Source organism: Schistocerca nitens, chromosome 4 (assembly GCF_023898315.1).
Source record: "Schistocerca nitens isolate TAMUIC-IGC-003100 chromosome 4, iqSchNite1.1, whole genome shotgun sequence".
Lineage (NCBI taxonomy): Eukaryota > Metazoa > Arthropoda > Insecta > Orthoptera > Acrididae > Schistocerca > Schistocerca nitens.
Window position 1 is genome coordinate 594,241,131 of NC_064617.1, and position 1,153,433 is coordinate 595,394,563.

The 1,153,433-nt window shown below is 40.4% G+C and overlaps 1 protein-coding gene and 1 pseudogene across 1 annotated transcript; both read right to left on the bottom strand.

Moving 5' to 3' along the window:
* Positions 1–259,951: 259,951 nt before the first annotated feature.
* LOC126251375 (MAP kinase-activating death domain protein) lies at positions 259,952–855,695 on the bottom strand. The gene is made up of 36 exons (XM_049951759.1): positions 855,519–855,695; positions 850,928–851,589; positions 848,443–848,605; positions 805,067–805,265; positions 766,417–766,574; positions 748,823–748,964; positions 742,429–742,587; positions 738,440–738,571; positions 738,284–738,354; positions 698,163–698,289; positions 677,795–678,196; positions 663,013–663,171; positions 662,298–662,505; positions 646,052–646,153; positions 626,372–626,694; positions 622,515–622,748; positions 613,231–613,464; positions 607,674–607,748; positions 598,829–599,029; positions 583,656–583,860; positions 582,629–582,733; positions 560,954–561,087; positions 523,623–523,781; positions 519,478–519,687; positions 499,529–499,658; positions 478,472–478,620; positions 475,045–475,209; positions 420,998–421,142; positions 420,722–420,851; positions 406,421–406,637; positions 380,657–380,929; positions 371,778–371,957; positions 277,908–277,980; positions 277,536–277,582; positions 277,290–277,401; positions 259,952–260,089 (listed from the first exon to the last, which is right to left on the bottom strand). The coding sequence occupies exons 2-35, from the start codon at positions 851,223–851,225 to the stop codon at positions 277,315–277,317; spliced, it is 5,796 nt and encodes a 1,931-aa protein (XP_049807716.1). The 5' UTR covers positions 851,226–851,589; positions 855,519–855,695; the 3' UTR covers positions 259,952–260,089; positions 277,290–277,314.
* LOC126254112 (5S ribosomal RNA) lies at positions 722,183–722,300 on the bottom strand (annotated as a pseudogene).
* Positions 855,696–1,153,433: the final 297,738 nt, after the last annotated feature.

The window sequence follows — 1,153,433 nt, forward strand, 5'->3', positions numbered from 1 at the left end:
ATCTTGTCTGTTATTAAAGTTTTGATGGTTGTCGGTCCTAAACCGCCTGTTACCTCTCCTATTGAAATTACGTGTCTGATCATGATTACTGTAAGCCTGCTGACCCTGGTTGTTATACGAAAAATTTTTGTTTACAAAGGAATAGTCAGATTGCTGCACTTCTAAAAGCTGCAGCAGATCTCTGAATGCCGAAATGTTTTCTTTTTGTTGACCTGTTAGAAGTGACACTCTTAATGATCGTGGTAATTTAGAGATACATAATTGAATGAGTGCAGATTCACTATACGGTTCACTTAAATACTGATTTTGTTGGACCATATGCTCAAAAAATTGCGTCACACTGGGAAAATTTGTGTTTTCATAATTTGGTAAGCTAATTAACTGATCTTTAATTCCGCGCTGTGTCGTTTTCGACCAGTACGCTGACAGAAAAGTATTCTGAAATTCCTCTACTGAATAACATTGTCTCGCGATCGGCCTCATACGAGTTGCCGGTTCGCCTTCCAAAAAGCTGCAAATAAATTCCAGTTTGTGTGTAACAGGCCAAGACGGTGGAAAAGCAAAGCTAAACTGTTGAATCCAATCTAGCGGGTGAATCTGTGTTCTGTCGTTTTTAAACACTTTAAACTTTCTTACTGACAGAAAATGTTTGTAATCGAAATTATCATCTCTGTGTGATGGAACAGGTTCGGGATTGTATGAGAATCTATTGAACTGTGGTTGTTCGGAATCTAAGTCCCGTACTCTCTGTAGATTACCCAAATTATACGCGTTGCGCGAGTCTGACAAATGTTCGCAAAGTGGCGTCTGCTGTGATGTGTTATTAACTGAAATACTTTTCATCTCTGTTACTTCTTGTTGTAAACTTGACAGTTTTCTACGCAACGTGTTATTAGACGAATCGATTTCATTAATTGTTTGCTGTAAATTTTGAAATTCAGGTGTTTGATTAAATGAAACCGGTGAAGTATCGTCTGATTTGTTGTCATTAGTACTTTCGATGACGTCAATACGACTGGCCAATTCATCACATTTTTCAGTCAGTATTTTAACCTGATCATCGGTTTTAGAATCAGAGGCGTTAATCTGTTTTTGCAACTTACGTGTAGTTTCGTTCAGTTTTCTAACGTCAGCTTTGACGACATCGGAATCCTGTGTTAGTTCTAATTGTTCGAGTCTGTCGGTCACTGTTTGAAAATCTGTTATGTATGTGTCTGTTTTTGACTTAAGATCAGAAATTTCGTCACGTAATTCTGTGTTTGACTGTTCGATGGTATTAATTTTGTCGGACACTGTAGCAATATTGTTGTCTACGTATGTTTTTGCTTTCGCAAACATTTTACGTTTGTCTTCCTGTCTCTGAGCAGTGATTGTTTCCATTACTTGACGTTTTACTTGATTTTGATCATCAATAAATTTGCGGAAACGCGTATCACTGTTTTGTATGTGAAGACTAAGACGTTCGTTAATCTGTGTGTTCTGTTGCTCGAATTTCGCGTCTATCTTTGCGTCCATTGTGTGCGAAAGTTCTACAGTCATTGCTTTAAACTCGTCGCGTAATTGTGTAGCCTTTTCAGAGCATTGTTTAGCGACTCCGCTAATTTCATCTCTGAGTGTTTCTGTTGCAGCTGTTTGCAATTCCCTTAATTCCTGAGCAACAGCCTCAATTTCTTCGCGTAACTGTTCCTTAGTGTCATGACACTGCGCGGCAACGGCTTTAATTTGTTCACTAAGCTGTCTCGAATTGTTGTCTAATTTTTCATTTAACTGTTTGTTCTGTTCATTAAGTTGTCTGAAATCTTCTCTCTGTTGTCTGACCTGTTCACTAAGTTTGTCTTGTTTTTCATTAAACTGTTTGTTATCTTCACTCTGTTGTTTGGAAGTGTTGTCAAGCTTTTCACTAAGTTGTTTATTCATTTGCAGCAAAAATGCCATAATTGGATTCGACATAAAATCATCATTTCTGTTCCCTGTGCTAATTAATGTTGGATCTGCAATTGTCTCATTTTCCGTAACCATTTGGTTATTCTGAGATTCACAAAAAGGTTTGTCAGTCGCATGTACACTGTCAGACATTATTTCGGAATTAAATAAATCCGTCGTACTTTGTGTATCCTGTTCATTTTCATTAGACAAATTTGTCTGCACGTTACTTGAATTTTCCAAACCGGTTGTGTTATGCTGGGCAGCGCTCATTACAATAGAGCCCCCCGCGTCATCAGTTGTCGTCAAATTAACAGTGGAGACAATTGAGTTCGTTTGTTCATCATTAAGACAAAAGTCATCATTATTGGTTGGAACGCATTGATTACTAGTGAACGCAGCATTGTCATCATTACACTGCGTGTCACAAGTCCTATCGGTAAAATCGTTTGAGTCGGTAACTTCACTCACTACACCTCGCGACGTACTATTAATAGTCTTTCGCGGCATTTTTACAATAGTCACAATTAATCACAAAACAAATAAGCACAATGCAAAAGCAACACACAAATACAACAGAGCAACGAATTGCCGTTGACCTGTAGAAAGAAAGTCACAAAATTAGTAAAAGCGTTGCGCCAAATTCTAATTACATCTAAGCAAATAAGAGCAGATATCTGACTGTTTTTCAAAAGATTCTCAACGAAATACGATCCTGGACTGGGTGTCGCCAAGTGTAACCTCCCCACAAAAAATTTTCAAAAGACTATATTTATTAGTAATGAACCCGCAAAAACATTAATGACAAAGACAATTAAACAAAAATTAGCAATCTGACCCAAGTATAAGCTCCCATTAAATAATGAAAGATAATCCCATGACAATGAAACTACAGTGATAATCAAAACTCAACTTAACCGAAATGTCGGTCTTTGGCCCTGTGCAAAAATCACAATTAATTTCTTACCTTAGTATAACTGCATGTGAAATATCTGCTCTTATTCTGCGCCAGGAGGAGATGCATCGCAATAATTAAATTTTTTTTTGAAGTTAACTGAAAATTTTCTTTAAAGGAAATGGAAGGAATTCGAATCATTGTTTAGTTAAAAATTGCTTTGAAATCAGATTATTATTGGGGCGATTTGAAAATTAATTACAACGAATATAGATTAGATTATGTGATGAGCGCAAAGCTGCATGAATACTTATTTAATAAAATTATACCTCATCCTGAATCTCGACCATTGCTGTGCCGACGCCCGCCGACTGCTCTGGGCTACCACTACTCACAGACTCCTAGCACTACTGAGGACTGACTACTGCACACAGACTGACTGCTCGCTACTGCGAGTCGAGCGCAACTGCTCTGGTCAGAGATTCTACAATGTCTCAGCACCGCTGCCGCACAACATACGTGTTTCAAAACATTAAGCTGATTCTTATTGTATTGTTGATTGCGTTTACTTAAACTTATGGATTGACTTTTTTCGGATTCATGAACATTTATTTTTATCTGTTATTACTTTTATTTTGTAATTTCATGTACTGATACGTTCCATGACCTTGGAGATTTGCTCCTCATTTTGTTCCTACGGAACTTGACGTGTAAATAAAATAAAATAAAACAATAGTGCAGAAATGTAAAATACAGGAAACATCACTAGCTTGAGGCCCTATGTTTACCAATTACGTTCCCGCAAAAGAGCTGTGAGTCCTCTGAGGATTTTTAATGTCAACTAGTGTAATAATTTTGTTAGCCAAATTCAACATCGCTTTGATTTGATCCATCACCTGAATTAGTTTCTATCACGTCAGCTCCGATGAGATACAAGCTGTATTCAAAGTGTTTTTCTAATATGACTTTGTCCTGATCTTGTTCCTTACACTAATACCCCTTTCTTCCTTCCCTAACCCTTCACTTGCATCATGGATTATGTTGCAAAATGCGTCCATACTCTCGCCTACAGTTGTTTTGCTATCATAAATGTTAATGATTAACAACGACGATGTAATGAGGTTTCTCAGACAGTTCAGTCAAAAACAGATAGTCATGCAAAAGTAAATGTAAATCCTGTTAAACAAGCAATCAAGAATTCTATTAAGGAGAATAAACGAGCACTAACAGAAGAAATTAAATTAAAAATTTTATCTATTTATTCCACTAGCAGAGTACTGTAGCTCCCTACTTCTTCTCAAGACCACAACGTTTTTGTTGTCGCCCTCGTTTGATTTGTTGTAAGCACGCTTCAACAGTACTGCTGCAGTGCGCTTTGCTGTCCTCTGTGCTACTGCTGCTGTTGTGGGTCTGCGACTCGCTATTCAGCTGTGCCTTCAGAGTAAGATCTGACAACTTTACCGTGTTTTACATCACAAGGCCATCTCTGACGGCCACGGGCTGCGCCATATACAGGTAGCTGCTTTCAGAGTCCGACTCCAATGGTGAGCAGGCGCGTCCGCCCTGGTGCCGTGGGTGGAGCCCCGCGTCCCTGTCGCTCCCGCCCGCGCAGATGAAGCTGCTTCTGCTGGTGTCTGGTGCTGCGTGCATGTCCGCCTGGTGCCGGCATCGTCCGTCTTAAAAAGTTCAAAATACCAGTTGGAGTTATTATTTTACTATTTGTCAACTGACTCATGTGTACATATATGAAATGCCACGCTACTCCCCTCAAGGTGAATGTCTAATGAAGCCATGCAACGATCTGAAAAACCGCAACTAAAGGAATGTATTTCACGCTCTATCATTTACTTTCAGGTCTGCCATCTAGGACAAATCACTCCTTCTCCTATCTATTTGTAGTAACGCATCTGACTTACAAGAATTTAAATTTAGTACTTTTTTCTGTGTTCATAAGATACGAAAGTTTCAAGGATGAATGGTGCTATTACGCGAAGCAAAAAATCAATGAATACCATTTATTGTCACCACATAAAAACGGCCGTAAGCATGATTTCAACAAATGCTGATCACATTAAACATGAACCAAAAGCTCTATTACACTACTGGCCATTAAAATTGCTACACCAAGAAGAAAAGCAAGTGATAAACGGGTATTCATTGGACAAGTATATTATACTATAACTGACATGTGATTACATTTTCACGTAATTTGGGTGCGTAGATCATGAGAAATCAGTACCCAGAACAACCACCTCTGGCCGTAATAACGGCAGTGATAAGCCTGGGCGTTGAGTCAAACAGAGCTTGGATGGCGTGTACAGATACAGCTGCCCATGCAGCTTCAAGAGGATACCACAGTTCATCAAGAGTAGTGACTGGCTTATTGTGACGAGCCAGTTGTTCGGCCACCATTGACCAGACGTTTTCAATTGGTGAGAGATCTGCAGAATGTGCTGTCCAGGGCGGCAGTCGAACATTTTCTGTATCCAGAAAGGCCCGTACAGGACCTGCAACATGCGGTCGTGCTTTATCCGGCTGAAATATAGGGTTTCGCAGGGATCGAAAGAAGGGTAGAGCCACGGGTCGTAGCACATCTGAAATGTAACATCCACTGTTTAAAGTGCCGTTACCGAGACGTGTAACCAATGGCACCCCATACAATCACGCCGGGTGATACGCCAGAATGGGGATGACGAATACACGCTTCCAATGTGCGTTCATCGCAGTGTCGCCAAACATGGATGCGACCATCATGATGCTGTAAACAGAACCTGGATTCATCCGAAAAAATGACGTTTTGCCGTTCGTGTACCCAGGTTTGTCGTCGAGTTCACCATCGTAGGCGCTCCTGTCTATGGTGCAGCGTCAAGGTAACCAAAATCATGGTATCCGAGCTGATAGTCCATGCTGCTACAAACGTCGTCGAACTGTTCGTGCAGATAGTTGTTGTCTTGCAAACGTCCCCATCTGTTGACTCAGGGATCGAGACGTGGCTGCACGATCCGTTACAGCCATGCGGATAAGATGACTGTCATCTCGACTGCTAGTGATACGAGGCCGTTGGGATCCAGCACGGCGTTCCATATTACCCTCCTGAACCCACCGATCCATATTCCGCTAACAGTCATTGGGTCTTGACCAACGCAAGCAGCATTGTCGCGATACGATAAACCTCAATCGCGATAGGCTACAATCCGACCTTTATCAAAGTCGGGAATGTGATGGTACGCATTTCTCCTCCTAACACGAGGCGTCACAGCAACATTTCACCATGCAAAGCCGGTCAACTGCCGTTTGTGGATGAGAAACCGGTTGGAAACTTTCCTCATGTCAGCACGTTGTAGGTGTCGCCACCGGCGCCAATCTTGTGTGAATGCTCTGAGTAGCTAATCAGTTGCATCTCACAGCATCTTCTTCCTGTCTGTTAAATTTCGCGTCTGTAGCACGTCATCTTCATGGTGTAGCAATTTTAATGGCCAGTAGTCTAGATAAGCAGGAATTAATTTAATTTAATTAGTTGATCTGTGTTTGGATGCAGAAGGAGGGGGAATAAAAGCCAACAGATTTCCTACTTCTTGTTCACGAGACAAATTGTCCTTCCCGAATAACAATGAATGTTCATTATAGATGTTAACGAAAGTTGTGCGCACATTAAAGAGAAGAAAAACTATCAGACAGAAAGAAATTAGGCTGAGTCTTGCCATCTGACTTCCTTACGATGCAAGAGCTGAATCTAACTTTACCATAGGGAGTGACTGTACTGCAGAGTCATGGCTTCGACGACTGGCGCTGGTCGGCGTGCGTTCTGCATACTGGGTCTGTGCTTGCAGGAAAATCTGGAGGTGGTTGAACCACGACTACACCTGTCCTACGCTGAAAAAGTTTCGGAGAAATCCTATCCATATTTAAGTCTAAGAGGACGATGGTATGCATCAAAATAAAGAGCAAAACCTATCTTTAAACATGTGCAAAATTCAAAACAAAGTAAAGGAAATAATTCTAACGGCGGGCTAAAACACATAATCCTCACTGAAGCTCCTGAATAAACCCGAACTTAGATCCAAAGCTCCCCTAACAAGGATCAGCAAACAAAAATTTTTCCATGTTCTTTCCACTTCCCATGATCGTATGCAGAAGTTTGTAATATCTTGCAGTTATTGAGCCGTGGAGGCTTATTGGGTGATGTCGACTTTGGTAGTCGTCTCTCATCTTCGACCCCAGGGCTTTGATACGAGTGTGGCTCCCTCTGGATGTCTGGCTGTCTTTGGTTGCGGAGTATGGATTGTAGAGAGGAATCAAAAACAAGTTTTCTTGCGGCTTCCGGTCTGTCAGTGCAATAGGGGAAAAAGGATCTCAACATTGAGGCCTAAAGGAACATTGTATTCATCGTTTGACATCTTCGAGGAGCTTGGAGTTGGTTACGAGGGAAGTACCGGGCTGTAAGAGGCGAGTTACAATGACGGAAGGGTGTTTCTCAGTTGTGTTCGATTCGTGACTATTCTCATCTCCATGGTGGTAGACGGTAGTGGCTTTCCTGTGGTTAAGAGAGAGAATTCACATTACGGTCGTTAAATTTTGTTTCTTTGGGACTTCCAAGTTGTGTACGGGAATTTTTGCCCTGATATTCCGTGTGTATGAATTTTTATTACCTTATTGGATTATTTTTCTGGCCTGTAATTGATTTCAAGCGTTCTTGAAAGGAGGAGGCCACTATGCTAAGCAGCTCTGGCTGTTATTGTGTTCTTACACGGGCCATCCTTTTCTCTCATAGCATTTTGGTAACTGAGCTTGGTGTTAAAAGGAAGTTCAAATTGTAATTTTCGTCCATGTCTGAGGCACGAATCACGAATTAATGTCAAAAATTCTAGCCTGTGCCCAATTATTTTAGTGGAATGAATTTTCATATTTGGGTTCGCTTTGGTTTTCCATGGCGGTACTAAATTACGTAACGCGACTAATGTGGTCTTAGTTGTTAATGCATCTTTAATGGGTGATTAATGACAGTATACTATTTCTCTTAAGTGTCAGCCTTAAATTGAAATTATTCTAGGTTGTGTTTTTGCTGCAGTCGCTGTATATGTACTTATTGTAATACAGTGGCTCACGTAGTAATCAGTCTGTTTCAGCACTAGCTGTATTCAGGTGTCTCATGATTTCTCCGCAGCGTCACTACACCTCCATCAAATACCTGGTGAGATAAAAATGCATTATTTCAGTCGTAATTTTGTTTTAAGGCTTGAAGTTTAAATAAAAATTTTAAAAGATTCCGTGGTGTTTGTGGTCCCTGCTCAGACTGTTAGCTTATTTTGTATGTAAAGGAGACCATTCTCGACCTGTTGGACTACCTGCCGTTAGAATATATATTTGGGAGAGGGTCACTCGTAGTGTCTTTATAGCAGTATAATTCTTAAGGTAAACATTCTGTGCTGCGGTAACGTGTCACTGAGATTTCTCTGAGGTGATCATTGGTGACGGGGTTCGTATGGAAGTGACCCACTCAACCTGAGGCTGTCGGCCAAGCTGGTCCTGGTAGCGTGCTATCCTGGTGCTTAATCACGACAGCGGTGTCTGTTCTCTTACCACCACACGTCAGCGGCACGGTGCGTCGGTCGAGACAGGTGGCCGGCCACAGTTCCGCTCACCTATACTATAGACAAGTCAAGTTACCGTGATTTGGACATATTGGTTTTCTAGGCACTCCATGAGTGTCAGCTTTCAGAGCTTCCTGAGGTCTGACGATTAACCTGTTTTAGTAAGTCCTCAGTCATTCTTATTGCCGTTCTACAATTGCTAAGTTCATTTATATTAAATTAATATTTATTTGAAAGCATATCTGGGTATTTTCTGTAACGTATGGTAATTTAACTTAATTCATTTTTGATTAAAATCTTCAGTGTAAGTTATCATTTACTTAAATCCAACCAAAAGATTCTATTTTAAAGGCTTTGTTGAAGGACGGCTCATATCCGTTGTTATTTGAAAGTATGTTTTGAAACTTGTACTGTTGATTGTAAGGTACTGTGTGTTGATGTTATCCAGGGGCATTTGCATATTGTTAATCCAACAGTTCTAAGTTATTGCACCTTTTAAAATTGTTAATAATTTGTATTTTAACTGCTTATAAACTTTTTGAAAAGTGACTTGTTACTTGGGATGATTACTCTGTTTCTTACAGCGTATTTTTTACCTCATATCAATTTTGTGACGAAGTTTATGTAATTCGTAACGCAGATTGGTTCGTAAATTATGTGTATGTATTAAACCAATGAATGCAACATTTGAATTCCCTTAAGCCCAATCCTTCGCATAGTCTTGTGGCCACTTAAGAGGCCGTAATTAGCCATTACCGTTATGAAGAGAGTTTAGTCTGTCACAACTAAAGGTTAAAGAGGAAACAGTTAACTATACTGTGTCCTAAGGCAGATGGCTGGTCTGCACTTGCTAATCACCAAACAGAAGTACGTCTTGTTTGTTGCCAGGGTAGCCGTACGTAGAGGTGCCTGTTAAACTCGCAAACCAGTCCGCGTGAGCTCAGAAAATCAAAAAAATACAATGATGCCAGACTCTTGCATTTGAAATAATGAAGCGTTACATTCCTCCCTTACTATCATTATTTGTATGCCTCTACCAATCGCAGAACAGAGCATAGTGCAGAGAGTCAGTATTACAACACGAGAAAATTTTCTTTTCGCTCTCGTATGTCATTATCTTTTTATGGTTGCCAGAGAAGCGTTTCCTACGGCCCCTTGACATCATGGAATTTAAGCCAATCAGCACTTTTCTTTCCACACGTTGATAAATTCACAGCGTCCTCGTGCTCAGTTTGGAGTTTCTCTAAAAAGAGCAAAACTAATCAGCAGTGGTTGGGGAAGAAATTCCACAGTCCCTCAGATGAAATTCTAAGATATGTACTAAAACAGAACACTTGCAGCCTTCCTTTCAGTGTTATGTATTTTAGCAGATCCCCGTTATTCCGAACCCCGCTATTCCAAAAACCGACTTATTCCGAACAGAGTTCAGAAAAAATTTACAATTTTTTAAACTTGAAAACAAGAGAAATCAAAAAGACGTTCATGAAAAAACGTGCGTCTATTATTATACAAAGAAGATAAATAAAGACATACATAGAGCCTAATATAATTGAGTAGGCTTCTGAGGCCAGAGTCAGTCGACATAAAGGTTTTCTGGGTATGGCACCGTGTCATATTGGATTAAACTACTACTGGAGAAAACCAACGTTTCGGCCCCGGTTGCAGCGGCCATCTTCTGGGTCTACTGGTGCGTTCTAGCAATGCAGTGTCCCTTATATTTTGTTATTACTGTTAACTGCGCATGCAATTACGTCATTGGTCATTTAAGGAAGAAGGAGAGGGAACTTTATTTTAATAGTTTGCTGCTATGGAGGGAGAGCGTAACCTCTGTTGTGTGTTGGCTCTAGTATTATATGACATGATTGGTGGTCACCGGCGATTGAGAAGCTGTCTTCTGTTTACCAACTGCTGGACGAAGGCCGCGCGGCGGCGGTTACTCGCCGGTAGTGCTCGTGCCTCGTGTTGACAGTGCGGTCTGTTGGGCTCTGATTGCTGGCAGCCAAGATAGGGCCTGCCTAAGTCCATCCCCTAGATTCATGTTCTTACAAGGGAACCTCCCCATCGCACCCCCTCAGATTTAGTTATAAGTTGACACAGTGGATAGGCCTTGAAAAACTGAACACAGATCAATCGATAAAACAGGAAGAAGTGTGGAACTACGAAAAAATAAGCAAAATATACAAACTGAGTAGTCCATGCGCAAGATAGGCAATATCATGGCTGAGGTGAGCTCCGGAGCGCCGTGGTCCCGTGGTTAGCGTGATCAGGTGGGGAACGAGAGGCCCTTGGTTCAAGTCTTTCCTCCAGCGAAAAGTTTAATTTTTTATTTTCAGTTTATGTGACAAACTCTTATGTTTTCATCACTTTTTTGGGAGCGATTATCACATCCACAAGAAAATCGAAATCGGGTAAGGTAGAAGAATCTTTTTACCCATTCGCCAAGTGTACAAGTTAGGTGGGTCGACAATATATTCCTGTCATGTGACGCACATGCCGTCACCAGTGTCGTATAGAATATATCAGACGCGTTTTCCTGTGGAAGAATCTGTTGACCTATGACCTTGCGATCAAATGTTTTCGGTTCCCATTGGAGAGGCACGTCCTTTCGTCTACTAATCGCACGGTTTACCGGTGCGGTCGCAAAACACAGACACTAAACTTATTACAGTGAACAGAGACGTCAATGAACGAACTGACAGATCATAACTTTGCGAAAGTAAAGAAATTAAACTTTTCATTGGAGGGAAGACTTGAACCAAGGACCTCTCGTTCCGCACCTGCTCACGCTAACCACGGGACCACGGCGCTCCTGAGCTGATGTTATCCTTGATGTTTCCTATCTTAGGCATGGATTACTCAGTTTGTATATTTTGCTTATTTTTTCATAGTTCCATACAACTTCTTCCTGTTTTCTCGATTGATCTGTGTTCAGTTTTTCAAGGCCTATCCAGTGTGCCAACTTATATCTAAATCTGAGGGGGGTGCGATGGGGAGGTTCCCTTGTTAGGGTTAAACATTGGTTTTTCCCCAGCAGTAGTTTTATACAATATGACTCTGTGACATACCCAGAAAACTATTACATAGACCCTAAGTTATGACGAAAACGCCTGAAACCATATAGGAATAAAAGTTGTTTATTCACAGTACAGAGTATACAGTTCATGTTGGTTCCGTTTATACAGTTTTGAGGAATAATTTTTAATCAATGCTAAGCACAAAACAAAAAAACAATTTACACGCATTTAAGAAGTAAAGTTAATCTTTCTTTTCTGACGAAGAGCACTAAATCGATGTTCCACCATCGCCGCATGAACATAACATCATTTGATGTTGATGAAGCGTGCTGTTCGACGTAGCGTAAGGTGAGGTCAAGAGCGTTTGGCGCTTCTGTGTGTAATATGAGTTCAGTTTGAGCACTCACCTCATCCTCGGCTTTCCTTCGAGTCGATCTCAGCACTACACCACTGCTACGATGTCCTCGTCTCCGTACTCCTGGTGGTCATTGTCGTCAACAGCAGTCCACTCCTCAACACAGCTTTCTTCCATGTCTTCACAGCCAGAGATTTTCTTAACAAGTGGAAGAGGGTTGCAATCTTTCACCGGTGTATAAGCTATTTCACAAATTCCAATGCAGGACAGAAATTTTTCCATGGTTTTTGTAATGCGCCTTTAGTGGTGTTATCCCATGCTCCTGGCAACCAGTGAATCACATCTTTTATTGTAACTTTCTTAAGTTTTTGCTGGACTGTGGTTTCATTTACATCCTCTTCAAGTAAGCATTTTTCTGTACTTTTGCTTAATGGCCTGCAACACGCCCTGGTCCGCAGGCTGGAGAATTGGAGTTGCATTCGGTGGCAGAAAAACTGCTTTGATGTGTCCACAAACAAGTTTCGTTTCTTCTGCATGGGACGAAGCTTTGTTTATAAACAGCAGAGCACGATTAGGCAATCCTTTAAGGACAAATTGGTGCTCGACCATTCCTTGAATAAGTCGCGCTGCATCCGAGCGAATTTGGTTCTTACCGTACACAGGAAGTGAATTGATGTTAAAGTTTTTGAATGCTCGTTGTTTCGCCGATTTGCCTATTACCATCAGCGGAAGTTTGTTTGTTGACGACGCGTTGCTGCAAGATAAGTCTGTAAAACATTGATTGTCCTTTTCAAACCCTGGGGTAGATTTCTCTTCTTGCGAAGCAAGACTTTCAGTAGGCAAAGCCGCAAAATACTATCCGGTTTTATACGCGTTGAAACCTTGCTGCGGTGAATAGTTCTGAGAAGAAATATGTTCTCCAAATTCTTTTAGGTAATTGGCAGCTGCTTCGTTGTCAGCTGGCAGCTTCTCTCCAGCAATCGTGAGCTATTTAATTCCGTGTCTTTTCTTTCAACGACGCAAAAAACCATGAACAGCTGAAAATGATGGATCAACATTCACAAGCTTGTTAAGTTGAAGCGCTTTTGCTTTTACCAGAGGACCAGATATGGGAATTCCTTACTGTTTTTCTTGAGTGAACCACAGGAATAAGGCCTCAAATTTTTTATCTGAAGACACAGTCGTTTTTTGGCATTTTTTAAGAGTTATTTCACTTGAAGCAGAACAAAAATGCTCAATTTTAACGTGATTTTTTTCAGTCACTAATCGTTGCTTTTCCGACACTATTTTCAAGTGATTATTTAGTAGCACTTTCTCTCTTGTCCAGTCTCTTTAACACTTCAAGATCTTGTTTTCAAGTGGACTTATTTTACTTGCCGTCTTTAATGTTTAACAGTTGACGTCAAAGACTATGAACATAAATAAAAAAGGCACAATGGCTCGATAAAGTAGCTCAACACTCACAGAACAAAGCTTAACAACAAATTGTTAATAATGAATTTGGAACGCGGGAGGGAGAGGGACAGGTGGGGTATCTGCGCTATAAGTCTTCTAAGGTCACTGTCCGATGATCCGTAGTTAATTTACACCTTAACAAGTCAATACGCTGATATTGTACGTTGGTACTGGGAGATGAAGAAGCTAGCACAGGATAGAGTAGCATGGAGAGCTGCATCAAACCAGTCTCAGGACTGAAGACCACATCAACAACAACAACGTTGATATTATTTCATGAAATTTGCCTATTCCGAATTTCCGTTAAAACCGAATAGCGGGACTGTATACAGGGTGTTCGGGGAGTAAAGGTCAATATTTTACACAGTGATAGTACAATATAAGAAATTCTGAACAAAAATTGTTATATGAATAGGTCCGCAAATCCTTCTTTAGAGAGGTACAGGTATTGAAAGGAACTTTAATTCTAGAAAAGTGATGTGCACAACATGAACGTATACGCCATACAACTGGAACGTAACGTGATTTTCTTGAAAACAATGTTACAGAGAAGTACAGTTATGTTACACATTTTTACATAATGTTTATTTACTTTGCATTTAGTACATAATGCATTACAACAAGCATTTTACATGTATTCAGTTGAAAAAGACGTACCACATCTTTTACAAACGGCTTTAACACTTATCGTGCAGATGTTGTGCAGTTCACAGAACAGGTTCGAATATCGTATCATGAACGTCAATGTACTTTTGCGCTCTAGCGATAACATGATGTGTTGCTTGTTCAATTGCCTGTGGTTGGTTCCTAATCAATTCAGCAGCGTCCATGATACGACGAAGCAGTTCATCTCGTGTCTTTACCTTCACTTCGTGCACCTCTGATTTCATCCAAGCCTATAAACAGATATGTAAAGGTGTAAGGTCGGGTAATCTTGGAGGCCAGTTAATAGCACCGCCATGGCCAATCCAGCGATTAGGGTAGGTATGGTTGAGATGGTCCCTCACACGTAAGGTAATGTGTGGAGGGGCACCGTCATGTTGAAAGTACATTCCAGTTCGCTTGGCTAAAGGAACGTCTTCCAATAGTTTCACAAATGAATTTTCCAAAAAATGCAGGTACCTCTCTCCCTTCAATCGCTGATTGACAATAAATGGACATAAGGCAAAACGAACTTGTAATTTGCTATCCACTGAAGCGTGTGTATTTTCCCGTGACCATCGATGATCATTGCGTGTGTTGTTTATTCGATGTCGTGAAAATGGGCTTCGTCATTGAATAGTATGTATGGCAGTAAATGACTATTCTCAATTACCCAGTGACAGAATTGAAGTCGTTGGGCAGTGTCGCCAACGTGGAGATTTTGGACACTCTGTATGTGAAATGGATACAGGTTTTCCGCATGTCATGTTTCCCATACACGTGTCTGTGGGACATTCGTATGCAGAGACATTCTTCGTATGCTCCTACTGGGACTCCGCTCAACACTTGCGATAATTTCTTCCTGTTCTTGCAAAGTTCGTTGACGTGCACGCTTGGACGAAAAATGTCTACTTGGAAGAGAGCCTGTTGCACTCAAAGTGATAAACACTTTGGTAAATACCCTGCGATCAGGTAATCGTCGAGTCCGAAAGCGCCTGTGGTATTCTTCTCTTAGAGCGGTAGCACTACCGTCGCAGAAGCTGTAAACATACACCATATTTGCGTATTCCTCATTACTGTAGACGTGTGGCATTGTTAGCAGCGCTTGTACGAACACAGTTAACACCATACGCTACACAGCTAACCGATCCGTCGCCGGAACACTACACAATGCTGCTTACACGGCGCAACTGCGCAAACAACGGGTGATTGTACTACGTACTACGTACGACTCATGACCATAACACGTGGTAGGTTACATAGTGTAAACATGGCATGTTCCCATGCATTGTTAGCAAAAAAATCACGTTACGGTCCAGTTGTACTTCGTATACGTTCAAGTTGTGCACATCAATTTTGCAGAATTAAAGTTCTTTTCAATACCCAAACCTCCCTAACGAAGCATTTGCGGACCTATGTTCATATAACACTTTTTGTTCAGAATTACTTATACTATCACTATTTAAAATATTGACCTTTCCTCCCCACACACCCTGTATAGCTACCAGTTTCGGTGATTCAGTACTCCATCTTCAAGCCTTACCTGGTATTGAGGGTGTGAACTCCAATCGTCCACACGATTCCATCAATGGCCAATATCTGTTAACCAGTTTCCGTAGACTGAAGGAACGGTGATGTGTCTGCAACCATCAACTACCAACTTGGTACTCAGCATCAGTTAAGGTCTGAAGAAGGTGCATTGAACCACTGAAACTGGTAGCCACATAATAAATAACATCGAAAGGAAGAGTGTAGGTGTTCCATTTTAGGACATACCCCTTCCGTCGTAGGTTCGTGTCCTCCCTCGGGCATGGATGTGTGTGTTGTTCTTAGCATAAGTTAGTTTAAGTAGTGTGTAAGTCTAGTGACCGTTGACCTCAGCAGCTTGGTCCCTTAGGACTTCACACACATATAAATATATATTTATGAGATAAATGAACGGTCAAACACCCTAACACCCTCAGAGCATCAGTCATAAGGATGGACATACAGAAATTCTAAGATTTTGACTTCCAAGCGAGCTAACTACACAGCGTGTGGTGAGGAATGCTCCTTCCGCATTGCATTACGGTAAAATGGCGGTGAGAAAACTTGTTCTGAGATTTCGCCGGGCCTGAAGCCCACTGCATACTTCAGAGGCAAAAACGACTTTCTACGTCTAGCTGCACACAGACCATGGCCCTCTGCGAAAGCGTGGTGTCTGTCCTGGCACGTGGTGCCGCCTGGGCAGCGCCCTCGTCTCGCTGGCAATTATAAAGCCGAGGGCTTGCTGCTGATGGTCAACCTGTGTGGGACCTGTCTTCTCGCTCGGTCCTCACCAAGTTTGCTCTGCTAAGAGATAAACTCATTGCAACTAAAAGCTGAACTACAACTGTCATAAGAAGTGGAAAGAAGGTTACTGTATTAAAGAAAAAAGGGAATAAGAATGAGAAAATGGATGCACACCCCGTTGACTTCTCATACTTGTTATATAGCAAATTTGAATAACCTTTCGATTTAACACTCTGTAAGGCACTTGAAAGGGTAGTTTCAAATGAATAAAAATCTGTAATTGGAAATTCGTGGTAAGGTATTATGGGACCAAACTGCTGAGGTTATCGGTCCCTAAGCTTACACACTATTTAATATAACTTAAGCTAACTTATGCTAAGGACAACACACACACCCATGCACGAGGAAGGACTAGAACTTCCGACGGAGGGAGCAGCACGGACTGTGACAAGACGCCCTAGACCGCGCGGCTACCCCGCGCTGCTAAAAATCTGAAAAACGACACGTACATCCATTCTGTTATTCAAGGGACATCAGATGAAAGTCTTGCAGTCTCCTGGTCTTGTTGTCAGTCTCTTAGCTGACATCCCAGTTCACAGTCCTCTGCACTATACCCTCTTTATCTACCATTACGAAACATTAATAGTCACTCATTGTTGCAGAATGCTGCATAAATTTTTCCAACAGTCACTATCACAGTTTTTTCTCTCTCATTCACTGTTATTATACTACACTGTGCTCTTTACGACTGCCACTATTTGTCACTGTACATCAGATCCTTGACATTGTTCTTATGCACTGTTACTGTCATATATGCACTATTCTATTCAGTTATTTTCTGTTACAGCCTAAATCAACCCATATTCATTGGATGCATTGGTTAAGGTGTTCCTGGCCTCTGTTGTAATAGAGTAGCCATGCTTATGAGGTTGCCACTGAAGACGTGCAAATCTGTCACATGTCACTGTTTTTTTCTGAAATCTACTAATCTTAGATCTTGATAGATGGTCCTTTCCCTCGGTGGAAGTGCTCAGTTGTGGGCTCTTACAGAAGTGGCTGACGCAGTGCTGTAAATGGTGATATTTAGATGCAATCCTAAACCACTTGATTTGCGGTGAAGAATGCATAGTTTAATTCTTTTAAGAGACGCATTTTCGTGATTTCTGTGGTTTTAATCACATCACAGTTCAATGTACACTTAACACGTTTACACAAAATGATATTTTCCATCAATTTTCTGCAGTTGTAGGCAGACGACATTTTAATTACTTACAGTGCATATATGCAACTGTACTACAGACCGGCCCACGTTTGTGCAATAACTGTCGTAACTGGTGAAAGCCATCACTGATAAAACTCTTCACTGTGCCCCCGCCATCAAACTGACGCTAGTAGCCCTGACCTTCGCCGGCATCTGTGGCCGAGCGGTTCTAGGCGCTTCAGTCCGGAACCGCGCTGCCGCTACGGTCGCAGGTTCGAATCCTGCCTCGGGCATGGATGTGTGTGATGTCGTTAGGTTGCTTAGGTTAAGTAGTTCTAAGCCTAGGGGACTGATGACCTTAGATGTGAAGTCCGATAGTGCTTAGAGCCATTTGAACCATTTGAACCCTGACCTTCAATTTCATTCCATCACAAGAGAGCTTCTGCATAGCTCGTTTCAGTCAATCCTAACTACGGAAATTTGTGTTACCATTTGTACTGGAGCTTTATACCGATAGTACCAAGCTTTTGAGATGGGCGATGTCGTGGGACCCCAGGACATGTCTCCAAGGTGCCACGCTGTAACTTTCACGTCATTCCGACTCCATATTGTCTTTCTATACAGGCAGTCGTCTCGGTACAATACTGCACAATACTATGAAGTTTACATACGTGTTCAATAACATAAATGTTATACCATTATCTGTTTTGATCCTAATTCAAAAATGGCTCTGAGTACTATGGGACTCAACTGCTGAGGTCATTAGTCCCCTAGAACTTAGAACTAGTTAAACCTAACTAACCTAAGGACATCACACACATCCATGCCCGAGGCAGGATTCGAACCTGCGACCGTAGCGGTCTCGCGGTTCCAGACTGCAGCGCCAGAACCGCGCGGCCACTTCGGCCGGCTAGATCCTAATTCCTGTACATTTTCAGTGTACAAGAGGTCATGGAACAAGACGCTGACGGGTGCTATGTGAGAATCCCTAACATCGTGCACCGCGGGTCGTTGTGGTGCACACTGAATTCACACCTAATAAGAAAGAAGTTCTCCAAATCAAATAGAATAATTTTTTATTCCTAAAAGCAATAGGTAATGAAGAGAACAAAAATGCTTTGGAGGAAAAAGACCTGACCATTAAACTGGTTCGTAGCAGCAACATTTTAATTAAGCGAGGTTTAAAACTAACGTTTTTCGAGGATGTACTTTTATGTACATTTATCAGAACGTCACGGGTTGCAAGAAAGCGGTTTTAGAGTTTTTATCAGTATAGCTTGAAAGAAAACAGTGGATTTCGGTTTATTTCTACAATATGGTGTATGTTGAGTTAATTGTGTGCCACGTGCAGTATGTAAGCAGATTAAAAGTTCATAATGTACACAGTGTGAAAGAAGAACTTCGTGAAAATATATTTCCAGAACATAGATGACAAAGAAATGAAATTATTTTTTTCATATAAAAGATAGTTACTTAGAAACGATAACTTGAACACCACGTAGAACAGTGAATCGGTGACAAAGCAAGCATGAAAAGACGCTATTTTTGAAGTAACACACAATGGAGTTTCCTCGGACAAAAATTCGTAAACGTTTTGCAGCGTGCAAAGGTTACGCAACGCAATAGGAACTTTGGAGGGTGCATTACAAGCTACGAGTGGTGGATCTTTGTAAACCATTACAGCGCCAAGACAGCTATGTTAAAAGACCCTAATACAGCAATAGCCGTACACATGAACTGTATTCTCAGTTCAGAGCAGCAATAAATATTCTAAAGCTATTAGGTGTGCTCCTTCCTTCCCTGCTTACTGTTGGCTTTGAGAAGATTTTAACTCTAGACTAAAAAGTAACTTATATAAAATGGTTCAACTGGCTCTGAGCACTATGGGACTTAATAGCTGAGATCATCAGTCCCCTAGAACTTAGAACTACTTAAAGCTAACTAACCTAAGGACATCACACACAACCATGCCCGAGGCAGAATTAGAACCAGCGACCGCAGCAGCAGTGCGGTTCCGGACTGAAGCGCCTAGAACTGCTCGGCCACAGCGGCCGGCTGTTCCCAACAGACAAGTATGATTCTCAGTCACATATGTTATAGTTCGCTGGTACAGCGCTTTTTTCCAGACAGACTGAAACATGCTATTGTTAAACCACTGCATAAAATAGGGGATAGTTCCGATGCTAAAAACAACTGCCCAATCTCACTTCTCACAGCTTTATCCAAAATTCTTGAAAAATTAATGTATTCAACAGTAGTTTGACATATTTCTAAAAATGAATTACTAACAAAAAAAGTTTGGTTTCCAGAAAGGCTTTTCAACAAAAAATGCTATATATGCTTCCACTGATCAAATATTAAACGCTCTGGTTAACTGAACATCACCATTGGGATTTTTTGTGATATCTCAAAGGCTTTTGCTTCTTCTAAATAAGCTATTGTGGTATGAATGGGACTCTGCACAAATCGTTTAAGTCATATTCAACTGGAAGAATGCAGAAGGTTGAAATTAGCATTACAGATAGTCTGCAAAAATCAGGAGAGATCTCTAACTGCGGAGGTATCAAGAATGGTGCCCCCAGCTTTCAGTCTTGAGTCCCTTATTGTTCTTAATATATGTTACTGACTTTCCACTCTGTATTCATGAAAATCCGAAGTTAGTTCATTTTTGCAGATTATACAATTATATTAATCTCACCCAACAAACAATAATTAGCTCAGAAAATTATAAATAATGTCTTTCAGAAAATTATTAAGTGGTTTCCTGCAAATGGATTCTCACTAAATTTTGAGAAAACACAGTACATATACAGTTTTGTACAGTAAATGGCATAACACTACTGACGAATACAGACTTTGAACAGAAGTCTGTCACTAAGGCAGAACGTTAAAACTTTGTGATTGTGTGCACTGATGAGAAATTGATTTGGGAGAAACACATTAGTAATCTGCTGAAACGTTTAGGTTCAGCTACTTATACAGTTAGGGCTATTGCAAATTTTGGTGATAAATATATCAGTAAATTAGCCTGCTATGCCTATTTTCATTCACTGCTTTCGTATGGCATCATATTTTTGGGTAATTCATCGTTAACAGAAAAAGTATTCATTGCATGTAAGTGTGTAATCAAACTAATAGCTGGAGCCCACCCAAGATCACTTCCAGACGTTTATTTAAGGACCTCAGGATATTCAAAGTTCCTTCACAATACATATACTAAGTCATGAAATTTGTTATTAATAACCCAACCAAATTCAATAATGCCGTACCGCACAATAACACTGAAAGAGTGGTTCGGTGTGGGGTGGCGGAGGGGTGAAGTGGACTGAGGTAGTCATCGTGGGGTTGTGCACCCCTGCGGCTGCGGCGGGGACCGGGTCTCTCCGTCGTTTCTAGGCCCCCGGTTAATATACAGTACAACACAATACGATACAAATTCAATATTAATAGCAAAGTGCGTAGCTACAACACTAGAAGAAAGGATAACCTTCACTATTCTGTGACTTTGGCAGAGAAAGAGGTGAATTACGCTGCCTCAAAAATCTTTTGTCATTTACCAAATAACATTAAAAGTCTGACAGATAGCCGACCAACATTTAAAAACAAATTAAAAGAACTTCTGAATGACAACCTTCTACTCAATAGATGAATTTTTAGATACGAAGCACTAATTGTAAGGGGGAAAAATCATACTGTGTAAAGAAAACTTACGTTAAACCGGTGCATTCTACATCTTTACAAAATGTCGTATTCATGATCTGTGGAGCGAGTATTAATGTAATGTATTTTCACTATGGATTGTCAGCTCTTACAACATGGGCGGTACTAAAGCACTAAGTATATATAGCAAGTATTTTCGCCTCCTAGACTTATTCTGAAATAAGTTTTTCATTAAATATGAGAGAAAAACCTTTAATCTATACAGTACAAATATGTCAGTATATTGGTTCAGAACACGACAGTTCTTCTTTGATGCAGAAAACAGTCGCAGATGCGAAATTCGGATCTTTTTTCTTTAATTGATGACCGGTTTCGGGTATCAGAATCCATTGTCAAATCATGACCTGAGAACTGGTTCTGATACCCGAAACCGGTCATCCATTAAATTAAAAAACTGAATTTCACAACTTGGATAATTTTGTACATCTAACTAACACAACCTGTTAGCCAGTTATTAACTCAGCACGCTGGAAAACCAAAAATAAAAATTCTTGTTCCACTTTAAATACAGAAGTGGCTTTGTTTAGTTTTGGTTCCTTCGACCGTAGATGGCCGCGGTTTGGTTCGTTTGTACTCTTTGTTTTCTTTGATCTAAGATGCACGCAGGTGAGTCGTTCCTACATCGTAATGAATGAAGACGGCGAATGACACTACAGTCTCTGAAACCATATCCAGTATGGCGATTCCTCTTTCTCGAATATTACTGAATTCCTCGTTAAAACGATTGATGAAGCTAAATGACTAATAGATCGCCGCACTATATCAGTTTCTTGAAACCAAATTCATGTACAGGGTGGTCCATTGATGGTGACTGTGCCACATATCTCACGGAATAAGCGTCAAATGAAAAAACTACAAAGAACGAAACTCGTCTAGCTTGAAGGGGGAAACCAGATGGCGCTATGGTTGGCCCGCTAGATGGCGCTGCCATTGGTCAAACGGATATCAACTTCGTTTTTTAAAATAGGAACCCCCATTTTTTTATTACATATCCGTGTAGTACGTAAAGAAATATGAATGTTTTAGTTGGACCACTTTTTTCGCTTTGTGACAGATGGCGCTGTAATAGTCACAAACATATGGCTCACAATTTTAGACGAACAGTTGATAACAGGTAGGTTTTTTAAATTAAAATACAGAACGTAGGTACGTTTGAACATTTTATTTCGGTTGTTCCAATGTGATACATGTACCTTTGTGAACTTATCATTTCTAAGAACGCATGCTGTTACAGCGTGATTACCTGTAAATAACACATTAATGCAATAAATGCTCAAAATGATGTCCGTCAACCTCAATGCATTTGGCAATACATGTAACGACATTCCTCTCAACAGCGAGTAGTTCGTCTTCTGTAATGTTCGGACACGCATTGACAATGCGCTAATGCATGTTGTCAGGCGTTGTCGGTGGATCACTATAGAAAATATCCGTCAACTTTGCCCACAGAAAGAAATCCCGGGACGTCAGATCCGGTGAACCTGCGGGCCATGGTATGGTGCTTCGACGACCAATCCACTAGTCATGAAATATGCTATTCAATACCGCTTCAACCGCACGCGATCTATGTGCCGGACATCCATCATGTTGGAAGTACATCGCCATTCTGTCATGCAGTGAAACATCTTGTAGTAACATCGGTAGAACATTACGTAGGAAATCAGCATATATTGCACCATTTAGATTTCCATTGATAAAATGGAGGCCAATTATCCTTCCTCCCATAATGCCGCACTATACATTGACCGACAAGGTCGTTGATGTTCCACTTGTCGCAGCCATCGTGGATTTTCCGTTGCCCAATAGTGCATATTATGCCGGTTTACGTTCCCGCTGTTGGTGAATGACGCTTCGTCGCTAAATAGAGCGCGTGCAAAAAATCTGTCATCGTCCCGTAATTTCTCTTGTGCCCAGTGGCAGAACTGTACATGACGTTCAAAGTCGTCGCCATGCAATTTCTGGTGTATAGAAATATGGTACGGATGCAATCGATGTTGATGTAGCATTCTCAACACTGACGTTTTTGAGATTCCCGATTCTCACGCACTTTGTCTGCTAGTGATGTGCGGATTAGCCACGAGAGAAGCTAAAACACCTACTTGGGCATCATCATTTGTTGCAGGTCGTGGTTGACGTTTCACATGTGGCTGAACACTTCCTGTTTCCTTAAATAACGTAACTATCCGGCGAACGGTCCGGGCACTTGGATGATTTCGTCCAAGATACCGAGCAGCATACATAGCAAACGCCCGTTGGGCATTTTGATCACTATAGCCATACATCAACACGATATCGACCTTTTCCGCAATTGGTAAACGGTCCATTTTAACACGGGTAATGTATCACGAAGCAAATACCGTCCGCACTGGCGGTATGTTACGTGATATCACGTACTTATACGTTTGTGACTATTACAGCGCCATCTATCTATCACAAAGCGAAAAAAGTGGTCCAACTAAAACATTCATATTTCTTTACGTACTACACGAATATGTAATAAAAAATGGGGGTTCCTATGTTTTTAAAAAAACGCTGTTGATATCCGTTTGACCTATGGCAGCGGCATCTAGCGGGCCAACCATAGCGCCATCTGGCTGGACGAGTTTCGTTCTTTGTATTTTTTTCGTTCGATGCTTATTTCGTGAGATATTTGGCCCGGTCACTATCAATGGAGCACCCTGTATACGATATTGCAATGCGTGTGTTATTCAGAAGTAGAACGCAATGTATCTTCGGACATGCATGCATTCCGAAGGAGCAGGCTCTGCGGCGACTGCAGCCGTTATGAAATACGTGAAATGTATTATCAGTTTCGAATATCGACAACTATCGGCTCTATAATGGAATGACAACAATGAAAATGTGTGTCGGACATAGATTCCAACCCAGATTTCCCGCTTATCGGCAGCTGTCGCCTTACCATTCGGCTATCCGAGCAAGACACAGCCAGAGCCAAACTTCGATATATCGTCAACCATCTGTCTGCAACCTGCACTTGTACATTAATTATGTACATTCCCATGCAGGGGAGACATTTTAATTGACAGTCGCTTGGTCGGTGTCGTTGGATAAGTACGATATTGAAGTGGTTGGGTTGTTCAGAACTTGTTTGTATTTATAGCCTAACTGTAAGGCGACCGCTTGCCATAAGCGGGATATCCGAGTTCGGGTCCCAGTCCGTCGCAAATTTTCATTTTTGTCTTTTCAATTTACAGCGGATAGTTTTCCATACTCGCAACTGTGAATACATTTCATGTAGATTAAAATTCTTCTGGGTGATGTTTTGCATGGTTGTATAAAATACTTTAATTATAAACTTAAAACCAACGTTTCGACCGTATTACAACAGCCTTCCTCAGGGCAATACCCTGGTTTTCAGTTTGTAAGCCCTGAGGAAGGCCGCTTTAATATAGTTGAAACGCTGGTTTTAAGTTTATAATCAAAGTATTTTATACATTGACGCTGCAAACACTCAGAGGAATTTTAATCTGCATGACACCAGTCACGTAAGTCTTCGTTGTTACGACGTTTCATGTATTTCATAGCAGCTATAGTCGAGGTAATGTCTGTTCCTTCGAACATGCATTCATGTCCGAAGTAACATTTCATCGTACTTTTGAACAATACAGACACTGCGATATCGTATTTATCCGCCGACGAGGGGCAAGCGACTTTCAATTAAAATGTCCCACCCTGTACAGGAATAAACATAATGATGTGTAAGTGCAGGGTATAGACACATGCTTGAGGAAATATGAAAGTTTGGGTCTGGCTGTGACTCGTGCTCGGATAGTCTAATGGTAGTCTGCGTTCGGCAGGGCAGCAGTGCGCACCGCGCTCGGCCGTCCACGCCGCTACGCGCGCGGAGTGTTTTGTTTACTTCCTCGTCACAGCGCTTCTCAGTCGAACACGCTCTAATGGCCAACTCTTACAGGAAGAACACTCTTAAGTTCACCTTCTCAAACGAATACGCACGACCCAAAGCACTGGTCGTCGAACGCTTCCTACGCGAAGACGTGAAGATCCCCCGTGACGAACTCATCGGCATACACCTATCGATCATTAGCAGCGTCGTTTATGTTAAGATGACTTCCGACGCTGCCTGCAACGAGATTATTCAAAGGCACTCCGACGGAAACGTCTGGCCTGTGAATGTCGACCATGCAGGACTTGGCCTTCGGACGATCCGTGTATTCGAACTGCCTTTCGAGGTGAATGAAGATGAAGTCATCGCGGCGCTAAGCCCGTTCGGAAAAGTCCAGAGCCACGTAGCCGAGACGTGGGCACAGTTTACGACGTATCCGGTGCTTAATGGTGTGAGACAAGTCCGGATCGATCTCAAACGGCACGTCCCATCGTACATTTCTATCGGCGGCTGCCGTGCGGTGGTCCTTTACGACGGACAACCTCGAACATGTTCCGGTTGTGACAAAGAAGACCACGTCCGTAATGAATGCCTGCAACGTCGCTTCACATAACTAAGGCACGACGATACGAACACCGACAGAACCACAACCACCCTTCCAGTAACCTATGCGGTGACACTGCACGTCCAGCCCTCACAAGACGCCGTTCATGAGCGTCTCTCTGGACCGATACACCCGGAGGCGTCCCAGCACCTTGACACCGGCGATGCCGCCCGTACGCTAGAAGATCACGAGGATACCAACGAGAGTCTTCCGGAGAATGAAGACCGCATCATAGCACTCGCGGCTTTTTTACCGGAACGACGTGAATCTCTTCCTTTCTCAGACACCGAAACTGATTGCCGGAAGCAGAAGTCTCCCAAACGACGAAAAAAACGCCGCAAGACATCATAATCGACCAATGAGCCCCCTCCTCAGGACGAAGAGATGGCACATCACTCTGACGGAGTACACGATAACTCTTTCTCCTCTGCCACGGAGACGCGTCATCCACAAGACGGTGAGCCATCCAGCAGAGATCGTGAGCAAGCCCCGCGCCCAGAAGCCATGGAACACAGTACGCCTGTCGTCACCGACGCAATTGAGCCGACTCGGCCAGCGCTGCCACCTCTCGCCGATGTCAAAACTGTCGGACATTTTTCATGGGCGGATGGCACTGATTTCCCACGTCCACCTGATGCGGAAATGAGATCTGTTCCTCCGTTAGACCAACACTAAAATGAGGGATGTTTCTACGACGAATCCTGCGACTTCTATGGACTTCCAGAATCCACGACGACCGTCATCACCAGTTACGAATCTATCGACAGCACGGATCTCCCATCAGGTGTACCGAATAGCTACTATCAGTACTAATAATATCGGCTCCCACGTTAAACTTCAACTGCTCCGTGACACGCTAAGAGCAGCGGACATCGACATCGCCCTGTTACAAGAACTGAGGACAGCAACTTGGACCGGGTGTTATGGATATGAGACGTACGCCGCCCAGCTATAGAACACACAGGTGCAGCCATCCTCCTCCGAGAAGGGATTGCAGTTTCCGTTGTCGCATATCTCCCAACGGCGCGAGGGGTGGCCATAACAGTTGAAGGAATCAAAATCATAAATCTCTACGCCCCATCGGGCACTGATAAACGGAGGGATCGCTCCCGGTTCTATGCAGAAGATATCACGCCATTATTCCTCGGCCGATACGATCATCTCATCTTAGGTGGAGATTTCAACTGTGTTCTCGAGCGCACAGACCAATACCCACATTTCACCACATGTCCGGAACTTCGCTTCCTCGTCCGCCGCCTTCGTCTCCTCGACACTTGGCGACTGGTACACGGCGACCACCCGGGGCATACACACATCACGAGCCACTCCGTCAGCCGACTTGATAGAATATACATCTCTAACGCTCTAAAATCAGTTCTCATCGACGCGGAACGTTGGCCGTCTGCCTTTTCGGATCATGACATCTACATCTGTACCATGAACCTACGTCGACAATCTATATGGCGCAGTGCAGGACCTTGGAAACTCAATGTCGCGCTACTGCGGGACCCTGAATGTCGACAACAGGTCACCGACACGTGGCACACCTGTGTTCAACGCATTATGCGTTACGACACCACACTGCAGTGGTGGTTACTGTGCGCAAAACCGGCCATCCGACTCACCTTGACACACTATGGTAGAGCCAAAGCCAGGTGGAATCACCACACAACTGATTTCTACTATAGCGCTCTACATGAACTCATGGATCATCCTCCATCCCCGGATCGTCTAAAAGAAGCTAATTGCATCAAGGCAAAGATTTTAACCTTGACCAGATGCCGTCTAGAGGGAGCCATTGAACGAGCACGCAGCCAAGATAGGATTGACGGTGAAGAACCTTCTATGCACATATTGTTCAAAATATTCGTCGACGCCGACAGACTTTAATGACAACTTTAGACCTACCTGATGGACGACGACTGACTTCGCAAGTTACCATTTCGGATGCCTTCATAACGCACTATAGACTTTTCTATCAAGAAATACCTGCCAGTGCAGAGGCCACTGCTGAGGTTGCCCAGGAGACACTTGCTACTCTAAACGCAGCAGCTGCAACCCTCCTGACTTCTGAAGAGACCACCGACGACGTCCAAGGCGCTGTGGCCAAAGGGTCTCTGAGTCGATCTCCCGGCCCGGATGGTTTACCTCTCGAATTTTACAGAACCTTCCAAGATTTGATGTTGCCGCGATGGAGGGACATGTACTGGAAACTTTTGTCCGGCGCAGCGAGCCTGCCACCAATGTTCATGGAAGGCTTAGTCGTACCAGTCCCGAAACCCGCAGGAGGAACACGACTCGACAGTTATCGGCCGATCACGTTACTCAATTCCGACTTCAAGATTTTCACACGCCTTCTAGCAGTGCGACTCAAACATGTCTTACGAGACACTATTTCCCACGGACAAACATCCTTAGGCGGCGATCGTAATATACAGACAGTCCTCAGTGAATATCGAGATGTGATCGCTGTGGCAACACACTCGCGACTGCCAGGCGCTTTAATCTCCATCGATTTCATGCATTCCTCAACGCAGTGATGGACCGAATGGCAATTCCCCCGACGTTCACGCAAGTGATTATGGGGCTCCTTCGTGGGGCAACGTCCAGACTTCTCGTCAACGGCAGACTTACAGAACCTATGCGGATTGAACGCTCAGTACGGCAGGGTTGCCCTTTGTCGACGGTGCTTTATGCCATTGCGATGGAACCACTTATTTGCGGATTACGGCGACGTTTGACAGGTATTCCACTCCGAGATCATATGTTCCGCTGCCGAGCCTACATGGACGACTTGGCCCTCGTCGTACGTTCAGCGGCCGACGTACAAGCTGCGATGCAGTGGATTACCCGTTACAGTGCAGGGGCAGGGAGCGCTATGCACCTTGAAGATCGGCCGCGGCCTTCCTGCAGACAGCGTAGTCCCCTTTCAACAGGTGGACACCCTTCGTTGTCTCGGATTGGTGTACGCACGAGACATTCTCCGCACCTCGGCGATCAATTTTCGGGCGCTACTGCAACGCATCCGGGCCAACATACAAAATCACATACTACGCCCGCTTAGTATGTGCCAGAGAGTCACCTTCGTCAATACCCAACTGGCAGCCCGGATAGCCGATATAGCGCAGATTCTGACCATCACTGCAACAATGGCGGCCAGATTACAAGGCGGCTTTCGGCTATTTTATTTGTTCTGGACACATCTTCAAAGTCCAGTATGAAGCTCTCACCTTACCGAAGCGGGACGGTGGCCTCGATCTGGTTAATGTGAGAGCCAGGACTACGGCACTTTACACCAATACTGTGCTCCAGTTATGGAAAAGCCAAAATGCTAGTTTTACTGGAATGTTGACCACCGATCTCGCACCTGTTTCGAGACGCCCACCGGCGTCTCTGGCACACATCCCACCTCCGATGTCACATATCGGCTGTTTCTTTTTGGAATTCAGTTACATATGCACCCAACTCTCCAGGACCTGGAAGACGACCACCCGTGACATCTATCGCCTTCTCAGAAAGTCTCCACCCCGAAACCCCGTCGAAACACGTCACCCCCAGGTTTCATGGCCTACAGTTTGGAAAACGATCCACCAACCATATCACACCACTGCCACCACCGCGATGTGGTACCTTCTCGTCAACGGCAAGTATACTACAAGACAGAAACTGCATCGTATCGTGCTGGTGGACTCACCTCTGTGCCTCAAGTGCAATGTGCACGGGAAAGCGGTCTTCGTGGCGCCACCTGGGGAAGGTGTGTTGCCTTCCGAAACAGGGTTAAAACCGCCAGGAGACCCTCTGATTCCCGGAAATCTTCAGACTGTCTGAAGTGCTCTGTGGCTCAGAGGAACCTGAGTGGGGCGGGGACCGTAATGTCCTATCCCGTGGCCTTGACGTGGCCCCGGCGCTCAGTAACCCCCTTAGATGGGGTGAAGCTAACACGGGAAGGGCCGTCCATGCATGACGTTAAACGGCTAGCCCTTAACTGGGTGCAATCGTCACTGAACCGCACTGGCCCACCATGAATTATCAAAAGCGGTGGGTGAGACATGGTCGGCCATGATCCCCCAGTACGTGTGGAGGCCCTCCGGGGAACGTAACTCGGGTTTGAGTGCCGCACCGTCTCGATGATGTCAAACTCCACAACATAAGACCCGGGCCATACCATCATTTTATCACATCATCACTCTCATAACACCTCCGGGCTGTGGAACGGTGAGGGTTGTCGTTGTGTCAAGGAAGGACGTTAAACTCCCGTCATGGTAGGACGTTAAACGCCCCCAACCCAAGGCGAAAGCGAAGGGTGCGTGGCACAGGGGGAGCTGGTCTGAGGGACTAACCATCTGTCCCTCAACTCGCAGGGCACAAGACCAGCTGGTGCTCTGCATGCCAGCGACCTCGTTTGTCGGCGTGGGACCTCAGCGCGAGTCGGCAAGTGCACTTCGCCGCGCCCGTGGTTAACCGGGGCGTGTTCTGCCAAACCCAGGGGGTGGTGACATCGCCTGGGCTAGGTTAGCTGGGTCCAGACCGTCGAACGACTGGGTGACCGGCCCGCCACCTGAGTAGGAGCGGGTCCTTGGCCTGCAGGTGGGAGCTCGGGCTAGGAGGCGGCGAAGGGCGAGAAGTGCATCCGCTTCTCCGGAGTGCGGGGTGCACTTGCCGAGGAACACTGGGAGAAATCGTCGGTTACGGGGCCACTGAAGGGGACCAGGACACTGGCAACGGTGTACTGAACTCGGCGGCTCAGAGATGTCCTTGACCTAGGGACAAGGTTGGTGGGCGAGCTGCATCTTAGTCCCCCCCCCCCATGCCAGAGGAGCCGGTCTGGGGTTAGAGACGGGCTCCCAACCCCCCTTTTTTTTCGCTTGTCAATCATGGCTGAACCTGAGACAAGCGAATCGTGTGCTTCCGCGAGAGCTTCGATGCTTTCTGCTCCCGACCCATCGGGGCAAATGGAGGATATTGACGAGAGTGTGACCGAGAGACACAACAGAATTACACAGCTGTTGGAGTCCAACGTCAAAAATGGAAAGATCAGTCAAACCGCTATCTTGGCCATAAAGAACGAACTTGCCTCCTGGGCGATTGCTCATGCAAGGCTTGAGGGGCGAGTGGTGGAACTGCAACGGGAAAATTTTACCCTTACAAGACAACCAGCTAGGACATGGGCAGGTGTAGTGGCTCAGGCTGCCCCCAAGTCCCAAACAACTAGAGAGACGATAGCAAAAGTGGCACAAAAGCCGGACACGGCGGTCTTTTTAAGACCCCTGCCCGGCCAAGATACCAAAAAGGTTCAAGAAATTTTCACGACTATAGTTAACCCAGTTAAGGATAAAATAAAAGTAAACAAAGTAAAGGCAACAAAAAATGTAGTGATTGTGGACGTAGCGACCGAAGAAGATAGAAACAAGATCCTAAGTAATCAAAATTTGTGCAAGGCGGTCAGGTGTTGTAGGGAAGCAGCCTACTCACGCTGCAGCAAATTCACATCAGTTTCCATTGTGTGTTAGTCAGTCTGCTAGCTCTGACGTCATAGATGTTGCGCAATACCTTAAAAATCAAGCAAATGACATAAAACTTTCCTAGTATGTCTGGAATAATGATAAACTAATGTGTGTTAAATATCAGCTTGATAACTTCAGCCGTTTCCTTTATTTGGACGTTTTTCTATAAAAATAATTGGCGGCACAGAAAAGAGCTAGAGATGTCAAAATTTGTATTTAGATTCAGCTTTCATAATGATTTAATAAAAATAGTACTTTGGATTTCACAAATTAAGATGTTAGTGTAAATTCATGATTTTGTGGTTTTCATCTCAAAACTAGAGGAAGCAAGATAGATTAAGTGAGCTTATAAATCATACTAGGATGTTTAGATTTTAATAGGTTGGAGGTCCGCTATGATGATGAAGCTGTAAAAAGTTTCTTTCAAATATCTATTAAATTATAGCAATAGCGGATCTCAGAAGGGACAGTTCAGAGCCCATCTGCTGCGTGCAGTGCAATTAAATTAATTCTCTCGCCTATGTTATTAAAGTTAGCCACGTCAAAAATTTATTATCAATACTTCCCTGCGTGCTGAATGCACAGTTAAATTAGGAGCTTCATCGGCCTTCAGCAAGAGAAGCTAAAATTTATTATGTAACTTGAAGTGGTGCGTTACTAGCCTAGCGGCTAGTCGAGCCAGCCGATTTGATCGAGCATTTCCTCAGCGGTCCGCACCGCGGATATATATATAAGAGCGCTGTGCGAGGAGCGAAGGCCCCAGTTCTCTCCAGACGCTGAATGACACGCCATCTGTGTCGGGAATCGCGCCGCGCCTGTATCAGTGCTACTAACAGCCTCGGGTGCCGTATTCTGTTACTCGAGATGCGCGTAACCAGTAAAGCGTTTCAAGTAAAGTGTTAATTCGGGAATGATTTTCATTATCTAGCCTCAGTGTGCGTATTGTCGTATTTTCACGTGCCGTCGCGGGACAGACATTCTACTACTAATATAGCGTGGCGTTTGATGAGATATTTCATCAAATTATGGCGAGCATTCATTTCAACAATTATTTCGGACATTTATAGTTGCATTGGCGCAATAGACTCTGAACTGTTCTGTTAGTTAGGTTGGAGGGATATTTGTGTGTATATTTGTGATTTTGAAACAGTCATCAGAGATAGTAGAATTTAAACAAAAGAAGTTAGACATGTCTGATCAATCAGAAGTTTCATTTAGTTTTGATGATTCTGGTATTGGAGCTAGTTTTTCGTCACCTGAGTGTGATAAAAAGCCAGCTAGTGAGCAACCTAAAGATACTGGGGTTGTTGATTTGAATGTTATATTACAAGCAATAGCTGCCAGTAACGCAAAAATAGCTGCCAGTAATGCTGAATTAAAGTCTGAAATAAGTGAACAGGTCAAAAGCAGTAATGCTGAATTAAAGTCTGAAATGGTGGCCAGTCAAACAAATTTTAATAAAAGGTTTGAGGCAATGGATAATAAATTAGAATCCAATAAAGTTGAATTAGAAAATTCTTTCAAGGCTAGTTGCAATAAGTTGAAAGACGATCTGGACAGTTTGAATAATAAAATAGATTGCAACCATGAGGATATTAAGAAAAAGGTTGCTCAACAGTTTTCTGAGATGTATAAAACAGTTAAATCCGAAGTTGCTGAGGTTCGCAAAGATTTCCAAATGGAAGATGCGAAGCTGGAGCACAAGTTAACAGAAAAGATCGAAGCGGAATCTGAACTGTGCTCAGATAGATTTAAAGATGTTAATATAAAAATAAACATATGTCAAGCAGACGTAGATGCAATCAAAACTGACACTACTCATATTGTGCAAAGAGTAGATAATGTTGAGAGGAAAGTAGAAAATATAAGTACTAACATTGCTAACATTGAAAGTAAAGTAGCTTCGGTAACTTCTGGTAATGGTAGTGTACAACAAGTTGTAGCTGCAAACGCCGCTTTTATCGGGTGTCGGCAGTTTTTGCGGTTCGATCCAGATAAAAATATCCACCCGCTAGATTTCTGGAACGATTTTGAAGATGTGATTCCACCGAATTGGTCTGAACGAGAGAAAATCTCATTTATTAGAAGCCATTTAGCAGGTGACGCCATGCGTTGGTCAGCTGATGTTATGTTAAAGTGTAAAACATTAGCGGAGTTTAAAACAGCTTTCATTAATGAGTATTGGTCTAGCAATAAGCAAAATGAAGTGTTAAGAGAATTTTGGAGTGGAAAACGCTTCAATGCAGGCAAGGAATCCATTAAAGAGTTTGCTAGGTCATGGATCTCACGTTTGTCGCATTTGGACGAAAAGCTAAAACCTGAGATGATTGTACTAGGTCTTGAAGCCAAACTGCCATGGTATTGGCAAACTAGAATTATATCTGCCCCTAGAGACAATCTTGATCGTTTTATTGAATATTTGGAACGTGTAGAACGGGTTGCTGCCAATGTGGAGCAAGCACGTAATAACAGAAATGGCAATAACAATAATAGTAATTTTAGGAACGAGCAAAATGGCAATGTAAACATCAGAACAGTAGGTGTTCGCCATCCTAAGAGAGGTAGGAATTGGGGAAATAATTATCAGAACCACCAATGGCGTCCAAGGGATAATAATTTTGTTCCAAACAGAAATATGCATGTAAGCAACAGTACGGAAAGTAATGCTGTGCCAGTTAACTATAATGAAAATAAAGGAAACAGTAGCAGGCCGAGGCAGGAAAACTAGTTCCCGTCTATGAGGACACTGGCGCTCACCAGGCGGTTACTTTTCCTAGGCCAGTAGTTAAGGGAATTGGTAAGACAGACCAGAATACTCAAACTGAACATGGGGATGAAGAGTCGGTAGCACCTAAGGATACAACAGAAATATTAGATCACTCACAGTATTTAATAGATACCGTGTTAGAGACGCTTTCTAAGTGGGAAGAAAAAGAGAAGGCGCAACAGTGTAATGATAGGGAAGAGCTACAAAATATTGAATTGTCAGGTGAAGAAGCAGAAGAAATTCACGCTTATATATACGATGAGGATGATGTGCTCTTATCTAAAGTGCCTGTGCAGGATGTTGATAATGTATTAATAGATTTAGGACAGGAGATAAGTGAGAATGTAGAGGGTAGGCTGTTGAGGGTCGATGAACCCAGTAGCTGTGACCAGTTGTCACTTGAGAGGGAAACCGACGAAGATAGTAAAAGTGGTTTAGCTGTAACTAGTGTTATGCCCGGTCTGGAGGCGCAGAATCGCTCAGACTATAGTAATTTGGGTCACGTTCAGCAAACTAAATGTAATGAAGTCGTGCGGTGTTTCGATTTAAAATTAATAGACAGACTGGAAAAGGCAGCGGAAAATGTAATTCAGGAAACTCCTACTCACTGTGACCTAAATGTAATGAAGACAGATGTCGATCACTTTAGTTGGAGACGAATTCAAAAGGAACTATTAGATGAAATTGAGGAACCACCTGTACAACCTAGAATAAGCCACCCTATAATAATAGTGAATATGTTAGGTATCAATGTACGTTGTCTCTTAGACAGTGGAAGTGAGGTGAGTGCAATATCACAGTCCTTCTTTGATGCATTACCTGGTAAAGACAAGCTTACAGTAATGAGGGTATCAGGACTAAGAATAATTGGTGCTACTGGCAAGGTGTCAAAAACAGTAAAGCAAGAAGCTTTGCTGCCCTTTAACATTAATGGTAATTTAATTGATCATCCATGTTTAATTGTAAACAATCTCAGTATTGAGGTTTTAATTGGCATAGATTTCTTATCAAAATATCAGAGTGTTGTTGACTTCGAAAAAAGCCAGTTAAAAATGTTCTTGCCAATAACAGGAGTAATTACAGTCCCTTTTAGTGATAAACATGTAGTAACTGATGATGAAACTTGGGAATTGCCTATACGAGTTCTGAAAAATAGGAGGTATTGGGACGAGGATGTTAACCTTAGTACAAATAAGCTAAATACAGAAGAAGAAGAAGCAATTATTTTAGACAAGATAGAAGCTAAATTGCAGGAAATCGATGCGATTTCAGCTAATCAGAAGGAAGAACTGAGACAGGTTCTAAAAAGGCATCATAAGGTATTTTCAGATCGACCTGGCATAGTCAAGGGTTATGAATGTCAGTTAAAGGTGAAACCCGGCCAAGTGTTTTTCAGGAAGCCATACCAAATACATGTAGCCAGGAAGGAGGTGGTTCGAAAGGAGATACAGAGAATGCTGGAGTGGGGTGTGATTGAGAAAGCGGTCAGTGAGTACAATAATCCTCTTGTTGTTGTACCAAAAAGAGACGGGAGTGTCAGATTGGTATTGGACGCTCGTTGGTTGAATGAAATAGTGGTGAGGGAAAGTGATAGACCGCAAAACATGGACGAGTTATTGCAAAAGTTCCGGGGAGTAAAATTCTTAACTTCTATGGATATCACGTGTGGATATTGGAATTTGCCACTGGCGGAAAGTTCAAGGAAGTACACAGCTTTCTTGTACGAAGGTTCAAAAAATGGCTCTGAGCACTATGGGACTTAACATCCATGGTCATCAGTCCCCTAGAACTTAGAACTACTTAAACCTAACTAACCTAAGGACATCACACAACACCCAGCCATCACGAGGCAGAGAAAATCCCTGACCCCGCCGGGAATCGAACCCGGGAACCCGGGCGTGGGAAGCGAGAACGCTACCGCACGACCACGGGATGCGGGCTGTACGAAGGAGTTTGTTACCAATACCGTGTGGTACCTTTCGGACTAAATATCTCTGTTTGTGCCTTTGTACGTGTGATGTGCCATGTTTGAGGACCAGCTTTAAGTAATAAAATAACAGTCTACGTAGATGATCTGTTAATAGCCACTCCTACCTGGGAAGAACACATAGCTTTATTAGAGGAAGTGTTACAGGCTATTGAGAGAGGTGGCATGAAATTAAAAATTGAAAAGACAGAGTGTGTTAAAGAGGAAATAGGTTTCTTGGGGTATAGGATAAGTGGAAAAGGTATTCTGCCTGACCCAGGGAAGCTAGCAGTCATTGAAAAATTTGAGGCTCCCAGAAACAAGAAGCAGTTGAGATCAATGTTCGGTCTTTTCGGCTTCTATAGGCGTTTTGTTAGTGATCAGGCTTTTAATGCTCCCTGTCTTCACCTCCTGCTGAAAAAGAATACCCCTTGGGTTTGGACAGCAGAATGTCAACAGGCGTTTGAGGTGCTTAAACAATCTTTAATTAATAGTCCAATTTTGCATCATCCTGATTTTGAAAAACCATTCTGTATGTCTGTTGATGCTAGTGGCTATGGTATAGCTGTGGAGATATTCCAAGTAGAAATAGAAAACGAGCAGGAAGTGCACAAGACTATAGCTTTCGCGAGTCGATCTTTACAGGCAGCAGAAAGAAATTATGGCATCTCAGAACTGGAAGCATTAGCAATTGTATTTGGGGTACAGAAGTTTGAGCAGTATCTATTAGGGTACAAGATAATTGTTTACAGTGACCATAAGGCGTTGACCTTTTTAAAGACCTGTAAGTTGAGGAATGCTCGTTTGGTAAGATGGTCATTGTATCTCCAGCAGTTTGACCTTGAAGTTAGATATATTCAGGGGAAAGACAATCTGGTAGCTGATGGTTGGTTGGTTGGTTGTTTGGGGGAAGAGACCAAACAGCGAGGTTATCGGTCTCATAGGATTAGGGAAGGATGGGGAAGGAAGTCGGCCGTGCCCTTTCAAACGAACCATCCCGGCATTTGCCTGGAGCGATTTAGGGAAATCACGGAAAACCTAAATCAGGATGGCCGGAGACGGGATTGAACCGTCGTCCTTCCGAATGCGAGTCCAGTGTCTAACCACTGCGCCACCTCGCTCGGTGGTAGCTGATGGGTTATCTAGAAGTGCGGAGCTCTATGATGACGCGGGTATTACAGCAACAGACCTTAATGAAGTTCGAATGTTTGCATTGCACGAAGTAAAGGAAGAAAGTGCATTAAAGAGAGTGATTAAGAACTTGAGACGTGAGCAGAATGCAGATGACCAACTGAAATTAGTGAAGAGCTATTTAGGAAATGCAAACTATCCTAAGGTTTCGCAATACTATTGTCTGCATAAAGGTATTTTGTTTAGAAGGAGAAAGGTAGGTGTTTCTGAGTGGAAGCTGTGCTTTCCCTCACAACATGTAGACTTACTAATCGACTACGTACACCTGAGGTATGGTCACTACGGTGCAAAGAAGTGCATTGCTAAATTACAAGAGAGGGTTGTGTTTGACAACATGTACCGCCGGGTGGCCAAGCGCCTAGCATCTTGTGTAGTGTGCCAGAAAGTCCGTGCTGCTAACATCAGAATACAAGGAGATATGCATTCAGTAGAGCCAACTGAAACCCTAGAATTACTAGCCTGTGATTTGTTTGGCCCTCTTCCGGTTTCGAGAGGTGGTTGCACCCATGTTTTTGTTGTTGTGGATGGATTCAGTAAATATGTTAAGCTATACCCAATTAAAAGAGCAAATGCAAAAACATTAGTTGAAAAGTTGGAAAAAGATTTCTTCGTGAACGTTGGCGTTCCGAAGAATTTGCTGTCAGACAATGGGCCTCAATTTACTTCTGATAGATTTAAAGAATGTCTAGCTAAAGCCGGAGTGAAACATCTGAAAATATCTGCGTATTTCCCCCAAGGAAATATGAGTGAACGTATTATGAGGGAATTGAATAGGCTTTGCAGAACTTATTGTGCTCGGAAACACTCAAGTTGGGCAGAGCACATTAAGTATTTTGAGAATGTAATTAACAACTTAAGACATGATGCCACTGGTTTTGCACCTTGCGAATTGATGTTTGGCCAAGAACCGCACAATGTAATTGCAGATATGGTAGAATTCCCTGTTCTAACACAAATATCCACCGACGAGAAGAAACTAAAGGCTAGGGCAAATATCAGAAAAAGAGCGTTGGAGAGGAAGAAGCGTCATGACGCAAAAGCTGTACCTACTAGTTTTGAAATAGGTCAGTTAGTCCTTGTCAAAACCAAGGAAAAATCGAAGAAAGTAAATGCTGAAACAAAGAAGTTCATGTTCGTGTACCAAGGACCTTTCAGGATCATAGGGAAACCACACGCCAATGCCTATAGGCTAGAGTACCCTAAAAGTAAGAAGCTATTAGGTCTTAGAAACGTGATTGACCTAAAGAAATTCATAGGAAGTGAATGAAGGCTGTAGGGAGGAGGTTGTTCTGTAACCTCTACACAGTGTGGCAGCTGTGCAGTCCCAGCTGTGTGAGATCTTCTTTCCCTTTCAGGTCTCACTCATTCTTCATCTTTCCTATCCACAAAAAAAAAAAAAAAAAAAAAAAAATTCTACTTCTTCTTTCCAACAAATTAAATTTTCCGGTATAAATATTAAGCCAGCATTCAACTAATGAAGGCTGTAGGGAGGAGGTTGTTCTTTAACCTCTACACAGTGTGACAGCTGTGCAGTCCCAGCTGTGTGAGATCGTCTTTCCCGTTTCAGGTCTCACTCATTCTTTATCTTTCCTATCTACAAAATTTTCGACCTCTTCTTTCCAACATTAAATTTTCCGGTATGACTATCAAACCATGAGTTATGTAACTATTCTATCCACCGATTAGTGAAGAAAAATACCTGATATGACAAACCTAATAGTGACAAACAATAGAGAAGTATGACGTAATTAAGATATAAAATGTATTGGAGTAACAAGTATGTATAGTACCCTGGTAATATAGTAAGTACAAAGTGTTGTTGTATTGGAAATGGTCCCACAATAATATATTAAAAGATGAACAAATTCTTGTTCAAGCAGGATCTGAAGTGGTAGTGAAACCTAGTGTATGCATTAGAGCTAACTAAGAAATAGTAAAAGAGATTGCTTAGTGTTAGGAAAAATATGCAGACAAGTTGTAAGATTAAACTCACCTAGTGTAGCAAGGAAAGGCAGTGTAATAGAATTGAGCAGTGTTTGTGGTTGAGACGTGAAGGACACGTCTTTGAAGTATTTATAAGGTTGGAGCTGGCCATTATTTTGGGTGTAGTGTGTGAAAGGATACACCTACACGTATTGAGGTTATGAGTTGGAGGCGTGAATGCGACCATAGGTACCCTTATGTTAAATGAGACAGAGTAGCTCATGGTGTCCTATAGGTTTAAGGAAATTAGCATTACGCTCGTCCATAATTATTTGATGCATTTTAGTGGTAGGTCTGAGAGAGACTACCTGTGGTTTCAGCGTCCAATTGAGTGGAAATGGATTGCCACGTGAGCAAACTGATCAGCTGCAGTACACTAAAAATATGAAATGAATGTGCTATCCTATGCTTTAAATGTTAATGAGTGAGTGTCAAATAAGTACATACACTAGCAATATAATTGAAAAACATAATGACAGACGTAAAACATTATTTTAGCTCAGCATAAATACACTTCACAGTAAGTAAGTACCTAATTTCAGATGTGGAATTGACAACAGCAGAGGACCAATAAGTGAATTTAGTAATCAACTAAACGTAGTGTGTTTTGAACACTCGCAACTGTACTATTACCAAAAGTTACTCACATGTATAAAGAAGCTGAGGAACAACTACTAATCAAATATACTCATACTATCTCTAAGAATGAAGTAATAAAAAAATGAGTCAGTTAAGTGAATAAAAGACAAATGTATCAGAAATGTACTGAGCATTGGTTCAGTGTTCCGGCCCTGAAATAATAAATTCAGACTAAATATGATTTATGATTGTATGTCTTGAGCATAAATTTTATCTAGTACATGACTAAAGGCGTTTTGAGCCATTTGTTTACCAATTTATGACAATTAAGTAACCTCGAGAGTATTATTGAAAAAGATTCTGTTAACTTTGTTCCAGCAACATATTGAAGGCTAAGATGTATATATCCCCATTTCATTGTGACCCACCCTTAGATGTTAAGTGAACAGAGTCTGAGGCACTCTTTTTGTTTGTTCTACAGGACAAACCAGATAATGGCAGCCTGGTAGCTGCGTGAAAGCGTGGAGTGACTTGGACACAACTCACAGTGACCCCTCCCCTTTCCCCTTGTAATTTAGAGAGATCGAGAAGGACGCACACCATAGCAACTTCCCCTCCTCTACCCTTGTGAATGGAAGTGTAGGACGCCAGCCAAAGCGGCTACAACCACGTGTGTAAAAATTTAGTTGTGAACTTTTCTTTCAGGTTTATAAAAGACTGATAAGGAATAATCATCTGTTTATGTATCATGTTATCTTCCTTGAATTTGTGTGTGTAAAAATGTATTTGATGTATTTAATGTAACTAAGATTTTCACAGTTTTTCAATTTCTATGTGTTTGTTAGTCTAAGGCAATATGTATGCCAAAAATATTTCATTGACTTTGCTTAAAATTTGAGTAATGACATTTCTAAAGAGGCAGTGAAAATGCCCGCAATTTAAATGATTAATGTAGGAAATCAGTTTCTTTTTAATATTTATATATGTTTATAATTCAATTTTGATTTTTCATAGGGAGTTTAAATTGTACTCTTGCTTCCCATTTTGTAATTAAATTTTTTTTTCATTCATTAACATTCATAAACAAAAAATTTAAGTAGAGGGTGATGTAGGGAAGCAGCCTACTCACGCTGCAGCAAATTCACATCAGTTTCCATTGTGTGTTAGTCAGTCTGCTAGCTCTGACGTCATAGATGTTGCGCAATACCTTAAAAATCAAGCAAATGACATAAAACTTTCCTAGTATGTCTGGAATAATGATAAACTAATGTGTGTTAAATATCAGCTTGATAACTTCAGCCGTTTCCTTTATTTGGACGTTTTTCTATAAAAATAATTGGCGGCACAGAAAAGAGCTAGAGATGTCAAAATTTGTATTTAGATTCAGCTTTCATAATGATTTAATAAAAATAGTACTTTGGATTTCACAAATTAAGATGTTAGTGTAAATTCATGATTTTGTGGTTTTCATCTCAAAACTAGAGGAAGCAAGATAGATTAAGTGAGCTTATAAATCATACTAGGATGTTTAGATTTTAATAGGTTGGAGGTCCGCTATGATGATGAAGCTGTAAAAAGTTTCTTTCAAATATCTATTAAATTATAGCAATAGCGGATCTCAGAAGGGACAGTTCAGAGCCCATCTGCTGCGTGCAGTGCAATTAAATTAATTCTCTCGCCTATGTTATTAAAGTTAGCCACGTCAAAAATTTATTATCAATACTTCCCTGCGTGCTGAATGCACAGTTAAATTAGGAGCTTCATCGGCCTTCAGCAAGAGAAGCTAAAATTTATTATGTAACTTGAAGTGGTGCGTTACTAGCCTAGCGGCTAGTCGAGCCAGCCGATTTGATCGAGCATTTCCTCAGCGGTCCGCACCGCGGATATATATATAAGAGCGCTGTGCGAGGAGCGAAGGCCCCAGTTCTCTCCAGACGCTGAATGACACGCCATCTGTGTCGGGAATCGCGCCGCGCCAGTATCAGTGCTACTAACAGCCTCGGGTGCCGTATTCTGTTACTCGAGATGCGCGTAACCAGTAAAGCGTTTCAAGTAAAGTGTTAATTCGGGAATGATTTTCATTATCTAGCCTCAGTGTGCGTATTGTCGTATTTTCACGTGCCGTCGCGGGACAGACATTCTACTACTAATATAGCGTAGCGTTTGATGAGATATTTCATCAAATTATGGCGAGCATTCATTTCAACAATTATTTCGGACATTTATAGTTGCATTGGCGCAATAGACTCTGAACTGTTCTGTTAGTTAGGTTGGAGGGATATTTGTGTGTATATTTGTGATTTTGAGAATATACTCAACTATTTTGGAAAGTCGTCTTTGATTAGAAATCCCGAACAACTTCCTGACTCTACAGAGCTACAAGCTGCAGCTATAATAATATTTCTCAAAGTGGGCACTAGGAACTCTATTTACAGGCTTCAGGTTTTGTCAAATCGCTTTCTGGGAGTCAAGAACGTTAAATAGAGAGCCAGTGTTGAGAACGGCGAAAGACAGCATTAACAGCATTTTAAAAGCTAGAAACTGACAGCAAGCAAACATTAATGCAGCAGTAATATATTTAACAACCAACATCAAAATATTTCTACTCCTCCGCCGCCCCACAGTGTGAACCCCCAAAGAAAAGGAATCCACTCGTAATCATGTACGATGTACCGGTTACGATGGACAATAATGAATTGTGCAACACGATTAGGAATCAAAATTTCGATGACATGACTGATGAACAATTTAAAAATGACTTTAAATTAAAATTTAAGACAGGACCAAGAGACAGGCAGACAGTACATCACGTAGCAGAAGTAACAGGATCTATGTGGAAAAAGCTTACATCTATGGGAAGGATATACGTTGGGTTTCATGCTATCAACGTTAGGGACTACTTGGTGGTGCCTCGCTGCCACAATTGTGGAGATCTAGATCACATCCACAAGTACTGTGACAGGAAGCCTGCTTGCTCCAGATGTGGAGCGGAAGATCATATAAGAAAAAATTGCACAAAATCTGGAATCTGCATTCCATGTACAAAGATGGGCAAGAAGACCTGCAATGCCTCAGGTAGGAATTGCCCAACTTATAGGATGTTGGAGCAAAGATTAATTTCAAGAATTGATTATGGCTGAAACTGCAACTGTGAGCAGGATGCCAAAAAGGAAGTCTCCGGGGAAGAGGCGTAGGGACGCGGCTAGGGCTGCTAAATTCAGGCAATTCTTAACCTTCGTTGAAGGAAGTAAAACAGAAAGAACAAGTATGGTAGATGTGTCCGTCCAGACGGATCTGTGTGAACTGGAGGCTGCCGCTCTCCCCTCCCCCCGGAACTCGAGACCGCCAGAAGATCGGGCACCCATAGTCAGGCGTCCTGCAATAGCGGGCCAAATTAAAAGTAGCTCCACATCCGAAGGACCAGTTCAAGTCAACACGATTAGTAGTACAATAGTCACCCCTACCTGTGACCAATCGCTAGTTAAACGTCTAGAGGTGGATCCCATCAGGATCTACCCCAATCTAGAACACGCTTTGCAACTTTCGCGTCTGGAGGAGCCGGCTGTCCTGACCACAGCTTTAAGGCATATAGTGCGGGTGGGACACCAGTACGGACGTAAAGTCACCTTCTCGGCCATGGAGGCTGTCGATAGAATACAGTTAAAGACCATGAATCTCCCCACTGACTTCGGCGCCCTGCGTGACCTGGTTCAAAAGGTTTTCCAAAGAAGGAACGAGAAATTCGATCTAGACGAAATTTACAAGCAGGCTGTCCTAGCCAATGGAAGGATAGCTTTTGACTGGAGGAAGACCTTTCCAGAACAATACGTACACACGTATTTCCCATGACAATTAAAATACAAATAGGACAACTTAACGCACATAATAGTCGATTAGTCATGCAGGAGCTACGAAGGGTGGTGGAGGAGATGAGTCTCGACGTACTCTGTCTACAGGAGCCATACTCTCTTGCGGGGAACATAGCTTTCGCCAGTGTTAACTGGCAAATAGTATCCTTTGGAGACGACCCTAAAGCCACCACTATAGTCTTAAATAAAGCCATACGAGTCACAGTGCTCGCTCATTTCTCAAATGAACACTGTATCGTAACCGAACTCCAGACTCTAGTCGGGGTCATTCACTTAGTTAATATGTACTACCAATATGGCGAGGACATCGAGGCATATCTAGACCAACTATCAAGAGTCACAACAGCACTAAGAGGTAGAAAGATAGTGGTGGTGGCAGATGTCAATGCGAAGTCCCCCCTGTGGTACAGTGGCACCCGGGACGGCAGAGGGGAGAAGATGGAGGAAACATTAATGTCATTACAGTACTTGGTCGCAAACAGAGCCGGGAATCCCCCCACCTACACAGGCGGAGGAGGAGAAGGAACTAACATAGATATAACATTACTATCACCAAATTTTGCTGGTCATTTGAATAGCTGGAGAGTAAGAGACCAAGTAACGACAAGTGACCATAACCTAATAACATTTGAGCTTAGAGATAGGGAATGCCACTGGGACATAGGGTGGGAATTTCAATTAAACCATAACAAAACTGATTGGGAGCGCCTTGCAAGAGAGTTTGTTCTCCCGACATGGCCGGAGGGTGATGAAGACGTCGACAGGCATGCTGTAGAACTGGTTAGTGCCATCACAAGAGCGGTAAAGGCTGCAGTACCAACTAGGAGGAGGGCTGTCGCGGCCTCCCTGGCACCATGGTCAGCTGAACTAGGGCAGATGCGTCGGTCGGTCAGGAGGGCGAGGAGGTACTACCAGCGAAGTGTCGTCTGGGAAGAAAAACAGAGATGGCTGGAAATCTATAGGAATGCCAAGGAGGAGTTCCAGAGGGAGCTCAAAAGGGTTAGGCTAGTAAGCTGGGAGAAGTATGTCCAAAGCCAATTGGCTACAGATCCCTGGGGTATTCCATATAAAATAGTCAGGGAAAAAATCAGGTCACCTATGGTACTATCAACCATCCGGGATGGGAATCGGATGACAGGGACATGGCAGGAAACTGCTGAAGTCCTTCTCCGGTCCCTACTTCCGGATGACATGGAAAATGAGGACACGGAAGAACAAGGCCTAATTAGGCAAGCTCAGCTAGAAGAGTACCAAAACAACACCTTGGTGTACCCTTTTTCGGAGAACGAGGTGGCGGAGCACATTAAGGCACTTAAGAGAGGAAAGGCCCCAGGACCAGACGGCATCATAGCGGAGGTGGTGCAATACCTCGCTCCTCAACTAGTAGCACCTCTAGCCAGAATCTACAACGAGGCCCTAAGCCTCAAAAAGTTTCCTACCATCTGGAAACAAGCAAACGTCGTAATAATAAAAAAGGGACTGGATAAGGATCCAAAAGAGGTCAAGTCCTACAGACCCATTTGTCTGTTGGATCTGCTGGGAAAATTGCTGGAGAGGCTGCTGGCTGACAGGCTGATGGCATACCGAGTGCTTTGTGGAATGAGCAGCAGGCAGTTCGGCTTTAGGCCGGGGCGTTCTGCGTCTGACGCAATCGCCATGGTGGCTGAGGTCTGCGGGTCGTCCACACATAAGTACATAGTTGGCATCATGGTGGACATCAGTGGCGCCTTTGATAACCTGTGGTGGCCTTCGCTTTTCTCTCGCTTGCGAGAGAGGGAGTGTCCAGGGCCGCTATATGGCTGTCTCAGGAGCTATTGCGTGGACAGGGAGGTTTGGCTATCATCCCCTAGCGGAAGAGTGGGCAAGAAGATAACAAAGGGGTGTCCACAGGGCTCTGTCCTGGGGCCACTCTTTTGGGATATCAATATGGAGCCTCTCCTTGAGACCTTGGAGAGCTGTGCAGATGTGCTAGAGGTGATAGCTTACGCTGATGACCTCCTCCTGTTGGTTGGCGGTCGGAGCCGAGAGGAACTGGAACCGAAGATAGAGAGAACCATGACATTACTCTCACAATGGTGCCACAGAACTAAGCAAAAAATAGCACCTAACAAATCCACTTATCTACTCTTAAAGGGCCAATTGGTCAGAAACCCCACAGTTAGGATGGATGGCACGCCAGTTATACGTCGTCGAGAAGCTAGATACTTAGGGGTAATATTAGATGAAAAATGGAGCTTTGCCAGGCATATCGAGGCAACTACACATAGGGCATTAGAAGTGTTAGATAATCTTATCAACATCGGCCACAGACGATTTCATCTTCCACCAAATCTCATCAAGTTGTATCATAATACCATTCTAGTTTCCATCGGGGGCTACGGGTCCGGGGTCTGGGCCCACAGGCTCACGAGGGTCGTTCCTGCCGTGGCCGTGCGGAGGGTGCAGCGGAACATGATACTTCGATCAGTGGGGGCATATAGAACGTCACCAGGGGGAGCATTACTAATACTCATGGGTCTATGCCCCCTTGATGTAAAAATCAGGGAGCAGGCTGCATGGTATTGGGTTAAAAAGGGGAAAATTGAAAAAACTAGGGATATAATGGGGGTCAGAGTGGGGGACAAAATTACAATTAAAAGAAGGGGAATGGAACTTTGGCAGGAAATTGGGACGGGGAAGAGACAGGAAGAAGAACGCACCAACTACTACCAAGCGTTCAGGAAAGACTAGAGATGAAACACTTCCAGCCAAGTAAGGGACTGCTGCACTTCCTCACTGGGCATGGCCCGTACCCGGCATATCTTTGCCGGTTCGGGAAAAGAGCGACACCGTCGTGTGACTGTGGTGCCGAACTGGGCACACCGGATCATGTGGTCTACGAGTGTCCGCTTTTCGACGACGTTGCAATGGACTTACGAAACTCATTGCCTAATACAGACACTTTTCATCTCATTAGGGACGCTACCACCTTCACCATCATTGATAAACTGGCTAGCGAGGTATCCGCCAAGATCCTAAGGGAATATAGAAGGGAGATTGAGTAGATAGGATCCAAAATTTTCTTGACATAACGCATCATCCCATTCCGCCAGGGTGCGTACTGGCCGACCGTCAACGACGATCGGGATGCGACGCATCCAGGATTAGGGGGAGGGTGCCACCATACCGGCTAAGACTACAGCACACCAATTATGACTCATAATAATTGTTACTATTGTTGTAGATTTAGATTGTAGGAAATTTTTTTTCTTAGATCTGCAGCGATTGTTGAAACGCCAGCCCAGTGCCAGGGGCACGCCCACTGGGGTTAGCTCGGTGGGCATGGCCACAAAATAGTAGGTTTATATTACATACTGGCACACCTGTAACGCTGCAGGATGTAGAGATTAGCAGTAAAGTAGATTAGAGTTGATAGTATGATTGCCTAACAGTAATCCACATAGATACCTGTAGATAATGTAGATACCCGTAGATTGAACTAACTTCCTGTAGCTAATACTAACAGTAGAATATAATAGATAAAGTAAATGCTGCTGAAATGTAATTTGTAGCTAAGTTCGACCCACTAATGATTTCAGGTGGTGGGTTAATTATGTATGATATTGGTTTTTAATAAATAAAGATTTAAAAAAAAAAAGTGCAATGTCGAAGATACAGATTTACGTCGTTTTGAGTGTGGGCCAGCAGCAGCTGTCTGGACCCTTGTACAAAAGATTGTGGCTTTCTACCTCCGTGTACCACCACATCACGTTTCTCCTAACATGATGATATATCCCTACACGACCTGCTTTCCATCGGCCAAGTGGCATGCCATCACATGGATCAGTGGCATGGCTGTCAACTACCTCTTCCGGGACGACATCGTCAATCCGGCGGACTTTTGGACACGCCTCCAAGTACATCACCACACCCTTCGGCCGACACCAACACTATCGGGCCACTTTCGCGAACTATGTACAGAGTATTTTCACCAACCCGCCTCAGAGCTGGAATCTCAACAAACCATTTCAGCCAAGACTGGACGATCTCACGTTCCCCTTTAATGGTCAATGATAGAATGCATTTTGTTCTGATGGCGCGCCAAAGTGGAGCATGGCGTGGAAAGTATTCCTAAATTATTTCACTTCTCTTTTCTCCTCCTCTTCTAAGTTTTTTTTCCTTACACATGTTTATCCTTTTCACGCATAGCTCTCTATCTGCTGCAGCCTATTTGTTTTCTTTCTCCTGTGCTCCCCCGAAAAAAATAACATAAAAAAGTTGGGTTGCTGATGGTGAGACTGTATACTCATTAACGTTAGCAAAAAGAAAAAGGCTTTTGAGGAAATATAGCTACCTTTTATGTTTTACGTTTTCAAAGGATATGGTGTTATTTTATGAAGAACGTCATCTTTTATTTTCATATACAAGAGGTTTTTATTTGTTTTCTCCTTACCTGAAACTTCTGCTCATGTTATAGGTGTTTGTTCTCTTTTTAAAAAAAAATCAAAAAAAGATAATAAAAATATATAAAAATGAGAAACAAAAAGAAAAGAAAAAATAAACACTAAAAAAGTCCGGAACCACGCGAGCGCTACGGTCGCAGTTTATTTTTAAAAAAGAAAAAAAAAGAAAAAAGCGGCAAAAAAATGGCAAGACGACCGCTCGAGATAAGAGAGAAATCCTGGTTCGGGTCCCGGTACGGCGCAAATTTTCATTGTCGTCATTCCATTATACAGCTGATGGTTGCTCATATTCGCAACTGCGAACGCATTTAACCTAAAATTTTATGTTGGTCTACTGTCGGATGTTCAGGCGGGTTGGAAATTAAGTGCTTACAGGCAGCGGTTTCAACCACATACGCTCGGGCACTCAGCTTATACCTAAAGAAATGGGCAATCATTTATTCATTATTAACCAGATGATGTGATGGAGATGGAGAGGGTTGTATGGGCGCACGACGGCAAGATCTTCAACGCCCGCTTAGTAAGAGATTGAGACGGGTGTCAAGAAAATACTCAGAACAATAAGATAAAACAGAACGTAAAACACAAGTAACAAGGTTGGAAAAATACGTGCCTACCCATACCGAAACGTGGGACGAAGCATGCCATCAGCAGTAAAACTGGACAAGAAGAAAGTGGTCGAGGGAGCTAAAACAATGTAGCAGATGGAAGTGGCTAGCTGACCGCAAGGAAAAAAGGGAGGAGCCAGCCACTTTGCAATACACTAAAACCTCCAGCCTAAAAGTTTAGGCCAGAGTCCAGACACGACACAAAACTTTAAAACCCTAGACAGACACGTCCCATCATTAGCTAAAACACAGAGCAGATCCCCAGCTACTTGTGCTTCTGCCCTTGCATCACGGTATAAAATGCAGTCTGTTAAAATGTGCCGGACAGAGATGTGCACACCACAAGCATCACAAAACTGGGGATCCTCCCACCGTAATAGAAAGCTATGTGTAAGAGGACAGTGCCCAATCCGAAGACGCGTGAGGGTCACTTCCTCCCGCCTGAGCAACCGGCAGGAGGAACGCCATGGACGAGTTGCTGACTTTACCAACCGCAATTTATTGGCCGTCAGCGCCAGCCATTCTTCCTCCCACAACTCCATGCAATTCTTGTGGAGTGCAGAAATGACACACTGCAAGGAAATAGGACACTGGACCACATCCTGCTCCCTGCAGGCCTCCTTGGCAGCCCGATCGGCCTGTTCATTGCCCCGTATACCTACATGACCCGGCACCCAGCAGAAGGTCACCTCCTTACCCCGCCGTTGGAGCAAGTACAGTTGGTCATGTATCAGCTGGACCATCTCCTCAGTTGGGTACAGATTCTGCAATGATTGTAAGGCACGAAGAGAATCGGAGCAGAGGAGAAATCGATTGCCCCGAACACGATTCATCTGTTCCAATGCCTTCAGGATCGCGTGGAGCTCCGCTGCGAAAACGGTATATTCATCAGGGAGGCGAATCCGGGTAACGTGATCAGGGAACACTACAGAACAGCCAAGGAAATTCTCTTGTTTGGAGCCATCAGTGTAAACGACGGTCAAACCGTGATGCACATCTAAAATATTAAAAAACAGAGATTGGAATGTAAAATCTGCTGTACTATCTTTCTTAAAAATAGTCAAATCTAAAATAAGCCTGAGTCTCCAGAGGAGCCAAGGTGGAAATCTGCTCCAACCGCGACGGAAAACATGAAGACCAGCCAGAGTGACGAAAAAAAGCGCTGTTAATAACACAGCAGACGAATTTTACTGTCACTTTTTCCATTCCAGGACGTCTTCCCTGAAACCATCTTTCTTGCTCTGCTTTGTTACTACCTCGAATGTAGGACATATGCGTCACTGCGACTGCTGCATAAAGATGAAGAAGTGCAACAGATTTTATCTAGAGACGTAGACACTGTTAGCACAACTGAGTGCTTTTTGCTATTAGTGCCGAGTTTCAGCGCAGCCAAGCTCGGATGACGAGGGGAGGGCAGAAAAGCAGCTACACCGGCAACACGCCCCCTTATGAGATACAGCGACTGGCGAAAGGTCAAGGCTGTAGCCGCCGGGTGGACCAGCCTGCAAGCTGCCACGGCACTTCTCCGTCCCTAACGCGACGAATATCGCCAGACCCCACTCATCGTGCTTCTCATATAATTATGCGGTAATTAAGTATGGGTCAGCGAGAAAATAAATTCACGTCAGCTATATCGAGCTAATATGCACTGCGCGCCATAAAATCGGGAACAAAAAGCTACTTGAAGACCGACAGAGTCACTTGACTGGTTGTGCCAAATCAGATCAGAACAGGTGAATGTACACTCTAAGACAAAAAAAAAGAAAAGAAAAAACTACTCGGCATGAAGGAATTATCTGAATGGGATGGAAATCTATAGATGTTAAGTTCATATTCAGACGAAAAGAATGATTACAATTTCAGATATATTGGATTATTTATTCAAGAGAAACAGCTTCACAAATTGATCCGGCTCTGGGCCTTAAGGAAGCAGTTATTCAGCTTCACATTGATTGGTAGACTTGTTGAATGTCCTCCTGAGGTATATCGTACCAGATTCTGTCCAGTTGGCGAATCAGACAATCAAAATCCCAAGATTGTAGGAGGGCCCTGCGAATAAGACCCTAAACTTTCCCAGTTGGGAAGATACCTGACGACCTTGGTGGCGAAGGTAGGGTTTGGCAACCACGAAAACGAGCAGTAGAAACTCTGGCCTTGTGCAGCTGGGCGTTATATTGCTGAAATGAGAGCCTAGGATGGGTTGACATGGAGGGCAACAAAACGAGGCGTAGAATGTCGTCGACATATCGCTGTGCTGCAAGTGTGACAACCGAAGTGGGGCCTGCCAGGACAAGAAATGTCACCCCAGAACATCATTCTGGTTGTCAGACCGTATGGCGGGTGAAACTGAGATTGAAGTCCCACCGCTCTTCTGGCCTCTCGAGACTCGTCTTCACCCTGGAATCTCGTTGACTGGAGTACAAATGTCTGCAGTGATGAGTCCCGCTTCGAACTGAGCTCCGACGACCGCGACGACATGTCTGGAAACGACCTGGACAGCGATAGGATACCAACCTGACTGTCGCCCGCAATATGGCCCGACAACCAGGAGTAGTGATATGGGGTGCCATTTCCTTTCGTGCTTTAGTTGACATCCGTGGCCCCCTTACAGCGCAGCGGTACGTCGACGATATTCTATGCCCCGTTTTGCTGCCTTTCTGGTATGCCATCCTGGACTTACATCTCAGCGAGGTAACCCCCGCTCGCACATGGCGGGAGTTTCTATTGCCTGTCATCGTGCTTGCCAAACCCTAACTTACCCACCAAGGTCGCCAGATCTTTCCCCATCTGAAGTTTGGAGCATCATGGGCGGGGCCCTCCAGTCATCTCGGATCTTCAAAATGTGTTGAGCCAATTTGACATAATTTGAAACGATACCACTCAGGAGGACATCTAGAAATTCTACGAATCGGTGTCAAGCTGAATAAGTGGTTGCATAAAGACCAGAGGTGGACCAACGCGATATTGACATGCTCAATATGTGATGCTCTTGCTCCTGAATAAAGCATCCAGTTTTTCTGAAATTGTAGTCATTTGTTTGTCTATACATTTATTTCACATCTACCGATTTCCGTCCCATTCAGATAATGCCTTCGTGGGGATCCCCTTTTTTACAAAAGAAAAGAAACAGAACAGTGTATATTCACCTTCAGTCACAAAAAAAGCTTAATTTTAAGTTAAATTATGCATGATGGTGTTTCTGACCCTGACAATCCGCCTTCAGTCGCTCTAATTCATTTATTGAATGTGTCAGTCGATACAGTTTATTACATAAACACCTAGATTGTCCAGAGTGTTCGTTATGCCATTTTCTGTACTGGCTGCCTGAAAAATATTCATCGAATTTCACAAGACTATATGAATGAAGATCGAAACTTGGAGCGAATTTCAACTTGCGCATCGAGACTAAAAGTTGTCCATTGCACCACATTTAAGTTTCAGGTTCACGAATTTGTCGGTAGGGGTCTCTCTGGTGCAGATAACTTGTTCATTGCCCACATAAAGTACAGTTGAGATGGCAATGACGCAGCAATAAAACGCATTTTGCGTTCTCCGTTTCAATAGGAGCGATTCAGTTACTAGTGCCGTGGCCTGATTCTAGTCTAGTGTACAGCACTTTCTCACATATAGCCCGAAGTATTTAAGAATGGTACCAGCAGTTTCAAAACCTGGTTGTTTATGTAAGGCGGAAAACCAGAGGTTGCCCAAGTGCCCTCGTTCAAACAGTAGAGCGCATTCCACAGACCTTTGCACATAGTCCTCTATAAGTCCACTCGTCATGCCAGCAGAGACTTAGTCATTTTGGCGTGTTGTGATGGCGAGGTTTGTGCTTCTAACCACAGGACTTAATTGCCACATGTCCTTCGTGATGGTGAAAAGCAACATCTAGGATTTCCTGTATTCGCTCTTGCCTTGGAGACGAGTTATAGCAATTTACTTTCACATTTAATGTGAAATATTGCGTTTACTGTATTGTAACAAGCTTTGTAATGCTTGATTTGAAAGTTCAAACGAATTTTTCAGGGCTTTTATCGGCTTCAATATGAAACTGTGCAGCTCTGAAGTGTAAAATGCCGTTGGTGTCTCAAAATATTTTAAATTCCTGAGAAGAAAATTGTATGGCGCTGTAATCAACAATACATTTCCGCAATCCTTCAATAGAGGAGACGTTTCACAACGGCTTTAGAGTGAAGATCCCGATGGCTGTTGGCACCACTCTGTAGGGTGACGCTGATTTCAGGTGACACTCCATAGTGTGAGCGGTGGAGTGATGGGCCGGTGGGGCCCAGTGACAGAATAGTGGTCCAGAGAAATACATCTGCCTTTCCCCTGAACAACTACATGGCGCATGCGTTTTCTCCCGTCTGGATCTCGCGAGTAGTACGTTTAGTGACCAGCTTGATTTGGAATTTTAGTAGTTCTGTCACAGGCATTATAAACCTGATGTAAACAAACACAAACGCGATGATTGGTCAGAAGCCGTAGCACACGTACACTGGTGTTGTTAAGCTCTTGGAAATAAATCCTACTTATGTATTAGATATCTTATTACTAAGTTACGTTAAATGAAACTTTAAGATATTCAAGAGAATTAACAGCCATCAACGTTCTTCTTAATCACGCTTTAGCTAGGTAGTTTTTATTTCAAAACCCATGTACAGTCACAGCCTCTGTAGCATTTTGCTGATTGCTGCGTTGTTAATACGCAGTATAAAAATGGCTGAGTGTGCTTGTACAGTAATGAAACACGCGCGTGGAACACGGTTAAAAAGTGCCGAGAAATAGGCTGTTCTGAATGTTTTTCATAAATTCACAGCGATTACCGGCTTTGAAGTTTTACCCGTATTGTATATCATGGAGTTCATAATCAGCCTCTCAGTGGACGTGTAGCGCAGTTGATAGTTGCCGGCACGGTTGCTCAGCGTGTTCGGTCAGAGGGTTTAGCTACCCTCTGTAATAAAAAACTGAGTTAACGGATCAACGAACAACCTGAACGAGTGTCACCGGACGTCCTCCACGAACAAAGCCAACGAACAATATAGAACAACAGGTTGTTGTTGTGGTGCTCTTCAGTCCTGAGACTGGTTTGATGCAGCTCTCCATGCTACTCTATCCTGTGCAAGCTTCTTCATCTCCCAGTACCTACTGCAACCTACATCCTTCTGAATCTGTTATGTGTATTCATATCTTGGTCTCCCTCTACGATTTTTACCCTCCACGCTGCCTTCCAATACTAAATTGGTGATCCCTCGATGTCTCAGTACATGTCCTACCAACCAATCCCTTCTTCTAGTCAAGGTGTGCCACAAGCTCCTCTTCTCCCCAATTCTATTCAATACCTCCTCATTAGTTATGTGATCAACCCATCTAATCTTCAGCATTCTTCTGTAGCACCACATTTCAAAAGTTTCTATTCTCGTCTTGTCTAAGCTATTTATCGTCCACGTTTCACTTCCATACCTGGCTACACTCCATACAAATACTTTCAGAAACGACTTCCTGACACTTAAATCAATACTCGATGTTAACAAATTTCTCTTCTTCAGAAACGCTTTCCTTGCCATTGCCAGTCTACATTTTATATCCTCTCTACTTCGACCATCATCAGTTATTTTGCTCCCCAAATAGCACAACTCTTTTACTACTTTAAGTGTGTCATTTCCTAATCTAATTCCCTCAGCATCACCCGACTTAATTCGACTACATTCCATTATCCTCGTCTTGCTTTTGGTGATGTTCATCCATTTCATACCCCTCGACTCTTATAACTGCCATCTACTTTCTGTACAAATTGTAAATAGCCTTTCGCTCTCTGTATTTTACCCCTGCCACCTTCATAAATTGAAAGGGAGTATTCCAGTCAACATTGTCAAAAGCTTTCTCTAAGTCTACAAATGCTAGAAACGTAGGTTTGCCTTTCCTTAATCTTTCTTCTAAGGTAAGTCGTAGGGTCAGTATTGCCTCACGTGTTCCAACATTTCTACGGAATCCAAACTGATCTTCCCCGAGGTCGGCTTCTATCAGTTTTTCCATTCGTCTGTAAAGAATTCGCGTTGGTATTGTGCAGCTGTGACTCATTAAACTGATAGTTCGGTAATTTTCGCATCTGTCAACACCTGCTTTCTTTGGGATTGGAATTATTATATTCTTCTTGAAGTCTGAGGGTATTTCGCCTGTCTCATACATCTTGGTCACCAGATGGTAGGGTTCTGTCAGGTCTGGCTCTCCCAAGGTTGTCAGTAGTTCTAATGGAATGTTGTCTACTCCCGGGGCCTTGTTTCGACTCAGGTCTTTCAGTGCTCTGTCAAACTCTTCACGCAATATCATATCTCCCATTTCATCTTCATCTACATCCTCTTCCATTTCCATAATATTGTCCTCAAGTACATCGCCCTTGTATAGGCCCTCTATATACTCCTTCCACCTTTCTGCTTTCCCTTCTTTGCTTAGAATTGGGTTTCCATCAAAGCTCTTGATATTCATGCAAGTGGTTCTCCTTTCTCCAAAGGTCTCTTTAATTTTCCTGTAGGCAGTATCTATCTTACCCCTAGTGAGATAAGCCTCTACATCGTTACATTTGTCCTCTAGCCATCCCTGCTTAGCCATTTTGCACTTCCTGTCGATATCATTTTTGAGACGTTTGTATTCCTTTTTGCCTGCTTCATTTACTGCATTTTTATATTTTCTCCTTTCATCAATTAAATTCAATATTTCTTCTGTTACCCAAGGATTTCTACTAGCCCTCATCTTTTTACCTACTTGATCCTCTGCTGCCGTCACTACTTCGTCCCTCAAAGCTACCCATTCTTCTTCTACTGTATTTCTTTCCCCCATTCTTGTCAATTGTTCCCTTATGCTCTCCCTGAAACTCTGTACAATCTCTGGTTCTTTCAGTTTATCCAGGTCCCATCTCCTTAAATTCCCACCTTTTTGCAGTTTATTCAGTTTTAATCTACAGTTGCATAACCAATAGATTGTGGTCAGAGTCCACATCTGCCCCTGGAAATGTCTTACAACTTAAAACCTGGTTCCTAAATCTCTGTCTTACCATTATATAATCTATCTGAAACCTGTCAGTATCTCCAGGCTTCTTCCATGTATACAACCTCCTTTTATGATTCTTAAACCAAGTATTAGCTATGATTAAGTTATGCTCTGCGCAAAATTCCACCAGGCGGCTTCCTCTTTCATTTCTTAACCCCACTCCATATTCACCTACTACGTTTCCTTCTGTTCCTTTTCCTACTATCGAATTCCAGTCACCCATGACTATTACATTATCGTCTCCCTTCACTACCTGAATAATTTCTTTTATCGCATCATACATTTCATCAATTTCTTCGTCATCTGCAGAGCCAGTTGACATATAAACTTGTACTAGTGTAGCAGGTGTGGGCTTCGTGTCTATCTTGGCCACAATAATGCGTTCACTATGCTGTTTGTAGTAGCTTACCCGTACACCTATTTTTTTATTCATTATTAAACCTACTCCTGCATTACCCCTATTTGACTTTGTATTTATAACCCTGTATTCACCTGACCAGAAGTCTTGTTCCTCATGCCACCGACGTTCAATAATTCCCACTATATCTAACTTTAACCTATCCATTTCCCTTTTTAAATTTTCTAACCTACCTGCCCGATTAAGGGATCTGACATTCCACGCTCCGATCCGTAGAACGCCAGTTTCCTTTCTCCTGATAACAACGTCCTCTTGAGTAGTCCCCGCCCGGAGATCCGAATGGGGGACTATTTTACCTCCGGAATATTTTAGCCAAGAGGACGCCATCATCATTTAATCATACAGTAAAGCTGCATGCATTCGGGAAAAATTACGGCTGTAGTTTCCCCTTGCATACAGCCGTTCGCAGTACCAGCACAGCAAGGCCGTTTTGGTTAATGTTACAAGGCCAGATCAGTCAATCATCCAGACTGTTGCCCCTGCAACTACTGAAAAGGCTGCTGCCCCTCTTCAGGAACCACACGTTTGTCTGGCCTCTCAACAGATACCCCTCCGTTGTGGTTGCACCTACGGTACGGCTATCTGTATCGTTGAGGCACGCAAGCCTCCCCACCAACGGCAAGGTCCATGGTTCATGGGGGGATAGAACAACATGAGATTAAAAAAAAAGCAATCGACTGTGAGGCAAATGCAGTTATTTTTGCGTTAGTTCAGATCTCCACAGAATCTTTTTTTTTTTTCTCGTTCAATATGAAATGGCTGCATCTCGTACTTATAAAACTCAGCATAATTTTTTATGAATAATGCACGTCTTTTTGTTTCTAATTACATATTGGACTCGAAATTCCTGTTTCCATTTCATATACAAATTCTTAATTATCGATGTTTTATGAAAGACTGTTCATAAAAGGTGTTTCAATGAAGAAAACATAACAATTTAATTTTTAAGGCAAAAATGAAGAACCAGATCCTCTTTAGTTGGACTATGTTTATCGTTTTTATACCACAGAGATAGATAAGTATCGTAGAAACATGAAAAACAATCGTTTTCACAGCATCGAGCACATCATACAAATGCCCCATTTTTACACTTGCTACTGCACCATTATAATATGAACTAACTGCACGGTGAAATCCTTCAATAATCTCTTACGGTACACGTGGTTTATGCAGAAAAATTACCCTGTGGTTAAGTCATGAATTTTCATCATTCTATTTTTTAATTATAATAGTACATTAGCTAAAAACGATAATATGTTGCGGTTTTCGTCTAGTAGTCTAAGGGGCGTATTGTGAGAGATTTGCAGTGTATTATTTCATTCTGCTTAAAAATTAAATGGCATTTGAAGCTGTATTACTTGCTCTGCTCGTCTCTTTTTACCTGTGAACTGCAGCTGGCCACGACATTGCAGGCTAGCTGTACCACCTGACCGGCCAGTTCTGTCCAAATTAAACGCGCCGGTGAAGCTGTTGTCCGTATTATCGCTAAGTCGATGTGTGCTTAACGCACAGCACAAAACGTACCCTTATTATCGTACTTGACAGTACGCGAAACAGCTTGGCTGCAGTCCCACGTGAAACGGAAATCCAATGATGTTCCAGCAAACGCGGAAGAATCCATAGTGCAATGATTACATCAGGTTTATTCTTATGATGAACAGATTATACCAGATGACAATCTCTGTCTTCCACTCTCACTAACATCCCATCTTCTCGTATCTCTTCAACCTTCCTCATTGTTTATAACCTCACTAGAGAGGTGTGCACCTTGTAATTCCTACAAAATGCATGCTTCTTCACTGCCGGTACTTTCACTGATGTGTATAGCCAATCAACCATATTTACTTCCACAGTTGTATTTACTTCATGGTAGTAGAAAGGCAGGTTTTGACGGCTAGGCTCTGATACAATCTGTATACCTTCCACAGTCCCGTCACATGTTGCTTTAGTGGCTATAGGATCAGATTCAGTTGCCCATATAGTGCCTGATGAATGGTTGCCTGCAAGCTGGGTAACTCCTCTCTTGTGCCCCGGATACTGCCTGCTAGTGACTGCAACAGTCTTGTTAGCGTTGATGTCGCATCCAACACTTTCTTCCGTGCTTGAACTACCTCTAAATCCCGGTTTAGAGTAATACTTGATGCTGTGGTGGAATCCATTACCTCCTTAGTTGGTTGTCGATGCAAGCATTTGTTGTTCAGCACGCTGCTCTCCAAACAATATGTGTAGTCGCAGCAGTATCGATCCTTCCTTGAACTGTTCCTGGACCCCAGGGGCTACTTGTCTCTTCATTATGCCAACAGCTAACTACTGATTGATAAACTTTTTTTTAAGATCGGCTGTAGTGCCGTGGTATTCTGTATTGCGTCGAAGGTATCCTGTGCTGTGTCATAGGCGTCGCCGGCAACGGAACCCCTCCCCTCCCCCATGGAAAGAACAAATCTTGAAACTTTACTTAAAATTTTCCTGAGGTGCTTAACCTTGTCATGCAATGCAGTCTCAGTGGCTCCCTGTGCATTTTCATAGCTTACACGTTCCCTGCAACAATCTTCCTCTTCTGGGATTTCTAACGTTGCCGCTAACGTTCCATTTACCAACTTAATCCTTCGGCGCCAATTTATCCTCATTCATGGGTATTACCTTGCCTCTGTCCTTTTCCTGCACACATACAATACTTCATCTTACTAAGCAACATGCTGCATCTAATACATTACTGTCCTCTAACAATTCCAATATCAACTGTTAAGTCAAGCTCCACACTTACCAATAGCGATTTTCCAGTGCCACTGGACACACAATCATGCTAATTAAGCCTTAATGTCACTGTACATGGTTTAACAGGATTTCCTTGTGCAACAGACGCTCCTCACAGCGGATTAACATTGACAACAGCCTCACCTGACCGGAATGTCTTCCCACTAAGCTCCACTACGTCTAGTCGAAGGTCAATTACTGCATGAGGCTCGTGCAGGAAGTCTAACTCTAGGATCATGCTACAGGTCTTGCATACATAAGGCATCGCTTCGACACACTGCGTGAATTTGATTGCCTCCAGTTGAAAATTCACACTATCCATCCCAGTGACTTTATATCGCTATCCCCAATCGCATACAAATTATGAAATGGTGGGTCCCATTCCTCCTACACACAAAATCTCTCGAGGCAGCTGACACATGCGCCCTTGAGTCCAACAAAAACTTTTTAACATCTGTTATACCCACTATGGCACAAATCGACTCTGCGTTCGTACTTGCCTTTAGTGGGAACGCATTCGGCAGTTCTGGGGTTCCCTTTTGAGTTTAATGGGTGCTGAGTACCACCAAAATGACCTCTACTATTATTCCCATAATACTGCTGCTGGTTGATACCACCACCACTGATATTCCGACAAAACAGCTGATAGTTCATACCACCCTTATTATTCTTTGATTGGCGGCACTGCCTCTGCTCATGCCCATATGCCCCCAATGAAACCACCTTATACTCGCTACAAACACATTTCTTCGATCTCTTACCCTATCGTAACATCAAGCTCTTCAAATGCTATTGCTAGCGCAGTTGCTGTATGGAGATCCATAGGCACACCAGTGTGCGTCCTTCTAGATATTTCTGGTGCTAAACCCCTCAGGAAAGCATCGAGTGACCGTTGCTCAGCTTCCTGTAAAAAATACCTTGTTTGTATGCAAACTGAATGTGGAGGTGGGAAGTGAAAGGAAAGGGAAAGGATTACTGATGTCAGCGGCATCGGAACATTACGCGGAATCAGCGGCGACGAGTGAAAGTGTGTACCAGACCAGGAATCGAACTTCGGATCTCCTGCTTACTAGGCAGGTGTGTTAACCACTGCACCATCTGGGGTACAGTGTTATCGCAACTGCGCGGACTATCTAGGCACACCTCACAGCCGATCCACATTCCCACCGAGCGCCACTGGTCCACAGTCCCTGTCGATTTCCTCCATGCTCACTACTCTGAAATTCCCGTAAGAGATCGGACATACTTTTGGATCCGTACTGAAGAAAGTGGATCCATTGGCATCTAGGCAAACCAATTATATGAATGCATCGTGTCTGTTTTTCAGACATGTCTGAAAGAACAGATACCACGCATTCACTCAATACCTCGTCTGCTTCATCACTCTGCGTCAGTTCATACTTATGCAAATTAATGTTTCTAATCTTGTCCAAAAAATCCCCTATGGCTTCATTAGGCCTCTAATAAATTACACTTAATTACTCATGGGAACAGAGTGCACTATTCTGCTTCTTGTTTCGTTGCATCAATCCTTGCCTCAGCTGCTCATAAATTTCTTCCTAATCCACTGCTTCTCTGCATTGTACAAGGCAATCCGCTTCTCCCAAAAGACATAATCTTGCTATTTCCAACTCCCTATGTCAATCGATGTTAAAAGATCCTCCAAAAACCGTAACACATCCTTGGATGAACAACCGGAAAAGTGAGTAACAAGGTTTACAACATCTGGATCTGCCCCGAGACTCTCTGGTTTCAACAACTGCAGCTCCTCATAGATTTAATCTGTTCTGTGATAAATTAATATCATTATTTGAAAAAAGCTTTACACAAAAACTATTCAGAAACAGCCCAGTAAAAAATCATGGACCGCTAGAAATATCGTCTCAAAGGCAAATGTATCTGTTGGCAAGAACAAATAGAAATTCTGGAGTAATTGTACACTACAAAAACTACTCAAAATCATTATGAAAAGTTTTTAAAAATCAAGGGACTTGCACATAACGTAAGAAATCAGTAATTACATACGTAAGGCTATGTGGAATGTAGTGGAACGAGGGACAGGACAACTAACCACAAACAGAATAACGTTAGTATACAGCTGAAAGGAATGACTATAAATGATGAGTCACAGGTACCAAGTATATTTTAGTCATTTCTTAAGGTTACAGGGTACTTATAAATGGTGGAAAAATCCAAATATTTTATGACTGTATTAAATTCTATTGTCTTTCCTGATTACAATATAGGGTTTCAAATAAAAAATGACCTACCTATACCAAATTTTTAAGTTATGGGTACCAAGTATATTTTAGTCATTTCTTAAGGTTACAGGGTACTTATAAATGGTGGAAAAATCCAAATATTTTATGACTGTATTAAATTCTATTGTCTTTCCTGATTACAATATTGGGTTTCAAATAAAAAATGACCTACCTATACCAAATTTTTAAGTTATGGTCATGTATGCCGCCACGCCCCCTTTATTTCTGTTACAGAAACCAGTATTATTTCGAAAAGAACTGTGAAATTTCTGTTTCCAGTGATTATACGTATGATACATTGTATATGTAGGTACAGTGCAGGTTTCTAGTGTTTGTAAATGATTATTTTTGCTAGTATTTACTTTTGTTTCGCTGAAGCAGTTTCTTCACGTATTACTGAATGTTTGTTGCCCAAATGCTACATACATTTGTGGAAGTACATATCCTTTAGTGTGCAGTAAATACGAACTATGCCATGCATCAAGAAATTCAGTGAAAGAAAATTCCGTGGTAGCCAGTTCACAAACAATGCAAGTCACATTGTTGAAAGTAACCTATGTATCAGTTCTTCAGAGAAAAAACTTCCACATGGCACGCCTCCTGGTGATTCAAAGTTTTGTGTTAACAATGACTCTGTTTGTAGTGGATTTGTTGTTGCTAATGTGGACATCTCATCTTCTTTGATAAAGGAAGTGGCGAAATGTAAACGATGTGATGGTGTAGGCTGTTTGGAAATAACTGAACAACAAAGTAGCAGGAAGGGTTTAGCGTCAAAATTAGTTATTCTGTGTAGACCCTGCAAAAAATCTACCTCGAAAATGACTTCGAACATTGTGCATAATTCAGACGATGTGAATTTGAAGTTAGTGTATGCTTTGCGTGCAATAGGAAAGGAAAAAAGGCTGCTCAAACGTTTTGTGGTTTGATGGACCTTCCTCCTCCTCCCAGTAGGCTCAGCAAGTACATTAAAATACTTTTAGGTGCCTTGACGGTTTTGTCTAAAGCATCTATGAAACGTGCAGTAGAAGAAACCATAAATACACTCCTGGAAATTGAAATAAGAACACCGTGAATTCATTGTCCCAGGAAGGGGAAACTTTATTGACACATTCCTGGGGTCAGATACATCACATGATCACACTGACAGAACCACAGGCACATAGACACAGGCAACAGAGCATGCACAATGTCGGCACTAGTACAGTGTATATCCACCTTTCGCAGCAATGCAGGCTGCTCTTCTCCCATGGAGACGATCGTAGAGATGCTGGATGTAGTCCTGTGGAACGGCTTGCCATGCCATTTCCACCTGGCGCCTCAGTTGGACCAGAGTTCGTGCTGGACGTGCAGACCGCGTGAGACGACGCTTCATCCAGTCCCAAACATGCTCAATGGGGGACAGATCCGGAGATCTTGCTGGCCAGGGTAGTTGACTTACACCTTCTAGAGCACGTTGGGTGGCACGGGATACATGCGGACGTGCATTGTCCTGTTGGAACAGCAAGTTCCCTTGCCGGTCTAGGAATGGTAGAACGATGGGTTCGATGACGGTTTGGATGTACCGTGCACTATTCAGTGTCCCCTCGACGATCACCAGTGGTGTACGGCCAGTGTAGGAGATCGCTCCCCACACCATGATGCCGGGTGTTGGCCCTGTGTGTCTCGGTCGTATGCAGTCCTGATTGTGGCGCTCACCTGCACGGCGCCAAACACGCATACGACCATCATTGGCACCAAGGCAGAAGCGACTCTCATCGCTGAAGACGACACGTCTCCATTCGTCCCTCCATTCACGCCTGTCGCGACACCACTGGAGGCGGGCTGCACGATGTTGGGGCGTGAGCGGAAGACGGCCTAACGGTGTGCGGGACCGTAGCCCAGCTTCATGGAGACGGTTGCGAATGGTCCTCGCCGATACCCCAGGAGCAACAGTGTCCCTAATTTGCTGGGAAGTGGCGGTGCGGTCCCCTACGGCACTGCGTAGGATCCTACGGTCTTGGCGTGCATCCGTGCGTCGCTGCGGTCCGGTCCCAGGTCGACGGGCACGTGCACCTTCCGCCGACCACTGGCGACAACATCGATGTACTGTAGAGACCTCACGCCCCACGTGTTGAGCAATTCGGCGGTACGTCCACCCGGCCTCCCGCATGCCCACTATACGCCCTCGCTCAAAGTCCGTCAACTGCACATACGGTTCACGTCCACGCTGTCGCGGCATGCTACCAGTGTTAAAGACTGCGATGGAGCTCCGTATGCCACGGCAAACTGGCTGACACTGACGGCGGCGGTGCACAAATGCTGCGCAGCTAGCGCCATTCGACGGCCAACACCGCGGTTCCTGGTGTGTCCGCTGTGCCGTGCGTGTGATCATTGCTTGTACAGCCCTCTCGCAGTGTCCGGAGCAAGTATGGTGGGTCTGACACACCGGTGTCAATGTGTTCTTTTTTCCATTTCCAGGAGTGTATTAGTGGAACCAGGGACATTGCTGTTGCACTTGATGGGAAATGGCAACTTCGAGGACATCCTTCCTTGAATGGTGTTGTAAGTGCTACTTCTCTGGGAAATGGAAAAGTGTTGATGCTGAGTCCTTATCTCAGTACTGCCACACCTGCCATGATAACGCTGAAGGACATATTGACCATCAGTGTTCTAAGAATTATGCTGGTTGCAGTGGAGGTATAGAGTGTGATGGAGCTCTACAATATTTCAGGGGTCGGTGACCGTTTATAACATTAGATATATGAAGTACCTAGGCCATGGGGACTCTAAAACTTTCAATAAAATTAATGAGTTCAATGTTTATTGTGATACCTTGGTACAAAACTGGAGTGTTGTGGGCATGTGCAAAAGAGGATGGGTGCTAGATTGAGGAAGCTACGAAGAGAAATGAAAGGAAAGTTGTTATCTAATGGAAAATTTCTGTCTGGCCGAGGCAGATTGACAGAAACTGAAATAGATCTTCTTCAGAGTTGTTATGGACTGGCCATTAGACGAACAGCACCTCTGAACGATGTTACAGCAATGAGAAAAGCTGTATGAGCCACCTACGTTCGTAAGTTGTCCACAGATGACCACCCTGTTCACAGATTTTGCCCTAATGGAGCAAAGGGGGGCATTCAGAATACAAAGGTAAGTTTCAACTATTGCATATGGGAAAGATTATCCAAGAATGTTTTTGTAGGACTAAATACATTAAAAGTTGGTGTACTAGATGCAGTGATATGTTGCAGTGATGGAGTGATAGGAAGGTTGGAAGTCCTGAGAAATTTAGGCATAAAATGTCACTCTAAGATGGATGATCAATTGCTTGCGTGTGACAGACAACTGGTCCATGAAGCAGAAAGATTCGCTCTTGAAGTTACCAAAGAAGCAAGAAGTGCTAAAAGGAATGCCAAGAGGAAGCTTGAAGATAAAAAAATGCTGCAAGAAGAAGACTATGCTTCAGGCATGTTCTGAGGCACAGTTTAATTGGACTCATATCTTCATTCGCAATTTCCCGCAAGTTGTGACAGATTTCCTTCCACATACTTCCCTCATCCGATGGCACCGATGACCTCGCTGTTTGCTCCCCTTCCCCAAATTAACTAGCCAACCTTACACTTACAGGTACGTATTTTATGACAGACTTACATGCAAAGCTTATGCAACTGTACATTTAATAAGGCATGCATGGTACCTTATTGTAACTGATTCTTCACATATTTTTAGCAATGAAGATAACTACACAGTGACCGAAATCTAGATATTCACTAAACATCATTTGCGACCGATGCAGTATCCTTCAGTACTTGAAACAAACAACTGCCACAGATTAGGCACAATGGGCAGAATTCCCAAGTAAATTACACTGTGCACTTAGCACTGGCTCTAACGAGTGACACAATTACTCTTAAACTGGGAGACATCCACCGGTTCCTCCGACGTTACAAAAGTTACGACTCATTGACTGTCGCAAAAACACAAACAATACTCTCACCACAGTATAGACACCACAGCAGAAACTAGTTCAGACGTAAAGCTGCAGCGCATGGTTCAACCTTCGCTGCCCATTGGCAGCGACGTCAGCCAGCTCTCCTGACGCCACTCTGAAGGGGGGGGGGGGGGGGGGGATTGATGATGGCTGCTGTCACCACTCTGTGGAAGTGGCGCCAGTTTCAGTCACCACTCCCTAGGGCGAGCAGTGGAATGATGGGCAGGTGGGACCCATTGGCAGGCTGGTGGTCGAGAGGAATATCTTATTAGAGTTGAGTTACACATCTCGTCACTGAAAACGCGAAGGAGACGCAAACCACTGCGGCATGGCAGGTTGGCAATGGCCAGCAGGTGGCTGCTCCTACCCAACGAAAAGATACATGAGTCAGCACCCTGTGACACTGACATCAGGCTAGCAGAAACCAACAGGCTGATAGTTAGCTGATGTCAGCAGCACTCGCTTCTTTGTATTGAGACTGCATTCCGCTGGGGTATACCCGTGCCCAGGCAACTCGGGCCCAGCTCATATGCACCTTGGAGACGAGGGAGACTGTCCTTCGTGGGACATGACCCACTGTCCCCTGGCGGGAGTCTAGGGACACTAAGTGCGACGGCCAGTAGACTGCACTGCACACCAAATACCACAGTGTGGACTCAGTGTGGAAGGCAACTGGCCTGACCTGATCTGGAACCTATGGCTGCAGAGGGCGGTGACCAGTCATCATGTCTCTAATGTAACCTTGGCATCGTGGATTCCAAATAAACTTGCTTCGAAATTCGCAGATATTTATACGGCTCTACGGCGCATTTGTTACAGTATTACCCAGCTCCCGGTCACGTAGCTCATAACTTGTTTCTTGCCCTGATTTGGTGACAACATCCTTCCCACTGTGGCTATTATCACTGCAAAGTGAAGGTTTCGCCACTCACGGCTGGTCGGTCTTGTAATCCTTTTGCGTACATATTGCTATAACCTATATGCCGCGACACTGTATTTACTTGCCAGCAGCTACTGTAGCTAACGCAGTTCTCCAATGTAGGTTTCTTACAAATTCCTACAAGCTTTTCTTCAGGCTAGGCAGCGAAGTGCAATAGCCTTTTACGGTATATTGATAATTTTTACTTATTGACCGTCTGACAGCAACTGAATAAAACACAATTTTAGTGCCATACGCGTTTCGCCTTTATTTTCTGCAAGGCATCATCAGTGGCAGGTTGAAGCAGCATACAAAGTGATTCTAAACATTCAAATATCCTTGTGCAGTGCACAAGCAGAAGACATGCTACTGACCAAAACTTCAAAGTAACTGAAATGTTAGCTATCTCAAGATGGTCATAGTAGTCCAAAACAGGTTATAGCATTGAAATAAGGCAATTTAAATGCATGTATTGCAGGTTGCTTTAGTCACCAATAAATTAGACGATCTATTTAATTTACAGTCGACTTCAGTGGTATAACCACAATCAACTTTGCCAGTGATATAGATTTTAAACTTTATTTCTTCTCAACATTGTAAATACTCATTTGTATAGTACCCATACAGAGAAAGAGAAAGTGAAGTCAGATAACGAAATATTCTGATGAAATATTCGGAGAAAAATGTTATATAACTGTGTGATCTTACGCTATTGTGCACTTCAGGGTGGCTACAGTTTAATGGTTTCTTAGTACTACCTCTTAATATGGTTTCAGTGCACGAAAAATGAGGTTTCTGTTATTTGAATTCCACAGGGAAAGGGAAAGCCGTGCTCCTAGAGCTCTATAATTGAAAAAAAAAAAAAAAACTGCGAAATTACAAGAAACCTCTTATCTCAAAAAATATTACATGACGTAGCTGAGTACTTTCAACATAAATAATAAATCTGTTTTATTAACTTTAATAATTCAAACTACAAAACTACTGTGTACAATGTTTGTGAGGCAATTACGACAAAAAATGCAGGTTTCTTTTCACATGCTTATTCTTTGATAGCTGCCTTTCTATGCCCTACAAAATTGTGTCAATACTCTGATACTGCCCGAGAAACATACTGCTACTGTTGCTCGTTTTTTTAAAATAATTTATTATATTTATCCGTGGTCTTGAAGCCTCTTTCTGCTGGATCACATACAACTTTCAGTTTATTGACTAGCTCTAGAGTGTTGATGAAATATTCATTTTCATATAACTGTGAAAGATCCATCTTATGGAACACAATACTAAAGCCAGATGTGAAAAAATTGTACTGTTCTGCTAGAAACGAACTGTTCGATACCATTACTGATGATGCCAGAGTTAAATCGAACCCTACTTCAACCTGTTTAGTACTTTTTTCTGATAGTTTCGCCTCATGATTCAATGCGTTGCCAAGTTCATTTTTTAATCAGAAAACAAATTAGGATCAAGTAATGTTATGATGGCAGTATCAGGAGACAGGCACGATAAATAATTTCTCATTTTGCGTAAAGCCACACGATAGATACCATAATCGACAACCTGATAATTGTGTAGCTGCGGAAGAGGTTGAGAACTACGCTTCGTCGTATACACTTACTAAAACAGTACCATTATGACACATTGCATTCTCTTGTTGGCTTGATACTTTAAATTCATTCCTGAACCTTTTCAAGCAACAAATGTTTTTTGCCATCCACTTCACATGAAGAGTAAGCTCTGAAGCATGGAAAGATACCCCACGAGATAGTACTTCTCCAGGAAACACCACTGAGAGAACAGTAACATTGAGAGGATTATAGGGAATTTTTTACAAAATATCTCGAACGAAGTATGGAATTCGTGACACATCGACTTGATTGAAGTGTTTCTGAACTTTTCCGTATCGAATTACAGTTTGGAATTTATTAACATCGATTCCATACCAAACGTTTTGAAATATTTTGATGATTATTGTAGATGGGCCCACTTCTCCTCAAAAACATTTTTGAGATTGAGTTCATACGTGTGGCGCAAGTTTTCGATTTCTTGATCTAGCGCATCGATTGCACCTATCATAAAGCATACTGCTTCCCTGACACTGATTCTACATTTATCAAAGGCAGCTACAAGAGTGGCAGTCATTTCTGCTTGACGTCCTCTTCTCTACTGTACCTCTCGTGATGGAATTGTCGAGGCAGTGTCATCAGTCGATGTTCCTGGAACTACCTCAATAGCAAGTATCTCTGACACACTAATTGTGGGTGGAGTCGCCAATTTAACCTATTGGTCTGAGAAAAAATGATAAGAGATCTGACTGACTGCAAGTCGAACAACAGCAATAAGAGAAAAATTATCACTGTTAAACGAGCATTGGATTTTTCATTTTGTAAGCGTATGGTCATATCGCTGGCTTGGTTGCGGAGTATTTTTGCGAGCGGCCGCGTTTTTGCTGAGTCGAGCACGGGATACGGGACTGTTATCTTGTGTTGTGGGTAGCTCTGCATGTGAGAGGCATTGTTATTATGGAAGTTCAAGTGTTACTAAAAGTGCTATTACATTAAGTTGATGAATTATGGAAGTGATTCAGAGGAAGGTGAGTAATGATGTAATTAAACGTATTTGTGTATCCTCTCGTTGCGTGTCGCACAGCATCAATCATCCGCGCTGTGTTCGGTCTCTCAGAGTGAACTAATGTGAATCAGTAAAAATTAGTTACCATAAAAGACTGGGATCAAATGCTAGTGTCTTGTAGCGAGCGTGAGAACGTGCGTTCAGTCATCGTGTTCCGCATCATCAACAATCAGCCGCGCCGCAACGGTTACGCGCACCCTTGTACAATTGTGAACCGTGAACTGTAATTTAACTTTATGAGCAGTGTTATATTGTTACTAGTGTCAAGGAGGACTGGTACCAAAAGAAATCTGTGTATGCCTAGCGAACGTAAGAACTTTCGTTCTATCATTCAGCTTCTGCATCATTAACAATCATCTGCGCCGTGTTCGATTACGCGTATGCTCGTCCAAGTGATATTGTGGACAGATAATTATCTAGAAGTCGGCGTAAACACTTGTGACTTAGAGTGTAAACAGTGCAACCTGTGATTTTCATATTGTCTCAGAATATAGATGTTCATACCAGACGTAGGAAAGTGTTGTGTTTGACGTTGGGTGGCTCCCCTAACCTGCTTGCATATTTAGATACATAATTTCAGGCCGGTCGGTCAGCAGTGTGGAGCAGAACAATACGACCGCCGTGGGTGGTGTGGACAGGGCGCACGGTCAAGGAGCAGCAAGCACTTATACCAATTAAGGGACCCCCGCCATTTGTACCCCAAGACGTGTTACAATTTCATTTATTTTCAAAATATTTATGTGTAAAGTTTATTATAAATTCGCAAATAGATAAGTTACTGAACTTACTGGATGTCGTATTCGTTTCACAGTTGCCTCTTCCCAGCTGCCTCCGCTCACTTAGGCACTCGTCTCTGCTTCTCTAGTAGCTGGAAATAAATTCCATGCATGAGCCCTGGTTGTCCTTTCAACTGCTGATTAGTCAAAAACTGTTTATCTTCTTCAAATTAATAATTTTCAAAACACTGGAGTGTGCTGTATAAAAAATTTCATCACGTTTTTGGAGGACAACATTTGTTTTTCTTCTCTTATGAATTACTGACGATCTTACATCATGTTTTTATAGTTGGCTCCACTGCTGATACAAAGCTTTTTATTTTAGCACGCAGTTTCTCATTTCTTGGGTCGGAACTCGTTTACTTTCCAATAAATCATCACTTCCTCACAGGTAGTGCAACAGCTTGATGCACAGTTAATGTACACATTTGCGAATTGTAAAGGGAAACCATTAACATTTGTTTGACAAATGGCAGTTTTCTTCCAATTATTTGTTGGCAGTAATATATCAGAAAATAAACTTCCCCCAGAAATGAACTGAAGATGAAAATATAGTCTCTGCTACCTACCCTTGAAGATGAAGGACCAGTGGAGTGAGGGACCGATGACCCAGCAATTTGGTCCCTTTCCCCCCCCCCCCCCCCCCCCTTTTAAAGCAACCAACCAACCAGTGGAATGGTTCAGGTTTGGTGTCGTTAACTCATTACATCACGCAACCAAAGCGATCTGTGCATTCAGTTGAAATCGTCAGCTAACAAGTGGAACCTATCATAGGTCGCTGTCTTACGCAGACAGAACTTCGCAGAGTGAAAGAAGGGTGAAAATAATGAAACATCTATTTCAGTTTAAGTACCGAAAGCCTGTACCTTCCAAGAGAAGGTTAACGTTTCGATGCAACCTTATCAGTTCGCTCGTGCAGAGAAAAGCCGAGTGAATCGATAGCGTATTGGTTAACAGCATAGATTCGTCTTTGTTCGCCCTGTGTTCAAATGCAATCATATGTTTTTTTCTTTATCTTTTGTTGTCGCCGAAGTATGTCGCATGAACACTTTTTGTGATGTATGATGAATTGTTTGTCGATGAAATGAAATACTGACGTGTTCATTAAAAGCAATTTCGCTAAAGTACAGTACAAGCTGTACAAGCTGTTCTGTCAACCATGTGACGCATACTTTTGCTGAGAGATGAAAAATTACATTCGCTGATTAAGAAGTTCCCTACATTGTACAGCGAAGGGAAATCACAAGCATGAGAGATGCAGTTCAGTTACACGCGTTGATCCATAATCAGTTGCAGGCTCCAGCTTTCGAGAAAAAGCTTCGATATGCATGGTGGTTTACCGTGAAAATATCGCGAGGCATTTAGGAACACTGACGAGGTTGCAAGAATGCAGAGTCTCGCAGCGGTAACGTCTATAAGACATCTTGCTAGCTAGAGTGGCCAATCTTTCGTCGGATAACAATGCGCATTGTGGGAGCAAGAAAGAGCATGAGTGGTTTTATAGCTTACGCTAACCCATTTAAATCTGGCTTAGGTGAGCATGCTTTAGAAAACGGACACCGGATAAAATCTAACGAACACCTGTCGCGGCTCGCACTAAAGGCTTTGGGACTGTGTAGTTAAAGAAGCTATTGAACAAAAAATCATCGATAACGTCCTAAACTGTGGGCTGCAGCTGAGCACGGCGTGGGATCCAGCGATCGCGCGACTGAAGCGGACGTATCGAACGTCAAGTCAACTTATCCCCATATATGGAGATGCCGCAAGCACCATTGACGTCACAGCCGGCAGCTAGTTTATATAAGGGGCACACCACCAGCCCACTGGCAGCCATACTACTTGACTATGGCCGAGGAGTGCTTGGCCGAAAGCTCCCCATATATGGAGATGCCGCAAGCACCATTGACGTCACAGCCGGCAGCTAGTTTATATAAGGGGCACACCAACTGCCCACTGGCAGCCATACTACTTGACTATGGCCGAGGAGTGCTTGGCCGAAAGCTAGTGTAATTTTAATCACTTGACTGGAAATCGGAACCATTGTCTGTCGAATAGCTTATGGGAAAAAATGAACGATGCGCTAAATCTTTAAATACGAGTATCTCGCTGTTCTTCTTTGTCTGTAGAATAAGGAGAATTAACCTAAATCTTAAGCAATACAGATCTCGAATAATTAAATCTTCTTTTCGCACCTTCCAACGTTTTTATCTTATTTGTCTAGTCTCTGTTCGAGATATATGATGGCTGGTGTGGAATTATCATGCGCCCTACCTCAAACTAATGTTCCCTAAAATTACCCAGCAGAGTTTCCCGAAGAAAAATGTTACTGCCTTTCCATGGAAGCCTGTTTTACTGCGGATATGAGAAAACAGGGATTGCATGTGCATATGTCCGAATTACTATCAGACTGAACTGTGAGACAGACAACCAATTTTGGAGATCAGGATGTCATCATGACCCAACTAATGTGGGGTGCGAGAGCTGCCAGCTTACGCCCAGGAAGAAGTGAAATTTTTTAACAGTAGTGTTATGGTGAAGTAAGAGGTAAAATTAAAATCCCTGAATGCTCTCAGCTACAAGAAGCATTTTAGGAAGGAATGGAAATAATTGTCAAAGCAATAAAACTACAAGAGGTACTTTTACAGGATAGGAAATAGATACATGTTGGAATTAGAGAACTTATCTTCTCTGTACTTGTCAAATTACTGGCTCGAGAAAGAATTAAATGATTCTAATGTTGCTTTAAATATTAAGTCAAAAATTAAGGTAGATGTTATTAAAATAATAAATAATAATAATGATATTAAACTGATAAAGAATTTGCGTGAGAATATTTGTTATTCTTATTCGCTAGCCTACCAAAAATCCTAAGAAGTTTCCTTTCACAATGATCTACGTGCATTTCTTTTGGAGGGGAGGAAGTGGCTAGTAGGGTAACGAAAAAATTCCAATATATCAGTGTATATGTGTGTCAAAGCGCTTCCAGGATTCCACCTCCATTCTCACCGAGAATTCTCTATAACTAAAAGGGTTTCACAAGGGACCGTCCGCTCTGCGTGCGTAGAAAATGAGAAATGGCTAAACAGTGACACACACATACACTAAATAAAATACCTCTCCATAATGCACAATGCCTCTCTCACTGTTATCATCGTTGACCGTCCCATAAAATTCTCGTGATCCTATAACAAAAAAGCAGAGCTAATTTTTTAATTGAACCTGGTATGGGGCTCAGATCAACGAGAAAATACTCGTAGATAGTGGCAGATACAACTGCTCGCTGGGCTACATCTCGCACCATTTCATTGTTGAGGTAAAATGATTCCTCTGTATATTTGGCGATGTGTATCGAGTGTTTGCCCACCGCTATTTACATTCTTGGTTATCAGAGAGACACATAAAGAGAGCAGAGCAGTTAATACAGACCGATTTCTCCTCTGCTCAGTGATTCAACTGATCGCATCGTGCGTCTTATAAAGCCCCTGCTTCGGCAATTGGTTCTGCCGGTACGTGGGCGTTCTTGGTTTTCCCTCGTCGATCTCTCGTTTTTAACTGTCATGGACCTACTATGTCTCTCTCGCGATACAGTTCTTCTAGCTGTAACTAGGCGGTTACCGGTGGACAGCGTGGCGGCATTGTTCTCCAGCCAGATGCCAGGTACGTTGAGCGTGGATGGTGACACGCGGCACTCCAACCACAATCTTTAGGTTTACGATAAACTGTTTGTGTAGCCCATTCTCAATCCTACTCTTGTGGTGGTTACTGCTTACAGCATGTATTTGGCGACTTCTTGTGAGTATACACGCGTGGATTTTTTTCCAACGTAATTTACGAGTATACTATAATACTATAGTTTGAGACGCCTCCAAGGCATCCTTGTAGTGACGTCACACACTAATAATGCAGGGACATGACTTGATATATATATTGGTCAGATTGTGGTAATTGTTTGCTCCCGTATTTACCTGTGCGTCTTCTTGAAAGTGGGAGAAAATTGGCAGCATTGCAACAAACTGTAAAGAGCAAGCATACTCTCGGTGTGCTTTTCGTAGGTACATAACGCGAGTGTATTTGTTGTTGAATAATGCAGTGCAGAAATTGCTTAGCATTTAAAAATTATCTATTTTCATTTATCTTAGAATGGAAATGTAGTATCTTTAGAGAAAATCGACCACAGTTGTAAATAGCAGATGAATATGGTGTGCTTATGCCATTGATTCAACAGACTATGTCATCACACATTAATAACACAGCAACGGGTTTCTCGTAGCAAAAGTTTATTTGTAGCATTGTGGTATTTGCATAATGTCGTGCTCAGAGTGGGTATTCGTGCAAAAATTGGTTAATATTTTAAATAGCAGTGGGAGGTGAAATGTTTACAGAAAATGCCCAGTGCTTTGCTAATTTGCGTTAACTTACACACGGAACTTGAAGGTGACCATTTTTTACCATTAATTATGGTAATATTGGCTATCGTTTTAAGTAGGATAATACTCTGTCATATAATTGGCCTAGACGATTGGATGGTCTATCATTTTCCACCATTTTGCAGAATACACCAACAAGTCATAGAATTATAGTAACCTAATCACACACTACAACTGCAAAGTGTCTTACTTCATAAATGATAGTAATATTTGCCGCCATTTCTTAAGTGGGATAACTCTGGTTCTGGCGCTCCAAGATCCTTCCACACTCTACAACGTGCGGAACAAGAATGACGAGGCCCACCACATTCGCTGTAATAATAAAAGGGGGAGGAATAGCTTGATTCTTATTGGCCTAGAGAGTAGAGGGGTGAAGGTGTAAGGGGACCTTGAATTATCACAAAGAATTGCTGCAGGTGCATGGGTAGCCACATGACCAGTATCGGGCTACATCCTGACCTTGACGTAACACACGAGATGTGACGGGTTTCCTGAGGCTAGCGGGAATGGGGGGGAGGGGGAGGCGTCCTTAAAGATAAATAGCACAAAGACTCATGTGTAATATGATACCTTGGATGTCTTATCTTGTCAGCGACACCGAAGACTGTGCTCATTCTCTAACAGCGATGCTACTCTACATATGCAACATTAGTACCACTGTGACATACCAAACGCATTGCGTGAGAGCATTACTACTGGAAGAACATTGACGAAGGCATTGAAATGGTTCTGGCAAAATGTGATTTATGTCAAGAATACCAATCAGCTCCACCTCAACAATTTTTTAAGTAGCGACAGGCAGCAAACTCCTGATCGTGTCTGCATAATGATTTTGCAGGACTGTTTCTCAGAAGCTACTGGCTAATCCTCATAGATACTTTCTCCAAATTGCCATTTTTCATACATATATCATCAATATCTTCAACAAAGGCTACTGTCACTTCAACTTTTTTAGTCCTGTCTTCCTCAGTTGCGTGTAATATTACGGTATATTGATAATTTTTACTTATGGGCCGTCTGACAGCAACTGAATAAAACAAAATTTTAGTGCCATACGCGTTTCGCCTTTATTTTCTGCAAGGCATCATCAGTGGCAGGTTGCGTGGATGCTTACGATTAAATATAATATGGCGCCAGTTTGCTGACACTTAACGTTTATTAGCTCTACACTCGTACAATTCCAGTACAAGAGAGAATAGAAAAATATGGCGGATAATACTTTTTATTTTTCGCTAAAGCCGCAAGAAAGAAGAAGGTGCACAGCATTTTTATAATTCGCCCGCATAACTAAAGGAAAGGAAGGAAGATTAGCTTTAACGTCCCGTCGACACCGAGGACATTGGAGACGGAGCACAAGCTCGGATTGTGTCAAGGGTAGGGGAGGATATCGGCAGTGCCCTTTCAAAGGAACCACTCCGGCATTTGTCTGGATCGATTTAGGGAAATGACGGAGAACCTAAGTGTAGATGTCCAAATGGGTTCTGAACCGTTGTCCCCCAGACTGCTTGTCCAGTGTGCTCACCACTGCGCCTCCTTGCTCGATACTAGCATAATCCCCTGGTACTTTTAGATGTCTGGGATTCTTGCGGCACAACTTCCTGTTTTAACATTTACGTGGTGCTACAAGTGTACAAAATATACCTTTGTAAAAACGGACGGTGCCTTTGGAAATAAAAACTTTTCAGACCTATACATAAGTTAAACTTCAGCCCAACATTATCTTTCGTTCATGGAATAGATACATTCTCGGAAAAACGTCTTGAATCTTTTTGAAGTATCCAGTATTTTAAAACAACGTTTATTTTAGACTTGAAGCGGAATTTATACAGAGTCTCTCCCGAGAGTCGTCACGCGCATTTTCTCCGTAGTTACGTTGGACGTTTGCAATGACCTTTTTTGCAACGCGTAGCTAGAGTCAGCGCAAACAAATACCGATGATCATGTTTTTCACCCGATACCAAGCGTCGATGGAGTGCGTCGGTTTGTTTTCCTTTACAAACAGAATGCTTTTTAAAGTGGAGTTTTACTTGCACAGTTGTTTGTAATAGGAAACAAACCGCCGCTTTGTGTCGACGATGGGCGTCGCATGAAATGCGTGATGAACAGAAATTTGTTTGCGCTGACTCCAGCCACACGTTGCAAAAATGGAATTGCAAATATCTGCCAAAACGTCAGAGGCCCATAGAAGAGACATCCGGTATATAAATTCGTCTAAATTATCTCTATCACTGTTAATTTAGACAAAATGGATAATGTTAAAGTATTACCTTTAAGCGCTATGGATGCCATTGCAGAACTTGTATCGCCGATTCACTCGTCACGACTTCATAATAGGAAGAAAATTATACATTGGTCTCATAGACGAGGCAGGGTTTAATTTGCGCTAGTGCACTAGTTAATTAGATTAATGATGTGCTGCAGCCAAATACTTCTTAAAATTGTCCGTTTATTCCCTCGAGAGTGACTTGCTCGTATAACTTATCGCACAGTACGTTGGCTTACGAGAACGGAGGTGAGACAATCATGGATCAAATACGCGCGGCGGATTAACGACCGTTGATCTAGTACACTGAACCTCGTGAGTGGTTATTAGGCCGCCCCCCCCCCCCTCCACCTCTTATGGGTGCAGTGGTATAGAGGTAGCAGATTTGATTAAAAATTAAAACGTCCTCGGTCCCGGGTTCGAAAACCGGCAGTGCTTAAATTTTGATTAATAATCAGCAACGGCGGCCGAATGCTTGCGGCATAAGAAGTCACCCTCATTCTGTCAATGGTCTTGTCAAAGAGCGAGGAGGAGCGGACAAAGGTTCAGGACACTGCCCCTAAAGACGGAAAAATCAGGATGCAGAAGGTAATGAAAACCACTGTATCCACAGGGCATGTGGCCTGTAACTGAAAAAGTGTCATGATGATCTCTCTATTGGCAAAAGATTCCGGGACAGTCAACCATTCGGATCTCTGGGAGGGGACTGCCACGGGGGAGGTGACCGTGAGAAAAAGACTGAATAACCAACGAAAGGATGACGATCTACGGGTCGGGTTGTGGAATGTCAGAAACTTGAAGTGGTACGGAAGTTAGAAATTCTGAAAAGGGACATGCAAAGCCTCAATCTAGATGTAGTAGGGTCAGTGAAATGAAATGGAGAGAAGACAAGGCCTTCTGGTCACATGAGCATAGGGTAATATCAACAGCAGCAAAAACTGGTATAACGGGAGTGGGATTCGTCATGAATAGGAAGGTATGGCATAGAGTGTGTTACTATGAACTGTTCAGTGACAGGGTTGCTCTTACCAGAATGGACAGAAACCAACACCGACAACGATAGTGCAGGTATACATGCCGAGGTCGCAAGCTGAAGATGAGGAGATAGAGAAAGTATATGAAGATATTGAAAGGATAATACAGTACGCAAATGGAGATAAAACCTGGGAGACTGGAATGCAGTTAGGGGAAGGAGCAGAAGAAGTGGTTACCGGAGCTTGGGACAAGGACTGAGAGAGGAGAGAGATTAATTGAGTTCTGTAATAAATTTCAGCTAGTAATAGCGAATACTCTGTTCAAGAATCTCAAGAGGAGGAGGTATACTTGAAAACGGCGGGTGATACTGGAATATTTCAGTTAGATTACATCATGGTCAGACAAAGATTCCGAAATCAGATACTGGATTGTAAGGCGTATCCAGGAGCAGATATAGAATCAGATCACAATGGAGTAGTCATGAAGAGTAGGCTAAAGTTTAAGAGATTAGTCAGGAAGAATCAATAAGCAAAGTAGTAGGACGCGGGAGTAGAAAGGAATGGCGAGACACCCTTGAAGTTCTCTACGGCTATAAATACAGCAATAAGGAGTAGCTCAGTAGGCAGTACAGTTGAAGAGGAATGGACGTCCCTAAAAAGGGCAACCACACAAATTGGAAAGAAAAAAAAATTGTTCAAATGGTTCTGAGCACTATGGGACTTAACATGTGAGGTCATCAGTCTCCTAGACTTAGACCTACTTAAACCTAACTAACCTAAGGACATCACACACATCCATGCCCGAGGCAGGATTCGAACCTGCGACCGTAACAGTCGCGCGTCTCCGGACTGAAGCACCTAGAACCGCTCGGCCACAGCCGCCGGCTGGAAAGAAACTCACAGGTACAAAAAGCTTAGTAAGCATGGGCTCTAAAATGCATACCTTAAGAGCTATGAGAGCTGCTTCATCTTCACTACTGTGATACTGCGAAGAAACCATGGGTTATAGAAGAAATATTTCAGCTGATCGATGGAAGAAGGAAGTACAAAAATGTTCAGGGAAATTCAGGAATATAGAAATACAAGTCGTTCAGGAATGAAATAAATAGGACGTCCAGGGAAGCTAAGACGAAATGGCTGCACGAAAAGCGTAAACAAATCGGAAAACAAATGATTGTCCAAAGGACTGACTCAGCATGTATAAAAGTCAAAACTACCTACGGTGAAATTAAAGGTAAGGGTAGTAACATTAAGATTGCAACGGGAATTCGACTGTTAAAGACAGAGGAGAGAACGGATTGTTGGAAAGAGTACACTGAAAGCTTCTATGAGGGGGAATATTTGTCTGATGTGATAGAAGAACAAACAGGAATCGATTTAGAAGAGGTAGGGAATCCAGTATTAGAATCAGAATTTAAAAGAGCTGTGGAGGACTTAAGATCAAATACGACAGAAGGGGTAGATAACATTCCATCAGAATTTCTAAAATCATTGGGGTGAAGTGGCAACAAAACGACTGTTGACGTTGTAGAACATATGGGTCTGGTGACATACCATCTGACTTTCGGAAAAATATCGTCTACATAATTCCGAAGATTGTAAGAGCATCCAAGTGCGAGAACTATCTCACAGTCAGCTTAACAGCTCATGCATCCAAGTTGCTGATAAGAATAATACACAGAATACACAGAAGAACGGAAAAGAAAATTGAGGATGCGTTAGATGAAGATCAGTTTGACTTTACCAAAGGTAAAGGCACTAGACAGGCAAATCTGACGTTGCAGTTGATAATGGAAGCAAGACTAAAGATAAATCAAGACACGTCCATTGCATTTGTCGACTTGGAAAAAGCGTTCGACAATGTGAAGCGGTGCAAGTTGTTCGAAATCCTGAGGAAAACAGGGGTAAGCTATAAGGAGAGACAGTTAATATACAGTATGTAAAAGAGCCAAGAGGGAATAATAAAATTAGATGATCAAGAACGAAGTTCTCAGATTAAAAACGGTGTAAGACAGGGATATAGTCTTTCGCCCCTAGTGTTTAGTCTGTACATCGAAGAAGCAATGATGGAAATAAAACAATGATTTAGGAGTGGAATTAAAATTCGAGGTGCAAGAATGTTAATGACACGATAAGCTGATGACATTGCTATCCTGAGAGAAAGTGAAGAAGAATTACATGATGTGCTGAATGGAATGAACAGTCTGATGAGTTCAGAATATTGATGGAGATTAAATCGAAGGAACACGAAAGTAATGAGAAGTGGCAGTAATAAGAACATCGTTAAACTTTACATCAGGATTGATGGTCACAAAGTAGATGAAGTTAAGGAATTCTGCTACCTAGGCAGCAAAATAACCAATGACGGATGGAACAATGAGGGCATAAAAAGCAGACTAGCACTGGCAAAAAGGGCATTCCTGTCCAAGAGAAGTCTAGTAGTATCAAACATTGGTCTTAATTCGAGGTAGAAATTTCCGGCTGTACGTTTACAGCACTTGGACTGTTGGGAAATCAGAACACAAGAGAATCGAAGCATTTGAGATGTGGTGCTAGAGGCGAATGTTTAAAATTATGAGGAGGTTCCGCGCAGAATCGGAGAGGGAAGTAATATGTGGAAAACACTGACAAGAAGAAGGGACAGGATGATAGGACATCTGTTCAGACATAAGGGAATGACTTCCAAGGTACTAGAGGGAGCTGTATAGGGCAAAAACTGTAGACAGAAATTGGAATTCATACAGTAAATAATTGAGGACATAGGTTGCAAGTGCTACTCTGAGATGAAGAGGTCGGAGCAGGAGAGAAATTCGTGGCGGGCCGCATCAAACCAGTCCAGTGGACTGATACCTAAGAAAAAAACAAAGAAATAAAGGGTAAAGTTTACTAGTATCAAACATATGCCTTAATTTGAGTATGAAATTTCTGAGAACATTTGTTTGGAGCACAGCACTGAATGACAATGAAACATGGACTGTGGGAAAACCGGAAAAGAAGAGAATCGAAGCGTCTGAGATATTGTGCTACTGATGAATGTTGAAAATTAGGTGGACTTATAAGGTAATGAGTGAGGAGGTTCTCCGGAGAATCGGCGAGGAAAGGAATATGTGGAGAACACTGGCAAGAAGAAGTGACAGGATGGCAGGTCATCTGTTAAGACATCAGGGAATAACTTTCGTGGGATTAGAGGGAGCTGTAGAGGAAAATAGAGACTGGAATACATCCAGCAAATAACTGAGGACATGGATTGCAAGTGCTACTCAGAGATTAAGATTTTGACACAGGAGAGGTATTCGTGGCGGGTTACATCAAACCAGTCAGAAGAGTGATGACTCAGAAAATATGGTCGGATGTTGGGCTGATTTCCAGTTTCTGCCTCAGAAAATGAGATGAGCAAACAGTTAAAATATGTTAAACCAGAAAAGTTAATACTATTCATCGACAGACGGCGAACACGACTTCCCTCCATTAGAATAACTGACACGAGAAACATCCGACCACAAGGTTAACCAAAATAAATCTGTCATATCACGATAAAATCTGAGCTCGCACGACAGGTAAAGGCTAGGAAAGAGAGAATGATAATCGTCGTGCGTTTTTGTTCACCGAACCAGAAACTGAGTAGTATCTGTTAATTGTAGGTGTAAACATCGTTCTGAAGCTGTAAGGTTTATTTGTTTCTGGGATAATTTATTTGGAGAGGGCAAAAAGTTCTGTGTCGTCTCACGCTAGCCTGGTTCTGGCCCGTGATTTCGGTCTATCATCTTAGAAAATATGAAAAATTCCGAATAGGGAACATTTTTCTAGATGGTTATTGCTGTTAAGCAAAGCATGTCTAACTATCAAGCAAATGGAACAGTAAACTGTACAGTGGGTGGAGACCCCAACTAAGAACCAAATCCTTATTTCTGTGCTGCACATGTGGAATGCTGGTTCACGATGTTCTTTTCAGAACTCTGCTATACGACTGATGGCGATTAGCAACGCAACTAAGAATCATATTGTTTCACAGTCTTTACATTGTCGTCGTGATTCCTATACAGAGTATCCCTGGAAGAATGACCAATATTCAGGGATATGACAAGAACAATCATTCTAAGCAAACAGTTTAGTAAGCATGGGCTCTGAAATGTATACCTTAAGAGCTATGAGCGCTTCTTCATCTTCGATACTGTGAAGCAAATCTCTTCTACGGCAAGCTCTTCGCTTTCTGTATCTTCCGAGGAGATGATATGGATCAAAATAAGAAAAGAAATTCTAGTCAACATGGGCTCTAGAATGCATACCTCAAGTCATCATCGCTCTTAAGGTATACACTTTAGAATCCATATTTACCAGGGCACTTTTTCTTGTTTTGGTTCTTACTACCACCTCTCAAAATAAGGAAAGCAAGGAACATACAGCAGAAGATGAGGGAGTGCTCATAGCTCTTAATGTATGCATTCTAGAGCCCGTGTTTACTACATTTTTTTGCATCGAAAGCTCGTTCCTGTCATATCCTGGGATATTGACTGTTTCCCTCGTGCACCCTCTATAGCTGGCTGGTACCATCATATGACATATTCGAACTTTATTGTTGCGACAACATACCTCCCTGATGACGACATACGTGAACCACCAAGGTTTTTTAAGCATTAGTTTCCTCAGCGGTTTATTTAACCCTGGTGGGAATTAAGTAATAAGTAAATTGTTTTGTACATAGTTCCGCGTAGTCAGCGCGTACACAACTTTCCCACTAGAGCGCGCCCCGCTAAGCACAACAGCACAGGCGCAGCGCTCGTCCGTCTCCGCACTACGAGGTGGCGCTGCCATAATGACGGACCAAATTCTGCTTCCGCCGATCCGCGTATTAATATGTAACGCAGCCAATGAGACTGCTGCTAACGTAGAACCTTTTCTCCTTGCGGATCACACTCTCGCAGTGATACTTGAACGCGCGAGGTATTATAATGAGTGTACAGATCTCCGATTAGTAAGTCTGCAGTAGTCTGTACGAGTCTACAGTCAAGTTTCAGTCTGCGCCTAATAAGATTATCATATTCCTGTACATATCCATGAAGAGAAGTGTATAGACACTTTGTCAAGTATCAGAGATATGTGAGAATAAGATTAACGTACCAAGACCATAGGAACTTCAGATTGTCAATTGTAAACAGCATCCAGAATCAAGTTACGTAATGTCTATAATTTTTATTATTTTAATAAATTTGTGTGAAAATTAATGAAGTTCTGTTTAAAGTTAGTCACCGTAAATCTGCTACTCTAAGCGTGCAAGTGGCACTTCTATCGTCTGACCTAACGGCAGAAGATAAACACGCCACAGTAAGACCACGAGACATATTGCTGACACTGGCCTACTTCGTTAGAGCGACAAGTCATATAATCTGATGGTGTGTGTACCGAAGGTCTTACAGTAAGCACACCACATAAATGAAGTGAATCAATATTGTCTAGTGGTGTTATTCGAAACTCAGATTTCAGATTCTTTACACATGTATAATAATAAAAAAATCAGTACTTCGTTCCCTTAACTTAGGAATAAGTCGTCACTCGTTCTGAACTCATTTACAGTGACGGTGATACTTATCAGTCTGTATGTAATTAGGGCCATGTGTGACGTTTAGGAACCTAATGTTGACTAGAAGTAATGTGCCCATTCTTATACATGCTGGCCGCAAAATTAGAAAAATGCAAAGGGCACATCTGGTGGCACTTTAATTGTTAGTAAAGTACTACAGCCGGCCTCCGCCTACTTAACTTTCATGTTGATTGTATCAAGGTAGTAATAAGTAATATGAAAAACACTTGATAAGAGAGTATTTCTCGGTAGGAGAGATACTTAATTTTAAGATGGAATTCATAGTTGTCGTACGTGAAGAAATGTGCGGGTGTAACAACATGCCAACGGCCATCTGTCCGACAGAGCATAGAATGTGATTCATCTGAAAGGGCCGCCAGTCGCCATTCAGTGGACGTCCAATTGCGGCATTAGCGTGCAAACTCCAGCCTTCGTTGCCGATGAACAGCAAGGGTACGTGAACCAGGCGCCTGCTGCCGAGGCCCACGAGCAGCAACATTCGCTGAACGATCGTTGATAAGACATTTTTGGTACCCTCTTGGCTCATCTGTGTGGTGAGTTGCTCAACAGTCGCTCGTCTATCCGCCTGTACACATCTGTGCAACCGCCGTTCACCCTGTCATCTACAGCCCGTGGTGCACTACAGCTGCCTCGGCGCCGGTTTTGTATAGCGCCATTTTGCCATGCCCAAAACGCTTTGACAGGGCGGCACAGGAAACGTTAGCGACAGCCCCAGACATTTGCACAAGCCCCGCCCATTTACCCCCCTCCACACCTATCCCCCGCCACACCAACCAAGAGCGCATCAATATGATCTTTGGTAGTCCTAGTCGCTATCGTGTTTTTGTTCATCGTTTTTTGTTTTACCGTGGTTGTTCACAGGTGTTAGTACTTCTTAGCAGTTTGTGTAATACTGTCAAAATGAAACATATATATGCACTCTCAATAAAGTTATCATACACAACGTACCTAATCTTGACTGTTGTGGCCAACTGCTGCCAAAACTGATATATAACAGACATTAAAGTACGATAATATGCGTTGGAATGACACTGACGAAATTATGTACATATGTTTAACAATAGGCAGCTCTAAAGCTCTCAAACACTGAAGAAGAACTCAAAGTAATCTCCTGTCTGCTATAAGCAAGCAGGCATAAGAGTTCACAAGTAAGAATTCACCCATTACACAGGCAAATATTAATGAAGAATGTCACTGTATAAATATCTGACTGCTTGCATTACGCTTTTCTATATTATCCCACTCTTATATTCTTTAGTCTTAATGAGGTAACCAGAAACAAACCAAGACATCGACTTTGCCTTGTTTATGCACAACATTGACTTAGACAATCGAGATAATGGACAGCATCCTTGGCGATACTACCAATTAATATTTCCCAACAGAATTTCTTACACTACGCGAAGTGACGGAAATTTGCGCTCACTGCAGTTAACAAATATCAGATTTTTTGATATAGTGCAGATGAAAGCTCATGAAATAAAAAAGACAGTGTGGTTACCATTTTTATTTTTCTTTCTTATTGACGATTTTTCAACTGCATATTCAATGATCATATTTCTAATTCTTTTCACAATGGTACCGGAAAAACTGTATTTCTTACTAGCTACTGATTTTCTCCCTTGTTATGACTGGCATATCTGTGCTACGGACAACTTTGATGTTGGAACATGCGGCAGACCATGGACGGAGCTTAGGATATGGATTGGTGTGGAGGGGGATGATTGGGAGGGACTTGTGCACCGTCCGGGGCTGTCGCTAATGTTACGTGAGCGGCACGACCATAGAGTAAATATCTCTGGAGTGAGCATTCACATGCGCAGAACAGATTTTGTGTTGTCAACATACATTGCCAGTCTGGTCACGTGTTCTCGGGACATCATGTGTTTGTCCGTATAAGCGCCCTGTATATTTAGAATGTCACTACATCCCTAGTACAGACGGATTCTTTTCGTACGTGTCGTGGATTATTTATACATGTTGCGCAGACATTTTAACAGTAACCTTTTGATACCGGGAATAAACCAGCTACGTAACTTTTATGGGCAACTGATATTGCATTCTGCTTCTTTGCGATAGGTGTCACAGTTCAGATGCACTCGATTTTGGTAGTTTTCTGTAAGATACGGTACTTTATAGTATTTCAGAGCCTGACGTACATTTTTGCAGTGATAGTCTTGCAAAACGACTTGACAGTACGCTAGTACTTTTGTAAGTGTCCGAAAAACACGGAATTTGCCACACATTAGCGACTATATCCCTGCTAATTCGTCCTTTTTTTCTGCTATTTCTATGTATTTATTTTCTCGTTTTTGCAACGTAAAGCACAATTTTTCTTACTGGTGACACTTTGAAGTGTTTATTCAACGCATTTTACGTACTTGCTCCCAGTTTATTAAATAAATAGTAGACTTAGTAAGAAGGGGGGGGAAAAGGTGATCGGAGAATAACTGTACTGTAAAGCAAATACAGTTAGTCATGTAACAGTCGATCCATATAAAACCATTAAGGGAAGTGGAAAGTGACACAAATGAAAGAGTCTGGGGACATGTTTACTAATATTTTACGCTTCTTAGTCAAATGGAGAAGAAAATAAATGGAACGCAAAATACACCAAATAAGATGAATGTGTACTTTGATTAGCTACACTATTGTGTTTTTTATTTGATTTGTGCAGAAAATGTGTTTAAGCTGAATGCATAAATTGGTAGTAGGTGCTGTGGAAAATTAAAAATAGTTTCCATATCATCTACCTTCAGGCACACACGTCCAAATTTTTCTGTGTCTAAACATTCCTCTTCAAAGTGTTTTGAACATACTTTGGAATGTTTTGTGGGGACAAAATTACTCCTCCTTATTTTCTGGAGCCACATCTTTACTCGTTGTTCATCCTTCGGGAAACTAAAATATAAATCACACATAATCATCCTCTGTGTCCTAGACACACTTAACGTGGTCTCCTACTGTACCTTTATAGTAAACAGAAAGGTTTGGACACACATATTATGCGAAGACAATTACAGACTCCCACTCTATTGAATTTATCTGTCTCCCGTCTTTCAAATCTATATACATAATCGACAAGTCACTGATAAATGCAGGAAGGATAGTATTTACTGAAACAACTAACCATTCCCTTTCCTGTTCCACTAGCAAATTTACGAGAGGAAGCGATTGTTTGTAAGCTTTTGTACGAGCCGTAATATCTGTTATATAGTCATAAAAACGTAGAAAAATAGGTCTACATAATCAAGCCTTAATTATAATGCGTCTCGAAATTTTTAAACATAAGACCCATGAAAAGTTACTATCTCTCCTTTCACATATTTTTCTTTGCATCCGTAGGAACAACAGTAATTCACCATCGCTATTACACTATCAACAAACGGTGAAAACACAACAAAAACTCTTGATATTATAAACTTTAAACTCTGCGGAAAGCACACACGCACAGCGAAGTCCCAAAAACACGTGACAATCCTGGTTTAATGTTGACAACATGCGCAGAACGCAATGCTCACTCCAGGGATATTTACTCTATGGGCACGACGACGGATTACAAACTTAGCCGTTGTGAAAGGCTTCCAACTTTGGTCCGAAAGACATGCGCTTTTGCACGTCAGAGAAATCCCTCGGGTTCCAAATTGCGACAATGAGTGCACTGTTTTCTGCGTCCCTCTCCCCTCCCGATAAGCTTTATACATTTTCCACTGCTAGTGCTGCCATTTGCCGTCTGTGAGAGGTTATTGCACGTTGACGTCGATCATAGACGGTGCTCACGTTACAAAGTATCTGTAGGGCGTGACTTCAGGGTCTAAAGCCGTCGGCACACGGTCCGTGCTGTTGAACGTCAACATTGAGCGTGGCGAGTTCAACATGCTGCTGAACGCTCAGGAACGATGCGACTTGTGCACACGGTACGTGGGTCCCGACGTGGTATCGCAACGCACTCCAGCGGAACTTGTGGGCTGTTCCTAGTTCATAAATCACACTGTTTACTAAACGGGCGCGCGTAAAATTCCCACGTCAGCTCTATTAAAACGCGCATTTCCTCCATTGTCCATATCCTTGTCACGTTGTTCTTTATGTAATATACACAAATAAAAACTTCAATATCGATGTACATGTTTAAGACAAAAAGGAAAGTACCATTTCCAATTAATAAGGACACAGGCCTATAAAAGTTCCATTACAAACAGTGCGACACAAATTTGAATAATTCTCTAGATAAGATAAACATTATTTTATCTTTCCCACATTTTAGTAAAACGCTAACGTCATTCTTACTGGATCACTGTTCCTCCCCATTAGTAGAATCTTTACAATATGTGAATTACGAAACTGAAAAGAAAAAGTAACAAAACGTCTTTATACAAGTAGCGCAAGATGTCCTATAGATTAAGAGAATCAAACAACTCACTCCTCAAAAAAAGGTGAACTTATATTTACATAACATCAAATATTTTAGAATATGCTTACATTAAACTAATAATAAAGCATCAGAACCTATTAAATATGCGATGTTAATATTTATATTTTGCAAAACGCGAGCAGTCATCATATCACGCATGCAATCGTGAATCATTAACGCTGCTCACTACGCTAAAGTAACAACAATTCAAGCATGGACAATTCTAACATGTCACCACTTGCTAACTGCTTTAATCGTAGCTCTGTTACTAACAGAAATTTAATTATGACAAATTGTACCAAGAACAACGTGTTTTTAGGGAATCTTCAGTGTGTCGCTACCTTCAAATGACATACTCTCATAATACGCAAGATATAAACATTCTTTTGCCACGAATATGATGTTTCTCTTTATTGCAACGAATCACATAGTTAACAATGGGTTTGAAAGTGATTCTCAGTTTGCTGGTGCTCTGAAACGGCATATATACGTATAGGTTTGAACTGAATGCCAATATGGCGCCTCCCAGCTCTGTGCTGAAGGGAGGTGGCGTACATGTGACGTATGTGGCGTTGTGCCATCTGATTGGTCAAAGCTCAGACGCACGCTCAGAATATCCGACATGCTAGATATTGCTCTGCACGTTCGGAAAGACTCCCGAACGTGCTATTCCACGCCATGACGTCAAAAACTCGCCACGCCCAACGTTCGGATGCACGGTCCGTTTGCTGACGGCTTAAGCCTCTTGCGGGAATACACGACTCGCTGCAAGGAAGTGAATGGATAGTGGGCGCTACTAGCGTGTGATGAGCTGAAAATTTTGGTCCAATAGGAAGCGTGTCCGGATGGTCAAGGCAATTAAGGCAACAGCTCGCGCTAAGTGAGAGATCCGGATGCGGGTCCTGGTCTGGCATAAATTATCAACTATCACCATGGAATTATTTTGATGCCCGATTACGGTTGGCGTCATTCCTTCAACATCTCATATTTACAGCCGCTGTATCAACAATAGTTTGGTGTCTGTTCTGTCGGACATGTCCAACAGAACAGACACCACAGACCATATATAAAATTATGGTTTATCTGACCAACATTACACGGACTGGAAGAGCACACATTATACAGATTAGTCCATTGATCGTGACCGGACCAAATATCTCACAAAATAAGCATCAAACGAAAAAACTACAAAGAACGAAACTTGTCTAGCTTGAAGGGGGAAACCAGATGGCACTATGGTTGGCCCGCTGGATGGCGCTGCCATAGGTCAAACCGATATCAACAGCGTTTTTCAAAATAGGAAACCCCATTGTTTATTACATTTCGTGTACTACCTAAAGAAATATTAATGTTTTAGTTGGACCACTTTTTTCGCTTTGTGATAGATGGCGCTGTAATAGTCACAAACATATGGCTCATAATTTTAGACGAACAGTTGGTAACAGGTAGCTTTTCAAATTAAAATACAGAACGTAGGTACGTTTGAATATTTTATTTCGGTTGTTCCAATGTGATACATGTACCTTTGTGAACTTATCATTTCTGTGAATGCATGCTGTTACAGCGTGATTACCTGTAAATACCACATTAATGCAATAAATGCTCAAAATGATGTCCGTCAACCTCAATGCATTTGGCAATACGTGTAACGACATTCCTCTCAACAGCGAGTAGTTCGCCTTCCGTAATGTTCGCACATCCATTGACAATTCGCTGACGCATGTTGTCTGGCGTTGTCAGTGGATCACGACAGCAAATATCCTTCAACTTTCCCCACACAATCCGGGGACGTCAGATTCGGTGAACGTGCTTCGACGACCAATCCACCTGTCATGAAATATGCTATTCAATACCGCTTCAACCGCACGCGAGCTATGTGCCGGACATCCATCATGTTGGAAGTACATCGCCATTCTGTCATGCAGTGAAACATCTTGCAGTAACATCGGTAGAATATTACGTAGTAAATCAGCATACACTGCACCATTTAGATTGCCATCGATAAAATGGGGGCCAATTGTCCTTCCTTCCATAATGCCGCACCATACATTAACCCGCCAAGGTCGCTGATGTTCCACTTGTCGCAGCCATCGTGGATATTCCGTTGCCCAATAGTGCATATTATCCCGGTTTACGTTACCGCCGTTGGTGAATGACGCTTCGTCGCTAAATAGAATGCGTGCAAAAAATCTGTCAGCTAAAACACCTACTTGGGCATCATGATTTGTTGCAAGTCGTGGTTGACGTTTCACACGTGGCTGAACACTTCCTGTTTCCTTAAACAACGTAACTATCCGGCGAACGGTCCGGACACTTGGATTATGTCGACCAGGATACCGAGCAGCATACATAGCACACGCCCGTTGGGCATTTTGATCACAATAGCCATACATCAACACGACATCGACCTATTCCGCAATTGGTAAACGGTCCATTTTAACACGGGTAATGTATCACGAAGCAAATACCGTCCGCACTGGCGGAATGTTACGTGATACCACATACTTATACGTTTGTGACTATTACAGCGCCATCTATCACAAAGCGAAAAAAGTGGGGCAACTAAAACATTCATATTTCTTTACGTACTACACGAATATGTAATAAAAAATGGAGGTTCTTCGTTAAAAAACGCAGTTGATATCCGTTTGACCTATGGCAGCGCCATCTAGCGGGCCAACCGTAGCGCCATCTGGTTTCCCCATTCAGACTAGACGAGTTTCGTTCTTTGTAGTTTTTTGTAGATATCTGGCCCGGTCACTATCAATGGACCACCCTGTATATAAAATTATAACTTATTTGACAATCATTACACAGAGTGGAAGATCCAATTGAGACTTTCTCCACCACTTAGGGATTTTCAGAAGAATGATTAATATTTTAGGAGGTGATACTATGGACTAATTTGAGTAAAGCATTCCACATAACATGTGTCCCGTTTTAATGGTTATAGGGATACAGCTTGAAAACTACCTGTTCATTTGGCATTCATTTATTCTCACGATATTGCAGTGACTCTGTTATTCCTAATTACGAGGGCTGTTTTTATGGTTATAATTTCTCGGGCTAAAATTTATGATATTCTGTTAGATTAATGTGCAACAAACACGCCGTAGTGGTCATTGTTGGGACTGCTGGTTCCCGCCTGTGAGAGACAGGCAAGGTTAGACATGTTCAATATCGCCTACCGCTGCAACGGAGGTGACACGCGAGGAACAATATGTGGCTCTGAGATTCTGCTTTCATCTCAACAAATCTTTGGCTGAGGCCTATACAATGTTACAGGAGGCCTGTGAGAGTCTGTTCTTCCCTACAGCACAGCTCGAAGGTCGTTTAAAATGTTTAAAGAGGGGAGACAATCAATTTCAAAGGGAGGTTTACCCTATGCTCCAGCGTGCTTGCCCAAGCGTGCACAAATTCCTCGTGCCACCACACGACTCAAGCACGCACGTACAAGCATGAGTTTGTGTACATCGGAAAATGTCGAGCACAGACGAAGATGCGCTTGCTGTTGCAGCGTTTTTGCTTGTTTTACGGAAAAAAACAAAAGAGGAAACGCGATATGTGGAGTAAAGAGTGGCTTAAAAAACGAAAATCGTTTTCGCATACAAATTTACTGAGTGAGTTGAAGATATAACCTCGTGATTGGCATAAGTACCTCAGGTTGAATGAGGAAACGTATTTGAATCTTTTGTCCCTCGTGACGCCTTTGATTAAGAAGCAAGATATAGTCATGAGGAAGGCTGTGAAATGAAATGAGCGTATGGCATTGTTGGCCGAGAGGCCCCTGTAACACGAAAGGCTAACAGCAACAATACGATTTCTCATGACAGAAAGGAGTTATGAAGAACTCGAATACACGTCTGTAATTTCACCACACGCACTAAGTGTCATAGTTCCTGAAACCTGCCATGCTATCTATAAGGTGCACAAAAGTAATTTCTTAAAGCTAAGTGAAACACTCTTTTCTCATTATGAAGTTTTTCTCTGGCCACTGAATGTATTTTTGGTTTATGTACTTTAACTTCTTGAAGGCAGTATCTTATTGAGCCCATAGAATTTACAGTCCCTACTCTATAAATATTGTAATCCTTATTCACGCCAAATTACTGCGCATTTTTTGGACTTGAAAACATTTCATATGCTAGCAAACTGTTTTTCATCAGTACATTCATGGCAACATTTTTTCAGTCACCTATCTGTGTACGTCTTGCTTTTGTTTCAAATGGTTGTTGCCGTACCACACAGCATAATTTTATTTATGGGCATTTGATGACAGATGTCTCTGTACCTTTTGCTTTAGTTTGAAATTGTTATTGTAGTACCCAACTGCATTGCGTTTATTTGGGAGGCCTTCGATGAAAGTGAATTCAACTGGAAAGTGGCAGGTCATTCATAGCAAATATCTTGACATTTCAAAGCGAATCTTGAATACTGAAACATACTGTATGCCTTTACTTATTATTAACACTCGTTTTTCTTTTGGCACCGCCTGCAGTTACCCAAATCATTACATACAGGAAAAATAATGTTTGAAGACTGGTTACACTGTTCGACATGGGTTCTATTTCTGATATTAAAGTATGTGCTTCTAGACCATTTTACCGTGGGAAATTCAAATATGTAAACAAAATATCGTTGTCAGGGATACTTTTTATGTAATACGTATATATATGTGTATTCACAATTCATGGCAAACACAGAGACGTTATAGAGAAATACGGTTATGTTGCCGCATCCAGTAGTGATAGAACGTGATAATTTCTTGTGCAACAGCAGGTGGGAAGAATCAGACATCATTAGGTTACCGCTGCCACACCTATGTCATTAAGACCACCTGAAACATCTCATTAACTCGAATGGCGACAGCCGGTCGCTGCCTCGGCGGTAAAGCTTCACGCCTCCTAGGGGCAGTTGCATCGAGTTTACAACAGTGGTGTTAGCCGCAATTTGTGTCAGTCTTAACAAGTGGGTGTTTTGGCTGACAAGTGACTGTCTGTCATATTTCTGAGCACGGTTGAATTTTTTAGTTCCTGTGTGTAAACTGATTGAGCCTGGAGCTGAAGGTAAAACGACTGCTTGTTTTTACACATCAGCGTTCCTCTAGTTCCCTACTATTAATTTAATACAGGTGTATTACCAAAGTGGTATTTTTAAATTTGCAGAAATGCCACGTCATTGTGGATGTCGATATAAGCCGGAAAACTTCTGCTACATCTGTGGGAAGTTCACTTTTGCCAGAAATAGGAAGAAAATTTCTTCATTCATAAAGAAAGCATACAAACATTACTTTGGAGTAGAGGTAGGAGACCAAGATAAAGAATGGGCACCACATTTCTGTTGTGCTACATGTTACTGCAAACTAATTCAGTGGTGGAAAGGTAAAGAGAATGTGGCGTTGTTTGCTGTTCCCATGGTGTGGAGGGAACCTAACGACCATGTTACTGATTGTTATTTCTGTCTAACAAAAATTAAGGGTTTTACAAGCTAAAAGTCGAAGAGGCACATTGTTTACCCAGATCTGCATTCAGCGAGAATGCCAGTTCAACATTCCGACAACCTTCCAGTACCTTCAAGAGCTCGAGGTCAAATTCTGAGTGACAGTGAAATACGTAGTACTGAAGAAATCACAGATGATGATTCTTTATATCACTTCACAAGTGAGTCATCGCCACATTTGTTAACACAGGCAGATTTAAATGATTTAGTACGTGATCTAGGACTAAGTAAACAAAAGGCGCAGCTGCTTGGTTCAAGATTACAAGAGAATAATCTACTGCACCAAAGTACTGAAATCAGTGTGGTCAGGCACAGAGAACATGCCTTTATTTCTTATTTTTCAACTGACGAAGCACTGACATTTTGCAATGACGTTGCTGGCCTGATGAAAGTGCTGAACTTCACTTATATTTCGCTGGAGTGGAGACTTTTCATAGATGCATCGAAAACAAGTCTGAAGGGTGTTTTGCTCCATAACGGAAATAAAATACCCTCTGTTCCACTATCTTACGCTAGTTTGACAAAAGAGAATTACGAATTCGTACAAAGGATGCTAAATTCATTAAAATACAATGAACATAAATGGAAAATATGTGCAGATTTCAAGGTAATTGCTATGGAACTGGGAATGCAACAAGGCTACACAAAGTATGCCTGTTTTCTTTGCGAGTGGGATAGTCGAGACCAAAATTCTCACTACGTGAGAAAGAAATGGCCTAGGCGAAGAGGGAAAGTTGGCGAAAAGAATGTACAACGTGAAAGTCTGGTAGCTCCTGAATATATACTACTTCCACCGCTTCACATCAAACTTTCCTGATGAAACAATTCGTGAAGGCCATGGATCCAACAGGCTGTGGGTTTGCATATCTAGCTACCAAATTACCCCGTCTTTCAGCTGCAAAAATAAAGGAAGGTGTATTTGTGGACCCACAAATCAGAGAGCTGCAGAAAGATGCCAATTTTGAAGCATGTTTAACTGATAAAGAAAAAACCACATGGGACTGTTTCAAGATGATGTCGGAAAACTTCCTCGGAAGAAGAAGAGCTACTAACTACAAAGCAATGGTGAAAGATATGATCAAAGCATATCAGGATTTGGGGTGCAATATGTCTTTGAAAGGTACATATGATGGACTCTCATCTGGACTGCTTCACAGAGAGTTGTAGTGACGTATCGGATGAACATGCGGAAAGATTCCATAAAGACATTTCTACCATAGAAAGGCACTATGAAGTGGGTACCTTCTATGTTAGCAGATTATTGCTGGAATATCATTCGAGAGAAGAAAGATTCACAATACAAGAGAAAAAAGTTATGTGCATTACAAGGCAGTGGCTCATTGTTTGTCAATTTTCTGTAATTTCTCATGTCAAATAAATGATTCAAAGGGTATACACAAAGGTTACTGTGTTATATGTTAGATCCAACCCTCCATTAATGTGATGAACTTATAACATCATAAAGATGTGCATTTGTTTGTCGAATTTCACCTCACGTTTGCTGCACTATATCAGAAACTGAAAAGAGAAATAAAATTGCGATTACTCATAAACTATCCCTGACAGAAAAAAACCAAAAACAGTTTTCAATTCAGCACTCAAATTATAACTAGGATCACAATACTTTTTATCAGAAATAGAAAAAAAGGTTTTTTTTGTAGAACAGTGTTATAAGCTAATCAGAAGGACAATGTAACTTTCTAAAATTGTTAAAATTTAAATTTTACTCTTAAAGCACAAATGAACTTGTGTTCAATGAAAAATGGTATTTTATTTTAGTTTCTTATTACAAAATGAATAACTTTACGTATTAATTACATATTAATTGTCACTGACAAATGATACAAGTGACTCTGAACTGCTTCTGCCCATTGTTGCACAGTAACTTCTGTACAGCAGAGTGAAGTCTGCACTCACATCACAAATAGTGGGGGTGGGCTTCAACTGACCCATTTCAGCCATGAATAGCGTATCATTCATAATTTTTTCTGCCACCAGTCTTTGTTTGTGCTCCAATATGTCTCTCATTTTAGCAGCAGCCGATTTCCAAAAAACTTCATGGCGGTCCTCATCTTTCTTTTGTTTTTGTCTTTAGAAATGTTCGCTAATAACTCCCAGAACAGAGTCCATTTCAGTACCCCTTATTTTACTATTTGGTTTACTCTGTTTACTTTTTGAAAGAAAAACTTCTGGTGACCCTCCATCACTAGTAGATGGGACAGTGGAAATTTCTACTTCCACCTCCAACTCTCCTCCATATACTGTGATATGGGGAGTTGTACTGTTGTAATTTCATTCTGCAAATAATATTGAACACTCATGAATACTGGACATTGAAAATGCAAAGAAGTAGCTGTATTACAGAAAATAATCTTTTTTATAAAACAGTAAAGAACAATGCATGCAGTGTTGGAAATCAAACGAGATTACAATTATAATGTAAATATAGTAATAGGGGCAAATATTACCTTCATGTTGATAAACATGTTTCATGCAGGGGAGGGTGAGGGTGGGGGGACAGGTCACATAGATCTGTTTATGGTCCCAAAAAAATTTTATAGGTGTAAGAATGCTATATACTACTTTTCATAATAATGTTATTTTAAGCTGACATGTTTAAAATTGGGTTTTTCATTTTTCAGGTTCCTGAAACAGTGGATGAACGGGCCAGCATTGCAAAGGATTTTGAAAGGAGGTGTAATTTTCCACACTGTCTTGGAGGTATAGATGGAAAGCATGTTGCGATTGTACCTCCAGCTGGAAGTGGATCATTTTATTTCAGTTACAAACCTACACACAGAATGATCCTACTTCCAATAGCTGATCCAAATTACAGATTTATTCTGTTCCATTTTGGCACAAATGGCAGAATATCTGATGTCGATGTTCTTCGAAATACTGAATTTTTAGGAGACTTTAAAGTAACACCCTCAACATTCCAAAAGAGAAAAAAGTAGCAAACAGTTTACGAAAACTACTATATGTATTTATAGGGGATGATGCATTTCCTTTGAGGACTGATATGCTGAAACCATTCCGGCAGAGTGGCTTGAACTGCATGGAAAAGAAAGTTTACAACTACAGATTATGCAGAGCTCGGCTCATTGTTGAGAAAGTATTTGGGATCGTGGCAGCACGCTTTAGGATTTTCCACGCAGCTATTAATTTGGAAGTCGGCCGTATCGATAAGGTGGTAAAAGCAACAGTTGCTTCACTTAATTATTTAATGAGTACTGTGAATCAAACTTAAGCCCCACGTGATTCTCTTGATTTGGAGGACATAGAACATGGCTTGTTCCATAATGGCTTAACAACAGAGGATTCTAATATGCTACAATTGCAAAGGTCTACTGCAGGAAACATTCCACTTGATGCCAAACATGTGAGAGAGGCATTTATGAACTACTTTGCAAATGAAGGACAAGTTCCTTGGCAACATAATTTTGTGTATTAGCAGTAAAGAAAAATGCAAAAGAAAACAATGTGTATTGCAGTATAGTATAAACAAATAAAAGCATAGGCATATATCTTAATTGTAACAGTGCTACTGTAACTAAATACCACTACCAACCTATCTCACTTACCTCTACTTCTTGTAAATTACTCGACGAGCATCTTGGTGTCTCCCGTTCATTTAAGAAACTGAAAAGATCAAAGTACCACAGAACAGGTCTGTAAGCTTCGTCTGCTGCAGCTCCTGATTTGTAAGTGCTGTCACGTTTCCTTTTTTCTCGTCTGTAATTCGTTCGTAATGTATTAATTTTCTTAATAACAGTATCTTTAGTTGCCGATGGCTCTATTTCTTTGTACTTTGTGAGAAGCACCTCATATGCCGCCTCCCTTTTCATTTTATAGTGATATTCTTTACTTTTAATATTCCATAAACATCTTATATCCTCCTTTCAAGACACTGTCCATTCCGTTCAACCGCTCTTCCAAGTCCTTTGCTGTCTCTGACAGAATTACAATGTCATCGGCGAACCTCAAAGTTTTTACTTCTTCTCCATGAATTTTAATACCTACTCCGAATTTTTCTTTTGTTTCCTTTACTGCTTGCTCAATATACAGATTGAATAACATCGGGGACAGGCTACAACCCTGTCTCACTCCTTTCCCAACCACTGCTTCCCTTTCATGCCCCTCAACTCTTATAACTGCCACCTGGTTTCTGTACAAATTGCAAATAGACTTTCGCTCCCTGCATTTTACCCCTGCCACCTTTAGAATTTGAAAGAGAGTATTCCAGTTAACATTGTCAAAAGCTTTCTCTAAGTCTACAAATGCTAGAAACGTAGGTTTGCCTTTTCTTAATCTTTCTTCTAAGATAAGTCGTAAGGTTAGTATTGCCTCACGTGTTCCAACATTTCTACGGAATCCAAACTGATCTTCCCCGAGGTCCGCTTCTACCAGTTTTTCCATTCGTCTGTAAAGAATTCGCGTTAGTATTTTGCAGCCATGACTTATTAAACTGATAGTTCGGTAATTTTCACATCTGTCAACACCTGCTTTCTTTGGGATTGGAATTATTATATTCTTCTCGAAGTCTGAGGGTATTTCGCCTGTCTCATACATCTTGCTCACCAGATGGTAGAGTTTTGTTAGGCCTGGCTCTCCCAAGGCTGTCAGTAGTTCAAATGGAATGTTGTCTACTCCGGGGGCCTTGTTTCGACTCAGGTCGTTCAGTGCTCTGTCAAACTCTTTACGCAGTGTCATATCTCCCATTTCATCTTCATCTACATCCTCTTCCATTTCCATAATATTGTCCTCAAGTACATCGCCCTTGTATAGACCCTCTATATACTCCTTCCACCTTTCTGCTTTCCCTTCTTTGCTTAGAACTGGGTTTCCATCAAAGCTCTTGGTATTCATGCAAGTGGTTCTCCTTTCTCCAAAGATCTCTTTAATTTTCCTGTAGGCAGTATCTATTTTACCCCTAGTGAGATAAGCCTCTACATCCTTACATTTGTCCTCTAGCCATCCCTGCTTAGCCATTTTGCACTTCTTGTCGATCTCATTTTTGAGACGTTTGTATTCCTTTTTGCCTGCTTCATTTACTGCATTTTTATATTTTTTCCTTTCATCAATTAAATTCAATATCTCTTCTGTTACCCAAGGATTTCTACTAGCCCTCATCTTTTTATCTACTTGATTCTCTGCTGCCTTCACTACTTCATCCTTGAAAGCTACCCATTCTTCTTCTACTGTATTTCTTTCCCCCATTCCTGTCAATTGTTCCCTTAAGCTCTCCCTGAAACTCTGTACAACCTCTGGTTCTTTCAGTTTATCCAGGTTCCATCTCCTTAAATTCCCACCTTTTTGCAGTTTCTTCAGTTTTAATCTAGAGTTCATAACCAATAGATGGTGGTCAGAGTCCACATCTGCCCCTGGAAATGTCTTACAATTTAAAACCTGGTTCCTAAATCTCTGTCTTACCATTGTATAATCTATCTAATACCGTTTAGTATCTCCAGGGTTCTTCCGTGTATACAACCTTCCATGTATACAACCTATCGTAATAAAATAAGGGAAATCCGAGCCTGCACGGAAAGATATATGTGTTCGTTTTCTCTGTGCGCTGTACGAGACTGAATAATCGAAAATTGTTATGAATGTGGTGCAATGAATCCCCTGCCAGGCACTTAATTGTGATTTGCAGAGTATCCATGTAGATGTAGATGTATATGAATGCAATATTTCTTCAACTTTCGAACATGCATACGGGGCAGCATCTTTTCGGGTATTAACCGCATTGTTAACCGCACATCCATCTTCGTGGTGAATCGACAACTGAATTACATCCACTTGACACCATAATGTACTGTGGATTAAAATGCGCAGTCGATAGTAAACTCGGCAAAACAGTGCCAGCTATAGATAAAAATAATGCGTGTAAGAATAAAATACAGCAAATACATAATGATCTCCAGTTACGTGGCTAATTATTAAAATGGATGGCAAACGTTGGTGTGCCAGGCAGCGAAGCCCCACAATAATAATTCCTGAGAGACCGCAGACAAGAAAGGAAAGGTTTCCAAGAATTGTCGTTCTAGGAAACCTCGTCTAAGTTAAGCGAGTAGATGCCAATCTTATTTCTACAGCTTGCTTGACCAATGAATCCCAACAAGATGAGACTGTAGCCAGTAAGTACACTTTCCCATAATTAGTAGAATGCTCAGTAGAAATACATTTTTCAGCCATTACGTACTTGTAGGACTGTAGAAGACTGAATATGGTGTGGATCAGTGAAGCGAAATGGAAAAAAGATAAGGGGTTCTGGAGTCAGAAAATTTTGTAATAGCAGTAAGTGTCGTCATGAAAAGAAAGCTATGGTATGCAGTGATTAACTGTGAACAGTTCAGTAATGGGATTATTCTTATCAGATTCGATAGGAAACCACTACCAACAACAATAATTCAGCTATACATTACGACGTCACAAGCAGCAGATAAGGAGGCATTGAAGGTAAATGGGGGTATTCCACACGTAATTCAGTACGTAAAGCAAGGTGAAAGTCTTTTAACCATGGGTGAATGGAATGCTTGGTAGGAGAAAGAATCACCGTCAGATTTATGGGAAAGTGGACTTGGTAGTATGCATGAAGGAGGAGAAAGAGTTCTGCAATAAATTCCATCTAGTAGCAGTGAACACACTGTTGAAAAATGGCGATAGGACGAGTTATACATCGAAATCACTTGGAAACAGGTGAAAATTCCAGGTGCATTACATCACGGTCAGACAGAATTCCTAAACAAGATATTGGACTGTACTGCATACCCAGAAGCAGATGCGAACTCGGGTAACAATTTAATAATGATTGTGGCAAAGTGGCAGTATCTTTCCTTTGTTACCGAAGTTGGCACTACTCCAGTTCGATAAGTTGCTAGGCAGCGATGGTATGCCCTCTCTGGCAGAAGGAGTGATAATCAAGCGGCGCCAAGTGGGGAAAGGAGAAAGTGCACAGGGAGCCGGGTTGCGAGCTTTTCGACTGTGGACGACGGCCGACTGTAGTGAAGTTTCTTGCGAGCTCGGAGTTGGTTTGTCGATGATGGAGGATGCCGACCGCAGCGTAGCTAGCTTGTTGCCTAGCGACCAGATCCCTTGAAGGGAGTGACGGAGTGTACCGCTTGCCCATGTCGGGTTGGAGTTGACCCAGCGTTTCCTACCATGTGTTGGACACAGAACGGTATAGCATGACCAGTGTGTGAATATGACTAGTTGTGCTAAACCAAACAGTTCTCCAGCAGGTACTGTAAGCTGATGTTTTACTAAAGGGCAAAGAAACATTGTCATTAGGTACAGACTTCCATACCTGATAGTTTAGTAAACTCTTAAATGCAGATTGTTATATCTGAATGTGTTAATGCGATCAGCCACAGTGCATGGCTGGCAACACTCATTTTATTAATTTTGATAAAGCATTTCTGTGTTTTGTGCCTAATACTTAACTGTTTCATGTAAATCATAGCGTTGTTAACTGTGATGTATACAGTATGTGGGCACACTGTCTTGTGCCAAGCTGGATATTAATGGCAGCCAACGGAAACGGCAAGCTTCTGCTCTTAATTCTACATTTGTGTTTGTTAAAAACATGGTCTTCAAAATTCAATAATATTTTTCTGAAGTTTGGTTTTTTACATTACAATATCATTATTTAGCTTATTTAACTGTTCTCTACTATGGTGTCAACCTGTTTTGTAATTTCTTTGGTATTGTTAAAGATTTGTGGTCTGAAAGCCTTTAATCTATAAAACTTGGTATGAGCTAATTCTGCTCATTTGAAACCTGTGTCCGAAACTGTTTATGTTGCTGTCTTACGTTCTTTATGGTAAAAAACCAGATGTATAATCCTTATTTTGGTAACACAATAGACAGTTCAGTTGAAGAGAAACAGACTTCTCTGTAAAGAGAAATCACAGAAGTTGGACAGACAATTACTTGTTATGAGGAAGGTAATTGTGAAAGAAAGTTGTGTAATGAAGGATATACTTCAACTGATTGACGAACGAAGGACGTTCAAAAACGTTCAGGAAACTGCAGTATAACAGGAACTTAAATAAGTTACGAATTTAGAAAAAAAAGGAAGTGCTGGGAAACTAAAACGATATGGCTGCAGAAAAAAATCTGAAGAAATCGAAAAAGAAATGGTCGTCTGAGGAAGTGATTCACGTGTCTAAAAGTCAAAACGACGTTTGGTGAAATTAAAGGAAAAGCAAGAGCATTAATATTAGGAGTGCAAGAGGAAATAAACTGTTATATGAAGACGAGAGAGCACCCACCCAGATAGCTATGTATGTGAAAGCGCCGCTTCCGGACAGGGAGGTACTCTACCCCCGGATCGAATCCGCCGGGCGGTGTAACCAGGGGGGTCTGTGTGTCAGCCAGTCTGGATTTGGTTTTTAGGCGGTTTCGCACATCCCCCTAGGTGAATGCTGGGCTGCTTCACCCAAGTCCTGCCTCAGTTACACGATTCACAAGAATTTAGAAAACTTCCGCTCACTGTTACATGATTAACACCACACGCAGACAGATGGGGTACAAATACGTATTCTGGCTCTGAGGGCTAAAAGAGGTCGCAACAGGGAGGTCATCCGCACCCCCCCCCCCCCCAAATAAATTAACCATGCCAAATCTGTTCATAGACACGTCGATCCTGCACTGGTGCTGGACAAAGGAACAAGAAAAAGAAAGTAGAAGCAGACGTGAAGGCGAGAGAGAAGATACGTGTATGAGGAAACATAGTGCGATTATAATTAAGCTTTCGCTACTCGAGCCAGTGTGCATGGAGAATTATTTACCGAATAGGGTACCCAACTTTATAGGAGTGATGTTCAAACTATGTGATGCAGTATTTGCGTTGTTGTTAAAAGTGTTAATCAGTGTGCATTACAATTGCAGACTGTCAACACCGGTATGGACAAGGTGATTAGGGATTTACACCTAAAGCTGTTCTAATCAAAAGCAATAGCTTTCGATAGCGTTGAGCCACAGTCATGCAACACTTTTTTTAAAAGTAAACCGCCATTTGACTGTGTATTATTGTATTTATCTTTTGTACTATCCACATTTCGGCTTTTAGCATGGTACTTAATAATAGCATAAAAGCCGAAATGTGGATAGTGCAAAGGATAAATACAATAATACACAGTCAAAGAGAGGTTTACTGTTTTAAAAAATTAAAAACCAATAGCTCTGCTGCTCTTAGCGAGTAACGACGCTTTAAAGAATTACAAAGAGATCCTCTTCCTGCAGTGAGGCTGAATAATATGATTAAAAAATTCGTATTAACTGGCGTTTTGGGAACTGTTCCTGCGAGAGGCCGACGGGAAATTGCACCACAACCTGTTGACGAAGAAACTGTTTCCATGGCTGAGAATATTGGACGTAGTGTGCGATGTTCAAGTAATGTATGAACTGTGTCACCACAACTGATCATTCCATGGTCGACCGTTCGAGAAGAGGTGTGAACAATTTTGAAATGGCATCTCTACTGCAGTTGGAGGCTGCAGTATATGGAAATGGTTGTCACATTGAGCAACATTTCTAGTCTGCAACGAAAACGTGGTACGCAGTTACCACATATTTCCCTTTCATATGGAAATTAAAATTTGTTTTTTTGAGTGGGTTATTCGTTGTTTCTCTTCCTCATATACATACATGTATTTCCACAAAATTTGATTGTCCCACGATCACTCGTTTATCATGGGGGCTCCCTCTAGTAGCGAAAGTTTGTTCCATAAAATTTCAGGCGAAAGGCCGGATGTCTGCCACTTGCTGCCACGATATTTCGGCTCAGAGTCTTCTTGCCATCTTCAGGTGAATATTGAAAGGAAAGCCACTGAGCTCAGGTATTTAAGACCCCGCCGGCACATGCGTGGTGTGTCTAGTTGGCAGCGCCCATGCGCTGTTCGTCTGCAAGCCTGTGCACTGCGTGGGGCGCCCTCCATGGCGAAATCTGGCCTCAGCGATATCAGATCGATTGTCTTCGCATGGCAAACGACGAGGATTACGCAGAGCAGTAAGTTTTTCTATGAAGAGATTCCACAGAATCTCTGCAATTCTTTTATAATCTTGGCACTATTGGGATCTGTTAAAGACGACCCATAGAGTTGCTAAAGGCAGGTGTTTACAGAACTCCGTGCGAATGCGGCAAATCTCACATAGGACAAATGATGCGCACAGTGGAGGAACGCATCGTAGAACATCAGCAGCATTCTCGGCTGCTCCAAGCCAATAAGTACGCTATCGCCGAACATTGTATTTCCACTGGTCACTTGATGAAATACGTCCTAACGAAAATTGCGGGCCTTATGCCAAACTTCTGGAGTTCAATCATCAGTGAATCAGTGAACATACGACTGTTTGAGTCCCTTATTAAAATGGCTCTGAGCACTATGGAACTCAACTGCTGTGGTCATAAGTCCCCTAGAACTTAGAACTACTTAAACCTAACTAACCTAAGGACAGCACACAACACCCAGCCATCACGAGGCAGAGAAAATCCCTGACCCCGCCGGGAATCGAACCCGGGAACCCGGGCGTGGGAAGCGAGAACGCTACCGCACGACCACGAGATGCGGGCTGAGTCCCTTATTAATCGAGATGGCGGTTTCCAGTTAAATTCTGCTTGGAATCCCCCCCCCCCCCCCCCATAGAAAAACTTCGTGCACTGCGTATCCGGCGCCGTTTGCCATGCGAAGACAATAGATCTGATATCGACGAAACCAGCTTTTACCCAGGAGGGCGCGCGACCCGGCGCACAGACTTCCAAACAAACAACGAATGCGCAGTGCCAACTGCACACACCACGCATGTGCCAACAGGGTCTTAAATACGTTAGCTCAGTGACTTTCCTGTAAGTGTTCATCTGAAGTTGTCCAGAACACTCTGCGCCGAAATATCGTGGCTGCAAGTTACAGACATCCGGCAGTTTGCCCGAAAATTCGTGGAACAATCTGTACACCAGGAATGTTTTAAACCTCCCGTATCTGATGAAGCTATTTAGTAAAGCGGAATTTTACGTGCCCATTCGATACAGCGGTCCCAGATTAGTCTAGTGCGATACTCTTTTCATCGAAATGAGTAAACAGAGACAACAAAGTTCAACGAATAATCATTACTCCAACAGCGACAACTAGCCCGTACTAACTGCTACCGTCAGGCTTGCAGCGCTGCGTCGCTGCTGCAGTAGTAGTTATTCTTCGTGTTTTACTGTCTTGTTAATACATAAAGAGAAAAACTAATATCGCACTAGACTAATCTGGCAGTGGCCTACCGAATGAGCACCTAAAATTCCGATTTAAAAAAAAATTTGTTTGTAATGGGAAGCGAGCAGGCTCTTTATGTTGACACTGGCCGTCGCTTGAAAGACGTAAGAAACAACATTTGTAAGGACTGACTCCAGCCACACGCTGCCAGAACGATGTTGCAAATACCTGCCGAAACAAAAGAAAAACGCGCCTAACGGCTCTTAGGAGACACACACAGTACATGAAAGTATTAGAGTTAGAGCTGAAGACAGCTGTGAAAGACTTGCCATCCAATAAAACAGAACGCATAGATAACATACCTTCAGACTTCCTAAAATCATTGCGGCAAGTGGCAATCAAAAGGATGTTTATAGATAATAATCCTGGAGACACATCAGTAACCGTCTGACGCCAATTGAAATGGTCCGGTGCGAGCTTGTTGCGCGTTATGCTGACACTTGAGTTGCAGGAGATCCACTTCTGTCCTAGAATGGCGCGTGCGATGTCTGTGGGATGGGATGGTACGGGATCTTCCATAACCGCTGCAAGTGCGGAGTCAAAAACGCTAATCCAACAAAAATATTCTTGTAAGTGTAGGCTGAAAGCCCGCCCGGTTGGCCGTGCCGTCTAACGCACGGCTTTCTGGGCGGGAAGGAGCGCCTGGTCCCCGGCACGAATCCGCCCGGCGGATTTGTGTCAACGTCCGGTGGAGCCGGCCAGTCTGTGGATGGTTTTTAAGGCGGTTTTCCATCTGCCTCGGTGAATGTGCGCTAGTTCCCCTTATTCCGCCCCAGTTACACTACGCAAACACTTTCTCCACGTACGCGTACACCGCCAACATTGGGGTTACACTCGTCTGGTGTGAGACGTTCCCTGGGGAGCGGGAGGAGCGGGGGGGTGTCCACCGGGGGCCGAACCGCACAATAACCCTGGGTTCGGTGTGGGGCGGCGGAGGGGTGAAGTGGACTGCGGTAGTCGTCATGGGGTTGCGGAACACCGCGGCTGCGGCGGGGACGGAGCCTCTCCGTCGTTTCTAGGTCCCCCGTTAACATAAGATAACGTAAGTGTAGGGTGCGGCTGCCATTGTCAGCCAATAAAATCCTTCTGGGTCTCTGACAGCACTGTCAGTGTGTAAAACACACGATGTTTTCGCCTCTATTGCAGGTGGCGTTCCTCAGGGTACCTATTTTTGAAAAAAAAAAAAGGAAAAAAAGGTCACCCTGAGGAAAGCCACTTGCAATAGTGACCTAAACGTCGGAAGTTTTACACACTGACAATGCGGTCACAGACACAGAAGAATTATAATGTTTCAAAAATATTCTTAATTAATCGTTGCTTCGATACAGGCAAGTCAACGACTGCACCCACCAGCCAGCCATGGCTTAGGGTGCGATAAGTGTGTACTCTAAGGAAGCAGTGTGATATCATAGCAAAACGGCAGCTGCCGCGATGTGTGGCTTGGTTGATGTAACACTGGAGTCAGCTCGGCAACCATCTAGCTGATGGCTGGACTGGTGTACAGTGCAGGCAGTCCCTGGCGGCTTCTACTTGACCCAGAGTGCCATGGCGCCAGTGGAAGTCGGAGATCCAAGTGCTGTTAATGACTGAGTGGGAGAATTTATGTAGGGTGTCTGGTCTACAGGTATACACGAAGAAATGGTTGTAACGGCATCAATCGACATATTACGTTGTTGGGTAAATACGCAGTCAGTAGAGACACTCACCAAGATGTGATCCTCTCCATTTCATGAACGGCGGTGAGTCGTATGCCGCATGCGCACGGATGTTGACTACGCAGCAGGCAGAAGTAGTCCTGACAGTCAACATGTGAACGTCACAAAAAAGTTGCAGAGTGTGGTATAGTTAGCCATGGTAACACGTATCCAGCCGGCGTGCAAGAAGAGAATGGAACGTAGATACTCCCACACATAATACCATTTACCAGTGGGACAGAACTCGTCAGGAAACGGGAACTTTACTTTAAAATACTGTAAAACCTCCTAAAATGTATGTGAAAGAAGATACCGTGGAATGTATGCGCGAATAATTCGCTAAAAACTCATGTAAATTCATCAGACAAGCTACTATGGATCTGGCCGTACCCGTTCGGCGATGTGCGACATAGTGCACAAACGTCTCCAGCTGCGTGAGTAAAAACTCCGACTTTTGCACCACAGTAGGCCTGAGAGCCACCACAGACGATGTGGTTTTCCTCTTGAAGTTTTGTGTTCGAAAACAATGACACACAGCAATACCATCTACGGCTGATGATAGAAGGCTATACCAGTATTATTTTAGTGCCCAGCTGCAGAATTAGTCCGCATACCACTACATCTACATCTACATGGATACTCTGCAAATCACATTTAAGTGCCTGGCAGAGGGTTCATCGAACCACCTTCACACATCTCTATTATTCCAATCTCGTATAGCGCGCGGAAAGAATGAACACTTACATCTTTCCGTACGAGATCTGATTTCCCTTATTTTATGTTGGTGATCGTTCCTCCCTATGTAGGTCGGTGTCAACAAAATATTTTCGCATTCGGAGGAGAAAGTTGGTGATTGGAATTTCCTGAGAAGATTCCGTCGCAACGAAAAACGCCTTTCTTTTAATGATGTCCAGCCCAAATCCTGTATCATTTCTGTGACGCTCTCTCCCATATTTCGTGATAATACAAAACGTGCTGCCTTTCTGTGAACATTTTCGATGTACCCCGTCAGTCCTATCTGCTAAGGATCCCACACCGCGCAGCAGTATTCTAAAAGAGGACGGACAAGCGTAGTGTAGGCAGTCTCCTTAGTAGACCTGTTACGTTTTCTAAGTGCCCTGCTAATAAAACGCAGTCTTTGGTTAGCCTTCGCCACAACATTTTCTATGTGTTCCTTCCAATTTAAGTTGTTCGTAATTGTAATACCTAGGTATTCAGTTGAATTTACGGCCTTTAGATTAGACTGATTTATCGTGTAACTGAAGTTTAACTTTAAGCAGTCACGTGGATGACCTCACACTTTTCGTTATGTAGGGTCAACTGCCACTTTTCGCACCATTCAGATATCTTTTCTAAGTCGTTTTGCGGTTTGTTTTGGTCTTCTGGCGACTTTATTAGTCGATAAACGCTAGCGTCATCTGCAAACAACCGAAGACGGCTGCTCAGATTGTCTCCAAAATCGTTAATATAGTTAAGGAACAGCAAAGGGCCTATAACACTACCCTGGGGAACGCCAGAAATCACTTCTGTTTTACTCGATAAATTTCCGTCAATTGCTACGAACTGTGACCTCTCTGACAGGAAATCACAAATCCAGTCACATAACTGAGACGATATTCCATAAGCACGCAATTTTACTACGAGCCACTTCTGTGGTACAGTGTCAAAAGCCATCCGGAAATCCAGATATACGGAATCGTTCTGCAATCCCTTGTCAATAGCATCAACACTTCATGTGAATAAAGAGACAGTTGTGTTTCACAGGAACGATGTTTTCTAAACCCATGTTGTCTGTGTGTCAATAGACCGTTTTCTTCGAGGTAATTCATAATGTTCGAACACAATATATGTTCTAAAATCCTGCTGCATATCGACGTTAACGATATGGGCCTGTAATTTAGTGGATTGCTCCTGCTGCATTTCTTGAACATTGGTGTGACCTGTGCAACTTTCCAGTCTTTGGGTACGGATCTTTCGTCGAGCGAACGGTTGTATATGATGGTTACGTATGGAGCTAATGCATGAGCATACTCCGAAATGAACCTAATTGGTATATAGTCTGGACCAAAAGACATGCTTTTATTAAGTGATTTAAGTTGCTTCACCATTCCGAGGATATTTACTTCTACGTTACTCATGTTGGCAGCTGTTCTTGATTCGAATTCTGGAATATTTACTTCGTCTTCTTTTATAAACTTCGGAAGGCTGTGTTCAGTAACTCTGCTTTGGCAGCACTGTCTTCGATAGTATCTCCATTGCTATCGTGCAGAGAAGGCATTGATTGTGTCTTGTCGCTAACATACTTCACATACGACCAGAATGTCTTTGGATTTTCTGCCAGGTTTCGAGACAAAGTTTCGTTATGGAAACTGTTATAAGTATCTCGCATTAAAGTCCGCGCTAAGTTGGTTGGGACAATCTGCCTGAGGCCGATGCCACAACACATTTGACTTTCTGATGAATATCACGACCACAGTCCTGAAAATAGTAAAACCAGATAAGTGAGACATCACATTGTTAGTTTAACATGTTTTACATCTAAGCAGTTGACAAGAATAACTTACTGAAGAACACAAAAGAAAATTGAGAATCTATTAGACGACGCTCACTTTGGATTTAGAAAAGACAAGGGCATGAGAGTTCTGACGTTGCACTTGATACATGATTCTGGGCCCAACAAAAGAGACGACAGTTCGTAGGATTTGTTGACCAAGAAAAAGCTCCCGACGATGTAAAATGTTGCATAATGTTCGAAATTCTCAGAATAATTGGTGTAAGCTAAAGGGATGGGTGACTTACAGTAAACCTGACAGAAATATATGAAAGGAAGACCCAGAACAAAGTAATCGGATTAGAAAAAGTATAAGGTAGGTATGTAAGCTTTCACCGATAGGGGTTAATCTGTTCATTAAAGAAGGAATGATAGAATTAAAAGAAGCGTTCAGGAGTGGAAATAAAATTCACGGTGTAAGGGTGTCAGTGATGAAATTCGCTGATGACGTTGCTATCCTCAGTCAAAGGGATGAAGAGTTGCAAAATTGGTGAATGGAATAAAGGTGTAACGAGTACAGAATACAGATTTAGAGTAAACCTAAGAAAACCGAAATTAATGAGGAGTAGCAGAAATGAGGTTGTCAATAAACTTAACATCGTGACTGGGGATCACGAAGTAGACTACGAGGAGGAATTCTCCTGTAGACACGTGAAGGACGAAGCAATATGGATATAAAACGCAGACAACCATGGACAAAGAGGGCATTCCTTTCGGAGAGACAGTTATTAGAATCAAGCAATGGACTTCATTTGCGGTTGAAATTTCTGGAAATGTGCGTTTGGAGCACAGTATTTGCGTGGAAGTGAATCTGGAACTGTGGGAAAACAGGAAATGAAGAGAAAGAGTTTGATATGTGGTGCTACAGAAGAACGTTGAAAATTGAGGAGGTTTGTAAAGATTCTCTCTTAATATTGTATGTAGAAAATTTTGCTTTCGCTGACATTGCGTGTGAGTGAGCATCACTGTAATGACAATGTATTTGCATTGTAAGACAGACATTATCACATTTGATAAAAAGCAGTTCACTGAAGTTGCAAATGACATCAGCTTCTAGGGGCCTGTGTCGTTTTAATTCCACCGACTAGGTCCTACTCTGTTCGTTACGATATGCTTGAAGAACTACTACTTGTTTTCAAAATACGTGGTTTTATTCTCAGACAGTGTATAATCACAAATACAGTTCAGTATCACCTAGGACCTTGCCGTTGTTGGGAAGGCTTGCGTGTCTCAGCGATGCAGATAGTCATACTGTAGGTGCAACCACAACGGAGGGGTATCTGTTGAGAGGCCAGACAAACGTGTGGTTCCTGAAGAGGGGCAGCAGCCTTTTCAGTAGTTGCAGGGGCAACAGTCTGGATGATTGACTGATCTGGCCTTGTAACACTAACCAAAATGGCCTTGCTGTTCTGGTACTGCGAATGGCTGAAAGCAAGGGGAAACTACAGACGTAATTTTTCCCGAGGGCATGCTGCTTTACTGTACGGTTAAGTGATGATGGCTTCCTCTTGGGTAAAATAGTCCTCCATTCGGATCTCCGGGCGGGGACTACTCTGGGGGACGTCGTTATCAGGAGAAACCAAACTGGCGTTCTACGGATCGTAGTGTGGAATGTCAGATCCCTTAATCGGGTAGGTAGGTTAGAAAATTTAAAAAGGAAAATGGATAGGTTAAAGTTAGATATAGAAGGAATTAGTGAAGTTCGGTGGCAGGTGGAAAAAATGGTTCAAATGGCTCTAAGCACTAAGGGGCTTAACATCCGAGGTCATCAGTCCCCTACACGTAGAACTACTTAAACCTAACTAACCTAAGGACATCACACGCATTCATGCGCGAGGCAGAATTCGAAAATGCGACCGTAGCAGCAGCGCGGTTTCGACCTGAAGCGCCTAGAACCGCTCGGCCACAGCGGCCGGCTGGTGGCAGTTGGCACAAGACTTCTGGTCAGGTGAACACAGGGATATAAATATGAAACCAAATAGGGGTAATGCGGGAGTAGGTATAATAATGAATAAAGAAATAGGAGCACGGATAAGCTACTACCAACAGCATAGTCAACGCATTATTGTAGCCAAGATAGACACGAAGCCCACGCCTACCACAGTGGTACAAGTTTATATGCCAACTAGCTCCGCAGATGACGAAGAAATTGAAGAAATGTATGATGAGATAAAAGAAATTATTCAGATAGTGAAGGGAGACGAAAATTTAATAGTCATGGGGGACTGGAATTCGGTAGTAGGAAAAGGGAGAGAAGGAAAAGCAGTAGTTGAATATGGAATTGAGGTAAGGAATGAAACACGAAGCCGCCTGGTACAATTTTACACAGAATACAACTTAATCACAGCTAACACTTGGATCAAGAATCATGAAAGAAGGCTGTACACGGGTAAGAGGCCTGGAGACGTATGAAGGTTTCAGGTAGACTATATAATGGTAAGACAGAGATTTAGGAACCAGGTTTTAAATTGAAAGGCATTTCCAGGGACAGATGTGGACTCTGTAGATTAAAACTGAAGAAACTGCAAAAAGTTGGAAATTTAAGGAGATGGGACATGGATAAACTGAAAGAACCAGAGGTTGCAGAGAGTTTCCGAGAGAGCATTAGGGAACAACTGACAGGAAAGGGACATAGAAACACAACAGAAGAAGAATGGGTAACTTTGAGAGATGAAACAGCAAAGGATCAAGTTGGTAAAATTGGTAAAAAGACGTGGACTTGTAGAAAACCTTGGGTAACTGAGGAGATATTGAATTTAATTGATGAAAGGAGAAAATACAAAAATGTAGTAAATGAAGCAGTCAAAAAGGAATACAAACGTCTCAAAAATGAGATCGACAGGAAGTGCAAAATGGGTAAGCAGAGATGGCTAGAGGGCAAGTGTAATGATGTAAAGGCATATATCAGAAGGGGTAAGATAGATACTGCCTAAAGAAAAATTAAAGAGATCCTTGGAGAAAAGAGAACCACTTGTACGAATATCAAGAGCTCAGATGGAAAGCAAAGAAGGGAAAGCAGAAAGGTGGAAGGCGTATACAAACAGCCAATACAAGGGAGATGTACTTGAGGGTAATGTTATGGAAATGGAAGAGGACGTAAATGAAGATGAAATGGGAGATACGATACTGCGTGAAGAGTCTGACAGACCACTGAAAGACCTAAGTCGAAACAAGGCCCCGGGAGTAGACAGCATTCCATTAGGAATATTTATAGCCTTGGGAATGCCAACCCTGACAATATCCTACCATCTGGTGAGCAAGATGTATGAGACAGGCGAAATACCCTCAAACTTCAAGAAGAATATAATGATTCCAATCCCAAAGAAAGCAGCTGTTGACAGGTGTGAAATCTACTGAACTATCAGTTTAATAAGTCACGGCTGCAAAATACTAACACGAATTCCTTACAGACGAATGGAAAAACAGGTAGAAGTCAACCTCAGGGAAGATCAGTTTGAATTCAATAGAAATGTTGGAAAACGTGAGGCAATACTGACCCTACGACTTATCTTAGAAGCTAGATTAAGGAAAGGCAAACCTACATTTCTAGCATTTGTAGACTTAGAGAAAGCTTTTGACAATGTTGACTGGAATACTCTCTTTCAAATTCTGAAGGTGGCAGGGGTAAAATACAGGGAGCGAAAGGCTACTTACAATTTGTAGAGAAACCAGATGGCAGTTATAATAGTCCAGGGACATGAAAGGGGAGAAGTGGTTGGGAAGGGAGTGGGACATGGTTGTAACCTATCCGCCATGTTATTCAGTATGTATATTGAGCAAGCAGTAAGGAAAACAAAAGAAAATTTCGGAGTAGGAATTAAAATCCACGGAGAAAAAATGAAAATTGTAGGTTTGCTGATAACATTGTAATTCTGTCAGAGACAGCAAAGGACCTGGAAGGGCAGTTGAATGGAATGGACAGTGTCTTGAAAGGAGGATATAAGACGAACATCAACAAAAGCGAAACGGGTATAATGGAATGCAGCCAAATTATGTCAGGTGATGCTGAGGGACTTATATAAGGAAACAAGATACTTAAAAGTAGAAGATGAGTTCTGTCGCTTGGATGCAAAATAACTGATGAGGACCGAAATGAAGAGAATACAGAAAGTAGACCAGCAATGGCAAGAAAAGCGTTTGTGAAAAAGAGAAACTTGTTAGCATCGAGTATAGATTTAAGTGTCAGGAAGACCTTTTTAAAAGTATTTGTATGGAGTGTAACCATGTATGGACGTGAAACATGGATGATATATAGTTTAGACAAGAAGAGAATAGATGCTTTCGAAATCTGGTGCTACAAAAGAATGTTGAAGATTAGATTGGTAGAGCACCTAACTAATGAGGAGGTACTCAACAGAATTGAAGAGAAGAGCAATTTGTGGCACATGTTGACTAGAAGAAGGGATCGGTATGTAGAACATATAATGAGGCACCAAGGAATCACCAATTTAGTATTGGAGGGCAGCGTTGGGGGTAACTATCGTAGAGGGAGATCAAGAGATGGATACACTAAGCAGATTCAGAATGTTGTAGGTTGCAGTTGGTACTTGGAGATGAAGAAGCTTGCACAGGATAGAGTAGCATGTACAGCTGCATGAAACCAGTCTCTGGACTGAAGACCACGACAACAACACATCACTAGAAATAATCTATATTCAGAACGAACATAAATTCTTGAGAACAGTTTCATAGTCTTTCTAAAACCCACACCTCCAACGAGTTTCACACATTATGTTAATATTTCATCAGCATAACGAGTCTGACGTGATTGGCGCCCTTCAATTATAACATAAATCATGCTAATTGTTCTGAAAGCTTCCAGCATGTTCTATGACCCAGATCATTGTTTATGTAACTTCCATTATGAGATATTAATTCAAATTTAATTTATTATCTTTCATAAGTATTAATTCGTTTAAGGGTAATAAACGATATAGTTTTGTTTTATTAGCATTTCTGTCATTTATATGCAAACTAATCTTCATAGTGTTCCACAACATTCTATCAGAATATTGACACAGAAACGAAGAATTATATTTGAGACAAATTTGCTCCCGAGGACTAGAAAACATCCACTATCATGGATTGCATAATTTAAAAATAAAAATAAGTTCAAATCTGGCCGGGATTTGGCTGGTATCGCCAGTTTTCTGTAACCGAGAAATGTCCCGTCATGTCTTGATTTATTACAAGATCTCGAAAATATCTACGAAGAGAGGAACATACGGAAAACATCTGCAAGATGAATGAACAGTATGAGATGACATGTGGTAAGACAGCAATGAATAATTCCCAACGTACTGATGGAACTGCAGAGGATAAATGCTAGGCAGGTGCCTGGGGTTCGGTGCAACAGCGGCTTCTGCAACCGAACCAATTTCAAATGGTTCAAATGGCTCTGAGCACTGTGGGACTTAACTTCTGAGGTCATCAGTCCCGTAGAACTTAGAACTACTTAAACCTAACTAACCTAAGGACATCACACACATCCATGCCCGAGGCAGGATTCGAACCTGTGACGGTAGCGGTCGTGCGGTTCCAGACTGCACCTCCTAGAACCGCTCGTCCACCCCGGCCGGCCGAACAAATTTCCACTGGCCATTTCGTGGATTCAACATACTGCCACAGCCTCATCCTGTTTAGATTCAGTGGTCGTGGAAGCTGTGGAAATACTACTGGTAGACAACTTGTTCAACCGAGGGAGCTTATGGCTTGAAAATTTGTGGCAAGCATTAATTTCTCGTTTGTACTATCAGCGAAAGTGTTGTTCTGGTTCCTCGATGCCTGGTATTTCAACTCCTTCCATTCATTTTAATAATTAACCACAAAATTTGTAGCACTGTGGATTTGCTAATTTGACACTCTCTGTATTTTATTCAAAAACGCGTAAGCTTCAGCTATGGCGGCCACTCCTGCACCGACTGCCTTAACTGTGACGCATGAGCATTCTAGGCTACTCGACAGTAGATCATTGAATTAAACGGTTTTAATTCATGGTAAACTAGACTTGAATGAAACCGCAAACAACTGTTAAGTGATGATTTAATCACGACCGGTTTCGCTGAGTTGAAGTAGCACCTTCAGATGGTTAGTAGTGTTACATAAGTAACACACGGTCATGCCCCCGGCGTTCGGAGTACTAGAATCCAACACCATGAAGAGGACAAGTTATCAATAAATAATAACCTGCTGGCCGCTTCCTGTGCTTTACCATCGCGACAACCAACTACAGGTGCCTCACCCCGTGCACTAATCGTCCCAGTCCTCAGCCGGTTGTTATTTGTTGACAGCTTCCCCTCTTCATGGGATAGCAGCGTGTGATTACGAACGATGGGACCGGCTCCGTGTGCTGGTCTAGGAGTATGTAACACTGCCATCCACATGAAGAAGCTGCATAAACGCAACGAAACCGGTCGTGATTAAAAAATCACTTAACTTCTGTTTGCGGTTTTACTCAAGTAAAATTTACCATGAATTTCGATGGTCGTGGCTGTGTGTATTAAAGTTGTAAGGTTTTATTCCAGTCACCGACTCGCCCTGGAGATGGCTATACGCATAACAGCCGAAATATCGGAAGATGACGTATTGCTGTCCCGGATGCACGCCCGAGATATGGTGGAATATTACAAAGTTTTTAAGCTGATACGTGATTAAATAGAAAGTTTCGCTGGAGCTGAACTTGTCGAACAAAAGTGTTTGGAACTTGAATGTACCACGTGGTCATAATTAAAGTGCAGCTACTCCTGGAGGTCCAGTGTGAGCTGTAATTATCGGATGGCCGCGAAACTTGATAGATATTCTAATGCGTTAATGTGAAACCGTTTACGTTGGAAAAACTTAGTTCCAATTTTGGCCACCAGATTCAAATCTGGCATTGTGAATGCAAGTAAGAGGTATATAAATGTTTCCATAGGTAAAAAATTAAATACGGGACGAGGCCAGAAACTGTCAATCAAGTGAGAAAGGCATAACGTCGATTTTATTATTGGCCACCGCTTACACAAAGACGCGATCAACAGTTGCTAGCAGCAGTTCCGGTGGAATCTCAGCAACGTGTTCCTGTATATTGACCGAACGTGTCCCTGGTAAACGCGTTCTTTTTGATATCCCCAGAGTCAAAAGTCAGATGGATTTAGATCAAGCGATCTTGCTGGCCATGCATCTGAAAAACCTCATGAGATATCACGTTAGTGGAAGGTTACATTAAGCAGGATTTTCACTGGGCGAGGGACGTGAGGTGTTGCCCCTTCTTGCATGAAAACAGTGGTTCAAATGGTTCAAATGGCTCTGAGCACTATGGGACTCAACTGCTGAGGTCATTAGTCCCCTAGAACTTAGAACTAGTTAAACCTAACTAACCTAAGGACAACACAAACATCCACGCCCGAGGCAGGATTCGAACCTGCGACCGTAGCGGTCTTGCGGTTCCAGACTGCAGCGCCTTTAACCGCACGGTGAAAACAGTGGTTTCCACACTGTTGCGCTCTTCCGAAGCAAGCACCACATGCTGTGCCAGGAGCCCTCAATAACGTACATACGTCACGGCACACCTGATTGGCCCTCTGGGTGTATTCGCTTCAAAGAAGACCGTACCTAGAATAAAAGTGCTTGTGAATCCACAACATGCAGTCAAATACGGCGAGTGCAACGGCTATTCGTGCAAACCCGCTGCTTAACAGTACCTTTAATTTGGCACTTCGGTGTATTCACCGCAACCTGTGGTATAAAATGTGCCTCGTCACTCAACAGAGTACAGCCTGGCCACAAGTCATCAACTTCAACCAGTGCCAGAAACCAAAGACCAAATACAGACTGTTGCTGTCTATAATGAGGTTTCAGTTGCTGCACCGTCTGGATCTTGTACGGGTACCAGTGTAAAACAGACTGCAAAACATTCTCTAAGGTTTGCCATGGGATATACCATTCTTGTGACACTGCTCGAGCTCTAGCATTATCCGGGGTATGCCTTGCATTGTCACTGACAGCAACAGTAACAATAACAGCAACAGTAACCTCGTCAAAACTTCCACCGGGATAGGACGCCTTCCTCTTCCATCTACCACACCAAGCTCACCAGTGTTTTCGAATTTTATAATTATTTTCTTTAAACCATTTAATAACACTGAGCCTCTCCACAGACCTCTCAGTCGGCGATACTCTCTCAGTTAAACCATGAGATGTGATCGGATAGCCTAATAGTTAGGTGAAAGTTCGTGATATGCGGTAAATCTGGGTTCGAGTCCCTATCCAGCAGAAATGTTCATTGTCGCAATTCCGTTATACAGCTGATAGTAGTCCTTATTTGCACCTACGCCTGCAAATACATTTCAATTATTTCACAACGACTCTATTCGCCACAGTGGGTGTTCCTTTGAGCGTGCGTGCATAGGAAAATTCCATCGTACATGGGAACAAACGCAGGCTTTGCAATATTCTACCTATCAACCGACATTAGGCAAGCGACTTCAATTAAAATGTCTCCCAGCATAGGAATATAGATAATGGATGTACGTGTATAGGCTGTAGACATGTAGTGACTGCATATGGAAGTTAGTGGCTGGGCATCAATCATGCTCCGATAGCTTAACAGTAAGGCGACCACTTGCATAAGCGGGAAATCTGGATTCAAGTCCCAGACCAGCACAAATTTTCACGGTCGCCATTCCATTACACAGCTGACGCTTGTCCACATTCGCAACTGCAAATACATTTCATACATTTCACTCATTGTATTCAAGCATCCAATCTAGCTTTGCATCTCACGTACTTGTATGCTGTTCCTCCCACTGCTGCTGTGACTGACAATAGTGCATCATGAAACACTTGCATGACCCTGCCCAGCTGTTCTGTTGGAATTGGCTCAAAGGCTTCTTGGGCTGCAGAGGTTTGCTGCTGCAATGGTTCAGCCAGTACTCAGCTGCGGAACACATCCATGTACGGATCCAACAGTTCCATCAGCGTTGGATCAGAGTCCCGTTTGGCTGTGGACACTTGGTGCTGAGCTTGCATGCCTTCGGTGCCCTGGGGCGCGCCATTTGTAACGCGTAACGCCATAGCAACGGGAGGAGGGGTGGAAGGGGAGAGAATTCTGGGAAGGCTGATGTTGATATCATCAATTCCGAGAATGCTATTGCTGATATCATTAATTCCAGGAATGCTGATTCCAGCAACTCTTGGTCTTGTATCCGCAGTGGTCCTCTACTATTCACGACAGACCAACAGTGTGCCAGCAACTTATTTTCTTATGAAATGTTATATTGAAGAGCAAATATAAAGTGCAGGATTTGCTGAAGTGTTTAACTTATTCTCAGACGGTAGACGACCACAGGTAGGACATAGTTTTTGCTGGCTCTCCGTGGTTACCACGAAAGACAACTGCCGCTTACGAATACTATAGAGAAATACAGCACAATTCAGTTACTTAACTACTCAGTAGTAGACGGCCTCGCTTGCTTCTCCGAGCGTGACATTATTTACAAATAACCGTGCAAGTTCAATGGCATATGGTAACGTGACATTTTCAGTAAGCAGATAAAGCAGCACTAATATTAAAAATTGTGCAGTGTATCATAAAATAAGTTGAAGGGAAGAAGGATATAAGGAATAGATTGGCACGGGATAGGTGAGGAGGTATGGGCAGAGATTTTCTAACATCCTACAAACCTCATCCTCCACAGTGGATTCTGTGGATATCTTCAAATCGGGTAGAGTCAGTGGTGGTTTATAAAACCAGCATCTGTTTTTCGCTTCTACCACTGTGTAGCTGGAAATCTTGGCGCTATATCGAGCAGGATGCAGACCCTTGCTGGCAAGACGATCAAGCTGACATCCTTTTTGTTTGACGTAGAAGTCGACCTCGTCCTTCTCGAAAGGACTGCGTATCAGAACGATTTACTGTTCAATTCTCCATCACAGAAAGTTAAGCGAAAAGCCAGTGGCAAAGTAAGCATGAAAGAAAACTTCAAATCGATTTATGTTTCTCAAACTCTCCTAAAAACTAGCATTAAAAACCAATGACGTTTTACAGTCGTCAACAAGACTACCCTGACATTAAAATCTCACTTTACAAGCGAAAATCTAGGACGACCTGCTCTATGTAACCTCTCGGAGAGATCCGGCGACGTTCTCACGATCTATAGACCCCCGCCCCGATAGACGGCTTCTGCTTGTTTCTGGATGATTGCTGCATTTAAATTATTTCTCAACTTTCTTAACTATTAGTGACGTTAAAATCTCTCCAGTTGCATAAACCGTCAGTAGTCAGTAGTAGAATGCCATTTGAAAGAGGAGAGGAGGTTCGAAGTTACACGTCTAGTTTCATCTCAAACAGCTGCTGATTTCCGATCTTCTGCTTCCTATAGCTTGTTAAGTAACCGAGCGGGGGCACAAACATCTCTCGCCCAGAGGGTCGCTGTCCTTTTCCTCTCCCCTGGCAGCTCCTCATTTTTCTGCCTCCTGTGCGCTGTCGAGCAGAATTGTTCGTTCCTTCTTTCGGTAGCCGAAGCTATTCCTTGCACTTTCTACGTACAAACTCTCAATCGAACGTCATACGGTCTCCAGGGCTAGAATGCACTTGCTAAAATATTCACAATAATTTTGTTATCACTGTGACATGCGAAAGTCATGAATGAGGCCTGTAAATAATACTTAAATTGTGCAGTACATTAAATTCGTGGAAAATGATCTGATTCTGTAGCTGTAAAACACCTGGGGATCTTTCACACGTAAAACGTAAGTGAAATGTTTTGTGACAGACTCGAAAATGTTATGTATCTTCATTTGGCCACATTTCCCTTTCCCATTAACAAAATTCCTACTATGACTTCAGCGACTATTCGTATATACCAAGGTTACACGACTATAGTTTCTCATCTAGCACAGCTACTCATTACAGGATTACTTAGAGAAATTTAGGAAAGACGTTGTCCAATAGCGCACTCTGTCGTTCGAGTGATGGTGATAGTAAACAGACGCAGCCATCACGAAATGAGGTCAGGTAAGTTTCTCCTTAGTTCGTATCTCAAACATCAACCGCACTGATTCAACAAATGTGCACTACATCGAACATGATAGGTACCTTTATGGTAAACCTAACATCTTGTAAGCTGCCCTCCTCCCCCACATTTTTATATTAGCTGCTGGAAATGTTTCAGTCTGGCTGTTTGATATTTTTAAAGACACCGGACATCTAGATTAGCCAATTTCGTGAGGAACAAACTGACTTCCAAGGTACATGCTTCGGTAATTAGAGTCTCAATTGTGTAACATACGACACATGATCGATCTACTCAGATCACACCAACACAAAACGGTCCCATCCAAAAGCTATGAAAGTGACTTCGGTCATAAATTAATTAACACACTTGTACGGAGTACTCGGTTTACTCATTTCTTTATTGCAAATCACTTTAACACGGTTTCTAACCGCACTCGAACTATACTTGCGTAAACTCATCATTCACGATATAAGACGAGTCATTGCTGTTCTTTTCTGTACGGTCGCCTTTTCAATATTAAATGTTTCCTAAACAACAAATTAATATTTTTAAGTCTGTTCCCGCGATCGTGCTCTCATACATATTCGCGTCCTGCTCACGTGATGGCTCCGGGTATGGCTCAAGGGCGACTGACTCACTATCTCCCGCAAACTGATCTCTAGGCGCTGCTTCGCACCTTCCAGAACTATGGCAAGTTCCCCCTCAGCGTTGCCGCTGCGCCTTATCGAAGAGGCGCGGTGTGCAGCAGCGAAGAAGCACAAGGGGCAGATTCGATGCATCGAATGCCGGATCGACATCTGTACCCTTACATCCCCTATCATCATTTTTTTTATCTGCATGCAACAAGGATTTTTAAAAGAAAAAGTCACCTTCGATACCGAAAAGGAAACTCCCCAATAACATCAATAAACACTTCCGGGCTAAGTTGCCGTGGTCGATCTGTAAAACTTCTTCTCCCTAACGTTTCGTTCTCAACTACGGAGAACATCTTCGGAGGTGAGTCAACGACTGGCTGCTGGGAGCTGGGGCCGCCGCTTATATAGATATCGTAGAGGGCGCCACCGCACGTCACGTGGCGTCGATGTGCAGCTATCTCTGGCTATCGTCTGTTCTCTCGATTGCAGGCAATCGATTGTCACGTGATTGATGCAACGTCGACCGCCATATCTTATCCAATTATAATCCTTCTTCTTTATGATTAAAATTGTATTGATGTTTGTGGATTTCAATTGCCTCTCTACACATACGTGTATAATAATGCGACGTCCTCGCTAGCACGCTGGTTTCACCAAATTTTATTTCGTGATCTCCATCCTTAAAAACATGTTCCGCTACTGCCGATTTGTCGATATGTCCCAAGCGACAGTTTCTTTTGTGCTCCGTCAACCGTGTATTGATGCTTCTTTTTGTAGTTCCTATGTAAACCCTGCCACAACTGCACGGAATTTTATATACCCCTGGGGTGGCTAGGGGGTGACGAGCATCTTTTGTTGATCTTAGGCATTCACTAATTTTCTTAGTAGGTCTGAAAATGGTCTCTACGTGAAACTTGGCTAGTACTTTCCCAATGCGATCCGTGATATTATGGATGAACGGAAGAAATACTTTTCCAGCTGATGGTTGTTGCTCTCTCCTATTTTTAGGCATTTTTCTATTTGGGTGAAGTGCTCGGTTAATCTCGTTTTTCGTATAACCATTTTTTGCAAAGGCTATTCGTAAATGATTTAGTTCTTCTTGTAAGTAGCCTGGTTCACAAATATTATTGGCCCTATCCACTAATGTTTTTATGACCCCCATCTTTTGCCTAGGGTGGTGGTTTGAGTTCTTATGGAGGTAGCGATCAGTATGTGTACCTTTCCTGTGGACCTTATGGCCTAAGGTCCCATCCGCCCGTTTGATAACTGATACATCCAAGAAGTTAAGTTGTCCGTTCTTCTCCTTCTCCATAGTAAATTTAATCTTTGGGTTGATGCTATTTAAGTGTACCAGGAAATCATTCAAGTCTTCTTCCTCATGATTCCATATTACAAAGGTATCATCCACATACCGATACCACTTCGAGGGGCGTTTTTTGGCCGACTGCAGTGCTTGATGTTCAAAATATTCCATGAATAAATTCGCAATTGTGGGACTTAGGGGGCTTCCCATGGCTACCCCATCGATCTGTTCATAAAATTCGCCATTGTACTGAAAATAGGTCGAGGATAGACAGTGTTGGAACAAGGCTACTATATCAGTAGGGAACATATCGGCTATATGGGAGAGAGCTTCATCAACTGGAACCATCGTGAACAAAGACACTATATCAAAACTGACAAGGATGTCATTAGGACCGACAGTAATTTCCCTCAATTTCTCAATGAAATGTAGAGAGTTTTTAATATGACTTTCAGTTTTGCCTATGTAAGGTTGTAACAAAGAGGCAAGGTGTCTGGCTAGTTCTTGGGTAGGAGCTCCAATTGCGCTGACTATTGGTCTCAAAGGAACATCAGGCTTATGTATCTTTGGTAATCCATATAATCTCGGAGGATAAGCCTCCGTTTTACAAAGATACTTTTTAACTTCTGGAGGAATGGAAGACTGTTTTATCAGACGATTGGTGGCATTCAGCACATTCGTTGTGGGGTCCTTTTTCAACTTTTTGTATGTGCTGGGTTCCAGGAGATCACTGATCTTCTTGTGATAATCCTCAGTATTCATTAAAACAGTAACATTTCCCTTGTCAGCAGCAACTATAATAACATTCTTGTCTGCATTGATCTCTCGCAATGCCTTCCTTTCCCCTTGAGACAGATTGCTACTGGGTGGCTTAGCTTTGCGTAATATCCTGGAGGTTTCCATTCTAATTTCGTCAGCAGAATATGATGGTAACTGACGAATTCCTGCCTCTATATTAGCAATAATGTCCTCCTCCAGCACATACAAAAAGTTGAAAAAGGACCCCACAACGAATGTGCTGAATGCCACCAATCGTCTGATAAAACAGTCTTCCATTCCTACAGAAGTTAAAAAGTATCTTTGTAAAACGGAGGCTTATCCTCCGAGATTATATGGATTACCAAAGATACATAAGCCTGATGTTCCTTTGAGACCAATAGTCAGCGCAATTGGAGCTCCTACCCAAGAACTAGCCAGACACCTTGCCTCTTTGTTACAACCTTACATAGGCAAAACTGAAAGTCATATTAAAAACTCTCTACATTTCATTGAGAAATTGAGGGAAATTACTGTCGGTCCTAATGACATCCTTGTCAGTTTTGATATAGTGTCTTTGTTCACGATGGTTCCAGTTGATGTAGCTGTCTCCCATATAGCCGATATGTTCCCTACTGATATAGTAGCCTTGTTCCAACACTGTCTATCCTCGACCTATTTTCAGTACAATGGCGAATTTTATGAACAGATCGATGGGGTAGCCATGGGAAGCCCCCTAAGTCCCACAATTGCGAATTTATTCATGGAATATTTTGAACATCAAGCACTGCAGTCGGCCAAAAAACGCCCCTCGAAGTGGTATCGGTATGTGGATGATACCTTTGTAATATGGAATCATGAGGAAGAAGACTTGAATGATTTCCTGGTACACTTAAATAGCATCAACCCAAAGATTAAATTTACTATGGAGAAGGAGAAGAACGGACAACTTAACTTCTTGGATGTATCAGTTATCAAACGGGCGGATGGGACCTTAGGCCATAAGGTCCACAGGAAAGGTACACATACTGATCGCTACCTCCATAAGAACTCAAACCACCACCCTAGGCAAAAGATGGGGGTCATAAAAACATTAGTGGATAGGGCCAATAATATTTGTGAACCAGGCTACTTACAAGAAGAACTAAATCATTTACGAATAGCCTTTGCAAAAAATGGTTATACGAAAAACGAGATTAACCGAGCACTTCACCCAAATAGAAAAATGCCTAAAAATAGGAGAGAGCAACAACCATCAGCTGGAAAAGTATTTCTTCCGTTCATCCATAATATCACGGATCGCATTGGGAAAGTACTAGCCAAGTTTCACGTAGAGACCATTTTCAGACCTACTAAGAAAATTAGTGAATGCCTAAGATCAACAAAAGATGCTCGTCACCCCCTAGCCACCCCAGGGGTATATAAAATTCCGTGCAGTTGTGGCAGGGTTTACATAGGAACTACAAAAAGAAGCATCAATACACGGTTGACGGAGCACAAAAGAAACTGTCGCTTGGGACATATCAACAAATCGGCAGTAGCGGAACATGTTTTTAAGGATGGAGATCACGAAATAAAATTTGGTGAAACCAGCGTGCTAGCGAGGACGTCGCATTATTATACACGTATGTGTAGAGAGGCAATTGAAATCCACAAACATCAATACAATTATAATCGTAAAGAAGAAGGATTAAAATTGGATAAGATATGGCGGTCGACGCTGCATCAATCACGTGACAATCGATTGCCTGCAATCGAGAGAACAGACGATAGCCAGAGATAGCTGCACATCGACGCCACGTGACGTGCGGTGGCGCCCTCTACGATATCCATATATGCGGCGGCCCCAGCTCCCAGCAGCCAGTCGTTGACTCACCTCCGAAGATGTTCTCCGTAGTTGAGAACGAAACGTTAGGGAGAAGAAGTTTAACAGATCGACCACGGCAACTTAGCCCGGAAGTGTTTATTGATGAAGACGCCGGCCGTGAAAGCCTACATGGAATGATCCCCAATAACAATTCAATCGAAAATGGCAATGGTGCCCCTGCCATTACACAAAATCTCTCTTCAGTAACAGTAGGTTTGTCTCATATACTCTCCATATGCATCCCTCCCGACTAATTTAGAAAATCTTTTTCTGAATCAGCAGTCTTTTCACTGATCAGATGCGGCCCGCCACGAATTCCTCTCCTGTGTCAACATTTTCAGCTCAGAATAGCACTTGTAACCTGCGTCCGCAATTATTTGCTGGATGTACTCCAATTTCTGTCTTCCTCTATAGTTTCTCCCCTCTACAGCTCCCTCTGGTACCACTGAAGTTATTTCCTGATGTCTTGACAAATGTCCTATCATCTTGCTCCTTGTCAGTGTTTTCCACATTTCGTTTCCGATCCCATTCTGCGCAGGATCTCTTCATTCCTTACTTAATCAGTCCACCTAATTTTCAACATTCGTCAAGCACCACATCTCTTCTGATCTGGTTTTCCAACAGTCCATGTTTAACTACCATGCTGTGCTCCAAACGGACATTCTTAGAAATTTTTTCCTCAAATTAAGGCCTATATTTGATACCAACACACTTCTCTTGAGCAGAAATATTCTCTTTGCCACTGCTATTCGTCTTTTGATGTCCTTGCTCCGTCTGTCGTGGGTTATTTTGCTACGTAGATAGAAGACTTCCTTAATTTCATATGCATCGTAACCGACAATCCTAATGTTAAGTTTCTCACTGTTCTCATTCCTGCTAGGTCTCATTATTTTCGTCTTTCTTCGATTTACTCTCAGTCTATATTCTGTACTGATTAGATTCTTCATTCCATTCCGTAAGTCAAGTAATTCTTCTTCGTTTTCACAGAGGAGAGCAATCTCATCAGCGAATCTTATCATTGACATCCTTTCACCATGAGTTTTAAATCCATTCTTGAATCTTTGTATGTTTCCACTATTGTTTCTTCGATCTATAGACTGAACAATAGGGGCGAAAGACAACAGCCCTGTCTTAAGCCCTTTTTAATCGGAGCACTTCGTGGTCTTCCACTCTTATTAATCCCTATTGGCTCTTGTACATGTTGTATATTATCTGTATCTGCCTATAGCTTACCTCTATTTCGTCACCATTTCCAACATCTTGCACCATTTTGCATTGTCGAACGCCTTTTCCAGTTCCGGAAATCCAATAAAAGAGTCTTTATTTTTCTTAGTCTTGCTTCCATTATCAACTGCAATGGCAGAACTACCTCTCTAGTGCCTTTACGTTTCCTAAAGCCAAACTGATCGTCATCTAACACGTCTTCAATCTTCTTTTCCATTCTTCTGTATATTATTCTTGTCAGTTACTTGGATGCATGAGCTGTTAAGCTGATTGTGCGATAATTCTCGCACTTGTCAGCTCTTGCAGTCTTCAGATTTGTGAGGATGATATTTTTCCAAAAGTCAGATGATACGTCTCCAGACTCATACATTCTCCACACCAACGAGAATAGTTGCTTTGTTGCCACTTTCCCCAATGATTTTAGAAATTCTGATGGATTGTTATCCCTACCTTCTGCCTTATTTGATCTTAAGTCCTCCAAAGCTCTCTTAAATTCTGATTGTAATACGGGACCACTATTTCTCCTGTTTCTTCTTCTATCACATCAGGCAAATCTTTAGCCTTCATAGATGCCTTCAATGTACTCTTTTCACCCATCTACTATCTCCTCTACATTTAACGTCGAATTCCCGTTGCACCCTTAATGTTATCACCCTTGTTTTTATTTTCACCGAAGGTTGTTTTGACATTCGTGTATGCGAGTCAGTTCCTCCGACTTCTCCTTCTTTCGATTTCTTCACTTTTATGATGGAGCCATTTCGCCGTAGCTTCTTTGTGGAACACTTTGAAGCTGAAAAAGAATGGCACAAAACAAATCTTGAAATTCAGGATCAAGTCACAAATGAGATCAACGAACTCATAAACTGTTCGTATATATACCAAAGTACTTCATTGTAGGCTAAGGCATTAATTGCACCATAGCAATCAGTCATATGAACGTAACAAATTCTCAAAAAACCAATAAACATGCTAGTTACAATTTGGCAGTTTGAAAACCTTTCTGAAATTTTCAGTGTTGCTAGAAGCAAAAACATGATCCACAACACAAGAATAATCCTGAGCCTTTAAAATCGTGTTTTTTTCCATTGGGGTCTAATTAACATAAATGAAAATACAGAAAAGCCTAAACAGAAACATTTCCAGTTTGCTATAAGGAAAGCAGGACTTATACACAAAACAGAACAACTTTACACATGTGTAAGAATATCTTCGCAACGCATAGTAAACATAGAGGAAGGTAACAATTGTTTCCCGCGCCACGCTAGCACTAAGAGAGGGGTGAGGCGAGGAGTGAGAATGCAGTCCTGCAGTAAGCTCACTTCGGCACATCGAGTATGGGCAGTGGAAGTACTGCCCATCCGAAAAATCCGGCCTCACATTATACTGACTGGCGAGCCATTAGCCACTGCGATTTTCATATCATAAGAAGGGACAGAAAATTCATCGTGAGGGTAGTGGATATGGAAGTAAGGAATATTACAAAATCATACGAAGAAAGAAACACGGCAGGAAAGTAAATCAAGGTTACCTACTTGATGCCTATTATGCTACCGTATCTCAACGATCTGTTACAAAACGTCGAAAAGGGGTAATTTCCACAGGTATGACCCCTTTGTGCTCCTGGTAAAAATCGTCCACGATCTGAAGTACGGAAGTTACATTCCGATTACTTGGACATGGATATAATAAGAGACATTATAATATGTACAAGTGAACATCACATTTCCACTGCAGGCTGGAAACAGTCGACAAAATCCTCACGAACGAAAATGTTTTAATTGGCTCGTGACAAAGAAAAGCATTTCAGTGGTTGCATACACACTACCAGAATTAACAAACTAATTATATAACATGCTACAAAAACGAAGAAGTCCTCGGTATTATTACGAAAGTCTGAGTATTCTGAAAGTGTATGGTGATTTGATGTATTTAATTTGTTGAAATGTATTGCTGACAAACGTAGACCTGCATCCAGGACTATGTTTTGCGAACGACGTGAACTCTTCCCCTCACAAGGGACACCTGGCTATCTTCTGCGTTCCTCTCGAGCGCATTATTCTCAGCTGCTGACAATACGCTGACCATTTTGTTGTGTGACGGGTCAATTGTTTACTGTTCTCAATAACGTCTGTTTCACTCGCGAATCACACATTGTCGGTTTGGCAAACTTTAGGTGATAACCAGCATCTGACACGTGCGCGTCATTCCGCCTGAAGAGTACGCTCGCCATTATTTTAATACTGCTCAGATGGAATAAAATCCTTTGTTAAGTTTCATTTTCAATGGTTCAGTGTAAGAAATACGAATACAGGGACTCAGCCAAAATTGCAATAGAATTGGTGATTTATTTTTGTGTGAACTGTTAAAGTTTCGTCATTCAAAGAAGCGTCGCCACTTTTGAGTAACAGCCATATTTCTCTTGCTGACAAATTTATTTGTGCTTCTTTAGCCAACAACACGGTATAATTTGCACAAACTCATTTCGCTGCAACTATTGCGACATAATTCTGAAATAGAGTGTTTCAGTAAACAAGCAATTGGCCAACAGAGATGGCATACCTCACGTGAAACCTCACTGTGTTGGTTTGCAGTAACGTGTGTACTTTCATACTAGGAAATTTTCATTTCACTAGGTGTCGATGGCTCTTAAAAAAACTGCAGTCACTGGAGTGCGAAAAAATAGAAAGTATAACTTCCGATATATTGTTACAGATAAGAGAGTTCCGTGTGTTTACGAAGTGGCGAAATACTGTCCTCCTTGCGTGCTAGCATTCGCCAAAATCTCCTATCGATGTCTCGAGGGGGAGCGGTTTAGAGGAGAGATGAGGGATGTTGTGAATAATTTCATTCTCGCACGCATGCGATCGGGAGTGAAAGTGTCACCTACGACCCAGTTTCTCGAGACTGGAGACAGATAGAGACCTCCTCCCAAGTCTAAACAAAATTCAATATGATAGCTAAATTTCATATGCCGCAACGTATGGTGTAATACACCCAGGCGCAAAATCATAGCGACCCCTATTTTTCATTGTAAACTTTCCGAAGTTTGCTCAGTGTCTTACTTGTATATATCACAATCAGTATGATTATCAGTGAGATGAGGGGCACTTTACTACGAAGTTGACATATAATGCTGCAAGTAATGCAAAATCAAATATTTTTACAGAATAGTTTCTGTAAAATCTTTTAAGAATGTTTACAGGTCGAGCGCTTCGATACTGTCAGCGCAGCTCTTCGCCAACCGGTGCGGGTGAAGTATGTGTACGCATATCAATGTGAGCAGGAATTGCGAGGTGCGTGCGGAACGTACGCGTCGCGCTTTACCCTAGGCGCAAATTGAGACGCGTATAGCGCGTATGGCGCGGCGCAGGACGGCACGCATTTTTGTAACTTCACAGGTTCAAATAGGAGCGCGCAAATTGGGACGCGACGCAATGAGGACGCTACACGCTTGTGCGTCAGTTCGCACCACGTTGGGCCAAGCGCAAATACAGACACGTATAGCACGTGTGAAGTGGCCCGACAATAATGCTCGCACCTGCTGCACACCCTGGCAAGTGTCGCGAGTGCAACGACCGCCTATCGCTTAACACTATCAACATTGTGCTTTGAATCGCAACAGTCTAAATACTTGGCTGCATAAGTTTATGTTCACAACACACTTTTATACCAATATACATTTAACGCTTCTTCTATTGTTTTAATCACAATTAATATTTCCATAGAGCCTTGTCTACCTGAAAGAACATTTTCATTACAACTACTTTCACTGCCAATTATAGTTAACAGACAGCTATCACACTTTAAAAATGTTATTTGTAACGCTAATCATTTTCTCTCCTCTTCTCCTCTTTCTCTTCAGAAAGACACAGTTTCCTGGTAAAGTATTTCTCTACATTTTGAAAGTGTCATTACTATGATCCCTACCATTCTGCACTCCTCAAGTTCCAAAGTATTGGGATGCTTCCCTTATATACGGGATGTAACTTTTTACTCCCTTTATCGTCCTTTTCCGACTGAACATGGGTAAGTATTAAACCAAGGTCCCCAACCCTCTACGCTACAGGGTGCACAATCTTGTCAAATTGTCCTTTTCATGTTTCAGCCCTCGTAATAAGCATTTCTTTGGCCTTTTCGATGTTTTTCTTCCCACTTAAAGTACTTGCGGGGTATGTTTTCCATCTCGTCTCTAATTATATTGCTAGGAATTTGATTCAACAGTTTTTCTACTGGAGCATATCTCGTGGAATCATGAGGAACTTGGTTGATTACACACTCAAACGTATTAACGCACTTGGCCTACTTACTATGCCTGTTATGACAAAATACTCTGGAAAAAAATTTGGAAATTTCTGGTAAGTTTCTATGGGACCAAACTGCTGAGGTCATCGGTCCCTAGGCTTACACACCAGTTTATCTATTTTAAACTAACTTACGCTAAGGACAACACACACAACCATGCCCGAGGGAGGACTCGAACCTCCGACGGGCAGAGCCACGCGAACCGTGTCAAGACGCCTGAGACCAAGCGCTTACTCCACGTGGCAATATACCTGTACTTTGCATAATCTGTTAAATCTCTTCCATCATACGGTCTGTCCGGTTAGAAGCAGACCTATACCTGGAATACTGTATATGTTGGCTCTACACTATACTGCTTCGACAGAACGGTTCGTGCCTTACTTGTAAACTGTCCCTCATTGTCACCGATTATGCGCTTTGGCAGGCATGCATTACAAAAATAGTCTTTAGCCAACGTTTCTGTCATCTTGCTTCCTGTTGCTTTCCTCAAAGGGTACAACCACACTTATCCAGAGAATACATCAAATGCCATTAACACGTGTGTCATTCCACCACCAGATTTTGGGGGTGCGTCCAGGAGATCCTTCGCAATTGGTTCCTTGAGTTCCTTCAGCAGTACTGCAGGCATAAACCCTTTGTGCTAGCGGTAGCAGTCTTTGTTTTCTGACATGTCTCCCAATTCAACAGTTCCATTATCCGTCTTGTCATGTTGAAAGACCAGCGACCTCACCGTAACTTTTCCATACAGTTCCTCGGCATAATATTTCCACAACTGAGATTGGTGTACCATATGACATCATTTATACTTTGTTCCGGAATGCACACCCTCCATTCCTCTTCGTTTAAATTGTTCCTATGGTATAATAATCCATCGTGCAAGAGCTAATACGCCTTGATCTTGTCTTCCCCAGCTCCATTGTATTTCTTCTTAATTAGCACTACCTTTTCATCCTCCTTTTGCTCTCTTCCGATGTTCTCTATTACTCTGCGTACTGTCCCTTCATGTGCAACCCCTTTTATCAGACAAATACTGCGTTCTGTTCGCAAAGGAGAGTACAGTGTCCTTATAATCCCGAAGGCAACCGAGATAGTATCTCTGGCACTGTCTGCTAAGTTCCTGGCCCGTAGTGAATATCGCAATCAAATTCTTGCATCCTCCTTATTAATCTGTTACGCCGCGGTTTGCAAGTTAACATGAATGACAAAGCCTTATGATCTGTTACTACAATAAATTTTCGTTCGGCCAAATAATATCTAAATTTGGCGAAACCATATGCTACTCCTAACGCTTCTTTCACTGTTATCGAGTACATTCAACACCCGACAACCAAAAGCAACTTCTTTTCCTTGTTCCTTGTCCTTTTGATGTAATTGGGCCCTTAGTCCATAATCCGATAAGTGACACCCTAATAAAAACGTCTTTGATACGTTCACGACCGTGTGCTGCTTTTCGTCAGCTACCTATGCAGTACTTCACTGTTTAATGTTATCTCATCGACGAATCGACGGTGAAATCCACAGAGAGCTATGAAACGATTCAGCTGCTTCCTATTTCCTGGTATCGGAGAATTTCTTATTGCTGTCAACTTCTTTGGATCTGGTTTTATTCCTTCTGGCCGGATAACGCGCCCATGGAAAAGTTTTTCCGGTCTTTCGAATTCTGTCTTCTGAAAATTCAGCCAAGCACCTGCACGTTCACATATTTCTAAAAACTCCTTTAGAGTCATTAAGTCTTCCTTCCACGTTTCACCAGATATTAACGTGTCGTTTACGTAGATCGTAATTTTCGTCAGCAAGTCTTCTCGTAGCACACGATCTAGCTTTCTCACAAAAGCAGACATGGATACACTACGCGATCGACGGTATCCGGACACCTGGCTGAAAATGACTTACAAGTTCCTGGCGCCCTCCATCGGTAATGCTGAAATTCAATATGGTGTTGACCCACCCTTAGCCTTCATGACAGCTTCCACTATCGCATTCATTCGTTCCAGCACGTGCTGGAAGGTTTCTTGGGGAATGGTAGCCCATTCTTCACGGAGTACTGCACTGAGGAGAGGTATCGATGTCGGTCGGTGAGGACTGGCACGAAGTCAGCGTTCCAAAACATCTCAAAAGTGTTCTATAGGATTCAGATCAGGACTCCTCGCAGGCCAGTCCATTACAGGGATGTTGTTATCGTGTAACCACTCCGCCAAATGCCGTGTATTATGAACAGGTGCTCGATCGTGTTGAAAGATGCAATCGCCAACCCCAAATTGCTGTTCATCAGTGGGAAACAAGAAGGCGCTTAAAACATAAATGAAGACCTGTGCTGTGATAGTGCCACGCATAACAACAAGGGGTGCAAGCCCCCTCCGTGAAAACACGACCACACCATAAGACCACCGCCTCGAATTTTACTGTTGGCACTGCACACGACGTTCACAGGGCATTCGCCATACCCACTCCCTGCCATGGGATCGGCACATTGTGTACCGTGATTCGCCAATCCACACAACGTTTTCCCACTGATCAATCGTCCAATTTTTGCGCTCGTTACACCAAGTGAGGCGTCGTTTGGTATTTACCGGCGTTATGTGTGGCTTATGAGCATCCGCTCGACCATGAAATCCAAGTTTTTTCACCTCCCGCCTAACTGTCATAGTACTTGCAGTGGATCTTAATGCAATGGGAATTCCTGTGTGACGGTCTGGGTAGGTCTGCCTATTACACATTCCGACCCTCTTCAACTGTCGCCCGCATCTCGTGGTCGTGCGGTAGCGTTCTCGCTTCCCACGCCCGGGTTCCCGGGTTCGATTCCCGGCGGGGTCAGGGATTTTCTCTGCCTCGTGATGGCTGGGTGTTGTGTGCTGTCCTTAGGTTAGTTAGGTTTAAGTAGTTCTAAGTTCTAGGGGACTGATGACCATAGATGTTAAGTCCCATAGTGCTCAGAGCCATTTGAACCATTTTCAACTGTCGGCGGTCTCTGTCAGTCAACAGACGAGGTCGTTCTGTACGCTTTTGTGCTGTACGTGTCCCTTCACGTTTTCACTTCACTATCACATCGGAAACAGAGGACCTAGGGATATTTAGGAGTGTGGAAATCGCGCGTACAGACGTATGACCCAAGTGACTCCCAGTCACCTGACCACGTTCGAAGTCCGTGAGTTCCGCGGAGGGCCCCATTCTGCTCTCTCGACTTCTAATGAGTACTGATATGGAATACCTGGCGACAGGTGGCAGCATAAGGCACCTAATATGAAAAACGTTTGTTTTGGGTGTGTGCGGGTACTTTTGATCACATAGTGTATGTCTATGCCGAAGGGAGCGCTTATTGATAACATCTTCCCTCGAGTGAAAATGCTGTAAATACCCTTGACTCCAGGTCCCGCAGTATTTGATGGTTTCCGGACGGCAAATTCAGACTTGTAAATATCTTTGCTCCTTTAAATTTGTGTAAGAGTTCATCAGCGTTCGCTGGTCAGCCCCTTTCCTGTTCAAATACCTTGTTGGCTTGTCTTGCGTCCAACACAAGCCTTTCATTCCCATTCTTCTTAATCACAGTAACTAGTGGGCTGTTGCATTGATTTTGAACTCTCTCTGTTACTTCAGTTGTTGGTATCTTCTGCAATTCCCTCTCTACGGCTTCTTTTGTTACAAATGGTATTGGATAAGGTGTTTCAAAATATTGCTTGTCAGGCTTTATTTTTATACAATTTGGTGGGCGTTTTATTATTTCTGGTGTCATAATGACAACAGCCAAAGTTGTAAAAGAGCTATTTTTATTACTTGATGACGACTAGTTTCCAGTTTTTATTCATAACCCATTCTCAGATCCAAATTATGCCACACAGCAAAATTCATGGCAATCGTTATCCAAAGGAGCACAATGGAAGTGGCCATCAAACCGGTCTGTTTCCAAAAACTTTTCTGTGACTTTCGATCCATGTGGATAACCTTTCAGCTGCTCTTCTATCAGTATTCCTAATCCCATGTATTTTTCTGCTTACTTCTTCTCATATGAGCTGACTTGCTTCTTCCGTACTGACGGAAATTAAACTCTTCCAGTTATGGTTTACTAAATTTTCCTCTCCCGTTGCACTTTCACATTTACTCGGTATATGTGGGAAAAACCTCTATCTACTGTCGTTTTGTCGTTGAAACTTATCTTCTCTTTTTCTCCATTACAAAATCTCATCTCATTTTCTCCATAATCCATTTCTACGTAGTGCTACGTCAACCAATATGACCCTCTAATGACTTCCTACTGCAAATTAGGCACGATTACTGCGTCCGTATTATTTACATCTCCTTCAGTCTCATCCTCCAACGTTACTTCACAGTCACTATTCACCAACAGCTCCTACTGTTTTGAATCCACTAGCCGGTAAACTCTGTGTGTCGCTTGCTAATAGCAGAAGGTCATTATAAACGTCGTTAGGTATGGCACGCAGCTGGATTCCCGAATCGACTTAAGATCTAGTTGCACTACCTCCTATTTTAATTTCAGTTATCGAAATAACTATCACGTTATGTTTCACTACAACATGTTCTGTTTGTAGATCTTTTTGTTTGTCACTTAGGCTGCGGTCACAGTGGCTTCGATATCGGTGGATCCCGCCGACGATCGACATAGACCGGAGACGGCCGCTCTTTTCAAATCAATTCGCCACAAATGCGCGGTCACACTAAAGCCGATCTTATCTCCCGAATGTACAGACGTCGGACGACAATCGGTGAAATTCAAATCAGTTTGTTTTCTTCGGTCAATCCAACCGACGTCCTCGCACATGAAATATGGAGTGTATGCAACTGACTAGTTTAGTCCAAGAAAGAGTGAGTTTGTGGCATCCTGAGGATGAGAATATCATATTCGGGACATAGTTCGGAATCTATGGACTGAAATCTCAGGTTTATTCGAAACCTCAAATGGGCAAAATCTTTATTGAACATTTTTGGCGTAGATTATAATATCAAAAATTAATTTGTTCAAGTGAAAATGGTGGCGCATCTCATATGCTTGTAGGTAGTTTACTGTTCTTTTTTATGGGATTGTCATTGGTTGTTTACAGATTATTAATTCTGCTTACTGGCTTTTTATGCCATGAACCATGGACCTTGCCGTTGGTGGGGAGGCTTGCGTGCCTCAGCGATACAGATGGCCGTACCGTAGGTGCAACCACAACGGAGGGGTATCTGTTGAGAGGCCAGACAAACATGTGGTTCCTGAAGAGGGGCAGCAGCCTTTTCAGTAGTTGCAGGGGCAACAGTCTGGATGATTGACTGATCTGGCCTTGTAACATTAACCAAAACGGCCTTGCTGTGCTGGTACTGCGAACGGCTGAAAGCAAGGGGAAACTACAGCCGTAATTTTTCCCGAGGACATGCAGCTCTACTGTATGATTAAATGATGATGGCGTCCTCTTGGGTAAAATATTCCGGAGGTAAAATAGTCCCCCATTCGGATCTCCGGGCGGGGACTACTCAAGAGGACGTCGTTATCAGGAGAAAGAAAACTGGCGTTCTACGGATCGGAGCGTGGAATGTCAGATCACTTAATCGGGCAGGTAGGTTAGAAAATTTGAAAAGGGAAATGGATAGGTTAAAGTTAGATATAGTGGGAATTAGTGAAGTTCGGTGGCAGGAGGAACAAGACTTTTGGTCAGGTGATTACAGGGTTATAAATACAAAATCAAATAGGGGTAATGCAGGAGTAGGTTTAATAATGAATAAAAAAATAGGAGTGCGGGTTAGCTACTACAAACAGCATAGTGAACGCATTATTGTGGCCAAGATAGACACAAAGCCCATGCCTACTACAGTAGTACAAGTTTATATGCCAACTAGCTCTGCAGATGATGAAGAAATAGATGAAATGTATGACGAGATAAAAGAAATTATTCAGGTAGTGAAGGGAGACGAAAATTTAATAGTCATGGGTGACTGGAATTCGTCAGTAGGAAAAGGGAGAGAAGGAAACATAGTAGGTGAATATGGATTGGGGGGAAGGAATGAAAGAGGAAGCCGCCTTGTAGAATTTTGCACAGAGCATAACTTAATCATAGCTAACACTTGGTTCAAGAATCATGAAAGGAGGCTGTATACATGGAAGAAGCCAGGAGATACTGACAGGTTTCAGATAGATTATATAATGGTAAGACAGAGATTTAGGAACCAGGTTTTAAATTGTAAGACATTTCCTGGGGCAGATGTGGATTCTGACCACAATCTATTGGTTATGAACTGCAGATTGAAACTGAAGAAACTGCAAAAAGGTGGGAATTTAAGGAGATGGGACCTGGATAAACTGAAAGAACCAGAGGTTGTAGAGAGTTTCAGGGAGAGCATAAACGAACAATTGACAGGAATGGGGGAAAGAAATACAGTAGAAGAAGAATGGGTAGCTCTGAGGGATGAAGTGGTGAAGGCAGCAGACGATCAAGTAGGTAAAAAGACGAGGGCTAATAGAAATCCTTGGGTAACAGAAGAAATATTGAATTTAATTGATGAAAGGAGAAAATATAAAAATGCAGTAAATGAAGCAGGCAAAAAGGAATACAAACGTCTCAAAAATGAAATCGACAGGAAGTGCAAAATGGCTAAGCAGGGATGGCTAGAGGACAAATGTAAGGATGTAGAGGCTTGTCTCACTAGGGGTAAGATAGATACTGCCTACAGGAAAATTAAAGAGACCTTTGGAGAGAAGAGAATCACTTGTATGAATATCAAGAGCTCAGATGGAAACCCAGTTCTAAGCAAAGAAGGGAAGGCAGAAAGGTGGAAGGAGTATATAGAGGGTTTATACAAGGGAGATGTACTCGAGGACAATATTATGGAAATGGAAGAGGATGTAGATGAAGACGAAATGGGAGATAAGATACTGCGTGAAGAGTTTGACAGAGCACTGAAAGACCTGAGTCGAAACAAGGCCCCGGGAGTAGACAACATTCCACTAGAACTACTGATGGCCTCGGGAGAGCCAGTCATGACAAAACTCTACCATCTGGTGAGCACGATGTATGAGACAGGTGAAATACCCTCAGACTTCAAGAAGAATATAATAATTCCAATCCCAAAGAAAGCAGGTGTTGACAGATGTGAAAATTACCGAACTATCAGTTTAATAAGTCACAGCTGCAAAATACTTACGCGAATTCTTTACAGACGAATGGAAAAACTGGTAGAAGCCGACCTCGGGGAAGATCAGTTTGGATTCCGTAGAAATGTTGGAACACGTGAGGCAATACTGACCTTACGACTTATCTTGGAAGAAAGATTAAGAAAAGGCAAACCTACGTTTCTAGCATTTGTAGACTTAGAGAAAGCTTTTGACAATGTTGACTGGAATACTCTCTTTCAAATTCTGAAGGTGGCAGGGGTAAAATACAGGGAGCGAAAGGCTATTTACAATTTGTACAGAAACCAGATGGCAGTTATAAGAGTCGAGGGGCATGAAAGGGAAGCAGTGGTTGGGAAAGGAGTGAGACAGGGTTGTAGCCTCTCCCCGATGTTATTCAATCTGTATATTGAGCAAGCAGTAAAGGAAACAAAAGAAAAGTTCGGAGTAGGTATTAAAATTCATGGAGAAGAAGTAAAAACTTTGAGGTTCGCCGATGACATTGTAATTCTGTCAGAGACAGCAAAGGACTTGGAAGAGCAGTTGAACGGAATGGACAATGTCTTGAAAGGAGGATATAAGATGAACATCAACAAAAGCAAAACGAGGATAATGGAATGTGGTCAAATTAGGTCGGGTGATGCTGAGGGAATTAGATTAGGAAATGAGACACTTAAAGTAGTAAAGGAGTTTTGCTATTTAGGGAGTAAAATAACCGATGATGGTCGAAGTAGAGAGGATATAAAATGTAGACTGGCAATGGCAAGGAAAGCGTTTCTCAAGAAGAGAAATTTGTTAACATCGAGTATAGATTTAGGTGTCAGGAAGTCGTTTCTGAAAGTATTTGTATGGAGTGTAGCCATGTATGGAAGTGAGACATGGACGATAACTAGTTTGGACAAGAAGAGAATAGAAGCTTTCGAAATGTGGTGCTACAGAAGAATGCTGAAGATAAGGTGGGTAGACCACGTAACTAATGAGGAGGTATTGAATAGGATTGGGGAGAAGAGAAGTTTGTGGCACAACTTGACTAGAAGAAGGGATCGGTTGGTAGGACATGTTTTGAGGCATCAAGGGATCACAAATTTAGCATTGGAGGGCAGCGTGGAGGGTAAAAATCGTAGAGGGAGACCAAGAGATGAATACACTAAGCAGATTCAGAAGGATGTAGGTTGCAGTAGGTACTGGGAGATGAAGAAGCTTGCACAGGATAGAGTAGCATGGAGAGCTGCATCAAACCAGTCTCAGGACTGAAGACCACAACAACAACAGGGTAGTGATTCTGTTAATATGGAGTGATTTGTAAATGTGGTGTCCGGTATGTATGCTACAGTTTATGCTGAGTGAAAGATCACTCGTGTGCTAAATGACACTCATTGAAGGTTAACTGACCTAAGTATGCACAACTTTAAATACATACAGAGAAACAGTGTGTTCATAACTTGCTTTTGTGGGTCACCACAAATTATCTGGAGAATGAAACAGAACGTTTCTCCCGTCATCTCATATATTCGTAAGGCTTGTCATTTATTTTGATAACTGAGGGCCAATACAGTGCTCGGCACGTTCTTTACGAGACAGGAAAGCTCATTCACATGCCTTCGGCGTCTCTTTAACAGAAGAATCCGCTTTGCAGCACTCGTATCCAATCACAGAAGCATCGTGGTATCGACCCCACCCTAGGAAGTTAAAATCTAACCTACTTCATACATAGAAGAGATTATAAACTAACCTAACCTCCTTGGTGGTTCAAATGGCTCTGAGTACTATGGAACTTGTCATCTAAGGTCATCAGTCCCCTAGAACTTAGAACTACTTAAATCTAACTAGCCTAAGGACATCACACACATCCATGCCGGAGGCAGGATTCGAACCTGCGACCGTAGCAGTCGCGCGGTTCCGGACTGAAGCGCCTAGAACCGCTCGGTCACAGCGGCCGGCTAACCTCCTTGACCCTGCCAGAAACGGGCGAAGGAGATCGGACGCACTAAGACCACACTGTCGGCCGATGTTATCGGGCGACCTCTGGCGACAGTGTCTGACGACCGTTGTCGGTGCCACTGCGAGCGCAGCCTTAATTATTCAGCCTTTATTGCATAAATATTTCCTTCTTCTGACTCTGTGTTCACAGGTCCCGACATGTATGTTTCAGGTCTTGGAACGTATACACGTTTTCCGTTCGTCCATTCTCGTCATGTTCTCTTCCGCCTCTCTGCCTCCACCCGTGCGACTCGCGCCTCACGTCCCCTATTCTTCCCCTCTTCTGGCTGTCCTTTGCTCATAGCCTTTACTGTCTCTCTGTTCGTTTCGTCACTCCTACTCGTAGCGTGTCCCGCGCTGCGGTGCTGCGCCATGAAAATTGTCGCTGTTCGCTTCTGGAGGCCTATCCTCCCACTCCAATTGTGCAAATATAACCGTGGCCTGGTCCTCGGAGTCATTAATGATTCCAGTTAAATCTTTCAGGCACGGTGATATGAGACAACTTTCGACTCTTATTGCAGAAGATTTATTTCTTGAACAATTTTATTAAAAAATACTGGTGACACGTTTTGCGCTTACATTACAATAAGAACGTTTACAAACTTTGCTATGTGTTTCAAAACAATTTTCCGAAAACAGTGGTGGTACGTTATGTGTACCATCGTTCTTCCAGTTACGCGGCAGTTTGGATTCAATATTTATTCTTGAAGAAATAGAGAAACCTGCCATGTGAAACACTTCATTCTGCAAGGTTGGCTTGGAAGCAGGACTAGCTTTTTCCCAACAAGAGACGTAAAATAATCACTTGGATGATAAGGACTTCTGAAACTGTCACCCACCATAGACAAAAATGGTCGTAACGTGTACAGCTTATCATAACTCTTCTCTCCCTGCTTTGATATGCAGCCGGCTTGTAATCTGGTTCGTCATTCCTACAACTTGTATCTTCATCTGGTGAACACTGACCTGGCGGTATTTCAGAATGGAGTATGGTCTCATTTTTCAATACTTAACTACAGCGATTCATTAAAAACTAAAACTGAAAATAATGTCTCGAATTACATATGTGCATTTCATTTATCCCCTCATGCAATTTCACAGCGCAAACAATGCACCAAACGTGTAACACTATTCGATGTTCCACCCAGTATCTAACGTAGAGGAGGAACGTTGGTGCATGGTGGTTCATATTTTTAATTCTGAGTTATTCGTGAAATAATCGTCTTCTGCACAATGTATCTAAGAACCGTAAACAATACGTTAATTCTGAATGAATGTAAGTCATTATCATACCCCTAATAAAAAGCTGAATCAATAACATATGACATAAAGACGGAAACAATTACGCCATCGGTTCCAGTGGGCGAAAACCAGCAACGCTGTGCACATCGTGAGAAATAACAGTCGCCGTAGACGGAATATACAGGGTGTTACAAAAAGGTACGGCCAAACTTTCAGGAAACATTCCTCACACACAAATAAAGAAAAGATGTTATGTGGACATGTGTCCGGAAACGCTTAATTTCCATGTTAGAGCTCATTTTAGTTTCGTCAGTATGTACTGTACTTCCTCGATTCACCGCCAGTTGGCCCAATTGAAGGAAGGTAATGTTGACTTCGGTGCTTGTGTTGACATGCGACTCATTGCTCTACACTACTAGCATCAAGCACATCAGTACATAGCATCAACGTGGTTTTACAGTCAGTGCAATGTTTACAAATGCGGAGTTGGCAGATGCCCATTTGATGTATGGATTAGCACGGGGAAATAGACGGGGCGCGGTACGTTTGTATCGAGACACATTTCCAGAACGAAGGTGTCCCGACAGAAAGACGTTCGAAGCAATTGATCGGCGTCTTAGGGAGCACGGAACATTCCAGCCTATGACTCGCGACTGGGGAAGACCTAGAACGACACCTGCAATGGACGAGGCAATTCTTCGTGCAGTTGACGATAACCCTAATGTCAGCGTCAGAGAAGTTGCTGCTGTACAAGGTAATGTTGACCACGACACGTACGCTTCTCAACAACAGATTCGGTGACCGACGGATTGGTAGAGGCGGACCAATTCCATGGCCTCCACGCTCTCCTGACCTCAACCCTCTTGACTTTCATTTATGTGGGCATTTGAAAGCTCTTGTCTACGCAACCCCGGTACCAAATGTAGAGTCTCTTCGTGCTGTGATAAAATACGCCATTCTCCTGGACTGCATCAGCACATCAGGGATTCCATGCGACGGAGGGTGGATGCATGTATCCTCGCTAACAGAGGACATTTTGAACATTTCCTGTAACAAAGTGTTTGAAGTCACGCTGGTACGTTCTGTTGCTGTGTGTTTCCATTCCATGATTAATGTCATTTGAAGAGAAGTAATAAAATGAGCTCTAACATGGAACGTAAGCGTTTCCGGACACATGTCCACATAACATATTTTCTTTCTTTGTGTGTGAGGAATGTTTCCTGAAAGTTTGTCCGTACCTTTTTGTAACACCCTGTATGCAGCAACGCTTCTTCTGACTTCTCTCGGTAATAGTGGGAACTACCGCATCATCTACACTCCTGGAAATTGAAATAAGAACACCGTGAATTCATTGTCCGAGGAAGGGGAAACTTTATTGACACATTCCTGGGGTCAGATACATCACATGATCACACTGACAAAACCACAGGCACATAGACACAGGCAACAGAGCATGCACAATGTCGGCACTAGTACAGTGTATATCCACCTTTCGCAGCAATGCACGCTGCTATTCTCCCATGGAGACGATCGTAGAGATGCTGGATGTAGTCCTGTGGAACGGCTTGCCATGCCATTTCCACCTGGCGCCTCAGTTGGACCAGCGTTCGTGCTGGACGTGCAGACCGCGTGAGACGACGCTTCATCCAGTCCCAAACATGCTCAATGGGGGACAGATCCGGAGATCTTGCTGGCCAGGGTAGTTGACTTACACCTTCTAGAGCACGTTGGGTGGCACGGGATACATGCGGACGTGCATTGTCCTGTTGGAACAGCAAGTTCCCTTGCCGGTCTAGGAATGGTAGAACGATGGGTTCGATGACCGTTTGGATGTACCGTGCACTATTCAGTGTCCCCTCGACGATCACCAGTGGTGTACGGCCAGTGTAGGAGATCGCTCCCCACACCATGATGCCGGGTGTTGGCCCTGTGTGCCTCGGTCGTATGCAGTCCTGATTGTGGCGCTCACCTGCACGGCGCCAAACACGCATACGACCATCATTGGCACCAAGGCAGAAGCGACTCTCATCGCTGAAGACGACACGTCTCCATTCGTCCCTCCATTCACACCTGTCGCGACGCCACTGGAGGCGGGCTGCACGATGTTGGGGCGTGAGCGGAAGACGGCCTAACGGTGTGCGGGACCGTAGCCCAGCTTCATGGAGACGGTTGCGAATGGTCCTCGCCGATACCCCAGGAGCAACAGTGTCCCTAATTTGCTGGGACGTGGCGGTGCGGTCCCCTACGGCACTGCGTAGGATCCTACGGTCTTGGCGTGCATCCGTGCGTCGCTGCGGTCCGGTCCCAGGTCGACGGGCACGTGCATCCCGCCGACCACTGGCGACAACATCGATGTACTGTGAAGACCTCACGCCCCACGTGTTGAGCAATTCGGCGGTACGTCCACCCGGCCTCCCGCATGCCCACTATACGCCCTCGCTCAAAGTCCGTCAACTGCACATACGGTTCACGTCCACGCTGTCGCGGCATGCTACCAGTGTTAAAGACTGCGATGGAGCTCCGTATGCCACGGCAAACTGGCTGACACTGACGGCGGCGGTGCACAAATGCTGCGCAGCTAGCGCCATTCGACGGCCAACACCGCGGTTCCTGGTGTGTCCGCTGTGCCGTGCGTGTGATCATTGCTTGTACAGCCCTCTCGCAGTGTCCGGAGCAAGTATGGTGGGTCTGACACACCGGTGTCAATGTGTTCTTTTTTCCATTTCCAGGAGTGTATAATTGGTGGTTCGACAAACATACTTCACGCTGGATGAGTAAGGAATTTCCTTTTTAAGTGATACGTTTTTTGTATTACCATGCATTTAAGCAAGGAGGAATGGTGGTACATTCGATGTACTACCTACTGTAAAAGAGTTAAGTGAGAACGTACTTGACGTGGCAGCCTTTGTATCAATCATCGCAAAACTTTTCTCTCGCATACAGTACATCAAGATACTCGTTCCTCTCTAATATTTTCTAAGAACTCGCTGTAAATTCCGTCCATTCTGCTATTATATGGACGGCTACATATAGAGATAAATACATATGTCATCCTGTTTGCTTTTGGACCAGTTCATATTTAGGAACATCTTCTTAAATCATGCTTAGGTTAAATGCTCCTTATCTGATGCGTACCGCAATTATATGCTTCGTCCTCCATTTGATTTACGACGTAAAGCAATTTTTGTCCTTTGATGATTTTGGCAACTAGTGCAGTCTGGCCACTTGATTTTATTTCGTTACTTAATCTCTCAGTTACTACCCGCTCGATCTATTGCTCGATATTTTGTTGTACTTTCTGTATTTTTGCTACCATACCCCCGGTGACTTATCTGCTTCTCGATATCTTCTACCTGTGTATTAGTTTCTACTCGTCCTTGTATATTTATATTTGCCAAAACCGCCATTGCGTTTACCTCTGGCGTTACAATCTCCTACATATGTTTTTGTTAATCTTTTATTTCCGTAACTACTGTTTCCTGTCTCCTTTCCTGTGTCCCCAATTGCGATTTCTTTTCCTAGTTTACTTTCTTCTGTTCTTTCTTCCCTTTCTTCAATTCATTATCCATCTTTTCCTCTCACGCTTTCAACCTTGCCTCAGAACTTGCAAATGGTTTTCCCTGATCTTTTTTAAGTGCAGTAACGTCTAATTTAAGTTCGGTTAGTATTGATGACTTCATTCCTTTTGTTCGCCGAGCTGCTTCTTCATCTAACTACTTGAGTGACTTCATTAGTAATTTGAAATGAAAATCAGTTCCTCCCCTTGGATTTACTGCTTCTTCGAGAACGTCATACGCACTATCTTTGCTTGCCCCCACGGCTTCCCGACTTTCCCTTTCTGCCTTGGGTCTCGGCTGACTTCCCGCGCTTCCCCGATCCATTTTATCTTCAAAGAATAATTTTGTTGAGTTAGCTGTCGGGTTTTCCTCCCCATCGGATTCATTTTCTTGTTTCATTTCAATCCCTGACAACCAGCCAACCAGTTTCCCGGTTCCTCTACATTTGACTGATAATCATCATCTGAAATACTTATTTTTTAATTTTCTACATGCAACATTGCCTCCATTCTACATTATTTCAAATTTACTATTATTTTTCTGAATATTATCCGAAATTTTGTTAATATTCGCATTTCTAAAATTTCACTATTCGTCAAACGCAGTTTTACGTATACAGTACTTGATAGCCTATACAGCACCTCACACTGAATACTTCCCGCCTCATTGCTACTCAGTTTCTACTGCGCCGTTTTCTTTTTAATGGCCTACGGCAACTTGCAGCACTTACGTTTTGTACTTCTGCTACTGGTGGCTGCTGATCGTTGGGATGTGGCATCTGCTTGACCCGTTATTCGTCAGTCTGGCTTCTTCTTCTTTCTTGCAACAGCTGTTTCGTCGTCGCCCGCATCTCGTGGTCGTGCGGTAGCGTTCTCGCTTCCCACGCCCGGGTTCCCGGGTTCGATTCCCGGCCGGGTCAGGGATTTTCTCTGCCTTGTGATGGCTGGGTGTTGTGTGCTGTCCTTAGGTTAGTTAGGTTTAAGTAGTTCTAAGTTCTAGGGGACTGATGACCATAGATGTTAAGTCCCATAGTGCTCAGAGCCATTTGAACCAATTTTTTGAGCTGTTTCGTCGTATCTGAAATGTTTCGAAAGCTGTTGCTTCCTTTGTTCTTCTTAGGGGCCTTGCAGTCTTTGTTTTCACGTGTCGCCACAGGTAAACTGCCCCCTTTTATATCAGTTGCTGGAAATTTTTGATATTTTTAAAGACGTCGGACATCTAGATTAGCCAGTTTTTTGAGTGGCAAACTTACTCCCAAGATACACGTGTCGGGAGAGTCTCAACTATAAAGTCTACCACACATGCCCTATCTGCTCTGTTCACACTAACACAAAACAATTCCACTGATTTAGGTTATTAGCTAGATAACTACTTGTACGGAACACACGTCTCTTGATTGCAAATGTCTTCAACACGGTTTCGAGCCGCACTTGCATATATTCATCATTCACGGTAGAAAATGAGCTAGCCATTGCCTTTCTTTTCCGTGCGGTTGCCTTTTCAGTATTAAATATTTCATAATCAACAAATTAATATTTTTAAGGCTGTTCCCGCGATCGTGCTTTCATACAAATTCGCGTCCTGCTCACGTGATGACCCCGGGTATGACTCGAGGGCGACTGACTCACTGTCTCCCGCAAACTGATCTCTAGGCGCTGATTCGCACCTTCCAGAACTACGGGGCATTCCCGTCAGCGATGCCGCTGAGCCATATTAAAGAGGCGTGCTGTGCTGCAGGAAAGGAGCGTAAGGGGCAGACTCAATCCGTCGAATACCGGATATACCCCTACAATCTGCAGTACTGGCCATTAAAATTCCTACACCAAGAAGAAATGCAGATGATAAACGGGTATTCATTGGACAAATATATTATACTCGAACTGACATGTGATTACATTTTCACGCAATTTGGGTGCACAGATCCTGAGAAATCAGTACCCAGAACATCCACCTCTGGCCGTAATAACGGCCTTGATACGCCTGGGCATTGAGACAAACAGAGCTTTGATGGCGTGTACAGGCACAGCTGCCCATGCAGCTTCAACACGATACCACAGTTCATCAAGAGTAGTGACTGGCGTATTGTGACGAGCCAGTTGCTCGGCCACCATTGACCAGACGTTTTCAATTGGTGAGACATCTGGAGAATGTGCTGGCCAGGGCAGCTGTCGAACATTTTCTGTATCCAGAAAGACCCATACAGGACCTGCTACATGTGGTCGTGCATTATCCTGCTGAAATGTAGGGTTTCGCAGGGATCGAGTGAAGGGTAGAGCCACAGGTCGTAACACATCTGAAATGTAACTTCCACTGTTCAAATTGCCGTCAAAGCGAACAAGACGTGACCGAGACGTGTAACCAATGGCACCCCATACCATCACGCCGGGTGATAGGCCAGTATGGCGATGACGATTACACGCTTCCAATGTGCGTTCACCACGATGTCGCCAAACACGGATGCTACCATCATGATGCTGTAAACAGAACCTGGATTCATCCGAAAAAATGACGTTTTGCCATTCGTGCACCCAGGTTCGTCGTTGAGTACACCATCGCAGGCGCTCCTGTCTGTGATGCAGCGTCAAGGGTAACCGCAGCCATGTTCTCCGAGATGGTAGTCCATGCCGCTGCAAACGTCGTCGAACTGTTCGTGCAGATGGATGCTGTCTTGCAAACGACCCCATCTGTTGACCCAGGTATCGAGACGTGGCTGTACGATCCGTTACAGCCATGCGGATAAGATGCCAGTCATCTCGACTGCTAGTGATACGGGGCCGTTGGGATCTAGCACGGCGTTCCGTATTACCCTCCTGAACCCACCGATTCCATATTCTGCTAACAGTCATTGGATCTCGACCAACGCGAGCAGCAATGTCGCGATACGATACACCGCAATCGCGATAGGCTACAATCCGTCCTTTATCAAAGCCGGAAACGTAATAGTACGCATTTCTCTTCCTTACACAAGGCATCACAACAATGTTTCACCAGGCAACGTCAGTCAACTGCTGTTTCTCTATCAGAAATCGGCTGGAAACTTTCCTCATGTCAGCAAGTTGTAAGGTGTCGCCACCGGCGCCAACATTGTATGAATGCTCTGAAAAGCAAATCATTTGCGTATCACAGCATCTTCTTCGCGTCTGCAGCACATCTTCGTGGTGTAGCAATTTCTAGACTTACACACTGCTGAAACTAACTGTGTAAGTTTGTTACTTTAATTTGCTATGTAAGCGTTACTGCTTGCCAATAAAAGCGGGTTAAAAGCTGTGAGCTGTCTGGGGAAGTTAATCTTGCATTACTAAGCAACTGTTTCATCAAGTATCTAGTCTAGGTTTACCAAATTCCCAAACAGACTAACATTAATTATAATCTTTTAATAGTCATACAACAACCGGTAATATATATATATATATATATATATATATATATATATATATATATATATATATATATATAAAAGAGAATTTAAATAAAAAGAAAGAAATCAGTTTATATTTGGAAATTTATTTTAAGATTGAGCATTGAAATTTCAGCATATTACACTTGATTCCTAACTAAACTGGTGCCTTATTTAGGATTGTGAAAATGTGAGATTGCAATCTTACGGAACACATCAAATATGGAGCCAAGATTGGGAGACTGCATACAACACTGCATTCATAAAACAACACACAAAGAACGTTGAAACGCATGCAAGAGAAAGTTAACCACTACCAACAGATTCAAATTTTCACCCAAAGAAATTACGTTCGTAGCACAATCCTGTCCGTCATGTAATTACCACACACTGGTATACTAAATTCATACTAACTCTCTGTGAAATCTTCCCAAAAAGAATAGCTGAGGGCTAATTTGATGATTACACCACTTGCTTCACGTGGTCAACTTGGTTTTCACAAAGCGTATAACTCCACAATAATTTTGATAATTAAAATAAATTAGATCAAAAGCAATTTCCAAAAGAAAAACCTCGAACTGGTTATTAATGTCTTACTGTTAGCCTGACGGGTCAAACAGTTATATAAGCACGTGGTACTGGTCTCGCAAAGTACACCCCACGTGGGTTGAACATAAAGAAAAGTTGCTATATTGAAAATATTGTCAAGACGAGACGTTATAATCACACAAGCATTCGCATTTAAGATGGATCTTAGTTAGAGTTACTGATCAACACGTGGATCCACCTTACTCATAAAGTAGTCACAAAGCAACTACCGGAAAATAATCTGAACTTCACACGAGAATTACACTGCGCTGCAATTTAAGATAACCTTAGATATTTTAGAGCTAAACCCGAAATAAAGGTGTTTAAATTTTCAGTTAGGCTGAACTTAACAAATCCATTGTCCTATGGACTTAGCAGACACGCGCTTAGCCGGAGATCTTACCACTTCAGACGCTCGCCACGGACCAACTGACCTGCGCTACTACCGAGCGTGCTTCCTGAGGGTGGCTCACAAATACAAACGGAAGGTGCCAGAGGGGCAGCTTCCTATACCAACATGACAACAGACGGACAGGACCATACTAAGGATAGAAACCTCTTTGCTTTTAGAAAGTGTAGCTACCTGTTCCGACATTGGCCCTACTGTTCTCTAGCAGACAGCCTTGTCTGCTACCCTCAAGCATGCAACTAGAAATACGTTTGCTCATTCATCCTCTCACACAGAAGGAAAGGGGGATGACAGTATCTTATCATATACAGTATATAAAAGAAAGCAGATGTAGGTTCCGTATGAGACTGTGTGACATGAATTACATATAAACTGTGTTTTAAAGTGTAGTAGTGTGACAGATCGTTCTTGTTTATGTGTAAAAGTAACACGTTCCACTACTCAGTCTCCTCCCAGATAGTCAGAAACGCCACAGTAAATTTAGAAGAGGAATTTATGCCGTAAATGACAACAGATTTAAGAACTTAAACATGAAAGGAATCCAACAGAGACCTTTCATAACCCCAACGCTCCGGGAAAAGACCGTGCAGGGAATTTTCTGGCCATGCTAGGACATTCCCAAGCAGGCTTCTCACACCCTACTTAAACCAATAGTGCAAAGAAAAGGCAAAAGGTCACCAGCTACTTGCTAAAACACAATAATTTCAACAAATCTTTAAAATCTACTAATTTCAAACAGAAAAAAAAGAACACGATCTGTGACACCTATTTAAAAGATAGTGTAGACCTAATTCGATCAGCAAGTAAAAACAATGGTTCCTGTGTCATTAATATGAAAACAATTTCTGGTTGTTACCCTTATGGAGTTCACCAGTATTTGCTCATTGCAAGAGCCAACTGATCACAGGAAAATTTATGACTGTTTATTAACAAGCAAAATTTATGAAAATAGCAAAGGTGCCACAGCAATTAAAAAAGAACCTGAAATAACATCAGTATTATAAAGCAGAACATTACAATGCACAATCCGCAAAAAAATGATAAGAGAAAAAACATGTTTTACAAAGTGGTTATCGCAAAAAATTTCTATATCTTATAAAACTAATAATTTGTAGAATTAAAATAACTATGTGGCACTAATTTAATCACTCTACTATATTTCAATTAGTTAGCAAACAATGAGCACTGTGTCATTATACTGAAACTACAATAATTATGTCATTGTTACCCTTAAGGGGTTCCTCACAATAAATATGCCCCATGCAAAGGCTAATCGATCACAGTCCAATGAGAATGAATAGCTATCTGACTGATAAACAAAGCAATGCCACAGGAGTGGATTTACGAAACAAAATATCACAAATCTAATACAACACACACAAACAAACATTGAGAAATAAAACAGCTCTGAAAGTACAATAGTCAACATCTAAAAAAAAACACCAATAAATAAAACACCTGCAAATACAAGAGTCAAAGTCTAAAAAAAAAAAACAATAAATAGAACACCTGCAAAATACAAGAGTCAGTCTAATAAACACCAATAAATCGAATCCCTGCAAAACACACGAGTCAAAGTTTCTGTGACAGAAACACACATATATGCATTGAACTAAGAACCGTATAATCACTGTTCCCTGATACACTCACTAGTTCCACTGTTCCGAGGCACAATATAAGGGGTGGGGGAGGGGGGTTCGTCGCCGCAGCTGTCAGTAGGGATTTTTGTCCATCTGTTGCGTGCGATCCCGCCGTCTCTGCCCTCTCATGAAGTTTCTCTTGGTGGCCCGTGTCACATACATCTCGATTTGGTTCCATGTTTGTGTTGTCAAATTCGTGCGGTATCCTCGATTGACACACCAGGTTGATATTCCTGGGCAAGGATGACACTTAATGGCTCTTCTTTTGTGCCACCCTTAGCGACCAGAGAACATCGAACCATGATTTACTGTCGCTTGACAGTAGGCATCCGTCAGGAAATGTCGATAGGCGTCGTTGACGTCTGCAAGTTTCTCTGGACAGTACCTGTCAAAAGGCTCCACGCCCTTTCATCCCCTGTCTTTTGTCGTTTCACCGCGGCCGTCTCGTCACAGTCGCGTGCGTGTGGTGCGTTGCCAGCAGATGGATTTCCGCGCGGTGGACCGCTCGCCCATCTCAGGTCATCGCCTCGAGGAAGGGTCGCACGGGGCGGCCGCCCATTAGCTCCAGGTGCAAGGGAAAGTGTTTGCCGCGTGACCTTCTTTTGTTGTCGACCGCGCTCCCGAAGTGGCCTGGCTGACAGCGTGTCCTGCTGGGAAACCCGCCAGTTTAGAACTAGTCCGGCTGCTCCCGCTGTCTCGTAAGAGTTTAGCCGGTTCGCTTTCACGTTCTCAACTGCATTCACAGAATTTTTTTTTTATAGTTATGTGATTACACAATGTCATACATAATACCACTTAGTATTTTCTTTCACAATTTTTAAGAACAAAAGTGAGACTTAATTTTTTTAAATAAAAAAAAATTAGATGAATCGACAATATAAAATAAAATTTAAATGGCTTGACAATGTAAAAAAATAAAAGTGAAATGACTTGACAATGTAAAAAAAATAAAAATTAAATGAACTGACAATGTAATATTTAAATCCACATCACTAATGTGGTTCACTTACGTTTTAATAAAACAAATGCTACTTATTAATTCACTAAAATGAATAGGATTATGCCTTGTGCAAGTATAGGTCAGGACAGCATAGGGTTCACATGTTATTTACACACACACACATGCACACCTGTTGTCTATTCTACAAACTAACTATCTATAAACATGCATTACTCAAAATTTTACTTCAATCCACTACTAGTTAAGCCAACAAGCTACTTCAATGCTATTTCAACACCGTGTATATACCACTACAACATTGTTCTAATTCGTCCTCTTCTTGACGCTCGCGGCATATGTCTTGTCACATGATAAATATGGAGAAACTTTCCTTAAACATACACAGTAAAAAGAACAATGGTTATTTACACGCCAAAACATTTATACCAGTTGACACACCTGATAAGAGACTCGCAATTATACATTTATCATACTCATATATTCACACATAAAACAGTAAGACAATTTCATCTAAAATTACGTTATCACAAGAGTTAATCACGCAGATGACTCTGAGAAGGTTAAATTATTATTATTATTATTTTATACAGGTTATACTACATTTTCTTACCCATTTCGTTCCTTCTGTAAGTTACCTTTCGCTTCCAAATCAGTTATTTCGCCTGTGGTGGTTATTCTGGATTTATTTCTCATGAATGGCAAAATTGTGGTCACCTCTATTCTGTAAAACAGTTTCATCTTAACATATTGAACTTACAACAGACACAAATGTTTTGCTTCATCCTTATTACCTTAAACCAAGCTTTCCTTCGGTCCCATAATCAAAATTATTTAATCTTCCTCTACCTTCAAGAGGGAAATTTCCTTAGTACAAATCATATAGGCTGCAGTGCATCCCGCACCAGCGAAAACAGTAAGCTGTAATGCTCACAGCATCAGCAAAACACATAAACGTCGCTTTTCTGGGACAAGTATTAACGCAGAATAATTTTTTAGGCTTTGGCTCAACATCAATCAAGACTACAAAACGGATCCACATTTCCGTTCCATTCTCCATTTGCTGGAAAACTGCTCGTATTTGACTGCCACAATAATATTTCAGGGCGACGTAAATTACACAAACCACAATTCTTCTTTCACCTTGAAGGGAATCAATATACTTACGAAATCCACAGACAGCACTTTACGTACTCAGCTATAAAGAACAAAAAAGACATATATCATCAATATTAACATATCATCGCATATTGGGAAGCCAATGGTTAAACAATCGTATTATCGCATCCTGTTTTCAAGAATCTAAACTTACTCATTCCTTTCTCAGAGTTCTCCTATCTTAAAAATATTCATACAGCACGCATACTATAGTAAGAGATCCTCATTTATACTGACAGATATAGAATAGTAATAGATAGATAGTAGCACTGAAAGCAGAAAATCGGAAACAAGGCTACTAACAGCTGGGGACCTGGGTTTGCCAGACCCATAATACCCACAGATCGGATATTCCCCTGAGTTTTGCATTAATTCAACACATATCTTGCTTCCCTCAGGAGCGACTCTTTTCAGTTGACACAAAAAAAACATAAACAGCATTTGACTCGTTCACAAAGAAACCTTTTATCTTCACGTTTGAATCAAACTAAATCCTAATTGCACAAGGAGAAAAAAAATTAAAACATCACTTCAATCAATCACATAGAAACATCTTTATCATTATTTTTACCAACATATTATTCAAAATGCATTTATCACAAATGTAAACTAATCAATTGTTTCTCTTCACCGTCCTCTCTACTCCTCACTGCCCTTTCTACTCAATGTATGGTTTTACGTTTGACACATGGTGTAGCCCTTTTGATTTCTTCGATCGAAGAGTTTCCACTTCTATGGCGTTTTCATGGGGAATCTTCCTTATCCGATATGGGCCGTTAAAGAGATTAAAAAATTTCTTGCAGACACCTGACCGTTTGTTAGACAGCTTGTGTGATCTGATAAGAACTTTTTGTCCTACATGAAACACTGTTTTTCTCACGTGTTTCTTATACGCCTTGACTCTGGTTTCTGCTGCATGCTTGATGTTGCGTAAAGCTAAGTCAACAATTGCTTTCCGGCGTAGTCTCGGCTCTAGTGGCCAAGGCACCACCTCTTTGATTTTGCTTGGGGGCTCCTTGTTTTTTAGCACAGTGATTGGCGGAAGCTTTGTTGACGTATTAGGCAACTCATTAATTATGTTCTGAAATCCTTTTAGGTGTATGTCCCACGATCGGTGATCACGACTGCAGTATAACCTACATAATTTTCCTAATTCACGCATAATACGCTCACTGGGGTTCGAGCTGGGGTGAAATATATATATATATATATTAAACCTATATATATATATATATATATATATATATATATATATAGGTTTAATTCTTCTTCTTCGAAGCATCCGCTGCCAGTATTGCGATCTAAATTGTGGTCCATTATCCGAGATAACCCTTTTCACGCTCCCAACTTCATGCAGAAACTGCTTTGCAAATGCAGTTGCCACTGCCACTCCTGTGGCTCGCTTCAACGGAGTCAGACACACAAACTTGGAGGTTAGCTCCACCGCTACGAAAACATATGCAAAACGTGCTTTGGATCGTATTAGTGGCCCAAATAGATCCACGGCCGCGAGGTCACAAAGTTTGCTTGGTATTATCGGGTGCAATGATGCAGCATAGGTCACTGTGGCCGCCTTTGCTCGCTGACAAGGTCCGCACACTCTAAGTACACCACGAATACGCCGTAGCATGTTATTAAAATAGCATGTCTCTTTCAGTTTTTCACAACATTTCTGTGCTCCGAAGTGACCATAACTCAAATGTATGTACCATATAATTTTGTTTACGAGTTCCTCCGGAATCACCAACACCCATCTGGAGTCGTCCGGGGCTCGTTTCTTGAATAATATTCTATTGCGCACTAAGTAGTACTGGCGTATTCCTACATTCTCCTTGTCCTCCCACTTCTTCTTTATATCTTTCAATACTGCGTCCTCATCCTGTTCGTCCGCTATACTCCCTAAAGAGGTGGTAACAAAATTCTCGAACGCTACATTCTGTAAGTATAGGATGCTAAAATTATTTTCACCGAGTTCCCTTTCTTCTGTGTGAACCAAACCTATAGGAATGCGCGATAAAGCGTCAGCAATTACATTTTTCTGTCCAGAAATGTATTCTACAGTGAAGTTATATTCCTGTAGGTATAGTGCCCAGCGTCCTAGTCTCCCATGCGTGATTTTTGTGCTCATAAGAAATTGGAGTGCACGATGGTCAGTGTACACCTTGGTGGTCCTCCCAAATAAAAAATACCTAAATTTTGAGAATGCCCAAACTATCGCGAGTGCTTCGAGTTCCGTCACGGAATAATTTTTTTCACATCGAGAGAGCACCCTGCTCCCAAACGAGATTGTTTTCCAAGTTGTAATATCATCATTTTCTTCCGTTTGAAACAGTACCGCACCTAATCCTGACAAGGAACTGTCCGTCATTAAACAGAATTCTTGTGTCAGGTCGGGATGCAGGAGGATGGGAGCCTCTACCAATGCCTTTTTCAATTTATAAAATTCATCCTTGTGCCTCTTGATCCCAGACCCACAAAGCGTTTTTCCCTGTTAGTCCACATAGACGGGGTGTACCAAGTACACTAAAATTTATAAATCGCTTATAAAAATTACACAGGCCTAAGAATGCTCGCAATTGTTTTTTATTTGTCGGCATTGCACACTCCGCTATCGCCGCAATTTTCTCCGGGTCAGGTTGTATTCCATTTGCTGAGACAATATGGCCTAAGAATTTTATGTTCTCTCGTCCGAACTGTGACTTATCTAAGTTGACTGTTACACCTGCCTTCTCAAAAACATCCAGTAGTCTGTTCAGAACGTCATTATGGTCCTCCCACGACTTTTCCGCAATTAATATGTCATCCACGTAAATTGTCACTCGCTGTTTCAAATCATCAGGTAAAATGCTATTTAATCCCCTTATAAAAGCAGCTGATGAGACTTTTAGTCCGAACGGGAGACGCCGGAATTGGAAACAATTTCCGTAACACAGGAACGCTGTATATAATCTGCAAGATGGGTGTAGCACCATTTGCCAAAAACTCGAACGGAGGTCGACAGATGATAGTACCTTTACCCCGTGGAAACGTTGTAAGAGTTCCTCAAGGCTCTCAGGCCTGTCCGTTTCCGACATAATAATTGTGTTTATCTGTCTCGAGTCTAGCACCAAACGAACGGAGTTGTCGCGTTTTGGCACGACAAGCAAGGGTGAGTTGTACGAGCTTACTGCCCGCTCAATTATTCCTTGTTCTAACATCTTGTTTATTTCCTTCTCCACCTGGGCTTTATACGCCACGGGAATAGGGTATGGTCTAACAGAAAACTTCTGATGGTCACGTACTCTGAATTGGTAAGTAAAACCCTTAATCGCCCCCGGAGTCTCAGAAAATACCCGTTCATGATTCCTGAGTAGGCAATACAATTTCTCCTTTTCCCTGTCCGTGGTTCTGACACCCGCGATGCTCTTTCTCAGTGCATCAGCAAAAGCAACATCTTTCCCCTGCTCACCAGACGTAGAGCACGACTCACTTACATAGTTCACGAGTAGCTCCAGTCTGGGTTGCGACTCGGTTTGAGCTTGAAATTTTAGGCAACTAATTTCTGACTCGGCACGTAATATGCATTCATCAAATACTAAATTAATTGGCTGATCCCCAACTTGGACTGTCATTACTCCTCCACCCATGTCAATTACTGCATGGTGGGTATTCATGAAGTCATTTCCTAAAATCATTGCCACATTCAGCATTGGGAGCACAAAGAAATTGTACTCAAACTCTCTTCCCTGGCAGGTAAAATTAAGCCGAGTCTGCCTTCGGATTTCTATGCTCTTACCGTAGATTACGCCCTTCACCTTTATTCCTCGCACTTGAAAACCGGGCCAAGTACCAGTCCCTTCGCATTTTTGAAATGCTGCCTCGCTCACTATCGAGTAAGGGCTTCCAGTGTCAATGACACACTTAAAACATATTTCGTTTACTGCAACTGTCACGACTGGATTTATTCCCGAAATTTTAGCACTCGTAGTTTCTTGCAACAAATCCTCTCTAATATCTTCCCTCTCTATATACGGTATGCACTCCTTTGCCATGTCGTTCATTTGTTCCGATTGGGCGCCTTCTGCGCTGATCGTTTGTCATTGCCGATTTTGTTCATTTCCGTTTGCTGGATTATGTCTAGGGTTAGCTGGCCGAATTTCCACATCACGTGGTGCTCCGCCTACAGTCCTATTCCCACCGTGTTCACCGTAGTATCGATTCTGGTTGCCGTAACTGTTCCATTCACGATTCTGTCCACGTCCTCGATCATTTCCGTTGTTCCACCTGTGTTCGCGACTGTTACCCCAGTTTCTATACGGCCGGTCCCGATTATTGTTCCGTTCGCGTCGCGAGGACCAGTCACGCCGTTGATTAGTACTACGGCCACGACTGCGATCGCGCTGCTGTGCCCCGTAATAACTTTGTGCCTGATTAGGCGGGCATTCTGCTGTATTATATTCCAACTCTTGGAGAAGTGTTTTAAACGTTTCCACGTCCTCTTTGCATCGTCCCGCAAGAATGACGTGGCGCAAGTGCATCGGCAATTTGGTGATGCATATCCTAATTAGTTCCGCAGGCCCGTATGGGTCGTATAGAAATTGATTTGCCTGCAGCATGTGGTCGAATAGGCGTGCTGGACTGCCGAAACCAGACTGGCTCAAATTTGGCAGCATAATTATGCCATGCTTGACCCTATCTTGTGCCGCTTCCGACCAATAGGCGGAGAGAAAGGCTTGTCGAAACTCACGAGTGGAGTTGCAGTGACGCGCTGCCGACCTCATGCGAATCGCCGGTTCGCCTTCCAAATAGCCACACATATATTCTATCTTATGTGAGCTTGCCCAGTTGGGGGGAATACAAAACTCAAATTGCTCGAGCCATGCTCGTGGATGTATTCCTTTTTGCGAATTTCGAAATATCTCAAACTTTCTCACCGTACGGAAATGTTTGAAATCAAATCCCCGCATTTCCTCCTGGCGAGTCCCTTGAATGTTTCTATTTTTCTCATGTCTGCCCCTCAAATTACATTCTTCCCTGTCGTCAAAATCTCCCTCGTGGCCGGGGTCCCTCTCTGCACTGTTCCTACGGCTATTTTTAGTGCTATTGGGGAGTTCGGAATCACATGCCATGCGGTTTTCCAGATGCGCCACGCGTTCTTGTAATTCACCTGTTACAGCTTTGTGCTGCCTGTTCACTTCGAACTGTCCCTTCTGAAATCTCAGAAGCGAACGCACTTCTTCGGTCTCTGCGGCCGCTACCGGTGTAGTATTGTTCTTGCTTTCCGTCAGCTTCATCGTGCCTACAATGTCCGCTAATGCCGCAATCTTATCATGTATTTGTCTCTTGTCCTCCGCCCCAGTCTGCTTCAATTGTTCTACTTGCTGTTCCTACGCGTGAATCGCTAAACTGTTGTCCGCTATTGTGTTGCTAACGGACGTGGGACAATGCGTTTCCGCCTCTTGGACCCTCAAGAGTACCTGCTGGTGTTCTCTTTCGCATTCTTCTCTCAGCGCTTGGAAATTCCTAAGTAGCTGTTCTTCGCTCTCTTTCGATTCCGCATCGCGACTCCGCTTGCTCTGTTCTAAGGCTTGCAGACGATCATCGATTTGTTCAAATGTACGGCCTAATTCTTTCATAATATCACTTTTTATTTCACTTGCTAGATTGTTTATTCTTTGTGAGATATCATCGGACACTCTCTACATCGACTTGTCGACTTTATTTGTCTGCTGGATTAGTTTTTCGTCTATTTGTTCGCCTAGCTCTCGGATCGATTTTTCTGATTTCTGCGTCATTTGTTCGCCTAGCTCTCGGATCGATTTTTCTGATTTCTGCGTCATTTGTTCGCCTAGCTCGCGGATCGATTTTTCGGATGATTCTTTTTGTTCTCGGAACGATTTTTCTGATTTCTGCGTCATTTGTTCGCCTAGCACACGGATCGATTTTTCTGATTTCTCTGCGTTTTCTTTATTTTGTTGCAATAAGGCTTTCATAAGTTCTGCCAAATCAATTTGGTTAGTTGGAGGCAAATTAATTTCTGGCTCTGATGTGAGCCTGTTCGTGCTGTTTTGCATTTCCTCTGAAGCATTCCCCAATGCATTTTCGGAACCGTCCGGCGTGTTAATATTCGAAATCAAATTATCCCCATGGTCCATGTTGCTTAAGTTGTCGGAACGCTTACTTTTAGCTTGGTTACGTGTCTGCATTAGTGCACTTTATACCCAGTACGCAACACACTAATCACAATAAATGTATCCCACAAAAATTACGACAGTCACACGAAAGATACCCAACCTAGCACGCACTTTTTCACACGCAAAACAAATTTTTATCTTTGATCGAAACCGTGGAATTTTCAAGCGAGAGAAAAAAAACACACACACATATAAAACACACAATTATAGAAAACAAAACAAGACAAACAACACAACGCCGATCCTCAACGCCGTGAATCTTTTGAAAGTCTGCTCGGAAACAACGCAGAAGTTGTTTGAGCGCTGTAGGGAAAAAAAATTAAGATTATAACACGCTCGCAATCTAACGTTTCAGAGATTCCAGAGTCTAGCGGAATCACAGAACAGGGTCCCCATGTGTAAGTTTGTAGCTTTATTTTGCTATGTAAGCGTTACTGCTTGCCAATAAAAGCGGGTTAAAAGCTGCGAGCTGTCTGGGGAAGTTAATCTTGCATTACTAAGCAACTGTTTCATCAAGTATCTAGTCTAGGTTTACCAAATTCCCAAACAGACTAACATTAATTATAATCTTCTAATAGTCATACAACAACTGGTAATATATATATATATATATATATATATATATATATATATATATATATATATATAAGAGAATTTAAATAAAAAGAAAGAAATCAGTTTATATTTGGAAATTTATTTTAAGATTGATCATTGAAATTTCAGCATATTACACTTGATTCCTAACTAAACTGGTGCCTTATTTAGGATTGTGAAAATGTGAGATTGCAATCTTACGGAACACATCAAATATGGAGCCAAGATTGGGAGACTGCATACAACACTGCATTCATAAAACAACACACAAAGAACGATGAAACGCATGCAAGAGAAAGTTAACCACTACCAACAGATTCAAATTTTCACCCAAAGAAATTACGTTCGTAGCACAATCCTGTCCGTCATGTAATTACCACACACTGGTATTCTAAATTCATACTAACTCTCTATGAAATCTTCCCAAAAAGAATAGCTGAGGGCTACTTTGATGGTTACACCACTTGCTTCACGTGGTCAACTTGGTTTACACAAAGCGTATAACTCCACAATAATTTTGATAATTAAAATAAATTAGATCAAAAGCAATTTCCAAAAGAAAAACCTCGAACTGGTTATTAACGTCTTACTGTTAGCCTGACGGGTCAAACAGTTATATAAGCACGTGGTACTGGTCTCGCAAAGTACACCCCACGTGGGTTGAACATAAAGAAAAGTTGCTATATTGAAAATATTGTCAAGACGAGGCGTTATAATCACACAAGCATTCGCATTTAAGATTGATCTTAGTTAGAGTTACTGATCAACACGTGGTTCCACCTTACTCATAAAGTAGTGACAAAGGAACTACCGGAAAATAATCTGAACTTCACACGAGAATTACACTGCGCTGCAATTTAAGATAACCTTAGATATTTTAGAGCTAAACCCGAAATAAAGGTGTTTAAATTTTCAGTTAGGCTGAACTTAACAAATCCATTGTCCTACGGACTTAGCAGACACGCGCTTAGCTGGAGATCTTACCACTTCAGACGCTCGCCACGGACCAACTGACCTGCGCTACTACCGAGCGTGCTTCCTGAGGGTGGCTCACAAATACAAACGGAAGTGGCCAGAGGGGCAGCTTCCTATACCAACATGACAACGGACGGACAGGACCATACTAAGGATAGAAACCTCTTTGCTTTTAGAAAGCGTAGCTACCTGTTCCGACGTTGGTCCTACTGTTCTCTAGCAGACAGCCTTGTCTGCTACCCTCAAGCATGCAACTAGAAATACGTTTGCTCATTCATCCTCTCACACAGAAGGGAAGGGGGATGACAGTATCCTATCATATACAGTATATAAAAGAAAGCGGATGTAGGTTCCGTATGAGACTGTGTGACATGAATTACATATAAACTGTGTTTTAAAGTGTAGTAGTGTGACAGATCGTTCTTGTTTATGTGTAAAAGTAACACGTTCCACTACTCAGTCTCCTCCCAGATAGTCAGAAACGCCACAGTAAATTTAGAAGAGGAATTTATGCCGTAAATGACAACAGATTTAAGAACTTAAACATGAAAGGAATCCAACAGAGACCTTTCAACTGAAACTAACTTATGCTAAGAACAACACACACACACACCTATTCCTGAGGGAGGACTCGCAGCTCCGGCGGGAGGGGCCGCACAATCCGTGACATGGGGCCTCTAACCACGCGACCACTCCACGCGCCCCATCTAGATCACTTGAAATGTTTGTTGCTCAAATTTTTCGCTGATATCCATATTATTTTCACATTTATTTGGTGACAAAGAAATACGAAACGTAATGTCTCGTCGACGTCAAGATGTTGCGAGATGAAGGCCCAACTTTACTGGAGAACGATTGAATAGTGAAGTGTCCGTCACCTGCTAATGGAACTATTTCTCAGGCTGAGCTCCTAACACCACTCAATTCCGTTTCCTGGAGTGCAGGACCCGGATGGTACATCCTGTGTTTCCACTTATACTCTCACAGTTCTGTGACGCATCTGTAAGTGATGCAGAGAATGGCGGCATCGTTTCACGGCGAGCTGTGTGAAAGAAAATATTGACGTACGCTTTTATGTCCTTGCACGATATTGTGAGTCTAAAAATATCGTGGGATATTTAACTGGAAAAATACCCTTATCACCGCCTCCATGAACTGTTGAGTTGCTGTTGGTTGGGAGACTTTCGTGCCTCAGTGATACAGACAGCCGTAACGTAGACGCAACCACAATGGAAGGGTATCTAGTGAGAGGACAGAAAAACATGTGGCTCCTGACGAGTGGCAGCAGCCTTTTCAGTCGCTGAAGGGGTTACGGTCTTTACATTTGACTGATCTGGCCTTGTAACGTCAACCGTAACGGCCTTGATGTACTGGTACTGCGAAAGAATGAAAGCAACGGGAAGCTACAGCCGTAATTTTTGTCGAGGACATCAGTTGTACTAAATGAAGATGGCATCACCTTGGGTAAAATATTTAAGAGGTGGAGTAGCACTCCAGTCAGATCTCCAGGTGGAGCTACTCAGGAAGATGTCACCATGAGACGCAGAACTGTCTTTCTACGAATCATAGCGTGAAACGTTAGATCGCTTAATTGTGCAGGTAGGTTACAAAATTTGAAAAGGGAAATGGATAGTGAGCCGTGGCTGGCTCATGCTATTCGCTGGATTAAACCTTCATTGCGATTCTGTGTTTAGTCTCCGGCGGTTATCGCGATTAGGCTCTTATCGTCTCCTTCCACGGGTGGCAGCAGCGGTGTGTATCGATATTCACACCTTGGACTATCTTTGACCTGGCGCTTATAGTTTCCGGCATGGCGGTGTGCGACTATTCGGTCGGCTGACGTTGAGCAGCGAGAAATTCTCCGTGGGACGTGGTTTGGCCACGGCCGCTGGCGGTCTCTACACAGTGTTGGAGTGTGTGGGGCTGTTCTGATTGTTACGAGGTCCGTGGCTCACCGACCCTGGACACGAAAGTTGAGTTTTGATTTAACCTATCAGCAAGTCAAGACCGTTCACATTGTGTCGTGTGGAGTTTGTTTTTCAGCTGTTGGGATATTCCTGCGAGCAACAATGTGGTTTTCAAGTTGGAAAACTCTAGGCACCCTCCGGTGGAGTTTCACTGTATTTGGTTATTTGAATTGAAGTGCACCAGCGGAATCTTCTGCCTTGTGGCCGTTAACGTTCCGGCTACCTACCCTGGCCGTTGACGCAAATTTCAGGCAGCATAGTTTCCTCATCGTGTTGCTGCTGTCCAGCATGGTGTGTAGTTTGACAGCTCCATGTATGATTGGTTGTGGGCGCCAATATCTTCTACATTGTTCTGTTGAACTTCCAGTTCTGCCCTGATCGGATGAAGTGGAAGTTATCTTGTCGATGGGTCCATTGACTGTCAGTCGGTTGAGTTGTCGTTGGATGCTGAATGGTTGGCCCGACTGCCTGTCTTACCTAAGCGAGCGTTAGTGTTTGAATTACAGGCTGATCCTCGAACATCTGAGCGTCCTTGTGTGTACTGCCTTTTTTTGTTCTTATTTTTTGTACTTGTATGGCTTCTAGCCGATTTTTCCTAAATTAAGGTTGTTTTGCCATTAAGGCGTAAGATTCTTAAGGCCTTCAGCTTAAGTTAAAGAACTGTCTCACGTAAGGCCTTTGGTATCTAAAAAAATTAATGTCATGGAGTTTTAAGTGTCAGGACTTCAGCCAATTTGAATTTAACTTGTTTGCTCTTGAAGTGTCTGATTCTTTGGTCCTTCAGCCTAACTGAAGAACTGTTTTAAGAGAAGGCTTTGCCTTTTAAATTTCTGTTTTGATTGAGTTTTGCCTAATTAAGAATTGCTTTACGAGAGGCCATTGTTTTTTTTTTAAAAAATTAATGTTGTTTAGCCTTAAGTGTTGGGCTTTCAGCCGATTTAGAATTCGCATTGTTTGCTCTTAAATTCTCAGATTCTTTGGGCCTTCAGCCTAAACAAAAAACTGTTGTAAGATAAGGCTTGCCTTTTAAATTTCTGCTTATGCTTGCGTTTTAAGTTATTGGCCTTCAGCCGTTTTTAAATTAAAGTGGCTTTCAGCCGGTAATTAAGTCCCAAAGATTAAAGCTGTGTGTTTAAAAAAAATTTTTTTTGGTCTCTTGTAATGTTTGATCAAATAATAAAGTTATATGTTTGAGTGTAACTGACAGCCCCTTATTTGGCCCCTTTCCACAATTTAAACTACCTGTCCTGACCTGCGGGTTAAGCGGGCATCTCAGAGAGATTAAAGTTATTTAAATACAATGGGAATAAGTGAAGTTTGGTGGCCGGAGGAACAGGACTACTGGTCAGGTGACTATAGGGTTATAAATACAAAAGCAGATAGGGGTAATATAGGAGTAGGTTTAATAATGAAGAGGAAATTAGAGATGAGCATAAGCTATTACGATCAGCATAGTTAATTCATTGTCGCAGCCAAGATAGACACAGACCCACACTCACCATAGCAGTACAACTTTATATGTGAACTAGCTCCGCAGTTGATGAAGGGATCGAAGAAATGTATGATGAAATAAAAGAAATTATGCAGACAGTTATGGGAGACGAAAATTTATTTGTAACTGGAGATTGCAATTCGATAGTAGGAAAAGGAAGAAAAGGAAAAATAGTAGATGAATACGGAATGGGTAAAGAAATAAAAGAGGAAGCCTCCTGGCGGAATTTTGCACAGAGCATAATTTAATCATTGCTAGCACGCAGTTTAAGAATCATGAAGGAAGACTGCATAGGGGGAAGAGATCTGCATACAATGGAAGGTTTCAGACTGATTGTAAAAGGCTAAGATGACATTTCGGAACAAGATTTTAAACTGTAAGACATTTCCAGGGACAGATGTGAACGCTGACCACAATTAACTGGCTATGAACAATAGATTAAAAGTAATAAATTGTAAACATATGGGAAATTCAGGAGATGGAACGTGGGTAAGTTGAAAAACTCACGGTTATTCGGGTTTTCAGAGGGAGCAGTAGGCAACGATTGGCTGAAACAGAGGTAACGAATACAGTAGAATGCGAATGGGTAGCTTTGAGAGATGAAATAGTGGAGGCAGCACATCATGAAATATGTAAAAAGACAAGGCCTTTTAGAAATCCTTGGATGACACAGAATATTTTAAATTTAATTGCTGAAACGGAAAAATATAAAAATGCAGTATATGAAGCAGGCGAAAGGGAATACAAACGCCTAAAAATGAATTTGACATGAAGTGCAAAATGCTGAGCAGAAATAGCTAAAGGACAAATTTAAGGATTTAGAAGCATATACCACTGGGGGAAAATAGATATCGCTCACAGAAAAGGAGAAGAACTCCTCAGCAAATAAGGAAAGGCTGAAAGGTGGAAGGACTATATAGAGAGTCTATACAAGGGAGAGGCACTTGAAGGCCATATTATAGAAATGGGAGAGGATTTAGATAAAGATGAGATAGGAGATATACTGCGAGAAGAATTTAACAGAGCACTGAAGGAGCTATGTCGAAATAAGACCTCAGGTGCAGACGAGAATCCGTCAGAACTACTGATAACCTCAGAAAAGCCAGCCACGACAGAACTCTTTCATTTGGTGAGCAAGTTGTATGAGACAGATGATAAACGCTCAGATATCTAAAATCATACAATAATTCCAATTCCAAAGAAAACAGGTGTTGACAAGTTTGAATATTGCCGAACTATCAGTTAAATAAGTCATGGTTGCAAAATACTAACACGAATTATTTATAGAAGAATGGAAAACTGGTAGAAGCCGAACTCGAGCAAGATCGGTTTGGATTCCGGAGAAATGTAGGAACACGCAAAGCGATAATGACCCTGCGAGTTCTCTTCTTTTATAAGTTAAGTAAACGTAAACCTATGTTTACTGCATTTTTAGACTTAGAGAAAGCTTTGAAAATGATGACTGGAATACTTTTTTTGAAATTCTGAAGGTAGCAGGGGTTAAATATAGGGAGAGAAACGCTGTTTACAACTTGTACAGAAACTGATGACGGTTATAAGAGTCGAGGGACCTAAAGGGAAGCAGTGGTTGAGAAGGAAGTGAGACAGGGCGGTAACCTATCCCCGACGTTATTCAATACGTACATCGAACAAACAGTAAAGGAAACCAAAGAAAAATTTGGAGTGGGAATTATATTGAGGTAGAAGAAACGAAAAATGTGAGGTTTGCGATGACAAAGTTATTTGGTCAGAGGCAGGAAAGGATCTGGAAGAGTTGAACGGAATGGACACTGTTTTCAAAGGAAGATATAAGATGAACACCAAAGGCAAAATAAGTATAATCGAATGTAGTTGAATTAAATCAGGTGGCGCTGAGGGAATTAGGTTAGGAAACAAGACACTTAGATTAGCAGAAGAGTTTTTCTTTTTGGGCAAATAGCTGATGATGGTCGAAGCAGAGAAGATATTATGAAATACTGACTATCAATGGAAAGATAGGCGTTTCTGAAGAAGAGAAATTTGTTAACATCGAGTATAGATTTAAGTGTCGGGAAGTCTTTTCTTACAATATTTGTGTGGAGTGTAGCCATGTGTGGAAGTGAAACATGGACGATAAACAGATTAGACAAGAAGAGATAGAAGGTTTTGAAATGTGGTGCTACAGAAGAATACTGAAGAAGAGGTGGGTAGGCCACGTAACAAATGAGGGGGTACTGAATCGAACTTTGGAGAAAAGAAATCTGTTTCACTATTTGACTAAAAAGTAGGGATCGGTTGACAGGATGCATTCTGAGACATCAAGGGATCACCAGTTTATTACTGAGGGGAAGTGAAGGAATTAAAACTCTTAGAGGGAGACAAAGAGAAGAATACAGTAAGCAGATGCAAAAGGATGTAGGTTGCAATAGCCATTCGGAGACGAAAACGGTTACACAGGATAGAATAGCATAGAGAGCAGTATCAAACCATTCTTCGAATTGAAGACTGCTAGAACAATGCCTTAATTACAAAGAAGGCAGTCTGAACCTTTGTCACTCTTTGTCATGATATTTCTCGTCACTTAACACAGTGAATAAATTTTGTTTCTTGCTGGTACCACGACCTTCATATCTGAAATTTAGTTAATACTGGCAGCTGAAATTAACCGACGTAAAAATTATTTTTTCTTTATTGTTATTTCATACCCCTGCCCAATATGAAGTTTATACATGAGAGGGGGAAGCAATTGATGTTAAAATATACAAAAAATTAGTAGTCTGACAGAAACAAATTTTACGTCCGTTAATTTTAACTGGCAGTCTTAACTAAATTTCAGATATGAAGGCACGTTTACATAAAATCCACATATATAATGAAAATGACACCCCACAACGACGTAGCACATGAACACTGGAGGCACGAATAGGACAATTAAAAACAGCGTTCGCAGTATGGGACGACGCACTGAATGCACATTGTACTTATTTAACATACATGGCGAGCACCAAGACACTACACAGAGTAACTGTGTTAAAATTGGTAGGACCTGCCAAGGGACGGAAGGTCAGGGGAGGGAGAGTGGAAAGAGAGAATGGGGTCGGCAGAGGAGAGGGGCAGGAAGGGGAGAAGCCAGTAGCACACCAAGGGCCAGGACATGGGGAGGGTGCAACCCAGTAACAAGCACAAGTACTTTGCAAGAGAAGTGAGAGGGACAGGGGTAGGATGAAGGAAACAGCAGAGGAAGAGGGGAAAGAGAGGATGCCCAAGGCAGGAGAGGAGAGGAAGAGGAGGGTCAGAGTTGGAAGGAAGGATAAATATCGGGATGAAGCACATCATCCAGGATGGGGAGACACAGGAATTTCTTTGGGAGAGCAAATGGAGGGCATGGAAATGGACAGAGGGTGGAACACATTGGTAGAGGCCTGACAGCAGGCAGAGAGGGGTGGGAAAGGTGACACCAGGGGGTTAGGGGGATCAAGCGGCAGTTGTTGTAGAGAATATGGATGCATTCAAGGTAAAGGAGGAGATATGGAAAAGGCATAAGGTCATGAAGGATTCTCATGGAGGACAGAAGATGGATATGGAAAGTGAAGTGGAGTGCATGGTATTCAAGAGTGTGGAGGGCTTTATAGAAAGAAGGCGTGGAGATCCAGGTGACACTGGTGTAAAAAAGGTTGGGGTGGATTAAGTATTTGTAAGTACAAAGGAAGGTTGAAGAATAGAATGCAATACCCATGTCGACTCAGACAGGAGTTTCAGGATATTGGGCTTTGAACTGGATGTTAAGGATATGGGGGGGGGGGGGTCCAGGTGAGATGACGGTCAAGGTGAGAGTAAGTTGAACTGGACTGTCATAGATGGAGAGGTGGAAATTATGGAGCTGGAAGGAGGGGGCAGTACATCCTATTGCTGGGTTTGGGAAAGATTGATTCAAAGGAGCCACTGGTTGCATCAGCCGATAAGCTGGTCTAGGTGATTCCGGAGGGAGTGCTGGGACCATCGTAGGGGAGAATAGAGGGCAAGGAAGGCGGTGTCATCAGCATATTGGAGCAGACAGACTGGTGGGAGTGGTTTGGGCATATCGACGGTATACAGGAGATAAAGCAGAGGAGAAAGAATGAACCCCTGGGGCATACCTGCCATAGGGTAGAAGGTACGGGATTTGGTATTATGGATGGTGACATAGGAAGGTGGAAGAGGAAGGAGGCAATGAGACAGATCAAGCTGACTGGAGTAGCATAAATCTGGAGCTTGAAAACGATCCCAGAATGCCTTACGTGGTCATAGGCGTTCTGGAGGTCGAGGGAAACAAAAATAGCAGAGCGACAGGAGTTAAGGTGGAGGGAGAGGAGATGGGTAAGGTTAAGGAGCTGGTTGGCAGCAGAGAAGGAGGGCCAGAAACCACAGAGGGTAAGCAGGAGAAAGTGGTGTTGAGTTAGGAGGTGATGGATATGGCAGGAGAGGTTAGACTACAAGATATTACCAAACATGGATGTGAGGCATATGGGGTGATAGGTGTTGGAAGGGGGTTTGCTGGGTTTAAGGAACAACAGGATATGGTATGTCTTCCAAAGGTCAGGGTAAAGGCCAGTGGAGAGGATGGTGTTGTACAGGGTGGCAAGTGCAGCAAGGAAGGAGAGAGGGCATTCATTCAGATGGTGGTAGGCGATGCATTTGTGGCCAGGGTTGGTGTTGTGTTTGGAGCAGAGGATGAGTTTAAAGTCACGTACTGTAACAGGAGTGTTGAATTCTGATGGCAGTAATCAGTCCAAGTATTGGAAGCTGAGAGCAAGTGGCAGGACAGTCGTATCAATGCGGTCAAGGACATCGGAGAAGAGGGAGCAATCAAAGTGAGGACCATCAGGTATGGAGAAGACTTCGGAGAGGTGGGAAGCAAAATGGTTAGATTTACTGTGGTTATCAGGAAATGAGTGGTTGTCATGGAGGATTGGGTAATGGAGGCTGGAATGGCTACCAGTAAAGCAGTGGAAGGTGGATCAGTACTTGTCAGTACTTGGAGGAACTGAAAGGGAGGGTGGCGTTGACTTATGTGCATGTATGGCGCCAGTCCTGACGTTTCTTTCCTGTCAGAAGGTTTCGAAGGTGTCTTTGCAATTGCTGGTGGTGGAGGAGTGTGTACCGGTCACGAGTGCAGAGGAAGGAACAGTAGAGCCAGTGGAATTCATGAAGGAGGAGGATGGCCTATGGAGGAAGAGTAGGATGGTGGGGATGGACTGGTTTGACGGAACATGGGCCACCACAACATCAAAGATGGTCTTCTGGAGGAAGAATGAGGCGTGGGCGATGTCATCAGGATGGTGGAAGGGAGAGCGGTGGCTTCTTTCCTGGGCATGGATTGATTCTCTTTAGGTGTTCCAGTCGGCATGGTGATAGTCATGAACGACCTTGGGAGGGGCAACAGGGAAGGATAGGGTGAAGGGCGAAGGAGATGGTCAGAAGGACTGGAGTTGGTCACTGCCAATGGGATCTAGAACTTCTGCAGTGATATGCCCAAGGAGATTGGAGGAAGAAAGGACAACATTTGGGATGGTGTTGACAGATGTAGATGGTAGCACAGGTGACAGTGATGGCCAGACAGGGATATGCTTATGGTGGCCAATGGCGATCCCATCTCATGTTGAGGGGTGAGGATTATCGGTACAGTGAAGGACATAGGGAGAGTTGAGCACAATGTGGTGAGGTTGGAGATAGGTTTCAATGAGGATGAAGGTGTGAACCTGGTGCTGGGACACAGTTTGCATCGATAGAGGCTTGTTGGCAGAGAAGGAGCGGATGATTTGATAAAGGAGGTAATAATGTCGTTATGCCAGAATGGTGAGTGAGGAAGAGAAAGGAGGAGGGCCGAGAGAGGCTTACGTGGGGTGTTGAGGTGGCTACAGGTGAAGTTGGCTTGGTTGTGGGAGTAGGTATAGTAGGTGTTCCGACGATAACCACAACAGGTGGTGACGAAGATCTCCTTGAGGGTGTGTGGGCATTGGAGGGATGGATGTATTAAAGGACAATTATTCTAAGGAACCATATGATGTCTTTGGCTGTGGGGATGGGTGGGCTGAGTTGCTGGGGTGGAGCGGTTGATAAATGGGATGTACAGAGATTGTGAGCTCTGGTTTTGTGGGAGAGGGTCTTGCTGTACAGTTAAAGGAATAGGTGCACTGGGCTTCATTACATGTATTGCAGAAAGAAGGGGAGGCAAGATTGGGATGCTGATGGGGAAAAGAGAGGCTTTGTAGTAAGGGCAGGTTGGAGGATTTTTACAATCAGAGGTTCAAAAATGGCTCTGAGCACTATGGGACTTAACATCTGTGGTCATTAGTCCCCTAGAACTTAGAACTACTTAAACCTAACTAACCTAAGGACATCACACACATCCATGCCCGAGGCAGGATTCGAACCTGCGACCATAGCAGTCGCGCGGTTCTGGACTGCGTGCCTAGAACCGCTAGACCACCGCGGTCGGCACAAGCAGAGGTAAGGTGATAATTATAGACCAGTCATTTTCGGCACTGGTAGGACTGGGAAGATAGGGGAGGATAAGGAAGGGACAATAGGGTGGCAGCAACTATAAATAAGGGATCCCTGAGGTGAGCAAGTGGTCGATGGGGGAGGGGGATGCTGTGAAGACACACATAAGAAAGGTGGGTCCGGAGTCAATGTAGATGTAGCTGACAGAACGGTTTTCGAGGGCAGGGTGGGTGTTCAGTTCCACCAGCACGTCCACCTCTGTGACCATGGGGCTGAGCTTCGTGATCATGGCAGGGAGTGTTGGAGGATGGCTAGGGGGTTGGGGTTGATCAGGAGAGGAAGGGAAAAGGAAGAGTGTAAGGGTGCCATGGGGCCAAGGGTGACATGGGAGATCTTTTTGAGGAGGTCGGTGTGGATAGAGGTTTCAAATGGCTCTGAGCACTATGGGACTTAACTTCTGAGGTCATCAGTCCCCTAGAACTTAGAACTACTTAAACCTCACCAACCTAAGGACATCACACACATCCATGCCCGAGGCAGGATTCGAACCTGCGACCGTAGCGGTCACGCGGTTCCAGACTGTAGCGCCTAGAACCGCACGGCCACCCTGGCTGGCGTGGATAGAGGGATTGAGGATTTATTAGGACAGAATCCTTGTGGGGAATTAGTTGAGAAATGGATGCACTGGGGAAGTATATGCAGATTTCTAATGTGAGGGCACGGGCCTCAAGGAACTTGGTGTCTGGCCAGGAGAGGACAAAGTTCTGCATAACAGGGATTGGGATGTGGGAATAGGAGTGGTTGGAGTGGTATCCATTGGGGGGCGGGGGAGGTCAGAATGGGTGGGGGTGGGTGTTGGTTTTTTGCTGGAGGAGGCAGGAGTAGGATCGACACTAGGTCGTTTAGGGGTTTCTTTTAGTGAGGGCGGCCTGGGAAGAAAGGTGAGGGATGGGTGGGAGCGGGAGGTGATGGCAGGCAGGCCCAGCTTGGGGTACAGAGGTGATAATGTGAGGTGGGGTCCAACTGGAGATTTGGTACTGAGAGAAGCCCAGTCGACAAAACCTTCCGCGTGGAAGGAGGGATGGAAAAATTATTGTAACTGAATGTATAGTTAGTCTCATATTGTGAAACATGGTCCGAGAACCAGAACTTCTGCATCAGACTGTCGCCTCAATTTCTCTGCACGCTCTATGATGCAGTCAAATGGAAAAAAGCGAAAAATAGTCTGTCTGCCTCAGAGATAGTCTTCATCCGGGGAAATTTCTATTTCTTATTTTGATACATTTTGTGCAGTGGTTGACATACTATTTGGTGATGTTTTTATGGTGGTCTTCGACGACCGTTTCATTTATGTTCATGTCGTTGGCTGATTAGACACATTGTAGCGAAATTTAAGTCTGTGATTTGGTCATCCATTTTATTCTGAACCATATCAAGTGAATAACTCATGCTAATTGCCAGTCAATTAGCCTATTACTCAACTGTTGTCGCATTTACTTTTGGCAAAATTGTTTTATATAAGGGAAGATACATGTCTGACGTGAATTGGTTACTACCCAAGTTTCAATGATTTTTGATACTTGTTACATTAAAAATGCTGTAACGCCGAAATCTAGATTGAGGAATAAAACCTGTTGTACAGTTAAATGGTGGTTATGTACATCTTTCAAATAAAATAACAACTCAGAATAATAATTTGTTCTTCAAATCTCGATTACGGAGACCCCTTATGGCCGATTTTTGTTTGTCTAACTTGAATAATATTATCTACACAAAGAATAGAGAAAGTGGTATCGTATTTGGGTGCTACAGTATAATTCCTCTGGAGTTGACAGAGAAAAAAATGAAAGTTATCTGTTGTCCTATACTGTTTCTAATTTCCTAATTACGGTAAGGTATATATAAAACAGCAAATCACAGTTGTATTTTAGAATAATCCAGTAAAGATAACTTCGAGACTAATTAGACTGGCGATCGATTTCAATATTCTTGACCACGTGAAAGTTCTGATTAGCTGTAATACTGCTACATACTGGAACATCTTCAGGACTCGAAATAGTAGTCTGATACTTGCATCCATAAGACACACACTATACAGACAACAAACTTTTAAATTTCTTGTAAATGAGATAACGTTAACTTAGGGAATGTAAGATTTAGAATCTTCTTTGGAAGTATCTTTTATGGGAATTCCTACAGGAGGTACCGATTCGAACATTCCGACAGAAGGCTATGTTTAGAAGGGAACATGGTTTTTTCCAGCGACAGTACTAATAAAACAGTAAAAGGGTTGAATGTTACAGAGTGTGGTGCTTCATATCCAACGATTAAGAAATGAGCGACAGAATTTAAGAGTGGCTGCATCGGTCTGAGGATGCTACACGTGTAGAGCGAAACAAATCTATAACAAAAGACGAAAAGGGCAATAATAGTAAAGTGAAATATCTGTCACCATAGGAATAACTGACAACGGCACAGTCCATTGTACATGTAAAGTTAACTCTGTGAAAGCTTTGTACAGGGTAGGCGTAACGTTTATTGAGTATTGACCGAAAGCAAATGTGGAAAAAGATTTAGATTGCTTTGAAAAGAAACCGAACGATCTTTTGCACTGAGCTGCTGCTTTTGACAAGATACGCACTGGCCTCCTTACACTAGAAACAAAATGGTGATCAAAGCATTGACTGGAAGCCGGGGGCGCTACACCGAAACTCGATGTCGCTTCAATGCGTCGATATTTTCTAAAATGGTATTCATGCTATTGGGAACTTTGCACATGTCAAAGCAAGCGGAAGCCTGTGCGCCAAACAGATGAACAAAAATACATACCCCTAACTGCAGAAAAAGTAAAAAAAGAAAACTGTTCTTCATCGTTACGCTTTAAACGCCTAGAGAGGTGCTTTGACAGTGCGATGACAAAGAGATTTGAAATAAGAGTTATTGGTAAGTTCACGCAATTCGCCAGTGTCGAAACCTACTCAGTGTCGAAACCTGTTATAACATGGAAAGAAATTTATAGCCGAAAAAGTTTTGAATTCATTGAAGGGTTAATTGCAGTTGTAATAGAGATGCTCGTTGAATTTATCTTCGGAAGAAGAACAATGTAGTTTTCACGAAAAGCGTGTTAGAGAACTTGTATCCGAAGAAGACTTTGTAGCCATAATGCTGGCCGCCGTACACCTCGCATAGGAATCATGAGAAAAAGATGAGATTAGGATACAGCCAGGTATTTTTCCCTCGTTCAGTACGCGATAAGAATGGAATAGAAATTTGTTAGAAATGGTGTACACTACACACCGGTCGATTGAGTATGCTCTGAGATGACAAAAGTCATGAGATTCCTCCTATTATCCTATGCGACATCCTTTCGCCCAATATAGTGGCATGTACTCAACAAGTCGTTGGAAGTCCCCATCATAAATGCTGAGCAAATCCATTATAGAGCCACAACCAGTTTACTCAGTGCTTTGTTCATAGCTTGGATCCATGGCTTTGTGGGAGTCTAGCCACACTCGAACCCTACCATCAGCTCTTACAAACCGTAATCCGGACTCATGTGACCAGGCCACGGTTTTCCAGACGTCTAGAGTCCAACCGACATGAGTAAGAGCCTAGGAAAAGTGCTGCAGGCGATGTCGTGCCGTTAGGAAATGCAATCGTGATGGTCGTCTTCTGCCATAGCTCGGCAACGCCAAATTTCGCCACACTGTCCTAATGGATGCGTTCGTAATACGTCCCACATTGATTTCTTCAGTTATTTCATGCATTGTTGCTTATCTTTTATCAATGACACCTCCACGCAAATGCCGCTGCTCTTGGTCGTTAACTGAAGGCCGTCAGCCACTGCGTTGTCCGTGGTGAAGGGCAATGCCCGAAATTTGGTATTTTTGTCACACTCTTGACACGATGGATCTCGAAATACTGAATCTCTCATTATCCAGTGATACACACACCTACCGTCCAGTCAAGTGTATCCATTTGTTTGTTTGCGGAATCTCTCAAGAGTTATGTAGCTGAAACGAGATAAGAAATGACTGCTTAACTCTCGAATCAGAAAGGTTTGAAGAGCGCTCACATGTATGAAGGTCACTGTTTGGGCGTCGAGGACACTTGACCTCATTCCTAGCGAACACATGTGGTACGTCCAGCAGACCATGTGAAGACACTGACTGAAATTGTGAGTAGTCGGAGACAGAATTGGATGAGGAGGCGTCAACCGTCAGCGGTAGTGTAGCGACCGAGCAGGGTTGACCCCAAGTAAACACACTCACCGATGGACAATTGGTGAAGAGAAAATGGTGACTACAGTGAACGAAATAGAAGATGAATGTTGAATTTTCAGGGAAATTACGGTAAAAACCTGACAAAGATGACACAAAACACCAAACGCAGTAAAAAAATTGGATGGTGATGAGATGATCACATTGCAAATGTAAGCTTATTCTATGATTAGTGTTAAAAAAGTTAAAACTGTTTTTAATTATGAATGTTATGCTGTACTATATGAATTAATAACTGTTTTTAATTATAATTATTATGCTGTACTATAAGAATTGATAAGAACTGAACCACTGGAGTTGAGGCGGAACAAGCGCTGTATCATTGTAAGAGGTAGAGAGGCGAACGACTGTGCTGGGGCTTATCCAAGCTAACAGCGCCACGTCAACATATCGCGCCTGTGCTTAGCATCCAAAGGATTGCACAGTAAACTAAGAGTGAAATTAAAAATTGAAATACCTTTCCCAAACTTTGCCCATATGTGCTCCAGTATATTAATGTTAACACTGTGAAGCCTTAGAATGATCAAATGATTATGTCTCACTAAATTTATTTTTTTATTAAAAAAATAAGTGGCACTAAATAATGATGCTAGAAAGCTAAAAAAACTGTTCAGAATGTGCAAATGTATGTCACAATGAAAAGTTACAAATCTCAACTTCATCAGAGCAATATTTTGGCCAAAATCGGAGGCGCTAAATATTAGATTCACAAAGATGAAAATTCTTATGTAAGCTCAGTTTGATCAGGAAACCTTATGTCTGTCACACAAATAAGCTACCTATATTATTTTCAAGTTATTTACTAAAAACCAAATTTGTAACTAAAACGTTCTTATTCATAATAGATTAAGCATCATTTGTATTTATTATAGAAAGTTCTAATTACTGCATTCCATTACGCTGATGAAATAATACAGCTTTACCAAGTTCAAGACTTCATTCTAAATACCAATCATTACAAGGAATCTTAAAAGGGCAGTTCAGAGGTCATGTCCTACCGTCAGTTCTATTCTAAAAGTTCTAGCGGGTAAAGTTTAAGTACAGTCGAGCTGGAACTTTTTCAGTAACTACAGCCAACTTAATTCTAATTATACAATAACTAAGAATGCTGTAAATTACTAAACGACAGAGATATTAATTACTGAGTTTCCGAGAAAGGGGTCATTTAGATGATGCTACCTGTGCCTAGGACGGTTGACAGATGTTTCGTTAGGCGGTCCACTGCACCCATACATAAATATAGCCACATAGGCAGTAGCAAGAGACATTTCCCACCAAGACATCAATCTGTCCCAGTCAGTAAAATGCCTGTGTGGGCTGTGCCTCCGATGACGTCACAGCCAGGTAGCTGCCAAAAGCTATTTAGGTAAAATAGGAAGTGAACTCGCGAAGACTGTACACCGGCCTGCCACGCTTAGCTTTCACAGAAGTAACTGTTTGTGTGTCGCCCGTATTGTTAACAAAACCGAGTGGCAAGTGTCAAGATTATTTTCAACTTTTAAGGCGAGTATTTTGGTTCAAATGGCTCTGAGCACTATGGGACTCTAACATCTGTGGTCATAAGTCCCCTAGAACTTAGAACTACTTAAACCTAACTAACCTAAGGACATCACACACATCCATGCCGAAGGCAGGATTCGAACCTGCGACCGTAGCAGTCACGCGGTTCCTGACTGAGCGCCTAGAACCGCTTGACCACCGCGGCCGGCAGTATTTTGGTGATTAGAATTCCGGGGGATAGACGATTTTACCTGAAACGGCCCACAGAGGTCACCTCTGAACTGTTAATAGTGCTGTTTCCGACAGGGACACTATTATTATTATTATTATTATCAGGAATATTTTACATTTCGTGCATGTGAACGTTTAAAAAGTACACCAGACAGTTAGATCTCCAAACCTTTATTTATAGTCATTGTTTCGGATCCTGCAGAGTAAATAGCAAGTAAGAAAATTTTCTTTCACTGCCACAAAGAGTAATGTGGACTTGCAGACTGGAAATTGTGGTCGGTATGTTCTCCATCGCTTCCTGGATGACTGCAAAAATAGTTTCCACACTCCTGTAATCAGCAAACGTAGGTTTAAACCACACACTGTGTACGTGTCTTTTTTACATTAATGATATAACGAAAAGTAAAGACCAGTAAAAAATATTTACCCACTGCCCCTCATACGTTGCATCGGCTGGAAATTGAACTGTGAAAGTGATAGGTACAAAACAGGGAAATCGTAGGCAATAAAAGGAAACTGAAGTAAAATATCCTGAAACCAGTGCGAGAACAGTGTTAAGATTTGCTCGCGAGTGTGGAAGTTAAATTTTAACTGTTAGCCAAAGTAACCTTGAACGTGACGGAAGGAGGGAAGAAGGAGATACTACCCGTAGATCGCGGCTATCACTGGCGCAGCGCTGAAGTTAGAAAAAGACAGTGTATCATCGCGGTGCTGCAGGGTTCCACAAGTTACCTGCAAGCTACTGCGCTTGCTCACCGGTGCACAGCTCCATAACAACACCCTTCCTCCTTCCTCCCCCTCCCCCCCCCCCCCCCCCCGTGGAGTTCAGTAGGTGATACCCGCCACTATTCTCTCCACCACACCTGCTGCTAATGCTACCTGCATTACGTCGCAATGCTTGGCATCACGTTAGCTCGTACACATCGCCGGAGTCGCTCGACGAGTTCAAGCAATCATGTCTAGAATACTGAAGTATTTGTTAATTGCTTTTAACAGGCTATTGAGAATGGATTCTAATGATAAGGATGATATGAAAGTTATGATGGAAACAGTCTCTCATGATGAATATTAAGAATTCAGAATTGAGATTGACAAGGATGATTCCATCAAAGTGATAAGCCCAAAATCTGAAGGTGACTTGTCAAAAGTACAATCAGAGTAAAAATTCAATGTTACTGCAAAGTTAGAACCTTGTTCTGATGCTGATGTGATTGAAGCTGTATTCATAAAAGAAAAGGAAAATTAATACAGTGATCAGTTAATAAAACTGAATTCAGTATTTCTGAAATTCAGCCACCTCAGGGAATGCTAGAAACTCCTTTAAAACCGGCTGAAATGCCAAGGGGTAAGGTGAAGGCACGAAACTGTCTGCAGTTACTGTTTTCTAAACTTGGATTGCATCATAAAGAACTGAACAATAAGCTCGAATCTAGTACTAAAGAACTAAAGGATAGTAACAAAGAACTAAACAGTACAATTGAATATAGTAGTAAAAACCTAAAGGGTGAAATGACCTCAAAACTGAATAACTTAAATTATAAAACTGATTCTAACCACCATGATCTGTAAGTCAAAGTAGGGCAACAGGTAATTAAATTGCATAGTATTTTCAAAACCGAAATTTGTGAAGTTCGCAAAGATTTCAAAGATGCAAATGGTATTATGGAAAGGAGGTTGTTAGAAGGGGTAGGCAACGAATCCTAACATTGCTCCATTGCTTTAATGAAGTAACTAATGAAGCAAATATACGTCAGAAGGATATTAAGAATGTAAAATCTGCCTGTCTGAAATTATCCGAGTATGTTGATAATAAATTTTCTGACAGAGTAAAGGCAGTATAGCTACAAGCAGAGGCACTAAATACTAATAAACATATAAAATAGAGTAACCTCCAGTAGCTATTCCAGTACTATATTACAGAATATCAATTGAGCTGACAATTATCGGATGTCGTCAATTTTCACGTTTTGATCCAGAGAAACAAATTCACCCATTAGGGTTCTGGAATGATTTTGAGGATGTTTTGCCAGATGTATGGTCAGAAATTGAAAATTTTCTTTAATAAGAAATCGTTGGTCTGGAGATGCTTTGCAACGGTCAGCTGATGTATTGATTAAATACAAAACCCTTTCTGAATTTAAAACTGCATTTCTTAATGAGTCCTGTTCTCACAATCAAGAGTACGACGTTTTGGGAGAATTCTGGATTGGTAAAAAGTTTACTCCATGTTGTGAATCAGAAGAGATTTCGAGAAAGTGGGTTCCACGGCTGTCACATCTGACAGAAAAGATGAAACCGGAAAAGATGATCATGGGACTACAAGGAAGCTGCCTTGGCAGAAAAGACTCATTTTTGCACCTAGAGGCAGGTGGATAGGTTCATTGAGTATCTGGAGCTTGTGAAAAGAATCGCTGCTGTTGAGGAGCAGGTGCAGAATAATAACAAATCTCCTAAAATTCATATAAACAACCGAGAAAATGACAGTGGGAACGTGAATGTTAGAAGTATGGACCTAATTATCGTGATCTAGGCCGTGGTGGAGGAAGAAGAGGTAGACAGCCTCTGCACTTTCGCAATAATTATTACGACGAATTCAGAACTCTAGATAAAGTTCCTTTGACACAATATGGAGAGCTGAATGCTGCCTGATCTGATTCTGAATCGAATGAACATAACAGCTCGTGTGTGGGAAACTAGATCCCGTCTATGAGGAAACTGGCGCTCACCAGACAGAAACACTAAGACAGCCGGTAACAAAAACACATACCACAGTAAGTCATCACACGCAGACTAACAGAGGTGATGAAATAGCAACAGACACTTCCAGTGATGTGCTAAGCCATTCTCACTATGTAGCTGACAACAGTGTGAACACATTACAAAAATGGACCAAGGAGGAATAAGAAAACACTACAGATAAGACGGAGAAACAAATTGACTAGTTTGAATCAGATGAGGACGAAGATGAAGTAAAGGTTTGTATCTTCGACAATAATGACAATCTAAGGGCTGAAGTTTCGCTAGAGGAAGTAGAGCCAATTCTGCAGGGTTTTGAAGAGGAGGAGTTGTTAGATGAAGGGGAAGTAATAATAATGATGTCAGGGAACCTATTAGCTGTACTGAGTTGCCACAAACTGTAAAATCCTGGCGAAAGTACTATAGATAGCAATGTTGCACAGAGACGCAGTTGCTCAGTAGTAGAGAGTAGTTTAGCTAATGTGCAGCAAACGAAACTAGAGGAGATCGTCAAGTGCTTTGATTTATACTTGGTGGACAGGTTGGAAAATGCAGCTGCGAATTTAGAGGTTGATAACGCCGTGAATCTAAGTGTAAATGTACCTGCAACTGAACAAAATTACTTTAGCTGGAAACAGATTGAGAAGGGCTTATTAGAAGACTTTTATGAGGAACGGGTTCAAACTAGAATAACTCACCCTATTATCAAAACTAGCATCTCAAGAGTTACAGTTCATTGTCTTCTTGATAGTGGCAGTGAAGCAATTACTTTGTCCCAAGCATTCTTTGAGTCTGTTCCTAATAAGAACGAGTTAACAGTCATGAAAATAGGTAGTTGAGGAATAGTTGGTGCCAATGAAAAAATTTCTAAACCAGTACAGCGTGAGGTTTTGATGCCAATTGGTACAGGTGACATAATAATAAATCATCCTCTGTAATCATGCTCAGTTTAAGTGGTGCGATATTAATTGGCACGGATTTTTTAAATTGGTTGACTTTGATCAGATCGATTTAGTATTAACCTTACCAGATTCCTCGAGTGATTATGGGGTCTTTTGTTGGAACTTATGTGGGCAGTAATAATGAAGCGTACAAACTGCCTATTAGAGTAATAAGGAATAAGGGATACTTGCAGGAATATACTGAATTTGGGAATAATATGCAAGATGCTAATGCGGAAAAGAACTGTATCCAGGAAGAGGTAGAGGCTAAGGTACAGTCAATACAGCAAATTTCTGATAAAAGAGCTTTGGAAAAAAAGGACAGCATGACGCAAAATCTGCCCCCACTAGTTTTAACACTGGTGAGCTACTGTTAGTCAAAACTAAACAAATATCTAAAAAAATTCAGCGGAAACAAGGAAGTTTATGTATATTCACCAAGGACCATTCAGGATGCTAGGCAAGCCTCATGTAAATTCATACTGCATGCAATACTCAAAAAGTAAGAGAGAACTAGGTCTATGAAATATTGTAGATCTGAAGCCTTTCAAAACTGACAGTAGAGAGTCTGCCACTCTTTGGTGGATACACAGTTTGGCATACTATGCAGTCCCAGCTTGATGAAGCTTTATTTCCCTTTCAAGTTTCATTCTCTTCTTCTGTTCTACCTATAGTAACTAAGGAATATATTCATTCATGTTATACATATATATTAGTTTGTTATATCTTTCTAGGAAGTAAGGATGGTTCTCGAAACGACTGGTTCTCGAAACGACTATATTCAAATTATGACTTATAAGAGAATGTGAGAGGTAATTTGCACAAGTAAATTCTAATGTTGAAATAACAATGGATAACTATGAGCACCAATGATACAAAATTGAGGCTAAAGTTAACAAGCAATAAATGAGATCCACAAAAATGATTAGTACGATCAAAATACAGATAATTTGCATCAGGAAAAGTAATTGGACCTGAAAACTCCTAAAATCTGGAACAATAAACTCTGTATAAATTAATAATTTTCTTGTTGGAAGTAAGGTTGTCTGTAGGGAAGAGAGGATAATAATATGGTGCCAATGGATGCAAGACAAAGCGTTTTGATATTAATCAAAGGAAATGTGTGAAAGTGGTGTGAGGATCACACCAAAAATATGTGTAAATAATGAGGTCAGTGTGCTGGCGAAGATAAAAAGGGCAAATAAGTGTCGAAATATCTTGGAAAATGAAATACGTGGATAAACAAAAGTAAGGAGAAATGAAGTCAGTAAGCTGATATATATTGTAAAATGGTGGAAAATCGGTGTGTAATTCCCTCACATCTCATAAAATTGGTTGAGAAAAGTGTAATCTTGCTTAAGACAGATGACCAATTAACAAATAAATAATGACACATATAGTCAACAGTCCAGTTAAACAAGTGTGTTAATAAATGCAGTTTATAAAATATTGGTATGTTGTAAGAAAATCAGCTTCTTAATGGTGTGTATAACAAAGCAAACTAACTGCTGTTGAACAACTGACTTCTTTAACATACTAATCCGTATGATAATTGAGCCACACAAAGATAGAAATTACAAAGGTTACTAGATTTTCTAAGTAAAACGACATCTAAGGTAATTAAATAAAGTGCAAACTAGCCCAAAATATGACTATTTAAAAACTTATGTTGACTTTCAGAGCATAATAGCTATGATTTATAAAAAAATTGCCAAGTTCGTGATTCAAGCTTAATAATGATGTAACTAGTAAAAGTGATATCAGTTCAAAATTAACAATTACATTTCTGCATCAAAACCAAGACAAAATTTAAATCTAAGTTTGGCATTGTAAATTTAATGGACCTTGTTAACAAAATTAAAGACCTCCCTATTCCACATAGTGCATAACTAATACCTTTTTATGTTACCAGCTTATTTACAAAAATACCAGTGAAAGAGTTCCTCAGTATATTGGCAGAACCGTTATACCAGCCAGGTGTAAACTTCATACAAGTAGAAGACATAAAACTGGCCAACCAGACATGTGTACAAAAAATTATTTTCAGGTTGAAGTTACTCTATACAAACAGACAGATTGCTTGTCAATGGGTCTCCACTCAGTCCTCTTTTAGCAGAAATTTTCATGAACTATTTTGAAAAACAGTTCATACATAATGAGCCTCTCAGTGAGAATATCAAATAGTGGTACAGATGTGTAGATGATGTACTTTGTCTGTTTACTGGAACCAAAAGACAGCTGAACACATTTCTTAAATATCTAAACTCACAACACAAAAACATACAGTTCACCATGGATATTGGTGAAAATCCTGTAACTTCTTAGACCTCAATGTAGATATCGCTACAAATATATGTAGATTCAAATTTTACAGAAAACCCACCACAACAGACACTGTTATACCCTCATGTTCACAACATTCAGTATCACACAAACATGCTGCCTTCCATTGAACTGTATATCGTCTTACATCCATATCAATGTCAAAACAGAATTTTCAAACAGAATTAGATACCATTAAATGTATTGCATCAAACAGTGGCTATACCCATGAATTAATTGACATTTTATACAAAAAGCAAAGAAAAAATGTTCCCTATGTGTACACCCCCTCTGCAGCAACAGTCATCTCTAAAGCCAATTGTTTACTATCTCACATTTAGGAAAGCTATCTGACAAATTAGTCAAAGCTATCAAATACTGCAATTACAAAACTTCATTTTATGTAAGAAGCACTACAGCCCATATCCTGTTCAATAGCAAGGACAAAAAAGATTTATTAAGTAACAGTGATGTTCACAAAATCACCTGGAATCACTGCAACAAACAGTATATTGGTCAGACAGGCAAGGCCATAACAACTAGGCTGATTGAACACAAACAAAGTTGGAGACTGATTTCAGTCAGACTCCACCTTTGCTGAACAGTTACTGAAGGAAGGATGCAATACCAGATCCACAGAGAAGTGCTAGGTGTAGCTAACAAAAGAAGAAAACTAAGCCTATTAGAAGCACTTGAGATAAAAAGACATTTAGCTCAAAATCCCCAGCTGGTTCTAAATGATCTACTACAGCTGAGCACTCCCCACTTTTAAGTTTCACATGATCCTATCAACCAGTCACATATCCACAAACTGCCACAATGATACATACTGCTACACAACATTAAAACATAACAGACTTTCCTATTCCTTACCCCACAAGCTACAACAATATAACTTGTAATATTTTAATACTGTATATTTTAAATTTGTATTATACTGACCACTGCATAAAAATGTTATTTACAATTTGAAACAAATTTTTCTCTCAATACAAGTTGCTAGTGATCAGTTACAGCATGATAAACAAATACTTTGTAATAATGTAAGATTATGTTTTGTAATTATTGTGCATAAACTTGTCCATTACCTAGAATTTAGTTCACAATGTAAAAAAAAGTGTTTGTAGCACAACATAGATGAAAGTACTCAGTTTAATATTATCTCAGAAAAAAATCCAATTAACCTGTAATATTGTGTAGTTTAAATACGTATTGTACTTAACATTGTCCATTGTCTAAAGAGTAATTTGAATGTTAAGAAGCATGTCTAATGCACAACACTCTATGCAAGTCATTGGTTAACTAAGAACCAGTATCCCCTCCAGATCGTAGTCAGTTGTTTCCTGAAGATGCCCTAATAAGCCGAAAACTAGTTCGAAATAAACAAAAATCAGTAGAACGAAAACAGTGTACTTGTTATTTAACCTTATGTACGGAATTGTTCTACCAAGAAGTAAAGGAAAAATCCTTAAAGAAGATAAAGTAGTAAAAGTGAGCTACAGGAACGCCACGACTTCTTGAAAGGACTTATTGCCACTAATCATTTTGAAAAAGTTAATAATTGCTTTCAAATAATAAATTTTAAAGAAACACATTCTGATAACATCTCAATTGCTTACTTAAAGTAGAGAAGGAAAATGGTTTATAGAATGTGTTTTGTCCTCCAATAGACGTAAGTTGAGAACAGAACTAAAAGTTACAAGTCTCAGCTTGATCAGAACAACACTTTGGTCAAAATCGGCATTTTTACGAAAAATTGAAGGCACTAAATTTTAGACTCAGAGGGATGAAAATTCGTATGTAACCTCAGTTTGATTCAAAATCTTATATCTGTGACACCAATAAGCTACCTCTATTAGTTTTCAAATTATTTTCTAAAAACCAAATTTGTAACTAAAATGTCATTTATAGTAGAGTGAGGAGCGGGAGGAGGAGGAGATTAGCGTTTAACATCCCGTCAACAAAGACATTCGTAATAGATTAAGTATCATTTGTATTTATTATAGAAAGTTCTAATTACAGCACTCGATTACGTTGATGAAATAATACAGCTGCACCAAGTTTCAATACTTTATTGTAAATAACAATCATTACAAGACATCTTCAAGTGGCATTTCAGAGGTCATGCTCTACGGTCAGTTCTATTCTAAAAATTCTAGCGGGTAAACTTGAACTACAGTCGAGCTGAAACTTTTTCAGTAACTAAGGCCAACTTAACTCTAATTATACAAAAATTATAAATGCTGTAAACTGTTAAGCGACAGAGATATTAATCACTAAGTGTCCGAGAAAGGGGCCATTTATATGACAGCAGATGTTTCGTTCGGCGGTCCACTGCACCCATACATAAATATAGCCACATAGGCAGTCGCAAGGGAGACGTCCCACCAACATATCAATCTGTCCACATCAATCAAACCCCTGCGTGCGCTGTGCTTCGGGTAACGTCACAGGCAGGTAGCTGCCAAAAACGGTTCCGGTAAAGTAGGAAGTGAACTCGCGAGGAGTCTACACCCACCTGACACGCTTATCTTTCACAGAAGTAATTGTTTGCGTGCCGCCCACATTGTTGACAAAACCGTGTGACAAGTGGCGAGACTATTTTCAACTTTTAGGGCGGGCAATTGACTTTTGGTGATTAGAAGTCAAGGGATATATCATTTTACCTGGAACTTCCCATAGAGGTCATCTCTGAACTGTTAATAGTGCTGTTTCGTTAGAACTCTAAACTATTAATTATAGTCATTGTTCCTCATCCCCCTGAGAAAATAGCACAAAGGAAAGTTTTCTTTGAGTTAGCACAATGAGCAACGTGGACTTGCAGACTGGAAATTATGGTCAGTATGTTCTCCATCGCTTTCTGGCTGACTGCATAGATAGTTTTCATGGTCTTGTAAATGGCTACGGTGTAAGTAAAGAACGCACAGACAACGTATCGGTCTTTTCACGTTAACAACATTACAAAAAGTAAAGATCAGTAAAGATTATTTACCTGCTACCCCACTGAGTGATCACATTTGATGAAGTATCAAGTGAAAGCTGATGAAATCAACAAACACCATATAGTGCTACATTTCAAATTCTATATGCAAATCAAAAGTTACAGGCTATTTTACGAAAGTGAGACACGCAAATGCACCTAAGTTACAAATACTCCACAAGCTACGTCGAGTATATGGTAGCACGAGTTATACAGTTCTTCACCTAATCATCCCTGGTAACGACTAACTACAGTGTCCTATTAGGCATACTTTAAATGATTGTGTATGTAAACTGCTTCTAACGAAGGTTTACTCAAATAGATTTAAAAGTGTGAATAATAAAAAGGAAAACACTTGTATGTAAGATTATGTATCCGGAAGGTGGAAGGATGTATTTTCTACAAAACAGTCCAACATGTTTTGTAATTTTAATTTAACTATTTCAAATTGTAAAACCAGATGAAAGTAATATGTGCTGAAGAATTTGGTAATGACTTATGTAATGAGAAGTCGCAAAATGATTGTTATAGCTGTGGAATTATTCTAACAGTAAGTGCATGTGTGCAAGTAGCCTTAGTTTTGAACGGTGATCGTCGTTTCTGTTTTCAACATTCACTAATGTGTGGTTCAAAAAATGGCTCTGAGCACAATGCGACTTAACTTCTGAGGTCATCAGTCGCCTAGAACTTAGAACTAATTAAACTTAACTAACCTAAGGACATCACACACATCCATGCCCGAGGCAGGATTCGAACCTACGACCGTAGCGGTCGCTCGGTTCCAGACTGTCGCGCCTAGAACCGCACGGCCACACCGGCCGGCCTAATGTGTGGTGTCATGAAATGGTTTTAAGGGCGAACAACAGAGCGTATGCCATATTTTCATCTTTCATCTTTAGTGTAAAGTCTTTTGTCCTTGGAAGCTGTATTGATTCTGCAGTCGAGACAGTCTGGGCAGCAGAGCAGCTCAACTAGTTTAAGTGTAACATTGTTCGGGAGCCCATCATTGGACAATGTAATTTTGGTGGCTGCACACTGATACTTTAAATTTCCTTTAGACTTAGAATATCTGATGCTGGTTTTTGGCGACTAAATCTGAGCATGCATTTAAAGTTTAACTTTGTTTTTGTGTTTGAGGCAGTTGATAACTTTGTTCATTTTGCTACAGTTAATGTTGAGCCTTGAATGTGATGAATTTGTTTTCTGGCTTTGTGCAGTGATTATCTGGGACAATGACTTTTGATTTTTCATAGGAGAAACTGTGCTATCGGACTTTGAATTCTTGAGTACGAATTGTGTGCTTAATGCGCTGCTAAATGAACTTTGCACGTATGTGTTCCGTTTCTGTTCCTCTGCTGTACTACATCCATAGCTGTTTATGCTTGTTTCCACTTGAATTCATAACTCGTATAGCCACTGTTCAGAATGTGTGAATTATTTGCAGTAAATATTTATTGCATGTAAATGGTAATTACTCTGTTCCTAAAACATTATTTATATTACAGAATTCGTCCAGGCACTTTCTTAACTTCGAGGATTGGAACTTTAACAGTGTCAACTATTTATTTACAGCTCGTACAAAATACATACGTGTTTCAAAGTTTTACTGACCTTCAGAGAAGTCACCAGCATTGTGTATAACCCGTTGCTAGAGATGCGGAAGTCATAGGATACTCTTAGCTGTGCCAACTGTGTAGACAGTTCGAGCGGCGCGGTCTATTGCCCAACGAATTTGTAGCAGTTCTGAAGCGAATGCCGTGAAGTGTTTCCTTCAGTTTAGAAATCGAGTTGAATTCACGAGGGCTTAAGTCAGGGGAGTGGAGTAAGTGGTATAGCACTTAGCAGCCCATCAGTCAAACAAATCAGTAACAGCTTGCACTGAACGTGCTTTAGCATTGACATGCAAAATGATGGTCAGGTCCTGCAGAAAGTGTCATCACTTCTGTCTCCATGCTGTTCATTTTTGGAACACAGCCTACGACCAGCTTAGAGAACTCTGTTTCTAAACTGAAGGAAACACTTCAAGGCAGTCAGCTAAGAACGGCTACAAATTCGTCGGGCAATAGACCGCGCCGCTCGAACTGTCTACACAACTGGCACTGCTAAGAGTACCCTACGACGCAACGGGATATACACAATGCTGGTGAGTACTTTGAAGGTCAGTAATAGTTTGAAACACGTATCTATTTATAAGAGCTGTAAATAAATATTTGCCACTAATAAATTTCCAACGTTTGCATAAGTTTTTCGCTTATCTTCATTCTGCATTACAACGACCTAAGAGCCGTTATTTAAAAAATGCAAGCCAACGCCATATGACACTGAAGATAGCAATGCGACTAGTCCAGATCGTACGTTGCCCACACGAAGAGTGCATTTAAAATCGCTGGTGCATGCGTAATTGTAGACTCGTATGGGACTGAAACAACAAATAAGATTTTTTGTAATTTATAATTGAAATTCCATGCTTAGGACTTGTGATTTATTATTGAGAAACTATTTTTTCGATTGGATTTCACAACAAAGAACGATCGTAACCTGTAGTAGATTGGCATTTAGCGTGTGGGCTCGAGGGCGTTAGTTCAGAAATGGTTCAAATGGCTCTGAGCACTATGGGACTTAACTTCTGAGGTCATCAGTCCCCTAGAACTTAGAACTACTTAAACGTAACTAACTTAAGGACATCACACACATCAATGCCCGAGGCAGGATTCGAACCTGCGACCGCAGCGGTCGCGCGGTTCCAGACTGTAGCGCCTAGAACCTCTCGGCCAAAAAGGCCGGCCGAGGGCGTTAGTAATGCAGCAGCAGCAACAGTGCGCAGACAGTGCAGTTGAGGAAACTGCAAACTAGTGCACGCACGCAGCAACAGACGATATGAGAGGCGAGCAGCGGCGTATTCGGTCAGCCATGCGGCTCCGCGCGGCGCACACTTCGCTTTGCTTACACCGAGACGGCAGTCCACAACAGACGCGCGGCGTTACACATTAGATCCGCAGCGTGAACAGCAGCTGGAGCTGACAGCGGCATGTCCAAATCTACTAGCGGGGTACTGCGCGCACAAATCGCATCGCTTCACATCGAGAGGGCAGTCTACGAGTGTCAGTTCGCTTCACGTCGCCGCATAAACGACGGCCCCGCGCTGCAGAAGTGGTAAGGGGCGATGGCTCCACATCACAGGGGCAGCAGCAGGCAACGGCTGTACATCACACAGGCTGTAGCGGCTTCGCACTGCAGCCGCCCTGAACGGCAGCAATACATCGCAGCGGGTTCGGAAGCCAGATACAGTTTGAGTGTGAGAAACAGGCGCAGTTGTACTACGTACAGTGGTCTGATTCTTCAGGGACGGGCGAAATGTTTAAGACGTCTAACAGTGAAGTTCCTTTGTATTGTGTATTAATCCGGGGACCTAGAAACCACGGAGAGGCTTCGTCCCGCCCACAGTGGTTCACAACCCTACGACACGCCACAGCAGTCCACCCACCCCACCGCCACCTCACACCCAGCCCAGGGTTATTGTGCGGTTCGACCTCCAGTGGACCCCCCCCCCTCCCCCCTTAGGAATATCTCATACCAGGCGAGTGTAACCCCAGATGTTTGTGTGGTAGAGTAATTATTGTGTACACGTGACAGTGTTTGAGGAGCGATCGCCGACATGGTGTAACTGAGACGGAATAAGGGGAACCAGCTCGCATTCGCTGAGGTAGACGGAAAATCGCCTTAATAACCATCCACAGGCTGGCCAGCACACCGGACCTCGACACTAATCCGCCAGGCGTATTCGTGCCTGGGACCGGCACGACTTCCCGGTCGGGAAGCAGCGCGTTAGACCGCGCGGCTAGCCAGGTGGGTTGCAGTTCCTTTCCTTCATGTCTATGGTCACAAATTTTTTTGTCATCAGACTACCGGTTTCGGACTATGATGAAAATCTTCAGATCTGCAGCAAAATATGAGAAAAACACAAGCAGACTGGCAGACTGTATACAGCTTAAAACAATAAAATAGACCATAATTAAAAGTATTACTGACACACATGTGCATTCGTGCGCTTTAAATATGAAGAGGCATACCTGTTTTATAAAAACATGTCCTAAGATACTAGAGCCAAAATCAACACCAGCATCGTCAAATGTATGTAAATAACAGCATATGCTAGAGTCACCTTGTCAGCAGCACTACTGTTCAAAACAAACTGCCATACAGTAGCCACAAAATGTTTGTGTTGCAAGTTCAACAGATGCCGCTACTGTAGGCATACACATATTCTTCAACGATTAATTGTACAACGTAAAGTAAAGGGGGATACAATCAGTAAAGTCTGTAATGCGGTTATAACATGTAAGAGGCATTATAGTAATTAAAAGCGATGAAATAAAACACTCTGAAAGTTAGATTGTTAAAAAGGAAAAAGTTAAGAGACAGCAACTGGCATACGCTCATGTGGCAATATTAAAGACAATGACATAAATGATAAACAGCCTTCAGAGTGCACAGAATAATATAAAAATTATAATACAAATAGCTAAAGAAGCCACAATAAAAGAAAACAGACTGCCGCACGTAATCAACGTCCTCTGTTAGCGCTAACGCCAGAATGCCGCAGAGGCGAGAAGTAGTAAGAGGAACTTCATCGCCACAGAGCCCCTCGTACCCTGCGGCACGCCGTTGCAAGAAAAGAATGATGAAATCCCTTACCTGAGCATGAGCAAGATTATCTAGTTAAATGAAGTGTATTATATAAGCAGAGAAGGAACAAGAAAACACTAGACGTATGTGTACAACATAAGAAAAGGAAGTAAATTTGTCAGCCACTCCATACTAGGTGAAATATTAGCAAAATACAGGCTGTCCCAAAATGATGTATACACTCTTTGAAACCAAACATCTCTTTAATGAAATAGGTTTTACTGATGTTAGGTTCCTCATGGTCCGACTTAAGGTGGTAAATGTTCAAACTGGTGTCCGTCCATCGCAATACACCGTCGACAGCGACTTACGACTGTGCGACATGCCAACTTTACTGTTTCCAACGGAATAGCATCACAGGTTTGCTCAATTTTGCTCTCTAAGGTCATGGAGTGTGTGGTCTTGCAGCGTAAACTGTGTTCTTGAGAGTACCCCACAGAAAGAAGTCTAGAGGAGTTAAATCTGGAGATCGAACGGGATACACAACACTCCCTCGTCGTCCTATCGATCTGGCACTTGAGAAATGCCCTCAGATACAGGTGAAAGTGAGGTGGCGCCCCATCCTGTCGAAAGTAATAATCTGCATTTCCAAACACAACAATTCCAAGTACGAGTCGCCCGTGACAGAATTGTCAAAACCCTCTAGAAGACAGACCACACCAGGCTGTTACTCCTGGTAGATTAACATGCCTTTGCTCGGTTATGTATGGATTCTCCCTGGCCCAGTACACGCAATTCTGGCGTTTAATAGTTCCATCGAGTTTACACGTCGCTTTATCTGACCAAAGAATTCGATCTTGGAAACGTTGCTATTCTTCACATCTGTTAATCAGCCACTCACAAAATTCCCTTCGCCCTTCATGATCTTCCTCCTTAAGAGCATGGTGAAGTCTTGGAATGTAAGGCCTTGAAGTCCTGAGACCGCAAAATTCTATGAACACTGCTTCTGCAGATCCCAGTCTGACGAGAGCATTGCCTCACAGATTTCTTCGGGGCCGTGCGTATGCCTGGATTACTGCATCAACACTCTCATTGTCTGTTGAACTTCTCTTTCGTGCGCTATGTCCCTTCTTCATATCGTGCACCATTACTTCGACTTCAAACTTATCTCTGATTCTTGTAATTGTTACTCTTGTCGGTGGTGGTGTTCCAAATTCAACTCTCCAACTTCAGCGTATTGCACTCACATTCTCTGTTTTCCAGTAACACTTTAGCACTCATTTCCGTTGACCAAACGATAACGCCCCTGGTTGCTCCTCTCTTCTCCAACCCCTGCCCGCTGCCGCACATTCACCATGGTGTCCCACCCACCCTTCACCTCTACACCCTTCATCTCCTTTCCTAAGGTGGCTTCTGTCAACTCCCCATCCCAGATGATGCCCTCTCTCCTTCCATTTATCCCGCCTGTCAACTCTGATCCTCACCTCCCCCTCCCTAACTCTGTCCTTTTCCTAGGCTTCTCCCCTTCCATCATGTTTTTTCCTGCCTACCCTCCCTTTCCGGAATGAGATTTTCACTGCAGCAGAGTGTGCATTGACATGAAACTTCCTGACAAGTTAAAACTGTGTGCTGGACCAAGACTTGAACTTTGGACCTTTGTCCACAGAAGGCAAAAGTCCCAAGTTCGAGTCTCGGTCAAGCACACAGTTTTAATCTATCAGGAAGTTTCTTACCCTGTCTTTGCCTCCATTCCCCCCCCCCCCCCCGAGTCCTTTTTCTTTCCCCTCCACTGCCTTCCCCACTCCTTCTCATAATTGCCCTGCCCCCCTTTTTATGTGTCCTCTCCCTCCATCACCTGCCCCCTTTTTGCTTTCTCCTCTCCTACCCCCTTTTTTCCCCTCATTTGTCTGGGTCCTCCCTCCCCCTTCATCTGCCTTAGGCTATGGTGTGACATCTTTGTGTCTACTCTATAGTAAAGTGTTTACGCGAGTGTTCAGTGTTGTGCATCCCCCTTTTTAAGTGTTGTGAACACAGACCAGATTGTCGCCGAGTTTTTTGAATTGTGCCTGACTACTTACTGTGTGTGCTTTAATTAGCATTATCAGCCCTGTGTTTTTATATTTTAACTTTCACAACTTTCCCACCATTTTACAGTTGTTAAAATTCGTCGTTTTATCGCTTGTTTTTATTGTCTGTTATCTTGTCATTATGTTTTTAACTCTTCTGTAGGCTAAAGAGCGGCATATTAAGCAGCTACCAGCTCCCCCCCCCCCCCCCATGCTCTAGGGTGAATCGAAATTCAATAAAGGAAAAAAAATGATGAAAGTAGGACATTGTCAAACAAAGCAAAGTAGGTATTGGGTACGTAATCGCTCTGCCAATTTGACCAAGATAATATTTGTCACAGTTACTGCAATCAATCCTTTATTTTCCAGATCCATTAAATCTGTCATACATTCTTTTCAGTTTATGTTTTACTCGCAGTTTTAGGCTGTTGTTGACCTGAAAGCGACATCTGTCACCAGATTTCCTAAAACATTTTTCTATTTGCAGCGACATTTTGCCGTTAAATTTTGTAGGAATAGTTTTCGTTCTTTCTTTGTGAGTTTTTATGCGCCTCCTGTTTGTTATACCTTTCTTTAGCCTAATGTAAGATCTAACATTCTGCATGGTGTCTATTTGTTCTAAGTCGTATCTCCCTACCACTTTCGTGCAACGACGCTCTGAGCATGTTTTTTAGGGAATTGACTAGTTTGCACCTGGGACCTGTTACTGGTAAGGAGACGCCAGACCACACATGACATGTAGAATTCAGAAGAGTTCAGTGAGACTAGCGATGATATAATCAAAAACTTAATGATTTCAGCATCAGCTCCATTGCACTCCCTGTAAAAGAATCTTAATACTAACTAAATTTAGTGGAAGGGGTTCAAGGCTTTCCTACTTTTAGTTAGCTGGTAAAATAATGTCGAAAAATCAGTTAAGTTTACCATTGGAATTTTTATTCTACTCACAAAACATTGTAAACATTGTTTATAAATTGCACTATTAATAAAAGGAAATATTTTAATACAGGATGATAAAAACCAACTGCGCTCAACAAAAAATGTGAACGAATATTCCCTGAATGGGTTTCCAAATTCTATAATGGATCGAAGGATGGCCTATGCCAAATCACATCTATAATCTAGGTTTAAATTAAGTTTCATAAAAGAGAAAACTATCAAAAATGGTCTACAGTGACCCTTAATTATCTTTAATTACTTATTTAACTTGTCATAAATTACAGTGGTTGATGTGGCTTCTCAATAATTATATAACAGAAAAATCATTGCGTTTCAGATTTTAACTTCAAGTAGCAAATGTGAATACCACGAAGGTTAATTGACGATCGACGCTAGTATTACGTAAAAAGGGGATGTAACAGATGAGACTTCTGCAGTTCTGAGTGAAGCTTTATGCGCTCTTATGCGGCTTCGCGTGCGTTCATTACCTTGTCAGTGGTTAGGCAGCGTCAGGGGTGGCGGGCGCCGCAGCTCCACACACCTCGCCGTCTCCGTAGCAACTCTCTCGAACTTCCTACTGTTTACCGAAGTTGGTTTAAGAAAAAGGTATCTGGCTGTGTTTTCAACTGACCAATCAGCATCTCAGTGTTAACCTTAAGCTCTGCCTACAAAAATTCTGTCTATCCAATGAGAAACGTTATACTTTTTGTGGTGGGGCAATGTTTTTAATGTTTTCTACGTAACAGAGATGAGTATAGTCTCACGCTAAAACTTGCAGCTGGTGTGGATCTATACTGTTTTTCTAGAGGGCTCTATCTTTTAACATGGGCTGGGGGATGGACCTCTCGGCGGTCGGCCGGGGATGTGGATGTCCCATTGTCCCACTCTTATCGTAGGGCCTTCTAGCCTACACGGCTCTGCTCTCGGCTTCTATTCTCGTTTCTCCCCTCGGAACTGCGTCTGTTTCACGGTGGAAAGGTATGACATGCATTTAGACGTTCTTGTGTTAGTCTGTGGTATTCTATTTGCTCACTCATTGATCGTACTACTTTGGTTAATTTAATGTCAGGATTTATTCAGAGCTATGTGACATTGACAGATTTGCCTGACACCTTACAAAGGACACATAATGTCATTTACAGAAAAGCTGTTGCCTACTGCAATCTGCTTTAAAATGCTGAGTTCTTTACGTATTTTGCTTTTGGCGAAAGGTAGACGAAGGAGACGGTGAATCATGGAGATGAAGGCCTTTTCATATGGGGGAGGATGGCATGAACTGGCATTGGTGTCTAACAGTGATTGCGGTTTGCACTGGCTCGAAAGAGATCCACCATGTCCAAGGTCAAGCGGGGACATGGAACCTGAGGGTCCTTGTACCGTCACATGGGGTATCTAGTAATTAGGTGGGTACCCAGCGTTGCTCGTATATGTATTTATTCCAGTCTTCTGTTAGTCCTCCTCCTCCTCCCTCTGTCTCTCTCTCTCCCACCCCCTGCCCCTCTCTGTGTACCTCCTCTCACCACCCCATTTCTCTGACCACTTCCCCCCCCCCTCCCCCCCCCCTCAACTCTCTGTTCGTCTTCTCCACCCGCTTTTCTCCCCACATTGTCCCTCCTACCCCAATAGGAGGAGGATGGTTCTTACCACAACAGTATTTATTTCCAGATTGTAACTACTGTGTCTAGCAATTTGCTTGAAATTGTTCCAAGGGGTTAGGTTGAGCTTTTTACTCGTCGCCTGTCTGTGTTCACCCTTCTTAAATATATGACACATGTATTTAAAATATTTCACACGTACCTGTACAGATACTTCATCTGCATCTCTAGCGAATTTCGTCCTGCACTTTTAATTTGGGCAGCTCGATGTTTATGACGTCGCACCTCCTTAACTGTCTGTCGTACACCTGGTGGTATATGTGTCTATTGGCTGCCAAATATATTGTGAACAGTCTTAATAGCACAGAAGTAATAAAAGAAAGCGTCATGGATAATGCGGTAGTTGTTTTACGCATCTCGGTATTGGAAGTCATATATCCCGAACTACGTGTCGTCGTACAATGATATAATTTTGTTGTTACATTCATTGGTGTATGCGAACACAGTTAGTAATAAAGAAGTAACAAATCAAAACGTCATGCTTTGTACGTCCGTTTTACTTCACAATCAGTGAAAATGCAGTAACCGAGAACCTTTTTTTTTTTTTTTTTTCCTTTCATCAGTTGTGGGGGTTGTCAGCGATCGAAAATTTTGTAAAGGTTTCGAATTATGCGTAAAGTTTATTGAACGTAAGTAAGTTCTCTAATTCTAATACTGGATGAATACAGTATGAGTATTCTCTCATTGTGGGCTACGCTCCTTTGATAGGCAGGTTGTTATTACCCCTACAGCGATTCTTTCTAGACAGTAAGGGATGTGTACATCAGATTTGGTTGAAATCGTACCAGTGCTTTAGGAGGAGACGTGGAACATCCATACATTCTTATAACATGTACGATGTTAGAGACAAATTTGGGAAACGTTACAGGTAGTGTCCGGAACAGAGACGAGAAATTTGAGAACATAAAAATTAACTGCGTGATCTTTGCAATGAAAATACAGATTTACTAACGGGCATTCATGACAGTATTACTAATTTTAAGGGAAAATGGAAACAAAGAAAGTTTAGGATGGCAGAGTGGGTTGCATGAAATCACGTGTAAACAGTGGGATAAAATCATATATCCAGGAATCGGAGCTATTAACGATAGAGTAAGTACTTCTGAAGAAAACATTCAACAGAGAACAGTTAACTTGCAAAAGCAGATTGAAACTGTAGATAAGTAGTGCGATTTCGGAAATAAGATGTATCGTACGTAATGGTGTAATAATTGCCCAGGGTAATTTAGTGCAAGGATGTTTTACTGGCCAAGCACCAAGGACAAAACTCTTCTCATGCGAAGGCAGCTACCATGTTGTAGATTACACTGCTGCATGTAAAGATAGTTTCGGTATTAATATGAATGATGTTGCTAAAATTAAATCAGCCAAGAATAATTTAGGCCGAACGGCGTACACGTGTGTGAACTAGACGGCGCATTTGTTTACGATTTTCTCCAAATTCGGCGCCACGTTGTTACCGAAATAATGGTGCCAGTTCAAACAACAGTAATGAGAAAAAGTAACTTCAGAATCGACCATACCTCAGTAGGGGTATAGGCAACATGTGGGAGTTCTGCTAATCTGAGCTCAATAATAAAAGTTTTTAAAGTCAAACAGTCTACGGTCATATGCAAGTCGTTAAAATTTAAACTTTATTAATTAGGTGACCGGTTTCGATCGTGGCGCCATTAAAACACTGTGAAAAGAGTGATACAAATTTTCAGAGGACAAGACTTAGTTACGGATGTAAATAAGATAACTAATTTAAGGTACGATTCCATATCTACGCATGAGACGGCTGTAGAAAGTGGCGAGTGGCAACCGGCTGTGTAGCAACGATAAACGCTACTGAGCTCCGTACGGCCGCACTGCGGTTAAGTAGCAGAGGCTTCGCCCATTGTCTCCGGTATGACGTCATTTGCAGCCAATGTTTAAGGAGTATGACATAATTTCATAATAGGATTGTAGTAAGGTGTAATGATTATAGATGTAATAACAAAAAATATAAATATGAGGCTATATATGAATTATACAATGAAAATAAATCTTATTACGATAGAGAATCGAAAGGAAGCAATATCCCGTAACATATGGTATTTCAACGTGGCCTGCCCGCTGTCGGAGGCTGCAGTAGCTACGCGTAGTCCAACGATGGCTAATAGGACGCCAAGTGGGGAGATGAAACCTGAATCGATACGTACTGTTGTCGATCAGTGATGTTATAGAATCTATGATGGCCTGTCACAAGCTAAAATAAACGGGCAAATGCATCGCCATCATTTACGACAGCATGCTATTATTAACAACAAACATTAAGCTTAAATTGTAGGTCAAAATATTCCATATGTCGTAAAATGAAAGTGAAGTTGCGTAATCTAAATGGTAAGTTGCAACGTTATAAGTAAAATTGCAGGTTACATATTCTTCTGTCAATTTAATCAAATACGTACAATCAAGTATGCATGGGTATTTGACACATTACAATTTCCGCACATAAAAGAGACAGTAACAGAAATGAGCAGAACGTCAACTGTTATTTACGAAACAAGGACTGAATCGATCAATTGCCTCTTGTCGACTGACAGAGCATTGGCAGTGAAATACCCGCAAATATTTGTACGAATGTATAAAGCATAGCATCATATGAACGCTAGTTGGTTATACAGGCAACAAGGTGTAATCGAACTGTTTCATTTTCAATCGACAGAATCATAGGAGTTAGCATTGGCCAGACATGGGCCAACCTTACAGGTAACAGGACAATAAAAAGCGTCACTAACATTCATCGTTGACGCTTTGGTGATTTCTGTTATTGTCACTTTTACACAACTGCAAAACGTCAAACACTCATTTTACACTGCATAATACATACATATTTTATTAATTTGACAGAGGAATATGTAACATGCACTTTTGCTTATGAAGTTAAATATTACATTCAGCTTATATGAGAAATTGACGTGAAAATACAATGATTTGCTGTATGTGTCGGGCGTCTTCATTTGGATATCAAATGGAAACGCTTTATGTTATGTACGCAAAGTAAAACACATAGTGAAGCAGAAAGCTTTCGATATATACGTTCTGCGTCGTGATTGCTAGCAGGTATCGTTTACTGAGTGAGTAATTTCAGTCTGGGACCGCGCGACCGCTACGGTCGCTGTTTCGAATCCTGCCTCGGACATGGATGTGTGTGATATCCTTGGGTTAGTTAGGTTTAATTAGTTCTAAGTTTTAGGGGACTGATGACCTCCGATGTTAAGTTCCATAGTGCTCTGAGCCATTTTGAGTGAGTAATTGCATATGATTCTTTCATGTACTTGTTCAACATCAGTGGATTAGATTTGACTCAGAACTGATGCTGAAATTGTGCAGTTATTAATTAATTAGAAAGGAAACTGCTTCTTTGTCTACCCTGTTTCCATTACAGACAGATTGCATTTCACAGGCGCCACACCCGTTCTTAACCCTGTCAATTACCACACCACTGACGTGGACTTCAGGGATCTCGTTGTGACAAACTTTTATGAAGTGTCCTAGAAATCATTTGTCCGTCCGTCGTGAGATTTTGTAGTGTAGCAATCCATGCACTAGCTGATTATTTTTCAGTGGTATATACAGCTCGCGAATAGGTGGCAAGAATATAGTGAAGACCTCTAAGAGGGGGAAGACTTGTCTGATGGCGTGAGAGAAGAAGAAACAGGAGTCGATATAGAAAAGATGGGGGCTCCAGTATTAGAATCAGAATGTAAAAGAACTGTGGCAGAATTAAGATCGAATAAGGCAGAAGGGATAGATAACATTCCATCAGAATTTCTAAAATCAGCGGGGAAAGTGGCGACAAGACGACTAGTCACGTTGGTTAGTAGAATGAATAGGTCTGGCGATATAATCTGACTTTCGGAAAACATCATCCACACAATTTTGAAGATTCCAAGAGCCGATAAGTGCGAGTATTACCGCACAGCCAGCTTAACAGCTCATGCATCAGAGTTGCTGACAAGAATGATGTACAGAAGAATGGGAAAAAAATTGTTGATCTATCAGATGACGATTAGTTCGGCTTTAGGACCAGAGAAGCAGTTCTGAGATTGCCGTTGATAATGGAAGGAAGACTAAAGAAAAATCAAGACACGTTCATAGGATTTGTCGACCTGGAAAAAGCGTTCGATAATGTCAAATGGCGAAAGATCTTCCAAATTTCGAGAAAAATAGGGGTAAGCTATAGTGAAAGACGGGTAATATACAATATGTAGAAGAGCCAAGAGGGAACAACAGGAGTGGAACACCAATAATGAAGTGCGTGGATTAAAAAGGGTGTAAGACAAGGCTGTAATCTTTCGCCCCCTACTGTTCACTCTGTAAGAAGAAGCAATGACGGAAATAAAAGAAATGGTCAAGACTGAAATTAAAATCCAAGGTGAAACAATATCAATGATAAGATCGCTGATGACGTTGCTATCCTCAGAGTAAATCGAGGAAAGCCGAAAGTCATGAGAAGTAGCAGAAATGAGTACGGCGAGAAATTTAACGTCTGGATTGGTGATCACGAATCGAAGTAAGTTAAGGAATTCTGCTACGTAGGCAGCAAAAAAAAAAAAAAAAAAAAAAAAACCATAACAGACGGAGCAAGCAGAATAACAAGCACTGACAAAAACGACAATCCTGGCCAAGAGAAGTCGTCTAGTATCAAGTATGGGGTTTAATTTGAGGAAGAAATTTCCAAGAATGTATGTTATCAGCACAGCATTCTATAAGTGAAGCATGGACTGCGGGAAAACTGGAAAAGAAAAGACTCGAAGCATTTAAGATGTGGTGCTACAGAAGAATGTTGAAAATTAGGTGGACTGATGAAAACAAAGACAAGAAGAAGGGAAAGGATGATAGGACATCTGTTAAAACATCGGGGAATAGAGAGAGCCGGCCGGTGTGGCCTTGCGGTTCTAGGCGCTTCAGTCTGGAACCGCGTTTAGAATCCTGCCTCGGGCATGGATGTGTGTGATGTCCTTAGGTTAGTTAGGTTTAAGTAGTTCTAAGTTCTAGGGGACTGATGACCACAGATGTTAAGTCCCATAGTGCTCAGAGCCATTTGAACCATTTGATTTTGAATAGAGAGAACTCTAAAAGATAAAACCTGATGACTCAAAAAAAAGTCTAAGCAAACATTCACATGCGAGTATCTAGAAAGGCTGACGTCATATATAGATTATAAGAGAAGTTCAGTTGCACAACTGTGACACGACGCAACCACCAGCCCTGTATTCAGATCTATAGGTTCTGGCTGAACTACTCGGTGAGGACATTTTTGCTATTATGTCATAGCAATGTACAACAGCGATTAACGTAAGAGACAGTCACCCTGAACTATAACGACATCTAGGCTGACATAGATTTATGCCGCTAAGCTACCCCCTACAGTGTGGTTAGAGTCTAGCAGTGTGACGCCACACTTTTCATTATCTGACTGTGTAATAAATTTTTAAAAAATCATGGCAAAACTATATCATCAGATGTTTCCACACTAAATAAACCATTCCTATCGACATTAACAAGACATATATATTTCACTTCTACATATTTTTTAATGTAGGTCTGGTTTAAGTTGCAAGGTGGAGCTGTCGCTGTTTGCTGACAGAGCCTATGATAGGGTCGCCACATGATAAGCTATTGCTATTATTGCATGTATTTTTAACGTATGTCGGTTTGTATCAATAATATTCGATGACGTCGTAGTTCCAAGCGAGTGAGACTATTTCTGTCTCTCCACCCATGGAGGAATAAAACAGATGTGCTAGGTTTCTTTCACATTATCTGCGATGTGTTAATGGACAGCTAGCAATTGTAAAAATATCCGTGGTGCATAGATGCAGCGTTAGCGACAGCTGTATAAATTCCTTGTTATGTATGTTCATATCGTCTGCAAATCACATGACAGAAAGGTGGCCACAGCATGGTGTTCCGTTATATGAGTGGTGACAGCAGCAGTGTGTTGTGACTCACGCTTACCTTTGCCTCACACGTATCTCTAGAGGATTTCGGGTTGCTGTTTCGTTTTCACGTAGCTCAACATTTATGATGTGAAATACAATCAAGTATAATTACATATTTCTTCAGGTACATTCAGCAGTATAAGAGACTCTTGTGCACTACATGTGCTGAGAATAGAGTTACTAGTAAAGAAGAAGTAAAGTAAAAGGTCACGCCTGATGCGGCAGTTTTACTGCAGGAAAATCGAAAATGTAGCAAGCGATAAACTTTTTGCTTTCATCATTTTGTGGGAAGTGTCAGGCAATAAAAGGTCTCGTAAAGGTGTAACATGTGTAACATTTGTTGCAAGTCACAAAATGCTTTCATACTCAAATACTGGAGGAATATAGTCTGGCTATTTGCAACTTGTGGACGACGGTTCTTTTTTATAGTCACCCCCAACCCTTTGAGGGTATGTGGTTCATAACCCCCATGGTGGTTCTTTAGAGGTAGTAAATGATACGTGTACCAAATTTGGTTGAAAACGATCCAGTGGTTTAGGAAGGAGCAGATGTGGAAAAGACTTACATACGTACATCCATAGATGCACATACATACATACATAGACACACACACACATACATACATACATACATACATTGGTGCCGTGTACAAACTTTTACAACGTGCTACAATGTGCTGGCTTACAGCCTTTTGACTTACAAGGGTATTAATCGGACTAAATCAAATGAATTTCTTTTACCTGTATAAATTGAACTGTTATGATACGTTTAAATTTTATAATTAATCATTTAACATAGTGAGGAATAAAATAAAATGAAAACAGATGGTACTAGTGGGAACCGAACTGTACCACTGAAATGACAGTTGGTGCACTTGACCAGTTGGCTACTGGATCGTTATGGCATATGCTTCTCAAATCGTATCATACTCTGTGCTTGCACAGTATATTACATTCAGTTTCAAAGAAAAATACTGATCTGCTGCTGTGAACAACGTAGGACTCATAGTGCCACAAGGGATGACGATAACATCGCAGCATGCGCAGTTGAAAGCAGGCAGCTGCGTCCTTTCTCAGAGATGATCACAGCGCGGGTGACCACTATTTCAGCACTAGACACTGTTGTCTAGTTGTAGTGGAGGGGGTACTACAGAACAGTTTTTCGTCCATTTTACTTGCATACACTGGAAGAGAAATGGCGTAAATTTAGTACCATTTCCGACTGACATTTGAATTGAAATGGCGTAATTTTAGGTTGATTTCCAGCTCGCAATCGAAGAGAAATGGAGTAATAGCGATATTTACAGTGTATTTTAGCACATTAGCACATGATAATTTGCCACCGCTGCACACGCACATAAATACACACGTATATACATATACTTTTATAATATTTATGGATCTGTAGGATATGTTGATTAAAATATTATCTTTCTGCAGTTGTATTTTCAGCACAGAAACAAGACATTGTTACATATTAAGAATGGTATGAGTACCTAACATTACCACAAGTTTTCAGGTGCAGTTTGCTCGTTGGCTTACAGTGATATTTCTGACTTTGAGAAAGATTGAATCTTTGCCATGGGGGCCATGGGAGCATCACACCGATATTCAGCTCAAACAGTTGGCTGCGTTCTATTGACTACAGAAAGAATGGGGACTCGATGGACTTAGAGCCACAGTGCGGCAAGCAGAGTGTGTGTGAGGCCTTCCAGAAGGATTGTACCACAGGAAGATTGCAGAATTGCTTGACAGTCGCTGGCGAATAGACGGATGACAGTCTTTGAAATCTAGTTGGAGGTTACAGTCAGAGAACAGGAACAGATTGGTGGATTCTGGGTCGAGATCTTGAACTGCCATGCGTCGTTTACCGATGCAAGCATACCACAGACGACAGAGACTTGCATGACGTGCAACCGAAGTCAACTGGGAGACTGAATGGAGGTCCATGGTGTTCAGCGAAGAGTCTTGCTTTCCTCTGTCAGATCGACGCCATGTCCAAAGACGGAGTGCTGAGAAGTCTCTGAAGCAGCTGTTCTCGAGACTCATACCTCTCAAAATCTTGGAATTACTGTGCAGGCAGCTATTGGATATGACAACGGGACTGATTTCGTAATTGTTGAGGCTATTCTAAATGCCCATGGCAAGAATGATTTGTTGATACACGCTTCGTGATCAGGGTACTAAATGGTATATTGCTCCAGGATAATGCAAGAACCCACACCGCAGTTCACATCATAAAGACCGTGTGGAATGTGCAGATCCTTGACTGTCCTGCCAGATCCACTAACTGGCCATCCATAGGGCATCTGTGGGATGTGATGAGAAGACTTTCTAGCATATCAGTCTCCACCCAGGAATATTCTGAGCTGACTCAGCATGTTTTCCAGGCATGGAAAGAAATTGCTCGAGATGAACATTCGGAAAGCTGACGATGGACCTCAGTTTCTCGTGTACATGTGTACTCTACAAGCCACCGTACGGTGTATCCCAGAGGGTGATTGCGTTACCACTACTTTTCCCCCCTTCCATCTTTTAATTGTGAATGGCGCGTAGGAATATATGTTGTCGGTGAATCTCCTTAGGAGCTCTAATTTCTCTGATTTTCTTGATGTGGTCGTTCTGCAAGACTTATGTGGGAGGATGTGATACGTTGCTCGCCTCTTCCAGGACAAGGGTTCCTATTCAAAATATTATGTACTCACTCCACTCTACCAGTCCTATGGTGTTGTAACGGGAATTTGCGAACACCCTGTGTAAATGTCAGCTTCCAAAGTCGATCCTCAGTAGATAGCACCCTTATTCATATGCGTACCACTCATCTATAACCTTACAATAATACTTTACTATACTTCACGTAAGTATCTCGACACACAATACTAGATATTTATACAGGGAGTGTACTTCAATCAAAAAGAATATTTTTTATGGCTTTACAACAAGATTTGCTCCTTACTGCAATTCCTTTAGCTGACAACGTTGGTGAATTTTAATTTTACTTCTTATTTCCTGCATAAGATTACTCGTAAATCATTTCACATCCTCCTAGATGTGCACTAGCAGCTCTTCCGCCCCAGATTAGCTGTTTCATGGTGACAGCCTGACCACCGTGGTGGAATCATTAAATATGTATTTAGTCTACGTATACCGCTGTAAACTATGGTTGTTGTACCATATATCATCCTGCAAGGCATGGCCACATGTTGGTCCCTACAATGTACTATTAATCCTGTCAATTACAAATAAAACTAAAGGTCGAAATAAGTAATAACAAAATGTTAAGGTCATTTCATGATGATCAAAATTATTTTACCTAGTGATTCGGTAGAGTGATTCCAAAAATAATGCGTTCTAGTTCCATTTAACTGGTATGTATATTAACAGCTACAATAAAAATATACGAACAGTCGCCTGTACCCATAGCATAGCAAAGTGCTAATTATATACTCAGAAATAAAAAAAAAGCAATATGTAGATGGAGTAACCAGAACATGCGGTAGGGTGGGGCTGTAGCTATTTAGTGTAACAACTAGATACAGGAAAGAGAGTGACACCACCTACGCATATATATGCTTTAATAGTGGAAAAAGGGGTAGTCTGGAGGTAGGGTGTTAAGACGAAATGGTCCTATTCTCAAAATTTGTGTGTGCGTAAGGAAGTCGTAATGTTACTCCCAATTCGCACTATAGCAATAAAATAGTGTAAGATCGTTAACACTTGTGACATAAGTATCATACAAGGTGTACTATGAATACCTAGCAGTATTTACGATATGTTTTCAGCTATAATATTCTATTTCGGCGTAAAGTGATAGGCATCCATCCGGTTATTAAACTGGTAGTTCTGTACATAAGAAAATAGGGTGAAAAGAGGTAGCTGACATGCACTAAGTCATTATATCTCGAGTCGTTTTATTACTGTGGAGTATTATTTGAAAGATAACCTCTTATTTGAATTGTGAATGCTGTAGCATTATCTCCCAATAAACGTGAGCTGCAAGTCATATGAATTTGAAATTGTAAAACATTCGGGTGCACTATAAAGTGAAATGATTCCACAAATGAAAAAGTGATCCACATGGATCACCTACTGACGCTAACAGAGATGAAACCGCGAATACTTTGCTAATAGAGGATAAAAGTGTTCTCTACACAATATGTTTAGCGTACATTCTATCTACATGGCTTAGCTTAACAACTAATACTATTGCTTGGCGCCTGCCTAATTTTTTAAGCCATTTATAATAATTTTGACCACTTTTTCGGCTGTCCTATCCAGCAGTATCAGTGGTGGGTTACTTACTGCTTCTTATATGTATACAGTTCATTGTTTTGGAGGAGAGTTAACCTGTATTGGGGAGAGACGATTGTAGATGTTGTCAGCACAAGCTATGTGGTAGGTTACGCTTGTTGCAGCTGATTCTTCAGGCCTATCCAGTATTATGTGTCAGTCAGCGAGTGCTTGTCACTGTCCTATGGTTTTAATGTTTAACATTTTACTACCATGCCTTATAATTTCTTTTAAATAACGAAATACACTCTTGCTATAAAGTAGAACTGGTCGACGTTAAAAAGACGAGTGTTCCAATGGAATATTGTAACAGCTTCATGTAGACAATACACATATTATTCACAAGTGCCGTATTATTATTATTATTACTTTCCTTTCTCAGACGTTATGTCTGGTTAAAAATGGAAAGTGACGCGGACCTTGATCAAGCGTGACTTCCTTCTAACTGTACGGTATATGTTACATAGCATTTAGGAACTTTCGGGTAATTGAACATGTATCAGTAATTACATATTTCTGTAGTTGTATATATACGTTTGGATGTAGCTGTATTGCGTTGATGTACTGGTGGATATTGTGAGGTATGACTCCTGTAGTTTATAGTATGATTGGTATAATGTCAACTTTATCTTGATGCCACATGTCTTTGACTTCCTCAGCCAGTTGAACGTATTTTTCAATTTTTTCTCCCGTTGTCTTCTGTATATTTGTTGTATTGGGTATGGATATTTCGATTAGTTGTGTTAATTTCTTCTTTTTATTGGTGAGTATGATGTCAGGATTGTTATGTGGTGTTGTTTTATCTGTTATAATAGTTCTGTTCCAGTATAATTTGTATTCCTCATTCTCCAGTACATTTTGTGGTGCATACTTGTATGTCGGAACGTGTTGTTTTATTAGTTTATGTTGTATGGCAAGTTGTTGATGTATTTTTTTGCTACATTGTCATGTCTTCTGGGGTATTCTGTATTTGCTAGTATGGTACATCCGCTTGTGATGTGATCTACTGTTTCTATTTGTTGTTTGCAAAGTCCGCATTTATCTGTTGTGGTACTGGGATCTTTAATAATATGCTTGCTGTAATATCTGGTGTTTATTGTTTCATTCTGTATTGCAATCATGAATCCTTCCATCTCACTGTATATATTGCCTTTTCTTAGCCATGTGTTGGATGCGTCTTGATCGATGTGTGGCTGTGTTAGATGATATGGGTGCTTGCCATGTAGGGTTTTCTTTTTCCAATTTACTTTCTTCGTATCTGTTGATGTTATGTGATCTAAAGGGTTGTAGAAGTGGTTATGAAATTGCAATGGTGTAGCCGATGTATTTATATGAGTGATTGCTTTGTGTATTTTCCTAGTTTCTGCTCGTTCTATAAAGAATTTTCTTAAATTGTCTACCTGTCCACAATGTAGGTTTTTTATGTTGATAAATCCCCTTCCTCCTTCCTTTCTGCTTAATGTGAATCTTTCTGTTGCTGAATGTCTGTGATGCATTCTATATTTGTGGCACTGTGATCGTGTAAGTGTATTGAGTGCTTCTAGGTCTGTGTTACTCCATTTCACTACTCAAATGAGTAGGTCAATATTGGTATAGCATAAGTATTTATAGCTTTTGTCTTGTTTCTTGCTGTAAATTCTGTTTTCAGTATTTTGTTAGTCTTTGTCTATTTTTTTTAGTTCTTCTTTAATATTTGTATTATCTATTCCTATTTTTTGTCTGTATCCTAGATATTTATAGGCATCTGATTTTTTCATCGCTTCTATGCAGTCGCTGTGGTTTTCCAGTATGTAATCTTCTTGTTTAGTGTGTTTTCCCTTGACTATGCTATTTTTCTTACATTTGTCTTTTCCAAAAGCCATATTTATATTATTGCTGAATACTTCTGTTATCTTTAGTAATTGCTTGAGTTGTTGAGTTGTTGCTGCCAGTAGTTTTATATCATCCGTGTATAGCAAATGTGTGATTTTGTGTTGGTATGTTCCAATAATATTGTATCAATTTGTATTATTTAGCATGTCGGATAGTGGGTTCAGAGCAAGGCAGAACCAAAAAGGACTTAATGAGTCTCCTTGGTATATTCCACGCTTAATCTGTATTGGCTGTGATGTGATATTTGAATTTGTTTGGATATTAAGTACAGTTTTCCAATTTTTCATTACTATGTTTAGCAACTGTATCAATTTATGATCTACTTTGTATATTTCCAATATTTGTAGTAACCATGAGTGGCGTACACTATCAAAAGCTTTTCGGTAATCAATGTATGCATAGTGTAGCGACCTTTGTTTAGTTTTAGCTTGATATGTCACCTCTGCATCTATTATCAGTTGCTCTTTACATCCTCATGCTCCTTTGCAACAGCCATTTTGTTCTTCTTTTATACTTTTGTTCTGTGTTGTATGCGTCATTAATTTCTGTGTTTTATTATTATTATTATTATTATTATTATTATTATTATTATTATTATTAGAAAGCTCTGTTACATCACGGTTCATAAGGCAGTTATTGCATATGACTAAGCTGTGTCTGACATGTGGAGATCTAATGTATATTATTAACTGTCTATAGTTTTAATTCCTTAACGTGGAAACATGAACCGTTGTGCCACTCTTATAAAAGGGTATTCTGCAGAGGACTTTGAGCCAAAGTATAGCTGGTCCATATTATTTTCGTCAAAATACTCGTTTTAGTTCTATTTGAAAAGATAAATAAAGTCATCCATCCATTCCGACGACCCTCCATGCTAGGATAACTTCCAACTTCAACATTAGCTCATTCCTCCATACAGCTGTCGGGGTTGGGTCGTGCTGGTCCCTTGGGAGTGGCATCTCCCACTTTACAGATATTGTGACTGATAATGCAATATATATACGCCAACAAATTTCCTCCATTAGTATGCATTTTGGTGTATAGATGATGGTCGAAGTAGAGAGGATATAAAATGTAGACTGGCAATGGCAAGGAAAGCGTTTCTGAAGAAGACAAATTTGTTAACGTCGATTATAGATTTAAGTGTCAGGAAGTCGTTTCTGAAAGTATTTGTATGGAGTGTAGCCATGTATGGAAGTGAAACATGGACCATAAATAGTTTGGACAAGAAGAGAATAGAAGCTTTCGAAATGTGGTGCTACAGAAGAATGCTGAAGATTAGATGGGTTGATCACATAACTAATGAGGAGGTATTGAATAGAATTGGGGAGAAGAGGAGTTTGTGGCACTACTTGACAAGAAGAAGGGACCAGTTGGTAGGACATGTTCTGAGGCATCAAGGGATCACAAATTTAGCATTGGAGGGCAGCGTGGAGGGTAAAAATCGTAGAGGGAGACCAAGAGATGAATACACTAAGCAGATTCAGAAGGATGTAGGTTGCAGTAGGTACTGGGAGATAAAGAAGCTTGCACAGGATAGACTAGGTTGGAGAGCTGCACCAAACCAGTCTCAGGACTGAAGACCACAACAACAACAACAGAGTGACACAATGCAAACTAAAACAAAAGCACATGCACATCGCTTTTTGTTTCTGGTGGTACCATTCCCATACACTAACCCTGGCACTGGGGTATTCATGAATCTGCTAAATAGTGTTACTGGGCTAGGAGATTACAGTTGGGCTGCAAGTCCAGATTTAGAAGGTATGACCAGAAAAGCTGAAAAGCTATCATTTTTTGTAGGAAATTCTCTATCTCCATTTTTTTAAATTTATACTCATAACCTATCAAGAACCTTTAGAGGATCTACACAGGGAAGATTTATTATGTAGTATTATGAAAATGGAAGAGGACATAGTTGGAGAGGAGATGGGAGATATGATGCTGCATGAAGAATTTGACAGAGCACTGAAAGACCTAAGTCAAAACAAGTCCGCCGGCGTAGACAACATTCCATTAGAGCAACTGATAGCCTTAGGACAATTAGCCATGACAAAATTCTTCCATCTGGTGAGAAGATATATGAGACAGGTGAAATACCCTCAGACTTCAAGAAGAACATAATAATTCCAATTACAAAGCAAACAGGTGCTGATAGGTGTGAAAATTACCGAACTGTCAGTTTAATAAGTCACGGTTACAAAATACTAACACAAATTCTTAACAGAAGAATGGAAAAATTGGCAGAAGCTGACCTCAGGGAAGATCAGTTTGGATTCCGGAGAAACGTAGGAACCACTGACGCAATACTGATCTATGACGTCTCATGGAAGGTAAATTAGTGAAAGGCAAACTTACTTTTATAGCCTTTGTAGACTTAGAGAAAACTTTTGACAGTGTTGACTGGAATACTCTCTTGTACAGGAACCAGACGGCAGTTAAACGAGTCGATGAGTACCTATCCCCACTGTTATTCACCCTGAACATTGAACAAGCAGTAAAGGAAACCAAACAAAAATTTGGAGTAGGAATTAAAGTCCAGCGAGAAGAAATAAAAACTTTGAGGTTTACCGATGACATTGTTATTCTGTCAGAGACAGCAGAGGACTTGGTAGAACAGTTTAATGGAATGGACAGTGTGTTGAACTGAGGATATAAGATGAAAATCAACAAAAGCAAAATGAGGATAATGGCAAGTAGACGAATTAAATGAGGTGATGTTGAGGGAATTAGATTAGGAGTGACACACTTCAAGTACTAGATGAGTTATGCTATTTGGGCAGCAAAATAACTGATGATGACAGAAGCAGAGAAGATATAAAATATAGACTGGCAATGGAGAGAACAGCGTTTCTGATGAACGGGAATTTGTTAACATCGAATATAGATTTAAGCGTCACGAAGTCTTATTTGAAAGTATTTGTTTGGAGTGTAGCCACGTATGGAAGTGAAACATGGGCGATACACAGTGTAGAGAAAAAAATAATGAAGATTTTGAAATGTGGTGCTGTGGAATTATGCTAATGATTAAATGGGCAGATGATGTAACTGATGACGAGGCACTGAATAGAAATGGGGAGAAAAGAAATTTGTGGCATAACCTGATTGGAAGGAGGGATCGGATGGTAGGACACTTCCTGATATATCAAGGGATCACCCGTTTAGTACTGGTGGGAAGTGTCGGGGGGGGGGGGGGGGGGGGTAAAACTCGTAGAGGGAGACCCAAAGATAAATACGGTAAGCAGATTCAGAGGGATGTAGGTTGCAGAAGTTACTCGGAGATGAAGATGTTTGCATGGGATACAGTAGTGGAGAGCTGCACCAAACCAGACTTCGGACTGAAGACCACAACAACAGCAACAACAACCTAGCAGGAAGAAGAATTTTTTAACGAAGACGATATAGCTATCTTATAGTACTGTCAAAGATACATCCAAGGTTCATTCGTCATGGAGGACAATCCTAGGCAACGTCCCTTAGGCTCGTTTCGTATGATAAAGTAAGGCAATGCGCCTGGAAATTTCTTTAGGTCTGCATGGGGATTCTACTACCTGCTGACGTGTTGCGTGTATTAGAAGTTCAGAAGGAAAAATTTGTATTGGATGCATCATTATGTTTTATGCATAGATGTATTGCTTAGATACACTATATATACAGTTAAATATTGGTTATCATCAGCAGCATTAGTGGCAGAACAACTGAGAGAAAATTTTGAATACATTTCACATAAATTTTCTCAGCATGTTATAGTCTTAGGTGGAGATTTCAGTTTACCAGATATAGACTGGGACACTCAGATGTTTAGGACGGGTGGTAGGGACAGAGCATCGAGTGACATTATACTGAGTGCACTATCCGAAAATTACCTCGAGCAATTAAACAGAGAACTGACTCGTGGAGATAACATCTTGGACCTACTGATTACAAACAGACCCGAACTTTTCGACTCTGTATGTGCAGAACAGGGAATCAGTGATCATAAGGCCGTTACAGCATCCCTGAATATGGAAGTTAATAGGAATATAAAAAAAGGGAGGAAGGTTTATCTGTTTAGCAAGAGTAATAGAAGGCAGATTTCAGACTACCTAACAGATCAAAACGAAAATTTCTGTTCCGACACTGACAATGTTGAGTGTTTATGGAAAAAGTTCAAGGCAATCGTAAAATGCGTTTTAGACAGGTACGTGCTGAGTAAAACTGTGAGGGACGGGAAAAACCCACCGTGGTACAACAACAAAGTTAGGAAACTACTGCGAAAGCAAAGAGAGCTTCACTCCAAGTTTAAACGCAGCCAAAACCTCTCAGACAAACAGAAACTAAACGATGTCAAAGTTAGCGTAAGGAGGGCTATGCGTGAAGCGTTCAGTGAATTCGAAAGTAAAATTCTATGTACCGACTTGACAGAAAATCCTAGGAAGTTCTGGTCTTACGTTAAATCAGTAAGTGGCTCGAAACAGCATATCCAGACACTCCGGGATGATGATGGCATTGAAACAGAGGATGACACGCGTAAAGCTGAAATACTAAACACCTTTTTCCAAAGCTGTTTCACAGAGGAAGACCTCACTGCAGTTCCTTCTCTAAATCCTCGCACAAACGAAAAAATGGCTGACATCGAAATAAGTGTCCAAGGAATACAAAAGCAACTGGAATCACTCAACAGAGGAAAGTTCACTGGACCTGACGGAATACCAATTCGATTCTACACAGAGTACGCGAAAGAACTTGCCCCCCTTCTAACAGCCGTGTACCGCAAGTCTCTAGAGGAATGGAGGGTTCCAAATGATTGGAAATGTGCACAGGTAGTCCCAGTCTTCAAGAATGGTCGTCGAGCAGATGCGCAAAACTATAGACCTATATCTCTGACGTCGATCTGTTGTAGAATTTTAGAACATGTTTTTTGCTCGAGTATCATGTCGTTTTTGGAAACCCAGAATCTACTATGTAGGAATCAACATGGATTCCATAAACAGCGATCGTGTGAGACCCAACTCGCTTTATTTGTTCATGAGACCCAGAAAATATTAGATACAGGCTCCCAGGTAGATGCTATTTTTCTTGACTTCCGGAAGGCGTTCGATACAGTCCCGCACTGTCGCCTGATAAACAAAGTAAGAGCCTACGGAATATCAGATCAGCTGTGTGGCTGGATTGAAGAGTTTTTAGCAAACAGAACACAGCATGTTGTTATCAATGGAGAGACGTCTACAGACGTTAAAGTAACCTCTGGAGTGCCACAGGGGAGTGTTATGGGACCATTGCTTTTCACAATATATATAAATGACCTAGTAGATAGTGTCGGAACTTCCATGCGGCTTTTCGCGGATGATGCTGTAGTATACAAATAAGTTGCAGCATTAGAAAATTGTAGCGAAATGCAGGAAGATCTGCAGCGGATAGGCACTTGGTGCAGGGAGTGGCAACTGTCCCCTAACATAGACAAATGTAATGTATTGCGAATACATAGAAAGAAGGATCCTTTATTGTATGATTATATGATAGCGGACAAACACTTGTAGCAGTTACTTCTGTAAAATATCTGGGAGTATGCGCGCGGAACGATTTGAATTGGAATGATCATATAAAATTAATTGTTGGTAAGGCGGGTACCAGGTTGAGATTCATTGGGAGAGTGCTGAGAAAATGTAGTCCATCAACAAAGGAGGTGGCTTACAAAACACTCGTTCGACCTATACTTGAGTATTGCTCATCAGTGTGGGATCCGTACCAGATCAAGTTGACGGAGGAGATAGAGAAGATCCAAAGAAGAGCGGTGTGTTTCGTCACAGGGTTATTTGGTAACCGTGATAGCGTTACGGAGATGTTTAATAAACTCAAGTGGCAGACTCTGCAAGAGAGGCGCTCTGCATCGCGGTGTAGCTTGCTCGCCAGGTTTCGAGAGGGTGCGTTTCTGGATGAGGTATCGAATATATTGCTTCCCCCTACTTATACCTCCCGAGGAGATCACGAATGTAAAATTAGAGATATTCGAGCGCGCACGGAGGCTTTCAGACAGTCATTCTTCCCGCCAACCATACGCGAGTGGAACAGGAAAGGGAGGTAATGACAGTGGCACGTAAAGTGCCCTCCGCCACACAGCGTTGGGTGGCTTGCGGAGTATAAATGTAGATGTAGAACTTTTATTGATCAATTCCGAGTAGGATTACCAGAACACTGGACGCTAGCACACAAATTAGACTTCATATGTGCATACATGTCAGGAACAGTCGCAGAAACCATGCAGAATGTTGCAGCGACATACCGATCGTACGAAGATTTCAGAGAGAAGTTTCTCTCACGATATTGGTCCAGCGAAGCACAGAACAGAGTGAAGTACGAATTATTGCTTCCGAGACGGCGAGGTGAGCGGAGCTGTGCTGCCCGCCGCCCCCTGACGAACACCAACAAGGTAATGAACGCACGCGATGCCGCATAACAGCACATAAAGCTTCACTCAGAATTGCAGAAGTCTCATCTGTTACATCCCCTTTTTGCGTAATACTAGTGTCGATCGTCAATTAAAGCTCATGGTGTTCACATTTGCCACTTGAAGTAAAAATCTGAAACGCGGTGCTTTTTTTCTGTTATATAGTTATTGAGAAGCCACATCAGCCACTGTAATTTACGACAAGTTAGATAAGTATTTAAAGATAACTGAGGGTCACTGTAGACCATTTTGATAGTTTTCTCTCTTGTGAAACTTAATTTAAACCTAGATTATAGATGTGATATGGCATAGGTCATCCTTCGATCCATTGTAGAACTTGGAAACCCATTCAGGGAATATTCGTTCACATTTTTGTTGAACGCAGTTGGTTTTTACCATCCTGTATGAAAACATTTCCTTTTATCAATAGTGCAATTTATAAACAATGTTTTGTGAGTAGAATAAAATTTCCAATGGTAAACTTAACTGCTTTTTCGACGTTATTTTACCAGCTAACTAAAAATAGGAAAGCCTTGAACCCCTTCCACTAAATTTAGTTAGTATTAAGTTTCTTTTACAGGGAGTGCAGTAGAGCTGACGCTGAAATCATTAAGTATTTGGTTATATCATCGCTATTCTCACTGAACTCTTCTGAACTCTACATGTCATGTGTGGTCTGACGTCTCCTTACCAGCAACAGGTCCCAGGTTCAAACTAGTCAATTCCCTAAAAAACACGCTCAGAGCGTCGTTGCGCGAAAGTGATAGGGAGACACGATATAGAACAACAGACACCACGCAGAATGTTAGATAGTGTGCTGTGTCTTCTTCGTTTAAAGATTTTGCAAGAGCGTATTTGTTGTCAAATTATGCACTTCCATACTTGGTTTCTGGTAGAGATGTCTATATCTTAAAAATTTTTGTAAAACTATCAACATTTGACCCAAAATACCAATTAATTGTGACATTACTTACATACCTTCTTATTCTGCCCTAGTGCGATGGCTGCTCTCTCTGGACTCCTCAAATGACAAAACTCATATAATTGGATTAATAGTAGAATTTAAATTTGCATTATTATTGCTTATAACAAGTAACCACAATCTGGTCTCACACAATCCTGATCCTCTTCCTATAGTGCATGTAACTCAAATGATGCATCCTTCTCCATTACTCTAGTTACAATGGAAGTGCAGAGGGAGAGTTGGTTTTGAATCTTATTGGTCTATGGGAGAGGGGTGGGGAGAATGTACAGGGTAGGGAGTGGGTTGGGGTGATGTTGAATATAACTCATCAAGCTGCCTAAGGTGTGTGGTCTGGGTTGTTGTTCCCTGTCAGTGGGGGGGGGGGGGGGAGGGAGGGGGGAGGATGTGGGGGGCTGACCTTGTCCAACAGCCTCATTATGTGAACTGATAGCCTGGAAATTCCTGCCTTATCAGTTACCAGATGTCCTTATCAGTGCAATCTGTTAATCTCCTTATTGTGTAAGACCATTTTGTGAGTACTGTTGGAGTGTGTGGGTATCCAGAACCTGAACTACAATACCACTACCGCACTGTAGGTGCATTCACAATGGAGAGGCATATTTTGAGAGGCCAGAAAATTGTATGATTCCTGAAGAGGAGCTGCAGCCTTTTCAGTAGCTGCAAGGACAATGATTGACTGATCAGGCCTTGTACCAGGAGCCAACATGTCCTTGCTGCACTGGTACTGATAACGGCTGAAAGCCATAATTTCTCCCGAGTACATGCTGCTCCGCTGTATGTTTAAATGATGACACCATCTTGGGTAAAATATTCTGGAGATAAAACAGTCACCCACTCTGATTCCCGAGCAGGGCCTACTCAGGATGTCGTCATTAGGAGCAACCAGACTGGCATTCTGCAGGTCGGAGCATGGAATCTAAGATGGCATTATCGATGAAGTGGGTTAGAAAAAATGGCAATCACAGAAGTTGGAAAGAAAAACATAGGTACAAGGAAGGTAACTACGAAGAAACCATGGATAACAGAAGACATACTTCAGCTGATCGACGAAAGAAGAAAGTTCAAAAATCTTCAGGAAAATTCAGGAATAATGAAACAGAAGTCACTTAAGAATTATGTAAATAGGAGGGTTTGGAAAGATAAGGCGAAATGGCTACATGACAAATTTGAATAACTCGAAAAATAAATATTTGACTGAAGGAATGACGCAGCTTACAGAAAAGTCAAAAAAGCCTTCGGAAAAAATTAAAAGCATTGGCGGTAACATTACGAACACAACGGGAATTCCACTGTTAAATGCAGAGGACAGAGTGGATAGGCCGAAAGGGTAAATTGAAGGCCTCTATGAGGGGATGGACTTGTGTGGTGACATGATAGAAGGATAAGCAGACGTCAACAGGGTAGAGACAGGGGATCCAGCATTAGAGTCAGAACTTAAAAGCGCTTTGAGAGACTTAAAATCAACTAAAGCACAAGCGATCGACAACATCCTACCAGAATTTCTAAAATCGTTGGAGGAAGTGGCAATAAAACGAATATTCACGTTGGTATATCGAATCCATGACTTTCGGAGAAACGTGAACCATACTATTCCGATGATAGCAAAAGCCGACAAGTGCGAGATTTATCACAGTCAGATTAAGAGTTCGTGCATCCAAGTTGCAGACCAGAATAATATAAGGAAGAGCCTCACGCCTCAGTAGTATGTTTACATTTTGCGGCTTGCAGTTGCAGCTTAGCGGTTATAAAGCTAAGTACCGACAAAACTATTTGTGCACTGTTATACAGTTATTAAATTTAATAGTTTTCAGCGGTGTTTCGTTCTCTTTGTGGCGAAATAACGATTTAATAAAGTTTTGGAAATGTTCGCTCGTTGCGTTTCGTACAGTTTCCTGTGCGTTGATGTCGTTTGGTAAATTTCGTGCTTTAGTTTTCAGCTGATGTTTCTTATTTTTTCAGTAAAATTTTCATTCAGTGTTATAACTTCGTTGAGTGTTCCGGTGGCCGCTTTATTTTTTGGTTTTAGCTAGTACTTTTGTGAAGTTCTGTATGTTTTGGTATTAGTTGTGGTTTTATAGTACTGGTAGTTGCTTTCTTAGTAGAGAGAGAATTTCGAGACCGCTTTTGTTACTTCTATAAACAGTTCTACTGGTGTAACTGAACTTACGTAACGTAGACATATAGTTTTTTTTTTCAGTAACTGCAAAATTTTACTAAGAGTGAGAAGTCTGGGCTCTGTCGTAGGTTTGTTAGTAGTGGGTTACGGTGTGGGATTTGTTCAAAGTATTTTCTTTGGGGTGAATGCAGTGGGGAAGCCAGTGGGCATTCTAGCGAGATCCTCTCCTGGGAATTCAGAATCTGTAGTAGAAATAAGTTGATGGAGGAGAAGGAGTTTAAGATCTGTGTCCTTCAGGTGCAGTTACAACACGTAAGGGAGGAACTGGATAGGTTGAGAAGGGTGAAGGGTGCTGGGGAAGGGGAACTGGCAGTTGGCAAAAAGGCAGCTAGCAGGCGGAGGTATTCAGACTGTTATACACTAGTTGATATAGCACTCAGCAGCCCCATCAGTCAAACACTTCTGCCTCTAAGCTGGTCGTAGGTTGTGTTCCAAAAATGAACAGCATAGAGACAGAAGTGATGACACTTTCTGCAAGACCTGACCATCATTTTGCAGAACAATGCTCAAGCACGTACAATGCTGTTACTGATTTGTTTGACTGATGGGGCTATTAAGTGCTATACCAACTACTGCACTCCCCTGACTTATGCCCTCGTGTGTTCAACTCAATTTATAAACTAAGGAAACACTTCACGGCATTCGCTTCAGAACTGCTATAAATTCGTCGGGCAATAGACCGCGCCGCTGGCACTGCTAAGAGTATCCTACGACTTCCACATCGCTGGCAACTGGTTATACACGATGCTGGTGACTACTTTGAAAGTCAGTAAATCTTTGAAACACGTATCTATTTCGAACAAACTGTAAATAGTTGCCACTATTAAAGTTCAAAAATGGTTCAAATGGCTTTGAGCACTATGCGACTTAACTTCTGAGGTCATCAGTCGCCTAGAACTTAGAACTAATTAAACCTAACTAACCTAAAGACATCACACACATCCATGCCCGAGGCAGGATTCGAACCTACGACCGCAGCGGGCGCTCAGTTACAGACTGCAGCGCCTAGAACCGCACGGCCACTCCGGCCGGCTATTAAAGTTCCAACCCTCGTATATGCCTCCGTATGAGCCCAGATTTCTCGTAACTTATCTTCTTGATTCTTACGCACAATGTATGTTGACGGCCGTAGAATCGTTCGACAGTCAGTTTTAAATACCGGTTCTCTCAATTTTCTCAACAGCGTTTATCGGAAAGAATGTCGCCCTGCCTCCAGGCATTCCTATTTGAGTTTCCGAAGCATCTCCGTAACACATATTGTTCAAACTACTGGTAACAGTTCTAGCAACCGGCCTCTGAACCACTTCGATATCTATCTTCAGTACGACCTTGTACGGATCCCAAACAGTCGAGCAGTACTCAAGAATAGGTCGCACCATCATCCTATATCCAGTCTCCTTTACAGGTGAATCACTCTTTCCTAAAATTCTCCAAATAATCTGAAGTCTACCATTCGCCTTTCCTACCACAGTTCTCACATGCTCGTTCCACCTCATATCGCTTTGCACCTTTACGCCCAGATATTTAAGCTACTTGACTGTGTCAAGCAGGATACTAGTAATACTATATCCGAAAATTACAGGTTTAATCTTCCTACTCATCCATATTAACTTACATTTCTCCACATTTAGTGATAGCTGTCATTCCTCACACCAACTGGAACTTTTGTCTAAGTCGTCTTTTATCTTTCTACAGTCACTCAACTTCGACACCTTACCGTACACCACGGTGTCATCAGCAAACAACCGTAGAGTGCTGCCCACCCTGTCCACCAAATCATTTACGTATATGGAGAACAACAGCGCTCCTAACACACATCCCTGGGGCACTCCTGAGGATATCCTTGTCTCTGAGGAACACTCGCCGTCGAGGACAAAACACTGGGTTCCATTATTTAAGACGTATTCGAGCCACTCACATATCTGTGATCTTATTTCATATGCTCGTACGTTCGTTAACAACATCCAATGGGGCACCGTGTCAAATGCTTTCCGTAAATTTAGAAATATGGAATCTGCCTGTTGCCCTTCATCCATTGTTTGCAGTGTATCATGTGAGAAAAGGGCAAGCTGAGTTTCTCAGGAGCAATGCTTTCTAAAACCTTGCTGATTGATTCGTAGACATAACCTTCTGAGTCTCGAGAATGTTTATTGCATTCGAACTGACAATATGTTCAAGGATTCTGCAGCAAAGAGAAGTTAGGGATATTGTTCTGTAATTTTGTGAGTCCGTGCTTTTACCCTTCTTACATACAGGAGTCATCTGCGCTTGGGACTTAGTGATGGGTGAGAGATTCACGACAAATGCAAGCTAGGTAAAGGGCCAATGCCATAGAGTACTATGTATAAAATCGAACTGGGATTCCGTCCGGACCTGGTAATGTATTTGCTTTCAAACTTTCAGTTGTTTCTCTAATCCAGGTATACTTGTTACTATATCGTTTATACGGGAGTCTGTCCAATGGTCAAACGACGGTATGTTTGTACGATTCTCCCGCGTGAACGATTTCTTGAACGTAAAATTTAAAACTTCGGCTTTCCTTTTGCTATCTTCAACTGCCACACCAGACTGGTCGACAAGGGGCTGAATGGAAGCCTTAGACCCGCTTAGTGATTTTACTTAAGACCAGAATTTTCTCGGGTTCTCTGCCATATCTTTTGCTAAGGTGTGGCGGTAGTAGTTGAATGCTGTCATTCATGAGTTTCCTTTTGAACGGAGAGTGCAACAGCCTCTGCTTCCTCAGCATCCGCCAGATTTCATTATTAAACAATGGTGAGTCTTTTTCATTATTTATCCACTTGCTAGGCACATAACTCTCCATACCACGATTTACAATCTGCCTGAACTTTGCCCATAATTCCTCTACATCTGTCTTACTGGAACTAAGTGATGCTCTAAGTGAGATGTTAATAACTGCTTATCTGATGTATCTAGTAGAAACATTCTCCTAGATTTCTTACGATTTATTAACTTTCGTAATCATAGTTGCTATTAAGCTCACCAAACCCCGTTTCTATACTTACTTTGTCGATAAGGTCCATCCTGTTTGTAGTTACAAGTTCTAAGATATTTTTACTGCGTGTGGGCTGCCGAGTTCAAGACAATTTTCAGAAAACCTATTCAAAAGAATTTCGCGTGACTCTGTGTCTGTGCCCCCGCAATGAATCCATAGACATGCCAGTCTGTACCCGGTAGTTTAGTCTCCTACAACTAGTATTGCATGACCTGGGTATTTACTCGCTAATGGCCGTAGACTTTCTTTGAATGACTCGAGAACTGTCACAGCAGAATCGCCAAGTCGGTAACAACATCCAACAATTAACTTGGTTTCACCTACACCTGTTATCCACGACCAAATAACCTCACTGTCACACTCGTCTTCGACCTTAATAGACACAATATTTTTGCCAACTGCAATAACACTTCCCCTCTTGTGGTCTCTAATCTGTCTTTCCGATATATGTTCCACGACTCACTAAACATCTCAAAGCTTTCCACTTCGCGTTTCAGCGAGCTCTCGGTCCCAAGAATAATTTGAGTGGGAGAACTTTCCTGGACGGCAGTAAATTCGGAAAACTTATTACGAATACTTCTACAGTTCACTGATAAAATTGTGACAGTCGAAGTGTCTTTATTCTGAATACGAGAACTTTCAGCATTGCAGTGCGTCAGCAATCGTAAGCATCGAAATAATTATGAAAAATCCGCCTCGATTGCACAAACTACCTGGTGTTTACCTAGGTTTCAGCGTGGGTAACCACGCCTTCTTCAGAACAAAATATAAAACAGATTGCTTAAATAGGCAGCATAGTAAAAGGCTAAAATCAACACCTACAGCGGCAAGACCCCATAATTTTTTTAATTTTTTTTTATTTTTATTTGACCATCGTACGGTGGCTGGGGTGAGACAGGACACACAGTGAGATAAGCAATATTATTAACTTGGTACATATGTACCGTGTATTTGTAAAAAATTTTTGTGGGGTCTTGCCACTGTAGGTGTTGATTTTAGCCTTTGGCTATGCCTATTTAGGCAAGCTGTTTTATATTTTGTTCTGAAGAAGGCGTGGTTACCCACGCTGAAACCTAGGTAAACACCAGGTAGTTTGTGCAATCGAGGCGGATTTTTCATAATTATTCTGAACATCGTTTGACTTCCCTTGCTGCATATCGACTGACGAGCGTTCATCAGAGCATCTCAAACTACTGCCTAGCCTAAAAGACCCTCAAACGCACTTCATAGGCACCCAGCTACCGAGTAGTTGCTGCTTTTATGTAGTGCACCCCTGATCTATCAAGGGGAGACCTACAAATCCCCACACGATACGCAGGACTAGAAATCCGCAGTCAAGACCGTCACAGAATCTAGGAAGCCTTTGGATGAGACACTCCACTCTACTCCAAACTAAAGGACCCCGATCAACTCTGCTTGTAACCCGAGCACGAGGCCAGCAGTCTTCACCATCTCTGCCAGCCTCCTGTACGAACTGAAGATTACCTCAGCACCCATCCGACAGGTGCCGATGGTGCCGACGTGAGCCACAACATGCAGACGACTGCACCCTGCACGCTCGATAGCCACAGGCAAGGCCGCCTCCACATCTCGGATGAGACCTTCCAGCAGACGTACCAATTGCACATTGGTTTTCTTTCCAGCCCTGAACGCTATCAGCCTAAGGGGCTTCACAACAAGCCTAACATAGGAACTAGTAGACCCGTTCTCCCCGTGTGCCGTCTCAGACCATGCTGAAGGAGCGACCACCTGTCCACTCACAGGGAGAATGGGCGAGGCCGGTGGCCAGTCTCCACATTGGCCCTGCGCCTTGAGTCTTACACGTGTTACCACCCGCCACTCACCCTGCTGTGAGGTCAGATCCACCACATCGGGTGCACTATGGAGTGCCTCGGAAGCAGACCCCATGGGCAAACTAATCGACACCTGAGGTGTCCCATGCGACGCACCAAATTCTCCGCTGCCGCTACACCCTGTGGTAGCAGCCTGCGGGTGACTGAATGTAGCCAAAAGCACATTCAGCTGTTCGCAAACTGCTGCCAGCTCCTCTTGTGTCTGCACAAAGTATGCAAACATCCTAGCCATCTTAGTAAGACTAAGTGAAGAACTGAACTATAAAAGTAGACAGTTCTAGATATGCAACTTGCTACCCTCCTGACGTGTCACCAGTGGACGCTGGTGCATTAATGAGCTACGTAGGTGGCTGCTCAGTGAGCAGCTATTGCGCTACACACTGAGTGATTTTACACTTACGAGGTGCATTCAAGTTCTAAGGCCTCCGATTTTTTTTCTCCGGACTGGAAAGAGATAGAAACATGCGAATTGTTTTAAAATGAGGACGTGTTCATTGTCAATGCGTCCCAGAGATGGCAGCACCGTACGGCAGATGGAATTTTACCGCCAGCGGCGAGAATGAGAACTGTTTCAAATACTTAAAATGGCGACGTTTTCCTTACTTGAACAGCGTGCAATCATTCGTTTTCTGAATTTGCGTGGTGTGAAACCAATTGAAATTTATCGACAGTTGAAGGAGACACCCCCTCGCCGTCGGAGGTTCGAGTCCTCCCTCGAGCATGGGTGTGTGTGTTGTCTTTAGCGTAAGTTAGTGTAAGTTAGATTGAGTACTGTAAGCTTACGGACCGATGACCTCAGCAGTTTGGTCCCGTCAGACCTTACCACAAATTTCCAAATTTTCATACATCAGTCGGGACCTGGAGCCTGAGCTTTAGGAAAGGTAAAGGAACCAGAAACGCAGTTCTGATGTTGCGCTTCATAGTGGAATCAAGACTGAAGGAAAATCAAGAACGGCTCATAGGGCTTGTTGACCAAGAAAAAGCATTTGACATTGTAAAATTGGGTTAACCTTTACGCAATTATCAATAATATACAGTATGTACAAGAACTAAGAGGTAACAACCAGATTAGAAGACCAAAAATCAAATGCTTGTATTAAAAAGTGTCCAAGACTGTAAGGTGCCGCCGGCCAGGGTGGCCGAGCGGTTCTAGGCGCTACAGTCTGGAACCGCGCGACCGCTACGGTCGCAGGTTCGAATCCTACCTCGGGCATGGATGTGTGTGATGTCCTTAGGTTAGTTAGGTTTAAGTAGTTCTAGGGGACTGATGACCTCAGAAGTTAAGTCCCATAGTGCTCAGAGCCATTTGAACCATTTGAACTGTAAGGCTAACTTTTTTATATCGAGAAATCGATTTTGCTCATCGATCCAATGAATCTGATACCCCACAAGCCATATTTCGCGTAGAATCACGTTATTTTCAGAGTACAAAGAGTAATTAATTCATGTGTGGCTCGCCTCAACTCGATACTAACAAAATCTACCTAATTTGCATATTGATAGACAAGTAGCATTTCTATAACAGTGGACAGAAGTTAAGCGAGGCTTCACAGCCAGCCCGAGCACAGCGATACAGAACTCAACTTTTGAAAGACGTAAACCAGCGAACCCTCGCCACGGGAGATCAATTAGAGATGCAACGCGTGGACCGCACTTGGCATTTTTCGCAGAGATAATTCACAGTTGGGCGAGTCTTCTGACTCTCACCTGCGCTGAAGTAAATGTCTTAAAGCAGTTGGTGATACACTTTTGGTTTCTCTCAAAGGAGAACACAGAAATGTAAGAATGCAGCAAGTGCGTCATCAGCTTGGAAAAAATAAAATTCACGTGACACTCACATGTAGAAGGCATGAGTACTGCACCTGCTCTGCCAATGCCTTTTAACTTAAGAAAGCACTCAGGGATTTTTGTGAACATAACATTTTTGTAAACATAACATGTCACAGGACAGGGGCGTAAACAATGCATGAAGTCCACGTGGACAGCTCCTGTTTGGCGAACGCTCATTGGACTGTGTGGAACTAGTGAATGCCCCAGTTTGTTTCTGAACCCCATCGGGCAATGAAACGACGAAAGTTGCAGCAAAAGCTCTAATAGGGGACACTAATTGTGGCAAGAGGCAAACTCACAATACGGTGTGGCAAGGCTGATATAATATAGGCAATTACGAGCGAGGTCACTCTCTTCCTAGAAGGGACATGTGCTGGATGGAGCGCATCCAGCATTGTGGTGGCTCTGGAAGAGACATTTTATTGTGAACACCTGTGTATGGCCGTATTGTATTTGGGTTAACAATCGCGTAATATCTCTGGACTGGAGAGTACGAGCTACAAGCTGTGTTAGTTAAGTTCAGCGGAACATTTGAGGGCAACAGTGTACACGTAGCTCAGCCTTAGAGAGTGGACACAGCCTGTTGATAAACTTAGGACAGTTTACGACTGTATATCCAGTCGAGGCCAGAGCAGAACTATCTGACATACAAGTTCGCAAGGCGCCGACGCGTCTACCGCTGATAAACGTCACAACCGACCATGGCCGCTCTTATCGCCGTTGTCTGCACAAGCTAAACACCACGTTGCTCAGGCCTAAGTGTGGGAGTCACTAGAATGCGTTCACTTCAGATCTTCTTTAGATGGGAGTTGACTTGGGTAGTTTTTCTCATCTCCTTGTGTCCACGTCAGCTATGTATTGGGCGTGTGTTCTAGGGGCTTAATTTCGAAGAAGGCATTCGGAAGACAGGCGGTATTGTCCAGCTGCAATAGAGTAATCCGACTACAGTCAGTTGTGTGGTTTTATAAAACTGTCAGTGTAATATTTTTGGGGTAAATTGCCTTAAGTTCAGTGTGCTAGAAGTTGCATATTGGTATTTGTTTCCTGTTGTTGAGATTACGCTAGTGTAAGATTTGTCTTGATAAATTTTCATCTGTTTATCTTACTTGGAGTTAAGTTCATTAAGATTTTCTTGTATTAGTTTTAAGAGATCTTCCTCAGTACATAGGATTTTCCTTCATTGCAAAAGATACAACCTGAACCCACTGTGTATGGTGATTATTGTAATAAAAATATTTAGTTATGGTCATAGTTAGTTTCTTTGATATAAAGTAGAGAATACTGCTTCCTCATAGACGTACCTTTCGACCTCTCTTAATGTCACTGTGTCTGGTATCTCCTACCCTGGCAGGGCCTGGGTTCACAGGAATGTTAAATATGTCAGAGCTGTCTGTGCACTGTAAGTGGTAAGGACAGGTCACACCAAACTGGGCGAGTGTGTTAGATAAATCCTGGCAGGGTCGCCATTATCTAATGTGCTCGCCTGGTTTGGTATGACCTGTCCTTACCACTTACCATGCGTGAATAGCTCTGACAAGTTTAACGTGCCTGTGAACCCAACCCTGCCATCCAGCTCCGCATAGGATGAATATTGCGGAAGTGCTTGATAAGACAATAGAAATTAATCAGACAGTTAAGGAAGATGAAAATTTAATTGTCATAGGGCGCTGGAACTCGAAAGTGGGAAAAGGAAGAGAAGAAAAAATAATAAGTGAATATGGACTGGGGGAAGTAATGAAAGAGGAAGCCGCTTGGTAGAATTTTGCACAGAGTATATATAATTTAATGGTCACTATCATTTGGTTTAAGAATCATGAAAGAAGGTTCTATACGTGGGGGAGACCTGCAAACACCAGAAGACGTTAGTTTCATTATAAAATGCTAAGACGGAGATTTTGGAACCAGACTTTAAGCTGTAAGACATTTTCAAGGACAGATGTGGATTCCTATCCAGTTTTATTGGCTATGACCTGTAGATTAAAACAAAGAAATTTCAGAAACGTGGAAAATTAAGGAGATGCAACCTTAATATGTTGAAAGAATCAAGGTTGTTGAGAGTTTCAGAAAGAGAATTAGGCAACGATTGACTAAAACAGAGGACTGGAATAGAGTAGATTACCAAGGATTCCTTTGAGATGCGCAATAGTGAAGGCAACAGTGGGTCAAATTGGTAAAAAGACAAGGTCTTGTAGAAACCCACATATATAACAGAATATATGGAATTTAAACGATGAAAGGAGAAAATACAAAAATGAAGCAGGCGAAAGAGAAGACAAACGTCTGAAAATGAGACTGACGGGAAGTGCGAAATGGCTAAGCACTAGTCGCTAGACGACAAATGTCATCGATAGAAACACGTGTGACTATGAGAAAGATGGTGCCTACAGTAAAATTAGAAGGGTCTCTAGAGAAAAGAGATGTAGCCGTATGAATATCAAGAACTCACATAGGAAACCAATACTAATGAAAGAAGAGCAAGCTGAAATGTGGAAGGAGCATACAGAGGGCTTACAAGGGAAATGAACTTGATAGCAATATTACAGAAGGGGAAGAGGATGTACAGACGAAGATGAGATGGGAGAAATGACCTTCCGAAAAGAATTTTATCTATGTCGAAACAAGGGTCTCGGAGCGAACGTTCCGTCAGAACTATTGATATCCAGCTATGGCAAAACTGTTCCACCTGGTGTGTACGATGTATGAGAAAGGCTACGTATCCTCAGATTTCAAGGAGAAAGTAATAACTCCAGTCCCAAAGAAAGCAGAGGCTGGTAGGCGTGAATATTACCGAAGAATAAGTCCAATAAGTGATGGTTGCTAAATACTTTCCAAGACTTATTCACAGACGAATGGAAAAAATGGTAAAAGCTGCCCTCGGAGAAGGTCATTTTGGATTCTAGAGAAATATAGGAACACACGAAGCAATATTGACTTCTCTTAGAATGTGGGTTAAGGGAAAAAATCTACGTTTATACCATCTGCAGACAAAGAGAAGGCCTTTGACAATGCTGACTGGAATACACTCTTTGAAATACTGAAAGTAGCAAACATAAAATAAGACACGAGAAAGGCTTAAAACTTGTACAGATACCAATCGGCAGTTATAAGAGTCGAGCTGCAAGAAAGGGAAGTGGTCCTTGAGAAAGAAGTGAGACGAGGTTGTAGCCTATCGTCAATGTTTTATTCAATCTCTACACTGAGCAAGCAGTAACGAAAAAAGAATAAAAATTTGTACTAGCAAATAAAGTTCCAGGAAAAGAGAAACTTTGAAGGTTTCCGATGACATTGTTGTTGTGTCAGAGACAGCAAAGGACTTGGAAAAGCCATTGAACGGAATAGACAATGTCTTGAAAGGAGGATATAAGATGAACATCAACAAAAGCAAGACAAGGATAACGGAATGTAGTCGAGTTAGATCAGTTGATGCTGAGGGAATTAGGCTAGGAAATGAGATATTCAAAGTAGTAGATGAGTTTTACTATTTGGGCAGCAGAGAAACTGACAATGCCGAAGTATAGAGGATATTAAATGGAGACTGGTAATGTCAAAAAAAGGTTCCTGAAGAAGAGAAATTTGTTAACACAGAATATAATACGGAATTAAATATTAGAAAGTCTTTTCTGAAGGTATTTGTCTGGAAGTGAAATGTGGGTGATAGTTCCGACAAGAAGAGAACAAAAGCTTTTGAAGCGTGGTACTATAGACGAATGCTGACGATGAGATGGACACATCATGTAGCTAATGAAGAGCTACTGAATAGAACTGGGGAGAAAAGAAATTTGTGATACAACTTGACTAGAAGTAGGGATCGGTTGATAGGAAATGTTCTGAGACACCAAGGGGTCACCAGTTTAGTACTGGAGGGAAGTGTGGGGAGGGGGCGGGGGAGGGGGGTTGGGGTGGGTTTTAGGGTTTTAGAGGGAAACTAAGGAATGAATATACTAAGCAGGTTCAAAAGGATGTACGTTGCAGTAGTTATTCGGAGCTGAAGAGCCCTGCACAGGATAGAATAGCATGGAGTGCTGCACCAAATCAGTCTTCAGATTGAAGGGCACAACAATATGTGTGTGTGTACAGTATTTAAGAATGTTCCATATCTCCTTCTAGGGACTGATTATACTACACTTAATCGGTCTCATCTGGAGTATTGCTGGGCGGTGTGGGATCCGCATCAGACAAGATTGACTGTGGACATCGTAAAAGTCCGAAGGACAGCTCGTTTTGTATTATCGCGATATAGGAGAGAGAGTGCAACGGATATGACACACGGATGGGGGTGACAATCTTCAAAGCAAGGCGCTTTTAGTTGCGGTAGGATCTTCTCATGAAATTTCAATCAGCAACCTTCTCCTGAGAGTGTGAAAATATTTTGATGGTTCTCACCCGCATATGGTGAAATGATCATCACAACAAAATAAGAGAAATCACAGTTCGCACGGAAAGATTTAAGTGTTCGTTTTCCCACCCGCTGTTCGAAAGTGGAACGGTAGAAAAATGACTTGAAGGTGTCTCTGCCAGGCACTTAATTGCTAATTGCACAGTAATCATGTTGATGTAGATGTGGATGTAGATCTCTCGTTCGTCCTCGCAATACACGTAAAAGGACTAATTAGATTATAGTCAGAATTAATCAATATTGTTGTTCGCTTCAAAGGCCTGGTAACCTCTAATTTAGTTAGTTCTGATGTGGCGATAATAGTCTGACATCCTGCATGATGTGACATCACATCGTGGCCGCCATTGGCACTGTTCTAAGTTTTAGCCTCATTGACTCAAAATAGGCAGCCATATGTAACAAATAAAATTAGCAAACATCAATATTAAATTTATCAATAGTAAAGACCCACTTCAAATTACACTCCTACTCTCCCTATCGTTTTATCCTCGGAGATGTAGCTAATTTTGTCGGCAAATTCCACCTGATTTTGTAGCTGGAAAGTGCCTTTCTTTTCAACTACCACTCACAACATACCGAGGACGGCAAACGACGGGACGACGACGCCGTTAGCGTGTCCACAAAATAAATTCTGCAGAGCATAGACCTGCCCCGAAATTGACCTCACTGTTAAATAGGCTTATAACTCAATTTCATGTGCAGTCGGCCGTATTACTGCTGATAACAACTGTGATTGTCATTATCTCTTTGTGTCTCTGTCACTGTCTCCTGTCCTCCCGTTTCACAGCCTACTTATTTCTCTCCTACTACTACTGTCTCCTCTCACTGTCACTGTTTTCCTCTTGCTCTCTGTTACTGCTACTGTCTCATTTATTCCTTCCCACTGCTGCCATTCTTCTCTCTGTCACTATCTCTCCTTTCCTTGGCACTGTCATAGACTCTGTCCTCACTGTCACTGACTCATCCATTTCCACTTTCTCCTTCTCTTTATTCCACTCCCACTGGCACCGTCTCCTTCGCTCTTTTCCTAGCACTGTTTTGTCAGTATCAACTACGTTCTGCAGCTACCGTATCCCTCTGCCATTGTCTTCTTCACTCTTTCCGAACCACAACCACCGTCTGCTATCTTTCAGTATTTTTCACTTTTCTGTCTCCTTCCCACTGCCACTTTTTCCTTTTCTCTCAGCATAAAAAAGCGCGAATATGTTCGCAAGCCAAAATTGTTGGGAAAATTTTTAAAGGTGCTGAGGAAGGCTTAACGAGGCAGTTGGTACCCCACTTCTGAGTTGGAGTCTTTTGAAACAGGAGCATAATTCGGCTCTTTTGTGCTCCAGTAGCAACATTTTTCCTCTAGTTCCCTTCTTTTTCACTCATATGAAAACAACTTTATCGGTCAGTAAAATTATTGATATTTTACTTGCGTGAAATTGAAATAACGCGCCTGCCGGTGTGGCCGAGCGGTTCTAGGCGCTTCAGTCTGGAACCGCGCTACCGCTAAGGTCGCAGGTTCGAATCCTGCCTCGGGCATGGATGTGTGTGATGTCCTTAGGTTAGTTAGGTTTAAGTAGTTCTAAGTTCTAGGAGACTGATGACCTCAGATGTTAAGTTCCATGTTGAACCATTTTGAAATAACGCAAACCCAATTTTACAATTCAGTACGTATTTCACGTGCACAAAAATCTTGCATGTGCTTCAGTATTAAAACATGTGATTCCCATAATCTTTCTGGTGATAACGGAGATACTTTACAGCATATTTCTCCGTGCTACGGCACTTAATAAACTACGTACGTTTTCGCGTCACACCGGATTTTACATGGGCATTTTACGTGCACGAGTAGGGTACTTTGAACCTCTGTATCTTGGAAACAGAGAAAGAAATCAAGAAAATTTTCAAGAATACCCGAGATCGTGGTCTTAGGAATATATCATAAGAATTACAGCCTTCTGCTGTACATAGCCGTCTTGAAATCTACGACTCGGTTTTGGTACCCAAAAACCATGCTTTTCGGATTTTATCAGGAACCGTCCTCGAACTAAATGGATGCCTCCAGAAGCCCCTTAACGCGCACCAAAGGCCACATATAACGTAGAAAGGACCAGCGGATTCGCTCCATTTGCTTAAGCTCCAGGAAAAGTGTAATATTCTAATTTTGACCCTGTACCGTAGGATAGTTACAGTAAGACTATGCTTCTATTCGGTATAAAAATGGCCCCCAGCCTAATGACTAACCAAACCATTTGTCCCTACCTTTCCATCGCCAATAGAACGCGAGGTACGAGTCCCGGAAAAATCAAGTTTTTATTACCTGCGTTTAGGAGCATCTTAGGCAGCGCATGCGTACCGATTCTCCTCCTTTAAGTAACTGAACACGATGAAACATGACAGAATTTTCCACCAAATTACGTAACAATCAAATTGGGACTTGGCACTCTTTTGTACAGACGACGTGGCACCACTCGTGTAATAGTGTTGTCGTTGGGCGCACCTAGTTCTGCTTCTGCTTCAAGACAAGTCTGGACAACGGTCACCTTGCTGACAGTCCGTGGCGCTCCAGAACCCATCACATTGTCCGTGTAGATGTTTGTCTCGATGCAAACAAGCCAGTTTCGTGACTTAGAGTAGAGTACGGTACGTGGCTATACGATCCTACAGAGCCAAACAAACAATACAGCATGTCTGTCCTCTTGGATACTAATCACTAGAGGTTCACTGAGATCGTACATGGCGATAAGCGTGGTCCTCGTGAACCCATCGATTTCATATTCACATGGCAGTTGTGTGATCACGACCAACCCGAACAGCAATATCGCGGAAATACAGGCTTTCCCAAGAGGAATGGTAAATATTCAGGCATATTACAGGAACAATCATTCGAACCAAAAAAGGTTAGTTAACATGGGCTCTAAAATGCATATCTTAAGAGCTAAAAGCACTTCTTCATTTTCAGTACTGTGAAACAAATCTCTTCTACTTCAAGGTCTTTGCTTTCCTTATTTCGGGAGGATGTTGTGGTATCGACCAAAGACCGCGGTGCCACACCGAAGTCGGCAACGCGCATCGATACCAAAGGCATCAGCAGTGTCTCGCTGCACTTCGCAACGACGAATAGCAGAGGCTGAAGAAGACACGCCCTCTCTCAGCACAGCAGCGCCCTTTCACCCAAGTCAATATAGGGCTTAGCACGTAAGTGCTCTGCCCCAGTTCATGACCATCTGAAGCAGTCCGCATAACCGAGTACGACTAAAGAGTTATTCAAGTCTCAGATGGAAATGTACTTTTGTAAATGTTAAACATTTTACTTCAAGGAAAAAGTTTGTAGATGCATGCATGAAGTGATGCTTTAATAGTCAATGGCAGATGTAATTTATCAAGCGTACCTATCGCAGCGGATTGTAGCAAGTTAAATCTTTTTATCATTTATGTAATAAAATTACTTAATATGTTGTAGTTAACATGAGCTATCTCCCAGAGAAATAAAAGAACCCATAGTTACGGCCTAACGATTGTAGTTTCTTCTGGTCATAACAGTGGTAGTGTGGACCAAAAGAACAAAAAATTTTCTAGTAAACATGGGTTGTATATTGCATAACGCAAGATATGTGAACGCTTGTTCAGTGGAAGAGGTGAGTTTCACGGCAGCGAAAATGAACACGGCTCATAGCTCTTAAAGTATGACTTTTGGAGCCCATGTTTACTAGAATTTTGCTAAGATTGATCGTTCCTGCCATATCCCTGAATACTGACCATTCCTCCGAGGTACCCTGTATAATCTGCAGTCTCGATAGACCACGCTCCTGCTGCTGCTGAGTTCTAACACGAGGTGGCAGACATGTCTCCTTTTTACAGAAGGCACGTCACTATCTTCTCACCAACAAACAACATTCACTTGCGATTTTTGAGTGAAACCCGCAGTCAGATTGTTCCTTATAAACAGAATATGGATACTGTTACTCCTACCTACTTGTGCGGATGTGCTGCAATCTTAATTATTTACGTGTCTAAAATATGCAACTGGATTCACGACTTCCTTGGGAATAAAACTCAACATTTCGCTCTCAACGGAATAAAATCGACAGATGTAAATGTAATTTCCGTAGTAGCCCAAGGAAGTGTGATAGGACCGTTCCTGTTTACAATGTATATAAATGTTCTAATAGGAAGCGACGGAAGCTCTTTAAGACTGTTCGTAAATGATGCGGTTGTCTATAAGAAAGTAGCAACGCCAGAAGAAAGTATCGATTTGCAGAAAGACCTTCCGAGGATTGGTGAATGGTGCAGGCTATGGCAGTTGGTCTTGTACGGAAAGAAATGCAACATATTGCGTATTCATAGGAAACGAAATCCATTACTGCACAACTGCACTACCGATGACAAACTGCTGGAAACCGTACCTACTGTAAAATACCCAGGAGTACTATCCAGAGCAGCTATACGTGGAATGGCCATATAAAGCAAATAGCAAGGAAATCAGTTGCCAGATTGAGATTCTTAGGAAGAATCTTAAGGGAATGTAACTTATCCACGAAAGAAGTGGCCTACGAGGCGCTAGTTCGACCGATCCTTGAGTACTGTTCATCTAGGTAGGACTGATAGAGAGAGAGGATCCAACGAAGGTCGCCGCGTTCCGTCACGGGATCATTCAGTTGGCGCGAGAGCGTTACAGAGATGCTCAACGAAACTCCAGTGGCAGAGGCTACAAGAGAGGCGTTCTACATCAAGGAGAGATTTACTATTGAAATTTGAAGAGACCACTTTCCAGGAAGAGTCGGACAGCAGGTTACTTCCTCCCACATACATCTCGCGAAATAACCTGCGACGAGAAAATCCGAGAAATTAAGAGCTAATGCAGAGGCTTACCGACAATCGCTGTTCCCTCGCGCTTTTCACCAATGAACAGGAAACGGGGATCAGTTCGTGGTACCAGAAGTACGCTCCACCAGTCACCGTTATGTGACTTTCGGAGTATGACGTAGACGTAGTACACTTCATGCCAATTTGATATTTGTTGCAGGCCGTCCTCATGGTGTTTTAATTTTTTAGTCAGCAGCATACATTTTATCGTGTCATGCTCTCCTCGGCATAACCACTTAACAGACTTGAGAATGATTCGTGACTGAATTGAAACTGGTTGTGAGAATAAGTTACAATTTAATTGAATACTGGAGCGATTTACTTTGAAGAAAATTTTGTTGCTTCAGTACCCTTTTTATTTCTACCTCTATCTACATCCATACTCCGCAAGCCACCTGACGGTGTGTGGTGGAGGGTCCTTGAGTACCTCTATCGATTCTTCCTTGTGTTCCAGTCTCGTATTGTTCGTGGAAAGAAGGATTGTCGGTATGCCTCTGTGTGGGCTCTAATCTCTCTGATTTTATCCTCGTGGTCTCTTCGCGAGATATACGTAGGAGGGAGCAATTTACTGCTTGACTCCTCAGTGAAGGTATGTTCTCGAAACTTCAACAAAAGCCCGTACTGAGCTACTGAGCGTCTCGCCTGCAGAGTCTTCCACTGGAGTTTATCTGTCATCTCCGTAACGCTTTCGCGATTACTAAATGATCCTGTAACGAAGCGCGCTGCTCTCCGTTGGAACTTCCCTATCTCTTCTATCAACCCTATCTGGTACGGATCCCACACTGGTGAGCAGTATTCAAGCAGTGGGCGAACAAGTGTACTGTAATCTACTACCTTTGTTTTCGGATTGCATTTCCTTAGGGTTCTTCCAATGAATCTCAGTCTGGCATCTGCTTTACCGACGATCAGCTTTATATGATCATTCCATTTTAAATCACACCTAATGCCTATTCCCAGATAATTTATGGAATTAACTGCTTCCAGTTGCTGACCTCCTATATTGTAGCTAAATGATAAGGGATATTTCTTTCTACGTATTCGCAGCACATTACACTTTGAAACGTCCCCTTTGAACAATTATACATGACTGTGCTTACACTGACACACAATATTTTTAGCGCAACGCAATCTGGCTTTCAATAATCCCTACAAAAGAATGGCCCTGACTAACATTAACCTATACCTTTCACAAATCACTTACCTCACAAAAATCTTCGTTACTCGAAATACTGCAATACAGCGAGCGCCACTACTGCCAGCTAAATAAAAGATTCAAACTACTGAAGGCACTAACTACTGAAAGGCATAGTTAGCAAATGAAAGATTTTGATAGAGAACAATGTATTTACCTTAATAGTGTTCAAAGGTCATAATATATGTAGCAGTTCATGACATCCAGTCTTACAAATGTACTGTCTCTGATGGACACTCGTCCAGATCATCCGCTCTCAAAATTCCGCCATCTCTCTCCCCACATCCACCACTGCTGGCGGCTCACCTCCAACCGCGCAACGCTACGCACTGTTAACAGCCAACTGCCCAACACTACAATAGCCAACAACAATGCAAACCAGCCACAGACTGCACGCAGCACAGCCAGTGATTTTCATACAGAGCGCTACGTGGCGGTGGCGTTACCAATGTAAGAACCTAAACAGCCTACTTACAACTTGTCTACATTGAGATTCAATTGCCATTCCCTGCACCATGCGTCAATTCGCTGCAGATCCTCCTGCATTGCACTACAATTTTCCATTGTTACAACCTCTCGATATACCACAGCATCATCCGCAAAAAGGCTCAGTGAACTTCCGATGTTATCCAAAAGGTCATTTATGTATATTGTGAATAGCAACGGTCCTATGACACTCCCCTGCGGCACACCTGAAATCACTCTTACTTCGGAAGATTTCTCTCCATTGAGAATGACATGCTGCGTTCTGTTATCTAGGAACTCTTCAATCCAGTCACACAGTTGTTCTGATAGTCCATATGCTCTTATTTTGTTCATTAAACGACTGTGGGGAATTGCCTTGTACGTAAAGAAATGCAACATATTGCGCATTCATAGGAAAAGAAATCCATTACTGCACGATTACACTACCGATGACAAACCGTACCTACAATTCACCACGCTACTAGCTAAGTAAGGCCTTCTTATTGAGGCGTAACACCTGCGATGTAAAAAATATAATAGTCATTCTGACACCTTATGCCCCACATGTTTATTCTGCGAGATTCCTATTGTGCCGGTAGATTAGCAGATGTTGCGAAAATGCATTGGAAACGAAGCAAGAGTTGTCAGTAAACAGGATGCCTTTAAACCACTTTCAAAATTTGCTGAGATAATGAAAAGCGGTCCAATCAATGTCAGAGAATCGGCAACCCACAGGTTAATCACGCACGGACAACAGAGCTACATAGGCCACAGAAAGACTCAGATAGCAACTAACGTTAATTGGATCGTTTGTAAACAGGGCATCACGCATAAAAGGCACTCTCTTTTTCTTTTTTTGCAGTCACAAACGCTAACCATAGCAATTTCCTCGTTTTCGGAAAAAGAAAAGAACTGATTTAAAATGCGACGAAAGCTGCTTCGCAAGGCCATCTCTTGCTACTTTCCACGTTGTGATTATTAGTTTTTATAACCAATCGAGGCTGCTGTGACAAAGGCGATGCCTAATAAACTAATGAAACTAATTCAAACTAATCGCAGGGAATGTAGATGCAAAACAAATTCATCAGAAGAATCCTCAGCAAGTGCAGTCCGGACATGAGGACGTACACTTGAATTTAGCTTGTAGAAACAATTAATTGAAGAAATGGAGAAAGTCGGAAGAAGAGCAGTGCTTTTCATAGCAGTTCCGTTAAGTAAGCGTGACAGCGTTATGGAGCTTCTTATAAAACTCCAATGGCAATCTCTACAAGAGAGGTGTTGTGCATCGTGGAATAGTTTACCCTTAAAACTTCAAGACCCTACGTTCCTAGAAGAGTCAAACAGTATATTGTTTCCTCCAATGTATTTCTTGTAAAAAGGCCATGATGGTAAAAATGAGACAGAAACGAGTTCAAACAGAATCTTACTAACAACGTTTCATAAGCGTCACTGTATTCCGCCAAAGCTGCTTTCTAGCGTATTTTAATTTTTTGATTACTGTTAACTTAGACATAATGTGATTAAATTAACCTTACATTTATTTACAGCAGCTGCTCAAATCGACGTCCCTACGAGTTAGGAGCAACCTCTCATCTTCAGAACACATTTTCAAATACTCGTCGAATTTCGCTGCCAAAATGATTAAACTAGCAGACTAAATATTTTCCTCTAACTCTTCGAGAGTGTTGGGGTTATTTGGGCACCAGACCACAAATAAAGTAAGAGCTAATGGATTTAGATTTGTGGAAGGAGGAGGCCAATCAACTATCACATCCTCAAAAAACCACGTAGTACTGTCTTACAAGCATTGGCGTTGTGTGGACTTGCATTGTCCTAAAATCCAAATGGCTGAGCACTATGGGACTTAAATTCTTAGGTCATCAGTCCCCTAGAACTTAGAAATATTTAAACCTAACTAACCTAATGACATCACACACATCCATGCCCGAGGCAGGATTCGAACCTGCGACCGTAGCGATCGTGCGGTTCCAGACTGTAGCGCCTGGAACCGCTCGGACACCCGGCCGATGCTTGCATTGTCCTCCGTGAAATAACCGTAAGTCTTTTCGTTAATTGGTAGTTTTCCGAAAAAAAGTTTTAGCACATTGTTCATGTACTTATCTAATCTATCACTTGTGCCTGTATTCCGCAGTTTCGCAGGGTCGGCTTGGTTAATGACGGATTTGGCAAGGTTAACGTTAAGGGGTGGCGGGGTGCCCTTCCTGCCGCCACCCCATACCCCCCAGGACAGAATTAGTCTACCCCAACTGCCTGTGTGTCCGAACGCGTTCAGATGTCTGCGAGTCGTGTAACTGAGGCGGAACGTGGGGACCAGCCCAGTAGTCACCTAGTGGGATGTTGAAAGCCGCGTAAAAATCACATCCAGGCTGGCCAGCACACCGCCCTCGTCGTTAATCCGCCGGGCGAATTAGATCCGGGGCCGGCACGCCTACCACGAAGCAGCGCATTAGCGCTCTCGGCTGCCCTGGCGGGTCTGTTCACGTACTTATTCGGAGTTATAATTTGGTGAAAAAAAATTATGCTTTTTGCAGACGACCTTCCCGTCATACACGGTAGGGAGATTTTGCCACAAAGATCAATCTATAAACTGAACCACATTTCCAAAAAATATGATTGGAAAATATCCATTCCAAAAGTAAAACTCATTGCTTTCAAAAGGACAAAACCGCTGAAGATTAAGATTATAATAGGAGAGAAAACCCTTGAACAAGTTAGTTACTTTAATTACGAAGAAAATTCACTACTAGCCACTAAAATTTCTACACCACGAAGATGACGTGCTACAGACGCGAAATTTAACAAACAGGAAAAAAGCTGCTGTGATATGCAAATGATTAGCTTTTCAGAGCATTCACACAAGGTTGGCGCCGGTGGCGACACCTACAACGTGCGGCCGGCCTGTGTAGCCGAGCGGTTCTAGGCGCTACAGTCTGGAACCGCGCGACCGCTACGGATGCAGGTTCGAATCCTGCCTCGGGCATGGATGTGTGTGTTGTCCTTAGGTTAGTTAGGTTTAAGTAGTTCTAAGTTCTAGGGGACTGATGACCTCAGAATTTAAGTCCCATTAAGAGCCATTTGAACCATTTGAACCTACAACGTACTGACGTCAGGAAAGTTTCCAACCGATTTCTCGTACACAAACAGCCGTTGACCGGCGTTGCCTGGTGAAACGTTGTTGTAATTCCTCGTGTAAGGAGAAATGCGTACCATCACGTTTCCGACTTTGATGAAGGTCGGATTGTAGCAGATCGCGATTGCCGTTATCGTATCGCGACATTGTTGCTCGCGTTGCTCGAGATCCAATGACTGTTACCAGAACATGGAATCGGTGGTTCAGGAGGGTGATATGGAAAGCAGTGCTGGATCTCAACGGCCTCGTATCAGTAGCAGTCGAGATGACAGGCATCTTATCCGCATGGCTGTAACGGATCGTGCAGCCACGTGTCGATCCCTGAGTCAACAGATGGGGACGTTTGCAAGACAACAACCTTCTGCACGAACAGTTCGCTGACGTTTGGAGCAGCATGGACTATCAGCTCTGAGACCATGGCTGCGGTTACCCTTGACGCTGCATCACAGACAAGAGCGCCTGGGATGGTGTACTCAACGACGAACCTGGGTGCACGAAAGGCAAAACGTCATTTTTTCGGATGAATCCAGGTTCTGTTTACAGCATCATGATGGTCGCATCCGTGTTTGGTGACATGGCGGTGAACGCACATTGGAAGCGTGTATTTGTCATCGCCATACTGGCGTATCACCCGGCGTGATGGTATGAGGTTCCATTGGTTACACGTCTCGGTCACCTATTGTTCGCACTGACGGCACTTTGAACAGTCGACGTTACATTTCAGATGTGTTACGACCCGTGGCTCTAACCTTCATTCGATCCCTGCGAAACCCTACATTTCAGTAGGATAATGCACGACCGCATGTTGCAGGTCTTGTACAGGCATTTCTGGATACAGAATTTGTGACTTCTGCCCTGGCCAGCACATTCTCCAGATCTCTCACCAACTGAAAGCGTCTGATCAATGGTAGCCGAGCAACTGTCTCGTCACAATACGCCAGTCACTACTCTTGATGAACTGTGGTATCGTGTTGAAACTGCATGGCCAGCTGTACCTGTACACGCCATCCAAACTCTGTGTGACTCAATGACGAGGCGTATCAAGGCCGTTATTACTGCCAGAGGTGGTTGTTCTGGGTACTGATTTCTCAGGATCTATGCGCCCATATTGCGTGAAAATGTAATCACATGTCAGTTCTAGTATAATATATTTGTCCAATGAATACCCGTTTATCATCTGCATTTCTTCTTGGTACAGCAGTTTTAATGGCCAGTAGTGTATTATAAGCTACCATCATGAACTCCACACTGACAACAAATTGCAGAAATGTCGAATGATATGCGGATCTGTCAATAGAACGTTGAGAGGCAAAGTGAGAAAAACACAAAAATCAAGTTTGTGAGGTAATTCCCACTCGCACGTTGCTGTTTGGAAGTGAAATTTGTACAGTTACTAAAAAGCAAGAAAGTAGAAACCAAGCGGCAGAAATGAAATTTCTAAGAGGGGTTAAGAGACGTACGAGATTAGGTAGACTGGGAAACGAAGAAATACGAGGCTGGCATACATGCTATAAATAGCATATATCTTGTGTAATCGACAAAGCCGGCTAAAATATCTGTAAAGAATGCCAGATTCAATACTACCCAAAACAAGTCTTAAATTTCATACCTTTAGGTAAAATATCCGTAGGATGACCAAGAAAAACATGTCTCGATACTTAGAAAATGGAACAGGAATATAGCCTAGACCATGATGAAGGAAGAAGAAGAAGAAGAAGAAGAAATGTCTTCTTTCGAAAGGCTAAGCCGTATCTTTGCAGCCACAGCTTCCTCTTTCCAGCAGTCCGCTTCGTGACCACGCATGAAGAACATCCCATCCCATCTGTTTTTTAAACAGGATGTTCTCAGTTGTCCCCATATTTTCTTTCTTACAGTGTCGCCTTGGAAAATGTTTTGTAAAAGATTATCGTGTCTAGTTAAGAGTCTACTGAGTTTAATTTTGCGTAAGCTTGTTAACTTTCGGTAGTTCTCTCTTCTTTCTTGTTTCTTGTAGATCAATCTCATTCGTACTTGTAATTCTCCTTCAGAACCATATTTCGGCGGCTTCGAGGCGATCGTTCTCCTGTATTGCTAACATCTTCGTTTCACAGTATGTGAAACCAAGTTGCCTATAGTTCCCCTCATTCCCTTTCTTAATCTAAAGACAAATTGATCATTGGCTAGTTTAGTATCACCGCTAGCGGACGTCACGATGGAGGCAAATGAGCTCGCATGGACAGAACAGTAGAGTAGTTCGGAAACCTCCCATGGAGGACCCGCGCTTCGTGTCACATGGGCAGACCTGCTGACGGAAATGTCTACTTGCGAGTGCTGGGAAAGGAACAGGTTAGTGCTCCTGCAGTGTTAAACCGCAGCGGACCTAGCTTGGCAGTTCATGCCGAGAGTCTGCTGAAGATGAAGAGATTGAGAAAGTGTATGAGGATACTAAAGGGTAATACAGTACACATATGGAGATGAAAATCGAGTAGTCATGGGAGACTGGCACGCAGCTCTAGGGGAAGGAGTAGAAGAAAAAGTTACAGGAGAGTGTGGGCTTGGGACAAAAATTGGAGAGGAGAGAGACTGAGTTCTGCAATAAATTTCAGCTAAGAATAACGAATACTCTGTTCTAAAATCGCAAGAGGACGACGAATCCTTGGAAAAGGTCAAGTGATACTGGAAGAAATGGTTCAAATGGCTCTGAGCACTATAGGACTTCACTTCTGAGGTTATCAGTCCCCTAGAACGTAGAACTACTTAAACCTAACTAACCTAAAGAAATCATACACATCCATGCCCGAGGCAGGATTCGAACCTGCGACCGTAGCGGTCAAGCGGTTCCAGACTGTAGCGCCTAGAACCGCTCGGCCACCCTGGCCGGCGATACTGGAAGATTTCGTTTACATTACATCATGATCAAACAGAGATTCCGAAACCAGATACTAGATTGTAAGGCGTACCCAAGAGTAGATATAGAATCAGATGACAAGGTAGAGTGATAAAGAGTAGAGTGAAGTTTAAGAAAAGACTCAGAGAAGTGGGGCATGGAGGTACTAACGAACGACGGGATATGCTTGAAGTTCTCTAAGGCTATAGACAGAGAAATAAGGAATAGCTCAATAGGCAGTACAGTCGAAGAGGAATGGACACCGCGAAAAACTGCAATCACATAAGTTGGAAAGAAAAAACACAGGTACCAAGAAGGTAATTGCAAAGAAACCGAGGGTAACAGCATAAATACTTCAGCTGACCGATGAAATAAGGGAATACCAAAATGTTGAGGGAAAGTCAGGAATATGGAGATACACGTCGCTGAGGAATGAAGTAAATAGGAAGTGCAGGGAAGCTAAGACGTAATGGCTGTATGAAAAACGAATAAATCGAAAAGGAAATGATTGTCGGAAGGACTGACTCGCATACACGAACGTCAAAACAACCTTCGGTGAAAATAAAAGCAAAGTTGGTAACATTAAGGTTGCAACAGGACTTCCACTGTTAAATGTAGAAGAGGGAGTGGATAAGTGAAAAGAGTACATTGAAGGCCTCTATGAAGGGGAAAGATTTGTCTGATGTGATAGAAGAAGAAACAGGAGTCGATTTGGGAGAGATAGGGTTCCCATATTAGAATCAGAATTTAAGAGAGCTTTGGAGGACTTAAGGTCAAATAAAGCGAAAGGTAGGGATAACATTCCATCATAATTTCTTAAATCAATGAGGAAAGTGGCAACAAAACGACTATTTTCGTTGGTGTAGAGAATGTATTAGTCTGGCGACATACCACCTGACTTTCGGAAAAAAAAACCATCCACACAATTCCCAAGACTGCAGGAGCTGACAAGTGCGAGAATTATCGCACAGTCAGCTTAACAGCTCATGCATCCAAGTAGCTGACAGGAATAATGTACAGAAGAATGGAAAAGAAGATTGAAGACGTGTTAGATGACTATCAGTTTGGCTTTAGGAAATGTGGAGGCACCAGAGAGGCAATTCGAACGTTGCGGTTGATTATGGAAGCAAGATTGAAGAAAAATCAAGACACGTTCATAGGATATGTCGACCTGTAAAAAGCGTTCGACAATGTAAAATGTTGCAAGATGTACCAAATTCTGATAAAAATAGAGGTAAGCTATCGGGGGAGACGGGCAATATACAATATGTACAAGAGGCTAGATGATACCCGTGGTCTAGGGGTAGCGTCTTTGATTATTAATCATAACGTCCTCGGTCCCGGGTACGAATCCTGCTACTGCTTAAATTCTACTGATTAGTAATAAGCATTGGCGGCCGAAGATTTCCGGCATAAGAAGTCACCCTTCTTCTGCCAATGGCCTTGTCAAATGGGCAGAAGAGCGGACAGAGGTTCAGGGCGCTCTCTCGTCCCAAGGGTGGGAAATTGCCCCTAAAGGCGGAAGAATCAGCAGCGATCAACGGCATGAGGATGCAGAAGGCAATGGAAACCACTGAATTAAAGACACGTAGCTTGTATCCATAGTACATGTGGCCTGTAATTGAAAAGAGTCATAATGATCTCTCCAATGGCAAAAGATTCCCGAATAGTCCCCCATTCGGATCTTCGGGAGGGGTCTGCCAATCGGGAGGTGACCATGAGAAAAAGATTGAGTAATCAACGAAAGGATAACGTTCTACGAATCGGGGTGTGGAATGTTAGAAGTTTGAACGTATTAGGGAAACTAGAAAATCTGAAAAGGCAAATTTGAAGGCTCAGTCTAGATATACTCGTAGTAGGGGTCAGTGAAGTGAAGTGGAAAGAAGACAGGATTTCTGGTCAGATGAGTATAGAGTAAGATGAACAGCAGCAGAAAATGGTATAACGGGAGTAGGATTCGTTATGAATAGGAAGGTAGGGCAGAGAATGTGTCACGGTGAACAGTTAAGTGAAAGGGCTGTTCTTATCCGAATCGACAGCAAACCAACACAGACAACCAAAGTTCAGGTATATATGCCGACGTCGCAAGCTGAAGGTGAAGAAATACAGAAAGCATATGAGGATATTGAAAGGGTAATACAGTGCGTAAAGGGAGACGAAAATCTAATAGTCATGGGAGACTGGAAGCAGTTGTAGGGGAAGGAGTAGAAGAAAAGGTTATAGGAGAATATGGGCTTCGGACAAGGAATGAGAGAGGAGAAAGACTAATTCAGTTCTGTAACAGGTTTCAGCTAGTAGCAGCGAATACTCTGTTCAAGAATCACAAGAGGAGTAGGTATACTTGGAAAAGGCCGGGTGATACGGGAAGATTTCAGTTAGATGACATCATGGTCAGGAAGAGATTCCGGAATCAGATACTGGATTGTAAGGCGTACCCAGGACCAGATATAGACTCAGATCATAATGATGAAGAGTAGGCTGAACTTTAAGACATTACTCAGGCAGAATCAATACGCAAAGAAGTGAGATACGGAGGTACTATGGAATGAGGAGATAGGCTTGAAGTTCTCTAAGACTATAGATACAGCAATAAGGAATAGCTCAGTAGGAAGTACAGTCGAATAGGAATGGACATCTCTAAAAAGGGCCATCACAGAAGATGGAAAGAAAAACATAGGTACAAAGAAGGTAACTGCAAAGAAACCATGGGTAACAGAATGAAATACACCATTTTATCGATGAAACGAGGAAGTACAAAAACGTTCCGGGAAACTCAGGAATACAGAAATACAAGTCACTGAGGAATGAAATAAATAGGAAATGTAGAGAAGCTGAGATGAAATGGCTGCACGAAAAATGTGAAGAAATCGAAAAAGAAATGGTTGTGGGAAGGACAGACTCAGCATACAGGACAGTCAAAACAGCCTTCGGTGTCATTAAAAGCAAGTGAGGTAACATTAAGAGTGCAATGAGAATTCCACTGCTAAATGCAGAGGAGAGAGCGGATAGGTGGAAAGAATGCATTGAAAGCTCTGGGGGGGGGGGGGGGGGGGAGGATTTGCATGATGTGATAGAAGAGGAAACAGGAGTCAATTTAGAAGAGATAGGGAACCCTATATTAGAATTTAAAAGAGCTTTGGAGGACTTAAGACCAAATAAGGCAGAAAGGATAGATAACATTCCATCAGCATTCTTTCGAAATTCATTGGGCGAAGTGACAACAAAACGATTGTTCACGTTTGTGTATAGAATGTATGAGTCTGGCGACATGACATCTGACTTTCGAAAAAATATCATCCACACAATTCCGAAGACGGCAAGAGCTGACAAGTGCGAGAATTATCGCACAATCAACTTAACAGCTCATGCATCCAAGTTGCTGACAAGATTAGTATACAGAAGAATGGAAAAGAAAATTGAGGATGTGCTCGATGACGATCAGTTTGGGTTTAGAAAAGGTAAAGGCACCAGAGAGGCAATTTTGACGTTGCGGTTGATAATGGAAGCAAGACTAAAGAAAAATCAAGACACGTTCATAAGATTTGTCGACCTGGAAAAAGCCTTCGACAATGTAAAATGGTGCAAGACGTTCGAAATTCTGAGAGAAATAGGGGTAAGCTATAGGGAGAGAAGGGCAATATACAATATGAGCAAGAGGCTAGATGGTACCCGTCGTCCAGGGGTAGCGTCTTTGATTAATAATCAAAACGTCCACGGTCCCGGGTACGAATCCCGCCGTATACAATATGTACAACAGCCAAGAGGGAATAATTAGAGTGGACAACCAAGACCGAAGCGCTCGTATTAAAAGGAGTGTAAGACCCCTACTGCTCAATCTGTACTTCGAGGAGGCAATGATGAAAATAAAAGAAAGGTTCAGGAGTGGAATTAAAATTCAAGGTGAAAGGATACTAATGATACGATTCGCCGAAGACATTGCTATCCTGAGTGAAAGTGAAGAAGAATTACATGATCTGCTGAATGGAATGGACAATCTAATGAGTACCGGTTACGGACTGAGTGGAAATCGAAGAAAGACAAACGTAATGAGATGCAGCAGAAACAAGAACAGCGAGAAACTTAACATCATGATTGATGGTCACGAAGTAGATGAAGTTAAGGAATTCTGCTACCCAGGCAGTAAAATAACAAATGACGGACGGAGCAAGGAGGACATCATAAGCAGACTAGCAATGGTAAAAAGGGCATTCCTGGCCAAGTGAAGTCTACTAGTATCAAACATAGGCCTTAATTTTAGGAAGAAATTTCTAAGAACGTACGTCTGGAGTACAGCATTAGATGGTAGTTAAACATGGACTGTGGGAAAACCGGAACAGAAGAGAATCGAAGCATTCGAAAAAATGGTTCAAATGGCTCTGAGCACTATGGGACTTAACATCTGTGGTCATCAGTCCCCTAGAACTTAGAATTACTTAAACCTAACTAACCTAAGGACATCACACACATCCATGCCCGAGGCAGGATTCGAACCTGCGACCGTAGCAGTCGCGCGGTTCCGGACTGCGCGCCTAGAACCGCTAGACCACCGCGGCCGGCGAAGCATTCGAGATGTGGTGCTACAGACGAACGTTGAAAATGAGGTGGACTGATAAGGTAAGGAATGAGGAGGCTGCGCAGAAACGGACAGGAAAGGAGTATGTGGAAAACACCGATAAGGAGAAGGGACAGGATGATAGGACATCTGTTAAGACATGAGCGAATGACTTCCATGGTACTAGAGGGAACTGTAGAGGGCAAAAACTGTAGAGGAAGACAGATATTGGAATGCATCTAACAAATAATTGAGTACGTAGGTTGCAAGTGCTACTCTGAGATGAAGATGTTAGCATGGGAGAGGAATTCATGGCGGGCCACATCAAACCGGTCAGAAGACTGATGACCCAAAAAAAAAAGGCTAGAATGCTTAAGAATAAATTTTCTGTGTGTTAATAAATCTGTAAAGGAAGGAGAAAAGGTCACGATTTAATGTAAGGAATATATTTTTTTTGCTGTTCCGATAAAGAATATTCCACAGAAATGTTTATATATTTTAACTTTACGCTCTGTAAAGCTAACTGAAGGCAATCGCCGTAATTTGGTTTTGGATTATACAAAAGTAGGAGCTGTGAGCTGTCTCTCTCTCTCTCTCTCTCTCTCTCTCTCTCTCTCTCGTTTGTTTTCGATGGCTGTTTCACAAAATATAAGTATAGCTCTCGTATCTGTAGCTTTTGGTTAAATAATTACGCTAATTTAATTACAATAGCCGTGTTTGAACTAGGAACCTACTTTACTCTCCCATTAATGACAGTCGAACGCTACTAGTGTTCAATAGCCATTTATTTTATTAAACTTTTATTTCGGCGTCCCTGAGATCTCTCTTACTGATCTTTTCGACCAGTATCCGAGCCATGTAATTACCCAAACTGCATAATTTTGAGATCGGTCACTGGCCTATAAACAATGCCGACGGGCAACGTTCTCGTCGGTCTGATGGGAATCTGATGCTGGTTGGCGGAATATAATTTCATTATCAACAAGAAACTTAATATCAGAACTGATGATCACAAAGTAGATGAGGTTAAGAAATTCAGCTGCCTAGGCAGAAAAATAACCAGTGGTGGACGGAGGAGGAGGACATCAAAAGTAGACTAGCACTGGCAAAAAGGGCATTCCTGGCTAAGAGAAGTCTACTAATATCAAATATAGGCCTTAATTTGAGGAAGAAATTTGTGATATTGTACGTTTGGAGCACACCATTGTATGGTAGTGAAACATGGACTGTGGGAAAACGAACAGAATATACTCGAAGCATTTCAGATGCAGTGCTACAGACGGATGTTGAAAATTAGGTGGACTGATAAGGTAAGTAACGAGAAGGTTCTGCGCCGAATCTGAGAGGAAAGGAAAGGAATATGTCAGAAACAGTGACAAGGAGAAGTTACAGGAAGATAGGACATCTGTTAAAACGTGAGGGAATGACTTCCATGATACTAAAAGGAACTGTACGGGGCCAAAACTGTAGCGGAAGACAGAGATTGGAATACATTCAGCAAATAATTGAGGACGTAGGTTACAGCTACTACTCTGAAATGAAGAGGTTGGAACAGGAGAGGAATTCGTGGCGGGCCGCATTAAACCAGTTACAAGACTTAAGACTCAATAATAATAATAATAATAAGTATTCAGCAATTCAGCAGAAGTATTCAGCAATGATATAAATATGACTTTTGGAACAGACAAATGTAAGAAAAATAGCATAGTCAAGGGAAAACACACTAAACAAGAAGATTGCATAATGGATAACCACAGCGACTGCATAGAAGCAATGGAAAAAACAGATGCCTATAAATATCTAGGATACAGACAAAAAATAGGAATAGATAATACAAATATTAAAGAAGAACTAAAAGAAAAATATAGACAAAGACACAAAAATACTGAAAACAGAATTGACAGCAAGAAACAAGACAAAAGCTATAAATACTTATGCTATACCAACATTGACCTACTCATTTGGAGTAGTGAAATGGAGTAACACAGACCTAGAAGCACTCAATACACTTACACGATCACAATGCCACAAATATAGAACACATCACATACATTCAGCAACAGAAAGATGCACATTAAGCAGAAAGGAAGGAGGAAGGGGATTTATCGACATAAAAAACCTACATTATGGACAGGTAGACAATTTAAGAAAATTCTTTCTAGAACGCGCAGAAACTAGCAAAATACGCAAAGCAATCACTCATATAAATACATCGGCTACACCACTGCAATTTCATAACCACTTCTACAACTCTTTAGATCACATAACGTCAACAGATACGAAGAAAGTAAATTGGAAAAAGAAAACACTACATGGTAAGCACCCGTATCATCTAACACAGCCACACATCGATCAAGACTAACAAAAGAAAAGGCAATATATAAAGTGAGACGGAAGGATTCATGATTGCAATACAGGATCAAACAATAAACACCAGATATTACAGCAAGCATATTATTAAAGATCCCAATACCACAACAGATAAATGCAGACTTTGCAAACAACAAATAGAAACAGTAGATCACATAACAAGCGGATGTACAATACTAGCAAATACAGAATACCCCAGAAGACATGACAATGTAGCAAAAATAATACATCAACAGCTTGCCTTACAACATAAACTTATAAAACAACACGTTCCCACATACAAGTATGCACCACAAAATGTACTGGAGAATGATGAATACAAATTATACTGGAACAGAACCATTATAACAGATAAAACAACACCACATAACCAACCTGACATCACACTCACCAATAAAAAGAAGAAATTAACACAACTAATCGAAATATCCATACCCAATACAACAAATATACAAAAGAAAACAGGAGAAAAAATTGAAAAATACATCCAACTGGCTGAGGAAGTCAAGGACATGTGGCATCAGGATAAAGTTGACATTATACCAATTATACTATCAACTACAGGAGTCATACCACACAATATCCACCAGTACATCAATGCAATACAGCTACATCCAAACTTACTGTATATATACAACTACAGAAAAATGTGATTCACCCGAAGAGCCGGCCCGTTTCTATTGCTCGACGTCCGAATCCCAATGGTCTTGTGCCCACTGCAATCGTAACTGACCATGTCGTTGTATCAGTATGTCAGTAGGTACGGGTGGTCTGCTGCGGAGTTCCAAGTTTAACAATGTATGATGAACTGTGTGCTCCGAAACACTGTGCGTGCACCAGCATTCGGCTGAGATGCCACAGATCACCATCTATGATACTTTATAGAGCAGACACCCACATTCTATGAACAGTCGTGGACGTCCAACCATTTAACGCCTAATGGTAGTGTGACTGTCCTTCCACCTCTTTCCGTAGAGGGTCACGACAGTAGCATGTGACCATTCCACCAGATTCACCGTTTTCGAGATACTCTGGGTAATAATAATCACCCCTTTGTCTGAGTCGCTTATCTCAATGTATTTCCCTATTTGCAGCGCACATCTTCGTCCTTGTCTGCTCCGCTCACATACTTTTGTTACCGCGTCACTTGCCCGCAATGCCACCAGGCGGCATCGAACGTCACGGTGGGAAGTGGTCGTACTGTTTTGGCTTGTCAGTGTAGTTTGTGCTATGCACTGTCGTCCAGGAGAACGTGCGTAAACAGTATGCAATGAGTACCACATGATCTACGGGCACAGGGAAAGCGTAACCGTGAGCGTCCGTCGTGTGGAGAAGTTGATAATGCATTAGTCTTACGAAGGGCCTCGGGTTCGAGCCCGCGTCATGAACCATACTATGTGTGAAACAGGTATATGAGACAGCATGTTCCTGATATGTGAAAGGACTGTTCAGAGTTTATATATGTGTGGCATTGCTGTCATGTAACAGACTATTATTCTTATTATTCCTATTATTATTATTATTATTAATATTGAGCACATATGGTGCAGTTCCTTCTTTATTCTTCTATTCCGACTGTTTGTGTTTATTCTGTGAAACTACACACGTACTCTATAGGTCTGCTTTCTCTAAATAAACGAAGCCGAAGCGGACTGCGAATATAACATTGCTGTAAACTCCGAACAGTCCTTTTATATGTCAGGATCGTGATGTCGCACGTAACAGTTCCACACGTACTATAGTAGAAAAACTGGCAACTGCATGGCTCGAACCCTGGACAATGTATACGACGAACTAACGCTGCACCAGCTTCCCCGCGGAAGCTCTACACGACAGACGCTCACAGTTGTGCTTTTTGTGTGCTCCTTAGATCTTGTGTTGTTTAGAATCGTTTGTGCAAGTCCTCCTGGACTGTTTTTCACATATTCCTTTCCTCTCAGATTCGGCGGAGAACCTCCTCGTTCCTTACGTTATCAGTCCACCTAATTTTGAACATTCGTCTGTAGCACTGCATCTGAAATGATTCGAGTATCTTCTGTTCCAGTTTTCCCAGAGTCCATGTTTCACTAGCATATAATGCTGTGCTCCAAACATAAATTATCACAAATTTCTTCCTCAAATTATGACCTATATTTGATACTACTAGACATCTCTTGACCAGGAATGCCGTTTCTGCCAGTGCTAGTCTACTTTTGATGTCCTCCTTGTCCGTCCAATAGTGGTTATTTTGCTGCCTGGGCAGCAGAGTTCCTTAACTTGTAGCAGAAACTGTATCGTAGTTTTGGTTGATACTCTGCCGATATACAACGTTTGGTACGGATCTGACTGACATCTGCAGGTTTGGCTGCAAGTTGTTAGCTGCCCGCGCCAGCAGCGTGCTTAGTACGAGTATACAGCCGTGCGCCCATCTATGTGGATCGAACGCTCCGCTTGCCGTAGTTTGTAAGGTATCCCTTCTGTTCGAGCCACATTTTGTTTCCTTATTTTCCAGTTTTACAAATTTGTATCGCGTCTGCAGAGGTAGGAGACGAGATACTGGCAGAAGTAAAGCTGTGAGTACCGGGCGTGAGTCGTGCTTCGGTAGCTCAGATGGTAGAGCACTTGCCCGCGAAAGGCAAAGGTCCCGAGTTTGAGTCTCGGTCGGGCACACAGTTTTAATCTGCCAGGAAGTTTCATACCATAAAAGTTAGTTAGACAATTTGTTGACAAGAAGGAAACACATAAAGGAAATAAAGAATACCAGGGTTATATACAGGGAAAGTGTGGCTGCACAACACAAACTCATAGTGGCCGATTATGAAATGGGGGTGGGGAAAAGACGTAAATGAATCAAGCGAGGAGGACAAAGAATAAAGTGGTGGAAACTGAAAGAAGAGGTGTTGTGAGAAAAATTCAAGGAAACAGTATTAAGAGAAGTGAAATTACCAGAGGATGTACAGGAGCGGTGGAGTTATAATAGCAATGTAATTGCAAAATCTGGAAAGGACAATCTGTGAGTAACAACAGGAAAGGGACCACCAGAAGGTAAGGAGGCATGGTGGTGGAATGAGGAGGTTCAGAAAGTGATAAAAGTGAAGAAAGATGCAAAAAAAACAATGGGACTTAAGACGAATACAGGAAGATAGGGAAGCCTACAAGACTGCAAAAAAGATGGCCAAAAGAGCAGTGGCAAAAGCAAAGGTTGAGACAATGGAAGAAGCATATGAAGAGCTGGAAAGAAGACAGGACACCAGGCAACTCCTACGGATTGCTAAAACAAGAGATAAGGTGACCACATAACATCAATGATGCAGATAAAAGATGAATCAGGTGTAGTATTACACGACCTTGAGAAAATCCTGAATAGGTGGTAGGAGTACTTTGAAAGGCTATTGAATGAGGAAAATGTATGAGACAAGTATGAGGATGGAGATACTAATGAATGAATGCCTCAAAGTATAAGTAGGGAAGAAGTCAAACACACAATGACAAAAATGAAAGATGTGAAGGCCCTAGCGCCAGACCAAATCCCAATAGAAGCATGGAAAAGTCTGGGAGAATAGGGAACTGATATTCTCTGGGATCTAATGCAGAAGATCTGGAAAGGAGAAAGAATGCCGCATGCATGGAGAAACAGTATACTTGTTCCCATATACAGGGTGGTCCATTGATAGTGACTGGGCCAAATATCTCACAAAATAAGCATCAAACGAAAAAACTACAAAGAACAAAACTCGTCTAGCTTGAAGGGGAAAATCTGATGGCGCTATGGTTGGCCTGCTAGATGGCACTGCCATAGGTGAAACGGATATCAACTGCAGTTTTTAAAATAGGAACCCTCATTTTTTATTACATATTCGTGTAGTATGTAAAGAAATATGAATGTTTTAGTTGGACCACTTTTTTAACTTTGTGATAGATGGCACTGTAATAGTCACAAACATATAAGTACGTGGTATCACGTAACATTCCGCCAGTGCAGACGGTATTTGCTTCATAATACGAGGGGCGTTCAGAAAGTAAGCTCCGATCGGTCGCGAAATGGAAACGACTATGAAAATCCGATAAAGCTTTGCACAGATGTGTTGGGTAGTGTCTCTAGTATAACCCCAGTTAGCATCGCGTCGCTCTTCTCATTTCTGAGCTCGCAGTGAGTGCGTAAAGATGTCTAGAAAATAGTGTCTGCCGCCAAGTACGAGGGCCTGGTGAGAAATTTCGCCTGAAGCTATGCAGCTAACATTACATAACTGTCGTGCTGTTTCTTCAAAATGGTTCAAATGGCTCTGAGCACTATGGGACTCAACTTCTGAGGTCATTAGTCCCCTAGAACTTCGAACTAGTTAAACCTAACTAACCTAAGGACATCACAAACATCCATGCCCGAGGCAGGATTCGAACCTGCGACCGTAGCGGTCTTGCGGTTCCAGACTTCAGCGCCTTTAACCGCACGGCCACTTCGGCCGGCTGCTGTTTCTTCTTCAAGACAATTCTCAGCCGCATTCTGCAGGGGCAATGAAGATGCTCCTGCATCGTTTTCAAATGGAAATGTGAGATTACCCACAATACAGTCCGCAATTGTCTCCCCCTGAGTTTCATCTCTGGTCACATGAACCGCTGTCTTTGAAGACAACATTTTGACACAGACAACGAGGTGTAGGCCAGCGTGGAGAATTGGCGGAAAGCACTGGCGGCTGCCTTCTATGATGAGGCTATTGAAAAGTTGGTACAACGCTATAACAAAAGTCTAAGACAGAACGGCGACTACGAAGAGAAGTAGCTGAAAGGTGTAGCTAATTGTTACAAGTAAAACATTTCTGATGTTCACTGTGGTTTCAATTTGGCAATCAATCGGAGCTTACTTTCTGAACAGGCCTCGTACATTACCTGTGTTAAAACAGACCGTTTACCAATTGCAAAAAAGATCGATATCATGTTGATGTATGGCTATTGTGATCAAAATGCCCAACGGGCGTGTTCTATGTACGCTGCTCGGTATCCTAGATGACATCATCCAAGTGTCTGGTCCATTCGCCAGAGAGTTACATTATTTAAGGAAACAGGAAGTGTTCAGCCACATGTGAAACATCAACCATGACCTGCAACAAATGATGATGCCCAAGTAGGTGTTTTAGCTGCTGTCACAGCTAATCCACACATCAGTAGCAGACAAATTGCGTGAGAATCAGGAATCTCAAAAACGTCAGTGTTGAGAATGCTACATCAACATCGATTGCACCTGTACCATATTTCTATGCACCAGGAATTGCATGGCAAGGACTTTGAATGTCATGTACAGTTCTGCCACTGAGCACAAGAGAAATTAAGGGATGATGACAGATTTTTTGCACACGTTCTATTTAGCGACGAAGCATCATTCACCAACAGCGGTAACATAAAACAGCATAATATGCACTATTGGGCAATGGAAAATCCACGATGGCTGTGACAAGTGGAACATCAGCGACTTTGGTGGGTTAATGTATGGTGCGGCATTATGGGAGGAAGGATAATTGGCCCCCATTTTATCGATGGCAATCTAAATGTTGCAATGTATGCTGATTTCCTACGTAATGTTCTACCAATGTTACTACAAGATGTTTCACTGCATGACAGAATGGCGATGTACTTCCAACATGATGGATGTCTGGGACATAGCTCGTGTGCAGTTGAAGTGGTATTGAATAGCATATTTCATGACAGGTGGATTGGTCATCTAAGCATCATACCATTGCCCGCACGTTCATCAGATCTGACATCACCGGATTTCTTTCTGTGGGGAAAGTTGAAGGATATTTGCTATTGTGATCCACCGACAACGCCTGACAACATGCGTCAGCACATTGCCAATGCATGTGCGAACATTACGGGAGGCGAACTACTCACTGTTGAGAGGAATGTCCTTACACTTATTGCCAAATGCATTGAGGTTGATAATGATAAGTTCACAAAAGTACATGTATCACATTGCAACAACCGAAATAAAATGTTCAAATGTACCTACATTCTGTATTTTAATTTAAAAAACCTACCTGTTACCAACTGTTCATCTAAAATTGTGAGCCATATGTTTGTGACTATTACAGCGCCATCTATCACAGAGCAAAAAAAAGTGATCCAACTAAGGCATTCATATTTCTTTATGTACTACATGAATACGTAATAAAAAAATGGGGGTTCCTATTTTTAAAAAAACGCAGTTGATATCTGTTTAAACTATGGCAGTGCCATCTAGCTTGGCAACCATAGCGCCATCTGGTTTCCCCCTTCAAGCTCGACAAGTTTTGTTCTTTGTAGTTTTTTCATTTGACGCTTATTTCATGAGATATTTGTCCCGGTCATTATCAATGGACCACCCTGTATAAGGGGAAAGGGGATAACCAAAACTGTGGCAATTACGGAGGGATAAAACTGATGTCCCACACAATGAAGATCTGGGAAAGGATAACTGAGAAGAGATTGTGTCTAGAAACTGAAGTATGTGAAGAATAGTTTGGGTTTATGAGGGGAAGAGGAAAAACCAACACAATATTTGCAGTAAGGCAACTGATGGAGAGGCACAGAGAAGTATAAGCTGAACTGCATATGGCCTTTATCAATCTTGAAAAGGCATATGACTGAGTGCCAAGGCAAGAGATATAGAGATGTCTGAGAAGTAAATGCCTGCCAGAAAAATATATCAGGGTGGTAGGGGACATGTATGAAGGTGCAATGACACAAGTCAGGAGCAGTGCAAGTGCAACAAAGGCATTTCCAGTGAGAGTAGGACTACATCAGGGATTTGCTCTCAGCCCATATGTCTTTGACCTTGTCATGGATGTACTAGTCAAAGAGGTGAAAAAGAGGACCTTGGAGAATGATGTTTGCTGATGATGTTGTAATCTATGAACCCACCCAGGGGGCACTTCAATACAAACTTGAACAGTGGATAAAAGCTCTAGAAGAAAGGGGAATGTGAATTAGCAGGGTGAAAAACAGGGCATATATGTTCAAAAAATGCAAAAGATCTATATATTAACAAACAAGGAGAACAACTGAGGCTGGTCAAGAAATTTAAATATCTAGGCTCTTACATGAAAAGTGATGGAGGCATGGCGGCCGAAATACAGCACAGGATAAATAGTGGATGGATGAACTGGAGTAAACTGAGCGGAGTACTGTGTGATAAGAAGGTTAGCTGCAGAATGAAAGAAAAGCTTTACAAGTCTGTGGTGAGGCCTGTGGTACTGTATAGTGCAGAAACTTGGCCAGTTAAAAAATCCCAAGAGAAAAAGATGGAAGTGGCAGAAATGAGAATGTAAAGATGGATGTGTGGGTGACATGAGAGGATAGACTAAGGAATGAGTACATCAGGGGAACAGTAAAAGTGGGGCCCATAGGGAAGTAGATCCAAGAAAGCAGGCTAAGATGGTGTGGACATGGGCAGTGAAGAGGGGAGCACTATGTGGGGAGAAGAGTTGAAGACCTAGAAATCGAATGATCAAGGACAAGAAGAAGACTGAAACTGAGATGGAAAGACAAGGTAGCAGGGGACCTATGGGAGAAAGGATGGCTCAGAGAAGAAGCACTGGATAGGCATTTATGGAAGAGAAGGATCCAGCAAATCAACACTGACCACACATGATGTGGGGAAAGCCTGAGATGATGATGATGATGATGATATTTAACATTGAGCTTGGTTCACTGAAGATATTGCTAGCTTCACAGATCGAACAAGGGAATTATAAACATCCTGAAAAAAAAAAAAAAGCTAAAACTTTGATAAGACACTGTTGGATGTCAATGTAACATTGTTCACATACACACCATCAGAGGGCATGTAATAGATTAGAACTGCAATTCCCTGGGACAGGTAGAATGGCCACAAAACAGTGTTAGTTTTGTTTATATGTAATGTTGTTAGTACGCTTGGTAGCATCCACTGATCAGACAGAACATTGTGAGCACCCACCTGATAGCTGGTATGTCCACCTTTGGCACGTATAACTGTGGTGATTAGTCATGGCATCAAAACAATGCCTTGATAGATCACTGGCACCACATCTGCACACTCAGTCACGTGAGTCCCACAAATTCTGGGGATGGACGCAATGAGCTCTGATGCCTCATTCAATCACATCCCAGATATGTTCAATCGGGTTCAGATCTGGCAAGTCGGGTGGCCAGCATATCAATTGGAACTTGCCAGCATATCAATTCGAACTTGCCATTGTGTTACTCAACCACTCCAGCAATTCCTGACTTTCTAACATGGAGCATTATCTTGTTGAAAAATGCCACTGCCGTCGGGAAACATGATTATCAAGAAGGGGTGCATGTGGACTGCAACCAGTGTACAATACTCTTTAGCTGTCATGGTGCCTTCCAAGAGCTCCACTGCACACTATGGATGCCCACATGGAAGTTCCTCAGAGTGTAATGGAGCCAACACCAGCTTGTCTCCATCCTGCAGTAAGGTGTCAAGGAGTTGTTCCCTTCAAAAATGACAGATTTACGCCCACCCATCAACATGATGAAGAAGGTATTGGATTTCATCAGAACATGCAACAGGGCTGAAAGTGACCAAGGAAATTTTTATGGCACAATGGCATGTCACAAACATCCTGTGTCATGGGACAGTATTGAGGTATCATTTTTCAATAAGACAATGCTTGTCCACACACAGCACGTCTTTATGAACTGTCAGCTAGATCCCACAGTATGCCCTTATCGAACATCTGTGGAAACAGGTTCGACATCATCTCCATCCCAGTGCAAGTACTCATTACGTAAAGAACTATTTACAACACCTGTGGGTCAGCCTGCCCCAGGGAAGGATACAACAGCTTTACAGCACACTTCCTGACTGAATCAATGCATGCATCTGAGCTACAGGTGATCTTCCCAGAAATCCATGCACATTAACATGCCACTTCTGGGATTTGGGATGGCACGCCACCTCTGGATCAAATACACCTGTTGGATTAACAATGAGAGCTGGTATGCTGCCCAGCATGGATGTAGTTTATAGGCAGTTTCCCTGATCTGACAAGATGAATACTGGGCTGGTACCTATATCCTGCCTCAGTTAAACGACCTGCAAATATTTAGAAAATGTTGGCTTACTTTCACATAAGCCAGCAGTAGATGAAACAAGATACAGTACACAAATTCAGTCCTTGTGGGCAAAGTGGTGGTGACAGAAGAACATCCTGCCACCCTTTACCACTAATGTTCCCCAATGGCAGAAGACTACACAGTGGCTTCTTGGCACTGTTTGGTCTTCTGGGTCTGATCACACAGTTTATTTTTTTTTATATTACAAAATTATGTCTAATATTCCAACAAGGTGGTGCTCTGTAAATAAAAGTATTAAAGAGCATTTCCCATTACATTTTTTCCATGGGGCCATGTAGTTTGCAATGGGGGTGATGTTTGCTCTTCACACCGCCCTAGGCTATCCTGTTCGGGACTGCTTTTTGTAGCAGTGTTTGAAGTAGGAAGTCTATGCCACTGAACTCACACCTTGCAAGAGTTGTGAGGAGTTTGAGCTGCAGTGAAGTACAATCCAATAGAGATACATGGCATGACCGTGGATACCGGTCTGCAACTTGCAAAGTTGTATTTGCAGATACAATGATTTTCAAATCAATCACACTATTTTCCAAATCCAGCTGATATGATTAATGCTTTTTATGTGTTGTACACTATTTATGTGTTTTATTAAATGAAAGTAGTTCAAGTATATGGCTACAGAATTTGCCTTTTTAAATTGTCTAACCATTTCTTAAGGACTCAATATACACTGTTACTTATGAGTGAATAAAAATTTTAAGTCAGATCCATTTTCCGTGAGAGAATACTTATAATTTAATGCATTACATGCAAGAGCATCTTTGAATCTAATGTACAACTATTAATTCAGTTTAGTGAAGTCAATGCACACACATGGTTTAATCACAACACTGAACAATAACTGTTGGAAAACATGCCTTTTATTTTCGAAAAATAGCATAATTCTAAAATGGGGAGTCAAACAATTAATACATGGTAATTTGATTCTAAATAAGGTAAGATGTGTTTCTTCAGGATTTACCACAAGATTAAATGTAATACTGGAATACATAATATATTTTATGGCTCTCCTTGGAAATGAGTACAATCCATAAAATTGGACATTTTAGCCAAATTCTTATTCTGGTTGCTGCACAAATATGTAACTAAAATGTACACAACATGATTTTAAATGGCTCACAAATGCATGCCATGGTTTCAAAGATTTCTTACAAACCTTGTATAAATTGTTATCTCATAAGGAAAACTAAATACATTTTCTGGAGGAATTTCCTGTATTATGACATTAAGCATCACAGGCCATGTTCTTGTATACTGTCTTACAATAGTGTTATTGGATCTGTCAATACAGTTACTTAACACGTCCTCTGTTACATTTTACATACATAAGGTGTAACATTTTTTAAGTCCTCATTATAACAGTCAAAGTTTACCATGAAGCTTAAAATTTGAGATGGGAAACAAGTTGTAAGATAATTAATGTAACATGGTGGATAAGTTCACACTAATTGAATACAGCTGAAATTTAAAGTAATTTTTTTTTTATCAAACAACCAGCATTATATTTCTGAAAACAAAATATTCTTCTCATGACCCTCTCTTTCCTTTGTTTTAGATACTTTCATTGATCCATAGTTCTGTGTACAATATATTTACATGTAACATTTCCTTACCATGTCAATCTCTTGTTTTCTCTTTGATTCTTATTATCTCCTACACAAGGAACTTTTTCTTCAAAAACTAAATATTCAGTATTCAGTTTTCAGTATTCATCAGCAGTCAATGGGTGTAGAACTTCATTTACCACAACACACAAAATTTGGTGAAGATCAGAAATTCAGATAAAGTAATGGCACTGAAATATTTTATGTAAAGCAATGCTTCTACTAATGCTACAGAAGTCTAATCACAATACTAACAAAAAAGAAAATGTGACTGAACTTTGTCAGCATAGAAACATACAAACAATTAGTCCAGTACCAATATATTAAAATTCTAATTTCTGACAAAAACAAGTAACAGAAAGTAGTTCATTATTCATGTCATTCAAACATGCAATGCTATTTTACACTCACACTACTTTTGCACTTTAAACAGGAGGCACAACATTGAAGATATTACTTAACTGCAAAGCAGTACATCACCATGTACATCAGATGTATGTAACATTTCATACTGATTTTTATTTACAACAAAAAAAGAGGAAGCACCTCATACAGTACATTCAGAATGTTATCTGGAATGATATGAAACTCCTTACTGAAGTACAAATGGATTTAACAAATAATAAAGCATCAGTGCTAGAAACGTAGAAAATTACAATCTGTCTTAAAGCTACAAAAAATATTTCCTAATATGTTATATACATATTTACAAATCAAACTACTCACATTCTCAAGTACACACTACAGTACCACAGATGGTTCTTACATGTTTCCCAACACACACATTTCTACAAAAACTCTAAATTTAATATAAATATAACATTGTCTTGAGTTTCTTTATGGACATACACATTTTCTGTAACAATTGCAGGCACATATTACAATATCAATAGTGTTTGAAAAAATTGTGTTTGTGTGAGGATGAACAGCTTCACAAAATAATACTTGCAGTAAATGAAGGTTTCTTTAGAAACCTGTGGATTAAGATGTGGTTCAAACCAAATATGTGCTAAATATTTTAATCTGCGTATGAAGCAGATGGAACACCCATGGTAATGTGAGACGTACGTTGATTGTTCAATTGGCATTCTGTCATATAATTAGAATATTGTTTCAATCAACTGACAGATACAGGAGAAATATAACACATATGTAATACATCACCACATTCACAATTTGAGAAAGAGACATCCAGTAAACAGCATTAAGAAGAACCTATAACATTTATATCTGCTGTCAATGCAGTTGTTTAATGTGAAGAAAATGTTTCCAGCAGAGAATTATTACTTGTAATTACTACAACTGACCACTGAAATTTGAAGCAAATCATGATACAAAAACACAATATTTTTTAAGGCAATACTGCAGCATTATCAGCACTCCAGTAGAGATACAAACTATTTTCTTTGAGAAATCAGGTGACATAACCCCATATTGCTTTTTATAGTGAGTTAAGGACATTTCAGAAAAGAAAAAAATATAATTATAAGATTTCAGAAAAGGCATAATTTATTGGTATGGTATTATGTATAAAAAGTGTGCAATAAAAAAATATAAAGTTGCCTACTACTTGCAAATGACAATAAAAATCAATAATTACTATTTCCACAAATAGTGGATCCCAGAAATATTTTTACTTTGTGAGAGATAGTGCATTTTGTTTTTCTCAGGTTCCAACCAATTATTATAGTTTGAGACTCACTGTTAATTATAGTTGCAGTTAAATCTGCCTATATGATTAGAGCCCTATGACTAAAGCCCAATAATTCTGTTTAATGTTATTTAAGTACCTCACAACATTGCTTCTACAGCATCTGGCTGCATTGGCATGATTTTTGTTGCAATATATAATGCACATTAAACTTCACCATACACTTTTAAGGAAAGCATTTACAAAATGACACTTTTTCAGACAAAAAATAAAAACCTTCATAGTACCACATGGCAACAAATGATGTGAGGAAGCACAAAAAGTAACATGAACTAAGTTTGTAAAATGGGGTATGCATCATGCACTGATTTTGTCATCATCCTGTTTTCTGTATCTCTCTTGACCCAGAATGCTTGTTTTGACTTCACTTCCTAAGTCCTGAATATCCTCACATTCTACAGCTACATTACCTCTTTTGCCAATGCTCATTAGTAGTGTTAATATGAATTTTAAGCATTTTATGTTTGCTATAACTCAGTAAGCTGAAGTTCATTTCTGTCTTCATTGAATTACTGCACCTTATATTTTCTTCAATAACCATAATCCATTTATAGTGGAAAGGGTTGTGCAACAAACAAAATTATGAAACAGAGACATTTTCCCATTTGCCTCTCAAGACAAAGGAATTTTATGAGCAGTATTAAAGACTGTCTATGGCATTTTGAGTTACACAACATCCATTTAAAGAAAAGAATGTAGTGCAAATTATAATTGTAGCACTAGTGGTCACTACCATGGTGTTCAAAATTGCTTACAAAGAACAGGCAAATGTGTAAACAATTTCTCAGTTCCACACATTTATATTTTATTTAACATTAAACAGCTTCAAAATTTAAAACACATCTATGATCACCATTTGATTATTTTATCTCAACAATGAACTGCAGTTATTGCTTTTTATAATAATTATTGTAAAAATTCTGGAAAAACTATCTTTATATGACACAACAATTACTGGTGATACATACTGTAATTCTGGGAAAGAAAATTGTGGCTATAATATCCAACACACAGATCTATATATTGCAATACAGTTCAGTGACAACAAGATATACAAACCTTAAAATTTAGTTAATGGCAACATTGTATTTACAAAAATTAATATCACTCTGAGTCACAGTGAATTACAAAACAATGCAAACTGTCGTGTATAAAATTTCATAGCCTGTGTTTATTCATATACAACAGTATCTAATATTTCACCTGCATTTATGCAATACCACAACTATATTATTGCCTTGTCATATCTTCATAATAATGCCATAGTAATTGTTTCATATATGGATTGCTTCAAGCACAGCTATCCCCACACCATTTTAGCAGACACTGTCTCACACATATTACTGACATAAAAGAAGTTTTTCTGTCTTTAAATAATCACAAATCCCAAAACTTTGTTCACAAACAAGCAACTCAAATGTGCAACCTACACAATGTCTCGTATTTGTATTTACTTATGAATCAGTTTTACATTTCAGTAATTTCAGTGTTACATAACTGTATTCTTACATCATGACGTCTCTTGCAAGTAGCAAAATACTACAAATGATTCTTAAATTGTTATGTGCAAGGTAAAAGAATCTGATCCATGAGGTCATGAGGTATAACACAATTTTTCTAAAATAATAATAATAATAATAAGAAGAAGAAATAGAGAGAGAGAGAGATATACCGAATTTGTGTTCAATAGAAAGAAATAATATATTGGGACTACATAACATATCATTAATATTCTATTTGGTGTTGTATTAGTTGCACTTGGTATTTATTTTAAATACCCTATTTGTCCCATAACATGCAGTAGACCCATAAATTTTCCAAGTACATTTGTAAGAGGCTGCTGGGTAAACTATATGGACCAAAACTAAAAACCAAATGAAGTCAAATGAGAATTAGCATTTCACATTTGTTCTGGATAATGAAGCCCCCGTGCCATCAAAAGCTGTATGGGCACTAACTGATAAACATTGTTTTTTGCAAGAGAGTTCATATTCATGTAACATTGCATAGCTGTAAGTTACATGGTAAGGAGAACACAAAATTTTAACATTGTTTTTTGCAAGAGAGTTCATATTCATATAACATTGCATAGCTGTAGGTTATATGCTAATGAGAACACAAAACTTATGCAATTTAAGAATTTAAATAAATAGCTACAACTACTTTTTCAAACTGAACATTCATTTCATTTTGCATAACCTGAACATTTCATACAAAACTTGTACATAACTTGAACTTCTTATTTGTGTTATTAAGCTTCCAATATTAAACTGTAATAGTTTTGGGATCAATAACAAATCAAGGTAGCATAGAAATCAGAACTTCAATGAAGGTGCTGTGGAGAGTGTGACGAGTGTTGTTGTGATGGAAGAGACACCCCATCTCCTTGACTTTGCTGCAAATGCCTGTGTTCTTGTCCTGCTGCGACATACGAGAAAACACACAGCACCGAGTAGCAAATCTGATCTGACTGAAATAAGAGAAAAATCAGACAGTTAGTTTTATTTTGTTATGCATAATAAAGAAGCACAGATAATAAAGTTATTAAAGCAAAGATTTGCCATTTATAAAGTCTGGAACACTCTTAACAAATAATAAAAGTATGAAATCTTTACAAGCCCATTACACGCAAGTACAAAAACAAATCATTACTGGATATGAACTATGTTATTACACCTTCAATTCAGCAAAATCATTACTGTGTTACTGGATTAATATGCATTCAATATGCAGGAAAAAATCCCTATGTAGACTACTCAGTATTCAAACAGGGCCTGACTTGACATAAATATGAGCATACATATATCTGTCCACACATATGTTGTCAGCATATAGGCAGATGGTGTCTACTTTCTTCTCAATAATTTCTTGCAAGCTACTGTTAGAACATGTAATGTGTGTCAGTTCTGGTTACTGAGTCTGCAGAAGAGGCCCCCAGTCAAGGTTCTAAAGGAATCTATTCATGAGCACTGTTGAAATGTTTGGAATTTCCAGAACTGATTGAAGAAAGTTAGAGACACATCTAAGGTTATAATCAGTGAGTTCAATCAATGTGAAAGTGATAAGAGATGCTTCGAGAGTCCACACAGAAATTATTGAAATAAAGACAACATTGTTATTTCACAAGGCTGTTTGGTTATCTCTGGCTTAGCAAAATGTTACAAATGATTTTTAAGCTGTTATGTCCAAAGAAAGAGGATCTGATTCAAATTGCATAACACAGTTTAACTGACCGCTGCTCAAAAAACATTGAGAGATTTAATTATTCCCTATTCCATTCACAGACAGTATAGATGAGGCGTGATTTATGATAATATGAAACTACTAAAGACTGTTCAGTGAGTTATTGAGCATGTGTAAACAGACTGACATAAACATACATCTGTATCTGAGTTTATATATCAGAGCATTCACTCATCACCCCCCCCCCACCCTATGTTTCTCTCTCTCTCTCTCTCTCTCTCTCGATCTCTATCTGTCCATTTTTCTCTCCCATATATATTTTACAATCCCAGTTTTTCAACTTAATGCACAATTGTTCTATCTTTTTTTCTTCGTTCTGCTGTGCCTTCTGACTAAACTTATCACACTCTGTTCAGTCCACTGGTCTTTGAACATGTTTTTATGTCCTTATATCTTTTACAGAAATTTTATAAAGGCATTAAAAGCATTCACTTCGGTCTTCATGAATAACCAACCTATCTACAAAGCATTAAGTACATTTAAAAGTGCCTTATGTGGTGACATACAGTTATCTAGTGCAAAAGAGGAATATGACCACACAAATATCCAATAGTGATGTCAAAAACTTCTTGTCATCTTTTTATCAACATAATGTTCACATTCATTTATTACTTTTGGGTCATTTACAAAAAGTACTGGATTTCTTTTTTAACCGTTTATTTGGCAGTGTTGCTCTCAAGCAACATCAAATTTACGTTGGCCTTATGGGACAACAAACACTTCCCAGTGCCTTTTACTGGCATTGTTGCCTCCTCGCAATGTTCCTTTACACACTGCGAATGCCAGTTGTTGTAATAGTTCTAGGTTTTCCACACGAGATGGCAGTTTGTGCAGTGGTGTTACAGAGATCTCCTCGTGTGATCAACAGCGGTGTCTTATTTTGGTTCTGAAAGAGTGTATTTCAATAAATTGACAGTAATCTTAGCAGATTTTCTTCAATAAATACCCAGACGTGAGTTTACAGCAGAAATATTTCAATCTAATATTGTTTTGAATTACGTAAATAGTTTAAAACTTTTATGTTGCCTGTGAGCAACATTGCACATAGTTGGGACATGTGCCATTAGTATATTACATATGCTTACGGTGTGACAGAGTAGACATTTTTATTTTCAGGGGCTTTTTAGCTATGGATTCCAGAATATTTTATGGAATTAAAAAAGCAAGAGGAATAGTAGTTCCAAAAGAAAACCAGGCTTTGTCTGATCTAAGCGAATCTGAATACTCTGAACTCGAAGTTTTGGCAGACTGCAGTGATGATGATCCAGACTATATTCCAGAGTGTCAATCTGAGTTCCATAACCTAGTTATACCAGAAACTGATTCTGATTCAAGGAGTGAAATCTCAGAAGCTGAACATGTGCAAGGACCTTCTGCAGTGAATCCTTCTAGTGCAAGTGCCAGTCAAGTGAAAAAGAAAATTACAAAAGGAGTCACTTACACATGGGTAAAGGAAGATACAACTGCTAGGGCAGAAAGTCTCTCTCCTGTGTTTTCTGATGGAGGCAATACACCACTGGGTTATTTCAGAAGATTTCATTGATTCAGAACTAATTGACAAAATTGTGCAGGAAACGAACTTATACTCTGTGCAATGAACTACCATTTCAATAAACACCAATATAAATGAAATGGAACAATTTTTCGGTGTTATGATATACATGGGTCTTGTTTCTATGCCTTCGTACACTGACTATTGGTTTCAGTCAATGAACTGCGAAAAAATCACCGGCATTTTCAGTTTGAAGCGCTTTCAAAAACTCCACCGATACCTGCATTTTACGAACAATAAGAATGCTGTGAACTCTTTTGACTGACTTTTCAAAATAAGACCTGTTCTTGAGTCAATTGTAAAGAACTGCCGTGAGCAGAAACAAGAGTCAGAATTTTCTATAGATGAGATGATGTTTCCATATAAAGGTACAAGAGCAGGTAATTTGCGCCAATATATTCAAAACAAGCCACACAAGTGGGGTTTTAAGATTTTTGTTCGTGCTGGTGTGTCTGGAGTTGTCTATGATTTTCTTCCCTACAGTGGCAAGGGAATGATAACTGATCTTGCTGATGACGAGAAAGTATTTGGAATTGGAGGACAAGTTGTGGTTACACTTTGCAAAAGTATTCCAAGAGATATTTCTCCCACAGTTTATTTTGACAATTTCTTTTGCAGCCTTGAACTTATAACATACTTTTAAAAAATCAAAACATTGAGTCCATGGGCACCATAAGTAAGAACTGAATAAAGAACTGTCTTCTACAACATGAGAAGCAGTTACTGAAACAAGGACGAGGAAGCTATGACTACAGGAAGGACAGTCACTCAGACCTCATTTTAGTAAGGTGGGCAGACAATAAAATTGTGACACTTGCAAGTTCATTTTGTGGTGTCCAACCACTCTCAACAGTAAAACGATGGGACAGCTATGAAAAATGAAGAATTGATGTGCCCTTCCCTGTATTGTATGTCAGTACAACAAGCATATGGGAGGAGTTGATCCTGCTTGTATGCCGATAGAGCTCTACAGAGTACCAATGAAAACTAGGCGTTGGTACATGAGATTGTTTGGATTTATGCTAGATCTGAGGGTTGTAAATGCCTGGCTGGTATTTCGAAGAGAATCTCTGGACAAGAAGACCTCATTGAAGTCATTCAGAGCAGATATTGCCAATGGTTTGATGTTTTCATGGAAAAGGAAAGTAGGAAAGCCCTCAATAGACTTAATACCAACACAAAAGAAGAGGAGGAAGCCAACAGCTCCGACTGTTACACAAGATGTCCAATTTGATAATATGGAGCATTGGCCTGTATACAGTCCCAAAGGTTGTTGTCGTTATTGTCCATCAGGATATTCTATAGTCATGTGTTCAAAATGCAATCTTTTATTGTGATTCGTTCCAAAGAGGAACTGTTTCCAAACATTCCATTGCAAGAAGAACTAGAAGGGAAAATGAAACAGTTCTATTACACAGCAGGAATGCATAAATGTGTTTATAAATTAAATTATTCATGTACTGGCAACCTTTTGCTTGAGGTTATTGGCAAACACTTTTTTTCTATAATATGTGTAAATGTGGTCTACTGCTGACAATGTTGCTTGTAAGAAACATTTCATAATTTTCATAATTTTTGTCAAACATTTCTAAAACTGACTGAATTGTATTTCTTTAAGCATAATAAATAAATATAAGCACTGAAAATTTCTTTTGTTTTTATTTTCACCATTTGCCAAATAAAGGGTTAATGATCTTTTCACCACCAAAAGTTAATCTGCTTAGAAATATCTCCAAGAATAGTAAAAATGTGTTAATCAAAAGGGGTTAAGTTTGATGAATGCATAGACTGACAATGAGACAAAGTATTCCAGAAAAAAGTCAAATGTAACTCATAGTTCCATGTACATTTTAATCAAGAAAGCTCTTCCTTTGTTGTAGCACAAGGGGACTCTTTTTTTAGACTTTGGACTGCTTTCATTAATCGTCTGATCTTATGTCATAATTTATAAGCTATATGCGTGTGACTTGACCATCCTTCAAAATCATATTTCCTCTTGCACATTATCATTTGCAGTACCTACTTGCCCATGGAACGTTACACACAAACATGCAAATATTTCAGGAAATCCATTATTGATCCCAAGTAAGTATCCATCTAGTAAATAAATTGTTTTATTTCAGCATCTTTCAGTTCACATGGGAATGCAGAAGGTAAAAGTGAGCTTGGTGACTCTACAGGTATAGAAAATGCTGGGTTGACAAAACTGTCTCAGCAAGTGCACATAGTTTTCGATGTTTATATGGGATACATAAAATGTGTTTTAGCAGGTTCTTGCAACGATTTTTTTAGTACTTCCATTGAAAATATTCTTGTAAGCAGATAAATGGGCCTCAGCTGGGGACCATAACTGAATTCACAAATATTTCTAAAGTTTTTAGAATAAAAGATAAATCATGAATATGCATTTTAATTTCTTTACTATGGTTTATATTACTTAGCAGAAGTTGCATTTTCTCTAACAACTGCAGAAGCTTTCTCTGTTCAGTTATCTTAATGAGCAGAAATAAACTGAAGATTAATGTTAAAATTTAACTGTTCCAGTTCTGTACTGCTACTACTATTACTACTACAACTACTAAAACTACTCCTATTCCTCCTACTACTACTACTAATTATAATAACAAAAATTAGACAGTTATAAAAATTGAAGTACAACTGTGGTAGCCAGAACTACTTTTTTATTTGAGATAACATTCACATAGCAAAAGCAGGAAAATAATTACTACTAGGGTAAGATTAAATAAGGGTATAAACAATGCTAAACAGAAATGGAAAAAGTGAAATGGCAAAGAAACAACAGGAAGGAGAACAAAGTCTGTGGGAAAAAAAGTATCCAAAAGATGGAAACAAGAGGAAGGGGCAGAAAATATATGTTACATCATCGAATTGGAAGATGTTAGCACAGACTATATCAAGAGAGGTGGTGTACTATGCCAGTGATAAATAGAATATATAGTACCAGGGAAAAAAGAATGAAGACATCTGTCAAAATAAGTATAAAACATTCAGTAATATTCAGTTACATCTCACTCATTTCAGATAACTTTGATGGAGATTCTCATGGTTTCTTTCCTTACTGTGTTAAAAAACACACAAACACACACAATAAAACAGCCAATTTCAAGGATACACCCTAGCAAACATATTACTGTAGCATAAGAAATGCCCATTAGTGAGACAACTTGTTTAATTTATGTGTAGAGGGCTGAAAAATCAACAGGAAAATTTATACAAATCTACAATACATGAAAAAAAATATTGTCCATGTTTTATAATTTCTCCCTGTTTCTTTCATGCTTGTAACATGGAAAGAGTGATGACTTATGTGTCTCTGTAGATGCAGTTATTAGACTAATTTTGCCTTCACAGTTCTATGGGACTGACAGATACAGGGATGAACATCTGTACAAGGTGGATCTGAAATTTTTGGTGAATGGTCTCATGAAATAAAGAAAACAAGAGTTACAAGCAAAATATCTTTACCAGCCTTCAAAGTAATCACCATTAGCTACAACATATTTCTGGCATCAGTTGTAAAGCTATTGGAAACTGTCAGTAACACTTCTTGTGGTACTGTTCAAAGCAATGATGTCACATGTAGTTCAATATCTGCAGCACCTGCAAAAGTGGAAGACTTTCAGAGCTAATTTATGGTGGGGTAACAAAAAGGAGCCTGCTGTTACCAAATCTGGAGAATAAGGAGGGTGTTGCATTAAACACGAAAGTTGAGCATGCAGATAGTTGTTGTTGCGGAGAAATTTCCACTTTCCACTCCAGAAGAGTACCCATTAGATGCTTTGCAGCAGCCATTTCAAAACTCCCTTACAACCTTCCATGTTGACTGTTTGACCGTCAGGTAGAAATTTATGATGGACCAAGCCCACGCCGGTCGAAGTGGCCGTGCGGTTAAAGGCGCTGCAGTCTGGAGCCGCAAGACCGCTACGGTCGCAGGTTCGAATCCTGCCTCGGGCATGGATGTTTGTGATGTCCTTAGGTTAGTTAGGTTTAACTAGTTCTAAGTTCTAGGGGACTAATAACCTCAGCAGTTGAGTCCCATAGTGCTCAGAGCCATTTGAACCATTTTTTTGAACCAAGCCCACATTCTCAAAAAAGGCGATCAATATCATCTTAAACTTTGATTTTGTCAGCCAACTAGTTTTGGGAGGTGGGTAAGATGATGAACACATGCCACTGAGTGGTCTTTGGTTGCCAGATCATATTGGTAATTACAGATCTCATCTCCTGTAATGAAGGTTTCCAAAAACTGCAGATTCTGGTCAGATACGTCGACAAAATCTCCAGAAGTTTCCATCCAAGTCTCCTTCTGTTCATCCATCAGCATGTGCTGATACAAACACAGCACAAATCTTATGCTTTTCAAATGTCCATAAACAATAGTGCTTACGTTGACATTGCTTATCTTCACCTCTTCTGATATCATTCTCAACGTTCTCAAAGATCAGTCATCTACAAACATCTGTTGTACAGATTTGGTCTTGTCTGGGATTATGTTTGCACATGATCAACTCAAATGTGGCTAACACTTAATATCTTCCTCTCCATCTCTAAAGCATTTAAACCACTTTACCCATCCAGTATACCACTGGCGAGAATGTGAAGTCAAAATTGGACAGCCTGTTGTCTCTTGAAATCACTGACCATCCATCTTCTAGCACCTGATCTCCTCCATTCAGTGTTACTAGGAAGCTTGTGGTACACTGCATTTATGCGGTCATACTAAGTCCGCAATTAATGTGCACTGTTTGTCAGGATAAAGTACAGTATTTCTAAGTAAAAAAGAAATATACTTATAAAGATATTAGTGAGTGTGAACTATTTATTAAATTTTCAGCAAACAACCTAAATGCTATGGTGAATACATTGTATGAATACAGATTTAATATACTACAACAATATCCTCATGAGTAAACAAATCAAGCTGGAATCTTACACATACACACAATACAGAATAATTTCAATTGCTGTTACAAGGCTACGATTTTTTGAAAACATGCAAAAATTAGCAGGCCAGCTACCCCTATTTTGGACACTTGAGGGCATTCTCAGGTGTATTAATCACAGCTGACATGTTCCTGTTGAACTATTCTGCCCTTTGGCAATTATCACAGGCATCCTACTTCTCAGCAAAGAACATTCAAAGCATTGTGAAATTATGTGTCCATGCATGATCACACAGGTATTGGCACTGCTTAAACCCACCATTGGGAATTACGCTAATGTATGCTCTGACCTGGCACCATGAATGTTAGACAAGATTAAATGCCTCAACAGCCCTTCTCAATGCGGTCCACCCACAACAAACTATTGTAAAATCATGACACATGGTCTCCCACAAATCGTTACTGCTAATGAATGGCAACAGTTCCTATCATGTCTGCTGTCAGAGTATGAGCTCACAATAGCACAGACCGTGTGTTGACACTACAGTTCTGCCTATAGTCTTATGGCTAGATGGAGAGAACACTATAGACATTCAGGACATTTACTTTCTTTAAGCCCTTTGCCTAGTTTTATTCATTCCATTATATACCATCTCCATTTCCAGGTAAAGATTCCTTTGTTTCTTGTCTGTAAAGCAGTTAATAATATAGCACAGGAAGACAGGGAGATTAAAGGCCAGATACGTGATTTTAAAAAAAAAAAAATCTCTTTCTGTTTCTTGTAAAAATAATTTACTTGCTTTAGTGAGGTGAGGACAATATCCTGAAACAGTAACAACTGAGTTAAATGTTATCAGTACCCATCATCACTCTTCATTGGTCATTATAACTGGTACAATTTCCTTTCAAACTGATTTTCAATACTTCATGTTTACAGTGTAAGATGAAACAAAATTTTTATACACATTCACTGGTCATACTTAGTTGGCTTGATTAATTTATTTTGACTTTTTCCATTAGTGCATCCATATAATCCCTCATAAAAAATACACTGCCTGACACAAAAATTAAGCATCCAGAAGGGGAGAAGGAAATGAAACTTCATGGGTTGAGAGGGTATGTGATGTTATTTCAGTCATACAAAATTGAGACAATTTTTTACAAAGAACTTGGCAGTATGAATCCAGTTATCAGTACCCCCTGTGGATGTACCCCCTCTGGTCTGGATGCATGCACTGATTCAATTGGGAAGAGTGTCATAAGTTTGTTATATTCTTTCCTGAGGCAAGCTGACCCACAAACTTTTAACTGGTTGTTGACATCTTGGATACTGGCACTGGGATGGAGTTAACATCTGAGCTGGTTCCACACATGTTCTATGGCAGAGATCTGTGAATCTTGCTGGGCATGTAAACATCTCAACATCACACAGACATTTCATAGAGAATACTCCACATGTGGATGAGTAACTGTGTGCTGAAAAATGATACTGCAATACTGTTGCATGAGAGGTAATACCTGAGTTTGCAAGATGTCCATGACATACCCTTGAGCCATGACAGTTCTCTCAATCACTACCATCCATTATCTGAAATCACACCCAATGTTTCCTCAAATCACGATTCCAAGAGTAACACTGCAATGCCTTTCCAAAACATTGCAAGAATGAACCTCTCAAGATGACCACCATGGCGCCAATGAAAGTCATCCAGTGTCTTGCAGAACCATGACTCATTACTGCACACAGTGCAATGCTAGTCATCAGCAGCCCACACTTCTCAGTCATGGCACCACTCCAAATGCAGCCATTTGTGTTGTGGTGTTAATGGCCGCCTATGCACAGGATGGTAATTAACTTTCCCAAGAAATCCAACATTGGGCTGCTGTCACATCAAAAGGCTCCAAAAATCTGGATATCACACAATTAGACCAACCTCCATATAAGGCCTGCAACAAGGCCCTTTTACAGACTCTGTCAGGTGCTGATAATGCTGTCTCACATGAAATACCGCATCACCGTGTCCTTCACAATGATCAATCAACACCTGCCACTGTTCATGACCCTTATATACACTACCAGGCCTGGTAACAGCACTAAACATGGACAACACTAATGCTCTCTGGTGGTCACTACCCCTCATAGAGAATTGCAACTTTAGTCATTCACATACTCTCTGATAGTGTATGCGTGTGCAAAGTTACATCGACATGTGACAAGGTCTTTTGGGTGCTTCACTTTCTTTTGTCAGGTGTCTACAGAGATCATAGTAACTAAACTAAACATAAGTTACATTCTGCACTAAAATACAACAGTTAATTTCAGTGAAATGGGTTTCAGGAGTGTAATGAAAAAGGTTGTGTTGGAATTTACAAAATTCTTAGAGAAGACTAATCTCATATGGCACAAAGACTTATATATTCCAGACAAGAACAGTACTGGTGATGAGAGAAAGATTTCTCCGATATTTATGCAGAAACATAAAAAAGGGTGACAGTATGAGCATTTGGATAAATAATAAATGTCATCAAAGGACAGCTGCAAACAATGAATGTGATGACAAAGTAGTCTTTGCATTAACTAAGATGTGTAACAGAACAGTATATATTGAAATTTAATTGGGTAGATAAAAAGTCTACTCACCAAGTGATAGCAGAACACACACATAAAAGTAGGTTATAATTAGGCAAGCTTTCGGAGTCAGTGGCTCCATTCTTCAGGCAGAAGGGTTGAAGGGGAAGGAAGAGGGGTGAAGGAAAATGACTGGAGCGGTCTAGGAAAAGGGGTAGATTTCAGGAACGTTACCCAGAACTGCGGGTCAGGGGAGACTTACTGGATGGGATGAGAAGGAAAGACTGATTGTTAGGGACCGCATCAATGTATCAATCACTCTCTTCGACAAGACCATGACAGCATAGAGTTTTCTTCTTTGGGAAAGCAAATAAAAGTGTCATTAATAAAGATATTCAGCATCTTTGGTTGGAATTTAAAGGTATTGTCCAAGATGTGCTAGAGAAGTATGTGCCTAGAAAAAAATATAGGGGAGGGAAAGGATCCACCTTGGTTCATCAAATATATTAGGAAGTTGCTGAGAAAGCAGAGAATTTTGCACAGTTGTTTTAAACATAGTCACTGCCCTGTTGACAAACAGAAATTATGCGAAATGAAAGCAGCTGTCAGAAGGACAATGAGAGATTCTTTTTACGAATTTGAAAGCAATATTTTATCTGCAGATTCTAAAAATAACCCCAAAAAATTTTGGTCATACGTAAAATCTATGAATGCTACAAATAATTCAGTACCTTCTCTTGCTGACAGTACATGTAATGTAACTGATGATGATAAACAGAAGACCAAATTTCTAAACCTAGCTTTCAAAAACTTGTTTACGGTAGAGGACTGCAGTGCGATTCCCCCTTTCAATTATTGAACAAATGAAAGGATTGCTGACATACTGTTTAGTGTATCTGGGATTGTAAAACAGTTAAGATCCTTATACGCCAGGAAGGCATCTGGCACAGACAGTATCCCCGTAAGATTATATGTTGAATATCCTACAAATATAGCACCATACTTATCCATCATCTACCAAGAACAATGGAACAGCAGAAAGTTCCATGGAGCTGGAAGAAGGCCCAGGCCATAGCAATCTATTAAAAGGGTAGAAATTTGGATGCACATAATTACCAGACAATTTCACTGACATCAATTTGTTGTAGAATCATGAAACATATTTTGTGTTCAGACATAATGACCTTCCTAGACTTTGAGAAGCTCTTCTGCAGAAACCAGCATGGTTTTAGGAAACAGTGGTCATGCGAGATACAGCTGGCCCCCGTTGTTCATGATATACAACAGGCTCTAGATACTGGCTCCCAGGTTGATGCCACATTTCTTGACTTTCGAAAGGCATTCGACTCAGTTCCACACTGTCGCTTGCTACAAAAAGTGGGTGCTTATGGTCTATCTGATGACGTATACAGTTGGATAGAAAGTTTTCTAACAGACAGGGAGCAGTATGTTGTCCTGAACGGGGTGACTTCAACAGAAACAAGCGTAGCTTCAGGTGTGCCCCGGGGCAGCGTAATAGGTCCGCTGCTTTTTACGATTTACATAAACGATCTGGTTGATGGTATAGACCGCAGTATTAGAATGTTTGCTGATGATGCTGTAGTCTACAGGAAAGTAGTATCACACAAAAGTTGTGAACAAATCAATGAAGATTTGCAGAAAATAAATGTGTGGTGTAATGACTGGCAGTTATCTCCCAATATTAGTAAGTTTAACCTACTGCGTATAACAAGGCGAAAATCCCCATTAATGTACGAGTACAAAATAAATGCCCAGTCTTTGGAAGTGGTAACATCCATCAAGTATCTGGGTGTGACTATTTGAAATGATCTCAAATGGAATGATCAGATTACACAAGTAACGGGTAAGGCAAACTCTAGATTGTGGATTATTGGTAGAATCCTGAAGCGATGCAGTCCTTCAACAAAGGAAATAGCTTACAATACATTAGTTCGTACAGTCTTGGAGTACTGTTTGTCTGTATGGGACTCTTACCAGTTGGGTCTGATTCAAAAGATTGAGAAGGTCCAAAGAAGAGCGGCAAGATTCGTGACTGGTACATTTAGCCATCGTGAGAGTGTTACAAATCTCATAGAAAGTTTGAAGTGGGACACACTTGCAGATAGACGGAGTGCTAAACCGAAGGGGCTGCTCACTAAATTCTGAAATCCAATCTTCACTGATGATGTAGAGCACATATTATTACCACCAACTTTCAAATCACGCAATGATCACCATTCAAAGATAAGGGAAATTAGAGCTCGTACTGAGACATTCAGACAGTTGTTTTTCCCTCGCGCTATCGGCAAATGGAACAGAGGGGGGGAAATATGACTTTGGCGCTAATTGTGCTCTCCGCCACACACCACTTGGTGTCTAGTGGAGTATATATGTATATGTAGACGTAGACTGCCTAAAATCATGCCCTGATATGAGATCCATTGTGTCTGAAATTTGGCCCACCACATCTAGAACAGCTCTTCATCACCCTCCCAATCTCTGCATTATTCTTGTCAGACACTATGCTCCTTCTGCACCCATCTGCCTACCCTATGGCTCCTACCCCTGTGAACTTCCTCCTGCAAGACTTGCCCTATGCACCCTCCTGCCACCACCTATAACAGCCCTGTAACTGGCTAAACATATACTGTCAAAGAGAGATCCACCTGTGAAACAACATGTATCATATATCAGCTATTATTTAAACACCGCTCGGCCTTTCACATCAGCACAACTACCAACAACTTATCAATTAGAATGAATGGGCATAGGCAGAGGGTGTATACTGGCAACAAGCAATATCCTGTTACAGAGCATGTTCTACAACATGACAAAGTGACCTCATTGCCGGTTTCACCAAATGCACTATATGGATTCTTCCCCAAGATACCAGTTTCTCACAACTCTGCAGTTGGAAACTAGCACTACAACTGTCCTTGGTTCTCACCATCCACCTGGTCTTAATTGACATTAATTTCTTCTGTCTCAGCATTTCTTCACAGTCACTACTCTTTCCTTCACTTGGTTTCAGTTTTCTCCATCTTTCATCCACTTATCTATATATATTATCTAAAAACAAAGATGATGTGACTTACCAAATGAAAGTGCTGGCAGGTCGACAGACACACAAACGAACACAAACATACACACAAAATTCAAGCTTTCGCAACAAACTGTTGCCTCATCAGGAAAGAGGGAAGGAGAGGGAAAGACGAAAGGATGTGGGTTTTAAGGGAGAGGGTAAGGAGTCATTCCAATCCCGGGAGCGGAAAGACTTACCTTAGGGGGAAAAAAGGACGGGTATACACTCGAACACACACACATATCCATCCACACATATACAGACACAAGCAGACATATTTAAAGACCAGCAACTGGAGATCTGGTATGAGAAAAGGCGAAAAAGTGTTGGTTAAGTTGATCCTGTGGTGAACTTGGGTTGGTAGACAGCGATGTGCATAAAGGTTAGGTGGTTGTGTTGCCGCTAAAACACGTTAAAGGACGGAGAAATTCGGGAAAATTTCGAAAAAACGTATTAAAAGGAGTGGTGTTGTGGTGAAAGATTACGAAAATGGGGCTAAAAATTGTCTGACGAAGAAATAATGACGTTAAAACCTGTGGGGAGCGGCTAAAATGATCAGTGATGTGCGAAAAACGGAAGTGGAAATAAAGTGAAAGTTATTAGAACTGGCCGAAATGGTTGTTTAATAAGTGAAAGCAGCTGTTATTGAACTAGAAACGGTGGATTTTATAGCAGCGGTAGTGTTGAAAGCGGAAAATAAAATTTTTTTGGTTATGGTTTGGAAGTGGGTTACGTATTATTGAGTATATATAGGCGGGATAAAATTGTATAGTAGATTACGGTGAAAAGCGGAAGGTGAATACAAAGTGAGACTACTGGAAAAAACAGAAAGAGAAAATAAGACGACAGGAAAGATTTCGAAATGCAACAGCGACAATAACAAACGTAATTGTTGGGTTCAAATTAATGATATGGTTATAATAGAGGGAAACATTCCACGTAGGAAAAATATCTAAAAACAAAGATGATGTGACTTACCAAATGAAAGTGCTGGCAGGTCGACAGACACACAAACGAACACAAACATACACACAAAATTCAAGCTTTCGCAACAAACAGTTGCCTCATCAGGAAAGAGGGAAGGAGAGGGAAAGACGAAAGGATGTGGGTTTTAAGGGAGAGGGTAAGGAGTCATTCCAATCCCGAGAGCGGAAAGACTTACCTTAGGGGGAAAAAAGGACGGGTATACACTCGCACACACACACATATCCATCCACACATATACAGACACAAGCAGACATATTTAAATATGTCTGCTTGTTTCCCTCTATTATAACCATATCTATATATATTTTTCACCACCGCCTCCTCCCACCTCCATTACATACAATGCACTTAGCTTCTCACTTTTATTAACTCATGCATGATGTTTACACAGTAAATTCTGTCTTGCATATTACCCATTCTTCCAGTTTTCATATCTCGTCCAATGCAGTCCCCAACAATCAGTCTTTCCTTCTCATCCCTTCTATTAAGTCTCCTGTGACCCGCACTTCTAGGTGATTTTCCCAAAATCTACCCCTTTTCCTAGACCTCTTCAGGCCTTTTCCTTCACTGCACTTCCTTCCCCTTCAACCCTTCTGCCTGAAGAAGGAGCCACTGACTTTGAAAGCTTGCCTAATTATAACTTTCTTTTATGTGTGTGTTCTGCTGCCGCTAGCTGGGTAGATTTTTTTTCCATCCAATTAAATTAATTTGTCAAAACTTGACAGTTTTTGTTAGCATACATTGAAAGAAATGTTTGAATAATATAAATGGGAATATCTAATGAAAGATCAGTTACATCCATCAGTGACCAACATTCCGATTTTTAACAAATGTAACGTGAAGTTGTGGTGACCAGATTTCCAAAATCAACATATGGAATCCAGCTAAAAGCTAAAATGAATATATGTTTTGTGGAAACTTTCATTAATGCTGTGTCTAGACAGTAGATTTGTGTTGATTTATGGTGCACCTACATGTATCACTGTACCTTTTTCTTTAAACTCACACTAACAAAAAACAAATTACTTGCATTATTAATCGAGTTAATATTTTATTGTTTTGTTCATGTCACATGAAAACACAATCTATCACTTTAATATAATGAGATCTTTAACTAGGAATGGAAATGATTATTATTTACCTAGGTTATTTATTTCTCACTGTCAACTGGCCTGGAAGTTTTGCTGTGGGTAGTTCCTGAAAATCTTTTTATTATATTTTCTAGAAGAACATGTCATTCAGGAGTTTGATAGTTTCAACACACTTTTATAAAAACCAACAACTGAAGTATTCTGAAATTGTTTCCTTGAGTTTCCATATTAAAACTATTCTTTTCATCAGTCCATAAAGCATTTGTAACAGGAACATTCTTTCTGCAGCAGCATTAGTGCCAGGTAGGGCTAGCACAAACACAGTAATGGGTTACAGTTTCTTGCATCAGATGTCTTGAGATACAAGAAAGTTGAAAGTTGTAGGTATAATCCAGTTTGGCTTAATGAAAGAGTGCATTTTCTTTTGCATATGACCACATCTGGTTATCCTACATGTTCCTTGGAGCAGGGCAATATACATTCCATATGTATTTTGTCAGGACAATGGGACACTTAAGCTAAGTAAGGAACAATCCTGAAAATATAGGATGTCTGGTCACCTTATGTGAAGCAATGTAAGTTCTTTATTGAAATGGACATCACCATATGTGATGCTAGATTAAGAGTAGTATCATAATATGAGTAGAATCTGCTAAATCTTGTCTTGCTCAGGAGAGAATGGTTGATCTGGCACTCCTTAGAGGACTGGATTTCTTGCTTACATGTTCATTACTGTCAAGTAGTCCAGTTGCCAATCATTTTGTGGCTTTATTCATAAAATGGGTATTACTCATTTCTGAGTCATCATAAAGGGTGTTAAGTGCATAGGCCAAGGCGAGCATGATCACATAATACGATGAATAGATTCAAATACTATTTGACAATCTCAGCTGGTGTACGTATGGTAACTCAGACAAACTTCAGTATTATGTCAGAAACATGGAAAAACTTATTGCACTCAGGTTTATTGAAGTGCTGGAATCAATGTAAGAAGAAGAAAAAATCTTAACTTTACTTGCGTTAAGATGCACAGTATAGTGGATGGGCTTTGGTGGGATGAGGAAACACTGGTTAATTTTTTGGATAGTTCTTCCTTTGCTAGTGTCCTGCAGAAGCAGTGTAAATGACTGACTGAGAACACAAGTACAGATAACAGACAGGCACTGTTTAGAGGCATCATAGAATGCTGGCAATGGGGGTGGGAGAATGCAACTAGACACAAAGTGAAGAACTACACAAAAAAAATCATACAATGCTCTCAGCCTGTGAAAAACCTTACACGTTGTCTCTATGCACCATGTTTCTTCAATAATTTGTCTTAAAATAGGCATATTTGGCAAAATCTGTAGAAATTTGGATAATAAAGATTATGTTTTCTTTCAGTGCCCCAAATGACATGAATTTATGGGAGTCATACACAAACTTGTGAAGCATGGCCATCAATTTTCAATATATATTACAGGATCTGTTAGTAATGCAGAATCAGAGACTGTACAATGCACTCCTCAAGCATATTGCCACTGCAGACATTGATACCTAACACCACCATAATGAATGAAGAAAGTACCTTCATAAATTTTAATTTACATTAAGGAGAGTCTTGACTGTACTGTTTGGTTAATTCATTAACATGTCTTTAATTTGTGTGTGTGTGTGTGTGTGTGTGTGTGTGTGTGTGTGTGTGTGTGTGTGTGTGTGTGTGTGTGCGTTTTATCTGTCTCTGTGTGCATGCACACACACACTCCCACATTGTTCATCAAATCTGTGTATTGCCTGTATGAATAAGCTAAAGGCAATAACTAAACTAATACACGAAAAATTCATGCTCAAAGTAATTAAAGCATTTATGATGTCTCCTTTCTTTCACTCCCTTCTTTCATTTCAGATTTTTCTCAAGTCATATGTGACATTCTAATTTGCCTTAACATTTGGTATTTTTGCACATAAGCATTTATTAAATATTGTATTATTCAATAAATGTATTTCTGATCATGTTTAATTGACACTCGAGCAAACCAATTGGAAATCCAGTAATTAATGGAATACCAGTGCCTTATATTGTGGTTTTTTCTTCTTCCCCCCCCCCCCCCCTCCCGCCACCGAACTGATTAATATATACGAAAATAAAAATTCTTTGAAGTTAATGCAAGGAGAAACAGAAACTATGCAAAATAATACAAAATATAATACATTCAAACAGAAAGTGCTAGTGCATATAAACAACAAAAACAGAAAAGCTTACGACAATGAGAGAGCAGTTTCATATATCATGCGAGGGGTCGTTCGGAGAGCAGCATGCTTTGTGCAACCTTTACAGATATCACACGATGGACAGCCAGGTTCAATTCACTATCCTAGAATCAGAATGAAAAGTCTAAAATGTAAACTAAACACAAATAAGGAAATCAAGGTCAGTAAGTCAGATTAATAAAAAGAGACTAAATCAAAGTATACATGTTGTTGTTGCAAGAATATTTTTGTCACTTACCATTGAAGACTTGTACCTCCTCTGTATCACCTGTCTTGTCTTGGGGTCTGTGAATCGAAGAGAGCAAACAAATGACTTATTATGTACGCTATTACAATATATTACAGAACATAAATGATATTTTTACCAACAAAATCAGCACATGTTGTCAAAATAGAGCGAAAACAGGTATGATGATTATCCATAACACACATGAAATAACAGAGTCCTTGAAAAAATTAATCAATATTCCAAATACACAGTTGTTTTTGATACACAAGCAGGAAGAATAGCAGTATTTAACATGATGAAGAAACATAGTAATCGGCACATGTTTTTGAAATGGCAAGCAAAGCCAGTCTTTTGGATGTTTCTACAACTTAATGCACTTACTATATTCTTCCAAGACGAAGATTCCACCTTTCTGAGTGAAGCATTTGCGAATGTGATCCAACCGTACAAAGAACTGGATAGGAGAAAAAGAGAGGAAGATCAGTTTATTGCAAGAAACAGTCTTATTCAATAGCAACTTTAGATGGTGCAGGCTAAAGACAAATTATTAGTCCACAGTATGATAAAATGAAGTACTTATTGAACCACATAATGAGCTACATGTGTATAGATTCACTGCAACAAACTCTAGAGCATTTATCCATGTGACCTATCACATTTTCTGTTATGATACGAACTACTGATATTGACTATCTCTAGTCAGATATAACAGATACTTTGTAGAGTGTAATAAATGCAGAGTACTGTACTTAGGGATTTATCCAAGAATGTGTGTTTATGTAATTTAGTAAACAACAATTACAAATACAGGTGGTATCTTTCAGAATTTCCAATAAAGTTCACAATGTCATTTTTAAGGACAATATTTCATTGACTGACCTAGTTGAAACATTGTACATGAAAATGGAATCATCAACTTAGATAGAATCTCAAAAGATATCACACTCAGTTATGCCAAAAAATCAGAAATCACTGTTACAAGTAAGTTTACATATTTACGTTTTTCCTATGTGCTCAAGAATGTATAGGTTAAGATTTAGCCTCCACTATTAATTCACCACAACAAAATACCGCAGGACTTCAGACCAACTACCCAACATAGAAGATATTACACCCTTCAGTTGTATTTGTCACTCACAGAATGGTGGTTAGGACAATCATTTTGCATTTGTATAAAAATTGCTATATGTTTCAGTCATGAAAAGTCTGGAAGAAGCAGATTCACAATAAACATTTTTGTTGATACATGGTACTATATATTCTTTTCACGGCACAGAAAATTCCTGTTAATTAAAGAAATAATGTTCTAAGTGATGTAAAGAGAAAGGTGGGAACTAATATAGAGAACAAATAGAGGCATTATTATGCTATTTCTTTTGACTTTCAAATGTGGCTATCCTTCTGGCTGTTTTTTAAACAGTTATATTTGAATTTAATATATATTTACATGCCATCAACTCTTATAAATCACATCTCTTTCCTTATTTCTTTTGTCATTTTATCTCATCCTTTGCTTGCTTCCTCTTTGTATATTTCACATTTTGCCCCTTCTTCTTTTTTCACCTTTTTCGCTCATTCTCCACATTACCTCATCTTTCGCTTTCATGCTCTCATTTTATCTATTCATTGTGTTCCTTCTCATCCCTCCTACCTCTTCTACCAAAGCTAACACATTAATTTCTGCTAATTTCTCAATCTGTGAATGTAAATGAGGAACTGAATCAGTTCCTTATGTCACTTCAGAATAGGTATAATGAAATTGTCAACATGACTCTCTTTTTAGACCGTTCCAATATTTTTACAAGGTCTATTCATGTATAACATTCCCAAACAATATTATAATAAGATTCAAAACTCAAAATAGCTGCATATTTTATGAGTACTGATATTACATTGACTTCCTGCTACCCAAATTACTAGAGAAAAGATTTGATTAATAGTTAGAGTATAAACTAATAAAAAGCTCTCAATCTTTTCTGTTATGTTTTTTTCTTTCACTCACATGGAAAAGCAGAAAATGTATTCAGTTTAATTTTATACCATTCTCATTCCATTCTCTTTTATTGTCATAAAGTATATTAAATCAATTATACTATCTATCGGTAATTATACTAACTATTAACTATCTGTCTGTATCTTTACTAAGCATTGTTTCTTACACCATGAACTCACTTAATGCAAACTCATCCCAACTCTGTGCATGCATATAATTGTATACTTTCAGGAAACTTTCCTCACACAAGAGTAATAAAATATGTTATATGGGCATGGGTCCAGAACACACTTTATTTCCATGTTAAGCTCATTTTCTACATCTTTTCAACACATTAATTACGGGAAACACAGGAAAAGTATGTATCAGCAAAGTATGAAGCACTTTGCTTAATGAAATGTTAAACATGATCTCTGTTAGCAAGAATATGTGTGTCAACACTCCATCGCACTGAATCCCTGATGTGATAATGTATTCCTGGAGAATTATGTATTGTTTCACAGCCTCCCACAATACAGGGACAAAGACTCTGTACATCTTGTCCTGGTGTTCTGAACACAAAAGCTTTCAAATGCCTTCATAAATAAAAAGTCCTGTGGATTTAGGTCTGCAGAACATGGAGGCCAAGAAACTGATGTCACTCTACCGACCCATCCATCATGGAGTCCGTTATTTAGAAGCATACAAACATTAATGCTAAAATGAGGAAGAGCTCCATCATGTATGAAGTACACATTGTCGTATTCTTCATGGAATATGCCCTAGCAGAAGAGGTAGGGTGTTCTCTAAGAAAGCATGGTAAGTTTCTTCACTGATCCTGGGTGGAAGAACGCAAGGCCCTAACAGGCAATCACCAACAATTCCCGCACAAATAATGACAGAAACACTTTGTTGATGGTGTGATTGCGTGATTTCATGAAGATTCTCATAATCCCATAATAATTAATAGGAGTGGCCCCAAACTTAAACCTTGTTGACTCTCTTCATGGTTTGTCCCTTGTCACAAAAATTTTTCTCTTTCCAACATTATTTAAATTATTCAGAACACATGTTTTAAATTCTGTTTGTTAAGTATGATTCAAACCAGTTGTGATTATGAAGGGAAGTACACAGAAATAAAGTGTTTATGAACCCATTTCCATATAACATATTTCCTTCCTCTATGCCTTAGGAGTGTTTCCTGAAAGTTCAGACTTATATATGATGAGACTTACCAAACAAAAGCGCTGGCAGGTCGATAGACACACAAACAAACACAAATATACACACAAAATTCAAGCTTTCGCAACAAACTGTTGCCTCATCAGGAAAGAGGGAAGGAGAGGGAAAGACGAAAGGATGTGGGTTTTAAGGGAGAGGGTAAGGAGTCATTCCAATCCCGGGAGCGGAAAGACTTACCTTAGGGGGAAAAAAGGACAGGTATACACTCGCACACACACACATATCCATCCACACATACAGACACAAGCAGACATATTTAAAGACAAAGAGTTTGGGCAGAGATCTTTCCACGTGGAATGTTTCCCTCTGTTATATATATATATATATATATATATATATATATATATATATATATATATATATATATATATATATATATATGTGTGTGTGTGTGTGTGTGTGTGTGTGTGTGTGTGTGTGTGTGTGTGTTTTTGGATGGGAGCTTTTTAATCAATAACAACATTAATGTATTTGAGATATCATAACAATCTTTAAAGCATTTAAGTTTGTGGTATTATAACGTAATAAAGATATTGCTTAGAAGATGGAAATGGTTGCCTCATAGATCAATGTCATGTATATTAAAAACAAATCTATCATATATTTCGAGTCATGTGTTTCTAAAACAAGATACGAAGTAAAGGATAAAAAAGACAATGGGAAGGTTGACAAACCTTTCAAATTAGTAGACATAAGACTTTGCCACAACTGGAACTGTATGGTGGTCTACATATATGAGAATGAGATGTATGTAAGAAAGCCTCTGAACTCATTGAGATATTCATTAAAATTACAGAACTTCTCTTTTCTGACTGGATAAAGTAGCATTTATTAATCACCATGAGATTTTTTTTCTGTGGTACTGATTGTTGTACTACAGCCAGAAAACATATTAGATGACAATCCATGTAACAAACACGAACAAACAATACCAGCTTTGGGGTATTTTCACTAAAGATATTTAGAAAACTACTTGTGTTGAATGCAAAATGTTTCTTTTGTTGCACAAAGTTAAAATCCAAGTCAAGGAAATGACAATGATGGCACATTCATAGCCAGGAATCTCACTCAACAAAGATGAAGCTCACTGATTTGCTCAAAGTATTAAGAAACAATTTCCTTGCTGAAACTATCAGAACTTGATCATTCTACTCTTGAAAATAACCCCGAGGAAAATAAAGAACCACTGACACACATCAAACAATGAGATGATATGGGTTCTTGATATTGTAAAACAAATGTTGAATGTAGATGACACTCAGGACAGAGGAAGATGGAGTAAAACACAGTGCTTCACAAAAACTTCTGAAAAAGTAGCTACTTACTTCAGACAGTAAAATTAAATAATATGAAAAATATGGAAAGATATAATGGAACTGTCTTGGGAGGACAAAGGAAAACAAAATTCTGCTGAAGACAATGACTAACCAGCAGCATAATATATTTTAAGGATACAAGAAAGCAATCATACAGATGGATTAGTATACAGAAGAGGGATTACTATACAGAAGAGTATGAAACAGAGGTAAACAACAGTTAAGATACAGATAGAGAAACAGAATGAGGGAACTCATATCAGTAGATGAAATAAGTGTACAAACAATTTGATCAAATTTATAAGTACGTGATATTATTAAAGACAATGTTCTCCATTTTTGAACCGTTATACAGAACTGTCAAAAATTTGTGTACTGTATTCCACAAGTTAAACCATACGAATTGGGATCATGCTATTATGTTGTAAATAGTGTTCGGAATAGTACATACTGTGTTAACTTGTTGCTAGACATTCTTACCAAGAATCTGGTAACAGTTTAACAAATATAGTACACTGAAATGATTTCTCCTCAAATAATTCATGCAGGCTACTTGAGGAGTAATATTTTTCTCTATATTTATTTCATGTTGTATAGCATAAAATTTACTAAGCTTATACTGAACTCACTGCAAAATATTCTCATTAGTTCATCTGTAACACACCAGTTTCCCAACAGTCTACATTTTTTAAAGTTTTATTTTTATTCACCTTCCTTGTTGAATAGTAATATAGTAATAATACAATGACTTTTGGAAGTGCCATACTGTTTACAAAGGTATAGTATGTATCATATTTTTGTGCAAACATTTAATACATAACAAATCATGTCCAAACATGAATACAGACATTCATTCATAAGAAAATATTTTAATTTTGTTTTAAACAATGAGAAGTCCACTATGGAATACTAACAATATTATCAAAAGATAGATAGCTACTCGCAATACGAAAGAGAAGTTGATTCGCAGACAGGCACAATGAAAAGACTACTACTACATTTCAGTTTTCACCCAAAGGCCTTCATCTACAACAGAAGACACGTACACACTCTAATACACACACACACACACACACACACACACACACACACACACATACGCACACACATGACCATTCTCTGGCTGAAAGTTTAAATGTATCACAGTCTTTTAATTGCCCGTTTCCGTGACTCAGCAGCTCCTGTATAATATATATATATATATATATATATATATATATATATATATATATATATATATATATACACACAGTGAGAGAGAGAGAGAGAGAGAGACCATGTATATCAGCCTAATAGCTCTCTTTTGTGGCACGAATATTCTGTTCAAGTGTGTATCAGTGGCAAAGCTCCACAGTTTTATCCCATACCTTACAAATAGGAAAACTGTCCCACAGTATACTGTTTTCAGCATTTTATTACACACAATGCTGGTGAGTTGACTAAGAAAGTACAATACACTTATTATTTTCCTGCATACACTATTAACATTGTTTTCCAATCAAGGATTGACATGTAAGTACAGACCAAGATACGTACAGTCTTCATTGTCTGCACATGAAATTCCACAAATATTGCTACACATCTATGGCAAGGGTTGCCTGCTTTGAATTACAGTAGCTATTATTTTGTGGTATTGATTTTTAGGCCCTGGTTACTACAATATTTACCGTATTTACTCGAATCTAAGCCGCACTCGAATATAAGCTGCACCTGAAAAATGAGACTCGAAATCAAGGAAAAAAATTTTTCCGAATCTAAGCCGCACCTGAAATTTGAGACTCAAAATTCAAGGGGAGAGAAAAGATTTTGGTTGCACCTCCAAATCGAAACAAAGTTCGTCTAGTTGTAATATGAGACACAATTTAGGTCGAATGAATGACGATACTGCTGCAGTAGTTTGGTTCGAGTCGTAAGCTTAGCAGTTACGGTTTACCAGGTAGCCATTGCTACGCGTCACGCGCTCCGTCCGTATTTATACCGATATCCTTCCTTTTTCACGTGCTACGTCTGGTTTGAATTGATTGCTTATTTTTCTTTGATTTGATAAGTGCCGTTCTCTTTGTTATTGGTGTTTACGTCACTCTAAGCTGAAAATGCATTACTGCACTGTGTCATGCATGGTTTGTCGCATTCTGATAGTGTGTGTTTACGGCCTGTCGCCGCTCGCGGCGTGGCTTGCTTTTGTGCGCGCTACCGCCGCTTACAAATAAAAAATAGAGAGGAGTCGTCTCATTAGCGAAACATTTGTTGTTACTTACACTACTGCTTTCTTTGATAATGATCAACAAGAACCAAATAATAGACTGCGTATGATAGATGATGTTCTGAACGAAATTTTAGCGAAACTTTTTCTCCGTTCCAAAATCTTTGCAGGCGCCTCTTTAGTTCATTACATTCTGCACAGAAATTAGTCATCTTAGATTTAAAAATCTAGTCAGTTGCTGTGCTTCATTTCTGACTGTATCACTATCAGGCATAAGAATAATACGAATATAAACATGACATGATGTGTATATTCTTCCGCGTTTGCTGTTGTCTCACTCTAGTTTCGTAGTTTATTAGGCAGACAGGATTTAAATGAGATAGTAGCAAACACGAAACAATACATGGCAAAATGTTTGGCGAAGAGAATACTACATGTGATTCACAATTCATAAAAGCTCCTATTAGCAACCATCTCTTCTCACAGGTAGGAAAAAATTCATAACGTAGAGTTGGCCATATTGACAAACATCCCAAACAGTCTTGCCAGTCGGATTTTCGTAGTACATTGAAATGCTGCTACATGCGAAGATCAACAATACAGAATTTGTAGTTACTTCGTTGGATAATGTACCAAAATGCAGTGGTCGAAACTCCGGGCGGAGGAAAAAGGCTCGTCTTCACTTTTTTTTTTTTAATTTATTTACTGACGCAAAGATTTTGGTGCCAGTATTTATCTTTGTGCCTACAAAGCATGCCTGTGTGGCGCTACATACACTCCTGGAAATGGAAAAAAGAACACATTGACACCGGTGTGTCAGACCCACCATACTTGCTCCGGACACTGCGAGAGGGCTGTACAAGCAATGATCACACGCACGGCACAGCGGACACACCAGGAACCGCGGTGTTGGCCGTCGAATGGCGCTAGCTGCGCAGCATTTGTGCACCGCCGCCGTCAGTGTCAGCCAGTTTGCCGTGGCATACGGAGCTCCATCGCAGTCTTTAACACTGATAGCATGCCGCGACAGCGTGGACGTGAACCGTATGTGCAGTTGACGGACTTTGAGCGAGGGCGTATAGTGGGCATGCGGGAGGCCGGGTGGATGTACCGCCGAATTGCTCAACACGTGGGGCGTGAGGTCTCCACAGTACATCAATGTTGTCGCCAGTGGTCGGCGGAAGGTGCACGTGCCCGTCGACCTGGGACCGGACCGCAGCGACGCACGGATGCACGCCAAGACCGTAGGATCCTACGCAGTGCCGTAGGGGACCGCACCGCCACTTCCCAGCAAATTAGGGACACTGTTGCTCCTGGGGTATCAGCGAGGACCATTCGCAACCGTCTCCATGAAGCTGGGCTACGGTCCCGCACACCGTTAGGCCGTCTTCTGCTCACGCCCCAACATCGTGCAGCCCGCCTCCAGTGGTGTCGTGACAGGCGTGAATGGAGGGACGAATGGAGACGTGTCGTCTTCAGCGATGAGAGTCGCTTCTGCCTTGGTGCCAATGATGGTCGTATGCGTGTTTGGCGCCGTGCAGGTGAGCGCCACAATCAGGACTGCATAAGACCGAGGCACACAGGGCCAACACCCGACATCATGGTGTGGGGAGCGGTCTCCTACACTGGCCGTACACCACTGGTGATCGTCGAGGGGACACTGAATAGTGCACGGTACATCCAAACCATCATCGAACCCATCGTTCTACCATTCCTAGACCGGCAAGGGAACTTGCTGTTCCAACAGGACAATGCACGTCTGCATGTATCCCGTGCCACCCAACGTGCTCTAGAAGGTGTAAGTCAACTACCCTGGCCAGCAAGATCTCCGGATCTGTCCCACATTGAGCATGTTTGGGACTGGATGAAGCGGCATCTCACGCGGTCTGCACGTCCAGCACGAACGCTGGTCCAACTGAGGCGCCAGGTGGAAATGGCATGGCAAGCCGTTCCACAGGGCTACATCCAGCATCTCTACGATCGTCTCCATGGGAGAATAGCAGCCTGCATTGCTGCGAAAGGTGGATATACACTGTACTAGTGCCGACATTGTGCATGCTCTGTTGCCTGTGTCTATGTGCCTGTGGTTCTGTCAGTGTGATCATGTGATATATCTGACCCCAGGAATGTGTCAATAAAGTTTCCCCTTCCTGGGACAATGAATTCACGGTGTTCTTATTTCAATTTCCAGGAGTGTATATTCGATGGCAGAAGTTAGTTGTGGCGGCACCTACCAACATCCGCTTGCTTTGCACTGGATTCTAAGCCGCAGGTGGTTTTCTGGATTACAAAAACCGGAAAAAAAGCGCGGCTTAGATTCGAGTAAATACGGTAGTAACTTCTGACAGCCCATGTGTTGACAAAAATGTTATGTCCACCTCATTGTCAACATGAAACAGCATGGAGCTGTCATCAGCATAAGTAATTAATTTGGAATAAGAAGGTTGTACAATATCACATACATACACAAGAAAAATAAATGATCCCAGTATTGACCAATGTGGCATACCCTGCATCACTATTTCAGTCTGATACGCTGAATGTTCGTCTTCCTCGCTCCATTTTGATAATTTATATTTGTGCATTGTTTACAGCTTTTTAGGTACACAGAAAGGAGTTTAAGAGATGTGTTCATGATATGCATGTTCTCAGTTCCGCCAAGAGAGGTGCATGGCTGACCAAATCAGAAGCTTCTGTGGGAGTTATTTAGATAGCTTCACATTCCATGGGTCATTATCCATATCAAGAGTTTTAGTTGCAGCATTGTGCACCTGACAACCTTAATGTGGAGTAATGAATGTTATTTTTCCTTGTGCTATTATAATTATGTACATCATTATTACTTTTGAACTCCAGTGGATTATTTACAACAAACTTCATGAGAGAATACACATATTTTGAAGCAGTGGCAGAATGCCCAACTCCATAGACAGATGTCTACATATTATTCTTACAGCATATTTTTGAGCAATGAATATTTTCTTTTTTAAAGATGAGTTACCACAGAATATTATTCCATATGGCATTATTGAATGAATATATGCAAAATATCTCAAATTACTGATTTGTCTCTCCCCAAAATTTGCAATGATTCTAAGCGGAAAAGTGGATGAACTAAGTTGTTTTAGTTCTAAAATGTCCTTTTCAAGAGTAAATTCTCATCAATATGGACACCTAAAATTATTGAAGTTTCCATCATATTTATTATTTCCTCACCATGTGTTACCCTTTTAATTGGTGTAGTACCTCTAGATGTCCAGAACTGTATATATTACGTCTTCTTAAAACTGAGAGCAAGACCATTCAAATAAAACCATTTAAGGACATGGCTAAGGCATGGTCATTAATGAGTGCTTATGAGCAGCAGCTTAGGATATTTGAACACAGGATTCGGCACAAGATCTATGCACAAGATCTATGGGGAATTCAGGATAACAATGGTGTCTACAGCTCTAGAATGAACACTGAGCTAGATCATCTCATACAAGGAGCTGACATTGTAAGAACAATAAAAATAGCATAATAGCCTGGTTTAAACATGCCCTTAAGGTGGGTGCTGGATGAACAACTAAAATGGTTTTTAAATGGAGGCCAACTGGAAGAAGGCAGAGAGAAAGGCCACGAAAGCAGTGGATAGATGATGTGGAAGAAGACATAAAACACTCAGAGTTAAGAGGATGGCAGATGACTGTGTTGAAGAGAACAGGATGGAGGAAACCTGTTGAAGAGGTTAAGATCCATGGAGGGCTGTACCGTCATAAAAAGAAAAAGTAGAAGACATGATTAAGGCCATTGATTACCATTTATTCTGTTGCTACGCATGTGCTTTGATTGATTACAGTACTAGTGTCGTCTGCAGTGTGCTCCCTGCCGCCGTTGGATAAGCAGCTGCCAGCAGAAAGTCGTATACTCCTACCTCACTCATTTGTTACATAGTTTAATTCTTAATTTCTTTGCGTGTTTTTGGTACTTGCATTGTTTAAATTCATAAATTTCGGGCGTATTATAATATTTGAGAGTTGTAGCATCGCGTTTTAGTACCTGAATAGTGTAAATTCGCGTAGTCTCCTTCTGCCGCCAAGCAGTGTGTCAGCAGTGCGCAAGTAGCAGCATTACTGCATTTACTAGGCAATCTTGTATTTTAATAACCGTTTAAATTTTGTGTCGATTTGTTTGTGCTCTCTGTAGATTAGTTCAGACTTTTTTGCACAACAGTTTTAGCATGGATAGGGACTGCAACTGCTGTGTTCGGATGCAGGCTGAGTTGGTATCCCTTCGCTCCCAGCTTCAGGCAGTGTTGGCTTCGGTCACACAGCTTGAGGCTGTTGCCAATGGGCATCACTGTGGGGGTCCGGATGGGGGTTTGTCGGGGACGGCCAGCTCGTCCCACACATCCCCCGATCGGACTACGACTGTGGCTGCCCGGGATACTGCCCACATTGAGGCTGATCCCTCACCTCTGGTAGAGTTGGAGGTCATCTCGAGGTGTGGCAGGGGGCGAAAGACATTCCAGAGGGCTGAACGGAAGGCCTCTCCAGTTTGTCTGACGAACCGGTTTCAGGGTCTGTCTTCGGCTGATACTGATGTTCGGCCGGAGATGGATGCTTGTCCTGTTCCAGAGGTTGCCCCTCAGTCTGCAAGATCCGGGCAGTCGCAGAGGGTGGGCTTACTGGTAGTTGAGAGCTCCAACGTCAGGCGCGTAATGGGGCCCCTTAGGGATACGGCAGCAAGAGAGGGGAAGAATGTGCACTCCGTGTGCATACCGGGGGGAGTCATTCCAGATGTGGAAAGGGTCCTTCCGGATGCCATGAAGGGTACAGGGTGCACCCATCTGCAGGTGGTTGCTCATGTCGCCACCAATGATGTGTGTCTATATGGATCGGAGGAAATCCTCTCTGGCTTCTGGCGGCTATCTGATTTGGTGAAGACTGCCAGTCTCGCTAGCGGGATGAAAGCAGAGCTCACCATCTGCAGCGTCATCGACAGGACTGACTGCGGACCTCTGGTACAGAGCTGAGTGGAGGGTCTGAATCAGAGGCTGAGACGGTTCTGTGACCATGTGGGCTGCAGATACCTCGACTTGCGCCATAGGGTGGTGGGGTTTCAGGTTCCGCTGGATAGGTCAGGAGTCCACTACACGCAGCAAGCGGCTACACGGGTAGCAGGGGTTGTGTGGCGTGGACTGGGCAGTTTTTTAGGTTAGTTGGCCTCAGGCAAGTACAGAAAGGGCAACAGCCTCAAAGGGTGTGGGGCAAAGTCAGGACATGCGGGGACCAAGCAGCAATTGGTATTGTAATTGTAAACTGTCGAAGCTGCATTGGTAAAGTACCGGAACTTCAAGTGCTGATAGAAATCACCGAAGCTGAAATCGTTATAGGTACAGAAAGCTGGCTGAAACCAGAGGTAAATTCAGCCGAAATTTTTACAAAGGCACAGACGGTGTGTAGAAAGGATAGATTGCATGCAACCGGTGGTGGCGTGTTTGTCGCTGTTAGTAGTAGTTTATCCTGTAGTGTAGTAGAAGTGGATAGTTCCTGTGAAATATTATGGGTGGAGGTTACACTCAACAACTGAGCTAGGTTAATAATTGGCTCCTTTTACTGACCTCCCGACTCAGCAGCATTAGTGGCAGAACAACTAATAGAAAATTTGGAATACATTGCACATAAATTTTCTCAGCATATTATAGTCTTAGGTGGAGATTTCAATTTACCAGATATAGACTGGGATACTCAGATGTTTAGGACGGGTGGTAGGGACAGAGCATCGAGTGACATTATACTGAGTGCACTATCCGAAAATTACCTCGAGCAATTAAACAGAGAACCGACTCGTGGAGATAACATCTTGGACCTACTAATAACAAACAGACCCAAACTTTTCGACTCTGTAAGTGCAGAACAGGGAATCAGTGATCATAAGGCCATTGCAGCATCCCTGAATATGGAAGTTAATAGGAATATAAAAAAAGGGAGGAAGGTTTATCTGTTTAGCAAGAGTAATAGAAGGCAGATTTCAGACTATCTAACAGATCAAAACGAAAATTTCTGTTCCGACACTGACAATGTTGAGTGTTTATGGAAAAAGTTTAAGGCAATTGCAAAATGCGTTTTAGACAGGTATGTGCCGAGTAAAACTGTGAGGGACGGGAAAAACCCACCGTGGTTCAACAACAAAGTTAGGAAACTACTGCAAAAGCAAAGAGAGCTTCACTCCAAGTTTAAACGTAGCCAAAACCTCTCAGACAAACAGAACCTAAACGATGTCAAAGTTAGCGTAAGGAGGGCTACGCGTGAAGCGTTCAGTGAATTTGAAAGTAAAATTCTATGTACTGACTTAACAGAAAATCCTAGGAAGTTTTGGTCTTATGTTAAATCAGTAAGTGGCTCGAAACAGCATATCCAGAACCTCCGGGATAATGATGGCATTGAAACAGAGGATGACACGCGTAAAGCTGAAATATCAAACACCTTTTTCCAAAGCTGTTTCACAGAGGAAGACCTCACTGCAGTTCCTTCTCTAAATCCTCGCACAAACGAAAAAATGGCTGACATCGAAATAAGTGTCCAAGGAATACAAAAGCAACTGGAATCACTCAACAGTGGAAAGTCCACTGGACCTGACGGGATACCAATTCGTTTCTACACAGAGTACGCAAAAGAACTTGCCCCCCTTCTGACAGCCGTGTACCGCAAGTCTCTAGAGGAACGGAAGGTTCCAAATGATTGGAAAAGAGCACAGATAGTCCCAGTCTTCAAGAAGGGTCGTCGAGCAGATGCGCAAAACTATAGACCTATATCTCTGACGTCGATCTGTTGTAGAATTTTAGAACATGTTTTTTGCTCGAGTATCATGTCGTTTTTGGAAACCCAGAGTCTACTCTGTAGGAATCAACATGGATTCCGGAAACAGCGATCGTGTGAGACCTAACTCACTTTATTTGTTCATGAGACCCAGAAAATATTAGATACAGGCTCCCAGGTAGATGCTATTTTCCTTGACTTCCGGAAGGCGTTCGATACAGTTCCGCACTGTCGCCTGATAAACAAAGTAAGAGCCTACGCAATATCAGACCAGCTGTGTGGCTGGATTGAAGAGTTTTTAGCAAACAGAACACAGCATGTTGTTATCAATGGAGAGACGTCTACAGACGTTAAAGTAACCTCTGGCGTGCCACAGGGGAGTGTTATGGGACCATTGCTTTCCACAATATATATAAATGACCTAGTAGATAGTGTCGGAAGTTCCATGCGACTTTTCGCGGATGATGCTGTAGTATACAGAGAAGTTACAGCATTAGAAAATTGTAGCGAAATGCGGGAAGATCTGCAGCGGATAGACACTTGGTGGCGGGAGTGGCAACTGACCCTTAACATAGAGAAATGTAATGTGTTGCGAATACATAGAAAGAAGGATCCTTTATTGTATGATTATATGATAGCGGAACAAACACTGGTAGCAGTTACTTCTGTAAAATATCTGGGAGTATGCGTGCGGAACGATTTGAAGTGGAATGATCATATAAAATTAATTGTTGGTAAGGCGGGTACCAGGTTGAGATTCATTGGGAGAGTGCTTAGAAAATGTAGTCCATCAACAAAGGAGGTGGCTTACAAAACACTCGTTTGACCTATACTTGAGTATTGCTCAACAGTGTGGGATCCGTACCAGATCGGGTTGATGGAGGAGATAGAGAAGATCCAAAGAAGAGCGGCGCGTTTCGTCACAGGGCTATTTGGTAACCGTGATAGCGTTACGGAGATGTTTAGCAAACTCAAGTGGCAGACTCTGCAAGAGAGGCGCTCTGCATCGTGGTGTAGCTTGCTCGCCAGGTTTCGAGAGGGTGCGTTTCTGGATGAGGTATCGAATATATTGCTTCCCCCTACTTATACCTCCCGAGGAGCTCACGAATGTAAAATTAGAGAGATTCGAGTGCGCACAGAGGCTTTCAGACAGTTGTTCTTCCCGCGAACCATACACGACTGGAACAGAAAAGTGAATGGCAGTGGCACGTAAAGTGACCTCCGCCAAACACCGTTATGTAGATGTAGACCTAATTCTGCTGGTTGTATATTAAATGGAAGATCATTTATACATATGAGGAACAATAGTGGACCTAAGACTGATCCTTGGGGGGGGGGGGGGGGGGGAGATGCCATATGTGATTTCTCTTCACTAAGAGGAATCTCCGCCTGATTACATTAGTTGAATTATTAAGTACAACTTTCTGCATTCTTTTGGTTAGGTATGACATTATCTGCTGTTTGGCTCTACCACCAGTTCCATAAAATCTCAGTTTATTCAGGAGGATATTGTGGTTCACATAGATAAATGCTTTAGATATGTCACAGAAAATAACAACTGGTGTTAGTGTGTTTTTTAATACTTGTAAAATTTTCTGAGTGAAAGTGTAAATGGCATTCTCAGTTGAGCAACTCTTCTGAAATGCAAACTGTGCTTTACTGAGGATTTATTGTTGCTCAGATGCGATACTGTTCCAAGATACAACACCTTCTCAAAAATTTTGGAAATGATGTCAGTTGTGAAACAGGTCAGTAGTTACTGGTATATCTCCTATCATACTTCTTATAGAGGCGTTTAACAATTGCATATTTCAAGCTCTCTGGAAAAACATCTTGAGTAACTGCTGTGTTCCTTATTTCAGACAAGACAGAGCTTATTACAGGGGATCAAGTCTTTAGTACTATGCTGGAAACACTGTGAAATCCATATGAGCTTTTATCTGTTAAGGAATATAAAATTTTCTAAATTTCAAAGTAGAAGTTGGTGATACATTCATATGACTGAATTTTATGAGAATTGCTTATTCAACACACCGCTATTCTTTTTCTCTTAAACTGCTTGTCCCTATACTTCCAATTATATTTAAGAAATGATTAAAAACACATTTACTACCTGTGACTCATCATTTATAGTCCTTCCTTTTAAGTCAAAATTATATTATCCTGTCCTTTGTCCACTTGTCCTGCCTCTTATTTCACTATATTCCATAGATCCTTCAGTCTGTTGTCAAAATTACTAATTTATGGCATAATGTGCATGTTTGTTGATTTGTAACAACTTTTATTAGTAATTTTGTGTAGTTTTTGTAGTTTGCAACTAGTGCATGATATTTACAAGTTCTTGTCAACAGATACAATTCCCTTTTTCTTTCACATGATACTTTAATCCCTCTAGTGATCCATTATTTCTTTACCTGTCCATTTAATGTCCTTTCTGATTAGCTTAAGCAGAAAGATATTTTCAAATAATGATGTGAATCTAACATGTAATAGATCAGTTTTTATGTTATTGTTTAGTTCATTATAAATTTCATCCCAGGTGATCTCTAGTAAACTATTCTCAAAAACATTTGTTCTGGAGTAATTAATTATTTTAACTGATTTCCACTGAGGAATAACTATATTGTAAGGCACTACCTCATTTACACCCATTGTCTTTATCTGAAAACCAGGACCTCAATGACAAAGAATCATTGTTTCATTTTTTAAGTCACTTACTGTTTCCCCTGCTGCCTAACTTATAATCAACCCATTTGCTGTCTGAATTATTAACAGGAATCATTTGGATTGCTATGATCTATCTTCCAAAATGCTGTTTTTTCATAAACTGGTTTCCTATACTTACTGCAGACATCTAGATTTCCCTACAACATCATACTGATGTTTTCCAGTTGCTGATTTATTTATTTAAAATATAATGTAATTGGATATATAAAAAATCAACTCTCACAGAGCAATGGGAGAAAAAACATATAAAGATAATGAAATTTGCAAGGTTTTGAAGCCAGCGGCTCATTCTTCTGGCAGAATGTTTGAAGGAGAAGGGAGAGGAGCGAAGGAAAAGGACTAGTGAGTGAAGAAAGGAATGAGACCAAAGGAATTAACATAAATTAAGGCCATGTGGGTGGCAAGAAACATGGACATGTTGCAACAACTGTTCCCACCTGCATAATTCTGAGAAACTGGTGTCTGGGAGAAGAAACTGGTGTCTGGGGTGAAACAGGCACTGGTGTCACGAATATATGTTGTAGATCAAGCTCTAAAACAGGATATTGTGTGCAGCCAGTACACACCCTCTGTCCCTCTGCCTAAGCCAATTCATCCTAATTGATAACTTAGTGGTAGTCATGCTAATGCAAAAGGCTGAACAGCGTTTACGTAACAGCAGGTGCACAACATGTGTCATTTCACAGTTGGCTCTCCCTTTGATAATATTTGTTTTGCCACTTACTGGACTGGTATAGTCAGTGGTAGGAAGGTGCATAAGGCAAGTATTACAGCAGGGGCAGTCACAGGAGTGGCAGCCATAGAGCAGGGAAATGGATGCAGAAGGAGCATAGGGTCTGACAAGGATGTTGCAGAGATTGGGAGGACAATGAAAATCTGTTCTAGGTGTGGTGTTCTAGGTGTGGTGGGTTCTCATTTCAGGGCACAATTTAAGAAAGTTATGGCCTTGTTAAAGCAGTTGATTAACAGATTCAAGACCAGGATAATATTGATTGACAAGAGCTAATTTGCTTTTGGGAGGGTTCAGTAGTGCCCGGACCATCACATCAAATCCTGGTACTGCTTTTCCCTCCAAAAAACAACTTAGGAGTTCACCTCTTTTCACTCATTACTATCCTGGTCTTGAATGTATTAATCAGCTACTGTGACAAGGCTATGATATCCTAAGTCATAGCTGCTAACCTTGAGAAGAGGCTAACAGTAATTGCATAGTAAATTAGAAGCCTGATTTAGGCCTTTAAACACTACATTTCATACAATTTCTGAACGTAAATGAAGATCTTCCAGGAATAAAAAGAAAAAAAAACTAAATGAAAACATAAGGGGAAAGGCTAAAAATTATTTCAATATACATCAATGCCACATATGTGTATTGGTCATCTTGTCATGTCACTTGCTTAGAGAAACTACTACAGCTTACAGCGTAGCGCCTGTTTCGCCACACATGCCAACTGGACTCTTCCCTAAGGCACCAGTTTCTCAGAACTCTGCAGGTGGTAACAGGCATTGCAACATGTCACTGGTTCTTGCCACCCACCTGGTCTTACCTTAGGTTAATTTCTTTGATCTCTCAGTAACTACTCCTTCCTCGACTTCCTTTTAGCTTTCTATATCTTTCATTTTCTGACCAGTCTATTTTTCACCACTTCCCACCTCCACCACATACAATGCACTTAGCTTTTCACTCTTATTAACTCATGCACAATGTTTTGCCAGTAATCCCTGTCTTGCATATTACCCTGTATTCCACGTTGAAGCTCTCAGTTTTTAAATCTCATTTGATTCAGTCCCTAACAATCAGTCTTTCACTCTCATCCCATCTGGTGTTCTGGGTGACTTTTCTAAACCCTCCCCATTTTTCATAAACCTCATCAGTCCTTTTCCTTGACCCCCCCCCCCCACCCCCCCCCTCCACCCCCATCCTTGCCCTTCATTCTTTCTGTGAGAAGAAGGAACCACTGGCTCCAAGAGCAATACATTTATATGCGTTTTCTCCTGCCGATACTTGGTCAGTAGATTTTTTTTATATATCCAATTACATAAAATTTTGAAAAACTGATTATCTCTGTCAATTTATTTATTGATATTATTTAACTCCATACATATTTTCTTCCTCATCTTGTCCCTTTCAAAATCATTCTTAGTACTACTGTTACAGTACAGTTCTTTTCCAACATTTTTTATGTTTCTCACTTGTCTTAACAAGAGCCAGTTTACCAAATTACAAAGACATGAATAAGTAGTGTTTAGCAAGAAGTTAAAAGTTCTTGGGCTTTTGTACCATATCCTTCTTTTCATAACATTCAGACTGAACAATTCAGCCTCCTTCTGTGAACTGTCTGCACGCTGTTGTGCCCTGTTAAACTTCTACAAATTTGAGAAGAGTATTATCACCATAAATGTTCAATGTGTTCATAAATGCTCCGTGACTGGAAGAAAGATTACCTAGTGTATTACAAGCTGGGTGGTGGGGTCTGATCAGCACCTTGTTTGCATTTGCATTTATTTTTGTATAGGTCTTGTCCTTGTGGCACTGAAGGCTGTCAACCAAGCCATTGGTAACATGAAGCTGTTGCCACCTCCGCATGGAGTCCACAGGCATATGCAGCCATAAACAGAAACACAAACCAAGCACTGCTCATTCCCCGTAGTTCACTCAGTAGTAACCAGTGAACACTTTCTCCAACTGCTGATAACGAATATTTACAGCAATAAACATGATAAATACTCTCCTTAAATTTGTAAATGTTGAACAGTGTACAATAATGTGCAGTCAGTTCCCAGAAGACAGCCTCAACAAGAGGGCAGACATGTGAGATCCAAAAATTATGGAAAGAATGATACAGTATCAGAACTCAGGACAAGGGCGACAAAAGCCTACATTGGTTTGTGAAGCAGTTCACTGATTCTTCCAATTGCTGGAGGAATATGTTCATTTAATGTTCTCATGTTTAAAGGTACAGTATTTACTTAGTGGTGTGCAAAACCACAAAACTTTGTTAAAGATATGAAAATAAAATTATGTGTGTATACAAGATATCCCTGTGAATAATCTTATATGGGGATTTGCTGAAGCCATTTCTCAGATCTTGATATTTACAACCAATCTCATAAAACAGATCTTTAATGATAAATTTAATTCATTTCATTAATTCCCATCCATTATTGTGAGACAAGATGAGGATGCAAGCATATTTACTATCTATCTGCAAAAAAAGTTTCATGTTTCAGGGTACTACACAAAAAATATTTTTTTCCCTATCTTCAGATGGACCACGTTTATGTAAAATATGAATTTCCTCTTGTGTGGTGTGTTTTGCAGTAAATGTCTTTTGACATTCGTTGCAAATATTTTCTACTGGTATGAATTGGAAAACAGCCTGAATGTGAATTTGTATCATGCTTTCATTTTGTTGAGTTAGGTAAACAGAAATGGCTATTGGCTCTAGGAGAAAAATGAAAGCAACTTAAAAAAAGAAAAGTAAATTGAAATTAACATATACTGATGAAAATAAGTCAGTCATACTAATAATAAAAATATCTCTGCAGTAAAAAGAGTGTTTTTCTTATGTAGCATGCAAAAAATTTAAAAACTTCTGTACATTTCCAAAATTATCAAAACATACTCACTTTTTACATAGCACATGCATAAAAAATTATTGAATAATTGGAAGCATGCTGGCATTCAGCATTTACAGATCATTTAATCATTAAGTAAATCAACAGACCCTATCCTAAACACTGCAAAAACTGCTCTCAGACAAGAATGGGTAGTTGATGTTGATAACAATCAAAGTACACAAATCTAATCATGACAGTTGTGTTCATTTTGGCATTATTTCAATGATGAACTGTCTAACATACAGATCACTTGTTGTTGTTATCTTGGAGAGTGTTAAACCTTTTTGTCATGGATTATTTGAGCAATATGTAATTCTTTTACCTATCTACACTATCACATGTTTATAGGCGCAAATTTAAATTTTTGTGTTGTGTACATACTAGAACACTGCAAATATTTCTGGTGTCATTGCAACATAAAAATCAACATGATGAATTTCATTGTTTTTGATCCATCTTGTGCTTCAAAAAGCCTCTCTGATCAAAAAATGGTCCATGGTACCTAATGTAAAAATAATGGTGGGAATGAGCTGGATGTATAAAAAAGATTTCCAACACTGAAGCTGCTATTAGTGAAAAGATTTTGTCCAACTTTTCTTGAAGTAATAAGTGTTTGCTATAATAAGAGTTTTGACCTGAATTGTTGTCTGCTTCATCGTCCCAAGTCCAATGAAGAAGAGCTGTTTGAGAAACTAAGCAGGAAAATTCAGTTGTCAATTTCATTAAATGTTATTTGTAGTTGAATTTGAAAATGAAATTAATGAGTCATAACAGGAAACAGTAATGTCTTTAAAAACTTATTTTGGAGTAAGAATATCAAGTGGCACTGTGATACACATTCACTTATGTGTAAGTCTGATGGCAGTCTTGATTAATCAGTGGATAAACTACAATTTTTCTAGTAGAGAGACTGTGTACAAAGCTCATGTACAACTTATTCCATAACATTGCTTTAATATGTGTGATACGTATCTGGCTTTTACTCAGGAGAATACTGAAAGGAGGCATATATGAGGGAAAGTTGATAAGTCTGTGACGTTTTATACAGATTAACGTTATTTTCCAAAAATAGCAATTTTATTTCTCAACATGGTCTCCTTTCAGCTCACCACACATTCCTCAAAATTTCTCAAAAATTTTTAACCCTCTATTTTTAAAGGTCTGTAAAATTTCTTTTTGTCATGATGCTTTCACTGGAGTTACATACACTCACTTTGAGCCAGTTCTTCAGTTTTGGTGAAAAGGGAGAAAGAGATAGCAGTTGTTAGTGGAGTTCCAAGGCACATTGTCCTGGTCTAAGAGAAGATTTCTCTTTATCAAATGAAGATGTTTCCTTAACAATTTCTTGTGAAACTGATCCAGTAACACAGCATATTATGAACCTATAATCATTATATCCTTTGCCAGGTAGTCTATCTTGCCTTAGGAATTCCAAAAGTCAGTTGTCATGATGAAATAGTTTTTGTTTCCTTTGGAGGATGTACACTAGGTAAAGGCCACTGCTTGGATTGTTATTTTACCTCAGACTGAAAGTAATGTATTCATGTTTCACCAACTGTCAAAAACTCATCTGAATTTCACTGAAAGATATTCAAATAATTCTGTGAAATGGTCACATTTCCACTTGCCAACTGTGAGCATTCAAGGCAGTCATCTTGCTGACACCTTTCTCATACCTTAATGTATCTCAGATGTTTATGGTCTTGGCTGTCTTACAAATTTTCACTTGGTGGCATCCCATAACAATATCATGAGACTTAGTTAAAATTTCTTCTGTTGCAACCTTAATTTGGCACTGTGTACATGTGGCATCCCTCAACACCCACATCAGAGTTCTATGAACTACTTGTGGATCATGCCATGAGTTGCAGCAGAACCCCCATAATTTTTTCAGCTGTTTTTCCATTTCCTTCATTATCTTACCACACAAAAAGTAATGCTTCATTAGAACATGAAATACGTTTCTCTTCCATTTTCACCAACCAACACACAATGACTGTTCTATATGTTCTCAGCAAGCTTCTACAAAACAGATAATAACAATTTTTGCAGTCATATACAGAACATATTTAGAACTTCAGCAGCAAAAGAAACCTATGATTCAAATGCAATCTCTTGTCAAAGGCTAGAAATAATTGAACCACCTCCATTTTATGAGTCAGCAGTAGAATGTTCAAGATACAACACTATGCTTTCATTACACCTCCTATAAATTAATATAAGCATTGGTTACAACCAGACATCATGAATGGAACTATAAAACCTAATTTCAGAGAGAATGAATAGTGCCTGTCACAAAGCATTTCATATCAATTCCTCTACAGGTGTAGGTAGGTACAAGGTAATCAATACTGAAACTCTGACAATCTGCCAAATTATGACAGTATTTATACAGTAAGTTTTAGTAATAATTGTTTGCATTTTTTCCAAATGAATACCACATGACCAAAGATAAGATACATCTGTAAAGTGTTTCAAAATTATAGACAATTCCAAAGAAGTTTTTCACTTTTGATCCAAACAAATTTGTTTTAATATTTGGACAAAAGGGGTCTCACGTGGGGAGTCAGTTGGGTGATATTAAACAGGTGATAAATGCATACAGCGAGTTACTGGCAAGAAGCAATAAACAATTTGCATGACTAAGTAAGCTATTTTGAAACCTTTGTCTATAATATGAGTTCCAATGATTACAAACTGTGAAGAATATTTGTGGTTACACCAGTCTTCAAAACAGCATCAAAATCAAAGTCATTAAAGATGCAGCAATAGCTCAAATGTATGCAAACAGAAAAAGGAATTGGCCATTGGCTTTACAAGGGAATCAACAGGGCATTAGCCTAAAGCAGTTTAAGGCAACCACAAAACACACCTAGATGGCCACTCCTCCAAAATACTAGTCACTATTCTAACACTGTCACCAAAATTGGCAGAATATATTTTCAGTAGTCTTGCTTGCTTACTCAAACTTATCAGACACAATCACCTGGACATTATGTCAAAAAATTTACTAATAAGCCACTTTAGAGTGTATGAAGATCACTTCAAAAGTAATGCTTTGACATTTTTTGTGTTCACCCATAACAATTAAATTTAATGTTTGCTGATTTATAGGAGAGGTTAACCCTTCTTTTCTCTGCACTGTTAGTTTCATTATCATGTGGCAGAGAGTAACAGTAAGCTACTGTAGCAAAATTATACCCAACATAGGAAAGTGTATTACTGAATTCTTCATTGCAAGGACACATTGCAGTCTCTGGTATCCACAAATATTTGCTGTGGATATAAAGTTTACATAATGGATTTGAGTTGGACAGTGTATAGTGAATTTCCTAAAAGGTGCAAATAATGTTAATGACGAGCCAGATTTGGGGTGCCCTGCTCACCCTTTTTAACTCCAGACAGTGAAGAATTTTTCAATCAAGTAATATGTGCAGATTGACAAGGAGCTTTGTACTCACCTTAGTGTAGCCTATAACACTTCGCGAGGTTGTTGAAAACTTTGAATTAATTTTATTTTTGTAAAGGTGATAATACAGATGTTTAAACACAAGTAGAAAAATTCTGAATGAAGGTCCTTCTTCACCTGTTACCAAAAGGGGACAAAAGTTTTGGCTAGAATAGTCTTTGTGGATGAAATGTCATCATCAAGAGCCGAACTTCATGTACATTTTCACAAAACTGAAGTTCTGAGGTACAGGCATCTGTATGAAAAATAATGTCTAGAGTACAGGTAGACAATATGTAGTTTTCTGAGCTGTATTTGAGCACAGAGATAGTGGAAATTCAATTCTGATTGAACTACATTTCAAGAGCACTTTTTCCTTGCAGCGTGATAAAATAAGTTTTGCCTTTATAGAACATCTAGCAAATTAGGCTGAACTGTTCTACAATATCCAGCATAAAAACAGTATTTAGTATGTTAACACTTTCACTGCTTCATGTCTCTGATATATTGACCATTTGAGCAACACATTCAATGAAATACCATCTATGAAACTTTAAGGAAGTAGTTGATGTCAGCTGCATTACAGTTTAGCAAGTGCAGCACATAGTGTCTCATTCACTGCTGGAACAAGTGTGTACAAATAGTGGTGATTACATGGAAAAACAGCTACAAGTGGCTAAAAATCTGCTATTTTTGTTTTTAAGTGTGTTATGCTAGTTTGAGAAACCTTTAAGCCTTTCGTGAAAAATTAGAATGCATCACTTTCAATATGACTCTCATGTATTTCTTTCAACAGCTTAGTATGGTGTAAAAATAGTTCTGAAACTCTTTCACACATTTGTTTCCAAACTCGAAGCAAACCAGCGTGGTAAGGACGGTACGGCTACAGTACTTAGAATCAGACTGGAATCATTTTACAGTGATTAAGCAAGTGCTCTTACTGCAATGCTTCATCTGACATAAAATTATCTAATTTCCTTGTGCATATTTTTAAAGTGTATTCAGTACATATAATTCACATCATCATATTTTTCCTCAAATAGCAAGTATGAGGCACATCCAGAAAGTAAGTTTCCCCATCTTTTCTTAAACAAAGACAATAAAGTTATATGGAAAATTCTATTGGCAACAGGTACAGTGATATTTTAGCTATTTTTGGAAACAGCCACCAAAAGAACTGAGACACTTGTCATATCGTGGGATCAACTTTATATTCCTGTGTCATAGAAATCTGCCACCTGTGAATGGAAACAGTTTGTGATACGTGTCTTCAGCTCTTCATCATTGTCAAAATGCTGGCTGGAGGACAGGAATTTCTTGAGATGCAAGAAACGGTGTAAATCACTGGGAGCAAGACCAGGACTGTATGCTGGATGAACAAAAAGCTCCCAGCTGAACTTCTGCAAAACAGTTGCTGTGCATTGAGCCGTATGGAGATGAGTATTGTCATGGTGCAGCACAACACCTGCAGTAAGCATTCCACACCTCTTGTTCTGAATGGCATTGTGCAGTTCCCACATTGTTTCACAGTAACAATCAGCAGTCAGTGTTTCACCTCTGAGCAGGAAGTCAATGAGAAAAATGGCGTTCCTGTCCCAAAACACTATGTATATCATTTTCTGCACCAACACAATCTGTTTGAATTTTGTCTTGATCGGAAATCCACTGTGATGCCAATGCATTGACTGCTGCTTGCTTTCTGGGGTCAAGTGAGAAATTCATGTGTCATTGCCCATGATGAGCCTGTCAACAAACTTGTCCCTTTCATCATGAAACCGCTGCAGAAATGTCAGTGCTGCTCCAAAGCATTTCGTTTTGTGCTCGGGTGTCAGGTTTTTTCGCAACCTCTTGGCACACAATTTCTTGAACAGCAGGTGCTTAGTGACAATTTCATTGCTACAAGGATAGCGATATCTGCAGAAAACAGCTGCTGAGCTCTGTAATCATGAAGCAACGGTTCTCCAGGATGTGCTGCCACACCAGCTCAACCAGGTGATCATTGATGAGGGACTGTCACCCATTGCGCTCTTCATCATGGACACTTTGATGACCTTTGGAAAAAAGCCTACAGCAGCAATGCATCAGCTGTTTGCTCATGATATTCTGCCTGTAGACTGACAGAGCAGGTGATGAATTTTGATGGGTGTTATGTTTTGTGCATTAAGAAACCTTATCACCGACTGAACCTTGCAGGCAGTGGGAGAATGAATAAGAGATGCCATTTTTAGTCACTGCTGCCACAATACTGGCACCAGGTGGAGCAGTCTGGCCAGCATTTGATTGTCACATCATACATCAGTTGTGCATGTGCAATTTTTCCAGCTAAATGCATCTACTTTAAAGGAAACAACATCAGGAAATTTACTTCCTGGATGTGCCTCGTACTCACAACAATACTTACAATAATTCATTTATAGTAGTGTAAAGTACCCTCCTATAGCACACACCAAATAGAGCGAGATGCATAGGATACATCACTACATGAAATAATTTTCATTTTTTCTCCCTTTGAATTCTACTGAAATCTTGCTCCAATGTCAAACTGTAGTTTTCACTTTTGTAGTTTTTTTTCTTTCTTTCTTTAGCTGATTTCCTAATGATACAAAAGATTCTGATTATAGCATGTGAAATAACAATGAAGGTGTGAATGCATATTTTTGTGTTTCACTCTTGCTAAATCACATCAATTCTTTAATCGAGAAACAAATGTAAATACGGAAGTACACCGTAGAAGAAGATAAAAAGATTCATGTAATGTGTATGAAGAATCTTAGATTTTTGGATGATACTATCATCGTCTGGTAATTACCATCATAAATTAAGCAATAAAATCATATAAAAGCTACTCAGAATGAATGAGGCAACATTCTTGCTGCAATTTACTTTCACTATTACTGCCCAAAGATTTTTTTATCTTACTTTACTTCCTGCCAAATCACTTGTAAGAAGAATATGGATCAAGCTTAAAATATATAAGCAGATGACAGCACTGAATATAGCAGGGCATAAGGACATAGACATCAACAAAAATTGAAAGAAAGCTTATTTTTTAAAAAAGTTGAAAAATTACATCAGTTGCATATAATGAACTTGAGTTTTGCTACACAAGAATGTACAGCAAAAGAAGAAATGAAAACAAATGGAATCATAAAACTCAAACAGCCAAAGTAAAATTAAGTGACTCAGACACACAGAGAAATTTAGACTGGCCACAAAGGCAGCACACAAGAGTTCACTGAACATCTGTCAAATTCATATGGTTGGTCAATAACAAGAACTTCTGAGCACTACATCAGAGACATTGTGACATTATTGGCAGAGCTGCGGAGAATTCGTGTTTTTGTTATGTTGTCCCCATACTATTGTGCAGTGAGGAGTTAACAAATGAAATGTTCATTAAAAAATTAAAATTAGACGAAAGAGTGATGAAAGCCATCTCTGGGTTCTAACATGCAAGTAATGACATGAGGAAAAGAATTATACTAAATGAACCACATACTTGGATTATAGATATGTAACAGAAAGGAGGGCAACATATACCCACAATAAATTCAGAGGATGGTTTTTGTCTTCTATCCTTGTCAGGATATTTCACTTGATGTTCAGATATGTTAGCTATCATCCCAGTCTGGCATCTGTCTCTTCCTAATTTCATTATAGTAGTAAATTAATCACAATCATTAATAACTTTCTGTTTTTCAGCAAAGATGTCACTATCCAGCACATTAGTAACAAATATCCAGTCTCGTTTAAAGCATAAAAATGTTCACTAGTATAAAACACATGGAACACTCTTTTACCGCATTATTCATTTTTATACTTACCTAAATATCTGTGACAATTCCAAACGTTTCAGAGGCATGGAGATCTGGTTTTTGGTTCAGTTAGAGGCTAGTCCTATGGGGATTTTAAGTTAATTACAATGGCTTTTTAATAAATCTGCCTTCAAACTGTATCTAGGGATTTTGTATAATGACTTCCAAGAACAAATCCATGTAGTCATTCAACAACTATATTTCATCTTTTTTATTGTCATTATTTGGATGAAAAGTGGAGCCATTATGGTTTTTGGGCATTAAATGTAATAACAAGCAATCACAATCCACCTGAAAATTTCCTGTCATTCCATGTTGATGTCCCTGCCATATAAATATTTTTGGATTCAGGCTTTCACAGTCATAAAGCACTCAACAATACCAGTGAATTCCCACAAAAAAGTTGACCCATCTGCAATACAATGCATTGCCCACAATAAGCAAAGTATTTGTCTCTTTGGTTTATTCTTTCAATCAGTGCATTGTTACTGGTATGTTTTTATAAGTTACTGATGCTCTATGAGCTTACAATTTTCTTTATAAGTTGTTATCACCATTTTCATCGTAACTTGCCTCCTGGAAATTCCTGCCCATAAATCCTTCAGTAGCTGAACTGGTCTTTGTTTACTTTACAGTTTCACTCTCTGCTTGCAACCTTTTTGTGATATACCATATCACTTGCTGCTTAAACTGCTCCCTATATGCTGACAATATAAGACATTACATGTCAATAATGTTTCAGCAAACAACTGTTTTTCTGTCAATGTTCATCACTTGATGGTCAAATGGATGTTCACCAAAGTACGATGAGCATTCAATGTTTAGAGGTGATAGCATACCTGAGAAACCATCATCATTCAATTAATCACCTCTATTAACTCTAATGAGGACTACTTCAAAAAAATTCTCAGCAAAAATTCTTCTTTGAGAGAAAACGTGTATTTCTATTTCTGCTACTTTGAATGTATTATTAAGTATAGTACTGTTTTTGTGGAAACTCGGTTAACATAATGCAGATAATACAGACACAAAAACATTGCTTAGAACATGTATACTGTATGCCACAAAGAACCATATTGCCCATTACTTTGAAAACTTCAAATATTAACTCGCCATCCCTATGTATTTTTGAGTTTATTATTTTTTTGTATACTAAACATGAATTGTTTGAGGGAAACCATTTTGTTTACACATGTGATACAAGAAACAAAGGAAAGTTCATGCTTCCCACCTACAGCGTCAAACTGTATGCCTACACCCCTCAATACATGGCTATGACAATTGATAGTAAATTTAAAGGGAACAAGTTAATGCAGATAAATTTAGATCTACTCAAAAGAAAGCTGTATGAGGCACTGATACTGAAATGCTACTACTCAGTGGATGAATTCATCCAGGATGAACTGGTATTTCGAGCTGGGTACAGCAATATACACTGATGTGACAAAAGTCATGAGATACGTCCTAATTTAATGTTGGATCTCCTTTTGCCAAGTAACTTGATGTGGCATATACTCAACAAGCTGTTGGAGTCCTCTGCAAAAATGCTGAGTCATACTGCCTCTATAGTTGTCCACAATTGCAAAAGTGTTGCCAGCACAGGATTTTGTGCATGAACTGACCTCTTGATTATATCCCATAAATGTTTGATGGGCTTCATGTTGGGTGGTCTGGGTGGCCACATCATTCACTCATACTGTCCAGAATGTTCTTTAAAATGGTCATGAACAATTTTAGCCCAATGAAAGTTTGCAGCATTGTCATTCATAAAAATTTCATGACTGTTTGGGAATATGGAGTCCACGAATGGCTTCAAATGATCTCCAAGAAGCTGAAGATAACCATTTCCAATCAATGTTCAGTTCTGTTGGTCCAGAGGACCCAGTCCGTTCCATGAAAACACAGTCCAAACCATTATAGAGCCACCACTGCCTTGCACACTGCCTTGTTGACAGCGTAGGTGCAAGGCTTCTTAGGGTGCACATCACACTCAAAACCTACCATCAACAGCTGAAACTGGGATTCATGTGACCAGGTCATGGTCTTCCAGTCATCTAGGGTCCAACTGATAGGGTCATGAGACCAGGAGAGGCCTGCAGGTCATGTCTTGCTGTTAACAAAGGCACTTGCATTGGTCATCTGCTGCCATAGCCCATTAACAGTCAAATTTAATCACACTGTCCTTAAACATATGTTTGTCGAATGTACCACATCGATTTCCTCCATCAAGGCCATCAGCCTTTGCATTCTATGTGGTGTTAGGTACTACCAATACATCCAGAGACCCAGCAACAGTCAATGGCATGGTGTTCATGTCATCCCTACTGCCCTCAGGTGGAAATCTATGATTGATCAAGCCCTTGCTGCCAAAAAAGGAAATCAACATTGTCTTCATCTTGGAGTTTGCCAGAAGAATTTTTTGGGAGGTGATGAAGATGGGGAACACCTGTCACTAAGTCTCTGGATTTTATTGGTAGAATCAGATCTCATCTCCTGTAATGAAGTGGATATCCAACAATGTGTGACCATAGTGCTTCGAGCAATTCCATAAGAAGCATTTATTGACACAGTCCAAAGCATTACTGCCAGTGTCAGAAGTGTGCTGTAGCTATTGAAGACCATTCATTGAATTTCTCAGTCCCACCTACATAGGTGCATCTGAAAAATTTAATGAATGGTCTCAGAAAATAAAGGAAACTCTAAACAGAATACCTTTAATGGCCTTTACAGTGATTACCATTAGTTACAACACACTTCTGGCATTGGTTGTAAAGCTGTTGGAATCTGTCAACAAATATTTCTTGTGGAATTGCTCAAAACAGCATGGTCACACATTGTAGACATATGCAAAGTGAAGATTAATAAAACCAACAAACTGCAGAGACGGATTCTTGAGTGGAAATGGTGAAGAAAACTTCTTATGAACATGTGTCCAGAAATGCAGCACTGCCATTGTAGATGGTGCTGACAAATGACAGTTCCTCTGACTACATGCCATGTGTTCCTTGTGTGCTGCAGGCTGTGTGATGGACACATCATACTGACAGCAGCAGAATGGTCCCGTCAGGAATGAGCTGAGATCGTGTTTGTGCACGGCCAAGCAGAACGATATGATCGAGAGGCAGGACGTTGCGCCAAAACCCGAACCCTCACAGACACCAACTACATCACAAGACATTTCAAGCCCTTTTTGGGCATTTGTGTGATCATGGGTCCTTTCAGACAGACAAATGTGCAGAGAGGTGGGGGATTGGGCATACACCACATTTGGAGGACTGGGTTCTGCCTCTCGACTTTCTTCAACTGCTTGATCGTACACAAATTTCATCTTGGCTTGTTTCCGACATGAATACCAAACCATTCCACTACTTACAGTATGCTGCATCAATCACACAGCCTCCAGCACACAAGGAAAACACAGCATGTGGTCAGAGAAACTTTCATTTGTCAGTGTCATCTACCACGGCAATGAAGCCTTTCTGGGCACATGTGCATAGGACCTTTCTTCCACCATTTCCAGTCAGGAATCCATCCCTGCAGTTTGTCAGTTTTATTGATTTTCACCCTGTATGTACATAAAATCAAACAATGGAAACTCCAGACAGGAATATCAACACTATAGGAAAAGATAGATTGCTACTTGCCATAAAGAAGACATGTTAAATTGCAGACAGACACAATTTGCCCAACGTCCAGAGTTGGCAGTCATGTGTGCATGAGGTGTGCTTGCATGAATGTATGAATGGTGTGTATTTCTCTTTTTGTGATCGAGGCTGTGGCTGAAAGCTTTGTGTAAGGTCTTTTAATTGTGCCTGTCTACAACATAACAGTCGTCATTGTGGTAAGTAGCAATCTATCATCCATCTTTCCCTACATTGTTTATTATTTATTATTATTATTTATTAGTATCACTGTAACTGTAATTTAAATTTTTGACATGTGTTCTGTACACAAACCACACAGATTGCAAATATACATCACGGGATGAATGACCACAATTCACTGTCAATTATTCTGATCCCCAGTTTTCCAAAGCAAACATCCTAGCACCAGAAACCTCATAGTATATCCGCTACTGTAGTGGTATACTCTAAATACAGTCATTCAGAAAGTTTAAACAGTAGAAACATATAGAATGACAATCTTGATCATTTACTAGGCAGTTGTCTGTAAAAAAGGCATTTCAATTACCTCATACATCAGAATCATTTTTACATTTATGAAATTATCTCTGGATTTTCTAATTTCTCTTTAGTATTTAAAAACTTTTTGTCTGCTAGGCATAGGGTGTTAGGCAGCTTCCCTATGGCCTTAAAAATCCAGACAAACATAATAAATACAAGTTATTAGCCACATACAGTGTTATGAAATATTAAATTACAATCTACATTTCATTTCTGAGATTCAACTAAATTATTAGTTGATTTGTGACGCATCATCCTTCCAGTCTGGACACATTTCCTGTCACTTATTTGATTGCATTTATTGAATCAAGGCATGCACTAGTTTCAACCATAGTATCTTTCTTTGCCTCGGCATGAAGCCAATGAAAAACATCATGTGTAAATGCTGGACATTAGGGCCATTAAATAATTTGTGTAAGTTTCTTCCATTCATTTCGTGTGCTGCACGGAATTTTGATTTGACAATAATATGTAAACACAATTATTTATGGAACTTAAGGTAAAGAAATATCAAAATATGTGTATTGTCTCTTCTAAATGGCTGAAAGTGCTATCAAGCTGACCCTGTACAAACCTATTATCTTTTAGAGAGCTCCTTAATTTTTGGTTGAAATGTACTTTCTGCAGGAGGCCAAGCAATTAGTGAAGAATAAAGAAGAGGAAACAGCCACATTTCCTAATTTTGTATGTGGAGTTTTCTACTTCTGAATATTCTGTTATGGTAAATACAAGGAATGTCTCAACAATGTGTTTTACAGATTGGTTAATAAGTTGCTGTTGTCTCTTTTTGCAACGAAAATGTAACTCTACTTCCATGTATTTCAGTCTGTCACCTTATTAAGTAATTTCGCAAGTATTGTGGCTGAACAACATTCTACACATCATTTCTGTAAACATCAATAAAATAACAAATATTCTATGACAATCAAAACTAAATCTTTATTTGTAGGACAAAAATAATTGTGTTCAACATACAACTGAAAAACATAATATGAGGAAGCAGTTACTTTCTTTATGATTCCACTATTGCTTTGGAGATTGCATCCAAAGCTTCAATGAAAACTAATATGGCACAGAGACTGGTTTTATATCTTCAATCTCCTGGCCTGTTTGTCGCACTCTATGGATGCAGAAGTGAAAACTACATTGCTTACTACACAGATCTAAAAATTTATAGTTATGTCACATAGATAAACAGCAATATACGCACATCAAAAAAAGTTTTGCATCACTCCAGTTCCCAGAACTCCTGAAGATAGACATTGACTGTGGATATTGTATCACAGACACAGTCCCTTTTGACTGTCCAGAGATGTCATTAAACCTGCCCAAAGATGTAAACAACAGCGCCTATTAGATGGAGGGGGTCCAACAGCCAATCAGTTCCAGTCTTTCCCCCCAGAAAGGAGGTACACGGCTCGTGTTGCCTGTGGTTCAACCATGTCTGGACGGTCAGTACCATGGTTCGATCATGTCTGCATTCTTACTTTGTGCCAGGAAGGGCTCTCAACAAGGGAAGTGTCCAGGTGTCTCAGAGTGAAGCAAAGTGATGTTGTTTGGACATGGAGGAGATACAGAGAGACAGGAAATGTCAATGAGATGCCTTGCTCGGGCTGCCCAAGGGCTACCACTGCAGCGGATGACTGCTACCTACGGATTATGCCTCAGAGGAACCGTGACAGCAATGCCACCATGTTGAATAATGCTTTTTGTGCAGCCACAGGACGTCGTGTTATGACTCAAACTGTGTGCAATAGGCTGCATGATGCGAAGCTTCACTCCCAACATCCATGGTGAGGTCCATGCAGTGCGGTACAGATGGGCCCAACAATATGCCAAATGGACCACTCAGGATTGGCAACACGTTCTCTTCACTGAAGAGTGTCGCATATACCTTCAACCAGACAATTGGCAGAGTCCTGTTTGGAAGCAACCTGGTCAGGCTGAACACCTCAGACACACTGTCCAGCGAGTGCAGCAAGGTGGAGGTTCCCTGCTGTTTTGGGGTGGAATTATGTGGGGCCAACGTACGCCGCTCGTCGTCATTAAAGTCGCCGTAACAACTGTACAATACATGAATTCCCTCCTCCGACCGATAGTGCAACCATATCGAGAGCATATTGGCAAGGTTTTCATCTTAAGGGATGACTATTCCTGCCCTCATCATGCACATCTTGTGAATGACTTCCTTCAGGATAACGACACCGCTCAACTAGAGTGGCCAGCATGTTCTCCAGACAAGAACCCTATCAAACATGCCTGGTATAGATTGAAAAGGGCTGTTTATGCACGACGTGACTCACCAACCACTCTGAGGGATCAATGCCAAATCACCGTTGAGGAGTGGGACAATCTGGACCAACAGTGCCTTGATGACCTTGTGGATAGTATGCCACAACGAATACAGGTATGCATCAATGCAAGAGGACATGCTACTGGGTATTAGAGGTACCAGTGTGTACAGCAATCTGGACCACCACCTCTGAAGGTCTTGCTGTATTGTGGTACATAATGCAATGTGCAGTTTTCATGAGCAATAAAAAGAGCAGAAATGATGTTTATGTTGATCTGTATTCCCATTTTCTGTATGGGTTCTGGAACTCTCCGAACCGAGGTGATGCAAAACTTTTTTTTATGTGTGTAAATACACTACAATGGTTACAGGCTCTTTATCCAGTTGCGTCCACATTACAAGATTCATTTTCCATGAACTGACATACAGAGATTGTTTACTAAAAGTTGCAAGAGTAGTGTCAATAAGTTACACATAACAAACATTTTTTTTACTTTAGCATATTATGTGGGAGAGTGGGTGGGAGGCGCGAGGCTCTGGGATTGAATGACAGAGTAAGGTGGAGTATCAAGAGGTGGACACAGAGGGAAAGAACAATGAAGAAAAGAGGGATGGATGGAAGACAGTGAGAGGGGTGGTTGAGAGAGAGAGAGAGAGAGAGAGAGAGAGAGAATGAAGAGTGGAAGAGAGGGGTGAGGTGCTTTCAGATGGGGTCCATAGCCATATGATACTTAATGGTTTGTGGTACACAAGATATACATCAACTCCATACTGCACTTTCTACACATGAATAATAATGAGCCAGTCAAGATTACATGAGTTCTGATTCAGAACTATGTATAGTATCCAGAATGATATTTTCAGTCTGCAGTGGAGGGGTCTCCTGTAGGAGGTGAATTTCACCCACAAATTAAAGAGCTCTCTAAAAGATATTAGATTTGTACAGGGTCAGCTTGATAACACTTCTGAGCCATTTAGAAGAGTCATGAAAAAATTGATGACTTGAATGGTACCCTACAGCAGTGATCCATATTTCTTGAATGTTATGGTGGAGTTAGAAAGTCAGTAGATTTGAAATGGTACTGTCCTGGTACTTGATCAAAGGCTAGTGAGTATCAGCACGGTGGTGTGTGTGTGTGTGTGTGTGTGTGTGTGTGTGTGTGTGTGTGTGTGTGTGTGCGGGGGGGGGGGGGGGCGTGCTTGCATGTGGAAAAGGGGGGTTGCACATACCTGCATGATACAGGCAGCTCTCGAGGAAATTTTTGTGTCTCATCTTCCATGTCTGTCTGAAATTCACTTTCAGTCTACATATATACAATTATAAATAATTTTTAGAGGTTGTTGTTCAGGACTTAAGAAGTCCTGTCTTCTACGTAGTTGGTATATGGTTCACATGGCAAGCTGGACAAGTTGGTCCCCATTGTTGCCTCATTTTATTTTATTTTTATTTTTTAGAATCTACTGTTGAATTTAAAATACTGCTCTGAAAGTGTAAATCCCATAAAGCACATCACTTCTGTAAACTATGTTGGTGGAAACCTGTTTGTATTTGTTAGGTTGGCGTTCTTAATTTGTAAGAGAGCATAATTGGCATGAAGGGGCACATCCATTAATGGAAATAAATCTAGTTATTGGAAATCCACAAAAAACACCATCCGAACAGGCCTTGAAGGCCCAACGTTACCAACTGGCTGGCATGTCATCCTTAGCCTTTAGGCATCAACAGATGTGGATATGGAGGGGGAATGTGACCAGAACACTGCTCTCCTAGCCACTGTCAGTTTTCGTGACCAGTGCACTGCTTCTCCGTGAAGTAGCTCCTCAACTGGCCTCACAAGGACTGCACCTCGCTTGCCAACAAAACTTGGCAGACCTGAACAGTGACCCAACCAAGTGCTAGCTAAGCCCAACAGTTCTTAACTTCAGTGATCTGATGGGAACTGGTGTTACCACTGTGGTAAGGCCATTGGCATTGGAAATCCACAAATGATTCAAAATGTACCTTGCAAGCCAACAAGTCACACTGTCAATTTCAGGGAGTATTAAGTGAACTAATAACAAGTCCTGAACATTCAACTGCAAGCAGTGATTACCTACATACCAACACTAATGCCACTTTTCATTTGTCTTGCTGGATGAAAGTTATTATCCACATTTTTTAAAATAACTTACGGAAACTCATCATTATCCACATTTTTTTTAAAATAACTTACAGAAACTCATCAAGTCTATATTCATATCTCTGTATGCATAATTTTATACTTCATGTTTGTTACAGATGTAGGACTTTTACTGGTATATGATTATTTAACTTATGAAACTGTCCCTCCATTATAGACCTCACATTAAGTTTTGACTATGTGTTAAGCTTTTTGTCTCATATATAAAACACCCAAGTAAAGTAATTCTGTTTTGCCTTTCAATACATACATAAGGCAATACAAAGACCCATAAGATCACTCCATTACCAGAAAATGTGTTTTACTTTGAATATTTCACTAATTTGTTACACTGCCAAACCCAACACATCTTTCAGCAATGGTCATCTATATCTCAGGAATATTGTTGGTATGTATTATGTGAAACAGTACTCTGCTTTTATATCACTTTAACTGATAAAGATTGAAATGATAATGATAAGCTGTGTCAGAAATGTATTGTTTTCAAATATGGTAACACTTTAATTCAACACAGTTTAATGACAGAATGTAATGTCTACGAGTCACTATAATTTCCAAGTATGCCAAACAAAGCAACAAATTGAACATGACAGTTCATGCAACACTTTCATGCAAGCAGTACTTGTACAAGGGCATGCAACTAGAAGAAAAACAACTGTGAACATAAATCAAACAACTGGTGATCCAAGACCAAATACAGAATATGAAAATAATTTTAGAACACCCAATTTAAGAGCACACTGCTACAGAACTCTAAACATATCTGCATAGGTAACTTAAGAGATGGTCGGTCTACAAAGTATCATTATATTTTAGAAATATTCACTATCAGATTAGTACATATATGGTGTACAGCTAACAGTGCATACCTATGTAGTTTTATTATTTTGCTAGAAATATAATATATAAGTGTGCCATGCTGTGAAACTGAATGTGTTCAGTTACTTAATAATCACATGTGTTCATAAATTAAAAAAATGTAAATCATATTGTAGGATATGCTTTCTATAAATTGACATAAAAAGAATATATGAACACAGGAACACCAATTCTACTAATAATGTTTGCTGTTACTGATTTATAAACAATGATAATATACTAAACAGATCTATAGCAAACTAGAGAGTAGGTGAAGCAGTGAGAATGAACACAACTGTGTGATTTTATATTTTCTTTTTTCAAAATACCTCGAAATCCTGGCATCATGTATGGATGCGTGTAAAGATGAGATAAGAAAAAATATATAATTAAAAGGAAACAAAAATACATATTATATAAATGTATTTTGTACCCACCAAAGTAGATTTTCAATTAGTAGGCAGAAGAAAATATATAGTATGTTTTCTTCTTCTCTTTTTATGATTAACAACAACATGGGCAAACGGTTACTACTACTGCTTTCTTGTATTCAAGGACCATCTCAAAAGTTCCTAAGCTGTCTTTTTATGATAGTAATATATATAATAAATATATATATATATAAAATACGTTTCCCACTCAATAAAGAGAAACAGACAGAGAGAGACAGGCAGAGAGAGAGAGAGATAGATGACAGATAGATAGAGACAGGAAATACGGCATTCAAAAGAGAGGATTAAAGAAAATTTATGTGTTAACTCAAAAGTAAGTGGATGATCTTATTAAATAAAAATGTCATACTAAAGAGAAAGAATGAAAAGGTGGAAATGAGATAATAGCTTAATTTACAGACTTTTTTCATGACATGGAGCTTAGAAAAAGTTCATTAGTGAAAATATCATGCAGATACAAAACCATCAAGTAAAATAATCAAAAGTGAACTGAAATGAATGATATGAAATAAATTTTTCTATAAAAATAAAGAGTGTATATAATTATATGAATTAATGAAAAATTACTACCTTCCCTTAAAATGGGCTGAGAATTTTTCATTGTTCCCAGTAAACTGTAAAATTTCTGTCTGTTTTAAGACGATGTATGTTATGTGATGAAATCAAATAAATCAACAAATTCATGAGAAAGTTGGAATAGAGGTCTGGATTATGGATCCTGGATGAGGTATTAGCATAATTTAATGTTATACGTAACATTCAGTCAATGCTAGTAGCAGTAGTAGTAGTAAACACAGTAATGTTAATATAGCGAGTAGCAGGAATGTTTTGAGAGGTCCTTGCAATTATCTGTGACATCCAGTAGAGAAACATCCAACAGTCCAGGCCAGCACATGTATGAGGCAATTAAAAAATTTATAATAAAAAGAGATAGACAGAAAGACAGAGACAGAATAAGCTTCAACTGAGCCTTTTGACAAAATGTATTTTGCTCATATCAAACAGGCTGCACAAATACCCCAAGCCAAAAAGTCTTCAGTGAGTATGAGACACACAGTTTGAAAAGGTATTGTAATTTCTTTCATCACAAAATGAATGTTCAGTGCAGGCCTTGTTGTGAAACTTAATGTATCCATGCTGTAATACAACAACATTCACAGTACCACAAATTTGTTTTATTTCCTTATAGCATACCATAGTTGTTTTTCTTTTTTTTATTATTATTAAATATATTTGAATCCTGCAAGACTGGATGTTTATCTGAACTTTTCTAAGTTTTCCGGTAATTCTGGAAACCAGTGCAACAAAAATCAGAATATTGACTGAAGACATATTTATTATTACTATTAGTCACAAACTTTCCAGGATAAAATACTGTAGCCATTATGTACCACTACTTTATTGTAATACATGAATCAGAGAGAATTTTTTTCAGGATTTAAGGTGCATATTTTAAAATAGTTTCCCTCCCCAAAGCCCAATTTCTTTGCCTCTAATTCTGATAGGGAAGTGATTGTGTAATTCAATCCCATAAGCTGTTTATCCACATAGCACACTTTTTTAATGTGTGAACTTTAAATTTATTAACAAGCTCAATAAATGTACCAGTGTAACATTTTATTCACATTTAGAATGTTCTTAGTTTGTATATATATATATATTGAAAAACCAATTCATATAATATAGCCAGTATGTTCTTACTTTGTATATATATTGAAAAACCAATTCATGTCATATAGCCAGTATGTTAACCTACTTTTTTTATTATCATTACAAGTATCACAACTCCAAAATTAATTTCAATCTAAGTTACGCAATTATTTTTTTTCCCAGTACACATATTCATTACCAACAGCAACAAAACTCCAAAAATCCCAAAAGAATAAAGAATTCCAGTTTCACACAGAGCAATTATGACAATTGTTCCTCAAAATGTAATATGAAAGTTTTAGTGCAATTCATATGAATGTATATTTGAAGAGTTGAAGGTATATCTATAAAATAAAATCAGTGTCAACTCTTATTATTAGTATCAAACAGCATGTTAGTCATTTTGAAAAATTCAAGTTTTATCCAAGAAAATCAACAAGACACGTACATCATACTATCGGATAGCACTTGACTTCAACTCATTAATAGCAACAAATTAAAATACATGTTTCGCAGACATGAACACAGGTACGCTGCAATTATAAATTCCAAATACATAAATAAAAAGTGGAGGAAAATGTAAGAAAAATGTCTACTTACCTGTAACCTAAATTAAGGAAATAATGACAAAATCAACAAAAACATACAATTTCAAATGATGATAAATCACAAGCTTCTAAAGCCAATTATTTTTAAATTCTGAATGTGTCATGTACAAATTGGGATGATATCGCTGAAGCCTAAGAGCACGAAAGTATCATTTCCTGAAACTTAAGTTCCAGTCTTGCACTGCCATCGGCACCTGACAAGAAGAATAGCAAGTCCAAAGCCTAACATTCATTATCTTCATTATTTCATGTTTGTTCTTCTATCAGACGTAGTCATAAATGGTATCAAGGTAAATTTGTCTGTATTGCAATAGGTGTTTTAAATACTGATTTCTTTTATTTGATACAATCTGTCAAGATTTTATCTTTATTTCCTTAATAAGTGGCATCTTAATTCATCTCTTAATCTAATGAATGTCCAGCCACAAATGATCACAACAGTGACTGATAATCTTGGCAACAGTAACGTTTATTACTGTGACTGCAACTACAGTCATTATTTCACTTTCAGGAGAGATACCACTTCATAAAATACAATCTATGATTTCCAAATACAGTAAAAGTCAATGATATCTGTGTGACTAGAATTTCTCAGATTTTCTAATAGATCTTTCACCAAGATAAGACTGCAAAAATTACTCTATGCTTCATGTATGGGCCTTGTTATAGACGCATTAGTTGCTGTTAACTTTCCTCTGTCAGTCTCCCTGCACTCTCTTTTGCAATACAATTATAGTAATCTCTCTTTTCACAATATTCTCTTAATGGTACCATAAAACTAAGGTAGGCCTTTGCCACTTTTTATTACTTCACTTGGAACATTATTATCCACACTGCACTTTATAATGTCCTTCAGCTTTATGCACCATAATTCTGTGTTTTTTCAGATCTGAACTAAATGTTCTGGGCTCACCTTTTCAGTAAGTTGATAATGACTCTCTTTCAGTTTGACCAAACACAAATACTCATCTAGGTTTCTCGATGGCCTGTTTTCCTTTGGTGACCATTGTTCTTGTAATATCATTGTGGTTGTTAATCCCCCTCTGATTGGCGACACACTTGAAAAGTAGCTAGGGTCCACAATATTTCTTTCATGCATGCATTGTCGGACTAACTGTTTGAGACAGTTAGCAGTCACATTCTGCAGTATTACTTAACAGGACTGTTTCTCCTTACCACAGATAATAAGTGAATAGTTTTCCTAGCCAGTACTGGGCAGGTTAAAGTCACTACCTACTATTACAGTATGTTTTGGGTATTTCCACCCTATTGAGTTTATCTTTAAGGGAGGCTATGACTGATGTGTCTGAATCTGGTGGTTATTAGAAAAACTTGATTATTAATCTAAGACCACAAACCCCAAGAGAAAAAAATTAATAGTTATATTATTGTCAATGTGTCTTACAATTAACATCAATTTCCACCTTGATAATAAAAATTTGAAAAGGTCAAGAATAGAATGATACTAATGGCATTATAAGCTGTTCTGTTACAGTTATCACCCTGTGATTTAATCAAACTGAACATAGCAAACCGCAACAACTGTGTTCTGATCACAAACTACTGAAAGCAAAATTTTACAACAGTGCATGAGTCACTTCCTTGCCTACCATCATTCAGTGAACTAGTGTAAGTGACAGTCCTATTTTAGCAGTTAGCATTTGTGATTTTAAGAAGTTTAGTTGTGTAATCCATGTCCAAAAGACACCAGGGCTTGTTTTTCATTTATTGTTTGCATTCTTTGTTGCTCTTAGTTTTGTAGTGTAACTTAGGACTGTCTGTGGCATCAAAGTCACATAGTTTTGAAAAGAGTAACATAACCACTCACACTCACATTTTCTTGTTGGCAAATGTACACTGAACTAGTCTCAGAGACAGGCTCAGTGTTTTCTAGCAGCATACATTTGCAATTTAAGAAGTTTGGTAGTCATAAACTTTTGTCTAAAAGACAACAGGGCTCATTTTTAGTTATTAATTTCATTTAGGTTATAGTACTACGATGGTTTCCAAGCATCGGGCCTCATTAGGGAGAAGGCACTCATAAGCTGGAACCAGGGTAGATGGAGTTCCTACATCCGTGCTGCTGCAGCCAAGCGTGCTGCTGGGCATTGCTGCCACAATCACAGATGCAGTCGCATCTTCAGCTGCCCTTGTATGCAGACTGCATAAAAAGAAGACAGCAGGGGAGAAGATATTAATAAGCCATGTGCCTTGGGAGGAAAGTTTGTCAGTGAATCTGGTGATGGCAGGTCTAATCAGTAAAATCTTGTGCCCACTGAACACTATGAACCAGCAGAACACCTTTGCACTGTATGATATATAAATATACAGGGTGAAACAGATGAATCTAATCATCAGATGCTTTCACCAGACAACTGATTTCATTGTAACTGTTGAGTCAACAGCACAGAAGTACTCCAATGATAGTATTTCAATTTGATCCCCTTACAGATATGGCTGCCAAGGAGGGGAAGAAATCCAGTGCACACACTGTGTCCTTACCAGGAGGAGTCATTCCAGATGTGGAATGAGTGCTTCTAGATACCATGAAGAGCACAGGATGCAGCCACCTGCCAGTGGTGGCACATGTCAGTACTAAAGATGTGTGTCTCTTTGGACTGGAAGAGGTTCTCTCTTTCTCCTTGGTTTCAGGCAGCTAGCTGAAATGGTAAAAACTGCCTTGTGAGATGAAGGCAGAGCTCACAATCCGTAACATTGCAGACAGGACCAAATGCACACTTTTGTTGCAGAGTTGAGTGTAGGGTCAGAATCGGAGGCTCAGACCATTCTGCGACCACGCAGGCTGCAGATTGCTCAACTTACGCCACAGAGTGGTGGGGTTTATGGCTCTGCTTAACAGGTCATCCACTTTACACAGGAGGCATCTACACAAGCAGTAGGGGCTGTGTGGAATGGACTGGGTGGTTTTTTAGGTTAGAGGGTCTTGGGAAGTACAGGAAGGGCTTTACTCCCAAAGAGTAAGGATGAACACAGGAAGAGAGCAGACATAGCAGCAATCAGGATTATAGTGGTAAATCATCATAGCTGCATTGAAAAAGAGCCAGACCTCCAAGTGCTAGTGGAAAGCATTGCAGTATATAATCTTGAATAATACCCCACTCATTCAATTATAGTTGGTGGTGTCTTCAATCTACCCTCCATATGTTGGCAAAAATGAACGTTCATAGTCTATCGAAGGAATAAAACATTATCAAAATTTGTATTAAATGTTTTCTCCAAAAATTATTTTGAGCAATTAGTTCAGGAGCCCAATTTTGTAAACGTAACTGACCTCTTAGTAAGAAATAATCCTGAAAAAATAGTGAGCATCATGATGGATACAGGGATCAGTGACCACAAGGTCACTGCAGTGAGACTGACCACTGCAAGACCCAAATCCAACAAAGTAAACTCAAAATATAACTACTGAAACAAAAGTAGATAAAAATTCACTTGATGCCTTGCTAAAACACAGTTGCCACACCTTCCCAACTAACTATGTAAGTGTAGAGCAGACATGGCTTAAATTCAAGGAAATAGTACCCATGGTGATTGAAATATTTATACTTAATAAGTTGATAAAGGATGGTATCTGTCCCAGAAGCAACGCAAAAAGTAAGCCAAATTTAAAAGAACATGAAGTATCCAAGATTAGCTATGTTTCACTGAAAATCAAAACTTAGCATGAAATCCACAGCGAGAAGCTTTTAATAGCATCCACAATAAAACTCTGTTTTGAAATCTGACAGAAAATACAAAGAGATTACAGTTGCATTAAGGTACACCAGTAGCAAGAAACAATAAATATCCTGACTGTGCGATACCCACTGACGACACCACCACTAAAGTGGAATTATTAAACACGGTTTTCAGACGTTACTTCATCAAAGAAGAAGGAGTATATATTACACAATTTTAATCATGAACAGCAGCCAACATGAGTAACTTAGAAACAGCTATCCTTTGATCACTAAAATCACTTTATAAATGCAAGTCTTCTGGTCCAGATAGGGGACTGAAAGACCTGAAAACAAATGAATCATAACATCCAGATGAAATCCCAATTCAGTTTTACAGAGAGTACTCTTTAGCATTGGCCCCTTTCTTAGCTTGCGTTTCTCATAAATCACTTGCCAAGCAAAAAGTACCAAGTGAATCGAAAAAGGTAGAGGTGACTCCTATGTATATGATGCGTAAAAGAATGGACATACAGAATTACTTAATGTTAGTTTGATGCAGTATTCCTGAGTGTATTCTAAGTCCAAACATAATAGATGTCCATGAGAGAGAAAATCATCTGTCAACAAATCAGCATGGATTTAGAAAGCACTGCTCATGCAAAACTCAGTTCACTCTTTTCTCACATAATACCATATAAACAGTGGATGAAGAGCAACAGCCAGATTCCATATTACTAGATTTCCAGAAAGAATTTAACACAGTGCAACACTATATACTGTTAATTAAGGTCCAAGCACACAGAATGAGTTTCCAAATCTATGACTGGTTCAAAGGAGTAGGACCCAGAACTTTGCCCTGGACAGTGAGAGTTCATCACAGACAATGGTATCATTAGGAGTGCCTCAGGGAAATGAGATAGAGCCACTCTTGATCTCTATATACATAAACAATTTGATGTATAGACGAGCACACTGTTTGCTAATGACGCTGTAGTGTATGGGAAAGTGTTGTTGTTGAGTGACTCTAGGAGGATACAGGACAGAATTTCTATTTGGTATGTTGAATGACAACTTGCTCTAAATATGGAAAAATTTACATTAATGTAAATAAGTAGGAAAAACAAATCTGTAATGTTCAAACGCAGTATTATTAGCATGGTGTTTGATACAATAATGCCAATTAAATATATAGGCATAATGTTGCAAAGGGACATGATTTGGGACGAACACATAAGGTTGTTTTTAGGGAAAACAAATGGCTGACTTAAGTTAATTGAGATTATTCTAGGAAGGTATAGCTCACTTATAAAGGAAACCCCATACAGAACACTTGTATGATTCATTCTTGAGTACTGCTCAAATGTTCGAGATCCCCACGATGTCAGATTAAAGAGAGACGTCTAAGCAATTCAGATGTGTGCTGCTATATTTCTTACCAGTATGTTCAGTCAATACAATGTGAATATTATGGAAATTTTCTGAAAATGCAAATGGGAATCCCTGGTGGTAAGATGTTCCTTTTGTCAAACACTACTGAGTAAATTCTGAGAATTGGTATTTGTAATAGACTATTGAATGATTCTATTGTCACCAGTGTATGTCTGTGAAAGGATTGAAAAGACAAGAAAAATTAGAACTCATATGGAAGCATATTGACAGTCATTTTTCCTTTGCTCTATTTGCATGAAGAACAGGAAAAGGAGTGACTAACAGTGGTACGAGGTACCCTCCACCATTCAAAAGAGGTGTGCAGAGCATGTATGTAGATGTAAATGTAGAACAACATTTATGTTTTTTGTTTAAAAAATGAAGAATGGCTTCTAATTAGCTTAAAAGTCCATCAAACTGCACGATTTTGACTGGTGATTTTTACATCTACATCTGTATTCTGTAAACCAATGTGAAGTTTATGGCTGAGAGTACTTCTCGTTGTGTTACACATTAGGGTGTCTTTCAATTTAATTTGCATTTGGATAGAGGGAAGAATGATTGCTTGAATGCCTCAACTACACTGTAATTAGCCTAACCTTGTCTCTGAGGTAAGTATGAGAGCAATAAATGGGAGTAATAGCATATGCCAAGAATTCTTCCAGGTTGTATGACTGTGGTCCACGGAACTCTTCTATCCCTGACGTTTTGTCCAAAGCTACATTGGATATCTTCGGAGGTGCTCCTGGTTGTGCTGAGTCTTGCCAACTCCGAAAGATCAGCACAACCAGGAGCACCTCCGAAGATGTCCAATGTAGCTTTGGATGAAACGTCAGGGACAGAAGAGTTTCATGGACCACGGCCATACAACCTGGAAGAATTCTCAGCAGCTGAAATATCCGGTCATGAAAGCTTTCATTGTATGAGGTCTAGCATATACCTAGTTTCCTTATTTAACAGCGGTTATTCAAACTTTATATGTAAGCTTTTGATGGATAATTAGTGTCTATCTTCATATGTCTGCCAAGTCAGGTTTTTCAGAATTTCAGGACACACTGACTTGTATAAAACACGTCTGTAACAATTTGTGCTGACCTTCTTACTACACATTCAACGTCCCCTGGAATTCTTATTTAATACACATCCTACACAGATACCTACTGCTTAAAAGCTATGTGAGACATGACACTCACAGACTGCACTTACAATAAAACTCTTGTCTTTAATCCTTACACACCTAAAATTAAGCTATTTTCAAAGGAACTAAATGAAAAGAAAAAGCACACATTGAGAAACAAATTTGCAACGCCAACTGAATACCAGAAGAACTTGCACCTATAAAAATGCTATTGGTACAAAGTAATCACATGAAGCATAAGTGCAAACTGGCTTATGTGTGACCATGAAATGATAAGGAAAACAGCTCTGCCAGATGGCACTAACAAACAAAGATAACATTGTCTTAGAAAAAATATATTTTTTTTAATTAACGAAGTAATAAGCATACATTTTATAATCATATAAACACAGTAGTATACATGTATATGTTCATGTTGTATAGATTTTTTTAAGGAGTAAGATATACAGCATGAAGTAGACATTTTTTGTGTAATTACTCTGTGTATAAATTACATACAAGTATAAGAAATATAAAAATATGAAAACAGCTATAAACAAAGCTGAAACTAATCTGTATAAAATATTAATTGGGAGCCACTACTGGTTTTTTAGTATATTGTGTTACACATTAGAACATAGTGCCTTGCATCACAAGAGGTCACATAGATCCTAACGATGGCATGAATCACCTGAAGCAATGCCTGAAAAGTAAGATGAATGGTAAAAACAGAATCAAATACTAGCTGTTGCTATTTAAGGTCACATTGTCACAGGATTAAATTATTACTCATTATTTGGCCACTGGCACACTGGTGAGGCAAACCATCCAGTGTCCATAGCTTAGTGAGCCATCTTTACAAAAATAACAAGTGTACATTTTACAATCATCTACACATAGTACCATGTATACATTCTCTTAAAACCTTATAAAAATTTTCTTTTAAAGAACAACAGGCACTGTATGAAGTAGACATTTGTGTACAAATAACACAAAAACAAATATAAGAACGGCTAGCTACAAACAAAACAGAAGCAAATCTACACAATGTGATAACTGTAAGGCACTAGGGGCATTTTTGGTACAGTGTATTGACTTCGATATGTAGTGCCTTGAACTACCAGAGCAGACAAAAACAGCATGAGGCCTAAAGCAATGCCTAAAGATTCAGATGAATGATAAAACAGAATCAACAGCTAGCTGTCATTATGTAAGGTTGTGGAGCCATATGATTACATTCTGAGTCATCATTTGGCCACTACCTCACTGATGAGGCAAACCATATGGTGTCATCAGTTAGCAAGCTGCCTTTAGATACTGAGGATCAATGCAGCACACCAGAAATACCCATAGTGCCTCCCTTTATTCTTTAAAAAGAAATATAAACACACATACAACATTGAGTGAATGCATATATGCTCCTGTGTTTAGATGACCATAGAATGCACACTTATTGTTTTTGTAAATTCAGCTTGCTAAGCTACGGACACTAGGTTGTTTGCCTCATCAGTGGATACAGTGACTGAATAATGATTGAAAATGTAATCCTCTGATGGTGTGACCTTAAACAGTGACAGCTAGCCTCTGATTCTGTTTTTACCATTCATCTTAACTCATCTTAATTTTTAGGCATTACTTCACACCGTTCATGCTGTTAGGAGCTACATGAGCTCTGGTTGTGCAAGGTGCTACATACTGATGTATAATGTGACATACTAAAAATACCTAAAGTGGCTCCCAATTAACATTTTATAAGGATTGGCTTTAGTTCTTTTAAAGCTGTTTCTTACATTTTAAATATTCTTTATATTTTTATGTAATTTTTATGCAAACTTATTGCATAACAAAATGTGTACTTCATGTAATGTCTTTTGTTCTTAAACATTCTATATGACATTAAGTATATACACATATGCTAGTGTGTGTATATGATTGTAAAATGTATGCTCTTATTTCTCTAAATTAAAAAAAAATATATTCATTGTAAGAGAATGTCATCTTTGTGTGGTACTGCCCTTTGTTAGAGCTGTTTTCTTTATCATTCCATTGTCATACATAAGCCAGTTTGCTCTTATGCATCATGTGATTAACTTTGGCACAATACTTTCAATCAATAATATATTGGCATGTGCAAATTTTGCTGGTACATATTGTGTTCAACTGGTGTTCCCCCACAAGCTACTCAATGTGTGCTTTTTATTTTGATTTAATTATACCAAAAATTGTTTAATGCTGAAAAATGTATGGACTAAAGAATATAATAAGACCTTGTGGTCAAGACAAAAGTTTTATTTCGTGTACTATACATTTTAATAATATTCTAGGATGGATCACATGAAGTTTTTTGTATGTAACTCTCTTAGCAGATTGCAGTTTCCTACTAATGAACCAAACTCTGCCTCCTGTTTTACCTACAACTGAACATATGTGATCATCCCATTTCATATCACTATAAATTGTTACTCATAAGTATTTGTAGGAATTAACAGAATGTAACTGTGACCCACAGACAACTGTACTCATATAATACTATGTTTTTGTGTTTTGTGGAATGGATAGTTTCAAATTTCGGAACTTTTCAAGCAAGTTTTTAATCCTTACATCACTTTGAAATCTTATCAAGACTGTGTCCAGTTTTTTTTTTTTTTTTTTTTTTTTTTTCTTCCCCCCCCCCCCCAAGAGAGTATGTCTCCTATATTATAGATAACTGCATCATCTGCAAAAGATCTGGCATTACTACCCTGATGTGACAAAAGTCATGGGCTATCTCTCCTGAAGAAATACGGGGCCGTGCTGCCTCTACAGCCATCCACAGTTGCGAAAGTTGCTAGTGCAGAAGTTTGCATACAAATTGACCTCTAAATTTTGTCATATAAAAGTTCTATGGGACTTACATTGCACAACATGGGCAGCTAAATCATTCATTTGAACTGTTGAGAATGTTCTTCAAACTGATCATGGGCAATTGTGGCCTGGTGACATAGTGGATTGTTATCTATAGAAATATCACTGCTGTCCATGAATGGCTGCAAATGGTCTCCAAGAAGCTGAATGTAACCATTTCAATTCAATGACTGGTTCATTTGGAGCAGATGACCCAGTCCATTCCATGTAAAGACAGCCCACGTCATTATGGAGCCACTACCAGATTGCACAGTGCCTTATTGACAACTTGGGTACAGGAGTTTCTGAGGTCTATGCCACACTCAAATCGTAATGTCAGGTCTTACCAACTAAAATCAGGACTCATCTGATCAGGCCATAGTTTTCCAGTCATCCAGGGTCAAACCAATATGGTCATGAGCCCAGGAGAGGTGCTGCAGGCAATGTCATGCTGTTAGCAAAGGTACTTGGGTCAGTAATTTCCTGCACAGCGTTGTCCTAATGGTAATGTTCGTCATATGTCCCACACTGGTTTCTGCAGTTATTTCATACAGTGATGCTTGTCTGTGAGCACTGAAAACTCTATGCAAATGCTGCTAAACTCAGTCTTTAACAGAAGGCTATCAGCCATTGCAATGTCTGTGGCGACAGGTAATGCCTGAAATTTAGTATTCTCAGCACACTCTTGACACTGTGGATCTCCACATATTGAATTCCCTTACAATTTCCAGAATGGAACATAACATGTGTCCAGCTCCAGCTACCATTCCACATTCACAGTCTGTTAAATCAGTCATGCAGCCATAAACACATCAAAACCTTTTCACATGAATCATTTGATTTTAGAAGACTGATTTGCCAATGCACTGCCCTTTTATACCCAGAGTGCATGATACTATTGCCATCTGTATATGTGCATATTGCCACTATCCCATAACATCTGTCACTTCAGTTTATAAATATTGTTTTCCAGGTCATTAATATGCAACATGAATAGCAAGGGTACCAACCTACTTCCTTTCTTTATATATCAATAACTCTCCATCCAAGACAACATGCTGCATCTCCCTAATTAAAAATTACTCAACCCAGTCACAAATTTTGTTTGATACTCCACATGATGGTACTTTTTTTAATAAGCATTAGTGTGGTACTGATTAAAATCCTTTGCAGAAATCAATAAAATACTGCATCTACCACATTACCTTGAATCATGGCTTTCAGAATGTAATGTGAAAAATGTGCAATTCGGGTTCTGCACAACCATTGTTTTCACAATCTGTGATGGCAAGCATTGGGGTTGTCATTCCATAATCTATTTCATTATGTTTGATCTTGGAATATGTGCTTGGTTTTTACAAGAGATTGATGTTAAAGATACTGGATGGTAGTTTTTTGGGTAACTTCTGCCACCCATATTGTAGATGGGCATGACCTGTGCTTTCTTCCAACTAGTTGGATTAGTTTTTTGTTCAGGTGATCTACAGAGTATAATGGTTAAAATACTGACTAATTTAGATGCAAATTCAGTTTAGAACTGGATACTAATTCCATCAAGCCAAGAAATCTTATTTCATTTCAGTGACTAGCAGTTTTTCTATGCAGCTGCCACTAATATCTTTGCAGTGGTGTGAGAATTTACATGGGACAGTACACCTAGATTTACCTTTGAAAAAGAACATTTGAAAATAGAGTTCATTATTTCTGCTTTGCAAAATTCCTCTACTGCTGTACTAAATATCATTTTTTGTCTTATACCTATCTGCCTGGACACTAATTTCACTGCCTCTAACAGACTTTCATGTTAGCAGAATATCTTTGAGTGTTTAAAAAGCGAAGTACAAAATTGGATCAAATGTTTAAGCTATTCATCTCATACGACAGCCACTAATTATACATAACATCAGCAAACTTGAACATACTCGTTTGTAAGAAAGAACAACTGATCAGATGTTTAGTGACAAATAGATTTGGGCCACTAATTATACATAAGACCACCAAATATGAACATACTTGTATGTGTGAAAGACTAATTGATCAGATATTTAGTGGCAAACAGATTTGAGACAGTGCTTCTGTACAGCATATGGCAGTTAAGTGTGTGCTATACATGTACTAAATATCAGTGAAGAACAAATGAGGTATAGCCCATTCATTTAGTTTTCACACAAGGGAATACTGGGTTTGTTACTATGTGACACAGATCAAAACCTGAGAAATGATGCCACACAATGATGTTGTTGTTGTGTTCAGTCCAAGGAACACTTGGGTGCAGTTCTCCACACTATCCTATTTAAGCATCTTCATCTGGGCATAGCTACTACAACCCACATTCATTTTGACCTGTTTAGTTCAGTCAAGCCTTTGTCTCCCTCTATAATTTTTACCCCTTACACTTCCCTCACCAAACTGACCATACCTTGATGTGTTCTGTATATCAGTTCTTTCTTTCTATGAAGTTTTTCCATAAGTTTTCATCCCTTTACCCTCTCAATCTTCTGTATTCTTCTGCAGTGCCATATCCAATAAATTTCTATTACCTTCTTGTCTGTACTGTTTCCCAACCACATTTTACTCCTGTTTAAGGCAACACCCCAACATATACTTTCAGGAAAGACTTCCATCCACTTAAATTTATATTTCTTTTTTTCCAGAAACACTTTTCTTGCAATTGTCTCTACTTCAGTGATCATCACCATAATCATCACAATCAATTATTTTGCTGCTGAAATGGCAAAATTCTCCTATTATTTTTGATGCCTCACATCCCAATCTAATTACCACAGCACTGCCTTAATTTTACTACACTCTTCTATCTTATTTTTACTTTTGTTGATATGTATCATAAAACCTCTTTTCAAGACACTATTCAAATGATCTTCCAAGTCCATTGCCAACCCTGACATAATGCGAGGCATCTCCAGCAAGTAAGTAACGTTTTGGAAAAAACTTATAAAAATAATTTTTTTCAAACCAAAATCTATTTTTACAAGAAAGAGCATTTCTTAAGCTAGTTTCCCACATAGCTGCCACAACTGTTCAGACATTTCTCATGATGAGAAACCAACTTTTCTATGCCCTCTTCATAGCAAGATGCCACCAGTAAAGATAGTTACTGCATAACACTGTTTTTTGCGTCATGATTACTATTAAAGTGCCTACCTCCAAAAGCATGTCTCAGGATCAAGAACAAATGGTAGCCAGATGGTGAAAAATTGGGGTTGTATGGTGGGCCATTGAATTGCTCCCAACCAAACTGCTGGGCAAGGTTCTGATTGACTCTAGCAGAATGGGACTTTGTCATGAAGCAACACAATGTTTTGAGTTAGCATTCCATGTGTTTTTTTAGCCAATCAGGGCATCCTGAGCTCACATTCAAGTGACCTGCCAGAGGTAATGTTGCCCAACAAGTGTTTTGTTTGGCTAGCTGCATGTGCAAAGACTTGGTTGGCTAACTCATATTCTAAATAACACCGAAATGGTGCAATGTATCAAATTTTTTTCTTAACATTTATGTCTCAGTACAACCTGCCCTGCAACATCCATTCAAGGGTTTCAGACATTTTCTGACCACCCTGTAGAATACTTTTATAAGAAACTGCAACTAGGCATTTTGTAATGTTTGTATTGATTTATTTTATCATAATAAAATACCCAAAATACTTACACGAATTCTTTACAGATGAATGGAAAAACTGGTAGAAGCCTACCTCAGGGAAGATCAGTTCAGATTCCATAGAAACATTGGAACACGTGAGGCAATACTGAAGCTACAACTTATCCTAGAAGACAGATTAAGGAAATGCAAACCTATGTTTCTAGCATTTGTAGCTTTTGACAATGTTGACAGGAATACTCTCTTTCAAATTGTGAAGGTGCAAGTGGTCAAATATAGGGAGCAAAAGGCTATTTAGAATTTGTACAGAAACCAGATGGCAGTTATAAGAGTCAAGGGGCATGAAAGGGAAGCAGTGATTGAGAAGAGAGTGAGACAGGGTTGTAGCCTATGTCTGATGCTATTCCATCTGTACATTGAGCAAGCAGTAAAGGAAAGAAAAGAAACATTTGGAGAAGAAATAAAAACTTTGAGGTTTTCCGATGACATTGTAATTCTGTCAGAGACAGCAAAGGACCTAGAAGAGCAGTTGAACGGAATGTACAGTGTCTTGATAGGAGGATATAAGATGAACATCAACAACAGCAAAACAAGAATAATGGAATGTAGTCAAATTAAATCAGTTGATGCTGAGGGAATTAGATTAGGAAACGAGACACTTAAAGTAGTAGATGAGTTTTGCTATTTGGGGAGCAAAATAATTGATGATGGTTGAAGTAGAGAGAATATAAAATGTAGGCTGGCAATGGAAAGGAAAGCATTTTTGAAGAAGAGAAATTTGTTAACATCGAGTATAGATTTATGTGTCAGAAAGTCTTTTCTGAAAGTGTTTGTATGGCGTGCAGCCGTCCAAAAATGGAAGTGAAACATGGACAATAAAAAGTTTAGATAAGAAGAGAATAAAAGCTTTCGAAATGTGGTCCTACAGAGGAATGCTAAAGATTAGATGGATAGATAACTTAATGAGGAGATACTGAACAGAATTGGGGAGAAGAGGAATTTGTGACATATCTTGGATAGAAGAAGGGATCGGTTGGTAGGACATGTTCTGACGCATCCAGGGATCATCAATTTAGTATTGGAGGGAAGTGTGGAGGGTAAAAATTATACAGAGAGACCAAGGCATGAATACACTAAACAGATTCAGAGGGATGTAGGTTTCAGTAGTTACTCAGAGAATAAGAAGCTTGCACAGGATAGAGTAGCATGGAGAGCTGCATCAAACCAGTCTCTGGACTGAAGACTACAACAACACAACAACAATAAAATACCTTTAGGTCTAAGAATCAAAATGTTTTCGAGAAAAGCTGATCAACTGAAAAAACCATCAGGAACTTCCTGACACATGTCCTTGATGCTGAATTTCATCATAAGTACACTGTAGGTATGTTCTTTCTGAATTTATCAAAAGCCTTTGATCTTCTCAGTCATGATATGCTGCTTATGAAATTAAATAATACAGTGCTTATGACACAACAGCAAACAAGAAATGAAAAAGAAGAAAGGCAACTAGTCATCTGCTTATAAATGATTGGTGGCACATTGACACATGTAATAGATCAGAAAATAATACTAAGGGTATTTTAAAACATTAAGTACATCCTAGAACCAGCCACTTGAATCCACCTCCTTTCTCATACTAACTACAGACTGTACGTTAAAATTTTTCCTGCTACCAAAGCTCAACAAATCAGCTCTTTATGTCTCCTTCCTGGTCTTCTCAACATGGTTGGCTATAGCACAGTCAGAGAAAGATCCTTTGGTTTGACCAGCATCTGCAACTGACAGTTTACACTCTCATTTCTTACATCCAAGACACTAATCTCTTCTCCACTGCCATCCCATCATTTCTGCACCATTGCCACTAAACTCCTCACAAACACAGAATCCCTATACACTAACATCCTGTTATGCAGTACAATCTGTTCCAATCTCTTTGTTACTAATAATTGTTTCACTTTCAAAGTTGAAATCAAGAAAAAAGTTCTGAATTACCGTGGATATTTGTATGGAACCCTCTTAGGATGATTAATCAATGGGTCTCCGAGAGGAACTCTTCCTATTCAGGAAACATCTCAAACCACTTGTCTGGTTCAGACACATTAGTAGGAGCTACATGATATGGGCCTATGATAAGTGCACCCCTGAATGAGCTACCTTTCTGGGATCTCTGCTTCAGGGTGGACTCATAAAAACATTTACCCACCTCAAATACGGCATCAACCCACAGCACCTCCATATTGTCACTGTCTCCCTTTCCATATCAACAAAGTCATTCCCTACAGGTTTGACATCTGAGGGCACTGTATGTTCTGTGAGAACATTAAGTTACCTAATAATCATGACAAACTTGCAGAGTTTAGTAAAGGCAGACTGTATGTTGTTCAGCTAATCCAGAAACTTGAAGAAATGGTGGCGCCCAGACAGGCTGTAAAAATGTACTGTACAAGATGTAACTGTGTGAGCTAGCAGTGTTGGTACGGACAGTTTAGGCATGTTGATAAATTATTTGCATGAGAAATGTTAGAGCCAGGACTTGAACTTTCACAGGGACTTCGTGTTTTGTGTATAATGAGCTACTTATAGTACTTTAACTTTCGAATGGACATGGTGCTGTACATGGGCTCTATACACTAAAAGTTGTTAGGACTTAGAATCATTAGTTGGTGTTTCAGTGTCTACAATGGGACTCGGTAGAATTTACGATTAGTGAGTCAGTCAAGTCCAACTGGTCTTACGATCCATCAGACTCTGCACAAACGTCAGAGGACGGTAAACAATTGACTGAACTTTAATTCTCATGTCTGTTGACAATGGTAATTTTAAATTAACTCTATCTCAATTATTTAGAAACATTTAAATTTTTTGACTAACAACATTTTCAGCAACAAAATGCAGTGGCACTTGGAAACCACTTTGACTTAGATAAGCCATAAACATTGACTTGTTATACATGCACTGTATTCTATTGTTGTGGTAATGTAATAAAATAAACTTTATTTCATTTTAGAACTTTAGGTACAGACTGAAGCATCACAGTTGCCTACTACTTTCAGTGTTTCAATTCCTAATCTAATTCCCTCAGGCTCACCTGATTTTCTGTGTCAAAACTTTTGATGATTTTCATCACAGAAACTCTTTTTCACAACATTATCCATTCTGCTCAATTAAACTTCCAGGTCTAATTCTGTCACTGGCAAAATTATAATGTATTTGGTTACTCTTGTGTTTATTCCTATCTACAAACTTTAATTCCATTTTCATATTGCTCCTTAGTTTCCTTTACTGTTTGTTCAATGAAAAGACCAAAGAACCTGGAAGATATTCTAAAACCCATCTCACTTCTTTCTCAATTACAGCATACCTTGCATGTCCTTCAATTCTTACAACTGCAGCATAGCTTCTGTAAAAGTTGTTGATCTTTTTTCATTCCATGCTTTCCAATCTCCTGTAAATAGTGATTTATTAAACTGATATTCAGGTAATATTTACACTTCTCAGCATCTTCCTTCTTTGATATTGTAATTATTACATTCTTCTTGAAGTCTGAGGGTATTTAGTATGTCTCACACAGAAGGTGAAACATTTCATCATGGTTTGTTCTCATAATGAACATAATCATTCCAAAGGAATATCAGTTACTCCAGGTGCCATGTTTTGACTTTAATCCTTCAGTGCTCTGTCATATTGATCTTACAGTTATCACATCTTCTGTATCACCTTCACCTATTTCCTCTTCCATTTCCATAATATTGTCTTCAAATTTGTTTTCTTTATACATGCCTTCCACATATTCCTTTCAGCTTTCTGCTTTCACTTCTTTGCTTAGTACTGACATTGATTTTCATATCTTATTTTTATTTCGAGCTGTTTCCTCAATTTTCCTGTCTGTGGCATCCCTGCTTCGCCATTTTACTCATTTCTGTCACTCTCTCTTTTTAGACATAGTTTTACTTTTTCCTGATTCATTTTTATAGTTTTTTTTTCTTTTTGTCAGTTAAATTCAATATGTTATGTTACTTCAGAATTTCTATTGTGCTTTGCCTTTCTGCCTAATTGTTCCTAAGCTACTTTAACTATTTCATCTCTCAAAGCTATTCATTTATTTTATATTGTATTCCTTTCCCCTTGTTATTATTATTGTTATTATTGTTGTTATTGTTGTGGTTTTCAGTTTGAAGACTCGTTTCTTGCAGCTCTCCTGACTTGTCTAACCTGGTCAAGCCTCTTCATCTACACTTAACTACAACAGCCTACATCCATTCAAACTTGCTTGCTGTAGTTAACCATTGGTCTTGCTCTAAAATTATTACCCTTCACTCTTCTATTATCAAATATAATTCCTTGATGACTTATGCTGTGTCCTATAAACCAATCTCTTCTTTCAGTGAAACTGTGTCATAAATTTATTTTCTCACAAATTTGATTCACTATCTCCTCACTAGTTATGCAATCTACCCATCTAATCTCCAGCATTCTTGTGCGGCACCATGTTTCAAAAACATCCATTCTCTTCTTGTCTGAACTATTTATCATCAGGATTTCACTTCTGAACAAGGCTACAATTTGGAAATGTAACTTCAAAATTGACTCCCTAGCATTTAAATTTACATTATGTCTTAATTTATTTATCTTTTTCAGGACTAGTTTCCTTCCTGTTACAAGTCTGGGTTTTATAACCTCAGTTATTGTCAGTTATTTTACTGCTCAAACGACTAAACTCATCCAGTACTTTTTGTATATCATTTATTAATCTAATACAGTCAGCACTGCCTAATTTAAATCAACTGTACTTCCTTGTTTAATTGTATTGATATTTATCTTCAGGCCTTCCTTGAAAACACTATCTGTTATGTTCAATTGCTCTTCCAAGTCTTTTGCTATCTCTGACAGAATTACTATGTCATCACATTTTAAATTCTTCTATGTGAACTCTAATTCCCTTTCTAAATTTCCCGTTTTCTTTTCATGGTACTCAAGGTACATACTGAATAACATTGGGGATAAGCTAAAACTCTCTTCTCAATTATCACCTTCAATCCTTGCAACTGCAGTCTTGTATCTGTACAAGCTCTAGACATCTTTCCTTCTCTGCATTTTAGCCATGATACACTCAGAATTTCAGCTGAATATTCTCCAACTACTCTCCTATGATAAAAAAATCATATGCTCATTTCCTTTCAACAGTAGTGTCCCCAGATTTGTTTCCCTTGTACAACAGCCCTTCCAGATATTTGTTGCACCTTTCAGCCTTCACTATTTCAATTAGTAAAGACCTGCCAATGAAGTCTTAGTATTCATACAAGTACTTCTCTTTCCCCAACAGTCTCCTCAATTTTTCTAAAGATGGCATTTACCTTTCCTGTGTCACTTGTGCTTCTACTTTCTTGCAATTCTACTCTAGACATTCCTGCTTAATCATCTTGCACTTTCTGTCCATCTCAGTTTTTGGACACCAGTATTTTCTTATGTCTATTTCGCTTGTTTGCTGCAATTACATTTTCTTCTTTCATCAATAAATTCAATACATCTTGTGCTACCCAAAGATTTCAACAGGGCCTCCCCACCTCCTCCCCCACCACCACCCCTTTCAATGGGGCATCCCCACCTCCTCTCCCACTGCCACCCCATCTTCACATCACATTTGATCCTCTGTTGGTTTCAGTATTTCATTTCTCAAAATTACGATTTGTCTTCTTTGTATTCCTTTCCCCTATTTCAATCAATTGCTGGCCAATGCTTAATGTGAAACTTTTCGGTGCCCTCTGGTTTTTTCAATTCATTCAGATCCCATCTCCTTAACTTCCTACCATTCCACAGTAAATTATGGTCAGAGTCCAGACCTACCCCTGGAAATCTTCCGAAGTTTTAAATCTGGTTTCAAAATATTTGTCTTACGATAATGTAATGTGTCTGAAATCTTACAGTGCCTCCATGTCTCTTCAAAGCATGCAAATCCTTTCATGATTCTCAATCCTTGTGTTAGCCATGATTAAACTGTGATCTGTGCAGAATTCCACCATGTGATTTCCCCTTTCATTTCTCTCCCCAAAGTTCATATTCTCCTTCTGTTTTCCCTTCTCTTCCTTTTCCTGCTACTGAATTTCAGTTCCCCATCTCAATTCATCTCCGTTAACTATATATAAAAACAAAGATGATGTAACTTACCAAACAAAAGCATTGGTATGTTGATAGAGACACTAACAAACACAAACACACACACAAAATTCAAGCTTTTGCAACCCACGGTTGCTTCATCAGGAAAGAGGGAAGGAGAGGGAAAGATGAAAGGATGTGGGTTTTAAGGGAGAGGGTAAGGAGTCATTCCAATCCCGGGAGCGGAAAGACTTACCTTAGGGGGAAAAAAGGACAGGTATACACTTGCACACACACACATATCCATCTGCACATATCTACCAATACCAGAATATTTTTGCCATTTAGAATGTATCCTCATATGGAGATGAAATGTGGAAGTAAACAGTACATACAGAAAACAAAAAATAGAGGCTTTTAAAATGTGAAGCTACAGAATGATTGTTGATTTAATGGGTGTGTCAGTTAATGATGAGGTACAATATAACATCTACATCAATATCTAAATCCATACTCCATACACTATAAAGCACTTTGACACACACGACAAAGGGTACTTTACATTTATCACACATTACAGAGGGCTACAGACAGAGAGGTGCTGAATGAAACATGTTTGGCTGCCAAGAAGTAATGCATGAAGCCTTTAATGATTACCATAGAAGACTACTGTCAAATGAACTTTCACAAAACCCAAAGAAATTCTCATCTCATGTAAAGGCTGTTAATGGCATCCAGTCGCTAGTGAATGAGACAGGAACTGAAATTGAGGGTAACAAAGGAAAAACTTAAATGCTTAACTCCATTTTCAAACATTCCTTTTCAAAGGAAAACCCAGGAGAATTGCCCTAATTTAATCCTCATACCAATAAAAAGATGAGAGAAACAAGTATCAGTGTCAGTGTTGTAAAGAAACAACTGAACTCATCAAAACTGAACAAAGCTCCAGGGCCCTTTGGAATCCCTATCAGATTCTATACAAAATTTATGGCTGAGTTTGCACTTCTTCTTACTATACTCTATTGTAGATCCTTCCAACAAAAAACTGAGCCCAGTTCTTGGAAAAAAGCACAGGTCACTCCCATCTACAAGAAGGGTAGTAGAAGAGACCCACAAAACTACCATCCAATATCCCTGATAACGATGTGTTGTTTCATCTGCCTACACAGAAAGAAAAGTGGCAGCATTATTGAATTAAATCAGTTCCTCAATGTAAACTTCATATATACAGTCTCCAAGTTCATTTTGTATAATATGCAATGTAAATTTACAGGCAGAAGTACTAGAGCTGTCTAGGTCATCACCTAACACACTGTCAAGATTTCCTTGAAGGGATAATAAATCTAAAAAATTGCAAGAGTTAGCTGAAACCTTAGTGCTAACTCATTAGTTCCACAAAAAAGTAAGCACTCTGCTACTATACTTACTACATGCTGTTCTTTGCAACTAATTCATTGTTGTTGTTGTTGTTTTTGTTGTGGTCTTCAGTCCAGAGACTAGTTTGGTGCAGCTCACCATGCTACCCTATCCTGTGCAAGCTTCTTCATCTCCAAGTAACTAATGCACACTACATGCTTCTGAATCTGCTTAGTGTATTCATCTCTTGGTCTCCCTCTATGATTTTTACCCTCCACACTGCCCTCCAATACTAAATTGGTGATCCCTTGATGCCTCAGAACATGTCCTACCAACCAATCCTTTCTTTTAGTCTAGTTGTGCTACAAATTCCTCTTCTCCCCAATTATATTCAGTACCTCTTCATTAGTTATGTGATCTACCCATCTAATCTTCAGCATTCTTCTGTAGCATAATATTTCAAAAGCTTCTATTCTCTTACTGTCCAAACTATTTATCGTCCATGTTTCACTTCAATACATGGCTACACTCCATACAAATACTTTCAGAAATGACTTCCTGACACTTAAATCTATACACGATGTTAACAAATTTCTCTTCTTCAGAAACACTTTTCTTGCCATTGCCAGTCTACATTTTATATCCTCTCTACTATGACCATCATGAGTTATTTTGCAATAGCAAAACTCATTTACTACTTTAAGTGTCTCATTCCCTAATACAATTCCCTCAGCATCACCTGATTTAATTAGACTACATTCCATTATCCTCATTTCGCTTTTGTTGGCATTCATCTTATATCCTCCTTTCAAGACACTGTCCATTCTGTTCAACTGCTCTTCCAGGTCCTTTGCTATCTCTGACAGAATTACAATGTCGTCGGCAAACCTCAAAGTTTTTATTTCTTCTCCATGGATTTTAATTCCTACTCTGAATTTTTCTTTTCTTTCCTTTACTGCTTCTTCAATATACAGATTGAATAACATCAGGGATATGTTAAAACCCTGTCTCACTCCCTTTCCAAACACTGATTCCCTTTCATACCCCTCAATTCTTATAACTGCCATCTGGTTTCTGTACAAATTGTAATCAACATTGTCAAAGGCTTTCTCTAAGTCTACAAATGCTAGAAATGCAGGTTTGCCTTTCCTTAATCTATCTCCTAAGATAAGTCATAGGGTCAGTATTGCCTCCTGCATTCCAACATTTCTATGGAATCCGAACTGATCTTCCACAAGGTCAACTTCTACCAGTTTTTCCATTCATCTGTATAGAATTTGTGTCAGTATTTCATAACTGTGTCCTATTAAACTGATAGTTCGGTAATTTTCACACATGTCAGCACCTGCTTTCTTTGGGATTGGAATTATTATATTCTTCTTTAAGTCTGAGGGTATTTCACCTGACTCATACATCTTGCTCACCAGATGGTAGAGTTTCGAAAGGGCTGGCTCTACTAAGGCTATCAGTAGTTCTAATGGAATGTTGTCTACTCCCGGGGCCTTGTTTTGCCTTAGGTCTTTCAGTGCCCTGTCAAACTCTTCACTCAGTATCATATCTCCCTTTTCTCTTCATCTACGTCCTCTTCCATCACCATAATACTGCCTTGAAGTACATCGCCCTTGTATAGACCCTCTATACACTCTTTCCACTTTTCTGCTTTCCCTTCTTTGCTCTTGATATTCATACAAGTGGTTCTCTTTTCTCCAAACGTCTCTTAAATATTTCTGTGGGCAGTATCTATCTTACCCCTAGTGATATATGCCTCTACATGCTTACATTTGGTCTCTAACCATCCCTGCTTAGCCACTTTGTACTTCCTGTTGATCTCATTTTCGAGGCTTTGTATTCCTTTTTGCCTGCTTCATTTCCTGCATTTTTATATTTTCTCTTTTCATCAATTAAATTCAGTATCTCTTCTGTTACCCAAGGATTTCTAATAGCCCTCAACTTTTTACCTATTTGATCCTCTGCTGCCTTCACTATTTCATTATTTATCTATTGTATTTTCTCCCCTGTTCCTGTCAATCGTTCCCTAATGCTCTCTCTGAAACTCTCTGCAACCTCTAGTTCTTTCAGTTTTATTCAGATCCCATCTCCTTAAATTCCCACCTTTTTGCACTTTCTTTAGTTTTAATCTACATGCCATAACCAATAGATTGTGGTCAGAGTCCACATCTGCCTCTGGAAATGCCATACAATTTAAAACCTGGTTTGTAAATCCCTGTCTTACCATTGTATAATCTATTTGAAACCTTGCAGTGTATCAAGGCCTCTTCCACATATACAACCTTCTTTCATGATTCTTAAATGAAGTGTCAGCTATGATTAAGTTATGCTCTGTGCAAAATTCTGCCAGTCCGTTTCCTCTTTCATTCCTTACCCCCATTCCATATTCACCGACTAGTTTTCCTTGTCTTTCTTTTTCTACTATCGAATTCCAGTCGCCCATGACTATTAAATCTTCATCTCCCTTCACTGTCTGAATGATTTCTTTTACATCATCATATATTTCTTCAATCTCCTCGTCATCTGCAGAGCTAGTTGGTTTATAAACTTGTACTACTCTGGTAGGCATGGGCTTTGTGTCTATCTTGGCCACAATAATCCATTCACTATGCTGTTTGTAGTAGCTGACCTGTGTTCCTTTTTCTTCCTATTATTAAACCTACTCCTGTGTTACACTTATTTGATTTTGTGTTAATAACCCTGTATTCACTTGACCAGAAGTCTTGTTCCTCCTGCCACCAAACTTCATTAATTCCCACTATATCTAACCTTAACCTATCAATTTCCCTTTTTAAATTTTCTAACCTACCTGCCTGATTAAGCGAGCTGACATTCCACGCTCCGATCCGTAGAACACCAGTTTTGCTTCTCCTGATAATGGCATCTTTCTGAGTAGTCCCTGTCCAGAGATCCAAATGAGGCACTATTTTACCTCCAGAATATTTTACCCAAGAGGACGCCATCATCATTTAACCATACATTAAAGCTGCATGCTCTCGGTAAAAATTACAGCTGTAGTTTCCCCTCACTTTCAGCCATTCACAGTACCAGCACAGCAAGGCCATTTTGGTTAATGTTAAAAGGCCAGATCAGTCAACCATCCAGCCTGTTGTCCCTGTAATTAGTGAAAAGGCTGCTGCCCCTCTTTGGGAACCACACATTTGTCTGGCCTGTCAACAGAAACCCCTCCGTTGTGGTTGCACCTACAGTGCGGCTATCTGTATTGCTGAGGCATGCAAGCCTCCCCACCAACAGCAAGGTCCATGGTTCATGGTTCATTATGTTTCTGAATTGACATTTTATATGCTAAATCAACCTGAGCAGCAATGTTAATGGTGCCAACATTTTGTATTTACAAGCATTTTCTAAATGTAGTCTGTATTCTTCACGTGCGTTAATCCATTTGCTTGAATGCTTTAGATCATTACAGCTGATTGTTGTCCGCAATCTTCCACCCCAAAATAAAACACAATAGAAATGAAAGTTTGTTTCTCTTCACTCGCTGTTACACGCAAAGTTTTGTAGAACTGTGTTTTGCAGAAACTCGTGTCTCGTGTTCTTCTTTCCATCAGGTTGAGACATTAAGAAACCTTTTGGTTGATGTGAACATGACTGCTTGCTTTCTAGCTTCTCTTCATTGTTAATAAATTAAAGGTTTTTTTAGCAAACAATCCACTCCATCAATTTTAAAATCACTGTAAGAATACTTCATTTTTAACCACAAAGCTCCAGAATACAGAACACTACTGAGAGATGGTCACATTTGCTGTCAGTGACATTTCACATTGGCCTACAGGGAGGTGCATTAAGTGATACAGGTGAGAATTCTAGTTACAGGCTCGTGTCAGTTGGCCCCAGGCACTGTGTAAAAGTGCGGACAGGTGGGAGAGTGGTAACGTGACAGACAGCAGGGCTCACTGAGGTGCAGGGGAGGAGGGTATGCATGAGCCGGTCCATCTTCTGGGCCCATCTGAGGTGACCCAAAGCCATTCTACTTTCAGGGGCAAGGTGGAGGAAGGGAAATGGATTGTTCATGTTGCTACAACTGCAGTTTTCTGAGCCGGGAATGTGGGGGGAGGGGATAGGGGCCATGAGCACTGGCCCTTGGCTGAGTGGAAAGGAAAACAGTTCTGTCACTGTGGAATGATGGGCTGGGGGAGTGGTGAGGAAAAGCAGCAGCAAGACTTGGCCCTGCTACTGACACCACAGAGTAACATTGTGTGTTTCTGCAACAGAGCTACGGAAACTGCATCTGATTACCTCTAGTCTCTGCCACCCGCACTAGACCAAAATCATTTCATACTGCTACACCAAAATCATGTCATACTCAAACTGTTCCATGTAATATTCGAGAGGAAAAAATGCAGAATAAAATTATATCACAAAATTCTGGTGGGGCTGGGCCCCTCTGGTCCTTATCAATGAGCTGCCCTGATTGTTTGAAACCCAACTTGCACTTTTCTATGACATACCAAAAGCTTTGGCTCAAGACAATCAGGCAGATCCAGTGTTTTTTTTTTTTTATTTCCAAATAGCATTTGACTCGGTACCACACCCATGCTTATTGTCAAAAGTATGATTATACGAGGTATCAAGTGAATTTTGTGATTGGATTGAGGACTTTTTGGTAGGGAGCAACTTGTTATCTTGGATGGAGAGTCATCATCAGATGTAGAAGTAGCTTTGGATGTGCCCCAGGGAAGTGTGCCGGGACCTTTTCTGTTCATGTTTTATATTAATTGTTGTATCATGCGTTCATACAGTGCGGACTCAGCATGTACGACATTCCTTCTCGAGCACTGTGCACCAACGCTCCAGTGGCAGTAGTGTGGCATGCATCAAAGTGCTCACAGTGTGGACACTACAAGGGATGCAGCAATCATACCGCTGGAGTCGAGGGAGCCAATCAGGATGCAGCCCCATGTGGTTAATTCGCATTGTCATGGCCAGGAAGGGGGTCATCTGGTGGGCCTCCTGAAGTTTGGAGCAGGTCTCCTCTCAGTCACAATGCTGTTACTCAATAGTGTTTACGGGAGATAAACTTTGGGCTACAGACCTGGACACAAGTGATTATGCTGAGTTATGTTTCACCTTGTTTTCATAATAAACTTCTAACTTGTAATTGATTCTGACTTCCATTTGTAGTTTGTTCCTGGGACCCTGGGACACAATAAATTTCCCACACTTCTAGTCAGTCCTCTGGTGACGAGTTAAGGGATTTGGATTTTTTTTCCCAATGATTTGGTGGTTTTTGTCTCTTCTTGTGTGGCATTTAGATATTCCGTTTTCAATACGGCATATTGCACTTAGGCCATATTCCATGGTTCTCTGCTGTTGCTTGTGTATTTTGTCCTCCTGTTCTTAGTTTTCATGCTAGTATACTTAGTGACAATCATCACATGAGATTTGTTAAAATGTGAAAACAGAAAGAACCTGTTCCTGTCATTCCCGTTACTGAAATTTGTAAAATTCAGGCTCACCAAATCAACAAGTTGATTATGGCATTAAAACTGTCTGTCTACCTAAATACTCAGCTGCAACAAAAGCAAACACAGCCTTCATTATAAGTTCCAGTCATACCTCCATTCTGTGAGTTTGACCTACGGCAAGAGGAATGGGATGTATATAAACAACAGCTGGAGGCACAGCTCGGCATCTATAATTCATCACAAGTGGTACCTTTGTCTAAAACTCAGTCCTGACTACCATACTGAAGAGTTGTCAATGGACCGTATCCTCTTATTGCTACAAAGTTGTTTTGAACAACAAGTGTTAGTAGCAGCTGCACGGTTCAATTTTTTTCATCTACGTAAACGTTCCAATCATTCGACTTGTCAGTGGGTTATGGAACTAAACGGGTTGTTACAACAGTGTCAATGTAATTGTGACTGCGGTAAAAATTTCTGTGATCAATTTATGCGTGACAGAATACTGCAGAACTTGTCAGACTTTAGAACATGTGCAGCTATCCTAAGGCATCAAAATTCTTCCCTCCAGGACACAATAAATATTGCTGACAGTCATGAAGTTAGTTTCAATGTGGAACAGGACCTGTCTTCAGAATTTGTTTGTCGTGTGTCATGTAATAGTACAAGGTGTGGTTCTCACGCATGTAAAGCAAGTGTCAGTGCAGTAAACACTGCACCAGTTTGTGATACTTGTGCGCTGCAGTTCATGTAAACAAGTTCAAACTGTGTCTGGGTTCTCCTCTAATTCCTGTACTGACAATAAGAAATCTTGTATATGGTGTGGCATCCAACATAACAGAAAGGACTGTCAATTCTGTAATGCTACACACGTGTTTTACATGCAGAAAACAGGGCCATGTTTCAATTGTTTGTCAGTCCAGTAAGCCTAATCACACACAGCAGCATATGGACATCGATACTGTCTCTTGGAGTAGTACTCAGGTGAATTCAGTGGTTCCCAGCCCTAACTATGTCTATGTGTTGTCAGTAACTGGGCTGGAACTTCCGCACTTGGATTCGGTTCCCCGGTATATCCCCAACGTGTCACAAGCCACCACACACCAATCAGTAGTTACACCAAGAGTAGTATCAGAACTCATGTCTTCCATGACAGGAGACATGGTAGATCCTGGGTTCCAGTCCGCTGCGTCCAACCCACTTGGTTGTGGTTGTGTAGACTCCCATGATGATTCTCCAGACAATGCTTTCAATTGTGAATTTATGTCAATGCCAGGTAGCAATGGTTCAGATCAGGCCATCAGTTTTGCAGTTAATGTGGTAAGCTCCAAGTGTGGACAGCATCATCACACCCTTTTACAAGTCAAGTCGGGTACACAATGTCGACAGTTACATCACAGTCATTTCGAAATGAAGTTCCATCACAGCTGACATCAGTTTTTCTACAGTCTAGTACGACTGCAAACAAATTGTTTATTGATGTGTTCATTGAAGGGTTATTGGTGCAGTGGCAATTGGATACAGGAGCTACTACCACCCTGTTGAACCAGCACACATATCACCTCCTCGGTTCTCCACAGTTGTCTCCCTGTATCAAAGTTCTGTCTGCATACAATGGTGGATCAATCCCAGTCTTAGGTACTTGTAGTTTGTCTGTGCACTGCAAAAGTCAGATGTACATGGTTTGTTTTACAGTGTTGGAATCTTTTGAGTCACCTACATTATTGGTATGGATGCATTTGAAATGTTTGGTTTTCTCTTGTGGACAATGTGCTTCAGGTAGCTTCTCACATACCCCCACAGCAATTTCAGGACCAAATTTCAAGACTTTGTGACAAATATTCCTACTTTTTTCCAGAGGGACTGGGTAAAGCTAAGGGACTTGAAGTTCCTATCACTCTTAAACAGGGCAGCCTAAGTTTCACAGAGCCTACTGGTACCGCATGTGTTCAGGGATGCCGTTGCAGTTAAATTGTGTAGGCTACAGGACATTGACACCATTCGGCCTATTTCAGCATCTTAGTGGGCATCACCAGTGGTGGTGATAAAGAAACAGACTGGAAAGTTATGTCTTTGTGCTGACTTCATGGCAACAGTTAATCCACATAGAGTTGTTGATTCATTCCCATTCCGTCGACCTGAAGATTTGATGGAGCACCTGAATGGAGGAAAGCATTTTTCCAAAGCTGATCTCACTGAAAAATACCTTCAGCTGCCTCTGGATGATGCTTCCAAACAGTTCATGGTTATCAATACGCATGTGAGACTCTTTAAGTTTCAACGTCTTCAGTATTGGTCAGTCTATTCCAATGGTTTCTTGAGCAGCACGTCACAAAGGTTCCATCCTGCTCAAACTATCTGGATGACATCATTGCATCTGGTAGAACTCCTGAGGAACATTTATCAAACTTAGAACAGTTATTTCAGGTCTTGTCTGACACGGGTTTGCATTGCAACAGAAGCGAGTGTACATCTTTTGCCACTGAAGCTGAGTATCTCGGACATGTAATAACTGGACAGGGTATCCATCCAAATCATCATCATTTGGAAACCATCCACCATCTTCCTGCACCTACAAATGCTTCTGAACTCCAGGCATTTATGGACAAACTGTCTTACTACATCAAGTTTATACTGGACGCTGCCCAAATCGCTGCTCCATTCCACAGGCTTTGCCATGAAGGAGTACTGTTCCGGTGGACTACCAAGTGTGACCAGGCATTTTAGCAGCTTAAACGAACTCCTCTCTCTTATCTGTGCCTTGTGCATTATGATCTCGACAAGCTGCTTTTTTTGACAACTGATGGAAGTTCTTATGGCATAGGTGTGATCTCGTCTCACTGAGTTGATAGTGTAGAATGCCCCATCAAGTTCACATCTAAGGTCTTCACACTCACTCTACAGAACTATTCTCAGACACAGGAGAGACCTCAGTGATCATATACGGACTAAATTCCGTTAATACTTGTAGTGTCGAAAGTTCTACTTACTCACTGACCACAAACTGTTGACACTCTTGTTCAATGCAACAAAAGAGGTAACTTATTGTCCAACGAACAGTAAGACATTATGTTTTGGGCTATCACGAAACATGCCATTGTGGATACCCTCTCCAGGCTCCTTGTAGGATGCAGCCTTAAATTCCTTGGATGCCTTATGTTTCCAAGTTGACGACGCAAAACAGTCAGCCCTCAAGCATTTCCACTGGTCACCAAACTTATTACTGAAGAGTCAGCTAAGGATTCCGACCTCATCTTGGCTTCCCATTACATTTGGGATGGATGGCCATCTTCAAGATCTTCAATTTTTCAGGTCCAGCATTTGCCACTTCTTCAGCATCCTTCACTTCTTGTCAAGTTGATTGGGGGTCCTCCTCCTGCACACGGAGAATTGTCAGATGCGTGTCATCATCCCTCAGTCTTTGCACTGAAGAGTTTCCCAGTTGCTTCATCAAGAACATTGGGTTGATGTGAGAACCAAGCAACTCACCTGTCAGCATTGCTCTTGGACCAGCATAAACTACAACATCAAATGCATGATTGGACAGTGTCACACCTGTTCCATGAACCACACAGTGCCCCAGCAGCAATTCTTCAGCTGGCCGAAACCTTCAGTGCCATGACAACATGTTCACATCGATTTTCTGGGTCGCGTCTGGAACACTCGGTGGCTTCTGCTCATCAATGCCTTCAGTCGATTTTCCTTTGACCTTCTGACGTCATCAACAATGAGCTCAGCAACCATTTGGGCCCTACAGAGTGTCTTCTGCATTGAAGGACTTTCATAAACTTTGGTCAGTGACAACAGTCTGCAGAAACGCAAATTGTGCACCTCACAAAACAAAAAAAGAAACACAGTATCCTATGACTATAATATCAATGAGTCACTGCTGGAATTGGGCAGTTCATATAAATACCTGGGTTTAACACTTTGTAGGGATATGAAATGGAATCATCACAAAGGCTGAGTTGTGGATAAAGCAGGTGGTAGACACAGAAAGAAATACCATATGAACAGGCCTTGAAAGCCAAATGGTACCGACCAGATGCCGTGTCATCCTCAGCTCTTAGGCATCACCAGATGCAGATATGGAGGGGCATGTTGTCAGCACACCACTCTCATGACCATTGTCAGTTTTTGTGACCGGTGCCACCACTTCTCAATCAAGTAGCTCCTCAATTGTCTTCACAAGGGCTGAGTGCTTCCTGCTTGCCAACAGCACTCAATAGACCTGGATGGTGACGTGTCCAAGTGCTAGCCAAGCCCAACAGTGCTTAACTTCAGTGACCTAACAGGAACCAGTGTTACCACTGTGGCAGAGCTGTTGGCTAAAGCAGGTGCTACTCTTTGGTAGAATACTGGGGAAGTGCAGTCAATCTAGAAAGTAGATAGCTTACAAATCACTCATATGACCAGTTCTAGGATACTGCTGAAGTGTGTGGGACCCACACCAAATAGGACTAACAGGAGATATTGAATGTACACAGAGAAGGGCAGCACAAATGGTCACAGGTTTGTTTGATCCATGGTAAAGTGTCAAGGGATAGTGAAGAAACAGAAGTGGCAGTGTCTTGAAGATATATGTAAATTTCCCAAGAAAGTCTACTAACCAAGTTTCAAGAACTGGCCTTAAATGATGACTCTAGGAATATACTACAACCCCCAATGTATCACTCACATAGGGATTCTAAGGAAAAGATCTGAATAATTATAGCACACACCGTTCAAAACAATAATTCTTCCTGCACTCCATACGTGAATGGAACTGAAAGAAACCCTAATAACACATACAGTGGGATGTACCCTCTGCCAGTGCACTTCACATTGGTTTGCTCAGTATGGATGTAGATGTAGACTGGTGTTCTTCCCCATTCCATTCATAACGCTTTAGTGGCTTTGTGCATGTTGTGATTACTTTACTCCTATCTTTAGTACCTACAAGAGCAATAAGTAGGAGATGTAAACATATTCATAGGTATAATACATAATACTGCTTCCTGACACTTTTTAAATAGTTTTTATAGACTAATTGACATTTATCTAACCTGATTTCAGGTTACTCAGCATTTCCATAAAACTTGTCTGTTACTCAAACAAACTTGTGGCTATTACTACCACCCTTCTTTGCATATATTCAATTTTCCCTGTCAATCCTATAATGTATGAATATTCTAGATGGGTCATATTAGTGTTAACAGACTGCTTTTTCCCAGGATCTCACCGATAATTTGAAGTCTGTCACTTTCTTTACCTATTACTGAGATAATGTGATCATTTTATTTTATACAACCAGAAACTGTCACATCCAGGTATTTGTATGAGTTGACTGACTGCAGTTGTCAATCACTGATAATGTAATCATGTAGGAAATTACATTTCTGCATTTCTGAAGCGCACAATTTAACATTTCTGAAAATTTAAAGCAAACTGCTAATCTTTGCACCTATATTAAATCTTTTTCAGATAGGGTTGCATACTTATGCAGCTTCATTATAGATAGCTGCATCATCTGAAAAATGCCTAATGTTACTATTAATATCATTTGCCAGATCATTAATGTACAACACAGGTTGCAACACACTTCCTGGGATACAACTGAAGTTATTTCTATGCCTGTTGATGATCCTCTATCCGACACAAGAGGCTGCATTCTTCTTAGCAAGAAATTCCCAATCCAGTCACGAGTTGCATTTGATACCCAATAGAAACTGTTGTTTTCTGCTTTAATATTCAGTAAAATGATTAAGTAAATTGATCATTGTTTGAAGTAGCACAAAAATATATTTAATTGCATTAATGCACACATAATATTTACAATGCGCACATGAATGAGAAACAACATACATGGAAATTAACATCAAAGACCTATATAACAGCAAAGTCATAGATTCTCATTTCTCGCACTCACACTAGAATAAATACCTAATAAAATAAAACTTCAGTCCACCTTCATTACTCATTTGATGATGTCTTGTTTTTGCAAATGAATCAGTTAACATATCAGCAAGCATCTGCTCCATTGGGATTTGTTCCCCTTTAACTTAAGCTGAGTCTATATTTTCTATAATAAAATGATGTCTGATAATTTTCATTCTTCCACTGCAGCCACTTGTTGCATAAATCAACAGCATCTTTGTTATCACAATAAAGTTTAATGGGGTCACTTTTGGGGAATGGAGAGATCTCCTTTTTTATCTTCTGTGGCCAGGGTGCTTCCTGACAAGTTGACGTCATCAGCAAATATTCAGCCTCAGTAGTTGATGAACATAATGTGGATTGTTTCTTGCTGCTTCAGAAAATAATAGCTCCTTTTGATTTAAACAAAAAACCAGTGATTGACTTCCTGTTCTCTTTGCCTCCTGCCTAGTCTACATCATTATATCCAGTGACATTTTTATTCTCTTCCCTAGAAAATTGCAGCTTGTCCTTACCCACTTTCAAGTACCTTGGTATTATTTGGACTGCCTGCCAGTGAGGCATGCCTGGATCATTGTTGAAGTGATTTACAACTGCAATAGCATATACAAGGTCATGTCTGGTTCCCAACTGCATGTGCATTGAACTGCTTATATTTTCTCTGTAGGGAATATTTCTCATTTTCCCCCCATCATCTTTCTTGGGGCTTATATTACATGTAAGCATTTTATTGTTGTTGACACTGGATAACAATCCTTCATGCGTATTTATTTCATATTTGGTCTACGTAGCGAGACGGATCCATCCATAATAAGCCCCTTTTTTAATCTCACACTTCTTCTAGCTGTATCAATCTAAATTGCCCTTTAATTTTATTTTTGAAGGTTTCCTTTTCTTGCATGTTATCACTGCAAATTAATATACCATCAACATAATTTGCAACAATCAATATGTTACTTCCATTACCCTTCTGATAAACACATTGATTTGTGGTACTTCTTGTAGAGTTCAAGGGTGCTTCATTTAGCTTTATATTCCAATTGCAACTAGCTTATTTTAGTGCACAAACTTCTTTATTAAAGTGTTACTGGCACATATGTAATTGATGTATCTCCAAGAGTAATACATACTAAATAAAATACCAAGCTTCAAGATTTATTTTTCATGTTCGCTTCAGTTCTTTAATATGAGCCATATTCAGACAGTAAGTGCACCACATTTTTATAAATATTTTTTTTTTGAAAATGTGTACTTGAAGAAAATTACAGGATACTATTGATACACTTTTTGACTATATAATCACTATCCCATTCAATGCATATACCACATGTGGCACAAGCTTCTTTATGTTCTCCTCAAAGAACTCTCCTGCCAGCTCCTTTCTCCACTTCAGAACCTATTTCTGCAGCTGCTCATTAGCTGAAAATTTAATTCCAATCACTTGTGCCTTCAGAAAGGTGAAAATATGATAATCTGAAGGTGCCAAGTCAGTGCCATACAGGCATGGTTCAAAACATCCCACCCTATGAGGCAGAAAGTGCCTTGGTGGCTAAGGCTGTGTGACTTCCCCTCCATTTGTTTTTAATGCTGATTTTTTTTTTTTGGGGGGGGGGTCTCAAGATATTGTTGTTCTTTTTTGTTCTTTTATGGTCTCCCACTGAGACAGAAATTCGACCAACATTATGCCTTTTCAATCCCAAGACAATGAGGCAGTGATTTTTTTGGCCCAAACTACTGGTTTTTAAATTTTTTGGCAGATGGTTTGATGTCACTGTGATAACTGTTTTTTGTCTCAGGCTTGTAATGAGTGATCCACGTTTCATCTGCATTCAAAGTAGAGCTCAGAAAATCCTGACATTCGTTTTTTGTCTCAGGCTTGTAATGAGTGATCCATGTTTCATCTACATTCAAAGTAGAGCTCAGAAAATCCTGACATTCAAATTCAAGTCGCTCAAGAAACTCGCAGGCACTACTGACCCGATTTTTCTCGTGCTGCTCTGTCAGCTGTTTTGGGACCCATCTTGTGCACAGTTTCTGGCATCCCGGTGTTTCTGTAAGTGTTTTGTGTAAGAGAATTCTGGTAAGTTTTGGAGGAACTGCACAAATTTCATCCACTATCAAATGACAGTCTTTATGAACAGTTTCCTCAATTTTATGCACCAATTCTTCAGTCAAATTGCAAGGTTTTCCAGTCATCTGTTCATCATGAACATTTATTTCACCTTCCTTAAACTCCCTACACCACTTACACACACTTGTTCTCTTCATAACACCTTCACTGTAAACCACTTTGAGCTGCAAAAAAATTTCCATAGGTGTTATTCCTTCTATGAGTAGTAAGTGGATCACGGCATGTGGCTGCACTCTTACTGACATCTTCCATGCAACTGAACACTAAAATGTACTATTGTGTTCCTGCAATGCTCACTATGGCCAGGGGATTCCCCACTACTGTGCGAAGTTGCCAATCCTCAAAAAATCACAGCCCACTTACTTTCTGGATGCCTCATAGATTACAAATTTTAAAATCGTGATGACAGGAAGTAAAATCATCCCCCCGCTTGAGAGAGAGAGAGAGAGAGAGAGAGAGAGAGAGAGAGAGAGAGGGAGGGAGAGGGAGGAGGAGGAGGAGAAGAAAGTGCGAGATGAGTTACTGAGCAATTTCTTCCTCTTGAGCTTCAAAAATTCTTGCTCACTCAACAAACAAATGTATTTGTAGCAGAATTACGCAAACTATTAAACATATTGAGTACACCAATGAAATTACATCAACATGATCATATTGTCTCAGCCATTAGTGACAGCAGCCATTGCGTTCAGTAATGTTTCTTCCAAAATAATTCTAGAAACTGACAACAGAAGGCAGCACCAGTCAAGACGTAGAAGGCTATGAGATGTCCATACATCATTCTCATACGCAATGGTCCATTTTCGAGTGATACATGACTCGTGCGTCAAGACCTAGAAGTTAGCGAGATGTCTATACATAGTTCTTATATGCAAGTAGTCCACTTTTGAGCAACAGATGGCTTGCACGTCAAGAAATTCATGGCTCAAGCTATACACGGGTTTGGTCTTTATACCACAAGGTTGTGGCCTGAGTACGCTCCTGCTTGGTCTACAAAGTGTTAAGCCTCATGATAGTTTTGTCCTTAAAAGTTCTAGTGTTAAAATCGGTGTCCAGTATTTTAACAAAAATTTCCTCTCTCAAATCACTTTACAGGAGTGCTGTTACAATTTCTAATTGATCTACATGTAGGTCATGTTTAAAAGTTAAACCAAACAGATACGTTAATGAATTGTAGTGAATCATTGAGGCATAATTCACTTCATACTTTACACACTTCATTTGTGCACAGTCTTTAATACTAGATGTGTGTTTTACTTAAAAATGTATCCTTGGGGATTCGTTTTAGTCTTAGAAATATATTTGGTGTCTATCGATTTTCTATCTGAATGTAAAATTGCTTCTTTCCATTTTTGATTTTCAGCATTTGACTGCAATTCTTCTTTAATTGCCTCAAGCCAATTATGCAGTTCTTTACTTTGTAAAGCCTCTTCTAATCATCATGATCTCAAATCTCTGTCTCTGAAGAATAACAGGATATACTACCATTCATCGTTATAAGCTTTGGAATTCTTGATGATCTTCTAAGCATTTGACTTTGTTTGTAAGGATGCAGAATTTTTATTTGCACCTGATGAATCTAAATCTTCTGAGTTGCTTTTATCAGAGCTGCTTTTATCAGATAAAATAAATCTTGCATAATTTTGGAAATGATTACTGGTTCCTGAGACTTTTTAGACACTATTCTATTAACATTTTTCTGAGCAGTATTTTCTTTAATTATCGCATCTCTTGCTTTCATTAATTTTCACTGATTGGGTTGGACTAGCTGATATGCCTTACTCTGCTCACAGTAACCTGTCAGTATGCATTCAATGTTTTTCTTATTCCATTTATGCCTATTCTTCAATGCCGTAGATTTGGTTTTCTTATGCTTCTTCTTGTGTCATGCTTTTTAAATATTTTTGTAGGTAAACTACTAATTAGGCAAGCAGCTATAGAGGCTGCTTTGCTGCCCCCCCCCCCCCCCCCCCCCCCCGTTGACCCATATGCTTTTGGTAAGCCTGCATCAAAGAGGACTGCTGTTTTCTGCTTAGTCATTTTAGTAAATTGCATTTACTGACAACATAACTTGTTTTTTGCTTTCATATTCAGTAAAGTGGTTAAGTAAAGCAATTGTAGTTTGAAGCAGCACACAGAAACATTTTATTGTACTAATGTACACACATAATATTCAGAACATGCTTAAATATGTAATGGCAAAGAACCTATAAAACAGCAAAGGCATAGCTTTTTATATCTAACATAATCACACTTTTGTTGGCAAGTGTGGGTGTATTACACAGTCAAACACTTGTACTGAAGTAATTCCACATTTACATGACTGCCTTGATGCCTCATTTTCAATCTGTCATGTGATAAAAGTGCAAGTTGGATTTTACATAACCAATGTTTTTGGAATCAATGTTGGTTAGTACACAAAAGTTCATACTGTTTGGGATACCTTATTAGAGATGAGCTCAGAATATATACTAAGATTCTGCAAAAGAAGTATATCAAAGATACTGAATGGCAGCTTTATGGATGATTTCTGTCACCATTCCTGTAGACATGTGTGACCTGTGCTTTTTTCCAACTAATGGGCACAGATTTTTGTTCAAGTGATCTACAATATAATGTGGTTAAAACCACAACTAATTCATATGCAAATTCTGGTTAGAATCTATATCTACATCTACACCATACTCTGCAAGCCACCTAATGGTGTGTGTTGATGGGTACTTTTGTACCACTAACTGAGCCCTCCACCTGGTCCCATTTGGTGAATATCATGTGGGAAGAATGATTGTCAGTACGCCTTTGTATTGGCTATAATTTTACAAATTTTCTACTCATGATCATTGCACGAGGTGTACATTGGGGAAAGTAATATGCTGTCTGATTCCTTCCAGAAAGTGCTCTCTTGAAATTTTAGTAGTAAATCTCTCTGTGATGCACAACATCTCTCTTGTAATGTCTGCAATGGAGTTTGTTGAGCACCCTCGTAATGCACTAATGCTGGCTACACAATCCCATGACGGAATACACCACTCTTCGTCGGACTTTCTCTACCTCTTCTGTCAGTCTTACCTGATAGATGAACTATTCTCAGGAACTGGTCGAATACACACTTTATACACCACTTTCTTCACGGATGGGTTACATTTCCTTAAGATTCTTCCGAATGAATCTGAGTCTGGCATCTGGTTTTCCCACTGTTTGTTTTATGTCATCATTCCACTTAAGGTTGTTCTTGATAGTTACTCCTACATATTTTACAGTAGATACTGTTTCCAGTGGTTGATCAACAATAGTGTAGCAGTACAGTAGTGGATTTCTTTTCCTGCATATGTGCAATGTATTACATGGTCAAATGGCAATGTATAACTGGATCAAATGGCAATGACTGCACCATCCATAAATTCTTTGGAGGTCATTCTGCAAGTCTTTACTATCTTCTGGCAGCACTACTTGAATATAGACAACCACAACATGTGCAACAGCCTTAAAGAGCATCTGACATTTCTACTAGATCATTTATATGTATTGTAAATGGTAACAGTTCTACCACATTTCCTTGGAGTACTCTGGAAATTACCTTACATCTGTTGATTTTGTTTTGTTAAGAGCAATGTGTTGAGTTCTATCTGCAAAGAAATCTTGAATCCAGTTACAAATCTGTTCCAGTAGTTGATAAGCTCATATGCTTTTCATTAAACAACAGTGTGGGATGATGTCAAATGCCATCCTGAAGTCAAGAGACATAGCATCAACCTGAGTCCCATTGTTTACGGTGCTGTAGATCTCATGGAGGAACAGAGTGAGACGAGTTCCACAGGCTCTCTGTTTGTGGGATCCATGTTAATTTTGTAGAGGAGATTTTCATTCTCCAAAAACGTCATAATTCTTGAGTATAAAACATGTTCAGAGTTATAAATACAAAATCAAATAGGGGTAATACAAGAGTAGGTTTAATAATGTTTAAAAAAAATAGGAGTGCGGGTAAGCTACGACAAACAGCATAGTGAATGCATTATTGTCACCAAGATAGACACGAAGCCCACGCCTACTACAGCAGTACAAGTATATATGCGACTAGCTCTGCAGATAACAAAGCGACTGATGAAATGTATGATGAGATAAAAGAAATTATTCAGATAGTGAAGGGAGACGAAAATTTAATAGTCATGGGTGACTGGAATTCGGTAGTAGGAAAAGGAAGAGAAGAAAACGTAGTACGTGAATATGGATTGAGGGTAAGAAAATAAAGAGGAAGCCGTCTCGTAGAATTTTGCACAGAGCACAACTTAATCATAGCTAACACTTGGTTCAACAATAATAAAAGAAGGTTGTATACATAGAATAACCCTGGAGATAGTAGAAGGTATCAGACAGATTATGTAATCGTAAGACAGAGATTTAGGAACCAGGTTTTAAATTGTAAGACATTTCCAGGGGCAGATGTTGACTCTGACCACAATCTACTGGTTATGAACTGTAGATTAAAACTGAAGAAACTGCAAAAAGGTGGGAATTTAAGGAGATGGGACCTGGATAAACTGACTAAACCAGAGGTTGTACAGAGTTTCAGGGAGAGCATAAGGGAACAATTGACAGGAATGGGGGAAAGAAATACAGTAGAAGAAGAATGGGTAGCTTTCAAGGATGAAGTAGTGAAGGCAGCAGAGAATCAAGTAGATAAAAAGATGAGAGCTAGTAGAAATCCTTGGGTAACAGAAGAGATACTGAATTTAATTGATGAAAGGAGACAATATAAAAATGCAGTAAATGAAGCAGGCAAAAAGGAATACAAACATCTCAAAAATGAGATCGACAGGAAGTGCAAAATGGCTAAGCAGGGATGGCTAGAGGATAAATGTAAGGATGTAGAGGCTTATCTCACTAGGGGTAAGATAGATACTGCCTACAGGAAAATTAAAGAGACCTTTGGAGAAAAGAGAACGACTTGTGTGAATATCAAGAGCTCAGACTGAAAATCAGTATAAAGCAAAGAAGGGAAAGCAGAAAGGTGGAAGGAGTATATAGAGGGTCTATACAAGGGTGATGTACTTGAGGGCAGTATCATGGTGATGGAAGAGGACATAGATGAAGATGAAATGGGAGATATGATACTGCATGAAGAATTTGACAGAGCACTGAAAGACCTAAGGCAAAACATGGACCCAGGAGTAGACAACATTCCATTAGAACTCCTGATAGCCTAAGAAGAGCCAGCCCTTTCATAACTCTACCATCTGGTGAGCAAGATGTATTAGACAGGCAAAATAATAATTCCTGTCCCAAAGAAAGCAGATGTTGACAGATGTGAAAATTATTGAACTATCAGTTTAATAAGTCACAGCTGCAAGATACTGACACGAATTCTTTACAGACGAATGGAAAAACTATAATAGAAGCCAACCTCGGGGAATATCAGTTTGGATTCTGTAGAAATATTGGAACACGTGAGGCAATACTGACCCTACGACTTATCTTAGAAGATAGATTAAGGAAAGGCAAACCTGCATTTCTAGTATTTGTAGACTTAGAGAAAGATTTTGACAATGTAGACTGGAATACTCTCTTTCAAATTCTGAAGGTGGCAGAGGTAAAATAGAGGGAGCGAAAGGCTATTTACGATTTGTACAGAAACCAGATGGCAGTTATAAGAGTCGAGGGACATGAAAGGGAAGCAGTGGTTGGGAAGGGAGTGAGACAGGGTTGTAGCCTCTCCCCGATGTTATTCAATCTGTATATTGAGCAAGCAGTGAAAGAAACAATAGAAAAATTCAGAGTAGGTATTAAAATCCATGGAGAAGAAAAAAAAAACTTTGAGGTTCGCCGATGACATTGTAATTCTGTCAGAGACAGCAAAGGACTTGGAAGAGCAGTTAAACAGATTGGATAGTGTCTTGAAAGGAGAATATAAGATGAACATCAACAAAAGCAAAACGAGGATAATGGAATGTAGTCGAATTAAGTCGGGTGATACTGAGGGAATTAGATTAGGAAATGAGACACTTAAAGTAGTAAAAGTGTTTTGCCATTTGGGGAGCAAAATAACTGATGATGGTCGAAGTAGAGAGGATATAAAATGTAGACTGGCATGGCAAGGAAAGCATTTCTGAAGAAGAGAAATTTGTTAACATCGAGTATAGATTTAAGTGTCAGGAAGTTATTTCTGAAAGTATTTGTATGGAGTGTAGCCATGTATTGAAGTGAAACATGGAAGATAAATAGTTTGGACAAGAAGAGAATAGAAGCTTTTGAAATATTATGCTACAGAAGAATGCCGAAGATTAGATGGGTAGATCACATAACTAATGAGGAGGTATTGAATAGAATTGGGGAGAAGAGGAGTTTGTGGTGCAATTTGACTAGAAGAAGGGATAGGTTGGTAGGACATGTTCTGAGGCATCAAGGGATCACCAATTTAGTATTGGAGGGCAGCTTGGAAGGTAAAAATTGTAGAGGGAGACCAAGAGATGAATACACTAAGCAGATTCAGAAGGATGTAAGCTGCAGTTGGTACAGGGAGATGAAGAAGCTTGCACAGGATAGAGTAGCATGGAGAGCTGCATCAAACCAGTCTCAGGACTGAAGACTACAACAACAACAACAACAACAACAACAACAAGACATGTTCCATAATTCTATGACAGACTGTTGTCAATGACATAGGTCTATAATAGTGCGTGTCTGCCATTGTTAAAAAATGGAATGTCCTGTGCTTTTTTCCAGTCAATAGGACCCTTCATTGCTCAAGTGACTGACAATAAATTGATGCTAGAAAGGGATCAAGTTCCTTCGCATAATATTTGTTGAATATTATCGGTGTCTCATCCGGTCCTGACGCCCTTCTGCTACTAAGTGATTTTAGTTGTTTTTGTATTCCACGGCTGGTTGTCTCAGTATCTGACATTTTGCTGTCTGTACAATGATTGAAATGAGGGACCGTGTTATGATCTTCTACAGTGAAAAAATTTCGGAAGACCAAATTTAGTATTTTGGTCTTTTCTCTGTTATCTTTCATTTTGGTGTAGTATGGTCACTGAGTGGATAAATAGATGATTTTGATCCACTTACTGATTTTGTATACTCAAAAACCTCATAAGGTTTTTACTCACATCAGTTGACCAAGTTTTACTTTCAAAGTCATTGAAAGCTTCTCTCATTGTTCTCCTTACCTTCATTTCACTTCGTTCAGCTTTTCTTTGTCAACTACATTTTTACTTCTCTTGAATTTGAGATGAAGTTCTCTTTGTTTAGGTAGCAGTTTCCTAACATGGTAGGTCTTTCTCATCCCTTAAGACCTTACTTGGAACGTACTTGTCTATAGCATACTGCACAATGCCTTTGAATTTTTCCCATTTGTCCTCCACATCTTCATCCTCATCACCAAATATTTGATGCTCACTGCTCAGATATTCTGAAATTTGTATCCTGTCACTCTTGCTAAGCAAATATATCTTCCTACCTTTCTTAACATTCTTTGTAAGACCCGTTGCCATAGATTCTATCACAGTCTTATGATCACTGAGACATTCCTCTGCGTTAACTGATTCGATAAATTCAGGTCTGTTTGTTAGAAGGAGTCTAAGATGTTACCCTCACGAGTTGGTTCTCTAACTATCTGCTCAAACTTATTTTTGGACAAGATATCCAGAACAATCCTTGCCTCTGGCACCAGTTTTGATAGCATGATACTCCCAATCTATAAGTTGAAGTCAGCCCGTATTACAATGGCATGATCAGTAAAGTTATTAACAATATTCCGCAATTTCTGTCTGAAGCACTCTATGAGTAGAGCTCCTGACCCAGGTGGTCTATAAAAGCATCCAATTGCCATTTTTGACAAATCTTTGATACTTAACTTCGCGCAGATTAATTCACAATCAGAATCCGTGATAACCTTGCTATATTTTATTGAATTCTTTACTGTGATAAACACGCCACCACCACTGGCAACTAACCAATACTTATGATAATATTTCAGCCTTAACTTAGGATTTTGTTGTCATCAACATCCAGTTTCAACCAACTTTCTGTCCCAAATACTACCTGTGCATTATAACTTTCAGTATGTGATACTAATTCTGGGACCCTTCATTGGATGTTCCTCAGTTTACTAAAATGCTATTAATCTTTTCTGTCTCTGATCTGTGTGGACAAACATACTCTGATGACATTATCACTAATTTATCAGGCAAATCATCTTTGATCCAAGGGAGGGTTCCTCTAACATAAAAAAGCCCCGTGTGCCTACCACACAGACTCGACTACCCTAGCAGCTGCTTTCTGTGTGTAGTGCACACCTGATCTATTGAGGGGAACCCTACAGTTCTGCACCCCATAGCGGAGGTTGAGAGATTCACATCTGATACCGTCGCACAGTCATCTGACCTGCTAGTTTTGACCTTCCACTCTGCTCCAAACCAGAGGACTGTGATCAACCCTGGGTACAATGTTACAAATAGACAGCTTAGCCTGCACCCTGTGTGTGATGCTAGTTGTCTTCACAAAATCAACTACACATGGAAAGGAGCCAATGATGCCCTCAGAACCCAAGTAGCAGGTGTCATTTGTACCGATATGTGCCACTATATGCAGCTGGTTGCACCCAGTGTTCTCGACAGGGCAGGGCCTCCTCCACATCACAGATGAGACCCACCCTGGCAAACATACCAATTGTACACTGGCACTCTTTCCCTTCTTGCCTGCTATTTCTATGGGGGTTCCATAACCCACCTAACATAGGATCTCCCAATGACAAGCACATCCAACCTCTGCAATGGGCAGGAAAATCAGCTGCTGGCCCAACAGGAGAAGCATCCTGTGCTGGCTCAGAGTTGTCATGAACACGGGGTAGCACCTCATACCTGTTGCTAAGTCATAGGGAGCGAGCCGCAGGACCCACTCCCTCTCTCACCTTCCGTCCTGTGGCATGTGAACCCACCACTGCCTGCCATTCACTCTCAAGTGAGGACAGACCAGTCAGACGATGTGTATCAGCTGATGCAGTGACACCTGGGTCACCAGGGGATTTCAATGGCACCAAAGGTGTCACACTTCTCTTCACCCATGTCCCAATGTCACCGCAACTTTGAGCATTAGCCTGGAGCATGCTGACGGTAGCGAATACAGCTTCCAGCTGTTTAAGGACAGCAGCTAATTCTCTTTGTGTCCCCTGACACAAGCAAAGTCCCTAGACATATCATAGTGGGTAAAAAATAGATATAAGATCTCGAATGGCTACTAGTTTGAAATGTATGCAGAACAGAACGACGAGAATGAAAAAGCACTAAAAACTGCTCTGCAGATTTCTCGCTATACCCTGAGATGGCAAGCTCTTAAACAGAATAAATTTCTCTACTGAATTAGATGTATGTACAGTTACCTGTTACTAAAAATTCTGCTTACCAAAAAGCTACTGTATGAGATAAGTATGTAAACTAGAATGCACTGATCTAAACAATACACTGTGTACCAGTATGAGATTTAAACCTAGTGGTGTGACATGGAGCTTCTGGCAGTGGAACAATTACAATAGAAAGCTGCCTTACACAAGGATATGCACCAAGACTTATGCAAAAACAAAAAGTTAATAGTAATTTGCTAACCGCTAGTCTACACAGTAAAATACACAGGTATAGTTCACTTGTTTGGAGAAGCACACAAAAGAAACAGAAACAAAGCTAAATTACTGTGTATAGACAAATGCTGCTGCTACCACTGCTCTCATGTCCATTTGGCTCAGCTTGTGCCAGTACAGAGGTTCCATAGAGCCCTGGAGCCTTGCTTATTGTAAGTGGTTGTATTCCACTCATAAGTATTCCATGCAGCATTCCAGCAGTGCAAGAATTAAATTGGGGCAATACTCTCAGATCTTTCTCTGTAAAGGAACATTTGAAGGTGGAGTTCAGTATTTTTACCTCCCAATTTTAATTCCTGTGTCATCCATGTGTGTATGAACATTAACTTTGGTGTCACTCACATCATTTACATATGAGCTGAATTGGTTTGGGTTTTGTCAGAAGATTCTGGCAAGGAAGTCAATGGAAGTTCACAAATTGCCCCTCTGAAAGCCAAATACATTTCATTCAGCATTTCACTATCAATATTCCTATATTTTGTTTTACTTTTATTGTGCACTGGTCACTATTTCTTAAGATGTTTGCCAACAGAAACTGTATATCATATAGGGTCGCTCATAAACTGCCCCGCTAGGTAAATGTTTCAAGTTTCTCCTTGAGACATGACACTATTCCATATTTATTTAGTTTATTGAACACGTAAAATTTTATAATTGTTTTAGCTGCCATTTCCACTTTGTTAATCATTGTCGCTACAAATGTCTCATGGGCACTGATACTAGTTTCATCGTGAATACTGTCAAAGAGATTAGGTCTGTTTGTTACCATTAAATATACAATATTTCCACCATGTGTAAGCTTCTGAACTATATGTTCATATTCCACTCCATGGACTGGGTGCTGAGTACATCCACAAGCTTGCCACCACTCGGTCACTTTTTCTCCCTGGGGGAATAATTAATATTTATTTACACTATTTACTGCAGCCCATAACAATAATGTAGTCTCATAGCAGAGTGCTAAAATGCTGATGAAGGTATGCAAGAATGGAGTCAGAGCTGAGGCAACAAATGAGGAAGTAGCTACAGTAAAATCCCTTTCTTATGTTCCCGCATTTTACATTTTCCCACTTTTACATTCATTTTTGTCAGTCACAATGCAAGTCTTATCCTCTCAATAAAATTCTTTCATGTCATTACTAATACCATCTTACACCATTTCCTGAATTTTAAGTTTTCTTTGGCATTTTCAAGACCTTTAACACTGATTTTCAACCAGATTTCTGCAGAAGTGCATCATATTCCTGCTCAAAATCATCCTTGGAAAAAAGCAGAATATGCAGTCTGTATGCAAAGTTATTGATCGTGTAACATAGTGTTAGTGCAGTTTCATTGTCTGCGTGTTGGGTCATCGCCACCTGCATTATAGGTTTGCAGTGTTTGCAAGAGTGGAAAAGCATTCTGAGTCACTGCTTTAATGACAATCACAATCTGATGATAGTGACTCTAGTAGCAACCTTCCTTTTGCTAATTTCATTGTATCACAACAGCTTTAATTTAATTTCACAGTTTTTTATACAAATTAACACTGTTTTTAAAGACAGCTATATCTATAATGAACTTTCACGAAAAATTGTTACCTCTGCATGAAATATGCTAATCCATAATAGGTGTGCAGTCTTAGGCTGGTACAACCTGATGTCAGACGTAAACATTCCTCCTCAAGATGTTCCGTAACATGATGACAATTTCTGGCCCCTTTCTCACCAGGATGTCTGTGAATCAAGTGATCTCCTTGTTGGCAACAAGCTGTAGCTTTCCTGACTATTGTTCTCTGTTAAGGAAACCTGCCAACTTGAGGGTTTCAACCCATATTATATTACAAATCAGTCTCACACTAGAACTTGAATATTATTTGTCTTTGAAAGATGTTTTAGAACATGTAGCATCAAACCAGTCTCTGGACTGAAGACCACAACAACAACGACATTGTCAACGTGGACTTTCTGATGAAGAACTGTTATGTCTCTTAGAGAATTTTGATACTGAATTGGAAATCGACTTCAGTGATGATGAAAATGATTTTGTGCTACAGACAAGTGAAGATGAAGATGAAGACATTGTGAATGAAGAGGGATTAGTGGAGGACACTGATCTATGCCAATCCTCATCTCATCCACCACAGTAGGCCCAAGTGAGTGCCTCTAGAAAAATGGTCACTAATGGTAGAACTGAATGGGAGATCAACAATTTTTCATATTCTGGATGAACGTCAGCTGCAAACTTTCTAAAGGACAGAGGTGATACCACTCCTTACACTTTTCAATGTGTAGACGACTCTTTAATCAGTTCTTTCTGTCTTATTTTTGATGAAGCAATGTTGGGTCTCATAAAGAAAACAAAGAATCGAATGTTTGAAACTTACTAAAAAACAATGATTGGACCATGTCACTTGAGAAACTAGAAAAATTGATAGCCATCATGCATGCTCAGGGTGTCATACGTACAAGAGGTATGTCTGTGGGTAATCTCTGGTCTCATCCTTGGGGGCTTACTTTCATCAAGGACATTATTTCAAAAACAGATTTCAGGAACATCTGGGATTTCTCTGTTTTGATGAAAAATCAAACCGAGCTGTCTGCCTCCACCCAACAAATTCAACTCTTGCATCTGAAATGTGGGGAAGGTTTACTGAAAACAGTATTCATTCTTACCATCCTGGAGAAAATATAACTGTGGATGAGCAACTATTACCAAGCAAAAAAAGATGCAGGTTCACTCAAATCTTCACCAATAAACCAGAAAAATATGGTCTCAAATTCTGGACTGCTGCCAATGTGACAACAAAGTATGTACATAATGCTTTCCCATAACTCAGAAAAGAGGAATGCACAGAGAGAAGAAACCAATAGGAGATTATGTCATGTCTCATGGGGATATTTCTGAATCAAGGAAGAAATGTGACAACAGACAACTTCTTCCTATCTCTTCACCTGGCTAAGAAGCTTGAAGAAAAGAAAACTCCATAAGTTGGTACAGTGAGCAAAATACAGTACGTCACAAAATTCCTGATGAGGTAAGGACGTCAAATATATAATATCCTCCACCACCATCCTGTGCATGACTGGCAACACAGACTGCACTATGATACTACGATGAAGGAAAGAAGAATAAAAATGTCATTCTTCTTAGTATGCTGCATGCTAAAGTATCAATAAGTAAACATAACATTGTACAATGCAGCAAAGCAGGTTGATTTAATTACCTGAAAATGTATTACAAAGACTGCATGTAAGGAGATTGCATGTCTTTACATCATCTTGGACATGGTGACAATAAATGCGTGGGTCATCTACAAAATAGTAGCAAACAAGAAAATAGTAAAGAAGAAGTTCGTACTAGAGCCGGCAAATGAACTAAAGGGAATAAAAGAGGAAGAAGAAGAAGAGACAAAGGAAAAGGAGACATGTCAAAAATTATCTAGAAAGCAGAAGAAGTTCCAGACCAGCCTCTGCAAGGGCAACAATACCAGTGACAACTGTGTAAAGTGCCTCAAGGTCAAGTGCAGAAAATATGCGCAAAAAACCTGGGTTAAGTGCTTTTAGCAGTTTCCCATGACTTGAGTAGAAAGTAGAATAAAGCCATGTATGGAACACATGTGAGTATAATATGGACCATATATATCAAACGTGTTAGGACATTCTATGAATAGTTAATAAAGGAAAGTTTACAGTCTAGGAAAATTGTTAGCATTAACAACAACAAACATGTAAGATATTTTGTTGTTGAAATAAGTCATTAATATAGTAATCATCATGTTGCAAAATTATTTTTATAATACAAAAATGTAGGGATTAGCATACATTAAAATAAAGGACTACTTTAAGTTACATATGAAATTATTGTATGTGAGGTAAAACGATTCCTTTCTGCCATTTCAGGAAGGTCAGAAACTTCACCAGTCTAGTGTTAATATATAAATATAAACAAAAATATGATACAGGTTACAAAACGAATGCAACATGAGAAATGAAAAAAGCCACAGAAATCAAAAAAATTTCAAGAAAACATGGAGAAAAATGCACGATGAAGAAAAGGGTAAAAAGGAAAAGAAAGAGCTACAAATGAGAAAAATGATACTATATGGTTCTAGAGACCTTTCAAAGTCTTAAACATTTATGATGTATATATAAATATTGAAGCAGTGAATGAAAATTTATACCAACACCCAGACTAGTAACTGGGTCTGCCAGCTGCTGTGCCCGAGCAGTTCTAGGAGCTTCAGTCTGGAACCGTACTGCTGCTATGGTCACAGGTTCGAATCCTGCCTCAGGCATGGATGTGTGTGATGTCCTTAGGTTAGTTAGGTTTAAGTAATTCTAAGTCTAATGGACTGATGACCTAAGATGTTAAGTCCCATAGTGCTTAGAGCCTTTTTTTTTTTTTTTTTTTTTTTTTTTTTTTTTTTTTTTTTTTTTTTTTTTTTTTTTTTTAACTGGGTCTCCTGCAGATGCGCTAACCACTATGGCATCCTGGCAAGTGCCTTTGCAAAACTGCATGGACTATCCCAGCATGCCTCCTTCCTCAATCCAAATTCCCATTCATGCCTCAGCTCACTTGGTATTCTTCATAAACTTGTAAACAGCATTGCAGAGGTTCTCCAACTGTATTGGAATAGTATCTTGGCATTGAACGAAATGTGGGATCCTGCCTGAAACCCAGGCATAGGTGCTTTGATCAAATTAAACTATATAATTACAGAGATTGTTTCAAGTCTCAGACATCTACTTACAGACAAATTAAAGCTGTATGGTACACCATGAGTTGACTCTGCATCTTTTTCTTCCAGGGCTCATTCCTTTCCCGACAGCATAAGATAAGAATAACTCACAGTCTAACATAAAATTTTAATAAGTCAGTGCATTTCCCTTAATTTCCAAATTCTTTACATGCTCTTCTTCATACAAAGCTGGAATATGACGGGGGATAAAATTTGTAAGAAAAATATACCGTATTTACTCGAATCTAAGCCGCACTTTTTTTCAGGTTTTTGTAATCCAAAAAACTGCCTGCGGCTTAGAATCAAGTGCAAAGCTAGCGGAAGTTCTTAAAAATGTCGGTGGGTGCTGCCACAACTTAGTTCTGCCGTCGAATATATGTAGTGCTACACAGGCATGCTTTGTAGGCACAAAGATAAATACTGGCGCCAAAACCTCTGCGTGCGTAAATAAATTAAAAAAAAAGGTGTAACTCCGCGCCGAGTTTCGACCACTGCATTTTCATACATTATCCAACAAAGTAAACACAAATTCCGTATTGTTCATCTTCGAATGTAGCAGCATTTCAATGTACTATGAAAACCCGACTGGCAAGAATGTTTAGGATGTTTGTCAATATGGCCAACTCTACGTTCTAAATTTTTTCCTATCTGTGAGAAGAGATGGTTGCTAATAGGAACTTTTATAAATTGTGAATCACATGCAGTATTCTCGTCACCATAAGAATAATACGAATATAAACATTTTGCCATGTATTGTTTCGTGTTTGCTGTTATCTGCCAGCCGCGGTGGTCTAGCGGTTCTAGTCGCGCAGTCCGGAACCGCGCGACTGCTATGGTCGCAGGTTCGAATCCTGCCTCGGGCATGGATGTGTGTGATGTCCTTAGGTTAGTTAGGTTTAAGTAATTCTAAGTTCTAGGGGACTGATGACCGCAGATGTTGAGTCCCATAGTGCTCAGAGCCATTTGAACCATTTTTGACGCTATCTCATTTAAATCCTGTCTGCGTAATAAACCACAAAACTAGAGTGAGACAACAGCAAACGCGGAAGAATATACATATCATGTCATGTTTATATTCATATTATTCTTATGCTAAATAGTGATACAGTCAGAAATGAAGCGAGGCAATTGACTAGATTTTTAAATCTAAGATGACTCTAATTTCTGTGCAGAATGTAATGTACTAAAGAGGCGCCTGCAAAGATTTTCAAACGGAGAAAAATTTTCGCTAAACTCTCGTTCAGAACATCTTCTATCATACGCAGTCTATTATTTGGTTCTTGTTGATCATTATCAAAGAAAGCAGCAGTGTAAGTAAGAACAAGTAGCTGTCTCTTGCCATTGTTTCGCTAATGAGACGATTCCTCTCTCTCTTTTTTTTTTTTCTTTTTTTTTATTATTGTAAGCAGCGGTGGCGTGCACAAAAGCAAGCCATGCCGCGAGCGGCGACAGGCCATAAACACGCAGTATCAGAGTACGACAAACAATGCATGACACAGTACAGTAATGCATTTTCAGCGTAAAGTGACGTAAACACCTATAACAAAGAAAACTGCACTTATCAGATCAAAGAAAAATAAGCAATCAATTCAATGCAGACGAAGCACGTGAAAAAGGAAGGGTACCCGTATAAATACAGACGGAGCGCCTGACGCATAGCAATGGCTACCTGGTAAAGCTTAACTGCTAAGCTTACAACTCGAACCAAACTACTGTAGCTGTATCGTCATTCATTCGACCTAAATTGTCTCATATTACAGTGAACCAACTTTGTTTCGATTTGGAGACGCGGCCTAAAACTTTTCTCTCCCCTTGAATTTCGAGTCTCAAATTTCAGGTGCGGCTTAGATTCGGGAAATTTTTTTTCCTTGATTTCGAGTCTCATTTTTCAGGTGTGGCTTAGATTCGAGTGCGGCTTAGACTCAAGTAAATACGGTAGTTGCAAGACGTCATGGATGGGTGCTTGGACCACATTGTCCGTAACTTCCTTAGCAATAATGCACTTCTAAGACTTGTTTGATGCAACTCTCCATGCTACTCTATCCTGTGCAAGCTTCTTCATCCCTGAACAGTTACTCCAGCATACATCCTTCTGATTCTGCTTACTGTATTCATCTCTTGGTCTCCCTCTATGGTCTCAACTACTTTTTATTTATTTATTTATTTTTTTATTTATTTATCTCTTGTTCCAGTGATCCATGTTGTGACAGTATCACAGGATACGGAACGTGTCAATTTTACAGGCTTTTGGCCAGAATTTATGGTAATACATAAAATAAAACAAAAACAGTAAACAGTAACTTAGGTCCCACTACAAAAAAAATACATTTTAGAAATAGATAAAGATTACAAAACAAAAAACAGTAAACAGTAACTTAGGTTCCACTACAAAAATACATTTTAGGGAGAGATAAAGATTACAAAATAATAAGTGTTACAGAGAAATAAATATTGCAAAATATATGTTTACAATAAAAATATTCGGTATTACAAATACAAATTTGGGCATATGTTTGCAATTTACAATACAAGAGATGTTAAACACTGTAGTTCAGGAACTCTTCTAATGTATAAAATGATCCTTGCAATAGGAACTGCCTTAAGGTTTTTTTAAACAGGAGATCATCATCTACCAAGCACTTAATTCTTGAAGGGAGGGCATTAAAAATCTTACAGCCACTGAAATGGACTCCTTTCTGCACCATACTTAGATTTGGCTGTTCATAGTGGATATCATGTTTCCTTCTAGTATTGTGACTGTGATATGCACTATTCAGTTTAAAGATGGATTTTTCTTTTCTTATGAAGCACATCAATGAGAATATATATTGCGCAGTGGATGTAAGTATTTCAAGCTTCTTTCTTGCCTCAACTGCCCCTGAACTATTATAACTGCTGTCTGGTTTCTGTAAAAATTGTAAATAGCCTTTTGCTTCCTGTATTTTACCCCTGCTACACTCAGAATTTCAAAGAGAGTATTCCAGTCTACATTGTCAAAAGATTTCTCTAGGTCTACAAATACTATAAATGTATGTTTTAACCTTCCTTAACCTATCTTCTATGGGAAATCATAGGACAGTATTGCCTCACCTGTTCCTACTTTTCTCCAGAATCTTAACTAATCTTCCCAAGGTCGGCTTCTACCAGTTGTTCCATTCTTCTGTAAGGAATTCATGTTAGTATTTTTCAATCATGACTCATTAAACTAACAGTTTAGTAATATTCACAAGTGTCAGCACCTGCTTTCTCTGGAACTGGAATTATGTTGTTCTTAAAGTCGGAAGGTATATTGCACACCAGATGGAAGAGTTTTGTCATGGCTGGCTCTCCCAAGACTATCAGTATTTCTGGCAGGGTGTTGTCTACTCCGAGGGCCTTATTTCAATTTAGATCTTTCACTGCTCTATCAAATTCTCCCTGCAGTATCATATTTCTGATCTCATGTTCATCTACATCCTCTTCCAGTTCTACAATATTGTCTTCTCCCTTGTATAGGCCCTCTACATACTCCTTCTACCATTCAACTTTCCCTTTTTTGCTTAAGACTGGTTTTCATCTGAGCTCTTGATACTCATATAGCTACTTCTCTTTTCTTCAGAGGCCTCTTTAATATTCCTGTAGGCAGTATCTATATTTCCCCTAGTGATATGAGCTTCTAAATCTTTACATTTGTACTCTAACCATTCCTGCTTAGTCTTTTTGTACTTCCTATCAATCTCAGTTTTTTAGATATTTGTAGTTCTCTTCATCTGCTTCATTTGCTGAGATCTTTTCTTCAAAGGCCTCTTTAATATTCCTGTAGGCAAGATCTGTAATTTCCCTAGTGATATGTGCTTCTAATTCCTTATATTTGTACTCTAGCCATTTCTGCTTAGCCTTTTTGCACTTCCTATCAGTCTCAGTTTTTAGACATTAGTATTCCGCTTCATTTGGTTCATTTACTGCAGTTTTGTATTTTCTCATTTCATCAGTTAAATTCAATATCTCTTGAGTTATCCAAGGAATTCTATTAGGCCCTGTCTTTTCACCTATCTGATCCTCCGCTGTCTTCACTATTTCATCTCTCAAAGCTACCCATTCATCATCTTTTGTATTCCTTTCCCAAGTTCTTTTCAATCTTTGCCTAATGCGCCCTCTGAAACTCAACAACCTGTGATTCTTTCAACTTATCCAAGTCCCATCTCCTTAATTTCCTACCTTTTTGCAGTTTCTTCAGTTTCAAACCACTGTTCATAATCAATAGATTGTCCACATTCAGCCCTTGAAATGTCTTACAATTTAAAATATGGCTCTGAAATCTCTGTCTTACCATTATATAATCAACCAGAAACCCCTCAGTGTCTCCAGGTCTCTTCCACATACACAGCCTTCTTTTATGATTCTTAAACCAAGAATTAGTGATCGTTAAATTATGCTCTGTGCAAAATTCTACAAGTCCTCTTCCTTTAACTACTGTCGCATTCCACTCCCCACCACAATTAAATTTTCATCGCCTTTAACTCTCTGTATAATTTCTTTTAACTCATCATACATTTCTTCAACCTCTTTATCATCTGCAGAGCTACTTGGCATATAAACTTGCAATACTGTGGTGGGTATGGGCTTCATGATGAATTATGAGACAGAAATTCTGGCCATTACCTTCAGGAGGTGACAATTTGGCATTGTTAGCAGACGCAAATCAAAGTAAAAATGATAATATTATCCTAGGTTTTGGAACTATCAGTTCCTTCCTCAAGCAGGGAAGGTTAAAAGAGAAAGGCAGGTCACTCAGGCCCCAGTGTGAGAGGAATCCACCTATAGTGAGTTTGAGGAAATAACTAATAGTTCCAAAAGCTAGAATATGGGCATCATTTTTACTTTTATTTGTTTATCAGTAGTACTATGTATATAGTCCAATAAGAAGTTCAAATGCATGTCTTAAACACTGACATTTGAAACAATCATTTTTAAATCAATCTGCTGGTACCTAGCAGTTTAGCAACCTTTTTCTGCTCTAACCATTTCTTGCCTCTTTCTTTCCACCTATCTTTCCATCTTCCTTCTTTTCTACACTTCCTTTCCTTCACAATAAGTATGAAGTCTGGGGTCTAATAAAAATACTGAATTATATTGTGTGTCTGGTTATCATAAACATCATCACTTTTAAGATTATTGTAGAGAAAGGACCATTCCTACAAGTGAAAACTTGTTTCTCAGGATGTTACTGTCATTGAATAACAGACTATTACTTGCTACAAACACATCATGAACTGTCTATGAGTTTGGTGATGTTCATGGTACAGTGTCATCAAAAATTATTTACAAAATTTTGTGAGATAAATGGTATCTAGACACCAGATGTAGATTCACAGATGTATGTTCAGTCTGTAATTAAATTAAAGTCAGTTTGTTTTCTGCCATACGTATTTTGTTTTTTTTTTTTTAATTTATGAAGCATCTTCAGTGGCTTTTGTCCATTTTCTGATGACAATAATACAGTCATGTCAGGCATTTCCTGTAAAGGGCCAGCAACTTATAAAAGAGGGTTGAGTGGCATCACACGGTGATCCAAAGAATTTCTGGCATGTTTTGTGCCAACCGAATTGTAATGATTGTATCATGGAGGGACATTATGTTACACAATAACAGATAAACACATTTTTGGGTCATACACTGACTGCAAACTTTACTAAGGTTACAGAATACTGATGAACTACTGGCAATACAGAAATATTCATTGCGAGCAAAAATATAATATAGACATGAAAATGGAAGCTCATTAAGCTTTTCTCCACTCCTTCATATATCAAGAAATGAGTTTTCAAATATGTGGTAAAAGACTGTAACTGTAATGGTATTACAGATGTAGCTAATAGCACTAATTTTACTAAAGTATGGAAACTTTTACAAGGATATTGGACATTTGATCTCACAATTTAATAAGATATATACAGGTAGTTGGATGTGGCCTTATAGTTGGAACAATTCTGGTATTTACCTGCAATAATTTTATGAAATCACAGAAAGTCTAAAACAGGGTGGCCAGACAGAGAATGCTGCCTCCAGTCTGTTTAAAACAGTGCAACCACATTTTGTTCATCCCTAGTGTACAATACTGCTTTTATTAAACAGCACTGCAGAGAAGTTATTCAATAATGTAAAAAGCTAGTGCTACATTATGCACTGATTTCTTAATACTGAGCAATGCACACACTACACACACATTATTTGATGATGTAACAGTACACCCACTATCAGCTGACATCACGATCATGACAAGTTATATACCATTGGAAAGCTGAGAAATCAATCTATTTAGTGGTTTATAACAAATTTGATATCTTTTGATATATTGTGAGTGATAAGCAATCAATCCATCAAGAAAACACCCTCCAGAAATTGTGTAATGTGTCAAGGAAGGAAGACAAAAAGTAATACATAGTATGAGTGTGAGAAATTCCCGTCGCATTGCACATGCCTGTATTTTTCCAAGAACACCACACCAATAAAAACTTATAAAACAGTATTACATTCAATCCATATCACTTCATAAATAGTAAGGACAGATTTATAAAGAATGTCTATAAAAAATGATATAATTTTGGGACAGATGTGTAAGACAAAACAAAAAATTTAAAAATTTAAACAGTAAATATAGGGTTGACTATGGGGAAAAATTGCAGAAAGTCAATGGATTAAAAGTTTTACATTTTTGTCTACAACATCTGCAGAACTCAGTTTTTCTTGGGAAAGCAACTATCAGTCACCATTGTAAATGGAATTCACAATAACAAATCTTTTGTCTGTGTTTTCCCCTTCAACTCTTCAATACATTCATTTGTACACATAGTTTAAATGACAAAATACTGATGTTCTGTTTTATGCACATACCTTGCTGTTGGCAAAAAGCAGACCAACTCCCTCAAGACACACTTGCAGTAAGCCACCTTCACCAGTTCGCATATCTTGTACTGGGAACTCCCCTCCAAGTTCTACTCCGGCCAGAGCACCACTACCTCTTGCTGCTGCCCGCTCCATTGCTTCTTTTATGCAATAGTAGAGATCTTTACACTACAACAAAAAACATATATTTCATGATAAGATACAACTGTTACTAAAACACATTAGAATAGTAAACCAAGAAAAGCAGAGCAAAACAATGTGACTGTAAACATATACTCTGACAACAAAACTTGACTCGAAGAGGTAATTTCAGAATATAAACTGACATGACTGTCCCAATTGATAAACAATTTTTGAAGAGGAGACTATGTAAAATCAAGTTAATAAATGATTACCATAATAGAAATAATAGCTATAAAATACAACAAAAATTTTTCCATTCGCCATTAAGTAATTTTTTTTTATAGTTCACATAAAATGTAAGTGATCTCATGAACATTTTTGTTTCATTTATTCATATGCAGTAGTCCTTTGGAAATGAAAGAGGAAATGGAGACATGGAAATATCAAAAAATATTTTCTTTCCTCTTTTTAATAGTCAAAGAGGCAATTTTTTTTTTTTTTTTACGAAATTCATATTAAATCTCAATAATTTCTTGCTTTGGCCTGCTAGCTCATCTATGAACATAACACTGGGATTGGTATTCTGTGGTGCACTTTTCAAAAACATTGAAATTTCAAAATGTTCTTAAAGTGGTCTTATTTCATTTTATTATTTCTATGACTACATTTTCTTAGTATGTGTTAAACATTTTTGATTTAGATTGCAAATTAAGATTTAATTCATCACACGACTCTATGACAAATGACAGTGGAAATGGAAAATTAAAAGAATCAAAAACACTGTGACAATTGCCTCTACAATCCTGGAAGAAGGTAACAAAGTAAGATACATTGGAACTTCACTGAACAGGAGAAATTAAAGCAATTTGGAGTGGATATTGAATAACAAATGTAAACAGTGGTACACTCATACTTTGTCTGTGTTAGTACAAATTCATTACATATCTTGTGTGTGTGTGTGTGTGTGTGTGTGTGTGTGTGTTATGTTTTGCCACAGATTAAAGAGATTATATCATTTGGGGTTATTTGACGCTACAACTGCTGTTTGCATAGCATAAGGAATGGTTTATTTATGTTGGGGATAATTTGTCTAGGTATGAGTCATAAAGGTCCAATACACTGGTTTTACAGAGCCTTCTGGATGATTCTAAAAAAGAAATAAATCAACAGATTGCTACAATAGACAGAGGGAAAGATTAATGTTTTGCAAAAATAACAGATATTGTCATATGAAGCAAAAAAAGTTTGCAAGGACATGTGCTCTACTCTGAATATTTCTGAAACAAACCATATCTTAAATATACTTTTTTCTACTTCATTTGTCAGTTCTAATTGGAGGGGAGGGGATGGTGTGCTGCGCAAGAGTTTACATACCATGGACATTCTCATTAATGGCAAACAAGCTACAATTTCAATGAATAGAGTTAAGCTGGCCTACATGTTCAAAGAGGCATTCACTATACTGCCAAAGATTTCGAGACAGGAGAAGGAAGGTATTACAATCCAGCCTCCCATTCCACCACCACCTCAACCACATGGTGTGCTGTGCAGGAGTTTACATACCATGGATATTCTCATTAGTGGCAAACAAGCTACAATTTCAATGAATAGAGTTAAGCTGGCCTACATGTTCAAAGAGGCATTGACTACACTGCCAAAAATTTTGAGACAGGAGAAGGAAGGTATTACAATCCAGTCTCCCATTCCACCACCACCTCAACCACATCAAGACGAAGCAAAACGCATGACTTGCTCAGGAAGATACGTTCATTTTCCTGCCAGTTACAAAGAAGACTTACCACACTCTGCTCTCGCCATGGGGACTCCTGTAGTGACTACTACACACTGACACCACAATCGGAACATGCAACAGTCACTTGCATCGAAGTTCGCGCATCAGTGCAAAATGAAGGAAGAAGAATACCATCCTTATGCCGAGCATTTTTGCCACTAGGGGCACGGTGATTTGCCTGCAGTGGCATGCATCATTTGCTCTTAGAATAGCAGAGCAACTACCTATTTTTACTCTTTTTTGGAGAGATTCTGTGACTCTTGTTGTTATAGTAATGCTTGTACACAACTGCAAATGTGGAGAGTTAATAAATCTGTTTGAAGTTCCATCTCGTCTTTCGTTGTACAGAAGTTCAAGTGCAGGATTTTCTCACATACTTATATCTCCCACCAGTAACAATGATGCTTTGCAGAACATCTCTCTGAGTATACAGCAATTTGTTGTTCTTGAAATGATTTCATTGGGAAAAAAGATACATATTACCATGTAACAGCTGACATTCAAATTATGTGAAGTAATGAGTGGTAATGTTGTAATGGACAATGTTTCGTATATGCTTGATGCAAGTGTTTATTTGTTCTCAGATGGAGCAGCAGCATATACCACTATAAAATGACATTTGGCTGTAAAAGTACTAAAATTTGAGGAAATGTCAGAGGTGACATCATGTTTTGTGAATTCCCAAAGGAATGCAAGTCCCTCTCTCTCAGTTATGGTGTACTGCTGCTCTCACTTAAAGAGTCCTGCTTGCAAATGCAATGGTTTTCATATTATCATGATCAGCCTCATCCACTTGGTACAGGTGTACACCCAATCCAAAATCTGCATTTTTGCATGCCAAGTTCAACTCTTTATTCAAGTCTTGATGTGAAAGTAATTGTGAGCTACACAGTTGTTGCTTAATCTCTTCAAACTACTGTTGGCATTCGTCAATCCACTGCAGAAGCTACCAGAGACAGTGAGAAAGAGCCCTTAAAACAGTATTGGTCCATACAAAAGCCAAAAGGTGCGTGAAACAATCTACACCAAAGCAGAAGATTTTATATAGGACACAACTGGAATCTAATGAAGTTTTCCCAAGATTGTTAGGAAGGAACCTGTATTTAGATCAACCAATCAAAACAGAGGCAATAGCATCTTTGAATATATGTAAATTCTTGATAGCAGTTCAGGAAAGTTGCTGGCAGTTCCAAAGAATGATTGAGAAGTTATAAAGTCAGCTTGGGGCAACTAGATAAGTTGTATGAACGCCGAGGAAGCAAAAAATCCAAATATGATAGAGGGCTATATGGAAACAGTAAGAGGAATGCTGGCACACAATTAATGGCCATCGATCAAATCGAGAGAACAACAGAAAATTTTAACATGTTTTCAAGGTCACAGAGGCTACTGCGAACAGCATGCTGGCTATGGCCACCAGAAAACGGCTCGAACAACTACACAGTAAGTTTAGTCGGCCAGCAGGAAACAGAATGTAAACAACACTGGCATGCTGTGGCATGATGGGAACAAGTAAAATTAAATCTCAGGGTCCTGAGGCAATCCAATGAGGAACAGACATTGTAGGACCAGTGGAAATGTCAACATGCAAGACTGAACATGCAGCTGCTCCAACTGATGAACTGACGCAGGAAAATAATGAAGTACCTGATGAGACCATACAGCCTATAACAGAAGCAGATATTTTTGGAACCAGAGAAGATGTTTAATTTGACTCTAGAAGAAAAGTCAATGCTGTGCCACAGAAGCTGTATATGAAATGGTTAGAGCACAAAAAAAGGATACCAAACTTTCCAGGGAATGTAATATGTATTACACTTTCTACAGGTGCAAAAATCAAGGTAATTAAAGAGCAAATCTTAGTTACAAGAGGCTATATGATGAAGATTATGATGTATAGGCACTTGTGGTTCCTGTGTTAGCATTAGCCTGGGTATTAGGTGTTGACTGTTTGATGGACCACAAAGCTCATTTGACATTTTTGTAGAGGTGTAAACAAAAGGAAAGGAAGCTGTTGTTCATTTCAAAGGGAGACCTGATATTAGGGAAATGGTAAGAGCCACTATGTCATACTGTTTGTATGATTTGCAGTTAGCAACACAGAAACCCATAGAGGCAGAGCATTATGCAAGAAGCAATGAAGATAGAAAGGCAAGGCAGGCACAGAAGATCTTGAACTTGTAGTTGATAGAAAATACAAATCACGTAACATCAAAACTGGGAAGAATTGAAACAGCTGATAGAGATTTCAAGAAGGCGTAAGCAGATTTTTGTCAAGTGAGCCAGAAGTAATAAAGAAGGCAGAATATAAGCTTCAGTGAGAGAGTGTGAAGCCTATTTTGTACCACCATATGCAATCCCATAGTCAAAATGTGAAACAATAGACGAGGAGATTCAGAAGAAGTTACAGATGGGAATTACTGAACAGTTGACAAGACAGTATAATAGCTGATTACCGGTATTTCTGGTAGAACTGCGACATCAGATGTGTACTGGATGCATGTACAGTGAACAAGGTAACATTTGCACAGTGTGAAAGACCCAAACCTTTAGAAGAATTACTCCAGAAATTTCATGGGGTGAAGGTTTTTAGTAGTATCAATGACATGTGGTCTGGATACTGAATGACCCTCTTGCACAGGGATTAGATGGATAGATCACGTAACTAATGAGGAGGAACTGAACAGAACTGGTGAGCACAGGAATTTGTGACACAACTTGACTAGGAGAAGGAATAGGTTGGTAGGACATGTTCTGAGGCATCAAGGCATCACCAATTTAGTATTGGAGGGCAGTGTGGAGGGTACAAATCATAGAGGGAGACCAAGAGATGAATACACTAAGCAGGTTCAGAAGGATGTAGGTTGGAGTAGGTACTTCAAGATGAAGAAGCTTGCAAAGGATAGGGTAACATGGAGAGCTGCATCAAATCAGTCTCTGGACCGAAGACCACAACAACAACAACAATAAGGTGTAGTACATTGTACAGGGTAAGAGACATTGAGGAAGTACTATTTGATTCATCATATAGTCTTTATCAGTGTGTAAATTGGTCATCACAGGATTGGAGGCTGTGTATTCCATCACACACAACTGAAAGCTGGCATTGTAGACGATTTTCAGTATTGCCCATTTTGGTGCAGACAAATTTTGTATATTTTTTTGAATGAAAAGAAAGATTTGTAAGAATCTCTGCATGCGTGGTGAATGAAGAAATACAGAAGGTTCATCATGAGCATAAGAGACTAGTATTGTATTATAGGCATTGAGTGTCAGAATACTGTTGAGTTGGAAGCCATGAAATCTGGTAAACATGACAGAATACATCATGTGGAGACCATCAAGCCATATCATTGGTAAGATGGAGTGACTAGTATGATCAGTTTCTAACCACTATGTAGTGTAAAAAAAATTTTGTGATGTATGTGACTCTGTGGATAGCTATCTTTGTGCAGTCACAGTTATTTATTAGTATGTAAGAGCATTTTGTGTGTTTAGACCTATGAAATGAGTACACTCAAAAATAGTGAAAATTTTTGTAGTACTGATAAGTGTTATTATTCTACATAATCCAACAATCTGCCTATACTCTGTATACATACGGTAATAAAATTTGTTTCATGTACTTATTTTTGCTCTGAAGTAGCAAGGTGGCTCAAGTTTCCATTTTGTAACTAAAGTCTCACAATATGTTGGCATCTTGGAGGGTTTTTCCCTGACATATATATTAATCACTTTTATACTGCATTTTAGATATATGATAAGCACAATATCTGTGATGTTCATAGGCTCACTGACAATTTCTCTTAGCTACTTAATTTCATTTGCCCTGTTTAATATTAGCTGAGTACAGTGTAAGGACTACTACTGCTAGACATAAGCTAAATGTATGATTTACAGGCCAGGAGTAGGTCAGCACTGATGGGGCACAGCTGCATTGTTTCAGGTGTACTAGAGATGGATTACCATAAGGTGGAGAGGACAGTCTGATGAATGTGCATTGTGGCTGTCATATGCTGTAACAGCAGCTGCTTAACCTGCAACTGCAAGTGGGCAGTACCATAACACAGCAGCCCCTCCCCAATTATCCATCTAATGAGCATCACAAAGGTGCAGTACTGTGAATTACAAAAAAATTTCTTGTGAGAACTGTCAAGCTGAAGTGAGCGTGCATGTGTTTTTTTTTTTTTTATTTATTTATTTTTTTTACATGACTGCATCCTTTGTAGTGCTTATGTAACCATTTTATTTTTCAGGGACTTAAATAATACTGTGCTTTCTTATAAACACTATCTTTTGTCTCTGTGATGTAAAAACTGATCAATATTATGACTATTATGTTTTGTTCTAACCTTCATGATATTACTATGTGGTCATTATGTATCTGCATCTGTATCTGTGAGATGGACTAAACCCACCCACCCACCCCCCCACCCACCCCCCCACCCCCCACCCCTCTGAAATAACCTCTACCAGAGGGACCTTATTTCTTGCTTTTACCAGTTCTCTTCTAGACTTCGAAAACATTTCTGTGTGAGAATGTAAGCACACTGTAGTATCACTCCCTTACCTGCTTGCCTACTATTTATTTATTTTCTTTAGTGCATGGCATTTAAGTACATAATAATACTATCAGAGAGAGCTGGTTTCTTGCTTTCCCTGGTTCTCTTCTAGAATTTGAAAACATTTCTATGCAGGAATCTAAGCATACTGTAGTATCTCTACCTTACCCACATGCCTATATTGATAAACACCTCTCTGTGAAGTGCAGAGCACAATTGTTGAGAGGCATTTTTGGTTTCCATAATGTGTATATGCTTTAGTGCTGACATCTTGCAGGCAGAAAACAAATTACAATATTTTGTTGGAGCAATTAAAGTTTTTACCATGGAAGCTGTGTATTTTACATCAGTGCTGATGGCTCACTTTTGGTGATTTATTTGAGAATTTACAATTCTGAAATTAAGTGATGAATTCCAAGAAAACAATAAACTGCATCATGATGGTTACAGTACACGCCATGTGGACTTGATTAGATCTGATTGAACACTCTAACACATCAGGCAAAACCTCACGAGCATAGATACCTTTTGTTCAGACTTCATGCCGCTAAATCCTGAAACTGCCTTGTCACAAACAGTCATGTGTACACTTGTGAAAATAATAAGTAATGCCACTAGAATAGATGGCGCTAATTGAAAGATTTGTGCTACAAATCTAATTCGAACAGTATTTTCTGTGTTTGTGCTCCAAGTATTTGAACTGAGTGATTAATGTTTCAACAACAGACTTCAATATACTTTAACTACATTGCTGAAGTGCCAATAAATGATCTCACAGATAATATGTTAAATCAATGTAAATGGTGCAGCTTATTTAATGGTTCATTGCACAATATATTTGAATATCTGCCAGTTGCTTGTGGCTGTCATTGTGTGGGTAGTTTCCCAGCCTGCCATAACTGATAACATTACAGGATTCTATCTTTAGCTGGCAGTGGGAGAAGCAAAAGGACAATTGCCACAGGGAAACTAGGTACTTTGGATTTACACATGTGATCATAAAACATTCAATCCTTATGCCTATGCTTATGAAACTTTGTGCAGCATTTGTGAATGAGAGACCAAAAATTCTAATTATTTTGATGCCTGGGCATGTTACAATGTGAAGGACACATCAAAGAAATTTTGACATAAACATATGAAGTTATAAGGTTGAATTTTGTGATAGTGGTGCATTAGGAAAGATGCTTAGAATATCGCTCAAACAGCTAGTAAACTGCTCTACAGTTATTGACAAATTATTCAGGCAGATTTGAATAGATTGTGGCAGCACAATTAGTCTAAGACTATCAGAAAAAGTGACGTGTAGAATATTTTTGTTTTCTGAACTCATGTTTTCTTTTTATACATGGTTTCCCACAAGCGCATTCCATGTCCTACTTAGTGAGTATCTTCTTTCTAGTGTTGCATGTATTCAATTCACAGTTTAATAGAGTGTGGGGTTTTAATATTCTTCACATTTCATCGCAGACTGGCGTTCCCAAAAGTGGTGTCCCCGAAGAAGGCGATGTGCAATCAACAACACATCATACATGAGGATACTCAGCTGGCCACTATGGATGCCACTCCTTTCAAACAATTCAGATGAAGCAATTTCTTTTCCTCCAGTGCCAACAAATGTTGGACAAGAGCTGGGTACATTGCATGATTTGCAGCCCATGAACAGTTCATTGACTAGCTGCACTGCATCCTCTGAATGAGTAAAGTTTAAAGTTTCAGTAAACTGTTACAATTTCTAAGTAATTCCAGAAATATATCCTGGGTTGGACACAAAAAAAATGTGGCAAGCCTATCCATGTATCTCTTGATTTCACATTTACAATTTTATCATAGTATCATGGTTAATTTAACTAAAAATAGACTAATAGTTCCATAAATGCTGCCAATTGCTGATGTGATGTGTTAAAATTAATTTACAGCCATTTTCCTCTTAATTCATAATTTTTACAGAGGAAAGTATATCACTTTCCTCCAGAATGCACATGCTTATAATGTGATAAAACTTTTTAACAACAAAAGACAAAGACATCTGATACAGTAAAAAAGAACACCATCTAATAGAATAAAATTACTGTAGTAACTGAGATAATACTTTAACTTATACTGTATGTGTTATTTTGCAAACAAAAATACCTCCCCTTATCCGTATTTTGTTCTTTGTGAGACACTGTAACAATGGGAAAAGGTAGTTTACAATAATCAGATGGAATACAGTATACATTGGAAAGCCTTTGAGAAGTGACTGCAGTAAGTCAGTAGCGCATTGCTCCCATATCCAAACTGTGGGATCCTACAATTCAGTTTGTTAAGGTTTCACCATTAATATTTATTTAAAATGCAGGAACTTACATTTTAATATTAAATACAGTATTGTTTGAGTTTCTACTAACCTTTTTCGTATAATATTTATGCAACTGTGTCTGACCACCATTTCGTCTCCAAAGGCACAGCACCTTATTTTTTGGGCTGTACGTCATGTTAACAAGCCGTTCAAACCACCACCGCTCAACAATTGTACCATTCACAGAACGCAAGACAAGTCCATCTTCACGAACTTCAAGGAACAGTAAATCACCAGAAGGATCTACACCTGCATGAACTGTAAAGCTTTGTCGGTGCATCTGCCTTGAGCCTAGTGGCTTCAGATCAATGTCATTGCCATGCTGTAAAAGCAATATTGAGAAAAGTGCTTCAACTCTGTATGTTCAATTAGTTCATATCACACATTTCTTGTATGTTTGTAAAGTTAAGTTCTATCTATTTACAAGTTTATACTAAGACTTAATTATTTTATTTAAACAATAACTAAACTTAATTTTCTTCTAAAAAGTAAAAGAATTTGTCAATCAGATAGCATTTTAATTTGGTTGTAGTAAATTTTATTATCTATTCAACTCTACAGAGCACAATATAAAGGTTCAGAGATCTTTATCTTTGCACAATCACCCCATTCTGTAATGGATGAGTAATGTATAGTATGAGTCATTTTCCTTTTCACTGTTATGCCTATATGAAGGTTTCTTTATTTCTTTAGCTGTGACAGATAATTGATTCAAAATGCCATAAGGAGGATATTGTATAGTGATGCTGTCAGAATACTTATTTAATTTCAAGAAATTTAAGTGGGGACACTACATGTTCTGATTTAATATTTTTGTACAATAAATGCTTTCTTTTTCAATGTAGAGTTGGCCCAAGTGTACTGTGATATTATAGGCAAAACATTTTTTTTTTCATTTAAATGTCCAAAATCTGTTCTTACTCATGACACAAAAATGATAGAACCTGGGTATTTCAGACACTGCATAGCTAATTTTCAGTTCAATTTTCATCAATGGCCACACTTGAAAATTTTGTAGCCTCCTCCTCATTCAGTGAGTTTTCTTTTAGGGTAATTGTTAATGGAGAAAGTGAGGCAGCAAATCTTGTGGACAATGCAATAGAATGCACTGTTTTTCATCAAAGATGAGTGATACTCAGTTTCAAAGAATCAGTTCACTGTTTTCAAAGAAATTAAAAAAGAATTTTTATGTCCATAACATCCTCCTCCAAAACAATAAAAGTGTCCTGGAGCCAACTTGTCTCCCAAAACCTGTGACAGTATCTTGAGTGTTCACAACATATACAAGTGTCAGTATATGATTCACATGGCCTCTGGGATTCCCTACAGACAGGAAAGTGATATTAGCAGAAAATTGTTGTAAAATACATGAAGACTTACAAATGATTATTTCTGTGTGCGGGAAATGGCATCTGACTCTCAAGTTAATGCACTGTAAAGCCCATAACCAGATAAAAAGTATGATATTCTCTGAATATGCCAACAGAAGTAAGCCATTAGAATCAATGAAATCAGTCAAATATGCAAGGGGCATGGCAGCATGTTTATTGTACAGGAGTCACCAGCAGGTATCCTTAGTGTGTGCAGTGATGAAGAGAAAAACAATGTTTTGTACTATATGTTATCTTACTCAAACTGTATGTAAATCAACTGAATAACACAGTTCAGCTGCTAAGACACTGGCCTCATATTCTCAGCAGGATGGAGTTTGCTTTGTCCAGCCATCCTGGATAAGGTTTTCTTCAGTTTTCCTAAATAATTTCAGCTAAACGGTTCCTCTATCGAGGCCCTAGCTGACCACCTGTTTTATCCCCATAAAAAAAGCATACTTATGTACTCACTCTCACTCACTCTCTCTCTCTCTCTCTCTCTCTCTCTCTCTGTCTGTGTGTGTGTGTGTGTGTGTGTGTGTGTGTGTGTATTCTGAGTTTTTGATTTTGATTGCATTACCATGACAGTTCCTATATCATGGTGGGATGTTGCTTGGATGAATATGCAAACAAATAAATTTATCAGTTTCATTTATTAATACACCTAGGAATTTGGCACAATTTGCTGAGTCCAATTTTTTGTCCCTATAGTTTATTTCATCTCTACATTGTGTTGATTGTTTTGTGGTGAAATTAACAACTTCTGTTTTTGCAAAGTTTGATTTCAGATTTTTGTAGGAAAGTCCCTGCAGAAAGTAGATACTGTAGGATTAAAGAAGACCACTCACCAAAAAGCAGAGGCACTGAGTTGTCGATAGGTACACAAAAGAAATAAAATCTGTTAGTTTTCAGAGTTATCCTTTGACAAGATAAATATGCAAACACACACACACACATCTATGCCCCAATGTGGTGCTGGCTATGCTATTTTGTGGCAGGTGGACTGGTTCTGGTGAGGGGAGGAGGGGATAGTGTTGGTGGGGTGCGTAGAGGGAGGCAGAAGGCAGGGAGAAGAACTGGGGGTGGGTGGCTAGCTGCTCGCAGGGAGGTGGCCAGTTTATCGGCTAGGAATGTAGGAGGGAGGGGTGGCAGGTATATGGGCTGCTACAGTCATAGCAACCCATATACCTGCCGCCCCTCCCTCCCACATTCCTAGCTGGAAAATTGACTGCCTCCCTCCAAGCTGCTAGCCGCTCACATACAGTCCCTCTCCCTGCCTTCCAATCCCTCTACCCAGCACAAACAGTTCGCATGCTGCAAAACAGCACTGGCACTGTTAGTTTAGTCAGCACCACATAGGGGCATAAGCATGTGAATGCATGAGTGTGTGTGTGTGTGTGTGTGTGTGTGTGTGTTTGCCTGTGTGTGTATTTTACTCTAGCTCATCAAAGGATAGCTCTAAAAGTTGGCACATTTTATTTCTTTTATGTACGCCTATCGACAACTCAATCCTTTTGATTTTTGGTGAGAGGGCTCCTTTTAAACTTAAGTATTTAATTTCAAATTATTGTTTTTGACCCACATCCCTACTTCCCCAAGTGTCTTCTCAATATTGCAGATTAAGTCTTCATTGGTTTTCCAGTAGACTATCGCTGTTGAGTCATCTGCAGAAAGGTTGATATCAGACTAAACCTGGGCCTAATATTGAAACTTGTGGAATGCCTTATGTGTGTGCTTCTGTGTGTGTGTGTGTGTGTGTGTGTGTGTGTGTGTGTGTGTGTGTGTGTGTGTGTTTCTAGCCAGACAAAAATTTCTTGCTACTGTCATTAACAAGTATTCTTTCTTTTCCATTTGCCAAGTATGATAACACCCAGCTAAGAGATTTTCCTTAAAAACAATATTCTGTCAGTTTTTGGAGCAGCAGGTCAGGATTTACAGTGTTGATGGCTTTACTAAGACCACAAAAGATGTCCAATGCGCACATTCTATAACATAGATCTCAGCCTACTTTCACGACCATAGCCTTTCCTAACCATACTGACTGTGTACAAGAATGTTTTTGGATGAATTATAATTTCACATATTTTTGGAAAAAAAACCACAGGTAATAATGAGATAGGCCTATAGCTTCACATTTCATCTTCTTTCCCCTTTATAGGAATTGGCCAACCTTCAGCATATTTTAATCAATCTAGGAAACATCCCTCTGCAAAAGACTAGTTGATTAAGAGGGAAAGTGGATCTGCAATATGAGGTGTACAACTCTGCTTCCGCCGTTTGCCAATAGGTGGCAACAACAGTAAGTAGTGGTCAAAAGAAACAGATCGTAGATGTTAGGCAGTTAGCTTGGATCTCGGTCAACATAACCTCATTCAAACATTAGCCGATTTGTGCCTGCATCATAAAGTTGTTCTTGATTGAAAATGTCAGTTTACAAGCCTATTTCTTGTCATTTGTGGGAGGTGTTACTGTTTTGTTTCAGTATGAAGAAAACAGTGTCTGAGTCTCATCAAATGCTCTCCAGTACGTATGGTAAGGGCACTATTAGTGAAAGAACATGTTGTGAGTGGTTTCAATGCTTCAAGAACGATAATTTTAACATCGCAGACCGGCATAGTGCACGGTAGAGAGAATGTTTTCGAAGATGCAGAATTGGAGACATTGCTGAGTGGAGACTCATGTCAAACTCAAGATGAATTGGCATGATTAGTGGGAGTGACACAGCAAGCCATTTCAAAACATCTCAAGGCTATGGGCATGATTCAGAAAGAAGGAACTTGTGTCCCGTGTGAGCTGAAACCAAGAGACATTGAAGGGCATTTGTGTGTTTGTGAATAGTTGCTTCAGAGGCAAAAACGGAAGGGATTTCTGCATCACATTGTGACCGGTGACGAAAAATGGGTTCATTACAATAACCCTAAATGCAAAAAATCATGGGGATATCCCGGCCACGCTTCCACATTGATAGCCAAACTGAATATTCACGGCTCCAAGATCATGCTCTGCATTTGGTGGGACCAGCTCAGCATCATGTATTATGAGGTGTTAAAACCAAGTGAAACAATCACAGGTGCTCATTATCATTTTAGCAGAGCATTAAAAGACAAATGGCCGAAATACAGCAAGAGGCACAATAAGGTGATTTTGCAGCATGACAATGCTCGACCCCACGTTGCAAAAGAGGTCAAAATGTACTTGGAAACATTAAAATGGGAAGTCCTACCACACCCGCCATATTCTCCAGACGTTGCTCCCTCTGACTATCACCTGTTTAGATCTATGGCACATGGCCTGGCTGATCAGCATTTCTGATCTCATGAAGAAGTCACAAACTGGATCAATTTGTGGATCACTTCAAAAGATGAACAATTTTTTTTTTTTTTTTTTTTGGCACAGGATTCGTAGACTGCCCAAAAGATGGGAGAAAGTAGTGGCCAGTGATGGAAAATACTTTGAATGATACATGTGTAACCAATTTGTTTCATTAAAGCCTCAAATGTTGGGGAAAAATGGCAGAAGCAAAGTTGTACACCTTGTATTATAACAGACTATTGTTATCGTTCCAGTGGGAATCTCATCCCAACCCAATGGGTTTAAATTTGTTTGGTACATTCTGAATTTGATATCATCAGAACTGGATACATGGGAAAAACTTAAAACCAGGGGAATTTCTCTCTGCCTTACTAGGATTTGTACTTGGTGGCAAGCAGTCACAAATTTTATTACAACTAATGAAGAAGCCATTGAAGGATTCACAAACAGTGCTGGGACTGTAACAGCTCTACCATTTATCATTAATTTAGAGGGGCATTTTCTCTCCATTTCACTGCCGACTTCACTTCTTATAATAGGCTATTTGCAGTGGTGTCAGAATTAAACTGGAATGATACCCTGGATTTTTATTTGTAAATGAAAATGTAGAAACTAAGTTTGGCACTTCTGCTTTTGCTTTGATAATCCCAGTTTCAATCACTGTCTTGTCCATGAGTGTCTGGACACTAGCTTTGGTACCTCTTACAGTCTTTCAAGATGAGCACAACTTCTTATCATTTTGAGAGAGATCCTGCAATATTCTGCCACAGCAGTCACTGAAAGCTTCTTGCATTGCTCCTTCACAGCCAAATCTGTTTCATTCAGCATCTCCCTGTCTATAACCATATGCTTTGTTTTACACCTATTATACACTAGTCTCTGTTTCTTTAGTAGTCTCCTTATAGTAAATATTTACCATGGAGGGTCCCTCCTATCATGAACTGTTCTACTACGTAGTTACCTAGTTAGTGAATGGTGTAATGTAGCATCCTCAAATCTCTTCTTGGAATGTGTGATACACAGCTTTTAATGTATTATTTGATACTATTTCACAATTATTATCCAATATTTAATGCTGTGTGGAGGAACTGCAGATTATATACCTACTGACACCGAACACAGCACATCTTCAACAGAACTATAAATTATAATAATTTTTAATAATGTGCTTATGAGTTTAGAGTAAGCTAAAATAAAATTGTTAATTCAAAAACTTTTGTAGTGCAGTTATCTTTATATAAAATTAGCATTTTTAGATCTCCACAATATGGGCATACAAATATCAAGATCATTTAATAACATATAACATGAAGTACAAAGCAACTTGCTGAAAAACAAATGTTATTCTTAAGTGAGATGTGTAAATGTTAATAATCAAAGAGATTGCATTATTTAGTAGAAATTTGGTTTTTCATAACTAAGTGAAATTTACTGCATATATTTTATGGAGTTTAAATTTGGAAAACACAAAATAAGAGCCCACTGATGATGCTGATGCAGAAACTTCAGCAAAACATGTCTGGGAAATAGAAGAAAACATAAAATTGTGTTTTGCTCAAGGTGCACCCCCTCCAAAAAAATCTGCTTCTGTATAAGTTTTTCTCCACCGTAAATGACATAAAATTCTGTTTATAATAATACCTAAAACTGACTACATTGGTAAGGCTTTATCGAAGTGTCCATGGCTGTAACAGCAGAAAGAGTGGCAGCCAGTTGGCAGTCGTTAAGGATGCTCATAGAAAGCAGTACGATAGAATAGCAGTTGTAAAAGTTTGTTAATGGCAGTAAGCTTGACTTATCAGTTAAATTAAGTCAGTTTTTTTCTTTCAAAAAGTTACCCTCTGTGAATCACAAAAAGGATCCAACATGTTTCAAAAGCAAAGACTACAGTTCTCATACAGTGAAAAAAATTGACAATAGTATATACATGAACCCCAATTATACAAGCTAAGAACTGACATTAAATTAGCATTTCCTGGTACAAGTCACCTCAATAGCTGAGTGGTTAGCATGGCTGATTGCCATCCAAAGTATTAGGGTTCAATTCCTGTTACTGCCATGGATCTTTCATTGGTGACAGGACTGTAACAGGTTTCACTCATCCTCATGATGACAACTGAGGATCTTCTTGAATGAGAAGTATTGGCTCCAAGGTCAGCAAAGCTGACAATGGCCGGGAGAGTGGTGTGCTGACCCTGCATAGCCGGCCGGTGTGGCCGTGCGCTTCTAGGCGCTTCAGTCTGGAACCGCGTGACCGCTACGGTCGCAGGTTCGAATCCTGCCTCGGGCATGGATGTGTGTGATGTCCTTAGGTTAGTTAGGTTTAAGTAGTTCTAAGTTCTAGGGGACTGATGACCACAGATGTTAAGTCCCATAGTGCTCAGAGCCATTTGAACCATTTTGACCCTGCATACAGCATCCAGATGATGTCATTGGCTAAGGATGACACAGAGTTTGGTCAGCCCCAATTGGTCCATCTGTGGCCACAGCAGTATAGCTTTGGTTTAACTTTGATCCCCCTCTCCTCCCCCAAGAATCGTATGATTTGCTATATGTCTCAGTTAGTAGCTGAGGCATATGCAATCTTGGACTTAATTTTTTTATGTGTTCCACAAGAACAGGAACATTACAATGGTCAACAATTCTTTTAAACCTGAACAACAGTTCTTCGAGTCAGCTTTCTGTTCTAGTATTATATGAGCTCCAGGATTTTAGTACTATCAGCTGTATGGAGGATTTCTTTGGACCTTACACTGACACTTCCAGGTCCCTTACAGCTATTGTTAACTGGGATGGATGGTGAGTCATCTACGTTATAAAATCCTTGTGTGCACCCTACACACAGTCAGCTAAATGGGTAGCAGAATCTGATGACTCATGCACACCAGACCATTTGGAGGCTCTACTGTTCTCATTCCTAAGGCTCAAGACCAGGAAGTTGCATCCTAGCTTGATACAGAACCTTTGAAGTGTCTACCGAGCGAGGTAGCGCAGTGGTTAGCACACTGGACTCGCATTCGGGAGGACAACGGTTCAATCCCGTCTCCAGCCATCCTGATTTAGGTTTTCCGTGATTTCCCTAAATCATTTCAGGCAAATGCCGGGATGGTTCCTTTGAAAGGGCACGGCCGATTTCCTTTCCCATCCTTCCCTAATCCGAGCTTGCGCTCCATCTCTAATGACCTCATTGTCGACGGGACGTTAAACAAACCTAACCTAACCTTTGAAGTGTCTGGCTCAATTCTTCAACTCAACTCAGAATCAGGGGGCCATGGTCAGTCCTGGAAACAATACTGCAAATTGTGAGCATCTCTGGAAATCTATGAGCAACGCCGGTCTTCTCAACTTTCTCTGGCAGTCGCTGGAATGATCCAAGTATGATCTTGGAGCCCAGATGACAGGCATTGTTTGTTCCAATATCCAGCACTATCTGCACCCTGTTCCTTCAAGGGCAGCTAGAACAGTCTCTTAAATATTTTGAATGAAGCCCTCAGGCACACACAACGAGTGCACCTGCTGTTCCTTCCCATTCCTTGTTGCCTTTTTCCCAATGGGTACCATCATTTACCATACATCTGAGGCACCAAAAATTAAAAGATGCCTGAACTTTTTTTGCATTTGCCTCCTCTTGACACAGGACACAGCAGGTTTCACAATAAGTAAAGTGAGCCTCAGTGGTTCAGTTTCAGTTTCAGTAAAAGACAGCATCTTGAACTTATTGGTTAGGGGGACAGGTATAACAGCCTCTGTTCTTCCTGGTTTCTATCTTCTCTGTATAACCCTTACAAAGACACATCACTCACAGAGTAGTGGACAAGCAGTGATAGACCTATACTTCCCGTAGAGGTGACAGGATCCACAGGAGAGGATAGTACTTGAGATATTTGGTACCACAGGTACACAATTCTTTGGAGCTCTTACAATCCACCTATTCATCACAGCTTCCAAACATTTGACAACAGTCGAGGTGATTTCCACTGTTTATGAATGTCAACTAACACATCCTGTGTTTGAGAACAGCATCCAAAATGGGGCTGCATTGTGGCTGGTGCAAAGTTTTACAGAACATTAAACAAATAGTTTTAAAAATAAGCCTGCTGCTTCTTTATCAGTTCCTGGATATGTTAAGCTAAAACCATTACTACTTCCCTTCAAAAACTGAAGCAGATAATACACAAAACAAGACAGTCCAACAGCCATTGACAATTTGATATTAGATCCAACAAGTATTAGTAACTTAACTGTGAAACCAACAGTCAATTTTTTTATGACCATGCTCAGATGTTAACAATAACAGACAGAGACTGGTCAGGCACATATCGCAGAAGGAAAGCATTGGCTCCCAGAATCATAAACAATGGCTCAGTCAGAGTGTTTAGAGAGAAACTATGGGAGGAGTGCTGAGGAGAAATTTATAACGTAGACAGAGCAGATGGAAAACTGAACTGTTCCTCAAACATACAACAACACTTTGGGACATCTTTACCTCTAATACAAACAAGAGCGAAATTGAACGAAGGAGAGGGTTATGATTAAAATATCCTGCACTGGGATGGGAGAGCTTTACCATATTCAGAGAACAAGCTGTAGACATGAACCAAAACTCCATTGCCGCCAGTGTTGTAGAACCCTTTAGTCTGTTACTGAGACAGTGATACACATGTACCACGCTCAAAAAAATAAAACACACCAAAAATGGGATAAAAACTACTTGGAATATTGTTAAACAAGAAGAGGGTTAAACAAGGAGAGGGTTATGATTAAAATATCCTGCACTGGGATGGGAGAGCTCTACCATATTCAGAGAACAAGCTGTAGACATGAACCAAAACTCCATTGCCGCCAGTGTTGTAGAACCCTTTAGTCTGTTACTGAGACAGTGATACACATGTACCATGCTCAAAAAAATAAAACACACCAAAAATGGGATAAAAACTACTTGGAATATTGTTAAACAAGAAACCAACAAAAATATCAGTCGAACTGAAATTTAACCTCCAGAAAATACAGTAGTTCTGACATGGATTGTGGCACTTTCAAATCATTTGCCACCAATCATTACTGTCCCGCAATAGCAGCAAACATTGCACCCACTAATAAAAAATCAAATAGACGTACACTGTCTTGTGCAGACATTGCATGCATCACAAATGACCATTAGTTTACAAAATACAATACTCCTAATGAGATTACAAAATTCATCAGTTTGCTAAAAAACAGTAATTTTGCTCACTATAATTGGGAGATAAGATACTGCGTGAAGAGTTTGACAGAGCACTGAAAGACCTGAGTCGAAACAAGGCCCCGGGAGTAGACAACATTCCATTAGAACTACTGATGGCCTTGGGAGAGCCAGTCATGACAAAACTCTACCATCTGGTGAGCAAGATGTATGAGACAGGCAAAATACCCTCAGACTTCAAGAAGAATATAATAATTCCAATCCCAAAGAAAGCAGGTGTTGACAGATGTGAAAATTACCGAACTATCAGTTTAATAAGTCACAGCTGCAAAATACTAACGCGAATTCTTTACGGACGAATGGAAAAACTGGTAGAAGCGGACCTCGGGGAAGATCAGTTTGGATTCCGTAGAAATGTTGGAACACGTGAGGCAATACTAACCTTACGACTTATCTTAGAAGAAAGATTAAGAAAAGGCAAACCTACATTTCTAGCATTTGTAGACTTAGAGAAAGCTTTTGACAATGTTAACTGGAATACTCTCTTTCAAATTCTAAAGGTGGCAGGAGTAAAATACAGGGAGCGAAAGGCTATTTACAATTTCTACAGAAACCAAATGGCAGTTATAAGAGTCGAGGGGCATGAAAGGGAAGCAGTGGTTGGGAAAGGAGTGAGACAGGGTTGTAGCCTCTCCCCAATGTTATTCAATCTGTATATTGAGCAAGCAGTAAATGAAACAAAAGAAAAATTCGGAGTAGGTATTAAAATTCTTGGAGAAGAAGTAAAAACTTTGAGGTTCGCTGATGACATTGTAATTCTGTCAGAGACAGCAAAGGACTTGGAAGTGCAGTTGAACAGAATGGACAGTGTCTTGAAAGGAGGATATAAGATGAACATCAACAAAAGCAAAATGAGGATAATGGAATGTAGTCAAATTAAACTGGGTGATGCTCAGGGAATTAGATTAGGAAATGAGACACTTAAAGTAGTAAAGGAGTTTTGCTATTTAGGGAGTAAAATAACTGACGATGGTCGAAGTAGAGAGGATATAAAAAGTAGACTGGCAATGGCAAGGAAATCGTTTCTGAAGAAGAGAAATTTGTTAACGTCGAGTATAGATTTAAGTGTCAGGAAGGCGATTCTGAAAGTATTTGTATGGAGTGTAGCCATGTATGGAAGTGAAACATGGACGATAACTAGTTTGGACAAGAAGAGAATAGAAGCTTTCGAAATGTGGTGCTACAGAAGAATGCTGAAGATAAGGTGGGTAGATCATGTTAACTAATGAGGAGGTATTGAATAGGATTGGGGAGAAGAGAAGTTTGTGGCACAACTTGACTAGAAGAAGGGATCGGTTGGTAGGACATGTTTTGAGGCATCAAGGGATCACAAATTTAGAATTGGAGGGCAGCGTGGAGGGTAAAAATCGTAGAGGGAGACCAAGAGATGAATACACGAAGCAGATTCAGAAGGATGTAGGTTGCAGTAGGTACTGAAAGATGAAGAAGCTTGCACAGGATAGAGCAGCATGGAGAGCTGCATCAAACCAGTCTCAGGACTGAAGACCACAACAACAACAACAATTGTTTTTGCAACAGAATATTAAAATCTTGAGCAAATTTGACAGTCTTAGCCTTAAGTTATGGACCAATAACCAAGCAGTTTGCCCCCCCCCCCTTTAAATCAACAAATGAACCTTAATTATCTTTGTAATCAATCACTGGGTCAGGGTATATTTCCCTACAGGTTCAGATATTCTGTAGTAACACCCAAGCTACAAAAATAAAGATAAGCAAACACGTTCTAATTACAGACCTATGTCATTCATACCAGCATTTTCAAAAGAGTTAGAGAAACAGATCTATTCTAGAATACTGACTCATTTAACTTAGTAGCATTTGTTAAATGCATTACAGTCTAGCATTCATCAAGCAGTGCAAGACCTCTCTTGAAGTCCTAACAAAGCCAAACCAGAAAAAGTATCCTGTTGGTGTATTCTGTGACCTTTCCAAAGTTGCTGAATGTGCAGCCCAAAAAATTCTAGTTGTCAAAATTAAGTATTAAGGCATGATGGCATCCCTATACAAAAGGTGATTTCTTATCTTCATAACAGAAAGCATAGTGTCTCCTTGACAGGCATTATCCCAAAAATGAAATTAATCTCATAAAGGGGAATCATACAAAGTGTGATTTTACAAATATCAGTATTGGACAGCTATTGTTCTTGACCTACATAAATGATCTTCTGATGACATTAAATGGCAATTCAGAACCTGTAATGTCTGCGTATGACACAAGCATCAAACAACAATCAAAAGAGTCCAAACTCAAGCTTAGGAAAACAACTCACATGACAACTAAACAAGCCTACAAGTGGTTCAGATCTAACAGTTTAAGTGGTAATCTCACAAAAACTCATGTTATAAAGTTTCAAAAATGCAGTCAAATGACCTGCTAGCACTGAAAGTCATACAGTAAATAGAACACGGCATGTAAAATTCGTTGATGTCCATTTGGATAAGTAGTTAAATGGAGTCAACAAATAGGTAAACTAATCAATGAGTTTAGTTCGTCATATTTTACCCATACAAGCATTTCTTATTGTGCTGTTTGATGCTTTCCCAGCATAATAAGTGCTTGAAGTGTTCTTGGGCACAGTGTCAGATTGTGTTGTGGGAACAGCATAAAATTTCAATAAGGTAGGTGCTCATCATCTTTAGTCATTTATGAAGATTTGATCTAAGCAAAGAGGTTTCATGGGCATAATTTCAGTTTTCTCAAAGGATATTTGTAATCCTATTTTGGAAGCAATTTTCTGGAGACTTGTGATGTGCAGCTGCTTCATTCCAATATAGTGCAGTTTCTGCAATGCTGTCACAATGCATACTGGTATTAACAACAGTGGGCACTAACACTTGTCAGGTGTTTCCCGATATCATATAAATAATCTTTCATTATGTTGACTTAAATACAAGAGTCACTATTTTACACATTTTCACTCTTTATTGTGTTATGGAATTACTTCCCATGACAGTGCACCTAAAGTAAACCAAGAGTTTATTCACAGAAGTGAGTGGCATGAATATCATATTATTATTATTATTAACTTATTGGCCACATTGGACCACTTGAGTCATTTCCTGTTCACCTTCTCTTTGGAGATTGGACTGCTTGCTTCTTGTGCTCAGCCCAGTACTTTTTCATTCATTCTGAATGCAATTTTCTTAACTCATATGAAATCTCTACCGGTCTTCTGTGCGTCATTTCTGTTGAAAATTTATGATTCATAAGGAGAGTGTTAATTTTGTTTTTGTTCTCTGCATCAGCAATTCCGAGTATGACTGCTTCAAGATCTTGCTGAATTTCTTTGATCCACTGTCCTCCTGGCTTCTTCCCGAGACTTCCCATCACTAGTTGTTATAAAATCCTGTAGTCAGGCAGTCATAAAGACATGAAAGAAATATGAGATTCTTTTCTTTTTCATTGTGCTGGTGATTAGGTCAACCTCACAATAGACAGTTTCATTAGGGAGGATTCTCCAGACTCCATCAACCTGGTGTTTTTTGTTGATGCATGTTCTGAGAATTCTTCGTTCAGTCTTGAGGAGTTGATCAGTTCTTCTTTCATTTTTAATTTGGAACAGGGTTTCACAAGCATAAGTTCCTACCAGCAGAGTTACAGTTTTGTAATGTTGGATCTTAGTGTCTATTGATAGGCATTTCTTATTATATGTTGACCAGATTATAAATTGTGCTTTTTTTAATTTTGTTGGTTCTATTTATCCATGTTGCTTTCTCACCTAAGTTGTGCAAAATAATTTCTCCAGGATATTTAAATTGTAGAACTATGTTAACTGCTTGATCATTTATGACATTTGATCTATGCAAAGAGGTTTCATGGGCATGATTTCAGTTTTCTCAAAGGATATTTGTAATCCTATTTTGGAAGCAATTTTCTGGAGACTTGTGATCTGAGCATGAACTTCTTCCATGTCAATGGCTGAGAGAGCTAAATCATCAGCAATCCCAAGGCCGTTTGTCCTTATTGCTGCTCCAATTTTGATTTTACATGGATTTTCTTTTTGCCAGATTGTCATGATGTAATCGAGGGCCACACTGAAAAGCAAAGGGGACAATCCATCACTTTGTCTGAGTCCTGTTGTTATTGTGAAAACTTTTGTCATTTCTCCTCTAAACTTGACCTTTGAATTTGTGTTAGTTAAAGTTAGCTGAATGAGTCTCACCAGTTTGGGATGCCTCAAGCAGAAACCTTTTCAATGCTCTTGGAATTCATACATTTGCTTCCCACAATATTTACTCTTTAGTGGTTTTTGTAGCTGATAAAAAAGTTTCAGCTGAACTATTGTCTACAAAGTCACACAACAAGACAAAAAAATCATTTTCATGCAGACTTTGGCTTCTTGCCTAGTGTTCAGAGTGGAGTAATACTCTAGTGCAAACGTATTCAACACTCTGCCATCTAGCATAGAGCAGCAAACTGAGAATACCAACCAGTTCAAAAAAGAATGAAAAATGTACCTTATGTGCCAAAATTTCTACAAATTACCTGAACATATAGGTTCAAGAATTGAAAATTCTGTTAACTTGAAGGAAAGTTGTAGTGTTCATGGTAATAATGCATGACAAATAGTACTGTACTGTTAACAGTATTTTTAGTCATATCTTCTTTGCAAAATATAAATTTAATCAAGTAAATATTAAGCTACCAATTGACAAGGTAGCAGCCTTTTCTCAAAGAAGTAGCTTCCTTTCTAATTTATTAGATTATATTTAGCCAGTATAATCATGAATAGCATTAAGTAGTACAACGACAGTTTTTTTTTTAAATACAGTCTACAGATTAAGTTTCTATAATTATGCATGTCTTTTTTATAATTGACTCACTCTACTTCCATTAGATTCTCCTTCTCCATGGGGCTATGGAACACTGTAGCAACAAATCCTGGAAAACTGGGTGCAATTACAAAGACATAGCCAGAAACTAGTCATCTGGCTGCAAATAAATATCAAATTACGCCCATGGAGAATTAGTTTAGATATACTTTTTGTTCCATAGATCTACTGTGAGGAAATTTCCAAGGATGTACAGCACGTCATAAAATAAGGATACATAATGCTTTCACCCTATGACTCACGGAGCTTGGTGAAGTGGGGTGGCTTGCATGCTTTAGTGATACAGATAAGACACACTGCAGTGACAACCATGCTGGAGGGGTGTCTGTGGTTCAGTAGTTCTGGGGAAATAATCTGGATGATTGACAGACCACAATAACCTGTACGACTGACAGACCTGGTCTTGTAACATTAGCCAGTATGACAATGCTATGCTGTTACAGCCAACAACTGAAAGCAGGGGCAAACTAAGTAGGTTGTATTTCTGTGAGGGCATGCAGCTCTACTGTAAAGCTTAATGATAATGGCATCCTCTTATGTAAAATGTTCCAGAGGTAAAATAGTCCCCTAGCCATATCTCTGGGCAAAGACTATACAACAATATGTTGCCATCAGAAAAAACAAACTGACATTCTACAGGTTGGAGTGTGGTAAGTTAGACCCCTTACTTGGGCAACTACATTACAGAATGTAAAAAGGGAAATGGATACGGAGAACTTAGATGTTGTAGGAATTAGTAATATGTGGTGAAAGGAAGAAGAGGACTTCTGGTCAGGCGTGTACATGGTAATAAAGACAACATCAAATAAAGTATTGCAGGAGTGTGTCTAATAATGAATCAGAAGATAGGAATGGTGGTGAGCTACTATGAACGTTATAACATTTGCTTTACTGTAACCAAGATATTCACAAATAACCACCAGAGAAATACAGGTTTATATGTCCACTATCTCTTTAGATGATGAAGACACTGATGAATGTATGAGATGATAAAAGAAATTAAGCAGATGGTTAAGAGATATGAATGTTTGATTGGACTTGGGCACCAGAATTTGATGATAAGAAAAGGAAGAAAGGAAAAAAATAGTAGAGCATAGACTGGGGACATGGAATGAAAGGGGAAACCCTATGGTAAATGAAGATGATGGTGGTGGTGGTAGTGGTAATAATAATAATAATAATAATAATGTTGTTTGGCACCCTGGCCTGATGCAAGTCTTTCAGTCAGACACCACTTCATTTACTTGGCATACCCTTCAGGCAGCAGCACCTGGTTTTCTCTGGACAGTCATACATCCAAGTACTAACTGGGCCCTTCATTGCTTATTTTTCGTGATATGACAGTAACTGGTGTTACCAACGTGGCAAGGCCATTGCCTGTATGGTAGAATTTTGTACAGGAATAGTTGTGGACTCTGACCATAGTTTATTGGTAATGAACTGTAGATTGAAACTGAAGAAATTGTAGAAAAACAGGAAAATAAGGACATGAGATGTAAACTGAGGAAAAAAAAAACTTGAGATTGTTGAGAGCTTCATAGGTACCATTATGCTGCATGTGACTAAGACAACAGAAAGGAATACAATAGAAGATGAATGGGTAGCTCTGGGTGATGGAATAGTGAAGGCAGCAGTGGGTCAAATGGGCAAAAAGACAAGGCCCAGTAGAAATCTTTGGATGATGAATGATATACTGCATTTGATCGATTAAAATAGAAAATATAAAACTAGAGCAAATGAAACAGGCAAATGGGAGTACAAATGTCTAAAAATGAAACTGACAGAAAGTTCTAAATGACAAAGCAAGAATGGCTGGAGGCAAATGCTGAACTGTAGAAGCATGCTTGACTACTCGAAAGATAGATGCTGCTTATAGAAATATTAAGGAGACATCTGGAGAAAAGAGAAGTAGCTCAGATAGTTAGCCAGTACTAAGCAATGAAATGAAAGCTGAAAGATGATATGAATACACACAAGGGCTGTGCAAGGGAAATGAACTTGAAAACAATTTTATAGAAAGGGAAGAGGAAGTAGATGAAGATGAGATGGGAAATATAATACTACAAGAAGAATCTAAAGATTACTTAAGGAGCTAAGTCGAAACAATGTCCCTGCCCTCAGAAGTATTGGGATTCTCTGGAGAGCCATCCGAGAAAAAACTGTATCATGAGAAAAGTGTTTCAACTTATTAACAAGATATATGAGACAGCTGAGAAACCGCCAACCTTCAAGAAGAATGTAATAATTTGTATTCCAAAGCAGGAATGTGCTGGCTGGTGTGAATATTACCACACCAGAACACCAGTAGTTTCATAAGTCATAGTTGCAAAATACTGTTACAAATTATTTACTAATAATAAAAAACTGGTAGAATTCAAACACAAGCAACATCAGTATAGTTTCTGGAGAGATGTAGGAGCACACAAGGCAATACTGATCCTACTACTTACCTTAAAAGATATGTTCAATAAGGTAAAAGCAGTATTTGTAGGATTTGTAGATTTAGAGAAAGCTTTGAAAAAGGTTCACTGGAATACACTCTTTCAAATTCCAACTATAACAGGGATAAAATATAGAGGCTAAAGGTTAATTGCAACTTGCACACAAATGAGACAGTAGTTATGGGTAAAAATGGGGTAAGACAAGTTTGTAATCTTTGAAGCTATTGAATTTGTAGATCAAGCAGGCATAAATTTCGAAAGGAAATTACAGTTTATGGAGAAGAAATAAAATCTGCTGCTGACACTGCAACTCTTTCAGAGACAACAAAGGATATGGAAGAACAGGAGATGGGAAAGGATAGCAACTTTGAAAGAGGTTATATGAAGAACATTGACAAAAGTGAAACAAGGGTAATGGAAGATAGTCAAATTAAATCAGACAAAGCTAAGGAAACTACAGATGATTTATTTAGAGTACAACTTTATATGGAAGTGAAACATGGACGAGCAGTTTAGACAAAAAGAAAATAGAAGTTTTTGAAATGTGGTATTACAGAAGAATGCTGAAGTTTAGATGGTAGATCAGTAACTACTGAGGAGGTACTAAATGGCACTGGAGGAAAGAAATTTATAGCACAAGTTGACTAAAAGAAGGGATGATTTGATGGACACATCCTAAGGCATCAGGGAACCATCAGTTTGGTAATGGAGGTAAATGCAAGGGGTAAAAATTGTAGTGTAAGTCTAAGGCTTGTACACAGCAAGAAGCTTCAAATAGGTGTAGGTTGCAGTAGTTATGCAGCAATGAAGAGGTTTGCACAAGAGCGATTAGTGTGGAGAACTGTGTAAAACCATTATTTGGACTGAATACCATGATAACTTAATACATGCTTGTAGAAGAGAGAGAGAGATAGATAAAGATGCTAATTCATCTATTACAGATCCTGAGAGAAATGATTATCATGGGCATATAATACTGTAAGTCAAAAAGACCGAAAAATATTTACACTTCACTACTACAGCCAGACTTCACCAAACACAAAGCAGTTCACAACATTTATTTACAGTGATGACATTACTGCACTGAAGATGTGCAGAAGTCAATTTTACATAGCACTTACATTATCTGATGTTGTTAATGACACTGCCATGAGCTATACTTCATACAATGTTGAGTAGCAGTTAGCATGCTCACTGGCATGCTGCAAGTTGCCAGTTCAAATTCAATCAGCAAAAAGTATTTGTTATTTAGTATTTAACTTTTCTAAAAGGTTCTCAAAATTTCTTATGCCTGTAATGTTTGCATATTCTGGAAAGTTTGGTGGCTGCATAAATAGCAATATTCTCTTCCCAGGATGCAGTTATGTTCTGTCTGTATATTGGCCTACATAATACACTGTTTTCCAGACCTAAGTGTTGTTCTTCACTGATGACTCTGCTCTCAGATTTGGACTTGATTATGGTTATGTGACATTGTTTGGTGGAGATACCAGGCACTTCAAGATATCTACATCACTGTGGTCTGTATAAAGCAACACAAAAGCTGTCACTAGCAGGAAAAGGAATACAATCTATAAATCGCTCACAAGGTCTGTATACTCAAGAGATCAATGGATCCAAATCAGCAGTAAGTCAGCTATACACCAGACATCCACCACTAATTTCCAGAAATGTTGCTCAGGTTGCCATGAAATGGATGAAATGATTCAACCGAATCACCAAACACAACAGGTGGAATGACTTGATGTGCTTGGCAGAAGTGTACACCTACTTGGATGGTAATGCCAAGCATTGAGCAATGAAGATCAGCTTGATAGCTGGGGAAAATTGCTGGCTGAATTGAAGAAGACATCTGGGGACAATAAGCAACAAGTCCACTTTGCAAAAATACAACTGAAGCATGGTAAAGTGACAAAAGACTTATATACAAAATGTTTTGGATCTATGTCACATTGTAAATCTGAATATGACAGAAAAAAAATCTCATATTTCATGAGAGGAGTCACAGAAGACATGTACCAAGCTCTTCTGATAAAGTACATCATAACAACAGAGGAATGCTTCAAGTGGTGCCAGCACATCAAGCAAATGCAACAGAAAAAGAGTAGGGTGAAGGAAGTATGACTGACTCTCGAATGTGGTCCCTATGGCAGTTGTGGAAGACCACCATCAACTCGTATCTCTCATACACCAGACAGCAAGAGAAGAGACAGCAGTTTATAGCAGCAAGAAATGTCAGACCAGATACACAAGATATACCAGCCATGAACGTCATTCCTAGACAAAAGGAGGTAATAGAGAATATTGAGGAAGTGATGTATCAATCTTTAGCACCAACCTCTGCCACCAGTTGGACATGCCATGAAGAACGGACTTGGCCAATACATACTTATGTCACAGTCATGAAACAACAACACAGCCTCCAACCAACACCTCCGTCATATATATGATTTACAACAAACTTCTTGATGGAATGAATATACCATGAAGTATAGTCAGAATGCCCAACTTCTTAAACAGATGTCTACAAGATGATCGTCAGTGAACACCACATATTATGACATAAAGGACTTTTGAAACATTTGAGAGAAAGATTAATTGCTTTTCCATCCAATGTATTTTTCCAGTGAAAATGATCTGACTGACCAAACTCAGTAGACAATAAAGGTTTATATATACAGCTGATGGTTAAAGATGCAGTTCTTTAAAATATAATTACTTCATGACTAATGCTTACTGCGCAAGTTAAGATTATGTAGAGGATTCAGAGTACTGGTTAGTAATGAAAGGGGACTACTATGGCATTCTGTCACATAAAAATACATAATCTCAATATGATGCTTTTACAAGGAAATGTTCAAAGATATATAGTGCATGAAAGTAATCTGTTGTCATTCGCCTGAGCTCAACATTTCACTCACCAGGGAATGCGAACTTTGTTTTCCAGGCAGAATGAAGGGAGGACATAGAAACAAGCATGTTCATGGCCCAGGAGTCACCAGCAGGCAACCATAGTGTGTAGTGTTGAAGCCCGAAACTATTTTTATATTATAACATATTTGGTTCAAATTGTGTATGATAAAATGAACATTGTGTAATAGGCATCAACCAAATGAGACAACAGTGGAGTTGTTAAGACACTGACTTTGTATTCGTGAAGGTGGAGTTCGTTCTGTTTGACCATCCTGATTTAGGTGTTCTTTGGTTTTCTCAAATCACTTCAGGCAAATGCTAGAATGGCTCCTTCAGCAAGACCATGGCTGACCATCTGTCCTATCTTCAAAAACTTAATTATATATTCTGTCTGTACACATACTGGAGCAACTGTTTTCATTATATTATGATGACAAATCCTATATCATAGAGAGATGATTTCTGGATGAATAAATAAATAAGCCCAGTGCCTCATCATGCAAGTGGTGAGGAAAGAGGAGAGTGGAGTAGTAACAATCTCAATAAAAAAAATCAGGTTTCACCTGGCCTTGGTGACAAAATCCTGTGAGGGCCCTTGCTGGTGTGACAATGAAGACCTCAATGATAGTGAATGTGGAGAGAATGGATCCAGATATAGCAAAACTACCAGACAAGGCATCTCACTGAACAGAACCCACTTTTGCATCTGACCTGGATAAAGTGAACTTTTAGTGTCCATTCACCAGATATATGACCAGAAGTTAAACTACTGGAACTAAGCCTTCCACACCCATGGAGTTTTCTTATGATCTTGTACACGTGATTCCAAGCTCAACATTTGAGCATTTTCTTAATTCATCAGGGGGCAACAAGTCCTCCACAATCAGTGGCACAACTGTTGGATTCTGGGGAGACTAGGCTGAGACATTATATCCCAAGTCAGAGGAAATCAGAGTGCTCTGGCTAACTCAAGCTCAAAATCAAAACCTTCTTTAGAACAATAAAAAATAACTCACTCTCAAACACAGGAAATCTCTAAAAATTAAGACAAACACTTAAAGAAACAAAAAATTAAAATTTTATCCATGTAAGCCACTATTGCCAGATGTGAATACCATGGATTTTGGGAATTACAGACTGTTCAAAAGTAATACAAACAAAAGTATCCTTAAAAACACACCCCATCTTGGTGTTGAATTGAAAGTTTCAGAAGACCTTCTCAGCTCAGTAATCAATGTAAAACCTGTGAACAACAGACTAATGACAATTTCCTTAAAATGTGCAAATAAAATGTATGAAGTACAATTTGTAAATGTGCTGATCAACCATGACAATAAAACAAACCTATAAAAAGTAAATAAGTCATGGGAGGTGGTGAAAAATCTACAAAATACACAGCTAGGGAAAGAGAGAAGATAAGGGAAATGGTAGGTGATTTTCCTGGGGACAAATGAACCAATCAAAACAGAAAGAGACTAGTAGAACTGTGTAGAAATGTCAATTTAAAATGATGTCAACCCATTTTAAGAAAAATCTTCATAAAAAAATCATGGAATCACCCAACAAGAATGTAGGTGAATTCCAAATTGATCAAACTGCAATCTCTTACCCATATCACAAGGAGACATTAAATGCTTGTTATGACTTCCTAGTGCACTGTGTGGTTCTTTAGTGGATACAGGAGTTAGGTACAGATGCCATTCATGAACAGAGAATTCAGATATTAATTTATTCTACATCTAATATCAAATATTCAAAATAATACATAACTCTGTTGCTGTAGTTACGGTGTCAGTCGCTAACAGTAGCTCTGAATGCAGAAACATACACATACACAAAAGAGTCATGCATCTCTCACTCTTCAATACAGTGTCTATTCAGAAGATGTTGAGTCCTGGCTACTATGAAAATTTGTAAATGTTGTTCAGCTGGCAAATACACAAAATGAGCTTAGTGCATGGATATTCGAACTTAAGTGTAAGGGGCATTCAAAATGAAATGACCTGGAGGCATAATTACAGAAACCAGTACCTGTATGTTAGAAGTATTGACCATGGCTGTTGAGACACTTGTCCCACTGTGACACAAGGTGGTGGATGGCTGTATCATAAAATTCCCGGGGCTGCGATATTAACCAGTTCCGCACGTACAGCTGGACATCATTGTCCAAGGTGAATCGTTTGCATCTCAGAGCCATTTTAAGGGGACCAAAAACGATGTAATCACGGGGAGAGAGGTCCTGATTGTATGGATGGTGGCCAAGAACCTCCCCTTTGAATTTCTGCAGGAGTGCTGCAACTGTGTTGGCCATGTGAGGCTTTGCATTGTTGTGGAGCAGAATGATCCCGTGGGTGAGATTGCCTGGTCGTTTTGATTTGATCGCTTGGTGAAGGGTGATCAAGGTTTGCAAGTAACGTTGGGCATACACTGTTGTCCTGTGCTGCAGGAAGTGAATCAGAGGGGGGCTGTTTTTGGTCCCCTTACAAAGGCTGCAAGAAATGTGGCAGTGTAACTGGCAGCGTAAGTGTTTGAAAGTGTGGCCAACTGGATAACAGGCAATCCACAATGCTCAAGCACACAAAGGAGCAAATCTTGACACAGGCCACTACCTAACCCAAGAGGAGCTAAATTTAAAGCCCAAAAATTCAAGCAAAAGGATGTCATTAATTTTTTAATTTGAAACCAGAAATTCCATCACTATTATTATAAAATGAATTTGACAAAACGCAAGCACAAAATTGTGAACAGCTCAAACACAAGCTTATCAAAATGGTCTGAAACCAAATTCCCTTACAAAGACATAAAAAACATCCATGGTTAAATGAAGAATGAGAACAGGCAGTAAAATCTCAACACGAGGCATTCAAAACATGTACTAGTAACAAATAAGAAAATGTGCATAACATTTTCTTAGCAAATGGAAAATAAGTTTCAAACCTGATTAAACAAGCAAAAAGACATCATGGGTATAATCAGCTCTGTGACACCGAAGAAGTTTAAAAGAGAGAAAGAGAGAGAAAGAGACCACTGCTGCCAACAACAACCTCAGGACTTTTCATAAAACATTTAAAACAAATTTAAATGGATAACAGTCCCAAAATCTTTGCTTCAAAAAGGGAAATGGACAATTAGAACTTAACAACCAAGAAAACTGCAAATAATTTTGCAAATATTTTTAAAAACTTTTAAACTGCCTGAGCCCTTGGAAAGATTTCCGCCAGCAATTTCCCTAAGAAAAATTGGAAATTTGTGGTAAGGTCTTATGGGACCAAAGTGCTGAGGTCATTGGTCCCTAAGCTTATAAACTATTTAATCTAACTTAAACTACCTTATGCTAAGGATGACACACACCCACGCCCGAGGGAGGACTCGAACATCCGACAGGGGGAGCCACGCGGACTGTGACAAGATGCCTCAGATCGCGCAGCTACACCGTGTGGCCCTAAGAACCACAACAAATGCAGAAGAACCAAATGAAGATGAAAATGCTAGACAAATTAAAAGAGGTTCAAATAAAGCATCTAGTGAAGATGGAATTGTTACAGAACTGCTGAAATCAGCTGACCCCAAACTTTTAAAAAAATTATATCAATCATTGACTATGGTAAACTGAAACATTTCAGGTTGGAAACCTGCCTTAATACATTAGGTGCATAAAAAGGGAGACAGAATGGATGTTAATAATTACAGAGCGATTTCACTTCTTGTCTCATACAAAATTCTATCTCTTTGTCTCTGAGACCAAACTCAATAAAAACATAAAGGCAAAACTGCTGAGTATCAAGCAGGCTTCAGACCAAACATATCTTATCAAGAACAAATTTTAGTTCCGAAACTAATTCTCAACCATCAAAAAATTTACAACAAGATAGCAGTTTGTACTTTCATACATTTTAAAAATGTATAGACACCTACCAAATAATGAAGAAGCAATGTTAGGAGAGACTATTTAGCTTTTGCAGAGTGTCCGGCATTTCTATGTTGGGACATTCAAAACGTACAAAAAAAAAGAAGAGCAGGAATTCAAACATCATTTGAAAAAACAAAAGTCATGTCTAACAACAACCTGATACCCAAGATTCTAAAAACTAAATATAGGAAAATCGAGAGTTTCTCAGTTCAAATATTTAGGTGAAACATTCAGGAAACTGACCTGGAAAAGACAGGTTACGAAATTTGTTATCAGGCTTACATGAGACATCTACAGCAAAAATGTATCTCAAAATATATGAAACTGAGACATTACTATACAGTCATCAAACCAGAACATCTTCATGGGGCTGAGGCATCCATTTTAAACAGAAAGAGACACTGAAGAATTCCAAAAGAGAAAACAAAAAGCAATCAGGAAAACTTTAGTTCCAAATTATACTGAAGAAGGAACATACAGACTAAGAATAAATACAGATACTGAAAATTATATCAATGTGTATTTGCATATGAAAAAAGGAGGATAAAATTGTATGGACAGGCCATGGAATTCTATGAAACTTGCGGTAAGTCAAAAATCAAAACAATAAGGAATAACATAATGTAAGATACATGACAGGTAAATATTCTGACAGAAAACTCCCAAATGGACAGTTGGCCTGGCAGAAAAAAAAACAAGAAGACCAGAACAATTTGGTCTGGTGAACTGGAAATGGGCCATTCTGAGAGAATGAAAGTAATATGGGCTCAAAGAAATGCTAAAACAAGATGCTGGAAATGCCTCATGTGGTCCAGCAGGACCCAAATGTGAATAACAATAATAATGCAATAAAAAAATAAAACTGCCTGCTGTGAACCAGGTGTTGGACTGTTTAATTAACAACTGAGTCATCTCTGCTGAGGCTGAGTTTTGTTCACTAATTAGTCTGCTTGTGGCATCAGTAATAAGAACAAGATACCAGAAGTATCCTTGTGAAACTCCATTTGTTACAAACTCTTGTTCTTAAGTTAGTTTCACTCCTGTGCAATGATGTGTTATTGTGACTCCTGTTTTCTGTTACAAAGGTACCACTTTATCCATGCAATTTGGATATTACTAATGCCATTACATTTTGTGGTCCACACATTTCAAGTATTTGGCAAGGTCATGGTTGCAGAATGTGAAAACAGGATAACTTTCTTGTTTAGCTCATCAAGAAATGTATTCGTAAAGTCCAGTATGCATTCGCAGTAGAGAATCCTTTGTGAAAGCCAAAATAAGAGGCAGTTAATACATCCTACACACAAAAATGTGACAGCATTCTATCATGGGCCATTTCCTCCAAAAACCTTTGTATGAAACTGGAAACAGTGAAATGGTTATCTGCAGTTTATAGAGGGTGTTAATATAGCATAATAAATTTTGGAAACTATGCTTCAAAAATTACTTTAGCATGTATGAAAGGTAGTGTTAACTTTTCCCCTGAAGGAACATGTGTTAACCTGCCTTTACCCTGTTAAAATGATGTGTCTATAAGAGCATTAACTCAAACATAATCTGATACCATTTTGTCGGAAGAGCAAACATTAAAAATGGCAATCTGAAATTATAGGGATAGAATCTTATTTACTGGATTGGACAGTACTTCCAGGAAGGATTAAAATGTGTACACTCAAGGTTTCTATTGGGAGAATGCCTGAGTATTCAAAAATTATTTAATGATATGATCTACTACATTTTATTGAGGCATATATTTGTATACTGTACTTACCAGGTTGTTTATTTGGTCCAGTAACTGGTTAACTTCTTGACTGTAGACTAACCCAATATGGCTCTTTCCAAGCAGTCTGCGCACTTTACGCTTTATATCTAATTTATTGACATTCATCATGACCATGATTGCTACCAGGTTATACAACATTGTGGAAAGAAGTCGATCTTCATCATGTTCCAACCTTTTCCTTTCTGTGTCACTGAGAGAATTATACCTGAAATATAATATGGAAAAGACATATTACTGACAAAGACACCGCATGACATTTTATCCTTTGGTAGCAGTAAAGTCATCAAAGTGTGCCAGAATGTCTTCCCTCTGTGCTGAAGACATGTTTACTCATGATGCTGAGTAGATTCCTCAGTGCTGTAGACATATTTAGATGGACTGTTTTTCAGTTAGCTGGAGGCATATCATTTCTGATGCTTTTTCCCAATAACTGGTTAACGTCACTCATCAGGACAGAGTTCAGAGAGTTGTTTCAGACCCACCACCCACACTGACACTTTTAACAGTGATGAATTTTCTACATAAATTTGGAGCAAGCACTGTCAGCTGTGTACATAACAGGTATAAGTAATGTTTGTACAGGAGATGTAGTTGATGTACATCACAACTCCACGACTCTAAATGTAATAGCAAAACGTTGGAGTTACGATACATCTGTGCAATAATTTTCCATGGGGAGTGGGGGGAAGGGCAGGTGAGAGGAGGGCATATGAGGTACATAAAGCATAAAAGATGAAGCCAATCACCTTTATTTATACATGACTGCAGCAAATATTTTAAAATCAGAGCATTCTCAACAGTTGAGATGGAAAGATACAGGCTTCGAAGGATTTCATTGCTGAAAATTAGAAATTGTTGGCCACGAGATGTATGCTCAGACACACAAGTTTTGAATGAAATTATGTTCCAGAATTGCATGTGCTATTATTGAGAATGTTTCACATCTGTGACAACTTTCACAGCACTAGAGGAGAAGGCATATTCATTGATAAAGTGCTTTTCATCCGTATCAAAATCTCTGTATTGATGAAAATCTATAAGGCTTGCTATATTTCAGGCAACTTGTATGCTGTCCAGATGAAGAAGTTTGGAAAAAGGAAGATTAGGCTTTAACATCCCATCAACAATGGGGTCATGAGAGAGGCAGAGTACACTCTTATATTGGGGAACCATCCTAGTATTTGCCTCATACAATTTAAGGAAATCATTGAAAACCTCAATTGGAATGATTGGATGGGAATTTGAACCATTATCCTCCCAAATGTGAAGCCAATGTATTAACACTGTGCCATCATGCTCAATAAGGAGGTTTGAAGTAACATTATTTACACTGATGCAAGCAACTGATAACTCTTTCATGCAACTGACTTCAGTTGAATACAGTAAAACCTTCTTTTTACACATTTCAGCGGACTGACCCAAAAAACTGTAAACTGCAGGAAAGTGTAAAATTACAGGAAAGCATAGCAAACACAACAAGCTGTAAATTTTCTGCCTATTGTTCTCTGTTTATGAACACCACCAACTTTAATGTTTTGACCAGTTTTACAAGTTTTATTTACCATAATTTTAGAATGATTATCAATATCTTTTAAATTTGGTTTCAGACAGACTTTTGTTTCTGTGTTATATTTACACCATTGGACATGATTGGAACAAAGAAAGAAACATGCATTTGTGTATGTTAGCACTCAGCCACTGCCTTTACGATTATGTGTCCAGCCACTGCCTTTGCAGTTATGTGTAAAGACAGTGGCTGAGTGCTGACACATTCAAACACATGCACAGGTTTCCCTCTTCGCTCTGCTCATGTCCAATGGTGTAAATAAACCATGGAAGCAAAAGCCTTTTTTGAAACCACATGAAAAAGACATTTGTATTCTAATGTGATACTTATTGTTGATAATAATTATAAAATTATGGTAAATAAAACTTGTAACATAATATTGATTAAAACACTTAAGTTGGCAGTCTTTATAAACGGGGACAATAGATGTGAAATCTATGGCTTGTTGCTGACAAGGTCACTCAGTTCAGGAAGGTAATGGATGAGAAAAATGGTGGAAATTGCCAGCATGTTACAGAGCATCTTGAGGAGGAATGTTTGCATCTGACATCAGATTGTACCAACCTAAGACTGCAAACCTAGTTCAGATTTAGGGCATTTCACACAGAAGTAACAGAGGTTCATGAAAGTCCATTATAGAGACAGCCATCTTCATAAGCATAGTTTATTTGTATAAATGACTGTGAAATTAAATTAAAGCTGTTGTAATACAGTGCAATGAGCAGAAAGGAGGTTGCTGCTACAGTCACTGTCATCATATCAGGATTATCATTATGAAAGTGATTCAACATACTTTCCCACCCTTCCAATCACTGCAAACTTATATTACAGGCAGCTGTGATCCAACATGCCAATAATGAAAAATATATGATCAATAACTTTGCTTATAGTCTGCAGATTTTGCTTTGTTCCGAAGCTGACTTTGAGAAGGAATATGATGCACTTTTTGCAGAAATATGTATGAAAATCAATGTTAATGGTCATGATAACATCAAAGAAAATTTTAAATGTGGGAAATGTTGTAAGGCGGAATTTTTAATGATGGGAAAGCATTGTATTGAGAGAATAGGACTTCTGCTGGGGCCAACCAAAATGAACATAAAAAGTGGGAAAATGTAACATGGGTGAATGTAAAAATGGGGTTTTACTTTATGTACATAGCATTGTAAAATAATGAAAAATGATTATATTTTTCTTTATTTTAGAACTATGTATTTTAAATGCTCGGTGTCTTCACTGGACCACAGCTACAAGGGGCAGTGAAATGAAAACTGAACACTTCCGTGATTCCACTCAAAAGTAATCAGCAAACACATTAAGACATTTATCCCACTGACAGATCAGATGATTAATTCCTGTTTTACAGAAAGCGGTCAGTCACTGACAGATCCACAACTGCACTTGCTCTTACACTTCCCCATCCAACTGAAACCGATGTCCAAGGATGTTTTTCTTCAGTTCACCAAAGATGTGAATATCACACAGTGAAAGATCCGGGCTGTATGGAAAATGCTGCAGTGTCTCCCAACCAAATCTCTGAAACGTAGCCTTCAGCTGATTGCTAGTGTGGGGTCAGGCATTATCATGCAACACAATGATTCTGTCTAACAGCATTCCTAGTCATTTTGACTTCATAGCATGTTGTGGTTTCTGCAAATTATCTTCATAGCCCTGTGCACTCATTTTCTTCAGAAAATCAACAAGCATAGGGCCAGAGCATTTGAAGAAGAAAGTCATCATTATCTTAACAGAACTTGTGTAAACAGCTTTAGATTCCTTTGGCGGCAGAGATGTGGGATGTTTCCACTGTTGGCTTACCAATTGCCCACGAGCTTTCAGAATGCTGTCAGTTGCAAGATAATGCCCGCCTCACACTTTCAATCACATGAAGGCAACGCTTCTGCAATTTGGCTGGGAAACACTGCAACATCCTCTGCACAGTCCAGATATTTCACCATGTGATTTTCACATCACTGGCAATGAGAAGAGAGACAAGCATGGACATCAGTTTCAATCAGTTGAGGAAGGGCAAGATTGGGTGTGGTTGTGGATCCATCAGAGGCCGGCCACATTCTATGAACCAGGAACTGATCATCTCAACTGCCAGTGGGATAAATGTCTTAATGTGTATGATGATTACTTTTGAATGGAATCATTCCATGGTACCACTGTGGTGGGTATGTGGTTTTCATCTCACTGTCCCATGTAGATACAAAATATCATAACAGTGATTCATCTGTCTCTGAGAAAATAACTTCAGTTTTATGAAATGGATGATGAAACGTACCCTGATGACAACAATACTCTGCTATTCAGTAGGAGGTATTTTCCAAATTTACTTTTAGAAAATTATTCAAGGTGCATATCCTGCAGAGATGGACAGTTTGCTTGAAACTCAGTGTGTGCTGGTGAGAAACCTGACTGGAATAATAGTAATAACAATTCTTTCTTTATCCATACATTTAGAATAGAAAATCATAATAATTTCCACTGCAATCATAACAATTAAAAACAAAAGTGACACTGTAGAAGAAAGATGGAGAATTAATAGGAAGCGTCCAAGAAGGATAATGATATCTTAATATCAGTCAAATTTGAATGAATATTTCACTTAATTGTGGAGTGTACACCATTATGAAACTTCCTGTCAGATTAAAACTGTGTCCTAGACTGAGACTCTAACCTAGAACCATACCTTTCATGGATAATGTTCCTACCAACTGCACAATAGCAAAACACATGACTTGCCATCACAGCCAGTCTCCTACTTTCAAAACTTCACAGAAATTGTCTTGCCTACCTTGTGGGGGTAGAAAGAAATGAAATTGCAGGTAGTCTAGCAGCTTATGGGAATGGAAGTATTAATTTTTTCATTACTTAAGAATACTACATGCTTTGAAATATTATTGAGAAAGAGAAATTTTGAATTTGTTGTACACACATCAAAAAATGTTTTGCATCACCTCAGTTCCCAGAACTCCTGGAGATAGAGGTTGACTGTGAATATTGTTCAGAGATGTCACTAAGCCCACCCAAAGATGTAAACAACCATCCATGAGCAGCACCTGTTAGACAGAGAGAGTCTGACAGCCGATTAGCTCCAGTCATTCCACCAGGAAGAAGTTACACAGCTTGTGTTGCCTGTAGTTCAACCATGCCTAGATGGTCAGTACCGTGGTTCAACTGCATCCACATTGTTACTTTGTGCCAGGAAGTGTCCAGGTGTCTCGGAGTGAACCAAAGCGATGTTATTTGGACATGGAGGGGATACAGAGAAACAGGAACTGTCAATTACATGCCTCACTCAGCCCGCCCAAGGGCTACTACTTCAGTGGATGACAACTAACTACAGATTATGGCTTGGAGGAACCCTGACAGCAACACCACCATGTTGAATAATGCTTTTTGTGCTGCCACAGGACACAGTGTTATGGCTCAAACTGTGCGCAATAGGTTGCATGAGGCACAATTTCACTCCCAATGTTCATGGCGAGGTCCATCTTTGCAACCACAACACTGTGCAGTGTGGTACAGATGGGCCCAACAACATGCCAAATGGACCACTCAGGATTGGCATCACTTTCTCTTCACCTATGAGTGCCACATATGCCTTCAACCAGTCAATCGTCAGAGACGTGTTTGGAGGCAACCTGGTCAGACTGAATGCCTTAGACACACTGTCCAGCGAGTGCAGCAAGATGGAGGTTCCCCGATGTTTTGTGGTGGCATTATGTCGGGCCGACGTATGCCACTGGTGGTCATGGAAGACGCTGTAACGGCTGTACGATACGTGAATGCCATCCTCCAACCAATAGTGCAACCATATCAGCAGCATATTGGTGAGGCATTCATCTTCATGGATGACAATTTGTGCCCTGATCGTTCAAATCTTGTGAATGACGTCCTTTAGGATAATGACATCACTCAACTAGAGTGGCCAGTATGTTCTTCAGAAACAAGCCTTATCGAACATACCTGGGATAGATTGAAAAGGGCTGTTTATGGACAACATGACTGAACAACCACTCTGAGGATTCTACGTCGAATCGCCGTTGAGGAGGGGGTCAATCTGGACCAACAGTGCCTTGATGAACTTATGGATAGTATGCCACGACGAATACAGGCATGCATCAATGCAAGGGATGTATTACTGGTATTAAAGGCACCAATATGCACAGCAATCTGGACCACCATCTCTGAAGGTCTCACTGTATGGTGGTACAACATGCAATGTGTGGTTTTCATGAGCAATAAAAAGAGTGGAAATGATGTATATGTTATCTCTATTCCAATTTTCTGTACAGGTTCCGGAACTCTTGGAACCGAGGTGATGCAAAACTTTTTTTGATGTGTGTAGGTTACCACCTGTGTATATATATATATTTTAATAATGGTCAATACAATTGACAACAAAAACTGGAGATGGAAAATCAACTGTAACGGCCTTTGAAACGATGTAAATCATGAAAGTATACAGAAGTCCCAATTAATAAGGAGTGTCCTGATTTTTCACTCTTGAGTTATACTAATTTGTCTACTGTTGCAGTGCCTCTATGTGTAATTATAATGTGTGGATTGTTATTGTTTCATGGTGCCAAAAGCAAAATTTAAGTGCTCTTTAGTGATGGATACACAGAAATATGGTCTTTCATAAAACGAGGCAACACAGATGGGTAAGCATTCTGAAAAACCCTGTTCCTGTTATTTTTCAATTAAACATAGTGCAAAATCTGACATAAATCATGACATTAAGACCCAAAAATATCAAAGAAGCAGGCCTACTCAATGACAGGCATCCAGTTCAAAACTCTCAACTTGTTTTGTACAACCACACACAAGAGAGGAAATGCTCACTACTACTGCTGAACTGACAACAGCATTCAGAACAGTAAACATCACCAATTCATTTAAGTCACTTAATTGGAAAACGAAACTGTGTTCAGTTATGTAAGCCAATTCTGTGATTGCTAAAAAGCAAAATGTTGGGAGAACAAAAGCCACAGCACTAATCAAACATATTCTTGTTCTTCATTCTGTAACCACTTGCATCTTGGACTTGATAAAGCTGCACTGTACAGACTTGCAACTGATAGTGGCAATCACAAAGCAATGAAATTATTTCCTATGGTAGTTCAGTATTTTGATGTAGGTGAAGGGATGAAAACTAAACTAATTAAGCTGGATACTGTATAAAACGAAACATCAGAGAGTATATCCAGCTTATGCACTTCAGCACTCCCAACTGCAACATCAGTCTCAGAGGGTTTAACTGTACAGGTGAAAACAACATATTCAGTTGCTTAAAAACAAAACTTGGAAAGAGTGGCTGTCCAGCACACATTTTATGTAACACTTTTTCAGCTGCTGCAGAAGTTTCTGTGACTACCTGGGAAGCTGGCATTGCCCAGATATGTATTATTCTAGTCATCTATCAGTCCATCTCCTCCTCCCCCCCTCCCTCTGTCCACCTCCTCCTTCCCCCCTCACTGTCCATCTCCTCCATCCCCTCTTCTGTCACCTTGTCCCCCCCCCCCCCCCCACACACACACACTCTGTTCATATCCTCCTGCTCCTCTCTCGGTGTTTCTCCGACTACCCCGCCCTCTGTCACTTGCTCTTCCCTCCCCCATCTGTACATCCACTCCCGCTGTCCCTGTCCATCTCCTCCTCTCCCATCTCTCTGCCTGTCTTCTCCTTTCTCTGTTCATTTCCTCCTCCCATTCTCCCTGTCCACCTTCTCCTCCTTCCTCTGTCTGCCTATCTCTTTCATCCCCCTGTCTCTGAGCATCTCCTCCCCATTCCATCTGTGTTCATATCCTTTTCCCCTCACTGTCCTTATCCTCCCCTCCTCCTCTCCTATCTGTGTCCATCTCCTTGTTCTCCCTCTTTGTCCATCCATCTCATTCTCCCCCCTTCTTTCTCCACATTATCACCACCACCACAACAGGATCCTCATGGTTCTTATCAAGATAGTATTTCTTTACAGATCATATTAAATATGTGAACCAAATTTTGTTGAAATCATTCCAAGAATTAGGATGAGCTTTTCACCCATGGTTTTGAACATGCATGTATATGTCAAATATGTTTCACATGTATTTGTAGACATCTATATCAAATTTTGCCCCGCAGTTTCATTTTCATGGAGTTCGATGTTTATGACATCTTATCTCTTGAACAATGAGATGTACAATGACATGATTTTGCAGTTACATCCATTGGTATATGTCGCTACTGTCTGCAGAATGTGTTGTGAATATAGGTAGTAGCAAAGTAGTAATAAATTCAAATACCATGTACAATGCAACAGTTTTTCAAGTATCTCAGAGTTTATGATGTCATATCTCCTGAACTGTGTGTCATACAATGAAATAATTTTGCCAGTACATTCAGCTGTATAAGTAAACACTGTCAGCAAAATGTGTAATGAATATATTAAGTAGTAAAGAAGTAATAAATTAAAACATAATGCTTCATTTGGTAGTTTTGCTGCATGTATGGTACAGCGAAAACGTATTAATTGATAAACTTCTTTCCATTCATCACTTTGTGATGGTAGTCAGCAAGAAAAAGTTTGATAAAGGTTTGAAATCGTGCGTAAAGCTTATTGCAAGCCACTAAGTGCTTTTATTCTCAAATACTGGATAAATAAAGTACGGCTGTTCATGCATTGTGGACTACACTGGTTTTTCATCCCCGTCCTCTTGATAGGCAGGTGGTTCTTACACACACAGCTATTATTTTCAGACAGTAAGTGATATGTTAAACTAGATGGTTGAAATTAGTCTAGCAGTTTAGGAGGAGATGTGGCACACACATATATGCATACATCGACTTTTATAATATGTATAGGTATCTAGCTAATTGTGGTGAAACTTTCTAACTATTTTTCCGTCTACACAATCAGAACATCAGAATGTGTTGACTTTTGTGTATTTGTGCATACTTGCTACAGATAACATTTGTCACACTCTAAAAATAGATGGTTGGCTTTCATTCCTGCAGTCAAGAGAAACTTACAACTGTCTTCTTCTTAGAAGAAAAAACGTCAAAGATCTCGGCAGAATTTTTCTTTGCCCCTTCAAGTGACACTTACTTTTGGTTTACTCATCATCAGTTGAGTTTTTTAGTAAACAAATAAAGGAAATTGAGAGTAGTAACTTATCTGTGACTGAAGTGAAGGTCATTTTACTGAGAATACAATAATTTCATTACAAGAGAAATAAAACTGTTGGTATTAGGTATGAAAGCTAAAGAAATGTTAACAATACAGATCATTGTTCTGAAATAACCATCAAAAAATTTCACAGTGACCTGAAAGAGTTTTTATGAGACTGCCATTACTTATTTTGCAAAATGGTCTCTTCAACTGTCAGGTTTTGACATTTTTGATTGGATGTCTTTGACTATATTAGTGGAATGGGAAGACATAGAAAGGACATTGGTTTATTTAAAAGGAAAGGAAGTAGATATTTATGAGTCATGAATGTTTTGATCAGTAAGTGCATTGGAGAATTTTCTGGCTTCAAAACTTTCAGAGGATAACTGGAAGTCAGTAGTATTACCTGCCCAGAGCAAATGGTTGGAATTTTTCAGAAATACAGAGTTCAACATTCAGAAGCCTGAATTGCAAAAGACATACCAATATATGTTTTCAGTTGTAGCACATATTCTAATGCTGAGAATTTTTCACTAATGGGAGCTCAGTGCACTACGGAATGAAATTGTTTGGATGTATCAACAACTGAGGGTGTCTTAAAGTGTACTTTCAAGTGAGATGTGCAGAAATTTATAATCATGAAGTAAAGAAACTGATCTTCTAAGAGCTGTCAAATCATCTGAGTAGTATGACTGGCCCATCAAATAATCTGTGTAAACATTGTGTACACAAGTAACTTTTGTTATACTTTGTTATTTTCAAATATATTTATACCAAAGTATAACTCTCCCTAGTAACATATAGGTTCATTTTTCCAGGCATTTGAAGTTCCTCCTCATACACATCTTGTGACTGGATTTCTGTGGATTTTGTCCCAGTTTTACTACAAACATTTATGGCAACTCTAGTCTGACCTGAAAGAATGATAAACGTAAAACAAGAAATGAAGGTAAACTTATTTAAGAATACAAAATAAAATTTCCAAAGTAATAGGAGAAAATCATAAAACAACGCAATTAGTAGTTTACACCAGAATATTCAAGCAGAAAATGGAACAAGGAAAAAAAGGTTAAAGTTGACATGAATAAACCAGCATGGGCATTTTTAAAGAGATTACTATTTATGGTAGTTTCCTTGATTGCTAACAGAAGTAGGTGTATAGAGCATAAGATGCAACCACCTCCTAGCACACGAACTGCCAGGTGGAGAGGAGCAATGTGCGGGTGAACGAGCTCTGCATTCCTCATACAGTGCTAGTATTACTTGTGTACTTTGAGCTTCTTAATGAATATCTACAAATGCAGAAGTAACAGGAACTTTACTATGCACTGTAACTCTTTTTCTCTGAGGAGTCATAGTACCCATCCAATGAGGAATCAGAAATTGCTTCTTTACTCTAGCTGAAGCTTACAAACTGATAGCACAACACAACATTCACTACCTAATGGTTACTACAATGCATAAACACTATTAATTGTGCAAAAGTAATAATGCTGGCAATTTCCAAACACCTAAAGTCTGTTGAGTTCTACCAATTCAGAATTAGAATGATCAAGAATCAAGACAAGTATGAAATATGGTACAAATGAACATAGAAATTAAATACAGATGGTAAACAAGGTTTCTGCAGAAAATTGGAGATTGCACCAACAAGAACTGAAGAAATCTAGGGGAAGAGAGAAGATTTTAAAAAGATCAAAAAGTATGAAGAATAACTTGGTGATGAGAAGTTGAAAGAAGAAAAACGTTCATAGCAAGCCAATAGAACTTCCAAGTGAAGCACAGATAAAACCTGTCTACAAGGAGGGTAGGGGTAGTGATCCACAAAACTACCATCCAATATCTTTGACATTGATTTGCTGCAGAAACATAATTATGTATCTTGAACAGGATAACCTCCTCCATGCAGCCAGCATGGATTCCAAAAACACTGACCATGTGAAACCCTACTCACTCTGTTCTCATATGATATACTGAAAGTTTTGGATCAAGGCAGTCAATCAGGAAGATGCAGTATTTCTTGATTTCTGAAAAGCATTTGACTCAATACCACACCTATGGTTATTGTCAAAACTTTCATCATATGGGGTATTAAGTGAAATTTGTGATTGAATTGGCGACTTTTTTTGTAGGGAGGACACAGCATGTTATCTTGGATGGAGAGTCATGGTCAGATGTAGAAGTAACTACAGGTGAGCCCGTGGGAAGTATGTTGGGAACCTTGTTGTTAATGTTGTAAATCAATGACCTTGCAGACAATATTAATAGTAACCACAGGCCTTTTTCAGAAGATGCAGTTATCTGTAATGGAGTCCTATCTGAAAGAAGCTGCATAAATATTCAGTCAGACCTTGACAAGATTTCAAAGTGGTGCAGACATTAGCAACTTACTTTAAATGTTCCCAAATCCAAAATTGTGCATTTCATAAAACAAAAAAATGTATTATCCTCTGAGTATAATATCAGTCATTCGCTGCTGGAATCAGCCAACTCATACAAATAGCTGGATGTAACACTGTGTAGGGATGGAAATAGAAATGGAAATCTTGTGTGGCTAGGACCTCGTGTCGGGTAGACTGTTTGCTTGGTGCAAGTCTTTTGAGTGGATGCCAAGTCAGTGACTTGCGTGTCGATGGGGATGAAATGATGATGATAAGGACAACACACCACTCAGTCCCTGAGTGGAGAAAACTCCGACCCAGCTGGGAATCAAACCCAGGCCATTAGGCATGACATTCCGTCGCGCTGGCCACTCAGCTACCAGGGGCGGACACAGTGTAGGGATAATGAAATGGAATGATCACATACGCTCAGTCGTGGGTAAAGCTGGTGGAAGACTTTAGTATTCTGGTAGAATACTGTGGAAGGGCAATCAGTCGACAAAGGAGATTGCTTACAAATCACTCATGCAACCAGTTCTAGAATATTTCTCAAGTGTGTGAGACCTGTACCAAATAGGACCAACAGAGCAAATTGGACATATACAGAGAAGGGCACCAATAATGGTCACAGGTTTGTTTGATCCATGGGAGAGTGTCACAGAGATACTGAAGGTACTGAACTGGAAGACACTTGAAGATTAATGTAAACTATCTGGAGAAAGTCTATTGACAAAGCTTCACAAACCAGCTTTAACCGATGACTCTAGGAATATATTACAATACCCTATGGATCACTCACATAGGGACTGTGAGAACAAGATTAGAACAATTACAGCATGCCCAGAGGCATCCAAACAATCAATCTTCCCACATTTCATAAGTGACTTGAATGGGAAGAATTGCTAATAACTAGTACATACTCTCTGCCTTGCATTTCATGGTAGTTTGCAGAGTATGTATGCAGGTGTAGATGTACATGTAAAGCAGGCTACAATAAATTATGAACACCACCAGATAATGTTTCATAAAACTAAAATGAAAATGCACTAACTATAAAGGAGGAGGGGAAACAGAAGAATGCAAAGAACTTGAGACAGAGGATGAAACAAAGGGGAAAAAGAAGCAGAAGACAGGATAAGACGAGGAATGTAAGATAAAATAGAGTGCTAAAAGAGAAGAATAGCACAAAACAAAAATCAAGACATACAAAAAGAAGAAAATGAAAGCCAAAGAGGAAAAACAAGGGGACATACAGGATGAAGGTTGAGGAAATCAAGGAGAGGTCAGGAGCTGAAGTTATAACAAGCATCAATCAACCACATTGGCAAAATAAGTACAAACAAAGGTAGCACAAATAACTGCTTATTTTTGCTCCATAAAGTAGTGCATGAATAAAATTTTAGACGAGGGAAACTGACATACAGACGTTTAGACAGAATTTCACAGTGGCCCTTCTCTGCATGATCAGCTGTCAAACAAAACTGGTCTCAGACATCAATTATGAGATGCAAAAACTAAACATGGCAAAGAAAGTGCAAACCCAGCTCATTGTTAGCCATTATCTTTACTTAAGGTCTGTCTAATAAGTCATACATCAGACAGAGTTGTTCATCTTTGCTGCTTATTGATTCATACAATGGAGAAAAAACTACGTATTAATCTCTCATCAATGCAGAGCCCATCACATCAATTACCCTAATTATTGTGACACATTGCCTTGCCAAGAGAGTGTAACTTTCACAATCAAATGTAGTTGAAACGCTATGTGTTTTGGCGAGGTATTTGCATCAAAGGCATGAAGTAATAATGTTTTTAGAAATCTGATACCATGTACCAGAAGGTACGAGGGTGGTTGAAAAGTTCTCAGAATCACCATTAGAGGTGATATTCATTAGATTGTTACCTGTAAACACATGCCATGTGAGTGCTCTTGGAAGAGAGCTGAGGCAGTGACATGGCTCTGTTGTTGTTCCTGCATAGTGATTTCCAAAGATGGAAAAAAATCGAGATTCGAACAGTGGTTAAGTACTTCGTAAAGAAAGGTATGAAAACAAAGCAATATTCATGTCAATTTCTAGAATACACTGGGGAACTCTGCTCCTTCATATTCAACTGCTGCCAAGTGGACAAATGAACTTAAATTTGGCCGGGAGTGCTTAGGTGATGATCCATGCAGTGATTGGCCAAGATGTATCACTACTCCAGAAATCATTGCAAAAGTGCACAAAATGGTCATGGAGCATCGCCAATTGAAAGTGTGTGAAATTGCTCATGCTTGCCAGATCCCGAATGAAAGGGTATATCACATTTTAACAGAAGAATTAAAAATGAAAAAATTATTTGCAAGATGGATGTCGTGATACTAATGATGAATTGTTGCCACATCCACCTTATTCACCTAATATGGCTCCATCAGACTTCCATCTCATCCCAAAATTGAAAACTTTTCTTGGTGGATGAAGATTCACTTCAAACGAAGAATTGATAGCCTGAGTTGACAATTATTTTGCAGGCCTGGAGGAAACTAATTTTCGAGATGGGATCAGGGCACTGGTACATCATTGGGCCAAGTGAATTAATGTACAAGGAGACTAAATTGAAAAATAAAAAAGTTTCAGTGATGTAAGTACTTTTTTTCTATTCCATTCTGAGAACTTTTCAAACCACCCTTATATACAAAATAGTCTGGGTAATGGTAAATCTATTGTATAAATATCTTGTCCCCTTAAAAATAAACAATAAATCAGTTACAATATCCTGGGTGAAAACAAACTATGGTATGAGCAAAGATAATCACTCACAGTGCATAAGAATTGAGAGAGGCACACACTCATGTGCACCACCCACCCACCCACGCACGCACACACGCGCGCGCGCGCACACACACACACACACACACACACACACACACACACACACACACACACACACAAATTCAGATGATCTCAATTACAACATTAAACATTCCAACTTGTAATTGACAAATGTTGGGGAGATGCTACTCTGAATTATTTTCTATCATTAGACTTTACATCAGCATCATGGGTTAAATTACACATATGCTAAGAATGTCTGGTATTTTGAGGATAAATGATCCTGTTGGTCTTGATCCATCAGTCAAATGAGTCATTAAGCTCAGTGGCTCCCTTGCAGTTAACATCATCATGAGAATACTGAATTACCTTTCCATCATCTCTCCTGGTCCTTGATCCATTCCAACCATATCTCTTTCTTGTGAAACTGCATCAAGGAAGGCATCCTCCCAAAACTGCATCTGGTCCCACAGGCTGGAGCGTTCCTTGCCAATAAGTCCTGTGATACAAAAATAAGAATAGCTTTTAACCACAGCTATTACTATGGTGTGAACCGTTGCAAGTAGATAAAATAACTATGTCATAAACTGATGGCTGGTATATATTAATTTATAATTAATTAATAATAGAATATAATTTATGTACCTTCAAAGAGATATGTTCTTCCTGTATCAGGACTTGGTGTTGTTGAAGTGTTGATCATATTTCCACCATGATATCGAAATCCGGTGCTAAGAGATGATTTGCTCGACCAGACACTAGGTGTTCGTTGCTTTGCTTGGCGTGGAAACTAAATGCAAACAAACATTCAACTTTAGACAGTTTAAACTAAACAATAAACACATAAAAATTCTGTGTGTGTGTGTGTGTGTGTGTGTGTGTGTGTGTGTGGTGTGTGACATTTGTTGTTCCTGTGGAATAGCTCAGAAACCAAATAATATCAATACTTACTGTGTTTTAAGGGGACCTGGCAATCAGGGCCTGTAGTTTTTACTAGTATTTTGAAATTTAATAACTCAAAACCTTTAATAGATGTTGGATCGAAACATTAACAAAATAATTAGTGTATTGTCAGCTCAATATGAAAAACAATTTAAAAACTGTTGAATACATAGTGGAATTAATATTGATTTTTATCTTACATACTGAATTAAATACAATTTTTATTTTAGGTACACTACTTCCTCACTATTCAAAATAAAAGTTCGAAACAAATTTTAGTCGTTTACTCACTAAACTTGTTGAAAAAGTAAACCACAGATATTTACTAATTTGTTGTTTTGTGTATTTTAAAATAAAGGTTTTTTAGAAGTCATTTTTTTCCTAATAGTTTAAGAACATTTGATATGCTCCATCTTCAAATATTTAATGCATTGTTGAATAATGTGGTTCACTGCGTAGGCAAGCACTATATTATTATTCATGCAAAATTTTGATTTGCAGCTTTAATAGTGGATGAGCTCATGCAAAAACATTGGTTACACAAAACTGAAAAAAGATTTGCAAGTCATTTCACTCTGAATTATAAACATGCCAAAACATTCCAGGTCCATAATTTTGTTTATTCTGAGTGTCCTTATCATCTTCTTCGGTTTTCTTTCTTTTCTTTGGTATTTTGACCTCTTTTGTCAAGCTTTCAGTAGACTTTTCAGCTTCAGCGACACGTTTCCTGTCCACTAATAGCAGCCCACTTTACATGCTGTCCCATTTCAATGCCTAATCTGCTCATGGTTTTTAATCTGCTTGTTACTCCATCATTAAAACATTATGGTGTCCATCACACCAATCTGAAAATCTGACATGACAACAAAAGATTTTGGCAAGCATTCCAAAATTATACCACTGAAGCTTTCAGTCATATTCTGTAATTTACCATGTAAACATTTTTCCACAAGTTTAGGAGCTGAAAAATCTCTATAGATTTACTTTAGTTCCACCATAACGGTTTCCTGCATGGGGTATGCACATGTAAGTTTTTGTTCATTTACTTCACACCTATTACACTTGCACCATATAGTAATTCCTTTCGGGCAGAGGCTATGGTCTGGATGCTTGTTAGTGGATATTCTGTGAAACAGCGTCGTTCAAATTACTTTTCTTGTCTCACTGACATTTTTGCTGTTTCTCGTGATGGCTAGATCATAATACTCTGTGAGGTTTTCTATTTCTGATTTGGTGAGTCTGCTTTGTCCGCCAATTGCTGTACCATCAGAGATATTTTTAGCTGTCATATCCTTGCAGAGTTTCCTAAGTCTTGCTCCCACTATCTTCATCACATGTCCTATATGTTGTAGCCCTCTACAGTGAGTGTGCCTCCACAGTCAAGTTGATATGGAAATAGTGGCACCAAAATTAATTAATGAGACATTGTCTGCAAGGTTTGGTGTTTGAAAGTAGTGCGACAGCAAAGCATTCACACAACACATCTGCTTTAGAAAGTCATTTAAACATAAAAATAATGGGGTACTATACCTAAAATATATATTTTCAGAATCAGGAGAATCACAGGATTTTTTTTTTTTGGGGGGGGGGGGGGGGGCGTCATATTAACCAGAGATATTAGTTTTCTGCATTGCCTATTTTTATATCTATTTCCATTTTATTTTTATCTTCTACACTACAATGCTTTGGCTGAGTAGCCATTTTGAAACAGTTGCATACATATCAGCAAAAGTAATTAGAATGCAAAGTACAAAGCAACCATTGGTTACAGTAACCAGAATAAAGAAAAGAATGACATGAAATGAAAAGTGCACATACAGTATTTAACCAATTAAGTGCATGTTTTGGGTTACAGTCATATAATTTTATGGACTATGTGTGGTTAAAGTAGAACTGAACACTATTTAAGTACAGGTAAAACTGGTAAGTAGGCAATAGTTAAAAATTTCATGTAATAAAATGGTTTACCATATTACTGGGCTTATGAACTCTAGCCATGATATCCAATTCTGTACAAACAGCAGCACACAGCCAAAAAATTTACCAGTGCAAGGAAGCACTGAACTGTGTGTAGCAACATCTTGTACAAACAAGTAAACAAGTCAAACACAAACCTGTGTGGTTCCATCTCCACTGTCCTGTTGTCTCCTCCCCATTCTTGTCTCCCACCCTATTTATTTGCAGCCCTCTGCTAATTCATCAACCTGTCTTTCCCCACTCATCTCCTTTCTTGCTCCTTTTTCCCCACTTCCCTACCACATAACCTCCCAATGCAGTGCCTGTTGGCAATCTAATCCCTTCACACTCCACTACACAGCATTTGTCTCTCTCCCCACTCATACGCTACTATTCCTTCCCCTTCTCTGCCCCCTCCAGAATTTATCTTCGTAGTTCAATACTTTTATCAAGAGATCATTTCTTGAATGCTGCATTAAAGAATTGTTCATGAGAGTGAGCATGGACTTGGTCTGTACTTATTATTATATATGATGTCATACTAAAATGTCTTGAAAATACTCATGCACATTATCATATTTCAAAAGTAACAGTTATGAACATCATACATGGAGCAAATAGAAAATCATGCTTTCTTTCCTTACTAACATATGTATTAATGTCTTAGATAATGTAGATCATACATAGATTTTACCTGTCAACAAGTTTATCTCTGACTTGTTTGGGATGAGGTGATGTTGCACAGTTCAGGGCACTCTCACACTAGTAAATGGCTTGGCTGTGTGCTGCTATCAGTACAGAACTGAAAATCATGGCTACAGCTCTCAAGCATAATAATTTGGTAACCCATTGTATTATATGAAGTTTTAAACTGTTGCCTCCTTACCATTTTGACCTACACTTGTATAATGTTTAGGTTTATTTTACTTTGTTATATGTCAGGCCAACCATACTTGCCCATGAAATTATATGACTGTAAACCAAAACATATATATTTAAGAGGGTTAAACATTATACATTCCCTTTTTGTTCTTTTTTATTCTGGTGACTATAACCAATGGTTGCTCTGCAGCTTGTATTATAATTACATTTCTCTGAAATGAGTGAAGATGTTTGAAAATGGCTACATAACCCAAACACTGTAATACATAAAGCAAAAATAAAATGAATTAAAAAACAGACAGTGAAGGAAACTAATTTCTTCCTAGAAATTACTGTCTATAATATGGCATGTGATGATTGTGAACCTGTGGTATAATTCTGCTGAGTTCTCCAATCTTTTTGTCAATCTAAGACTATCTGAAAGCACTCAGTCTACATCAAATCAACTGCTCCAGATGGAAGGCTCTTTTTTTTTCACATCACAAATGTTGATTCTGATGTAACACACAGACTATGGTTTCCAACAATTGCTTTACGAATTATTTAAGAATGAAGGAGATGACTCACCAAAATACAGAAGCACTGTGACATCAATAGGCACACAAACAAACAAAAGGTATGGAACTTGGCTAGCTTTCAGAATGGACTTTCCTACCTGTAGGAAAAACATGCACATAAACACATACACACACACACACACACACACACACACACACACACACACACACACACACACTCATTCACATGCACATGCCTTTCTCCCTACATTATGCCCAGTTAACTGTCAGCTCTTCATCAGTAAACACATTGTAAGGAGAAGGCATGTGCTTCTGAGAAAGAGAGTGTGCGTTTGTGTGAATGTTTTTCTGTTTTTCTTACAGCCAGAAAAAGAAAGTGCATTCAGGAAGCCAGCCAAGCTCTGTACCTATTGTTTGTTTGTGTGTAGATCGATGTTCAGCACTTCTGCCTTTTGCTGAGTCATCTCCTTTATTCATAAATAATTCATAATTTTCAACCATAATTTTCCATGCATTACTAAAAATTACTTTGTGTTATCAATCTCTTTTCATATTAAGCTCTTCTTTTTATTTGTATTTACTTTGGCAGCTCTCATTGTGTGATTTTGCTTTTGATTGCATTTTTAGAAATTATGCCTAACATTACTAACATTTATTTAAAGTCAGACCCACATCTTATCTGTAGTGACACAACACATTTCAGGGGGTTTGTCTCTGTGAACTAATTCTGTTCCAGTGTAACGACAAGCACCAGCAACAAGAGCAAGAATGTAACCGCAGGGAAGGCTGTGAGGTGATGTCAGCCAATAGTACACTGAGTAGGACTGCACCACAACAGGAGCGGCCTCTATCTGAAGAGAATTTAAGCACCGCTCCTGCCAGCCTCAGCCAGACATTTGAAGACGGACAGTAGTAAACCCAGACTAGAAGAGAGCACTAGGAGAATGATGACTTGAGATCCATATCCATTACTTGTATGGATATTGTATATAGCGAAAGACATTGATCATTTGCATGTCGCCAGTAGCTTGTGACACAACAATGTAAATCAAAGTAAAGTATTGTCAATTCAATTATTGTAATAAACACCATTAATATGATTTGCTTGTATGTTGTCTAGTTAACCAAGAAAACAGTTTCCTAGGCACCCTATAAGGGACAAGTGGGAATGACACCATAAATTCCACCAGATCTGATATGAGGGCATTGTTGAATTTACTTTTCAGATACTTTTTTAAAAAAGCCTTTTGTGGCAACTGAGGTATTTAAGTCAAAACACAATGTCAAAATTTTTTGATCCAGACGGCTAGTTCCTCCTAACAGATGATGTTTTAATTGATATTTAGTAATAAAAATATTGATAAAAATACTTTAATAACTTTAAAAGTCATAAAACCTGGTAAAAGATTTGTACTCCCCGGATCAAATGTTATCATTTCATATTCATAACAATATTCTATTCAGTTTTTATTTCGGCAGTTTTTGCAACAAATTTTGTTTTTCTGTGTTTTTATCCCTTCTACACTAATGTCAGTCAACATATTGTGAAGCAAGATTTGCATGCAAACAGAACTGGCAATCTCTGAAGGACACCAATTTTTATTTTGATAAACTGAACCTTCAATAAAACATCAGTACAATTTGAAACTACGAAAAAGAAAATTTGAATTTAAAGACATTTTCTAATTATGATATATAGCTTGGCTGCCACTATTTCAATGTTGTCACAAACCACCAGTACAAAAGAAACTGCCTCAGCCGAAGGCAAAATTGCCTCAGCTGAAGGCTGAAGGTATAGGAGTATCAGTAGTTTATTATTTATTTTATTTTACACATCTAGTTCCATAGGTCCAAATTGAGGAGCAAATCACCATGGTCATGGAAAGTGTCAGTACATGACATTACAACAAAAAAATAATAACAGATGAAAATAAAATGTTTATGAATCCTAAAAAGAAGTCAAACTATAAGTTTATGTAAATGCAGTCAATAATATAACACAAGAATCAGCTTAATTTTTCAAGGAACTGCTCGACAGAATAGAAGGAATGACTCATGAGGAGACTCTTTGGTTTGGATTTGAAAGCATGTGGATTAGTGGTGTGATTTTTGAATTCTTGTGGTAGCTTACTGAAAATGGATGCAGGAGAATATTACATGCTTTTCAGTCACAGACAGTAGTTGATCTGACAACAAAATGGGCCACTTTAGATGGCACTGTATTTTTGTTTTCAATAATGGATGGTGACAATACTGATGGCAGCCATATTGATGTAATTCAAATATACATTTTTATCTGCAGGAAGTTAAGAACAAACAAACATTCCATGAAATTTTACTTTGTTATTCAAACCACTAAGCAACTCACACATCAAATGGAGCTGTGGACCTGTAACTCTGGACAAAGTTGCATCAAAATGAGAGTTCTGCATTTGGGAATCTACTAATGGTAGCTCAGTGACATGTGAGCAATTAAAAATAACATAAAGTCAAGAAAACTTTACAATTATGAGACCGAATTGCTGGATAGTATTTACCTTCTACAGGGAAAACTACTGATAGACACATATAGAAATACACAACACTGTCCTAGCTTATGGATCTACTGGTTCTTTCTTCATCTGTTGTGCAATGACAACATGGACAAAGATGAAAAGATAGGGGAGGAGGGGCAGTAGCTACATCCTGGGATCTGAGTGATCTGACCTTCATCTTTAACCTTCACCAACCTATTCCTTGCTCCTCCCCAAGGAAGCACCTAATTTTTCTGAATGCTAGGACAGTGTTGTGTATTTTTATATGTGTCTATCAGTAATATGAAATATTTCACCTCCAAGGGTAACTACTGGCCAGCAATTCTGAGCCCTGTATTTCAGTCATTGCTGATCCCTGAGGTGGGATATTTTATGTGCAAATATGGATTTGTTTAACCCCCATACTCTGTTCAAACATCAGAATTGTGGACAGAAGAACATCTGTTAAAGTTTATGTGCAGTTCAGATTCTTTGATCATTCTTGTTGTCTCTCATCTCTGAACAAATGATTGATATACAGATGTTCTTTACAGTTTACATTTACACATTGTAACTAACCATTTATGTTGTTTTGAATGAATTGTATTTTCTCATGACATCTGACAGCCCTGAGTTCCTCAATCATGCACTGGAATGATCACATCACACACCAGAAAAACTGAGTAACATGCTGGAACAACATACTGACATCTGCCCCTGGTAGCTGAGTGGTCAGCGCGATGGAATGTCACACCTAACGGCCCAGGTTCAATTCCTGGTTGGGTCAGAGATTTTCTTCGCACAGGGACTGGGCATTGTGTTGTCCTTATCATCATCATTTCATCCCCATCAACACACAAGTCACCAAGGTGCATCAACTTGAAAGACTTGCACCAGGCGAACGGTCTACCCGACGGAAGGCCTTAGCCACATGGCATTTACACTTTTAACATACTGACCATGCTGTGCAGAACTACTTGTGAAACACACATCTCATAATCAATGCCTACCATGACAAACATACAAAGTCCTCTAAGCACTCACTTATCAATGCAAACATGATTCTAACTCCAACTGCAGTGAAACTCCACCCTGCTGGTCAGAAGATCCAGTATTGTGGTTCGCCCAACTTGAGATCCATTTTGTCTTGACCCATATCACCTTGGATGAAACTAAATGTAGTTCGTAGTGGCTGCCCCTAACAAGTAAATGACTACAAAGTACAAGACATCCTAGCTTCACTGTCAAGCACTGAGAAACACATATCTTTTACACATGTGCTTTCAATCAGCTATTCTCAGTCAGAAGCCAACCCGAAAAATTGCTCTGCATTGAAGGACTTGGGAGGCTGCACACCATCCCAAATACATTGTCTTCTTTGCAGGCACTTTACTGATCACACACTTCATCCTGCTCATGAATGTATATGCTCATTGCCAATCCTAGTTACATAACAGTATTGTGCACTGAAGCTATAAGCAACTGTTGTGAATATGGTGTTGGCCTGTGTCCTGTGTTGTGCATGGTGATTGTTAATGGTGTTTACATAAATGTGGAAAGAGACTGTAACTGGTCCTTCTAGCAACTTGCCATCAATTTTTGCGTCACTTCTGTGAAATATAAATCCACTACATGTTCGTTTCTTTTATAAGCTATAATCCAGCTCCTTTGGGAGAAGGAGGCACGACTTGTCCCAGCAACCAATGTGCTACAAGACAATTGCAAGCTTCCATTCCAAGTATCCTCTGCTCAGGGGGGTGAGTAAATGTATGTGATCATCAATGATAATATTCTGTAGAATATACAGTTGTCACACTTGCCTGTGGTACACAGAAAATACTTACAGTTTGTGCTGGTTATCTCAATGCTCTCATTCAAACTGTTGACCAACTACTAAGATGTATCTATCCATGGGTCTAACTGAACTATCTAAGCAAGTTGTTGCCCTAAGAATACAATGCTCCATAAGTATATCACAACAATGATGATCTTCCAACATGTTCTCTCATGAGGGAGAATATCTGCTGTTATCACAAAATGTGGAGATTGGCAGTGTTGACCATCCTGTGACAAGGAAAATGCCACTGGAAATTAGTAGTAACAGCAGCTGATTTCAAACAAGACAGCTATAGAATATTCATAACAGAAAACTTCACCAAGCTACATTCCTCAATGATAGAGATGCTGATCTCTCGGTTTACTCCTCTCTCTTCCACAGCAAAATACCAATGGCAGTCACCTGTACGCTATGAATGGGTCTTTCATCAGGACTTATAGCCACATCAACTTACATCCAAACTTCAATCTTCCATGCAAAATCATATGGAGCTTCAATGTCACTCATGCATTATATCTGATTGTTGGAGCAGACTTCTTATAATTTTACTTCTAATAATTTTATTTATAATTTTCTTATAAATTTACATTGAAGAATTAGGAACAAAGTTTAAACTGATTGCACATCTCGCTCTGGAAAATTATGTGCTGAGTAAAAGGACTACAGATGGAAAAGATCCACTGTTGTTTAACAATAAAATTTAGAAAATGCTGATAAAGTAGAGATTGTTGCTCCCTCAGATTGAAAGAGGGCATGGAAATGTTAACTGGTTGAAGTTAGTAGAAATATGTGCATTTATAAAAAGAGTGATGTGCGAAGCATACAATAACTTCCATCATGATAACACAGCAAAAGATCTTGGTGTGAACCCCATAAAATTCTGATGCTAAGTGAAATCACTAAGCTGGTGTCAGGGTCCTGTCCAGGCACTTGTCGACCAGTCTGGTGTGTATTGATAGAAGACAGTACAACGAAAAGCTTAAAAAGTCATTCACACAGGCAATTGTATACACATATCATCATTTGACCATTGCACATAATCCCATATAGAAATATGTGTCCCTGTCACTGAGAAGCAAGTGAGAGAGTTGGAAACAAATAAGTCACCATGAGTGAATGGAATCCAAATTCCTTTTCATACAGTCCCCTAAAGCATGGGTCCCTTACTTAGCTTGCATTCATCACAAATCTCTTGCCCAGCACAAAGTCCCAAGCAGCTGAAAGCAAACACAGGTAACTCCTGTACATGTAAGTTAAAATATAATTAATTTTCTTGAGACTGGAAAGCTTCTGTCAACAAATCAGCACAGATTTAGAAAGCATTAGTCGTGCAAATCTCAGCTTGCCTTTTCCTCACTTGATATTCTGCAAACCATGGATGAAGGGCACCGGCAGATTTCATATTCCTACCTCTCTGGAAAATGCCTAACACAGTGCCCCATGGCAGACTGTTAACGATAGTCTGAGGATACAGAGTAGGTTCCCAAATATGTGAGTGGCTTTCAAAGTCTTTTTAATTACTAGATGCAAGTATGTTTTCCTTGATGGCAAGTGTTCATCAGAGACATGGGAATTGTCAGGAGTGCCCCACAGAAGTGTGACAGGACCACTCTTGTTTTCTATATACATAAATTGTCTGACAGATAGAATGAGCAGCAGTCCACAATTGTTTGCTAATGATGCTGTAGTATATGACAAAGTATTATAGTAGCGTGACTGTAGAAGGGTACAGGATGGCTCTGACAGAATTTCAGTTAGGTGTGATGAATGGAAGCTTCCTCTAAATGTAGGAAAATGTAAGTTAATGCTGATGAGCAGGAAAAACAATCACGTAATGTTTAAATATGGTGCTAGTGGTCCACTGCTTGACAAAGCCATGTTGATTAAATACATAAGTGCAATGTTGCAAAATGAAATAAAATGGAAAGGCCGAATAAGTTTGGTGAGAGGGAAGAATATTCGTCTTCAATTTATTGGGAGAGTTTTAGGAAAGTGTACTTCATCCACAAAGGAAACTGCATATACAACACCTGTGTTATCCAATCTTGTGTGCTGCTTGAGTGTTTGGGATATCCACCAAGTCACATTAAAGGAAGAGATCGAAGCAATTCAGAGGTGTGCTGTTAGATTAGTTAGCAGTAGATCTGACCATCACGCAAATGTTACGGAGATGCTTCATGAACTCCAATGGAAATAATTGAAGGGAAGATGACATTCTTTTCACGAAATGGTACTGATGAAATTTAGAGAACAGGCATCTGCAGTTTACTGCAGAACAATTCTACTGCCACCAATGTCCATTTTCCAAGATAAAAGAAATCAGGGCTCACATGGAAACAAATAAGCTGTCACTTTTCCCTTGCTACATTTTTTACTATAAATGGAAAGGAAATGACTAGTAGTGGTACATGCCATACACCATACAGTGGTTTACAGTGTATGCATGTACATACAGGCCATACGCCACTCATGTTCACCATCCACCAGAAGCCAGGCAAGGCTTCATTGTGCAATTTATATGGATCTTCAGCATGTTGATGGTAAACACAGTGGATTGGTAGCTTCCCGACCCCATTTTTGTAAACAAATGTGGCTCTGACAGCAGCCAGTTGTGCACAAACACTTTGACAGGGCCACTGTCATAAAATTTGTGTTCTCCGACTACCTCTTATAGTAGTGCAAACGAATCAAAATTACAGGGCAACAAGTCTGGACTGCAGGGAAGTATACATTTTTCATATTAGGTGCATTGCAGTGCCACCTACTGCAAGGTATATCAGCAACCTCAGTAGTCATTAGACATCGTGAGAGAGCAGAATGGGGTGCTCTGTGGAACTCACGGTTCACAAACGTGGTCAGGTGATTGGGTGCCATTTGTGTCAGACATCTGTACGTGAGATTTCCACACTCCTAAACATCCCTAGGTCCACTGTTTCCAATGTGATAGTGAAGTGGAAATGTGAAGGGATGCATACAGCACAAAAGCTTACAGGCCGACCATGTCTGCTGACTGACAGAGACTGTTGGCAGTTGAAGAGGGTCGTAATGTGCAAAAGGCAGACCTCTATCCAGACCATCACACAGAAATTCCAAACTGCATCAGGTTCCACTGCATATACTGTGGCAGTTAGGCAGGAGGTGAGAAAACTTGGATTTCATAGTCGAGCAGCTGCTCATAATCAACACATCACGCAGGTAAATGCCAAATGACGCCTCGCTTGGTGTAAGGAGCATAAACATTGGATTATTGAACACTGGAAAAACTTTGTGTGGAGTGACGAATCACAGTACACAATGTGGCAATCCGATGGCAGGGTGTGGGTATGGCAAAAGCCCGGTGAACGTCATCTGCCAGCATGTATAGTGCCAACAGCAAAATTTGGAAGTGGTGCCAATATGGTGTGGTCATGTTTTTCATGGAGGGGGCTTGCACACCTTGTAGTTTTGCATGGCACTATCACAGCACAGGCCTACGTTGATGTTTTAAGCACATTCTTGCTTTCCACTGTTAAAAGTAATTTGGGGATGGTGATTGCATTTTTCAACGTGATCGAGCACCTGTTCATAATGCACAGCCTGTGGCCGAGTAGTGACATGACAATAACATCCCTGTAGTAGACTGGCCTGCACAGAATCCTGACCTGAATCATATAGAACACCTTTGGGATGTTTTGGAACACTGATTTCATGCCAGGCCTCACCGACTGACATTGATACCTCTCCTCAGCGCAGCACTCTGTGAAGAATGGTCTGCCATTCCCCAACAAACCTTCCAGCACCTGATTGAACGTATGCCCGCAAGACTGGAAGTTGTCATCAAGGCTAAGAGTGGGCCAACAGCATATTTTGATCGCATAGTGTATGTGTTTCTTGCTGCAATGTTGTCAACACTCATCATGATGTATGATGGGAATTAATGGGGGGGTGTCAGCTGATTCTACACAGCCAAGCCAACAAAACAGTGGTGGGCAGGCAATATGTTCGGAAGTAAGACACATTGTTGTAACATTCTTATGTCAGTACAGAAGCAAAATTTGACACATATTCAGAACATAACAGCTGTGTTCTCAGATCTCAACATAAAGACAACCTCAGAAATAGCAACAAATTCTGAAGAAATTACCAAATATTTGTGACAATGAAGATATAAATTTCATAGATGTGTTATTAGGAAGAGTATGATGATGTTTAAAAGTAGTGAGTCCAAGGACTACAAGGTTAGTAAGCAAAAAAGGTAGGAAAGAAAACAGTGCAAAAATTACAGTACACAATTTATTTTTGTTTATTTTATTTCTCCTAGTGTTTTCAAAATGTAGACAATCAGTAACAAGCAATAGTTTACAATAAGTATAAAGTAAACTTTTTGGCAGATATATCAATAAAACAGTTTGTAGTTTTGATTACATCAAAAATAATTTTTTTTTCTGAAGGAGCCTCTTAAAAAAAGGGGGGAGGAGGGGCATTGTCTTATATTCAGAGTCATCTTATACTTGGGCGAATATGGCAATACACCCAGTAAACACTAGCTCACACTACATGAGATGAATAAAACATGCTTAGACCAAGAAATGAAACAGAAGATAAGGGTAGAAAGGGGAAAAGTTATCTAAAAATGCTTTTACGGTAGAAATCAGGCTATAAGCAATCATCTGTCATCAAAATATCTAACACAAAACACAACAACACAAAATATGTAACATATCTAAATATCTAACACAACCAACAGTTACAAGCTGTGGTACACTTGTCAGCCAATTGTTTCAAGATTGATGTTATTTCTACTGGATCAAAAATGAAAACCTGTCATATGTCAGCTTCTCAAATTGTACAGTTGGTAGCAGCATCTACCGAGGATATCAGCTGAGTGGCAGAATCCTCTTGTAGCAATGTTCCAATAAGTATCACACTTGTCACCTTCATACTAAGTGAATCTGCCTAAAGATGATGAGTAGGAATCTTGTTGAAATGTTGCTACTGATGAAACTGTAGTTTGACTTTCATATGCATGTACTCTACTGACTGAGCTATCCCAGTATGACTCATAACCCATGTTCACACCCTTACTTCTGCCAGTACCTCATCTTCTGCCTTCCAGGACTAGCACTCCTAGAAGAAAGACATGGTGTAGCCACAGCCTGATTTTTTTTTTTTTTTTTTTGACTGGAACTCTAACCTTATAACCTTTTTTCCCAGGACTGTTGTTCCACAAAGTACTTTGGTGAAGTTTGGAAGGTAAGAGATGAGGTACTGGTGGAAATAAGGCTGTAAGAGTCCTATTTTTGAGTCTCACTCTAGCACACGGTTTATATTTGCAACAAAGTTCCAAATTATTCCACTGCAGATTCAAAATTCATAATTCATTCTGGGAACAACAGTATGTATTTACTATTAACCTGATTGCAACATGACCCAGTTTCAGAGAAGACTTGAAAATGCCTTGTATTTCTATAAATGCAAAGGTAAGGAAGTCATATCAAAGGGTAATTTTAATATAAATTTTACAAACATTTTTTGCACAGTGAGTTATGTCAAAAATCTCTTAGTAATGCTGAATACCCAATTAAGATAATATCTCTTTCAAGTAACTGTAAAGATTCTGTATACTTGAATCTGGAGTCTGCCCAACTTACAAATGTTCTGGATTGGTCAAATGGACTCTCTGGTCAAAAAGGTATATCGTTTGGTTTAGTTTAGTACAAACAAAGGACAAGTCACCATTTGCTTTTGTGTACAAAAGGAGAAACAAAGAAATTACATTTTAATGCTTGCAACATTTAAGGAAGTTCTTCAAATTACTGGGAATATGAAAAATTTCCTTTCATCTGGCCAAATGTTATTTTAGGTACATAATGAAACAGGTTGATAATAGTAATACTACTATACAACATAACAAACTGCTCCATGGGCACTGGCAATTTTTCTCAATCATTCAAGACCTCCAAAATTATTCCATTGCACAAGAATGTAGGCAAAAAGGAGGTAAAGAACCGCTGACTAATACACCTCGGCAAAAAGGAGGTAAAGAACCACTGACTAATACACCTCCTCCCAATTGTATTCAAAATAATAGAAAAAGTAATGTATTACATGAATGTGTGGTGCCCATATGTCTGAAAGAACAGAATCCACAGCTGTAATCTGTTATATGTAAATTGAAAGAAGCTCCTTAATACCAGCATGACACTCAGGTCTACAGAGAAATAAAACTATCAGTGAAGTTCTCTTCATTAATTAACAGCACAAATTTTGTGTTTCTTTCATTGGTCTCACAGAGGCATTTAATCTAGTCAGCTACCCTTTGCTCTTACACAAACTAAATGCTTTTATATAGGAGGACTGTGCAATGAGAGGTTCCAGTCACTCCTGTAAAACAGAGGGCAGCTGGTAGCTGTAACAACACCGGATAGAAGATCAACTCATTCAGATATAACAGCAGTCACTTCAGGAGCCCAGCAAGGCTCAACCCCATGCTCAATCTTCTTCATTCTTCTAATGATCCCACAGAAAAACTTGTATTACTCACTGATTTCACAAACCATCTCTCACAACATTTCTCCACAGCAGATGAGAACTGTTTATTTGAACAGCAGTGAAAGACTCTTGTTCTGGCTCTTTGATAACAGTTTCTTGTTTAGTAAGGATAAACAGCTCATATGAAATTCTGGCCATTCAAGAACCATACAGCATTTGTAGAACCAACAGTGATTGAAAATAAAGCTATCGAAGAGCTCAGTGAGGCAAAATTCCCTGGGCTGTGGATAGATGACACACTACAGTGGAAAAAACATACAAAAACTGCTAAGAAAAATAAGCAGCTCTTGCTATGATTTTGGAGTTAAAGACTGATTTGCCTACCATAATTTGTTAACACTGAGCATAGATTTCAGTGTTAGGAAGTCTTTTCTGAAAGTATTTTTGTGGAGTATAGCCACATACGGCAGTGAAATATGGACAATAAACAGTTTAGAGGAGATGAGAATAGAAGATTTTGAAATGTGATGCTACAGAAGAATGCTGAAGATTAGATGGACAGATCAGTTAACTAATAAGGAGATTCTGACTAGCACTGTGGAGAAAAAAAAATTGTGGTATGAAGAAGGAACTGGTTGGTACAACACATTCTGAGACGTTTAGGGATCATCAGTTTAGTTCTGGAGGGAAGCGTGGGGGTAAAAATTGTAGACGGAGACCAGAAGACAAATACAGTAAGCAGATTCAGAAGGATGTAGGTTGCAGTAGTAACTTGGCGATGAAGAGGCTTGCACAGGATAGATTAGTGTAAAGAGCTGCATCAAACCAGTCTTCAGACTGAAGACAACAGCACCATCAATTCCCTTCTGGGGGTATGTATACACATAAAAAATTTTCATGCAGAAACAGGTTATGAAGATCATAACACCATTGTCACCATATGCAACTACTAACATAATTTTCAAAAAACTCAAAACACTGGATATCCTAAGAACAAATATCCCAAAGACTGTGTCATTTGTAAATAACACTCTCCATCTACTTAAAAAAATTATATGCTCAATCATTAAACATATACTAGTGGTAACATTCATCTGACAAATAAAGACATTAAATGTCATACCAGTGTAAGGCACACAGGAACCATTCTTTATAACAGATTGCCTTGCTCCATCAAAATAATAAGAACTTGTTCAAGAAGAATGCCATAAATACTGAAATTGCTGTTGTGGTGGTCTTCAGTCCAAAGGTTGGTTTGGTGCAGCCCTCCACACTAGTCTAACCCGTGCAAGCCTCTTCATCTTTCAATAACTGAAACTGCTTACTGTATTCGTGCCTAGGTCTCTCCCTACAATTTTTACCGCCAACACTTCCCTCTAATACCAAACTGATAATTCTTTGATGCCTCAGAATGTATCCTATCAACTAATCCCCTTTGTGCTACAAATTTCTGTCTCCCCAATTTGATATGTAACCTCCTCATTAGTTAGGTGATCAATCTAATCTAAAGCATTTTTCTATAGGACCACATTTCAATGGCTTCTGTTCTTGTCTTGTCTGAATTTCTTATTGATAATGTTTCACTTCTGTGGAAGGCCACAGTCCAGGCAAATACTTCCAGAAAAGAATTCCTAACTCTTAAATTTATATTCAATATTAAAAAATTCCTCTTTTTCAGAAATGCTTTCCATTCTATAGACAATCTGCATTTTATATCCTCCCTATTTACACCACCATCAATTGCTCTGCTGCTCAGAGAGCTAAACTCATCTATTACTTTTAGTGTCTCTTTTTTCTAATTTAATTCTATCACTATCATCTGATTTTATCTGACTACACTCAGTCACTCTAGTTTTGCTTTTGCTGATGATCATCTAGGAATCTTTTTTCAAGTACTATCCACTCCGTCCAACTGCTCTTCCAGGTTTGTGGCTGTCTGAGACAGAACTATAAAGTTATTGGCAGACCACAAGGTTTATATTTCTTCCTCCTGATCTTCAGTATCTCCTTCAGATTTTTCTTTGGCTTCCTTTGCTGGTTGCTCAATGTGCAGATTGAATAATATAGGGTATATATTATAACTTTGACTTGTTTTCTTCTTCTTTTTCATGTCCTACAATTGTTATAACTGCAGTCTGGTTTCTGTACAAGCTATGTATAACCTTTCACTCTACATCTACATCTATATTCTGCAAAGCACCATGCGGTGCATGGCAGAGGGTATGTCCCACTGTACCAGTCATTAAGGTTTCTTTCCATGCCACTCACTTATGGAGTGTGGGAAGAATGATTGATTGAATGTCTCTGTGTGTGCAGTAATTAGAATAATCTTATCCTCATGATCCTTATGTGAGCAATATGTAGGGGATTGTAGTATATTCCTAGAGGCATCGTTTAAAGCCGGTTCTTGAAGCTTTGTCAATAGACTTTCTGCAGATAGAGTACATCTATCTTCAAGAGTCTTCCAGTTCAGTTCCTTTGATATCTCTGTGACACACTACCATGAATCAAACAAACCTGTGACCATTTGTGCTGCCCTTCTCTGTATAAATTCAATATCCCCTATTAGTCCTATCTGGTGCAGGTCTTACACACTTGAGCAACATTCTAGAACTGGTTGCATGAGTGATTTGTAAGCAACCTCCTTTGTCGACTGATTGACCTTCCACAGTATTCTACCAACAAACTAAAGTCTACCACCAGCTTTACCCACAACTGGACCTATGTGATCATTCCATTTCATCCCTACATAATGTTACACCCAGCTATTTGTATGAGTTGGCCAATTCCAACAGTGACTCATTGATATTATAGTCAGAGAATAGTACATTTTTTCGTTTTGTGAAGTGCACAATTGTACATTTCTTAACATTTAAAGCAAGCTGCCAATGTCTGCTCTTCTTTGAAATCTTATTAAGGTCTGACAATATTTATGCAGCTTCTTTCAGATAGGACTCCATTACAGATAACTGCATTTTCTACAAAAAGCCTAAGGTTATTGTTAATATAACCTGCAAAGTCATTAACATACAACATAAACAGTAAGGGTCCCAACACACATCCCTAGGGCACACACGAAGTTACGTCCGAATGTGATGATTTGACATCCAAGGTAACATACAGCATCCTCCCTAATAAAAAATCTTCAATCCAGTCACAAATTTCATTTGATACCCCATACAAATGTAATTTTGACAATAATCATAAGTGTGGTACTGAGTCAAATGCTTTTCAGAACTCAAGAAATACTGCATCTAACTGATTGCCTTGATCCAAAGCTTTCAGTCTGTCATGTGAGAAAATTGCAATTTGGGCTCCACATGATCAATGCTTTTGAAGTCCATGCTGGTTGGCACTGAGAAGGCCATTTGGTTCACGATACCTTATTATGTTAGAGTTCTGAATATGTTCTAAGATTCTACAACAAATCGATCTCAAGGATATTGGAGGGTAGTTTTGTGGACCAATTCTACTATCATTCTTGTACATGGATGTGACCTGTGTTTCTTTCCAAGAACTTGGTGTGGCTTCTTGTTCGAGTGATCTACTCTAGATTATAGTTAGGAGAGGGGCTAGCTCAGCTGCAAATTCAGTACGGAATTTGACAGGGATTATATATGGCCCTTGAGCTTGGTTAAATTTTAATGACTTCAGCTGTTTCTCAGCACCACTGACATTAATACTTATTTCACTCATCTTTTCAGTGGTATGAGGATTAAATTGGGGCATTTCTCCTGGGTTTTCCTTGGTAAACAAACATTTGAAAATAGAGTTAAGCATTTTAACATTTACTTCGCTACCCTCAATTTCAGTTCCAGTCTCATTCACAAGTGGCTGGATACAAATTTTGGCACCACTAACAGCCTTTACAGATGACCAGAATTTCTTTGGGTTTTGGAGGAAAGATCACTTGACATTATTCTGCTATGGTAGTCATTAAAGGCATCGCACATTGCTCTCTTGCCAGCCAAACACTTTTCATTCAGCATCGCTCTATCTACAGACATACACTATGTTTTACACTTATCACACAGTAATCTGTTTGTTTGGAAGTTTCTTTACAGTGACCATCTACCATGGAGGTTTCTTCCCATTATGAACTGTTCTACTGGGTACATATCTATCCAGTCCATGGTCAACTATTCTTTTATACTTGAGCCATATTTTCTCTACATGCTCGTGGGCTGTGCTGAAAGTTACAAGTTCCTCACTGAGATATGACACTACTGATTTTTTTATCTAGTTTTGTTATTATTATTATTTGCATTTTATGGCCTTCATTGGATCACACTAGCCAACTTCATACAAATAATTTTTCAGTTTCCTTTCAGGCCAGTATTTCTTCATTCTCTTAGATCTCATCCTTCTTTCTTCATTGAAAATCACCCTTCCTATTGTCTGTTTACTGCTTCTCATTTGCAGTCTGGTTTGTTTGTCTGTGAGTTTCCTGATTTTGTCAGTTTTGTTTCTTAGGTCTTCCAATGTAATCTGTAGGTCATCCATATCTTCCTTGATTTCTGTAACCCACCGAATGTTACACTTACTATTCCACAATTTTTCTATTGTTCTCCTGATGAACCTTTCTCTGGTGTTCTGATTAGATGTCCAAAAAATAAAATGTGTTTCTTCCTGATTGTTGCTCATTACTGGTTCTATTTCGTTGTAGACTGTTTCATTTGTAGCTACTCTCCAGCGTCCATCTTTCTGGTATGATTTGTTGATGCATGTTCTGATGATTCTTCTTTCTATTTTGAGTATTTTGTCTATTTGTGCAGTGTTAGTTGTTTTGAAGATGGTTTCACTTGCGTACATTATTTCTGGTTGATTGACTGTTTTGTAGTGTTTTAATTTTGTTGCTATTGACAGGATCTTTTTGTTGTAGGTGTTCTTGGTGATATATTGTGCTCTACTCAATTTGTTTATTCTGTTATGCCATGTTGGCTTTTCATTGAGGTTATATATTATGATTTCTCCCAGATATTAAATTTATCTACAATTTTTATTTCTTGGTCTCCCATGGCAATTTTGTTTATGAGTGGTGTGTCAGTTAACATGATGACTGTTTTTTCAAAGGATATTCCAAAACCAATTTTCTGTGCTATTTCCTGTAGTGAGATAACTTGTTGTTTGGTTTCCTGAATACTGTTGGACAAGAGAGCAAGGTCATCAGAAAATCCTAGACAATTTAAACTTATGTTGACTTTGAGTCTTCCAATTTGGATGTTCTTTGGGTTAGTCTTGCACCATTCCCTCATTATCTTTTCTAAAGCACAGCTGAACAGCAGGGGTGCCAAGCAATCTCCTTGCCTTAAACCTGTTTTTATGATGAATGGTTCAGAGAGTTCTCCCCTGAACTTGACTTTTGATACAGTGTTGGTTAAGGTGAGTTCTATCAATTTGATTAATTTTGTAAGGAGCCCAAAATTTCTTAAGATTTTTAACACTGAAGGTCTATGGAAGCAGTCATATGCTTTTTTAAAGTCAACGAATGTTATTACAAGAGGTTTATTTTGTTTCTTGTAATATTCTAAGACTAATTTTAAAGTGATGATCTGTTCTGCACAGCTTCTCCAAGGTCTGAAGCCTCCTTGGTATTCACCTAATTCTTCCTCTAGTTGCTCTTTGATCCTCTTGTATAGGATTCTGGAGAAAATCTTCTGCGTGCAGTGTAAGAGAGAGATACCTCTGTTATTATCTGCGTTGCTTTTATCTCCTGTTTTGTGGAATGGGTGGATTATGGCTGTGGTCCGATGTTTGGGAAACTTTTCTGTTATCCAGATTTGTGTTAGGGCTATGTGTGAGGATGTTTGAACTGTATCACTGGCATATTTCCACATTTATCTAGTTTACTGAATATATGTATCTTTCTGCTTGTTTTAGTTGTCCTCTGTACTTTGGTATTCATTGCTGCCACAATTATATCATGGTCACTCATGTCAGTTTCGATGTAGACATCCTTAAAGAGGTCATGTCTATTTGTTGCCACTAGATCCAATATATTTCCATCATGAGTGGGGTTCTTGACAATCTGTTTTAGGAAATGTTCAGAGAAGGCAATTAGTAATGTTTCACAGGATGTCTTATCACAGCCACCACTATTAAAACTGTAAGTTTCCCAATTAATTGTTAGATGGTTAAGGTCTTTAGGGGTTTGTTTCAGCTTATAACTTTAAGTGCCCTGTCACATTCTATCTGCAGTATTATATGTCCTACCTCAGCTTCACCTACTTTCTCTCCCTTCCTATAATACTGCCTTCAAGTTCCTTTCCCTTGTAGTGCCCCTTTATTTATTCCTTCTTCCTTTTAGCTTTTCCTTCATTGTCATCTGAGCTCCTGCTATTCATACAGTTGATTCCTTTTTCTCCAAAGGGCTCTTTAATTTTCCTGCAGTCAGTATCTATCTTTACTCTAGTTACACATGCTTCTATAGCCTTGCATTTGACATCTAGCAAACTGTTTAGACATTTTGCACTTTCTGACAATCTCATATTTTATATGGCTGTATACTCTTTCACTTCCTTCATTGCTGAATTTTTATATTTTCTCCAATTGTCAGTTACACTGAACATCTCCCTGGCTATACAAAGATTTATAACAGTCCTAATATTTTTACTTATTTCACCACCTGCTGTCTTCACTGTTTCACCTCCCAAAGCTACTCATTTCTCTTCTACTGAAGTCCCTCCCTCTGTTCCAATGAAATGTTGCCAACTGCTCCCTCTGAACGTCTCAATAACCTAAATCATTCCACTCTATGGCCATGGTGCAGCAACATAATATATTTTCAGGATGAAGACAGTCTCAGTTGCAATGATACCAGATTTATTGATGCATTTTGTCTTTATGAGGCATCTTCAGAGTTTCTATATGGAAAAAATACATAAAAACAAACTAGGGGTATGGTTCTATCTAGCATAAGAAGGTGGTAAAAACTTTTTTAAAATACTACAAAACACCAGAGATGACACCAGTTTAGGAACTATGGATAATGCATTAGTCATAAGTAGCCAAACTTTTGGAGTGCACATAGTATGTAAAAGTAAAAGGATTTAAAAAAAAAATTGCCCCAGACTAAAACCAAAGGGTCAAATTGGTAATCGAACCATGGAAGAAACAACAGTTCTTAGCTTCAGTGAAGGCATACAGCTATGCTAAGATAGTGCCACACTTATAATCTTGACACATATATTGGAATATAAATTGTACTCACTGTGAATATATGACTGCATGTGTATGCACAATGTGAGAGTGGCATGCACGGCACTGCCGATGCAGTGGATTGAAGGCCTGCTAGGTGGTGTCTACATGTTTGATTTTACAAAGATTACTCTATGGCATTGGCCCCTTACCTAGCTTGCAAAGCCCCAAGCGACTGGAGGAGTGTGCAGGTGACTCTAGTATATATGAAGTGTAAAAGTAAAGACTAGCAAAATTACAGATCAACATCCCTAACTTCTGTTTGCTGCAGAATCCTTGAACATATTCTCAATTTGAATATGATAAACTGTCTTGAGACTGAGAAACTTATGAGCACGAATCAGCATGGTTTTAGAAAGTATCACTCATGCAAAACTCAGCTTGCCCTTTTCTCACATGATGTACAGAGAACTATGGATGAAGGTCAACAGGCGGATTCCATATTTCTAGATTTCCAGAAACTATTCGACGCAGTGTCCCACTGCAGGCTGTTAATGAAGGTACAAGTATGTGGAATAAGTTCACAGATTTGTGAGTGGGTTGATGACTTCTTAAATAAAAGAACTCAGTATGTTGACCTTGATGGCAAGAGAATCATCAGGAGTGTCCCAGAGAAGTGTGATAGGACCACCGTTGTTCTCCATATGTATAAATCGATTTGGTGGACATGGTGGGCAGCAATTTGCAATTGTTTGCTGATGATGCCATGGTGTACCATAAGGTGTTGAAGTTGAGTGACAGTAGAAGATACAAGACAGACAAAATTTCCAGTTGGTGTGATGAATGGCAGCAAGCCCTAAATGTGGAAAAATGTAAGTTAATATGGACGAGAAAGAAGATCAAGCATGTGAAGTTCAGATACAGTATTTCTAGTGTCCTGCTTGACACAGTCAAGTCAATTAAATATCTGGGCGTAACATTGCAAAGCAATATGAGTTGGAACAAGCATGCGAAAACTGTGCTAGGGAAGGCAAATGGTCGACTTAGATTTGTTAGGAGAATTTTAGGAAAGAGTAGTTCACCTGTAAAGGAGACCGCATATAGGATGCTGGTGCAACCTATTCCTGAGTAGTGCTTGAGTGTTTGGGATCCATACCAGGCCGGATTGAAGGAAGACATCGAAGCAATACAGAGGTAGGCTGCTAGGTTTTTTACCAGTAGATTCAAACAACACGTAAATGTTACAGAGATGCTTCAAGAACCCAAATGAGATTCCCTGTGGGGAAGGCGACATTATTTTCAAGAAACAGTATTGAGAAAATTTAGAGAATCAGCATTTGAAACTGACTGTCAGACAATTCTACTGTCACCAACATACATTGCACATGAGGACCATGAAGATGTCCGCCCCATTAGCTGAATGGTCAGCACGTTGGAATCCCATGCACGAGGGCCTGGGTTTGATTCCCAGCTGGGGGTGGGAGATTTTCTCCCCTCAGGGACTGGGTGTTGTGCTGTCCTCATCATCATTTCATCCCCATTGTCTACATGCAACTCAATAAGACCTGCACTTGGCAGCCAAACTTTCCGCCTGGGAACTCCCATCCACTGGCACCGTACGCTCATTTCCATTTTACCATGAAGATAAGATACGAGAAATTAGGCCTCAAAATGGTTCAAATGGCTCTAAGCACTATGGAACTTAACATCTGTGGAACTAGGCCTCATACGAAGCCATATAGGTTCTCGTTTTTCCCTTGCCCTATCTGTGAGTGGAACATGAAAGGAAATGACTAGTAGTGGTACAGGGTACCCTCTGCCACGCATTGAATGGTGACTTGAGGAGATGTAGATGTACAGTAAATAAGAAAAATGACAATTTTCTGAAAAGGATAGACTGCTACTCATTATATTGTAGAGATGTTGAGTCACAGACAGGCACAACAAAAAGACTGCAAAACAAGTAAGCTTTCAGCCAAAGGGCCTTCTTCTGAATTAGACAACATGCACACACACATTCATGCAGACACAACTGACACACACATGACCAGCATCTCTGGCTACTGAGGCCAGACTCTGAAGCATATGGTCACTAAAATAGATACAATTAAAATAGCTCTTCCTTCACTCAGAATTTAAAAGTTAGCAGCCATGCAGGACATGTACTCAATCACTCCAAATTTTGCATTGTGCAACCAAGAGCAAAAAATTGACATTGCTGGAGAAATCAGAGATTGTGAAACACTCTCATGTAGATAAAGTTGTAAGTCTTAATGGCCAACTGATTACAAAGAATCAAATGTTTTATGATTCCATTACAATAATTTTTCAAAGAGTGCAGCTGAGTACTGGCATAATTCTCTTCATGAAGACGTTAATTTACTTCGATACCGTATATGTTACATTTGGGTTACGGAATTTGTTTACATATTTTATGTTTGTTTTGTAAAGAAGCTATTATGTCCATATATTTCTTATGGACTTCTTGTCTTTACTTTTGATGTCAACAGATGGAGCCATGTATTAGATATCTTATTCCTTCTTTAATTTTTTTACATCTGTTTTACTTCCATCACCTATTTTAAACCCATTTTTCATTTGCAGCAACTTCAACTATGACAATATATTTCAGTTTACTCTATATTTTCAGTGCTTTCACACATGTAAATACTGTCTAGCAGATCTTACATTCATTGCATTGGCAACATCTTGCTCGACAGTCTCACATTGTTGTTGTTGTTGTTGTTGTTGTTGTGGTCTTCAGTCCTGAGACTGGTTTGATGCAGCTCTCCATGCTACCCTATCCTATGCAAGCTTCTTCATCTCCAAGTACTTACTGCAACCTACATCCTTCTGAATCTGCTTAGTTTATTCATCTCTTGGTCTCCCTCCACACTACCGTCCAATGCTAAATTTGTGATCCCTTGATGCCTCAGAACATGTCCTACTAACCGGTCCCTTCTTCTAGTCAAGTTGTGCCACAAACTCCTCTTCTCCCCAATTCTATTCAATACTTCATCATTAGTTATGTGATCTACTCATCTAATCTTCAGCATTCTTCTGTAGCACCACACCTCGAAAGCTTCTATTCTCTTCTTGTCCAAACTATTTATTGTCCATGTTTCACTTCCATACATGGCTACACTCCATACAAATACTTTCAGAAACAACTTCCTGACACTTAAATCTATACTTGATGTTAACAAATTTCTCTTCTTCAGAAACGCTTTCCTTGCCATTGCCAGTCTACATTTTATATCTTCTCTACTTCGACCATCATGTTATTTTGCTCCCCAAATAGCAAAACTCCTTTACTGCTTTAAGTGTCTCATTACCTAATCTAGTTCCCTCAGCATCACCCGACTTAATTCGACTACATTCCATGATCCTCGTTTTGCTTTTGTTGATGTTCATCTTATATCCTCCTTTCAAGACACTGTCCATTCCGTTCAACTGCTCTTCCAAGTCCTTTGCTGTCTCTGATAGAATTGCAATGCCATCGGTGAACCTCAAAGTTTTTATTTCTTCTCCATGGATTTTAATACCTACTCTGAATTTTTCTTTTGTTTTCTTTACTGCTTGCTCAATATACAGTTTGAATAACATTGGAGAGAGGCTACAACCCTGTTTCACTCCCTTCCCAACCACTGCTTCCCTTTCATGCCCCTCGACTCTTATAATTGCAATCTGGTTTCTGTATAAATTGTAAATAGCCTTTTGCTCCCTGTATTTCACCCCTGCCACCTTTAGAATTTGAAAGAGAGTATTCCAGTCAACATTTTCAAAAGCTTTCTCTAAGTCTACAAATGCTAGAAACATAGGTTTGCCTTTCCTTAATCTTTCTTCTAAGGTAAGTTGTAAGGTCAGTATTGCATCATGTGTTCCAATATTTCTACGGAATCCAAACTGATCTTCCCCGAGGTCAGTTTCTACTAGTTTTTCCATTCGTGTGTAAAGAATTCGCGTTAGTATTTTGGAGCTGTGGCTTATTAAACTGATAGTTCGGTAATTTTCACATCTGTCAACACCTGCTTTCTTTGGGATTGGAATTATTATATTCTTCTTGAAGTCTGAGGGTATTTTGCCTGTCTCATACATCTTGCTCACCAGATGGTAGTTTTGTCAGGACTGCCTGTCCCAAGGCCGTCAGTAGTTCTAATGGAATGCTGTCTACTCCCGGGGCCTTGTTTCGACTCAGGTCTTTCAGTGCTCTGTCAAACTCTTCACGCAGTATCATATCTCCCATTTCATCTTCGTCTACATCATCTTCCATTTCCATAATATTGTCCTCAAGTACATCACCCTTGTATAGACCCTCTATATACTCCTTCCACCTTTCTGCTTTCCCTTCTTTGCTTAGCACTGGGTTTCCATCTGAGCTCTTGATATACATACAAGTCGTTCTCTTTTCTCCAAAGGTCTCTTTAATTTTCCTGTAGGCAGTATCTACCTTACCCCTCGTGAGATAAGCCTCTACATCCTTACATTTGTCCTCTAGCCATCCCTGCTTAGCCATTCTGCACTTCCTGTCGATCTCATTTTTGAGACGTTTGTATTCCTTTTTGCCTGCTTCATTTACTGCATTTTTATATTTTCTCCTTTCATCAATTAAATTCAATATTTCTTCTGTTACTGAAGGATTTCTACTAGCCCTCATCTTTTTACCTACTTGATCCTCTGCTGCCATCACTACTTCATCCCTCAGAGCTACCCATTCTTCTCCTACAGTACTTCTGTCTCCCATTCCTGTCAATTGTTCCCTTATGCTCTCCCTGAAACTCTGTACAACCTCTGGTTTAGTCAGTTTATCCAGGTCCCATCACCTTAAATTCCCACCTTTTTGCAGTTTCTTCAGTTTCAATCTACTGTTCATAACCAATAGATTGTGGTCAGAGTCAACATCTGCCCCTGGAAATGTCTTACAATTTAAAACCTGGTTCCAAAATCTCTGTCTTACCATTATATAATCTATCTGATACCTTCTAGTATCTTCAGGAATCTTCCATGTATGCAACTTTCTTTCATGATTCTTGAACCAAGTGTTAGCTATGATTAAGTTATGCTCTGTGCAAAACTCTACCAGGCGGCTTCCTCTTTCATTTCTTAGCCCCAATCCATATTCACCTACTATGTTTCCTTCTCTCCCTTTTCCTACTCTCTAATTCCAGTCAACCATGACTATTAAATTTTCGTCTCCCTTCACTACCTGAATAATTTCTTTTATCTCATCATACATTTCATCAATTTCTTCATCATCTGCAGAGCTAGTTAGCATATAAACTTGTACTACTGTAGTAGGTGTAGGCTTCGTGTCTATCTTGGCCACAATAATGCATTCACTATGCTGTTTGTCGTAGCTTACCTGCACTCCAATTTTTTATTCATTATTAAACCTACTCCTGCATTACCCCTATCTGATTTTGTATTTATAACCCTGTATTCACCTGACCTAAAGTCTTGTTCCTCCTGCCACTGAACTTCACTAATTCCCACTATGTCTAACTTTAACCTATCCATTTCCCTTTTTAAATTTTCTAACCTACCTGCCCGATTAAGAGATCTGACATTCCACGCTCCGATCCGTAGAACACCAGTTTTCTTTTTCCTGATAATGACGTCCTCTTGAGTAGTCCCCACCCGGAGATCCGAATGGGGGACTATTTAACCTCAGAATATTTTACCCAAGAGGACGCCATCATCATTTAACCATACAGTAAAGCTGCATGCCCTCGGGAAAAATTACGGCTGTAGTTTCCCCTTGCTTTCAGCCGTTCGCAGTACAAGCACAGCAAGGCCGTTTTGGTTAGTGTTACAAGAGCAGATGCATCAATCATCCACACTGTTGCCCCTGCAACTACTGAAAAGGCTGCTGACCCTCTTCAGGAACCACACGTTTGTCTGGCCTCTCAACAGATACCCCTCCGTTGTGGTTGCACCACGGTACGGCCATCTGTATCGCTGAGGCACGCAAGCCTTCCCACCAATGGCAAGGTCCATGGTTCATCTCACATAGTGCAAACAAATGTGGTCATGTATTCATGGATTCTACAATTTGTATTTCAGTATTTGGGTCAAGATTAGAACTGTGGGCCTATCTTAGCATAGCTGCAAGCCTTCAGCAAAGGTAAGAATCATTATCTCTTTCACAGTTCCACTACTTCAAAATCAAAATTCTTGCATTACTCCCATTTGATTTTGTATTTATAAGTTTGCACTCATCCGTCTACAAATCCTGGTCTCCGTGCCACTGCATTTCACTAATTGCCACTAGATCTAACTTCAACCTACCAGTTTTCCTTTGTGAAGTTTCTGTCATCTGATGAAGGGATCTATCATTCCATTATCTGACATGTAGAATAACTGTTTTGTTTTTCTAGATGAGAATTTCCTCCCGAGTATTCCCCATCCAGAGATCTGATTGGGGAACTTTTTTATCTCTGGAACATTTTAACCAAACAGATCCCATCTTCATTTAACCATAAAGAAGACTTGCATGCCTTTGGGAAAAATAAAAGCTGTAATTTTCCCTTGCTTTCAGCCATTCACACTATTAACACAGCAAAGCCATTTTGGCTGATGTTACAAAGCCAGACAGTCAATTATCCAGTGTGTTGGCCCTCCAGCTATTGAACAGACTGCTGCACCACTTTGGGATTCATGTTTGTCTGGCCTCTCCACAGATACATATCTGACATAATTGCACCTCCAGTACAGCTATATGTACAATTGAGATGCTCCAGTCACCCACCTCAACAATGTCTGTGGCTCATGGTGGTTGCTGAATTTATGGAGACCAATTTATGTGTAAATAATTTTAATTTTGTTTAAAATGTTATACTCCAGGAAGTAATGGGACTTAATTTACAATTAGTTCTTGTCATGTATATGCTGTCCTTCACAGTACAAGTAAACATAAAAATTATTGCAAGCCGAAGACACTTTTTCACATTTTACAATAACATGTATCCCATATCATGAATATGATTTCAAGGATAGATAAACAAACAGATCGAGAAAACTAGAAGTTATTCCAAATTTACCTCAGTAATGTATAAGCAACTAGAATACTATACACGTAGGGTTTCGTAAGGTATATACAGGGTGAGCCACATAAGATGTAACACCACCTTTACTTCGTGAACAGTTACACGTATCAAAACACGGTTTTCGGAAACTGTTAAGAGCATTGAGGAGGATGTATTTTTTTATATGGTTAATGTTTCTAGTGCTGGTATCAATGGAGATATTGAAGCAAGTATGTTTTTTAACCTTTTTTGAATGGAACCCTGTACTTTTTATAACTGCATTTGATAGCGCTTGAGAAGACAGTTACAGTGGTATAGCATTTGTTAATACTGATGCTGAAACCTATCATACAAAAATTCAAGAAATGTCCTAGAATTTGATAGCACAGTGGTCCTAATTGGCATTAGCAGTGCAAACACTGCCAAGCAGAGTTCTTATGCTATCCTGTGTCAGAATGTCAACACATTTACCTGTTTACTTGTCTGCACTGCCACTGCAGGCTGCTCATTTCTGCTTCAACATTCATTGCATGCATACATGTACATCAATGAGGAGAAACTGGATATGTAAAATAAATGCTGTAAAAATAATATAGCAATATAGGGCTATCTATCTGGATCACCAGCATCTGACATGTCAGGCAAGTTCATGAATTATTAAGACACTAATGCGGACAAGCTGCTTCAATGTCAAAAAGAGGACGATAAAGAAAAGTGCAATTGACAGAGAACATGAAGAAGCTGCTCTGGCTCCAATGCTAATGAATCCACACAGCGGTATGAGACATACTGCCAAGGAATGTGCAATCAGCCAGACAAGTGTCATTTGCATCCTGCATCAACAGAATTTTCATCCCTACCTTCTGTCACTACATCAGGCACCTGACAATCGTGATTTTGAATGACATACAGAATTTTGTCAGTTTGCCCTTCAGCAACTGAGGGATGACCCTGCATTTTTCCAATATAGTGGTCTTTACCCATGAATCAATATTTATTAATCACACTAAAGTAAATTTGCATAATATGTACTCCTAGGCAGCTGAAAATCCACACTGACTTTGCCACGTGCAACATCAATGACTGTGGAGTGTAAACGTATGGTGCGGCATGATAGTAAATTACATTGTGGGATCTTACTTCATCTATGCATTATAATGAACATTTATACGCACACTTTCTGACAAACATTCTGTCAGTTCTTCTAGAGGAGGCGCTTCGGTTGTCCAGCTCATTCATTCCCTGTTGCAATGCAAATATTGAATGAGGTCTTTGCTGAACATTGGATCGAACAAAATTCTGTTATCAGCTGACCTGCAAGGTCCCCCAGTTTGACTCCTCTTGATTTCTTTCTTTGGGGAGCACAAAAAAGATGCAGTCTATGATGAAGCCCCAATTACGCCAGACTATATGTGTCATCAAATCACCAGTGGATGCTCTAATATATCAACCAATGTAATTACATGTGTTCATCATTCTTTCAAACAGCAACTGCCAATGTGCCTTTAAGTCTACACACTCTTAAATTAAAGGATAAATTAATTTTTTTAGGAGACAATGTTTATCTTATGTGATTCGTGTGATTACCAAATCATTGTTAGTAAATTGTGCATTTCATTTACATGTGTACAAAACTGAACTCCAGTGTCAAATAAGTCAATAGTGTGTATTGCACATCACTGGTGACACTGTAATTATGCGCTTATGTTCAGCATGAAACGATGTTTCATTAAGAAGAATATTTATTTTGTGATGTACAGGTGGTCAAAAAAGGATTTTTAATAAAATGTTTAGTTCAATGAATGTATCCCATATGATATAATTTAGAGCAGTGAAGGTAGAGATAGCTGTCTGACAGCATGTATTTTACCTCTAAGAAGCACACAGCCATGTACAGGAAAAGCTAACAATTATATATTTAATGAAGTAGTTGCTTTTTGCAGAGTATAAGACCTCTTTATTTTTGAGGAATTAACAGTTGATTTATCCATTTTACCTCACGTAAATCCTGGAGGCTACACAAATGTGAAATAGTTTTTTTAAGCCCTTCGTGATATGCTAGATTCTAGCCTATGTTGTATTTCCATATACAACATTTGTAGGTGAACCTGCATCTGGGTCTTAAGTTGATTCAAGGGGAAATAAGGCGTTATTCTCATAGTGCAGGCATACCTTATGGTATACAACTATGCATCCTGGTCTGAGATGCCTGCTTGGCAGTGTTTGTACTGTAAATGCCATTTCCAGCCATCGTGGTCTCACATTTTCAGACATTTCTTAATTTTTTTATGACATGTTTCAACATAAACATTAACAAATGCTATATCACTGTGATTGTCTTCTCAAGAGCTATCAAGCGCAGTTATAAAAAGTATACAGTTCCATTTAAAAAAACTTACTCACTTCAATACCTCAGTTGATATCATCACTAAAGACCTTAAGCAAACAAAAACATACATGCCCCTCAATGCTCTAACATTTGCCAAAAACCACGTTTCAATATGTGTAACCACTCATGAAATAAAAGGGGTGCTCCATCTTATTTGACTCACCCTGTGTGTGGGGTGGGGGGATTATGAATATAAGCAGCCATTAGATGATATTGAAACAGCAGAACTTGAAGAGAATTACCCAAAATTTACTCATGAAGAGGTAAGGAAAATGGTATAAAGAAATTGATGTTCAGTAGATTGAGAGTAGATCAAGCTATGAAAACAAAATTTCATTGACATTTTCTTGATCCTATTAGTAGCAAATTACTGAAATTCTCTAAAGTTTATGGAGACAAGATAAAACACAACTAATAGTACAGTAGTTATTGCAGGTCAAGCTATGTCTAATACCTAGTTCTCAATTCCACTTAATATAACAGCAGAAAGAGCGGGAGCTTCATTGCATTAGGTTACTACAATGGAGGAAGTTGGATCTGTCATTGTCTACTGTTTCTTGCATTATGTGCCAGGATTGGTGGTCACTGGTGAATGAGTCACAGGCTGTATGGAGGCAGTTACTCACAAAAAAAGTAGCACTCATTTCTAGCATTGTTAGTGTGGCCTGTTGGACTCTAAGGACTGGCAGACATGGCAGGGTAAGCCTGAATTCATCCTCTCTGTTCTTGTTGTTAGGGTGTTTTAGTATTCAATGGGTTCTCTGAAACTGAGTTTTATAAAACCTAGCTGCTTGGCAAGCATGCAGGACTTTTAAAATTTTATTTCCTTGCCACAGTCTTGCTGGTGCTTGAGCACTGCAGATTTGCTGTTTTGCCCTAGACAAATGTGGGACTCATATACCTGCGCGCACATCGCCTTTGGCCTGCTGGTCTCACCGATGTATACTTCTCCACGCTGACATTCCATGTTATACACACCGGTAGGGACACCAACCCAGCAAAGGTATTTGTCAGTCCGGTCAGTGACATTCTTCACATAGTGTAAGCATGCTGAAGCTGCAGTTTGTCTGTTTCTTGTGTGTCTTGTTTTCTTTTGTGCACTGCTATGGCTGTCTGGATTGATTTATGGCTGCAACTTTGGGCCAGAATGTTAATCAGCCTTTTGAACTCTTGTATTTCACTTAGGCAGTGCATATGGGCAGTAAAAGAAGCATCACTCTGTGGTTGTAGGCTTCTGATATACTCTGTGTCCTAGAATGTATTCAGTTGTTCTGTACACTTCCACGTCAAGGAATGGAACAGCGCCATTCTTCTCTATCTTGACTGTGAACTATATCATCCCTCGTATTTTATTCAATGATTCCTGAAACTGTGAACCTCTGTTGCACCATGAGGCAATATGATGAACATATCATCTACGTATCTGAGCCAGCACTGTAGGTGTAAAAGGAAAAGGACAAAGTGCTACTGCTTCAAAGGCCACCATGAATATGTTGGATGCTAATGGTGTAGGGAGATCCCATGCTATGCTGTCTGTCTGCTCGTAGTATTTTCCTTCCCATTTTATGTACACTGAAGACAAACATAACTCAGTGAGGTTGCATATGTCTAGTATCTTTAAGTTGAACTGAACATGATGTCCTTTGCTAAAAACTGCTTCTCCCTTTATTCACTCTGAGTGGATTCCATCTGGACTGTAAAATCTGCCGTCAACCTTCCACTACCTATTAGATGGTGTATTAGGATGATTCAAACCAAAGCAGTGCATTGTCTGTTTAGATGACATGTAATGCCTTTACACGAAGTGTTTATCCATTTAAGTGCAGTACAATTCTCAGCCTGGAAAAATGCCATTTCATATGACAAGAACTGCATTACTCGTGCCATATTATCAGCCAGGATTGTGTATGTGCTGATCTTTGACTCACTGATGGCATAAGAAATTTTCTGACACCCACTACTGAAAACTAATTGCAGTCATATTTAGAGTTAACTAATATCTATAGAATATTTATTCCAAAACTTACTGAAATTGCATGATCCCACAGACATTTATTAAAGAAAGGAGTAAAATTTCAATGCTCTCTGGATTTCGGACCAGCATTTGTAAATCTGAGAGAGTTATTAACTACCTATCCATTCACCTATTTTCTAGCTACCAAATGAAAATTATACTTTCATCTGACACCAGTGTTTTTTGCACCAGGTTTCATTTTAAGCCAGGAAGTAAATGGATATGGACATCTAAAAGCATATGCATCAAGACAGCTTAGTAAGGCAGAGAAAAATTATTTGACTACTGAGAAAGAAATAATAATGCTAATACGCTGCCAGAAAAAACTAGTACATGCTTTTAGAGGTTCCCAATTCACTTAATATTTATTATTCCAACAATGCAAATGGATCATGTGAAATGATCACATTTACAGATCAATAGCACTAGTGGCTGTTAGATACCAGGAATCAAGCTGTGCTGAAACACCCATATTAGTACATGGTGTAGCCTCCATGGATGGATATGCAGGCACTGACTCTGGCATTCAGCCAACTGTGTAGAGGGTGAATACTCTCCTACGTTATTCCATGCTGTTCAACCAGTTCATGTACTTCTGTAAGAGCTGGTTGAAAAGTCGCATAAGTGATTTCTTGTCCCATCATATTCCACACATGCTCAATTGGGATCAAGTCTGGAGATTGTGCTGGCCAGGGAAGTTGCAGCATGTCTTGCAGAGCACGTTGAGTTTCATGGGCAGTGTGTGGGTGAGCATTATCTTGTTGGAACCATACATCTCCTTCTTGTCTGAAGAACAGCAGAACGACAGGTATAACAACATTCTGCATGTACGAAGTGCTGGTTAGTATCCCCTCCAGAAACACCAAAGGTGAAAGAGTTGTAGACCTTGAGGCCTCGGATGCAGCCAGTATGTTTTGGATCAATGCACTCTATGAGACAGCATTCAACAGGTCTACATCATATACACAAACATCCATACTTGCATGCTTGCAGAATCTGCTTTCATTGCTGAAGACCATGGCATGCCATTCCATCTTCCAAGTGATCCTGTGGTGGTACAGGTCACGCCATGCATGTTGATGCTGTGTTGTGAGTGAAAGATGGGCTAGGGATGTGCATGCCCGTACTCCCACTGCTAATATCCAGTTCACAACAATTCTTGTTGACTCGTCTGAGCTCACAAACCCTCTTATCTATGCTGTGGTAGCTGTACAATCTGCCACTGGTGCCCTTGCATTATGACAATCCTGGTCGGCATCTGTGCTGCTTGTATGTCCAGAACCTCGGGGAGCTATTGGTGTGAAAATGTTCATGTGATCGCTGATACCAGCATCTCTGCATAACTGATGCAGCATGTCGAACTTGCATATCAATTCTCCCAAAGGATCATCCCACTACTCAGAAAGCCACAATTTTACCCCTTTCAAACTCACTCAGTTGGCCGTAGGAAGCATGAGCGCATTTCCATAGCATGGTTGCTTGCTTGCTTCACACATCTGCACCACACTGAGTCTTCTGGCTGTCAGAATTCCCTATTTAAGGGTAGACACAGATGGTGCTCTAGTAGCTATGCCACTACGCTACCTATTGGCAGACAATGTTGAAACCATTATCAGTATATCTACTATCCCTCAGATGGCATAATCCATCATCCGATAAAATTAACATGGTCTTTCCAGGCGTACTAATTTTTTTTTATAGTTTTTCATTTTTCTTTTTTTACTGGAAGTGTAAATGGAAAAACTTACTTCTGCTGTTATTTTTATGGTCAATGCTTCAAAGTTATAATTGGATATTAGTACACGATCCAACAAGTCGTTTACTTAGACAGGTGTTACTACTAAGTGAATTTGATTTTTTAGTAACACACTGACTGGGTAAACCATATAGAAAAGCAGATGGTCTTAGTTGCAAATAATGCTATCAAGATAAAAAGATGAGCACTAAAGCCATGTAAGGACAGGAAAGTACTCACAAAAAAGCTACTTCACCAAAATAGCATGTCAGATGATGGGTGATGCTTAGCAACCATTACGTACCAAAAGGAAAGACTAAAAAATCTGTTACATGTTACAAAGGAGCCTATCAAGTAATAGAAATGACACTCCCTGTTAATGTTAAATTGCAACTACCAACCTGCAGATTAATAGTACTTGCAAATAGTGTTCTCCCTTTTAAGTGAACCCCAGAGGCGCTGCCTCCACTTCCAGCATTACCTTCATAATATATCTTTTGAAAAGAACAATGGGTGAACTCTTTCAACTAATTAAATAACCCTGAATAATGATTTTCCTACTTGCGGACTACCAAGTAACAGTTACTACTGGCTGTTTAAATCAAGCTGGAAGCAACTTGCTTCTGATGCAACAATCAGGTGCCTTAAGCATTAGTTATCTTGTTATTAAAAAGTTGAACCCACATCTCAGTTTGAAGTCTGATTAAGTTTTCATGAAATACCTTCCTTTGTATGAACATTAACTACACCAATGATGACCTTTTGGTACAAATTCATTTGAAGTAAAAATAATCAGACAAGGCTAAACAATACACATAGAGAACATCAGTTTCTACAGGCAGCTACACAAGTCCTTCGAGTCTGATCACAAAGAGGTTGGCTGGACGAAGATGATCAAATCTTGAAAAGTATTTTTGGCTCAAAGGAGGCAAATAACCTAGAAAAGATGAATAAAGCATTACAGCAAGCACAAGTGGATGTAGAAGTCAACCAAGGAACAGTGGACCCACACACCACACACACACACCACACAGCTCACCAGTCTTGAAATCACAACTTCAGCATACTTAGGGACTGTTTGGGTAATGCAGACACCCAGTTAATGATTGCAAAGCTATTTCATGTGCCCACTGAAAATATTACCAATGTACTTATAGAAGTAATCATTTAACCCAGATACTCCTATGCGCAGAACAGTTTCTAAAAAGTTACATTACATTCAAGCAGAATTACCCACACCACTAAAATTATTAACAGCAGTGATGGAAGAATATTTACCTCTGTGCTATCATATGGCCACCTTCACTATTACACAATAGGGGATTCAGCTGAAAATCCAAATAAAAATATCATTGACTCCCAGAGACTGTAGATTTGAGTTTAACACTTTCCATATTTACCCAGGAGCCTGGGAAGCCCCTCAAAAGTTTGTGCATCTGAAAGTACATGAAATACTAGTAATGATCACAAATAGACACTCCCATGCCCTACTCTCCACATAGGAATACTGTGCTGCCAAGCCAGGCCAATCACTACCTGCCCTACAGAAAGGGTACATACTATTCCTGGGTGACAAAAGTTATCATATTCTGCACCCACAACAGAATGTCCTAAAGAGATAACCACTGTTAAAACAGAATTCTTCCAAAGAATAGTATCTTAATAGCACCCAATTTGATATTTCTGGACCAAGCTTTTGACTACCGACCACCATCACTGGAACCATCACCCTAAATATCAGTCACACATTAATTTACCTACTCAACCTATCCTTTGAAATCCTACCTGCTGAAAGCCTGACTTAGTTGAATACCATTTTAGAGCCAATTCTGCTCATCTCTCTAGATCAGATGTTATCTGTGCAAAATGGCTGCATCTCAATGGAGGACATTTTAGACCAGGTGGAAAGGTAGTGTATTAAACATAATTGCCATCTCAACACTATAGGAACCACAAACTGAGCCGCTTAGGTGTAATAGATATTGCTTAGTATGATGTCCAGTCTGTGCTGATTAACGCCATCACAATGATCAGTGCCATCATGATGACATTGATGGCATTACCATCACTGTGCCTCATACCCCTGTCTGCTGCCTGACCAGCTGGGCAATTGGGCAGCTCAGCACTCTGCTGCCTTCATGGCTCTGTGTCCAGCCATGCTTGCCTCTGTGAGGTTTCCAGGAGGTACACCTTCACCCCATGTTAAAGTGGTGACACGTAACAGGCCATGTTCCTGGTGACTGCAGAAATGATGGGCTAATCCCCTATGGGTTGCATAAAGCAAAACGCCATCACGGAGTCACAATGGTAGCGGTAGTGCACTGTCAGTACTACACCTATCAGGACAGGCTGGAGATTGGCATACCCAGAGACACCATGTCATTGTACTTTCTGTGCTCACCATCAACACCAGCAGCATCAAAATCTAATGAATTTAAATAAAGATTTCATACAGTTTTTTTACACAGTTCGATGTGAACAGGGACTATGCTTTTTGTGTGCAGACACAACGAGAACTGGCCACTGTCCATAAACAGTTGGAAGCTGCATTGACCATGGTCAATAGGCTTCTGGCTACTGCCCAAAGTTGTGGCAAATTTGGGCATCAGAGACAAGACCTGCAAAAAAATTTAGTGCCATTGGAATCCACTTGTGATCCAGTTGTCACTGTAACTTATGACAAGCTATATCTGACTGGTCTGTCTTCTCTCAAGAGTAACAGTAGTGGGTTCACAACATGTCTCTGGGTGGAAGATGAAAGTGGGAACAGGCCATACAGCCGACTCCTTATGTCTCAGCAACAGGTATGAGGGGCTAGCCAGTGTTGATGACACTTCTGAGCCAGCACAGGACATCTCTGCTGTTGGGCTAGTCACTAATTTTCCTACCCAGTATTGAAAAGTATGGAGGGCAGGTACGCTAGTCATTGGGAGCTCCAACATTAGGCAGGTAATGGAGCCTCTCACAGAAACAGCAGGCAGGTCAAGAAAGACTGTCAGTGTGTACTCAGTATGTCTGCTGGGGGCTCTCATCCAAGATCCTTGAGAAGTATGTGCCGAAAAAGTGGGTTACGGACAGAAAAGACCCACCGTGGTTTAACAGCGCAATTCGGAGAATGCTCAGGAAGCAAAGACAGTTGCACTCACGGTACAAGAAAGATCGGGAGAATGAGGACAGGCAAAAGTTAGTAGAGATTCATGCTGCTGTAAAAAGAGCGATGCATGAAGCATACAACCACTACCATTGTCATACCTTAGCAAAAGATCTTGCTAAAAACCCAAGGAAATTCTGGTCTTATGTAAAATCGGTAAGTGTGTCGAAGGCTTCCATCCAGTCACTCACTGATCAGTCTGGCCTGGCAATGGAGGACAGCAAAATAAAAGCTGAAATTTTAAATTTAGCATTTGAGAAATCTTTCATGCAGGAGGATCATACAAACATACCGCCGTTTGAGTCTTGTACAGCTTCCTGTATGGAGGACATAGTGATAGACATCCCTGGGGTTGTGAAGCAGCTGAATGGGTAGAAAATAAATAACTCACCAGGTCCTGATGGGATTCCAATTCGGTTTTACAGAGAGTGCTCTACTGCATTGGCTCCTTACTTAGCTTGCATTTATCGCGAATCTCTTGTCCAACGTAAAGTCCCGAGCAACTGGAAAAAAGTGCGGGTGTCGCCTGTATATAAGAAGGGTAGAAGGACGGATCCTCAAAATTACAGACCAATATCCTTAACATCGGTTTGTTGCAGGATTCTCGAACATATTCTCAGTTCGAATATAATGAATTTCCTTGAGACAGAGTAGTTGCTGTCCATGCATCAGCACGGCTTTAGAAAGCATCGCTCCTGCAAAACACAACTCACCCCTTTTTTCACATGAAATCTTGTGAACCATGGATGAAGGGTATCAGACAGATGCCACATTCCTTGACTTCCGGAAAGTGTTTGACTCAGTGCCCCACTGCAGATTCCTAACTAAGGTATGAGCATATGGGATTGGTTCCCAAATATGTGATTGGCTCGAAGAGTTCTTAAGTAATAGAACCCAGTACGTTGTCATCGGAGGTGAGGGTATCATCTGGAGTGCCCCAGGGAAGTGTGGTAGGTCCACTGTTGTTTTCTATCTACATAAATTATCTTTTGGATAGGGTGGATAGCAATGTGCGGCTGTTTGCTGCTGATGCTGTGGTGTACGGGAAAGTGTCGTCGTTGAGTGACTGTAGGAGGATACAAGATGACTTGGACAGGATTTGTGATTGGTGTAAAGAATGGAAGCTAACTCTAAATATAGATAAATGTAAATTAATGCAGATGAATAGGAAAAAGAATCCCATAATGTTTGAATACTCCATTAGTAGTGTTGCGCTTGACATAGTATGTTGATTAAATATTTGGGCGTAATATTGCAGAGCACTATGAAGTGGGACAAGCATGTAATGGCAGTTGTGGGGAAGGCGGATAGTTGTCTTTGGTTCATTGGTAGAATTTTGGGAAGATGTGGTTTATCTGTAAAGGAGACCACTTATAAAACACTAATACGACCTATTCTTGAGCACTGCTCGAGCGTATAGGATCCCTATCAGGTCGGATTGAGGGAGGACATAGAAGCAATTCAGAGGCGGGCTATTAGATTTGTTACTGGTAGGTTTGATCATCACGTGAGTGTTTGGAAATGCTTCAGGAACTCGGGTGGGAGACTCTGGAGGAAAGGAGGCGTTCTTTTCGTGAATCACTACTGAGGAAATTTAGAGAACCAGCCTTTGAGGCTGACTGCAGTACAATTTTACTGCCGCCAACTTATATTTCGCGGAAAGATCACAAAGATAAGAGAGATTAGGGCTCATACAGAGGCATATAGGCAGTCATTTTTCCCTCGTTCTGTTTGGGAGTGGAACAGGGTGAGAAGATGCTTGTTGTAGTATGAGGTACCCTCCGCCATGCATCATATGGTGGATTGCAGAGTATGTATGTAGATGTAGATGTAGATGTGGATGTGGATGTGGAGGAGGCTCTGCTGGTGGCTATCAAGTGCACTGAGTGCAACTAGCTGCAAATCGAGGGTCATGTTGCCACGAATGACACCTGCCACTTGGTTTCTGTGGTCATTTGCAGTTCCTACATGTGACTGGGTGATTTGGTGAAGACATCTAGCCACACACATGGTGCACTGTAAGCTCATGATTTGTAGCATCGTACCTGGGGTCGATCAGGGTCTTCTAGTTTGTAACAGAGTGGAAGGTCTAAACCAGAGGCTCAGCAATTCTGTGATGGTATCAGATGACAATTTCTCGATATCCGCTATTGGGTTAACAGTTGTAGTGTTTCCCTTATTAGGTCAGGCATGCACTACATGCAGGAAGCAGCTATTAGGGTAGCCAAGTACATGTGGCAAGCACATTGAGGTTTTTTAGTTTAGAAGAACCCACTTTGGCATCAGGGAAGAATTGCCTGCTGGAATCGAAGCTACATCAGCATCTTTATTCTCAGAGAATGCTCATCCCTGCAGATTGGAAATGGAAAAAGTTAGTATGATATTAATAAATTGCAGGAATGTACAAGGTAAGGTCCAAGAATTAGTATTGCTTATTGAAGGTTATAATGCCCGGATAGTATTAGCAACAGAAAGCTGGTTGAAAGCAGAGATTGGATTACTTACTGTAGGAATAGGTCAGTCATCAATGTTAGCAGTGTGTTTATCACCATAATGAATTTGATATATGTAATGAAGTTAGCACACATTCCAAATGTGAGTTAATCTGGGTAAAATTAATTATAAAATGTGAATCAAAAATGGTAATCAGATGCTTTTATAGACCACCTGTGTCGGAAGGTGTAGTGGAAAGCACTTCAGAGAGAACTTGCTGAATATTTGGGAGAGGTGTCCTGATTATGTTATTGTAATAGGGGGTGGCTTCAACCTGCCAGGTATAGATTGGAGAGTCCACCATTAAAACTAGTGTCAGAGACAGGCATTCATGTGATACCATTCTGCATGTCTCACCTGAAAATTACTTCAAGATGATAGTTTGAGAACCAACACATTAGGGTAATGTCTTAAACCTCTCAACAACAAATGGGCCTGAATTTCTTGAATCAGTCAACATAGAGGAAGATATCAGTGATTATAAGGCTGTTTGTTGGTTTGTTTGCGAGAGGGGACCAAACAGTGAGGTCATCAGTCCCATCAGATTAGGGAAGGAATTAGGCTGTGCCCTTTCAAAGGAACCATCCTAGCATTTGTCTGACGTGGTTTAGGGAAATCACAGAAAACCTAAATCAGGATGGCCAAATGTGGATTTGAACCAGCCTGCTGAATGAGAGTCCAGTGTGCTAACCACCGTGCCACCTCACTTGGTCATAAGGCTGTGATATCAACTATGACTACGGATATTAAAAAGGAATATTAAGAAATGTAGAAAAATATTTTTGCTTATCAAGAGTGACAGGTTACAAATTGCAAAGTATCTTAGTAGTCAAAATCAAATAATCAGTGCTGCGGGTGAAGATGTGGGGCACAAATGGAAAAAAATGCAAAAGCATTGTTCATTATGCATTAGACAACTATGTTCAAAGCAAGGTCTTAAGGGATGGGAAAGGCCAATCATGGAGTAATAGTCATGTTAGAACACTCCTACATAAACAAAAAGAGCTTCACTACAGATTCAAGAGAAGGCAAAACCTAGATGCCAAGTAAAAGCTGGACAAAATGATAAGGGGAATAAGGAGAGCAATGAGCGAAGTTTTCAGTGAATCTGAAAGTAAAATTTTGTCAACTGATTGGACTACCATCATATGCCAGAGGGACAGCTGAAATACTGAATTTGGTCTGGTGAACTTATTTCACTGTGGAAGATTGTAGTACCGTCCCTCACTTCAATTACTGTATGGACTTCAAAATGGCAGGTCTTGAGATAACTGTTCACAGAATAGAAAAACAATTACAATCACTTTGAAGTGGAAAGGCTTCAGGAACTGATGAGGTACCTGTAATATTCTACAGAGAATAGGCAAAATAACTTGCTCCCCTTCTAGCAGCAGTTTATTGCAGTTTGCTGGAGTGATGAAAGGTACTAGTGACTGAAAAAAGTGTAGGTTATTCCCATATTCAACAAGGGTCAGAGGGTGGATGCACATAATTATACACCTATATCATTGATGCCTATCTGTTGTAAGATTATCAACCATGTTTAATGCTCATATGACATTTTTGGAGAACCAAAATCTCTTCTATAGAAACTAAAATGGATCCCACAAATAGAGATCTTGTGAAGCTCAGCTCACTCTGTTCTTTCATGGACCCACAGCACTGAAAATATTGATGCTAAGGTTGCTGTCATGTTACTCAACTCCAGGAAGGCATCTGACCCTCTCTCAAATTGCTGTTTAGCGAAAACAATTTGTGCTTCCAGAGTATCAGACCATATTTGTGACTGGATTCAAATGAAAATGTCCACAAAAACTTGACTTAGTTTCAAACTGAAAAAAATTAAACAGTTCAAAGGATAAAAAAAAGAAATGAACAGTAGACAATCAGACTTAGACAGTCCAATAAAAAATAAAATAAAATAAAACAGAAGCCATTGATAATACCGTAAGTCACTAGGTTCTCCTGTACAATAAAGGAAACAATAAAATGAAAGATTTCTGTGGTCATCTGATCCTTGCACAGACTAAGTTTTCATGCGAAATTGTAAGAATTGGGGGATGCTACATCAGGGGTAACAGTACAAGTAGAGAACTTGGGGAACAAAGTACAGTGCATCGGGGTAGTAATTACGTCACAAATACTGTAATAGTTGTAAGGGAGAACCATTTTTCTTACTCAAGTGCATTTATAACTTACTTATCTTACATTATGCAATCAGGACCAGAGGACTGTGTGCAGCTACACGGCCCTGCTTCCAATGGATTTTATTTCCTGTTTTCTGCTGCTAATCACACTCTATGCTGACCTGCACAAGTCCTCGTGGATTCCAGCTCTCCAGCTTTTCTTTGGTCAGCCTAGTGTCTTCTTTCAGAGGAAGGGAGTAAATCAATGAATTTCAAAGGCGATTTGTGTTTATCCATCTAACAAACCTGGCCCATACATGCTGTTTGGATCTCATCAGGCCTACAGGATTTGGTCTGTTGTAGATATTGCCCAGCAATTATGTTGTATCCTCAAATCCCTAGTGATCTCATCTTGTACCAGACCATAGATATTCTGAGAAGATTATTTCAGTCTTTTTCCAGACACTCCAAGTTCTGCAACCTTGTAGCCCCATGGGTTGGATCATTGTTTTGTACAGTTGGAGTTTGAAATTTCTCCTCAGACTCAGCAATTTAAAAAACTGGCTCAGACTAAAGTACAATTGGTTTGATACCTGGATCCTCATTTTGATTTCTGCCTCAAAAGATGTGTCCTCTGTAAAGATTATCTCCAAACATTTAAAATTATGAACCCTTTTGGAGTATCAGGTGCCAACTACTAGTGGCTGGGGTGCATTTCTTAAGCAAGCATGTGTTCTGTTTATCACTCAAGTGCTTGGTCTTCAATCCATTCACAAGGGTACCAAGCTTGGTTACTGTCTTTCACACTGTCATTCATCTACATCAGTTCTTCCTTAGAGTTGAACAACAGGGCCACATTGTCAGCAAGTGCAAGATGTGTGACTTTCTTACCTTCTATCTAAATCCCTTCAAAAATTTTATGGAAAACTTCCCTTGCTACCTTTTCAAGCATAAGGTTGAACAATATTGGTGACACATCATTTCCTTGTCTCAACCCTATGTTAAAGTAAAAAGATCTCTGTGACTAGGCTCCCAAGCTTCATTTTGCCTTTTGAATCAGTGAGTCAAACTCATAACAGGCTGGCAAGTTTCTTGGGTATTCCAAACCTGGTTAGGCAGTTCATTACGCTCTCCCGGTGAATGCTGTCATACACCTTAAAATCTATGAAGAGCACATGAAGACCATGAAGACCTTCATCATATTCCTACATCTTCCTGGTGAATTTCCACAGTGCATAAATGTCGACCACAGTCATATGGCCCTTTCTGAAACCATCCTGATATTCATCAATCACTTCTTCTGTAAATGCCTGGATTCTATCCAATACACAGTTGGACAAAATCTTACAGTGGACATTCAGACAACAATGGCTCGCTAGTTGGTTCATTACATTTTGTCAATTTTCTTCTGTATAGGGCTGATGAACACAATCTTCCAATCTTCTGGGTTCTCCTTTGCAATCCATATTCTCTTGATTAGTTGGCAATTACCCTTGTGGAGTCTCTCCCTTCCCCAGTTTGAATGACTTCTGCCTGGAACTTTTGTTCTCTTTCAGCTTCATTGTCAGTTTCTTTATTTTCTCCAGTGTAGGTGGTGGATATTCTAGATCTACATCAGGAGGTTGGAATTCATCACAGTTGAGGAGCTCCCTGGAATACAGTTTTCATCCCTCAGGAATGTTGAATTTATTTGTAAGTATGGTCCCATTATCTTGACAACCTTTTGGGTGCTTCTGGAATCCCTTCTTAAAGAAGTTAACTTCACGGTCCATCTTTTGAACGTCTTTTCCAAGAAACCTTGTTGAGCCTCATCTATCATTTCTTTGACATACATCTGTTTACCCTCCTCAGGGTTGCAATGATAGTTCTCCATGCTTCTCCAAACTGTGCTTCGCCTTGTGTAAAATCTGTGCCTCATAGCCAGCTCTCCTTGGCTTCTGTTCTCTTGGCTAATGCCTGAATGCATTTATCCTGAAACAAAATCTTCTTGCTGCTGATCTGCTTCTTGATGACAGCATCAGACACATCCTTTACTAAATCTTTGACTTTTTTCAATACTTTTTCTGAGATCTTTTGTGGACACTCTTCCTGCAGGATTTCAAAGTGATTGCAGAGGTGGGTCTGAAATTCAGCTTTCTGTGCAATGTCTTTGAGTATATCCACAGTAGTGTACTGATTTCTTAAGACTGCTTCTGATTCTTGGCTTTCAGTTGTATTTGCAGTCAGCTTTTTGCTAGGGAATTTCTCCTTCCACACTACGCACCCCATGCTGTCTTTACATCCATCACATAGTTCTTTGCTTTGATGTCAATTGTAAAGTAATACATCTAATAAACTGTTTTACCTTCTGGTAACGCCCAAGTTCCTTTGTGTATAACCTTTCATTGGAAATTTGTGCTGTTGATGCACATATCTTTCAGTGTTGCAAAGGCGATGAACCTGATGCCATTGTCATTGCTGAGTTCATATTTATTTGGCATTTATTAATAGAAAACTAGTCAAAAAGGGTAAACTTGGACAAACAGGAAATTTACTGAATGGAGACAGTATTGGTTGAGATTCAAACCAACCAGAGGGCTATGAAAGTTCTCATGAATTTACTAAGGGGTTTTTATTGTAATATTGGTGTAAAGAGAACCAAACAGTTTTTACAAGTGTACTTAATTTCAATATGCAGATAGAGAGATCTATGAAGGAATATAACAAAAATTTAACTCAATACTTATATGTATATGGTGTCTGTTCTTTCGGACATGTCCGAAAGAACAGACACCATTGATGACCTGCAGCCGTCTAGAATGAAATTAGAATTATATTAACACCTTCAGCTGCTGATGGGCATTGACATATACCAACAGGGACAGGTGAAAGTGTGTGCCCCGACCGGGACTCGGACCCGGGATCTCCTGCTTACATGGCAGACGCTCTATCCATCTGAGCCACCAAGGGCACAGAGGATAGTGCGACTGCAGGGACTATCTCGCACACACCTCCCACGAGACCCACATTCTCACCTTGTATATCCACACAATACATTCATAATGTCCCATCCCAACACACTCATTACTCGTGGAAGACATTCTTACCAAGTCCCATAAGAGTTCGGGAAATATGTGTGCATCCGCACAGAAGAAGAAGGTCATGGCCAGTATTGCCAGAACTATATACTTATATGGATATGGTGTCTGTTCTTTCGGACATGTCCGAAAGGACAGACACCATTGATGACCTGCAGCTGTCTAGAATAAAATTAGAATTAGAATTAGAATTCACCTGTCCCCATTGATATATATCAACACCCGTCAGCAGCTGAAGGTATTAATATAATTCTACTTTCATTCTAGATGGCTGCAGGTCATCAATGGTGTCTGTCCTTTCGGACATGTCCAAAAGAACAGACACCATATCCATGTAAGTATATAGTTCTGGGAATACCAGCCATGACCTTCTTCTTCTGTGCAGATGAACACATATTCCCCAAACTCTTACGGGACTTGGTAAGAATGTCTTCCATGAGTAATGAGTGTGTTGGGGTGGGACACTACGAATGTACACTCCTGGAAATGGAAAAAAGAACACATTGACACCGGTGTGTCCGACCCACCATACTTGCTCCGGACACTGCGAGAGGGCTGTACAAGCAATGATCACACGCACGGCACAGCGGACACACCAGGAACCGCGGTGTTGGCCGTCGAATGGCGCTAGCTGCGCAGCATTTGTGCACCGCCGCCGTCAGTGTCAGCCAGTTTGCCGTGGCATACGGAGCTCCATCGCAGTCTTTAACACTGGTAGCATGCCGCGACAGCGTGGACGTGAACCGTATGTGCAGTTGACGGACTTTGAGCGAGGGCGTATAGTGGGCATGCGGGAGGCCGGGTGGACGTACCGCCGAATTGCTCAACACGTGGGGCGTGAGGTCTCCACAGTACATCGATGTTGTCGCCAGTGGTCGGCGGAAGGTGCACGTGCCCGTCGACCTGGGACCGGACCGCAGCGACGCACGGATGCACGCCAAGACCGTAGGATCCTACGCAGTGCCGTAGGGGACCGCACCGCCACTTCCCAGCAAATTAGGGACACTGTTGCTCCTGGGGTATTGGCGAGGACCATTCGCAACCGTCTCCATGAAGCTGGGCTACGGTCCCGCACACCGTTAGGCCGTCTTCCGCTCACGCCCCAACATCGTGCAGCCCGCCTCCAGTGGTGTCGCGACAGGCGTGAATGGAGGGACGAATGGAGACGTGTCGTCTTCAGCGATGAGAGTCGCTTCTGCCTTGGTGCCAATGATGGTCGTATGCGTGTTTGGCGCCGTGCAGGTGAGCGCCACAATCAGGACTGCATACGACCGAGGCACACAGGGCCAACACCCGGCATCATGGTGTGGGGAGCGATCTCCTACACTGGTCGTACACCACTGGTGATCGTCGAGGGGACACTGAATAGTGCACGGTACATCCAAACCGTCATCGAACCCATCGTTCTACCATTCCTAGACCGGCAAGGGAACTTGCTGTTCCAACAGGACAATGCACGTCCGCATGTATCCCGTGCCACCCAACGTGCTCTAGAAGGTGTAAGTCAACTACCCTGGCCAGCAAGATCTCCGGATCTGTCCCCCATTGAGCATGTTTGGGACTGGATGAAGCGTCGTCTCACGCGGTCTGCACGTCCAGCACGAACGCTGGTCCAACTGAGGCGCCAGGTGGAAATGGCATGGCAAGCCGTTCCACAGGACTACATCCAGCATCTCTACGATCGTCTCCATGGGAGAATAGCAGCCTGCATTGCTGCGAAAGGTGGATATACGCTGTAGTAGTGCCGACATTGTGCATGCTCTGTTGCCTGTGTCTATGTGCCTGTGGTTCTGTCAGTGTGATCATGTGATGTATCTGGCCCCAGGAATGTGTCAATAAAGTTTCCCCTTCCTGGGACAATGAATTCACGGTGTTCTTATTTCAATTTCCAGGTGTGTAGTTTGTGGACATACAAGGTGAGAATTTTCACCTATCCCCATTGATATATATCAACGGCCGTCAGCAGCTAAAGGTATTAACATAATTCTAATTTCATTCTAGACAGCTGCATGTCATCAATGGTGCCTGTTCTTTCAGACATGACCAAAAGAACAGACACCATATCCATACAAGTATATAGTTCTGGCAATACCGGCAATGACATTCTTCTTCTGTGCGGATGCACACATATTCCCCGAACTGTTACCAGACTTGGTGAGAATGTCTTCCACGAGTAATGAGTGTGTTGGGGTGGGACACTACGAATGTAGTGTGTGGACATATAAGGTGAGACTGTGGGTTTCGAGGTAGGCGTGCATGAGATAGTCCCTGCAGTCGCACTATCTTCTGTGCCCTCGGTAGCTCAGCTGGTTAGAGCATCTGCCATGTAAGCAGGAGATCCCTGGTTTGAGTCCCGGTCGGGGCACACATTTTCACCTGTCCCTGTTGATATATATCAACACCCATCATCAGCTGAAGGTATTAATATAATTCTAATTTCAAAATTTAACTCCGTGATTGGAAGTATTTGGATCAACCAATTGACGATAGAGCTATGGTTGACACATTCATGGAGAAACTGCCAGTTCATAAAACATCTTATACATTGGGCAGTAAGAGTATATTGATGCTTTTTGAGGACAGTACGTGAATTTGACAGATGGTACGTAGATAGTTGTTGACATGATTTCAGGTAAAATCAGGGGGTTCATAACAACAGGAAACAGATGAACACAGTCGGGCTAAATGACTTAGGAGGCAGAGGCTGCAGAAGTAGTGGTTCTTTTCGTATAGTCAACCATCATGAAAGGAGGCACTGAAAAAGAGAGAAACAAGTCACCACTTCAGTAAATGTCCATGGTGTAGCAGGTCAATGTGGAGCAGGTCAATGTGGAGAACCCAAATGCAGTGTGAATCAGTTCTTTAATAATTATAAAATGAGGCATTTAGTCCAAGTTGAAAAGAGTAGAGTAAGCTTGGTATTCTGAGTGTTAGATTAAGTTTCCAGGTGCTATTCTGCTACAAAGAGAACAACATTATAAAGTACTGAGCCTGGTAGGCACAGCAGCACTGGGCTGAACTTGCATTCAGGATGTCAGGGGTTATACTCCTGCTGACCATGCTGCATAGGTTTTCTGCGGTTTGCATAACTGCTTAAAATAAATGCTGGCACAGTTCCCTTGAAGAGGGCATAGCTAACTTCCCAATATCCCTGGCCCAATTTGTTTTCGGACGGGATCTTCTCTGGGTAAAACATAATTTTTCCTTCCTTTAGCCAGACTTGTTTCAGTAAATTTACAGTATCATCAGTGACTTTTATTTTCTTTCTATTAAACAACAGGAAAAATGCTCTTTACTACCTTCACATATAAAAATCTGATATTTAAAGAATGTATTTACAAATTTGAAAACAGACAAGATTTTTTATACTGGATGAACTTAATAAAATTGCAAGGACAGACTTCTTATTGGAAATGGAGGAAAAAATGTCCTATGAATGTCTGTTCAGAAACACATTGATGCTATGATATAAGGCACTGACAAATGAAAGTTCCTCTGGTCATACGCTCTGTTTTCCTTGTGTGTTGCAGGCTGTGTGATTGATGCAGCAGGGGTATTCATGTCAGGAACAAGCCAGGATGGTGTTTGTATATGGCCAAGCAGATGGAAACAGTTGAGAAGCAGCACCCAATCCTCCAAATCTGATGTACGCGCACATTCAACTGCCTCCCTGCACATTCATCTGTCTGAAAGGATCCAGGATCACAAAAACAGCCAAAAAGGGCTTAAAGTATTCTGTGATGTGGTTGGTCTCAGTGAGGGTACTTGTTCTGGTACAGATGTTATAATGATGCAAGTATCCTTACAACCCAATAGATAGTTCCAGACCATGCAAATAAATCTTCATTATAACTTTATTAATCAAGATCATTCACCAAGCAGCAGAGGACGCTGAAATGTAGCAGGCAGCAAGGCGACAGTGAGCACCTAGCGTTGTCATCTGCCATCTCACGGCCGAAGTATAGAACTAAACAAAATGAATAGAAGTGGCTGAAGGGTGCTGCCACCTAAAGAAAAGAGTGTGATCTAAACACTGACAACTATGTAGAAACATTATTGTTTAAGTAATCAGGTGTCTAAAGCATAATATGTTTTGTAAAAGAGTTTTTCCATATTTAAATATACTGTGACTATGTTAACAATTATGTAAGTGTTCATGGTGTTAATATTAAGTTATGAAGGTGAGGGGAACCACCACCTATGAATTGGCTGCAAGAAAGTTTACTGCTGCTTTTGCCTATGAGGACAGTCTTCGTACAGTTTGAGTATTGCTTTATAAGAGCGAATGTGTAAAACTGTGTTTAGTGGTAAAATGGGCTTTTATGAATAACATCTTGGATGAATGAGTTAAAAGTAGCTACTGACACCACTACGGTGAATTTTGAGTAGCAGAATTCCAAGTAAGAAGAAGTGGCTAACGTAATCCGCCAATTTGGAAAAAGTGTATACTGGCTTGCTGCACATACTGTGCAACTTCAACAAATGTTGTACTAGCTTAGGATAGTAACAATAAATACTACAATGTTGGAGTCACTATTATTTGCTGCAATTTATTCTTCATGTAGCATTTCTCATTCGGGGTGATAAACTGTGCTCACCACCAAATAAAAGACTCAAGTATAATTTCATTTGTGAACTTTAGTGTATCATTTACTGTGGGATAGGAATCCATGCTGTGAAAACCATGATCTCTGACAAAATATAAAAGTTAAGTAATATATTTTTCTGTCTTTTATAGAAAGCAAATGGCTTTAACAGTTTCCTTATTTCATTAGAAGTTCTTAGGCTATCAATAATTGTTCCCTAAACTGTATACTTATAGCAGAATATTTTTCAGATACATTAGCCGCTTGAATGTGAGTGGTGAGTACATGGAACAAAAATGTAAGATAAGTGAATGATGTTTACCAGCTAAAATCAGCAGAACATGCTGCATGAATAGGATGCTTTGTAGCAGATGAAGACAACAAAACGTACAGTGAATATTTTTGTATTAAGAAAAATAATTACTGTGGTGGATACTGAATCTACATACATAATTTTACGAAAGGTTTTCAAACTAACATAAGCAAATTATGTCAAAGAGATTCATAAGTTTATATCAAACAGTTGTACACTTTTCAAAATTTACAGCCACAGTGGCTAAACATCCCCAATGCTTATTAGGTTTTTACACTATGTGATCAAAAGTATCTGGACACCTGGCTCAAAATGACTTACAAGTTCATGGTGCCCTCCATCGGTAATTCTGGAATTCAATAGGGTGTTGGCCCACCCTTAGCCATGATGACAGCTTCCACTCCCACAGGCATATATTCAGTCAGGTACTGGAAGGTTTCTTGGGGAATGGCAGACCATTCTTCATGGAGTGCTGCACTGAGGAGAGGTATTGGTGTTGGTCGGTGAGGCCTGGCATGAAGTCAGCATTCCAAAACATTCTAAAGGTGTTCTATAGAATTCAGGTCTGGATTCTGTGCAGGCCAGTCCATTACAGGGATGTTATTGTCATGTAACCACTTCACCACAGGCCATGAATTATGAACAGTTGCTCGATTGTGTGAAAGATGCAATTTGCAATTGCCATCCACGAATTGCTCTTCAACAGTGGGAAGCAAGAAGGTGCTTAAAACATCAATGTAATCCTGTGCTGTGATAATGCCACACAAAACAACAAGAGGTGCAAGCCCCCCTCCTTGAAAAACACGACACACCATAACACCATTGCCTCTGAATTTTACTGTTGGCAGTACACACATTGGCATATGATGTTCACCGGGCATTCGCCATACCCACACACTACCACTGGAGTGCTACATTGTGTACTGTGATTCATCACTCCACAACATTTTTCCACTGTTCAATCATCCAGTGTGTATGCTTCTTACACCAAGTGAGGTGCTGTTTGGCATTTACCGGCGTGATGTGTGGCTTATGAGCAGCTGCTCGACCATGAAATCCAAGTTTTCTCATCTCCCACCTAACTGTCATAGTACTTACAGTGGATCCTGATGCAGTTTGGAATTCCTGTGTGACGATCTGGATAGATGTTTGCCTATTACACATTCCAACCCTCTTCAACTTGGCGGTCTCTGTCAGCCAACAGATGAAGTCGGCCTGTACGCTATTGTGTTGTACATGTCCCTTCACGTTTCCCAATCACCTGACCATGTTCGAAGTCTGTGAGTTCCACAGAGTCCCCATTCTGCTCTCTCATGAGGTCTAATGACTACTGAGGTCACTGATATGGAATAGCTGGCAATAGGTGGCAGCACAATGCACCTAATATGAAAAATTTATGTTTTGGGGGGTGTCCGGATACATTGGATCACATTGTGGATATTACATTAATTCTGCAGTGTACGTTTGCATGATTAATGTATTTTAGCATCAAACATCTGTTTTGATACTTATGCCAGTGCTGAAATCTTCATTGGATGGTTTTATGTCCGTTACCCATCCATATTAGTCACCAAACAGGTAAATGTCATCATCTTAAAGTTGGTTACAAGTAGTTGTGCATACATCTTTATGGTATTGACTTTACAACAGTAATTCCTTTTGCAACAATTATTTTAAACTGGTAGAGTGCTTGCCTTGATATTGGTAGAGTGATGAACTCCAGTTGTATACTGAGTACTGTACTACACCTGGTTGTCCCCCACATTTATGAATGAATCCGAATGCCACTCACAGACAATTTTAATAGCAAAAAATTATCCACACTAGGATAAAACTGGATGGGGCATCGCATCATACTCCTTTTGACCATTTCCTTCTGCTGTATACAAACACCATTACGGCTTGTTCCCAACATGAATATCGGACGTTCTGCTGCCTACAGTTCACTGTGTCAATTTCACAGACCCCAAAACACAAGGAACACACAGCACATGGTCACAGTAACTTTCATTCGTCAGTACCACCTACCGTGGCAATGATGCATTTCCAGACACATGGTCATGGGACCTCATTATCACATCTTGTGGTTTTTCATACTTTGCATTACATTTGTTTTCCTTTTACAGTTTGTCATCTGCAGCCATCTAGAACTTGTTGTAGAATACTTATTTACATTGAAAATTTAAGACTGGGGATTTTATCGTTCGACATAACTTGCTGTCAGAAGCGATAGTCCTGAACAGTACTGGTAGAATTGTTGGGGGAGTGGCCAAACATTGTGTTCTGGAGACACCAGTCTGTCCAGTCCATTTTCAGCACATCATCCCAAGCATCACAGAGATGCAATCACTGTCTCTGTTCACTATATTTTCATGCACCCTTATTTCTATCATGTGGGGCCACTGAGGTCCTGCTCAGCACTAATTATGGCCTTCCTGAACCAATCAATGACATATTCTAATGAGATCTTGGCCAATATGAATAGCAATATCACAGAATAATAAATTACAGCCTCAATAGTCAAATTCTGTCACTAGATAGTACGTGTTTCTCCTTCTATGATGCAGCCTAACATAATCTTCTCACAAACGAACAACACTGAGATGTAATTTTTGAATTAGAAACCCATAGCATAGTCTTATATATAACACAGATGGTGCCACTCCTACCTACTTTGAACAGCTGCACTGCAATGGTAATTATTTGCATGTCTAAGCATTTTGTACACTTCATGCCAGTTTGACTTCTGTTGCATGCTGCCTTCATGGCAAAACTATTTTAATGGCCAGCAGTGTACACAACATTGAGTAAATAATTTCCTTAATAAACGAAAATCACATAAATTAATGAGTTTAGTATGTGGAGTACACAAATTTGCAATCAGTAAGTTCTCTTCATAGTAACTATCAAGGCTAGATTTTTTTTATTATTTATTTATTTATTTATTTATTTTTTAGTCAAGTTTAAAATACTCCGAATCACATATTTCAGTTGCACAATGTATAAAAACTCAAATCTAAATCAGCAGTTCCCAAACTGCAACCTTCAGAACCTTAAGTCTCTTATAAAGAAAGGAAAAGTAACTTATCTACGTAGCTGGTAGTGGAAAGCCAATTTTCTGAATTAGCCTACAGAACCTTAGGCTTTCTATAAAAAACGAAGAAGCAACTTATCCACTCATCTGGTACTGGAAAGTAATATTCAACACATTTATGACTTCCCCAGACTAATATTCAAGAATACTGTTGATTCTTAACAATCATTAAAAGTAAAGAGTGGTTATGGTGCAAGTGATCAATCAGAGGTTTTATTGCTGTAGATTGGGAACCAGTAATTTAGATTATTGCTCAAGAGCTATACAGGGCATCAATGACTTGGCTATCACAGAATAGACCCTTTACAAAAAGAAAAATCATGCAACATGCAGCAGAACCAAAGGCTAAACTGCAAAAATAGGTGCCACTCAGCAGGCAAACAACGGAAAAAAAGCGTGGCAAATGTGGCTATACAAAAATGCAAAAACTCACATTGCCCTGTTCTATCTCACTATCAGAAACAGTACTACGGAACGAAGCTTGGTGACCGGCCCTTTGTCTTGTGAATGCCGGGTTTGTGATGATACTGCCAGCATCGGATGCATTGCAAGAAGCCACACCCTCAGTTGAGCCATGTAAAGTGTTCTCAGTCCCACCCTAAAAAACAAAAGAACAAAAGAAAACGGAAGTTCTGAAGAAAGTAACAAAAGAAATAGCACAAAAAGCAATAAAATGTCACAAGTTCATCTGGAGGCCCTACTTTCCACATCCCATCAAATATTATAGAAAACTTGAATATTATTCTTGATATAAAGTGTAGCTCACTGCCTAGGATTTCTTCACTAAAATATATACAAGGTAGGAAATATTCCACAAGGTTTGAAAATTTGCACACTATTTATACAGCCAGTTCATTGTTGTTTGAACAGTACCTCATTTGTAACTTAACTTCACTGCAGTCTGGGTATTTGAAACTCTTTTCTCATTAGCTAATTTTTTATTTCCAGCATTTAGATCACACAAATTGACAGAATTCTTTCTTGACATTACTTTGTTGAATAAATTTATTTTGGATTTCCCACACCCAACATTTCAAAATATTTCTCATATAGTCATATCTGTTATAAAAGGAATGGCTTCAAAACGGCGAAGTAGATTAATATTGTCATTATACCATTCCATTTAGGAATATGTTCCTCAAAGATTTCATTATGGCGGCTTAAAACATGCTATATTAGTCATTTTTATGCAGAAAAATTGTAAAATTTTAGTGGGCTGTTTGAATTTGGTCTTCAGCTACAAATTGCTTTCCATAGGTTTGAGCTATTGTGACTTTTTGTGATTTCTGTGTTCTGAACAGCTCAAAGTGTGAAATTCAGTAGGCAAGATAGTATTTTAATGGCAAATATTTCTGATATAACAAAGCTTAATATGATGTTCTCATCTATGTTGATGAGAATCTTCAGCATCACACTAATCTATTTCTCATAGTCCTTAGACAGTTATTAAGTTGCTTATGGACATTGTTATATCATTTCACTCCAGATCAATCATATGAAACCGTGCAGATCATATGCAATCACATTAATAATTTCCAGCTGTATCTGTGTAACATAAACCTATATAAATAATTTTCAGCTGATGGTATGCTTTATTAATTATCATGGTACCTTGTTATTTAATTTTTGTTTGCCACTGCGAGTCACAACGGAGATGTAATGTGAATTAGCTGGTAGAGGTAAGAACTCGACAACTGTGCTTTGGTCACCAAATAGTGCACTTTCTCTTTGAATTGCAGTGCATTTACACCAGATAACAATACACAAATGTCAGGGATGACAACCATTTATTTCTTTTTTTATTATAGTGTTGTCACATAACAGGGATTTCCAAGCATTATGAAGCAAATTTTCAGTAATTGTGTGTTCTAATAATAAAAATAAATGTATGTTATTTTTCTGCAAATTTCTGTTTACTCATCCATTGATGTATTTCCTGACATAATAAACTTGCGTGTTGATGTCTAATAGCTCTTGTGTATTGCACATTTACTGATAAATTTGTTACCAAAATAGATTTACCATGTAAAACTGTTCATAATATGCAGTGTTCTGTGGGATTCAAAGGTCTTAAAATCATCTAAAAAAAAGTACCCACTGCAATTTTCAGATAAGTTTTTTTTCCTTTAAAATTCATTAATACTGAAAGTAAATTGACAAAAGAACTAAAATTAGAAAAATTGTTTCACAAACTGTAAAACTGTGTTAAGCTTACAGAGACTCATAGTGAAATATAAGGAACAGTACCCCAATAATAAAGCACAAAATAAGTATAATGTATTAATACAGAAATGGACAGCACAAAATAATCACACAGCATACATGCAGAAACTTGGCTTCATACTCATTGTTTATCTGGAATTAAGACTGAGACAACAATCAAATAAATAAAATTGTTCTTTCAACATAGGCCAGCCAGTTGTTGTCATTCCAAAACTCTATATACCTGTTTCGTTTCGAAACAATTAAAAACCACACAAAACATGAATCATGCTTTACACTGAGTTTACAAAATTAATAATGTCTATATAAGATTATTTAATGCCTGAATAAGAAACTTCACAAGAAATCAAATATTACAAACTAAAAAAGCAACTGAAGACATAAGAACACAATAATTTGTGAATCTCTGATATTGACATTAGGAAAACTTGAATGATTAACAGATATTCCACATAACTGTTCCAAGTTTTACTTTCAGACACCCCATGTACTCAATACTAATCCATTCAAGTTCCTGACAATTTACCTGAATTACTGGGATATGTGCCACATGACACAAATAAAAGAACTGAATGGATAGGCATAATAATCTATTCTTAAAGATAAAAAGGATATTATAAGATGAATATTTACAATACTGTAGCTTTATAACTTCTACTACAGCTTGAAAAGATAAGGGGTGGGTGAATCTACATAATGGGAAGGAAAGTATGAATACACTAGATTACAATTATATATATTTTGAAATATAAGCACAGAAATTTTTGAAGGGTGGAAAGTAAGAAATATTTGTAAGGATAGTCCAAAAAAATGTAAATTCATTTATTTTTGCCTACCAATGGACAGATGTAATATGCTACAAATTTATTGCTAATATTAACACATGAAAGTTAAGACCAGTGTCTAAAAATCTCTACTTTTTAATTTCATGCATCTGCTTTTGGAACATTCTTCAATGCCACACAATATTTGTCAAACACTGAACTTTTGTTGAGTTCAAACATTTGGCAGGAACTTTGTAGGTTTCTATTGGAATTTCTTGACTACATTTTAGTCAATCAAGAACATTCCTATCCTACATAGATTCTTTGGCTTTAGCAACTGCTAAAGGGATTTTTTCTTGCTTCGCAATAAGGGAGGTAAATTTTCATGTAATAACTTTTTCCTTTATTAAATCAAGAGCACATATCAATAAACAGAGCAGCAGAGTTTTATCAATACCAGAAACATGTGCAAAGTTTTTATGGGTAGTATACACCAAATAAGTGATTGTAACAGCTTTACATCAAATACAGAAAGAAAAAGGAAAGGAACAAATGAATCATGCCTTTCATAAAAGGTAAGGGCAGCTATGATCTTTGTATATGTTTACTGTATTATGTGGTATATAGTGTTCATCAAAGAAAACAAATGAATTATGTGGGAATCAAGCAATAATCCAAATCATAAACTCAGTTTAATTTTGCAGCTAAGTAATACGGGTTTTGGGATGGTCTAGAGATGTAGTGGGAGAGTCACTTGCAGGAAAAGAGGAGATCAACATGCTCCTATAGTTCTGTGGATTTTTAAAACTATAAGTATGACAAAATTCAGAACAAGTTTCCTGCTCTCACTACACCATTGTACTTGTAACTTACCTCAGAGTCCATGGAGGTTAGTTTAGATAAAAGCAAATGCCGTTTCTGATTGAGCAAATCACGGAGCATATCAGTGGTAGACTGCCCATCACCACTTTCTTCTGTTCCTTGTTGAGGATCCTGAATCAACCGCACTGATGGAGGTGAATCTGTTTAAAGATCCAGTTCAATATTATTTTATGTGCATGACTTGTTGATGTGTCAGTCATGAACACATAAAGCAATATGACACATTTCAGGGTGTGGCATAAATATTACTGCAGTCGTTGTATCTTCAGAACATATTGACAATTCACGTTTTAAATACTGTCAAAGCTGCCACATGTATTAAAAAAAGTTTATTCTCTGAACAACAGTAACTGCATTTTCATCTGGCATGTATGTAAACAAAAAGTAATGACTCGGACAAAGTGAAATTTTGTTTTGATGTATCAAACATGTTGTTGTTATTATATTTCCATGTGTTTTAGCAGCATGAAAATAACCCCAGAGACACCAGGAGACAAATGCTAGTTGCATAAACTAAATACTGAAACAGAACACCAGAAAATGGCAGCTGAATCTTCTACAGCATCTCAATCCCAGAAAACTCACACAGGGTATTCAGTTTCTGTGTGCAACAAAATGATAGCTGGTACAGAACAACTCACTGGGAACAAAATGCCCAGTATAAAAGTTAATTAACATTCAAATAGTTCTTTTATGGACATTCTTTTTCACCTTGCTCTGCAACATTATTCCATCCAGTACTTTAATCAGCAGCCTTTTAAACACACCTACTTTGAAACTTCCTGGTAGATTAAAACTGTGTACTGGACCAAGACTCGAACTCGGGACCTTTGCCTTTTGCAGGCAAGTGCTCTATCAACTGAGCTACCCAACCACGACTCACGCCCCATACTCACAGCTTTAATTCCACCAGTACCTTGTCTCCTACCTTCCAAACTTCACAGAAGCTCTCCTCCTTTCCTCCAGGAGTGCTATTTCTGCAAGGTTCACAGGAGAGCTTCTGTGAAGTTTGGAAGGTAGGAGACGAGGTACTGGCGGAATTAAAGCTGTGAGTATGGGGTGTGAGTCGTGCTTTGGTAGCTCAGTTGGGAGAGCATTTACCCACAAAAGGCAAAGGTCCCGAGTTCAAGTCTGGATCCAGCACACAGTTTTCATCTGCCAGGAAGTTTCATATCAGTGCGCACTCCGCTGTAGAGTGAAAATTTCATTCTAGAAACACCTACTTTTGCTTTTTTCTCTGAATGTCCTTCCCTGTAAACTATTTCCCACACAGAGCTGCCTAGTAAATAATCAGCATTTCATGGCCAGAGATCAATTTATGGAGTTTTATAATAGTATGAGATGTAAGAAAGCCTCAACATGCATGGCTGTGCCAGCTTCAGCTCTGGTAAGTGTATGTTGTTACCACCCCTTGCTGCCCTGTAAGATAAGAATGACTTACCCAATACTGTACCCCTCCCCCCTTTCCATTCCCACCCTGCTTTCTCAATTTTCTCTCACATGTAATATAAAATTATGATGAAAACTTTTCTTGTTTGTTTGCGGTGCACACTGAAGTCTGATTTAAAACTGGATTACTGTAGTAGGCATGGTCCTATGCCCTGATACCACACTACTTTACTAGGTTTTGTCCTATACAATTTCCTTCCTCCAACCTTTCAGTTGATTTACACAACTAATTAAATGGGTAATCTACATTTTAACATGTATTCTGAACCACAGTCGCTACACCACTTCACTAATCTTTTATTTGAAATCAATCGACAAAGATCACTATACCCATGTGGTTTTCCAGGACAATATTCTCTACAAATGCACTATTACATTTCTCATTTTTTTCTTATTTGTGGTCCCAGATACTATTTATTGTGTGCAATGTAGTTGTTTTTTAGAAGTTCAAAATTAATAAGAACTGCCACAGAAACACAAAAAATGAATATTTCAGGGAATTATATATGCTTCAAACTCTATGAAATATATACCAATAATGAACAGAGTAGGACAGAGCAACATGCTTATTAAAAAATTCAATTTAAATAAAAGCAAGGCAGGTTTATATTTAATTCTTTGAACAGCACCAAGTACAACATTTCAGTACTATCTTTCTGCACAATTTTAAAGATGATATCAAGCAGATGACGTCCATTATTCTCAATACATTGCGTTAATTGAACTCAGAAGTTTTCTTCAACTCTTTCCAGCATATCAAGGAGTATGTTGGTGACATCTTGATGAATGTTGTTCTTCATATGAGGAAGGGAACTAGGAATATTCTATGAAAAAGTCATTGTCACATGGGGCAAGGAGCATGACTGTCACATGGAGCTAACCAGGTCACCACCTTGGCCAGTGCAGATCACCTCTCAAGAAGATGAGGTATCCTGGGAAGTGGTGTAGCAAAACAGTTGTCGAAACACACTCTGTGTGTGCTGAAGCACCATCCTGTTGAGCCATATGCTGCCCACATCCAACTCATTGAGTGTTGGCAGCAAAAACTCCTGAATTATGTGGACTTAATGGTCAGAAGTCACCAAAACTGCCCATCAATATTCTTCAAAAAAATCATGGACCAATTATTCCAAGTTGTAGTACTGTATGTATAGTTAGACATTGTGAATTCCAGTAGCATATGTTATGCCTATTTACAGATCCCAGAAGATGGAAGTGAGACTCATCACTGAAGAGAAAAAGTTCATTGTTAGGCATGCAAAAAAGCACATGACATGCAGTTTCTCAAGCAACAAAATCTCATAGATTTAGTTCCTGCACCATAGCTAACTTGTAGGCATGAAATTTTAGTTCTTCATAAAGGATTCACCCCACAGAATGAGAAGACAACCCAACAGAAGCCTCATGTTTGTTGGTAGAGTGCTGGAGGGTCATAAAACAGAAACCCTTACCTACCCAATGTTCTGGGGTGACCTGTGACCTTGCTGTTCATGGAAGACACCCCCCCCCCCCCCCCTTTCGCATCACCAGTTTCCCTGAAGTTGTTTACTCATGAAACAAACAACTGCCAGCCAGGAACAAGACTCGAGGCATACTATTGAAATGAGTATGGAATGCTCATTGTATGGCAATGATAGAGTGACCATTACAAAAGTACACATCATCAGTGAACGTACATTACAGTTTTGTCTACTCCATGATACTAAGTGAAACACTGAAGCTACAACTTTACACTCTGCCCTCTTGAATGTGCCTACCCCCCACCTTCTCAGAATGACCTTTGCTTCAGGGTGCCAAATTTAAATAGGCAAGTTGCTGTCCCCCATACTGCATGTATAAGTTTACAAACAAGTGCTTTCTTTTTTAAAATAGTGGGGCTCGGAATTATTGAGGAAACAGAATTCCATTCAAGAATGTGACAGTTACTGGTACACATGACACAAAGCTGCTAAGCACACAGTATTGTATAAACAAAATGAAACTATTTACATAATGGTGTGGCCAGAGTGCTGTGATGTGTTGAAGTGAATCTGGTGCCACCGAGAAAGAATCTTGTCAGAAAAATAACTGAAATTCGAAAACCAGGGGCATCAAAATCCAAAAATTTAAATACATAACATCTAAAGCATCTGTGATCAGGCCTAGGGTTACACCATGAACACAATATTTCTAGACCTAGTTTTAGAATTATTCAGTCCTTGTGATCGGGACAAGGAATGTTCCAGATATTTAAACAGCTGTGAGTACATTTCTTACTCTATTAGCACCACTGAACGTTACTTCCATTTCTTTTATGAAATATGTTTATGAAAAAGGTTGCTTAAATTCTTCTACATTTGCAATAACTTGCATAATCTTGTATGCAACAAACCAATGTGAATCACACACAAAGTAAACCCGATTACCAAAAGAACTTACTATAATTACATGTGTGCATCAAACAGACATATACTGGTACAACAATCATCCTAGGCAAAATACATTATCTTACTCCTCCTCCCCACCTTTCTAACCCTTCGATTTTCCTTCATTTTATTTCCCACTATCTTAATTCTTAATTGCACCACCAATTTCATTTCTCTTTGTCTTAATCAATTTTTACTTCTCATTCTATCTGTCTGTCACCTCTGAAGAGAAGCCACCACAATGCCAATGTAATATCTTTGGTCTTCTCCTCTCTCTGTTGTCATCCTTCTCATCTTTGTTTCCCTTTGTTCCCAGAACAGTAGTTGTGACCTGCCCCTCCAATCTACACTTCTCCTCTCCATCTCTCTTTCCTTCCCAAGGAAGCAAACAATTGTTCTGAAAGCTATGATAGTTCTATGTAATTTTATGCGAGTTTGTCAGAAGTACTCAAAATTTCACTTTCTGAAGATAAGGTAGGTCACCAAATCTGTCTTCCTGGGATTTTATGGTTTTCCCAAGTGAATTTTCCATTTACTAAAAGTCTAAATAAGTTTGTTATTATGATAATGGAAATTCCAGGAAGAAAATGATAATCAATAATCAAGAATGAGCCAAGGCCACAACTCACCTATAGTTAATAAACACAGATATTAAAACACTCCTACCTATGGATGCAGTGACATAGTCAATCTTTTCCACAGACTATAAATTCTATTTTTAAATCATTTCCACGCAGCATACATTCTATTTTGAAATCAACTACAGTTGAATGTTGACCGTTCTTTATTTTTGTTCATTATGCACTTCTAAACAAATACTTGATGAAATCTTCACTGAATGTAATGAAGAATGAGTAGCTGGATTCATGTTGAGTTGAATGAAATAGTGACTGCACCTATTTCAACAAGCAAGAATTTATTGACTCAGAAACCATTAAAAGTCAATAGGTGCTAAGAAAACATTACATGCCCGCCACTTTGTAGCAATTCTGGATATGTGGGGTGCCACATTGTCCTGCTGGAATTGCCCAAGTCCATCGGAATACACAATGAACATTAACAGACGCAGGTGATCAGACAGGATACTTATGTAGTTGTCACCTGTCAGAGTCTTATCCAGATATATCAGGGGTCCCACATCACTCCAACTACACATGCCCCACACCATTACAGAGCCTCCACCAACTTGAACAGTCCCTTGCTGACATGCAGGATCTCTGGATTCCATACCCATACACTTCCATCTGCTTGATACAATTTGAAACGAGACTTGTTCGGCCAGGCAACATGTTTCCAGCCATCAACAGTCCAATGTCAGCGTTGATGGGCAAGGTGTAAATCTTTGTGTCATCAAGGGTACACTAGTGGGCCTTTGGCTCCAAAAGCCAATATAGTTGATGTTTCATTGAATGGCTCACATGCTGACACTTGTTGATGGCTCAGCATTGAAATCTACAGCAATTTGTGGAAGGGTTGCACTTCTGTCATGTTCTTTTCAGTCATCATTGGTCCTGTTCTTGCAGGGTCCTTTACTGGAAGCATCAATGTTGGAAACTTGATATTTTAACAGATTCATGATATTCATGGTACATTTGTGAAATGGTGATACAGGAAAATCCACACTTCATTGCTACCTCGGAGATGCTGTAGCCCATCACTTGTACGCTGTACATTCAAACTCACTTAAGTCTTGATAACCTGCCTTTGTAGCAGCAGTAACAGATCTGACAACTGCGCCAGACACTTGTTGTCTTATATAAACACTGCCAACCAAAGCACTGTATTCTGCTTGTTTACATATCTCTGTATTTGATTATGCATGCCTATACCAGTTTCTTTGCCACTTCAGAGTATACGTGCCTACATGTGCCTTTCAACAGTTCTGCACTTCTACATTTCAGTGAGTTGCTTCCTATACTACATAAATTATTCACATTCTACCTGGATTGTCCATACAGTATATGATTCGTACATAACAATTAATATTGATAACAGCCATGGTAAAGCCCAACCTCAGATGTTCACTTTTAAAGCCAGAAATAAAAATGAATGATATTTAGGAGGTTATAATCTGCATATAGGTTGTCTGTTAAATGAACTGACTTGGCCATCAGTTAGTGTACAAAGAGAACCATTTTATCATGTGGCACATCATAATGATAATGTGCATTTACTTCACACTGTCTCTACTGAAGCAAATGTTATTATGCCTAGGAATGAAACTGATATTTCGATAACATTACTCATCGAAAGTAGCCAAAAGTTTCATCAATTATTTTCCAGATTTACACAAAAGATAACCAATTTTCAACTGCTACATACTTACTACCTTTATTTTACTTAGTAGCTGTTTACCATTAGTACTTTCTAACATTCACTGTTTCTGAGTAATTTTAATCTAAATTAACATTAAAAACAGTCTTAGATTTCAGAAAGCTCTTTGTTGGCTCAAAAATTACGCATTTCATACAGGTAGGGCATCATCAGTTATTTCATGCAATCTGAGTTGTCATTCATAGCAGCACAGTGTAAGGCCACGCACAAAAACTGTCAATATGGCCCCATAGCAAACTGCTGGTGTCCTATCCACACTCACACAGTGTATACACAGTGGATCACAAGAAATTTTATGATTGGAATCTGCTGTATGTTGGAGGTGTGTTGAGTAATTCAATTACACTAATTCAGTCAAGGGAATCTGATACAATTTTATTATTTTTTCATAGTCGGTACCATAGCAATGAACTTATTAAAAGAACGTGGCATTTTCCACTTTTTCTGTATTAATTAATTAAATGCCAACATCTTTATTACATTTGTCAGATGCTTTTATTTGGTTAGGATAAATAGTTGTGGCATCGATAGGTCACATCGACCACACAAATTACAATCTTTGTAACATGAACTGCTCTGACAAGCCACCATGTTTCATTCAGTCTGCCTTTGTACTTCATGCAGGGTTCATGTGTATCAGTCTTTATGGTAAAATACATGTGTATATAGAAAACTTGGGAACTGTTTATTGTGTATATTACAATCCATATCCAGAATCCCATATTGGTGACCCCGGACAAAAAGTTCTACGTCTTCCGCGACTGGTCGTATAGAATCAACAGGTTTCACGTACAATGCCATGGTTACACCACCGAACATTCTTTACGAAGATTTGGAGGCCCAGCTCTTACAACCAGACAACACAATCCTCCGCTGTCAGTTATTTCACAGCTAACAGACAATGATCTAGGATCTTCGAGGAGGATAACCTCTACTTTAGCAACTCCACAACAACCGAGTGTTACGCAGATATCTCAGACAATGGACTCAGGTTTTGTTACACCAGATTACGCACAAGAATAAATGAAAAGTGAAGTGGACGATCTATTAAATAGTGTGACGATCAATTGCTTGTACAAAGTTCAAAGGGACCAAAATTCGCACACGTGCTTCTATCCTCTACACACCACGACGTCAGTTACAGTAGTGCCGTGTGCAACGCCGCCATTTGTGCAAAACACACATGCATTCAACTATTACCAAGCTCCACCAGCCTCGCCTTCTTTTCAAATCAGTAACAGATATTTTTATGCCTCCAGTTCACCAGAACAAACCACCGGATCGGCAGCCCAGTTTCGCGACCACGTGGGTACGAGTGCACTCAACATAGCCTCTTCACCCAGCAATGTAGTACTATGACAGTGCGACAGCCAACAGATTTCACCAGTGTTTTATGATCCTACCACAAAGGGTGCATAACCAGAGTGTGCGGAAAACTCTCATTGTTGCCACTTTAAGATCGAGGCCACCCCCCACCCCCACAGGGGGCCTTGATTCTGACCACACAACCGCTCACTCCTTCTGCAGCACCATCTGTGTCTGCCACACCAGCCTTCCGTGTCATTTCCGAGTTCGACAATGTCAGTGCTATTCCTGCAATTTCCGGTCCAAATTACAGCCCCTCATTACACCCTGCTCGCCTGTTCACTTCCACAGTACCAACTATGCCTGCCGTGTCATGTTTTCAGGCATCTTCAGAGACTATACAACCAGCCACTGTTCTGAACGTGTGTGCTAGTAACATTTCCGCTCCAGTGATGCCGGACCCTAGCATGAACTCTTGTGCAGCGGGACTGCAGGCCTTCCAAGACACGCTGAAGCCACCTACATCTCCACCTCCAGTGCGCCTACCCTAGCTACCTCCCCTTCACAAGGACAATCCAGTTTCATGGTTTGCACTGCTGGAGCACCTCTTTGAGCTGCATCAAGTGACTGATGACAACTCCAAGTTCCTATGTTTGGTCACACACCTTCACGACCACTTGGATTTAATTTGTGATCTCCTACTTTTGCCTCCACCACCACCGAAGTACGAGTTCGCCAAGAAAATAATATTGGACCTTCTTCCTGCCTGCCACAGGAATTGATAATCAAGATTCTGTATGAAGAGCACCTGGGGGACCACACTCCGTCACAACTTTGGTGCTGCCTCATGTTACTCATGAGTGAACACATGATGCCAGACGTCACCCTGTGGGCGGTATGTTCTGCCAAGTTACCTACTGACCTACAGATACACCTACTGCCGCACTCTTTTGAGTCTATCGGTTCTCGCCTACACATCGCAGATCAGCTGTATGCGCTCCTGCACCAGAAACACCCAGCTCATCCACCATCGCTGTGTGACACTACACCTCCTGTTTACTGGCTGTCTGCAGGCAGGGGCAGAGCCCATTCTGCTTCCACACCTTCTATGCCGCCAGGCAGTACTCATTTGCCCTCTCCTCTTTCTGAGCACTCAAGAATCATCCATGCTCCATACATCCTGGTTTATGTCCCAGAACAGATCAACGAGGACAAGCCTGCCCCGCTATCACAGTCACTGCCACCAACCACATCCGGCTCATCCATACTGTTGGTACCACAAGATTTTTGGGGCTGAGGCAAAGAAGTTCACGTTACCTTGTTAACACCCAATGCTGACCACAGGAACTAAGTGACGCCGAGTCCTGCGGGGAACTTCACAGACATCCCCTAACATTGCACACTGTCCACTCGTCCCCTCAGCTGTGCGGTCATTTATACGTGACAGACATTTCATCGCAGTTTGTCTACCTAATTGACACTGGCGTTGACATGTCTATCATAACTCGATCATTGGCTGCTGCCGACTTTTCACTGATGTAGTCTCTCCTACGAGCTGTCAACGCATCAATGTTACAAACTGTCGATTCTGTGAAAGTAATGGTGCACTTATCCCCTTCTCAGCATTTTCCGTGGACATGCTACATCGCCTACATCGACGAACCAATTCTCGGTATGGATTTTTTTGTCCCATTACAAGCTCTCCCCAAATGTAGTCCAGTGTTCAGTGTTACACCACCTGTCTAACACTCAGATACCGTACTCCGGCACCCACTCTCCTCATTCTGTTTCCGCCTTAACATGGGATTTAGTCCATGAGTGTTCCACCCTCGCGGGCAAGATTGTGACCTGCATCATTAACCTACTTTCAGAATACAACTCAGCGGTGCACCTCTGCCGGGAGAACAACGACCTGAAACAATGCATTGCTCACACTTACAATGAGCTCACTGCGGCCCGCACCTTGCTTATGAAACTGCAATCTGCAGTTCCTTTACTGGATCGAACTTCATTGCCAAGCATCAGTTTGAACACTCATCAGGTTAGTTCAAAAACATTCATTGCGTGTGACGATTTGTGTTCAGTGACCTCCACACCGCCCAAGCACCCACACAGCTCACGTAATAGGCATGTGACTTTCATGCTGCCTTTTCTCACTCGCGCTAATGGCTACACCTCATCACGGCCCACTCGTCGCAAAACTCAATGTCAGAATGGTACCCAGCCTTGTGTGCAGTTCTCAGTCTCTTCCATCACTGAATCACTGACGGAATGACACACAAGATAATTACTACTGTCGGCCCTCTTATTAGCCACAAGGTTAGACACCTCAACCCCATTAAGTTGTGCGTGGCCCAGCAGCAAATTAACTAACTTCTGGAGGCAGGCATTCGACAGCCATCGGACAGCAATTGGTCTTCACCAATTCACCTCGTCACCAAACACAATGGTTCGTTTTGAATGTGTGGTGATTACAGACGTTTAAATGCTCCCACTGTCATAGACAATTACCCTGTGCCAAACATAAATGACTTCACTCATATGTTATCGGGTGCCACAATCTTCAGTGTGATTGACGGCAAACATGCTTATCAACAGATTCCCATAGTGCCGGAAGACATTCCAAAGACTGTGATCATCTTGCCACTCAGTTTGTTCAAGTACAACTTCATGCCATTCGGTTTAAAGAATGTGACACAAACATGACAATGTTTCACTGACTCAATCTTATGAAAATTCGAGTTCTGCTTCGCATACCTGGATGACACACTCATTTTCAGCAAATCGACTGAAGACCATGAAGATCATTTATCCCAAGTCCTCCAGACTTTGGCATCCAACTATGTCAAGGTCAACAAAGAAAAATTCCAATTGCGTCAGTCTTCTGTGACATTTCTGGATTACACACTGTCTCCACAGACAGAATACAGCCTCCCAAATCCTACGTGCAGGTTATCATGTCATTGCCACCCCCAGCTACATACAAAGAACTCAGACGTTTCTTAGGTACTATAAATTATTACTGCTGTTATCTACCTCCTGCTGGCATCATGCAGGCCCCGCTAATGGACTCATTCTCCACCAAACAATCTTTGGGCGTTAAACCAGTCCGTTGGACTGAACCCATGCTAGAGGCCTTCAGGGCTCTTAAAACAGCTTTAGCTCACGCAGTCATACTCACCCACCTGATCCATCTGCCGACTTGTTCACCACTACAGACACCAGTGACATCGTGGTCGGGGCAGTATTACAACAGAGCAAAGACGACACAGTTTCACCACCTCATTTATTCTCTAAAATACTGTCTACAGCACAGAAGAAATATTCCGCTTTTGATAGAGAGCTTCTGGTGGTGTATGAGGCTGTCAAACATTTCCGCACTGACATCGAGGGCCATCCTTACTTCATTCTTACTGATCACAAACCACTGGCGGACGCCTTCTGCAATCCGCCAGAGGATCTTCCTCCCCGACGCTTCTGTGACTTCGACCTGGTCTCTCAATTTACTACAGACGTACGCTACATCAAAGGCGCGGAGAACATCCCCACTGATTTCATCTCGCGGATCAATGCTGTTTCAAGTATCATCAATTTATCCGACCTCGCCGCTCTACAGGCTTCGGATGAGGACACTCGGGGCCTGCTCATCGACCCACAGTCTTTGCTCATGTTTACCAAGGCTAAGTTACCTGGCATTTCAGACGAACTGTGATGCGACTCTTCTACGGGCATTCTGTGGCCTTTGCTCCCGCCCACAATGCGCCGACAGGTTTTCGACGCCTTGCATAATCTCGCCCACCTCAGCATCTGAGCCACCATTCGTCAACGAGCGTTTAGTGTGGAAAGATGTGAAACAGGACTGTCAAACATAGGCACACAGCTGCATTTCCTGTCAACGAACCAAAATAGGGCGTCACACCTCTCCACCACTCGGCAAGTTTGACATCCCTAAGTGACATTTCCGTCATGTACAAAAGGATCTTATCGGTCCCCTGCCTCCATTGGAGGGCCACAGGTATATCCTGTCCACAACAGACTGAATGTCTCATTGGGTGGAAGCTATCCCCTTACCCACCATCACAGCAGAAACTGTGACCAAGGGTTTCGTTTCTTCTTGGATCACTAGGTTCGGCTGCCCGTACACCATCACAACCGACCACGGTCGACAGTTCGAATCTACACTTTTTACGATTCTCTGTAATCTTTGCTGTATTAAAAAGATCCATACAACAGCCTACCACCCGCAAAGCAACGGGTTGGTGAAACGATGGCACTGCACCCTTAAAACTGAACTCAAGTGTCACAACTGTCTCTGGTTGCAGCACTTCCTTGGGTGTTGCTGAGCCTACGTTCTACATTTAAACCAGATTTTCATGGGACAATTTCCGAATTTGTTTTCGGTGAAAACCCGGTTTTACCAGGGGAACTAATTCTCCCCCAAGATCCTGGAGATTCCCCCACCTTCCCAGACTTTATCGGAAGGATGCATTCACACTTTAGAAACACCCGGACAGCCATTCCCCACCTGACACTTACGTGCCGACTGCACACAGCACTTACTTACACATCATGCTCAGGAACGACTCTGTCAGACAACCCTTACAACCTCCTTACCTCGGCCGCTTCAAATTACTCCGGAGGGGTGAGATGACGTTCGACATTATGATAAAAGATCCCTACACACGCTCAAGCCTGCCTTCGTAGACCCCGACACCCCTCTGCCATCCCAGTTGGACTGCCCGAGCACATGTTCTTTTGACAAACCCGCTAACAAGTCCAAGCAACCTACAGTTGGGTTTTCTCCATCCAATGAGTCACCACCACAGCTCGCGGGTTGCTCAGGCATGTCATCATCATCCCTCTCACAGGTTTTGAAGACATTTCAGGTACTAGAGACGCGGACACCCCGTACTTCATATTGCGTCGCAATGTACCACCTGACCGCGTCAATGACATGTCGTTTAAGGTGTTATATAATCATGTTCTTCTACTGCTCACCGACAGCACAGACCCAACCCTCACTGACGAACTCAGTGTCAAGATAGAGCACAGCTTGTCTCTCCCACAGGAGTGCGACCCATCATGTATTCGAGCTTTCATTTCTTCGGACGGCTCAGTATGCATTCGGGGAAGGCACACTCACACGCTGCCTCCTCTCCCATACCGCTACTCCCGAGTTGGCTGATGCATTAGTCCTCCCCGCTGCTTTTTGGATTACGAGTTGGACCGGCAGCCGCTCGTCACTCCTTCATACACCGACTCGACGGAGATGGAGCTTCCGGTCGTGTGCCTGCCAACTTGCACCACTCACGCCGAAGCTGACACCCACACGACCCCCCCTCAGTGGTCATAGGCTGTACTCTGTACTGCAGTGTACGGAGGGGGCGGGGGGGGGGGGGGGGGGGGAGGCTGTGTGGCATCAATAGGTCACATGAACCACACAAATTACAATCTTTGGAACATGAACTGCTCTGACGAGCCGCCACGATTAATTCAGTCTGCCTTTGTACTTCATGCAGTGTTCATATGTATCAGTCTTTATGGTAAAATATATGTGTATATAGAAAACTTGGGAACTGTTTATTATGTATATTATGATCTGTATCCAGATTTCCATATAGTGTTCAGCCACAGAGATTTACATAATTTAGACAACAGATAAATCACTCAGAGGGTTATATGTTATAATACATTCAGAAATAGAGGATGAAGGAGCTAAGACATGCCACCCCAAATATATAAAGAATGAATAAGTATACCATGGTGCGATTTTTGCCAAGTTATAGTGGAAAATATGATGAATTACCTGATATTCGTAAATAACTTTTATCATTTATATATGCCAAAATATGATACCAACTTCGTTGTTTTCTACTGAAACTACATACTTTTTTCTGTGGTACTTGAAAGAATCTTCTAATAGAACTTCAATGAGTTAACATGTATGGGACATAGCCACATAGAATCACGATAACAGCACCACCAACCACTGTCCTGACATCAGGAGGAGAGGTTCCACAAACACCTGTACTACTATACCACATGTCAGAAAACACGTAACTCAAGCAAGGTTTAAGTGTTTATTATTATGGCTATCATGCCAGTGCCCAAAATGTTCGCCTAGAGCATTGCTGCACACTATAAAGTGATTCTGTAGAAACAATACTGTGTGTAGAATTTCATTTGGAGTTAACCAGAACAAAGGCCCATGTTATAAGGCAATTCATGGCTCCAGGAGTTGCCAGTGTTTCCTAATAGAGGTCTTCTTTTACCTTTCCTAATAGAGCTCTTGTTTTAATTTTTTCACCACAGATAAAAGTATGAAATGTTACATTTGGTGAGTGTCCATATCATTTTGTGTTTCCTGAACAAACATTCCAGTGCTCTCCAAATGTTCTCTAAAGTGGGGGTCTGTCATTACATATGTGGAATAGGAGGGACATATGTCATGTTGGTATAACACTGATTGCTTTATATCAAGTGGGATATCTTCCAGTACGTGCAACAGCAGCATGTCTTAAAAGTTCGAGATACCTAAGTGTATTTAGATTCTATCAATAAAACGGGGACCAATTATGTGTGTGTCCAGAAACATAAGCACTGAATGTTGAGAGAGAGAAAAAAATGTTTTATCTATTTCTTGGAGTCAGTATGCATTTTCAACTGACAATTGGTGCATACTGCAAAGATTGACTTGCCCATCATTTGTAAACAATACTTGTCCGTTAAACAAAATTCTGAAGAGACATGCTGCATCATTTTCACTTTTCATAGATAACATTCAGAAAACTGTAACAAATTTTGAAGGTCACTGTTATGAAACTGTAGATGTACCAGAATGTGAAGGGTATGAAATATGGTGAAATGAAGTGCTCACAAAACACTTCTTTGGTTGATCCCTCTCGAACTACTGAGATGCCTCCTTTTGATATTTGCATTATGTGCTACTGCTGGCATAATGTCATCATTAGAGACCAGTTTATATTATATTATATTTTCTTCTTATAAAACTGTTTTGAGTACTGAACACACAATCTTACTACTGAACATTTGGAACAGTACTTGATCATTTATGTTTACAATAATAGAAAAATATAAAATAAATTGTAAATGATGCTTTGGTCCAATAGTATTAATTAAAAGTTAATGCTGTTCAAAAAAATTCATGATTATATGTTGTTTATTAAATAAAATGTTATGGAGTTTTTGAGCATGCCCCTCTGCATGTGATATATCTCAAAGTTTGTCCTGTACATATTGATTGTTTCACTGCTACTCACTCACATCGCATCCGCTTGTTACCGACAACAATAGCAAAGAAGGAACAATTCTTGAAACATGGTATGCAAATTTTCAGAAAATAATCCCAGAAAGGCCCCTTTCCTAAACTCTCTCAGAAAGTATTCTGAAAATGATATCAGCATGCTAAATGTACCGATTTTTCGCATGGCTGGCACTCTTCTTCACAAGTGATATGCACAGGTTCGACTTTGAGATATAATGCACGCAGTAACTACCATGTTTCTTTATTATTTGATCTTGCATATTTTGACACTTTTCATGCATTTTTAAACATTTTCATGCATCATCATCATCATCATCACCATCATCATCATCATCATCATTTAAGACTGATTATGCCTTTCGGCGTTCAGTCTGGAGCATAGCCCCCCTTATAAAATTCCTCCATGATCCCCAATTCAGTGCTAACATTGGTGCCTCTTCTGATGTTAAACCTATTACTTCAAAATCATTCTTAACCGAATCCAGGTACCTTGTCCTTGGTCTGCCCTGACTCCTCCAACCCTCTACTGCTGAACTTGGGTAACCTTGCTTCTCCCATGCGTGTAACATGACCCCACCATCTAGGCCTGTTCGCCCTGACTGCTACATCTATAGAGTTCATTCCCAGTTTTTCTTTGATTTCCTCACTGTGGACACCCTCCTGCCATTGTTCCCATCTACTAGTACCTGCAATCATCCTAGCTACTTTCATATCCGTAACCTCAACCTTCTTGATGAGGTAACCTGAATCCACCCAGCTTTCGCTCCCATACAACAAAGTTGGTCGAAAGATTGAACGGTGCACAGATAACTTGGTACTGACTTCCTTCTTGCAGAAGAGAGTAGATCGTAGCTGAGCGCTCACTGCATTAGCTTTGCTACATCTCGCTTCCAGTTCTTTCACTATGTTGCCATCCTGTGAGAATACGCATCCTAAGTACTTGAAACCATCCACCTGTTCTAACTTTGTTCCTCCTATTTGGCACTCAATCCGTTTACATTTCTTTCCCACTGACATTACTTTCGTTTTGGAGATGCTAATCTTCATACCACAGTCTTGCATTTCTGATCTAGCTCTGAAATATTACTCTGCAAACTTTCAATCGAATCTGCCATCACAACTAAGTCATCCGCATATGCAAGACTGCTTATTTTGTGTTCACATATCTTAATCTCACATAGACAGTCTATTGTTTTCAACATATGATCCATAAATAATATGAACAACAGTGGAGACAGGTTGCAGCCTTGTCTTACCCCTGAAACTACTCTGAACCATGAACTCAATTTACTGTCATCTCTAACTGCTGCCTGACTATCCATGTAGAGACCTTTAATTGCTTGCAAAAGTTTGCCTCCTATTCCATAATCTCGTAGAACAGACAATAACTTCCTCCTAGGAACCCGATCATATGCCTTTTCTAGATCTATAAAGCATAGATAGAATTCCCTGTTCCGCTCATAACACTTCTCCATTATTTGCTGTAAGCTAAAGATCTGGTCCTGACAACCTCTAAGAGGCCTAAACCCACACTGATTTTCATCCAATTGGTCCTCAACTAATACTCGCACTTTCCTTTCAACAATATCTGAGAAGATTTTACCCACAAGGCTGATTAAAGAGATACCTCTGTAGTTGTTACAATCTTTTCTGTTTCCATGTTTAAAGATTGGTGTGATTACTACTTTTGTCCAGTCTGATGGAACCTGTCCCGACTCCCAGGCCAATTCAATTATCCTGCGTAGCCATTTAAGACCTGACATTCCACTGTATTTCATGAGTTCCAACTTAATTTCATCCACCCCAGCTGCTTTATTGCACTGCAATCTATTGACCATTTTCTCCACTTCCTCAAATGTGATCCTATTTCCATCATCATTCCTATCCCATTCTACCTCAAAATCTGAAACATTACTGATCATATTTTCACTTTCACTGAGCAACTCTTCAAACTAATAATGTAATTAGCAGTCTTCGAAAGGGAGGCAAGAAGTAAATTTTCATGCATATTTTAAGGTTTTTATGGTGCGTATAATACGGTCTCTAGTTATCATTTATTACATCAGTTGCTCTTCTTTTTCCTTGGTGTATTTTATTCTCCACACATCCAGTTTCTAGAACCTTTTTTTATAATGTTTCCAAAGACAGACTGTTCGTGCCTGGCATGATCTGGATACACTTCAATATACAACCGCACCGCTGCTCTAACAGATTGACGAGATTCACTATAAATGATATTCACTTTTTCGACTGTCATGTATGTCATATACATTTTCAAAGACTCAACATGTTTACGAGCAAGTTATCTAATTGCTGCAACAGCAGAACACAGACTGATAGGCTCCAAGCACACAGGTAAACACAAGAACAATACTTAAGTTACATGTTTACTTACATTTGGTATAAATAGGGAAGATGCTTGCAGAATCTCTTCTTGTGAAGGCAGGTCAGTTGTTTGTGGTGCTATTATCTTGATTCTATTTAATCAAATCCTATACATGTTAAGTCATTGAAGTTCTCTTAGAAGCTTCTTTCAAATGTCACAGAAAAATTATAGTTCCATTACAATAAAAACAAAGTAAATGTTGTAATTTGAGATCTCAAATGATAAAAATTACTTGCAAAGATCAGGAAATTTCTCATATTGTCCTCAATAACTTGGCAAATATTGCACCTTGATATATTTATTCATTACGAATATATTTGGGGGTGGCCAGACTTAGCTGCCTCGCCTGTAATTGCAGATAACACTGTTCCAAGTTCTGCTTTCATCAGTTATTTTGCAGAACTGTAGCTTTATGATATGTGGTACAGTGCAATTTACAATTAGAAGAGCACAATTTATACATGGATAAATTGCACATTGCATACCAATTTTGAAATTTAGTTACTTCTCTGCTACTAACCAAAAATGTAATGCAAGATCACTCATAATAATGAGATATTTCTAATTTCTTAGGGAAGCCCTCTCACAACTGATCAATCAGATACAATGTTCAAAATGAGGGGGTTAAAATACTGAAAAGTGTAAATAGTGGAAACCATGCTGAACTCCATATGATAGGCAAAACAGAAAACAAACGAATTGTACTTGTTGCCAGCAACAAGACATAACATTACAGACACAGGTTTTGCAAAACATATTACTGTCACTAAAAATGGAAAGATGTGTGTGGTAAATAGCTAATAAAGTGAGAAAGATAGATGCAGCACACCTCACTCCCAATCCGAAACCTCTGCCCTATCCAAAGGCCTCACCTTCAGCCCCACTCCCAGATTCAACCAAACAGCCCTCGTCAAAGATTTACTGTCCTACACTCGTACTCTCTGCTGGAAATATCACATTGCCACGAAGAAAAATCATCCTAATCCTACTCCTAATGATCCAACTCCCCAAGACACCGTCCAAATTGAACCCTGCCAGGAACAGTTCCGTCCTCCGTCGCAGCGGGACCCACCTCCTCTTCCTCAAAATCACCCTCTCCAAACCTTCCAGGAATTTCTGACTTCCAGCCTTGCATCTCAATCCTTCTTAAAAAACCTTAATCCTACTCCCAACATCACCACTGCTGAAGCCCAGGCTATCCGTGATCTGAAGGCTGACCGATCCATCGTCAATCTTCCGGCGGACTAGGGTTCCACGACCGTGGTACTTGATCGTCGGGAGTATGTGGCTGAGGGACTGCGTCAGCTTTCAGACAACACCACATACAAAGTTTGTCAAAGTAACCCCATTCCCGATGTCCAGGCGGAGCTTCAAGGAATCCTCAGAACCTTAGGCCCCCTGCAAAACCTTTCACGTGACTCCATCAAACTCCTGACCCCACCGACACCCTGCACCCCTACCTTCTACCTTCTTCCTAAAATCCACAAACCCAATCATCCCGGCCACCCCATTGTAGCTGGTTACCAAGCCCCCACAGAATGTATCTCTGCCTACGTAGATCAACACCTTCAACCCATTACATGCAGTCTCCCATCCTTCTTCAAAGACACCAACCACTTTCTCGAACGCCTGGAATCCTTACCCAATCTGTTACCCCCGGAAACCATCCTTGTAACCATTGATGCCACTTCCTTATACACAAATATTCTGCACATCCAGGGCCTTGCTGCGATGGAGCACTTCCTTTCACGCCGATCACCTGCCACCCTACCTACAACCTCTTTCCTCATCACCTTAGCCAGCTTCATCCTGACCCACAACTTCTTCACTTTTGAAGACCAGACATACCAACAATTGAAGGGAACAGCCATGGGTACCAGGATGGCCCCTTCATATGCCAACCTATTCATGGGTCGCTTAGAGGAAGCCTTCTTGGTTACCCAGGCCTGCCAACCCAAAGTTTGGTACAGATTTATTGATGACATCTTCATGATCTGGACTCACAGTGAAGAAGAACTCCAGAATTTCCTCTCCAACCTCAACTCCTTTGGTTCCATCAGATTCACCTGGTCCTACTCCAAATCCCATGCCACTTTCCTTGATGTTGACCTCCACCTGTCCAATGGCCAGCTTCACACGTCCGTCCACATCAAACCCACCAACAAGCAACAGTACCTCCATTACGACAGCTGCCACCCATTCCACATCAAACGGTCCCTTCCCTACAGCCTAGGTCTTCGTGGCAAACGAATCTGCTCCAGTCCGGAATCCCTGAAGCATTACACCAACAACCTGACAACAGCTTTCGCATCCCGCAACTACCCTCCCGACCTGGTACAGAAGCAAATAACCAGAGCCACTTCCTCATCCTCTCAAACCCAGAACCTCCCACAGAAGAACCACAAAAGTGCCCCACTTGTGACAGGATACTTTCCGGGACTTGATCAGATTCTAAATGTGGCTCTCCAGCAGGGATACGACTTCCTCAAATCCTGCCCTGAAATGAGATCCATCCTTCATGAAATCCTCCCCACTCCACCAAGAGTGTCTTTCCGCCGTCCACCTAACCTTCGTAACCTCTTAGTTCATCCCTATGAAATCCCCAAACCACCTTCCCTACCCTCTGGCTCCTACCCTTGTAACTGCCCCCGGTGTAAAACCTGTCCCATGCACCCTCCCACCACCACCTACTCCAGTCCTGTAACCCGGAAGGTGTACACGATCAAAGGCAGAGCCACGTGTGAAAGCACCCACGTGATCTACCAACTGACCTGCCTACACTGTGACGCATTCTATGTGGGAATGACCAGCAACAAACTGTCCATTCGCATGAATGGACACAGGCAGACAGTGTTTGTTGGTAATGAGGATCACCCTGTGGCTAAACATGCCTTGGTGCACGGCCAGCACATCTTGGCACAGTGTTACACCGTCCGGGTTATCTGGATACTTCCCACTAACACCAACCTATCCGAACTCCGGAGATGGGAACTTGCTCTTCAATATATCCTCTCTTCCCGTTATCCACCAGGCCTCAATCTCCGATAATTTCAAGTTGCCGCCACTCATACCTCACCTGTTATTCAACAACATCTTTGCCTCTGCACTTCTGCCTCGACTGACATCTCTGCCCAAACTCTTTGTCTTTAAATATGTCTGCTTGTGTCTGTATATGTGTGGATGGATATGTGTGTGTGTGCGAGTGTATACCCATCCTTTTTTCCCCATAAGGTAAGTCTTTCCGCTCCCGGGATTGGAATGACTCCTTACCCTCTCCCTTAAAACCCACATCCTTTCGTCTTTCCCTCTCCTTCCCTCTTTCCTGATGTTGCGAAAGCTTGAATTTTGTGTGTATAATATATACCAAATGAAAGTGCTGGCAGGTCGACAGACACACAAACGAACACAAACATACACACAAAATTCAAGCTTTCGCAACAAACTTATGCCTCATCAGGAAAGAGGGAAGGAGAGGGAAAGACGAAAGGATGTGGGTTTTAAGGGAGAGGGTAAGGAGTCATTCCAATCCCGGGAGCGGAAAGACTTACCTTAGGGGGAAAAAGGACAGGTATACACTCGCACACACACACATATCCATCCACACATATACAGACACAAGCATATGTCTGCTTGTCTGTATATGTGTGGATGGATATGTGTGTGTGTGCGAGTGTATACCTGTCCTTTTTCCCTCTATTAAAATTTGAGGAAATGAAAGAGAGAAGTGATAAGTACTACATGAATATTGCCAAAAAATTAACATTTTTGAAAAATATTTTCTCATAATAACCTTGCAGAGGAGAGATGGCATTTTTGACAAAAATAATTCATAATCGATAAACTGAAAAGAAGGACAAATAAGCTGTGCATTCAATGCCACTCACCATAAATACCAGCCTGAGATGATTTCCGAGAACTGTCTGGAGGATAAAAATCGGAGTGAGGGGGAAGCTGGAAACCATGCGGGCTCTGCGGGGACTTCAGATTTTCATGACTTCCAAATGGACTTGATGCCTGGAACAGAATGGAAGTTTGTTAGTCATAACAAAGCATTACTGCCTCATCAAATGCTAGTTCTGAGTACAGTTTGAGTTTGTCAGTTTATTCATCAAGGTGTACATAAATACATCAGAAGTTCATAAATGTATAAACCAGTCAAAGCATTTTAAGAGCAGACATTACCTTAAAGAACCTGAAGATTATACAAAAGCCAATGAAAGAAGTTTTCAAGCATCTGTTACAGAGCACTGTTTCCTTTATGTCTATTGTTTCTTATTTACTTTCTAGACTTTAGCATAACATTTTATCGGAAAACATAAATTATTTGAGACTATATAATTGTCATGTAAAGAAAATTATCAGGGTGTACACACAGCCAAACTAAAGAAAATCCTGGCTTTCTCCCAGATTTCCCAGGAAAAAAAAAAATAAATAAATAAACTTTTTCCGGGATGAAAATACACTTTTTACACTTTTTCCTGGTTGGAAGTACACTGTACCCCTGGTGAAAGTATGTTGTTTCCATGTTAACTGGCAATATACTTTCCATTGGAGCTGTAAAACTTATCAATTCTTCGAATGACAAATGTTTTATACACAGGCATAAAACTTCCCAGCACTTTAGGAAATGAAACAGAGTAAAAAAAAAACAATGCATTCTGGAAACATCTTTGATAAGTGGCAACATTTTCACTGCATATTTTCATATTACAGAAGTATAAACAAAACTTCCACCAAATACAGCACTGTAGCTTCCGAAGTGATGAAACTGAGACTGTTATGTGCTTTTGTCAGCCAAACATAGCTCATGTCACGTGATCTTGCCAGACAATGACAGCAGGTATTCAGAGAGTAGAATATGTTATGTAGTCAGCCAACAGCAACCTCACTGTGAAGTAACACGGACACACAAACAGACGAAGCTAATGGTTTAAGTTAATATCCATATAGTATAGCTACAACAAAAGCTAAGCTATCACGTATAATATTGGTTGTCAAAATGATTTAGCCATTTTTTCCATGGGTGTGGTTAGGCAAGATCCTAAGATCACTACTGAATATTTCCGAGAAGCAGGATTATAAATTTCACAGCTATGCCCTGAACATTTAGAGGGATACCTGGTGGAATACATGTTCCATCAAGCACTTCGAGTTTCCCACAGAAAAGCCAGTTACAAGTGAAACCACTTAATAACTCACTTTGTACATTTTTTAAAGGTTTATTTTATTTTTGTCATCATTATTGCATAATTTGTAATCCATGAAAGAATAAAAATAAATATGAAAAACTAACCTTGGATCTTAGTCTTTTTTTAGCATGCCAGAAAAATTTTAAATAGTGGCATAAATGGCTGGTCTTCTGGGACAAACATTGTTGTAAGTGGCTGGTCCACAGTTATTAGTTTTGAATGGTAGTCTAACACTCTGTGATGTAAGAAATTCATTGCACTTTCTCACACATAACATAATTCATCTTGCATAAAATGAACTTTATCTTGAAAGTAATGCTTCTCAAGCCACCATTTGCAATATTTTACTGCAACCTGTTAGAAATGTAAACAGTTGTGACGTCATGCTAATCGAAAGCAGTTTGTTGTTATAAAGTATTGCATGGTCTTCATCCTAAAGCCTCTGACACATCTTGCTGTGAACAGAGTCTTGAGTGTGCATTGTGTTCTGTTGTTATAAATGGTGCATGTTCTTTGCAATGGAAGTTTTATTTTGGCATTATTCTCTCGTTTATGTTTTATTGCTGTAGTATAAGTCTACAGTAGCAGGCTAGAGTAAAATTCTTTATTAAAGTATCAGTTTTTAACAGTCAAAACCACAAAAATTTAACAAAACCACATATATTTAACTGAAAACTAAAACAATGAATAATTCATGGGATTCTAAAAAATTCCTGGGTTTTTCCCAGATTTTTCCTGCGTGGAAAAATTCCCAGATTTCCCAATTGTCCCAGAGCATATAGACCCTCATAGTTCACCCTCTCCCCCTTACTATTTTACCCCTTGCTTTTACTTTCATAAATGCTGTTACCCACTGGGCACTATGAGCAGCAGTAAATATTATCCACCTCCAGTTTGTTGCACTTAATAAAAGACAAACATTTTACCTACTTGAGTACTATGATCTTGTTCTATGTATACAGGTAGGTTTTAAATAGTTGTGTAGCATGTGTTTGGAACATAGTTAAGACACTAGAAATGTGTTCACCCAAACAGGCACATAAAGCCATGTGTGAACAGTAGTACTCTGAAAACTAGTGTCTCAACATTGAAATCAAATACTCATGGCTTGCTATTGTACTCTAAGCTGGAACTGCCTAACACAAGCAGTGATTTAATCAAATTTTAATACTTTGGATTATCTCTTAGTTCTCATTTACCCACTCTTGTTTCTGGTATTTCCTTGTATTAATTTTCACCTGATCCCCGAATTTCCAACATACATTTTTTATGTCACTCTTATTCTGAATGTATTGTAGGCTTAAAATTTTCCTCTTGTTCCCCCAATACTTAACAAACATACATATTTAAAAAATGGCCTTGATATTACGAAAAATATAAGAGTCTGTGTACCAATTAGTGGAACATGGACACCAGAATTGGACAACCAAAACATCTAAGTTTTACAGTTGAAATACTTTTTTTCAGCCAAAATACAGCAACTTACTGACCATTTATATGATTATCTTGAGTTAAATACTGTTTAGCTGTGATTTACACATAACTATGTTCAATGGCTCCCCCTCCCTCTGTTCAACACCCACATGCGTCCGCGCGCACACACACACACACACACACACACACACACACACACACACTTTTATTACACATTCTGTTGTAGAATTGAAGGAACTATTGATCATATGTGTGTTTGAAGTTAACTTTTTTTATTTATTAGATCCTTTATACTGTTGGGTGGGTGGTCAGAGATTTTTGTCACTTAATATCTCATTCATTTCTGTGTCTCACGCTTTGTGTGGTGGATAGTGTCAGTTCTCCTTCTAATATTATATTTATGAACGTTATTATTGTTTTCAAATTGTGTTTGATTCTTGATAACAAACTTCCTAAAGATCTACAAGATTAATGGAAAATCTCATATAAAGATGTGAAACAAATACTAACAAAGAGATAGAGGGGCTGGCCAGTACTTACCTCAGCTCAGTACAGCCGATAGATACACAAAACAGAACAGAAAATTTATGTTCCTGGGTTGTGAGTAACTGAATCCACTTTCCCTTCTTCCCTTTCTTTCCCCTCTCTCCTCCCAGATGAAGGAACAAAGTTCCGAAAGCTAGGAACGTAAATTTTCTGTTCTGTTTTGTGTATCTATCGGCTGTACTGAGCTGAGGTAAGTACTGGCCAGCCCCTCTCTCCCTTTGTTAAAACTTCATAAAGAAGCAAATGGACTCTGAGGCTGTTATCATTAAACACAACTGTTTAAATGGCTGTGTCAAAGAGGCTCTAGAGTTGACACCACATATTTTTATTACTATATGCTTCGGTGTACCAAAAAGGTTCTTTGTCAATAACAAGTAACCCCAGAAAAATGCTATAAGTCATTAGTGAATGAAAACAGGAGAGTTAAGTTGTTGATCTCTTTCTTCCCCCCACCCCATCCCCCTCCAAGGATCTGGTATTATCCATAGTGCAAAGGTTGCAGAACTTCGATGTTTTAGAAGAGTTTTAAGATGTGACTTTAAGTACAGCTTACTATGAATATTAACACCCAAGGGTTTACAATTTCCTGTTTCATTTGTACATTATAGAATTGTATGTAATTCATTTCATCTAAGTTCAATTAGCGTCAATTTGCAAAGAACCAGTTATTAATAGTGAAGAAAATTTTATTTTCATTTTCCAGTCCTGGAGTTTCTTCCATTACCTTCAAGAACAAGGTAAGAACTGATACTGTTCACAAATTATTCATACCTGTTTTATTACCTTCCTTGAAACAGAGTCTGAAAACAGAATATTTCAATCTATCTGGTAATATCCCCTGTGACAATAATGTATCACATATATGACAAATACGTTTTATATCTGTGAAGAACAGGGTTTTAGAACTTCACTTGACATATTACCAACTCCATGTGAGTCTCACCTTCAAGGGGGTTAATTACATTCTTAATGTCTTTGATAGGTCATGCATTAATTGTTATTTGCCTGTATGTACATATCACTCCTTCTTGCATGTATTCTATTGTACTATCCTTGAAATATCAAAGCCAGTCTTTTGAGCAACTTTAAGGAAGTGATTAATAAATTTGTTGGCTCTCTAACTCTTATCATTTATTATTTGGCTTTTTCTTTAATAAGAAAGTTCTCACATACATTAACTGATTTCCTCATTTATTTTTTTAACTACTGTACACACATATTTAATTTTATTATTGGAATTACTAATTTGAGACATTATACAGATCCTTCTTGATTTTTTAATCCTCTTCCTTAGACAGCACAGTATCTTTTGCAATACAAAATCAATCCTACTTGTTATTAATTCCATATGTTGTTGATAGAAACCCATTTATAAATACATTAATTTGGAACTGACATCTGTCTCATTGTACACATAATCTGATAAGCCAAAATGTTATGACCACTGCCCACCATGATGTTGGATGCTGCAAGGTGGTGTTGTGGGCACGTGATGTAGTAACAAAAGTATGTAAGCAGATCTGACACAGACAGAGGATCACCCTAGCAAAGATATGGACTGCAAATGCGGAAATTCTTTAAGGTAAGAGACTTTGTCAAAAGGCAGTTTGTCATTATGCAGAGCCTGTGAACAGGTATCTCAAAAACGGTGAAGCTGGTCGAATGTTCACATGCTAAGGTCAAAACCACCTATGAAAAGATGTGTAAGGACTTTGAAACTACCACTAGGCATTAAATGTTTTGACATCAACAACTCTTCACAGAATGTGGGTTTTGGAGGCTTGTCTGCTCTGTAAAGTACAATAGATGGTGATCTGTGGAATCTCTGATAAAAGAGCCCAGTGTTGGTGCATGCACACATTTCTGAGCACAGTTTTCATTGTAAATTGTTGAACATGGAGCTCTGGCGCAGACCACCAGTAGGTGTTCACATATTGACTCAATGACATTGTCAATTACAAGGTTTGTTCCATAAGTAATGTGACCAAATTCATAAAAAATCATTCATTGAATATATTCATACAAATAATCAAAAACTTTCAAAATAGGATCCTCTTGCATTGATACACTTCTGGAGGCAGTGTTTCCATGCCTGGAAGGCATCCTGGAATGCCTTTTCTGGAATGTAACATGCGCCTGGATGCTTTCAATCGTGTCCCAATGTTTTCCTTTCATGACTCCTTTTAACAGAGAAAACAAAACAAAAAGTCAGTGGGAGCCAGGTCAGGACTTTAGGGAGGTTGGGGAACCAATGGAGTCTTGGTCCTGGCCAGGAAGTCATTGACAATGAAGGCACTGTGGCTCGGCGCATTGTCGTGGTGAAGTTTCTCCGTGTCCTTCACATCGCTTCGGCAGCATGAGACCCTCCTTTTCAGTCTTTTGAGCACTTACAAGTAGAAAGCTGAGTTCACTGTAGTCCCAGTAGGTATGAATTCATGGTGGATAATGCCTCTGATGTCAAAGAAGACAATGAGCATGATTTTGATCCTGGGCTTGCTCATGCGTGCCTTCTTGGGACGGGGCGATGATGGGGTTTGCCACTATGAACACTGCCTTTTTGTCTCAGGGTCGTACTCAAATATCCATGACTCATCACCAGTGATAACTGAGTTTAAAAAATGAGGATCATTTTCACACATTTCCAACATTTCTCGGCACCGAAGCACTCGCATGTGCTTGTGTTCGTCGGTCACCGCTTTTGGGACGAGTTTGGCACACACCTTTCTCATGTTCAAATCTTCAGTCACAATGCAGAAAACGGTTGTTTTGACATGTTTAGAGTTTGTGCTCTCAACTGAAGGCTCAGCTGTCTGTCAGAGTTCAAACAATCAGGCACATGCGTCACATTTTTGTCGACTCGTGCAGTTAATGGCCGTCTAATAGTCGTCGGAGATCTCCTATTGGCCCTCCTTGAACGACTTGTGCCATTGGAAAACTTGCGATTTGGACAAGCAATCATTCCCAAAGGCATGCTGAAGTAATGGAAACGTTTTGGTGGTGAACTTCTCAAGTTTAATGCAAAATTTGATAGTGTACCGTTGCTCTACAGAATGATCCATTGTGCCGTGTTACATAAACTCAAAACAGGGTTGACAGAAACGCATGTCCTGACTCTCCTGCAGCTCGCAGCTGAATGAGACAAAGAGTGTTTTGAAGCTAACACCCCCCTCCACTTAGCCTAGCCAGTTACAACACGCTGTGGTGTACCGTTGCGTCAGAAAAAAATTGGTCGCATTACTTATGGAACACACTCTGTATGACTGCAGGGGGCACAGGACCATCTGGATTTGACTGTTGGTCAACGGAAATGTGTCGGCTCTTCAGGTGAATCACATTTTTGCTACACTAGGTAGATGGTCATCTCAGCAAATGCAGAGCCAGAACCATGCTACAGCAGCTTGAGTAGCATTATAGTGAACTCACATTGATGTCTCAGCAACCAAATTCACCTGATGTAAATCCTATGAAACCCATCTGCTATTAAGCAGGTGGTCATAATGTTTTGGCTCATCAGTGTACTTCCAGACAGCTTCCTGTAAGGCTGCTTTGAAACTTTCTGTTGTGTGTTTATTAATTACTCTAAATGTTTTCCATGATGCCAATTCATTGTCATCAGACAGTTCTTTTACTATGGCTAGTTGTGCATTAAAGTCAGAGGGGCTATTCACTACAGGATAATCATTTATATCATTGATTAAATGTTCATCTACTAGACTATTCATTCCCTCCAACAGCTGCTGTAATTCATCCTCACTTTCATTGAATATAGTAATATCACCAACAAAACTTATAGTCAGTGTCTTTCACCCTGAATTTTAATTATCATTCTTGAACCTTTGTTTTATATCTGTCATTGCCCTTTGATGTACATAGTTGGGAGTAATACTGGATCCTTAGCCTATGCCCTTCGTAACTGAAGAACTTCTCTCTTGGTCCTCCGTATTCCCCCCCCCCCCCCCCTAATTTATTTTGTTGGATTTGGCTTGACAAATCTTATGTACGTGCCTTGATTTTTCTTACGTATAACATCTGTTATCAGGTGCTACATCAGAACCATGTCTCTGGTGCAGAGATGCAGTTCCTAAACTCAAATTTATGTTCATTTTATAGATCTTCAATTTTCTGTGTATTGTTATTGGCAGCAGCTTGGATGCACAGTCATTAATCTGAATATGCAGTAGTTCTCCTTGCTACCTTTGGGATTGTGTAGATAAAGGATTCTACACACTAACTTGAATAATCTCTTCATTCCCTCAGTCAACATGTAAGGGCCTTCATTCCCTATTTTTTTTCTCCACAAATAGGCGTACTTTTCTGCTTATAGACTGATGGTCCATGAGTGTGGACCTTCTAGTCATTAGTTTTAAAACCACAGTGCAACACCTCGCAAGCAACAATTTCTGTGTTAGTTTACAGCTGGTAATACACAGATCTGTTACTTTTACATGTTTAAATTATATGTGAACAATTATTATGCCTAAATATTGTACTGAGAATCTATGTTTTTCACATAAATTTGCAAACTATTCTTGATATTGAGAATTAGTTCAAGTTTGCATAAATTTTGTTCATTACTATGAAATAACATTTTCTGATGGTCCTCAAATATGGGCCGCAGGTCACAATGCATGTTTGCTAGTTTCTATTTGGTCTTAGATAATGAAATACTGAAATAACTGTTATTTCTACACTCTACAGCAATGCATGAAATATCAACTGATGAGCAATTAGAAGTTCTTCTTAATGACAGCAATGCGCAATTATCTGACTGGAAAGATGATGAATTTTTGGTTTTGACAGAAGGTTCTGCCGAGCTTGATGAGCACTGATGGTAAACAATAATAATATTAAAATGATGTGTCAATAGGTAGACAAAGAGTACAGCATTGTACAGTGAACTCTTCTGATGGCAAAGATGTAGGTGATGTAGAAAAGGTTAATAAAAAGCCAAGAATAGCTGTGTTGCAACCAATTTCAGACGTTAGGTTTTACAACATTCATCAACTACCAAAATCTGTTGAGGCAAGGAATGCCTCAAAATACAGGAAACCTCGCTGCAATTCTAAAACAAAAATAAGGGGCTTACGTGTCAAATGTGGAATGTATTTATGTATTGTCAAAAATAATTGTTTTTAAGCTGTTTATAGAACATAAAGATTTATGTACTGGCAGTAGCAAATTATTACCTCCAAGAAATTATTGTATGAGTATTATTTCAATGCTTTTAAGGGGATGTGTTACAGTATCATATGTTTCAAAAATATGAAGGTTAAGAATCCTATTTTCTGTGTGCATTTGCACATACAGTTAAAAGTTTCAAATAAACTGCATATATTGTTGAAAAAATATTTTTACTAAAAAAAGAGGAAACAAAATACAAAGCAAAGACTAGCACATTTTCAGAACAATTGAGGACTTGAGGTAAACATATGTGGACCTCAATTTATGCCTTAATGAACCACCGAAATAATATTTCATTTCAATTTTTGTCATGCTTGTTTGTTAGTTTGCTAAAAAATATGAAAAAAAATTTTTTATGCTTTTTTATGTCAGGAGTGAAGAGGATAATCTTTGATTGGCACTTCCAGAAATATATAATGAAATAACAAGCATCCCAGTTGCATAAAAGAAATTTAATTTCTTTACTGGTTTTGGGCACTTACCATCCTTCTTCAGAAGGTTATGCCTCGTGCTAGCAGATAGCTGTTCACTTGGAACATTTACCCTGCACCAGCTCCCGTCACTAGTTGGTTGAACTACTTGCAGTGGTGAGAAGTGAAAATGACATTCTCCACATTGTCTGACATCAATGACAGTGATTTGCCACAACAAAAATGTGTTTATTAGCAAATAAGAAGAAGCGGATCTGTGGCCAGCAAGTTCTGAATGCAAAAGTCGACATTACATATACTTCATGGAATTATATCAACAGATAAACAATTACTTGAGGCATTTTTTCAGACAGTGACATATGTGCAACACACTTTCCAGTGCATTCTAAATATTATTGAAGCAGAAATAGTTTGTCTCAACATTCATAACACAATTGCAAGAGTGATTGCCAATCAATCTGGGGTAATAATTTATCAGGTTTTATTAACATGTACCTGATGTGTTGTACCTGCCACATGCAGATTTTTGTTCCAGTATTTTATTGAATAAAAATGATAAATTAAATGAAACAGGGGAACTAACTTAGAAAAAATATTACACTAACATTATCCATGATGTGTCCCACATAACTTTGGGCTCAAAATGTCTTAATAAATGTCCTATTTACAGCTGTCACTCATTTATTACTCTTGAAACTATTTCATATGCTCATAATAACACCAGTGTTTGCATATAGTGGCACACATCAGACAAAAAGGGAGAGTAGAGTTTAATCTCCTGTCAAGAGTGTGGTCATTAGACAGGAGGCATACTTTATATGATTGCTACGATACTGGTAAAATTCAGCCTATGAACCAGATTGCTTACAAAACACTAATGGTATCCATCCTAGAATATTTTTCTACTGTGTTATATTCTTTCCACATTGAACATATACAAAGAAATGCAGCATAAATGGTCACAGATTTGTTTTCACCCCAGAGGAGCAGCTTGGATATGCTGATAAACATGAACTGATAAACACCAACTATCCCACAAGATTGAAGAACCAATAATAAGTGAGTAATCTAGGAATATTGCTCTTGTAGGGATCGCAGAGACAAGATTCCTAACTCTGTAATTTAAGTAACACCATGACAAAAGAAAGAGAAAAAAATTATGTAACTTAAACAATGGTTAAAAGCGGAATATCTTGAAGAAAGGTTCCTTTCACAAAGCTCCAGGCTCTTACAGAACCCTATATATTTTCAGACAAGAACCACTATTAGACCTATATTAAGATAACATGCTACATCACATTTGAAAATTTCATTCTTAAGGACACAGATAAAGTTACAAGATACCTAGCTCACTTCTAATCTACTCCTATGATTATGTACTACGGACATTTAAGGAGCATTCTACTGACGAACTGAGCTTCAATTCAGAAATAAACCCTGTCTCAATGTAGATCATTATCCATCCTATCCTTTTGACCTGGAAGTGAGAGCCATGCAGCATCACAGCAGAGCTAGGAACTGCAGAGGAAAGTTGTGACTATGTGCTGGCCTGTGTGACAAGATCAGTTGGTAGACTGCTGCCCATGAAAGGCAAAGATTTTACTTTGACTCTTGGTACTATACACAGTTTGTCTGATGTGTTAGTGATATAATTAATTGTCTGAAATATATTTTGGTGAGACACAACATGCAGGAATAACTCTGTGACCGTAAGCAATGATGGTATATATATATACATGATTTATATAGTAACACTGTAAGAATTATATGTTGAATAAGTTTTCCATGCTTGCATTTATTTTTTGTGCAATTACGAATAAAGTTCTTAGTTTTCATATATGAATGTGTTTACCCTTTGTTCACTAAGTGTGTTGTTACTCTCAACCCTCCAGCCACAAGCAACACAAACTTGTGTGTACAGCTCCTTCCAAACAATTTCACAGGCACTGCTATTATCGCACCATATGTAATTTCTGCACTGTTTGCTCATTAGATGTCATGATATTCACTCTGAATACTTTCTGTTACTCTGGAACACTATAGAATGGTATTTTCCTATCAAATCTTTTTCTGTTGCTCTCAAACATCGGAGGTCACCAAAACATCAGGAGTCATATTTTAAATGTTCTCCAGTCTCAGTCACATACTTACACATGCATCTTTCATGCCAGCACTTTTCAAAACCATATTCCCAAGCTTGTGTATGAAACCTTGCTTTAAGAGATAGAACATTCAGAAAAATTATCAATAAGTTTCTTCTGATTTTATAACATTGAATGAGATTTTGCATTTCCTGTATTATTTATATAAAATGGCGATAAAATATCAACTATAAATTAATTTTTTTGTTTTCTTGTTACATTTCTTTAATTCTATCTTTACAACTATTCTAATTATGCCCAACAATTTTGTATGGGAAAATTGCATGCAGTTAGAGGGTTACATCCATCATTGTAAAAGATGCTAGTTCAGTCAAATAAATCAGTAATTTAGTTGATACAAAAATGTTATTTCTCTTTGGAAATCTTCAAATACGTAATCAGGTTATGAGGCCAGGCATCTTGCTGCTTGCCTGAGAGAACTGGACAAGTTATATCATGAGTAGTTACTCAGAAAACATTGTAAGACACCATTACTAGGCAAAATCTCATTATGCTGATCATGAGATGCTCAGACAAAAAGTAGTCTACAATGGCTGAAGAGATGTCTTTGAGGCAAGTTGCAAAATTAGCCAGGAAGGATTATCAGGCATAGAAACTCCAGATGAATGCAATTCTGTTGTAATTGGAACACATGTTCAACTGACTAAAACAAATGATGCAGCTATGAAAACATGGATAAAAGAAATTGCCAAGTCTATGTACTTGATTTCCACATCAGCAAACACAAATCAAATGCAAAATCTGTTAGTTTGTGAGACAGCACATGCAATGTGGAACAAACTGTTTCTCTTACACAAGCAACAATCAGAAGCAGGTAAGTTAACATTAATGCAGTCTTTTCATTATCAGCAGATGAATATGAATGATTCAGTTATTGTGCAGCTAAAGCTGACAACCTGGCACTTCAGCTCCGAAATGTTGGAGAAAGTGTGTCAGATGAAGCCATAATGACAAAAACCATCACATCATTTTTGTAAAAGTACAATGCGTTGTGAAATGACTAGACAATGATCAGTCGGATGTGTGGATGATGGACAGTGGACTGCCCATCACAGGATTTTTTGACAGGAGTGTGATCCACAATGGCAGAACACATATCACTTGGCGATAATAATGTATGTGAAGCCATTGGAATTGTCAATGTAGAAGCTGGGGCACATGAAGTGAAGCATGTCTCAAACATGTTTTGTATTTATTGGTTATTAAAAACAATTTGTTTAGTGTTGGGACATGTATTTCAAAGAAAATCACTACATTTTTCACAGAAGATGAAGTTATACAGAGTGTATACATGGATAAGAAAATCAAAATTCCTAAATTTTTCCCAACTTTCCCAGTTAAAAATTCTCTTTTTCCTGGGTGAAAATTCACTTTTTCCCAGGTGAAAGTACATTTTTTTCATTTAAGTGACAATATACTTTCCCTTTCAATAGTGAAGGTTTTATATACCAGCATAGAAATTCCTGGCACTTTAGGAAATGGAACCCAGCAAGAACCAACACGTTTTGTAAAAATCCTTGATGTGCGGCAACATTTATAGAGCATATTTTCATATTATTAAAGTATAAACACAAATTCCACCAAATACAGCACAACAGCTTCCGAAACTCTGAAATCTAGACTGTGACGTGCTTGTCAGTCAATTATAGCTCATGTCACACAATGTCGCCAGCTAATGGCAAAAGGTATTCCGCATGATAGGATATGAGATATAGTCAGCCAATAACAATGCCATTGGTAAGTAGTGTGAGAAAAGTTAATGGTTTACATTAATATGCATACATATAGCTACAAGAAAAACTAAGTTTTCACATATAATTTTTATCAGTATGAGAGAATTAAAAGAAATATGAAAAACTAACCTTCAAACTTGTTCTTTTTTAGCATGTTACCCTTTAGGATATGAAACACAAATGTGTCAGCAAAATTTTAATTAATGGCATAAATGGCTGGTCTTTTGGGCCCAAAATTTTTCTAAGTCATTGTTAAATTTTGAATGACAATGTAATGCTCCATGATTAAAGAAACTGATCACACATTTTCGCACATATAATAATTAATCTTGCTTAGAAGGAAATTTACTTTGAAAGTAGTGCATCTCAAACCACCATTCGCATTATTTTCCCACCTCCTGTTTGAAATGTAAACAGTTGTGATGAGACATTCATCAAAATGAGGCCCACGAGAAAGATGCTTTGAAAGCAGTTTAATGTCATGAAGTACTGCATAGTCTGTGAAACATTTTGCTGTTGGCAGACACTTGTGTGTGCACTGTGTTTTGGTGTTGTAAATGGTGTATTTTCTTTGCAACCGAAGTTTTATTTTGGTGTTATTCCATCATTTACGTTTTATTGCTGCAATATTATTCTGCAGTAAAAGGCTAAAGTAAAACTCTTTGCTATTATAGTTCAATTCTTTTATCTTGGCGGCTCGCGCATGTCCGCCCAGATGCGGGAGATTGCTGCATTGCCAGTTGCACACGACGCACGCGCCAATAGAAGCAGTGCCATAGTATAGCATAGTTCGCAAGCTTACGTGTAGGGGGGAGCGCACAGTTCATGAAGTAAAGCCACCACGGCCGCATTAACCCTTTCGCTGCTACAAAGACGTGCTTCCTGCATTCCGCGCTGTGCACGATTTTGTCACTGCACTACTCGCCTGTGCAGACACATCGTGTTCCGACTGCTTTGACACTCTTATCAATCGATTCCACAAAAACTATTTGGCCCAAAAATTAGATTTTTCACATCTTCTTGACTGATACCTTCCCCCCATAATTTACTTAATTTTGTTTCGATGTTCAACGCAGTTATTATGCAGCATTAAATATAGTAAACCATTGCACGAAATTTTGAAGAGTTTGCAGAGGTAAAAGTCCATAGAGTATACTTTCCGATGGTCGATTTTAGTTGCCACAATGTTGAGAATGAAATGTGGACAAGATACCTAACTTTCATATAAAATTTACTGTATAACAATAGCTCATTTAAGTACCACATAGGTGTCGTATGTAATATTGAGAAATATTCCGTCTTTCGCGACTGTAACAAAAGTTTTATTTACACTGAGCACGTTTGGCTTTATTTTAAAGCACTTCAATCAATCAAAAGGAAGTAGACAAAATACATTAAACAAAACTGTGGACTTACAAAAACATCAGGACTTGAATATACCGTCTATCAGTGAAGTGCTCTGAGCTATGTTAAATATAATTTTTGTGTGTGGCACACACAAACATCATTTATTTGCTAAAACACTGATCTGCCAACACAAACATTGAATATTGTGTTACCGCAGCACAAAACTACGAAAGGTGACTTGGCAATGGAGGAGACAAAATACTGTCCACTGAAGATGCTTCAAAAGAGAGAAACACGTCTGGTCTAAATAAGTCCCTTATTACAGTTGCATTGGTAAAACTGCGACTGTGGAACAAAAACGAGAAAGAGAACATGAGTACCATTGTGTATGTGCCATACCTTTCCTTGATTGAAGTGCTTTAAAATAAAGCCAAACGCGTCTGGTGTAAATAATACTTTTATTACAGTCGCGAAAGACGGAATATTTCTTAATATTACATACGACACCTATGTCGTACTTAAATTAAATGAGATAATGTTATACAGTAAATTTTATATGAAATTTAGGTATCTTGTCCACATTTCATTCTCAACATTGTGGCAACTAAAATCGACCATACGGAAAGTATACGCTATGGACTACTACCTCTGCAAACTCTTCAAAATTTCATGCAATGGTTTACTACATTTAATGCTGCATAATAACTGCGCTGAACATTGAAACAAAATTAAGTCATTTATGGGGGGAAGGTATCAGTCAAGAAGACGTGTACAAATCAAATTTTTGGGGCAAATAGTTTTTGTGAAATCGAATGATAAGAGTGTCAAAGCAGTGGGAACACCATGTGTCTGCACAGGCGAGCAGTGCAGTGATGACAAAATCGCGCACAGCGCGGAATGCGGGGAGCACGTGTCTGCAGCAGCGAAAGGGTTAATGAAGAGACAAAGCACTAGAAATTTCAAAAAATTGCATTCAAACGAATATAATTCGTGAAGTAAGGCACTTCGATATTGTTTTTAAATAATGAAAATATTAAGCACCGCATAAGGTTTGAACTCGTAACCTTTCGCGTAGCAGCCCAACACCCTTTTTTTTTTTTTTTTTTTGTTCGCTTTCGTTCGTTGCATCTGCTCGGGGCGGACGTCGTAAGACATCCATTTAAGTTCATTGTTGATCGATTAACTCAGTTTTTTTTATTACAGAGGGCTGCTAACCCTCTGACCGAGCACACCGAGCTACCGTGCTGGCGACACCTTGATCGTTACGCTAACGCACCTCGTCTGATTACGTAACGCCATGAGGACTATAACATGTCGTGCAAAATACTGACAAACACTGTTGGTATGACTATGAATTACTCACGCTTCGTTGAAGTACAATAGGAAATAAACAATTACCGCTGTTCTTTATTGCGAAAAAGCGGCTCGTGAGTGTGATACAAACACCTTTCCTTGCTATCGCCTGAATTAGGAGTCTTATTGCTTGTTTGGTTTAATTAATTAATAGCATATGAAGCAATTGGTATAAAGAATGCTTTTTCCAAACTTTCTATAAAAGAATGTCTGCTATCAAGACTTTGCTTTTGTTCTATTACTTTATTTATGACTGAACGTTTCTAAAACCGAAGACACTCGTCCATGCTCTGCACTGCAGTTGAGCTCTGGCAACGTCGTTCTCTGTTCATTGGCTGACTGTGTTTTGTGACGTCAGATGCGCAGAACTAATCCTAAACTCAGCCGCCAACATAAATGACGCGCACTTTAACAGTCAAAATTTAAAAAAATTAACTGAGAACTGAAACAATGAAAATTTCCCAGAATTCTAAAAAATTCCTGCATTTTTTCCAGATGTCTCGCAAATGAAAAAATTCCCAGGTTTTTCTCAGATTTTCTGGTTATCTCAGGGTGTATACACCCTATTATACTACTGCATGCAAAGAAATTGCAGTCCAATAGTTTTAAAGTAGTTAAAAATAAAAGTTGATGCCCCCCCCCTTCCCTCCCCTCCTGAACCCTGTCAGTTAAGCAATCAAATTGGCTTAAGTTCAACAATAAAGATACAATTTGTTCTTCAAACCCAGGTGAATTTATCCATTTGGATGTCTGCAGTCCAATTTCTAATGAAAAAGTCATGGTGCAAAGTTTTTTTGTCATATTTAAAGATGACTCAAATCGACATGGGGCCACTTATTTTCTCAGACACAAATTTAATTTCATTGATTGATTTCATGAAATGTTCAGTCAAAGAATGAAAGTACTGCATGCAGACAGTAGTACTGGGTACATTAATTGTGACATGAAACAGCTTCTCAGAAACTTTGGAATCTAGCTGGAAGTGAGTGCTCCATACACAGTAGACCAGAATGCCAAATCTGAGAGAAACAACTGAATAACTGCTGAAAGCAAGTGCAAGACGTTGAAAGCCAAAACTCTTCTAACATTTCTATGAGCATAAACAGTTAACACTACTGTCCACATACTTAACAGGATTCCAAGAAAACACAATTTGTAGCAAACTTTACTTAAACTGTAGAAGAGACAAAAACCCTATGTTGTACATTTTGGCATCTTTTGACCTGATACTTTTGCTCAAGAGCCAAAATTATTTTGAAGAAAGTTCAATGCCAAAGCCCAAAAAGTTAAGCTTATGGGTACCAAGGAGAGCTGACAAATTATCCATTTTTTGACCAACAATGCTGAAAGCTTTAGCATCCTCAGGTGTCACACTCAATGGGGTGAGCAGCAGCACAACACCAGAAACTCAAGAAGATAAAGATCATAGATGATCATGGGTGCTGAAGAAAAAGAATTAATGTCTCATGGCAAGTAAGCTCATTACATGTAAGCAAAAAGAAAGAGCCTCCTCAAAATTATATATCAGTAACACAACAGCTAATGGAAGAGTCACCTAGCCAAGTCTGGTTGGCGTAACTACAAGCCACAAGTCAGCAAGACACGAAGCTGATTTCATCCAACATTATGCTCCTAATAGTTTCAAGGAAACAGTTTCTGGAACTGACTTGAAACACTGAAAAAAGGTTATTGCTGAGAAATTGAAAGTTTACAAGGAGAACAAAACTAGGAAGATCATTACAAAAACCAGCAGCCAGCAACTTATTGACTCAAAGTGGGTGCTTGATACAAATGGCAAGATTACTTGGTAGAAAACAAGGCTTTGTGGCACGGCTTCAAACAGGATGAGACCTCAACAGTTATGGTGTATGACATGTATGGAGTTTTCCTGGCAACTGTCACATACAAAGATTTAGAAATCAAACCGTTCAATATACTCACTTTATTTCTATATACAGCCTTGAAGAAGAAAGAAATATTGAATACTCATGTGGCTGGTATTGACACAAATAATCCTGCAGTCTGTAAGATTGAGAAATCACCAGATGGGCTCAAGCAGGCTGAAACAAAGTTCCTAAACATTCTTCTGCAGTTTAATTTTCAAGCAAATACAGGATGTTTCAAAAAGGACTTTACAACTTTAAAAATTCTTATAAATTTATTGAAAGAAGATATAGAGCTGGATTTAGTGTTATTTTGTAGGGAAACACATCAAGTTTTTTTTTTACCTTAAACTAAAGACATTGTATGTGGTTTCCATTGGTTATTCTGCTCACATCCCATCAGAAGGCAATCTCTTCCCAAACTTGCTATAACACTGCAGGTGTAGCTTGGTCAGTGGCAGTGGTGGCACAAATTCTTGCTCCAAGTTGAGGTAGAGAAGCCGACATAGGAGGTACAAACACAACATCCAATTGGCAATTCATGGCCAATCCGTTGACCTGGAAAGCGATCACTGAGAAAATCCCAGTCATCAGCCAGGTAGTGGGGTGGTGCACCATCTTGCATGAAGTAAACATTTCATTCTTGGTCATCCTCATCAATCTGGGGTATCAAAAATTGTTGTGACATATCCAGGTACACTATCCCATTGATGGGTCTCTCATGGAAAAACAAGGGGCTATACATTTTGTTCTTGCTCAATGTACAAAAAAACGTTCATTTTAGGGCTATCATGAACATCTTGCATTGTTTGACGTGGATTTTCTCTGCTCCAAATCCTACAGTTCCGTGTGTTAAAATTGCCACTTAAGTGAGAAGTCAACTCCTTAGAAAAGATGATTTTTTCCAAGAAGTATTCATCCTCATGTATCGATTTAACATATCCGCACAGAAGTTCATGTGAGCAATTTTATCAGTGTCTTTTATTGTTTGTACTACATCAAGATTGCGAGATTAACGCTGGCTTGATTTCGTAGGGCTGTAGACAAAATGTTGTCTCACTTCCTCAACAACATCATCAGATGTGCATTTCCCATGTCTTACGGAGCACCCTGTTTCTACAAAACATATGTGCCACTCATTAGTTGTAGGCCTACTAGGAGGATCTTTAGCATAGTTGGTATGGAAATAATGCTGAACTGTTGTTACCGACTTTGTTTCTTCAAACCAAAACCACAGCTAGCATGCTCAGGTCCAGTGAAGGTAGCAATCTTTAATGCAACTGCCGCTAGTGTTCATTATGGTCCAATTTGGCACTAGCAAACTATGCGAGACAAAACTTGATGTATTTCTCTACAAATTGACACAACACACTCACCTCTGTAGGTACTGTGAATTAATTTATATGAATTTTGAAAATTGTAAAGTCCTTTTTGAAACACCCTGTAATGCTGACCCATGTTTAGCACATTGAACAATCAGTGGTGAAGCTGATATGTTAGCATTCGTCATTTGGATCTGCAGCTCCTTGTGTTTACTTTGTTTGCAGTTAAAATGGTAGCATTATTTGTAGATGATGAGTTTATCATATCAAAACCAAGCAAATTGATTCATGAAGTTGTCACATCCCTAGAAGAAGCTTCTTTGTATTGCAATCAGAGATTTTCATTATTTTGTGGGAGAGGAAGCCAAGTGAGATTATGTAGTACAGAAAATGTTGACACATTAACACACATACATGAGATGAAGAATTGAAAATTTTGGAATGGATTTATTACCTGCTGAAAAACAACCGAAGATTGAGAATATACCTTACCTTAAGTTTCTGTCTGTTATCTCATGACTAGATATTTTGTTTGCAGTGAACAGTGTAAGCAGGTTTTTGAGCAATCATAAAAATGCAGGCTGGCAAGCAGTAAAGAGGATTTTCTGGTATTTGATCGAAACAGAAGATTATGGGACAGAGTCATCAGCAGCAGTAGTGAAGTACAATTAGCAGGTTTTTCTGATGATGTTTATGTAAATGGTCTTATTTTACAAAAATCAGCAACAAGATTTGTATTTCTTTTGGCAGGCAAACTACTAAGCTCGATTGCCCAGAGGCAAAAAATTGTCGCTTTGTGTAGAACCAAATCTGAATGATCAGCCACTGCTATTACTGCAAAACAAGAAATCTGGCTGAGAAAATTACCCAATGGTCTAGGGATCGAGACTGAAAAACATTAAAAGTTGACAGCCAGAGCACAACTTGACCATCAAGAAATTCTGAATATCAAAAGTGCACCAAACATATTGATGTTCAGTATGATTTTCTGCACAAGAAGTTTGAAATAGAGAGATAAAAGCAGAATAGGTACTTACCAAAGAATAACTCACTGATATGTTTGCCAAAGCATTAACCAAAGAGAGATTTATTTATCTGCATGTAAAACTTGTAAACAGATTAACAAAATCAATAAAACAGTGGGAGCATACAGTTTTCAGGGATATACACTCATTTACTTTGTTCATTATATGTGTTCTTAGTCTTAAGTCAGTCATTGTTAAGGATTTAAAGAATGGAAAATTCCACTTGCCTGTGACATCGCAGCGGTGCTGCTAGCAGCAAGATCCATGCCTGGAGCTTCTGATAAATCTTTTGTCCAGTAGTGTGTATGTGCAATCTCCAGCACTTGAAATGCTGACGCCATGCCACCCAAACCATAGTTTGAATATGTTTGCTCTAAGCCGTATATCACAGCTTGTAGTGTTTTCAACATGCCTTTCCAGACAGCTCGACTGACGCACTGTACGAGAGTTACATACAAAAGCAGTTGGTCTAAGATTTTTCTTTTACCACTAAAAACATAATAATTTCTATAACATTTAACACTAAAAAGTTAGACGTTATACAGAATACTAAATACTCTGATTCCCTGACCAAAAAGCATTATAAAAATCATAATGGAGGGCTGTTCATTTCACTGTTATGTTACAGCTCTGAAAAGCAATGTCATCTTATAGACCACTTTCTAAGTGGCACTTTGATATGGCTGTCTCTCCATTTCCATCCCAGTTGCACTACTTTCTTCATACTAAGTTACATGCTGTTTACTATCAATATGGGTGCTATAAATATTGAGTGTTCAGTTGGATATTTATCAAGCTATGAACTATTTGTTATTTGATCATAGCTGAAATGAGGTAGTTTTTCTGTGGCATTCTGTGGCCTTGCCTGTCCACTCCCACTTGACATTCTCACCTACTCCATGCAACAGAACACCTTACCTCAGTAGAACTGCAGCACTGTGATAATGAATCTGTGCATGTTTAGGTGTGTTTGTTGGTTTTTGTTTGTTGCCACATATGAATTTACAGAATATTCCATCAGTATTTGGACATATAAAGACATATTAAAAACTGAAATGCACAGTACTGATGTTCCACAACATACACACATCAAAAAACGTTTTTCATCACCTCGGTTCCAAGAGTACAGAAAACTGGAATAGAGATCAACATAAACATCATTTCTGTCCTTTTTATTGCTCATGAAAACCACACATTGCATGTTGTACTCCCATAGAGTGAGACCTGGTGGTCCAGATTGCTGTACACACTGGTACCTCTAATACCCAGTAGCATGTCGTCTCGCATTGATGCATGCCTGTATTTGTCGTGGCATACTATCCACGAGTTCACCAAGGCACTGTTCGTCCATATTGTCCCCTCCCTCAACAGCAATTCAGCGTAGATCCCTCAGAATGGTTGGTGGGTCACGTTGTCCATAAACAGCCCTTTTCAATCTATCCCAGGCATGTTGAATAGTGTTCATGTCTGGAGAACATGCTGGTCACTCTAGTTGAGTGATGTCATTATCCTGAAGGAAGTCATTCACAAGATGTGCATGATGGGGGCATGAATTGTGATCCATGAAGACGAATGTCTCAGCAATATGCTGCTGATATGGTTGGACTACTGGTCAGAGGATGGCATGCATGTATTGTGCAGCCATTACAATGCCTTCCATGACCACCAGCAGCATTGTCAGCCCCACATAACGCCACCCCAAAACATCAGGGAACCTCCACCTTGCTGCACTCACTGGTCAGTGTGTCCAAAGTGTTCATCCTGGCCAAGTTGCCTCCAAACATGTCTCCGACGATTGTCTGGTTGAAGGCATATGTGATACTCATCTGTTAAGAGAATGTGATGCCAGTCCATGTTGTTGGACCAATCTGTACCATGCTGCATCGTTTCATGGTTGCAAAGATGGACCTCGCCATGGACACCGGGAGTGAACTTGCACATCTCATAGCCTATTGTGCACAATTTGATTTGTAACATGATGTCCCGTGGCTGCACGAAAAGTGTTATTCAACATGGTGGCATTGCTGTCAGAGTTCCTCTGAGCCAGAATCCATAGGTAGCAGTCTCCACTGCAGTAGTAGCCCTTGGTTGGCCTGAGCACGGCATTTAATTGACAGTTCCTGTCTCTCTGTATCTCCTCCATGTCCAAACAATGTCGCTTTGGTTCACTCTGAGATGCATGGACACGTCCCTTGTTCAGAGCCCTTCCTGGCACAAAGTAACAATACGGACATGACCAAACCATGGCATTGACCATCTAGGAATGGTTGAACTACAGGCAACAAGAGCCCTCTGTCCAATAGGCACTGCTCATGCATGGTTGTTTACATCTTTGGGTGGGTTTAGTGACATGTTTGAACAGTCAGAGGGACCGTGTCTATGATACAATATCTACAGTCAACATCTATCTTCAGGAGTTCTGGGAACCAAAGTGATGCAAAACTTTTTTTGATGTGTGTATTTTGTAATTTGCTATGAACTGGTTTTCGTCTTTTAAGCAATGAGTTCAGTCTGGTTTAAGTACTTGCTCAAGTACTACATTTTTCAATGGTAATTATAAAGCACTAGTTGCTGAAGTCCCATCAAATAGAAAGTCTTGCACCATATCGGCGAACAACCCCAGATGGGGTATCCTGGCCAATAACACCAAATGATCATTTCATTTCGTATAAAGTACTTGCTTCTGTATCACTATCTGTATAGAATTAACTTATTTTTGTATTGCTTTGCCATATGCCATAGTGCATACATACCACATAAAGTAAATAACATCACATACTGTAGATGGAATTCATACAGCCATTTCCTAGTACCTTTACTTTTTATTGGTTTTTTTAAGTTAATAATAAAAATAATTTTCAGTTATATCACAATACTTGACAGGTAAATAATTTCCATGTAGACTTTGCCTCCTTGTCTGGGTTCAGAGTGAAATTCTGCTTTCTGGTGTGGCAGTCACCACCTGCATCCATCTCAATTGAAGATTCCTGTTACCTCCATATTGAGTATGAGTTCCCATTGTAAAGACACTTTTATTCTTAAGCCATGTATGTAACTATCAGTCTGTAATGAATATCAATGTGGTCATGCGCATATTAGTCTGGAAGCAGATACAATGCAGCTTCTTAATACGAACTGAGACAGCTACGTGAGTTTTTCATTTTTATATAAATGAAGCACTTAAATTGTTCCTAACTAATGCAGATCCCAACAGGTGCTTCACTTTGTTAATTTATACATTCCCTGAAAGTTCTCCTTCACAATGAATGATTGAACTATATGTCTGACATTTCAAGAAGTAAAACTGTTTCCAAAATCTATTCCATCATCTGCTGGAGTACAAAGTAAATCTGAAGGGAAGCCCCATTAAGCATGAAAAATTATTTCAGAATAACTGAGCTGATTACAAATCTCATAGGGTGAAGTTGATGCTGTGATTCATTTTTGGCACATGAAACAGAAAACAGCTCATAAAATTCAGAACCTATTTTTGCCATCTGTGGAAAGTAAGTTACATATCGACAACATGTGCCAAAACTGTACCATGAATTCTGAGAAGAAAGAAGTGATATTCAACACAGAGTGGACATGTGCCAGTGGTCATGTGTGTGAGAGATATGCTGGCTACTGAGGCAGTCCAACCTCACAAGTGTCAGTGGTCACATGTGTGTGTTTCTTACTTTAAAAGAAGGCCTTTTGTCCAAAAGCTCATATGTATAGCAGTCTTTTTGTTATGCCTGCCTGTTACTCAATGCCTCCTCTATATGGTGAATATGTGGATGGACATGGGTGGGATAGTAATTAGTGATATTTCACGAACTACACCAAATTCATGCAAAAATATTTCATTCAGAAATTTTAGTAAGCTTTGTATCTTTATTTTTCTGGTAGTTCTTGGATTTTAAAGAGTCAGTAATCAAGATTCACTATTTAACAACAGCTTGAAAATGTGTATGGAGTCATCTGTGTTTCTTAGAGGAACTTCCAGGTAAGTAGTGTGTTGAAATGATAGATCACTGTGAAACAAAAACCTGTATATTACCTGTGATTCCATCAAAAACTATTCAGTATTTTGTACATAATACAAACACTCACAGGAAAGTAAAAATTAATTGAGTTAACATGTACTGTTGTTTCTCCAAACTTTTATATGATCCAACTTTCACCAATGTATCATGCATGTGTGCATGCGCCTCTCTCTCTCTCTCTCTCTCTCTCTCTCTCTCTCTCTCTCTCTCACACACACACACACACACACACGCATGCACACACATGATCAAACACACACACACACACACAAGCAGCGTAATTTCACTGTATTAGTAAAAAAAGTGTAATTGTTTATGACAGTAAGAAGTGAAAATATGCTTACAACATCATCAATGTGATCATCAGGACTGATTTTTCTCTCCAGAGTACGATTCAACTTGCTCACTACAAAGTTTCTGTAGCTCTCATCCTCCATAAGCTTTTTCAGGCGATTTAATTTTAACCATCCAACACCTTCCCCATCTAAAACTTGATTCACAACCTGAAACACAATTCTTAACTGAAGTAAGATACAAACTATAAATATTATCCAATGCTTACAAAGAAACACAGGAAGACTAGTCAAATTTTCCCAATCAAAGAACATTTTCTGCACAATTATGTATACAAGACACAATGATAAAAATAGCTGATTAATCAAGTAAACAAATTTGTACAATTATAATCTGTATTTTTCTTATAAGTGAAGCATGGTACCACAATATAGTTACTATAGTATTAACGCGAAATAAAAGTATGTTGAATAACAGCGATAACATTCTGAAAATATAGCTGTCATTGACAGGCTTAAAATATTCCTTCATTAATTTATTGTTTATTTAGCCCGACCAAATTAGGGATGTCAGACCCTCTCCTACATCAGACCAGGAAACTTATTTCAGAAAGACATTTTAGTCCATCCAGTGGCAATGAGTGTGGCATAATTTTTTTTTTCATTCAGAGAATTTGTGATGCTTGCAGACTCTGTTACAACTAAAATAAAGTGAAGTGAACCATTTCACTACGAATTTCTTGTATTCATTTATCAGGCTGACCTCCGAGTCTCAAATTTTAGAATAACTAATTTTTCTCATATTTTCATATCCTTTCTGTTCAATATTACTTCAGTTAATTAGCTTCTGGGGGTGGTAGTTACCATTGTGATGCTTAATGCCCAGAATTTACATGATTCGAAAATTGGGAGCTTTTTTGCTGGTTTAATCTAACTATATTATGTGTGCAGATGGGCATTAATGCCTGGTGATGACAGAGGCCATGTATGTGAGAGTTGTGCACGTATGAATGTGTGTGTTTCTATATCTGAAGAAGGGCTCTGCCTAGTAGCTAATAACATCTAATGTATCTTTCTGCCACTCCACACTTCCTTCTATGTGGTGAGTAGCAATCAATCCCATTTCATATTGTTGATACTATGTGCGATCTCTTCTCCTGTTTTCAAGACTACACAATCAAATTTTAATATTTAGAATTATAATTTCACTAGGTGGATTCGTTTACTTCCATATTACCACTACTGGAATGAACTTGTACAATGTTCAGGTAGAGTGTCCCTGAAGAAAATGAGATGCAAAGGACTGAAGTTCATTAATAAGTTACAACATAATAAATATGCTTGTGCCTTCCACTCTAAAAAGGGAGGGTGCTCAAGTGTGTGTGAGCTATGCTTGGATGGATGTATGTGTCTTTCTTACATTTAAAGAAGGTCTTATGGCCAAAAGCTCACATTTATAGCAGTCTTTTTGTTGTGCCTGTCTGCAACTCAAAATCTCCTCTACATGGTGAGTAGCGATCTACCATTTTTGTAACATTATTATTTTACTATTAGTTAGGTAACATTCAGATACATATTCCCAAGATACTGATGGTGGAACAATGACCAATACAATACTGGAAAATTATATGTTTCTGTCTACAGCTGCAGTTTATTTATTTTTGCCTAATGGCTACTGATTTTGGCACACAGTACCATCTTTGGGTCACCCTATAATAAAAAAAGTCTATTATATATAGTTGCAATAACAATGTGTAATAAATTGACAACAAATTATCCTGTATGACAGCAAAGAAACTGTATATGGCATGATGTTAAAATTCACAGGCTGCCCCTTACCCATGGCATGCAGTCATCATGCTCATTTCCCAAGTAATGTTTCAAATATTAAAATAAAAGGTCACTCTTCAGCTTTAAATAGATGTTAATTGTGACCAGCAATGATAAGAGTGCCCCCTATGTATAGTGCTTTATTACTTTTTTTACCCTTTAAAAAAGTGACTGTGTAAAAAGATATCTAAAAATAGCATAACATTTGAAATTAAGAAATGCCTGACAAAATAGTCCCCACTACAATAAGACATTAAAAGCAAAATAGTACATGTGTTTAGCCAAGTTTACATTTGCCATTATATACAGTTTATGGTACTATAAAACATCAATGTGTGCATTAACCTTTAATTTAAGCAAGTTCATCATAGTAACACCTTTTTAAACCAAAAATACAAAACTATTTTTATTAAAAAGAAATCAAGAATCCAGAGGGAATAGTGGCAAAATGTGGCTACATATTATTACTTTGCAACCATCAGTTGATGGTCTTTGTCTGCATCTACAGTTTCATGATACCTAGTCTAATATATCCCACTGTTTACTTTATTTAAATTACTGACGTAAAGATGATAGGGGCTCTAGCACTATGGTACTTTAAAGCATTTGACTTACTATTTGAAGCTGTACACCAATAAAAAATAATAAGTTTTGAAAATATAATGTAACTGGATAGATAAAAAATCTACTCACCAAGCTGTAGCAGAACTTATATATAAAGGTATTTATATTTGGAAGCTTTTGGAGTCAGTGGCTCCTTCTTCTAACAGAAGGGTTGAAGAGAAAGAAGAGAGCTGAAGGGAAAGAACTTATGAAGTTTAGGAAATGGGGAGAGTTCAGAAAAAGTCCCCCAGAACCATAGGTCATGGGACACTTACCAGATGGGGTGAGAAGGAAAGACTGATTGTTGGGGACTGCACAGGACGACATTTGAAAATCTGACAGCATGCTATACAACATGACAGTTGTAGCCCCAGTGCCTGTTTCACGACATGTGCCACCTGCATACTTCTGTCAGGCACCAGTTTCTCAGAACTTCACAGATGGGAACTGGCATTACATGTCCTTGGTTTTTGCCAGCCACCTGGCCTTAATTTACATTAATTTCTTTGGTCTCAGCATTTTTTCACAGTAATTATTCCTTTCTTCACTCCCTTTCAGATTTCTATACCTTTCATCATCTGACCAGTCTCCTCTCTCCTCTCTACCACCTCTACCTATACAATGAACTTAGATTTCCTTTCTTATTAACTCATACACAATGATTTGGCAATAATCTTTGTATTGTGTATTACCATATCTTTCACCTTTAAGCCCTCAGGTTTTCAAATCTTATCCAGTGCAATCCCCAGCAATAATGCTGCCTAGTAAGTCTGCTTTGACACACTGTTCTGTGTGACTTTTCTGAACTCTCCCTGTTTCCTACACCTCAACTGTCCTTTTCCTCCATCTCTCTTCCTTCATCTCCAAGCCTTCTGCCAAAAGAAGGAGCTATGGGCTCTCAAAGATTGCAAATATAGATATCTTTGTATGTGTGTTCTCCTGCCACAGCTTGATGAGTAGATTTTTTACCTATCCAACAAGTCATAGGTGCACAAGGTAACTACGGACTCAAAATCGTCTCATCACTTATACATCACTGCCAGGTTGAGAGCATAATAACTGGACTACAGTGCCACAAAAGGATAATTTTCAGAGTGTGGCATGTACTTTTTGTGATCCTTCCTGATCACCTAATATCAAAACTGATTAATGCATCCTTTCACAGCTGCATATTACCTATGAGGAGGGTTACCACTGCCATGGCTGGTCGGTGAGCTATGACACAGTGTGGAGAAGGCATGATGCAGCACCCCTGAGAGCACCAGCATACATGAGGACACTGCTTGGACAAACATGAAACTGGACATGCAGCCATTGATCATCAACTCATGGTTGCTGAGTAATACATAGCCATACTGCGGCACTATACCCTCTTGATGCTTCGTTTCTTTTCAATAAAAATAATTTTGTATTTTTAATAGATAATGCTATTATTATGACCACACTTGATTAATTTATAGTGGCGTAAACTATGCACAGCAAGGTCAGCAAAAGTCTGAAAAGCTTGCAAGGTGTCAAGGGTAGATTGTGCTGAGAAATAATTGTTAAGAAAAAAAATTCGATACACTGCATCATTTCTGAGTTAATTGGCATTGAAGTTAGCCTATCAGGCCATTGTATATGCAGATTCAAGCAGCCTTCCATATATAATTAGTGTCAGTTGTTCTCATAGCATAGACCATAACATAGGACGCTGCTCAGCCTTTGGCTCAGGTCCGATCCTCACTAGAGTCCCATGTCCAATTTTTGTGTCACTCTCTTGTTTAATTTTAGAAAACCAAATGAAGAACGCATTTTGTGACACCGTTTCTGGCGGGCCATTTGAATTTGTGAGGGCAGCAGCCTGATTGGCTAATTTCCATACAAATTAACTTAGAATGACACAACATATTAAGGTTACACTATACACCATACGTTTGCCATCATGAGAATAATATTTTGGAAATTTCTCACACATTATTGTTGTAATTATGTAATGGAATTTTTTGATCATAGTATGGCCTGATGACAGTACTGTGTACCAAAACCCGTCCCAGTAAGCAAAACTAAGTGACTATAGAGCAAAAACATGCATGTTTTCAACATTCAGATTGTAGCAATCCAAGGGAATTGTTTTCTTTTTCAGACTGGCAGTCTTACTGCTAATGAATCTCTCAGTACAAGTTTTTGTTGATACTCGCGTAATTCACAGCTCTTTTTGGGCTTCTTTTATCCTACTGGATAATTATGAGTACATTCAGTAAGCTGTTTATATGAAAATATGTGCATTCTGAAAAAAACTAGATGTTTTTAATTTCAATTTAAAACAAAACCACATAAAAATAATTATTAATGTCAATATAAATTATATTTTACATCTCCGCCATTGCCGGTCCCAAGCCCGGATCCTCATCTTACAAGTGATGAGGGAGGAGGAGGGGGAGGAGTAACAACCTCGTAAAAAAAACCTGGGTCCATCTGGCTCCGGATGGTAGCACCCTGTGAGGGCCCCTGCCTAGGGTTACGGGTGAAAACCAGTCAACGGTCTCATAGGCGGATGAGGAATTGTTAACTCCCAACGGCTGAGAGAGCGGAGGAACCAAAAATCTATAACTGCAAGCGTCTGTACCCAGATTGGGCGGCTTGTGGGCAGCGTCTGTTCCTCATGTTAGAGGCGGCTGTTTCAAGAAAACCTTCTAACGCTAACAACGTTAGTCATATTCCTGGTAGGTTACGCAAGTAATCTCCCCAACTTTGAAGAATTTCAACAGTTACAATCTTAACGCATGATGGAAATGTCTTTCAATAACGAAACTACCCCAGGTGGCCAATCCACCGTCGGCAACGACGCAAGCAGACCGATGGATTCTGGGGAGTCTGCAACACCATGCAAATCCAACAAGATTAAACCCAGAAAAATCTTCAACATAGCAACTCTCAACATAAACTCCCTTCTCAAAGTGGGAAAACTTAAGCACCTTACAGACCAGTTACACACGGAAGACATACAAATTGTGGCGCTACAAGAAACTCGCTTCACTGATGAAAACACATTTGAATCAAACAAATTCAGAATATTTAAAGGAAAACCTGGAAAAATTGTAATGAAGAAATGCCCTCAGCTTGGCACAACTTTTGCTGTAAACACAAAAATTCTGAACTCTGTCGAACATTTTTGGTCAACATCATCGAGAACATCTTTCCTCACTTTTCGATGTGCAAATAAAAAATACACATTAATCAATGTTCACGCTCCCACAAATGACAAAAATAATGCTAAAAATAGGGAAGAAACAGATGAATTCTGGGAAAACCTTAAGGATCATATATCAGAAATCCCAGAAAACAATGCAAAAATACTTCTAGGAGATTTTAACGCTCAGATTGGAAAAGAAAAGAAATTCCGCGATACTGTCGGCAACTTTCCCGCACACAAACGAACCAACAAAAATGGAGAAAGGTTAATTATGCTCTGTAAGCAGTTTAAACTCAAGCTAATGTCAACACGTTTTAAACATCTTCCCATAAAACAAAAAACCTGGGTATATCCGATAAAGAGTATCGGAGAATTTCAAATATATCACGTTGCCATCTCCTCCAAATGTGAAAAAGAAATATTGAACACACCTGTCAGAAAATCTCTAAACCTCGACTCCGATCACTATCTCACGAAAATAAAAGCTAAACTGATCCCACAAAACAAACAGAAAAGCAGAAACGGTGAATATAAAAACAGAAATAAAATAAATTTTGATCTTACAACCCTGAGAAATTACAACCTTAAGTCCAACTCTAACCTCAAGGATTTTCAGAAAAAACTAAAGACATTCTCCCCCTCACAAAACCTCCAAGAATTTCAGAACAACTTGATTGAGGCAACAGAAACAACCTTTCCAAAAAAGAGCAAACCGAGACACCCGTGGTGGGACAGCAACTGTAATGAAGTTCTGCATGAAAGACTTAAAGCCTGGAAAAAGTGGAACTCACATAAAACTGAAAACAACTTTGATGAATTTAAGCAAGCCAGAAAGAATGCCTCGAAAACTATTCGCAACACCAAGAGACAATATGACAAACAACAACTGGACTCAATCGAAGAGAATTTCAAGAAAAGCAACACGGCAGCTTGGTACAAAACATTCAACCAGAAACTCCGAGGATACCAGTCCCCTTGCCTAAACCTTATGAGAAATAATAAGACTCTCACCACCAACAATACTGAAAACTGTGAAATCCTGGCTGAATATTCTGAGACACTCCTAAACTGCCAAACACCCATCCAGACTCTCAGTTTTACGCAACCAGAAACATTACCAACACATTCAACACCTGCGACACGAGAGGAAATCACAAACATAATCAAAAATCTCAAAAACAGGAAAGCATGTGGAGAAGACACAATTACAGCAGAAATGCTCAAGCTTGGGGGATAAACATCAGTAGAAGCACTACACAAAGAACTTGAACAAGTATGGGAAACCAAGAAAATTCCAAGTCACTGGAAAACTGCCCTAATTCACCCTTTGTTTAAAAAAGGTGACAAAAGGGACGTTAACAACTATCGTGGAATATCGCTTCTCCCAGTCCCATACAAAATTCTATCAAAGGCCCTGCTCAATCGTGTATCACCAATTATAGAGGGAAAACTTGGAGAATATCAAGCTGGCTTCAGACCAGGAAGATCCTGCACCGAACAAATTTTTAACCTCAAAACAACAATGAACTATTTATCTACAAGGAGCAAGAAATATTTCATAACATTCATTGATTTCAAAAAAGCTTATGACTCAATCGATAGGGACACACTCATCAAAACACTTCGAGAATATGAAATAGATAAAACAACAATAACCATAATCAAAGAAACATTAACAAATACAACATCAAAAGTAAAATTCCAAGGAGAAATTTCATGGCATTTCAAGGTCAAAACCGGCGTCAGACAAGGAGATGCGCTGTCCCCGGTACTCTTCAACTGTGTTCTGGATAAAGTCATAGCAGAATGGAGAAAACTCACGCAAAAACATGGAGTTGAGAAAGTCCAAAATTGGAGGGAAGTGCTACAAAGCCATTGAAACCAACAGTTTTGCCTTCGCTGACGATCTTGTCTGTTTAGCTTACACACAAAAAGACACAATAAAACAAATAGAATTACTTAAAGAAACTGCTAAAAAAGCAGGCTTGCAAATTTCATTTGAAAAGACAGAAATCATTACAAATATCAAAAATCCACCAAAGAAAATAACTACGAAATACGGGAAAATACAGGTATCTAAACATTTTAAATATCTTGGTGAACTAATTCAGCCTGTGGCAAAAGGTCATCCAGCCTGCAGGGCTAGAATACAAAAACTAGAGACAGCAACTCACTACTGCAGACAAATGTATTCAAAAAAATGTATATCCAAAAACATTAGACTCAGACACTACCAGACTGTCATTAGACCGCAGATACTATATGCATCAACAACACTGGCAAATTTTACATACGCAGAACAGATAGAAAATCGTGAAAGAAGAATTGTGAGGACAATTCTTGGACACAGGAAAATAATAGATGATCAAGGCAAGTCTGTATACAGACTAAAAAGCAACGAAGAAGTGTATACGAGGTGCAGCAAAATTACAGACGAAATTAGAAAAAGAAGATGCTCCTTTTATGCTCACATCATGAGGATGAACCCGAATAGGCTTACAAAACAAATATTTTTGTACATCGCAAGTCTAAAGAATAAAAATTTATGGTTTATCAACACAGAAAGAGATCTAAAAGAAATGGACATAGATCAGGAAACAATATTTAACAGAAACCTTTTTAGAAAAAAACTGAATTCATTCACGGGTTTCGGTGTGAAAATTAAGAAGACTTGTGGAACTAAATGGTCTGAAGAGAGAAAAGCCGCCTTCAGTGCAAGAATGAAGGAAGTGTGGACTGAGAGAAAGAAGACTTCCCAGAAGCGCAAGAAATAACTGTTTTCACGGCCTTTAACGGCCAAATTTGTATAATAATAATAATTATTATTATATTTTACAATAATACATGAAACTATTTTCTTAATATACAAAATTAATGTTACAGTTTATATTTTCATGCTAATGTCCTTATTGATAACCTATCTTTGGTAGATGTGTATCTTTCATTTTGGAAGCACGGAAGATCTTTGTTCGGTAGTGATGTATTGGACAATATGAGGTTAGCGTCCTTGTCACATGGGACTTGTTGATTTTCAGGGGTGGACAGTTGCTGGAGTCTACAGAAGAAAGTTTAATTATGATGAGAATGGAATGTATCATCTGTGTAAAAAGTACATGAAGAGATTTTTGTTGGTTTGAATATAGCCAAAAACAAAGCCTGTGTTTCATTCAAGCAACTGATAAAAAAAGCTGGACCATTATTAACACCTAGTTAACACAAGAAACGAACCTTGAGACAATGATGGTAAAGTTAAGTATCTGCAATCATTTATTGAATGTATCCCATGCCAAAAATGTAGTCCTCTTAGTAGCTTTTCACATTGGCTAACAGAATGAGAACAAACATTGCAAACAGATGGTAAAATACCTTTGGAAGCTTTTAGAACCCAGAATCATTTGGCATTTTCAGTTACAAGTAGACCAACGCCAAATATCAGTAAAATAGTTACAAGATTTCAATACATCTAGCTAGGTACAGCTGATATTAGCCAATATCCATTACACGTTCTGACTTTCTTCAAACTGATCCTGAACTAATGCACCTGTTTGTGTTGTGAGGCAAGATGTGAGCACTTTTTGGAAAGACTGTAATTCTTTTAAATAAATAAAAAAAAAACTATTGGTTTGGAAGAGGGGGAGGGATGGCAGTTGAAATTCCCTGCCCTTTACTTATTTTATCCTTAATTGCATTTACTGTTACAAAGTTGTGTCCATCACTCTTCAAAACCTGTGACAACAGTGATATAACTCCATTGAAAACACGAACTGCAGAAACATCAGTGCTACATGATGCTTCATCCAAAGAGTCTCAACATTTTCAGCTAATGACACTTGTAACTCTGACATTTAGCATTTAATGAATTTTTACAACCTGGCTGCTATGGTTAACTTCTCCATGAGAGTTACAGATAACTGCAGAAGGCTTATAAATAATATTTTTACTGACAAGAATAGAACAAACAGTAAGCCATAAATGGTCTGCCTTATCATGATGGCCAACAGCTTAAGGTCAACAACATCAATGTGTTTAACAAAGTTTCCCGCACCTGTCAGTCCTTTAGATGTATAAACACTGAAACTCTTTCAGTCATTTGTCACAGATTGATTAGGATTCAGTGTATAGGATAACTAATGTAAATGACAAATATAATTTTTTTTCTTAAATGAAATCAGGTCTATATCTGAAATGACTTTTCCAAAAAGAACTGTGGAGAAGAACATCAAGATTTCTTCCAGGAAACCATGGATTACTGAATGAACTAAAATTTCTTGCAACACTAAGAGAGAAATACATGCCTCATTAAGAGCATCAAACAACCACCTTCAAAGATCCTATAATAAATTATACTGTCAAGTTTTAAAAAGAGTGATAAATAAAGCCGGAAGCTAACATATTAAACCTGAAATTGACAACTCTAGGAACAATTCACAAAGACAGAGTGGAGAAGAACAATTAGAATGAAAATACCATATAGGTAAACTATAACGACAAGGTGATACATAAACCTGGTATCAATTTCTAACATATTTAACAACCACTTCTTATTTGCAGTGTAATATGTGGGCTATAAGGGCTCATTAAATATGACCATTAATTGTTTAGAACAAGGTGACCAAAACTTACATGATCCAATTTGTATAGCTCCAGTCACTATTAGTTAAGTCAAAAATATAATAATGGCCTTAATATCACAGATATTGTTCCAGTACGCCGGGAAAGCTTTAAACATCACATCACAGATATTGTCAACATTTCATCCAAAATTATAAAGCACTGTAGCAGTTATGTATGTCAAGTCCTGTGTCACTTTTTCGATGAATCTTTGCAGCTAGGTGTTGTCCCACAGAGAGTAAAGTTTGCTATAGTAACACGGTTTTTAAGAAGAGTGACAAAACTAATGCAACCAACTGCCATCCAATATCTCTGCTAAGATGCTTCTCGAAAATAGTAGAGAAACTAATGTATAAAAGAATTGTATACAACGTCCTCAACAAAAACCAATTTGGCTTCCAAAAAAACAAATCAACACAGCAGGCTATTTTCTATGTAACAAATGAAATTTTTAAGTCAATAAATAACAAAAAGGTCACCTACTGGAATTTTCTGTGACTTGTCACAGGCCTTTGACTGTGTAGACCACAACATACTCTTAGGGAAGGCTGATTTCTATCATTTGAATGGTAGCACCAGGAGGTGGATTGAATCACACCTATACAATAGGAAGCAGAAGGTGATACTAACTGATGTGATGGCTGTCCTGTTTCACCTGCCTGGGGCACACTGAAATGTGAAGTACCACAATGGTTCTTTTTGGGATCTTTACTGTTTCTTATCTTCATCAACCATCTCTCACATTGAACAAACACTGAGAACAAATTTACTCTTTTTGCTGATGACACCACTATTCCTCTTGAAAGCCAAACAACCAGTTAACTAGACAATAGATGCAATGCTGTACTTGTAGACATCTTACATGGGTTTAAGTTGAACAGATTAACTCTAAATATTGAAAAAACTCAATATATGCAATCTCATGCATCTTGACAAGAAAATGAAGCAATCCACTTGCACTGTGATAACCACAATATATTACTTTGTGAATCTGCAATGTTTCTGGGTATTCTAATTGATGACAAGTTAAATTGGTCCAGGTATATTTACACCTACAAAGGAGACTCAGTGCAGCAACTTATGACCTACATGTAATTATCCCAGTTGGTTATAAGAATGCTATCAAAGCAGCTTATTTCATCTATTTTCATTCTATCATGTCATATGGTATAATTTTTTGATGTAGTCAACCTTTAGCCAAAAAAAATCTTTATTCCTCAAAAGACAGCAGTTAGAATCATGAGTGGCATTCATCCAAGATATTCTTCCGTAAGCTCCAAATATTAATGACTACTTCTCAATACTTATTTTCTCAGATGGTTTTTGCCTGTAACCACTCTCTTTACATTTAATAGTGCATACCATGACTACAATACTAGGTCTAAAAATGATTTACATAGGGCTCTTAAACATCTAAGTCTTGCACAAAAAGGTATTCATTATTCTGACACAGAAGTTTTCAATTCTCTTCCATCAGATATTGAAGTCCACATTAATGACCCACCAGCGTTTAAAGCTAAATTACAAAAATATTTTATGGACAAGTCATTTCATACTTTTGATTAGTATGTGAGGATTAACCAGTGATTGTTTTTGTAAACTAGTGTTGTCATTTGTATTTATGTTTTGAGACTTTCAATTTACAATGTATAAATATACTTTCCTTTTTGTGCCTTACAATATTCTCAGTAACTTACATTATTTTATTGTACACTGTTTACTGTATCGATATAATAATAATAATAATAATAATAATAATAATAATGTAAACATGACTCATTCCACATCCTTGTATTTCACCACAATATGGATCTATGGGACTTGAAATAAATAAATAAAATCATGGAAAGGCACTAACAATAAATACGCCATGAACTTGTGGCGTAGAGAGCCATAAATATCGATATTTGTTCTGTGCGTAAGTGTGCTATCTTTGAGGAGAGGGCTTTGGGCAGGATGTTGGACGCTAACGGCAGTTACTCCAGTTAGCCTCCGGACTTGTATCTGTGTAGAAGCTAAGTGTGAATAAATCTGTATCTGAGAGAATTCTAGTTGTTTACCTACAACTATTCCATATTCCCTCACTGGTGACCCCATTTTTGTGTAATATGCGTCCAAGTTACCGCCCGAAGGTTATTTACGCGCCTACCGCGTCGGGTTTCTCCGCAATCGCAAGGGCCTTTGTTCAGCTCCAGGCAATGGCCTTTCAGCATTCACCGCCGCCCGGATTCCAGCAACATCTCTCCAGCATTCCTGCCGTCGTAGTGGACATGCTGCAAGAATCTTCGGAATCGTTCAGCCAGGACATGCAGTGGAATTCATCGAGTGCCGCCAGTTTCTTCCAACCGCCAACGGTCGTGGACTCTGGCTTTGTTAGCCTGGACCTTCCCACGTGTTCTCCACAGAGTGTTGGTCGGAACATTCCTACTCCTGTGTCGAACACACAATTCAATACAGTTCGTGGCGTCGAGCGAGGTTTTGCTACTTTGGAAAATCCAGTAGTAAATTCAAACTCGAATCAGTTCCCGCCACGTGTGTATCCTTCCGCGCCGGCTAGTCAACAGGTGTTCAAAGCTCGCCAAACAGCAAATATCACACCTAGTGTGCATCCTAGTGGACGTGTGTGGGATCCTTGTGTTGCTTCTAATCAAGTCAACAATTCTGTGCTGGACAGTAATTACTCCGACATCTACAACCAGCCCCACCACTCACGGTCGAGTGAATACTGTGTGCATAACAGACATTCACCGGTGTACTTAAGCACTTGTGGCTTCTCTCCGAGCTACCACGTCAATGAGAATGCACATTTTGACTACGATCCTCACACCGTTCAAGCGTCCGTCGCTTCTCAGCCGCCCCCCCCCCCCCCCCCCCCCCCCCCCCCGGCGTCAAGAGAATTTCGCGATTCCCGCATAACGGGACGCCAATAATTCGGACTCGCAATCTTCTGCATGCTCTACTTCCGTCCGAAGTAATAGGCGCACCCCCGCAGTGACTGCAGTGCCGAATCTGCCGAAATTACCAGACTTCAAACCCACTCACCCGGGATTCTGGTTTAACCTGGTTGAGCAAACATTCAATGTCTGTGCTTTGGACGAGGACGCACGCTTCGCCTGCCTCATAAACCATCTTCACGACCGCGTAGATTTAATTTACAATCTGGTCAAAGCACCCCCCCTAGTAGGGAAGTATGCTGTGGCGAAACAGACGATACTGGAGCGCGTCTCTAAAACCAGGAGAGAAAATGTGCGACAGCTCATCTACGAAGAGCGTCTCGGCGACAGGTCTCTGTCCCAGCTGTGGCGGTGCATCCGTCTTCTCGACGATGAGCAAGTTATGCCTGATGACACGCTTGCAGAAATCTGGACTGAAAAGCTGCCTTTGCCTGTCCAGATTGCAATCTCTGCATATGAAGATAGGCCAGTAAATGAACGTTTATGCGCCACCGACAGAGCATACTCCGCCAGGCAACATGAGCTCCGTGCACTGCATTCTGGACGTGATCGCACTAAGACGCTTTCTGACGCCACGCCCTTGTCTGGTGCTGCTAATAACAAGTTTGTTAAACTAGCCGCCCTGCCTGCACCTTCAACTCCCCGCAACGACAGTGCATCAGCCTCTGTGGAAGACTCTGGGGCACATACTCTGTCACCTAGCAACTAGCCACAGGAGCACAGGCCCGCCCAACCTTACCGTTTCTTCCACGCGAGATTTGGGGAGCAAGCTCACAAATGCCAGTCACCGTGTTCTTACCCAAACTCCAACCGCAGGTAGGCTATGGTGCCACCTCCTGCAATGTAAACAACGGGCACCATCCCACGTTGCACTCCGTTTCGGACAATAACAGTAAGTGTGGTCGAGTCTATGTTCGCGATTTACGATCAGGTGTATGTTTTCTGGTAGACACTGGCGCAGACGTCTCTTTGCTGCCGGTTCGCCTAGCAACCAATAAAGTGCAACCACACAAAACAGTACTTCGTGCAGTGAACTTGTCTACCCTACAGTGTTCGGTTTCCACTTTGTATACAGTGAAACTTTAGCCCGAGTGCAAGCTGGAGTGGACGTTTCTAGTGTCAACAATTGAAGAACCTATTCTCGGAATTGATTTCCTCAAGCACTATCAGTTGTCACTAGATTTTGTGCAAAATACTGTGTTTTACCCCCCTCCCACCCCTTAACAAACATATTCCTTTCGCTTCACCGAGTGACAGTTCGGCTAACAACAAACATGTGTGCTGTGCTAAGAAGTGTGTAAACCTATCCTTGGAGCTGAAATCTTAGACAAACAAGTGGCTAGTGGAGTGCGCCAAGTTTTCGAAGTTGCGGATGGAACGTACGGAAATACTGCTGCATCTCCGCGACATACACCACGAGTTGGCCTCCACACAACAATGCCTCGCGGCACTACAAGCAGACAATTCGTCGGCTACAGACAAGGTCAGTCCATGCCAATCTGGTGTTCCCGTTCCCGCACACGTTAACGACAATGTTGTGAACTCTGTAAACTGTGTCAGCACCCCCTTTGTAATGATAGGGTATGCCCGAGTGCTCATGCTCCTTGCGTTCCGAATGGACAATTAACTTGCCAAGCTCGTGGCAATGAACTATGGCCATCTGCTGTTCGGCCAAGCCCACTCGTGCCTACAGCGCTCGTAGCGGCACGGCCCGCTACCAAGAACCAGTGTACCAACCTCGCTCATGTTAACATGTGTGCGGCCTTTACACAGCCTATTAAGTGGGTGGCACACCTGTACTTCCGTGCCCTCAGCACCACAGCTTGGCCCGTCCGCCACTGCCTGCTCTGCTTCACTGACATCTGACTGTCGTGCCACGCCACGTATTGCAGTAGTCACTAATGGCACAGTTCATCGGTTACGTCTAACCGATGGGCTGCCCATATCGCAACGCCCACGCCGCCTCAAGCCGGAATTTATGAAAATCGCAAAAGAACAATTGGACGATCTGTTACAAAAGGGAATAATTGAACCTTCTTCCGGTTGCTGGGCTAGTCCTATCCTGTTTGATTAAAAGAAAGACGGTACTTGGCGTATGGTCGGAGACTATAGGCGTTTAAATGCCCGCACCATCATTGATAAATATCCGGTCCCACACATTGCAGACTTCAATCATGCTCATGCAGGTGCAAAGTACTTCTCTGTTTTGGACTGTAAGCACGCATTTCATCAGATTCCTATGGCTCTGGAGGATATTGAAAAGACTGCCATAACCACTCCCTTCGGGCTGTTCCAATACAAATTTATGCCATTTGGGTTGAAAAATGCCCCCCAAACGTGGCAGCGTTTCATCAATCAAACTTTATCCCATCTAGACTTCTGTTTCATATACATGGACGACATATTGGTTTTTGCTTCTACTTTGGAACAGAGTGAGGAGCGTGTTCAAGTTGTGACAGATATTTTAGCAGCCGCTGGTATTGAACTGAACAATAAAAAGACTCAATTGCACCAGTCATCCGTCACATTCCTAAGTTATGTTGTGTCATTGGACGGTCTGACACCACCACAGGACAAGATCAAGCCTGTTCTCGAGATGCTACGCCCTCAGACCTATAGGGAATTACGCAGGTTCATCGGAACAGTTAATTATTACCGGAAACATTTGCCAGCCGCTTCTGTGGTGCAGGATCCTCTCACAGATGCTCTCACTGGCCCACAAACTTCTGGCACCTGCCAGGTACCATGGTCACCAGACATGGACAAGGCATTTAATGAACTCAAACAGATGTTGGCCTCCGCTGTCACTATTGCTCACCCACGGGCGGATGCCACAATGTTTATCACTACTGACGCTAGTGACAATGCTATCGGCGCAGTACTGAGTCAGACATACAACAATGTTACGACCCTCCTGCAGTTTTTCTCAAAAAAGCTAATCAACGCGCAGAAGAAATACTCAGCATTAGACAGAGAATTACTTGCAGTTTACGAGGCCATAAGACACTTCAGAACTGATGTTGAGAGACGAGATTTCTATGTGCTCACTCGTCACAAGCCGTTGGTGCCTGCCATAACAAATCCTGTGGTTGATCCGCCCCCACGATGCTTTCGTCACATTGATTACATCTTGCAATTTACAAATGACATTCGCTACATCCGAGGAGCGGACAATGTGGTTGCTGATTTTCTCTCACGTGTTGGTGCTGTCACAACCTTAATTGACTTAACGGACCTACCTCGGTTGCAATCGGCAGATCCCGATACCATGCAGTTAATTTCAGACCACAGCTCCTCTCTCCAACCGGTACACTCTACTTTCCCTGGCATATCTGACTTAGTGTGGTGTGATGAATCGACTGGTATGTTGCGGCCATTCATTCCTAAGCCCCTTCAATGCCAGGTCTTTGACAAACTACACACATTAGCACACCCCGGTGTCAAAGCTTCCACCCATCTGGTAGCTGTACGATTTGTCTGGAGAGACATGCGCCGTGACTGTCAGTCTTGGGCAAGGGCATGCATGGTGTGTCAACAGAACGAAGTTTCCAGGCACACTTCTCCACCCCTTGGCTGTTTTGCCCAACCACCAGTCCGGTTTCACCAGGTTCATGTCGACCTCGTAGGCCCTTTGCCCCCCTCCAAGGGTTTCCATTACTTGTTTACAGCTATTGACAGGATGACTCGGTGGGCTGAGGCTGTGCCTATTCCGAACATTACCTCTGAGACAGTAAGTCGAGCATTCGTGGATCTCTAGATTTGGCTCACCTGTTTACCTCACCACTGACCAGGGGCAACAGTTCGAGTCTTCAGTTTCCTCTGACTTATGTAAAATGTGTGGTATTGTCAAAATTCATACTTCTGCATACCACCCCCAAAGCAATGGGCTTGTCGAGCGATGGCATCGCACCTTAAAGTCTGCCCTGTGTTACCATGACTCACTATGGACAGAGGCACTGCCCTTCATGCTTCTTGGCCTTCGTGCGACTTTCAAGGAAGACCTCAAGGGTTCCGTAGCCGAGTTTGTGTAGGGCCAACCTCTGGTTTTGCCTGGAGAATTAGTCACTCCGCCCCACTTCCACGGCCCTCTGAACTCCCTTCACTTCTCGAGCGGGTGTGCTTGCACTGCAGCAAAATTCACCCGCCACCTACGGCTGCTCATACACCTCCGCGCATGTATGTACCGCGCACGCTAGACTCTTGTGAGTACGTGTTTCTCAGAGACGACTCAGTCAAAGCCCCACTTCAGTCGCCCTACACAGATCCTTACAAGGTCGTCAAACGCTCTGAGAATAACATGGATCTCCTCATAAAAGACTCTGTAACCACGGTCTCACTCAACCGAGTGAAACCAGCTTTCATTGAGCCTCAGGTGAACCTCCCTGATTCTGCCCCTATTTCTCCCACTCCTGCTTCGAGCGCCATCCATCTTCCCACACCATGCATTCGGGTATTGATTCTCCACAGCATGCTTCTCTGCCGAGCACTGCTCCTTCTCCGCGTTCATCTAATTCAAGTGGCCAATCTTTTCGGGGCTTCACTCCTCACAGCCCTCGTAGTCGAACTGCCAACCACTCGGATTCTAACATTGTGTTACCATCTTTGTGCGACAGATCTTTGTCACACCGTTCAATCCACGCTGGCTCCTCGTTGCCTTTGGTCACGCTCCCTCGTCTGTCAGCTGATCGCCCGAGGTTGTCTCCTGCGCAGTCCAGTGCACCTGCCACCCCCCTCTTAGCAGATGCTTCCCCCTGCCATGGCTTTCCCACACCTCCCTGCCTCCCTACCATTGCTCGTACAGGTGCCATCCAAGAATTCACAACACATGTGCACCCTGATGACATACATAAATTATCTGTTGTCGTAGATGGCAATGCGGAGTGTGTGGTACTCGCATGTGACAATATTGAGGGAGGAAGTGCAGAATCTCGTGTGGTGTGCCGCTTTAAAGTGAGCAGAAGTACTGCGTGTGGCAATTTGCGTGCCTTTGTTAGGCCTTCTGGCAAGGTGATTCTCCGCGTGCCAGCTGACGAAGTGCTACACCTCCACTCCAGGTCGGGACGTCGTCTTCAGCCGCCGGCGCCGCTTGCTGACTTCACCGCCGGCGTACCAGGTTTCACCCCCCGGTCTCCTACCAGTCGACCGCTTCTGCCTGACGCAGAAGAACTGTGCGTTACCTTCCTAACTTCTCCCCCCCCCCACGCGCATTCACAGGGACGTACTCCATACTGTGCGCGGGGGGTGGGGGAGGGGGGCGGGGGGCTATCTGGCATAGAGCACCATAAATATCGATATTTGTTCTGTGCGTAAGTGTGATATCTTTGAGGAGAGGGCTTTGGGCAGGATGTTGGACGCTAACGGCAGTTAGCCTCCGGACTTGTATCTGTGTAGAAGCTAAGTGTGAATAAATCTGTATCTGAGAGAATTCTAGTTGTTTACCTACAACTATTCCATATTCCCTCAAACTGAATGTCTGAAGTCCATCTCAAATTTATCACCAGTAACTACTCTCCCCCCTACCCAGTACTTCATGTTGACTACCTCAATGAAATATTGTCACTCTTTACTTATAACAGATGTTTTGGTAAGTTAAAGATTGATGCACACACTTCTTCATATGTCACTGGGTGGCTGTTATTCTAAGTCGCAAGGCACCACACTGGGGTATTTCTGACTGATTTGGTAAATTTTCCTCAGTTAGACATCCCTACTCCACTCTTACTTTTTATCAAGAGAGGCGATCTGCATTGCGGTGTAGCTTGCTGTCCAGGTTTCGAGAGGGTGCGTTTCTGGATGAGGTATTGAATATATTGCTTCCCCCTACTTATACCTCCTGAGGAGATCATGAATGTAAAATTAGAGAGATTCGGGCGCGCATGGAGGCTTTCTGGCAGTCATTCTTCCCGCGAACCATACGTGACTGGAACAGGAAAGGGAGGTAATGACAGTGGCACTCAAAGTGCCCCTGCCGCACACCGTTGGGTGGCTTGCAGAGTATAAATGTAGATGTACATGTAGATATGGAGCTACAGTCCTTTTTAGGTTTTTGCTGAAACTTTGTGCCAAAATATGTGGAAATAGTGAAATCTCTGACATATCTTCTGAAAAATGGGGTACAGTTTCACTGGACACCAGGTTGCTAAGAAGCCTCTGTGCAGCTGAAAGATTTATTTACCACTAGCCCTATCCATGCTTTTTCTGGATAACCAGAGGCAGTGTATACTCTCATACAATGATATCAACCACACCTTAAGGTAAGTATTAGGGAAAGAGGTAGACAGAACAGAATGCCTGACAGCCTATACCTCTGGGCAACTGAACAAGGCTGAGACAAAATATTCCACCCCAGAAAAATGGATGCTGAGTTTGATTTGCAGTATCACATATTTCCATTACTATTTATATGGCAGACACTTCAAAGTAGTAGCTGCTCATGCAGTACTGAAATGGCTTATGAGTGGAAGGAACTGATTAGCCATCTGATTCAAACGGCGTTACGTCTTACTGATTTTGCCTTTTAAGTTATATACCACCTCAAGAAAACTTATAGTAACACCAATGGCCTGAGCTCAAAAGTGTGCCAAAAAGAGTGTATTGCTATTTCTGCTGAAGAATGGTGAACGTCACGGATCCTGATCCAGACAGTCCATGATTCACAACATAAAACACAATTCTGTGACAATGACACGGTACTGTATAACAAACCAAGCACGGACAATGTATAGTCGTACCAGCAAGTTTATGCAATGAAGTGCCGAGGCAGGTCTATGATTCTATCTTGGCAAGGCACAGACTACAATGAATAATGGAATGACAGGTCACAAAACTATTTTTGTTGGACCAATACCACCAATATTACAAGGCCTTACAGTTCTCTGCAACTTTAGGCACACACATAATCCCATCTGCCTGTAGCAGCACCACCTGATTGTCTGTAGCAATGCCTTTAAATGACCAATGAATAGCAGCATTGCTAGTGAAGTGAATTCATTTGTGAAATTGTTTGCTTTTTTCCTTTTTAATGGGCTGCTGAGGTGTCTACTGTCTGTATAAATTTGGCAGTAACCTTTAACATGGTGGTGAATAAGTGTTGTGTTCATGGTTGTGTCAGTGATTACGACAAGAAGAAGAAAGTTCATATTTATAAATTTCTAGCCAATGAAGAGACATAGGAAATGGTTATCGGCAATCAACAGGAATACTGTTCATTTCTAGCAAGATTTCTGTGGTAAGTAGCTTTGATTTTAAGCATTGCACACTGATAGCAATAGATTGATGAAAGTATCTAGCTGTTTAACATTGGTTTGCAGCACAAGTTTCAGCAATATGCTTACAGTACAATTTTTTTCACTTCATAGGTTTGTCACCTGTATTTCTCCAAAGGTGATATATTGTGGGAAACACCAGCCACAGACTGAAACTGAGGTTATGTTAACCATACTACTAATCAAGCCACAGCTCAAGAAAATGCTATTCTTTGCCAGTTTCCTAATGACCCTTCATATATTTCTAAAATGATACCAGGAACCAGAGAAACTCCTTCTGAGAAACAGGACAAGAGGAAAGCAGGTGCACTGGAATCTTACACAGAATCCAGTATTAAATCATTGGAGGAGTGTAATATGAAGCTCTCATTCAGTTCATTTCATGAACTAATAAAGACACTTGTTTGTGTTTCATGCAGAGAAAAGTGGCCCACAGCTGTAAAAGATTCATATATATATGAATATTTTACTGCTGTAAGTATTTTTGTTAAGGGTTGTCATACTACTACATGAATCTTTGACAGCTGTAAATATTTTTGTCAAGAGTTGTCATACTGTGTATCTAGCACACAAATGGTAGGACTTTAGTCATCAGTGGGTGCCCTTGCAAAGTTCACCAGAAGCTAGTCAAGCTTTTGAAACTATTGGTATGGAAATTATTGACCCTTTTAGGCAAACACAAGAGAGTCTTGACAGTCTCTGTTTAGAGCCCATGCAGGATAGGGTGGCTGATGCACAGGGACAAATGTCATCCAAAGGACTGGGTGAGTTAATTCATTTGCTTGGTAGGGAAATCTGACACTGTCTGTCACCTTTTGGCTGGTCAGCAGTGACAGAATCGAGGCACATGCCCTGAAACTTTCTCAAACGACTTTACAGAAACTATTTGGCAAAAAAAATTAATTTTTGCTTCACTTGTAGCTTTATAATGTCAGCTTTATGATAATTTCCCATCATTTCATTAATGGTCAAAGTTATTGTGGTATTTACATGGAAGTAAGACACTGTGCCAAATTCAAAAGAGCTTGCAATGAAAAATAAGGGTCACTATGTTTTGCGTTTGGTGCATATTACACAGTATGTTACTGCACATTAAATTTAGCTATAATATTGAAGTTTTCTTTAAACTTGAGTGGAGGTCTCTCTGTCTGTCACCAATCTAAAGAAAACTGATTGATGTAGCACACTTAATTGTGATCATACCACACCAGTGATAAAGTCAGAGTGAAATATTTATTATGCAAAACTTTATTATCTACCATTTTATTCCACAAACTACAGAATTTTTCGATGAGAGAACGTAATTTTAAGGGTGAAACAACAAATGATAGGGGCTTTGGAACAACATAAGTTAAGATATTACACATTTATTTGGCACTGAGGATGTGCTTTTTCACAAAAGGCCGAACACAGGAAGAATGTAGGTACAGGAACCATAGGTATAATAGTTGTAAATTGTTGTAGCTGTGTTGGGAAAGTACCATAGCTCCAAGCACTAATAGAAAGCACTGATGCCCAAATCATTATAGCCACTGAAAGCCAGCTGAAGTTGGAGATAAGCTCACACGAAACTTTTGCGAAGAACCTAATGGTGCTCCGAAAGGATAGGCTAAATGCAGTTGGCGATGGTGTGTTTGTTGCTGTTAGAAGTAGTTTATCTTACCACGAAACTCAAGTCGATAGTTCTTGTGAGTTAGTATGGCAGACTTCATTGTTGGCAATCAGAATTAAATAATAATTGGATCCTTTTACCGACCTCCCAGTTCAGATGATACAGTTGCTGAAATGTTCAAAGAAAACTTGAATTTGATTTCAAACATGTACTCAACTCATACAATTATAGTTAGTGGTGACTTTAATTTACCATCAATATGTTGGTGAAAATACATGTTTAATACCAGAGGTACGTATAAAACATCATCCAAAATTGTGCTAAATGCATTCTCTGAAATTTGTTTTGAGCAGTTAGCTCATGAGTGCATGCAAAAGGTAAACAGATGTGAAAACACAATTGACCTCTCAGCAACAAATAATCCTGAGTTAATAATGAGCATCAAAACAAATACAGGGATTAGTGAACACTGGATCGTTGTAGCAAGACAATACTGTAACCCCCAAATCCTCCAAAAATAAATGAAAAATACACCTATTCAAAAAAGCACATAAAAATTCATTTGATGCCTTCCTGAGAGGCAATCTTCACTCCCTCCAAAGCAACAATATAAGTGTAAGCCAGATGTGGCTTGAAATCAAAGAGATAGTATTGGCAGCAAATGAGAGATTTATACCAAATAAATTAACAAACAATGAAGCTGATCCTCCATGGTACACAAAACGGGTCAGAACACTGTTGCAGAAACAGCGACACAAGCATGCCAAATTTAAAACAGATGCAAAATCTTCAAGATTGGCGACCTTTTACAAAAGCTCGAATTTAGTGTGGACTTCAATGCGAGATGCATATAATAGTTTCCACAATAAAACTTTGTCTCAAAACCTGGCACAAAATCTAAAGATATTCTGGTCGTACATGAAGTGTGCTAGTGACAAGACACAATCAATGCATTCTTGGCATGATAGCAACGGAGATATTATTGAAGACAGTGCTACCAAAGCAAAGTTACTAAACACAGCATTCTTAAATGCCTTCACAGAAGAAGATGAAGTAAATATTCCAGAATTTGAATGAAGAACAGTTGCCAACATGAGTAACGTAGAAGTAGATAACCTCACAGTAGTGAAGCAACTTAAATCACATAATAAAAGCAAGTCTTCTGCTCGAGACTGTACACCAATTAGGTTCCTTTCAGAGTATGCTGATGCAATGGTTCCATACCTAACAATCATATACAACCGATCGCTTGACGAAAGATCCATAACCAAAAACTGGAAAGTTGCACAGGTCACACCAATATTCAATAAAGGTAGTAGGAGTAAATTACAGGACAATATCATTAACATCGATATGCAGCAGGATTTTGGAACATACATTGTGTTCAAACATTATGAATTACCTCGAAGAAAACTGTCTATTGACACACAGTCGATACGGATTTAGACAACATTGTTCTTGTGAAACACAACTAGCTCTTTACTCGCATGAAGTATTGAGTGCTACTGACAAGGGATTTCAAATTGATTCCATCTTTCTGGATTTCCAGAAGGCTTTTGACACTGTACCACACAAGCGGCTTGTAGTGAAATTGCTTGCTTATGGAATATCATCTCAGTTATGTGACTGGATTCATGATTTCCTGCCAGAGGGAAAGTCACTGAGTAAAACAGAAGTAATTGCTGGCATTCCCCAAGGTAGTGTTATAGGCCCTTTGCTGTTCCTTATCTATATAAATGATTTAGGAGACAATCTGAGCAGCCGTCTTAGGTTGTTTGCAGATGATGCTGTTGTTTATCAACTAGTAAAGTCATCAGAAGATCAAAACAAATTGCAAAACGATTTAGAAAAGATATCTGTATAGTGCAAAAATTTGCAATTGACCCTAAATAATGATAAGTGTGTGATCATCCACTTGAGTGCTAAAAGGAATCCGTTAAACTTTGGTTACATGATAAATCAGTCAAATCTAAAGGCCATAAATTCAACTAAATGTCAAGGAATTACAATTATGAACAACTTAAATTGGAAGGAACACATAGAAAATGTTATGGAGAAGGTTAACCAAAGACTGTGTTTTATTGGCAGGCAACTTAGAAAATGTAACAGATCTACTATGGAAACTGCCTACACTGCACTTGTCCGTCCTCTTTTAGAATACTGCTGTGCAGTACGGGATCTTTACCAGATAGGACGACAGAGTACATTGTAAACGTTCAAAGAAGGGCAGCATGTTTTGTGTTATTGCGAAATAGGGAAGAGAGTGTCACTGAAATGATACAGGATTTGGGAGGGACATCACTGAAACAAAAGCATATTTTGCTGCGGAGGAATCTTCTCACAAAATTCTAATCACCAACTTTCTCCTCCAAATGCGAAAATATTTTGTTGACATTGACCTACATAGGGAGAAATGATCATCATGATAAAATAAGGGAAATCAGAGCTTGTACAGAAAGACATAGGTGTTCGTTGTTTTTGCACACTATACAAGATTGGAATAAAAGAGAATTGTGAAGGTGGTTCGATGAACCCTCTGCCAGGCACTTACATGTGATTTGCAAAATGGTTCAAATGACTCTGGTCACTATGGGACTTAACTGCTGAGGTCATTAGTCTCCTAGAACTTAGAACTACTTAAACCTAACTAACCTAAGGACATCACACACATCCATGCCCGAGGCAGGATTTGGACATGCGACCGTAACGGTCGCGCGGCTCCAGACTGTAGCACCTAGAACCGCTTGGCCACTCCGGCTGGCTGTGATTTGCAGATTATCCATGTAGATGTAGCTGTAGACATAAGATACTAACATTTTTTTCCTCAGTTGCTCACTTAATAAACTTGGTAAACCACTGTTTCAATGGTAGCGAGTGGCAGCAACAGTGGTTATTGACATCTAGTACGGTGGTACTATCTTTGGAGGGACATCAAGTGTTTCTCCGGGTCGGAGTGTGTCACATAGTTCGGTTGGGACGGGGCATCAGTGAGGTCCAGCAGCGTGAGGACATGTCAGGACTGCTGGCGGCATGCAGGCATTGCCGGATAGAGTGGCTGTAGTTGTGAGGGCCTTGTTCACTGGAGCCAGGACGTTTGAGTTAAGTGAACATTAACCAGTAGTGAAATCTCCACTATTTTGAGATCCCGCCGATTGTTCGCGTGTTGCTACTCACAGGGTTGCCGAGACAAAGACCAACAAGTGGGGTGTTTGGAGTTGGCAAAATTAATTAGCCATCCTCCACTTCTTATTGTGAATCATTGAATTCCTTGTGTTATTATTGGTGAAGTTCAACCAGCAGTATTTTTCTGCCTAGTGGACACTAATGCCCCATTTACCTGCCCTGGCGGTTAGTGTATTTTCATGGCAGTGTACCTTCCCTCACCTTGCCGCTGCTGTCTGGTAAGGCATGTAGTTCAACAGCCTCCTTGATTGTGGTTTGGATATTATGTTTCTTTTGAACTACTTTGGTCATAGTGGTTCCTTCTGCTTCTGAATGTTCTAAACAACAGATTCTGAAGACACAGTGCTGTCCGCTGGTTCAGCCTTGCCTGGGTTATTCCATCGTTGTATTGGTTATCAGACGTTAGGTAGATTTTGCAAGGTGTTGGTCTGTGTTTAAACTGTCACTAGTTTGAGTTGCCATCCGGTTAAGTGAATACAACTCTTGTCTGCCTTTCTCATCTTTTACAAAGTTGAGCAACTTTGCCAGACTTTGCCAGGTCAATCCTTGTAGCACTGTCTGAGGCCCGCTTCTCTCTTGATGTGGTCAGTTTGTGATGATTGTTAAAAAAAATTAATTTTGAATTATTACTGTTTGGCCCTTCAGCCAACAAAGAGTTTGAATTTCTTGTTAATAAGGCCTTCAGCCATGAGTGTACCTTGTCTTAAGAAATTTTAATTAGACAGAATATCTTAACACTGAAATGTTGATGATTGTTTTTTAAATATCTCATGAAGAAGTTTAATAGTTTCTCAAAAATTTGATATCCAGGCCTTCAGCTGTCCAACTGGTTTTTGAGTTATTACTATTGGGGCCTTCAGATGAAAAATAATTTGAATTTCTTGTCAATTAGGCCTTCAGCCCTGAACGCAATTGGTCTTAACAATTTTTAATTAGATATTGTCTCTTAACAGAGACATTTTGATGACTGTCTTTTTTTTAATATTTTAGTATCTCTTGGAGAAGTTTAATTGTTTCTTAAGAATTTGTTATCCAGGCCTTCAGCCGTCAAATTGTTTTTTGAGTTATTACTATTGGGGCCTTCAGCCGACAAATAATTTGAATTTCTGGTCAATAAGGCATTCAGTCGTGAGTGCAACTTGCTTAAGTTTTTTTTTTTTTTAAAAAAAAACTAGACATTGTGTCTTAACAGTCAAATTTGATAATTGTTCCTTATTGTCAACCTTATTTGCAATTGTTTCCAAATAAAGTGTACGTGATTTAAAAAGAAGCTGAGCAACCAATGGTAACCGATTACGGTCCTGTCCACACCGAATCCTGCCTTTCCCTAAGTACCAGGTCTCAGTGGTAGCAAAGCGTGGTTATGATTATAATATTGCCATTACAGTTACCGTTGGTTGAAACTGTAACTCTGTCAGTGCTATACGATATTTGTCTTTGCTATTTTGTTGTTTCAGGTGACCAATTCGAATATCAGTCAGGCAGTGCCCTGGGATCTGCCTGTTGAGGAAGGACCACCTCATTTATGAGCTGGCAATAAGGCACCAGCCTACTGAGGGTAGCGTCGCGAACTTAGCCGCCCATTTGTGTGCTACTGTTCTTCAGCCAGTTGATGTCACGCCTGATGTTGTGGGTGAGACAGAAGCAGCCATTGAGTTTTTGTTTAAGGCTGTTAGGGGTCTTGAGGACACCATCAACTTTTTGGAGGGCACTCAACCTAGTGACAGTTACACAGGCTTTAACCAACCGGATAGCGGATTTAAGGACATTAAAGTTAGAGGATCATTGTAATGAATCAACCGCTGAATTGTGGTCCTTGATTAATGAATTGCAGTTTAAGATTACATGTTTAGAGCTGATGGGAAGAGGACTGGGGAGCAGGACTTGCTGTTTTCAGGGTGGTGCGCAAGCCAACCCGGGAATAATGCACTTAACGTCTCCTGAGAGGTTAGACACGCCGTTTGCTAAATTGCCTAATCCTCTGGTGCATCTCTTTCAGGACATCACAGAATTTGTTGTAGACCGACTCCAGCAAATTGAAAGGTTATTATGGTTGTTGGTTCGCCTTGAGCAACACGCTGATGCCTTTGGCATATAGCATCAAGTAGTTTTGTCACTATTGTATCTGTTAGCTAGAGGCGAATTGAGGACCCTCATATCCAGAGCCATGGCAGAGGGGTTTTCCTTGAAGTGGTTTAGGGAGCTTGTAATTAATGAAAGATTGACCATGGGAGCTCACAAACAGCTTGATTGTCACTATATTTGGCAGATGCAGCAAGATAAAGAGGAGTTACATCAATGTGTGGAGAGAGTCAAGACGGCCGGTTTGGCCTTGTTAGTCAACTTGCCAGAACGGGACTTAGTTTCTATTGTCCTGAGGGGAATGCGAGTGGCAAATAAGTTGCACTTTGTTTTTGTGGTCATCCCTCCACCTGCGAAGAACTTTGTGCCACGGTTGTAGTGATATCTGCGTTACTGCTCGTGGACTATCCATGCCATGAAGTTAAGGTTCAGCCCACGGGCATTATCAAGGAGAACTCCAGATTATTTACATCAGCTGAGTCTGCTAAAAGGGAACCACGGTGTTGCTTCAGGTGCAGTCAGACATGTCATTTAGTTCGTTCTTGCGTTCAACCACGTGCACCCAGTGCCAACAAATGACACCGGGCTGGGCAGCAACCTCGGGATCAAGCCTTTAAACCTTGGTACGCCCGTGTCGTTGCTCAATCATCACCTCCCCTGCCTTATATTTGTTCTTGAGTAGGTGGTGAACCTATTTGTGCCCTTTTGGATTCTGGTAGCTCCTTTTAGTTGTTGATCTTGGAATGGTTTCTTGAATTTGGTCATCTTACGAAACTTAGGTCGGTCCCTTCTTTGGTGCAGAGATGTCGGGTCTGCCAATGGGCAGGTGTTGCCTCTGCATGGTTGGGTCTGAGGGAATATCTCGGTTGGAGATTTCTCCTGGACCTTGTCTTTGGCCTCGGTTAAAAAGTTGACAGTCGATTTGATTTTGGGATGTGATTTTATCAGTAAAACTGGTCTTGTCTTGGATTATTCCAGGTACACCTTCTTCTTTAAGTTCACTTCTGCTCACAAGTTTGGGTTTTGTGAATGTGCTAAGTGTAAGGTGCTGTTGATACTAAGGTTAATGAGTTTGATCTCACCCATTTGTCTTCACAGCAGGCCTCTGAACTAAGGGATTTGTTGCAGAGGTTCCCCGAGCTTCTCTGTGATAGACTGGGGGTTACTAATATTCTTGACTACCATATTTGTCTATCTTACCATATTCCCATCAGGCAGTCCCCATATCATCTCTCACAGCCTAAGATGAAAATACTAAGAGGAAAGATCTCTAAAATGCTCCAACAAGGAGTTATTAGGCCTTCTACATCTGCTTATGCTTCCCTTGTTCCTAAGGATCAGGGGCGGGATTTTCGGCCTGTTGTTGACTACTGGTGCCTGAACACCAAGGTTATCCTCGAATCAGATCCTTTACCTGACCTTCATAACTCTTTTACTTGGTTTGCCGGCACTAATTGGTTCACTGTGCTCAATCTAAACAAGCCTATTTTCAGATTCCCTTAGCAAAAGAATGTAAACACATTACAGCATTTTGTACTGATTGGAATCTGTTTGAGTTTAACAGGGTTCCATTTGGTTTGGCTACTGGCGCAGCCGTTCTTACTAGTTTGCTGGATAATATTCTTGGAGACTTGAAATTAGTCTGTGTTTATAATTACTTGGACAATTTGGTGATTTATAGCTGTTTGTTTCATGAGCATCTGGAACATATCCAGCAAGTTTTTGCTACGCACTAAATCTCGGGTGGACAGCCTGGTATGAGTGTGCATAGGACACAATATTTCGGAAATCGACCACGTTGCCATCATCAGGTGCACTGATGTGGTCGATTGCCGAAATATTGTGTCCTATGCACACTCATACCAGGCTGTTCACCCGAGATTTATTTCGTCATAAAATATGCCTGGAAAAATTGAAGAATCACAAGTTTTTGCTAGGTTGCAGGGGGGCCGGTTTAACTGTTAAACCCAGTAAGGTGACATTAGCCAGGCAGCAGGTATCCTCCTTAGGTCCCTTAGTATCAGGCGAGGGCATTCTCATTGACCAGGAGTGGACTAAGGCATTGAGAGCTCTCCCACATCCTTCCGATAAATGCGGGATTGCCAGGTTTATTGGCATGGTGAATTATTTTAGGCGTTTTGTCCCTAATTTTGATCAGTTGGCGTCTCCTTTAAATGAATTGTGTCAAAACGGGGTGCATTTTGAATGGGGACCTTCCCAAGAGGTAGGTTCTTAAGAATTTGCTATTCAGGTCTTCAGCCATCAAATTGTTTTTTGAGTTATTATTACTGGGGCCTTCAGCCGACAAATAATTTGAATTTCTGATCACTAATGCCTTCAGCCATGAGTGCAACTTGCTTAATTTTTTTAATTAGACATTGTGTCTTAACAGTCAAATTTGATAATTGTTCCTTACTGTCAACCTTATTTGCAATTGCTTGCAAATAAAGTGTACGTGATTTAAAAAGAAACTGAGCAACCAATGGTAACTGATTACAGCCCCATCCACACCGAATCCTGCCTTTCCCTAAGTACCAGCTATGGTATTCTGAGCACACTATACCCCAACTGCACCATTTGACAAAGACTGCCATCCCCGACCAGCAAGTTGAAAAAGTGGCAAAAGTCATGGTTAACAATTCGATGTTGAAATTCTAAACACCTAAGGTTCTTATAACAGATCAAACCACTAATATTATGACAGGAATATTGAAACAGTTGTACTGGTTCCAGAAAATCCAGAAGTCAAGAACAAATGCATTATATTCGCTGATGGAAGAATAGAGTGTACTGAACCGAAAGCAAAATACTAAATCACTATGTGAAAAGCCATCATTCGGATTGGGACTTCTTGCCATCATAAGTTATAGCAGTCTACAACTTCAGGGTACACCAGAGAATGGGGCTTTCACGCTACAAGGCAGTCTACATGAAAAAATGCCCTCCCCTTCTGAATTAATGAAATGATGGGTTTGTGAAAAGGTTAAATTCCATGTGGCGCATGTTCTAGAATATCATGAAGGAGCACTACAAGGGAAAGCCACACTACCAAAATTCCACATTGGTATGTGAGTGATACTAACTAGTGCATACTCTCCTACCTCGAAAGCAAAGAAGTTTAACAAGTGATATCAGTAAACCTCCTATGAAATGGAAGTGACATCTCTGATTAATGTTAAATTACTGCTTCTGATTCAAACCACTATTGTACATGTGGAGCAGATATGACCTCTTAGAGGCGCTCCAGAAGTTCTGCTGCCACTACTAGCAGCTACATCAAAAGGGAGGAGGGAAGTGGTACAGAGGAGACGAATGGCACAGTGAAGCAATCAAGTTGCTCCTGCAACTATACATGCCCCTCTGTGTTCATTAAGGTCATGGGGTATGCTATTGCAAATATGGGAAGACACTGAATGGTACCCAGAATGCAAAAAAAATCACACGCTCCCTACTCTATGCCCCTGAACTTCTCCCAACTGAAATCTTGCTCATCAAAAATTTCACATAACTGCCATGCTAGATCCAACTTTTCCCTTTCCCTGTACCAATTAAGCACTACTCAAAATAAATGTATCAGCATGTGACAACTACCGCAGAGACTGCCAGTACCTACTTATCGAGCTGGGAATCTCCTCATCAGTCACCTGCTCACTTGTGGGTCCTCATCACGGTTGGTGGAGCTCACATCTGCTACTGATGGAAAATTTTTTCAAATCTCACCCTCACCATACTTTTGCATACAGGTCTATAATAACAATGTAGCTTATGCGAAAAATTGACGTGAAGGAACTAAGCATTTATTGGGCTAAGATTAATTTTAATATGTCACATATATGATTGGAATAAAGTGAAAAATGTGGATTATGGTAACTATTGGAGTTCAAATGTATGACTGTAGAGACATATTCTCAGTTCCTTCCACAAGTCTTCAGAACCAGCTGTGGTGCAGAGTTTGTAGACCTAACTTTCTAAATGGAAGAGGAGTGTATCACATTTCATGCACATTGCTGGATTTTCCTCACATGTGACATCACCAGAGAATTGACCATTGGCCTTATAATTACAAATGAAAAACGAATATTGCAACAACCTTGCTACATGGCACCATCAACAGCAGCAGCAAAGTAAATAGTCACTAAGGCACAATTTATACACCCCATCCAGCCGTCAAGGCATACGTCATTCAGTCAAGCCTTTTGGCCACTGTGCAGCCAGATGATCTGTCAATTAACTATCCACTGAGGAGCCGTCATTCGTTTGTTAGTTGTTAACTGTATGTTGACTTCTGGAGCAGACTGCTATATTAAGTTGCCCCTTGCAGTTTTAGCCACCATTGTTGAGCCAGCAGCAGCTGAAGTTTCTCATAGCACTTGTGTGAGACACCACCACCCTAGTGATACTGCTGATGTCAGAGCTTTGGACTTCTTTCTGTGAGCAGTGTGCTACCACCACTTCACTTTGCATAATTCAGAGGTGGATTCAAGAACGTGCTTGCACGATGTGAGCACATTCTTTGCTCCAACTATGTACTGAATGTCCTCTTGTTAATAAAAGAGTTCAACTCAGCTACTGTCATCTTGCTAACTAGAACCTGAACCTAACAACCATTGTTCAAAGCCAACACTCCGCGTTGGGAACAGCCATGCCATCATACAAACAGAAGAATGTCATCCCACCCCTCCTTCCCACCCCTCCACCAGTGGTCATATGCGCTCAGTGTGTTACAGTTCTAACTACCACTTACTTTCAATCAGAAAGTTGTATGTTAACTCTATAGTTGATCTCAGTACTTCACCCACTGACTGAACAAGATGGAGCAGTGGTTAACGTACTGAATTCACATTTACAATGCATCTCCATCAAAACACCAGGATTTAAGTTTTAGATGGTTTTCTTGAATCACATAAGGCAGATGCTGGGTTTGTTTCTTTGAAAAGGAAATCACTTTTATTGCCCACAATTTTTATGACCTTGTCAACATGACCATTAATCTGGACTTTCAGTCTTTCCAATTCACTAACTGATTTTTCATTTAACTTAATTAATTCTTTTTAATTATTCAACTCAATTGTATCAATGGGAAATGTCAATAAATAACGGAGACAGAATGGCTGGCTATTTCTTATCTGCATGTGATGAAATTTCTAGTACTTTTGACAAAAAACTTAATGTTGAAAGGAGTATCTGAGCAACCTACTCCTTTTTTCCAAGGTTTCCAACAAATCCCTCTTGCCTTCCAGAAGATGAAATATACAAAATCTGAAAGCTAGATTTAGTATTTTCCACTTTAAGTGTTTCTGTCAGCAGTACTCCAGATTTCACCATCTTTAGGTAATTTCTGTCCAACCATTCTGTCTCCATGTAATTATCTAACCTCTATTCAGATTTTTGTGTTCACCACATAATCCAAACTTCTGGCATCCTAAGTTCCAATTAATAGGACATTAGCACTGTATTGTTTATTCTCCTGTTGGTAACCCACTGCTGATCATAAATCAAAATGTAATATAACTAATGTTCAGAGTATTTTTCACAGGAATTGGCCACCATGAGATAATTTTAGAAGATTGTATCTGCCTGGATATGATTCCAACGCTTTTAGTGCAGAGGTTTCTATTGTGGTGTAGATGACCACTTCAAAGGCTTCAAAGGAAATAACCCCAAAAATAAACAAACCATATGATGGCAACCCAATCGTATGATTTACTCAGCTACAGAATGGTTTCCTATAATGAGAACATATTAATAACTGAACATCTTCAAAAGGAATACACAGACAGGCTTCAAAGACAACAAGCAAAGTGTGATAAAAAAAGAAACTTTTTATACAGTGATAATTTATTTTTGTGACATGAAATGTAAGGGAGCTAGGCACAAAAGATAATAAAACATTTTAACTGTTGTTGTTGTGGTCTTCAGTCCAGAGACTGGTTTGATGCAGCTCTCCATGCTACTCTATCCTGTGCAAGCTTCTTCATCTCCCAGTACCTACTGCAACCTACATCCTTCTGAATCTGTTTAGTGTATTCATCTCTTGGTCTCCCTCTATGATTTTTACCCTCCACACTGCCCTCCAATACTAAATTGGTGATCCCTTGATGCCTCAAAATATGCCCTACCAACCAATCCCTTCTTCTAGTCAAGTTGTGCCATAAAATTCTCTTCTCTCCAATTCTATTCAATACCTCCTGATTAGTTATGTGATCTATCCATCTAATCTTCAGCATTCTTCTGTAGCACCACATTTCGAAAGCTTCGATTCTCTTCTTGTCTAAAATATTTATCATCCACATTTCACTTCCATAAATGGCTACATTCCATACAAATACTTTCAGAAATGACTTCCTGACACTTAAATCTATATTCAATGTTAACAAATTTCTCTTCTTCAGAAACGCTTTCCTTGCCATTGCCAGTCTACATTTTACATCCTCTCTACTTCGATCATCATCAGTTATTTGGCTCCCCAAATAGCAAAACTCATTTACTACTTTAATCGTCTCATTTCCTAATCTAATTCCCGCAGCATGACCCAATTTAATTCGACTACATTCCATTATCCTTGTTTTGCTTTTGTTGACGTTCATCTTATATCCTCCTTTCAAGACACTGTCCATTCCGTTCAGCTGCTCTTCCAGGTCACTTGCTGTCTCTGACAGAATTACAATGTCATCGGCGAACCGCAAAGTTTTTATTTCTTCTCCATGGATTTTAATACATACTCTGAATTTTTCTTTTGTTTCCTTTACTGCTTTCTAAATATACAGATTGAATAACATTGGGGATAGGCTACAACCCTGTCTCACTCCCTTCCCAACCACTGCTTCCCTTTCATGTCCCTCGACTCTTATAACTGCCATCTGGTTTCTGCACAAAATGTAAATAGCCCTTCGCTCCCTGTATTTTACCCATGCCACCTTCAGAATTTGAAAGAGAGTATTCCAGTCAATATTGTCAAAAGCTTTCTCTAAGTCTATAAATGCTAGAAACGTAGGTTTGCCTTTCCTTAATCTAACTTCTAAGATAAGTCGTAGGGTCAGTATTGCCTCACGTGTTCCCATATTTCTACGGAATCCAAACTGATCTTCCCCGAGGGCGGCCTCTACCAGTTTTTCCATTCGTCTGTAAAGAATTTGTGTTAGTATTTTGCAGCCGTGGTTTATTAAACTCATAGTTCGGTAATTTTCACATCTGTCAACACCTGCTTTCTTTGGGATTGGACTTATTATATTCTTCTTGAAATCTGAGGGTATTTCGCCTGTCTCATACATCTTGCTCACCAGATGGTAGAGTTTTGTTAGGCCTGGCTCTCCCAAGGCTGTCGGTAGTTCTAATGGAATGTTGTCTACTCCCGGGTCCTTGTTTCGACTTAGGTCTTTCAGTGCTCTACCAAACTCTTCACTCAGTATCATATCTCCTATTTCATCTTCATCTACATTCTCTTCCATTTCTATAATATTGTCCTCAAAAACATTGCCCTTGTATAGACCCTCTATGTACTGCTTCCACCTTTCTGCTTTCCCTTCTTTGCTTAGAACTGGGTTTCCATCAGAGCTCTTGATATTCATACAAGTGATTCTCTTTTCTCCAAAGGTCTCTTTAATTTTCCTGTAGGCCGTATCTATCTTACCCCTAGTGATATGCACCTCTACGTCCTTACATTTGTCCTCTAGCCATCCCTGTTTAGCCATTTTGCACTTCCTGTCAATCTCATTTTTGAGACATTTGTATTCCTTTTTGTCTGCTTCATTTACGGAATTTTTATACTTTCTCTTTCATCAATTAAATTCAATATTTCTTCTGTCACCCAAGGATTTCTACTAACCCTCATCTTTTTACCCAGCTACCTGATCCTCTGCTGCCTTCACTACTTCATCTCTCAAAGCTACCCATTCTTCTTCTACTGTATTTCTTTCCCCCATTCTTGTCAATTGTTCCCTTATGCTCTCCCTGAAACTCTGTACAACCTCTGGTTCTTTCAGTTTATCCAGGTCCCATCTCCTTAAATTTTAACTATCTTAAAAATTAATCTATTGTTTATATGATTAAGATGTAGATTAAAACAAATCCAAAATACATGTGACACAGAAGTTTAAGAATTAGGGTGAGGAAAGAAAGTAAAATGAAGTTTATAAAAGTATGGCCATTCCTATATTACTCTAAAGCAATGAGATTTATACTCTTAAAAAAAGACAGGAAAATAGGAACCCACTGTCTGAAACAAGATTCATATGATGTAGTATAAAATTAAACAATACAAAATCCAGAATGAAATAATATTATGAAAAGGATACATTGCTACTAACCATATAGCAGAGTTGTTGAGTCACAGAGAGACACAACAAAAAGACTTCTAGACATGTAAGCTTTCAGCCAGAAAGCCTTCTTGTGAAATAGACAACATAAACAAACAAATTCTTGCAAATGCAGCTCATACACACATAACCACTGTCTCTGGCTGCCTGACACAGGCTGTCTATTTCAGAAAAAGACCTTCTGGCTGAAAGCTTACATAATTAATAGCTTTTTATTGTGCCTGTCTGCAATTGAACATCACCGCTATATAGTGAGTAACAATATATCCTTTCCATAATACCGCCGAAGTACAAAATCAGGTACAACAAAAATAATCAAGAAATTAAGAAAAAGTTTAAAGCGTGATGATTCAAGAATATAACAGATAAAAATAGATATAAACGGAATGACCATAAAGGAAGAATGTAATAGTAGCAATTTGCACTAAAAATAATTAAATACATAAAACATGGAAAAGGATGTCTTGGAACACTCATGAAGAGATGTCATGAATAAAGATCACCCACCAAGTCAAAACAGGCATCAGGCCTAATTCAAATTCAACTTCTTTATTCATCCAGTAAGTCTCTACAGATTGTAGGATGTCTCCTTTGCATGAGCAGGCACAATGGTATATGCAGCACGTGTACATGCGTGCACATGCCCGCGCACCCGCACAGACACACACACACACACACACACACACACACACACACACACACACACACACACACCTTTTCAACCTACTATTATGGACTTGAGCACTAGTCCTCATATCATAAATCTGCAGCTGCCATAGAATATAACATTGATTCAAATACTTTGGCGAAGTGAGAGAGACAGTGACATACATTCTCCAATCTTCAGCTTGCATGAAAACAACTCACATGTACTTCGCTATCACTTTACTCAGAGTAACCAAATAAGATTGTGAGAGATTGCCAACAGAATTAATTGACAGGTTCAAATATTAAACTTGTGGATCATCTTGCTGCTATCAGAAAGTACCAGCTGCCAGTATCAACTCTGAAATTCACTCCCTCCTTTCATTTTCAAGATTACTCTGAACAAGATACTTGTTAAACTGATAGTATGTGTTTTCTCCAGTTATCTGCAATATACAGTTACTGAATAAATTCAGAATACTATGAGGTTGGCAACACAAAGTCAACTCTCATATGACTTTTCTTATGATGAGACAATTATTTCAACCCTGCATTTTTGTTCAATTTCTCCATTATGTTCTCCATCTCTTTTCTTAATACAACAACTTTTCTGTTTCAAGTGTACAAGTATTTACCAAATTATGTATAGTTATGGTGTGTTTCTGTTTTTATTTGGTTTTTTACCCTCCATCTCCATTTTATCCCAGTTTCCTTATTATTTATCTTTCTGTTTCTTTCCATATTATCTTGCCTTCTATCAAGTTCACTCACCTGTTTACAGTTTATCTGTAAATGCCCTACTGATCTCTGTTGAATTTGCTCTTATTTCAACTTCCTTTGAATCTGTCTGAATGCTCATAAGATATTTGTGACTTTTTGTTGCCTAGTCACTCTCACCTTTCCAACTGATCATCAACTTAAAAATTATGAATGTGTAAAATGATTATTCTTATCTCAAAGTTTCTGTCATGTGGCTAATAAGTAACAACTCTTGTGATGTAAATTTAAAAAAAAAAAAAAATGGTTTCTGCTGCCTTGAGAGTAAATTATAATTACTGTGGCTTAGTTTTAAAAAAAAATACTGAAAAACACTGCACAAGTACTCACATCCTTCAGGAAAGCTTGATTCTCAGAATTTGTGGTGGAACGTTCAGCACTCTGTATTCTTTGCAATTCCTCTTGTCTGCTTTTCGTAGTTGTATGTCGTATCAGAGATGATTTTTCTACTAATCCCTTACGGCCTAATACAGAAAAGGAAATGCACATTTTAAAAATTATGAAAGAAAGAAAATCTATGTTATTAATACCTGAAATGAAATAGAAATGTTTACTTAACAACCACCCAACAAGAATAACTGATTATTTGTAGACCAGAGACAAGAAAGACAACTGACTCTCTAGCTTTATAGACTTCAAAACTTTGAGAAGTAACATATTGATACAAATTCCCTAATTTTTGTATTTGTCAGACTTGTTCAAGCTGTTTGTGTTTCAGCAACTTGTGTGCAGAAGTACTTTTATCGATCTATATTTCTAAATGGCTACAAATACTTAGTGTCAGTTGCAGGTTGCTTATGTAATGGCTTCCGGAAGGAACAAATATTTGATTTTCAGTATTTCATATATTTATTGATGGAACTTAAAATGCTGTCACACACTATTCATTAAGAGATATAATCTTTTACACTAAATGTTTAACACAATAAGTGACATATTACTAACAAAGAGATAGAGGGGCTGGCCAGTACTTACCTCAGCTCAGTACAGCCGATAGATACACAAAAAACAGAACCAAAAATTTACGTTCCTAGCTTTCAGAACAAATGTTTCTTCATCAGGGAGGAGAGAGGGGAACGAAAGGGAAGAAGGGAAAGTAGATTCAGTTACTCACTTTCCCTTCTTCCCTTTCTTTCCCCTCTCTCCTCCCTGATGAAGGAACATTTGTTCCGAAAGCTAGGAACGTAAATTTTTGGTTCTGTTTTTTTGTGTATCTATCGGCTGTACTGAGCTGAGGTAAGTACTGGCCAGCCCCTCTATCTCTTTGTTAGTATTTGTTTCACATCTTTATATGAGATTTTCCATTAATCATTAAGTGACATATTACAGTTATAAACTTTGTATATGCCATCAGACAGTGTAACTCGCAGTGCGCAAATTACTCAGACTGTATTCACCCATTATTTGAGAATGAGAGCACTTAGTAACTTCCTACAAACTTTACATCTAATTTCAAACCTTTTGGGAACTTGTTTCTCACTGACACCTATCACAAAATGATAAGGAAAAGGTTGTTGTTTACTGCATTTCTACTGTTCATGCACCATCAGGCAAGACATTTTAATTTAATACTACTAACTCTAATTGCTGTCTACTTTGCAGATGGTATCCATGTATACTGCTGAACTACCTGCAAAATTATGTCATTGTATGATAGAAGTCTGCGAATTGGGGATTTCACTTGGTCATAGTCACTCAAGTGTAGCGCACCCTGTCATGGCTTCCCTGAGTATGAGCAGTCGAAGCAAGCTATGGCTGAACGAGACGCCATGGGGAGGGCAGGGCAGAGGCCAGGCAGTCCAGCACACTCACTGCACTGCTGTTGCCACCAGTTTATTAGCAGGCTGGTGTCGCTCCTGGGATACTCCCACCAGCTGATGGAACTACACTATGATCAGTTTGTTTACACTGTAGATGTATACTCCTGGGTGGCAGTTTCTAATCGTGGCATCATTGTGATCCATAAGAGGAAACAGCTTTCTTTATGCAATAATGAAATTTTGAGAACAATCTGTAATTTCACAGGAAAACTATGAATCTACCAACTTTTGTCGGTGTTATAATGAAAAATTACATTGCTGCTTTTTATAATACCATCAGGTTTATTGTTTCAAATGTACTTATGTGAACTTGACCACCTAAGAAAGTAGAAATCTAACAAGAACAAAATTGTCTCTGAATTATTCCCTGTTGACATAATTACAATGAACTGACTCATTTCAGAGCAAGTTTGCTTTGTCATTCAGAGATAATGTTCCAAACTGCAGAACCTGATACTTCATCACACATCTGACACACAGAATTTAACATCTCATCTCTGTCACAAACAAATAATCAGAAGGATGACCACAGAATTGTTACCATTCCATGCAATGCTGGAATTTCAACAATCTCGTCTGTGAGACAGCAGTGATTAAGTACTTACAGTACATCAGTACTTACAGTTAATAGATGGTAATAAGACCATTGTAGTGTACTGCCGAAATACCAGTGACACTGAAAGTGGTATTTTGCAATTAAGCACAATTTTCATTTGCTGGACACACAGCATGTCTACAATAATTTAAACGTATGCCAGTTCTCTTCATGAAATGGTCATTATCTTCAGCAGCATAAGTTGTGGAATAAACTACTCCAAGTCCATTTATTAAATAATTGTCATCTAACACATTTCAGGACAGTGTAAAAACGTGTTATGCATGCATAATGCTGAAAGGATTGCACTGCCTTCCACACATTAGTGCCTTCATCATTGGCAAGCGAAATCTTATTAAAAATGCTGAGAATTTACTCCTAACAATTTGAATAATGTTTCCTTGATATAGTTCTTAATCAATTCCTTATTTGTTTTTGTTTTTGTTTTTCTTCTTCTTCTTCACAGAACAGTTATTTGTCACCAACACTATATTTCACAGTACCTAATCTCAATAACCAAAGTCCACAGTACTAGATATATCTGTCAGTCCATATATCTGCTGTACATTCACATACATTCACGACTATATCCTGAGTAACGCTGGACAACACACTCGCTCGTATTTCATCAGCTTGCTTTTCAGTGTTTCATACTATCATAGGATAAGGCAAAATGTTGGAAATGTCTACATCTCCCAATTCTGAACTGACATTGCCAAGCTCCTGATATAAAATGCAAAACCTTACATCTAATATTAATGTATATGGCTGACGGTCTTTGGCACACATTTCTATGCACATTTTTAATTATTGTAGCTTTCACTGAAACTGTCAATGCTTCAGAAATTACACTTTGTCATAATCTGCAGACATGTGCCTTCAGGTGTGAGGTGTTGGGTCTGTAAGACAGGAGAGCAGAGCACTTGCAACAGTACATGTTCCAACACCCTTGTCAGTCACTGATGAAAATCTCTCCCTAACACTGTTACAACCACTGTCATTCACACTCAGGATATATATTATGTAGAATCAGTTTTCGCATTTGCACTCTCCTTCATCTCGAATTCATGCACCATGATCCTACTGTGGGTGACTGAGCGGCACTCGGGTAACTATACCAGACAGCCGAGGAATTTGAGCAAGCAATGCTCAAAGAAGTATCAAAACTCGAGTGCAGTTGGCTCCTCAGTCTGGAGTGACTATATTAACATCTGGCGGACTTACACAGAACTAAATGCTCCAAGCAATTCTAGTGAGCATAAATGTCAGATGCAGACCTCTATTCCATAACACACAGTTCAGCAGATATGACATCACAATCATTGAGATGCAAGTAAAACTAGCTTTTCTTTAAACAAAGCAAAAATTCCAAACACTATTCTCATCCAGTGTTTTATTCTTTAAAGAATTGGAGGGGAAGGGAGGTGAGGGGGGAGGATACTGGTACTATATATTTAGTTTACAGTAAGTAACAAAACAGAACCCCTGAGAATAAAAACACGAAGAGGAATAATTAATGATGTTGCCATTTGTCCCAGTACAGAGCAGAGGGTAATGTTACGAAAACTGTAACTGTGTTCATCCATAAGATAAACATTGTTTTATATTTGGCAAAACTACGTGTATCCTCACTCATAAGAATAGGTTTCTGGTTTAGTCTTTTCCCCCTTCTCTGTTATTTTCATACGTAGATCTCCCACAAAATGAATGACTGAATGTGTATGTATCCACTGCAATCTCTCTTCATTTGTCCACTAAGTCTCATACCAAAAACCTTTCAGAAACACCTCTATCATTTTAGATACGGTGACAAAAGTTTAACTTTTCTTGAGAGAAATTATATCCTTCTTGCAACATTTTCCATTTAAAATCATTAAACATGTGTGTGACATCTTCATAGTAATTAGTTATTATTATAGTAATTAGTTATTATTATAGTAATTAGTTATTATTATAGTAATTAGTTATTATTCTTATTGTTCAATTTTTCAGTGTGATAAATATCTTATTGCACAATTAATTCTTCTTGGAAATCCCAAATCCCAAAGTTTCAGAGGTATATCAACACAAGAACTTCACATTTTATCACCATTGTAGATTTGCTACACTTTAACTATTTTTGTTCTTATGATCCACAAATTGTTATTTTTCCATTCTTATTTGTATCACCTTTGTATGATTATTCTGAGACACAGAAGAGGATAACATTACTATTGAATTGAATGGAACACTTATAAATGACAAGTCACAGGTAGAAAATGTAATTTAATCATTTCTTAACATAGTAGAAAGCATATGAACCAGCAGTTGAAGAGAAAGATCACATCACTATGTTGAAGAAGTAACTCTCATAAAATTACGTCATACGAATGTACCACCAACTTCTACTCCTGAAATTAAGAGAGTCATACATTCTCTCAAGAATAAAAGTTCTTCTGGTTTTGATGGTGTTTCCAATAGAATACTAAAGATTTGTTCCCATATAATAAGTCCGGTATTGTCCGAAATATTAATGCACAACTAACTCAAGGCATTTTCGCAAAGAGACTAAAATATGCCGTTGTTAAATGCCTGTTTAAGAAAGGTGATAAGAGAGACATCAGTAAATACCAACCTATTTCACTGCTGACATCATTTTCCAAAACTTTTGAGAAGTTGATGTATTCTAGAATAATATCTCACCTTGGCAACAACAATATTCTTAGCAAATCATAGTTTGGGTTTCAGAAGGGTTGCTCTACTGAGAATGCCATTTACATGTTCACACACCAGATATTACAAGCATTAAATAACAAAATAGCACTGGTATGAATTTCTGTGACCTATCCAAAACATTTGATTGTGTGAATCATAGTATAATCCTAGATAAATTAAAGTTTTATGGGATTGATGGTATAGCCAACTAATGGATCATGTCATTTTTAACCAAAAGAATGTAGAAAGTTGTACTTAGCAGTAATTCAACCAATAGAACCCACAGGCATAATTCTGACTGGGGAGAAATCACGTATGGGGTTCCCCAAGGCTCAGTCTTAGGTCCACTACTGTTTCTCATTTATGTAAGTGATCTATCATCTAATGTACAACAAGCAGAATTAGTTCTTTCTACAGATGACACCAGTATTGTAATCACTCCCAGAATACACACAGAAATGGAATAAATGGAGAACAAAGTTCTCAGAAGTATCATTGACCGGTTTTCTGTGAATGGTCTCACCCTGAGTTTCACAAAGACACATCATATTCAGTTCTGCACCTCTAGGGGTACTGCACTAGTGATAAGTGTAACATAAGGTGATGAAATAATACATAGGGTGGAAACTTCAAAATTCTTAGGTGTCCATTTTGATGAGAATTTAAATTGGAAAAATACATTTTTGAACTCCTAAAACAACTCAGTTCAGCCACATTTGCACTTAGAATCATAGCAAATTTTGTGGAGAGAGAAATCAGTAAGCTGACATATTTTGCTTATTTTCATTCGGTAATCTCATATGGAAAAATGTTCGGGGGTAACTCATCTTTAAGAAAGAAGGTCTTTATTGCCCAAAAATGTGCTGTAAGAATAATATGTGGTGCTCACCTGTGATCCTTTAGTAGACATCTGTTTAAGGAGATGGGTATCGTGACTACTGCTTCACAGTATATTTATTCCCTTAAAAAGTTTGTTGTAAATAATCCATTGTAGTTCAAACGTAACAATGAGGTATATAATTACAATACTGAAGAAAAAATGACATTCATTACTCAACAATAAGGTTGCCTTTATCACAGGAAGGGGTGCACAACACTGTGAGAAAAAGTTTTGACCGCTTACCCAGTGATATAAAATGTCTAACAGACAGCAAGCTAAAATTTGAAAATAAATGGAAAAAGTTTCTCCTTGACAACTCCTTCTATTCTATAGAAGAATTTTTCGGGGAGGGAAATAAATAAATATATATATATATAATAGAGGGAAACATTCCACGTAGGAAAAATATATCTAAAAACAAAGATGATGTGACTTACCAAATGAAAGTGCTGGCAGGTCGACAGACACACAAACGAACACAAACATACACACAAAATTCAAGCTTTCGCAACAAACTGTTGCCTCATCAGGAAAGAGGGAAGGAGAGGGAAAGACGAAAGGATGTGGGTTTTAAGGGAGAGGGTAAGGAGTCATTCCAATCCCGGGAGCGGAAAGACTTACCTTAGGGGGAAAAAGGACAGGTATACACTCGCACACACACACACACATATCCATCCACACATATACAGACACAAGCAGACATATTTAAAGTTTGGGCAGAGATGTCAGTCGAGGCGGAAGTGAAGAGGCAAAGATGATGTTGAATGACAGGTGAGGTATGAGTGGCGGCAACTTGAAATTAGCGGAGATTGAGGCCTGGTGGGTAACGGGAAGAGAGGATATATTGAAGAGCAAGTTCCCATCTCCGGAGTTCGGATAGGTTGGTGTTGGTGGGAAGTATCCAGATAACCCGGACGGTGTAACACTGTGCCAAGATGTGCTGGCCGTGCACCAAGGCATGTTTAGCCACAGGGTGATCCTCATTACCAACAAACACTGTCTGCCTGTGTCCTTTCATGTCCCTTGACTCGTATAACTGCCCTCTGGTTTCTGTACAAATTGAAAATAGCCTTTTGCTCCCTGTATTTTACCCCTGCCACCTTCAGAATTTGAAAGAGAGTATTCCAGTCAACATTGTCAAAAGCTTTCTCTAAGTCTACAAATGCTAGAAACGTAGGTTTGCCTTTTCTTAATCTAGCTTCTAAAATAAGTCGTAGGGTCAGTATTGCCTCATGTGTTCCCATATTTCTATCAAATCCAAACTGATCTTCCCCAAGGTCAGCTTCTACCAGTTTTTCCATTCGTCTGTAAAGAATTCGCATTAATATTTTGCAGCCATGACTTATTAAACTGACAGTTCGGTAATTTTCACATCTGTCAACACCTGCTTTCTTTGGGATTGGACTTATTATATTCTTCTTGAAGTATGAGGGTATTTCGCCTGTCTCATACATCTTGCTCACCAGATGGTAGAGTTTTGTCAGGACTGGCTCTCCCAAGGCTGTCAGTAGTTCTAATGGAATGTTGTCTACTCCCGGGGCCTTGTTTCGACTTAGGTCTTTCAGTGCTCTATCAAACTCTTCATGCAGTATCATATCTCCTATTTCATCTTCATCTACATCCTCTTCCATTTCTATAACATTGCACTCAAGTACATCGCCCTTGTATAGACCCTCTATATACTCCATCCACCTTTCTGCTTTCCCTTCTTTGCTTAGAACTGGGTTTCCATCTGAGCCCTTGTATAGACCCTCTATATATTCCATCCACCTTTCTGCTTTCCCTTCTTTGCTTAGAACTGGGTTTCCATCTGAGCTCTTGATGTTCATACAAGTGGTTCTCTTTTCTCCAGAGGTCTCTTTACTTTTCCTGTAGGCAGTATCTATCTTACCCATAGTGAGATAAGCCTCTACATCCTTACATTTGTCCTCTAGCTATGCCTGCTTAGCCATTTTGCACTTCCTGTCAATCTCATTTTTGAGACATTTGTATTCCTTTTTGTCTGCTTCATTTATGGAATTTTTATACTTTCTCCTTTCATCAATGAAATTCAATATTTCTTCTGTTACCCAAGGATTTCTACTAGCCCTCATCTTTTTACCTACTTGATCCTCTGCTGCATTCACTACTTCATCCCTCAAAGCTACCCATTCTTCTTCTACTGTATTTCTTTCCCCCATTCTTGTCAATTGTTCCCTTATGCTCTCCCTGAAACTCTGTACAACCTCTGGTTCTTTCAGTTTATCCAGGTCCCATCTCCTTAAATTCCCACCTTTTTGCAGTTTCTTCAGTTTTAATCTACAGTTCATAACCAATAGATTGTGGTCAGAATCCACATCTGCCCCTGGAAATGTCTTACAATTTAAAACCTGGTTCCTAAATCTGTCTTACCATTATATAATCTGTCTGAAACCTTCCAGTATCTCCAGGCTTTTTCCATGTCAACAACCTTCTTTAATGATTCTTGAACCAGGTGTTAGCTATGATTAAGTCGTGCTCTGTGCAAAATTCCACCAGGCAGCTTCCTCTTTCATTTCTTACCCCCAATCCATATTCACCTACTATGTTTCCTTCTCTTCCTTTTGCTACTCTCGAATTCCAGTCTCCCATGACTATTAAATTTTCATCTCCCTTCACTATCTGAATAATTTCTTTTATCTCATCATACATTTCTTCAATTTCTTCGTCATCTGCAGAGCTAGTTGGCATATAGACTTGTACTACTGTCGTAGGCATGGGCTTCGTGTCTATCTTGGCCACAACAATGCATTCACTGTGCTATTTGTAGAAGCTTACCCGCATTCCTATTGTTTTATTCATTATTAAACCTACTCCTGCATTACCACTATTTGATTTCGTATTTATAACCCTGTATTCACCTGACCAAAAGTCTTGTTCCTCCTGCCACCAAACTTCACAAATTCCCACTATATCCAACTTTACCCTATCCATTTCCCTTTTTAAATTTTCTAACCTACCTGCCCGATTAAGGGATCTGATATTCGATGCTCCAATCCATAGAACGCCAGTTTTCTTTTACCTCATAAAGATGTCCTCCTGAGTAGTCCCCGCCCGGAGATCCAAATGGGGGACTATTTTACCTCCAGAATATTTTACCCAAGAGGACGCCATCATCATTTATCCATACAGTAAAGCTGCATGCCCTCAGGAAAAATTACAGCCGTAGTTTCCCCTTGCTTTCAGCCGTTCATAGTACCAGCACAGCAAGGCTGTTTTGGTTAGTGTTACAAGGCCAGATCAGTCAATCATCCAGACTGTTGCCCCTGCAACTACTGAAAAGGCTGTTGCCCCTCTTCAGGAACCATACATTTGTCTGGCCTCTCAACAGATACCCCTCCGTTGTGGTTGCACCTACAGTATGGCTACCTGTATCCCTGAGGCACGCAAGCCTCCCCACCAACGGCAAGGTCTATGGTTCATGACAATCTATTGTGCAAAATTATCCATGGAAAGTGAAAGTAACTAACATTTTACCAATGTGACTATGGTCTGAAACATATCATTCATATGATTCATGTTTTGTTTACTGTCTTGTCTCCAGATTATATAAGTGAACAGCAAACTGGCATACATAACATAAAATAGAAATAGAAATAGTAACACATTGAAAGTATCCTTATCACACATATGTCAAACAATCATACACTCCTGGAAATTGAAATAAGAACACCGTGAATTCATTTTCCCAGGAAGGGGAAACTTTATTGACACATTCCTGGGGTCAGATACATCACATGATCACACTGACAGAACCACAGGCACATAGACACAGGCAACAGAGCATGCACAATGTCGGCACTAGTACAGTGTATATCCACCTTTCGCAGCAATGCAGGCTGCTATTCTCCCATGGAGACGATCGTAGAGATGCTGGATGTAGTCCTGTGGAACGGCTTGCCATGCCATTTCCACCTGGCGCCTCAGTTGGACCAGCGTTCGTGCTGGACGTGCAGACCGCGTGAGACGACGCTTCATCCAGTCCCAAACATGCTCAATGGGGGACAGATCCGGAGATCTTGCTGGCCAAGGTAGTTGACTTACACCTTCTAGAGCACGTTGGGTGGCACGGGATACATGCGGACGTGCATTGTCCTGTTGGAACAGCAAGTTCCCTTGCCGGTCTAGGAATGGTGGAACGATGGGTTCGATGACGGTTTGGATGTAGCGTGCACTATTCAGTGTCCCCTCGACGATCACCAGTGGTGTACGGCCAGTGTAGGAGATCGCTCCCCACACCATGATGCCGGGTGTTGGCCCTGTGTGCCTCGGTCGTATGCAGTCCTGATTGTGGCGCTCACCTGCACGGCGCCAAACACGCATACGACCATCATTGGCACCAAGGCAGAAGCGACTCTCATCGCTGAAGACGACACGTCTCCATTCGTCCCTCCATTCACGCCTGTCGCGACACCACTGGAGGCGGGCTGCACGATGTTGGGGCGTGAGCGGAAGACGGCCTAACGGTGTGCGGGACCGTAGCCCAGCTTCATGGAGACGGTTGCGAATGGTCCTCGCCGATACCCCAGGAGCAACAGTGTCCCTAATTTGCTGGGAAGTGGCGGTGCGGTCCCCTACGGCACTGCGTAGGATCCTACGGTCTTGGCGTGCATCCGTGCGTCGCTGCGCTCCGGTCCCAGGTCGACGGGCACGTGCACCTTCCGCCGACCACTGGCGACAAAATCGATGTACTGTGGAGACCTCACGCCCCACGTGTTGAGCAATTCGGCGGTACGTCCACCCGGCCTCCCGCATGCCCACTATACGCCCTCTCTCAAAGTCCGTCAACTGCACATACGGTTCACGTCCACGCTGTCGCGGCATGCTACCAGTGTTAAAGACTGCGATGGAGCTCCGTATGCCACAGCAAACTGGCTGACACTGACGGCGGCGGTGCACAAATGCTGCGCAGCTAGCGCCATTCGACGGCCAACACCGCGGGTCCTGGTGTGTCCGCTGTGCCGTGCGTGTGATCATTGCTTGTACAGCCCTCTCGCAGTGTCCGGAGCAAGTATGGTGGGTCTGACACACCGGTGTCAATGTGTTCTTTTTTCCATTTCCAGGAGTGTACTTGTGAAAACATGCAATAATACAATATTAAATGGAGATGTGCTTAACCCTAATACACAAGAAAGGTAATGGCTATTTAATTTATGGCAAACAAATAAAACTAATGAATAGGACAACTTTATGTCAGTTAAATTTTGTTCAACAAACCATTTCATTGTGCATAGAACATTAAACATCTGTATGAATTTAGGAATGACTTTTAATGTTGGTTGATTTATACTTGTCTACATGTTATTGGTGGTAATCATGGGGTCCTTTGTTACTTCTAGATATTATGATGAAGTAAACAAAAACACATAGAAAGAAAGATATTTTTACATGTATCACACTTCACGAAATTCCACTGCAACCACGATGTCCTTTATTAAAGGCTACAAATTATAAAGAACGAATCCACGGCATGCAAGCATTGTCAACAGCATCCAACAGATGTGTCACAGAATAGGCTCTCTGGCATCTCCTTTACAGCTGGCACCTCTGAGATGTAGATGGTATCCAGTAAGGGAATGTCATTGAACGTACCAACTTCTACTGTTGCCAGCTACTTCATCTTCACCAGGATGAAACAAGTGATCTGGCAATGGTATGGCTTCAAAGCAGCCCTGTGCAGCATTTTTATGTCCACCATAAACAGACTCTGGACACAAATGATCCTGTGTTGCAAGGAACATTACCAAGTTGAGGAGATATAACTGAAGGGATGATGCTCTCTGAAATCTGCAGGAATGTTGAAACAGAGATTGCAATAAGAACATGAACTCATACAGAAAGTAGCAAATACTTACACTGCTATTTCAGTGCCAGCTCATGGGTGTACTAAACTGGCACAGTACTCCAGCATTTTCACTTGAACAGGAACATTTGAAACAGAGTTCAGCATTCCTAAACATTGCATTGCTACCATATACTTCAACACCTGTGTTATCCATGAGTGTCTAGGACCTACCCTTGGTACCAATGACAGTCCATACAAGTCACCAGAATTTTTTATTATTTTTATTTTGTGGATTAGTCTTTCAAGATGATTCTGCTATGATACATGATGAACGTTTCACAGACTGTTCTTTTGACAGTCAAATGCATTCAATTCAGCATTGATATATATAAGTCTATGTCCTGTTTTACACCTATTATGCCATAATCACTATTTCTGTAAGATTTTCTTTACAGAGACTGTGTACTACACAGGGTTTCTCTGAGCAGGAACAGTTCTACTCAGAACACATTTATATAGTGCCTGGTCAAATACTTTTCTAAATTTCGTTCACAGTTAGTCTACATGCTTATTCCAAGAACTAAAGTTTCTGAGTTCTTCTCTGAAATACGGCATACTGCATAAGTTTTCTGAATATGTAAATCCTTCAATTTGTTTAATTGCCCTTTGTACTTGGGTAATCACTGTCACTACAACTACTTCAAGATCCCAGTTTCAATACAGAAATCCTCAAAGGGACTAGGTGTATCTGATGCCATTAAAAGTGTGGCGATGCACCGCAGTGTGTGCATGCCTACCACCCATCCGCTTCAACAGATGTTAACAGTAGGCGACACATTGCACATCACCACATTGGGCCATGACCAAAAGCAGACCCAAGACTTGGAGTCTCTCTCCACCATATACTTCCTTGCTATGAGCTCAGGGTTTTTTCCAGAGAGGCACTTAGCAGGAAGTGCTGCCTGACCGGCAGTTGCTGTGCCAAAGCCAGCCAACTCACATCTTCATTTAAATGGGATTACATTTTTCTGAGTGTTAATCTGGAGTGATCTGTATTAGAATAATGAACATTTGATGGCTTGCTGCAACACTGCTCCAGATAGGTATGAATGAAGCAAACATAACACCAGTGAGGCAGTACCGCATGGTTCGGAGAACTGTAATTGGTGGCATTTGCGAGCCTTATTGAGAGCTAGTGGAAGAGTGCTTCATTTACTCTTCATACAGACCAAGTTTTGCAGTTGATCCTTATGCACCACCAAGCAGCTTCATTTTTGCAGCTTACTACCTCTGACTCAAGGAATGCCTTCTGTTAAAGCCTATGGCCTGAGGGACTGAATCACTCTTGCCATACATATTATCAAAGGAGTGCACATGTGCACCAGCAAGGGACTGTCCTTCCAGCAATAACCAGTCACTTTCTTCTACACAGTAGTGAGGGGATTTAATTGTATTGCCTTGCTCACATTGTAATTATTACACAGTAAATACATACATGGCTTGTCTTTTACCTTCCTGTTTCCTTTATAACTCATGCATGTTATGGTATTAGTGTATAACCATGTACTCAGGGATAGCATGTCATTTCCCTCACCACTGTAGCAAAAGCATTTAACTGTTTCTGCCATGCACAATTAACTTTAGAGAAAATTCATCCATGGTCACTTCATCCGTCTCCTCTTGTATTACAAGTGTACGATAGCATTTTGTTGGCACGATAACACTGTGTGTGTCCAGTCTGGTTATAACTATATGCTGATGTATTTGTCTAGAGTGCCCTGAGTGTGGCCACAGTTTATAGATTGCTTAATGCCTTGTCGATAGGGTTATGTGTGATAAATGGTGTCCACACTTCAAACTGCCAGCACCCACTGTGTATCGCCCACAATGACTTATTTGCAGTTTGTCACTGGCATCTGCCCTCTATTAGCCAAGCTCAGGCAGACCTCCTGTAAACATATATGCACTCAAGGGTATATGGTAATTTTACAGACACCTTCAAGCTACTGTTTAGTTTCATTGTGAAATGCACAGCGGATCCCAGTGCACAAGAATAGTAGTGTCCATGAGGAGACAAGTAGTGTTTTTTCTGGAACAGCTTAAGTTAGTACATTATCCTATGTAATCCTACTATATGTTGTATGTAGCTGTGCCCAGTTCCAACATAGGAACATATTAAATTACTCTTTGAACTTGGAAGGATATTGCTCTATGTCTCCACTGTTGATAAAATGGTATGTATGTAACAGGGTCCACAATGATCACATGTGCCAAGGAAAAAGCCAGAATGATATATTTGTAAATCCCTTTAAACTCATAAGTGGTCTGAGATATTAAAACAAGATTTTGGCAAATGATAGAACGCAAAAAGGAGAGTAATTTGTCATATGTGTGATAAGTGAGACTTCCCTATCTACTGGGATATTCAAACAATTATAGTTTTTTTAAATTTCTGTTTCCCATTATTTCATTCTGCAGATCCAGTGTGCGTGCGCTAGATCAGACCCAAGTTCAGCTCATATGTAGGAAGACAGTGAGGTACATATTTCTCACAAATGTAATATACACTGACAAGGGGGAATAGCACACCAAAAAGTAATTTAGGTAGAGTTTTGGGAATATATTTGTATAGGTAACATGTGCAATGGATTAACTTTACAAGATCAAAGGTTAATGTAAGTGCAAGATAAATAATTGCAAATGTGAAATGCTGGTACATTTATAACCAGAATGTTGAATGTAAACATGCATACATGCATACATTGTGTTGTACAAGTGCCAGATGTCAGTTTGCGGGATGGAGTTCCATGCCTGCTGTACTTGATTGGTCAATAAAGGGATGGTTAATGCTGCTTATGGATGACACTGGAGTTGCTGTCCGATAATGTACTACAAGTGCTCAACTCTATACAGCATGCTGGGTTACAACAGCTTTATGTGAATGAGCATTATCCTGTTAGAAAACACCACTTTGAATGCTGTTTATGAATGGCAGCATAACAGGTCGAATCACCAAACTGACATACAAATTTACAGTCAGTGTGTGTGGGATAACCAAGAGAGTGTTCCTGCTATCACACAAAATCGCTCCACAGACCAAACTCTAGCTGTAGGTCTACAGTGTGTTTAAATTAGTTGCAACTTTTGATAGTTCAGCTCTGAGCATGTGATGGGTAGCATAGTTGCCAGAATGTGCTGCACGTGGAAGCTGTCCAGCTCATGTGACTACGCGAACAGCAAGCCGGGCATGCCAGCTGATCTGAAATCTGTCTCAAATGACTTTAAAGAAACTATTAAGCAATAAACTCTTAATTCTCACACATCTTATAGCATCTTTTGTCAGCTTCATGAGGAACTGCCTATCATTTCATTAATGGTCATAGTTATTGAGATATTTTGATATTAGGTAAACTACTGCACAGAATTTTTTAAATTTGCAGTGAAATATATGAGTCACTATGAATTTGAGTTTGGTGTGTGTTAGGGCATATGTTGCTGCATATGAGCTTTTGGTAACATATTAAATTACTCTTTGAACTTGGAAGGATATTGCTCTATGTCTCCACTGTTGAGAAAATGGTATGTATGTAACAGGGTCCACAATGATCACATGTGCCAAGGAGAAAGCCAGAATGATATATTTGTAAATCCTTTTTAACTCATAAGTGGTCTGAGATATTAAAACAAGATTTTGGCAAATGATAGAATGCAAAAAGGAGAGTAATTTGTCATATGTGTGATAAGTGAGACTTCCGTATCTACTGGGATATTCAAACAATTATAATTTTTTAAATGAAATAATATAACTTTTAAAGACTGCTGAAAAAGCTACATGCTTATTTTTATAATGAGAATGAGCTTTCTCATAACTATTGTCTTGTCTTGGCCTCAGCTGCTAGTTTAACAATACACTGTTTCAGGATCTTGCTGAAATTCCAACTGCATTAGAATGTTATTGAGATGAACATTTGTAAACTTTGCTGCGTTTATGCTAAAGAAGTAGATTTCAACATGGCACAACAGGAGTTACATTTTATTCAAAACTCATCACAATCCTTCATGATTCTATGTCTCCTCAACTAGCTTCTTGGTATGGGCCACAATTTGAAACCAATCCTGGGGTAACATTTGAAATGGCTTCTTTTGTCAGCATTACAACGCCACTGAGCATAAATTTCCTGTTATTAAACAGTGCCCTTTAGCGTTAGCCAGTTTGTTGACTTGGGAGCGTGGAGCTTTAGCTTGTACAAAAGTTCCATTAACCCTACCATACATAAGCTAAGTTCATCCTTATCCAATGGAACATTTCTTTGTACTCAGAGCAAAATATCCACTTTCCTCTATGCATTGTTGGAGCTTTATCCATCACAACAGAGTGTTATGGCGTATTGTCCATTATTATGGTCGAATTCAGTCAAATATTTTGCAGCAGAACATTGTCTTCACAGCCAAGAATGTGTTATTGTAGAACCACTTTTATTGTGAATCTCACATTCAGACATGCTGCACTCTTGTTATTAAGGCAACATGAACACAAAACATTTGTTCACAATACCTGACTACAGCAGAATACTTCAATGCCAGAAAATACCACTTTAAAATGAGAGCTAATGAATATTGGTGCTTCTAATGTGTGACATCATGTGGTACTCTTATCCATGGTGCGGCAACAAAGTCGCTTTACTAACCGAACTGCTGTCAGTGTGATAGGGAAAACTGGCTCACCAATGATATTACCTGGGCAACGGCGTCACGTCTCCTGTGGTGAGGCAAACATCAAACTTGCAACATATTTTAAACACACTATAGGGTGCCTAGCATGCAAACAGGTTAGTTGCAGGCACTCAACTGACCTCCTCCTAACCAACATACAGCTGTCACTGTCACTGAGGCAGAAGCAGCTTTCATCAGAAAACACAACAGACTATCAACCTGCCCTCCAATGAGCTCTCTTTTTTTCTTGACACCACTAAAATCACAGACAGTAATGATTTGTGGTCAATGGAATGCATGCTACAGGGCACCTGGCATGGATTGGTCCTTGAAATAACCAATTTGTAACAATGTGCGGCATCACTGTGGTGCCAACTGCTGCTCAAATTACTGTTGCAGGTGCAGTATGATGTGCTAGAGCCATACACCAAACATGATGGTCCTTCCTCTCTGCAGTGCCACATGGTCGTCCAGATCCTGTCTTCTTGTGACCGTACATTCTTGTGACTACTGCTCCCAGCAATCTTGTACAGTGGCTACATTCCTGCCGAGTCTTTCCAAAGTATTGCAGAAGAAACATCCAGCTTCATGTAGCCCCATTACACTTTGCTGCCTTAAAGGCATTCATGACTAACATCAACTCACCACATCCAATCTCAAAGGTAGCTAACACTCACAACTGTTACAGCTTGTATTTAAAGCAAACCTCATTTGCATCCTCAGAGTGGTGGCATTAATGTCACTCTTATTTGACTAGTGCAAAATCTGAATAGACATCATCTTTCAGATGTAGAAATGTTCCTACCAACTTTCATGAATGTTGCACAACTTCTTCTTTGTGTTGCTTTTTTCCCAGTTTATATCCATTGTGAGTGTGATTCCAAAATATATATTCCACGTATATTTCAGAGAAGACATTCAGTACTGTTTCAGAGGATATCTTATCATGCCATTCACTTATAAAATGGAATCATCTCAATCAACTGTTGGATGATTAAAGTCTCCTCCAGTGATGATAGTATGGTTGTGGAACACATGTACCAGCAATCTGAGGTTCTGCCTGCACTTTTCAGTGACATCTTGTGGGTTGGTATGGTATTTCACAGAAGGATGAAACTATATGTTTATGGCCATAATTAACATTGAGTCTTGCCAAAACAATGTAGCATATAGCTGCAATTTTAGTCTTGGCTGATTTCAGTTTTTTGTCTACTTTGCAAATACACCATCTCATTTCCTATTGGCCTATCCTACAATATCTTCTGAATCTCCTCTGCCAGTGCCTCTGGAAAGATCCAAATATGACCTCAATTCCAAACAACAGGTGTAGTCCATCCCATTGTACAACAAAATCAGCAGTTGGTTCCACTTTATTTCCTCAAAGGCTGCTAGAACAGTTTCTTCAATGTGGTGAATGATGCCTCCAGGCATACATACTGAGTGCACTGGATGATCCTTCTTATCCGTTGTTGCTATTTTCCTAAGGGTTGCCATCCCTCAATGTACCATTCAACTGCTAGTGATTAACAGATCCCTACTTATTTGCACTTGCTTCCCCATGACATACGTTACTGTAGGTTTCCCAATTGTGGAAGTAGTCTCAGTTTTAGTTTCTGTAGGAGGTAAGACCATGAAAGTTTTGGTTAGTGGGACAGATATAATACCCTGAGTTCAGCTTGCTCCCTGTATTTGCTGTACAGGATCCCTGTACCTGTAACTCAGGGCTTAACAACTGGCTGGTTTTGAGCGCAAGTACTCGCGTCTGCTCAGGCACGTGCTCGCGAGCAGGTGCAAGGTCGTGGAGTAGGGAGGGAGGGGAAATTCGCGCGCATGTTTGAATAGGGCCGCAGCGTGCCTATTGAATTTGCGCCAACTGTGTAACATTTAAAGTACTACGATCAGCTCTAACAGTCACTTCACTGGTTAAGAATCATGTCAAGTCGCCGTTGTGTAACCCCAACCATGCTTTTGCAGTTCAACCTCCACTGGGAGGAATTGTATCTGTTTACAGAAAAAGATGGTGTTGCAAAATGTTTAGTATGTCACAAAACGCTGAATTCTTTTAGGAAATTTAATTTGCAGTGACATTATATGTCGTACCACGCGAAAGACTACGGAAGTGGAAAATGTGATGGACCAGATCGTGCACAGGAAGTTATTAAACTTAAAAGGAAGCTATCCGAAGAAGATCTGGACGACGAAGAAAAATCAACTGAGGCAGCTCTCAGAGTGAGTTACAAAATTGCTTTGCTTTTAGCAAAATCCCTGTGCCCCTTCACTGATGGTGATTTAATAAAAGAATGTTTGGTAGTTGCAGCAGAACATTTGTGTCCATCTCACGTTGAACAGTTTCAGATTGTCCCATTATCTAACATGACCATTATGCGTCGCATACAGGACATGGCAGACGACGTCCAGAGCCAGCTTGCAAATATCTGTAAAGATTTTATGGCGTATTATCTAGCTCTGAACAAAAGTGTTGATATCACTGGAACAGCGCAGCTTGCCATATTTATTAGAGGTGTTAATAGAGATCTTCAGGTGAGGGAGGAGCTCCTCGATATAGTAGCCATGAAGAACACTACAACCGGAGGTGATATTTTAAGTAGTGTTGAAGAAAGTGTTGAAAACATAGGACTGTCATGGAATTCTTTACTTTCAGTGTCTACAGACGGTGCACCACCGATGACAGGGAAAAAAATCAGGTTTCGTTGCGCTGTTGAAGGAGAAAATGAAACAACTGACCATGCCGAATGAAATAAGGGGCGTTCACTGTGTGATCCACCAGGAAACTTATGTGCAAAGAGTATCACTCTAAAAAATGTGATGAGTGTTGTTGTTCGTACAACCAATTATATAAGGAAGCATGGGCTACAACACAGGCAATTTAAAGGCTTTCTTGAAGATGTAGAAAGCCAGTATGGTAGCTTGCCTTATTACAGCGAGGTCCGCTGGCTTAGTCGTGGTGAATTATTAAATCGATTTTTTTGCCCATTAGATGAGATAAATATGTTCATGGAAATAAATAACATGTGCGTTCCTGAATCGAAAGAGCCTTCATGGAAATGTGATCTCTCGTTCTTAGCAGATTTAACTAGCCATCTGAATGCTTTGAACATTTCACTACAAGGTAAAGATCTGCTAATTACTCATTTCATAGATCGAATACGAGCTTTTAAAATGAAATTGACACTTTGGGTGAGTCAGCTGGAAACAGGAAATCTAGCTCATTTTCCTAAATTATCATCCATGCAAGATGTTCACAAAGTCTGTGAACGTTATTCACATAGTTTAGTTGCCCTTAAGAAAGAATTTGATCAACGCTTCCAAGATCTGACAGCACTAGACAGTGATTTTGATCTGTTCTCCTCTCCATATTCAGCGAATATTGAAGAGATTCGTCCTGAGCTGCAACTAGAAATTATTGACCTGCAGTGTGATAGAGAATACAGAGACAATTCAGAACAAGAAAAACATTTTGGAATCCTACAGACACTTCCCTCAGGATAGATTTCCTCGTTTGCACCACCTGGCGGCTACAACAATATCAATGTTCGGTGCCACGTATGTTTGTGAACAACTGTTCTCTGCAATGAAATGAAACAAGACACGCCTGAGAAACGCATTGTCTTATCGAAATTTAATCTGCACGCTGCGCCTACAATGCACAAGAACAATTACTCCGAACATAGACGCAATTGTAAAGGGCAAAAAGTACAAGATAGCCGAGAATCCCACACTTCAGTGACACCTTTTATTGTGTAACAGTTCACAAATCAATATGAATGTAGAGGCATACACTAAGCTAATAAAATTATGTGGCATGTGTACATTCTCCTTTATTTGTTTCATTTGTCGCAGTAATAATTCGTGAGTGATATCCCTGCAGGTGGCCATGGATTTACATTGACTGGTGGCAGCTGTTGTGTGCCCCACGTGACTCTCCCCACTCTCCACTCTGGTCCGATACTGGGGGTAGCATGCTCGCACTGCTCCGTGCTCGCGCCTTGCTGCTCATAGCTTGCTCTGCGAGCATGTATGTTGTGAAGCCCTGCTGTAACTGGTATGTCGGTGAGTAATGACATATCCCATATTTCCTGTAAGGGAGACAATATCCACAGGACAGGATAGTAGCTGAGGTGCTTTTGGTATCTCTGGTATGTGTAATTCACTTGCAATTGATTTAATTTGCTTGAAGCAGAGTGATTTGCAACCACTTACAAACAGCAACTAACTTCCAGAATGAGATTTTCACTCTGCAGCGGAGTGTGCGCTGATATGAAACTTCCTGGCAGATTAAAACTGTGTGCCCGACCGAGACTCGAACTCGGGACCTATGCCTTTCGCGGGCAAGTGCTCTACCACTGAGCTACCGAAGCACGACTCACGACCGGTACTCACAGCTTTACTTCTGCCAGTACCTCGTCTCCTACCTTCCAAACTTTACAGAAGCTCTCCTGCGAACCTTGCAGAACTAGCACTCCTGAAAGAAAGGATATTGCGGAGACATGGCTTAGCCACAGCCTGGGGGATGTTTCCAGAATGAGATTTTCACTCTGCAGCGGAGTGTGCGCTGATATGAAACTTCCTGGCAGGTCCCGAGTTCGAGTCTCGGTCGGGCACACAGTTTTAATCTGCCAGGAAGTTTCATATCAGCGCACACTCCACTGCAGAGTGAAAATCTCATTCTGGAAACATCCCCCAGGCTGTGGCTAAGCCATGTCTCCGCAATATCCTTTCTTTCAGGAGTGCTAGTTCTGCAAGGTTCGCAGGAGAGCTTCTGTAAAGTTTGGAAGGTAGGAGACGAGGTACTGGCAGAAGTAAAGCTGTGAGTACCGGTCGTGAGTCGTGCTTCGGTAGCTCAGTGGTAGAGCACTTGCCCGCGAAAGGCAAAGGTCCCGAGTTCGAGTCTCGGTCGGGCACACAGTTTTAATCTGCCAGGAAGTTTCAGCAACTAACTTGTCCTGTGCCCAACAATAGCATTTACAATCCAGTTGCATTCTGGGTGCTCCATTGTTTCACAGAACAGTAAACAAATAACCTTTAACTGTGCTTGTTGATTCCCTTATAGCTTCTGGATATTTCATGCTACAAGGATTATAAGTTCCCTTTAAGTACCAAAGTGATTGTGGTTTTCTGTCATAGCAAGAGAAATAGACCTTCTCTGTGAAACACTTGGCAAAGTAACCCATTCTGTATAGGAATAACAACAATTTTACGCAAGGACATGAAAATGCATCATTTTTATGACATGGTATAATATGCACACAATTACAACAGTTAATTTTTTGTCAAAAATATAGCCAGATTAAAGTTTTTCAACAAAATTTACAGTCTTAGAACATTTTGAAGTACATATTATTATGAGATAGAAAAAAACTAATTTTATTCTTTTATGAGAATAAGAAAAATTCAGACAAAAACAAGATCAATAAACATTTTCATAGGATACTAGATGAAGCACTATTTTATGCTAGTTTAGAGATTTATCACATTTTACCTTTAGGAAAAGGACCAAATGGCTGTGCCTTTTCTTTGGGCTTGGTGACAGTGGCAGCTGCCGTTCCAGGGCTACTGCTTCTAGGACTAGATGTGCTTTTTGATCCTGAAACAAATAATATTGTAAAATGTTTCCTTGTAACAAGCAGATTTAGCACAAGAGTTAAATATAAATAAGTACAACTAAGTTAAAAACATTATTACAACAAATACCAAAAACTGTCTCTTGGAACAAACAGTGACAAACTAGGCACAAACTTTCTTGCACAGACCCTAAACATCACAATGTTCACAACGTTTATTTCCTCTGGCATATTTTCTAACCTAGAACCAATAAGTCATATCAAACATAACATGTAGATGTATATCTTATTAGCATTCCTTCCTGAAACACATCTATCATTTTCTCCACTAAGGCTGTAATTTTTATCTCAAGTATTAAAATGAATTGTCCTATACTCATTACCATCCTGTTCAGATTTTAAGTATGTCTGCAACCCATTTACATGTTATATAGTTCATACCCCTGCGACAGTCATCAGTTCAAAACTTATTCTACACAATCTTATGCTGCTACTTTGCTACTTGTACCTGCCTCAGTGAAAAGAATTGCATTATCAAAGAGAATAATGTTCATGAGATTGTCTATACTATTTATCAAGGGAATCCAACTTCTTGTTATTGGCTGGATGATGGAGCTGACAGTAAATGTGAAAGTGCATACAGACATAATCTACACAACAAACATACATTACCATGAGGACTATTTTGACCCTCCTCCTAGCTAGTATCTAAAACTGAATTTGTTGCGACTCTTTATTTTATGTTGGTTGACGTGTACTAAACATTTCTGTAATTTAAAAGCTCACTACTCAGCATCATTCATTAACACTTCTGTCAGAATCATTCTAATATATTCTGCATTTCATTTACCTTAGGATTTCTATTTTTGGTAACTTTTGTATTTCATTTTCTAGCATTTAGCTATGTTCTGGATTTATTTTATATAGCAGAAATTTTGCACAAACCAAAGAATCCACTGAACATGCTGGAGGTCTGGGCTGCAATGCCATTCAGCTCTGAACTGACATTGGAGAAGAAGTCTCTGCCTGCAGTGCGGCCTAGATCAGGCTGCACCAATAAGTTGTTTGGACCACCTCCCGGCTGTCCAGTAGCTGTCTGGATATTTCCCTGCTGCTGCTGTTGCTGTTGGTGCTGCTGTTGTTGGTTGGGCTGTGAATGTATGTTATATGAAATTGTTGCAATACAGTTCATATCTGGTACCTCAGCTATTTTCTTTATTTCACCCAGCAAGACTAGGGCCTTAGATCTGTTTTATATAAAATATGTATAATAAGCAGTAATTTTAAATTAACGATAACAACAAAATATAATGCAATACAACTTTTTGTTGAGCAGGTGATGAGATGATGATGATGATAATGTCCCATACTCTGTGGAGCGTAGGGGACGATGCGCAAGATCAGCACCATCGTACTAGGCAAGGTCCTAGTGGAGGTGGTTTGCCATTGCCTTCCTCTGCAGTAATGGTGATGAATGATGATGATGTAGATGACACAACAACACCCAGTCATCTCGAGGCAGGAAAAATCCCTGTCCCCGCCAGGAATCAAATCCGGGACCCCATGCTTAGGAAGCGAGAACGCTACTGCAAGACCATGAGCTATTTAATAATATGTCCTGGCTAAATAAATATTGACACAATGGACAAATTTACAAATTGCTGCAGAGCTGTGAAAATGGCTGATAATGCGAAGACTGTGTATGCTTGTTCCAAGTTGGGGGCTGTGGAGCAATCTGTTTGGAAGGAGATATAGCTGACCTATGGTGCTAGAGTAGTTACACTATATTCGACAGATTTTGAGGAGCAGCAGCTGATTTAAAACTCAGAGCTGACTTAGCAGGAGCATAGGTGGAATTAGAACATTTGAGAGCTGCAGCTGGCAGTAGTAAGATTAGAAATAAGACAGATGACTGGACTGTGGTTGAACTGCAAGATCAGGCAACAGATACAAGAAATGCAGTTAGCTTCCTAGCTTTCGTCTACATGACTACATCTTCAGTGCTCTGGAGGACATGGACAAAGGAAATCCAAGGAATTGAGGGACAATCTGATGAGACAGGCAGCAAAACACAAGTAAGGTAAATAGTGGTCTGGGGCCTACAGAGTAGTCATGAGAGGGAGTATCTGAACTAAACAGAAATCCCTATGCAGTGAAATATGATATAAACTTATTAGGAACAGTTTTATAATCTGAATTTACATATTGTATACATTGTAAAATATTTTGCTTCCAATCAGTGACTGATTGTTGTCAATGGTCTGCATAAGAGAGCAAATGTACTGTGGGCTGTTGTCGGTATGCCCAACTGTTTACAAAGCTGTCTACAAGAGATTCTAGAGTAAACAACACACATTATCCTTACTACACACACTTCTGTCCAACATAATTTTTTTTTTCTTCATTGCTAATTTACCCAAAAATGTGTTGCCATAAGATACCAGTGAATGGAAACAGGAAAAATAATTCAACTTTCTGATATTTTTAACATCTAAAATCTGACATATGAACTGTACAAGTTGCAGAGCTTAGATGTTTAAGATCTGAAACATGTGACTTCTAGTTCAGGTTCTTACTAATACAACTACCCATAAATTTAAAATATATATTTGACAATAATGTTAAAATATTTTCCACTGTTTAAAACATATACTTGATATACTGATATACCCCCATGTATTAATTCTAATGGTGTGTTCAGGACTTACACAGTAATGAATTGCATGTATCGAGTTTTATATAAATTCAGTGATAGTCTGTTTGAACAGATCCAGTCAATAATTAAAAAAAAATTATTTGCATTTCATCTGCTGAAGTTAGTCACTTACACTTGATTAGATTTCATTGTAATACTTACATCATCAATAAAAGCAACTTTTTCTTTTTCTTGACTATACGATGTAAAATCATGTACATGTAACAAAAAGAAAAGCAGATCCAATGTCTATCCCTGTGATACACACGTAGTGATTATTCACATTCTGAAGAAACTGTTTTATTGTGTACACGCAATTTTGCCTGTACCTTTGAAGAGACAAGTAGCAACAATGGTCAGTAATTTTTAATATCAGTCTTGCTACCATTCTTCCAAATGGAGCAGACACCAGTACCTTTCAGTCTGTCTTGAAACATCTTCCATGACACTTATGTGTTGAATATGTGACTGAAAACATTCCGTATAAGTGAAGAACAAAATTTTAGTAATAAACCTGAGACATTAGCAATTCCATGAGAGTTTTTAATTTTGAGGGAGTTAATTAAACTCTTAATTTCTTTGGCAGAGAATAGAGTAATTGTAATTTGCCTCAGTGTATGAGACATTGCTTCTTGTATATACTCAATTTCTTTATCTCTTGAACTATCCATGTCAATCTTCAGAGCTATTTCAAAGAAGTAATTATTAAACATGTTGTCTATCTGACTGCCATCATTTATTATTTGGCTGTTTCCTTTAATAACAAACACCACACTTCTCTTAACTGATTTTCCGGTTTTTCTTTCCAGTATTGCCCATTTAGATTTACCTTTTATTATCTGAATTATTGTTTTCAGACGTTATTTTGAGCTTTTTCAATTTTTCATCACTTTCTTTAAAACAGCATAGTATTTCTTATAACACAAAATCAGTTCTACTTCTCTTTTTGTCCTTGCCATTCCATAAAAATTCATTTCCTTGCACATGATATTTTTATCCCTTATGCAACCTAGAACAGAGTTGATGTCTTAGTAGTGCCATACTTAGCTGACTGAAATTCATTTATAAATATATTAATTTGGGACTGATATATGGCACATCATTCCAGTCAGCTTCCTGTAATGCTGCCTTGAAACTTTCTGTTGTCTGTTCATTAATTACTCCATTTCCATGATCCTATTTCATTTTAATCAAATTAGTTGTTTATTGTAGCCAGTCATGCTTCAGGGTCTAGAAGACTATTCACTACTGGGTGATCACCTACAGACATGTGTTTACTAGCGTACGTACTGCTTTCCTACGTAATGCTGGTGAGAAAATTAACTGCAAAACACGTTATGAACATTACGTAATATTTCCAAATTGTTCTTTTTATTCGAATCTCTCAGAAAATTAATATTAAAATCCCCAAAGACTATCATTTGTTTTCTTTTGACTGTTAACTCAGTTTCTAGTAGTAATATCTGAAAGTTTTCCAGTCAGGATCTGTTCACTGTAACAAATAGAAATTACTATTCCAGTAACAACAATTCACAAGCACAGGCTTTAAATTGCTGATACACACAGAAACTACTGGTGTAAATATATATCTGTACTGTTTTACACACATGACAACTACTTCTTTCTTCATATTTTCCCTTCAAAAACTGGGCTGCAGCTTTACAGTCCTCTGTGTTTAACATTCCTGTAATTCTGTGGTGCTCAGACAGGAGAACTACACTAAGACCGTGACTACCTGACACTCGATAAAATCTGGCAGACATGGCAGTTTATGATGCATCAGGAAATTTTCTTTGGCACAGATGACAGCACAATCTAACATCTTTGAGAAACATCGGAAGCATTCGTGTGGCATCTCATCAGTAACTATTGTCTGCCTCAATGAATGTATTCTCTCCAAGACAAACCTGTTGAATTGTTAGCTTCTAGTTGGTATCAACAGTTCTTCATTCAGTAGGCCTAAATTTACACTACTCTACATTTTTATCAGTGTTGTGAGATTTAATTTTATAGTTTTTTTGATAAAGTCAGTGTATTGCATCAATATTCACCTACTTATACACTGAAGAGCCAAAGTAACTGGTACACCTGCCTAATATCATGTAGGGCTCTGCGAGCATGCAGAAGTGCCAGAACCCAGTGTGGCATGAACTTGACTAATGTCTAAAGTAGTTGGAGGGGACTGGCACAATGAATCATGGAGGGCTGTCCATAAACCTGTAAGAGTACGAGGGGGTGGTGATCTCCTCTGAACAGTACACTGCAAGGCATCCCAGGTATGCTCAATAATGTTCATGTCTGGGAAGTTAACTGGCCAGTGGAAGTGTTTAAACTCAGAAGGGTGTTCCTGGGGCCACTCTGTAGCAGTTCTGGACGTGTGGGGTATCGCATAGTCCTGCTGGAAATGCCCAAGTCTGTTGGAATGCACAATGAACATGAATGGATGCAGGTGATCAGACAGGATGCTTATGTACATGTCACCTGACGGAGTCATATCCAGACGTATCAGAGACCTCATACCACTCCAACTGCACATGCCCCAAACCATCACAGAGCCTCCACCAGCTTGAGCAAACCCCTGCTGACAAGCAGGATCCATGGATTCACGAGGTTGTCTCAACACCCGTATATGCCCATCAGCTCTATACAATTTGAAACGAGACTCGTCTGACCAGGCAACATGTTTCCAATCATCAACAGTCCAATGTCAATGTCAATGGACCCAGGTAAGGCGTAAAGCTTTGTGTCATGCACTCATCAAGGGTACACAAGTGGACCTTCAGCTCTGAAAGCCCATATTGATGATGTTTTGTTGAATGGTTGAGATGCTGACACTTGTTGATGGCCCAGCATTGAAATATGCAGCAGTTTACCAAGGAGTTGCACTTCTGTCATGTTGAAGGAATCTATTCAGTTGTTATTTGTCTCATTCTTCCAGGATCTTTTTCTGGTCGCAGTGATGTCAGAGATTTGATGTTTTACTAGGTTCCTGATATTCACGGTACACTCATGAAATGGTCATATGGGAAATCCCCACTTCATTGCTATCTCAGAGATGCTGTGTCCCATTCCTCATGCGTCGACTATAACACTACATTCAGACTCACTTAAATCTTCATAACCTGCCAATTGTAGCTGTGGTAACTGATCTAACAGCTGCACCAGACACTTGTTGTCTTATATAGGCAATGCCGACCACAGTCCTGTATTCTGCCTGTTTATATATCTCTGTATTTGATTACGCATGCCTGCACCAGTTGCTTTGGCATTTCAATGTATGACTATCAAATAGCCTATAGCACAGTAAAATTTTTATACATACTGTGAATATGTTCTCCAAACAGAGCAAAAGTATGCCTACAACAGTAAAATGCTAACATTTGACGTTCACAATCCACTAAAAACTGGACGTCATTAGAAGACTGGAGAAAGGTGAGAAGTGAAACATTATTATGATTGAATTTGATATTGCATGTTCAACTATATACAGTATTAGAAGAACAAAACCAACAGCTTGAGAAATTTGTGTCAGAATTTGCATCTGTTAATGGGCTAGACATTAGGCAAACTGATGAGGGGAAGATGACGTCATCTAGAAGTTTGCGGGTGGCATTCGCAAGGCCCCAAGCTGAGTCTAAGATTACTTCCACCTACTTGTGTCAGACCCCTCCTGTTTTCTTTCCTGTCAGCCTCCCTTGGCCAACTCTTGTTTTTTCAACCCCACAGAATTAGGTTTCGAGACCTGAGTGTGACTTTCAGTTTCCTAACTCTCTCACCCCGTTTCTACGGGCTTTGATGCAGGACCCTAACCCAAGGTTGTGGGTGAACTCCCCATTGGAAGCTGCAGTGGAGCAGGAGGTCTTCGGTATGGCACATATGCTTAGTGAAAAAGACAACGTATCCAGAGTACCATGGCGACAGCACGGTTCAACTTGAACAAGTTGGCAACTTCTGCAACCCACTCAACTTCACACTCTGTGATCCATCACTCCTGTGGAAACCTTTGTTTGGGTTGAGAGAAAGCCATGAATGCTGGGCAAGTTCATGGTTTTTAAATAAGTCCCAGGTGATGCAGTGCCTATGGAGAGGATACTCCACTTGCTCCTGCAAAGGTGCAGACAACATAATGGGGATTTACAGTTGCTGGTTTTAAGCCCTGCGCTGAGGGATGTGTGTGCAGGCACCAGGGTAACTCTCATCAGTGGGATTGTCCATTGTGGCTAATTAACTAGTTAGCACCTGCCTCAAGCTAGGCCGCCTTTCATTTAGTAAGGTACTAGTCCATTCCCCACCTTGCAGTTATATGGGTGTATGGAGCAGTAAGCATCTTGCAGTGCTTGATACTAGGTTGGTTATTGAGACATCTGGAAAAAATCATAATAAAGTGGCTCATATGAATAAAACCAATAATTCAATAACACAATTTGACACCTGGAATGTCTATATTACCCACACATGACACTCCTACAGATACTGCCCCTGTAGTCAGAAAAACAGCCATAATTTACAGAGAACTGCTGCATTTTTGCACTGAGTGGCTGCATTACAGGAAACTCGTCTCTCAGGGAAAGGCAGCCTGTGTGAAGATAATTACATCTTTTTCTGGAAATGGAGAGAAATTGGAGAAAAATATGAGCATGGAGTTGGTTGGCATTGCAGAATAAAACAGTCTTCTTAGGTGCTGTGAATAATCAAAATCTATTTCTGAATGATTAACAACTTTGAGATTAAGGACATCGGGCACTGTCATATTAATCTCAGCATATGCTCCCACTATTAAAGTGCCACCTGAAGACAAAGACAAATTTTACAAAGATCTAAGGAAATACTTGAAGAATGTTTGTGGATCAGATAACCTCATGTTACTGGGAGACTTCAATGCAAGGATTGGGAATACACGGAACAAGTGGCCTGACTGCATTGACCCACATGGCACTGAAAATATGAACGAGAATGGGCAGCAACTGTTGAAACATTGCACCTCTCTTTTGCTCTGCATCACTAACACTTACTTCCGGAACAGAACCATGCACAAAGTAACATGGAAACACACACATTCGGGCGACTGGCATCAGATTGCTGTGCTTTTGTTAGCTAGTCATAGCTCATGTCACATGATCTCAGTAGCCAATGACAGCAGATATTCAGAAGATGTGACCAACATCACATCCTTAATCCTGTACATATCACAATGCTGATGATGATACTGATCAGTCTTTAGTTATGACCAAATCATGGTTCACACCAAAGAAGATTCACTCCGCTGAGAGCGTTTGTTGAAGAGTGGAGATCAACACCAATGCCAACCAAGATGATGCTCTACTTAAAAAGTTCAGAGAAGATAGCCCAGGTGAAAGTACATTTTCTTCAGTGCAAAGTCACAATATATTTTCCTCAGAGCTGTAAAAATAATCAATCTTTTGCATGGTAAAGGTTTTATACACCTGCATAGAACTTCCAGGCACTGTAGGAAAAAAAAAGAAAAAAAAAGAAAAAAAAAAGAAAAAAAATGTGTTTTGGAAAGATCTTTGAAACACAGCAGCATCTTCATTGCATATTTTCATATTACAGAAGAAGAAACACAAATTCCACCAAATACAGCACAGTAGCTTCCAAAGCATTGAAATCAAGATAGTGCTGTGCTTTTGTTAGCCAGTCACAGCTCAAGTCACGTGACCTCAGTAGCCGATGACAGCAGATATTCATAGCATAGGGTGAGATGTACTTAGTCAATAGCAACATCACTGTTCAGTAGTGTGAACACATGAATATCAGACGTAAAGTAAACAGTGAAACAGAGAAGAAAAAGCAGCAAATTGACGCATGGCACTTGATGTACAGCTAGCAAATAGTTCCAACTTGTCTTAAGTCAAGAAAGAGCTTTATCCCAGGACAGTACTGCTAGAAAGCTGACCTGAGACCCACTGCCCTACTTTATGGTTGGACCCCCTACAAAATACAAACCTGAGAGCAGCAACTACAGTATAGTACATGCAGAGCAGTAAATAAACTAGGAACATGAGTTGTAAAATGCAACGTAAATATGGTCAAGTGAGGGTACTCTGAAGATGACCGGAGTGTATGTAGAGAAACACAGATAGTTAAACATTTGCTTATTTGCCCAAGGATGGAGTTTGTTTGCACAGCAGAAGATTTATTTTTGTGCAATGACAAGACAATTAAAGCTCCAGAGTTTTAGAAGAAGAGAATTTAGATGTTCTTACCCAGACACAGAAAGTAAAGTAAGTAAGTGCACAAATAGGAAAAGTTAATGGCTTAAATTAATATACATACAGTATAGGTTCAACAAAAACCTAAGCTTTCACATATAATATTAGTCATCAAATTTTTCTGCTATTTTTATGAGGGTTTGGTTAAGTAGATCCTAAGAGTACAGCTTAAATTGTACCAGCTGAATATTTCTGACAGGCACAGTTATAATTTTCAATACTGTGCACCAAACATTTTGTTGATTATCTGACTGGATAAATGTTCTGTACAGCATTTCAATTTTTCCACAGAAAAGCCAATTACATGTGAAATGACTTGAAAAACTGAGCTTGCAATTTTTTCTGAAGGATAATTATACACTTTTCCCATTGTTTTTGCATAATTTGTATGCTATGAAAGAACTAAAAAAATATGAAAAACTAACCTTGGAGCTTTGCCTTTTATTAGTGTGTGGTATCTTTATGATATAACAAACAAAAAAGTGCCACTAAAATTTTGAATAATGGCATAAATGGCTAGTCTTCTGGGCCCAAAATATTTCTAAGCATCTGGTCCACAAAGTGTTAAGTTTTGACTGAGATTCAAGCAGTCTGTGATTTAAGAAATATACAACACATTCTCACAAGTAACATAGTTCATCTTCTGTGACAGGAAATTTACTTTGAAAATAGTGCTTCTCAATTCATCATTCACAATACTTCCCTGCAACATGTTAGAAATGTAAACAGCTGCAATATCATGCTCGTCGAAAGCAGTTTGTTGTTACGAAATACTGCATAGTCTTCGTTCCAAAGCCTTTGACATATTTTGCTCTCAGCAGATGTTTGTGTACTGTGTTTTGTTGTTGTAAATGGCACATTTTGTTTGCAACTAAAGTTTTATTTTGATATTATGCTCTCATTTATGTTTTACTGCTTCAGTGTTATTTTCCAATATCGGGCTGAAGTAAAATTCTTTGTTAGAGTATCAGTTCTTACTGATAAAAATTACAAAAAACTAACAGAAAACAAAAGTAGTGAAAAATTCCACGAATTCTAAAAAATTCCCAGCTTTTCCCAAATTTTTCCCAGATTTATCATTTATTGCAGAATCCACACTTGAGCATGATTTTACTGCACCTAGCTTCTCCAGGTCACTCCTGGTACTGTATTCTCTATTCTTGGTCAGGTTATAGCCAGCTCCCTTAAATATCAATACCTGCTCTTCTTCACTCAGACACCAAGTCACTGCCTTAATATCCTGCACTAGGTTTTAAAATGCTTGTGATCTGGTAGCATGATCACAATTTTTTCCTGCGTGTGCTGCCCTACTGCTCCCATGACTGCTACTTAGAAGAAAGGTCTTTTTTCTACTTAGCTTAGTTTCTGATCTGTCTCTTAAATTCTTATTAATGGTCTGTTGTGCTCTGTTTTGTTCTAGAGCTGAATGAGGCTCTTCTTCTTTAAAAAGCAGCAGGAGGCAAAATATGTTCTTTAGTTAAACAATTACAGAACTATGCAAACTACTCCACCTTCCTCCCTTTCCTGTTAACTTTGCCCACATCACAATTACCTTTTTCCTCCCTTATCTCCTCTAATTCAATTTTCACTGTCTCTATTTCTACCTGATGGGTACAAATCTTTGCCTCTTGTACTGTGATCTTCCTATCTTCTACACAGAATGTACATATCCATGGGTGAGCCTCAATGAGAATCCTTTATTTTGGCCCACAGTGATCATCCCCCATGGAACCATAATTCATAGTCCCCACACACACACATCACAAACTGTAAACTAACATGAGCCCATATGCAAAACATCTTGTACATTTGTTACTATCATAAATAATTAACCCATCATCCAGTTTTATATATTAGGGTCATTCAAAAAGAAATGAGGTGGAGGCTATAAAATGAAAAATGTTAAAGGGACCATAATGCTATTGCCTATGGAAGAGAGTATGGTCTCTATAAGAGCACTGAGGTCCCAGACTCAGCACTAAATGGACATGGGCGCAAACTCACATGAAGACAAAGTGAGCATGTCCAAACTTCGACCATCCACTGTACCTACTCAATCATTTTCAAAATAGAGGAGTGGAGGCTTCAAAAGAAGAGCGAAGGGGTGTAAAGGACTCCTTCCTAAATATCCAGTTCATTGATGACATATTTGCTATCTGGATTGAAGGTGAGGACACGCTATCCACATTCCTCCAGAACCTCAACAACTTTTCCCCCATTCGCTTCACCTGGTCCTACTCAACCCAACGAGCCACCTTCCTGGATGTTGACCTCTGCCTCGAAGATGGCTACTTCAGTACCTTTGTCCATATCAAACCTACTAACCACCAGCAATACCTCGACTTCAACAGCTGCCACCTATTCCACCTATTCCATACCAAGAAGTCCGTTCCATACAGCCTATCCACCCATGCTGTCGCTTCTGCAGTGAAGAGCAGTCCCTCTCGAAATACACCGAGGGTCACACTGAAGCCTTCACTGACTATAATTATCCTCCTATCCTTGTACAAAAACAGATCTCCTGTGCCTTATCTTTCCATTCTCCCACCACCTTCCAAAGCCCCACCATCTGGCCACAGAGGACCATTCCCTTCGTAACTCAGTACCACCCAGGCCTGAGCAACTGAATTACATTTTCCACCAGGGTTTCGATTACCTCTCGTCGCGCCCTGAAATGAGAAATGTCCTGCCCACTATCCTTCCCACCCCTCCCACAGTGGTATTCCACCATCCATCAAACCTAATCAATATACTCATCCATCCTTACACAACCCTTGCTCCCAATCACTTACCTTATAGCTCATACCCCTGCAATAGACCTAGATGCAAGACATACATCCTCCCACCACCACATACTCCAGTCCGGTCACTAACATCACCTATCCCATCAAAGGCAGGGCTACATGTGAAACCAGTCATGTGATTTACAAGGTATGTTGCAACCATTGTGCTGCATTCTATGTGGGTATGACAACCAACAAGCTGTCTGTCTGCATGAATGGCCACCGAAAAACTGTGGCCAAGAAACAAGTGGATCACCCTGTTACAGAACATGTTGCCAAACATGATATCCTTCATTCCAATGACTGCTTCACAGCCTGTGCCATATGGATCCTTCCCACCAACACCAGCTTTTCTGAATTTTGCAGATGGAAACATTCTGTGCAATACATCCTACATTCCCGCAACCCTCCTGGCCTCTACCTTCATTAGTTGGTGTCCTCACCCATCCAGCCCCTTCCATGTTCCCATTCCAGCATTACACAGCCGTCATTCCACCACCACGCTCAGTCGTTTTTTATTTATTTTTTTATTAATTTATTTCTCTCTATTTCTGTCCTTCTCCGATACTTCCCCCCCCCCCCCCCCCCGCCACCACTCCCCTGCCTGTCACACAAGCTGCAGCACTTCACTGTCAGCTGTTCCCACCATGCTATCCCTACCCCTCTCAACCCCAGCCTCCTCCTTTCCCCCACCCTGTCACTACCCCCATCATGCACTAGTGGTGTTGCTCGCAGTGTGGTTTCAGTTGCCTGAGACTGCAGTCATGTGGGTGAGTTGTGTTTGCGTGAGTATGTGTGTGCTTATGTGTGTCTATTGTTGACAAAGGGCATTGACCAAAGGCTTTAAGAGTGAAAATCATTTTGTTGTGCCCACCTGCAACTCAGCACCTCTGCTATAGTGGATAGCAACTTTCCTTCTCATAATATAGTAATATTGTGAAAAGGATAGATAGCTACTCACCATACAGTCGAGATGTTGAGTCACAGACAGACACAACAAAAAGACTACAAAATATGTAAGCTTTGAAGCAGAAGGCCTCTTTCTTAAAAAGGCCTTCTGGCTAAAAGTTTACATGTTTAGTAATCTTTTTATTGTGCCTGTCTGTGGCTCAACATCTCCATTATATGACCAGTAACAATCTCTCTTTCCATAATATTGTACACAAATCAAAAAATGTTTTGCATCACCTCTGTTCCAAGAGTTCCGGAAGCTGTACAGAAAATTGGAATAGAGATCAACATAAACATCATTTCTGACCTTTTTATTGCTCATGAAAACCACACATTGCATGTTGTACCACCATACAGTGAGACCAACAGAGGTGGTGGTCCAGATTGCTGTACACACCAGTACCTCTAACACCCTGCATCACATCCTCTTGCATTGATGCATGCCTGTATTCATTGTGGCATACTATCCACAAGTTCATCAAGGCACTGTTGGTCCAGATTGTCCCACTCCTCAATGGTGATTTGGCATAGATCCCTCAGAGTGGTTGGTGAGTCACGTCATGCATAAACAGCCCTTTTCAATCTATACCAGGCATGTTTGATAGGGTTCTTGTCTGGAGAACATGCTGGCCACTCTAGTTGAGTGATGTCGTTATCCTGAAGGAAGTCATTCACAAGATGTGCACGATGGGGTTGCGAATTGTCATCCATGAAGATGAATACCTCATCAATATGCTGCCCATATGGTTGCACTATCGGTAAGAGGATGGCATTCACGTATCATACAGTTATTACAGTGCCTTCCATGACCACCGACGTCCTGTGGCTACACGAAAAGCATTATTCAACATGGTGGCATTGCTGTCAGGGTTCCTCTGATCCATAATCTGTATGTAGTGGTCATCCACTGCAGTAGTAGCCCTTGGGCGGGCTGAGCAAGGCATGTCATCGACAGTTCCTGTCTCTCTGTATCTTCTCCATGTCTGAACAACATCGCTTTGGTTCACTCTAAGATGCTTGGACACTTCCCTTGTTGAGAGCCCTTCCTGGCACAAAGTAACAATGCAGACACTATTGAATCACGGTATGGTTGAACTACAGACAACACGAGCCGTATACCTCCTTCCTGGTGGAATGACTGGCTGTCAGACCCCTCCACCTAATAGGCACTGCTCATGCATGTTTGTTTACATCTTTGGGCAGGTTTAGTGACATCTCTGAACAGTCAAAGGGACTGTGTCTGTTATACAATATCCATAGTCAACAACTATCTTCAGGAGTTCTGGGAACGGGGTGATGCAAAACTTTTTTTGATGTGTGTACATAACATTATATATGTAATGAACAGACAAGGTAAATTAATTCATATCTTGTGTGCAAGAGGAGCAGAGTCAAAAGTTAAGATTCTTAGACAACATAGTCATTATGGAAAAAGTAAAGAAACAAAATAAATTAATTCTTATCTTGTGTGTAACAGGAGCAAATCAAATGTTAGGATTCGCAGACAACATAGCTCTTATGGGCAAAGGTGGATAAGAACTGGCTGATGTGTTGAAAGAAATTAGCAGCATGCCTAGCACACAACATGGCTCAAGGATAAACAAAGCATGGAGATGATAAGAGTAGTAAAAAGAAGAATAACAACAAGCCTAACATAAAAATATGGAATGACACATTAGTGAAAAATACTAACAAAGAATAGAGGGGCTGGCCAGTACTTACCTCAGCTCAGTACAGCCGATAGATACACAAAAAAAAGAACCAAAAATTTAAAAATTAACGTTCCTAGCTTTTGGAACAAATGTTCCTTCATCAGGGAGGAGAGAGGGGAAAGAAAGGGAAGAAGGGAAAGTAGATTCAGTTACTCACAACCCAGGTTATGAAGCAACAGGGAAAGGAAAACAGGGAGGTTAGCAAGGATGGAGGCATGGTTGTCAGAGGGAAGCCAAAGATATTCTACTGTAAGTACTGTGCCAGCTTCAAACCAAAGAGGAAGCATACAGAGTAAAGAAGCTGGCACAGTACTTACAGTAGAATATCTTTGGCTTCCCTCTGACAACCATGCCTCCATCCTTGCTACCCTCCCTGTTTTCCTTTCCCTGTTGCTTCATAACCTGGGTTGTGAGTAACTGAATCTACTTTCCCTTCTTCCCTTTCTTTACCCTCTCTCCTCCCTGATGAAGGAATATTTGTTTCGAAAGCTAGGAACGTAAATTTTTAAAATTTTTGGTTCTTTTTTTTTTTTGTGTATCCATCAGCTGTACTGAGCTGAGGTAAGTACTGGCCAGCCCCTCTATCTCTTTGTTAGTATTTGTTTCACATCTTTATATGAGATTTTCCATTAATCATTTACATTAGTGAAATAGTTCACTTACCTGGGCAACAACATTAGGCAGGGTGGCCATAAAAACAAGGAAGAACCAGTGGTAGACTGACACAAATGAAGAAAGCTTAAATAGAAAAAGAGGCCTGTTGATATGGAAACAAGGAGTAAGTCACTGAAAGTGTTCATTTATAGTACATCATTGTATGGAAGTAAGAGGTATAGTGTTGGGGATCCAGAGAAAAAGAGACTGGAAACATTTAAATGTGGTACTACTGAAGTATGTTAAAAATTAAGAGGAAAAATGAAGTATGAGATAAAGAAATACTATAAAGAGCAGATGAGGAAAGGAGTGATGAAGAGAACAGTTAATGGTGTGGTTAGGTGTTCTTGCAATGGAATCAAGGAATGCTTAACTTGGTGCCAGAAAGGACAACCATGGAGGAAAAAGGCAGAGGCAGGCAAAGATTAGAGTATGCAAAAAAGATTTTAGTGTATGTTCTGCGAGCAGTTACACATAGAGATGAACACAGTAGGAATTAGGGCGGCCAGCATCAAAACAGTCAAAATACTAATGACCTTTAAAAAAATCTTGACACATTTATAAAGTATAAATTAAAACTGCACAACCAGCCAGAAGAATTGTTTTCAACCGTTTAGACACAGAAGAGCTTGACACATTGAATGTAAGCTCGTGAATTTGTAGGAAGTCTGATATAAACAAGACAGTGTCACAAGTCTAAAGATGAGTGTACTACATTTCAATTGCAAAAAGATAATAGTCTTTTATAATTTACATCAGTGGTAGTCATCCAGGTCACCTAGTGCCCACTAGTGGGTTTTCCAGCTTTCACAGTTGACAGATGGTGGTAGAAGTTTTAAAAACATTTTCATTAGGTTTTCTTACAATATTGTCATAAACTATTTGGTAAATGCTTAACTTGCTGTAACTCTGGTTTTATAAACTTTATAAAGATACGTCACTATGGTACTTTATAAAACATTATTATTGTGGAACTAGTGGGCAGTTAGAAAATTTTACTACTAACAGAGATACAAAAGTGGACAGTAGGTAAAAAATGTTGACTGCCCTGATTTACAGTGTATACATGTCGATTACCAGATGAAAAAGTTACCTTAATAAATCCTTTCTTTGCTGCAGCCTGTTTGGCGCTTTTTGTTAGATCACCCAAGGTACTCTTTCCAACATATGTCAAATCCTCAAATGTATTCTTGCTGACACCAGCTGCAGTCTTACTAGCTTCCAGAGCTGTCTTAGATGCTTCTTGGACGGATTTTGAAGCCTCTTCAGCTGCTTTTTTGGCCTGGATAGTAAGCTGCATATATACATACATAAACATCATGAGAATGGAATATAAAACAACAATGCTGCTAATAATTTTATTTCTACACTTTAATAAACATTCTGTACATTTTAAGATCTACTTGTACAACATCTGACTGGGAAATTAAATATGTGTCACCTTGTTATTCACATCCTTGTCATTTAAAACACAAATTTTGTTTTGATTTGTCCAGATCTATATTTACATTGCACTGTACAATCACTTACAGTGTGTGGTGGAGAGTTCTTCTGGTACCACTATTAAGGAACCTCCCCTTCCCTGATACATTTGTGAATGATGCATGGCTGGAATGACTACCTGTGGTGCTCAACACCCCTCTTCTTGTGTCTCCTACTGGAGTTCACTGAGCATCTCCAAAATGCTCATTAAACAATCCCTTGCAAAAACATGGATATTCAAGAAGTGTTCTGTAAGCCACTTCTTTTGTGGATGAATTAAATTTCCATATGATTCCTCTAGCAAATCTCAGCCTGGTATCTTATTTTCCTGCAATTAGTTTTATATGATCATTCCACTTTACATCACTATGGACGAAGTAGGCTACTCCTGAAATCATCTTTCCATTAGACAAATTCAGCCCATTATATCTGGTAGGTAGTCCTGAAGCAAGTCACAAATCCAGTCCTACATTTAGTAAGCTCTTAATTTGTTCACTAAATGACAGTGTGGAACTGCAATGGATGTCTTCTTAAAGTAGAGGAACACAGCATCAACATGGGCAGCACTATCTATGGCACCCCGGCTCTCAAGGACAATCAGATACTGAGATTAAATCTGAAAGCCCTCTTTTTGTGGAATCCATGTTGATTTTTATAAAGGGGATTTCTGTTCTCCAAAAGCATCATAATTCATGACCATGAAATTCCTTCCATAATTCTACAACAGACAGGGTTCAGCAAACTGAGCTTATATAATTATGTGCATCAGTCCAAAGACCCTTCTTGGAAATCGGAATGAGCAGTGTTGCCAAATGCTTGGTAGTCGGCTTTGTTGCAACAATCTATGATAAAGTCCTGTTAGGAAAGTAGCAAGTTTTTTAGCACAAAACCTGTAGAATCCCGTAGATATCTTATACAGCTCAGATGCCTTGCAACAGTTTAGTGATTTTAGCTGACTTTCTGTTCCATAATCACATACCTCAATATCTTCCATTTTAGAACTTGTGTGTTGAGTTAAAGGAGTAACATGATATAAAATAGTAAAATAATTTTAGAACACCAAATTCAGTATTTCACCCTCCTGTCATCTTCCATTTTGGAGACAGTATAGCACTAAGAAATTGAATGTATGGTTTCTATCTGTTTAAGTACGAAAAAAACTGCAAAATTTTATGTGAAAATGAATGGAAAGCTTCTTGCATTGATCTCCTTAAGCTCATAATTTTTTTATGTTCAGCTTATGTTTTTCAGTTACGCTTTGACTTCGGTTAAATTTGTGATGAATCTCTCTTTGTTCATGGTTACTGAACCACAGGGGTCTTTCTCACCCCTCAGCTTTGCTTGGTACATACCTGTAAAACATGTATTGCACACTGATTCAGTATTTTATTGTTTTACACTACACTGCACTCTTATATTCCATCCAGAGTGTGTTATTTCTATCTGCACTATAGAGAAAAAGGAGGTTAATTTCACTCAATGCTTAAAATGACTTCATGGTTGGGTGATATCACACAAACTCTCTTCAGACACTTTCTGTTTCTGTTGACATTGGCCTCCTTCTATATTATAAAAAGCTATTGTTAGCAAGAGCACAAGACTACAGTTTCTGTAAAAAATGTGGTGTAAACCCAATTCACTTTTCCAAATGTTACATCAGGAACCTCAGACAACTTACAAAACTGGGTCTAGGGCAGTTGCAAAATTGTTACACAGTTCTCTTTGTGTTTAAAAACTTTTTTCAGAGCAAATTTATTCCAATTATTAACAATTACAAGTAATTTGCTTTCACTGTTGGCAAAAATATTAACAAACTTCTGATACTTTTTAACTTTTTATCATATTTTCAATGTTTTTCATGCTGTCCAGCAAGTACTCTCTGATCAGAGGTGCTAGCTGACATTTCCATAACTCTTCCCATTTCCTAAGCTTCACCGGTCCTTCTCCTTCACTCCTCTTTCTTTTCCTACAACCCTTCTGTCAGAACAAGGAGCCACTGGCTCCAAAACGTTGCATGTTTCCACATCTTTTATCTGTTTTTTCCAGCTGGCATTTGGTGAGTACAATTTTTATTTATTCATATTATATTTCAATCACATTAAACTGATAACAAAATGTTAATGAGTATATCATAGAGACTGAGAATCAATTACTGTTCTTTCTTTTTTACAAAAACAAATTATTCATCAAAATCAATATGTTAGTTAAATTCAGAAACCAAAAGGTCATAATATGCTTAGGGGTAGGCTCCAAATCTTCCAGAAAATTATCAGTGAGACATATGAAATCATAAAACACAATGAGAACTTTAAGTACTAATGGGGGATGATAAATCATATCCAACCACAAAAAACGGAATAACCAAAGAACCTTCTAAGCAATAGCATATATACAACTATAGACAAAATTTAAAGCACATACTGAATAAACTGCAATGCTCAAATAATGGAAATTATAGGAGTAATCAACCACTATATTTTTACCCATATCAGAGAACGTTTAAGTGATTTATCTAAATAGAAAATAGCTTTCAAAGGTTTTCATACAATGAGTTCAATAAAATCACAAGTTTCAAAGCAGCATATAGTTATATAAGAGTTCTTGCATACTTCATCAATCAGATATAACTACAGAATTAGAAATGAATAGTATGCCCCCCTCCCCCCTTCCAGATGAAGTGTGTAATCTTGAGGTCAACTGGGTAGACTTACCAGAATTTAGTATTACTTTTATTTCAACCTATAGGACTACAAGATTAGCAACAACTAAACATTTCCTATAGACCAATTCTGTCATCTGGTAGATTACTTCACTAAAAGCTCAAAATAGTAACTGATTACAACTTCAATTCTATAAATGAAATGATACAACTCAGATGTCCTCAACCAAAAGTTTTGTTTGAATACTATACTGCTTTACGAGGTATTGTTGTATTTGAGGTGGTATGTTTCTGCCTTCCTGTGACTTTCAAAGTGATTTACCTGCCCAGTTATAGGAGGAACAATAGTTTACTGTAGACTCCCAACTATAGTGCAACTTGCTATTTTTCACATACAAATCATTGCCAGAGGTAAAATAAGAGATAAAAGACAGAAAGAAATTATATGACTGACTGGGGGTAGAATCCAGAATATGGCAATGTATTCAAATTCATTGCTTTAATGGCCATTAAATATTATTTTAAATTAAATTTCTTTTAATCCTTCTCATAGTAAATGCTCAACCTGAAACCTGTACTGATAATATTATAACCAATTATCTGTCTTAAGATTAGAGTAAATTCTTTTTTGGTTTAGGGGTTTACAATTATTCAATACTGCTGTCTGAAATTCCAGAAGTAAACAGGAAAGTCCTTGTCCACAGTATCTCAAGTGGTGACAATTTTGGCATGTTCTTACACTTGTGGGAATGTTCTATAAAACCTTTCTATCTAAAACCTATTCTGAGAAAATGACAAGTAAATTAAAATATGCTGCTTGACAAAAAAAAGTTAAGCACCCAGAATGGAAAGAGAAATCTAAATAAATTTTCACAGTTTGACAGATTATGTGATGTTATTTCAATGATTACAAATTACAGTCAAATTTACAGAGAACTTAGCAGCATGAAATCACTTGTGATGTTATAAGCCTCCTCCATCCTGAATGCACACACTGTTTCAGTTGGGCACAATGTCATAAAGCTATTGTATCCTCTCCTGAGGCAAGCTCACCCACAACTGTTGTGACTTGTCTTTAATATCTTCGATACTAGCACTGGGACAGAGTTGATGTTCAAACTGACCTCACACATGTTCTATTGGGGACTGATCTGTGGGTCTTGCTGGCAATGGAATACCTCAATATGACGCAAACAGTTCAGAGAGACCTAACATGAGGATGCAGGATATCAGTGACATACTGATGCACTGTCAAGAGTTTTCTCAATCATTACCAGCCATGACCTGACGTCATATCCAATGGCTCCCTGCTTCATGACGTCAGGGGTAACACCACTATGTCTCTCCAAAACATTAGAAGAAAATAGGACCTCTTCCCAGGTTGCGGATTATTCCCCAATGATGGTCATTCATGGTAGTGTAGAACTGAAATTCATTGTTTAACACAATGCAATCAGCAGTTCATGATTCCCTGATATGGCATCACTCCAAAAAAAGCTGTTTGTGTTGTAGTGTTAATGGCAATCTACACATGGAATAGTAATTCCATTATACAGCTGCTGCTACTCTCAAACAACTGTGTGGGATGACCCAAAACATTGCAGGGAGTCCATTGCTTGTTCTCAGATGGTGCGCATAGATATCAAATGCTTGGTGCACAATATGGATATCTCCCCTTGTTGTGCTCAAATGCAGTCAACCACAACCTCGATGACAAGTATGCCTTCCCTCAGGTTCCCATGCAGTTCAACATGGGGCCACTGTCACATCTGAATGCCCCACAGATCTGCATACTGGATAATTCGACCAGTTGGTTGAATGGAGACCCACAATGACGCCCCTTTCAAACTCTTCAGGTGCTGAAAATTCCGTCTCACAAGAGCATGTAGCATCTCCATGTCCTTTGCAGTGATCACTCAATATCTGACACTATTTATGTCTGTTACATACCCTACCAGATCTGGTAATAACACTAAACATAAACAACCCTAATGCACTCTGGTGACCTTTCTATCTGTCACAGATAACTGCAGCTCTAATCCTTTACATACTTGCTGATGGTGTATATGTGTAGGATGTTACATTGATATCTGACCGTGTCTTTTGGGTGCTTCACTTTTTTTAATCAGGCAGTGTATCTCATCCAACACACAAAATCTCTAGTGCTAAAACAGACAGACTTTAATTATAAGGCTTTGTTTCTGGAATAATTTTGGTAGGCTTTAGTACCAAATGTGGGAGAAATTTCCACTCTTCAAAATACACCCTTTCAGCTCAAATCCAATATAAAAACTTGTTTAAAGAATAGAGTACTGACTCAATAGCTAAACAAAATAATTTCATTTCTGAATTTGTATGAATGTTATCTGTAATTATTATATTTTATGTTATTATGGAAAATGTAATTGATTTGCATTTTACCATACAGTAAATAATTTGTTGGCAAATCACCTCGCCTCACTCTGAAAATGGCTGGATGGTATTCAGCCGAAATATTAGAAGAAGAAGTCGAATTTATGTGGCTGCACACTGAAATTTTATGGACCAGTCTTTGCACCGCAAAAATATGAAGATGCACAATTTGTTGGCAATTTCCTATGAGACTCTATAAACAGGTGTAGTACATCTACATCTACATCTACATCTATACTCCGCGAGCCACCTTACGGTGTGTGGCGGAGGGTACTTATTGTACCACTATCTGATCCCCCCTTCCCTGTTCCATTCACGAATTGTGCGTGGGAAGAACGACTGCTTGTAAGTCTCCGTATTTGCTCTAATTTCTCGGATCTTTTCGTTGTGATCATTACGCGAGATATATGTGGGCGGTAGTAATATGTTGCCCATCTCTTCCCGGAATGTGCTCTCTCGTAATTTCGATAATAAACCTCTCCGTATTGCGTAACGCCTTTCTTGAAGTGTCTGCCACTGGAGCTTGTTCAGCATCTCCGTAACGCTCTCGCGCTGACTAAATGTCCCCATGACGAATCGCGCTGCTTTTCGCTGGATCATGTCTATCTCTTCTATTAATCCAACCTGGTAAGGGTCCCATACTGATGAGCAATACTCAAGAATCGGACGAACAAGCGTTTTGTAAGCTACTTCTTTCGTCGATGAGTCACATTTTCTTAGAATTCTTCCTATGAATCTCAACCTGGCGCCTGCTTTTCCCACTATTTGTTTTATGTGATCATTCCACTTCAGATCGCTCCGGATAGTAACTCCTAAGTATTTTACGGTCGTTACCGCTTCCAATGATTTACCACCTATGGCATAATCGTACTGGAATGGATTTCTGCCCCTATGTATGCGCATTATATTACATTTATCTACATTTAGGGAAAGCTGCCAGCTGTCGCACCATTCATTAATCCTCTGCAGGTCTTCCTGGAGTACGTACGAGTCTTCTGATGTTGCTACTTTCTTGTAGACAACCGTGTCATCTGCAAATAGCCTCACGGAGCTACCGATGTTGTCAACTAAGTCATTTATGTATATTGTAAACAATAAAGGTCCTATCACGCTTCCTTGCGGTACTCCCGAAATTACCTCTACATCTGCAGATTTTGAACCGTTAAGAATGACATGTTGTGTTCTTTCTTCTAGGAAATCCTGAATCCAATCACAAACCTGGTCCGATATTCCGTAAGCACGTATTTTTTTCACTAAACGTAAGTGCGGAACCGTATCAAATGCCTTCCTGAAGTCCAGGAATACGGCATCAATCTGCTCGCCAGTGTCTACGGCACTGTGAATTTCTTGGGCAAATAGGGCGAGCTGGGTTTCACATGATCTCTGTTTGCGGAATCCATGTTGGTTATGATGAAGGAGATTTGTATTATCTAAGAACGTCATAATACGAGAACACAAAACATGTTCCATTATTCTACAACAGATTGACGTAAGTGAAATAGGCCTATAATTATTCGCATCTGATTTATGACCCTTCTTGAAAATGGGAACGACCTGTAGTTGTCATTACACATTCAACAGCAAACAGTCACGTTGAGTCTCCTCCGAACAACATTCAGTTTCCTCCAAGCAGTGAGTCATAGCCAGACATTCAGTCATAACCAATTACTCATGGTTAAGCAAAGTGCTATGAAGACCTTATGTTAATATGTGTGGTTTTATTTGCCTGAGACTGCAGTCATGTGTGAGTTGCATTTGTGTGTGTGTGTGTGTGTGTGTGTGTGTGTGTGTGTGTGTGTGTGTGTGCGTGCGTGCGTGCGTGCGTGCGTGCGCGCATGCATGTGTGTACATTGTTGACAAAGCCTTAGTGGCTGAAAGCTTTCGTTGTGAGAGTCTTTTTGTTGTGCCTATCTGCGACTCAGCATCTTCACTATATGGTGAGTAGCAACTTTCCTTCTCGTAATACTGTTATGTTAATATTGCCACTCGTAGAATTATGTTAGACTTATGACTTATGGCTTATAAGTTTTTTTTATGAACACTGGTCAATGTGAAACTGCAATCTGATTGCCCTCTTAGAGTGGTTGATGAAATAAATACATTGTAAAGTACTTCATGTATCTGCAGAGTTAATATGTTCATTGAAAATTCCTATTATCAAGCACTAATCAGTGATCAAGGCCAAAAGACCACTTCAAATGAAGCTAGCAGGTAATTAATGTTACATGCTGATAATGGATTTCCTCATGTGTCACATCAGTATTTAAGGAATGGTGCTGGCCTGTATTATCCCAACTGATAAATATCATATGCCATTTCTTAATATGTATTCACCTTAATTTATATATGCTATTTGAATTATTGATAATCAGCTGTCAGCTTTTAACTTATCACAGTAATTCAAAACCCAATTACAGAAAGAAAATAATACTGTAATGAAACAATTGTGAGATGATTTTTTTCTCTTCTGCTTAACTGCAGACATTTTGCATGCAGTATCATCAATGTCCATTTTTAATCAGCTTACAATCATCATAAAGTAATGTATGGAAAATAAATTCAACATATTTTAGCAGCAAAATATTTTTAAATGTCAAGTCATTAGTTTTCTTACTGCCAAGCAAAATGCTTTCAAACTGAAGTGATTGCAGATATATCTAGAGAAAAGCTAAATTTCTGCTTGCATGCAAAAATCTCCTTTTCATTTGAAACTATCAGTGTAAAACAAAAAGAATTTCTGTATCAAAGATAATCATTTTGGGTATTAATAATTGCCAATATTGTTAATGATCCAGACAGTTCCCAATTGTATTAGTAAAGTACTGTACACGATTTTATCATTATGTTTTCACTATCTATAAAATAAAAACAAGCAGTAGCAAAAAATGTTATACATCTTCATGTTTCAGGGCATATGAGACGTTAATTAACTGCACAGCACTAAAGAAAAGGCTTCTTGCTTAACCAACATAAGGATACTGGTTCATATATGTCAATACAATTATACATTTCAAGGGAAATCTGGTTTCTGAATGTGTACTAAAGATTTTATTTGCACTTTACGTGTATCTGAAATTACAGTGATATAAAATTACAAAAATTGCTTCTGCCACTACAACAGAAAACAAAAGAAAAACTAATGTAACCAAATAAATGGTTAACTAACATCATTCATCAAATATTCTTTTTCTAGCTACTTGTGCACACTACCAGTATTCACTTGGAATATTATTGTATTTCATAACTATATTAACTCCTCCTTCTAAGGAAATCATATAACTCACTACTGCCACTCAGATGGGATAATGATTCAGATGTGTGGCAGTGCTATTAAGCACATTCCATGATTGCTATAATGTGAACCTTTGCATTGGAATTACATTACCTGTTCAAGAGGTGCAAATAAACTTCCCTCTTCATGAGTTGCCTCATTGATTTTTTCTTTGGCTTGTAGTTTCAACTTCAGTGATCAAAAAATTAGAAGGCACCAGAAACAGAGAATGTGAAATACAAACAACTTCAGAATATTTGAGACACAGATCACATACTTCTTTAGCAGTGTGTTAGAATACCAGTATAAGAAAACATAAAGTAAGATGAGAATTTCAGATACAAGTCTCATTGTTGTATTCATCTTTATTTAGGTCTACATACATTTATTTCAGTACATTACATGGACTATGAGGGGTAGTTATACAGTTTTCTATAATCTCAAAAAATAAAATTATATATGCAATTTTTTGTTTGTTCGAAGGTACATATTTGCAGTCCTAGTACAGGGAAGTCCCTGTGCCACAGCACCATAGCAAACCACTTAAGGGGGCAAAACAAACTACCGGTGTTGATTGGAAAAGAGGATTATCATGTTACATATACTCATTTTTGTGTCTGACAAGGTCTCCGTGCCTGATAATTGGTGTATCATAATTGAAGAAATAGTGTAAAAAGTGAAGATAAGTAATTAATTAGTTTTCAACATCTTTCACGGCATTCTGAACATGACAAAACTCTCATAAATTGTCACATCAACTTTCAACATGTTGCATGACATTTTGAAGATGACAGAGGTCACCACTCTCTGCGTTCCACACTGGCTCACACATATTCAAAAAGCTAACCAAACTGAGGCAGCAGTGGAAATGTTGTAGCAGTGTTGGGCCACATCAGATCATTTCTTTAGCTGCCAAAAGACAGATTTCTATAATCAAGGTCTCTGCCAAGTCATCTATCATTTGGAAAATTGTAAAACACTGATGGGAGAACATGTGCAGAAGGAATAACACCATGGTAGCAGCTTGTTTTTTCGATGTGACAATTAAAACTTTATGACTACCCCTCATATAGCAAGCATGTTATATTCAATAAATCTATGAGCACTGCCTAATGCTCCCTTTTAAACTTTCAACAATATCTGTTTCTTTAATTTATTCATGTTGTATCTTCTGAATATCCTATCTTTCTGCAATCTGTTCAGTTTTAATTGCAGTTCATAATTAATAAATTACGATCAGAGTTCATATATGGACTTGAAATGTTTTGTATTTAAAACCTAGTTTCCAAAAATCTTACCATTATAAATCTATGCAATCCTCTCTGGTTTCTATTGGTCTCTTTCACATAGACAACTTTCTTTCATGATTCTTTAACCAAATGCTATTGATGATGAAACTGCACTTTGTACAGAATTCTAGTAGGAGGCTTCCCCTCCCATTCCTTTCTTCCAGTACCACATTCTCCTACTATTTTTCTCTCACTTATTTTCCTCATTTAAATTTTCATCTCCCTTAACTATCAGAATAAATTATTTTGTCTCATTAAACATTTTTCCAATTTCTTTGGCACCTGCAGAGCTAGTAGGCATACAAACTTGCACTACAGTGGCAGTTGTTGGTTTCGTATTTATCTTGGCTACAATAATGTGTTCACTATGTTGTCCATAGTACCTTCCTACTCTCTGAGTCATTATTAGACTCACTGCTGAATACTTCTGTTTGACTTCTTTTTGATAACGCTGTACTCATCTAGCTGGACGTTCTGCACTTCCTGTCACAATATCTAACTTCAATCTATCCATTCTCTAATCTTCATACCTAATTAAGGAATATAACTTTCTGCTCTCTGTATATTTTGTTCTTCCTGATGACATCTTTCTGAATATTCCATGCTCAGAGATTTAAATGGGGGGTTAGGGGTATTTTATCTCTAGAATATTTTACTCAAGACGATACTATCATCATTTAACCATACAACAGACTGCATGTCATCAGGAAATATAACAGCTGTAGCTTTCCCTTGCTTTCAACTGTCTGCAGTACTAGCACAGCAACATCAAGTCGGCATATGTTATAAGGCCAGACCACTCAATTATCCAGACTGTTGCCCATACAGTTACTCAAAAGGGCACTGCCCCGTTAATCTAGCCTCTCTGCAAATAGCCTTCCTTTGTTGTTGCACCTAACGTATAGCTAGCTATTTGTATTGCTGAGGTACACAAGCTGCCCCACCACAGCAAGAACAATATTTAATGGAGGGAATTTTGGATACAACTTTCATTATACTATCACATGAGTCCCTAATCTTCCACTTGTTTTGATCACATGAGTTTCACAGTTTGGTACACTGAAATCTCCCCTAATACTATAGTGTGAACAAGAAATTCAAGGGAAACAATTTTCCAAAATTGTCACGAGCAAAACTCATTTTATCTTTTCACCCTGAAAATAAAACCCAGTTCTGAACTTCTCTTTTACTTTCTTCATCGCTTCTACAGTATACAGGTTAAACAGTATGGTAATGCTAGTGTAAGCTACTCTTCTTGCAAAACATTTCTCAGTGTGCCAACAGTCTGTGGAGGAAGACTGCAAAGCAAAAACATGCCTCTTGGGAACATTTGAAAGATGATCTGTAGAGTTAAGATATTATGTTGAACAAGTTTGTCCACCAGATGAAACTGGTGTGACTGAGTTTTATCCTTTATGGTGAAATCATTAACTATTACCCTGGTATGGAAACATCAATTCTGCCATGGGTATCACTGCATAAACCACTGCAAACACAGTTCCACATAAAATATATGAAAGTTGGTTCGTCTACTTAACAATATAACAACTCCTGCACAAAGACTGGCTCATCAAAAGGTATCATTTTCATTGATATTTGGTGAGAGATATTGGATTCTGGTGTTCCAAAGAGTATTATCCTGCTACTTCTTGCCTTGTGCATACAACATGTACATAAAGCCTTCAGTGAGCAATACTGCAACAGCAAGGCCAGACTTTAATTAGAATGTGATCAAATTTCTTCAAGTTACAACAGAAAATAGGGTATATTGGACAGCATCATGCATCATGTCCTTGACTGACTTTGGTTAGAAAATGTTGTCACAATTTGTATACGTCAGAAATGCAAACAACAAACCAACTGGATATCTTTAAGTGTAATTTGCCTCCAATTTGCTATCCAACATAGTTCATACTATATCTGATCTGATATTCAGCATCATTTAATGAAGTTCCTAATTGTCTCCCCCAACTTATCATGGTATAAATCACAATGCTGCTCTAAAAATGTAGCTGTCTCAAAACCACATATTTTGCAACTGGATTGTAGCATGACTGACCCACACATGGTAGCTTTATCTATGGTAACATACTCAGATATCAGCAATGTGGAAATGATAAAACTGCTACTCACTACATAGAGAAGGCATAGAGTCAAAGACAGGCACAATGAAAAAGAATACAAAAAACATTCAGATTTTGCACTACCTCTATCAGAAGTAAAAAACACACACACATTTGCACAACCACAACTAACACACAGTGGCCACTGTTGTCTTGGACGCTAAGGACCAAATGTAACTGTGTCTGAGGTGAGCAGCAATCCAGCTGGAATAGGCAGGGGGCATATGCAAGAGACATGGGGTGGGGAAGAGAAGGGATAGTAGAGCAGGTGTAGGGATAGATGCTAGTGCTGCCTATAATAGAGTACAGGAACACAATGGGGACAGTATAAGGCTGCTACACGTAACTTTGGGAGGTTGTACTGCAGGAGGGGGAAGGGTGCGGGCCAGGAGACAAGTAATGAATGGGAAATGGGTACATAGATGCACTGAAGGATACAAGGCATGTGTAGTAATGGAGTGGGAGCAGGAAAGGGGATAGACAGTTGGAGGACAGGGACTAGTGAAGGTTGCAACCAGGGGGGTGGGGGACGGGGGTTACAGGGACAAAGGATATATGGCAAAGAGACTTCCCAGCTGAGCAATACAGAAAAGCTGCTGTTGTCAAAATTATCCAGATACCACAGGTAATGAAGCAGTCAATAAAGTGCAGCACACTATGCTGGGCTGCATTCTCAACAATTAGGTGGTCCATTTGTCTCCTGACCACAATTTGGTGGTGACCATTCATGAAAACAGACAGCTTGTTAGTAGTCATACCCATATAAAATGCAGCACAGTGATTGCAGCTAAGTTTGTAGATCACATGGCCACTTTCACAGGTGCCTTGGCTTTGATGGGGTCAGAGATGCCTGTGACAGGACTGGAGTAGGTGATAGTCAGAAAATGTATGGGACAGACCTTGTATCTTACATATACTGCAGAGATATGAGCCACATGACAAGGGATTGGGAGCAGGGGTGGATTAGGGATTGTCGCAGGTATGCACACATTGAGTGGGCAGTGAAATATCAGGATGTGGTAGGAGTGAGTTGGATAGAGGGAAGGCTATTTCTCATTTCAGAGCATGATGAAAGGTATTCAAAGCTGCTCCATTTCAGGGTGACACTGAGTCACAAGAGAAATGCTTCTTGTGTCCAAACATTGGGCATGGGGAGGAAGGTATGTAGTTGGGGAGATCTGTTGCTGGACAAGGGTCAGAGAGTAATTTTGATTTGTGAAGGCCTCAGGAGATCCTTCCCATATTTCGAGGGATTGCTCATCAACACAGGTATAGTGACCACAGTTGGCTAATCTGTATGAAAGGTGGACCACCGAGCTGCTGAGCATGCACCAACAATATGCACTTCTCTTTAATGAATGCTTCACAGCCTGTGCCATGGGGAGCCTTCTGACCAACACCAGATTTTTTTTTTCTGAATTGCATAGTTGTGAAATCTCCCTGCAATGTATCCTTTGTTCTTGTAAGCCCCCCCCCCCCCTTGCCACAGCCTTTGCTAGTCCCTGTCCTCCAACTGCCATCCCCCCGCCCCTCCCTGCTCCCACACCAGTACTCACACACTTTCTATCCCACCAATGTATGTATGTAGTCCCTTCTCCTTCTCTATTTCGCCCCCTCCCTCTACCCTCTGGCAGCAAAGCATCACAATGTTACACCTAGCAACCATATCCTGCCCCACCATGTCTCTGACTCTACTTCAGGGAGAACTACCATTTTCTGATCGTGCTATCCCTTTCCTCCCTACCCATGTCTCTTCCATGGCCCCACTGCCTATCCCTGCTAGATTTCTGTTCACATCAGACACAGCAGAAGTCTGGTCTTAGCACCTGGAGATGGATGTGGCCATGTCTGACTGAGATGTGCTCATGTGAATGTGTGTTTTCAACTTGTGGTGAAAGAAGTAATTTGAAAGCTGAAGATTTCTAGCAAGCTTTTCATTGTACCAGACTACAACTCAATGCCTTCTCTAAGCTGTAATCAGAAATCTATCCGTTTGATATTGTTATTCCAACCTGAACTCCCCAATGTTTGATACAAGGATATTATGACAATTGTTCCTATTTTTCTGGATGATATAATTAACTCCCAGTTTACAGAATATACTGTATGTAAGGCTCTGTATGTACGTAATCAAATCCACATCTACATCTGATGGAAGCACACTGGTAAATTCTTAAAATAATGGAAAATCTAAACACACTGTTAAAACTGTGTACTACTTGCCTGTCAGAAATATGAGCAAATAACGACAAAGCTTACCTTGTCCATATGTGCAAGGAGTCCATCCTGACTACTCTGCCGTGTAGTTTCTCGCACCAATTCCTTTGCAGAAACAGCAAATTGTTCCAGCAATGATGTTTGGCTACCCTGTCGTGGAACGCCACTACTCCCACTGCCACTGTCCCTGCTGCTTCCCGAACCAAAACTAGCAGTACGTGCCAGGACATTTCCCAAGCTTGTTTGGCGCTGTGGGCCTGGGCTTGAAGGAGGAACCTATGCAAATGAAGTTCTAAAATGAATGAATGAGATCCCACTTTACAGTCAACACAATAATGGAATTTAATAACCAAATATATGACTAAAAAGAAGAACACAAATGAATGCCATAGAAAGAAGAGTGGAAGGAGATCTTGACTTCATAATATGAACTTAACTGGGTATGACAAAATGTGATTCTGAGCTAAGTAACATATTAAGCTATCTGTGTAACCAGTCGTTTATTAGTGGAATATTTCCTGAATGGCTGAAATATGCTGAAGTTAAGCCACTGTTTAAGAAGGGAGATAAAGAAATAGCATCAAATTTCCGTCCAATTTCACTGTTGCCAGCATTCTCAAAAATTTTCGAAAAAGTAATGTACAGTCGTCTTTATAACCATCTTATCTCAAATAACATACTGTCAAAGTCACAGTTTGGATTTCTAAAAGGTTCTGATATTGAGAAGGCTATCTACACTTACAGTGAAAATGTGCTTAATTCATTAGACAAAAAATTGCAGGCAACTGGTATATTTTGTGATCTGTCAAAGGCATTTGACTGTGTAAATCACAATATCCTTTTAAGTAAACTAGAATATTATAGTATAACAGGAAATGCTGCAAAATGGTTCAAATCTTATATCTCTGGCAGGAAACAAAGGGTGTTATTAGGAAAGAGACATGTATCAAGCTATCAGGCATCATCCAACTGGGAACTAATTACATGTGGGGTCCCACAAGGTTCCATTTTGGGGCCCTTACTTTTTCTTGTGGATATCAATCACCTTTCATCAGTAACATTACCAGATGCCAAGTTTGTTTTGTTTGCCGATGATACAAACATTGCAATAAATAGCAAATCAAGTGTAGTCTTAGAAAGATCAGCCAATAAAATATTTGTGGACATTAATCACTGGTTCCTAGCCAATTCTTTGTCACTAAACTTTGAAAAAACACACTACATGCAGTTCAGAACTTGTAAGGGGTGTCCCAAGAGCATATGTCTAACATACGATGACAAGAAGATAGAAGAAGTGGACAGTGTTAAATTCTTGGGATTACAGCTTGATAATAAATTCAACTGGAAGGAGCACACCACAGAACTGCTGAAGCGTCTTAACAAATCTCTCTTCGCAATGCGAATTTTGTCAGACATAGGGGATATAAAAATGAAAAAGCTGGCATACTATGCTTACTTTCATTCCATAATGTCATATGGGATTCTTTTTGGGGTAATTCATCAAGCCAAGCTAAAGTTTTCCGGGCACAAAAACGTGCAGTGAGAGTTATATGTGGTGTGAACTCAAGAACATCCTGCAGAAGCCTTTTTAGGGAACTAGGGATACTAACTACTGCTTCCCAATATATTTATTCCTTAATGAAATTTGTCATTAAAAATATATCACTTTTTCAAACCAACAGCTCAATTCATGGAATCAATACTAGAAATAAGAATAATCTTCACAAGGATTTAAAGTCACTTAATCTTGTACAAAAAGGTGTGCATTATTCAGGAACACACATTTTCAATAACTTGCCAGCAGCCATAAAAAGCTTAACAACCAATGAAATTCAGTTTAAGAGAAGCCTAAAGGATTTATTGGTGGCCAACTCCTTCTACTCCATTGATGAATTTCTTAGTAAAACCAACTGATTTGTATATAAGTACAACATAACTTCTGCACAATTTCAGTGCAGTAATGTGTTCATTGAAAATTTGTGTGTCTGTATGTGTGTGTCTGTGTGTCTGTATATGTGTGTGTGTGTGTGTGTGTTAGTATAATCTAACTTCTGCACCATTTCAGTGCAGTAATGTGTTCATTGTAAATAAGTATTACAGTTGTTGTATTACCTTATAAATAAATAAAAAACTTTTTTATTTTAAATTCAGTGCATTAGTATTTGTAAAATGACTCTTAGTGTTCATTAAAAAATGATAATCATTCTACTTGGGACCTGTGGAATGGTACATTAGCTTATTTGTTTTAATTGTAAATATTTGTCATGTATTGTTGTTTTTCTGACATGTTCCACATCCTGGAGGACTTCCTCACTACGGATCAATTGGAATGAAAGTAAATCTAATCTAAAATCTAAAAGAATTATGTAAATTAACTGCTTTTATTGTGCAATGCTTTATAGATATTCATTAAGTAACAGACAACAAATCCAAAGGTTTGGGACTGAATCCTCAGTTGAGTGCCCCCCCCCCCCCCTCTCTCCAGTCCAGTACCCAGTTGTAATCTGCCAAGAAGTTTCAAATGAGCACACACTCAACTGCAGAGTGAAAATTCATTCTGGAAACACACCAAGTTGACCGTTCCTGAAAATCTAAGAGAGACTGAATCTCCTGGGAAGAAAGCATGCCTTTTATGACACATATAACTGAGAGGAATAGGTAATTTTCATACATTTCTATACGCATTAGATGATTTTGTCTAGGTACAGAAGTATCAACTAGGTAATGGTACAAGAATTCTGTCAACTATTAGGTCATTTCTAATACAACATATGATGATATTTATAGCAAATCAAATTAATACATGTTATTCACACACCATGGCAACCATGCAAGACTAGTGAATCCACGATGATCAAAACATATCTACAAAAAAAAATCAATTTCTGAAAATAAAATGTAATTAGACAGATAAAAATCTACTCACTGAGCAGCAGCAGCAGAATACACATATAAATATGTTTAACTTTACAAGTTTTCAGAGCCAGAGGCTTCTTCTTCTGGCAGAAGGGTTGAAGGGGAAGGAACAGAGTTGACGGAAAAATGCTACTGAAAAGGGGTCAGCTCGGAGAAGTTGACCAGAACCCCAGGAAGAGTGCTGGTGAGGTTTACAAAATGGATTCAGTACAGAGAAGTTGCCCAGAACCCCAGACCAAGGGAGACTTACCTGAGAGGATGAGATGCAAAGACTGATAATTGGGGACTGCTTCAGACAAGATTGCAAAACCTGAGAGCGTAAAGGCAGAAGATAGGGTAATTCACAAGACAGATGTTGTCAATAAAACATTGTGCAAGAAGTAATAAGAGTGGAAAGCTAAGAGCATTGTTTATGGCTGAGGTGGGGTGATAGGAGAGGAGAAAAACAGGCAGGTCAGAAAATATAAGATATAGAAAATTAAAAGAGAGGATTTACTGAGAAGAAATCCTGAGACTGAAGAAATTAATGTAAGCATATTTCTTAGGCCATCACATACAATCCTGGTACTGCTGAATCCTCCAAAAAATAAATTAATAGTACACCTTTCATCACACAATATTATTGTGGTCTCAAATGTATTAATCAGCCACTGCCACCAAATTATCAGTTAGGATGAATGGGCAGAAGTAGGGGGTGTATGTTGGCAACACACAATATCCTGTTGCAGACCATCCTGACCTCACTGCTTGTTTCACCAAATGTGCCACCTGGATTCTTCATCCAGACACCAATTCTTCAGAACTCAGGAGGTGCGAACAGGCACTACAATATGTCCCTGGTTCTTGTCACTTGCTTGGCCTTAATTTACATTAATTTCTTCAGTCTCAGAATTTCTTCTCAGTAATTGTTATAGTTTTCTATATCATTTACTTTCTGACCTATCTATCTCCTGCCTCATCTATATCACTTACAGTGCTCTTGGCTTTCCACTCTTATCAATCTGTGCCTGATGTTTTACCAGTAATCTCTGTCTTGCACATTACCTTATCTTCAACCATTAAGCTCTCAGGATTTCCAATCGTGTCCAGTACAGTCCCCAACAAACAGGCTTTGCATCTCATCCCATCCGATAAGTCTCGCCTGACATGGCATTTTGAGTGACTTTTCCCAACACTCCCCATTTTCTATACGTCACCAGTGCTATTCCTGCACCCTCTTCCTTCCCCTTCAGTCTTTCTGAAGAAGAAATCACTGACTCCAAAAGCTTGAAAATTTAAATACCTTTGTATCTGTGTTCTACTGTCACCAGTTGGTAAGTGGATTTTTTACTTATCCAGTTACATTATTTTTTCAAAAATTATTTTCATGGATATATTAGCCCTTGTGGCCTCATTCCCTCTTATGTAACTTCTTTGTCAGTCTTAATTGTCATCTATCTTATTCAAACTGTCATCTCTTTTCTAGCTTGTGTGCTGGTTTGCTTGTTTATTGTATTGACCAACATCCTCCCCCACATCTTTTCTAGTACTGATTTCTGTGCACATAGATGGGTCCACTGCTATTTATGAATTTGCATCTAACATTTTGTTTGCGGGTCATTACACCACAGAATCTTCTCCTGACTGTCTTCTGCTGATTATTTGCACATTTGACAGCTATTTTCTTTCTCACCCTCCACTAACCTTGCTTATACACAGTTCTTTCATGTTTATGTATGGTTGTTTTTCATCAAACCACTCTGATCAACCAATCACTTCCTAGATCATATGAAATATGTGCCCATTCTGCTCACACTGTACATCTGCTTGTCACCACAGATGCCAACTCCCTCTATACCAACACACCCAATGTACATGGTCTGTGTGCAGCTGAAAATTTCCTCAATCAGTACCCACCTGATTACAAACCTATGGTGTCCTTCCTGCTCACCTTAATTAACTTAATATTTACCAACAGCTACTTTACCTTTGAGGAGCACCCATATAAACATATCAGGGGCATACCCACGGGAAACAGGATGGCTCATTCCTATGCTAATCTTTCATGGGTCACTTTGAGGGGGCTTTCCTGGGAAGCACAAGCCTTTCCTGGGATCCATGGGCATTCAGCGCCTGCTTTCATTTAGACACATCGTTGACATCTTTGCAATATGGACTCTTGGTGAGGCTGACCTGTTAAAATTTTTTCAACTCTGAGGCTGACCTGTTAAAATTCTTAGAATCTCTCAACACATTCTCCCAGTTAAACTTCACATGGTCCTATTCTCAATCTCATGGCACTTTTCTTGATGTTGACATCATCCTCACTGACAGCCAGTCACACACTTCTATACACATTAAACCTACTAACAAACAACAGTACTTACGTTTGGCAGTTGCCATCCTTTCCATGTAAAGTGTTTCTTCCCATGCAGCCTTGTCATTCATGTATTTGTTTGGATGCAGACTCTTCACAGCAATATACCACCACCCCCATATCTCAGCTGCACTGGATATAATTACCCCACCATCCTAGTCCAAAATCAGATTTTCCAGGACATCACATCAAATCCTGGTACTGCTGATCTCCCCAGAAACAACTTAGGAGCACACCTCTTGACACTCAGTATTATCCTGGCCTTGAACGTATCAATCAGCTAGTTCGACAAGGTTATGACATCTGAAAATCATGACCAGAAATGAGACATTTTGCCCAGAACTCCTAGAATAGTTTGTTGTCGCCCTCTCAATCTCCACAGCATCTCTTTCAGACCCTAAGCTCTTTCTGCACCCATTTCCTTACCTTATGACCCCTATCCCTGTGACCATCACCACTGCAAGACTTGTACTATGTACCCTCATAACACTACCTATACCAGCCCTGTAACTGGCAAAATATATACAATCGAAGGGAGAGTCATCTGGAAAACAACACATGTCGTGTACTATGGTTTTGTGAATAGTGTTCAGCCTTTTACATTGGCATGACTACCACCAAGTTATCAATTAAGATGTATGGGCATAGGCAGAGGGTGCATGCTCTACAACATGACAGTTGTGACTTCAGAAGCTTTTTTGCCACATGTGTCATCTGGGTTCTTCTCTCAGACAGCAGTTTCTCAGAACTCTGTAGGTGGGAACTGGCTTAATAAGATGGCTTTAGTTCCTTGGCTCTTGCACACCCATCTGACCTTATTTAGCATTAATTTCTTCGGTCTCAGCATTTCTTCTCAGTCGTTGTTCCTTTCTTCACTCCCTTTAAGTTTTCTATATCTTTTATTTTCTGACCTGCCTATCCACCTCCTCACCTTTATCGCATACTCTCATTAACTCATGCATGATGTTTTGTCAGTAATCTCTGACTAGCATATCTTATCTTCCACCTTTAAGCTCCCAGACTTTCCAGTCTTGTCTTGTGCAGTCCCCAACAATTAGTCTTTCCTTCTCATCCCATCTTATAATTCGCATGACCAGAGTGACTTCCAAACTCTCCCCATTTCCTGAACCTCATCACAGCTTTTCCTTCAACCCTCTGCCTTCCCCTTCAGCCATTCTGTCAGGAGAAGTAGCACTGGTGCCAAAAGCTTGCAAATTTAAATACTTTCATATGTGTGTTCTCCTGCTGTCTCTTGGTGAGTATATTTTTTATCCATACAATCACATTTGATAATAAAAATAAACTGAGATAGTAAATGAGGCAATTCTTCAGTTCATTGCTATTTTTCTTCTCATTTATCAGGTAAAGAGGCTGAAAATGAGTGATATTTGGTCCCAATATGTTTTTTTGAACACACCATTTGTTGACAAAATAATGTTCTGAGACAGAATGGCTGCCCCACCTCCAGGAGTCAAAACTCTTAGTACTGCCTATTCATGTATATAAGAGGCAGTTAAATGAAAATTTCAAAAGTAATCACCATGACTGTTAATACACAGGCCTGCACGTGTTTCCAAGGCTGTTTTGACTACACTGCAGAAATTTTGCTGGAAATCCCTTACACATCTTCATATAGTCCCAATCTCTCCTCATGCAATTTACACATTTCTGGAGCACTGAAGAAAGACATTCATGCCCATTTATTTGCTTCAGACAAAGAGATTTATGTCTGGGTACCATCATGGTTCCTCAAACATTTTCGCATGAAGGTACCAAAAATAGTCTCACAGTATGATAAACGTATTTACAGTTATGGCAATTACTTTTGAAATAATAAACAATTTACTTAAGAATATCATGAGAAGGAAAGTTGCTACTCACCATATAGCGCAGATGCCAGTTGCAGATAGGCACAACAAAAAGACTGTCACAAATAAAGCTTTCGGCCCATAAGACCTTTGTCAAAAACAGACACACACACACACATACACACACACACACACACACACACACACACACACACACACACACAACTCACATACACACAAATGACTGCAGTCTCAGGCAACTGTAGCCACACTGCGAACAGCAGCGCCAGTGCAGGATGGGAGTGACGACTGTGTGGTGGTAAGGAGGAGGCTGAGGTGGGGAGGGAGATGGATAGTAGGGTAGGGATGGTGGACAGTGCAGTGCTGCTGGGGAGTGTGCATGGATGAGATGGAAAGGGTAGGGCAGCTATGTGCAGTCAGGAGGTCAGACAGAGAGCAGTGGAGAGGTGGGAAGACGGGGTAGCAGAAAAGGAGAGAAGTAAAAAGACTGGGTGTGATGGTGCAATGAGGGCTGTATAGTGTTGGAACAGGAACAGGGACGCTGGGTGGGTGAGGGCAATGACTAACGAAGGTTGAAGCCAGGAGGGCTACGGGAACACAGGATACATTGCAGGGAAAGTTCCCACAAGTGCAATTCAGAAAAGCTGGTGTTGGTGGGTAGGATCCATATGGCGCAGGCTGTGAAGCAGTCATTGAAATGAAGGATGTCATGTTTGTCAGCATGCTTAGCAACCGGGTAGTTCACTTATTTCTTGGCCACAGTTTATCTGTGGCAATTCGTGTGGACAGAGATCTTGTTGGTTGTCATGCCCACATAGAATGCAGCACAATGGTTGCAACGTACCTTGTAGATCACGTGAGTGTTTTCACATGTAGCCCTGCCTTTGATGGGATAGGTGATGTTTGTGACCAGACTGGCATAGGTGGTGTGGTGGAAGGATGTGTGGGACAGGTCTTGCATCTAGGTCTATAATAATATTGTTACACTCCATCCTGAATTTTTCATTGTTAAACAGTTTAAGTACTTTTTCCATCTGTCTTGTTTTCCTGTTTCTGCCTTTTATATAAAAATGTAAGAAACTCCACATCTCCTCCTAAACCAAGTGGATTGACTTCAACCAAACTTGGTACACATATACCTTAACTTCAGGCAATAATCTCTATGGGTGCTAGAACTACCTACCTATCAAAGGGGTGGGGATGGATTTCCAAACTTTCCAGTATTTGAGAATGAGAGCACTTAGCAACTTGTAAAAAAACTTTAGACACAATTTTAAACCATTACAAAAAAAATTTCTCACAGACAATCCCTACAAAACAATGAAAGGAAAAATGTTTATCGCTCACTGCTTTTCCACAGTTCATGCAGTATAAGTACCACATAAGCCACGATGTTATAATTTATTACTTTTTTACTACTAACTACATTCACAGCATACATTGCATGCAGTATGCATATATACCACTGAATGTAAATGCAAACTTATACCACTGTACGTCACAAAGCTCAGGAGATATGACATCATAAACAATCAGATGTGTGAAAAACTGCTGCATCATGCATTTATTACTCTATTGCTACTACCTCAACGTGCAACACCTTTTTCAGACAGTATCCACATATACCACTGAATATACCAACAAAATTATATCATTGCACAAAATATAGTTAGGGAGATACAATGTCATAAACATTAAGCACAAGGCCAGATGCTGCATGGTACAGGTGTGGATACATAGCTATAAATAAATATCTGGGCAATACAGGGTTTCTCTGCTAGTTCATTTATAAATAAATTTAACAGCCAATCATCAAATGTGCACCTGTTTCAAACAATTGCAGTAGTTATATTTTAGTGATGAAACTCAATGCAGTCCCAATAAGAGACACTCAGTAGAGATAGCCTGGTTGGGTGATTACAACTCAGCACTCAATGTGGCACCTAATAGTTGCATCTGCTGTTGCGCTTAACAAGTGTATCTGCTGTTGCTTAGTAAATGATAATCACTTAAGAAGAGTGTCTTTACAATAACTTCTATAAAATAAAAGATGCACTGTACATCAATAATAAACACTGTACTGTAGACCAGTGTGAAACATAACTAACATTTAAATGATTATTCCACAAATTTATACCTTATAAAAGAGCACACAATAACCTTTTGAGTGCATGTAATAATTCAGATTCCACAATGCTACATATTTAACAGATTATTTGACTCACTGGTGTGGCAGGCCGTGGTGGACGATGAGGTGCTCTTGGAGTGCCAGGCCTATCTCTCTCTCTATCTGATGAACCTCCTAGTGAGAGTGAACCAGAGCCCTCACTACCAAGGCTGGGAGTAGGAGATCGGTGCGGTATAGATGACTGTTGACTTAGTACAGTCTTAGGGGTAGCTGTTGTCATCGTTGAGTTGGAATCTGATTCTCCACCTGGGCTTGCTATATCTTCCTTCTCCTACAGAAAGAAAAGAACAGTTTTGTTGTGGATTTAGAGAAAACAGACACAAATACAAATAGGTCAACTTTAAAGAATCAAACATAATAACTTGAAGTATAATTTTAAAGGCAATCCATCTGAGCATAGTATATATGTAATCTCCATACACTGCAAAGAAATAATGAATATCATTAGCTCTTTAAAATATTCCTGTTCTGCAGGACAAGATGGCTTCAATATTAATGTATTAAAAGTGTGTAGACAAAATGTCTGTACCTCTGTCTATAGCAGTAAATAATAGAATAGAATAGAATCAAGCACCTTACCAGACAGACTAAAAATAGCCCAAGTAAGACGAAACTTTAAAAAAGGTGACAAATTCAAAATTGAAAACTACAGACCAATCTCAATACATCCCGTCTTTTCAAAAATAGTTGAAAAAGTCATATATAAAAGAATTTCAAACTTCCTAAACAAACACAACCTAATGTTTGAAAATCAAAATGGATTCTTAAAAAGGAAACCAACCCAGTTAGTGGAAGAAGTAATGATGGCATTGAAAACAAGCAATATGTTACAAGAGCTTGAGAAAGCTTTTGATTGTGTGAACACTACTTTCCTATTAGATAAGCTATCAAACACTGGCATAAGAGGCACTGCTCATGACCTAATAAAGTCTTACATGAGTCACCAAAAATCATTTGTACTACTTAAAACCAAAAGTTGCATTCGCAAATTAAAAAATGCTTATATAAAAATATGGAGTGGCCCAGGGCTCAGTATCAGGTGCTCTTCTGTTTTTGATTATGTAAATGACATAAAACATTGCATTCAAAGTTCCAAAGTAGTTTTGTACGTGTATGATACCTCCATCATATGTACAAAGAAATCATTTAATGAACTAGATACCCACTGTAATGATCTGAAAAATGAAACTGTTCAATATTTTAATGAAACCTACTTTAATGCAAGCACCAGTGAAACATTTTGTTTGTATTTCAGAGGGAAAATGAATCAAGTGGGCAGCATAGTGCTATGTGTGTTTCCTTTTACCAAGAAGTATTGGACAGTCAATAAGGATTGCCTATTTCTGAATGGCAAAGTGACAGGTATGTTTTCTGGTTGTCATTATGAGTACACTACACCATCCACTGTGTGTAACAGCATCAGACTTTTCCTATCAGGCACATGAAAATCCTGTATTTGAAGTAGATAACACTGACAGTATTTGGGGAATATTTTCCTAGCATGTTAACCTGTTTGCTGTCACTGAAGACCATTGAGACTTGGTTGCAGATGGTCCAATTGCTAGTTTATGTTTAGGAGATTCCCAATTTACCTATTTACAGATAACTCAGTGTCAAGTAATGTATTTTTTATTGACATAATGAGTTTAGTGGATGTTCTTTATTAACAGATAGCACAGCATTATTTAAACTTTGATAACAACAATCTTAGGCTTATATAGATGGCTATAGATTAAGCTGAGGAAAGGTAATTAGCATGTATGAAATGTTTTTGCATAGTTTGACTGGAATACAAGTACCTGATGTAGTCATTAATGGTGAAAATTGCACCCACAACTATTTTATTAATTAAAAGAAGATTTCATCAAAAATTCATGTTGAATTGCTTCCTCAGATGATAACACGCTTTCTGCATTAGCTATATTATTTAAAAATCTTATAATGATTTTCATAATGTTCATGGTGATTTGTAGTTCTATTAAATATTTCAAGAGATAATGGGTCATAACAGATTTGGAAATCAGAAAGTTGTTGCTTAAGAAAGAGAAGTGATGGCCCTCTAGTTCTTTGGTTAGAGTTGGAGATTCAATTATTTTACACATCTCAACTTTTCAGTTCGTCATTCTTACCTTGGGAGAAAGTTCCCTGCAAACAGTATAACACCTTACACTAACTTCATGCAAGGATAGTAGGAAAACTCTATACTGTGTGAATAGTAGCCCACAAATTGATACATACATGGGAGGTTCAATATGTACACTTGTTGTCAATACTGTAAGTTGATGTTAACACTGTTTTCCATTTCTGCTAAAAATAATTACGTGGTGTCATAGTTTGAATTTGGTAACTATTCCAGTTAGTTGCACTAAATGGATTTTACCAACATGGAAGAAGTACAGTGCAATTCAGTGATTCACTCTCCACTTTTCAATGGGAAAATGTGTGAAGAGATGGAACTGAAACTGGATGTTGATTATGGTGAACTTTTGTCATCAGTGACAATAGTCGATACTGGTGGAATGAATTTAAACATCTGTTGGTGATGAATATCACCAAAGACATGATTCTTGTGACTGTGCTAAGTAGCAGATCATGTATGTCAACAGGAATGACAATTAATGTTTTACATGACAAGCTAGCAATGAAATAATTGTTGGCTCGACGGGTGCCACAATTGTTGATAGTTGACAAGTGGGTGTTGCTTTAATTTCAAACTCAAAATAAGTTTTCAAAACTATTATTTATTTTACAATAAGTAACATTTACAAACATTTTAACCTAAAAATTCTCCAAAATGGAAGTTTTGTTAAGGCCTGATATATTTGGGAAAGCATTCCATACATACATAACTTTACACTTCCTGCAATATGTTCTCGGCTTTCCTTTGCAGTTCTCATACTGGAATTGCCTTTGCTTTTCATGCTTCTGGATGACACGTAGCTTCTGATCATACCATATATATCTGGCACATTACTACTGGAAAGTGAGATGAGTTTTGTTGGTCTCCCCCTAGCTGACCTCATTTCAAGACCTTTCTTCAGGCATGTTCTCACAATCTGTCTTCTGAATTCTTTCACTGAAAGAGAAGTCCCTTCACTCCATCCCTTGAAGACCATGTATACATTCACAACAGTCATATTTACCACCCTCATTAAAAGGCACCAGTACCACTTTTTACTCATCTGAAGACTCACCCCAACAGTCGATTGACGCCCCCCACCCCCCCTCCACCACCACCGCCACCACCACCACCACCACCACTACCACCACCTGGGTCATTCAGGACTTCAGTAGGAAAGGATGGGAAATGAACATGGTACAAAAGTACCCTCCTCTGCAAAGTTTGTGGAATACAGATGCATGTGTTCTCCAATATTTTGCACTACTTTTTCATGCACACATTATGATATGATGTACCAGTGGCGATTGAAGACAGAGTAAAAAAAAGTGCACTGTTTTATAGTAAGAAACACAAGCACAGTCGAGAGCAGTCTCATAGGTGGCAAGGAAAAGACAGCCTCACTCCTTCACTGAGAAAGCCGTGGAAGTGGTTTAGTCGAATTTGAGTTAAACCAGAAATTTGAAAGTTATTCCATGAAAAGTGAAGGTTCAGTTATGTCTGTAATAGTTCCTGTTCATTTGTTTAGTGGCAAGCGAACACAGCTTGCTTTATCAAACTTTGGCTGTCTGTTGTTAATATTCTGGCCTATCTTTATTATTTTCATGTTCATACTTCAATGCCAAATGTACAAATGTTATGTATGTTATCATGGAGTCACCCTTGAACAAAACTGGTAAAATTTCATTTCCTCACCCAGTGGTTGGGGCCCCACATGCAGAGCCTGTACATCTACCATTAAATGCTCCACTAAATGTCCCAGAAGTTTTACTCACCAGTGTTCCCAGTTGCTGAGGTTGCAATGATTCAGCTGGTAATTGTTCCTGACTACTATTTGCAACAGCAACAGCTGCAGCAAAATCAAGTTCAGAATCACGATTCAGGGAAGGGGAGCTGAGATCACTTCTGCTAGAAGAGGTTGAGCCTGGAGGTGATGTTGCTGGAGCACTGACAGCAGGCATCATGGAACCAGGAAACTGCAGACTGCTTGGTGGATTATATACAGTGCGGTGGTCAAGGCCACTACACAGAGCTAATGGCTGAATGGTCAGTGCAGCTGGTGGTGGCTCTGTACGATCAACCGATGTTGGTGGGAAACCTGTAGTAATAAGAGGCAAAATGTGCAAATGAATCCATCAATATATAAACTGATCTCATACAGTATGTATTTGAGACTGATGTATATAGTAAATCCAGATCATGTGTGTTTAATGTGAGTTACAGGGAATAACTGTGGTACAAATGTTTCTTCCAATTTTGTTGTATGAAATTTCAATAAAAATCAAATAATTCAGTCAGAACTGTTTTAAACATTATTTTATCACTTACTTCACTGATACATACTTGAGTATGCACATTGAAATGAACACAACCATCAAGTTATCTTCTGTAGATCCAAGCAAAAAAGGAGAATTTGGATGGATGTAGATCAGTCCAGTTAATTAAGATACACTTTATAAGTGGAAGTGTGTATACTACACTGATTTTACAAGAGGAGGAATTGTCTAGCAGAACAAGAAATGTCTCACTCAGAAATTTAAGACTTTCAGAATTTTTCATGTATATTTACTGCATTCTGTTTATCCTTTTACCTGACTGCTTACACATTGAGCTTACATATCTCTGTGGGAGAAAAGTCAATAGTAATTTTGAAGGAGATTCTGGATCCCAGAAAAAAATCTTTAAAGAGAAGAAAGGAGAGGAATTATTCCATTCTGAATGGAAGATTACCCTGTAATATACACAATCCTCTGTTACATAAATTATTTTACAGTCGTGTGTTACATACAATTTATTTCATAATAATATTACTAAAATCCTGAAAGACATAAGGGCAAAAAACCAGTTCATATGAAATCAGTAAAGAAAATGGAATACACAAAACACCCAACTAAATATGGTAATGTATTGCATTCAGTAATAACATAAGAGTAAGTATGACTTTTATCATGTGATTCATAGATTACACAATCAAATACACTGATCAGGTGGAACATTATGACCACCTACCTAATAGCCGTCAACAGCTCGTGGTCTCGCGGTAGCGTTCTTGCTTCCCGAGCACGAGGTCCCGGGTTCGATCCCAGTGGGGTCAGGGATTTTCACCTGCCTCAAGATGACTGGGTGTTGTGTCGACTTCATCATCATTCATCCCCTTTACAGTCGGAGGAAGGCAATGGCAAACCACCTCCACTACGACCTTGCCTAGTACAGTGGTGCGGATATCCCGCATCGTCCCCTACGCTCTGTCAAAGGAGTATGGGACTTCATCATCATCATCATCACCTAATAGCCAGTGTATCCACCTTTGGCATGGATATCAGTGGTGATGCATCATGGCATGGAAGTAATGAGACCTTGGTAAGTTGTTGGTGGGAGTTGGCACCACATCTGCATACAAAAATCACCAAATTCCCATAAATTTTGGGGAGGGGGCAAACGAGCTCTGACACCAGCTTCAGTCACATCCCAGACATGTTCAATCAGGTTCGGATCTGGCGAGTTGCAAGACATGCACATCAATTGGACCTCGCCACTGTGTTCCTCGAACCACACTCCTGACCTTGTGACATCGTGACATTATCTTGTTGAAAAATGCCACTGCCATCAGGATACATGATTGTTATGAAGGGGTGTATGTGGTCTGCAATCAGTGTACAATACTCCTTTGCTGCCATGGCACCTTGTAAGAGCTCCACTGGACCCATGGATGCCCACATGAATGTTCCCCACAGCATAATGGAGCCATTGCCAGCTTGTCTCTGTCCACAGCACAAGCGTCAATGAGGTGTTCCCCTGGAAGATGATGGATCAGTGCTCTCCCATCGGCATGTTGAAGATGTTATTGGGAGTCATCAAACATACAATGCTCTGCCTCTGCACCAACGTCCAGTACTGATGGTCATGTGCCGATTTCAGACACGGTAGCTGATGTCATGTTGATAACATTGGCATATTCCTGGGTCGTTGGTAGTGGAGGCCCATCGTTTGAAGTGTTCAGTGCACTGTGTGTTCAGACACATTTGTATCATGCCCAACATTAAAGTCTGATGTTAGTACTGCCACAGTTCGCTGCCTGTTCTGTTTTACCAATCAGCCCAGCCTACAACATCCAACATCTGTAGTGAGGGGTGACTACCCAACCCCATGATGTATGGACATAGTTTCACCTTGCTTTTACCATGTGCTGAAGACAGTCACCACAGCACTCCTCGAAAACCCGACAAGTTGTCCAGTTTCTGAAATGCTTGTGCCTAGTCTCCGGGCCATCACAATCTGCCCTCAATCAGACTCAGATAGGTTGCACGCCTTCCCCATTGTACACATGGACAGCACACTCACTGATACTACATACACCGCATTTGTATCTGACTAGCAGTCGTTCCTCACCAGGTGATGTTGCTATTGCCTGGACAGGTTTATATCGATCGTAGGTCAGCGGTCATAATGTTTTGGTTGGCCACTTTATATTGATGCCTGAATGTCTCAACTTTTACTATGTAAGGAATGTGACTATTGTGGATTCTTCTTGGCCTCTGTCGAGCTGTATGATTACTGATTACTGCCACCCTTGCATACAATCATGGTTGATTCTGATGTTGACACAGCTGCCATTTGCATTTAACTCCAGTGTTTTTCTGGTTAACACCCATAAATCCATTCAAATTTGATAAGAACTGGGCAACTAATCCTGGTTAGTTTTGACTGTCAGTGATGAAATGTGTACAGAATAATGTCAAGGGCATATGGTAACAGAAAAAAGACTAAGGCACCTTTTACATGAAGAATTAAATATGAGACAGTTTTATGGAAGATGATAGCCACTTTAGCTGAAAGCCGACAACAAACAAATGAAACAATGAATTTATCAGTTATGTTCAGACCATTTGAATTCAACTGCTTTTTTTTGTGCCTGTTTGTTACTGTGGATGAGTCAAGGGTCCACAGACACAAGTCTGAAATGAAACAACAACCAAATCCGTTGGCAGAAGCTGGCTGCCCTGCAGAAAACAAAGGACAAGTCAATTTAATCTGCCAAAAAGGTTATGGTCACTTTTAGGAATGCTAATGGGGCTGCTCTTTTGGATTACTGTTCATTGGTAAAACAACACTTGGCAAGTAGTACAAAAGTCTTTTGGGCTTACTAGATAGAAAAAATTGTTTGTATAAAAAAGATCAACATTTATCAGGTCAATAAACTTTTTCACAAAGGTGCTTTGAGAAGGGGAAAACTGAGGGAAATGAAGTACAAATTATTGAAAAATATGATCTTTTCACCAGATCTGGTAGGCATATTGCCACATCTAATGTTACTCATTGCAGGACAATGTTTTGTTTTCAAAGAAGTAGTTAGGGCAGCATTAACTGTGTATTTTATAGATTTTTCAGACTGACAATTCTGTGATAGAATACTGGAAAAACTCTGTACAAAATGCACCAACCTAAAACAGAGCTACATAAAAAAAGTGCATGTTTAGGGTTCTGTACCTCAATAGATAAGAACAGAACCCTTATAGAATCGCTTTAATGTCCGTCTACCTGTCTGACTGATTGTAAAAATCCCTTTTCCTCAGGAAAGGGTAAACATACCAAGCTGAAATTTATGCCATACACAAATCAAGTTGAAACTTATGCCACACACTAAGGCATATGATTCCTTGGCAGTGTAAAAAAATGAAGCTCCTAAGTCAACGCATTCAAAAGATATGGCAATTTATGTCACATATTTTGATACATGCAAACTCACTCATCAAAATCTATAGGATACTTCTCATTAGCCTAAAATAATGAAACTTGGCTCAAAGGAAGATTTCGCAGTACAACCAAAGCAAAAAAATCCAAAAACTTTATATCTGTAATTATATCACATGAAAGAAATTGTCATTTGTTATCAGACTGTCTGTCTGTCCATCCACCTGTTAAGACCTGTTTCACTCAGGAAAGGATAGATATATCAAGTTGAAATTAATGCCATATACTAATGTTTATGGTCCCTTGGCGGAAGAATAAATGTTAGCTTCTAAGTCAATGCAATCAAAAGTTATGGCCATTTATGTTACATATTTTGATACTCGGAAGCTCGCTCATCAAAACCTATATCGTACTTCCCGTTGATCAACAATGATGAAATTTGGCAAGAAGTGAAGTTTCATGGTCCATGTAATGGAAAAAAAAATCTGAAAACTGTTAACTTTTAATTACAACACAAGGAAAAAATATTTCTTTTTTCATTTGTTATCTGCCATCATACTGAAATTAAAACTATCATTAGTTCTCCATTGACACTGACAGTGTCACAATGGTGAAGTCTGTGCATGTTTGTTCCATATACAACTTGAAATGCCATATCTACATGCATTAAGCACTCCTTGATATCTGATGAGGGATAAATCCTGAAATGCATCATATGAGCAGTAAAGTCAAACGTCAGGCAGGGAATGAGTTTTACCACTGCAACCCAGTCAGCCTGACTGGAGAACTACTGATTATCATAATGGTCACCTGCCTCCTGCATGACTTTATGTTACATATATATTACAAAAATTAAAACATTCTCGAAAATCTTAGAATCCCTGGGACCAACATCTTCCGAGTATCAATGGTCGAGATGGAATGGATGAACTGTCTATATACATAATTAAGTTTGTACAGAACCCTCAGTGCAAGAGTTCTACTCACAACTTGCCAATTATTATTCTTCTTTCTTCGTTTGGGTCATCTAAGGACAATGCACAAATTTCAATGCTTCCTTCCTTTTTCTCCAGTATTGTTTCATCTTTTCACTATGTATCCTTTGTCTCTCCTCAGACCGTTTTGGGCCTGTCTTCTTCTCCCTCTCTCTTGCCTTAGAATCCTTCCATTTTTAACACTTTCCTCTTGAAAATCTCTCTTTCTGTTGCATCTTTTTCACTTGGGTTATTTCTTTGCAAATCTTTCCTCTCTTCTTGAATCCCGGCCATTGTTGGCTTCTTGTCCCAAAGATATTTAAAAATCCCTTTCGTTAACCTGTTGCTGTTCATTCTGTATAAATGTCCAAAAAATAGCAGTCACCTCTTTTGTAGTGTTTCGTTTATAGTTTCTATGTTGGGATAAACTTCTTCATTGCTTCTTAATTTCCATACCTTTGTATATTTTGGTGGCACAAGTATTTTTTGAATGATTTTTCTTTTTAGGACTTCAAGTTTGTGTAATTTGCAGTTCAGTACTAAACATTCACCTGCATAAAGACATTCTGGTTTTACTACTGTGTTGTAGTGCTGTATCTTCAAATTTTTAGACAGACACCTTTTTTTGTAGACAGTCCTAGCTATTCCATAAGCTCCTTTATTTTATGTATTCTTTATTCTACAGAAAATTTCTCTAGGCCATGTTCTTGGATAATTTCTCCCAAATGTCTGTTGCTGGGGATTCTGGAGCATTTTTTATATTTGTCATAAATTTTGAATTTTCTACATATATTCTTAAACCTGCCTTGTTGGCTATTTCTTCTAAGAGATTGATGTGTCTTCCAGCATTTGTTAGGTTTTCAGAATGAATGGCAAAATCATTATTATTATTATTATTATTACTACTACTATTTGACTTAAAACATTATTATTATTATTTGACTTAAAACACTCTTTCAGTGCTAGCTCTCATTTTATGTTGCTGTGAAGCTGTTATTAATTGAGTTTTAACATTCTTGTATACCACTTAGTAAATTGATTGATTTGATTGACTCACTGATTGACTTATTGATTTACTCATCTGTAGAACAATATACATTGGATGGATGTCATCAAACGTTTGTACAATATTCCTTATTAAAATAAACATTCCTGTTACAGTATTTATATCTCCTACACTTAGTTCTACTTTTTTAATCATATCAAAATTGTTACATAGTACAATGCTCATGAACACAAAGTTACAATTTATGATTATTTAAATATTCATTTACAGTGTAGTAGCTAGTATTTAGTAAATATTTGTTAAGTTTTTGCCAGAGGTGTAGGGATCATTTGCATATTTTATTTCTTGTGGCAGTCTATTCTACAATTTTATTCCATAGTATAATACACTATCTTGAGTTTTTGCCTGTTTCTTCTGTTTAGATGTAAACACAGTCTGGATTTGGTTCTATGATCATGTATTGTGCTGTTTGTGGTATACTGATTCACATTTTTTCTTGTATACATTATGTTGTGATAGATGTATTCACAAGGAACTATCAAGATTTCTAGCTTTTTTGAACAATTCTTTACAGTGTTCCCTGCTACAACTATTTGTACAGCTCTTTTTCATATCTTGAAAATATGTCTGCATGTTCCCAGCACTTATTCCCCAAAACATTACCTCATAACTGAGGATTGAATGCATATATCCAAAGTTGGCCCTTCTGTGACATGAAACGCTGCACACAGGAGCAAGGATTCACGTGGCACAATATGCTGAGGATGGCTTCTTTCCCAAAATTTTCTCATGTTCTGCCCATTTCAACTGACAATCTACATTCACCCCCAAGAATTTGGTATCACTTACACAATCCAGTACATCATGTTTAACTTCAATACAGTATCATTGGGTTTTTATTAGCTGAAAGTTTGCACAATTTGCCTTTTCACATTTTAAGTTACTCTATTCTTTAATGAACAGTTGTGGACACATCTGAGAGGTTCATTGGATTTTTGTACTAATTGAGTTGAATTTTTGTCTGTAATCACCATGGTGATGTCATCAGCAAATAGTATTTTTCCCCATAGTTGACACTGTGGGAAATCACTTACATGTATAGGCAAAAGTATTGGGCCCAATACATTTCCCTGGGCACGCATATATTATTATATTTCTGATTAATAAGTGTTTTACCACTAGTCTTTTAGAAATATGTGACATTTCAAGACTTTGCCCCTGATTTTCCAAGCATGACTTAAACCAATTCTGTGCCATCACCCTTATTCCTACTTTTTCTAATTTGTGCAGTAAACTTCTGCAGTCAACTGTATCAAATGCCTTTCATAGATCCAAAAAAATGCCTCTTGCATTTTTGCCCTCATCTAGTGCTTTGAGTACAACTTTAGTAAACTGTGCTGTAGCTGACTGTATTCTTTGTTTGTGGGCCTGAAACTGAATTGTCCATTGTATATAAGGTTGTATTTATTTAAGCACTTCATTAGTCTATTTTTTGTTATGGTTTCTACTGTTTTGGAAATGCAAGATAATAAAGAAATTGGTCTGTGGTGTTTTACATTTTCTGGATCACCTTTTTTTTAGTACTGTTCTTACTTTTGCTTGTTTCAGGTATTCAGGAATGCAGCCAGATCTGAAAGCTTCATTAATTATTGTTGTTAATGGTGTTCTTATGATGTTTATATATTTCTTAAGGATGATGACTAGGATCTCATCTAACCCTGTGGGTTTTTTTAATTATTTAACTGGTGTATTACCCATGCACCTCCTTCTCTGTTGTTGGAAAGAGCACCAGTGAGTGTGGTGGCTGGTGCTGGTGATGTACAACATATGTGTCTGGAAATTTCTCTTGCAGTTCCTTAGCATTGCCACTGAAGTATTCAGTTACAAATTTTGCTAGTTCCTTAGGATTGATGATTTGAACATCTTTGTTTTTAATCTGTGTTTCCAGATGTTTTGGTCCAACATTTGCTGTCTCCTGTTTGACTATGTACCAGATTGCCTTACTTTTGTTACCTGCCTTCAGTAACGTTTCACTTTTAGCAAGTTTTTTTGCAACTACCAATACCTTTCCATAAATTCTCCTGTAATTTTTGTAAAATTCTGAAAACCATACAATGTTTCTTGAAACTCCAATGAAATGCAATGTTTTGGGAAATGTTTCTTCAATTTGGTTTAAATATTGGCATGATCTTATTAAACTTTTCTTGACATTTGTTTCTACATATACTTCCGCCCACCTTTCAAGTTCTAGCTGTAATGAGAACTGACATAGGTTTGATTCTGAGAAGACCATTTGGAAGCACTCAATTCAGCAGACTTTTCTCCATAAATATTTGCTTTTAATATCTGATGGAGACGATCTCATAGGCCTAGATTTTGAACAAGTAATCTGCAGTGCTTTCGTTCGATGTCTGTTACCACATGGTTTATTAATGGGGATAGTTTAGTCACTCAAGTGTACTAATGCCCTTTCCCCTTCATATTAGAAAAAATTACACATTTCCAGTCACACTGACCATTAAAAGTGGAAAGTGGATAAAAGAGAATATTACACACTCAGGTTTACTTTGTGGGATAAACAACATATTGATTTATTTGTTTCTGTTTCTATTTTATGTAAAAGGCTAAGCATCAGAGAACTTAAATGTTCATGATCAGGAATTAATGTAGATTTGCTTTTGGTTAAGTTTGTGTAAGGTTATTGAATCTCAGAAGATGTGACCAGTAATCTCAATTTGCTTATGCATATCAGTGAGTATAAAAACAACTGTAACAAGTTACTAATACATACAAACACATGCAGGCATCTATGTAATTATTTATAAAAGTATGACATTTTAGTGAGGCCCTCTCATGGATATACACGGATATATGCGTACCATCGATTGATCAATGGAACACGCAACCAACTCACTAACTAACTACGGAACTACATGGGTTATGTGTAAAAGATAGGACAATCAAAGAACAAGAGGTCTATAAGTAGAGAATGGGACCTCAAAAATCGAATTAGAGCAGATGGAGAAGCAAAAAAGAAAGTGGAATGTCACAAGAGGTAATAGGAAGTGGTCAAAAAGGGGAAAATTTTGGACAGATCTGTTACCGTTGAGTTAAAGAGCAGACATACCCTGTTACCTGCTGAAGGGGAGGAGCCTCACTTTGCTGTAGAAGGCAATACTGCGCAGCAAACCATTAATAAGAATTTAAGAGACATATCAGAAACTGAGTTGAGCAGAAAAAGAAAGCTATTGCTGTTTGGTAGCAGTCATGAGAGGAATCTAGGCTAACAGTTGCTAGAATGACTAGGATTAAGGCACAAAGTCATTAGTATTGTAATATCTAGTGCAAGCTTTAGCAAAGTAATAATGTATGGCACTAATAAGAATCAAAATAATCTAATATTTCAAATGAAATTTAAGCACCATGTGTAAGGAAAAGGAAATTGTTTGGCATAGTTAGGAAAAACAGAGAATTAGGACTGATTATGTATTACAAGAAATACCATGTCGTCTTAAGGAAAGTAAATGAAAAATTATAAAAAGATCTACATGACATCTGAAATTAATAATTCTGGTAATAAAATTAAATATAAATGTAATATAGTTACAAGAGAAACCAGGAAATTCGTTAAGGAATGTGTGGATATTATTATTAAAGAAAACAACCAGATAAAAATAATAGCAATCACGTAGACAATGTATGTAACTCCTTTGAAGTTGCACAGAAGATGGGTACAGACAAATCAAACCATACAGCAATAGAATATACACAAGAACCAGTTCCACATAAAAACAAACGAATGACAATAATTACTCTGTCAAAGAAATTTAGAATGTAATTAACACTCTCAAACTCAAAATTTCTCAGGGAATTGATAATATATAAAGTAAACTGCTAAAATCCTGTTATTCATATATTTACAACTGAAATATATGCAATGTATTCAGTCACATATGAAATCTAGTACTATAAAAGGAGTGACCACATGATTAGACATAGTATGTGTGGGTGAACGGTAAATACAACAGAATATTCTAAACTCTTTGGTGATTATAGTGATACGAACTTGAATCAGAAGTCAAATATGTTACAGGTCCTCTTAAATCTAAAAGCTCTACAACTTTTGCATAAGAGATAATATCATATTTTGGAGATGGAAATGCTAAAAAGTTGACTCAACATTTTCATCTTCACTCACGAAGTCTTAAGATGTCATATACACTGTAAAGCTGGGGAGGGGGGGGGGGGGGGGGCTACACTATGAATGAGTTATGCAAATGGGACAGAAATTGGTAGATGTTATGTACATGTACAGAGAAACAAATGATTACAATTGCAGAAAAAATGTATGTTTCATTTGGGAGAAAGAGCTCCAAGAATTGAGCAAGTCAATAATGTGTTGATCCGCCTCTGGCCCTTATGCAAGAAGTTATTCAGCTTGGTATTGACTGATAAAAGCTGTTCAATGTCCTCCCAAGGGATCTCATGCCAAATTCTGTCCAAATGGCATGTTAGATTGTCAAAATCCTGAGCTGGATGGAGAGCCCTGCTCATAATGCTCCAAATGTTTCCAATTGGGAAGAGGTCCAACGATTTTGCTGGCCAATGCGACAGTCAGGTTGGTATCCCACTGATGTCCATGCATCTTCAGATGTGTGTTTTAACTGGAGTATCATTGACTGGAATAGAATCGTCTTCAGCGATGATTCCCACTTTGAACTGAACCCCGATGGTCAACTAAGACATATCTGGAGACTCCCTGAACAGTGATGGGATACCAACCTGGCTCTCATCCTCCATATGGCCGAACAACTACAAGTGATGGTGTGGGCTGCAGTTTCTTTTCATTGTGGGGTCCCTTTGGTTGTCATCTGCAGCAAACTTACAGCACAGCAGTACATCGAAGATATTTTTGTTTTGTTGCCCTTCACAGTAAGTCATCCTGGGCTTACATTTCTGCAAGATAATGCCCACCTGCACACGGCAAAAGTGTCTACTGCTTGTCTTCCTGCTTGCCAAACCCAGGGCATATATGCGAACAAGAAAAAACAAATTCTCAGATTTTTCCCAAATTTGCCACATAAAAATACACTTTTTCTAGAGGGTAAGTACACTATCGCCTGGTGAAAGTACATTTTTCCACGTTAAGTGACAACATACAAGGTGTACAACTTTGCTTCCACCATTTTTTCCCCAATATTTGAGGCTTTAATGAAACAAATTGGTTACACATGTATCATTCAAAGTATTTTCCATTGCTGGCCACTACTTTCTCCCATATTTCGGACAGGGTATGAATCCTGCATCGAAAAAATTGTTCATCTTTTGAAGCGATCCACGAATCGATCCAATTTGTGACTTCTTCATGAGATCGGAACTGTTGGTCAGCCAGGCCATGCGCCATACATCCAAACATGTAATAGTCAGAGGGAGGTATGTCTGGAGAATACAGTGGGTGGTGTAGGCCTTCCCATTTTAACATTTCCATGTATGTTTTGACTTCTTTTGCAATGTGGCGTCGAGCGTTGTTGTGGTGCAAAATCACTTTATCGTGCCTCTCACTTTGTTGCGGCCGTTCGTCTTTTAATGCTCTGTTCAAAAAGCATTAATTGTGTTCAATAATGTGCATTTCACTTGGTTTTAATGCCTCTTAGTACACGACGATGAACTGGTCCCACCAGATACTGAGCATGATCTTGGAGCCGTCAATATTCGGTTTGGCTGTCGGCGTGGAAGCACGGCCGGGATATCCCCATGATATTTTGCATTTAGAGTTTTCTTAATGAACCCATTTTTCATCCCCCGTCACAATGCAATGCAGAGATCCCTTCCATTTTGCCTCTGAAACAACTGTTTACAAACACAAAAGGGATGTTCAACATCTCTTGGTTTCAGCTCACACAGGACCCAGTTTCTTCTTTCTGAATTGTGCCCATAGCCTTGAAATGTTTTGAAATGGCTTGCTGTGTCACTCCCACTAATCATGCCAATTCTTCTTGAGTTTGATGCAAGTCTTCACTCAGCAATGTCTCCAATTTTGCATCTTCAAAAACATTCTCTCTTCCACCTCTATGCTGGTTGACGATGTTGAAATCACCATTCTTGAAGCATTGAAACCACTCATGATGTGTTCTTTCACTAATAGCATCCTTGCCATACATACTTGAGAGCATTTGATGAGACTCAGCTGCTGTTTTCTTTATACTGAAACAAAACAGTAACACCTCCCACAAATGACGAGAATTAGGCTCATAAACTGACATTTTCAATGAAGAATAACTTTGTGATGCAGACACAAATCGACTAATGTTTGAATGAGGTTATGTTGACCAAGGTCCAAGCTAACTGCCTGATGTCTGCAATCTGTTTCTTTCGATCACTACTTACCGTTGTCGCCACCTATCAGCAAATGGCAGAAGTGAAGTTGTACACCTTTTACTTTCCTTCGGAGGTGTAAAACTTATCAACCATTTGAATGGTGAAGGTTTTATACACCGGCGTAGAACTTTTCTGGCACTTTAGGAAACAAAACACAGCCAAAAACAACATGTTTTCAAAAGATCATGGTTGCACAGCAGCATTTAGACTGCATATTTCCATATTACAGAAGTATAAACATGAATTCCACCAAACACAGGAACAGGAATTCCACCAAATATATCTCAATAATTTTTGAAGTACTGAAGTCGAGATTGTTGGCTAATCAAAGTTCATATCATATGATCTCACCAGCCAATGACAGCAGATATTCAGAGCATAGGACACATGATATAGTCAGACAATAGCAACATCAATGTTAAGTAGAAGAAACACACGAATAGGAAAAGTTAATGGTTTGAATTAATATAAATACAGCATAGTTACAAGAAAAGATAAGCTCCCTACTGGTGCTGGATAAGTAGCAGCCAGCAGCAAGTCACACTCTTAGCTCATTCATTTGTTTTATAGTTTAATTCTTAGTTTTTTGCTTTTTTTTGGGTACTTGCATAGTTTAATTCACAAATTTCGGGCGTATTATAGTACTTGAGAATTGTAGCATCACGTTTTAGTACCTGAATAGTGTAAAGTCTTGTGATTGTCAGTCATCTGTTTTTGTTTTGAACGGCCAGTGTTGGTTGGTCACAGCCAGTGAGCTCCCTGCCACCGTTGGATAAGCAGCAGCCACCAGCAAGTCGCACTCTTTAGCGCACTTATTTGTATTATAGTTTAATTCTTAATTCCTTTGCGTGCTTTTGGGTACTTACATAGTTTAATTCACAAATTTCATGTGTATTATAGTACCTGTATAGTGTAAATTCATGTAGTCGTCAGTCATCTGTTTGTTTTGAATGGCTTGTGAGATAAAAGAGAGGAAAAAATTGTTAGGGATGGATAGGGACTGCGCCTGTTGTGTACGGATTCAGAGTGAATTGACCACCATCCATAAGCAGCTGGAAGCTGTGTTGGCCATGGTCGACAGGCACCAGGCTGTTATCCTGGGCTGCAGTGACATTGAGACACCCGAGGCAAGTGCTTTGGCCCCTCTGGAACCTGTAGCATCACCTGGGATCTCTGATGCCACTGCACCCTCAGACTCGGATGTTGCTGCTGGTTTTCATTTGCCTGACAGTCATTGGTGAGCCATGGCGGGGTCGTAAATCCCAAGGCGGAAGGCGAAAGTTGGTACTGGCCTCCGTAACGGGTTTGAGATACTGCCCACTGCTGAAAGTACTTCTGAGTCAGCAAGGGCGGCCTCGCTTGTAGTGGCAGTGGTCGGTCTTCCTGAGAGGGCTGGACAAGCACAGAGGGTGGGATTGCTTGTCATTGGGAGCTCCAATGTTAGGCAAGTGATGGAGCCCCTTAGGGATATCGCAGGATGGGACGAAAGCCAATGTGCACTCTGTGTGCACACTGGGGGCAGTCATCAAGCTGTGGAAAGGGTCCTTCCGGATGCCATGAAGGGTACAGGGTGCACCCAACTGCAGTTGGTGGCTCATGTTGGCAATAATGACAAGTGTTGTTATGGATCGGAAGAGATTCTATCTGGTTTCTGGTGGCTATCTGAGTTGGTGAAGACTGCTAGTCTTGCTAGCAAGATGAAGGCAGAGCTCACCATCTGCAGCATCATCAACAGGACTGATTCTGGTCCTTTGGTACAGGGCCGAGTGGAGAGTCTGAATCAGAGGCTCAGAGGCTGCGACCGTGTAGGCTCTAGATTATGCTCCAGATTATTCAACTTGCACCATAGGGTGGTGGGGTTTCATGTTCCGCTAAATAGGTCAGGTGTCCACTACACACAGGAGGCAGATACTCGGGTAGCAGGGGCTGTGTGGCGTGGACTGCGCGGTTCTTTACATTAAACAGTCTCGGGAAAGATCAAAATGGGCTCCAGTATCAAAGGATACAGGGCAAAGAAACGATGAGAATCGACCAAGCAACAGTCGATATTGCAGTTGTAAATTGTCATAGCTCTGTTGGAAAAGTACCAGAGCGTCAAGTGCTGACAGAAAGCACTGAAGCTGAAATCATTATAGGGACAAAAAGCTGGCTAATGCCGGAGATAAACTCTGCCGATATTTTTACAGAGGTGCAAACTGTGTTCAGAGAGGATAGATTAAATAAAGTAGATGGTGGTGTGTTTGTGTTTGTTGGTAGTAGTTTATCTTCTAGTGAATCTGAAATAGATAGTTTCTGTGAATTACTATGGTTAGAGGTTATACTCAACAGCCATACTTAAATAATAATTGGCTCCTTCTACTGACCCTCCAACTCAGATGATATAATAGCTGAATGGTTCAAGGAAACTTGAATCTCATTACAGATAAGTACCCCACTCATACAGTTATAATTGGTGGAGACTTCAATTTACCCTCGATTTGTTGGCAAAAATATATGTTCATAGCCGGTGGAAGACAGAAAACATCTTCTGAAATTGTACTAAATGCTTTCTCTGAGAATTACTTTGAACAATTAGTTCATGAGCCCACACGAATTGTAAATGGTTGCCAAAACACACTTGACCTCTTAGCCACAAATAATTCTGATCTAATAGAGAACGTCATGACGGATACAGGGATTAGTGAACAAAAGGTCATTGTAGCAATGCTTAAAACAATATCAACCAAAACCACTAAAAATAAACGCAAAATATATCTATTTAAAACAGCAGATAAAAATTCGCTTGATGCCTTCCTACGAGAGAGAGTCCATTCCTTCCATGCTAATTATGTAAGTGTAGACCACATATGGCTCAAATTCAAAGATACAGTATAGACAGCAATAGGTAGATTCATACCGTAAAAGTTAATAAGATACGGGACTGATCCACCATGGTGCACAAAACACATCAGAACACTGATGTAGAAGCAACAAAAAAAGCAAATTCAGGAGAAGGCAAAATCCCAAGACTGGCTAAGTTTGAAGGAAGCTTGAAATTTAGTGCTGACGTCAATGCGAGATGCTTTCAATAGTTTCCACAATGAAACATTGTCTCAAAATATGGTAGAAAACCCAAAGAGATTCTGATCGTACATAAAGTACACCAGTGGCAAAAAACAGTCAATACCGTCACTGGGCGATAGCGATGGAAATGTTACCGATGATGGTGTCACTAAAGCGGAGTTACTAAATACAGTTTTCCATAATTCCTTCATGAAAGAAGATGAAGCAAATATTCCAGAATTCGAAACCAGAACAGCTGTTAGCATGATTGACACAAAAGTAGATATCTTAGGTGTTGCGAAACAGTTCAAATCACTTAAGAAAGGCAAGTCTTCTGGTCCAGATGGTATATCAACCAGGTTCCTTTCAGAGTATGCAGACACAATAGCAAGTTTCATATATGACTGCTCACTTAACGAAAGGTCTGTTCCTAAAGACTGGAAAGTAGCACAGGTCACACCAATATTCAAGAAATGAAATAGGAGTAACCCATTGAATTACAGACCCCTATCACTGACCAAAATTTGCAGTAGGATTTTGGAGCATATACTGTACTCGAACATTATGAATCACCTTGAAGAAAATGACTTATTGATACATAACCAACACAGATTCAGAAAATACCATTCTTGTGCAACACAGCTACCTCTTTATTCCCATGAAGTAATGAGTGCTGTCGACAAGGGATCTCAGATCGATTCCATATTCCTAGTTTTCCAGAAGGCTTTTAATATCGTTTCTCACAAGCAACTATTAATCAAATTGCGTGCTTATGGAGTATCGTCTCAGTTGTGTGACTGGATTCATGATTTCCTCTCAGGGGGGTCACAGTGTAGTGATAGACGGTAAACAATTGAATAGAACAGAAGTGATATCTGGCGTTCTGCAAGGTAGCATCATAGGCTCTCTGCTGTTCCTTATTTACATAAATGATCTACGTGATAATCTGAGCAGCCCCCTTAGATTGTTTGCAGATGACGCTGTAATTTACTGTCTAGTAAAATAATCAGATGATCAATTCTGATTACAAAATGATCTAGAGAGAATTTCTATATAGTGCAAAAAGTGGCAACTGGCACTAAACAAAGAAAAGTGCAAGGTCATCCACATGGGTACTAAAAGAAATCCGATAAATTTTGGGTATGAGATAAATCGCACAAATCTAAGGGCTGCCAATTCAACTAAATACCTAGGAATTACAATTACGAGCAACTTAAACTGGAAAGGCCACATAAATAATATTGTGAGGAAGGCGAAATAAAGACTGCCCTTTGATGGCAGAACACTTAGATGATGCAACAAACCCACTAAAGAGACAGCCTACATTACACTTGTACGTTCTCTGCTGGAATATTGCTCCGCGGTATGGGATCCTTACCAGGTACAATTGACAGAGAACATCGAAAAAGTGCAAAGAAGGGCAGCTCGTTTCATGTTATCAGGCAATAGGGGTGATAGTGTCACTGATATGATACGCGAGTTGGGGGTAGCAGTCACTGAAACAATGGTGATTTTCTTTGCGACAAGATCTATTTCCAAAATTTCAATCACCAACTTTCTCTTCCAAATGTGAAAATATTTTGTTGACACCCACCTACGTAGGGATAAATGATCATCATAATAAAATAAGAGAAATCAGAGCTCAAATGGAAAGATTTAGGTGTTCCTTTTTCCCACACACAATTCGAGAGTGGAATGGTAGAGAAGTAGTATGAAAATGGTTCGATGAAACCTTTGTGAGGCACTTAAGTGTGAATTGCAGAGTAGCCATGTATATGTAGATGTAGTATTATTCATCAAAGACTTTTACTTGGTCCCCCCCCCCCCCCCCCCCCCCCCCCCCAAGGGTATGATTAGGCAGGGTCCTAAGAACACAGCTTAAACCGCAGCAGTTGAATATATCTGACAAGCATGATTATAAATTTCAGTGCTGCACATGAGCATTTCATGGATTACTTGGCTGAATAAATGCTCACTTGCTTCACACTTTTTAAAGAACTGCACAGTCTCTAATCTATGAAAGAACTAAAATAATTAAGAAACACTAACCTCAAAATTTGGTCTTTTTTCAATGTATGTTATCCTTTAAGATATACCAAAGGCAAATGTACCACTAAAATATTAATGAATGGCATAAATGGCTGGGGCTGAAATTTTTCTAAGTGGCTAGTCCTCTGTGTTAAGTTTTGAATGCAAGACTAACACTCCATGATTTACAAAATTCATCACACATTCTCACATGTAAGGGGAAATTTACTTTGAAAGTTATACTTCTCAAACCACCATTATTTTTCTGCAACCTGTTACAAATGTGAACAGCTGTGACGTCATGCTCCTCAAAACAAGGCCCACAAGAAAGACATGTCGAAAGCAGTTTGTTGTTACAAAGTATTGCATACTCTTTGACATATTTTGCTGTCAGCAGGCGCTTGTGTGTGAACTGTGTTTTGTTGTTGTAAATGGCGCATTTTCTTTGCAACTAAAGTTTTATTTTGGTGTTATTCTCTCATTTACATTTTACTGTTGCACCATTACTCTGCAATAAATTTCTTTGTATGAGTTATCTGTTCTTACCAGTCAAAATTAGAAAAATTTAACTGAAAACTAAAATAATGGAAAGCTCCCAGAGGTCTACAAGATAACCAGAGTTTTTCTCAGATTTCTCCCAGATAAAAAAATTCCCACATTTTTCCTGGATTTCCTGGTTGTCCTGGGGCGTATACACCCTGCAAACGCTAACTTAACCAACAGTATCACTGGATCTCACCCCAGTTTAGAATGTTGGGAGCATTATGAGCAGTCCCCTCCAACCAGCATGGGATTTTGACAATCTACCGCACCAACTGGACAGTATCTGGCAGAACATCCCTCAGCCATCCAACAATTCTATCAATCAATGTCAAGCCAAATAACTGCTAGTATAAGGGCCCGAGGTGGACCATCACATTACTGACTCGCTCTTGCTCTTGAATAAATCATCCAATATTTCTGAAATTGTACTCATTTGTTTGTCTGTACATGAACATCACATTTACTGATTCCCATCCCATACAGATAATTCCTCCATGGTGCACCATCTTTTTGCCTTAGAGAGTATGTTTCGCAGAAGCTCTTTACACTGTTGAGCATACCGACAAGTGCCCCTTATGAAGTTTCTTGTCAATGATTAACCAAAGACTTAAAAAAACAGTAACATTCTGAATATAAACCTGAGAGGAGAAACAATTTACACTGTTCATCACTCAGCCTTAGTGCAACACAGAAAGGAGTGAGGAATTCAAACGTAAAAGTCTTTGACCAACTACGGAGTGATGTAAAGAATGCAATTGATACTAAAATTAACTTTAAACACAAACTGAAGACATATCCACTTGAAAAGTACTTCTGTTTTACAGAATAATTTCTGAACATGTTTAGTTTGGGGTGTGTGGGTGTATGTGTGTGTCTTGTGCAACAAGAGTTTTTTATTATTATTATTATTATTTTATTTTTTTATTTTTTTTATTTTATTTATTTATTTATTTATTTATTTTTTTGAAAAAGATATGAAGACAGAGGCATTGAACACAGTTAAACATAAAACAGTGTTATGCATGGTGCATGGAGAAAAATGAGAAAAGAAAGCCTTACTAAATTGTGTAACTGGTCAGCATGTTGTCAAATCCAAATAACATGCAAATAACTAACTGACTAAAGGATGACAGGACTATTGGGCATGGGGATTTTTGTGTAATGTTTTTGCATGGTCTCTACTGAAAGAAGTAGCATGTAGATTTTGGTGATGGGAAGAAGAATGGTCTGGGGAAACACAAATAAGACAACAATGGAGCAATGAAAGAGGTGTTATATAAGCGTATATTGGAAGTTGTTTTGAAGTAAGTAGAGTAACATCTTCATAATCTGATCATTAATAGGTATATTGGTCTTTTTACATACATTGCTGTTTCACTACTTCAGTTATCGTTTATTTACAAATTTGTTAATTTAATAAGAGTAGATTGGGGAGTACTATGTATAAAATATGTAGAGTTCTATGACTGGAGATTTTTGATAAGATGTCTATGTACTGTTGGATTAAAAGTAAAAATAAATCCCTATTGTACATAAAAGAGAAAAAATGAGAGAGAGAGAGAGAGAGATGGAAAATAGCTTATAAATCACTGGATTGGTTGTTGCATAAGGATGATAGTTTAGATTTCAAAGTAGATGAGCATTATGTTTAACTGTTTTACTGAAACACATATTTTTCACATACACTTATAATCAAATTCACAATCTACACTCACTGACTTTATTTAAAACTTATAATGCACACTACAGCTAGTGAAAAGTGTAGAATGTTGCCTAACTGGTGACACACTTACTTGGTGATAAGTCGGATGATACCATTTCTGATACAAAGTCACTGAGAGAAGAGTATGATGAGCTTGTGCTCTCAGCTCCTTCTGAATCAGAACCACTTTCATCTGGAACAAACAGTTTCAGCACAAATAAGACACAACCAAACTATCAAATAATTACAGTTTTTTATGTTTTTGTTTTGTGTTTTTTATGTTGTGCTGTCTCTGAGAATAATATCAGATAATATTTCAATAAAATTAATTGTAGCATAATAACAAGTTGTTTCTACAGTCACTTATGAAAGCCAATAAATTCGCTGTGACACTCAAACTGGCAATGAAGTGGATGAAACAACTTTGCAAGCACACATCCAAAAACTAAAATAGTGCATAATAGTACAAGTAATGTTTACTATGTACATACTGCACCCTTCAAAAATTATTATAGGAAACATAAAATGATCTGCAAGTATGAATGTATGATCATACATATGTGAAAAGCCAAGCCTAAAAGAAAAGATGAAACTTACAGGTTAGAGTAAAAAAATTATAGATGAATTTTTCCCTCTTTCAGCCTTCTTCTGTGCTGCAATAGCCCTCTGCATACACAAAAAGATGAAATCAGCTGACGATGCTTCCTCCTGCTCACTAATGTACTGCAGCACTAACACAATTGTCTAGAACCCTTCTGAATTTGGGATGGGATTTCTCCTGTCACCTAAGTTTACCTCTTCCTGATGTATTACTTCCGCCTGCATCACTGTTTCTACAATATCATTGCCAATTAGTTCATCAACTTCATCAGCCACTGTCCATTCTGTGAGGTTATCTGCATCAACATCCTGACAGTCTGGTACACTTCTGAGCAATGAAGTACCATCACTTCCATCTCTGATTTCAGTTTCACACATGAATTCAAAGTTAAAATGTCCATCTTCATGATCTAAAAGAATTTTCCAGGACCTTAAAAGTGATACATTGAGAATCTCTCCCACAATTTGATAAACCACCTTAGGGACGTCTAGCCAGTCAATCCTCTCCAGAATGGTTACACAGTCTTCATTATTATCAATTGCTGATATCAGCAAACTAGTATGATGGCAGCGATACTACTTCTTTAGCATTTCAAGGATGCTCTGGTACACTGGCTGACAAAGAGCTGTCACATTTGATGATAAAAATAATGCTTTGATATCTCCAACTCTGAGTTTGTCACTGGCAAGACACAATAGCACATTATCAAAAAGCAACAGAGCTTTCTTCAGTAAACTGTTGTCTTTCAAATGTTTCTTTAGAGCTAGTATAAAATATTTCTGAATTCATCCATGCTTTCATTTGGTGAATGTAACATAGGGGCAGTGATTCCTGATTTTTCAGGTTTTTGAAAGCACTAGGTTGCTGCGATTTCCCTATTAATGCAAGCTTAAGTATGTGGTTGCCTGTTGCATTATTACAAGCCAATATGGTAGCTCGTTTTTTACTTTTCTCATATCTGGGTGCTGCAGCGTCCTTTTCTGAAGCAAGCATTTTCATAAGGAGCATCTTGTAATTTAAACTAGTCTCATTTCAGTTGTACATCTGTTTGCCGGAAATTCCCCTTTGTCAATTAACTTCAAATGGTTGTCTGTAAAGAATGGCATAGCCTCTTTGTCAGCAGATAATGGTAACTATTTTTTCCATGGAGCCAACGATCCATCACTGGCAGTAAATTCTGAATTTTCTCCTTCTATTTGGTACTGAAACTGCAATTTTTTTTAATTATTATTATTTCCCCCCCTCCCCCCCAATGTTCGCCCCCCCCCTCCCCCCCCCAACCCCTCCCCCCAATGTTGGACCAGTGATGAGCACACCTTTTCCCCTTAAATGTTCATGCCACATAAACAAAGCTTCTTTATGCTTGCCTTTCAACATTGTCTTCCTAGTTTGGGAAACACACAATATCTCAATTTATGCTACATCTTTCTCGCCGTCCCAAACAGCACTTTCTCCTAGCCCTAACTCCAAAGCAAAAGTTTTCGGTTCTACCCCAGAAACTGGTCTCATTATGGCACATAGGGGGGGAGGGGGGGGGGGGCATGCGCATGTGCGTGTACATGTTTGTTGAAATTAAGCAAGATGGAATTACTCATTATTCACAATTAATGTTTTGCCACAGAAAAAAATATTTTTGTCATTTCAGACCTCAAGTTTGTTTATTTCTCACATTTGGCATTATACTTCTGTTAAACTATTTTTTTTCTGAATCAGATAATGTGTTTGTTTGTCCAAATAAGCCACTAATTAAGAAAGTGACCAAATTGGAGAAATTATTAACCCAGGAATTTTACACAAAATCCAGTAAATTGCCACTTTGTTTTCAAATTGACTGTACATCAGACTTTAATACTTTTCTAATTATCTAACATACAATTAAACCAAACAATTGTTGGGCTAAGATCAACATTACTGTTACATCTGATGCCGGCAGTATTATAAACTAAAACATAATTACCAGATTTACAAAATATCCATATGCCTGTCTTCACACTCTCCCTCCAGACAACTGAATCCTCAGTCAGCTGGAATTCATTGAGTTAACATCTTGTGTCAACATCTGCTCTTATATGTAAAGAGTTTGTACTTAGCTCCTGACTGATTAACTTCTTAATGTCAGAGTTCACAGGTAGAATTCAGTCCAGCAGCATCTCCGCATCATTCCTCATGTTAAACATGTGGTTTCTGTCTCACTGAGAGTCCACAGTTGGAAAGTGTCACTTGTCTTTGCCCAATTGGTCATCATCTCTCTAGTTTATTTTATTAATTTTTCCATGTTAACAACATGAGCATCGGCATATTGCTAATGGTTATCAGAAAATCTGTTGTGTTCAAAGACTGTATAATCAAAACCAACTTCGCGATTGTTAGAATACATACACCCAATAGCTGCTGACAATAAGTAATCTTTATTTACGACAGACTGGACAGACTGTTTTGGCTTAATTGGCATTTTCAAGTACGTCTAGATTGATGTGACATCCATATTGCATCATTAGTGGACTGTTTTGTAATGTCACTGCTTTATTAAGATCATAAGTGGTGTCAAGATGTTGAAATGAAATGTTAGTTGTAACGTGACAGCAGTTTGACAGTTCCACTCATACCACACTGCATTCATCCATCAGAACTCACTCATGAAAGTACACCATAAAAATCTTGAAACTGTCCAAATGTTCCATAGTTTATTGGAAGTGTCTACCTGTGATTAGTGTTCTATGAGATCTTATAGACCTGGTGGTGATTGTGTTGCTGTGAGTGATAATAAATGTGAAAACCAGTCAAATTAACTAAAAACTTCATTGTGTAAACAGTTAAGTAATCATTATAAAAGTGGATTAAGGATGAAAAAGACCCACAGTGGTTTAATAACAAAATTATTAAAATGCTGAGGACACAGTGATTGTTGCTCTCTTGCTTCAAAAACCTTAGCCGAAATGTTGAGAAACAAAAGTTAACAGAAATCTGCACACCTATAAAGAGATCAAGGTGCGAAACACACAATAACTTATTTGGTGTGACGAATGGCAGCTTTTTCTAAATGTGGAAAAATGTAAGTTAATGCATGTTGTTGTTGTTGTGGTCTTCAGTCCTGAGACTGGTTTGATGCAGCTCTCCATGCTACTCTATCCTGTGCAAACTTCTTCATCTCCCAGTACCTACTGCAACCTACATCTTTCTGAATCTGCTTAGTGTATTCATCTCTTGGTCTCCCTCTACGATTTTTTCCCTCCACGCTGCCCTCCAATGCTAAATTTGTGATCCCTTGATGCCTCAAAACATGTCCTACCAGCCGATCCCTTCTTCTAGTCAAGTTGTGCCACAAACTTCTCTTCTCCCCAATCCTATTCAATACCTCCTCATTAGTTACGTGATCTACCCACCTTATCTTTAGCATTCTTCTGTAGCACCACATTTCGAAAGCTTCTATTCTCTTCTTGTCCAAACTGGTTATCGTCCATGTTTCACTTCCATACATGGCTACACTCCATACAAATACTTTCAGAAACGACTTCCTGACACTTAAATCTATACTAGATGTTAACAAATTTCTCTTCTTCAGAAACGATTTCCTTGCCATTGCCAGTCTACATTTTACATCCTCTCTACTTCGACCATCATCAGTTATTTTACTCCCTAAATAGCAAAACTCCTTTACTACTTTAAGTGTCTCATTTCCTAATCTAATACCCTCAGCATCACCCGATTTAATTTGACTACATTCCATTATCCTCCTTTTGCTTTTGTTGATGTTCATCTTATATCCTCCTTTCAAGACACTGTCCATTCCGCTCAACTGCTCTTCCAAGTCCTTTGCTGTCTCTGACAGAATTACAATGTCATCGGCGAACCTCAAAGTTTTTACTTCTTCTCCATGAATTTTAATACCTACTCCGAATTTTTCTTTTGTTTCCTTTACTGCTTGCTCAATATACAGATTGAATAACATCGGGGAGAGGCTACAACCCTGTCTCACTCCTTTCCCAACCACTGCTTCCCTTTCATGCCCCTCGACTCTTATAACTGCCATCTGGTTTCTGTACAAATTGTAAATAGCCTTTCGCTCCTTGTATTTTACCCCTGCCACCTTCAGAATTAGAAAGAGAGTATTCCAGTTAACGTTGTCAAAAGCTTTCTCTAAGTCTACAAATGCTAGAAACATAGGTTTGCCTTTTCTTAATCTTTCTTCTAAGATAAGTCGTAAGGTTAGTATAGCCTCACGTGTTCCAACATTTCTACGGAATCCAAACTGATCTTCCCCGAGGTCCGCTTCTACCTGTTTTTCCATTCGTCTGTAAAGAATTCGCGTTAGTATTTTGCAGCTGTGACTTATTAAATTGATAGTTCGGTAATTTTCTCATCTGTCAACACCTGCTTTCTTTGGGATTGGAATTATTATATTCTTCTTGAAGTCTGTGGGTATTTCGCCTGTCTCAAACATCTTGCTCACCAGATGGTAGAGTTTTGCCATGACTGGCTCTCCCAAGGCCATCAGTGGTTCTAATGGAATGTTGTCTACTCCCGGGGCCTTGTTTCGACTCAGGTCTTTCAGTGCTCTGTCAAACTCTTCACGCAGTATCTTATCTCCCATTTCATCTTCATCTACATCCTCTTCCATTTCCATAATATTGTCCTCAAGTACATCGCCCTTGTATAAACCCTCTATATACTCCTTCCACCTTTCTGCCTTCCCTTCTTTGCTTAGAACTGGGTTGCCATCTGAGCTCTTGATATTCATACAAGTGGTTCTCTTCTCTCCAAAGGTCTCTTTAATTTTCCTGTAGGCAGCATCTATCTTACCCCTAGTGAGACAAGCCTCTACATCCTTACATATGTCCTCTAGCCATCCCTGCTTAGCCATTTTGCACTTCCTGTCAATCTCATTTTTGAGATGTTTGTATTCCTTTTTGCCTGCTTCATTTACTGCATTTTTATATTTTCTCCTTTCATCAATTAAATTCAATATTTCTTCTGTTACCCAAGGATTTCTACTAGCCCTCATCTTTTTACCTACTTGATCCTCTGCTGCCTTCACTACTTCATCCCTCAGAGCTACCCATTCTTCTTCTACTGTATTTCTTTCCCCCCATTCCTGTCAATTGTTCCCTTATGCTCTCCCTGAAACTCTCTACAACCTCTGGTTCTTTCAATTTATCCAGGTCCCATCTCCTTAAATTCCCACCTTTTTGCAGTTTCTTCAGTTACAATCTGCAGTTCATAACCAATAGATTGTGGTCAGAATCCACATCTGCACCTGGAAATGTCTTACAATTTAAAACCTGGTTCCTAAATCTCTGTCTTACCATTATATAATCTATCTGATACCTTTTAGTATCTCCAGGATTCTTCCAGGTATACAACCTTCTTTTATGATTCTTGAACCAAGTGTTAGCTATGATTAAGTTATGCTCTGTGCAAAATTCTACAAGGCGGCTTCCTCTTTCATTTCTTCCCCCCAATCCATATTCACCTACTATGTTTCCTTCTCTCCCTTTTCCTACTGACGAATTCCAGTCACCCATCACTATTAAATTTTCATCTCCCTTCACTACCTGAATAATTTCTTTTATCTCGTCATACATTTCATCAATTTCTTCATCATCTGCAGAGCTAGTTGGCATATAAACTTGTACTACTGTAGTAGGCATGGGCTTTGTGTCTATCTTGGCCACAATTATGCGTTCACTATGCTGTTTGTAGTAGCTAACCCACACTCCTATTTTTTTATTCATTATTAAACCTACTCCTGCATTACCCCTATTTGATTTTGTATTTATAACCCTGTAATCACCTGACCAAAAGTCTTGTTCCTCCTGCCACCGAACTTCACTAATTCCCACGATATCTAACTTTAACCTATCCATTTCCCTTTTTAAATTTTCTAACCTACCTGCCCGATTAAGGGATCTGACATTCCACGCTCCGATCCGTAGAATGCCAGTTTTCTTTCTCCTGATAACGACGTCCTCTTGAGTAGTCCCCGCCCGGAGATCCGAATGGGGAACTATTTTACCTCCGGAATATTTTACCCAAGAGGACGCCATCATCATTTAATCATACAGTAAAGCTGCATATGAGTTGGGAAAACATCCTGTAATGTTCAAATACAACATTAGGAGTGTGGTACTTGAAACAGTCACATAGATTAAATATCAATGCATAACACTGCGAAGAAACATGAAGGCTGATTACAGGGAAGACAAATGTTCACCTTTGGTTTATTGGCAGAATTCTAGGGAAGTGTAGCTCATCTATAAATGAGACTACATGTACAACACTTGTGTGACCCATTCTTGAGTACTGTTAAAATGTTCAGGATGCTCATTAGGTCACATTAAAGGAAAAATCCAAACAATTCAGAGGTGTGCTGCTACATTCATTACTGATAGGTTGCATCAACACGTAAGTATTATGAAAATGCTCCATGAACTCAAATGGGAATTCCTGAAGGGAAGACAACATTCTTTCTGCATAACATTTGAGAAAGTATAGAGAACCAACATTTGTGACTGACGGCATCTACAGCCACTAATGTACATCTTCTGTAAGGAATGTGAAAACAAGGTAAAAGAAATTAGGGCTCATATGAAACATGCAGACAGTCATTGTTTGCTTGCTCCATTTGCAAATTTAACCAGAAAGGGAAAGACTAGCAGTGGTACAAACCACTCTCCACCATGCACTGTGTGGTGGCTTGTGGAACATGTAGGTAGAGATAGAAGTAAATACCACCCCACCATCATGAATTAGCAATTTTAACAACGTAGATACAAGAAGGAAAAAGATCAATTATTGTGAAATAATTGTGTGTCAACAACCCCCAACCAGAGATGCAGAGATGCTATGCAGTGCTGAGTAAACTGGTCACTGATGGCAGCTGCAGTAATTTCAGAACAAGATTCTACAACTATTTGAGTAAGCTTGGGAATAATATGTGAAGAGAGCCGTCACCTGCAACTAAGCCTCTTTAAGGCTTTTACTGAGTCCTGCAATCACATTACATGAAAGTTACCTAGAAACACTTATGAGACCAATGTTTTTGTAACCAGCAGTGATTTGGATTCCCTGCCTAGCACAGATGTGGACTTATCAGCGGCTGCAGGCTGCTGCCATAAGTGGAGTCACTGCCAAGATATGAGTGTCAAGAGGCACCACCTGGTAGCGACCATTTGGCACTGAGCCTGTGTCCAGGCTCATGGCTCCCTCACTACTTGCTGTATTTGTAGCTGTTCATATCACACCACTGCACAGCCAAGTTGATTTAGCTTGTTTCTGGTCTCGAACGGTTACTAATTTGTAATTGTTGTACTGATTCATCAACTCTGCTATGTCCCAGTCTTGTTAGTGTTTCCTTCACTTCATGAACTCAGTCTACTGCAGGCTTATAGGAATGTGTGTTTGTTACCCAGTGGTTCGGTGTACCCACCAGACCAAGTGACGATATACATGTTTCTACCAACACCACACATGATAGAAAACTAGTAATGAGGAATTTTTCACCATGCCATTTCGTTTAGTGAACCACAGATCCTGAATTTGTCAAGTTGTAGTAGCAGCAGCAGCAGCAGGAACAGCACACAATGCTGTTACAGTCTCTCTAGAATCAACAACAGGAGGCAGCTGCTGTTTCTGCACCTCTCCTTCTACCATTCACTTCTTTCAATGAGGTAAGTGAGAGTTGGGAGGTCTGTTTACAGTGTTTTGAACTGCACAGCACGGCAAATCAAACTTATGATCCTGCATGCCGCAATGTACTGTTACTGTGATCTAGTAGTAAATTGTATGAAATGGTGCAAAAATTACCCATAGTCTTGGATCCCAGAACTTTGAAGTTTTCTGAAGTTTGTAGTTTGCTGACTGAATACTACAGTCACCATATGCACTTCATTGCAGCTAGGTTCAAGTTGAATCGCTGTGTTAAGCAAAACTAAGGTATGGGCTACTGATTTATAAGGCACTTGCAAGTGTAATTTTGCCTCTCAAAAGTGTGACACATCTTACATACATTTGTTAATTTGGGATTTTATAATCTGCCAGGCTCCAGATCATGAGGTTAGGGTAAAGGTTTTAGAAACTTCACATCCAACTTCGAGTGGTGAGTTGAAAATTGTTAGGCATACAAAGTTACTGTCTTGGCACAAGCTCTTTTTGAGGATTGTTATGGTTTTGACATTGATAGGAGTATTAATTGCCATCACACCCAATGATCACCTGATGACTCCCAGTCGAGGTCATCATCTGAGTGTCAAGTAGTCAGGTGACACTGGCTTCAGTAGCTAATCACCATTGCACTTGTCATTCAACTAATGACTCTCAGTCAAGGCCATAATCTGGTTCACCAAGCTCTTGTGCACCTAGTGCCAATAGATTCAGTGGTTGGTGCTTCCTCACCCTCCACATCAGTGAATGCGCAAAGCTGAAAGCGATTTGTTCACCATCAATGTGTCCCAAAGCAAGCAGTGGCTCCTGACAAAGTTTCCTCTCCATTATTGTATGAAAACTCCAGCACAAGCCATGCTATAAAATCATGTCCAGAGTGTGGCCTTCATCATCAACAGCATCACTGCCTGTACTGTAACATTATCTGTTTTGTTTGTCATCAGCCAGGACACCTTGCGAGTGTCTGCTTCAGCAAGCAGGTGTCAACTTTGGCTGCTAGCAAGCTGCATGCTATCCCGCCACTGCCAGGGACAACAGCTGATGGGATGCAGCATATCATGTTGCAACTGGATGTCAGTAGGGTGACGGAAGACTTCCAGCTGGACACCAGCTCAACTGTGTCCCTAATTAATGGGGATACTTACCAGCACATAGGCTCCCTGCCGCTGTGTGGACCAGCACACAAAGTTTTGACGTACAACAGCCAGTCGGTCCTACTGCAGGATCAAATCAGGGTGCAAGCTAAGTACAAAAACTTAGCTCAGCAATTAACCTTGCTTGTAGTTAATTCTTGGATGACTACTAACATTTATTATCTTGACACTTTCGCACTTTTTGGGTGCCAAATTCAAAATCAGGTAAATCTAATTTATAATGCAATACTATTAACAAAACTAGATGCGTGGTGCAAAAATTTCAACAAGTATTTGGACCTACCTTAGGCACACATCTCTTTGAACCATTTGGCAATACCTAAGTTCTTCTGATACCGTTTGCCTTGTGCAAACAAGTTAAGGCAGCACTGGACAGACTGCAGCACCTAGGTGTTATCTCTCCTGTCTTGTCTAATTAATGAGCAATGTCCATGGTTATTGCACAAAAGCCTAATGCATCACTTTGGACCTGTGGTTATTTTAAGTCTACCATTAATGCCCAAACAAATGTCCATTTGTACCAGTCCCTAGGCAAGAGGTATTTTCAACTAAATTGCTTGGAGGTCAGTATTTTTCAAAAGTTGATCTCATTGATGTGTAAATTCAGTTACCTGTTGATGAGTCTACAAAACAGTTTCTGGTGATTAATACCATATTCGGCAGGTACAGATATAACAGATAGTTATTTGGGGTCACTAGTACTCCTGCAATTTTTCAGAGGTATCTAGAAAAGCTCATCCAGGGCATCCCTAATTGTGACAATTATTTGAATGATTTGTTAGTTATGGGGGCCACATGGGAGCAGCACTTGTGCAATTACATGTGTTGTTTGAGTGGCTGCACAGTCGTCTGACCAAATTTAGTTTCTTTCAGCCGAGAGTCAAGTATTTGCACCACAAAATAAGTGGAGATGGGCTTACATCCATACAAGATCATGAGACTACCATTTTTATTTTACTTGGCAACTATTTGGGCCACTTATTAAGTACAGACAGGCTTACACCCACACATTACCATGTGACTGTCATTATTATTTTACAAGTGCCTAAGAATCTTAAAAGAATTGCAGTGTTTTCTGGGCAAAGTCAATTATTATGCAAAGTTCATTCCAAATGCTGCTCATATTTCCCACCTCCTTAAGTAGTTATGTAAAAAAGGGTGCTCCATTTGTGTGGTCAGAAAAGTGTACAAGAGCATTTGTGAAACTTAAAAAGTGTCTTAGATAAGCCGCTTCTTTGGCAATGTTCCAACCGGGCGAACAATTAATACTGGCCACAGGTGCGTCTGACTGTGGTGTTGGTCCCATCCTGTCACATAGATTTGTTAACAGCATGAACAACCTATTGCATTTGCAATGTGTTGAACTCAGCACAGGATTTTAGCTTACAGCCCCATCCTGACACCCAAGCCCTTTCAAATTTCCCATACGTAGTGCTGATGTCAACATCCTCCAGGGTTAAGGTCTGTGCCTTATCTACAATCTTTGCTATAGAAGGGGGCCCAGTTACATTGGTTTCTGACAATGGCCCACAATTTGAGGCTTCGGAATTTAGTATTTTGTTGACGACAACCACAATTTATGGCTTCGGCATTCCAGGATTTCTGAAGGCAAAATTGTTTTGAGCACCTGACACCTCCCTGCTTCACTCAGCATCCAATTCAGAAACCAAGTCCCCTGAATCCTCCTCAGGCACTGATGGGGCAGCAATGGTGGACTCATCCCAAAACCAAACCAGCCTCTGGGCTTCCTCCTTCCCCCTCTGCCCTTTGCCCCAGTGCAAAGCATTGATGGGAAGTAGGTACTGAGAAGCAATAGGAGCAATTGGGTGGAGTTGCCACCAAGATATGCACATCACATGGTGCCACCCACTAGCAACTGTTTGCTGCTGAGGCTGTGGCTTGGACTTATGGCACAGCACACCACTTGCTGTACTTTCTAGCTGTCTTTCTATCTTGAGTGTTTACTTGTCTGGGAATGTTGTATTGCTACACCGACTTCACTGCCTCCTGGACTTCCACTTCGTGAAGTCCATCTATTGAAGACTTATAGCAACATGTATTCATTTCCTGTTGGTTTGGATACCCACCAAAGCAAGTGAGGACAAACACTTTCTATGTACACCACTCAGAACAGAAGAAATGTAAGTGAGAGACTCTGTTCAGTTTTGAAGAAATTATTCCTAACAATGGACCACCTCTTCCATAATGACAGTGACATTGAAGGCTGTAAATAACAACAATATTTTTTATGAATATGAGTGTGAAACAACAGGTCTTCTCTGACACCCACAATAATTGGGTTTGAATATTCTCAACCCATTCAGGTCTTTATTGGAAAAGTAACTGATAGCCCAGTATACTTCATATAAAATCTCATTGAAAACCATTCAGGATTTGTAAGAATATATTTACAGGAGAATTCAGTTTGTTTTTGACATGAAAGTTGGCCGTGCACAATATAAGTTGTGTGTTCAAATTTTTTTGCCTACCTCTGCAATAAATGAGTACTATTATGATAAAACAACTCTTTTATTTATACTTCAGTCTAAAGACTTTATATCTTAGTTTCCATACATTTGTCCAACTGCTACTGCAGTTAACATTTCTTCTGTTCCAAACAGTATATTTCAGATAAACTCTTAAAACTGTATGGTGCAGGCAAAATAGCATTTATTTTGTGATCTGAGGCTATCCTGGTGAATGTGCTGTATCCAAGGTTCTCGAGTGTCCAGCCAGATCCAATCTTCAAAGTTCCACGATATTTCAGTGAATAACTGTTCCACCATCATCAGGTGGTGCTGATGGAATTCCATCAGCACCACCTGATGATGGCAGAATGGTTATTCGCCGAGATATCGTGGAACTTCGACAATCAGATCCGGCTGGACACCCAAGAACCTTGGATGCAGCATTTATTTTGTCTCCAAAACAATTATCAAAATTTTTCTACATCTGTTATGTATGCAAAAAATAGCTTAATTTGATTTCCCCAACACTAGAATAGTCTTACACACACTCACATTTTTCCGGGAAAAAACTGATGGTATTGATATCACATACACACAAAGAGAATTCACAAAGACTTTATATCCAGCATAGAAAAGACAGAAGACAGCAAAAAAAAGAAACACTGACATAAAGGAAATGAGGGCCATAAAGACAGAAGAGTGCATGCAGAATTACACAAGTGTATTCCATCTCACTCTCTTTCTAGCATATCTCTAATGATTTTGATTCTGAGTAATTTCACAAATTTTCAGTTTGCCTACACCAGTCTTCCTTTCTTTTACTGTGGTGCTTTCCAAGATAAAATCTGATTTTGTGAAGATTTTTCTTGCATTTACAATTTATATTAACAGAGACTTGTTCAGATTCACTGATTTACCTGGTTGCCATGCAATTCATCCTCCTCAGGGGATACCGCCTTAACGTAGCACTGTCTGTGTGGGTGAGGAGGTTTGCATGCTCTGGATCCAGAGGGCTATGCCAGTGGTAGTGTAGCTACCAGCAGGGCCACCTATGCCAGACAGGCTAAAGGGGAGGAGCCAGACCAAGTGTCCCCCACTACGACCTATCAAAAACATGTCTCCTATCCTATTCCTATCCCTAGCCCAATATTTTTCTTTTCCTCCCCATTTCCCCCACTTAACTGGTGCTGGCGATTAAAACATGTGTAGGGGTGCGGACGAAATGCCCAGTGCCTGGGTGACAATGTGGCAGCCCCACCAAGGCAATCAGAAGTGGTGGGCCAGTCACCCACCCTTCTTAAATAACCTGATTACTGAAACTGAGACAAGAATACAAAACCAGATAGATAAAATGGTAACAACCTTTGGCATGAAAAGGAAAACGAAAATTGGTTTTTGGAATATATGAACCTTGAGGGAGAGTAGCAAGCTGAAACAAGTGACAAGGGAAATGAATAGAAGTGGCCAGGGTTTGGTGAAATGCAGACATCGAATGGAATTACATTTTTATATTCAGGACGTTAAGAGGAAGAGGAACACTGGTATGGAGTTGGGCTATTGTTCACCAAGGCAGCAAAGGAAAGCTTTCTAGAATGGAAACCTGTGTTCAGTAGGATCATGACTGACAGATTTAAGACGAAGGTCTGAAACATGACGCTCATCCAATGCTATGCCCCCACAGCGACATCAGACATTGAGAAGAAGGAGGAGTTCTATTACTTGCTATGAGAGATTGTAAGGAACGTGAGCAAGAAAGATATCCTCATTGCTATGGGAAACATAAATGCCAAGGTGGGAGATAACAACGAGGTTTTGGAACAGATAATAGGGGTACATGGCTTGGGTGAAATGAATGATAATGGGGAAAGATTTAGTGACTTCTGCGCAAGCCATGACCTTGTAATAGGAGGGACTTTGTTTCCTCATTGGAGATGTCATAATATAACATGGGTGTCTCCAGATCATATTACAGAAAATCAAATTGACCACATTGCAGTATCCAGGAAGTTCAGTAGGAGCCTGGAAGACATGCAGAATACAAGAGGAGCAGACGCAAGTAGTGACCACCATCTTGTTACTGCCAGTTTCCAAATGAAGATTGTGGTTTCCAGAAAGAAGATTCAACATAGGTAAACTGTAAGATCCACAGATAAGTGGCGGATCCCAGCTGGAACTCTGGAATAGATTCCATGTCCTAGAACAAGAGATGGCTGAGGATAAGGACATGGAGAAAATGTGGACAGAAGTTAAGAATACTTTTGTGCAAGTAAGTGAGAGACAACTTGGCTTTAAAAATCACCTGTGGAGAGATCGGATGTCTGAACATACCTGGAGGAAGATCACCAATAGAAAGGAGGCCAAGGGAAGAGTAAATCAGAGCAGGACCAGGCAGCAAAAAGCACAGACACAACCTGATTATAGAGCAGCAGATAAGGAAGTGAAAAGGAGTGTGAGAAGAGACCACAGAAGATGGATAGATGAACAGGCTGATAGAGCAGAGCAGGCAGCATGGAGGGGGGATGTAAAAGAACTATATGATATCACTAAAATGCTCTCAAAGAAAAGCTTCCAGAGGAACCGAGCAGTAAGGAATAAGAAAGAGGAGATAGTAACTAAATGTGAAGTACAATCACATAGGTGGAAGGAACATTTTAACAAAGTTCTGAATAGAGACCTTGGTGGTGAGGTAGAAGAACAAGAACAAATGGAATACAATGATCCTAGGCCCAGCATTGGTGTAAATGCACCCACGAAAGCAGAAATTAGGACAGCACTGAAACAGATCAAGAATGGGAAGGTACCAGGACCAGATAATATAACATCTGAGATGCTGAAAACACACTTGGACACCACTGTCGAGTTATTGTACATCCTCTTAGAGAAGATATGGAGAGAGAAGAAACTGCCAACAGATTGTAAACAAGGTATTATCATGAAAATACGCAAAAAAGGAGATGTTACTAATTGCAACAACTGGTGGGGCATTACCCTATTGTTAGTACCAAGTAAGTTACTTTCAAGGATCATTTTAACCCACATTAAGGATTCTGTTGAAGCACAACTGAAGAGAGAACAGGTGAGTTTTAGAAAACATCGAAGCTGTGTGGACCTTATCAATACTCTCAGAATGATCCTGGAACAAAGTGCAGAGTGGCAACACACCCTTCACTGTACCTTCATTGACTTTGAAAAGGCTTTTGACTCAGTCAATCAAAGAGTCATGTGGGATACACTTGCAAAATATGGCATTCCAATGAAGAATATTAACATCATCAAGGAGATGTATGAAGACTATGAGTGCCAAGTACTAAAAGAGCCATTCCAAGTTAATTCGGGAGCACAAGGGTGTATTCTTTCACCAACACTATTTCTTTTGGTGTTGGACCACATGATGAAGAGAGTGATAGGAGAAAGGAAGAGAGATGTGCAATGGGGGATAGGATCAAAGATCTAGATTTCACAGACATCTGCTTAATGGCACAACAATATTGAGACATCGAAGTGAAACTGGCCAGGTTGCAAAGAGAGGCGGAAGTTGCAGGCCTCAATATAAAAGTTCACAAAACCAAAGAAATGTAGATAAATTTGACCATCACAAATAGCTGGCCATTAATGGAGAGGACTTAGAACAGGTCCAATCTTTCCTCTATCTCGGAAGTATAGTAACGACTACAGGAGGCGCTGAGGAAGACGTCCGTAGTCACATCCGCAAAGCAAATGGTGTGTTTGTACAATTGTACCCTGTTTGGAGAAATAGGAACATCTCAAAGAAGACCAAACTCCAGCTTTTCAATAGCAATGTGAAGGCTGTTCTGTTGTATGGTTGTGAAACTTGGAAGGCGACTAACCACACCAAAAACCAGCTACAAATTTCATCAACCGCTGTCTACAGCATATTTTAAATGTGAGATGGCCAGATACAATGACAAATGAGGATCTTTGGAGGGGGACAAATCAGCAACCAATCAATATACAAATCAAGGAAAGATAATGGAACTGGGTTGGGTATACATTGAGGAAACCAGACGGACCTGTTGAAAGGGTGGCATTGGATTGGAACCCTCAAGGAGTTAGAAAATGTGGACATCCCAAACAGACCTGGAAAAGGATGATCGAGAGAGGAGCTGCAGAGGATGGGAAAACCTGGAGTGAAGTGAAGAGACTTGCTAGAAATTGTACCAGGTGGAGAAATTTCATCACGGCCCTATGTTCCAGGGGGAACGACAGGAACTAACTCAAGTCATGCAATTCATATTAAGGGATGCTGCTACTCTAAATGATAGAAAAGGTCTAAAGTGGTAAGATGGCTTGATGCCAATAGTTAAACATTTTTGAAAAATGAAATATTTCAAAGAAAGTTTTAAACTCTGACAAAGTCTCTCAAGGGCTACTTACTACATAGTTGTATAGTACTGTCCTTGTATTAAGTGTATTAAGTTCTGTAACACTCCTAACCTGTTGGTTGCTCCTGCTGACGTAATGATCGCAATGCCCCACTCAGTGAACTGCTCTCATCCCACACACTGAAGTAAATGGGTTCCAGAGTATGTGCATACCACTTGGATTTATCTCCAATAAGAGTAGGATCAAACACCCCAGTGTGCACACGCAAGAATGCGACATTGCTAGGAGTTAGAGACCATTCTGCCAGAAATTCTACAGCCTGAAAATAAATCACAAAGAAAATGCAATTATTCAAACAAAATAAACTTCAATTATTCAAACAAAACAAACTTCATACATATGAATACTTCAATGCCCTTAAGTTCTTGCAGTGAGATAATATGTAGTGAATTGTATCAAAAGGAATATTCGAGCAAGAAAACTAATAAATTATGAGACAGAATTGCTGGTCAGCACTGCCAGGAGGAGAGAGGGAAAGTTTAGGGAAGGTCAAAAAGGAAGGGTGGGTAACACAGACCTCAGGATGAGAGGGACCCTCTGCATATAAACAAGGATATTTTATTGTAACAGGTGTAGCAAACACACTATTTTAGTCTAAAAAGTTCTAATCACCTCAGATGTACTTGCATATTTACAGTATGTTGTACTTAAATGATAAGTTGACATATATATGACAATACTGTTAAACACATGCATTTACTCAAAAATAATTACAGTAATCATGAAAATCTGAGCCATACAACAGTATAATGTTAAGACATGTTACCTGAGTACGAGCAAAGCGGTTAAGAAAATGTGTTGTTCGAGGCCTGGATCTCAAGAAACTATTAATCTGGAATGCCACAACAGGTCTTGGATAGAGTCTCAGTGTTCTCGTGTGTTCAGCAAAATTTGCTAGAAGATTCTGGGAGTTGAAAAATCTCACCTGCAAAGTAATTAAAAGGATCATTAGAAAATTTTTATTTCAGTGCCTATCACAATAGAAATTGTGATTATGGGTGATACAGCACCAACATATATTTAACAGTTATGAAAAGGATCGACTGCTATTCACTGTAAAGGTCACACACTGACTTGTAGACAGGCACAATGAAAACACTGTTACACAGTATGCTTTGAGCCAGAGTCTTCTTCAGGAAAGGAAGGAAAACACACACACAGATTCAAACCAAGCAAGCAAACTTCATGCATACATAACCACTATCTCCAGCTGCTTTAGCCAATCCAGCTAAAGCAGCCAGAGATAGTGGTCACGTGCATGGGAAGTGTTGTCTGCTTGTGTGAATGTGTGTTTGCTTTCCTTTCTTTTCTGAAGAAGACATTGTACAATAGCATAGTGTGTAATTTCCTACATTTGTGCATAAGAGATCAAAACAACAGACACAATTTCACGATCTATAGAAAAAAGACAACATCCAACGCCATAATCCCTGCCTCATCATGTCACCCAGACACATATAAAAAAGCTGCTTACAAAACAATGATATACAGAGAAAACAAAATTCCACTACACAAAGAGAACAGTGAGGAGGAATTAGACATCATTAAGCAAACTGCAGTGGCTAATGACTTCCCCAGCTCAGTGATAGACAAAATACAGAAAAAGCAACAGAAAAGAAAGAAGTTCCTGTCTCTTTAGAGGGCACAAATAATACAATCAAATGTGTGGCCAGCATGCCTTATGAATGTAACGTTTCTCAGCAAACTACAACAGAAATTAGTGTATACTTTAAAATAAAGCCTAAGGCTCAGGAATATACAAAATCACATGTAAGACTTGATGAAGCTACCACAAAGGACACACTGGCAGGAACTTTGATACTGGACATACTGAACAAATCAACTGTTACACACATAACCAATTCACAAACACTGGCCACCCATTGAAAAACATAGAAGAAGATCTTATGATAATCCATCACTTCAAGAAATTGCAAACAATGTATTTAATGGAGGAGCTGAAAATTTTTGTACCCCGCCAAAATCACGGGGAAAAAATTCTCAGGGACAAGCTAGATAGTGAATCAATTAATTTTTGAAAATTTTTCTCCTGTATGTAAAAGCTACGGTAAATTCCATAAATGTGCTCATTTATTCTGAGACTCTACTCAATATTTGCAACAAAATAAAATATAAAGTATAGTCAATAATTTAAAAGTCAGTAATAGTCAGTATTGGTAAAATAATTTTATAAGTGACAACTTTATGTAAATAAATAATGTAATCCACAGTAAATGTAGCACCTCTATATCCAAATTTCCTCTGAAACCATACTGTCACAATCTCTTTGCAACATATTTTGTTTAAACATCAAACAGCAAGTGATGAATTGCAAGTGCATGATATTCTGCACAATGGACTAGGCACAATGTCTGAAAGTAGGCAGACAAAAATGCTGTTTTTGACATCCACACATAAACACAAATTCCAAGATTTATATTGCTCAGTTTTCTGATTGCAGTATAACTCCAAAAATGTGAACACAGTCCAAGGGAGGTGGGAAAACACGCATTCAAGCACCTCATATAATAATCATGTATATAGTTGCATTTGGAAATGTGAATAAGGTCTCAAAATGCATTGCGCTAAGGATGGAAACATACATAACTCTTGCAGAGTTTCATTATTTAAATCATTAGTGACACAGTTGCCAGCTTTCCAAAAACATCAATCTTGATGAATGAAATTAATATCCTGAGAAACCCTCGTCATCTCTACAAAACTACTGCAGTCACAATTCACTTGTATCTGGTTAATGTAATCAAACCTTCATTCACCTCTACAATTTTTATACCCTCCACCCCATTCCCTTGATAATCAAAAAAACTATTCCTTGATGCTTCCGGATGTGTAAAATCAACCTAGCCTTTCCTTCAGCCAATTTGCATAATTAATTATGTGATCTACCATCTAATTGTCTGCATCCTTCTGCAGGATCACATTTCAAAAGCCTCTATTATTATATTGTCTGTAGAGTTTATCTATAATTGACATTTTACTTTTGCACAAAGCTGCACTTCATACAAATACTTTCAGGAAAGTAATATTTCTTACACTTAAAATCATATATAATTTTTGCTATTGGGGCAGGAAAATCAATAATGATGGGAAAAGCAGAGGGGATATAAAATGCAAAAGGGTAATGGTGAGAAACACATTTCCAAAAAAGAGAAGTATTTTAATACCTAATATAAACTGAGATATTAGGAAGTGGTGTCTGGAGTGTGGTCTTGCATGGAAGTAAATCCTGGGTAATTAGCAGCATGGAAAAGAAGAGAATAGGAGTTTTCAAAATCTTCTTGATTTCAACTTCAGCCAAGTCTACAGAGCAGTCATGCTTCTGCTGCAATCATCACCTTCTGCTCTGATCATATATCTCAGTTTTCTGTTTCATGGTGCAGGGTTTCACCAATGAATTTCCATTCCTCTATGTCCAAAATCATTGGATAAACTGAAAACACATCTTATCATAGCCATCAAGACCATGACAATAGATATGTTTGAGCTTAGGTTAATTATGGAAAATGCTTCTGAAGGACCATTGGATCATTTCACAAACACAAATCAACAGATTAAACGAAACTGATGCACAAAAATTAGTCTAATGGTGATAAAAAGCCCACTCCCAAAAGCGGTTGGTTTAGCAAGTGGTTTGAGGCCTCATAAGTTTCTAGCCACTGCACATAGTGGAAAAATTATCACCCATCAATTATACTTCACTTCAAAACTCTGTATTTGATACAAAATGTGTAGCTTCCTCTTACGGCTAATCAAAGAAAGTCACTCATGCAGGGCTTATTATCCACTATCCAAAAATGGCAAATTTTGCTCTGGTATTTTTTCCATTCATTTTCAGAATTGGAAAAAATGTGGATGTTGATCACCTAACCTAAACATCTAACTTACTCAAAATGAATTATTATAAACTACATTTGATGCCTTGTTTTTTGATGCAAAGTTGAATAAGTTTTGCTGTTGCCCAATAAGCTACTTATAGTTGTCCATACAAAACAACACAATTCTTTTAAATTCATTCAACAAATTGGAATGTTTGCCCTTATGCTTTATTGATGGTCAGACTGTACATTTATATTACTGGATAGTGGAGTCTCTTAAAGCTGAATTATTGAGTTTTATGTAATTCAGATTCACACACAGGAATACAAAGGAATAACTTTTATTTCATCTTAATACAGAGCAAAGTGTACTGAAGGGCAAACACACAACAAATAAACAAAAGGGGGCTACATCCAAGGAACATCAAAAGAAATACGGCTGTGATGTAATCAGTATCATACATGGGGAGATTTTAAAAGTAAAAATAACATTTCAATTTCAATACTCCCACTATTTGAGCATCTTGAAATCTATTTCTGACAATGTTCAAACTGTGTTCTGCAGGGGGGTTATTTTGTAACCATTCTGTTGATCTGCTTATATTAGCTCCGAATATAATTGCTCGATTTGTAACCATTCTTTCTCATATAATTACAATGAATATGATGATTCTACAATAGAGACTGTTGATCCAACTCTTGATACTACATTTCACAATGTGTATGTGTCTGGGTAGTCTGAATATCATCATGGTATTCCTGTTAGACCTAGGAAGTGTTGAGGGAAAAAGGTTATGTTTATCCCAATAAATATAACTGCAAACTGAATTTTTAACCATGTATTGTTTATGGTTAATCCTGTAAATAATGGGTATCATTGAATGACACCTCCTATAATTGCAAATTCTGCCCCTTGGACAATACATAGTGGAAGTGTGCTACTACATAGTATGAATCATGAAGTAGAACATCAAGAGATGAGTTTCCTAATACTAGGCCTGTTAACCTGCCAATTGTGAATAGGAAAATAAATCCCAGAGCTCATAATAATGGCGGGTTAAACTTGAATTTAGTTCCATGTAATGTAGCTAGTCATTTGAATACCTTAATACCTGTTGGTACGGCAGTAATTGTTGTTGCTGATGTGAAGTATGTCAGTGAATCAACATCCATTCATACTGTGAATACATGGTGTGCTCATACAATAAATCCTATTAATCCAACTTATAGTACGGCATAAATTATACCTAACATTCCAAATGATTCAATTTTCCCTCTTTCTTGGCATACAATATGTGAGATAATACCAAATCCTGGTAGAATTAAAATGTAGATCTCTGAGTGTCCAAAGAATCAAAATAGGTGTTGCTATAGAACTGGGTCTCAAGGATTTGGTTAAAATGTCAAGTGTTTGGTTAAAATGTCTGCTTACTGTCTTTCACTTGGAACATACTTGATAATGATTCCTCCCTCTTCATACTTCTTCTCTTATGAAATGATATCAATATGTTTTGATCTTTTATGAAGTTTGGGATTTTTTATGAGTCTTATCACATTCTGATTATCCATAACAAGTTTTGTTGCTTGATTGCATTGCTCTCCGAAATAACTTAGCAGATTCTGCATCATATCACATATTTACAGCATGCTGGCAGCCACATATTCCACTTCTGCGGTAGGCAAAGTTACCATTGTCTGACCCAGGGAGGAACATTGTAGGTAAATTTGATAACAGAATAACAAAACTGGAGGTCAACCACCTTATTCCTATATCTCTTGCATAATCCAAGTTGCTACACTTGAACAGAACCATCTTTTCTTTGCTCTTTCTGTACAATATACTGAAATCCTTCGTGCGTTGCACATACCTGAAAATGTGTATGATGGCTTGACAATGACTGTCTTCATAACTGTTTACATATTTGCTCACTGCAGGCATTTTGGAAGCCAGATCTGGTTGACTGCTAGTTGCAAGAAATAAAAGTGGATCAATTGCTTCCAGGAATGGAAATTTAACTACAACTGGCACATTTTCATCCGCTGAGCACAATTTCACATTTAGATCCACCGGAACAGATACAGGATTCAAATTTTTTGAGTCAAAACATTTCAAGATTTGCATCGCATACACTTTTTGGTGGACAAACAATGTTTTATCTTCATTATTTCATTCAATTTCCATTCTGAAAAAGACCTTCACTTCAGAAACAGTTATTACATACATTTTCATTCCATATGTGATTACCTTGAGAGATTCTTTGCTTTCTCTAATCAACAGCCCATCATCTACAAACAAATCCAAGAAGTCCAGATAATTGGCAGCTTTCCCCCGTGTGCAGTGAGTTGTACCGCAGGATGGGCAAAAAAGTTTCCTAGTAGTACAGTCAGGAGCTTTGAGTAAAGCCTCAAGCAAAAAGTCTACCATTGTACCAGGGGCAATTTTTATTTTTGGTGGCTCAGTTTTGAAAACCCACTTTGAATCTATCATCCTTTGGTCCTTTTATAGCAGGATGACATAAGTTTCATTCATTTGACTTGTTTCATGTTCCTCTTCAATTGCTTGTTTACATTTTTCTTTGTCTAGACCCAAGACTGCCTCTTCAAAGGTGTTTGGTTCAAGACAGTCTACACAGCTTGCATCATATCTGGCTGGAGGTCAAATCTTGCTCATGTCATGTAACTTGTAAGAGTGCTGTTAATCTTCATGTGATTGTCCGGGATCTTGAGCCCACCTTTTTGTAGTTTACTCACATCTTCAGCTGGTGGTTTGACATTGTGTTTTCCATCTTAACCTTCAAATTCTTCAGTTTTGGAGACCAAATAGCAAACAAAATTACATAAACTGAGAAAATGCTGCTTTGAAATGGGTTTATGGATGGTCAGGGCACGCTTACTGAAATTCACATCTTGGGATTTGATGATTTTATTGTTTTCTGGATTACAATAGTCTGTAACTGCAAGATCCTCCCTGATATTCAACCACAATCATTTTATTGGCCTTCGAATCCAACTTCTTGCAGAAAAATTTAGGAACAGAGAGAAATGCTTCTGCTCTGAAAATTCACACTTGTGAGATTTGGGGTTCCCTGATCTTAATTCACTTCCCTGATCATAATTCGCATGGTGTTGCATTTCTTCCCTATTTGATTGAAGTCTGATTTAACATATAAACAGTGGTGTCAACCATTTCCACCCACAGAATTTTCAGAACATTCATCCCAATGAGCATGGGCCTTGTGGACTCGATGATGGTCCTGTGTTTGTGTTCTGCCTTCCCATTTTGTTGTGAAGTATACGATTCCACTGTCTCAAATTCTATCCCACATTCAATGAGATAGCTCTTCATGTTCTTGTTCAAGTATTCCATCCCTCAATCAATCTTCAGGGTCTTCACACTTCTGGACAGCCTGTTCAACATTGTCATCCCAAATTCCTTGAAACGATAAAAAATATCAGACTTATTTCTCAAGAAATAGACATGACAAAAATCAGATGAATCATCTGTGAATGTTATGAAATAGTATGCACCACTGACCTCATTCAGTCACCATTTGTCTGTACACATCACTGTATATAAAATCGCTGATTCCCAAATGTCTTGCTTTGATTTTCTTGTTAAAAGATAAACGATGACTCTTTCCATATTTACACACTTAACAAAAGAATGATGCTGCATCAGACATGTTTATTCCCTTGATAAGATCTGTTCTGATCAAATTCACAATCAGTTTGACATTTACAAGACCCAATCCTTTGTGCCAGTTTTGAGGTTATTTGTGGATGATAAATTCACATCACATTGGGTGTTTGATACAAAAAACATTCTGCAAATTTTGTTTCCTTGTTTTATTCCTGCAATAATGACACATCCCCCTCTCAAGAAATGTTAAAGAACTTAGCTACAAACCTCACCCCAAAACCTTTTGTCATGCAAATACTGACAGATAATAAATTCTTCCTCATTTTTGGGATGTAGACTGCATTATCAGTTTGTCCATCTTCTCCATACTCATTTGTGAATTTCTTTATTTTAATTGATCTGACTGTCTTCACTTACATTCAGCATTATTTGCACATGAAACTTCAATGTTCTGACACTCATGAATTTCACTGAACCATTCTCATGGAAAAATGATGTGCCACGATCCCCCACAGTCAGTAATCGAGACTTCACTCATATCAGCATTCAACATACTCTCACAAACCACTTTATCATGCAGACCTGTTTTGCATGATCCTCTGTCAGTAACAATGAATGAATTTACATCACCTCTATTTTGCTCCCTATTTTTCTTCTTCTTAGAATGGCAATTTCTCTACAGATGGCCTTCCTTCCCCAATGCCTAACAAGTAAATTTTCCTCTTGAATCTGCCTGATTCAGGTTCTTCTTCTTCACATCTGTATGCTCTTTCTTCCAGCCTTGAAATGAAGTTGCAGCCAGGATAATGGATGCCTCCTCCAAGTCATTCAATCATTTTTCTTCAGGGATGAGTCACTCTTGGAGTTTCAGAATCATTTGCTGAGCCTTGGACACACTGTCCCATGTCGTGACAATGGCATGAAACTCCATCATAAGACTTCCAAGGATCTTGGCCATGATCACTAAGTCCAACACAGTTTCACCTTTAAGTAATTGACATGGCTCAGAATGTTCATGATTTTTGCGATATGCCGCAGTAATGAATCACTCGCATTCATTTGCTAATCATGAAACTTCTTCATAACACAGAGTTTTTTCACTTTGGATGTTTGTTCTCCCACATTTCGCAAGCAGTAGTGCACCTTATCAAAAATTTGAGTTGCAAGTACTCAATCACAGGTGAAATGCAACACATGGCATGAGCATTGTCTTTTACCCACAGTTTTCCAGCAGATGTCATCAAATCTTGGGTTATGCTCTCTGACGGTCCACCACATCTCAAATGCTATAGGTGTTGAACAAAGCCCGGATTTGATATTGCCATTACCGAAAATTCGATCTATCAAATTTCACAATGCTTCTTGAAATTCCTTTATTCTACATGCTACAAAAAATGACACATGAGGTAACTTGAATCGCATATCAAATAAAAGACATAATAAACTTCTGTGTTGAAATTTTGTGAATAAACTAGGCCTGTAACCTACTAAGGTTCATGGAATCGAAATTAAGACACAGGAATACAAAGGTACAACATTTATTAAGTCTCAGTAACAAATCAAAGTCTACTGAATGGGACATAAACAACAAATAAACAAAAGGTGGCCATGCCCAAGGATCATCAAAGGCGCGTGCCATCAGTATCTTATGGGGAGATTTTAAAAGTGAATGGTAAAGTAGATGAAATGTACTGAATTCGTGGTAAGAATACTGACTTGCCATTTTCTTTTCTAGTTTATATTTCCACTTATATGACGTTATTTAGATGTTGTTTGGTGCGGGAAAATCAGGAACATAGTGCAAATGTAAGAGTTCTTTTGTAAATTTCATTGGTTAATGCTGTATCAATGGATTTAAATATGTTTCTTTCCCTGGAATCATACTCTGCATCCGATGATTTGCTTATCGAATTACTTCATTTGTTAAAACTGTTCAGTCACATAGCCATTTTTCATTTACATAGTTTTTATCCATTAGTGGCAATACGTTTTTGTTGAATTGGTTCTCTGTCTTTACTATGTTGCACGATCCAGGTTAAGATGATTTTGGCAGACTGTGGAGCAACGTGATACATGCCATTTCTCAGTTTCCATCTAAAACATTTGGCAATATTCTAGAATATTTGTGAACATTTGAGAATATCCCTAAACGTTCAAGAACAACATATAACATCTCAAATTCTTCCCCTGAAAAATACTGTGATGCAGAGGAGACATAAAAGTACTGGTGAGCACCACAACATGACAGCAACCCAATCAAACACTCATATCTCCACAACCACAACAGCAACCATTGCACAACCACTGTTGTGCAGAACTGGGGAACCAAGGGCAGCAGCAGACACAAAAACGAGCAAGTTTTGGAGGTATTGTCAACTCTACCCATATTGTGAATAGTCATTGTAACGAAAGTATCTCTCTTGTTAATTTTTCTAACTTATTGCAGTGGTGTAATTCAGATGCAGTCTAACACTCTATCACTCATGGTTTCATTCTTCACTTTTGTCAACAGATGTTTACGTGCACTAACATGCTCAATTTTTTTTAATGTCATGTTGATGGATTAGAATTTTAGAGCATCGATTTGTGATTATATAAAATTGGACAGCATGATGCAGCTGGATTCCAATCATGATTCATTGGTTTTATAAGAGGACACAGACATTTAATAAATAATAAGTAAGAAAACAGGTGGTATATTTGTGATGAGTTCATACTTATACACAACACTCTTCATCATCTTCATCAGATGCTGGAAGCAGTGAAGGGATTTACAACATAATGATGTAAGTCACATATTGACAAAAATGAGTTAAGTAATACGTTATGTAGTAGAAACTGCATTCTTTTGGATGGCATAGTGATGCGTGTCTTTGTATGTGCAATAGCATCACAGATGGCATCACAAGTTCTACTGTGAAATGGTTTGCATGATAAATGTTATGATAAAATGAAGTCCGTCCAACATGCACCACAACACCATGAAACAAAATTAGATTTTCTATTTACATTTCATGGCAAAGTGAATTAAATCTGACTTACACCATAATGCCATGAAATGAAATTAGTTTTCTGTTCCACCACTGGAAAGTTTCCTGTTCATTATTATTATTATTATTATTATTATTATTATTACTAACAACTACTGGCAGAAAAGTTTTTCATTTTAAAACTACCAAAACTGTTTTCATGTGACGTTTTGTATTATAACATCATCCAACAAATTGTTTTCATGTAACTTTTGTCAGAAAAGTTTTATACTATTTTATTATTTCATTGTTGTATAAACAATTAGCTTAATTATTTGGCAGTTGTTACTGCTGTTTATATGAGCTTATGTTTATGATAATATGACTGATTCAGAGAGGCTGAGAGAAATCATGAATGAAGAGGGAAAAATTTTGTATTGCGTTTCAGAATATCATGAGACTACTGAAGAAGATGAGCAACAGCAATCATACAAGAAAATGACAGGGAGAAGATGGATGACAAGAGGTGAAACTGAAAAGGAATCCAGGTAAAACATACAGCACTAGAAAAGTTAAAATCATTACTGCTAAAATATTTTGTAATGATGCTCAACCACTATGGATGTAGTGTGCTTCAAAAATAACCAAAGAAGAAAGCAAAGGTATTTATAATAGTTTTTGGCAAATGGAACCTTTTAATTCTCAAAACTGCTACCTATATGGACTAATCAAATCAGAATCCTCTGGAGCAAGAAGACCACGAACAGAACCTCAACCTCCAAAGGCTTGTATTAATAAATACAATTTAATGTTCAGAACTGTTCAGTTAAAATCTGAAAAAAGTATTTTTGTTGAATTTGTCAAACTTCTGATGGCAGGATCACTCAATGTATACAAAAAAAAGAAAGAAAGGAGAGGAGCCTGACAGCAATTTAAGAGGTCAGCAATAAAGCTCGAGAAGGTACAGCTAGTCACATCCATTCCCATATTAAATGTTTTCCATGTCATCAGTCACATCATCTTGATCAGGAAACCCTAAGAGACATTAGGTGAGTCCTGAATTTAACATCAGGGTTATGTACAATTTATATAAAGAAAAAGTTGTCGAAGATAATATTAAACCAGTGTCTGAAGCTTTGTATAGGACAATTTTACATTGCAATTTCAATCTAAGTTTCCATCTGCTAAGAAGAGATACGTGCACAATATGTGGTTAGTACCAGATACTGTTATCAGTTGCTGAAGGTGAAAAAAAAAAAACAATTAGAAGCGTAATATGACTTATATTTAAGGAGAACTGAATCTGCACGAAATCTGATAAAAGTGCATAAGGAAAAACCAAAATCTAAATCTAAAGACATTCATGCTTTTGTATTTGATTTGGAAAAAGCTGTGGCATTTCCAAAGTTCACATAGTCAGTAGCATATTATAAACACAATTACAGTAGGACCTTGATAATCCAGCATGCTCAGGGATCTGACAATGCCATATTATCAAATATGCCAGCTTATTAATGTCATTTTAAAAACCTGGTTTAAAAACAGGGCTGTAAGTTAAACCTGTAGTTTTAATGTGCAAAATCAGGTAGCTGACAGGAGAGATCACAATAAAGTTCAATGTTGTTGTTGTTGTGGTCTTCAGTCCTGAGACTGGTTTGATGCAGCTCTCCATGATACTCTATCCTGTGCAAGCTTCCAGTCATCTTCATCTGTTTAGTGTATTCATCTCTTGGTCTCCCTTTACGATTTTTACCCTCCACGCTACCCTCCAGTACTAAATTGGTGATCCCTTGATGCCTCAGAACATGTCCTACCAACCGGTCCCTTCTTCTTGTCAAGTTGTGCCACAAACTCTTCTCCCCAATCCTATTCATTAGTTACGTGATCTACCCATCTAATCTTCAGCATTCTTCTGTAGCACCACATTTCAAAGGCTTCTATTCTCTTCTAGTCCAAACTATTTATCATCCATGTTTCACTTCCATAAATGGCTACACTCCATACAAATACTTTCAGAAATGACTTCCTGACATTTAAATCTATACTTGATGTTAACAAATTTCTCTTCTTCAGAAACGCTTTCCTTGCCGTTGCCAGTCTACATTTTATATCCTCTCTACTTCGACCATCATCAGTTATTTTGCTCCCCAAATAGCAAAACTCCTTTACTACTTTAAGTGTCTCATTTCCTAATCTAATTCCCTCAGCATCACCCAACTTAATTCGACTACATTCCATTATCCTCATTTTGCTTTTGTTGATGTTCATCTTATATCCTCCTTTCAAGACACTGTCCATTCCATTCAACTGCTCTTCCAAGTCCTTTGCTGTCTCTGACACAATTACAATGTCATCGGCGAACCTTAAAGTTTTTATTTCTTCTCCATGGATTTTAATACCTACTCCGAATTTTTCTTTTGTTTCCTTTACTGCTTGCTCAATATACAGATTGAATAACATCGGGGATAGGCTACAACCCTGTCTCACTCCCTTCCCAACCACTGCTTCCCTTTCATGTCCCTCGACTCTTATAACTGCCATCTGGTTTCTATACAAATTGTAAATAGTCTTTCGCTCCCTGTATTTTACCCCTGCCACCTTCAGAATTTGAAAGAGATTATTCCAGTCAACATTGTCAAAAGCTTTCTCCAAGTCTACAAATGCTAGAAACGTAGGTTTGCCTTTTCTTAATCTAGCTTCTAAGATAAGTCGTAGGGTCAGTATTGCCTCACGTGTTCCCATATTTCTACGGAATCCAAACTGACCTTCCCCGAGGTCGGCTTCTACCAGTTTTACCATTCGTCTGTACAGAATTCGCGTTAGTATTTTGCAGCCGTGACTGATTAAACTGATAGTTCGGTAATTTTCACATCTGTCAACGCCTGCTTTCTTTGGGATTGGAATTATTATATTCAAAGTTCAGTACCCACAAATTATTTTTTATAGGCCTGTTACAAAATAAAACAAGCACCAAGCTGACTTGAAAAGATCCGAGAACAAGGTAATGAATAAAAATTGCTACCAAGAATTTTGTGCAGTTTAAATGGAATCACTGTCTTCAGGAATAGCACAGATATCTGAAATTGTTCATGGTGTGGAATATGTGGGCTCATGTCTACCACTGATGGTTAAGCCAAAGTTTTATTCTGAGCTGTCTGAAACATTGCAGAAGTGCTAACTTGCATCCTGAATAGAAAACTTTTTTGACAAAAATTGTTTTGTGTGATGTGCAGATCAATAACTTCAGAAGTGTTGTATTGTTGGCTATCTCAGCAAATTTCATAAAAGTGTTCAACATATCTGAATTCTCCACCCAGCAGATGTGAGTTGTAGGAATTTCTTCTCCCTCACTCTCAGTTTCTGGTGACTCCTGTGGGTTGAAAACATTTTGTAACATCACATCACCAGTCAGCTATTTTTGATAGCTGAATTTCTGTCAATATCAATCCATTCGCCAACTTCTTCTGCTGAAAATTGTCCTCAGTTCATTATTGGCTGCAAAAACTATCACTGGTACAGTTTCACAGCAATCAGTTGACGAGTGATCATCATTTGTGTCATTTTCCATCTCAACTTCTTCAACCAGTGAAGCACACAATTGTTACTGACAGGGCTCCACACCAACCAGTTCTGAGGTTCCTCAAAGGTGTCCCATTATACTGCCACACCAAGCTAAAAATATGAGAAAATTTCTTATGTGTGCCAAACTATTTGTTCTGCTGGATTATCAAATGCCAGATTATTGTGGTCTTATAGTATATTGATATAATCTTGGCTGACATTACTTCAGAACTGACTCTGCTTTCATGTATATATGGGATTAAACTATAGCTTTGAGAGGATCACAGGAAATTTCATCATCCACAGTGAAAAACTTAACAGAAGTGGCTAGTACAAGAAAACACATAATAACTTACTGTGATCCCTGGGCAAAATATAAATTTTAAAATGGTTCTTTTCTGTCTGAAACTTGTGACAGATCCTCTACTTCAAGTGAATGTTATTGACCATGTTTTTCTGCCAGATGATGCTGATTTTGAGTCAATGGACCTTCAGGTAAAAGGAAAACCTATCTACACACCATCAGACTGTTAAAAAATAATTGCTCAGTCACAAAGAAAGTAGCCATTTACAGTACAGTACAGTACAAAGTAGTACAGGTGAAGCAAGAATAATTTGTACCAACAATAACTTTGGAGGAGGCTGCAGTTACTGCAAAACTAATGAGTTAAAGTGTCCAGTATCTTGGCTACAGATTCAGTGGTTGCAGTACAGAAGAGCTGAACATACGATGATACATTACAAGACAACTATGAATGCTGATGTGAAGTTTTTCACCTTGGTCATACAAAGAGGAAAGAAGAGACATCCAGTCCAGGACAACACTATAAAACAGCATGCACTATACAGTAAAAAACAACTAGTCAGTAATTTGAAGGAAAAGGAGATGTTAAACTCATTCTCTGATAGAAACTTTTGAGGACAAAGATGACTGAGATGTACTTTGGTGTTAATTCAAACTGAAAATCATGCAATTTATAAACAATTATGATGATAATATTGGTATTACTACACTAAATTGTGCTCAAGTATTGTTAATTCAAAGTGAAATTCATGAAATTTATAATAATTATGGTAACAATATTAATACAGCTACACATAATTTACACTCCAGGATTAGTACTATCCCTTATATGACAAAATATGTACTTCTTTTACACTTTTCTAACTTTTCTGTACAATGTTTTACAAAACGTTCAATTTCTCAAAATGAGCAAAATGGACTTCCACCATTATGCCATAAACCCCTTCATATGTGCTTACTGCCTCAATTTAATTTTTATGTCCAATATTTTGACAAATGACTGAGAGACCTTCATGTGGTACTGAGAGTTAAGGTCTTAGATGTGTTGCCTGGACATCAAGCAGTCTGACTGTAGTCTAGACAGTGATCACATCTAGGAGCATCAATTAGCACTTGATGAAGAGGGCTATCTCACACACTGAAATATTGTGTGTGAAAAGAGGAGTGCTTAAATGGTTGGACATACTTTTGAAAACTGTACTAAATTGTTTTGAAGTGAATTGTAACTGTTACTTTACCATTGCTACTCTTGTCGCAACATCAACAGAGTCAACATCATTTCCATATATGAATGGGTTGAATCCTGTTGAAGCATGTAAAGGTTCTGGAACATGTGATTCTCTTCTGCCACTAGGAGCTCCCATTCCTGGCCTAGGGATGGAGCTCATTTGTTGTTGTTGTTGTTGTTGTTGCTGTTGCTGCTGCTGCTGCTGCTGCTGCTGCTGTTGCAGTTGCCGTTGCTGCTGCAGTTGTTGATGATGTTGTTGAACTTGGTGAGGCTGATAATATTGCTGGGGTGGTGCAGCAGAGCTACCCTGCCACTGGCCCTGAGAGGGATGTTGCTGATGTGCTTCTGTGGTTATGGATTCTTCTCTCGGAACCACTACTGTTGGTGCTGCCAGTGACATACTTGACAGTGCCTGTCAAAAGAAATATATCGACTGTTGATGAATCTATGCAAAAAGTTAATATACAATATGAAATGAATGATGGAAAAAATTAAGAACCTGAGATTAAAATATAAAAGGATCATGCAAATATCTTGCCTAAATATAACCAAAATACAGCTGAGAAATGTTCACATTTAATTATGTTTAGCTTGATGGAGAGTTCGTAGCCTAAATTTTTAACTGAAGAGTAAATCATCAAAGGAGAGAGAGGGCGGGAGAGAGAAAGAGAGAGAGAGAGAAGAACATTTACAACAAATAAACATCCTGCCAACTAGCATTGTTTTTCTAAGTGATTTCCTGGGACTTATTAGTCCTAACACAAAAAATTTTACCCACTCTGGAAATGTAAAAATATTTTTAATGCTATGGTGCACTTTGACGCACAACAACAACACATCGAAAGACACAGTAAGACATTGATTCCATGAATGAGACAGCAGATATTGCCTCATGAGGAGTGAGACTCATTTTTGGTATTGCATACTAAAGCTATCACACATCACAGATTCAAGTTTAATGAAGTCTTAGCCAAGTAACAGTGTCATCTTGATGCACTACTAATGTGAGATTCAGTTCTGATTACTGCTTTGTTTTCAGGTCACTGTATTTGGGTCTTTCATTTATGTTCGGTTTTTCCATACTCTGAGTAATTTATTCTTCTACTCTTATCTTACTTTGTATCCTTCTTTTTGCAACAACACATACACAGGGACAGAATTGCAGTAGTTTTTTAATCTCCAAATAAGAGAAACTAGAAACTAATTGCACATCACTAGAGTTCTCTGCACAATGAAGAATGTGTGTGTGTGTGTGTGTGTGTGTGTGTGTGTTAGAGAGAGAGAGAGAGAGATAGAGAGAGAGAGAGAGAGAGAGAGAGAGAGAGAAGGAGGAAGGGAGAGTTATTTTTACCCCTTCTGCTATTTGAACACAATAATTTTCAGACTACATCTTTGTCATGGCAGCATTTCAGTAATTAGTTTGGAAGCTGTACTACATTCATCTTAATTGTTCCCTGAGATGTGTGGGTCTGAAAGATCACTATTGTTTCTTTACATATAAATGTCACTATAAGTGGACATGATCACTCAACTGTATATGTTCATGTAAGTTACTTTATACATACCGTAATTAAAAAGTTATAAATTCTTGAATATGTATTGTATGTATTTTCTTACAAATCTATGTTAACTAATAAACTAAATGTAAAAAATATATTACTAGTTCTATATCCCAATAACTACTTATGCTCTCACAGAAGATTAAATACTGCTGAATTCAAATATTGAGTTTTCAAAGATGTTCATATTATCATAGTAACTAGAAAGTAAGACTCTATATGAGAAATTCTAAACTAACGTGCATTCCTGCACATAACACACTCATTAAAACCACAGCAGCATATATGACAATGTCCTGCGGTTACTTCAAGTTTCAGGTTACATTATACCAACAAGTATTCACATTTGCATTTACAATAATAATATTTCATCACACTCATGGTAATTTGTCAACAAGGACCAAAAGAAAACTGCACTGCAATTCTTCAACAGCTATATGTTGTCTCTCATGACTCACAAAATTTCAGCACTGCATAAATGTTTTGCATAGATATCACAATTCTTCTTTAACATAATAAGAAAAAAAAGAGAAGAAAATATAGAAAATGTTTGATAAAGGGATACTTAAATTTAGCATTTCACTGCTGTATAAAGGTTTCTATATGAAGATATTTCTATTAATGTATCCACTGTTACCATTAACATACACTGAGGTGACAGAAGTAATGGGATACCTCCTAAAATTGGGTCAGACTTCCTTTTTCCTGGCATATGGCATCATCTTGATGTAACATGGACTCAACAAGTCGCTGGATAAATATTCAGCTGTGCTGTCTCTACAGCCACCCATAACTGCGGAAATATTGCAGGTGCAGGATTCTGTGCATGAACTAACCTCTTGATTATGCCCCGTAAATGTTCAATGGGATTAGTGCTGGGCGATCTGGGTGACCAAATCATTCGCTCAGACTGTTGAGAATGTGAATTGTGAACAATTGTGGCCTGGTGACATGGCACATTGTCATCCTAACAAATTCCATCATTGTTTTGCAACAAGAAGTCCATGAATGGCTGCAAATGGTGTTTCCAAGTATCCGAACATAACCACTTCCAGTCAACAATTGGTTCAGTTGAAGCAGAGGACCTAGTCATTACCATGTAAACACAGCCTGCACCATTATGGAATCACCACCAGCTTGCACAGTGCCCTGTTGACAGCTTGAGTCGATGGCTTCATGGGGTCCGTGCTAACTCACATCCTACCATCAGCTCTTAGCAACTGATATCAGCACTCATGTGACCAGGCCATAGTTTTCCAGCCATCTAGGGTCTAACCAATATGATCACGAGCCCAGTAGAGGTTCTGCAGGTGTTGTCGTGCTGTCAGTAAAGGCACTTGCATCAGTCATCTGCTGCCAAGGCCCATTAACACAAATTTCGCCACACTACCCTAATGGATACATTTTTTGTATGTCCCACATTCATTTCTGTGGTTATTTCATGCAGTACCGTTTGTCTGTTAGCACTGACATCACTGATCTCAGTCATTTAGTGAAGGCTGTCAGCCACTAGATTGAAAGTGGTAAGAAGTGATGCCTGAAATTTGGTATTTCAGCACACTCCTGACACTGTGGATCTTCCCTAACAATTTCCAAAATGGAATGTCCTATGCGTCTAGCTCCAACTACCATTTCATGTTCAAAGTCTGTTAATTTCTATCATGCAGCCATAATCACATAGGAAACCTTTTCACATGAATCATCTCAGTACAAATGACAGCTCTGTCAATGTTCTGCTCTTTTATACTTTGTATGTGCCACACTACTGGCATCTGGATATGTGCATATCACTATCCCATTACTTTTGTCACCTCAGTATAATATATTAAGTGATGTAAGTGCTGTTGGTGTTCTGCGTATTCATTTGAGTGAGCACATGGCTTGATCTATTTACAAGCAAATTGTGGTTTTCTGAATATTATTTGTCAAGTATGTCATGTGTTTCAGAAACTCCAAATATAGTCCTATCTTTACAGGCTGGGACTACCCACATTATAAATGCAGCATAAAGGCAAAGAATGTGAAAACCCAATAGACTGCGAGAAATATATACCAGCAGATCCAGTCTGACAAAAGCAAATTCTGCTTATTCCTCTTTTATTCAGAGAAGTTTCAGTAAAATATCTGTTATCCCAGGGAGATCTAATTTCCTGTATCATGAAATACCACCTATGGCCTTACCACAGTGGTAACAATGGTTCCCTTCACATAGCCGAAGTTAAGCGCTGTCAGGCATGGCTAGCACTTGGTTGGGTCACCGTCCAGGTCTGCCAAGTGCTGTTGGCAAGCGGGGTGCACTCAGCAATTGTGAGGCTAATTGAGGAACTACTTGACTGAGAAGTAGCGACACTGGTCACAAAAACAGACAAAGGCTAGGAGAGTGGTTTGCTGACCACATACCCCTCAGTATCTACATCCGGTGACACCTATGGCCTGAGGAAAACATGGTAGCTGGACGGTGTGCCATTTCTCTGGCGCGTTGCGTATCCGGCACTATCGATAGTGACTTGTGTTTCTGTTTCCGTCTGGTTCAGCCTGTGCAGGCGCTGAGGTGACTGCTTCCCTCTGGAGCATTTTTCGCGGGGGCCGCGCACGCTCGGCTCGGCAATTGGATTCGCACCGTGCTGGCGGTATTTTGCCTTCCGCCCCGGCACGAAGGTGTGGTCTCGTTGTTGGCAGGCCTTGTTGATTTGGGCATTGGGCAGTGTGGCGTGTTGATGATGTGGTGTAGTGGACAACTGATGGATTCCCGCACGAGATTGCTCGAGGTTCTCAGCCTCTGAAAAGGGTGCCACGATATCGCTTGGGTTTCCACACCCAGGAGTTGTAAGGACTGCAGGGCAGGTTTTCTGTGTGTTTGCTCTGTCTGGTCTGCGTGGCGGGGTTCATTTCACCTTACTTCAGCTGGTGTTTATATTTTCTGCGTGATTCCGTTTTAGCCAGAGTCTGGGTGTCGAGTTTTCTGTTGGTGTGTACCCAGTCGTCGCCCCTGTTTTCCCACCCGGGGGGCAACCATATCTGTTGGTGGGAATTATTTAGCAGTGTGTGTTTTGCGTGGACCTGGTGTGCTCACGCGCCCTGATTCTGAGTTGAAATTACTGTGGTCAGGTTGGCTCGGTTGCTGGAGTGTGTGTTATTGGTTTTCTGGCTTGCTGGGGACTGCGCGCGCGCCTGTTCCGTTTGTGATGTGGCAGCAGTCTGATATTTTTACGTGTGCTTGTTAAGTTGCTAGCAATTGCTTTTAGCCTTGTGCTTACTTATTTTATTTAAATTGCTGGGCATTGTCATTTGTCTGTCCTTTTACCTTTATTTATTTGTAGTGTCAATTAAGCCTACGACAATGTCCAAGGTGCTAGCAATTGATTTTAGCCTCATGTGTACTTAATCCTATTTAAATTCTTGAGCATTGGCATTTGCTTGTTCTTTTACTCTTATTTATTTGTTGTGCCAGCTAGCCCTAAGATGATAGACCTCGGTATCTGTCAACCTTATTTTGGCTACTAGCGCTCAGGTGCAACCTTTTTAAAGAAGGTATAGGAAGGAGTAACTTCAACTAAAAATTTAATTGTAAATTATACATTTGTGCTTCACATTTAAAAATTTAACTGTATTAGGTGAAAGTATGTAGTTTAATGCACTACGATTATTTGTTAATGTATCAAATTGTAAACAGTTTTGAAGTTTCTCTGTTTACCTATGGTATATAACATGACTATTACCTCATATTGTAAGCAGCTTGATTTGTTTGTGTCACTGTAATTTGTAAGCCACAGTGTAATTTATTACAATTAATTAATTGTCATCCCATCCAAATCGTCCGCTCAGATGGTACCACTGAGCCTTTAAGGCCTGTTCGGATGGTGGTGGTGTTATCATGAAATACCGACAGGGAGTGGGATTAGGTGTCAACAATTTCAAAAGTACAAATCAAATTCCTTACACAACCTGAAACAGTCAGGAATGCGAAAAAATTTTGTTTACATCATGACTGAGTCTCTGATTATCACAACAGATTAGTTTTTTTGTGTATGAAATATACTTTCACAATTAACCTCTATGAAATGATACCCATGATGAATTGAAATTGGACAGTCTAGAGCTCCTGCAAGTATTATGTCAAACATTGTAATCATATCTACTGCAAATAAGTGAACCTAACAATTGCTTTAAACACAATTTGTTAAATCTGAAGTATAATAATGTACATGTTGCTATAGTTGCAGCTACTTGAAACAATAATACATAGGACAAAAAATCTGTGGAGCTGAAGTAAATGGAGCAAACTAAAAATTCAGGTAAAAGGAATAAAATATCATGCAAAAAGAGGAGTGTTAATTGTAAGACATTCCACAAAAGGTGGGTTCCTCTCACCTACGGCCTGAGTGATCAGCCCCTCATTTCAACCACCCTAAACACATCTCCACTTCCTTTCTGAGGAAGAAATATAAGGAATATACAAGTTCCAAAAGGAAGAAACTCTACCTTTACATGTCAAAGAACAAACTGAAACATTTTTGCTAAAATTTGGTTAAAATTATGCATATACTACTCTTACATTTTTGCTGGGTAATCAAGAATTTATTTTTATGGCTGATGAACCAGAAGACAATGTGTGAATCACATTTCTGAAATTTTGCATGATTTGATGGAGTTGCATGAATTTCAAAAGCATCTCCCATACACAGTTGGAGTAGCAGGAAAGGCAGTAGTAGGTATGCAAAGCAGTGATAATTGTAAGAGCCTCAGTGTAGTCATATCATTTTAAATACACAATACAACTAAAAATATATAATTCACATTAATCATTTTCAAATAAGCACCCTTTCTGGCTGCAACTCAGTGAAATGTATGAATCATCAAATATATCCTATTACTCATAAATTATCCCAGATTTCATGATAGGGTTGTAAGTTTAACTGTGCTGTAACTGTTTTATGGGATTATACATTTTTGCATCCTGAACCTGTCACATTATTTGTGCTGATCTGCTACAGCTGAACATCTATTAACATACTTTAGTCTTTGTCATCTTCTGTAATGTGTACTTTCATTTGCTTCTTCCTTTGACAAATAATCCAGTCTTGTACATCTTAGCATATGTTCTCTAATCCATATCTATTTAATGTTATCAAACAGACTTAAATGAACATTACGCCTCCTTCCAATAGCACAATTCCTTATGACAAATGTTATAGTTTCAGTAAGGACTTATGGCATTTGTCTTTCTCTGTTTCAAACAAAGTGAAGTGAAACATTAATTCAGTAATACCACAAAATTATGAACAATGTTTCCAGTTGCAGAAAGGATAGTAAAACTTAAAATTGGAATGAGAATTCAATACTATTGTGTGAACATCAGAATGATGAAGGTAAAAAACTGTATATAAAAATAATGAGGTGACAATATTTTAACTGGCTTTTCATTGTATCTTAGCAAATGAAATATTATGGATGACATGATTTATATGGTAACCACACAAGTTTTTTTTTTATTTTTTTTTTTTTTTATTTCATGAATACGGAGAACAAATGACATGGATAAAAGAACTCAGTCATGACAGTTCTAATGAGAAAACAAAAACATGCTGGTTACATTTATATAATAAGAAAAACAGAATATTTCTGAGTTAGTCACCACTAAATTAACTACAAATTATTCCCTTCGCAAAACCATGTGGAACTAAATGAGGTTTTACAAAGAATTCAAATAAGATTCTACACTGTTATGAGAAAGACATTAATTAAATGCCTATGAATCCACTACGGCAATTTCTTTCTAGAGACGAGCAGCAGCATGCATGTTTAAGCCACCACTGGATTGCAAAAATAGTTGAAACAAATTTCTGTAATACAAAATGCCATATGGAAAATAATTTTAATGATAAAAAAGAGGCAAATGTACATAAGTATATACATAACTCATTCAAAGTCTACAAGCATATAAGAAAAAAATACTCTGTCTATCTCAACTATCAGTGGCCCTAAAATTTTAAAATAGTGGAATTTTGCTACTCGTAAAGTTGTAAAACAGTGACACTTCACTACATCTTTAGTTATAAAAATTGTGATTATGAATGAAATTTAAAAGCAACAAGAGATGAAATAAGCAGAATATTTACGCCTGCGCCAACTTGATCCATCAGTTGCATAGCCTTTAAGATTAGAGAAGAAAGAGATAAAGAGAAACTGTGCCAAGGGTAAGACAGGTGGAGTTCAGTGATAAAATTTTTCATTTTGCATTAATTCAAAAAGAAAATACTAATCTATGTATTGTTTGAAACATCTCTATATCTCATTGAATAAAACAATAAGTGATTAATTTCATATTATTTCCATTCTTTAATCACCAGATGATAAACAGTTATTAATATCAAAGTATTTTCTATTGAAGAAGCACACAGTAGATAAACAGGTACATTAACAGTAAGAATAAACTTAAGTACAATAAAATGCAACCAAATGAAAATAATAATGATATGAACTCATTAAAATTGATGGCTACAACTTAGAAATCTGAATTTTAAGATAGAGTAAATTAAATCTTAATTTTAAGACAGAGTAAATTCATTTCCCACACTAAATCTTACCTCAAACACATGAGACACACACCTCCAGTAGAACAAACAACAAACAACAGTATATGATAGGCAATATGTAAATTTCTATTAGTTATTACTTTGTATTACCCTTTTAGAGGACAGTTCTTCTTTTGACATTATAAACAAAGGCCAACTATTGTATCTCCTTTCTTTGGGTGCCATCCTATATTGCACCAATCACTTTTTGTAGTTCCAGGTGCTATAATCACCTTCCCTTATTATGTTAAATGTCTACCAACACATGTACTCATTAGATATCTGTTAATTGAATGATGATGTCGCTAACCAACAAAAATCTGCTAACTATGTCTCTGCAGAGTTCCAGAATTCCAGTTGTTTAATCATAGTCTTTTCCTCTCTCCTGATAGCCTGTGGCTACTGTCTGATTGCCTACTAACAAAAAAATCATTTTATTAAAAGCATTAGCTTAACTTTCACAGGTACTGAAGAACGAAACAGTATTAGCCTAACCAAGGCAGCAATAAGTCATTGTCTCAAGTCTCAAAGCAAATCTAAACCACAGCAGTTAGGTAAGAATATGAATCTAGTTAATCCCAAAGAAAAGTTCAATATTTTACCACTGATTCATGTTCCTTCACAATTTGTTTTTCTTCCCTACATTTAAGGATGATTAATCAGTGACTTAATTTGTTAGTAATGAAATAATAAAATTATGGATCTTGTTTTGTATTGTTCCCTACTTTATTTCTTGACAAAAATTTTGCTGGATTAGTTAACAATGCATGGCTACAATAGCCAAAGAATTATAATATGCGCCTCAGAGTACTAAACATTTACATGTCTTGTCTCGAGTTATTTATTACCTTTTAAACAAAACTGATCAATAAAGGGAGGAGGTAGAAAAATGTTCAGGGAAAGACAGGGATACAGTAATATAAGTCCATTAGGAATGAAATAAAAAGGAAATTCATGCCTGCTAAGGTGAAACAGTTGTAGGAAAGATGTGAGGAAATTGAAAAAGAAATGATCATTAGGAGGTCTCAACATATAGAACAGTCAAAACAACATTTTATGAAGGTAAAAGCAAGGATGGTAACATTAAGATTGCTCAGGGAATTCCACTATTAAATGCAGAGGAGAGAGAATGGAGAGTTGGAAAGAATACGTCGAAGGCTCCTATGAGGGGGAGATGACAAGCTAGAAGAAGATATGGAAGACATACGGAGTCCAGTATTAGAGTCAGAATTTAAAACAGCTCTGGAAGAAATGCAATCAAATAAAATCATGGGGGAGGGGGGGGGGGGGGATGGCAACCAAAACTATTTAAGTTTGTATGTAGAATCTATGAGACTCACGATGTACTATCAGGCGTTCAGAAAAATATCGTCTACATCCTTCTGAATGTAGCAAGGGCAGATAATGCATCAAAACTGCTGACAAGAATAATATACAGAAGAATGGAAAAGAAGATTTAGGATTCGGGCTTTAAGAAACATAATGGCAACAGAGAGGCAGTTCTGATGTTGCACTTGATAATGGAATCAAGACTGAAGAAAAATCAAGAGAGACTCATAGGATTTGCCAACCTAGAAAAAGGGTTCAACAATGTAAAACAATGCAAGATTTTTCGAAATGCTGAGAAAAATTGGATTAAGCTATAGGAAATGATGAACAATATACAATATGTACAAGAACTAAGAGGTAACAATAACATTACAAGACAAAGAATCAAGTGGTTGAATTAAGAAGGGTGTAAGACAGGTACACAGTCTTTCTCCTCTCCTGTTCAATCCATACACTGAAGAAGCAATGATGGAAACAAAAGAAAGGTTCAAGAGTGGAATTAAAATTCACAGTGAAAGGCTATCAATGGTGATTCACTGATGACACTACTAACCTCAGTGATAATGAAGAAGAATTACAGGACCTGTTGAATAGAGTGAAGAGTGAGTACAGAATGTGGATTGAAAATAAACCAGAAAAAGCAAAGATAACTAGAAGCAGCAGAAATAAGAATAGCAAGAAACTTTACATTAAAATTAATGGTCAAGAATCAAACAAAGTTCAGAAAATTTTCTACCTTGGAAGCAAAATAACCCATGATGGGTGAATCGAAGGTAACATAGAAATTCAGGCAAAAAGGGCACTCTTGACCAAGAGAAGTTTACTGGTATCAAGCATAGGCCTTATTTTGAGGAATAAATTACTGAGAGTGTATGTTTGGAGCACAGCACTATATGGTAACAGATCAAGGACAGTGGAAAACTGGAACAGAAGTGTCAGAGATGTGGTGCTGTGGAGGAATGTTGAAAAATAGGTGAAATTATAAAAGGAGGAATGAGGAGGTTCTCTGCAGAACTGGTGAAGAAAGGAATACATGGAAAACAATGACAAGAAGAAGGGATGAGATGACAGACACATGTCAAGCCGTCGGGGAATAACCTGTGTGGTACTGGAGGGAGCAGTAGGTAGTAAAAATTGTAGACGAAGACAAGAGACTGGGATACATCCAACAAATAATTTAGGACAAGTTTAGCACAGAAGAACAATTCCTGGTGAGCTGCATCAAACCATCAGAAGACTGATGATTTTATAATTAAAAAAATAAATAAAATTAAAAAAATAAAAAAAATTAAAAAAAAGCTTTTTTTTTTTCACTATTTGGACCATTTCACTAGGGATCTGTAGAAGGCACATTTGGCACATTTGTTTTTCTTTGTAATTATTTATTGTGCATTACAGTTTTACTGGCATATTCTGCATCCTGGAGGATCTCTTCACTATGGATCTATAGGAATGAAAAGAAATTCTAATCTAATATAAATCACTCTGTTTTCTCTTAGCCTCTGAAGGAAGCTCATTTGATTTCAAAATCTCTAAAATTTCATGTTGTTTTGGTTTAGTCCCTCTGTCAATGCTATTTATCTTTAATATAGTCTACTGCATGAGCTTCTTTAGATGTCCACTTCTTGTTCCTTAAAACAGGGTAAATGATCAGTTCTACTATTCTCTTTCTTTTTACCTTTTCTGTACCTTTACATTTTATTGGAATTTTTATAACAGTTATCACTTTAAAATGATTCAGTGTGGCTACAGTGGCCAGTGATTTCTACTGAGATATTACTTCCTTCCTTTCCAGTGACCTGTATTCTGCCAATACTGGGACTGGACTGGTATGGGACTTCTCCAGTTTCATGGAGAACTGATCATAACTGTATACAAGTATCTGCATCTAGTGCAATTGCACTGTCAAATGTGCATCATTTTTGAAGTGAGATTTCAGTACCATCTCAATATTTACATAGGTTGATGTGAAAAATTGCCTAAAAACCATATCCAGGTTGGTCAGAAAACTGGCCAAAATTGTTAACCTGCAAAGTGGATTCGATCCAGGCACCTCCCCATGTGCCGGAAGCTGGCATTTGAACACCAGAACTATCCGGGTAGGTAGTGAGATTCTGGCAAAACAAGAATTCAGCTATTGTTCCTCATCTGCCCTTAGAGCCAGTTCATACATTTCTTGATAATGCCTCACAAATTTGCAGTTGAAAGTAACAGAGTTATAGCAAGGTCTCACTCTCTTTTCATGGAAGAACCTGTCAAATTTTAACAAACAAGTACTCACTTATCAGCAAATGTTCATACGAGGGCTATCCACAAAGTACATTATGTTTTCGTTTGTGTCCGTTAGGGGCGGGGCTAGCGCGGCCATCTTGGTGTCATGGCATTCCGCCGCTCAGTCGGCATCCTGCCGTGCTAGTGAGAGGTTCGTGCTGTACTCCATTGAGTTACTGTGACAGTTTGAATTGTAGCGTTAATTGAAAATGCCGCGAAGTGTGAAGTGCATGCTGTAATAAGGTTTCTGACTGCAAAAAACTGTACACCGATAGAAATCTATCGGCAGCTTTGTGAAGTGTATGGGGACAACATAAGGTGGAGTGCATCAATGGGTCATAAAATTTAAAAATGGCCAAACTAACGTTCACAACGAAGAGTGAAGTGGAAGACCCAGCATAGAGACTGGCGAACTTGTCGAAAAAGTCAATGCCACAGTCCGTGAAAACCGTAATTTCACAATAACGGAACTCTCTATGCGTTTTCCACAAATTTCACGAAGTTTGTTGCACAAAATCATTACCGAAAAGCTTGGTTACCACAAGTTTTGTGCAAGATGGATACCAAAAATCTTGACAGAGATTCACAAAAATCAGCAAATGGCTGCAGCGTAAACGTTTTTGGACGCTTACGAGAAAGATGGCGACTCATTACTCGATTGCATCGTTACTGGTGACAAAACATGGGTTAAGCATGTGAACTGCGAGACAAAATTGCAGTCAATGCAGTGGGGGCACACAAATTCCCCCCAAAAACCCAAGAAATGCATGCAGACAATGTCGGCAAGGAAGGTGATGGCGACTGTCTTTTGGGACAGAAAAGGTGTGATTTTTGTGGATTTTCTGGAAAAGGCACTACAATAAACTCTCAAAGGTATTGCCAAACTCTGCACAACCTCAGAAGAGCAATACAAAAAAAGCGCAGGAGAAGGTTGGGCTCAAAGATCTTGCTGATTCATGACAACACCCGGGCCCACACTGCAAATGCCACTCGTGAAGTTCTCAAATCTTTTAAGTGGGAGTTGTTTCCTCATCCGCCGTACAGTCCTGACCTGGTACCGAGCGACTTCCACGTATTCCCAGCAATGAAGAAGTGGTTGGCTATGCAGTGTTTTGATGACGATGCACAGCTTCAAGAAGAGGTAACCACGTGGTTGAAGGCGCAGGCGGCCGAATTTTATGATGAAGGAATTTCCACGCTCGTCCATCGCTATGATAAGTGCCTTAATTTAAATGGCAACTCTGTAGAAAAGTAGTATTTAAGTGTAGCTGTCATCTGTATATAATTAAAAATATTTCCAATACTTTATTTATTTTTAATTCCAAAACGTAATGTACTTTGTGGATAGCTCTCGTACATATGTCATAAATTATTTTTCTATTATGAACATTAATAATTGTTGATTGTGAGTAAATAACTTAAATGATATGGTGGAATTGAAAGTTCTGGCACTACATAAATAATTTAGGAGTAAGGGTAGCAATTTGATAAGTACTATAGGTGTTGAGTCGTCAGAAGGCACACAAAAAAAAGAGTGAAATTCCCTAGCTTTCAGACAAATTCTTTTTGAGCTAGAAAATACACACACACACACACACACACACACACACACACACACACACACACACACACATACAAACACAAACACCCGTACACCAACAATGAATATTGTGTATTCAGTAGCATAACGTAGCTGTACCACAATGTAGATACACAGATATGTCATGTGTGTGTGTGTGTGTGTGTGTGTGTTTTGTAGCTCAAAATAAGGATTTGTCTGAAAGGTAGTGTAGTTTTCAGTCTTCTCTGTGTACCTGTCGACAACTCAGTGCCTCTACTACTCGGTGAGCTGTTACCTTAAACGTAAATAAAAATCCACGAAGGTATCTTTTCCCAATAGTTCACAAGAATTTTATATGAGATGTCAATGCATTATTTTAATTCATCATAGTTAAATAATTTTTTTATCCACAACGAAATTGTGCCATTTCGTTTGGGTATACCTACTAAAAAAGAAAAGAAAGTAAAATTTATTTTATTTTTTATTTTTCTCATTGTTATCATGAATTTTCCATCACATGATAGAATTAATTTATTTTTCTGCAGATTTGATTTGTGCACTGTATTCCCAGAAATGGAGTGGTGGTGAAACATTCATATGAGATTCACGGTCCTGCTTCAAAACAATCTGTGCTCTGATATAAAGCAGAAGTATTCTGATCAAGCGATTCTACATATGGCATGATATCTGTTAATTTGAGCCATGATAAAGTTTTTCTTGCACTCAGTAGCAAGAGCTATATGAAAAAAAAACATAAATGATAAAAAGAACATAATACTCATATGAGGAAGAAGAAACTGACCAGAAGACACAGGAAGCGAACAAGACCACACAGCTGACTGCTTGTAACAATAATACAGAAGTCTGAGATGAACGCAAGGCAAACAGCACATTTGTCCAACAGCTCTGCAAACTTATGAAATTCTAGTTCACTCCTGTTTAGCTAAAAGGTATAATTCTGCTACACAATGCACAGCAACAAAGCAGTGACGCTATGCATATCAAGTCTCTCTTTAGATGACTCTTGTTCATCATACATATATTCTTAAATGATATTCATAGCTTTTAAAGCAATTCCTGTCATCTTGCTCTCTTCAGTCTCCCCTATACTTCTCCACTATAATCTTTCAAATAAAACATTGGCTTGCAGCCCCATACTTTGCTTGTCCTGTTTTCCTGTACATCGCTGTAATCTCAAATGTTTGTAACTTTATACTATCTCCACTCAAGAATGATATTATTTCCTCTAATACATGTTGTCTTTCTTTTTGTTCTTAGAATTCTGTTACCTCTTTGTGCACAATGAATGGCTGGTTACCAATAGACCCCTTTGGTTTATATTTTTAGTGTAAAAGTTATCAAGACATTTGTGGATCCTAAACTGACTATTTTTAAATAAGGAACTGATGGTTGGAAATGTAATTTCAGGCAGTGCTATACAAATGAGGAACATATTTGTATACTGAAGAGTCAAAGAAACTGGTATACATGCCTAATATCGTGTAGGGCCCCCACAAGCTCGCAGAAGTGCCGCAGCACAACATGGCATGGTCTTGTCTGAAGTGGTGCTGGAGGGAACTGACACCATGAATCCTACAGGGCTGTCCATAAATCCATAAGAGTGCGAGGGGCTGGAGATCTCCTCTGAACAGCACATTGAAAGGCATCCCAGATATGCTCAACAATATTAATGTCTGGGGAGTTTGGTGGCCAGTGGAAGTGTTTAAACTCAGAAGGGTGTTGCATTGCCCTGCTAGAATTGCCCAAGTCCGTCAGAATGAACAATGAAGATGAGTGGATGCAGGTGATCAGACAGGATGCTTACATAAGTGTCACTTCTCAGAGTCATATCTAGGCATATCAGGAGTCTCATATCACTCCGACTGCACATACCCCACACCATTGCAGAGCCCCTCCAACTTGAACAGTCCTCTGCTGACATGCAGGGTCCATGGATTCATGAGGTTTTCTCCATACCCTTACACGTCCATCTGCTCGATACAATTTGAAAAGAGACTTGTTTGACCAGACAACTTGCTTCCAGTCATCAACAGTCCAATGTCAGTGTTGATGGGCCCAGGCAAGGTATAAAGGTTTCTGTTGTGCTGTCATCAAGTGTACAAAAGTGGGCCTTCGGCTCTGAAAGCCCATATCAATGATGTTTCATTGAATGGTTCACACGTTGACACTTGTCGAGGCCCAACACTGAAATCTGCACCAATTTGCGGAAGGGTCACACTTCTGTCATGTTGAACGATTCTCTTCTACATCTACATCTACATCTACATCTACATTTATACTCCACAAGCCACCCAACGGTGTGTGGCGGAGGGCACTTTACGTGCCACTATCATTACCTCCCTTTCCTGTTCCAGTCACGTATGGTTCGCGAGAAGAACGACTGCCGGCAGAAAGCCTCCATGCGCACTCGAATCTCTCTAATTTTACATTCGTGATCTCCTCGGGAGGTATAAGTAGGGGAAAGCAATATATTCGATACCTCATCCAGAAACGCACCCTCTCGAAACCTGGACAGCAAGCTATACCGCGATGCAGAGCACCTTTCTTGCAGAGTCTGCCACTTGAGTTTTCTAAACATCTCCGTAATGCTATCACACTTACCAAATAACCCTGTGAGGATACGCGCCGCTCTTCTTTGGATCTTCTCTATCTCCTCCGTCAACCCGACCTGGTATGGATCCTACACTGATGAGCAATACTCAAGTATAGGTTGAACGAGTGTTTTGTAAGCAACATCCTTTGTTGATGGTCTAAATTTTGTAAGGACTCTCCCAAAGAATCTCAACCTGGCACCCGCCTCACCAACAATTAATTTTATATGATCATTCCACTTCAAATCATTCTGTACGCATACTCCCAGATATTTTACAGAAGTAACTGCTACCAGTGTTTGTTCCACTATCATATAATCATACAATAAAGGACCCTTTTTTCTATGTATTTGCAATACATTACATTTGTCTATGTTCAGACTTCAGTTGTCATTGGTCCTATGCTTGCAAGATCTTTTTACGGCCGAAGCAATCTAATGCTTGCAAGATCTTTTTACGGCCGAAGCAATCTAGGAGATATGATGTTTTATCAGATTCCTGATATTCATGGTACACTCATGAAATGGTCATGCAGGAAAATCCCTACTTCATCGCTACCTCAGAGATGCTCTGTCCCATGTACCAACTACAACACCATGTTAAAACTAACTTAAATATTGATAACCCGCTCTTGTATCAGCAGTAACTGATCTAACAACTGTGCAAGACACTTGTTGTCTTATACAGGCATTGCTGTCTGCAGTGCCTATTCTGCTTGTTTCCATATCTCTGAATTGGAATATGATTGCGTATACCAGTTTCTTTGGTGCTTCAGAGTAAAATGCTTATGTTTCATAACAAGCAATATCCTATTTCATCATTGTTGCTAATGTTACCATCAAAGGCAATACAGATTGTCTGTAACATGTCCACAGTAGATTTTACCACTGCTCACAGTCATCACTGTTTACAAAATATGGGAGCATTACTCATCACAGGAGCTTATAGACATCCATTTTAATGTATAAGACAACAAGATGTCGTACACAGCAAGACAACAAATGTACAGAGAAAAATTTTGCAACAAGTGGAAAAAAATTGCAATGTATAGAAATATGAGCCACAGACACAGGGCCAAAGTCCTCAACAAAGAATTGTTAATAAAATAGAATTTGAAGATATGGTGCTGCACTATGTGGGAGAAGATTCATCAATAAATACTCATCAACTTGTCCATTAAATGCACAATTAAAAAAAGAAAACAATGTTGAGAGTACTAATGGAGCAATAATTATGTGAATATCATATTTAACATATACAGGCAATGATGGGCAAAATATTTCTGAACCCACAGATCCATCACAATAATAGATTATCCAGCACAGTACTATAGTAACAAACTTCATACATTTACACAGCTCAGGGATGAGGCCTCTTTCAATCACAAGCAAGTTTTTGACTGATACAATAGTCACATCTGGAGTGATGGAAATCCACATGCCACAAAGATCTCAGTTCACCAGCAGTGATTTTCCATCAAGCTGTGGGCTGTAATTGTACATTGTGAACTTAAATGACTGTATTTGCTGCCACACTGTTTTAATTATGCATGTTATAGTGCATGCAGAATACTGTGGACAGCAGATGCACAGATGGCAGGGCACGCATGGGGAGAGTGGTAGTGGTGGGGGCTGCGGGCAGGCGCTATAGGAGAAATGCCGAACCCAGGAGGGGAAGTGCCATTGTAAAACTGAGGCTTACATTCACATTTTTTGTAAATCTTACATGGGGACCCTTCATGTCCACACTTGCATGGTGACCATTCAAAAAGATCTGTCACCTCTTCTTTGGTTAGTATCTAAACAGAATTCTGCCGAAAACACAGTGATTTATTTTCACCTGGCTTGTTAACCATTTGTAGCTATCAGAGAAGTGTCACAATCAGGGAATTTTGAGTAAAACCTACATTCCAGAGTCCCACCTCACTAACATGGTGTGCAGATGCAATTACATGAGAATTTTGAAATAGTGCTTTATTAACTTTATTAAGTGAGGAACTGAGGAAAAGTAAGGTCAGCATTTTATGAAAACACATCCTTGGTACAAAACAAATGTGTAATGACTTCACGTATGTTGTTCAAAAACCCATAGCATTTCTCATTTCACCAGGTATTCATGGCCCCTAAAAACCACATTCTTTCATCAGAAAAGTCTGTAGTTTGGGGAATAAGAGATAGATAATGAAGTTTTGCAAAATACTGTCCCTTTGTGTACCATCATTTGCCAAAATCTCATTTCAATACCTCACACTGTGTATGAAATATGAGAAATGTTGGGGATATTTTACTATGGCTTTATTGCTGGCGTGGTGCGATTGCAAATGAGTGCGCTACATCAGATCAATTTTCTCAAGACTGGTGACAGAGACCTCAGACCAAGTCTAATGAAAAATTCAATGAAATGATGGGCACATCATAATAAACCTGACATATAAAGCTACAAGTAAAGCAAAACTTAAATTTTTTACCGAATAGTTTCTGTAAAATCATATGACTGTTGGGCTAGTACGTCGATTCTGTCATTGCCGACAGGCAAACGCTAGTCAACCTCCCCTTCTGAACAAACGAATGAACTCACCCAGAGCCTTGGACAAAAACTGGTCACTGCACCTCGGCCACCGTATCTTGAGCAACCTATACTTCATGTTCCTTTCAGATGTGTGGGCTTAACTGTTGAGAACTGTATCTCTTGACCATGAGAGAGAGTGTTTTCAACATGGCAGTACACTGTCCCATTTTATTATTAATGTTTGGGAGCATCTGACAACAATTAGCCTTACTGTGGCTTTTGGCTGACGCCAACATGATCATCTTACCTCACTTCTGTTGCTTTTTCCCCCTGTTGGTTATGAAAAGCTGAATGTCATGAAAACCCAGTAAAACCAGCAGAGGTATGCAGGGTGCTAGCTGCTTGTCTTATTGTACAGCGACAACAGGTATATGTGAGCATGTAAACCAAAATTATATGGGCCATTTTAATAAAACCAGAGACGTAATCATCGGTCAGAAAAACTGCTTTGAGCTTAATCATCGGTCAGAAAAACTGCTTTGAGCTTAAGTTGCTGCTATAAAATGTAAGTGGCTGATGAACGTAAAATAAACTAAACATTAAATTCTAATCAATAGCTCCTCATTGCAAAATACTCGTGTAGGATTCTCTACCGTTTGTATAACTTGTATCCTAGAAATTTGGGACATCCTGGTATATGGCTGGGTAAGAAGAATTCTTTTGTTTGGAAATTACTTACAAATTTTTGGAATGACTGGAGATACAAAACAGAAACAGAACTATTTTCTGTTATTGGTGGTAATAACATTTTTTCAGCAAATTTTAAACAATAACGTCACTCTGCTGGTAGCCATTACTGATGACACACTGCTGAATACATTCACGGATATTGTGCATGCATTTATGGATCAACATGAGTCAAATGACAGTAAATTTTTCCCACTTCACTTCCTTTTCATGTTCAACAGTAACACACATAGACCTCAGCCTTTTGGTATTCAGAAGGTTATAAAATATGTGGAGTAACTTTTGGGGACTAAATGTTTGGCTCAGAATGATATCAGTTCTAGGGATGGTGCTCCAGAGTGTGAGCTTCATTTACATTCTGTGAGCAAGGCTGATCTCAACCTTCTCTCCCAGTCATTGGAATACTCTAAGTATGACCTTGGAGCCCAAACAACAGACATTGTCAATTCAAATATGTATCACAATCAGTTACACTTCATGTGTAAAGAAGTACCATTATGTATGTCTTTCCTAGTACTTTTTTCTTTGATACATGTTAATGTATTTGCCACTCAAAATCAGAGAGTAATTTCTCCACAGCTGGATTACCCTTACACCCACCAAATACCATTTCTTCAAGTCATATTGCCAAACTCTTTTTTTTAACCTAGTTTAAATTCTTAAGTGATACACTTCATATGTGACAGCTCAAATTAAAACATCAACTTCATTATGCAGCTGCCATTCTACTGACTATAATACCTTTGGTTAGGATAAATGATTAAATTTTAAGACTATTTGTGTTAAGAATAGTTTGGTGCAGGAAATAATTGAATAGGTTCTTCTGTCACGAGGAGTACAAGCAAGTCATACACACTAACTCAAAATAACTTGTTGTACAAGGTCTGCCTTTTGTTGAGTTTATGTGTATACCAACAATAATAACTTACAATTATGCACTAGCCTAATTACAGTTTTCTATGCATGAAAAACACAATTATAAAGTACAAACAAAACCTGAAAACAGTACATGCTATTCTGGAGCACAGTTTTACCTTTATTCATTTATTTTTCAATACTTGAACGTTCACAAATACATTGGGATATGGCAAAAGGTTGTGTTAATCTGCTTTTCATTAATTATTTACACACTTCATGTGTATTTCATATGTCAGTATATGTACAAAGCTATGTGTGTGTAAAGCTGTTAACATTGACATTTGTCTCAGTTTCCTACCTGTTTAAGATGGTTTTTCAAAATTGTCCCCTCAGGTTCTGGTAATGGTGGTAGTTCATCTGTTGCTCCAGATGGCGGCGTTATCTTATTTGAGTCCAAGTCGACCAGCCAGATGTCATCAGGAAGCCTTTAATTCATCAAGTCAAATGTGTCTGTAAATCTGCTATGACATTTATGATTAATACTTTCTTTTATAATCAATCATTGATCATGCATGAATAAACAATTTAAATGTATATTCAGATTGGAATAATAATTTATAATAAGAACCAAGTGCAGAACATGTCATTCTATTGCTCTCCATAATGTTTAACCAAAACAAGTTAAGAGCGGCAACAAATATTTGATTTGAGAATAAATTCAAATTATAAAACCTGTTTCTAGATTTGGATTTATAATTTTAAGCAACTACTAATTGACCCACTGTTTGATTGACAGTTCTTTATTGTATTATTTCCTTTTCCTTGCTCTTTCAACCATCTTGATGTTAATGCAGCAGAAAAGGAGAGAAGATTAGATTAGATTAGATTAGTTTTTCATTCCGTAGATCCATGCTGAGGAGATCCTCGTGGATGTGGAACATGTCAATTTTTTTTTTTTTTTAAGCTGAAATAACCATACTAATAGTATGAATATATACAATACATCATTTGTTTCTATTAAAAAATTTGTCAATGGAGTAGAAGGAGTTGGCCACTAGTAAGTCTTTCAGGCTCCTTTTAAACTGGTCTTTATTTGTAACTAAATTTTTTATGTTTACTGGCAAATTATTGAAGATGAGTGTTCCTGAGTAGTGGACCCCTTTTTGAACTAAAGTAAGTGCTTTTAAGTCCTTGTGCAGATCATTTTTGTTCCTGGTATTGTATGTATGAATTGAGCTGTTTGTTGGAAAAAGATATATATTATTTAGGACAAATTTCATTAATGAGTCAATATACTGAGAGGCAGTAGTTAGTATACCCAGTTCTTTGTAGAGGTTTCTACAGGACATCCGTGAATTTACTCCACAAATAATATGTATTACACGCTTTTGGACTCTGAAAACTTTTTTTTGACTTGAAGAGTTACCCCAAAATATTATACCATATGACATTATGGAATGAAAGTAGGCAAAGTACGCAAGCTTTTTCATTTTTATGTCGCCTATGTCTGCTAACACTCGAATTGCAAATACAGATTTGTTAAGGCGTTTCTGCAGTTCTGTGGTGTGCTCTTCCCAACTGAATTTATTATCAAGTTGTAATCCCAGGAATTTAAGACTGTCAACCTCTTCTATCTGCTCTTCTTCGTATTTTATGCATATGCTGGGTGGAAACCTCTTACAGGTTCTGAATTGCATATAGTGAGTCTTTTCGAAGTTTAATGTCAGTGAGTTGGCTTTAAACCATTTATTAATATCCATGAAAATATCATTAGCAGATCTTTCTAGAACTACACTTGACATACTATTTATTGCAATACTTGTGTCATCTGCAATCAAAATGAACTCTGCTTCTGGCAGTGTGACTGATGAGAGATCATTAATGTACACAAGAAAAAGCAATGGCCCTAAGATGGATCCTTGTGGGACACCACACGTAATTTCTTCCCATTCTGATGATGACTGATGACTTAATTCACTAGTCCCTTGCACTGACACCCTTTGTTTCCTGTTAGTGAGGTATGACTTGAACCATTTTGCAGCACTGCCCGTGACACCATAGAATTCTAATTTACTTAAAAGGATGTTGTGGTTCACACAATCAAATGCCTTTGACAAATCACAGAAAATACCTGCTGCTTGTAATTTGTTATTTAAGGAATTAAGTACATTTTCACTGTAGGTGTAAATAGCCTTCTCGATATCAGAACCCTTCAGAAATCCAAACTGTGTTCTTGATAATATGTTATTTGTGGTCAGATGGTTGAGCAGCTGCCTGTACATTACGTTTTCTAAAATTTTTGAGAATGCTGGCAAAAGTGAAATCGGTCTGTAGTTTGACGGTATCTCTTTATCCCCTTTCTTGAATAGAGGTTTAACATCTGCACATTTTAGCCAGTCAGGAAATGTCCCAGTTATAATTGACTGGTTACACAAGTAACTTAGAATTGTACTAAACTCACAAGAACATGCCTTAATTAACTTTGTTGATATTTCATCGTACCCACTAGAATGCTTTGTTTTTAAAGATTTTATTATGGAAGTTATTTCTTTTGGTGAAGTGAGTGATATATTCATGTACCTGAAGCTATTTGTGAAGGCTAGTTTCAGATATTCAAGGCCATTATTTACTGATCCTGAAAGTCCCATTCTATCAGTAACGGATATAAAGTACTTGTTAAATAGATTTGCCACACTATGCCCATCAGTTACTAATGTGTCATCTACCCTTAGTGCTATTTGCTCCTGTTCCTTTCTGGTTCTACCAGTCTGCTCTTTTTGTTCCCTGACATTGCTATCTTCTTCTCGTAGTGCATTTGATTAGACGTCTGAATTACTTTTTTTAATGTTTTACAGTATTCCTTGTATTTAGCTGAATCATCAGCATTGGAGCTATTCTTGGTCGACAGATACATTTACCTTTTTGTCTTACAGGAAATCTTTATTCCCTGTGTAATCCATGGTTTTATTATAGACTTCTGTTTAATTTGAGGAACTTTTAGAGGAAAACAGTTTTCAAACATGGTACTGACATTGTTCATGAATGTGTTATATTTTTCATTCATGTCATGAGCACTATAAACTTCTTTCCAGTTCATATCTTTGAGCAGTTTTCTAAAACACTCAATTTTTGGTTGATTGACTACTCTCCTGTACTCAGATTTAGCAGTCTTGATAATCTGCTTAGAATTTACATCTAAAACAAGGAGCTGCATGTCATGATCTGATAGTCCATTTATAACAGGTTTTATGATATGATTTTGTTCCTTTGATTTGTCAATAAAAATGTTATCAATGGCTGTCCTTGAGGATTTAGTGATCCTAGTTGGAAAGTTTACAGTGTGAGTTAGATTGAAAGACAACATTACTAACTGCAGTGAATGTTTACTGGAAGATTGTATTAGAAAATCTGTATTAAAGTCACCAGCAATCAAAATTTCTTTGTTTCTTCCTGTTAAATAACCCAAAAGAGATTCTAGATGATCTAAGAATAGATTATAATTTCCTGCAGGTGCTCGGTAAATGGTTATTATTATATAGGATCTGTTATGGAACTCTACTTCTGTTGCACATGCTTCTAGATGCTGCTCTAAACAGAATTTATTAATGTCAATGTTCTTGAATTTATGGCAGTTTTTGATAAATATGGCAACTCCTCCTCCATCCATATCTACTCTGCAGAAATAGGAAGCTAGCTTAAATCCTGAAATGTCTAACATATCTATATCAGTGGTCACTTGATGTTCAGAGAGGCAGATTATGTCAATTTGGTTAGATGAATTCATTTCATCGATACAAATGAGTAGTTCATCAACTTTATTTCTAAGTAAAGAGTGTGGGTGTGTTGATGGAAGAAGGAGCTGTGTAGTGCTGGAATTGGAACAGGGAAGGGGATAGTTGGGTAAAGGACAATGACTAATTAAGGATGAGGCCAGGAGGGTTACAGGGGCATAGGATATATTGCAGGGAGAGTTCCCACCTGCACAATTCAGAAAAGCTGGTGTTGGTGGGAAGGATCCACATGACATAGACTGTGAAACCTGAAGTGGAGAACGTCATGTTGGGCAGCATGCTCAGCAACTGGGTGGCCCAGCTATTTCCTGGCTGTAGTTTGTTGGTGGCAATTCATGCAGACAGACAGCTTGTTGGCTGTCATACCTACATAAAATGCAGCACACGGGTTAAAACTTGTTGTTGTTGTTGTTGTTGTTGTCTTCAGTAGTGAGACTGGTTTGATGCAGCTCTCCATGCTACTCTATCCTGTGCAAGCTTCTTCATCTCCCAGTACTTACTGCAACATACATCCTTCTGAATCTGCTTAGTGTATTCATCTCTTGGTCTCCCTCTACGATTTTTACCCTCCACGCTGCCCACCAATTCTAAATTTGTGATCCCTTGATGCCTCAGAACATGTCCTACCAACCAGTCCCTTCTTCTTGTCAAGTTGTGCCACAAACTCCTCTTCTCCCCAATTCAAGTCAATACCTCCTCATTAGTTATGTGATCTACCCACCTAATCTTCAGCATTCTTCTGTGGCACCACATTTCGAAAGCTTCTATTCTCTTCTTGTCCAAACTATTTATCGTCCATGTTTCACTTCCATACATGGCTACGCTCCATACAAATACTTTCAGAAACAACTTCCTGACACTTAAATCTATACTCGATGTCAACAAATTTCTCTTCTTCAGAAACGATTTCCTTGCCATTGCCAGTCTACATTTTATATCCTCTCTACTTCGACCAACATCAGTTATTTTGCTCCCCAAATAGCAAAACTCCTTTACTACTTTAAGTATCTCATTTCCTAATCTAATTCCCTCAGCATCACCTGACTTAATTCGACTACATTCCATTATCCTCGTTTTGCTTTTGTTGATGTTCATCTTATATCCTCCTTTCAAGACACTGTCCATTCCATTCAACTGCTCTTCCAAGTCCTTTGCTGTCTCTGACACAATTACAATGTCATCGGCGAACCTCAAAGTTTTTATTTCTTCTCCATGGATTTTAATACCTACTCCGAATTTTTCTTTTGTTTCCTTTACTGCTTGCTCAATGTACAGATTGAATAACATCGGGGACAGGCTAAAACCCTGTCTCACTCCCTTCCCAACCACTGCTTCCCTTTCATGACCCACGACTCTTATAACTGCCATCTGGTTTCTGTACAAACTGTAAATAGCCTTTCGCACCCTGTATTTTACCCCTGCCACCTTTAGAATTTGAAAGAGAGTATTCCAATCAACATTGTCGAAAGTTTTCTCTAAGTCTACAAATGCTAGAAATGTAGGTTTGCCTTTCCTTAATCTATTTTCTAAGATAAGTCGTAGGGTCAATATTGCCTCACGTGTTCCAACATTTCTGCGAAATCCAAACTGATCTTCGCCGAGGTCGGCTTCTACCAGTTTTACCATTCGTCTGTAAAGAATTCGCGTTAGTATTTTGCAGCTGTGACTTATTAAACTGATAGTTCGGTAATTTTCACATCTGTCAACACCTGCTTTCTTTGAGTTTGGAATTATTATATTCTTCTTGAAGTCTGAGGGTATTTCACCTGTCTCATACATCTCGCTCACCAGATGGTAGAGTTTAGTCAGGACTGGCTCTCCCAAGGCCGTCAGTAGTTCCAATGGAATGTTGTCTACTCCTGGGCTCTTGTGTCGACTTAAGTCTTTCAGTGCTCTGTCAAACTCTTCATGCAGTATCGTATCTCCCATTTCATCTTCATCTACATCCTCTTCCATTTCCATAATATTGTCCTCAAGTACATCACCCTTGTATAGACCCTCTATATACTCCTTCCACCTTTCTGCTTTCCCTTCTTTGCTTAGAACTGGGTTTCCATCTGAGCTCTTGATATTCATACAAGTGACTCTCTTTTCTCCAAAGGTCTCTTTAATTTTCCTGTAGGCAGTATCTATCTTATCCCTAGTGAGATAAGCCTCTACATCCTTACATTTGTCCTCTAGCCATCCCTGCTTAGCCATTTTGCACTTCCTGTCGATCTCATTTTTGAGACGTTTGTATTCCTTTTTGCCTGCTTCATTTACTGCATTTTTATATTTTCTCCTTTCATCAATTAAATTCAATATTTCTTCTGTTACCCAAGGATTTCTACTAGCCCTCGTCTTTTTACCTATTTGATCCTCTGCTGCCTTCACTACTTCATCCCTCAAAGCTACCCATTCCTCTTCTACTGTATTTCTTTCCCCCATTCCTGTCAATTGTTCCCTTATGCTCTCCCTGAAACTCTGTACAACCTCTGGTTCTTTCAGTTTATCCAGGTCCCATCTCCTTAAATTCCCACCTTTTTGCAGTTTCTTCAGTTTTAATCTACAGGTCATAACCAATAGATTGTGGTCAGAGTCTACATCTGCCCCTGGAAATGTCTTACAATTTAAAACCTGGTTCCTAAACATCTGTCTTACCATTGTATAATCTATTTGATACCTTCTAGCATCTCCAGGATTCTTCCATGTATACAACCTTCTTTTATGATTCTTGAACCAAGTGTTTGCTATGATTAAGTTATGCTCTGTGCAAAATTCTACCAGACGGCTTCCTCTTTCATTTCTCTCCCCCAATCCATATTCACCCACTATGTTTCCTTCTCTCCCTTTTCCTACTCTCGAATTCCAGTCACCCATGACTATTAAATTTTCGTCTCCCTTCACTATCTGAATAATTTGTTTTATCTCATCATACATTTCATCAATTTCTTCATCATCTGCAGAGCTAGTTGGCATATAAACTTGTACTACTGTAGCAGGCGTGGGCTTCGTGTCTATCTTGGCCACAATAATGTGTTCACTATGCTGTTGGCAGTAGCTTACCTGCACTCCTATTTTTTATTCATTATTAAACCTACTCCTGCATTACCCCTATCTGATTTCGTATTTATAACCCTGGACTGTGGGAAAACCGGAACAGAAGAGAATCGAAGCATTTGAGATGTGGTGCTATATACGAATGTTGAAAATTAGGTGGACTGATGAGGTAAGGAATGAGGTGGTTCTACGCAGAATCGGAGAGGAAAGGAATATGTGGAAAACACTGATAAGGAGAAGGGACAGAATGATAGGACATCTGCTAAGACATGAGGGAATGACTTCCATGGTACTAGAGGGAGTTGTAGAGGGCAAAAACTGTAGAGGAAGACAGAGATTGGAATACGTCAAGCAAATAATTGAGGACATAGGTTGCAAGTGCTACTCTGAGATGAAGTGGTTAGCACAGGAAAGGAATTTGTGGTGGGCCGCATCAAACCAGTCAGTAGACTGAAAAGTCTTGTTCCTCCTGCCACCGAACTTCACTAACTTAGCTTGTAGATTACATGACTGGTTTCACAGGGTTCCCTGCCTTTGTGGGATAGGTGATGCTTGTGACCAGACTGGAACAGGTGGGAGTGGGAGGATGTATGGAACAGGTCTTGCATCTAGGTCTATTACAGGGATATGACCCATGTGGCACAGGGTTGGGAGCAGTCCCTTGTATATTCCCACAAGCACCAATCTAGTTCCCCCCCCCCCAACTCCCACCCTGCTATCCCTCCCCCTCCCCATCCCAGCCTCCTCCTTACATCCATCACCCAGTTGCTTCTCCTTCCATCATTCACTGCTGCTCGCTGTCTGACCTCGGCAGCCAGAGACTGGGGTCATGTGTGGGTGAGTTGCACTTGCATATCTGTGTGTTGTTTAATTCCAATGAAGGCCTTTTTGGCCAAAAGCTTACTTTTTGACAGTCTTTTTGCCTACCCGCAACTCAGCATCTCCACTATATGATGAGTAGCAACTATCATTCTCATAATATTTTCAAAATATTATATACTCAGGTCTTATTTCACAGAATTAATTGTTCAAGATATATTTTCTCAAATATTAACAACAAAAATATAGTTAATTTGCTGGATTTAACTGGCATACAGAAGAAGTCATAATTTAAAGTTGGTCACGAACACATACAGGTGGAATCTGCAGTGATTTAATAGATGTTTTTAGGATAGTTGATACAGCTCATTGAAAATCTCTCATTTTCCTCTTCTCAATGAGCATCTTACTATTTAAATAATTATTCAGGATTAAAGTTTTTCTGTTCCAGATTGTTTCACTCTTAATTGCACCACTCTGTCAAAGAATTTCATAGTACAAGTGCTAACCTGTGATACATGAACTACTAAAACTATTACTTGCACACTGATTAATGATGTTTTATTGATATTAATAAATGTGAAAATATTACAACTGATATAGTGTTGTGTTTTTCATTAAATAACTGGTCATTAAAACAAAATTATAGCAAGAAGCAAGAAATTAACGTGTAGCATCACTACTTCAAAGGTAAAATCCAGGTCAGTAATCTTATTAAGTCCAGCTGTCCATTCTTTCATGCTTGCTTGCAATATATGCTTTCAGTTTGAAGTGTTAGATCTTGTTTACTACCCTTCTATGATAGTTGGAACACAATTCCAGATTCTATCTGACAGTTTGCTGAAGACACCAGGTAGCCCTGACATCAGCATTACTATGGCTCCAATAAAAATATGTGAAAGTTGTCAGCTTCATTGGCAGTAACCCAGGGAGGGGAGAATTAAATTAAATAAAACAAAAAAATGTAAATTCCTCCTATGGTCTGAATCATCAAGGTATCAATGGATAAAAAATTATTATTGAGTCAGAGGCCCATCAGGCATTCAGTTGTATTTTTTGTACATGGTGACCAGAATACAAAAAAATGAATATAGGAATTCGAACATGTTGCTAACATGGTGTGTTTTGCCAGTGTCTACTTTCACTTGGGTGATATAGTCCAGCGGCGGCTTGAGAACAAGGATAACTTCAAGAGCTGATCAAAGCTAGACATAAAAGAAACATTTGGTAACAACCAGCAGCAGATCTGCATAGCATGAATACAATTGGACAACATAGCATAATGCCAGAGGGAAATTATGAAGTCACATACACAGTTTCCAGATCTGTGTCACACAGTGAAACTGAGTATGATGGTAGCTGTCAAAGTTTCACACCTAATGAAGGACATGGCAGAGGACTTCACCAAGAAGCACCTGTACATTGAGGGACTGCAGCAGAAAAAAAGAGTAGACCGAGAGGTATTCTACAATTTTCTGGGTGTCGTACTGGTGGCAATCATAGAAGACTCTTAGGAACTTGCACTGCCAATATGGCAAATAGTGAGAGAAGAGATATGAAATTTTATGAAATCTTCTAAGACCAAAATTGCATTACCAGAAGCAGCAGTGTTGACTGTTGAACACAACCAGATCGGTAGCATCACTAAAGCTGCAGTTATAGTGGAGCCACATGGCACAATCAGAGCAGCATGGTGCAGTGACTAGAGCAGCACTGGTGAACCAAACCAGTGCTGCTCAGTGTGTGTGATTATAGTGGTGCTGCAAGCACTACTGCGCAGAGAGGCTATGTGTGAATCAAAAAAATTGTTTCTGAGCGTGATGACCAGAGCGTTTGAGTGACTCCGGCTGCATTCAGGCAATGCTAGCAGCATTTCAGTGTTGCAGCAGGTAGCACAGACACTACAATTGTTAGTGTTGTTAGTGTTTGTGTTTCTTTTGTTGTACTGTTTAAGAAAGTAGTATCAGCAACAGCCATAATAGCAGCTGTTTCTACTCAGTGTCTATTATGGAACAAGAGAAACATCTACATGTGGCAGCAGTATTGCAAACTACAAGTACAGAATACATTTCCTTATTCTTTCATTTCTTTCATTGTCTTAAAATGATAGGCAATAATAAAACTGAAGTAGCACAGCCGATAAATACTTGAAAATCATTATGTGAAAAATGTTTTCAGAACTATCCCATGTGGACAGCTTCATTTGAAGCTCTGTTGAAATCTCATATTGTTCATTAAGTGCCTTGTATAAAACACTCAATTTCTACTGTATGTTGCTTATCGACGCTGAGGGATCCTTATAGGCCAACAACAGCATTGTGGAGAACATGTACATTTCACAACATTGCAAATTTTGGTGAAGTTAGTTTTGGCTTACAAAATATGCTCCAGTTAGTGGTCATTATTCCTAAAGCACATTCCATTAATCATCATAATCTAGAAAAGAATTCGTCAAAATATTCTTTCCTTGGATCTAAAACCCATCGACTATAAGAGTTCATAAAATGCCTTGAAATACACTATAAGAATGAAATCTACCACTTTCGTTTTCCTTCCCATATCACCCAACATTAATTATAATCAGTTTCCTGTGAGGACCTGCAACTGGTGTAGGATCCCACAATGAAAATGTTTTATAAATATTTCACCAGAATTTTCTGAGCATTTTAGATAAATCTGCTTTCTGTCAACATCACCAACTGTATTTGGAAAATTCTATATGTTATATAAAACATTTACTGTAATTAGAAAATCATCTTCAGAAGGTGTTCATGTATTGTGGCCAGAGGCGATCCTAATACTTTGGTAGTTGGCTCCACAACTCCACAATTCTTAGAATGGTTATAAATCCTACTGTGAATGTCACAGCCATGTCTTGAAAACTTCTCCTGGTTTCCATAAACTTGTAATAATTCTCATTTCATCAGCTGTTGGTGACCCTTAAAAAATTACATTATTACGTTGAAAAACTCTGTAGTTACCTTATATTGCACTAGTAAGGAAGTTACACACAGTAACCATATGCAAACCACCTTCCTCTTTGCATGCTATCATTTGCCAAAATCTTGTTTCTATATCTCAAACCATTCATGAGATACAAGGATGTTATGAATATTTCATTCTCACTTTATCATATCGACACATGAGTGGAATGAAGTGCGATATATACAAATGATTTTCTTGAGAATGGAATGAGTTAAAGACCCCATCCCAAGTTTAAAGAATAGTTCAATGATAACTACACCTGGTACACAGCTACTTATGACCTAACATGCACCAAACAAAAATTCATTGTGATCTCCATTTTTCATTGCAAACTATTTGATTTTTTTGAAGTGGCTTGCTTAATTTTGAAATATCACAATAACTATGCTGATTAATGAAACTATAAGCAGTTCATCATGAAGCTGAAAAATAAAGCTATGAGATGCATGGGAATAAACTTGTTTTTACTGAGTAGCTTCTTTTAAAAAGTTTGAGAAAGGCTGCACACTGGCAAGCTTGTGTGTTTGCCTGCCTGCTGCCGCACTATTCCCTGGCCCCAATGGACCTGGGAATGAAGCAGAAGTGCGGCAGTTGCCCCATGCACAGCTCCACTCTACTCTGTTGTGTCACTCTATTATAATCCAGGACTAATTCAAGAAGAGGTTTGTTGATCATCTGCATCCATATCTACAAGACATGCCAATGCTGAGGAATGAAATTGGAAACTCTGTAACTTATGTTGCAGTGAACATACAACATCCAAGGTTCTCGACAACATAAAAGCAACTGGTACCCATACCACTTCAGTCACCATGCAGAGAAATGGACATTTGGTGAATTGTGGAAAATGCACTATTATTTTTCCACTGCATACACTCTGGGTACATTATACACAACTGTAAAGAGACAAGAAGAATTTTCAACAATTGTTGTCCCACAAGACATCAAACAACAAGGTAATTCTATGTATAGCATGTAATTGCAGAAGACTACAGCCGATTTGCTGGATGGAGCTCATTGCCATACCCAGGTCAAGGTAGCTCTCCAGCCGTTCAGTGTCACGGTACAGAGGTTTCAGCTGCTTACGCAACTGCCAAAATCAGTAAAATAAATGAGACGACCATCTATGGAGGTAAGGTCATCACAGATGAAAATCCTCCATGGATGAGATTTCCTGAAATGTCGGGAAAACACATGGACATCATCATCAAAGACCAACCTGTCAAGGCACGAGCAAATTCTGGGCCATAACTTTCACTGGTTATCATTGCCAACTAAAATAGATTATGTTCACAAAATTAAAAGCTCTGTTCTGAAAGCTGCAATACATCCAGCCAATAGTAACTTGTGTTGTGTGAATATCAATTATAGAACACTGCCTTAGAGCTTTAGTAATATTATATTGCAGTAGTATAGAAAACTGGACACAATCACAAGCACTGGCAAGATCCCAGTCATCTTTACACCAACAAAAATTGCAGCTTAACAAAAGGAAAAGCCAGCATTACAGAAGACCACAAAGGCCTCAGATGAGGAAAAATCTGTCCACGGCAAATTCAGATTAAAAGCTGGAACATTGTAAAAAGGTATTACAACCCAGTTGGATGGAAATGATTTATTGTCATCCCAGTTCATTTACAGTTAGATTTAGTGAAGTGTTTTTGCGAAGCATCAGCTCATCTGAGATCTGCAATGGCTTCTGATGAAACCAGAAGCTAGTTTCACTGGGCAGGTCTCTACTGATCTGTCAGACATTATGTAAGTCATTGTATGGAATGTTAATGATGTTAAGTGTGTGTCTTAGTTAGCAACAGGACAATTGGTACAAACTCTTCTTGCAGCTTCTCTATCTCACTGGGTGGGAGCTGACCTTTTGGGGTGGTTACCCAAGTCAACTGACAAGAATAATTGGATTATGCTGTGCCTTACTCTGTCATCATCAAGATTGCAACAACAGCCAAAGCTCTGGAAATCAACAGGTGTCTTGTATTAAAGTTCATTTTGAAGCATGGAGAGCCACCTGTAATGATCTCTGATTTTGGACATGTGTTTCAAGCAAGACTGCTGTCTGAAATAACTTCATGATGCAAAATTATCTACAGGATGACTTTCAGCTGCAAGCAAAATGTCCCATAGAAGTTTTAATAAGATGCTGGAAGACATGCTCTCAGTACATTTAAATCCAATAGGGCACAGCTTGACACTACAGGTTTCACACTAGTTTTCTCAGTATGCAGTAAAAAGACTGACACAATGATAGATACCTTGTTTCCATTACAGCCTGATCATTCTGAGAATGACTGCATAAAACAGGCCATTACCTGAAGAAGTAAGATAGTTGACACAAATATAGACCTTGCACCCCCAGGATAAGAACTGTGAACATTATACTGCCAAACATTCAATTGTAACCTATAATCCAGGGGATCTAGTATGAATTTTTACACTTACACATAACATTTGGATATTATACAACTTTATTATAAATGGTGTATCTATGGACAAGGAAAAAAAATTCCTGGGTTTTTCCCAGATGTCTTGGTTAAAAATACCGGTACACTTTTTCCTGGGTGAAAATACACTTTTCCCTTCTTAAGTGACAGAATATTTTCTGGAAAAAATGACATTTTGTCTATGGAATGTGAGATTGATTCTATTGTAAAAATTTTCTGTTTATTTATAGACGCAAACACATATATGACACAGTCATAACCGGTTTCGGCCATATAATGACCATCTTCAAATGCTAAAGGTGGCATACACTGAACACAGGTTCATGCATTGTCAAACTAGCTATAGCCTTCCGTAAGTGTGTGAATGTATTTTAATTCACTTGCTAGCTCTTGGCCACAGAAATCCATTTGTTTTCATTTGAGGTGAGAGTTGTAAATGAAGAAGAAACAGCAAAATCATTAAACCTAAACACAGGTCCTGTGGAGACTACAGCCCTCTGCAACTTAGACTGCTCTGCACATGTGCGAATCTGGCAGCTTGTTGCTACTGCTGATACAACTAACAGCTGTATTTCAAGTAGTCATAGACAGAAGCAGGTACTGCTCATATGCGACTCAACTGCACATGCGCACCGCCCACTGGCAACTGCTCAAATGAACCTAATGTAAACCGTTGTGATGTCGCAGTCATAGGAATCAGTTTGTTGTTATAAAGTATTGCATAGTCTTTGTCCTAAAGCTTTTGACACATTTTGGTGTTGGCAGACACTTGTGTGTGCACTGTATTTTGATGTTGGAAATGGCACATTTCTTTTGCAACTTAAGTTTATTTTGGTTTTCTTTTCCTCGTTTATGTTTTATTGTTGCAGTATCATTTTGCAGTAGTGGGATAAAGTGAAATTCTTTGTTAGAGTATCAGTTCTTACCAGGCAAAATTACAGAAATTGAACTGAAAACTAACACAATGAAAAATTCCCAGAATTCTAAAAAAAATTTCCAGGTTTTTCCCAGTTTTCTCCCGGATGAAAAAATTCCCAGGTTTTTCCCAGATTTCCTGCTTTCCCGGGCCATATACACCCTGTTATACTATGGTCTACATCAAATCATATGGTCTACATTAAATCATATGTTGCTTGTCAGGAGTTTGTTAAGAAGATGAAGATAATGACAAAAGCACAGAGATATCATCTACATACTTCACATGAATCCCACTCATATTCCTGAGGGGCAGGTCACCAACAAATGTGTCCGAGATGAGCAACATAGCTCCCCCCTTAAAGAATTGCACACTACTGGTAAAGCTCTTTGACAAGAATGGTGAGTGAACCAGTAGCCCTGCAGAAGTTCCAAACACTCAACAGTATTAAAAAGGGCACTGGTCCAATGTTGGTTAAGGATCTGGGGAAATGATTATGAAATTCGAAGATACAGGTTCATTTGAAGTGTAATGTGGCAGACAGAGGAAAGCAGCTGATCTGAAATCTGTTGAACATGTGGCCACAGCATTGGAGGAGTGGTTGAGTGGTAGTGTGTAAACATGCAGTGCACATGGCATTCCCCGAACACTGGACATACCTGCAAGACAGCACATAAAATCCTATGAAACAACTTGCATTGCTATGCATACAAAATCATCCTTGTTCAGGAGTTGTTTTCTGCTGACTGGCTAGCAAGACAAATGTTGACTCTGTAATTTCTTGCTCACATGGAAGTGGACAATAAATAGCCATGGAACATTCTGTTGACAGACAAAGCCCATTTCCATCTCCGAGGACATATCAATATGTCGAACTGCCGAATATGGGTAATGGAAAATCTGCACACACATCAACCAATATCACTTCATTCTACAAAGATGACTGTGTGGTGTGGATTAATGGTATTGTTTATTGTGTGGCCATATTTTCTCGAGGAGATGAGTCATCCAGGCCCTGTTAAATGGCAATGGTAAATGCTATGAGAGTCTTTTGTACACCAGCATCATTCAACCCCTCAACAGCATGGATGTGTGTGTAGGATCAGTTTTATGCAAGATGGTGCTCCTCTGCACATTACACATCCAGTGAAGTGGCTGCTGCAGAGGCATTTCAGAAATATTAGAATTATCAGCCATCATTTCCCCACAGACTGGCCATCCAGATCACCTGATATTAATCCGTGTGACTCCTGGCTGGGGTCATCTGAAATATGTGTTCAGTGCTCCAATTATTAAAGTAGCTGAATTGAAGGTGTGCACTGTGCAACCCCTGAAACACTCCAATCTATTGTGGAATACACCGTTCATCGATCTCAACTTGTGGCAGAAAACGGTAGACAGCATAATGAACATGCCACAAGCAAGTCTCATGACAGTTAGAAACCAATGTCATTTTGCTTTTTATGCAGCTTTTGGCCCCAGGACAATTAAAAACTTATGTCATTTTGTTTAATAGGCATTTTTTGCCTCTGGACAATTAAAAAACGATTTTTCTCATCTGATGTGGTATGACCTTGCCATGGTGGATGGTCTTACCTAACTAATAGTGCCACAACTGTTGACTGCCAAATTTGTGCAGTCATGCACATTGAATCTTACAGATGGTGTAATGTGCAACTCAAACCATAGCTGCTGTATTGTGATTCATTAGTCATTTGTAGCCGACCCCATTTACATTAAGACGGTTACAGCACAATCTACTGGCAAAATATTTGTTAACTTAAAAAAGAAAAATCCATGACTTTTCTCATGCATCAATAATACACTGTTCAAATTATACATCAATGAGAGCAGTGGTTCTCTTTCTACAGTGTTTTGAAACTGGAACTTTAATTATGGACACTGTATAATTCAGAGAATCTCTGTGCTGTGGCAGGCAGTTCAGCTCCATCTATATTTTCATGAGTGCTTGATAAATATGCGTTTGGTATGAAGTGTTAGTTGTTGTTGATGACCCTTCTATCTTAATTGATACTAGAGTCTGGACTCTATGTGACAATATAGCAGTGTTCTATAATGAGAAGAATTAGCATCATCTCATGTATTCTTAGCCATTGAAAGAACTGATTTTTCTGTCAAGTATTTGATTTTATTAAATTATGTTCACTTTCAATTTACATCAATAACTTTGATAAAATGGAAAACAACTATGATCAATAGGGTGGTGTGCTAAGCTATCTTTTGCTGATATTTCTCTGTGTCACTATAACTACTATGATGTACTTTCACAAAATAACAAGGCTATGCCAGTGAACATTCCAAGCTGGGCACAAATGACAGTTGATCTGACAAGTGACAAATTTTCTATTGCAGATGGTCCATTCTGTTCTAGTGCTTGAAGGATTGCTCAGAGCCTTGTCTCAAGTACAATACATTCATTTGGTAACTTCATTTTGAAGATACTGTAGAGGAAAAGAGCACAGCTGACAACAGTGCCCCATCTTGTTCCATCAATGCAACAGAAATAACACAATTACAATAACCAGATGGTGGTGTACTCCCGCTCTATGTGAAAACACTCATGCACACCACATGGCATATAGATGTGGAATGCACTTGATTTTAAAATCTATTGAATTATGCACAAATTTATGGCTGGCCAACCCCCAATAAATGCTGTTTTATTGTTTCCTTCAAAATTTCCTGTTATAAAGCCAAAGGCTTCATGATTTATTCTGTATAAGATATTAAAATTCACAGTTTACAGGTGGCACAAAATGAAAACTTCATGCACTAGAAAATGTTACTACAGTTGCTCACATCAAATGTCCTGGCGCAAAGAAAAAAGGATGCTGAATGGTTTGCATGTTCTCAAATTCAGATGTTTTAAGCACAGCCATAAAGTAGCGTTTCAAAGAATCTGAAGATTAAAAAAAAAAAATTAAAATAATCTGTTTCCATAAGTTAACAAATCCTCTGGAGCCACAACAAAACATCATTTCAAAACAAGCTGACAGACAAAATGTAGTGGAAAAAGTGAGCAACATGATATATGAGATATGTTCAAGATATTCTGGAACTTTGTCCACAAATTTTTTATATGCTTGCCTTTTACTTATTGTGCATGGTCTCCTTCAAAATACTCTCCTGCACAATTGATATACCACCCCCAGTGTCATTCACATTTCTGGAAACAGTCTTTATATGCCTCTTACTTGATCACACGAAGTGCCATCTGTCAATTGTTTACTACCTCATCTATTACTGCAAATCTTCGTCCTTTCAACATGGTTTTCAATTTTGGAAATAAAAAAAAAAAATCTGCAGGGACCAGGTCTGGAGAGTAAGGAGGATGAGGCAGCACAGTGATTTTGTTTTCTGTGCAATAGTCACGCACCAACAGGGATGAATGTACAGACACATTATCATGATGCAAGAGCCATGAATTGTCTCGTCACATTTCAGGCTGTTTCTTTCTCACGTTTTCTCGCAGGCATCACAACACAGCCCTGAGAGTCATGAATTCATTAACAACTAATCCATCAAAGTCAAAGAAAACTATCAGCATGGCTTTGACATTTGACCTAGCCTGATGAGCTTTTTTAGCCTATGGACAACCTTTCCCAATCCATTGAAAAGAATGAGCCTTGGTCTCAACACAAATCAAAAGCTTTTCACAGATTGTGAGGTGAAGGTCTTTCTAATCTTGACTCAAAAACTGTGGGACAAAACTGATGGCAACACGATGCATTCCATGATGCTGTGTCACAATTTCATGACATAATCCAACAGAAATGTTACATTCTTCTGCAGTCACTAAGAGGGTAAGTCTTCGATTGGCACACACAATTTCATTAACGTTCCTGACATGAGCATTGTCAGTAGATGTTGAAGGGCAGCCTGAAGGAAGGTCATCTTTAACTTCCATCTGGTCATTTTTAAACTGTGTAAACCGTTAACAACACTGAGTATGGCTTACACACTCATCACCTTAGGCTTCCTGTATAATTTGGGGTGTCTCTGTAATGGTTTTCATGCGTTTCAAGCAAAATTTAGTGCTCACATGTTGCTTCTCTAACTCTGCCATCTCGAAATTTGCAAAATGTGTGACCCAATGTTCTAGTCAATACAGCACTGAACAATAATTAACAGATATATGACAATGAAACTTCCAGTAATTACGCATGAAACACTGGCATGTACAGGGATGCCATTGGCATTTTGTTCCAACTCACCACTGTCGCGAAATTAGGGACGTTCTGAAATTTTTTGAATAGACCTCGCAAATGTTATGCTGCAATGAAACTACTAAGTATGAATTCAACAGCTCCTTTGGACAAAGACTTCCTGTATAGTGTTGTATTCATGAAATTCCCTAAGGAGATGTTAAAATCATACCAGTATTATGGAAATGGAGTGATACAACAATGTCGGTTTTCTTGTCCTGAACAATATCATGTTAACCAAATGTATCTACAGTATACATTTTATAGGGGTAATCTGGCACCTGAGGTCTAAAGGGATGATACTCTGCAACACTATCTGCTTTTTTATGTATCTTCAACATGATGACACCTAAACTACCAGTTACTCTCTCAGTTAAACATACATGGGACATTTTCATTATTATTTCGGACCTACAGGGCCCATCTATTCAGCAAGGGTATTTAACATCACAAGCAAGGCTGGTCAGGCTGATTCACAGTATTTGCTTTTAATTGTAATAACAATGTAATGTATTTGTTTCTGATTCAAATGGATGAATAATGGAAACTCCGGGATGGAACAACAACAATATGGAAAGGATAGATTGCTAGTCACCACATAGAGGAGACACTAACTCACAGACAGATATAATGAAAAATATACTAGAAATACATAAGCCTTCTCAAAAGTAGAACACTCATACATTCACACAACAGCAACTCACATACATTTCTACTGTCTCTGGCTGCTGAGATCCAATTGCGATAGTATCTGTTGTAAGCAGCAATAAGTTGTGGACAGTGGTGCATGTAAGGAGGAGGCATGGGGTGGGCAGAGGAAGGGACAGCAGGTAGGGGTGGGGGAAGATGCTATCTGTGGGAGCATACAGGGGCATGATAGGGAGAGCATAGGGCTACTAAGTGCAGTGTTAGGAGGCTATGGGAGGAAGGGAGAAAAGTAAATGGAAAATGAGCTCCTTGTCCAGGCACAGATGGCCCAAGCAATGTTGACCAGCCCCATGTCATCATCAGCCATAGAATTCCATGCAGGTGTAGTGAGTAGCAATTTATCCTTTCCATATTCTTCTTGCATGAATAAAAACAATAGATATCTCAATCAAAGCAGGAGATTCTAATACTTTGATTTATATATGTAGTTTCACATATAAGAGAATGTTTTAATTAATATCAGTTAATTGAAAAAAATAATTACATACAAAATATTTTGTATTGACAATATCTTATTCAAGTTTAATACATCTCAAATTGAATGTGGTCACTTGATGTGCACCATAACAACATTCAGCTCAATTTTTATTTTCTAGTGATTTTTGTTTTTGCATGTTTTGAGCCCACCTATCTTAACGTCAGCCAAGTTCAATTGCCATATACTGCCACACCAATAGAACTGGCTGTGAGAGATTACATACTTAATCTTGGATAAATCAAACAATGGAAACTCCAGGATGGAATATCAGGAAACGAAAACACACACACATCCACACAAGCAAGCATACCTCATGCACACATGATCACCATCTCCAGCAGCTCAAACTGGAATGCAATGGTCACATTCAGCAGAAGCAGCAATCTGGAGTTAGGTGGAGAAGGGAGAGAGATAGCAGAGTAAAGGTGGGAAGGGAGGAGCACTGTCTGTCAGAGGGTGCACAAAATATATCAGGCATGACAAGACTGCCAGACACATGATTGGGAGACTGTGGAGCAGAGAGGTGGGGGGAAGGAGGATGGGACTGTGGAGGGGAAAGGCGAGGATCGGGGAAGGAGAAAGAAGAGGAGCAGGGAAGGAAAAAGATGAGGGAGTGAATTGGCAGATGAGAGCACACAATGAGGATGAGGGGGTGTGAACAGGGAAGGGGTGATAGGATAAAGGGGGCAGGAACTGTCGGGTGGAGGATGCAGGGACAATAGGTTACCACAATTTGGGGATGAAGGTTGTGTTGTAAGGATAACTCACATCTATGCAGTTCAGAAAATCTGATGGTGGAGGGGAGGAGCCCAGGTTGTGAAGCAGCCAATGAAATCAAGTGTGTTACGTTCAAATGCATGTTGTACCTCAGGGTGGTCTTCCATGCTCTTGGCCCCTGTTTGGCGGTTGTCATTCATCCTGCTGGACAACTCCCTCCTAATACCGGTATAAAAAGCTTGCAATGTGTGCAGCAGAGCTGATATATGGCATGGCTACTTTCACAGGTGTCCCAGCCTCCGATGGGGTAGGATAAGCCTGGAGAGGACTGGAATAGGAAGTGCTGCATGGGTATGTTGGGCAGGTCACACAACTCGGAATTCCACAAAGAAAAAAATCCCTGTGGCAAGGGGTTGGGAATGGCAGTGGCACAGGATGTTATTGAGTTTGGGTGGACAATGGAATAGCACTTTAGGAGGAGTAGGAAAGCTGTTCGGTAGGATGTCCCTCATTTCAAGAATGAAGGATGTGGTTCAGTTGTTCCAGTCCAGGGTGGTACTGGATGATGATGGGGGCAGGCACTCCTTTGAAGCTGGTTCCTGGGGCTGGTGGGAGGATTGGGAGTGTGTGGGAAAATGGCATGGGAGATGATTGCTGACTAGGTCTGATGCATAGTTTCTGGAACACCGTTGTTAACCTTTTCACCAAAATCCTCAGCCCTACAGAAGTTTCAAACCTATCCAAAGGCCTCATGTTTAGCCCTACACCCAAGTTTAACCACACTGAACTTATCAAAGACCTACTCTCCTTCTCCCAATCCCTGAAATGGAAACACTTGTTTCCCACCACTCCCTCCAAGCAAAGCAAACATAACCCTAATACTGAACGTTGCCTCTCCCAGTTCATACGACCATCCAACCATTAACCTCCCATCCTCCTACTTAACAAACCGCTGGTATTCTTCCAGGAATTCCTTATCTCCAACTTCATCTCATCATTCTTCCTTCCACAGGTTCCTTCCTAAGAACACCAACCTTTCAGCAGAAGAAAGAGCAGCCAGACACAACCTCAAAACAAATCTTGACTTAATCATCCTGCATGCAGACATGTCATTATGAATTGAAATGACCACCTGGTGGAAGGCCTCTGCCAATTAACTAGTTCACCCACCTATAAATTCTGTAGGGACCGATGACCTCAGCAGTTTGGTCCTATAAGTCCTTACCAATTATAAATTCTGCCAGAGTGATCCCACCCCGCAAGTCCAAAATAACCTCCAATCCCTGTTTAGAGCTTTAGGCCCTTCCCAGAGCTCTCCCTTGGATCCATTTCCCTCCTCACCCCTATGAAACCCTGCAACCCACCTTCTACATGCCCCAAAATCCACAAACCCAACAATTCTGGACACCCTATTGTAGATGGTTATTTTGTCCCACTAAAAGAATTTCAACCCTCATTGACCACCACGCCCAACCAAATGCCTGAAATATAGCCTGTCACATCAAAAATACCAACCACTTTCTTCATTGACTCTTTACCGTCCCCACCCCTTTACCTCCCAGATCTGTACTCATCACTGTTGATGCCACTTCCCTACACAACAACATCTCTCATGCCCATGGTCTTGCTGCTATCGAGTACTACTTTTCCCAATGTCCTCCTGACTACAAACACACTACCTCTTTTCTCATACACCTTACTAACTTAATCCTAACACACAACTACTTCTCTTTTGAAGGATAAGTACACAAACAAATCTGCAGTACAGCCATAGACACCTGGATGAACCCTGCTATGTCAACCTGTTTATGAGCCATCTACAGGAAACCTTCCTCAACTCTCAAAACCCCAAACCCTTGATTTGGTTCAGTTTATTAATGATATCTTCTTGATATGGTCTCAAGACTAAAACATCCTTTCCTCATTCCTACACAACCTCAAAACTTTCTCTCCCATCTGCTTCACCTTGTCCTCCTCAACCTAGTATGATACATTCCTGAATGCTGACCTCCTCCTCTCTGATGGCTCCATCCACATTCAGTACACCAGCCATCAACAGAACCTGTATTTTGACAGCTGCCATCCCTTCCACCCCAAAGAATCCCTGCCATACAGCCTGGCCATCTGGGATGGCATATCTGCTGTCACAAGGAATCCCTTGCCATTATGCTAAAGGTCTCACCAAGGCCTTTACAGACAGGCTCTATCCCCCAGATCTAATAAGCAAACAGGCCTCCTGTGCAATTTCCCTTCATACCCCCAATCCTCCCACAACCCCCAAGAACATACTATAAAGGAGTGGCCCCTTCGTTACCCAGTACCACCATGGACAAGAACAACTGAACCAAATGCTTCATCAGCGTTTTGGTTGCCTATCACCATGCCCTGAAATGAGGGAGATCCTACCCAAGTTTCTCCCATCCCTCCTAAAGTGGTGTTCCATCACCCACCTAACCTCCACAACATCCTAGTCCATCCCTATGCCACTCCCAATCCCGGCCCCTTACTGCAGGGATCATATCCCTGTGGAAGACCCAAGTGCATGACCTGCCCAAACCATGCATCCGGCATTTCCTATTTCAGTCCTCTTACAGACCTATCCTACCCCATCAGAGGTTGGGCCACATGTGAAAACAGCCAAGTGATGTACTACCTCTGCTGGAATCATTACACAGCTTTTTATATTGGTATAACTACCAACCAGCTGTCCACCAGGATGAACGGCCACCACCAAACAGTGGTCAAGAGCATGGTAGACCACCCAATGGCACATCAAGCAGCTGAACATAAAGTACTTGATTTCAATTGCAGCTTCACAACCCCATAACCTCCCAATGATGTGTCTGGAAGTCTTGTCTTGCCCCATATAGTCCCTGCACACTTTCCCCCTTCACAGTGAAAAGATATATTGTTACTTACTGCAAAGAAGACATGTTAAGTTTCAGACAGGCCTAATTAAATGACACTTACGCAAAGCTTTCAGCCACAGCTTTCATCAGCGGCTGAGAAACACACACCATTCATACACACAAGCAAGCACACCTCATTCACATAGGGCCACCAGTTCCAGCAGCATTCTGGCCTGAGCTGCCACAGCTGGTAGTCGTGTGTGTGAGGTGTGCTTGGTTGTGTGTATGAGTGGTGTGTGTTTCTCCTCTATTAGACAGCCTATAGACCTTGTGAGGGCCTCTTGACAAAGTTACAGTGAAGATTACAATGCTCTGTGAGGCAAATGGACCCAGGCACTCATCAATGTGGTTCACAGAGTAGAATTGCAGCCTTCACTGATGGAGCTGGTATGCAGAGAAACTTCATTGTGTAGCCATCCATTAGTAACAGCATTGGTGAACATCAAGGGAAGATTGGTATAGTTAGTGTGATGCTACCTGCTTGCATCATTCAGATGATTTCAATGGCTGCTAGTATATAAAGTTCTCTGTTAAAAAAAGTCATGATGGTTTCCTTGTAGATAAAATATCCCATAAGTGAAATTATTCTCCATTTAGATCTCTGGGCAGGATGTCCTATCATACAAAAATATTGTTCTAATCAAGATGTGCATGTGGAATGCAATAAATGTAATATAGTGCAGAAAATCATAAAAAATATGGTAGAAATGGAAAGGATATATATATAGAGGTACTTTAGGAAAGAGCGAAAAATCCAGGATGGAATGTGACAATATTATGAAATGGCATAATATTGTTAGGGAAGAGTGAGATTCAAAGGCCAGAAAAGGGGGTTTTACGAGTAGAATGAAGATCAGAGCATTATCCATACTTCACCAGATAATGGTAGAACAAGATAAGAAGTAGTAGTACTGAATAGGGAGAACAGCGAAAGATTATCAGCAATAAGCAGAAAGAACAGTGATAATGGAATTGAATGGATGTTCAACAGACACTTTAAAAGTTACTTATATATGGCATCCATAGAAGTTGATGGAAGTGAAATTGAAAGCAAATTTGATAATGTTAACAGTGTCATGAAATATATCAATGGGAGTGAGGATTTAATCATAATAAAACTAAACTGAACTCCGTCCGAAGAGGCCTTGGAGGGCCCAATGGTACTGACCGGCCGCCATGTCATCCTCAGCCCACAGGCGTCACTGAATGCGGATATGGAGGGGCATGTGGTCAGCACACCGCTCTCCTGACCATATGTCAGTTTATGAGACCAGAACCGCTACCTTTCGGTCAAGTAGCTCCTCAGTGTGCCTCGCAAGGCCTGAGTGTACCCCACTTGCCAACAGCGCTCAGCAGACCCGATGGTCACCCATCCAAGTGCTAGTCCAGCCCGACAGCACTTAACTTCGGTGTTCTGACGGGAACCGGTGTTACCACTGTGGCATGGCCATTGGGAGGCTGAAATGCAAAGGTAGAATGCACAAAATGAAGGGAGAAATTGGTCTCCCCAACTGACATGAATGGAGAATGATTAATAGAAGTCAGTATTTGGCACTAGTTAGATATTACAAATATTCTTTTTAAGAATGCCTTGAGAAGTAATAATACACAGACAATGTCAGGGGATCAAAGAATGATACTCAGTTGAGTATACTTTGGGAAATAAAAAGATTCTGGAATCAAGTTAAGGAGAGTTCAAGGGAAAGCAGCCAAAACATTGGAATGTAGATAAATTCAAGGATCTACAAGCTCAGGATGCCTTGCAAGAATATGTAACAAAGAAATAATGACACTTCAAGAAGTTATTGCTGTAGAAAATTAATGTAGTGGGTTTACAAGAGGTGTAATAAAAACAAAGTAAGATTCAAAATGGCAGAAAAGGAGTCAGTGTTGGATAACAGATAACATACTAGTACTTCATTACGATTGATAAATGAACAACAGAAATATGTTAGTCACCAAGAAATGAAGTTAATTGGGCATATAGAAATGCTAAAGAAGAAAGGATGGAGGGAAATCTGACATGAGATACAAAACTGAAACAGACTATGTAGATGCTGCATATCAGCTAGTAAACAATCATTTCAGACACCAAAAAGTGAGGTGCATGATGGTTATAGATGAGACAGTTAACTGAGCAGTAGAAGCAAGAGGTATGGCAAGTTGGTTGAAACAATAGCTGGAAAAAACTTTACAGTTCCTCAAATAAATTAGGCTGATTAAAAATTAAGACATGGTGCCAGAAGAGGAGATTCAATCCCTATTCCTGAATTTCAAAAAGCTATACATGAACTTGTAAAGAACAAATATCCATAAATTGTGTTACCTAGTCTATATTTTGTTTTATGAAAATAACAACTGTATATTACTATGAAATAGAAAAGTGTTGCTAAGGAACGGTGTTTTCCTCATCAAATTACTTAGAACAGATTGCTAAACATAAGAAATAATTTCACTGAGTGGTGAATCCAACATGATCAAGAAGGAATGATGGAAAAGTAAAACAGCAGAACACTGCCAACAAAACCGCTAAAGATCAAATTGAAGTGAGAAATGCCAGTGTTAAACCAGAAGTACTTTTAGAAGCAAAACCTTATATTTGATTTTTCCAAGCCGAAGCACAATTTCATATTGCTGGCATAATAACTGAGACTACAAAATTTAATTTTTTGATGGCCTTCTTCATTACTTTCAAGGATATCTCCACCACACATCAGGGGCGATGCCTCTTGAGACCGGAGGTAAATAGTACTGCCTTACCACAAACTACCAGTTCAGCTCACTCCATGGATACCAGCAGGACTAAGCTTGTGGATGGATTATCAACGACAATTTCGCTTATCTCCAGGAATCCAACAAGATGGAAACTTGCATTTGTTGTGCACTTTGATAGTGGACTCTCGTTGTGAATAGGATATAAGTCATGGCAAGTCCAGTCAGTATTGGCTAAATAACTATTAGAGACAGAATTGAGTTTGTACAAATGTCTCCGATAAAGTTGTAATTGCTGAAATACAAAACAACTGATATGGGACATTGCAAAAACATTGGTCCAAAATTTATACAAATAAACAAATATGTGAATAAAAATACTTGCCATAAGTGCAACTGGTAAAAAATTTCTTCATTGCTTAGTGGCTTTTATACCTCTAGAGTGTTGGTAATTCATGCCATGACATAAAAATAGAAATGTAGGTACAGGGTGTTACCAAAAGATATGGTCACAAATTTTCAGGAAACATTCTTCACATATAGAGGAACAAAATATGTGGATATTGGTCTGGAAATACTTATTGTACATGTTAGAGGTCAGCTTCTACAACTCTTAAACACATTAATCATGGTAAAGACATAGGAAAATAACATACTATCAGAGTATGTAACACTTTCCCAGATGAAATGTTCAGAATATCCTCCATTAGCTTGGTTACATGTATCAACCTGCCATTGAATCCCTGATGCACCATTGTATCCCTGGAGGAATGTGTATTGTTTCACAGTATTCTGCAATATGGGCATGAAAACACTGTACGTCTTGCACCGGGGTTCAGTACACAAGAACTCTCAAATGCTCGTACAAATAAAAGTCTGGTGGGTATAGGTCCAGAGAGCATGGAGGGCAAGGAATTTGTCCACTTCTCCCTCTTCATCTGTCATGGAATCTGTTATTTAGATGCCTGCAAACATTAACACTGAAATGAGAAGGAGTTCCACCATTCATGGACTGTATTTTGTCACACTTCTAAAGGCACATGTTCTACCAGACAATGTAGAGTATTCTCTAAGAAAACATGGTAAGTTTCTCTTCTGAGCTTGTGTGGAAGAACATAAGGCCCTAACAAACACTCAGCAAGAATGCTGGCCCAAATGTTGACACTATGATGTGACTGCACAATTTCATGAGGGTCCTCAACACCTCTTAATAAGGAATAGGAATGGACCCAAAACTGATGCTAGTGGGATTCCCTTCGTGATTTCGCCCTTATCACAAACATTTTTCTCCTTCCATCTTTATTTGAATTAGTGAGCATAGCTCTCTGCATTCGGTTTGTTAAGAATGATTCAAATCAGTTGTGTTTCCCCATAATTAATGCGAACCTATATGTACATTTACATTTATAACCTGAAGACCACTATGACTAGCATCACAGAGGGTACATCCCATTGTACCAGTTATTAGGGCTTCTTCCTGTTCTGTTCTCATACAGAGTATGGATAGAATCTTGTCCTAATGACCCCTATATGAGTGACACATAGGGGGTTGTAGAACATGCCTAGAGTAGTCATTTTAAGTTGGTTCTTGAAACTTTGTAAGCAGGCTTCCTCAGGATAGTTTACTTCTATTTCAAGAGTCTGCCAGTTCCATTCTTCAGCATCTGTTTGACATTCTCCCATAGGTCCAACAATCCTGTGACCATTTGTGCTGCCCTTCTCTGTAGATGTCCAATACTGCCCTTCTCTGTATATGTCTAATACCCCTGTTCGTCCCATTTGGCACGGGTCTCACACACTTGAACAACATTCTGGAATGGGTCACATGAGTGATTTGTAAGCTATGTCCTTTGTAGACTGATTGTATTTCCCACAGTATTCTACCAATAAATCAATGTTTACCATCTGCTTCCAACCCCCATGAACGATGGACCTTGCTGTTGGTGGGGAGGCTTGCATGCCTCAGTGATACAGATGGCCGTACCGTAGGTGCAACACAATGGAGGGGTATCTGTTGAGAGGCAAGACAAACGTGTGGTTCCTGAAGAGGGACAGCAGCATTTTCAGTAGTTGCAGGGGCAACAGTCTGGATGATTGACTGATCTGGCCTTGAAACACTAACCAAAACGGCCTTGCTGTGGTGGTACTGCGAACGGCTGAAAGCAAGGGGAAACTACAGCCGTAATTTTTCACGAGGGCATGCAGCTTTACTGTATGGTTAAATGATGATGGCATCCTCTTGGGTAAAATATTCCGGAAGTAAAATAGTCCCCCATTCGGATCTCCGTGCGGGGACTACTCAGGAGGACGTGGTTATCAGGAGAAAGAAAACTGGCGTTCTACGGATCGGAGCGTGGAATGTCAGATCCCTTAATCGGGCAGGTAGGTTAGAAAATTTAAAGAGGGAAATGGATAGGTTAAAGTTAGATATAGTGGGAATTAGTCAAGTTCGGTGGCAGGAGGAACAAGACTTTTGGTCAGGTGAATACAGGGTTATAAATACAAAATCGAATAGGGGTAATGCAGGAGTAGGTTTAATAATGAATAAAAAAATAGAAGTGCAGGTAAGCTACTACCAACAGCATAGTGAACGCATTTTTGTGGCCCTGATAGACACGAAGCCCATGCCTACTACAGTAGTAAAAGTTTGTATGCCAAGTTGCTCTGCAGATGATGAAGAAATTGATGAAATGTATGATGAGATAAAACAAATTATTCAGATAGTGAAGGGAGACGAAAATTTAATAGTCATGGGTGACTGGAATTCGAGAGTAGGAAAAGGGAGAGAAGGAAACATAGTGGGTGAATATGGATTGGGGGAGAGAAATGAAAGAGGAAGCCGTCTGGTAGAATTTTGCATAGAGCATAACTTAATCATAGCTAACACTTGGTTCAAGAATCATAAAAGAAGGTTGTATACATGGAAGAATCCTGGAGATACTAGAAGATATGAGACAGATTATATAATGGTAAGACAGAGATTTAGGAACCAGGTTTTAAATTGTAAGACATTTCCAGGAGCAGATGTGGACTCTGACCACAATCTATTGGTTATAAACTGTAGATTAAAACTGAAGAAACTGCAAAAGGTGGGAATTTAAGGAGATGGGACCTGGATAAAATGACTAAACCAGAGGTTGTACAGAGTTTCAGGGAGAGCATAAGGGAACAATTGATAGGAATGGGGGAAAGAAATACAGTAGAAGAAGAATGGGTAGCTCTGAGAGATGAAGTAGTAAAGGCAGCAGAGGATCAAGTAGGTAAAAAGACGAGGGCTAGTAGAAATCCTTGGGTAACTGAAGAAATATTGAATTTAATTGATTAAATGAGAAAATATAAAAACGCAGTAAACGAAGCAGGCAAAAGGGAATACAAATGTCTCAAAAATGAGATCGACAGGAAGTGCAAAATGGCTAAGCAGGGATGGCTAGAGGACAAATGTAAGGATGTAGAGGCTTATCTCACTAGGGGTAAGATAGATACTGCCTACAGGAAAATTAAAGAGACCTTTGGAGAAAAGAGAGCCACTTGTATGAATATCAAGAACTCAGATGGAAACCCAGTTCTAAGCAAAGAAGGGAACGCAGAAAGGTGGAAGGAGTATATAGAGGGTCTATACAAGGGCAATGTACTTGAGGACAATATTATGGAAATGGAAGAAGATGTAGGTGAAGATGAAATGGGAGATACGATACTGCGTGAAGAGTTTGACAGAGCACTGAAAGACCTGAGTTGAAACAAGGCCCCGGAAGTAGACAACATTCCATTGGAACTACTGACGGCCTTGGGAGAGCCAGTCCTGACTAAACTCTACCATCTGGTGAGCAAGATGTATGAGACAGTCGAAATACCCTCAGACTTCAAGAAGAATATAATAATTCCAATCCCAAAGAAAGCAGGTGTTGACAGATGTGAAAATTACCAAACTATCAGTTTAATAAGTCACAGCTGCAAAATACTACCGCGAATTCTTTACAGACGACTGGAAAAACTGGTAGAAGCCGACTTCGGCGAAGCTCAGTTTGGATTCCAAAGAAACGTTGGAACATGTGAGGCAATACTGACCCTACGACTTATCTTAGAAAATAGATTAAGGAAAGGCAAACCTACATTTCTAGCATTTGTAGACTTAGAGAAAACTTTCGACAATATTGATTGGAATACTCTCTTTCAAATTCTAAAGGTGGCAGGGGTAAAATACAGGGAGCGAAAGGCTATTTACAATTTGTACAGAAACCAGATGGCAGTTATAAGAGTCGAGGGACAGGAAAGGGAAGCAGCGGTTGGGAAGGGAGTGAGACAGGGTTGTAGCCTGTCCCCGATGTTATTCAATCTGTATATTGAGCAAGCAGTAAAGGAAACAAAAGAAAAATTTGGAGCACGTATTTAAATCCATGGAGAAGAAATAAAAATGTTGAGGTTCACCGATGACATTGTAATTCTGTCAGAGACAGCAAAGGACTTGGAAGAGCAGTTGAACGGAATGGACAGTGTCTTGAAAGGAGGATATAAGATGAACATCAACAAAAGCAAAACGAGGATAATGGAATGTAGTCGAATTAAGTCGGGTGATGCTGAGGGAATTAGATTAGGAAATGAGAGACTTAAAGTAGTAAAGGAGCAAAATAACTGATGATGGTTGAAGTAGAGAGGATATAAAATGTAGACTGGCAATAGTAAGGAAAGCGTTTCTGAAGAAGAGAAATTTGTTAACATCGAGTATTGATTTAAGTGTCAGGAAGTTGTTTCTGAAAGTATTTGTATGGAGTGTAGCCATGTACGGAAGTGAAACATGGACGATAAATAGTTTGGACAAGAAGAGAATAGAAGCTTTCGAAATTTGGTGCTACAGAAGAATGCTGAAGATTAGATGGGTAGATCACATAACTAATGAGGAGGTATTGAATAGAATTGGGGAGAAGAGGAGTTTGTGGCACAACTTGGCAAGAAGAAGGGACCGGTTGGTAGGACATGTTCTGAGGCATCAAAGGATCACAAATTTAGCATGGGAGGGCAGCGTGGAGGGTAAAAATTGTAGAGGGAGACCAAGAGATGAGTACACTAAGCAGACTCAGAAGGATGTAGGTAGCAGTAAGTACTGGGAGATGAACAAGCTTGCACAGGATAGAGTAGCATGGAGAGCTGCATCAAACCAGTCTCAGGACTGAAGACAACAACAACAACAACAACCATCTGCTTTACCAAATACTGAACATATGTGATTACTCCAGTTCATATCCCAACAAAATGTTGTGACCCATGGATATTATAGTCATAGTAAACTACGTTTTTTTCATTTTCTGAAGTGAATAATTTTAGATTACTGAACATTTACAGCAAGTTTCCAATCTATAACCACTTTAAAATCTTATCAAGACCTGACAAAATTTATGCAGTTTCTTTCAGACAATAAGGTTCTCGATATGCAACATGAACTGCAATGGACCCAACACACTTCTCTGGAGCACATCTGACGTTATTGATTTATAAATCTGCTGTTGGCTCTCCATCCAATAAAACTTCCTACCAACAAATCCTCAATCCAGCCATAAATTTCACTTGATACCCATACGATAGTAGTTTTGATAATAAGCGTGGATATGGTACTCAGTCAAATGCTCTTCAGAGTACGACACAACATGTGGTTCATGCACGATGGAGCTCCTGCACATTTCAGTCGAGGTGTTCGTACGCCTCTCAACAACAGATTTGGTGACCGATGGATCGGTAGAGGCGGACCAATTCCATGGCCACCACACTCTCCTGACCTCAACCCTCTTGACTTTCATTTATGGGGGCATTTGAAAGCTCTTGTTTACGCAACCCTGGTACCAAATGTAGAGACTCTTTGTGCTCGTATTGTGGATGGCTGTGATACAATACGCCATTCTCCAGGGCTGCATCAGCGCATCAGGGATTCCATGCGACGGAGGGTGGATGCACGTATCCTCGCTAACGGAGGACATTTTGAACATTTCCTGTAACAAAGTGTTTGAAGTCACGCTGGTACGTTCTGTTGCTGTGTGTTTCCATTCCATGATTAATGTAATTTGAAGAGAAGTAATAAAATGAGCTCTAACATGGAAAGTAAGCATTTCCAGACACATGTCCACATAACATATCGGACCGATGACCGTCGCAGTCTGGTCCCTTTAATCCCACAAACCAACCAACATAACATATTTTCTTTCTTTGTGTGTGAGGAATGTTTCCTGAAAGTTTGGCTGTACCTTTTTGTAACATCCTGTATAGTACTGCATCTGCCTGATTGCCTTGATCCAAAGCTTTCAGTATGTTGATGTTTTCGGAATCCATGCTGGTTTGCATGGAGAAGGTCACTCTGTTCGAGATACCTCAATGTGTAAAAACTCAGAATATGCTCTAAGATTCTACAACAAATAGATGTCAAGGATATTGGATGGCAGTTTTGTTGATCATCACTTCTACTACCTTTTCTGTAAACGGGTGTGATCTGTGCTTTCTTCCAACTACCAGTCACTGTTTTCTGTTTGAGTATCTACAATAGAATAGTTAGAGAGGATCTAACTCAGCCACATATTTAGTATAGACTCTGATAGGGATACCATTGGGCCTTGGGGCTTTGTTCAGTGTTAACAATTCAAGGTGTTCCTCAACACCACTGATAATAGCTCTTATTTCACCCACCTTTTCAATGGTATGAGGATTAAATAGGGGCAATTCTTCTGGATTTTCCTTTCTAAAGGCACATTTGAAAACTGAGTTAAGCATTTCAGCTTCTATTTCTCTGCCCTCAATTTCAGTTCCTGTCTCATTTGCATGTCATTGGATAGTAACTTTGGTGCCTATAACAGCCTTTACATATAACCAGAATTTCTTCTGGTTTTGTGAAAGACTGTCTGACAACATTCTGCTCCAGTAGCCATTGAAGGCTTCATGCACTGCTCTCTTGACAGCTAAACAAGTTTCATTCAGCATCTCTCTATCTACAGCAGTATGCTTTGTTTTACACCTATCACAGAGTAGTCTCTATTCAAATAGATTTTGGGCTTGCAGCCGGTCGTCGTTAGCTTCCATCCACGTTATTTCGACTGGACAACTGCCAGCCATCCTCAGGTGAGCCATCGAAGACTGACAAAGACGCCCTCCGTTCCGTAATATATAGCGTGCAGCGAGTATTCCGCGCATGCGTCAAAATCATATGGAGAGACGAACCACACCGCCCGCCAGCAGTGCCCTCGCTGGTGGAACTGCAGAACTCAGCTGTCTTCGGTGTTGTCAATTGCCGCGGCCATCGGAGTACTCTGATGTCTTCGTCTGGAGCAGATCTTAGAGATGACAGGGTTCCACGCATCATCTAGCTGGTAGCCATTGTCACAGTTGATAAGATTGGCTGTCATGCGAATTTCCACTGATTCTTTTATGACGGAGTCCCAAAAGGATGTTGCTGTGGCCAAAATTGTTGTCTTGTCATACTCCATTGAGTGTCCAGTGGAAATGCAGTGCTCAGCAATTGCAGACTTGCTAGGTTGCAAAAGGCGAGTACAGCGCTGATGTTCAGTGCAACGTTCTTCTACTGTTCGCAATGTTTGTCCTATATATGACATGCCACACTGACAAGGTATTTTATAAATTCCCGCCTTCTGCAATACCAGATCATCTTTCACTGATCCCAGCAGGTTGGAAATCTTCGATGGTGGACGGAAAATTACTTTCACTTCGAAACCGTGGAGGATTCTTGCAATTTTGAAGGAAATGTTGCCAACAAAGGGAAGAAAAGCTAAAGATTTAGTAGATGTGCTCTCTTCTTTCTCCACTCCCTGTTTCTTTGGCTTAATTGCAAGTGCCTTGCTAATTTGCCGGGTAGAATATCCATTATCTTTGAAAACCCTCTTCAGATGGGCAAGCTCTTCATGCAAACTTTCTGCATCTGACACTACATGAGCCCTGTGTACAAGTGTTTTAAGTACACTCATTGTTTGAGATGGGTGATGGCAGCTGGACGAATTTAAATAAAAATCAGTATGTGTGGGCTTTCAATAAACCGAATGCCCCAGAGAGCCATCACTCTTCCGTCTAACTAGCACATCCAAGAAAGAGAGGATTTGCCACACACGATGAAGATTGGATGCCAAATTTCACAGAGTAGTCTCTGTTGATTTAGAAGTTTCTTTACAGTGGCTGTATACCATAGAGTGTCCCTCCTTCTGTCATACACATCTATTCAGAGCATAGTCAACTATTCTTCTGAAATTGAGCCATAGTTCCTCTACATACTCCTGTGTTGTGCTGAAAGTTTCAAGTTCCTCACTGAGATATGACTCTACAGGTATTTTATCGAATTTACTGAACATACAGTATGTATCTTTCTACTTGTTTTAGTTGTCCTTTGTACTATGGTAATAATTGTTGCCACAACTACATCATGGTCACTGACTCCAGCTTTGATGTGAACATACTCAAAGAGGTCAAGTCTATTTGCTGCCATTAGATCTAATATATCTTCATCATGAGTGGAGTTACAAATTATGTGTTCTTGGTAGTTTTCAGAGAAGGCTTTTAGTAATGTTTCACAGGATATCTTACCATGCCCATCACTAACAAAAGTGTAATTTTTCCAGTTGATTGTTGGATGATTAATGTCTCCATCAATTATTATAGTATTATTGTGGAGCTTACGTACAAGTGAACAGAGGTTTTCTCTCAAGTTTTCAGTTACATTAGTAAGTGAGTCAGGTGAGCAATAGAAGGATCCAGTTACCATTTTATGCCTCCCTCTGATACTTAGCCTTGCCCACACAATCTCATATGCAGCTACCGTTTCTATCTTTGTGTATTTCAGTTTCTTATCTACTGTGACAAATACACCTCCATTTCCCTTTAGCCTAACTTTTTGGCACAAACTTAAATTTTCCCCAAAAATCTCTCTGCTATTAATTTCAGGTTTCATTCAGCTTTCTGTACCTATAGTTGGAGTCACGAATGATGACAGTCAAGTTTAGGCTTGCTCTGTGCACCTACATCATGCATTCTCTGACAGCCAATGAGCATTCAGCATGTTCTGAGCACTCTGTTGTGACTGCCATAGCTAATGCGAGCAACAGACATGTTCACAGTGAGTTGTTTAGTGAATTTCAGTTCCATTTGTTGTGAGCTGTCATCGCTGATTGTGGTGGTAAGTGATAAATTCTGCATAAGCAAGTGAGAGACATGATTTGCAGAATAAATGCATTCTTTAAGTTGACAGTATGCACATGGGCACACCGCAACTGCTGCTTGGAATTGTCAACAATGCAATCTGTGTCTGTGACCTGTCATCATTCGTGGATCGGACTATAGTATTATGTGAGCTTCACTGTTTTTCAGGAGCACTTCAAACTCTGGCACTTTGTTGTGAATGCTCTGGCAGTTTACTACTAGGATTTTAATACTCTCACCTGTGAGGGTCATTCTATTGGACCTTACACTGATACTTCTAGGTCTCCTACAGCTGTCATTATCTGGACAGGATGGAGAGTCGCCAAATATAAAAAATCCTTATGTGCACCCTACATACACTCAGCTACCTGCATTGCAGCATCTGATGTGTATTGCACACCTGACCCATTTAGGGGAACATAACAGTTCCCTAAGGCTCAAGTGCAGGAAGTTGCAACCCCGCTTGTCACAGAACCTTTGAAGTCGTTGAATCAACCCTTCCACTTGACCTAGTACCATGTGGTGATGAGAAGTTCCAGGGACAGTGCTGCAAATTGTGAGCTTTGTTGAAACTCTGTGTCCAAGCCTGGTCTGCTCAACCTTCTCTTCTAGTCATTGGAATGCTCAAAGTATGACCTCAGAGCCTAGAACACAGGCATCATTTGTTCCCAAGTGGACCACAACCTGCCGTTGGCTGCACCCTGTTTTGTCAACAATTGCTGGAATAGCCTCTTCAGCATGCCAAATGAGGACCCAAGGTATACACCCTTGCTGCCATTTACCTAAGTGGTGCCATTATTTGCTGTACTTTTGACCTGCCAATGATTAATAGACTCTCACCCTTTTGCATTTGCCTCTTCTTGACACAGGACAAAGCATGTTTCCTCAAAGTATGTTTCCTCAAAACATGTGAAGTTAATCCCACTGGTTCAGTTTCAGTTTCATTGATAGGCAGCACCTCGAACTTGTTGGTTAGTTATAGGATGCCTAGATCTACCACTGACATGCCACTCACAGTCAAGTGGATGAGTAATGACAGGTCCCGTATTTTCCACAGAGAAAACAGGATCCACAGGAGAGGTAGGTATTAAAGTGCCTTTGGTACCTTGGGTACTGGTCATGGCTCTCAGGAGCTCTTCCAACAGATCAATTTGCAGCAGCTGCCAACTGTTTGGCAGTAGCTGTGGCATTTCCACCTGCTTATGAACATCAAGTAACTCATCCCATGTTCAAGAACAGCATTCACAGTGGGGCTGCACTGTGGGTGTTGCTGTTTTACAGGGCAGTGAAGAGATAAATCAGGGTGTATACGTCGACACGGAAAAAAAACTCCCGGATTTTTCCCGGATTTCCCAGTTAAAAGTACACTTTCTCCTAGGTGAAAATACACTTTTTCCGTGTTAAGTGGCAGTATACTCTTCCTCGACATTCTTTGAATGTTTATGGTTTTATATACCGACATAGAATTTCCCTGCACTTTAGAAAACGAAACTCATGGGGGGAAAACACGTTTTGAAAGACCTTTTATATGCAGCAACATGTACGCTGCATAAATCTGTATAAATCTGAATGCCACCAAACACCACATGACACTTTCCGAAGCATTGAAATTGAGATTGCGTAAGCCAGTCATAGCTCATGTCACGTGATCTCGCCAGCTGATGACAGCATAGGATACGTGATGTAGTCAGCCAATAGCAAGATCACTCTTAAGTAGTGTAAACACACAAATAAGAAAAGTTAATGGTTTAAATTAATATACATAGCATTCACATATAATATTGGTCTCGAAGATTAATAAGCTGGAGGAGAAGCTAAGCTTCCACATATAATGTTGATCTTTTTTGCGCGTGTTACACTTTAAGATATATCACACAAATGTGCCAGTAAAATTTTTAATAATGACATAAATGTAATAATGACATAAATGTCTGATCTTCTGGGCTTAAAATTCTTCTAAATGGTCATTCTCAAATAGTTGATTTTTAAATGAGAGTCAAACGCTTAGTGATTTAAGAAATTCATCGTACATTCTCCTACATAGTTCATCTTGCGTAAAAGGAAGTTTGGTTTGAATGTAACGCTTTTCAAACCACCATTCGCAAGATTTTCCTGCAACCTGTTAGAAATAGGTTTGTTTCAGTAGTTGGAAGAGAGCGCCAAACAATAGGTGTCACCGCGCTTACACAGCTACGATGATGCAGGAAGCCCATATGTTCGTACGTGTAAAACATTAAAAGATCTTACATTATGTCATAAAAGAAACAAGACATCAGAGGATACTTCATGAGCATTGGAATTTTGTGAACCATACTAAAATGCATAATTCGGCTGAAAATGCACATTCATATGTCCAGATTCGTACCAGTACTGTATTATCTCATGTTTGGTTCTTTATTATAGCATAATGCCATACATTCACTTGAAATGCAGCGAACATTTGAAACTAGTCAATAGTGTGAAATTAAACACTTCGTTTCAAATAAAGCAGAAAAGATTAATGAAAGCCAAATCTCTTTAGCAAACCGACAAAAATAGCTTCATTGTTCTGCAAGGCGATTAATGTTTGACTGTCAGGAAGGTGGAAATAAAACCTAAAACTAATATCATATTTTAGCCTTCCGTAATTATGCGAACATACTTTAATTCATTTGATAACTCCCGGCCGCAAAAATCTGTTTGTTATCATTTAACGTGAGAGCAATAAACGAAGAGGAAACAACAAAATCACTGAACGTAAACACTGCTCTGGGCATCAGTGCCAGATTTACTATATTTCCGAACCGGGGCAATATTAAGTAATGGCGCCCAGCCATAGTTCTGTAACCAGAAGCGAAAGGAGGTACTAATCATACGCGACTCAAATGCGCATGTGCAAGAGCCTGCCCACAACTGCTCAAACGAATCTAATTTAAACAGTTGTCACGTCATGCTCATTGGAGTAATTTGTTGTTATGAAGCATTGCATAGTCTTCCTAAAGCCTTTGACGCACTTTGGTGTTGGCAGACGCTAGTATGAGCACTGTGTCTTGTTGTTGTACACAGCGCATTTCCTTTGGAACTTAAGTCCCCCCCCCCCCTCCCTTTCGTTCATGTTTTGTTGCTGCAGTATTATTCTGCAATAGCGGGATACAGTAATATCCTTTGTTAGAGTATTGGTTCCTACCAGTCAAAATAAAAAAAATTTAACTTAAAACTAAAACAATGAAATATTCCCAGAATTCTAAACAATTCCCGGGTTTTTCCCACATCTCCCGGTTGTTCCGGGTCATATACACCCTGTAAATTTAAACTAAGCTTGCTGACTAATGCACACAACAAAGGTAATCTCTGAAAATTCTCAAAAATGTACATTTATTTGAGTTGATATACAATGAAATTTGGGTTGATCTGTTCATTAGAAGTAACTGTGAGTCACAAACATTGATTAGCTACAAAATAAGTTATTCACAACACTCATAACTTATGAAAATTTTCAAAAATATTGATTTGTAAGCATCTAAAAATTTTAAAACATATCATATATCTCATGTTATTATACAGTGAAATCAGAGAACGATTGTTTTGAACAATGATAGGCCTACTGTTTTCAAAAATTTTAAATGAACACAAATAAGTTTAAGCCTACAATGACTATCATGAAGAGAAGTAGAAAATGAACTCTAACATGGAACTAAAGCATTTCCAGATCCACACCCATTTTAACATATTTTATTCCTCTGTGTTTTCGTTACACACTGTATACTGCAAAGATACTTGAGAAAACTATTCATAAATTTAGAATCATGAAGTTCAGGAATTATTTGTGAGTATTTTACTCGAAATGATTCGTCATATGACACCAACTCTCTAATCATCAGCTGCTAATCTTATTTTGTAATAGTTTCAGTATTATAAATTTCTGTACCTTATATGGTTAGACACTGGACTCGCATTCGGGAGGACGACGGTTCAATCCCGCGTCCGGCCATCCTGATTTAGGTTTTCCAGGCAAATGCCGGGATGGTTCCTCTGAAAGGGCACGGCCGACTTCCTTCCCCATCCTTCCCTAATCCGATGAGACCGATGACCACGCTGTCTGGTCTCCTTCCCCAAGCAACCAACCAACCAACCATCTGTACCTTATAATATCTCACTATTGTTTTCCCCTACTACACGCTGGGCATTTGTCACACTGATGTGGTGGAAATAGTGTGAACAAACAAATTAATGAATTACTACACTTTATAACTTGTTTGACACAATCAGTAAAATCTCCAAAAGAATAATATATGTGCAAATACACACACACACACACACACACACACACACATACGCACACACGAGTGTGTCTGTGTGCAGGAGCGATGTTCGCTGGTGCATACAGAACAACACGTAACTGGTACTCTGGTCCTGTGATTTCATTATGGACTAGACTAATTTGGCAGTTAAGGACTTTGATCCAAATAACAATTGTACCTTTCAATACAACAATGAATCTTGTCATCAGATTTGTCTTGCATGTACCCATAGCCATCAATCAATTTTCAGTCATATACAAGGGTAATGTGAAACATTCTCAATCTGGTAGAGAAAGACTGTGTTTTCTGATTAAAAACAAACATTTATTTCCTTGAGGCTGTGCTTTCCTTCTAGGTCAATAGACTTCATAAAAATTTTTCCAGTGAGCAGATCCCATTTTTCAAGTGTGGTTCTGGAAGGTCTACAAAATACCCATGTCACAACGTTTTCACTGAACTCAAAATGTTTTCTGATCACAAATTTAATTAGATGTGGGAAAAAGTTGAAATCAAAGGATATCTGATATGAGGAAGACAGTGAATACTCCAACAATTTGTACTTCGAATCGCTTAGTTTTCTTGTTATCAGTGCACATTTGTAAGTAGATGCAAATTCCTGATGAAGTACATTATTATTATTATTATTATTATTATTATTATTATTTGAGTGCTCTTGCATCTTTCACTTGGGTGGCGAGTCCACTTCTGATTTAGAGTAACAAGTCAGTGAATAAGAACTGTTCGATTCTTTCAAAAATTGAAATTTATTGTCCTGTTGGGTTCCATTATCATTTATTAACTGTGGCATCCATTTGCTGTAGATATTTGTCAGAAATGATTTTGGAGATGATTCTACATGTAAAATATATCAAAATCCTTCTCTGTTGTACCTTATGCCATCAGCTATCTTAGAGCTTCCACTGGCTAATCGCTCAGTATTATATGATGCACTTTCTCAGTGTTCCAAGCCTAGAACTTCCCAACTCACTCTCAAACAGCACTCATCAGATCCTGTGTAACACCTCAGCCTGCCGCTGAAGCAGTCCCTGTATGCACAATGATAATCAATGGCACATTCGACATAGCCTGGATGAACATACCACAAGATTACTAGGGAACTACCATTATAACAGTGTCAAATAGGACTGTTGGTGTAGGCAAGACAATAAAATGAAAGGTGGCACTTCGTTAAGCTTGATAAAAATTCAGGGATCACTCAGTATATAAAATTTCAACACAAAGAGTATTTAACATAAGTTTTCTACTTACCTAAAATTCTTTTTGTACATTAGAAAACTGGCTGGTATACCAATGACGAAAGGAGTCGGTGCAAGTAATAGCTGAAATAAGTCAGTGCAGAGTCAGCTACAGGAATATGTTAAGAGACTAAGCATCAAACTACTACAACATTTCATTATAACTTACTTGTTCAGCACAGCTCATACATGTTGGTAAGAGAGGTATCACAGGGAACATATACTCTAATGGGTAAATCATTGTTACAAATGCCATCACAGACATGGACAAGGCATTGTAATCTCGTGATTGTAGCACCAGCTGCAGGATAAAATCAATATTAGATTATATTCGCAAAAACCACTAAAATTAAACAAACAGGGAACAACATTAGGATAGAGAATGCTATTATTATGCATTTTTGATACATAATTTCAAAATCAGAGCTTCAGAATATACAATAAAAGCTACAACTGATGCACTTTCCTCCAATGTGTCTGGTAATTTCTGAGATGTAAGGTCATAGTTGCAAGTTAAATTATTATTATTTAACATCTGATGTGCTGCTACAGGATGCATCCCCAAAAGCACTGTATTGTATGATGATGTGCTGCATAGTAATGCCTTCAATTTTTATATGTGAAAACTCTTAATGCTTTTTAAATATAACACATGTTATTAACATTCTACATCTTTATTTTTCATATCTACATATTTGCAGCCCTCTGCCACTAGAGGACTTCAAATTGAAGCATGTAACATGGTGGTGTGTAATGTAACTATGTCAGTGCGTTAGAAACAGCAAGCTGTAATCAAGTTTTGAATTTGAAGAGTTCATCCACACATGGAGCGCACTCTCCTTCAGCATGACGCCTAAGTGCTGTGACTTCAGCAACAAATCTGATGCCCTTGTCATCTATCATCCTCCATACAATCCTGACTTGGGCCCATCCAATATTCAGAATTTAAAGAACTCATTTGAGAACTTCACTTTGATAGTGATTAAGGTGTGGCTCCATCAACGATGTCAAAGATTCTACAATGACAACATCAACAAGCTGGTCTCTCATTGGGAGACATGTGTTCATCACCAGAGTGATTATGTTGAGAAACAGATATGTAGACATGAAGAATAAAGATACACAATGCCAATAATGTTTGTTTTATTTAAAAGCTTTAAGAGTTTTCACATAAAAAATTTGTAGGCACTGCTTTCTTTGGTTAGAAAACAATATTCTTTTTTTTTTCATGTAGAGAGAGTGCAAGGGTCAATTACCAGTTCTAAATTTAGATTACCAAATGATCTACCATTGGAGAACTATTAGACACACTAGAATAATAGTACAAATACGAACAATAGCTCAGTGTAGCTTTAAAGCCAAAGCAGTTTAACCACAATAACAGATGCCAGCCTTACAACATCAGAATTCATTCAGATGGCATGATATGATGACAATATTATGGAAAGTGTAGGCTGATACCCACCATGTAAAGTAGAAGAGATGCTGAGTCAAAGACAGGCACAACAAAAGACTGCTAAACATGTGGTCTTTCGGCCAAAAGGCCATATACTGTTCTGGCCTCTGAGGATGGACTGTGAACAACTGCACATAATGGGAGAAGCAATCTGGGTGGTGGGGGTAAGGAGGAGGCTGAGGCAGGGAGGGGGAGGGACAGAAGGGTAGGGTCAGGGAGGCTACGGTGTTGCTTGTGGGAGCACGCAGGGGTGTAATGAGGACCAGACAGGGCAGCTAGGTATATTTGGATGGCTAGATGGGAGGAGGTGGGGTGAAGGGGGTGGGGCAGAGTGGAAAAGGAGAGAAATAGAGGAGGGGGAAAAAAGACTGAGGGAGTGTTAGTGGAACAGCAGGCTATCTGCAACTCAACATTTCCCCTACACAGTGAGTAGCAACCAATCCTTTTAATAATACTGTCAATACTCCATCCTAAATTTTCCATTGTTTGGAAAGGCGTGATATATAAGATCATAGTCTGGTAACATTTATAACTACTTTTGCTTGCCACAAGCCACTGCAGGACGTATAGTAAAGCAGTCACTATTTATAAGAATCATTTTCCTCCTTTGCTTCTTGACTTGTACTTGAACATGGGCTCTTGGAACATTGTGGGAGTAAGGTTCTCTTGAATATAATGCCATTCTTGCAAAATCCCCTATAGGAATCTGTTGAGTGTCTCTGTTATGGTCTGAAACATCTCTTTTTTCAATCTTTTCTCTGCCTGTCTTCTCTCTCTCTTCTTAGTGAACATAACCAGGTAAGAGTCTCTGGTCAACAACCATACTCAATAATTGGCTCCCATTCTCACTATAGATGTGTTCCTCTCATCCTGGGGTCTGAGTGACCTGCCTATCCTCTTTAAACTTCCATCCTCTACACCTCTCCCCCATGATGAAGGAACTAATAGTTCCAAAAATTAGGATAAGGTCTTCAGCTCTACTTTTGCAGATGTCTATTGGTAGTTCTAAACATTTCACCTTCCAAAAGGTAAATACTAGCCAGCAGTTCTGTCTCATATACATTAGTTTTCTAGACAGAAGTTTCCTTTGATACTACTGAATCCAGGGAATAAATACCTACCATAAAATAGGTAAGAAAAAAGATTTGCAACATGATTTACTTTCAAAATGTAGCAAACGTATTTTTCTTTCCCAATGTTGACACTGCATTAATTCCATGCTTTTTGTTTTTTACAGAAACAAAACAGTCTAAAGATAGATTTGTGACCAAAGTTATAAAAAACAGAAATCTTGCATAGTGCTCGGATATTCAGTCAGATGGCGTCATCTAATACCCAAGAACTATTCAAGATTTTCCTACACTGGAAAAACCTAAAATCACAAGCAGAAAGAGAAATGAATGAAATGTGTTAAAATAAAAAAAATTATAAAAAATCTGTTCTACCTTGTAAGAAACAAACAGCCCAATTAACAATTCACAAATTTTATGTAGGTGCTGTTGAAAAGCTTTTAGGTAATTTAGAAACTTCATTGTATAATTACAAACCTGTCATTATTCTTTATTCTAAAAAGCACTTTGCTCAGTTTTATGATCATCATCACCAAAGAAAATTCCACTGCGAAAAGTGCTTAATACAAGGCATCTTAAAAAGAAGAGACCCATATTCTTACAAGAGAGAATACTGGACAAAATCCCAAAAAGAGTCACATAAACACTTGTATGGAAAAAAATACTTGTTGAGATATGGACCACAATACTTGTCTCAAGAATATTTGGTACAAAAAGGTGGAAGCTATCTTTCTGCTGACATTCATTGCTCATTTTTTGTTTGTGATTGTATTTAATCCTCTGACTGTGATGATGTTGGCAGACACAGCACTTATAAACTTGCATGCACAGGGGTGGCAGATATAGCACTTATAAACTTGCAGGCACAGGGGCATTTGTAACAAAGACAGGGGATCATGGTAGACTTCACACAAGTCACACACTAGGTACGGCAGAATGAGTTAAAGATGATTCTGAAACAAGTGTGTGAAGAAGTGGAAGCACAAATCATACTCTAAAGGGGTAACTGCATTGACCATTCCTTATAGTGTCAACAGGGGCTATCATAGGATCAAATGATCCATATCTTAAAAATGTATTTGTTTATGAACATGTATTTAGAGAATCTTTCTTTCAGTTTGTGAGCAGTACTATCTCTGCTATCTCCTGTGAGAATATGGGGCACTTTTTTTTAAATACCATGTATGTACTATGTATGATACTCAGCTAATGCTTATACAACTATAATCTACATCTAGTCTCAATAGATATGCATTTTTTGTAATTACATTTACTTTTGGGACAGATAAGCTGAAAAACGTCTTAAGCCTGTCCAAAAATTGTTTGTCAAAACAACGAATAAGTATAGCTACATTATCATAGAATTCATAATTCTCACAGCCCCAGTAAAAATTAGACCCTTGAGACAGAAATGAAACATTAATCAACAGAATAGACACCCAGGGTACATTTTATGTTCTGAAAGTACCTTAGGTTAGCCACTGCAGCCAAGACAATGATGAAAATGAAAGCTAAAAAGTTATTCTAGACTGGTGCTTATTAACTTCGTGGAAATTATTCAGGTGCAATTGCATGGTGCTTATAAATTGATACATTTTGTTGCACTGTCATTAATATTTCACAGCAACTTACCTTATTCTCAAGAAGTATGAGTGTAAGGACTTTCACACATATATCAACACCCAATAATTCTAATGGCAAATGCAATGGAAAGTCCACCAAGGAAAAGCGTGTGTGATCAGGAAGAGCAAATACGAGTGGTGGACGAACGCTTGGTGACAAGACTTCCACCTGTGAAAACAATATAAAGAAAGAATCTGACAAATTTAATGTAAAATTGCAGTAGTTGACAGTATGTCAGTAAAATCATTTGAATAAGGATTACTCAATGTGTAATTATTTCAGTGCACTACAAAATTAGATGCCATACCACTGATGCAAGCAAAGGAGAAATAAAGTTGTGTGTGTAATCAGGTGAAATCAGTTATCTTCCTCACTATCACTATCATTTTACACACTCATACAGAACACACATAACACAACAGTTTATATGTTTAGTGTCTCAGACAGGAACACCACAACTTGTAAGTAGAACAACTTCTCTCATTTTTATCTTGGACAAAGATGAATTATTTAAAAGCCATGTATCACATCAAAAGCAGACTGCTTCTTATGGATTATTACTGTTCTAGTGTTTAGTACAGTAACTTCTGAGAAACACAATTAACCTTAAAAGAATGCAGAATATACTGTCAATATACTTACGAGTCCGAAGAGTATTCATATTCACAAAAGAGAATAAGTTCAAACAGAACCCACGATTTCCGTAACTGTGACATAAACTGTTCATACTGAGATTTCCAGAACTGTGATGTATACTGTTTGAACAGTTCAAGTTGTGTTCAAGCACAACCTTAGCCATAATAAAACATATCATGATACAGCATTCTCATGTAATTTACAACTAGGTAGTAACATAAATACTGGCTTTTGATGGTTTAACAGTCTCATTGATTTTCATAGTTTTCTGCTTTGTTGACAAGTTCCGTTCACATTATTTTCATTACTAGCCCATTCATCTTCTTCTGGTGGTCTTATGCACTTTTGTTTTATAGAGTTCAACCATAATTTGTGTATTGTGTGGAGTATAATCTTGAAATTAGTTGCAAAAAGATAAATTTTGATTTACATGCTCCAAGTTTCTATGGCAACATAATTAAGGATGCCGTAAAAGCTTATGAACAGGGATTGAGAATTCAATTCAAGGAAGGTTTGAAACCCAGTACTCAATTTATCAACGCCTTAAGTCTAGAGCACATATATATTGAAGGTGTACACACACTACCCTTGTGTGAAACACTGCAGTCCACAGACAACTTTAGGGGTAAACACCATATGATCTATCTAGGTAATAAGTTGTAACTCCAAACAGACCTTGGATACTAATCAAGCAAATGCCTTGTTGCGTTCATGTTGCCAAGATTAATCTCACTGTGTTTGACACACTGTCTCTTGAGGACGCTTGCATGTTATCTCTACCGTGTACTTTCACTATCAGTGTAAGACCATTGCCCACTTGCAAGGAACTGAGTGCTTCACAGAAAGCTTTGGGGATTACATTTGATATTTTGATTCATGCAAGTAATGGTGCAAGTGTTAGCGTAGAACAATAGTCATTATACTTAATCATGTCTAGGGCACTTAATACACATGTTGGTGAATTTTTGGATGCATGATTTTCTTGTTGGAGAAACACTTGTGTCTGTACCGGTTACTTAAATTGTGCTCCTGTACTTAAACATGCAGTCACTGTGCAGGGATATTTACAGGATTGCCTTAAGATAATAATGCAACTACTATGTGAAAATAGTAGTTTGATACCTGTAAAAAATAAATAGCCCAGTTCAAGGGAGTTCTATATTTGGGTGCAAAAGTCTGTAACAGGATGCTGATAGACAACAGACAGAGAACTGAGAATTCCAGGATAATCAAAAACAAAGTACAAGAATACCTTATCAGCTGCTCCCATACTTCTGACAATACTGAGAAACCCAGGGTAGTCCATCTCCTTCTCCCTCCTCTCTCTGCCCATGTTTTCTCCCCCTTTCTTTACCCACTTCCTCCTCCCTCTCTCTCTATCCATCAACCCCATCTTTAGGATGATGATGGGTTCTAGCCCCATAGTGTTTCTTTCCAGATAGTAACATGTGTACAAAGTTTGAATGAAATCGGTCTAGGGGATTATGAGGAGAGGTTGAACATATGCGTATGTCACATACATTGCACACATATGTCTGATTCTCTGTTCCTTTACACCACACAACCAAGAAAGGGCGTTAAATTTACCTGTGTTATTCAGCCACATGGCTTGATCTTATGTCACAAAGCATGCTGACAAAATTATTGGCTTGCTGTGGTGCTTATTCTTGTACTTGGTTGATACAGTGAATATCACAAACAAGAGACAAATTGCACTTCATACTTTTGAAAGCGGTCCATATCAACTAACTACACAAAATAAATACCAACAGGAAAATTTCAAACATTTTTATATCACGCCTTCTCGTTCACAATCCCATTCCTAGTGATAAAGGAGAATCTTACTCCAGCAGTATTATTATGCAAATAAGAAGTCATGTGCTCAGCAAATTTGGTTGAATTGCTCTAGGAGTTCCTGAGTTGTGCTTCCATGTCATCCCCTTTCTTCCTTCCCATCCCTGCAGGATGTAGGTGATTCTTAACCCCAGAGTGCTTCTTTTCAGATTGTAAGCAGCCAGTAATCACCCAATTCTTTAAAGAACTGAACTGTCCTGTATAAAACAGTTCCAGACTTCTGATTACTTTACAAATGGGTAAATGTGTTAAATATTTGATGTTAGGCCTGTAAGAAACAAAAAGTTTATAAAAGGTTTGAAATTACGATCAAAATTTTTGGAAGTCACTAACTGCTCTCATTGTCAAACACTGAATGAGTACAGTCCAGGTAATTTGCACTCCGTTTTAAGAAAATCTAGTTTTTCACACATCTCAGTGCTCTTGATGTCATATCTCCTGAACCATATGCAGTGATAAGCAGATGCATTCAGTGGTATATATGTATAGTGTCTGCAAAATGTGTTGTGAAAAGTATTTGTGCAAAAGAACTGATAAATTAAAATGCTTCTCAACTGCCTCTGTGGCTAATGTCACTAATGCTCGCTCGTGCAGTGGCACTTGACCTGGGGGTAAGCCTGTTGGAATTCTGTGGTGGAAAAAATTTTCACTGCCTGTATTTGGCCAGCAAGGGGAGGAGAAGTGGTGGCATGAAGTTCCTGATCACCAGACTTTGTGCAAATATCCTTGTTTAAGTACCAAACCTCTATTCTATGTGTCATGAAGTGAAGGCATGTGACACTGTTGATGGTGATCCATCCGTCGGATGAGAACGTTAAGCTTGGCAGCCCCCTTGCTGCTACTTGTGTGGAGTAGGCTAAGTGCTGACTGGCACAGGGTGTCACCCTGTCCCTTCTCTCATAATCATCATCATCATCATCATCATCCAACACAAATTCACTTTACACAACTTAGCTTGCTGAAGCCATTAGAGGTATTCCTGAATATTTACTCTGAAGACACTGTAAAAATTGTCGATCTCTGCAAAAGCCCTCTATTGGAGAAGTCTTTTATGCACAAAATGATGTATGTACAAGCAGTAACCCACAGAGAATGGTAAGGATCAAGGTGATGTTAAAATGACGTATTTATATGTATCAGAAACACTTTGTGATGTTCCAAGAAGAACAGTCCTCCATTCAGACCCATGAAACGTGCTCTTATTATTCCTGAGATAACTCATGTGAGTGCAGAAAAAATAAGGATGTAATGAAGGTCATACATTTCTTTACTATTCGATAGGATGTAGCAAGTTTCTACAGTGATATACTCTCTGCAAGTGGTGAAGAGTATCAAGATCATGACATTTCACGGAGTATTTATGAGGATGAAGGGATCCCTGAAGTTGTGTAGAAGAGAAGAAAGAAATATTATCTTAAAAATTTAATGTAAAAAACAGGCATTCAATATTCAAGTATCACTAATCTAGTCTGACCATAAAGCAAGTTTTAAAAAAGAAGACTGTTTTTCTACTCCCAGCAATTGATAAACAATAAAAACTTTGTGTATATGCAAAGACTATCTTAAAACATATTCAGAACTGTACAAAAGTTGCTAAATGTAAAAAAATTTTCCCTCTTAACTTGATTCTTAACTAAATGTGTCTCCTGTAAAATTTTATTTCTTTGCATGAAGTGAGTTTTGCACAAATAGTCCTCAATTTTGCTCATACATTTACCGGTATATGGCGATACCGTGTGCAAAATTTGTTGTGAATAGATTTATTGGTAAAGAAGTAATAAATTATAAGATCAAGGCTGATGCAGCAGTTTTAGTGCACAAACAGCGAAAATGTAGCAATCAGTAAACTTTTTTCCTTTCATCATTTTATGGGTGCTGTAAGCAAGAAAAAGTTTCATAAAGTTTGAAATTACATTTACAGTTTGTTCCAAATAACTAAGTGCTCTTATTCTCAAATATTGGATGAATACCGTCTGTTTATTTGCACACCATCGTGTTATGCTTCTTTTTCATCTCTACTCCCAACCCCTTTGGGGTGTACAAAGTTTGGCTGAAATCAGCACTTCAGGAATAGTTGTTGAACACACGTATATACCTTTTTAAAATGCAGTCAGATTTGGGCTCTAGGACGTAAATCCCACTGGAACTAGTATGTGTATTATGCAGATTTGGCATTTTCATAATATAAACCCTGACAGTGTTCTGTATAAATTTTCACATATGCTCTGTTTGAAGTGTAAGATAAAAAACAGGAGCTAAATTGTTTAAGAGGAGTAGTACGATCTTAACAGCCCCCTTTACCAACAATGCAGTTGCTTTTTTCCTACCATACTTACATAAAGTAATACAGAAGTGATTCTCATAATTATTAGTGTGAACAGATTAGCACTAGTTGTAACTTATTGTTAGCATACTTTTCAGATGTGGCCTGCAGTAGCTGCTTCTATCTTGATGCATAGTCTGACTCATCCCACATCCCTGAATTCTCTCCATCATGATGAGATTTCTTGAACATAATAAGTGATTGGCTGAATTTGAGCTTGGAAAAAGTGTGCATATTTATCTTATTAACAATGGCACTGTCTGCCCAGGCAGAGGAAAGAACCCATCAGCTGAAATTTTCAGTGTGTTCCCTACAGACCTTAAGTTTACAATGCGTGCCTTTCCAAAGAGACTTTCCATAAAGATTACCCAAGTCTTCATTTTGCCAGAATTTTTAAAAACAAGGAATCAAAGTATATTGATATTTTTCTGGTGTTTCCAGAATGGTTTTGTAGTTCTGTTGATATGTTGTGATACTGTTTCCATACACAAAGTAATTTCTTCAACTCACAACATAAAAAAAATAGAAGTTATTTTTTGTTACATTTTTCAGCACTTTTACTGTATGTTTGTGTAATTTCTGTTCACAAAAACAACTTCAGTGTTAAGTATTGCAGCTAATATCACAACAAATCCTGGAGCAGAAGCAGTGTGAAAATTAAAAGATCTGACTCAGTATTACTGATTTTTACATATTTTCAATAGCTGTAGTACTATTTCTTTTCATTGATTTTTTCATCAGTACAACAGCTGAAAGTCAGCTGACAGACATATTCTCCCACATTTCACAAGACATAAGTTTCTTTACAGTTAAGGCCAAAGAAAATCAAGCAAATACCCACTTAAATTAATGTACAACAGGAAATACAGGTCAAGAAATCCATCAAGTTCATTCTTCTCTGTCATTTCCTATTAAGCTGCATGGTATTGCTTCTATACACAGTTTTTGCACAGTAAAGAAATAACATAACTGGGAACTCTAAGTCCATTTACCACTTGAAATAATGAATGGAGTACTAAGTGAAAAAAGTATTTGAATATGATATCACCTGTTTGCAAGGGAACATTAGAAATTGGATGCAATTTGAATATAATGTCAAACCATGACTTTTATGCTTTACATATGAATATTAAAGCCCATAAGCTCTTTATCAATCAGGGAAATAACATATGCCTTATTGTATGATTCTTTAGTCAGTAAACTTATTTCTATTTCTCTTTCCAATTTTCATCTTATAGTCCGCCCCGGTAGCTGAGTGGTCAGCGTGACAGACTGTCAATCCTAAGGGCCCGGGTTCGATTCCCGGCTGGGTCGGAAATTTTCTCCGCTCAGGGACTGGGTGTTGTGTTGTCCTAATCATCATCATTTCATCCCCATCGACGCGCAGGTCGCCGAAGTGGTGTCAAATCGAAAGACCTGCACCAGGCGAACGGTCTACCCGACGGGAGGCCCTAGCCACACGACATTTCCATTTTATCTTATATTTCTACTACATATTGCACCACTTCTGGTTTTAAGACAGCTTTCCCTCATGTATTTCTTTAGTTTTATTTATTTATTTAATCTGAAATAAATATAGTACATGCTTACCTCCACTCTTGTCTTCCCAGGCACTGGAACTGGTGCACTCAGTAACCGCAGGATCCATGTTTCAATTTCACGTACATCATGTAAAACAATAGATGGTGTACCATCATAGGCCCTACCAGTCAGCACACTCCACACCGAATCCCTACCAAAATCATAACAACGGTAGTGAATAAAATGATGTGCTACAACACAGAGCAGGCAAAGAAAGAATCATGGTGGTTGTTTGAAAGCTGAACATCAGGCTAAAAAATGAAAGCTAAAAATTTACCATGATCCACTTGCAGTTTAGATACTGAATGGGTGCAAACAGTTCACAAATGTACAAATAATACTAATTAAATATTACTGAAGAAAAAACTGCAATCAGCCACATTCTTTCCACAGTGAAATAAACCATTTATTCAGAAAATGTGGCTGGTTGAGCATTGCTTCAGCAATATTTATGAAAACAACTGCAGTGTCTTGAATCATTATGGCTCAAATAATAAATGAGAAATTAATACAGAGTGATGGGCAACATAAACCTCTGAAGTCCTAAGTAAGTAAATCTCATCCACAAATTAACTCAATAGGTATAAGCCTATAGTAAGAAACAGAAAATCAGGTAAGCTAGTTTAACTACAAACAGTAGAAAACCCAGCTTGGAATATCAACAATGTTATGAAAAGGACAAATTGCTACTCACTGTAGAGATGACAGCGTGAGTTGCAGGCACAACAAAAAGACTGTTACGTACAGATTTTGGACAAAAGCTTCTATGTAATAGTGTTTTCATTGTGCCTGTCTGAAACTTAAAGTGTCATCTTTATGGTGATTAGCAGTCTATCCTTTTCATAATATTGTTCACATATCAAAGACAGTACTTGAAATCTTGTCACTAGATATATTTATTTAATTTTATCAATAAAGAAAATGGAGACATACTGTCAACAGTAAATAAATTCACCCCATCTGAAGCCAAATGCACTAGTTTCATGTTTGATGAACGAACTATACGGATGATACAATACACTACAATACAACCAATACCACATGTAAAATTATCACACAGAAACTAAAATATAATGAGCTATCTTGAACAGAATGAACTCCTCAATGCCAACCAGCATGGATTTCAAAAACATTGATCACGTGAAACCCAACTCGCACTTTTCTCACAAGACATACTGAAAGCTTTGGATCAAGACAATCAGGTAGGTGCTGTATTTCTTGATTTCCAAAAAGCATTTGACTCAGCAACACACCTATGCTTATTTTCAAAAGTATGATCATATGGGATATCAAGAGAAATTTGTGACTGGATTGGGGAATTATTGGTAGGGAGGACGCAGCATGTTATCTTGGATGGAGAGTCATCATGAGATGTAGAAGTAACTTCAGGTGTGACCCAGGGAAGTGTGTTGGGACCACTGCTGTTCATCTTGTGTATTAATGATCTTGCAGACAATATTAATAGTAAAATGAGGCTTTTTGCAGATGATGCAGTTATCTATAATGAAGTACTACCTGAAAGAAGCTGCATAAACATTGTCAGATTTTGACTGGATTTCAGAGTGGTGCAAAGATTGGCAATTTTAAATGCTCAGAAATGCGCAATTGTGCACTTCACTAAACAAAACAAAAAACATATTATCCTGGGGGTAGCATTTTGTAGGAATATGAAATGGAATGATCACATATGTTCAGTCATGGGTAAAGCAGGTGGCAGCCTTTGGTTTATTGGTAGGATATTGGGGAAGAGCAACCAATCTACAAAGGAGATTGCTTACAAATCACTCATATGAGCAGTTCTATAATACTATCAAGTGTTTGGGATCTGTACCAGATAGGACTAACAGTGGATATTGAACGTTTACAGGGAAGTGCAGCACGAATGGTCACAGGTTTCTTTCTTCCATTGGAGAGTGTCATAGAGATACTGAAGAAACTGAACTGGAAGACTCTTGAAGATAGATGTAAAGTATCCTGAGAAAGTCTATTAACAAAGTTTCAAAAACCGGCTTTAAATGGTTACTCACGGAATATACTACAACCCGCTATCTATTGTTCACATAGCGGTCATGGGGATAAGTTTAGAATAATTACACAGAGGCATTCAAACAATCATTCTTCCTACGCTCTCCACACATGACTGGAACAGGAAGAAACCCTAATAACTGGTACAATGGGATGTACCCTCTGCCATGCACTTCATTGTGGTTTGCAGAGTGTAGATGTAAATGTAAATTATAATCAGTTTCTCCACCATGTTTCAGCACTGCATACAAATGTTTTTATTTTATCTTTATTTTTCAATTCCACTCTGTGAAAATCAGCAACACTGTTAGTGACAATGCATGGTCTTCCTGTGCTGGAAAAGGGTATGAGATTTTTATTATTTCACAATATGATATGTATTTTCCATGTGACAATTCAAATTATGTAGAGGTTTCAATTTTTACTTAAAAGTAAAAGTATGAGATGGTCAAAAAGAGTAAAGTGAAAGGTAAGTGTAATGCTGTTGGTAAGTACAGAACATCTGTAACTATTCTAGCAATCAATGATATAAATAAAATAGAAAGAAACATTCCACGTGGGAAAAATATATTAAAAACAGAGATTCCATGACTTACAAAACGGGAAAGCGCTGGTAGATAGGCACAATAAAAAACACACAAACACACACACAAAATTTCGAGCTTTCGCAACCCCCAGTTGCTTCGTCAGGAAAGAGGGAAGGAGAGGGAAAGATGAAAGGATGTGGGTTTTAAGGGAGAGGGTAAGGAGTCATTCCAATCCTGGGAGCGGAAAGACTTACCTTAGGGGGAAAAAAGGACAGGTATACACTCGCACACACACCTATCCATCCACACATATACAGACACAAGCAGACATGTCTGCTTGTGTCTGTGGTTGTGGTGGTTGTTAGTGTTTAACGTCCCGTCGACAATGAGGTCATTAGAGATGGAGCGCAAGCTCGGGTTAGGGAAGGATTGGGAAGGAAATCGGCCGTGCCCTTTCAAAGGAACCATCCCGGCATTTGCCTGAAATGATTTAGGGAAATCACGGAAAACCTAAATCAGGATGGCTGGAGACAGGATTGAACCGTCGTCCTCCCGAATGCGAGTCCAGTGTGCTAACCACTGCGCCACCTCGCTCGGTCTTGTGTCTGTATATGTGTGGATGGATAGGTGTGTGTGTGCAAGTGTATACCTGTCCTTTTTTCCCCCTAAGGTAAGTCTTTCCGCTCCCGGGATTGGAATGACTCCTTACCCTCTCCCTTAAAACCCACATCCTTTCATCTTTCCCTCTCCTTCCCTCTTTCCTGACGAAGCAACCGGGGGTTGCGAAAGCTCGAAATTTTGTGTGTGTGTTTGTGTGTTTTTTATTGTGCCTATCTACCAGCGCTTTCCCGTTTGATAAGTCATGGAATCTCTGTTTTTAATATATTCTAGCAATCAGCTTCATCTCCAGACAATACAAAGAAATAATGTTTTACTACTACTGAATGCCATTATGAATTATGTACATCTACATCTACATCTACATGGTTACTCTGCAATTCACACTTAAGTGCCTGGCAGAGGGTTCAGCGAACCATTTTCATACTATTTTTCTACCATTCAACTCTCGAATGGCGCTTGGGAAAAAGGAACACCTAAATCTTTCCGTTCGAGCTCTGATTTCTCTTATTTTATTATGATGATCATTTCTCCCTACGTAGGTGGGTGTCAACAAAATGTTTACACATTTGGAAGAGAAAGTTGGTGATTGAAATTTTGTAAATAGATCTCACCACAAAGAAAACCACCTTTGTTTCAGTGACTGCCACTGCAACTTGCGTAACATATTAGTGACACTCTCATCCCTATTGCGCGATAACATGAAATGAGCTGCCCTTATTTGCACTTTTTCGATGTCTTCTGTCAATCGTACCTGTAAGGATCCCATATTGCACAGAAATATACCAGCACAAGACGTACAAGTGTAATGTAGGCTGTCTCTGTAGTGGGTTTGTCCCATCTCCTAAGTGTTCTGCCAACAAATCACAGTCTTTGTTTCGCCTTCACCACTATATTATCTATGTGGTCTTTCCCATTTAAGTTGCCTGTAATTGTAATTCCTAGGTATTTAGATGAACTGAGAGCCCTTAGATTTGTGCGATTTATCGTATACCCAAAATTTATCGGATTTGTTTTAGTACCCATGTGGATGACCTCGCACTTTTCTTTGTTTAGTGCCAGTTGCCACTTTTTGCACCATACAAAAATTCTATCTAGATCATTTTGTAATTGGAATTGATCATCTGATGATTTTACTAGACGGTAAATTACAGCATCATCTGAAAACAACCTAAGGGGGCTGCTCAGATGATCACCTAGATCATTTATGTAAATCAGGAACAGCAGGGGGCATATGGCACTACCTTGTGGAATGCCAGATATCACTTCTGTTCTACTCGATGATTTACCGTCTACCACTACGAACTGTGACCTCTCTGAGAGGAAATCATGAATCCAGTCACACAACTGAGACGATACCCGCAATTTGATTAATAGTCACTTGATTAATAGTCACTTGTGAGGAATGGTATCAAAAGCCTTCTGGAAATCTAGGAATATGGAATCGCTCTGAGATCCCTTGTCCACAGCACTAATTACTTCACAGGAATAAAGAACTAGCCGTGTAGCACAAGAGTGATATTTTCTGAATCTGTGTTGGTTATGTATCAATAAGTCATTTTCTTCAAGGTGATTCATAATGTTCGAGTACAGTATATGCTTCAAAATCCTACTGCAAATTGAGGTCAGTGATTGGGGTCTTTAATTCAATGGGTTACTCCTATTTCCTTTCTTGAATATTGGTGTGTCCTGTGCTACTTTCCAGTCTTTAGGAACAGACCTTTCGTCAAGTGACCGGTTGTAGATGATTGCTAAGAAAGGTGCTATTGTGTCTGCATACTCTGAGAGGAACCTGATTTGTATACCATCTGGACCGGAAGACTTGCCTTTTTTAAGTGATTTCAGTTGTTTCGCAACACACTAACAGCCTGTTCTGGTTTAGAATTCTGGAATATTTACTTCATCTTCTTTCGTGAAGGAATTATGGAAAACTGTATTTAGTAACTGCGAATTTGTGGCACCATCATCGGTAACATTTCTATCGCTATCGCGCAGTGATGGTATTGACAGTTTTTTGCCACTGATGTACTTTACATATGACCAGAATCTCTTTGGGTTTATTACCATATTTTGAGACAATGTTTCATTGTGGAAACTATTGAAAGCATCTCGCATTGACATCAGCACTAAATTTCAAACTTCCTTCAAACTTAGCCAGTCTTGGGGATTTTGCTTTCTTCTGAATTTGGCATGCTTCTTTCATTGCTTCTGCGACAGTGTTCTGACATGTTTTATGTACCATGGTGGATCATTCCCATCTCTTATTAACTTGTGTGGTATGAATCTATCAATTGCTGTCAATATTGTATCTATGAATTTGAGCCATATCTGGTCTACACTTACATAATTAGCTTGGAAGGAATAGAGACTATCTCTTAGAAAGACATCAAGCAAATTTTTATCTGCTGTTTTAAATAGATGAGTTTGTGTTTATTTTTAGTGGTTTTGGTTGATATGGTTTTAAGCCTTGCTACAATGACCTTGTGTTCACTAATCCCTGTATCCGTCATGACGCTCTCTATTAGATCAGGATTATTTGTAGCTAAGAGGTAAAGTGTGTTTTCACAACCAATTACAATTTGTGTGGGCTCATGAACTAATTGTTCAAAGTAATTCTCAGAGAAAGCATTTAGTACAATTTCAAAAGATGTTTTCTGTCTACCACTGGCTTTGAACATGTATTTTCGCCAACAAATCGAGGGTAGATTGAAGTCTCCAACAATTATAACTGTATGAATGGGGTACTTATTTGTAATGAGATTCAAGTTTTCTTTGAAGCATTCAGCTATTATATCATCTCAGTCGGGGGTCAGTAGAAGGAGCCAATTATTATTTTGGTATGATTGTTGAGTATAACATCTACCCATAGTAATTTGCAGGAACTTTCTACTTGAACTTCATTACAAAATAAACTACTACCAACAGACACAAACACACCACCACCTACTTTATTTAATCTATCCTTTCTTAACACAGTTTGTGCCTCTGTAAAAATTTCGGCAGAAATTATCTCCAGCTTTAGCCAGCTTTCTGTTCCTACAACGATTTCAGCTTCAGTGATTTCTATCACCACTTGAAGCTCTGGTACTTTTTCAATACAGCTACGACAATTTACAACTGCAATACCAACTGTTGCTTGGTCGAATCTCATCGTTTCTTTGTCCTGTACCCTTTGAGATTGGAGCCCTTTTTGATCTTTCCCAAGACTGTCTAACCTAAAAAAACTGCCCAGTCCATGCCACACAGTCCCTGATATCCCCGTAGCAGCCTCCTGTGTGTACTGTGTAGTGGACACCTGACCTATTTAACGGAACCCGAAACCCCACCACCCTATGGCGTAAGTCGAAGAATCTGCAGCCTCCACGATTGCAGAACTGTCTGAGCCTTGATTCAGACCCTCGACTCGGCTCTGTACCAAAGGTCTGCAACTGGAAGGACCCTTTCCACATCTTGGATGTGCACAAATATATGTGAGATAGGTTAAACATATTTTAAATACATGTGACTTGTGCACACACAGAGCAAAGCCATAGGTAAAAAGTCCCTCTAAACCCCTGAATCTATCTCAATATGCCACTTAGTACATGGAAAAAAAATATGGTTTGGGTAAGAATTCAGCCATCTCCTATTGGGGTGATAGTGATAAACATGGAGAGACAGTGAGTGGGAAGGAGGAGATGGACATTGATAGGGTCTAGGAGGAGATGGACACAGATAAGGTGAAGGAGGAGATGGACAGAAAAAGAGGAAAGGAGAAATGGACAGAGGGAGGTGCAGGAGGGATGGATACAGAAATGAAAGAGGAGGAGAAAGACAGAGAAGAGGAGGAAGAAGAACTGGACAGAGAAAGGACAGGAGGGAGAGGTGGACAGATAGAAGAGGAGGAGGAAATGGATAGATAAAGGGAAGAGATGGACTGAGAAAGGGAAGAGATGGCCAGAGAAAGGGGAAAGGAGGAGATGGAAAGAGAAAGAGAAAAAGGGTGAGATGGATAGGGAGAGATGGGTGAGGAGGAAATGGACAGAGAGAGGGGGACGAGGAGATGGACACAGAGAAGGGGGAGGAGGAGATGGACACAGAGAAGATTGAATACATACACACAAATCAAAATGTTTGAAAACTGTGTGTAATGTGATGAATAAATTACATTTTACATTTTATGCTTTCTTCTCAATAGCAGGTAAGAGCTCTACATAATGAAAGCTACCTTGTATCCTAAACTTATTCAAGGTTTCTAGCATCTTATTCCCTATCCATGCCTGAACAAGTTTTTCTCTAACAGATAGAGACTTCATACAATTACCAGTTACTGAAATGTAAAACAGACGTGCATTGTGTGAACTCATTTTGAGGTGTAACATGTCGTTTTTAGAATGAGACGTGCCATGTCCTCAACTGCAAATGGCTGATGAAAGATGTTCGTGGGTTAAGGTAATTAGTAAGTAGGCAGCAACCCACTTTTTGCAGGTTTCTGATAATTTGTGGAGATCAGAACTGTACCACTCCTTCGTTATCAGTGATGACGGCTTTGGACTGGCGCTTCTACCTGCTCAGTGGAGTTGTATCCTCTGCGGGGCCACAAGTGAAAGGCAAGTAGTGCACGTGACCTCCATCACATCAAAGAAATGATCGCTGAAAGACAACTGATGTTCAGATTTTACTATAAAATTGATCAGAGTCTCTTCTGAGACATGCTCATTCAAACATCTAGCCGGGATTTTACACCTCTGTAGTCTATCAATAAGAAGAAGTTAGGATTGTATGTTCTAGGAAATATGAAGTTGAATTTCCTTGTGTGTGTTATTTGACTAGACAATAAAAAAAGTATTTTTCAGCATCATCGAGGCTGTGGATCGAAGTCCATGGAGGAGAAGCTGGTTCATAGATCAAGGGTACTGCATAACAGGACCCTTGCAGCACTGATACTGTACAGTGACCAACAGATAACGTAAGAGAACTGGAAAATTCAGTAAATTACAAGAGTTGCATATCGACTACTGGACTGTTTCAATGTCCACTCCTATCACCCCCAATGGGAAAATAAACCACAAAACATTCCAATTACTGTAATTTTAGAACGATCTTTTTTGGCTCTCATAATTGTTTTTCAAAGAGTTAAACAATGGGAAAGTACTTGAACAGAGTGATCAATGTGTGACTTTCCATTACTGTAATCTCTGATTTTATTAGACTCTGACTGCAAAGCTTGACATTTCACCAACTTACATGTTTGAAATAGTGACTTCTATTTTGCCAATTCAGTTGCAAAAAACTACAGAGCTGTTTCTTTCAAATACCACCTTACGTTTCTTCAGTTTCCACGTAACTGACAGTTTTGGATTATGTCTTCTATTGTTACATCACAATCCATAACTTAGAAACAGTTTTGTCACAGCTACAAAGTAATAGAAAATGCTCATATGCTTTGCTCGAGTAGGTTTCGCTCAGATATAAAACAAAATCCAGATGCATCACCCATCTCTGCTTTTTCCCCTGACTTGCCACAGTTGATTTTTATTTTGAGTTCAATATACTGTATACCTCCGAATTCAAGACGAGGTTTTTCCCCAAACTTTCATGCCCAGAAGTCGGGGCATTCACAACACATCATGCGGAATTTTTCTTTTCTTTACCAAATACAACCTCAAGCTTTCAGTAATCTTTAATTCTACTCTCTGGCATACCTACTGCTTTAACCGTGAATGTATGGTGTGCTTTGAGCATTGTTGTTCAATAGCAGGAAGTGTTTGTCACAACATTTTTTTCTTTTATCTGTTGCTGTTTGACTTGAGAGATCCCCCTTTTAAAATGTGTAGTTAAATATTTAATGGAACACCGTAGTTCAACATCAAATTTTTCAACATGATGCATGCATTACTATGTTAGAAATTTGAAAATTGTGGTTGTTGGCATGCAAAAGCAACAAACAATTGCGTGGCTTTGAGGAAGTATGAAGTCACAGAAGCTAATGCTTGGAGATGGTGAAAGGACAAAGGATATCTGAAAAATGCAAAGCCAATTAGGAAAGCTTTCTGTGGCCCACATGGTAGATGTTTCAAAAATACTTGAATGCAAGTAGTGGCATTTGTGCACAAGAAACTTAAAGAAGGAATCACAGTTTCCCATGACATCATACAAAATAAAGCATGTGAATTGGTACAGGAACGTTGTTTCCAACTTAAAGCCAGCTCTAGGTGGTGCACAAGCATCATGCGACACAATGGACGTGTGCTGTGACGTTGAACATCCCTTTCTCTGCATCTTCCAGCATCGCATCTAGAAAAGTTGGTCGATATCAGTGATGCATTAGGAGATTGAGAAAAGAACATGCTTACCTCTTATGGCAAATTGGAAACACTGACAAGAATCCTGTTCACTTTGGTATGCAATCCAATACCAAGGTTGAAGAGGAAGGGGCAATGAGACATCACAAAGGAACAAAGATGTGACCCTGTATCACCCTCAATCGTAAAATTATGCCAAAGGGAAAGTGCCACCTGGTGCCATATTTTGTTGCAACTGAAAAGGATAGATTGTTATAGTTTGGCTCCACACAGTCTGGAGCACAAGACCAGGTGCTCCTGTAAAGAATCATGGAATTCTGACCCTGGACGCTTTGAAGGTGTATCTGACACTAGCAGTGAAGGCAAAAATCTTGAAATTAAACAAAGATCTTGTCGTCATTCCAGGATGTGTGACTTCGCAACTAAAAATGTTAGACGGAGTGGTGAAGAAGCCATTGAAAGACCATCTGAAGCAGCTGTTGGTTACCAGGAAGTTGATGAAGGTTCAGTATCTCTAATTGCATAATGGATCCCGACTGCTTGGACACCCATATCCAGTGCATGAATTGTGAACTTGTTTCAGGAAGTTCTGTGCAACAAATGCATTAGATGCGAATGAAGATGATCTGCTTTGGGAAGAAATGCAAGATAACCATGGCAGTGACACTGACATTGCATATTCTGTGGACCATTCCAGTGAGGAGGAATAAGATGCATCTGTACCTGACTAGAAGACCTTTATATGATTTTATTTTCTGTGTATTGGTACTTTCACTGTCTCCTTCAGTTACTTAAATAAGATAAGCATTTGTAAGTTTTCAAAATAAACCTAGTACGTGTATATGTGTTTTTCTGTAATTGCTTGTTAAACAAAAGGGATCATCCTGCATTCAGAGAAATCTTAGATTCAGAGATATTCAGTTATTGGATTAACAAAGTTTATATAGAGTTTTTAGTTTGTCAATGAAGAGATTCTTGTATGAAATGTAATTATGTATCATACTGCTATTGAAACAGTCAACACCTGGTGTAATTTCATAAATACAGTCATTCAGTTGCAATGTTTTGTCTGAGAAGTGAAGATATTTCAGCAACAGCTGAAATTTTTTTCCTACCCATAATAGATTGCCACAATGTGGCAGTGTAAACTTTCTATTAATGTTTACAATTTTTGAAATCTTATTTCTACCCTTCCTTCTTATTGAATACAAGTACTGGTGGGTCTTGGGATGTTTAACTGCACACATCACTATCATCTTCATTGCCTCATCTGTGAATGAATCCTCAATAGAATGCTCACTAGAAGATGATTCATAGACACGTACACCATCCACAAACTCAGTTCACTATGATTCATTCATGTTAGCTAAGTGTTCACATTCTACATCAGACACATTCCAGGTAAAACTGACCACAATTAATGATAAACATCAATTAAAACTGGAACAGCTACTAATGTAATTTCAACAAAGACAAGTACCCTATTGTCGAATACAACTCAGAAGACACAAGCAGGAGACTGATCATTGATAACAGGTTGTCATGTTGTTGGCATCTGAGCAGAACTTTCTACTACAGATGCTAACAAAGATAAAACTCAGAAATTCTGTTTTTCCACCAGAAATATTTGTATTAGGATTTAATTATGTAAATAGGCTACAAATAAGATAACAAATTAAACTTTATGAACCCTTTAGCAAGACTTCTGGGAGCAACGAATTATTTTGGACTTTTCCGTCATGGTTCATGGTATGGGTTCCTGTAGTCATGTCCTAGTTCATGAACCACGGGCAACGTATGAGTGGCCAAGTAAGTGGTCCCGACAGTCGGGATACCAGTTACTTTGGAATAAGGCTGGGCATCTCGGACATATTCTGAGTCGTGGTCACCTTTGTGCTCATACAGCAAAGACTACCAAATCCACCGGTTAGTCCCTCAACCGTTAGGGGTAAAACTCAATGGGACTCAGGGCAAGTAAGGCTAGCAACCTGCTTCCCTGGTACTTTAAATATGATGCTGGCAATAATCAGAGCAAAATGTCTCGGACCTTTGGAGGTGACGGAGTCCCACCTCTAACTGACAAACCAGGGACTCCTAAGATACGACTTGGCAAACAAATGGTAATGAGATGGGGAGCTATTAATATCAATTGGGGCTACTCTGGGAAGAAGGTAGAGCTGGCAGAGGCTGCAAGTAAGATGGGGCTGGAGGTTTTAGCTGTTAGTGACATTCGGGTAAGGGGTGAGAAAGAAGAGGAAGTGGGAGAATACAAGGTCTACCTGTCAGGAGTCAAAGCAGGAATAGCACAATGGGGTGTAGGGCTTTACATCAGGAAAGAAATGGAACCCAGTGTAGTTGCAATAAGGTATGTAAACGAACGACTGATGTGGGTAGATTTGACAGTGTCTAGCAAGAAAATTAGGATTGTGTCAGTATATTCGGATTGTGAAGGGACAGATCAAGATAAGATGGATAGTTTTTATGAGGCACTCAGTGATGTAGTTGTTAGAGTAAAGGACAAGGACAGTGTTCTGCTCATGGGTGATTTTAACGCCAGGATTGGAAATCGAACAGAAGTGTATGAAAAGGTTATGGGTAAATTTGGAGAGGATATGGAGGCCAACAGGAACGGGAAACAACTCTTGGATTTCCGTGCCAGTATGGGCTTAGTAATCACAAACTCCTTTTTTAAACATAAGAACATTCACCGGTATACTTGGGAAGGAAGGGGAACCAGATCTGTCATTGACTATATAATAACAGATCAGGAATTCAGGAAGGCTGTGAGGGACACACGTGTATTCAGGGGATTCTTTGATGACACTGATCATTATTTAATCTGCAGTGAAATTGGGATTGTGAGGCCGAAAGTGCAGGAGGTCAGGTCCATATGTACGAGGATAATAGTGGAGAAACTTCAGGATAAGGAAATCAGGCACAAATACATAAAAGCGATCTCAGAAAGGTACCAGTTAGTTGAATGTAGTCAATTACAGTCATTGGAAAAGGAATGGACAAGGTACAGGGACACAGTACTAGAAGTGTCTAAAGAATGTCTTGGAACAGTAGTGTGAAATTGTAGGATGAAGCAAACAGCTTGGTGGAATGACACAGTCAAGGCAGCCTGTAAAAGGAAAAAGAAGGCGTATCAAAAATGGCTACATACTAGAACTCAGGTAGACAGAGAAAGTTATGTTGAAGAAAGAAACAAAGCCAAACAGATAATTGCAGCATCCAAGAAGAAATCTTGGGAAGACTTTCGAAACAGGTTGGAGACTATGGGTCAAGCTGCTGCAAAACCATTCTGGAGTGTAATTAGCAGTCTTCGAAAGGGAGGTAAGAAGGAAATGACAAGTATTTTGGACAGGTCAGGAAAACTGCTGGTGAATCTTATGGATGCCTTGGGCAGATGGAGGGAATATTTTGAAGAGTTGCTCAATGTAGGTGAAAATATGATCAGTAATGTTTCAGATTTCAAGGTAGAATGGGATAGGAATGATGATGGAAATAGGATCACATTTGAGGAAGTGGAGAAAATGGTCAATAGATTGCAGTGCAATAATGCAGCTGGGGTGGATGAAATTAAGTCGGAACTCATCAAATACAGTGGAATGTCAGGTCTTAAATGGCTACACAGGATAATTGAAATTGCCTGGGAGTTGGGACAGGTTCCATCAGACTGGACAAAAGCAGTAATCACACCAATCTTTAAACATGGAAACAGAAAAGATTGTAACAAATACAGAGGTATCTCTTTAATCAGTGTTGTGGGTAAAATCTTCTCAGGTATTGTTGAAAGGAAAGTGCGAGTATTAGTTGAGGACCAATTGGATGAAAATCAGTGTGGGTTTAGGCCTCTTAGAGGTTGTCAGGACCAGATCTTTAGCTTACAGCAAATAACGGAGAAGTGTTATGAGTGGAACAGGGAATTGTATCTATGCTTTATAGATCTAGAAAAGGCATATGACTGGGTTCCTAGGAGGAAGTTATTGTCTGGTCTACGAGATTATGGAATAGGAGGCAAACTTTTGCAAGCAATTAAAGGTCTTTACATGGATAGTCAGGCAGCAGTTAGAGTTGAGGGTAAATTGAGTTCATGGTTCAGAGTAGTTTCAGGGGTAAGACAAGGTTGCAACCTGTCTCCACTGTTGTTCATATTATTTATGGATCATATGTTGAAAACAATAGACTGGCTGGGTGAGATTAAGAGATGTGAACACAAAATAAGCAGTCTTGCATATGCGGATGACTTAGTTGTGATGGCAGATTCAATTGAAAGTTTGCAAAGTAATATTTCAGAGCTAGATCAGAAATGTAAGGACTATGGTATGAAGATTAGCATCTCCAAAACGAAAGTAATGTCAGTGGGAAAGAAATATGAACGGATTGAGTGCCAAATAGGAGGAACAAAGTTAGAACAGGTGGACGGTTTCAAGTACTTAGGATGCATATTCTCACAGGATGGCAACATAGTGAAAGAACTGGAAGCGAGGTGTAGCAAAGCTAATGCAGTGAGCACTCAGCTACGATCTACTCTCTTCTGCAAGAAAGAAGTCAGTACCAAGACTAAGTTATCTGTGCACCGTTCAATCTTTCGACCAACTTTGTTGTATGGGAGCGAAAACTGGGTGGATTCAGGTTACCTTATCAACAAGGTTGAGGTTACAGATATGAAAGTAGCTAGGATGATTGCAGGTACTAGTAGATGGGAACAATGGCAGGAGGGTGCCCACAATGAGGAAATCAAAGAAAAACTGGGAATGAACTCTATAGATGTAGCAGTCAGGGCAAACAGGCTTAGATGGTGGGGTCATGTTACACGCATGGGAGAAGCAAGGTTACCCAAGAGACTCATGGGTTCAGTAGTAGAGGGTAGGAGGAGTCGGGGCAGACCAAGGAGAACGTACCTGGATTCCGTTAAGAATGATTTTGAAGTAATAGGTTTAACATCAGAAGAGGCACCAATGTTAGCACTGAATAGGGGATTGTGGAGCAATTTTATAAGGGGGCTATGCTCCAGACTGAACGCTGAAAGGCATAATCATTCTTAAATGATGATGATGATGATGATGATGATGATGATGATTTTTCCCGTCAATGTGTAAAAAAAGATACAACTGCACTACTTGGATGTATTAATTAATTTACAACAGAGTCAGGTGAACATTAAGTTCAGTTTGTCAATTATAAAAAGTTATCCCTCATAAATAAATAAAGCTCACAGGAAAGATAACCATTGAGCTTTAAGAGGACATATGACAGACATATGAAAAGTTTGTTGACTGTAATGATAGTAAACTCTCATTCTTCTTCAGAGGATGCCTGTCTACACACACACACACACACACACACACACACAAATTGCTCATTTCTGGAATCAGAATCAATGAATAACTTAATTTTTTTGGTCAACTTGTAAGGATGAGTGTTCTATATTAATATATTTGTTGTGATATGATTTCCTACACTTAGCATAGTGTACACTGTACTTATCATTAATGACAATTTAAATTTATGCGTCAGACTAACACTTGAACTTGCATACATGTCTTTTATGGACAGTGCTATTTCTGGAATGTGAAACAGTTTTACTGAAGTATCTGTGTTCATAATTTCTAGATAGTTTTAGATTCAGAGAAACACAATTTTTGCTACCTAGATACACCATAATCTAATTATTCATTTTATGTGACAATTTCCTTTCCTTTTACAAAGTTCTGCTGGCTTTTCTCCACACCTCATACTATGTGTTATTGTTGACTCCCTCTTTCACTCATCAACACACTTACATTCAGATTAAGCTTTCAAAGAAGCAACAGTTATCTTCATTAGCTGTCTTACAATCAATGAACATGTGTCCAGAAAATCTTTGACGTATAACATCAGTGGAAATTCCTGGATGAGGCAACCATAAAATAAGGTTCAAATGGCTCTGAGCACTATGGGACGTAACTTCTGAGGTCATCAGTCTCCTAGAACTTAGAACTACTTAAACCTAACTAACCTAAGGACATCACACACACCCATGCCCGAGGCAGGATTCGAACCTGTGACAGTATCGCTCACGCGGTTCCAGACTGTAGCACCTAGAACCACTCGGCCACTCCGGCCAGCATAAAATAAGGGAAAGATAGCCACGTACCTACAGCATATTGATGGGTGAAGTACGTAAACATGTAACAGACAACAGCACTCACACTAGCTTTTGAGCACTCACCCTTTTTCTAGCAAAAGTACACACACCTACATACATATGACTACAGAAACACCCAAACATACATTCACATGTCCATGGCAAGAATGATTATTGGTACTTGATTATTGAAAGCAGTTATCAAAGTTGGTGGAAGTGGGGATGAGGTAGGGAAAGATGCAAGGAGGGAGGTAGCAGGAAAGAGACAGGTCTTTGGTCAGAAGACTCCATGGCCACAAAACAAGAAAAAAAGCTTTATAGTAATGCAGCATAACTGTTACATAACATGGCTGCATTCACATGCGACCCTGCCTTTTATTGGACAGGAAATGCCTATGAGTGCAGGAAAGAGACAGGTCTTTGGTCAGAAGACTCCATGGCCACAAAACAAGAAAAAAAAGCTTTATAGTAATGCAGCATAACTGTTACATAACATGGCTGCTATCACATGTGACCCTGCCTTTTATTGGATAGGAAATGCCTATGAGTGGAGAGTGGTAAGAGATGGTGTGCTAGGTCTTGCACCTGGGCTGACCACAACATAGTTTTAGATTCAGAGAAACACAATTTTTTCCCATGGGGTGCAGGACTGGGAGCAGGATCAGAACATGGATGGACATACTCCACCAGAGCATCGACTACCTCTTGTTGTGCCATGAGGTGAGAGATATCCTACCCAAAATCCTATCCACATTCCCCAAAATAATTTTCTGCCATCCGTCCAATCTACAGAATATTCTTCTCCATCCACATTCCAATCTTATTCCCTATCCTGCACCCCATGGGTCATTCTCTTTCAATCAGACCAGCTGCAAGACCTGACCTACTAACTCCTACCATAGTCCACACACAAACAGTCATTTCATACCCAATTAAAGGCAGGGCCATGTGTGAAAGCATGCATGTTATATAATAGTTTGCTACAATCACTGTATAGCATTCTGCATGGACATGACAAGCAACCAACTGTCTACTCATATGAATGGCCACCGTCGAACTGTGGCAAACCTAAAAAATGATCATCCATTTGACAAACATGTTGTATGCTACAACACAAATTACTTCAACTGCTGCTTCACAATGCCGACCATTTTGATATCCCATTCCAGTGCAAGTTTCTCTGAACTATGCAGTGGGAATTGTCTCTCCATTATATCCTACATTCTCACAATCCTCCTGTCTCAAACTCCACTAACCTGTTGCTATGGCCTCACTCTGTCCAGACTGTGTACTGCCTCCTCCAGCCACTGTCCCCCTCCCCCCCCCCCCCTCCATGCAGGTTCTCTCTCTCTCCCTCTTCCTCTCCCTCTCCCACTTCTCCCCCATTTTCAATCCCTCTCCCTTCTCTCTCCCCTCCCTTCACCCTTTTCAACTTCACTTCACCTTCACCTTCACCTTTCTCTCTCTTCCCCCCTTCCTTCCTCTCTTTCTTCCTACATCTCTTTTTGCCCTACCCTCTGTACTCTTTTCATCTTACTGCCCAACTGCATAATGATCTGTCCAAAGGCCTGTGCCTTTGCCGCTATCCTCTCCCTGCATTGGTTTCTACCCCTCACCATCTCCATCAGCTCAGGCATCAATAATAAAGTATCAATAATCAGACTTGGCATGGACATGGGAGTGTGTTTTTGGGTGTCTGTGTGCGTGTACTTTTTGTAGAAAAAGAGTGAGTGCTTGATAGCTAGTGTTTTTGTGCACTATGCATTGATCTGCCTTTCCCTTACTTTACATATTTGTCCAAAAAATCTGTTGTGCTTCATACCACATGACATGCAGTGTTTACAAAAAATGCTTTCACTTGCCATAATTACCTAGATGAGCCACATTGCAAACATATATTTCAAGTTTTTTATTCTTGTTTACAGAAACCACTACAGAAATGAGACACAGTTTAATTATATGGAACATATGAAATACAATGACCAACTATGAAAATAATTTTTCTTGCAAATGTACCTTGAAATTTGCCTGGAAGCCCCAACACGTCTTGGTGATGTATTCTCATTGCAAGCATCTATGAGTTTCTTGAGAATGAATAAACATTCGCGAAATATTGAGAAAAATGGGTGATGAGATAAGAGGCACAAAGAAGTCAGAGAATGATTCCGGACCCTCTGTTGAAACAAACAAACAGACAAACAGCATTAAGCAAATAAAACTAACTGAAAGGTAAGTGTTGAATTTTTAAACAGCCAAATCAGTAAATGAAATACAGAACATGTCAATATTTTCCAGATTATTCTGGTTGCTGAAATAATTCATTGAATTACTGGCATAGCTATGAGAGACAAGTAATCATTTTGTAGATGATAGACAGCTTAAACTGAAATCTGTCATTCAGGAATTAGCATATGTGTGGATAGCCAACCAACATATGTAAGTTTTCACATTTTTTTGCCATAGACATTTGGAGTAACACTACACTAGCTTTAAACTTTCATTTCCAGATCAAGAATTCATCTCTTGAATATAAAAAAAACACAGTTAACACACAAAATGAATTACATAATTGGCAGACAAGATGACATAAGTTCTTTCCAAAAACAAACATTAACAAACTATGCTTATCACTACAGGGGAATCCAAAAACAAACATTAACAAACTAGGCATACCACCATTCGCGAATCCAGTGGCCATCATGCAAGTAATTTTTAAATATATATTTCACCTCTGTTTAACTTCATTTTCAGTTCTTCAAAAGTTGTGAACTTATGCAACATACTTGCATTTCAAATTTGAAGTCTGAAACCATATATTTAACTGTATCAAATGGAAAATCACTCAAGAAGACTATAACACTGTGAAAAAGAATTGTAGGCCAGTACTTTCCTTCAGGAAGGAAATTTCAGTACTGCGATAATACATGTACACGGATGAGGCAGAACATTATGATCACTGACCTACTGTGGATACAGGCCCAGCCAGACAACAGCAGCATCACATGGTGAGGAATGACTACTAGGCAGACACTCATACGGTGCATGTACTATCAGTGAGTGTGCTGTCTGTGTGTAGAATGAAAAAGGTGCACAATCTATCTGAATTCAATTGAGGGCAGATTTTGATGGCCCGGAGATGCACCACGAGCATTTTGGAAACTGCATGACTTGTTACGAGTTCAAGGAGTACTTTGGTGAGTGTCTTCAACACATGGTGAAAACAAGGTGAAACCATGTCCAAACATCATAGGTTTGGGCAGCCATCCATTACAGATGTTAGACATCATATACTGGGCAGACTGGTAAAACAGGACAGGCAGAAAATTGTGGTGGATTAACATTAGACTTTAATGATGGGCAGAGTACAAGTGTATCTGAACACACAGTGCACCAAACACCACTAACGATGGGTGCCACAGCTGACAAAAAAAGGAAGTTCTAATTCTGGAAAGGATATAAACATATTGAAGGAGGAAAGTGAAGAGTGTCTCAAACTATCTAATATCTGGTTTAAAGCTAATGACTTATCTATGAACCATGAAAAGACTGTCAAGATAATCTTCAGTTTATCAAACAGTAACATGGAGTTATCATCTGTTAAGCTACTAGGAATACACATTAACTCAAAATTAACTTGGGACACACATACAGATTATATATGTCGAAAGCTATCACGAGTTATCTACCTACTAGCCAAACTACACACATGTGTTACACAAGATTTATTGCTTCAGTCATACTATGCCTTCTTTCATTGCCATCTACAATATGGCATTCTTTTATGGGGAAACTCTCCAGGAGCCAAAAAAATTTTCACTTGGCAGAAGAAAGCAATTAGACGTTTTTACGGAATCACTGACAACAAGACCTCATGTAGACCTTATTTTAGAGACTTAAAAATTCTCACAGTCCCATCTCTTTACGTATATTGTTGCCTATTAAACATAAAAGAAAACTTAAACCACTACACTATAAGGAAATCAGTTCATCAACACAATACTCGACAAACAAATATGATTGACCAGGCTTAAGAAAACCCAATCTAGCTATGAATACATAGGCATAAAATTATTCAACACTTTACCCGTACAGGCTAAATTGGTTTCAATGGATATTTTCAAAACTAAAACCAAAGTGTGGATGAAGAAAAATACTTTCTACAGTGTAGAAGAATTTCAGAATAGTTGTAAAGATGATCTAATTTATTGATAAACTAAGGCTTACTGTTATGTATAGTTATGGATGTAGAGGCAGCTAGCTATAAGCTAATAGGGTACAACACTGTCTTTTTTTTTTTTTTTTCAATGTAATATTTTTGTTATATGAAACATAATGTACAAATAGCTATAATACTTCTGACAACATTGATTGCATGTTAATGCTAATTAATTATGGCTTACTGTTATGTATGGATCTAGGTGTAGAGGCTGTTGTAAGCTAAAAGTTTACAACGTTGCTATATTTTTACTATGTAATATTTTGGTATGTAAAACATAATGTACAAATAGCTGTAACTCTTCTGACGACATCAATTGCATGTTAGTGCTGAAAGATGGATAAAATAAATAAATAAATAAAAGTGCCAATGTTGACACCATGACGTGGCAACTATTACTGAGATGGGCATGTGACCATTGGCACTGGCTGTTGGCACAGTGGCAGGGCACTGCATGGCCTGATGAATCCCGATAGCTTCATCATGCTGAAGAGGGCAATAATCTATTGTCTTCCAGGGGAACAGCTCCTTGACACTTCAACTGCAGGATGGAGACAAGCTTCATTATGCTCTGGGGAACATTCACATAGGCATCCATGGGTCCAGTGGAGCTCGTGCAATGCAGGCTAAGGAGTATTGTACACTGGTTGCAGACCACATACACCACTTCATGATGATCATGTTTTCTGACAGCAGTCGCATTTTTCAACAAGATAATGTCACCATGTCACAAGGCCACGAGTGTGATGGAGTGATTTAGCAAACTCAGTGGCTAGTTCCATTTGATGTACTGGCCCCTCAACTCGCCAGATCTGAACTCAATCGAACACATCTGGGATGTGATTGATTGTGGCATCACAGCTCATCGTCCCCCTCCACAGAATTTACGGGAATTAGGTGACTTGTGTGTGCAGATGTGGTGCCAACTCCCTCCAGCGACCTACTAAGGCCTCACTGCTTCCATGCTATGTCCTACTGCCACTGTTATCTATGCCAAAAGTGGACACACCAGCTATTAGGTAGGTGGAAACAATGGTCTGGCGGATCAGTGTATGTGGAGATGCTTGATGCAGTACTGTAGCTGGTTAAAATCCTGGTGGTGAAAAAATTGTTGGCTGTATTGTCTGACAGGTGCATGAGGGGTGGCCATTTAAAATTCCTGATCACCAAATTTTACACTAGCGTCCTGCACTACAAAAAAGTGAAAGGCATGCTGTACTATATTGCTGATGATCCATCCATTGGATTAGTTGGGAGCATGAGGTTCCAATCTCTCTCTTCTATCATCACATTTACAACATAATCACAACACTGCACACGTGCTCATTATAATAATCTATCAAGAAGGTTGCAATTAAGAATGTATCTAGTAAGAAGCAAGGGAGGTTAGCTCCTCTCTTCTTAAAACAATCGCACATCCTATCTGTCTCACAGACAGATGTACTAATCAGGTATTGGTCTGAAAAATGCTAGAACATGTGGTGGAGTTTTGACTAGGGGTACCATGAACCACTTGTCATTAAATTTCAAAACTATTTTGCAGTTTGCCACTATTTTTCTTAAACCTGAAATTGCCAGATGGCCCCACATTCTAAAAGCTTCCAATAGCAATGAAACTTCGATTGTCCCCCTCTTGAGTTACTAATGAATGTCAAAAACTAATAAAAATGAGAATATTGAAAGTATTTGCATGTATCTGAATGTTACTTGGTGACAGCAAAATAATATGTACAAATCGTATGAAACCTACATTCATTCTGTTAAGCACATTGTAGGTAGTAGATCCCTATTATAAATTGCTCCACTACCATGTCTGGAGATTATAAAACACCGTTTTTCAACAGTTTTGAGTTTTATTTTATAAGAAATTATGATTTGTTTTCTCCATCTCATCTCCATCCACAGAACTGAATTGTCACGCATCCCAGATCAGTTCCTGGGTTCGCTTTGGGTTACTATAAGAAACCTGATGGGTAAGTCACACAGACATCATAAACTAAAAACGTTGGTTCCAGATTGAGGGCCATTTGGTTAAACAAGTAAATAAACCTGACAATTTTTCAAAACTGGTGAACAAAGAATCTTAATTCCGTACGAAAGAGAGATATTAGTCTCCTCAACTATGGGTGACATTCTTATTTGATTTGTATGTTTAATAACAACCACATCATTTCTACCGTTATGGGCATGAGCAGAAACAGTGCATATATGTTGTCTCACACATATTTAATGCTACTATTGTCAAGCCATCTCTCCATTCATTCCATCATCATGTTAGGAAATATTTGTTTTTCTCTACAAAAATGATACAAAATACCCATAAAGACTCTGACAGTAATTGACTTTTTTATGTTTCATTGTAAAATGAGGTAATTAAAGCAGTCAAAAAAAGTTATTACAACCAGCATTCCAAACCTAGTGTTTACATTATCAAATTGAATGAAAGATTTTGGTCCCATTGGTCTATCAGTATGTTTTACATTATGTACTGTCTAGATTTACTGATGTTGGTAGATTAGCTGAAGCAAACAAAGCTCAAAAGGTGGCGTCAGTGGTTATCACAATACTCGTGTTAAGAAATGGACATTAAGGCACTGCATTTAAATTCTCCATGTTTTGTCTAAATGACGATAAAAATTGATCTAAAGTCAGCAGTTTGCAAGTTGGCATGCCACAACATAAGCTATTTCCACTTAGTGGCTCATAGCAAATTGAGCTAATATTTTCAGGTCAAGTATACCAAAGGCATTTAAATATTCTGCTAGTTGGTAATTATGAGTGACTGTCATATTCATTTTGGAGGGCAAAGTCTTTACAGTCAAGGCTGTAGTGGCTGAAAAAATTTGTTCAGTCATTGGGATACACTGCAGAAATCATTATATGTACATGCATGTGTAAAAATGACAATGCCACACATGAATGATTACAATTTCCATAAATGTGCATGTGTTAATGACTTCAAAGAGATCCCCTTGGCGACAGCTATGGGAGCGCATCACAGATGGTATAGAAATGCCTCTGCATGAGAAAATTTCTAAATATATCTAACACCCAACATCTTGAATCTACTTTTGTCTTCTGCCAATGAGTGTGAAACTATACACAAGTAAATCAACTTAAGTCATTAATGAATGAATTTTAAGTATTCTGAAAGACAAAAGTATGTGAAGCTTTCAAGATAGGAACAGAAATTGAGTTATAACTCTTATTATGAGAAGGAAAGTTGCTACTCACCATATGGCGGAGATGCTGAGTAGCAGATAGGCACAACAAAAAGATTTTCACACTTAGAGCATGCAGTGCGGTTTGTAAGGTGACAAGTGCTGTTCTCCTTTGTTACTATTTTCCTTTGCATCACTATACTCTATGTTCATCCTCTTTCTCTTCTTTCCTGTGTTTCTCTTGTTGCCTTACAAACTGCACTCAATGCTCTGAAGTGTGAAAATCTTTTTGTTGAGCCTAAATGCGTCTCAGCATTTTCGCTATATGGTGAGTGGCAACTTTAATTCTCATAATATTGTTACATTTCATGCTGGATTTTCCATTGTTTCAGTTATAATTCTTAGATATGCAGTTCACTATTATTGTTAACCAGCCAATATAAATAAATTTTTGAGGACCATTACAGCCACGTTCGAATGTCCAACTTGCAACTTTTAATATCAAAAAGACTTTTAGTCCACATCTTCTGTACAGTATTTCCAGTAACTGAATATTCATGTTTACCAGTTACACAACCTTAGTCCAGGACTTAAGTTGTTTTGCTTGTCAGGTAAGTATAATTTTTACTATATTCACGGACACCTTTAAGTAGGTAAAATGCCTAGCTTACTTTTTTGTGTGGTAGAGCTGCAACAGGTAAGTTAAAAACGACAATGGTGTCTATCAGTGGTGATTTACATACTATTGCTATGGAAAATTAAGAAAACTATGATAAAAAGAAAGAAAGGAATTAAAAAGAGTTCACAATACAAAAGAGCTACACATTGTTTTAGCTTACTGATGCTAGTAATGACATTAATAATTAAGACACTTGCTTATAATGTATTTTCTTATTCTTCATATTAAGGAAAAAATGTTTCAACTTCATTACTGAAAACACATTATTAGAAGCAGTTAATTACATGAATGAGCATACAACTCAGAATGAATAACACACATTCTTACAGCAACAATCTGTAAGCACTGTCATAAAAAGTTTAAGTTACCAAACCCATGGTGAAGAGATTATGTAAGCAGTTGCTGATTGGCAAGCCTCCTAAGGATCAGTGTAGGAAACATATACCAGGGAATGCAAAAGAGGCTTATACTCTTGCTTTTATTCGTGCTTATACTGTCTCATTTCCAACTAAAAAACCCCAATATCGAAACCCTGATTTTTACTATTTTAACAGTGAACTGCAGAAAAATACATGCTCCTTGACAAATAGCCTAATAACAATGTTTCTTACCACTATTATCACTGATATTACAGTAACCATGTCTATTTAAGGTTTGGTAGGCCATGTGTACACAGATGCATTACATGTGAAGAAGTGAATGATGAAGTGAAAAGCAATTCACTTAATGATTATGCTAAAAGTGTAGCTGCAGCAGAACTACTAGTTCATAAATGTTGCAGCAAAACATTCTACACAACACTGGAAGATGCAATAAAGTTATACATTGAGAGGGATGATTTTCTTTCTGTAACATCTGACTACATGCAAAATGTATGGTTCCATCAGATACCAGTTTAGGACATGCATTATTATCATCAACTGAATGTTGCAGTTTTTTCTGTGCATAATAAGAAAACTAATACAACATCCTTCTATATCCACCATGAGAGCCAAGCTAAAGAAAGTCCAGATGACGTATGAAGTTGTCTCCTCCATTATTTTAATGTCTGTTTCACCTACTATTAAATAACTCTGGTGACAGCTGGATGGGCCAGAATAAGAACATTGTAATCAGGTTTTTAATGGCTACATGCATTCAGATGCATTTTTTCAACATCAGGCTTCTTTACCCTATCAGAGGAAATTCCTTTCTGCAATCGGATAGTGACTTTGCGGTAGTGAAAAGAAGACTGAGGCATGTGCACAGACTCTACACAATGAAAGACATGTGTGGACATATGTAGTTTGCTCTATAGCCACAGAAAATTTTACAGTTATGGTCACACTCTTTCCCGTTTTTAAAAAAAAAAAAAAAAAAAAAAAAAAAAAAAAAAAAAAAAAAAAAAAAAAAAACAGTTCCATAGTGACTTACGTTAAGGATGTTCCTAAAGATAAAACACTGTTTCAATCTTATGGAATTCTAATAGACTGGAGTAGTTGTGGCAAAACCACTCACTGCAGGAGGAATTCAACATACTCTTGTCCTTAGGCCAACATATCCACATATGCCAGACCCACCTACCAGACACGCCTAACCAAACGATGTGTCCAATCAGTGAAACAAAGTTAAAGAGACCCACAACCAAAATCCTCAAAAACATTCCAAACAATGACAAATCCACTGAAATTTATGAAAAAACTGTAGTTTTGGAAACAATGATAAATGAGTAAAATTGCATCTTAATTTTCGAAATTTTTTCTATGTATTTAAATCCTCCAGTGCTTTATTGTTATGTGTATTCTGAATGTACTTTTAAAAAGGCAATATGTGTATCTTATCCAATTATATAAAAGAAATTTATTTATAAGAAGCTTGACTTAGATTAATTTGAAAAATGGCTTAAGCCCTGCCTTTTTTAAAATTTTGAACATATAAAGGGATCCAAGGTTATGTACTTTAAAGACAGTTTTATGTAATTTACTTACACATATCATATAATAATTTAGTGCAATATTCACTTCAGTAAGATAATAAACAAGTCTTTGTTGTTTTTGAAAATTTACCTTTAGGGACTTAAAGTCATTTTGCAAATTCATGTATACATAAAAGTACTCTAAAGTAAGAAAATCTCAACAATGGCTGAAGAGAGTATTGAATGTTTTAGGTCGCTAAAAAAGTCAACTTACTAGGTGTTTGAAGAAAATACAATTTCAACATCATGTTATAGTTGAGTGTATTTTCACATTGCATTTGCATGAATTTCAATACTGTCTTAATTTTGGAGGGTTTTAAGTGCTAACATGGAATTTTAAATGCAACTTACTAATATAAATGTTGTAAAACAATAACAAAGGGAAAGAAGATTCATGGTAACAGTAATCTTTAAACATTACAGCGATGTAAGGAGAAGATAAAGTAAAAAGATGAGACAGAGCAAAGCATATCCAGGTAAAAAACTTATATTCTTTGACATAAAAGTTACCATAACGACAAATGAGATTCAGAACTTCATGATATGTATATTACTTACAAAAATAATGATACAACTAGACCAAGATCGGATTACAGACAGAAATGAGTCCAGCAATTACTCTAATGTGAACATTTGGAGGCAAAAATAAGTAAGGCATACAGCTACCTATCTGTTGAATACAAAAGGTTCAGAGATATTAATTACATCTCGTTAATTCATTATTGTCAAGTCTTGATGACACCTGAAAAAAAAATCATTCATTCATAATAGGAACTTCCTTCTCCACTGAAAAGACCTGTCAGTGTTTAGTGCTTCTGGGTTACAACTATCAGAACACCACATATGACAAAATGTATGATTTGCAGATGAGCGGGTAATCTTTGGCTTGGAATGGGACTTCCCCTTTATTTTGAATTATGACAGAAAGCACATCAAAAGTGCTTGCATTTACACGTACACTCACATTCCACACGTCCCCATCAGCCCCACCCCCACCCCCAACAAGTTGACATCCATTTTAATATTATTTTCTATATTAAATAATTTACTGAACTTCCATTATATCTCAGTGTTGCTCTACTTTCTTCAGAACTATCATTTCTATTTAATTCAGCTGAAACAATATATGATCTGATTATGTAAAGGCACAAATTATCATGCTGTGCTGTGTGATTCTAATCCCAACAAGAGAACAAACACATTACATGAAGGAGCATAAAGCAATAAATCTAAAAGTTGCTTTTTTCCTTACAAAACAAATACTTCACTGATTATCTATGGGATGGAAAAAGGAAGAATGAAGGAAGATCAGGGTTTAACATCTTATCAAAAATGGGTCATTAAAGACAGAGCACAAGGGCGGATTATGAAAGGACGGGGAAGGAAATCATCCATGCTCTTTTCAAAGGAACCATTCCAGCATTTGCCTAGAGCAGGAACTCATGGGAGACTTAAATCTGGATGGTCAGCGACAGTACTGAACCACTGTCCTCAAGAGGACAACAGTTCAGTGACATTACAGTACAAATAATTCATTGTATTTTTAAAGTAAATTAAATGTAACCTTGGAAATTATTTCAGCTGGAATGTGATTGTAATTTCTAAATGTTACAACATTCACTTGTTGTTCAAATTGATAATTTTAAATTTTATGACATTAACTCATTGTTCACAATCATGCAGATTTCTGTTAGAATGTATTATTTCAACAAGTTTAATAGAGCAATGTTTTCTGATAAATAAGTAATGAAATGACAAGATACTACAAATAATTGGAAATTTTGGTGCATATAAAACATGCAATAACAATACAATACTTGCAGTATGACTGCTCATACATTTACAGAGGTGCCAATAAGAAATGTCAGTCGACAACCAAATATTTCATTATTTTACACAGATCAATAAATTAACAATGAATCATGCAATTACTGAAGTACTTTCTCATTTAGTACACATGGTGGTAGTGTTACAAACTACGATAAACATACACAACATGTAAAAATGGGATCTTGCAATGCTTATATCATACAGCACAAAAGGAAATAAGATTAATAAATTTTGAGAGGCTGGAAAAGTGCATAGGAAAAAATGATTGTGTAACAAGTCCTGAATGACATAAGGATGTGCTGCATAAACTTACTCATATTTAAAATAATATATTAAACATGCTTTAATTAAATAAGAAAACCTTTTTAGAGTTTTATTTCAAATATAGAGATTAATTATAAATTACAATTGAATGGTTGTACAATATTAAACATTGTTAGTATTTTCTTGGACCCCATGATGTGTCAGAGTTGCAAAATGTCTAACACACCTACATAAATAGGGTTTAGAAATTGCAGTTCTGTGTTTTATCCAGAAATACATCATTATATTTTAAGTCTGAGTGAAGCTCTCAATCAGATCAAAATCAAACTATTTATTGCACAAGTAAGAAGCCCATTTTATAAAAATGTGCAACTACACTGAGAAACTTGTAAGGCTACTGTTTTCGATCCTGTTGGACATACTGAATTACATCTTATATGCCATCATCTCTAGTTTCCTAAAATATTCCACGCTGTGCACGAGTTTTTGATTGTGGGAGGACTGTGGTGCTTTACCAACAATGCAGGGCTGTGACAGCTAGCTCGCACTGGGCATTCATTCAACAGTTATGACAGAATGAGAGTGTGTTTTCAGGCAGCACCAGCTATCAGGAAGACAAATGGCAAATCTACAGATGGGAAGTGTCACATTTTGTGAATTATGCTTTATTCAAGATGGAAGCAGATAAGTCCACATTTTGTTGCCAAAGCTGCCATCATTAAGGCATGAAAACAGTATTAACTTTCAGTATTCCCTTACTGTAGAACCATTTCATAAATATTCTCAAAACTATTTCAGAATGAGAAACTCCGAAACTGTCCAAGCCATTAATTGTCATATAAATGAGACTTAGAAAACCGTTCAGCACATATTCTTCAAAATACGCAATAAACGTTTCAGTTGAAGTTGGGTAACCTCTTCTTACATCAGTACTTTTCTGAATCACACGATATTTAACCCTCAAGCTGGTGCACCATTTTTCATGACATGAGCGGGTTCACAGCGCACTTTGTACTCGTGTAAGGAATAGCTATCTTTATGTTACAAAGGTAAACGTGTATGAACTAAATTACAGTTTACTCTTTGTTTAATTAAACATCAATAAAATAAACTAATGTTATATGAGCTAAATCACTGATTAGTTAAATAATAATAAAAAGCTTTCATTGTATCACTCTGTTGCCACACACAAGTGTTACCCTACAGTAATGACCGACTTGAAGCATTAAACACCGCAGTTGCATCAGACACCTGCCAATCACTTATTTGATTACTAATCATCATGTAGATAACTGCCTTATTGTGGGATTGTGCTGCTAGCTCAGAGTCTGGGTCATTTTCTTGCTCTAACCATAATTTTTTTCTCACCTAACTTGCTGTTTATATTACTGCTGCTCACTTGCACATATGACAACACAAATTATTATTGTGTTATCCACATATATAATGAAGGAAAAGGGATGGGCTCACAATTGTAAAACAACAATGGAACAGTACAAAACAATGTTACTTGTGAGTAGCACACTTTATACACTCAAGGGTTAATCACTGTACTTCAGTCGTTATTGAGATACATAGTGTGTGGTGAGAGAATCAGAAATAATTACTATATTATGTGCACACATTGTAAGCACCCTATCTCAAATGCATTAAACACCACAGTTGAATCAGACACCTGCCAATCACTTATTTGATTACTAATTATCACATAGATAACTGCCTTATTGTGAGATTGTGCTGCTGGCTCAGAGTCTGGGTCATTTTCTTGCACTAACCATAAATTTTTTCTAACGTAACTTGCTATGTGCCAGTAAAAATGAGTGAAGACAAGCGTCACCAACTGTAACACTCACTCGTTTCTTTGTTAGTTACACATTGGCAACAGATTGTTGGAGATGGCATACTTGATACACAGTTTAAGTGCAGTTATTAGCTTCCACATGATACTGACATAACAAAAGGTTCTTTAAATTCAACGGAAGTATCTATTATGTTCCAAACGATGGACCCTTACATGAAAAATACTGACTTGGTGAATTTTGGAGTTTGTCATCATGAAATACTTCTACGAACTTCATGTATTATGCTTGTTCTTCAATCCATGCTCTTCACAAGCCTCAATAATGGAGGACTGGTAATGAAATTTGTACTTATCTGACTGCTGCTTCAAACAGGCACAGTTCTCCAAATGCTATACATCTCACATTTTAACTCTAGCTGCAGTTAGTTTCTCTGTGAAACTTAATTCAAGTTTGCCTAGTGCTATCTGAAAACATATTTATATCCTATGAAGACTGCAGAATGACTCCTAGCACTTGTTAATGTGCAGGATACTTACCACAACATCATATCTTTGACAACAACAATGCAATGCCCCCAAACCTGAAAACTTGTGCATAGTGTGGAACCTTATAGCAAGACAGAGATGTTGGATGGCAAGAGTATGATCCAATATGTATAACAAGATTCATATCAGTACCTGCACAAACTGACAATTAGCCTTTTCTCAATCTTAAAGCTCAATTTTATTCACCCAAGAGCACAAGAAATTATTTGCAACCATACAAAAATGAATATAAGAGCTAAATGGCAGAGTTACTTAACAGTTATAGTATGTACATTGCCAATATGAAACACTTAGGATGCAGCTGGCATACAATTTGGGAATAGAGTGCCAGCATTTGTCCTGCTGTGAAATTTAATGATGCATTATAATACACTCATTCTGTGTAAACTAATGTCCAGTGTTAAGTAGAATCAAAAAGATATAATTTATTACACGGGACGTTCAAAAATAAATGAGCCAGAGGCGTAATTACAGAAACCAGTACCTGTATGTTAGAAGTACTGACCCCGGCTGTTGAGGCACTTGTCCCACTGTGAAACAAGGTGAAGAATGGCTGTCTCATAAAATTCCTGGGGCTGCAATGTCAACCATTTCCGCACGTACAGCTGGACGTCATCGTCAGAGGTGAATTGTTTGCCCCTCAGAGCCTTTTTAAGGGAACCAAAAATGGTGTAATCACAAGGAGAGCGGTCTGGACTGTATGTAGGGTGGCCAAGAACCTCCCATTTGAATTTCTACTGGAGTGCCGCGACTGTGTTGACCATATGAGACTTTGCATTGTTGTGGAGCAGAATGAACCCACAGGTGAGATTGCCTGGTAGGTTTGATTTGATCGCTTGACAAGGGGTGGGCAAGTTTTGCAAGTAACGCTGGGCATTCACTGTTGTCCCATGCTGCAGGAAGTGAATCAGAAGGGGGCCATCTTGGTCAAAGAATAACATCAGCATAACCTGCGACTGGCAGCATTGGACAGTTGATGCATGCTGCTGCTAGCTCTGTATAGAAACGTGACGTGCATGCGTGCCCTCTAGCGATGGGCTGTGAACTTCCACACTCTGGTCAGAACCATACCTCATTACAAATGCCACGATATTACCCCCCAGTCACCAGTTTGCACATTCCAGACTCCGGCTCATTTCTTTTTGTGAATGCCCCTTATATAATAATCTTGATTGAAATTAAAAGGAAAACAATTTAAGTTCTAATTTTCATTTCCTATTTTATATATCTCAAAGCAATAAGATCAATTAATTTGTTGAAATTTTTGTAAATAATCTCTGTCTGACCAACAAATCTTTGTTTTCTACTTGTAATTTAGCTCTCTTCCCACACATACACAGTGCAGATGAGTGAAAAACATAGGATATGTAAGACAAACTGAGAAAGCAATATGTTTCCATCAAGTTATGTCCTGATGTGCTTCTCATAAGCTGAATGACTTCCCTACTTAATTTCCCCTCTCTGTAGGTGAAAGAGTCTTTATTTCTGAAAGTTAGTGTTTTTGTCATTTTCCTTATGTTTGCCTATGTCTACTGAAACTTAGGATGCTCAAGCTTTTCTTTTTGTGTTTTATTTAGTTGCAAAGTCCACACAATGGTAGAATTGAAAATGTGAGAATTTTTTGTAACGTAATGCATGGCTTTCAGGGTATTGTTATGGAATTTTTCACATTTGTCTGAAACGTACTGTTGTGTTTCCATTTAAGACATATAGCACGTACACTTGTAATTGGTTTGCATTTTACCTACAGTGCTGGACCATAGATGACAATGCATTTCAGCAAAGTTATGTGAGCACATTTGGAAAACATCTAATGAAAGTATTGTACAGAGAAAATGGACTCTGTTTATGGCCAGCATGGTCTTCCAACTCAACACCTTTAAACTTCTTTCTATATGCAGATGTGAAGGAACTGATCTCACATCAACTGACTACAGAGTGCAACTGGTTTGTGTCCCTTTAAACGAGAAGCATGCTGTTGAGCAAAATATGTAAATTCAAAATGTGTCTTAGTCTGTCTTAAAACTAACTTATCCTGCCCAATAGGATTTAAGCTAACAAACATAGCTCCAAAATGACTAAAGAGAAGATGGAATTTACTTGAGTAAAAATGACTGTCTTTGAAGATCTGCACTTACATCCTCCTTTCTGCAGTCTGTTTCTTCTTGTGTTCTCTGCCCCTCCCCCTACCCCCCTCTGCCCTCCCCCACTCCTCCAGGCCTACTCCTCCACAAAAATTGTGAACTGACCACTGCTCCCCCAGCCTGCATTAAGAATGCTGTGCTGCCACATCCCTACACCTTGCACCTGCTGCCTCTCCATCCCAGCCATCAGCCACCCTCTCCCAAAGCTCTCTCTCGCTCCCCCTCTCATTTCTTCCCTTGCCCACTCCACACTAGTCAAGCTGCAGTGTAATCAGCAATGTAATCATCTGGGAGAATGTAGCCATGCAGGTGTATGTGTGTATTTGTACGTGCATTCTGTTGCTCCAAAGAAAGACTGATATGAAAGTTCAGCAATGTCCTCACTCTTGTTTATCAAGGAATCACCACTTCAGCTTCTAAATTTATGATTTCAATTCAAATTAAAAACAAAGCATTTGATTAAAAAAGAAAAGACACTACTTCACATTTCACCTGTGATTTTGAGTTGTATGACACCTATGGTTTTTTTATTTTTTTTTTTATTTTAAGTGAATAAATCAAAAGAAAGAGCTTCTATAGCTTTAGTATGCTAGTAACCGATTTCTAATCTCCTTGTACACTTGAAATTCATACTCCACATGGTAACACCAGAATTTATACACAAATGTTCTTCACCTGTTACTCCATGTTATCACTCTCTTGAGCAAATATATGACACTTAACTCAAAAATTAATGAGGGGGGAATCAGAGAATGGCAGAAACTGAAATCAGCCAAACATTATGGAGTCCATGAGCAGCTAATGAATACAATAATAAAAATCTATTATCTTTGACCTTTTTCTTAATTTCACAATGACTGATGAACAATACCTGAAGGTCTTGTTGGATGCTTTTCATTACTGGTTAACAATTAGAGTTACACATTTTCTTTAAATTCCTAGAGATTGCACACATCAAACTTCAAATGCTGCAACAAAGCTCTAGTAACACTGCATGATAAAATTTCATCACATTCCTAACTAAACAAAAAATGTTGTTTATCCACATGTGAACAAGGCTTTGATGTTTAAGATAAACAGTAAGGTATTGTGCAGCCAAATTATAGCTTCAACTCTCACTGCCACACTGGCTGAAAAGTCTCAATAGTAAGAACAAGTTATATGAGCCATCCTTCTTGACGCAAAAAGATCCAAATTCAATTCACATGGAGTCCAATAAATGAAAAATAATGGTTTCGCACAACACAATGGGTGTGATTTTGCTAACCAACCAGAAAAAGAAATGATTCCACAAAGCAAAGTGATGGAACAACAAAATTTTACTGCTGTCTCTAGGCTTCCATAAAAAAACTGAACTGATGTAATCTTAGCTAAGTCATATCACAACAGTGTAATAGTGCAAAATATTGCACATTCAAATACCAAGATACAGTTGTCAGTCACCCATTTTTAATTTTGCTTCACATTATACTTTCTGCATACTTGTGCTCTTATAAGCTGTTACAGCTTGTGACATATGCATGCACAATACCCTGCAATTTTTGATATATCAAATATTATGAGCAAATGGGGGGATTCCCTTGATTTTTACATATCGTGTACTACGTAACTGCAATAATATTTGCTTGAGAGTAGGCCTTACATACAATTACAATTTGTAACTTGTTCCTTCTGTGACATATTACAATATCTCTTTCAATTTCACAAATGAAGGCATTTAAAGGCTATATTCCATAGTAGATAAGTGTAGTGCATTACATCAATGCAATGTTCCCATAAAAAAGGTCATAATAAAATTTCTGAGTAATGAGTAGTGAAATATCAGTGCTATCAAGGCATGCAAAACAAACAAGACCACGAAAATTCTTTAATACCCGTAAAATATGGTCATTAATAACCACTAAAACAAAGATGTTATTCAAAATAAGCTCTTTACACTGCTAGATGTATATGCCATCGGCATAATATTTTAAATGTGCTCAGAAACATTCTCTGTAAAGCTACCACATAACACCGGTACTTACCAAATTTGGGTATAATCCTGAAATTCCCTAATTTGCATGGGTAATAGCCAGATATGAATTAGTAACTTTCTTTTTCAAAACATCAATCACAGTGACAATAAATGAAACTAAAGACTGTAATATTGTAATGTAATGTATGGGGACTAAGCAGTCATAGAAATGATTGATTTTTGTCATTAAGTTATGACATAAGAAATAAAAGCAAATTATAAAGCACAATCAAAGTGATGGTCCGCTGTGTATCACCTCATTCAGTTTTTAAATAAATTGAATTATTCAAGATTTTATGTCCCCAATGGAACAGAAACAAATATTGCACATTATTGAGATCATTTAAGTGTAGTTAGATACTGTTTCTGCAAATTCAGACAAGCAGCAAATGTCTGTCCAATTATGAATTTACGAAACATTGCACAGATAAATAAATAATACTTGACTGCAAAGCTTTTTACTGAATATTCAAATAGTTGGACCTCTGCCTCATATTTATTTAAAACAAAAAAGGTTTTAGTCATGCATTTGATATACTTATAAAGGCTGCTGGCCAAATATTGGAAAGAATAACAACAGTCTACCTTCAAGTAAATTTACAAGCTTTTGTTCTATCAAGTAAGACTTTTTTGTGATCTTCTGTCATCATGTAAACTTCCTTTGTTTGGCCGTGTTTTCAGGGCCATTTTGGGACTCTTCTCATCTCAAGTCGTTGTGCCACCACTCAATTGAATACTTGTCTTTATACCCCCTTTAACAATCTCATTAATGCTTTATATATTAGTCATTCCTTCATATGTTGGATAAAAGATTCATTATGACCTTTCTGACTAGTCTACCATTCTCTCTTTAACAATATGCTGTGTTGTGTTACTATTTTCTGGATGTGCTACATAGTTTGGCCTCTTTATCTCCTAAAGAAAATATACATTAGAGGCTGCAACACAACGACTTTATGTATGGATGACGCTTCTTCCAGCAGAGTAAATATTTCTTGGAGGTTAAAATCAGGTTGCACTTCAGTGTCCAGAGTAATACACTCCTGGAAATGGAAAAAAGAACACATTGACACCGGTGTGTCAGACCCACCATACTTGCACCGGACACTGCGAGAGGGCTGTACAAGCAATGATCACACGCACGGCACAGCGGACACACCAGGAACCGCGGTGTTGGCCATCGAATGGCGCTAGCTGCGCAGCATTTGTGCACCGCCGCCGTCAGTGTCAGCCAGTTTGCCGTGGCATACGGAGCTCCATCGCAGTCTTTAACACTGGTACCATGCCGTGACAGCGCGGACGTGAACCGTATGTGCAGTTGACGGACTTTGAGCGAGGGCGTATAGTGGGCATGCGGGAAGCCGGGTGGATGTACCGCCGAATTGCTAAACACGTGGGGCGTGAGGTCTCCACAGTACATCGATGTTGTCGCCAGTGGTCGGCGGAAGGTGCACGTGCCCGTCGACCTGGGACCGGACCGCAGCGACGCACGGATGCACGCCAAGACCGTAGGATCCTACGCAGTGCCGTAGGGGACCGCACCGCCACTTCCCAGCAAATTAGGGACACTGTTGCTCCTGGGGTATCGGCGAGGACCATTCGCAACCGTCTCCATGAAGCTGGGCTACGGTCCCGCACACCGTTAGGCCGTCTTCCGCTCACGCCTCAACATCGTGCAGCCCGCCTCCAGTGGTGTCGCGACAGGCGTGAATGGAGGGACGAATGGAGACGTGTCGTCTTCAGCGATGAGAGTCGCTTCTGCCTTGGTGCCAATGATGGTCGTATGCGTGTTTGGCGCCGTGCAGGTGAGCGCCACAATCAGGACTGCATACGACCGAGGCACACAGGGCCAACACCCGGCATCATGGTGTGGGGCGCGATCTCCTACACTGGCCGTACACCACTGGTGATCGTCGAGGGGACACTGAATAGTGCACGGTACATCCAAACCGTCATCGAACCCATCGTTCTACCATTCCTAGACCGGCAAGGGAACTTGCTGTTCCAACAGGACAATGCACGTCCGCATGTATCCCGTGCCACCCAACGTGCTCTAGAAGGTGTAAGTCAACTACCCTGGCCAGCAAGATCTCCGGATCTGTCCCCCATTGAGCATGTTTGGGACTGGATGAAGCGTCGTCTCACGCGGTCTGCACGCCCAGCACGAACGCTGGTCCAACTGAGGCGCCAGGTGGAAATGGCATGGCAAGCCGTTCCACAGGACTACATCCAGCATCTCTACGATCGTCTCCATGGGAGAATAGCAGCCTGCATTGCTGCGAAAGGTGGATATACACTGTACTAGTGCCGACATTGTGCATGCTCTGTTGCCTGTGTCTATGTGCCTGTGGTTCTGTCAGTGTGATCATGTGATGTATCTGACCCCAGGAATGTGTCAATAAAGTTTCCCCTTCCTGGGACAATGAATTCACGGTGTTCTTATTTCAATTTCCAGGAGTGTACATATGGAACAGACACAGTCCAGAGGATTAGTATGGTAAGAATCGTTAGGTGCCCCTCTTCCACACCTCTACTGAGACTAGACCACCATATACATTTTAGGAGAATGGTCAGTAGTATGACTCACCAGCTATACATATGTCAGATTAAATATCCTGATTTGCGTACATCCAACTTAACAATAGTTTGTGTGATAACAACTGTTATTATAGCTTTATGCAGCAGGAACGACACTTTCAGGTGCATTTCTAGGTCTTATTTGTAATCATATACCACCATCAGGCCCCTCTATGATACTACATGATCACGTGGATACCAGGTAATTTCGTTATACATTTCATAGAGTGTACAAAAATTCAATGTCCACCATGCTGAACCTCCTCCCTACAATGGTGTGGACGATGGTCCTCCTATGTCAACCTTTTCATGGATTGCTTAGAGGGGGCTTTCCATTTACCAATAAGCATTCAGTCTCTGGTTTGGTTTAGATACAATGATGACATCTTTGCCATATGGACTCATGGTGAGGCTGCACTGTGAAAATCTTTGGAATCTCTAAATACATTCCCCCAATTAAATGTCATGTAGTCCTATTCTGAGCATCACATCACTTTCCTTGATGTTAACCACATCCTCACTGATGGTCAGCTACACTCTTCTGTTCAAATTAATGCTACAAGCAAACAACAGTACTTTAACACTCTGACAGTTCCCATCTTTTTCACATCAAATGTTTCCACCTATACAGCCTTGGCATTTGAGCCAAATATATTTGTTTAGATGCAGACTCTTCACAGCAGTACGTCAGCCTTCACTGTATACCATTACCCCAACAGCCTAGCTCAATAGCAGATTGCCAAAGCCATCACATCCAACCCTAGTACTACTTCAAAAAACAACATAGAAATACACATTTTGTCACCGAGGACTGTCCTGGGATTGAATGTACTAAGTTGGTGCATAAGTATGTAGCATTTTTCCATAAATTTAATAAACCAACAGATCCACAGAGACTTTATTCACCGATAATATATTCTTCCTCATTACTTACAACAGTCTGCCAACACTTGGGCAACTTTTTGATTCAAATACTGTAGAAATCATCTGGTTTTGAGACAGATAACTGACTGAGCCACGTTTGGAATGCATTTTCATCCAGAAAGGAAGGTCCTTGATTTTTTTTTTTTTTTTTTTTTTTTTTTTTTTTTTTTTTTTTTTTTTTTAATAGAGAACGGAAAAGGTGAAAATCTGAAAGCTCAAGATAAGGTGAATAAGGTGTGTATGGAATGACTTCCCAATCCATCTACTGTATAGTGTTTAATATCAGTCTAACAGAATGCCAGTTGGCATTATCGTGGAGTAGCATCACTCTATGCAGTCTTCCTGGTCATTGTTTTTGCATTGCATCTGTAAGAAATCTCACTACTCTGGGAAGCAATTCGTAGTAAACCACACTGTCATTGTTCCACCAGATGCATAACATTATCTTTTGTGCAGGTAAAGACACAATTTCTCGTCATCAGTAACAACACAGAATAGGAATAGTCTGTGTAGTTCACAAGCCAACTGATGATGAGCAAGCAAAGATGCACATATGGCCACCATCTGTTTTTTGTGATTTTGGCATAGAGTGTGCAGTATCCATACACTCAATTTTTCCAACATTCCCCACTGCATGTGTATATCGCATAATGGTTGAATGATCACAGTTCATCATATATGCCGGTTCTCCAATACATCATTGTGGATGTGGATTAATGTGTTTAAACAACCTTCATTACACCTCCAAAGTCTTCCGGAACGTGGAGAGTCACAAATGTCAAAACGATCAACCTTAAAATGAGAAAACAATTTTCTTGCCGTGCTCTGTCCAATGGCATTATCCATAAACATGCCACAAATGTTCCTAGCTGCCTCCACAGTTGTCACCCCTCCACTGAATACAAACAGAAGAATATGTCAGAAATATTCTGATTTCTCCACTTGGTACACCATTTTCTAGCATCCACAGGTCCACTCACTATCTCCAAATGACAAAATGACAATATGTAAACTCAAATACCAACAGTGAACTAAAAATAAGAAATGACAATTGGTAATTAAACCCATAGCATCCAGAACATCAACATGTAAAACAAAAGCACTACGAACTTGTGGACCAACCTAATATTAATCAGCTACTTAGACAAAGTTAGGACTTCCTTACATCATGCAGTGAAATGTGGTCCATTCTGTCTGACATTTTTCCAGCCTCACCTAGAATAGTTTTTTGAACCCACCACAATCTCCTCAACAGCCTGATCAGACCCTATGCTCTTTATGCATCCATGGCTCCTACTCCTGTGACTGTCCCCACTGAAAGACTTGCTCAATGCACCCTCCTACCACCATCTATATCAGCCCTGTAACTTGGAAAACCCATACTATCAAAGGGAGAGCTCCCTCTGAAACAACACATATCATGTATCAGCTGTTACGCAAACACTCATTGGCCTTTTACATTGGTATGAATACCTCCAAGTTATCAGTAAGAATGAATGAGCAGAGCACATGGTGTATACTGGTAACACACAATACCCTATTGCAGTGCATGCTGCACAACATCACAGTCATGACTTCAGTGCCTATTTCACCAAATGTGTCATCTGGTTTCTCCCTCCTGACACAAGTTTCTCAGAACTGGAGGTGGGAACTTTCGTTACAAAATGTGCTTGATTCTCACCAACCACCTGCCTAAATTTATGTTAATTTCTGTAGTCTCAGTATTTCTTTTCAGTAACCCTAACTTTTCTTCACTCGCTTTTATTTTATTATATTTTTTATTTTTTCATGTGTCTACTTTCTCCTGCCCCTGTCTACCAGGTAGATCTTTCCGCTCTTATTTACTCTTTCACAATGTTTTTTCAATAATATCTGTCTTGCCTTCTACTCTATCTTCCACCTTTAAATTCTCATGTTTTCAAATCTTAGTCCAGTGCCAGCACCAATACTCAGTCTTCCTCTATCATTCCACCCTCTAAGTCTTCCATGACCTGGAGTTCTGGGTGACTTTTCCATAACTCTCCCCATTTCCCAAATCTCACCAGTCCTTTTCCTTCCTCCCTCTTTTCTTTCCCTTTAAACCTTCTGCCAGAAGAAGGAGCCACTGGCTCCAAAAACTTGTGCATTTCCATATCTTCTTGTGTGTTTTCTCCTGCCACTGCTTGGTGAGTAGATGAATTTTCTATATATATGTCAGCCTCTGCAACAGTTCTGCTCATGATGCTGGACAATTAGGATGCTGTTAACTTGTGCTCCGTCACAGCGGTACAAGTATTCAAAGTTTGATATTTTATGACTTTTGTGTTTTGTGAGAGTATTCACTACATTGAATTCATCTTTGTGTTCATTTAAGTGTTCTCTTGGTAGCAGTTTGTCTGCTTATTTTTTCCCATGGCATCCAGGTCTATTCCATGGAAATCCACGATTAGTTGGTGGATACTTTTGATTTGCTGTTTGATCAGGTATGTACAGTTTATTCCGACACCGAACACTATGTTTTCTTTGTTAAATTTGTGAATCCTTCACAGGTCGAAAAATCACTGCTTAAACATGATTCTCAAGTTAGTGTCCCTCACAGAGATGTCTCAATTACTACAGTCCCACTTGCAAACACTGACACGGAATACACAAATGCTCATGTATTCAACCTGCCTCCCAAGGTAGAGAACATTTACCTTAAACACATTTTGCTGAAGTATGGTGAGGTCACAAACATTTCCCTTGATGATGGTCCAGACAGCACAGCAGGATTCATTCCATAGAAATGCAGGTGAAACAGAATATTCCATCTTATTTAGAAGTCTGTGGTTATTGTATACACATTACAAACAGTGTCTGTAAAGGGCTTTTGTTTGTGATCTTCCCCTGAACAGTGGCGTAAGTTAACAGTTGTGGACCTTGCCTGCACTGGCACTAAATCATGGGCTAATGATGACCACTGGATGTGTTTAAATTTCATTGTGCATGATTTTCCGCTGTTATGACTGAGGACACACAGAAGCTCAAGTGATTGAAAATAATAGGTGCCATACACAAGATGGGGATACTGCTGATACTGTTCCCTCTGTCCGGCACCCCTCACCCTCTCTCCACAACTTACGCTTCTACTGATCCTCTGGACAGATGGTGAGGATGGAATCAGCACTAATAAGCCAAGAGTTGAGACAGAGTGTTCTGAGCTCCCTCGCTTTCTGCAGGTGTTTACTCCAAACCTCACCAGTGGTCAGAACACTTGGTGTCGATATCCCTGTTGCCTGTTCCATTTGTTCAACCTGTTGAAACACAGCAGCCCCCTAGTTCCTTGTAGAGTACTCCCAATGTGGATCAGTCACTTTCACTGGGGGTTCTTTCTGTGCAGACAGCAGCCCCCTAGTTCCTTGTAGAGTACTGCCAATGTGGATCAGTCACTTTCATTGGGGGTTCTTTTTGCGCAGACAGCTTCCAATTAAGGCCTGACAATGATTGGTTTGGAAGCGGTGAATGAGCCTCCCACCTCACCAGCGGCAGTGTATAACTTGCCACACAGCTGGTATAAACAATGAATCCAGCTCCATCATGATGCTGCAAGAAAAAAAAAATCATAATAAAAGTTGGATAGAACGCAACACTAGCTGCTCTCCCTCAGATTCATCGATGGATGTGCCGATGGATTGTGATGGTCAAGGGCTGGAATAAGTAATGTTTCTTTTTTGCCATTTTCATCTGTTTCTTATTTTGTTTGATAGCCCAAGGTTACACCTTAATTACCCTAAATGTTAGTAGAACTGACTCAGATCTATGTTTTGCTTCATTACATCAATTAATTTATGATTCTTGTGCCAATATTGCACTTTTACAATAAATTTTGTAGAGCAGTTTTGCTCTCCCTGGACTTCAGGCAATTTTTAATGTTGTCACTCAATGTGCAATAGGTACCAACCTTTTCTTTCATGAGGGTATTCCCACTGCTGATATTGAAATGCATGATTCTGGAAGGTGGATGGGCCATCATCTTTTTGATCTCACCTTGTTTTTCTTATATGTACCATCTAGCTCAGGTCATACAGTGGTGCATTTGCAGTCTTACAGAGAAGAGTATGTCTATCTTTTGTGAAAGAGTCCTCGGTGTCTCATGTTAGGTGACAATTTTAATTGTGTTTTACATACTAGCAATCAGCACCCACATTACAATTTTTGTAGTGATTTAAGTGAATTGGTTAATTCAATGCTTTTGCATGACATGTGGGAGCAGGAATATCCACCTTGGTTTCATATACATTTTTTACTCCCACCTCTTGTAGGCGTATCAATGGAATTTATTTATCTGATTGTTAACATGATAGGGTTCTTGTGGCTGACAGTATACCCATTTCTTTTTCTGACCACTGTGCTGTGGGGGCCACTGTAAGCCTTGAACAGCAATGTACGAAACTATTTCAGACTCGATGGATGCTGAATGTCTCCCATCTGATGGATAGCGCACTAGGTGATATGGTTGGAATTGTGTCGAAGCATTGCCTCCACTTTGATGTGCATTACTCTTCGCTTTTGGATTGGTGGACAGATTTAGCAAAGCTGTAGCTTCATCAGTCCTTAATACCACATTGTGCTGCTTGAGCGAGGAACTTCAGGAAAACTTATGTATTTTATAACACTATTTTAACTGCACTATACAAACAAGTGAGTGTCACACCTCAGAATCAACATCAGAATCTTTCATTGCCATTGATCACATACAATAGAATAGGCTTTCTTAATACTATTAGGTAATATCTTAATCATATGAAGTTACAGTTGCACTTAAATTATTACCATTGACCTTTACAATTCATGCACAGATTAACTATCTTATACACAGCTATAATTTAAATATTAATGTCAATATTGTCCTTATCACAGAGCTCTTTCATATTATATAATGGGCTTTTTGTCAGCCAGTCACACAATTTATTTTGAAGTTTTTGAATGGCAGGGATCGAGCAGTGAGAGGCAGCTTGTTAAAAATTTTGAGGGCATTTACTTCATGGGCGCTTCCTGTTGTAGCTAGCACGTGCCTTGGAATGTCAATATTTGCCTTATTTCTGGTGTCATGTTTGTGTATTGTTTCCCTTCCTTAATGCTGATCTTGAAAAACAGCACAGAGACATAGATGTCCAGGTTGACAACTGTAAGCAACTTAATCTGGTAAAAAGAGGGTGACAATGTTCTTTACGACAATCCTTGCATAGTGGCTCACTTATCAACTGAACTGTTCTTTTAACAACATAATTGGACATCCAGTAGCAGTCCATACTTTTGGAATTGGACAATTTGGAAACAGCTTTACAGACCTTGTCAGGCGTGATTCTGTCCCAGCAAAATAAGGGTCCTTCTACAGATCCAAAACATTTGTCGTGTTAAAACAAAGCATCTGCAGCTCCAGTAGGACCAGGTGGAGGGTTTACACTCAAATCTAGACCCTGGTCACTTGTTGAAGGGGAACTGACATCCTTGTATCAACTGCTTTGCCATCAGTTGTGGTGTCGTCACTCCTTCATTACAATTCTCACATGCTGAAGGCCACCAACTGGCTGCACAACATGTTGTCGTTTGTGCTTTCTACCAGTAATACATGGAACTATATGCAGTGAATGAAAATGTGAGGCCCCTTCCTGATGATGTTTATGGAATCCTAAGTGGGAGGATCATGCCAGCTCAGAATGTTGAATTTCTGACCACCTTTCAGATGAATGAGGAGTTTTAGACTTATTGTTGCTTCTCACTCCTGTAAATTGCCTGGTATGGATGGTCTCCCTAAGGAGTTTTATATCTGATTTTGGTCCCTCGTGAGTGTGATGTTTATAGCAATGTTAAACAAGTTTATTCAGGGGAAAACTGTGCCCACAGCCTTTGAGGAAGGTAAGATAGTGTTAATACTGAAATACTCTGGCTGTGTCATTGTAGATTCTCTTTACCTTCTCACTTTGCTTAATTTTGATTATAAAACTCCTGTTAGGGCAATCAATAGCAAGTTATCTTCTCTGTTGGTAAATGTGATTGGAGAACATCAAAGTTGCCTTCCTGGTCACTCAACTTGACTCCAACAGTGAAGTACCAGGATGTGATTTCAGGTGCTTCAGTCAATTCTGTTCACTGCATTCTTGATTTTCTGAATTTTAATAAGCCATTTGAGTGTGTTTGGTCCTTGTGTTAGAGATACTCCGTTTCATTCCTGTGGTTCTTATAGTTCTTTCCTTCATTTTCATGGCATTTCAGCAAAGATACTTGTTAATGGTCAGCTGATGCCACAGATCATGATTAGTTTGGGTGTGTCCCAGGGCAGCCCGCTTTCCATGTTCTTACTTGTTCCCTTTCTGGAACCGTTGTTTTGCTGTTACTAGTATGACCCTCATGGTTACAGTATATGCTGACAACACTATGATTCTTCTCTGCCATAGTGAGGAGTTTCCCTTGTAAAGGTGGTGTTAGATGATTATTGTTGAATCTCTAGTACACTGCTGAATGAGAGCAAAAGTAAAATTCTTACACTTCGGGGCTTCGATGAGATTGCTATTCCTGGGCTACTGCTATAGACCAGCATATGTCATCAGGGGCCACTGTCGATCGTGACACTTAATTGGAAAACTGTAATTGACCAAATCCAGGGGGCCATACTGGATCACAAATGGTGCCAAGTTAAAATTATCTGAAAATTTCATACTTCGGATACGTATGTGTTGTGTAGAGAATTTTACAGTGAATAATCATTCCCACTCTCTATGATGATGGCAAAGAAATTGCAGCAATTGTCTGGGCGGTTTATATGGAAATGTTACATATTTACTGAGAGTTACATATTTATTGCGAGTGCACAAAATCGTAACGGCTCTTTTTCTTCTTCTTCCTTTTTTCCCCCAGAGAAGAATACTCTCTTTATGTGCTTTACTGTCTACTTCAGCATAACTCATAATTCAGAACTTGTCACATTGTTCTAGATATCAAGAAATCATTTGGCACAGTGTCACACTGAGGACTGTTTCTGAAGGTACGAGCACATGGTATAGGTCCTCAGATATGAGTGGCTCGAAGAATTTTTAGATAATATAACCCTGTACATTATCCTGGAAAGCGAATGTTTATCCGAGATAAAAATTCTGTTGTAAGTCTGCCAGAGAACTCTAATAGGACCACTGTTCTTTTCTGTATACATGAATGATCTGCTGGACGTGGTGAGCAGCAATCTGTGACTGTCTGTGGATGACACTGTAATGTATGGGAAAATGTCATAGTTGAGTGACTGTAGGATACAGGATAAGTGATGTTGAGTTTCTATTTGGGGTAATGAATGGCAGCTTTCTTTAAATGTGGAAAAAATCTAAGTTACTGCAGATGAGAAGGAAAACAGTCATGTAATACTCAAATACAGTATTAGTAGTGTGCTGCTTGACACAGTCATGTCGATTAAATATTGATGCATAACATTGGGGAAATGGATAGGTTAAAGTTAGATATAGTGGGAATTAGTGAAGTTCGGTGGCAGGAGGAACAAGACTTCTGGTCAGGTGACTACAGGGTTATAAACACAAAGTCAAATAGGGGTAATGCAGGAGTAGGTTTAATAATGAATAGGAAAATAGGAACGCGGCTAAGCTACTACAAACAGCTTAGTGAACGCATTATTGTGGCCAAGATAGATACGAAGCCCACACCTACTACAGTAGTACAAGTTTATATGCCAACTAGCTCTGCAGATGACGAAGAAATTGAAGAAATGTATGACGAAATAAAAGAAATTATTCAGATAGTGAAGGGAGACGAAAATTTAATAGTCATGGGTGACTGGAATTCGAGTGTAGGAAAAGGGAGAGAAGGAAACGTAGTAGGTGAATATGGATTGGGGCTAAGAAATGAAAGAGGAAGCCGCCTGGTAGAATTTTGCACAGAGCACAACTTAATCATAGCTAACACTTGGTTTAAGAATCATGATAGAAGGTTGTATACATGGAAGAACCCTGGAGATACTAAAAGGTATCAGATAGATTATATAATGGTAAGACAGAGATTTAGGAACCAGGTTTTAAATTGTAAGACATTTCCAGGGGCAGATGTGGACTCTGACCACAATCTATTGGTTATGACCTGCAGATTAAAACTGAAGAAACTGCAAAAAGCTGGCAATTTAAGGAGATGGGACCTGGATAAACTGAAAGAACCAGAGGTTGTACAGAGTTTCAGGGAGAGCAAAAGGGAACAATTGACAGGAATGGGGGAAAGAAATACAGTAGAAGAAGAATGGGTAGCTTTGAGGGATGAAGTAGTGAAGGCAGCAGAGGATCAAGTAGGTAAAAAGATGAGGGCTAGTAGAAATCCTTGGGTAACTGAAGAAATATTGAATTTAATTGATGAAAGGAGAAAATATAAAAATGCAGTAAATGAAGAAGGCAAAAAGGAATACAAACGTCTCAAAAATGAGATCGACAGGAAGTGCAAAATGGCTAAGCAGGGATGGCTAGAGGACAAATGTAAGGATGTAGAAGCTTATCTCACTAGGGGTAAGATAGATACTGCCTACAGGAAAATTAAAGAGACCTTTGGAGATAAGAGAACCACTTGTATGAACATCAAGAGTTCAGATGGAAACCCAGTTCTAAGCAAAGAAGGGAAAGCAGAAAGGTGGAAGAAGTATATAGAGGGTCTATACAAGGGTGATGTACTTGAGGACAATATTATGGAAATGGAAGAGGATGTAGATGAAAATGAAATGGGAGATACGATACTGCGTGAAGAGTTTGACAGAGCACTGAAAGACCTGAGTTGAAACAAGGCTCCCGGAGTAGACAACATTCCATTAGAACTACTGACGGCCTTGGGAGAGCCAGTCCTGACAAAACTCTACCATCTGGTGAGCAAGATGTATGAAACAGGCGAAATATCCTCAGACTTCAAGAAGAATATAATAATTCCAATCCCAAAGAAAGCAGGTGTTGACAGATGTGAGAATTACCGAACAATCAGTTTAATAAGCCACAGCTGCAAAATACTAACACAAATTCTTTATAGACGAATGGAAAAACTAGTAGAAGCCGACCTCGGGGAAGATCAGTTTGGATTCCGTAGAAATACTGGAACACGTGAGGCAATACTGACCTTACGACTTATCTTAGAAGAAAGATTAAGGAAAGGCAAACCTACGTTTCTAGCATTTGTAGACTTAGAGAAAGCTTTTGACAATGTTGACTGGAATACTCTCTTTCCAATTCTAAAGGTGGCAGGGGTAAAATACAGGGAGCAAAAGGCTATTTACAATTTGTACGGAAACCAGATGGCAGTTATAAGAGTCGAGGGACATGAAAGGGAAGCAGTGGTTGGGAAGGGAGTGAGACAGGGTTGTAGCCTCTCCCTGATGTTATTCAATCTGTATATTGAGCAAGCAGTAAAGGAAACAAAAGAAAAATTCGGAGTAGGTATTAAAATCCATGGAGAAGAAATAAAAACTTTGAGGTTCGCCGATGACATTGTAATTCTGTCAGAGACAGCAAAGGACTTGGAAGAGCAGTTGAGCGGAATGGATGGTGTCTTGAAGGGAGGATATAAGATGAACATCAACAAAAGCAAAACGAGGATAATGGAATGTAGTCGAATTAAGTCGGGTGATGTTGAGGGTATTAGATTAGGAAATGAGAGACTTAAAGTAGTAAAGGAGTTTTGCTATTTGGGGAGCAAAGTAACTGATGATGGTCGAAGTAGAGAGGATATAAAATGTAGACTGGCAATGGCAAGGAAATCGTTTCTGAAGAAGAGAAATTTGTTAACATCGAGTATAGATTTAAGTGTCAGGAAGTCATTTCTGAAAGTATTTGTATGGAGTGTAGCCATGTATGGAAGTAAAACATGGATGGTAAATAGTTTGGACAAGAAGAGAATAAAAGCTTTCGAAATGTGGTGCTACAGAAGAATGCTGAAGATTAGATGGGTAGATCACTTAACTAATGAGGAGGTACTGAATAGGATTGGGGAGAAGAGGAGTTTGTGGCACAACTTGACCAGAAGAAGGGATCGGTTGGTAGGACATGTTTTGAGGCATCAAGGGATCACCAATTTAGTATTGGAGGGCAGTGTGGAGGGTAAAAATCGTAGGGGAGACCAAGAGATGAATACACTAAGCAGATTCAGAAGGATGTAGGTTGCAGTAGTTACTGGGAGATGAAGAAGCTTGCACAGGATAGAGTAGCATGGAGAGCTGCATCAAACCAGTCTCAGGACTGAAGACCGCAACAACAACAACAACAACAACAACATTGTAAAGCAACATGAAATGAAAGGAGCATGTAAGGTTGATAATATGGAAGATAAACGTTTGACTTTGGTTTAATGGGAGAATTCAAGGAAAGTGTATTTCATACATACACAATACTTGTGTGACCCATTCTTGAGTACTACTCAAGAGTTTGGGATGTCAACCAGGTCGGATTAAAGGAAAATACCAAAGCGGTGCAGAGGTGTGCTGCTAGATTTGTTTCTGGTAGGTTCAATCAACACGCGAGTATTACAGAAATGCTCCATGAACTCAAATGAGAATTGTTGGAGGAAGATGATGTTCTTTTTGTGAATCACTATTGGGAAAAGTTAGAAAACTGGCATTCAACAGACTGCAGAATGATTCTACTGCCACCAACTTGCATCTCGTAAAAGGACTGTGAGACAAGATAAGATGTATGGAAGCATATAATCAGTCGTCTTCCCTTTGCCCTATCTGTGAGTGGAACAGGAAAGGCAATAACTACTAATGATACAAAGTGCCCTCCACCATGTGCCATCATGTGGCTTCCTGAGTATATGTAGATGGAGATGTATAATCTAATTTCCCTAATGTCTGTCATGAAATATGTGACAATCAGACTAAACTTGAGTTGACATTTGAAGACACACGTAACTGATTAGCAACATGGAGATGAATCATATAGAGCAACAGTACTGAAAACAATGTAGCTACTTCTCTCTTAATACAGATTTGAACATCAAAAAGCCAGTTGTGCTATATGAAGAGGTGTCTTTTTTTTTTTTTTTTTTTTTTTTTTTTTTTTTGCAGCAGTTTGATATCTGTTGCTTGACAAAGGCCTTATATAGACTTTCCAGTTGAATATTGTTTCCAGCTTCCATGTTCCTGCATGCTCTGTTAAGTCATCTACTCACTTTCCATTATGTTAGGAAAGAACTTCCTAGATCCATCTATCATCTCCCATTCTGGCTATGTGACCACCTACTTTCATTTCATTTTCATTATGATTGCAGTTTCACTCTATTCCAGTCTGTTCTCTCATCTATTTGTGTGTTTGTCATTCTCTTCTGTAATTGTCAGCATGCATCTCTGTTGCCGACTAAGCAATCCACAGTTTTTAAGTGGCTTCTGACTGTGGATGAGGCAATGAGGCCTGACTGACCACCTTGTCACTCTTTGTCATCGGATGTGGTATGGGGAGGCATCTGGTCAGCACACCACTCTCCTGGTTATTGTTGGGTTTCTTGACCTCTCAACTGTCCTCAGTTGGCCTTGCGAGGCTGAATACACCAAATACCAGTTTTCCCAAAAAGGAAAAATCCCTGGCAGTACCACGAATCAAGCCCGGGTCTCCTTTATAACCCCCCACCCCCACCCCTCCCCCACTGTAGTGACCCAACTTAAATTGGCTCTGTCCCAGCTGGTAGTGAAGGGATGTGACGTTTAATACAGTTTCTGAACTCCAGTGCAACCTGACGTTCTTCACTTGCTGTTATGAGAGATGAAGGCAGATGTGTTCATGTCTGTTAAAAATGGAGGAGTGAAGTGTGACTTGAATCTGCACTTGCACCTATCAAACTAGGATCAGACTTCTTTTCTTTATACTGAACAACTTATTTGTATTACTTTCATGAGAAAGTCCTTCAACATTTAGGAATGTAATCTCAGTTCTGTACAGCCATTATGCAAGTCTAGCCTCTCTCACATGCTCTCTCACTTGAATGGTGTTATGCATGTATGCAACATAAGATGCCATCCCAAGTTTCTGGCACCCACATCTGGCATCAGCCAATACTTTACTGGTAAAACGAAGGGTGAGCATGTTGGCAAAGATGTACTGAAGGGAAGACAGGTGCCACCTGCATCAGTATGGAGAATGCATATACTAGCGAAATGCCAGGTGATTGTCTTCCCCATCAACAGCAGCCACAAAGTGTACAAAATGACCAAGCAGCCACATTATTGTATTATTCTTCATTCTTGGAAAAATAAAGTAGCTAGCTACAGAATAATATCAGTAGTGTGCGCGGTGTTGACAGATCTGGTGCCATGGGCAGACTAAAATTTTCCACACAAAATTCCAGGGGAAGGTGGCAATGATAGTTCTAGGGGATTAGGACAGACCACCTCCTCCTAGCAAGTGAGCAAAGACCGGGTTGTAAGTACTGTCAGATGCGGCACATTGACACCCAAATAGTGCATGGGAGGGTAAAATTCTCTGATGTGGCATAGTTTACAATTATGGTGACCAACACCAACCAGTGGAGCAAGACTTGGTGGAGGCACAAGTGTGAACAGCCAAGCCATGAAAGTATGTGACTCGTGAGTAAACAACCAAAACTGTGCACAGAATATATAAACCAGAAGCTTTGAACTTGATGTCAGAGTGACACAAACCCCCTAAGGTAAGCGGTCTGGCATAATTTTCTAGTGCAACATAATTTTTCATTTGTTTGTAGGTATTTATTAGCAGTCCTGGTACACACGAACATTCTCACCTCACAGTACCATAGCATGCTGCTACGACAACCAAAACAAAATTTTGTAATTGTGTCAGACCAATCCGGATGACTTTTTAGCTGTCTGGATTGGCTTCGCAGAGCTGCAACATTTCCGCAGCTGCCAAAATCAAATTACCACATGATACTCCAGTTTATCAATGGGCTATAATGTTTTGGCTCCTGTAGCAGTTGCTACAGTACTGTGGCCATGGATTTCAATGTTTTCCAGGACTCCAGACATCCACCTCTGGCTGAAATTTAAAACTTCATACTAACCCTTGTATACACACTGATGAGCTAAAACATTATTTCCACTGCCCACCATGAGATTAAATGCCATCTAGTATCATTGAGGTCTCATGATGTGCTAAGAACAGTATATAAGAAGTGCAGAGACAAATGGGGAATCATCACTGCTGACACATAAATTAAAAATTGCAGCTGGCTCTTTGGCTACAAAAAATTTAAGCAATTCTTTCATTACAAAAAAGGAAAAAAATAAGAAGAATTTATAAGATGTCTAGATCAGCAATGGGAGCATTTTCTGTATATCATCACCAAGAATAAAGTTAAAGTGATCTTTCTTCCTCCACCAAAAGGCACCAGCACTTCCGGGTTTCGTCGAGAATGACTTGATCCTATGCAATGCTGAGGCTTGCAAGATACCATACAAATGTGGCCTTTTATACATAGGGAAGATGACGTGTAAAATCTATGAGAGGTGCATGAAACACCAAAGGTACACCCAGCTTTTACAGACAAATAAATTGGCTATGACAAAGCACAGTAGTCACTTTATGCTATAGGACAATGTCAAAATTCTAGCAATGACATCATCATTCTGGGACTCAGTGCTGAAAGAAGCAGGAAAATTCATGTAGGAAAGAATTTGACTGACAGAGATAGGGGTTACAGCCTGGACAAAGCAATTTCTTTGAACAACTTGAAAAGTGGTCACTACAGTGCAGATCCTACTGATGAACCAATATCCCAGTATGGACTGAGTGTCTTCCCACTCAGACAAAGCTTTTTGTTGATGAACAACATCTCTAGTCCTTGTGTATTGTGGCCACAAGTGCAATGATAATACCCTCACATTTAACATAATGGATGTGAGTGTTGTAGCTTTAGTATGTTAGCTCAGTCTGAAGCTGGCTGAGAGGTACGAGGTGCTGTCCAAAATTTTCTGGACTGGTGCTGCCATCTGTTGAAAACCTATCTTCAGACTAATGGTCACCATCACCCTTGAAGTAGTTCCCATCTGCACGTACACACCGGTCCCAGCACTTCTGCAACAGGTCAAACATTTTCTGGAAGTCATGTTCTTTGAGGGTGTTTATCACCGCCAGCGATGCTTCTTGAATCCTCTCTAGAGTGTCAAACCGGCAGCCTTTCGACTTGAGTTTCAGTTTTGGGAATAGCATGAAGTCACAAAGTGCCATATTTGGTGAGTACGGTGGGTGGGGTACAACCACCACGTTGTTTTTTTGCCAAAAAGGTCCTGGTGAGCGAGGACATGTGACAGGGCACATTGTCGTGATGCAGCAGCCAGTTCCCTTGATGCCAAAGTTCGGGCCGTCATCGCCACATGTTTTCACGGAGCTGTTGCAAAATGTCACAATAGTACACAGAATCCACTGTCTGGTTGGATGTGACGAATTCTTTGTGCACAGTTCCCTTGGTATAAAAGAAAACGATGATCATGCTCTTCACTTTGCTCTTCACCTATCTTGCTTTTTTGTGTCTTGGAGAGCCCGGGCTCTTCCACTGGGACGATTGTTGCTTTGTCTCTGGGTCATAACCATAAATCCAACTCTCATTGTTGGTGATTACCCATGACAAGAAGGTTGGATCATCAGATGCAGTCCGATGAAGGTCCATGCACACTTCAACATGATGTGCCTTCTGATCGGCAGTCTAGATCCTTGGCACAAATTTTGCAGTGACACGATGCATGCCCAATTCATCAGTCAACATTCCTTGACATGTCCCATAACCAATACCCACTTCATCCACAAAATCTTGAATGGTTCGACGTCAATCTGCATGAACCAATTGTTGAAGTTTGGCAACAATGTCTGGCGTTGTACAGCTAACGGGCCTTCCAGTGTGAGCATCATCTTCAACGTCTGTACAGCTGGCCCTGAACTGAGCATGCCACTGAAACACACGCATACAGCTCATGCTGTCCCCCAAACACTTGTTGAATCATTTCAAGGGTCTCCGTAGCACTTTTCCCGAGATTCGCACAGAATTTGATACACACGCGCTGTTCTGTTCATGGATCCATCATAAAATTGCCACACACCACACACAGAGTATTATGGAAATCACTGCGGACACACAACACGTCCTCCCAGCTGAATGCCACTCCACACACTGACTCATCAGAAATGCAGCTATTGCCACCCAGCAGCGCAAAGATCTACTACCCCTACTTTCCATATGGCAGCACCAGTCCCGAAAATTTTGGATTCCACCTTGTATACGGCCAGAATATTAATTGAAGAAATGAAGTTTCTGCAGCCGTACATCTAAAATCTAATTTATCAGTCAGAGAATTAAAAAAAATAAGAAGGTGCACAATTATATGAATGATTTTGATCCATTTACAGAATTTAAGCCTGAAAATTCATAGGACTTTCTGTTAGATCAATTAGGCCTACTTTTTTTAAATCCACTTCATTTTGCCTTTGATCAACTTTTGTTTATTAGTATGGTTTTGAAAGTGTTTAAATGTGCAAAAATATTTCCTACCTTTCTTAACACCTGTCATCATTTATAGTACAGCAAACTTATAGTCGCTGACTTCCTCGTTTACGTTAACTGAACTGGGAACTTCAGCTACATCAGTTATCAGGATATTTACTACGTTGCATTCACGATTCTGTTCTCTGACTAACTGCTCAAGGTAGTTATTACAAAAGACAGTTACAGCAATCTCACATGGAAACTTGTCCCTGACACCTGATTTAAACATGTGTGTTTCCCAGTCTGCAGATTGCAAGTTTGAAACTCCTTCTGTTACCATAGCATGATCAGGTTATTTATACATGGTATTCTCTAATTTTTCTGTGAACCATTCTTCCACGACATCTCTGGGGAAAAGAGGTTTGTAAAAGCATGCAACTACCATGTCCATCCAATTTTCACACTTATCATCACCCCAAATTATTTCACTTTTGGTATCTGTAATAACCTCACTAGGGATAATCAGCTTCTTTATGGTAATAAATATGCCACCAGCATTGGTGTTCAGCCTATCCTTGTGACATGTATTGCAACTGGAATTAAATATTTCAATTTTGTTGCCTACTGCATTCTGAATGGCCCATTATCATTCACTAGGAAGGACCCAGATTCTAATAAAACAACTGCAGTTAGTTTCTGAAATACATAAAGCTGCTGAAATACTTTTGATAAGATGCTGCGTAACTCTGCAGTAGAGTAAAGAACACTCATCAAAAGTTGTCAAGATCCTGTCTACATATCTGTCACCAATTAGTGTTTGTAACATAAACATTTTAAATGGTACACTGTATGTATAAAATGACAGTGGCATGTGGAAATATTCCTACAGAAAATGCAAACAGTGCACCACACAGAATAGAAAAACATGTAATTGTGCTTTAAAATCACCAGTGGCAATCAAATGGTAAATATTTTGATCAATCTTGAGATCTTTGCATGTTGAAGAGTTATTCAAAACCAGCGTAGTTATAGAAGAAATAAATATTATTGTATTTGTATGAAGTTTAATATCCATAGCACTACATTCTTTTACTGTTCCAACACAGCTTAAATCAGTTACCAAGAAGTTATGATTTTCTACGTTATGATTCACATTACCATTGGCAAGAAACTTTGTAACTGAAACTTCTACTATTTCAAAGATTAAATATTATTCTCAAGCATTATTAAGAGTTTATATAAATTTTACATTTCCTGTGATGACTCAATTAGAACTTAAAATCAAATCCTTTGTGACCTTCTGTCAATCATTTCACCCTTCACTATTAATGAGAAGCTTCAATGTATAGATAATATAAACTTGTCTCTCCTGTGGTATTAATCATTTTTGCTTTATGCTGTATTATGGGAATGCTTCAGAATTCTCATATTATTAACAAACTATTGTGTGACCAGTAATATATCACAGGTTTACATGCAAACACCAAATGAAATGAAGTTACAACTATAATGTCGCAGTACACAAAGAACTGATGTCAGTATAACAAACTTCGGAAAAACTGCAAACCACAAGCATACTAAAAGTTAACACAGGCAGGCAGTTACGTATAATTTAAAAGAGAAAGACACTGTAATACATATACTTCAATATGTAAAAGCATGAACAGTTTTATTTGTCTGAAACATGTATTGCTCATTTTTTGAGTGGAGCTTTTCTTTTAAAAACAAAAAAACTTTGAAGCAAAAAGAATTTTACTTCTTATGTTATATGCACAAGGCATCATATTAATAAAGAAAAGTGTAAAATGGTATGTACATTTCCAGTTTTGACAATTAAGGAATTCTTCTCTCAATTAATTATCTGTCTTTCACTTCTGCCATGGAATAAAAATTTTTCAAGAGGGAAATAGTAAATATGAGGAGTAGTCATGAAGTTTTAATTATCATGCTTGCAAACTGTCGTAAGAGCATATTACTGAAAACACCTGATGATGTTATGACAGGCTGTCAAGATGATGTGGCGTGGGAAGATGTCCAAGGGGGTGTTGTTTGCCCATGACAACACCCCAACTCGTTATGTGCAGGAGGCAGTCAGTCACACATGCTACTTCTGTGGTCTATCATTTTCTCTCACCCTCCCATATTTTCCTGACATGGCCCCTAATGACTTCTTGCTCTTTTCTCATTTGATGAAAAAATTGCACAGCAGGCATTTCCAGAATAAAGACGAGTTGGTTTTCCAGGTGGGATATTTACTGCACAACAAATTTGCATGTATCTATAGCCAATGTCTCCATCAAGTCATCCACCATTGAGAAAAATGTGTAAGAGTGAAGGGTAAATATGAAGAGAGTTATAAATGTTATCATCAAACTTCATGGTCACAGTTTAGCTTTCCAAGGTGATAATTAAAACTTCATGACTACTTGTATTATAAAATAAATTAGTAAAACTAGGACTGTGACTTGAGTATTCAAACATGATATAAAGAATCTCCCATGCAAAATGTTGTCTGTGAGGTGCAATAAACTGAGAAGAGACACAAGAGTAATGACTGTTTCTCAAGCTTCTATATGATACTTATAAATGTCTGCAACATTTTAATACATTTCATTCAACTTCCTTCACAGCAAACGTAATTAACAGGGAATTATAATTTTCCATGCATACCAGGAAAAAGATTACAAATTTTAGAGGCCACATTACAGTGCACAGGAGAGCACAGCCCAATAACAACAAATCTCATAGAATTGCAGGCCATAGAAATTGGGTTCAGAAAGTAAAACTTCATGAAGGATTACTTTATACATTTTCCAAGAAAGTTTGGTTTGTGTTGCAGCAATATACAAAAATCTTGATTCAAGGAAAATATCACAGTATGTTACATTGTCACTAGTGTATTGTTCTGACCTCATCACACGTAAAGATCATCAAAGAATTCAAAAACAGAGTGAGAAAATTACATTTCCAAACACTTATATGGTTTATAACAATGTTATCCCAGTGCTGCCTACAATAATGATTTACCAATGTATCTAAACAGGAAGTAATACACAAACATAAAATAATTTGGAAGGTACAACAATGAAATTTACAACTCTAAAGTAATGAGAGATCAGCAATGTACCTGTCTAGCACGACGGCTGGCACGAGGTGAAGGGGAATGAGAACCACCACTCTCCGAATCATTACCCCCGCCAGGTACCCCAGCTCCGGCCACCCCCAGTCGCAGGCTAGCTGGATGCTGGCTGTCAGAATCCCGTCTGCTGCTGCTGGGACAATCCCGGTCAGAGTCACTAGGGGCCACCTGACTGCTCCGGTAATCACTGTCATCAACAAACACCACTGTCACAGCGCTCTCCACTTCAGGACAGGGTGCATGCCATGCACCCATACATACAGAGGCACAAATACATTCCTGGGTAAAATTCAAGAGAAATACAGGGCTCAACGATACAGGGTAGGTCACCATGCTGTGGCAGTACTACAACCTACCAAGGAAAATAAGAAGTGCATTCCCTTCATCGCAGGACATATTTTGATGTGTTTCAATTATCTGTTTGCTTGTTTTCCCTCCATTTCACAGCTCTTTACATAGAGCAAAGTAATACCCACACAATAACTAATTTTGACATCATTAATAAGAAATAAATATAATCTAAACTGTAATATTATAGACAAACAGATATCAAAATTGATGGTGACAAAGCCTGACAATAACAGAGTATTCCATGTTAAAGAATTTAAATACTAAGGTGAATGCAGCACTGAAAATGGTAACAAAAGAACGTCAAAGAACTGAGACTTCAGAAAACAGAAACCATATTTCAGTTCACAAAAAATGCCTTTCCTGGAACTATAAATTCCAGTGTTATACAACTGTGATCAAATCAGAAGCACTATACATCAAAGGCCCTTACTGTCCAAGCATTTGGAAGCAAACGAACATAAACTCAGGAGAAAAATCTTAGGACGAAGAATAAAAGATGAAATATGTCTTCCAATACTCAATGCAGTGAGGTACAGGTTAATCTATAAAATCAAGGTTTTAATGTGAATAAAAAGAATCCAATTCATGGGACACGAAGAAAGAATCAACCCACAGGAGCTAATCAATTAGATTCATGCAGTCTTGAAAAATAAGATTACTAGATCCAACTGGTACAAACAGAAAAAGATGTTATAAAATTAGGATCACCAAATTTAGAAGACCAAGGCGCAATCACTCATAGAAACACAAGCTTTTGAGGAAGAAGTCAGAAGGACCAAATGATAGATTGGACGGAGTAATGGAAACACACTCATTCAGTGTGCATAAAAAAATACTGGGCCAAAACGAAGACCAACAACGGTTGATACTACATAGTCCTAAATGACCCATCCAAGAAAGAAGAAGGAGGAGGGGAAGACACACAGACAGTAATCTTCAACAGGAAAATTTGGACAGCTTAGTTTTCTATGTAAACTATCCTTACTATCACTATATCTCTATGATGAAACTTCTGTCAGAAGTGATAACTTTAGCAACAAAGCAAATCTTCGCTCTTATTTCTCATACTACTGATAACATTTGTTAATGGACCTAATATTTTGATAAATTGTGGCACTATTGCATCATCAGCAATTCCAAGTATGTTTTCTCTGACCCAAGTATGTTCTCTCTGACAAACAAAGAATGTGAAAGTTCTTTTTAAAGTTGGAATAACATTTCATTGTGTAACTATTTCATTCATATTTTCTGCAGTGGTTTTTTTTCTATTTCCACAAATGGAGAAACTTCTTTTAAAAAGATGCACAGATAAAAGAAGCTGCATAATATTCTACACATAGCAATTACATCCATGTTAACACAGACATGCACTACAGTCCAAGAAAAATCCAATACATCAGACAAATACACAGTCATTTTCTTTAATGTGACTGGTATCATCATATATTCTGGTCCATACAAAGGATGCAAATTACTTTTGTGCAGTGACTTTAATTCCCTGATGAATAATTCAACACAGAATGTTAACAGCAGATGACATAAATGCTGTTTACCCATGATTATCCTGAAGTGTCTAGTAGTTACACATTGTATTGCATACAATAATTTTTTCACCATATCTTACATAACCTTTAAATAAAAAAATAAGAAGTGTCTGTAAACTGAATTTTCATGACCCATCCAGAGGCAAAATTCTACTCACTTTTTTTTAATAAGTTGGTAACTGAATATTACATTTCAGACACAAAAAATCACTAAAAAGTGAATGTGCAACAACAATGCTAGTAAATTAAAGGTTTCTGTTTCAATAACACATAGATTCTAATACTAGATAAATGCAAAATTGTTACTACATGTTCATTAGCATGGATGTGTTGCAATTCCAAATCATATATTAAGTTATCGTTATTCCAAGAATACTTCCAACAGGGGAACAATGAATTGAGTTCTTGTGAATCATGTTTTTCAGCCTTCTAAAAACTTCTGAGGTTTCATGCAGTATGTCTGTCAACTTAACACATGCATGCAGAATAATTATTGTTGCATATGCTTGACACACAATCAGATACGATACTATAAATATTTCACACAGTTAAATGTGTTTTGTTTCAGTGTTCTTGGAATTTCAACTACAAATGTTAATGTAGAACAAAAACATAACCTAAATTGAAAGCACTTTTTCAAGATGTAATGACCAAATCATTCTAATTGTATAGCTTCAAGGTTCTGCATAGAATTCCTGACTGAACTGTTCTTTTCCATCAGACGAACAGTCACCACTATTACATCATAATGAAAAGTTAGGTGACATAAATAGAGCTTCACAACTGTTGTATTACAATAAAATTTCCAAGAATAGCCATGGTATACAACAGTGTTATCATGGAATTAGTAGCAATCTCAAGCAAATGTAACAGTTGTATATGAGACACAACTGTACTCAAATGGATAACATTTAGAGACACATAAAATAATGGTAGTGGAGACAGTAATAGAACAGAGGAAGAGAATGCTGATTAATGAAACTCTTTCTAGGGACTTGAGAAGTTCAGGTTTGTGAATTGGACATAGTTACTACAAAATCAGTCTCACACTGAATTATCATTGCAATGGCTCACTATTTACCTCTTGCATAAAACAAAGCAGTGGGTCACATTGACATATCGCACTACAGGAATAAACCTAATCACAGAATGTGGAAACATAATATATGAAGTTCGACAGCACTTGGTGCTAGATATGCTACTTAATTCCAAATAAGTAGTTGACCTTTCAGTGACTCTGAAGGACAGTTCACAAACACTAATAGTTGCTGATGGCGAAAATAGTTATCACGTCTCAGACCCAACAATACCAGACACAGCAAGTAATACAGCTGAATAGGTCTACAACTAGTTCAAAGCAAACAGTTCAAGTCTTAATCCCACAAATACTGATGTTATATGACTTGATGTTATATGACTTCAAACAAATAAAATGATCTTTCAGCACATAAGATAGACACTAATAACAACAATAATCGAGACACAATTAGAAAACTTCCTGTGTTTCTGCTGGATAGCAAGTTAAAATAAAGTCAACACAGAGAAACTAATCAAAAAGCTCAGTTTGGTATGTTTTTAGAAGTATTTCTTACTGTTTTGACCTTAAGGTGTCAGTATACTTTAAACTTGCTGTTGTCTTAATGAATAATCTTCTCAAATAATACAGCAACAGCTAATAAAGTAATAATTCAGTACATGTGCAATGTGAGAAAATAGTGTAAAATAAGTAACACACTCCTTGCAGCGGCCTCTTCAGTTACCATGGAATTCTTACACTCATTGCATAGTGTATTAACTTCTGATAATAATGTGTTGTAGGTGAAATGAGATTTATATGACCACAATAAAAGACACAAATATTAGTTCCATGTTTATACTGTCTTCTTTCTTTAGTGTTCAGAATGAGGGAGTATGTAGCCTAAGGCTTAGAAGAATAGTTAATCAAGCAGTAGATATATATACACAACATGTAATGATGGGAGAACCCCCAGCATACAGTACAGTCTCTTCAAAAAAGTTCAAAAGAAACAGTAACTACTGCACAACAGGTGAAAAACGAAGGATTTGGCTCGAAAAAGAGTAATGTGTGAAGTCTTCAATTTCTACCAAAGCCTAGCCTTATTGAAATACCTCTAACAAAACACAAAAAACATTCTGGTTTCATGTAAAAGCTGTCAGTGGCACCACAATTCATCTCCAGACACTCATGGATAGCACATGAACTTACATTTGAGGGTAGAGAAGCAAAAACAGAAAAGCTGAACTCTGTTTTCAAATGTTCTTTTAAAAATTAATTTTTACACCATTGTTCAGGTAAGCCACATAGCTATTAGTGCCAGTAGCACTGAGAAATAGTTCAAAATTGCTGAAATTGGACCTGGTGGATTCTGTATCAGATTATACACAGAATTTTCAACTGAGTTAGCCCCTTTATTAATCCTACTAGGTCTCTGGGAGAAAAAAAGCTATGCTCAGTAGTTGGATGGCAGCACAGGTTACATCCATCTGTCAGAAGGGTAGCATTAAGTGGTCCACTAACTACTATCCAATATCTTTGGCATCCACTTGTTGTAGAATCTCATAAAACCAGTAAAACACTGGTTCTTTACAGAATCAAATACAGCTTCTAAAACGGCTTCCAACTTCTGATTACTTTCCAAATGAGTTAATGTGTAATATATTTAACATTAAGCATGAAAAAGTTTAGAAAAGATTTGAAATTATATTGTAAGTTCAATGTAAACCACTAAGTACTCTCATTATCAAACATTGTATGAGTATATCCTTGGTTATTTGTGCTCTGTTTTACGCAAAAACAAGTTTTTCAAGTCACTCAATGTTTATGACATCATATCTCCTAAATTCTGTGTCACAGAATGATACAATTTTGCAGGTACATTCAGTTGGAATGAGTGGGTAATGTGTACAAAATGTGTTGCGATTAAAGTTAGTAGTAAAGAAGAAATAAATTAAAATGTCATGCCTGATGTGGCAGTTGTACTGCATGAAAAAAAAAAGTGATAAATATTTTTAGGTTTTATTGTTTTGGAGGGGGGCGGGGGGTCAGCAAGATAAAGTGCTTCAAACATTTGAAATTATGTGTATAGTTTGCTGTAGGTGACTAAGTGCTCTCATTCTCAATTATTGGATAAACACAGTCTGGGTATTTGCACATGGGGAGTTACACTGCCTCAAGACATACACAAAGCTTGTAACTGTAATACTTGTCTTACTGTGTTGAACTTTTCACATAAGACTGTATCTCTTAATGAGTAGAATATGTCAGCATTTTAATTTTTAAATTTGGTCACCTTTTTATGAAATACTGAAAATCAAAGTTTTCATGGCCCAGGAAGCCATTAGACAGGCAATCTCCAATGGAGTCTGGTTTCTACGCTCCGTGTTAGTCGCTTAGTAACATATATATTCTGAGCTCAAACATAGTGACATCACTGTACAAAGCAGCATGGGTTCCGCAAACAATGGTCACACAAAACCCAACTTGTCCTTTTCTCACGTGACATTCAGAAAGTCAGGGATCAAGGCAATAGACACATTCAGTATTTCTTGACTTCTGAAGAGCATTTAACTCAGTACCACAGCAATTCATATTAATGAAAGTACAATCGTACACAGTATCAAGTGAAATTTGTGACCAGATTGAGGATACCTTGGTAGGGAGGATGCACCATGTCATCTTGGATGAAGCCACTGACAGATGTAAAAGAAACTGGAGTCCCCCCCCCCCCCCCACTTACCCTCCTTCTCCAAATAGGACTAACAGAAGATATTGAGCATATACAAAGAAGGGGACATAAACGGTGATAGGTTTGTTTGACTCATGGGAAAGAGTCACAGAAATGAGGAAGAACCCAAATTGTCAGACACTTTAAGACAGATGCCAACTAACCCTCATAAGCCTACTTATAGAGTACCAAGAACTGAAATCAAGTGAGCAATATAGGTATCTATTACAGAACTTTTCATATCATTCCCAAAGGGACCAAGAATACAACAATAGACTCATTACACTGTGCACAGAGGCACTGAAGAAGTGAAATGCAAATGGAGCAGGTAGAAAACCTAATAAATGGTACTATAGGAAGAAGTTCTTCCCATACACTTCAAAGGAATTTGCAGCATATGTAAGAATACAGAGTTTTTAGCAGAGATGCTGAGCTACAAATAGGCACAACAAAAAGACTGTCACAGAATGAGCTTTCGGCCAACAAGGCCTTTGTCAAAAAAAGACTACACACACACACTCACAAACACACTCATGCAAATGCAACTCACACACACATGACCACAGTCTATGGCAGCTGAGGCCAGACTACGAGCAGCAGCACATGAAGCCTCTCCCATTATGCTCTGCTGTTTGTAGTCAGGCTTCAGCTGCCAGAGACTGTGGTCACGTGTGTGTGAGTTGTGTTTGCATGTGTTTGTGTGTGTGTGTGTGTGTGTGTGTGTGTGTGTGTTTGTGTGTGTCTGTTGTCTTTTATGACAAAGGCCTTGTTGGCCAAATGCTCATTTTGTGACAATCTTTTTGTTGTGCCTATCTGTGACTCAGCATCTCCACTATATAGTGAGCAGTGACTATCCTCTTCATAATGTTGTTACATTCCATTCTGGATTTTCCATTGTTTGATTTTTCACTCATTCAACTATTTAATTCAATTTATATAGATTCAAAGACTGATGATTCCTGTTAGCTTCATAACAAGAGGCAGTGTTTATTGTGAATAGGCCTCTACCCTTTGAGGATGTAGGTATTTGTTATTCTTGATAAATATCAGTGTCAGAATATAAATAATATGCAAGCAGAAGTAGATAAATAGTACCTATTTAATACAAGTGAATAGTGGTATTAATTTTTGTGAGTTGTGGCTTTACTGCTAAATTTACTCTGTTAAATCTAGCCTACATAGATAAAATAGTGTTTGGCATTTTATAATAGTTAATTATTAACAGACTTTGAAGCTACACTATCTGCTCAAAAGTATCCGCACACCTATTAGCAGACATTAATATGGGCCAGGGCCGGCCAAACGCTGCACAGTGTGCAGATGTGCGGAGGTGCTGCACATGTGCACACGTGTGCGACAGCGACATCTGTTATTAGACATGTGTCCTAAATGAATGGCAGCAGCTCCACGTCCCTGTTTATGTGGTACAAGCAAGAGCGCAACATACCCAGTCTCGTTTACCCCTGATGACCGTAACCTTAACAGCAAAGTACTGAGAAATGGCAGGTACTGTGAAAAAGTAAAGGATGGGAGATCTATGTTCTTAGTCATTTAAAAATGACTGGGAACTGCAATGCTTTTTTGTAGCCGTTGGCGAAAACTCACAGTGTTTGCTGTGCCACCAAATAATAGGCGGCCAGTGTAAGTTTTCAATTGAAAGACACTACAATACATATCACAAAGACGAGTGTAGTGTACTCAACAGTGAAGAATGGTAAGCAAAATTAAATGTCCTTAGTCCTTAAGAAAATGGATGAGACACAATAACTCGATTTTACTGTACGTAAAAGTAACTGATACTTCTTGAACTCTTAGTTTCTTGTGTTACACTTATATCTATTTTACTGTATGCTGTACATTGTACTATTTTCAATTTTCCAGAATGAGAACCACACTAAATCTTCACTTCAAGCAAGTTTTAAAATCGCATTAAGAATTGCGCAATCTGGGAAACCCTTTTCCGAAGGGGAGTTTGTGAAAGGGTGTCATTGATGCTGCAGAACTTGTGTGTCCCACGAACATTAGCAGGTTTCAAGAAATTAGTCTATCCAAACAAACAGTGACAAGACATATCAGTGCTATGGCCGGCGATGTGCACAGGCAGCTAATAAATAAGGCTAAAGACTTTGTTGCTTTCTCTGTTGCGCCCGATGAAGCAACAGATTTTACAGATACAGCACAGGTTGTGATATACACACGAGGTGTCGATAACACACTTTGTGTAACAAAGGACATTTTGGACTTAGTACTTTTGAAAGGGACTACTACAGGTGCGGACTTACTCCAAGCTGTCGAGCAAGCGATTGATGGGGTCGGTATGGACTGGAATCAGTTAGTCTCAGTGACCACAGATGGAGCACCATCAATGCAAGGCCATCAGAGAGGACTCATAGCACGGATGCGCAAAAAGCTAGGGCGCACAGACGAGACGACGTATGGAATTCACCGTATTCTGCATCGAGAGGCGCTTTGTGCAAAATCAGTAACGTTAGCAAACATCATGCAAATTGTTGTGCGTACTGTAAACTATCTGAAGATACATAGGCTTACGCATCGCCAGTTTCGGCGGTTCTTGGAGGAATTAGGAGCGGAGTACGGTGACATACCTTACTATAATGAAGTACGCTGGCTCAGTCGAGGTAAAATGCTGAAAATATTTTTTGATTTACGTTTGGTCATAGTAACATTCTTACATGAGAAGGGAAAAAGTGAACCTATGTTGGAAGACCCTTGTTGGATATCATACCTTGCGTTTCTTGTGGACATTACATCTCACATGAACATCCTGAACGTCAGTTTGCAAGGTGAAAATAATTTAATATCTGACATGTTGGAAAAAGTAAATACCTTTGAAAGGAAGCTTGTGCTTTGGGAGAGCCTGCTATTGACAGAAAACACTGCACATTTCCCGACTCTTGGACTGGTCCATGAAAGTGCTAGATTTCAAGAATACGTGTCAATAATTGTAAAAATTAAGAAACAATTTCGAGCACGATTTGCAGATGTTACTAGTTTTTCCCCTGTCATTCGCCTCTTTGTTCGACCGTTCTCGTCATCAGTTGAATATACTCCGAACGATCTACAGATGGAACTGATCGACCTACAGTGCAATACAAGACTAAAGGACAAGTTCTTTGCAATGCAGAGTACAAAAGAATTCTACGAAAATTTTTCACAACAAGAATTTCCACGCCTGCACCAAGAAGCCGCACGAGTTATGTCCATGTTCAGGTCAACATATGTTTGTGAAAGATTTTTCTCGGTGATGAAAATGAATAAATCAAGGTTTCGATCAAGCATAAGTGATGAAAATCTTCACAACTGCTTGCGTTTGTCAATGAGCCGTGCTTTTGTGCCCAATATTAACTATATCATTTCTCATGAGCAGTGATAAATGTGTTTGGATTTATTCCTTTCATAATTAAAAATTGTTTACTAACTGTGCATTATTGCCTCATTCTGCTCCATGTTACATTATTATCAGGAAAATTGGTCATTAAACCGATTGTTCCAATGTATACTTACATTTAGGGTTTTTTTTTTTTAATGTGTGAAGGGCTACGCACAGCTGAAGTTGATAAAACATAACATTCATATAATTGTCGGTTATTATGCAGATTTCAGACGGAACTGATGAAAGATATAGCAATAATGGTATTGAAATAACAGGTGATCATCGAGAGGTCTGCAGTTATCATTCTGTTCAGAGGTCAGTGAGACAGAAATTATGTGGGTCTAACTGAAAGCACTGAGAATTAGTTACAGGAAACCTTGCATTAGTTTAATGTTATTTGAAATCATGAATAAGATTTGTTGGAAGTCGCTAAGTGCTCTCTTTCTTAAATACTAGATCAAAAACATTCCACGTATTTACGTGCCGTCAGTCAAGCTGCCTTAATAAAAACCCACAGTTGTTAACTGTATTACTTGTCTTACTGGGTTAAGCTGTTAATTTAAAAGTAGACATCTCAATGAGTACACTGTAACAGTATTTTAAATGTTTAATACGTGAAATACTTTCCCATGGTTGGCTTGCAAGCTGTGGAAAGAGCACTAGAATGCGCTGGTGCAGAGTATCCCAGTAAGTGGATAAAGTGACATCTGTGTGTAGAAACATTCACTACATGAACACTGATGGCTGCGGCGTGCACACTGTGACCCAGAAGTTGCACATGTGCAGGAGCACCGCACGCGTGCAGAAATTCTGACCGGCCCTGATATGGGCTGTGCCTACCCTACACCTTTATGACAGTTTGAACTCTGCTGGGAAGACTTTCAGTAAGGTGTCTGAATGACATTGAAGGAAAGCCCATTCTTACTAAAGAGCTGAAGCCAGAAAAGGTAGCAGTGTTGGACACTGGGCTCTGTAGTAATGGCAACATGCTAAAACATCCCAAAAGTGTTCCACTTTGTTCAGGTTTGTACTATGGGCAGGCCGGCCCCAAAGATGCTGATTTATGACTTGGTGCATTGTTAAGCTAATACAATCATCATCTCTGAACTGTTCTACTATATGCACATAATGCTATTACGTATGTTCATACCATTTCCCATTTAATGTTCTCATAAGCGCAAAACCAATGAGATACACTCAAATCTACAAAGGTGCATCAATATTTAAATGATCTGTTACACATCCTTAACTGACATAGTCGGCTGGCATAGCGTAGTACTGAGAAATTTTTAACACCAGAACAGCGGCAAATGTGATACCTCTGGAACAGTGGGAATGGAACATTTGAACCCTAATGAGATTACCATTAAAAATTCACAATACAGTTAAATAAGAGTTAATTTTTTCCATTCATGTTTCTATCATGTACACATTTGAGTCAAAGTTATACATCAAATTCGCAACACTACTGTTTTGGATACACAGCATTGCATGCCTACCCAGAAATGTGACCTAGTTCATAAGTTCCTAGCATTTCTCAATTACTTCATTTTTTGTTTCAAATATTACAGTCTCCCTTTGAGCAAATTAATGGAGCTTTCAGTACACATTTTTCTCTGGAAGTTGTCTCATATTTCTCACAGATGTCACTGGTCTCATTTCCTTTGCATGTTCCAAGTTGTAATTTCTTTCCTTTTGTAATTTCTCCAGTCTTATCACTGCTTCCTCTTTCTATTGGCTTTTTTACACCTGTTCTGCTCTTTCTTGTTTCTCATTTTTCAGCTAAAGAATGAATGCCATCCTCTGCAGGTTAATCTTGGTTATTTTGATTGTAGATGATCTACACATTTATTTCTACTGGGTCTGTTAGGTTATTGTACAAGAAATGCAGTGACCATCTCCTGCAAGCAACCTTAGCTGAATATTTACCACTCATCTGATCAGTCATGGCCACTCTATACTTCAAAGCATTATAGAAACTAACAGTTTCTAGCTTCCTCTTTTCATCTTCATTCAGTGGTACACCTGGATATAGCACACTGAGAATAATGATATTCTTATTATATTTCCCTTGGTACTCTGTCAGGGTGTATTGTGGCTAATCAGTCTTCTTCAAGATGATGGTGGAATGTTAGTTTGAATTGTTCTTCTTCACACAGCTGGGCATTTCTCAGTTAATCTTGTTCATTGTTCTCACTAATGATATTTTCGTCGGTTGAATTTTCCTGGCAAGCTGAAGCGATGTGAAGAAGTTGTCTGTTGTCACTTTCCTTCCTTGGTTTAGGAATGGCTCCATCAGGCGAAGTATGGCACACTTTCCCAATAGATGTTTGTCTGATCATCCTTCCTAATTGTTAAGGTATGGAAAGCCACTGGAAATGAACTTAGAAGCCATGTCTGCACTATCCAGAACCTCAGTCCACATTTGTCAGGTTCATTTCACATTAACTGGGTATTCCTGCACCTTGTTTTGCTCACAAGTAACTGTTTGTAAATTCTAATATTTTCATAGTTGCAGTAAAAGTGGAAGCAGTTCTGCATGATTTAGTTCCATATTTCCATTGAACTTGAGACGATGTGTCACCAAAGTGGAAGAATTGTTTTTGTGATTTTACCTCTGCTAACATTAGGCCTGCAACTAATCCAATCAAAAGGTCATCCAAGGAAACACTTTTAGCCCAAAAACACCTCTGGTGTACATAATACTAATCACTGGCTTTCAATTTCCCCAACAATACAGTCCAAGTGGTGGTTTTTATTTCACTTCAAGCAGTGATTATCAAAAAGAAGTCAGACGGCAGTGATGATGGAATCATCCACTCGGTGGCAGGCATTTGTAGTGAGCTGTCCTCTCTCCTTCAGGATGTTCGAAGCAGCCCTTCTTCCAGGCGATGGTGTTTTAGCGACCTTCCGTTCCATTTCAAGCTGATATCTTCACTGCTGTGGTGAAAAAAACTGAGGTGGGCAGACATTTACTGGCAGTAACTTCTTCTCATTCTCACTAGCTTCATTGTCAGATGTCTGTGGCAGAAAATCACAGTCTGAACCTGATAAGTCATTTGCTGACTCAATATCTTCTGAGTTCTCCAGAATACACAAATCCCTTCATTAGTAGGGCCACACTGATGTGACATAACTGTAAATGCATGTAAAAGAAAAAAAAAATTCTACCTAACTGACAAGGCAAGTAACTACAGCAACAAATGAAATATGACTGAAAAATTACACTACAGTGTCCTAAGTGTAAACATTTCCAACAATGTATCATCATTCGAGGCAGTGATTGTTGATCAAAGCAAAATGCAATGCAAATACATTTATGTGTATGAGAACAGCAATACTCTAAAAAGGAGTTATGCCAGGGGACAAATGACCCCCTCCCACTGTTCTACGTACACTTAACAAAATTTCTATTAAATTGTGAAAATTCAGCCAAGTGCACTACACTATTGTGAAAAGAAGACACAAGGAAAAGCCACAAAGTTAAAAACTGTATTAGTACAACAAGAAAGAATAAAGTAGATGCTGATATGACTTACAGAATGTCACTTCAATTCATGACCTATCATTGCACTCTCCTATCAGCAACAACTACTTGCATACATACAATTACGAGGGCAGTTCAATAAGTAATACAACACATTTTTTTTCTGAAACAGGGGTTGTTTTATTCAGCATTGAAATACACCAGGTTATTCCCCAATCTTTTAGCTACACAACACTATTTTTCAACGTAACCTCCATTCAATGCTACGGCCTTACGCCACCTTGAAATGAGGGCCTATATGCCTGCACGGTACCATTCCACTGGTCGATGTCGGAGCCAACGTCGTACTGCATCAATAACTTCTTCATCATCCGTGTAGTGCGTCCCACGGATTGCGTTCTTCATTGGGCCAAACATATGGAAATCCGACGGTGCGAGATCGGGGCTGTAGGGTGCATGAGGAAGAACAGTCCACTGAAGTTTTGTGAGCTCCTCTCGGGTGCGAAGACTTGTGTGAGGTCTTGCATTGTCATGAAGAAGGAGAAGTTCGTTCTGATTTTTGTGCCTACGAACACGCTGAAGTCGTTTCTTCAATTTCTGAAGAGTAGCACAATACACTTCAGAGTTGATCGTTTGACCATGGGGAAGGACATCGAACACAATAACCCCTTCAGCGTCCCAGAAGACTGTAACCATGACTTTACCGGCTGAGGGTATGGCTTTAAACTTTTTCTTGGTAGGGGAGTGGGTGTGGCGCCACTCCATTGATTGCCGTTTTGTTTCAGGTTCGAAGTGATGAACCCATGTTTCATCGCCTGTAACAATCTTTGACAAGAAATTGTCACCCTCAGCCACATGATGAGCAAGCAATTCCGCACAGATGGTTCTCCTTTGCTCTTTATGGTGTTTGGTTAGACAACGAGGGACCCAGCGGGAACAAACCTTTGAATATCCCAACTGGTGAACAATTGTGACAGCACTACCAACAGAGATGTCAAGTTGAGCACTGAGTTGTTTGATCATCTCGAACGAGTGTGTTCGCACGCTCCACCATTGCAGGAGTCACAGCTGTGCACGGCCGGCCCGCACGCGGGAGATCAGACAGTCTTGCTTGACCTTGCGGCGATGACGACACACGCTTTGCCCAATGACTCACCATGCTTTTGTCCACTGCCAGATCACCATAGACATTCTGCAAGTGCCTATGAATATCTGAGATGCCTTGGTTTTCCGCCAAAAGAAACTCGACCACTGCCCGTTGTTTGCAGCGCACATCCGTTACAGACGCCATTTTAAGAGCTCCGTACAGCGCTGCCACCTGTCGGAAGTCAATGAAACTATACGAGACGAAGCGGGAATGTTTGAAAATATTCCACAAGAAATTTCCGGTTTTTTCAACCAAAATTGGCCGAGAAAAAAAATGTGTTGCATTATTTATTGAACTGCCCTCGTAGAATACAACTATTCATAATTAAAAAATTTAGGGTACCTGTTAAGGGAGGATGCCAACTGACTGTGAAGTTTCAAACGTTATTTGAGGGAAAAGTTAAGAGAAATAGGAGAAACAAATAACAAGGACAGCCACAGTGAAATAAAACAGTAAGAAGAGAAAAGTTTAGTAATCCTTATAGATAACCTGCATGCTGGATCAGAACTTGCTTTTCACTAGGAATACCGGTATACTCCCATATAACTGAAACACTTAGGTTAAAAGTTTCAACAACACAGTACTTTTTTATACTGGTAGGTGCAAATACTGAGTCAGTCATTTTCTCATGTATACTAAGAGCTCCAATGTTTGGGCATTGTCCTCGAGATAAAAAATTCTAGATCTAACTCCTTGCTCAGGACACAGTTTTAACAGTTAAACATGATAATTACCAGCTGAGGCTGTTACACATTAATATTTATTGTGATTTAATTTTGGGCATTCAAAATTTTCAAGCAAATATTACATATGCAAATAGGCATAAATAGAGCCATTATTCTGAATTTCAAATGGGTATAAGCAGTGTCCAAGCCACATAATAAACAGATATACATAAAATCATGCAAAAAACATGATAGTAAGATGTGTATATATTGGGAGAGTTCAAGGAAAGTGTAGTGCACCTATGAAGGAGATCACACTCAGAACCATTCTTGAGTATGGCTTGGGTGTTTGTGATCCTCACCATGTTAGGTAAAAGAAGACACAGAACAATTCAGAGGCTTGCAATTAGATTTTTCTAGTTACATTGATCAACATGAGGGAGTTACGTAAATGCTCTGCAAGCTCAGATGGGAATCCTCCAAGAGAAGGCAACCTTTTCACAAAATACCATTCTAGAAGTTTTGAGAAACAGTATTCAATAAACTGCAAAATGATTCTACTACCTCCATCATTCAGCTCATGTAAGGAATGTTGAAGACAAAATAAGAGAGATAAGGGATCATTTAGGGACTTACAGGCATTCATTTTCCACCTCTCCATTTGTGATTTGAATAGGAAAGGGAACACCTATGCTAATTCCCTCAACAGGCACAGTATAGTGAATTGAAGAATTTGTGGATGTAGATCAAATATGGACAGTAAAGATGTCGATAGTAATTAGTTCAATATGGTAATCACTTATGTAACCTTCATTTGAATATACATGTACTTTAAAGAGACAACTGTATTTCTGTCATCAAAAATCAGATGGGTGTGAAACCTGTATTAGGATATGAAAAAACCATAATTTTTACACTTGGTATTTTTATATATATTAAATGCCGTTAATTTTAATTTTCAAGTTAGTTTTCCTGGTGGTAAATTTGTGCATGCCAGTAAAATATCATAACTATAAGTTGTTTAACAAATGACTGTTAGTAGCCTGAAAGTACAGAACTTTCTGATGATTTTTCTTCTTAACAGGAGATGCGTTGGCTTGACTACTTTTGCCATTTTGTTATCGATGAATTTCGGTTGGCATATTCACTCTTTTCTGGCTGTTGTCACGTGACTTGTAGTTTGTGCACTATAGTAGTTGAGCAACACTTACAGACAGGTATCTGGAACCCAACTCTGTCTAGATATGCATCTATGCAAACTCCAAGTGAAGTGAGAAACATCGGTTGTGAGTTTTAGTTAATATATGTCGTTTCTGCATTTCATAGAACAACTCAAGTTATTTCTGTGGGGGCTCTCAAAACTCTCATGCCTTTTGCTGTAATAATTTGTATGAGAAGGCTTTCATTTTACAAAAGTGTGTAAACACAAAATGGTATTATGCAAAGGATAGTTGCTGCTCATCACATAGCAGAGATTCTGAGTCAAAGAAAGATAGGCACAACAAAAAGACTGTCAGAAAATGAGCTTTTGGCCAACAAAGCCTCAGCAGACAGCGTGGTCATGTGTGTGTGAGTTGCATTTGCATGCACGTGTGTGTGTGTGTGTGTGTGTGTGTGTGTGTTCTATTGCCGACAAAGGCCTTGTAGTTGGAAGCTTTTTGTTGTGCCTATCTGTAACTCAGCATCTCTGCTATATGGTGAGTAGCAACTATCCTTTTCATAATATTGTTACATTCCATCATGGATTTTCCATTGTTGAATTTTAAACACAAAATATGTTGCATTATTTTCATGTGACTGTGAACTCTAATAACTGTTTACTGTAGTACTTAACCCTCCAAGGAAATATGAAATACTCACTACTCACAAGGAAACCAAAGTGATTTTAATTTCATCTTCCACTTTTACGTTTTTAAAAATATCAAAAACTATAAAATGTATATAAAAAACAAAGATGCTGTAACTTACCAAATGAGAAAGCGTTGGTCTGTTGATAGACACAATAAAAAACATACAAACACACACAAAAAATTTCAAGCTTTTCCAATCCAAGGTTGCTTCATCAGGAAGGAGGGAAGGAGAGGGAAAGACGAAAAGATGTGGGTTTTAAGGGAGAGGGTAAGGATTCATTCCAGTCCTGGTACTGGAAAAACTTATCTTAGGAAGAAAAAAGGACAGGTATACACTCGCACACACACCCATATCCATCCGCACGTATACAGACACAGGCAGACATATGTAAATGCAAAGAGGTTGGGCAGAGATATCAGTCGAGGCAGAAGTACAGAGGCAAAGATGCTGTTGAATGACAGGTGAGGTACGAGTGGCGGCAACTTGAAATTAGTGGAGGTAGAGGCCTGGTGGGTAACAGGAAGAGAGAATATATTGCAGGGCAAGTTCCCATCTCTGGAGTTCTGATAGGTTGGTGTCAGTGGGAAGTATCCAGATAACCCGGACGTGTAACACTGTTCCAAGATGTGCTGGCCGCGCACCAAGGCATGTTTAGCGACAGGGTGATCCTCATTACCAACAAACACTGTCTGCCTGTGTCCGTTCATGCCAATGGACGGTTTGTTGCTGGTCATTCCCACATAGAAGGCTTCACAGTGTAGGCATGTCAGTTGGTAAATCGCGTGGGTGCTTTCACACGTGGCTCTGCCTTTGATCGTATACACCTTCCAGGTTACAGGACTGGAGTGGGTGATGGTGGGAGGGTGCATGGGGCAGGTTTTACACTGGGGGCGGTTACAAGGGTAGGAGCCAAAGGATAGGGAAGGTGGCTTGGGGATTTCATAGGGATGAACCAAGAGGTTACGAAGGTTAGGTGGATGGCGGAAAGACACTCTTGGTGGAGTGGGGAGGATTTCATGAAGGATGGATCTCATTTCATGGCAGGATTTGAGGAAGTCATATCCCTGCTGGAGAGCCACATTCAGAGTCTGATCCAGTCCCGGAAAGTATCCTGTCACAAGTGGGGCACTTTTGGGGTTCTTCTGTGGGAGGTTCTGGGTTTGAGGGGATGAGGAAGTGGCTCTAGCTATTTGTTTCTCTACCGGGTTGGGAGGGTAGTTGCGCATTGCGAAAGCTCTTTGAATTTACATATGCCTGTGTCTGTATATGTGCAGATGGATATGTGTGCGTGTGTGTGTGTGCGAGTGTATACCTGTCCTTTTTTCCCCCTAAGGTAAGTCTTTCCGCTGCCGGGATTGGAATGACTCCTTACTCTCTCCCTTAAAACCCACATCCTTTTGTCTTTCCCTCTCCTTCCCTCTTTCCTGATGAAGCAACCTTGGGTTGCAAAAGCTTGAAATTTGTGTGTGTGTGTTTGTGTGTTTTTTATTGTGTCTATCAACAGACCAACACTTTCTCGTTTGATAAGTTACAGCATCTTTGTTTTTTATATATATATTTTTCCCACGTGGAATGTTTCCCTCTATTATATTCAAAAACTATAAAATGACATAGGTAACAGTCACCTGAACTCAAGAATAAAATTATGAAAGAAAAAGGTGAACATAAAAATTACATCACTATGCAAACAACTAGTGCATGCTACTTAATAAACATGTAGACAAAGAAACTTATGGCTTGAACCTTATTTTAATTTATAACGTTAAGGGCAGCCAATAACAGAATATTTAACTATAAAAACAGCAACTGTTCCCATTTTTATATGCTGATGACTATTCTAAAACCAGAAATAAAAAATAATTTTTTTCTTGTAGTGTTTCAGTGTATAATGTAAATATTTTTCACAGGCAAAAGTTCACATAAACTTCTTCTGTTACAGCTGTTCATATTTATTCATAACACAAACATACAGCATAAGTTTTCAGCTAACAAAGAGACTGGAAGAGAGTAATGAAATTAGGCTGATAACATTATCCATTTAATATAAGTTATGGCAACCTTATTTCAGACATTATGGGAATATATCTTTATAGTCATTTCAGAAATAGGACAGGTTTGGAAACAAATGCAGGAACAGCAGGCCAACCATACAGCTGAGTTCAGCAAGCTGGTGACATCAGGCATGGCTCATATTTTCACAGTTATTTTGTGCAAAAATGCTATGACATACAAGAAGTGCAAGCCAACTTTCAAGATGATGAATTAAACTGTAATGCAGGATATAGAACACTACTACAGGGACTAGCTCAGAAGTGGAGCAGTGACTTGGTGATTTAACCTGAATGTTTGTGTCTCCATGAAGTTGCTGGTAAACCATAACTGCGTTTGTGAAACTTATCATTTATTTGAAATATATCTGAAATATTGTTACTAAAAAAACAATGTGTCTCATTAGAATAAAAACAACACATACATATATTAAACCAAAATATCAACAAAAGATATTAAAGAGTCATGGAGAAACAAGCAGCACAAACAATTAGCTGAAAGTTACTACCTCAAAAACATAATACTCCTAATGTCTGATAAAAATTAAGATTACAGTTTTGAAATCTGAAATAAGAAAATCAACACTGTTTGAGATAGGTACAGAATACCCATTTATCATATGCAGCAGTATGAACAATCAGAGCAGGGCTGATAAGACACAAACAGAAAAATCTCAAAACAGATGTAATTCTCATAACATAAAACTTCCTGGAGTAAATGAATTAATCATTAGATTTCTAGGCAGTTTCTTAATTAAGGGAAGAAGGAAACAGAAGAAGTTGAGGGGAAGACACATTGGTGACAGGTGGAAGGATACACAGCTATGGAGTCAAAATTAAGCATAAAATTAGATGCAGAAAGAACTGACTACAGTAACAGCTGAGATTAGAAGTCTAGAGAGCTGAATTTTAATGAATATTTCTTTTCTATTTACATTCATGGGCAAATGAATTAGAGACACTAACAAAATAGCATACAGCAACCCTTTAACCCCAGTGACAATAGTGACAAGTCACACCATGATCTCCACAAGATAACAAAATTATTGTTGGGAAATCACTCTCAGCTATGACTACTCAACTACTCTCCACAGGTCACAGGCACTGACTGCAGCTGACTCTGAGGTTCACTGTCTCACTTGATGCTATTTGAGGTGTACTAAGTAGAGGTTAGGTAACTCAGGGGTATGCGTGGGGAGAGTTCCTCATAGCTTTATAAAACAATTCATGAATGATTAGGCGGCAAACTGTTTTCTTGGAGGCACCACCTGGGGGACCTGTGATAATTTTTGGGAGTGCTTAATAAGCTGGGGAAAATGGTTTTTCCTCTTTTTTAATTGTATCACTTGCTTTAGATAACAGTGTTGACACTGTTCGTTGTGTAGTATAACATGAACTGCATCACTCACTGGTTACAGATATTGGTTACAGATTTTTGTATTTTATAGCATGGAGTCACTGTTGGCAGTAATGATAAATGTTAAATTTGTTTGTTGTTGTGTTTGGCCATCCTGTTGCCTCTACTCTGGTGAACATTTAACTCCCAGTGTATGAAGAAATCCCATTCAGTTCTAACAACTGCAATTGTGGAGTATCTGTGCTGAAGTTTACAGCAGGTGTGCAACTGGTTAGGAACAGTTTGTAACCTGCTATGTTCCATCAGCCAACAATTTTCTCAGTTTCAGTCTTTATCTATTTAGAAGTATAGTGCATTCATATAGAATTCTATACAAGAGAATCTAGTGTTTTTACCAACTCTGGCATATAGTGATGGAACTGTTGTTGTTGTGGTCTTCAGTCCTGAGACTGGTTTGATGCAGCTCTCCATGCTACCCTATCCTGTGCAAGTTTCTTCATCTCCCAGTACCTACTGCAACCTACATCCTTCTGAATCTGCTTAGTGTATTCATCTCTTGGTCTCCCTCTACGATTTTTACCCTCCACACTGCCCTCCAATGCTAAATTTCTGATCCCTTGATGCCTCAGAACATGTCCTACAAACCGATCCCTCCTTCTAGTCAAGTTGTGCCACAAGCTCCTCTTCACCCCAATCCTACTTAGTACCTCCTCATTAGTTATGTGTTCTACCATGATGGAACTAAGCAACTGAATAACATCAGTCTACAGGCTGGCATTGTTTCAGAGCCACAAATATTCAAAACTATCTTGGCAATGGATACTGAAGCTACAGATCTTGCAGCACTGGAACCACACAGCTATAAATTAAATGTGCAGATGGATGAAACTGCAGACATTGTGCCTTTGCAGGCAAAAAAGTGAAAATGCACTGAAACAGTTCTGCAATATGGATACTTCTATTTCTGCAATTACTGAAGACAGAGGCATGTGTTTGATTTGTAATGAATGCTTAGCAAGCAAAAGCTTGAAACCTACAAAACAGAAAAGACATATACTTACAAAACATGTTTTCCATTGCAATACACCTGTTAAGTTTCTTAAACAGTTAACTGAATTATGAAAAATATAAATAAATGTCTATGGATCATATAAATTTGTTGATAAGATCATCCTATGAAACTTCTCACTTAAATCTTACGGGATAATAAACACTTAGCAAGTGAATACCTGAAACCCAAAAAACTGAAAGGACATCTACTTGCAAAATATATTTCCTATTCCACTACACCTTGAATGGTTACTGGGATCTTCTAAAGACTAAAAAAGTCTATCAATCTCATGTACTGATTATAAGAGCATGCTATTAAACTTCCCAATTAATTTCAAAGGGCTACGGGGATACTTGAAAATTTAAAAGAGTCCATTAATCCCGTATATTGGTTGATACGAGCATGCTATTAAACCTCCCAGTTAATTTTAAAAGATATGAAATCATATACTATAGCAAAGACCTCATTTTATTTGTAGCAATATGAATGAGTGAAATTACTCACATTTTGCAAATTAACTTAAAAAAAAAACTCCTGTGAAATGAAACAGTAGGTAAACACATTCTGGAAATTAGCAGCGACCACTGTCAGCAACTAATGGCAACATATGCCACATATTATGCTGACAAGATAACAGCATATGCAGGATCTGAGCACTTGTTAGTCATCTTTTTCTAAATTAATGTGATAAACTGGAATCAAGGTTCAGTAAATTTTTATTGTACAGAGTATGATGGCCACAAAGGCGACCAGCTCAGAAACAGTTCTTATGGTCAAAAAATTAAGTAATATTGTTTTTGTCTCTAAATAAATTTGAATATGTCAATTTCTCCCATGTGGAAAATTGTATGTGCAAATCATGGTATTTATCAGATATCAGGAATGAGTTTTTCACTCTGCAGTGGAGTGTGTGCTGTGTGCCGGACCGAGACTCGAACTCGGACATTCACCTTTCGCGGGTATGTGCTCTACCAACTGAGCTACCCAAGCACGACTCACACCCCGTCCTCACAGCTTTACTTCTGACAGTACCTCATCTCCTACCTTCCAATTTTACAGAAGCTCTCCTGCGAACCTTGCAGAACTAGCACTTCTGAAAGAAAGGATATTGTGGAGACATGGCTTAGCCACAGCCTGGGGGATGTTTCCAGAATGAGATTTTCACTCTACAGCGGAGTGTGCACTGATATGGAACTTCCTGGCAGATTAAAACTGTGTGCCGGACCGAGACTCGAACTCGGGACCTTTGCCCCTGGCTGTGGCTAAGCCATTTCTCCGCAATATCCTTTCTTTCAGGAGTGCTAGTTCTGCAAGGTTCGCAGGAGAGCTTCTGTAAAGTTGGGAAGGTAGGAGACGAGGTACTGGCAGAAGTAAATCTGTGAAGATTGGGCGTGAGTCATGCTTGGGTAGTTCAGTTGGTAGAGCACTTGTCCGTGAAAGGCAAAGCTCCCGAGTTCAAGTCTCGGTCCGGCACACAGTTTTAATCTGCCAGGAAGTTTCATATCAGCGCACACTCCGCTGCAGAGAGAAAATCTCATTCTGGAAACATCCCCCAGGCTGTGGCTAAGCCATGTCTCCGCAATATCCTTTCTTTCAGGAGTGCTAGTTCTGCAAGGTTTGCAGTAAAGTTGGGAAGGTAGGAGACGAGGTACTGGCAGAAGTAAAGCTGTGAGGACGGGGTGTGAGTCGTGCTTGGGTAGCTCAGTTGGTAGAGCACTTGCCGCGAAAGGCAAAGGTCTCGAGTTCGAGTCTCGGTCCAGCACACAGTTTAAATCTGCCAGGAAATTTCATTTATCAGATATATTTGAGGAACTCATGAGCAACAAGGAAAAGCAGAACATGTTTACAATGAAACATAAAATTCAGACTTTTGAAAAAATTTCATTTTAAGTATAAGGTAGAAAATAAATAGCTTGAATTGTTTTTATGTACAGATGACTTTATTGTTGAAAAGAAGTTTGATTTTGATTTGGTAAAACGCAGTAAACTCAGCACACCAGACAAAAGATTAAACAATGCCTAGAGGCACCTCACTAATACTGCGTAATGTCAACTCTATCCTTGATAATGAACTCATATGGCATATCCAGCTGGAGCCATTCACTGATGATTAAATCCCCTTGAACTACCAAACTACAGTGATCTTGACTGTAATATTTGTTCAGCTGTTCCAGGTAGCCCGAAACATTTCCTATGGGATAGAGAATGGGTGATTTAGCATGACAGTTGATGCATGATAGAGTGCCTGTGTATTCGTTAATCCAAGAACATATGTGCACTGCCAAATGAAAATGGCTGTTGTCATCTGGAAAGCCAGGAGTCTCCATGGTAGACTCATCAAGAAGGTGTAGAAGAAAAGGCAACACCTGATCACCAAGAATGTTTTCGGTAGTATGTTTGAATAGCATCAAGTCATGGTAGTAAAAACTGTCCCAAAACAACAAAGTACCATATCCTGCCTGAATTACGCCCTTCTCACACACCAATTAAGTGCTTAATTGGGCTGTCGATGCACTGTTTAAAAGCAAGCAAAATAGTACATGTCCAATAAGCCACTGTCCAATTTATGCATTGTTTCTCCCACTGGAAACATGTAGCTTTATGAGCCACTGTGAACAATGGCCTTTTACAAGGTACCAAACTTCAAATGTCCATTGCATGCATTCTCAATGTTCACTTGGAAATTGGTAGAAATGGACCTGCATTCACTGACAGCAGCAATTCCTGGTGGTGGTCCTTTCTTTTTTTTAAAAAAAAAAAAAAAAAAAAAAAACCAGACCACATTCATATACCAACATATTAGGCAACTTCATTCACAGGGCTGCCATTCTGTGATGTCTCCACAGCAACACGTCTAACTGAGCTTATCCCATGTACCCAACAGGCAAATACACAGCATTTCACACCCACAACTAATGTCAAAGGTGGAGAAGCACAAGACCACCTAGTACCAGTGTTCCAAAGCATCTAGTGCACTCTTCAAAAGGAGAGACTAATGTTTTGACTGGTGGGCTTAATCGTGAACATAATTTTCTTCAGCCACATTGGATTCAAAATCCTTTCACCATACAAATGAAACAGGTGAAACATCTCTCACATAAATTGCAATTTTCAAATATGCAGTTGTTAAGGTAGGATTTGGAGTACTGCCAGATGATCACAATTCTTCTGCCACTTATCTGTGTGAATAATTTTCATAATTATGGTCATTAATTCAAAATATCGCTCAAGTGTTCAGAACATTGAGAGTGGCATGATACCAACAGTGATGGACATTAAGTCACATTTCAAGATGGTGTGTCAGAGTTATCAGTCACATTCATCATGTTAATGGTAAATTTATCTTTTTCCAGCCTTCTATGAAATATGTTATGTTAAAATTGTAGGTGATAAATTAATTAATAGTGTCTTTTTAAATTTTATTATGTCCTTCTTTTTGTTCATTTCATTATTGATGTCCAATCCACTATTTTAATGTAGTTCCTTAATGACATATTTGTTTAGTTCAATTTTTTTTCCCTAAAATAGAGTTCTCACATAAGAATTTTATCCATCAGGATCTCGATAAACAGGGATATTGAGACAGAGTTCATGCAGAAAAATACACATGTAAAGTAGTTTATTGGTTGCCTGTATATGCTGTTAGGACTAATAGCATTTATAACAGTGACTGGGAGTTTCAAAGAAATGCACTTGTACGATAGGGGGTCAATGAGAAAAAAGTCTGAGAAGCCCTGCTGTAGGCAAACAAACATATTCACATGTTTATATAGTGGGTTCCCATATATTTGTCAATTAGAAACAATAGCATATGTATCTTGGACCCCATTTCACTCCATGTCAATATGTCTCACACTTGATTACTTCCACCGTCAGCTTAAACATTATCCTGTTGATAAGCAAGATTCTTGGCTTCTGGTTTTCACCACTCATATTATACCATCAGAGGTATGAACATATATTGTAAGTCATCAATTCAGGTGATCTTCCTCCATTCTTTGCATAATTTGAGCACTCAGTGGTAATGTTCCTGAGCCTATGCTGAGCTCTGGTTCCAGGAAATGTGATGAAAGCAGATACATGACTGAGGGGGAGGTTGGTGGTGGACAAGGGGAATCTGTATCCACATCAAGGAGATTGTTCTGAATGGTTTTGCTGCTCACAAGTTGCTATTATCTAGAACTGAATTAGCAAGTGGTTTGCTGCATTGTGCCCATTTGTCTGCTGTTAAAACTTGTGACTGTTAGCAGCAATCATTATCATTAGCAATTGGTAACACACACACAATCATTCACTCAAATAAACACACCTTGCTAAGACAGAACTGCCATCTTCGGCAACATGGACCAGAATGGCACTGCTTGAGTGAATGAATATGTTTCCTTTTCAGACAAAGGCTCCGGCCAAAAGATAATGTGTAAGTGTCTTTTCGATGTGCCTGTCTGAAACTTAACATTTCATTTTAAGGTAAGTAGCAATCTATCTTTTCCTTATATTGTTGATATTCCAACCTTGAGTTTCCATTGTTTCATTAGCAATTTATTGCAGAGAGCAATTTGGTCTGGCAGCAGTGGTTTTCTGCAAACTGAGGTACACATTGCACTATCTCGCCATTGTCACTTGAAGAGTCCAATGCCTGCATAACAAAAGAGTTGTAGTGACACAAACACTGGGCACCCACAATCTGGCAATGTTCGAATAAATAGATATCACACGTCTTGGCCATCTGCCATCACATCAGTGACCAGTACAAGGACTGACAAAGTCCTACTAATATAGTACACACAGCTATTCCATTAGTCTTGGAAACATTTACAACTAATTCAATTGCCCATGAAGTGAATACGTCTGTCAGCCATGCTCCAGTTGTGAGTCATTCATAGCCTGCTAAGAAGGCACTCCACTTCTATACTCTACAATGTCACAGAGCTTTCTTTCCCCTCCCAAATCAGTATTTAGTGCTCATTTTTTTGCAATTTTCTGTATAAGTACTTAGTGCTCATACTAATTTTCAAGCTAACACTAAATCGAATCTCCATCTTCCCAATATATACAGATACTATACCCAATATGTTTTAAGAGCTGAAATATTTAGCATTAGTCTTTTACATCAATTACTATAAAATAACTGCATAATGACAAACCTTTAATAGCACATTTACCTTCTACTTCAGACTAGATCACTGCTATGAAGAGAAAACTATTTTATGTATATTACTTAAGATTACATGCCTGTGCTGTGATGTATTATAAAATTATTACAATGCTCACTCATTGTAGCTCTTATGAACAGACTAGTGAAAAATATTTCAGTGTACCATGAAAATATTGAGACCAACAGTTATACTTTCCTAACTCTATATGATTAATATCAAACATACAGAAGATGCTTCTTTACTCTGTTTCAGCTTTACCCATCAAGAAACTGGCTTTTTACAAAAAGTGTTGCCAATAATTTAAAAAGTGATGCCCATAATTTATTATTGCTAAAACTTTCTGAGGCTCTTTGCAGATAATGCAGTTGTATAGACAGAAGTCACTTCAACAGAAAATTATTGTCAAATGCAAAGAAAGCACTTGATATCCCACCAGACTGAAAAGTAGCTGTCTTTTCACTCCCCCCTCCCTGTCTGATTCTAAAACAGGCAGAAACACAAAAATTCAAACCACTGCCTTCCCATGCTCAGATCTTAAAACTTTAACACTGTTAGCAATATTCTATGTAAGCACCTCTTGACCATTCTCATGGTTTTGTTATTTTAGTGTCATTGAACTAAGTTCTTTAGGAGACAAATAATTATTTTTAACAACTGAAGAACATTTAGAAAATGTCAATTCTAAATTATGGACTAAAAAACTATTGAAGATCCACTGCAATGACAAATAAGTCCCTTTATGTTCTATCTTGGCCATATCTCATTAATAAAATTATTGTGTACAGTGAAACCTCTATACAACATTTTTTGAGGGACCACAAATTTTGAACTCTGTATGGGTGAATACACTATAAAGAGGAAGACTTCCAATTGATAATTATAAAAGTTAAGTCAAATTTTACTGAGGAAACACGGAAGAAAAAAACAGTAAATGGTAAAAATTAAAAAGAATTAACTGCAAGCAATTACTTTAATAACAAACATGTAAAATACAACTTCAGTCAAATTTTCATAAAAATCTATGAACTGGCATAATTTGAACTTCACATACCTAAAATTTTCTGAAACATGTTTGCCTTCTATTTCTTCTGGATTGTATTAGAACCATTTCTTGCACCAAATGAGAAATTTCTGCTATTGTTATGGCCTCAAGTTTATGGGCCATCATTAACCTTCTGAATGTTTCAGATCCTTCAGCTGCCTTTGTATTTGTGGGCACAGGTTCATCTTCCACCTCACTATCACTTCCATTTTCACTTCCAGGTTCCATTTTTCTGTAGCGGCACCACCGTTTAGGATAGGGAAAGTTAGTTTTGTGCGATATTCGGAGCACGAGTTACAGCCAGGTGCAGGTGAGATTGCAGTAAGTTACGCTGACCAGTGGTTGCGAAGTGGAATGGAGGCCACAGGGCCATCGAACTGCTGAAAAGAGTAAACACAACGGTTCGCATGGCGCAAGCTATAGGCAGAAGGGGCCCACTGGCGCAACCAGGATGTGGGGTGTACGTGACTTGGAGCAGCACGTTAACGAAACAGAGGCGTGCAGCCAAGTATAAATAGGTGTCATTTTCTAATGAGATTCACTGAAGTGTGACAGCTCTCCTGGATGGTGGGGCATGTTGTACCACCAGCTACAGGCAGAGCAGATGGGGTGCCAGCATTCCAGTCCATGGCGGGTCACAGGTTCGATGCTCTGAGGCCAACGCGGGGCATTCAAGTGTGCCAGCTCTCCTGGACAGCGAGGCGTGTCACACGGCAGGCTACATGCAGCAACAGATGGGGTGCCAGCATCCCAGTCCACGACGGGTCGTTGGTTTGATCCTCTGAGGCCGACACAGGGTCTGCAGCTAGCCAGGGCAGGCCCCTATTCAGCTCGCTACCATGGGCAGTCATCTTGGCTCCCGACACATGCCGGAGACTCATGAGGCGAGGCCCACAATTTGGATGCCGGATCTGGGGTGGTCGTTGCCGCCACATTCTCAGCTACACCAGCGAGGAAGAAGCAGCAGCGGGGCAAGCCTACAGATCCCGGTGGAGCAGCGTGGAGACAATGAGGACAGTGGTCGGTGAGTCGGCTGCAGGCGCAGCCCTCCTGACGTAATCGGAACTCTACAGCTGGCGAACAAGGCCGGCACAACACAGTTTTGCGTTGCACAGGTCACTGGGGTGATACCTCAGCAATGCAGGGTTTGTGACGCAGACTGAGGTCAACGGAGCAGTGTAGTGGAGACAAATAAATCATTTGGAAAGTTCTCACCGAGTTTTAATATGGCATCTCCTGGCATCCACCCACAACACTTCTCTCAGCAGTTAATTCCTCAATACCCAGCATCACTGTAGTTGCCACATGATCATCTATGATCACAAACTCCTCAAAAGTGACAGAATTATTGCCTACTAATTCATGGAACTCCTGCAATTCGCATCCAGCTTTTTCCATAGGAGAAACTGTTGTGATCTCACGGAATCCTGCTTTTTCCAAACAGTTTCTAATAGTTTCAGCACTCACTTCCCTCCATGAAAACATTATCAAATTCATAGTTTGTAAAATGTTGAGCTGCAAGTGTGATTCATTGTCACTGTCATCCTGTCCTAATCCTAATGGTTATAGACTCTGCCAGGGAAATATTCAAAAAACAATAACGTCCACCATTTGCTAAATGCTGTATGCATGTAAATTTAGGATCTGTGTGGTTTCGTGTACTACTGCTGGAAGAAGAACAAAGAATCAAAAGCTAGCATGAATGCTGCTTCTTTTAAGTGTTTCTATGCTCCACATGTCAATCTGTTACACATAAGGTGAGTAGTTACCTTTCCCTTATTTTATGTATTGCTCCATCCTGGAATTTCCATTTTTGCTATAAATTTACATAAAATATCCTTGAGCAAACAAGTGTTATAATGCAAAATAAACATTCAGAACAGTAATATCTTAATCCTGTGATGGCTACATAAGAGAACAATAATTAATTTTAAAAAAAAGGAGCCTTGAGCTCCCACTTGTCAGAAATTTTTAATTCAAATGAACAACTTTACAAAATATCACTCATTCCCCTTCGATTTTCAAGCATTATTCCATCTAGCATGAATGCGCAGATATCCCAAGTGAACCATGTAATCAGTCAATGTGAACCAGTTTGCAGTTTCAAACATGTAGCTTGGGATGCACCTCAGTGTATTGTGTAATAGGGCCACAGTGTTAAACACACTGTACAGATGTTCACCATTTGCTCATGTGAAAAACAAGAAAATAGTGCCAACGAGACAAACGGCAAGCACGATGTGCACCACATCTCACCTGACTCGGGCACTGACACTGACATGTGACTCATGCTGAGCACGGCCTTTCGGAGCCTGTGCAAATCCACAGAACAGAAAATGAAGCATCTACAGCAGTGGCTTAAATGCTATAAAGAAGGAAATAAATAACTGGTTAGGGCCCCAAAAATATTAGTCTTACATGGAGGAAATCACTATATAGAAAAAACATACTACAGAGGAAAATTTAGCATTGTGCATATGTGCTTTTGGTCAGGACTGGAAAATATGGCTGTAGCATAGAGGAAAACATAATGTGGAGGAACGTTGTAAAGAGGTTTCACTGTAGTATCAGATGAAAAACTCTTCTGCAGGGTGGAATTTACAGAACACTACAGTACTCCCTCCATCTCACATATTCATTTTCTAAAATGCTATGGGCTGCATTCGAACTGTGTATTTGATACATGCAAATATTTTGTTTCCTTTCTAGCAAAAATTTTAAACTCAGATTTTCTGACAGATCAGTTCTTGAATCTGAGCCCTCATCTTTCACAAGCTGCTCTCTTCATGAATGAACTATCCACACACATTTCCTGACATGGTTTAAAGCCATTGTCTTCCTGCGATTGCCTCCCTCTTTCCTGTTTGTCCAGAAGGATATAGAGAACATTAGAGCAGAGTGGGAAATTCCCTGAGAATTCCAGATGTGGGGAGGAAGGTGATGTCATAAGAAGCTCCTGAGAATTAATGGTGAATGGAGGGAGGAGGGAACGGTGTTGAGCATCTCACAATAACTACTTTTTTTTCTTCTTGGCTGTAGTTTAACTGCAATTTTTAAACACAAATACTTTACATGTAGTAATTTTCAAACATGTGACACACCTTGAAATATTAAGTACTTTACAATTTGTGATTTATAAAGCTCAATAAAATTAAATTCCAATGTTGGGTTAAACACAGAATCCCCTGAGATTTTATGAAATTCCTGAAATTCCCTGAGATTTCCCTGATTTTTCCAGGTAAAATGTAATTCCCTGATAATTCCAGGTTTTCCAGAAGAATCGCCACCCTGGAGAGTATCTCTTGAGGCTGGAAAGTAGAGAAGTGGTATTGACAAACTGAAGCTTTGACTTGAGTAATGGGACACACCTGGGTAACTCAGTCAGTAAGAGGAACACCTATGAAAAGAAAGGGTGTGGATCAAGTGTAGACCGGTATAAAATTTTCATCTCTCACAAAATTATTTAACAATAAATATTACCCTTCAGCATGAAATATTAATTCTAGTTTTTACTTTTCTACCTTTTACATAGGCAGATAAACCACAGATCATTGTAGCTTCTAAATGACGTACCACTAAATCACAAACATTGAGAAATGCCAACTTTTCTAAACGTCTTCCAGAAAAATTTATGGAGCTGTTGTCACCACATGTATAACCTCAATCACAAAACTGACAGTTACATAAGGCCACAAGAATTTTTACAGGGACGTTCAGGTCAACAAGAGCAGACTGACATGTTCACATGTTCATACAGAGAATATTCTTATCTCAAACATGTAAAGAATGGTGACAACAAAATGATGTGGTGGAACAAGGGTCAGAAATGAAAATATCTGTATCCTCCTCCTATTTGTTGCAAATTAAGTATAGTTGCATCACTGTAAATGACCTCAAGGAATGAAAGAACCTTTTCAAATGCTTAGGGAAAAATTCAGATTAATGACTATAGCAAAGAGTCAGCATCTATAAAGTTTATAGCAAAATTCATTTAGATTCAGCAAAATTTTTTACAATGATATGAACAACTTAAGATGTCTCAACCAAACATATACAGATGCCTCAAATATACAAATAGGTGCAACCATAGTAGAGAGGAATCTGTCCTCCACAGACCACTAACATATAGCTTCTGAAGGGAGGTAACAGCCTTTCAGTAGTTGCAGGAATAACAATCTGCATGTATGACTGATCTCTCCTTGTAACATTAGCCACTTGTAACATTAGCCTCCTATGTTGGTACAGCAGATGACTAAAATCAAGGTGAAACTAATGCCACTGTACTTCCTGAGGACTTGTAGCTCCATTTTGCTGGCTTAATGATGATGGTATCTTCCTCGGTAAAATATTCTGGAGATAAAACAGAACACACTTCAGATATCTGGGCAGGGACTATTCAGGAGGATGTTGTAGTAAGAAAAACCAAATTTGGCATTCTGCAGACGTGAAATGTTAGGTCGCTTTAGAGTGGGTAGGAAGGTTAAAGATTTGCGTAGAGAAACCGGTAGACTGAAGTTAGGGATATTGTGGGAATTACTGAAGTGTGACAGCAGGAAGACAGGTTTCCGGGTCTGTCAAGTGCAAGGCAAGCAGCACAAAATCAAATAGGGGTAACGCAGGAGTCAGTCTACTAATGAATAGGAAAGTGGGAATTGGGATGAACAGTGTAGTAAATGCATTATCATATCCAAGACAAACACAAAGCCAACACCTGCTATTAAAGTACAAGTGTATATGTCTACTAGTTCCACAAATGATGACAAACTTTAAAAAAGAAATGTATGAAGAGGTAAAAGAAATTAATCAGTTTGTTCAGGAAGATAAACTTTAATTTTGGTGGGGACTGGAACTCTATAGTAGGAAAAGGGACAGGAAAATGTGGACTGGGGGAAAGGAATGGGAGCAGAGAGAAACCTATCTGGTAAAATTTTGTACACACCACAGTTTAATCATTGCAAACACTTGGTTTAATCCTCTAATTGGCAAACCAAAAACACCTACAGGAAAAATTATTTATACAGTTAATTTCATTGTATATAGCCATATGAACAACGTGATATGATTTTTTTCTGATTTTATTTTCATTTTTGGAAAATACAAGTTGTTGCTTGTAAGCAACATTGCCAATTTGAGGTGCATATTCACCAACACAGCCACTGCAACAAAAATTTGTATTCCATTCTTTCTCGTTGTAATTAATAAATATTTCACTATGTAAGTGTCTTTTAATTACACCTGTCTGCAACCTGACATGTCTTCTTTAGGATAAGTAGCAATCTGTCTTTTCCTACATTGCTGTACAAATATTTCACTGCTTCTCATGGAAAACTTTAAAACTATTTCGCTGTGGAACAAACCATAACACATTACATGTACCACATCTGACTGTTGAATATCCATGTTGACAAAATTGGCACCTCCCTTTAGCTCCACATTGAGGACAGTGGTCTACATTGTCATATTTAGTGTCACAGGCAGGTAAAGGAGCTGTTTCTTTCTTTCTTCTTCTCAACAGATCATGTTGCATTCAGCAATGGCCTATCATTCTTTCTTTTCCCCCTGGAATCAAACCATCCGCAATATCTGCTCAGAACAGCTTCAGACATGTGTTCTCATCACCAGTTTGGCAACATATAGAAGTCAAGCATTTATAACATGAAGATCCAACACAAACCAAAAGACACAGATACCAGCCTTTTGATTTGAATGGTGTTCTGTACAGTTCTATAAGCACATCAACTAAGTTCACTCCATCCATGTATCTGTTGTAATGTCTTACAATTCTGGGATATGGAACATCAGTTTTTTTCTTCTCTACAGACTTCCATCTTTTCACAGCACTGATGGGTTCATTGCCACAGGATGAGCTAGCTAGGTGTACAACCTTATTGTCTACCCATCTTGCTATTATAAAGTCAGACTTTTCTCCTTTCTGTAGTTGTAACAATCATGACCTCACTTCTGTGGTATTTAATTCCAAAAGACTTCTCCTATTCCAACAAGATGGTCAGCATTCCCTTATGGATATCATGAAGCAAGTCATAAAAATACCATCATTTCATCAATTGATTGTTCCATCTCCTGCTGATTCTTCCCTCATGATACCAGATTTCCTAGAAGACAGAGTCTTCAGTCTTCCAGCTGGTTTGATGCAACCTGGCACAAATTACTCTCCTGTGGCAACTCTTCATCTCAGAGTAGAACTTGCAACCTACATCCTCAATTATTTGCTGGATGCATTCCAGTCTCTGTCTTCCTCTGCAGTTTCTGCCCTCTACAGTTCCCTCTAGTACCTGGAAGTCATTCCCTGATGTCTTAACAGATGTCCTGTCACATCCTGTCCCTTCTCCTTGTCTGTGTTTTCCACATATACCTTTCCTCTCCAATTCTGTGCACAGCCTCCTCATTCCTTACCCTATCAGTGCAATTAATTTTCAACATTCTTCTGTAGCACCACATCTCAAATGCTTCAATTCTATTCTGACCCAGTTTTCCCATAATCCATGTTTCACTACCATATAATGCGGTGCTCCAAAAGTACATATTTAGACATTTCTTCCTCAAATTAAGGCCGATACTTGATATTAGCAGACTTCTCTTGGCCAGGAATGCCTTTTTTGCCACTGCTAGTCTGCTTTTGATGTCCTACTTGTTCCACCTATCATTGGTTATTTTACTGGCTAGGTAGCAGAATTCCTTAACTTCATCTACTGCATGATAATAAACCTGATGTTAAGTTTCTCGTTCTTCTCAGTTCTGCTTCTTCTCATTACTTTTGTCCTTCTTTGATTTACTCTCAATCCATATTCTGTACTCATTAGCCTGTTCATTCAATTTCACAGATCTTCTTTACTTTCATTCAGGATAGCAATGTCTTCAGCAAATCTTATCATTGATATCCTTTCACCTTGAATTTTAATTCCACTCCTGAACCTTTTTTTTATTTCCACCATTGCTTCTTTGATGTGCAGATTGAACAGACTACATTCCTGTCTTACACCCTATTTTATCTGAGCACTGTATTCTTGGTCATCCACTATTATATTCCATCTTGGCTATTGTACATATTGTGTATTACCCGTCTCACCCTATAGCTTACCCCTCTTTTTCTCAGGATTTTGAACATCTTGCATCGTTTTACACTGTCAAATGCTTTTTCCTGGTCGACAAATCCTATCAACGTGTCTTGATTATTCTTTAATTTTGTTTCCATTATCAGCCACAATATCAGAATTGTCTGTCTGATGCCTTAGCTTTCGTAAAGCCAAACTGATTATCATCTAACATATCTTCAATTTTCTTTTCTATTCTTCTGTATGTTATTCTTGTCAGCATCTTGGATGCATGAGCTGCTGAGCTGATTTTGCTATAATTCTCATACTTGTCAGCTCTTGCAGTCTTTAGGATAGTGTGGATGATATTTTTCCGTAAGTCAGATGGTATGTCGCCAGACTCATACATTCTACATACTTACATGAATAGTCATTTTGTTGCCACTTCCTCCAATGATTTTAGAAATTCTGATGTGATGTTATCTATTCCTTCTGCCTTATTTGATCTTAAGTCCTCCGAAGCACTCTTAAATTCTGATTCTAATACTGGATCCCCTATCTCTTCTAAATCAACCTCCTGTTTCTTCTTCTATCACATCACACAAATCTTCCCCTGACAGAAGCCTTCAATGTACTCTTTCTACGTATCCCCCCTCTTCTCTACATTTAACAGTGGAATTCCTGTTGCACTCTTAATGTTACCACACTTGCTTTTAATTTTACCTTAAGGTTATTTTGACTTTCCTATATACTGTGTCAGTCCTTCCAACAACCATTTTTTCCGATTTTTTCATATTATTCAAGCAGCCATTTCATCTTAGATTCCTTCTGGTATCCCATACTGACAATTTGGACAGCCTGCCAGAAGGCATGGACATAGATAACAGCTGCTAGGTGGTACCCGTATAACCTACAAGCGCTGCTGTCGCCATCATAGCGCTGGACACGAGCCACACCCACCATGCCAGCTTATCAGCACTCACAGGGGCCCAAGCCCTATAAAGCTGGTAGCACAGGGGTTCAGCAGTCAGTCATGCCCCGACTGCACTCTTGTGTTCTTCATCGTGCACTTCGTTGTTGGTTCCTGATCTTCCTATGTCTGGCCTCTAGATTTGGGTTACACTTTGGACTTGCAGACTGCCGTATCCATCAATATCCGTCGTTGCTGTCTTCACTGTTGCCCATAGCTGTTGTCTTTCTGTGGTTTTAGCAACTCATCATTGATGACCTTGGCTGGTCAGCCTGCATCTCACGGTCATGTTGGATTCCAGTTACTAGATTCCCTGCAGTTCCTATTTATTTCATTTCTCAGTGACATGTACTTCTGTATTCCTGAATTTCCCTAAACATTTTTACACTTCCTTCTTTCATTGATTAACTGAAGTATTTCTTCTGTTACCCATGGTTTCTTCACAGCAACGTTCTCTGTGCCTATATTTTTCTTTCCAACTTCTGTAATTGGCCTTTTTGGAGACTTCCATTCATCTTGAACTGTACTGCCTACTGAGCTGTTCCTTACTACTGTATCTATTTTGCATATTGATTCTTCCTGACTAATCTCTTAAACTTCAGCCTACTGTCCATCATTACTACATTTTGATCTGAGTCTACATCTGCTAAAGGACGCACCTTACAATCCAGTATCTGATTTAAAAATCTCTGTCTGACAATGATCTAATCTATCTGAAATCTTCCCATATCATCCAGCCTTTTCCAAGCATATCACCTCAACTTGTTATTCTTGAACAGAGCTATTACTAGCTGAAATTTATTACAGAATTCAATTAGTCTTTCTCCTTTCTCATTCCTTGTCCAAAGCCCATATTCTCCTGTAACCTTTACTTCTATTCCTTCCCCCACAACTGCATTCGAGTTCTCCATCTCTATATATGTACTGTATTACCCTCTCAATATCCTCAAATACTTTCTCTGTCTCTTCATCTTTGGCTTGTGAAGTCAGCATGTATCCCTGAACTATCATTGTCAATGTTGGTTTTCTGTCGATTCTGATGAGAACAACCCTGTCAATGAACATTTCACAGTAACACACTCTGTGTTTTATCTTTCTACTCATAACGAGTCCTACTCCCGTTACGCCATTTTCTGCTGCTGCTGATATTAACCTATACTCATCTGACCAGAAATCCTTGTTTTCTTTTCATTTCACTTCACTGAACCCTACTATATCCAAACTGAGCCCTTGCATTTCCCTTTTCAGATTTTCTAGCTTGCCTACCATGTTCAAGCTTCTGACATCTCATGCCCCGACCTGTAGAATGGTGTCCTCTTGTTTTTATTTTTATTTTCTTTTTTTATTTATTGATTTATTTAACCTGGCAAGATTAGGGCCATCAGGCCCTCTCTTACATCTAACAAGGCATTCTACTTATTTTACATTCATATGTTTTAGTAGGCATGTTAAACTACATCTAGTACAAAAAGTGAAATAAACAATTAGAAAGGCACACCCGAAAAATACATACATATAGAGTTTATATTCGTAGTTCATAAGTACTGTTATAATTAGACATTACTGAAGAGGCTAGCAGCAGGGAGTATGAGGGAGACTCATGGTGAAGGGAGGAGAAGAATAGAGACACATGATGAAACATAATTAAGGAAATATAAAGGAAAAGAAGATTGTGTGGCTAATAGAGATAGATGAAGAGGAAGGCATCTCAGGAGCAAGATAGGAGACGCTAGCTTTGCTATTTGACAGATGAGAGGATTGGCCTTGTACATTAATTTTGTGGAGAACGTTATGAGGATGATAGTAGGAAATGCTTCAACTTTTTCTTAAAAGCAGTAGGAGATTGAATTTTGCACAAGGTAAGGGGCAGTTTGTTCCAGAGGCGGACAGCGGCAACTGAGAAGGAGTTTGCGAAAGTTTTTGTTTTGTGAGTGGGCACAGTTAGGATACGAAATAAGAGTGACCTCATGTTTCGATTATGATGGCATGACAGGTTTTTAATCTCTGAAGCAAGGTACTAGGGTGCTTGCGCAACGAGGAGTCGGTGAAGTAGACATAGAGTGTGGTAGTCACGCAATTTGTCCAGCCGCAGCCACCTTAGCTCGGAGTATGAAGCACTAACATGATCATATCGGCAGGTGTAATGCACACAGGCATTCATGGTTAGTTCTAGCCGTCTTTTGTTTTCATTACTCATGCCTTGTTGAATTACATCACAATAGTGGAGGTTTGGTAGAACGAGTGCTTGCACGAGCTGGTGTTTCAAGTCCTGTGGAAATATGTTCCGAAACTCTTTGAGAGCATAGAGACAAGCAGACGTCTTTCGGCACACTGCGACTGTATTCTCCGCCCAGTTGAGATGCTCATCCAAAGTTACACCCAAGTTCTTAACTGTTTTCTGATATGGTATTGGAGTACCGTCGAGCAGAATAGGAGGTAGCCGTTCACAGAAATCTGAACTTATTAGTTTATGATGGGCTATTAAGATTACTTGCGTCTTTTTTGCATTTAGTTTAAGCCCCAGGTTTTTCGCCCATGTCACTACTGACGACAGATCATCATTCATCTGAGTGATTGCAGTGTTTACATCTTCAGGTCTGACACTTAGGTAGAGCTGGAGGTCGTCGGCATAGAAATGATATTTACAGGACAGAACCGACGAAATATCGTTGACATATAAAGAAAACAAAAGTGGTCCTAAGACTGATCCTTGTGGCACTCCCGAGGAAACATGTTTCCAGGAAGATTTTTCATTTACGCAGACAACACATTGCTGTCTGTCTTTTAAGTAGCTTTCAAACCATCTCATTGCACTATCTGAGAAATTAAGCAGTTGCATTTTTCTGAGCAATATGTCAAAGTTAACAGTGTCAAAAGCTTTGCTTTAGTCCAGTAGCGTCAATATTGTTGCCTTTCGATTGTCGATGGCATATTTCAGGTCATCAGTTACTTTAATTAGAGCAGTGTTTGTGCTGTGATGTTTACGGAAACCGGATTGAAATTTGTCATATAGGCTGAATTCATGCAAGTGTTCAGTGATTTGGTCATGAACAATATATTCAAGTGCTTTGGAAACAGCAGGCAGTATGCTAATTGGTCGGTAATCACTAGGCAGTTGCAGGTTTTCGATCTTAGGGATGGGTCGAATTATGCTTCTTTTCCATGCAGTGGGGTATATTCCATTCACGAGGGAAAAATTAAATATGTCAGTTAAGACAGGTACTAAGATATTGGCAACATTCTTAATCATGGTTATACCGATACTGTCGTTGCCTATTGCATCAGAAGAGATTCTCATTATTGCTTTTCTTGCCGTATTTGTTGTTACATGTTTTAGATGGAAGGTATCATTGTTAGTTATCCTGTTTGGGGATTCTTGTGGACGGTAATTATCAGCCGTGCGGGTATTCAGAGGTGCAGAGAAGAATTCATTTAATTCGTTAGCTGACACATGAAAAGTAGTTTTCAATTTTGCCTTTCCGACCCCCAAGCTACGGAGATTCTTCCATAGAGTCATGGGCGTCAGATAGCTGCATACAAGGGAGCGAGCGTACCCGATTTTAGTATTGCGAATGCATTGTTTCACTCTGTTCCGTAGCTTTCTATATTCTTCGAAACGCTCAGGTTTCGGATCTGCCTTGAAACGCCTGTGGGCAGCATCCCTATTAGTCATCATTTGATGTAATTCAGCTGTCAGCCATGGAGCAGGAGATTTTCTTAAACGGATTGTGCGTACAGGTGCATGTTTGTCATAGAGGGCAGTGAGTTTATCACCAAGTTCATTAATTTTGCCGTTGATTGTAGGTTCTCTGATTATTTGATGCCATGAGATTTCTGAGCAATCGGCTGTTAGAGCGTCAAGGTCAATACGTTTCATGTTCCCACAAGTTATGTAACGCGATTTGATCCTTGGGGGCTGCACAGAGTAGGCCAGGAATATTACATCATGTGCTGAGAGGCCAGGGGCAGATGTTTGACCAACATCTCTCAATTTTTCAGTCTGTTTCGTTGCGATGACGTCTATAAGAGTATGACTGTGCGCCGTATGGTGTGTAGGTTGCAATGGAAGAATGTTCATGCTATTGCAACCAAACAGCCTTCTTAGGTTTATTGCGGAGGGAGTGTCCCTTAGCAGGTCTATGTTCAAGTCACCGATTACAATGACATGCTCGTATTGACACTGAAGTGAATGTAATTCCGACTGGAAGGAACTCATTAGCTTATTTTTGGCGGCTTGTACACGACACCAGTCGAGAACTTCTGACTTTGTATATTTATTTCAATGAACATGAATTCAGCCTCTTTTTCTTCAGCAGGGTTTGACGCACATAAGACTTTCGCTTTGAGATCTGTTCGTATATACGCGCCGACCCCGCCACCTCGCTTTTTTGATCTGTCTGCCCTTAGAAATGTGTACCCTGGGAGATGAATATATGCAGAGGATATGTGTGGTTTTAACCACGTTTCGGATAAGAAGATTATGTGGTAGTTTAGTTGGTTGAAGAGGAGGCTAAGTTCTTCGTAATGTGCAGGTAAAGACTGGATGTTGCAGTGAGCTGCTAAAAGCTCTGACGCATTCCGCTGAGCAGCCTGGAGTAGGTTATGCAATGTTTTTTTTCCCATGGTCACCTCCCCATTGGCAGTCCCCTCCCAGAGATCCGAATGGGGGACTACTCTGGAATCTTTTGCCAATGGAGAGATCATCATTACACTTTTTTCAATTGAAGGCCACATGTCCTGTGGATTCATGTTACATGTCTTTAAACCAGTGCTTTCTATTGTCTTCTGCATCCTCATGCAGTCGATCATTGCTAATTCTTCCACCTTTAGGGGCAGTTTCCCACCCTGAGGACAAGAGAGTGCCCTCAACCTCTGTCCACTCCTCCGCCATCTTTGACAAGGCCATTCACAGAATGGGATGTCTTCTTATAACGGAAGCCTTCGACCATCAATGTTGATTATTAATCAAAATTTAAGCAATGACAGATTTAGAACCCAGGACTGAGGATTGCTAATCAAAGACACTACCCCTAAACCACAGGTGTGTAGGTTGGATAGCAATTCATTACAAAGCAAAGAAGAGAACGCTAAAAGGTGGAAGGAGTATATGCAACAAAAATCAACTTAAAGATAACATTATGGAAAGGGTAGATGAATTAAATGAATATGAGATGGAGGATATGATACTGTGAGAAGAATCTACAATGGCATTGGAATACCTACAAGGTGTGATTGGAAAGTTTTAAGAATGGATACGCTACTGCTTACTGGTTTGGCGGGCAGGTACATGGAGGGTGGGGAGTGAGTCATTGTCTTGTCCTTGAACGCCCTCTGACAGGAAACTGTTTCCTTCATTAAGTTTGTTGTGGCAGCTGGTTGAGTGCGGGTCTGTTAGGGCTTCTTGCTGGATTCTGTCTGCATGAAAATGGACGTAAAAATGTAGCAACGAGTTTGTGTGAAATTTTGTTTTAAAACCAGGAAAACAGCTTCTGATACTTATGAACTATTAAAAACAGCTTTTCGAGATAATTGTATGAGCCAGTCAAATATTTTCGCTTGATTCAGCAGATTTAAAAATGACCGTGAATCATATGAAGACGAACCATGGTCCTTCCACTTCAAAAACGAATGAAAATGTTGTGGAAGTTTGTGACTTAGTGTGCTCTGATCATAGACTTACTATTAGGGAGATGGCTGATGAGCTTAATTTAAGTTTCTATTCAGTTCAGTCTATTTTAACTGAAGATCTGAACATTCGTCAAGTGTCCACAAAATTCATTCCGAAAGTTTTGTCGGTGATCAGAAACAATACTGACTTGAAGTGTGCCAAGAACTGATTAATCAGACTAAAAATGACCCAGATTTGTTAAATAGGGTAATTACATGTGATGAATCATGGGTATATGGATATGATCCTGAAACCAAAGTGTAGTCTTCGCAGTAGAAGACTCCAGGTTCATCACAACTGAAAAAAGCAAGGCAAAGTCGGTTGAAGGTGAAGACAATCTTGGTGATGTTTTTCAAGACTACCGGTGTTGTGCATGATGAATTTACCCCTGGAGGACAGACAATTAACCAGGAATACTACAAATGTGTCCTTGAGCATTTGTGCGAAAAGGTGCTGAAGAAAAGGCCTGCTCAACAGACACATCATCTAAGTTACAACTATATGGGTTGTGGAACAGAAGAACGTCACTCTCCATTCTGTCAAGACTTGAAAATCTCTTGAAAAAATGCTTCTTCAAGTAACAGATAATTTTTTTAGAAAATTAAAGTTGACATCTTTGGGGACTGAAATGAAAATGAGAAAAGTTTTCTCCCAGTTGTGTTTTAAATGGTGACAGCTTTCACCAAAATCCTTTGATCATCATTTAGAGGTCACAGAATAGGTTATCCTTTCCCTGAAGTTTCAAGTTCAGTTCATTCAGGTGGGACGTGATGTCAATCAAAAATGACAACTTTGAAAGCTAGGCAGGATCTGACAGTTGTGGATCAGCTCTCTTTTCTGGCAAGAAAAACATATATTTTATTTCAAAGACTGTCAGAACAAACGAAGGACTTAACCACATCTAAGCCACCTCATTGCAGAGTGATGAGCCAAGTGATAGAATTCAGTATCAATTTGTTCAAGGAAAGCCTGGCAATGATGGTGAATGAGTGTGTGCCACTGAATGAATTAGACACAGGACAAGAGCCCCTGTATGACATTTGTAATGGTGATTTGACAGTTCTGTATGAAACAAGACCTGCGAACATGTCTGTAGATCCTTGTGTGCAAAGATATCCAGCTCTGTCTGCCAAGATGCCGGCAACAGGCAAAAGTTACAGATGGAACTCTTGACCTGAAGGTTCATGTGATAGGCAGATAAGTTGTTGCTCAAAAAATACTGAAGGGAGTGAGAGTAGTTCATCACACATTGTGCTGCAGAAGCTCCACTGTCAGGATTTAGTGCTGCTCATAGCCCTAGCAAGACCAGTACTACAAAAGAAACGTCTCATGTTCTGTATGTTTTATCAAGCAAATTCAGGTACCATCGGTGGACTGGATGAAAAGCTGTTTCAGCCTGGATACAGCCCACAGGTCATAGTTTGGTGACCCCTGTACTAAGTGAAAGGACAGAACAGGGAGATAGTAGCTGGTGAGGGAGTTAAGACAGGGTAGTACCCTGTCCACCCAGTTGACACAATTTGTACATTGAACAAGCTGTAATGGAACTCAAAGAGAAACTTGTAAACAGATTTAAAGTTCAGGGAACAGAAATAAAAACTTTGAGGTTTGCTGATCACATTGTAATTCAGCCAGAGACAGCAAAGAACTTGGAAGATCAGCTGAATGGAATGGATAGTGTCTTGAAAAGTGATTATAATACGAACTCTAACAAAAGTAAAAAAAAGAGCAATAGAACATATCTGGTGATGCTGAAGAAATTAGATTAGGAAATGGAACACTGAAAGTAGCATTGGTAGACAAGATTTGAAACTGGTTACATCATGTGAGATTTAAAACTTTCCTGGTGTACAGATCATTCCACAAAATTTCAGGAGAACTGCTGGATGTCTGCAGTTTGCTGCCACAATATTTTGGCACAGTCTTCTGGCCCTCTTCAGTTGAATACTGACAGGAAAAGCACTGAGCTCACATATTTATGATCCCACTGGCACATGCATGTGCTGGCAGGGTCTTAAATATACAAGCTCAGTGCCTTAACTGTGAGTATTTGCCTGAAGGTGGCCAAAAGACTCTGCACTGAAATATCATGGCAGCAAGTTGCAGACATCCAGCAGTTATCCCAAAATTTTATGGTTACACCATATTTTTGTGGAATATGCACAAAACATAATTTTGTTGCAAATGATTAGAAGCTATACTAAGGATGGGCATAGGTTTATCAAACAAAAGTCCTCTTGGCAAACTGTCAAAAATATTACCATCAGATATCGCTACAAATGTGCAAGCACATCAATTATTTTTTGTATGTTCAGTGATTACACAATTTTTTTTTTTGCACAGTAAGTTGTTTGCATTGAAGTGTATAATGGTGGACACACAGAAAAATGTATGCTAGTTCATGGAGAAATTCTACTAATCAATGATCAAAGATACACCCCAAACACTAAATTAAGCTATTAATGTCAATCACGTGGCCTATGGATCTTTATATAAATAATTAAGTGGAAAGATCTGCACTACCTTCCCTTGCTACTTGTACTGTGCAGAAAAGGTTTATTTTATGCACGATAATTTAGAAATCTGTTGAAGACTGTACCAAGTAATTCATACATAAAGTCAATAAGCTGTTTCTCGTGGAAAATATGGCTTGAAACATAAATTTTAGTTTCATCATTATTGTACCACATATACCAAAACTAACATGCTCATAACTCACACAAGCTTATTGCAGTGAGTAACACACAAAAAACATCTTTTGGTTCAATGTCTCTTATGGTTACAAATGACAAATTCTTTATTAAAATGTAGATGCAACAAGGTGACAATACACACCTAGAAAAAGCTGAATCTGAGCTTTTTTCAACACTCTTTCTCCACGACTCTCTTCTAAATGCTGACGAGCGACGGTCTCGGCGAGAACCACCAAGTCCAGCAGGTGGTGCAACACGTTCCATTGGGCGGTAGAAATTAACGCAGATTCCATATCGACTCTTGCCTGTATTAGTAAAAGGATCAATGATGAATGTCCATATCTTGTTTATAATACATAATATGATTTTTGAACATCATGAGGAACCTTTTGAGTAGTTTATTTGCTGTGATTTTGCATAAATGGAAGGATGGAGTTATTGAGCATCAGTAGTTGTGACATTGTATTTAATGTAGTCTGTTACTAGCATACTACCGATAGAGTGGCTTTATCTGAAATATAATCTACAGAAATGTTATTATCGGTCCAACACAAGTTTATATGGCATTAAATGCACAAAGCTGATAAAAATTGGTCAAAAAATTGCTATACCAGAAATTGTACAATTTGATAAAAAGTAATGGATCAATGCAGATTAAAGTAAACATTTATCTTCAAATAAAATATATATTATCAGAGAAAATGTATTTGAGAATAATTTGGATTACACACTTCCCATGTTGGGTAATCTGATGCCTGACATGTAAATTCTATCAGGATACATTGGTCTGAAGTTCCCTCTCATTCTCTCCTTCTATCTCTTCCCCCTCCCCAGTGTTTCTTCTACTTGTTCTTCCTCACCACTGTCAGACAATAACTGCAACACTAATTAATTTGATAAAAGTGTTTAAAAAGAAATCTCAACTGATAAGTGACTCAACATTGTTTTCATAAACTTTTGTCAGAATCACCACTAAATAAATCAGTTCACACTGAGAAACATATTTTTATGTTACAACCAATGCAGGTTTTTATAAAATATGGAAAATTTACTATAAAGAAATTTTTTGTGAAAAAGAGAAAGCATTGGATACAAAAATTATTGTGTGTCACAACTAAACCAACAAATTCTCATAGTAAAATGGTGGTTGGTGTTGTGAGGCTGAGAGAAGAGCACTGGGTTTGCCAAATTGATTAACTGACATTGGGTAGCACATACTAGACTGACAGATCAGAGGCAAGTCAAGCATGTTGCTATGGACCATTGCTCTCACGCTATTATGCCACTGGAAGAGATGACCTGATCCTAATTACACTGCAGCATCAAAATGGATGCTATCATCAAGTTCCATGTCACTATTTATATGAGAACTCCTCAGCACTCACTGAAGGTGAAAGCATTTACACTGGCAGCTTACAAATCAGTTTACTGGCAGGCAACCAGTGCAGCTGTTTCTCCATATTTTACGCACAGTTGTGGTTAGTATTGCCCACAGACTGGCACTAATATTGTTACAGTTTTAAATTTATAATTATTATTCCATTTAGTGGTTAGCCTGTCAGCCAGGCATCCTAAAAAATGCTGGTAAAATTAAAAATGGAAAATAAGCATCTGGTAAATGTTAGTAATTACTGACATGGAAGCCTGAAAGAGTCATAAAACCATTTTATCTGTAAAACATGAGCCTTCAAAAGCCTGATTATTTAGATGGACAATTTCAGAACTTCAGTTCTTTTTGTATCGAAAGTATTATGATTCTTATGTGCTAGTAATAACACACTGCCCCAAAATCCTTTAAAATAATACATACAAGAGATTGCCAACCTTTTTGCTTCAGCCTAATTTACAGTGAAGCAGTTGATCTTGTTTTATGTTAATGTGCACCACAATACATACTTAACTGAAATGCAATTTGAAGGCAATGTGCTAGACATTACTCTTGGGAATTTCTGTTTCAGGCAGTGGGAGTGCACAATTGGGTATTGGTGTGGTTTTTTCTGTGAATGTGTGTACTTTTACTAGAAACAGAGCAAGTTATTGAAAGCTACCATGAATACTTATTCTATTACATGTTTCTGTGCTCCACACATCAGTCCACTATAGGTAGTTATCTTTCCCTTATTTTTCCATTTTGTTCCATTCAGGAATTTCCATTATTGTTATAATCAACAAAATTTGTCATTTTTAAATTATCTTTCAAGATTTAATCCCTAATTTGAAAAAATAACAAAAAATAGTTAATGTTGTCAAAGCAGGTTATTTCTGAAAGTTGCAGATTTCTTAAAAGCCCATTGTTTATTAGTATTCAGAACACATGCAACTTGCAACATACAGGCTAAACTTCTGTGTTGAGGTTAATTAATATGTTCAGAACAATACAACAGAATAGATAATTGTATGTATTCTGCCACACATATGCCCTGTAACTGCACTTTAAAACTGATGGACAAGTAACCAGTTTGATAAAAAGTAAACATCGATTCACTCATCTATATCCCACTTATTTCACAGCACCTTTTTTAACATTACATAGAAATTACAACACAATTTCAAAGTGAAAACATTTTTTTTTTTTTTACTCTTATGGAATTAAATCTTGATAATGTTACCAGGAGATTAATACTGACCTGAATCCTTCTCAGTTAATGTGAAGACAAAAGAGGTTGCTTCTCGTAGAGCAGTACGGCGTGGTCCCACAGAGACACAGCCTTCCGGCTGACAAAAGTAAACCATGTCAAGAGGCAAAGGGAAATCCTTGTGGTCTTCCATTGGATACCTGCGCAACAGTTCTGGAGTCTGCACTGCAGGAGTACTGCCACTGGAGCCCACTCTTGAGCCTGGTCCCGGACCTGGTGGGCGTGCTCCCACAATGGCGAGGTAGTCCACCAAACGGGGACAGAGAAACTTTTTTTGAATATCACACATTGTCTACAGAATTTGTCACGTCACTTGTTGGCTAAATTTTTGATGACGGAGCTCTTGTATGACAGCACAGTGCAGCGATGAGCACATGGTTGTGTTAATTCTATTATTTACAAGAGGATATTGTTAATTAATATGCAACATTAAATCTCCACTTTTCCTGGTCATCTTAATGTTCTCAAGAAATTGTTTAAAATCCAAAGCGTTTTCTTACTGAGTATTCTGCAGCTTTTCTGAACTAGATAATCACAACTGTGATTCATTTCACAGCACAAAAGTGAGCTGTTAATGGCACTGGTGCATAAAATCTTCAGTCAGACAGCAGATTATGATGTCTAGTGTTGCCAGTTCCATCTTTTTCATGCCACTGTGAAAAAAAAAAAGTTTTTATTTATTACCAAAGACAACAGAAAGGAGTTTGCAATTACATTTTTATGGATTAATTAATAATTAGAAAAAATAACTGAAGCACTGAGAAGCTAATAGCACAAATACTATAAAATTTTTGAAATTGGCACAAGGTGTTATAATCAAGTTGTCCTCAAATTTCAACAAGCCAGCCTTCATTTCTAGCAGTCTATATTCCTCACTTCACATTTTGTATTTTAGATCTAAAGTTGCTTGAGACTTTATAACAATTAATTTTTATGATCAAACAGTCCAAGGGTGTACTGCCAGGTCATAACATACAACAGGCACAATATTTCGGTGATCAGACATGTCACCATTATCAGGTGCACAGTTCAACAGCACATCTGACAAAGATGACACATCTGATTGCAGAAATATTGCACCAGTTAGGCCCTATTAACTGGCAGAGCATTCAAGAGTGTTTCAATTAACAAGTACACCCGGAGAAACTGAAGAATCATATTAACTTTTACAAATAAGCAGGATGTCAACAAAGCTGAAGACCTTCAATTACAGCACTTCTTTGTTTGTAAAAAATGAAACCTTCTTATAGTACAAGCCAGTTGAATGTAAGCTGTGCAGAGGCATTGATATTGTAGCAGTGTGCACAGCAATGTACAAGAAAAAGTGTGAGTACTCTAGTCAATCCAAAACTATGCCATTCAACGAGTTGTACAATATATTACACTAGCTCAGAAAGACACTTTGGCATGATGGTGTAATTTATGCTACTTTAAAGCAATAGCAAGCTAGAGATTAGCACTCAGAAACTACAGATTTCCGAAAGAAACAAACTACATGAATAATTATGAAGTAGACACAAGAAGTAAGCAGTTCTGAAGTTCTGTCAGGACTGGGTAGGAATTAGAATTTCTGTTGCAAGTAAATGTGGAAAGAAGATGAAAAGATGTTTCTTGTACTTGGAAGCTAATCAGATACCAGCTGATGATAGCTGGCTAGAAAAATTTGTGGACAATCTCATATTGCCAAGCAAATAAAAATTTAACGCAAGTCAAAAAAATCTGATAAATTTTTTGTATAAAAATTTAAGCATTCAGAAATTGCTGAAAACAATTACAAATACATTGCCTAGAGTGGATAACATTCATCATTCAAACCACAATTCGTCCCCATCATACAAGAATGACTAGTATTTGGATGAAAGAGGAAGACTTCTGAGTGGACCTTACAAATCACAATTCCTAAACCTAACTACAACGCACAAAATTGTTTAAATTTCTAGCACTTTCATCCTGCATTGGTAAAACATCTGCATCTACAACTACAATCTTCAAAGCACAGTGAGGTGCATGGCAGAGGCTACATCCCATTGTATTAGTTATTAAGGTTTCTTCTAGATCCATTCACGTACGGAGTGTGGGAAGAACGATTGCTTGAGTGCCTCTGTGCATGCAGTATTTATTCTAATCTTATCCTCACAATCCCTCTGTGAGAGATATTTGAAGACATGATAATGAACAAGTTGAAAACACATATAATCCTGTCCTAACCCCAAAATGGTTTCCAAAAGAGCACAGGTACCCAGGACAATTTATAAATCATCAATGTCAGGGCAACTTGCATGTAAGAATCCAGTGTCCGTCACCATTATTTGATGGTGACTACTAAACCATGGTAATTCTTATATTATTATAAAAACTGATAAACTTCAGCCTGCCTAACTGCCTTGTCTTTGGCATCAAGTTATTTTTATGAGAGAAAAATATAAGTTAGATACAAAAATATATTGATTGGTGCCAGAATAATGATGCAAAGGTAACCTCAAAGAACAACTCAAAGGAGAATTCTAATTGTTCTTTGCTCTGGTTACTGCAGTATGCCTATGATAAAGCTACATACACACACACACCAACTGATTTATACAGTACTCAATTTTATACATCTACTCAGAATGAAAATAACACATACATTATGAACAAAACAGAAAAGTCACTGGTAATTATGAGGTTAATAGCTGGAAAATGGTGGGGAGCCCATTATACCACTCCTTAAACGTTCTACACAACTATGAAGTGACCAGTATAACTTATGCTAGTTTTTCTTGTGATAGTGGTTCAAAAGCAAGGAATCCATTCTAATGCCTAAGAATAGGGACCTCAGAGCAATGAGCTCAACTCTTACAAATTCCTTGCCAATGAAAGCAGTGAAAATGTCTTCAGTTATCCAAAGGAAGTTTTCAGCTAAGAAGCTCCTTCGAAGAAAATTACAAGAAATGGAACACAAAAGAACTGAAATTTTGCACCAATTACACAATTATGTCTAATATGCCCAACTACCAGCACAAACATGCATTGAAGTCTTAATATATCAATTTAGTACATAATGGCAGAAGAATTCACAACTGTCTACAGACAACTGGTCCAGATATCTTTGGAATTTGCAACTGCCATACATTTGCAAACTAAGCAACATAGAAGCACTGTATTGGAAATAGGAAAATATTTGGACCTGGAATTATCAGGTAATGGTTTGGTTTAAACATAAGCTTCAAATGTTCATGCAGTTTGCAAAGATTGGTCTTACAAGCATGTCACAAGATATTATAGATTGCACAATTCTTTGTACCAAATTAATCCAAATTTTATTTTGCATTAAAATTTCCATATTTAAAACAAAGACTCTCACTCTAAATGAAGCACCAACCTCCACGTTACGTATTAGGGAACCCAAACTGTTAATTGCAGCTGTCCAAAATGGTATAAACGTAAATTAGATATAGCAGACACAATGGATGGAAAAAACAAAAAACTGTAAGGAATAAGTTAGATCTTTTTGGGGATTCTAGCACACAGACTTACTGTAAAAGATTTTTTTGTGAACAGCGGTGTGACACTAAAATGTTGAAAATAAAATTTAATTGGGAAATTTATAAACAGAATCATCTCCCCACTCACCCATCCCTCCCTCTCTCTCTATTGCACCACCAAACTATCTCACTCTAACTTCATGTTCCCTATTTCTATTGGATTTATGTATGTTATTTATGAAAGATGGATGGGAGAGAGGGAGAAGGAGAAATGCAGCTGTGGTTAGTCCTTAATTTGAGTGTCTGTTATTTATATCTCAAGTATTTCTTTGCTGGATTACTTATGTTCATTAATATGGCAGACTATCATTTGAAAAACTCCCTTTCCAAGAGAAATGAAGTAGCTCAGTAACACTGCTGATGCTATGAACTGATATTTCATGTACTGCTACTGTTTTTGAAAATGTCAAGAAAAATCTTACAGAATCAGGGCTGCATGAATTAATTGGAAACATTCACAACACATACATTTTAAGGTATCGGAAAACACATAGTTAGCCAGTTCAAGGAAAGGCAACAAAACCTCCAGCAGCTGGTAAATCCTCCAGTTAATGAGGGAGTCATCTGAATCCCTAGCCATCCAATGACGGAGAAAATCATCTGTGTACCATATAAGTACTAAGAAAGTCAAACCAATAAGTATAAAGCACAATAATGAGTACCACTTTTAAGATAATTATTTAATACATTATTTAATTGATAAATATGGTACATTTACAAATAACTAAAGCACCATACAAATTTAAGAAAGTTACCGGCATCATGTGAGTCACAAAACACCACATAAAAAAATCTTACTGAAATGAGAATGCAAAAAAAAGTAGCAAAACTAGAAATAAATTGATCAAACAGAAAAAATTAAGCCAAAGGAGGAAAAAAACCACATCACAAATGGGAAAATTTTTTTCTATTTATGTCTGCACTAATTTTATGTTCAAATTCCCAAAACACTGTCAACAGCTAATACAGCAACCTTGCAATATACATGACTACACATTTGAGTTCTAGCACAATTTATAGTTATTTCTGCAGCACAGTAAAAGATTCTTAATACTTACACATAGGTTTCCACTAAAATTTCAAAGAGAATTTCTTTCAATTGAGATAAGATTATATAAATGTTTCACTCTCTTTATGAATGCAAAATTATGGAGAAAGATAAGTACAATTGTACAAAAGAAGAGGTAGGCATATATGTCTTGCAGAGAAAATACCAGGAGACATGACAACCTTCCTAGTGCACGAGAGCCACTGGAGGCATCAGGGAGTTGACCCATTTCTGAGCCTGCTCCTTTATCCACCAATCAATACAATCTGGGGCTGGAATGTATGCTGCCATCTGGTAGCTTCTGCTTGCAGCTCTCTTGCATGCTGAAGTACTGATCCACTGCACACAGCACATCTGATTTGCATTTTTAAAAACAAAGCTACTTATTTATAATCTCATCACATAACAATGTGTTAAACAGTATTGAAAATGTAAACTGAGGTAAATTAAGGAAAATATTGTAGAACTTAAGCCAGGTACAATTCGAGAGCATTTCTTATATATAAATGCCATAGTAAAATGAATAAATTGTTATTTGTAGTCACTTATAATATTACTACATTAATAATTATTCATTAAGAGTAATGAGCAAGAATCTTATCAGATAGTAAAACATTTTTAGGATAATTACAGAAAAATATTCATGACAAAGAGAAAGTATGCGCAGTTACTATGAACTTAAGCAGTTCCTTTTCAGATTATATTTGTTCATGCTTCATGGGAGTCCATCAAATTAATTATTCTCTATTCTCTAATTGAAGTTGACTGTCTTATACTAATTTCTTTGGAAATCAGAAACCAACCCACAAATAAAAACTGAGTTGCAGGTGAGTTAATTAAATGACCATTCACTCATTATCTGTCCAAACTTCCTTACAAATGCTACATAAGGAGTAACAAAATGTATGAATTGGGTATTATTTTGAGGCCTCCTTTATTACAGACATAAATCAACAATGAATAATGCCATTTACCTAGCAGCAGCAGTTTTTATTGGACATGTCATGGTATTACACTTTAACATAAGACATCATTCACATATACAAGCATTTACATACTTGATACAGGTCATAGTTAGGGAAGGATGGGATAGATACTTGGCCATGACATTATAGTAGGAACTATTCCAGAATTTGCCTGGGGTAACACAGGGAAACCACAGAAAACCTAAATCAATAAATTTAGAGTTAATTAATTTTATGATTAGCAGGATGGGGCATAACAACACTGACTAGGTTTTGCACATGTGTGTGTATCACAAATGGAACAGCCCTGTACTGTGGTTACCTGACATAATCAGTTTGTGCAGGAGGGAATCTATAAATCTTATGAATCTTCTTATGAAAACTTTTATTCATTCGCCGAGATTGCTACATTAACACATTAGTGGACTACTAGTTTCGGCAATATAAACTGCGATATTCAGATCTATAAAAGAAAATATGCCAAGGCTACAAGCTTAAACCAATATTAAAACACAATAGGGCTTACACAAAAACTCAATGACAAAAAATTATATACCCATAAAACCAGGCAGTGGTAATTACATCACACAATAATTTAAATCACTCCATTACAAGAACAACACACACTGTGCCGTAAGATAATAATCCCATAAAATTCTGTTCATATGAACCTCAGTTACTCTGTTATAACAACATAGCATCAAACCCATGAAATGACGTTATATGCCATGTATCTATTTTGTTCATGTTCTACAAATTCAAAGTTGTACATACATTTTGGCTGCACATCTGGCATATTGCTGTAATGCTTTTACTTTATAATGGTATGTTTTTATTTAATTTTACTTATTTAATTTTACTTATTAGGTGTATTTATAGTTGTATTTTGAACTTTGGATTGCATCTGTGCATACGAACAGAATTTTATGAGACTTATTATCTGACAGCACATTGTATGCTCTTCTTGTGGTGATGTGGTTTAAATCATTTTACAATGTAACTTGCACTGGGCAGTTTTATGGGTAAGTAATTTTCTCACTTTGAGTTTTCGTGAATGCCCTACTGTGCTTTTATATTGCTTCAAGTCTGTAACCAGACCGTATTTTCTTTTATAGACTTGAAATGGCAACTTATATTGCCAAAGCTTGCAATCCACTAATGTGTTAACATAGTGATCTTATAAATAAATAAAAGTGATCATAAGAAAACTGCATTATGAAAGAGCCTTAGTTTAAAACTGTGAGGTTTTAACACCTGCACATTGTAAATTTACTGATCCAATTCTTCTTCTTCAATTTGTAGATTATATCTTGTTCAGTAACAAAATCTACCAACAGATGATACACATACACAGCTGGTTTGACAACACTTTCCCACACATGCAACACATCATTTGGCACCCTTTGCTTTCGCCTTTCACTTTTCCAAGCATGCTAAGTATCATTTGCCACCCCTCTCTTCCCTCACGCATTAGGTACCATTCCTTGGGCTCTTGGTAAGATCTTTAAAAATCTAATCTAGTGAGTTCGGAAATTGGCTGTTTTCACTACTAATTACAGTAAACCCTGTGCATAAGTTTTGTACTAGAGGTAATACAGGTGCTCCTCTCGGCTTGGTGCCCTTGTGTTGCTTGAGCCACTTTATACACAGACCTAGTCAATTTGAATTCTCCACCTTCAACATAATGTAACAGCAATTTTGAATTTTGCAACATTTAACAAAAAAAGACGGGGGGGGGGGGGGGGGGGAAGGGGGGGGACGAGAAATAGGAAGGAATGTAAGAGAAAGCCAGATCACACGAAATGCGAAAAGGAGTGGCACACATTCTTTTAACAGTATACAACAAACATCAATGTCTAACATTTTAAACTGGACTTGTCCTATAATCAATAAAGGTCCTGCTATTAAAGTATGTAATAAATGAAAACAAATGAATAAATAATGACTATAATAATATTATGATCAACTAATATACATTAATTCTTTACAAGATGGTATGTTCTGTGCTGTAAATATACCTGTACTACAGGTTTAATTCATTGTTTTGATATAGGCTCCTGCATTCATTTATTCCTGTTGTGAGTGCCAAAACCTCATGCCTGATGCCACTGTTACAATGGATTAGTAATGTCATACAGAAAACTATAGCCAATATTGTGTCTAGTTACTGTCAAATAGATTTCACAATGCAATTTAAAACTGTTTTTGTAATGTCTCTAAATATGAATTTGTGAATAAAGATCAAACTGCATCGGCGTCCACCCCCATACCAGACAAATTAAGTTACTGGCAGCAAGTATGATCCAAAAACTATACCTGCTACCTCTCTGAAGTGATCAGAGTCACTATATTATCACAACACTTTCTGAGTACTATTTCCACTATATTCTGATACTAATTGTAAGTTGTTAACAATGTCTATTCCTGCTTCACAGCAGTGAGAGACGATTCCTCCTGCTCATTTGCCTTTTTGCACGAGTCGTCACCACTGAAAGATGTTTGCCAAATTCTGCATAAAACTTTCCTTTCCACATTCACTTCATATAATGCCTTATTCACTCCGCAGTAAAACGAAGTTTTTCGCTGTTCAAAAAACAAGGGGTCCTTTTTCATTTGCAGACACTGCTCTGGTATTTACGTTGTGTGACTGCTGTACGTATTTTACATTTTGGTGCGTTTCCACAACTGTGTCAGTTTTCTTTCATTTTTCGACTTTAAATCGTAGTGACTGAAAATAAACACGTATACCAGTGTTATAATCATTGCAGTGACTAGAGACAAGCATGAATCTATGAGTCTGCAAATAAGAACTTGTTCGCGCAGATAATACGATTGTAACTTTAAGTTTTGAGAGACCAGAAACAACTATGCGGTATGATAAGAAATTTATTTCATGTTACACAGGCAGATGGTGCCGTATAAAGAATAGATTAAAGAATGTCTCTTCCACATCCAGAGCATACAGCGGATGTGCCTGCAGCAGTTAGGGCACTACGTTCGAGAGAAAAGCAAATGATGATTTATCTGGAACTTTCTTAAAGGTAGGGTCTTAAAAATGATCAAGGCACCACAACTTCGTCCCTCCTGCACCAAAGCACAGGGATAGGCGTGACATCAGGCGGATATGAAACACAGATATTAATATTGCCACAAACCGAACCCACACATCTGTACTATTACTTTAGGTGATCCAAATGAGTCATCGAGTGCAATGTGCACCCCAATTTTAAAAATTAAAATCAGAAAAAAAAAGATTTTGTTGGTGCGTTACTGATAGGCTACATTTATTTTACACAACAATGATTTATCAAAACAACAACTTTTAAGTGACAAATTGTTAGTCATACACGAAAAAAAAAAAAACAGTCCGTAAATTACAGGCATTATTAATCATCAGTCGCTAAAGTCATCGTTGCTGGTATGCTCTGAGCAGTGTCCGCATTCGAAACAAATAATAGTTCCACAATCATCCTCGATGCCGCTCCAGAACACATCTTCTCTTCCGTCCAGAGTATTTGAAATACATTACCGGGTACTTCGTGGTTGATTTTACACTCGTTCGCGCTTCGATTCTTTTCGAGACAGCCGAAACCCTGTGTGCAATAATATGGGGTGCGGCACGCTTAATTTTTCCTGTCAGAGTCGGTTCATGGTTTAGTTCGCAAAACCATTTTTCGTGTGGATTTTTTTTTGCGTTGTCACTGAGATGACCACAAAATGCACCAAGACAAAGCACTGATGGTAGTTTGGTAAGCCCACCTGGACGGAGTTCCCGTGCGTTTCGGAGCTAGTAAAGCATTAAAGTTCAGTCATCCACCCCGTCGCGCCGCGCGGTTTGAGGCGTCATGTCATGGACTGGGCAGCCCCTCCCGCCGGAGGTTCGAGTCCCCCCTCGGGCATAGGTGTGTGTGTTGTTCTTAGCATAACTTAGTTTGTGTTATTTTACGTAGTGTGAAAGTTTAGGGACCGATGACCTAAGCAATTTGGTTCTTTACGAATTCAGACACATTTGAACATCCCTTCTCTTGATTTAGAATGTTAACGTCGTATGGGAATAACTATTCATTTTTTAGGGGTCTTGGGGCTTGTTTTCCGCTTAAAGATTGAGAAAGGGCGAAAATTTGCGTCCATCTGCTGTGACTGCCAATATTACAGTTATGCCCTGGTTTTCACACCTCATATTTTACTGGTAACTTCTTTTGTTCCCTTTCATCAATCATGTAATTACGTGGCACGTCACACTAAATTGGAGTCTCATCGGCGTTGCGTATTCGGCCCATCGAAAAATCCTACTCTTTCCGAAGTGTGATGACTAGACCACGGATTTTTAGGTCGTAAAAAAGTGTGTTTTAGGCACCTAAAATAGGCTCCTTCAGTAGTTCATTTAGGCTATATAAAACCTAAAATAGGCTCTAATAAAAATGACGCAGAGAAAATAAAAATAAATTAAAATACACAGTGTTGACAGTATGAACATCTTATTAGTCATTAAAACAAGGAGAATGAATATTTACACAGTTACAGAGCACAGCAATCTACAACATTAATGTTGAACATAACTCCAAATATTTTTGAGTTCCTGCAAGATAAAGATCTCCGTAAAAAAGATGTGGCAATGGTTTAATTAATACATTCGTAGTTTCAAATATTCTGACCATAGTTGGCTTCACAATAAATAACCAAAATCTTTTCTAGGTTTTCTAGTGAAAAACTGTGGCGCTTGTCAGTCAGAATCAATTTATACGCTGAAAAAGAACGTTCTACATCAACAGATGTGACAGGGGCGTACTTCATTTTCGGCACATGTTGGACAGGAATGATGCAGTCAGGAGTGCTGAATTTTCCAGTAAGTATGTCGGCAGCTGCACACAACTCCTTCAGGCGAGTGTTCTTCTGCAAAACCGTTTGCATTTTTGCCCGTACTTTTTCCCCTACTTCACCTGGCGCTTCATTAATTTTCATTTTGACTTCTTCAAGCAAAGAAATATTGTCGTAGATAGGTCTCCCTGAGCCTTCTAATTGTGAAATTATTCTTGCCATAAATGTGTAGTGGGCCATAATGTAAGATAAGTCCCGTTTTAAAGAAGAATCTTTGAGTAACTCCACTGCTGCAGTTACGGATGCAGCATCCTCCGGTATATTTTCAACCACCTTCTGGACAGCTGAGAGATGCGTACTATAGTATTCTGCTGCTATGAGCCACGTGCCCCAGCGGGTGACAACAGGCTCTGGCGGCAATGGGACATATGGAAGCTGTTCTTTGAATGCCTGTATTCTTGATGGTGCCTTAACAGAAATTTTCTTCACCATAGATATTACTTTATTTACTTTAGGAAATTGTAGCCTTACTTGCTCTGCTATGCGGTTGATCCCATGCACTACACAAGTTACGTGCAGCATCAATGGGTAGAATACTTTTAATAGTTGAAACGCTGCTATCATATATGCAGCAGCATCAGTGACGGCCAGAAGCACCTTATTCTCATCCACTCCGTTTGGGTATAGCACCTTAAGCCCATTGTTCACAAACTGTGCTATTGTTTGTTGGTTAGTTTTTGCAAGATGTTTTGAGTAAATCAAATGAGCCCTGGATGGAGCATCTGGATCTAGCTTGCCAATAATCAGGTTTGCAATGTAACGGCCAAGACTGTCATTAGTTTCATCCACAGAAATCCATATACAAGATTCTCCAACATCTTCTCGGATTCTGTGCAATGCAGCATTGTAAGCTGAATCCACATAATTCTTACGTAAAGTTGACTCTGCAGGAATAGACTGAGGGCAGTACTTCTCAAGAAAACCTCTGAAAATAGGGTTTTCTAGTTTCCGAAAGGGGATGTTTGCTGCCACAAGTGCATGACACAAATCACTGCAGAACTTGTTTTTTTTCGGAGGATTCACCATATTTAGTGGTTAAAAGAGTTTGCTTCAATTTTGACTTTCGTTCAACATTAGCTTTATGTGCGATTCCATCTGCATGCTGAGTTAAGTGAGATTTCTTAACACTCGAAACCTAATACGAAAGAAAAGGGAAATGCGGTTTAGAATCGCATATAAAGAGTATTTCATACTACTAAAGGATAGCGATAAAAAAGAATCCTAAGTGACAGGAAAATAAGAAGTCTAAGAAAAACATCAACTAACCTCCTTGTTGCATGCTTAGCAGAAAATAATTTTCCCATCTGTTGTATAATGCGGAAAATCTTGCAGCCACTGCCTTATATGAGTAGACTTTGAACTAGCTGTTTTCGGCATGGAGTAGTATTCTCACTTTTTACTGCGGTACATGGGAGCGGTAGGGGAAGTTCCGTACTTTTACTTCAACGTTAGGACGTCTTCCTTTGCGAGAAACAGTGAATTTTTTTCTAGTAGCGGTAGCTGCAAATGATGCCAATTTCTGTTTCTTCCACAAGCGAACGTTGTTCTCAGCTAAACATAAATTTCGTCCCGTCCTCCTGTTACTGTATTTTTCAGTAAAAAGAATTACTTTGCGCTTGAAAGTAGCATCATACGATGTTCTCTGCTTGCTTTCTATTTCGTGACTACCGCATATTTCGGCTGCTAAGACGATAGTTGCAGCATAAAAAAATGCACCAAAAATCGGGGTCGTCTTACGACAGACGTCAAATATAGATTGAAATTTATATAAATTAAAACCATTGTAGAATTAAATAAACCATACACCAAGTGATTCAAAACGTTGCAAAATACAATTCGACATCTAAGGAAAGCAGCTCCTCAAGTACATCCTCAATTACTTTTTTAAGAAGCCCGTCATTTGGGTCCCATTCGGCACCTTGTGAATCGATTTCCGCTTCGTCTATAATATCCCATAACAAATCGTCCTTAGTGCCATCCATAGCCTTGGATATCCCACACTTCTTGAATGGTTTGATCACTGCTTCCACCTTCGCTTTTTCCGTGATCTGATCACGAAATCACACAAAACATCAAGTGATGCAGCCCGCATAGCTCCACCTTTCGTAAACGACTTTTGCCACTCATCATCGCCGGCCGGAGTGGCCGTGCGGTTCTGGGCGCTACAGTCTAGAACCGAGCGACCGCTACGGTCGCAGGTTCGAATCCTGCCTCGGGCATGGATGTGTGTGATGTCCTTAGGTTAGTTAGGTTTAATTAGTTCTAAGTTCTAGGCGACTGATGACCTCAGAAGTTAAGTCGCATAGTGCTCAGAGCCATTTGAACCATTTTTGAACCACTCATCATCCCACTGTTCCATCGGTCAACATGTGGTCTTTGAATGGTTTATTCAGAGGGACGTCAAAAGGTTGTAGCATCGAAGTCAAACTACCCCGATAAAACAGCAGTCTTAGTACTGCTTCGTGCTATGTGATTTTTGGTATTCTCATTGGGTTGCCAATTGTCCCGAAATATCGGAGCTATCACCGTTACAGACTTTCTTGTCCCGACAAGACCCAATTTTTTCCACAGTTAGTTTTATTTATGTCAACAAGTGTATGTTGACAATGTCTCACTGACGGCGTTGCATGTTGGGCATCTTGTATCCACAATGCACGTATCTTCTAGGTGTAGCGCCATTATTCGAGAAAATACCAAACTTCAAGAACTGTGCTTAAGGGCCACACGGAAGAATCGGGCAGTTCCCGTTTGAGTAGCAATGTGATAAGATGATTTTTTCTAAACGTACTACGAACGAGTGCAAGTTAATATAATGTTTGAAGTCTGTTCACTGCAGGTATTTAGAGAGCTAAGTGTAGTGAGTGACGTTTACTTTGATGACTAAAGCGATATCGGCGACTATTTGCGTCTAATGGATTTATCAAATCATAGCTTACGAAAGTGCCTGAGTACCAAAAGAGACAGTGGTCTGTGGTCTTTTGCTAAGAAAGGACGTACGGATCAGGGCTCGCTGTGTGAGATTTGTAGCTGTTTCATCTCAGTAACTCGCGGAGGTAAGGTAGATGTGAGGCATCGCATTTCTACAAGAAACCATACAAACAGATTAGCGGTAGCATCGACAACAAAGCCTATTTCGACATTCATGATTAAAGAAGATACCCAGGAAGAACTGCTCGTTGCTGCTGCTTAACTAATAACAGCTTATAAAGCTGTAATTCTTCATGCTTTCCCGGCAATCTGTTGACGTCTTGGATATTCGGGAATCCAGCCGGATGTTCGCGTCGTTCTCGCAAGATATTTCAACAGCGTGCCTCGCTGTCTTCTTCAGGTGCTACCTGAGACAGCGATTATTAATAATAATCTCACACCACACTCGTGTCCGAATGCATAAAACAATTGCAAAGAAGTTTCATTTTACGGCATAGGCACCAATTCATCGAACCAAAAGGCTGAAAAGGTGTTTCCTTTAATTGTTCAATACTTTACTGAAACTGATGGAATCCAACAGAAACTCATAAGAACTGCAAATTTCGCTAGATAAATTAGTCGCTTTTTGTGGAGCCGGTACCAATACCAACCGAACGGAGGGCTTCTTCGACGCAGCCAGGGGAATGTGTTTCACCAAATTAAAGACGAACTAGGAAAACATGTAGAAGGAATTGAGTACTTTACTCACATTCTCCTCGATGCTATATCAAACGCTGCTGGAGTCTTAACTGTCGGCTTGAAATAATCACCACGAAAATATTTAATTAGCTTTCAATATACACGGTAAGGATAGAGAAACTGAAAGAGTTCTGCTTATACGTTGATGTATATCATCAGACGCTTCCATCTCACTCAAAAACAAAACGGCTGTCGTTAACACCCGCAGCTGAGTAGAATTCTTGAGTTTTCTTTTCCTTTTCAGCGATCACAGGCCGTGTAGACCACGTACTGCATCAACGATCTGATTCCATCTTCTTCTATCTGTCGCTCTCCACGCTGCAGATATTCCTAATGCTGCAATGTCCTCTATGTCACCTTTACACCGCGTGCGAGGTCCGCCCCCGGTAGCTGAGTGGTCAGCGCGAGACTATCAATCCTAAGGGCCCGGGTTCAATTCCCGGCTGGGTCGGAGATTTTCTCCGCTCAGGGACTGCGTGTTGTGTTGTCCTAATCATCATCATTTCATACCCATCGACGCGCAAGTCGCCGAAGTGGCGTCAAATCGGAAGACTTGCACCAGGCGAGCGGTCTACCCGACGGGAGGCCCTCGTCACACGACATAAATAAACCGTGTGCGAGATCGGCCCAATGATATTGTTGCTTGGACAGTGCCCTCCAATGCGTTCTTAAGAATTCAGCTGGTTTCCATTCGAGCTGCATGCCCAGGCAACTGCAGCCTCCTACTTGGTTGCTTCATTAACTGATAAATTTCAGTGTTCTTTCGAACTCTCCAGATGTAATTCTCCAACACAGGTCCCCAGATTTTTCTCATCACTTTTCTTTCGAAAATATTCAGTTTTTCTCTTTCTTTCTTGGTAAGTGTCCAGCTTTCCAAACCATATAGTACTACTGGGCAGACGATATGTTATATATCTTACTTTTAAGTGAGCTGCTTAGAGCGTACAGACATCTTGACCTTGAGGCTATTCTGTCATTTGCCGGCCAATTGGCCGAGCGGTTCTAGGCGCTACAGTCTGGAACCGCGCGACCGCTACGGTCGCAGATTCGAATCCTGTCTCGGGCATGGATGTGTGTGATGCCCTTAGGTTAGTTAGGTTTAAGTAGTTCTAAGTTCTAGGGGTCTCATGACCTCAGCAGTTAAGTCCCATAGTGCTCAGAGCCATTTGAACTATTCTGTTATTTATATCCAGTGTTATGAGTGTTATGATTTTTTTACTGCTGAAGCGCGATCCAAGGTATTTAAACTGATGTTCTCTGAATCTAGAATGGTGGTCAATTTCAAAGTGAGGATTTGGGTTTATGAGTCGCCCTATTTCCATACATTCGGTTTTCTCTTGGTTTATCAAAATGGTTCAAATGGTTCAAATGGCTCTGAGCACTATGGGACTCAACTGCTGAGGTCATTAGTCCCCTAGAACTTAGAACTAGTTAAACCTAACTAACCTAAGGACATCACACACATCCATGCCCGAGGCAGGATTCGAACCTGCGACCGTAGCGGACTCGCGGTTCCAGACTGCAGCGCCAGAACCGCGCGGCCACGTCGGCCGGCGGTTTATCAAAAGTTCCATTTTGTTGGCACTGTGCCTGATAGATCTGTACGTGTCCTTCAGCTCTTCTTCTGTTTTACTGAGTAACACTAAATCACCTGCGCATTCCAGGAGTTTTATTTCACTGTGTTAGAGTCGGAGACCATTGTATAGCTATAACTTACTCTCTCGAACCACTTTCTCTAAAGAAAGGTTGAAGAGAATTTGAGCTTTGGATTCGATTAAAACAATTTTTGACGCCGAAGACAGGCCACCTAAAATAATTTCAAGTTTCTTCAGTAGTTCGATCATGTTTCTACAGTGAAACTCGGCTCTGTTTGAAAATAAATATAAGAAGCGTGGAGAAGAATAAAGTCTCGAAAATTGAAATAAGAAATATATTAATCGACACTCACAGAAGTCTGAGTGAAAGGGAGACTGCCAATTTTATTGGCATGCAAACCAAGATGAATTTGAACAAATTAAAGAATTAGAACACTAATCAAGAAATAATTAATTTGATTTTGGAATTTGAGGAAGAGACAATGGCTTTCTATGCCATAGGATTTGAGCACTTAGAGAAATCGGCTATTTCTTTTAAAATATCAAGTATTTGATTGGATTTAACTATCTGAAACCACTGACTGGATGATGATTGAAAGCACTGTTATATACCTGACTTACGCTTTTATAAATAATAAGGGTTATTAACCAACTCAGTGGCATATTATTATCCAGATGAACACTGTTCTAAACTAAATTTTCTGGCCGATGGTAGTTTGGGGATAGTCTTATAGGACGGGCATATAGCAAAACTACATACCTTTGAGGAAAATTTGTACTTCGTCTTATCCGAAGGTCGTCTTATCCGCCCAAGTATATGACCTAAGGGTCCATTCACACGCGTCCGGGCCATGTCCGTGCCGACACGCGTCCGAGTATCGGCCGTCGCCCAGAGGACGAAATATACTATTGCAATAAATGTAGCAGTCCAGATATGACCGGACTGTGTTCGAGGAACGTCAAGGAGCCGAGAGCGGGCAGAGTGGAATTTGTTCTGTTTCATTTTTTACGTGACGGACGACGGCATTTTAGGTAGTTTGTAAATTTCCTGTGCTTTACAAGCAGGCACCAGAAAGTGTCGTTTTTTCCCAATTTTGGTTCTACTTTTTTTTAAGGTTGACAGAAGGTGTGTTGCGTCATCTTAAAATATTCATAAGACTTTGTTTCACCATCCATGAGATAAGGAAATAATATTCAAAATTCTCCCTGTACTGGTCTTGTTTGCCGGCCGGAGTGGCCGAGCGGTTCTAGGCACTACAGTTCGGAGCCGTGCGACCGCTGCGGTCGCAGGTTCGAATCCTGCCTCGGGCATGGATGTGTGTGTTGTCCTTAGGTTAGTTAGGTTTAAGTAGTTCTAAGTTCTAGGGGACTGATGACCTCAGTAGTTAAGTCCCATAGTGCTCAGAGCCATTTGAACCATTTGGTCTTGTTTTCCAGACAATATGGAACCACATTTTTTTTCTTCTTCCTATGAAGCAAGTTCAAAAATGGCTCTGAGCACTATGAGACTTAACTTCTGAGGTCATTAGTCCCCTAGAACTTAGAACTACTTAAACCTAACCAACCTAAGGTCATCACACACATCCATGCCCGAGGCAGGATTCGAACCTGTGACCGTAGCGGTCGCGCGATTCCAGACTGTAGCGCATAGAACCGCTCGGCCACCCCGCCGGCTATAAAGCAAGTGCTATAAGCCCTCATTCACTGTTACGAAAATTAGCGGATATATTTACAACTTTTACAAACAGAAACACAGACCACCATTTCCGAGTCACTACTAGGAACAAGAGATATGCGGACGAGTCTCGGTTGTGTGTATTTCCTAGAGGAACAGGCCGGAGCACTGGCGTCATTTGTCCGACGCTCGGTCTTCACACGGCCCGGACATGTGTGACCAGACCACCTTAATGCAAACATACTATCCAGTAACAGGCCTACAATAATGTAACGAAGTTCAGAATTACAGCAATGCGTTGCGACGTAAGGAACAATACCTAAATGTAATGCGCCATCGAATCTTATACATATCCCAATTTTGAGTACTGAATAAGGTTAAAAATGTGCGCATTACATTCGCGTTAATACCGTACTTAGGACATCGATCAGTGCAGGCCTAAGCATCGCAGGAAATCTACATGCACACTTTGTACACCACTATGAACAGCATGGCAATGGGTACTTAGCACTGTGCCACCTGTTAGGGTTTCTTCCCGTTCCAATCGCAAATTGAGCGTGGGGAGAATGACTGGTTAACCCTCGCAATACCGAGATAGGCGATGTACGTTATGTCCACCATTTGAAAATATTGTAATCTAGTCAGTTACCTCAGATTTTAAAATTTTGAAAAACTAATATTTATTGTTTTTAATTAAGTCTTCTACCAGATTTCATAAATGTTTTAAATTTTTCAGTTAAACTTAACCCAAATTTAAGTCTTAGTAGTAGTTTCACTTCCCCAGTGAATGTCATATTCAATAATTTGAGGTTCAGGATTTTACTTACACATCAATATCTCGTTTAAAAAGTATGTTGTAACTAAAAGTCAACAATAGTAAACGAAATTTACATTTTTAATTTTTTTTTACAGTGAGCCTAAAGTGTCCCTTGATAGTCCATATTATTGAAAGTGAACTGATATTGCTAAGTGTGTGCTAAAATATATTTTCAGGTTCTGGATCTTACTTAACACATCAGTATCTCGTTAAAAAGTGTATTTTTAATATGTCAGCAACAATTAACAAATTGTCTTTCTTTCAATTTTTGTTTGTTTGTGTGGGCATAAAGTACACTGCCCCCCCCCCCCCCCCCTTTCCAGTAATGCTTGTTATGGAAAATACGCTGGTAGCCTCTTTGGATGCTGCTATAATCTAATTTTGTTTCTGAGGATCACACTGTCCCTACGGCTGGAATACGTAGGGGGGCTAAAGAAAGTCTCTAGATTCTTTACTTAAATTTCTCACTTGAAATGCTGTACGTAGACTTTCGTGGGAGAATTTACGTGGTCTTTAGCAATTTGCAAATTCAGATTTTTTATTTCCGTGACGCTCCTCTGTGCGTCAAACAAACTTGCGACCATTTGCGCTGTCCTTTTTAGTATATCGTTATGTCCAATATCCCCTGTTAGTCCTATCTGATACGGGTCCCACATACCTGAACAATATTCCAAAATGCAACTCATTTGCAAGTAGTCCCCCTTTGTAGACTGTCTTCATTTTCCCAGTATCCTTCCAGTGAACCGATGTCTGCAACCAGTCTTACCAGCGACTTAGTCTTTGAGACAAGTTCATTACACGTCTCGTATCCCTCCCTACAAATTAGGTATTGTATGAGTTGACTGATTCTAAGTGTGTATTACTGGTATTGCAGTCATACGATATTACGTTTTTTATAGTGCGTAATTTGATATTTATGTACATTTAAAGACAGTTGCCAATCTTCGCACCACTTTGAAATCTTACCTAGATCTGACTGAATATTTGTGCAGCTTTTTTCAGACAGTACTTCGTTATAAATAAATGCACCATGTGCAAAAGAACCTGAGGTTACTTGGAATATTGTCTCCAAGATCATTACTGTACAGCAGGACCGGCCACAACGAAGCTCGCAAGCCGCATGCGGCTCTTGCTTCAGTGTAATGCTGTTCTTGAAATAAAGTATGTAAATAAATAATGTAGAAAAAGAATAAAATTTAAAAAAAGTAAAAAAGAAAAAGAAAAATGCGCGGCGCAGAGCAGCACTGACTGGAGCAAAGCAGCGCAGTTTGGAGCTGTTTGTACGTTAAGAACGTACGTTAAGAACAAGTTGTACACAAAATCGAGCGATTGTCTGCAGAGTAGAGGGACTATCCCTAGACACACATTGTATACAGGTAGTCTAGATACTTTGTCTCGTGCACACACCTGAATGCGTTGTACCCCCAAATTTTGTTAATATGGCTGACCTTGCTGGGATCGCAGCTTGTGTAATGAAATAATGGACAGTGGGAGAAATCGGAAGAGGAGACGGTGGCGGAAAGTTGTCTGTGGAAGGTCCTCGTTTTGCTGTAATTTATTTCTGGCGTTGAAGGTAAAAGAGCATGATTTTTTCAACATCATTCATTGAAATGTAATATTTTCTTGTTGTGATTTTTGTATTCGAAACTAGCCCAGCACCTGCTGCTTCCCTCGCATAGACTGTATGGTCTGTAAATGTTTTATTTGTTTTTCTAGCACATATTTCCTTAGAAGTCAAACAACAGTTTTCATAGTTTTCATAGATGTAGCTTTAAGTATTTTCTACTATAACAAAGAATTTTCATAAAACTTTCATTCCCAATTTCGCCTCCCCACCCCTTAGGGATGTAATTTCGAAAAATTTCTTCTTACACGACTCCTTACCCTCTCCATATTTCCAGTTTCTGTCCTGGGCTGGGCGATGATGAGTCAGTCAGTTTGTCACACTGGACATTTCCTTTCGCATAGAGAGGTTACTAACTTCCCACAAACATGATGCCAAGTAAAACAGACATGCCGGCCGATGTGGCCTAGCGGTTCTAGGCGCTTCAGTCTGGAATCGCACGACCGCTGCGGTCGCAGGTTCGAATCCTACCTCGGGCATGGATGTGTGTGATGCCCTTAGGTTAGTTAGGTTTAAGTAGTTCTAAGTTCTAGGGGACTGATGACCTTGGATGTTAAGTCCCATAGTGCTCAGAGCCAGCCATTAAAACAGACATGATGCCATGTGAAAATCCTCTGTAAGCTGCACACTTTCTCGATTAACCATGGCTGGTTCGCATGTCTGTTGTTCCTAGTAGTGACTCGGAAACAACGGCCTGTGTTTCTGTTTGTAAAAGTTGTAAATATATCCGCTAATTTTCGTAATAGTGAATTGGGGCTTATAGCACTTGCTTTATAGGAAGAAGAAAAAAAACGTGGGTCCATATTGTTTGGAAAACAAGACCAGTACAGGGAGAGTTTTGAATATTATCTCCTCATCTCATGGATGGTGAAACAAAGTCTTATGAATATTTTAAGACGACGCAGCACACCTTCTGTCAACTTTTAATCAAACTAGAACCAAAATTGGGAAAAAACGACACTTTCTGGAGGCTGCTTGTAAAGCACAGGAAATTTACAAACTTCTTTTATTAGTCTACCCACATATTTTTTTTTTTTTTTTTGTACACAAAAGAGTCTTGCACGGTTGCAAAGAATACAGAACAAAGATAATGAAAATACCTACGAAGCTTTTCCACGTCACAATGAGAATAACAGGAGACACTGTTTTGATACAAATTCTCCCGATTTGTATACTAGTATGTACACGCAGCAACGTTCCTGTGGGTATGCGCGCGGACGTTATTAAAAATGGAAAACGGGATATGCCGTCAGAGTTGCGCAACAGCGAACCATTTCCCCTGGTATGCCGACACTGCGCGGAATTTATTCGTTTTTGCGCAGAGCTCCTGAAGTAGTGTTTCGTTTTCCGCCGTTTAAGCGCTCCCTTTCTTTTCGTTAATTCATAATAGTTTTCAGTTACGTATATCAGTATACTTTTTTGTTTTGTTTATTCTTTTGTCAAGAACAATGCACAGTTCAATAACTGGCGAACATTAGCTACTGGAAGAGTATCTCCTGCCTCCACAATGTTTTCAGATCGTAAGAAGGGACAGACGATTCATCGTGAGGGTAGTGAATAAGGAAGTAAGGAATGTTATAAAATCATGTGATCTAGAAGCAAGGCAGGTAAGGAAAACAAGGTTATATACTCGCTGCCTGTTCTGCTGGCGTATCTCTACAATCTGTTACAAAAAGTCGAAAAGGCGTAATTTCCACAAATACGTTCCCTTTGTGCTCCTGGTAAAAAGCGTCCGAGATATGAAGCACATAAGTGTCACTATCATTATTTGGATATGGATGTAATAAGAGACATTATGCTACGTGCATGTAGCCATCAGATTTCCACTGCAAGTTAGAAACAGTCGAAAAGCCCTCATGAATAACAATGTTTTAATCGGATCGTCGCGCCGAGAAAAAGCATTTCAGTGGTCGCTTACACACTATCAGCATTAATAAACTAATTATACAACAGGCAACACAAATGAAGTAGTGTATGGTATTATCACGAAAGAGTGAGCATCGTGAAAGAGTGTGGTGATTTGATATATTTAATTTGTTGAAACATATTGCTGGCAAAGGCAGATCTACTTTCATGACAAAGTTTTTCAAACGACGTGAACTCTTCCTCGGAAATACATAAGCGTCCGATCTTACCCGTCGGCTTTGACCCATGACGTCACAAATACCGCGGAAACGACCATAAACAACAATTCCAATATGGCGGATATAAAAACATCGAATACGTATTGTAAACACTGAAATACAGAAGTTTCACAAAAAGCCTAATGACTGTAACGGGACAAGCGTGGGAAATTGGGGGTTTTTGGGTGGGGAGAAACTAAATATGTCGTTATGCGGTGGGGGGAGTCTGCAGTGCCCCCCCATCCCCCCACAGGCTTCATTAGTGTCAAATCAATATTTTCGAATCATAGGCGGCCGCTGCCGCGGCCGCATTCCAAAAAAAAAAACTCCCAACCTAACCTCAAGTGGGCTACGCTACAGATCAATATGTTCATCAAATTGCTTCATATTACGTATACATGTTCTTTAAACAAGAGTACATCAAACCATGTATTAGGTTTTCCGCGCCGTAATGACGTCACACACCACAACACGCTTACGTCACGGGTCAAAGCCGACGAGTAAGATCGGACCTTTCTGTTGACCCTCTTCCTCTCACAAAGCACACTTGGCTAGCTTCCGCATTCCTGTCGGGCGCATTATTCTCGGCTGCTGACGATACTCTGACCGTTGTGTTGTGCCACGTATCAATTGTTTACTTCTATCAATAACAACTATTTTGTTCACGAATCACGCATTGTCAGTTTGGCAAGGCGGAGGTGAGTACCCAGCTTCAGGCATGTGCGTGTCATTCCGCCTGAAGGGTATACTGGTCATTACTTTAATACTGCTCAGATGAAGAAAAGGAATAAAATCGTTTGGTAAGTTTCCATTCCAGTCGCTCAGTGTTCAAAATACGATGGGTTATGGGATTCAACCAAAATTCTAACAGAATTGGCGATTTATTGAATTGATATTGTGAATTGTTAACCTTTTCTCATTCGAAGAAGCATCACTATTTATGAGTAACGGCCACATTTCTCTTGTTGACAGCTTTGATAGCACTTCTTTTGCCAAAACACAATATAATTTGCACAAACTCATTTTTGCAGCAGCTATTGCGGCAGAATTCTGAAACACATTGTCTCATTAAACGAGTTATTGGCGACCAGAGAGCACAATAGCTTACGAAAAACCTCATTGTGTCGGCTTGAGGTAACATAAGAGAAGAAATTTCATATTTGTTTTCATACTAGGAAACTCTTGTATCACTAGGTGTCGATAACTCTTAAAGCATTACAGTCAATGGAATGAAAAACATAAAATAGAAAGTACAGCTTCTGATATATCGTTATAGATAAGAAAGTTCATCGTGTTTACGAACTGGCAAAGAACTCTCCACCTTGTGTACCATCATTCGCCAAAATCTCGTTTCGACGTCTCGAGCGTTTTAGGAGATATGACGGATGTAAGAATATTTCATTCCCGTGGGCATGAGATCGGGAGTGAATGCGCTGCATAGGATCCATTTTCTTGAGATCGGAGACAGATAGAGACCTCCTCCCAAGTTTAAGCAAAAATTCAATATCTTAGCTAAATTTCATACGCAGCAACATATTGTGTAATACGCACCAAACGCAAAATCACAGCGACCCCTAATTTTCATTGCAAACTTTTTGAGTTTTGCGTAGTGTCTTACTAAAATGTGTGCATCACAATATGCATGACAATTAGCGAGATGATGGGCACTTCGCCACGAAGCTGACATATAACGCTACAAGTAAGGCAAAAATCAAATATTTTCAGTGAATAGTTTCTGTAAAATCGTTTGAGAAAGACAACCGAGTGCGCGTGCTTTGGTTCTGTCAGCGCAGAGCGTCGGCAGTCGACGCGTGCGAAGTATCTGTACGCGTCGCAATATGGGCAGGACCAGTGCCGCCTGTGCGGAACGTGCGTGTCGCGCTGTAGTGTCGTGTCACGTCACACGTGCTATACGCGTCTCGATTTGCGCTTAGTCTGTAGTTAGTACAAAAGGGGCTCCTTGCTTAACTTCTCAACTGTATAACCTTTTTGACGATCTGATAAAGCTACACCGCACCGCGCCGCCCATGGGCGAATAGAAGTGCGGCAACCTGTAGCTTGTCACATTCGTAGCTAATAACTTGGTTACTTTTCTCTGTGCAGCGACATTAAGTAAACTTGTGATTACTGCTGGTATCCTAACAGTCGCAGTGTTATCTAAGACGCGAAAATACGAAAAAAAGAACGGACTGTTTAATAAAGAGTGTGAGGATAAATTCCTTTCTGTAGAGGAAAGGTAATTCAATGTCTTTTGGCTCATACGCCATCATGACACTTACCACAGCAGTTTCAGGAAAGACTTGGTTCTCAGTTAAGGAGAGGTAAATTGTGGTCGTTAAAGGAAAAATTTTTCAAGAGCAGAGCAGGGTTATGACCATGTTTACCAGAGAAACAGATTTAACAACCGAAGCTGGCTTTGTCTTGGCTTTTAATACTGCAAAATCAAAGAAACCTTACACAGAGGGCGAGTTTGTAAATGTCATTATTGCGCCAGTTGTTTCTATTTCGGTCCCAGAAAATAAGGAACTACAGAAACTGGGTGGCCAAATGCCGGCTTCTAGACGTATAATAAAGAGGCGAGTTTCTGCTGTTAGTGAAGATATTGTTAGTAACTTGCAAAAAATATAAGTGACTATTCAGCAATGAGTCTGTCTTTGGATGCCTCTACAAATAAACTTACAGTATTTAATAGATACGCATCAAATGACTTGGAGATGGTGGAAGTGCTCTTACACCTTGTTACATTGAAGGATATTACTTGGGGTTGTGACATAAAAGAAGCCCTGGATGATGTTTTAGTGATATATTCAATGCCTACTGGGAAGATTGTCAGTATTGCTACCGATGATGCACCATCTAAGACAGGTGGAAACCAAGGCCTTGTGGGGCTTTAAACGCTGGCACTTCGTGCTCTAAATTCCTGCACCATCCATATAGAAAATTTAGCTTCTAAATATTTTCACTATCCACACAGTACGAGGTGGTGCTAAAATTGTGAGCTACATTCGCCCAAATGTCAAAACGCACTCTCAGTTAAAATCCTTCAAAGAGGAAATCAGCAATGATGACTTCCGTGATGATGTGTTTTGCTATTGTTTAGTAACATGGCTATCAGTAGGTAATGTTCTAGGCAGATTTTTTTCAGTTATTGGATCCAGTGGGGAAATTTCTTTAAGAAATAGAAAAATCTCTCCTTCAGCTTGATGAGCCACAGCTGCTGTTAGATATGGCTTTTTTTGTTGATTTCAGCATTTACAAACACTAAACACGTAATTACAAGAAAGAGATAAACCTATTTCTGATTTAGAGACCATTTTTTCAATCCATATGCTTGAAGAAAATTACTGAATGTCTACCTTTAGTTCAAGTGCAAATACAAGACTATTTAACAACAATGTCTGCCCTTGCTGAAGAAATAAATGTCAGATTTAGTGAATTGAGGGCACTTAAACCATTATTTTCATTCTTGGAAAATCCTTCCCTTGATGATGATGTGGAAGACGGCTACCCCGTTTCACTGCGAAATATTAACGATTCAGCAGCCGTACAGTTGGAGATACTGGAACTTGTAATCTCTCCCCTCCTTCCTAATTCTAGTTATTCTCCACAATAAGCAAAGTCTTTTATGAAAAATTTGAGAGGAGTGAAGGTTACGATAAACTTAATTAACGAAATTCTTGTTATACTTTTGCATTCCATGCATTAGAAATTACGAAGAGACATGAATTATCGTGATATAAGCAGTATAGAAACGGCCACATCTCACTGCTTCAGTGACATAAGCCACAAGTTATTTATGAAGAAATATTTTCGAAAACGTGTGCAATTGGAGCTTATACCGCTGACAGCAAGAGAATAAAAACACATATTTCAAGCATGAGAAGTGAATTTTTTGTTGTTGTCTGTTCTTATTATGAGAGGCACTTTCCTTGACATGTAAATTTTTTTTATGAACTTTAATGATTCGCCTATTCTTATGTTTCACTTGAATTCCTAATACATGAATAATTTTGTGAATGTAACTTCTACTTTTGATGCCGTGTTAAAGTCCGATATATCGATATTTAAAATAAATAACAAAATAGGCCCTCGAATTTCGACGTATGGACCAAAACAAAAATTTGTAAATATACTGCCAGTTTTAGAGCTGTATTATCTACGTATTTATTTATTATTAGATGCTCTGTACATCAAGGAACTAGAAGCCTGCTTATCCCCCTTCGAGCAAGAATTAAAAGGAAAGCGATGCACGTTCACGATTGGCGATAACCACTTTGCTAACAATGGTAACTGCACGTAAGTGATACAAGAAAGGTGTCCGATGGGTCCGTCGTTCGGTTTTGTTACATATCGAATTGTCTGGATACTTCATGTCACCTTCCATGTGTTTTCATTTCTTTAAACGTCAGTGACGTAGCAGTTGCAGTGTCAGAATTGCGTGGTGATGTTAAACGTTGCACTCCCAGTTGGTAACACCGAGCACCGATTACGTCAGCACTTCCCCTCACACGTCCCTGCTCAACGCGAAGACCAATCTTGTCATTTAGATTTTTGTTCATCAGTTTTAGCAATTGTTTTTGAAGAACAGCGATGTGAGGATATAGCACACTAGTGTGCAGTTTTTCCACATCGGATATCTTGTTATTCCATTCACACCGCCACCCCTAAGGCAATCAGACAGCTTCTTGCTGCCATATATACGAGTACTTGTTCCACACAAAAAGAAAGACTGGACGTGATGAAAGCTCAAAAAGTAGTAAGACTTTTTCACACAGTGAAAGTAAAATTATGTTCTATTACAAATTCAGAAGAACAACTTATCGAAAATTGCGAAAAAATATGTAATTAAAATACCGCCACTCGCTATTGTCATTTCGATATTGATATATCAGTGGAATAGGTATCGCCGATGTACATCGATGTCTTTTGGAGCAATGTCTATATATCGATATTTTATTAACAGCCCTACTTCTTGTCGTTTGTTGCTCAGATGTTTGGACAACATGGTTGTGGAGTAACAGCGATTGATATAAATTAACTTAGTATTAAGAAAACAGTCTTAATCGCGTTTTTTATTATTTAGTGCCGACCGGTTCCAGCCCACCGCAGCGGCCATCTTCAGGGCGAACATATGGTCGACTGCTGGTGGCTTCACTTCTACCAAGGTGTGGCAGGAGAAGACTGTTTCCTGCCACACCTTGGTAGAAGTGAAGCCACCAGCAGTCGACCATATGTTCGCCCTGAAGATGGCCGCTGCGGTGGGCTGAAACCGGTCGGCACTAAATAATAAAAAACGCGATTAAGACTGTTTTCTTAATACTAAGTTTGTGGATCAGATTTAGCAGAAATTGTGCAATTGGTTTCTTCTGTGTTGGGGAACAGTTTTATTGCTTTTGGCGTTTGATTATCACGTCTGTGTGGTTTTTCCTTTAGCAATAGTCGTGATGGCTTCTTGAGTACATTCCCTACAGGTATCGTGCGCCCCCCCCCCCCCCTCACTAATTTGGCTGTAAGTGTAGCGAAAAAGACTTAGCGTTTTAGGATAGATATACGATGTGTTTCTGCGAAAGGACAGCTCTTCTGCTGTTTACTAGCTTTTTTTCTAAAAAGAGTACAACTTTCGTCAGAAAAAATATCTGTATGTTACAAGAGAATTGTAAATAAACTGCCCTGTATGTACCGTTTCACGCCTCCTAGGATTCTTAGGAAACTAAAGAAAGGCAAATAAGGTGTCGTTTTTTAGTTATTGTCGATTTTTATGGTACTACATACGCTCCCCATTTCAGAAACTATGTTACAAACCAATATAAAATATAGTATTCGCACTCATCCGACATCCTATTGAGAAGTGTCATTTGCTGGATACTTGGCGCGCTGCTATCGTAGTGAGTAACAAAGACGAGGCGGAGAGTCGCTACTGTCACTTTAGACTGTGGCATTGGCTCTGGCACGAGGGCGCACTCGCGTCAGACGGCCTGGCGCCGAGGCCTGCAGCTGTTATACGCACGCGGCACATGTTGGAGCACGGATCGAAGTCCGCCCTCCGCCCCCTTCCAACAGGCGCGATCGATAGCCGCCTTTGCCCGCCTACCCCTCGAAGTCTCATCCTGGCCACACCGCCGCGATGCTCACCCTCCCGCAATGTAAGCACGCGAGGCTAGAGGTACGCGTGTGCTGAAAGCTGTACGAGTCTACCGCAATGAACAAGCTCAGTTCCGAGCGTTAACACAATAGTCCGTGTTGTAATGTAAGAAAGAGAGCTATGTATTAGGTTGGTGCATATATCCGTAGCGTTTTTCCATAAGTTTAATAAACACAACACATACACATAACAGACACTTTAGTCATCAATGATAGATATACCTTCACTATTTACAAGTCTGCCAACACTGCTGTAACTTTTCGATTCCGCGACTCTAGAAATCTCCTGGTTTTGAGGCGACGAACTTGCCGAACCATATTCAGAGCGCATTTTCATCCGGAAAGTATGTTCCTTGAAGATTGTTCCATGCGAAAAAGGTAAAAATCTGAGGGCGCAAGATGAGGTGAATAATGTGGGTGCGGAATATGGTAGCTTCTCAACCCAGCTGCCCGGTACAGCGTTTTTTGTCAGTCTTACAGAACGCGGGTGGGTGTTATATCGTGGAGCAAGCAGTCTTTCTTATAGCATGCAGTACCCATGTATCCGATTTTTTAATCTTCCCCAACGCATGCAAATGTCGCACGATGGTGGAATGATCACAGTTCATCACGTTTGCCAGTCCTCGAGTACACGGGAGTGGATCATCGTGGATTAATGTGTTTAAACGATTTTCATCAAATACCGAAGGTCTTACGGAATGTGGAGAGTTACAAATGTCAAAACTATCCTGCTTAAAATGAGGAAACCATTTTCTTGCCGTACTCCCCATGCATGAAGTAAACGTTTCCGGCTGATTCTGCTGCTGTTATCCCTCTATTGGACTCAAACAGAAAAATATGTCGGAAACGTTCCGGTTTCTCCACTTGTCACTTCGTTTTATAGCGTCCATGGCACCACTCACTATCTCCAAATGACAAAATGACAATCTGTAAACTCAAATAGCAACAGTAAGCTACAAATAAAAAATATCAATCGGCATAAAAAACAAAACCCGAATACCAAAATGTTCCAACAAAAACGCTACAAACGTATGCACCAACCTAACAATTATCAACTCTAGAAGTACAATTTGGAGGTGGCATTACTTTTGTATAGTGTTGGTCACATGAAAAATGAAAGCTGCGATGGCACCGCGTGACTCTAACAACTACTGAATATCCATTACCACTTTATCCACGGTGGATCTTGTGAACTACGCAGCCGTTAACGATTTTGGATGAATAACGTATCAAACCACAAATACGAGGGCTGTTTGTCAATAAACCGTTTTCTTCTAGGTGATTCATAATGTTCGACCACAGCATATGTTCCAGAATCCTACCACAAATCGACTTTAGTGACGTGGGTCTGTAATTTATCGGATTACTCCTATTTTCTTCCTCGAGTACTGATGTGACCTGTGCAACTTTCCAGTCTTTAGCTTTGGATCTCCCGACGAGCGAGCCGTCGTATATCACTGCCAAGTACGGAGTTATTGTTTCAGCACACTCTGAAAGGAACCTGACTGGTATACAATCTGGACCACACGCCTTGCCGTTCTTAAGTGTTTTAAGCTGCTTCGCTACACCGAGGACATCTACGTCTAAGTTTCTCACTTGATTCGAATTCTGGGGCATTTGCTTCATCATCTTTTGTTAAGGAATATTGAAAAACCGGGTTTAATAACTCTACTTTTGCGACACTGTAATCAATAACATCAACATTGTTATCACGCAACTAAGGTATTGATTGCGTCTTGCCACTGGTGTACTTTACATACGACTAGAATCTCTCTGGGTTTTCTGTCACATTTCGAGTCAGAGTTTCGTTGTGGGAACTATTAAAAACACCTCGCAACTAAGTTCGTGCTAAATTTTGAGCTTCTGTAAAACTTCGCCAATCTGGGGGATTTGGCTTTCTTTTAAATTTGGCATGTTTTTTTCGTTGCTTCTGCAACCGTGTTCTGACCCGTTTTGTGTGCCATGGGGGATCCGTACCATCTCTTGTTAATTTATTTGGCACATATCGCTCAGTTGCCATACTCGTAGATTTAAAGGAGTGGAGACTATCTCTTAAGAAGGTGTCAGGCGAATTTTTATCTGCTTTTGTAATTAAATATATTTTGAGTTTAATTTTGACGGTTTTCGTAACCATTTACACTTCGAATGGGCTCCTGAACTAGTGGCTCACAATAATTTTCTGAGAAGGCATTCACTACGACTTCGGACGATGTTTTTGTGACTTTAAACATGTATTTTTGCCAACATATCGAAGGTAGAGATTGAAGTCACCACCAACTATAATTATATTAGTGGACACCTATCTGAAATGACACTCAAGTTTTCTTTGAACTGTTCAGCAACTGTATCATCTGAGTCGAGGGGTTGGTAAAAGGAACTAATTATTAATGTATTCCGTTGCCTAATATAACCTCGACCCATACTAAATCACAGGACCTATCTACTTCGATTTCACTACAAGGTTATCTACTTCTAGCAGCAATACACTCTCCACCAACAACTATATTTAATCTGTCCTTTTCGAACACGGTTAGGACGTTTGAAAAAATTTCGGCTGAACTTATTTCCGGGTTTAGACAGCTTTGCGTACCTGTAACGATTTGAGATTCAGTGCTTTCTGTCAGCGCTTGGAGCTCTGGTTATTTTCCAACACATCTACGACAGTTTACAACTACAGTATTGATTGCTCCTATGTCTACCCTCTTCCTGTGTTCGTCCTGCACTCTTTGAAACTCAAGTCCTTTCTGTACTTCCCGACACCCTCTAACCTAAAAAACTACCCAGTCCTCTCCACACAGCCCCCGTATCCATGAATCTCTTTCTACGTGTATTGAACTCCTGACATATTTAGCTGAACCCGGAAACCCACCAGCCTATGGCACAAGACGAGGAATTTGCAATCTACAACGTCGCAGAACCGTCTGATCTTCTGATTCAGGTCCTCCACTCGGCTCTATACTAAAGAACCACAGTCGGTTCTGTCGACAATGATACATATGTTGAGCTCCGCCTTCATTTCACAAGCAAGACTGGCAGTCTTTACTACTTCAGACAGCCTCCCTAAACCAGAGAGAATCTCTTCTGATCCAAAGCGACACACATCATTAGTATCAATATGAACCACCACCCACAGTTGGCTGCACCTTCAGCTCTTCAACTCATCCAGAAGTACCCGTTCCACATCTGGAATGACTCCTCTCGGTACACACACAAAGTGCACACTGGACTCCTTCCCCTCCTTTGCACCCATATCCCTAAGAGGCCGCATTGTGCGCCTAACATTGGAGCTCCCAACTACCAGTAATCCCACCCTTTGTGAATGAACAGACCCTGCAGACAGAGAGAATTTATCTGACTCAGTGACTTCATCAGCCACTGATAGTGTCTGAGACCTGTTCGTCAGATGAACTGGGAAGGCCCTCTGATCAACCCCTTGGAAGGTCTTTCGCAGCTGGCCACATCTTTGAACGACCTCCCACTCGACCACAGGTGAGAGATCAGTCTCTGTGTGGGCAGTACCCAGGGTGGCCACAGTAGTGGACCGATCACTGGACACATGGGTCGTACTGGATGTCCTTCAGATCGCCTGGTCCCGCCTCCCCCCCCCCCCCTCCCCCACAGTGATGACCATTAGCAACAGTCTCAAAACTGCGTGACTGAAGCCAACACAACCTGGAGCTGTGAGCGAGGGGCCCATCAACTCTTCCCGCATCTGAATGCAACAGTCACAGTTCCTATCCATACTAAAGACGGACTGATGAATACAAAAAATGGCTCTGAGCACTATGGGACTCAACTTCTGAGGTCATTAGTCCCCTAGGACTTAGAACTAGTTAAACCTATCTAACCTAAGGACATCACAAACATCCATGCCCGAGGCAGGATTCGAACCTGCGACCGTAGCGGTCTTGCGGTTCCAGACTGCAGCGCCTTTAACCGCACGGCCACTTCGGCCGGCCCATGATGAATACACATACATGTATGAAATATAGGAGTTGAAGCAAAGAACACTGATGGAATGTCATGAACTTGCCCCATCAGATTTTCATCTGTTTCCGAAACTTAAAAGAACGTCACCGAGGACGTTTATTCTCATAGTGAAGAAGTGACGAAAAAAGAGATGTTGTGGTCCATCAACAAACATTCTACAGTGACAGCATCATCAAATTAACCTCTCACTGGGAGAAATGTGTATATTGCTAAGGTGACACTATTGAGAAATAAATATGTAGACATGAAGAATGAAAATGCAGAATGTTAATACCGTTTCTGAAATACTTTATTTCAAAGTCATAACCTGTTTAGGTCTGCCATGTCCATCTGCAGATGGATAACATTTCCAGCTGCGTTGATGTTTTGGTCAGCAGCATGTAGTAATAGTAGTAGTAGTAGTAGTAATAGTAGTAGTTTTAATCTGTAGATCTTTTTCACAAGGATATTAGACATGTCGTCTGCTCCTTCACTGCCCAACAATAGTGGAATATTTAGAGCCACTTTACACATTATTTTATTCGTAAAAACATGCTAACGTGCGTGCATTTATTTAGATACAAGGTGAAAATGTTGTATACCCTTCCGCTACATATGTTGCAGTGGATGGCGATTTGTTTTGTTATGGTCCTTTAGGGCTTTTCAGGTCGATGCATAACATGTTGCGTTGCAAACAGACACATTTTGTAAACAAATCACTGTGACACACTTCATAATACTCGTAATGACACAGAGTCACAGATGGGTTTTACACCCGAATTTACAAGATTGTTTGTGACAACTACCTCAGCTTTGATCCTGCCCAGACCAGAAGGTTCCTCACTAAAAGATACTGTAAGCGCATGGATGCCTTTAGACTAAAAGTTTTAAATAAATCTGACATAGCCACTCACGTGGATCAGCACGGACACTCTGTTTCCAACATCAAAGTTAACTTACCGTTATTACACACAACTAACAAAACAGATATTACCTACTACTAACAAAGGCATGCATTCTAATAAGCAAGTGCAGCTAGTTAACAAACAATTTCTATACAATTTTCTTGGGCTGTTCACGCAATTTAAACAGAACATGGACCCCCGACAGTCAGAACACTGTACAAGAATGTCCACACACGCGCTATGTTGTATTCTAAAGACTATTACAAAAGAAAAGGAATAGACACCAAAATCAGCAAACTCAGAGCAGCCTGATAACAAATCTTTTAATTTTTAACATTTCATAAAACATGCTACAATGTAAGTTGCATCTACTTATATTTTAAGTAACCTGTTAATGATACTAGTATGAAGTTACTTAAATTTAAACTCTAATGTTGAGCAAATGAGTTGCCCTCATCCCATAATTAACTTTTTAAATTTTGTGTTACCTTTAGCTAAATTATAACTTGTAACGATCATCAGAAAAATGGTTCAAATGGCTCTGAGCACTATGGGACTCAACATCTTAGGTCATAAGTCCCCTAGAACTTAGAACTACTTAAACCTAACTAACCTAAGGACATCACACACACCCATGCCCGAGGCAGGATTCGAACCTGCGACCGTAGCAGTCCCGCGGTTCCGGACTGCAGCGCCAGAACCGCTAGACCACCGCGGCCGGCTAACGATTATCAGAAGTTGTGTATATATAATCATGTCTACACATTATAGTATACAATTTGCTGGTTTGATAAAATTTCGTTAAAATATCCTTTCTCTGTTCCTGCGAAAAAACCTGCAAAAACAACTTGTCATATAGTCATTAATAATAAGTTCACTCATGGAATAAAACCATTTTCCTGTTATTAACATTTGCACATTCCACATATATTACTTGCTCTGTTTACATTTTTTCTCAATAGAAAATGAATGATACGTTTATATGCCTGTTTAATGCAAAATACATCTATTGAAAAAAGCAGATGAAAAGTCGCTTGACGACTTCCTGAGAGACAGTCTCTACTCTTTCCCATCTAACCATATAAGCGTAGGTCAGAAGTGGTTTAAATTCAGAGAAATAGTAAGGACGGCATTCAAGAGATATACACCTAATAAATTAATAAGAGATGGTACTGATCCCCCTGGTGCATAAAACAGGTCGGATTACTATTGCAGACACAACGAAAAACGCATGTCAAATTTAAAAGAAAGCAAAATCCCCCAGGTTGGCGACATTTTACAGAAGCTCGAAATTTAGCAATAAATCCAATGCGAGACTGTTTTAATAGCTTGCACAACGAAACACTGACTCGAAATTTGGCAGAAAACTAAAAGAGATTCTAGTCGTTTGTAAAGTTCACTAGACGCAAGACGTAATCAGTACTTTCACTGCGCGATACCAATGACAGTGGCACTAAAGCAAAGTTACTAAACACGGTTTTCCGAAATTCCTTCATCAAGGAAGATGAAGTAAATGTTGCACAATTCGAATCAAGAACAACTCACAACATGAGTAACTTAGACGTAGATATCCTCGGTATAGGTCAGCGTAGCAGCTTAAATCACTTAATGAAGGCAAGGCCTCGGGCCCAGATTGTATATCAGTCAGGTTCATTTCAGAGTGTATTGATACAACAGCTCCATCCTTAGGAATCATTTGCAACCGCTCGCTCATCGGAAGATCTAAATATAAGGACTGGAAGGTTGCACATATCACACCAATACTCACGAAAGGAAATAGGATTAATCCGTTGAATTACAGACCCATGTCGCTAACATCGATTTGCAGTAAGATTTTGAAACATATATTGTGTTCGAACATTATGAATCATCTCGAAGAAAACGATCTATTGACAAATAGCAAAAAGGGATTCATAAAATATCGTTCTTGTGAAACACAACTAGCTCTTTATTCTCACAGTCTAATGAGCGCTGTCGACAGCGGTTGTCAAATTGATTTCAGTTTTGAGATATCCAGAACGTTTTTGACTACGTTCCTCACAAGCGAAGGTCACAGTTCGTAATAACTGGCGGAAAGGCAACGAGGAAAACGGAGGTAATATCTGGCGTTCCCCAAGGAATTGTTATAGGCGCTCTGCTGTTGCTGACCTATGTAAACGGTTTAGGAGACAATCCGAGCAGTCCTTTTGGACTGTTTACAGATGATGCTGACATTTACTGTCTTGTATTGTCATCAGATGATCAAAACTATTTGCAAAACGGTTTACATAAGCTATATGTTTGGGGCGAAAAGTGGCACTTACAACCTAAACAATGAAAAGGGATAAATCATCCAAATGAGTACTAATTTAAAGGTTGTGAATTCAACTGAGTACTTAGGGATTATAATTACGAATAACTTAAATTGGAACGATCACACAGATAATGTTGTGGGAAAATCGAAGACTGCGATTTATAGACAGAATGCTTAGAAAATGCAACATGTCTGCTATGGAGAATGCCTACAATATCTATTCTCTTCTGAAATATTGCTACGCAGTGTGGGATCCGCATCAAATAGGGTTGACGGAAGACACCAAAAGAGTTCAAAGAAGGTTAGATCGTTTTGTATTATCAGGAAATAGGGGAGAGAGTGTCACGGGTATGATACACGTGAGTTGGCGTGGCAGTCATTAAAGCTAAGGCGTTTTTCTTTGCGGTAGGATCTTCTCATGACATTCGAATCACCAACTTTCTCCTCAGAATGAGAAAATATTTTGTTGGCGCCCAACTACATAGGGAAAATGGGTCATGATAATAAAATAATAGAAATCAGAGCTCGCATAGAAAGATTTAAGTGTTCGTGTTTCTTGCGCACTGTTCGAAAGTGGAACGATAGAGAAAAAAACTTGAAGGTGGTTCTATGAACCCTCTACCAGGCATTTAAGTGTGAAATGCAAAGTAACCATGTATATGTAGATTAACAGATATCCTTCGTATCTTAAACAAAGGCTTCGACTGTAAAACACCTGTGTGACTCCCTAAATACCATTAAGAATATTATGAAGTGTACCACTTATTTATTTACAATCTGCAACGCAACAGCTTATACATCGACCTGTAAAGACATAAGGACCATAATAAAACAAATCGCCATCCACTGTAACATATGTAGTGTGAGTGTATACAACTTTTCCACCTTGCATCTAAATAAATGCAGGCATATTAGCATGTTTTTGTTAATGAAACAGCATATAGTGGCTCTAAATAATCCAATACTCTAAAGCAGTGCAGGAGCGGGGCGACATATGCAATATCCGGGGCGACATATGCAATGTCCTCGTAAAAAGGGTCTACGGGTGAATAAAACTTCTACTATTATTATTACTACTACTATTACTACATGCTGCTTACCAAAACATCAATGCAGTTGGAAATGTTATCCATCTGAAGATAGACATGGTAGCCCGAAACTAGTTATGGCAATAAAATGAAGCATTTTAAAAGTACTCGTGGCTGGCTCCGTTATTCATCAACTATTAAATATCCTGTAAATCGAGCTGTTATCTCATCAGTCGTGTTTCTATAATATGACTTTGTTTCTGCATTCTTATTCAAAATAGAACCGGATCGTTATATTAAACAGCTGTATTACCCTGAAAGTGACATCACTAAAACGCATGTTATTTTTGTTATTCATTCATTTTTTCGTTAGTTTGTCCCTTTACAAGGCTCAACAGTCAATAATATTGTAAAAGTGTTATAAGCAACTGCACTGAATTAAATTGAGTTTAAGCGCATGAAACTAATCTGCATGTTCCAAATTATCATTTTAAATTATGGTGTATGGGTAACTTTAGTGGTCTTAAATACCACACGAGATAAGACACTGATCAAGGTACATTTCCACGTGTCCATATAAGTTGAAAGCTCTACACTGACGAGACACAACAATACGACAAGCTGTTTTATAGCGTATTTGCCCATCTTTGGAAAGCAGTACTGCACAAATTCTGTGTGGCATGCATTGGAATAGTCGCTGGCTGGTTTCCGGGGGCATCTGGCATCAGATATCAACACACAGGACACCCAGTTCCCGTAAATTACGGGCTGGTGGTTTGCGAGCGCAGAGCTGGCACCCGATGGCGTTCCAGATGTGCTCCGTCGGGTTCAGATGGGGAGAATTTGATGGTGTAGCACAATTCTGGCCTCGAGGCGGAGAAATACCCACAGGATGATGCCACCCCCGTCGGGGAAGACACCAAGGATGAAAGGATGCATGTGGTCCGCAATAATGTTCACATGGTCCACAGCTGTCATCGTGCCTTCGATTACTACCTTAGGGTCACTGTAATCCCGAACGAATGCCCCCAATAGCATAACACTGTCCCCAACGGCCTGCTTCCGTGGCACGGTGTACGTTCCGAGCACCCGTTCGCATGTATGACATCGAGTCCAGACACGGCTATCGACGCGGTGTAACGAGAAACGTAATTCGTCCGACTAGGCGACACGTTTCCATCGATCCACTGTCCATTCTCGATGATCCCGTGCCGACTGGAATAGTAATGGACGATATCATTGGGTCAGCTTGGGAACACGCAAGGGCCGTCTGCTGCAGAGCCCCATGTTCAACAATGTGCACTGGACGGTGTGCTCCGCAACACTTGTGCCTGCAATAGCACTGAAGTCTGTCGTCAGACCTCCCACTGATCGCACTGTTCGCCACCAATCCTGCTTTACCAAACGGGGAACCCTGAGACATCTATATTCTATGATGAGGCGTTGACATTGTAACATAATGTGATTGCCCTAGCATTTTTAAATCATTCACTAACCGAGCAGTCGCTCGGTAACAGCTACAGTTAACAAATAACGTTGCGGGAATGTAAAAAACGAACGTCCTGTGACGTGACGTGTTTATTGTGGAAGCGCCGTCAGAGATGCAGTGAGCTATTGACTTTGAAAGCCGCTGCGACACGCATGTCTTGCCAACGTATTATTATTGTCTAAAAATATTATTTTAGTGTAATGTGGAAGTGCCATACTGCATAGCAGCAGATTTATGTGAGAAGCTACATTGTGCGACCTGTTTCTGGAAATGTCAAAGAGATTTATTTTCATTATGAGAATTGCCAGTCGAAACGGCATCCATGTTAAATCCTTCAGAGCATTGTAAGTTCGTTATCTATTGATTGCCATAAATTCAAAGTTAAATGGAACATGTGTGTGGACTATTTATTTAGTATAGAATTTACGTCTCGCTACTTCATGACCATATGTATTTGATTTTCTTTTATGTTTCTGCAAAGTTTGATGATTCACAGTCACGAATTGTTTAGTCGAAATCGGACGGAAGTTGCATATCGCGAAACATTTCCTCCGCACCTTATTCTACTGGTAAATGCATGATAAACTTCGGTCCCTTAGGAAATTCATGTTGAGCTATCGAAAAATAATTATATTTTCAATAGTCATTTATTCTCCTCTGCAAAGCGACTTCCGACTGGACAGACGATTCAACAAGAAACAGTCGCACACAGTCGGCGTAAAATTCCTGACCAGTAAAAGTATTCAAAACCACTAGAATAACTAGTTATGTCTATTGGCCTAAAATACAATAAATATCATTATGCGCTTTTCCCTGCAAATATATTTCCACCGCCGATTATAGCTGTATGTTAATGCACATAAGTAAACGTATTGTTATAATTGGTGCCTCTGAACAGGGACACGAATTAAAAAACTCGTGTACTGATCAAAGGAATAAAAAATTTATTGTAAGATACGCATAGTGGAAATTTTCATAAAGAATTGTAGCTTATCTTGTGCTTTCGATTTGTTACATGCATCAAACACCATCCAATTAAATTTCAATCGAGCGAATAAACGAGATAAGGCAATTAGAGAAAATTACGGAAAAGATATTTTCTGGAACAGAATTTGCGCGAAAATCTTGTTGCATCGTCGAAGGCAGCCATCAGCAACGTAAGTTAAAATTTTGTCAGCCGTAGGCAAGCTTCCTTAGTTTCAGCCGTCATTAATCAATTTGTGATGATCTTTAGTAGTTGCAGTGGAAAATTTGCTTCAAATCCAGTAGTTTGCATTTGGTAGAGTGGGCATTTCTTTAACTATTGCTTAAATTACATTGTTGTTTATTGTGTATCAGTTGTTTTTAAATGTCCGCTACCTGTTCACGGAGCTGACCAGTATTAGTTTCCATTTATTTTGATCCGTGTGCAGCGATACTTTCTTTACGGTCCAGAATAGGCACTTTTTCTCGTGACGTACAACTCCCGACATCGATCTTGTGACGTAGCAGTGACAACCGACTCGCTACTAGTAAATTACATCTGTAGACAGCTGACGGCCGTGGCTCAAACAAACTTCATTGACTTGCTGTTTGTAAATAAGTGAGCTATGGCAGACCATGAATTGTCCCGTCTAGTTTCACACGAGTGAAGAGTCGCGTCGCTTACGGTCCCACAGGTTAATTAGTAGGGCTGAGACACCAATCGAAACAACTGTAGAAAGTGAAGTAGGAAATATTATGGACTTTGGTGCCTCACACCATAATGTTACTGAACTAGACAATGTCAGCACAGTTTCTGCCATTAAGTATTCCTCACCATATACCAGGTACAAGGGAGGTAGCTGAAAGTAATTCAGGGGTAGTGACAGACGATGTATTGAAACATCTACTGAATCAAGTAAGTCAAATGATGCAGGACGGAAATCGCCAAATAAAAGAGGAAAATCGCCAAATGGTGACGTCCATTAAAAATGATTAAAAGAAGAAAATCTACAAATGGTGAATTCCATTAAAAAATTTAAAAGAAGAAAATCGCCAAATGGTGAATTCCATTCAAAATGATTTGAAAGACGAAAACCGTCAAATGAGAGAAGATTTGATGGAGGAAAATAGACAAATGTTAGGCTCGCTCGAAGATAAAACTTTCCACAGTAAGCGAAGAAATAAAAACTTTTAGAGAAGACGTAGCAAACGAAGTAGCAAATCTAGTTAGGGATGCAGTTTCTCAAACGCAAAGTGGAATAATTTCCGAACTGAATGACACTTTAGCTACTATGCAGAGGGAGACAGCTGTCATCCGAGACATAACCAAGAATCTTGACTCCTTTGTAACCACGGTTAATCATAGATTAGACAGAGTAACTACGCAGATAGAAAAACTAACCGAGGGAATGTCAAATTTGACTCTGGAAACTGAAACAAAAGTAAGGGAGAGGCTAGATAGTCATGAGAGAGAATTTAGAGAAAAGTATGTGAACTGGATTACTGGAAAGGACAAATTTGTCGAAAATAAAATTAACAAAGACTTAGTAGAGACTGTGAAAGCAACCACTCTTAGTATCTTGGCAGCTCCTGGAAACTCCGGAGATACCGTACTGTCTCAACTCGGTAGCATTAGGCGTACCTTTCAGAAAGAATTACCAAATTGGAAGCAAGAGGTAACGGAACAACTAAATAACTTGAAGGAACAAGTGAGTAGTAGTTCCCGAATACAGAGACCGAATTATCCTACCTCTTTAGCATCAGAGGAAGAAGATGAATTATTTCGGCAATTCCGAATACCTGTTGTATCTAATGAACACACTTCACCACCACATATTTCAGTTAGTCACCGAAACCAAGAATCTGACTCAGTAGTACAAATTATGGAGGAAGAAAGCATGAGAAAACATCGTATTTTTCAAGCCTTTAACCCGGAAAAACGAAATATACACCCAATTGTTTTTCTTCGTGGATTCTCCGGCATTTTTCCAAATTCGTGGACCGATAGACAGCGTATCAAATTTATATAGGTGGCGAATCGGCAATATGGGGAACCGAAATGGTTGATAAGTGTCGAACGTATGAGGAGTTTGAGCACTGTTTCCTCAGCAAATTTTCGAGCGAAGGTGTTCAAAAGCGCCTACGTTTATAACGTAGAACAATTTGACCCCAGGAATAGCAGCCTGAGAAAGTACTTCGAAAAATATCTTGGCAAAATCCGGTACTGGGATACCCCTATTAATAGTAAAGGTGTAATTATGATCCTCAAGTCTAAATTACCCATATCAATTCGTGAAAAGCAGGTAGCCATACCAGATGATGATCCAGATACCTTTGTGTCGATATTAGATTCCCTAGACCTGATTTACGAGGACATGAGAGCTAACAAACCGCGGAACACTCCACACAATTCATGGCCACAACATTACGAGAGTAACGGCCATGAAAGGCCAGGGAATGGTTACAAAAATAGTAACGATTGGCAAAACGGAAGTACAGGCAATGGGTATCTGTACAAAAGGAATCGACAAAATCAGCACGACCGATTCAATCCCGTGTATAACACGACTGGTAGCCAGTACGGCACTCAACCGTAGAAGCAGAAGTTTGGAAATGGTTTCAGTCGAAAGGTTTGGCAACAGCAGAGCGGATTCCAATGGAATGCACCCTACTCGCACGGCCAACACTTACGGGCAGCAACAAACAGCTCGTAACGTCCACTCATACCAACACAACTCCGCACCTAGTAAAAATCAAGCGCAGGGAATGTATAGAAACACACAGTTTAACGGCAAGCCACAGTGTGAAGGTGAATTTCACCGTAACATTTCCGGAAATCATAATGGTAATAAAAATCATCAGATCCCGCGAAGGCAGTACAATCCTCCTGTATTTGTCACGAACGTGGAAGACAGTAACACATATTGGACACCAGAACAAACGCTACAACACTTTGACACGAGGTTTGTACATAATAGTAATTTTGTTCCTCAGTGTTCTCATAATGTCAGATTGGTCGAACTTCCTAATAATGAAGGCCAATCAAAACCACGCAAACAGGAAAACTAATTTCAGCATCTGAAAGCTCCCTGTGAGAAAGAATGGGGGCGACAACTTCGACAAAGAGACTAACCATGATGTACTTGTACTGAGATACAATGACGCAATTGACATGAGAGGAGAATTATTACAAGAGGAAGAGACGACTGACGGTGACGAACCGATGGATGACCAAGTGCAAGCTATGACAAAACTGACTACAGTAGGGACTTACCCTCTCCGCAGGAAATAACCAATAAGACCTCAGAATCAACACAGTTATCCGAACCTCAGCGACAGGAATTATTCAATTTGTTGCCACAATATATCGACGTATTTTCCAAACGACCTGGTATTATAAAGGACTATGAATATACTATGGAAGTGGTGCCGCACCAACATATCCCATACCGTATGCAAGAAGGGAAGCAGTTGGCAATGAAATTAAGATGTTGAGATGTAAAGTCATAGAGCATTCTAATTCGCCATGTAGCAGCCCCTTGTTGACGATTTTGAAACAGGATAACACAATACGACTCGTAGTTGACCCACGAAACATAAATAAAATTATTGTACCAGTACGAACGAGACCAGAAGCGATTGAAGAACACCTGCAGAGATTTTACAGAGTTACATATTTGAGTAGCATAGATTTGAAGATGTAATATTGGCAAGTGAGACTAAATTCTAACTCATGAAAGTATACGGCATTTATCTTCGCCGGCAGATCTTATCAATTTCAGGTCATGCCTTTTCGGATTAAATGTTAGTTGTGGAGTATTCATCTCTGCCCTAGATCATGTTCTTGGTCCAGATCTTCTTGATGAAGTCACTCTCTACGTTGATGATCTTTTAATTGCTAATAAAACCTGGGAAGACCACGTTGAACTAATACAGAAAGTGTTTCAGCGATTACTGGAATACGGAGTCACTGCCAACTTGCAAAAGTCACACTCTGTCTGAGCCGAAATCAAATTCTTAGGACACGTCATTTCATCTGACGGAATCCGTCCTGATCCGACTAAGCTAAGCGCAGTTAAAAATTTTTCTATCCCATCTTCAAAACGACAACTTAAAGGTTATTTCGGACTCACTTCGTTCTTCAGAAGATTCTTACCAAAGCAAGTGATGAACAATAGTGATTTATTGAAATTGTTAAAGAAAAATACTCCGTGGCATTGGACTGACGACTGTCAAAAGGCATTCCTCGATATCAAAGAAGCTTTGTTAAATAGCAACATTCTTCATCATCCAGATATGGAAAAAGAATTTTGTGTCATCTGACGCAAGTTTTCAAGGATTGCCGGCCGCGGTGGTCTAGCGGTTGCAGGCGCTCAGTCCAGAACCGCGCGACTGCTACGGTCGCAGGTTCGAATCCTGCCTCGGGCATGGATGTGTGTGATGTCCTTAGGTTAGTTAGGTTTAAGTAGTTCTAAGTTCTAGGGGACTGATGACCACAAATGTTAAGTCCCATAGTACTCAGAGCCATTTTTTTCAAGGATTAGGTACTTGTCTCTTCCAGATACATGAAGCAAATGGAAAACAAGAAATCAGAGTAATTAGTTTTGCTAGAAGGGTTCTTACAGAAACTGAGCGATCCTACTCTGTTACTGAATTGGAAGCTCTTGCAGTAGTTTGGGCTTTCAAGAGATTCAACTACTACATCAGTGGCAAGAAAACTAAAGTTTATTCTGATCATCAGGCTCTTAGTTTTCTTCTAACTTGTAAACTCCTACATCCTCGCTTAACTAGGTGGTGTCTTTTCTAGCAGGAATATGATTTCGAAATAATCTATACAAAAGGTAAAGATAACATTATTGCAGATGCTCTATCTCGCATGTCTGAAGGCTATTCTGACAGTACTGAACTTTTGGAACAAATGTCATATTACAGAATTCTTCTGATGAAGGATCCGATACATCGCAAATATTTTCTTGATCTTGGTAACCAGATTGTCCAATTGCAGGAAACTGGTCCAAAATGGAGAGGTGTGAAACAGATCCTCGAAACTAATACTACCCATCGCAAGTGCAAATATTACAAATTGCATAATCAAGTTCTTTTCCACCGAACATCATTGTCATCAGAAAATTGGCTAGTATGCATTCCGCAGGAATATGTAGAACACTTACTCTGGTATACACGTATTTCATGGGGACAGTTTGGTCCAGAAAAGTGTAAGCGTAAAATAGCAAATTACTGCTACATCCCTAACCTTCACAGCAGAATTCACAAACTCTTGAAACACTGTGTCATTTGTCAAAAGGCAAAACCTTTTAATCTTTCGAATATACTGCCTTTGAATCCTATCATCACAGAGAAACCTAGACAAATCCTAGGCATATATTTGGCAGGACCACTCCCACGAGGTCGTGGAGGTCTAAGGTACCTTGTAGCTGTCATCGATCTATTTACCAACCATTTGAGATTGTACGCTATGAGATCTGCAAACACTCAACCAATCATCAATAGTTTAGAACGTGACTACTTTCCTAGATTCGGAAGACCTGAATCAATTCTCTCAGACAATGGGTCTAACTTTGTTTGCAAAAGATGGAGACTTTTCCTTGCTAGTCATCAAATTAGGCAAACCCTTCTCAAAATTTAGGCCCCAGTCCAACCCCCCGACTAAATGAGTGTAATCGTTTCATTCGTACGTATGTACCAAATCAGCAGACTCGCTGGGTTGACTTTGTGTCACCTATCGAGGAAATTGTGAATAATCTACCACACCTGTCTACTGGTTTCACTCGGAGTGAGTTCATGTCTTCTGACCAAGAAAAAAATGAATGGCTCAATTCCTAAGTGTAACAACACAAGCGCTAGTTTAGAGGACAGAATAAGACAAGCTCTAACAACATCGACCATCCAAGCCAATTTACGGAAGAAGTATGACAAACATATTCATAAGGTGTTAACTTATAAAGTAGGCGAAAAGGTCTTGTTACAAACGCACCTCAAACCGTCGTTGCTCTTACGCAAAAATCGAAAATGGGGAAGTCTTTTTGAGGGACCTTACGAGATCCTTTGTATACCGCACACAGGTTGTTATCTGATTTCTGATCCCGCAAATGGAAAAATAAAAGGATTATATCATCACTCTGATCTTAAAACGTATCATGCTACAGAATAAGTCAAGAGAAAGTTTTATAATGGCAAGAGAAGGTTAGCCGCTGGTAACTAAGTGAAAACTGATCTGACTTCGTTAAAAATGCTTAGAATAAACTACACGACAGTGAGCCTGTCTTGCTATACAGCAGAGAATTTAAAATATGTTATCTTGAGCCATAATTTATGTACAGACAAGCTGATGAAATATACTTGTTTAACAAAGAAAGTGGTCAACTCCGAGAATTCTAGTTTTTTAAGATTTAGTTTTAAGCATACAATATTTATGAGAGAAAAATGAAATATGAAGCGAAGGATGTGCCTAACAAGCCGGCTTCTTCGATATGAAATGCTAAAGAAATGAAAATAAAAGGTAGTACGTAAGAATTTTTAAGTTTCTAGGAGCAATGATCGAAAAAGGATTTATTTTCGTCAAGGACAAGGGTCGCTTGACAATTGATGGTTCATGATGCCACTGAAAAGGAAAATAAGTAACTAGTTTCTAAGCTAGCGATGTCTAGATTAAGTTCTAATGTACATAGAAATCTGGAACAATTCATCTCTGCACTAAAATAACGTAATGCTTACGAAGCATGTGAGTTACTTGTAAGTACCAACATGACAACGGAAGCGCTATCCTTCAGCTAAATAAACAGAGTAGCATTAATGGTAATTGTAATAGGCAGGTCAGGTACATTTAAAGCCATAAGTGAAATAAAATGCCAAGCATAAGAGAGTAAGTGACAAGGAAAAGCGATGATGACTTAAGGTCATATATAGAGGTCGATGCAGCGCAACGCAAGCAGGCGTCAAAGCTAGAATAAAATGACAATGAAAACGTCCAGTAAAACAAAGTAGGTAGTTCTTAATTACAGCGCGTACGCAGACGTACGACGGAAAGAAAAAGTAATTTCTAAATCATAAGGAACAAGGAGTCATTTGTTCACTTTCTTCTTCTATGTACTATTATATCTATGCCTTTCTTCTGAATTAGTGTAAATATCCTAACCCGCCTAAACCCGTCCCGTAGACTTAACGTCACAGACTGAGAAATGCGTTTGACGTGGAAGGCTGGTTTGACAAAACGATTTTCAAAAGGAAACGCGTGTACGAAACCGGGAAAGCTAGTTTTGAAATGTCTTTACTTTTTCTTTTAAAGTCAATCCGAGATGCAAACCGCGATCGCGATAATGAATTTGAATATTTTCTTTAATGGTGTTCTGTTATGTGAGAGGGCGATCAAGTGTGACTGATTGATCCTCGCATCTTTATCGAAATGACAGTGATAACTTAAATGAATCTAATGAATAGAAAGAACGATTCAAATGAATAAAAAAAAATTGCTAACAAATTGGAGAAACTAATGTATTGTGACTGTAAATTGAAAGCGTAGCCTTAGAGAAAGATGATGAATAATGTAAAGCGAAATTTTAAGGTGGTTACCAACAAAGCAACAGAAATTGAAATGGACATGATAATCGAAGCTCTCAACTAGCAAGCTTCAGAGTGAGACAAACTATTTGATTATAAACTGTAAATTTTAAAAAAATTGTATACATAGTAGTGTACAAGTGAAGGCTTAAAACGCTGCGGAAGTCTGTCACAGACATGACGCAATACGTCGTGTTGTAAATAAGTGATACTTTCATCCACGATGAAATAATAAATGTTAAACGTGCAGATATGCCGACGGACTTCCGAAGTAAGAGTGATTTCAGGTGTGCCACAGAGGAGTGTCGTAGGACCGTTGTTATTCACAGTATATATAAATGACCTTGTGGATAACATCGGAAGTTCACTGAGGCTTTTTGCGGATGATGCTGCAGTATATCAAGAGGTTGTAACAATGGAAAATTGTACTGAAATGCAGGAGGATCTGCAGCGAATTGACGCATGGTGTAGGAAATGGCAATTGAATCTCAATGTAGAGAAGTGTAATGTGCTGCGAATACATAGAACGAAAGATCCTTTATCATTTAGCTACAATATAGCAGGTCAGCAACTGGAAGCAGTTAATTCCATAAATTATCTGGGAGTAGGCATTAGGAGTGATTTAAAATGGAATGACCATATAAAATTAATCGTCGGTAAAGCAGATGCCGACTGAGATTCATTGGAAGAATTCTAAGGAAATGCAATCCGAAAACAAAGGAAGTAGGTTGCAGTACACTTGTTCGCTCACTGCTTGAATACTGCTCACCGGTGTGGGATCCGTACCAGATAAGGTTGATAGAAGAGGTAAATGGTTCCAATGGCTCTGAGCACTATGGGACTTAACATCGGAGGTCATCAGTCCCCTAGAACTTAGAACTACTTAAACCTAACTAACCTAAGGACATCACACACGTCCATGCCCGAGGCAGGATTCGTACCTGCGACGGTAGCGGTCGCCCGGTTCCAGACTGAAGCGCCTATAACCGCTCGGCCACAATAGAAGAGATAGAGAAGATCCAACGGAGAGCAGCGTGCTTCGTTACAAGATCATTTAGTAATCGCGAAGGCGTTACGGAGATGATAGATAAACTCCAGTGTAAGACTCTGGAAGAGAGACGCTCAGTAGCTCGGTACGGGCTTTTGTTGAAGTTTCGAGAACATACCTTCACCGAGGAGTCAAGCAGTATATTACTCCCTCCTACGTATATCTCGCGAAGAGACCATGAGGATAAAATCAGAGAGATTAGAGCCCACACAGAGGCATACCGACAATCTTTCTTTCCGCGAGCAATACGAGACTGGAATAGAAGGGAGAACCGATAGAGGTACTCCAAGTACCCTCCGCCATACACCGTCAGGTGGCTTGCGGAGTATGGATGTAGATGTAGATGTAAACCGGTTGTGTAGCCGAAGGCGGTGATGTGATTAAGTGCAGTGCATCGGCAACCACGTGTGAGTATTAGCTGCTTTGCAAAGTGCGAGCGCTAGCCTACCCTAAAATCTTCAAAATCGGCTGTAAAATGTGGCGGCAGGGATAGTTTCAATTGAGTCTCTGCCCTGGTAATCGTCCTCCCTCCGCACCAGCTAAGCAAACCACAAAATACCACAACACCATCGACGCAACGTGTTCACTGAACAGTGAGCAGGAAAGCTGAATTACCGCGTAGTAGCTAGTGAGCGCACTAACAATCAGCGTGCCAACGCCCATTGACGCAACAAACGCGTTAAATTTAAAGTGATGTACCAGCACAGCACTCCTGCTGTAGTTCAACGAAACGGACTTTCCTTGAAAGCCGCTCCCCCCCCCCCTCCCCCCCGCAAAAAGAAAGACTCTTATATGGGTTAACAACATATCACTTACTGAAATGCGAACAGCCAAACCCCACGCGAATAATGACAAAGTCAGATTCCTAAGAATCCCAAGCCCTAAAATTAGAGTTAAGCTTAGTTCTTACTCTAATAGGTATTTATATATTATTGTTACATGTGACGTGAGTACCTAACGTGCGAGCGAGACTCGCTCACCAGAGCTGATGAAAAGTTTTCTTCTCGGAGATCGCAAAGTAGCATTCCAACTTCTCAAGGGATAAGCTCCATCTGGAGAAGAATCAATTTTAACTTACCTGTGAAATCCACAACTAATGAAAGCGTAAAAAATCATGACAACTAGTGAACAATGGAAGATGGACACGTTTGAGAAATTCAGTGTGTGAGAATTACACGTGTATAGAAAGATGAATGTCTATGTGTTTTGTTTCAGGAGCAAAGAGCCTATCAGCTCTGGACAATAACTTGAGGCCACAAAGATGATCCTTATGAACTCTGTATCAGGAGTATAATGAGCATAATGTATAATCTTCATTGCAAACTCTGTAGATTTACTGTCTTGGTTTTTAAATTTTTTCTGTGTATCTTTACCTTAAGAATTGTCTTTTGTCTCAGAATGACAGTTCACCGTATCTGTGTAATCCTAATAGTCAAATGACAGAAATACTATGTTTGATCCATGTAAATCTGTAAAGTACTCAATTCAATAATGTTAACGGCGACGTGTGAATCTTGGTAATCTCCTTGATTTCCAAGATTCCCATGGAAGGCAATGTAACATTATGTGATTGCCCTAGCATTTTTAAATCATTCACTAACCGAGCAGCCGCTCGCCAACAGCTACAGTTAACAAATAACGTTGCGAGAATGTAAAAACGAACGTTCTGTGACGTGAATTGTGTAAGCGCCGTCAGAGATGCAGTGAGCTATTGACTTTGAAAGCCGCTGCGCGAAAGGCGGACAAAAGAAGAACACTTTTACACATTCTTTTGATGTACGTGATATTCTCGATGAACAATTACTCACTCTTCTGTCTCTTGTGATCTGTGGCGGACACGCATGTCTTGCCAACGTATTATTATTGTCTAAAAATATTATTTTATTGTAATGTGGAAGTGCCATACTCCATAGCACTAGATTTATGTGAGAAGCTACATTGTGCGACCCGTTTCTGGAAATGTCAAAGGATTTATTTTCATTATGAGAAGTGCCAGTGCATCCATGTTAAATCCTTCAGAGCATTGTAAGTTCGTTATCTATTGATTGCCATAAATTCAAAGTTAAATGGAACTTGTGTATGGACTATTTATTTAGTATAGAATCTATGTCTCACTACTTCATGACCATATGTATTTGATTTTCTTTTATGTTTCTGCAAAGTTTGATGATTCACAGTCACGAATTGTTTGGTCGAAATCGGACGGAAGTTGCATACGGCGAAATATTTTGCCCGCACCTTATTCTACTGGTAAGTGCATGATAAACTTTGGTCCCTTAGGAAATTCATGTTGAGCTATCCAAAAGCAATTATATTTTCAATAGTCATTTACCCTCCGCTGCAAAGCAACTTCCGACTGATCAGACGATTCAACAAGAAACAGTCGCACACAGTCGGCGTAAAATTCCTGACCAGTAAAGGTATTCAAAACCACTACAATAACTAGTTATGTCTATTGACCTAAAATAGAATATACAGTACATCATTATGCGCTTTTCTCTGCAAATATATTTCCACCGCCGATTATAGCTGTATGTTAATGCACAAACGTATACATATTGTTATAACATACAGCGCCTTGTCTCAATACTCGTGGTGTCTTCGTCCTCCGACAACTTGCCACAGATTTTCACAATACCACGCGAACAGAGGATCAGCTTCGGCATTTACGAGGCTGCCGTTCTCAGACGTTGGGCTATCGCAAAGTCGCTTGGGCCAGATTTTCCCATTTACGACCTGTAGCGTCGTGAGAACGATTTCCTATTCGTTTTTGCTCCGCTTTATGTACTTTCCTTGCCGCGTCATGAGCGTGCAACGCCGTCATGAGCCTTGAAAATACACGGTCTCAATGGTCATACTGCTTTCGCTCGTCCGCTGAAACAGTAAGACGTGTATTGTTTGGCGTGTTCCTCTGGCGCGCCGGGTAGGCTGATCGGTTGGATATCGTTAATTACCGTACATGTTCTATCAATTATACATGGGAAACACAAGAAAATGCGCAATCATGATGCCTTTCCATAAGAAGAACTTCGTCAGCTTTTATTTACCGTCTTTATGTCAACACCTATAAGTATTTAGATCAATTGGTATTACAATTACAGTAATAAGTGTAGCTCTTGTATCGAGCAAGGTGGCGCAGCGGTTAACGCGACATGACTCGCATCCTGGAAGGCAGACGTTTCAAATCCGCTTCGTGCCATCCGGATCTACGTTTTCCGTGATTTCCCTGAATCGTCCAGGCAAAGGCTGGGATGGTTCCTTTGAAAGGGCGGCGCCTATTTCCTTCCCCACTCCTTGCACCCAACCGAGCTTGTGCTCCGTCTCTAATGGGCTCATTGTCGACAGAAAGTTAAACCCAAATCTTCCCACCCTTTTTTGTAGAGCACACATGGAACAGAGGAGCCTGTTGTTTATAATACTTTCAACAAGTAAGTTATCAAAAAATACTCACAGTAAATCCTATAGTGTCTGTACAAGGTAGGGCCAATGAAGACATTTTTTCACAGTCTGGTTCTCCCATCGTTATTTTATTTTATTTTGTTTACACGTCGAGTTCCGTAGGAACAAATTGCGGAGCAAATCTCCAAGGTCAAGGAACGTGTCAGTACATGAAATTACAACATAAAAGTAATAACAGATAAAAATAAAATGTTTATTAACCCGAAAAAGTCAAGCTATATGTTTAAGTAAAGGCAATCAACAATACAACAAGAATCAGCTTACTTTTTCAAGATACTCCTCGACAGAATAGAAGGAGTGACCCATGAGGAAACTCTTCATTTTCGATCTGAATGCACGTGGATTACTGCTAAGATTTTTGAATTCGAGTGGTAGCTTACTGACAATGGATGCAGCAGTATACTGCATGCACATCTTTCTGCACAAGAATTAAGGAAGTCCGATCCATATGCAGTTTTGATATCTGCCGAGTATTAACTGAGTGAAAGCTGCTTATTCTTGGGAATAAGCTAATACTGTTAACAAAAAATGACAGTAAGGAATATATATATATATATATATATATATATATATATATATTGAGAGGCTAATGTCAAAATACCCAGACTCGTGAACAGGGGTCAATAAGAGGTTCGTGAACTTACACCACTTATTGCCTGACAGCCCGTTTCTGAGCCAAATATCTCCTCTTAGAATGGGAGTTACTCCAAAACATAATATTATACGACATAAGCGACTGGAAATAAGCAAAGTACACTAATTTTCGTGTCGAATGATCACTCACTTCAGATACCGTTCGAATAGTAAAAATGGCATCATTAAGTCTTTGAACAAGATCCTGAACGTGGGCTTTCCACGACAGTTTACTATCTATCTGAACACCTAGAAATTTAAACTGCTCAGTTTCACTAATCATATGCCCGTTCTGTGAAATTAAAACGTCCGATTTTGTTGAATTGTGTGTTAGTAAGTGTAAAAACTGAGTCTAAATGTGATTTAGCGGTAGCTTATTTTCTACAAGCCATGAACTTATGTCATGAACTGCACTATTTGAAACTGAGCCAATGTTACACATAACATCCTTTACTACCAAGCTAGTGTGATCAGCAAACACAACTATTTTAGAGTTACCCATAATACTATATAAATAAGGAACAGGAGTGGCCCGAACACTGATCCCTGGGGCACCCCCCACTTGACTGTACCCCAATCAGACCCCACATCACAGCCGTTCTCAACACTGTGAATAAAGACCTTTGGCTGTCTGTTGCTAAAGTAAGAGTGAACCAATTGTGAGCTGCTCCCCGTATTCCGTAATGTTCCAACTTGTGGAGCAATATTTTGTGATCAACACAATCAAACGCCTTAGTTAAATAAAAAAATATGCCTAGTCGTTTGAAACATTTTGTTTAACACATTCAGTTCCTCACAGAGGAAAGAGAATATAGCATTTTCAGTTGTTAAACAGATTCTAAAGCCAAACTGTACATTTGATGGCAATTGTGTGATATAAAATGTTCAAATATCCTTACATACACGGCCTTTTCAATAACTTTAGCAAACACTGATGGCATAGAAGTAGGTCTAAAATTGTCTACATTATCCCTTCTTCCCTTTTTATTAAGCAGGTTTACTACTAAGTACTTTAATCGTTCAGGAAACTGACCATTCCTAAAGGAAAAATTGCGAATATGGCTAAATACAGGGCTAACATGTGCAGCACAGTAATTTTAATATTCTGCTAGGCACTCCATCCTAACCATGAGAGTCCTTAGTCTTCAGTGATTTAATTATTGACTCAATTTCCCCCTTTCTGTATCACAGAGGAGTATTTCAGACATCAAACTCGAAAAGGCGTTTGCCAAGAGAGCTACATGGTTCCCCATAGAAGCTAAATTTTTGTTTAATTCACCAGCAATGCTCAGAAAATGATTGTTAAATACTGTACATATATCTGCTTTACCAGCAACAGAAATATTTTTACTAGAACTGATATTATATCGTCGACCTTCTGCTGCTGACAAGAAACTTCATCACAACTGATCATATGGTTTTAATTTTATCCTGTGAATTAGCTATTCTTTTGCATACCACATGCTCTTTGCCTTCCTAATAACATTTTTAAACACCTTACAATACCGTTTGTAATAGACTACTGCAGCCTGATTGTGACTACTTCTAACATTTTGATATCATTCCTGCTTTGCTCTACATGATATATTTATCCCACTAGTCAGCCACCCAGGTTGCCTATTACTGCTAGTACCCCGTTTAGAATCTTCTAATGGAAAGCAACTCTCAAAGAGCATGAGAAATGTGTTACGGAAAGCATTACATTTATCATCTATGTTATGGGCACTATAAACATCCTGCCACTCTTGTTCCTTGGCAACGTTTAAAACATTCTATATTGCTGTTGGATTAGCTTTCCTATATAGTTTGTAATTACATGTGACATTTGTTTTAGTACAAAAGCCTTTTACTGTTAAAATTTGTGCATCATGGTCTGAAAGGCCATTCACCCTTTTACTAACAGAATGCCCATCTAGTAATGAAGAATGAATAAAAATATTGTCTATGACTGTGCTACCATTCCCCTGCACCCTAGTTGGTAAAAACACAGTCTGCATCAGATCATATGAATTTAGGAGATCTTCCAACATTCTTTTTGTTGCACCATCATACACAAAGTTTATATTGAAGTCACCACGTATAACTAATATCTGGTACTTCCTAAAAAGTGAATCAAGAGCTCTCTCTAGCTTGAGCAGAAATGCTCTGAAGTCAGAGTTAGGGGACCTATATACAACAACAATTAGAAGTGTAGTTTCACTAAATTCAACTGCCCCTGCACAACATTCAAACATCTGTTCAGTGCAGTGCCGTGATACGTCTATGGACTCAAATGGAATACTGTTTTTTACGTACATAGCCACTCCCCCACCCTGCAAGGAACTCCTTGAAAAACAGCCAGCTAATCTGTATCCTGGTAAAGGAAGCCTCTGAATTGTCAAATTATTTAAGTGGTGCTCCGATATACCAATAATTTCAGAGTCAACGTCTATAAGCAGTTCACTAACTTTATTTCTAATATCTCTTATATTTTGATGAAATATGCTAATTCCTTCTCTACTTGGAAACATAAAATCCTCTGAAGGTGAGCCCTTAGTTAGAGGAACTTCCTTTAAGCAGGTATACCTATCAGCCGATTTCAATCTAAAAAGGTGCACCTCTAACACCTGCTACTACAGGAATTTTTCCATGAGTGTTCCCACCACCACCCACTACACTGTCATCTATAAGCTTTACCGGCCTCTCTTCCCATACCTGTACTACCTGAAACTGAAACTATGTATACGAACTGTCTGCAGTATGACAAAAGAAAAATGTGATGTTGCCGTGGTCTTCAGTCTGAAGACTCTCCATGCTAGACTATCCAATCCAATTCTCTCCATGCTAGACTATCCAACCCGATTCTCTCCATGCTAGACTATCCTGCCCAACTCTCTTCACCTCTGTATAACTTCTGCATTCTACATCCATTTAACCCTGCTTAACAGTGTTGTAATTACTGCGTGGTCTTCCTCTGCAATCCAGCTCTCCCTCTTACCTCCTATACCGAGCTGATGATTCCTTGACGCTTCAGGATGTATCCTACAACCGATTCCTACTTTTGATCATGTTGTTCCATAAATTTCTTTTCTCACCAAAGCGATTCAGTACCTACTCATTAATTATCCTAACTATCCACCTAATTTTCAGCATTCTTCTGTAACACCACATTTCAAAATCTTCTATTCTGCTCTGTCTGAACTGTATATCCACCGCCGGCCGGAGTGGCCGAGCGGTTCTAGGCGTTACAGACTGGAACCGCGCGACCGCTACGGTCGCAGGTACGAATCCTGCCTCGGGCATGGATGTGTGTGATGTCCTTGGGTTAGTTAGGTTTAAGTAGTTCTAAGTTCTAGGGGACTGATGACCTCAGAAGTTAAGTCCCATAGTGCTCATAGCCATTTGAACCATTTTTGTATATCGATCACGTTTCACATACATACAAGACTACTTTCCACACAAATACCACCACGCAAGACTTCATAAAAAATTTATTTTAGATATCACCGTACTTATTTCTCTTTTTCAGGAGAGTTTCTCTTCCTATTGTAAGTTTGGCTTTTACACGGACTAGTCAGTGTGACCTCCGCCTACGTTCGACATCAACGTGCAATAAACACTCATAGTTGGTAGATGGCAGCACTGGGAGTAGAAGGAATATAAAGCGTGTCTGGGTGACGCGACGAACAGTTCAGTCGCTGTCGTAAATGAAAAAAGGGCGATGCATCTGACGTCCACAATGGCTTGATCATAGTCTTTGGGCCCAGGGTCGAAGCATTTTCGAAACGGCTGAGTTTGTAGACTGTTCACGCACATCCGTGGTTAAAATATACCAAGCGTGGCAAAATGGTGCTATCCAGAACTGCGGTGCACCACAGGGCACAGATGACACGGGTGAATGATGGTTATGGAGATATGTATGGACGAATAGACGTGCAGCTGTTGAGCAACTGACCGTCCAGATGAGCCAAGGGGTATCAAAAGTGTTCCCTTGACGACAGTTCAGCGAGCGTTGGTACGTATGAGACACTGCAGCAGGCGCTTGGTTCATGCATCCATGCTACCGCTGTTCTTTAGCGACGAAGACTGGAATTTGCATGGCAGTTTCGCGACTAGACGTCCACTGAGTGGCAACAGGTGGCCTTTTGATATGAATCACGTTTCCTGCTCCATTGGACGGATGGCCGTTTGTGTATACGGCGTGAAACGTCTGAAAGCAAACAAGGAAGGGTCACTATGACCTGCGGAATGTTTTCGTGGCATTCCGTGGGCGATCTCTTCATTCTGGAAGGCACATTGAATCAACACAGCTAAGCAGCTATCCTTGGGGACCACGTCCACCTGTTCATGCAGTATGTTTTTCCTCGGCACGATGGCATCCACCAAAAGGAGAAAGCACCGTGTCACACAGCTCGCGCATTGTCCACCGTCAATTGTTTTGGTGCCCAAAGAGCAATACTTATCTACTACTTTTATCTGTGTCTCACTTCCTAATCTAAGTCCTCCAGCAGCTCCTGATTTAATTGGACTACATTGCATTACTCTTGTTTTACTTTTGATTATTTTCATGTTCCACATTAAAAACTGCTGGCATATGCTTCCCAGAAAAACAAAACCCGTTATACATCCACGTCCATAAGTTACGGAATGAAAAAACAAACACAGTTTCATGGTAGCACTGTGTGGTTTAAAATTTGGCGACGCAACTTTGAAGCATGTGAAAAATATCACACACCAATGTGAGGACGCTACAACTTTGTATGGACAGAGATTTTGGGCACAGTTGGTTTTACAGTGTGCTGCTCGTGTTTCGTACACTGTATACGATAAGAAAGCAGAATGATACAACAAACACACTTGGATGACATTGCGTGTGGCTGCGTTAGAGGAGAGTCCAAGTCAAAGCAGGGTTGTCCGGTAGTTGAAAGTCACCCACGTCAATTTTTTCACGACTGTGGAGAAAACCTGGAGGCAGGTAAAACTGTGGACATGCCCGACCATCTGCTGCCGGAAGTGCCTCAAAACGTCTAACTAATATAGCCCTTGCTGTGGCCAAGAGATCTAGCAACAGCTGCTGATCACACATCTCATGCCAGAGTGTGTATCGTCGGATTCAAGAGGTTGCTTTGCATGCTCGGCTACTTCCTGAATGAATTCGTCCCACAAAAAGGTACAGAGTGGCTCAGCACTGTGACATAACCCTCGGTGAATAGATCAGGAAGAGAGTATTATCATCCTGCCACAGATGAGTCTTAGTTTAGCCTCGAGATCGATTCGCCTATTCATCTGGTGAATCCCAAGGATACGATACTACTGACAAGCTATGTCTTGGCGGCTTCGGTGATTATTTCTAGAGCGGCATCATTTTCGAAGAGCTTTATGTGTATCCTAGGGGTACTGTGATGACTTCGGCCTATAGGGATATGGATTAGATTTCATGTGATGGATCATAACAATCAACTACCTGCACCTTGAGGGCACCATACGTCAAGAGTGACCTGCTCATTCCCGAAACTAATCTCAAGTTTAACCCTGGAGTGACACCATTGTTAAATGACAACTTATTTATTCTCGTGTCAGAAAATTACATATAGTATAAAATTATGACTGTAACACCTTTTCCCAAAACTTGGCCAGTTCCAGGGCATTTTCTGTTCCTTGATGAAGTCCATCTTCTGTGCAGGAGGGTGGACACATTCGGCTTTGAAGCATATATTGAACAGTCTGGTCTTCTCCACAGTCACACTGAATATCCTCATGATCAGCGTAGCCCTACCTTGCAAATTAACCTTTGATCTGCCAACTCCAAACCTCAGTCTATCCAGGGACTGTAGACGATTGTTCGTGGTGGAAACTTCTGACTTGCAGTTCATGAAGCGCTTCTTGAAAGTAAGATATCTATCAAGCGTCACCCCTAGGTATTTTGCGTTTTACAAGTTTTCCCGATCGATACCTGACGATACTGGGGTACACAAAAAAAGCCTTCCCGAAGATTGTGAGGACTTGCGATCACGACAATAAAAGCAGATGGTCGTACCATGGGGAACTTCAGAGAACGACGACTAATCCTTTCACACCAGAAACATCCACATCTTGGAGCACAACGTACAAGACACACTAAGTTATATAAAACATCAATATGTATTAATTTTTTTTAAACGACTATATGTTGTCTTCGTGCAGTTCAGCTATGGGTTAATGAAAATTTAAATACCAGATACTTCGGCGTACAAGACCTTAAAACGCTAAGGGAAAAAAAAAACAGGAGATATGCATGTGGGTACTACTAAAAGAAGGATCAAGAACACAAAATAAACTATAGAAGGGAAGGGAGAAACTGATCAGCTGTTGCGGCACATGCTTTGTAACTAGGAGACTGCCGTATTCGATTTGATACGACTCAAAGCATCAGATGCTGGCAGCTAACAAGTGCACACTATAAAAAGCCATACAGAGAAGCCATAGAGTATACTAAACACCGTAGTAATTTTAATCAGAAGGGAGAGTGTGTGAAATTAAGTAGTATGTGTATTCCGGTGCTGAAGAATCTGTATACGATTGTACCACCATGAAATTAAAGCAACAGTGGGCGACAGCAATCGACAACGGCCAAAATCGTTCTCGAGTTTTCAAAACATATGACGTCACCCCACTATATGGGAGAACGCGGAAACGGAATTTTACTGCAGTCAGTAGCTAGCCGGGGTGTTCATCGGACCTCCGAAGAAATTACAACCTCCCTTAAAGACGCCTCCTATTGACGGGGCCGAAACGTAGGGTTTCAACAAGAAAATCACTCGACAACGAGAAGATAGCCCCGAAATGATTTAATATACGTGAAATTTGTAGCACGAAAGTTTACGTTTTACACAGGTGAGAATGTCCACCTTCATCCCTAAGACACCGCCCACCTGCCAAGCGGACGATCTGTTACCTAAAGAAGTTATGTTTTTTTTCTTGCCGCAAGGACTGGTAAGGGATCCATTTAGTGCCATGAAGACACATTAGGAGTTCCTTAGAAGTAAAAGAAAGAGCTACCTCAAAAAGCAGAGGATTCTGTAGTGAAATCCGATATTAATGACGAGCACGACGGTGTGCCGATTACATGTCATTCCCTGAAGTTGTCATGCAGCGATCCAATGCTAGTGAGTGAAGCAGGTCAATGACTCGCAAGAACAGTATCATCTCGTAGCTTTGTTCAGAAAAAAAAAATAATAATATCGTATATAATAATACCGTGTAGGGCCTCGCGAGCACGCAGAAGTGCCTCAACACGACGTAGAATGGACTCGACTAATGTCTGAAGTAGTGCTGGAGGGAATTGACATAACGAATCCTGCAGGGCTGTCCATAAATCCATAAAAGTACAAGGGGGTCGAGGTCTCTTCTGAACAGCACGTTGCAAGGCATCCCAAATATGCTCTGGGGAGTTTGGTGGCCAGCGGAAGTGTTTGAACTCAGAAGAGTGTTCCTGTAGACACTCTGTAGCAATTCTGGACGTGTGGGGCGTCGCATTGTCCTGCTGCAATTGCCTCGGTCCGTTGGAAAGCACAATGGACGCGAATGGATGCAGGTGATGAGGCAGGATGCTTACGTACGTGTCACCTGTCAGAGTGGCATCAAATGTTATAAGACCTGCACCAAGGCGGCCGGACCTGCCCCGCAAGGGGCCTCCCGGCTAATGACGCCAAACGCTCATTTCCATACCTGTCACAGTCGTATGTAGACGTATCAGGGTCCCATATCACTCCTTCTGCACACGCCCCTCAGCGTTACAGAGCCTCCACCAGCTTGAACAGTCCCCTGCTGATATGGAGGATCCATGGATTTGTGAGGTTGTCTCCATACCCGTACACGTATATCCGCTCGATACAATTTCAAACGAGACTCGTCCGACCAAATGGCTCAAAATGGCTCTGAGCACTATGGGACTCAACTGCTGTGGTCATAAGTCCCCTAGAACTTAGAACTACTTAAACCTAACTAACCTAAGGACAGCACACAACACCCAGCCATCACGAGGCAGAGAAAATCCCTGACCCCGCCGGGTCGTCCGACCAGTCAACATGTTTCCACTCATCAACAGTCCAATGTCAGCGTTATGGGCCCAGGTGAGACGTAAAGCTTTGTGTCGTGCAGTCATCAAGGGTACACGAATGAACCTTCGGTTCCGAAGGCCCATATCGATGATGTTTCGTTGAAGGGTTGCACATCTGTCACGTTCAACGATCCTCTTCAGTCGTCGTTGGTCCCGTTCTTGCAGGTTCGTTTTCCGGCCGCAGCGATGTCGGAGATCTGATGTTTTGCCGGATTCTTTATATGCACAGTGGACTCGTGAAATGGTCGTATGGGAAAATCCCCACTTCAACGCTACCTCAGAGATGCTGTGTCCCATCGCTCGTGCGCCGACTACAACACCACGTTCACACTCACTTAAATCTTGATAACCTGCCACTGTAGCAGCAGTAACCGATCTAACAATTGCGCCAGATACTTACTGTCTTATATAGGCGTGGCCAACCGCAACGCCGTATTCTCCCTGTTAACATTATTTCTATTTCAATACCCATGCCTAAACCAGTTTCTTTGTGTAGTGCTCTATAGTAAAAATAATACCCGCTGTCGCACAGTTCATAGTCATTTATACATTACAGAGAAGGATGCCAATATCTGTAAGAGTTGTGTATTCGAAGTGAACGTATGACCGATAGTCTCTTAAGCAAAACTATTCGTCTGCGCGCGCGCGAGCTTCTCTCTCTCTCTCTCTCTCTGTGTGTGTGAGTAAAGTTAACTGTATCAAAATTAATTGTGATGCAGTCACACCCTTAAGACACAACGCTGGAGCAAATGTATGCAACGGAATGGTTGACGCTCTGAAGGGTACTGGCCCTAACAGTGAATCTTAGTGCGGAACACACATTTTATCATTGAAAAATATTATATATAATCAGGGAGAGACTACTTGAATCAAAGACATGATTTTAGTAAACTCTTTAGGTTATTACAAAAAGGCACGAGAATTAACAAGCATCTAAATAAGTCATGAAATGACGAAAATTACAAACAAAGAATATTAACTATGATAAGTGAACTGTTGGTTGGCGAAGTTAATTGGTGGAGGTAGGAATTGGTTCATGAGCATATACCTGAGATTGTGAAACTTAACTCGAGATGCCTACACAATTACATTACTTGTTTGTCTGTCCGGAGGAACTAAGAAGTCCACGCATCTGACAACGCGCTGGCGAACGTGGGAAACTGAATCCGAACATGATTTCTAGTTCGTGATGGTCCCTAACATTCAAGTTACGCTCACCATTATCGTTAGTGCAAAATGAGCGGATCGGTGACATCGTGTCTGGCTGCCATCAAGTACGTCGCTGGAACCGCTCTGCCGAGGACTTTAACATTGGGCCCCACTCTCCAATACAGTCTGCTGTTCCAGTTGAGGGGGAAGCCTTCAGAGTACCGATGCGTTCAGCGCTAAGTGCAGAGACGAAATCCAAATTTCTAGTCGGTAAAGAACTTGTGGTGACGTAACATCTCTGACTGGAGAAAAGGAAGATCGCCGCCCCGGGAAGCAAGGAGAGTTTAGTATGCTCTGGACGCTTATAACAATTACACGAGTACATATTGGGCTTAGCAATAAATAGTGTGGAAATTGTGTCTCTACGGTGTGTCGTATTCTGCTATCACACCTGCGGTACCCAACTTCCCACAAACTGACTGCTCACTTGTTCGCACCAAATATCTAGGCAATCAATCCTCTTAAAGTGATACCATTCTGCCAATGGCGTAATTGCTTCCTTGTAACGAAACATAAGTATACAGATATCGTCTGCACAAAGAACATTATAGACATAAATAAATAAAAGTTCAGCTCAGTGATTAGCGAAGAAATTTCAGAGTTGCGGTACACTGACATATGTGAGAGTTTCATTCGCGCTAGAATAATAAAAATACTCTGTGCATACGTAAAGCCTACTTCCAGTGGCCTTACGCTACCAGATGATTGGGGAATGCGGCTGTTGATCAGTGGCAAGGCATACGTTTGTTATCGAGGGTTCAGCCTATTGTTAGACGAGCCGCGCAGAACTGCTGCATGGTTTGAGGCGCCATGTCACGGACTGCGTGGACCCTCCTGCCGGAAGTTCGATTTCTCCCTCGGGCATGGTTGTGTGTGTTGTTGTTAGCATAAGCTAGTTTAAGTAGTGTGTAAGTCTAGGGACTTAGACCTCCGCAATTTGATCCCTTAGGACTTCACACACATTTGAACATTTTATCTTACCTACTGCAAATTGGGACCAGCAAAGGGGCAAATCAGGTGGCCCTCACATGTTCAATAATATTGTCAAAGTGTCACTGTACTGACCGTCTGTGGGCGCTTATTGGAGTGTTTTCAGTACGAAAAATATTAATGAGCGGTATTGATTACCTCAAAAATATTCTCAATATTGTCAATGTATACTGCGAGTGAGGGTCGAGTATTGACGGTTTGACAAAATTATCTACTGAGGTGTTGACACAGGTTCGTGAACTAGCCATACGGCGTTAGTGTGTACTGTTTAGGTTTTCATTCGTTCTGTGCAAATCATACCTCGGATTCCATTTTTCGACACACGAGGCATCCACACTGTTATTCGCTTTCAATAATAAAATCCGCTACAGCTATACAAATTATTTATTCCTAAAAAGGAAAACACTGCTCGGTTTCAGGAGAAATGTCCCTCTTTCAGGTGGATCTGCAAAATTTTAAAAGAATAGTAATATCTATTCACTTGGTTAAAATAATGAAAGCTAAACAGAGCCAACAGAAATTCTAAGTATGAATCCACACTATACGTACATCAAAAGTGTGAGTCCTATTTTAACTTAGGTAAGCATCCTTGTACGTATAGTGAGGTTTTTTCCTTAAGATTTTTGTTGGTTCTGTTTAGCTCTGATTATATTAACCTTGTAGGTAGGTATTATTATTCTTTTAAAATTTTTCAGATGCTTCTGAAGACGGGACATATGTCCTAAAACCGGGCAATGCTTTCCTTTTAAGAAATAAATAATTTGTACAGTTGTAGCGGATTTTATCATAGTCAATTTTTCAAGTGGTCTTTTAACAGAAAACAGTTTTAATAGGCCAATGTCGGAATGGTAATTGACTTTGCCAGTATAGGAAGTCATAGGAGGATTCAATATGGCACTGATTTCTTTATTATAAGGGGCAGTCAATGAAAAATGAGACAGATGGAAAAAAATAAGTAAACTGTTTAGTATTTCAAAAGTAATCGCCTGTTAATACATTTATCCCACTGTAAGACAAAACGGTCAATACCTTCATGAAAAATGTTTGTGGTTGCCTACGGATTTACGACTGTTCCAAGCCGTGCATCTCTTCGCCCGAAGCAAAATCGACGGCTACAAATTTCTTTCTTCAGCGTTCCCAGTGTATGGAAATCGCATGGGGAGAGATCGGGACTGTATGGAGAAGTGTAGGGGCTTATCAGTGAAACTTCTGCAGCGTAGTCAAAACATCATGATTGACATTCTGGAACATGGCGCCACAGTCAATGCACAGTGGTACGTGGACTCTTTGCAAAAACTGAAATGTGCCTTCAAAAGCCCAAACGCCCAGGATGTTGACGAACGACATCAATCTTTTGCAGGATAGTGCCTGCCGAGATGTTGCCGAAGTTTTTTCGAGTAGGCTGCAGACGTTTCACTGGGAAGCCCTTCTGCATTGCTTATCATTCGAATATTGAACTCCAGCTTCTTGGACATGCAAATTCTCAGATGTTCATCGATGTAGACGTGCTTACCGTGCAGTGTACAACCTCGATCAACCTGTTTGTATCGTATGATGTGGTCTAACTAGTTGTAAAATTTTTGGAAATTGCCACTGATACTGTGAACTCATCTGTCGTGTTTTTCAGGACATCGTCCTAGCCATCAGCACACCGAAGCACCGACGACTCCACCGTCGATACTGGTTCACAATTTAAGCAGCCTCCATACCACCTGGACTACCCAGCTATGTGGTTCGCAATCACTGAGTGCATTCTGATCACCTCTCGGACGACACTCCAAATTCGCGTCGCTTTGCTCCTTCAAGATTCTACAATCAGCTCATGTATATAACGGTATTCAACCCTGGGCCCAGTAAGGAAGTACTGCGTGACGTTTAGCAAAATAGAATTAGACCTCTCGTGTATACATCAATGAGGAAGATCATTTTTTTACCAATCCCACAATCCATCGCACCCTGGTATAATCCCGTCTACACGACTCGTCGCAGCGTAGTTCATAAGGATTAACATCAGAAAGGATTGCCGTGACTGGACACGTATGTGAACGGCCTGTGCAAGTCTCCGCCATGCAAAGCTACCGCTGGGTCGTTTTTTGTTCCGACAGTTCGATTTCAACATGTCCGCCTCGACCTGGTAGGTTCTCTTCCCGAGTCCCAAGGCTATGGTTATATACGAGGTGTGGCTAGAAAAAAACCGGACTAGTACTGGTGAAACAATAAAACGAATGCAATAAGGCTGAAAGTCGCGTGGCCTGTCACGTGACTCTCGCTCCGCCTACTGCTCGAGTTTCATCTGCCTCCTGCACTCAGTCTGCCCGTGGCGTCTGTTTTAAGTAGTTGACGTTTTGTATGTGCGTCGGAAAATGTTGAGTGTACAGAAAGAACAGCGTGTTAACATCAAATTTTGTTTCAAACTAGGAAAATCTGCAAGTGAAACGTTTGTAATGTTACAACAAGTGTACGGCGATGATTGTTTATCGCGAGCACAAGTGTTTGAGTGGTTTAAACGATTTAAAGATGGCCGCGAAGACACCAGTGATGACACTCGCACTGGCAGACCATTGTCAGCAAAAACTTATGCAAACATTGAAAAAATCGGTAAACTTGTTCGACAAGATCGCCGTTTAACAATCAGAGCAGTGTCTGAGTTAACAGGAGTTGACAAGGAAAGTGTTAGGCAGATTCTTCATGAAAGTTTCAACATGAACAAAGTGTGTTCAAAAATGGTTCCAAAGTGTCTCACAATTGAACAGAAGGAACGCCGAAGAATGATTTGTTCTGACATCCTAGAAAACATTGAAAGTGATCCCACCTTCTTACAAAATGTTATTACTTGCGATGAATCGTGGTTTTTTACTTACGATCCCGAAACTAAACGCCAATCGATGCATTGGAAAACTCCTGGTTCTCCACGTCAAAAAAAAGCACGAATGTCAAAATCGAAATTCAAGGCAATGATGATTGTTTTTTTTTTGACATCAAAGGGATTGTGCACATTGATTGGGTACCAGAGGGACAAACAGTGAATCAGCATTACTACTTTAGCGTCCTGGCTACCCTACGTGAGCGAGTAAAAGTCATGGATCCTTCACCAAGACAACGCCCCAGCTCACAGTGCGTTGTCAGTGAAGACATTTTTGGCAAAACACAACATTCCCATCTTAGATCATCCACCCTACTCACCTGATTTGGCCCCCTGTGACTTTTTTCTTGTCCCTAAAGTCAAGTCAGCTTTGAAAGGAACTAGATTTGAGACTGTTGAAGCAGTAAAAGAAAAAGCGACGGAAGTAATGTATGGACTTACCGAAAATGATCTGCAGCATTGCTATGAACAGTGGAAAATTCGTATGGAGTGGTGTAGAGACCGAGGAGGAGAGTACATTGAAGGAGATAACATGAAATTGTAAATAATTGTAAATAAATGTTTTTTCCAGCATCAGTCCGGTTTTTTTCTAGCCGCACCTCGCACTCTCCGTCATCGACCGCGTGACAAGTTGGTGGAAGCCATTCTCCTCAAGAACATTACGACACAGACAACAGCAAGAGCATTTGTCGACACATGGATATCGAGTTTCGGCTATCCGATCACTATAACTGCGGATCGTGGGCGACAGTTCGATCAGTCATTTTTAACGAATTATGCAACCTCTGCAGTGTATGACGTTTCCGGACATCGGCCTACCATCCACAAAGCATCACTCTCGTGGAAAAATGGCACTGTACACTTAAAGCGCCCTTTTGTGTCACGGCGGTCACTGGACGGAGGCATTACCTTGGGTGTTATTAGCCGTATGCATCGCTCACAAGGACCATGTCCATAGCTCCCTCGCGGAACTCCTCTATGACAAAAGTTTTCCGAGTCCCGTGACGCGTCATAATGTAAAAAAAAAAAACTATACTGGAAAACCAACGTTTCGGCCACAGTTACACTGACCTCCTTCTGGGTCTACTGGGGCCTTCTTCTGGGCTACTGGCCTAGGCTCAGAATAAGGCCAGTATAACTGTGGCCAAAACGCTGGTTTATCCAGAATAGTTTTTTACATTATGCCGGAGTACAATATTTAGAACTATTTTATGTCATGTTATCTGGCCGTGGAAGCTTATGCAATTATATAAGTGTTCTCTGGTGCGTCATTCACCCTGCCTGCAGCCTTTGTTCTGCCTCGGAACTCCCCTACCTCGTCACACAAGCCAAACAGCACATCCACACGGCTTAGGATACCGCCTCCACAGCCGCACAGTTCTCCAAAAATTTTCATCCGTAAGGCACTATCAGGCTGCGTCTATTTCGTGTCCTGGGATGACACTATCTGCCCTACACTACAGCCGCATTATACCAATCCTCGCGGAGTCATCAGACGAGCCATTAACACTTTCGACATACGGCTTCATGGTAAGCCTACCTCTGTAGCGGTCAACTGTTTAAAACCAGTTTGGACTTCAGGCGACGTCACCCATACCAACGACATATAAACCACTCGGATTGATGCGGTCCGTCGGTCCCTTCAGTCTGATAACACGTCGCCTGGTTCGAACACGGACAATACCTTCATGTTCAAACTAGACGCACAGCACTTTCTGCTGGTCCACGTTTAAGTCAAACTAGTCAGTGATTTCCTCGTGGTTAGAGGAACGTTACGTTGAGAACATACTTATCACCCGACATTTCTCTCATAGTTACAAAATGCTGAGTGACGTGGACACAGCCGAAATCATATCATGACTCTCGCCTGAAGACTTCGTCGCCATCACGGTCTCCAGGACATCACGATGCCTTGAAGCCAATCGTATGGATTCTGATGTCACCGCATCTGCCGATTCGCCACGCTCTCATTCTAGCGCCGTTCCGTCGACACTCATCATCGATCTTTCTCGTTACGGACGACCTCGCCGACCTCCACCGCACTGCTACGAATAGCATCTATATGCCACGGAATGGGATCGAAGTTATCGAGCCCTTCCCCCTGTTCAACAAGAAATAGTCCAACCGCGCCTTTGCAGCAGGCCATGGTGCGGTTGGTCGTGCACACAGGCGTGAAGACGATCGCAAAGGAAGCGCTCCCCGGCTATTTATTCCCCTAGTGTTCTGTGGGAGCCCGCCTGTGACAACGGCTGCCGCAGAGAGAAAACTCTCTGACTAGCGACAAGCCGGCCTGGGTGGCCAAGCGGTTCTAGGCGCTACAGTCTGGATCCGCGCGACCACTACGGTCGCAGGTTCGAATCCTGCCTCGGGCATGGATGTGTGTGATGTCTTTAGGTTAGTTAGGTTTACGTAGTTCTAAGTTCTAGGGGACTGATGACCTCAGAAGTTAAGTCCCATAGTGCTCAGAGCATTTGAACCATTTGACTAGCGACAGCGATCAGGATGGAATATCTGATGAACCATGATTCTTGATTCAGTGCATGCTTTATGCCTGCAATTAACTTAGACCCTTATTCGCCCTGTGCCGATTATGGTATTAAGTGCAGGTCATACGTAACTGTGTCATATTTCATGTTACCTTTATCCCACCCCGGGGTAAAATCTACGAAGTTGATGCTATATTGTGTAGCCTTGGTAGCAACTGACTCGTTCCTACTTTGAACACTCATTAGATGAAGCCAGTCAAGGGGATGTGAGAATGTAGGTGAACAGGAGGGACAGATCCATAGTCATAGCAACGGGAAGAGCCCAAATTCTACTCCTTAATTGAGATGTGTTCCACATTCAAGATTTACTAGGCAACAGAAAACTATCAAGCACTGAAGCCGGAAGGAAAGAGTTCACCATTGTTCATTATCATATACAGATACTATCAAGCATAAATTAAAATAAAAGTTACAAATATGTAATTAATGAAGCCCCTATAAGGCTGAGACGAGCGAAACAGAGAAACGCTAATAATGAAGAGCAACAGTGGAGCACGACGGCGCGTTAGCTGGTCTGTACGCGATAGCATCTCGCCGTGTTGAACCGGCTGTGGTAGGCGGTTGTCCACGAGGTCCTCTGGGATACATATCGTTACGTGTTAACTGCTCCAGAACACCGACAAAAGTGAAGCTGAGTGCCGGCCGGTGTGGCCGAGCGGTTCTAGGCGCTTCAGTCTGGAATCAAGCGACCGCTACGGGCGCGGGTTCGAATCCTGCCTCGGGCATCGATGTGTGTGATGTCCTTAGGTTTAATTAGTTCTAAGTTCTAGGTGACTGTTGACCTCAGATGTTGAGTCACATAGTGCTCAGAGCCACTTGAACCACTTTTGAGTGATCCTGCTAGGTCCTATTTAAAAACTCGGTCCTTGCAAGAAAGCAGAAGGCTGTCAGGCCAGGCACTACATACTTTCTATTGACGCCCTAAACGGCAACGAGCTGTGAGGAAACTCGCCAGATCTGTTAAGTCTGCCATTACCGGCAGGTCCTACCCACCAACTACCTTCCCTGAATGTCTTGTTTAAACCATGGAACTTCTCCAATCGTTACTGCACCTGGTAACCGCCATAATTACAGCATGAAAGACGTCGCCTTAAAATTAACCTAGCCCATAATTATTTCTGTACAGTGTGAACCATATTGTGTAATTTTCATCCCACTCTCGTCACGGACACACACAGGAAATCAGGACACACGGTTTATTTTTATTTTTATTTACAGCTTAATTCCCTAAATAAATAAATGCATTATCACAAATACAAATGTCTCGAGCTGTGCCCTCTGCCTTCAGCCCTCTATCAGACCAAAAGTAAACAATATGTCGGAAACGTTAGACCTCCCTCTACTTGTGACTCTGTTTCATAACGCTTGGACAAAATTCACGAGATTCAAGTAGCGAAATCCAGTACGCAACAACAAGACAAATACTACAACTTCAAATAAGAAAACGATATTTAACAAACACACAACACGCTCGTAGCAACCTATACACGTTGCTTAACTGCACAGTGTTCATTCGATTTATCGAAGTTACTTTGTACGGAAAACTGAATGATGATAATAAGCTATTCCATGCTTAAGGATGGGAGAGCACAAACGTCCGGAAGTTGCATCGCATCGCGTTCATTTAGGCGGACGCCGGCTGGCGTCAGGCAGCCGATGGCCGGTGACAGCTCTTTGGCGAGGAAACTTGAATATATTGATTTTGACGCAGCCACATACTCCTAAACGGAAATGTTTCTGTAAGGTTTTGCTATTACTGGTGGGTTAGAAAGTGGAGTAAATTATCTTCTGAGGTTCCATCAAATCTATACTCTTAGCATACAGACGAAATTCGCAGTATTAAATATTTATAGAATAAAAATCCGCTTCAGCTGCTAGGAATTTTCATAATTTACACCACGACCGGTTTCGAAGGAAATAAAGGAAGTAACAGCTCAAGCAGACGGTAACGCCTTAAGCATTATACAGTGTTGCCAAATCGTGCAGATGACCGGACTTAAAATTGTGAGAGGCGACCAGTTTTATTGGTATCTTCAATGAATGACTGGGACTTAGTCTCTGCTGTGGCCAGCTGACGGCCAGGTTTAATGTCAAGCACTATACGTAACCCAGTGCTCTGCTAAACTTCTAATTGTCATGTCACGCCACTGCTATTCAGGAAACACTTGGTGTTATATTTTTGTTTTTAACGTTCATTAATGTGGTAATATGTTTTATTATACGATATACTGCTTCATTGAGTGCCTAACATAAAAAAATCTGTTTGTGTTTAAGTTTCTTTCGTACTAAGCCAAACTACTACATTATTACAATGTATGACTAGATGAACATTTAAACTGTCCGTTTGATTGGTTATGCTATGAAAGTACTTTGTCATATTTTTTTTATTCTTTCGACAAAAGAACAAATGATTGTTTTATATTTTGTATTTTAACTATATTACAAGGTTATGTATTTTAGACTTACTTCTAAATGTCTACACAACCGAAACTGTCTAAAAGTGCTGATTACAAAGTAAAAGGATGTAATTAAACCAGTGACAGCCACTGCAGCAAATTGACTTCATTCAGAACCCGGATTTTCTTACCACATTGCAACTCAGATCGCTACATTATTTAATGCAGTTCAAAATATATAAAACTGCGATGAGAGCTATCTTAAACTGGAGTAAGTATTTTTACAGCGCGCGCTAGGCACCTTCTAAGAACTAATTTCGCCTCAGATAATGACTGCACTTCCTTTGGAATACAGGACTATAGGATTTACACAGTTGGCAAGGGGAACTCACAGGGTTTTAATAGACCTAGACGTGAGCGGCATTGGTAGCGTGGAATATATCTAATACTTACTCTGTCTGCTGTCATATATTTAAATGTTTGTGCAGAGTTCCAACTGGGGTGATGAGGTTATCCACATTGGTGGCTTTCTAATTATGAATTCAGTAACTATGAAGTCAAGCTGAAAGCTTAATTAAAGATTTCATTCAACGTTATAAACCATTGGGGACTGAACCAACCAATCACAAACGCGTCCTGAGCGGGCAGGAGCGAAACAGTTGGGCTAACTCATCAGTCAGTCTAGAACAAATTTTATAGCAGACACCATGCTGTTCATACGAGTGGCTATTTCATATTACCATAAGTGAACTAAAGTTTAAATCTGTCCCGGGAAACGTTCGTGTTCAATCTCAAAGGATACAAAAATCATGTGGAGACAGTCTGAGCTTTTATCGTATGTCTTCAAAATCGCGTGGAGAAATTTCTGTGAACTTTCATGGTGCTCGATAGATCAAAGTTAGAACCCGAGAACTTTGATACTAAAATCCGGACAGAATGGCTCTCAAATAGTGAACTTATTATAAAGATTCATTGGGCTCCTCCCAACAAATTCCCAGTGGCGCCCGATTAAACGTGCACCACTTCAATTGCAAATATCGTCAAGGATTTTAAAAGAATGGTTCGTGGAATGTTGGCAGTTTGCAGTGAGTTTTATTTCCTGTAATGCCGATTTTTTCCTTATCACCCGTACCAGGATCCATAAATGTTTTTACTTTCTGTTGCCAGACGCGGATTCTTGACCTCTTGAAGCTGGAGCAAACCATTTTCCGCTAATTTTATTCGTTAAAAAGATATTACGAGGAACATACAAGATGTCTTAAGGACCACATCGTCTGAAAGTAACTTACTGGTTCTCGATTTCATAGTAAGGTTATGCGACCACTGTGAATGTTTTACTGGGAAATGCAAAAGAGTACATGTGTTTAAAACATATTAATGTATTTTTATAAAAATTATAATATTTGGTTGTACTAATTATATTAAAGTCATGAACCTTATGGACATGCATAAAAGATTACAGACAGGACGTTTCCTGTGGCTACATGGTCCGAATGAGTCCTGCAGAGTTGAGAAATCGTATCTACCGTTACTTCCCCAACAAGAAAACCAAGGAGGCGTGATACAAAAGATCTCCAAGAAGCGGGGATAAGACTGAAGGATATCTGTCAACACTTTCCGCTCAAAAAAAAAAATTAAATTAAAAACTGGCAAAACGTGGACTGAAGTGAGGAAGGAATCACTTAGAAACGACAAGTAGGGTAGCTGGATTGTCTGAAGCGCCATTTTCAAAGCGAATTATAAGATAAGATAATACTTCTGGGAACTCTGCCCACGCACTTGAGGCAAATGGGATTGTTATCTTCAAGGTTAGAGACAACTTCCACCTTCTTCCCCCTGGGTAAGCCCTGCATCTCTGGCACTTGTGTGTGGTTCGCTCAAGGCCATCCTCTCCCAGTGATCTCGGCCAGTTAGATGGTGGGAAGGCCAATAAAAATCAAGCTCCCTCCTCTCCTCTTCCCCCTTTTGTTACCGGAGAAATTGTGTGAGCTTATCATTCGTGGTCCGTACGCTGTAGTGGAAGCATAATCAGCAGCAGAGTTATCCTACTTAAAAAATGGACACCATAATTTATGAGGTAAGACTCTTTGATATTACAGTGTGTGGCTGAATCACTATAATTTAGAGACGTCATGCATATTGTGAAAAATAGTGGTAAATATAAACATAATTTATGACATAAAACACTTTGACATTCAGTATGTGCCTGAATTACTATAAATTAATGATGTTACGACACTTTTCTGTAAGAACACCCTCCTTCCACTGAAATGATGTATAATTTTACTCTCCAAATACCCACGTTTCCATTCTCAAATGTATGTAAATACGTGATTTAAAATTTTTAACGATTACCGCAGTGCGTTATTTTAGCAAAATAGGTCGACATCCTACATTAATTAAAGAAGTACCAGTTGAATGTAGCTATTACATCAGTTTATAACTCTGTAAATGGCTCTTCTGTTGAAACATGCACACTTTTCTACATTTAGATACAATGTAATATGTTCCCAATAAATGAATAGATTTCCCTCAAGTGATTTTTTTTTTTTTGGGGGGGGGGGGGATACGTTTCATCTTTGCATCAAAGCCTACGTTGCCTGTATTATTTTGTCAAAAAACACTCGTCTTGGTTCACATAACGTGACAGAAAATCCATCCAGACATTATAGCGACCTTCCATGCTAAGGTACTTTCCAATGTTTACACTCGCTTGGCATTACCTCGTTTTTTATTTCAGTTCTTCTACACAGTAGCTTGGATGGGATGTACTTTTCGCCCTCGAGTGACATCTTGCATTCAAAAGCCATCAGGGACAAAAACCCTGCAGGGCAACTCTACAATGCATGACGAAGCGTAAATTGTAGCAATATTATAAAATTTCGTTCCTATTCCACTCCATCATACTGATAGATGAAAAATGATAGTCTATATGGCTCTGACATACCCTAATGCCTCTTATGATCGCTACACCATATATAAGATGGTGGTGGCACATTAGACACACACTGGTGTGTGTTTTCTTTTTTGTGAGTAAGCTCAGCCATATGCTGCAAGAAGTGCCGCCACGTCCTACACAACAGTGTCTAGGTCATGTGGAAGAGCAGACCACAGACGGTGAAACAGTTGTATCTAAAAAGTAATATTGTCTGTCTTCATCTAGGGTATTGCTGTACGGTGTAGTAGTCTTACCAGGAAGCTTTTATTCAGAAGAACACAACTGGTTTGCACCTCACCTTACCCATGCTTACACGTCCTCTGTAGTAAACATCCCAGTGTGTATTATTTTATACAAGAACATCAAATGTATGAGTTAGTGTAATGGATTACCACCTTAAATAATAAAACTATAGACAGACAGATAATAGTTTATAACTTTGTCTCGGTCTGGATTGTTAGGGAGGTGTACTTCTACACCAGAAATCCGTGAACTCGTCTGTGTCTACATTAACTCTCGTATTCTATGCATAAAACTTTCTACTGACTTGTTCAAACTCTGCAATGCACCACCCATGTGTCGAAAGGTGGCTACACTGAGCCACAGCGCCAGAGATCGCGCTAGAGAGTATTGTTCCGCCGCCTCCATTGGCAGTGATTATTGAGAAGTTGCGGAGAAGAGTTCTTGTCGAGATGTGGCAGTAGTCAGTTCTTGTCGAGAGGTCGTAGTAGGGAGCGCTTGTCGAGATGTCGTAGTAGTGAGTGCTTGTTCCATGTTTTATGCAGTTGTTTGATGGGCTAGACAGCAGATGTTGTTCTAATGGAGCTATTGTAATGATCAGAGTGCTTTTCGTCAATATATATGAAGGTAACAAAACTCCCTTTTTTTCTCATTATTTCAATGTCCTGAATAATGCGTCATTACAGGTTCAGTCAACAAAGCATCTGGCTTGTGTTCTTGTATTAGAGTGTAATTCTGGTTTTCTTGCGCAATTATAGTATTTCTAATTTTTTTATCACTTCAGTATAAATGGTATTTGAAATTTCTTGTCTTATTGAAGAAGAACCGTGCCAGATGTGTACATTGAATCACACTTCCACACACAGAACAGCTACACTTGTGCTTTGTTGGCTTCGTAGGTTGGATAGTTGCTGGGGACTTAATTAATTAATTGTGTTAACGGAAATTTCATTTCATTCTTTGTTGTTGTTCTATGCAGTCAGATTGCGTACAAATACTAGTCAGGGCCAACCGTTTACGAGACTTCGTAACCGAACATACAGCTACGAAAAATAAAAATTATTTGCATTCTTTTTTTTATAATTAAGCCCCCATGCACGCTACGGCACATATTCACTTAGTGTAGTGAATCCCCTGAGGACATTAATAGCCGCACATAATTTCCAGTTTGTGACTTAGTGGCAAATTTGGCGGAAGTGCGTACGCAAATTGATCTAACCATGAACATGGATGTATGTCATTCTTAGAATTGCGAAAGATCTTAAATTTCCGAACAGTCAAAAAGTGTTTATAGTCAAAGTTTTCGCCTCGTGGCGACAAAGACCTACCGCGTCTGTCCCAGTCCCAATGTTGATTATTGTCAAGTTCGCGCGCCTGGCGCTCTCTTGTTCAAATGGTTCAAATGGCTCTGAGCACTATGGGACTCAACTGCTGAGGTCATTAGTCCCCTAGAACTTAGAACTAGTTAAACCTAACTAACCTAAGGACATCACAAACATCCATGCCCGAGGCAGGATTCGAACCTGCGACCGTAGCGGTCTTGCGGTTCCAGACTGCAGCGCCTTTAACCGCACGGCCACTTCGGCCGGCCGCTCTCTTGTTGCATCCCGTAAATGAAACAAATTATTTTCTTCAAACCCCTCTGGTATCTGTGATTCTAAATTTCTTTTGCTGTCTTTTCCTACGATTTCGCCTTCAATTTGTTTGACTTGCTTTTGTAATGCCTCAAATTCCATTTTCACGCGTTCATTAAATTTTCCCTGATTTTCAACATGCTTATTTATGTTCTGGTACTCTTCGGTTTCTGCAAATGGTAATGGAGCTGTATCATCCGAATCTCTGTCCCCATGTAGACTAAGATTTGTCAATTTATCTGAAATCTCCTCAACTCTTTCCGATAAGTCACCTATTTTTTCTTTCTGTTTATTTACGTCTTCCGTAAGTGTCGCGACTCGGGTTTCAGTATTAACACATTTGGTAGTTAACTGTTCATATTGTTGTGTTAGGTTATTTATTCTGTCATTTGGTACGGATTCCTCGATTCTCTCAAATATTTCTTCCTTATCGTGTGCACATTGTAAATTTAACTCTGAAAATTTCTGTACTATCACGCGATCTCTTTCCTCCAGTTCTCTATCCTGTTCCTATTGTCTGATTTCTATTGAAATTAATCTATTATTGTGAGCATTCAAAATCGGTTGTACTTCTTCTCTAATTTCTTTCTTTAATTCATATTTTATGTTGTTGAAAGATGTCCCTATTCGTGAGTCTAACCGTGTTTCCATTGTTTCCATCTATGTTTTAATTTCAGATCGTAACTGTGATCCCACTGTTTTTAATTCAGATCCCAACTGTGATCCCAGTGAGTCTAACCGTGTTTCCATTGTTCCCATATCAGTTTCTAAACGTGTTGCCAAAGTTCCCATCTCTGTTTTAATTGTTCCTATTTGTGATCCCAGTGAGTCTAACCGTGTTTCCATTGTTCCCATATCAGTTTTTAATTCAGATCGTAACTGCTCCATTGTTCCCATTTGTGAGTCTAACCGAGATCCCAAATTTAATATTGCACTCATCAACTGCTCCATGTTAACTGGCTCGAAACTTTTTTCGCCTCTAACATTTCCCGCAAAACCAACGTCTTCCGTCAAAGCTATAAAGCTATTTGTGTTCGATACTATTCCAGAATCTTCTGTCGTTAATCTCAGATTCTGAAAATTTTTTGATTGAGAAAAATTTTGAAATGGTTCCGGACTATTTTCCCGACTTATTAAATTGTTTTCCACTTCATTATTTATGATACTGTTTTCCTCTGTTGGCGAGTTCGCCATGTTAACAATTTCGTCATTCTCACTATCCATTATTTTTGCCTTTTTCATCGATCGCGTAATCATTTACAAAACATACAAAACTCGTCACTGTATGAAAATTACCATTAGAAGAATCCCAATTACCAAATCTACACATGCAATGTAGACTACAATTACTAAACTACAAATTACTACAACAATACTACTGTCTACTATTTTTACAATCAGAAGAATTCCAAGGGACGATCCGAAGCAGCGGTCGCCACGTGCATGGGGGCTTAATTATAAAAAAAAGAATGCAAATAATTTTTATTTTTCGTAGCTGTATGTTCGGTTGGCCCTGACTAGTATTTGAACGCAATCTGACTGCATAGAACAACAACAAAGAATGAATGAAATTTCCGTTAACACAATTAATTAATTAAGTCCCCAGCAACTATAAAACCTACGAAGCCAACAAAGCACAAGTGTAGCTGTTCTGTGTGTGGAAGTGTGATTCAACGTACACATCTGGCACGGTTCTTCTTCAATAAGACAAGAAATTTCAAATACCATTTATACTGAAGTGATAAAAAAAAATTAGAAATACTATAATTGCGCAAGAAAACCAGAATTACGCTCTAATACAAGAACACAAGCCAGATGCTTTGTTGACTGAACCTGTAATGACGCATTATTCAGGACATTGAAATAATGAGAAGAAAAAGGGAGTTTTGTTACCTTCATATATATTGACGAAAAGCACTCTGATCATTACAATATCTCCATTAGAACAACATCTGCTGCCTAGCCCATCAAACAACTGCATAAAACATGGAACAAGCACTCACTACTACGACATCTCGACCAGCACTCCCTACTACGACCTCTCGACAAGAACTGACTACTGCCACATCTCGACAAGAACTCTTCACCGCAACTTCTCAATAATCACTGCCAGTGGAGGCGGCGGAACAATACTCTCTAGCGCGATCTCTGGCGCTGTGGCTCAGTGCAGCCACCTTTCAGTGTTCATGAAATAATCATGAGCTATTCTGATTCATATTGTGCTGTATGAGAGCCTCCTTAGTTACTCAAATGTAGATGCATTCCTTGGCTCCTCATAATACGTAGGAAAAAAACATTAGATCCCCACCTAACACAACTTAGTCATATGCAGTAACTGCTTTCCCAAAACAAAATACCCTCAAACAAGTTAGCCCCCCCCCCCCCTCCAGGCATTTGCAAACTATGGTGTTGTGTAGATGGAGCCCAAATGTGTTTCTCAAGCTTTTTAATAATACGGTGCTTATAGATGACACATGTATCATTTACATGAATCTTACAATATGTCATTACAACAGACATTTTAACTTTGACCAGTTCCACTTTGAAGCAAGAGTGTATTAGTTTATTTTAAATAATAATGCATGATGGTAAATGTTAAACATTAAACTATGAGATAACGACACACGTCGCAGACGTTGAAGCACAGACGCGACTTACCTTCTGCAACACGCCGCAGATTCTCGTGGGTGGGAGGGACTTGGAGGAGTGCTTCAGAACTTGGTGTCTCCTCAGCCGTTCAAGATATCAGGTACATCACACGAGGACGGTTATGTGCGGGACACAACCTCACAATTTTTGTTAGTTTTTTAGTGAGGGGTTCGTCTATCCTGTTCCCGTCCTATGCCTGTGGGGTAATTGTTGTTTACAGAGTGAATTTAGCGATCTGTTGTAGATGTGCACACTAGCATTTTTCTGTCATTATTATTACAAGTATACTATAATCCTATACTGTCACACACGTCTAAGGTGTCTCTATAGTGACATCAGGACAGGAATAACGTACGGACGAGTTCCTTATGGACTTGGTGCGTATTTTTTGCAGTGTGCTATTTGTTTAACGTGGGGATATTGGTGTACATCGTGCTGTATAGTTGTGTAGGATATCGACATAATTGTTTAAATGTCGTACTGTAGTAATTGACCAGTCTCGTATTTATGTGCATGTCTTTGGGATACTGGTTGATAATCGACAAAATTGCACAAACTAGAATTAGCAATAGTGGAATGTGGTCATATGTCAGTGTACTTGCAGAAGGTTAAGCAAGAGTGTATTTGTTGTTAAATAATGCAGTGTGGAAACTGTTTAATGAAGGATATCGACGTTAAAATAATACGCTGTGGTAACTGTTAAACATTTAGGATATGTATCTACATATATATTTGAACCCCCCCCCACCGCCAAGAACCGTGGACCTTGCCGTTGGTGGGGAAGCTTGCGTGCCTCAGCGATAAAGATAGCCGTACCGTAGGTGCAACCACAATGGAGGGGTATCTGTTGAGAGGCCAGACAAACGAGTGGTTCCTGAAGAGGGGCAGCAGCCTTTTCAGTAGTTGCAGGGGCAACAGTCTGGATGATTGACTGATCTGGCCTTGTAACACCAACCAAAACAGCCTTGCTGTGCTGGTACTGCGAACGGCTGAAAGCAAGGGGAAACTACGGCCGCAATTTTTCCCGAAGGCATGCAGCTTTACTGTATGATTAAATGATAATGGCGTCCTCTTGGGTAATATATTCCAGAGGTAAAATAGTCCCCCATTCGGATCTCCGGGCGGGGACTACTCAAGAGGACGTCGTTATCAGCAGAAAGAAAACTGGCGTTCTACGGATTGGAGCGTGGAATGTCATATCCCTTAATCGGGCAGGTAGGTTAGAAAATTTAAAAAGGGAAATGGATAGGTTAAAGTTAGATACAGTGGGAATTAGTGAAGTTCGGTGGCAGGAGGAACAAGACTTCTGGTCAGGTGAATACACGGTTATAAATACAAAATCAAATAGCGGTAATGCAGGAGTCGGTTTAATAATGAATAAAAAAATTCGAGTGCGGGTAAGCTACTACAAACAGCATAGTGAACGCATTACTTTGGCCAAGATAGACACGAAGCCCACGGCTACTACAGTAGTACAAGATTATATGCGAACTAGCTCTGCAGATGACGAAGAAATTGAAGAAATGTATGATGAAATAAAAGAAATTATTCAGATAGTGAAGGGAGACGAAAATTTAATAGTCATGGGTGACTGGAATTCGGTAGTAGGTGAATATAGATTGGGGCTAAGAAATGAAAGAGGAAGCTAACACTTGGTTCAAGAATCATAAAAGAAGGTTGTATACATGGAAGAAGCCTTGAGATGCTGACAGGTTTCTGATAGATTACATAATGGTAAGACAGAGATTTAGGAACCAGGTTTTAAATTGTAAGACATTTCCAGGGGCAGATGTGGACTCTGATCACAATCTATTGGTTATGAACTGTAGATTAAAACTGAAGAAACTGCAAAAAGGTGGGAATTCAAGGAGATGGGACCTGGATAAACTGAAAGAACCAGAGGTTGTACAGAGTTTCAGGGAGAGCATAAGGGAACAATTGACAGGAATGTGGGAAAGAAATACAGTAGAAGAAGAATGGGTAGCTTTGAGAGATGAAGTAGTGAAGGCAGCAGAGGACCTAGTAGGTAAAAAGACGAGGGCTAGTAGAAATCCTTGGGTAACAGAAGAAATACTGAATTTAATTGACGAAAGGAGAAAATATAAAAACGCAGAAAATGAAGCAGGCAAAAAGGAATACAAACGTCTCAAAAACAAGATCGACAGGAAGTGCAAAATGGCTAAGCTGGGATGGCTAGAGGACAAATGTAAGGATGTAGAGGGTTATCTCACTAGGGGTAAGATAGATACTGCCTACAGGAAAATTAAAGAGACCTTTGGAGAAAAGAGAACCACTTGTATGAATATCAAGAGCTCAAATGGAAACCCAGTTCTAAGCAAAGAAGGGAAAGCAGAAAGGTGGAGGGAGTATATGGAGGGCCTATACAAGGGTAATGTACTTGAGGACAATACTATGAAAATGGAAGAGGATGTAGATGAAGATGAAATGGGAGATACGATACTGCGTGAAGAGTTTGACAGAGCACTGAAAGACCTGAGTCGAAACAAGGCCCCGGGAGTAGACAACATTCCATTAGAACTACTGACGGCCTTGGGAGAGCCAGTCCTGACAAAACTCTACCATCTAGTGAGCAAGATGTATGAGACAGGCGAAATACCCTCAGACTTCAAGAAGAATATAATTCCGATCCCAAAGAAAGCAGGTGCTGACAGATGTGAAAATTACCGAACAATCAGTTTAATAAGTCACGGATGTAAAATATTAACGCGTATTCTCTAAAGACGAATGGAAAAACTGGTAGAAGCCATCCTCGGGGAAGATCAGTGTGGATTCCGTAGAAATGTTGGAACATGTGAGGCAATACTGACCCTACGACTTATCTTAGAAGAAAGATTAAGGAAAGGCAAACCTACGTTTCTAGCATTTGTAGACTTAGAGAAAGCGTTTGACAATGTTGATTGGAATACTCTCTTTCAAAATATGAAGGTGGCAGGGGTAAAATACAGGGAGCAAAAGACTACTTACAATTTGTAAAGAAACCAGATGGCAGTTATAAGAGTCAAGGGGTATGAAAGGGAAGCAGTGGTTGGGAAGGGAGTGAGACAGGGTTGTAGCCTATCCCCGATGTTATTCAATCTGTATATTGAGCAAGCAGTGAAGGAAACAAAAGAAAAATTCGGAGTAGGTATGATGACATTGTAATTCTGTCGGAGACAGAAAAGGACTTGGAAGAGCAGGTGAACGGAATGGACAGTGTTATGAAAGGAGGGTATAAGATGAACATCAACAAAAGCAAAACGAGGATAATGGAATGTACTCGAATTAAGTCGGGTGATGCTGGGGGAATTAGATCAGGAAATGAGACACTTAAAGTAGTAGAGGAGTTTTGCTATTTGGGGAGCAAAATAACTGATGATGGTCGAAGTAGAGAGGATATCAAATGTAGACTGGCAATGGCAAGGAAAGCGTTTCTGAAGAAGAGAAATTTGTTAACATCGAGTATAGATTTAAGTGCCAGGAAGTCGTTTCTGAAAGTATTTGTATGGAGCGTAGCCATGTATGGAAGTGAAACATGGACGATAACTAGTTTGGACAAGTAGAGAATAGAAGCTTTCGAAATGTGGTGCTACAGAAGAATGCTGAAGATTAGATGGGTAGATCATATAACTAATGAGGAGGTATTGAATAGGATTGGGGATAAGAGAAGTTTGTGGCACAACTTAACTAAAGTCTATTCACCGAGAGCTGGGACGAAACATAAACAGTGTCACGTGAGCGACTACGCTCGTTTCCAGAGAAAGCATTCGGTGTTCACGTGATACGTAGGGGTGTGGAAAATCCTTTGCGCACGCTTTGCAGCTGGCGGCGTTTGGCTGGCTGCCGAGCTGTCACAGCGGACCGTGAGAAACCTGAGCAACAATGTACAAAATAAATTTAACAATAATGTCAAAATAATGTTAAACTGAGTTCATTCTGTCGAAGCAGATTTATTTTCATTCAGGTTGCCAACTAAACGCTCCATTGAAACACGATTAATTGTTAATATTAATAACAATACCAGTAATAATAATGATAAAGGACGAAACAAGGTTCAGTCTGTCGAACTTGAACTGTTTTCATTGAGTTTTATAACAAACCGCTCCTCTCTCTCCTCTATAATGCAGCCTAATTTCCACATTTGAGTTTCCAGTTTTTCTACGACATGGAGGACGCACTTGTTCCAATCCTCTGCAGTCACTGTTCTTACTGCTTCTTCTAGCAGTATTTTAACTTCCGACATTTTGTATGTTTTGTATTTCGCTACAACATAGCCTTTGATTCTGGCCCACACTAACCCGATGGCGTTTAATTCACAGTGGTACGGAGGAATTCTGAGAACAGTTTTCCCTGCATTCTTCGCTATTTCATCTACTGCGTATTCGTTGTGCGCTGTTCTGTGATTTTTAACTATAAAAGTTCTTTCTCAACATACCGTCTTCGAAATCGATGTTTTTAGATTTTAGCCACTCTGATATTTCGTGCTTATTGGATTTCGCATTGGCAACTGTTTCTTTTCTCCGAGAATGGTACGGCGCGTTATCAAGAACAATAACTGCATTTTCCTGAAGCTGAGGAAGAACATCTAGAAACCACTTCTCGAAGGTTTCGGCGCACATCTCCTCATGATAATCTCCACTTGTCTTGGATTCGAAAGTCCACAAACATCCTTCAACGAACCCTGCTTTGCTGCCAATGTGTGCGATAATCAGACGTTTCTTTTTACCTGATGGGCCCTTGTTTCCGGTGGATAACCCGGACAGAAACGCTTGTTTTGAGGAATGTATAGTGTCATTTTACCCAGACGTAACTTCGGCTATGTCCTGCGTTCACCCACGTCTCGTCCAAACAGTAAATGGGTCTGCCTTCATCTCTCAACCGTTTAATGGTTCGAAGATAAGGCCGCCTCCATAAAATGATGTCATCCCTGTCTATTAGCATGCTCTCGCGCCCACGTTGGACATATTTGAAATTCATTTTTCTCAGTAACTTATAAAATGTAGTTTCCAAAAATTGCCCTGATCTGCATCTTCGTTCACGACTGTAAGCACTTTGTCAATAGTTGGCAATTCGTTACGAAAAAACAAATTGTGGACTTTCCTTCGTATCGAATTTCTATCGAAGTCATCAACACTTTCAGAAAGTTTCTGTCGTAATTTTCCTTTCTTGGGAGACTTCAAAGAGTGTGTGGCCTTGTACTCATCACACGATACACTGAAGGACGTCCAACACCTGTAGCTGCAGCTGTTTTCGAAACAATGTCACTCATCGACTGCTCTGGATGTAACAGTTCCGTTCTATACATATTAAGCACCATGTGCTTCTAAGAAGAACTTAACGATTTCTTCTTTGCTCGCTTCTTTGGTGGACTCAGAACTGAGACGTCGACCTCGCTCGCTGAATCCGTGGATGACATAATGAGGACAGCCGTATGTGATGCTAATGAAATAAGTGAATATATAAAATAAGAAACCATGCGATGCTATTGGATGCGCACGTAAACAGTGAATGCTCATCGTGACTACAAACACATATACTTACTCTAATAATCAATAACTAGTCTTTCAAGCGTCTTTACAGATTAACTTAAGATATCCTGAAATCGCCGCTGTACAACACCCACTAACGAGCTCACACCTGCAACTGAGATGGCCACACTGACTGAGCGCTGCGCCTGCGAACCGCACAATGCATCGCTTATAAAGGGCAAACGGTTGCACCCATCGCATTCGAACAAACTACAAAATTAAATTCAAACCTTTCTGATACTTTTCTCGCTTACACCCCCACAAAAAAATTAAAAGGGGAAAAGTTTGTCGATTACTATATTTCGGATGATGATTTGGTAAAAGTTCTGCATCAGACGTGAGATTTTAATTTATTACTTCACTATTACTATAGGGCAGCAAATTTGCAGACGTCATCAACATATAGTATTGAAGGCAATTCTAAAATTATTTTGCTGTGCGACACACAGGAGATATGGTGTGATGTCCGCAGCTCGTGGTCGTGCGGTAGCGTTCTCGCTTCCCACGCCCGGGTTCCCGGGTTCGATTCCCGGCGGGGCCAGGGATTTTCTCTGCCTTGTGATGACTGGGTGTTGTGTGATGTCATTAGGTTAGTTAGGTTTAAGTAGTTCTAGGGGACTGATGACCATAGATGTTAAGTCCCATAGTGCTCAGAGCCATTTGAACCATTTTTGAGATATGGTGTGATAAATATAGAGTAACGCGAAAAAACTACTTTTCCTGAAAGCTTAAATATTTCTCTTTTTTAGTGACAATAAATTTTAATGTAATGTGAAAAAAGGTGTCGGGAGGTAGTTCTAGGATCACTTTATCATGTTCAGGTGCAAAATTATAAAGAAACACGACTTTCATTTTTTTTAATTTCTGACGCCCCTGCCTTGTACATCCCTCGAGGGCAGGGCTGTGGTCACGCGCCTTGCCGTGTTTACAGTACGTCTCTTGTTTCGGTGAACGGAGTATATAAGAAGGGATCGGTTGGTAGGACATGTTCTGAGACATCAAGGGATCACCAATTTAGCATTGGAGGGCAGCGTGGAGGGTAAAAATCGTAGAGGGAGACCAAGAGATGAATACACTAAACCGGTTCAGAAGAATGTAGGTTGCAGTAGGTACTGGGAGATGAAGAAGCTTGCACAGGATAGAGTAGCATGGAGAGCTGCATCAAACCAGTCTCAGGACTGAAGACCACAACAACAACAACAACATACATTTGAAAAATATTCCATTAGAATGGACATTTTTACTTTGACCAGTTCCAGTTTGAAGCAAGAGTGTATTTGTTTATTTTAAATAATAATGCATTATGGTAAATGTTAAACATTATACTATGAGATACCGACACACGTTGCAGACGTAACAGCATAGATGCGACTCACCTACTGCTGGGGGGTGCTCACATAAAAATGCAGTAAAATGATATGACATCATTCATTTACAGTAAGTTAGCCACATAATGTAATGTCAAAGTATCTTAGGTCGTAAATTATGATAATATTTGCCTCCATTTTCAAGTATGAAACTCTACCGCTTATGATCCTTCCACTTTTAGCATACAGATCTGGAATGTTAAAGCCAGGCACTTGTTCTAATAATAAAAGGGGAGAGGAAGAGGGGGAGCTAGTTGTTATTGGCCTAGAGAGGAAAAGGGACAGGGGATGGGTTTCTCTCCATCGTATTGGGCGAGATCAGTGGGGGAGGATGACCTTGAATGTACCATATACATGTGCTGGAGATGCTGGGATTCTCCTGGAGGAGGGGGGGGGGGGGAAGTGATGGATGAATGTAGGGATTCCCCCTGAGCTTGAAGACGCAAGACTACTGCCTCAGGTCATGGGCTGAGTTCCCAGAATTCTTATCAGTGAAATTTAAAATGGTGCTTGAAACCGTCATGCTATCCTACTAACAAATGCAGGGGTGCTGGGCTGACTTTCAGGCGCAGGCGCAAGGGAAAGGACAAGCGCAGTCCAAAAATTAGTTCAAATTCTTCTTGCAATATTATTTTAAAACTGGTATTTGCATGAACATGAACCTCAACTTTTTGTTTTTTTTCAGAAAACGTAGTTGTTCATAGCGATGTCAAAAAATTCTGTTGAATACCTCAATCATTTCACCTGTTTTCTTTTTTTAATCCTAGCATTTCATTAAATCGTAAGCCATATAGGAGTATTTTATGCAATTAAATAATAAACCTAAAGTGTTGCGTTATTGTGGGCTCAGCGGTAATGTGACAAACTACAAGAGTCTCATGTTGGATTCCCTGTCAGTTATAGGGTCTTTATCTGTCATTCATCACTACTTTCACCTATGGAAAAATTTTATAAAGTGAAAAATGGCAAGATGGGTCATGGTTCGGAATATGTGTTAAGCTGTAAGTAACCCTATAACTTGCTAGGCTTGTCAGTTCAAAGATCAGAGGAAGCAATAGCATACCGCCTCCGTTAGCGCCATGCCTAGCAAAGCGGTGTGGTGTTTAAACCAACCTTTGGTTCACTGACAGCTTAAGCTACATAAACTATAGAAAATTGCTCTAAATGCTATTTTTGTGTCTTAGCTGTCACAAACGTTCCCCTGCTGGGAGGCACACAAAAGACGTAGGAGTCCATAGAGACTAAATACTACTCTGACTGCACCAAAATTTTGCGTTCGATTGGGAAAGGCGGACCGACGGTAAAGCCACAACGATTAGCGGACATGACCCCACTGAAAGTACACTCATGCTCATAAATTAAGGATAATTGCAGACTACTGGGCCACACAACGTGGCACTACACAAAACTGGCGCTAATAGCATAGGCACATAGGGAAGACACACAACACAGATCTTTTTTAAGTCCACAGTATTCGTGATAAGTTGAGAAAACCGTCCCGAAACACATGTGCTACAAAACTCCACTGTTTCCTGGGCATGTACCCCGACATCAATACGGGATATGATCACCATGCACACATACACAGGCCGCACAATGGGTTGGCATACTCTGGATCAGGTGGTCGAGCAGCTGCTGGGGCATAGCCTCCCATTCTTGCACCCGTGCCTGTCGGATCTCTTGAAGTGTCCTAGGGGTTTGAAGATGTGCAAAGATACGTCGACCGAGAGCATCCCAGACGTGATCGATGGGATTTAGGTCTGGAGAACAGGCAGGCCACTCCATTCGCCTGATATCTTCTGTTTCAAGGTACTCCTCCACGATGGCAGCTCGGTGGGGCCATGCGTTACCATCCATCAGGAGGAAGGTGGGACCCACTGCACCCCCAAAAAGGCGGACATACCGCTGCAAAATGACGTCCCGATACACCTGAGCTGTCACAGTTCCTCTGTCAAAGACATGCAGTGGTGTACGTGTACCAATCATAATCCCACCCCACACCATCAGACCACGACCTCCATACAGGTCCCTTTCAAGGACATTAAGGGGTTGGTATCTGGTTCCTGGTTCACGCCAGATGAAAACCCGGCGAGAATCACTGTTCATACTATACCTGGACTCGTCCGTGAATATAACTTGGGACCATTGTTCCAATGACCATGTACTGTGTTCTTGACACCAGGCTTTACGAGCTAGCATGTGACCAGGGGTCAGTGTATTGCACCTTGCAGGTCTCTGGGCGAATAAACCATGTCTGTTCAGTCGTGTGTAGACTGTGTGTCTGGAGACAAATGTTCCAGTGGCTGCGGAAAGGTCCCGAGCAAGGCTACCTGCAGTACTCCGTGGACGTCTGCGGGCACTGACCGTGAGATATCGGTCTTGTTGTGGTGTTGTACACTGTGGACGTCCCGTAATGTAGCGCCTGGACACGTTTCCTGTCTGCTGGAATCGTTGTCATAATCTTGATATCACACTTTGTGGTACACAGAGGGCCCGTGCTGCGGCCTGCTGTGTTTGACCAGCCTCCAGTCGCCCTAGTATTCTACCCCTCATAACGTCAGCAATATGTGTTCTTTGAGCCATTTTCAACACACAGTCACCATTAGCACGTCTGAAAACGTCTGCACACTTACTCGCTGTGCCGTACTCTGACATGCAGCAACACACCTCTGCGTATGTGGACTGCTGCCAGTGCTACCGTGCGACGACTGAAGGTCAGATGCACCGCATGGTCATACCCCGAGGGGATTTAAACCCGCAATTTTGTGAAAGAACGAGTGTATGGTTATTGTGTGGCTGATTTAGCAGATGAGCGTGGCGGCACTTTTGCTAATGTGCGGCAGGAGAGCGAATATCGCATAAGCACAGTCCATACTAGCGATGCCGCCCACGTCGAGAGTTGTTAAAACTGAATTATTATTGCGCACTGTGAAAACCCCAACGTGATAAACGCAGTAGCTTCAGAAATATGCGTCTTTCTTTTTCGTCAGATCATTCTCGGACACCGTGTACGAGTTCTTGGACAAAACACATTCCTCTTTATATGTAGTCCCATTTGGCCAACGTTCTTTTCTCAGCTTGATCACACCGGACTGTTGTTCGCGCTGTTGTTAAACACTTTCATGATGTGAAGAGTTGGACTGCCGCACACATGAAAACAGAATTGAATTAACTTCACGCCGGCTCTGCACCATCTCTGACGCCCATTTACTTTTGTATTAATGAATTTAAACGTGGCTGGACAAACACCGAAGGACAAGCGGGCTCCGGCCGTGCAATTCAGGTCACCACAAAGGAAGCTATTGACAAAATCCATGATATGGTAATGCAAGTCTGTCGAATGAAAATTCGGTGAGACTGCTAAGACTGTAGGTATCTCAAGTGAGCGACTGGATAATACTCGGCACGGAGAATTGGCTATGATGAAGGTGTGTGCAAGGTGGATCCCACGATTACTCATAGTCGACCAAAAGCGTATCTGGCACAACGTTTCAACATAATGTTTGACGATCTTTAATCGCAACCCGCAAGACTTTTTGCACCGATTTGTGACTGTTGAATCGCAATCCCCAAGACTTTTTGCGCCGGTTTGTGACTGTTGATGAAACCTGGATCCATCGTTACACACTGGAGTCAGAACAGCAGTCAAAAGAATAAATAAAGGCTGGTGAAAGTGCACCAAAGAGGCAAAGAGCACTTTGTTAGCTGGTAAAGTGATGGCTGCTGTTTTTCTAGGATTCCCAAGGAATAAGCCTCATGTATTATTTGGATAAAGGCAGAACCACAGCCGGACGCTATTAGTTTCATTGTTGGATCGTTTGAAACTTATGCTGGCTGAAAAAAGACCAAGACTGACATCCAAAAAAAGTGCTATTTCACAAGGATAATGCACAATCCCACACATCAGCGATAACAATGGCGAAAGTGAATGAATTTGGCTTTGAATTGGTTTCTCATCCACCTTGTTCAACCCACTTAGCCCCAAGTGGCTTCTTCGTGTTCTCCAACTTGAAGCTCTGGCTCGCTGGGATGAAATTTTCATCAAATGAGGAAGTGATAGTTGCAGTCAACGAGTATTTTGCAGAGTTTGACACAACCGTATATTTGCGATGGGCTGAAAAAACCAGACCAAATGTATATATAAAGGAGATTATGTCGAGCAGTAAGGTGAGGTGTTTACGAAACCTTTTTCGTTTCTTTTTCAGGCCTTATCGAACCACTCTCATATGTTTGTTTAATACATAATGGCCGAGTGAACTATGTCTGTCCTCTGGGGCGCTGGTCGCGTGAGGCTGAGGAGGCCAGCACGGCGCTGAGTGTGGCTCTCCTGAACCCGTCACTTTCGCGTTTGCATGACAATTGCGGGATCCCGACCAACACCAGACAACAATCTCGATAAGCCGCAAACCTGCTGCTGTCGATAACAAAACTTGGTGTGCAAGTTTCTAGTTCTTACGCGAGGCATAACCCGATCTTCTCGCAAACAAGCGATATTCGGATGCGATTTCTGACTGATAACCCCTCTGTGTAATTTTCATATGTACGGAACATAGATGGCGTTACAGCACCCATCTTATGCGGTTGTGCTGAAATGCTGATCATCTGCACATCCAGAGTTTTCGCTTGTTGCATGTTCCGTCATGGTGGTGCAATTTTAATACCCAGAAGTGTATCTGCACAGGAGACACGTAGCATGACTGCATTAAAATGGAGTAAAAACAAACATATTTTGCAGATGATGCTGGCACTAGACTTACGCTATTACAGAATTTACACTAATACTAGCTGTTTCCGGACATACGTTGCTGTGGCTTAGAACGGTTAAATGAAAAGAATATGTACGGAATGGATATATGTTATAATCTCATTCCCTTAGTCTCAGTCCATTTCTTCATCCTTCTTCACACACACACACACACACACACACACACACACACACATATATATATATATATATATATATATATATATATATATATATATATATATATATATATATTCCAGTAATCTCTAAAAATCTGAAGAAAATCGGTCAAGTACTTTTGTAGACTTCTGGTGCTGCAACAATGTTTCCCGTTTACATATTACATAAATATATTATACCCACATAAAAAAAATGTTTTGCATCACCCGGTTCCCAGAGCTCCTGAATATAGACGTTGACTGTGGATATTGTATCACAGACACAGTCGCTTTGACTGTTCAGAGATGTCACTAAACTCGCCCATACATGTTACCAACCATGCATGAGCAGCACCTATTACACGGAGGGGGTCCGAAAGCCGATCAGTTCCAGTCATTCCACCAGGAAGGAGGTACACGGCTCTTGTTGTCTGTACTTCAACCATGCCTGGACCGACAATACCGCGGTTCGATCGCGCCCGCATTGTTACTTTGTGCCAAGAAGGGCTCTCAACAAGGGAAGTATCCACACGTCTCGGAGTGAACCAAAGCGATGTTGTTCGGACATTGAGGAGATACAGAGAGACAGGAACTGTCAATGACATGCCTCGCTCAGGCAGCCCAAAGGCTACTACTGCAGTGGATGACTGCTACCTACGGATTATGGCTCGGAGGATCCCTGACAGCGACGCCACCATGTTGAATAACGCTTCTCGTGTAGCCACAGGACGTCGTGTTACGATTCGAACTGTGCGCAACAGGCTGCGTGATGCGCAACTTCATTCCTGAAGTCCATGGCGAGGTTCATCTTTTGCAACCACGACACCATGCAACGCAGTACAGGTGGGCCCAACAACATGCCGAATGGACCGCTCAGGATTGGCATCACATTCTCTTCACCGATGACTGACGCATATGCCTTCAACAACACAATCGTCGGAGACATGTTTGGAGGCAACTCGATCAGGCTGAACGCCTTAGACACACTGTCCAGCGAGTGCAGCAAGGTGGAGTTTCCCTGCTGTTTTGGGGTGGCATTATGTGGGGCCGACGTACGCCGCTGGTGGCCATGGAAGGCGTCGTAACGTCTGTACGATACGTCAATGCCATTCTACGACCGATAGTGCAACCATATTGGCAGCACATTGGCGAGACATTCGTCTTCATGGACGACAATTCCCTCCACCATCGTGCACATCTTGTGAATGACTTCCTTCAGGATAACTACATTGCTCGACAAGAGCGGCCAGCATGTTCTACAGACATGAACCCTATCGAACATGCATAGGATAGATTGAAAATGGCTGTTCATGGACGACGTGACCCACCAACCACTCTGGGGGATCTAAGCCGAATCGCCGTTGAGGAGAGGGACAATCTGGACCAACAGTGCCTTGATGAACTTGTGGATAGTATGCCACGACGAATACAGGCATGCATCAGTGCAAGAGGACGTGCTACTGGGTATTAGATGTATCGGTGTGTTCAGTAATCTGGACTACCACCTCTGAACGTGTCGCTGTTTGGTGGTAGAACATGCAATGTGTGATTTTCATGACCAATAAAAAGGGCGGAAATGATGTTTATGTTGGACTATATTCCAATTTTCTTTACAGTTTCCGGAACTCTAGGAACCGAGGTGATGCAAAACTTTCTTTGATGTGTGTATACAGGGTGTTACAAAAAGGTATGGCCAAACTTTCAGGAAACATTCCTCACACACAAATAAAGAAAAGATGTCATGTGGACATGTGTCCCGAAACGCTTAATTTCCATGTTAGACCTCATTTTAGTTTCGTCAGTATGTACTGTACTTCCACGTTTCACCGCCAGTTGGCCCAATTGAAGGAAGGTAATGTTGACTTGATGTCATCAACACAGATTTTCTGTGAACGTTTGGGCAGGCATTGTTGGTGATGTCTTGATTGGGCCCATGTTCTTCCACCTACACTCAATGGAGCACGTTATCATGATTACATACGCGATACTCTACCTGTGCTGCTAGAACATGTGCCTTTACAAGCACGACACAAAATGTGGTTCATGCACGATGGAGCTCCTGCACATTTCAGTCGAAGTGTTCGTACGCTTCTCAACAACAGATTCGGTGACCGATGGATTGGTAGAGGCGGACCAATTCCATGGCCACCACGCTCTCCTGACCTCAACCCTCTTGACTTTCATTTATGGGAGCATTTGTAAGCTCTTGTCTACGCAACCCCGGTACCAAATGTAGAGACTCTTCGTGCTCGTATTGTGGACGGCTGTGATACAATACGCCATTCTCCAGGGCTGCATCAGCGCATCAGGGATTCCATGCGACGGAGGGTGGATGCATGTATCCTCGCTAACGGAGGGCATTTTGAACATTTCCTGTAACAAAGTGTCTGAAGTCACGCTGGTACGTTCTGTTGCTGCGTGTTTCCATTCCATGATTAATGTGATTTGAAGAGAAGTAATAAAATGAGCTCAACATGGAAAGTAAGCGTTTCCGGATACATGTCCACATAACATATTTTCTTTCTTTGTGTGTGAGGAATGTTTCCTGAAAGTTTGGCCGTAACTTTTTGGAACACCCTGTATATTAAAAGTATATAGCTCCGAGTGTTCAATACAGTAGTGTGTAAAAATTTGAAGTAAATCGGTCAAGAACTTCCCGAAATTTTTTGGGAATAACTTTTCCATATTATATATTACATATTTATTTATATGTTCTATGTATTACAAATAGGTCGCGTGGTCTAGGGCGCCTTGTCACGGTCCGCGCGGCTCCACCCGTCGGAGGTTCGAGTCCTCCCTCGGGCATCTGTGGGTGTGTTGTCCATAGCGTAAGTAAGTTTAAATTAGATTAAGTAGTGTGTAAGCTAGGGGACCGATGAACTAAGCAGTTTGGTCCCATAAGATCTTACCACAAACTAGACCACCGCGGCCGGCTCGAATACAACAATGCGTCCAAATTTCAAAGGAACCGTTGAAGACCTTTCGGAGATATACGATTCTGAACAAATGATTATTTACATTTTTATTTGTATACTCGTAGATGAGAAACACAAATTATCTTTGATAACAGCGCTATCTGTCTGTCACTATCACGCACACAAGTTATGTCTCTGCACCAACAGACGCGCGACTAAATTGACCAGCGCTACGTTCACTTTATGCCATTATAACGTAGGATTTAGGAGTACATGTCAGCAGGCCCGTCCCCATTACATGTTTATCGTCGAGGTAAGCGTCAAAGCACGGATAAGATAGCCCCCACGTCCCAGCGTGGGGCGTTCTCCGTGCAGGTACGGAACTATCCCGTACGACACGACGCTAGCGTGGTCAGTGTTGTGCAAGGGGCGGCATTACCGCGCGATTCTCAAAAGTTCTCCACTACTTTGCAGCGCCCCATGCTCCGTGAATACAAAGCGTCAGTTACAACTTTTGCTAATACCACATCCGTTACATCACACATGTGTAAAGGTTCTAGGAAAAGCTTACAACCTGGGGCTCCTAGTAAACGCGTTATTACCAACTTCTGTGCGGGGCTTCCCCGTACACACTTAAGCAAACCTCGAGCTGCTTCATTAACTTTTTGTTCTTGTTGATATCGATCACTTAACGCCTAGACACATGGGAAAAGTACGAATGGGAGTATTTGTCGACGGCTGTCCGCCTGCTTAGCTGTGTGGTAACGTGCTTGCCTCCCAAGCAAGCCCGGCCGGGGCGGATATTTTCTCCGCTCGGGGACTGGGTGTTGTGTTGTCCTCATTATCATTTCATCCTCATCACCAGCGCGCAAGTCGCCCAATGTGGCGTCCAATGAAGTAAGACTTGCACCTGGCGGCCGAGCTTCCCCGAATAGGGGCCTCCAGGCCAACGATGCCATACACTCATTTTATTACCATTTGTCGACGGCTGCCAGTTCGCTAGTGCTTTGAGTAGATGTCTTCAGCGCTCCCATAAGACCATACACACCGCTCTCACTGAGTAACATGATGCTGCAGTTTAGATACCAAAAGTTGACAAATATTGTGGGCTTCATACATCAGAAACAGGACTGTGTGCGCCTGACTGCACCTCGAAGCTGCACACGTCTATAAAACCACAGCGAAGTGTGGAAGACTGCAGGTCTTCTCTCAGTATAGAAACAAATGACAGAAGAAGTGTTAAGTGACATTTCTCGCACTGTAGATAGTGTGTTTATAAAAGAGAAAATCCTTTGTTACTACGACATTCCAACCGATTAGTACATCAAGAAGATAGTGCTTGATGATGAGGATGATCAAAGGGCGGAAATCTCTGTCTGTCGAGAAGGTAATAAACAATCCGTATTTCGTTCGCCGTAATGGATGCCTGAAAATTAGTAGTGTTAGAGCTTTCACAATATAGTCACAAGGAAATGATAGCCGCGACAGTGCTGCCTCAAGAGGCAAAGGTCTGTAAATCCATAGATCCATCCTATACACATGACTGCTTGTTGTTGCAGTACATCTATTAAAATTTCTGAGCAGAATTTTGTGCATGGTATTTGAGAGATGTTGAACACTATCCCTCTATCAACGACCATTTCATTCGAATGAAAAGTGGATTGAAAGGCGGGAGATTTCCTACGGAGGATGAAGTAAGAAGAATGGATACATCTACCAGGCACACTTGAAGAAAACGGGTGTATGTGTGCATTCGACAGGCTCAGAAACAAGATGAATGTAAAGTACGTTATTTTAATTACTCTGTACAAATTTGCCAGTTGTTAGGAAATCGAAAAGGGAAGGAGGTACCTTACATAACTTCGAATTTTCTGAACTTTTAGTATGTTATATATAGGATGTAGAATCCAAGTTTTCCATCTCGAGAACCCTTTGCTAACTGGGATGGGGGGGTGGGAGGCAGCGGGGCCGAAAATCGCCAAATTTTGGCAATTTACTCAGTTTTTTCTCCATAGGCATTTTCCCTAATTTCCAACGGCAAAGATCGCTTGGACTTTCCCTACAGAGCGTTAAATTTCATACAATTTGATTGTTTAATTGGCCCTTTGCACCGGATACTTGGCCCTTTGCACCAGATACTTACCAAGACACACAGATTCAAAGAAACAGCAAATTTCTCAAATCATCACAACCGTAAAAAAGTGCACCTCTTACCATTATATCTTTAATTTCACATCTCTAAAGGCATAATACCACATGTTTCTAATAGTTAATGTTTATCAATCCCAAGAACACCCCCCCCCCCACCTCCCATCCCAGTGTCAATGGGTCCCTCTACGTTTGTATAGGTGGGTGGCCTGCTGTGGCAATGTTCTTGGGAGACCAAAGTGGTCGTTTCCCTCCACCCTCGCACCACAACCCTCCATCACTGACTGGTGTGTTGTTGACAACCGGACTGGTCCTTCCATTGTGCTATGTACCCAGTACTTCCGCACGTGTACCCTAATGAAAATCTTCCTTAGAGTTGAATGGATGTGGTATGGAGCCTGAAGAAGCTTCAAGTGCACTACAAGATGAAGACATCTGATGAAGAATTACTGAGAGCTACCTCATCGTCGCTGTATAGCGACTATTGGGCTGTCTACATGGACTGTGCGTATCTTAGACCTCCCTCGCTTTTGTAAATAAATAGGAATGTTCACTGAGGTACGTTCAGGAACATTTGGACAACATGTAGATATGACGCCTTCATGTGTAACCATATTTCTCTTAACATCCGTCGTTCCTTGAGACTAAGTAGGTAGTGTCGCTTGGAACAGGTGATTCTGGACGTACCCCGATATAGCGAGCGGTGAGAACACGTAATGCAGACAGGAACATTGTCGAACATGATCTTTTTGGTGGTTCGGCTGTTACGGCGTTGGGAGGCATAATGTTGCATGGGCGTACATCCCTGCAAATTGTTTAACACTGTACACTCAGCGGTCATTTTTTATTGATTACAATGAGCGGCAGCATCCAACAGTGCAGGTGTGCAGGTGGGGTAACTTTTGAAAGGAAGGGGTATTCGGCGAATGGACCGGTCTGCTCGTTCCCCAGACTTCATCCCCATTGAGCACGTGTGGGATGTGACATGGAAACCTCTTGCAGCACACCCTAGTAAGAACAATGTCTCGCCTTTTGTAATGTTCAGTGGACCATCATGAATCACAGTGGCTTCGGTGTAATTATTGTCTTTTAACAAAAGTATGACTTCTGTTTGTCTCATTGCGAATTTCTTTGAGTTACCTTCTGTACTAAACTGTAGCAGTTCTTTCTAAGTGTTGTCTAATCTTGATCACGCGAAAGTTACTTTCGTCCTTAAGTTTTGCGCACCAGTGTATATGCATACATAAATCACATAATCATAGCATGATATGATTATTCCGAAGCATCGTCTTCGACGTACGCTAGAAAGTAGTGCATATAAGACAAGTCAGATTACGATAATAGAGGAAACCACTTACTCAGGAGAGACTATGTGTAAGATATTATACGAAATATTTGTCTTCTGCAATATATATACCGCCGATGATGGGAGAACGCCCGAAACTAGTCCAATAAAATAAACTACTATCAAAAAGCAGCTTACGTCAGATTTGTAGTTTTTAATATGACATATTTGCAGTATATACAAAACTAACACAATGTCTAGGCAAATACCTTACCTTGGGAACGGGTTAACGATAATTGGGAGGTTATGATCTGCGAAAAACACCTACATCATACAGATCTGTTGCGAAATAACATCTAACAGCTGGAATACCCAGATGCTGTGTATTTATTCAAACTCACAAAAAAATTTCATCTGTAATTAGCGACAAATTTACACGCAAACACCTTTATCATAACAACAGTCATTATTAATACAATATAGCAAACTTTTAAAATAATGACTCTCCTAAATTTTCTAAGGAATACTGGTTCAGTTCACCAGATAAAATATAATGACCCCCTTAAAAGAGCACAGCGGTTGCTTAGGAGCGGGTGCAGAAGTGGCACCTGTCGGTCATGTGAACCTCCACCGCTAACATAAGTCGCCAGACTAGCTTTTCCGCAAAACACCCCATTTTCACTACTGCAATATTGCATATACCTTTAGAGCAAAATATTAGATATCGCTACCGCAAATATAAGCTGTACTACAGCTTACCTTTAAAACTGGCAGCGTAGCGACACACTGCTTGCCCTAGTTAAACACTTCTCCTAGAGTGGGACACTTTACTCTACTTCTTGTATTTAACATTGTTCTCAATAATAGTATCCCCTCCACCATTTGTAATAGTTTTTATGAATTTCATTCTTTAAATGGTTAAAGTGAGAAGAAAAAGATGCACTTCGATATCACTATCAAGGCTCCATTCCCACTACCTGCATAAAGCAGCAACTTCCGACTGTGTACATGTTTGTTGTTTGTTAGTTTCATGTGCCATGGATCATTTGCGCGATAAATCACAATGATGTGCAACGAGTCATTTTACATGCAAAACATTTATAAGTTTTTTTGTATATATAAACACAATATACAACTTTCTAACTTGTGTAGCCCTGCCTACAGTAACTTCGGCCTGTGGACTTACAGTCAACGCACTATATTCAATCTAGCGCCATCTACAAGTTGCAATAGTCAATCACACAAGATGGGATACAATAAAGGTGGAGTTACAAACCTTACATACTATGTAATTAGGATATTACAGATACTAAAAATTTATCTTTTTGTTGGTAATGAAAAAGCATTTTTTTACGGTAAAGAAAATTAATTCTTCCGGAATTTCTTTTACGTTTTCATGCACTTCCTATCCAGACTAAGTCTTGACAGTGAAGTGCGATGTATGAGCCATGCAATAAGATGAGTCGACATGGAGACGTGACAGAATAGCAGAAAGAAGCTATCGTGTTTGGATGCCCTGTGACTAAAACACGAATGAAATTCCCTGATCTGTTGGTATATTAACGCGGACTGCCCACCATGTATACCAGTAACACGGCGTAAGGACAACAGTCATAAAAAGATCCTGTCATGGACAGGAGACGACAGTCTCTCCTTTTCAATGGCAATTGGTTTCAAACCCGACACGAACTGCTGCCGTTCGTGAATGCAGGTACATCTCAACATTTTCTCCGAAGGAACACTGCAAAGGCAATTGCGTGCAATGGACATTTGTAGCCGGGTACCTCGAGAAAGGCTACTGCTCATAGCTGCAAGTAAATCTCCACGTCTTCAGTAGACCAGACAGCACAGAAACCGGACAACAGTCGACTGAGTGCGAGTAGTGTGGTTCGACACATCACAACTGTGTGTCTTTTCATATGATGCAAGGTGTCGAGCACCAACGGTCCAAAGATGTGTTTAGCCCACAGTGTGTGGAAGCTATAGTTCAAATCAGAGGTAGATTGTGATTCCTCGGGGGTATTTTTCGTACCAGGACTTGGGACCACTCATACAGGTTACTCTGAACATGAACCAAGATATTTATTTCAGCAGTTTTTCACGAGGGAATTCTGTCATTTCTTACCAAACAGAATGGCACAACAGTCTTCGGGGTCGATTTAAACTTCGTAATTTATAATCCCACCACAACGCAAGAGCACATGTATCCCACACTAACCCGACCTATCGTGACACAGACTGTGTTCGACTGTTGCCCCTCAAGCACGTTCAGCGAATCCCTCACTCACTAAAAACATCTTGTGGTGTCGTCCGAAGAGTGAGGTCTCACGACGTAGCCACAAGCTAAAAGGCAGTCACTGCTAGATGGAGCCACGAACGAGACACGTCGACGAAGACACACCCTCAAGAGGTTTCGTACACACAGCTGATAGCAGCTTCATCGTGGTTCAGGTCCAGGAGCCAGCTAGTGTCATTTGTCAGAACAGTGTACCAAAGTTGTGCAGCATTATTATTCAAACAAAGACAGTTATCACTGTGACTTCTGAAATTTTCCCGGCGTATTTCTTCTTCTAATAATGGCAGAATGTCGACGGGATCCGGCTGCATACCCGGAAATTATTAGAAACAGTTATCACTGCTTTATGCGATTGTATCAAATTTATATCATCCCTCAAATGGATACGTATTTCTACAAAAACTAAGTAACTATCATTAAAGTGTTTTCTGAAACTGATCGAATGTCCATTATATGTTGTAGCACCTACTCGACGTCCTCCAGAAGTTAAATACTAAGAACTTTTGTCTAGGCTCGATACGACATATAAAACACCTGGTCACGTGTTGCCTGTTGTGGAAGAATAAGCGAACGGGACAGTCTAACATCACGCTCTTAACTACACCCCATTCCTCTTACATCACTCTCCCACTCCACTATCTACCCATCAATACAAGATGGCAGTGTAGCTCACTTGGGTGAAGATTACACCCACACTGCCTACATCAGTGTCGATGAGGGTCCATTAGTGCAGCTGACCTAGAAGCTTCTGGGTTCGAGACCTCCTTTTTAATTTTCACGAATTTCGACACAATTAATAAGCAAATAGTCACCATCATAGGACAGTTGGAGCGATAGTACACACCAGTAAAGAACTGCAATTAACAATGACACCCTTCCCGCGCCCGGGTTCGATTCCCGGCGGGGTCAGGGATTTTCTCTGCCTCGTGATGACTGGGTGTTGTGTGATGTCCTTAGGTTAGTTAGGGTTAAGTAGTTCTAAGTTCTAGGGGACTGATGACCGTAGATGTTAAGTCCCATGGTGCTCAGAGCCATTTGAGCCATTTAACAATGACACCACACACATAGACACACAAGCTTCGGTGTTATCCACACTCCCGTCTCCCACTTATGTCCCATCATCACGACAGTCATTTAAACAATTGCAGCAACAGTGCATGGCAGTAAACAGTTGCACATTCATCACGTTTAATAGAGCAATTGGGCTATAGGGTTCAGCAGCGTTACAGGAGACTACACACACGAGCTTAGTTATTACAGAGCACTGGCTGGCTCTGAGCACTATGGGACTTAACTTCTAAGGTCATTAGTCCCCTAGAATTATAACTCCTTAAACCTAACTAACCTAAGGACATCACACACATCCATGCCCGAGGCAGTATTCGAACCTGCGACCGTAGCGGTCGCGCGGTTCCAGACTGTAGCGCCTAGAACCGCTCGGCCACCACGGATGGCTTACAGAGCACTCTCATACGCCACAGATATTCCACCCCGCCCCCCTTTCTGTAAAAAATCTGGAGCTGTGTACACTACAACAAGCAGTTAGGCTAGGTGTGATGGCAGGAGAGTAGGATACTCATTTTAAACAACTGTGCAGTGTCCATTTTATTTTTAGGTAATTCATTGACGACAAGCATTGGTCACTGCACACATATACTTTGTAACACATAACTTTGTTTAAACAACTGATGTGACAGCAAACAGTGGCAAACAACTGCGGCATGCACACACACACACTGGTAACCGACTACATTAGTGGCTTCTGGAATTTAAAAAATTACAGCAGATCTATCTTAACACCAAACATATACAGCTGACATAGCGAACGCCCTGCTCACGCCTTCATGCTATATTTACTGAAGAAACAAAACTTACACATTGTACAGTTTCTCACATTTTTGGCGGCAGCTATATCTTTTCAACAAAAAGATGAACAATGAAATGTGCAGACTGACAGGGAGGTGAAATGAAACTCAAATCAGATGGTTCCTCATCTACACCCAACACCTAAAATAAAAACATAGAGAACAATGGAGGGCATATGTGACGTTTTATACTGACTTCTGCATCACATTTATTTGGGGTTGGTAGTATGCTTATTTTGAGTACCGAACACAGTACTGGTACGAAAGAAAAACAGCTAAACACCAACATGCACCATTGTGGATACATGCCGGTCTCCAGTTCCCACATGCCTCGATATCATCTTATCCATCGCCTAGTAGTGCACTCAGAACATACCATGCAAACTCCCTTCCTCCACAAAGCAAAGACACAGTCACAAATAGCTATTCATGACAACACTTGTGAATAAAATGGCTGACTCAGTGCTAGGTAGAGTACGTCTTGAATCACTTACTGTCATCAGCTATACCTGCAAAGACAACTCGCACTGTTGCACTGCCATGCTGTCATTAAATGCAGGAGAGCATCTAACACGATTGATAGATTTACAAGTGGAAGCAGAATGTAACCTTTTTTAATACTTTATTTAGTCTGTATGCTGCAAGTTTCTGCGCATAAGAAAGCAATCATAATTTACGTTACTGTTTGACCTTCCAGCAATACCAGATACATCCAAAAATATTGATTGTATGTCGACTGCCCATATCTGAACTCTTCATGCACCAGAGACAGATCTCCCTTCTAGACATCGGGAAGCAGTCACTGCCTAAGTGTTTCCGCATTGCAGAGAAGACCAATGATCTACAGTACCTGCTACTGCTCATTGCTTTTGCGAGTATAATGTGTTTTATCGATACTGAATGATTTTTACATGGAGAATGTGTACAAGTTATTTCAGAAAGAATAGTAAATGCTTTAGTCGTTGTTAGCATAGCCTAAATCGAGTAAAACATTCGATATAATAAGTACCCAATTTTTATTGGTTACAGAGATAGAGACAAATTTTCTTTTCATATGTTGGTTCTCCAGTTGCTGTAGGTTGTGTGTCGATTATTATTTTTGTTTCGAAGTTCAAGTTGTGCATTTATGCTTGAGTTTACATAGTTGAATTTTTCAACTGTGACTGTGCTTTTCTGGACAATCCTACAGCATCATTTAAGCATGCCACACGTATTTACAAATGTAAATGGTATTTGTGTATACGTTCCGCAACGCAAACGCTGCTGTTGCATGTAGAGAATATGGTAAACGATTTCCTAACCACACCACAGGGTACCAGATTCAAGAGTGGTCAGATGTCACATCACCTAAATCAGGCAGGGCAAAGCATGCCTCGCGAATCATACCCCTCCAGCGAGAGCTTTCCCCTCCAACTCGACTCTGGTGGACATCATAGCCCTGACACGGCCACGATGAAAGATTGTTAGTCGTCGTGGATCATAAGATCTGTAATACCGCCTCCCTATACGTAAAAGCCAAAAGACATACACTACCAAAACGTTGATCTTTATTTAGTTATTTGTCTCACACTCTTATACTTACATTATTGAGATATTTAAATATTTAGGTTGGATTTATTTTCGGTATTGAGAAGTTCTGCAGTTGGTTTACAGTTTGCATTGTGGTGAAACGGACTTGATGTTCCGGAGACTCATTCGACACTATTACGATGAGCAGATTTAATGTACTTCATTGAAGAAAATGTACTTTCACAACTGTATGCTAACACGAAAAAAGATCTTATTTTAATAGCGAAGTCTGTCATTTTTGCCGCGCGGGGTAACCGCGCGGGTATGGGTGTGTGTTGTCCTTAGTGTAAGTTAGTTTAAGTTAGATTAAGTAGTGGGTAAGCCTAGCCTAGGGACCGATGACCTCAGCAATTTGGTCCCATAGGAACTTACCACAAATTTCCAAACTTTCCGTGATTTTTGGGTGCCCATCTTGTGGCATAATTAAATGTAATGATGTTCAAAGAGCGCCTATCGCCTATATCATCTTCGTTTCCTGCAAAGTAAACTTGTAAAAACTTTGGCGTTTCATTTGGAAATGGTAACAATGACACAGTTTTACGATATATTCGTCCTTGGATTCTAAACACGTGATTAATTCCTTCCCCCTCGGTTATTGCTGTTGCCGCAAATGATGTCATTTGAAAGCACACGTTACAGCTTTTTTTTTTCTTCTCTCAAGTAATCCTTTGATATTAGTGTTTCGTCTTTCATATATTCAAAGAACTCTGAGGGAGGTAATTTTAGTGCTGACAATGTAATTTTACCATGTGGGCAGCATATACTTGCTGTTTCTCGTCTAAATTTTTTCGCCTTGAAATATTGAAATAGTTGTCCATTCTCCCGATTGCTATACTCGGATGTTCATTATATTTTGAAGTTGTATCGTAATGAAAAAGTGAAATAACATTATTGCATCAAATTTCGTTTTAAGCTTGGCGATTCTCAAGTTGAAACAATCCGCAAGATTCGACAAGTGTTTGAGGTAGAAGAAATGGGTATCATGCAGGTAAAGGAAAGGTGCAACCGCTTCATGGATGACCGCTCATCCGCTCATCAGTGAACAGTGAAGTACGTTCAGGTAGACGCTCAATATCCGCAAATGAGGGTGTCATTGATAACGGAAGGACCTTGGTGATTCCGGATAGACGAATCACGGTTAGAGAACTTGCATACGACGTTAAAATTAGTATTGGATCCATTCACTCCATTTTAACGGAACATTTGGACCTCAGGAGGATCCCAGCAAAATTTATGACGAAGCTGTTAACAACTGAGCAGAAAAAAACTTCGTTCGGAGATCACACAGGGTATGCTGGATACTGTGAACAGTAATCTCAACTGTCTTAAGACAGTGATCACTGGTGATGAGTCCTGTGTTTATGGCTACGACCCAGAAACAAAGTTTCGGCCATTGCAATGGAAGCATCCACCATTCTTGAGACCAAAAAAAACGACGCAGGTCCATAGAAATGCACGCTCCTGAAGGTACTACTGTCAATAAAGAGTACTACCACGAGGTTCTGCGCAGCCTTCGTGAAGTATTGAGACGCAAACGGCCACTCTTGAGGCCACAGGGCAGTAGGCACCTCCACCACAATAACGCAGCTGCTCATCGTTCTCAATTAACTCAGAATTTTTTAGCCAAACACAGCACGGCTGTGGTTTGTCAGGCTCCCTATTCCCCTGAACCAGCAATGAGTGACTTCTGGCTTGTTCTACTCGTACATATGATAGAAGTTTTCATACAGCAATGAGAAAGTCTTCCAGGCACCTGTGTATCGCTAGCTTAATGATACCAGTCTCGTCTCGTCACGTAATGGGTCTACTATCTGTCAGTTAAAATCCGCTGGAGGAGTGTTATATCTAATATTTCACGTGTTCTTTAATCCAGTTCAAAATTGCCACAACAAAAATTCAGTGATATACGTACTAAGTGTTCATGTAGTAGACTGACTCAATAATCAGTTGATAATCTTCAACTTTCTGCTAGACTATGACAGGCTTCAATTATTATTTTATACAACTTTTATTGTTAATTATTATTATTTGCAGGTTCAGAAGCATCTCATTTGGGCGCACTAACACCAAAAAAATTGTCATTTAGTATATCATACCTGCCAGTAGAAGTGAACCCTTTGATGTACAGTCAAAACACCATCACTTCCACTGTGGAAAATTAGCTTCACATCATAGTAAAGAATATGTATAATATTCCTAATTTAGAATATGTATAATGTTCCTTGAAAGAAAAAAGCTTTTATCCATAAACCAACACAGATTTATACAACACTGCCCTTGGAAAACTCAGATAGGGCTTTTCTGAGACCCATGGGCGAAGGAAACACACAGATTCCATAGTCCTAGATTTCCGGGCAAAGTTTGACAGAGTGGCACACTGCAGGCTGTTAACAAAGTTCGGAGCCTACGAATAGGTTCCCAAATTTGTAAGTGGCTTGAAGACTTTCTAAGTAGCAGAACTCGCACGTTATCCTGGGCGGCAAGTGTTCATCGTAGTATCATCAGGTGTATCCCAGGGAAGTGTAATAGGACCGCTCTTGTTCTCTTCATATTCGTGTCCAAAATTAAAGCAACAAATGTAAATTTTGCAAGGTGGCGTTTATTGTGCCACAAAACAGTAGAAACAGGTGACAGCAAAGTAGAAACAATGTAAAGAATACAGAACGTAATCAACTGCAACATGCATAACGGTAGACAAAAATGTTCTTCCTCGTTTTTCCAAATTAACGGATTTGCACACACATTCTGAGAATTGGTTAATGCTCAGTATGGATTGTGACCACCTCTGGCACCAATATAGGCTGACAACGACGAGACATGCTCTGAATGATATCATCAATCTCATGTTGAGGCAATGACGCCCATTCTTCCTGCAGAGCTGCTCACAAATCTTGAAGAGTGGCTGGCGGATGCTGACGTGATGCAACCCATCTCTCTAGTGCACCCCAGACATGCTCTGTGGGATTCAAACCGGGAGGACGAGCAGGCCATAACATGCGTCCAATATCTTCTGTTTCCATAAAACATCAACCACCTGCGCTCAATGAGGTCGAGCATTATCGCCCATTAATACGAAGTCTGGGCCCACAGCACCTCGCAACAATCGCGCCTGTGATCCCAAGATCTCCTCGTAGTACCTGACACTTGTTAAATCTTGCTGATTCACCAGTGCAACTTCATGAAAATGCGTTCATAATAGGCAACATCATTCCTGCACGCTCCATTACGGATCCTCCTCGATACCGGTCTGTTTCCACAGTATTTGGGTCCCGAAATCATGCTTCCTTCAGATGCGAATCCGTCGAGAATCACTCTCCAGACAAAATCGAGACTCATCTTCGCAAAAAACATTGCCCCACCGTTCGACCGCCCAGGTGGCATGCTGACGACTCCACTCTAGACGTTCCCTTCTGTAAAGACGCGTCAGCCGGCCGCTGTGGACGAGCGGTTCTAGGCGCTTCAGTCCGGAACCGCGCTGCTGCTACGGTCGCAGGTTCGAATCCTGCCTCGGGCATGGATGTGTGTGATGTCCTTAGGTTAGTTAGGTTTCAGTAGTTCTAAGTCTAGAGGACTGATGACCTCAGATGTTAAGTCCCACAGTGCTCAGAGCCATTTTTTGAAAGAAGCGTCAGAGGTACACACACAGCAGATCTCCGACAATAAAGGACACTTTGCCGAAGCGTTCTGGACGCTGATTGCCTCGGTACAACTCATCCAGTGAATGCTGCGAGGTCAGATTCCAGTTGCTGTGCCCTTGCAGCCAAATAACAGTCTTCTTTTTATGATATAAGATGTGGTCGGCCCCGCCATAGTCTCTGCGATACAGTTTCGGTCTCTTTAAACTGTCACCACATCCGAGAAACAACATAACAAGTCACATTAAGCCATCAAGCCACATCAGTTTGCGACTGTCCTGCTTCCACTCTTCCTATGGTCCTCCACTGCAGAGAGTCTGTAGGCGTCTTCTCTGTGCCATACTGCACCGTCTGTGACTGTGCACACAGCGATTGTGGATGTGGGACTAACCTGCAAATACCACCCCGCTTGATAAATGCCCTGACGTCATTGCTGGCGTGGTTGTCCGTTGATCGGAATGTCGTCTTCCGTGCAGAACACGGTCGTAACGACATCAGTTGACAGATTGTATGATTATATCGTGAATTGGACACAGGACGGGGAAATAGCAGTTCGTTGCTTTAATTTTGGACACCAGTGTACAGTTTGTCCACGATAAGTTGACGACTGGCGCGGTGGCTGTCGGGATCGACCGTGCCCACGCATTACGGCTGCCGACGGAAAGGCGGCGTCGGGTGCTTACAGCAGTCCTGGCACCATTGCCCGCGTTTTGTGCGTAACACGAAATCGCAGGCGGAACTCACGGAAATATTGACCACTTATATGACGAGAGTGTTACCTACAACTTATTTATCATTTATTTATCGTAAATAATGAAAAATGAAAGTAGATGAATGTGCAGCTTACGACACTATGAATCGGAAGTCAAAAACTTATTTTTGGAATCTGTTTGCACACTGCATTTATTAAAAACAGCACAACAAAAATGTTTACAAAGAGTAATTAACTGTTCCTGAAAGAACTGTCAAAATGATGTCCACTAAAGATCACTGTCATTAGTGTTTGATTCAAGATCATCATCTTCATCATCATCAACATAGCTTGAGAAGGTGGTATTGATGAGAAGTTAATCGATTGCCGTTGCCATTATTCCATCTCGTGTCCAATACTCTTGCTCCAGATGCTGCATTTACCTGCAGTAACCTTGTCAGTCCTGTGCAGTAACTTAAAGGAAAGCAGCGTTAACGAATTTCTGCAATCTTTCTTTGACACGTCACCAGTGACATTGTTCTCCCTGAAATGGTATTGCTTTTTTTTTGTTTTTTTTTTTTTGGCCATTCGAGTGCCATCGGATTTAGATCGCAGTTGTAGGGCGCTGAACGGACTATACTATAGCCTCCGCTCCCAGCCATTTTATCCACAACGTACACTGTCAAGGCAGATTTGTTTTATTTTATTTTAGACAACAGTTCAGTCTTCCTCACTGAGACGTTGGAGTCGATTTGCTTGTCTCGCAACAAGTCTTAACATCGTAATACTGAAATCGTACTTATTACACATTCTGTCGAACTTCCTCCTGTGGTACTGCGCATTATCCACAAATTCACAGAACTGGGTTGAATATAGGAACCACCATATCTGGACACCCCCCTCCCACCCCCCTTCATCGACACCCGGTAGTTTCGTCAACATCAGGAAATTCGCAAGTTAGTGAAAGCAGTTTCGTTCATGAAACTTCCTGACAAACTAAATCTGTGTACCCGGCCGGTTTATCAGATTCGAGTCCTGGGTGGCAAACTGTTTCAATTTGTCAGGAAGTTTCAAATCGGCGTACACTCTGCTGCAGGGCGAAAATCCGTTCTTGCATCTTGCTACAAGTACTTGCCGAATTTGTCATTTTGTGGAAGTTTTCCCCAAACTTTCAGAAGTTGCATGTGTTCAGTACCGATGCGAAAATGGCAGTGTCGAAAATGAGATTGGCAAAAAGACAGATGTACCGAAACAAATGTACCATTGGAACACTTAAACAAATATAATTGGCGCTACTAGTCAATGAAGTGCGAAATGAGTTTATCAGTTTGTTTCACCAGAATGGCAGTACAGACGTCTTTAAATTTTAGCTGATTTTTTAAATCTTACCAATACATGACTACATTACATTTATGATAAAATTAGTAAACACTGCTTGCAAAAATCGAAGAGTAATTAAAAGACAGTCTCTTGGTGAGATACCGCGCCGCTTTTTTGTTTCCTGTTATCAAATATTTAATTATACAAAACAGATGTTCGAAATTTGCATATGACATCCTCAAAGATTTTAATCTACGTGAAACGCTCTGATTTTAATTAATTGAATAATGTTTTTATTTTTATGTTTCGTCACGATTTTCATTCATTAGTAACAATGCAACAACAGTGAAGACTGCTTTGCTTTCTAAGAAAAACTGCACTTCTGCAACAAGTAATTGCACGAACTTTCTGAAATAAACTTGCCCCAGTGACTCGAGCAAGTAAACGTCAGTAAGATTTTGTTATTCCGTAAACACCTCAGCAATTGTTACAGAAGTTATTCGTTAGTGGACACAAGCCTCTTCATAATACTTCGTGTCCAGGGGCAGCTTTACGTTGGCAGCACTCGCAGACAAATGAATAGCTTTCAAGCGGTGCCGATTTCCTCCGCTTCTGGCAGCACTAGAGCAATCGTCGTGTTACCGTTTCCAAACAGGACGAGCAGCAGTCTGCGACTATTTACTGATGATGCTCTTGAGTGCAGGACAGTGTTGTCCTTCAGGTGGCTGTAGGAAGATACAAGAGGACTAGAACAGAATTTCTCTTTGCTTTCATGAATGGAAGCTTGCTCGAAATGTCGAAAAATGTAAATTTTAGGGAAGGCGAATGTCGACTTCGGTTTACTGGTAGAATTGTAGGTAAAGTGTAGCTCATCTGTAAAGAGGACCATGTAGAGAACACTCGTTGTTGTTGTGGTCTTCAGTCCTGAGACTGGTTTGCTGCAGCTCTCCTTGCTACTCTATCCTATGCAAGCTTCTTCATCTCCCACTACCTACTGCAGCCTACATCCCTCTGAATCTGCTTAATGTATTCATCTCTGGGTCTCCCTCTACGATTTTTACCCTCCACGTTGCCCTCCAATACTAAATTGGTGATCCCTCGATGTCTCAGAACATGTCCAACCAACCGATCCCTTCTTCTAGTCAAGTTGTGCCACAAGGTTCTCTTCTCCGCAATTCTATTCGATACCTCCTCATTAGTTATGTGATCTACCCATCTAATCTTCAGCATTCTTCTGTAGCACCACATTTCGAAAGCTTCTATTCTCTTCTTGTCTAAACTATTTATCGTCCACATTTCACTTCCATATTTGGCTACACTCCATACAAATACTTTCAGAAACGTCTTCCTGGCATTTAAATCTATACTCGATGTTAACAAATTTTTCTTCTTCAGAAACGCTTTCCTTGCCATTGCCAGTCTACATTTTACATCCTCTCTACTTCGACCATCATCAGTTATTTTGCTCCCCAAATAGCAAAACTCCTTTACTACTTTAAGTGTCTCATTTCCTAATCTAATTCCCTCAGCATCACCCAACTTAATTCGACTACATTCCATTATCCTTGTTTTGCTTTTTTGATGTTCATCTTATACCCTCCTTTCAAGACACTGTCCATCCTGTTCAACTGCTCTTCCAAGTCCTTTGCTGTCTCTGACAGAATTACAATGTCATCAGCGAACCTCAAAGTTTTTATTTCTTCTCCATGAATTTTAAGACCTACTCCGAACTTTTCTTTTGTTTCCTTTATTGCTTGCTCAATATACAGATTGAATAACATGGGGGATAGGCTACAACTCTGTCTCACTCCCTTCCCAACCACTGCTTCCCTTTCATACCCCTTGACTCTTATAACTGCCATCTGGTTTCTGTACAAATGGTAAATAGCCTTTCGCTCCCTGTATTTTACCCCTGCCACCTTCAGAATTTGAAAGAGAGTAATCCAATCAACATTGTCAAAAGCTTTCTCTAAGTCTACAAATGCTAGAAACGTAGGTTTGCCTTTCCTTAATCTTTCTTCTAAGATAAGTCGTAGGGTCAGTATTGCCTCACATGTTCCAACATTTCTACGGAATCCACACTGATCTTCCCCGAGGTCGGCTTCTATCAGTTTTTCCATTCGTCTGTAAAGATTCGCGTTAGTATTTTGCAGCTGTGACTTATTAAACTGATAGTTCGGTAATTTTCACATCTGTCAACACCTGCTTTCTTTGGGATTGGAATTATTATATTCTTCTTGAAGTATGAGGGTATTTCGCCTGTCTCATACATCTTGCTCACTAGATGGTAGAGTTTTGTCAGGACTGGCTCTCTCATGGCTGTCAGTAGTTCTAATGGAATGTTGTCTACTCCGGGGGCCTTGTTTCGACTCAGGTCTTTCAGTGCTCTGTCAAACTCTTCACGCAGTATCGTATCTCCCATTTCATCTTCATCTACATCCTCTTCCATTTCCATAATATTGTCCTCAAGTACATCACCCTTGTATAGACCCTCTATATACTCCTTCCACCTTTCTGCTTTCCCTTCTTTGCTTAGAACTGGGTTTCCATCAAAGCTCTTGATATCCATGCAAGTGGTTCTCCTTTCTCCAAATGTCTCTTTAATTTTCCTGTAGGCAGTATCTATCTTACGCCTAGTGAGATAAGCCTCTACATCCTTACATTTGTCCTCTAGCCATCCCAGCTTAGCCATTTTGCACTTCCTGTCGATATCAGTTTTGAGACGTTTGTATTCCTTTTTGCCTGCTTCATTTACTGCATTTTTATATTTTCTCCTTTCAATATTTCTTCTGTTACTCAAGGGTTTCTACTAGCCCTCGTCTTTTTACCTATTTGATCCTCTGCTGCCTTCACTATTTCATCCCTCAAAGCTACCCATTCGTCTTCTACTGTATTTCTTTCCCCCATTCCTGTCAATCGTTCCCTTATGCTCTTCCTGAAACTCTGTACAACCTCTGGTTCTTTCAGTTTACCCAGGTCCCATCTCCTTAAATTCCCACCTTTTTGCAGTTTCTTCAGTTTTAATCTACAATTCATAACCAATAGATTGTGGTCAGAGTCCACATCTCCCCGTGGAAATGTCTCATAGTTTAAAACCTGGTTCCTAAATCTCTGTCTTACCATTATATAATCTATCTGATACCTTTTAGTATCTCCAGGGTTCTTCCATGTATACAACCTTCTTTCATGATTCTTAAACCAAGTGTTAGTTATGATTAAGTTATGCTCTGCGCAAAATTCTACCAGGCGGCTTCCTCTTTCATTTCTTAGCCCCAATCCATATTCACCTACTATGTTTCCTTCTCTACCTTTTCCCACTCTTGAATTCCAGTCACCCATGACTTAAATTTTCGTCTCCCTTCACTACCTGAATAATTTCTTTTATCTCATCATACATTTCTTCAATTTCTTCTCATCTGCAGAGCTAGTTGGCACATAAACTTGTACTACTGTAGTAGGCGTGGGCTTCGTGTCTCTCTTGGCCACAATAATGCGTTCACTATGCTGTTTTTAGTAGCTTACCCGTACTCCTATTGTTTGATTCATTATTAAACCTACTCCTGCATTATCCCTATTTGATTTTGTATTTATAACTCTGTATTCACCTGACCAAAAGTCTTGTTCCTCCTGCCACCGAACTTCACTAATTCCGACTATATCTAACTTTAACCTATCCATTTCCCTTTTTAAATTTTCTAACCTACCTGCCCGATTAAGGGATCTGACATTCCACGCTCCGATCCGTAGAACGCCAGTTTTCTTTCTCCTGATAACAACGTCCTCTTGAGTAGTCCCCGCCCGGAGATCCGAATGGGGGACTATTTTACCTCCGGAATATTTTACCCAAGAGGACGCCATCATAATTTAATCACACAGTAATGCTGCATGCCCTCGGGAAAAATTACAGCTGTAGTTTCCCCTTGCTTTCAGCCGTTCGCAGTACCAGAACAGCAAGGCCATTTTGGTTAGTGTTACAATGCCAGATCAGTCAATCATCCAGACTGTTGCCCCTGCAACTACTGAAAAGGCTGCTGCCCCTCTTCAGGAACCACACGTTTGTCTGGCCTCTCAACAGATACCCCTCCGTTGTGGTTGTACCTGCGGTACGGCTATCTGTATCGTTGAGGCACGCAAGCCTCCCCACCAACGGCAAGGTCCATGGTTTATGGGTGGGGAGAGAACACTCGCGCAACCCATTTTTGAGCACTGCGCAACTGTTAGAGATCCGCGAAACGCTATAGAGAATAGAGAACCAGCATTTGCGACAGACTGCAGAAAGATGTTGCTGCCGCCATAATTCATATCACGTGCGAACAAGAGAAATTAGATGTTGTACGGAAGCAGATAGATAGTCTTTTTTCCACGTTCCGTATGGAGATCAGAGGAGTATGTACGTAAATGATCATGTAGGTACAGTTCAGTGGTAGGCATCATTGACAGATATCTGCTGAGCCACAAGAATGTGTCTATTTAGTCATGAAAAACACACGCAATTTAACCTGAAGCTGAATCTGGTACTCTCCTCATGATAAGTATAGATGTTGAGCTCTCACCTGCAAAGACCACCGACAGAACACTTTCTATTTAATTACTGTGAAATGACAATAAATAAGAGTATCCATTAGCATAAAAATAATTACATCTTTTTGAAACAGAGTGCCTACAAGGCCAACTTCGTGTGATTTTTGTAGATTTTTCTTCTCTTGTGTGTTCCCAGTGAAAATGGAAAAACTGACATGTTGCATCCAGTTCGCTTCAGGGCAGCGATTGCCGACGGCCAATTTTTGTGCTGCTATTCTAGGACAGTTCATTAATCCGTCTAAACATTTTTTTACAGTACGGTTTTATTCTCATATCTCACATATTTCTAAGGTGGCCTAAGCCCTAACGCATTAATGTATATGTTTAATCTCCATTAAGGGTGTGACCCATGGGGAACCTTGTAATAAAAGTGCTACTATTAGGTTGGTGCGTAAGTTCGTAGCGTTTTTATTTTGCATGTTGGTATTCCGGTTACTGTGGGTTTATTTATCGACTGTAATTTTTATTTGTAGTTCATTGTTGCTATTTGAGTTTACAAATTGCCATTTGGTGATATTTATCTTTGTACTAACATAAGGAAAAGAAAGGAATGGTTGAGCCCACACGAAGCAGTAACCCCCCCGGTTCAAAGACCTGGGCGCATCCACAAAAGTTAATGCTATGCATCTTGTGGAACAGCGGCGGTGCGATGTACTACGAATTGCTTCCCCGTGGTGTAACCATCACTCCTGACTTTTATTGTCAACTTCTAAAACGTTCTGCAGAAGCAATCCAAGAACGACGAGGAAGACTGTGTGAAGTGCTGTTACTGCACGACAATGCCCGCCTGCATTCTGCTAGATTGACGAAAAACGCTATAAAGGAGTTGAGTTGAGAAGTCATTCCGCATTCACCTTATTTACCTGATCCTGCGCCCTCAGATTTTCACCTTTCCCGATCTCTTTCGAACAACCTTCAATGATCTTCCTTTCCAGATGAAAATGTGCTCCGAACATGTTTCGACGAGTTCTTCGCCTCAAAACCACATAATTTCTATAAGCGGGGAGTCTAAAAGTTACCGTAGCGTTGGCAGACTGTTGTAGGACGCTATGTTACTGATGGCTAAAGTCTCTGTTACGTGTATCTGCCGTGTTTATTAAACGTATGGAAAAAGGCTACGAAATTATGTACCAACCTAAATATACGGCGCACTCTTGCATGCATTTCGGGTCTTTTGTTAGAAACACTCAGGTAAATACTGTTTGTCAAGTTAGCTGCAAGGTCCATTACCAACATTTCCCACCGTGACGACATTAAAAAGAAAAATTGTTGTAGTGATCTACATTACACAAAGGCTCTGCTGTTAACTGTACAGACAATTAATACCGATACCTGTGCAAATATTGTTGCGTCGGAGAATCAGTAAGCAGTTTTATTTCCAAACATTACATAATTTTAGAAACATCACATGACCTCTTCCTAGATTGTTGGTAACAAGAATGTGATCCTATACAAATATTACTGCCTGAACAACAATGTAAGTTTGTCCCCGACCTGAAACACGACGGTGACAATATTAGCCGTTATCAGTTTCATTCGGATCTGTGCAAGAGCGCATTACAAGTAGTTCCACAGAAACCTCGTACCTTGAAATCTCATCAGCCTTTTGGTGAGATAAATACGAACTACATGTGTATCAGTTTCTTAGGTTTTTTTAGTAAAAATTTTACTGACCTGGATAAAACTGAAATACAGTTCAATCACAAGGTCGTTGAGCGTAGAGATATAATTACTTTGTTACATTTTGGAAATAACGTTTATTTTCCAAATTTCTTAAGTCAGTGTGCTTAACCACCAAAATGATCCAGAGACTGAAGCGGGCTCGTTCGTGTGACGTCTCATCACACCATTTTCGTAGCTCTATTTTATGGTGCTCTCTGAACTGACACATGGGCACCCTTAACCGCTCCGTAAAAGTAACGTGACATCATTACAAACAATACCGGTCATAAGTAAAGCATTTTCTCGTTACACGCATTATAAAGATTAATCTCGTGGAGGTATGTACCGTCTATGCAACTAAATGAAGGCAGTTTTATTGCCATATTCGTTTCGCTTCTTTTATTTGGGAAGCATCATCAGTGACCTGAAATACATGTTTCTTTTGATACACACAATTAACATATTATGTGATAAATATAATAAGCCGTTACATTACATTTTGTCGAGTTTTTCTTTTGCTTTTTAGGTTAGAAGGTACTTTGTAGCACAAGTTCCGTATTGTGAATGTATCGTTCAGTGTTACTTACAATTTCCAGCGCTGCTAACACATGTGTGTGGTCCTGGAGATGTATTTGTTAGTCTTCACACTCCAGCTGGCCGATTCCTGGCGTTCTTCCATCCATATTCGTTACATCGCATGTAAGAAAGTCAGGAATCGGCCAGATGGAGTATGAAGACTAACAAATACATCTCCAGGACCACACACGTGTTAACAGCGCTGGAAATCGTATAACACCGAATGAACTTGTGCTACAAAAGTTGCTTGTAACCTAAAAAGCAAGAGAAAAACATGACGAAATGTAATATAGCAGCTTATTGTATCTATCACATAATACGTTTATTACATGTATCAAAAGAAAAATGTATTTCAGGCCACTGATGATGCTTCCCAAATAAAAGAAGCGAAACGCGTATGGCAATAAACAAACTGCCTTCATTTAGTTGCATAGACAGTACATACCTCCCCGAATTTAGTGCAACTAAGGGAAAGACGGAAAACAGATAAATATGACGAAAGATTACGGTAACCTGTTCGTAACTCACAGATGTTTTAATTTAATAATAACGTGAGAGAGATAAAGCAAAATTTATTGAAATCTTTTCGTATGACGTGCTTTTAACTTACTTGGCCGGTGAATTCGCAATACACCAAACATAATTGTGATGGAAGCAGGGCCATACCGACGTGGTGGCGTAGTAGGTCGGTGTCAAGGGCGCAGGCACACAGGGAGGCACGGAATGCAAAAACTGACGGAAAGAAATTTAATCTCTCGTGTCTCCATTTTCTGTCTACGAGACGAAGCCTTTCCTCAGCCAGCGACAATAAACTCATGCTGATGTCACTGTCATTTCTACAGCGTTTCATCATAGAGAAACCACTACCAACCAACGGCTTGTTTACACGGCAACAGTGCTGCCGCCTACACAGTTCGCTCATGTTCAACAATGAAGTTCTTACTGCTAAGGTACTGTAGGATCTCAAAGGTCGGCAAACAGTTGCTGAAGGAAATACGCAATTTGACCGAAGACTTGGGTTTGCTGCCGACTGAGGGCTCGAGGGAGACTGGATGATGGAGGAAGAAAACAAAAAATGTGCAGGGGATATGTTACTTACTGTTTTACTTGACCCTCCAGGCAATACTCCTGCTGCTCACAAGGAAGTGCAAAGTAAAATTATAATAAAAACGAATTCCTAGAACCGGGTAGTTTCTCAACTCTTATAGTTCGTTTTCTTTTATTCTTAGTTAATAATTAATGCTCTATTAATAACATAGGAGAAGCTAATAAAACCAAAGCACTGCATTTGCCATAAACAACAGGATATAAATTTTGTTTGCGTTTAAATATCTTTGGGAAGATTATACGATTGGTATTTATTTACTATAAACGCTAACTTGATTTGTTGTGAGCCATATTTTTCGTTAATATAGTTCATTTAATTAATTGTGTTCAATAAATCTCCATTTCTATTAAACCTACTACCTGCACTATACAATTTGCTAAACCTGCACGGAAAAATTGCAGAAGCGCAGTTTTACAGGCGACAGCTTTGCAGCTCAGCCGGATGGGCAGAGACACTGGGGTACGGCTCTGGATAGAAATTTTGAAACTAATTCCCTCTAGAAAAGCTAGTAAGCATTTAGAATTAATTTGTCTCATAAAGCAACTCCTTATTACAAAACGAAAATGTAACGTAAATGATTTGACAAACAAAAATGGTTCAAATGGCTCTGAGCACTATGGGAATTAACTTCTGAGGTCATCAGTCCCCTAGAACTTAGAACTACTTAAACCTAACTAAGAACATCACACACATCCATGCCCGAGGCAGGATTCGAACCTGCGACCGTAGCGGTTCCAGACTGTAGCGCCTAGAACCGCTCGGCCACCCCGGCCGGCAATTGACAAACAAATGGACGTTTTGGAAAAACGAATGGGGCAGTTTCATTTTCAACAAGTTTAGACCAAGGTTCAGTTCACTGCAAGAACGTGAAATACTAGTCCTAATTACTTAAATTCTCTGCTTTCCATGCAACAATACACATTTAAAAAGCGCTGATGAATTCCCAATGGAATAACGCTAATTATTACAAATTCGCTTCAGGTGTCTTAAGCAATTTTTAAAAAAGATGAGAAGGATAATATACGATACGGGCAGCTCTTTTCCTGTTTTCTTTCAAATATAAGAAAACATTCGTTGTTTGTAATTCATATAATGGTTTTAGCGTCTCCTTCGACATGATAACTTTTACTTGTTCTAAGAATTCACGTTAATGGAATTAGTGGTTTTTGCTTAGTCTCATGCACTACCTATTTCACATGTGATGCTTGCGTGAGAACAATCAGCATCTGCATATTATCAAATATACCGTTTACTTGGAACATTGCATATCCTCGAGGAGTGGTCGGTACTTTATACCGCACCGAGAGCGTACGCGGACAGCAACCATACAGTCACCGAACAAAAGACGTGTTACGTACCTGCAACGCGTACGGCAGGCGCGGCGACAGCTGACCGCCTACTGACAGCTGTTCCCTACGTGTACAGTCGGTTCCGCACGCTACGGGCTGAAACACGTGGTTGGACGGTGCGCGTGGCGGGAAACGCGTATCATTAGAACATAGGCATTATTCGTTGCGGCGAGATATTTTCACGAAACTTCGATCACCTACTTTCTGCTTTGAATGTGGAAATATTTTAATGTCGCCAACCTACATAGGAAGAAATGATCATCGCAACAAAATAAGAGAAATCAGAGCTCCTGCAGAAAGAGTTAAGTATTCACTTTTCCCACGCACTGTTAGAGAGTGGAACGGGGGAGAAATAGTCTGAAAGTGGTCGGAAGAACCCGCTGCGAGGCACTTAAGTATGAATTACAGAGTAGTGAGGCAGATGTAGGTGTAGATGTACAGAGCTCCCTCACTAAAATGGCCTCGTTATCGGTGGGACGTAAGAATTTTCCTTCCATAATGTAGTTGCTGTGTTATTGAAAGTGCAACAACGTTACGCGGAGTATGCATACTTCCCTTGCGAGTAGGATAATCGTTACTCCCCAAGAGAAGAGGAAAGTGGATTAAGAAATATGCAGCTTGAAAGACGTAGGTCGTGAAGATACACCACTTCCACTACTTCACGCCTTACTTACCATATGAAACAATAATTCGTAAAGGCTACGTGTCCAACAGGCAAAGAATTTTCAGATCTAGCCTTTTACTCACATGACCCGTTTTTTTCATTCTTTCAGTTACTACAATTTCTCTTGCCTTAAAAAAAATTACTTTGTATATAATCTTACGAGCACATTTTACCTTTTTGCAATTTAGGACGTGTTTAAGACACCTCACCAAAGGTTACTGTTCAATTTATTTTCATCCAAGTACAGTTGTTGTAATTTGTTATATAATTCATTAGTTAAATTGAACATTTTTATCTTAGTTAAATAACCTTACATCGCATTTTAACTGAATTTTTTCCTCTCGTTTTAGTTCTAAATCAAACATTAACAATTTCATCTTTTGAAACCGAGATGCTCTGTAGATGCACTAGTTTAAAATTTTGATCCTACAAAAATTTCACTGCACCACTTATCTTTTTACCTGATAATCGCGTAACAGCCGAAATCGTTTTGTGAAATAAATAATAAATGTCGTAGAATATTACGCCAGTGCAATATGTGTTTTCATTCATAATGTATAAAATATTCTACCAAGAACCGACGGGACAGTCAATCAATGCGAGAAATTACTGTTCAGTGTCGTACACCAATGATCTGGTGTGAAAAGATGTAAAATAAATCAGAGATAAATATAAAACTCTCTTCAACGTCTCGTGAATTTTATTAAGAGATAGAGAGAACACATAATCAGAGACATTATTTACTGGGACAGAATGAGACGAAATTTACTGAGAAGTGTGAGTTAGTTGTTGCAAAGGGGATAAGATGCGTCGTCTTCGCGAGTGCGAGTCTGGTGTCATACCGCTGTGTGACCTCTCTAACAAGGGAACCTCCCCATCGCACCCCCCTCAGATTTAGTTATAAGTTGGCACAGTGGATAGGCCTTGAAAAACTGAACACAGATCAATCGAGAAAACAGGAAGAAGTTGTGTGGAACTATGAAAAAAATAGGCAAAATATACAAACTGAGTAGTCCATGTGCAGGATATGCAACAACAATGTTAGTATGAACTCAGGAGCGCCGTGGTCCCGTGGTTAGCCTGAGCAGTTGCGGAGCTAGAGGCCCTTGGCTCAAGTATTCCCTCGAGTGAAAAGTTTAATTTTTTATTTTCAGACAATTATTATCTGTCCGTCCCGTCCGTCCGCTATATTAGGAATTCTCTCTCTTCCGTGCGTTGTAGTCGACTGACGTCGTGTGTTTCGATGTTTGTTTAGGTGTAGCGTCCCCATACTACGACGCAGTTACCTCGCATCGGACGGACGGACGGACAGATAATAATTGTCTGAAAATAAAAAATTAAAATTTTCACTCGAGTGAGACTTGAACCAAAGACCCTTCTTTCCGCCGCTACTCACGCTAACTACGGGACCCCGGCGCTCCACAGCTCATACTATCCTTGATGTCCCCTATCTTGAGCATGAACTACTCAGTTCGTATATTTTGCTTATTTTTTTCATAGTTCCACACAACTTCTTCCTGTTTTCTCGATTGATCTGTGTTCAGTTTTTCAAGGCCTATCCACTGTGCCAACTTATAACTACATCTGAGGGGGGTGCGATGGGGAGGTTCCCTTGTAAGTATTTTTTACAGCAGACGAGAACTGTCTCCAGAAATCGCATGAAACTGCTGAAGATTGCACAGTGTACAGGGAAATTAGTCTAAACTGCAGTCCCAAAACGAAAACAAACAAAAAATTCTTCTCATAGCTGCATTAAAATCTTCGAACTTTCAGCATAATATGGTAATAACCGTAATGACTGTTCATGGCCCGCCAAACATGTAGCCACGTGAGGCCCAGTCCGTTACGATTGCGTGTCAATGTGAAACACAGCAAACAATTTTGCAGCGCACGACCACGGAAAAACGTGTCTCGTTGACAGCGAGGCCACACGGACAATTTTTATTTGGACACCGCTGGTGGCGCCAGTGACGAAAATGTGTGCAGAGCTTACCTGTGACGATAAGCGACACGCAGGGGCCGGCGCATGCGCCGACCGCAGCCGGGAAGCACTGGCGGAAATCCGCCTAGGACGTAAAGGCTCTTATCGCGCATTTCTCCGCGAGCAGCCCACACGTAAAAACAGCAGCTGCAGTAATGATGTAGAATTTCAAAAAATGGTTCAAATGCCTCTGAGCACTATGGGACTCAACTTCTGAGGTCATTAGTCCCCTAGAACTTAGAACTAATTAAACCTAACTAACCTAAGGACATCACACACATCCATGCCCGAGGCAGGATTCGAACCTGCGACCGTAGCGGTCTCGCGGTTCCAGACTGCAGCGCCTAGAACCGCACGGCCACGTCGGCCGGCGATGTAGAATTTGTTTCAGTTCTTGGTAGAAGGGCATACTCCGTTGCCGATGTCGCTAAGGCCGGTATTACACTATCAAATTCTCTTTGACAAAAATATTTTGTCGAATAAAATTTGCTTGTGAAATAAGGAACTTTGTCAACGTCAGGTCTTGATCAAATCTAGAGCTTCGCCTTCGATTTGTCTTCTGTTTACTGCATGGTGAAACGTAATCGCTTGGAGCGCTAGCATCGGTGCAGCTATTTGCCGTTTAATGTAGTGTTTAAAAATATTAACATGGCCGCGAAGTGCATGAACACCCGTTGACATTGGCTCTCGCGGTGTGAAGGAACTATGGCGAAATATTTGATGACAGTGCAATACTTCCTTTTCCGCCACGTTGAAGATCTTTGTCAATGAAATATGATGAATATTTGATCAAATTTCTCTGTCAAAGATAATTTGATAGTGTAACACCGGCCTAAACTAAATTGGCATATGATACATGGTCGACGGAGGTAAGTCCATAATAAAATTTGACTCATGACAAAAGAAAAGAGCGTGGTGCTGCCCAATTGCAACTTACCAAACTGCGAACGGGTAATCCGCGCTAACGATGTTGTTAATTGTATTTTGTTCGTGTGATAAGATGCAATGGTCAATAGTCCCCTGTAAAAATAATTGGTTTCAAAATGTCCTCTTAACTTTCGACAGACGTACTGAATTCGACATTTATTCTGTCCATTACGGCACATATCTAATTTAATGACAGACTTATGTTCACCATCATGCACTGAAAGCAGCATTAAAAATCAGTGCATTATAGGAGCCAACGCAGCTGTCTATAGCAATGTGGAAACGGCAGAAAACTAGAGAATTGCAGGAAGACCTGCAGAAAGTCCATGATTGGTACAAGGGCACGTACTTGGCCCTTATTAATAACCGTACCTCTGTTCAAAAAATCAGAAGAGGAGATATACTCGGAAAGACCTGCAGATACGGAAAGATTTCAATTAGATTACATCGTAGTCAGACAGATTCCAAAATCAGATATTGGATTGTAAGGCATACCCAGGGGCAGATATAGACTCAGATCATAATTTAGTAATTATGAAGAGCAGACTGAAGTTTAAGAGACTAGTCAGGAAGAATTAATGCACAAAGAAGTGGCATATGGAAATACTAACGAATGAAGAGATGCGTTTGAAGTTCTCTGAGGATATAGATACTGCGATAATGAACATCTCAGTAGGCATTTCAGTTGAAGAAGAATGGACATCTCTGGACAGGGCAATCACAGAAATTGGAGAGAAAAACATAGGTACAAGGAGGATAACTGCGAAGACACAATGAGTAACGCAATAAATACTTCAGCTGATTGACAAAGAAGGAAAACAAAAACATGCAGGGCAATTCAGGAATACTGAAATACAAGACACTTAGGAACGTAATAAATAAGAAGTGCAGGGAAGCTAAGGCGAAATGACTGCATCAAAAATGTGAAGAAATCGAAAAAGAAATGATTGTGGTAAGCAAAGTCAAATCAAAATAATCTTCGGTGAAATTAAAAGAAACGGCGGAAACCTAAGAGTGCAATGCAGAGGAGAGAGCGGATAGGTGGAAAGAGTACATTGAGGGCCTCTATGACGGGAATACTTGTCTGATGTGATAAAAGAAGAAACAGGAGTCGATAGGGAAGAGATAGGTGGTCCAGTACTACAATCACAATTTAAAAGAGCTTTGGAAGACTTAAAATCAAATAAAGCACAAAGGGATAAATAATATTCCACCAAAATTCCTAAAATCGTTGGGGTAGTGGCAACAAACCAACTATTCACGTCGGTGTGCAGAATGTGTCAGACTGACGATATACCATCAGACTTTTGGAAAAACATCATCGCCGGCCGGTGTGGCCAAGCGGTTAAAGGCGCTACAGTCTGGAACCGCGTGACCGCTACGGTCGCAGGTTCGAATCCTGCCTCGGGCATGGATGTGTGTGATGTCCTTAGGTTAGTTAGGTTTAAGTAGTTCTAAGTTCTAGGGGACTGATGACCACAGCAGTTAAGTCCCATAGTGCTCAGAGCCATTTGAACCATTTTTGAACCAAAAACATCATCCACAAAACTCCCGAGATTGCAAGAGCCAACAAGTGCGAGAATTATCGCACAATGAGCTTAACAGCTCATGCATCCAAGTTGCTTACAAGAATAACATACAAAAGAATCGAAAAGAAAATTGAGGATGTGTTAGATGACGACCAGTTTGGCGTCAGGAAAGGAAAAGGCAACAGAGAGGTAGTTCTGACGTTGCGGCTGATAATGAAAGTAAGACTGAAGAGAAATCGAAACAGCTTCATAGGGCTTGCTACCTGCTGAAAGTGCTCGCCAATGTAAAATGGAGAAAGATGTTCGAAATTCTGAGAAAATCAGGGCTACTCTTTAGGGAAAAGACTGGTCATACATAATATGTGAAAGAACCAAGGAGGAACAATAAGACTGGAAGTCCAATAACAAAGAGCTAGAATTAAAAAAGATGTAAGACAAAGATGTAGTCTTTCGCCCCTATTGTTCAATCTACACACCGAAAAAGCAATGACGGAAATAAACGAAAGGTTCAAGAGTTGGATTAAAATTCAAGGTGAAAGGATATCAATGATACGATTCGCTGATGACATTGTTATCCTCAGTGAAAGTGAAGAATAATTACAGGATTTGTTGAATGGAATGAACAGTCTAACGAGTACAGAATATGGATGGAGATTAAATTGAAGAAAGACGAAAGTAATGGGAAGTAGCTGAAATGAGAGAAGGGAGGAACTTAACATCAGAATTGGCGATCATAAAGTAGATGAAGTTAAGGAATTCTGCTACCTAGGCAGCAAAATAGCCCGCGAGGGAAGGAGCAAGGAAGACACAAAAAGCAGACTAGCACTGGCAAAAAGGCATTCTTGGCCAGAGAAGTCTACAAGAATCGCATATAGTTTGAGTAAGAAATTTCTGAGAATGTATGTTTGGAGCACAGCATTGTATGGTAGTGAGACATGGACTGAGGGAAAACCAGAACAGACGAGGACAGAAGCAATTGAGGTGTGGTCCTACAGAAGAACGTTGAAAATTAGGTGGACTGATAATGTAAGAAATGAGGAGGTTCTTTAGAGACTCGGCAAGGAAAGGAACATGTGGAAGACACTGACAATGATCCCGGCGGAGGTTCGAGTCCTCCCTCGGGCATGGGTGTATGTGTTTGTCCTTAGGATAATTTAGGTTAAGTAGTGTGGAAGCTTAGGGACTGATGACCTAAGCAGTTCAGTCCCATAAGATTTCACACACATTTGAACAGTTGACACTGACAAGAAGAAGAGACAGTATGGTACGACATCTAAGACATCAGGGAATAACTTCCATGGTACAAGAGAGAGCTGTAGAGGGTAAAAACTGCAGAAGAATACAGAGAGCGGAATGCATACAACAAATAATGGAGAATGTAGGTTGCGAGTGCTGCTCTGAGAAGAAGAGATTGGCGTACGAGAGAAATTCGTAGCAGGCCACATCAAACCAGTCAAGAGACTAATGACTAAAAACAAAACAAAAATGCACATTAGTAGGTGAAGAAATCCACTATCGTTTGATCACACCATGGACGACAAATCACTGTAGTAAGTAACAACAGTAAACAACTCAGAGCGACCACATGAAACAAATTGTGATGTCGTTCAGAGATCGTAGTGTAACACGAAAGTCGCCAACGCATATTGATACCACAGACGCTAGCAAAATCCCGCTGCAAACCGCAACGACTGGCCGGAGGTGATCCTGAAGACCACGCCTCCCCTCTCAGCGCAGCAGCGTTCTCGCTCGGAGATCAGTATGGAGCCGAGCGTGGAAGAGCTCTCCCCCAGTTCGTGACCTCAGCTACAGGATTCAACATCGTAGTTTAGGACCAACGAGTTGTTAAAGTTTCTGATGAATTTGTACTGTTTTAAATGTCGAACATTGTATCTCAAGAGAACAGTTTGTTAATAAGTACATCAAGTGCTGTGTTCATAGTCAATGACAGTTGTAAATTACAATGCAATCCTGTGGCAAAGAAGTGCGTCAAAGTTAAGTAAATCTTTTATTCATTTCTGTAATAAGGAGAGATAATGTTTCATGTGTTCCAGTTTGATGAGCCTTCTCCCAGAGCAATCAAAGAGCCTACAGTTTTGGCCGGTCAAAAGCAATTTCGTCCGCTCACAACACAAATTGTAGGAGAAGAAGACGTGAGGCTGATTTCCATTGGAAGAGCCTTACGGAAATGTAATTCATCTTCAAAAGAAGTTTATTCAGAACACTTATTCGACTGGTTGTTGAGTACTAGGGACAGTAGCTATTTCTGGTTATATCGTTTATTTTCCTCGCCAGTTTAATGCGACTGTTAAATCTGCTCAGAATAACAAGTTTCTCAAATAACTGACTTTCGGTTTTTCATTCCTATTTTTTTCTGTAATAAAAGTAGAAATCGAACAAAGATTGAAAAATTTTGACTCCCTCAGTTCCAAGATAAATAGAATCAACATATTAATTAGTCAAGTAAAATGAAACAATCCGTCCACCATTCCCTACTTTTCACAAAAAGTGATAAGTGGTTAAATGCTACAAGAATATTTGCCAGTATTATCCAAATCATTATAATTTTTTGAAACTCTGCTCAAAAATCGTGTTGAAATGAGGGGTCACACCACTATTTGGGCGTTACGAATAGTCAACCCTAAAGGGCGAAAACTGAAGTTGAAGAACTCTGTTTTTCATGTTAATTTGTCTGTTTTGAAGGGCTACAAGCAGATAAAGGCGTATGAAGTAGATACAAGCAAGAGATCAGCTACTTTCTGTTTTTATTGTATACTGTGAATGAACTATTTTTAGCCCGCCAGGTTAGCCGATGGCGCTAATGCGCTGCTCCCCAGATCGAATCCGCTCGGCGGATTAACGACGAGGGCCGGTGTGCCAGCCAGCCTGGATGTGATTTTAAGCGGTTGTCCACATCCCACTAGGTGAATACCGGGCTAGTCCCCATGTTCCGCCTCAGTTACACGACTCGCAGACATTTGAAAACGTTCGCACTATTTCATGGCTTACGCTAGACGCAGACAGCTGGGGTACACTAATTCCATCCTGGGGGGGTTCGGGGTGGCGACAGGAAGGGGCATCTGGCCAGTCGCAAAATCCAGAGTAACAAGCCGACCCTGCGTTGAAAAGGCCCCAGAAGATGTTACTGTGAATAAACTATTTTTAAATTTCTAGTTTATTACTGTTACCATAATTAACTGTAGTAACATAATCATCTTCAGCGACTCAGCAACTGGTTAGATAATTAAGATAATTCTCATTTATTTTTCTTTCTCAGTTACACATTTTAATTGGATTACACGTTTCATTTATTCTGCGTCATCTTCATATCTAAGTAGTTGCGTCAGAAATCCGTATTGTCCACTTAGAAGTACATATCAGAGCACTGTACCCTGATATGTGGTTCTGAGCAGACAAGATGGGTTGCTGACGCAACTACTTTGATCTGAAGATGGTCCAGAGTGATCGAAACATGTAATCTAATTAAAAATGTGCAACTGAGAAGGAACAATTAATGAGAATTGTGCTAGTTACCATAAAATCCTACTGCTTTTATTACTTCATGAAAATGGCAGACAAATCTTCAATTTTTTAAAGCAAATGAAGCATTGTACTTCATTGCTACGTCACTTCGATAAAATATTTGCAGATTTGGGTTGGTGCCATTCTGCAATGCAACGGACGTCCGGCGACAACAGTGAGAAACTACCGGATAGACCACGTGGGGGCAAGTCTTGCACATTGCACGTACACGCCTAGCAAACCCTGACGAGGTGTGGTCTCTCAGACCGCGTGAAAATTTTCGAACTCTCTCTTTGAGGCCAGCTGTGGTGGAATGCTTCTATACTACCCCTACCCTCCTGAAATTGCCAAGCTTACGATGTATTGTTGTCGATTGCGTTATCGCCTTCCATGTTTATTGTTGACATGTGTTACTGATAGGTGTGGAGTCTCCCAGACCGCACCTCGTGAACTACGTACCTGTTTCCTTCAGTATGGTACCGTATAGCTCAAAATGTGTTGGCAAGAATGTGTCATTTTTAACTTTCCCGAGTTTGATGAAATTGTTAGTCGGTAGATGGAGGAAGGTGTCAGTGACACAGATCAAGAAATAAACGAAAAAGACGACGATTTTACTTTAGCCAGTGATCACAGTACTGCTATCGAACAAGAGTATTCAGAGGAAGAACATCAGGAAAGTTCTGACGGGGATCTGTCTGTTTCTTCAGTGAAGTACCGTACTTAAAGTGTCTGTTAAAATTGAATGTGTTCTGAGTCGTGATAAGAAAAATGTAGTTCCCAGCAATGAATGTCAATTTGACAGACTTTCTTTTTGTGTCTATTGGGTGGAATTTTTATGCGAGGATTTAAACCCTGGAGTTTAGTTTTAATTGGAAATTTATTTGCTACAGAGATTCTAAATTTTTCAGAATGTAAAATTCAGTACTCTAACAGTCTATTATGTGTACTATTTAAAAGAACCGCACAAAATAAAGTGCTTTTGTATCATAAATAGTAAAATGCTGCAGGCTTTCTTTAGTGCAATAAAATAAATTAGAGGAATTTAAACAACACTTAAATAATTGTAAAAATAAATGTTATATAGCATAAATTAAAAATTTCAAATGATTCTTGCGTTAAATATCTGTTTAAACATTGGAATTCCAGAGACCCCACCTCGTGGTCCACGTTACAGAAATATCACCTCGCGAGTTGAGGGTTAAGCCAGGATACATGGCAGCAGCGACGTTATTGTCTCAACAATGCTGTACGAATTCTTGTGGCATGTGTTTATTGCTCTTTTCTGTTGGCATTTTGATTAAAATAGCTCTGATCGCTATTCCATTTTCTATAATAACGGAATGTACCAAACCAATGCAAATTTTATGAATAAAAGTTAATCTTTCTTCAAAAAAGATTTATTTAAAGATGAAAAAATTTAGCACTGCGACAATGGCTAAGTGATATTTCGCGTTTCTTTACTCGGTTATTAATTTTAAACAAAAAACTTTGTATAACCGAGACCAAACAAATACGGATTGTTCAGAACTAAAATACCGGTATCGCTTTTAACCAGTCGCTTTATTCCCATTCTTATTCAGTACTCCTTATCAGTCTGGGACAAGAGATGGTGGAGATCCAACTAAGACGGCGTGTTTCATTACGGAAGCGTTTAGTCGGCGCGGAAATATTCAACAAACTTCCGTGGCAGACGCTATAAGGGAGACACTGGCTGTCAAGGGTAGTTACTGTTGGAATGCCGAGAGATTATGTTCCCGGAAGACTCGGCCAACGTATTAATTCCTCCCATACACGTCTCGCGAAATTACGCCAACGACAAATCAGAGACACTAAAGCTCATACGGAGGTTTACAGTGCTACAACTGGCCGCCTCTTACCCATACCTCCTGCGTGGGCGGAGTCAACTTCGTATTTTCAAATGGGAAACCTTTATTTTATTGCACATTCGGATTCTACGCCAGAAAATACGTATGGCCCAGTGAAACCATTGTTTTAGACTCGTGGTAGATGGCTCTGTAATCGACAAATATCAAGAGAGCCTATTTTTTACAATTAAGTGCCGACACATTCGATTCTACATTTAATTTACGATGTAAATGTAAACCTTACGTTTTAACGTTTCATATTTATCTTTCAAATTTACTTTATTGTTGTAAATTTGATTGTACAGTACAATACGGTTAGCTCTTTCAATGTCTGGTTAGAAACTACATTTAGTGTGATCCAGGAACAACGACATGGCTGTAATAGTTTCCAGTTGCCATCGGGATGCTTCATATGGGTGAGTCCGATTGCCTCTCACAGTTGGAGTGCTTCTTTTCGGTGAGTCCCTTTGCCTCTCTCAGTTGGGGATGCTTGGTTTCGGTGAGTATCCTTGGCAGGTGCACCCGTCACTATTACTTCATGGACACTTCACCTTATTACGATGGCGGTTAGATGGAAATACACACCGAAATCAGTAACCCTGATGGCGTGGTTCGAGGGTGACAACCGAAATCAAGCATTCCGATGGTTTGGGGCCTCACCGCAATCAATCCCGACGGGAACAGAAAACTATATTACCATCTAAGTAGCATATCTGCCAAAAATGTCAGTGTCTAGCCATATTATTTGTACTGTACAATCGCATTTGCAACACGGAAGTAAGGTTTGAACATCATTATCAACCGTTAGAACAGAAAGGTTTACATTTACATCGTAAATTTTGGTTTTTGTCGGTTACCCCCCCATCTCCTATGAATGCAAAACAATAGTTTGAGTAAAGCGTATGTATTTTTTGGCGTAGAATCCGAATACGCAATAAAATTTGGGGGTTCCCATTTGAAAATACAAAGTTGTCCCTACCCACGCAGCAGGGGTGATTAGCTGGCCAGTTGTAGCACAGACAGACATCCCCTTCACGAATATCAACTTTTCACCGAGAACATTTATTTCGAACCTAGCAAAGTTTTCGAGATATTTAGTTGCTTCAAGTTTAAAACAAACACCCTGTATAACTCCGGCTGGAGAATCAGTTCCAGTCCGTCACCAGCAATGGAGAGCGAATGTTTGATTCGTACTGTCGAAACGTCAGAAAAACTACCAAACGGCCGACGGTTGAATGTCTCGAGACGAGCGTCAGGAAGCTGCCGTGAAAGCCTCAACAATTTGATGGTATGTGTTTTTTTTTTAGGTCCCTCAAGTTTCAGGTTAATAGGTCAAAATTCCACCATGAATTTCACCGTATATACGGAAATGTCGTGTGATTTCAATCCTTCCCTGATAATGGGCAACAGGTCGTGCAGCCTGCTTCCAGTCAGCCTCGGATCCTAGCGTCTGTGCTATACGAGTAAGAACAATTTCTTTCGATAGTTATTCACACTAATAGCCTTTGCAGTAGTTCATTGCACTCATACTACATCTTCCTTCCGCAGCCAGTGTGATGCAAGGAACATTGGACAAATTCCTAGAATGAACCTCTGCGTTCGCCTGAGGGTCTTCTTTCCATGCTTGTAACAAGGTAACTCGTCTCATTTAATGGCCAAACCCAAAAAATACAGAGATCTTTACTGTAACAACTCTTCATAGCCTTCATCGGAAGCTAATAAGACGCTGCATCCTAATGCATATGTTTATTTATGTTTTTTTCTAACTTCATATGTGCTGTAAAACTGATTATTCTAAAACAAGGCCTAAATACCTACAATCCTTGTTACCTGTCTAACGTCCACTGATGCAATTGTTAAAAGTAATTTTTGTTTACCTACGTTGTTTCATTAAATATTCCTTGCAACTAATAGACTGAGGACCCTTGCTTCATCTCCGTTACGCAAAGTGCTACTGGATACATCCGATGACTAACATCAACTACAGTAGTCAGTCACAGAACATTAGGTCCAAATATGGAGTCTTGCGGATGACCCTCGGTACCCATGTTTTTTTTTTTTTTAATTTATTAATACCTTTTGGGCATCACCCATACAGCCAGCTTTAGACTATAAAAAGCAACAATTATCTGTTATATCCATGTAAACTGAACGTAAGTCCTGTTTACCATATTTTAATGTAAGAAAATCTCTTTTTCATATTGTTATTTAACTAGCTGTTATTAAAATCATATAGCAGCTTATACACTTTTATGTCTTCTGTTGCTAAAAGAGTTTTTGATGTTTGTTGGTCAAGTATTTCCAGAGATCATCAAAAGCTGTATTATGAGGGCATGCTGGAAAGTAACACCTCCGATTTTTTTATATGAAAACTCTTACAAATTTTTAAATAAAACGAATATTATTAACATTTACATCCTTATTCTTCATGTCTGCATTCTTATTTCTCAACGTAATCACCCTGGCTGCGAACACTTTTATCCCAACGAGACACTAGTTTGTTGATACTGTCACTTCGGAGGTGTTCTTTAAGTTTTGGAAACTGATGACAGTCGGATGTGGCCAAGTCGGGACTATATGGAGGGTGACCGATGACAGTGAGCCGAAGGCGTCGGATTTCTGGATATGTTGCAGCGCTCGTGTGTGACCTCGCATTGTCGTGCTACTGGAAAGGGTGCTCTATGTGTGGACTATCTTTTCGAATTCGAAACTGGGCTACAACACAATGTTTATCATACACCGACATAGTTAACGTTGCACACCACCTTGTTATACGCTACAGTTTGGAGCCCCTCTAGCAGAAAAGGGCTGCAAATATGTAGAAGTGAAGAATAAAGGTGTAGAATGTTAATAACGTATGTTTTATTTAAAAAGCTTTAAGAGTTTTCGCCCATCAAAATCGGAGGCATTGTTTTTCAGCAGGCCCTCGTAGTTTCTTAGTTTCATGATACCTCTTGTGGAAGCCGAAGAAAATGTGATTAACATCTTCCTCACAGCCGCTCACATGAAGAAGATGTTATCATGTTGAAGCGATAAAGATGTTGCCGGAGTCTCCGTGATCGAATGGAAGTCGTGCCATAGTCACTATAATGTTTGTGCTGCCTCTACAACTTTGATTCCAGGGACGTGATGAGAGATAAGGTACTACTGCGGTTCTCCCTTTAATTTCGTAAGACCGTTGGAAGTTTTCATTCCATCCGGATGTAGTCGTTATTGTATGAAGAAGATCGTCGAGTGGTGCTTCATGATATTTCACTGAACCAATGTATACGGCTTCCTTCGCCAGAGCATCTACTTTTTAATTTCCTTTTATTCCGCTGCGAGCTTTCACCCACAACAGTATTAAGGCTGTTCGTACACTTCTTCTTTAATGCGATATACTAGACACCGGAGGGAAATATATCTGTTGGAAATACAGATCTGCAAAAGGAAACAGAATATTTCAATGTATTAAATTAGACTGGCAAGCTTCAGTTTTGAAGTCTAGTAGGCTGAGCTGAAGAAATGGACAACAAAGGTTAGTGACATAATGGAAAGAGTGAATAGCCTGAAACGACAGAGGCCTGGTCATGTCGCTCGATGAAAAGATGGTAGGTGGTCAAAACAAATAGTAGACTAGAACCAAATTTACCAAGAAAGATCAAGAGGACAGATGGGACAGAGACAAGGGAGACTGTCGGAGTGAACTGGAAACGGGGACCACAAGTGGGGCAGAAATGGAAGAACCTGCAGGCATACTACGTTGCACGCCGACTCAAAAGGCCAGATGATGATGATGATGATGATGATGATGATGACTACAAAATTTTCGGTATTGCTGACATCGTTGCATTTGAACAGTATCATTGTTGAGCGTGAGTCTGACAAAATTGTGATAGGTTCTTCTTGCACTTCTTCAGCGTATGTAAGCCCTCTAAAATCGCTACAACTTGTGTATTGAATATGGACGCAACTTCAAGGAGCTTGAATTTGCCTCCTCGATTAATTTTGCCATCTATGAATGCTCTTCCTTCCCCGTCTTTTTGTTTGGACCCATCTGTGCGTATGTGTCGTGAGGATGGTCATGCTCCTAGGTTGTCAGCTAAAATTTTCACATTCATTTCACCTTGGAAGGTGCGTCTTATATTCAGCTTCCCTAAGGTGGTAGCGTAGGGCATCCTGAAGCAGCTTAAATTTGGGGAGGTGGCGACGTATTCATGGAAAGACGAAGCATCGAAGTAAATTTCTGCTAAGGGCGGTAGTTTCTTCTTAAACCAACACCTGCCTGCATAGCACTTTTTAATGAGATCTCTCATCTTTGTAAATAAACTGTCATTTAATAAGTGAAATCGTTTCAAGAGCAACTTGACGGTTATGTATTTCCTACGTAGTTCTAATGGCATTTCATTTACTTCCATCAGCAATGAGTTAGTTACAGTCAAGTTGAATCCTCAATACAGACTCTGATATCTACCGGCAACTGTCTAAGTTCCTCTAGTCTGTTTTGCGTTACTGGATCGTAACAGATGCATCCGTAGCCAACGTTAAGGTCTTATTAGAGCGCAATATATGCTAATGCAGATTCTTGAGTCTTCTGCCCGTCGAATGCCTGTCACATCCTACGTATAGCACGGCTGTATTTGCCGTTCCACAGTCTAATCTCACTGAAGGATACTTCTTGAGTCGTACAGCGGTCTGTGGAAAAAGGAATGTGCAACTGAGTGCTTCAGAATGTTTTATGACCGTAAAGAGTAACAATATGATTTATCCTACGGTCTGATTGATGTGCGTGAGAGTCACTGATACAGATATGCGGATGTGCGATGCGTCGTTAGCAGAACGTCGTGAACGTCAGCGGTGTAACAAAAGACCAAGATTTTTCAAACTCAATAATGAGGATGTATCACACCTACATTGTGCCTCATTTAGTAAGCTTTCCCGCGTGAACCATCCTCTAGAATTATTTCAGAGGTGAAAAGACACTATTTAAACGAAAAATGAATTTGAAGATGATATAGAAACTTGGAAAAACAAAAAGCTTCCAGGTTTGTTTCCCCAGTACTGTGGTTTTATCAAGATCCAATCATTATTGTGGTAGGATGTACAGAGAGGTCACAGAAATTTAGAAGCACAAAAACAACTTAAACAGAAAAGAACATGGAGTAAAATTAGACAAACTGAGGATGTAAAGCAAACAGTGCTAACTTTCTGAATCTTTAGCCTCTGATGATGTCTCTCTTTATAGCCTCTGATGATGTCTCTAGTGCTGAGAGATGAAACGTTAGGCGAAAAATATGCCTTGGACCATAACCTAAAACTCATAAAACAACTATCAACAAGATTTTTCGTATACAAATGTTAATGTAGGAGTAAATAAATATCATAGACTCTTTCCCTACTGTCGACTTGCCTAGACTACTACTTTTAGGCACTTGAAGTGCTCAGAACAAGGCCTTTAGCCACTGATTTGTATTTTATTACACTACACTATGCATGTCAAGCCCTGTGGGCCCATCTTTAGTTGCATCTATACTGTTACATTCCTTTTCATGTCCTTGAGCGAGACGATGCTTCATAATAGTGCGTTTCTGTTGTAAGAAGATGTCGTGTTAAATGCAGAAATCGCGAAAAAAAAGGATAAACGAATGAAAATGAGATTAACTAACAAACAGTAACATCCACGAATATTGTACACAGTTTTTCTGTTAAGTTTCACATGGTTTCTTAGTTATCCTAATTTTTAGGGTTCCATATCTCAATCGCTAAAAACGGAACCATTTTGGGATCACTTTGTTATCGATATGTCAGTCTGTCTGTCCGTCTGTCAGTTAAGACTCCATTATCTCAAGGGACGAGTAGACGTATCAAGTTGAAATTTATGTTACATATTAAGATCTGTAGTCTTTGGCGATGTATTAAATGTAAGATTCTAAGTTAATGCAATCAAAAGAGTGATACTCGCAAACTCACTCATCAAAACCCATAGGCTACTCCCCGTTGTCCTAGAATCAAGAAATTTGGCAAGAAGCAAGGTTTCGCAGTACAAGTAAAGCAAAACGCCTGAAAAATATTGTTTTGTAATTATATCACACGAAATAATATTTTTTGTCATTGTCGTAAGTCTTGAAATTCCTGGGACTGACGTTCTTGCCAGCATCGATATCAAAAACACGCAAAAATCGCCGAGATTCTCGATTTCCGTGAGGGATGGGGTACATATATCCTGTACGTAATTAAGTTTGTACGGAACCCTCGACACGTGAGGCCTACTCGCACTTATTCCGAATTTTTAAATTTTATGTCTAACTTAATATTAAGAGGAACGCACAATTTTGAAGCATCAATCTCGCTCAAGAGGAAGAAACTTAGTTTAACTAGACAGATACGACTAAGGATAAGCGCACGGGGCTTGAAATACGTTGTGTAGTTTAATAAAATACAAATATTAATGACTGAAGGCGTTGTTTAAATACTTTCAGTGTATTCAGTACTGCCACGTTTACAAGTGCAACGCGTAAATAAATTAAATACCGCTTCCGTAATCAAGTATTATAGTGAATACAGTATAGTCTTAGTCTGTGAAAAACTCGAGACAGTCCCACGCATTCTGATCCGTGCTGTTCTGTTTTACACTACTGATCTTGGTTCAAATGGCCCTGAGCACTATGGGACTCAACTGCTGAGGTCATTAGTCCCCTAGAACTTGGAACTAGTTAAACCTAACTAACCGAAGGACATCACAAACATCCATGCCCGAGGCAGGATTCGAACCTGCGACCGTAGCGGTCTTGCGGTTCCAGACTGTAGCGCCTTTAACCGCACGGCCACTACGGCCGGAACTACTGATCTGTTATTGCTATTACTACTACACCTACGGTTAACTGAAAACAGTTTGGTACTACTTCCAGACGAGTTACTCGAAAAAGATAGGGATAAAAGGTTGCTGAGCGTGATTGCTCGGTCTTTGATGTGCCTCCCCTAGACTGGCGAATGTGGGGTTCCTATATAACTGACTGAATCGTCCGCCGCGTTTTCCTAATCACTGAGGATTCAGCAATGTTTACTTTGTGGATAGTTAATCTATTACCGCAACGTTTTACAGTATTTCTTATAAAATATTAGATATTGCATGTATGAAGTGGACCAAACAGTTATAGAGATATTTAGAATGGCGTTTTCATGTAAAAGAAAAACTGATATCTAGTATTACACTGCTAGAGAAACATATGTTCGGAACTTGCTGGTAGTTTGTAATTATTAATTGTAATGAGTTAAAAACTCGGTACCAATGTCTTCAAATATGGGACTTATGCAGTGACAACCTGTGGCTATTTATTGGTTTTGTCTGTACATATCCACTTGTAAAAGAGGTGTTTATTTTTTATTCGAAAGGAGGTACTTTAAAAAGGTTACTTTTTTATGTACAGAGGTGGGGGAGAGTATAATTTCATCTCACAGTAAAACGGATTTTTATTAATAGTTTCATCCATCATTTAACCAGTATTTATTTTATGTGCCTCATGATAGGTTTTGTTGATTGTTGAATTGTGGAAAAAACTTTGTTCTTGGAAGGTTACGTTACTTGTGCAGGTTCCCTCACAATGACCAATTCGCTACAAAAATATCTGAATTATCACTCGGTCTACCGTGCCTATATAAGAAATAAGGTTAAGTGGTATTCAGTCCATGTAGTATGTTTCTGGTAAGACATATAAATACATCAAAATTTCATCTCCACTTTGCCAGTTGCGAAAAATCTCAGGAATCAAAAAAATTTGAGAAGAACTGCTTCAGTACAGTTTTCGACTGGGAAGAAACGCAACTGCGTAGAACTGGTTTCATGTTAACTACTTTTATTAGCGTATATTTACAATACACAACTAAGTGCCAGATGGTTCCCAGTTGTTTCTCTGGCAGTCTGTGGACTTTCATTTTCTTGATTCAGGGTCACTAAGAAATCTAAACATGTGAAAACCACTTTTGCAATAGTTAGTGCAGTTGACAGCTCAGCAGCCATCCGTATTTACGACGCATTCTTTAGTACATTCAATTATAAATTTCCACTCGCACCGTGATTCGCATGTAAAACGAGTATGAATATTATTTGGGGGAAACGTGGCAGACAGTTCAGCTCACACAATAGTACTCTTTGGCGAATGTGTGACGACCGCCATGTAGTAGGTCAGCTGGTGCGGTGAGACTCCGGGCAAAGGCGCCGATTCAGCGCGGCAGGAAGTGCCGGGTACTTGCTGAGCTTCGCGCCGCTATGCCGGTGCCGATGTTGTTGAAACCAGCGTTGCAGTTTAACACACCGAGATACAACACCTGTTACCAACTATGAGATCGCCACTGACCACACTGTCCATAGACAGCGAGCCGCTCATGGTTCGAGGTTCAGCTAAGCTCAGCTGTGGTTCAGGCTTCGAAATCCGTTCAGTTAAGGTAGCTGCGTTTTCCCATTTTGGTGGGAGAGTTCGAATGTTTACATCATACTCTGGGTGGCTGAAAACGATATTCTCCAGAGAGCAAAAGTACTCACTTTCACCGAATACTCTCCGTCATCTCTTCTGTCGTTTTTAATTCTTTGCATTCAAATGATACCGGTTTCGGTGGCACACTGCACCATCATCAGGCCCCTATGTACATCAGATGTTACAACAGCATTAGCCATCCAAGGAATGAACGACATATTATCAGACTAAGTACTATCAAATACCCTTATGTTAATACACAGTTTGACACATGAAGCACATAATCAGTTAGATGAAGAAAACCATACATTACTCGTAATTTATTCGTTGAGTAATAAAAATAACCGTAAAAATCGAACAGCTAGAAAACAGGTCAGTTGCTTAATATATGTAGTCAGTTGTATGTATTAAGTTAGTCATCGAGAGTGTGCAATAACAATGACTGTATAAACAAGACTGTGGCTCAGTCGGAATACCCAATCGTATACAATGAGTACTTTAGTCAACCACCACCAACATGTGCAGAGTATCTAACTCTCGATTTACGAAAACTTCACAATCCAAAAGAGCACTCACTGTCTACGAAGTTCCACTGGTTGTGCCTAGTATAAGTAAACCGAAAAAATTGTTCTTAAGTAACACTAGACGTAAAAATTTAACCTCAGTGTCAACATGGTACATTTCCTCTTAGAAGCTTGCCTCCAGTCAATAACAAAATGCAAGTACTCTCTGATCAAGACTGAAGTGAAGCATGCAGACACTGTAAATTAGGGCCACAAGACAAAACCACTCCAATACAATCGTCATGGTATCATCAGTCAGAAATGACTAGTACAGCCTTGCCCATGATTTATAAGGAAAGTACACTAGAATCATGACCTACCTCTCACTAAACAAGGTACCACTAGTAGCCAGATAACATGCACTTAACGTCAAGCCTAAGGATAGCAATCTATGTGGGAAATGCATAATGACATAGAAAACATATAATTACTTCCAGCTACATAGACGAAGATGAATATTGTAACATCCTATTGAAATGTAAGCACTTCTTGATATGCGTAGCTGGATGACCCAAAGGCAATAATTCGCTATTTCTTGCGAGTAAAAGAAACAAAACATCCTCATAGTGTCCGTAGCCCAAACATATTAAAACAAATCTAGCATTAGACGGATAACATAAGTAATGCATAAAATGAATGCAGCATAATCTGGTACAAGTCAGAAGTGATAACTGTATTAGACAAAATAAGAAAAGTAAACGGAAAAGAAGACTCATTTATCTATACCCGCCGTCCTACAAGTGCGCTGAAATGAAACTGTCCGCGGGCACGAAACAATAAAGTGTAGTATGAAGCAGTACAGCCCGTGTGAAGGCCTCCAGCAGTAACATAGCGTCTGTAGTTATACCTCAGATGGCTCTTACATTAATAGACAGGAAGCAAATTATCCAAAAGACCAAACGTAACCAGTCTATGGTATATGCATTACGTCGTCGCACACAGCGATGGGACTAATTTCCAAAGCATGCCTACGCAGAACCAAGAAACACTCAGTAATAACATATCACGTAACCAAGTTGGTTATAGGTCCAATTATTGCCAACAGAGATGAGTTGTTCATTGTTCTGTGTGATGATATAGGTTACCGTAAACATGTGCGTAATATTATGGTTGTACTATAACGTGTGCACCAAGTTCCGTAACGTCCGTGCCAGTTATTGACAGTTAATTAAATGACAGACAAGACGTGAAACTATTGGATTTCTTTCCGATCCCTTTAGGTTTGTTGTCATGCTGTACACAGCATGTAGGTTCCTGACGTACCTTGCAGCTTATGGCTAGTTACATACATGATACACGTGGTGCGTCTTTACTGAATATGTCTCGGTTCTGTGTAGGCATGTTCTTGCAATGTTGTCCTGTAGCTGTGTACGGAGACGTTATACATATAATAGATTTACTGACGCATTATTGCAAGGTTGGTTACATTAATTATTTTGGACACTTGCTTCCTATCCATTAATGTAAGAGCCGTCTAAGGTACAACTACAGTCGGTATATTACTGCATGCGATGTGTTAACTGCCAGAGGCATGTGTAAATAGTCGCATTGTCAAAGAACTACTTCATGTTATAACATGTTATTGTCCCGTGCACGCATTTTTCGTGCATTATCTAAATTTCGTTTCTTATACCCTCCAGAAGTAGTATATTATTACTTTTGTGCCATCCAGCTACACAAATCAAGATAGGCGTACATTTACGTAGGGTCTAACAATATTCGTCTGCGTTTGTGTAGCTGGAAATGATTATATGTTACTATGCATTTGCCACATAGATGGCTATCATTTCGCTTGGCCGTAAGTGCGTTTTATCTGGCTACTAGCGGAGTCTTGCTCAGTGAGACAACACACGGCTGCAGATCATGGCCGGCCGAAGTGGCCGTGCGGTTAAAGGCGCTGCAGTCTGGAACCGCAAGACCGCTACGGTCGCAGGTTCGAATCCTGCCTCGGGCATGGATGTTTGTGATGTCCTTAGGTTAGTTAGGTTTAACTAGTTCTAAGTTCTAGGGGACTAATGACCTCAGCAGTTGAGTCACATAGTGCTCAGAGCCATTTGAACCATTTTGCAGATCATGATTCGTGTGTACTTTTCTTATATATCATGGAGAGGGCTGTACTGGTCATTTCGGACGGATGGCACCGTAATGGTTATCACGGAGTGGTTTTGTCTTTTAGCCCTAATTTACAGTGGCTACAAGCTTCACTTAAGTTTTGATCAGAGGGTATTTGCGCTTTAGTTATACAGGGTGTTACAAAAAGGTACGGCCAAACTTTCAGGAATCATTCCTCACACACAAAGAAAGAAAATATGTTATGTGGACATGTATCCGGAAACGCTTACTTTCCATGTTAGAGCTCATTTTATTACTTCTCTTCAAATCACATTAATCATGGAATGGAAACACACAGCAACAGAACGTACCAGCCTAACATAAACACTTTGTTACAGGAAATGTTCAAAATGTCCTCCGTTAGCGAGGATACATGCATCCACCCTCCGTCGCATGGAATCCCTGATGCGCTGATGCAGCCCTGGAGAATGGCGTATTGTATCACAGCCGTCCACAATACGAGCACGAAGAGTCTCTACATTTGGTACCGGGGTTGCGTAGACAAGAGCTTTCAAATGCCCCCATAAATGAAAGTCAAGAGGGTTGAGGTCAGGAGAGCGTGGAGGCCATGGAATTGGTCCGCCTCTACCAATCCATCGGTCACTGAATCTGTTGTTGAGAAGCGTACGAACACTTGGACTGAAATGTGCAGGAGCTCCATCGTGCATGAACCACATGTTATGTCGTACTTGTAAAGGCACATGTTCTAGCAGCACAGGTAGAGTATCCCGTATGAAATCATGATAACGTGCTCCATTGAGCGTAGGTGGAAGAACATGGGCCCAATCAAGACATCACCAACAATGCCTGCCCAAACGTTCACAGAAAATCTGTGTTGATGACGTGATTGCACAATTGCGTGCGGATTCTCGTCAACCCACACATGTTGATTGTGAAAATTTACAATTTGATCACGTTGGAATGAAGCCTCATCCGTAAAGAGAAGATTTGCACTGAAATGAGGATTGACACATTGTTGGATGAACCATTCGCAGAAGTGTACCCGTGGAGGCCAATCAGCTGCTGATAGTGCCTGCACACGCTGAACATGGTACGGAAACAACTGGTTCTCCTGTAGCACTCTCCATACAGTGACGTGGTCAACGTTACCTTGTACAGCAGCAACTTCTCTGACGGTGACATTAGGGTTATCGTCAACTGCACGAAGAATTGCCTCGTCCATTACAGGTGTCCTCGTCGTTCTAGGTCTACCCCAGTCGCGAGTCATAGGCTGGAATGTTTCGTGCTCCCTAAGACGCCGATCAATGGCTTCGAACGTCTTCCTGTTGGGACACCTTCGTTCTGGAAATCTGTCTCGATACAAACGTACCGCGCCCCGTCTATTTCCCCGTGCTAATCCATACATCAAATGGGCATCTGCCAACTCCGTATTTGTAAACATTGCACTGACTGCAAAACCACGTTCGTGATGAACACTAACCTGTTGATGCTACATACTGATGTGCTTGATGCTAGTACTGTAGAGCAATGAGTCGCATGTCAACACAAGCACCGATGTCAACATTACCTTCCTTGAATTGGGCCAACTGGCGGTGAATCGAGGAAGTACAGTACATACGGACGAAACTACAATGAGCTCTAACATGGAAATTAAGCGTTTCCGGCCACATGCCCACATAACATCTTTTCTTCATTTGTGTCTGAGGAATGTTTCCTGAAAGTTTGGCCGTACCTTTTTGTAACACCCTGTATACTAGAGGGGAGCTTCTAAGAGGAAATATACCGTGTTGATGATGAGGTTGAATTTTTACGTTTAATGTTACTTAAGATCCATTCTTTACGTTTTACCCGTACTAGACACAACTAGTGGAACGTCGTAGACAGTCAGTGCACTTTTGGGTTGTGAAGTTTGCATGGATCGAGACTGAGGCACTCTGTACATGTTCGTGATGGATGACTTAAAGTACACAAAGCATGCGATTGGCTACTCCCACTGACCAACAGTCTTGTTATAGAGCCATTCGCAATTTAGAGCTACCCAATATATACGACTGACTATTGTTACGCAATTGACCTATTTTGTAGCTGTTTGTGGTTTACAGTTAAATTTATTGCCGAACAGAATAAATTACGATTTATGCATGGTTTTCTTCATCTAACTGATACTGAGATTTGCTTAAGTGATTTATTTGTCATACTGCGTATTAACATAAAAATATTTGGTACTATTTAGTCTGACAATACGGCGTTTGTTTCTTGCATAAGCAGTGCTGGTGTCATATTTGATGTGCATGAGGGCCTGATGACGTTGCCGTGTGTTACAGAAACCGGTCGCAACTGAATAAAGAAAGCTAAACACACGGCTGGTATTACCACTAATTCTCATACCTGCCAGCCGTTGTCCCATTTTCCATCCGAAACAGAAGGTGAATATGGGAAAGTTACATTATTCATATCCTGACGTTCCCTTATGTTGGGGAATACCTCTTACATCCCGGTCGCATTGCCATTCATCTACCCACCAGGAGTCTGCTATTTTTTTATTCATTATAGGACTTCTAGTTATAGCTTCACCTCTGTCGATGTTGGCCAGCTTCAGTCATTTCAATACAGCGTAGCGTCTTACCGATATGTCCACGTGCTTGTGCCCCATGACTATAGATCAGTATCGTTTCCATTTGCGTACTTCAGGGGGGGTAAACTGCCGCATGTTAAATTGATACGCTGGTCGGTGTTCTGCACATAAATTTCCGAATTTCATGTCTGAAGACGGAGTTCAGGGTTCGAAATCTACCGCATTTAAAATGGAAACAATAACTACCAGTGTTTTAATACGGGAATAAAAGGGAGTAAACAGTTATTAATTTTCCGCCGTGAAAATGTTACCAATTGATGGGCCCATCTATTCCGCCACGATGGAAGCTACACCTCTTTGTACCCGCGCAGGTGCAACATCGATCCCTACGTAAAAAGGAGACGTTCCATTACGCTAACTCCGTAGCTAATTATGGAGATAAAGATATTTTAACCATCTGCAAAGCCAGTTTGGAACTGGAAGCGTCTGTATGTGCAGTCTTTTGCATTATATTGTTGAGTTTCTGCCCTGAAATTCTGGAACAATAGCCTTACATCTGTATGTAGTTCGAGCTACACATAGTTTTTCTACTAATTGTGGTATCATCTAGTCTCCACATGCATTTTTGCTGATCAAATTTGATACCACTTGTCCGCATATGCGCCATCTCCTTGACAAACCTACGTTTATAGCATTTATAGATTCAGGGAAAGATTTTGAGACTGATGACTGGACTACTTTCTTTGAAATTTATAAGGTAGCAGGGATAAAATAAAGCGAGCGAAAGGTTATTTAAAATTTGTACACAAACCAGACTGCAGTTATAAGAGTCAAAGGACGGGAAACGGAGACATTAATTGAGGAGTGAGTGAGACAGGAGTGTAGCCTATCGTCAATGTTATTCAATCCTCTTTAAAGCGGTAAAGGAGACTAAGGAGCAATTTGGAAAGGGAATTAAAATTCAGGGAGAAGCAATAAAAACTTTGAGGTTTTGCCGGTGACATTGTATTTCTGTCAATGTCGGCAAAGGACTTCGAAGAGCAGTTGAAAGGAATGGACAGTTTCTTGAAAAGAGCTTATAAGACGAACATCAACAAAAGTAAAACTAGAGGATGTAGTCGAATTAAATCAGGCGATGCTGGGATTATTAGATTAGGAAATTAGACACTAAAACTACGGCATGAGCTTTGCTGTTTTGACAGCAAAATAACTGACGATGGCCGAAGTAGAAAAGATATAAGCAAACTGGGAACAGTAAGAAAAGCATTTCTGAGAAAGAATAGATTTGCTAATTGATACTGTAAATTTAAGGATTCTGGAGTGCAGCCTTGTACGGATGTGAAACGTGGTTGATAAGCACTTGAGACAAGAAGAGAATGGAAGGTTTTGAAATGTGGTGCTACAGGAGAATGCGGAAGATTAGAAAGATTTTTGTGGCTCAATTTGACTAAAATAAGGGTTAGATTGATGGGACAAATCTTGAGGCATCAAGGAATGGTCACTTTGGTAATGGAGAAAAGTGTGTGGGGTAAAAATTATAGAGGGAGACCTGGGCATGAATACAGTAATCAGGTTCAAATGGATATAAGCTGCAGTAATTATTCAGAGATGAAGAAGGTTACATGCGATACACTATCGCGTAGAGCTGTCTCAAACCAGTCTTTGGACTGAAGACCACAACAACAACAATAGATGATAAACTTTTCCGTGATGCCATAAACTTGTTAATCGTGCGTATCCTTACGTCTAGAGGATACTATCCTAACCTTGTCCTTTAATTATTTCTCATAAACATTCGAAGTTTTTCTCCCTTTCCATTTGACCAACATCTGTTATTAATATTAGAGTTTACGCGTTTTTCCGTGAAATGAGGTATGCTGCTGGTGTTAGGCAGTCTTTTTCAATCGAAATCTTAATGAACTCACAATCAGTTGCTTTCCTGAAGACATTATCTTCCTCCAAACCAAGAACCTGAAGACACTTGAAGCCATCAATCTCTTCAGTGGGAATAAAATATTTAATTCTGTTGCTTTATTTTGGGCTCAAGCAAAAAACTGCACCAACAACAAAACTCTTCTCTGTTAATGGATACGTATATTAAACAAAATCAGAGCCCATCAGACCTCCCCGCCAAGCTGGTGAAGCCACCAATCGAGAGTGTACTTACTTCTTCCTCGTGTGAGGTGCATCACATGATCAGCCATGTTTAACTTATCTCTATCGAAGTATTGCCGTAGTCATGTTCAAACTCAACACCGTTCTCCTTCCCAACGCCCCATTAGTATCAACTTCCTCTTTTGCAAGGTTCGTCAATCTGCAATTCCGCCAACGACCAGATACTCAGCCTCAACCATTCATTAACGCAGCGAATAAACAGATGCTCACCTACCATCTTTGCTTCACTAGATCTAGAAAAAGCTTTTCGGTCTCCTACTTAAACTCCAAACATTAGAACTTGCGGTCAATTATGGTCGACTGCTTGTCTTCTTCCTGTCACACTGCCTTTCTTGTTTTTCTTTGTCTCACTGCCCTTTGTCTCACTGCCCTTGGCTTGATCCATTTAGTCCAATGTGGTCTCAGTCATCCGCCCTATCGCTACCACATTAACTCCTTTACACAACTTTGATACCCAAGCCTCCTCAAATTACCTGTTGCAGTATCTCAACAACACATTATTCCTTGGCTCGACCCAGGCATTCAAACTTCCATCGATCCGATCTTTTCAGCTTCACCACAACAATTTCAATTGCCTTTGAAATACCAGGTGTCTAAGGCTCTATCCCGCAATAAATCCGGTCAATAATTGTAGAACGATGGTATCCCCCCCCCCCCTCACCCAAGACTTCGACCCCCAAGAAAACCCACAATAATCCTCGTATTTCTGTATTTCATTTATCAATCGTCGTGACTGTTGATTAAAAAAAGTTTAGCGCCGCTGCATTCCGTTACATTTATATTTTATTTTATTATAGGAAGCCTGCAGCTTCATCATCATGTACAATTTTGTGCATTTTACACATAAGCCCTGCCAAAAAACAAATTGGTTAGCTCACAATGTAATATAATTGGTGTTAGAGATAAATATGATTATATTACTAACAGTTCTTCTAGGTGGAAAGTAAATTTAATGTGAGCTTTTGCTGAGTAGTACATATTGTAAACAACATGAAACACACTCCGTCACCAACGACATATTTGAAAACATGTCCAAGCACTTAAACCTGCACACAATACTGTGTGCTATATACACTCCTGGAAATGGAAAAAAGAACACATTGACACCGGTGTGTCAGACCCACCATACTTGCTCCGGACACTGCGAGAGGGCTGTACAAGCAATGATCACACGCACGGCACAGCGGACACACCAGGAACCGCGGTGTTGGCCGTCGAATGGCGCTAGCTGCGCAGCATTTGTGCACCGCCGCCGTCAGTGTCAGCCAGTTTGCCGTGGCATACGGAGCTCCATCGCAGTCTTTAACACTGGTAGCATGCCGCGACAGCGTGGACGTGAACCGTATGTGCAGTTGACGGACTTTGAGCGAGGGCGTATAGTGGGCATGCGGGAGGCTGGGTGGACGTACCGCCGAATTGCTCAACACGTGGGGCGTGAGGTCTCCACAGTACATCGATGTTGTCGCCAGTGGTCGGCGGAAGGTGCACGTGCCCGTCGACCTGGGACCGGACCGCAGCGACGCACGGATGCACGCCAAGACCGTAGGATCCTACGCAGTGCCGTAGGGGACCGCACCGCCACTTCCCAGCAAATTAGGGACACTGTTGCTCCTGGGGTATCGGCGAGGACCATTCGCAACCGTCTCCATGAAGCTGGGCTACGGTCCCGCACACCGTTAGGCCGTCTTCCGCTCACGCCCCAACATCGTGCAGCCCGCCTCCAGTGGTGTCGCGACAGGCGTGAATGGAGGGACGAATGGAGACGTGTCGTCTTCAGCGATGAGAGTCGCTTCTGCCTTGGTGCCAATGATGGTCGTATGCGTGTTTGGCGCCGTGCAGGTGAGCGCCACAATCAGGACTGCATACGACCGAGGCACACAGGGCCAACACCCGGCATCATGGTGTGGGGAGCGATCTCCTACACTGGCCGTACACCACTGGTGATCGTCGAGGGGACACTGAATAGTGCACGGTACATCCAAACCGTCATCGAACCCATCGTTCTACCATTCCTAGACCGGCAAGGGAACTTGCTGTTCCAACAGGACAATGCACGTCCGCATGTATCCCGTGCCACCCAACGTGCTCTAGAAGGTGTAAGTCAACTACCCTGGCCAGCAAGATCTCCGGATCTGTCCCCCATTGAGCATGTTTGGGACTGGATGAAGCGTCGTCTCACGCGGTCTGCACGTCCAGCACGAACGCTGGTCCAACTGAGGCGCCAGGTGGAAATGGCATGGCAAGCCGTTCCACAGGACTACATCCAGCATCTCTACGATCGTCTCCATGGGAGAATAGCAGCCTGCATTGCTGCGAAAGGTGGATATACACTGTACTAGTGCCGACATTGTGCATGCTCTGTTGCCTGTGTCTATGTGCCTGTGGTTCTGTCAGTGTGATCATGTGATGTATCTGACCCCAGGAATGTGTCAATAAAGTTTCCCTTTCCTGGGACAGTGAATTCACGGTGTTCTTATTTCAATTTCCAGGAGTGTATAATAGGTATATTATATATACCGATATATATAATCTGTAAAATTCTGGATTTGCCATTAGAAATTTTTTTTCTGATACCTCAAGGCTACTAATGGAACTGAGTACTTTGATCCCTGACAACAATGTTTTACAGAGATTGCTAAAATAGTAGTGTCCGTGGAAGTCAGCTACGTATGCGTGTTTGACGGCAACGCGGCGTGGCGAGAATTCGCTGTGGCGGCACGTTGCGACACCTGAAGTCAACGCCTCGTGCTGTCTTAAGTAAGACACAAACAGAACCTGGTTCGACCCACATCAAACACAAAATAAGCTGGCGGAGTTACAGGAGACCTACAAATTCTGTCACTATGTATCAGCGCTTTATGACTGTTTAAACTCCGTTGCAAACAATGGAGATCTTAGGTTCGATAATAATTAGGATAAATTTTAAAGTTCTGTCCATAACAAAAGAAAAAGAAAATTTTTAAGCCACGAATGAAGCAGAGACGCCGGAAATGAGCGAAGAAAAGTTTAGACGTAACGTCTCGTTGCTACAGTGATCATTAAAATCGGATCACTGGCCCAGCCGAAAAAAAAAGCGAGTTAACGGGCTGTGGCCTGTTGATGTATTACGATATTTGCACGAAGAAATTTAAGGAAACCATAGGAAACCTAAATGTAGATGACTAGACTGAGTTTTGATCCTCCTCCTCCCGAATACGAGACCTTTGTCTAAGCCATGGCGCTACCGCAACGTACGATGAAGGACAGTCCTCGACTGAAAGTAATGCAACATATATATTGCGATGCTTACCTCACATTACACGAAAAGCGACATTGCCAATAGGGAAAGTGATACATAACACTAAAAACGTAAAGCATGACTGAGCTACGAAAAGCAGTCTTCAAAAAGCTGCAATTCAAGAGTTAGTTAAAACCACAGTCCGATAGCAAGCGAATAATGGCATAAGCGAAGGCATCAGTACAGATTTCGTGTAAAATACGCCCTGGTAGTAATGCATCACTTCCAGAGTGAAACGAGGCGTAATGTCTTCTTCTTCTCTCGTCATTGTCTTGGCCATAGATCTGTCCTGTCTTCTAAGTATCCAGCCATCTTTATTTTGTCTACCTATGGATCTTGTACCTAAAGGTATGAAATTTGAGGCTTGTCTTGGTAATCTAGAATGTGGCATTCTTTGTAGATTAGACTTCATCTTCTCATTGGCAGCATATATCCCAAGCTCTTGGTCCATCTTGTGCAGCCCTTCACTCCTCTTAAAAATTTGTTCTTCTACAATGTGTAGTTCCCTATTGAACTCTCTTTGTTTCTCTATAACTGAATTGTGAAAACATTATCAGTATAGGATCTCGCTTTTCTGAATCTTTTTGTTCTTCGGATAACAGATTTTCGGCAATAATTTGTAGACATTTTGTTTTGTTCTCTTGGCGTAAATCTTAAACGTTGTGTCCACTAATGTTATATCACGATAATTATTGCATTCATTTCGTTTACCTTTTTTAAAAATTGATGTGACAACTGCAAATGCCCATGGTTTCGGGATTTGACTTCTTCTCCAACACATACTGTGTAAATGAAGAAGTATAAGCTTTAAAAATGACCGCATATTTAAGTAACTCTGTGTTTATGCCATCAGGTCCCGTTCCTTTCCGGCTTTTTGTTTCATTCAGGGCCTCGTTTAGTTCTTGAATCGTTACAAGATCGCCGTCATATGGTTTATCCACTTCGGGTGGGTCTTCGTCTAATGCTTGGTTTTCATTTCATCAGAGATGTTTATAATGTGCAAACCATTTATATTCTAGTATTATATCTACGTTTGTTGTCTCTTTCTCAGTTTTATTTAAATGCTTTATCATCTTGTAAGAAATAGACTATCTTTCATGGATATCGTGTCCAATTCTGCTCACAAAATTATCCCACGATTCTTCATTTGTTTTCCTGCAACGATTTTTACTCTATTTCGCTTCTCTTTATTTTCTTGTTTCGCCTATAAATATATCTGATGTGCTCTTATTTTCATCGACTGCTTTTGCGATATCTTCGTTCCATATTCTAAGTCCCTTCTCATTTCTCAGAGATATACGAGGCGTAATGAAATGTCAAAAATACGTGTTACCTACCTTTGCCACTGCTTCGAATATAGTTAACAACCTAATTTACACAGTGTGCGTCTTTCGGGATACGGATACATCGTCTGTAGTCTTTCATGCTTCCTTGACGCATGCTTTAGTGTGTGTACGGACAGTTATTGGTTACATTCTGTACACAATATTTGGACGAACGAACCAGTCATCTTCCTCAGGAACTGCGAGCTGTTACGCGTACTCGCTGCTTGGGCTCTAACCAGAGGATTTTATTGTAATTTACTTATTACACTTTGGAGGAGGATTTGAGGAGCAACAGGAGGGTTCCTAAGCCTACCTCCGACCGTATTGTTCCAAATGATTCGTTTTTCACCGCCCGAGCTAACGCTGTTGGAACTCTATATCTATACCGGGGGCATGGATTTGTTGTTCCTATTTGTTCCAGTTGTCTGGCGGCTCCACGAATCTACTCGCGAGAGTCGTATTGGAGTAATTGTATTACTCTCAAAGATTCCCTGTTATCATTTGTTTTGGACTAGATGCATTTCCTGCACCCTAACGATTAAGATAGGTCCCAAAACGAACGACCATATAGCATTTCCGATAACACCGTACTCCTATATAGCCGAATTTTGGTTGCCTTCTTAATTCGTTGCTCAGGAGGAGGGGTACGAGCTTCTTCGCCTTTGCTTGTGATTTCGTTTGTAAGTCCTCTATATGTTCTGGAAGGACTATAACTGTTATAGTGTTGGTTCAGAATTACTCCCTGATACCGGATAGTAGGACTCTATGAGATGTTCTTATTTTACAATTTACTGAGGCGTCTGACATCAAAACCGACCAAATCACAAAATGTACGGGAATGAATTTACGTTATCAATTTAAAGTAGAAGTATCAAGTGATACAAGAATAGGGTTCAACATCGCCCATGTCTTCGTGTTGCACAGCATTAAATTCTTGCTTGGGCCAAGTTTTGTAGGCAATGAATTCAGGATCGGCCATGTCAAGAAACGAGCAACTATCTTCATGTCGGAGCATTTTTGTCTCGAATCTTGTGTTGTTAGATTACGCAGGAATGTGACCATATCAGTAGGCAAAAAATTACTTATGTTGAATATACCTTGAAGTTATAATATTTCATTTATACATTGGCAACGCCAATCTTTCGAAATAATTTCTGCATTCGCGGGTTTCTTACCTGATTAGCGCGAAAGCAATACCTTTTCCTGTCTGCTTGTATTTTTTCATTATTCTGTAGGGTAACGGTATATTTATTTGAGCGGTGAACTGAAAACCTGGGTTTTGTACCTTGTGCTATTCAATGGAAACATCAATAGATGAAACCCGCAGATCAAGTGCAAGAAAGAGATCAAGAGACACCACAAAGTGGAAATCACAACGAAAGCGAGAGCGGTAAGAATAATAAATGTTTTGTTATATTAATATCATGGCGACCCCAATGAAATAATAGAACGGTTATGACTGCTTGCACTGGTAATGAGTGTTCCAGCATAGTATCCAAAGTATGTATCAACGGCTTGCCTGATATTTTTGTCTATATGACAGCAAATTGAGGACTTTAAACAACACTGTTACTCAGTATGTCTCTACAGTGTCTATCAAAATAATGATATTATTAACATACTTGATTATTTGCAGATGATTTTCTTTTTACTAAGTTCATGGTCAAAGTGAACTACAAACTTTTAGTCAGCAAAATGGTACTCCGTATTCTCCTCAGTTTTCTGAGTTTTATTGCTATAAAGAAAAGTAATTACAATGTCACTTTATTTTCGTTTAACTGTTTTTTCACAAGAATTTGATAAGAGTATAGTTTTATAAAAAAAGTAATAGTATATAAAATTGCAACAAAACAGCCAAGATAAAACTTAAATTAACAAAAAATAGGTTCAGTGCGAATCAGGTTTTGCAAAACAGTAGAACTTTAATATTTAAGCATTAAGGATGTAGCTATGAAAAATGGTTCAAATGGCTCTGAGCACTATGGGACTCAACTGCTGAGGTCATAAGTCCCCTAGAACTTAGAACTACTTAAACCTAACTAACCTAAGGACAACACACACGTCCATGCCCGAGGCAGGATTCGAACCTGCGACCGTAGCGGTCGCGCGGTTCCAGACTGTAGCGCCAGAACCGCTCGGCCACCAGCGGCCGGCTGTAGCTATGAAAGAAAAACGTTCGTGATATCATTCATTTGTCTCTATATGTGTTCCATCCACACTGAAAAATATGTCCTCAGTGTTATGGCCAGTTCTGATACTAGACGCGTCAATTTTAACATGTCTCGTAACGTTGATCATTTTTAACTGAAGTAGCCAGCAATAGTCTTCTCTGCGTTGAGCTTCACTCCATGTTTTCGACACCATTCGCTAGTCGAATCGAGTTGTCGCGTGCATTCTGACGGTGGAGGAGAACACCGTGTCGTTGGCAGATATGCACCTGTGGGCTGTGGGCATGACATGGATGCAAATTGTAAACATAGGAGGAGACAGCACTGATCCTTGTGGTAGGCAGTGGTAGGAAATTTAGCGTCTCCTGGTTGGTCCTCGATGTAGACTGCTAAACGTCATTTGTGAAGAAAGCTGGCAATTAGGCAGCTGTAACTGTCTAGGGTACTCCTGGACTCCTGGATTTTCTTGCGCAAGTTCTCTTCACACACTTTTTGGTGTGTGCTCACTCATGCCTAATTGTTGCAGTTATGTGGAGGCCTTTGGTTGGAATCCAAATTGTTCAGGTCGTACTGTTTCATCTAAGGTGAAGACGGTCGTCGGTCCCCTACTTTACAATACGTTCGAATACCTCGTTAAAGCCGTGTATGAGACTTTCTGGGTACTGATTAGTCGCGTTTATAGCGTCTTTTGTCACTTTTGTTATTGGAATAACTTTTGCTTCTTTTCATTTGTCTGGGAAGTATTGAGTCGGCAAGCAGGCGTTGTAAATCTGGGTTAGTGACACCATGGTTTTCGAAGGAGGTTCTTGAATTGCATGTGTGAAATTTTATCCGGCACCGGGGCTGTGGAATTGTTTGTCTTCTTGAGATTGTTTCTGTCTTTGGATGACGTGGTGAGTCTTGTGGAACAAATGGTGCCTCGGTACAAATGCACTCAGCGATTTTGTTGGGCAAGAGTTTCTTGTATAAGTGATATTTGTTCCTCAACTGTTCTGACAAAGTACGATGTTGCAGTGCCTGTATTATTCCGAATTACGAGGCAAAGTTCCTTTGGACATCCATGCATGTCCGAAGGAACAGGCACTGCGGGGCCTACAGCCGTCACAAAACACACAATATGTATTCGCAGTTGCGAGTATGGACTACCATCAGCTCTACAATGAAATGACGATAATGAAACTTTGTGTCGCACTGGCACTCCGACCTGGACTTCCCGCTTATCACGAGGGCCCGACCTACCATTAGGCTATCCGATCACGACTCACGGCCAGACCCATACTTCCATATGTCGTCAACCATGCGTCTACAATCTACGATGGTACATCCATTATGTATATTCCCGTACATGGGAGACACTTTACTTGAAAGTCACTTGTCCGGTGTCAGCGGATAAATACGATACTGCAGTGCCTGTATTATTTCGAATTATGATGCAAAATTACTTCGGACACGCATGCATACATCAGTTCGCAAGATATATAATTGGCTGCTCTAGGAAGGCAGCTAGACATTGCAATCTTTGGTCCTGAAGAACAGACACACATCCTAGTGGTGGCATGCATGTCCGAAGGAACTTTGCATCGTAATGTGAAATATTACAGGCACTGCAGTATCGTATTTCCCTTCCGACACCGGGCAAACGACTTTCAAGCAAAATGTCTCCCCTGTATGGGGATGTACATAATGGATGTGGGAGTACATTTTGTAGACACATGATTGACGACATGTGGAAGTTTGGGTCAGACACTGAATCGTGCTCGGATAGCCAAATGGTGCGACGACCGCTCGCGATAAGCGGGAAATTCGGGTTCGAGTCCTGATCTGGCACAAATTTTCATTGCCGCCATTCCATTATACGGCTGATGGTAGTCAATTCTCGCAACTGCGAATACATTTCATGTCGTGGCAAAGGTCTCTGCTTTGGTCAGAGGGTCCGCAGAGAGGCATTGTAGAGTACTCAGAGGGTATTTCTGTGTCTTCTCGTTACATAGTTTCCTCATCAGTCGCCATTCGTCTTCCATTTTAGCAAGAAAATGTTCCTAAGTTCCCACCGTTGGAGATGCTCTTGTCGTGGCTTTTGTGTTTCCTACCATAAATTGCGATAATGATTTTTTTTTAATTTTTGTTCTTGAACCAGAGGAGATAGCTCATCTTGGGAGGTTGAATTCTAAATTAATACTGTCGACGCCAGCTGGTTGGCCTTCTTGATTGTCTCTGTTCCGTAGTCAATCGCCTCATCCATCTCCTCTGTCGTAGTAACGGCCCTCGTAGGACAGGAATTTCACTCAGATGACGTCGATATTGGACCCAGTTTGTTTCTCTCTTTCTTGGTCCAGATAAGTGTGTTTCCACGTGTTACTCCAAGATCTGCATGGTGATCCAACGTGAGATCATTCAGCGCTTTGATTTCAAGGTCCTGTTCTACATTTTTGGTAGTTACGATGTGCAGGTCATCAGAACGGTGGTTGACCACCATTACAATGTGTGTGTGTGCTTCAGGACCAAAGATTGTAATGTCTAGCTGCTTTTCTAGTGCACCCAGACGTACACCTTGCGGACAGGTATATCACGAATTTCAACGTGTGTGCTTCGCATTAATGTCGCCACTAATAATAACTTTGTCGTAGTTGGTAATGCAGGTAATGCGTCCATGACGCCTGTTGCTGAGGATGATACGGCGGGCGGTCGGTACCGCTGGGTCTTCCGAGGCTTGCTCGGACGGAGTTTAGGATATTAGGTAGTAGTGATTTGTCGAACATACTGATCTTCCATTCGGGTGTTCGGTCTTGAGTATTCAGTGACGAAAGCTATTTGCCCCATGCACGTCCAAGCCGTAATTACCGTGGCTTCGAGTTGTTGCATTACAGGCAAATTTTCGACTTTGTAAGTTACGATTTAGACAAGGAAAATGGCTGTTCCACCTCCTCGCCTGTTCCTTCTATCCGTTATAGGGTATATACGGTCATTTTGATTTTTGTAACTTATCGATCTGCACGTGGGAGAGAGAGCAAGTTATGTTCCTGTTAAACAGTCTTTGGTCTTGTGGCATAGCCTTTGCGCAGTCTCATATACATACTTAGCTGAACAGTGGTAGGTGAGGGCCATATTCAGTAGTGAGCGAACAATGCAAGCAGCTGACATAAAATTTAAGGAAATCAGCGAACGTATGGAAACCTTAACACTTAATTCCAGAGAAGAAAAGGAACAGTTAAGTACGGTTAAAGAAAGGATGGATGACTTGACCATAAAACCCGCAAATTCATCAACCAGTGCACATAGATGGTTCAAATGGTTCTGAGCACTATGGGACTTAACATCTGTGGTCATCAGTCCCCTAGAACTTAGAACTACTTAAGCCTAACTAACCTAAGGACATCACACACATCCATGTCAGAGGCAGGATTCGAACCTGCGACCGTAGCAGTCACGCGGTTCCGGACTGAGCGCCTAGAACCGCGAGAGCACCGCGGCCGGCTCAACCAGTGCACATAGAGATTCAAATGACACAATGCCAGTACAATTTCAGACATAGCAGAATATCAGTCATTAATAAATTTTAAAGACAACTAGGAGAAAATTAACCGGGAAAATAAGAGTTGCAGGAACACTGTAAATGAAAAAGTCGAGCGTATCGAAAGAAAGCTTAACCGCGAAGACAAATAGGACGAATTTGACCGTTTACATTCATATTCAGAAAACTTAGGTGACCATACAAATTTATGGCGTTTAGGTGATCTGCCACGAGAACAGTACCGCACGTTCAGATACGAACAATGAATCACCGATGTGGTACAATAGAGAACAACTTGGTTCACTCAAAAATGGTAACTTCGATTACAAACACTTTTTAATGGTATGTAAATTCGAAGTTTTCAGGAATTACAGTAACTAAATTCATGCCCAGGCTTGGGTTCATCAGTTCCTATTCCTTAGCACCAAATTGGCCACTTGAACACAAGTTAGAATTACTCTGCGGTTATTTAGAAAAGAACCTGCAGCAAGAATACGCACAATAGTGAGAAATTGCCAAAGCGCAAAAGATTTCTACAGAGCATTTTTTTTCAGCCTACTGGTCGCCTGCCACACAACATCGGGTAAAACATAGCAGTATAATGTTACGAAACGTAAAAGCAAGCATCTTAGTCACAAAATCTTTCTTGTATGTAAGAGATCTGATAGGAATCGTAGAATTGTACACAACAATCTTGTGGAAATTGTGGAAACTGAAACAATTCGCACATTCAAGAGCAAGGGACTTCGTCATATTTCATATACCATGCCATATATGAATAATTCTATTTATTAAAGTTTTTGTCGCGCAACAAGCCTCATTTATCGCGATTTTCTGCCACAACGCGTACTCCAAACAAACTAATATGAACTTCGAAACATCACCTAGAATCCGAATAAGAACAAAAAATTTCTGTTAAAATGAACATTGATAGAATTTTTTAAATCCAGTACTGAGAGGATGCACAGGTTATCAGCAATGTGTTGTTCACTTGAGAAATATTTCTTGGCTGTACACAGTTTTTCAGGATCTGTTGTGAGGTAGTGCTGTGAAATATTTACAATTATAGCTTTGAGGTGTTGTTTATGTGGAAATAACAGGGCAGGGAATTATTATTTGAAGTGTATATTGAGACGAAGACAGCGAAAAGGACTAATGTTGTAATAAGATAACGAGATCTATGTTGGTTAGGTACACGAGATAATAATATAATGAGGCAATGATTTTGATGATTAATATTGAGAAAGAGTAAATGAGTAATGGTTAGAGCATAGGGACCTTGTTTCTTGTTATATATAATTTTTATGCCATGTGGATACACTTCGTGTCTGCAAGCGTAAAAGACAAGTTTCTGAAAAGATGTGTCTAGATGACAATAGTGAATGAAGGTAACGTCATTTAAGACAACACAGTTATTTCTTTGATGTGGAGCTTATGACCATCTGATAAAAATTATTCAGCCTTTTACTAAAAATATAGTGTCATTTTTTCCACTGGAACAACACTACATGTGACAGTTATGCAAATTTTACAGCAATTCGAGAAGTGTACGTTTTTATCTCCATTTGTACACGAAAAATGTTTTGCTAAAAATTTGGCTCAGCACTGACTGCTACTGTTTACTGTGACACTCTCGTTTAGTATTTGGTACGTTGTTGAACTTCTTGTCCTTTGTCTTTTTAGCGGTGTCTGCTTTCTTGTTTATACTGATAAATGACTATTTTCTGATTTGTATATAAGGTCTACTGAATTAGTGACTTTTTTATTTATTTTACACGTCTAGTTCCGAAGGACCAAATTGAGGAGCAAATCTCCAAGGACAAGGGACCTGTAAGTACATGAAATTACAACATAAAAGTAATAACAGATAAAATAAAATGTTCATGAACCCAAAAAAAGACAAGCCATAAGTTAAAGTAAACGCAATCAACAACATAACATAAGAATCAGCTTAATCAATCAAGGAACTCCTTGACAGAGTAGGAGTGACCCCTTGAGGAAACTCTTCGGTTTCGATCTGAAAGCGCGTTGTTACTGCTAGAGTTTTTGAATACTTGTGGTAACTTATTGAAAATGGATGCAGCAGTGTACTGCACAGCTTTCTTCACAAGAGTCAAGGAAGTGCGATCCAAATGCAGGCTGGATTTCTGCCTAGTACCAACTCAGGGAAAGCTGCTAATTCTTTGAACTAAGAAGATTATGTTAACAAGAAACAACAGTAAAGAATATATATACATACTGAGAGGCCATTGTCAGAAAAAGCAAACGAGTGAACAGGGATCGACAAGAGTTCACGAACATACATCACTTATTTCCCAAACTGCCCATTTCTGAGCCAAAAATATCCTTTGAGAATGGGAAGAGTTACCCCAAAATATAATACCAAATGACATAAGCGAATGAAAATAAGCAAAGTAGACTACTTTTTGTGTCGAATTATCACTTACTTCAGATACCATTCGAATAGTAAAAATGGCAGCATTAGGTCTTTGAACAAGATCCTGAATGTGGGCTTTCCATGACGGTTTACTACTACCTGAATACCTAGAGATTTGAACTGTTCACTTTCACTAATCATATGCCCATTCTGTGAAATTAAAACGTCGGATTTTGTTGAATTGTGTGTTAGAAAGTGTAAAAACTGAGTCTCATTGTGATTTAGCATTAGTTTATTTTCTACAAGTCATGAACTTACGTTGTAAACTGCACTATTGGAAACAGAGTCAATTTTGCACATAACATCCTTTACTACTGAGCTAGTGTCACCATCTAACAGAAATATTTTAGAATTGCCTGTAATACTAGAGGGCATATCATCTACATAAATAAGGAACAGGAGTGGCCCCAGCACTGATCCCTGGGGCACCCAACATTTGACTGTGCCCCACCAAGACCCCACATCACAGCCACTCTCAATACTGTGAATAATGACCTTTTTCTGTCTGTTGTTAAAGTAAAAGGCGAACCAATTGTGAACCATCCCCATATTCAGAAATGGCCCAACTTCTGGAGCAACATTTTGTGATCAACACAATAAAACGCCTTAGTTAAATAGAAAAAGATGCCTAGAGTTCGAAACCTTTTATTTAATTTATCCAGTACCTTCCAGAGAAAAGGGAATGTAGCATTTTCAGTTGTTAAACCAATTCTAAGCCGAACTGTTCTTTGATAGCAAATTAAGTGAAATAAAATGAGCAATTATCCTTACATAAACAGCCTTTTCAATAACTTTAGCAAACAATGATGGCATATAAATAGGTCTAAAATTGTCTGCATTACCCCCTTCTCTCGTTTTATAAAGCTGCTTTACTACTGAGTACTTTATCGCTCAGGAAACTGATCATTCGTTAAGGGAAAATCTGCCTTTTCTTTGTCTAATAGATAAACGTTACATATGAAACGATGCCATAACAATACTGCCCGTCAGTCGAGGTATTTGTCAAATTTTGGTTGGCAAATTTTGGAAGTGAGGATGAAAATCTTGACTCGTGAGGTGTGACGTGGATAGACAATATACTTACAATGAAACAAATGAGCAGTAAGAGAAATAAAATGCGGGAAATATTTGGGATACTAATGACGATTTTTTCTTATTTCAGCTTTATTCTTTTTGCTATGTCACATGATAATATCCTTCTTACACATCGTTCATGACTCCTTATACATACACACACACACACACACACACACATTATATATATATATATATATATATATATATATATATATATATATAATGTGTGTGTGTGTGTGTGTATGTATAAGGAGTCATGAACGATGTGTAAGAAGGATATTATCATGTATATATATATATATATATATATATATATATATATATATATATATATATATGTGTGTGTGTGTGTGTGTGTGTGTGTGTGTGTGTGTGTATGTATAAGGAGTCATGAACGATGTGTAAGAAGGAAGCAAAGAGAAAAAGGTATGAAATTAATTTGTACAACATATATGTGAGCAAAGAAATGGTTACAAAGATGAATCTGATGAAGTGATAAGGTAGGGTAAATATCAGGTGAAGTATGGCTAGGTAAGACAAACATGAGAAACAGTTAGGTAGGGCAAATATAAAAAATTGTTAGTTATGGCAAAGGAGCTAAATAATATGAACTTATAAGAATGTATAAAATATATGATAGAAAGAAGCACAGGGTGCACACACTAAAGGACGAAATTTAACTACATAGCATGCTAATTACCAACAATATTAGGTATAACAATAGACTGATGTTTGACTGACTGCATAAATTATTCTTTCATGTGAACCTTGGTTACTCCATGAACCATGTTTTTCCTAATTATATATTTGTTATATATGTACAGCTATGTAAAATCTTATTACTCTTGTCTTAATGTAGGTAATTGTGTATTGTAAATGTAACAAATTTTAGCTGATTGACCACCCACCACAAGTGACTGAGACTTGCCAGGCCAGAACAAATATGTCTACTGATTATATACTGATATATTCTCTGCCAGATGTTGGGATACTACATAGGTAAAAACTGCAACTGGCTTTTATAAGGAACTCTTAGATACTAGAATATGGCTTTTGAGTTATCAATGGATCTACAGTCTGCCTCAAGCAGATACTACTACGTATTTTACTGTTTGTGCATGTGTGGGGTTGTCAGGTGAGAACTGTGATTAGTCTCATGGAGTCTGCTTCCACTTAACTTTCCCACAGCAGTGGCATGATTGCAAAGAGCTAGAGAAAGTTTGTGACAAGGACACTGTTCCACCTACTTTCATTGTGCAGATTATTACTGCCACATGTTCTGTGCGTCACAAATGTAGGCCTTGTGTGATACAGACACTTCCTGTGTGCTGCAAAAACAGTGTAGATCACCAGTACTACTCACTACAATACAACAACTTTCAAAAAAGCCCTGTGCAGAACGTTCTCATAGACATGATGAAACTTGATAATATACCGGTGGTGAATTCTTTTCATTACTTCATTCACATGTTTGCTGAATTCTGTAAATATTTTTACTTATAGTGCTTTAACTCATTTTCTTGTACATGTATTTTTCTCTTAGTATTTATAACATATTTTGTATGTTCCTGTCTATAGTGTTCACAATTTTATCCTCATCACATTCTTTTCCGAAATGAACTCTTGTGTAAAATTCTACTCGGGGAAGGAGGAGGATATGTAAGGTGGGCATGTCATTTTGATTTTTGTAATGTGCACGTCAGAGAGAGAGCAAGTTATGGTACTTTTAAAAAATCTTTGGCCTTGTTGTGGCATAGGCTTTGCCTCTGCGCAGTCTGATACATTCTTAGGTGATGGATGTATTCAGTAGCGCTGCGTTAACTTGTGACTGTATCAGTTAGATGAAGAAAGATTTGTTGTAAATGACAGCAAAGATGAAAATGATCTATATATTAAAAGGCGAAAAGAAGTTTGAAGTAAGACTTCAGCAGTGCTCGGCTAGTTTATCGGAATTATTACTGTCAGCTAGTTAACTTTATTCATTTGCTCAGAGCTAGAGAAAGACTATCCCACTTCCCTGAGTCGTGAATTAATGTATCAACTATCAAGCTGTCTGGCTTTTACAGAAATTCGTTGTTAATATTGCACCCTTTTAAAATCATTGTTCACTTTTTTAAGCATAATATTGTTCAGACCAATGTTGTGCGAAGATCACGAGAAGTTTTGCACTGTCTCTTTGAACACATACTTCATTCTAAAATCGTTGTCTTGGAACATCGTGCCACAGGAATAGTTACTCTTCCCATCCCACTGTTTAAAGAAAGTTTATCATTACGCATTACCCGATTACACGATGTCGTATGCAACAGTTTGAATACTGTGGTGTCACCGCTAGACACCACACTTGCTAGGTGGTAACTTAAATCGGCCGCGGTCCTGTAGTACATGTCGGACCCGCGTGTCGCCACTGTGTATTCGCAAACGTAGCGCCACCACAGGGCAGGTCACAAGACACGGACTTGACCTCGCCCCAGTTGTACGGACGACATAGCTTGCGACCTGACGTATCAAGTCATTCTCTCATTTGCCGAGAGACAGATTAAATAGCCTTCAGCTAGTCCATCGCTACTACCTAGCAAGGCGCCATGTGTATCATTTCTAATTGCTTACTACTATGCAAGAGATGTATTTCAACAAGAAGAACATCATTAAAAGTTAAGTAGATGACAATCTCTCTTCTTTTCTTTATAGTTTTTCATCCAGTCTCCTGTTTCAGAATTTACGCCCGTCTGCGTTAGTTTCGCGTGCACCTAGCTACTCATTGTGTCGAGACCTTAGGGAATCGACACAACAATATTTTGGCGACGAGGATGGGATGCCGCGCCCACGTTGCAGTCTTTGTGTTATACTTGCTCTAATTTGCTTGTGTCATGGCTTCGCCGCATTCTCCAGATGTACTGTCCGAATTTTTTCGCTTGCAGAATCAGCAGACGCAGGCGTTATTGGAAGCCCTTGGACAGCTCGTCCAGGGTCAACGTGCGCTGCAAACCGATGCGGCGGCAGCCGCTTCTTCGCTACCGCAGCCACACAACGCTGTCGCACCGCCATTTAGGCCCTTCGAGGCCACAACCGAAAGCTGGACTGAGTGGGCCGATCAGTTCAACTTCCACCTCACTGCTTATGGAATTCAAGGTAAAGAGCGGCAGCCGTTTTTGCTTTCTTGTGTCGGTGTGTCTACCTACCGGGTGATAGTGAAATTGTTTCCCCGACGCGACGTAGCAACTCTGACCTACGAAGAAATTTTGTCGGCTTTAGATGCCTATTTCAAAGAAACAGTAAATGTAGTTGCAAAACGGTATACGTTTTTTCGTACAAAACGTACGGCCGGTCAGACTAATAGGGAGTGGGTAGCAACTTTGCAAGGCCTTACTAGAGACTGCGCGTTTGCCTGTGAATGTGGCCTCCCATATTCAGATACTATGGTGCGTGATGCAATTGCACAGAACGTTTCTGATGTTCGCATAAGGGAACAGATTTTGAAGCTAGTTAATCCCTCCCTGCAACAAGTGATAGACATATTGGACAGGCAAGACACACTTGACTTTGCTCAGGCATCATTTGAAACTTCGCCAGCAGTGTGTCACATTAATCGGCCCGCCCGGCCCGCTGCACGGGACGCTAAGCGGCCCTCGCGCCCGACTTCGCTGCGGCCGCCTAGCTTGCAACCACGTGCGCCGCGTAAGCAAGCAAATGCAGTGAAATCTTGCCCGCGGTGTGCAACTAGACATTCGCGTGAAAATTGCCCGTCACGCCAAGCTATTTGCTTTTACTGTCACAAGAAAGGACATGTACAAAGTGTTTGCCAGAAAAAGTTAAGATCAGACAATCACACAAATTCCAGGCCTTTTGCTTCGCGCCGGAATCGAACCCAGGACAATCAGGCTCGTGGACCTTCGCCCGTGGACATTCATGTGGTTCATTCCCACCCGTCCAGTGACACTTTAGCTAACAGTGACTGTGTTCGTCCCACCCAAAGTGTGTGTCGACGTCGCCGGAAATCCCGTAAAGTCGCAAGTGCTTCTGGACCTGTCTCAGTTCAAATTGCACGAGACAGTCGCTCTTGTCGTCAACAAGACAATAAACTTTTTGTGGACTTAGACTTTGCAGGAAAAGTGATACCATTCCAGCTCGATACCGGAGCTGCTGTTTCATTGCTCAATCACGACACGTACAAACAACTGGGCGCCCCGCCATTGCGTGCCGCAAATGTTAAGTTAACTAGTTACTCAGGACAGCATATACCTGTGTTAGGACAGTGCAGCCTTCTTGCAACATACAAGGGACAGACAAAACTTGTGTCATTTTATGTTCTTCGTTCCTCTAGTGCAGTGAACTTGTTTGGTTTAGATTTGTTTCAATTGTTTAATATGTCTATTGTAAATCAGGTCCTATCAGTGAATCAGACTGTGCCTTCCGCCAGTGTTTCTAGTCTTTGTGAAGAATTTGCAGACATTTTTGCACCGGGCCTTGGTTGCGCTAAGAACTATGAAGCGCATTTGGAACTGAAAGATAACGCGCAACCGAAATTTTTCAGAGCGCGCAATGTTCCCCACGCATTGCGTGATGAGGTCGCAAGAACATTGCACGATTTAGAATCTCAAGGTGTAATTGAACGTGTGCAGGCTTCTCTCTGGGCCTCACCCTTAGTCATTTTGCCAAAACCTTCCGGAAAATTGAGACTTTGCGTGGACTTCAAGGCCACTGTGAATCCACAACTTGTGACTGCTACTTTTCCTTTGCCCCGCCCGGAAGATCTTTTTGACAAACTGTGCCCGGGAAAATATTTTTCAAAATTGGACCTAGCAGATGCGTACTTGCAAATACCTGTGGACGAAGAATCCCAGCGCGTCTTAGTGGTTAACACGCATCTTGGCTTGTATCGCTTCAAAAGACTGCCATTCGGGTGTGCATCCGCCCCTGCTTTATTTCAGCAATATTTACAAACTATTTGTGCGTCGGTCCCTACGGCTGCGAACTATCTGGACGATATTGTGCTCTCAGGAAAGACAGAAGCCGAACATTTGCAAAATCTCCGAACATTATTTCAGGTATTGCGTCAGAATGGTCTTCGCTTGAGGAAGGACAAATGTGTGTTTTTTGCTCGGGACTTACCGTACCTGGGCCATGTCCTTAACGCCCAAGGTATACATCCGAGTCCAGAGCACCTTCGTGCCATTCAGGACTTGCCGTCACCGCAGAACTTAAAACAGCTACAGAGTGTGCTGGGTCAGGTAAATTATTATCACCGATTTGTGCGCAATGCTTCTTCCATTTCAGCTCCGCTTCATCGCTTACGCCGTAAAGGTGTTCCGTTCGTCTGGACGACGGAATGCGAACGCGCCTTTCGCCAGTTGAAATCGGCGTTACTATCAAATACTTGCCTTACGCCATTCGATCCCCGAAAACCCCTTTTGTTGATGGTCGATGCATCGGATTTCGGGATCGGTGCTGTGCTTGCGCACAAGGATGGCTCGCATGATCGCCCTATTGCCTTTGCGTCCAAATTGCTCTCATCTGCGCAAAGAAATTATTCCCAAATAGAGAAGGAAGCTTTGGCTCTTGTGTTTGGTGTAACAAAGTTTCACGATTTCTTGTATGGTCGTCACTTTACAATCATCACGGACCACAAACCTTTGACATCACTTTTTCATCCAAACAAGCCTGTACCTCCACGTACAGCGCAGAAATTCATTCGCTGGTCTCTTTTTCTCTCGCAGTACCGCTACGATATCTTGTATCGGTCCACTGCTAAGCACGGAAACGCTGATGCGTTGTCCCGTTTGCCTGTTGCTGAGGATAAAGCATTCGATTCTTCCGAACTTGCTTGCATGTTCATTGATTCGGAAGCCGATGACGTGGTCACATCGTTTCCGATTGATTTTCGTCGTGTAGCTACAGCCACAGCTGCTGACCCTGTCCTTGCTTCTGTTTTGCGTTTTGTTGCTACGCAATGGCCCTTGTCAAAGTCACGGATCGAGGATCCTTTGGTTCGCCGTTTTTTTGCTCACAAGGAGAGACTTTTTGTCCGACGTGGTGTGTTGTTGTTGCGTTCTGATAATGATCAATCCCGAGTCGTGGTCCCACGTTCGTTACAGTCCTCTGTCTTACGGCTTCTTCACCAAGGACATTGGGGTATAGTGCGAACGAAACAACTTGCTCGACAGCACTGTACTTGGTTCGGAATCGATGCTGCGATTACGAATATGTGCTCCTCTTGCGTGGCGTGTGCCGAACAACAATCCGCACCGCCGCGGAAATTCTTTGCATGGCCGAAAGCCACTTCCCCTTGGCAACGCTTGCACATCGATTTTGCTGGTCCGTTCTGGAATGCTCGATGGTTGGTTGTGGTCGATGCTTTCAGTAATTTTCCTTTTGTTGTCCGGATGTCTTCCACGACGTCTTCTGCCACAATCCAAGCCTTGTCTGCTATCTTTTGCATTGAGGGTCTTCCGCAGACTATTGTTTCCGACAATGGCCCACAATTCCTGTCCGCAGAATTTCAGTCATTCTGCACGGCCAATGGTATTCAACATCTGACATCCGCGCCGTTTTCGCCTCAGTCAAACGGTGCCGCTGAACGATTGGTCCGGACTTTCAAGTCGCAGATGTTGAAGTTGAAAGAGTCGCATTCTCGGGAGGACGCTTTGTTGCTCTTTTTGTCCTCATATCGCTCTCAGCCCCGCGATGGTCGCTCGCCGGCTGAATTGCTCCATGGTCGATCTCATCGAACTCTGATGTCTTTGCTGCATCCGCCACATCAGGTTCCTGTGCAGCGGCAGACTCCTGCTTTTGCTCCTGGCGACGTTGTCTATTATCGCAACTATCGCGGTTCACAGCGTTGGCTCGCAGGGCGCATTCTTCGCTGCCTCGGCCGCGCGATGTATTTGGTTTTGGGGGCCTCTGGTGAGGTGCGTCGGCATCTCAATCAGCTGCGCCTCTGTCGTCGCCTGGGTTCTGCCGCTCCCCGTCTGCTTTCAGCGACGGAGCCGTCAGGTCAGCGCCCTGGGGACCCATCTACTGGCTCGCCTCATCCCCAGGTGTTACCGACGATGCCTTCCATTTTGCCTCATGGCGTCGCGCCGCCGCAGCCGCCGCCGGCGCCGCCAGCAGCGGACGCTTCGCTGCAGCCGCCTCGCGCCTCCCTGGGTCCCGCGCCGCCGCTCGCTTCCCGTGACCAGCCGTCCTCCGCCATGGACCTCTTGCCCGCTCCGGACCAGATGTCGTCTTCGCCCGTCGGGTGCTCCGACCACATGGAGGTCGACCCCGCGGCTCCTCTTATATCATTCCGTGCGCAAACACCTCATGTTGACGTGCACCCTGGACTAGGTTTGCAGGCGTTTCCTAGCTCCCCTCGGACCGAATGGCCGGGTGCGGGTGGCACAGCCTCGCCTGTTGTTAGGCTCCCCACCTCATCGCATACGTCAACATGGGGTCCTCCCCACGGCGGGCGGAAGCCTTATCTCACGACCGTTCGCCGATTTGCGGGGGAGGAATGTGGTGTCACCGCTAGACACCACACTTGCTAGGTGGTAACTTAAATCGGCCGCGGTCCTGTAGTACATGTCGGACCCGCGTGTCGCCACTGTGTATTCGCAAACGTAGCGCCACCACAGGGCAGGTCACAAGACACGGACTTGACCTCGCCCCAGTTGTACGGACGACATAGCTTGCGACCTGACGTATCAAGTCATTCTCTCATTTGCCGAGAGACAGATTAAATAGCCTTCAGCTAGTCCATCGCTACTACCTAGCAAGGCGCCATGTGTATCATTTCTAATTGCTTACTACTATGCAAGAGATGTATTTCAACAAGAAGAACATCATTAAAAGTTAAGTAGATGACAATCTCTCTTCTTTTCTTTATAGTTTTTCATCCAGTCTCCTGTTTCAGAATTTACGCCCGTCTGCGTTAGTTTCGCGTGCACCTAGCTACTCATTGTGTCGAGACCTTAGGGAATCGACACAACAAATACTATCTGGAAATTTCATTTAAGAATAAAGTCTAGCTTAGACGCTGCCTACTTGCTGTTTGCTGTTGCGGTTTCGAGGAATCTGCAACAATGGTGTCAAGACTAGAGGTAAGTGGAAATTTTGATTAGGGTCAGATAATTGTTTTACTTCAGCTGCGAATTTAATATCAAGACAAGCTATATTCAGACCAGTTACTGTTCAATTCAAATTAGGTTACCTTTAGGCAAAGGTTAGCATACGAGTTTAAGTTGGATAACAGTTTGTGGGAACATAGTTTTGGTAATACATAGGCTTTTTATAGAACAGGAAGTAAATTTGGGCTAAATCCCAGACAGAAATACATAGCAGGGAGCTTACAGATCATGCAAAAACCAGTAGCTTCTTTATGTGCAGTTACTCTTACTTCAGCTACATGGGCTATGCACAGCTCTGTAAAAAAAAAAAAAAACCTCGATGTAGACATAGCGTCAAATAGTCTATGCATTGGTTAGAATTACGAGTTAATAAGAAAACCAGAAATACAAACTAAAAGTTAAATGTATAATTTAAGAAAAAAAGGATTCTATTTTAACGTCTCTAATTGATGTAGGCAACAGGAAATTATGTTCAATAATACACTCCTGGAAATTGAAATAAGAACACCGTGAATTCATTGTCCCAGGAAGGGGAAACTTTATTGACACATTCCTGGGGTCAGATACATCACATGATCACACTGACAGAACCACAGGCACATAGACACAGGCAACAGAGCATGCACAATGTCGGCACTAGTACAGTGTATATCCACCTTTCGCAGCAATGCAGGCTGCTATTCTCCCATGGAGACGATCGTAGAGATGCTGGATGTAGTCCTGTGGAACGGCTTGCCATGCCATTTCCACCTGGCGCCTCAGTTGGACCAGCGTTCGTGCTGGACGTGCAGACCGCGTGAGACGACGCTTCATCCAGTCCCAAACATGCTCAATGGGGGACAGATCCGGAGATCTTGCTGGCCAGGGTAGTTGACTTACACCTTCTAGAGCACGTTGGGTGGCACGGGATACATGCGGACGTGCATTGTCCTGTTGGAACAGCAAGTTCCCTTGCCGGTCTAGGAATGGTAGAACGATGGGTTCGATGACGGTTTGGATGTACCGTGCACTATTCAGTGTCCCCTCGACGATCACCAGTGGTGTACGGCCAGTGTAGGAGATCGCTCCCCACACCATGATGCCGGGTGTTGGCCCTGTGTGCCTCGGTCGTATGCAGTCCTGATTGTGGCGCTCACCTGCACGGCGCCAAACACGCATACGACCATCATTGGCACCAAGGCAGAAGCGACTCTCATCGCTGAAGACGACACGTCTCCATTCGTCCCTCCATTCACGCCTGTCGCGACACCACTGGAGGCGGGCTGCACGATGTTGGGGCGTGAGCGGAAGACGGCCTAACGGTGTGCGGGACCGTAGCCCAGCTTCATGGAGACAGTTGCGAATGGTCCTCGCCGATACGCCAGGAGCAACAGTGTCCCTAATTTGCTGGGAAGTGGCGGTGCGGTCCCCTACGGCACTGCGTAGGATCCTACGGTCTTGGCGTGCATCCGTGCGTCGCTGCGGTCCGGTTCCAGGTCGACGGGCACGTGCACCTTCCGCCGACCGCTGGCGACAACATCGATGTACTGTGGAGACCTCACGCCCCACGTGTTGAGCAATTCGGCGGTACGTCCACCCGGCCTCCCGCATGCCCACTATACACCCTCGCTCAAAGTCCGTCAACTGCACATACGGTTCACGTCCACGCTGTCGCGGCATGCTACCAGTGTTAAAGACTGCGATGGAGCTCCGTATGCCACGGCAAACTGGCTGACACTGACGGCGGCGGTGCACAAATGCTGCGCAGCTAGCGCCATTCGACGGCCAACACCGTGGTTCCTGGTGTGTCCGCTGTGCCGTGCGTGTGATCATTGCTTGTACAGCCGTCTCGCAGTGTCCGGAGCAAGTATGGTGGGTCTGACACACCGGTGTCAATGTGTTCTTTTTTCCATTTCCAGGAGTGTATTTATTCAGGAAAGGACGTCTCCAATAAATGGGAAGCGGTCCTTCTGTTTTTTTTTTTTCTGACTGGTTTGATGTGATCCGCCACGAATTCCTCTCCTGTGTCAACATCTTCATGTCAGGGTAAAATCTGCAGTCTAACCTACGTCCTTAGTTATTTGCTGAATGGATTCCAATATGTCTTTTCCTCTGTAGAGGAAACCTCTACAGCTTATTCTAGTACCATGGAAGTTTTCCGTGATGTCTTCACAGATGCCCTACCATCACATTCCTTCTTCTTGTCAGTGTTTTCCATATATTCCTTTCTTTCCCGATTCTCTGGAGAGTCTGCTCATTCCTAACCTTATCAATCCACCAGATTTTCAACTGCACCACATCTCAAATGCTTAGATCTTCCATTTTCTGCTTTCCGCGCGCTCCATGATGTGTTATTGTAAAATGCTACGCTCCAAACGTATATACTCAGAAATTTCTTCCTCATATTAAGACATACATTTTATGGTAATAAACTACTCTTGGCCACGTATGGTTTTTATATCTGCCTTCCTACGACCATCATGGGTTATTCTGCTGCCTAGGAACTTCGTGATCACCAATTCTGATGTTGAGTTTCTCCGTGTTTTCATTTCTGCAACTTCCCATTACTTTCGTCTTTGTTCGATTTACTCTCAGTCCACGTTCTGTACTCATTAGACTGTTCATTCTGTTGAGCAGATCCTGTAATTCTTCTTCAATTACACTGAGGACAGCAATGTCATCAACGAATCTTATCATCGATATCCTTCCACCTTGAGGTTTAATTCCATTCTTTAGCCATTTTGTTATTTCCCTCACTGCTTTTTCGATGTATAGACTGAACAGATGTGGGGAAAGACTACATCCCCCTCTACACACTTTTTAATCCGCTCTCATCTTCCAGGCTTAGTGTTCCCTCTTGGTTCTGTCCGCAGCTCGTGGTCTAGTGGCTAGCGTTGCTGGCTCTGGATCACGGGGTTCCGGGTTCGATTCCCGGCCAGGTCGGGGTTTTCTTCGTCGGAGAATGGGTGTTTGCGTTGTCCTCATCATCTCTTCATCATCTCATCATCATTCGGATAGAGGCGAGACTGGAAATGGGACGACTGGAACTTGTATGGGCGCTGAGGACCACGATGTTGAGCGCCCCACAAACCAGCATCGTCATCACGTCTTGGTTCTTGTACATATTGTATATTGCTATAGCTTACCCCTATTTTTCTCGGATTTCGAACATCTTGCACGATTTTACGTTGTCGAATGCTTTTTCCAGGTTGATAAATCCAGTCAATCTGTCTTGATTTGTCTTAAGTCTTGCTTCCATTATCAACCGTAACGTCAGAACCGTCTCTCTGTTGCCTTTAATTTTCCCGAATTCAAACTGATGATCATCTAACAGGTCCTCAACTTTCTTTTCCGTTCTTCTGTAAATTATTCTTGTCAGCTATTTGGATGCATGACCATTGAGCGGTAATTTTCGCACGTGTCGGCTCTTGCAATCTTCGGAACTGTGTGGATGATTTTTTTTCCGAAAGTCTGATGATATGTCGCCAGACTCATACATTCTACACAACAATGTGAATGGTCGTTTTGTTGCCACATACACCAATGATTTTAGAAATTCTGAAGGAATTTAATCAATTCCTTCTGCCTTATTCGATCGTAAGTCCTCCGAAGCTCTTTCAAATTCTTATTCTAAGTCTGGATCCCCTATCTTTCAATCTGATTCTAAAATTGGATCCTCTATCTCTTCTATATCTACTCCTGTTTCTTCTCCTATCACATCAGAAAAATTTTCCCCTTACAGATGTCTTAGCGTACTTTTCCCCTCTATCCACTCTCTCCTCTGCACATAATAGTGGAATTCCCAGTGCATTCTTAATGTTACCACCCTTGCTTTTAATTTCACCGAAGGTTGCTTTGACTTTCCTATATGCTGAATCAGTTCTTCCAACTATCATTTCTTCTTTGATTTCTTCACATTTTTCATGCAGCCATTTCATCTTAGCTTCCCTGCACTTATTATTTATTTCATTCCTAAGTGACTTGTATTTCTGTATTCTTGAATTTCCATGATTTTTTACTTGTTTCTTTCATCGATATTCTGTTACCTATGGTTTCTTCGCAGTTATCTTATTTGTACCTATGTTTTCCTTTCCAACTTCTGTGACTGGCCTGTGTAAAGATGTCCATTCCTCTTCATCTGTACTGCCTACTGAGCTATTCCTTATCGCAGTATCTACAACATCAGAAAACTTCAAGCGTACTTTTCATTCCTTAGTACTTCTATATTCCACTTCTTTGAGTATTGATTTTTCGTGACTAGTGTCTTAAACTTCAGCTTACTGTTCATCACTACTAAAGTGTGATCTGAGTCTGTATGTGCTCCTGTGTACGCCTTACAATCTAGTATCTAGATTTCGGAGTCTCTGCCTTACCATGCTGTAAACTAACTGAAATCTACCCCTATCTCCCGGCCTTTTCCAAGTACACCTCCTCCTTTTGTGATTCTTGAACAGTGTAATCCCTATTACTAGTTGAGCTTTATTGCAGAACTCGATTAGTCTTTCTCCTCTCTCACTCCTTGTACCAACCCCATATACTCCCGTTAACCTTTCTTCTACCTCTTCCCCTACACCGCATTCCAGTCCCCCATGACCATTAGATATTCATTTTCCTTTACATACTGAATTACCCGTTCAGTATCCTCATATACTTTCTCTTCTCTTCATCTTCTGCTTTCTATGTTTTCATGTGTACTTGAACTACCGTTGTCACTGTTGGTTTGCTGTCAATTTTGATAAGGACAGCCCTGTCACTGTACTGTTCACAGTAACACTCTCTGCGCTACCTTCCTAATCAAAATGAATCCTACTCCCGTTATAACATTTTCTGCTGCTGTTGATATTACCCTATACTCATCTGACCAGAAACCCTTTTCTTCTTTCCGTTTCACTTTACTGTCACCCTTTACATCTAGACTGAGCCATAGCATATTCGTTTCCTGATATTCCAGTTTCCCTACCACGGTAAAACTTCTGACATTCCACACCCAGACTGGTACAACGCTATCCTTTCGTTGGTTATTCAGTCTTTTTCTCACGGTCACCTCCCATTTGGCAGTCCTCTCCTGGAGATCCGATTGAGAGACTATTCCGGAATATTTTGCAAATGGAAATATTATCCTGACACTTTTTCAATTACAGGCCACATATCCTGTGAATACACTGTATGTTTCTTTAAAGCAGTGGTTTCCATTGCCTTTTGCATGTCATGCCACTGATCATTGCTGATTCTTCCGCCCTTAAAGGCAGTTTCCAAACCGACAGGCAAGAGAATGGCCTGAAACCCCGCTTCTCTACCTTCTTTGACAAGGCCGATGGCAGAATGAGGATGACTTCTCAAACCAGAAGTCTTTGGCCACCATTACTGATAATTTTTACTCAAACTTTAAGTGGTGGCAGGGTTCTAACCCGGAACCGAGGAAGTTTTGGTTAGCAATCAATGACGGTATCTCTAGACCACGGGTGGTCCTAAAATATTCAGTTACAATACAGCAGACAATAATCTTATCAGATGCACTGAGTTATGTTTAGTGCTTTAAACGTATAGTAGCAAAATCCCCAAACTAAATAATCATCTAAAATAAGCAAAAACCAAATCCTTTTCGTAACCACAGTACCAAAATATGCACCACCTCAAAACAGTTCATAGTTCATCATGATGATTTACAAATTAATACATGTGAGATGACGCGTAGGAACTCTTATCCTGTGTACCTCAGTTCCATAATACAAGTGGAAAAAGTTACTGTCCTACTCTGGTGTCATTCAGACCTCTCAAAATATAAAGTCCCTTTAAAATTTAAAGTACTGTAGCGAATATTCACTACCCTGAGTCTATCACCAGCACAACCGAATATCACACATTACCTCAGGGCAAGTCAATCTTCGAGCAGGTCTCCACATAAAGTGTCCTCAAAAATTGAAGTGTCATAGTGGCCGTTCACTGCCCAGAGTGTATCAGCCACTCGATCAGATATCACCCAATACCATAGGCAGGTCTGCCTTCTAGCAGCATGAACATCCAAGCGCACAGAATCGCTTGCTTGAGCCTTCATTCCAAAATTCCCAGTCTCCACTTGACCCCCATAGTGTTCCGTTACCGTCTGCTTTACCATTGGCTGAAGCCCGTCCCCACGAAAAATACATCGTTCTTAAGTTCACAGATACGATTTGACTCAACTTGACCACCTCCCAGACTGAACAATACAACAGTATTTAAATAAAGAAATTTTACAAATATTTGGTCATATTCAGATCATTCACAGTATTTACAAATAATGGTCTTTCCATAAATAAGTAATCTAACACTCTTGCACAAGTGCACGAACGTTGAATGACAACGAATTGTCGTTAAATATTGTTTAAATAACTATTTATACATTTTTGACAGAAGTGTCTTTTGGTTCACTTTTCAATGGTCGTTTCCACTAACACATCCAACTCACCACATTTAAATTAGTACAGTTTTTTAATGACACTTGCAATCAACATTTAAATAAAGTTACTAGGAAAATAGTGAACTGTTCATTAAATAACTACACACGTATATCAAGATATGAGGTATTCATGCTCCACTGATATGCTGTGTAATTGCGAAGAGTATGATACTCTGACAAACCTTTGTGTAATGAAACTGTTTAAAAGACGCCATACGCCAATAAGTAAAATAGATACAGATGAGTGACTTTCTGGGATGATAGCTTTTGTACAATGCTATCATCTGAGATATCGTTTGTTGTAATCGCATGAAGCATTTAAAAGTTGTTAATTCAGAGGTTCATTGTGAAAATGTTTAATCACTATGAAATATTAACTTCTGTAATTTTAAAGATAATGAAAATATTGTTATGCCGTTGGATGAGCCTCATTTTTCTGAGATCGTACATGTATTCAGATTTGCGTTAATACTGGACTGAAAATTACTAACAGTTTTCAAAGAGTTGTAAGAGCTTCAGCTTGTCTGTCACTCTGCCATTTCGGTACTTCTCCTGTACAAAAGTCAAGCGAGCAGCAGCGGTCCAAATTCCCAGCTTTGGGATTTACAAAGACGTTGCTCGTCTTTGTATGAGAACTCGCCCGTACCGCTCACCGAACCGACCTGCCGCCACAACCCCCTCTGAGCCCTTGGTCAGCTAGCATTCAGCTGTACATCAGTTTCACCTCTCACCATTATTATTTACTGCAAAATTTATTCGAGCTAATCAACTTTTCCATTTACTGTTGAAATGTGCTATACAAATGCTCATTTATTGCGGGTTGCCTGCATATTGGGCATTTATTTGGAATTTCCCATATTATTTGCCTCTGCTCGCAACAAAAACCGAATGCGGCAATGCTGTACTACAATGCGACTACGAAGTTGCCGTTCTTCACTGATAAGCAGGCGCTCGTGACGCTTTACAACAGCGGAGGCGCGCTAGTGTGACAACTACGCTCCACCACAATCTCGCATATATTGCAGCCGCTAACACAATTGCTTTACAAACTCTTAACTAACAAATACAAGGAGTATTCATAAGTAAAGACATGAGATATAACCAACAGATGTTCAAGATTAGCACCAGTGCCTTCCCCGTCACAATAGCTACAACGGTAAGGTCAGACCCAGAGCCTTGTGTTTGACATTACAGCGTTGAAACGAGTCATCAGAAAATAACCAAGATCCGACTTTAAATAGAACAAGGTTGTATCTTTAAACTGTGCAAAGGAAACTTTTCTCATAATTACGGTCTGATTTTTATGCGTCCTAGCCGTAAAAAAGATGGAAAAAGCACGGTTTCTCTTAAATACACTCCTGGAAATGGAAAAAAGAACACATTGACACCGGTGTGTCAGACCCACCATACTTGCTCCGGACACTGCGAGAGGGCTGTACAAGCAATGATCACACGCACGGCACAGCGGACACACCAGGAACCGCGGTGTTGGCCGTCGAATGGCGCTAGCTGCACAGCATTTGTGCACCGCCGCCGTCAGTGTCAGCCAGTTTGCCGTGGCATACGGAGCTCCATCGCAGTCTTTAACACTGGTAGCATGCCGCGACAGCGTGGACGTGAACCGTATGTGCAGTTGACGGACTTTGAGCGAGGGCGTATAGTGGGCATGCGGGAGGCCGGGTGGACGTACCGCCGAATTGCTCAACACGTGGGGCGTGAGGTCTCCACAGTACATCGATGTTGTCGCCAGTGGTCGGCGGAAGGTGCACGTGCCCGTCGACCTGGGACCGGACCGCAGCGACGCACGGATGCAAGCCAAGACCGTAGGATCCTATGCAGTGCCGTAGGGGACCGCACCGCCACTTCCCAGCAAATTAGGGACACTGTTGCTCCTGGGGTATCGGCGAGGACCATTCGCAACCGTCTCCATGAAGCTGGGCTACGGTCCCGCACACCGTTAGGCCGTCTTCCGCTCACGCCCCAACATCGTGCAGCCCGCCTCCAGTGGTGTCGCGACAGGCGTGAATGGAGGGACAAATGGAGACTTGTCGTCTTCAGCGATGAGAGTCGCTTCTGCCTTGGTGCCAATGATGGTCGTATGCGTGTTTGGCGCCGTGCAGGTGAGCACCACAATCAGGACTGCATACGACCGAGGCACACAGGGCCAACACCCGGCATCATGGTGTGGGGAGCGATCTCCTACACTGGCCGTACACCACTGGTGATCGTCGAGGGGACACTGAATAGTGCACGGTACATTCAAACCGTCATCGAACCCATCGTTCTACCATTCCTAGACCGGCAAGGGAACTTGCTGTTCCAACAGGACAATGCACGTCCGCATGTATCCCGTGCCACCCAACATGCTCTAGAAGGTGTAAGTCAACTACCCTGGCCAGCAAGATCTCCGGATCTGTCCCCCATTGAGCATGTTTGGGACTGGATGAAGTGTCGTCTCACGCGGTCTGCACGTCCAGCACGAACGCTGGTCCAACTGAGGCGCCAGGTGGAAATGGCATGGCAAGCCATTCCACAGGACTACATCCAGCATCTCTACGATCGTCTCCATGGGAGAATAGCAGCGTGCATTGCTGCGAAAGGTGGATATACACTGTACTAGTGCCGACATTGTGCATGCTTTGTTGCCTGTGTCTATGTGCCTGTGGTTCTGTCAGTGTGATCATGTGATGTATCTGACCCCAGGAATGTGTCAATAAAGTTTCCCCTTCCTGGGACAATGAATTCACGGTGTTCTTATTTCAATTTCCAGGAGTGTATTACCACGTATGTCGCCCCCATTCCAAGAAAGATGTAGTATTCATACACAAAATAAAAGTAGACTTTTCCACGATTCCGGCAAGGTATAACACATCGATGTTCGTAAGGCAATGTGACCAGAATTTGAGCTCAAAATCATGGGTCAATCATTGTAATATGGATAGTAGACGCTACTCTCCTGAACAACTTACCTGAAAAGACAACAATCAGTTGCGTAAAACAGCTCAGAAACACTCTACAAAGACGACGGCCGCAATGACAGCTATCTACGATTTCTACCAGCTTGTGATATGAAGTTTTTTGTTGTCACACAGGTATTTATTACAGCCAAGTTCGACTCCCGGCGTCCGCTGCGTCCTTATATACTCACTTGTTAATCAGAGTCCGCATTGTTGTTCCCTAACACGCACATTCTCTAAACGTTTTTCGATTCTGGTGGGTGAGACGACCTATGAAGATGTTAATGCATGGAGCGACGAACACGTCATGGTTTATTAGGATTTTCAACGTCTTTGTTACAATAGATTCATTTGTTATGCTGCCCCCAAAAGCTGATGTTTGCACCATAATATTTGTCTCGTCTTGTTTCATTTCGCGATTATATTCGAGACAGTGCTCGGTGACAGCTAATTCGCTTGATTGTTTTAATCTGATGTATGGGCGATGTTCCTTGCGCTTCTCCTCAACTATTCGTTAATACAAGCCACATTCGCATGGATTGCAGGGCACACACTCCCGGCTTTCGAAGACCTTACCTTCCTCAGGCTCAACCTCTTCCTTGTTTAGTCCGACTACAAAGCTCAGTCTGTCGATCTGAATACTCATTGCTTCGTAATATTGTTCATAGGTGTTGTAATTTTTCGGCGGGGCTCTCCATGTCTGACGGCGTTCGAACACTATGTACCAAAGTCCTTACAACAGAATTTCTTCTAACGGATGGTGTTGGTTAGAGGCATGTAGAGAGAGGTCAGCATTCATGGGTTTTCAGGGACCTGCCTGGTCTTCAATTAACTAATGCGTCGAGGATAGGTGGCTGGCCCTGTTTTTAAAGTTAAGTTCTGAGTTGCTTATTAAGACATACAAATTTAAATATTCTAGTAACTCCTCAGCTCTTTCGTTTCATGTTGCCACACCACAAACGTATCGCCCACATATCAATAGGAACACGTTGGTTTGAATGTGCTGAATTCTAATGCGTATGCTTCAAAGTGTTCCACGTGTAGGTTCACCACTATGGGCGATAAAGGACTATCCGTCACCACGCCATCTCTTCATTCGTAGTATTTTCAGTCAAACAGGAAATACGTTGACGTGAGAACTAGGACTGTCGATATTTTTAAAGATATCGGACATCTGGTATATCGATATTTAGAAAATATCGCTGCCGTATCTCGATATACCTAAGGAAGTATCGATATATCGACGGAAAGAGTATCGACATACCTGGCTATGAAAGTTTTGAGAGATATTCTGTACGTCAACAATCTAGCAGCCAGCTTATTCCCCTTTATTTCGCCCCCGCTAGCTGAGTGGTCAGCTCGACAAAATGTCAATCTTCAGGGCCCCGGTTCGATTCCCAGCTGCGTCGAAGATTTTCTCCGCTCAGGGGCTGGGTGTTGTGTTGTCCTAATCATCATTATTTCATTCCTATCGACGCGCAGGTCGCCGAAGCGGCGTCACATCGAAACACTTGCACCCGGCGAACAGTCTACCCGACGGGAGGCCTTAGTCACACATTTATTTATTTATCCCCCTTTTGAGCAAAGATTGAAAGGAGAACGATGCACATTCACGCTTGGCGATAACCATTTTGCTAACAATGATAACTGCATGTAAGTGGCACAGTAAAAGGTGTCCGATAGATCCGTAGTTCGGTTTCGTCACATATCTCATTTGTCCGGAACACTTCATGTCGCCTTTTTTTTTTCATTTTTGCCAACGCCAGCCACCTAGCAGTTGTGTCAAAATCGTGTCCTGAAGCTAAACGTTGCAGTTTCTGTTGGTAGCACCGAACACCGATTTCGTCAGCATTTCCCCTCAGATGGGTCCCACCACCACAAAGACCAATACGCAACTGGTGTGTTATTTCTTCAGATCGGAAATCTTGTTCCATTTAACCCTCCCCTCCCCCCAAATTGCAATCGGACTACTTCTTTTGTGCCACCCATACTTGCTTCAAACAGTCAAAGAGAGAGACTGGAAGTGATGAAAGCTATAAAAGTAGTAAGACTCCTTCACACGGTGAAAGTAAAATTATGTTCTACGACAATTTCAAAAGAACAACTTCAAAAATTTACCTATGACTGTGAAGAAAAGTAATATCGGCACTTGATATTGTTACTCTTGATATCTATGTATCGGCGTAAAAAAACATGTCCGAAATACACTCCTGGAAATTGAAATAAGAACACCGTGAATTCATTGTCCCAGGAAGGGGAAACTTTATTGACTCATTCCTGGGGTCAGATACATCACATGATCACACTGACAGAACCACAGGCACATAGACACAGGCAACAGAGCATGCACAATGTCGGCACTAGTACAGTGTATATCCACCTTTCGCAGCAATGCAGGCTGCTATTCTCCCATGGAGACGATCGTAGAGATGCTGGATGTAGTCCTGTGGAACGGCTTGCCATGCCATTTCCACCTGGCGCCTCAGTTGGACCAGCGTTCGTGCTGGACGTGCAGACCGCGTGAGACGACGCTTCATCCAGTCCCAAACATGCTCAATGGGGGACAGATCCGGAGATCTTGCTGGCCAGGGTAGTTGACTTACACCTTCTAGAGCACGTTGGGTGGCACGGGATACATGCGGACGTGCATTGTCCTGTTGGAACAGCAAGTTCCCTTGCCGGTCTAGGAATGGTAGAACGATGGGTTCGATGACGGTTTGGATGTACCGTGCACTATTCAGTGTCCCCTCGACGATCACCAGTGGTGTACGGCCAGTGTAGGAGATCGCTCCCCACACCATGATGCCGGGTGTTGGCCCTGTGTGCCTCGGTCGTATGCAGTCCTGATTGTGGCGCTCACCTGCACGGCGCCAAACACGCATACGACCATCATTGGCACCAAGGCAGAAGCGACTCTCATCGCTGAAGACGACAAGTCTCCATTCGTCCCTCCATTCACGCCTGTCGCGACACCACTGGAGGCGGGCTGCACGATGTTGGGGCGTGAGCGGAAGACGGCCTAACGGTGTGCGGGACCGTAGCCCAGCTTCATGGAGACGGTTGCGAATGGTCCTCGCCGATACCCCAGAAGCAACAGTGTCCCTAATTTGCTGGGAAGTGGCGGTGCGGTCCCCTACGGCACTGCGTAGGATCCTACGGTCTTGGCGTGCATCCGTGCGTCGCTGCGGTCCGGTCCCAGGTCGACGGGCACGTGCACCTTCCGCCGACCACTGGCGACAACATCGATGTACTGTGGAGACCTCACGCCCCACGTGTTGAGCAATTCGGCGGTACGTCCACCCGGCCTCCCGCATGCCCACTATACGCCCTCGCTCAAAGTCCGTCAACTGCACATACGGTTCACGTCCACGCTGTCGCGGCATGCTACCAGTGTTAAAGACTGCGATGGAGCTCCGTATGCCACGGCAAACTGGCTGACACTGACGGCGGCGGTGCACAAATGCTGTGCAGCTAGCGCCATTCGACGGCCAACACCGCGGTTCCTGGTGTGTCCGCTGTGCCGTGCGTGTGATCATTGCTTGTACAGCCCTCTCGCAGTGTCCGGAGCAAGTATGGTGGGTCTGACACACCGGTGTCAATGTGTTCTTTCTTCCATTTCCAGGAGTGTATATATCGATAGTTTTTGTAAGTGTATCGATATTTCGACATTTTGTCAGCAGCCCTAGTGAGAACGCGCATGAAGTTTTGAATGAAACAATAAAGTCTGGACTTTTACATAATTAGTTCCAAGGGTTCATAGCGTGGATTCTCGTAAAGAGGGTGTCCACAACGAAACTGACCATAATGTCCGCATCCCCGAATTGCAGTTGATTGAGGTGGTGTACAAAGTGAGTATAGTTTCGAATGTGAGGTTTAGACTTCCCAACAAATTTGCAGAGAATACGTTTCACTTATTTCGCCAGGTACTGTGTAGGTGCGCCACTGTTACTGAAAATGGTACTTAGAAGAATTCATTAAGGTGTCGCTTCCTGTCACGTGCTATAGAGCTGAAAAACGCCAGGCATTTTAGTGGTACCACATCTCAAACGCTTCTATCCCCTTCTTTTCCTGCTGTTAACAGTTCATGATTCAAGTTCTCGCAAGTTGTGCTCCAAAATTACATACCCAAAAATTTAAGGACGAGATATGATACTAGCAGACTTCTCTCCGCAATACCCTCTTCGCCTGCGCTACTCTGCTTTTTAAGTCCCCCTTGTTTCGTCCGTCATCTGCTCTTTTGCTTCCAGGTTAGCAGAACTCCTCACTTCGTGATCATCAGTTTTGATGTTAAATTGTTCGTTACTCCAATCTGTACTATACTTCATTACTTTCGTCCTTCTTTGTTCACCCTAAATCCATATAGTGTACCCATTGGACCGTTCGTCCGCAGCTCGTGGTCTAGTGGCTAGCGTTACTGCCTCTGGATCACGGAGTCCCGTGTTCAATTCCCGACCGGGTTGAGGATTTTCTCTGCCCCAGGACTGGGTGGTTGTGTTGCACTCATAATTTCATCATCATTCGTGACAGTGGCTAAATTGGACTGCGTAAAAATTGTATTCTGTAAAAATTAGGACTTTGTGCGGGCGCTGATGACCGCGCAGTTGAGCGCCCTACAAACCAAACATCATTAGACTGTTCATTCTGTTTATCTGGTACTGTAATGCTACTTCGCATTCACTGACGACAGCAATGTCATCAGCGGATCTTATCATTGGTATCTTTTCTCTCTGAATTTTAATCTCACTCCCGAACCTTTCTTTTATTTCCGTCATTTATTTTCGATATATACACTATGTGATCAAAAGTATCCGGACACCCCAAAAACATACGTTTTTCATATTAGGTGCATTTTGCTACTATCTGTTGCCAGGTACTCGACATCAGCGACCTCAGTAGTCATTAGACTTCGTGAGATATCAGAATGGGGCGCTCCGCAGCACCCACGGACTTCGAACGTGGTGAGGTGACTGGGTGTCACTTCGGACATATGTCTGTACGCAAGATTTCCACACTCCTAAACATCCCTAGGTCCACTGTTTCCGATGATAGTGAAGTGGAAACGTGAACAGACACGTACAGCACAAAAGCGTTCAGGCCGACCTCGTCTGTTGACTGACAGAGACTGCCGACAGTTGAGAGGCTCTTAATGTGTAATAGGCAGACATCAATCCCGACCATCTCACAGGAATTCCAAAGTGCAGCAGTATCCACTCCAAGTGTAAGTAGGCTGTTTAGGTTTTTTTATTGGTAACGCCACCTCTGTATGAAAATCACTGGCTGTGCTGTGTGCAGTCTGTGGCTGCTTTTCATTGTTGTAATACTCGCCATTGTAGTGTTAGGCAGCTGGCTGTGAACAGCGCGCAGCGTTGCGTAGTTGGAGGTGAGCCGCCAGCAGTGGTGGATGTGGGGAGAGAGATGGCGGAGTTTTGTAATTTGTCATGAACTGCTATATATATTATGACTATTAAGGTAAATACAGTGTTTGTTTTCTATTAATATCTTTCATTTGCTAACTATCCCTATCAGTAGTTAGTGCCTTCCATAGTTTGAATCTTTTATTTAGCTGGCAGTAGTGGCGCTTGCTGTATTGCAGTAGCTTGAGTAGCGAAGATTTTTGTGAGGTAAGTGATTTGTGAAAGGTATAGTTTAATGTTAGTCAGGGCCCATTCTTTTGTAGGGATTATTGAAAGTCAGATTGCGTTGCGCTAACAAAATATTGTGTGTCAGTTTAAGCACAGTCGTGTATAAATGTTCAAAGGGGACGTTTCATATGTCGACCCTTAGCCGAAGATACCTCACTGGAATCTTCTGATTTTTTTTTTCTTGTAGTTTGTGTAATTAGTGTAGTTTTTGTTTATTGCCAGCGCGTAATTATAGAGAGAATTTCCATTGTAGTTGCAGTCTTTCATTGTTGTACAGTAAAACAGTTGTGGTATGCATGTAGATTTGCACCAAGTATTTCGCAGCTGCAATTAACTAGATATTATTTTCAGTGCTATGTTAATGTGTTCCCCTATTTTTGCTCTTCAAATTGTGTTTTTCTGTGTTGTCGTGTGAAATACTGTGACAATAATGGCGTGTGAAAAACGTAACACTAGGCTCCAAAGTAAATTGAGAAATGACAGCGAAGACGAAAGCAGTGTGTTAGCGCCACCGTGTAATGAATTAACTAATATTCAAAGTAGTAATTTGGTAACTGTGCATAGGGAAATGGAGCGGGCGGCAAACAATGGCGTGGACAGTGAAACAATTAGTGAAAAGGGAAGCATTATCGATCGATCGGTCGGCAACAGCTCGCCTCAGGAATCCGAAATGACAGGACACAATTTTGCAAATACTGTAGATTCAGGTTTTGGGTCCTCACCGTTTTCTCAAATAAGTCAAGACACATTTTCTGCTTGTCAAAATGTGAATGTTGCCGGTGCAACTTCACTGCCGAAAAGCACTGAGGAACGTGTTTCAGACACCAGTGCATTGTTATTACAGTTAATGCAACAAATGGGACAAAGGCTACAAAAGTTAGACACAACGCTTGAACAAAATCAGAAACAAATGGAACAAAATCAGAGTCAAACACAGCAAAAGCTACAAAAGTTAGACACAGTGGAACAAAATCTTCAAAAGTTAGACACAATGGAACAACACCAGAGACAAACACAGCAACAGTTAGACGCAATGGAACAAAATCTTCACACCACACTTGAACAAACACGTGAAGATTTAACTACTGAGTTACATAAAATCGAATCGAAATGTCAAAAAGTCTGTAACGACGTAAAAATACAAATTTGTGAGCATTTTCAACCTATTTTTTCGCGGCATGAAAATGCATTACAGAATCACGAAGCAGCCATAACAGAACTGCAAACTATTGTTCATGAAAATCATGAGACCTTGCAAGCTAAATTTGACTCAGTTGCATCTACCGATTCGGTTACGCAACTTGCAAAATCTCAGGAAAACTTAAAGGACACAGTAGATACTCTGAAACTTGGTTCAGAAAAACACACTGAGGAAATAAGTACACTATCGGAGAAAGTAGCCGAACTTTCGGATCAGTTCACTAATTTATCTACGAAGGTAGATGATAATCTGAATGACACAAAACCGGTAGTCTTTAATGACACAGAAGAGAGCGAACAAATTAGGAAACTGAAACAAAATCTGAATCAACACCAAAGAGAAATCCGGGAAGTACAAGATCAGCTGACACAGGTAATACAAGAATTACGTATTTCAGAGGACACTCGCGCCCCAATACGGGATGAGGGACTTAGAAATACGGAAAAGCCGCAAAATAATAACACAGAGCATTTCGGAAGTTATGAAAGAAATTGGCAATGTGCACCGAATTTTGAGATGGAACGGCCGACACGACGTAACAATGACCGATATGCGACTCGCCGACATGATGATTTTGACTATAAGCTGTTCATTACTACACGTAAATTCAAAACATTTAAGAATTCTGGCAACGACATTCATCCACAAGCATGGCTCCATCAATTCTCTCATTGTTTTCCTCCCAACTGGTCATTAGAACACAGATTAGAATTTATGTGTGGCTACTTAGAGAATGAACCAGCTGTAAGAATGCGATCGGTCATTCACGATTGCCACAGTGAAGGAGAATTTTACCATGCCTTCCTCTCAGCATATTGGTCTCAAGCCACACAAGACCGAGTAAAACATGGCATCATAATGATGAAACATTTCGAACAATCTGAATTTTCCAGTCTTGTCAAATATTTTGAAGACATGTTGCATAAGAATCAGTATCTTTCAAACCCATACAGCCCCTCAGAACTCATCCGCATTTGCTTAATCAAATTACCTGAACATTTACGACATATTATTTTGGCAGGACGTTGCAAAGACGACATTGAAGCTTTTCAGGGACTGTTACAAGAACTTGAAATTGACACTGACAATCGCGGAACGCAGGAGCACAACAATTACAGATCACATCCGTCGCAATTCCGCGATGAAAGAAATAATAACTGGACACGACAAGGCTATTCTCACAACACATATCGTGACCAAAACAGACACCACCCGTATGACAACCGTTGGCAGAGTAGTAATAATTACAGGGAAAGATCACCTCTCCGTGGTAGTGACTATCACAGAGACAATCAGAGAAACAGACAATTTGGGAACCAAAATAATTATTATCAAGGGAGACAGAATAACTTTAGACGCAACGGTCCAGCGCGCAGTTACGATTCAGGGAGAAATTCTCCACCACTTAACCGACAAGTATGAAACTACGGAATCTACCGACATGACGACAGACGATATATTCGTAACGACAGACCTGAATTGCATCAGAACTGGCGGGATTCAAACAGGGCAGGGCCTTCTTGTCAGAATGAATTTGTAGAAGTTAGGTCTCCTAATCCCAATAACGGCGCGCGCCAACAAAGAGACAGACAATGACTCGCACAGCAGGCAGCCGCGTGCGCCCGCTGGCTCCGAGAAAAATAACATAAGACGCTAGCCTTGAGAAAAATTTTAGCATTCTTTACCGACGTATACCGCATGATAATTACGTTCAAGTTGAAACTCTGAGTACTGTGAAGAGCAAAGGTTTACACCACATTTCACATGTAATACCGTTTATTGAAAGATAATCTGCTTTATAACTTAGTCTTTGCCATAAAATTTTTCACTTCACGTTACTAGTATGCTTTGTCAGACTTAGAATCTGTTAATATGCAACAATGTTTGAAGTTAAATATCCAGTCAAGAACCAAGAGAACTTATTTAAACAGAAATTACGAATGCATTGTTATTGTGAACAGACGACACAGTGTTATTGTGTGTGTACATTCTTGCCTGTTAGTTGCACGATTACGTACCGACTATAAGGCTCACATTCTTAGAACATTTACCAGTACTGCTAATGAAATTTTAATGCAACATTTTGGTTTACTTGAAAATACATTCTGGATTTAAAGTACTTTCTGTGAGATACCAGATGACACAGTGGTTAGTTTATGTGACAGCTACACGATTTTTATCATGACGCTACTAATGAGTGACAGTTTATGATGTTGCTGTTGCAGTGTTTCTGTTTTATATCTGCACAGTTTTTCTGTATTGTTCTGGAAAGTAAAACATGTTTTAGTAGTAACTTTTGTGGTATAGCAACAATGAGACAGCCTTTTTCGTGGCACAACAATACGTTACTGTACAGTACTTTCTTCATCACGCCAATAAGCGTAATAACTACGATATCTATACACAAAGCATTTCACTTTTGTTTATCATGAGGTAAGTACATTGACTTCTGCAGAACTTAGCTTTCGGAGGACGATAACTACGACACTTCCACAGAATTATCTTACAGCAAGACGCACATTTAGCGCTACAGGACACGCATTTCAGAGATTAATTTTGTACTTATGCCATTTATTTTTCAAGATTTTTGAATTACAAAGAAAGTTTTCCATGATACATGTCATTCCATTGCTGTAATCTGTAACACCTGAGGGTATAATTACATTAATCCTCAGGGGGGTACACGCCTACTTTGTGTACCATGTGTTTGGCAAGCACAAGGAGCCCTAGCTAATATGGTATTTGCTTATACAACTTTACACATCGGTACCATATTTCTCTAACACACAAATAACACAGCTATCTGATCATTTAACTGAGAGAGACAAACTTTTTTTACTACGGCAGTGACAGATGTTTACGTAATTACACAGCTGGATAACTTCACACTTATGAAATTGTATTTTGTCTGTACTTTGTGAAATGCTCATATTTTTTCGGAACCATTGTGATACTATGAGAGCTTTGAATGATGTATTTGGTAAGGGAGCATGATTTTAAAGTACATTTGAGGCAGATGACACTATTGAAATGAGCAGAGAATTTTTTTAGGTTGTGGTATTATTGGAGGAAGCTACGACGATTTTGAGATTTGACTGAGGTGTTATGATGTTATTTTTACGACGACGATGTGTATTATGCTGTTGCAGTATGTTTATGATCAATAAGATGATGCTATATAAGGAATGTGATTACGTGTTTATATGTATATGAATAATGAATAGAAGGTAGGGACTCGGACTGGTGAAAAAGGATGTTGTAAACCGAGAATCGTACTTTAAGAGTTATGAAATGTGTGTAAATGCGTGAATGTATCACAATGCCGGCGAAAATTTTTTGGACACTATGTTCATACGATTTTGTTTCTACAGATTTGTAACGCAAATTCTTGACCTATGAAATTTTTATATGAGACTGTCGCTTAGCGAAAACTGCTGTCGTAAATATTTTGTTAAGAAAGGTAAGTGACCGTGAAGTAATTCGTTGTGAGCGGCCAGGTGTGTCAGACGCCTGGAGAAAAAGCCATTATTGCGAGCCCTTTTCAGCGGCACAGGTAGAAAAAAAAAGGGAGGCCATTATCCTCGCTATTGACGTTCCTTTGTAGAGAGCATCGCAAAAACGACACGGTCGAACTTGAAAACATATGTTGACACTGTGGAGCTCTTAATTTATGATATTTACAGAAATGCCTAATGAAATGACGAGAAATATTTTTACATCTGCACACCTGATTATGACAAGCGTCTTTCTACGAGAGTTGAGAGATTTTCTGTACTACCTTATGAAATGCCCTATGGCTAATGAATGATGTTTCATGCCTTCCTTTGTACATATTTACTCATTTTGTTTAATATCTAGTTTCTAGCTGCACTGCAGCATTGGTTAAAATAAAATTTTATAGATGTACTGATATAAATATTTTCTGTCTACAGATCGAGTAAATAATAATTTTTTTCAAACAAATAAGGGAGCACAAAAAGACATTTACCTTCACAGGAACTGCAATCATAGTTTTCTTTTCAAGTACTTGGTAATTTCTTTTGTAGAATAAATCGTGATGCATCACTCTAGTGTTAAGATGTGACATAGGTATTAGACATGGGCATTTTTAGTGTAATATTTTTTTCTGCTTGAGGTCTAGGTTTAAATTTTATTTACTGCTGCTGTGTGCCAGGCATAGTGCTACTGAATTTAACTTTGTATTACTCTGTTAAGCTAGTTTTACTACTGATTTATTTTTCTTGTTGCTGCACATTGGCTCATATTAGTTGTAACGTTGCATTGTTTGGTAATTTAGATTTACTGTAGCTTGCTTTGCAATTTTCCATTTTTTTGTCATTGCTGTTTGTGTTAATATGTTATGTGCTGCTGCATTGCCTCGTCCCTTAGTTTAATATCTGAGCTCAGTAGATTTAAGTTAGCTTAAGAGGGGGTAGACTATATAAGAACCTAACTATGGAGAATAGGGAAAGAATGCTTTGAAGGTTATATGAAAACGATTTGGGCCTAAATGAGTATTGTACAATGAGCCATATTTATTTTGAAAGAAATATGGTTAGAATACAGAAAAGAGGTACAGATAGGACTTTTTGGGAATAATGATGAACGAAGGGAGATCTCCAAAAACAAAAAAGGTTTTGTTCGCAAAATACTGCAGTACCAAAAGCTACACTGAAAACGAACCCTGTCCTTTCCATTGTGTTATCCCCCTATGTGTTTGTGTACCCTTGTGTATTTGTTTTCTTCCTGTCTCTGTGTACTGTTTCATAGAACTTTTTTCTCTTCTAATACTAAGTTACATTCACTATGATGAGGAATACTGTTATCCTCAAATACAATTGGCATTAATAATATGTTATTTACTTTGTAAAGATGTTTAGACATTATTAATTCTGTTCTGTGAAAGTTATTCTGATCTTTTATGTATGTACTCATGTCATAATTCCTGTAACACTGATGTATATGTTTATTTCTATTCTTTTGTAAAGCCCCTATTCCTACAAATGTTATCTGTATTATTATGTTTTAATGATGTATTTTGTACCGTTGTTATTGTATTCTTATGCTATAAAATTGTAATTGATAGCAGTTCATCAAATTAAGTAACTTGTAAGTTACATTTCATTGCACACGTTTCTGTTGGTCATAGTATATGGACAATATGTGAGAAGTAGGGACTGTTAGTGTTTGCACATGTGTTAATAATTCAGCAAGGGACTAGATAACAGCATTGCTGGTTCTAAGGACAATTCCAAAAACTTTGTGAGTGCACAAGTGGTGGTTTATGGACTTGCTATATTGTCCGCAAGACTCTTCGATGGTGATTGTGCACCTGCACAATTGCAACAGATGGCTGCTGGCTGTCTCTACAAGGACTACAGTGGGTCTGCGTCTTTGCTGACTCACCAGTACCATTATTTCTACAAGGACTGCAGTGGGTCTGCACCTCTGGTGGCCCACCAATACCGTAATCTCTACCAGGACTACAGTGGGTCTGCTCTGTGATGACCTACCTACCAATACTCTTCAAAATTTCGACTGACTCTGCTGTGGGTTTGCTCTGTTGTGGCCCATTACCTGTCTGCATGTCGAGTCAGCACTGTCTTTCCGTTGGAAGGACAACACTACTTCTTCAAGACTGCATGGAAATCCACTACGTCTGTGTGCATTGTCTTTTACTGCTCAGACTTTGAGAAAAACACTGCAATGTGATGAATGATCAGGACTGTCTTTATGGACTGTGAGAAAATTTTAGCTTTTGACCAACATTGTATCAATAAGTGTGTGCATTGGATTTCTTTGTTATTGTAATTAGGAAAAATTTTTTCAAATCTGTATTGGCCACTGCCCAACCCAATTTGTAAAATTTTTTGTGGGGAGCATGGGGGCTATGTAAGTAGGCTGTTTAGGTTTTTTTTATTGGTAACGCCACCTCTGTATGAAAATCACTGGCTGTGCTGTGTGCAGTCTGTGGCTGCTTTTCATTGTTGTAATACTCGCCATTGTAGTGTTAGGCAGCTGGCTGTGAACAGCGCGTAGCGTTGCGCAGTTGGAGGTGAGCCGCCAGCAGTGGTGGATGTGGGGAGAGAGATGGCGGAGTTTTGTAATTTGTCATGAACTGCTATATATATTATGACTATTAAGGTAAATACAGTGTTTGTTCTCTATTAATATCTTTCATTTGCTAACTATCCCTATCAGTAGTTAGTGCCTTCCATAGTTTGAATCTTTTATTTAGCTGGCAGTAGTGGCGCTTGCTGTATTGCAGTAGCTTGAGTAGCGAAGATTTTTGTGAGGTAAGTGATTTGTGAAAGGTATAGTTTAATGTTAGTCAGGGCCCATTCTTTTGTAGGGATTATTGAAAGTCAGATTGCGTTGCGCTAACAAAATATTGTGTGTCAGTTTAAGCACATTCGTGTATAAATGTTCAAAGGGGAAGTACTGTGACAGTTAGGCGGGAGGTGAGAAAACTTTGATTTCGTGGTCGAGCGGCTGCTCATAGCCACACTTCACGCCGATAAATGCCAAACGACGCCTTGCTTGGTATAAGGAACGTAAACATTGGACGACTGAACAATGGAAAAACGTTGTGTGGAACGACGAATCACAGTACACAATGTGGCGATCCGATTTCAGGGTGTGGGTATGGCGAATGACCGGTGAACTTCATCTGCCAACGTGTAAAATTTGGAGGTGGTGGTGTTATGGTGAGGTCGTGTTTTTCATGGAGGGGGCTTGCACCCCTTATTGTTTTGGGTGGCGCTATCACAGCACAGGCTACACTGATGCTGTAAGCACCTTCTTGCTTTTCATTGTTGAAGAGCAATTCGGAGGATGGCGATTGCATCTTTCAAAACGATCGAACACATGTTTATAATGCACGTTCTGTAGCGGAGTAGTTACTCGACAATAACATCCCTGTAATGGATTGGCCTGCACAGAGTCCTGACCTGAATCCTATAGAACACCTTTGGGATGGTTTGGATCGCCGACTTCGTGCCAGGCCTCACCGACCGACATCGATAGCTCTCCTCAGAGCAGCACTCCGTGAAGAATGGGCTGCCATTCCCCAAGAAACCTTCCAGCAGATGATTGAACGTATGCCTGCGAGAGTGGAAGCTGTCTTCATGGATAAGGGTGGCCAACACCGTACTGAATTCCAGCATTACCGACGTAGGGTGCCACAAACTTGTAAGTCATTTTCAGGCAGGTGTCCGGATACTTTTGATCACATAGTGTAGAGTGAACGTAGTGCCGAAAGTCTGTATCCTTGACTTACATCCATTTTACTCCTAATATTTCGTGTTTCGTCTCCATTCGTATTGCTTCCTCTTCGTTTTTATACACATTGCTTATTACACGTCTTTCTTTACACCTTGCACTTATTTTTCTGAGAATTTCGAACATTTTGTACCTTTGTCCATTGTCAAACAGTCAATCAAGCGCCGGCCGGAGTGGCCGTGCGGTTCTGGGCGCTACAGCCTGGAACCGAGCGACCGCTACGGTCGCAGGTTCGAATCCTGCCTCGGGCATGGATGTGTGTGATGTCCTTAGGTTAGTTAGGTTTAATTAGTTCTAAGTTCTAGGCGACTGATGACCTCAGAAGTTAAGTCGCATAGTGCTCAGAGCCTTTTGAACCATTTAGTCAATCAAGCACTAGGTAAAAACTACCTTTATGGTGCCTTTATCTTTCCCAAGCCAAACTGATCGTCATTTAACAGATCCTCAATTTTCTTTTCTTGATCGTTATCAACTTTAATGCATGAGAATTATTATCGTTGTGCGCTATTATTCGTGATTATCTGCACATGCTATTCTCGAGATTGTATGGTTGATATTTTTCCGAATGTCTGATGGTATGTCTCCACGTTAATTCTACAAAATCAGTTTGGATATTTCGTTTGGTTGCCACTTCTCCGGATGACCTGAGAAATTTCAAAGGAATCTAATACGGGATCTCCTATAACTTCCATATCCATACCATTTCTTCTTCTGTCACATCGTCAGACATTTTCGCCCCCTCGTATGGGCCCTCAGTGTACTCTTTCCACCTATCCACTGTCTACAATGCGATTAAGACTGGAATACCAGCTGCACTCTTAATGTTGTTGCCCTTGCTTTTAATTTCCATTTTTTCGTGCGAGTCAACTGCGACGAACATTTCTCCCTGTGTAGGTGGTTGCAACAAAATATTTTCGCATACCGAAAATTCCCTAAAACTTCGGATTATTCTTCATCATTTCTAAATTGTGATCTAAATCTGCATCTGTTCCTGGGCGCAACTGACAATCCACTATGTGATTTTGAAATCTTTCTCAATCCAGCAGGAATCTCGTACTATATCCAGGTCATTTCCAAGTATACCTCTTCCTCCTGTGATTTCTGAACAGTGCAATCGCTACTACTAGCTGAAGTTTATTGCAAAATTAAGCGTTTCTCCTATCTGAATCCTACTACCGAGCCTATATTCTCCTGTAAATCCTTCTGCTATTCCCTCCCCTACTGCAGCTTTCCTATTCCACATGACCATTAGATTAGCATCTCCCATTACATACTGAAATCCGCCCACATGGCTACGCTGCCATGCGGAGGATTTGGGTCCGATTCCCGGTACTGTCAAGAATCCTTTATTGGTGGAAGGACTCGTACGGGTGCACTTGGCCACGTGATGCCAATTGAGGAGCTGCTTGATTGAAAAGTAACGGTTCCATGGTCTGGGAAGTCGGCAAAAGGTCCGGGAACGCGGTGTGCTAAGTAAGTGTCTCTTTTTATCGCTTTTGCATTGCGCCGTAAGGCAGAGGATGGCATGGCGGCTGGCAGACATTCCTTGCGCCTTGACGGCCTGCGCGAGGAGCTCTTTTTCTTACATACTGAACTACATGTTCAAAGTTCCCATATACAGTACTTTCTAAATCTCTTCATTTTCTGCTTGTGACGCCAACGTGTATACACGGACCATTTGTTGTTGGCGCTGGTGTACTGTCGATTTAGTTGAGAAATGTCCTATTACTGAATTGTTCAGAGTAGCTATCTGCTCTACCTCTCTTTTTATGACAAATCATACTCACGTCACAGCATTTTCCTCTGCTATTATTAGCCTATATTCATCTGACCAGAAATCGTTACTTCCCCAGACCCCCTCTATTAGTGCTTTTACATTTCCGTTTTCAGTTTTCTAGCATCCCTACTACGTTAAGACTTCTGACATTCCACTCTCCGAATGGTAGGGTGTTAACCTTTCGTTCGTTATTCAGTCTTTTTCTAATGGTCACTTGACAGTTGCGTTCTGGAAAGAAATGTATTGTTAATGCTTGTACTTAAGTCTTCCGAAAGCTGATTATTCGGAAGCGGGATATATGACAGTAACCAAAGCAGAAACATAATGATGAAAGATACATCATGAAGAGTTAAATTTTGATTAAAATCAAACCTCCAGCTTGGCCGAAATAAAGCTCTTGCGTTACCTATTATCTTTATACACACATCAAAAAAAAGTTTTGCATCACCTCGGTTGCGAGAGTTCTGGGACCTGTACAGAAAATTGGGATAGAGATCAACATAAACATCATTTCCGTCCTTTTTATTGCTCGTGAAAACCAGACATTGCATGTTCTACCACCACACAACGAGATCTTCGTAGGTGGTGGTACAGATTGCCGTACCTCTAATACCCAGCAGCACGTCCTCTTGCATTGATGCATGCCTGTATTGGTCGTGGCATAGTATCCACAAGTTCATCAAGGCACTGTTGGTCCAGATTGTCCCAATCCTCAACGGCGATTCGGCGTAGATCCCTCAGAGTGGTTGGTCGGTCACGTTGTCCATAAATAGCCCTTTTCAATCTATCCCAGGGATGTTCGACAGAATTCATTGGAGAATATGCTGGCCGCTCTTGTCGAGCGATGTGGTTATCCTGAAGGAAGTCATTCACAAGATGTGCATGATGGGGGTGTGAATTGTCGTCCATGAAGACGAATGCCTGGCCAGTATGCTGCCGATACGGTTGCACTATCGGTAGGAGGGTGGCATTCACGTATCGTATAGCCGTTATGGCGCCTTCTATGACCACCAGCGGCGTACGTCGGTCCCACATAATGCCACCCCAAGACAGCAGCGAACTTCCAACTTGCTGCACTCGCTGGACAGTGTGTCTAGGTGTTCAGCCTGACCGGGTTGCCTCCAAAAACGTCTCCGACGATTGTCTGGTTGAAGGCATATGCGACACTCTTCGGTGAAGAGAACGTGAAGCCAATTCTGAGTGTCCCATTCGGTATGTTGTTGGGCCCATCTGTACCGCGCTGTATGGTGTCGTGGTTGCAAAGGTGAACCTCGTCATAGACGTGGGGAGTGGAGTTGCGCATCATGCAGACTATTGCGCACAGTTTGACTTGTAACACGACGTCCTGTGGCTGCACAAAAGCATTATTCAACATGGTGGCTTTGCTGTCAGGGTTCCTCCGACCCACAATCCATAGGTAGCGGTCGTCCACTGCAGTAGTAGCCCTTGGGCGGCCTGAGCGAGGCATGTCGTCGAAGTTCTTGTCTCTCTGTATCTCCTCCATGTCCGAACAACATCGCTTTTGTTCACTCCGAGACGCCTGAACACTTCCCTTGTTGAGAGCCCTTCCTCGCACAAAGTAACAATGCGGACGCGATCGAACAGCTGTATTTACCGTCTAGGCATGGTTGAACTACAGGCAACACGAGCCGTGTACCTCCTTCCTGATGGAATGACTGAAACTGATCGGCTGTCGGACCTCCTCCATCTAATAGGCGCTGCTCAGGCATGGTTCTTTACATCTTTGGGCGGGTTTAGTGACATCCCTGAACAGTCAAAGGGACTGTGTCTGTGATACAATATCCACAGTCAACGTCCATCTTCAGGAGTTCTGGGAACCGGGATGATGCAAAACTTTTTTTGATTCGTGTACGATTTTGAGCAGTAACAGGGATACAAGGTATACTTAGATCTCTGACTTATCACAGCAGGTTATTTTATTACGTGCCTCGTTGACTTGCCTCCATTTGAGTCAAGCTGCATTTACCCTCGTCCAGTGAAATAGCAGTGTCGGCATCACAGGTTGAGGTGATTAAGAATCTTACGTATATAAACTGTGCGTTTTCTGCCAGTCCTGAACAACGATTCTGATAGTACCATTTCTTGGAGGTGGGGCAGGGTGAGCGGCGAGGGTGGGGGTCAGCAGTCCCAGGTATTCAGTCTTCTACGTGTTGCAGGCAGTCTGTCCACAAAGTTGTGTTTATTGGGTCAGGGTCGCATCATCAGCACAAAGGAGTGTCCACGAATTTGCTGTCTCCATGCCAGCCGTTGCTGTATCCACGTGGATAATGAACAGTATCGGTGGTAGGGCAGAGCCTTGAAAAATGCCGACAGTAACATAAAAAAGCGGAGAAATCCTATCTGGGCTTCCGAATGAAGAGCAATGAGCTACAAAATATCAGAGCGGGAAATAACGCGTGGCTTTTCCGCGGCACGGCTTAAGCACGGCCTTGTGCGGCTAGCCACATGGGGCTGGCAGCTCTAGACACTCTCTGTTCAGTATTCTCAGATGCGCCCAGGCAAGGCTACTTCGTGTGGTGCTCGCTCTTCGAGTGGCAGAAACGCTGGGGGCTTTATCTCTCTCAGCAGAAGAAGGCGGTGAGATACTTCTGCAGCCCTCTCTCAGAAGAGTCGCGCAGTTTCAGCAGCTATTATTCGAGGTAACAATGGCTTCTTTGTTCCACCTTTTCCAAAGTAAAACTACTGTGCTCCGTGCCGCACTTCTCCTGATTGATAAAGTCTGCCATGAATCTTGCACAGCTCCTGGTGTGGGTTTGTTTGCTCACACTCTCAGTGTGGGAATCTGAAGCTGCGGCACATATAAACTTTGCATACACATAACCTAATAATCTACTCTACTTTCGGTACGCACTTCGCCCTGTGATATAGCTTTGTGATGGAACAAATCGTATGTTGTGCCTCTCAACAGATTAAGAGACTATGTTGTAACTTTTGTATGCATCTAAATAGTTAAGAGCAAAAATCTCTTTCGCTTTCTCCCAAATAGCTATCGATCTGTGCGTCGTGCTTTCTTGTATATATATATATATATATATATATATATATATATATATATATATATATATATATATATATATATATATATACTCCTGGAAATTGAAATAAGAACACCGTGAATTCATTGTCCCAGGAAGGGGAAACTTTATTGACACATTCCTGGGGTCAGATACATCACATGATCACACTGACAGAACCACAGGCACATAGACACAGGCAACAGAGCATGCACAATGTCGGCACTAGTACAGTGTATATCCACCCTTCGCAGCAATGCAGGCTGCTATTCTCCCATGGAGACGATCGTAGAGATGCTGTATGTAGTCCTGTGGAACGGCTTGCCATGCCATTTCCACCTGGCGCCTCAGTTGGACCAGCGTTCGTGCTGGACGTGCAGACCGCGTGAGACGACGCTTCATCCAGTCCCAAACATGCTCAATGGGGGACAGATCCGGAGATCTTGCTGGCCAGGGTAGTTGACTTACACCTTCTAGAGCACGTTGGGTGGCACGGGATACATGCGTACGTGCATTGTCCTGTTGGAACAGCAAGTTCCCTTGCCGGTCTAGGAATGGTAGAACGATGGGTTCGATGACGGTTTGGATGTACCGTGCACTATTCAGTGTCCCCTCGACGATCACCAGTGGTGTACGGCCAGTGTAGGAGATCGCTCCCCACACCATGATGCCGGGTGTTGGCCCTGTGTGCCTCGGTCGTATGCAGTCCTGATTGTGGCGCTCACCTGCACGGCGCCAAACACGCATACGACCATCATTGGCACCAAGGCAGAAGCGACTCTCATCGCTGAAGACGACACGTCTCCATTCGTCCCTCCATTCACGCCTGTCGCGACACCACTGGAGGCGGGCTGCACGATGTTGGGGCGTGAGCGGAAGACGGCCTAACGGTGTGCGGGACCGTAGCCCAGCTTCATGGAGACGGTTGCGAATGGTCCTCGCCGATACCCCAGGAGCAACAGTGTCCCTAATTTGCTGGGAAGTGGCGGTGCGGTCCCCTACGGCACTGCGTAGGATCCTACGGTCTTGGCGTGCATCCGTGCGTCGCTGCGGTCCGGTCCCAGGTCGACGGGCACGTGCACCTTCCGCCGACCACTGGCGACAACATCGATGTACTGTGGAGACCTCACGCCCCACGTGTTGAGCAATTCGGCGGTACGTCCACCCGGCCTCCCGCATGCCCACTATACGCCCTCGCTCAAAGTCCGTCAACTGCACATACGGTTCACGTCCACGCTGTCGCGGCATGCTACCAGTGTTAAAGACTGCGATGGAGCTCCGTATGCCACGGCAAACTGGCTGACACTGACGGCGGCGGTGCACAAATGCTGCGCAGCTAGCGCCATTCGACGGCCAACACCGCGGTTCCTGGTGTGTCCGCTGTGCCGTGCGTGTGATCATTGCTTGTACAGCCCTCTCGCAGTGTCCGGAGTAAGTATGGTGGGTCTGACACACCGGTGTCAATGTGTTCTTTTTTCCATTTTTCGAATAATCCGTGGTTATCCATTCTGAATATATGTCCAAAAAACTGTAGTCTCCTCTTCCCCATTACATCAGTTAGTTTCTCCGTTTTCAGATATAGCTCTCTGTTTGGTCTTAACGTGTATTCAGCATTATCGTTTCTTTTAGCTCCCAGTATTTTCCTTAAAATTCTTCTTTCGACCTTCTCTAGTTTCTCAAGATCTCCATTTCTTGTTAGTTTAAGTGTTTCTGCCGCATAGAGAGCTTCAGGTCTGGCCACTGTTTGGTAGTGTCTTAATTTCGTGTTCCAGGACAAGGATTTTTTATTATAAACGTTTTTGGTCATATGAAACACTCTTTCCATTTTGTGCACTCTAGTTTCTATAGCTATCTTTTGTTTGGCATTGTATGTAATCCACTCTCCTAGGTATTTAAAGGAATCTGTTTTGTGTATTGTGTTGTTGTCAACTGCAATATTTTGAGGAGCATCACAGATGTTTGTCATAAACTTTGTTTTTTCATAGGATATTTGTAGTCCTACTTTGGCTGCTTGTTTTTGTAGTTCTCTTATTTGTTCTTGGGCATTGTCTAGTGAATCTGTAATCAATGCTATGTCATCTGCGAAGGCTAAACAGTCGACAGTGATCTTGTTTGGATTTCTCCCTAGTTGAATCCCTTTAGTATTGATGGCCTTCCTCCATTCTCGAACTACCTTCTCCAATACACAATTGAAAAGCAGAGGTGACAGACCATCTCCCTGTTGAACACCTGACTTTATTTCAAACGATTTTGAGAGCTCTCCCCTAAATTTTACTTTCGATTTTGTATTTGTCAAAGTACCTTTAATTATTGCAGTTGTTTTAGCATCGAGTCCCAATTCTTTTAAGATATCAAGCAGTGTATTTCTGTCAATTGAATCACAGGCTTTTTTAAAATCCACAAAAGTAATTACATATTTTAAGTTCCTGATTTTCCTCATTTCTATTATGTTCTTTAAATTTAGTATTTGTTCTGCACATGACCTTCCCTTCCTAAATCCAGCCTGATACTCTCCTAGCTGTTTGTCAAGTATCTCTTCTGCTCTTTTTAAAAGCGCCTTAGACAAGATCTTATAGGTCACTGGTAAGAGGGAGATTCCCCTATAATTGCTAGGATCTGTCTTCTTCCCTTTTTTATGTAGTGGATGTATTAATGCAGATGTCCAGTCTGGTGGTAATCTGTGTGTTGTCCAGATTTCTTTTAGTATTTCTGATAGACACTGTATCATGTTGTCACTAGAGTTCTTCCATAGTTCAGCAACTATATTATCCTCTCCAGGGGCTTTATTATTTTTAAGCTCTTTTATGATTTCTTTTATTTCTTCTGTGGTTGGCGGCTTGGAGTCTGATGGTGTTGGGTTTACAATATTGAAATTAAATTTTTCTTTCGGTGGACAGCAGTTATGTAGTTCTTCAAAATATTCAGCAAGTATTCTACAGTTCTCTATGCTATTGTATGCAGTTTTCTGCGTTTTTGGGTCCGTGAAAAATAGACTAGGAGGAGAGTATTTCTTTAAGTTACTTTTGAAAGTTTTGTAAAAGTCCCTAGCATTGTTCTGTTTGAAGTTGGAGTCTATTGATGCTAGTTGGTCTTTTATGTATTGAACTTGGATCTTTTTAAGGCCTTTTGAAGCTTGCTTCCGGGCTTCTTTTAGGGAGTTCCTATTTTTATCATTTTTGTTGACATTCCAAATGTTCCAAGCTCGTTGTCTTGTTAGGATTAGTTTGTCGCACTCATCATTCCACCAGGCATGTTTCCATTTTTTGGTAAGGAGAATGGTTTCTTCTGCTGTCTGTACTATATCTTTTTGAAGTTGCTTCCATGTTATATATATATATATATATATATATATATATATATATATATATATATATATAAAATCCGAGGTTGTATATACGAGATCTTAGAAATGGACTCTAACTTTGTTCTACAGCACTGAGCTGAATTTGAAGTGTAATTTTATGTGTTTGGGAACAAACAAGCGCCTTCTAATCCTAAGGGGATGGTGCAAATGAACTGGCAACATTTTGTGGACAATCTTCGTTCTGAAAGTAGTTTTTTGTCCGACACAATCACATTTATTTAAAACGTTATAACTGGCTTCGGTCGATATCAGACAGACTCAGTTAAAAATTGAAATAGAAGTTGTGCCAAATTAAGTCAAAATTAAAGTAAAGCAAAATACAGTACACTGGTGTGCAAAACTTAAAGACGAAAGCGACTTCTATTTTGCCTGGTGTGTCACCGCCAAGTGAGGTAGCTCAGTGACGTGGACCATACATGGAAAGAACGGCTGCATTGTGGTACAGAAGTTAACTGGAAGAAATGTCCAGTGAGACAAACAGAAATGACACTTTTACTGAAAGGCAATAATTACACTGAAGTCACCGTGATGCATGATGGTCTCCTGGATATTACAGATGGAGGGACATGGTTTTTAATAAAGTGTGTGATTACCACGGACGCCAATGCATGCTGTGCAACCTGCTTGCATGCTGCCCACAAGTTTGTTGAGGAGTTCTTGTGATACGGTGTTCCATTCCTCCACCAACACTGTTGACAACTTGTATATGGTCGTTGATGGGTGTGGACGTGTTGTCATATGTCTCCCCAACACATCCCACACTTGCTCGACAGGATTTAAGTCGGGTGAATGGATAGGTCAGTACGCCCTCGCAACCTTATACAGTACCTCTCCACACCATAACGCCTGAACCACCAGTACGATCACGTTCATTCCCGCCTCTCGCCATATGAAGATATGTCCAGCATTGTCGAAAAGATTATTCTGCGAATGGACTGCCTTGTTCGACTTAAATCCGTCGAGCACGTTTGGTTTTGCGTTTGGATTGCATCACGTCCACATGCACCAACGACCGTCTACCAGTTGTCAACCGCACTGATGGAACCATGGAACGTGCTACCACAAGAACTCCTTACCAAGCTTGTGGGGACCATGGGAAAGCCGGCCGATGTGGCCGTGCGGTACTAGGCGCTACAGTCTGGAACCGCGTGACCGCTACGGTCGCAGGTTCGAATCCTGCCTCGGGCATGGATGTGTGTGATGTCCTTAGGTTAGTTAGGTTTAATTAGTTGTAAGTTCTAGGCGACTGATGACCGCAGAAGTTAAGTCGCATAGTGCTCAGAGCCATTTGAACCATTTGAACCACGGGAGCACGTTGCAGAGCATGCATTGCCGTCCGACGTGATCACACCCCCATTAAGAACCATGTCCCTCCTTTGTAACGTCCACGTATCACGGTGACGTCAGTGTAATTACTGTCTATGAATAAAAAATTCACTTCCGTTCATGTCACAGAGTAATTGTTTCAGTTACTTTCTGCACTGTAGCGTAGCAGTTCTTTCTATGTATGCTACAAGCTTCATGCCATGTTACTCGGCAGTGACACATCATGTGTAAGTTACTTTCGTATTTAAGTTCTGCAAGGAAGCGTAAAATAAAATGATGCCATACTGTAAATTACACGACCTGTTTCAATCTCAGCACAGTGGAAATAACTTTGTTATGAATATTTATGAGGAGAATCGTGTACAAATAAGATCACCTCCTGATGGGCTACTGAGTAACTATTCATTTTATATTGACACATTTCAATAAAGAGTTTTCAGTAAAAATTTCAGAGCACATACATAAGTAATTTAGTCAATGAAATGCGTAAAACTACATTAAAAAGTCTGCATTTACCGTCATTTATAACACAAATGTGATACATCTGTCACAAGCAGATACGTTACGTAAAATGGTAAAGCAGTTCACTAATATGTTTAGAACATTGGCATTTAAAATTTTCTAAAAGAAATCTTTAAAATTCCATTTGCTGACTTCTACGATGCAGAAAATTTAGCTTCTAACCAGCAAAGGGAACTGAAGCCTGCCATTCTGCTCGCCACGTGCACACTCATTTCCTTGTTGAAGCACACTCGCTTAAGCTGTGCTCACACGCGACATGGTTCTCATTGTGAAGGAAGTCAGAAACACTTAAACCATCCGTCACTCTGCAACGAGCCAGACGTGCTTTCTCTCGCAGTTGATTCGAATTTAAATCATCCTCACACGGTACACGTGTCTCACAGTGAAGCACGCCAGATGTGATTTTCATCGTTGTTGGGGCATGTCTTCAAGGAAACGTGCTCCTCACTGTGATGCACGCCAGACATGGTTTTGATCGTGGTTGTTTAATCGCTTCGGCAGTCCTCGCATAAGGCATGCTTCTCGCTGTAAAACCTTAGAAGTGATTTTCATCGAAGTTGGTACAGGCTTAAACCATTTTAGTTGGTACGTTTTTTCTCATCATGAAGCATGCCAGAAGTGGCTTTCATCATGGTTCGTACATGCTTAAGGCTACCTCACATGGGACGTGCTTCTCAACGTGAAGCACACCAGATGTGGTTTTCATCGTGGTTGCTGCGCTCTTAAGCAGTCCTCACATGGAACGATCTTCAGGCTGTGAAGCTTCAGAAGTGGTTTCCATTGTGGTTGGTACATTCTTAAACCATTTCCACCTACTACTGGTATCTCATTATGACGCAAGCCAGACGTGCTTTACATTGTGGTTGTTACACGCTTAAGCCGTCCTCACACAGAACTTGTTTCTTATTGTGGAGCACACCGGACATTATTTTCATCGTGCTTGATACACGCTTAAGGTGTCGTCCTCACACAGGACCTGTTTCTCATGGTGAGGGACGCCAGCAGTGATTTTCGTTGTGGCTGGTACACACTCGAGGCGTCCTCACATGAGACGTGTTTCACATGGTGAGGCAAACTAGACGTGGCTGTCATTGTGATTGGTACACACGTAATCCGTCCTCACACAGTACCTGTTTTGACCTTTAAGTACGTCAGACATGGTTTCCCATCGCGGTCGCCACAGCTTAAACTGTCCTCACACTATTCGTACTTTTAATCGAGAAGCACGCCAGACGTAGTTTTCATCGTAGTTGTACAAGATTTAGGCGTCGCTTGGTACATGGTTCGCATCGAGGAGCACACCAGATGTGGTTTTCATCATAGTTGATACGCGCTTATGGCATCAAGCCAGAGTGTTCCTCATCATGAAGTATGACATGCATGGCTTTCATCATGGTTCGTGCTTCCTGAAGTCCTACTCACAAGGGACATGTTTTCATTATGCAGCGTGCCAGAAATGGTTTTCATCATGGGAGGTACACGCTTAAATCGTCGTCAACGGAACGTGTTTCACATCGCGAGGTGCACCAGACGTGGTTTGCATTATAGTTGGTACACTATTAAGTGTTTATCACTGTGAAGTTCAAATGACTTGGTTTTTGTCGTCTTTGGTGCATGCTTAATCCACCCTCGCACAAGCCATGTTTTTTCATCATGAAGCTCTCAGGCGTGGTTTTCATTGTAGTTGGTGCACTCTTAATCCGTCCTCACACTGACCATGTTTCTCACTGAAAACAACCCAGACTCAGGTTTCATTATGCCTGGTATACAGTCGGCCGTTGTGGCTGAGCGGTTCTAGGCGTTTCAGTCCGGAACCGCGCTGCTGCTACGTCGCAGGTTCGAATCCTATCTCGGGCATGGATGTGTGTGTGATGTCCTTAGGTTAGTTAGGTTTAAGTAGCTCTAAGTCTAGGGGACTGATGACCTCAGATGTTAAGTCCCATAGTGCTTAGAGCCCTTTGAAGCCCCCCCCCCCCCTTGTATACACTGGAGCCGTCTTCACAAGGGATGTGTTTCTTATCATGAGACACCACCTGATGTGACTTCCATTGTGGTAAGCACACACTAAAGTCATCCTCACGTGGTATGTGTTTCCCATTATGAAGCATGGTGGACGTGGTTTCATCGTCATTGATACAAGTTTAACTCATCCTTACGTGGGACCAATTTCCCATCTGGAGGCATTTCAGATGTAGAATTCATTGTCGTTCTACATGCTTAAGGCATCTCACGGGACGTGTTCCCCATTGTGAAGCATACCGATTGTGGTTTTAATTATTGTTGGTTCATGCTGAAGCCGTCCTCACGAGGGTCGTGTTTCTCATCGTGAAACACGCCAGAATGGTTCTCATTGTGGTTGATACACACTTCAGCCGTCCTCAAATGTGACGCATTTCTTGTGATAAACAATGTCAAACATGATTCTCATCGTGGTTGGTACATGCTTAAGCTATCCTTTCATGGGTTGTGTTTCGCTTTGTGATACATGCCAGACAGGATTTTAATTATAGTTGTACATGGCTAAGACTTCACATGGTACGTCTTTCCCATCATGAAGCATTCCACACTTCTATTTAATTATCATTGTTTGTAGTCACTTAAGCTGTCCTCATACAGGTCGTCTTTCTCATGGTTAAGCTCTGCAGGCATGGTTTCCATTGTGACGGGTACATACTTAAGCCATTTTCACATGGGGCATGTTCTCATTGTGAAGCACACGAGGTGTGGCTTTCTTCATTTGGTACATGCTTAAGTGGTTCTCTCATGGGATATGTTTCTCATTTTGAAACATCCTAGACTAAGATTTCATCATGATTGCTACATGCTTAAGGCATCTTCACATGTTATGTGTTTCCCATCACAAAAGGCACCAAACGTTGTTTTCATCATAGTTGTCACATGCTTAAGCCTCTCTCATATGGGACACGTTTTAATCATGATGCACCCCATACCTGGATTTCATTGTGGTTGTTACATGCTTTTGTTGTTCTCACAAGAGCCAAGTTTCTCATCATGAACCTCGCCAGATGTGGTTTTCATCATGGTTGGTACACTCTTAAGCTTTCTTCACTCAGGCAATGTTTCTCATTGTGGAACACCCCAGACATGGTTTTCATCTTGGCTGCTTCACTCTTAAGGCATCCTGACATGGGACATATTTTACATTGTGAAGTGTGGTAGATGTGGTTTTCGTCGATATTGGTAAACGTTTAAGCCACACACTCATGGGATGTGTTTCCCATAGTGTAGCTTGTTAGACAATGTCAGCATTGTTGGTAAATGTGTAAGCCACCCTCACACGGGTTGTGTTTCCCATCGGGAAGCATGTCAGCTGTGGTTTTCATCATGGTTGGTACAGGCTTAACGCTTCCTCACACAAGAAGTTTTTCTCAACCTGAAGCACGCCAGACGTGGTTTTCATTGCGTGTGGTACACTCTTAAGCCACTTTCAAATGGGACATATTTCCCATTGTGAAGCATGCCAGTTATGGTTCTCATTAACGTTGGTACATGCTTAAGCTGTCCTCACACAGCACTTGTTTTTTGTCAAGAAGTGCACCAGTCGTGGTTTACAGAGGGACTGGTGCATATGCAGGAACGACGAGCTGATGCATAACATGGAACATGCTTCTCATCGTAGTTTCGAAATGCAGCGCTCTCCAGCGCTCGTTGTCGGCTGTATCTGGCTCGCAAATGTCACAGTTTTGTGACAAAATTGCTACATTAGGTCTGTTATGTAACACATTTCCTCCCTTGTTCGTGCATTGCTCTGTATATGATTTACATAAATATAAAGTTTGTTGTCTATGAACATGAAATAAGCCAAGAAGGAAATTTGCTTCTTCAGACAGTAAGGAAATTAGCGAATTTTTAAACATGTGAAATAAACATATGAAATACAAGGCTTTAAATAAGAAAGTGAAAAATATCCTGTTGCAAATAGCGCAAGCTCTTTTGCAGATAATGTAAGAAAAATTGTTTACTTACTGTAATATTACTGTGAAATTCTTTGCACTTCACATATGTGTGTGTGTGTGTTGAGTCACACAATCATACACATTATTTGTAAAGGAATTATGTGTCACACAATCTGGAAAGTATTTTGGATGAATAAATGAATACTGAATTGTCATCGAATCGATCAGTGATGCATAAAGTAATCTTTCAAATCGTTGGTCCACATTTCCTGTGCATGTCTTCAAAATTGGCGAAACAGAGTTTTGAGATAGTGTGCTGTTATACGCTGATCAGCCAGAACATTATGACAACCGACCTACTATCGATATAAAACCGTCCAGGCGATAGCAGTGTCACCTGGTGATGAATGACTGCACAGGGTGCATGTTGTATCAGTGAGCATGCTGTCCGTGTGTAGAATGGGGAAGACATGCGATCTATCTGAGTTTGACCGAGGGCAGAATGTGACGGCCCACCGGAGGCTAGGCACGAACATTTCGGAAAATACACGACTTGTCGGGTGCTGAGGTTTGCTGAGATGTGTGTCTTCAACACATAGTGAAACCACGGTGAAACCACGTCCAGACATTGTGGGGATGGGCGACCACCCCATTACAGATGTCAGACATCTTAGGCTGGGCATACTGGGAAAACACGACAGGCGGCGAACAGTGGAGGAACTAACATCAGACTTTAATGCTGTGCAGAGTACAAGTGTGTCTGAACACACAGTGCACCAAACACTCCTAACGATGGACCTCCAAAGCCGACTACCTATGCATGCGCCATTGTTAACACCACGACATCAGCAACTACGACTGAAATGGGTACGTGACCATCAGCATTGGATTTTCGCGTAGTGACATGGTCTGATGAATCCCGATACATTCTACATCATGCAGATGGGAGGGGAACAGTTCCTTGACACCTGTACTGTCGGATCGAGATAAGCTGGTGATGGTTCCCTTTTGCTCTGGGGAACATTCATGTGGGAAGATCCGACAGGGATCCGAAATCAGCTTAGGTGTCATCATCAATCTATACTATTCGAGACAGTGCAAGTTCCTAAAGAAACTGTTAAGTATGGGAAATTGCAATTTTAAAACCATATTCCAGCAAGATAATGAAAATATGATTATCCATAGCACCCTTCAGAATGTCGACCTAAGCCTCTCCCTGGTGTCTTCCCAATTAACTGACAGTCATCGAATAAAGGCACACGAGGATGAGCTCACCAAGTGTTCATCCATAAGTATGCACCTCTGATGAAGGTCGCTTCTTTTCTCTAGCACACTATTTGCTGCGATGATCTTAATTGTAGCCAGTATTCTTCTTTTATAAAAGAACTCTCTGCAGAAACTCTGCAGCTACAGATAATCCAAACTTCCTATCAGAGGTGGTCATCTCACGGCCATGTTGAAAGTCTCCACAGTCGAAATCTGAGCTTCAGATATGGTCATCTCTCAGCCGTGTCGGAAAGCCTCCACAGGGCAAAATTTGAGCTTTGGACATCTCACACCAGTGTCAGAAAGCCTCCACTTGGAGAAATCTGAGCTTCAGAGGTTGTCATCTCACAGCAGTGCGAGAAAGCCACCACAGGGCGAAATTTGAGCTTTGAGTGTAGTCATCTCACAACATTGTCAGAAAGCCACCACAGGGCGAAATCTGAGCTTCAGGGGTGGTCATCTCACATTAGTGTCAGATAGCCTCAACAGCGTGAAAACTGAGCTTCGGAGGTGGTCATCTCACAACAGTGTCGGAAAACCTCCACAGGTCGAAATCTGAGCTTTGGATGTGGTCATCTCACAACAGTGTCAGAAAGTCTCCACAGGGCAAAATCTGAGCTTCGGAGGTGGTCATCTCACAGCAGTGTCATAAAACCTCCACATGTCGAAATCTGACCTTCAGGGGTGGTCATCTCACAGTAGTGTCGGATAGCCTCCACAGGGTGAAAACTGAACTTCGGAGGTGATCGTCTCACAACGGTGTCAGGAAGTGTCCCCAGGGCGAATTCTGAGCTTTGGATATGGTCATCTCTCAACAGTTTCAGAAAGCCTCCACAGGGCAAAATCTGAGCTTCGGATGTGGTCATTTCACAGCAGTGTCAGAAAGCATCCACAGGGTAAAATCTGAGCTTTGGATGTGGTCATCTCACAACAGTGTCAGAAAACGTCCACATGGCGAAATCTGACCTTCACAGGTGGTCATCTCACAGTAGTGTCAGATAGCCTCCACAGGCTGAAAACTGAGCTTCAGAGGTGGTCATCTCACAGCAGTGTCAGGAAGCCTCAACAGGGCGAAATCTGAGCTTTGGAGGTGTTCGTCTCACAGATATGTCAGAAAGACTACATAGGGCGAAATATTAGCTTTGGAGGTGGTCATCTCACAACAGTGTCAGAAAGCCTCCACAAGTCTAAATCTGAGCTTCGGATGTGGTCATCTCTCAGCAGTGTCAGAAAGCCTCAACAGGGCGAAATCTGAGTTTCAGAGGTGGTCATCTCACAACAGTGTCAGAAAGCCTCCACAAGGCGAAATATGAGCTTTGGATGTGGTCATCTCACAACAGTGTCAGAAAGTCTCCACAGGGCGAAATCTGAGCTTCGGAGGTGGTCATCTCACAGCAGTGTCATAAAACCACTACATGTCGAAATCTGACCTTCAGGGGTGGTCATCTCACAGTAGTGTCAGATAGCCTCCACAGGGCAAAATCTGAGCTTCGGATGTGGTCATCTCACAGCAGTGTCAGAAAGCATCCACAGGGTTAAATCTGAGCTTTGGAGGTGCTTATCTGACAAATGTGCCACAAAGCCTCCACAGGACGAAATTTGAGCTTCTCCTGGCACATCGTATGTTCGTATAATTTACAGATACGCTATGAGGGTGATCTCTCAGATCACAATTAATACACTCAAGTTATTCCACAATTAGCACTATCAAATCACAATGCAGGAATTCCAAGTAGCATTGTGAAACAGTGAAAATGTAAATTGCATGAAATTAGGTATTTCTTATCAGCTGCATCGAGATGATTACGAATGTCACATAGAAAATTTAAATTTAGCTTCAGTTTTTCTTTTGTGAAGTTTTTCATTCAGGAAGGGAAGCAAAAGAAACTGCCAATGTATAACTGTTATGTATGACAAGAATGGGACCACACACTATAGATTATGTCAGAGGAGGAATGATTATTTTTCAGTGATAAATCAGCAACGATCATTCGAGGCAAAACAGTCTAGTAAACATGGAGTCAAAAATGCATACCATATGAGCAATGGGTACTTCTTCGTTTTCGATAGTGTGAAAAAAAATCTCTTCTACTACAAGCTCTTTGCCTTTCTTATTCTGAGTGGTGGTAATATCGCCCAGAACAGGATAAAATCTCTGGTAAACGTGGTCCCCGAAAGTGCATAGCTAAAGAGCTATGTGCACATGTGCATCTTTGCTATTGTGAAACACATCTCATGGCTGTTAGGTATGCATTTTAGAGTCCATGTTTACTATTTTTTTTCCGTCGAATGACCGTTATTTTCATACCCTTGTGTACTGATCATCCCTTCTGGCACTCTGTATAGTAAAAACATTATTCAAAGTTCAGCTCGTACCTCAGTTAGTCTCGTAAGTGATAATGATTCTAATTTGCCCTAAAGTTTTTTCCTAATGTAATTTACTTTCTAACTCACGAAAAATTTTGTGAAGAAAACGAATGATGAAACCGAGCCATATGTTGGAAATTGATATAGCAAAGACATTTATTTCTCTGATTTAGTAAAGCTTATTTTTAAGACATGGCTTGTTGTAAACTCCTTCGTTATATATTTTCCGCGATTTGTAAGTAAAGAGTTGTGTCAGATTGCAAATCGTACCCTGTTTCTACCATTCATGACACAAAAACTGGTGCCGAACGTCTGGTGGATTTCCACGATTACTGCTATGACACTATGATTTTTTGATGCACTTCACGCGGTAATACCAAGAGTTGCTCAGTTCAGTGATTTGTCATGCCCGGCAAGAAACCAGCGGTCGTCAAACTTTTTTTCTTAAGAGCCTATAGTGACATTGTTGGGCGACACTTCGGGCCGCATAAGTACAGATCTTGTTATTAATTGGTACCTACACAAATCAGTACCTTACAAGCCCTCAACAGACTAGCTGTAGTAAGGAAGAGAAAAGTTTGCCGCCGGTACTGAAATCCGCGTCACTCCGAACACTTCGTGTTGACTGTTCTGTTTCGGATTGCTGCCACACTTGCTGCTCCATTCTCGAATCTGTGTTACTTCCGGTTCAAAATTTATACCGAAGCAACTGAACGATACGAATCGTGCACGCTCGTGAGTTGTCAGTATTTCAAGAGAGACAATCCCTCCCTCTCACACCCTATAGTGGATGCACTACGTATTCCACAGCCCCTGACGTAAGCGGCGAACTTAATTTATCTCACGGCTGGATTTACCAACGTCATTAAAAATTAAGAACATTTTAACATGTTATATCTCTGTAAGTATTTTTTCTTGTTACAGAGCAGAAAATTACGCTCTTAGGAATCTCTTAACGGTAGCTGACTTTTTGGATTTGGCTGTTAGTTGCTAGATGCACATAATTATACACTGAAGTGTCAAAAATCATACGGTACCTCCTAATATCGTGTCAGACCTCCTTTTGCCCTACGTAGTGCAGCAACTCGACGTGGCATGGACTCCATAAGTCGTTGGAAGCCCGCTGCAGAAATATTGAGCCATGCTGCCTGCCGGCCGAAGTGGCCGTGCGGTTAAAGGCGCTGCAGTCTGGAACCGCAAGACCGCTACGGTCGCAGGTTCGAATCCTGCCTCGGGCATGGATGTTTGTGATGTCCTTAGGTTAGTTAGGTTTAACTAGTTCTAAGTTCTAGGGGACTAATGACCTCAGCAGTTGAGTCCCATAGTGCTCAGAGCCATTTGAACCATTTGAACCATGCTGCCTCTGTAGCTGTCGATAATTGCGAAAGTGTTGTCGGTGCAGGATTCTGTGCACGAACTGACCTCTACATAACGCCCCATAAATCAATGTTCAGTGGGTGGCCAAATCGTTTGCTCGAATTGTCCACAATGTTCTTCAAACCAATCGCAAACCATTGTGGCCCGGTGACATGGCGCATTGTCATCAATAACAATCGTTGTTTAGGAACATGAAGTCCATGAGTGACAACAATTGGTCCCCAAGGAGTCGAACGTAACCATTTCCAGTCAATGATCGGTTCAGTTGGACACAGTCTATTCCATGCAAACAGCGCCCACACCATTGTGGAGTCACCACCTGCCTGCAGAGTGCCTTTTTGACAATTTGGGTCTATGGCTACGTGGGGCAGCGCCATACTCGAACTGTACCATCGGGACTCAGGAGAAGCACCGCAGGCGATGTCAATGCTGTTAGCAAAGGCACTCGCGTCGGTCGTCTGCTGCTGTAGCCCATTAACGCCAAATTTTGCCACACTGTCTTAACGGATACGTTTGTCGTATGTCCCACATTGATTTCTACGGTTATTTCACGGTTTTCGCTTGGTTGTTAGCACTGACAACTCTACGCGAACGCCGCTGCTCTCGGTCGTTAAGTGAAGGCCGTCGGCTACTGCGTTGTCTGTGGTGAGAGATAATGCCTGACATTTGGTCTTCTCGGTACGCTCTAGGCACTATGGATCTCGGAATACTGAATTTCCTAACTGTTTCCGACATGGAATGTCTCCTGCATTAGCTCCAGCTACCATCCTCCCGCGTTCAAAGTCTGTTAGTTCACATCGAGCGGCCACAATCACGTTGGAAACCTTTTCACACTAATTTCTTGAGTACAAATGAGAGCTCCGTTAATGCACTGTTTGCGTGCAAGGTGCTATCCCATGATTTTTGTCGCCTGAGTGTGAAATACGGCTGAGAACCGCAGGTGTCAGGAATTCTTGATTCGGGCCGCATGCTGCCCACAGGCCGCACGACCGCTTCCCACTAAACCCAGTTGATTCCATTATTGTGTTCTGTACTGCTACTGTAGCTGCTCGGTTGGCACTTTAACGGAGTGACAGGTATTACTTTATGCCTGTAGATTTTTAATGACTGCTGCTACCATCTGTTAGATGTTTATGAAACAGGGTCCTACTTTGGTACCTCACGATGTCTGACACAGGAAACGTTGATAGTAATAAACAGTTACAGCGGCTGAAAAGATTAGGATCAAGAGCAAGAGCTGAAATTACCGGCATTTAAAATGAAGTACACAACTTTAGTGACACAGCGCCTTTGAAGATGAAGAAGATTCTGAAGATAAATCACAGGAACTATTGTGTACTCGAACAGACCTTTATGACATATCTTCTCGAGAACACTGATTACGATGGGCCCCCTCTCTTTTTTCATCACTCTTGCAACCCTTTACACCACAATTCTCTCCACACGCTACTATAGTCAACAATGGAAAACATCCAAAATCATTCCTTTCCTCAAACCCCAAAAAAATCTGCTGCACCTCAGTGTTTAGCAAGGTCTTCGAATTCATCCTCTCCCAATGCATCCATCAACACTTGAACCAACACCACCTTCTTCCCATTAAGTATTGTGTCTTCCATCCCAACTTCTCCTCTGATGATCAGTTCGAGCATCTGACCCATCTCCTATCCCGTTACTAAATTCCTGTAAATTAGCTATTTTTGTTTCCCTAGATCTAGAAAAAGCCTACAACTGTGTATGGCTTTCTGGTCTCCTTTTCAAACTCCAGACATATGCAGTTCCAATTAACAATGTCCGTATTATTGCATCCTTCCTATCTAATGCCCATCCTTTGTTACTATTAATAATACCAATTCCAGTACCTTCCATTTCGCTGCAGGAGTGACCCAAGGCTTTGTCCTCCCTCCTCTCCTTTATTTCCTATACGCTAATGATATGCCCAAACCACCCCTACCAGTCCACCTTCTTCAGTTTTCTGATGACATCACTTTGCTCGTCCTCTACCCTACACTCCAGAAATCCCAATGATCTCTCCAAATCCACCTCAATCAATTTACCTCCTGGTGTATTGGCTCCTCAAATCAACCTCTCCAAACCCAGGTGGTAATTATAGGATGGGCCACCCACAACTTCTGTCTTCATGACTTCCACCTTAGCATTCACAACTCTCCTATCCAACTAACTAACACATTAAGATATGTAGGACTAACACTCGACCACCAACTTATGTTGAACTTCACCTACTGACCATCTAACAGAAAGGCCACAAAAGACTAAAACTACTAACAAGCTGTACTTGGCGATTACACCCCTCCAACATTTAACACACCTAAAAAACTCTGACCCATCCTCTACTATGCAAATGTTGCATGGACCTCCACTCCATCAAAGTTCTGTACATCCCTCCAAATCCTCAAACGCCATGCACTCCATCCCATTTTCTGCATCCGTTTACTTCCCTTCTCCTGGATCCTCTACCATCTCATCAAATTCTCAACCCTCACCCACATCAAACACCTCCACATCTCCTATACTGTTCCAAACTATATTCCAATCACCCCATTGTCTCCCATCTGATCACCAACCCTGGTACACTGCTGCACGAACACATCCCTCCATCTCTACTCCTACACACACTCCACGTCCTATCCCCACGCACCTTCAGCCAACTCCCTCCCAGACAATGAGATCCACCGTGATTTTTATCCTTCCTCCCAACTCTTCACCACCTATACCACCCTGCATCACGGCTCCTCTCTTCTTTCTCTCTCCGTCCATCCCTATCCCTTTTCTCTTGCAACCACTGCCCTACCCACGCAACCCACAACTCCTTACCCTTTGTATTTCCCAATATCCACCTCAGCTCCCACCTCTCACCTCCATAGTTTTTCCCTATCTAACAGACACCCATCTTTCTACCTACGCCCCTAAATCCTATGGAGCATACTCTCTCCTCCGACAATAGCTCTCACCCTAGAGTATGTTCTTCAGATTTTGAGTGAAAGTGCAGTGCTTCAGTGTTTTTATCGGAAAAATTTCACCTTCCTGCGATGTGTTTTTAAAATGTATATATTTCTGTTTTTTAACTGTCCAGCTTTGATTTTTAATTTAAAATAGCAAACAGCCCCAAATTTTGTTTATATTTCTCACTGTAATTTTTTTAATGCGCTTAGCTGAAGAGCGGAGAACTGTTAACTGTTCCGCTGTCAGCCTCGCCCTCCCCTCCCCATCCCGCCCATGTGGGGCGAGAGGGATGAAATAACAAAAATGGAAAAAAATCATTGTGTTACTGACATGTCCAAATGTGACGAATATATAGATGTTTTACCCACTTCTCAGGGAATAAAAGGGAAGCTGATGAATTTTGTGGGTCATACTACCATGAATGATAAACTATCTGCTATGACTGTCGCTTCACCTGTTCCACCACCTAATATTAGACTGCCCACAATAAAACTTGAGATATTCTCTGGAGACTTCGGGACTTGGGCTCGTTCTTGGGAACAGTTCCAGCAGTCGATTGAGCAGGATCCCACGATATCCAGCATTCATAAGCACATATTTTTCTGAGGTTGCTTAGAAGGGGTACCAAAACATTTAGTTCATGTTATCGCTGTGGTCTTTGACACATAAGAAGAAACCAAGAGAATCCTCACAGATGCTGTGGCTATAAAAATTGAATTATACCTCACCTGCATTATTTGGAATTTATTAAACCCATACACTTTTCGAATCCAGAATCATTTAATTCTACATTTATCGATTGCAACCACCACATACAAGTTTTTCCCACGCTCGGCGAAGACCTGAATGCTCGTAGTCGTTGAGCCTGTTTGGTACAGTCTCGAGTGTAAATAAGTAGATTGTGATCGTCGCAGGACGTTACCGTGAGCCAAGATGCGTTGCAGCGCCCGCTGAGGTGGCGTGGGGGTCGCGCTACGAAGAGATTATAATTATGCATCCCCGGCAGCTGGGGGCTCTCTCGGAGTCTCGGCCTGCAGTGAGTTAGATACGGAAGCCCCAGTGACTCACGAGTGATTTTCTGAGTGTCAGCGTGTGCTCAGTGGTGGTGCAGCTAAACTGCATGTCCGCAAGTTGCGCAATGACGATTTTGAATTGAATCGCTTCAAGCCTGCCGGATGTGGTGGTCAAGTTCTGCAGGCGGCTACCTTCAGAAAGGTAACCTGTTCTAACTACGGTACAGACTCGCGTATCCGGCGTCATTGGATGATGTGATACGACAGAGGTCTAGTGGAGCAAAGAGAGTCCTGGTCAGCGCGAGGGGTAGCGGCTCTGTGTGGAGCGTTGACGCCATTTACAACCTGCAGTATGTTGGCCGTTGATGGTTGAGACAGATTTGATAACTAATCATGTTGGAGAAGACAATCGGCTGCACTCATAAAGGTGAGCATCGGCGTACTAATAGTATAACTAAAGTAGCCAAGCGAGATTCTGCTAGATACAATTGTTTCAAGGTTTTTTTTAAAAATGATTATTTTTTTAAAAATCATCAGTCAGTTTGCCATGTTTTCTCTTGCAAGTGGTTATAAGGAATTCCAATGTGATATATTCAGTTACTGCAGAGTCACTGGACTTTACGCTACCTTTGCGCTCCCTGTTGTGCTAGTGAAAGAAGAAAATATTTATAAATCAGTTCCGCATGCTAAATTATGTGCACTAGCTGATCATTTAAAGTTTTGCTAGAGTTATCGTAAATGCATTTAACATTTCTTCTACGGATCTAGAATGGTTTTAATACTTCAGTGTTTTAAGCCATTGGTCTAAAAGCTTAGTGTTTAGTCATATGCTGATTAGAGGGATACATTAAAATAAAATAACCTTTCTGCTTGAGTAATCACTCTGTTTTTAACTGATTAATTTAGAGTCAGGATTATTTTTGCGTCATATTGGCTTGCATTAATAAGTTGTACTTTGTTATTGTTTTTCAGTATGAATTTTTATCTGTTCTTTTTTGTATTATTGAGCTGTATCCAACCAGTTAAACAGCTGTGCCCATGAGCAGAGGTGAAGACCGAACTGGCTTCCGAACTACTGTGATGGAAGTCTTACATAATTGATAAATTCAGCATTGTGCAAGATAATCAGATTAACGTCTTTCCCGCTGTTGATTTCAAATTTTCAAGACAGTTTGATTAAGATGGTTTAACTTCTGTAAATGATTGAAGTTTTAACAGTCTTTGCTATAACTTCTGAAGTCTGCTAAACAAAAAAAATGAATTAAAGGTTTGTGAATTTTTTTGATTAAAGTTTTCTGTGGTCTGGCACCTTCTGCTCGTCAAACTGCTCAGTAGCAGTTTCAGTCTTGTACCAGTACCAAAAATTCTCAGAACCGTTCCTCATGAGGAACAGTTTTGAGAATTTTTGGTGTCGACGCTGGCTTATTCATGCCAATCAAACCAGTTTTTCAGAAGGGGACACACTTCAGCTGATGAAGTTTATAGGAACGGAAATAAATGCAGCGCATGCTTCACCGAAGATGCGCCGTGACAGTAAAAAATGAACTTACCCTCCCAAGGCCGTAGGCCTTCATGACTGCCTTAATCAGAGACAAACATTACCCAAGGATAACAAAAATTACGGTCCAGTCTGCGTCATTTGCAAAGAACGTGGCCACTGCGCTCAAGAATTGCTGACCTACCTGAATGAAAACATAAATTGAATAGTACTAACAAATGTTTTCTATGCCAAAACAGAGGACATAAAGTGCAATATCACGGGAAGAAGGATAGGGCATCTCGTGGTGTAAAAAACGATCGATAAACGTTGTAGGTAATAAGCGTAAGATGTCAGCAGCACAGAGCAACTTCACTTCCGTTAGTAGAATAGACGCAGCTACACCAACCTTCACATTCTTGCGTACATCTAAAGTGGGCACCGTAAGGTCAACAGGATTAAATAAACTCACACAGTATGTGCTAGAGAACGGAATCCAAATACCCTTGATAGCAAAGACAGTAATAGAATATTTGATACAGCCTGATACCGACCGACCACTTTCGAATTTCGTACTATTATTTCGCAATGGCGTAGCCTTGTCAGCTTGACAGGCAATCACTTCGCCACACCTTAGGGTGGGTTGCCTGTTTCAGGCGCTAGGACAGTCATGAGGCACTACTGAGCTGAATGGGTGTCGAAGTCTGTGACAGTTACAGCTTTCACGTCCTCAACAACGGTATGTGAGTGGCACCAAAGGGGGTCTTAGAGGGGCCTATTGCCGTTATTGCCGTTTTATTCACTCACATGTCAATCTTTCAACCCTCCGTGATCACGAAAAAGCTTAAGAATACTCTCCTGATTCGGATCACGTCCAAATCTCATCGAATGGCTTGAACTGTTCCTAGTGGTACCACAGCAAAAACTGCTGTCGGACTATTTCAAAGTGGTCAGGTCACGTTCAATGGGGTTGTAGCCCAACGATGTCTTTACAGTAGGGTTCAATCATCTGTGAAGTGTTAACAGTGTCGAACGTTGACAAGAACGTCGTCCTTTTGCTCATGGCACTGCTAACTGTCGTTTTCGGCCGCGAACTGTGTGGGAATCAACGCCCCAAGAAAAGGGGTGGTTTCACAGACGCTCTTTATTCCGCAGTCTGAGGGCTTTTCGTGTTGATTTGTTTCAACGCTGGCTGTCGCGGTTGTGACCTCTATCGCAGAGGCGTCAAACGAACGGGATGGACGACCTTTCCATCGTGTGATACGTCCACAATGGCGTTGAGCAGAATTATGGTGAAATTTGGTGCCAATGTGACGTTATTAAGCCAGCCCACACCTCACATGAACTCAGCTGTGCGCTTTCTTCGCCTGTGTCGACTCCTTGCTGTTTGAGGCGTCGACGAGCCCGAGGATGACGTCGCAGGGCGCAACGCTTTTGCGCCACCACAGAGGAAGGTTGTAGGCACCTCTGTGCTAAATTTCAAGTTTATGCGTCGCAAATGGAAACAAATACGGGATTTGGAAAAACTGATATTTTTTTGCTCAGTGTATAGTTCTGGAATCAGCAAAAAGCAAAAACGTTTATGCAGATATTGTGGTACTGTCTTGTGTCGAATAGACGAATCGAAATTCGAAAACTTAGTGGCTGATACCAATGTGTCCGACCCGATAGGCTGTAAGGGTACAATACTGGTAGCATTTCAGGGAGAACAGTGATCGGATCCAGGAAACAAAGACTGAAGTATTGAATACACAAAGCTCACTTAGACACGAAAGACGGACAGTCCTGTGGGGGCTATGAAAAGTCTCTCGAAATGTTTGAGACTATTTTTTATATGATAGTGACTATTTAAGTGTACGGACTACTTGAAAATCTGGCTGTATGTCTACAGGACCCAAATTGTAATGCAGCCAGATGGATGGACATGGTAATAAGTTCCTATGGGGACAAACTGCTGAAGTCGTCGGTCCCTAGTGCGAGCTAACATCCCAAAGATGTTCGAGTTCACATGCAGTTCCTCTTCGTCGAAATGTCTTGGCTCGAACTCGTCTAGGGGTTGAACCGCAAATGTCGCATTACACGCCCTAAATTAGACACTTGCGACCCTTGTGTCTGGCTGGTGGCAAGTTTGCGAAATTATATGAAGCATTCAATGTTAATATAACATGTAACAACAGTAATAATAATATTGGGAGCTAAATTAACGATCCATAAATGATGTAGGCCACACAGTTGCGATTTGGTTAGAATAATGTTAATTCAGAAAACAAACTAATAGCGAAAGTGCTCGTATTTAGAATTACTACTACACTCGAGCGCATATCCGTTTGACACAGTTCGATCATACACAATTTCATCGCGAATTACAAGTCTAGTACTCCACCTCGTTACCTACGCGAAAAGTTACTACAGTTCACACCAGGCGCACGGCTGCTCACCACTCAGAGACTTAGGTCCCGCAGAACGCGAAATTTTCCAAGTCGTTTCACTCCCTAGCTACCTAAAGACCGACCGTCCGCTTTCGCGTCTCCACCAGAACTGTACCCTTTGGTGTCTAGACCAGAGCTGTCCCTCTGCCCGTCTCCAGCCGCGTCCCCCGCGTGCCGAACATCGTCGCTTAATTGACTAGGGCAATCCCTTTTCCTGAAGCCGTCCATCCATTTGGCTACAGCTTATTCTACATTATTTTACATTTTAACATATTTAAATAATCAAAGCTCGACCACTTTCACGTTCTGAATAAAGTGACAATAATATCCATCACATAAGAAACGTTAAATTCTTTTACATAAAACCAATACAATTCCCTTCTTAACTTTGAATGTCATTGCCAGTAGCCTTGCACCATTGTGCCTTCTGATAAATAAATAAAGAACAAAAGTAACTATTATGCACTAAACTTTACAACAAATATTCTATTACCTAATGATTCAGTAAGGTGTCATGCTGTCATCGTTCAATGTGTTTTGTGTGGAGGAAATGATGATCTGATGCTTAACTGAAAATACTGATAATTTAAACTCACTATATCTTTTTGACAAATAAAGTTACAGAGTTGACAATTATAATATTTGTCACTTTAATGATGCGCTTGTATATGAAATGTCGATCGTTAAGATCGACCAAAGCGTTCAGATTTTAGCATTCAAGTTTTGTTACAAAACTTGTTAATTTCACTTTAACAGTAAATCCTATACTACTATAGATATAATCAATATTCAAGTTTTATTGGGATCACCATGAAAATTTATGAAGGATGGTAGATTAAAATTACTGCGGCTTCATTCCCTGAATTACTACAGAATGGCCAATCTTAGGTCCACCATATTGAACACTGCTACGCCTCTTTGGTCACGAACAGATTCTACGGGGTTTCCCTATGACGTGGGTTCTCGTCTGTCTCACTCGCACACTACAGCGCTTAGGAATCATTCAGCACAATAGACGTCTGTGAATTTCCCATCTCGTGACGAATCTGCGCCCCTTATGGCACACGGTCCTGGACGACAGGGTTCGTTTCGACAATTCCTGAGGGCTGACTCTGTCGGCCATATACTTAAATGAGAGTGAGAAGCTCGTTAACTCACACTAGGCTTACACACTACTTAATCTAACTTAAACTAACTTACCCGCTAAGGACAACACACACACCTATGCCCAACGGAGAACTCGAACCTCCGACAGGGGGTGCCGCGTGAACCATGGCAAGGCGCCGAAGACCGTGCAGCTACCCTGCGCGGCATTGCAGCCAGAGTGAACCGCTCTGTAGCGTTCTAAAAACAGCTCTTGCGAATCTTAGGACTGCAGAGGCATTTGATATGCCTTAGAAAAAGCCAAAGATTAATGTAGCAGACTAAATCCGAAACAACCAAATACCTCACAGCCAAGAAAAATGCCAGTGTGACTGAAACAAACCGAAGCATCTTCTTTCCTGATGACGTGTTTGAAATTCTTTATCTCAATATGAATGGTAAACATTTGGAAGAGATGCTTCGAGTAGAGACAATATTTCAACCTGGACGGGTATCATGTCCAGCTCAAAATACTGTGAACCATTATGACTGGAGTACAACCACAGTGTATCATCTATTGGAACACCATTTATTGCTGAACGTAGTAGGATTAAAGGTGTATTTCAGGAAGCTATTTGCCTAACCATTCTGATTATGGAAGCTCCTGTATCATCATCATTCTCTGAGAGGTATTTCAGTACCTTGCAACGCCTTAAAACTTGCCTCAGATCAACAATGACAAAGTCGAGCCTTACCCATCTTTCATGTTCACCAACACATATCTGGGAAAATTAGTAACAAAGAAATTATTTTTCAAACCATGGAAAGAAAAACTACATTTGGAAAAATGTGTGTAAAATTATTATATTCTAAAAGGAAACAAAATAAATCACTTCTTCTTTTTTAAAGAAATTATATTTTTTAATAACGTGCGATGTACAATGTTTATAAATTAGTAATAGAATAATAATAATAAAAAAAGATAATAATAATAATTCCCATGTGAAGTTGTTGGAACCACCATCGGGCGCCTCCCTGGGTGGCGAATAGGGGAAACCACCCAGATATGAGTGATACCGCGGAATTCAACTACTCGGGGTGGAACAATACCAACGCAATTTAAAATCCAGACACGACTGAGTGGAAATCACCTGTACTCTGGTCAGCATCTGTTAGCTCAGTGAGCTCAGATGAAAATATTATGTTCCAGAGGCCTCAACAACATTTGGTCCTATCCGGTCCTGATATTGATCAGGCCAAACCAATGCAAGCAATCATGAACTGTGCAAGCAAATTCCACTTTACGCCAGGTGGTACACAATCCACCCAACGACAGACAGCAACTGTACTTCCGGAGTCTGGGGAGTCCAGGCAAGCACAGCAAATAAAACCTGGTAAACTTTCCTACAAGCAGAAAACTTTCATTGGAACACTAAACATCAATACACTGATCCAAACATGAAAATTACATAATCTACTCAAGAAATCGACTGACGAAAAATTCTCATACTTGCTCTTCAAGAAACATGGTTGACTGGCAATGAAACTATGGACTACGGAAACTACCGTATCTTCAAGAGCAAAACACAACAGAAGGTCGCGAAAGACGCACCAGTGCTCGGAATGGTCTTTCTTGTACACAAATTCATCATCAACTCTGTTAAAGAAATCACACCCATCAACAATCGACTCACGACCATTTGCATTCAGAGTGCCAATAAAATATATACGATCATCAATGCGCATGCGCCCACCAATATCGAAAACAAGAAAAATCCCGAAACCGTCGAAAAATTTTGGAACTAGCTCGAAAAAATTTTGAGCGACATTCAACAACACGACGTGTAAATCATAATGGGAGACTTCAACGCTCAATTCGGGAAAGAAAAGACTCATCGAAAAATAATCGGAAAAAATTCTACACACCAAAACACTAATACCAATGGCACATGTCTGATTGACATATTCCAACAATTCAACCACTTCATAAAACCCCCACAAAAACAAAAAACATAGCGATTCACAATCCAACATCTTGGTGAATAGCTTACCGACCACGTTGCCATCTCCTATGCCCACTACAGAATCATCCACGACATTCAAGTCCGAAGAGGTGCGAACGTCGATTCAGACCACTACCTCACCCGAGTTAAAGTAAAATTCTCTCCGAAAAGCGTACAACATAAAAAACCACGTATCCAAAAGTTCGACACATATTGAATCCAAAAAACAAAGATCACAGAAGAATGGGAAAAATAACAGACAAACAACTGGACTGAATTCTGTAACAAAATAATCAGAAAAGAAAAAGAATTAATCCCACTTAAGAAAAAGGTAAAACACCCATGGTGGGATTCCAACTACGACTAAGCCATCATCAATCGCCGAATCGCCTTTCAAAAATACAACAGCAACAAATCGCCGGAAAACCTACACTTCCTCGATATCCGCAAAGAGACAAACAGAACCAACAGGAAAACCAAACGCAACTACATCATCGAACAGCTCAAATCAATTGGGGACAACGTCAGGAATTACAACAGCATAAATTACTATAGAGCTTTCGCTAACAGAATTAAAGGTTACTCATCACAAAATTTTACCTTCAAGAAAAAAGGTGGGAAACTCGCACTCACCAACCAAGAAAACTGCAAAGAACTGGCGCACTAGTTTTCCGTCATTCTTAATTGCCCTCAACCATGCGAACTGTTCCCATACACATCCTCAGTTCACACGAAACCCCACGTCGATCCACCGACACAAGAAGAAATGCGACACCACATCACAAAACTGAAGAACAGGAAGACAGGAGAAACTGGAATAACCGCAGAATTACTGAAAAATCTCGGAACACGATCATTACAGGAAATCACACAGATCATTCAGGACATATGGCGAAGTGAAGATCTCCCAGACGACTGGAAATGCGCAGTCATCCACCCACTTCACAAAAAGGAGACAAATCTGATGTGAATAACTACAATCTCCTTCCTTCACGGTTCTTACAAAGTCCTCTCCGCTTGCGTCTTACAGCACGCAGAAGAACAACTCGAACCCCTAATAGGTGAATATCAAGCAGGGTCCAGACCACACAAATGAGGCACCGAATAAATTTTCAACCTGAAGTATACACTGAAAATTTGAGCTAAACGAAATCTCCCAACCATCTGCACATATGTCGACTTCAAGAAAGCTCACGACTCCATCGACCGACAATTCCTGTTTAATATATTCAAAGAAAACAATCATCCAACAAACCCTAACAGACACAGCTTCCAAAGTAAAATTCAACGGAGAAATCTCACAACCTTTTACCATCAAGACTGGCCTTCGGCATGGGGAGGGCCTCACCCCTCTACTTTTCAACATCGTTTTAAACAAAGTCATCAAAGAATGGGAACAAGAACTGAAAAATCGAAACATCTGGAGACCCATCAGGCTAGGAAAAGATAACGATAACATCGATGTCTCTCATGCCTAGACTTCGCTGATAACCTCACGATCCTTTCTGGTTATGAACAAACAGCAATCCATCAGATTGGGACTGCATATTTCTTTTCTAAAACTGAATTCATGGCCACAAAACACATCAAAACACAAAATTTAATCACAAACTGTGGCACAGTAAACAAGGCTAACCACTTCAAATAGTTAGGAGAAATTATTGATCCTACAGATACAGAAAGATTAGCACAAAACTCAAAATGCGGAAAGCATATGGAAAAGTTGCGAGCATCTACAATAAAAAATACATAAATATCAACACAAAAGCTCGACCCTACACGACTGTTACAAACCCAAAACACTATACGCCAGCGAGACTCTAAACCGTAATTATAAAGGAGACCTCGAAAATATCAAAAATGTTGAAAAAAAAAATCATCCGAAAAATCCTTGGCCCAAAATTCACAGACGAAGGATACCGTCTACAATCACACACAGCCACAGAAAAATATTCCAACATCGAAACCGCTTTCCGCAAACCACGACTGAAATTCTACGTACACATCAGGGGACTAGATGACAACCGACTAACAAGGAAAATTTTGACGTACTTACAGAAGCTGGAAACGACAACAGTCTGGATAAAAAAGGTCCAAATTGATCTACAAAGTGCCAAATCTCACCGACAGATATCGAAGATCGAAGCGTCTTCAAACATAAGGCCTACAGCTGGAAAATTTCATCAGAAGACAAACCCAAGGTACCTAGAAGGAAGTGGTCAGATTAACGTCGTGCTAAGCATAGCGAGATGATGAAACAGTTCTGGAAGAACAAGAAAAATAACAGCCGCAGGTCATAATTTGCTTTATGTGATCGTTTATGGATCTAAACAACGTAAATAAAAAATAAATAAATAAATAATAATTGCAGGTAATCTGAAATATTGTCCGTCTTCCCAGTTACATGATATCTTTTACACAACTAAAAGAAGGAAATTGTTTTCAAAAAGCTGGACCTATAAACTTAGGCCCATACTCTCTTTCTAGAACAACATAGCACCGACTGCCTAACACACCTTACCACACTATCGGTACACTTGTATGCTTAGAGATTTCGCTGAAAGATATTACACAAAATCAATGACTGGTTTGCTCCACGCCACCAACTCTCCTCTAAAAAAAAAAAAAAAAGAAAAAAAATGGTGGTTGGTTGGTAGGCACTGACGCCAACAATGCACCACCATATAATAGAGTGGCTGAAAGGCGGCAAGCCATTTGGCTTGTCTCTGTTCATTCAGTAGGTAATCAATTTCAACTAGAAGTTAATGATGAGGTAGGATCTAACAATAATAACTTTGAAGCATAAATATGACTACAGAGACTGTATGTGCAGAATTCTTAGTAACTTCTTTTCTTAGTTAGCATTTTGCCATTTAACCTTGCGTGGAACTGAACTTTGCTTTTCTGAGACAGTCTGATGGGCCAGGCCGCAGGTGGGCAAAGGTATATTGATTAGGAGAAAGTTACAGTGCTGGGCAGCCCGCTAGCGGAGGCGGCTTTTGTTTAGCTTAATAGCACGTTTCTACACTTGCTGGGCGAGCAGAACTGTGGGATGAGAGAAATCACTTGCTGAGGTCATCAGTCCCCTAGAACTTAGAACTACTTAAACCTAACTAACCTAAGGACATCGCACACATCCATGCCCGAGGCAGGATTCGAACCTGCGACCGTAGCGGTCGCGCCGTTCCAGACTGAAGCGCCTAGAACCGCTCGGCCACACTAGCCGGCGCAAACTGGTAAGATACGTGTGATGTCACGAGGCCAGATCACGCAGAGGGAAGTTTTTAGAGAAGTGAGGAAGTCAGAGAAGTGATTGGAATTTTTAAGTGACACACTTTCTTAGCAGTGTTTCTGCGGAAGAAGCAGTTACCCCATTGGCGACAGAGAGTGCTTGTAAAATCATTTGTGGTCATGTTGTCTTGGTGCGAAGGAAGGAACAGACTGCTCAGCTGCTGACAGGTAACCGAGGATGTCGACTTGGGTCTTGGCACTGAACTCATCTCTGCAGTTTGTGGCCTCCACTGCAGCAGCCGTTTGGGGGGCCTGTGTTTGAGTCTGTGGAAGCGCGATCCTAGCGTCGCACTTAGAGAGCTACGGATAGAATCTACACTCTGTTATGGCAAAATAAAACACCTATGGTTTTATTTTATTTTGTTGCAACCAGTTTCACACATTATTTGCGTATCCAGTTATGCTGGCAACTGATGTGATATACATAGGGGTCATATCAACCCGTACCGCATCAACAGCAGCCTGAAGCTGGCGCATTGAAGCATTGAAACTGGTTGTGACGAAATAAAATAAAATCAGAAGGACGACTGTAGGTGTTTTATTTTGTCACAATAGTAAACGGCCGTCGTCCCAAAGACTCCTTGCCAAAAGAATGGACATACAAAAACCCTCTGTTAGTCTTCAATGATAATTTAATGGTGAGCAAAATAGCAGCACTGACACATGAGGAGAATCCATGGTCAGAATTTGCTATGAGCACTGCAATTATCTGTTGTACGTAAATCAGTGCACTGGTAGATGTATGTGTGCTTTGAGTTTAACATCCAGCCAAGTAATCACTGTAATCGATCAGTAGCAAAATATGAGTTATTTCAGAATGTCAGTAATATTTATAGCTGCTCTTTTCAACTTTTGAAGTAATTTTGCTTGGAGTCCTCGGTCCATTTTATATTATAATTTTGTTTGTTTTCAGATGATCAGATGCGTCTCCATATTTGTGCTGTGTTTGAATCAATTAATATGTCCATTCAGATCGTGTTTTTGTTGACACGTTAAGTATTTTCATTTTGAGATTAGGCAGTCCCCAACTTTAGGTCCAAGTTAGGGACTTACGTTTAATTTCGTTTATTAATCCGTTTGTGTGAAGTAAATTAGTATGGGTCTTAAGAGAGTGTGTCTGTCTCAAAATTAATTTTGTGATTCAAATTTTTAAAACACTTACATACGGAGTTTTCCATGGCTACGTGACGCAAATGCTTTCAGCGTTTGAAAGAAGTCCGAATGACGAATAAGCAAGTAGCCGGCCGTCTCAGTTGAAACTGTGAACTGCAATAAAAGTGGAGGCCCTGATTCTCAAAATACGGCGTATCATTGTAGAGACTATACAGGAAAAATGTTTATGGAACGGTTCTCAACATCTTGCATTATACTTTGAACATGGCAAAACTAGCCATCCGCTGGGTACCGGGACACATCTCATTCTGCGTAGGACAGTCACACATGATGTTTCTTTGGGGTACAAATACCTAGTTTTGGCTCATCCCGCGTACTATCCTGACATGGCAGCCAGTGACTTATTCCTATTCCCTCGGACGAAGAAACCATTTCCAGAATGTAAACTAATTGATATCAGAGGTGGAGCCGGCCGAAGTGGCCGTGCGGTCAAAGGCGCTGCAGTCTGGAACCGCAGGACCGCTACGGTCGCAGGTTCGAATCCTGCCTCGGGCATGGATGTTTGTGATGTCCTTAAGTTAGTTAGGTTTAACTAGTTCTAAGTTCTAGGGGACTAATGACCTCAGCAGTTGAGTCCCATAGTGCTCAGAGCCATTTGAACCATTTATCAGAGGTGGAACGTTTCCTCAACAGTCAAAACGCAGACTTCTACAACCAAGGTCGCTGCCTAGTCATCTGTCGTTGGGAAAAGGGTGTCGCATTGAAGGGTGAATGTGCAGCGGATGAGTAACATCATCACCAAGTTTCACAGTTACAGTGCCGGCCGAGGTGGCCGTGCGGTTAAAGGCGCTGCAGTCTGGAACCGCAAGACCGCTACGGTCGCAGGTTCGAATCCTGCCTCGGGCATGGATGTTTGTGATGTCCTTAGGTTAGTTAGGTTTAACTAGTTCTAAGTTCTAGGGGACTAATGACCTCAGCAGTTGAGTCCCATAGTGCTCAGAGCCATTTGAACCATTTGAACCACAGTTACAGCCCAAGTAACAGTCGTTACGTAACTTCTCCTGGAAACCAGTGCAATTGCTGAGGAGCTCATGTGAGAGCAAAATGATTACATTTCGATTCACAATTATTTAACTTACATATAGTTTTACCGTCAGCAGCTACATGACATACTATTCCAAATTATTCCCCGAATGCCAATTTCATAACATCAGCTGCAAAAGATATAGATGTATTACCCAACTGTGACATATGAAAATGTGTGCTGGACAAGGACTCGAACCCGGACTTTCCACTTACCGTGAGCGGTTGCGTTAACTATTTCTGCTATCCGTGGGTTAATATTCCATACAGCTAGTGAGCGTTCAAGACTTGTGTAAGCGGCTACTCGGGTAGCAGTGTACTTGTGGCGTGCACTTGGGGTTTTTTTAGGCTAGGCAGTAGTGCGAGGTGTCCTGATGAACACTCACCAGTCAACGTGCAGGTAGTGAAATCAGGACGCGCTCAGTGTAAAGACACTTCAGCTATCAAGATATTAGCAGTAAATTTTCAGAGTGTTCGGAATAAAGTTCCTGAATTTACTGCCCTCCAGGAAGCGTGTGGCGCACAAATTATTCTCGGGACTGAGACCTGAATGAACCTTGAGGTAGGAAGATCTGAAATATTTTGTGAGGTTGGAACGTGCATCGGAAAGAGAGATTAGACACGGTAGGAGGTGGTGTCTTCATTGCAGTTGACAAAAAGTATTGTGTCTACTGAGGTCGAAGTAGAGTGTGATTCTGAAGTTATCTGGACACGTTTAACAGGGCCAGGGGAAATAAAGTTAATTGTGGGGTGTTATTACCGGCCACCAGGTTCCACCGTGACAGTTCTAGAATCATTCAAAGGGAGTCTACATTCTGTATCGCAGAAGTGCCCGGAGTCGGAGGCGACTTGAACCTACCTAGTATAGACTGGAATGTCTATGGATTCATTACAGGTGGTACAGACAAGCCGTCGTGTGAATTACTTTTGAACACATTATCCGAAAACTGTCTTGAGCAGCTAAACCGACAGCCAACGCGTAATGGAAATATTTTAGATCTGGTAGCCACGAACAGACCAGACCTCATCGACGGTGTCAGTGTTGAGACAGGGATTGCTGATCATGATGTTGTCATTACGACTATGGTTACGAAAGTTAAAAAGTCGGTCAAGAAGGCTAGGAGAGTATTCTTACTAGAAAGAGCAGATAAGCAGTTGTTAGCATCCTACTTAGTAAATGAATCGACTTCCTTTACTTCCGGTACGATGGACGTGGAAGAGTTATGGGCAAATTTTAAACACATTGTAAATCACGCATTGGACAAGTATGTGCCGAAAAAGTGGGTTACGGACGGAAAAGACCCACCGTGGTTTAACAGCGCAATTCGGAGAATGCTCATGAAGCAAAGGCAGTTGCACTTGCGCTACAAGAAAGATCGGGAGAATGAGGACAGGCAAAAGTTAGTAGAGATTCGTGCTGCTGTAAAAAGGGCGGTCATACCTTAGCAAAAGATCTTGCTGAAAACCCAAGGAAATTCTGGTCTTACGTAAAATCGGTAAGCGGGTCGAAGGCTTCCATCCAGTCACTCACTGATCAATCTGGCCTGGCAACGGAAGACAGCAAAGCGAAAGCTGAAATTTTAAATTTAGCATTTGAGAAATCTTTCACCCAGGAGGATCGTACAAACATACCGCCGTCTGAGTCTCGTACAGATTCCCGTATGGAGGACATAGTGATGGACATCCCTGGGATTGTGAAGCAGCTGAATGGGTAGAAAATAAATAAATCGCCAAGTCCTGATGTGATTCCAATTCGGTTTTACAGAGAGTACTCTACTGCATTGGCTCCTCACTTAGCTTGCATTTATCGCGAATCTCTTGCCCAACGTAAAGTCCCGAGCGATTGGAAAAAAGCGCAGGTGACGCCTGTATATAAGGAGGGTAGAAGGACGGATCCTCAAAATTACAGACCAATATCCTTAACATCGGTTTGTTGCAGGATTCTCGAACATAGTCTCAGTTCGAATATAATGAATTTCCTTGAGACAGAGAAGCTGCTGTCCATGCATCAGAACGGCATTAAAAAGCATCGCTCCTGCGAAACGCAACTCGCCCTTTTTTCACATGATACCTTGCGAATCATGGATGAAGGGTATCAGACGGATGCCACATTCCTTGACTTCTGGAAAGTGTTTGACTCGGTGCCCCACTGCAGACTCCTAACTAAGGTACGAGCATATGGGATTGGTTCCCAAGTATGTGAGTGGCTCGAAGACTTCTTAAGTAATAGAACCCAGTACGTTGTCCTCGACGGTCAGTGTTCATTGGAGATGAGGATATCATCTGGAGTGCCCAAGGGAAGTGTGGTAGGTCCGCTGTTGTTTTCTATCTACATAAATAATCTTTTTGATAGGGTGGATAGCAATGTGCGGCTGTTTGCTGATGATGCTGTGGTGTACGGGAAGGTGTCGTCGTTGAGTGACTGTAGGAGGATACAAGATGACTTGGACAGGATTTGTGATTGGTGAAAGAATGGAAGCTAACTCTAAATATAAATAAATGTAAATTAATGCAGATGAGTAGGAAAAAGAATCCCGTAATGTTTGAATACTCCATTAGTAGTGTAGCGCTTGACACAGTCACGTCGATTAAATATTTGGGCGTAACATTGCAGAGCGATATGAGGTGGGACAAGCATGTAATGGCAGTTGTGGGGAAGGCGGATAGTCGTCTTCGGTTCATTGGTAGAGTTTTGGGAAGATGAGGTTCATCTGTAAAGGAGACCGCTTATAAAACACTAATACGACCTATTCTTGAGTACTGCTCGAGCGTTTGGGATCCCTATCAGGTCGGGTTGAGGGAGGACATAGAAGCAATTCATAGGCGGGCTGCTAGATTTGTTACTGGTAGGTTTGATCATTACGGAAATGCTTCAGGAACTCGGGTGGAAGTCTCTAGAGGAAAGGAGGCGTTCTTTTCGTGAATCGCTACTGAGGAAATTTAGAGAACCAGCATTTGAGGCTGACTGCAGTACAATTTTACTGCCGCCAACTTACATTTCGCGGAAAGACCACAAAGATAAGATAAGAGAGATTAGGGGGCTCGTACAGAGGCATATAGGCAGTCATTTTTCCCTCGTTCTGTTTGGGAGTGGAACAGGAAGATAAGATGCTAGTTGTGGTACGAGGTACCCTCCGCCACGCACCGTATGGTGGATTGCGGAGTATGTGTGCAGATGTAGATGAAGCATCATAAGCGGAGAAGGAAAATACGACGATAAAAATGGTCTCGATTCGTTGTGGTAATGTCATTCTCTCTGAACGGGAATCAAGTGATGTTGCGAGCTTAAAGAGAGACGTGTGTAAGGGTAGATGTAAGGATGTGGACAGCGACATGGAGGTTTGTTTAGGGTCAGGTAGCTTGCTAGAGTAGCCAGAATGGTTAAGGTAACCGCTCGCGATAAGCGAGAAGTCCGGGTTCGATGCCCCACAAATTTTAATGTCAGAACTGCGTAATTCATCCATCATTTGCAGCTGATGTCATGAAATTCGCATTCAGCAAATATCTGGAATAATATCGCACTTATTTTATTGAACAAATCTTATCGTCCATCCAGAAACTGCATTGTCTGTATGAGCGTGGATCACGGTGTGTAGGAATTTAGCTGTGGTGTTGTTCAGTGACAGACAGAAATTCCCGTCCTCCCTGACCAGAATGCCTGCACCGCCGCGCCGCACCGCGCCGCCACCGGAGCCCGCCCCGTAATCGAAGCAGCCTTCTCATCGACCGTTGAGTCCTGTTCGGCCAATCCCGACGGGAAACGCCGCCGTCTTCGGGGATTCGCTGAGCTGGCTGGGGTGTATCGGCGCTCCACTTTTCGGTAGCGAAACACGTCGCTACACGCGCAGTTCTGTGCAAATATGGTCACTCGATGAGAATTATGTGCGATTGGCAAAAATGCTTTTATCCATGTCACCTCTTTGTGATGCGGCTTCTTCGCATTTTTTTTTTTACAAAGCAGTTTAAAAGCAAATTTGACAATACTGCTGAATCAGTTATTTCTGCAATATTATTAAGCGTAGCAGAAAACATTTGGCTGCGAAAGGAGATAGAAATATGAACCTCTAGAGTCCGCAGCTCGTGGTCGTGCGGTAGCGTTCTCGCTTCCCACGCCCGGGTTCCCGAGTTCGATTCCCGGCGGGGTCAGGGATTTTCTCTGCCTCGTGATGACTGGGTGTTGTGTGATGTCCTTAGGTTAGTTAGGTTTCAGTAGCTCGAAGTTCTAGGGGACTGATGTCCATAGATGTTAAGTCCCATAGTGCTCAGAGTCATTTGAACCTCTACGTTTCCGACTCAGGTCTAGGCCGCATCGGCGCAGCCCATTCATAAAGCGGAATACGTACCAGGAGTAGTCACAAAGTTTTAATTATCAGCTGGGAAAATAAAATCATTTTACTACTTTTTGTTTGTTTGATGGTACATGTCCGCAGTCGTGGTACTATTTATCTCCCAGCACCACAGTGTCGTAGCGCGCCACTACAGAAGCCACTGTGAAATTGTGCAGCCTATTAATAGAGTGGAGACGAACTGTGTAGCGTGCTAAGATACTCTGGCGCTGGGATATCAGTTTATACTAGGACTGTGGGCATGTACTAGTAAACTGTTGTTGTTGTTGTTGTTGTTGTTGTTGTGGTCTTCAGTCCAGAGACTGGTTTGATGCAGCTCTCCATGCTACTCTATTCTGTGCAAGATTCTTCATCTCCCAGTACCTACCGCAACCTACATCATTCTGAATCTGCTTAGTGTATTCATCTCTTTGTCTCCCTCTATGATTTTTACCCTCCACGCTGCCCTCCAATGCTAAATTTGTGATCCCTTGATGCCTCCGAACATGTCCTACCAATAGGTCCCTTCTTCTTGTCAAGTTGTTCCACAAACTCCTCTTCTCCCCAATTCTATTCAATTCCTCCTCATTAGTTATGTGATCTACCCATCTAATCATGCAGTAAAGCTGCATGCCCTCGGGAAAAATTACGTCTGTAGTTCCCCCTTGCTTTCAGCCGTTCGCAGTACCAGCGCAGCAAGGCCCTTTTGGTTAGTATTACAAGGCCAGATCAGTCAATCATCCAGACTGTTGCTCCTGCAACTACTGAAAAGGCTGCTGCCCCTCTTCAGGAACCACACGTTTGTCTGGCCTCTCAACAGATACCCCTCCGTTCTGGTTGCACCTGCGTTACGGCTGAGGCACACAAGCCTCCCCACCAACGGCAACGGCCATGATTCAAGGGGGGGGGGGGGGACCAGTAAACTAACAAAAATTAATTACGTGGTTTTAATTTCCCCAGGTGATAATTAAAACTTTGCAGCTTCTCCTCTGAAAGGTACGTCCACATGTCATTCTTATTTACAAAGCGGCATCTAGTATCAACAGATCTCAACGGGAAATTCGGCAGACCAAAGGCTTCCCTCTCATCACTATACAACACACATGACGTTAAAACATGGTGCACCGTGTGTGTGACGCCCCAGACACAGATTCCGCTGGTTCTTCTTGTCGCAAGAGATAATCATGCGTCATTGGGCAGTGTCCGATACGAAGGCGAGTGGGGGCCACTTCGTCCCTTCGTGGACTTCGAAAGGACTAGTCGGTTTGACAGACCGTAGCTAGTTGTTAACCACTTCCAGCCACTGCCTTTCCTGCACAGTCAGCACTCACTTTGCCACCCAGGATATGACAGCCTGTAGGAGGATGCGAAGTTGAAGCGTGGTATTTTCCTGGCTGGCTGCTTTCTCTGATCTGTCAGATTCCTCATTCCCCTCGATTCCCTTGTATCGAGGGGCTCAGCAGATGACCCCCTCTTTCTTCTGACAGTGGAGGAGGTGGGTAGTGTCTTGGACTACCTGAACTACCACGTCTGCAGGAAAAATTTGCTCAATAGCCTGCAGAGCATTAAGAGAGTCAGTTCAGACAAGAAACTTCCATCTACCAAGAACTTTCATGTGCTCCGGTGTGTTCTTGACCGCCCACAGCTCTGCATAGTAGCCCCAGAAGTGGCTAGGTAGCCGGCGTTTAATGACAAAATGTGGAAAGATAACAGAACACCCAACATTGCCCCTTGCTTCGATCCATTGGTAAAAACCACCCTCTGCTCCGGATTCTCTGATAAATTACCGTCAAAACTTGTTTCAAAACTAAAGGCGGTGAGCTTATGGTACTCCTTCATTGGGACAGCCTATCATACAAGGAGGGGATGTGCTCCATCAGTGTTTAAGAATTGGTATTTCTACTACACCAAGTTGCTCAAGACATTCCTTCAAGACAGAAAAGGCGGGTAAACCTGCGTTCTATGGATTGTTCAGCACCAATGCAGGCAACAGAGTGGTCGGCGGTGGACAGCACTTTGTATACTTGTATACTTTGTATACCTGTACGTGTCGCACCGTGAGGAGCTCTCGCCTGATGGTGAGGGGAAGTTCACCAGCTTCTGCACAGAGGTTAGGAATGGGACTGCTTCAGTAGACACCTGTGGCCACCATCATGCTTACATGGTGGAGAGCGTCCAGCATCTTCAAATAAGGCCTAGCTCATCCATTACACTATGCTGCCATAGTCTGCTCGTATGTGGACGAATGCTCTATAAAATGTGAGCAAACTGGATCGATTTGTTCCTCAGATATTTACTGTCTTTGGACATCTACATTTCAGCTCATGGAGATATGGCAGAGATGTTAACCTCTGACTATAGATGGGGACAGTTATTCTCAGCCGGGGTTCCGGGTGGGGAAAGCATTGATGTGAAGGAATAGAATATGCACATACAGATATTTCCGTGGGGAATTTAGAACGAGTGATATCAGCCCAGTCCTCCATCCTCTTAAGGGTTAGCTGTAGTTGTATCGTAGAAAATTGTAAATGAACCATATCAATGTAACTACATAGCTAGCCAAATCTTTAGACGTATGGAGGCCATAACTAAATGAAAATACTGTAAACTGTACTGTAGTAGCAGTAGTAGTAGTAGAAGTAGTAGCCTAGTTTTATTCATCCTTAGATCACTTTTACCTGTCCAACATCAACCCATTGCTACTACTACTACTGCTACTGCTACTACAGTCCGCTGTAAAGTACTTTTATTTACATATGGCCTCCATTTGTCGGGATATTTGGCTGGTAAAATATTTAGATTTATATGTTTCATTTACAATTTTCTGCGTATATATGAAGGAAATTTCGATATCTGTGGTTACAATAGGTGTTTCCCATTAACACTGTGGAATTTTCCGTTGACAAATGAGGACGGTAATCTCTCTTGACAGTGGATTCCTGGTTTGTAATTGAGACTGACATATGTAAGCCCAACATTGCTGCCGCCACCTAACCCCCTCCCCCCCCCCCCCCCTCCACCGCTCCCTCCTCCTAGAAAAAATATGATCTTCGCAAAATCAACTTTTATTTTGCCCCCAATAATAGAAAGACTATCATTTCACTATCATATTGAAAAAAAGCAAGAAGACGGTTATTGACCAGTAACTGGTGTATCAAGAGGCATTTGTCGTGAAAGGTTTAAATGTCTGTCGACGGCCGCTACTTTCCTTGTAACTGAAAACACCAGGTAAGTCTGGGTTCTGAAAGCTTCAAGTAGAGCTGTACCACCCATTTCCATTGTTAATTCTCGTGTTACCACGCAATCTTAAAACTACTACAACAGCGAGTAGAGCAAGTGTTCTCATAATCCGAGGAGACAAAAATCATGGGATAGCGATATGCACGAATGCAGATGGCGGTAGTGTCGCGTACACCAGGTGCAAAAGGGCAGCGCATTGGAGCTGTAAGTTGCACTCAGGTGATTCACGGCAAAAAGGTTTGTGTCGTGATTATGGCCGCACGACGGTTCAAAATGGTTCAAATGGCTCTGAGCGCTATGGGACTTAATATCTATGGTCATCAGTTCCCTAGAACTTAGAACTACTTAAACCTAACTAACCTAAGGACAGCACACAACACCCAGCCATCACGAGGCAGAGAAAATCCCTGACCCCGCCGGGAATCGAACCCGGGAACCCGGGCGTGGGAAACGAGAATGCTACCGCACGACCACGAGCTGCGGACCGCACGAAGGTAATTAACAGCCTTTGAACGCAGAATAGTAGTTGCAACTAGACTTGTGGGACATTCCATTTTGGAAATTGTTAGGGAATTCAATATTCCGAGATCCACAGTGTCAAGAATGTGTCGAGAATACCAGATTTCAGGCATGACGTCTCACCATGGAGAACGCAGTGGGCGACGGCAGAAAGCAGCGGCGTTTGCGTAGATAAGTCATACTAACAGACAAGGAACAGTGCGTGAAATAATCGCAGAAATCAATATGGGAGTACGATGAACGTATCGGTTAGGAAAATGTGGCGAAATTTGGCGTTAATGGGCTATGGCAGCAGACGACGGACTCGAGTGCCTTTACTAACAGCACGACATTGTCTGCATTGCTCTCCTGGATTCGTGACCATATCGGTTCGACTCTAGACGATTATAAAAATGTGGCCTGGTCAGATGAGTATCGATTTCAGCTGGTAAAACCTAATGGTATTGTTCGAGTGTAGCACAGACTGCATGAAGCCTTGGACCCACGTTGTCAACAAGGCACTGTGAGTAGGGAACAATATTCATTTTATGCCACTTTCAATTTAGTCAAGATGACGGCTCTCCCTCTCTATGGGAGGTAGATGTAGGAACGTTGTCCCAGTGACATTACCACCCCCACTCCTCCCCCTCGCCCACATAACCCTACCCCACCTCACCCCTCCCCTACCTACTTCACCTCTCCTCCCCCTCTTTCCCACTTCCCCATTTCCCTCTCCTCTTCCCCATTTGTGAACTGGTCGGAAAAAGACACTGTGCTGAGCTCCTGGAGAGAAAGGATATAAGGTACTGTCTTACGAATTGTGGTCATTTATTTATATGTATGTTGTCCCGCTGGAAGAATTTCCTTCATTTTTGTGGCAAGCCCGATCTCACAATTACCCTACAGCATAGCTACTTGAAATTCAAAAAACACAACTGCTTAAAATTGACAGAATTATATAAAAACGCTCTTGTGGAAAAAACGATCTCATGACACGGAATAGCCGGTAAAATCGAGTACTGTATTGTTTGCTTATTTAAACATTAACTAAAATAAATAAATTGCAGGGAAAAAGTGTTTAACTGATGAGATGTTAGTGTTGGACAGAGAGGAGTTTAGTAAGTGTTAAGCATACAGCTGAGGACTGCATCCATAGCTTCCCACGCAAGGAATGGAAGGATGAGATAATGGATGAGTGTAGGAGGAATACTTTTCACCAAATATGGTAATGTCATGTATCAGGATGAACTGAGAATGCATTTCGCAACTTATAGATGCTATAGTCTGTGCTGGAGCTGTTTATGTTGTATGAAATGGGTGGTCATTCCATAGTGCAGGAACTTTGTCCTATGCCACTGCCCCAGACTGAATGCTTTGGTGTATGGGGCTCGACTGACGACGCTTGAAACGGGTTTTGTTCTCTTTTCCGACCGCGCGTGTGCATATGTTCACCTTCCTGTGTGCTCCAGTCCAGAATTTCATTCGAAATTGGCAGGGGAACTGCCTCACAGCCACTGCTCAAAGAATTGCCTCCTACCGATCTACAAGTGTATAGTTGCTGAGGAACTTGGACACACATGCATTGCAAGAGGGAAAATATATCTGAAACTAAACTATAAATGAAGCGAACTATAACTGAAGTCTAGAACAGTAGCCTGTGACTGATGTACAAGTGAAATTGCTGCTGAGGAAGTTGTACACACACTTGCATACATGGTAAGATGGGACATGATAGCAGACTATTAATGACATTTAGGAAGAGTTGCCTCCTAGTGATCTACATGTGAAACAGCTGCTGAGGAAGTTGTACCACACACTGAAATACATGGTAAGAAGGGCTGTACAGAAAACATAACTGCAGTGTAGGAGAGTTGTCTCCTACCGATCTACCAGTGAAATAGTTGTTGAGGAACTTGTCCACAAATACACGGTAAGAAAGGATAGGACAGCAAACTATCACTGAAGTATAGGAAGAGTTTCCTCCTACAGATCTACAAGTGTACAGCTGCTGAGGAACTTGTACTTACACACCTACATACATGATATGAAGCGATGAGGCAGAAAACTATCGCTGAAGTGTAGGAAGGACTATATACGCTACCACAACTGACGGAAAATGCTTCATTGCTCTAATTATAGATCGAAATTGTGGAGAAAACTACTACTTCTAAACAACAGATCATAATGCAACCCACGAACTGAGAATTGAGAAACATCATTGTAACAACATTATTTCCACAACAACTGACACCAAAAGATCTAGCCAGGAGAGAATGACAGCAGTTGCATATGTCTTCACCTTGGTGTGTGGATACAGACTAAACAGCTTAGAACTAGTTCTACCTCCACTCCTCCCTCTCTCTCCTCCTCCATCGGTAGGGATATTGGTTTACGAGGCCTATTCTATCCTGTCGCTGATGCTACACTAAGAGATCCATCTGCTGGCAGTGAATACCGTTTCTGGTCTGCAGAAATCAGTCAGAGATAGCCAAGAGACGCAAGTACAGGACGCTTCATGCCAGCTGTTAAATATATTTCTCAGAAAGACTGGTCCATTGGAACAATAGCTGATATAGACTGGCTCCCTGGAACAATAGCGAAATACCTGACTATTTGTCACGGATGAAGAACTGAGAGGTTAACAGCAGTGTGTTTCATACTTTCTGGATGTGCTGCATTGTTTGAAAGTGATCCTCAGTTAAGTAAAATCAGTCTCGTAGGAAAAACAATGAAATAATACATCCAGCATAAATGACATATAATGGGCACGCAAAAAGAAACGAGCCGGAGGCATAATTACAGAAACCAGTACCTGTATGCTAGAAGTATTGACACTGGTTGTTGAGACACTTGTCCCACTGTGACACAAGGTGGTGAATGGCTGTCTCATAAAATTCCTGGGGCTGCGATGTTAACCAGTTCCGCACGTACAGCTGGACGTCGTCGTCCGAGTTGAATCGTTTACCTCTCAGAATCTTTTTAAGAGGACCAAAAATGGCGTAATCACCAGGAGAGAGGTACGGACTGCGGCCGAGAACCTCCCAGGAGTGCCGCGACAGTGTTGGCCGTATGAGGCTTTGCATTGTCGTGGAGCAGGATGACTCCTAAGGGTGAGATTGCCTGGTCGTTTTGATTTGATCGCTTGGCGGAGGGTGGTCGAGGTTTGCGAGTAACGCTGGGCATTCACTGTTGTCCCGTGCTGTAGGAAGTGAATCAAAAGAACGTCAACATAACCTTCCCGATTCACCTCGGACGACGACAACCAGCTTTACTTGCGGAACTGGTTAACATCGCAACCCCGGGAATTTTATGAGGCAGCCAATCACCGCCTTTTGTCACAGTAGAATAAGTGTCTCAACAGCCAGGGTCAATACTTCTAACATACAGGTATTGGTTCCTTTAATTATGCCTTCGGCTCGTTTCTTTTTGATCGCTCCTTGAACACTAACATTCATTTGCTTCATGAAAAATTACAATCGTGTGATTTGTATGCTGGCTGCCACAATATTCTACCACAGACGTTACCTCACATCGTGTAAATGGTATACTCTTATGCTTCTAAAACGAATATTATAATGGCAACAGAGCAAATAGTGGAAATAGTACTAAAATCTATTAATTATCCAGGTAAATCAGTGTAAACTCACGCTTAAGGTATGAACTAATGCTTGCTAGAATGAATATTGAACCGATAACATTGAATCTTCCGTGGAATGTATTCCAAAATAAGCGCTTAACACCATACAACTATCCTGAAACATACATTCAGCTGGCAAGTTCCACACACTAGGTGAGTAGAAGACTTCAGCAATAACGTAATGTTGGCAGGACCAAATAGCAACACGGTAATCAATATTGAGCAAACGTTCTGGGATGCAGTGATGTATTTTTCTTGTGAGTAGTACCAGTGTGTCTTAGGAAGAGCCGGCCGGGTTGGCCGAGCGGCTCTAGGCGCTACAGTCTGGAGCCGCGCTACCGCTACGGTCGCAGGTTCGAATCCTGCCTCGGGCATGGATGTGTGTGATGTCCTTAAGTTAGTTAGATTTAAGTAGTTCTAAGTTCTAGGGGACTGATGACCTCAGAAGTTAAGTCCCATAGTGTTCAGAGCCATTTGAACCATTTTCTTAGGAAGGGAGAGAGGTAATCCTCTTCTAAGCGAACAACTATTAAGAAAAAAACTCAATAGCATTGAGTGCGTTATGCTACGAACGCATCTCGGCCTTGGTTCTACAGGAAGATGAAATAGTATCACACAACTATTGAAAGAAAGCCTTCGACCAGAACAGTGCATGTGTCTTCACCTTGATGTGTGACAAAACAGCTTAGAACTAGTCTTAACACCCCTACTACCTCCCCTCCTTACTCCCACCCCTCACCTGTAGGTACGGATGATACTGGTTTCCCAGGCCTGTTCTATCCTGTCACTGAGAGAGCTCCATCCATTGCAGTAGCTCTACTTTGGTCAATGTTGGGCTGACAATGACAAACTGTTCCCGATCTGCAGCTGGACCCTTCTGTATGTAGTTTGCTGCTCCCAGGCCTATTCTATCCTCTTGCTGATGGTTCACAAACATATCCATCTCCTGGCGATGCTCTGCTTTGGTCAGCGTCGGGTTGACAATGATATACTGTTTCAGATCTGTATCAAACATATTTCTAGGAAATACCAAAGCTGGAACTGTAGTGAAATACCTGACTATTCGTCGAGGAATAGCCAACAGCATGCTGCAGGATGTTTGAAAGCACACCTCTGTTGACTGTTCACTTCTTGATCTATGACTAATAGTCAAGAATTTTGCTATCGTTCCAGGGGGTCCAGTCTTTCTGCGAAATCTTTCCAGAGGGCGGTGGACGAGCAATCTTCCGGAGAAACACATTTAATGGCTTACAGGAAGCATCCTGTTTTTGAATCTTTTGGCCGTCTGCAACTGATTTCTGCAGACAGAAACTATGTATCACCACCAGCAGATGCTTCTTTTAGAGTACCGTCAGTGGTGGGAAAGAATAGGCCTGGAAAAAGATATCGCTACCTACAGGGAGAGGAGAGGGAGGGAGGAGGGGAGCAAAGACTAGTTCTAAGGTGCTTTGCCTGTATCCACACATAGAGGTAAACACACGTGCAGCTGCCGCCATTCTCTCCTCGCTAGACCTTTTGCGATCTGTTTTTGTGGTAGTTACGTTATCATAATGATTTTTCTCAATTCCCAGTGTGTATGTTGCATTAAGATCTGGTGTTTACGATTTTTTTTTCACGACAATTTCAGTGTGTAATTAGAACAACGAAGCAGATTTCGTCAGCTGTGGTAGTGTATATTGGCCCTCCTACGCTCCAGTGATAGTCTTTTTTCCAATCCCGTCTTACCATGTATGTACGTGTGTGCATTCAAGTTCCTCAACAGCTATACACTTCAGTGATAAGTTTTCTGTCCTATCCCTTCTTCCCATGTATCTGTGTACAAGTTACTCGGCAGCTATTTCACTGGTAGAGCGGTAGGAGGCAACTCTTCCTACACTTCAGTGACAGTTTCTGTACTGTTCTTTCTTACCATGTATGTATGTGTGTGTATAACTTTCGTAACAGGTATTTCACTTGTAGGTCGACAGAAGTCTGCTGTTCCTACACTTCAGTTATAGCTTGTTGTCCTGTTCCCTCTTGCCAAGCATTTGTGTTCAAGTTCCTCAGCAGCTATACACTCGCAGGTCAGTAGGAGGCAATACTACCAGCAGCGGCTGAAGGACTGTTCCCCACCAATTTCGACTGGTATTGTGGACTAGAGCACACTGTAAGGTGAATATATACACACACGCAATCGGAAAATAGAACAAAACCCGTTTGAAGCATCCTTATTCGAGCCTGATACACCAAAGTAAGCACCTGTGGTTCCTTCAGTCTGGGATGGTGAAATACGAGGAAGTTGTCTTCTGCACTGTGGACTGACCTACCATTTAAAAAGACATAAACAGTTGCAGCACAGGCAGTAGTCTGTATGAGTTGTGAGATACATCCTCAGTCCACCCTACTATATCACTATTATTTGCTGAAAAGTATTCCCCCTATGATCATCCATTATCCTGTCCTTCCATTCCTTGTGTAGGAAGCTATGGACACAGGTCTCAGCTGTATGCTTACAGGTAACACACTTATTAAACTCCTCTCTGTCCATCACCAACATCTCATAAACTGAACTCATTTTCCCTGCAATTTAATTAATTTATTTAATTAATGTTTAAATAAATAAACAATATATTGTGAAAATTTACCGCCCATTCCTTTTCATGAGCTGGTTTTCTTCACAAGAGCATTTTTCTGTCATCCCGCCAATTTTAAGCAGTTGTGGTTATTTGGATTTCAAGCAGCATGGCTGTAGAGTAATTGTCAGTTCGGTTTTGTCACCAATTTTAGGAAATTCTTCCAGAACGATAATATACATATAAATAAATGACCATAATTCCTGCCGGCTGGAGTGGCCGAGCGGTTCTAGGCGCTTCAGTCTGGAACCGCGCGACAGCCTACGGTCGCAGGTTCGAATCCTGCCTTGGACATGGATGTATGTGATGTCCTTAGGCTAGTTAGGTGTAAGTAGTTCTAAGTTCTAGCGGACTGTTGACCTCAGATGTTGAGTCCCATAGTGCTCAGAGCCATTTGAACCATTTTGAACCATAATTCCGGAGACAATAGCATATATATCCTTTCTCTCTAGCAGCTCAGTACAGACTGAGTCTTTTTCCCATCAGTTCACAAGTGAAGCAGAGGAGGGGAAGTGGGTGTGGAGTAGGGATTGGTGACGAGAAGGGGAAGTGGGGTAGGGGGAAGGAGTGGGGGCGGTGACATCATCAGTGTGACATTCCCACATCCACCCCCATGGAGAGGAGGTGGGGGAGGCCGCCCAGGCAGAGCCGCCATCTTGAATAAATTAAAAGTGGCATAGAACGAACATTGTTTCCCAACCACTGTGCAAGCTGGTGGTGGCTTGCAAGCTGGTGGTGACTCCAGAATGGTGTTGGCTCTGTTTACACTGAATAGACTGGGTCCTCTGGTACAGCTGAGCTGATTGTTCTCTGGAAATGGTTATGTTTGTCTGCTTGGAGACCATTTGCAGCCATGGACTTCATGTTCCGAAACAATGATGTCACCGGGCCAATTTTGATCTTGACTGATTTGAAGAACATTCTCAACAAGTCGAGCAGATGATTTGGCCACTCAGATTACCTGACATGAATCTCATCGACCCCTTATGGGACATAACTGAGAGGCTAGTTTGTGCACAGATTCATGCAACAGCAACATTTTCGAATTATAGACAGCTGTTGAGGCAGTACAGCTTAGTATTTCTGCAGGGGACTTCCAACGACTTGTTGAGTCCTTGTCCTGTCGAGTTGCTGCAGTATGCGGGGCAAGAGGAGGTTCGACACAATATTAGAGGGTATCTCATGACTTTTGTCACCTCAGTGTGCATCAGTACTTTATTAACCTGACAGAAAAATACGTACATATTACATTCAAATTATAACTCTCAGTTAAAATCATTGTAGGTTGTAGCTACTACTACTTGGTTGCACTAATATGTTTGGAGATCAATATACACAATTTTCAGTAGCTTTTGGTTTTGCTTTGTAGTAAAATGTGTTTTGTTCCAGCCACTATTCTCCCTTTCACTAAGCTAATAAGAGATCCCGCTTTATGAGTACGCAGTTGGGCGTTTGGGCGTAATCCAGTTTCCTAGCTAGAGTTTCTTCATCAGGCTTAATCCAGTCAGCTTTCCCTCTCTCCTGGTGCTGCTAACCCTATTCACTCATCGAAGCATACTGAATAATTGTTCTAAGGTCGCTGTAGTGCATGAAATTGTGCTAAACTGAGACTGCTGTTCTCATGTCGGAAAACGGATATTTGTTTCGTGAAGGAGGTCAGCGACTTCCACATTCGTTAAGTTGTCATCATGTAAATTCTTCTTCATCAGTCTATTGTACTAAAGGTCCAGTTCTCCAATGACACCATCCAATTCAGTCTTTTTAACAGTTCTACGTTCTTGTGTAAATCTGTAGCACGTGTCCGTCGCGTGAAAAGAATGCAGTCTCGTTGACGCAGAATATTTAATAATGAGATAAGACTAGGTGTGTTAGAATTAGTGATCGCTGCCGACATTCATTGTTATTGAATGATGTAGGATTAATTTTGTGTTCTTTCTTTTGAGTAAACCATGGAACAGAAATTTCTATTTCCGATTCTGCTGCGATCTGTTATGCTTCTTATGGTGATCTGGTCTACATCCTTACGGTCTTGTTTTAGTACATCGACTCCCACCATAATCAAATCCTAGGATTTTGCTTGCAAGACTTTAACTACTCCTTCCGAGTATTTTATTGTTGTAAGGAAAGCAACGATAAAAAATGAACAATCTTATCATTATCTTCTTATAGATGTGGTGCGGTGTATATACATTTAAATAAAAGGCTGTTTTATACCATATGCTTTTCTCTTCCTTTTATTCACGAAGCATCTTCAGTGACCTGTAATACATATTTGTTGTATGTTTATAATAAACGTGTTATATTGTGTTTCCAGGTATGTTACTAGATTACATTTTCTTCGTTATTCTCTTAATTTTGTGTTAGTTTCGTGAGGTTGAATTAATGGTTGGTTCCACTGCGATTTCTGAGATCTCATTGTGGCAAACAGCCGGCCGAAGTGGCCGTGCGGTTAAAGGCGCTGCAGTCTGGAACCGCAAGAGCGCTACGGTCGCAGGTTCGAATCCTGCATCGGGCATGGATGTTTGTGATGTCCTTAGGTTAGTTAGGTTTAACTAGTTCTAAGTTCTAGGGGACTAATGACCTCAGCAGTTGAGTCCCATAGTGCTCAGAGCCATTTGAACCATTTTTTTGTGGCAAACACTAGGGTGACAAAAATCATGAGATTCCTCCAAATACAGTGTTGGACCGCTTTTTCCCGGCGTGGTGCAGCGAGTCAGAGTCGCATGGACGCCGCAAGTTGCTGGAAATATCCTGCAGAAACATTGAGCCATGCTGCCAACTATAGCCGTCCACAACTGCGATGCTGCATTTTGTGCGCGCACTTACCTATCGACTATGTCCCATGTCGGGCGATTTGGGTGGCCGATACATTGACTTCAAGCCAATCGCGAGGACGTGTAGCCTCGTGACTTGGCGCATTGTCATCCATAAAAGTTCCATCGTTGTTTGGGAACATGAAGTCCATGAATGGGTGCAAATGGTCTCTAAGTAGACGAACATAACCATCTCCAGTCAATGATCGGTTCAGTTGGACCAGAGGATCCACTCCATCCATTTAAACACAGCCCCCACCATTATGGAGCCACCACCAGCTTTCACAGTGAGTTGCTAACAACTTTGGGTCCATGGCTCCGTGCGGTTTGCGCCACTCGCGAACCCTACCACCAGCTCTTTAACAACTGAAATAGGGACTCACCTGAACAGGTCACGGTTTTGTCGTCGTCTATGGTTCAATCGATGTGGTCACGAGCCTAGGAGAGGCGCTGCAGGCGATGTCGAGCTGTTAGCAAAGGCACTTGCGTTGGTCGTCTGCTGCCATAGCTCGTTAGTGCTAAATTTCGCTACACTGTTCTAATGGAAACGCTCGTCATATGTCTCCATTGATTTGTGCGGTTATTTCACCTAGTGTTGCTTGTCTATTAGCACTGACAACTGTACGCAAATTATGCTGCTCTAGGTGAATGTGTCGGACATGTGTTGTCCGTGGTGAACATTAATGCCTGAAGTCCGGAATTCTCGACACACTCTTGACAGTACGGATCTCGGATTATTGAATTCACTTGATTTCCGAAAATGAATGTCCCACGTGTCTAGCTCCAACTACATTCCACATTCCTAGTCTGTTAATACTCGTCGTGCGGCCATAATCACGTCAGACATGTTGTCGGCTTGATTCACCTGCGTACGAAAGATAGTGCCGCTGCCACTGACGCTGACGCTGACGCTAACAGACGGGCCTTTACCTTGGCCCGAGGTGTGGGAGGTTAAGCTTTTAACAGCTGTTCCTCCTTAGTTCCTTGCGGGTTGAGATGATGATGCCTCGCGTTGTGGTTTGACCTCGCTTGTACTGGTGGTGGTTCCTAACTGCCGGCATTCAGGTGGGAGTTGGCGTTTTGACTCTTCTTTCCGTCGCGCATGATGTTGTTTAGCGCGGTCTCCAACTCCGCTGACAGCTTCCGCTCTCCATCGCGGTCCTCCTTCCGTAACCGGGTGACTGCGTCCTCCAGGATGATGTCCCAGTCGCACGACGTGAAGACAGGGTTCGTGTTGATGGTGTGCAGGTCCTTTTTGCTGACGAATTCGAACATCATTGCTCGATACCCGCCTCGTAGTTCGAACGGCTTGTGTGGAAGTGCTGGCTTCCGTTTCCCTTCGACCTGCGCGGTGGGGTGCTTGTGGGCGTTGTAGCGCCCGTCCCGCAATATGACGTCAATCATGTTCAGTACCTGCGGCATGTTGGTACTGTCCGGAAACAGTATGGTGTCGGAATGGACCACATCTTGTTTCCCCTGTGGCTTGCCGGTCTCTTCGTCTTGTTTCCCCTGCAGCTTAATCTCCCACACGGGAGGTTGGGAAGGAGCAGACGCCACTACGTCCATGGGCGTCTCCCCGGTTTCCTGTATTGCTATAGGTTTCGGAGGGGCCTCCGTTTGCGTCGTCACATCCACCCCTGCTTGTCGTCCCACCGTAGAGGTGGTGTCAGGGGCGGATATCTTCTTCTTCACCAACCTAAGTTCTTCCCGCAGCTGTTGAAGCTGCCGGTGAACAGCGACGAGCTCCTTCTGCATAGTTATTACCCTCTCTGCCTCCATTGTGGCTTTGAGAGCAGCCACTGCGTCGTCGGTGGCGGCGATGGGCGAAAACTCCAGCCTCGCCGTCTTCTTGGTGGCGCGGTCCGTTTCCCCCTGTGGAGTAGGATGACGGGGCCGCAACCTCTTCTCCGTGTACCGCTTTCTCCCTTGGGGCGGTGGATATCTGCTGCTTCAGGTACGCGCAGCTGCGAGAGTTTGCAGCGTGCGCGCCACCGCAGTTCACGCACGTGGGCGCGATGTGTCGCGGTTTGTCAGTCTAATGTGTCATGCGCCTTGGCACACTTCAAACATGCGACTGTGTCCCTGCACGTCCTGGCAACGTGCCCGACCTTCTGGCAGCGGTAACACTGCTTTGGCCTGCTACGCTTCTTCTTGCTGCCCCGGCCATCTCCCACCAACGTGAGCAGGAGCTTGGCCACAGCAGCCAGCTTGTCCCCCTTTCCGCGTCCGGACATGGCGTTGGGCTAGTGGCGTACGCGAGCGACGGTAACGAAGTGAGCCGCAGCGAGTCGAGCGTGAATGATAGTGCCTTTTTTTTCTTTTTCTTTATTGAATTTCAAGTCCCCCCGAAGGGAGCGGGCTGGCAGCAGCTTACTACGCCGCTCTTCAGCCTACAGAATTTGTGTTAAAAAGATGAAGATAATAAAAAATAACAGTTGGCGATAAAATCGGTGACTTAAAGGTAAAATGGCAGAAAATTCTAGAACTTAAAACATAAAACACAGGGTTGATGATGCTAAGAAAATACACAAGAAGCAGAAAAATAACAGACAGACAGTTAAAAAAAACACGGCGACAGTCTGGTTTCTGTTTGCAAGATATAAAATGCACACCCAGTGACAGCATGATTTCTGTTCGCAACACTGTGGAAAGACGCACAACACTGAACACTCACTTAAACATGGCACTAAAAAGTTGGCACAAATATGACATACCACAGCCGAGAGCAGGTGAGGGGGAAACTGGACAGATGATGGAGAAAAAAAAGGGGGGGAAGGAGAGGGAAAGTGAAGGGTGGGAGGCGGGAAAGAAGCCAATGGAGAATGAGGATCCATAAGAGGGGTGGAGGGTGCTGAGCAGACGTGCCAGGGAGTGGGGAAGGCAGAGGAGGGGAATGCAAAAGGACTCGGGGCTGGGGGGGGAGAAGGGACATAGGGGGAGGTTGGGCGGGGAGAAAACACAGGATGGAATGGGGGAGATAGAGGGAGCCCAGGGAAAGGACGGAGGAAAGGAGGGGGGTGAGGATCAGAGTTGATAGGAGGGATAAATGGAGGGAGAGAGGGCATCGTCCAGGAGGGGGAGTTGATGGAAGCGACCTTGGGAAAGGAGATGTAGGGTGGAGAGATGGAGGGTAGGGGGGACACAACGGTGAAGACGTGGCAGGGGGTGGGGATGGGAGAGGAGAGGAGCAACCAGGGGGTGAGGGGGTTCAAGATGGCGGGAGGTGTAGAGGATGCAGATATGTTCGAGGAATAGGAGCAGATGGGGGAAAGGAATGAGATCATAGAGGATCCGCGTGGGGGACGGGAGGCGTATACGGAAGGCGAGGCGGAGTGCATGACGCTCAAGGATCTGGAGGGACTTATAGAATTTGGGGGGGGGGGCAGAGATAGTGCTGTCAATGCACTGCCCTTTTATACCTTGTGTACGCAATACTACCGCCATCTGTATGTGTGCGTATCGCTATCCCACGACTTTCGTCACCTCAATCCATGTACCGGCCTAGAACTGTAGCCTACTTCGCTGTTCTGCATACACCATTATATTCGAGTTTGGGAACATAAATTTGTTTTTAAAATGCATTATTACTTGGACAGTATATCGTGGCATTAGGCGGCGAGCGTAAACAAACGAGGACTGCGGTCGGTGGATGGGAGATGAGAGGTGCGGGGAGACAAGCCCCGCCTCCCTCTCGCTGAGCAGCCAGCGCACACCCGTGTTTAGCACTTCAGCGAAAGCAGATCGGAAGCATGGTGATAGTGAACGCGGAAACCACTGAAGACATCTATTGCTCTAAAGTATGTAACACTTACCAGAAACAAGATAAAATTATGAATAAACAGAATCTTTGATAGAAGACCAATGTAATTAAATATCTACTACGTTTAGAAATTTACATATTGCATGAAAAACTTTGATGATGTATGTTAGCCACTTTTACGATCGCTCTCAACCGTGTCGTACGTGAAGATTCATCTCGTCCTCCGCTATGTCAGTTTTAGATGTCGTCACTAGAGTTATTAGCCCATATGATATGTCATCAACTGGAATTTCCATGACATCATCGCACGTCCTGTAATCATGCTCCACCTCCTGCACTTTTATGCAGTACACTTGCCAATCCTTTCGAGTGACAGAATTAAAGGCATCTTCTGTGAGTTTCTTGGAAATTGTTACAGACATGTCGCCAGAGATGTTGTGCCCCCTTACATAACGTATAATTTTCGCCCATACAAGATTTTTTGTCATTGCATTTAACTTAATCCTTCCTTTCCCGGAGCCATTCTTTCATCGCTACCAATGAGTTGTACAATGACGGTGTTTTGTCCATCTGCCTACAATGATACGACGCATTGTTCATTACGATGAAGGAATTGGGCGGACGATTTGGGAGCACGATCTCCGAGAACCACTTCCCGAAATTCTCAGAGTTTATTTGGCCATGGAATCTCCTTGCATCGATTTCCCCAGAGCTTTAGCTCCACTTGCTTCACAAACCAATTTCCTTAAGCCAACACTTGCCACTATCACTGTTCTTGAAGCATATTCCCACGCCATAACACCCAATACGTCTTGTAGTCTTTGTCAACATTTGCTGCATGTTAGACTGCTGTCAATCCAAGATTCATCATGGTAAAAAAAGTTTCTTGCTGAGTCTCGCCAATGCTCCCCGGGTGCGCCAGAAAGCGTGACCGCCAGAGAACAATGTCACCACGTTCTAGCAAGAGATTTCTTTCGTTCAGTACGGGTTTCCCTATGACTCCCATCGAGTAAAATAAACTTTTTAATGAGGTACTGCCTTACCTCTAGTTTATCTTCTCACTTGGCACTGGTAGGACTTTTGTCATGCTAGGAGCTACATTTCATTGGGCGTAAAGCTCCTCAGAGATATTCCTTATTATTAATTTACTGAAGTAGTCGACTTCCTCTTTAGTATCATTGCGTCTCTCCCTAACTGAAACAAAATAAGAACAAAGTAATTCGATCCCTATAGCTGCCTAGTTGGAAACATTGTCGAGTGTAAACAGCTACACACTTTTACAGTACAAATTATAACAAAAACTATCCTTCTCTTCCTTGGAGTTCCAGGGGATTCCCCTGCATGAGAGTTAGGAACGTTTCTGATATTGTCTAAGGTTCGTACACTTTTTCCAGTGTAAGTGACAGCTCTCTTACGAACCTGTGCGATAGGATGTACGAGCTTTTAGCGCTCCTTTTCCACCTCACGGCACCCAAGCACATTATGCATTTTATGGGCATCACTTCGTATTACGAATCTTCCTTTCCTTTTAGGGGACTCGTACTGGAACCCCGTGTTGGACCTAGAGAAGCGTGTTCACTCTTGTCAGAATACGAGACGTAAGTGGTGGGACAGGCCCAACCTCTACCGGTAACTTTAGTAACCATAGATCAAAACCTCCACTACCTAAAACAATCACGACAGATCCCAGTAATAGTTGTCTATGTTTACTGTTTATAGTTTTTCCAGCTGTTGCTGTGTGTTTTCGGTCGTCTTTTTGTGCTACGGTGTTCGTATGCTACTTACTTTCGGTTGTTTATTTACATCCATGTGTTATGATGTGTGCGGAAAATTTGTATTTGATATACAAGGAAGTGTCAATGGTGAGGACTGACGCTGGTTATGTTCTACTTTCGAATTGTTAGAGCCTTTGTGGTTAACGTGATCAGTGAGTTATTGCTTATTTGGCCATTTGTTACCATCTTGTTCATTTTAAGGGCGACACATGTGTCGTAATAAGATAACAAAAAATCGTAGGTAGAATCGAGCAGTAATTTAACCTTACGGAACTTGTGCTCCAAAATTTTTTTCGTACGTAACAATAAGACAATAAAAAACTGTAATATACACTGGTGTCCAAAATTAAAGTACGAAACGGAAATTTTGCAAAGTTGCTTCTATTTTTCCACAAAATAGTATAAACATGCGATAATAAAGCAGAAAAAATATAAGGAATACAGAACGTCAACTGCAACATGCATAACGATAGACAAAAATGTTCTTAGTTTTTTCCAACTTAATGGATTTGCACACATGGACCGACAACTGGTTAATGTGTGACGACCTCTGGCATCAACACAGGTCTGCCAACAACGGGACATGCTGTGAATGATGTCAATAATCTCGTCTTGAGGCAATAACGCCCATTCTTCCCGCAGAGCTACTCACGAGTCTTGAATAGTGGTTGTTGTATGTTGACGTGATGCAACCTATCTTCCTAACGCATCCCACGCATGCTCTATTGGGTTCAAATCGGGAGAGTGTACAGGCCATACCACGCGTGCAATATAATCTGTTTCCAAAAAACATCAACCACCTGCGCTCTATGAGGTCGAGCATTATCGTCCATTAATACGAAGTCTGGACCCACAGCACCTCGCAACAATCACGATCCCAAGATCTCCTCGTGGTACCTGACACCAGTTAAATCTTGCTGAGTCACATGTGCAATTTCATGAAGAGGTGTTCTACTGGGCAACATAATTCCTGCCACTCCATTAGGGATTCTCCTCGATATCGGCCTGTTTCCACAATATTTGGGTCCCGAAATCATGTTTCCTTCAGATGCGAATTCGTCGAGAATCACGCTCCAAACAAAATCGGGACTCATCTGCGAAAAGAACATTGTCCCTCTGTTCGACCACCCAGGTGGCATGTTGACGACTCCACTCTAGAGGTTCCCTTCTGTTGAGACGCGTCGGTGGTACACTTACAGCACGCCTCCGACAATGGAGGACACTGCCGAAGCCTCCTGGACACTGCTTGCCTCAATACATCTCGTCCAGTGGATGCTGCGAGGTCAGATACCAGGTGCTGAGCCGTCGTGCCCTTACAGCCAAATAACGGTCCTCTTTTTATGATATCATATGTGGTCGTCCCCGCCCTAAGTCTCTGCGATACAGTTACGATCTTTGTAAACTGTCATCACATCCGAGAAACAACATAACGATTCACATTAACCCATCGAGCCACATCAGTTTGCGACTATCCTGCGTCCATACTTCCTGTGGCCCTCCAATGCAGAGAGTCTGTAGGCGTCTTCTCTGTGCCATACTGCACCGTCTGTGACTGCGTACACAGCTATTGTGAATGGGTGGTTGTCCATTGACCGGAATGCTATCTTCTGTGCACAACAAGATCGTAACGGCATCTGTTGATAGTATGATTATATCGTGAATTAGACACAGGATGGGGAAATAACGGTTTGTTGGTTTAATTTTTGACACCAGTGTAGTACAGCAGACAAGTATTATAGTGCACTGTGGATAGGAGGTGAAACACATAAGGTGTAGGAAAAAACTGCGTTTTATTTATTTGCTTAGATGGACCACATCTCAAAGAAAATAACAAAAAATGTTAATAATAATGGTAATGATAACAACAGTACTATTTAAAAGCAAGTAAGGAATAACAAAAAAACGTAACAAGGACGATAAACAATGGTTTTATAACAGCTAAATGAAACTTGTATGGCATCGTTTCCATCCATTGATAATTTTTGCGCTCTTGCAACCTCAGAGAAATACGAGGATATTCTCGTGCTGATTTATATTCCGTGAGTCATCTCGTCATACACACACACACACACACACACACACACACACACACACACACACACACACACACACGCACACTCATTCCTGATGGACTGAGAGAGTGTTTCCATGAGCACTGTTTTTGGCTGTTCCAGATATTTTTGAATTTTGTGAATGACTTATTAATAAACGATGCCAAAAGTCTTCTGACAGTTCTATTGATAGGAAATAACAGTCCACAGTGCATGAAAGAACTCATTTCAGTTGCTTGAAAAGTAAGCAAACCGGACAAAACATTTGTAACCCATAGGAAACATTACACTAACACAAGAGGCGTTCAGTAAGTGATGCGAAACGTTTTCTCTGAAAACAGGTTGGATTTATTCATGCTTCCACTACACCATATTATTCTCCATTCTTCTGGCTACAAAATCTTATTTGTCAACATAATCCCCGTTCCGTGTGACGGCCTTACGCCATCTTACTGGGAGGCCCTCATGGTGCCACTCTACTGGTCGACGTCACAGTCAATATCTTCCCGCATCAGTAACCTTCCCATCATCAGCGTACTGCTTCCTGCGGAGTGCATCCTTCATTGGCCAAAGATTGAAGTCGGAGGGTTCGAGACCCCGACTGTATGGTGGATGAGGGAAAACAGTCCAATGAAGTTCTGTGAGCTCCTCTCGGGTGCGCAGACTTGGTGAGGCCTTGCATTGTCGTGGAGAAGTTCGTTTGCATTTTTGTGGCAACGAACTCGCTGAAGCAATTTCTTCAATCCCCTGAGAGTAGCACACTACACTTCCGAGTTGAGGGAGTACGTCAAACAGAATATACCATTCAGTATCCCAGGAGACTGTGAGAGGTGGCATGAGCCCCCTCTCATATTTCTATCTTACGATTTTCCTCTCTAATTGCATGCGGTGAAAAGTTGCTATTCCTTCACACGCGGACTTCCCACACAGCGTCTCTCGTCACCCAGGTGGTCCGGTGACAGGTGGGCACTGCTGATCTTGAAAGGGTAAGCCGACGGGTGTGAGGGAGTCGAGTGAATGCTTTCCAGACGCCGACATTGTCAAAAGACACGCCCGGAGGGGCCTGAAGTAGCGGCTGGGCTAGAGGTTCCGTTACTTCGCAGAAACTTAGCGAACACACTTTCTGGCGGGCTACCAGCGAGGCGTGGGAATGACTTGTGTTCCCAAGCAGCCTTGGCGCGCAAATTCCCGCGTTTTCTGCCGTATAGTAACTGTGATTGGCTTGCTCAGGGCATAGCTCCGTGACGTAGCAAAATCGGCGCAGAAATTGGCGCCAAGAATCTCCATTGGTGGAATGGTAGTGCTCCAGCAATAGAGTGGAATTTTCCGCCGGTTTTCGAGTTGCTGATTGGAACAGTTAACCACGGCCACTGTCGTGGGGGCGGGAATGTTCTGTGTTCGGTTTGTACGGGTGCTCTTGTGGGGAGTCGGCTCTCGCCTTTCGGTCGGGGTAGGTTACAAGACTGAGCTCTCGCTGCTCTGGACAGCCTGCCTTCCGTTGGCTGTCTAATATACTTTTATTTAATTGTAACTGTTTGACGAAGTTGCTGAAGTTTCGACTTCAACGTAACTTTCCGAGTACAGTTGGCAATTGAGCGTTCTGCGTACAAGCAGCCTATGTTGTCTGTCTTGAGCAGTTTTGGCTAAAGTTGACTGTATCGGAGTTGCAGTGTGACTTCGCTTGTTAAAATCAATCACTGTACCATCAGTGATTGTGTGGCGAGCCTTCTTCTTCTCCCTCAGAGGCGCATTTGTATTGCTAGGAAGTCTTTAGTCTGGAACAACCAAACCAGGACAATTTATTTCGGGCTATACTCGCGACATTATCATCACCACGACGGGACCTCGAAGCAACCAGCCATCGCCTCCGGTACGCCAGATCGTGTTCTGGCAGTTAAGAAGACAGTTTGGTAATGTATGTCTGCAGCACCGGCAGATGGGGATTTTCCTAGGTGATAATCAGAGCTCAGCAGAGCGCGCCTGTTCGTCTTTTTCTAACTTTGTTCTGTCTTGGGTAGCAGCAATGAATGTTGGGTTGGCTGTGTGTTTTCTCTTAAGATTTGAGTTGCAAGGAATTGGCTCCACGTACCACTTCGTCATAAATGTCACAATCTAGTTTAGGGACAACTTCACCTTCACAGCATTTATTTGAGTATGGAATTTGAGCCAATTTGATGTATTGTAAAATGTTTCATGTGTGTTGTTTATTATTTTGATCTTAGTCATAATAAATCATGTTGTTATTTTGGACATAACTTTCATTCTGTTAATCGGTAGAGCAACCCTTTCATTTCTCACTACTAATGAAACTTTCCTTTATTTAACTTATTTATCAAATTAAATTATTGCAGTTGCCAAACTCTTTTCTACTCCACTTGCAGGGTCGATTACAGTCAGTTCACGTTTCTTTTTTTATCCATGTGCAACAGCGAAAGTCGGAGTTGGAATAGAGGGGGCTTAGGGCATACTTTATATATGAAGATTCTAGAAGAATTTAGTGTTAAATACACTGCGAGCCCCGGCACCTCGCAACCGTCACCATAACTTTACCAGCTCAGGATGCAGTTTTGAAATTTTCCTTCGATGGAGCGATGATGTGATACCGCTCCATGGAATGCCGTTTTTTTTCTGGTTCGAGGTGATGAAACCGTATTTCATTGAATGTGACAACGTTCAACAAAATATCGCCACATTCAGCCTCGTGTCGTGCAAGCAGTTCCGCACAGATGGTTCTTCATTTCTTCTTCTGTTAGGTGGCGAGGAATCCAGCGGGCACACACCTTTGACTACCCCAACTGGTGGACGAGTGTGTCAGCGCTACGAACAGAGACGTCCAGTTGTGGAGCGAGGAGTCTGATTGTGATCCGACGATCGTCTCGAATGAGAGAGTGTCCACTTTCCAATATTGAAGGAATCACGCTGGTGTGTGGCCGGATGGCATGCGGGAAAGTGGACTGGTTTGTGTGACCTTGTTGCGATGGTGAGAGACACCTTGCCTAAGGATTGGCCGTGCTTCTGTTCACTGACAAATCTCTGTAGAGATTCTGCAAGTGCCTATGAATAGCTGCGATGCTCTCGTATTACGCCAAAAGAAACCAATGACAGCTTTCTGCTTGGAATGCACCTCCATTTCAGACGATGTTTTCAAGGCTGTGTATAGCGTGGTCACCTATCGGAAGTTCATGAAACTATAGAGACTGAAGCAGGACTATTCTACGATGTCCCACAATAGGTTCAGCATTTTTGCAAGATCACAGGTTAATGCAAGCGCGAGATAAGCCATTGGAAATGTGAAATGCTGGTACATTAATAACCGGTGTAAATGCGAGAATGCTGGATGCAAGCATGCAAACGTGCATGCATTGTGCTATACAGGGATCGGATGTCAGTTTGTGGGATGGAGTTCCATGCCTGTTGCACTTGATTGATCAACACAGGGACGGTTAACACTGTTTGTGGATGACGCTGTAGTTTTCGTCCGATGATTTCTCATATGTGCTCGATTGGAGACAGGTATGGTAATCGAACAGGCCAACCTCTGTAGAGGTTACTGAGCTAGAACAGAGGCATGTGGGCAACCGGAAAACATCCGTGGAGGCCGGTCGGTGTGGCCGAGCTGTTCTAGGCGCTTCAGTCTGGAACCGCTCGGTCGCAGGTTCGAATCCTGCCTGGGGCATGGATGTGTGTGATGTCCTTAGGTTAGTTAGGTTTAAGTAGTTCTAAGTTCTAGGGGACTGATGACCTCAGATGTTAAGTCCCATAGTGCTCAGAGCCATTTGAGCCATCCCGTGGAATGCTGTTCATGAATGGCAGCAGAACAGGCCAAATCACCATTCTGATGTACAAATTTACAGTCAGGGTGCGTCGGATAACGACGGCAGTGTTCCTGCAGTCATAAGAAATTGCACTTCAGACCATATCTCCAGGTGTAGGTCCAGTGTGTCTAGCATGCATACAGGTTGGTTGCAGGTCCTCAGCTAACCTCCTCCTAACCAACACACAGCCATTGCTGGCACCAGGGCAGAACCAACATTCGTCAAAAAAACACAACAGGTCCCAACCGGGCTCTCCAATGAGCTCTCTCTTGACATCACCGAAGTCGAAAATGGCGGTGGTCTGGGCTCAATGGAATGCATGGTACAGGTCGTCTGGCCCTGATCTGACCTTGAAGTAACCGTTTTGTAACAGTTCGTTGCCTTACTGTGGGGCCAATTGCTACTCAAATTGCTGCTGCAGATGCAGTACGATTCGCCCGAGTCACACGCCGCACATGATAGGCTCCCCTCTTTGTAGTGCCACATGGCCTTTCGGAGTCCGGTATTCTTGTGATCATGACCATAGCTACCAGTACTATGGCGACATTGGTGCCAAGTCTTTCCGGAATATCGCGGAAGGAACATCCAGCTTTTCATAGCCCTGTTACACGACCTCGTTCAAACACAGTGAGGTGCTGATAATGGCATCTTTGTTGCCTTAAGGGCATTCTTGACTAACAGCTACTCAGTACGTCCACTCTCGAAGCTAACTAACGCTCATGACCGTTACAGCGTTTATTTGAAGCAAACCTGATTGGCATCCTCATACTGGCACTACTAGTGCCATTCGTATGCGACTGGCGCCAAATTTCAATACACACCATCTTTCGGATATAGAAAGACCCATACCACTTTCGTTTACGTCGCACGAATTCTTCTTGTTGCTGTGATTTTTTTGCAGTCAGCTTACTACGATTATTGTGCTTTACTGCTCACTTTCCAGGTGTGTCACATGCATTTCAAAATTAGCAGCATTTATCTGAGAAGTATCTGCCACAGACTGAAAAAAAAGAAAAAACATAACTGTTGCACGTTCATAACAACGACTTGATTCAAATGCCGTGCAAGGCACTTTTCCGATCTGACCCGCCTACTTATCTTCAGCTGCAGGACCATCCAGATAGGGACCAGAAGAAAAGCATGTCGTAGGCAGCAGTATGACAGGAAAACATCAAGATTAGTGCAGCCAGCCATAATGAGTATTTAAAAATAATTTCATATAAGAGCCTTCAGGAACTAAAGTTCATGTAATATATTTACAGAAGAATTTAGTGAAAAAAGTAAAAGAAGAGTGTACTATTTTTAGGTGTATCGATCTATCTGCTCAGTCGCATTACTTAATTATATTGTGACTGGTAATCATTTGAAAGCGGAGTATTCAAAAGGAATTCCATTAAATAAAACTATATTCAATGAATTTGTTCTTGAATTGGTACCGGTAACGGAAAATTGTGTAAATTCAACCGATTGTGATTTGCGTGCGCCTGTACCTTTGTATACAAATACTGTTTGGTTATATGTGAGTGTTTTACTAAACGAATACTGCACATTGAAAAAAATCCCAGATGTTGCTAACAGTGCCTACGTACGAAAATAACGCATTTTGATCAAAGACTTCAGTAGTTTTGCTTACAAATATGCTAGTCATCTCGTATACGCTACGCACGAAATTAATCGAATTTATACGTCCTTAATTGGTTTTGCCTCATTTCCACATGAACAACTATACGTGTTTTCTCTGTTAGCTAACTCCATTTTCATAATCAGCTCAAAAATCGCTCATTTTACGAGCCACACAATTATTCTGGTGTTAGCTGCTGTATGTTACGATCGCCGCTTGGCTACGACGTCACGGTCTTTTCTCTGGTGGTGCTGAGTGGGTTTAAGTCACGCTACGAAAAACATCACCATAACATGACCGAATCACCTGCGGCTTGTACTCCATTATCTACACCCTGCACGTTAAACGCCTCACTGGACCGTCGGTGCACTCGAAGCCTTTCATCATTTAAAAGTGGCAGAACCGTGACTCGTCGGGCCACGCTACATGCCAACAGTCAGCTGTAGTCTAGTTGCTACGTTGTTTGGCCCACTGAAGACGTGCAGCTTTGTGTGCCGCTGTGAGAAATGGTCTTTTGCGAAATACCGGATTCCAAATAACCACTGCATGCAGTTTCCTTCACAGTTTTCGCTCGGAAACTTGTTAAGATAGACCTAAGTAAATTTATCTTATTTTTGCGCATTTTGTGGCTACATGTAATACTAGAGATTACCATTTCGTCAAGATCGTCGAGTCTCTCTCTCTCAAAATAGACACTTTTATGTCGTTCTCTATGGAAAGTAGATCCGATAGAGAAACCAAAGAAATGGACCGGTCCTGGAAAGCCTTCTGAGCCCCTCCCTCTTTAACCTGTACAACAACGACCAGCCAGTACCTAACCATACTAAGCATTCCCTATATGCAGATGACCTGGCGATCACAGCACAGGGAAGGACTTTCAAGGATGTAGAACAGAAGCTGGAGAAAGCACCGATCTTAAGTGGGATCCTTCGAAGACTCAGGTAAACGCTTTCCACTTTCGATTCCGGCAAGCCAAGCGAAAGCTCGATGTTTCCTGGAGTAACACCACACTAACCCACTGATGGGTGTGACGTTGGATAGATCTCTGACGTACAGACTTCAACGTGAAAAGATCCGTCAGTAGGTGGCGGAAATTAGTAAACAGCAGATGGGGAGCAAACCCTACTATCCTGAAAACCACCGCACAAGCACTGTGCTTCTCTACAGTTGAGTACGCCTGCCCGATGTGAACCAGATCAACACACACGAGGAGATTCTACACAAGCCTTAAGGAAACAAGTCGAATGACAACAGGGTTTATGAAACACACGCCTCTACCAAAGCTTTACAGAGCTGCTGGTCTTGCGAGTCCCGGTTACCGAAGTACATCTCACGAGTACACAGAGAGGTTCAGACAAACTATCGACGATCGACATCTTCTCTTTGGCACTGAGTAAGAGCCTGGATGACTAAGATTTCGTAAAAGGTTCTTGAACATGGCCATTGAAGAAGCACCACCTAACTATCCACCAGCAAAGATAGTACCCGGCGGCTCCACAACAAACTGAAAAACATGAAGAACCCGGAACTGCATAAGAATAGGGGTGGCCCCAGTGGAAACAAACATGATGAGATGGGGTCATGGTAACGTGGATGACTACAAGTGCAATTGTGGTAGGGAACACCTCCTGGCTTTCCAAACTGCTACTAAAGAGGCACCCTCGACGATTTGTGACTGGACAGGAAAGAAACCCATAAAGTGATCCAATAAAGAGCTAAAAGACTGTGATTAGTACTGTTACGACATGTGTGTGTGTGTGTGTGTGTGTGTGTGTGTGTGTGTGTGTGTGTGTGTGTGTGTGCGTGCGTGCGTGCGTACATACGTAATCTAGTGAGGTAATTTTTTTGTGTTGCTGGCACTACTGGAAATATCGCCAGAATTACGTCTATAACAGCTCCCACCATCTGAGGCAGTATTATCGCCGCGGAGACATTTGTTGTTGGCAATTTGTGAATTCCTATAATTTGCGGATGAGCTATTGGAAATACCGCCGGAATTACGTCTATGGCAGGTCCCACCGCCTGAGGAGGTACTAGGGATGCGGAGGCAATTACTGTCGGCAACGGCGTTGACTACAGAAGTGTTTCATATACAAACATCAATAGAAGTTTTGCGTCCCGGTCCTCAGAACTCCTGAAAATAGATGTTGACTGTGAATATTGTATCACAGACACAGTCCCTTTCACTGTTCAGAGTTGTCACTAAACCCACCCAGCCGGCCGGAGTGGCCGTGAGGTTCTAGGCGCTACAGTCTGAAGCAGAGTGACCACTACGGTCGCAGGTTCGAATCCTGCCTCGGGCATGGATGTGTGTGATGTCCTTAGGTTAGTTAGGTTTCATTAGTTCTAAGTTCTAGGCGACTGATGACCTCAGAAGTTAAGTCGCATAGTGCTCAGAGCCAGCCAAACCCGCCCAAAGATGTAAACAACCATCCATGAGCAGCGCCTACTAGACGGAGGGGGTCCGACAGCCCATCAGTTCCAGTCATCCCATCAGGAAGGAGGTACACGGCTCGTGTTGTCTGTAGTTCAACCATGCCTAGACGGTCAATACCGCGATTCGATCACGTGCACGTTGTTACTTTGTGCCGGGAAGGGCTCTCAAGAAGGGAAGTGTCCAAGCGTCTCGGAGTGGACCAAAGCGATGTTGTTCGGACATGGAGGAGATACAGAAAGACAGGGACTGTCGATGACATGCCTCGCTCAGGCCACCCAAGGGCTACTAATGCAGTGGATGACCGCTACCTGCGGATTATGGTTCGGAGGAACACTGAGAGCAACGCTACCACGTTGAATAATGCTTTTCTTGCAGCTATAGAACGTCGTGTTACATCTCAAACTGTGCGCAATAGGCTGCATGATGCGCAACTTCACTCCCGACGTCCATGGCGAGGTCGATCTTTACAACAACGACACCATGCAGCGCGGTACAGATGGGCCCAACAACATGCCGAATGGACCGCTCAGGATTGGCATCACATTCTCTTCACCGATAAGTGGCCCATGTGCCTTCAACCAGACAATCGTCGGAGACGTGTTTGGAGACAATCCGGTCAGGCTGAACGCCTTAGACACACTGTCAAGCGAGTGCAGCAAGGTGGAGTTTCCCTGACGTTTTGGGGTGGCAGTATGTGGGGCCGACGTACGCCGCTGGTGGTCATGGAAGGCGCCGTAACTGCTGTACGATACGTGAATGCCATCCTACGACCGATAGTGCAACCATATCGGCAGCATATTCGCGAGGCATTCGTCTTCACAGACGACAATTCGCGCCCCCAATGTGCACATCTTGTGAATTATTTCCTTCAGGATTACAACATCGCTCGACTAGAGTGGCCAGCATGTTCTCCAGACATGAACCCTATCGATCATGCCTGGGATGGATTGAAAAGGGCTGTTTATGGACGACGTGACCCACCACCCACTCTCAGAGATCTAGGTCGAATCGCCGTTGAGGAGTGGTATAATCTGGACCAACAGTGCCTTGATGAACTTGTGGATGGCATGCAACGCAGAATACAGGCGTGCATCAGTACAAGAGGACGTGCTACTGGGTATTAAAGGTGCAATCTGGACCACCACCTCTGAAGGGCTCGCTGTATGGTGGTACAATATGTAATGTGTGGTTTTAATGAGCAATAAAAAGGGCGGAAATGATGTTTATGTTGATCTCTATTCCAATTTTCTGTACAGGTTCCAGAACTCTCGGAACCGAGGTGATGAAAAACTTTTTTTGACGTGTGTGGTTGATGAAGATGGCGATGATGATAGTGTGAATTTTGTTAGCGAGATAAAATCGCTATTACGGATGCTGATGTTGATTTTTATGAAACATAAAAGAATGTGATATTAAATTATCATGTCTCAAAGCCTTTTTGTGTATTCCACCAATCTTCCACTGTATGCAGCATATAAATTAATAGCTCTTGAGTAGCACCGTTTCAGGCTGTGTTGCATAGAATTTTACACACAATTTCTTTTTTAAAAGGTAGTAATGGATTTGTAGGTAGGCTAGCTGGAACACCTTATATATCATTCCCAGTTTTTTGTGTAAAAGTTGTCTAAAACAAAAAAATGAGTAGTCATAAGCTTACTGCGGCAGTGTTGGAGTAAGGATGTAGCAAGTTTGCTGCGACGTCACCAGAGAAGTGGTACACTCTCTCTGTTGCTTGGTAATGGTTTAGATTCACCTTAGTTTGTTGCATCGCCACAAGTTCGAACCCATGTTGGGAACTGATTATGTTCTTGTGTTCTTCTAGCTTTTAAATCTATTTGTGAGGGTGAATACTAGCGGCAATTTATTTGTTGTTCTGTGGTAATGGCTCACTGAGCTGAGTATTTGTGGAAATCAGTTGAAATAGGAGTGGAATACCTATAAAAAGATACCGAATACTTTGCATATTGCTAGCCGAGAAGCAGTGCCGACCAGCTGCGTGAGAGGGCGCCTCGTGATGCTTCTATAGCAGTCGTGTATCTTAATTTCACAGGGCTACGTCAAGCATTCCTCCTCGTCCGTTGTCTCCAAGCTCCTGCAGCGTCTGGTGAAGTCCTGTCGGGGCCGAGCCCAGATCCCACGAACTCTTAGCGCCGTGTGGTGCGCGAGACAAATTGCGTGACGTATCGATCCATGGACTTCCTCCCAACCGTTTATTGGCGGACCTCGATGATTGCTAGGCCCTGCTACACCTAATCTATAAAGGCAATTAATGGTCACCAGTCTCAACAGTTCCCTGCACCAACCTGATTACTCTCAAAAGACTCTTCATTTCGACCATTGGATTGGACAACAGACACCGCAGTCAGTCACCACAGCATCAGCAACCGATTTCTCCCATTTTCTCTGTAAACAACGTAGCAACACAGTCTAAAGGACGTACACGAAAATGCTACACTTCACATTTCTAACGAAGCAGAATTTGATTTATTCTTCTTCTGATAACCCTCGCCAAGTTCGCTTCTTTCGTTACGCAACCACTCCAGCTAGGCAGTTGCTCTACACCCTGTTAGGCGGCCCTTTCCTTAACTGTCAATGTATGTTCGCTGTCATCAACATCCATCTCGAAAACCAGCAACACATTAAAATTCATCTCGCGCACACAAAAGGGAACGCACTTCCGAACATTTCCTGAACATTCCAAACACGAAAGCAACTCTACTTGCTCCTGATTTCAGACTTCCGAAATACACCTCCTTCATCCATGAAAGGTCAAACTCGCCTCCTGCACCCAAACTGGGCCACCAACCGACTCCGCAATTTTCCCCCCTGCTCACAGATCCACGACATACTTCGCATGCAGACGTTTCGGCCAGTCAGCTTCCAGAGCAGAGAACAGGCACTGAGGTTGGCCATTGCCTGCTAAACTCGTAGTCCTACTGCTGATACCTGCCGACACTTTCAAACTTTGTGTCAAAGAGGGTACTAAAAACGTCAGCCATTCTGTAGGAATCACGCGCCTTTAACGACCACCGCGTGGGGCCAGACTATCACGTGTCAGCCAGCCGGAGAGTAGCCACAGCCCCCCACACACTCGGAAAACGGCCCTCTCATTCACGATAGCAGCATCCCAGAAATCATCCTTTACATGGATTATAAAGTCATTATTAGCAAGTGCTACTCTGAGATGAAGTTGCCGCAAGAGAGGAATTTGTGACGGGCCACATCAAACGCCGGCCGTTGTGGCCGAGCGGTTCTAGGCGCTTTAGTCCGGAACCGCGCTGCTGCTACGGTCGCAGGTCCGAATCGTGCCTCGGGCATGGATGTGTGTAATGTCCTTATGTTAGTTAGGTTTAAGTAGTTCTAAGCCTAGGGGACTGATGACCCCAGATGTTAAATCCCATAGTGCTCAGAGTCATTTGAACCACATCAAACCACTGAGAAGATTGATGAGTCGCAAAAAGATATTGTTGTGACATATTGGAACAATTCTCTAGCCTACTTCGATAGAACTTTTCCAGACCATGATGTAAATTGACTGCACCGTATTAACGGCTAGATACTGACAGTTACAGCTCTGGCAAGAATTTTCAGATTGTCGATCCTGCTTATATACCGTCTTTTGGTGGATCGAGATGCAGATCTGATCGTGCTCGTGTAGAAACATGTTTACTGCAACATAGGCCACATGCCAGACGCGTCGTAGACGTACGGTTCTTTACTGACCAGCCTATTGGCTGTAGGCTTTTTTTCGCAACTGCAAGCTCCATAGGAATTTAACGTGACACTAATCATGTATGGGGCAGGTTGTGTTTCACCCTCAATACGTTGCATTTCGCTGGAGCTAAATGAATTCGATTGAGTGGAACTGTTCTTTTTTTTTCCTACCGTTCGAACGTAGTATATGTCCTGAACCTGTTTCCACAGAGTCAATCAAAAAATGGTTCAAATAGCTCTGAGCACTATGGGACTTAACATCTATGGTCATCAGTCCCCTAGAACTTAGAACTACTTAAACCTATCTAACCTAAGGACATCACACAACACCCAGTCATCACGAGGCAGAGAAAATCCCTGACCCCGCCGGGAATCGAACCCGGGAACCCGCAGAGTCTATCATTGGAACACTTCTGCGTAATACTTACGGTGGAGTTTGTGTTACCAATTGCTCCATATGTCATATTCTTATAATAAAATTGCAGTACAGAACTATACATTATAGTGAGCGCATGTTTAGGCAAATGGCGCCCAGTGTTCACTTGGAAGTGACATCTCGCATAAAAGAAGGCACTTATTGCTAAATCTAAATCTTAGTAGATGCATAGTCCTTTTTTAAAGTGTAGATGCCGCTTTACTGTGTAAAAATGTAAAAGACGAGAGGTAGTGGTGGTGGTGGTGGGGCGGGGATGGCCTTCAAAGGGTAATGCCGCGATGATGTCAGATTTCCTGGAATGAGGACATCATGGCCTTGACACACGTGGCTTGATGCGATGATGTCGGAATTCCTGGAATGATTTCTCAGTCGACGTCAGCGTTATGTCGTATGCCCACTGATGCTCTACTATTGTGTCATGTATTATACTGGGTAAAGGTTAGATTGCCAGTGAATAAATGGTGATACGCAACTTTTATGACCATTGTTTTTATTTGAGAGGCAACTGAGGTTGCTGAACACATTCTACGTTATACTTCAGAGGGCCTTGTGAAATGCATAACGCATTTTCTACTTGGAGGAAACCGAAGCTAAGTATAATGCTTTGTATTCGAACCATTTAGCCGTTATTGCTGCTGTGGGGATTGCTGTGCAAATCTCACGACCGATGGGTGCATTTGCAGGATTCTAAACAATAAAGCATCAATATTCTTACTCTACGAATCCGTAGGAAGTGTTATACATATTTCCACCTTTATCATACTAACTAGAAATTATGTATTTTACGTTTCGCTGGGCCAGCAGCAAAGTGTACGTCAGTGTAAGACAGTTCCGATAAGGTAAAATGTTTTTTAATATTTTACACAACAGGCCTGTTTCGGCTTATTACCATTATCAAGTGACCTGCGGAAATAACATTTGTAAGATTATCTATACGTAAATCGTGGCTGTATTATGTTTACATTTGCATTAGTAGTTACATCTAGTTGGAAGTGACGACCATATTGCATCTATAGTAAATCTTTTCTGTCAATTTTTGCTAAATATAATATTCTTTGAGGTTACGAAGCATAAAATATGTTTTTGTCATATATTTTGACAGTTAAGTATTTTGACAGTTCTTTTCTACGACGCTATACGTGCACAAAGCATATACAGCTTTCCAGAGATGATGTTACAATTCGTTGTTATTATTTTATTTCAAATTTTATTTATGGTCTATGTATGTTTTATTTGCCATATGACTATCCATTTAGTGTTCTATTATGTCAGTAAATTTTTCCAGATAGTATTTATGTTTAAAACCTGTATGTTCATTTAGAATTTCATGTGGATATTTTCTTGTATGAACATATATTTCCAGTTCTTCGAAAATATTCATAGTAAGTCCTTTCGATATTTTGCGTAATATTTCTAACGCAGTTTCAATTTTCTCTGGCGCGTGGTGTCGAGCTTTCAGATGTAAATAGGAACTTGGCGGATTACTGCTTTCTCCGTTTCTAAGGTATTCTTTAAATCTGGTGTCAAAATTTCGTCCTAATCTGCCAATATAGAAACAGTTGCAATCGCCAGAAGTGATTTTGTATATTCTTAGATTCCGGTTGTGTTTGATCGTAATTTTTTATAAGATTGTTTTTTGTGTAAGTCAGTCAATGACGACTCCTTCCCGTACACCACAGCATCGTCAGTAAACAGCAGCAAATTGCTGCTCATCCTGCCCGCCTGATAATTTATGTATACAGAAAATAACAGCGGTACTGTCACACTTCCCTACGGCACACCTGACGATCATTGTCTCATCAACACTCACTGTCGAGGGCAAGGTGCTGGGTTTAGTTACTTAAGAAGTCTTCGAGCCACTCACATGTCTGGGAACCTATTCCGTATGCTCGTACCTTCGTCAACAATTTGCATGGTGTAAAATGCTTCTCGGAAATCTAGGAATACAGAATCTGCCTGTTGCCGTTCAGCCACAGTCCGCAGGAGATCATGTGAGAAAAGGGCAAGGTGAGTTTCGCACGAGCGATGCTTTGTAAAAACGTGGTTATTCGTTGCCAGAAGTTTTTCGTCTAAAGGAAAGTTATTCTAATCGAATTAAGATAATGTTCAAGAATTCTGCGTCAAAACGATGTTAACGATACTGGCCTGCAATTCGGAGGGTCTGTTCTTTTACCTTTCTTATATACCGGAGTCACCCGTGCTTTTTTTTTTCCAGTCGCTTGGGACTTGGCGCCGGGCGAGAGATTCGCGATAAATTCAAGACAAGTAAGGGGCCAATGCCGTAGAGTACTCTTTGTAAAACTGAACTGGGATCCCATACAGACCTGGCGACTTATCTCTTTTCAAATCTTTCTGTTGTTTCTCTACACTAGGGATGCCTTTGGAGTCTGTACTATGGCCGAACGGCAGTATGTTTGTACGATTCTCCTGCTTGAATTTTTTCCTAAACGCGAAATTTAAAACTTCGCCTTTCCTTTTGCTATCTTTTACTGCCACACCAGACTGCTCAACGAGTGACTGACCTTAGACCCGTTTAGGGATTTTACCTAGGGCCAGAATTTTCTCGGGTTCTTGACAAGGTCTTCTGCTAAGGTATGACGGTGGTAGTTGTTGTTTACTTCGCGCGTCGATCTTTCTACAGGTGCACAAATCTCTGCTAACTTTTGCCAGTCGGCAATTACGCTTACTCTTTTGGACCGAGAGTGCAACAGCCTTTGCTTTCTGAGCACTTTCCGAATTACGTTGTTTAACTACGGTGGATCTTTCCATCCTTAATCCGCTTACTCGGTTCACACTTCTCCAGAGCAAGATTTACAGTCCTTTCAAGTGCCTCTATGTCCATCACACTGTAACTAAATGTCTAATTATCTAAGACGGATGCTAACAACTGCTTACCTGCTCTTTCTAGCAGAAATACTCTCCAAGCCTTCTTGCCAGTCTGACTGCCTGAGCTCTAGTCGTGGAAACATCCTCCTTAAACGCCAGAGTAGCGATCCCTATTGTTGCTTAAAGATATCGAGCTATTCACATTAACGACAGCGTCCCAATACAACATTAAAAAACTGAAAATAAAATTTTCTCCAAATTAAGAGGAGCCTCACATTCTGTTGTTGACCAGTAAGAGAGCAGAATTCCAGACAGAATTTAAGCGAAAATCTCTGTCTCTATTTATAGGTTCACATATTAGTTCACTTTCAACGAGTTCCTTAACTAACCGAGAGAGGTGTCGCGTGGTTAGCACACTGGACTCAGAATCGGGAGGACGACGGTTCAAACCCGCGTCCGGCCGTCCTGATCTACGTTTTCCGTGATTTCCCTAAACCGCTTCAGGCAACTGCCGGGATGGTTCCTGTGAAAGGGCGCGGCCGTCATCCATCCCCATCCTTCCCTAACCCGCTGGGACCGATGACCTCGCTGTTTTGTCCCATCCCCAAACTCAACCAACCAACCAACCAACCCAGTAACCTGGCTGTTGTACGTTTGTGTAATACTTATGATATACACCTTGGTTCTCTACGGACCTGACTGTCTGACCGACGTACAACATGCCACAACTGCAAGGGATGCGACAGACACCCGCCTTACGCAAAGCAATATAATTCCTTACAGACCCTGAAAAGGTATTAACATTAGATTGTGGTCGAAAAACACACTTAATTCCGTCTTTCCTAACAATAAAATTAATCGTGGGCGTAAATTTTATCTGTATATGGTAATAGCAGCTGTAGACTTACACGCTACCTCATTATTTTCATCACACGCCCATCTCACGCTTGGTCGAAGGTGGAATGCGCGCCTAATCCGTCTCTTACTAAATCGTTTGGTGAAAGATAACCTCAAGATGTGCTAATTCAGCTGGTAGACTGTCAGGGTCTGATATGACATAGGTCCTATGAACCGTGGTACGAGGTACTCCCTCACACTGTGCCGGACAGTGACAAATATCAGCCTGGAGATACAAATCAATATGAGTTGGTTTCCTATAAAGGGCATGTCACAACGTACCATCATCCTTCCTCCCGACCAACACATCAAGAAGGGTCGGCAGCCATAATGAAGCTAATATTCAGGTGAATATGTGGAGTGTCCATCTTTTCATTGCCAATTTTCTTAGAATTTTTTGCACTCTCCCTTGTCGAACAACAGAGAGACATAGTTAGCACTGCTAGCTCACCCAATGTTGATTCGTATTTCACCATCGATAACGTCTGACATTGAACATCTTTGGTTGATTTGTGGCGCTAGTTGTTTTTCTGCATACGCTGTATATTGGTTTCTGGTTGGTTTAACCCCACCAACTGAGGTTTAAAGCAGCCGTGGATAGCGACCTATCGTTTCATTTGTGAGGCAAAAATGACGAGGTGTTCACCTGCTGAAATATCATTGGCCGTCGAGGAAGTTACCAAGCTGCGTTCCCCAAAGTTACTTGAATATCTGAAATTAAGTTCCTCAGATTTTAAAAGGTTCTAGCAGAGCCTATAAAATCAGAAACAGCTAAAGAAAGGATGAATTAGGTGAGAAATTTATACCGGGGAAAGCAAAACAGAAAAATAGAGCCTACATGTTCTACAACGTCGGCGAACAGTATTCCAAAGCAATTCTTCTTACATTCAAACCTTTTTGGAGAGGATCAGTGTGCAGACCGAGGACGAGATGTTGCGTCCGAAACTTGCTTATCCTATCCTAAATCTGGAAAGTCAGAAAAATAAGAAGAAGACAAGGAAATAATTAATAGGAATTATTTATCTACTTCTTTCATTTCCTACTCATGAGAGTTGGGGAGGCTGCTGCAACACCCTGTCCTTTTCAGTCAAATGTCCCAATTGCCTCTGACAGGGGCAAGGGTGTCCGTTTTGGAATATTTGATCTTTTTACGTCTCTCATCCCCAGTTAGTGAGGGCAGGGCGGTCTGTTGCAGAGCTTCGTTTCTTCAGCCAAATATCAAAGCAGCTTGGGAGTGAAGTGGAGGAAATTCCAACTGGGGACATTTGAGAGGGATTTTCAGTTCAGACATTCCCCTCATGACCGAGGGAAAGCTCCTGAAAACCTTAATCGTATTTGGGCGTTAGAACTATTTTAATATATTTCTGCGACAATGTTGTCCACTGACAGCCTGTAAAAGACGTCGTCTGATTTATTTTTCACGTAAGATCATAACTACACTCCTGGAAACGGAAAAAAGAACACATTGACACCGGTGTGTCAGACCCACCATACTTGCTCCGGACACTGCGAGAGGGCTGTACAAGCAATGATCACACGCACGGCACAGCGGACACACCAGGAACCGCGGTGTTGGCCGACGAATGGCGCTAGCTGCGCAGCATTTGTGCACCGCCGCCGTCAGTGTCAGCCAGTTTGCCGTGGCATACGGAGCTCCATCGCAGTCTTTAACACTGGTAGCATGCCGCGACAGCGTGGACGTGAACCGTATGTGCAGTTGACGGACTTTGAGCGAGGGCGTATAGTGGGCATGCGGGAGGCCGGGTGGACGTACCGCCGAATTGCTCAACACGTGGGGCGTGAGGTCTCCACAGTACATCGATGTTGTCGCCAGTGGTCGGCGGAAGGTGCACGTGCCCGTCGACCTGGGACCGGACCGCAGCGACGCACGGATGCACGCCAAGACCGTAGGATCCTACGCAGTGCCGTAGGGGACCGCACCGCCACTTCCCAGCAAATTAGGGACACTGTTGCTCCTGGGTATCGGCGAGGACCATTCGCAACCGTCTCCATGAAGCTGGGCTACGGTCCCGCACACCGTTAGGCCGTCTTCCGCTCACGCCCCAACATCGTGCAGCCCGCCTCCAGTGGTGTCGCGACAGGCGTGAATGGAGGGACGAATGGAGACGTGTCGTCTTCAGCGATGAGAGTCGCTTCTGCCTTGGTGCCAATGATGGTCGTATGCGTGTTTGGCGCCGTGCAGGTGAGCGCCACAATCAGGACTGCATACGACCGAGGCACACAGGGCCAACACCCGGCATCATGGTGTGGGGAGCGATCTCCTACACTGGCCGTACACCACTGGTGATCGTCGAGGGGACACTGAATAGTGCACGGTACATCCAAACCGTCATCGAACCCATCGTTCTACCATTCCTAGAACGGCAAGGGAACTTGCTGTTCCAACAGGACAATGCACGTCCGCATGTATCCCGTGTCACCCAACGTGCTCTAGAAGGTGTAAGGCAACCACCCTGGCCAGCAAGATCTCCGGATCTGTCCCCCATTGAGCATGTTTGGGACTGGATGAAGCGTCGTCTCACGTGGTCTGCACGTCCAGCACGAACGCTGGTCCAACTGAGGCGCCAGGTGGAAATGGCATGGCAAGCCGTTCCACAGGACTACATCCAGCATCTCTACGATCGTCTCCATGGGAGAATAGCAGCCTGCATTGCTGCGAAAGGTGGATATACACTGTACTAGTGCCGACATTGTGCATGCTCTGTTGCCTGTGTCTATGTGCCTGTGGTTCTGTCAGTGTGATCATGTGATGTATCTGACCCCAGGAATGTGTCAATAAAGTTTCCCCCTCCTGGGACAATGAATTCACGGTGTTCTTATTTCAATTTCCAGGAGTGTATTTATTTGGTTTGTGAGAATTGAGTGGCTGTCCTCAAGAGTATGTAGTTCATTTCACAATCGTCTGTCTCATACACTTTGCAGAGTTTCGAGCTGGTCTAAGCTACGGCACATGAACTAGGCTCCTTTTATTGGTGGTGATCACTGGCCAAAGAACGTGTCAGAACACGCAATGGCGGTCGCCGGCGCTGGTGGGATCTCCGTGGAACTTTCTTCTTCCAGCGTTCAGGAACTCAAGAGCCCATTCTACTCATTCTCTAAGTCCCCTCCAGTTTCTGGGAGGCATTTGCCTGAAAGAAGAAATGTTCAGTAACGACGTTTCTTGATGGAATTCCCAATTGTGCGTATTAGATGTTTGCTTTTTTGGCACTTCGTAGCGATTTTCCCAGCCTCCGAATACCATCGAGTCTCTCTCGAAACGAGTTAAGAAGGAACTCATCGTAAGCATTAACCTCACCAAGGAACAAAGCACACAGCAGAACAGACGAGATCATGGCTCCTCCAAGCTACTTCATTTGTCCAGAACCTATGTATCGCTGTGGTCGGTATTTTCACAAAACGTAATTCCATTGCAAATGTGTTCTATTACAGTATGTACAGTATTGTTATTGTACCTGACCCTTTGTTTGCACAGATTCGTGAGTACTATATGAATTACGATTATATGCGAATTACAGCTTCATAATACCTCAGTTCCTGGCTGGGGCGGAGATTTTCTTCGCTCAAGGACTGGGTGTTATGTTGCCCTAATCATCATCATCTCATCCCCATCCACGCACAAGTCGCCAAAGTGGCGTCAAATCGAAAGACTTGCACCCAGCGAACGGTCTACCCGACGGGAGGCCCTAGTCACACGACATTTACATTTTTTTACCTCAGTGACACAGTGAGTATATGTCATCTGTCTACAACTCATGAACGCCTCTTGCCTGTTGGCTGTATTCTAGCTGATTGGGCAGAATCTGAGTAGAAAAAAGAAAGCTACCTAAATACACTCCTGGAAATTGAAATAAGAACACCGTGAATTCATTGTCCCAGGAAGGGGAAACTTTATTGACACATTCCTGGGGTCAGATACATAACATGATCACACCGACAGAACCACAGGCACATAGACACAGGCAACAGAGCATGCACAATGTCGGCACTAGTACAGTGTATATCCACCTTTCGCAGCAATGCAGGCTGCTATTCTCCCATGGAGACGATCGTAGAGATGCTGGATGTAGTCCTGTGGAACGGCTTGCCATGCCATTTCCACCTGGCGCCTCAGTTGGACCAGCGTTCGTGCCAGACGTGCAGACCGCGTGAGACGACGCTTCATCCAGTCCCAAACATGCTCAATGGGGGACAGATCCGGAGATCTTGCTGGCCAGGGTAGTTGACTTACACCTTCTAGAGCACGTTGGGTGGCATGGGATACATGCGGACGTGCATTGTCCTGTTGGAACAGCAAGTTCCCTTGCCGGTCTAGGAATGGTAGAACGATGGGTTCGATGACGGTTTGGATGTACCGTGCACTATTCAGTGTCCCCTCGACGATCACCAGTGGTGTACGGCCAGTGTAGGAGATCGCTCCCCACACCATGATGCCGGGTGTTGGCCCTGTGTGCCTCGGTCGTATGCAGTCCTGATTGTGGCGCTCACCTGCACGGCGCCAAACACGCATACGACCATCATTGGCACCAAGGCAGAAGCGACTCTCATCGCTGAAGACGACACGTCTCCATTCGTCCCTCTATTCACGCCTGTCGCGACACCACTGGAGGCGGGCTGCACGATGTTGGGGCGTGAGCGGAAGACGGCCTAACGGTGTGCGGGACCGTAGCCCAGCTTCATGGAGACGGTTGCGAATGGTCCTCGCCGATACCCCAGGAGCAACAGTGTCCCTAATTTGCTGGGAAGTGGCGGTGCGGTCCCCTACGGCACTGCGTAGGATCCTACGGTCTTGGCGTGCATCCGTGCGTCGCTGCGGTCCGGTCCCAGGTCGACGGGCACGTGCACCTTCCGCCGACCACTGGCGACAACATCGATGTACTGTGGAGACCTCACGCTCCACGTGTTGAGCAATTCGGCGGTACGTCCACCCGGCCTCCCGCATGCCCACTATACGCCCTCGCTCAAAGTCCGTCAACTGCACATACGGTTCACGTCCACGCTGTCGCGGCATGCTACCAGTGTTAAAGACTGCGATGGAGCTCCGTATGCCACGGCAAACTGGCTGACACTGACGGCGGCGGTGCACAAATGCTGCGCAGCTAGCGCCATTCGACGGCCAACACCGCGGTTCCTGGTGTGTCCGCTGTGCCGTGCGTGTGATCATTGCTTGTACAGCCCTCTCGCAGTGTCCGGAGCAAGTATGGTGGGTCTGACACACCGGTGTCAATGTGTTCTTTTTTCCATTTCCAGGAGTGTATATCATTGGAGAGGCTTGTAGCCTAACCTAAAGGAAACTAGTTCTCAATTTTCTGTCGGTTTGGTACACTTGTGGCAAAATCAGTTACACACGCCAAGACATTGTTCCATGGTAGCAAATAAACTCTATTTTAAACTTCTTCGTTTCTCCACATAAATTACACAGGAGAAACTGGCAGAACCCATCATTTTCGGTTATCGGGCATCTACTGTCCTGTACCCATGTCTGTAGCTGAGGTCGGGAACGTTCGCCAGTATGGGTGGCCCTCGGTTCAGAGTTAGCCGGTTAGAATTCCGACATCGAAAGAAATTTCACCAGCAGTATTTGGCGAAGAAGGTAAAGTTCCTGATTCACAGACTTTGAGCCAGTGTCCTAGTTTAAGTTCCAAACCTTTCTGCAGTGTCTCATGAAGTGAGGGTTTCTATCACTATCGAAGGTAATTCGTTCATCCAGTGGGAACTTAGCTCGAAGTTCCCCTTGGTGTTATTCGTGAGGAGTAAGCTGTGTCCCCGTATCATGTTTGGCACTATCCTTTTCCTCATCATCATGCAACACAAACGTGACAGCACGATATACGCAAGACCATTAGTCACTTACACTCAAGACCTATACTAAAGATACAACTCTGATACAGGGTGTGAAAGGGAGGAAGAAAACCCTTCCCAGACATGCGGCTGAATAATCCCACAAAGCTCCCAGTCAACACCATATCAGTGTACGACACATACCGTAATTCAGGATATATGACGTCTAATACAGAAAGTGAAAAACTACGGTATCGTGCATGACGTTACTGGTTCGCTACTACATTCACAACACTCTTTCAACAGAACACAAATAGACCGCTGGATATAGCTGCGTGAAAATGAAACTTCAAGGCGAAATGCGCTAGAGATACCGGTGAAATATGTGCATAAATATGTTAAATATATCTGAAACATATCTGACAAGTGCGTATCCGGGCAAAGGCATGGGTAAAAGGCTTGTCCTATCGTCTGAAACTATTTCAAACCAAATTTGGAACACAAATTAGTTGCAATCTGGACAGAAATACAGTGGAGATAAGAACCACCAGTCTCCTTTTGAGATGAGCGTGATAATGTGGAAAGAGAAGGGGCAGGAGGAGATGGACAGACAGTGAGGGGATGGGGGATGAGAAATGGGCTGAGTGAGGGGGAGGGGGAACTGACAGAGAGAGGGGAGAGGAGGAAATGGACAGAGAAAGGAAAGAAAAGGAGATGGAAAGAGACAGAGAGAGGAAGACGTAGGCAAGGAGATGGGGGTTTAGGAGATAAACAGACAGAGGGGAAATGGGAAATGGACAGTGAAAGGGAAAGGGAAAGATGGGATGAGAAATGAGGAGATGGAAAGAGGATGATATGGACAGAGGGAGAGGAGAAGGAAATGAGCAGAGAGAGAGGGCAGAGGAGGAGATGAGCAGAGAGAGGGAGAGGAGAAGATGGACGAAGAGACGGGGGGAGAGAAGATGGACGAGGGGAAGGAGCATATAGATAGAGGGAGGAGGAGCAGATTGACAGAGAAGGAGGTGATGGTCAGAGGGAGGACCACGGGGGAGATGGAGAGGTACTGGGGGGGAGGAAGAAGAGGACAGAGGAAGGGGGTGGAGAAGTGGACAGTGAGGGGTGAACGAGGAAATGTACAGAGGGGGGGAGGAGAAGATGGACTAATAGAAGATTACAATAAATAGATACCCACGTATGTCGGGTACTCAGCTAGTCTTTCATACAAATGTGATATGATTTTGCAAATGATAATTAATGACTGGGTCGTCTGGACAAAGTAGTTATTAACTCGATATTGTTGGGAATAACATGTTAACAACAAGCTTTCATATATTAGCGCTTCAAATTTGTCAACTAAGGCCTAAAATTAATCACTGAACCTAATTCTGCTTAAGCTTTGCAATACTGAGACAAAACATGTGGTCGTAGCACCCAGTGGCTGTAACAGCTGCTTCTACCTCGTCCATAACCTTGCATAACTAACAGTCCAATAACTTCAGCAGCGTTTAAAACAGAACATTTTATATATTACATAGTATCATACTCAAATGTGACAGTTTTACTAGTAAAATTTTAAGACTATATGACTACATACCTGTATTCTAAACACTGAAATGTGTAAATCGTTCGTGAAGTTATGCAAGCCCCGAAGAAGGCGAACGATGTACCAAATCGATTGCAGTGCAGAGAATCTATACAAAGGCTGCAAAATTGATACTGTTGGAGAGGAAATTACTCTACATCTATTCAGTCTCCAGCGGAAATTAAAGTTTTAGTGTTGCTTTGCTCTTTCTTGAAACTGCAGAGGAAGCCAGACGCTCTCATTTTCCGAGAAAAATTAAACCTGTTGTCCGTATGCTAACACTCCGCACTACAACGGTTCCTCATGTCTATCTCAAATAACTAGATATCCTTGTTCCCAAGCGCTAATATTCAGAATAAAATTTAGCTTGTCTACACAATTGTGCTTGGATGAATCACTGCTTTTAAGGTTCTTGACTAAAAGCCCTTGGGAAAACCAGCTTTAGAAACACAAAATACGCTACTGAGATCCTAAATAAGCATCTGATTGTGCAACAATAGTTTATTAATTTTATTGACAGTTGAGCTCTGTGGCTGTGGGCTGTATTATTTTAAGAAATACAGCAACCAGTCCCTTTCTTATTTATTTATTTTTATTTATGTCAATATGTGCTTCTGGAGTAACACATATTTCAGTCTTCAGTTAGCACATCATTAAAACACCGGATAAAATTTGGATTCTCCAAGTGGCCTGTGCAAAATAACATTTTTGTTTACCTACTATTCTTAACGAGTTGTCTATTTAGGATATATTAGTCGTTTAATGTACTTACTTTGTACTCTACTTGTTGTTCCGATTTCCGAATTTATAACCGTGCCACAAACAGTTTTTCATCGTATGTTCCACAAAAACAGCGCTGTATCCACCATGTTGCAGACTGACACTTTTGTTTACATCGGAAAATTATGTCAATGGCGAAACTTACTAGGGTGTGCTGAAAAGAAATGTCTCCGAATTTTTAATGTGAAAACTCTTGAAGATTTTTAAATACAACAAACGTTATTAACATTTTCATCTTTATTCTTCATGCCTACATACAGCCGTCCCTCACTGGAGGGCTCCAGATTGTAGCGTGTAAAACAGTCGTGTGCATTGCAACTATGTTGGTGCGTGAGAGTCAGCGTGCTGTAATCGAGTTTCGAATTCGAAGCGTTGGCCAACATATGGACTACCCTCTCCTTCACATGAGAGTGCCAGACCACACACGAGCACAGCGACATCTACAACAATACGACGCCTTGGGTTCACTGTCATCGATTATCCTCCATTCAGTCCCAACGTGGTCCCATCTGATTTTCATCTGTTTCCAAAACTTAAAGAATAGCTTCCAGGACTTCACTTCGATAGTGATGAAGTGGTGCAAGCAGAGGTGAGATTGTGGCACCATCAACAAAGTCAGACAATCTACAGTGATTGTATCAACAAACTATGAGAAATGTGTTCGTCGACAGGGTGAAAATGTTGAGAAATATATGTGTGGAATGAAATTTTTATTCTGCAGTGGAGTGTGCGCTGATATGAAACTTCCTGGCAGATTAAGAGTGTGTGCCAGACCGAGACTCGAACTCGGGACTTTGGAATATAGGAGACGCATACTGGCGGAAGTAAAGCTATGAGGACAGGTCCTGAGTCTTACTTGTGTAGCTCAGTCAGTAGTGTACTTGCCCGCGAAAGGCAAAGCTCTCGACTTCGAGTCTCTGTCTGACACACAGTTTTAATCTGCCAGGAGGTTTCAATAAATATGTAGAACTGAAGAATAAAGATGTAGAATGTTAATAACGTTTGTTTTATTTAAAAAGCCTTAAGAGTTTTCACATAAAAATTCAGAGGCATTACAAGGTGCAGAAGTATGAAACCGGAATTTGGTTGCAATAATTACACGCCTATTGTTTGAAACTGATAAACAATGTTTTATTCAAAATAATCTCCATGGCCATTTATGTATTTCTCCCACCTCTCGAGCATGCTAAGAATGTCACGCCAAAAAATAGTTCTTCTTTTGAAGCGAACGAGTCAGCGAGCCATTTTCGTACATTTTCAAACAAAGTGAAGCGCTGTTCGGCGAGAGCGTGTCCCAGTGATGCAAATAGATGATAATCGGATGGAGCCAAGTCTGGAGAATAAGCCGCATGGCCTAGTATTTCCCAACTGAACGCCTCGATCGTCTCGCTGATCCGTTTTGCTGTGTGTGATGGGGCGTTATCATAGAGCAATATGACTTTGTGTTACCTTTTTCCATATTCCGGTCGTTTGTCACGTAATGTTCGATTTAAGTCGATCACTTGCTGTTGATAGCGATCAGTGTTAACGGTTTCACCAGGTTTTAGTAGCTCATAATAGATGACATCCTTCTGGTCCCATCAAACACAGGAATATTTGGCGTCATTGGCCGGGTAGCCCCTTGCGCGGCAGATCCGACCGCCTTGGTGCAGGTCTTACTACATTCGACGCCACATTGGGCGACCTGCGCGCCGGATGGGGATGAAATGATGATGAAGACAACACAACACCCAGTCCCTGAACGGAGAAAATCTTCGATCCAACCGGGAATCGAATCCGGGCCCGTAGGACGGCAATCCGTCACGCTAACCACTCACCAAGCTCAGAGATTTGTCTTCTTTCCAAAGCGGTTTGGTCTTGCAGTGGATGTCGATGATTTACGTGGCTTCACCCATTATTTACGACGCTTAGGATTCTCAAAATATATCCATTTTTCATCACCTGTCACTATTCGATGGAGAAACGACTTTCTTTTGTATCTGGCGAGCAGTATTGCACAAGTGGTCTTTCGATTTGCTTGCTGTCTCTCTTCAGATCGTGCGTAACCCATTTTCCCACTTTATACACCTTTCGCATAGCTGTCAACCGAAGAGAAATGGATTCATGCGCCACGTTCAATTGTTCCGCGAGTTCCTGTCGAGTTTGAGTATGTTCACCGACAGCTTCGACAAGCATTCGATGTGATTTTGCAGCAGTTTTCTGCTAATGATAACAGAAAACCAGTGCTGTCCGCAAATCGTAGTTCGTAGACACAAAACTCGACATTTTTACGGGTTTGAAACAGTTATTAATGTATGGAACTTGGGTTACTGTACGTTGATATTTGTCGTCAGTCGTAACAGGAAGCAGACGACGCTGCAGACGCGGTCTCACCGGCCCTACACTGGCGGCTAGCACCATCTGTAGGGAAATTCCAATTTCGTACTTCTAGATCTGCTATTTTCCAGCACGCTCTCGTACTTTTTAGTCACAAGTTCTAAAAATATTATTTTTAGTTTAAGCTTCTGTATAACTATAAAACTGTACTGCTTAGCATGATTGAACTGCATGCTATGTATGATTATTTGATGATTGAAGTGGTGACTGCTTAGTAAAACTCTATTGAATATTACAAAAATAATACAGTACATTCTGCGTAAAAGAAATAATATTACGTATTTTACATACAGTTGGAGTGACATTTGCAAATAATAAAGGCTGAACAACTGACTTACATGATGTAGAACTATTATATGTGTTGGATGGGCTCACACCGAATATTACAACAGAAATATATCGTTAATATTGTGTTTTTTCAAGTGTGAGGTTGTATAAGTAATTTACTGGAACACCCTAGAGAATTTATGAGAATAAATTTCAGTTTCTTCAAGTAAGTTAATTATTTTTCCCTTGTTGACAAGGTGAAACGTTTGTAAAGTTGTGAGCTATGTGTTCCACTTGATGTTCATCTGCAGCTACGTGTAATGCAAATGTGGATTTGCTTAATTCTTTTAGATGAAGAACATCCATGTGTTCCCAGAAGCATGTACTGAAATTTCTTCCTGTTTGTCCAGTGTATATCTTCAATGTGCATTCAAGTTCGTACATTCCTAATCGATTCTGTTGCGTGCTCTTACAGATGGCTTCGTCGTTTATTTTGTTATTTGTGTAAAATCTCAGTATGACATTCGTTTATCGGAAAAGGTTTGCTACTTTATATGGTTGTTTTCCTGTAAATGGCATGCTCACGAATTTTTCTATTAGCTGTGATAAGTTGTTAATTAGTGTTGGTTTTTTGTGGTTTGTTGTATATAAATTTTGTGAATACGATAGCCTGTTACATTTCATTCATTTTTTCTCGAACATCATCAATTTCTTCTGTTGTACGATGATATAAGATTAGTACATTATCAACATATCTTTTGTAATATGTTACTTTGTTAACTATCTGTGGTTTGATTTAAAGCATTAGTGCCCTAAGATGTTGATGAAAATATCAGCAAGTAAAGTGGCAAGGCGGCTGCCTATAGCTTGGCCTTCTTCCTGATAGTGTGTTCTGGTATTAAAAGAAGATATGTGACAGCACTAGCGTTAAAAATCAGTGAAGTCATATATTTCTGGTAAAGTCAAGTTTTTGTGTATAAGCAAGCTTTTATTAAATATTTCAATTTTTTTTTCGTTGGCAGTATGTTTGTGTCAGAGGTTAGTGATGTCAAATGATGCAAACTTAGCTATCTCAGGAATCTGAATATCCTTAGTGCAGTTAATTAGTTCATAACTATTCTGTACTGAGTATGTATCCTAAAATTTGAATGTGTTGCTAAGAATCTCATTCAGTTGGGCAGCTTTATGCATTTGCAGTACATCATATCGGGTCGTTCTGTTTTTGGAGTTTCGGTTGTGCTCATAATAGTGGTGTAGTAGGGATCATAACAATGCAGTCATGCATATCTTTTGCAGGAAAAAGAAGCCACTTTGATTCATCAAATCTGAATTTCATTCATATTATTCTTGTTGAAGAATTTTACTGACGTATTCGCTACCACGGATTACAACAAGAGGTACTTTTGTCTGCTTTTGCTGTTGTTGTTGTGGTCTTCAGTCCAAAGACTGCTTTGATGCAGCTCTCCATACTACTCTATCCTGTCCAAGCCTCTTCATCTCTGAGTAACTACTGCAACCTACATCCCTCTGAATCTGCTTACTGTATTCATCTCTTGGTCTCCCTCTACGATTTTACCCCACGCTTCTCTCTAGTACTAAATTGGTGTTTCCTTGATTTCTCAGAATATGTCCTACCAGCCAATCTCTTCTTTTAGTCAGGTTGTAACAAAAATTTTTCCTCTTCCCAATTCTATTCAGTACCTCCTCATTAGTTGCTGATCTACCCATCTAATCTACAGCATTCTTCTGTAGTTCCACATTTCAAAAGCTTCTATTCTCTTCTTGTCTGAACTATTTATCGTCCATGTTTCACTTCCATACATGGCTACACTCCATACAAATACTTTCAGAAAAGACTTCCTGGCACTTAAATCTATACTCGATGTTAACAAATTTCTCTTCTTCTGAAAATATTTTCTTCCCATTGCCAGTCTACATTTTATATCCTCCCTATTTCGACCGTCGTCAGTTCTTTTTCTTCCCATATAGAAAAACTCATCTCCTAGTGTGTCTCTTTCCCTCAGCTTTACCTGATTCAATTCGATCACATTCCATTATCTTAATTTTGCCTTTGTTGATGTTCATCTTATATTCTCCATTCAAGATACTAACCAATCTGTTCAACTGCTTTTCCAAGTAATTTGCTGTCTCTGACAGAATTACAATGTCATCGGGAAACCTGAATTTCTTCTCCCTGAACTTTAATTCCTACTCCAAATTTTTCTTTTGTTTCCTTTACTGCTTGCTCAATATACAGATTGAATAACATCGGGGATGGGCTACACCATGTCTCACTCCCTTCTCAATCACTCCTTCCCTTTCGTGCCCCTCGAATCTTATAACTGCCATCTGGTTTCTATACAGATTTCAAATAGCCTTTTGCTCCCTGTATTTTACGCCTGCCACAATTAGAATTTGAAAGAGAGCATTCCAGTGAACATTGTCAAAAGCTGTCTCTAAGTCTACAAATGCTATGAACGTAAGTTTCCCTTTCCTTAACCATTCTTCTACGAGAAGGCGTAGGGTCAGTATTGTCTCTCATGTTGCTACATTTCTAGGGAATCTAAACTGATCCTCCCCGAGGTCGGCTTCTACCAGTTTTCCATTCTTCTGTTATGCATTCGTGTTAGTATTTTGCATCCGTGACTTTTTAAACTGATAGTTCTGTAATTTTCACACTTGTCAACACCTGCTTTCTTTGAAATTGGGATTATCATATTCTTCTTGTAGTCTGAGGGTATTTCGCCTGTCTCATAGATCTTGCTTACCAGACGGAAGAGTTTTATCATGGCTGGCTGTCCCAAGGCTATCAGTAGCTCTAACGGAGTGTTGTCTACTCCCGGAGCCTTGTTTCGACTTAAATCTTTCAGTGCTTTGTCAAATTCTTCACGCGGTATCATATCACCCTTCTCATCTTCAGCTTCGTCCTCTTCCATTTCCATAAAATTGCCATCAAGTACATCTCTCTTGTATAGATCCTTCCACCTTTCTGCTTTCCCTTCTTTGCTTAGGACTGATTTTCCATCTGAGCTCCTGATAATCATGCAGGTGGTGCTCTTTTCTCCATAGGTCTCTTTAATTTTCCTGCAGGCAGTATCTACCTTATCCCTAGCGATGTATGCTTCTACATGCTTACATTTGTCCTCTATCTATTCCTGCTTAGCGATTTTGCACTGCCTGTCGATCTCAATTTTTAGTTGTTTGTGTTCCCTTTCACCTGCTTCATTTATAGCATTTTTATATTTTCTTCTTTCATCGATTAAGTTCAATACCTCTTGTGTTACCCAAGGATTTCTACTAGCCGTCGTCTTTTCTTTTACTTAATCCTCTGCTGCCTTCACTAATTCATCTCTCAAACCTACTCACTCTTTTTCTATTGTATTCCTTTCCCATGTTCTTGTCAATCGTTCCTAACGCTCCGTCTGAAACCCTCTACAACCTCTGGTTCTTCCAGTTTATCCAGGCTCCATCTCCATTGGTGTTTTTTGTAGTTTCTTCAGTGTTAATCTGCAGTTCATAACCAATAAACTGTGGTCAGAGTCCACATCTGCCCCTGGAAATGTCTTACAATCTAAAATCTGGTTCCTAAATCTCTGTCTAGCCATTATATAATCAATTTGAAACTTTACGGTGTCTCCAGGTCTCTTCCATGTATACAACCTTCTCTTATGATTCTTAAACCAAGTGTTAGCTATGATTAAATTATGCTCTATGCAAAATGCTACCAGGTGCCTTCCCCTTTCATTCCTTATCCCCAGTCCATATTCACCTACTACTTTTCCTTCGCTTCCTTTCCTACTATCGAATTCCAGTCCCGCTTGATCATTAAATTTTCGGCTCCCTTAGTTATTTGAATAATTTCTTTTATCTCATCATACATTTATTTAATTTTTTCATCATTGACAGAGCTAGTTGGCATATAAACTTGTACTACTGTGGTGGGTGTGGGTTTCGTGTCTATCTTGGCTACAATAATGCGTTCATTATGATACTCATAGTAGCTTATCCGCATCCCTATTTTTTTACTCATTCTTAAACCTGCTCGTGCATTACCCCTATTGGATTTCGTATTTGTAACCCTCTATTCACCTGTCCAGAAGTCCTGCTTCACCTACCACCGATCTTGACTATTTCCTACTATATCTAGCTTTAACGTGTTAACCACCTTTAAATTTTCTAACCAACCTGCGCGATTAAGGGATCTGACATTCCACGGTTCGACCCCTACAACGCCAGTTTTGTTTCATCTGATAACGACTTCCTCCTGAGTAGTCCCCGCCCGGAGATCCGAATGGGTGACTATTTTACCTCCGGAATATTTTACGCAAAATGATGCTATCGTCATTTAACCATTCGTTAGAGCTGCATACCCTCGGAAAAATTACGGCTGTAGTTTCCCCTTGCTTTCAGCCGTTCGCAATACCAGCACATCAAGGCCGCTTTAGTTGATGTTTCAAGGCCATATTGGTCAATCATCCAGACTGTTGTCCCTGCAACTACTGCAAAGGCAGCTGCCCCTCTTTAGGAACCACATGTTTGTCTGACCTCTCAACAGATACCCCTCCGTTTTGCTATTAAAGCATTATTGTCTCTTGGTTTCTTATTAAACTTTTTAAGTACTGTACTCTCATTGTTTTTCATGTTACTGTATTTACTGTCTCTGCTTCTTGGGTGATGATTTTTTTTTAATTTGTGGCCAATGGCAATCTGGTCAACATTACAATCTTCCTCCAGCTTAGACAAGTTGAACAAATCGGTTGGTTCTCCGCATCGATGTGCTCTAGGTTGGACTCAGCTTATAAAAGCACCGTTTGTTCATGAACGGTTCCAGAGAAAACAAAGAAAACCCATGATTTTTGGGTAAGAAAAGTACCAATTGTGACGATGGCCACCTCTATAATTTCTACTCATGGCAAATCGTCAAAATTTTTACCAGATGTTCTTAATGTGATGTTCTCAGGGCAGCCTGAAACCTTTTTCAATTTCATTAGCCATTACTGAGATCCAGAGATTTTACCGTACTTAAGGACGTAAAATATGCACATAACATCCGATCTGAGAAGAAAATGGAGGCTTAACTGACATGGTGAACACATGGCAAGGGTTTTGAAGTCACCAAATTAAGTTTCCAGTCAATTTTTTTCACTGTTAAAGCTTTATGATGCACTGTTTCTCTATAATGTGCGCTTCAAGTCTGTAAAAATATGTCCAAACTACTATTGCAGTGACAAAAAATGGGCTACAAAGAGTCTTAACATACCTAAAAAGAGCGTAAAATAACTTCCAAAAATTATGTGGAGCTAAAAAAAATGCAAATTCAGTAAAATATTTCTAATAATATTTTTAGTCTTTTAAGACACAAACCACAAGCTGGGCGCTTTAGTGAACTGCGATGGATGAGCAAAATATCCCGAAAAAATGTAAAGCATGCGAGGTGCCGGGGTGGAGAAGAGTTTGAACCTCTTTAATTCAGACGAATTTTGCATGAGAACGAAACATGCACCCCACCCCTCCTTATCTACCACCTAATTAACTATGGGCACAACGGTAACGGAAGAAAATGATGGTGGACTATGCTAGCTGGTAAAATAAGGAGTGCACACTCACTATAATTTAATAGGAAATCGTAATCCACTCAGAAAAAAAGAGAACTTTATCATAATAAACAACAGGAAATGGTATTCTGCATATATCTACGACATGATATGTGGATTAAATATTACAATGAGATTCATTACACATCAGAGCATAAATGCACTTGATTGTCGACACACACTGTAGGTTAAAGGATAAGGTATACTGAAACATTATGAGAGTAAGAGTTGGCTCAAGAACAAGGAGCTCGTACTCTCTGTGAGGCAATAGACTGATGATAATAACTGGAGGTCCTAATGAATCAAATATTAATCTTCCGACTATATAGCAGTATCGGAATTAGTAGTGAGGGCTCAAATGGGATCACATGGAGAAACAAGCAAGGTGGACTTGTAGCAACGCGAGCGCGCGTGCTGCTGAGGAATTCAGTACAAAATTGATAAGGTCCTACAATGCTGGAGCCCCAAAATACTGTACCAGTACTGAAATCTGCAGCACGTCGTCGGTAGGCAGCGTCCTGATGATGTAGGCGCCGACTTCTGCCGTGCAGCAACTCTGTGTCAACCCCTGGCCGCGAAGGCTGTCCGAAAATTCTAAGTTCTTCCGAAAACGAGCGACCAAGTCGCAAAACTGTCCGACTCCGAGGAAGATCAAATCCCGAATCCATTTCCCGCGCAACGCAAGAGCGAAGCCGACATTGCTCTACTCCCTACTCTCCTCGAAAACTGCGAATCAGCATTCAGTTCTGATTCCAAAATTCCCCCACACTGTCTCAGAACATCATTCGCGCCAATAGCGACCGTTCTCTCCAATTTCGAGCAGGTCTTTTTGACATTAGCTAGCCTCATTTTAAGTTGACCAATCATGCCTCTGCTATTCAGCTGAGGGCACTGAACTTGCCGTTTGCCGGCTACGAAGACAACCTGCCTAGAGCTCCGGCCATCGGGCGCCAGACAGTCGCAGCCAGCAGGGCATAGTCCGTAAGTATTCTCAGAATCAAGAGGACAATGCAGTCAGTCGGTGCCAGGAATCTTCGTTCCGGACGCGCCGGAACGGTGAACACATAAACTGCAGCGACACTCAGACGTCTCGTAGGTCATTTCGCCCTGCATACAATAGGCGAAACTCGACGGACGTCACTCGTTCCGCCAGGCGCTTAAGCCTATTGTACGAACCCCACAGAATTCAGGGAAGTGCAGCCCCCAACCGGAAACGCAGCGTGCCGCGTCCTCCGATGCTCGCCTCGCACAGGCCACCCAAGGAAGTAAAACAATTTGTTTAGGAATCAAGTTAAAAGTATTTTTTTTGAGCTCTCAGTACAAATACTCTCATTACAATAACCTTATTCGGTCCGTTACTACCATGCAATGACATAGAACATTAATAAAATTGATGAAAATGAGAGGAGACATGCAAAATAGGGCATGGAACCTCTCAAGTAAACGATTTTATGTTTACTTGATATCATTCATACTATTGGTTGTTCATATGTATCAAAGAATACAAATGTGTCGAAATATACAAATAAACTGTCGAGACTTTACTAATCTATAGAATTCGTTTTATTTAAACTGCACGCCCTGATGTATCGGAGAAAAGAAGGGAACCGTCGGAAAAATGTTTCTCTTTGGACGACTCTGACAGAAATGTTGGAAACCAGCAGCCCCAATCCTCATTCCATCTTCCTGACCAAAAGTTTTGGCACGCGAACATATTCGCGTTTTTTTTTGTGCTGAAAGACAGTAGCAGAGAGATAGTGACGGTGGAAAAGACAGGAGGCAGCGTCAGTGGGACAGAAAGAGAGAGCAGACAGTGATGGTTGAGCCGTGGCGGAATCACTGGCGCCAATGGTTCTGTTTCTAGTCGGGGCAGCAATCCAGGTTGTTCTGGCATGAGTGTTTTCTGTTTGGTTTTCCTCTTCTGGCCACTATTTAAGCGCGGCCCTTCTGGCGATGTGAGTCTTGGTTATCCGGTCTAGGGCGCTAGAGGTCATGCTTACCCATGGTATGGGTGTAGGTTGTTGTGGAGTCTCGCAGTAACCGTTACGTGGAGCCATGTTATGATTTGAGGAGTGTGTCAGTGCCGGACTGGTGATGATGGCCTCTAATGTAGTAGCAGGAGTGTATATAGTTCGACTTGATGCTGGGTGCCTATGTTCGCTATGCGGAGACCTGTCGCCTGCTGCTACTAACGGTGGGCACCCGCTATTTTCTTTGAGGTGGCACTGGTGATCAGTCTGATCGTAATTTGTATTCACAGCCGGAAACAGTGTTTGTGATTATCCCACCTGAAGCGGAAATAAGAAATTCACGCTTGGTTCCGGTAGATACATATTGAATAGTGGTGTTCAGAGTATAAAACACTGCCCAGTGACGAGAGTACTAAGCGTGAGTAGTGCGAAACCTGCGTGAGTCATTCTAGCACAGTGCGTAGGCCATGTTTTGTATTAAGACAGTGGGTTTCTAATGTACTTAAGTATCTTGTGATTTATTCTGTGGTCTCAGTTTGAAGGGGCTGTGACCTTCGCGTCTTGTATTATAGTTTTAATATTCTTGGTTTGGTAGGCCGTTAAATTCTCCTGACTTTATGCTCCTTAATAGGGGTGGGGGGGGGGGAGCTGCCTGTAAAAATTTTGAATTATGAACTGTAAGAAGTGAATAATTTTGCATGTCATTTATTTGAGGTTTTCTTTCTGTTAAAGGTCTTAAATTTAAAGGGAGCATAACCTTGAATTAGAGTGTTTTGTGGTGCCTCATACATGGTCATTGGAACAGTGGTCCCAGGTTATGTTCACGGACGACTCCAGGTATAGTCTGAGCAGTGATTCTCGCCGGGTTTTCATCTGGCGTGAACCATGAACCAGATACCAACTCCTTAATTTCCTTGAAAGGGACCTGTATGGCGGTCGTGGTTTGATGGTGTGGGGTGGGATTATGATTGGTGCACGTACACCCCTGCATGTCCTTGACAGAGGAACTGTAACAGGTCTGGTGAATCAGGATGTCATTTTGCCCAGTATGTCCGCCTCTTCAGGGGTGCAGTGGATCTCACCTTCCTCCTGATGGATGATAACGCTCGGCCCCACCGAGCTGCCATAGTGGAGGAGTACCTTGAAACAGAAGATATCAGGCACATGGAGTGGCCTGCCTGTTCTCCAGACCTAAACCCTATCGAGCACGTCTGAGATGCTCTCAGTCGACGTACCGCTGCACATCTTCAAACCCCTACCACACTTCAGGAGCTCCGACAGGCGCTGGTGCAAGAATGGGAGGCTATACCCCAGCAGCTGCTCGACCACCTGCTCCGGAGTATGCCAACCCGTTGTGCGGCCTCTGTACGTGTGCATGGTGATCATATCCCATACTGATGTCGGGGTACATGCGCAGGAAACAGTGGCGTTTTGTAGCATATGCGTTTCGGGACGATTTTCTCAAATTATTACCAATACCGTGGACTTACAATCTGTGTCGTGTGTTTTCCCTATGTGCCTGTGCTATTTGCGCACATTTGTGTACTGCCACGTTGTGTGGCACCACATTTTGCAATTATCCTTAATTTATGAGCATTAGTGTAAATCAAAACTTTAAACATTTGGGTATAGGGGAAAAATAAGTTGGATTCCCCTGAATTTTGGAGCTGCCAAGGTATGGTTGAGACAGGGGCAGCTGCAAAGAAAAGGGAGACGGTGTAAGTGAGGGATAGAAGTCGTGTGCACCACCTGTCCGTGAACTGTGTAGACTTTGCTCTGTGTGTGATCGTATTTTAACTGCTTGTGTATAGCATTTTCTTAGGCGGAAATTAGGGAGCTGTACAGAATCTGCCTAAACAAGTGTAAGAAACCGCCTAAAAACCATTCTCAGACTGTCTGGAAATGCATATCCTCCTATTTCCATCTACTGCACTATAATTTTTTTTCCTTATTTTGTTACCTGAAGGTATGACATTTCTGTGTCTTTATATATTGTAATTGTTATATAATTGGTTTGTTTTGTAAAAATTATATGTATTTTTACACTGGGTCTTGCCTAGGGAAAACTATGCTATCGAACGAATACATCGATAGGTCGTGTGGGGAACCAAAGTGTTTAGGATCTTTGGTAGTGTTAACTCTGTCGCGTGGAGCGCGGGCAGAGGGGGTCTGGCGGGAGTAGGGCGGTGGAGCAGGTGTGTTGAGTGACGCTCATCTTTGGTAGTGTTAACTCTGTCGCGTGGAGCCCGGGCAGAGGGGGCCTGGCGGGAGTAGGGCGGTGGAGCAGGTGTGTTGAGTGACGCTCCCGCGAGTTGCCGCGTCTTCGGGGTTTGGCAGCATGTAATTGCGCTCGACTTGCTATGATAGTTTCTGACACGGTGTCGCGGACGAGAAGCATTAGCTGGTGCACATCAAGAGCCCGTTTCGCCTGGTGACAGTGTCGAGAAGAAGGCGCGCCAACATCCAGCGTCTGCAACAGCGACGGCCGACAATGAGTGACAGTCGCCACCTCCTCGACCGACGACTTCAAACCTTCAATCAACCAACAAGGAAGACAGGAAGCACGTTAAGTTTTAGAACTGTATGGCAGACCTCAGCTTTTAAAATTGTTGCATCACAAAATTACAGCAACTTAGCATGAACCTTTGTTGCTCATTGTCCCAATTGCATTACCAAGCAGGGTCCCTTCCTTTTCCGAAATGAACCCGAGTGTCGTTTAAATTCAGACGCCAGAATTAAAGTAATATCATTCCATTTCACTGCTTTAATTTCAAAGTTCAGTTAAGGTATTCATAGCTGGCTACAATATTTAGATTACACAAGCACAAATTAAGAGTGCGAGTTTTGTTAGCATATTTTAGCTTACCTGTGACTGCAGCTCAGCTTGGTACGTACTAATTTTTCTATTGTTAATTGTCCAGAATCATTTAATTCATGTTCAAAGTTAAATCTCTTATTTCTGAATTGCGTAGATTCAAGTAGCTTTTGAAATGATTGTTGAGGTAGCCCAAGACTAACCTTATTTTACTGAATTCCGTAGTGCTTCAGAAACAAATCTCACTATTAAATTCAGTCACTAAATTAACTTTCAATTTTCCGGTTTTATTAATTCTTTTGTTAAATTAAGTCAGAGTGAAGCGAAATTTATTCTTCTGACAAACATTCAGTTTTCACACTACACGTGTCAACCTTCAGTTGCCACGCTTTTAGTGCTAATTATATGTGCATTAATCTTTCATTTTCAGTTATTATAGTAGTTGTCCATAGGACTGGCGACCGTAATTTTCCCCAAATCTCAAATATCTAATTAACGCCAATTAATTGTTAACGTAACGACCGCACATTTACTTTCTTTATTAATTTTACCCTTTTCTCAAAATTAATTTTCACCAATTTCATTTGCATTTTTCCTTTCATTAAGATGTAACCCTTTCCTCCCTCTTTACCGACAAATTAACTTCGGTGTCGATTGCTTTTCCCAAATTTCCATTAGGTGAACGCGGTTTAATTTTTCACTGTCATTAAGGTCGTCAAGTGAGGGGGAGGTTACAGGTGCACCAGCTACGGCCGTTAACACGTCGCGCGGATTCGATCCGGGTATCGCTCATATTCCTATCTCGCAAGCTAGAACACTGTGCGTTATGATATACACATATCAAAAAAAGTTTTGTTTAACCCCAGGTCCCAGAACTCCTGAAGATAGACATTGACTCTGGATATTGTATCACAGACACAATCCCTTTGATGTTCAGAGATGTCACTAAACCCGCCCAAAAGATGTAAACAACCATGCATGAACAGCGCCAACTAGACTGAGGGGGTCCGACAGCCGGTCAGTTCCAGTCATTCCACCGGGAAGGAGGTACACGGCTCGTGTTGTCTGTAGTTCAACCATGCCTAGACGGTCAGTACCGCGGTTCGATCGCTTCCGCATTGTTACTTTGTGCCAGGATGGGCTCTCGACAAGGGAAGCGTCCAGGCGTTTCGGAGTGAACAAAAGCGATGTTGTTCGGATATAGAGGAGATGGAGAGAGACAGGAACTGTCGATGGCATTCCTCGCTCAGGCCGTCCAAAGGCTACTACTGAAGTGGATGACCGCTACCTGCGGATTATGACTCGGAGGAACCTTGACAGCAAAGCCACAGGACGTCGTGTTACGACTCAAACTGTGCACAATAGGCTGCGTGATGCGCAACTTCATTCCCGACGTCCACAGCGAGGTCCATATTTCCAACCATGACACCATGCAGCGCAGTACAGATAGGCCCAACAACATGCCGAATTGACCGTTCAGGATTGGCATCACGTTCCCTTCACCGATAAGTGTTGCATATGCCTTCAACAATCGTCGGAGACGTGTTTGGAGGCAACCCGGTCAGGCTGAACGCCTTAGACACGCTGTCCAGAGAGTGCAGCAAGGTTGAAGCACCCTGCTGTTTTGAGGAGGGGCCGACGTACGCCGCTGGTGGTCATGGAAGGCGCCGTAACGGCTGTACGATACGTGAAAGCCATCCTCCGACCGATAGTGCAACCATATCGACAGCAAATTGGCGAGGCATTCGTCTTCATGGACGACAATTCGCGGCCCCATCGTGCACATTTTGTAAATGAGTTCCTTCAGGATAACGACATCGCTGGACTAGCGGGCCAGCCTATTTTCCAGACATTAACCCTATCGAACATGCCTAGGATAGACTGAAAAGGGCAGTTAATGGACGACATGACCCACCAACCACTCTCAGGGATCTACGCCGAATCGCCGTTGAGGGGTGGGACAATCTGGACCAACAGTGCCTTGATGAACTTGTGGTAGTATGCCACGGCGAATACAGGCATGCATCAATACAAGAGGACGTGCTACTGGGTATTAGAGGTACTGGTGTGTACAGCAATCTGGACATCACCTCTGAAGGTCTCGCTGTATGGTGGTACAACATGCAGTGTGTGATTTTCATGAGGAATAAAAAGGGTGGAAATGATGTTTATGTTGATACCTATTCCAATTTTCTGTACAGGTTCTGGAACTCTCGGAACCTAGGTCATGCAAAACCTTTTTTGATGTGTGTTCAAGCTGGTAAATAATCATCTGACTGTGTGCTGTTAATATCCCGCTGCTTCGCCGTGTCTCTCTAAACAATGAATTTGAAGCTGAGTTCCCAGAGAATAAACAACTGTCGTAGCTCGCAGGCATTAGTTATAATTTATCATTTTAAAACTGTATAAGATTTTTCTGAGAATACAAATGCTGCAAATATGTGTTTCTCCTCATTTCACCCACACTACATAAAGAAAACGTTCAAATGTGTGTGAAATCTATGGGACTCAACTGCTAAGGTCATCAGTCCCTAAGCTTACACACTACTAGACCTAAATCATCCTAAGGACAAACACACACACCCATGCCCGAGGGAGAACTCGAACCTCCGCCGGGATCAGCCGCACAGTCCATGACTGCAGCGGTTAGACCGCTCGGCTAATCCCGCGCGGCCACTACATAAAATCAAAAGAACGTGAAATAATATTTTTTTTAACTATAGGAACGTAAACGTTACAAAACTGTACAAACACTGTGCCTAATGGTGTTCTCAAATATTCTTAATGCGACCTGGTGAAACCAATACTTCTAGTCCAGCGCAATCAAGATTTGTCAGACCAGTTAGAAACAAAGCAAACACTGTCTGTGTTACAATACACTACTAATTAATATTTTGTAGAAACAACTGCTGGCTGTGAATGTTGGATCGCCGTGTTTTTACCCATTCTTAATAGCATCTGTCGTGTCCAAGTCTGGCTTCTGGGTACACTATTCAGTATCCCGGTATGTGATGCTGGGCGATGGCCAACCAGTAGTACGAAACGTGTTTTTAATATGTGGGTTTTATTTATTTTTTATTTATTTATTTATTGTTCCGTGGGACCACATTAAGGAGAAGTCTCCATGGTCATAGAACGAGTCAATACATGAAATTATAACACGATTGTAGAAACAGATAAAATGAAGTATAAGAAACATATTCAGGCGACAAGTCGTAAGTTTAAATAAAGAAAATCAAGAATGTAACACTGGAATTTGCTTAATTTTTTAGCTCTTCCAGGAGCTCCTCGACAGAATAGAAGGAGTGAGCCATGAGGAAACTCTTCAGTTTAGACTTAAAAGTGTTTGGGCTACTGCTAAGATTTTTGAGTTCTTGTGGTAGCTTATTGAAAATGGATGCAGCAGAATACTGCGCTCCTGCCGGCCGAAGTGGCCGTGCGGTTAAAGGCGCTGCAGTCTGGAACCGCAAGACCGCTACGGTCGCAGGTTCGAATCCTGCCTCGGGCATGGATGTTTGTGATGTCCTTAGGTTAGTTAGGTTTAACTAGTTCTAAGTTCTAGGGGACTAATGACCTCAGCAGTTGAGTCCCATAGTGCTCAGAGCCATTTGAATACTGCACTCCTTTCTGCACAAGAGTCAAGGAAGTGCATTCCATGTGCAGATTTGATTTCTGCCTAGTATTAACTGAGTGAAAGCTGCTAACTCTTGGGAATAAGCTAATATTGCTAACAACAAACGACATTAAAGAAAATATATACTGTGAGGGCAATGTCAAAATTCCCAGACTATTGAATAGGGGTCGACAAGAGGTTTTCGAACTTACACCACACATAGCTCGAACAGCCCGTTTTTGAGACAAAAATACTATTTTTGAATCAGAAGAATTACCCCAAAAAATAATACAATACGACATAAGCGTATGAAAATATGCGAAATAGACTACTTTTCGTGTTGAACTGTCACTTACTTCAGATACTGTTCTAATGGTAAATAAATCAGCATTTAGTTTCTGAACAAGATCCTGAACATGGGCTTTCCACAACAGCTTACTATCTATCCGAAAGCCTAGGAACTTGAACTGTTCCGTCTCGCTTATAATATGCCCATTCTGTCTGATCAAAATATCGGTTCTTATTGAATTGTGAGTTAGGAACGGTAAAAACTGAGCCTTACTGTGATTTAGCATCAAATTATTTTCCACAAGCCACGAACTTATTTCATGAACTACATTATTTGATACTGTTTCAATATTACACACAAGATCTTTCACTACCAAGCTGGTGTCATCAGCAAACAGAAATATTTTTGAATCAACTGTAATACTAGAAGGCATATCATTTATGTAAATAGCCGGCCGCGGTGGCCGTGCGGTTCTAGGTGCTTCCGTCCGGATTCGCGGGACTGCTACGGTCGCAGGTTCGAATCCTGCCTCGGGCATGGATGTGTGTGATGTCCTTAGGTTAGTTAGGTTTAAGTAGTTCTAAGTTCTAGGGCACTGATGACCTAAGATGTTGGAAATGGAAATGTCGTGTGGCTAGGGCCTCCCGTCGGGTAGACCGTTCGCCTGGTGCAGGTCTTTCGATTTGGCGCCACTTCGGCGACCTGCGCGTCGATGGGGATGAAATGATGATGATTAGGACAACACAACAGCCAGTCCCTGAGCGGAGAAAATCTCCCACCCAGCCGGGAATCGAACCCGGGCTCTTAGGATTGACAGTCTGTCACGCTGACCACTCAGCTACCGGGGGCGGACACCTAAGATGTTAAGTCCCATAGTGCTCAGAGCCATTTGAACCATTTATATAAATAAGAAACAGCAATGGCCCCAGCACCGACCCCTGGGGAACGCCCCACTTAACAGTGCCCCATTGGGATTGAACATCACTACCACTCTCAATATTGCGGAGAATTACCTTCTGCTTTCTGTTCTTAAGTAAGAGGCGAACCAATTGTAAGCTACTCCCCTTACTCCATAATGGTCCAACTTCTGCAGTAGTATTTTGTGGTCAACACAGTCAAAAGCCTTCGTTAAATCAAAGAAAACACCTAACGTTCGCAACCTTTTATTTAATCCGTCCAAAACCTCACAGAGAAAAGAGACTATAGCATTTTCAGTTGTTAAGCCATTTCTAGAACCAAACTGTACATTTGACAGCAAATTTAAATGCTCCAGTAACCTTGTATATACAACCCTCTCCATAACTTTAGCAAACACCGATGGCATAGAAATAGGTCTATAATTGTCAACATTATCCCTGTCTCCCTTTTTATAAAGTGGCTTCACTGCTGAGTACTTTAATCGGTCAGGAAACCGACCACTCCTAAAGGAAAAGTTACAGATATGGCTAAGTACTGGGCTAACATACATGGAACAATACTTTAGTATTCTGCTAGATACCCCGTCATATCCATGAGAGTTCTTGGTCTTTAGTGATTTAATTATTAACTCAATCTCCCTCTTGTCAGTATCATGGAGGAGCATTTCAGGTAACAGTCTCAGAACACTTTTTCCTACGAGCGCTATATGATTCCCTGTTGAGACTAGGTTTCTGTTTAGTTCACCTGCTATATTCAGAAAGTGATTATTAAATACTGTACATATATGCGACTTATCAGTAACACGGACATTCCCACTACGCACTGATTCTATATCCTCGAACTGTCTCTGCAGACCAGCCACTTCCTTAACGACTGACCATATGGATTTAATTTTATGCTGAGACTTAGCTATTCTATCTGCATACCACATACCTTTTGCCTTCCTAATAACTTTTTTAAGTACCTTACAATACTGTTTGTAATGGGCTGCTGGATTTAGATTGTGACTGTTTCTAACGTTTTGATATAATGCCACTTTGTTCTACAAGATATTCTTATCCCTTTAGTCAGCCACCCAGGCTGCCTGTTTGCGCTAGTACCCTGTTTTGAACGTTCTAACGGAAAGCAACTTTCAAAGAGCACGAGAAAAGTCTCGAGGAAAGCATTATATTTATCGTCTACTGTATCAGCGCTATAAACATCTTGCCACTCTTGTTCCTTGATAAGGTTTACAAAAGTCTCTACAGCAACTGGATCAGCTTTCCTAAAAAGTTGGTAACTATATTTAACATGTGTTGCAGCACAAAAATCTTTTAGACTTAAAATTTGTGCATCATGATCTGAAAGGCCATTCACCTTTTTGCTAACAGAATGCCCTTCTAGTAATGAGGAATGAACAAAAATATTGTCTATGGTTGTTCTAGTGTTCCCTTGCACTCTCGTTGGAAAGAATACGGTTTGCGTAAGATTATATGAATTAAGGAGGTCTACCAGCACCCTTTTCCTTGCACAATCACTTATACAATTAATATTGAAGTCATCACATATAACTAACTTTTTGTATTTCCTATAAAGTGAACCAAGAACCTCCTCTAGCTTTAGCAAAAATGTTGTGAAATCGGAGTCTGGGGATCTATAAATAACAACAGTAAGAAGTGTAGCTCCACTAAATTTAACCACACCTGCACAACATTCAAACACCTTTTCAGTGCAGTACTTTGAAACATCAATTGACTCAAATGGGATACAGTTTTTCACATACATGGCTACTCCTCCACACCGCAAAGAGCTCCTAGAAAAGCTGCCATCCAACCTGTATCCTGGTAAAGGAAGCCTCTGAATTATCTCCTTATTTCAGAAGTGTTCAGATATACCAATAACTTCAGAGTCAACATCTATAAGCAGTTCACTAGCTTTATCTCTAATACCTTGTATATTTTGATGAAATATACTAATTCCCTCATTAATCGGATACCTAAGCTTTGTCGAAAGTGGTTTCTTTGTTAGAGAGACTTCCCTTAAGCAGGAATACATATCAGCTGACTTCAATCTAAAGAAGGTACAGCTCTAACACCCGCAAGTACCGGAATTTTCCCATGAGTGATCCCACCAACCCCACCTATGCTGTCACCTATAAGCTTTGCCAACCTCCCCTTCCCATACCTGTTGAGGTGCAGGCCATGTCTAGTGAAACCCGTCCTGCTGATAGACTCCACCGACACCACTGAAATGTGACCCATGCCTTCTGTCATCAGCGCACCCCCAAATCTCATGTTATTACGCCTGACGGCTGTATTAAGATGAGGCCGATCGTGACGCTGAAACAGTTCCACGAAATGCACATTCGTGTTGCCAGTCTGAGTGGCAATCTTTTCCAGGTCACCATCTATGTCATACTCCCCATCCCTATCAATACTATTACCAGCCCCACCCACAATCACTACCTGATCCTCTCTAGTAAAATCCCTACATAACGCCCCTATGTTAACAGTCACCTGAGCCAATCCTGCATTAGGCTTCACAATGCTGGTGACCTGGTACTCACTCCCCAAAACTTCCTGCAACTGCTGGTACAAATTAATCCTAGGTTACTAAACCCTCGTAAAATTTACGATTGCAATTGGTAAAAATTCGCGGTTCCCAATAACCTGATATTGTCACTATAGGGTGCAAAACAGGACATTTTGTATGTGACATATCATTGGAGACCGAATAACTGTAACTAATGCATAAACCATAAATTATGTCTTACTTTGAATAAAATCTACAATTGTAAACATTTTCCACATTAAGTATTCTAGGGTTAATAAAAGGAATTTCCTCACTTGTTTCCTTTTTACTATCACTCAGTAACGGATCATTTTTATTTATATCATCTTTCGTTTTAAATCAAAATTTTATGAACAATAAAAGAAGTAGCGGATGCAACCGGACCTTTGAAGCATGGTGCCTAGTAGTTGTAGTTGCTAGCACCACACGTAATCAATTTTCTGGATGGTATGATGCGGCCCGCCACGAATTCCTCGCCTGTGCCCTCCTCGTCACCTCAAAGAAGCACTTGCAACATACGTCCTCAATTATTTGCTGGATGTATTCCGATCTCCGTCTTCCTCTACAGTTTTCTCTATAGCTCCCTCTAGTTTCATGGAAGTTATTTCGTGATATCTTAACAGATGTCCTACCATCCTGTCCTTTTTTCTTGCCAGTGTTTTCCATATATTCCGTTCCTCGCCAATTCTCTGGAGAACCCCTGATTCCGTTCCAATATTTTTTGGTAGCACCACGTCTCGAATGTTTCGATTCTCTACTGTTCTGGTTTTCCCACAGTCCATGTCTCACTACCATAAAATGCTGTGCTCGAAGCATACATTATCCGAAATTTCTTCCTCAAATTAAGGCCGCTTTTGTTACTTGCAGACTTCTCTTGGCCAGGGAAGCCCTTTTTGCCAATGCTAGTCTGTTTTTTATGTTCTCCCTGCTCCGTTCAAAAAAAATGTTCAAATGTGTGTGAAATCTTATGGGACTTAACTACTAAGGTCATCAGTCCCTAAGCTTACACACTACTTAATCTAAATTATCCTAAGGACAAACACACTCATCCATGCCAGAGGGAGGACTCGAACCTCCGCCGGGACGAGCCGCGACCCTGCTCCGTCCACCGTGGATTATTTTGTTGCCTAGACAGCAGAATTCCCTCACTTCGTGATCGGCAGTCTGCTACTTCTCATTACTTTCGTCTTTCTTCGATTGACTCTCAATCCATATTCTAAACTCATTAGACTGTTGATTCTATTCAACAGATCCTGTAATTCTTCTTCACTTTCACTCAGGATAGAAATGTCATCAGCGAATCTTATCATTGATACCATTTCACCTTGAATTTTAATTCCACTCTTGAACCTTTCCTTTATTTCCCTCACTGCTTTTTCGATGTATAGATTGAACACTAGGGGCGAAACACTAAAAAAATGGTTCAAATGGCTCTGAGCACTATGGGACTCAACTGCTGAGGTCATTAGTCCCCTAGAACTTAGAACTAGTTAAACCTAACTAACCTAAGGATATCACAAACATCCATGCCCGAGGCAGGATTCGAACCTGCGACCGTAGCGGTCTTGCGGTTCCAGACTGCAGCGCCTTTACTGCACGGCCACTTCGGCCGGCGCGAAACACTACATCCCTGTCTTACACTCTTTTTAATCCGAGCACTTCGTACTTGGTCTTCCAGTTTTATTATTTATTGTACACCCATCGCTTCCTATTTTTCTCAGAATTTCGAATACCTTGCTCCATTTAACATTGTCGAACGTTTTCTCCAGATCGTCAAATCCTATGAACGTTTCTCGATATTTCTTTAGTCTTGCTTCCATTATAAACCGTAGCGTCAGAATTGCATCTCTTGTGCCTTTCCCTTTCCTAAAGCCAAACTGATCGTCATGTAACACATCCTTAATTTTCTTTTTCGTTCTTTTCTATATTATTCTTGTCAGCACCTTGGACACATGAACTGTTAAGCTGATTGTGCGATAATTCTCGCACTTGTCGGCTCTTGCAATCTTCGGAATTGTGTGGATGATATTTTTCTGAAAGTTAGATGGTATATCGCCGCACTCATACATTCTACACACCAACGTAAGAGTCGTTTTATTGCCACTTCCTCCCAATGATTTCAGAAATTCCGGTGGAATGTTATATTATTCGATCTAAAGTCTTCCAGAGTTCTCTTACATTCTGATTATAATAATGTATCCCCTATCTCTTCTGTATCGACTGTTGTTTCATCTCCTATAACGTCATCAGACGTTTCTTCGCCCTCATAGAGGTCTTGAGTGTACACTTTCCACCTATAGACTCTCTCCTCTGAATTTAACAGTGGAATTTCCATTGCACTCTTAATGTTACCACCCCTGCTATTACTTTCTCCTAAGGTTGTTTTGACTTTTGTGTAGGCTGAGACCATCCTTCCGACAGTCATTTCTTTTTCGATTCTTCACGTATTTCATGCAACCATTTCGCCTTGCCCTCCCTGCACTTCCTGTTTACTTCATTCCTAAGTGACTTGTATTTCTGCATTCCTGAATTTCCCTGATTATGTTAGAGTTTTCTTCTTTCGTAGATCAACTGAAATATTTTATCTGTTAGTATCTTCTCAGTTACCTTCCTTGTACCTACGATTTTCTTTCCTACTTTTATTATTGCCCTCTTTAGAGACGTTTATTTCTCTTCAACTGAACTGCCTACTGAGCTATTCATTATTGCAGTATCCATAACCTCAGAGAATTTCAAGTTATCTCTTCATCTTTACCCAACTTCTTTGCGTATTGATTCTTCCTGACTAGTCTCTTAAATTTCAGCCTGCTCTTCATCATATCCATATTGTGATCTAAGCCTATATCTGTTCCTGGGTACGCCTTGCAAACCGATATCTGATTTTGGAATATCTGATTCCGTATTTCTCGGCCTTTTCCAAGTATATCTCCTGCTCTTGTGATTCTTGAACAGAGTATTCGCTATTACTAACTGATATTTATTGCAGAATACAATTAATCTTTGTCTTCTAATAAGTCTTAGAAGAAGAAATACGCCGGGAAAATTTCAGAAGTCAAATCTTTGTCTTCTTTCTAGCACCAAGCCCATATTCTCCCGTAACACCCTTCTTTTAGTGCTTCCCCTACAACCGCATTCCAGTCCCTATCTCCCTTCACGTACTGAATTACCAGTTCAATATCCTCATCCATCTCTTCATCTTTGGCTCGCGACGTCGGCATGTATACCTGAACTATAGTTATCGGTGTTGGTTTGCTACCGATTCTGAAGAGAACAACCGTATCACTGAACTATTCGCAGTAACACACTCTCTGCTCTACCTACCTATTCATAACGAATCCTACTCCCGATATATCATTTTCTGCTGCTGTTGATATTACCGCACACCTATCTGACCAGAAATCGTCGTCATTTTTCCATTTCACTTCACTGACGCCCACTATATCTAGATTGAGCCTTAGCATTCCCTTTTTCAGATATTCTAGCTTCATTAACACGTTTAAACTTCTGACATTCCACGCCACAACTCTCAGAACGTTACCCTTTCGTTGGTTACTCACATTTTTGTCATAGCTACCTCCTCCTTGGCAAGTTCCCTCCCGGAGATCCGAATGGGTGACTAGTCCGGAATCTTTTGCCAACGGAGAGGTCATCATGACATTTTTTCAGTTACAAGTCAAATGGCCTGTGGATACACAGTATACGTCATTAATGCTATGGTTTCCATTGCCTTCTGCATCGTCATGCTGTTAGTCATTGCTGATTCTTCCGCCTTTAGAGACGGTTTCCCACCCCGAGGGCAAGAGGGTTTCCTGAACCTCTGTCAGCTCTTCCGCCCTCCTTGACAAAGCCGTTGGCGGAATGAAGGTGACTTCTTATGCCACAAGCTTTCGGCTGCCATTGCTGCTGCAAAGGCCGCTCGAATAGCGTAACACTTGGTGGAAGGATGAAAAGCTGCTGATAACTGGTTTCACACATGTTGCACATTTATACGAAATATACATGATTCCAATCCTCGTGAGGCCTTCTTTTATTTTTTGGATGTTATTCCCTAGTTCCTGTCGTTTATAAGCAGGACATCATTTTGTCACATGAGAGAAGCCTATGACATGGCAGTGGGATCCATTAAACTGCATGCATGTGTCTACTAACTGCGCAGTGCACAACCATAACTGGTTCTACCAAGTTCATGGAGGGCGGCTTTCCGATGGAGTACACAAAAGATGAATACGTCGATCTGCCTTTGGTGCTGACTGCATCCTATAACCACGCTGCTGCTGCTGCTCCTCGTGCGTATGCTGCATGTTATTCTCAAAGGCGCCACCCCAGTAAGAATGGCTTTCGTCGGCTGGTGCAACGCCTTCGGGAAACCGGCAACCTTCGTCCACAAATAATGAGCACAAGACGTACTGCACAGAGTACCAGTTCTTGAAACCGTTTACCAACCGCCTCGGGAAAGGACCCGTGATATTGCAAAGCAGTTCCAGATATCTCAAAGACTGGTTGTTGAAGTGTTGCGCGATGAAGAACTGCATCCATGCCATTAGACTTTATCTCAACACCAGCGGCCAGAAGACCACATTCGACGAGTACAGTTTTGGAATGGCTTTTGCACCAAGTGGAGGACGACGAACATTTTATAAATAACGTCATTTGGAGAGGCGAATCTGGCATCACTCGTGAACGTATTTTCAACTTTCACAACATCCATTATTCATCGGAACACAACCCACATGTCAGCTCTGAGTGGGATGCAATACTTTGCCTGACGCATTAAAAAACGTTCTATTAGGTATCTGGTGACAGATATGGATTCAGCTTGCCGGTGCACCGCCACACTTTGGAACGAAAGTGGGTGACCATTTAAATGAAGCGTTTCCAGGGAAATGTATTGGTAGTGGGGGTCCAACGTTCTGGCCTCCACGCTCCCCAGACCTTAATCCACTACATTTTTGTTTGTGGAGCCACTTAAAGGAACAAGTTTATAGTGCTCCAAGCATTGACGTTTACGACCTAATGGCTCGCGTGCTTGCCACTTCAGCAATGGTGGATGCAGATGTGTTGAGTAGGGTCCAGCAAAGTATGATCCAGCGAGTGACAATGTTTTTACAAAATAATGCAAGGTGGTTACTTTGAACATCTTCTCTTAAGTGAAAGTTACTTGTACGTGTTCGTACCGACTCTGTGAGGATAAGCCAAGAGGTCAAACGTACAGCATGGAATTATTGTGCATAGCATAATGAGCATTCCAGTATAACCTGCTTGTTGTGTTTTTAGCACCTCAGTGGATACAGACGATGTTACTGTATCCACTATTATTTTCTGTTTGCTTTATTTGTGTCATGGACGAAAAAAATGTGGTTTCTTAAATATGTAAGAAGTTCATGTTATATCTTCCTGTTTAAATAAAGGTAACAAAATAAAAAGAAGTACACAAGATACCAGATTGTGGAGGTGTAAACTGGAAACAATTTAAACGCAGTTTAACATGAAAGTGACTCGAACATCTACGAGTCTGCGTAATCATTCCTCACGGCATCCCCTCGTCTCACTGAGCTAGTGGGACAGCTCCGGCACAGCGCCGAGTTCGTGCTGCCTCTTCTTGGCCACGCTGCACGCAGCCTCGTTTTTTAAATCACATTTTTATAAAACTTGTTGACGGGACTAGATTTTGCTAGACACACTTTTGTCTTGAACTAGGATGAGGTCTCGCATGCCGACCGGAAAGTCTGGCATTTTTTCTTCGCCCTGTATAGTAAATATCCTCCCGGTCCAGCAGTTCTCAGACTTGCTGCCACTAAATTTTGCATTCTGAGTACCCCACAAAATATGAGTAACTGGAAAAACAACCAAAGCATCGCAGAGTCTATACTAACATACCCACCATACCAAAATCCTAGCGGACAAACTGTCACATGCTCACGGTACACATTTAAAGAAATGGAGTTGACCTTTTCCATAGAGACACTCATGGACGAAAACAGCAGCTGATTAATTAAGTCATCATCATCATCATTTAAGACTGATTATGTCTTTCAGCGTTCAGTCTGGAGCATAACCCCCTTATAAAATTCCTACACAATCCCCTATTCAGTGCTAACATTGGTGCCTCTTCTGATGTTAAACCTATTACTTCAAAATAATTCTTAACCGAATCCAGGTTCCTTCTCCTTGGTCTACCCCGACTCCTCCTATCCTCTACTGCTGAACCCATGAGTCTCTTGGGTAACCTTGCTTCTCCCATGCGTGTAACATGACCCCACCATCTGAGCCTGTTCGCCCTGACTGCTACATCTATAGAGTTCATTCTGTGGACACCCTCCTGCCATTGTTCCCATCTACTAGTACCTGCAATCAGCCTAGCTACTTTCATATCCGTAACCTCAACCTTATTGATAAGGTAGCCTGAATTCACCCAGCTTTCACTCCCATACAACAAAGTTGGTCGAAAGATTGAACGATGTACAGATAACTTAGTCTTGGTACTGACTTCCTTCTTACAGAAGAGAGTAGATCGTAGCTGAGCGCTCACTGCATTAGCTTTGCTACACCTCGCTTCCAGTTCTTTCACTATGTTGCCATCCTGTGAGAATATGCATCCTAAGTACTTGAAACCATCCACCTGTTCTAACTTTGTTCCTCCTATTTGGCACTCAATCCGTTTATATCTCTTTCCCACTGACATTACTTTCGTTTTGGAGATGCTAATCTTCATAACATAGTCCTTACATTTCTGATCTAGGTCTGAAATATTACTTTGCAAACTTTCAATCGAATCTGCCATCACAACAAAGTCATCCGAATATGCGAGACTGCTTATTTTGTGTTCACATTTCTTGATCTCACCCAGCCAGTCTATTGTTTTCAACATATGATCCATAAATAATATGAACAACAGTGGAGACAGGTTGCAACCTTGTCTTACCCCTGAAACTACTCTGAACCATGAACTCAATTTACCGTCAATTCTAACTGCTGCCTGACTATCCATGTAAAGACCTTTAATTGCTTGCAAAAGTTTGCCTCCTATTCCATAATCTCGTAGAACAGACAATAGCTTCCTCCTAGGAACCCGGTCATATGCCTTTTCTAGATCTATAAAGCATAGATACAATTCCCTGGTCCACTCGTAACACTTCTCCATTATTTTCGTAAGCTTAAGATCTGGTCCTGACAATCTCTAAGAGGCTTAAACTCGCACTGATTTTCATTCACTTTGTCCTCAACTAATACTCACACTTTCCTTTCAACAATACCTGAGAAGATTTTACCCACAACGCTGATTAAAGAGATACCTCTGTAGTTGTTACAATCTTCTCTGTTTCCATGTTTAAAAAAAAAGGCTCTGAGCACTATGGGACTTAACATCTGTGGTCATCAGTCCCCTAGAACTTAGAACTACTTAAACCTAACTAACCTAAGGACATCACACACATCCATGCCCGAGGCAGGATTCGAACCTGCGACCGTAGCGGTCACGCTGTTCCAGACTGAAGCGCCTAGAACCATGTTTAAAGATTGGTGTGATTACTGCTTTCGTCCAGTCTGATGGAACCTGTCCCGACTCCCACGCCATTTCAATTATCCTGTGTAGCCATTTAAGACCTGACATTCCACTGTATTTGATGAGTTCCGACTTAATTTCATCCACCCCAGCCCCTTTATTGCACTGCAATCTATTGACCATTTTCTCCACTTCCTCAAATGTGGTCCTATTTCCATCATCATTCCTATCCCATTGTACATCGAAATCTGAAACATTACTGATCGTATTTAATTAAGTAAATCGAGAAATTGCGCATCAACAAAAGTAATAAATACTAGGGAGTTTGAAAGCCAATGTGAGTAACCTGTTTACAGCTAGTAACGAGTAACCTGTTTACAGCTAGTAATGGCTGCAGCTAACAATGTGGACCCGTAGACCATAGATAAAATTTTGGATGTTGTTGAGGATTATTTTCAGAGTATTGTGGTATAAGTGACCCATGGTCTCCGGTAGTTCGTTATAGAGTAGTTGCATTTCGTTTGATTTTTTTATTCCCATTAATCTTTATAATGTGCTGAAAATACCTGTACAAAAGTGCAAACGTCGACGGTGTGCCCTGTCTCTTGTTTGGAAACGAACTTTTTCGATCCATTCACAGTACGTGCTGCTGACAGCAGTATGTTCACTTTACTCTTCGCCCTTATGCTTGCATTCAGTAAAGCTTGATTCTGTCTCTGATTTCTTTTTACGGCGGTGTTTGTCGTACGCTAACAGTATTCATTGGTTTACTTTTCGAAATTCTGGAAATTTGTGGTAAGTTCCTATGGGACCAAACTGCTGAGGTCATCGGTCCCTAGGCTTAACTTTAACACGCACATCCATGCCCCCCTGAAGGAGGACTCGAACCTCCGACAGGGAGAGCCGCGCGAACCGTGGCAAGGCGCCTCAGATCGCGCGGCTACCCGGCGCGGCATTGGTTTACTGATAGGAGAGTTATCCGATTATGCATCACGTGTACAGTTTCAATGAATGCAATGGAAGAGCGACACAGCGACACTATGATATGCAGTAGCGGTAACCACAGAGCAGAAATCAGGCACAGATACGAATCGTGTAAGTCATGTTTATTCAGACGAACACAAATAATTTTCCGGAAATGAAGAGCCACCAGGTACTGTTGTCAACCGAGTAGATTGTGCTGTGGTCAAAGTACATGAAAAGGTAAGCAGTCACTTAGTGTGAATGAGTGTCAAATTTGTTATGTTGATATTTTTCTAAAAAACAAGGCCGATTAAACACATTTATTTTAACAGTTCAGGAGTCAGTTTTTTGTCAAGGAGATGTAGTTCGAAAGCTCTTCGTTACTTCTAGAGTACAGTCAAATACATAATTATAAAGTATTGATTGCTTAAGGGCGTAATGTACTGTCTAAGATAAAAAAAAAGACATGCCATGAAGTGATTGTCCGAATGGGACGGTTATCGGTGGATATCATGTACATGTACAGACTACAAATCTTTACAATTTCAGAAAAGATACATGATTTTTTTTTTCAAGGGAAAGAAATTCACAAATTGAGCAAGTCAATAATGCATCAATCCACTTGTGGCCCTTATGTAAGCAGTTATTCGGCTTTGAATTGATTGGCAGAGTAGCTGGATGTCCTCGAGAGGGATATCGTGTCAAATTCTGTCCAGTCGGTGCGTTAGCTCGTCAAAATCTCCAACTGGTAGGAGGGCCCTGCCTATTATGCTCCAAACGTACTCAGTTCGAGAGAGATCCGGCGACCTTGCTGGCCAAGGTCAGTTTTGGTAAGCACGAAGACAAGCAGTGGAAACTCGCGCTGTGCGCGGGCGGGCATTTCCTGGTCACATTACATGTCCCTTACCCGTCTCTTCTTATTCACATTTCAGTGCGACACATTTTTCCCAACCATGGATGTCTCGACGGAGCCGTTAAGTGTAGAGCACTGCATTTCCGCTGTTCAGGAGATGTTCTTCCTGGAAAATTACGTCTTCAGCGTTCTGGATATGCCTGCCGCACAATGATTTCTTCACCCGAGGACAGAGGATGAAATCACCGGTTGACGTGCCAGGAAAAACCGGGCTGAGCCGTAATTTGTTCGCCCAAGGCAGCTGGATATGTGACTGTATCCTGTGCAGAATAAACAGATGCATTCTCATGGAGCACAAACACCGTCTTGGACAGCTTCAGGCTACTTTTCGTATTGACAACCTCCAGTGAAAGCGTCACGAGTCTGCGATAGTATGCACCTGTGACTGTTTGCCACGTACGAGCATAATCTGTTACACCACATCATGGCTGCTCCCACCACCCCCCTCCCGCCCCCACCACAAAAAAGTCAATGTCATCTTGCCCGATTATGGTTGGGTGCTGAATCCACGGATTACGCTGCTTGCTTTATCCCTTTGTCTCGGGGTCACAGCGATACGCTGAGTACCTTTCCATGTTCACTGGGCGGCTAAAGACGTCATTTGGTTTGCCAGACTGGCTGCGACAGTTTCCCTGCTGCCTCGATCCGCAAGCTTCCTGAATGGGTGTCAGCAGAGTTGTAGAACTACCACAGGCCACTATAGAATGTCGTAAGTAAGCGTAGACTACGGTAGTTTACCTCGTAGTCTGGTCAGTTAAGACTGTAACCGCGTTACGTGTACATTAGGTGTCTTACGTACCTGTCGGCCTTACCTCCTTTCGATTCCTTTGCATATGTGATCAGTATCATACTAAATTCCACTAGAAACCGGATGCCGTGTCCTGTCTGCAAACGAGTGAGCATGTATAAGGCGCCGCTTAGACGACGAAACATTTTTGTTTCACTCAGCCATCCTCCTCTATTTTATTTAAAAATATTGTTTGCAGCAAAATTGAGACTGTCAATGCTTAATTCAAGTTTTATTCGAAAATCTTTTTTTTTGCTAACGTGAAAGAGAGGGATGTTCTAGAAAAAATAAAAAAAATACAAATTTATCATATAGCACTAGAACGTGGAAGTTTCCTTAAAAAGGTGAAATTTAAAAAAAGCTCGCAAAACAAAAACATATCAACCATTGGTGCGATACTTTGTCGAGCTTATATATAACGTGTTTCTATTATTCATAAACA

Coding starts and splice junctions, on each gene's coding strand:
- LOC126251375 (XM_049951759.1), bottom strand. CDS start 851,225: ATGTGTGATATTCAAAAAAAGTTTCTCTGTCCCCGTTTGGTGGACTAC. Junction 583,861..598,828: donor CAAAGAAAGGATTTATTAAG/GTAACTTTTTCA, acceptor ATACATTCACAG/CCCAACCAACAACAGCAGCA. Junction 277,402..277,535: donor GGAGGTACAAGTCTTCAATG/GTAAGTGACAAA, acceptor TTCTGATTCTAG/GATAGTGAATTGAACCTGGC.